Source organism: Phocoena sinus, chromosome 9 (assembly GCF_008692025.1).
Source record: "Phocoena sinus isolate mPhoSin1 chromosome 9, mPhoSin1.pri, whole genome shotgun sequence".
In the NCBI taxonomy this organism is placed as follows: domain Eukaryota; kingdom Metazoa; phylum Chordata; class Mammalia; order Artiodactyla; family Phocoenidae; genus Phocoena; species Phocoena sinus.
Window position 1 is genome coordinate 47,586,213 of NC_045771.1, and position 863,579 is coordinate 48,449,791.

Sequence of the window (863,579 nt, forward strand, 5' to 3'; positions counted from 1 at the left end):
AAATCACATGCAAAATGCCCAGGGACAGCTCAGGTCTCACCTTTTCTCAAGCTGTGCCTCCTACCAATGATGCCTTCCCCATTTCTTCTGCCTAGCTGAGTTCCACCCACCTTTTATTCACCTCCGACCTTGGTAAGGCCTTCCTAGGTTCTCTGGGCCTGAAATGTGTTCTCAGTCCTCTGCCTGTAGCAGATGACTGTCTCTCCCACTCATTTCATGATCTATTTACAGAGTCCCTGTTGTCTTGATGCTTCATGTAATCCTTCATCAAATTTACTTTCCAGACCACAGTTTTAGAAATATAAATCGTTTCTTTAGTTGCATTGTAAATCCCTTGAATAGCCTTCCATTAGACTGTTAATTTCAGGGTGAGCAAGGATTGGGTCTTTCTTATTTAGGTTGTATCTAAGGTACTTAGCAAAGAGCTTTATATATATTTTTCTTTGAGTAACTAAATGAATGTCTTGCGTGTAAAGGGGATTGGTAAATTTTTACTCTGTATTTATTTGTGGAATGTTATTGTTTCCATCCTAGGTCTAGACAGACGGTTGGTGCCATGTGGAAGGCGCTTGCTTTGCTGGCCCTGTTGGTGCTCAGCCCTGGTGGTGATGGGCTGTTTCGCTCCTTATACAGAAACGCGCATGTTTCCACACCACATAAAGGAGATCCAGGACAGCCATTATTTCTAACTCCTTATATTGAAGCTGGGAAGTTTGCAGAAGGTAAGTTTAAATCAGAAACTTACCTTCTGGTATAGTTTCAACAGTTGGTTTTTTTTTTTAGCAGTTGTCTCACAGGATCCAAAATACATTCTAGTATTTTACTCAATTGTTTTATTTCAAATATTAATGATTTGGTGTCATATAGTATCAGAGTTTAGAGCTAAAATGAAAGTTCATCAGGGTCAGATTAACCAGTGGTTGAGTCCCTGCATATCTATTTATAAAACTAATATAGGGCCTGTCTACAATTGGTTACTACATGTCAGTTACTGCTTCCAAGCATTTGATATAAAAATCATTTTAGAATCGCAGCAAGCCAGGAAGTACATCTGTTTTACACACAAGAAAACTAAAGCAGAAGGAGATGAAGTTACTTGCCAGAGTCATACAGACACCAGCTGGTAGATGCAGGATTCACACCCCGATAGCTTCATTCCAAAGCCTAAGCTCACAGCCACTGTGCTGGGCCCCTTTGCCTGGTAAGTTGACTTAACATCCTAGGACTCAGTTTCCTCATTAATAAGATGGAGAAAAAACAACCCACCCAAGTCTCAGGGATGTTAAAAGAATCATATGAGGAAATGCATGTGAAAACTCTTTATAACCTGTAAATTGCTCTCTAAATATTAGTGTTTGCTGATGGCTTTTATTTAGAGTTTGTGTGTTTTTCTATTATTAATACAAAAAAAGTATCTTCTGATGTCATCAGAGACTAAAAATTATGACGTGCCTCTGCCCTTAATGCTTCTTCATGCTTAGGTAAATCACTGTGTAGGATCAATTATGTAATCTTTCTGGACCTCAGGACACTCCTGAACTATAAACTGGTATATAGGCAGAGCTGTTTGTAAAAGGGAGCAGAGAAATGGGGTGGTGGCTGGAGGGAGTTATGGAGTCAGGAAGGGTCAGGAAGAGAGTTACGGAGGGTAGGAGGTAATGATGGAAATAGTCCAGTAGAGAGGGGAAAGTAGATTGGGGTGGGACGTCTGCTGTGGAACATTTTCTTGAAGGAGATGAGAATCCATGGATGGAGATCTTGGTGTTTGCTTCGGAGTTTATCCCTAGTCACAGGTGGGAAGGCAGAGTTAATGCTTGTGAGGCTGATAAGTTGGTAGATTTCATGGGAATGTGGAGCTGAAACTGGAAATTTTAGGGAAATGATCATTTTAAAGATCTAAAATAAATGTACATACTCTGTATGGAAGTTTAAAATAAAGCAACTTTTCTTTCGTTCTCATAGTCAATAGGCTGTCATCACTTTTGTCTTCGGTTTGATTTAAAACCAAAATATTCTCCCCCCCCCTTTTTTTTTTTTTGCGGTACGCGGGCCTCTCACTGTTGTGGCCTCTCCCGTTGCGGAGCACAGGCTCCGGACGCGCATGCTCAGCGGCCACGGCTCACGGGCCCAGCCGCTCCGCGGCATGTGGGATCTTCCCGGACCGGGGCACGAACCCGTGTCCCCTGCATCGGCAGGCAGACTCTCAACCACTGTGCCACCAGGGAAGCCCTATTCTCCCCTCTTAAGGGTGCATTGGAGTCCTGCTCATATATCTTTGTCTGAAATATACATTGGCTCCATGTTTCACCATCTCTTTTCTAAGAAAAGATGAAAAACTTGGATAATATAGTCAGTGATAATGTAGTGAGGCTGTGTAGTCCTTTTTTTTTTAAGACTCGTTTTTGCTTGGTGTAGAAAAGTCATGAAAAGATGGCAGCCCAATGGCATAGGCTGATATCACTAGGCATAAATGAAGAGGCAAAATATCATTAACCGAAATCCACCAAACTGGATCATATGCCTTCCTTTTGGCTTCCATGGATACTGATGACTTAGATTATGTTTATTCACAGTAAATCAAAGCAAATCATTTCGTTTGGAGCTGAAAAGGAGTTAAATACTCATAACCAAACCCTGCCAATTCACAGATGAGGAATTTGAGACTCAAATATTTTACATGACTTGCCCAAGGGGACATAAGTAATAGTAGTAGAGATGAGTCTAAGACCCAAATTTTCTGACTTGCGCTCTGTAATTCGCCTGCTATAATTTATTTTCCTTTGTTTAAGAAGCTTGTCCTCTTTTGGAGTGACCAGATGCACACACATGAAACAATTAAGGAATCAGGCAATGCATACTAAAGTTCTAAAGTATTACATTTGAGGAAGGCGTGCTGGAAATTTTTAGAAGGAAGCTATCCCTGTTGGTTGGCATAATCCAGATAGAAGGTAGTAGCAGTAGTAGTGGTAGTAGTAAGAATAATATCAATAAATAGCTAACATTTAGTAGTAATTGTATCCCGAGTACCTGGCACAGCGGCTGTATGTAATAGGCACTAATAAATATTTGTAGAATTTAAATTTGAGACCTATGTTTCAGACGTTATGCTTTATACAAATTAGCTCTTTTAATCCTTATAGCAACTCTAATGAAAAATGAATACTTATTGTTCCCATTTTACGAATGAGAAAACTAAAGCCCAGAGAAATTAGGTGTCTTGCCCAGGACTATTTAAAGGTAGCAAGTGGCAGATCTGGAATTAAAACCTATTTCTGCTGACTCCAGAGCCTGAGGTATGAACCGCTGTACTATGTGACCAGACTTGAGGGTGTAGGGTAAGATTTGGGCAAATAAGAAAGGGCCTGTGCATACTGAGTAAGACAGCTTAAACAGAGCATTAAGGCAACGTGGCTATGGTGTCTCTGAATCCTACATCTGGTAGAACAAGTGCAAAGAATACAGAGAAATCTGCCTGAGAGATTGTCCACATCCCTCCCATTCCTGGATTTCTCGCCTACAAGCATTTCACGGTCATGGGTGTCAGCAGTAGTAAAGAAAGATTCTGAGGGAGATAGTTTTATCTTCTGTCCTTTTTTGTGCTAAGCCTGATAGATCACCATCTGATGAGTGACAACATTTAAAATATTAAATCTGGTGTAATGTCACTTTCTAAAGTTCTGTCAAAAATCTTTGAACAGAATTTTAAATGACTAATCCAAAATCAGGTACATCTGGGTATTCAACTGCAGTCCTGACAGCACAATTAAGGATAATTGTAATCATCCGCTTTACTGAAAGTTCAGGAAGCTCTGGACAGATGGTCAGCTCACTCTGCTGAATCCCTTTTGTTTATCAAGTCTGTCAGAATCTTAGGAACATGAGTCTTAATATCGTAATGGAACATTTTTGAGATAAACAGTAATTCACAAAAAGACAAGGGAAATTTTAATTTTTTAAAAAATCTCCAACATAAACTAACTGGCTTAGTTTTATGTAACTGTAATTGCATGTTTGCTTTCTCTGCAGCTAGAATAAATCCTCACTCTCTGAAACAAAATGAATGTAGGAGGCCAGTTTTAGCATGTTTCCAGACACTGCTTTTTCACCAACTTTAAAGAATATTTTGCTATTAGGTCTTAATTTATTATTACTTACAGCCTGGTAGTGTCCTGTCCATCCTGATTATGATGCAAGTCTTTGCAAATATGAAGTACCTGATTAACTGGTTCAAGCCCTTCTTTGGTCATACTCTAATCTTTTTGAAAGTGTTTCTATCACAAGCACAGTAAATAACAAGTAGGAAGTGAAGTCGCTTCAAAGAAAACCTTTTTCCTTTTTTCAACTGTTTTCAACATTTGTATTATGAGTCACGGTTCCAGGAAGAAAGAAACTCCTCCATCTTGGGAGTTTATTTTCCACAATCCATTAATAGATTCTAGAAGGATGAACGGGGACATTTGAAAATGCAAAAAATCAATTTAGTTGAAAAAACTTTTATTTTACTGGGGTTTAGTTAAAGGAAATTTAAAACAGGATGAAACACTTTTTTGTGGGGCAGAGAAAAGTCTTTCTAAATTTCTTGAGATCTTAATAAGGCCTGCCTGCCTTAGGAGGTTTTTGTAGAAGTAAGCTAATCCTAGTGCATTGCCAGTGTGTCATGTTTTAGTTCATTCATTCACATTTATTCATTAAAAAATGTGTATTGAACGTCTTAAGTGTATAAACCAGCATACTGTGTCCCTGGAGGTACAAAGATAAACAAGACAAATTCCCTGCTTCCCAATAGCCCCTGATCCAGGAGGGAAGGTAGAAAGTAAACCCCAGTCAGTACAAGGCAGCAGAGAAACAGCTTTACAATGCTCAGAAAGGAAGGACTGAGTAAGCATCTGAGTCATTTTCAGAGCAGGCCAGCAGACCTTGTGTTGTGCTGGTCTCAGAGAGAGAGATAGATTCAATCACCCCATCTCCCACAGTCCATTCCCTCCAGCTCCTTTCTGTTATATGTTTTCTCTTTTTCTCATTCTATTTTGACCTTTCTCATTTTTCTCTGTCTTTCTCAAGTGCTCACTTAGCCCTCTGGGATTCACATCTCACTTATTCCCAATGCTTCAGCCTTTGGTTCTCTGCCCTTCTTTTTGGGGGGGATCTCTGTTGGATTTTGAGAAGATTAATAGTTTTGTGAAAAATATTTCAAAAGTGTTTTAGGTACAAACTGCCAGCTACAAAAGACATAAGTTTCAGGGATGTAATGCACAGCATGGTAACTGTAGTTGATAATACTGTCTTGCTATTTGAAAGTTGCTAAGAGAGTAGAGCTTAAAAGTCCTCATCACAAGAAAAAAATTTGTAGCTGTGTGTGATGACAGATGTTAACTAGATTTATTGTGGTGATCATTTCACAACATATACAAATATTCAATCATTTTAAATATATCTGAAACTAATACCATGTTGTATGTCAATTACACCTCAATAAAAAAAAAAAAAAAGGCCAAAAGAAGTGTTTTAAAGGCTGCCCAGCCCTGGAGGTGATCTTTCTGTGGGCTAATTGAGAGTGGAAGCAAAGATGGGAAGAGGGAAGGGTGGGGGACGGGGGACGGGAAGGGCAGGCACATACCACTTTCCCCAAAACATATCCCTTTTCTTTTCCTTAAAATCTTTCTTTGTTCTTTGCCTTTTTTTTTTTTTTTTTTTTTTTTTTTTTTTGGTGGAGAGGGATAGATCTCATTGGGAAGAGAATGGCGAAGAGGTAAAGAGGTTGGAATAAACAATCTTTCCTGGGGGAACTGGACTGAGCCCCAAAAAGGCAAAGTCTTCTAGGCTATTCTTGAGGTGGCCCACAGGCTAATGAGAATCATCCCTCTCTTTGCCTAAGCCCTTATTTTATGTCCATCTCTGTGCTCAAGGGTCATATGCATGTTTTCATTTGATCCTCACACAAAGCCCAGGGGGGACAAATCAGTATCCACATTGATACCATGGCTTCCTGCATCCTATCTGTGCTGTCACTGAACGCCGAGTTGGGAAGAGATGTCAATTAGCACTCCAGGGCCCATGGGCTCTGGTACCCCACTGAAGACATCTTTAGTTGGTGACACATGAGTAGGATCATAGCTTCCTTACCTACTGTCTACTAAACAGTCTCCAACTTAATAAGTCTCAGACTTAAGTAGCTTTTCTTGAACAATTTTGTTTTTATTGGGGACACTTGCTTTGTTCCCCCTAAAGGACTCTTCTTCACCCAGACTTCCCCACCACACCCTGCTTCCTACCTGTTTACTGTCCCTTCTCCACTCCTTTCCTAATCACTGCTTCCCCCTCCATTCCCTGCTTCTCATACCTTTTGACTAACTCTCTAGCCGAGATGCAGTGTAGCAGGGTAGGGGCAGGGGCTAACTCCGCAGCCCGACTTCTGGGTTTAAATCCCAGCTCTCCGTTGCTAGCTGTGTGACCTCGGGCAAGTTACTTAACCTCTCTATGCTTCAGCTTTCTCATCGGTAAAGTGGAGATACTAATTATACCTACCACGTAATGTAAAGCCCTTGGTATAATGGCCTTGTAGGTGTTCCCAGTTCTATTGATAGTAGTATTGTTTACTCCTGGGCGCTTCACCTCTCTGAGCATTCCCTCTTTCCTCCCCCCTGTCCCTGTCCTTTTGCTGCCCTTAGAAAACCAGGACCTCTGCCCTCTACAGCTGCCCCTTGTCCTATTTGTCTCCTTCTGAGTAGCCACGTGATCACCCATAGTCTCACTGCCTGTCTCTCCCCACCCTCCCCAGCCGGCCCCAGTCATTCTTACTCCGCACATGCCTGGTCCATTTCCCTTAGTGGAAGTGGCAGGCCCTTTGCTTTCACCACAAGGAGAGTGTGGAGAACACAGGCCTCCCCCAGGCTGAGAGCTCCTTAGCTGTTATTTCTCTTTCACTCCTCCCCCGCCCCACCTTTTGGGGTTAGGTGACTTTATCCTGCCTTGGCCTTCCAGGTGGCCCCATGTGAACACCTTGGTTTACTCTTTAGAGTGGAGCTAAGGATAGGTGATTTTCTTTTCTTCTTAAAAAAATTCTTATTATAGCTCATAAGGTATGAACCAAAAAAAAAAAGGTTTAAAATGTCACTTGCCCTTGGCTGAATGGTGAATTTTGAATATGTGGAACTGGCCAGGGCAGGCTGGAAGTTGCTACCAGTAAACACCTTTATACCAATCCCCTTGTAGCCTTTCTGATCACTTCATTCCAGACCTGGCCTCTGGGAGAAGTCTGGCCAAGATGGAGATGGCTTACCCCGTATTTATTATTTGTCTAATCCTCGGGTAAATGTTTTCCCCCCCTAGGAAGACGGTTGAGCTCGGTGGCTCCTTTCCCAGGATGGAATTTGACGAGTTATTCCGGCTACATCACTGTGAATAAGACTTACAACAGCAGCCTTTTCTTCTGGTTCTTTCCAGCTCAGGTAGGCCCGCAACAGCGCCCTCACAGGACACTGATGCTCAAGAGCTGACTCTGTTGCTTCAGGTAGAAACATTGGTCTACAACCAACCTAAGGGTGCTTTTCTTTTCTTTTAAATCTTTTAGATTTTTTTTTTTCTAAAAATAAGTGCAGTGACTCTGCGTGGTGTTCCTGTTTATGTGCAGGAAACAAACGTTAGTGGGGGAGGTCCGGCTTTTAAATTCCTTGCAGCCTTGTTCAGAATATTAATGCTGCCACCTTCTTCCTGCCACAGTCTTCTTCCTATCTTTTTGTTGTTTTGTTCTAAAAATACTTGAGGGCAGGGTTGGGCCTTGGGGAGCCAAGGAAGGACAAGGAGTGGGGAGATTCCTGAAGTTCACAGGTGATGCATGTCTAAGCCTGTTTAAATTTAGTCAATTGTAGTCTTATTTGGCTGCTCTGTCTATGGATTTTGCTGTGCCAATTATCATTCTTACACTCACTCCTTCATGCATCCAATACCCATTTACTGAGTAGTGCTCTGTGGGGATACAGAGGAGAGAGAATTGAACTCACTCTGTGGGCCTTTAGGGGAGGGGTGGGGAGGACCAGTGACCCAGGATGGCTTCCTGGATGAGGGGGCTATTTACCTTCTCACCTCCATACAGACACAGGTTCGTATATGCTTGTACTTTAGCAATTCTGTTTAGCTCACGTCAAGGTCACACAGTTCTTCAGCAGGAACAAATTACTTTAGGCTTATGGATACTATTGGGGTTATTGTAAGAGGTAGTGAGATGCATAAACAAATTTTATCCCAACACAGAGTAGTTTTCTATTTTTATTTTACAGATTGAATTTGCGTTAGAAGCCAGAGAAAACAAACAATGTTTACCCTCCCATGGAGGGTAGTATTTATATTTGCATGTGATTTGCATATAACAGCATTGCATATGTAATGACTGGGTAAATTGCTTGAACTAAATTGCTTCTCTTGGTACTGTTGGATCATATTTTTTTGATTTTTCATTTCTACTTTCTCAACCATAGCCTCTGACAGTTCACCAGGTAGTTGTGGGTGGAAGGAGGCATATAAGAAATGGGGAGGAATTCTAGATACTTTATAGTTGGAGCTCATAGCAGTTTTCAGGCTGTCACCCACTCTGGGAAGGCTTCTCCTGGACCCCTTACCTATTTCTTCCTCATTGTTACTGTTGAGTGAGGCAAGTAAGGTGCCTAGAGCACAAAATTTAAGGAGAGACTCACTCTCAGGGTTGTACAAGTGCAAGGCTGGTACCTGAGTGACCTCTAGACTCTCCTGCTGGTACCTCCCATTGGGGGAACCCAGCTGGAAAACAAAGGGCAAGGGAGTCTGGTCCATAGAGATCTGCCAACCAGGGCACAGAGCAGAGACTGGATCTTCAGAAGCAACCAAGTAAATATCCCAATATCCAGCACAGCTATCTTGAGAGATAAATTAAGCCTAGAGAGATGACCTGTTTCTAACAGGTGGAAATTTTCTTCATGTTCTTGGAAGTCCCTTAAACTCCATGCCTTTCAGAAACCATACTGTATGGTTTGTGATATCACATCTATCCATATCATTGAATACAGGCATTTATCATGAATACAGGCATTTATCATGAATAGGAGTTATATTAGTTTTCTATGGCTATTGTACAAATTTGCATAAATTTAGTGGCTTAAACAACACAGATTTTGTATTTCACAGTTCTGGAGGTTAGAAGTCCAACACCGGTCTCGCTGGCCTAAAATCAAGGTGTCAGCCGGGCTGTGGTCCTTCTGGAGGCTCCAGGGGAGAATGCATGTCCTTGCCTTTTGCAGTTTCTAGAGGCTGCTGGCATTCCTTGGCTAATGGCTCCTTTTTCTATCTCCAAAGCCAACATCAGTGAGTTGACTCCTTCTTACATTGCATCACTCTGGCCGACTCCATACGCATATAACCTTCCGTGCCTCTTGTCTTTTGCCTCCCTCTTCATTTAAGGACCCTTGGGATTACTTTGGGCCCACTTGGATAATCCAGGATACTCTCCCTGTTTTAATGTCAGTTGACTTGCAACCTTAATTCCCCTTTACCGCGTAGCTTAACATATTCACACATTCTGGGGTTTTGGATGTGACATCTTTGGAGGCCGTTATTCTGTGCAAAATGGATACTTGAAAATTTTACCTGGATTAGTGATTTGCAGTATGTTCTCTCTCAGTGATCCTCACATTTTATTGTACTTAGGAATGATCTTCACATTCCCCCAGAGATTCTGACTTGTAAACTGGGAGAGGCCAGCAAGTTGTAGAATTAGCAGGTGGACCACACTTGAGAAACCATCACTCTAGCCTACAGGCTACCACCCTGGATTCAGTGCTCCTGGCCCCAAAGTGGCCCACGGTTCTTTTATTGGAAACACCTAGAGCAGGCAAACCCCAATAGAGGTGGTACGTTGTCCCACTCATCCGCCTAGGGTGAGGGCTAGAATGGAGGGCCGAGGCGGCGAGTGCAGCCTGTGGGGTCAGCACTCCTAATCCTGCTTCATGTTCCTCTAAGTCCTGCCGGGGCTCCACCTCCGCTGCACCCTCTGCCTCTTCCCACCTCCACCCCAGCCCTGCCAAACCCGATTCCTTACTCTCTCTTCTGCTTCGGTGGCTGGTTATGATACCAGTAAGTTCCCCATTGACTTCTACATGGTGACTTTTTTTTAGTAATAATCCAGATTTGTGAAAACAGCAATTAATGTTGAAGGAAGTGATCAAATGAAAACCAAACAAAGACCCAGTCTTTTCCCTTTTAGGTTGCCTCTGAGAGGTGAACAGTTTTATCTAGGATATTGGTGATTCTCTGGGACTATAAAGCTAGTCAGGGAAGTGGGCTTAGGGTCTGCTGTACCCACTCCTGGTTTCCAGACTGAAACCCCCTGCAGTAAACAATAACTGTGCTATTGGGGCCCCCCTTTTAATTAAATGAAGACCTACCTATGCACCCCCTGACCAGATTATGTTCTTCTGGGCCCAGAATTATAGCCCTAAATACGTTCTAAGATGATCCCAGAAGACATAAAAACCACACCACCACAGCAGGAAAGAAGATGCTTAAGACATAAAAACCACACCACCACAGCAGGAAAGAAGATGGGAGCTTAAGCACATAGTATTCTGTTGGAAGTGATAGACTGAGCTTCAGGAAGAGGCAGAGATGAAAAGATGGTACCATTGACAGCTGTCACCACAGACGGTACTAGGTGTCACCACATGGCAGCTGGGATAGATTTTTCCAAGACCTCCTTACAGGGGAGCCCACACGCACAGTTAGGTCTCCAAGGCCTCAAGGCAACCATTCCTGCGGAGCCAGTCAGGCTGTAAATTATGGACCAGGCAAGTTTAGGTGAAGGAGATAAAGCATGCGAGAAGGAGAAGCAGTGGTCACCGAGATGGGAGAGAGTTCCTTTCATTTGGCAGAAATACTAGTTCGTTGCCTGTCACAGGGAAGCAGCTGATATGATCATCAGGAGAGAAGGGACCCCTTAAAAAAACTGAAGGTAGAGAAAATGGAAAACCCAGGAAGGATGCCACACTTGTCATATCCTCTGAGTATTTTTTTGGACTGCTGTTTCTGAAATTAATTTTCTTTTCCTGTTATTTCTGTGAGGCTCCCCTGTTATTGTATACAAATCAGTGCATAATGGGTTCCAGAACTTGAAATCGGTCTGCAGTTAGGGACGCAATCTACAAGAGAAATGAATAGGCATTTTGCATGGAATAAAAAATACAATGAAGGGCTTCCTGGTGGCTCAGTGGTTAAGAATCCGCCTGTCAATGCAGGGGACACCGGTTCAATCCCCGGTCCAGGAAGATCCCACATGCCACGGAGCAACTAAGCCCACGCACCACAACTACTGAGCCTGTGCTCTAGAACCCACGAGCCACAACAACTGAAGCCCGCATGCCTAGAGCCCATGCTCTGCAACAAGAGAAGTCACCGCAATGAGAAGCCCATGCACCGCAATGAAGAGTAGCCCCTGCTCGCCACAACTAGAGAAAGCCCGCGTGCAGCAACAAAGACCTAACTCAGCCCAAAATAAATAAATAAATTTATAAAAAAAAAGTACAATGAAGCCAATAAAAATGTCAGCAATTAAAATAGCTGTTCTTAACTGAACGTTGACTATGTGCTAATAAAGCACTCTGCATTTTCTTCTTAAGACCGTACTAAAGCCACATGAGGAGGGAATTACTGTCCTCATTTTACAGATGAAGAGGATTACAGAGATTAGATAATTAGCCCCAAGTTACTCAACTAGAAATGGGCAGAATTAGATTTTAAAATGAGGTCTCTGGTGGAGAAATCTTTGCTCTTGATCATCCCATGTTGATCCTGAGAAAACTAGTCATGAAAGGCAATAGATAACAGCTGTGAAAAGTATAGCTCTTGAGTTAGTCAGGCTTGGATAAAACCTTGCCTCCACTCCTTATGCCAAATGTGACCTTCCTTGGGCACATTCTTAACTTCTCTGAGCATTGGTTTCCTTGTTTTAAAATGAGAATCAAAATACCTTCTGAACAATGGCTTTGAGAGAAATGAGATAATATGATAAAGTCTCAGAATGGTGTCAGATACATAGTAAGTAGAGTTGCTATTAGATACATAGTAAGAGAGAAAGAAGAACAAAAAAACCCCAAAGTTAGCAGAAGGAAAGAAATCATAAGGATCAGATCAGAAATAAATGAAAAAGAAATGAAGGAAACGATAGCAAAGATCAACAAAACTAAAAGCTGGTTCTTTGAGAAGATAAACAAAATTGATAAACCATTAGCCAGACTCATCAAGAAAAAAAGAGAGAAGACTCAAATCAACAGAATTAGAAATGAAAAAGGAGAAGTAACAACTGACACTACAGAAATACAAAAGATCATGAGAGATTACTACAAGCAACTCTATGCCAATAAAATGGACAACCTAGAAGAAATTGACAAATTCTTAGAAATGCACAACCTGCCAAGACTGAATCAGGAAGAAATAGAAAATATGAACAGACCAATCACAAGCACTGAAATTGAAACTGTGATTAAAAATCTTCCAACAAACAAAAGCCCAGGACCAGATGGCTTCACAGGCGAATTCTATCAAACATTTAGAGAAGAGCTAACACCTATCCTTCTCAAACTCTTGCAAAATATAGCAGAGGGAGCAACACTCCCAAATTCATTCTGCGAGGCCACCATCACCTTGATACCAAAACCAGACAAGGATGTCACAAAGAAAGAAAACTACAGGCCAATATCACTGATGAACATAGATGCAAAAATCCTCAACAAAATACGAGCAAACAGAATCCAACAGCACACTAAAAGGATCATACACCATGATCAAGTGGGGTTTATTCCAGGAATGCAAGGATTCTTCAATATATGCAAATCAATCAATGTGATACACCATATTAACAAATTGAAGGAGAAAAACCATATGGTCATCTCAATAGATGCAGAGAAAGCTTTCAACAAAATTCAACACCCGTTTATGATAAAAACCCTGCAGAAAGTAGGCATAGAGGGAACTTTCCTCAACATAATAAAGGCGTATATGACAAACCCACAGCCAACATCGTCCTCAATGGTGAAAAACTGAAAGCATTTCCACTAAGATCAGGAACAAGACAAGGTTACCCACTCTCACCACTCTTATTCAACATAGTTTTGGAAGTTTTAGCCACAGCAATCAGAGAAGAAAAGGAAATGAAAGGAATCCAAATCGGAAAAGAAGAAGTAAAGCTGTCACTATTTGTAGATGACATGATACTATACATAGAGAATCCTAAAGATGCTACGAGAAAACTACTAGAGCTAATCAATGAATTTGGTAAAGTAGCAGGATACAAAATTAATGCATAGAAATCTCTGGCATTCCTATACACTAATGATGAAAAATCTGAAAGTGAAATCAAGAAAACACTCCCATTTACCATTGCAACAAAAAGAACAAAATATCTAGGAATAAACCTACCTAAGGAGATAAAAGACCTCTATGCAGAAAATTATAAGACACTGATGAAAGAAATTAAAGATGATACAAATAGATGGAGAGATATACCGTGTTCTTGGATTGGAAGAATCAACATTGTGAAAATGACTCTACTACCCAAAACAATCTACAGATTCAATGCAATCCCTATCAAACTACCACTGGCATTTTTCACAGAACTAGAGCAAAAAATTTCACAATTTGTATGGAAACACAAAAGACCCCGAATACCCAAAGCAATCTTGAGAACAAAAAACGGAGCTGGAGGAATCAGGCTCCCTGACTTCAGACTATACTACAAAGCTACAGTAATCAAGACACTATGGTACTGGCACAAAAACAGAAAGATAGATCAATGGAACAGGATAGAAAGCCCAGAGATAAACCCACGAACATATGGTCACCTTATCTTTGATAAAGGAGGCAGGAATGTACAGTGGAGAAAGGATAGCCTCTTCAATATGTGGTGCTGGGAAAACTGGACAGGTATGTGTAAAAGTATGAGATTAGATCACTCCCTAACACCATACACAAAAATAAGCTCAAGATGGATTAAAGACCTAAATGTAAGGCTAGAAGCTATCAAAGTCTTATAGGAAAACATAGGCAGAACACTCTATGACATAAATCACGGCAAGATCCTTTTTGACCCACCTCCTAGAGAAATGGAAATAAAAACAAAAATAAGCAAATGGGTCCTAATGAAACTTCAAAGCTTTTGCACAGCAAAGGAAACCATAAAAAAGACCAAAAGGCAACCCTCATAATGGGAGAAAATATTTTCAAATGAAGCGACTGACAAAGGATTAATCTCCAAAATTTATAAGCAGCTCATGCAGGTCAGTAACAAAAAAAACAAACAACCCAATCCAAAAATGGGCAGAAGACCTAAATAGACATTTCTCCAAAGAAGATATACAGACTGCCAACAAACACATGAAAGAATGCTCAACATCATTAGAGAAATGCAGTTCAAAACTACAATGAGATATCATCTCACACCAGTCAGAATGGCCATCATCAAAAAATTTAGAAACAATAAATGCTGGAGAGGGTGTGGAGAAAAGGGAACCCTCTTGCACTGCTGGTGGGAATGTGAATTGGTACAGCCACTATGGAGAACAGTATGGAGGTTCCTTAAAAAACTACAAATAGAACTACCATATGATACAGCAATCCCACTACTGGGCATATACCCTGAGAAAACCGTAATTCAAAAAGAGTCATGTACCAAAATGTTCATTGCAGCTCTATTTACAATAGCCTGGAGATGGAAACAACCTAAGTGTCCATCATCAGATGAATGGATAAAGAAGATGTGGCACATATATACAATGGAATATTACTCAGCCATAAAAAGAAATGAAATTGAGCTATTTGTAATGAGGTGGATGGACCTAGAGTCTGTCATACAGAGTGAAGTAAGTCAGAAAGAGAAAGACAAATACCGTATGGTAACACATATATATGGAATTTAAGAAAAAAAAATGTCATGAAGAACCTAGGGGTAAGACAGGAATAAAGACACAGACCTACTGGAGAACGGACTTGTGGATATGGGGAGGGGGAAGGGTGAGCTGTGACAGGGTGAGAGAGAGGCATGGACATATATACACTAACAAACGTAAAATAGATAGCTAGTGGGAAGCAGCCGCATAGCACATGGAGATCAGCTCTGTGCTTTGTGACCACCTAGAGGGGTGGGATAGGGAGGGTGGGAGGGAGAGAGATGCAAGAGGGAAGAGATATGGGAACATATGTATATGTATAACTGATTCACTTTGTTATAAAGCAGAAACTAACACACCATTGTAAAGCAATTACACTCCAATAAAGATGTTAAAAAATATTAATAAAATAAAAATAGATGCATAGTAAGTAGAGTGGCTGCTATTATGTCATTATCATCATCATCATCATTATTGTTAGTTTTCCTCGTATTAATACAAATACTCTACAGAACAAAATCAGACACAATTGGGGAGGTTAAAGAAGCAAGAGATAAGGAGCAATTCCAAATTGGAAGGAGTTGGATGCCAGCCAAGAATGTGGATTAATTGTTACTGGGTAAGGAAATTACAAAGTGAAATTGGGATTTTTCATGTTCACGAATATAAAAAAACATATGGATTATTATTTTTTGATATTAGCATCCTTTTCATTGGAAAAAGATATCCAGCAACACGGTCCAGGTCCATAAATCCACAGTGCGGTGCAGGGGCAGTGAGCCACTCTGATGCACATGGCCAAAGCAGAAGGCATTCTCTCTGGGAGCAGGAGAGCAGGTCCCCAGGGGTCCCTGGAAGCCAGTAGAAAAGCCCACCCAGGGAGTGCAGACATGGAATCAGGCTCCGCGGGGCCTCTGCACAAAATCAGTTCACTCCCTCCTCTGCGTGTCTGGACTGCTTCAGTAACAGTCAGGGTGGTAGAGAGCAGTAGTTCCCAAATTTGCTACAGCTCATCAGACATACCTGTGGAGCTTTACAAATATGACAGATTCCCCAGCTCAGTGTGCAGTCTCTCCCAGCAGAGATTCTGATTCATTTGATCTGGAGAGGGCCCAGGGATCAGTATTTCTATCAAGCTCCACAGTGATTCCAGTGCAGTTGTCCGTGCACTTGAATTTAGGAAGAGAGAACTAGAGGTCAGGAAACTGGGATTCTAGTTGCAGTTCTGCGGTTCCTCACTATATAACTTGGGACAGGGCATTTATACTCTCTGAGCCCCCATTTTCTCATAGAGAAATAAAGATGTTAAAGTTGATTCCTAAGGTCCCTTCCCAGTCTTACATTCTGTGGTATCTACAGTTTTAGTCGGCTTGCCTACAAAACATCCCTTAATGTGCAACCAAAGTTATAAAAGCATCCGAGAACTCTGGTTTGTGAATGAACTCTTGAATTTGTGGCCTCTGTGGTAACTGGCCTTCAAGAGAGTCCCCAGTGATCTTCATTTCTTGGTATGTGTTCTCCTGTGTAGTCCCCTTCCATACTGAATCAAGGCTGGCCTTAGTGACCCACACATTAATAGCAGAAATGATGGTGTGTGACTTCCAAGCCTGGACCATTAAGAACAATGCTGCTTCTGCCTTGGTGTTTTGGACCACTCGCTCTGAGGGAAGCCAGATGCCATGCTGGAAGGATGCTAAAACAGCCATATGGACAAACTCTTCTGGAGAGGAAGTGAGGCCTCCACCCTCCAGTCAACATTGGAGTCAGGCCTTCAGACAACTTGCAGCCCTGGTTGATATCTTGACTACAACCTCATGAGAGACCCTGAGCCATAATTGTCCAGCCAGATAGCCCCAAATCCCTGTCCCACAGAAAGCAAGAGAGATAATAAGTGATTATTATTGTCTTCAGCCCCTAAATTTTAGAGACGTGTTATGCAGCATTAGATAGCTCGTAGAGCCTCTTGTCATGTACTTTGGGGCTATGTTTGTGATATCTTGTGACATCTAGAACTTCTGGAGTGGTGACTACTGTACCAGTTTTCTTTTGGTTGTGTGTGTGTTTGTGTGTGCGCTTTTGTGTTTTTTGTACTTTTTTTGTGTGTTTTGTGTTTTTTGCCTCTCGGCTCCAGTTCTACCCTCTTACCTGCTCCACAGTACTAGAGTTTTAAGTATTTTTCCTATAAAGCAAACACGATATTTTTTTTGAAGACAAAAGCAAATTTATTTACATATTAAATCATAATGTAAAAGCAAGAATACAAATGCTATCAAAATGTTCACAATGATTTTAGGCTAGGAGGATTAAAAAAACTTGTTTTTTCTGTCTGTTTTATGCTTTCCAGATTGGTTTCTACGAACAAGTATAATCTATTTTAAATTTTTAAACAACTTTATTAAACACACCAGATTCCTTATGGACTGGTTCCTGCATTTTTCTCTAATGTAATCTCCAAACGTATTTTCTTATACTCCCTATGTTCAAATAATAACTGATCAACTTAACGTGTATTGAATTTTCAGTGAACACGATATTAAGCTTTGACAGTAGAGGGTGCTGGAGGGACATTGCAGGAGGAAATTGGCTTCTTTTCCTGGCCCCTTGTCCTGCATTTTGCTTTCTCAGTCTGTCAGCAGTGTGTGTGGAGGGACAACCAGTGGCGCTCTGCCTTAGCTGGGCACCCAGACCGCGAAGACCCTCAGCAAGCTTACAGTCTGGACTCTGTCCCAGTGACCACCTGACTATGGCCCTCGCAAGATAGACACCATTCATCCCAGGTCTTGCCAGCGAGCAGGCTTCCTACAGCCCAGCTTTCTCTGGCACCCTCTCACCAGCCTGGACCACCTGCATCCCGGAGAGTGGCTTCCCACAGCCCTCCTGACGTGGACACCGTGCACTCCTGGTTTTGTGCCTTCGTTCAAGGAAGGAGGCTCCCAACATCCTGACTTCCTCTGCACTCCCGGCCCTGCCACCACAGCCCACTGTCCAGGAGGCCTTTCCTACTTGCCCAGGGTTTGTTGGCCAACTTTGCCTGGGCACCTCAGTGAACTTCTCAGCTACCCAACAAGGTCTGGACCGTAGCCTTGGGAAGGGCCGCGCCCCACCTTATGAGTTTGTCCATCCGTGGACATTCTCCCTCAGCCCAGGATACACTTTAGAGTTCTCTTTATATATTTATGGTTATTCTCCCATTATAATGAATACCCCTTTATGTTAAAATCTCCCTGTTCCTTGGTGGACACAGGAAGCCTACCTAGCATGCTGGCATTTGGCGAACACTGAGGAAGTGGCTCGGGGGGAAGCAGACCCCTCTGGCATTCTGCCCCTACTCTTGCCCTGGGCTGGATATGATACTCATGGCTGATGGAGGCCAGGGCAAACACTAGAACTTGTAACAAAATTGAAGGTCAGTGTTTCCGGGTTGAAAAAATAGTAGTTAAAAAAATAGAAAAATTTACTGTGTGTTTGCTGAGAAGGCGTCAGGAGCCAGGGCAGCCAGTCTTTCTGTCTCAGCCTTATTCTGTCGAGACCAGTGGGTCACTCATCTGTGCTTCGTTACAGATCAATGTGCTTTGCTTCTACAGGCATTTGGCAGAAGATGGCTACCCTACAGTTTCCAAGCCTATCTGTCCTTGGATTGTACAATCAACAGAGATTAACTGGCACTTCTCCTGGGGGCAAAGTGTGATTGGCCCAGTTTGGGTCAGGTGTTCTTTCTTGGTCCAATCAGCTGAGGCTGAGGTTGCTGGGTCATGTGATAATAAACATGGCTAATGGGCTCTTTCCATTGGTGAATGGAGAGTCAATTCTTAGAGAAGGAAATGTGGTCTGGACAGATCTCTTAAAATATGTCTACCACGGATGACTACAGATCCACTAGTAACAGTAAAGATGTGGAGGTCACAGACATTTATCTTCTTAACTTTCACTGTTTATCTTCTCTTTGCTATGTACTAATGGCGTCAGAGACCTAGAAAAGTAGAAGGTAGGTGGAGTGAGACAAATCAAAAAGAAAGTAGCTAAAAAAGATAAACTACAGATTATCCCATCCATAGATATATCCAATCTTTGAAGAAACCTTTGCATGCCTAATTCCCTTTGAGAAATGACAATTTTTTTTTTTTTCTTTTTTGGGATCGTGGGCCTCTCACTGTTGTGGCCTCTCCCGTTGCAGAGCACAGGCTCCAGACGCGCAGGCTCAGCGGCCATGGCTCACGGGCCTAGCTGCTCCATGGCATGTGGGATCCTCCTGGACCGGGGCATGAACCCACGTCTCCTGCATCGGCAGGCAGACTGTCAACCACTGCGCCACCAGGGAAGCCCTGAGAAATGAAATTTTAACATGGAGAAGAAAGCAACCTTTTCAGCAATTTCTTTCTATGCATTAAGAAAGGAAAGTCAGGCCTTTTCTCTAACACCCTCACCTCATTCCTTCTAATGTCCAACTTTCTTGAAGGAGGCACAGAGAAGCCAGAGTTACCTCATGAAGGAATGAGAGCCAGGTAGAAATGTTAATGAGGAGAAAGGTAAAGAGAATTCTAGTGGGATGTGAGTTGGCTCAAATTAATGAGACAATTCAAAGCTTGTTGAGAGTCAGTGGGAGCTTGGGAGTGATGTAAGGAGGCTTCAGAAACAGAAAAAAGTTTGGAAAAGTTAGTTGTCTGTATGATAGTGCAGTGGCAACAATCATTGTATAGGAAGTTTTAAGTGAGTGGTCGAAACCAACCACTGTTAGTAAAATTCCCCTGAAAAGCACTGAATGTCTTAAGCAAGCATGTGTTGGGAGTATGTATGTAGAATTTAAATGTTATTAGGGAGACTTCTCTGGTGGCACAGTGGTTAAGAATCCACCTGCCAATGCAGGGGACACAGGTTCAATCCCTGGTCCGGGAAGATCCCACATGCTGCGGAGCAACCAAGCCCGTGGACCACAACTACTGAAGCCCACGTGCCTAGAGCCCATGCTCTGCAACAAGAGAAGCCACTGCAATGAGAAGCCTGTGCACTGCAACGAAGAGTAGACCCTGCTCGACGCAACTAGAGAAAGCCCGCGTGCAACAATGGAGACCGAAAACAACCAAAAATAAATAAATTAATTTAAAAATACTATTAAAAAATGTTGTTAGGTACCTAGTTAACAATTCTAGGCACAAAAACAATTGCTTTAAATAAAAAGCTCTGTCTTGATTAATACCATTAGTGTAGCAGCTGAACTGGGATCTGTGTGGCAAAATGGGAGTCCATTCAAACATACTCGGGGGAATTTCAAGACATTTACTTGGGGTACTAATGACTTCCATTATGACAGAACACATTACTTAAACCAAAAATGATCAGCTTCTGCATATAGAAGTGTGAAGGGGGCCTTAATTAATATACTAATTGCACTTCTTATTTTAAGTGGTACATTGATTTGGGTCTATAGTGGTTAAGTTGCTGTTTTCTCTTACAGAGTGTGGTGTTCCTTGTTGGGGGTTCAGGAAGAGGGTGGCTAGAATATGTACCCAGCCCTAGGCATTGGCAGAAAATATTGCCCCAATACTTGTTGGGTACCTAAGATTCCCTAGAGTTACTCCAGCAAGTCCTCTGTGTAAAATACAATGTTGTTACCTGAGAGTACTGAAATTGGCAAGTGTTTAGTGCTCCCCTGGCCCTGATGTATGACTGTACTACTTCATTGATTATGTGTAAGGCCTGAGTAGAAGGTTTTCTCTACCACGTGGTGTAGAGGAGGGCCTGGGAGGGCGGAACGAAGATGGGTATGGTTTGATGGGGAGCAGGGATGAAAAGGAAGACTCAGAACATAAGGGGATGCTACCCACGTGGGAAGCAGTAGGGCAGGAGGGTTGAGTACTGGTTTCATTTCATTAGTGTTCCCATATAGAGTCTCCTCTACGCTCACTTAGAAGCAAGGAGAAAGGAAAAAGCTGGGTGTTTCTAAGAATCTCTTTAAGTACAGAATGTTAAGCCAAATAAATGTTTTACTTACTTCGAATGACAATCTATTAAGGCGTAGGGTAGATTTTTTCACTATCATAGTGAATAAATAATGGAATGTGCTAATGTGAGAGACTGAAATTTACTTCAGTAGGGATCTAAAAAACAATAGATAACCTGCCTCCTTCTGGGCTGTTCCTTTAGGAACAAACCCTGAGGGAGGAATGTCCAAGTTCATGAATTGGCCACCAGGGGTCACCAGAAGAATTGAAAGGCCTTCTGAGGCAAAGCCATAGTTTCTTGCTCACCAAGAAGAGGGCAGATTTGTGGGACCTGCGTGCCCACCCTTCTGTTGTTAGAAAGACTTCTCACTTAACTATTTATGATTCCTTTGTCCCTTCTTTTATATTTAGAATTTCCTTGTCCCTTCTTTTTGATCATCAGTTGTTGCTACACTACTCTGACTTATATGTCATTAGTAGAGATTTTATTTTCTTTTTAATTAAATATATAAATTTTTATCAATAGGGGATTACTCACCTTTCCGGTCTCAGCTCAAATGTTAGCCCATCACCAGAGGACTTCTTTAAGTGTTCAATCTAACGTCTCTCCATTGCTCTTTCATATCACCTGCTTCTTTATTACCTGTCTTCCCACCTTACCAGAAAAGTAATCAGAGCTAACACTTAAGTAGACATGTCAGGAGCTGTTCAATTGCTGGGCGTATATTAACTCTGAATCTGCACAGCAATCCTGTACGATAGACATTATTATTATTATTTTCAAGCAGAAGACACTGAGACACAGAGACGTTAAGTAACTTGCCCAAGGTCACACAGCTCTAAAATCACATAATTAGAATTCATACCCTGGCAGTCTGGTGCCAAAACCTATGCTCTTAATTATTAAGTATCCTTCCTGTCCATGAGTGGAGCTGGTCTGAATCCCCAGCCCTAGACTAATGCCTGTTCATGTTATATGTTAAATGAATTAATACATTGTCGTAAATTCAGAGTGTCAGACTATTCAGCCAAATGATAATATGTACTGATACGAAGATATTTCCACAACATGTTGTTAAGTGAATACAGCAAATACAGAATATTATGTATAGCCTGATTCTATTTTTGAAAAAAAAAAAGTGCTTATGTATATCGCATATGTAACATCTGTAAGATACGTGTATATGTACATGTGGGGAGGTGAGGTGGGGTATAGAGAAAAATCTGGAAGAGTAAATATTTCTATGATCATCTCTAGGGAATAGGATTGGTGGGGCAAGGGGGAATTTTTTTATACCCTCTTTGGAAAAAAATTAAGAATAAGTATTTTCTTTATAATATGAAAAGCTTTAAGTAAAATTTTTCAAAATTTGGACAAAAATAAACACATTCTCTCTCTTGTTTCATACACTCTTGAATTATAATTTCAAAATAATAAGTACTTTAAAAGTCCTGAATTTTGTAAATCTGTAAATGAAGTAAAGCAGTTGTTTCTTACTTCATTTGATCCTAAGTTTTGCAGTGTGGTTTTGTTCAGGGTGTCTTCATTTACTTTTATTCTTTCCTAAATGGGGGGGGTAGCGAGTGGGAGAAGGGTTTCATTCTCACAACTGAGAGCTGAATATATCACCCAAGGAATTATCACATAATAACTTTATGCCATTATTATCGACATGATTATTGTTATATGTCATGACATTGTGATGTCACAGCATATTACAGAAGTCCGCAGGCTGTGTTATAACTAACTTTTTGCGATGTACATGTGAACCTTTCTTTTCCAGCATCTGACTTTTGCATTTCGTTCCAGATAAGGGTAGTATTAGTTCACAGGTTGGTTGGCTCATCAGAGTAAGAAGATGTGTGCGTGGAGTTTTCTTGTAAAAAATGAGCTTCTTCAGAGGTTGTTGAGCTCATTCACCTCCTTCAGGAAAGTAAATTTGAAGAGCAGGGTCAGCTGAGGTTGGAGGTGTGTGTGCAGATCTCCTATTATTTAAGCATTCCAAGAATTCAGTGTCCTGTGCTTCAAAGTCGCATAATAAAGATGTTTGGCACTGAGGTGTTAGACTTGACTTTGTAGTGTGGCCTCTCAGGGTCAGCCTATTTTTCTGAGAGCCCGGAGGTCCCATCATTGTGCCAGGTCACAGGAAGGGACATGAAAAGCAGGGGAGGATAGGGTGGAGATCAGAGGGCCCCGGGCACCCAAGAGGGCAAACTCTCTATCACCCTCACAGATTTTCAGCCCTGCCTGTACATTTAACCACCTGGGAGCTTTTAAAACAGACTGATGCCTGCCTTACCCCAGACCAGTTGAATTGGAATCACTGGGATTTGGGCCTAAGCAGTAGTTTTTTTTAAAAAAAAAACTCTCCAAGTTATTTTAATGGGTGGCCAAGGTTGAGAACCACTGGCTTATGGGTAGCTCTCCAGGGCTTCTAGAAGCTCATGTGCACGATAGGAAGGAAGTGGGGGGCTGGAGGTCCGCTGGAATGGATGGACTCGCTGTATCTCACACGCCCGGGAGGCTGGAACTACTTCCATCTAGATTCCATCCTCTCTCCACCTCTAATACTCTCCTGCTGCTGAGTGAATACAAGTGGAAGGTGGTCCTGGGGAGTGATATTGAAGAGCAAGATAGCGGATTGGAGGGGAGATAAAAATCATTTGTTCAAACAAAACACACAGTTGGGGCCAGGCAGTCTAGGGCAGAGGTAGTTATATTTATTCAGCACGGTAGAGTTGACAATATCATTTCATGATACATTTTCTCATTAGGGTCCTTGGGCAAGCCTGTGAGGTGAGCATTTATTGCCCTTTGATGGATGAGGCAGCAGAGGGCTGGAAGAATCTGAGGCCCAGGATTACGCAGCTATTACGTGGCCAAGTAGAACCAGCACCTGTCTGGCTACCAGTTCCAGGGTCACTCTGCTTCCCTACAGTGGCTTTAAAAGTCCAGCTTTGATGTTAATTTTTTCTGCTTCAACTTATAAGTTCCTGGTTCTCTTGAATTCTTTATAGACATTTACAACACTTGAGGCAAGAGAACCAACTAGCGAAAAACTGACCAGGGAAGATGTCCAAAGGAGCGAGAATAAACAGCAAACGACCCACTTTTCCTATTCTCTCATTTATAGATGTTTTACATGAAAACTGTCTATAAATTCCTAGTATTTTTCTATTATAGTTAGTTGGCCAAAAAGTTCCTCGGGCTTTTCCGTAAGATGGTACAGAAAAACCTGAACTAACTCTTTTGGCCAACCCAGTAGCAACAGCTAACATCTGTAGAGCAGGCACTATATGTGCCACTCTGGGTTTTATGAAAATTAATTTATTTAGTCCTCCCAGCCACCACATGGCATAGGTACTATCATTGATCCCCATTTTACAGCTGGGGAAACTGAGGTCCACAGGACTTAGGCAACTTGCCTAAAGTCACACAGCTAGTGGCCCAGATTGGAACCCAGTTTGGGACAAGAGCTCACAAGACTTATCCATTACACTGTGCTGACTCTTGGAGCGACAGCCCTGGTCTGAGTTCCCAGTCTCACTCTGGGCTCCAACTTTTTCTACCTGCTTCCTTAGTTTTAATAATCATTCGTGCTTAATGTGCTTTTTATCATGCATTAGGTTTTGCTCCAAGGGCTTTGCAAATATTATATTATCTCATTTAATTCCTTAACACTGGAGAGTGGATCCCAGGTGGCCCCTCCTAGGCAGGCTTTTCTCCAGCTCACAGCTGTTCTGACCGCTGCCACTCTTTCAGCCCGCTCCCTTGGCCCCTCCCCAAAGCTGCCAAAGGACTCTGTAGATATTTGGTGACTAGATAAGAGAAATCCCTCTGTCCCTGCTGTTTTCATGGTTAGAACCCTGTAAGATCAGCTCTTCTTCCAGGTTCTTGGCTGTGGGTCCCAGATCCCCTCCCCTTGAGTTCATCTTGCCTTCTGCCCACAGCCTTCTCACATCATCCAGGTGGATGAGCCAATCCACTTTGATCTTCTAATGCAACACTGATTTGTCTCTGTGTGACTGGGCTAAGTAAGAGGTTGCAGGATTTCATTCTGGGCTGAAGCAGTAGGATCCTTTCTTGCCAGACCTGACTGACTGCACATCAGATGAGCCATGACATCAAATGAGGACTATCAGGTTCTGCTTTGAGCCTTGTGGAGACCAAGTGGAGCTTCTTTCAGATTGCTTCTAAGGCTTCATGTAGGGCCAGGCAACCTCCATGCTCACTGCTCTCCCACCCAGTTCTTCTCTGTCTTGAGGATTTCTTCCATCTACAGCATCGTTCCCTGGCTCTCCTTGTGGCTGGATCCTTCTCAGCTTCCACGTCTCAATTTCATTTCAGGATCTCACTGAGAACTTCCCTGATCACTGTGTCCAAAGGAAATGCCTCTTTCTTTGCCCTCACTCGCTCTTTTAACATCACCCTTATTTCCTCTCCACACTCTTTAATCCTCGTATTTATTCATTTATTTACTGTCAGTATTTCCAATGAAATGTCAGCTTGAAGAGGGCAAGGAATTGTCTTTTTCACTCACTGCTCTGCTAGGACCTCCTCCTAGCGTGGTGCCGACCCTTGCGAGGTGCTGCGTGAAAGAAGTAAAGACCACTCTGTCATCAGGGGTGACGGTGTTGACCACTACCAGTGGCTCATTTCCAGCATCCCAACCCTGCCAGTGACCTTTCCTTATTTACATCAGCCACATCTCCTAAATAAATCCATACCTTGTTCAGGGTTTTGTTGCTATTGTTTGCATGGACTAGATGGCTCAGGGCCTGTCTCTGTTCTTCTCAGTTTCATCATGTTGAATGAAGTTCCTGTTATCTCCGTGGTCACCTTCTCTGTAAATAAAATCAGAAAGGCAATTTGGGCTCTCAGTGAAAGGGGAAAATTGTCACTGAGGAGGATGGATTCTTTGTTGTGCCTCTTTGGGAAGATGTTGGTCAAATGGAAGAGTCCCCAGAAAGTTTAAAGAGCTTTAAAAAAATCTAACCGTGCCCTAGGCGGTATGCTGGGTGTCTAGGGGCACACAAAGGCTAAGCTTCTACAATCTGTGGCTTTTATGGCCATTAGTGAGAAAAGACTTAACTGCACAAGATAGATACCGGCATATGAAACAAATACTAAATCAAAACAACAAGAGATGACAGTGGAGAGTGGTCACTGGGGTTTGGGAAGGCTTGATGAGACTTAGATGAGTCAAGGCTGTGAAAGACAGAGGGTTGGGGTAAATTTGCTTGGTTGTATTCTGCAGCCTTAGCGCTCTATTTAGTCACTGGGTTCTTTGTCCCTTCTAGAAAGAGCCGTGGAATGCTCCAGTCGTCCTCTGGCTGCAGGGAGGGCCGGGAGGCTCATCCATGTTTGGACTCTTTGTGGAACACGGACCTTATGTTGTCACAAGAAACATGACCAGTAAGTGCTGCTTGGACTCTGTTTTCCCATGGAGAGTTTTTCATTTGAACCTTATATCTGCTCTAGAAATAACTTAGAGTGAGCAGTGAGCCACTAGTAATAGCTTTACAGTTCCAGATTATAAAAACGTAACTTTCTGGCAACGTTTGTCCAAGAAGGAGGAGCCACCAGGGTGCGTGTCCTGGCTGGGCTGCTTTCTCCCTTAAAATTTGGGTGAAAGGTTCCAAGCTTTGTTCTGCCAGTCTCCTCCTGACTCAAGCAATCCGGGCTTATGAAAGCAGTTGGTATTTATTACTATTTGGGTAAGCCCTTTTGCGTAGGACAAATGGGTGGAATTGTATCCCTAGTTATTCACATGAACTGAACACTGTACGGTTCAGTCACATGAATGATCGGATATCTTGGAAGCAAGATACTGAGGGCTGGGGCTGGCATGAAGGAAGGAATGGAGAAGGAACCACATCCAGCTCTAACCCAGGTTTACCTCCATCTCATGTTTTTGGTGGGGAGGGGAGACTGTTTACTTTCCCTGGGTCAGAATTTGGAGGGTGAACCAGTTTGTGACTCAGTATATTCATGTACACAATTCTGTTGAAGTTGTGGTTCTCTTCAGCATTGGATGGGAGGAAGCAGATTCTGGAGAACTGGACATTAAGGATGATTCACCCAATTTGGGCAGATGGGTTTATTACATCCCTGGTTGATGGGTGTTTCTGCATGAACCAGTTGCACGGGGTTTTGTTTCCCAAGTTCATCTTAGATGTAGAAACTCTCTGGTTCTGGGAAAAGTAAAGGAGAGGAGGGGAGAAGAAAAAGGTGCCGGTATCTGTTCCCTACTATGAGAGTATAATGCAACGTCAGAGGGACACCAAGGGTTCGCTCACCTGAAGAGGACAGGCAGGCGTGTTGGGCTCCTAACCAGAGCTAGGCATTAGATGGGATGTTTTATTAATGACCCAGTCTAAAACCTCTTCTCTGCTTTATTAGTACGTGCCAGAGACTTTCCTTGGACCACTATATTTTCCATGCTCTACATTGATAATCCAGTGAGTATCCCCAGGGTCCTGTGAAATGGCAGTGTTGGTCTCTCTTGTCTTTTTTCTTTCATTAAGTACATTTAAGAAATAGAAAAAAATACAGATTTAATTTTTTTCTTTTTAAAATATAATTGTCTATTTAAAGAACACATTTGAAATTTAACTTTTCTAACATGTATCATTACATCCAAGTTTGGGGATTTTACTTGCTACCTTCTCTCCTTCCCTCATTTCTAATCTTATAAAATGTCCTGATCACTGAATTATACCATCCAGGATAAGGGATTAGTTTCTTTCTCCTGATGCTATGGGTTTCGCTATAGCATGGGTTATTGTATAGTATGGGAAGTCCTAATCTTTTAAAAACTGAGTTCTAGATATAAAAGGTCAAAACTGGCCCCCGTCACTTATCACAGTGAACAGAATGCTTCATCTCAGGGGGAGCAAAAGGTGGAATTCTCCTTAGGAAGTTCTTATGAAATTAAATCCTATAAACTGCAGTATAGGAAAGTAACTTTAGGGTCAGCTTCTGCAGATTGGGAGTTTCTTCTTTGTCCTCTAACTAATTCCTCTAACTTCTTTCATTTCCCAGATGGTTCAAAGATAAAACAGAAAAATAGGGAGAATAAAGTCCAGCATTCTTGCCCTCCCCAATGTTTTGTCAACCATCCTTTTTCCTAGTCTATAATACCATATTTAAATAAAAGTTTAATTAAATGTCCTGTTCTCTTGGGTGTTTGGAGAAAAAACAAAAGCAAAAGTATTTACAACTGGTGTGTGTGGAGGGGGTGCATTCCTTATGTATATTATTGACCCAAAATAAATAGTAGCTTCTTCTATTGATTTACAGCTCAGTTGTCCATGAACTTCTAGGTATAAGGAAATATTAGTTTAAAGCTAATCTTTATTTTAAAGCCCCTTGTCTGCTGAAGGTGAAAGGGCTTAGTGGCCATATTCCCCATAAATAAAGAAATGGGAAAAAATAACTACACACACACACAACTATCTTTTATCTCCAGCCCAAGTTCCTTCTTAGCAGGCAGAGCAGTGCACCCTCCAGGTTTCAGAGAGGAGACAACTTGAGGTCTTTTGATACTGTAGCAGGAGCCAGGAAAGGTGAATTTCTTGTTCTTAAAGCAACATCTGGCAGGGTCCCCGCTGCAGGATCAGCACAGCTCAGTCACTGATTTCAGGGCAGAGCTTTGCGCTGCTCTTTTGTTGGGGCTTGGAGGAGGGAAGGGGGACCTAGGTGACATGCAGCATCCTCCTGCGAGGACGGCTGAGTGCATGTGGGTGATGGCAAAAATCTGAGGTCAAAGTCATGGCCTTTGGAATAAGATTGATTTCTTTCCCAGGTGGTATCTCTCAGCAGGACATGTGTTTCTCTATGTTTATACCTGCTTATTTATTTCACCTTCAGGTGGGCACAGGCTTCAGTTTTACTGAACATCTCCAGGGATATGCAGTAGATGAGGACGATGTGGCACGAGACTTATACAGGTAAAAGGCCTTGACTCTTTCAGCCTTCTTCAGACCAAACGTTTTTCTATTTCAACAGGAAAATTCTTCCAGTAGTAGAAGTATTATTATTATTATTTATATTTTTATTTTTTGCGGTGCGCGGGCCTCTCACTGTTGTGGCCTCTCCCGTTGCGGAGCACAGACTCAGCGGCCATGGCTCACGGGCCCAGCCGCTCCGCAGCATGTGGGATCTTCCCGGACCGGGGCATGAACCTGTGTCCCCTGCATCGGCAGGCGGACTCTCAACCACTGAGCCACCAGGGAAGCCCTAGAAGTATTATTGATTGGTCTTCATAGTCCATTTCCTGAAGATCTTTTAAGAATACTTCTATGTGAGGTGTGTGTGTGCGCGCACACGGCCTATTTTCCACTTTATTACGTTATCATTGATAAGTATGAAAGTACAGAAAGTAGCAAGAAGAACTGACATCTTAAGGCATAATTTTAATTTTGTAAACATAGCTTTTGAAAAACAATGGAAACAGAGCAGAATTGTTCAACCAAAGATGATTTTCCAACCTTTCACCTAGATGCCTAAGAGGTTTCTGCTTGCTTTCCAACATTATATTGAACTTAGCTCTTGCTAGGAAACAACATCTTGGATGTTTGTTTGTTTTCTTTCCCAGGATTCCTCCTTTTGTGGCCTTCACAAAATGCAGTTTTTTACTCGTGTTTCTCCTTCATGCCTTTTCCAGGCTGAAAGCTCAGCTTGTTAGCGAGTCTCTTACTTTTCCCTTCATATTACAAAATTATTCTTTTACTAAAAAAGAAATTAAGGAAAATGTGACGTTGTAAGCCTGATCAAACAGTATACGTATAATGTCTTCCTTTCTTTTTCTTACATTCATTATAGCTATTTTTTAGTACTTGTTTTTAAAGTAAGTGACCGTTCTTATTCGGTCACATTTTTTTTTTTCAGTCTGTAAATTATTACTAGAGACCAAGTCCTGGATTCTTTCAGATCACTAGGGCACCCCTTTACGCATTGTAATAATTTACTAAAAGAATCCTAGTGGCCAGGAAGAGTTAACTAGCTCCTTTACCCTGCCCCCCACTTTTACCAAACACTCATTCTGCTAATTACTTGGTGAGCAAACCCAACCAATCCCCAAAGTGAAAGTGAATCTAACAGGAGTCAGAGTTTTTTGATCTCTGACAAAAGCTTTCCGTTTTATTCTTCTTTCTCCCCAAGGCCAATGGCTGGGAGGGGTGAGAGTGGGGGAGAGGAAGGAAGAACTTCCGGCCTCTCTCCCAGAGATTTTTCTCTCTTCTCTGCTGCCCCAGAAAATGATATGGTTGTTGTCTGTCTTGCACACTTTCATCTGCCACATGTCCCATTATTTTAACACTTTCATTCAGTTTCTAGGCGGGCTGGATAGGACCCACACTTCTGCTTCCAGATACAATGAATGGGTCCTGGGGGCAGATTAGCCAGATCCTGACAGGGGTCTCCTCCCTGCCCGCAGCTCACGCACCTCCTTTTTCCCGCCACAGACATAATCCTGCCGGCCGTCTTTTACAAGTTTACTCAAGCGCCATGTCTTTCTCATTTAGCACTGACGGTGAGCTCTCATTTTTCAGATCGGAAACCTACTTCTCCCCCATACCCTCCTCCTACTCCAACCCTCTTTTGGCTTAAATCCAAACAACCTCAGTTGTTTAACTAGCAAACACCCTGAGGGCGGAGGGTCTGTATTAAAGAAATGCATCAGACCCTCTAAGCCGGAGCCTTGCACCCTTGCCCTTCCTTTTCTGGCTCTCTTGCCCTTCCCCCAGAGATGGTCACAGCTTCCAGTTGACCCTCTGAGTGGGTATTTACTGCTGACATGTGGTTCATCTCCTCTTGCAAGACATGTAAAGAGAACCTATTTCAAAGCATCCATTGTTTATAGCTGCTTTAGTTCTTTTTGCTTCAGGCTCTTAGAACTGGAAAGTAGTTAATCAAGAGTAGTGCAGAAAACTGATTTCAGCTGTTTCCTTTATGGTTTGCACTATTTGTTTCCCTTTGTGACTAGAGTCTTCTCTCCAGCTGTCCAGATGGGTGTTTGGAATAAGAAGGTCGCTTTGAAACCTATAAATTGTCTACTATTGGTCTAAAGAGTAGAACATTCTTTTTCTCCCTTTGAAAACCATCTTTCTTTTTTTCTGAAAATCCAATTCCTTTTCACTATTATTAGTGCACAGCTGTAAGGAGACTCCTAAAGACATTTGACATTCACATTTAGGCTGCTTTTCTTTGTGTTTGGAAGTGAAACTTTTTCACTAACAAGATGTTTAAATTTTTTTTTTTTCTATTTGGAATGTGTTTAGGACCACAATGCCGCTCTGGTTTAGAAAAATATATAAATTTCCTAAAGAATAATAAATTTTCTAACTGGAGTAGACCAGCTGGTGCCACTCTCCCTCTACCACTATTTTTTTTTTTGTGTGTGTGTGTGTGTGTGTGTGTGGTACGCGGTCCTCTCACTGTTGTGGCCTCTCCCGTTGCAGAGCACAGGCTCCGGACGCGCAGGCTCAGCAGCCGTGGCTCATGGGCCCAGCCACTCCACGGCATGTACCACTATTTTTTGATTGCCTACTATGTGCCCGACATGGTTCCTGGTGCTGCTGATACAGTAGTAAGCAAGCTCCCCAGTCCCCACTCTCCCAGTGTGCCTGAAGTTATCTTCTTAGCGGCCAGACAGAAATGCTGCTATTCTATTCCACGTATTGGTTTGCATGGGAGATAGTATGTATTGCTAAACAAAGCTTCATGACAGTGTGACTATGAAACAGGTTTCGTATATTTAATTAGAACAATACTGCATGATGGGTGCAGGCAGAGATCATGGCCTGGCCATACTAGAAGTGGAATGAATGAATGCAGAGGATGGCTCCTGATCTGATGCAACAGAACGAAACCACCGAGATTCTTGTTGCTGTGCTTCTTTCAGCCTGTCAGCAACAAAAGCTATACCTTGTTTGGCTTTTGTTGGTACGGAGCTTCTGCTGAGATTATTTTAACCTCATTTCTCCTGGATGTCTTGTATTTACTATGACCCTGACTCCACTAGAGCTGACCAAAGTCCAAGGCTGTCTTTGGATCTATAATGCGTTATCATTTACGTCTATCTTCTCTGCCCCGAACCCATCTTCCCTTTAAAAAAAATTATCTGAGGAGTATTTTCTCCTACTCATTCACCCTTGCAATCTGTGTTTCATCCTATTGTCCTTTAATGTACCTTTCTGCCACCAGGTAGCCTTTGACTAAAATTTGACTCAAATTGACAAGGCCTTGGCACAATGCCAGCAAGGTCGTCAAATGGAAGCACCTGGAAGAGGCATGCCTTGTGTGCCATGTGGCGTTTGTGCCTGAGTAAATGCATGGAGTGCACGGCACACACGTGTATGTATTATGCCTTATGTATTTTGGCATTTCTACTTCTAAAATTTGCAATTTTATGTGAGCATGATTCTAGGTATTATTTTGAAACAACCCTTCACCACATAATGGTATAGTCCTTGATGAAAACACAGTTCAGGGCTTCCCTGGTGGCGCAGTGGTTGAGAGTCTGCCTGCCAATGCAGGGGACACGGGTTCGAGCCCGGTCTGGGAGGATCCCACATGCCGCGGAGCGACTGGGCCCGTGAGCCACAGCTACTGAGCCTGCGCGTCTGGAGCCTGTGCTCCGCAACAAGAGAGGCCGCAATAGTGAGAGGCCCGCGCACCGCGATGAAGAGTGGCCCCCGCTTGCCACAACTGGAGAAAAGCCCTCACACAGAAACGAAGACCCAACACAGCCATAAATAAATAAATAAATATTTAAAAAAAAAAAAAAAAAAAAAAAAAAAACACAGTTCAATGAGCAAATGATATGTGTACGTGCACTTACTAAATTTATTTTTTTTATTCTTCGTTCCCATTTAAGAAAGACCTACTAAGGCCTTGCTATGATTAGCCAAATTTTTGTTCATATCCTACTGTGAAATTAAATCTCTGTGATAGCTTCCTCAAGTGGGACCTTGCCTTGGAAACTTCAGCTAGATAATCCTGCTTTTTCAGGCTGGAAGCAACCTAGGAGGTTATCTCCTTCAGCTAAGATTGTCAGATAAAATACAGAATGCCCTGTTAAATTTGAATTTCAGATGAACAACGAATAATGTTTTAATCTATGTATGGCGCGTGAAATATTTGGAACATATTTATACTGAAACATTATTTGTTGTTTATCTGAAACTCAAATTTAATTGTACATCTTTTGTTTTTATTTGCTAAATCTAGCAGCCCTGACAATCCTCCAACAAATTCTTTAAGGAAATAAGCTTTAAGCTAAAGCACAAGGCTTAGTTCAGATTTACTATATTAAAATGTCTATTGCCATTCCAACTAGCAGGCAGAGAGAAAGGCAAGCAGTTTTTAGCCTGAAGTTTGGAGAGGGAAGGCTGGAGAATAAACTCCTATTTTTATATCAGCTCTAAAGCTAGCTCATTGCCAGCACAAACATGGACGCTGTATAATGCAGCTTCCCAGATTTAGTTGCTACAAAGATTTTAGTTACTATAAATAATAAACAGAGAAATAAACTGAAACTCTACAGTAGAGTTTAATGGTGGGTTTTTATGAAGCCTTTGAAAATTAAGTATTTCCAGGATCATGGTGATTGTAATGACCCAGTTTTGCCTCTGGGTGACCCTTGAACTTTCTCTTTCTCCTGGTTTTGCAGGGCCTCCTTGCCTTTCATGTTCACTGGCTGGTTTACGTCTTTTAGTCCCTCAGCAGGAAACTGGAACAGAAACCCTGCCTAGTTTCTCAGGCATTGCAATCTGGGTCAAAACATTCATAAAGCTTCTGAGTTTCACAAGTTTTTGTTTCCTTTCTGAAAGATTTTGTTCAAGTAGAGAATGATTCAATAATCCACCCTTTTCTTGCTTATTATAAAATAATTTCTGGAGGCTGTTTAAATCTATTTCAGCTTACCAAGGTGGCTGTTGGCATTCTTTCCTAAATGTGATTCTTTTGACCCTGGAGGCCACTGTGCATTTACTTCAATGTCTGTGACCATTTGGTGGTTTTCCCTTAGACTACAGTCATTTTACACCTTTTCTGTTCTTTGGTTATTAAAACACTGAAATGCTGGGAGCCCCATTAGAATATAGAAATGTTCAGCTTCCCCACAGAGAGAGGTTGGTAAGCAACTAAGGTTCCCATTACCTCACCGCAACCCGAGATTAATAGGGTCATAAGGTTTGCAGAACTAACTCCACAAATTGCTAAGTAATAGGTGAAAGCCTGTAGCACTTTGCTCAAGGGTCCCCTCAACAGGTGGGTGATCCAAGTTGGTAACCCAGGGAATTGGAAACCTTCCCAGAGTGTTGATGTTCACTTGTCTCAACTTTGAGTATCACAAAGTAAGCCCACAAGTATTCTTCTAACCATCCACAGAGTATGGAGTGTTACGGACATGAGACGTTGAAAAAATGCCTACAGGAACTTATAGCATAATAGTTTAATTCAAATGTGAAGCCTGTTGTCCAAGGGTGAAATTGTGTAGCATGATTCCGAGTGATTTTTATTGTTGTTCTTCTTTTTGCAGTGCACTTACTCAGTTTTTCCAGTTGTTCTCTGACTATAAGGACAATGACTTTTATGCCACTGGGGAGGTGAGTTGAAGTCATGTTTTCTTGCATGCTTCCAACATCTTCAGGACTGAAATATATTATGACACTTGTGGTTTATTCATTCAGTATATACACACACACACATCAATATTAATTCAGCCCATATAAAAAATTCTCCAATTATCCCCCAGATGTCCTCCATAACGTAGTTTTAAAAATTCAGTGCCCAATAAAGATTCATATATCACAGTGGGTTGTCATGTCTCGGTACCATGTCTTTGTTGGTGTTGTTGTCATTTGTGATGATGATTATCTGGAGTCTAGACAAGGTGCCTTGTAGAATGTCCCATTTTCTGACTTTGTCTGACTCTTTTCCAATGCTTAGATTCACTGAAAACATTTGGCAAGAACACCACATAGAAGATGTTGTTTGCTTTCTATTCAATCACATCAGAAGGCATATAACATCTTTGTTCCATTACTGGTCACTTAGTCAAGATGGTATCTGCCAGATCTCACCATTGAAAAGGTACCATTTTCCCTTTGAAATTAATAAATAATCTGAGACCATGTGAACATCTGTTTCCCCCAACACACACACCAAATATGTCACCAAGTAGTTTTAGCATCCACTGGTGATTCCTGTCTGAATCAGTTATTACACTGGGGGTTATAAAATGGTGATTTTTCTGATCTATCTTCCTTTAGATATCATCTGGCATTCTTCTGTAGAGAACATCTTTCCTTCTTCCTCTTCTCTGATATGTACTTTAAAAATATCACTGGGGACTCATGGATTGTAAATTCTGTTTGCTGTGTTAAATTTTATTGCTATCATTATTGTTTTTGATGCTTGTATTTTCCTATATTTGGTCAATGGGAACCCTTCAGGCTGGCTCCTGTGTCCTTTTGACACATTGTCCCCGCTTGTCCCAGTTAGCCTTTGAGCATTTCCTTGCTCTTTGGCACAAATTAGTTATAAGTTATAGGATTATCTTGTACTTTCCCTGCCCTAGCAGGGAATTAATTCTGTTTTTTTCCAGGGTGATTATGTTACAATTTAATGAACAGTTCATTTGCATATGTTGGTTTCAATCTTAAGGTTTGCTATTTTTCATCCTTTTAAATTTAAGGTTATTTTAAAAATGTATAGCAGCCAATATTTTGAGAACACAAAAATTCTTAGGTGCTAGGAATACAGTTGTGAACAAAACAGAAAAAATCCCTGCATTTGTACATTCCAGAGGTGAAAGCAGTGATAATGAAAGAAATAAATATGTACCAGATGGTCAGGCAGCGATATGTCTGAAAAAGATGTCATGAAAAAGATAAGCAGGGTGAGGGCTGGAGAGTGATGGAAGTGCTATTTTGGATAAGATTGTCAGAGAAAGTCTCTTCAGTAAGGAGACAATTGAGCAGATTCCTGAGTGACGTAGTGGAGTGGCCTCTGCAGTATCTGTGAGAAGAGCTTTCCTGGAAGAAGGAACAGCAAATGCAAAGACTCTGAGGTAGGGACAGGCTTGGTGCACTCAAGGAGAAGCATTGAGCCACTGCAGAAGGAGCTTAGATGGGAGAGGCAGGCTGATTGTGTAGGGCCCTGTTGCTCATGGCAGAGTGGTTAGACTTTATTCTAAGTGTAATAGGAAACCATTGAAGGGTTCAGTGTTCCCTGAAACAGTATTGAGAATCAAATTCAATTCAGTTCAACACACATATATTGAGTATGTACTATGTCTGAGGCTTTGGACAAGTATTAGAAAGTCAATGATTAAGACATTAACTCTACTGTAAATCTGAGTCTAACCATACAGAATGAAGAGAACAGTTAGAGAAGTAGCTGTAAAGACAAATAGTATAAGGTGAGCAAATAGCTACCTCTCAATATGGGATCCTCAGGAAAAGTCAAACAGAGGAGACAGCAATTAAATTGGATTTTGAAGGATAAATATGGGTGTATTAGTCAAGGCTCTTTTGCTTGCAAGTGACAGAAACCCTATTCAAAGTGTCTTAAGTAAAACAGGGGATTGAATTGTTGGCCTCAGGTGTGGCTGGATCTGGTTGCTCAAACCTTATCAGGATCTTGTCTCGTGTTCTCTCCATCTATTCACTTGGCTTTGCACTTCACTGATTTCATTCTCAGATAAGTTCTTTTCACCTGTGCCCTTGACTCTCCAACCCACTCCAGAGCTCTAGGTATAGCCTACCAGCTCAACTTCTCTTTCCCAATAATTCCACCGTATACCTGAATCTCATTATCCATTTGAACCCCACGGCCATTCTAGAACTAATAACTGGAGTCAGGGGGATGGAGGAAGTGACACTCCTGTCATTTTGGTAGCAACCCTGGAAAATACCCAGTTCTCCACCACCAACAGAAGAGTGATCTGCTTAGTGTGTAATTCCTCGTCTTGCAAATGTGACAATGTTGTTAACCATCATGTTGAACTTTCGGCAAAGCTACCAAATTCCAAATGAAAAATTTGACTTGTCTATCTCATGTCTGCCTGGTGGTTTCATGCATGTAGTTTCTGAATGTGTGTGGCAAAGGACAATTTTCTTTTTATATTCTCTGCTGCCAGGATGAATACTTTTAAGGAAACCTGTGCCTTCCAAGTGATGAAGGAAGACGGGAAAGAGGGCAGGCAGAGCCTGGGATGGAGATGCACTTGCCAGGCAGCAGCATCTTCATGAGAACCACACAAGATACATTAAATCTGGGGGCACATCTTTTTCTAAAAGGTAGAGCACTAAATAACGCCTTGATGGTTTATTATTGGCAGAATGCTGTGTTTCTCTAGTCTACTTTGTCCCACCTGGTCTTTCTGTTTTAAGGCTAGGAGGCAGAATGGAGAAGTGGAAGGAATTCTGGATTAATAATCAGGAGACCTGAGGTTCATTGCTGGCTTTGCCTCTCTCTGGATGATTCCAGACAAGTTCTGTGACCTCTCTGGGCCTCTGCTTTTCCTCTCACAATCAGAAGGGTTGGTTTTTAAATTAGATCACTTCCGGGGATATTTTACTTTACTGGATACTCAACTGTAGTTACCTAGATGTACTCTTAAAGCATCTGTATACAATTGCAGTTTTAACATAATACCAACCCACCCTCCCCGTGTCCGCCACCATAAAAAATGTTGTAATAGATTTTTCAAGAAAGGGAAATCTTTTATCTTGTGAACTCTTAATTTCCTGAACAAATAATGCCATTAGATTTGTAGAATTGTTCTTGGAAAACAAATGCATAAACTCAGAAATGGTTTTCTGCTTTTGATTGCAAAGGTACTAGACCTAAATATCCTCCACATTTGTGTGCTATGAATGAGGGTAGCCTGGTGCTCAAAGGGGCTGGAACAGCTGTTCAGCGCCCTAACTTTGGTGTAAGGGAGTCTGGAAGTAATAACAGTACCTACTGCATGGGGTTGTTTTGAGCATTTAATTAGATAATCCTCCTCAAATATTTAGCAGAGTGACTGGCTGTGGTGAGTACCCAGCATATGATGACTATTATTACCATTCATGTTGAAAAGCTGGATTAAAATGTTATGGCTCCAAAGCATATGGCCTAATGCATGTAAACAGGGGCTGAGATGTTTACAAGGCTCTGCTCACTTGTTCTTGGGGTATGGCATTGTCTCCCCTCTTATTTTGAAATCATCTTTAAAAGAAATTGTTTGCTCCGTCAGAAAATGATGGTGGAGCTTAGAAGTTTTGGATGGTAGCAAAATGTGTGGGGACCGATTCAGGCCCTTCGCCCCTGCCGTGTGGACCACGCGAGGCCACAGCAAGGCATAGTGCAGACCTGCAGTTGGGGCAGCGGAGAAGGAAGAACTGCTTTGTCTCCTTCCCTTCTCTCCATTTCTGCCCAGAACACCAACTGGAATTAATTTTCTCTAAAGAGAGACAAATGTGTCTATAAATCACTCTCCTCAAGGCATGAAAAAAATGTACTTCAAAAAGAGAAACAAGCTGCATTTAATTCATATAATTAACTTTCTTCCTAAGTGTTATCCTTTCCGAGCCAGTAACTATTAGTGAGATTGCTCTTTTTCTTGAGGTACACTCTGTAGGATCCACTCAAGTGTATGTGGGCCCAGCTAAAACTTAAAGCACAACAGCCCTGGCGCTGGAAGGCAGGGAGGTGACGGTAGGGAGGGGTCTGCCCACTGGCCTCTGAGCCTGTGGCTTTCTGTCCACTCATGGGAAAGATTTAGCGTGTAGAGGCATTTGTGCCAATGGGTGGGAGCGCTTCCAAACTGGCAGGGCGTGTGGTTAAAACTGGGCATCTCCCGATCAGCAGGAGAGGCCTACTTTCCTTAGAAGCAGTTTTGCAACCGTGATTAATTCGAAGGCTGAATCTGAGGCAAAACTTTGAAGCTATTTAAAAATTAGTGAGCTTAATAGGATACTTTATCTTCATCTGCATGAGTGAAGTCCTGCTGGGCTCACAGAGTCTGATTTCTTTATTGAAATCGTCATGGTCCTGGATTCTGGTGGCAGGCTCCCAGGAGGTGAGAGCCAGGTTTGTTTCATTTGTTTCATACAATACCAGGCACAGTGTTGAATGGATGTTATAGGGTGGCTTCACACAAGGCATTTGCCAGATAAAATAAAAATATCAATGATATTTCTCTTTGGCTGTTTAACATCTCTTTTCATGGCTCTTCTCTCCCTGTACTGTACCCCAGGCCCTGGGAACCTCCTTTCTACTCCCTTATTTTCCAGGGTCATCCAGTGCCCTGCCTGCCACCCAAGGCCTTTCTTTCCTTGGCTGTGCTGTGCTCAGGTCCTATTTCTCCCATGCTTCTTCCATCCCCATCATGATTGTACTGTTTCTCTCCCCCATTCTGACTTGTTACCATCTCACTATCCATCAGAGAGAATCTGATCAATTAAATGTACTTCCAACATACTTGTCCTTGAATAGAGGACAGAGCCTAACCATAGAAAGATACTTGTAATAGGGGAACTTCACGCACTGACATACCTGTGAAGGGGTATAGGCCCTATGTGACTAAAAGTCATATAGGCCCTAACTATAGGCCTATAATTGTTTTATGTAGGTCATACCTTTATCTTATTAGTCCAGGCTTATGATCATTAAATTTGGTGATTAGAAGGATGCCTTCAAACGTATCTAGTCCCCTTGTTTTATTTGTAGATCTTATTTGAGAATGTTTATTGAGAGTGGATCATATGACAGGCATGATGCTAAGCAGTGTTTCATGCATTACCTTGTTTAATCGTCACAGCTGCCTTATGAAGCGGGCACTGTTATTATCATCCCCATTTTACAGTTGAGATGACTGAGGCTTAGAGAGGTCATGTAGGCTTTACAAGCTCACCCAGCCAAGATTGGAACCTAAGCAGCCAGACTCCATCACCCAAAGACTGTAGTCACAGGATGGGCTAAGGATGGTAACCCGCTTCGTGAAGATGCTCTCTGGAGCCTGGCTCCTCAAAACTGCACTGTTTCCAAGACTTGCCTTTTCCCACAGAATAGATCCACTGTCTGTACAAGGGAGTCGGACATCCCTTACATATTTTGTAAAGAATCTCTAAGGGTTACTAACCTTATACAAACAGAAAAGAAGTTCTCTAGCTTCTTGGATATTTCTGTCTTTTGATCATCAAGTTTTATGGAGTAAATGGAAGTTTCAAGTGATATAAAGGCTTGAAGTCCTTGGAATGTAATTCTTTCTCCAAGCTTGGAACTTGCTGAATATGACTAGATGACATTTGAGCTGGTTTAACTCTTGAGCTCATGACAGATGTCTATTTTCAATTATGTTCCTCTGACTTGCCAATATTTTCTTTTAGAATTGAAAACGGATTTGTGACTATTTAATGAATTTAATATTAGAAAAGTCAAGGTTTACGCTGCAACCTGGAGAACTGAACAGGGGCATATGGAAATGTTTGCAAAATTGGGCCTTGGGCTTTTGGATAGCATATCTAAGTCAAATCAACACATATTTGCTGATTCTCTGGTTACGTGGAAAAGAATATGAGTAAATCAGACGTCAATATAAGCTTTGTCTGAAGTGAGCTACTATGCTGGACCAAGTGGCATGGCGACACAAATAGTACCCAATTGGATGAGATGTCTAGGCTGGGGACCAGAGATGCTAAATTATATCTATTACGCAGCTTCAACCTTCTGAGTTCTATCTATAGTGAGCAAGTGAAGGACTCAGTTTGTTGACTGTGGCCCAGTATATTCACACTCTTTATTTAAAAGTCAAATTAACTGTAATCTCTAAACAAAAGGGTTTATTCATCTGTTCAAGTCACCTGGCTTCAAGCTGGGTATGAATTTCTCCAGAACTGGCACTGAAGGTAGAGTTGGGGGGAGGTGAGGTACATCCTTTTCACGTATGTTTGTCACTGATGGAATTAATTTTTAAAGAAGCATCATCTCAAAACGAAATAAGAACATATTTGAAAGGCCGTACATACTTCTGCATAAATTTATGTGACTAAAAGTTGGATACACATCAAAATGTTTTTCTCATATGTGTATTCCTGTAGATTCTACATTTCTTTTTAAGCTCATAGTCAAGAGAAATAGATGTTTAGATAAAGTCATATTCTCGTTAGAAGCCTTTTTTTTTTTTTAAATCACAGCAGTGTGGTCTTGAAATTAGATGACACATGGTCTAGCAATGTCTAGGAAGCTGTAGAGATTACCACAATACCAAAGCTCCAGTTTTCTCCATTCATTAATTTTCTGAACTGGCCGTGTTAAGGCCACACCTCTTCTCTCCTCAGAAGCAATAATGGTGCCAAGTGAAGTAAGATTCTACCCCAAGGCTAGATGAAGTCAGGGTCACCCTAGCTTAATCCTGTCCTCTTGGCTGCCGTGTCCTGTGTGACTCCGTTAAACTTAGGCTTTTCACCAAGTTTTGTAGTTTTCAACGTGTGTATAAAATTCTCTTCAAAGCATATCCCCCTATTCACTCTGGCCACCCCTGTACATGGGGCTGGTTCCACCATAGTCTGTGTTTGGGGACAGCTAGAGGACATGACACCGATGTGACTCTCTCCAGAAGGGCAGCCCACCTGGTTTCCTCCCGGAAGACATGGAAGAGTTCTCACCAGCCCCGAAGTGAACTCTTCAGAGACATTCATTCTAGCTGGAGTGGCTGGGGGTTTGGGGGCAGAGCAGGGAAACGGACATAGAATGACCCTGACCATCCTTGACATGCCATTGTCGAGGATGACAACTCCCTTTTTCCACTTCCAGGCAGAGGTGAGGAGCTAGGGCCAATGAATAGTGACACTTGGTAACCAGGTTCAAAGGCCATTGCTCATTATCACTGATAAAGGTTCTGCAAGTTTTACCATAAAAGGTATATTTAGAAGCAAGTCAGAGAGTGAATGTAGCTGCATCTACTTTTTTTTTTTTAAACTAAACTTCAGTAAGAAATGCAGACAACCAAGAGTAGCTTAAACAATAGTAACTGCTAACATATGTGATATTTCTGTAAGAGAACATTGTTTCCATTATAATATTATTCTCTGACACGATTTTGTTTCTTCTGGAGGAGCTGATTGAAGCTTGATTTTCGATATGGATTTTTTGACTCCCTTAAAAGTAACCGGGTGGCAGGGGTACAGTAAGTCGGCTATGAATGTTGTTGAAACATGTAAGAAGGGAGAGATTCAGATGGAATACACAATTACAAGTTTCTTTAAGTCCAGTTTCATTTTGCTTTTACACATCTGGATAATTAACCAAGTATTACATTCTCTCTAGACTATTTTTACAAGTACAATATGCTCCTAACGTGATTTCCATTAGGCTGTTCCAAACATCATGTAAGAACACAGAAAGATTGCAAACCAAGATTCAAAAACACTATTCAACTCTGATGTTGAGACCTTTTTTCTCTCAGGGGGGAAATAAAAGTTTGAGAGCTGAATTCTGAGATCCTTCTGATGTCAGAGGAAAACTGGAGGTTTACTGCTTCTTTAAGCTCATACAAACATACCCTAATGGCTCTGGCCCTTCTTGTCAGAGGTGAGCTCAAAATATGGTCACCGTGGGGCAAAGGAGCCATACAAGAGTAGTGTTGGAAATTGCAGCTTCTTTAAATATTGGAAAGGAATAATTACTAAGGGCAAACTAAAATCCTGACGTGTTGATTGCTAATCTAGTTTGAATTATCATGTTAGTTAAATATGTTTGTCTGACTGAGTTCCTCATTTGAAGGTCACTGCTGAATTCTAAAATAGTATGTGTTCACACAGTTTCTGGATACACTTTTCCTCTTTCCTTTTATAATTGCTTTGATGCTGTTCAGAGCTTGTTTGAGGCCAGTGTCTGATCTGAGGGTAGAAGGTTAGCGTTAATTCACAGACTTCAGGAGCTTCATTGGCCAGCTGCTGACCACATTGGTGAACCCCAGCCAGAGATCAGAGAAACCACAGGGCTAATAGTTGTGGTTGTCACTGCTTTAGTTGTTGTTATGGTCAGAACTCAGAACAAAAGAAACAAAGAGTTCATAAAATTACAGGATCACAATTATAAGTCCTAAGGGCCATATAGTCCATTTCTGATCCATCAGACAACCACACCTAACTTCTCAGAGTCTGACATTCTATTCTATTTAAAACATATCCGGAAAAGGAAAAACTGGGTAAAATCAAACATACTTGATTTATTGTCTGGTTGTCTTTTAAAGTGCTCGTGGTGGTCAGAGAATCATTAAATCGAGAAACAAATGGTTCAGGAAGAGTAAACAAATCTCATCTTGAAGAAAAAAGAAATGTGTCTCAACAAGGAGAGTGAAAATAATTGAAATTTCATTGTAACGTTTCGGTGTCTGTTTTCCATAAAATAATCCTATAATTGTCTACTGTGTGACAGCCTGAGTCGCTCAACCAGTGGAATGATTAATGAAAACGGCAGTGAAGGATTTGTCACACTGACACAGGGCAAGGAAGTGTGTGATAGTCATTAGAAAGCCAAAACCAAGGTAAACATCATCACTGTTAGGTTAGTAGATGTAGACTGAACATTGAGGAATCTGTTTTGGATGTGGTTATAGAACTACCCATCTCACTGTCTCATTTTCCTAAATGGTCCACTTAGCAAGTGTGCAGTGGATAAATCCAAGTGTGGGTCCCAGGTTGGGGGACCAGAGATCCATAGTCTATCCAGGACCCTTGACTGAAATGTGATTTGATATGAGAAATTGGAAGCGTGGAGGCAGCCAAGCCCGGACAGAATTCCAGGTGGGCATGTGAAGCACACAGACCTTTGTTTTCATCATTTTAAAATATAGGAAGATAATGGTAACTTTACATTGGCTCGAATTAAAGTAGGTGAAATAATCTGTTTATGGTGGATGCTCAGATTGAGTGGGTGTTCCTTTTTAATCTCCTGCCTGAATCCCAGATACATATGATTGTCGCAAGGGGGAAGGTGCCATAAAAATGTGACTGTTTTAGCCTAAGTTTGTCATCACTACCTATAAAGTACATACCCTTCTATCTCTGAAAAAGTCAAGGGAGGTGTTTTGTTGCTAGGTCTTATAACAAGACACCTTGAGTGCTAGCATCACTGGAAGGTGTACTTTTTAAGCATTTGTACTGATTTCCAACAGAGAAAACATGTTTAGAAATAATGTCAGATTAGTCATTCATTTATCAGCTATGTTTTTATGTACCTACTATGTGCTGGCTATTGTACACATTGTGGAAATAATAAGCCATGAAATGGTAGACTTTGCCTTATCACATTTGAGTCAAGTTTTCCATAATGTATTTTTAAAAGATATTGTGATCTTTACAAGTTTTGTGCTTTATTCATTTTTGTGTCTACTCAAGTATCTGTTATGATACCTTTGACAGAACAGTTGCCCAATAAACCATCATTGAATGAAGATTATATAATACATCTGTACCAGTGAAATGATTAGTCAAGAGAATTTGCTTTTTTGGCCAATTTACAGAAATTTTACTTGATAAATGTTCACGTACTGTCCCTAAAAGGAGAATATAGCAAAGTTATACAACAAAGCAAATTTCAGACATGGAAGCTAAAAAGTAGTCATGAGTATGAATGGATAAGCTGCTTTGATTTAATACTTTGCCTAAATAATTATTATTGCACAAGAGGAGTGCATCAGTGAAGGGATCTTGTGTGAGTTATGTCAATTAAGTTCTTCCATCATAATTTGGAAGGGGTTTAGGATTTGGAGTAGGTCAGACCAGGTTTAATTCTGGACTCTATCACTTAACCTCTCTGAGCCCAATGTCCTTACGTTGAAATGGGAATAATGATAACTGCAGCATATGATTATGGCATGGAAAAATGAGAGCTCTCCAGATATTCCCAGTCTTTGAAGTTCAGGGCCCTGGAGAGCCTTGGACATATTGTGAAAGTTCTGCAGATCCATAGGTACCCACATAATGCATCTAGTCTATCTAGAATATATGTGCATTGCTGTTTTTCAAATGCATGTAGGCTAATTCAAGATTCATTCATTGAGCAGCTGGTTATTGAGCACTAACAAACAGCATCAGGTACAGGGGATGACACTAATAACAAAAACAGACAGATATCCCTGTGTCTGTGGATCTTCTCTTCTAGTGTGGGTAGGGGAATAACAATACACAAGGTAAAAAGTAAAAGTTTGTTGGAGAGTGATAAAGATTAAGACGAAAGAGGAGAGAAGGGGAATATAAAATATCAAAAAAGGGGTGTTAAATTTTTTGATAGGGTGGCCATGGAGGGCAACCCTCAGAAAGCCTCACTGAAGGAAGTGAGGGAGTTAACCATATGGATATCTGGGGAAGAACATTCCAGGGACAGAAAGAGCTAATGCAAGGGGAGGAACAGTTACAAGATCACAATTATGATTTGGTCTGAGAGAGGCTGGAGAGGAATGAGCAAGAGGATAGTAGGGGGTAATGTGAGTGAAGTGACCAGATCATGTCCAGCCCTTATGCCCCAGAAAAAGCACTTCACTTTTGCTTTGAGAGAGATGGGAAGTCATTAGAGGATTTGAGCAGAGGAATGGCATGATCTAATTTAACAGAACCACTGTCTTGAAATTAGACTGGATGAGGGTAAGAGCAAAAACAGAGGCCCATTGAGGAGGCTATTGCAGAATCCAGGCGAGAGATGACGGTACCTGAGCAAGGTGATAAAGGGGTGTGTGCAAGACACTGGATTTCCGGATGTGTTTTGATAGAATAGGTAGAGTTGATGAGATTCACTAATGGACTTTTCACGAGGTGTGAGTCAAAGAGATAAACAGTGGCACCAGGATTTTGGCCTGAGCAGTTAGAAGAACAGAGTTTACATTCATGGAAACGGAGGCTGCAAGAAGGGCTTGGGGATTGGAGCTTCATTTTGAACATAGGAAGTTAACATTAGACATACAAGTGGAGATGTCAGGAAGCAACTTTTTAATGGAAGAAACACAGAACTATTTTTAAATATTACTGAACCCAATAGTGGCTCTTTTCAGCATAATCTAAAAGCAGTATTATCATGTTTGTGTCAGCAAACTATTTGAAATTGAAGAAGAGCCTTGTATTGGAAAAGGTTGGAAACAGAGGTGAGTTCAAGTGACCATTTTAGTGGCCAATAAATATTATTTATCCTTTTCCTCTCCCTTTAATACATGTTGATTTCAAGTTTGGCATCATTGTACAGATTTTGAAATCTTAATTTTGGCCTTGGATTTTTTTTTTTTTTAAATAAGCCTGCAATGGAACTTTCTGGTAAGGAAAACCCTAAGGGTGGCAGAAATTGTGTTCACTGGTGTCCATGTTCTTTCTTTTGGAAGGAAATTAGAATGTTCACTTAGGACACGTTCACTTATTATTTTTTTGCACTCCTAACCTGTGACCTGCATGTCACTCCATGCTATTTGGGATGACAAAAGAAGGAAGGGACAGAGCTCCGTGCTATTGTCAAATTTGCAATGCAAGGTTAAGAAATACATGTTCTTGTGGAAATACTGACTGTTTTATTGTGATTTAAATTTGCATAAACACCTCATTTCAGTAGCATTGATTTGTGATGGTTCATTTTAACGTCTACCCTTCTCAGTCTTACGCGGGGAAATACGTGCCAGCCATCGCCCACTACATCCACATGCTGAACCCCGTGATGACCATGAAGATCAACCTGAAGGGAATTGCTCTTGGAGACGCGTATTCTGATCCCGAGTCAGTAGGTGGCTCTTTTTTCCTTTCCATTTTGTTCCTTAAGGAGAGTAAATACCCTTTAATCAGATGGAGGCTCCTCTTACCCTACAGACCTAACTTCGTCAAGGGAAATACTGTTGGTCAGTTGACTTTCTAATGATTTAAATCTTCTAATTTTTTTATCAGATGTTTTACAGTGTCAACTTACTATATGTCAGCCTACATTGGCTGTGAGTGTGTCAGTGTGTGTATGTACAAGTGTGTGTACCTGTGCTTGGTGTGTTTGTGTGTATTTTGTATACATGTGTGTTGTATGAGTGTTTGTGTGGTTATGTGGTGTGTGTTTGTGTATGTTTTGTGTATATGTGTTTGTTTGGTGTATTTGTGTGTTATACACGAATTGTGTGTGTGTGGTGTGTGTGTGTTTGTGTATGTGTGTTTGTGTGGTGTATTTTGTGTTGTGTATGCATTGTGTGTGTTGTATGTCTATGTTTGTGTGTGTGTGTGGGGTGTATATGTGTGTGTGTTGTCCTGCTCCGCTAATTGAGAAGTTACAAAGGGTTATTTCACAAGCAGATGGGCTTCCCTCACATCCCTCTCTCTCCATGCAGCGTCTGTGTTTGCTTCTTTTCTCCTCAGATCATACAGGGCTATGCACCATTCCTGTTCCAAATTGGCTTGTTGGATGAGAAGCAGAGAAAGTACTTCCAGAAGCAGTGTGATGAGTGCGTGAAATACATCCAGGAGGAGAAGTGGTCTCAGGCCTTTGAAGTGAGTTCTGTGGCCTGCGCTGCCCTGGCGCAATGAGCACCATCTGAGAAGGTCCCGGAAGCACTGCGGTGCCTGGCCTGGCTCTTTGTTGTTAGCAAAGGTGTTTCCTTGGTGCCCTCCCGAGATCAGGAGGCGAGACAGTGGGCTTGTAAGGAAGAAAAGAGCCATCTGGGTTTCTTTGAATTTACTTTGACCATATTTTAAACCTGAGATCACCTCGGGGTGTTTATCTAACTGTGTCTTTCATTAACTGTTTTGATTTCTTGAAATGCTGTGTAGGCCCTCAAGGCATCCCTACCATAAAGAAATCAGAAGAAAGGCAACCTGGAAAGTGGATGCATATGCTTCCACATGTGCTCTAAACCCTTCAGAGGGTAATATCCACACACAGGGCTCCAGCTGGGGAAGTGGCCACAGTGTAACAAATGTCACATGTTCCTGTGTGTCAGGAACAAGAGTATAAAGGGTGGTCACTTGAAACTTTACAAAGAGCCATTGGCATTTGTAAATATCGCCACACTGCTCTCCTAAAATTAAATTTGAGGATCAAGTAACATAGTTATATTCTTCAACCTTTATTTTTTTTTTGGTTGTTTAAAATGTAAGACTATACTAAATATTAGGATGCAGGAGGGTCTTGTTTGTTGCTCATTTGGTTTTTGGCCAGTGCAGACAAAGATCATGTGTAAGCAATCTTCCTTGGGGGGTTTTGTCACCTTTGCCATAGAGCCTGTGTGTTTGACACATTAGTAAATGAGGTGAGGACTGAATTTTGAGACCTTTAATCTTGTTACTGGGAACACAGCCTGTCACAGTTTACCTAACAGCATTGTTATTATTAAGGCCGAGGCCTGGTATTAATAGTCTTTTAGGCGCTGTAGGTCAGCTGGTTCAGATCAAAACAGGAGACATACAAACTTATGGAGAAGGGTGGGGTAACAAAGTTGTGCTCCATTTTACAAATAGGGTGCCAGGGCAGTGACTGCCCTTGTTGTGAGTTCTGACAGCAGCAAGCTGTGTAAATAGGAGAACTCAGGAAGTTCCGAGCCACCCCGCAGCACCCTGGCGGGCTCCCCTTTCTGTGCCGGGACACTTGATGCGGCTGCAGAGCGTGGATTCAGAATTTCTTGTGCAATTGTGAATGTGAAGGAAAGAAGAAGGATCTTATCAGGGACATGTTGGGTCATTCTTCAACTTGCAATCACAGTATTTTCAAGACCGGTTTTAGGCTGTCTGCTGTGGTAGGCAGAAAGGGTAAAAAGGACTAAACGTTTAGAATTTAGAATTAGTATGAGATTTTACATTGCATGAGACCCATCTGCAAGTGAGACATTTGATGTGTTTCTGAAGAAGCATATGTCAAGAGCAAACGTAAGCAGTGTCAAGAGCAAGAATATTTGATAGACTCAAAGGGATAAAGAAAGCAGAAAGATGTCTGTGGTGCGTGATCCAGCAGCCTAAGCGTCCACAGGGTTAGTGAAACTGTTGAAAAGTTCAGATATTGTGTGTATTCAGAGATAATGACAAGATGACCCATGAGGTCTCTCCCAAACCAGATTCATCAAAAACTAGAGAAACCCCCCACCCCTCCCCCCACAAAAAAACTCTTGAAGTTATGCAGTGTCCCCGTGACCACTGGTCCAAAATCTTGTGTGATAAATGAAAAGACTTTTGCTTTTTCACAGGAAATAGTTTGAAATGATACTTAGGAAAGTAATCAAGTAGTGGTTAAAATGTGTTTCACATTATGCAATACAAGACTCCAAGAAATCCTGAAACCCAAGAGAATACAAATGTCAAAATCTCAAGCCTCAATAATAAAGCCTTTTTGATGTTCTGATCCCTTAAAATGATTTAGTTAACAAAAGAGCGGTAAGTTGGAGCTGAAGGGATCAGCTTCTCTCCCGACACACACCCCTGGCGTTCGCCTTCTCATTCTCTGAATATTTTGGCTCCTGCCTCAGTGTCACTTTCCAGCATTACTCTTGTCATCATTTCTGGTGACTGAAGTCTCCACATGGATGATCTTTTTAATGCTTGGTCCCTCAGTTTCTTAGTCTCCTCTCATTTAGTGATCTTGTTCTCTTTACCTTAGCTGCTTATTCCCATTACCCCCTGCAAAAAAGCCAGCAATCACTCCACAATCTCAGATTCAACAGATTCAAACGTCTTCCCCCAGCTGCTACCTCCCTTCCTCCCAGCTCACTTCTCTGAATTACAGTCCTGCAACCCCATTGTCTGTCAGTCCATGGATCCTACTACCTCTTCATGGTCCCCTACCCCTGCAGGTCTTAATTTCTCTAATTACCCAACATAAACCCAAGCTTAGTCATTACATACATTCCCCACCTACGGCCCCCCTTTGCACCTTCTCCAACTCCTTTGGCCAAACCACAGTCCTGGCTAGATGCCCCTCTCTACCACTCCATGCCTGCTTTTGTGCAGCTCAACATGACCTGAGAAAAGCACACAACTATGCTGACTGCTCTCACCTTCAGCTGATGACCAGGTTTTCAATGTCAGCAGTTGAAAGATAACTTCCACCAGTTCCAAGCGCCTGGGTGTATGTCCATATCCTCTGCCCTGTCTCCTCGTACATGGGTGAGTGGTCAATGATCATGTTATGGTAACCCTTCCCCACAAGACTCACTCCCGCAGTCGGGGCCTTTGGGCTCACTGTTTCCTCTACTTGGAAAGTTCTTTTCCTAGATGTCTTCCGGGCTTGCTTCCTTCCTTCCAACAGGTCTTTACTCAAATGCCACCTTCTAAGTGAGACCCGTTTCCTCCTCTCTGCAGTGTCCCCCACACCCACCACCCAGGCACACATACCCCACAGGCACCCATGGCACTTCCTATACCCTTCTCCTTGTTAGTTTTCTCCTTAGCCCTTATCATTCTCTAATACACTGCATATTTTACCTATGAATGCTTGTTTATCGTACCCTCTAGAACATAAGCTCTATGAGGCAGCATTTTTGGCCTGCCTTGTCACTGCTGTTTCCCCAATGCCTTGGACAGTGTCTATAGCGCAGAGAAGATGTGTGGGAAGTGGTTGTTGAATGAAATAGTTATTGAATAAATGAAATGACAAATGCCTGTATATTTTTACCCACCCTGATGTTTTCCTCCTTCCTTTCTCCCCTCTCTCCCAACCTAGTTACTGGATAAGCTACTAGATGGTGACTTAATAAGCGAGCCTTCCTACTTCCAGAATGTTACAGGATGTTCTAATTACTACAACCTTTTACAGTGCACGGTAATGACAACAATTTTAAAAAACATAATAGTGTTTACTTAAAACTTTTGGCAAAACCAAACTTCCTCCAATTTAAGAAATAGGAGAGCTGACTTTACACTAGACAAACATGTCCAAACTCTATTGCGTTATTTGGTATACTAATCTATAGGATTTTTTACCCTGCCAGTGTTGTATACATTATAATCTGACCATTGAGAGTGTGTGATATTCCAGATAACTCAAAAAAAAATCTCCGATTAACACAGTTTCCCCCCACTAGAGCTTGTTATACAGAAGTTCTTTTGTGAAGGAGACAGGCCAGGATTGCAGTTCTGGGTATCAGGTCCCAGAGCTCCAATCCTGAAGTGAGTTTCTTGAAAATGCCCACATTATTTGTTCTATACTTAAGACAGCTTGGATAACCCAAACTGCCAAAGCCTTTATGAAAATATTTGCTTTGTCTTACTTTTAACTTAAGATGTTTCATGCATTCAGTACGGCCCTCACTTCAAGCCCTCTGGAATATTTCTCAAAATATTCAATTAGTTTCTTTCATAAAAGTGGGCCAAAATTTGATGCCTTTCGGGTAGAATTAATTCAAATAAGATAGAGGGAGCCAGACTGGGGATTTGGATTTGTATAACCATGTCTAGTGGATATGACAATACATTCTGTTTTTAAAATTGCCTTACTTACTAACTATTTTGTAAATAAAATATAAAGCTAATTTCAATGGAATTTGCCAACCCTGTGGTTTTGGATTTAGATTCTACCAAGAGAAAAACATATGCTAGGCAAGAAAGAAGCAAAATTTGTGATTAATTTTTTTTCTTTACAAAGAGAATGTATTCACAGTTAGCAAAAAATGTTGATGATTCAAAAAATTGTTGATTTCAAACTCTTTTTTTTATCCTTTTGTAACTTTATAAAAACAGCATTTACTCCTTTTTTTTTTCTTTTAGCGTAATGAATCTTACAGAGACTTTTATGCAGTATTTTTTAAAAAATAAGGCTCATGGACAACTTCTCTTTTGTCTTATGTCCTTCATAAGGTATCATCTGTTCTTACACTTGATATATTTTCCTCCTCAAATTATGGTCAGCTGATTATTTTGTGTGTGTGGTTTTAATAAACAGCAGAACATGAAAAAGAAATCCTCAGCTTTTAATCCACCACATCACCTCCCTGGCCCCTTGTGGTCCATTTCACCTTCTTTTCCAAGAGCCTCCAACAAGGAGCAAATTGATTTTGATAATCTCGCCTCTTCATTTTTCCTATTTTTGCCTTGAATGGGGTTTTTGTTTTTTTGTTTTTTTGTTTTTTTTTTTTTTTTGCGGTACGCGAGCCTCTCACTGCTGCGGCCCCTCCCATTGCAGAGCACAGGCTCCGGACGCGCAGGCTCAGCGGCCATGGCTCACGGGCCCAGCCGCTCCGCGGCACGTGGGATCCTCTCGGACCGGGGCAGGAACCCGCGTTCCCCGCATCGGCAGGCAGACCCCCAACCACTGCGCCACCAGGGAAGCCCCTTGAATGGGGATTTTAATTGGAGTTACAGATCACAAAAGTTTTGTTGTTACAAAAGGAAAAATCCAGCATTTGCAAATTGGATACTGGCTCCAAGAGTATCAGGTTATCCAGATTTGCTTGATAAAATTGAATTTCCCCAACCCCCCAAGTTAAAATATTCAGGGTAGAGACCGGTTAATAGTGGTGTCACATCTTGTTCATTGTGATATATGTTAGGAGAAACTTGAAGCTTTCCCCAGAGTACTGTTCCCACCACCCCACTCGTTTTCCCTAATATTTTTCTGATGCCAGGAACCTGAGGACCAAAGTTACTACACGAAATTTTTGTCCCTCCCACAAGTGAGACAAGCCATCCACGTGGGAAAACCAGGCTTTTAGTGATGGATCCAAAGTTGAAAAGTACTTGCGAGAAGATACAGTAAAGTCAGTGAAACCATGGTTAACTGAAATCATGAATAATTATAAGGTAAGAAACTTAACTTTAGTTACTGTCTATTTTAGGAACTTTTCAGATCACCCAAAGCAGAAGTGACCTTCTTTTATTCTTAATTTGACTCCTGCCTTTTTTTACTTTTATGATATCTTACAAATGTGAGTAACAACTGCTGCATTGTTTGATTTCTTTGAATTAAAAGTTTTATTTTTTTCCTTCTAATTAAATCACTTTACCCCCAAAAGTTCCTAAAAATGAAATTCTCTTTGGCACATGACACCTCTCATCATTTCTTGAAAATAGACGGAGAGCAGAGCCGAGAAGATGACTGGCCTTGTGTAAGCCGATTTTCCCTTATTGTTTGCTTTATTATGTTAATCCCCATGAAGTCAGGGATAAATGAAATCAACTGGTTATTCCAAAAATGCTTTTTGCTTGATAATTTCATTCATTCACGTTGCTCAATCACAGTTTCTTCAGGGCCGGCTTTAAGCCAAACATTGTGCTAGTCTGTCAGGTTGAAGCGTTGAATGAGACAAGGTCCCTGTTTCGAGGCATGTAAAGTCAATCACTGTGTTATCTGACTGAGATGTTCTGCCTGATTCCTGATCTGCTGCTGGTGCTACCAGAGGTTCAAGCAAAGGACCTGTGGACCCTCGAATTCTCACTGTGAGGGAAGGACCCCCACGAGCAGGTGACAGGGAGGCAGTCATCCTGTGCATTTCTTTCCCTTTATTTCTCTTCTCACCTCCTCCTCTGATCCTCCAGGACTGTTAGCATATGTCCTAGGCACGGTCTGGGGGTAGCTCAGCAGGATAAGTGTGTTAATGATAGAGAAGATCACCACCAGAGGTGATCCGCTTTTGCTCTGTTTCCTGCAGAGGCAAGAGAAATGTTTGGAATGAACAAAAGCAGGGCAACCAGTAACCAACACATGAATCAGACAAAAGGCAACCTCTCCTCAAGACACTTTATTTCTGTCTGTCCAAAAATTGTCCTAATATACTGCTTTTATTTGAACCAGACTCTTTACTGCCGTTTTCTGACATAAGGGAAACACATTTCAACAGTGTCTATGTTAGGAATAGTGTCTCTTGGGATTGTTCAGTGTACAACCTTCAGTACTACCCAGGGAGCCCTTGACCTAATACACCCTTACTAGATTGTGTTTTAGAATATGCCCGACCTAGACCTATTTTCTGATCCTGCCTCTAGTACACAGAGTTTGAATCCTAGACATACAACTTTTTTTTTTTTTTTTGCGGTACACGGGCCTCTCACTGTTGTGGCCTCTCCCCTTGCGGAGCACAGGCTCCGGACGCACAGGCTCAGCGGCCATGGCTCACGGGCCTAGCTGCTCCGCGGCATGTGAGATCTTCCCGGACCGGGACACAAACCCACGTCGCCTGCATTGGCAGGTGGACTCTCAACCACTGCACCACCGGGGAAGCCCTAGACATACAACTTTTATTCAAAATAATCTAAGGCCAATGGCATGCAGAGTCTACACACCCATTATATACCTGCAGAACTTCATGAAATACTTACTTTGTAGGCAAGAAAGGGCCTAACTAGATGAGGTCAGGATTTCAGCCACTCTTGTGTTTGGTTCTGTCAGGGAAATGTAGTGGCCCTGAGTGCTTGCCTGCTTGGAGCCTTCTCTGAGCACCTTCAGGTTGTCCTCTTCTCTGAGGTCTCAGACCATGTGCTCTCTGCTGCTGCGGTCACACTTAGCACACTGTACTGCCATTGTGGGCTGTCAGTCGTAGCACCAGCCTTGAGCAGATGTCAGTAACACATAAATGAATGAATGAATGAAAATTCAGTTCTATAAATTAGTGGTCTATCAAAAAGATAGCTAATAAACTTGTTCATAATGCATCAGGTATTTATTATCCACAAATTTATTAAACCAAAAAGAGCTTAGCGCTTATGTTTTCAAGATGTAAACACTGGGCTATAATGTAACATTAAGGAATGCAAAATGGTTTTTTTGAGTGGAGAGCAGATAAGGAAGTTCCCATGTATATTTTTCTGTGCCCTTGCAAGATAGGTTTTCTCACTGTATACATTTAACTAGAGTATGATTGCTTTCTCAGCCAAGTGAGGATAGCGTGAGATATATAGTTCACCTGATGGTGTAAACTCTCCTGGTATTGGCCAATCGCCATACAGTGTCCACTTGCTTGATAAGGGAGAATATGCTGATTAAAGATAGCCTGCATCTTGATATTTAAACATATCTGTTTCTGTTTCCCATGTATCCTAAACCTATCAATGTGAATTCCAATGAAATCAGAATGTTTTCTAAACTTTCAAACTCTGAATCAGTTGTCAGAAAAAGAGAATAGATTAGTGGTGCAGATAAACCATGTTTCCAGAAAGAAAGAGAACAAAGTATGCAGTCAGTCTGAGTGCAGACCAAAAAGTGGCTGTTGCTGAAACAGACCGCGTATCCATGGCTGCAGCTGGCATAGCCCACAGGGCAGCGATTATCCTTGGCTTGTCTGCTAATGGTGGTGAACCTCAATATGTATGCAGTGGAGTCAGAACAATCTAGGTTGGCTTAAAACATTAGTACCCTCAAGGTTATATTTATGTAAGACTCAGTAGTAATTTGTCATAGAAAATAGTGCACATGCTTCTATTCATAGGAACGTGGAAGTCTCTTTCTAGTACTAGATTCATTTTATGCCATGTGGAATATCTGATGGGCTGAGGAAGACCTTCATCAGTTTCTGGAAACTAATAGAACTAAGAGAACAAGGGTGTAGTACATCAGTTTCTGTACAGACTATGTGAAAACATAATCCTTTTCTTGTAAAGACCTACAGGGGATGTGTACTCAAAGTCATCCACTTTTCAGTAATTTCAAATATTTAGGTGGTAAATTGAAATATCATTTTAGCAGTTTCCAGAACAACTAGAGTGAGAAATAATCTGTTGGACTATTGGAATTCATGATTAAATCAGATCATGGTTAAATATTATCACGATTTCTAGGAGTTACCTGGGTCCATAGCACATGGTGGTTATAAGCATGGGTTCTCACGTTAGACATTTTGAGTTTGAATTCTGTTTCCGCTATTCACTGGCTATGTTCCTTTGGGGGAGGATACTTAAAACACTCTGTGCTTCAGCTTCCTCATCTGTGAAATGGGAATAATAATGGTACTTACAGGTGAGTTCTTATGAGGTTTAAATAGATTATGTAGATAAAACACTTAAAACAATGACTGGTGCTTAGAAAGTGCTTGAAAATATAAACTATTACTAATGATGTTCAACACATTTCAGCAGAAGCCTTTAAGCACCTGCTACATACAAAAGTTATACAAAAAACCATGGAAAACACAAAAGTAAAAGAGACTTGACAGACTTCTGGTTTCCAGTCTGGCATGTCAGGAACTTGGAAGTTACCATTCTGTCCTAACAACAAGTAAAAAGCTGAACAAACTGAAAAAGCAACAACTCCTCTTAGATCTGTGAGAGAAGTGAAGTCATCACAGGGCAAACTACTTCACAAACAGGAGAGACCGAGAGGTGGGTACAGAGAATCACTTTTCTAATCAGAAATCCATGAGCAGAAACCTCCACAAGAACCAGTGCCAGGATAGGAAAACCTGAGCTGTAATTCATGAATTACTGGAGGCTCAGTGGGGATAAGCCTGAGACTTAAAAACTCCAGGGGAATCCAGTCATGGGAGGAAGCCCCCACTTTTGTAGTTTTATCTCCAGGAGTTCTGCAATGTCTTCACAGTGAATACTGGAGAAAAATCCCTTCTGCTTATGGCAGGAGGAGGTAAAAGTAGCCACCTTGAAATACACCAGAGCATTTTGTTTTTTGTAACAAGGCCTGCCCTCAGAAAGCTATTTTACCACAGCCTAACCCACTGAGGGGTTATCAGAGCCTGATCTACCTGTGGGAAGGGAAATACTCAACTTCAGCTCTAGACTTCCATGTGGGGGAAAGGAAACACCCAATTCCAGCTGCCTTTAGCTATGCTGTCCCACCTAAGAGGTGAGGGGGAGCAACTGCAAAGCACTGGTGAGGTTCGCAGTCCAGGGGCATAGGCTCCTAAAAGACTGAGACCTAATCGTAGGACTCTAGTATGCTTCCCATCCCCCACATCTTACCACCATGTTACAAAAGGGTTATTTACCACAGTACCCTGTATCCATCCAGTGCATCATGTACATCTTTCAACAAAAAATTACCAGGCATACTAAAAGGCAAAAAACACACTTTAAAAAGACTGAACGAGCATTAGAACCAGAATCAGATAGGACAGGGATGTTGAAATGATCAGACCAGGAATTTTTGCAAACTATGATTAATGTGCTAAGGGCTTCAGTGGAAAAAGTAGGCAACATACAATAATAGATGGATAATGTAAGCAAAGATATGGAAATTCTAAGAAAGAATGACAAAGGAAATGCTAGAAATCAAAAACTGTAACAGAAATGAAGAATGCCTTTGATGGGCTCTTTAGTAGACTACATGGCTGAGGAAAGAATTGCTGATCTTGAGGATATGACAGTCGAAACTTCCAAAACTGAAAAGCAAAGGGAACAGAGACTGAACAAAACCAGAAAATCCAAAAACTGTGGAACAACTATAAAAGATGTAATATACGCATAATGGGAATACCAGAAAGAAAAGAGAGAAAGGAACAGAAACAAAATCTGAAGAAATAATGATTGAGAATTTTCCCAAGTTAATGTCAGACACCAAACCACAGATCCAGGAAGCTCAGAGAACACCAAGCAAACAAATGCCAAAAAACGACACCTAGGTATATCATATGAAAACTTTAGAAAATCAGAGATAAAGAAAAAAATCTTGAAAGAAGCCAGAGAGGGGAAAAAACACCTTACCTATAAAGAAGCAAAGGTACAAATTACATCTGACTTCTCCTCAGAAACCATGCAAGTGAAAAGAGAATGAAATATCTGAAGAGTTGAGAGAAAAAAAATCACCAACCTAGGATTCTGTGTCCTATGAAACTATCCCTCAGAAATGGGGCAGAAATAAAGATGTTTTCAGACAAGTACAAATTGAAGGAATTTATTGCCAGTAGACCTACCTTGCAAATTATGTTAAAAGAAGTTCTTCACAGGGAAGGTTAATGTTATAGATCGGAAACTCAGCTCTATATAAAGAAAATAAAAGTATTGGAGAATGAATAAGTGAAGATGGCATGATTGTCTATGTAGAAAATCTGAAAGAATCAATAGAAAAGCTCCTGGAACTAATAAGTGATTATAGCAAAGTTGCAAGATACAGAGTTAATATACAAACACCAATCACTTTTCAATATACCAGCAATGAACAAGTGGAATTTGAAATTAAAAATCCAAAACCCTTTACATCAGTACCGAAACTATTGAAATACTTAGGCATAAATATAACAAATTATGTACAAACCTATATGCAGAAAACTACAAAAGTTTGATGAATGAAATCAAAGAACTAAATAAATAGATATTCCACGTCCATGAATAGGAAGGCTTAATATTATCAAAATGTCAGTTCTTCCCAACTTGATCTACACGTTCAATGAAATCTCAACCAAAATCTCAGCAAGTTATTTTATGGGTATTGGCAAACTAATTCTAAAGTTTATATGGAAAGGCAGAGACTCAGAATAGCCAACTCAGTATTGAAGGAGAAGAACAAAGTCAGATGAATGACTCTTCTTGACTTGGAAACTTAATATAAAACTGCAATAATTAAGACAGTATAGGGCTTCCCTGGTGGCGCAGTGGTTGAGAGTCCGCCTGCTGATGCAGGGGACACGGGTTCGTGCCCCGGTCCGGGAAGATCCCACATGCCGCAGAGCGGCTGGGCCCATGAGCCGTGGCCACTGAGCCTGTGTGACCAGAGCCTGTGCTCTGCAACGGGAGAGGCCACAACAGTGAGAGGCCCGCGTACCACACACACAAAAAAAGACATTATAGTATTGGCTGGAGAACAGACAAATAGATAAATGGAAGAGAATAGAGAGCCCAGAAATAGACTCACATAAATATAGTCAGCTGATCATTGACAAAGGAGCAAAGGCAATACAATGAGCAACGTCACTTATGAGCATATATGTAAAAATCCTAAACAGAATATTAATACAACCTAATCCACCAGTGAATAAAAAAGATCAGGTTGGGTTGATCCCATGAATGCAAGGATATTTTTGTATTAGAAGTTCTATCATGTAATTTACCACCTAAAATGTTAAAAGAGAAAAATTTTCTATCTTAATAGATGCAAAAAAGTGGATTTGATAAAATTAAAACCCACTTAGGATAAAAATTTTTAGCAAACGAGGAATAGTAGTATCTGTATTCATTTCCTATGCTTGCTCTAATGGATTACCACAAACTTGATGGCATAAACTACAGAAATTTATTTTCTCGCAGTTCTGGAGGTTAGAAATCCAAAGTCACTTTCACTGGGCTGAAACCAAGGTGTCAATAGGGTGGCTGTAATGGGATAATCCGTTCCAGCTTCTGGTGGCTGTTGGCCTTCCTTGGCTTGTGGCCATATTATTCTAACATCTGCCTCTGTGGTCACATTGCCCTCTCCTCTTCTGTGGTCAAATATCGTCTGCCTCCCTCTTAGAAGAATACATGAGATTGCATTTAAGGACCTCCTAGATAATCTCCCCATCTCAAGATGCTTAAGTTAATCACACATGCAAAGTCTCTATTTTTTAAATTAATTAATTTATTTATTTATTCTGCATAAGGTAACATTCACTGGTTCCAGGAATTAGGACTAGATATGTTGTGACAGGGCATTATTTAGCCTACCATAGTATGGGACTTTCTTGACCTAATAAAAATCTACCAGTAAGCATTATTCTGTTCTATAAAACATAATATGCATTCCCTTTAAAGTCAGAGTTCATGATGATATAAACAAATAAAAAATGAATGGGAGAAAAATCCAATTAATAAATGTGTAAGAAATAATGGAATAGAAAATCATTATTTGACAAATAGGACAGTAATAATTGCTTCAGGAAAGAATCATCAGTGGATACTAACATCAGTTAGTGAAAGTATGATGAGAATCAGAATGTTTACGTAGCCTCAAAGTATCCTCCTTCAAAATATTTATGATGAAGGGGAAAATAGTAGCTTTATAGTGGAGAAGTCTGGCATATGAACCAAAGGATCTAAGTTAACATCACCAGTAATGGGACAAATCAACATTTGTGCCTCCTGATATGTTGCACTGAGAAGGACACAACAACACTAATGTGTGTTGCCAGAAATGAATGAATTTGATCATGAGGCAACAGCAGACGAACTCAAATTAGGGGACAAATTTAGCCACAAAATAACTGGCTGGTACTTGTCAAAGGACATGAATGACACACACATACCTACACACACACAAACACTGAGGGATTAAGGAGACTTTACAACTAAATATATATAACATGTGATCTTTTATTGTATCCAGGATCAGAAAAAGGTTATTAAGGGACAAGTGGAAATTTTTTAATAAAATCTGTAGCAAGAAAATAGTATTATATCACTGTTAATTTTCTGGTTTTGATGATTGCATGGTGGTTATTTAAAACGTTAATATTTTGAAGGCTACATAAAGAGTATGCAGGATTTCTTTATACTATTTCTTTAACAGCTTGATTGAAGATATAATTCACATAATACAGAATTCACCCATTTAAAATGTTCAAGTCTGTAGGGTTTTTTTTGTTTGTTTTTTGTTTTTTGTGGTACGCGGGCCTCTCACTGTTGTGGCCTCTCCCGTTGTGGAGCACAGGCTCCAGACGTGCAGGCTCATGGGCCTAGCCGCTCTGCGGCATGTGGGATCTTCCTGCACCGGGGCACGAACCCATGTCCCCTGCATCGGCAGGTGGACTCTCAACCACTGCGCCACCAGGGAAGCCCCAAGCCTGTAGTTTTTTAAATATGCACAAATTTTTGCAACCATCATCACTGTTTAATTTTAGAATATTTTTGTCATGTTCTCCCCAAACCCCTTATGCTTTAGCAGTAATTCCCATTTTCTCCCTCCCTCCACCCCCTGGAAACCACTAATCTACTGTATGTATGGATTTACCTATTTTGGATATTGCCTATAAATGAAATAGTATTATATAGTGGTTCTCTCTGTGGGGTAGACAGATGGGGGTTGGGATAGGGGAGAAGTTCACTGGGTAGATTCAATGATATTGGTACTATACTAGTTCTTAAGGTGGCTGGTGCATCTGTGAATGTATATTTATTCTTATACTTCCTAACCTACAGATATGTTATAATACATTCTTTGGTGTATATATAATATATACAATAAAATTTTGAAGGAGGTAGACTGTGATTAGTGCTTTGCAGAGATTTAATTGACCATGTCGTGAGCATGTGGACTGCTTAGTATGGCCTTGACTTTAAAGTCCCTCAGCATACTTCAGAGAATTATGAGGCATTGTGGTGGAGGCAAGGACACTGATCTGTTCTCACAGAAAATTCCATCAGTTTTCCTCGCTGGTAGACATTGATTACATAATCCAAAATAGCAGGTAATTAAAATAATCTTTTTCTACCTGGCTCTCCATGCTCATTGGTGGGTAGCCAATTTACTTGCAAATTATGTTACAACTCCCTGATGGTGATGTTAAAATATGTTCGGTGTCAGAAGTCAAGCTGCCTGGAATTGAAGTTCTCCCTTTCACTTCCTAATCTGTAAAATTCTATCTCATAGACAACAAACTGTGTAAGGGCAGCCATCTTACCTTCTTGTTCACCACTCTGTACCCAGGGCCTACCACTGTGCCTGGCACATAGTAGGCACTCAACAAACTTTAATAATGAAAGAAGAATTGTCTTGGGAACAAAGGAAGTAATAAAAGGCTTCACAGAGAGTAGATGTTGCTTAGAACATTTTACTTCCCTTAATCTTCTCTTTTTTTACCATTCTTAAACTGTTCTTCCACTTCAGCTGTGGTTCACATTGCTCTCTTTGCATTAGAAGTGCTCAAAACATTAGAAGGTACGTTTGTGATTTATGGCAACATAAAAGTAGAATTTAATCTGGAGCCACCCAAATACAGCAGAGTGAGGGTGTTACAAGAGGAAAGATATTAAGTGGTGATACCATTTGTTATGTAGATTCCAGGGACCTAAAAATCAACAAGCTAAGAAACGCACATTTAAATCCAGTTGCTATGAAATCCAGCTGGTTATGAAACACAGGCAATTACATCAGTTGACTTTACTTGGAAAAGATAAATACGGAAAGCGTGAGAAGAGTATTGCTTTCTGGGAAGCTTTAAAAAATACTTAATTACGACCCCCTCCACCAAAGGTTCTGATTTAGTTGCCTAGTATAGCAACTAACATATAGTAGTGTGCCGGAAACTTTGAAGAAAGGAAGGAGGGATGGAAGGAAGGAAAGGGGGGGGAAAGGACAGAATGACAGAAAGAAGACAGATGATCTGTTCATTTACATCATAAGCTGTCTTTATAGTAAACTTATTTGAATTTTAGTAAGTGCAAATAATTCACCATTCCAGTTACTATTGATTATATTATGTATGTTATATTCCTTCCTCTTTTAAGCAGCATTTTTTAAAAAACAAAAACAAATACACTGATTGTAAGATGTATCCTGATTTTCAACCTAATAAAATATAGTAGCGGGTGGATAGATAGATAGATAGATGGACAGATAGATAGGGATAGGACATCTCTAAAATCTAGGAAATGCAGCCCATACCCCATAAAAGCTATTGGTTTTGAATCCCGTGTTCTTTGTAGAAGTCCCCCGGTCCTTAGTACTTTATGATAAAGAAGTTACATTTTCTTATGAAGATTCTTGCTAGAGATTCTGAATATGTTTCCAACCTCCATTTCTCTGTTTGGTTGCAGCTCTTGCCTTCCTAAAAATATATAAGCTATATTTTCAAAGACTAAGAGTACATGAGAGAGAGAATGTGAGTGTGTGTTTGTGAGTGTGTGTGTGTGTGTGTGTGTGTGTGTGTGTGTGTGTGGTGTATTTCCTGTATGAAACCATTATTTCAAAAAAACAGGAGCTACATCTCTAGAGGCCATTTGGATCCAAAGAAAAATGTTGCCCTTGGATTGAGGTTGCCCTTGTTGCTAAGTTGTCTGGAAGGCCACTGATGTTTTAAGAGGTACCATCTCCAAAGGCTAATACCTCCATATGCTTTTGCTTTTAAAGGTTAAATTGCCCCTGGGTAGGGCTTAGTTTGCTGTGTTTAAAAGTTCATCTAGTCAGGAAATTGTAAATATAAAGTTACATTTCCCTGTCACTTATCATTCTGCAGCTCATTAAGTTTCAACTAATTGCATCTTCAGAATTCAGGATCTTAATGCTTCTCAGCTTCACCACCAGACTGAAATCTTAACACCCAGGTGGTCAAGAGTTTTATTTACTTATCCTAGGCTATCAAAAGCTCTTCCTTTAGAAATGGGCAATTCCTGGCTAATGGATGTGACTTAGAAGTTTGAAAGGTAAATTTTTCTAGTAAATCTAAGTCATTTTAGCAGTCATTTTAATTGCTTGTGGCATTTTCCTTCATAACATCTTCTGATGGCAAAATGTCAATGGTGATAGTGCCAGGAAACTAGATTTGATAAATGTCTAGCCTACCAATAAAAATTTAACACTTAATTGGGTCCGATTCTTCAACTGCTAAGTTGGACTCTGAGCTTCCATCGGACCATGATGGGAAAAGTCTAGCTTTGTTGACTATAATCTGATATGATCACTTTTCTTTCAAACCCTTTGAAGACCATAAAGAGAATGCCAGTACCATTCTGTGAAAAACTTCTGTGAGGAGGGAGTAGTTTTTAGGGAAGCATAACAGAAGAGAGGGAAGCTAATCCTGGGACATGTGTTTTATGTAATCGTACCATCAATAAGCAGTCATCGCTTTGCAGGCAAATAAAAATAGTTGCATTTGAGTATCAGTTACACTGTCGAGTTCCTTGTGAATTACTTTTACCTATTTTAGTTATAATACAAGTGCAAGAACAGCAGTCATTTTTTTTTTTTTTTTTTTTTTTTGCGATACGCGGGCCTCTCACTGTTGTGGCCTCTCCCGTTGCGGAGCACAGGCTCCGGACGCACAGGCTCAGCGGCTGTGGCTCACGGGCCCAGTCGCTCCGCGGCATGTGGGATCCTCCCAGACGGGGGCACGAACCCGTATCCCCTGCATCGGCAGGCAGACCCCCAACCACTGCGCCACCAGGGAAGCCCAGCAGTAATTTTTTTTTAATGAGGCATGCTTCTCCTGGGCTTCTTTGATTTTTAAGCATTTCAATGAGTAAAAGGAAGAAAGCATACCCATAAATTATTAAACAGATTTTGATTTCACCCCAAATTGCCATGCTATTGACGCCTTTTCTTGTTTGTCCTTTAAACTGATGTTGGGATGAAATACTCAAATGAGAACGAGCATATATTTTTATTTACTCTTACTTATTTCTTTAAGCCATTTGATAATCTGCTGTGTGAATTGGTTTATTTCAAATTGCTTTGCTTGTTGATGATGTGTTGTTTGAAGGTGCCTCATGCTCAAAACATTAGAAGGTACGTTTGTGATTTATGGCAACATAAAAGTAGAATTTAATCTGGAGCCACCCAAATACAGCAGAGTGAGGGTGTTACAAGAAGAAAGATATTAAGTGGTGATACCATTTGTTATGTAGATTCCAGGGACCTAAAAATCAACAAGCTAAGAAACGCACATTGAAATCCAGTTGCTATGAAATCCAGCTGGTATGAAACACAGGCAATTACATCAGTTGACTTTACTCGGAAAAGATAAATACGGAAAGCGTGAGAAGAGTATTGCTTTCTGGAAACAATGAGGAATATCTCTTGTGCAATAATGTCACCACGCTGCAGTAGCTTCTCAGTCTTTATTTCTTGTGTCTTAGTATAACAAAAGATGCAAAACGATGCCAACGTGTTCTAAAAGATTGGATTGTTGGAAACCAGTGGTCTTCAAAGTAGCGTGTGCCAACCACCGTCCCCTGGGGTGTGGGGGGAAAATAGTGTACATTAATATTTTATTTTTTAAAAAAAGGAAATTAAGAAATAAGCTTTACTCGTGTTTAATGGATAGATTGGCACTAGGGCGCTTATTTGCTCTCTACGATAGTCACATCAGATGTGATAGAGCCAGGGTTTGGGTTTGGGTTTGGGTTTGGGTTTTCCTAATCACAGTCATCATCATCACCATCATCACTTAAGTCTGTTTGCCACAGGATCGGCCTCCAGGCCCAGGGCTCTTTGCACTGCAGTTTCCTCTGCTTCCATCTGAATGTGGATGACTTAATTCCGTGGCTTTTGGCCCTGGCCTTGTAGTCCAGTAAGGAGAGCAGCATTCACATACTTTCCCACTGCCTAAGGAAGCCACATTCACAACTCTCGGGCTCTTCCTAGGGGCTTTTCCCTACTGGATTTGCCTGGCCTGCACTGTAGAAGTCGTCCAACCCCGCACCCCCACCCCCCCAATGGGGCAGCCTGTGCTATCTACTTGCTCGTTATGAGCGGCTCTCGAGTGTTGTCACTGGGTAACAGCACCCGGCACAGTGTCCTTGTGCCGAATGGCATGTGACTAAATGAAAGCCAGAAGAACCTTCAACCAAGCTTTCGAAAGAATCGCTCTGGGCAGGAGCCCTTGACCTCCTCCGTCTTGATTTTCCTCACCTGGTGCTCCTTTCACTGCACCTTCAAGTCTGTTTCTTCAGCCCCCTGACAGTCCCCCTATTTGTTACAGGGATGTGTACAGTCCTTTTGAGACCATTTGACGTTCTCTAGGAAGAAAAGGGAAAGGGATGCTTTCCTTACCAAATAAGGGGGAGTTGTGTTTGGGGGAGGAAAAAACCACCAAAAAAACCCTATTTGCAGAGTAATGAGGGGACCTTGGTGAATATCACTATTGAGAGTATGGGGCAGAGAATCTTGCAACCTGACTGATACCAGGTTTTCCCATGTAGATGAAAACATAAAGAGGCCAGAGCACCACTTAGACTTTTAAAACAATTTTTTGATAAAGAAAAGTAAGCTGTACAACCAGCCACTTGCTTTCTTTCGTGAGATCAGCCTGGCTGGAAGCTTTTCACTGACTTTGCTACTCACCTGGAGATTGATAACAACAGGTAGGAATTAGACTTGTAGAAGTGACCTCTCTGGCTCTTTGGATGAGGGCCTACTTACTGTCACTCTAGTCCTCTCCTAAGAGAAAGGCAAAGTAATCTTCATCCACAGAGAACTAGAATTTTCTCAAGCTAGAAGGAAAGTTTATTATGGGAGAAGTGGGTCGCAAAGTGAGCTGCACCTTGCTGCTTGGTGAGTACTCTACGGACTCTCTAAGGCCTCCCTTCCCATTGTTTATATTCCTTTGGGAGCTTCCAGCTTCCTCTAAATTAATGCTTTTTCCGGGTGGTTTAGCATTCCTCCTGCAACAAGACCACTCTGCTCTCAGCTGGCCCTCAGGATAACTTCAGCAGGGAAATCATTCCCTGTCCTGCCTGGGCACAACGGGTAGTAGGGCAGCAGTGATACCGTTTAGTGGCAGGGGCTCAGCTTTCAGGTTTTGTTCACCCTCAAAATCCTTGGTGAATCCATTCAATTTTATGGCGACAACTATTGTTTTTTTGAACTTGAGTGATGTTGATAATGTTGGGGAACAGGGAGCTGGCAGGGGGACTTGATGGCAAGGGGTTTTCCTGTAGCTCCTACCTATTTCTGCTGTAATGATTGAGACTGTAGGAGCATCTTCCACTCCTCCATAGGAAATTCTTTCTGAGTTGCTTAATCCAGCTTCATGAACTGCAGATCACTCCTCTAAGAGTGGCTGTCCTTGGAAGTTACTGCTGTCATCTGTTGACAAAGGGACCAATTTTCTTTGCAGGATATACCAAATCCAAGGTATATGGCTGCTGTCCAATAGAAATACAAGTCACATATAGAATGTTAAATTTTCTAGAAGGCACATTAAAAATATCAAAAGAAACAGATGAAATTAATTTAGTAACATCTTTTCTTTAACCCAGTATATCCAATATGTTATCATACCAGCATTTAATCAATATTAAAAAATTATTGAGAGATTATACATTCTTTTCTTTGTATTAAGTCTTCACAATTCAATGTGTATCTTAGAGCACATCTCAGTTTGGACTAGCTACATTTCAAGAGCTCACTGGCCACGTGTGGCCAGTGGCTACTGTATTGATGAGTGTGAGTCAATTCCTATAGACTTAAATATTATAAATTATAGCAATTCTTGTTTGCTTTTTGGGGCTGTTTCTTGTTGGTTTGGTTTATGTGCAGATGTGTACTGATTAATTAAGTACATTTAATAATGTGGAAAGATAAAGAAATCGGTTCCTCAGCCCACTTTTTTAGTAGAGTGATAAGATTGGCAAGCATGGGGCAGTGTTTGGAGAGTACCCTTGGCATGACCTTGAAGCTGGCATTCTGACAACCAGGGAGGACACTCCTCTCTGGAGAGACTTGTCTGGGGGAGAGGTAGGCCTGCTCCTGGAGCACTTTGAGTTCATTAAATCCAGTTACTGAGGATGGACAATAGGTGAGAGGTGATGGTTAGAGGTGAGGGGATCGGAAAAGGGCTATGAGAACAGACCCTGAAACAAGAAGCAGAGCAAAGGACCCCCTAGAGTGGGCCCCCAGGACTCTTCTACTCAAATGGGAGGAAAATATTCTGGGTCATTATTAAAAGTCATGTTAATTATGCTGTTCTAGGTAGTTAATTTTTTTTCAAAGATCCCTGGGTTGGAGTGATGGCTCACTGGATTATTTTCAAGTTGGCTTTGCTTCTTGTTCCATTCTAAAAGCAACTAAATTATTTAGAGTTAAGTTGCAAGAAAGCAGGAATAATTTTCTTAGTGTAATCACTGGACACTCACTATTATTTGTGTAATCACTGGACACTCACTCAAACTCCCTGCCCCACTCTCATTTTTCTTTACTCATCTTGGCAAAACCAGCTGGTAGGGGAATGGCACGAACACGGGGGTGTTTATTCTAAGTCCATTTTCTCTCTTTCTTTGTCTTCCTTAAACTTGGAAGCAAAGTATGTCTCATTTGAAGAACGGCTTGGTTGCAGAAGTGACTACTGTTTCATTCAATGCTGGCATTATTTTTCTACCACAGTCTCCTCCAGGCAGGCCCAGGGGACTCAGGCTTCCTGAGTGTTATAGCCCTATATCCCTGCAAAGTCACCAGGAAGAAGTAGGGCCAAAAGTGCGAGCCACGGGCAACTGGGGCCCAGGCGTTGTCCCTGGAAGAATAACAACTCTGCCTCCAGTGGGGAAAATTGCTAAACGTTATACTATATAGCTGAAATTGTTTTTCTTTTGCAGCTGAGCTTTTGAGAAACCCTTGGGGATTGCCCTGGGTTGAGTTGGATATTAATGAGATTAATTCTCTTCTATTTGGGAGAAAGTTACTGGCGGGTCATGCTAATTGCTCCAGGCAGAGAGAACTCCTGGCTATGTTGGAGTTTGTAATAGAAGAATGATAGGTAAGGCAGCCAGAAGAGGAAGTGTGGGGGGCTGCTTTGTAGGAGTTTCATTGATTTAGCATCTGTAGGGAAGGCTTCTTTTAAAAAAAAATTTTTTTTTTTTTTGATTAACGAACAGGAGAACATTCAAAACTAAGACAGACAGCAGCCAACTGGGAATGCTGTGTAGCCTGGAATAGCTTAGGCTGTTTCCCCAAACAGGAAACCACAAAATGTTAGAGATTAAGGTCACTGGATCATTGGGAAAAGAGCATAACTTTGTCTGCAAAGTATTATGATGGATTGTAAATGGGCCAAAATATAAGCATAAATCTTTCGTCTAAAAACGCAACAACAAAAATCCAGCCTTCTCACAAAAAGCTCAGTTTGCTTTCCTGTTGTGCTGAGAGGCCAAAGCCTCCTTCTGCGGCATCTCTGTAATTTTCCTAATAAGTAGGGGAGGTATCAGGGATTTAAAGAGAAATGCTTTGTGTTCTCCATCAGCAACACGTGTGTTTCAGTTTGGATTTTTAAAAAGGTAAAGTTTAGACCAGAAAGTGGGCCTAATGTGATTTATTTTCAGGCTTATGCTTTAATACAGGCAACAATGAAAATATAACAAAATGCACATTTATATACATTTTTGCCCCAAACCCCTTCTTTCAAGTGTTCGCAGGCACCATCAAAAACACAGTTGTCTCTTTTCCCCTTTGAGTATCATCCCTTGTCCCCCAAACTTACTTGAAGTCAAAATCTGAGTTTAGAGGGTGTGGGATCTTCTTAGTTGAGTTGGCAGGTAAACTGGCGTGCAGCTATCTTTAGCTGGCACAATTGGTTGCTTTATATCTGCCTGGAAAATATTTATCCTTCAGAAGCTTATACTGTGTAAAATAAGGGTTAATCATCATCTGATTCTTTTCACTAGGTCTTTCCTAGAGGGAGGTTTTCTTGCTGAGAGGGTGAAATCCATGAAAAAACTACTGATTTATGTACATCCAGAACCTGAAAAGTTTATGGTTTGAAATGTTAAAATGATTTAGATTTTAGAAAGATTTAAGTGAAACTGACTTTTTTTTTTTTTTGAAACTGACTTTTTTTAAGTCCTCTTTTTAAGGAAAACTTAGAGAACAAAAGAGTAAACTTGCTTTTCCTCTTTTGATTATTCACTATATTGAAAAGTTAAAAATATATCTGGAGTATAAGGAGGACAGGGTCACATCTTTTCATGTCTGTTCTCTTGGTGCCCAATCCTTAGGCTCACCACAAAGATTTACTGTTGGATAAATAGAAATTTCACATGAGCAGATTAAACAAACAAACAAACACATTCCATGTATAAGTGAACAGGAACTCTTTTCTCCAGCTCAGACAAAAGGCCACTTCCTTTCCATTTCACATGGAAGTGAAACTTAGCTGAAGGAAATGAAATGAATGAGTAGGGCTGGATTGAGACCTATTGATCTTTCTTTTCTACCCGTGACAGAGACATGGATACAGAGGAATATGTTTCTCTTCTAAGAAGAACGATAGCATAAGCATTGAATAAATGACAGCTGCCCTTGCACCTCTGTTGGGGGTGAGGGAAGGACACTCAGGAAGGGGTAGGACTGTGTCTTAGGGAGATAACTATTGCACAGCCTGCACTCATCGTGGCAGAGTGGAAATATAGGCCTGGCGTGGTCAGATGTCTGGGTATTTAAATGACAGCATCTAATTGCAAAAACAATAACAACACCTTGTGGACCTAGGTGAATATATCTGCAAGCTAAATGCAGCCAATTGAAAACGTTTGCACACCACTATAGAAATTTATTTTTCAGATTATTCTTAATAAAGAGTAACAAAAACAATAATAAAACCTTGTTCTTCAGCTTATAGGATATTTTTATAACTGGTATCCCATGTGGTCCTCCCAAGAACTCTAGGATATAGATATTCCACTTCACAGAGGAGAAAATTAAGGCTCAGAGTGAGTAGATGACAGCTCCAAGGCACTCAGTAGCACAGGCCTTGGGAGGCTGAGCCAGGGCTGGAGCTCAAGACTCCTGTCTGCAAGTGTCATACGACTTTTATAAGCCCCTGCCATTTGTTTTATGAAATTGATGACCTAGTGCAGTTACGTTAGAACTCTTGCCATCCTAAGCGTTATTCTAACTCTTACCTCCAAAATCACAATTGAAATCCACAGGTAACATCTCATTTGGAAATTGTGGAGCTATTTGAATAGCTATGTTGAATTATTCAAATGCAATAATAATAATAGCTAGTGTTAACTGAACACTTACTATGTGCCTGGGACACAAAGAGCTTACATGCATTATGTTATGTAATTCTCTCATACATGTTTCTCTTCTATCCATTTTACAGATGAGGAAACTGACCTCTAGACAGGCTATGTAACTTAATCAAGATAATCCTGCTAGTAAGTGGCAGAGCTAGGTTCAAACCCAGTTACAGAGCCTGTGCTCTTAACTATAAACATGTATCCTTCATTCCAAAGAGTCATGCTTACATTTAAGTTTGCTCCTTGCATGTGTAATTACAAAGAATAAACCACCTGTTCAGTGTATTCTCTGGGCGGGGGAGCAGTGGAGGGAGCGGAATACACTGAGCAGTGTGGAAGAGGGGTTAGAAGCACACACTTTGGACTCAGGCAGATCTGAACTTGAATCTCTGTTACCAGCTGGCTCACCTCCCTGCATCTCTGTCCCTTTGTTCCTAAAATGGCATAAATAACACTTGCCTTCTGGGGGTGTTGTAAAATCATGGATGTAAAATGCTTAGCACAGTTCCTTCAACATAATTAGAACAATGAGAGAGTTCTACTATTCCCAAATGTCCTTTTAAAAGCTATACTCTTAACCATACTTTTCTAGCATTTAGGTATGGGGAAATTCCTTGGGATGCTTCAAAATTACAAGTTCCTTTTAAAGGGTAATTTATAGACTTATGACTCTGAGTACCAAGAAAAGACTGCTGAGACACCATGCCCAATGTGTGTAAAATTAGTCATGAAAGACATGTTATTTCATGCATCTGAGTACATAGAGTTCAGGTTTACCCTGGCTGGATTCCCTCCTACTGTTGGCCTTTGTCTAAAAGAGTGAGACTGACAACCAAGTATTTGACACAGAAAGACCATATGCATATTTTGGAGGTTTATTCTAGAAGAAGTTCTTTGTTGGTTCAGTCTTCTAAGTCATTATCACATTATCAACCTACTTGAAGAGGAGGACCATACTTACCTGACTCCCCCAATTTGTATCCAGTGCTGTGCTTAGAACCCTGTTCATATTTTCTCATTAATTCTCACTACAGTGAGATGTAGGTCTTACATCTACATGTTCAGGAAAGGCAACCGCAACTCATGGAGGTTAAACCACATGTCCAAGAATTCCCAGTTACTGCATGCTGGGGCATGTGAGGCACTGGTCCAATGGTGTATGAGTTTGGATTTCATGCTTTTAGCAACAGCAGCAACTGTTACTTGAAGCATGAAAAGAAGTGGTCAGAAGACAGGATAGGTCACAGAATTCATGGACAAACTGAAGAACTGAAGAACTAGAGTGAGGAAAGATAGGGACCAGGAAAACTCTGGGGATCCAAGTAGCAAAACTAATGGGCAGACTCATCAGGGAACCCTGTGTCATTCTGTCCACAATCCAAATTCTAGGGAGAGAGCATTTGAGTGCCCTAGCTTAGGTCACATGCTCATCCCTTGCATAGAGGAGGAACACTGATCGCCAGCCTACGCTAGGGCTGTATCCATTGAGGGAATGGGAATACAGTTACCAGGGGAAGGGGGAGTGGACCTGGGCCAAAGAGAACCGCAATCACTATACAGCATTACAGAAAGCCTTTAAAGAGCACAATTGCCTGTACTCTACAAGTGTCCATACATCTTATGGGGTGTCAGGTACCATGCAGGGGCTGCAGGTGGAGTGAGGGCTAAGAGATCTCTCTTCTTCAGGAGCTGATGCTGTTCCACAGCTGCTTAATGAGGGCCAGTCCCTGTAACAGAAGTGAGGCATCTGTTGCCAGCTGAGTAATGTCCTTGCACACATCCTGGTCCATAGAGCCAAAGTGAGGAATGAGAGATGTCTCCAGAGTTGGACCAACCGATGAGATTGTTTCTGAACTGGAGATGTGAACTATGTCTCCTTCTCCACCAACTCTGTTTCCTAAGGCTTGGAGTAGCACTTAAACATGTAGCTGTGGGGAGTCAGTAAATGCTTGCCGTTTGCAGGAATTTAGCTCCTTTCTTAAGGCGTTTTAGGAAGAAGTTTGCAAATGTGGGATCTAGGATGCATTCTGACACCTCCCTGTGTCACGATTTCCTTTACAGTAAAGTGGAGGTGGGCCCTGTAATACGTCTCATCCCCACCCTGTGAAGCTGGATGTGAATAAAGCTGTGTGTACATGAAAACACTTTGGAAAGTAAAGAACATTAAAAAAATGATTTTCTCATCTCTTCCTTTTGAAAAAAAAAAAGAGAGAGAGAGAGATGCTCGTAATCCAAATCACCTAGTGCCATCTCTTGTAAATGCTTGAATTCTGGAATGAGTTTTTAAGATCATCTATGATTGAACTAAAGTTATGCTGTTTACCTAGTTGTCATGAAAAAAACTGAGAGCTGGTAATACTTGAGTTAGCACAAATTATTCCCCAATAAAGACCCATCTTTTGCCAAACTGAGGTGTCCAACCTCCTAGTGTTATTGTTCTTTTTATTATTTTTTCGTTTTGGAAGCATCCCAACATACCCCCAAAACTTAGAAAATAGCCAAGTTAAAACAAATCGCCCATATTTTAACTACCTTAACTGCTAGTATTTTGATGTATTCTTTTCCCAAGTTTGAAGCATCCTTTAAAAATATAGTAATTATAGAGCATGAACAGTGGGATCGTAGTTTTTCATTGATTTTTTAAATAAGTATTTTTCCATGTCTTCGCATCACCATCAGTTTCAACAAACTAACCAGTCAGACCTCTAAGTAGTAAAAGAAAAGAAAATTCTCTAAAAGGAGTGCCTTTGCTCTTTAACTGAGGCCTCACAGCTGGCCAGAAAGTAAAGTGAGGACACTGGTTGTTCAGGGGTGCTGCCTGCTGTGTCCCTGGAAACCTGCTCCAACCAGCGCTTTCCCTGCCCTTTGTTTTGTTAGAGTCACTCCTGACAAGGGAAGCGTAGCTAAAAGCTGCATTCATTTCTGTCTCCACCTCTCTGTCTTTACACCCTGTTGCTTAAAATACCAGCAAGCCTCAGGGGAAGGTTTGCCCCAGACTGTCCCAGTTTTAGCCTGCAAGCCCTGCATCCTGGGAAACTCCTCGGTCCAGGGCAAACCGGGACAGTTCACCCCACCAGGAAGAAGTGGGCGAATGTGTGCAGATCCTTCATAAGTGGCCAGCCCGTTGAGGTTTAAGCCTTGTCCTGGAACTTTTCTGTCTCTCAGGATGTGGGTGGCCAACACGTGCCCTCCGGCTTCAGGACCACCCAGCCCTGTGCTACACCCACCTGGCTTCTCAGCTCACTGTCGCCAGATCCTGGGATATCTCACCCACTCACCCAGCCCTGGAGGCACCCAACTGGGATATTCCTGTGGGGGCTGAAGAGAGTAAATGTGACATTTAGATAAAAATAGAAGCTCTGGAATTCTTATAGTTAAGGCAGCCTTAAATGCCAGCTCTGAAATCACTTCGCTTGATCATTAACCTGATTTCTTTTTTTGTTGCACTTGACTCATGTGCCCTTTCGTAGTTAAAACTGTTTTCCTTGCTTTGCAAAGGAAGGATTTCCATTTGCCCCCAAAAGTAGGCTTTCTGCACATCACATGCACAAAATTACGCAGTCCAGCCCTTCACTGCCTCATTCTGGAGTGTTAGTATTCTTGTTTATGATGTCTTGAAAAACAAGGGAAATGGCTCAGGGATGGGCTTCGTTTCAATTCATTTCAACAAACGTGTACCCTAATGCTGTACATATCAGCCTGGTTTTGCTGTAACCTGTGGAGTTTGCTATCATCCCTCAAAGATGAAAATTCAAACCAGTTTCAGAATATCCTGATGATAGTAAGGTAACAATATCCTGATGACACTCAGAAAGATGCAAGCTTCATAGAGTAGCCACGAAGAGGAAAGATGGCTACATACGCTTGTGTGTTTGCTAGGTCATCAGCATCTTTTCACTGAATTCTAGAAGAATTACTTTATGGATGATTATCTTCGTTAATCAGCTATAATCAGGCCTTCCTAGGATGGTGAAGTATTTAAGCCTTGTTTCCTGGTACAGATCATGTGTAATTGTTTCCAAACTGTTGGCAAAACAGCTGTAGGAGTTTTGCATGGGCCATAAGTATTCAAGGTCTTTGAGGCAATTTCTTTGTATAAACAATGCAAACTTCTATTGCTATAGTTGAGTTTTTTAAAAAGGCTTTAAATCCATCAGGATTTTCTGCAAGGGGGGGTTCTTCATAGGAGAGTGGATGTGGTGATGATGACTGAGTAACATGAAAGACCCTGTGTTCCTATAGGTGAGGCCCAGGGCTCTTTCATCTTAGGCTGAATCCTGGCCCACTGCTGCTTGAGGATTTGGAGTGTGTAAAAGTCCTGGGCTTTTTAATTATGTATAAGCCTTTTAAGAAGCCTGTACCAGGAGGGCAGAGATGGAAACATGCAGTGAAACATTTTATATCCAGTTTGAGGATTCAACCGAAGGTCTTCACTTGAGTCAAACCAGAGCTTCCAAATAGATCAAAGGTAGCATGGAGTGGGGCTTCCCTGGTGGCGCAGTGGTTGAGAGTCTGCCTGCCGATGCAGGGGACACGGGTTCGTGCCCCGGTCCGGGAGGATCCCACATGCCGCGGAGCGGCTGGGCCCGTGAGCCATGGCCGCCGAGCCTGCGCGTCCGGAGCCTGTGCTCCGCAACGGGAGAGGTCACAACAGTGAGAGGCCCGTGTACCGCAAAAAAAAAAAAAAAAAAAAAAAAAAAAGGTAGCATGGAGTTGAAGAAAATCTCTTTGTTGGTGGTGGAGTGATAATACCTTATGAGAATCAACAAGTGTGAAAAATAGCCTAAGGAGAGTAGAAAACAAAGGGGGAAATTACTCAGATTTCCACCACCAAAATTAATCAACTCTATTCCTTTTTCTTAAAGATTCATTCCATATATGTAAATAAGGATGTCAATTTTATATATCATAATTGGGATATATATTTGGCATTCAGCTTTCCTACTTAACATTATGTGATAAGCATTTTCCACATTGCTTCATGGTTTAGTCCAACAGTTTATTTATTTTTACAAGAAAAAAAAATTTTTTTATTTACAGAGAATAAATGAACCACAACTATTTTGTGAGAAAGCTGATGATGAACAATTTTTTTTTTAAATCAGAATTCTTCTTGTGGCATTATCATCCACTGAGTTTGCACTTACACTATAAACAGATGTAAGATGGACATAGTATATGAGGCAGTAATTTTCAGACTATCAACAGGCAGTAAAGAGCACAGATCCAAAGAGCAGAGCAGTGAGCCCCATAATGTGCACTTCTGGAATGAAAAATGGGCTGAGGAACACAAGCTTAAGATAGCCATCTCCTGAGTCCAGGAGAAAGAGGCTGGACTTAAGGAGAATGAGGTGACAACTTTGTAGTCCAACAGTTTAAATGGCTTTGCAATATCCCATAGAATTTCTGTACCGTGGTTATTTAACCACTCACTAATATGGAACTTTTAGACTGTGTTCAAATTTGTCATTATAAAGTTTCAGTGAATATTGTTAAATATATATATTTTTTATTTCTTTGGGCTCATTTTCATAGAATTTATTCCACAAACTGGGATTACTGGGACAAAGTCTCAACATTATAAAGTCTTTGCATTAAAAAGTGATGGTTGCTTTCCTGAAGAGTAATGCCATTCACACTGTCCCCAGTAGCTTCACAACTTCAGCAGCTTTGGGTATTATCTGAATATCTTGAAAGCTGTTTGGGAAGAAAAGACCAGAGTTGCCTCAGAGTTTCTCCTATAGTACCCATCAATTTGGCTAAAAAAAAAATGTATCTTAGGCATTTTGAAGGACATTCCTCATTTTTGACAAGTGGCTATCCTATTTAAGAAAAGAGGTCTTTGGAAGTGGCATAGCAGACATGTTTGCCTCCAACAAATAACAAATTTGAGGCACCTGCATCTATCTGTCTGCCTCAAAAAATTATAGTTGTCACTGAAATGTAGGAAGGGAAAGCAACATGGATTACCAGCAGCCACGAGGGAATGCCCAGCTTGCCAGCTGCTGCAGGGCCTGAAAAGTGAAAATAATCAAATGCAGGCTTCATGACAATCCCCGTGTGTACCATTCCTTAGTTCCACTGAACTGTAACCACAGTCTTCTTCCTTAACATAGCCATGCATCCAAGTAAAACCTATATTGCTGGGTAATACAGCACAAATGCTTTTGCAACAAGAGAGATGTTTGCAGATTCCTATGAAGAATCATACTTTTGGAAGAATGCAGTGGTTGAGACAAGGCTTGAGTTTATTTCAGGTTGTTGGTGTATGTAGCCAACAGGAAGAAAGTGACCCTACTGAGTTCCTGGGTTGGCGTCTCTGAGCAGCGCCCCAGAGCAGCTAACATTCCCTTTTCTCTCTTGTGTGCACTATCTGTACCTAGATACATTGACTGGCTTCCCCTGCTGAATCCTGCATTTGCTCATGGCTCAATTTCGTTTCAGGTTCTAATCTACAATGGCCAACTGGACATCATCGTGGCAGCTCCCCTGACAGAGCGCTCCTTGATGGCCATGAACTGGAAAGGATCCCAGGATTATAAGAAGGCAGAAAGAAAAGTTTGGAAGGTCCTTAAATCTGATCCTGAAGTGGCTGGTTATGTACGGCAAGTGGATAGCTTCTATCAGGTATGAAAATGCTTCCCAGCACGCAGGTTTTGAGAATGGGATGATGAGATTGAAACGAAAGCCCGAATACCCCTAAGACATGGTCAGCCTTAAGCAAAGTCATACAACAACCAAAAGGTGTCTTCTGTTGCCCTCCTTTCCACAGGGAAGGGTGATCTGAGTTCATATTAAAATACAAATACTCAATGTTTAAGACAAAAGTTGACAGACAATAGTGTAGGTATTATTTAAGAGATAAGGTGACAATTAAAAAGATTAAAAAAAGGATAATACTCAACCCCAAAAGGTGAATCATTAATGAGAGAATTAGTCTATTTGGGGAACAAAAGAGAGCGTGAACAAATTACATGAGGAAGGTTCAATGTAATCTCCTCTGGCAAACCTATGATCACATTCACGTATTACACATGGAACCCCAGGACAAAATCTATCTGATGCCCTAGTGTGACCTCTCCTTCAGGGGTCAGATGTTACTCTGGCCAAGTCTGTCCACTGCTCCTCCAGTTTGCAGGTCTCAGCTCCTCGAAGATGAATAGGTCTTCCTTAATGTTTACGCAATGATTACACTGTTTACCTCCAGAAAGTTTCTGGAGAAATTAAGAAAGCCCCTTAGTTTTGCTTAGTTAGTCTCAAGAGGAAAAATGTATTCTTCTAGACTTGATTTTATTCCCCAATTTTTTATGTGAGGTAACACTGGGACCTCAATTCTGTACCTCCAAGTATTTGGAAGAATAGCTTTCTAATGCTTGAGTTTTCCTTTAGGCAAATCCATGCTCCAAACAGAAATTAATCATAGGAATACTACTTCAAAAGTACTTTGCTTTGGAACTGTAAATGAGAGATCACAAAGTATTTTATCAGGGGTCACTGGGTTATCACCTAAATTACTCATTTATGTTTAAAAAAATGATAGATCCAGCAGAAATTACGGGTATTCTAATGTGAAAGGGTAGCCTTCCTACCCTACCCCAGTCATTCTAACCATTAAATAACATGAAATTTAACAGAAATTTAAATATTACACAAAATGTTAACTACCTTGGACAATGGAAACAGTTGAGAGACATATTTCTGGGCTCAAGTGAAGGTAAACTTTGAAAAGTTATAACATTACAGTTTCTAAATCAAGATAAATTAAAACAAAGAATTAACTACTGGTGGAATGGCAAACTAAATGTCTCAGAGCAGGAACAGTTCTGGCAGTATATATATGAAGTCTGAAAATGGGACAGGGAAGGACAGAAAGAAGTATCTGTTTACATGCAGAGAGATCTCAAGAGAGGATGGGAAGTGCCTTGTCAGCCCCATCTGCTTCTGTAAACTTGAGCGATCTTGAATCTGGTATTGAGTTGCGGACCACAATAAATAGTTAACTCTGAAGACAGATTCCAAAATATTGAAATTCCTGGACAAGTGGAGGCTCTTCAGTTGCAGAAAATAATCTGGACTTAATTTTTTTGTTTATTTGTCTCTTTTTAAGTAACACAAGTTATATAGCAATTCAAATATTTTTTAAAAAGAAAAAGTTCAACAATTTCAACATCTGAAATTGTATTTTAATTGATTCATATGTTCACAGGTACAGGTTTTTGCATAATTTTAACAGTGTAATATAAGGTTGATTCTACTTTGTTACTTACTGAGTTATAACATAATATGGAAAAGTGAACAAGTCACAAATATACAGGTAAATGAATTTTCACAAAGTGAACATACCCCTGTGACTATTACCTAAATAAAGAAATAGAATAGAACCAGTGCCCCTCCCCCCCCACCCCATAGTCACTACTCCCCTCCTCCCCAAAGTAACCACTGTCCTGACTTCTAATAGCCTAGATTACTTTTGCAAGTTTTTGAATTTTTATAAATGGACATATTCAGTATGTACTCTTTCCTGTGTGGTATGTTTGCTCAGCTTTGTGTTCATGAGATTTATTTATTCTCTTTTTATATGGTAGTTGGGTACTTTTTCCTGATATGCTTAGAAATTTTCAGTTGTATGTCGGGCATTAAACAGGTAAAATTATGGAGGTAGTTTGAGTTTCTGGCTGATGATATTTATCTTCAAAGAGATTTTGCTTTGCTTCTGTCAGGCAATTAGAATAGAGGCAAGCACCTTTATCAAGTCTGGAATTGAGTGACTTTAAATCTTTACTTTTTGTCTCCCAAAGCTCCATTCAAGTTTCCAGTCTCTTAACTACCACTTTATGCTTGATTTTGTAGCCTCTTGGCCGCTGAATAAACTATTGCTTTGACGTGGACAGGGCCAGAGAATGCCAGACTCAGTTTGTTGCCCTCCCTTCAGTTTGCAAGCCTGGCCCCTTGTAGTGGGCAGAATAATGGGCCCCCAAAGAGACCTTCCTCCTAATCTCTGGAACCTGTCAGTATGTTGTATCATATGGAAAGAAGGAATCAAGGCTACATATGGAAATAAGGTTGTTAATCATCTGACCTAGAGATGGGGACATTATTCTGGATTATCCAGATGGGCCAGTGTAATCACAGAGATCCTTATGAGTGAATGAGGGAAGCAGGTGAGTCAGAGTCAGAGAGGGTTTCAAAGATGCTCTGTTGCTGGCTTTGAAGATAGAGGAAGGACCATGAGCTAAGGAATGCAGGCAGCCTCTAGAAACTAGGAATCACAAAGAAACAGATTCTCCCCTAGAGCCTCCAGAAGGAATGGAACCTTGCCAACATCTTAGTTAGCTTAGCCAACATCTTTAGTCCAGTGGGACCATTTCTGACTTCTGACCTCCAGAATTATAAAATAAGAAATTATTGTTGTTTTAAAACACTTAAATTTGTGGTGGTTTGTTATAGCAACAATAGGAAACTAATACACCCCTTATATCCTGGCTGCCTTGGGTGAGCCTCAGAATTTTCAAGTGGGTGTGTTCTGTATTTTGTCCAGCTTTTCTAGTTTTTCTTAGTAGGAGGATTGAGAGCAACAAGTGTCTCTGCCAGTACAGAATGTGGCACTTGCTGTTTTGTTCTTTTAACATTATATCATACATATTTTCAAAGTTACAGTATAGATTCTTAACTTATTTTTAAGTAATACTTCATTGAATTGATAAAATTAATTTTCTTAATTACCCTCTAGTTGGCCACGTAAGGTTGTTTCCTTTTGTTGCTGTTATTATTATTATTAATTATAAGCTAATTTTCCAACTAATATCATGTGTGTCAGTAGTCCTACTGATCTATATAAACTATGCAAATAAATCAGGCAAAAAGATAGATTATGATTTTTTGTGTGCAAAATAAATGAAAGAGAAGAGGCAAATAAAAGATCAGAGTTATAAGGGATGGGCTCACCTACCTATATTTAAGTTCAATGATGATAAAGATAGCTTTGGTTTGTTGAACACTAAATATGTGCTGGCTGTTGTGATAGGTACTGCATGGATATTAGAATAACCTCTGAAAATTACATAATTTCCATTTTACTTACATGTGAGGAAACAGACTCTGAGAAGGTAAACAGTTAATCCAGAATCATCCAATGACAGCATTGGGATTCAAACTTTATTCAGTTTGTTCCCAGAGCCTGCGTGCCTATGTCTGTCAGATTGCCTCTGATACTTAATTGCCAGTAAGGTGGAGAATGTTAACTAAATAGAAGAGAAGAGAAACACTCAGGAAAAAAACTTATTTAATTTTTTCACATGTTTGAAAGACATTCGTTAGGCGTTCCTTAGGGGCAGTATAAAAAAAAAGATATTTATCGGGCTTCCCTGGTGGCGCAGTGGTTGGGAGTCCACCTGCCGATGCGGGAGACGCGGGTTCGTGCCCCCGTCCGGGAGGATGCCACGTGCCGCGGAGCAGCTGGGCCCGTGAGCTATGGCCGCTGAGCCTGCACTTCCGGAGCCTGTGCTCTGCAGTGGGAGAGGCCACGGCAGTGAGAGGCCCGCGTACCGCAAAAAAAAAAAGATATTTATCAATACTCATGAGGTTCTAAACTTACCTCCCATGATTAGAATACAGTAATACTTTCCCTGTGGCTAGAAATGAAGAAATATTAGATTAATAATGAAATGCCCACATTCTTTTATTTCTGATTGCATCCTCCCATTCACTGACTGGATGGTCTGGTTGCTATAAGATCAGCAGACTGTATATGATAATAAAGTCTACTCTATCAAGGAGATTTTACTCAAAGGAGGGAAGAAATAAAGGCAGAAAATAAGCAAATATAGACATTCGCAAATCAGATAATGCCAGAAAATAAAACTGGATGATGTGAAAGAACTGGTACAGGGACTACTTTGGATGGTGGATCCCAGAAGCCACACTGAAGAGGTGAGACAGTAAGACATGAAGCAGCCTCCATGTGCAGATATGGGCCAGTGTTTCCATGCAGAGAATGTCTAAATGTGCCAAGGGGCAGAAATAAGCTGGATGTGCCTGAGGAAAGGAAGGAGGGCCAGTGGATCTGAGGGAGGGATAGGGAAAGAGGGGAAGCAAAGATGGAGGATTGGCTGTGGCCATATCATACGGGACCTGGTGGGTCAGGGTAGAGTTTGTACTCAGAAAGTTAATCACATCCCATAGACAGAGCTCTAAACGTCTTGCTCTGGTTTGAGATCCCTTCCAGTGCAAATTCTGAGTATATTCATGCTCAGAATTTGGTATCTTTGACCCTCTACACACACACTCTTAATTGAGTTCTTTTTTCCCACAAGGAAAAATTTGCTTGTAGACATCTTTCTGTTGGGGAGAATTTTTTTTTTACCTCAACTACTGACTAGTTTAGGAATGATCATTGTTACTGAATAAAACTGTATACAGTATTAGGTTATATGGATATGTGTGTTTGTGTATGTGTGTTATACATGTGTATACCTATAAAATAGGTAGAGACTGTGTAACAGAGTGGTTAGAGACCACTATAGAGTGGCCTCTAATACTATAATAGACTATTATAGTGGTCTCAGTACTATAATAGAGTGTTCCAGTGGCCTCCAATAGTATGGTACAGTGTTACAGGGGCCTCCAACATTATACTACAGTGTTAGAGTGGCCTCCAATATTATAATAGAGTGTTCCAGTGTCCTCAGTACTATAATAGAGTATTTGAGTCAGGAAGACCATGATTTGCCTCCTTAATCTTCTACTTAATAGCTATGTGACCTTGGGCAAGTTTTTCACCTCTCTATACCATGACTTCATTTCCTATAAAATAGGGCTAGTAATAATATCTACCTGTTATGGACTGAATTGTGTCTCCCTAACTTAGGATGTTGAAGACCTAACTTGGGATGTGTCTGTATTTGGAGATACGGCCTCTAAGGAGGTAATTAAGGTTAAATGAGGTCATAAGGGCAGGACCCTGATTCTATGGGATTAAGAAGAGACGGCAGAGAGATCGCTTGCCCTCTCTCTGTCTCGGCCATGTGAGGACACAGCAAGAAGGCAGCCATCTGCAAGCCAGGAAGAGAGCTCTCATCAGAAACCCAGTCAGCTAGCACCTTGATCTTGGACTTCCCAGATGCCCAAACTGTGAGAAATTTCTGTTCTTTAAGCCACTCAGTCTATAGTATCCTCATAGGATTATTGAGGGAACTCAATAAGCTAATTAGCTTAGAGCAGTCCCTGACTCATAGGAAACATTTGCTATTATTATTGTTACCGTGGATCACTTATAAGAATATATACACAAAAAAGGAAAATTATAAATGGTAAAAATCAAGATCAGGGAAAATATTTGATTTTCCCTTAGAGGAAAGTTGGAGTATTAGTATTCAGGCCATTAAGGGCAAACATGCATGCCGAGCTGCCAGGGAGCGATGGGCATGTCCTTAACCCCTGTCCGCCGCACTGCTTTATGGTAAGAACCCCACCAGGCACATCCAGCGTGTCCTCCAGATCCTTTGATGGCTGCCTCAGCCACCTGTTATTCTGTGTCCCCTGGACCTTCCTTGTGAAACGCTCCAGTGCCTGGCATCACACGTGTCCTGCTCGGTGCTGTGCACGGAACGCCCACCTTGGGGGGCGAGATCGGGGCTGCAGGGCAGCCTGGGCCGTAGAGGTGGGAAAAGGGATTGACCACCACTCAGAAGCTTGTGGCAAATGTCACACTGAGCCCGCTGACTCTTGTGGTGAATGCAAAACACATTGAGAGATGAAATGGCACTCCTGTGGCTGCCAAAAACCGGCTAACAAAAGAAGCGAGGCCCACATATGTTTGTGATAGAAGTGTTTTACCACACAGCGGCGAGGGATCCGCGTTTTATGTAGGTGATTTTACAGTGCTGGCGGCGCTCCTTCCCCTAATGCCTCAGCGTAGGATTGGGGGTGGTGTGTGGAGATTGGGGGCAGGGGCAGGGATGAAGGAGGGAAAGGAGCTCTGGTGTTCACAAAGGCATTCTCTGTGGATTAAGGATACTGTTCAGATGTCAGGCATCTGATGATGAAAGAAACGGGCCTCAACCATGGACTTGGCTTTTTAGCATTTGACACACAGAACAGAAGCATGTGTATGTGTCTGCCAAAAAAGAAAACTCACTTTCCGCCAAACTCCACAGCTCTTAATTTAAAAATCGAAACCAAAGTAGACTTGTCTCCGGATGGTTCCCTAAAATGTCCACTTAAAGGAATGACAGCTCTCCCAGGGGACTGTCAAGGTACGGAGATGGGCAGCAGTTTCTCCATCAAGGGAGGCCCAGGAAAACCAACCAGCTCCATCAAGCCTTCGGAGGTCAGATGAAGAATGAGTGCTATTTGTTGCCCCTGGTTGGCCTGGCCTCCACAATCTGTGCCATTCTAAGACTTGCACCCTCCCTTGTTATATCATCTGGGAAGTCATGGGCTTTTCTGAGCTTCAGTTTGTTCATCTGTAAAATACAAGGTTTGAACTGAGTTATCGCTAAGATATCTTCAAAGAAAGATCTGAAATATATTTTCCATTAATGTCCGGAGGGGCTCAGTTTGCACACAATATCGAATAGATAGTTGCCTTCAGAGTGCGATGTGTGTGTTTGTATGACTCAGTAGTGTTGCAGTGTAGAACAAAGGTCTAATCCTCTCTCTCCCGCTAGCTGGTGACAACCCATGTCCATCACCGTCAAGGCCACCCTGCTGCTCCTTTTGGGGTCTTTCTCCAAATGTCACAGTTGCTGTTCATGATCTGGTTTGATGTTGCCACTGCTTTTGAAATGCAGGACATTTTGTTCTTACATCACTGAATTGTCATTTCAACTCCAAAGACTTTTTGATGCCACATTTAATATAAAATTTAATCAGAGTATAAAATTTTAATCAGAATATAAAATTTTAATCAGAATAATAACACTGATGAATTTCTTTAAAAACATCTTTCTAGAAAAAAACTTCATGAAGCTAAATTTTCTGAAAAAAGCATTTTTTCTATCTTGATTTCAATGAAAATACTCTAACGGAGATTAATTATTTTCCATGTAAACATTAAAAGGAAGACTTGAGTCCCTGGTTAATTTTCATTCCTATGCAATCATACTGGGTGTAGCTTCTTCTACCATGAGTTTTGCATTGTTTCCAACAACTCTCTTTTTCTGATTGCAATTTGAGTCATCATTTATTTTATGTTTTCATTATCAATATCAGCTTAGGTTATTCAGTAATTACAGGATGGATTATCTCCATACTCTAGGTAGCATTTTCTGGTTGAAACAAATTTTAGATCTCATTTTCCAGGTGGGGAAACTGAAGCCCAGAGGTTAAGTGACTGTTCCAAAGTCTCCTACCCATTTCATGTCTGAGCTGAGATTAGATTCTAGGCCCCCTGGCTTCCAGCCCAGAGGTTTTCTACCTCACAAGGGCACCCACCTCTGGAATGATGGATTGGCAGTAGTAAACTAGTACAGTTAAAATTGGAGCCTGCATACATATCTGCCGTAATTAAAGCAGGCCTGAGAAATAATGTATTTTACTTCCAGTGTTAGCTGTTCAGTTACATGCATGTGCCCTTCTATAGACAGAGTATCGGGATTTTTAAAAAGGTGCTTGAGTTCAGTAGGTGGTGAGGCAAGGTTCATCCAGTGTTAAGAAAGGTTATAGCTTTACCTGGGAATTTCTGACGTTAGTAAAAGGACAGATGCTGAAATTGGATAAAATGAACAGAGGAAACATGGCGGGCAGAGCCTCCGAATGAGAGCGTACAGGGCAGCATACAGGCAGAGCACACAGTCTGGTTTCTAATCTGGAGCGTAAAGGGTGAAAGCTGGGAGAGAAACTGGAAAGAGATCATGGGACCTTGATGGTAGGCAAAGGGGTGAGTGTTCCATTGTTTAAGTAGTGGGGGGCCACTGAAAGTTTTTTTTTTCCAATTTTTTTGATTGTGATAAAATATACATAACAAAATTTGCCATCTTAAAGTATACAGTTGAGTGGTATAAATGCATTCATAATGTTGTGCACCATCCATCTCCACAGTTTTTTTTTTTTTTTTTTTTTTTTTTTTTGGCCATGGCTCACGGGCCCAGCTGCTCTGCGGCATGTGGGATCTTCCCGGACCAGGGCACGAACCTGCGTCCCCTCCATCTGCAGGCGGACTCTCAACCACTGCACCACCAGGGAAGCCCTCCACAGTTCTTTTCCTCTTGTAAAGCTGAAACTCTGTAACTAAACACCAGCTCCCCATTACGCCTTCCCCAGAGCCTGGCAACCACCATTCTACCCCGTCTCTATGAATCTGACTACTCTAGGTATCTCATATAAGTGGACGCATACAGTGCTTGTCGCCGTGGAATATGTTTAAGCACATTTTCAAAGCTTTGGAAAGTTTAAAATGGCAGCAATAGGATGAATTCAGGGTAGAAAGAGGTCAGAGAAGGAGGATCCCCAGGAAATAGGGAGTCATGTTAGGAGCTGTATTGGAAGAAGGTTCTCCATCTGCTTCCTGAGACCACCCTCTTGATACTTGATTCTGAGGTCCTGAAAAAGAGGAGACAAGTTTTGTAATGTCTAAGCTGTGAGGACTGATCCCTGTTTGAGACATGGTGTTTCCTGTGTAGTTAAACCAGCTTGAAAGCTAAGTATCCACAGGGAGCACCTGGCATGCTGGTGTCATCCTGGTGCCCTCCTCAGGCAGCCACAGTGAGTCCCCCAGCCCCCAAAAGCACAAGCCCTGAGCCATGACTTATACTTTGACCTTGACCCAGGTTTGGCTTATGGACTCCTCAGGACTGTGTTCTGCCAAACTCTTCTCAGGGGCTTCTCCCCGAGTTTCCAACAGGAATCAGACCTTCTGTTAGGGGTTACATACAGAGAAACCAAGGGAAGGACCCCACCACCCTCAAAGCTTGACTGTTTTGGAGAGTCGTGACCAATGGGGGGCGGTCTGGGGTAATGAGAGGAAGGTGGACTGTGGAGTTAGACCAACCTATGTGAATTTCAGTTTTTGCCATTTACCGGCTGTGGGCTGGTCACTGGTGCATGGGGGTGTCAGGAAGGCCAAAGGAGACACTAAGGATGGCTACCAATCCTTCAGCATTTGCAAGCCCTCAGGCCAGTGGTCTGCCACACACTTTCTTATCCACAATTTTATGGAATACTCATAGCTCCCCTGTAAATTATGTGATTGTATTTACTAATTTATAAATGTAGAAACAGAAGTTTCACCTGGAAAACTTGATTAAGGCTTCAAATAGTAATAGCATCTGACATTTGACAGCCCACATCTTGCTCTTTCCCCGGCACCGCTGTGCTTTAAGTACCTGTGGGGGCCATGGAGCGGGAAGGATGGAAGATTCTGGTTGGCCACCGGACCAAGGCTACAAGTCTGCCCTTGGTGGTGGTGGTGACAGAGGTGGGGAGAGTGTGGGTGGTGGCCAGTGTGTTTGGCAGTGCATCCAGTCCACATAGAAGAGGCTGTTTTCGGGCTTCCCTGGTGGCGCAGTGGCTGAGAGTCCGCCTGCCGATGCAGGGGACATGGGTTCGTGCCCCGGTATGGGAAGATCCCACATGCCACGGAGCCGCTGGGCCTGTGAGCCATGGCCGCTGAGCCTGCGCGTCTGGAGCCTGTGCTCCGCAACGGGAGAGGCCACAACGGTGAGAGGCCCGCATACCGCAAAAAAAAAAAAAAAAAAAAAAAAAAGAGGCTGTTTTCTAAAGAAAAGCAGAGTGCTTACAAGGAGTAGAAGGATGGGGAAAGCCCGGCATGCAGACAGAAAACAGTTAACAACTACGGTTTCTTAATTGTGCTTTTCTAAAACTGACATCAACCATTTTGTTTCTTTGACTACACACAACTGAAAAATGGAGAATAGAATAACCACAGTCCTTTGAGTGGAAGGGAAGGTCAGGCTAGGATTTCATCATGTCCACGGATAATCCACAGAGAGAATGGCTGAGCTGGCCACCTGCCTCTCTTGAACTTTCTGATAATTCTTTTTTTCTTTTAATTTAGAATTTTAAACATCTTAGGGAGCATTAGAAACTATTTCTGAAGAAACCAACCGTTCTAGAAAGGTCTTCAGCAAGTCCTCAGTTGCACTGACAAAATCAGAGTAAGCAAAGAGCAATAATTGTAACTATTGTATTCAACTGATTGATAGGGCATGAGAAGTTAAAACAGTATTTAATGGAGGAAAGTAACTGTTAAACAGATTTGAGACAGTGATTACCAAATGCAGCTAATTCCTGGGGAAATGTTTTGGCTTTGTTACAGAAATTGTTAAACAGAATCTTCATCTCTCTCCCAGCTCTTGATTTTTACCAAGAGGGATGGCCTGATTCATGGGTTCTTTGTCTCCATCTTCCAGACCTGGGGAAAGTTCTTCTGTCCACTTTTGGGAATCAGACTGTGGGCAGAAATTCAGACATAGCAATCAAAACATACCCCTGCCCTCAATATAAAACTTGTCATCAAGAACTTCACGGATTCTCCAGAAGCAGGCATTGAGGCAACGTTTGGAGTGCAAGATGTTTATTAGAGATTAACACCTGAGAAAGGAAGGGGTAGGAAGCAGAATTGGCAGAGGAGAAAACCAAACTATGATAGAGGCCTGACAAACCTTGGCCAACCTGCAAGGGAGCTCCAGAGACAGTAGTTTCCATCAGAGCATCTTACATCAGACAAAAATGATCAGGCCTTTATACCCACCGCCTCACTTAGTCACCAAATGTGGGATGCCCCAGGAAGCGCATCATTTTGGGGAAAGGCTGTGCTCTGCAGCTGAGGCAGACCCCGAAGGAGCTGGAGGCTGTCTGCTGACTGGACTTCCCACAGCTGGGCCGCAAGTCCGTCCTTGTAAGGGGATCTGATGATGCATCTGTCTACCACAAAGGCCACCAAGACAATGCAGTTGCAAGCTCTCAGGGTTTGTGTGGGGGTGGGTGAATAGACAGCAGCAGGAGTTGGTGGTTTGCCTAAGGCCACATGGGGTATTGGTCTTCCTTTGTTTGCATAATGTAAGCTTTCACTTGAGCTCTTAGTGTCATTATGTCTTCTATCTGCATTAGAAAGATGGATCCAGCCTTGTTTTTCAGTTCACATCAAGATTCCAAGATAGGAACAACAGATCTTTCAGGGAAAAGAATCAAGAATTGTTAGGAAATATTTCCCTTTTTCAGTTATTTATTACAGAATAAGAAATCGCTCCAAAACTTACTGGCTTACCACAATAATAATTTGTTATTTCTCACAATTATGTGGGTGGAATGGGCTCAGTAGAGTGGCTCTTCTGATTGGGGTAGGCCGAGGTCGCACACGCAGCTGAATTCAGCTGAGAGTTTGGCTAAAGCTGGGTGAGGTAGTCTCCTAGATAGTCTCCAAGGGAATCTCCTGTCCTCTAACCATGTAGTGTCCTGGCCTGGACTTCACAGCATAGCAGCAGGTCTCCCAACCTGAGAAGCAAAAGATGCTCGTCCTTTTAAGGCCAGGGTTCAAAAGCCCCAGACTGTTATTTCCACTGCATTCTCTTGGTCAAAGCAAATCACAGAGCAAGGCCATATTCCTCCTGATGGCAAGAATGGCAAAGAATTGGAACCATCCTTGTCCACTACATTTTCCTAAGCCATTGTGTCTCAACCCTTGCAGATGTAGATTCCCAACGCCTATTTCCAGATATTCTAACTTTACTGGTCTGGGGTAAGACCGGAGCATCAATATTTATGCTTCTTAGGGAATTTAGTATGCAGCTGGTTTGGGGGAACCCTGAATTGTGATGTCTTTTGTTCCTCTATTGATAAGGAAATGGCTTCCATCTTGCAGGAATCCTGTGTGGCTTACGTTTGGAGAAACTTCCGTTCTGATGCCTAAAGGGTGCTCTAAATCCTGACCTATTTTACTTACTTACAGGCCAACCAGAAACCTGAGAACGTAGATTTACTCTTAACAAACCAGCCATTGATCTGAAGCATCACATTTAGAAAAGTGTCCTCTAGTCAACAGTATTTACTGGTATGGCTCTGGTTCTCTGAAATCCTCAGCCAAAACCTTAAACTAAATTTTAAACCTCAATTCCCTGCCATGCATTGTAGGTTTACAAGTGATCTTTGTTCTCTCAAAATACTGATAGACCATTGGTAATTTAGACTCGTAGAAGAACTCTTTTATTTACTCAAAACATTAGCTTCCTTTTCCCAGCAGCATTCTGTCTCATACTGAAATGATGCGATCCTCATGTGCAAAGTCTTCTGTTACTTTGCAGCAAAGATACAACTAGATCAAGCAGGGTCTCCTGTAAACAGCATCCAGAGGAGTTCTCAGCACAGATGTTGCCCACCAGTCACAGTGTGTTTCTGGATATTAATTGTTGATCAAATACTATTGATATCATAGATTGATACAATTAGTTCCATGCCAAAGCAAAAATAAAAATGCAGTGATTTAGACTGAAGCCTTATCAGGAGTAAATTTAGCACTTCCATTAGGTGATCGTTAGGTTATTTAATAGATTCCTAACCTGGGGTAAGGGTTTGTGGTTAGGATTCAAGGGGTCAATGAACTTAGAAGGGAAAGAAATTGCATCTTTATTTTCACTAACCTCTAACTGAAGCATCATTTCCTTCCATTATGAATGTAGGCAACAAACCACAGCAGTAGTAGCAGTGCCTTTGACTTTGTCACCATAGAAAGCAGAGATATTTTCATATCAAATACAGATGCTGTTGCAAATAGCTAGAAACAATGCTATGACCATCACTACTTTAAAGTTACAGGAGTTATCAGACCCACAGGTTGCTCTTCTATATGTGTTTATATAGAAGGATGTATGTTGATGTATCACAAATTCATGTTTAGCTGTTTTGACCATTTCAATGTAATGGCTTCATTTGTAATCTATAATATATATGTATATATATCATGATATGAATCATAATATATATATGAGTGAATCGTGTTTAAAAACATTATTTTGAGAGGTATCTATAGGCTACACTGAACAACCATAGGGGTCCAAGGCTCACAAAAGACAAAGAACCCATGGATTAGACTATTTGAATTGTTGAAAATAATTCATAGACTCTCCCCAGCCCAAACCATGGACCACCTTTGGTGACCTCAGATTGAGAAGTTATGAGCTTGAATTTTATTTTTTATTACCTTTGCGATTCTCACTACTTCTATTATCACCATACTCAAGTGACATTATAGTTTAGGGATTAAGATAATGAATACTGTGTTAGACGTGGATTAGCTCCCAGCTCTACCACTTACTAGCTGTGTGACCTTGGGCAAGTTACTTAACCTCTCCAAGAGGTTCCTCATCTGTAAACTGGGGTTGATATTAATACCTACCTCTCTTGCAGAAGGACTCATTATTAGAATTAATTAAGATAATGCTCATTTATTACTTGACATTCTGTCTGACATCTAGTAAGCATGTAATACATATTTATTTTATTGTCTTTGTTGACCTCTCCTAGCATGAATCTGTTCTCACAGGGCAAGACGCTTCCCCCAACCCCATCTAACAGGGTCCTTAAGAGATATTATGTCTTAAAGACTCAGATGATGAAATGGGATGAGTATTATTCATCAGGTAGGACTAGAAATACTGCAGTTGTATCTAGTTTTCCCTTCACCATAACAAGGAGACTGTCTTGATGAGAGATGGAAGAAGTAGAGGGGACTGGGGAGGTGTTCCGTGTTTTGCTGCATGGCAGTCTAACAAAAGTACATGAAAATCACTAAATTGAGTGATGAGATGTTTCTAAAGCATTGAGTCCCTTCTAGTTTAACAATAATCTGAAACATCCCTGTTGACAATAAATGAAGCATCCAGCCTTAATGCTTTTGTTCTGGTTTTGTTTTGTTTTGTTTTGTTTTGTTTCATTTGTACTGAGCTTCTAACATATAGAAACAGGGAAGAAAGGGAATATAGGAGCTTAGATTTAGAGAGTAAAAAATAATCTAGCAAAAACAAAAAACCAAATGTTTGGCAACTTCTTGCTCTTCTGCTGTCCAGCATGGAGATGTAGGTGTTATTTTTGTTCCTCTATTTATTTTTTTATGCAGCAACCAGAGCCCCAAGGTTTCTATTCTGGCACCAGCTCTGTCTTCTTGGAGCTGCTTGCCAGAGGGGGACTTCCCACTTTTGCCTTTGTTTCCTTCAATTGCTTCTCTGTATCCTCCCCACTTATTGTTTTTAGATATAGGGTTCATCTCATCATCCCTGTGTTGGGCAGAAGGAAAAAGCACAACAGAGAACACGTTAAATTTCTTAAAAGATTCATTTTTGTGAGTTTGGCAGCATCAGTGGTGGGTTTTTTGTTTTCTTTTTTAGTTAAAAATTGAATAATATCCAAAAATACGTATCATACTTGTATAAGATAAAACAAACAATGATAAATGAATAGCCTTGTGCTTACCAGTCATTTAGGAAATGGAGCATTACCAGCAGCCCATCCCCTTCCCTCGCTGGTCCTGGAGGTAAACCACTGCCCTGGATTTTTTATCACCCTTTTCCTTTTTTAAAAAAATTAATAGTTTTACTGCAGATATACATCTCCATAAATGATATTTTACTTTTCATGTTTAATTTTATATAAAAGGAATTATTCTGGATGATTTTGCAATATACTTTTGCTCTTCAATACTTTGAAATTCATCGTGTTGATACATGCAAAATTGTGCTTCGTTCCTTTACATTGCTGCATAGTATTCCATTGTGTGATTCTATCATTTGTCCATTCCACTGCTGATGGGCATTTGGGTTGTTTCCAGCTTTTTGCTACTGTAAATATTGCTGCTGTACACAGTCTTGCAAATATCTCCTTGGGCCTGCATGCAAGACTTTCTCTAAGAATAATTCCTAGAGGTGAAATGGATGAGTTCACAGGGTCTGAGCATCTTCAACTTCCTTAGGTAATGCCAAACTGTTTTCCAAATTGATTGTAGTCTTTCCAGTAATGTACAAGGGTTCTGGTTATTCCACTGTCTCGCCAACTCTTGGACTTGTCTCTAGGCATCTTTCAGCTGGGCTTGTTAAGTGGAAAGGGGCACTTAATGTCTTTTCCCATGTCTAATAAACATGGTCTGTCTTCTTTTTCTCTTGCCCTCTTTCCCATCTTCCTCTCTGGCTACCATCAGTTGAAAGACTGTAGCATCTACACCCAGTGAAAGGGTGGAGTGGACATGTCATATCCAAGTCTTGGTACTGCTTTGGTTGTGTGGATGCACTTTTCTTTCTGGATGGCCTGGGCTGATGCTGGCTATCAAAATAACCAGCTTTAAAAAAATTAGAAATTATTCCTTCAACACCTTATCACTTCAGCTTACCAACAGTGGCTCAGTATAAGAAGCAACTAATAAAATAGGCATTTCAACTTAAGCCTGGATTTGCGGACAAGGCCTAGACCACAGGGAGAAGAACCTGAATCTTTTTTCTAACGCAGCACAAATCCCCTCACTTCCATCACTTTTCCATTGAAACAACAAGGAAGTGAAGTTTTTTAGCCAGTCGCTTTGCTGTGAGTCTTACCAGAAAATTAAGAAGAATAGTAATTGGCAAATACTGCTCACCCAGTTCTTTAGCTAGCCTTTCTCACATCTGCTTTATAGGATCCTTCTCACTGACCTGATTTACTCACTTCCTACTGCTTGACACAGAAACCACAAAGAACTACTTCAAAAGAAAAACACTGATTTTATACAAGCCAATAAGAAATGTACAGCATTTTGGGGGACATAAAAAAACAATGGCTACCCTACATTATAAATTCTAGAATGAAATAGTTTTTGCCTTGTGGTGTTTTAAGAAAAGGCACAAATTTTAAAAGATGCTATTCAAGAACACTCTGAATATGTGTTTTTAAGTTGTTTAAACTTTTTCCCTTTTACTATAGCCTCAGTAACTGGTCTTAACTAGTCTCCTTTCTCTCCAACCTACCCTTCTCTCTGTGCTTTATCCAAAATGCAAGTCCGATCCTGTTTTTCCTTGTTTAAAATCCCTCACTAACTCCCTGATACCTGAAGAATAAAGTCTGAACTCTTTACATAGAAGAGTAAAGATGTTTGATCTGGACTCTGCTTCCTTCCCCAGCCTGGACTCTCACTCTCCCTCCTTCTTAACTAGAATCCTGAAAAATAAAACAAAACACCTTATAATTCCCCAAGCACACCTTACTGTTCTGTCAGCCAATAATTCCCATGGATTCCCTCCGCTTTTCTTATAAGGCCCTTCCTACTCCTCTGACTGCCTGGAAAACCCCCATTTGCCTTTCAGAGCTAAGTTCCAGCATCACCTCTAGGAAGCCCTTCTCCCAGAATTCCTTCTTCTCTGCAACTCTCTCTATGTACATCTCCTGTTGCATGTACCACACTGGGTTTTCATTTGCCTCTTCAATTGCCTTCTTCCTCTATTTGACACTGAGCTCCTTGAGGACAGGAATAATGTACAATTTATGATTGTAGCAAACCCCTTAGCACAGTTCCTGGCACTCAGTAAATGTTCAGCGAATTAGAATTAAAATCAAATTGTCCCCTACCTTATGCCCACACCCCTCTCATTTGTGTGTATATTCAAATACTGTAATTCTCAAGGAATGCAATAGTTGCTCACCATTTGTACACACCAGAATGTCTTCTAGGAAATAGACTAGACATGCTGAGATGATGAATAGTTCAAAACAATGCCCATCAAACGAAAGGATGCATTGTTTATGTCCACTGAAGACTAGTTCCTTTCTGTGTTACATAAGAGAAAAAAGGAGAAATATTCTGGGAAAAAAAATTTATGGAAGGGGTTGTAGAAGTTTCATTATCTCACTGGCTGACTAGTGTGTCCTGTCCTTTAAAAAAAATTGAATTCTCAGTATTTGAGGGTTTTTTTTCCCTTTTCTGAAAAAAACATACAGCTTGCTTCTTGAAAACAAAGGCAATAATAAACAATAGCAACTCCCAATTTTACTCTGATTATTTGCCAAGAGTCGTCTTAGTTCATGTGGTTCTATTTCATTAAAGAGGACTGATGAGCTTAAAAAGAAGGCTACTAAATTAAGCTACCCAAATATGCACTTAGTTAATACTCAGGGGGCTAATTTATTGTATTATTTAAACTATAAATTGGATGGCAGATCTATTTGCTGAGGTATAACAGCTCAGCAATGATGCATAATTTTCTCTTAGCTATTGAGTGGTTTTCAATAATCTATTGAAATTTAACCGAGAACCATTTCATTATGGGAAGTGAATAAATACTAAGAAGGCTAACATTTAAAGTATTATCTGCCCATGGAGAACAGGTTTTAAAAATTAATGTTATTGAGGAACAAAGAGGAATGGGGGGTTACCTTTTAAACAATAACTTTTCGTTGTTTCAATTTGAAGCATAACCAGATTTACAAAGTTGTTTGTGGGAATAGTAAATGGAGCCAATAAACAAACAAGGTAGAGCGTGGAGTTGGGTAGAGAAATGGGCAGCATGAAGGAACAAAATAAAGTTGTGTTGCAGTATTGCTACGTTGTCAGCTGGACTAAGGGCATTATTTTTGCCTCGCACTCTTTCGTTTAGCAGTAAAGACAGTGTGCCTTGTTCTGTTTCAACAAATGGCATCATTGAAAATGTTGCACCATTCGCCATATTTTGTCTTCTAAATTCCCGGAACCTGGGGGCATTTGCGGGTCTGGGGTCCCCTTAGGCTGTGGGTCAGGAACACAGTTGAATGTAGATACCCTCTCTGGTCAGGAGTGGCCCCAAAAAGACCACCTTTGGAGTGTCTTAGGGGCTCTGATACACAGAAGGATCCCGACAACTTGGTGGAGTGGTCTTGAAACTATTACTGCCAGTAATACTAGAATTCAGTGGGGACAGGCAGGAATGGAAGCAGGCAACAGGACCTTCTGACCTTCCTGCAAATATTTGAAACCCAGCCCATCTGATATCCTGCACCAAAGTTTCAGAGAAGATAATTTACCCATTTGAACGGATATTTCTTTGATTTATTTTGGGAAAGAGGAAGAATGCCTTAATGTCTCATGTTTCCCCAGGAACATCAAAATGTCAGAGAACCAGTGGTCTGAGAGTAAACCAGCTTGGGAGGGAGGGGAGCCACTGATTTGTAGTGTTTGCCAATTTCCGTGGTGTAAATGCTCCCACCATGGCTGATTTCAGGCTACCAACATGATGTCACCAAATGTGGAGTGGGGCAGCCACGTGCATAATCCAGTCTCCTAAACCAGTGGGGAAGAATTCCAGCACACCACTGCTGGAGCTAGCCTGCACTACTGTTTGCAGGAAGCAAAATTTTGGCAAGTTGGCTGGCTCTTGTTTCCATGTTAGCCAGAAGACAGTGAGTCAGGATCTAAGTCCTCCCAACACTCCTGGCAGAGAGCATTTGCTGCTATAACCTCTGCCCTCTCCTCCCCCATTCTCATTCTCTCTTCCCAAAGAAAACTACAAATGTGGATCATAAAGCTAGATATTGAGTAAGGGTAGTTAATGAACTGGATTGTGCTTTTTATCCTCTTGTGGATATCTAATATACAAACTGGACATGGAGGGAGTAAAGTTTTGATTACTTTTTAATTGCATGAAACCCTATGTTGTAAAGTGGGTTCTTAAAAGGGAAAAAAGACACAACAGCTTTTGCCATTCTGCTGAGACAAGTAAGGTCTTGCTTGCTTGCCATTTCTGTGTGGGGAGAAGAGGGTGTTGGGCATTGCATGAGGTGAAAGGGGGTAGAAAGAATGGGATGGATCCTGGTGGTGTCAGGCTTAAGGGATACAATTCACTCTAGACAGTTAAGCCTATTGACAGAGGTTTGATTTCTTATTAAAGTTGCTTTCTTACTTTAACTGGAACATTCTTTCCCATGGGAAGGAAAGATTCATAGCACGGAAATAAAAGAAGCCTGGAAGAGAAATATTTCCCCTCCTAAAGAAAATATTATAATCTATCTTTCCCCTCCTAAAGAAAATATTATAACCTACCTTTCTGAAAAAGTATAGTAAGGAAGTTTACAATTCCTAGTAACTTCTAATCTTTCTCTGCTCTTAAAGGGAAAACATATTCCTTTGACCATAAAAATTCAGATAATAATAGTATGATGACCTTTGGTTGAGCGCTTATTATTTGCCTGTATGATACGTGGTGCAAGCTTAATACACATCTGTGGACCAAGTGCCATGTAACATTTTATATGCATTATTTCTATGAATTCTCACAGAAAGTTAAATATTCTTAGCATGACTAACCATTCCAGATCGCCTGGCACTTTTTCAGTGTTAGCACTAAAAGTTTTACGTTCACAGTAACTCCTAAGTCCTGCGAAAACTGGGACGACTGGTCACCCTAATTCTTATCTCCATTTTACAGATGGGAAAATAGAGTTAGTTAAGTCATTGTGCCCAAGTCATGGAGCTGGGCTCCAACCCAGATCTGCTAAATCCTGAGTCCATGCCTTTAAGCTTTTACTGTTGTTCTTAATAGAGTGGGGTTGGTTTGACCCATGCTATTATTGTGTCATAATCAAAAGTGGAAATCCTAAATTATGATATTGTTGAAACTGATTAAGTTAGATGGTGCACCTAGAGAGCCTCTTGGGAACTGTAAGGTAGCATCAAAGCTCTATATTGACTACTCTAAAAACGATGCCACTGCGATGGCTACATTTAGGTCAGCTAAAGCACCCTTTCCCCTCAATAATTATTTGCTACCCTAGAACTTACAGTGGTGAATCTGAAGGCATTTTCCCTGAGTGTTGTGGGAGCAGCCCTGAGCCTTGACCTTCACTTTGTTTTTTGGTTTTTTTTTTTGAAAGTGACTTGCCTCACTCTTTGTTAACAGGTAGCTGCTAACAAGCTTTGGCTTATTTTTTATTCTCATTACCAAGTACCCTTTCTTTTTAGTATATTTTTTATTTGAGTGCATAGTTATTTTATTTCTACTCAGGATTAGTGTCTGAAAACAAAAAGGTAGGAGTTTGTAAATGTGGAATGGAATAAAAATAATAAAAGAAATTTAGTGTAAATCAGAAACTAACAAACAAGATTCTCTTGAGTGTCTTTATCAACCTGTAGTAGAAAACAAGGACTATAAACTATCCTGTATCACCTGCCTCCCAAACCTGCTTCTGCCATGTGCCTCTTTTCTTCTTTCTTGGTTAATAACATCACTTCTTGCAAAGCTGCACATGTCAGAAGCCTGAAATGGGGAGGATGTTTGTGTGTTGGAGGGGGGGGGGTGCTTTCACTTAAACTTTGTGTCTGATTAATCACTAATTTTATTATTTCTATCCCAGCATCTCTCTTCCCTTCCCCTTCTCACCATCTGTCTTATGAGCCTACATCATCTCTCACCTGAAGATCTAGTCTCCTAATTTGCCTCCTTACCCCAGTATCATTTCCTTCCAAATCAGCCCCCTCATTACATATTAAGTCATCTTTCTACAATGCAAATCTGAGCGTATCACTACTCTGCTTAAAACCCTCGAGGATATATCCAGAATAAGCAAACCCATAGAGACAGAAAGTAGATTAGTGATTGCCAGGGACTGGCAGGAAGAAGGGAATGGAAAGCGATTGCTAATGAGTATAGGGTTTCCTCTGGGGTGATGAAAACGTTCTGCAACTAGATAGTGGTGATGGTTGCACAACACTGTGAATATACTAAATGCTACTGAATTGTTCACTGTAAAACAGTTAGAATGATAATTTTATATTATGTGTATTTTAACACACACACGCACACACACACACACAAATCCTATAGGATAAGGTCCATGCATCCCAGCAGTATGTCATATGGGGTTTACCTGTTCAACTGTCCCTTCTGCTTTCCCACTAACTCTTTACAACTGGAACCTCTTTTGGATTACTGCATGTGCCATGTAGTTTCATGCCCCACGGTTTTTTTTATTTTGTTTTTTTAAATTTATTTATTTTTGGCTGCGTTGGGTCCTCGTTGCTGTGCGCGGTCTCCTTCCAGTTGCGGCGAGCGGGTGCCACCCTCTGCTGCTGCGCGCGGGCCTCTCACTGTTGTGGTGTCTCCTGCCACGGAGCACGGGCTCCAGGCGTGCAGGCTTCAGTAGTTGTAGCATGCGGGCTCAGTAGTTGTGGCTCGCGGGCTCCAGAGCCCAGGCTCAGTAGTTGTGGCAAACGGGCTTAGTTGCTCCCTGGCATGTGGGATCTTCCTGGACCAGGGCTCGAACCCGCGTCCCCTGCATTGGCAGGAGGATTCTCAACCACTGCCACCAGGGAAGCCCTCCCCACTGTTTTTGAACTCACAGTTTCCTTTGTCTTTAGTGCATCCCTTTCCCCCTCCCCACCCACCATTTTCCGGTGATCTGCTCCTCCAAGACTCCCAGGAAGTCTCCCCTGACACATCTATGTCAACACACCCATTGTGAATTTCCCTCTATATTTCATCTCAAAAGGCACAACTGAGAAACCTTTATTGCCAGTTCCATGTTTCTAGTTGCAGGGAGCATTGTATTGTTTTCTAAAACGTAAAGTGGAATGAAGCTTTAAAGTGTTTTGTATAACCCTTTGAAAATTCATGACATCTGGAACATATGAGTTTAGGGGTTTCAGTTCTAGTGTGAAAGCACCCAAATACAGTTTCTGGTGATGAGACCATTTCTATCCAGGGAGCCTTGAGATTAATCTTGTCACATTTAAATATGCAATCATGACCCTGTCACATTTTTTTACACAGCTCTAAAAACTCTGTAGTGATTTGTGTTCTTGATTCGTGAGTGGTGAGTGGCTTGGCTATAAACAGCAGAGTGGGTTTTTTTTTCAGCACTCATAAATTTATTTCTGAGGTTTACTTCAGTAAAATGCTGTATAGGAATCTGATAGAGAACATCGAGAATTTTGTGGTATGTGAAAAAGACTTTGTTCCTAAATGAGCTTTTCTTTCCAATCTTAATGACATCATTTATGATGTCATTTGATCATTACATATGGCAGCTCAGAATTGGACCAGGGATCAGGCAACTCACTGTGAATAAGAATTATAACACCTAACCCCTGTCATCTCTTCTTTACCACTTGTTTATCATGGATGTAGAAGGTGGATGTGTGTGTGTGAGTGTGTGAGAGACTGTGTGTGTGTGTATAAACACCAGGAGAGCAGATGATCAGGAAAAAATACACTAAGGTGAGGTCACGAGTAGATGTTAACCAAATTTCTCTTTGTATTCTCCCTTGATGTAAAAACAGAACTGCCTGGTTTCTCACAAAATAGAAAGTTGGTTTAAATAGCAGTTCTCAAAGCGTAGTCTTTGGACCAACAGCTCCAACATTACTTTGGAACTGTTTGAAACACAAATTCTTAGGGGCCTCGCTGGTGGCACAGTGGTTAAGAATCTGCCTGCCAATGCAGGGGACACAGCAGTGTGCTTTAACAAGCTCAGGTACTTTTTTGCACGTTTGTTTGAGAACTACTGTGTTAACTCGCTTAAACCAAGATTTTTCCATGCTAATGTAGGAACACAATGTTCTAGGTTGGTTAGGTTGATGCAAGCATTTTGATCTTGGAATTTGAATATAGATAATTACTGGAAGAATAATTACAATGGCTGATATTTCTTAAGTACCATCCCAGGCCAGGCACTGTGCCAAGTATTCCAATATTATTCCATTAATTCCTTATACAACTATCCCAGGACATAATATTTTATTCTCTGTTGTACAGTTAAGGAAACAGAAACTCAGAGACATGAAGTTAATTGCCCAAGGTCACACAGCTTGCTGTGCCTCTGGTCGTGCTCCTGCACTTCGACTCCCGAGCCCAGGCCATCAAGCACTGTGCTATTCCCCCATTAGTGGCAGCTCTGGTCTGGAAGACAGGATGACCTTTAGCTCCTGAGTATTCAGTTTATTACTGTTCTGGATGGTTGCCACCAAACTCATTTCCAGCTTAAGCAGCTGGGTTTTGTCATAAACATGACTTCGTTAAATGTCCTCGGCCGAGCTGAAGCTGCATAGAAATCGCTCATCGGATTCCTGCCAAGGCCGGAGAATTGGATGAGAAGCTACAGGAAGAGAATTCTAGCCTGGGATAGTGGGGGCAGCAGAAGTTTCCCTCCAGAGCCACATGCACGGGCTCTTGTCACAGATGTGTTTACTTTCAGTCTGTGACAAAAAGTGGGACACGGTGGGTTTCCAGATGCAAGCTGGAACACAAATGGTAGATGGACGCCACTGTCAGAGCAGCAAGGCACAGATGACGGCTGATGGAGGGTAGCATAGAGCAGGATGTCTCCAGTGTATATGAGGGGTAAGGCCAATCTCAGTCCTCACCTACCTCAGAGGGCTGTTCAGAGGCGAGTGAAATGTTCTGTGACTAAGCCATAAAGTTCTGTTCAAAGTAAGGAATTATTGTGTAAGTACTGTATTTGATTAAAAAACACTGGTGTTTGCATTAGAAGCCAGGGTTCTAGCTGCTTCCTCCACTTACAATTGTATGACCTGGACAAGCCCCCTTATAGCGCCAAACAGTCTCCTCAACGCTGCTGTGAAGGGTGCTCTCTGCCGTTGTTCAGGGCACAGCTTCTACAGCTGTAAGCTGCAAAATAAAATTCATCCAATAATGTTGATCCACTTATCTCACAGCAAGGTTGGAAGATGGTGGGTGTTGGGGGGAGGGGGTAATATAATCAACACACTATGCAAATATATATATATTTTTTTTTTTGTTTTCTGCTTCAGTTCTTTTCAGATTGATGCAGGTACAAGGTCGGCCTCTAATAAAGGGACTTTTTTAAAGTAGCCTTTAATTCTTGCTAGAAGTCACTGAATGTGATTGCTTTACTGCATGTGTTCACTTACATCAGCCACTACTAACTCCTGTCCATTCTCCACATGTGCAACAGGACCCCTCAGGCCACAGGGATCTCTCCTGCATGCGGCCTCCCAGCACTCAGTGTCGGTTCTTTCCCTTTTTGAATCATGAAGGCCTGCCCTTGTTGTAGAGAGGTCCTTGGGACATTGGCTGAAGCCAGACTTTCCGAGTGCAGAGCCTGGCGTTAAGGGTGGCCCCTTGTAGGCTCTTGTGTGAGTCTGAACTCACCTCAACTACAGAAGTTTTAAGGATGCTTTATATATCCTGAGAGGTGACAGAGGGGTCCATTGTTATCCAAACTTGTTGAGTTTACCCCTAAGGGTAGTGGATTCCGTTATATGTAAATTATACACAGAATTTGGGGAGACGTATACTGATACCTCCATTTTACTTTGAAATGTGTCAAAAAGATAAGGTGGATTAATAGATGAATAGTGAGATCCATCTGTAAGAAGAAAAGTGAGTGTTAATGAGAATATCTAAATGGTGCATATATGAAATTCTTTCAAATTTGCTATATGTTTGAAAATGTTTCATAATAAAATGTCAGGAGAAATAGAATGTTCTCTTTGCTGCTCAAAAATGGGCTCTTAAAATTTCAGCTATCAGGATTTCTCTTTGTTATTGTTTTAATTTTTGGAGGATCAAAATATCTCCTTTATTAATGGTACAGGCTAAGGTGGAAGGTATAGCTTAGTGTGACAGCCAAGTGGACCAGCTAACTGAAGGGTGGAATTAGGTAGATTCCTCCACCCAGTTGCAGGCGGAGCTGGTCTGGGGTAGGTCTCCCACCTTAGTGCCATAACCGGGTAAGAATTACAGCACAGTACAGAGGCGCAGACAGCTCCCGTCCCAAAAGGAAAAAGACAAGGAGGAATTTTCCAGTTCTGTACATGTGAAAGATGAACGCAACTTGGTATAAAATTGAATAACTACACAATCTTAAAAACTTTCTTACCTTAAGGTACCTATTATTAATGCTATCAAAGCAGACAATCAGCATATCCAAAGGCATGGATTGATATTAATATGTTCTTTATTTCATGTAAGCTTTAAGAATACTTAATCCAAATTAAAACTTTCCATTTATCTGGAATATCCGATTCTCTAGATTTCAGTTTTTTCTTCTATTTTTCTTCTTTAAGGTAATTGTTCGAGGTGGAGGCCACATTTTGCCCTATGATCAGCCTTTGAGATCTTTTGACATGATTAATCGATTCATTTTTGAAAGAGGATGGGATTCCTTATTGATGGATCAGCTACTTTCCTAAAAGAGAACGTCAGGGATTTTAATCTTTGAAAAGAAAATTTTCAAAAAACAGAAAATGTCACATAAATAGGAAAATTATCTTTTTAAATCTGCAAAATGTTTCTCATCAATAAAAATTATCCTTGAAACAAGTGAGGTTCTGTTTTGGAGGATCACTACAAAATTAACTGTAAGAAGATGCTGTGCGTGAGTTAGAATTACATCTTTTAACTTAAGGGATGGAAAGGATGGATTCTGAGACACGCGATTCAGATGGAAATGGATAAATAAATGGGATATTGGGGCCTTGAATAGGAATTTAAATTCCTTCTAAAATGATGTGAAAAGTGCAGTAAATGAATAAGGTTGTAACTACATCTTGTTCTACACATAACAGAAAAGTTTATCATACCATGCATCCGAAGGTGTTTGGTAAATATCCGGTAAGAACATCTGACATCATTCCAGAGGAATGGGTGACCTTATAATAGTGGTGAGGAACAGACTTTGGAATGTAGAAAGTCTTAGCAAGAAAGGTAGCTTGGAATTCTTTGAATTAGAAATCTTATATGTAAAAGAAATGATGTACTGATTGACGATAAGCAGAGGATCTTAATCAGAGAACATACTAAATCTTTGCCTTTTCTTTCTTTCTTCTGTTTTGTTTTTTTTAGTTCATCGGTTCATTTGAAATATACGCATTTATCAAACAGCCTGCAGGCCACATTAGTTATGAGCCGTTTTTAATTTGGGTTTTAAATTCTGTACTTCTTTTAGCCAAATAAAGAACAACCTAATTTTGTATAATAATTGTTGGAATATCAAAAAAATTTGAGATCATCTTGCATCAAAATATATACACTTATAAATATGCATACATGAGTAATTTTCCAACTAAAATATCACATCTCAGCACATCTTTCCTATTTATGCATCACATGCTCACATCTCTAATTCTACAGCACATTTGGCTTTTTCCACATCATTTCCCCCTCATATTACCCATCTATGAGTTGGCTCACTGGGGAACTAAATTTAAAAAGTCAAAGTCTCTTGCTGAAGATATTTTATTGAGTTCTTTTAATTTCTCATTTTGTTCCTGATTTCATTCAGGGTTGAGATTTTCCTTTTTTTTTTTTTTTTTAATACATGTTGTTCATTGTGCCCATATACTGTGAGACCTCAAATTGAACATTCTGATCAAAAGCAAATTTTAATTATGGCAGAGAATAAACTGGGGGAAGTGTGCACAAAGTTTTGCATATAGCCCCACATGCAAGTTAAATAGTTGCATTTGGTCCCAATAATATATAGTGGAAGGAGCACCAACTGTGGCTGGGAGACCTGGGATTTAGTCCCAGGTGTGTCACACATGCACTGGATGTTTTGGATAAGTCATCTCACTGTACTGGCCTCCCAAAGTCTCAAAGAAGATAGCCAGAAGAGATTTCTGAGGTTCCTTCCAGCTCATATATCATTGTCATAGTGATGACAAGGAACCATGTTTGTTTCACCACGGTACCATGAGACGATATAGGCAAGCCTCATTATTAGTGGATTCCATATTTGCATCCCCTACTGATTAAAATTGACTTGTAATCCCCAAATCAATACTTGCTCACTTCGTGGTCATTTGTGAACATGCAGAGTGATGACGAATTTGAGTTACCCAATGTGCACATTCTCAGCTGAGGTCAAACGAGGCAACACTGCCTTCTTGTTTCAGCTCTCCTAATGTAAATAAACATCCTTTTGGCAGTCTACTTAGTGCCACATTTTCCGCATCTTTGTGCTTTTATTGGTGATTTTGCTATTTAAAAGGACTCCCAAGCATAGTGCTGAAGTGCTAGTGTTCTTGAGTACAAGAAGGCTGTGACGTGCCTTATGGCGAAAAGATGTGTGTTAGATAAGGTTCGTTTAGGCGTGAGTTATATGCTGTTGGCTATGAGGTCAATATTACTGAAGCAACGACATATGTTAAATAAGGTTTCTTTAACACACATAAAACAAGGTTATGTTTTGATTGGATGACCAAAATGTTGTGACCAAAGGCTAGTAGGAACCAAATCCTGGATTTCCCTGGGAGCAGTGTTTCAGAACTCTAATTCAGTGTTTAGGGAGGTGTTCTAGAAAATATCTACAGTGAACAGGCAGAATGGAGTGTTCTTATGCAACACTTAGAGTAGGGATCAACACAAAATCAGAGCTCAATAAGTGGAAGTGGTAGATGTTGTCATTATTTTAGATGTTGTCATTTTTATCATCTCCCTGTCCCAGGCACTAGGCCCGTGGGGACTGTTGGGGACAACATGCCAGGCCTTCCCAGAGCAACCCTAGCCAAGTCCTTTGAGGCTACAGTCCTATGGAGACTGAATCTGCCAGGTGTTTTACATTAAAAGAAGGGAGGGTAGGGTAGTTCAGAGACTAAAGAAAAGCAAAATTTTGAATTTAATTGGAGAGAGTCCTTTGTGGGGAGACCCTCCCAGTGGGGTAGGCATCCTCCATGAGACACACCAGTCCATTAAGGTGCCCTCCCTTAGTCCAGACAAGAGACAGGCAGAAGGTGTCACATGACTGCCGTTACTGCAAGCAGACAACTTATATAAACAAGGGGAATTATAGTGAGGACAGGTGAGGCATTTTCTCAAGCTTCTGGGTCCAGCATACTGCCAGTGACTGCGATACTGTACATGCCTGTAGGATGTTATCAATGTGGTTCATTTCATAAAAACAAAGTCTTCAAATAGTAGGATCTCTATAACTCTTTGCCACGCGATGGAAAATGGCCAGGTCAGTCTCTCGTACCACATGGGCTATCTCAGGGCAGTGTATTTTAAAGGAGCTGTAGAACCTGAGAATGGGTCCTGCATTCTTTCTTTCTTTGACAAAAAGACAAGGCTTGCAGACGAGTGAGTGGCTATTGTTAGTATGTCATCTAGCAGATACTTTTTTAAAAAGTAAGCACATAATCTGCCCTTTCAAGGTAGAAGTGATACTTTAAAAATTAGTGAGAATGTAATTTCTCTTCAAAAGAAATTTAATCTATGGCGAGAGCATTTTGAAAACAGATGTTTGGAAATATTTCCGTTTACTGTGTGTGCATTACCAAAAAAAAAAAAAAAATCCTTAACTCAGGAAAAATTTCAACAAATGTCTTTACATAAAAGATGGGATTGAAAAATGCATGTTGGGAGTTAATAAAGCTCATCTAATGAGGTATTGCTTCCATTTGGATCTACATCTCTGGAATGTGTCTTTTTCAGCTCTGATGGACTTGGAAACCAAGTGTCCAAATAAACTGAACATATAACCAGACATTTGAATGTTACCTCACAAAAGGCTACCTTGAACTCAGTACCACTAAGACTGCACCCAATGGGGGAAGACAATTACCGCCCCACTGAAAAAAATCAAAACAAGGTGTTGTTACTAGAAGAAAGGAAGCCCGGATGCCAGGCAGCCCAGAGCCAAAAAATGTCCACCATATGCAGAAGTCAAAGCTCAGTAGAAAGAGTAAAGCCAACCTCTACCTTTTGACATACAGTGGGAATACACACTGTTAATCTTCCTTATTTCCCAATGAATATTTATAATCAAAACTCACATGTACATCTAGTAATCTTTGCTGATTAAAATTTTCTTACATGAATCCAAGGGGAGAAGGGAAGTGAGTGCCTGACAGAATTGTGGAGGGGGAAGGGGGAGCATTGTTGGAAGAGAACAGGAAAACCAGATACATCAACATTATGAATAGAGATTCTCCTGGATCCCTGGCCCCATCATGGCTGCCATCATGGTTGCACCAGGATGTGCCATATTAAACCTCATAGGTGACAGGACCTGTTCTGGGTGCTAAAGATACAGAGACAATTTTTGCCAACACTCCCCTGCCTCTGAGACCCTCTAACTGGGGAGAGGGAAGCATGCGAGAGGGAAGGTGGGTAACCACTGCACAAATAACCATAGTCCCAGAGTGCTAAGTGCTTTCGTAGAGGAAGGTACAAAGCGCTCTGAGAGCAGAGAATAGGGAGTGATGAATTATTCCTGGAGAGGAGGAGTTTTCCAAACTGAGGGGTGGAGGAAGGCTGGAGGTCCAGAGGTCAAGAGTAGCATTGACCTTGCCTAAAGCATGAGCCCAAGTGTGCTGGGGAAATGGTGAGGCTCTGGGCACCCCTGCCTTCTCTCCTCCTGTTTTTATCCTCCCACCCCTGATAGTTCAATTATTTTGTTACAAAATCTGAATTCTCAAAGAACTACTCTGAACTCCTGTGATGGAAAAAGTAGGACTGATTCCCATATTCAGCTGATTTGAGTAAACCCCTAACGACCATGCTTTCGTTTTTCCATCTTGTCTCTATAGAGTTGGGGAAAGATTTCGAAGGCTATCTGCCTGTAAGTCCATCCATCAAGTGGCTTTGGTGGCATGTGAAATGGCATTTCTTTATTGAAATCCCCACACACTGTACAGTAACATATTGGGACAGGCTGTCTTATACCAATTTCCCATCTCCCCGGGGAAGAGAAACATCCTGTAAGGAGGTCATTTTGAGATGGTCCCAGAGTGTGACTCACTGGAGGGAAATGCCAAAAGCTTTGGGGCAAAAATAAACAAAAGTGAAAAAAATACATCAATTCTATCCAAAAAAAAAAAAAAAAAAGACTGGGAGTGGTGTTGCACTGGAAAATTGAAGCTGATCTTGGGCAGGACAGAGGGAATAGTGGAGAGGGATTTTGTTTAGTAAATTGTTTGTTCAGGGTAAAGTTTCACCAGCATATACTTTCCTGGGTAGCGCTGTGAGGGACAGAGGGAAAGGGATCTCTAATAAGACACGGCTCCCTCGAATGAGCTCCTTTTACCCCTGAAAAATCTTAACATTTGTTAGCCTAGAACCTAACAGGTTCTAAGAATATTTAAGAGTTCTAGTTCTAAGGTCTTTAAGAGTTCTAGTTTCTTATGCACTGAGAGATGTAGTTCTCTTTTGGCCTCTTAAATAAACCGAACTCCATGTAGCTTTGCTTCTAGATCATATTCTTCCCTTGCTGGGTGGTCAGAGAGTAAAAAAGATGCACCAGCCCAGGGAGCATGTGATTTTGAACCCCAATTCCAAATTTTCTGGGATTTTCAACTCCTTAGTGGAATTTTTTTGGCTTAAGTAGAGTAAAAGGAGTTGTTAGTCACATATTCAATTTGGAAACATTACAAAGACAAGAAAAAGAATTCAATAAACTTGAGTTATTAGCATACACCCAGTTATGAAAACTGGAATTGGGTGGTTTAAAAACACTAGTGCCAATCATTAAAGAAATGCAAGTTAAAACCACAATGAGATATCACCTCACACTGGTCAGAATGGCCATCATCAAAAAGTCTACAAACAGTAAACGCTGGAGAGGGTGTGGAGAAAAGGGAGCCCTCCTGCACTGTTGGTGGGAATGTAAATTATTATTATTATTATTTCCTGCTTCTCACTCCACACAAATCCCTAAATTCCCAACAGAGGTACCATGAAATAAAAGCAAGAGATCAGATCTAGAGAGATAGGGGAGGCATGCTTGGAAAAGACCAAAAGGAGGTAAATAGGGGCGGGTCCTGAACCACCAGGGCAGCACGTGGTGCCCTCCCCAGAGAGTGAGATGGATTTTAGGGTCCCCCTTTCTCCCCTGCTCCCCTTGTTGATGCGACAGTGGCCTGGAAGGCCCAAGTACCACCGGTCTTCATGATGAGCTCTTTCTCCCCTCTGCCCAAAGCCACCGAGTAAAGAAAACAACTTGGTATTAGGAGTGGAGGGCAGGTGATGATGGGCTTCCCTGGGGACAGATGTTCAACACTGGGAAAGACAGCAGAGGAGTTGGGAATGTTGGCAATGAATAGTTGTCACTTTTCCATGTTTATGATGTTGAAGGATTCTGGCATCTTAATAAATTCCCCAAAACAAATTCCTAATGAAAGGCATAACAATATGTAAAGAAGAGAAAACGGTCTAGCAGAAAACGAAGAGAGTGATAAAACTAATATACGCCTCAAAATGGATATACAATGTCAAGGCTATTCTTTCTCACACCTTCCTGAATAGTTTTCATAAAACCACTATAAAAGGATTCTATCTTTATTGGAGAGAAAACTGCATGGGTCTGCCCTGCTGTTCCTCAGGAGTTGACTGTATGTTCACCAGAGCAGTTGTTTCAAACTGTGCCTGGGCTCAAGTTCCAAATGACACACTGACTGCTCTCCTTACTCTCAGCGAGTGGCCTTGCCTCCTAGTCTACTGAGACGATCAAAAAGATCCAACACTGGATCCCTGTTTTCCTCCTTCACCCCAACATGCTGCTGCAACATCACTGCCCATATTCCCTTTCTACCATGGCAAACTCATGACCTCTCTTCAGAGCCTCTCACCCACAACTCCAACTTTCCGGATGGAAACTCAGATTTAACATGTCCAGACTGGTCCTCTTTCCCTCCAAACCAGAAGCTCCTCTTAGTTTTTCTTTGTCTGCTGAGGACACACCCATTCTTGCAATCACCATCCTTCTCCTGCCTTTCTCTCCGATTCAACCAGTGGTCAAATCCTGTTTACTCTACTTCAGCAATGTCTTTTGCATCTCTGTTCTCCTTTTCCCTTGAGGAAGAGAACTTCAATTCAACAATATTTATTGAGTGCCCACTATGTGACAGGCACTGTTCTAGATGGACAGAGATATAGCAATGAGGAAGCCTGAAGACCTCTCCTCCAAGGCATTACATTTTGGTGGCAGGTCAGTGTTCAAGTGCACACATACCTACAGAGATACATATTGACAAATGCCATAAAGAAAATCAAAGCGCGACGCGGAATCCGGTGTGGTGGGAGGTGAGGGCATGATTACATCGGGTGGTCCGGAAAGCCCTCCTGATGTGCTGACATCTGAGCTGGGTCTGAAGGAAGGGCAGGAGGGAGCCTCGCCCATACCTGAGAGAGTACACTACCAACACTGCAGGACCAGCTGGGAGTCCTGGGCCTGTGAAGGGAATAAAAGCTCAGGATCTCATCCTGGGGGAGGGGCCGGTGCTGTCAGACTCACGGAGGCAGTAGTTCAAGGTAAAGCCCTGGAACGTGCTCAGCTTTGCTCCCTCCGCCGGGTGCCATGCACTGTGTGTGCTCAGGAAGTATTTAACTGAAGGGGGGGTGGTGTCCAAGCATCAAGCACCACTATTTATGCCACGTTGAGAAGTAGTAGATAACACATAAAAATACAAATAAATATAGGATGTAAAAACGATCCATAAGCTCGTAGCCCAGATACAACGAATTTTAAACTTTTAATACTAGTCCTTCTAGTCATTTATTATCTGTAGATCCTATTTGTTTTTGCATTTGAGACAACAGTATGTCCTGTTGTCTTCACTTAATCCTACTGCGATTTTTAATATCATCCACTAACTCACTGAAGATACTCAAGTGATACTTAAGTGTATCTCTAACCGGTTTCAGCAGCTTGGATAAAGTGGTCACAAAGCGGCCGATTCTTTCTTAAGGGCCACAGGAGGTGCTCAGAAGCCAGTGAATTTTATGAGGAGGGGGATCTACGGGCCACCAAACCTGTAGACTGAGACAGAGTGACAGCGTGGATCTCCTGGCTGCAGGATGCCCGCTGCTCTCTAACACAGGGAATGCCCCGGCTTCCCTGTGCAGAGGGTGTGGTCATCATTAGCGAGATGGTGCCTGTGACTTCTCCCCCTGTCCCTCTGGTCTTGAGGCATTGGAACATTTCCTAGAGGGTCATTTTGTTCTTCTTGGGTCTCTCTGCTCCCACCTGTTCCTAATGCTCTTGCTGGATAAATGATTCAGCTCAATTCAGTGTCTACAACTTGTGGCTTCCTAAAAGACCAGACCATTTTGTAACACAAGGAAACATAGCTCAAACCAAGTCAAAACACCTAAGAGAAAATGTATTTATTTTCAATGTCCAGGATTATAAACTCTTCAGCTATTTAAATAAACATGTGCATGGGTTTAAAAAAAAAAAAATCAGAAAGGACTTAACAGAAATCAAGCCTAAGCTCTTCTCTGATGCAGCCTCCTATCCTTCCATCTGCTTTCGGGACAGCTCTTTCTGGAAGAACTGTAGGACCTGTGCTGAGGTGTCCTCTTAGCCCCCGGAGAAATATAATGGGTGTGTTCATGGCCCAAAAGGAAGACACCATTAAGTTTGAGTAGAGTAAATGCAGATTTTTACAGGTGAATCAACATTGTTATAGCTTGAGGATGTTTTGGGCTGGTTGTTGAAGCCACTTTTTTGCCCATGAGCAACAAATTAATTTATTCAAGACTTGCATTACTAAAAGGAAAACAAAACTAAGGCAGGACAAAATTAATGAGAAATTTAAGAAAAGAAAATCACAGCCACCAACAAACAACCCTAAGTTTGGCTGAGATGATTAGAGCCAGATGGAGGGGGGAGCCCAGGTGACCAGATGGTTGGGACGTGTCTAAGGACAGAAGCGGCTATACATCAGCCAGCACAGTCCCAAACCTTCAAATCACTTGCAGTAGCAGAGAAGTATTTCCTATCTTCCTCTTTCTCTTCCTCTTTCCTTTTTCAGCAATGGGGATGTTCAAGGTTGGAGCTCTTTTAAATTAGAAGGCACAGTGGGATGGAGCTGGGTACCAAAACTGAGGAGTGGGGTGGGTGGAGTAGAGCAAAGCATCTAGGACTTTAGTCATGATCACTCTCCCAGAATTCTGGATTTCAAAATAAGACTCCCTTCTCAGAGATAATAAAAGGTACATTTGGCTGCTCTAAGGCTGTCCTACAATCAATTCCTGGTGGGTTGTTAGACATTTTACGCTTAACCAGACCTGTACAGATCCTCCGTCTAATTCTATCATGTGGCTTCTAATGCCTTCGTATGTAGCCTCTGGCAACAAAGCCATTTTCCAATTGCTAATATCCTCTCCCTTCAGCACTCATCCTGCCAGAATCATTTACAGCTCCACGTCTGAACCTCCCCAGAAAAGAGACTTTTTTCTCTTCAGCGAGATAGTTTCCGGAAAACAACCCTTTGCACGGGACAAATGAATATGGAAGTTCTGTTCATTACAATTAGCACAACAGTGAAGAAGTTCAGGGACCTCAGTGCTACATAAAGGAAAAGAATGTCGCAGAAGTTCTTTATGTAGTATTTTTAAATTTATGATTCTTATCACATTTGCGACTTCACCCATTTAGTGAAGAACACTAGTTTGTTCATCGTATCAACGCTTTGTTAATGTTTCAATTCACTCCAGAAGCCCTTACGAGAAGCTTGCATGAGCTCTATGAAGACAGGGACTTTGGTCTCTTGTGTTCAAGCCCGTACTCATACAGCTTCTAATAGAGTAGCTGGCACTTCACAAGTGTTCATTAATATTTACTGTTGAATGAACCGAGGTATTTTCTAATGGGAAACTGAAAGTCTGGCCATCATTTGATTTGTGGTGTTTTGTGTGAAACAGAAGTGTTTATCTGTCTTGGGGTTAAGAAGGGAAATTCTAGTTTCACTCTTAGGAAGCAACAAGGCTCTGAAAATAGATTTTTATCTAGCTTTCTTTAAAATTTCGATCTACCACTAGGTATTTAGAAAGTCAACCCTTTCTTCCATTACAAATAAAAATTCCATCTTCTGTCATAGCAGTACTCCTTTGTCAGCTACAAGCTAAGCCCTGTCTGTAATAACAACATATTCCTCACCCTATGTTACGCCTAACAAGAGGATTCTAGGCTCGGGTAGAAGGGACAGACTTCAAATTACATATGCTAAGATGACATTTTCTCAATTCTCTTCATCTCTGGGGAAACAAAACAAAAGTAGAATGTACAGTCCCAAAATACTCCATGTTGTTTTGTTTTTAATCTTTCTTAGCTATTTGATGCAGCGGTTGAGGATCTGAGAAAATACAAAATTTCCACCTCTTCTTTTCACTGTTAGAAGAAAGCTGATTTAATAGAACTCTAACAACTGTTGGCCAAATCCCAGATGAAGCTGTGCAGTGATTCTGAAGTGACTCTTTAAAAGTCTTTCTTATTTAGAATGAAATTATAAACTAAAATCTAGACTGCTGTAGAATCTTTTCCCAGAAAGAAAAGTCTGTTCCAAATGTGCTGACAGCTAAAGAGAAAACCAGTGGTGCTCCTGACAGGAAAACTGGGCTGGGATGAAAGAGGCAGAACTGAATCCTTTGACTGAAATTCAGATGGAGATCTAAGAGTTTTCTGGGTTTTCTTTGAATGTGAGCATAGGGAATACATACCAGCAAGAGGTAAAACCAATTCGTGTTGATGTCAGACCTGGTACTTCTAATAGCACCTTCCTCTGCTTCACAACTTGCATGTGGAATTCCCATGAAAAGAAAAGCACATGCATTAAGAGATCTCCAATGGGCCGTTGAGGATTTGCGGATGGAATTTCCATGTTCCTCCTGTTTTGATAGTTTTAAAACCAATTACCATGAAATGTGGATGTGATCCAGTTGTGGACTTAGCCTGTGGATGTGGCTATCGAGAAAATGAGCATATCAATGGATGATTTATCTTGGATAACTGCTGTTTAATCTATTAAATGTTCAGTATAAACTATTTTGTTAACTGTAGTAGAAGTGACCATAAATCACTGTTATGTGTGATTATTACTGAAATATAAAAAATGAAAAATTTTCCTTTTCATGCATGCCTTATCATGTTTTTGGACTATTTGGAAATATAATTAACGCATATCTTCTCAGATTCAGCCTCATAAACAGGAAATGTGATTTAACAGCATTTTAGCTTCTGAGAGTTAAATGGACCTGGCTGTTTATTTCTCCCTGCATTAGCTGGGTTATTAGAAGTGTATTTTGTTAATCTGACTGACAATGAGGTTGACAGTATAACAGCATTACCACCGAAAGCAGCTTTGATTGTTGCCTTTAATTAGAATTTTCATACCATAGCAGCTTAGATTTGCCAGGGATTCTTGCTTTAAAGGGATTATGTTGAAGATTATAAAAGTAGAACCCTCGTGGAAAAAGCCTGGATATTCATCTTAGGAACTGCAGCCCCACATCCCTATTGGCCAAGTTGCTTGTGAATGTTTGAAGATTCCTGTCACACTATAAGTTGCTGTGAAAGTGTAGAGCAGCTAAAGAAAAATCCTCCCAAGGAAAAGGCTGATTGGGAGTTGGCATGGCAACTGTCAACAGGACCCAACCTTTCCCATTTTAGAAAATTCAAATAAATCTAAGAGCTGGAAGTAGAATGCCAGAATGATCTGAATACCTAAAAGATGAGAAGATAGCAGAAGTGCTGTTTAATTAAAGAAGATACAATCAGAAAACAGAGTAGAAGGATGGTGTTAGCAAAGAGCTAAAGAGGCCTTCATTCTTTCGTCTAGCGGAAGCAGAATATCAGATGGCTGAGATGGGGACTGAGGCAGCCTCGTGGGGACGAGGGCATTGTTCTGGGCTGGGCAGCCTTCCAGCCCCGAGGTGGACCAAGGGGACAGGCCGCACAGGTGGAATTAGAGCACTGCCCACAAATCAATGAAAATATTTTATAATTAAGGGAAAATGGTTTCTAAGGAGCACTGCCTCCAGGAAAGGGATTTGGAGTAAGACCAATAATAAAATTAACTGGACCTCGATCTGAGCCACAACACTATGTGGCAGTGTTAGCTGTGTCATCAGCTTCTTTCTCAAGAGAAAACCTGAGCCCCATTCGCATGAAGGCACGTAGGGCTCTTCCCAGACTGCCAATCAGACGACACATTCAGATGACATTAATCATAAGGGAAGAGGCACTACTAAAACTTCTCCCCACGCCCCATTAACATATTCAAAAGGTGATATAAGATCCAGCCTCAAGGTGCTTGAAATTCATTTGGAAGAGATAAGACTAGGATATATGTGGACAGTACTTTAGAATATTTATTAAGCAATAAATAACTAGCTGCAGATGGACACTCTCTAGATTCTACAGTCTAGTTGAATCTCATAACAGCCATTTAGATCCCTGCATAAGAACTTTAGCAGGTATCGTTCCAGATTGAGGAAGAGACAAACATTGCCAAATATATGCCTTGACGATACTTTCCTAAGATGGAAATATCTTTATTGCCCTTACTGATTAAGAAAGAAGATTGAGAGCAACTTAAGTATCCATTATCTGGGTCTTCTTATATAAATATGATGCACTTTTTTTTCTTTTTTTAAACTAGAGAATGAGGAAGCTGACGTTGTTCTGATACAGAAAGACCTCTGTAGCACTCGGTGTCCAAACAGGAGAGTAGAAACCACTATATATATTTCAAGCAGAGAAGGTTGCAGTGTAGGGAACTGGTTAAAAACTGCTGGAAGGGCTAGGAGCAGAGAAAGGAGGCAGCTGTAACCTAGAATGGGAAGCTGCCACTGTCCCTCGGCTGGATCCTATGAGTGGCTACTTATTGCCAATGTTGCCAAAACCACCCCCAGGCTTGTGGAGCTTGTAACACAAGCAGTCAAGCCCAGCTGCACAATCCTGCTGCCGCCAGTAGCCGGGGAAATGATTAATCTCTTTCTCTCACACAGGGACCTACTACCTAGGCCTCCCATTGGAAGAACCTAACATGAAATTGGCCAGATGAGTGAGTCTGGAAAGGGGGATGGAGAGTATCTAGAAGGATGAATTCGGACCCAACAGCCAAGAGACACAATCTGGTATATCCATTCTTTTGCTACTCAGATCCACACATTCCATTGTATCTATCCAACGTCATACTTCCGCATCATATAATGAATGTAGGCTCACTCTGTCCCCAAAAGGGGGGTAACACAGAGTGGCACCGCTATAGGGAGGCAGGCTCAGCCACTGTATTGAGCTGTGGGTGATGTCAGTTCTTCTCTTTTAGTCACCATAGCACCTTGGATATTCCTTAACCTAAAGACTAAATTGTAAATTTAACCACCAACGACACTCAGTGTTACGCTTAACAAGCAAAGAAGAAAACGCAGAGTTGCAAAAGTTCTTGTTTTGGTAACTGGTAACAAAACTAGTTGATCGATAATGATAATAGTTGAATAATAATCGTTAATGAGCTTCTTCCAGTGTCTAACCCATGTTCCATTTGCCTTTAACCAACACTTCAGTTGTTTGGGGTTCCTTCCTGGCAAGATGATTTAAACCTTCCTTTCTAAGGAGTGTGACTATTCCAATAATGTTTTTTTCCACGATGGAAAGAGTTCAATGTAATAAACTTGCTACTAGGTGGCTGGCTGGGCCCCCCCTGGGGAATGATGCCGCATCAGGGCTCAGCATTAGTACTCTGCTGTCAGCAGCTTAGGCCTCCAGCAGTGACAACAGCCAGAGGAGCCTTGCGGAGGGGAAGTCCATATTGTTGAGCCCACACGTGACTTGGCTTCCTGCCACAATGGCCACATCCTACGTGAGCCTACTGAGCAAGCCTCAGGGTGGCTGGGAAAGGGGCTGCCTGACATCCACAAAATGGGCATCCCGTCCAATTGGTTACTGAGAGCCTCATTCCGGATGCCCTACGGAGAGCATTCACATAGGAGGGTGCCCATATTTAGAGATTCATCTGCAAACGTCTTCCTCAGACTCGTGTGCCACCAGCATACCAAACCCCTAGTCACCCACGAATTGGCATATACCCCTACTCTGGCCATCTCTCCATCCAGACAAAGTGGACAACTGCTCAGGGTTCAGCCTTGAGAGAGCTTCTCTTACCGCATTCCTGCTTTGGGCCATGATGCTTCTACAGTCCACCTCTATCTGATGCCTTCAAATTGTAAGGGACCATCTGCGAACCTGGTGCAAACAGTTTCTTCCTCCACCATCTGTCAATCCCAAAAGGACAAAGGTGTGGGTTGAGGGAGACTTACAGTACAGCAAGAGGAGATGCTATGGGCGTAGGAGCTGCCTGTTCACGGAGCTCACCTGCACATTCAGGACCTGCTCAACTCCAGTCTGCGGTACACTACCTACACTGGACGACATTTGCTGCTGTGTACGCCAGACGTATGGCTTGGTAGATCAGTGTATTGCTGCAAAACAAATTATCCCCAAACTTAGCAACAAGCATTCATTATCTCTCATGGTTTCTGAGAGTCAGGAATCCAGGAATAGCTTAGTTAGAAAGATCTGGCTCGGGGGTCTCTCACGAGGTTGCAGTTAAGCGTCAGCCAGCGCTTTACTCACCTCGAGGCTTACCTAGACATGCTGTAGGCCAGGGATTCTCAAGTGACAGCAGTTTTGCTCCCCCTAGGATATCTGGCGATGTCTGCAGAGACTTCTGGATGTCACGACCGGACGTAGAGGCCAGGGATGCTGCTAAACAACATCCTACAATTTGCAAATAGCCTCCCACATTGAAGAATTATTTGTCCCCCAAATGTCAACACTGCTGATGCTGAGAAACGCTGCTAGGGAGGCTTTTTTTGCTCTGGTCCCCACACAAAACTTGGCAGCTTTGTGGATTACTCAAATGTTGTTTTGAACAATACACTCAGAAAGAGGCTATGTTATCTCAAAAATCAAGAGATAGAGAACACTGTAGCTCTTTCTCAATGGTAGGTGATACAAAGTATAGCAATTTGCCCTTCTATTTGGAGAGGAAATGCCAACATTTCTCAGACCCCTGGACCCCTTAGAAACTTCACTGAGGTAGTAGGCCTTTGACTTTTCTTGGCATTTCTCTCCCACCCTCTGGCCTACATATGTCTTATTAAGGCATCGAGAGTATGTGCTGCTTCCTGCTCACCGTGTCAATAATGTAATATATTAGCATGGTGTTCTGGGGAATATCACGATGATCAAGGCCCCTGCAGACTAGATGTTGTCAGACCGCGGAAGAGTCACAGAGGTCTGAGGTAAGACAGGGAGGCTGTTTTGCTGATCCTGCTAATTGGGAGCAAACTCCATCTGGGGATCTTTGCTAATTTGGTGTTGAGGGAAAAAAGCAACTGCCAGATCAATGGTTGCCTTCAAAGTACCAGGAGCACTGCTGTGTTATCCAGTAAAGAGGCTACATCTGGTCCGGTACCTGAATGATTCTATAAGAATCTATAGTCATTCTCCGATAACCATCTTCCTTCTGTCATGCCAAACAGATCAGTTAAATGAGGATGTGGTGGAACAACCCCTGTCTTGTTCAAATATTAGATGGAAATACTAATCTCTGCAATTCTCCCAGGGATGTGGTATTGCTTTTACTTTACTCTTAGGTAAGAAGAGGAAATTCCAGGTGGCTTCTGCATGGTCCTGCCTACCTTAATAAGGCTCATCACCCAGGTCAGGGAATCAATACAGGGGTTCTTCTAGTTGCTGAGGACACCTAGTACAGCTCTATTCAGGGATGGGAAAATAACCATAGTGGGGGTGAGTAGACCCACTGTGAGGCAGCCACACCCCAAAATTTCATTTATTATTTGATCACCACACGAGACCCCTACCCCCCAACCCGTCTCCGTGGTCCAGAGGCATGTTGGAACTTTACAGATTAGCATCGACTCAGAACTAACGTCTAGAAATTTTCCAAAGGCCTGGACAGTCCCCCTTCCTCACTGCAGTTACCCTAGTTAATGGCTGCAGATCTTCCGGAGAAGACTTAAAGGAAGATTGACTCTAGGTACTTACAGCAATGTTACAGGGTCCCTTCTAAGGCTTCCCAGCCTCTCCTTCTCTTAAGGTCAGAGTTCTCAGACCTTAGCATGCACAGGACTCAGCTGAAGTGCCTGCTAAAACAAAGATTGCTGGACCCTCCTCCAGAGTGTTTGTGTCCGTAGGGCTGGGGGAGGGTCTGGAAATTTGCATTTCTAACAAATTCCCAGGTGCTGTCGCTGCGGCTACTCCTTGGACCCAGCTGCAAAATCGGTGATCCGGGCATTTCTATGTCTTTCAGCTGATTCAGATCTGAGACTTGGGTGATGAGCTATGACTCTACATTGAACTCAGGTTTCTAGTCACTGGATCTAGAGATTTCCCAGTTACATAAATCAAGTGATTCCTAGTAGAATTCCGATCTGTTTTGGTCCTAGGGCCACCATGAACAATGAACAAACATCAAAGATTCTCGTGTGCTGGAATACTCTGCTTTGCTGCTACAGACACTCTGCCCATTATAGTAACTGCACCCACCTTGCTGCTGGCTGTTAAGGGCTGCCACTTGGCTCTGTCCCTCCAGAAGCCTGTCACTGATGGAAATCCGGAAGTCTATTTTAACGAAGGTGTCTTCTTTCATCGCTGGGTTTCTGAAGGATCCCCACATATGAGAGTTACCTTAAAATATCTGCCGAGTCTGGAGAAGACTGACCACAATAATATCAATCAGGAAAGATCTTTTCCATTCTTCTTACCACTCTGTCTCCCCAGATCTCCATCCTGGAGAAGCCAGAAACTGTGGTTAGCATAATAGGGTAACAAGAGGAGAAGCCCTGCTTGGACAAAAAGAGAAAAAGCTGATCACAACCCCACCCCTACTGCAGGCTTAGAGGATGAGAAGGTTTATCTGCAAAGCAAGGTTTTAACTATTACATGGAATTTAATTACTAAAATGAGTGGGTTTTTGCAATTTAAAGTGACTGACTGCAGATCCATTTGTATTATTGAAGAGTCACCAGACAACTCAGGGGTCTGCCTGAATTTTCATCTAGGTGATGGTAAAGAAATATCCCATGGAATGGATTATAGAAGATACTTGGAAATAAAAATAATGTTGCTTTGCAATTGAACCTTCTAAGACCTGCTTGTTCAATGTACCAGTTATGATGGCAAATGATGTGGAGACACATAGAGATGGTTATATCTCCATAGAGAAGGTAAGAGATAAGACGGCGTGCTCCCAGACACAGCCACAGCTTCCCAGGTCCCCAAAGGAGATAGGCAGCTGTGGATGGTACTGTCTTGAGCACTGAGGGTTCCACTGTAGCCTAGAAGTACACTCGTGGGCTTTTATTCCCTCCTGGCCCTGCCTCACATCTGTCTGTTCCCGAGACTCTGCTAACGTGCCTACACACTCATGGGGTGCAAAACAACCCCTGTGTTTCTGAGTGTTAACTAGGAGATTGGGTGAAATGAAATGCAATTTCACAGAGTATCACCGAGGAGGCTCAGACTTTAGATCTGCCTGCATTTCATTCCTGAATGTCCCAAAACCATTTCTTGGAAAGTATATCATTTCCCCCCTTTTCAGTAAATGCTAAAACAAGCATTTTAAATAAAGCATTTAAATACACAGATAAGTCCATTTCTGGATTCTGTTCTTTTCTTCCCTAAGATCCCTTAGCTTATGCTTGCACTGGCACCAGAAGAATAGCAAAAAGGCCAGTGGGACTAGAGCAGAGAGAGGAGCAGAGTAATAGGAGATGAGATCAGAGAGGAATGTTCTCGGGGGGTGGGGGGAGAGTCACATTCTGCCTTTAAACTCTGTGAGCCATGGAAAGGTTCTGAGCAGGGGGTGATGTGATTTGATAGGTAATAACAAGATCACTCTGGCTGCTGTGTTGTGCTATGGAGAACAGATGGTGGGGGGGCGAGAATGGAAGCGGGAAGTTATTGAAATAATCCAGGTGAGAGATGACAGCTGCCTGGACTGGGGTGTTGCAGGTGGAAGTGCCAAGACGTGGACAGAATCTGGATATCTTCTGAAGGTAGAGCCAACAAGGTTTCCTAGTGGGTTGGATGTGATGTGTGAACAAGTGGAAGAAAGAAGTTTTAGGGAAATACCACACTTTAGACATGTCTAACTTGAGATCCCTCTGGTATGCAAGTAGAGATATCAAGTAGGTAGTTCAACACACAAGTTTGTGTTTAGAAGAGAGATCCAGGCCAGATCCAACCAGACAATTTGAGGTCTTTGAGACAGACAAGGTATTTAATGCCATGTGGGTAGACTGGATTGCCAAAGGAGAGGCACAGACAGGGATGAGGTCCAAAGACTGGGACCTGGGGCACTCCAACATCAAGATGTCACGGAGGGACTTCCCTGGTGGCACAGTGGTTAAGAATCCGCCTGCCAGTGCAGGGGACACGGGTTCCATCCCTGGTCTGGGAAGATCCCACATGCTGCGGAGCAACTAAGCCCGTGCACCACAACTACTGAGCCCATGCGCCTAGAGCCCGTGCTCCACAACAAGAGAAGCCACCACAATGAGAAGCCTGTGCACCGCAACGAAGAGTAGCCCCCGCTCGCCACAACTAGAGAAAGCCCGTGCGCAGCAACGAAGACCCAATGCAGCCATAAATAAATAAACTTATTTAAAAAAAAGAAAGAAAAGATGTCATGGAGATGGGAAGAAACCAACAAAGGAAAGTGAGAAGGAGGAGTTTGTATGGTTGAAGGAGATGTGGCATCACTGAAGCCACGAGAAATGGTCCAAGAAAAGCGGATGGATCAACCCTCTCAAAGGCTGCTCACAAGCAGAGCAAGATGAAGACTAAGAATTCACCGCTACTGAAGCAATGGTCATTGGCAACTTGCCGGAAGCAGTTTTGGTAAAGTGGTGAGGCTGAAAGTCCTAACTGGAGAAGATTCAAGAAGACAGGGAAGGGCTTCCCTGGTAGCGCAGTAGTTGAGAGTCCGCCTGCTGGTGCAGGGGATGCGGGTTCGTGCCCCGGTCCGGGAAGATCCCACATGCCACGGAGCGGCTGGGCCCGTGAGCCATGACCACTGAGTCTGTGCATCTGGAGCCTGTGCTCCGCAACGGAAGAGGCCACAACAGTGAGAGGCCCACGTACCACCAAAAAAAAAAAAAAAAGAAGACAGGGAAGAGAAGGATTAGAGACAGTAAGTGTAGACATCATTTTTCTAGTAGTTTTGCCACAAAAGGGAAGCGGACAAATGGGGCTGTAATGGACTGGGCAAGTGGGGTCAATAAATGGTTTTTTTCTTTTAAGATGCAAGAAACAACAGCATGTTCGTATTCCGACTGATCCAGTAGTGCGGGAGACACTGATGATATAAGAGAGTGAGGAATGAATTGCTAAAACGATGTATGGGCACCCATACAGGCAAACAGGCACCCTCAAACGCTTCTGGAGATACTGCATACTGGGTCAAGCGTTTTGAAGGGAAATATGGCATCATGTATCAAAATTATAGATGCCCATATTCTTGGACACAGCAGTTTTATTTTCAAGATTCTATTCTGCAGATATTAGCATCTAGGTGCAAGGACACATTTTCACATTATTTATTAAACACTGTCTATAATCTCAAAAGCCTAGAAAAAAAACTTAAATGTATATGGATAGTGGGTGGTTAAATCCATACCTGGAATACCATGCAGCACTGAAAATGAGCTTGATCTACATGTACTGTTCTGGGAAAACCTCCAAAATTACTTAAGTGAAAAACATCAGGGTACGGAAGAATACATGGTACCTGTGAAAAAAAAGCAGAGGATAAGATGATGTGCAAAGGTAGAGTTATAAATTGATATAAAACACATGTTTGTATGTGCATGGAACACTTCTGAGAGATGTGGACCTACTTCCCACTGGATATCCTTTTCTAATGTTTCAATTGTTTTTAAGAAGTGTATTTATTATTTTTCATTAAAATTTAATAAAAATAGAAAAAAATCTTTGCTAAAAGGAAAAATGTAAATTAAAAATTTCTGTCTCTTTATTAATGTAAAGGAGATTTTCTTATATAATGTTTAAGGGAGAAATGCCATTATCTTCTAGGTTGTTTTGGAAGGAATGGGGAAAAAAATCCTTTTAAATTGATTTTTACTGAAACAGCAAGGTCTTTACTCAATATTTGCAATACTGGGATATAAATTCTCATTATGTTTATCCAATATAAAAGATTTTTAGTTTCAAATATAATATTCAACTATAATTCAATCAATAAAGAAAAATTTTTAGTTTCAAAGTGTATTTCTGCTGGGCACACAATAGGCATCCCATAAAAACGTTTTGGGTTGAATCAGATCACTAATTAGATGAATGTCAACCGTAAGCATTGGGAAATGGAATTTAAATACAAGACATTATTGAGGCTCCCTTCTTTTAAAGGTGAGTTTGTGGGACTTCCCGGGCGGTCCAGTGGTTAAGACTCCACGCTTCCACTGCAGGGGGCGCAGGTTCAATCCCTAGTCAGGGAACTAAGGTCCCGCAAGCCGTGGCACTGCCAAAAAAAATAATAAAAAATATGTAAGGTTTTAAATAAATAAAGGTGAATTTGTACGTGTGTATACATGTATGTGTACTTAACATAGATTAGCATTTTTTCTTTTTCTTTTTAGTTTATTGGATAGACCATAAGGGTGCTATGAACTAAACTAGAAAGTTATTTTGATATAATTTAGCAAACCAGTTAATTATATCATTAATAATGAGGAAGTTATCAATTATGAACAGAAAGGAAAATGAGGTGACCAATCGGCAGTAGCAGAAATTATCCTTGAGGTTGGAGTTTAAAAACACACTTATACTGAATTCAGAGGATATTTTAAGTACAAAGGTTCTCATATTAATAGTTCTTAAAAATAAGGAACTATCCATTAGATACTTCTGAAAAGGGAAAGTGGAAATTCATCATTTTTAGTGTGTCAGCCTGGAATCTCTTATTCTGTACTTTCATGAGCCACATTCATATTGAAGACCACATTGACGATCTTGATGGATGACAAGACCTTGAAGTGCCTTCTGAAACATCAGGTAAGACTGCATTCCTTTCTATATTTTTAGTATTAAGCATAATTATTGTAATCAAATCTTTTGAAACCTAGCACTCTATACCACATAATAGCATCATATATAATAATCTTCTCATTTCCCAACCTTAAGGATATTTTAAGCATTAGGAATTCTCTGCTGTTTGTTTAAGCTTGCATGTTTTTTCTTTCCCTAGTTTACTGAATTATTTATTAGTTACACAGTATTCAGACTCCGTGCTAAATGCCACTTCTCTTTCAGTTGGAGTACAAGTACCTTATTCTGTTTCATTGTCAATTTTAAAGCTCACCTGAAGCTACGGAAGTAATCATTCATTGTGATAGAATTGCTGGGATGGTAGTATAAATATTTGCAAAAACATTGGGATTTTGTTTTTAACATTGGGTCTATTTGCTGCTTTTTTGTTAATAGACAGTGATATACGGGCACTATACAAAAGCTTCGCACTAAGGTGCAATTATTTGTAGGCAAGATCTGCACCCTGCCAGGCTTCCAAGATGAAAAAAAGCTGAAATTTGGTTTGCTGACAAAATGTTCATCTATTTGGATTTAAACAGGAATTGACGGATGAAGCATTCTTATATGAGAGTCTATGCAAGATGCCGTAAACCAGCATTTTTCAGATTTTATGGTGCAAAGGAATCAGCTGGGGATTTTGTTACCATACAAATTTGGGTTCACCAGCCTGGGATGGGACCAGAGATTCTGCATTTCTAACAAGCTGATGTTGTTGGTCCACAGGCCTTACCTTGAACAGGAAGGTACAGAGTAGTCCTCAACCCTAGCTGCATGTTATGGGGGAATCTAAAAGAAATACAGATGTCCAGGTCCCACTTCAGATCAAGAGAATCAGGATCTCTGGGCATGAGATTCAAGCACTGCTAATTTTTTTTTTAATGTTCCCAAGTGCTGTGCACTGAATGTGGCCCCCCCAAATTCATATGTTGAAGCTGTAACCCCCAATGTGATAGTATTTGGAGATGGGGACTTTGGGAGGTAATTGGGTTTGGATGAAGTGATGAGGTGGGGCCTTCATGGTGGCATTAGTGTCCTTATAAGAGGAAACACCAGAGAGCTTGCTCTCCCTCTCTGCCATGTGAGACACAGTGAGAAGGCAGCCATCTGAAAGCCAGGAAGAGAGGACACACCAGAACCTGACTATGCTGGCATTCTAATCTTGAACTTCCAGCCTCCAGAAATGTGAGAAAATAAATCCCTGTTGTTTATGCCACACAGCCCCTGGTATTTTGTTATGGCAGGCTGAGCTAAGACACCAGGTGATTCTAATAATATGCAGCCTAGGTTAACAACCAGTGTTGTAAAGGGTATTGAGGTGGCATGATCCTAACTCTGTTTTAGGATACTTACAACCTACTCGGGGAGTTAAGACTTGGGCCTATAAAAGTAAAAGCTAGTCAAATGTAAGACTGGGTCAGAGAGGTAAAGAGTATTAAGAGATCCAGAACAAGAGAGGAGACAGGGTTGGGGTGATGAGGGAAGAAGGCTATGTCACTTCTTAAAGAGTCTTGCTGAGGACCAAATTTTTAAAAATTGAAGGCATAATTTACATGACATAATTTACAATAAAACGACTACAAAGATATTAAGCATTCAGTTATGACTGTTGATCATTGTTTACACTCACGTAATCAACCTTAATCAAAATATAGAACACTGCCATCACCCCAGAAAGTTCCCTAGTATCTTGATCCTATCTAGCCAATTCCCAGCACTCACAGAGGCCACCACCACTCTGATTTCAATCAATCACCATAAATTAGCATTATCTGTTTTAGAACTTCATATAAATGGAACCCACGGTCCTTTTTTGGTCTGGCTTCTTCTACTCAGCATAATTATTTTGGGATTTATCCACATTATTAATGTAACAATACATGTCATTCCTTTTTATGGTTGAGAGACATTCTACAGATATACCACTATTTGTTAATCCATTTACTGTTGATGGACATTTGAGTCGTTTCCAGTTTAGATTTATTAGAAATAAGGCTACTCTGAATATTCTTCTTAAATTCTTTTTTCAAAACATGTTTTCATTTCTCTTGGGTAAATACCTAGAGGTGATATTTCTTGGCTATGGGGTAGATGCATGTTTAACTTAATAAAGAAATTGCCAAACGTCCCCTAGAATGGTTGTATCATTTTATGCTCCCCCCAGCATTGTACAAGAGTTCTATAGATAGTTGCTACATGGTCTCACCTTAGTGTTAATATTTTTTTATTTTAAGGCTCCATTTTTTTTTTTAATGCACTCATCTGTGTGATGACACCAAGACCTTCAAGAAGCAATTTAGCATAGTAGTTAAAAGTATTGAGTCCTTGCAGGATAATCTAGAAACACAAAGAGAATTACTGATATAATAACCCTTTGACCCAGCAATGCAAAGTCTAGGAATCTATTACCTTTATATCTGCTCAAGTACAAGATAATAAATGTACACGTTTATTCACTGAAGCATTTTTTTTGCAATAATATAAGGTTAGAAAGAATGCAAGAGTTCAACAACAGGCAACCGGTTGAATAAACTGCAGGATGTCACACAATGAAGTTCTAAAGAGAATGAGAAAGGCTTCTGTATACTGATATAGAGAGATCTCCAAAATATACCATTAAGTGGAAGAAAAAAAGCAAGGGGTATATATACGAATTGGAGAGGGGTTAAAGTAAGGCTGTATATTTTATCTGCACCACACACACAGACACACACAGACACACACACACACACACACACACACACTTATATATGCAAAAAAACCCCACTACACTGGACATGTAAATAAGAAACTAATAAAATATTGTTATGTAGGAGGGAAGGGAGCAGGGGTAGAAATAAGAATTCTTTGTGAATATTTTTCCATATAATTTTGATATTGAATTACATAAATGCATTACCTGTTAAAAAATTACAACTAAAAAAAAATCCTAGAATTGAAAAACCTAAACGTACATCAAATTGGTAACATGATCACACAGGAGGATTCTAGAAAGAAATACCCTGATGTTGTGAAAATCTGTGAGCTCATAATGATACTCGAAAAGAGGCAGAAAAATATTAGTTGTCATCATTGAGGTTGTTGTTAAATTCCTCCCTTTGAGAATTGATGACTAAAGGAAGAAGCAGTCCAAATTGCTTCCCCAATCCAAAATGTTTGTCAGGGTAACCAAACAGATCTAGTTGATTAGGGAAAGAGTCTCTTCACTAAGAAATGGCAGCTAATTAATGCAGAAAAAAAATGATAGCATTAGAAAAATCACCATTTTGTGATTTCTAATGAACAGTCATTCAGGCAAGGGCTGTCCGATGGAGCTGGCCAGTAGGTGCGTAGTTGAGGGGAAACTGCACATCTGTATGGTATTAAAGTAAATCCACACAGAATACTTTCTGATTACAAGGGAATAACATCCCTCTAGAGCAGCAAGCTCGGGCTGCCATCCCATAACCAGAGGACAGTCTGAGTTTCGGTATCTAATGGTGGAAACCAGATGGCGTGTACCTCCTGATGGAGTGCCATATGAAACACACAACAGCACCCAAAATGTATTCTAGACAAAATTTATTAATGTGAATTGACCAAGCTCTCTGATGTAACTTCCAATTTATAAGGAATACAGGGGACAGAGGAGCAAGCTAAGTGACCACATGAGGAAGCGATCAGACAAACATTGAGAAGGAAAATTAGTAGATGAAAAAACTGACTGTTTTAGATTAAAAATACCTAAGGGACATAAAACCATTAAAAATGCATGGCCCAAAAAAAAAATGCATGGCCCAGACCTAAATCCTGATTTGGACAAACCAGTTTTGGGGGAATAGCTGGGGAACAATTAGGGTAATTTCAATATGATTGCAGTATTAGATGCTATGAAATTTTATTGACAGGGAAAGAGAAAGATTATTATTAGAGGAAAACAAACTCTTTACAGCATCATGATCTTGTTTTAGTTAAAAAAATACATATGTGTGTATAAAAAGATCTAGAAATATATATAATAAAATATTAACACTTAACAGTTTCTGGTTGGTGGGTGTATTAGTTTTCTATTGTTGCACACGAATTACCAAAAATTTGGTGGATTAAACTTCTTCTTACTAAGTTACAAGTCCAACATGGTCTCACTGAGCTAAATCAAGGTGTTGGCAGGGCTGCATTCCTTTTTGGAGGCTCTAGGGGAGAATCCATTTCCTTGCTTTTTCCAGGTTCTAGAGGATGCCCACATTCCCTGACTCATGGTCCTTCCTTCATCTTCAAAGCCAGCAACAGCAGGTCAAGTCCTTCTCGTATTGCATCGCCCTGAACTTCTCTTCTGCATCCCTCTTCCACTTTTTAGGACCTTCGTGATAATCGGGTTCCATGAAGGTAATCCAGGATACTCTCCCATCTCAAGGTCAGCTGATTAGCAACCTTAATTCCCCTTTGCCATGTAACTTAACATGTTCACAAGTTCTGGGGATCAGGACATAGATATCTTTGAAGGGCCATTATCCAGCCTACCACAGTGGGAACATGATATATATTTATCTTCTTATTGTTGCCCTCTGTATTTTCTGGTTTTCTACAAGGCATATATACTGCTTCTGTAATAACAAAAGGCTATTCTTCATTGAAAAATAAGTATAGTGATGGGGGAGGAAACAATATCATTAAGTGGTAGTATTTTGGAGATCATGGCTATATACCTATAGTAGGAATAAAGAAAACATGTGACCTAATTGTATGTGAATAAGTATTGGTGGCTTGGAAAATTTCCACTGACAGAATCATATTAAAAAATTCTATAGTTTAAACAACGTGTATGAAATGGCAGATGACATTCTGGAAAATGCTGTGTATCTGAAAAATGACTCTAGTGATGACAAGGACACTGTGATCAAAGATTCATGTGAAAAGTGTGAATGACAATTTTCATAAAATGTGAGTTCAAGTCTCAGCTCTATCACTTACTAGCTGTGCGACCTTGTGCCAGTTATTTAACCTCTTCTTGCTTCCATTACATTGTCTATAAAATGAAGCTAATAACTGTACTTTCCTCATGGTGTTATTGAAGGATTAAATGATTTAAAGCCTGTGGAGGGCTTAGAACCGTGCCCGGCACATGACAAACACTCTGTAAATGCTAGTCATTTTTGTTTATTTTTCTGGCAGGTGTTTGTAGCCACCTGTCTCGGATGGAAAATCACTCTGGATTAGTTAAACTGGTACTTATAATCTGTCACCTCTGAAAATCATGAGTCATGCACTGATTATCAATAGCGTTCTTACACCCACAGGAGACTAGAGTAATTACCCTGAGGGTTTCACTAATGGGAGTTTTTCCCAAATGGCTGGGTTCCCAGGAAACACCCCACCAGTGCCAGTACAGTGGCTAAATAATTTTGAAGCATCAACAATTACTTAGCCCAGAATCATTAATACGACGAATGGCACTTACCACTATGGGACTCTAACACCTGTAACCTGTTAGAGAAGTCTAATAATTTGCTAGTTTGACAACTTGGGGGCAAAGAAAACAAGTTTTCCAGGAGGATGAGAGACTGGAGACATCTTCAGTATGTATCTTCCTGCTCATTGTGAATTGATATTAAACCAATCGGATACTGTGAGTTGTTGAGATCAGTCAAGCACAAATAAAACACCACATTTGAAGAACTTTATCATTAACAAACTCTAGTGATACTGAATAATGTTCCACGGAAGAAATGCAATAGATTCTTTAATGTTTAAAGCTGGAAGGGATCTTAGTGGTCATTTTAATTCAGTGTGTCTCAGACTAGATTCATGGTCCTACCTGCCACCTCCCGTTTCTTTTTTCTTTTGTTTTCTGCAGGATTTTTTTTTTTCCAAGCCTTGAACATGCTCTTGTACACTGTGACTCTCCAAGACCAAGACCCAGTATATGACCTATCCTGACCACAGAAGCTCCTCCTTTTTGCCCTTATAGTTTTTTAACTTCACAAGGGCCGTTACTGGTGATAAGAACCCTCCGGGCAAACAACGATGTATTATGGCCATTTCATAGAGCACGATGCCCAGAGTGGCCAAGTGATTCACTTGGTGAACTAAATGATCACAGAGCTGGCTCAGAATCTAGGCCTGTTTGTAGAGCTCTCTGGAGAGAACCTGTGTGCTGAAGACTTTGTGCCCTGGGCCTGAGCAGCCTGGAGTAGAGCAAAGGAACAATGAAAAGATGGAAACAGAACCTACAAGGTAAGGGAGAAGAAACAGTCACCTGAGAATGTGCCTCCCTCCTCTTTGCCTTTCTGCTCAGCCTAACATTTATTAAAGACCTACAATTTAAGAAAGATATTGTTGTGTGTTACAGAGGATGACAAAAAGCTGTGCATAAGACTTAAGGTCTTGCTCTGGAGGACCTCAGATTCTCATTGAGAAGGCACACAGGAAGTTGAACTGTTAGCAACAATCCTATTTTCCTAACACTTACAGTTTGTAAGAGCTTTCACATATATTTCCCAAAACTCATCTATTGGGCAAGTATTATTTGTCCCTTTTTATACGTGAGAAAATGAACCACTGATCAGAGAGAGTGTGACACGGTTCAAGGTCAGAGACCCAGCAAGTGGACTCCATCTTCTGATCACCCCTTCCATATCACATGGGCAGTTTGTGACAAATGTTTGGCTTTTTGATGACAACTGCAAATGCTTTGGGGGTTTTTACACTGCATATAGTAAATTGTTTGTATCCAAGATGATTTACGTTATTAAGACTGATTTTTTAAAAGGTTTATAAGAAAAGCAATTTGTAGCAAGGGAAGGAAGACATGGCAGGGCAATGGAGAAAGCAAAGTGAATATGGTATCATGTACGTTTTTACCAAAGATTTTTAACTGCAAAAACAAATGTTCAGGGACTTCCCTGGTGGCACAGTGGTTAAGAATCCACACGCCAATGCAGGGAACACGGGTTCGAGCCCTGGTCCAGGAAGATCCCATGTACCACGCAGCAACTAAGCCCCTGTGCCACAACTACTGAGCCTGCGCTCTAGAGCCCGAGTGCCACAACTACTGAAGCCCGTGCACCTGGAGCCTGTGTGCTCTGCAACAAGAGAAGCCACCACAGTGAGAAGGCTGTGCACCGCAACGAAGAGTAGCCCCCGCTCGCTGCAACTAGAGAAAGCCCATGCGCAGCAATGAAGACCCAACGCAGCCAAAAAATAAATGAATAAATTTATTTAAAAAAAATGTTCATCGCAGAAAATTTTGATTGCAGAGAAAAGTAGAATGGAAAAAAAATACTGTTCTCTCATCAACCAAAGCAAAGCAGGGTTCAGCCATCCCTCACCCCCCCATTTTTAAAGTCATACACACTATAAAACTTGACAATTTACATTAAGCTTTTGAAAATTCTTTAGTTCTAAATACCTTTAAATGATAACAACCACTTTTTTTTCAACCTACAGTGTATCATAGCAGACAATAAAAAAGCATTCAAGTTTGAGGTATACCAATTACATTTTGGAAATTAAATAGGGATGCATAGAAGCTGAAGGAGTGTCCTTACAGATACATTAGCATTCTACCAACAGTAATGTTTGATCCTGCCTACAGCAAGGCTCCAGTGCTGTGGCTGGAACCTTTGATCTTGAGTCCCACTCCAGCATATGGTGCTACTAAACATAATCAAAGTGCAAATCTTTATAGAAATTACAGAGACTGAAAAAGGGACGGATGCTTCCTTCCTCTAATTTCCTTTCCTGCCATGTTCCTGGTCTTAAGTAAAAAGCATTTGGTCTTTTGATGAAATCTGCAAATAGTTTGAGGGTATTTTACACTGTATACAGTCAATTATTTCACTGTCCAAGATTATTTCCATTACTAAGATTGACAGTGTTTCCTGCCAGAACAGAGTCATGGTTTTTGTGCCCAATTACCACACGGGTATGAAACTGCCTCCACTATTTTGGCCCCATACAGTGATGTTAGAATAAGGAGACATCTACAGTTCTGGGGGAGGTTTCTTGGGTGGGGAGTACTTGCCACTTGTACATACCAGATTTTGATAAGAAATCACTGAACATTTACAGGATGAGTTGCTAATCCTTGAAGTTGATACTCTTCAAAAGAGGTGTCTTCCCTACAAATATTTTTAAGCCATTAGTTATAACAATTCGGATCAAGTTGTGAGAAAAATAGTATTCTTTTATGAAATTCCCTTCAAATATATCTGTCAGTCCACCAAAGACAGTGGGAGACAATTTCTGAATTAAAATATTGAAAACAAAACTCGTATTTTGTCAAAGTGGATCATCTGTGCCCTCTCACCAACACCCTGCTGTTAAGTTTGAGTGACTGCAACGCACCAGGCCTCAGGCAAGTTTGCAGTTTGGAAGAAACATGGACCCAGGAAAACTTTGTGTGTTGTTTCTCATGGTTACTGATTATTGTGCCAAGCCTTACATAAATTGTTTTTAATAATGCAGTTATTAAGAGAAAGAAGAGATGCCTAAAGCACCATTCAAAAAGTTTAGTCAGGGCTTCCCTGGTGGCGCAGTGGTTGAGAGTCCGCCTGCCGATGCAGGGAACACAGGTTCGTTCCCCTGTCCGGGAAGATCCCACATGCCGCGGAGCGGCTGGGCCCGTCAGCCATGGCCACTGAGCCTGCGCATCCGGAGCCTGTGCTCCGCAACAGGAGAGGCCGCAACAGTGAGAGGCCCGCGCACCGCAAATAAAATAAAATAAAATAAATTAAAAAAAAAAAAGTTTAGTCAAGTGCAGGCGAGTGCACTCTCAGCTGGTGGGCACTGGCCCGGCCGCTGTCTCTCCTGACCAGGCAGTGCCAAACCTGGTTGGCAAACCTTGTTGGCTGGTGCTCTTATTGGACCAGTTGCTAAATATTTTGACTATCACCCTGAACTGGCCTCATTAGTTGTACACATAGGCTTGTATCAACAGGGAGCCCAGCGAGGTCTAACTATAAAATCCTGGGGTCAGAACTCAACAGTTTAGATTGTGGTCTGAACTCTGTCATTACAGTGGTGGATCATTCCAGAAGTTAGCTAATTCCTTTAATTCTTAGCATCCTTGCCTCCAAATTGGGGATATGAATATCCCTCACCTAATTGCCTTATGAGACATGTTGAGGTGAAATCAGATATTAAATATGAAAGCACTTGTTTAAAAATTTCTTATTAATTTCAAAGAAATCCATAGTAATTGTATAGCATTTAGAAAATGCCAAAGCATAGGGTGTAAACAATTATTCATCTTCTCACCGTGTAAAGATAACAACTGTTAACATTTCAAAAATTTTCTTCTAGCTTCCACCTTGTAAATGGCCTTAGACATATACAATATTAAGTGGACTGATGCTTTCTACAAAGGTTTTAGTTCTTTATTATTTTCTTTCCAAAAGATAATTGCTATGAGCATAGCAAATGGTGCTCACCCTGTTTATGATGGCACCATGCTCCTGGATTTTTATATGCATTTAACTCCCGGGCCATGCTTAGCTCCCAGAAGGCATGGACCTTGTCTACTCTGTCAATCCCTAGGCTCCTAGAAAAGGAGACATTGAAATGTTTGAATAAGCCCGTAAGAATTCTCGTTCAGTCACAATACCTATGGCGATACCTGGGAATGTGCTAAATAAAGATCGCTAGGCCCTGTTCCAGAGGTTCTGAATCAGATTCTCTGCGGCTGGGCCTAGGATCCTGTATTTTTAATAAGCTCTTCGGTTTCTTCTTCTGTAAAATGGCGATAACAGTAGTTCCTACCTCCCTAGGTAGGTGTGGAAATGGATGAGTTACTTTATGTAGAGTGTTTAGGTTACTGCCTGGCACTCAGCATTACATCAGTGCCAGCGTTACCACTGTTGTTACTAGAATATGATCAGCCAATCATGAACAGGTGTTCTGGAAATAGTGAAACTTAAGTGTGCATAAAAATCATGTATTAATTTTCTCAAACTTAAGTGTGCATAAAAATCATCTCCCAGGAATCTGCATTCCTTAAGGGCAAAAATGGAGAATCAGCAGATATACAGTAAACCAGTGATTCTCTCATTCACATTGCTAATCCCCAAGGCAAAGAAACTTGCCTCTCAGACTGGGGCTAAGATGAGGCTCGATTCAGATAAAGAGAGTTTTGGGGGTCATTTGATAGCATGCCAAGGAACCACTGGGACTCTTGGTTTCCTACTTCATCTGTGTCAGGGGCCACACTGCCTGTCTGGGGTTGGCTCACTAGGGATGAGGAAACAGCTGCCGTCTCTGCAGGCTGCCCTGAGTAAGCTAAGCACTGCCGCTCCAGCAGGGAGTGGCAGGCCTACCTCTCCCTGCAGCGGGGAGCTAGGCCTGAGCTCTTCTCGCCTAACCTGTCCTGCACCAGGGCAGCCTGGGCCAACTCATGCCAACTCCAGGGGCTGCTGAAGACATGGCCTGGAATCCTTCCTGCCTCTATATCTGAAGATCAAGGTTACCACAGGTTGCTTGGGAAGGAAGTGTGTACATCCCTGGCAAGCCCAAGATTCCATGCCTGGGCAAGAATAGCTGAAAACCTTTAGGCCACATATATGTATCATGAAACCAGCCCAAAGTTGCTTGTGCTTCTGACCTCTGAAACTACCCCCAGAGTGCTTGAGATTTAAAGGGCAAACTTTCCAAAAGTGAAATGACAAAACTCTTGTTTCTCTTACGAACAGCTTTCCTTCCTGGGTTTCTCTACTTGTGATTATGTAAATTATACATTTAAGCATAATCAATACTTGTCTCTCCTGGAACCTGATCAAGCTGGGATCCATCCATAAACAAAGACATTACATAGTTAAGAGATAGGCATTTAAATGGAGACAACTCTGTCCTTACTCTTACTAAAAATTATTGCTTTTTATAGAAAATTAGGTACAGGCTATATTATAATAAAGTAGAATTTTATGTTTTAAAAAATGCTTTCCTTCAAACTCCCATAATTTTTCTCCTTGTTCTTTAATCCAAGTACATGTACTTTCTTCTCCTAAAATGCTACATATGGACAGACGTCTCCAATGTTTGAGAAGCCTGGGGTCAGAGCACTGGTCTATGGTTCCTCCTCTTAGCTCTGGGTCCTGCGTTACCAAGAGTCTCCTGGAGGTCTCCCAGGCATTAGAGTTGAAATCCCAACCCACACCTCCAGATTCTTTTGACAGCTACCCTTTAGCCTTCTCTTGGCCCTAGGAGTATACACTTGTGATATGATTGGTCTCCAGGAGGACAGATAGGAAAAAGGCCTGCACAGACTTAGGCAATTAAGTAAGGAATTCCAGGGTCCCAGGAATCCTGAGCAGGAGTGGGGATGTGGACAGTGGGTGGTTACATATCTTTGGAAGCCTGAAATCAAAATCCTGCTCTTACGGCCCTCTAAAGTGTAGGGTCCAGGGTAGGGACCTAGGTTGCCCTGGTCCAAGAGTGTACTGTATCTATAGTATCTATATAATGCCTGCGTGTATGTTACATAAGTGAATACCTTGGTCTGGATGTTCTGTCAACACGTGTCCCACACAAATCTGTCAGAGATTTCAAGGTTCGAGGCGGCAAGAACTAGAGAGAGAACGTTTTCTTTGTGTGGCACCTACTTTTATTTAGGCAGAGATACCTCTTGATGTTGCAGTGCAAATGTGATCATGTCAACTCCCTGCTGAAAGCCTTAAAGGGGAATAAGGGATTATTTATTTGGAAGTCATTGTATGAACAGGTTGTGTGATACTATTAAAAAAAACACATGTCAAAAGAATCTCACCAACAAAGATTCAGACAGAAGGTTTGGAGGTTTCTAAGTCAGTCTCTTGCACTTTTCCCCAGGCTCCCCCTCTTCCTGCCCTGCTCACCATCACATAGGTAGTACTCAGCACTTCCCTCCTCTGGAAGCCTTCCTAAAGCTCTCAGTCCAGCCAGGTGCACCTCCTCAGGGCTCCCACAGCAATTGCCCCCCCGCTCATCAGTCTCCGCACTAAGTTGTTGCACCCTAAGGTCAGGCCCTGTGCCTTATCAGCACTGCCTTCCCAGGGCTCATCCTGGGATTTGGTACATGCTAAATTCTCACTAAATGCTTCTTGCCTGATCACCAGCAGCAATACGGAGTTACTTTTATAGCTCTTCACTACCAGGGGCTCTAAGACTACAGAATTCAAGCAAAATTTTAACTCCTGAAGAGAGGCATGGTCTGAGATTAAATCAAACACCTGAACACATAGCACCACAGACATGGAGACCATTGGGGGCACATATGGATATCACATATGCGTACTCTGAAGTTTTTTAATGTCATTCATTTGTAAAGTTGACCTCAGGTTATATGCCTTTAAAAAGGGAAGCATTTCTTAAAAAGATGGCAATCACGCTTTTTCAGAAAGAACGTATACGCACCCATACACACACGCACTTTACCTGCAGATCTCAAAATTTTACCCTAACTGAAACTAGATTGAGGGTGCTAGCGACACCTATCAGAAACTGTTTCTACTTATTTGAAATCTGGCATACTATTATCTATTTTAAGCAAGGCTAACTACATGGGGCGGATGTGTTACTTCAAGAAAACTGAACGTTATGGGAAACCAATCGTCTTTTGACATGAAACCATGGAAGATGTTATTTTTACCTGCAATCCAGGACTACTGGTAGAAACATTAAGCACTGGACAATAAAACCCAAGACATTAAAAAAAATACTGAACAACTGCAGGGGTCTGATAACTTTGTTAATCTTACTTAGAGGCATCTACAAAGGAACAACACCCTCAGTGGAGTAAGTGATTAGTCCAAACTGTAGTGACCTCTGAGGGAATGCCCCTCCCGGCCTCGTTTACTCTGAAAATTTTCTTGGAAGAGTCAGGAAAAGAGGAAGCTTATGCAAAGGAGGAGGGTCTGATTTCTGCTCCTTCCACTTCCACATCACACCTCTCAGTTTCCGACCTCCTTCCCGCTCAGAAGGCCGTTTGTGCGTCCCAGGGCTAGGGCCTCAAAAGCAGACGCTGCTACAGCTGCATCCCAGGTAGATCTAGTGGCTCAATTTGAAAGCCAGCAGCTTCTCAGTATTCTTTCCTCTGAACAATCGAATGACCTCTGTTGCCACCAAGGACTGAGGTCCTCCTCACAGCTTCTGGGGCCCAGATCAGAAATTGTGCTACACGGTACAAGCCTGGGCCTCACCCTCTAGGGCAGCCAGACCTTCATAAGGAGGACTGGAGTCAAGAACTAAAGGATTTCGGAGGTTTCTCACAAGGAGAACTAAAACCCAAACTACAAAACTGCCTGGGCAACTTCATCTTGTTCAGAAAGATACTTGGTTCCCCAAGTTCATCCTTTATTAGAAATCTCAAAACAAATCACAAGCAAACTTGCTCTGTGCACTGTGCCCCGAATGGACATTTCACTACCTACCTACCTTCCATTCTCCAGCCCCATCTCCCTGGACCCAAGGTCCCTGCCCATCCATAAGTGTTCACTGACTATGCTGCCAACCGTCTCATTTTTCTTTAAATTCACTTGCCTATATGAATCGTTAAAGGAGGCAATTAATCACCATTGAACATTGGAATTATTCAAAATCATTTGCATCTCAGCAGCTTTCTCATACTACAGCCTTACACTGTTATTTGACCTTTCCTGTCTTGCCCTCCCCACTAGATTGTCAGCCTCCTGAGGTGAGGATATGTCTCTCTCCTTTAATTTTCCACACAGTAGGTCCTTAAAATTACATTTTCTGAACACCCTGGGATGAGGGTAGGGGGCAGCTTGCAGGAACAAACAGTAATTTACAGCTCTTCCTTGCCCATTCTCCTTCTCAGCTGGGGCTGCCCTGAACGGAGCCATTAATAAATGCTCCACTCCCTATTGATAATAAGTGTTAAGACTCCCCCAACTAAACCAGGTCTGAAAAATTGTGGGCAAAATTTTTGAAGATCACCGCAAGTCCAGGCATAAAGGGGGAGGGCCCAGCAGGTAGCAGTTACCAGAGGGTCTGTGAAGGTTATTATATATACATGCACACGTGCAGAGCGTGCCCCAAGGGCTCTAAGACTGGAGGAGGATTAATGGGACTAAATCACCTAAATCTGACAGACTTTCACGGTGGCAGAACCAGCTCTGAGCTTTCTCCATGCTCTTGCCTACAACAGGGCCAAGCAACTACTCAGTTTAGATCCCTAAGAAGGGGCGGTGCCTCTCCTCGGCTATTGGCCACCAGTACAACGATGTCAAAAACCCAAGCACGCAACAGCCAGGATGGCTTGATTTAGCCTCTTCTGACAGTAGTCCACCGACGGCTCTTGGCAGCCAGCCTTGTTGCTGCCCGAAACTTCCCGTAGAACGCTGGCAGGTTCCGTGCTGCCCCAACTACTTGCAGGGGGCCACCTGGAAGAGCAAGTGTCTTAAAAACGAATAAAACGACTCGCGATCCCATTGCTTCGAAGCGACTGGTGTGCTCGTCTAAAATAAAAAGGTTTCTGTCTGCAAATCCCGTTTGCTCGCCCGGTAATCCACCCCCGCCCCCAGCCCGGCGTGTCCGACTCGTACAGCTGTTTTTAATCCCTACTTTTCTCACTTGGCGTCCCGGGCTCCGGTTGACCAGACGCGGAGCCACTTAGTGTTTCCTCCCCCCCTACCGGGGTCTGTCCTCCCTCCGCCATCTCCTTCCCCCCACCCCACCCCCCGCCTGCATCCCCGGGGGGGCAGAGTGTGGGAAGAACGAATTTCCGCCCGGTTTGCTCGCCAGTCGCAGACTTGGGTCCTTTCCGGACGCAGCCTGCACACCCCCGGCTCCTCCCGGGGCTGTTCCACCCAGGCCGCGCTACCGGTCCCGGACTGGGAGCGAGGAGGCGCGGGCTGCGGGGGCCGAGCCGCCCCGGCGCAGCAGCCAAGCCGCGCCCGGAGGAGCTCTTGGAAGGGCTCCCGTCTGCAGCTGGGGAATCCGCTGGCGGGGAGAATCCGTGCCAGGGAATCCAGCTCTCCGGACTCAAGCTGCAAACAAAAAGCTCAGGTCTTGCTCCCTCCCTCCACGGCCCCCCCGCCCCCGACGCGCACCCGGAGAAAGTTCTGCAAAAATGCAACAAGTAGCACCCGGAGCTCGCGGAGCGCCCTGCGCCGCCTGACTTGGCCAGGCAAAGCCCGCCTGCAGAGACCCGGGCCAGCCACCGGACAAAGGGCGGAGAAGGGGCTGGACGGCGCTGCTAAGTCCGAAAGAGGCCACTTAGCGACTCTGGCCAGGCCAAGGGGAATGCAGAGGAGACACAGAGCCGGCGGGCCAAGAGGACGATCCGGCCGCAGAACGCAGGGCGGGCGGCGATGGAGGCTGCCCGCGCCTTGCGCTTCCTGCTCGTGGTGTGCGGCTGCCTTGCGCTCCCGCCGCGGGCCCAGCCGGTGTGTCCGGAGCGCTGCGACTGCCAGCACCCCCAGCACCTCCTGTGCACCAACAGGGGGCTCCGCGCCGTGCCCAAGACCAGCTCGCTGCCGAGCCCGCAGGACGTGCTCACCTACAGCCTCGGTGGCAACTTCATAACCAACATCACGGCCTTCGACTTCCACCGCCTGGGGCAGCTCAGACGGCTGGACCTGCAGTACAACCAGATCCGTTCTCTGCACCCCAAGACCTTCGAGAAGCTCTCGCGGCTGGAGGAGCTCTACCTGGGCAACAACCTCCTGCAGGCGCTCGCCCCGGGCACGCTGGCGCCGCTGCGCAAGCTGCGCATCCTCTATGCCAACGGGAACGAGATCAGCCGCCTCAGCCGAGGCTCCTTCGAGGGCCTGGAGAGCCTGGTCAAGCTGCGGCTGGACGGGAACGCCCTGGGGGCGCTGCCGGACGCCGTCTTTGCCCCCTTGGGTAACTTGCTCTACCTACATCTGGAGTCCAACCGGATCCGTTTTCTGGGCAAGAACGCCTTCGCTCATCTGGGGAAGCTGCGCTTCCTCAACCTCTCTGCCAACGAGCTGCAGCCCTCCCTACGCCACGCGGCCACCTTCGCACCGCTGCGCTCTCTCTCCACCCTCATCCTCTCGGCCAACAGCCTGCAGCACCTCGGGCCGCGCGTCTTCCAGCACCTGCCGCGCCTTGGCCTACTCTCGCTCAGGGGCAACCAGCTCACGCACCTCGCGCCCGAGGCTTTTTGGGGGTTGGAGGCCTTGCGCGAGCTGCGCCTGGAGGGCAATCGGCTGAGCCAGCTGCCCGTGGCGCTGCTGGAGCCTCTGCACAGCCTGGAGGCGCTGGACCTAAGCGGCAATGAGCTGTCCGCTCTGCACCCCACTATCTTTGGCCACCTGGGCCGGCTGCGCGAGCTGAGCTTGCGCGACAATGCGCTCAGTGCCCTCTCCGGGGACATCTTCGCCTCCAGCCCAGCCCTCTATCGGTTGGATCTAGACGGCAACGGCTGGACCTGCGACTGCCGGCTGAGGGACCTGAAGCGTTGGATGGGTGACTGGCACTCGCAGGGCCGGCTTCTCACCGTCTTCGTGCAGTGTCGCCACCCACCGGCCCTGCGGGGCAAGTACCTGGATTACCTGGATGACCAGCAACTGCAGAACGGGTCTTGCACAGATCCCTCACCTTCGGTTTCCCCGACTGCCGAGAGCAAGCGGCATGCCCTACCCACAGCCCCGGGGGAGGAGGTGGCGCCCCCTGCAGGTGCCCTCGCGGAGGAGCCGCCGCCGCAGCCACAGCCGCAGCCACAGCAAAGGGGTCGATTTCTGCCAGGGGTGGCCTGGGATGGGGCCGCCAGGGAGCTTTTGAGTAACCGCAGCGCCCTAAGGCTGAGCCGGCGGGGCCCGGGCCTCCAGCAGCCGAGCTCCAACGCCGCTGCTGCCGCGGGCCCGGCGCCACACCCCCTGGACCTCCTCGAGAAGCCTGAGCGGAGACGTCCGACTCCGTCGGATCCAGCCCACACGGAGCCCACCCCGACGGCCACGCTGGGCTCTGCGCCAGCCGGCGACCCCTGGCAGCGCGCGGCGAAGCAGCACCTGGCTGCGCAGCAGCAGGAGAGCACCGCCCAGTCCGACGGCGGGGTCGGCCTGCCGCCGCTGGTATCCGACCCGTGTGACTTCAACAAGTTCATCCTGTGCAACCTGACCGTAGAAGCAGTGGGCGCCAACAGCGCCGCAGTGCGCTGGGCGGTGCGCGAGCACCGCAGTCCCCGGACGCTGGGCGGCGCGCGCTTCCGCCTACTCTTCGACCGCTTTGGCCAGCAGCCTAAATTCCACCGCTTCGTCTACCTGCCTGAGCGCAGCGACTCGGCCACGCTTCGCGAGCTGCGGGCAGACACCCCCTACCTGGTGTGCGTGGAGGGCGTGCTAGGCGGCCGGGTCTGCCCGGTGGCTCCCCGGGACCACTGCGCGGGGCTGGTCACCCTGCCGGAGCCTGGGAGCCGGAGCAGCGTCGACTACCAGCTGCTGACCTTGGCCCTGCTGGCCGTCAACGCACTGCTGGTACTCCTGGCCTTGGCGGCCTGGGCGTCGCGCTGGCTGCGTAGGAAGCTGCGGGCCAGGCGGAAGGGCGGGGCCCCCGTCCACGTTCGCCACATGTACTCTACTCGACGGCCCCTGCGCTCCATGGGCACCGGCGTGTCTGCCGACTTCTCTGGCTTCCAGTCGCACCGGCCGCGCACCACCGTGTGCGCACTCAGCGAGGCGGACCTCATCGAGTTCCCGTGCGACCGCTTCATGGACAGCGGGGGCGGCGGCGCGGTCGGCAGCCTGAGGCGGGAGGACCATCTCCTGCAGCGATTTGCCGACTAGGTAGATCCGGGCCTCCAGGGGTGTGGAGACCATCTCACTGGCCTTGAGGAGGGGAGCCACCTCTCCGCGGGCCCCCGCAGCCCACCTCAGGGGAAGATCTCATTTTATCCGACCACCTCTTTTCCCCCTTTTGTGCGCTTGCCAGAGAGGCCAAAGGGGACAGATGGCTAACTCTGCACCACCTTCCAATCCCAGTGCTCACTTGTGAAGTAAATGGATGGTATTGGGGGTCAAGAGCAAGAGTAGGGGACAAATGGGTGGTGGGGTCCAGAGGTAGGAGGCCTTAACGTGCAGACGTTGGTGCAGCTATGAGAATGGATGTTTTTTGGGGGTTTTTTTGGCATTGTAATGCAGTAGGCTGGCCCCCTTTGGGATAGAAAAGGGTGCTCCTTGCTCCCTACGTGACCAGAAAGAGATTTGGATGCATGCTTTTTTTGTTTGTTCAGTGTCAAACAGAGGAGTTTTGTTTCTATTTAAGGAAAAAAGAACTTATTACCATTACAAAGGAGGCTTGGCAACTGACTCCACTGGCCTGGTGGTCTCTGCCGAGAAGGGTGATGTTGTAAACAGGTGGTAAAGTTTAACACACTCGCAGAGGAACTCTTTGTTGGTTGATAGAACATTCAGGAAAACTTAATGTTTAAATAATTAGAGACGCTATTTTTTTTTCCAACAATGTGAAGAGCTCTAACATTTAACACACTGACCAATAAACTCAAGGACTATTTTAGTTGAGCCGGGCAGTTCAACTATTTTCCTTTTAACATTAACACCACAAAAACTTCTGCTGACCTTGGGGTTAACTAAGATTACATAGTTTCTCAGGAGAAGGCTGCACGCAAGACTTCTCTGTCAGGGTTGCTCCTGTGGCTTTTTAATTTTATGTTTTTAAACCTATATGTGGAAAAGGAAATGTCAACGCCAGACTCGATAGAAGAATGTAACGCGTACATAACCGATGACCCCATAGGGAATGGCAGTGTTCTAGTTCACTTACCACATCTCTGACAACCCGTCCAGATTGGAATAAGTGTGATGTGGTACCTCTCACGTTTTCATCAGTGACACGCAGTCGACTGTGCCCTACTTCTCTTGAGTTGCACAGTTAAGTGATCAAGGTAATTTCCTAATAGGAAGTGAGCAAAAGGTGACTTGCAATTGACAGTATAATATTTAATCATGTTATTGTCTTTATATGAAAGAGTAGAGGGGGAAAATGTGAAAAAATGTACATCGGTGGTTGTATGTTTCTACTAAAACCAGAAGATTATGAGTACTTAAACCTCACTGTGAAATAATTATATATTTTGCAAATGAATCCCTCCATTACCCAGTGTTTTTTTCCATGTTATTAAATCTTATCTTTTAGTTAATAATTGCAGTATTTCTTTTAAATGTTTTTGTTTTAAACTTAGGGTTAGGTGCCTTTATTTGTTCAGTTGTTTTCAGCTGTTTGGGTTACTTTCATTCCCTGATATTTATGAAGTAGATGTTTATCACTAAATGTAGTGCTTTGGTTTACATTAATAATTTTGTGTGTGGTCAAAAAACGCAGTCACTTGGAAGATGTACAGGATGGTTGTATTCACCGTGGTTATAGATTCATTGGCAGTGGGGTGCCGGGGAGGCCACTGCAAAGGTGCTAAGGCTAACAGTGAATCTTCTGTTTAGGGCCTTAAGCCCCCGAGGGTCCTGAAGACTCAGGGAATCTATCATAGTCCAGGGATCCTTCAACCCCGTTCCACTCCTTTCATGTTTGGCCTCCATTGAGCCAGGCCTGCCGTTCTCCCAACAGCTGAGTCGGGACACAGGGATTTAAATGAGCTGATCTTTGTTTATGTTCAGATGAGTAAATGTCCAGACCACTTAAAGTACAGCTGTTTTTCTGGCAGTCTTATCTGTGGGGTCCAAACTTAATAAACCACAGGAAATAGACTGTTATTCTTAGTTTGCTGCCAGGGCTTGCTTCAGATTCCAAGCGTATTGGTACTTGGGAGAAGTGTAGTTGTTTGCTCTTATGTGCAACCTTTTGGTTATCTTGCACCTTTTGTGCTCCTAGCTTTTTCATTCAGAGAGCAATTGCATTTCTTAGCTCTTGCTTTTACACAGTAGTGTAATAAAGTGAGTCCCATTGAAAGTCTGAACAAGACCTCTGGCTCTTCCCACCACCTACCCTTTCAACTGCAAAAATCACTGAAAATGCTTAATGCCTAAATCCATGTAAAAACACTTTCACTGGAAAGTCTTTCAGTGGGAAATGAATAAATGTTATACATTGTTATGTTCAGTTATGTCAATAAACCCACTTACTAATGGAGATGTTTTCTTGTTGGAGTTTCCAAATATTTTATACCCTTTGTAATGGTACACTGCATTTTTCTACAGCAGTTTTCATCAATGAAAATGAAACATAAGCTGGAAGTCTTTCCTCTTTCACTCTTTTAATTTCCATTTCCACAGTAGAGTGTGGACTTAATTTTTAAGAAATGTTGTGTGACCTTCTAGCCAAAGAAACAATGAGATGACTCTAAAAGCAGGTGGTCAGCTGTGGTGTGAAAATGCTGTTAAAACACCAGTGACGGCAAGATGATGGGTCTCAGTAGGATTCAGCTGTTTAAAGGACACTGAATTAGAAGTCAAGCCCTTTGACTCTCATGGTCAATGAGAAGGAATTACCTTGAACTGGAGGCCATCTTTGCCATTACGAAGTACATGAAAAATAAAATTCCTAAAGAAAAAAAGAATAAACTTGGTAAGAGGTAGGAGTGTTCAATTAAAGAGCCATTGACACAGTCTGGAATGTGTTGGGGTCCTCGGCTCAGCCAGTAAGATTATTGCTTTCATGAGGGCAGATCATTTTGTGATGCTGCCAGGTAATAATTAGCGTGTGATCAGACCACCTTCACTGATTTGCCGAACACCTGGTTTTCACCAGCAGTACAGTAACATGGGCAGCTACTGTATATTAAGAAATTATTACAATAGACACTGGATTACCCGGTGTTTGTACTTAACCACTCCCCCGTTTGCCTCTGAGAGTTGGGGATAAGTGGTAATGAAGCATTCTCATGTCAGAAATGTATTCAAAATTCCAGACCATGACCCGGGATGAAGACAGATTCCTACCCAGCCTCATATCTTCACCATCTCAGAGAATTATAACATCACTAAAGTTCAGAATGATTTTAAAGTGGTGAAAGAATTTTAAGTCGTCTGAGATTGCATTCTTTCCATTTACTTAATCTCTTTGTGCCTTAGCTTCTGCAGCAGTAAAATGGGAATCCTGGGTCCTGACTCCATAGTGCAATTTTAAGGAATAAATGGGTAAAAAGTGTTAGCACCGGTTACAGGGCAAGTGTTCGATAAATATTAGATGTATTATTGGTAGCATGACAGTTGTATGCTACATTTTAGAAGTTTCACTGCCAAGGCATTCTGCCCTAACCAATTAGGAGATTCATGTAATGAGATTAAGGTGCCTCTCCCTTCCCCTTGTTTTGTTTAATTGAGGCTCTTCTATAATTTAGTGTGGAAGGATAGCTCTTGAAATACTTTCTCATTACTTAAAAAAATTAGTGAATATGCTACTACTTGAGCAAACTTTCCTATGTTTAGGAAACTGTTGGCGTAAGTTAATTCATCCTTTAGATAGGAACTAAGGCTGCGTAAATGGTCTTGCTTACATAGGGCCCCTCTTCCTGTTAACTCAGTGATAACATTTCCAAGTGTCCTTTTACTCTTAGTTTCCTCAGAAGGATACTTTGCACACACAAGTGCTTTTATCCTAGGGATTTCAGGTCACTTCGTCCTTCTCTATCATGTGGCAAATAGTGTTCTTTTCATTTTGCACGAGAGACTGAAGTATTTGGAGATTATACTTACTTATATTGACTACTGAAATAATTAGGAAAAAATGTAGCTTCCTGAAACCTGGTTGCTTTAACTTGAGGCAGACTACCAAAATATCCCATTACATATGTTTGAGAGATTTTAAGCTCCAGGCAATGTGATTCCGTATGGACACAGAAACGTGGCTTTGTAATTTGGCTGTGAACTGGCATCGGGCACTAGAGAAATAAATTGTCATGTGCCAACATTGCAAGCAACAGCATCTCCTGGCTGTGTAACTTCATAACATTTCTTTCAAACTCACCAAAGTTTCATAAATGCTAGCTCTGTGCCATAGTTAATGCTGAGACAGGCAACACTGTTGTATGTTTAGACCAGCTGTAGCCAAGTAGCAATTATTCACCTTTCCAAGTTACAGTTTTTGATGAAGTAATGCTTACAGCTGACTGTATACTTAACTCTTAGTATATGTACACTGTAGCATGTGCAGACATATTTTTAATGGTGACCACCCTCTTACTCCTTTCTTTCTCAATTGTGGTGTCTTTCTAAGGATTTTTATTTTAGGAAATTAAACTGAGTGCAAATAATAACAAACACCCATATTAGCACCGCTCAATGACAGTTAACATTTTGCAATGTTTGTTTTCAGCCTTAATAAATGTCTTTATTGACAAAACCCCTGATTTCCTTCCCCACACTCTGTCTTCTAAAGTAACTACCACTGTGAGTTGGATATGTGTCCTTCTAACAGTCAGTTCTCCTTATTCACAGAAGTTATGTTGTATAAGGTCACAGCAAACATTGAATTAGCAAATACTGAACCAGTGATCCCAGGAGAAATTCAGGGTTAGTTTCCTGTGAGCCTCTGGTCACAACATTTTCATCAGCCTATCAATATATACCCTTATTTAATGTGTGTTTCTGTTTAAAGACACCTTATTTAATATATGTAATTAATTTATTAACATTGAACTCATGCCCAACAGCACCATAACTTGTGCCTGAAGGAAGTGTATCTAACTTTGTTTTCCCCCTAAGACACGTCACAGCCTTTCTGCACTTAGGGACATTAGCCTGCACTTCTGCACTGTGCTTGGGAGCCCTTTTAAACAGCAAAATTACCAACAAAAAGCAGGAAAATGCAAAAAATGTGGCACTAAGAAGATCCCCTTCTTTTTATGGCTAAATAATATTCCATTGTGTGTATATATATATATGTATATATATATATATATATATATATATACCACACCTTCTTTATCCATTAATCTGTTGATGGAGACTTAGGTTGTTTCCATGTCTTGGCTACTGTAAATAATGCTGCCATGAATATTGGGGGTGCAGGTATCTTTTCAAGTTAGTGTTTTTGTTTTCTTTGAATAAATACCCAGAAGTGGGTAGCTGGATCATATAGTAGTTTTATTTTTAGCAATCTTTTGTCTTTTAAATGGTAACCACATCATGTGGTTGTATTGTTGATGATGGTGGCTTTGGGTGTGTGTGTTGAGGCTGGAAGTGGGAAGGGTTTCTTTTAAAACAATTTTAGTTTGATATTTTCTGGTTATTCTCTCTGAAGTGTTTTGCTCCCTTGCTACATGTGCAGTATCTGTATATTTCTTCTTTAAGGACTGCTTATCATACATTTAAACTGTACCTATTTGTGTGTCTTTTCTTACCTTTGCACACTTACTACTTCCCCAATTCTCAGGAAGGGCTCCACAAAGAAAAAAGGGCTAAGTACATCCCTGGGCTAAGTACATCCCTGACCCCACCTGCTCTGGAACCACTTTTCAGAAGGTGTTGACCTCTGCTTCCCATCTCTTTTGAAAGACTTTCTGACACTCTTTGTGCCAAGGAAAAGGGTGACTTGCTCTGAGAAGAATATAGTTTGCCTCTTGGAACATCTCATTTATGTGCTCTTAGTGCTTTCACACACCTTGTTTGGTTGTATGCTTTTTCTATTTCTGTTGTGATTGCTGGACACACACACACACACACACACCGATTTCTGTTTGTTTTTGCCTTGTGCTTAATTCTGCTTAGGCTGTTCTTTCTTATACCTTGTTGGTGTCTCTCATTATAACCATAGTACAATTATCAAGATCAGAAAAGTTAATGCTCATAAAATGCTATTGTCAAATCTACATTCCATATTCAAAATTTGTCAATTGTCATAATAATGCCCTTCTTAGCTATTATGCCCTTGGATCAATGTAGAATCATGCATTGCATTTAGTTGTCATGTTATTCTCTCTTTTTTTCTTTCTTTCCCTCTCTTTCCATTTTTCAATTTTGTTTTCTTTTTTTTTAAAGTAAGGTTTATTGAGGTGTAATTTACGTAGAGTTCAATTTACCCTTGAGTACAGTTCCATTCGTTTTCACAAATGCATACAGTCATGTAGCTACCACCCCAATCAAGATATAAAGCATTTCCATCGACACAAAAAGTTCCTTTTTAGTCAATCCCCCTCCCCCTGACTCCAGCCATGGGCAATTACAGATTTGATTTCTGTCCCTGTAGTTTCGCCTGTTCTATAATTACATATATATGCAATCATACAGTATGTTGCATTTTGTGTCTGCCTTTTCCCCTCATCATAATGCTTTAAGATACATCCATTTTATTGTGTGAATCAGAAGTTCATTCCTTTCTGCTGCTGAGTAGTATTCCATTGTGTGGATGTACCACACTTTGTTTATCTATTTGCCAATTAATGGATATTTGAGTTGTTTTCATTTGGTGCTGTTATGAACAAAGCAGCTAAAACGTTTGCATACAAGTCTCGGTATGGAAATGTGTTTCATTTCTCTTTAGTAGATTCTAGGAGTGGGATTGCTAGGATGTTTGGTAAGTGTGTGTTTAACTTTATAAGAAACTACCAAACTGTTTTCCAAAGTTGCCCTGCCATTTTGCATTCCCACCAGCAATGTATGAAATCTCACGTTGTTTTACACACTTGTCAGCACTTGGTTTTTCCCTGTTTCAATAAAGCCATTCTATTAGGTGTGTAGTATTCTTTTATTTGGTTTAATTTGTATTTCCCTAATGACTGATGATATTGAGAATCTATTCATGTTAAGTATTTGCCACTTGTGTATCTTTGGGGAAGTGTTTGTTCAGATCTTTTGTTTTTTACTGGGTTCTTTGTATTCTTATGAGGTTATAAGAATATGTGTTTTGGATACAAGTCCCTTGTCAAATATATGTTATGCAAATATTTTCTCCCAGTCTGTGGTTTACCTTTTCATTTTCCTAGCGGTGTTTTTCTTTACATTTAGGACTATAATCCATTTCAAATTGATTTTTATATGGTGTGAGGTATGAATCCAGCAAAGTTAACTTTTTTTGTGTGTGTGTGGTAGGCGGGCCTCTCACTGTTGGGGCCTCTCCCGTTGCGGAGCACGGGCTCCGGACGCGCAGGCTCAGCGGCCATGGCTCACGGGCCCAGCCGCTCCGCGGCACGTGGGATCCTCCCGGACTGGGGCACGAACCTGTGTTCCCTGCATCGGCAGGTGGCCTCTCAACCACCACGCCACCAGGGAAGCCCATAACTTTTTTTTTTTTTTTTTTTGCATAGGTATATCTACTGGTCCAGCAACTTTTGTTGAAGAAACAATACTTTCTCTATTGAAAAATCTCTGCAACTTTGTTGAAAACAATCTGTTGGCGCTATGTGTGGGTCTGTTTCTTGACACTCTATTCTGATCCATTGATCTATATGTCTGTCTTTGTGCCAATACCAAATTTTCTCGAAATCAAGTTGTGTGAATCATCCAAATTTTCTCCTTTATCAAAGTTGATTTTGGCTGTTTAGCTTTTTTAATTTTCCATAAAAATTTTAGAATCAGCTTGTTATTGCAACCAAAAAAAGTTTAAAAGCCTGGTGGGATTTTGATTTGGATTGCCTTAAATTTATAGATCAGCTGGTGATAATTGACATCTTAATACTGACTCTTGATCTGTGAATACAGTATATCTCTCAATTCAGTTCGTTCTTTTAAATTTCTCTAACAAATGTTTTATAATTTCAGCCTGCAAACCTTGCACCTATATTGTCAGCTCTATCTCTAAGTATTTCACATTTTTGATACTTTTGTAAATGGTACTTTTTAAAAACTTCAATTCCCAGGTGTCCATTTCTAGCATATAGAAATCAAATTGGTTTTTAGGGCTTCCCTGGTGGCACAGTGGTTGAGAGTCCGCCTGCCGATGCAGGGGACACGGGTTCGTGCCCCGGTCCGGGAGGATCCCACATGCTGCAGAGCGGCTGGGCCCATGAGCCATGGCCGCTGAGCCTGCGCGTCCGGAGCCTGTGCTTCGCAGCGGGAGAGGCCCCAACAGTGAGAGGCCTGCGTAACGCAAAAAAAAAAAAAAAGAAACAGCAACACAATGTTGAATAGAGGTGGTGAGATAAGGTTTTCTTGACTCATTGCTAATCTTAGGGAGAAAACAGTCAATCATTGACATTAAGTATGAGGTCAGCTCAAGATTTTATATATTAACAGATTCCCTTTATCAGAATGAGGAAGTTAGTTTGCTGAGTTTTTATCATGAAAGTATGTTGAGTTTTGTCAGTTGCTTTTTCTCCATTATTGAAATGATCATATTATTTTCCTTTTTAGTTTGTGGATATGGTGAATTAACATTGATTATATTTGAGTTGAACCAATCACAGATTTCTAGGATGAATCCCACTTAGTCATCATTATATGTTATGTTATCATTTATATGTATTGCTAGTTTCAACTTCTCCATATTTTGTGAAGAAGAATTTTCTCATTTATGTTCATAATGAGTATTTGTTTCTAGTTTTCTTGTAATGTCTGTGTCTGGTTTTGGTGCTATGCTAGCTCCATAAAGTGAGCACTGTTTCTTCCATTTCTATTTTCTGAAAGAGCTTGTGTAGAATATGCATTATTTCTTCCTTAAATGTTGGTGGTTCACTTCTTTGCCTGAAGTTTTCTTTGTGGGAAGGTTTTTAACTACGAATTAAATTTCTTAAATAGATATAGGACTCTTCAGATTATCTAATATTATTGAATAAGCTTTGGTCATTTATGTCTTTCAAGGAATTTGCCCATCTCATCAAAGTTATCAAATTTATTGGCATAAAGCTGTTTAGACTATTCTCCTATTATTCATTTAATATCAGTAGAATCTATAGTGATGTCCCCTATTTCATTTTGGATATTGGAAATTTGTGTCTTCTCCTTTTCGGTTTGGCTAAAGGTTTGTCAATTTTATTGATCTTTACAAAGAGTCAGCTTTTGATGTCATTGACTATTGTTTTCCAGTTTTATTGATTTATGCTCTTATCGTCATCATCATTCTCAACTTTCTCCTTGCTTTGGATCTCTTCTTTTTCTAGTTGCTTAATGTAAAAACTTTAGATCATTGTGACCTTTTTTGTTCTACTAATATAGTCATTTAGTACTATAAAGGCTATCCGTTTCCCCACAAATTTTGTTATGTTGTATTTCAATTTTGATTCAACTGAAAATATTCTCTGATTTCCATTATGGTTTCTCCTGAGAAGTGTGTTTAATTTCCAAATATTTGGAGATCTTCCAGATATCATTCTGTTGTTGATTTCTAGTTTGATTCCTTTGTGGTCAGAGATTTCAATTCTTTTACACTTGTCGAAATTTGTTTTATGGCCCAGAATATTTTCTATATTGATAAACGTTCCATGTGCACATGAAAAGAATACATATTCTGCTATTTTCTGTAAAGTATCTAATAAATGTAAAGTAAATACGGCTGGTTGATAGTATTGTTCAGCTCTTCTATTTCGTTGCTGATTTCTTTTGTCTATCTGCTCTATTACTGAGAAGGAAATGTTGAAGTCTCCAATATAATGTGGATTTGTCTGTTCCTTTCAGTTATCTCAATTGTTTTTGTGTATTTTGAAGCTCTATTTTGGATTGTTTTTTCTTATTATCTAACAAACCCTTTGCATTATGTAATGTCTCTCTTTATCCTTGCTAAAAATATAGCCAGTTCAGTTTTCTTTGGGGGAAATTATATATATGTTTATATAAAATAATATATGTACTTATGTATAACATTATATGTTTTATAATACATACATATATTCTTATTTAAAAAAATCATTTCTGGTACTCTATAATTATGAGAGTAAGTCCTAGTTTCCTTCTACCTGAAGAACTTCCTTTAACATTTCTTGTAGTTCTGTTGGCAATGAATTATCTTGTCTTTTGTTTTCAGAAAATGTCTTTATTTTCTGAGATATTTCTTTGGGGGTGTAGAGATTTCTTCATTGACATTTTTTTCTTTCAGTACTTTAGAAATGTTTCTCTGTTGTCTTCTAGCTTGCTTAGCTTTTGGCAAGGGGTCTGCTCTAATTACATTGGTTTCTCTATATAATGTCTGTCTTTGTTCTAGCTGCATTCAAGATTTTTCTCTTTAAGTTGTCTTTCAGCAGTGTGCTTGTGATGTGTCCATGTGTTTTAAACATTGTTCAAACTGCTTAGGTCTCTTTGAGCTTTTTGCATCTGTGGTTGTCTTTCAATAGTTTTAGGAAATTCTTAGCCATTTGAAATAGTTTTTCAAATATTTCTTCTGCTCTGGTTTCCTTCTCCCTTTCACCTGGAAATCTAATTACGTGTATGTTAGACCACTTGTTATTGTGCTATGTACCTCTTGGATATTCTGTACTCCTTTTTCTTTTACACGTTTAAAATCTTTGTAATTCAGTTTAGGTAATCTCTATTGACCTATCCTTAAGTTTACTAGTCTTTTTCCAACTGGCTCTAGTCTGCTAATTAGCCCTTCAAGGAATTACTCATCCCTGATACCTTTTTTTCCCCCTAGCATTTTCTTTGGTTTCTTTTTTTTTTAATAAATGCTTTTTAAATTTAATTAATTAATGTATGTATGTATGTATGTATTTTTGTCTGCACTGGGTCTTCATTGCTGCACACGAGCTTTCTCTAGTTGCGGCGAGCGGGGCTACTCTTCACTGTGGTGTGCAGACTTCTCATTGTGGTGGCTTCTCTTGTTGCGGAGCACGGGCTCTAGGGCATGCGGGCTTCAGTAGTTGTGGCACATGGGCCTAGTTGCTCCATGGCATGTGGGATCTTCCTGGACCAGGGCTCGAACCCATGTCTCCTGCATTGGCAGGCGGATTCTTAACCACTGCGCCACCAGGGAAGCCCTGGTTTCTTTCTAAAAATGTTCCTCTCTGTTGAAATTCCGTATCTGTTCATTTGTGTCATGTAACTTTCCACTAGATCTTTTAATATGTTAATTCTTAGTTGTAGTAAAGTCTCTGTCTAATAAACATCTAGGCATCTGAGTATAGTTTTATTGATTGCTTTATATTTAAACAGTAGGCTGTTTTATCATGCTTTTTTCTTCTGAGCTTTATAAGTCTTATAAATGAATGCTAGACACCATGTCAGAAGAATATGCAAGATGAAGACAAATAGTATTTATGCCCAGAAGTGGATACAACTCTTCTTCTGTTAGGCTATACCAGTGAAGAATTGAATCAGCTAAGTCAGTACTTGAGCTGAGTTTGGATTTTCTCGTTGCTATTCGTGTACCACAGACTTCAAATGTATTCAGTCATATACAGATTTATTTGTCAAACAGCATGTTTAACCTTGATTTTTTAAATTGTTTATTTTCAGAAGCACTTATTATGTGTAGTAAATAAGAAATTTCCTTGATTTGACAGACTGTGTTTTTGGAGATTTTATGCACCTGGATGTTTTTAAGTTAAGTTTGTGTAATAATTTATGTTAATATAATGCAAATTAGCACCCAGGAATATGTTTTATTTTTACTTAACTCTTAACCCCCCAACATTATATAAAACATGGAGACTCCTTTCTAAATAAGATTAATGTGAGATTTCTTTTGAAATGAACAGCTCTATGAATTGGATTACATGCAGGTAGCATCGGAAAGAGTTCAAGTGAAGGAGAGTGAAGAGTTGTGTACTTTTTAAAGCCCTATGTTTGTGGCTTTCAGTGTCAACTTGAGAACATCATCAATCATGGTATCATGAATTCTCAATTAGACATTTTACTATATACTTCATTTGCTTAGGAAGAAGCCCTGTCTTGTAAAAGCCAATGCCTTTCTATTGTTCACATTGAACTCTAAACAAATACTTTAACCTGAAACCAAACTGACAGAGGAGGAACACAAAGAATTATATACAGTAGGATTCTTGTTTAGTGGAATAATCCACAGATGCCCCACTCCTGGCAAGGATTGTGCAAACCTGATACTGTGTAATAATCACCAGATCTCAAAATTTTAGATAGAAAAAAAATAGCTCATTGTCACAGAGAAAATAAAAAAACTTAGTTTTAATATTGCCTATTATTAACTGACAACGTGGGATATCTTACAGAAGGGAGATGCTCTATTTGAGATTTTTATCTTTGTTTTTTTTTACGTTGCCAAAACTTTATTTATTTAGTAAATTTTCACAATATTTTTCTTCCAAAGTGCTACACAGTAACAGCAACTAGGCAAGATGCAAAAGGCACTAAGTCTTCCGTCTTCAGTTATTTTCACTGAGCTCTTTTCTAAGAGCTAACTCCAGTATCTAGCAGCTGTCTGGTTTAAGATGCAATGCACTCTCCGTTTTTTGCCTTCCAGACTCTCCTGTCTAAATCTTTTTTTTTTTTTTTTGACATCTTTATTGGAGTATAATCGCTTTACAATGGTGTGTTAGTTTCTGCTTTATAACAAAGTGAATCAGCTATACATATACATATATCCCCGTATCCCCTCCCTCTTGCGTCTCCCTCCCACCCTCCCTATCCCACCCCTCTAGGTGGTCACAAAGCACCAAGCTGATCTCCCTGTGCTATGTGGTTTTATATCTGTATTATTTCCTGTATGTAAAGATTTAAAGTGAGTGTTGCCTAAAGTGAGTATGTAAGACTCAAGTATTGACTATTTGGGGACAGAGGGCATTTAGTTTTGTTTCAGGCACTATTTTAAGAGCTTTCCCTACACTGATTCATTCAGTCCTCACAGTAACTCTCTGAGGTAGGTACCATTACTATCCTCACATTAGAGATGAAGAGATGGAGGCACAGAGAAGTTATACATTCAGACCAAGATCCCTGAGTGGGGAGGTGTTTGAGTCTTGATTGGAAGCCAGGCTGGCTCGAGTCCTAGCTGTCAATCCTGACACTCTGGGGCCTTGCATGCACACAGGACAACTGATAAAACATCAGGGGATTGTTCTCAAGGTTCACTGCAAACATTTCTTTTTTTCCGTAATACAACACTTTAAAAATCATCTGTAAGTAGTTTGGCCTTTATTTATGCCTGTTTTTCTTAATCTGTACTATACGTCAAGGACAATACCCAGAGTTACATTATTCATCTGTAAATATTTAATGAGAGACATGTAGTCCATCTCACAGCCACAAACGCTTCCTTCTGTCTTGACTTGGATGGGTCACTGTCTTATGCTGTGAGGTTAGTTCTTTCCACTGGTTTGTGAGCTCCCTTAGGACAAAAATCCCATCTTGCATTTCTCTTTGTGTCTCCACAGAGCCTGGCGAGCTTAAAGTAGAGTTCCTGGATACCTGCTTATTAATGAGTGCTGCAAGGCAGCTATTCAACCTTTCCCACTGAGACACACATGCCAGACTGTTCACGTAAGTCATATACACTCGGTGTATCAGGGCAAGTCATTTAATAGCTGTAATTCCATCCAAATGTCCATTTATATAGCAATGGTTGAAAACTGATGGGTGCTCTAAGATGGTATATTTGACTCAGGGTACCATATGATTCTACTTTTTCTACCTTTAATAAAGGAACATAGTTCTCAAACAGTGAACATTTGGGAAATTTAACATACATTTCTTCCCTTTGTGTACTATGTACAGATTTCATGTTGCTTAGAATAAATCTGGAATTGTGTCTTATTTATGTTGGTATTCCTATCATCTAATATGGTGCATTTCACACAGTAGTTTCTCAATAAAAGCCGGTGGATTTTTTTTTTTTTTTTTTTTTTAATTTTAAGCATTAGTCCTATTAGAAGAGAGTTAGACTAGGAGGAGTTTTCCATCGAAGATCTTTTGGATCTACTGAAGCCTGAGTTTTTGCTTTCTAGGATGTGGAACAGAATATTTTTGTCAACACACTGATGTTATTTTCCACCTAGTCCCCGTTTTCTGGTAACTTCTTCCCCCACAAAATCATGACTAAGACTTTTTTAAAAAATCCAAAGCAAAACAATCATTATGAATTTCTTTGTGCACCAGAAAGACACAATAAGACAAGTGTTTTTGTGAGATAAGGGACATTTCAGCGATATGGTGAAGCATGAATTGTCGTATAGGCAACCAGTCTCACCAGGTAAATGATTATCTGCAGTTCCCAGAGCGAGCAGCTTCCATGGCTGATGGAGCTGCTGACCTTGGCATATTTATCATCATTACCCCAGGGGACAGAAACCAGTATCTGTATTCTTGTGAATACACATCCATAAAAGGAGACACAAGCTAGTGGAAAAGAATTTGTGTGTATAGGTGGTGTGTGTGTGTGTGTGTGTGTTGATAAGAGAGAGGGGGGTGGGGAGCTAGAGATGGTTTCTTGCATTTTCTTTCCTCTTTTAACTTTTTTCTATTTTTACTGAAAAGAGAGGATGACATCAGTCTCTCATCTGCAAGCTCAGATTTATAATAGCTACTCCAGTTTGCAAGAGTTCTAGGGGCATAGTTTTCCCTTATAAGGGAGCTGAATAAGTCTGCAAAACATGGATAATCTGTGTTATCATCTCTCAGGCTATGATAGCCATCTGATGAGGGGAGGCCGGGGTGAGGGATGTGACCTTGGATGGTGTTGGTGCTGTCTCCCCCCAGCCCCCTACACCAGCATGGTACTAACTGCTTCCTGGCCTGGAGTTTAGAGGCAAACTTTGGGACCTGAGTTCACAGACACCACCAAGCCTGTTCCATGAAGGTGTTGTGGAGAAGGGGGTGTGGGTAGCAGGGCGCTAGGTGCTCAGGTCACAGTGGTCCTGGAACAAGGCTGAGGAGGTAAAAGAGGCTTTATTTCCGTAACAAAGGGGTTGCCATGTGTTTTGGTTTGCTGGGGCTGCTGTAACAAAGTACCATGGACTGGCTGGCGTAAACAACAGAGATGTCTTTTCTCATAGTTCTGGAGACTGTAAGTCCAAGATCAGGGTGTCAGCAGGGTTGATTCCTTCTGAGGGCTGTGGGGAAAATCAGCTCCACACCTATCTCCTAGCTGCTCGTGGTTTTCGGGCAATCTTGGGTTTTCCTTGGCTTGTAGATGCATCAGCCCGATCTCTGACTTAATCCTTGTGTGACATTCTGCCTGTGTCTAAATTTCCCCCTTTTATGAGGACACCAGTCATACTGAAGTAAAAGCCTACCCTACTTCCATATGACCTCATCTTAACAGTAATGACAACTGTGACGACCCAATTTCCAGATGACGTCTCGTTCTAAGGTACTGGGGGTTAGGAGTTCAACATCTGAATTTTGGGGTCAAGGGGGAGACACAACTCAGCCCCTAACAGAATTCAACGTGTTGATGGTTGATTTAGTTGGGAGTATTTTTCTTGATTATTACTTAAAGGATATAGGGAAGGGGCATGGAAACAGGGGAGGAAATGGTGGAGCAGTTGCTTTTCTTCTTCTGACAAAAAATCAGGACTTGGGAGACTGCAGCCTGTGGGGAGAAGTAGTAGGATTCCCTAATTGTGCGTCAGGTAGTCATGTTTTTGAGGACACAGGCGGTATCTGAGTTGAAATATGATCTGTGGGTCAGAGCACCTAAGTCCCCGTAGCTTTTGCAAACTCCCAGTGGTGTGTATTTCAGCCACCCAGACAAAATTACCCAAAATCTTTGCCTGATGCCTTCATAAATTTGGTGATGCTCACCTGAGGGGCCTTTCTCCTTTCCTGGGCTCTCAAATATAGTGGGAACTATTCGAGAAGGATCAGGTCCATCAAAACAGTCCTATCCTTTCAGCCACTTATTTTCCTAGTAGTACAGTGTTTTCAAGATAAGTGATCTATTTCCTTAACAAATGCCAAGGTAGAATGATGTTTCACTAAGACTGGGCGCCGGATGCTTTGTGAGATATCTTGTATGCATTATGTCCGTACTCAGAGAAGCCAATAATATGATTATTCCCATTTTCCAGATGAAGGAATCAAGCCTTAGAGTTCAGTGGCTTGCCCGGGGGCTTATAGGCATCAAGTAGCAGTTGATTTCTGTCTGTATTCATTGCACTCCGCCTCCGTGCTGCCCTAAGGTTTTTTGTTGTTGTTGTTGTTTGTTTTTAATAAATGTATTTATTTATTTATTTATTTTTGGCTGCGTTGGTGTTCGTTGCTGCACGCAGGCTTTTTCTAGTTGCGGTGCATGGGCTTCTCATTGCGGTGGCTTCTCTTGCGGCAGAGCACAGGCTCTAAGGCTCTAGGGCGCCCAGGCTTCAGTAGTTGTGGCACATGGGCTCAGTAGCTGTGGCACACGGGCTTAGTTGCTCCATGACATGTGGGATCTTCCTGGACCAGGGTTCGAACCCATGTCCCCTGCATTCGCAGGTGGGTTCTTAACCACTGCGCCACCAGGGAAGTCCTGCCCTAAGTTTTTGAAGGTAAATCTTTGAAAGACGTGGATTTTTAAAAAACAAATCTTAAATATCACACTAAGATAAGAATTCTTTTTTTTTTTTTTTTTTTGTCCTATGAGCATCCTGTGTAAAATGAGGAGACTGGATTTATTTAGATGATCACCATGTGTCCATGTAGCCCTAAAATGCATCTAAAGTTATGATTTTTATTTTCCTGTTTTGGATGTAAAAAGGAGAGGATGTAGGCTGTCGATCTGCTTTTTTTTTTAAGATGGAATTTCAACATCTCCTTGTGGAATTTCCTGGTTCTCAACCAAGTATGTTGATCCCGCCTCTCAGAGCTCGTCTATTTTGGACTGCAGTGGGATAATAACCTGGTTATTTGGGGGGTCTGGTCTTTGGAGCCTCCTATTTTTCCTTTCTTCTGCTCCTACTTCTCCCGCAGATGTTCAGAGCTGACTATGTGCAGCCTCCCTGGCACCCAGCAGTAACCAGTCTCCCTGGCCAGGGAAACATGCCCGCCTTTCTATGCTGAGATCAGCTCCCACTCTGGGCACATCTCCTGTGGGTCAGCCAACAGGCTTTGACTGATTTAGTTCAGGAAGACTCGCTTGTTTGTGGATATGGTAATGACGCCAGTAAAATTCAATTACTGGATCCCAGAGGACTGTAGCAAGCGATAATAAATTAGGAAACATGAGTTTTGGAGTATCTGAACTGAAATTATAATGGGGCTATTGAAAAACAAACAAACAAAAATTCTAAGCATTCATTTAATAATAGATGCTGCTGCTTCCCCCACCAAAAATTAGTTCGTCAACTAACCCTTTGTTCTTGTCACAAGGAATATGCCTGAGACACAGCCAAGAACATTTTGTCTTAATTACTTGGTATTATTGTCACCCCCCCAGAGCACACCTGGCTTGGGGGGTAATTGGTACACAGGGAGGAAGCAGCCGCCTGGAGGGGCCTCCCAAGGCCACGGCACTAATCCATGCCGGGCTCACAGATGCTCACTGCCCATGGCCTTGGGTTTCAGGTTGCCATCCTGGGCTGAGGTTTGAATGGAGGTTGTAACCTCAGAAGGTCCGGCTAGCACTTAACCACTGACATCCATCAAGAATGTCAAGGCTCGCATTGTCTCATTAATTTGAACCAGCTTTCCTGCCCTCAGATCCTTTTTCATTCTTATCCTTTCCACTCTGTCTTTCTTCCTTTGTGAGCAGTTTATAGCCTCCCGTGTTTGTGCCTTCCGCCTGTGAGTTGTGGCCTGGAAGGCCAACTCCTGGGGAAGAGGCACCTTTTCCCCCCTCCATGCCATAAGTGGAACTTGCAGAATTGACCGATGTTTCTGCTCCAATATGAATTTCAAGCGCGTGAAGTGAGAAAAAACATTGCAGGCAGTCTGGATATCTCTGTTTCGCAGATAATCTTTAAGTTAAAATGGTTTGTCATTGCTATCTTCCTTCACTTTATTTCCTTTCTCATCCAGATGCCAACATCCTAGTGTACAACACAGAACTGATGAACAGAGGAGATATGAAAAAGAGGGCAAAGGTGCTAGAAGAAATTTCTGACTTGGCAGCACACCATTTTCACCTGCAGTAAATGTCTTTTGAGGTATCTACTGAGACCAAGCCCCTTTCTTGGAGAGTTGCTCCTGACCTCCCATAGCACAGGAAGGACTGTGCATGTGGATCATGCTTAGTTTACGAGACCCCACAAGGCTGGTCGACTCATGGCCCAAGCTGGGCACAGTAGACTCTTGCTCCAGGAACCGGAAAGTGGGCTGGTTGGTTGGTTGGGCCGGAGCTTGGAGAAGGCAGAGCTCTGGAGTTTGGGGGCACCATTTTCAGCCATGTGTCCGGAGAGGTAGAAAGCGAGGGGGTGGGGGAATTCTGCCGTGAATCAGAGACGGTGAGGGAAGCAGATACCAGAGACTGCCCATCCCTGGAGAGCCAGGCGAGGCACTTCCTTGATTCGGAGTGACTGTCCACTTCCTATTTTCAGACCCTTGTGAAGCCTGATTGCCCTTCATTGGGAACCCTTAGGGTCTCCCAGTAAAGTCTCCCTTTTTACTTTGGTTGCTCTCAGTAGGTTAGTGTGTGTGTGTGTGTGTGTGTGTGTGTGTGTGTGTGTAAACTACAACATTACCATCTAACATTTCCTTGGGCTTGGATGGCATCTGAGAACAGTGTCATGGTTGGTTATCTATCATGAGACTTGGAATACGTAGGCCCCATTACATATGTGTCGAAAGGATGGTTAGAATAGCCCCGGCATCGAGGGTGGTCTTACTGTAGAAGGGGAAACCTTCTATAAAGGATGACCCTCCATTTCCCTTTTGGTCTCCGCCCAGATCTCGCATGTGTCCTCTCTATAAGACCTTGTGCCAGGTGCTGCCTCTTTTTTAAAAAACATTTTTAATTTAAAAAACATTTTTATTGAAGTCTAGTTGATTTACAATGTTGTATTAATTTCTGCTGTACAGCAAAGTGATTCAGATATATATATATATATATTTAATATTCTTTTACATTGTGGTTTATCTCAGGATATTGAATATAGTCCCTGTGCTATATAGTAGGACCTTGTTGTTTATGGATGTTACCTCTTAAGCTTCAAATCTTCATTACCTCTTCATCTCATTTGCTTCTTGGCCAATGCCTGCGACATGTCCCTCTTCTCAGCACCATGAAGGATTTTTTTCTAAGATGTGCAGACATGATACAAATTTTTTTTTTGATACAAATTTAATGTATTATTTTATCAGGGGTGAGAGAACCAGCATTTTGTGACACACTATCTTAGGGCTTGTCTCAGTTAGGGGGCAATCTTAGGGCTTGTCTCAATTAGGGGGCAGTTCTTTCCATCATTAAGAGACCAGAAGCTTCAGGACATCCGGAGACAAAAGGCAGCCAAAGGATTTTACTATCTTTTTATTTCCCATGAAATAAGTGCTAAGCAGTGTTCATATTTTACCCACACTGCTTCTTGGCCTCTGTCAAAGGAGGGATTTCCTCCAGTGCCCCAGCTGTGCTGGGGCCTGCACTGGGGTGGCCGGTGGGGAAGGAGGACACAGAGAGGGTTCTGCTCCTGCCACAGCTGTGCTTGTGCAAGCGACCTTCCCTCAGGGCAGAAGCCTGTGGACATGTCCAGTCTGACTCTCTTGTCATTTGGCACGATGAAGGGCAGCTGTCTCTCTATTGTCTACCAGAAAATGAACGAGTAAGCCAATCTCTAAATAAAGGGACACTTGAAGAAGAGATTATACCCCCTATTTTCTTGGTGTTAAGTTATCTTCTGGAAAAAAGGCATGCGTCTTTGTGTAACGTGTTTAAAGAAGTATGGTCACAGTTTATTAACCTCACGTTCTCCTTAGAAGGAGAAATCAGAATACAAGGTGTTTGTGCCAATTATAACACATGGCATTTTTGTAGGTACTTCATTTAAATGTTACTATGGTAAGGCCCTATTACTACTAATTTTCTAAGAAGTTAAGTCAGTGCTTAAAAGGTCACATAGCTGGTAAGTAAAAAAATCTGGTAAGAAAAGGCCACACAGCTGGAGTGTGGCCCCAAGTTTGCCTGACTCTTAAAACTATACTAGTTCCACTGCACTCTCACGCCATATTTCCCGAATTTGTCTGCTAAGACTTCTCAGCGTGAGGGCTTGTTGAAAATCCCATCCTGATATACATGTATGTATAACTGATTCACCTTGATGTACAGCAGAAAGTAACAACATTGTAAATCAACTATACTCCAATAAAAATTTTAAAAAATCCAATCCTGGGACCCACTACAGATCGAATAAATCAGAATCTTCTAGGAAGAATCTTCTAGGTATAGGAATTCATCCCAGGTGAAGCTTATCAGGAAAGTTAGATAAATGCTGCTGTCATGCCTTAAATGCTTTTTTTTTCCTTTTGAACCCAGTAATTCTTGACAAGGTGTGTGCTACAAAAGTCTTTTTGATAAGCCTTTTATCTTGGAATAATTTTAGATTTACATAGAAGTTGCAAAGGTAATACAGAGAGGTCCCATATACGTTCTCTAACCTATTTCCCTCTGATGTTATGATCTTACACAACCATGATACATCTGTCAAAACTAAGAAACTAACACTGATCAGTTATTATGAACTGTACGAGGCTACTACTTACCCTGGACACAATAACAGAGAAGGAAAGGGAAAGACAGGACAGCCTGTATTTCCTTTTTCTTTCCTTAATTCTCAGTAAGCAAAAGGCAGAGAGCATTGGTAGAAAGCCTGTGATCAAGAAGCGATTTGAGTTCATTTTGTGCAACATTTCCGCCATTCTGGTAAGAACGAAACACATATGCATGCATGAGCTATGAAACGGAAGCTGTGTAATTTTGATGGATTCATGTATGAGTTAAATGCACCTCTATTTGCCTTTAAAACTAGCATTGCATTGTGTGAAGAGGAACAGTGAAATTCACATGAACACTTTAAATTTTAAAGTTTTCTTTACTTAGCGTGGCATTAAAGAGCAAGTTAATAATACCATAACAAGTTGAGGTAGAGACTAGAGAAGAACGAAAAAAAATTATACTTTAGTTCAACTGCACTTTTTCCCTGCCTTTTGGACAAAGGGCCCCGTATTTTCCCTTTGCACTGGGTCCAACAAAATATGTAGCCGGTCCTGTTGCCCCCTAGTCAAGAGCCATTGCCTTAACTTAATGAAGTCACCAGTGGTGGTGGTGGTGGTGGTAACCAGGCAGATGTGTGGAAAGATGTCAGGGACAGAGAACTTTCTGCCATCCTACGCGATTACAGCCATGGAGGGGGCTTATATTAACCAGCCCTGCCTGCCCAGATGGCTACAGGCCTCTCAGGGTGATTCCTACGCTCTGAGCACTCCTGTATATATGGCCCAGGGGCAGGAGGATTCCTGCTGCATCTTCTCAGTGGCCAAGTGCTTTTTGATGCAGAAAGTGTAACAGCAAATGCCACATCAGGAAGCAGTTAGACCTTTGACCTGCCCCAGACATGTGGCTTTTGTGTGGACCACTCGCTATTATACTGCATCATTATTTCTGTGCTCCAGTGGGCGGTTTTTCTTGTTTAGCTTGAATATTAAATCAAAGAAGTATCGTCTGCCTCTACCAAACCTGCTAACTCATTCACCAGGGAATGAGGTGTTTGTGTGAAGAGGCAGCACAGTGGGTTCGGGACATCAGCTCTAATTTATATCTGAAAACAAGTTAGCCTAATGGAGCAGAACTGTACAGCAGCCTGCCGCAGCAAACAAAACGTGGCTCTGGTGGTGAACAGACACAGTGGCATTCTCCTCTCCTTGGAAATTTTCATTGCAATGTGCCTCTTAGGATAGGGTGTTCCTTTCAAAATAAGCAAGATTTCCAGCTGGTGGTGTGGGTGCATCCTTCCCCAGGGACTGAGGCCATGCTGTGTGACGTGGAGAGATGCTGACCACAGGCAGGAAGAGTAACCCTTCGTGTGCTAGGGTGGCTGCTGGCAGCCCTGGGTGTGGACTGGCCCTTCTTGTCTTGGTGAGAGCTGTGTCCCTGGTGGTAAGACATGTGACCAAGGATCGGGCAAGGTTAGTAGGTGGCCAACTCAAACATGCCCCATAGCCCTCCCCTCTGTGAGAATCAGAACAGGGGTCATCGGAACCTCCATCCTCCCTCCTCCTTCCCAGCCAGTGTCACACGGGTCCTACCAACTCGGAGTTCTTCTCTGTATGTCCTTGCACTGCACCCCCCTTCCCCAACTCCTTCTAATTTATACCCTTAGAGTGTCTTTTCTGGAATTGTTTCCCAATTGGTCTCCCAGCCTCCTTCTACCTACCTGCTGTATAGAACTATGAAAATGGTCCTTTACAGACTGAAATTTGATGGCTTGGATCCTTGGATTAAAATCCATTGTTTCCATAGCTGTGAGGACAAAGGTTTCCCTCTTAGTATGCGAGGTCCTAAAAGCTCTTTCCAGAATGTTTTTCCCCCAGCTACCAGCAAAGCTCATTCCTCTCTTCCTTCAGAACACGTTTCAAATATTCAAACTGAAACCAAACACCCTTGACACTCCTTATCTGTCTCCCCACCCCTCATTCCGCCCCCGCCCCCCGCCACTGGTGTGTTTCGATACCGCACAGCACTTGTCAGTTTGCTGGTTGATAGACTCTTATCTTCATTTGCCTCCTTTATGGTCTCTTTCCTCACCTGCGCCAAGATAATTTCTGCCAAGTTGGGTATTTTTCTCTAACTTATTCGCTGCTGTATCCCATCCCTGGCACACTGCCTGGTACACAGTAAGAACTCAATAGTTATGTGCTGAGTGAATTATCATATAGATCTGAGCCTCACCTACTTCTCTAGCTGTGTCCCCTGGCACCTCCCTAAAACACCCTGCGCTCCAGCCGTGTAAGATCCGTGAAGATCTGTATCACGCTTCCATAAATTTGTTCATGCGTTTCCTTCCCCCTGCAGTACCCTGTCTCCCCTTTTTACACATGCCACTCTCTTCTTCATCCCTCTGCATTCCCCTGGGGCCTCAACAACCCCATCGTGCCTTCCATAGTGCGCACTCAGCACTGGACCACGCTAAATGGGGCCTGGTTAGTCAGCATCCTCTCCCAGAGATGCTGAGCAACCCAGGACTAGATGGTGCCATTTGGGTCTTTCTCCCCACCTTGATGTTTCAGATGTTTGATGAATAAAAACACAAATGTGATGCCCAAAGACAGACAACAAGTTAATGGTAAGGACCAGAGTAGTGCCCAGGTATGCTGGTCTTCCATCCATGGTACTTTATTTCCATCAGAGAACTCCTTTGAGAAGACATTCTGCCAACTTCCTGAAACCCACAATGTAGTTTCTGCACTTTACATCCTCCTTTACCAGCTTCCTGGTACCCAGCCTCTATTTTTTCTCTGAAAAACACGTTTTTCTTCATTTGTCATTCTCCTAATTCCCTACATTAATAACAATATCACCTGATTAATCAATTTTCACGAAGTGCCTGTTAAAGCACAGAGATTTTAGGCATGAAGGTTTTGTTGAAATTTGTTTCAGATGTTTTGAAGTTACTCAAACCAAAGGAATATATCCTGGGCACATTGGCAAGTGTTTTTGGTGTCTGTTCCATGAATACGTTTTATTTTTCACGATGAATTTCAAACACACATAAAAGTAGTAGGGATAGTACAATAGTAGGAATAGTACAAGCCTCAAAGATTCATTACTCAGATAAACAATTATCAATGATTTGCAACATTTCCTTTTTCTTTTTTATTCTTTGTTGAATTACTTTAAAGCTTATCCCAGACATCACATCGTCTTATCCTACTTCAAAATGCCTCTTTTTAAAAAGAAAAACATAAACACAGTATCTTTATCACCCTTTACAAAATTAAGAATAATTCCTTGGAAGTATAATACAATTTTCACGGAGGTGTTTGAGGTGCAGCTTCTCTGCATCTCTCTAATTGTGTAACAGAACAGAAATAACCCACACTAAGGAGGGATAGGGGTATCCATTTTACCTCCTCACACATTTTAGTTGGAAGTTTGAAACGGCCCATACTTTTTTCCCGGATGGATGGGCCTTCCTTGGGGCTTTCTTACTAATCTGGAGTTTTCTCCTGTCAAGGGTCGCAGTAGACTTTGGCTTTGGACAGTTGCGTTCTCTCTCTGGCCCATCCTCAGGCCATGCTTCCACAGTCTAGTCCCTTTGAGGGCTGGCACCTCTGCTCACCATCTACAGGCCACCTATATGCCGAGGTTAAGTTGAACTTAGATGACCAGGGATTTCTGTTTTCTGCCTTCCTTTTTGGCCCTGGCACCTCATGAGCATAGTGACCAGTTGAGAAGAATAAGGAAAAAGTGTTCAGATTGGTTAAGTGAATAGCATTCAAGTTAAAATGTTCAAGATCCCGGTATCACCTATACCATCCATAAGGCCAGGGAGAGCGCACCAAAGAGACATAGGGTCTGGATGTCGAAACAGATGGCTCTGTTAGCCTTGTCATCCTCCAAGGCCAGCAGGGCCTTTCTTGCTTTACAGGAAAGCCCTTGGCAGTGGGCGTGACCTCCCCACAGGATCCTCTCCTCGCTTGCAAGGGCCGAAGCCCACAGTGCCATCCGCTCACAACCTCCCAGATTTGGCAGGGTCCAGCCCCTCCCCCCGCCTGCCCTCCTTCCTCCACCCACCCCTGAGGCTCATTTCCCTTCCTTCTGGAGTGCCCCTTGTTGTCCCCGTTGCTAAGTAGCGTGGTGCACTCTGGCAGTGCTGACTGTTGCCTGCCTGTCCACCCCTGCCTGATTCAGATTATTCAGATTAACCCTGTGAAGCCAGACTTAGTTGAAAAATCTGGGGCTGTGTCACAGTCCAAAGAACCACATCGAAGCGTCAGTAACAATCCACACCTTGCCTTCCCTAGCAGCCTGTCCTTTCCGGGAGGAGGGAAGCGTGGTGGCTGCGGGCTCCATGCCCACATGCACTTGACTTTGAGTTCCGACCCCCCACTTAGTGACCGAGTGACTCTAGTAACTTCTAGGAAGTCACTCACCCTCTCCAGCTAAGTCTTGGTTTTCTCATCAGTGTTAAGGGGATAATCACACAACGGTTTTCTGCATTTGTGTGCTCTGAGGCTGAAATGAGTTCACGTGTGGAGAGTGTGCAGGATCGTGTCTGCTGTGTCCTCAGATGTTTCCACCCGCATCTCACAGGTAAACGTCAGTCACATGGTCCCTCCTGACTGCAGAGGGAAGGGGAGCAGAGTTTTGTGGGATATTTGCCAAGCACAGCTGCTTCTGCCACAAGGATGGAAAATGGAAACCGATGTTGTCACTTGCTGTGAATAAGGGATGGTCATAAACAGATGTAATGAGGACAGTGTATTAAATTCTTGGTAGATATTTTTGCCTGCTAAGCATTCTGATTCTTAGGTTTATTTAGTTTGTCTGAGATGTTGGCGGTGGGGGGAGGGGAGAGAAAGAAGAGTTGAAGACATCCTAAAACATATTAGCACAAATGGAAACTTTCCCCCTGAAGGAATCAGAAAGATAGAAGGATGATTGAAAGAGGAATAACTTTCTCATTATATAATTCAGTGTTGTTTAATACCTTGTCCATGTCCTATCTAAAATCATCTCTCTTTCTCTCTACTTAAAATCTGAGGGAGAGCAGTGGTCCACATGCCACACTCCGGGAAATGCTGTCCTCCTGGGCCTGGGTCCACATCACCCTCCAAGACAGCAGCAAATATTTGTAAGATTTGCTGTGTGCTTGACACTGTGCTCGGGCTGCTATGGGCACAGAGTTCATGGTGACAGTCCCTGCCCTTAAATTTCATAGACTGGAGAGAGAAATAAGCCAGCAGTATACGAAATGCATTTGGGAAGTACAGGTTGTTATTGGAGTGACCCTTGAAGGACAGCAGAGTTCTTTTTGTTTTGTTTTGTTTTTTTGCGGTATGCGGGCCTCTCACTGTTGTGGCCTCTCCCGTTGCGGAGCACAGGCTCCGGACGCTCAGGCTTGGCGGCCATGGCTCACGGGCCCAGCCGCTCCGCGGTATGTGGGATCTTCCCGGACCGGGGCACGAACCAGTGTCCCCTGCATCGGCAGGCGGACTCTCAACCACTGCGCCACCAGGGAAGCCCAGGACAGCAGAGTTTTAAAGAACAATTCCATAATGTCCTTCTTGTGGTGTGTTTACTGATTTTATTTCCTTTTAATTTCTCTTTCTGTGGTATTAATGGTATTCTATTTGAGGTGAAACCCACTGATAGAAGAAAAAAAAATCAGCTATTATTTTCTAGATACTTTGAATTTTGTGCCCCTGAGACATCAAACGTCCTTGGAGGGCCACGTGGTAAGAAACATAAAGCTGCTTCAGGCTGTGAGGAAGCTGGGTTGCAAGTCACGGAGAAGGTTCATAACAGTGTCAGATCAATACTGCAGTTATGGAACTCACTAAATGGAGGGAGAAGGGCAGCCAACTGCGGGTCTAGCCCAGGTCCTGGTCTTCCTCCCTCTGAACAAGGCAGCACTGACTACATTGTACTCAATTTGTCTTCTTGGTAAAATTAGAGGATTGGACCAAACGTGCACTTCCTGCACACAAATGTTCGTAGACGGAAAGGAAGCTTTCCCCTCAAGCCCCCGCCCCCCCCACAGAGAATGGATGACCCTAGAGTTCTTGCCCTCTAAGTTTAGCCTCAGCCATTCCAGCCATTCCATCATTTGTTATTCTGGCACATTTGGGTTCTGTTTTTAGGTACTGGGGAAATAGTATTAACCTCATCACTGTTGTTTTCACTTACGTATATCTTATTTAGTACTTACTATGTGCCAGGCACTGCGCCAGGTACTTTAACAATATTAATTTAATCTTATAATAATGGGTACTGTTATCACACCCATTTTAGAGATGGGAAAACTGAGGCGTAGGGAGGTTAAGTAACTTGTTCAATATCAGAAATCTAGAGACAGGCAGAGAGAGATTCAGTCTCAGGCATTCTGGGGCTAGAGTTTGCAATCACTGCTCTGCACTGTCTCTGGGCAAAATAGTTGAAAGTGCTAATAATAAGGTGAAGCGTATAGTAATGACATATAAAATAAGTGTTTTTTAAACAATTAAATGATGAGGCAATGACAGAAGTTGCACATGCACTTGGGCGAAGCCCTGGGAGAGAAGAAACAAAAAGTGGATCGTGCACTATGGGTGAGAGAAGGGAAATGCCCGTCATGTTTACAGACCTACCGGGCTTTCCATATATTAGCTCATCTGCTCCTCACAGCACCCTTATGGGGCTGGTGCTGTTATCATCCCCATTTTACAGGTGAGGCTAAGTGACTTGTTTAAGGTCACGCAGATGACAAGTGGTGGAAACCAGACCAGAGTGCCTTGGGGTAGAGTTGATCTCCTGCCCACTGGCTTGGCCACCTGCGGGGGCAGGGCCAGGGGATCCACTGCTGTCAGTCCAGGACCCAGGAGTCCGGGTGTGGTGAGGGGGCAGCTGGTGACAGCTTTTCTGGGGACACGGAGGGCTCCCCGAGCGCTTCATCACTCCTGAGATGAAGGAGTGAAGTGCAGTGGAGGGGTCTCGCGGGTCTGGCAGGGATCTGAAAAACCAGCTTATCTGCTCAATACATTTCAGTCAGACTGACAGGTCTACTTAGGGAACAGATGAACAGTGCATAGGAGATGCATATAGACAACAAGAAGAGTGTGCCTGGTTTAAAATGCTGCAGGACTAGATTACATCCCTGGGTAGAAATGCATCTAAAAGCTGTGCTGTCACCTTGGACCAGGATTCCTCAACCTCTGCGCTATCGACATTTTGAGAAGCAGAACCCCGCTGGCTGAGTTCCACTTCTTTGATCGTGTAATTTGGGTTTATGAGCAGAGAACGCTTCCAGAAATTAGACTGTTTTGAGGTTGAGGAGTTGAGATTTTCTCTAAATTTCCTTCTAATTCTCAGAACCTAGGAGAAAAAATGATGGATTAGCATCCACAGTACTTTATCACTCATTTAATTTTTGATATTTTGGGGAGTGTATGGAGAAGAAGGATTGGAAAGCATACTCAGCACACTTCTTTACAATACCTGTCTGTTTTATTTTGTCTATATGGCTATCATTTCACCTCGGGGTGAGACCAAGCTCTTGTCTTGCACCATATTGCCCTCTAGCGGCCACTTCGTTTTGTAGCGCACAGAAGAAAGGCGCTCCTGAAATTGCTTTTAAGAATGAAGCCAAGGAGGGGACTGGGGAAGTAGGCGGGTGCAAAGAACACTGTAGCTTCTGGCTCAGCCTCGTTGTGATACGTGGACGCCTTGGTCCAGCCGCGCCCGTTCCTCCCCGAGCCCCACCCGGCCTTCCTGCGACCCCACTCCTGCGCATCCCAGCAGCCCATGACCCCTTGCTCCTTCCCGCCGGCGTTCTGGGGCCTCTTCTTTGCGGAGAGAATTCAAAGCTGCTTCCATTTTAACTAAAAAGAGCATCCTGTAGCTAGAAATATCCGACGAGAAGCGTTTTATGAATGCCCTGAAGAGAGTTGCTACGTGAAAAGATATGATTCAGCTGAAAAAATATAGATAATTTGTTGTTTGTTTTTTTTTAAGCTGGACATCCCCAGGATGTCTTTCCTCCCCAGGGGAGAGCGCTGCTTTGCAAGGGCCCCTGTATCCTCACCCACCTCCAGATCATTTAGTTAATCCTGTGGGACAGGAGCAGCCCAACAAATGCATGTATTTGTCATCTTAAGAGCTTTGGCAAGCCAACTTGAATTTCAGGTAACTAGAGACCATTCTAATGGCTTTCTTCTGTCAATAGGTGACATTGGGTAATTGGGTAAAGCTTTTGAGGGTAGCTTTATTAAAAAAAAAAGATGAAAACCAAGAGAATGGAGACAAAGAAAGCTACTCTACAGAATTAAACCTCGTCTTCAAGGAGGATCTTTTTAAAAGTAACTTTACATCTACATTTGGGCTTCAATTATATATTTACCTGTCTCAAAGTATAATGCTCAAACATCAACCCACCCAAGCTTGGATGGTGAATTCATGATAGATAATTACTTTTTTTGCAAAGGGTGTTTTCTATTTCCATAAAATAAAATTTTATTCAAGACTATGGGAACTAGACTTTCTCTTAACAATTAGGTAAAACAAATGACCCAGAAGTTTAGTTGTAGACTAGAGCTATTAATGTAGTTCTGAGTTTAGGCCATACAGACAAAGAACAACAAATAACAAAGAACCTGGAAGGTCAGACATTATGAACAGGAAATTTGCAGAAGCCTTGGGGATGGACAGCAGCTGGGTTTCCTTAAGATTTATAGGCTTAATAGAATAAACATGCACTTGTTTATTTCTACTTTATATGAACATACAGCAGATGAAGACACTCCACTACTTCCTTTAAATGCCCCACATTTGAAAAAAATCTCCCCTTGTCTTTTCTTGTCTCTTAATGTGAATGACTTGATTAAGCAGCAGCTTGTGTTTTAAGACCATAAAACAAGCATAGATGTTTTACTTAAAAAATGGAAAGAATAAGCATTTCCTATGTGTTTGTTTATATTTCTGAAGCTTGTTTAACCATTTTTCCCTTGTCATTTTACTTAGTATGACTCTGACACCCCAAGTTGACATGAGCCTGAGCCCCAATACTCTGGAGATAGATACTACCTAAAAGAAAAGATGACATCTATGGAGGTATAAAAGAAGGGTTATCATCAATGAATTTGTCAGAATGATCAGCATAGATGGTGAACCCAGGTAGCGTGGGCCAGTGAAGTTGCTATAGCAGTTACATTACCCATCCTCAGATCCAAGGATCTAAATGACAGTTAAAGCTCTGTAAACACAGCACCCCAGATGACTGGGGGCAGCTACTGTGTGACAAAGGAGACAGGGCTGCTGCAAAATTCCAGAACAAGTGGCTGAGTTGTTGAAGGAATTTCAAGACCCTCCAACTGGGCGGGGGCCAAATAATGCATGATTGATCCTTAGTGGTTATCATAATCGGGTAATTCTAGTTAACAAAATGTCAAAAAAAAAAATCACAGGAATAAAGTCTAGATCTTGTCTCTAGCCATACAGAGGCCCTGATAAAGTGAGTCTTTTGGCTTATTATTGGATAGTCTATTGAAGCTGTCCTAAGTGTGCTAGAATTATCAGAAGAGCAGAGATCCAGTTTATTTAGAAGGTTGCTTTTTTTAAAAAATGCTGTTAATGGTGCTGACTCTCCCTCCATGGATCAAACCGACTTCCAACTACATATAATCCTGTCCATTTCCTTCTTCTCTCCATTCCTTTTTTCTTTCCTTCCCTCTCCTTTTCCAGGACAGCTGTGTTTCAGGCACTTTGTTGAGCCATGACAGCCTGAAGATTTGTGAGAAGTTGTTTCAGCCTCTTAGGAGATGAGAGGCAAAATATTTCACAAAGGCACAGGCAGGGGCAGATCCCGACTTTGTGAAGCCTGAAGCTTATACAATTTGGGGAACTCTCTCTTTAAAAAAACAAACAAAAAAAAGCTATACAATGACAAGTACAAAATTAGGCATGATAGAGAATATTTACTGGGAATGAAAAAATAAATTGCAACAAATTACTAGAAACTTGGAGGCTTCGGTCCTTTCTCTTGAAGACCTCTTTAGGCAGTGTACCAAAGATGCTTAATTAGAAATGCTTTCTGATTGCAACCTGGCTTCCTCTGCTGCTCTGGAGTCCTCAGTGACTCCTAGAACTCACCGTGGCCTGAGCTAAAGAAGGCTTCAGCTTTATTCACTTCTTCAAATTCCACATCTAGTCTCAGGAGCCATCACTCAGAATGGTCAGCAGCTGAAAGCAGCCTGTGGCCATGCAGGAAGGTCCTGAACAGCATCCGAGGGTGCGTCCCGGAAACATGCTGGGAGGCAGTGTAGTTCGTGGTCAAGAATATCGGTCTGGATGTGCTCGGCAAGATGGGTTCCAAGTCCTGTTTGTGCACTTCACTTCTTGGAACCTCTTTTTTTCGTGTCTGTAAAACAAGGGTGATTAAAAGAGGTGACGTATATAAAGCACACAACCAGGTGCCTGGCATGGAGCAAACAGCCTTTGCCTGATGGAGGGATTTATTTGAAAGTTTGATACGGAAAGTTATTTGTGTGTCTCTGCATTTGTCTCACCCCCCTCTTTGCATTTGTCTCCCTTCACTGTTGACTACAGGAGACATTGAATATCAGTGAAAAATCCATCCCCTAGTTAATATTCTCTGGCTTGCCTTTTATACTGTCTGTCGGATCCAATCCATCATGTATGTAATCAGATTATACATTGCCTTCTCTATGAATAAGAAATGAGGGGATGGTATTTTGTTTTCTGCAGTCCCCTGTCATGAGACTAGACACAGGATGCAGATTTCTGCTCCATGGCTAAAGGGAGGGTGCAGATAATAAATCATTTCACATTTCTGGGATGGAAGACAGGCTCCTTGGGGATTCTGTGATTGTCGAAGCTGTGGTCTTCTTCATGATCAGCACTGTGGATGTAGCCTGTGCTGGCCGATGGGGAATGGATGGAAACTTTAGGATACAACCAGTTCCGCCTGGGTGGGGTGTGGGGAGCACTTGAGAGCCAGAGTGCCCAAGTGGCTTAGGTGAAGCGCCAGTGGAATTTATACTCCCTCTCAGACATCAGTAAGGTGTTAGGACCCCAAATGCTCCTCAGCGCTGCAGAAGGTTTTGCAATTTTTGAATGCCAGGAGCTATCACTTAACTTCTTAATGTTTCAGTTTCCTTAGCTGTAAAATGGGGACAAAAGCTCCCTTGCCTGCTTCACTGGAAGAACAAAATATAACAATGCAAGTGGAAATTCCTTGTACATCTAGAGAGAGCGATAAGATATTGCTATTAAAAGCAATAGTATAAGTTAGCATCGTGGAGCTGTTATGCGTAATTTCTTAACTCACTTTTCAACAATGAGATTTCCTCATACTCCTTACATTTGCACTTTGGTGCTGCTTTATTGTTTAGATAGGTTATAGAAATTAATTGAAAACATTAAACTCTACTGGATTCTTTCCTCCTAATTGGGGTAATACTATGAAGGCAATTCATTCACATATAGTCATGGTCTTCCCGTTTTCACCAGGATTGTTTCTAGCATTTCTCAAGTTTGTGAAATAGCGCCACCGTGTGGTCTCATGGCTTACTGTCCACTACTCATTTAAATCTTCGATTTTTTAATTATAAATATTGGCAGATAAGTATCAAAAGTCCATTTTCTGTTTAAATTAAAACACATTTGCCTATATTTACATATAAAATATATGGACGTAATGGAAATTTAAAAATATTCAGTGGAACCCCACTTCAGCTGCATTTGTGAACCACTTGTTAGTGAAAGGAAGTTTCCGTTTGTCCTTGGCATGAAAGTGATTGAATAATGTTTGTGAGTGATAACAAGCTTAATTTCGGCCACAATTCTGCCTTTGTGATGATGGTAACTAAGAAAATGCACTTTTAAAAGGATATCTCCCCCAATATGCTGATGAAAAAGTACATATGATGTGTATATTCCACAAAATATATTTTATTGGGCAGGGAGTACATAAGGTAATACATCTGGGTACTTCCCTGGTGGTCCAGTGGTTAAGACTCTGTGCTCCCAATGCCGGAGGCCCGGGTTCGATCCCTGGTCAGCGAACTAGATCCCGCATGCCGCAACTAAAGATCCCGAGTGCTGCAACTAGGACCCAATGCAGCCAAAGGAATAAATATTTAAAAAATAAATAAATAAATAAGGTAATACATCTTTAACAAGAAATAAGAATCAAAACAAAGTTTTAAAGTGTACTTAGCTAGACTCACTCATCTATACGTGAATTAATCAAACAGTTCAAGGCAGAAGCACTTTTGGAAATGACGCAATAACCCTGCATTTGACCGATATTAAATGGAAGATCATGACAAGGATATATTTGTTAGGGAGACTATCACAGCAAGGGATGGTTCTCTGTTTTTTACCATGGGATAAGAGAGAAAATAATAACTAAATGTTTATTTAGTAATGCACCGTGTAAAGCACTTTACCTGCATTGTTGCACTCAGTAATTGGGGAGGGGGAGGTCAGTCATGTCCTTTTAAAATGTTATAACGGAATTAAAAAAAAAAAACCAAAAACTAGCCAATGTGAGCAGAAGCACACATTCAAGCTAGGAGCTAAACATCGGCCTGGCAGTGCTAGGGGCTCAATAGCTTTGAATGCTCTGGGTGGTTGTTGCCCTCTGGTGGCCATTTTGGGAAGTTACTAATTTAACACAAATTTAAGGCAGCAATGATCTCTAGCACCCAGGAAGGCTGTTGGTGAGTGCCAAGTCCTGTCCAGGGAACCTGAAGCCACTGACATGTGACCAGTGAAGTACGGCCATGTTTGTTCTCATTAAATTCCTGCTGTAGATGAAAGAGATCATCAGCAAGTGAATTCAGCTCCACCGATGTGTTAGGATTCAATGGGGAATGCCTCCAATGACCATGGGCTGACATGGCCACTGTTTTCCCATTTTAGCTGTTAAATCAAATGAGAGCAAACATTGAAAACGTTAAATAGATCACCCAAAGGATAAACAAACTGTGGTATATTAATATGATCCATTTACAATGGAAAGCTTCTTTTGGTAATGTATCAGTAACATCACAAATCTGTGCATTTGTGTGTGTGGACACACAGGAAATTCAAGAATGACAGACATGAAATGGTTAATAATCCTAACCTCTGGAGACGAAGATGAGGGCAAGAGAATGAAGACTTTTACTTTATCTTTCATTCATGTATTAACACAAATCTGTATATCTTTCATAATAAAACAATCTTAAAATATACAAATAAAAAAATGAAGATCCAAACATATGCCCATCTGAAACATAACATGCCCTGAAAATAAGGTAAACAGGTTAGGGAAATATTGTATTTTATTATTTAAAACTTTAAAATATATATTAGTTTTGGTAGAATTTGTATTAATTCCCTGGTATTTTCCTTGCTTCTTAAGGTGAAATGGAGGAGCTTATCTGACCACAGATCTAAAATAGTTTCATTACCTTTTGAGGAGTGTGACCCAGCAAGGCAAGTAATGTGGATTCCTTCTCCCAAGTTCCAGTTTCGCCATTTCCGTATTTGTTGATCTTGTTTAAAAATGTCCTTTTTAAGGCAAATACTATTTTATAGAGCACAATTACGAAAAGTCACCCTGGTGCCATTTATTTTTACCAGAACTTCGTGTCAAAATATTTAAGATGTTTTTTGAGATCTAGATAGAATACAAAATAACATAAAATAAAAATAGGCACAAGGCATAAGGAAAAAGGAGAAAAGGAAAGGGACATAAAACAGAGCCAGACTGGAGACAGCCCACAAAGCTCCTAAGGAAAATGAAGTTCTGTGAAACTTTTGGCGAATCATAGGTTTAGTTTGGAGTTTGCTAGCAATTGAAACAAAGAAGAAACATGGTAAGTTCCAGGAGTCCCAGGTCCTTAAGACACGAACTAATCAGCAGTGAAGAAGAAACAACAGCTTCTGGGCTGTTAAGACAAGAAAAAATTGTCCCTACTTGACTGACTTCTAGATCAACTTAAGATGTTATTCATCCCTTGCAGAGGAAGACAGGGTACAAGTGCTGAAACACTCCTTTATCCTGGGCTTGAGGCACGGCAGCTACTGTTAGTTAATCCTCCAGAAGTTTTCATCATCTGTTTTTAGTTGTCTCCATTTTCTGTCTGCCCAGATCTGGACCCCAACCTCCCCCTCTGCTTCCAGGGCTCTGACATTTACTCCATTTCTTTTGGGTCAGACCGTGCTCAGTGGAATGGCTCTATAAGACTCTTGCATGTTCCTACTCTAGTGATCAGTAATACAGTTGCACCCCCTCCCCACTTAGGGCATATGTGCATTTATATTTTGTTCTCTTAAAGTGGCAGCTGGGAAGATGGGTGTCATTATTCATTTTTTATAACAATTGTTCCATTTAACTCGGTTAGCATCTCCTCTGACTTTTCACAGTATTTACAAATTTTCCTTTGGCCACGCAGATCACAAGTGAACCCCGGGTGATTAAATGTGTCAACTTTATTTAATGCGTGCTAGTGCTATCTTCCACATATTTTATTCTAGACTTGTTTATTTTCTTACAGCCATCGCCCACTGATATTCAGGGTAGGGTCTACTACGACCCCATCATCTTTTAAATCAATCTTGAAACGAGTCCATTCATTCCCACCAGCTGTCATCCCCCTACTGCCTCCCCCACTTTAAGGGTTCATATAGCATCCAAGTTCACACGTAAAAACACATGGCGCAATGACAGACTGTGATGTCCTAACCCAGGGCAATAAATGGACTATTCATCTCATCAACATCTTGGCCTCCGAAAGAGTCTTGAAAGGAAAATAAACAAAGTTGTGAGTTGGTGTAGGTGGAACCCTCCACGTTTCCTTTCCCAGACAGCATTAGAAAATTAGGCCAAATGCCCAAAGTGTAGGCACTGACTTTTTTTTTTTTGCTTCTAGGGTTTTCCTGTACATAAGACAGGAAAGTGGTACTGGGTCCATCAAGTTTCACACACCAGGTAATGGATGGGCCAGTTCAAAGTCCAGAGATTCCCTTGAAGATCAACGTTCCCTCTAGTTATTTTTGGTCATGAGTGCACGATAAAGGTCTAAAAGCAACAAACTTTACAAAGTGTGCACACATGGACCAAAATCAGTGATGGCCTTGGGGAGGAATCAATGCTACCAGTTGCCCTAAAACTTTCTCATCCCACTCTGGCCCACCTGATACAGCCGCATCTCTTCTGTGTCACCTCCTGTCCCAGATGTACAGTGCACAGTGAGGACAAATTGCCACCCGTCCTCTAGAGAGGGTCCGTATACGTTGGACCTGACATCAAGTAGCTGGTTGGTCCTCACGAGGAACAGAACGTATTAGGTTACAGGTTTTCTGACCAAGGAGGTGACAGTCGTGCGATTAGCCTTAGTGAGAGGAAGTTCAAGTTGTAGACCCTGCCTCTGCCATCATTAATTATTATGTACATGTTTATAAATGGGAATCTACGTGGTATACCTAACAATATTGTTTTGGTAAATTTCTTTTCCAAAGATTTTACTTAATATGATTTGATTCTAGTTCATCTGATGCATAGAGGTTTGCAACTGATTACCTTGATGGTGGATTGATCCAGTAGATAGAAAATGATGTTCTTTGATTCATGTAATACTGCATGCCACGAAATGGCCTTTTCTGATATTATGACTGCGACTTCTGCTTACTTTTAGTTTGTATTTGCTTGAAAAACCTGCCTATAATTTGCATTTAACACTTAAAAAATTTATGTTGAAGTATAACATATATACAGAAATGAGGATGTGTAACTTGATGAATTTGCCACGGTGAACTGCCTGGTGTAGCCAGTTCCCAGATCAAGAAATGGAATATCACCAGCATCCCAAAAGGTTCCATCAAGCTCCCTCCCTGTCACAACCCCATGCCAAAGATAAACAGTAATCTGACTCCTAACAGCAAAAATTAGGTTCACCTGTTTTTGTACCTTTTATAAATGAAATCATACAGTTGTACTGTTTTGTGTTTGACTTCTCCCACTCATCATTATGCTTCTGATATCCATTCACTTGTTGGCATGGAGAAAGAGCACAATCATTGTCATTGCCGAGTAGAATCCATTCTATAACTATACCACCATTTACCCACTTTAGAGTAACGTACATCTGGGTTGTTTCCAGTTTGGGGCAATTGCATCGTTCTGCTGTGAACATTCTTGTACCCATCTTTGGTGTGCACGCACATGCATTTCACTTTGCTATAAAACTGGATGGGCCTGCTGGGTGATTGGATATGCTGGTGTTCTGACTGAGTGGACAGGGTCAAATCATTTTCTAAAGTAGCTGTGCCAACTTCACTCCCACTAGTAGTGGGTCAGGGCTTTGGTTGCTCTGCATCACTTGGTATTGTCAGGCTTTTGACTTTCAGTCATTCTAGTGGGTATGCCGTTGTATCTCATTATGGTTTCCACTTGAAGTTCCCTGATGTCTGATGATATTAAACACCTTTTCTATGCTTATTTGCCAGTTGAATATTCTCTATGTGAAGAGCCTGTTTGAGACTTTTGCCCATTTTTCTATTGGGTCGTCTTTTAATTTGTAGAAATTTTTTATATATTCTCCATATGTCTTTTGTAAATATACAGATTGCAAATATCTTCTCCCACTCTGTAATTTGCCTTTTCACTCTCATAATGGTGTCTTCTAATGAGCAGACATTCTTAATTTTAATGATATACACTTATTTGTCCCTTTGTGGTTAGTACCTTTTTGTAACATGTTTAAGAAACCTTTACCTACCCCCAGGTCATGAAGATATTTTCCAAAGTTTTTTTATTTTTCCATAGTGCTTATTTTTTTTTATCTTTCACACATTTATCAGTTATCTGAAATTATCTTGGTGTATGGCGTGAGGTAATGGATGAGGTTTTCCCCCCATATGGTTATCCAGTTAACCCAGCACCATTGATTTAAAAGTCTGTGCTTCCCCCACTGCACTGTAGTGTCACATTGTCATGAATGAAGCAACTATATAAGTGTGTTTCTGGATTCTCTGTTCTGTTCCCTGGTCTATTTGTTTATCCTCCTGCTGGTAGCACACTCTCTTAATTGCCTATAATTTAACTTTTTAGTGTCTTTTTGGTTTAGGCATATCCCTTATTAGCAGCATATAACTGGATTTAGGTTTTCTAAACCCATCTTTTAAAAAGAGGTTTTACTAAGCCATTTATAGTTATTGTTATAGTTGATATGTTTGGCCTAGTTTCATGTCTCTGTTTTTATTTCATGTTTACCTTTTTTTTGTTGTTTTATCTTATTTCTAAAACACCCCAAAGCTAAATAATTATAACTATTAAAATCAGTAAGTTCATAAGTATTAACTTCTTTTCAGTCATATCTTTGGTATCAAGTCTGTTGCAGCTTTCCTTGAGCTTTTCTGCACTTTGTAGGTTGGAATCCTTGTGCTTTATAGGTTGAGTCTTGCTTGTGCCTCCATAACTATCACTTCCCTTCATCAGTTTGCCCTTTCTCCTGATCCTTCAAGGGATTTTTTCATCTCAGTGATTTGTTGTCCTAAAGCAACATTTTTACTCTTCATCATTTTACTGTTAACTATATTTTTGCTATCATAATTATAGTTTTTGAATGTTTTGGTTAGTCTCTTCCTCTGAGCCAGGAATCAGACCATGAGGGAGGAAATAAAGCCTATTCCTACCTTTTTTTCATCTGGCAGGTTGGTTCCGTGTTGCTAGCAAACTCTCTGGGCTTAAAGGGCTGGTGTTTTCAGTCCAGCTTCATGCTCTTCATAAGTTAATGGAAAACCGTCCCTGGTTATGTCTGTGAGATTTCATATTATCTGTTAAGTAGGACAGGTGCTAATAAAGCATTGAGAGAGATTTCCTCATCAGAACCTCTCCCTCCAATACTGTACATACTACATCTTTCTAACGTGCTTCCTCACAAATATATTTTTAAATAGTAACAAAAACTGTAAGTTTAGAGGTTTCATGTTTCGGCCATCTTTCAACTTTGGATCCTCATTAATTCCTTGTAAGTTATTCAGTGTCATTCACTCACCCTTGTAATAGCCTCCTTTATGAGCCAGAGTCTCGAATATTCCACTAGATGTATGTTCTTGTTTAAGTCACTCACCTACTGATGGGTCTTGGATTCCTCAATTCCGACAATGAGGTGATAGAATTAAACTGATCTCTAAGATGCCTTACAACTAGAAATCTCATACTTATGTGAAATGTCATACAGTCATTATGTTTTAAACTACACTAAAAAGTCACAAAACAAAACCAGCTTGCAGAAATCACAGTTCTTGGAGTTAGTGACCTTTCCTTCATAACAGCTTCTTTTATCTGACTTTTGCCCAGAAACACCTGGCACTGTGGCAGTGAAGTGCTTGTTCATACCCAAAATATACCTGCTTTGCATCTTTTCATTGGTTAGGATAGTAGAGTTAATGCATCGGCTCTAGGTACACTTATTTATAAGATTTTTGAAATTGCCACCTCACAAGGCCTCTGTGGAAACTGTGTGGTTAACATATTAAGCCATACTTTGGGGACAAGTAAGATCCTGCAGTGGGGGTTAAGAGGAAGCGTTTAAATTCTCTGGAAATATAAAGGATATTAAGGAGACATCAGTGATTCTAGAAAACATGAAGTTACAACCTATAACCTTTTTCATGTACACAAATTTCATATTGTTTTTCCTACTCTTCTACCCGAGAAAGGAGACATTTCTATGTAGTGTTTTTGTTTACTTATTTAAACCAAAAGCAGTCCCTTTTGTAGAATACCATCGTAAGAATAATCAGTGAGTCATCACACAAAGCCAGAATATCCATATACAAATAAAATAAGCCCCAAGCCTGAGTATTTTATCTCCATACCGCTGAGCCCAGGCACTTTGCGACAGAGGCATAATTGGTTTTCCTCTTTCTGTTTGGCTGTCTGGAGCTGCATATGTGGAACTTGTGTATGGGTACACGTGCAAGATGGCGCTGGGATGGTAGCATTTTTCTTTCACTGTTTAAATAACTCCCTAAAAAATAAATAATTTTTTTAAATGTTCAAATAAGTTTTGGTAAAGATTTTAAAGTGTCGCCTCCAAAAAGATTTTTGGAGTTCACCATGGGAATGATTTTAACATCAAAGACATTGTTTCCAGCCTGTAAAACACCATTTTTACCCACAATGAAGCAAAGTTTAGTCCTCAGGAAAGCAGGGTCAGCACAGACCTGTGGTATTTTAGTACCAGAGATTCTTGGAAATGACCTGGAAAATTTATAAAAAGGTTCTACCATGAATTCAGAGAAAGGTGAAATGAAATGTGTCCAACACTCTGGCCAGGCTGCAGTCGCCTTGCAACCTAAATGAGAGGCAGGTGTTGCTCTGGAGCCAGGTGAGACAGTGATCATAAAACACACCCGTATCTGCTCAAAAGTTGCAGGGTGCATGGCCATTTACATCAAAGATTTGCAGTGATCCTCAACTATGCAGACGTGCACAGGTCAGAATATTTTTAAAACAAAAAAACTTGGTGAGGCAACCTTTCAAACAAGAAGCCTCTGTTTTGAGGTTCTTTTTAAAAGCACATCAAAATTGAAGGCAATATAAAAATACCGAAAAATGTAGCATCAAAGGAGAAGTAGTACAACACATATTTTAAAATCTGTCAGCAAGAGCTGTCCCTTTCTAAACAATACGTTGTCAAGTGTTTGCATTAGGAGGAGTTTTAGAGATTAACTAGTCCACCTCTGTGTCACATTCATTTAGGCCACGAATATTTATATATTCGGTCTTACTCTGCACAAAGTGGAAGAGAAAACTGAGGCCTAGAGGTGTTAAGTGGTTTTTACCAACATCACACAGAATCTAATCGTTATCGGTGTAGGTTACAAATTACCCCCCAATTTAGCAGCCTAAAACAGCTTATTATCTTGCAGTTTCTGTGCATCCAGGATCTGGCACTGTTTAGCTGGGCCCTCCGCTTCAGGGGCTCCTCACAAGGCTGCAATCAAGGTATCAGCCAGAGCTGGGGTCTCATGTGAAAACTTGCATGGGGAAGAGCCCCCAAGCTCATCTGTGTAGTTTTGGCAGAATCCAGATCCTTGAGGCTGATTGGGCTGAGGACTTCAGTTTCTGTTTGTTGGCGCGAAGCTTCCCCTAATCTTTTGCCGCAGGAGCCTCTTAAAGGTGCAGTTTTCTTCATCAAAACCAGCAAAACAGTATGTGTGCTAACGAAAGCCGAGTCTTATCTCTTGACCCTCCCTCCACCACAACCTTTCTCATATTCGATTGATTAGAAGTAAATCACTTGGTCCAGCTAAGGAGAGGGGATTTTATGAGAATGCTCAAGCGATGCGGATTATATAGGGCATAATTCGAGGATGTGGAATTTCACATACTACGATGTGTTTCCACCCTATGGACAACATACTTTAGGCAAATAACAGAGAAAAATCGTTTTCTCTTTTCTGAGCCATGTAGAGTGGTATCTGCAGAGAAATTCAGTTGATTTCCAAGAATATTTTTTTTAATATCCCATCAATTGCTTAGCTTTTAAGGAGGTGGTCAAAAAATGTTTTCAGCATAGCAGTCATAATCCAAGGGGCCCTGTTCCTCTTTCCCCACTTTAATCCATTTATACTAGGGTGACTATATAATTTATCATCTGAACTAGGGCAGCTTTGATAGTGAAAGGGGAGGGTATGATATTAGAAACTACAGGAATGAACCGGGACCATCCCTGGTAAACCTGGCCATGGAGCCACCCTCCTTACATCCACAATGGAAGAATAGCCGTCCTCCAATTTGGAAGCTCAGAGGAAGGAAAGAAAAACATGGAATCAACCCTGACCATCCATGGGGTTGCAGATCTGCAGCCAAACAACCCTTCCATCCTGTATCTGAGTTGGCTTCTTTGGGAATCTTTTCATGAAATCAGGGGCCTCTAGAAGAGATTCTTGATGCTCGTCTGTTACCTCCTCTTACTGTCACTTCTCATTCCTTTCTCTGTTCAATGAACAAACATGAGATGCACCTTGCATTTTTCGTGGTTTTGTGATAGCTCTGTTGTTCTTCAGCCCTTTTATTTCATTTTTAGTATTCCCAAATGAAGTTGATGTAGGATAGGTGGCCAAGTTCGCTGATGACTGGTGTTTGGATGAACAGGTCATTTCTTCATATAACAATGACAATAGATTTTCAATGGAAAATGATAGTCCAGTGTTTCATCAAATGCTTTCTTAAAAATGAAAATCTGTAACACCACTATTAGTTGTCAATTCCTCTTCCTTTTTTAACACTTACACCATATACTTCCACATTAAATTCATAGAACTTAAGTTGATTAATTAAAGACAACAAGCATTTGCAAATATTTGTTGACACTCATGGAAATTCTGCCTGAAAAGCAAGCATTTCTTTGGTAAAAATCTCTGTCGAAAGGAGTACTTTCATTGAGAAACAAAAGCTGGTAAAACATTTACTTTGTTTGAATTGATGTACTTACCACTTTAAACAGAGTTCTAAACATGGAAATCATTTCTTTATGCTCAGGGCATCAATTAAAAGTGAGGTCAGACAGAGAAAGACAAATATATGATCTCACTCATACGTGGCATCTAAAAAAAAAAAAAAACCCGTGCTCATAGATACAGAGAACAGATTGGTTTTGCCAGGGCGGGGTGGGTGGGTGGGTAGGGGTGGGGATAAAGGTGGTCAAAGGGGCAAACTTCCAGTTATAAGATAAATAAGTCCTGGGGATGTAATGTACAGCATGGTTGGTGACTGTAGTTTTTTTTTAAAAAAAGGAGGTCTAGGACAGTTTCTCCTATGAAAGAATCCAGGAGTATAATATATGCATGATTGAACTTGTCCTCTGGTGGCTTCTTAGAGGACAACACTCTCTCCATGTCTAGGTTGTCCATCAGGGGTACCGTATTGTTTTCCAGTCACTTAAACAAGAGAACCAGGGCAATGTGCAAGAGAACCAGGGCAATTCCACCTCATCCCAATTTGAGCATCTCTGCACTTTTTCTTTATTTTATATATATATATATGTGTGTATATATATATGTGTGTATATATGTGTGTGTGTATATATATATATATAAAATGATACGATAAAATGTTTCCAACTCTACAAAAAACATACAATCAAACACACATTACAATCCCATTCCCTGGGGCAACCATTATTAATGATTTCTTATGTATCCTTCCAGATTTTTTCTATGTATATGCACGTATGTAAACATTTGCATATATGTTTCTTTTTTCTTTCTTTTTTTATTACACAAAGGGGAGAGTATTATCACACTTACAAAAAAACCCCACAAAGTTCACACTATACTGTGAAGTTCTTTCCAAGTCAGTATTTATTTGTTGATCTGCCTCATTACATCTAGCAGTGCCCCAAGTATTTCACGAATGGAGGCACTATATTTAATGTAGCCAGTCCTAAACATTTAGATTGTTTTCTATTACTAAAAACTTGCTGTATATCTATTTGTAAACCCTTAGAAGTAGAGTTGCTGGAGCAAAGGATATATACATTTTTTGTTCTGCTAAATATTGCCAAACTGATTGTCTATTTCCGTTCATACTATCTCCAAATACACAGCCAACTCATAGAGAGTAAACATGCCATTTCCCTACGTCTTTAACTTGTGTGTCACCAAACTGGTTCAGCATTGCTTATCTCATGGTGAAAAACATACTCTTTTTTCTGATTTGATTTTCTTTCATTATAATTATGGTCAAGGACTTTTCAAATATTTGTATTCTACTTATTTTCTGGGAACAGCATGCTTTCAGATTACTTGCCCTTTTTTTTTTTTTTTTTTATCAGATTGTTGGTTTTCCCCACTCTGAAATTTGAAAAGTCCCACTAGCTTTGGGTGGAGTTTTCATATAGATATATTCCAAATTTATATAATATATACCAAATCCTGGATCAAGCGTTCTTGGGAACAATCTAACCACCATAATGTTCTTATATGCAATTTTTATTACCCTTTAGTTGCTATGGCTTTGGGCTTTAAAAAATACACAAGGCCTGTCTTTCACGGAATGGATGTCAATTTTTAATGTCAGCTCTTAAGAAGGCCTCACTCCTATCTTTCCCTTAATGATGTGCTGGCACTCAGTGTCAGCAAAGGGCATTTTTTTTCCATGAAAGCGTTTAACTCTCTCTGGTCCTGGTTTTCATTGGCCTTCTCTGGATTGCTGTCAAATACTGTGGCAACAATAAAAGTAATTCAGTGCATCTCTTTGAAGGGTTAAAGTTGAGGGTCACTAGGAGAAGCTGATTTGATTTGGTCAATGTGGAAAGGGTTTTTGAAACCGGGGCACGAAGGTTTGTCTTGATCTAGCTAATGCAACTCTTCAGAGCGGCTATGCAAATAGAATATATTTATCCATTCTTTTGATTTATATATTTTCTTAAAGCTTATGATTTACTTTCTGCTTCCCTAGCTCTCCTAATGTTGCTTTCAGAGAAATGCAAAACCTGTGGGGAGAAAGAACTGTATTCCAGGATCTGGCTTTTGAGAGATTTTCAAATGTAACTCCCATTAGTATCACTGGAGGCGGGGCTCCCCCCACCCCCTTACCCCAGCCAAATGCCTGGAGGGTAATGGATTATCTTCCTCTCTGCAGACTCTATGGAAGATATTCTCAATGGTTTATGCATTCTGGCCGGAAAATACTCCCTGCAGACATGCGGGGAGATTTCTTCCTGTGTTCTCCAGCAGAGGTCCGCTGGGATTGAATCTGGCTCACAAAGTGTAAACCCCATGTACTGTAAAAAGAAGATCAAGGGCAGTGTTGGCACTAAGTAGTTGTTCAAAATTTCCAACTGTTCTAACTTTTCAAAAACAGAGAGTGAGTTCTTGTTGCTTTAGCCTTAGGGAATACTTGAAGAAGGTGTCTTTAAACACCCACTCCAAAATGCCCAGACTTTAGGAGGAGGAAAGAAAACTATAATGGGAACAAAGCTATTGGTTTCACATTTGGATAAGAAAACAGAAAGGCAGGGGAAAAAAATGCAAAATCTTCCAGAGCAGACTTTTATATGTCTGTTGCAAAAGGCATTTTCAAATTGAAAGCCAAACAATGGGTAACCAAAAAATTATGTGGTAGCTCCAAAATATTTCCTTGACGTGTAATTGTATTGAGTTAGAGTTTAGGTATCTATAACATCTTTTGTGATGAAGCAAGGGGTAAGTTTACTAAATGAATAATGCACTTTTGGAAATCAGCAAGAAAATCTTTGAGTGTAATCCAAAGAAACAAAAGAGCTTTCTAAAAAAAATCTTCGGGGTGGAGTTGTTTCTGTATTTCAAATCCTGGATCGGGAATATTCGAAGATTGATGCCATTACCCAGTGCACATTCAACCAGCGCAACTTCATCACGCAATGTTTTTCTGGTTGTTCCACGGAGCTTAAAGGACAAAAGGTTAGCAAACACTTAAATTGCCAGTCACATTAAGCTTTTGTTTTGTGATTCTTAGGCTCCAGGGAGGCCTACAATTTTGGACTTGAGTTGGTAAAAGGCAGATTCAGGGAATTATTTATTTTGCTCTTTTTTCCATCTGAGCTTCCACATTAATTGAATAGATTCATTTGGTGCCATTTTCATTCCCTTTAGAATTTTGGTCATGAAAATTAAGAATCATAACTCTAATATCTTACACAGTCTGTGAGTAATGGCAGGATGCTTTATTGCTCTGACCTTTCCAGTTTTCTAAGTTTTGATTTGCTGAGTTCTTTCCTCCTCTTTATTTGCAGTTTACTTATTATGATTATTAATGAGGAAGCAGAAAAATGACCATTCAGTCAAACTTTAGGGAATGGGACGTAATAAATAGTCTCTGTCTAAGATCTAACATTTGCCCCTAAATATGGTAATTATTAGGTTGCCTGATGATGTGCTGAATTTTACAAGGCTCTTATTAGGGAAAGAAAAAGAACATAATAAATCCACTAATGTGGGTAATGACTGGTATGGAAATTGAAAATGGTTCAAAATTAACCCACTCCTTTTTTTCCATCTTCTAAATGCCCCCTGGGTTCTAATATTATTCATCATATAAGTACACTTGCTTTTCTCTCATTTCAAGTAGCTCTGCATTGCCAAGAAGCTCCAGAATTATTTGCAATTAAGTGCTATCTGTCCTTACCCAAGTACTGCCAAACATATTAAACAGAATCTAAGGAAAAATATAACAAACCTGCATTAGCAGTTTGATTCCAAAACTGGACTGTAAGCCCTTGGTGTCTTACTCATTGTTAGTTCCCTGGCACTCTGAAAAACACTGGAAGTGAGAGGCACCCAATGAGTGGAAACTTAGCATTAGCACTGGGTACTCAGTAACAACTGCTAACAGCATAGTTTTAGCATAGTTTTAGCTGAACAGCATAGTTTTCTCTTTGGGCTTTCCTACTTCAATGTGTAAAGATAATCTTATATTAGCTGTAAGACTTTCTATTTGTCTTTTAGAGAAGCCAAAAGACAAAGGTGAATGGAGGGCATGGTGAAGATTTAGGCAGGAAGAGTATAAAGGAATGTTTTCTAATTCATGGTTTAAAGAATATTTGAGGTCTGATCTTCACCCTTTGCAGTGCTATCGTCTAGCTTTCAGGTTGTATGAAACACTGCATTTATAAAATACATTTTTGGAATAAATCCCATGTCATTCACAAACATAATTATTTGTTGAGGATAAAACTGAAAAAAATAGTGAGATTGAAAACAGATCTTAATGTCACTGCAAATCTCTCTTCCATGTACCTCTTACTGGTGGTTGAAATTTTTTAAATGTTTAATTGAAATCAGGGTGGGGTAGGGGGGAAATGTCAAACAGCTATGATCAAATAGCTCTACATAAATAAATAAATAAATAAAAACAACAAAAGAAACAACAACCAACCAGCCAAACAAAACCCTACGAAACCTTTAGTAAGCTATAAGAGAAGGAAGTTACTCAACCTAATAAAGATTATCTACTAGAGAACAAGAGCAAACATCACACTGAACATTGAAACCTGGGAAGTATTCCTATTAAAATTAGAAAAAAGAAAAAGATGTCCATTATTACCATAGAATTCAACACTATATTTGGGAGTTAGATAATGTAGTAAGACAAGAAAAAGAAATTAGAAGTATGACTAGAACAAGAGGAAGAAATAAAATTGTCACTATTTGCAGATATAATTGTTATTATGGACTGAATTTTTGTCATTCCCCTCCTCCCCCACTAAATTTGTATGTTGAAGTTCTAATCCTCAGAATGTAATTATATTTAGAGATAAGGTCTTTAGAGAGCTGAGTAAGTTAAAATAAGTTTTTTAGGGTGAGCCCTAATCTAATATGACCGGTGTCCTTATAAGAACAGGAAATTTGGACACATAGAGACACCAAAACATGTGCAGATGAAGGTGTGACCATATGCGAACACAGTGAGAAAGCAGCCATCTGCAAGTCGAGGAGAGGGGCCTCAAAAAACCCAAACCCATCAAGCATCTTGATCTCAGACTTCTGGCCTCCAGAACTGTGAGAAAATTAATCTCTGTTGTTTAAGCTACCCATTCTGTGGTAGTTGTTATTATGGTAGTCTTAACAAACTAATACAAATATCTACTTAAAAATGCAAGTGAGGACTTCCCTCATGGCACAGTGGTTAAGAATCCACCTGCCAATGCAGGGGACACGGGTTCGAGCCCTGGTCCAGGAAGATCCCACATGACGTGGAGCAACTAAGGCTGTGCACCACAACTACTGAACCCACGTTCCACAACTACCGAAGCCCGCGTGCCTAGAGCCCATGCTCCGCAACAAGAGGAGCCACTGCAATGAGAAGCCCGCGCACTGCAACGAAGAGTAGCCCCCCGCTTGCCGCAACTAGAGAAAGCCCGCCGCAGCAACAAAGACCCAATGCTGCCAAAAATAAATAAATTTATAAAAAAATAAACTCTCTGGTCATGGAGAGGAAGCATTGTTTTAAAAAAAAATGCAAGTGAATCAAATAAGGTCAATAAATGGCCAGATAGTGATCAACATATAAAAATCAACTGTGCTTTTATACACTATTTTACTGGGGAAAAATATATCCAATTCAAAATACCAACTTGAAACATAAAATAAATACCTAAGTACAAATGAAACCAAAAATATGCAAGACTTTAAAAAAGAAAATGATAAAATTTTACTGAAAGACATTAAAAAGACTTAAATAAACAAAAATGTACCATGTTCCTGAATAGGAAAAAGTCAGTTGTAAAAGTGACAATCTTATCCCCAAATTAATCTAAAAGTTCAGTTTAATTTCAATGAAATTTCCATCAAGATATTTTTATAAGGCTTAGCAGGATGAACTTTATGTGTTGCTCTGTATATATTTTTCTATTTACTTTAATAATTTATAATAGGAATGAATTTTAAAATTACTTAACTTAATAAATTACTAAATTACTTAATAACTTAATAGAATGACACATACACAAAAGGAAATTTTAAGTTCTGGGTTGAACAAAACAGAATTTATAACTATTTAACACTGTAGGATGTTTTCAAAATTCCACCCTCTAACAGAGTCCAAAGCAGCCCTAACAATTTCTTTGCTCTCTGCTGTTTGCTTTCACAGGGAATGTGAATTGATGCTCTGATCAACTGGCAGAGTTATGTAAAATTAAGAGGAGGAGCTAGAGAAGCACCTCCCAGCTTTTTCTAAAGAGACCGCCGTTAGTGGGGGAATTGCTGTCTTTCTGGTTACTCTCCACCAACCACTGTCCTGTGATCCCAGGAGCTGTCAGTGAGTAGACTGGGGCAGCAGCTGGCCCTGAGGCTTAAATTAAGCCCCACTTGTCTGGAAGCTCTGAACTGGCAGAGCTTGGCAGGAAATTAAGCTGGTGATCTGGGAACCCTAGCCTGGCAAAACTTCAATCCCTATCCACCGCAGCCTGAATATGTGTGGTCGCCCTCAAAAAACTTAGATTGCAATATAACATTGTCATTATCAGACATGCTGTAGTTTAATGCCACCCTTATCACATCAAGAGTAAAAATAAATGATTGGTTTGTTCAGTCTAGTATGGCTTTTAAGGCCACCACTTATTCAGCTAAGATTTATGTTTTTCTAATTCCAAACAGTTTTCTTCCCATAGAAACTGCCACAGGGAGGAGTATAGTTGGGAAAGAAAGCCATGAAAACTTCATGTCAACATAACATGAAGATTCTCGGGAGATAAATCAATTTGCAAACAACATTTAAAAAATGTGTCATGGGGCTTCCCTGGTGGCGCAGTGGTTGAGAGTCCGCCTGCCGATGTAGGGGACGCGGGTTCGTGCCCCGGTCCAGGAGGATCCCACGTGCCGCGGAGCGGCTGGGCCCGTGAGCCATGGCCGCTGGGCCTGAGCGTCCGGAGCCTGTGTTCCGCGACGGGGGAGGCCACAGCAGTGAGAGGCCCGCGTACCGCAAAAAAAAAAAAAAAAAATGTGTCATGGCTGATAAAAGGGTCAGGATTGTGGAGCTCTCCAAAGGAGGTGGGATTTGAACTGTAATTTCTGGGACGTGGTTGCATGGCCAGGAGTTGAAGTGAAATAATCAGAAAGAGGGAGGTTGTTCCTGGCATAAGGAAAACAGAAACAAAGACTTGGGGTTTGGGAGTGTATGCCCAATGAGAAGGATATGCACAGAGAGGAGTGTTAGCTGGGGAGTAGGGCTGCTGATACTTTAGTCTTTTGTGTGACTTAGGCTGATTTTCTAATATTTCTGCCCCTTTTTCTCCATCTGAAAGTATCACATATAATACTAGCCACCCACCTTAAAAGCATTGTGAGAATTAATGAATTCAATCTGTAATGCATTGTGAAATATCAATACCTTTATTTACACATTTTAAGTATTTTTTATATTTTGGGGAAACAATTTCTCCCAGCTTGTCAGTTGTCTTTTGGCTTTTTAAAAATTGTATTTTGTTGTTTTTGTCATGCAAAAACCTTTTAATTATTATTAGTCAAGTTTATTTTCTGTCTCTTCTTGTAATACCTCTGGATTTTGAGTCATAGTTAGGAAACCTTTCCTACATTAACGCTAAAGAAGAATTGACCCATATAAACTTCTAGTACTTTATAGTTTCATTTCTTTTTCTTTATATCCCCAGACCATTTGGAGTTTATTCTCATGTATAATGTGAGATATGGATTTAATTTTATCTTTTTTCCAAAGGGCCACTCAGTTGTCCAACATCATTTATTTAAAAGTCCATCTTTACTCCAGTGGTTTCAAATGCCACCCTTATCATATATTAAATTTTTGTATGTTTTTGAGTTTATTTCTTGATTTTCTATTCTATTCTACTGGCCTTGTGCCAGTACCACACTCTTTTAATTATAGAGACTTTATAGTATGTTTTAGTGTCTGCTAATTCCCCCTCATAAATATTTATTTTCAATGTTTCCTGGCTATTCCTGCATGTTTGTTTTTCCATATAAACTTTGGTATCAACTTAACTCCATAAAATAGCTTGTTGGTATTTTTATTGGGATTGCACTGCATATGTAAATTAACTTAGGAAAAACTCACATCTTTATAATGTTGAGCTATCCTGTCCGAGAAAAGATGTCTTTCCATTTTTTAAGATCTACTTTTTAGTCTTTCAGGAGTTTACTAAAATGTTCCTTGTATGTATAAATTTTACACATTTATTATTAAATTTATTCTTAAGTATTTTAGCTTTTTTGGTGCTAAATGAAGTTTCCTCTACCATTATAGCTTTTAACTTTAGATTGCTTGTATATATGAAAGCTATTGATTTTTAATGTTGGTTTTATATCTTGCTACATTACTGAATTGTTTTACTGTTTAAGTTAGTTTCATCATTGATTCCTTGTGGCTTTACTAGTATACTTTTATATCATCTCCAGATAGAGATCATTTTACTCCTTATACCTTTGAGTTCTGTTGTCTGGTTGCACTGGCTAATAATTCTAGTACAATGTTGAATAGAAGAGACAGTGGTCACCCTTGCCTTGTTCCTTATCTTAGTGAAAATGCCTGTTATATCTTTTATGAAAGATCATGGACACTGAATATGAAAAATTGTAGAGAATCTGGATTGTGTTATATTCCTGAACCCGGACATTAATTTTCTTCTGGCAAGCATGTAGCATATTAAAAAATCACCTTGATCCAGTTGAGGACTGTAGAGTTCTCATTTGCTCTTACTTTTAAGGTGTATCACTTTCAGGGCTCTCAACTAAAAATCATTGGAGACTCCTTGTTATAGGCTCAGAGCTCTAATTTTGTCTTCCTTGTGCTGTGAAACTGTCAAAATCTCTACCTAGTAAGTACTTTGGGTTTAGTTTCACAAATTTCACCTCACATATATACATCACAGAAGTCAGCAAATACCTTGAGGGGCAACCAGTACAGAGTGTTGGGCTCTCCTCGATGCACTTTTCCCCTCCCTAGGATCTGAGCATCTCAAGTCCTCTTTTCTTTGGATACTCTCTGATAGCTTCAAACAGCTGATTTTTTTCTTTGTATCTTTTCCAACTTGACAGTTGTTCCCAGCAGGAGGGGTAGTCTGCTACCAGGTATGTCATTAAACTGGAAGCAGAAGTCATCTTCATATCATGTTTCTTAAACTGAATGTTATTCTCTGGTGACATTTGAAGACCCTGTCAGGCTAAATTTTGAATACAATTGGGTACTCACATTGGGGATTTATACATTTTTTTTCTACTCAAACTTATTACAGCATCAATCATGCAAGAAATACCATTGCCTCAGGTCATTTATATTGGAAATCTTAATAGCTATGTTCAAGTAGATTTTAGTTTCAGCAGATCTATTTGAAGTTATCGTACATTCCCTGAGTTATAATACTCAGAAATCTTATGTGTTTTAAACTCTCTTCTCTCCTTTACATCTCTTATTTGGTCAGTCTTAAAGACCTATTGATTCTACCTCTTCAATGACTCTTTACTATCCTTTACTTTCCATTATCAATGATAATGCCCAGATTCAGACCCTATCATTCTTTTCCTGGACTACTGCAGTGGTCACCCATCTGAACTCCCAGCCTCTCATTTCGTCCATTTTTCTCCCCTCTAATCTACCTGTTTTCTGATATAAGAGGTGGGCAACCTCATACATAGCTCAGAGTATGAAAATCTCTTCCTCAGAAACCTCTCCACTGCTTCATGAGTGAAGTCTAAATTCCTAAGTGTGGCATTCACTATCTGATCTCACACTGTATTATCCTCCACAACGTCTCCCATTCTTATTTCATGCATCTGTGATCTAGACATTCTCTCCTTGAACATGCCACACTGTAGCTCACCTACATACTTTGCTCATGTAGTTTTTTCTGATGAAATCATCCCTTTAAAATCTCAAATTTTTGAAATCTTACTCATCCTTAATAACCCAGCTAAAGTGCTATCACCTCTTTGAAACCTTCCCTGTTCCTCCAAGTCAGAATTGTTTCTTCCTTTGTATTCCCATAGCACTGTCTGTAACAATAGTTAGCATTTACCTTATATAATATTAAGAGTTAACATATATTCAGCACTTACTATATGCCAGAGAGGGAGTTATGCTCTTGAAAAACGTATCTTATTTATCCCTCTAAATTCAATGAGAAAAGGACTATTGCTATATCCATGTCATTTGAGGTGCAGAACTAGCTCATAAATTAATAGCTACGATCCCAGTGCCCTCTATAAAGTAGACTCTTGTTAAATCAATTTTGCTGAAACAAGGAAGCTGTTTATTGGATGACCTCTCATTGGCCTGGAAGTCTTATTATTAAGAAGAGGTCAATTCCTCCCTTCAGGGAACTAAGTCAAGGAAACATTTATTGACCACTTATCATGTGAGCACTTGTGTATTTCATATAATCTTTTTTTAAAATTAATTAATAAATTTATGGCTGCATTGGGTCTTCGTTGCTGCACGGGCTTTCTCTAGTTGCAGCAAGCAGGGGCAACTCTTTGTTGTGGTGCGTGGTCTTCTCACTGCAGTGGCTTCTGTTGCGGAGCATGGGCTCTAGGCGGGCGGGCTTCAGTAGTTGCGGTGCGTGGGCTCAGTAGTTGTGGCGCGCAGGCTCAGTAATTTTGGCGCACGGGCTTAGCTGCTCCACAGCATGTGGGATCTTCCTGGACCAGGTCTCGAACCCATGTCTCCTGCATTGACAGGCGGATTCTTAACCACTGCGCCACAAGGGAAGTCCCTCATATAATCTTTAATGCTGGTTCTATTATGTTTCCCATTTTACAGTTGAGGAAACTGAGGTTTTAAGGAAGTTAAGTAACCTGCCTATGGCCACACAACTAGTAAATGGTAGAGCCCAAACTAGAACTCATGGCTTTCTGCCTCCAGAGCTAGAGCATTTGGCCATCATTCTATAGTGCCTTGAAGAACTGAAGATAATTGGAACTGGTTCCAAAATTGATACCTCAGAGTACCTATTACAGACTACTATTTATCTCTTTAAATTCCTCCTCCTTTTTTCCTGGGAATATGGCTTCCCAGCTGGAAACTAGATTTCCCAGACTCCTTTGTAGTTAGGAATAGCTCTGTGGCTGTTTTTCACCAATGAAATCTAAGCTTCAATGATGTGAGCATTTTCCACCTCATTTATCTGAAAGGAAATTGTTTGCCTTCTATTTCCTTTCTTTCCCTTTCCCAAGGGTTTAAAATCAGAACAATAACCCAGTTTCAATCACTTAGACAAAGATAACATTTTAAGGACGGCGGGCGCAACAGCAAGATTAAATGAAAATGAGCCCCTCAATGAATCTGAGCAGAACCGCCCTGCTGCCTATTTATGTGAGAAAGAATTAAAATCCAATCTTATTTAAGCCATTGTATTTGAGGGGTGTCTCTTTGCTACAGAAGCCTAACCCTAACTAATAACCCTAACTAATACACCATCAATTTCAAATTGATGCTATCCATTCTTTTCTGAAGACAATTTGAAGTTTCTCATCATGAGATTCTCAGTGTAGGGGATGGCTATGGATCAAGCAGGTACTTATGAATGCGTAAGTAACAAACCAAGAATCAATGAATAAATTACAATACTAACGACACCATTAAAACATTTTTCATCATGCTTTCTGACCCCAAATTAGAATCTCTTCCCATTGTAAACTTCATTTCTGCAACCAATATACCATAATTTATACTAGCTTTCAATTTAGCCATGAAAAATATTTTCCTTCAGGTAAAATGGAGCAAGCTCTGCGAACTTAATGAAATAACCAGCTGGGTGACACTGAGTATATTCTTCTCAGTCCTCTGAATGCACGAAGGGGAGAAGAAAACCACCCCAGCAGGAATAAAAGTGGGACGACACCTGGCCAGAAGATAATGAGAACCACATCAGCCTGGAGAAGGGAGAATAGACTCCAGAGGACTGTTTAAATACTGAAGTTTCAGAATATGAAAACTGTCCAAGGGAAAAATCATGTTTATCCTATAGGTGCCATGAGCCAAGGTGGGAACTGGTTTGAAAAGCTAAAGAGATTTAAGTCAGGGGAAAAAAACAGGTTGAGAATGAAAGGATGAGAACAAGAAAAAAGATAGGAAGGAAGGAAAGAAGGAAGGAAGGGAGGGAAAAGGAAGAAAAGGGAATATATGGATAAAGGTAAAAAATAAGCTTCATAAACTGTATAGATAGGTTAGTTCATGTTCCTCCCTTAGAGGTTGTAAAACTTTCCTGTGGGGCCTCCCTCTGCAGATGTGTGACACGCCCAAAGGAAGTCCAGTGTGGGAGTTCAATGACGCAAGAATCACACCTCATCTCAAAGCCCTTCCAGCTTCTGGCAAGGCTTTTTGTGAACTTTACACTTAGGCAGGCACCTCCCTTGTACAAATAGGAAAAAGAGCCAGCGGCAACAGAGAAGCATCTTTGCTCCAAGGTCTGACTTCTTTGGGGATTTATTATTTTCCAGTGGTACACCAGCCATGTCACCATTTATACTCATGGTGGTTAAACCTTGAGAGAGCTAAGGACTCCCACAGGAAGTTCGCTTCTTAGTCCCTCAAGGAAACAGGAGGTGGACCAGGATATGCACAGACCTTTCTAATGGAAGAACAGGCCTGGGGTCCACAGTGGGGTGGAACATGAGAGGAGAACTGAAAGAGACAGAAAGGGCTCAATGAGCATGTTTAAGAAAGATAATGCCGCTACCTGCGGGTGGGCGAAGGGAAGACAAGGGTATCAGGGCTTGGAAGGGAGTAAGAGAGATGACGGGAAATGAAAAGGAACCCAGAAGGCTGGCTTTCTTCTTTCTAAGCTATTGATTCCTGCTCTTCAACCATGAGTATGTTCTCTAGTAGGTGATACTTAAACGTATATTGCTAATTCTTTGCAACTTTAATATTTCTTTGTAAGCCAATTTTCAAAGTTCTTTAAAATATACATTTATATAGATACACATTTACCACCCCCAGGGCTACTTTTTATGTGCTCTACCGTGTATTGGACTGAATAGTGAGTACTGTGTATACTATATATTGCCTCTCTTTCTGCACCTTCATGGAGAATATTAAACCCCATTTATGGGCTTCCCTGGTGGCGCAGTGGTTGAGAATCGGCCTGCTAATGCAGGGCACACGGGTTCGAGCCCTGGTCTGGGAAGATCCCACATGCCGCAGAGCAACTGGGTCCGTGAGCCACAACTACTGAGCCTGCGCGTCTGGAGCCTGTGCTCCGCAACAAGAGAGGCCGCGACAGTGAGAGGCCTGCTCACCGCGATGAAGAGTGGCCCCCGCTTACCACAACTAGATAAAGCCCTTGCACAGAAACGAAGACCCAACACAACCAAAATTAATTAATTAATTAATAAACTCCTACCCCCAACATCTTCTTGAAAAAAAAAAAACATCTCCTCTGTGAAGCCCTTCCTGAGTCCTGACACTACACCTTGTCTCGTCCTGTTTAAAAAAAACCCAAAAAACAAAAACAAAAAAAAAACCCATTTATAAACATGACTTATAGTGCATCCTGGCCATCACATTTAAAAGATTCTTCAATTTGTATGACTATATCTCCAATGAGGAAGTCCAAATAAACAGCCTAAAAAGTCAGTGTCACCACTAAAAGGAATTTTTTTTTTTTTTTTTTAAACATCTTTATTGGGGTATAATTGCTTTACAATGGTGTGTTAGTTTCTGCTTTATAACAAAGTGAATCAGCTATACATATACATATGTTCCCATATGTCTTCCCTCTTGCGTCTCCCTCCCTCCCATTCTCCCCATCCCACCCTTCCAGGCTGTCACAAAGCACCGAGCTAATATCCCTGTGCCTTGCGGCTGCTTCCCCCCAGCTATCTACCTTACTACGTTTGTTAGTGTGTATATGTCCATGACTCTCTCTCGCCCTGTCAAAACTCACCCCTCCCCCTCCCCATACCCTCAAGTCCGTTCTCCAGTAGGTCTGCGTCTTTATTCCTATCTTACCCCTAGGTTCTCCATGACATTTTTTTCCCTTAAATTCCATATATATGTGTTAGCATACGGTATTTGTCTTTTTCTTTCTGACTTACTTCACTCTGTATGACAGACTCTAGGTCTATCCATCTCATTACAAATAGCTCAATTTCATTTCTTTTTAAGGCTGAGTAATATTCCATTGTGTATATGTGCCACATCTTCTTTATCCATTCATCCGATGATGGGCACTTAGGTTGTTTCCATGTCCTGGCTATTGTAAATAGAGCTGCAATGAACATTTTGGTACCTGACTCTTTTTGAATTTTGGTTTTCTCAGGGTATATGCCAAGTAGTGGGATTGCTGGGTCATATGGTAATTCTATTTGTAGTTTTTTAAGGAACCTCCATACTGTTCTCCACAGTGGCTGAACCAATTCACATTCCCACCAGCAGTGCAAGAGTGTCCCCTTTTCTCCACACCCTCTCCAGCATTTATTGTTTCTAGATTTTTTGATGATGGCCATTCTGACTGGTGTGAGATGATATCTCATTGTAGTTTTGATTTGCATTTCTCTAATGATTAATGATGTTGAGCATTCTTTCATGTGTTTGTTGGCATTCTGTATATCTTCTTTGGAGAAATGTCTATTTAGGTCTTCTGCCCATTTTTGGATGGGGTTGTTTGTTTTTTTGTTATTGAGCTGCATGAGCTGCTTGTAAATTTTGGAGATTAATCCTTTGTCAGTTGCTTCATTTGCAAATGTTTTCTCCCATTCTGAGGGTTGTCTCACTAAAAGGAATTTATTCAACATTCACTGGATGGAAAATGCTCAAAAGATTTGGGCTGTTTATACAGAATGAGTTATAAAATGTGTGGTCCATAGAGAGCAGAGAGTTTATAGCAGAGTCCCTAAGACTACCCCACCCCCACCCCCCACCCCGAGGAAACTTCAAGTTCATCCAGTTATCTTAGCTCTATAAACATGAAGCCCTGTATAAATAACCTTGAAGAAATGTAGACATGTCACAGCATTAGAGATACTTGAGAATAAGCGCAAAAGTAACATTTTAATGTGGCCTTATTTTCTAAGGGTCATAAAGGGCTGATCATTTTTGCAACATATCTCAGCTGATGCCTTGAAGCAAAAAGAGAAAAGTCAAATTTCACCACCTTCATCTGGATCACCGGGGAGTCTGAATTTTGTATATCAGCTAGAATCACTAACATGCATTTCTTTTTTTTTTTTTTTTTTTTTTTTTTTTTTTTGCGGTATATGGGCCTCTCACTGTTGTGGCCTCTCCCGTTGCGGAGCACAGGCTCCGGACGCGCAGGCTCAGTGGCCATGGCTCACGGGCCCAGCCGCTCCGCGGCATGTGGGATCTTCCCGCATCGGGATACGAACCCGTGTCCCCTGCATCGGCAGGCGGACTCCCAACCACTGCGCCACCAGGGAAGCCCTAACATGCATTTCTGATGAAAGCAATCTTAGTCTAGCCTTAAGGAACAGAAGAGAATAACAGATATTATTTTTAAGCAAACAATGGACTAAACTCTTTAACATCTTTTCTCTTATCCTCTTCGTTAGAATGTTTGAGCTTCATTCTTTGCCTCAAAGTCAAACTGTAACCTAGTTACCAGGAGGTCCTACCAGGTATCAAGATTTATTGTAAAACCAGAGTAATTGAGGTGGTATGGTTTGGGTACAGGAGAAGACATGTTGATCAATGCAACATCCCCTGTACGTGAGGCAGCCTTGCTACCTGGAAGAGGTGTCCTTGCAGGTGATTAATGAGGTGGATGGGTGGGAGAGTCACTATGATTAAATATGTTGAGATTATGGGTCATCCACGTGGAAAATAATTCATTCAGATCCCTACCTCACACCATAGCTTCACCCCACCCCCCAAAATCCCAAATAGATTAAAAGCTTAAATGTTCGAAACAAAACTTTAAGACTTTTAGGAGACAAATGAAGAGTATGTCTTTATAAACTTGGGGCAGGGATATATCTCTAAGAAAACACAATGAAAAGTTTGAGGTACTTTGACTACCTCAAAGCTGAAAATTTCTGTTTGTCAAAAGACACCATAAAACGAATGAAAAGACAAGCAACACAATGGGAAAAGATGTTTGCACTATACATAATTGGCAAGAGATTAGTATCTAGTATTTATAATGAACTACAATAAATCAATAAGAAAAAACCTAGTAGAAATAAGAAAATAAGCAAAAGAAAGAAATGAGTATTTCACTGAAGAAGAAACATACATGCTGAATTAAATCATGAAAAGATGCTCAACCTCATCGGTAATCAAAAATTACAAATTGAAACTACAACGGGATTTGTCTTCTACCTGCTTGATTGGCAAAAATTTAGAAGTCTGACAATACACAGTGTTGCTGAGGATGTGATTCTACAAGAACTCTCACACCCTGCTATTGACTTACAAACTGAAAGAATCACTTTGAAATAAAATTGCAAACAACAGTGTAAAAGCTTTTAAGCCAGAAATTCCACTCTGAATTACATATCCCAGAGAAACTCTTGGGTACCTGTATCTGGAAACACATCCAAATTATGGAATTGTTCATAATAGCAAAAATGAAACAGCTTAAAATGTTTATGAACAGGAGAACAAGTAAACTGGTATATTTCTAATAAAGTATATTGTGGAGCAGTGAAAATGAATAAAACATAGCAACTCCAAACCATGAAGAATTTCAGGGACCTAATAATGACAAGGTGCAGGAGATTACATGTAATGTGATGCCATATTTATAAAACTCAAATACCAGGAAAACTAAGCATTGTCTCCTGCATGTTCAAGAATGTACATACAGGATATGACAATTTTTTTTTAAGCAAGAGAATTATCAACAGAGCATTCTAAGAGTGGTTTCCCTCAGGAAAGAGGTGGAGCATACAGGTGGATGCTGTAGTATACTGGTTTCTAAGGTGAGCAGTGAGGTGACAGGTATCATTTTATATTTCTAAGTTAATATATATTACACATCTTCTCTTTCATGTATCAGATATTTCATCATCACTGTCATCAAAGAATCTTACAGCTTTCAGAGATACAGTCTCCAGCTTCGCTCCTTTTCGAGAACGAGGCCACAAGACTCTCGCAAGAACCTCACCCTCCTTCCACACTTTTTCTCAGCTGCTCCACCTTCAGATTTCCTTCCTTTTGGCAAGTTTTCTGCTGTTCACCCCTCTCTCTGACCACCCCCTTGGACTCCTGGCCCAGGCAATCCTCGCAGGCTCAGGGACACTCAAAAACACTCAAGCTGGCCCTACTCAGTTCCCTAAAACCTCAGCCTTAGTTTGAGCCTCTAGTCTCACCGGCTGGGGAGAGGCAGTTGGACAGCAGGCCCCAAGCATGGCAGGACCCAGACAAGCATCAGCAGACAGGCCATGTGAACAGTTCTAATACCCTGGGCAAAGGAACACAAAGGGACTTGCAGACCATTTGTTAATATATTTAGTAAACCCTTAGAGCTGTTTCAAGAGTGTATACTTTATTTAGCCCGGGCTTGGGCAGATTCTAAATAAGCAGGGATAAGAGTAAAAAAAAATTTGTTGTTACATACTGCATTGACTGAACTTGAATTCACGGTGCCAGGGTTCTGTGAATTATTTAAATAGACAGATTAAATTTTTTATTGTATGGTCCCAAGCTGAATTTTATACATGGGTCATGGGAGATTGAATAATTGGTTACATTTCTTCATTCTTCCTCATTCTTCCTGGTATCTACCCCTTTTGCCATTTGACTTTGCAGTTCTCCCTAGAGATGGAGGGGAAATCCCTGCCCCTTGACTAGGGTGCAGGCATGTGACCTTGTGATGCAAAAGGAGGCTTTCTGCCTCCACCGTGAGGGGACTCTGCCTGCTTATCTGAGACAGATGAGAGCTCCATATGGCAGACCTGATCTGAACCCACAGGCTGGAGCCAAACCCAGATGAGATCAGCAAAACTGCCCAGCCAACCTGCAGATGCATGCAATAGAATAAATGCTTACTCTTGTATGTCACTGAGTTTCAAGTGGTTGATATGACATTCCTTTGTCACCAGGTGACTGATACACTGGTCTAGGGATTACCACAGCTTTCCAAGGGATAGCAAGTACCACAGGAACCACTTGGCAGTAATCACACTTCTCACCACCACCACCATCATCATCCCTTCATCATCATTATTAGGAAAGAGTAATTGCTGTGAGCACTGAAGCAGTTTCTGAGTTTGATTCCCAGTTCTGCTTCTTAATAGCTCTGTAATCCTGGGCAAGTTACTGCATTAAACCCCAGTTTTCTTATCTACTTACTTTGTCTACCTCTTGGGGATTCCAGTGCCTCTTAACACAATGAAAGCTCTGAGAAGTTCTTTAATTAAAGAAAGCCTTAACTTTGTTTCGTCTGGTTTCATCCAAAGTTGTTTAACCATGAAATCCTTTTATTTGCAGAAAACCATTAAATATCTCCCGGGACCCACATCAGTTGGGACATGAGAACTGGTTTTCAAGTGTTGCTTAGTGGCCAGTAACGTGGTCAGATGCCCTCCATGCAGAGGAGCCTTTGCCTGGTTCTAAAATATTTCCTTTCTAGCAACAATAGAACTTTACTGTCTTTTTCTCATTTTCTGCTTAATAATGATCGGAAAGCCTTGCTTTAACTGTCCAATTTAAGCACTGAGTCTTTTGGATAACTTTTCAAATATGAGACAGAACTCAATCCATTTAAAAGTGGAAGACTAAAGTCAAAATTATACTGCCTACAGAATCACCAGTTTTCCTTCATTTCTTTTTCATGTCAATGCACACTGTTCCAAAAGCCAAAACCTCACCTCTGAACCCTTGCCAGAGGACCAGGTTCACGTCTTCATCATTCTGCTGAACATTCTTACCAGCACTTGAAACTCAGAATGTCCAGAATGAAACCAACAATTAAGTGAAACTGTTCTTCCGATTTCTTCAGTGTAGTTAATGACAATGCCATCTTGCTGGGACCTGGGCTAGAAACCTCAAGGTTATTGGTCCTTTCTCTTGCTCTCTCTGTTTCCCTAAGCCCAAGCATTTACTGGTCTTATAGATTTGACCTCTGTCCTGTCTTTTACATCAGTCACCTCCTTTTTCTCTCTATGCTCAGGGTCAGGGGTAGCAAACTTTTAATGTAAAGGGCCAGATAGTAGATATTTTAGGTTCTGCAGGGTCATATAGCAACTCTTCATCTCTGCCATTGTAGCCTGAAAACAGCCCCAGACAATACCTAAATGCATGGGCATGGCTGTGTTCCAGACAGGCTGACTGAATATGGTGGGTTATTTGCTAGCTCCTGCTCTAGGCTAGCTTTCTTTATCTTCACAGCTAAAACCTGCATTTGTTTAGGGATTTATAGATTGGTTTGTGCGTGTGTGTGTGTGTGTGTGTGTGCATTTGTGTGTGTGTGTGATGTTTTGCAAGCTCACAGCCATTCCACACTGTAAGTATTGTCTTAGTTGGCAGAAGAAGAAATTGAGTTTGGAGGGATAAAGGGACTTCCAAAAGTCCCACAGATAGTAAGTGGCAGAGCCAGGATTCAGACCTAAGTCTTCTGCCAAGTTATCTAATATTCTGCCGATGGGAGTAATCTGGGCCACCAGCTCCTCTGTGAACTCCCAATCTTCTGTCTCCATCTTCAACATTTGTCCTCATAAATGACCACACCATTTTCTAAGTTATAGCCTGCTTCACGTCACATCTCTGCTCAAAGGCTTCAAAGGCGCTCTGTTTCTCAGCTAGGTACAAACTCCTTGTCTAGTTTTCAAGACCTTCTATAGTAGAGTCACAATTGCCTTTCCAACAATAACTACATGGTTGTCCTGTTGGAGTCATACTTGTCACCCAAGAACTACTTCATGTGCTGTTTCCTGTGAAGAATTTTCAAATCTATCCAACTGTCATGTGTTGGTTTCTTTGGGAAGTAATCTCTGAGTTAGAGCTTAGCATATAGGATGTTTATTAAGGAGTGTCCTTGGGGTCAACCCCTGTGGAAGGGAGGGGATGAAAGCAGGAGCTCTAGTGATGGATCAACAACAGATGCAGCCAACACATGGGGAGCTCTGGAGCTAGAATGATCCTTAAGAGGTATACTGAGTCGAGCCAAGATGTCCAAGCTTTTGCTTCCACATCAAACAATCAATAGATGTGGCTTCTTGGGAGAAGGTATGACTTTAGACAAGGTAGCTCTCTGTAGATGGGACAATCCCTGAAGGGGCTGACAGCTGAACGGTTGTATGTCATCAGCACTCCCAGCAGCTGAGACAATGAGTCTGTCACTGAAAGGTAATCATGGAAATGTCCACCACATCAACCTTATGTTGAGTTTCTTTGTAACTCTTTTTTTTTTTTTAGAAATTTATTTATTTTATTTATTTAGACTTGGCTGCATTGGGTCTTCGCTGCTGCACACGGGCTTTCTCTAGTTGCGGCAAGCGGGGGCTATTCTTCCTTACGGTGCACGGGCTTCTCATTGCGGTGGCTTCTCTTCTTGTGGAGCACAGGCTCTAGGCACGTGGGCTTCAGTAGTTGTGACTCGCGGGCTCTAGAGCGCAGGCTCAGTAGTTGTGGCGTACGGACTTAGTTGCTCCATGGCATGTGGGATCCTCCTGGACCAGGGATCGAGCCCATGTCCCCTGCATTAGCCGGTGGATTCTTAACCACTGCACCACCAGGGAAGCCCCTCTTTGTAACTCTTTGATTTGACATTTCTTACACAATTGACTGTAATCTGCTTTGTTTTACAGTTGTGTGTACACTTGCATTTCCAAACCTGTATTATCCCCTTCTTTGCAAGTTAAAGGACACAGTATGGAAAGAGCATGGATTTCCAATACACCTGGCTTGAATCTCAGCTCTGCCTCTTATTAGCTGTGACTTTAGGCCAGTCCTTTAACCTGTCTGGGCTCCTGCTTCCCGATGTGGAAAATCATAGCGCCGAAGCATCAGAGAGTCTTCATGAGAGTAGCACGAAATGACAAATACAAAGGGTTTGGCTCATATGAGTGCTTGATAAGTATTAGCTTCTTCCATCTTGAAGGATGAAACTCATTTTGGTGTCCACCAAAGCAACTGTCATAGTGCCATAAACATATAAGGCACTTGATAACGTCTTTGTTGAACCTTTGAAAGCTTCTTAAATTCATTCCTACTGCTGATATGAATTCCTTATATGTGTATGGCCTATCCATGTTGGATCTAACTTACTTAGAGACTTTGGAAAAAGAACTGAGTGAAAGACAGTGAGGGGAGGGGGGTTGGGAGAAGGAAGATAAAAGATCTTATAATGTTTCTTTGTATGGGTTTGAGTGTCTGTATATGCATGAGGCCATTGGGACCACTGGGTAAACACTTCCTGAGTGTCTCTTGTTGAAAATCCATCATTTAAAAACCATCTGTCTTAAGAACCATAGGACAGCAACAGAATCACAAAAATTTAACCAAGGCCTTTGTTCTCATAGTTGGCAGTGCTTAATGACAGTTCTGGCCCTCTCCTTGCGCTACAATCTCTTTTGCAGCAAACAGCAGTAAATGTCAACTCTGAAAGCCACCCAGTTTGACAGCAAATGATTTAAGCACCAAGGGTGACAAGGAGACCATATTTTATTGAGCCATTGAGCTGGCTTTGAGGACTTACTTGCTGGCATTTTACATCAGATGGGCAAAAATGCCTACATTAGCAGATGTGAAGTGTTGGCCTGGGAGTTCATATTTTAAAAAAAAAAAAAAAACTCAGTTTGCAACAAAAGAGAGAAACTGGAGCTGACTTTCCACATTGGTTTAAAAATGAATTTTGGAAAATTCTCGTGATCCATGTTCATCTAAGTATAAATTCCAGAGAGTTATACTGTCCTCATCCTAACTAGTAGGTAATTGTGTACCTTGGATGCTACCACTTATAACTTTCCAAGAAGCCCCTGAGATTCGCAGCAATTTCTTGATTTATCTGAAAATTCCTCATTTCAGTAGAATATTATCAATGGCATTTTGCAAAAAATGAAGCTTACTAACACATAATGCCTCATTTCTTATCACTGTTGTCGCCTTGAATGCAAAGTGCACACACACTTGTGCAGGCTAGGCCCTTTACAAAGCTGCCCATCCGGGTAGGTGAGTGGGGGCTGAAACCAGGTGTAGAAATCAAGCTCTGGCCGCATCCGTCACAAGGGGACACCTTTCTTAAAAAGCTCAAATGCTTTCATTGAAGGCAACTAATTTTCATAATTTGAATTCTCTTTATTATGCATAAAAGCTCAAAGAAAACTAGATACCATACAGGGAAGAGAGAGGAAGGAAGGTGGGTGTGATTATTAAAGAGTAACACAAGGGATCCTGGTAGTATAGAAACTACTCAGTAACTTGACTGTGGTGGTAGATACACAAATATATGCACATGTGATAAAATTGCATGGAACTTACATGCACACACAAATGAGTACAAGTGAAACAGGGAAAATCTGAATCATATCAATGTCAATAGTTTTGTTGAGATACTGTTCTGTAGTTTTTGCAAGATGTTATTTTTAGGGGCAACTGGGTACGGGGCATATGGGAGCCCTATTATTTCTTAGAACTGCATGTGAATCTACAGTTATCTCAACATAAAAAAGTTCAATTAAAAAAATAGATACTCCAGACTTCACAACAGGCTATGCCTTTAGTAGGGTGGTCCTCTTCCTCTTTATGGCAAAGCTTCAACTTTCTCAGCTAGTGGGAAAAGATGAATGACTTACCCTGTTTTATTAATAATAACATGACTTGGCCAGGACTGGAGGGAAATGATTCTTGATCACTGTCTGTGTGCATTACAATGACCTTATCACAAACATTTTTTTCCACTGACATTTAAGAGAGAATATAAATATGGGTGTGAATGTTTTAAGCAAGCCCCAAGAGACAGGAGCTTGAGATTACAAATCTTCAGAAGTGTTTTAATAGTCTGTCAAACTCAGTTGACAATGTTTTATCAATTATGGAAGCTATTTCCATAATGATAAAATTAATGGTCAAGAAGGAGATGGAGAATTTCTTTGACATCTAAGCATAAAATTCATCCCAGGGGTTTTACAGATAAATCAAACCCAGTGCTCCCTTTGTTAATGAAGAGAACCCATATCAAGAGGATACTTCAGTTCCAGAAACATCATTAGTAGGGAAGGAAATAATAGAGAAAGTACAGGGAAATGTTCCAGGATGTCAGATAAAAGGCAGCCTAGATTAAGAAAATATTAAATAGTAACTAAAATGAAATCAAACATCACACAAAACACACATCACTGTGGGGATGCTTGGACTACGGTTTCCATGCTCTTTGTATCTTTAGTTTGCACAAGAGACTTCAGGTGATGGAGAGAGACTCCCCGTTGAAAGAAGAGTGTATATTGTCTCCCTACCCATGCTTCCACAACTCCACACTCAGCCCATTTCTTTTTTTTTTTCTGGAGACATAATATCATAAGCACATAAACCATAAGCACATCTGAGAGCATATTAAGAAACCAGTTTTTAAATGTCGTAAGTGTGCCACGCACGATATGTCCCTCTCTTCACACCTTAATTCTGCCTCCTTTTATTCCACACCTATTATGTCTTTCAGATTTATTTGGTAACGTTCCACCAATGCTGGAGGAAACTTAAAGATGAGCCCCTTTATCCCTTAAATAGCTTTAAAGTCAAATAAATAAATATACATTAAATAAGTCTGACACAAAATAACATTTTTTATTTTCCCAAGCTACTTCAGAGAGGGATACTATCCCTCACATAGAAGGCGCTAAGTGCCCTTGCGCTTCTATAGTAAAACTGATAGTTTCGTCTATTATAGTTAATGCTAGCAATGAACTTGGCCAGGGGGTTTGTCCAGATCAAACAAACCCAGAGCCTTTCATTACAAAAATCTCATCAGGCACAGCTGATCCTATAAAAGGCTAATGGCAGGTAAGTTTCTTCCCCATCTGCCATCTCAGAATCATAGAAAACCTACATTTTAATCTTTGAAGAAAATGTTCCCTTATTATTTGAGAATAGTAGGGTTCAATGGATTGGTTTGGGACTATCTAGGGATCATCGGCAAGATAGTTCAACAAGGCTACTTTGTGATAAACTATTTTTCAGAGCCTTTGGCCAGGAATCATTTGTTTGTACCATGTAAGTTTTCCTTTATTTAGCCAATGGGGCTTTCTGGCTTTAAAGGCTTTTAAGGACAGGGATCATTTATCTTTGTATATTTTATAAGAATGAACCCCAGTGTCTAGAGTGGACCCAACTGAATTTCCGCCCAGTGTGATCGTGTTTCTCTCCCACACGGTGTTCACTGGCCCCACGTATTTACTCACACCTGTCAGTGGATTGATTCCTGTGGTTCTTCAGACATCAGGATAATGGCCAAAGTCCTCTGGGTCACTTTCCCAGCCCCGCATGATCTGCTCCTACCAACTTCTGTAGCCACACTGGCCCCTTGCCTTTCTTCCCCAAGCTCCTCAGCCCCATGGTAGAGCCTCACCGTGTCCTCACTGGAATCTTCCCTGAGCTCCTTGACCGGCTCATCCCCCACAAACGGCACTTAGCACATGCACCAATCCTGGACACCCCCATCAAGGGGTGATTTTCCATTTATTTGTGAGCTTTTAAAAATTAATTCCTGGCTTCTCCAGTAGACCGTAACTTTCCTGGTGACAGAGTTTGTTTCTTCCTCCTTTGCCATGAAATCCCCAGCACCTAGCACTGTGCCTAGCATATGGTGAGCATCCAGTAATGCTGGTTGAATGGATTCATGAATGCAGGATGCAAAAATATTTTACGGGTGGCCAGGTTTAGAAGTGGGTGGGTAGGAGAGAGAAGAAATAGAAGGGAGCACGGGAAAAGCAGAGAGAAAGAGAGACAGGGACTACAAGGTATAACCTAAGTATTTTACAAAAGCAAAGAAGGATCATATAATTACATCCCCAATACAAGAGAATGAGTTATACGATGTAAACCAAACCCATGTAAAGGTGCAAGAATAATTTCTCAGTTCGTTCGTTCAAAAAAATACGTCTTAAGCAGCTACCAAGAACAGTGCTCAGTGTTAGGGGCACAGCAATGGACCAAACACTCCAAGTTCCTGCTCTCAGGGAGCTTGAGTTCTATTTTTGAAAATATTTAATGTAGAAGCTGGTGCTAGAATATGTAGAAAAATAAAGGAGGATGAGAGGGAGACAGTACAGAAGGTGCTGTGTTAGATAGGGTGGTCAGGAAAGGCCTCTTTGATGGGGCAGTGATCTGAACGAGGCCAGGGAGGAGGCTTGTGAATCCTGGAGCAACAGGCTTCCAGGCTGAAGGAAGAGCAAGTTCAAAGGCCCAGAGGCAGCAGTGTGCTTGGTAGAGGAACAGTTAGAGAGGAATGCAAATACCTTCCCCAGATGTGGGGTTTTCCTCTTACTGCTCACCCATCGGTGCTCTCCTGCCTTCTCTGGGTAAGTTCTCCTGGGCCTGGTCGGGTGAGGCTCTGCTCCTTTAAGCCATGAGGGATCTCAGTTTCCTATATAAAGGGATCTAGCAACCAGGAGCTTTGGGGAGCCTCTTCTGCCTTAACTCTGCTTTTGTCTTAACTCTGACTTATTGGCCATCCACCTTTCTCTCTGGGCTGTTCTCATCTTGCCCTTTATGCCTGACTGCCTGCAGTGCCCTTGCCATCTCTTGACTGTGACACTCAGCCGACAGCTACCAGGTTGACCTGACCTGGAATCTGGTTCTCCACGGCATAGACCCCCTCTCGGGGGTGCTCCCTCAGACTTTATTAGGTTCCTGGAGCAGAGCCAGCATGGGTTAGCCATCAGCAATCCTTGCCAAGGTGTTACCTGATAGACTCTTAGTGTTAGTCCTCCAGAGAAAACATCACTGTCAGAAATATCTGAGTAATTTCCAAACCCAAAGGCATGCTTCTTAAAAGGGTGCAGAAGGTATTGCAATGCGAGGGAGGGGGTTGTCTCCGCTTAGCATGCTTAAGTCACATCCCTGATACAGTCTCTACATGATTGGAACATTGAACTTGTCTAGCAATGTCATTGACAGTCCTCTCTCTCCCAGGAGACGGAATTCAAGGCCACCAATGGCTCCCTATGTCTGTTCTGGATGACCCGTCTATAGAAGAGGGTGTGGAAACAAACAGTGCCACCCCTCCCTTAGAAATATACCTTAATGCTCAGTGACAATCTGGAATCTCACTGGCTGCTTTCTGCCTTTCCTCTGGAATTCAACAGTTGTTTGCATTTCTCTTAAGAAGATGCTGTTAATCTCAAGACATAAAAAACCATGCAGTTCCATGGTAGTTGGGCTTTTAACGAATACAACTAATCATTTCTAAGGGCTGGTGGAAAGGATTGTAACAAGGGTGTAGATGGAGAAAGTATGAAGCCACTGTTCTTTATTATTGCCCTAACGTGCTGTGAAAATAAACTCAAATATTGTAACAGATATAATATTGCCTTTTTCTGGGCTTGGATAGGACAGAAAGAATTCTTTTAAACTCTTAAAGGTTATTACAGGACCCAGTTTATAAGCACCAGCTATTACATTACAGGTGAGAACTTGGATTCTAGCTGCACGTAAGGTACAAGAGTGCATTTGAAAAGATAGCAGAATCCTCTTGTCATCTTTCTCCTAGCCGTAGTATATATTCCATGGTTAGTGATCATTAATTATCAAGTTATTGATAGAAAGTGCTTCTTTTAATACTTATTTGTTCAACCTAATAGTTGGTTATTTAAACAACAGTTTCTATTATAGGACTTACTAACTCATCGAACCAATATTTATTAAGCTTTGGCAAATGATACGTTATACTGATATCTATTCCTTTGTTCATATATCTAATTTGTCTTATTGAAAATATAGTGTTTAGAGATTAAGGGCCCTTAATAGGATCTTTCTTTGCTGTTTAACTCAAGACAATGATGAGTATCAATGACTACATATACTTTCTCTGATGAACAGAGAGAGAGAGAGAGAGAGAGAGAGAGAGAGAGAGGGTTGGTGGTAGGGGGGAGTATAACAGTAACTTAAGTAATAAAAGTTCCACATTTATGCATTCAGGTTATGATTAATTTATAAAACGAATGAATATGCATAAAAAACACAAAATATAAATGGGTTGAACTCTGTGGTGGGCATTCTCTCATTCTGGCTGCCCTTTCCTATTGGCACTCCAGTTTCCTTTGGGGGAATTATGAAATCTCAGGGCAAGTCTCCCAGGAGATCTCTGGTGTAAGAATCCCTTTGGCTTAAATTTGCCAGAACTTTTAGCCAAGAATCCCAACCAATGTATACTTAATGAAGAACAAGGGAAGGAAGGAAATAAATAGTGCTCAGAATTTCAGACCACATCTTATTGTCAATGATTAAGATACCGTATCTTAATGTCAATGAACATGGTGGAAATAAATGGGTTCATGCTTCATCTTAAATGTCTTTGGATGGAAAGTGCTTCATTAGGACAGCAGATTACTATAACTGACTGCTCACTGGGGTATGAAGAGGAGGAAAAAATCAATAGTCACTACCTTCCTTGGTCAATAGTGTTTTCTAAATCCCTATGTCATCTAAGCTGAGTTATTTCACTTTTTAAAACTGTGAGTCATGAACAAAAAAATTAGCATAAAGTAAGATGCTTCTAACATTAAGAAAAGTACTTCCTATTTATTCTCCTCTATTGTCTACTCATCAAAACCCTGTGTGTGCCGCCTCTCTCTGTCAAGGGGGGTGTGTTTCAAGATCCTTCCTGCACCATCAACAGGGCTGAATGACCTGGCACTGGGGCAGATCAGGGGTGGGATGGGGAATTGCTGCTCCCCTCCCACCCCTGCGGACTTAAATTTTGCCACAGAATCATCTTCTCCATGGGTTACTGAGATAATGAACTATTTCCTCATAGTATTCTTTGTTCACAATCCATGGCATGTTAGATGGAAAGGGTACTTCAGACATCATTTGGTCTAACCCTGTCACATTTTGGAGGAGAAAACAGAAGCTAGTGTAAAATAACACAGTTAATTTGGGTGTGAGAGGGCAGACTGGAGTTTTTTTCCTAGACATGACTTTAATCCTTTCATTGAAGCCATTGACTTTCTCCCACGGAAACCATTGTGAGGCACGGTGCTGTGGTCAAGTGCCCTACTTAATAAAACTGTACATTCGTTTACGACTGTAGGCAACACTGTCCAATAGTACTTTCTGCCATGATATAAATTGTCCACGACGATGCGACTAATGGACACTCAAAATGTGGTTGGTGTGGCGGAGAAACTGAGTTTTCTTTAACTTTTTATTGTGTGAGCACAGAGAGTTCCCTATATCTTTCTCCCAGCTTCTCCTGACATCAACAACTTACATAACCCATTACACTTGTCAACATGAAGAAATCAACCTTGATACAATACTACTAACTCACCTACAGGCTTTATTCAGATATCACCAGTTTCTTCTACTAGTGTCTGTTTTTCTGTCCTAGGATCCAATCCAGGATCCCACATTGCAGTTACTCATCGTGTCTTCTTAGTCGTGAAGGACTGAGTATTTAAGTTGATTTGATTTAAATTTAAATAGCCACATGTGGCTAGAGACTACTGTAAGAGACAGGGCAGCTGAGAACGTACAAAATACGTTCACGTCCGTTACTTTCTTTAATTCTGGCGACAACCCAAACCTATGACTTATCTCATCACATCACTGGTAAGTGGCAAAGTGGCTGAAAGCTTCCAGGGTTTTCTGACCCTCGGCTGCATGCACTTCCCACTATACCACAGCTGCTTCCCCACAGTGACACGTGTGACTTAAAACTCACAGGAGACTCTGATGTAACATTTATTACTAAGATATGTGGAAAAATCTATATGTCTTAGAACATCTTTTAAAAAGCAAACCGCCCTTTGGAGTGGAAAAGGTCTCAGTATTCTGGAAGAACGACTCCTCCTCTCTCTGACCTCGAGATAGATGTTGGATCCTAGACCCCAGTCTTGGGACCTCTTGTGTATTTACACACTCTCTCTAAGTGATCTCATTCAGTTCCTTGGCTTTAAATAACATTTATAAATTGATTGGCCCCACATTTATATCTCCAGGCCAAACCTTGCCCTGAAACTCCACCTGCTTCCCTCCCATAGTCATGGGAATGTCTCACGGCATCTCAGAGTGAGAATTTTGCATGCTCTCCGATGCCCAGTCCAGGCTTCGCCAAGTCTTCACAGCTCTGTATATGGCACCACTACTATTCATTACTCAAGCTGAAAACCTACAAGTCATCCTTGATTCCTTTCTCTCTTGTTCTCATTTGCAACATCCAAACCATCTGCAAGGGCTGTTTTTCTCCAACATGTATCCACGATCATCCACCTCCTTTGAAGCCTCATCTTCTCTTACCTGGGTTGCTGCCACTGCTGCTGATCGGTCTCCAATCAGACCTTGTAACTTCCCTCTTTTGAATCATCTAACAGCTTCCCACTGTCCTTAAAACAAACCCCAACCACCTCAAGATGTCTTTAAAGGTCCTAGACGATCCCCTGTCTACTTCTCCGATTTCATTCTCTGTACTCTTGATTCACACCTTTCCAGCCAAATCAGACTTCTGTCAAACCGAAAACTCAAACCCACCAAATAAGAACTCATCCACTTCAGGGCTTTGGCAGCTGCTGTTCCCTCTGTCTGGAAGTTGCACCTCCAGATCTTTGCATGGCTGGTTCCTGGTATTAGGGTCTCAGCTTAGCTGTCACCTTCTCACCGAGACCTTCCCTGACCGCCCACTCACTTTCTACAACATTGCCCCAATTATTCTCTCCGTAGCAGTTATCCACTCTCTGAAATGATCTTGTTTGTCCTTTGTGTTCCCTTGGTTATCTCCAACAGGGATGTCAGCTACCTGAGACCAGAGACCTCCCCTCTTTTGGGCACCGTATCTCCAGCACCTATAAATGTTTGGTACATGGTAGAACCTCAATAAATACCATTGAGTGAATGAATCAAAGAGGGCTCACACACCGACATTTATGTGTCAAGTCCATTCCTATTGTCTCATTAATGATTTTCTGAGTGGCATTCAGGGTCAGCCCATTATTGTGTGTCTCTCTCTGGGCCTCACAGTCACGTGGGTAACAGAATGACACACCAGAAGTCATAGCCATTGTGTTAGATAGGCTAGGTGAGGTGAGGCTGCAGTAACAAATACCCTGAAAACCTCAGTGGCTGAAGACAACAAAAGGTTTTTACTCACACAAACTCCATTGCAGGCTGGGCCACTCTCTAGGGCACCTCTTCTCCGTGAGGCATTTCCACTATCTAGACTGTTTTGATATTATCATGCTGCCATCATAATCCATGGCTCCCTGGTCTCCTAGCAGGCAAAGAGAGAGCTGGCAGGTCACACACCAGCTTCTGAATGCTTTGGCCCAGAAGCAAGAGACTCTTTTTCTTTCTTTCTTTCTTTTTTTTTTTTAAAGAAAGGATAATGGATGGATATTTACTGAACATTTAAAATATATGATACATTATGTTGCGTGTTTTTGGAACATCGTGGTCATTTATCACACAGCACCCACCAGCTTATACTTGAATATGACAGAAGGGATTTACCTGGTTAGATCTTAGCATCACTTTTAGGTTATTTACAGATAAGCTAAAATGCATATTAAAAACTGGTAATTTTTCTGGATATAAAATTATAAACCTAATTTATTAGCTATTTACCATTCTTTTCTTATAACTGGACATGGGAAAAGGGTGAACATCTTTGCCAGGTTAAAAGGGATTATAAAATGAACAAACACTCTTTTTGATCACAGCCCATTAGCCAGAGCTGCCCACAGGACTCTGCCTAATTGCAAGGGGGCTTGCAATATGGAGGCGTGAATGACTATTTGGTGAGGAAAATGTCTCTACAACAGTCCACCCTTGAACACACATAAACCAACTCACACCTGTCCAAGGGAGATTATCTGAAGTCCCACCTGGTCCAGCTCTAAGTCCTGGATCTGCAGGCGATGTGCTGTATGTAGCATCGCTTCTGGGTCAGGATAAAGCTCATGATGGTCCAGACCTGTGAACTAAAATGACAGATTATCTGCCCCCTCCCCGCATGCCCAATATACAATGGTGGTACAGGGATGGGGCAACCACAAATCATGCTCCCTTTTGGAAAAAAGAATATTGTAAGACATAACACAGTAGCTGGTCAATAACAGGGTTCAACCTCCTGCACTGTCGGTGGGAATGTAAATTGCTACAACCACTATGGAAAACAGTATTGAGGTTCCTTAAAAAACGAAAAACAGAACTACCATATGACCCAGCAATCCCACTACTGGGCATATACCCTGAGAAAACCATCATTCAGAACGAGTCAGGTACCACAATGTTCATTGCAGCTCTACAATAGCCAGGACATGGAAGCAACCTAAGTGTCCATCGACAGATGAATGGATAAAGAAGATGTGGCACATATATACAATGGAATATTACTCAGCCATCAAAAGAAACAAAATTGAGTTATTTGTAGTGAGGTGGATGGACCTAGAGTCTGTCATACAGAGTGAAGCAAGTCAGAAAGAGAAAAACAAATACCGTATGGTAACGCATGTATATGGAATCTAAAAAATAAAAAAAGGTACTGATGAACCTAGTTGCAGGGAAGGAATAAAGAGGTAAGCATAGAGAATGGACCTGAGGACATGGTGTGGGAGGGCGAAGCTGGGGCGAAGTGGGAGTAGCATCGACATATATACACTACCGAATGTAAAATAGTTGGCTGGTGGGAAGCAGCAGCACAGCACAGGGAGATCGGCTGGGTGCTTTGCGATGACCTAGAGGGTGGGATAGGGAGGGTGGGAGGGAGGCTCAAGAGGGAGGAGATATGGGGACATGTGTGTGCATATGGCCGATTTTTACTTTGTTGAGCAACAGAAACTAACACAGTATCGTGAAGCAATTATACTCCAATAAAGATCTATTTAAAAAAAAATAACAGGGTTCAAGATTCTTCACAGTGTGTGGCTCCACCTGTTGAAGTTTCTTCCTTCTTCATTATTTTCCTTGGTCAAATATGAAGTAGGTGTTAGGGGACACGTCCTGTTAGAGAGATGAATGGCTTTCTCAGCCCATTTCCTGCTTGCAAAATATTAAATCTCAAATAGATTCTTTTGAACCAATAGCAGTTTTCTCATCTCTCTGCTTCCAGTCAATTCTATGAGCCAGCAACCACGCCCATCGTTCTTTTAGAGAAATGATCCAATCTTTATTTCCTTGCTTTCTTACCTCCGTGGCCCTCCATGTCACAACTTCATGGTGCTTTTCTGCTTTGGTGTGAAAGCTACTCCTTTTATAGGCTTTTACCTGGAGTCTTTTTATCCAGCGGAAAGGTTTCATTGAGCACCATACCATTAGTCTGATTTTTTTCCCTCAGTTGCTTTGGATCTTTGTTGCTTGAATCTTTTCTCGGTACTATTAGGAATCAGGAAGTGGTCCCTTGACCAGCTTTATCAGGCCTCAAATTTTTGGAATGTATTTCCTTTCTTTTCTGCTTGTAAAACAGTCAGTTCTTTCTTGAGCTCATCTCTTTCTTCTTACACTTTGCCACACAGAGTCAATAGCAACCTCTTCCCCAGGAGCGGTAGGCTTACTACCCTGTGATCGCCTACATTTTGGTCTCCTACGTTCTTGCAGCCAATAGACTGCATAACAAGGAGGAGCATTTCCCCAAAATCTGACATTTGTTTCCTCACTGTCCACCGCTTAACCATTGAGGCAGTGCCACAGATTTCCATTTTGAGTTCTTTTGTTATGGCTGCACTCAGACTAGGTGATCTCCCAGATCCCTTCACACCGTAACGTTCCAAGATTCCAAGACGACGCACCTTGGTCTCTCCTACAGTAAAATCCTGTTGCTGGAACATTATTGAAAACCACTAGTGAACACTATTGAAAGCACATGCGTGACACTTATAAAGAAATCAGTATACAGAGTAGATACTGATGTGTATTTTCCTCCTACACTTGCCTTAAAAAGACAGAGCAGGAGAATAAAGAGGCAGTAGTGTGATCTCGAGTTGTAAGTCTTGTGTATTTTTGGTGTAATGGTATCATGTCAGTACAGTAAAGGAAGAACAAGAGACAGAGAGCAATGGAAAAAGCAGTTCAGCATGACAAGGGAGGGAGGAACAGAACGTTAAAGGGTGTAATTGAGAGGAATCTTCCTGTAGTCAAAGAGGGTGTGGTGGGCAGAGGCTGAAGGGACTCCACCTTTTTGAGTCTCTGGCAGCTGCTCAGGCAAGGAGTTTATAGCCAACTTCAGGAAATGACTCAAGAAAGAAGCAGGGTTAGCAATGAAAGCTCGGGGTTTTAGAGAGCACTGGTGATGCCAGGCTCCAACGACTTTCTTTAGGGGTATTTGAGATTCTGTTAATCCTGGGCTTTGTAAGAGCCGTAGGCAAGTTAAGGGATGGGACCATATGGTCATGGTGGAAGCTGGTGATGCAGTGAGAACAGCAGGGCCCAGGGGCTATTTGACTATGGGCAAGTTACTTAACCCTTCTGAGTGTTGCTTTCTTTCTTCCTTTGTAAAATGAGGATAATAAAACTACTTAGGTTGTGGTGAGAAATAAACAGGATAATGTACATAAATAGCATAAAGTTAGTACTCACCAATGGCCAGTGCTGGTGCTATTGATGACGCTAATGATGATGAGGCCTCGTAGGAGGTAAAGGAGGTTCTCAGCCTCGTCTGTATATCATAAGCACTGGGAGCTTTTAACAACCCACTGCCTAGGAGGCATCTCATCCATTAAATAGGAATCGCTGGGGGCAGAATCCAGATATTAGCCCTCTAATATCTCCCCAGTGGATTCCAACGTACAGTCAACATAGAGAGCTACTAGTTAAGGGTAACACCTCTAGAAAACAGGGATAACTTCTTAGGGTCAAATGCCTCTAAAAGTATTGTACATTAATTAGGCAAAATTTTAAGAGATAGCATTTCAGTGTGATGAGGATTGATCCACAGGAGTCATGGGTGTGGACCTATGCATTCATACAATCGTTTAACGAATGTTTACTCATTCCCTTTATTTATTTCCATCTGGCGAGTCCCGGGGATTCATAGATGAACAAGAGAGGGAAACCATTATTGGGAGTTAATAATCAAGTGAAAGAGCTCAGCAACAAATCAACCCCAGACTTGAACAGCGGTGGCTTCAATGATAGATGAGTCACAAAGGGATCTCAGCTATTTTTATCATGGCTAGTTTCTTTTAAAAGGAAGTACTGAAATCAGTACATCAAAGTTTTGTTCAGTTTGGGTGGTGAGTATGTTGGTAGTTGTTACGTTATTTTTTTTTGCACTTTTCTCTGTTTGAAATGTTTAAAGAAGAAACTGCTACGTTGTGCTAAGTGCCGTGATAGGGGTGAGATTGGGATGCAGTGGGAACACAGAGGAGGGCCACCCGTCAGCTAGCTCAGAGCGGGCACGGGGAGGGAAGGCAGAAGGTCATGGAAGGCTTTCAGGAAACCACTGGCACTTCTGACATGGGAAGGTGTCACAAGAGGATTTGCATTTTAGAAAGATGAATGGGGGAGAGAGCAGAGACATGCAAGCAGGGATATCATTAGAAGACCATTTGCTCCTGATGTGAACTTCATAAGGCCTAGACTAAGGCATTTCCAGTGGGTCGGAGGATCAGAGACCAGAGACATTCTGCAACGGATCGATAAAACTCAGCTACCAATTGAATGCGCAAGGTAAGGGAGAGGAAAGCAGGAATGCCTCATGAGTTCCTGGAGTGGGCTTTTGGGTAGACACAGTTCTCAACACCATTAACTCAGCTCTGGCTTTTAGAATGAGCGACAGATTAGAAAAGAAGGAGAGAAGATGCTGAGTTCTTTTGGGGGAACTGTGCTGCACCCAAGTGTCCACAGCAATAGAATATATGGCTCAGGAGAGAGGTCCATCCTCTCTCCTGTATATGAGTATAGATATGGGGCCTTCAGTGTACCGTTCATCTCTGGAGGCGAGGGAGTAGGTTCAGACAACAGAGTGACCAATACAGAGCCCTTGAACGCACCTGCTTTATAATCATGAGGACTAGGGTGAGAAGAAAATCCTTCCAGATGGGGCTGAGAGGAAGCAAATCAGACTAACAGAAGGTCAAATCAGGAAGGAGTTCTGACCCAACCCAAGTGAAGGTGTCAATATCAAGGAGAAAATAAAAGGTTAAAGAACAACAACATGGGGCTTCCCTGGTGGCGCAGTGGTTGAGAGTCCGCCTGCCGATGCAGGGGACACGGGTTCGTGCCCCAGTCAGGGAAGATCCCACATGCCGCGGAGCGGCTGGGCCCGTGAACCATGGCCGCTGAGCCTGCGCGTCCGGAGACTGTGCTCCGCAACGGGAGAGGCCACAACAGTGAGAGGCCTGCGTACCACAAAAAAAAAAAAAAAAAAAAAAAAAGAACAACAACATGGAGAAGTCAATAGGATACCCATGAAATCATCATTCAATATAGCAATTCATTTGCAGGCCAATGGTGATTACAAAAGCTATTTCAGGACATGAGATCGTAGAAGGTAAACTTGTAGCATGGAAGGTACTCATTAAACATTTGTTGGATTGAAATGCACTGGGTTCCTGCCATCATGGGACAGGCCCTGAGCCTTGAGGCAGGGGTAAGGAGATGCTGGAGAAGGAATGAGGTCTTTTATTGGGCTTCTCAGTTTGGCTTAGGACCAGGGGTTCTGCTGATGAATCTAGAGAGGAGCCGCCCTTTTGCCAGCCTGAGTTGAGTTGGCTTTTGCCAACATTCTACAGCTCTAATCCATTATCAGTAAGTGTCACCCCTTTGCCATACATAGAAGCCGTAAGGGCAAAGAAGACACCGTGGGGGCTGATGACTCAGGATGTTTGGCAATGGGATAAATGAGCATTTCACCTTTCCTGCTGATAGATGGAGAGCCCTTAAGGCTCTGGTTCTCCTACTAGATTTTTGTACAGCTCCAAGCATGCCACTGGTACCCACAACAAACCATTAATTAAAGCTAGCTTCTGGTCCAGGTTTGAAAAGACCAAAGTTGCCATATGGAGCTGGGTGCGTGTGTATGAGAGAGCTTCCCGAGGGAAGAAACCCTGTCAGCTCTCGGTTGCATCTCCCGAGTACAGTCCCTTGTTCCTGCCACCAGTAGACATTCAGAAACTATCTATTGGCTGATAGTTGGGAGGAACTGGGGTGGAATCTTCTGGCACTGTGAATTTCCTTAGTACTTTCTTCTGATTTGGGCCATATGAATTGTATCATCTAAGTTCAACCAGACACAGAATCAATACATTTATATATTGAGATTTATTACAAGGAACCGGCTTATAGTATCGTGGGAGCCAGCGGAGCAAGTCCAAAATTTGTAGGGCAGGCAATCAGGAAGAGAAGTTCACGAGCAGAGTGGGGCTGTGTAGGCAGGGCTGAAGCTGTTGTCCACAGGCGGGATTCTTCTCCAGCTCTCTCTCTCTCTCTCTCTCTCTCTCTCTCTCTCTCTCTCGCTCTCTCTCTCTCGCTCTCTCTCTCGCTCTCTCTTGCTCTCTCTCGCTCTCTCTCGCTCTGTCTCTCTCGTCTTGGCCCTGCTTTTAAGGGCTTCCAACTGATTAAGTCAGGCCCACCCAGATTGTCCCTTACTTAAAGCCAACCGATTAGTGACTTTAATGACATCTGCAAACGCCCTTCACAGTACATCTAGATTAATGTCTGATGGAATAACTGGGTACTTTAGCTTAGCCAAGCCGACATCAAAAAAGCCATCACATGGGTTTAAGAATGTGTTGGAGATGCTGTGGATGAGTAAAGAAAATAGGTGGTTGGGGTGTGTGTGTGTGTGTGTGTGTGTGTGTGTGTGTGTGTGTAGATGGAGCTGGGGGGCGGGGAGGTGAGTACCAGAAATGGTGGGACCTCCTTGCTCTCCTTTCTAAATCTGGGGTCTTAGGAAAGTCTGTTTGGGGTGCATTGGTGACTAACATATAGCTCAGGGAAGCCATGACCTCAGCTTCCATCACCTTGACACACTGGGGAAGAGCCCAGTCCAGTGTATTAGGTAGGTGGTGGGCCACCAGATCCACGCCCACCTTGCTTTCTTCCTGGCCAAAGGCACGCAGCTGCTCTGTGTTTTCCCCCCACGGCTCCCCGCGCCGGGTGAATCTCTCCATAGTGCTGCCAGAGGGCGCGCGAGCAGAGGAAAACGCCGCGGGGCTCCAGGAGAGGCCAAGATGCCGGTGCTGCGACGCCGGCGAATCTGGGGCGGTGACCCGGAGCCCCTGGCACTCATACCTCTCCTTCCCCAGGACCCCTATCAAGGCTGCCACCCTTTATGTGCATGTTTCAGGGAGGGGCAGACGGGACTCCTGGGAGCTAAGAGCTAATAGATTTGCTTTCCTTTGTAAGGGATGGGAAGGGGCGCTTGCTGGGGAGAGGCGGCGGCCCCAGGACAACTGAGGAGAGACCGGAGGTATCTCCTGCCTCATTTGTCAAACTGTCGGCCCCTACCTCCTACTCCTGAACCCCGAGGGCAGAGTGTCTCAGTGCTCGGGGCGTCGGAAGGCCCCCTGTCCCGAGAGCAAGGCACCTGGCTTCCGCTCCCCTCCCATGGGTGCGCAAGGACACCTGGACGCAGGCCAGGTGGCCGCGCGCAGCCGGGCTGCTGCAGAGTTGCAGCCCGTTCTGCATCTCTCTCCTACGTAACTGCGCCTCTCACCAGCAGTGCTACTCCCTTAAAAGTCAGGGGCCCAAGGCAAAGAGGCAGTTCTTTTCCGTAGTTTTGGGGGTTTTGTCTTTAATCTTAGGATTAAAAAGGATGTCTGCCGCAGCTGACTAATGTCACCCATCTCTCCCTTCTCCTTCCTCCTTAAAAACGCAGTCTTAATGAAATGCTTTTAAAAGCAATATAGGTTTTGAGGGAAAGAAAAATCACTAGAGGACTTCAACCAAGGTTTTAATGCAACGGCATTATTAAAAATAATAATGGGCCTGGGATTTTGCAATTCTCAAGGGGGGATGGTGAGCAAGGACAAATAGAGTAGATCAGACAGTTGGAAATTAGAGAGTGGCTGCTCTGCTCATAATTTGCACTCAAAGCACTCATAATTCGCACAATAGGGACATTTAAACACTCGGCGAGCCTGGGCAATAAACACATTTCTCACTCAATCATAACCGAGGTCAGGGAGGGAAGCCGCGGTCTTCTTTTCTTGTCTGATGTAGGAACCTCGTGGCCTCAGCTTATGTGTGGTTTTGGAAAACTCTGACAGGAATGAGTGTCTGGGAGACTTCTCAGTTGTCAAGAAGCTTCTTATGTTTCCTGAAGAAACTCAACCTAGATTCATTAAGCCATGTCACAGAGCAAAGAGAATTAAATATTTTTTTAAGACTGCAACTAATCCTGAAACTTAAATATAGGGGTAAGAATCCTACATATGAAAGGTCTATGAAATTTGTACAGGAAATGTGCAAAGATGTTGTGTTTAAATATCCTTAGATGAGAAAAAAAATTGGGATCCCACCCCCCCAAAACCCAAATGATTTTCAGCCATCTATTCCCAATCCTCTCCTCACAGACTTCAATTAAATAAAATAACATCTTTTTGAGTCATTTAGGAAAATATTTATATATCAGTGAAATCAAGGAGATTCTTTGAGAGATGTTGCTAATATATATTCGAGTAAGGCCAAACCTTGTATTTATGCTTTTTTTTTTCGTTGAAATTGTAGGCTCATATTAAGGATTTTCCCTCCCTTTAAAAACATCAACACAGTGCCATAACTTCCTTTATTTGCAATCAGTATATCCCATGGTTAACAAAGAACTTTTTAAAGAAAACAAGTGCCCTAATGAAATTCAGTACTTCTTTATAAAAAGAAAGAAGGATCTTTTATATGCACTTTTATATGCACTAAATATATAAGCATAGTGTGTACCTGGTAAAGTTGATTTCTGCTGACAGGGTAACTCAGGTAAATCAACGTAAGAGTCCACAGCACATTATAGGGTACAGTTTATTGGGTTTTACCTTCAGGTAAAGACTTCTATTAAGAATGTACAAGTGCCTGCATACCTAGTCTGCCTTGTTTTCCACAGTGCTGTATACATACTCTCTTTAAAAAAAAATTTAATCAAAGCTTGCTCTATTGAATACATTTAATTGGAATCCAGTAGTTAAAAAATATAAAAATTTACTGCTGTAGAAAAGTTTTGATTAGTACTTTCCATTAGCAAATGTTGTTGAGTAAACCCTCTAACAGTCTATTTGCATTCAGACACGAATTGACTTAGCAAAACAGGTGATGCTTTCAACTGTACAAATATATTATTTCCCATAAATATTCCTAATGAAAGAGGTGGTCTGTTTCAGAGGAAGTAACTGCAAGGAAGACTTTTAAATAATAATAAAAAAAATTGTTCCCAGCCCTGATAAGTACGGGCATGAAGTCTTGAAGGGTGAGTTATTAGGTGTGGAAAGGCAGCGTCTAGAAACCTCTCCCACGTACATTTTAAAGTAAGCTGCCCTAAAGCATGGCAGAAAGCATCTGGGAAGCACTGCCATTCTCTTATGTCAGAATCTCGCCCTTTCTTTCCCCACCCCCATCCCCTCAAAAATGAACTGAAATACAAAGAAAAGGTGTTTTACCCTAATGAAACGTTTGGGGAAGATGAGAGTTTATGCTGGAATTCCTTGACTTCATGGTGCTAAAATTTTTTAAATAAATAAAAGAAAGAAAATATTCATACTTTTAAACAAAATTAAAATGTAAAAATAGGTTCAATTATCAGAATTTTTGGATTAATCTTCCTTTGATATTTAAATAGCAATTTGGACTTCATTTGTTAACAACGAAAATAGAAATAAGACTGAGGTTTGAAGGGGCATTTTTGGTGCCCCTGTCCCATTTATGATTCTCCAATTCAAGAAGGACTGCATTTCTCTTAGTTGTTTGTCTAAATCTGGAATCAAGATGGGAATAGTTATACCACTGGCTATTTTCTAAGTAACAAGTCAGTGTTAGTGTTTCATAGATGACAGACCTCTGACTTCACACAATGAAGCCTGAAAAAAACCCCACGTGCCATGGCCAGAGGTCTGAATCTAGACTTTCCTGGTACATCATTTCAGACTGTTCTTAGAGTTGAGTGCATAAATATCTTCCTTTTTTTTTTTTTTTTTTTTAGTATTGCTATGTTTTGGTAAATTCCTAGCTACTTAATGCTGTGTGTGTGTGTGTAAGTGTGAGTTGGGAAGTGGGGCAAAGAAGACAGAGCAACAGGGGGGAAAAGGAAGAAAAAGAACTGGGGAGGCAGAAAGCCTCTGCTTTGGGATAAGAATATTACATGTTCTTTTCTACTATCTTATTCACAGTGAATTTAAAGAAGGATATTATTTAACGAAGTGAATCCCTCCTTTCTTTTTCAAAACTGGTCACAGTTATTTCTGTTTCATTATTGTTTAGATGTAATGTTTCTGTTCTATGGCTTATACTGTGTGCATGATACACACACACACAACTTTTCTTTCTCTTTGAATATCATCACTGTTGGCTGACAATGAAATTGTGAATAACATCTTATTCTTTGTTGCATCCCAATGTTATTTATTTGCAAATTTGATACCTCTATATAATTAATGTAATTCAATGAGCAGCAAACAATACCAATTACAATGCTGTGCATGAAAAGAATGTGACACTATAAGAATACTTTGCAGGAAAATGACATTTCTTATTAGAATTATTTGATTTCATTAGGATGAAAAGAAAATGTTAGTATAATCTAATCAAATAGTAAGCAGTCAGGAGAAGCAAAATATGTAAAAGAATCTCAATTTTCAGATGAAATGTATTTGATTACTATTCGTTTGACGTTCTACTACCAGTTTAAATTTTGTTAATTAAATCTGAAGTTGGGCTTCCCTGGTGGCGCAGTGGTTGAGAGTCCGCCTGCCGATGCAGGGGACACGGGTTCGTGCCCCGGTCTGGGACGATCCCACATGCCGCGGAGCGGCTGGGCCCGTGAGCCACGGCCGCTGAGCCTGCGCGTCCGGAGCCTGTGCTCCGCAACGGGAGAGGCCACAACAGTGAGAGGCACGCGTACCTCAAAAAAAAAAAAAAAAAAAAAAAAAAAGAAGGATGCAGTTTGTCTCCCAGAAGACACAATCCAAATGGCTCTTTTACGAAAGTTAAAGAATTACTTGTTGTTTAATAGGTCTTTCTTTCTTTCTTTTTTTTTTTTTTTTTTGCGTTACGCGGGCCTCTCACTGTTGGGGCTTCTCCCGTTGCGGAGCACAGGCTCTGGACGCGCAGGTTCAGCGGCCATGGCTCACGGGCCCAGCCGCTCCGCAGCACATGGGATCTTCCCGGACCGGGGCACAAACCCGTGTCCCCTGCATCAGCAGGCAGACTCTCAACCACTGCGCCACCAGGGAAGCCCTAATAGGTCTTTCTTAATAAATAACTTTCCAAAGATAACTTCCATTCAGCTCCTAAAGACATTTTACAAGTTCTGAATTTGTGGGATTTGAATTAATAAAATGTTTCTATAACATATCCAAAAACTGTTTAGGTTGAGAATTTAAAAACACCCTGGATATGTGGTCTCTTCATTCTTTATTGCCAGCCTTATATCTTGAATATCTCTTTATCACCTCTAGATTTTTTTGCACTGTCTTCCCCTGTAAAAGTGTCTTTGAGGGCAGACACCTTCCTAGCCATCCCAGATTCTTCAGTGTTGAATGACAGAATGAGATAACACAGTTTAGAAATGTGCTAAGAATCCACATTTTAAGGAAAAATATTATAATTGAAAATCTCATTATTTTTAGTACAACGTAATAGATATTCTGAATTAAAATAAAGTCACACCATAAATAAAAGTGTAAAGAAGAAAATAAATATCCCTCATAATTCCACCCAAAACTCAGGCATAAGCACTGCTCCAGTTTGACACATACACTATTTTGACATATGTTTGTCCAGATATTTTTCTGTGGATCTACATGCACCTTTAAAAAAACCAAAATATGCATTATACTATACAGTCTAATCTACTTTTTCACTGAATGTATCACGAGCGTCTTTTGCTATGGATAAATACAGAGTCATCGCCATTTTAAAAAGCTTTCGAGCATTACACCATATAAATATATCAAAATTAATTCAACTGACTTTCCAAAGTTAGCCATTTATGTTGCTTTCGGGTTTTTTTTTTTTTTTTTTTTTGGTATGAAATGCAATTTTAAGACAGTGACTTTGTGCCTCATCTCTCCCCAGAAAGGACCAGTTTAAAAAACTCCATGCAAACAATCAAGAGGCCATTTGTGGTCACATCATTGTTCTGTTTTCCTAGATTGTTCCAAGGATCTTCTTCTGAAGGTGTATAGTTCTAAAGTAAATTCAATTTCTTTAATGTTTGGAGTGTCGAGAAAAGAAATCATGGAACACATGGGTTCTGCTTGCACTCCTCATGAGTCTTGGATTAAGACAATCTGCCTATACAGAAAACATAGCACTAAGCAAACTTACACGAAATGATCAGAAAATACTGACAATTTGAGATTTCAGCGAAACCTCAGATTACTATACGAAAAAATCTATTTCTAAAATCAATTACCTTTTATGCAGGCAGCGCTGATGAAGTTTAAGAGAAGTGAAGAAAAACCTATTCTTTACTTAGAAATGATACATGATGGATATAAGGGACTTTTCAAAAGAATTAATGTTTTGAGGGTGTCCACATCACACAATGATTGCTTAAAAAATCAAGAGAGCAAAAAGAAAAATGAATGGCTAGAACTTTTCACTAACTGCCTTTATTCTTTATCTCATCCTACAGGGCCTTGGAAGAATAACAGAACTGCTCTACCCTTTCTGCTCATTTCCTGTCACAGGAGGTGTGATTTTTTCAGTGGTGGTCTCCATTGTCATTCACCTATGGCTGCTAGATCAGAAGATTGACATTATCTAGAAATCTATGGAGTAAAAGGCATCCAAGACCCACTCCCTGGGGATGGTGTGCCAATAAGGGTACAAAAAATAAGGGAAGTGAGAATCTCTCATCAGAACTCTGTTCATTGTGTACAGAAGGTTCTAAAAAGAACAGGAGTGTTTCTGAGTGTCCCTGAGTGGACATAAATTCTAATGCCTCTATGGAATTTTCTTATTTCTTTGACATCCAGCGATAGGCTGGATTAAAACTCTTGGCCCTAAATGAGAATCCAGCCTTCTGTGGGGTGGGGACGGAGGCTGAGTTCTCTCTGCCTCGCTGCTTTCTCTCTCCGTCATCTCCACTGTCATACTGCCTGGTATGTCAGGCCACATTTGGCTTGCCATCATGAACATGATGACTGTAGCCCAGGGTTGTCTGAATAACATCTTTCTCTGTCATATTTTGATAGTTCCCTACTGTTTTTCTAACACAGATGAGGAAGGGTGAGCCTCTGAGGGGAAGTTACTGTTTCTTTCTTGAGATGCTCAGGGAGGACGAATATGGGCCAGGGTAGGGTGAGGACCTGGCTGAAATCTTGGCGAGAGCCTGCGCGGGGATCCCACCTAGAAGCTGACAGAACACAAGGTCCTGGTCTAAGCTCTTCTGCAGATGTAAGCCATTGTCTCCCAGTTCCAGCTGATCCGGCTTTAGTGGATGAAATGGCACCTTTCCCTTAGGAACCTCCATTCCTGAAATTTCACTCAAGAGATATGCTGCTTGTGATAACAGGGTGTAAGAGAAGACAGCTTTTTACACGACTCCTTGGGTGACCTCTGACACAGGAGACATACCCACAATCCTCTCTTTGCCAAGAGCAGGCTCCTGGGAGGACAGGATCCCCTCCTTGTTTGTGGTGACCACTAGTGCCCTGCGGAGAGCATGGAGACTGGTGTGGGGAGCCCAGGCCCGTGGCCTGGGAGCGTATGGGGAAGAGCTGATGTGGGCGGCAGAGCTGCCGACGCGGTTATTTATTATTTCACTGAATTACTGCTGAGTGACAAGGGCTCCTCGCGTCCTAGCGGGCTGGCATCCGTGGAACATATTTTTAACATGAATCGCAAAAGAAATAACAAAAATATGAAATGGCTAATTAGAGAGCCATTTCACAAAGGTCCTGCCTGATGACAAGTTTTTTGGTCAGTGTTGCCATTTGCTAATTTCCAAGTGGAGTGAAATCAGAGTCCATGAATCCAGGACTCAAAGCTGGGGCTGGGGCTGGATGAGGGCAGGAAAAGAAGACAGCTGAGCTGTTGAGTCTATTTTCCCACCTTCCTAATGTATTGGGTGAGTTCATTTCATTTTGGAAAGCTCTGTGGGGCACCTCAGTGTTTGGTGGGAGATGTGGACTTAAAGTCCCATAGCAAGTGATTCCAACCTACTCTGCTATTTCTAAGACTAAACTAGTCCCCGCTTAATGTAAAACTCAATGCCCTTGGGGCTTCCCTGGTGGCACAGTGGTTGAGAGTCCGCCTGCCGATGCGGGGGACGCGGGTTCGTGCTCCGATCCGGGAGGATCCCACATGCCGCGGAGCGGCTGGGCCCGTGAGCCATGGCCGCCGAGCCTGCGCGTCCGGAGCCTGTGCTCCGCGGCAGGAGGGGCCACACCTGTGAGAGGCCCGCGTACCGCAAAAAACAAACAAACAAATCTCAGTGCCCTAAGCTGATTTTTCTCCCTCTTTCATATTAACCATGCATAAAAACTTGAGTGACTCTTTACCTACGGTGCAGTGAAGTATTACAGTATTCGCTGGGAGATTTTTTTTTTTTTCTTGCGGTACGCGGGCCTCTCACAGGTGTGGCCCCTCCTGCCGCGGAGCACAGGCTCCGGACGCGCAGGCTCGGCGGCCATGGCTCACGGGCCCAGCCGCTCCGCGGCATGTGGGGTCCTCCCGGACCGGAGCACGAACCCGCGTCCCCCGCATCGGCAGGCGGACCCCCACATCGCAGGCAGACTCTCAACCACTGCGCCACCAGGGAAGCCCCCGCTGGGAGATTTTAAAAGCCTTCAAAGCAGGTAATCATGCCTCTGGGGTCACATGAGTGATGAATACCCAAGTCTTTATTAACCTGTGTGTGAGTATACCTTTAGAATTTATAGCAAAGATGAAAAATGGTTGGAAAGTGTTTTCTCCATTATTTGACAGGCTAACACTTAAACAGCTCTTTTACTTGGAGGTTGGGCACGGGGAAGACAACACCCAGGGTAGCTTCCACAAAAGATCTTTTACGCATTAGGAATATTATGAATTGCTGTACTGTTTGCCTTTGACCTACATAAAGGGAGAAGATCAGTCCCAGAAGTAGAATGGAAGTACACATGAAACAGCAGAGAACACAAAGGGACTTGGGTTTCTCTTTCATCTCGATATTTATGGCATAACAAGATGACAACCTACGTCATGTTAGGATTCTGTTTCCCTAAGCATCGTGTACCTACCTTAGAAGCTCTGTATTTCAGTAAGTGCTTCACTGCACACACAAAAAAACGATCCCCAAACCTAGTGGCTCAAACCAACCGTTTTATTTTACTCACAGTTTTGTGGGTCGGGCGTTCCGGAAAGCATTGGTTGGGCAGTTCATCTCTGGTCTGCATGAAGTCAGCTGGGACTGCTGGGGCTGGAGGATCTTTTCCAAGATGGCGTCTTCATTCATGTGTCTGGAAAACCCTGGGCCTCTCTCCTCCTCCTCCTTCTTCTTCTCTCTCTCTCTCTCTCTTTCTCAAAATCTCTCTCTTCTCTTCCTATGGCATCTCATCCTCCAGGGCCTCTCTATGTGGATGTGCCTTGGCCTTTGCACAGCACAGTGGGCTCCTGGGGAGGCACGCTTCTTACATGGGGGCTGGCTTTTAAGAGGTAAGAAGTGAAAGAAGCCAAGCCAGTGAAGGCCTATGCCTGGGACAACCTCAGTGTTACTTCAGTGCAATTCTACTGGTGAAGGCAGTTCCAGGGCTTATTCACGTTCAAGGAGTGTGGATACAGATTCCTCCTTTTAACGGGAGATGGCCAAGATCATGTTGCAGAGGGGTATGTGGGATGGGAGATACTGTTGTCACTTTTAGAAACTATAATCTGTCACAGTGAAAAATAAATGTCTAAAGGCTATGCTTGAGAAAGTTTTGTTGTTGTTAGGACATAACCTATAAAGTCTTCATTTTCCATTCTGATATCCGGGGCTGAATTTCTGTTGTAAATCTTACTGCTTTGGAATCTGTGCCCATTGGGAGTCTCCATGCAGGTCACCCCTTCTCAAGCATCCCCTCCTCTGTGAAGCACACCAGGCAGATTGTCATGCCTCTTCCAGGGCTCCAGCGCTGGGCTCACCTCTGTTATATCACCTGTCAGCCTGTTCTCCTGCTACCTGTCCATCCTCACTGATGGTCTGTGAATTGAGGCAAGAGCTGTATTTTATTTATTTCTAGGATTTTTAACTGAGTGTTTAGTTTTTTAATTTTAGCTCAGTTGAATTATGTTGATTGACTTAATAAATGAATAAATGTCACCCTGATTCCAGGAACTTGGCCTTGTAGGTTCACTAAAGAACCAGTAAAAGAAAAACCTGAGGACAAGGCCAGGAAGACTTCTTCCTCCTTGGAATCTGGGGTTAACCAAGTCCACACCTTCTTCAACTGCTAACACCACTGATGAGAGAAGTTGAAGAGCTGTGAATAGCAGCTAACTAGCCTATTTATTTCTAGAATATAGGATTTAATTAGACACATTCTCTTCAACAGCTCTTACCAATCAAAGGATTAGAACTGCTCTGGGTGCCAAGCACAAGCTCTACAGAGGAAATGATCTGGAAGAAAAATAATTTTCTCCACCTCGAAAATAGGAGTAGGAAAAATATGAAAACAAATATTTTTGGTCTCATATTTAGTAATTTTTAAATTCCATACTCAGGTCTCCAGTGTCTATTTCTTTCCTTTAGATTGAATGTCATGTTTACTCAGAGGATTTTAATGTAATTTGGGGGATGTTTTAATCCATTTCTGCAGCTTATCACCTTTGAGGTTTGCCCAGTGTCTAGAATGAAGAGTGTATTTGCTAAATTGAGGAAAATGTAGACAAATGTTTGTGCTTGCTAGCCGGTAAACAGATTGGGATGCCCAGATCACAAGAGCAAGTTGTCAGTCTACTCTAAGCAGTACCCTGCAGCCACGTCTGCGGGATCACGAGAGGGTCTAACCCAAGTGGAGACTTAGGAGGTTCCTCCCAGCTTCAACAAGTCACGTGCTTCTCTGGCAAAGAGGCAACTATTGGGTCAGAATCAGAAAATGGCTGATTTGGGAGAAAGTGACTCACTGAATCAAAGGGATGAAAGCACTATTAGTGTAAAATGCAAGCCAGGGAGCCCAATTTGACGGTCTGAAGGAGCACGTCAGTGTGGAGTGGGAGTAGAGAGCTCTGCTGGACTCCTGGAATGGCTCTCCCAACGCAGAGTTAATGCCCATCACCAGAGAAATGGCCGGGAGCTGTGCTGTGTGTTTCCATCTACATGTGCTTTTAAGGGGGCTTGCAAGTTACATGTTCTTCATATGACTGATGATTTCACTAATTGCCTGAGGTCACATGAGAAAAATGAAGGCCTTAGGCTGGACATCACTGGACAAAATATTCTTGTATGTGGATATCAGAGTCCTTAGGTAAAATTTTTATTTTGGGTTGGGGCTAATTGTGTGTGTGTGTGTGTGTGTGTGTGTGTGTGTGAAAGAGAGAGAGAGAGGAAGCAGGAGACAAAGAATGTGTATATCTGACACTATTATAGAAGTCATGGCATATATTCAAGCTCTGCTGAGCTCTTTCTCAGTGCTAAGTAAACTTAGTGCCAAGCCATATGGGATTATAGAAATGAGTAAAATACAACACTGATCCAGTAGATACCATCGTCTAGTGGGAGAGACAACACAATAAATATTGATATGAAGCACAGTGTGTGCCATGATAAAAATAAGATTAAAGCGCTGTGAGAGGATGGTAGAGGGATAGATGCATTTTAGTTGGCAATATCTTGGAAAAGCTTTGTGGAAGAACGAGTAGCGGCAGGGGCTCAGAGGATGAGTGAGCTGGGCAGGCTCACTCGTGGTGGAGGGCTCAGTGGAAGGATTCCTGAGGAACCGTCATCCAGGAGAAGGTTCAGGCCTTGTGTGGGGAAAGGCATCACTGGGGTGGTGGGGGCAGAGTGTGGAGTGGGGAGGAGATACAGAGGATGTGGGAAGATAGAAGGAATGGGTAGTCTGAAGCGATACTGTGGAATCCTATCGATGCATCAAGTTACTAAATCTGGACTTGGCTTGTTTCCCAGTGAAGAGCCATTGAAGATGTATGAGTTGGGGCAGGAGTGTGTGTGCGAGTGAGTGTGTGTGTGCGCACGTGTGTCTGCACGCGGGAGGGAGGGAGAGCAGGAGAGAAGGAGGAGGGAGGGAGAGGCAATCTGTGCCTTAAAAAGGAAGTGGGTTGGCAGTTGGGGCAATGCAAGGACATGAATGGAAGCAGGGAGGCCTGTTAGCAGGGGATTGCAGTGACCCAGCTCAGAAACAATGCGGTCTACAGGAAAGACGAGGGCATGGTGAAGAGGAGGTAGATTCGGGTTTTATTATGAAGGCAAAGTAGCCAGGGTTTGCCAAATAATTAGAACTGAGGGTTACAGATGATGGTGAAGGTGTACAAAATAGGTACAGGGGTTCCAGGGCACCAGGCTGGCTTGGGATGGGGAAGGAGAAAAAGGAACCACTTTGCATATCTTTGTATCCATTTATTAATGCACAAGGCAAATTGTTATTGAGCGCCTGCAGGCACTGAGTGGGGACTGGGATCCAATGGACTAGGACAGCTGTGGAGCTCCAATGGCACTGGGAATTGGGGTCAAGAAATCATGAAAGTAATTAGGTTTCTGTGTTATAGACTTGGGAGTTGTCCTTCTAAAAGCGATCTGTGAATCCAGGGTGCTGGATCAAGGAGAAAGTTCACCAGTGGGAAAAAGGTCTCATAAAATTATCTGATCCTCCAATCCTAAAATTTCATTTGGTGTGACTTGTAGTTCTTTTGCTGAGAAAAAAACCACATATATATATATATATATATATATATATATATAATATATCATCTTTGCCCATCATTCAAGATTACCCGTTCTTTGTTTTTTCCTATGATTTCAATGCTATAGGCACAAATATTTAATCCTTCTTAAGTAAAGTTACCGAGGTTTGGCACTGCTTGAACCTAACTAAAGTAACAAGAGATAAAGTAGAGAATCGCTTTTCAAGAAGGGTCTGGGGCGTTTGGTCTCTGAGCTTGTAGGCATCTACACCTTGGAATCTCTCTGTGCAGGTCAGCTCTGCAGCCAGATGGCCATCTGCAGCCATCCCAGTCCTTGGAGACTGGCCTGATCAGGTTCACTAATGGTTGGACTTTTCTTGGTATTTGCTTACATAACACTATCAGGACACATGTCTTAAATATTTTATCAGGTTTAAAGGGCAGTTTTCATAACATGGCATTGTGTGGCCTGCAGAACAGACAAGGAGGGAGGAAGAAGCGTCTTAGCCTGTACTAAGTGACCTAATTTTAATACACATTCTGATATTAAAATTTGATTAACTTGATAAAAAGACTGCAGGCATTAAGATGTTGGTTTTCCCTGTACCGTAAAGACAGCTATTAAAGCATAGTGCCCTTTACTTAAGTGCCTCTCCCTTAGCTAGTGTAATCAACTCCTGAACATAAAAATCATGTAGTCCTGACCTGTGTCTAAGCTGCCCCTGGTTTGGGAGAACTGAGCGTGGACTAATTGCAGGATCTGGCTGTTTGCATACCAAAATGGAGTTGAAATGCTTCTTAGGATAAGTGAACACTCGAAAGGGGGGTTGGAAATTTATCCATTAGCCGAAAGGCCTGAATGCACTATAGGATACAGAAGAGCCACTCTGATTATTAAGTGTTTTGTAACCTGAAAGTGTAAGTTAACAAGAGTAAAATGATGTGACCCAGGAGCAGACTTTTTATAAACCTTAAAAGCAGAGAAGCAACACCACCAGCGAAATTGCCAGGATCCCTTTCGATCTTTTCTAGGCTGCTAGCTGATTACGAAACAGTGTCTTCTTTGAAAAACACCCTCATATAAATGAGTATTTGAATGTTTGCTACCAATTAAAATCACCTGAGGAAACAGGTATTTCTACTTGACTCTTTAAACAATGGAATCCCACATGTTTTGCCTTTGACTAAGCTGGCTCTGAGGATGAGTCATGATCCTAGTTGGAAATACTTGCTGTGAGTATGTTTTAGTTTTTTTCTATGAAAACTCCTTGGTTCCTTTGGCCTGATCTGTCTTTCTGACGGATTTATCTGTTCTTAAATTATACCAGTAATTTAAAAATTTGAGTGGGCGTCAGAATCACCTGGAGGGCTTTTAAAGACACGGATTACTGGACCTCACTCCCAGAGTTTCTGGTTTAAAAAGTCTAAGGTGGGGTCTGAGACTTTTTGTTTCTTACAGGTTCCCAGGTGATGTTTCTGGGCTGGTGCCAGGACCACACTTTGAGAACAACTGAATTTGGTGTTTTCTAAGATCTCTTAGTAGCTCTGAACGATGTGATGAACTCAATGGAGGCTTTTCCGTCATGATAACTGATTAATTCAAAATAATGAAATCTGTCCCGATTTCCTATTAATCAGAAAACTATCTGATCTCTACTAGAAAGTAGATTTTTTTACAAGTTTATTTGTGTAGTGTAAGTGGTAGAGTTCTTTTTTTTTTTTTTTTTTTTTTTTGTGGTACGCAGGCCTCACTGTTGTGGCCTCTCCCGTTGCGGAGCACAGGCTCCGGATGCGTAGGCTCAGCGGCCATGGCTCACGGGCCCAGCCGCTCCGCGGCATGTGGGATCCTCCCGGACCGGAGCACGAACCCGCGTCCCCCGCATCGGCAGGCGGACTCTCAACCACTGCGCCACCAGGGGGAGCCCTGTGGTAGAGTATTTGTGGCAACATGGATAGACCTTGAGGGCATTATGCTCAGTGAGATAATCAAGAAGAGAAAGGCAAATTCCATATGATGTCATTTATAGGTGAAATCTAAATAAATCAGACTCGTAAAGACCGAGAGTAAAATGATGGTTACCATGGACTGGGCGGGTGGAGAAAAGGAGAGACGTGGTTTAAGGGTACAAACTGACAACTAGTAGATTAAAAAAATCCCGCAGATCTAATGCACAGTATAGTGATGAGTGACAACAATACTGTAGCATAATCATCAAACTTGCTAAGAGACTAGATCTTAATTATTCCCACCACAGAAAAGAAATGTGATGTGACAGCAGAGCTAACAACCACTACAGTGGCAATCATATATCATATATAATCGTTCCAAATCAACGTGGTGTATACCTAAATTTATACAATGTTATAAGTCAAACATATTTCAATTATGTTTATTGTTTATTTGATTTATTTATTTCGTCTGCATTGGGTCTTAGTGGCTGCATGCAGGACCTTAGTTGAGGCATGCAGGATCTTTTGTTGTGGCACGCAGGCTTCTCTCTAGTTGTGGCGTGTGGGTTTTCTCTCTCCAGTTGTGGCGTGCAGTCTCCAGGGAGCGTGGGCTCAGTAGTTGCGGTGCGCAGCCTCTCCGGTTGAGGCACGCCAGCTCAGTAGTTGTGGTGCGCGGGCTTAGTTGCCTCACAGCATGTGGGATCTTAGTTCCCTGACCAGGGATCGAACCTGTGTCCCCTGCATTGTAAGGCAGATTCTTTACCACTGGGCCACCAGGGAAGTCCCTTCAATTATAAATAAATAAATAAATATTTTAAAAGTAAAAAAGAAAGTGGTAGAGTGCTATAACCTTAAATGTTGGATTCTATTCCCAAGAACAGGGCTAATCGACTGCTGAACTTCTTGTGAGCTTTGTTTATCAGCAGAATGAGTTTCTGCTTTACAAAAAATTTAAAGTCAGCAATCAATATTGATAATATTTCTCCTTGATGTTGATTGGAGGCCTAAGTTAGAACTAAATGGTGTTATTTTATGAAAGGAAAGTCTGAGGCAAGTGTTGGAGTGGAGGGCAGAAAAGGAACAGAAAAAAGCTGAATTGGAAATAAGCAGTGCAGGCTGTGTGTTTACCAGTGAACGAAACCTGTATCAGCACCAGTGAGTATATGTGGTCTTCTGAGACCCTTTGGTTCCTTTCCTGTTACTTTCTTTCATGATCAAGGTCTCCAAATCAAGGCCACCAGATGGAATGGGGCTACCTAAAGGAATGCTTTTCAAACTCTAACTGCTCGTCAAAGACCTGAGGTTCTTATCAAAATGAAGATTCTGGTTCATTAGGTCTGGGGTGAGGGCTGACATTCTGCATTTCTAACCAGCTCCCAGGTGATTCCAGTGTGGCTGGTCCCTGATCACGGGATGCATCAGTGCAGTCATGCAGTGCATCCCTTCATTTCAGGTGAAGCCTTAAAGTATCACATTACTTTCTTCTGATTTATCCTCTTGTCTTACAGCCCTGCCATCAAATGTTTAGTTGGCTCGCATAACTGCTGCCACATATTAAGCCAGCAGAGTTATCTTTCTCTCCCTTTGTTTAAGTGATCCTGACACTGCCTACTTTGTATCTTGAGATGGCTTAGCAAATGCTCCCCTTTGCTATTTTACAACTCTATCTCTCTAAGACCTGCACCATTTTATTGTGCTAAATTGTTAGTCGGACTTCATTTTTCAAATGAATCTTATTATTCTGGGTTTTGAAGTCAACTCTAGTTCTCTGAAACTTCCCCTTGAATCTGGACCACAAAGGTGAAACAGGACAAAGCAGGTGGTGAACCCCATGGCTGTCTTTGAATCACCAGTAGCCCTCAGCCTAAAAAATGGATGATATCTGATAATTCTTTTCACATGACACACCAGCTTTCTTCATTTGCACAGTTTCAATGCCTGATGTGTATCCAGACATCAGGACGGTTTAGTACATTTTTATTGAGCACCTTATTTGTTTGAAGTACTGATGAGATACCAGTCTACGTTCTCAGTTAGGTTATAACCCAGGAGAAAAACTCTGCCAATGACAGAGCCAGCATTCAGGCCTGGAAATGCTGACTCATGGGTTTTGTGTACTGAATAAGATTCATTTGAAAAGTAGAAAAAGGTAGAAAAGTGAGGGTAAGGGAGAGCCGTGGGTACGAGATTTAAGGTGATCAAGGCAGACTCAGCACCCCCCATGAGATGCAGACAAAATGGCTTTGCAGAAGACATTGTTCTCTTGAAACTCTTTGTTCTCAGAGGCTGGAAGATGGCAAAGGAATAAGAAATAGTGTAGCCATCCCAGTTCAGTCAGAAAGCTTGGCTTATGGCTGGCAAAACAGTCTATTCAAAATGGAGTTATTTTGTAATGTTGCTATTAAGGTAATTGGACCATACTCCGAGACATACCTGGAGGAAAGAGCTATGCACAGATGGACTTCATTTAATTGCTTTGTACAAGGGGCCAAGTCGTAGCTTACCTTTAAATGAGAGCTAAGGAAATAAGCATACACAGCTACTCAATGCTCTGAATTCAGTACAATGGAAACTTATAACCCATCGTGGCAGATGCTGTCAGGCTGCCCAGCTGCCATTCTTTCACCCAGTCTTCTTTGCGAAAAGGACCTCAGTGTGTTTGGGATGGTGGCGTGCCCACCTCTGGGGATGGATGGTGGATGATCTCACCCGGTGCTTCCAAACATTTTTTCATGACTCGACACATAGAAAATGATTAAATCTTCACAATATGCTGTGCCTACCTGGAGGGAATTTGTAGGCATCAATATGGGGCTTGGAGAAAGACAAATCTATTATATTCTTTCCATATTATACAATTACGGTAAGAACAATGAAATATAAATATTTAGAAAGAGACAAATTGTTAAATTTGGATTATATTTCCAAATAAGATATTTCCTAATATTTTAAAATAAGAAACTCAATCGTGTTTCCACAAACCTAAAATTTAAAAATCAGATTTTAGGCTTGAAATGGTTAATTAAACATTCTGTCATTTCTCGTCCAAATTTTTCTCTTCAAGTTCTTGATCGCCATCACAATTTTTGCTCACACAAAATTGGTGACTAAAATAAATAATCAGAACCATGTTTACAACCATTCAAAATTGTAATAGTTGAAAAGGTTTTTTTTTCAAGTCTAATGTTTCTTTGACAAGTATTAAAATTTTATGTGATGATGTGAATGTATTTCAAATTCAGTAAAACTTTTCATATCAAGTATCTAAAGATCATGATGAAGTTCTAATCTTCAGAATGTGTAGTCGGCCTGCTGGTAGGTTGGATGTTACTAAAATGGTACATCAATTGCCCAGGGACAGAAGTTCCTGATAGAGGTAAAGGCTGAGGTTGGGGGTAGCCAACCAGAGTGGGACCCACCAGAAGCCCCTATTTGACCTCCCTGATCGATCCCCAACCCCTAATGACCACACCTTGGGCTATGCAAACTCCTCCTTAGATGCCTGATATAGGTGTCTCTTAGAAACCGCTTGTCCCTTAGAAACTCCTCCAGCAGCCCACAGGCCTCTTGTCCCTGTGCACCATTGCAGGCTCTGCAGCTGGCTCCTCCAGCACATGCCCGGGGGGCAGCACCTTTGCAGTCGTGCTCACCTGGTCCCTGTGCTCACCGCCTGCAGGTACAACAGAGTGTGTCGTTGGACACCACCCTGCAAGGAGTTCTGGAAGACCATGCTAACAGCCAAAGACAACCAGCCAGAAGGCTTCTGCTATACCAAGAAATGAGGGGAACAACTTTATGTGGCTTAACTGCAACCCACAGGCCTTATTCGACACAGTGCACTAGTTGGGAAGCTTGGGTCCAAGCAAGCATGATGATCTGGTTCCCTACTGTTGCAGCCTCTTTGAAAGCTAAGAGAGGCTAACTGACCTAGTTCTGGTCCATGATACACAACTGGGTTGACCAGGGATAGGAGTAGTTCAGGGACAGGTTTTGTTTTCCAAGTAAAAGAGAAGAAAAACGAATGGGTCTGGTACTGATCCTCCCCCAATCCTTTCTCCCTGGACTGGGGATGTGCTCTAGAGCTTCAGCAGCCATCTTGTGACTAAGAAGTGAGAGAGGTATCAGAGAGAGGTCAGGAGTACTGCAGAGCTACTGGTGCTGACCTCATTCAGTTTCCAGATTAATGCCAAGAGCTCAATCTTCAGATTTCCTATTATGTCAGAAAAATAAATCCCTATTTGTTTAAGCCTCTGGAAGTTGAGTTATCTGTTACTTGTAGTGAAAAATATTACTTACATGTTTATTTTACTGTGCATATAAGGACCCATAGAGAATGAAGGACATTAGCGGTTTTTATCCATTCAACAAAATATTGAAAACAATTCCATTCTCGGCAAGTATAATGCTAGTTTTGCAAACATTGCTTAAGAAGAACTTAAACTTGACATGTCATCTGTGAAATAGATGGTGTGGATATCCTTCGGTACCTGCGGCTTGTAGGTAGGTGTAGGGAGCTACTTCAAACACATGTTCAAGTGTGGCAATGCCCTGGTGTGTGGAGTGAGAATAAGCTGTGTCTGCTTTGCAACGGCTGGGAACGTTGCATTTCCTTTCCTGTGTTGGTGTGGCAGAGTCTTAAAGGGCTGGAGAAGCCCTTCCAGTGGTTTCCCATGGCAGCGTTGGGGAGAGAGCATTTACTAGACCTCTCTTGCCTCCAAGAAACTCACCTAGTTTAAGTGAAAGGAGAGATTTATCCAAAGGACCTTGGGCTATTTTATGGTAAAACCATGCGATGGGGAGGGACATGGTTGCAGCGAGCCGTTAAGGACTACGTCAGCAGGAAATGACCATTACCAGAATTCTCTTTCTGCCTCTTGCTTCTGTTTCTGCTGTTTTGGCTTTATTTCTCTCTCTTGCTACAGACTAGTTCCCTTACTGGGTGGGAACTTAGCTCCTGGTAGCTCCCAAGTTTACATCTTTTAGATTCAGCTACCAGAGAGAGACAGGCTGACTCTCTAGGTCCTCTGCCCCTATATCCAGTTACTGGGGCTCATTGTTCATTGGGAGCCAGGGGCAGAGTATTAGACTGAGAAGCTATGGCCAGAGGGCTGGGCCATCAATCTCCTGCCAGAGCCAGGTGGATGGAGTAAGGGGAAGAGAAATTTCCAGAGAAGGGTATGGTAGCAGTATTGGGCAGAGTTCCTTATGTAGCCACCACAGAAATAATTCCCACTTCACTCTGTGTATATTTATACTGACAAAGGATACAAGTAAGGAGAAGACAGCTGTGTTGGTTTAAGGTCATGTAGGAAATCAATAGACAATTTAGAATGAAAATGAAGAACTATTCATTCTTACTCTAGGCTGTTATGTTCACTTATTCTAGCCTTCTTGGTAACGGTTCTCATTGCTTTCTTGGAGGCTTGTTGCTAAGAGCTGCCCTATTTCCTTGTCACAAAGCCTTCTTTAGAAAGTTACTATAGTACCTGGAGGGAGTTTGGGGACAAGAGTGTTTCCTAACCTCATCCCCGGAGACATTATGCCAACATCCTTACAAACACAAATACACTGGAATCACTTATGGAGAATATGAGAAAAATATAGCAATGATCTTTCTTGGAAACTGTTAAGTGTAATCAGTCAGTTTAAAGCAAGAGAGTAGGAAGTTATAAAACGTGACAAGCAAAATCTTTCTCACTCTTGTTGATGGTTAATTTTTATATTTTGGATATTATGGCCTTAAAGCTGAGAGGTAATATCCAGAAAATGTCTTTGCTTTGTAAAATTAGTTTTTAATGTTTAATGAATATTCAATTTGTTTCAGTTCCAAGCTTCCAGTAACGTAAGAATTTATTAACCATTCATTCATTCAACAAACGTTTGTTAACATCTGCTCTATGCCCAGCTTTATGCTGTCTCCTCACTGCACTTTTTTCTCTTGGTATGTTTTAAGTGTTTCTATGAAGTGGTTTCAGAAATAACAACTATTTCTCTTAGCAGTCATTTTCTCCTCACTCCCTTTTTGGAAATGCTGCTCTGCCCCCAGAAGCAGGAGCTATAATTCCACGTAACCCTGCTTCCCTAGACATAGTTGATTGTACCAGGGACAAAAACGGATTCTTTCTCCTGAGAAACTGGAACAGAAAGACAGAAACTGAGTTGGTGTTGGGTGTTAGAACTAAAAGACCATAGATATGCTGGAGGCTGAAGCTGTTATTTTGGAGCAGAAATGATGGGCCCACAGAGAAGCAATTAAGTGAGTATACAAACCAGTTTGCAGAGAAAGAGAGAAAGAGAAGCAGACATGGAGCAGGATGAGAAAACACCCGGCATCAGAGGCCAAGACACCAGAGAGATTAGCTATTTAATGACTTTCCAGAGTCATTGTCACAGTTGCCACCATACCTAGTTGGGCTCCATGACCTACCTCATACATCCTAAGAAATTCACCTTCACTCAAGCATACTTGACAGGGTTTTTCTTTCTTTAAGCAAATCCCCTCTGACTAAGGGGTGAGTTGATGAAGGTCAAAGTCAGTGAGCTAATTTAAATAGAGGGTGCTCCATTTAAGGTAACTCGAATATAATATTAGTAGATCAAGGACTTATCCTGTGTAAATGCAATACAAGCAATCATGTTTACTCAGAACAATTTTCTTGCTGTAAGAGTATTGAGGAATCAGAATGTATTGTGAATGTAGGATCTTCCTTTTTTTATTCATTTAAGGGAACATGTAGGCAGATCTCTTTCTGAGGAAGTGCAAGTGACTTATGGGAGAACTTTTTATAGCCCATTGCATCTATGTTGTAGTAATACTGGTCTCAAGAAATTTATGGAAGATTACTGACAATTGCTGCAGTTCAGCCTCCAGTTGATATAAGGAAATACGATGTGAGCAGAGACACAGTTATCTGACAACATATAAGATGAAACTTAGTGGTTACTAAAAGTTTTATGACTTAATGTTCAGGTTTAAATATAACCATTTTCTTTTTTTTTAATTTTTATTGGGGTATAGTTGACTTACAATATTGTGTTAGTCTCAGGTATAAATATAACCATTTTCAGTAACAACAATAACAATGATAACAGTAATAGTTTTGCTAGGTTTACCGGCTAAAAGACTATTTTTCAGATGTTATCATTTATCCATCCTTTCAGCCATTTTGAAAAATCATCTACAGTTGCTAAAAGGAAGTAGCTTCTGAAGTGGGCAAATCTAAACCCAGACTCTGTCTTTATATTTTTAAAATCAGTATTTTTTCTCTTTTGCAGCTGAAATTTTCATGCTTGTTCTGCTAAAGTTGATGTTACTGCCATGGGAACAGGTCTCACAAAACGTCTTGCTTTCAATTACTTTAAAAAGGGGGCCCATTGTGCTCCAGAATTTTATGATCTCAGAATGAAGATACTTAGGTCCCAAACCACAAGGTTGTCTTGCTAAAAAACTATTTTTCTTGGATAAGAAAATATGGAATGCAAAATTAAAATGTGATCCAGTAACCAACGAATAATCAACCACAATAGCAAATGTGAGATAAAAGGACATTATGAAGCCCCAGGGACACACAGGGATGAAAGGAAGGGTAGAGATTAGAGTCGTCTATCCTCAAAGTATAAATGTGGGATCATAACAATTTTTTTAACCAATATTAATGGCTTTAAAATTGCAAATGAGTGTGGGATGGGTATTACGAAGCCTCTCTTGGGAACCATGTGTGTACTGAGTGGTCCTAATGCAAATGTAACAGATGGGATTGCCATTAGAACAGCAATCATCGCCCCATACCCCAAATTGTTGTTTCTGTCCCAATTTCAAATATCCTGTCCCAAGGTCAGGCTAGGTGTCAGATGACATGCCCTGGTACTTGGTTTTAAAATCGGACTGCTGTGGCCACAGAACCAGGTGGATGGGTTGGAGCATTCTGATAATAAAGGAGAAGGCAGAAAGGAAATAACAGATCCCCATCTTGCAGATGTTTACTGTGTGCCCATTGTGTATCCACTGTTCTAGATCTTGGGTTGCAAGGGTGAAGAAAATTGAAAACGCCCTTTCTCTTGTGGAGCTTACATTCTACTTGGGGGAGACTGACAATAAAAAAAAAAAACCTAAATATAAATTATGTTAGATGGAGGTAAATTCTATAGAAAGTATAGTCTGGGCAAGGCAGATGAGAAGGAAGAGTGAGAGTGATATAATTTTATGTAGGATAGAAAGGCTTTACTGAGAGGGAGACAGATGAGAAAGGGAGCTAGGCTGACATCTGGGGGAAGAATATTTTGGATAGAGGGAATGAACAGTGTGTGAAAAGGTTCTCCAGTGGATAGTGAGAGGATGTTTGAGGAACCTCAAAGATATTAATGGAGCTGGAGAGGTGTGAGCGGGGAAGGAAAATGGTAGGAGATGAACTCAGAATGAACAGGGCGAGGGCAGGTGGGATGTCTATAGAACCTGATAGTAAGGTATTTGGCTTTTGCTCTGAAGGAGTGGAGAAGTCCTTGCAGGGTTTTGAACAGTAGAGGAATACAGTCTGACTTCCATTTTCAACGCTCCCTGTGGCTGCCAGTTAGAAGAGCACTGCACTAATCCAGATAAGAGATGCTGGTAGCTTGGACAGAACTGCAACAGTAAAATTGGTGATAAAGGATGGTTGGATTCTGGCCATGCTGACGGATCCGATTGAGTGTAAGAAAAAGAGGAGCATGACTAGAAAAATAATAAAAGAATAAGGAAGAGGAAGGAAGGCAGGAAGAAGAGGAAGGCGGGGGTTAATGTTTATAAGAGTGCATGCATACTGGGCTAATAAGCCTGTCCTTCGGATTTCTCTGGAGGTCAAACAAAGAACACCAGGATGTGACTGTCAGACTAGCCAGCAAGTGATTCTTGGTTCACAGACACAACTTAAACATGAATTTACACTGGCTGTATTTCTTGACTGTTAAAATCTGCTGATCCCAAAGTCATGTGGCCAACCCACTGTGAATGTGTTAGACTCGTGGCCTCACTTGGGAAGTTGGATGGAAGAGGCAGCGGGAGAGTAGTGATGGTCTGGGAAGGAGAAAATCTCACCTGCTTTTGTCCCCAGATGATGGTGACCCTGAAAGCCTAAGCCTTGGTTTATGAGGCATGAATAAAACCTTGTGCAGAGTAGATGTCATTAGCCCCAACCCAGATTTCATCATACAGAGGGTACATATATTATTTGCATTTGAGTGCTTTATTATATTGGAATTGCAGTGATATTATTAACATTTGTACAAATGCACAAAATCTTGTCTCTTCTTGCTAGAAAGAGATGTGAAAATCTGACCTAGTTGAACAGTCTTAATGAACTCATTGTCCTTGGTAACAATAAATGTGTTCACGATGCAACAAGAAGCTTAACATAAAATTAAACATATTAAATGCTGCTGCAAGTATTTACATGTCTGTACCCCCAGTTTTTTTCTCCTTCCAATAAGGAAGGTGGTTGCTTTACAAACAGACAAACAAACACAAATGCTTTGCTGTTTACAATTACAAATACCCACCACCCCCCCCCCCCCCCCCGCCCCCACCCCACGGAGTCCAGAACTTAAAGTGACAGCACCTTTTCCGAGGACTTCCTTAGTTAACACTTACTTTGCACAATGTTAACCTTTTTTCTCTTCTATCTTTTGGACAATATTTATATTCCAATTGTCCTAGAACACTGTGTTTGAACTGAGCCATTTTTTCTGGGCCTTTTCGGAAGATCCCAAATCCCGTGTCCTCTCCAGGGAGGACATTTCAAGTTTATCTTTTCTCCAAGACAAACCTCAAAGGCAGAACTCCTCTCTCTATGAGGCAGGTGTGATTTAGCAGAACACAGAAGGAAAGAGGGCGAGCAGTTCTTCTGTTCTATTGGCTGGCTGGTGGGGAAGGGTCCTTTCTCTGAAACCCCCTCCACTTCAGCATGGCTGATACCTTTCATCACGTCCTGTAGCGTCTATAGCCTTGGTATTCTAAAGGAGCAAACTAGACTCTAATGAGCTTATTGTGCATAAGATTTTAATGATGTATTTAAAGCTAATGTATTCAGGTTCCACATTCTCAGTCCTGAGGCTAAAATGATTCTGTTAAAAAAAAAAATCCTATAAAGTTCTATAAAATGAAACATAATGCAAGAAAATCTTCAATGGCTTAAGAAGAGCCTTCTAAATCCTGGCTTCTAATGAGCTAGATATTCTAAGTTGGTCTAAGTATAACAGCTGATCATTATTGAGCCCCCTCTGACGATAAGCTTGGAAAGGCATCAGAGCGCCACTTAAGAACATTAATCTTTTAAGAAATGCTGGCAGTTTGGCCTTACCCACCCCTCTTCAACTTGTGGTTAAATAGCTTTTTTAAAAAATAGACAATTTATAAGGAAAAAAATATATAAACACTCTTTAAGCAATTTGGCTATAAGCATTACATCACTGAAAAACTCCACAAGAAATAGTAAAATATTTTGAACGGCCATACACTTTTTCATTTTCACAACATGACGAGCTGGGTTTTTTTTTTTTTTCTTTGTTTTGGTATTGGATCTTACTTGTAAGTTTATTGCTGCAGTGTCTTCTTGTCCTTTCTTAGGTTATAATTGTAAAATAGAGGTGCTGTCCCTAATTATGGTACAAGGCAACATTGTATTTTTGAGACCTAGGAGTGAAATAGTTAGGGTCACCGTTTTTTTTTCAGCAGCCCAGAGAGACGATGGCGAGGACGACAGTCTGACGTGCATGGTGATGCACAAGGGAATGTCTCCTGGCTCATTCAGCATACTTTGGTTGGAGGATAAGACAGAAAATTCTTAAGTGTAGCATAGCTGCTCCCTCACATCTGTTGCATAATATAACATCTTTTAAAAACATGCTATGAATAAAGGGAGAAAGAGTATACTGGCTCTTCTCCTTGGCATTCTCGTAGCAGGCTTCATCTAGGTTGATGTGAGCAATGCGTCTTGGCTATGCTACTGGTGAACGCACGCAAATGTACCTGGTGCAAATGTTCCGTAAAGTATTTTAAATGATGCAGCTCAGAGCCTTAGAGGAAGCGTGGGGTAGTTGGGAAGGGGAGGGTGAAGGGAAGTTTAAGGGCAGGGAGGAGGTCTGAAAGAGAACGAGAGAAACTGACGGGGATTACAAATGCTAAAGTGCAATTTTAAAATATAAATTATTTTAAAAGCAGAGGAGTGATTCTAAATTGCTACTGTTTGCATAGGCACGATTTTATTCCAATTTAAACGGGTTATTTCCTTTCCCTTCTCAGATATACTGCATAATGGAACTTGAATGGCTTAAAGCTACTGCACACGGTTTGGGAAGGGACGAGAAGAGCACTAAGGAAGCTGAATAGTGCAAGGCATTCTGGGAAGTTGGGGTGCGGTGGGGAGAAGCAGAGATGAAGCTGTTTTTACACTTTTACAAGAGAGCTGTTCCAGTTATAGTTACCGATTCCCTTTAGCTGAACTCTGCTTCCTAAAGGAAAGAGCTTACTTTAAAAATGAAAAAAGAAATAGATGATTTAAAACTGTTCCAAACATAGATTAAAAAATAACTCACAGAGCAATACAAATCCTTGAAATTTCTATGCACAGAGGTCTAAACAAACATTTCCACCAAATGATGGAGAACAGCCATTAGAAACCCTGTAAAATGAAGATACACACAACTAGAGTAGTTTATTATGAACTAATCCTTTAAAAACAAGTAGATCCTACAGAAGAATATTGTTCAAATGGAATGTTTAAAAATAACATTTATTAATAAATATCTTATAAAATTCTAAATTAATAGATTCCTGTCCAAATTTTGCTTTGGTCCTTGAATTCCACTGTATACACACATACATACATATATATTTTCTTAGATGGTTTTTTATTAACCAGACAGAAGCACATTCTATCCTAACTGGATGGCTAGGTTTATAGCAGTTACAGATGCTTAAAACCCCCCAGCCAAAGGCTGGTCTTGTATGGCAGCTGGTTGACTTTTAATGACAAGCTCAACTAGCACACGACAATTTTCTGAACTAACAGACCACAGCCACCTGCACATTCACCACGGATGCCCCTCTATTCGGAACACGCACTGCATTTGATTTCTTGGACCTGACAGGCTCCAAAGAGCAACTGCTCCAAGTAAGTCACCCTAATGAAAAGAAGGCATGCAGTGACAGTACACAAATTGCTCGTCCCCGCGGGCCGTGTTAAGACTGTGACTGGCAAACACTGATGTGGAGATAGGAGAGGGCTGCGGGGAAGGGTAAAGGGAAAACATCCGACCTCACGCCAGGCGTTAAAACGAGTCCATTCATAGGGAGGATTTTCACTCTGCCTGTCCTGGCATATGTTCAGAAATGTCTTAAGGAGAAACAATTAAGATGGGAATGCCTCCGTGTAGGTAAGGACTGACCTGGTAGAAACGCTATCAGGTGTCCCTATCTTGGCTGCTAATTCCTGTCACAGGAGGCAGGGGAGGCGCTGTGGAAGTTTCCAGGCAGGTTGGCAGTGACTTCAGAAGCAGATCCTGCTGACAGAAACCCACCTGTGAACGAGGGGAGGCAGTGCTGCGCTGCGGGCCCTCCCTCCTCAGGATGGGTGCTCTGAAGGTCATTGCAACTGATCTGTGACCGTATGGATGGATGACCCAGTAGCTGGGTGGGAGAGGAGAACGGGGCAGAATGTCTCCCCAGATTGGCAAAAAGTGTGGGACAAGAATGGAGAGATTTCCAGGCAGACAGACTATTCTACAGTCTGGTGAAAGCTAGGCCTTCAAGTGAAATATTTAATAATGATAAGTCGAGTGTTGGATTTGACCAATGAGCCTTTCTGTTCAGGATTTCAAGAAGCTCTGACAACTTGCTGGCATCCTCCATTCACTGTATTTCCACACTGCTGATAAACATACCTAAAGGCCCTGAGTATAAGAAGTTTATTCTAATTATACGTTGAGGCCCGTTTGCTAACCTGTGTGTGGTGGTTTGCCTTCTTAGCATAAAAAACAGACGTAATTGAGCTATATATAATGCATGTCAGTCAAACCGTCAAGCTGCTGAATTAAAACTCAGGCAAGTTCTTAACTGCAGAGGCTTTTGGTTTAACAACTAAATATTTCAATTAAGAGGTGGAAGAGAAGTAAAGTAAACCATAATTTTAGTGACAGCCCACTCCTTGGACATTCTGATATCACCAGTGGATTTTTTAAAAATCCATTTCATTAAGTGCTATGCATGCAGTAAAGAAATAAAATATTTTTCACTTAAAGCAAAACAAAAATTTTTTAAAAATTAAAAAACCCAAATATTTCAATGAGCTCTTTCTCCTTTTTAGGGGGACACATAAATGGTCCTAGGAAGGAGTTTAGAAAAAATTATTTTTGATTTCAAAATAGAGACAAGAATGTTAACTGCTTTTTTAGCTAAATCTTAAACTTCTTAGGAAGCCAGTTAGGTTAAACCATTCAGCTATTACAGCTGAGATTCAAAACAAAACAAAATAACTGAATTCAGTATTTAAAATACTTAAAAATGATATGTTTGTCTAAAATATAAAAGAAAATCCTTTTCTTGTTTGCATTTTTTTCTTTTTTCTCTTTTTTTTTTTGCTTTTGCTTTTGTTTTGATTTTTTAGATCATATATCCAAGTTATGCGTTTCCCTGGAAACTCAAAACTTTCTTTTTGAAAGCACTGCATACATGAAAAGATTGTTGATAAATATTGATTTAAAAAGTAAGTTATTAGATAAAACTGAAACTAGTTATAAAAACCATGCTTCATAACCCTTATATTTTCTTCTTTTCTCCAAAATAGATTCTTACACTATACTGAGAGAAAAAAAAACACATCCTTCCCTTTTCCGAACTCTTATAAAAGCTACACCTTTTGTAAAATACTACTTTTTAAAATCCCATTATCTTGCGCGCGCGCTCTCTCTCTCTCTCTCTCTCTCTCTCTCTCTCTCTCTCTCTCTCTCTCACTCACACACACACACACACACTCACGTTTGGAGGTCAAGCATTCAAATGGAGATGAAACACCAGCACCTGCCTAGACAACTAGAGAAGAACATTAGCCCCAGTTATTTGTGAGATGTGATATTAAAACCTTAGCACGGTAGAATGGCTTGTTTCAAGGAGGCACAACTGTGGTTTGGACTATCTGCTTTTTATAATGGGCAAGTCCAGGAAAGTTGCTGAAAGTATAAATCAGAATTATTCAGAAGAGTGGAGTAGCCATATCCAGGGGATACTTTGAGCAGCCAGAGTGCTTTAACTGCTGTGGGAGGGCGGAAAGCACCTCCATGGAAACATTAGGTTTTCTTTCTCTCTCTGTTCCTCCAGTAGTTCGTCTACTTTCACCCACCAGAACACCAAAGACGGTTCCATAGGCTTAAGAAAAAAATAATAATATATCTTAGGCTATTAGCAGCTAATGATTGAACAGCATAATCTGTGTAGTGAATAGAGCCCTTCTGAATTATTATATAGTACATGGATTTTCAACATTATAGACAGGCCATATAAAACCAGTTGTAATTCGAGGGTATGATGTTCTAGCTCTGCATCATAATTTGGACTTCCACAATTGAGGCTTATAAAGCTCCCTTCCCTAGTGTCTCCACAGCTGGCATTCAACGGTGCTTCACCTACGGCTAAGCCACCTTTTACTTGCTCTGATTATTAAAAACATTAAACCAGGCACATTAAACATCTCCCGGTTACTCTTTTGTGAAAAGCAAGAGTTGAATGGGTCAGGGGCAAGGGAAGCCATGGCTAGGTCCACATTAGCTTTTTTTTTTTTTCTTTAAACATTATTTTCTTCTTTGCGTGCAACGCTAGAGGGGAAAAAATAAAACAGAAAGTAAAAATAAAGAGTCAATAGGGAGCCCAGGTAAAAGTGGAAATGGAAAGGAAAATTGGGCGTTCAAGGAAGTGGACCAAGAGCAGGAGGAGAGGTGGTGAGATGCTTGCTGATTTTATCTGGACATCAATGGAGCTTATACTTTTTTTATAGTAAGAGAAACAGGGTTGTGGAAAAGGCTCTCCATTTATCTGGGATTCTGGTGACATCATAGCACCAACTCAACATAAGCTATGACATCATCAGACTTCTCCCCCAGTTGCCTTGCAGTCTGTATACTGGACATCTAGGTACGCCTCATTTTGGCTAAAAGCTGTGGCTTAACAAGATTCAACGTTTCAGGCAAAGGGTTGGACTGATAAGAATGAAACCATGACTATATACAGAAGGAGTTCAGTTTATAAACAAGTAACTGGTACCAGAAAATTGGAGAAAAGCACCAAAGCATTTCCCAAGCTGATAGATTATTAATTGCATAACTCCCTTTTTTGCTTATATAACTGAGTATAAAAGACAACATTTCCATAATAACTATAAAAATGAAAGCCAGTCTTTGAAGGGCTGAGGAGTCTTCCAGGTCTGAGTTAATTCTAAAAATGCCCTTAAAAGAAAGGACGCAGGATATGCGACAGCTCTCCTTGGAGGCAAGGTCTGACCCTCGGATTTTAGAGAATCGGATTCAGGTCTGTTCTGTGAGTGGTGAGCTGACTGAGGGTGGAGCTTCCTACCACCTCGCTGACGGCCGAGGAAGTGGTGATGGTGTTATGCTGGATGACCTGCTGCTGAGAGCACGTGGGGACGGGGCTTGCAGGAGGGCTACTCTCTGGACCTAGGAAAAAGCACACACACACGCACACACCAATATAGCTCTTTCCTGGGTGGACTTGGAGACTACTCAAAAAATATTGCTAGATGCTTGCTAGAAATAGGAGCGTTTCACACATTTTCTCCTGGAGGTTAATTCCAAAACTTTATTTTAAAGTCACAAAGCTATGCCTTCCCAGTTTATAGCTACAAGCAAAGCCATGCTTTCTAGATCAGCAACATGAGTTGATGTGTTTAAGTTGTGGCATGTGAAGTCCCCATCTTGTCTTTTCAAAGAGCCATCCATATATCAAATGTGGAAAAATACTCACATGTGGTGGGAGAATCTGTGTTGCTCAATCTAAAAAATTATTTGAAAAGAAATTGACCTTCAGCCATGAATCCCCCCTTCTTCCGCCATCCCCTACTCAATTAGCATTGAACCTATTGACATTCCAGGTGCAGATATTGGGATCTAGAAAAACAGATCCACTTTACATATTGGTAAACTGAGACAAGGTCACTAGCTTTTCAGCCTGGTGAATAACATGTAGCATATCCTGAGGCACTGGATATAATTCACCCAAAGCCTGTTTCCCAGCCCATAAAAGACTGCTAGCCCACCAGTAATTGGGCTCCTACTGGCTGCAGAATTGGAATTTGGTGGGATTTTACAATGTGGAATACCAGGGAACGTCTAGCCAGAAATTATTAGGAGGTGGCGGTCATGGTGATGAATGGGGTCAGAAAAGAAGGGTTCCCTCTGGCGCAGTAGTCTGGCAGCCACTCAAGAATTCTAGCATGATATCCACCTGGGTGTGCAGTCTATGCTTTACTTTTGTTCTTTCAATAAATCCAATGAGAAATTGGTGGCAAAAAAACTGGACACTAAAAAAAGCAAAAAAGTCAATGACTTACTTAGATATCCTTGTGATTCTTTCTGCATGGCTGTTATGGGGCAGTCTTTATGCGTTAACAACAGCTGTTTCAGCTGTGCCACCTCGTTTTTCAACATGGACACTTCATTCTGGAAAGAGACGGATCCAAGTCATGTTAAGAGGACCAGAGAATACAAACCCAAGGCCCCGTGCACTTTCAACAGTGTAACTGGCACACTTCTTTTCTGTTATGTCTGAATGACGTTAATAATATTATTTAACGGGATTCACCTGAAAATTTGTAGCTTGCCTTTGATTTGGCCCTCAGGTTTCCCAGGGGCTTTCTGAAGAGACTAGGTTTTAACTCAAGAGCTTAATCCTATTAAAAGTTACTTAGGTAGGGACCCTCCATTCTACACTGACTGGGTGACTCTAGGCAGGTAACATAACCCAGCTAAGCTCTAGCAACCTTGGATGGGAATGAAAATAGTACAAAGTTCTTTGAGTTGTTGTGAGGATTAAATGAGGTAACATGCAAAACACGCAGAACAATGCCTAGCACATACGAAGTGCTCAATAAATTTAGCTCTCATAATAATTCTCTTCAGGCTGTCTTTTTTTTTTTAAGTTTTTTTTTTTTTTTGACATGGACCATGTTTTTTTAAGGTCTTTATTGAAATTTGTTACAATACTGCTTCTGTTTCATATTTTGGTTTTTTGGCTGCAAGGCATGTGGGATCTTAGCTCCCCAACAGGGATCAAACCCACACCCCCTGCACTGGAAGGCAAAGTCTTAACCACTGGAATGCCAGGGAAGTCCCCATGCTATCTTACAGGTTCAGGTTTGACATTGACCACGAATAGAAGGTGAACGTGAGGCACGGGGAGGAACTGTGTGGCAGGGTGAGCGGCTTCAAACTGAAATGCCCTCAGAATAAGCCGATTTCCCAAAAGAAGTTCTTTATGGGCTACAGTTCAACAAAGCACGTCCTCCTGCCTGATGCCACTTAGGAGGAAGCATGGAAGCATACAGAGCAAATGTAGGTCCTCTACTGGTGGGATCAGGTCAGCCCAGGGAGGCCAAGGGCAGTAGAGTTTAGGGCCATGACTGAGTTAATTTGATTGGTTCATTAACTAGTTTGGCTAATTTCAGTCTATAAACTTTTTCCCTCCTCAATATCAGGGTGTTGTGGATTTACTTAGATAAGTGCCACAAATCTCCACTTTATGTAGTAATTCACAAAGATAGGTTCATAGTTTGTGGAATAATGTACTTGGCACCATCGTCTACAAATACAGTTGACCCTTGAACAACACGGGTCTGAACTGTGCGGGTCCACTTCTGTGCAGATTTTCTCCATAGGTAACAATACCACATGATTAGCAGTTGACTGAATCTGAGGGTGCGGAAGCACGGATACAGAGGGCTGAGGATGGGATTTGAGCATAAGCGGATTACGGGATCTGAGGCCAGTCTTGGAACCAATACCCGCTGATATTGAGGGACAACGGTATAAATGTAGAACAGATGGTTCCAAGGTGCTGCCACTTGATAAAAGTAAACTGTAAACGTAGCACTACCTCAAATAAGCCATTTTACAGTTGTGATAAATAACACCTCTCTCTGGCCAATGTTCATTTGTGGCTGCCCCGCAATTATCCTCCACGTGGAGGAGACTTTTCAAAAGCATGCACACAGAGGAAGGTGTTTTAACATTTGTCATTAAGTTGTATCTACGCTTTCAGTATGAACTTGGCTTTTGAGGCATGTGTTTATCACCTAAAAAGTAAGTTTGGGATTCTGAAGTTAATTAAAAAATTTTTGGAAAATTGTTTCAAAGAATACCTCCTAATTCCAAATTCATTTGCAAAATACATTATAAGCAATCAAATGTTGAGTAGCATGAATACAAAAATAATAAAAATCTCATCTACAAGGCTTTTATGGCTATCTGATGAAAGGGGGGAGGGATAAGTTAGGAGACTGGGATTAACATATATGCACTACTATATATAAAATAGATAACTAATAAGGACCTACTGTATAACACAGGGAACTCTGCTCAATATTCTGAAATAACCTATATGGGAAAAGAATCCAATAAAGAATGGGTATGTGTATGTGTATAACTGGTTCACTTTGCTGTACACCTGAAACTAACACAACATTGTGAATCAACTATACTCCAATAAAAATTTTTTTAAATGCCTGAGAAATTAGCACTAATGATGAATAAATCACTTAATTTCATAGGAAAATTGCTCTTAAATTTGAGAACGTGCAGGAAGGTGAACTGCACCTCCCACCTTCAAATGAGTGCAGTTGATAAGGGGCCCTATCAAAGCTGGAAGTGACCCTTGTCAATTTGGGGATCAGTGGGACAAGTTTATTTATAGGACAATTTATTTTAGCCTTAAACACTATTTTTTTCCTCTAATTTTATGCCCATTTAAATTCAGATAGCCATTCTTCCTTTTCCCAGCTCCCCCTCTGCTTAAAATAGCCTGTGTGAAAGGAAGTTACTTTTAGACCATTAAACAGAAGGCAGCCCCTGGTTAAAAACAGAACAGACAAAAGCAGAACAGAAAAAGGAGAAAAAGAAAACTAAGATGTTTGAATGTATACATATTTGGCCTCAAAATGAAATGTGACATGATTTGTATTTGGACTATAGAGATAACACTTTTCTGAAATCACAACTGCTAGACACCTGGACCCTAAGGGGAAACTGTCAGTTGCAGACAATGGTTCTAAGAAAGTGGAGTCAAGCTCCAGTCCTTAGTGAATCCAGCCATACTTCTCTTCCATGATCTAGGAAACAAATGAGGACATTTCCGTATTTAAAATAAAACAACAGGATTCTGTTGCCTTCTTGTACTTCTGGAAGAAAAGAAAAGAAAAATCTCACTTGGCGGCTGCATTGGAGGGGATGATTTTAGTCTCCATTTCTTCCTCCTCTGTGTCCTCAGCAGTCACACCTTTTCTAGGCAGTCTTCCATCCCCCAGACTCAAAGTGTACATTGTCCCTTCCTTAAGAAAAACACCTTGAATTCCGTTCTTCGGGTTCCTACAATTGCAAGGAGCTAACTGCCTACAATACTTGGCATATCCCAAACCATTTCAGGATAAACCTTTTGCTTTCATGAGAGGCCACAATAAAACAGCACCAATCACCACAACAGTGTATGTGGTGTCCTGGCCTATAACCAAAGCCCCATAGAAAATAGATGATTTTAGTGGCATTTTTTTGTCTCTGGACAGCAAAGCACTTTATTAATAAACCAATACATTGTAAGTATAGAAACTGAGGACCTGGGAGTTGTGAGGGTCTGTAAAAATGTAGGAACCTGGAGAGCACTGTAACAACTGACCATCATTTAAAGATATATGTGAATATGGACATATTTCTTAATGTAATATATTAGTAATTATGTTATTTAGCTATGTTAGGGTTGGAAAATGAATGCCAATTAATATTCTCCATAGACAAGAACAATCAGCCTCCCTCTTGCTTAGATCATGCACATGTAAGTACGATACTGATAAGGACTAAATAAAAGTCTAATGGCCAGAGAAGCAACAGAAATTCATGGGGCAGCTTCCAGCAGAAAAAGGAACTCTCAAATGACAGTTGAGAATAATCGGGTTTGGCTCCCCAAACTGCCACACCAACCTAGTGTAAAACAAGGTGGTTGGACTAGTTTTCTAGTTACTTCCTGCAAGATAGTTTTTTATTCTATGAATTGCCTTCTATTGAGAATGCTAATTACCTAATAATCTAATGAAGGTCTCCATCTTGATTTTTTATTCACTAGTTAATTGCTTTTGGTATTCTCAAATGGGCTTATATATCAAGTCTTATATTTCCTAAGGGAGCCAGTTCTAGCACCTCCTATACTTCCAAATCTTAACAGGGCAGGTTCCAAAGCAACATTTACAGTTTCACTTTTGTGCAGAATTTCAAGTCCATGTTCATTTCCATATTGTGAGAGTCTACAGAGCCTTCATCAGATTCCATAAGGGAGCATTTGGGTTAAAAACAGTAGAGAATGGGTTAAAAACAGTAGAGAATGTCAAAAACGGAGTGAATCGTGTGCTGTGCACATGCGTAAACATTCCATATTGATAGATACTGAGAGATATCATTCCATATTGATAGACTGACTGATATCATTCCATATTGATAGATACTGAGAGATATCATTCTATATTGATAGATACTGAGAGATATCATTCCATATTGATAGACTGACCGATGTAGGAAATGCACAAACACTAGACTATATTTTAAATAAAAACCCTTTTCAAGATAACATTAATAGAAATCACCTTGAATACATTTTGGAAGAGAAGAACCAGACAGCAAATGTTTCAAAATGCATGAAAGAAATCAAAAGTGGCCTGCAGTTCTAGTAGGGAAATAGAAACCAGGACTTCTGGAGACATTTTCTTATTCTGAATTACCTTGCATTACGAATTGATGCAAATCACCAATTTTTTTTTACTCCCTTGTGTAGTTTCTAATAATAACTATAGGTCTTCATATAGAAGCACTTTGCAAAAGCAAAGTATTAATAATAAGTATTGATTCTCTTGCCGAAATCAGCTCTTCTTTCTTTTCTTTTTTCTAAACTAGTTTGGGTTTGCTACTCCTAAAAGTTTAGCCATTTAAATAGGGACTGTAAGAGTATAGATGTAGTTAAGATTAATCTGTTCTTAAACCCATAAAGTTGCCTTGGGATGAAGTAGCACCCCTATATAGACATTCAACACTGTAATAACGTACTTTAAACAAGCACTCCAAGAAGTCCCTAAGGGCTACATTTTCAGTTTTGGGGGGATGTCATTTTGTTAATATGATAAACTCCAAATGCTTTTTGATGCGAGCAGTAGTCCATGCCAAAAAAATAATTATCAAAATGAGCCCTGCCACATAGCCCCTCCCCTATTTTTTTTTTTTTTGTAGATTAACTGAGGCCAGGTTTGGTTCATTCTAAAACAAAGGACTTTCAATTTGTACAGCAACAGTTCCCATCTGGCCTATTCTCTTGCCAAGTCCTAAACCTGAGCTCGTGTGTCTAAAATTTCAGCAGCGACTTAGGCCATGTGTCTTTTTACTGAAAAAGAAAAGCAATTATTTCCGTGGGCGACCAGACGATTTCCGTATCATCTATTGAACACAATCCAATGAGCACCGCATTAGCAGTTGATGAATTTAGAGCTGATCTCAGCCACTGTGTCAGTGAAAAGAATGTGGATTCCTTCATAGTTGAAGAACTTTCTAGAATGAAAGATCACAGAGCAGTGGGTTAGGTCAAGAGAAGACTCGCTTGGGTTTTCATCCTACTACTTGCTGGTTGTGTGACTTTCAGGAAGACTTCTCATGTCCCCCGAGACTCCGTTTCTCCCAAATAAAATGTCAGATTGGGTGGTTTCTAACATTTCCCCCAATTCCTATACCTGTGTTGACCTCTTGGGTAGAGATTTGTTGTGAGATGAGGAAATGAAGTCTGGGAGTTTGATTTTGTTTTCTCAGTTCTAATTTTTCCAATCTGCAGCCTAACTAGATTTATGCTGGAAAACAACTCAAAAGTGGCAGCTGGCCATCCAGACCTTGGATATTCCTTTTGGCGGGAGTTTGCTTGTGTAGCACCTTCCATTTCTGTTTACTTAAAATTCGGCTTACTGGACCAGCCTCAAGAGAGACAACTTTTTCTTTTGACAAAGGTCCAATGAGAGGGAAAGGGTCATTCAAAGGTAGCAGAATCTGCATATCCTCTCCAGCATCACATGGCATGATGCAGAGCACTCGGCATCACAGAAAACATGGAGCCCTTGTGGTTTCTGTCCCTGTGAAGCAAAGCCGTGGTTGGAAAACACCAACGATGTAGTCTTTTCAGAGACCGTCCCTTCCTCAGGCACTACTTTAACAACCCAAAATACTGGTGCCTGTTGAATGGCCCCAATAGGACTTTTTTTCTGGTTTTCAGGGGCTAGAATTCTAGTATCTCTTATCCTTCCATTTTAGTTCTAAAAATGTGAAAATTAATAGATTAGGTTTGGGACTTCCCTGGTACTCCAGTGGTTAAGAATCCACCTTCCAATGCAGTGGATGCAGGTTCGAGCCCTGGTTGGGGAACTAAGATCCCACATGCTGCAGGACAACTAAGCCTGGGCCGCAACTACTGAGCCCAAGTGCCACAACTAGAGAGAAGCCTGCGAGCTGCAACAAAAGATCCCATGTGCCACAACGAAGACCCAATGCAGCCAAAAATAAATAAATAAAATAAAAAGTCTCTCTTCTGGCAATAAGCATGTTTTAAAATATACTCTTTTAAAAAAGTAGATTAGGTTCGCATAAAGGATATACCTTATATGTTAAGTACCTTATATGTTAAGTGAAAGCTATAACATATGTTCCTATGTCAAGTCATGAACACATCTGATGTCAAAGTAAACCAGTATCCTCCCTTTTCCTGGCTCTCTGCTATGACCCCCTCCATGTCTTCAGGCTCTAGAATGATGGTCAATACCCTGGGGTCATTCTGCAAGGACTCATTTTAGTTAAAACTGATTTAAAAACTTGTCCGCATCTGATTACGTGTCATCTGACTACTCAAGGCTCCTTCATCTAGGTCAGTGGGTCTCACTCAGGGGTAATTTTGCCCCCCATGGGGGACATTTGGTATTGTCTGAACGTTTTTCAGTTGTCACAACTTGGGGGTGGGGTAGAGGGTGCTACTGATACCTAGAGGGTAGAGGTCAAGGATACTGCTAAGTATCTACACTGCACTGGAGACAACAAAGAATTACTGAGCCCCAAGGTAATAGTGCTGAGATTGAGAAAACCTGCACCTGTTCATGTTCCTCTTGCAGATCTCAGAACTGGTAGCAAATTCCAGGGGTTCTCACAGTTCAGTCATTACAAAACCACTGCTGTGATATTTGCTAGGTCACATACACCAGAATCTTTTATTTACTTAACATGTTTCTACAAATTAACTCATTTTTTAAAGATTTAGCCTGGTCCTTACCAAAAATATCTGTGAAACTGAAGGTTTGATGTTCTGATTACATTTTTCAGTACACATAGAAATTAAAATATGATTATTATTAATATTAAAAGCGTGTACTCATGTCCACCTAAAAGCTTCTCACATACTACTATACCTGCCAGATTCTAGAATTATAGACTTTCCAGTTAGAGTGGTTCCGGCGGCGTTTGAGTCCAGCCAGACTCTGCGGCTTGATTCCCTTAAATCATCACATCTTTGCCAAGTGGTCAGGCAGCTAGTTCCTGGACACTCCAGAGATGGGGAGCTCATTCATTTATTCAGCAGATACTGAGTACAGACACTCAGGAACTCTCCATGCTAGACCCGACATTAGAAAAGGGGGTAAGTGGTCGGGGGAGAGGGTAACAGAGTCTCCAACTTCACACAAGCTTCGTACAAGCCAGTGGGAGGATTTCTTATCTTACTTCCCCCATATCTGCTATATACGTTTCCCAGTTTCTTTCTCATGTCTATCATTAAAAGAATGATAAACTTGGGGGGGGAGAGTGAACATCCATAAATGATGACAGTCGGTCCCTGTATAACTCAAACTTGCTTTGTATAATTTCAATTTGTACACTGGATGTCCCAAGACCATTTCCACTTAATGGAATTAAATATGCAAAGGGGGGTTTGGCACCCTAATTGCTCCTTTCTGAGGATGCGCACAGGATGCGGGGTGAGGGTGACCTATGAACTACTGAGGAGCAGATTCTCCCTATTTTAGGCATTCTTTCCCCTCTTCCCTCCACTCTTTAGCCATTATCTCTGCTCCTGGAAGCACCGTTTATAATCCAGCGCTATAATCCACGATTTTTACTGCTACCCCTGACTGCTTGTCACTTATATAATACTTGCTTTTTCTTCTGCTGGTGAACAGTGCACTTCTTTTTGTGTTAGAACAAATGCCCTGAACTGCGTCATGTGTATGGCATGAAGTCCGCTGGAGAAGCTCCAGGTGCTGGAGGTTCTCAAAAACTCCTAGAAGTGGCCTTGTTATAAAATGTCCCCCCACTGAGCCACCCATGGAAAGCAAAAATCATGCAAGATTCAAATCTTGTCAAGTTTAAAAATGAGATGGAAACATGCCTTTTCTTATGGAGCAAAATAATAAACACAAACCTCCCTTTTTTCCACTAAACAAAAATACAGATAATCTAGTGTGAACTGAAGCAACCCCCTCACCCAGTGGACATAAAGAGCGGCCTTTTGGTTGAAGATTTATTATGTACAAACGGCTCTGTAGACATTAGTTCATTTATTCCTCCCAACAACTTTATGAGGTTATTATCCCCATTTTATAGATGAGGAAACTGAGAGCCAGAGAGGTTAAACCCAGCAAGTAGGTACAGAACAAGAGTTTGAACCTCTGTCTGACCAAGCTTCTGCTCCCAGCCCTATAACTTAATTGGGCAGGGTTTCCCTCCTCAGAGCAGACTGATGTAAAACTGAATGGTTGTTTTGTTTTGTAGAGTGTCTCGGAACTAATCAACCTTGAGGAATACGCCTGCAGTTGCTCTGTGGGCTAAGGGGTGGTGTTAGTGCTTAGGGTCAACAAGTGCCTGCCGGGGCAGGAAATGCCAATGTTACACAGGGCCTTTGAGTCCTGGGGAGAGAGACAGTGGCCTGCACCTGAAGTTGCATGTTTGTCTGGGTGAGTTCTTCTGCTTTCTTTTCCAGTGACATCACCCAGACCTTCCTCTTCTGTCTGCAGCGGGTGGCGGCTGCCCGGTTCCGTTCCAGAAATTTCCGCCGCCTCTCGTCAGGATCCTCATCCACCACCCTTCGCCGGCGCCCCCCTGTGGGCTGAGGCGGCTGTATTGTCTGGGTGGCCTGCATCTGTTGTGTCGCTGGTGAAACCTGCTGGGAAAGAGAGGGAGGGGGTGATGGGGAGAGAGGAGGAACGGCTGGGTAAGGTGTTGAAATGCAAAACACAGGGAGTCGCTTGTTTTAGTTAGCACATTACACTTGTTTTCTAAGAATGAAGTCAACAATGAGATCACGCTCATGAAAAGGAAAAGCATCACCCTGCTATCTTCTGTGATATTTTGGCAAAAGATACAGGGATGATCTGCGAAAAGAGAGTCAAGTAGGTTTTTTCCCCCTGACTGGCATTTGGCTGAATCATGATAGAAGAAACACTTTTTTTCTCCTCAGATGTTAAAAATGTTTTATTTAAGGTGCCTTGTAAAATCTGAAAGTGCCAATGTATGGCAACAGGTGAAAACAGAGGTCAGGGTGACTGTCACCCTACTGACGAGTCTTCTGTCATCTGCAGAAAACTCCTTCTGGGCAGGTTGTGAATGCCTTTCATACTAATGGTGTCAAAACCATGTTCCTAGAACACACCTCTGGGACAGCACTGCCATTGTGACTCCTATCAAAAGAACCCCGTGAAGCCTGGAAAGCAGCTGAAATCCTTTTGTCACAATTTCACAGTTCTTACTGCACATGCCTAGCTGGACCTGCAAACTGCAAATGGGCCTGTCTCCTCCTCAGAGCTTGACCAAGGCTGAAGGAGTTACAGGAGATGGTGAGTGGGTGAATTTCTAGGTGATTGGGAAGCGGGGCCTTTGAAAGTCCATCGTGATGCAGCACTGAGCCCTGAGCCCTGTTAATACACCGTGTCTGTTGACAGGGAGGGGTGGTTGTATGTACTTACATTATAAGGAAATCCTAGGAGTGGCAAAGCACTTTATTAAAAAGTTTTTACTATGCTTATAGATTCCTTGTAAGGTCTGCATGGGGCTCAACAACATCTAAGGTTTTAGGGACTCCCACACATACGGCTTTATTTCCCTTCATACAGAAGACACTCAGCACCTAGTGAAATTTCTATGAGTGATAGTTTATGAGTCTGGACACCTAATGCTTCCCTAATGCACTTCACTCCTTCCCTTTTCTTCATTCTCAATAAAGGGTGGTGGTGGTTTTTTTCTCCTCCCTCTCATTGCTCAGTCACTCAGGCTTATGGCTGTAATACCTATAAAGTTGTTTTACAAGAGGCATTTAACCTGCAGAAATAACAGGCAAAAAGTTTTTAAAATGAAACCAAGCCACCTTTTCTACCACATTCCAACCCTATGATTGAAATCAATCAGAACGACTGTAATTGCACTAATAATGGCTCCTGGTTGACATCAGCTGACTGATGATGATATATTTTAATCCTAAACTCTATCAAACCCTCCATGACTAACTGAAAAAGAATCAGTCTCAGGACTGAGGTTAGATTGCATCTCAGTAATTTTGTTTAAAGCAAAGACATTTTCTAAAACTGTTCATTGGCAATTCCTTTCCTCCGAATCAAAGAGGAATAACAAAATAAATTGTCTAAGATCTTACTCACCAGAGCGGCTGATGAAGATGTATTCCTTGTTATTGGCAAACGTTTAGCACTAGTCATTTCAGGTGCAGTAACTTCTGAGCTAACCACCGCAAAGCAAAGCACTAGGAAAGAAGGTGCTAACCTGGCTATTTTTGCATTCTGTCGGGGTGGGGTGGGAGGGATAAACTGGGAGTGTGGGATTAACAGGCAAAAAATGAATGAAATAAATTCATTCATTTTTTGTATGAATTAGTGATCTCTCACTGCCAGCACTAGACAAGACTCTCAAGTAGGTAAAACTGGGTTTTAATCTCCCGTGCAGGGACCTCTCTTTCAATACTGTATTCTACCACGCTAACGTTAACAAGCCTTTACCCCCTGATGCTTCTCCTCTGCCTTTACCCAAAGGGGTAAGTTACATGGTGGTTTCAGGTGCAGTCCAGGTTCAGGGTCAAGGTGTAGTTTGGTTAAGAGAAATTCCTGGTGGCCAAGGAGTGATACCAGGACTCTGAAGTCACATTCTTATATGCAAAAGAATCGCAAGAAGCCAGGAGAAATTGAAAATGCAACCCTAAGACCAGAATTTGTGCTTTAAACAAAATTATCAAAAACGATAATTATCGTTACCTACCATTATCTTTTTTTTTTTTCATTATCTTTTTAAAATAGCATTCTGTAGGGGTGGGGTGGGAGGGATAAATTGGAAGTATGGGATTAACAGAGGCACACTACCATACATAAAATAGATAAACAAGAAGGATTTACTGTATAGCACAGGGAACTATATTCATAGTTCTTGTAATAAACTATAATGGAAAAGAATAAAAAAGAATATAGATATATATGCATAACCAAATCACTCTGCTGTACACCTGAAACTAACACAATATTATAAACCAACTATACTTCAGTAAAATAAATAGAATGGCATTATGTTGACACAGATGCTCTGAAAATTTTGATCAAAAATAATTAACTGTAATTTCAAAATGACAGAATTTATTCCAAGTCATCGTAGAATCTCAGAGTTGATGACCTTAATAAACTTCTATTGTTCTGATAATCATACAATTAGGCCACATGACATGAATCTCAATATCAACCAAGTTAATACAGCTAACAGTGGCATTTTGAACATGGTCTAAATGATCTTGTTCAAATTTCAACAAGACCAACCTGGACTCTTTCTTTTTAGTAGCATAGGATAAAAAAGCAACTTTGTGCAGCCAATTATAAAGGCAATTAACTGATTGCATATACAATTGGCCACTTACTGACTTGAGATGGAGGGCAATTGGCTAATTCGTAATTAGCCAATGAATGGCTTTTATATTTAATGAACTGTTAAGCTTGTCTGTGAAGTAACTCGCTCACAAATGCAACCAAAACTTGATGCTATCCATTTTTTAAAAATATAAGTATACATGTGAATCTATCTGCCTATCTTTGACCTTATTATAGTTTATAGTTGATCTATTATAGTTCTCTTTTTCCCTTCTAAATATATGTCCTACTATGGCACATGACTAAAAAGGTGCTTTGGATAGCATTTTATTGCTAAACTACTTGCTAAGCTTCTATCACATTATTCGGTTTGGAATTAATCATGGCTATCATGTATTGAAAACTGTGCCAAGGGCAAAACATTCTCTTATTTAATACTCCTGAGGGTCTATGAGCTTGGTCTATTATCACCCCATTTTTACAGATGGGAAAACTGAGGCTTAGAGAGGTTCATCTACTGACCACAGTCATACAACAAGTAAGGTGGGAAAAGAATGAAAGTTTTCTCACTCCAAAGCCTACACTCTTATTTGCTATATAGAATACCTCTAAGAACTTTGCAAAAGTAAGCTTAGCTAATAAATAAGCTTATCTATTGAATGGAGAGTTGCTTATGGATAACACATCTTGTGGATGGCTGTCCAGGTCTGGTGTATGTCGGAGGGGTTGATGCAAGATCTCTAAAAGCTGCCCGGTGAGAGGTACAGAGGCAGACAATGGAGGAGACAGTGAATAAGTGTGATCCCAAGCTTCTGACACCATTCTGACCCAGCTGGTTGGAACTTGGCAGTTTGAATGGCTGGAGGGAACTGACAAAGGTCATCCCACTTGAAGGTCCAAAATGTCTAGGACTAGCCATGCTCCTAGACATGCCCTTCATCCACTTACTAAAACTCACTCGGATACATGGACCCGCCTCTCTTCTTGGGCTGGGTGACGTAACGTCTGCCAGATCCCCCGACCCTCTTCCAGTTGTGTCTAAATGCTGGCTTTCTTTCTAGCCACTCCTGGTGACTTTCCACCACTGGGATCTGGCCTTCCTCTTGAACTGATCATCTACAGAGCCTGGCTCTCTGCCTTCTCCCTCCAACACATTTCTCACTGGGTGGGATGAGTCACCTTTCTTTACCATTTACACAACACCTTACACCCTAACATCCATTACCGGGCCTCTCTGTCTACCTGAAATTGTTACCCTTTATATTTTTAACACTTACTGTTATTCAGAAGATTGCCCATTGTATTTAACTTCCATTTTGCAGGTGACAAAATTGAGTCTCTATGATGTTATAAAGTACTGCAGATAGAACCATGGTTAGAATTAACTTATTTTTCTCATCCTTTATTCACATCTTTCTTTAAAGCTTAAATTCTTAATCCTCCATTGGTGTTACTTTTTAGGGTTAACATTATAACACACTGCAAAATAGATTTTGGAGAACCTGAAGCTTACGTTTGCCCCTAGAAACTAAACCTGATATTTACCTTATTAGTTATAGAAACTACGATCTGGTAGGGTCTTATGGGTAACCATTACCTCTTAGGAAATGAACAGAGCCCCCCAGAGTGTCAGAACACCTGGGCTTGTCAAACAAGGTTGCTGCCAGTGAGCCCCATATTTGAGCTTGTACTGTTAACGAGAAGGGAGAAAGAGATGATGAAAAAGGTCTACCTGTGCTTGGTTGCCGGAGTGCAGGGGTGGGTGTGGCGAGGTCTGGTGATGTGCCGGGTGTGCGTGAAGGTGGGAGTGGGAGTGATGATGTGGGTGGTTCTGCTGGTGATGGGGCTGAGGATGAGGATGGTGTGCTGGGTGCTGGTGCTGGTGCGGGTAGGGGTGATGGGCTGGCAGTGTCTGGTGCTGATGTGGGTGTGAGTGCATGTGATGGTGTGGCGTCTGGTCCTGACGGGACCCCATCATTTCCATCATGTGTCCCATGGTGTTCATATTCCCATTTGACATGGCAGCAGGGTGGTGAGTCAACGCAGCCTTCAACCTCTGAAACAGAACAAAACAAGAGGGGACAGCTGAGGTCAGTTGTGTACACAATAGAGATTTTGAATCAAAATGACTCATATTTTCAATTTTATAATATTTTATGGTACTATTGTTAACATTTTTTTACTGGTAGCAGTATGACTTTTATATTAATTTCAAATTTTCATATATATTATGGTACGTAGAAGTATCAATGTCAGCCATGAATGTTAATTAATTCAACTGTCATGGGAAATGAGCAGGATACCCTAGATATTCTGCTAAAAGGTATTTCCTACTATCCAGTTGTTAATCATATCCTACTGACAGCCAAATGCAAGTATAAACCCAATGGAACCATTCAATGTGATACTGCCGCTGAACGAAGGGCCCATCCGATATGGCACTGCGTTTTATGATGAGTCATAAGAATAAAAGATTTTTGCCTTTCAAAAGATTTCTCAGACCCAAAGAGGAAATCACTTCAAATTTTGGAATATAGGAACAGAACTAATGTTAAGTCTTCAAATTAGATAAGAAATCCATAACTTCTTGAGTCAATATGTAGATCTTTCCATTTGTTACTATGATACTTCTCACAGTCCCTTTAATAATCTAATTTTCTCACATAATAATAACGTTCTTCTGACTTTGGGAAGGAAATGAGGAAAGTAGAAGAATATGGACCACTGCACTCCTACAGCTTCTTTGATGACCACATCACAGGCCAGGTACGTCCAACACAAAAGCATCATCCATCAATAAGCAAACAGACATGTACACAAATAACTTCTCCCTGAATCTGATCTCTAAGCAGGGCTCAGCAAGCTTTTCTATAAAAAGTCAGATAGTAAATGTTTTCCTCATTGCATGCCTTAAGGTCTCTCACAACTACTCAACTCAGCCCTTTTAGCACAAAAACAGCTGTATACAGTATGTAAACAAATGACTATGCTGTGTTCCAATACAACTTTACTTATATTGGACAGGGACAGGATATCTGAATTTCATATAACTTTCACATGACACGAAATGCTATTCTACTTTTGATATTTTTCCATCATTTTAAAATGTAAAAACCATTTTTAGCTCCTGTACTGTGCAAAATTAGGCAGTGGGCCAGATTTAAAGAGTCTGGGCCGGGCTTCTGTGGTGGCGCAGTGGTTAAGAATCCTCCTGCCAATGCAGGGGACACGGGTTCGAGCCCTGATCTGGGAAGATCCCACATGCCACGGAGCAACTAAGCCCATGCGCCACAACTACTGAGCCTGCACTCTAGAGCCTGCGAGCCACAACTACTGAGCCCACGTGCTGCAACTACTGAAGCCCACACGCCTAGAGCCTGTGCTCCGCAACGAGAAGCCAACGCAATGAGAAGCCCGCGCACTGCAGCAAAGAGTAGCCTCCACTCACCACAACTAGAGAAAGCCCACACAAAGCAACGAAGACCCAACGCAGCCATAAATAAATAAATAAAAGAGTCTGGGCCAGATTTAAAGAATCAGTTGGCGGGAAAGACCTTCAAGATGGCAGAGGAGTAAGACGTGGAGATCACCTTCCTCCCCACAAATACATCAAAAACACATCTACATGTGGAACAGCTCCTACAGAACACCTACTGAACGCTGGCAGAAGACCTCAGACCTCCCAAAAGAACAGATACCAGAGGGCGACCTACACGCAGAGGCGGGGCCAAATCCAAAGCTGAACCCCAGGAGCAGTGCGAACAAAGAAGAGAAAGGGAAATCTCTCCCAGCAGCCTCGGGAGCAGCAGATTAAATCTCCACCATCAACTTGATGTACCCTGCATCTCTGGAATATCTGAATAGACAACGAATCATCCCAAAACTGAGGCAATGGACTTTGGGAGAAACTGTAGACTTGGGGTTTCCTTTCTGCATCTAATTTGTTTCTGGCTTTATGTTTATCTTAGTTTAGTATTTAGAACTTATTATATCATTGGTAGATTTGTTTATTGATTTGGTTGCTCTCTTCCTTTATATATATATATATTTTTCCCCCTTTTTCTCTTTTTGTGAGTGTGTATGTGTATGCTTCCTCGTGTGATTTTGTCTGTATAGCTTTGCTTTTACCATTTGTCGTAGGGTTCTGTCTGTCCGTTTTTTTATTTTTAGGATAGTTTTTAGCGCTTGTTATCATTAGTGGATTTGTTTATTGGTTTGGTTGCTCTCTTTTCTTTAATTACTTTATTTTTTAATTTTAATAATTTATTTTTTATTTTAATAACTTTATTTTTCTTTCTTTCTTTTTTCCCTTTTCTTCTGAGCCGTGTGGCTGACAGGGTCTTGGTGCTCTGGCCAGATGTCAGGCCTGAGCCTCTGAGGTGGGAGAGCTGAGTACAAGACATTGGTCCACCAGAGACCTCCCAGCCCCTTGTAATATCAATTGACGAGAGCTCTCATAGAGATCTCTGTCTCAACACTAAGACCCAGCTCCACTCAATGACCAACAAGCTCCAGTGCTGGACACCCCATGCCAAACAACTAGCAAGACAGGAACACAACCCCACCCATTAGCAGAGAGGCTGCCTAAAATCATAATAAGTTCACAGACACCCCAAAACACACCACCGGACATGGTCCTGCCCACCAGAAAGATAAGATCCCGCCTCATCCACCAGAACACAGGCACCAGTCCCCACCAACAGGATGCCTACACAACACACTGAAGCAACCTTACTCACTGGGGGCAGACACCAAAAACAACGGGAACTACGAACCTGCAGCCTGTGAAAAGGAGACCCCAAACACAGTAAGTTAAGCAAAATGAGAAGATAGAGAAATACACAGAAGATGAAGGAGTAAGGTAAAAACCCACCAGAACAAACAAGTGAAGAGGAAATAATCAGTCTACCTGAAAAAGAATTCAGAGTAATGAGAGTAAAGATGACCCAGAATCTTGGAAATAGAATGGAGAAAATATAAGAAATGTTTAACAAGGACCTAGAAGAACTAAAGAGCAAACAAACAATGATGAACAACACAATAAATGAAATTTAAAAACTTCTAGAAGGAATCAATAGCAGAATAACTGAGGCAGAAGAATGGATAAGTGACCTGGAAGATAAAATACTGGAAATAACTGCCTCAGAGCAGAATAAAGAAAAAAGAATGAAAAGAATTGAGGACAGTCTCAGAGACCTCTGGGACAACATTAAATGCACCAGCATTCGAATTATAGGGGTCCCAGAAGAAGAAGAGAAAAAGAAAAGGACTGAGAAAATATTTGAAGAGATTATAGTTGAAAACTTCTCTAATATGGGAAAGGAAACAGTCAAGTCCAGGAAGCACAGAGAGTCCCATACAGGATAAATCCAAGGAGAAACATGCCAAGACACATATTAATGAAACTATCAAAAATTAAATACAAAGAAAAAATATTACAAGCAGCAAGGGAAAAGCAACAAATAACATACAAGGGAATCCCCATGAGGTTAACAGCTTATTAACTGTTATTTTTCAGCAGAAACTCTGCAAGGCAGAAGGGAGTGGCAGGACATACTTAAAGGGATGAAAGGGAAAAACCTACAACCAAGATTACTCTACCCAGCAAGGGTCTCATTCAGATTCGATGGAGAAATTAAAACCTTTACAAAGAAGCAAAAGCTAAGAGAAGTCAGCCCACAAAACCAGCTCTACAACAAATGTCAAAGGAACTTCTCTAGGCAGAAAACAAAAGAGAAGGAAAAGACCTACAATAACAAACCCAAAATAATTAAGAAAATGGTAATAGGAACATACAGATCAATAATTACCTTAAATGTAAATGGATTAAATGCTCCAACCAAAAGACACAGACTGGCTGAATGGATACAAAAACAAGACCCATATATATGCTGTCTACAAGAGACCCACTTCAGACCTAGGGACACATACAGACTGAAAGTGAGGGGATGGAACAAGATATTCCATGCAAATGGAAATCAAAAGAAAGCTGGAGTAGCAATTCTCATATCAGACAAAATAGACTTTAAAATAAAGACAATTAAAAGAGACAAAGAAGGACACTACATAACGATCAAGGGATCGATCCAAGAGGAAGATATAACAATTGTAAATATTTATGCACCCAACATAGGAGCACCTCAATACAGAAGGCAAATGCTAACAGCCATAAAAAGGGAAATCGACAGTAACACAATAATAGTGGGGGACTTTAACACCCTACTTTCACCAATGGACATACCAACCAAAATGAAAATAAATAAGGAAACACAAGCTTTAAATGATACATTAAACAAGATGGACTTAATTGATATTTATAGGGCATTCCATCCAAAAACAACAGAATACACTTTCTTCTCAAGTGCTCATGGAACATTCTCCAGGATAGATCATATCTTGGGTCACAAATCAAGCCTTGGTAAATTTAAGAAAACTGAAATTGTATCAAGTATCTTTTCCAACCACAATGCTATAAGACTAGATATCAATTACAGGAAAAAAACTGTAAAAAATACAAACACACGGAGGCTAAACAATACACTACTAAATAACCAAGAGATCACTGAAGAAATCAAAGAGGAAATAAAAAAATACCAGAAACAAATGGTAATGAAAATACGACAACCCGAAACCTATGGGATGCAGCAAAAGCAGTTCTAAGAGGGAAGTTTATACCAATACAATCCTACCTCAAGAAACAAGAAACATCTCAAACGAACAGCCTAAACTTATACCTAAAGCAATTAGAGAAAGAAGAACAAAAAAACCCCAAAGTTATCAGAAGGAAAGAAATCATAAAGATCAGATCAGAAATAAATGAAAAAGAAATGAGGGAAATGATAGCAAAGATCAATGAAACTAAAAGCTGGTTCTTTGAGAAGATAAAATTTATAAACCATTAGCCAGACTCATCAAGAAAAAAAGGGAGAAGACTCAAATCTATAGAATTAGAAATGAAAAAGGAAAAGTAACAAGTGACCCTACAGAAATACAAAGGATCATGAGAGATTACTACAAGCAACTATATGCCAATAAAATGGACAACATGGAAGAAATGGGCAAATTCTTAGAAAAGCACAACCTTCCGAGACTGAACCAGGAAGGAATAGAAAATATAAACAGACCAATCACAAGCACTGAAATTGAAACTGTGATTAAATATCTTCCAACAAACAAAAGCCCAGGACCAGATGGCTTCACAGGTGAATTCTATCAGATATTTAAAGAAGAGCTAACACCTATCCTTCTCAAACTCTTACAAAATATAGCAGAGGGAGGAACACTCCCAAACTCATTCTACAAGGCCACCATCACCCTGATACCAAAACCAAAGATGTCACAAAGAAAGAAAACTACAGGCCAATATCACTGATGAACATAGATGCAAAAATCCTCAACAAAATACTAGCAAACAGAATCCAATAGCACATTAAAAGGATCATACACCATGATCAAGTGGGGTTGATCCCAGGAATGCAAGGATTCTTCAATATAGGCAAATCAATCAATGTGATATACCATATTAACAAATTGAAGGAGAAAAAAACATATGATCATCTCAATAGATGCAGAAAAAGCTTTTGACAAAATTCAACACCCATTTATGATAGAAACACTCCAGAAAGTAGGCATAGAGGGAACTTACCTCAACATAATAAAGGCTATATATGACAAACCCACAGCCAGCATCGTTCTCAATGGTGAAAAACTGAAATCATTTCCACTAAGATCAGGAATAGGACAAGGTTGCCCACTCTCACCACTCTTATTCAACATAGTTTTGGAACTTTTAGCCACAGCAATCAGAGAAGAAAAAAATAAAAAGAATCCAAATCAGAAAAGAAGTAAAACTGTTTCTGTTTGCAGATGACATCATACTATACCTAGAGAATCCTAAAGATGCCATCAAAAAACTACTAGAGCTAATCAATGAACTTGGTAATGTAGCAGGATACAAAATTAATGCAAGAGATACAAAATCTCTTGCATTCCTATACACTAATGATGAAAAATCTGAAAGAGAAATTAAGGAAACCTCCCATTTACCACTGCAACAAAAAGAATAAATACCTAGGAATAAGCCTACCTAAGGAGACAAAAGACCTGTATGCAGAAAATTATAAGACACTGATAAAAGAAATTAAAGAGATAAAAAAAGATGGAGAGATATACCATGTTCTTGGATGGAAGAATCAACACTGTGAAAATGACTGTACTACCCAAAGCAATCTACAGATTCAATGCAATCCCTATCAAACTACCAAAGGCATGTTTTACAGAACTAGAGCAAAAAATTCCACAATTTGTATGGAAACACAAAAGACCCCAAATAGCCAAAGCAATCTTGAGAAAGAAAAACGGAGTTGGAGGAATCAGGCTCCCTGACTTCAGACTATACTACAAAGCTATAGTAATCAAGAGAGTATGGTACTGGCGCAAAAACAGAAATATAGATCAGTGGAACAGGATAGAAAGCCCAGAGATAAACCCACGCACGTATGGTCACCTTATCTTTGATAAAGGAGGCAAGAATATACAATGGAGAAAAGACAGCCTCTTCAATAAGTGGTGCTGGGAAAACTGGACAGCTACATGTAAAATGATGAAAGTAGAACACTCCCTAACACCATACACAAAAATAAACTCAAAATGGATTAAAGACCTAAATATAAGGCCAGACACTATAAAACTCTTAGAGGAAAAGATAGGCAGAACACTCTTTGACATAAATCACAGAAAGATCCTTCTTGATCCACCTCCTAGAGAAATGGAGCTAAAAGCAAAAATAAACAAATGGGACCTAATGAAACTTAAAAGCTTTTGCACAGCAAAGGAAACCGTAAACCATAAAATGAAAAGACAACACTCAGAATGGGAGAAAATATTTGCAAACGAAGCAACTGACAAAGGATTAATCTCCAAAATATACAAGCAGCTCATGCAGCTCAATATCAAAAAAACAAACAACCCAATCCAAAAATGGGCAGAAGACCTAAACAGACATTTCTCCAAAGAAGATATACAGATTGCCAACAAACACATGAAAGGATGCTCAACATCACTAATCATTAGAGAAATGCAAATCAAAACTACAATGAGGTATCACCTCACACCAGTCAGAATGGCCATCATCAAAAAAGTCTACAAACAGGGGCTTCCCTGGTGGCGCAGTGGTTGAGAGTCCACCTGCCAATGCAGGAGACACGGGTTCGTGCCCCGGTCTGGGAAGATCCCACATGCCACAGAGCAGCTGGGCCCGTGAGCCATGGCTGCTGAGCCTGCGCGTCTGGAGCCTGTGCTCTGCAACGGGAGAGGCCACAGCAGTAAGAGGCCCGCGTACTGCCAAAAAAAGTCTACAAACGATAAATGCTGGAGAGGGTGTGGAGAAAAGGGAACCCTCTTGCACCGCTGGTGGGAATGTAAATTGATACAGCCACTATGGAGAACAGTATGGAGGTTCCTTAAAAAAAGTAAAAACAGAACTACCATACGACCCAGCAATCCCACTACTGGGCATAAACCCTGAGTAAACCATCATTTTAAAAGAGTCATGTACCACAATGTTCATTGCCCCTCTATTTACAATAGGAAGGACATGGAAGAAACCTAGGTGTCCATCGACAGATGAATGGATGAAGAAGATGTGGCACATATATACAATGGAATATTACTGAGCCATAAAAATAAATGAAATAATAAACGAAATTGAGTTATTTGTAGTGAGGTGGATGGACCTAGAGTCTGTCATACAGAGTGAAGTAAGTCAGAAAGAGAAAAACAAATACCATATGCTAACACATATATAGGGAATCTAAAAAAAAAAAAAAGGTTGTGAAGAACCTAAGGGCAAGACAGTTATAAATACGCAGATGTAGAGAATGGACCTGAGGACACGGGGAGGGGGAAGGGTAAGCCGGGACAAAGTGAGAGAGGGGCATGGACTTATATACACTACCAAACGTAAAATAGATAGCTAGTGGGAAGCAGCTGCATAGCACAGGGAGATCAGCTCAGTGCTTTGTGACCATCTAGAGGAGTGGGATAGGGAGGGTGGGAGGGAAGGAGACGCAAGAGGGATGAGATATGGGGATATATGTATAGGTATAGCTGATTCACTTTGTTATAAAGCAGAAACTAACACACCATTGTAAAGCAAGTATACTCCAATAAAGATGTTAAAAAAAAAATCAGTTGGCAATCAACTTGGTCGCAGTTTCTTCAAAATTGTTTTTTCTTGTACATGGACAATTATCATCATATCCTGAGGGGCACAATGTACTAAGTACTGTATAATGCAGTTACCCCTTGGAAATGTGTCTTCTGCAGAGATGATATCTAGTTGGCAAGCTTACATTGGCTTCATAAAATATTTACTACGGGACTCAAAGTTCTCTCCTGATTTGCATTCTTATCTGATTGATGATGGTGGCGTGTAATCACTGCGAAATGGAAGAGTTGTATTTAAATGATGATGGAAGCAACCATGTGCCAGCCCTGTACAATATTAATGATTCTCAGCTGGTCAGACTAAACTATTGATAAGTACCAATTCAATTCGTCAAAATCTTTAGTCAAATGTAAACAGCCTCCACTTGTTAAAAAAAGGGGGGGCAGTTTGCCAGACTATATGTTAATATCCGATAATCACTGAATACATTTCCTGTGTCCTGATGCAGTAACCACGGAGCCCACTTGCCTCCTCTTTCATGAGCAACATGTACCACACAGAAGCTACTGACCTGCACCAGGATCATCCTGAAAAAGTTAAGCTTCCTGAATCCCTGGCAATGATTAGATGCTTCATACTGTGTTTATTACTAAACAGAAAAGTGAACAGATACTCCTCATCTCCAATTTTTAGAAATGATTTCAGTGTTTTGTTTTGTTTTGCGGTACGCGGGCCTCTCACTGTTGTGTCCTCTCCCATTGCGGAGCACAGGCTCCGGATGCGCAGGCTCAGCGGCCATGGCTCACGGGCCCAGCCGCTCCGCGGCATGTGGGATCTTCCCGGACCGGGGCACGAACCCGTGTCCCCTGCATCGGCAGGCGGACTCAACCACTGTGCCACCAGGGAAGCCCCGATTTCAGTGTTTTTATAAAAATGCTCATTATAAAAAATTTAAGCAACTCTTAAAAGTACAATGAAGTCAGCAACCAATGAACCAAATGCATTGTTTGGTGGGTGAACAGTATTCCAGACAGCTCTCTCTATGCGTACGAAGAGACGGAAGAACAAGTAGAATAATTTTATAACAATGGGATAGCACGTGGTTTAAAAAACTCTTATTTGAATAGAACATAAACAAAGAAGTGAACATTGGATGAATTGCTGGACTTCAGACACACGTTTCTTTACTCCAAGAAAAGTTTCTAAGTGACACCTCCAAACTTAAAAGTGGAGAAAATTATGAAAAAATATACTGAGATCTTTATTTTTTAATTGACATAGCAAATACTATTGATGGATTTTCTAGACTATTCTTTATAATTTCATTATTATAAAAATATACAGCTGCATAGTAAAAAAAAAAAAAAAACTACTACAAGAATATGTGGTGGGGCTTCCCTGGTGGCGCAGTGGTTGAGGGTCTGCCTGCCGACGCAGGGGACGCCGGTTCATGCCCTGGTCTGGGAAGATCCCACATGCCGCGGAGCGGCTGGGCCCGTGAGCCATGGCCGCTGAGCCTGCGCGTCCGGAGCCTGTGCTCCGTGTTGGGAGGGGCCACAGCAGTGAGAGGCCCGCGTACCGCAAAAAACAAAACAAACAAAGAAGAATATGTGGTGAGAAAGTAAAAACTACCTGCCTACCTTCTTCCTTCTAAGACCCATTCCTCAGATATAACCACCAAGTATCCGCAGACATATCCTTAACGTTTATCAGAATACGTTTGTGCAAGCCCTTTTTATGATATATCGTTTCGTATCTTGCTTTTTTTCACTTCAACAATACACATCTTTGACACCTTGCCGTATCAGTAAAAACAGCTAATAATAACTGCTGGCATCAACTGAGCACTCACTATGTGCCACTCCTCGTTCTGTGTTTCACAAGTATTAACTCACCTAATCCTCAGAACAACCCTGCAAGGCACAAAGAGAGACTAAGCCACGTGCCCAAGCTCTCGCCGCTGGAGAGGGGTGGAGGTGAGTTACCTCCACAGCCTGTTCTCTACGCCAGCAGAGAAGGGGCTGAAAGGCTTGCCATGCATACTTTGCCAAAACAGGAATAAACTGTGTTATACCACCTCCCCATCATTAAAAGGAAAGGCAGAAAGAAGAGCAGGACCCAGAAAAAAATGACAAGATGGCATTGCTGCACAGTCCAGCACACAAGTGGAGACCCAGATACACTCGTTCCAAAACTTGGCAGAGGGAAGGGTGGGTGGTGAGAATTTCCAGGCAGCTCAACTGCAGCAAAGGACCATCCAGAGCTTAGCACGATCACCTCTCGTTACATTTATGAAGAATGGGTCCTTATATTCCCCACCCCCCAAACACAGATCTGATAAGGTCCAGGTATCTGTTCTCCCTAGCCCTACTTCCTAACCTTCAGATATATTACCGTTCTAGGTCTTTCCAATGTTCAGAGGATGAAGGTCAAGCCCTTAATATAGTATATGCATAGGCACTGAGGAGTGTGGCCCGGCCTTCCCACCAACGCTTTGCATTTGATCATCTTCTTGCCTGGGATGATCTTTCCTTTTCCTCAGACATTCTAGAGCTCTCAGCCGCAGGATCCTCCTTAGTAAACTTCTCCCTGGTCTCCTGGTCTAAATCAATTCCTGTTGTTACATGGACCCAGTAGAACCATATTCCTCTTTTTAAAATTCAGTTTGTAGTTACGATTTTTAGTATGATCATTCAGTTAATACCCACCAACCATCCCAGATTATAAGCTTCATGACAGCAGGAACCATGTTGGATTTTGCTCAGTATTAAATGCAAAGCTTTAGCACGGAGCCTGGCACATATTGGGCACTGAATTCATATTTCTGGAATGAATGAAGAAATGGAAGTTTCTGAGGTTTAGGATGCGAATGTAGCATTTTCATCTTGGATCACTGCAGGTGGCATTCATATGAAAGGACAATTTTATCAGACAACCAACATTAGCAGAATGACTTCAGAAGTCATACAGGCAGGTAGGTGGATTTTTAAATTACTGTCAAAAGAGATCCCTGCTCCACACCCTGCCTGCCCTCTAAAAATGATAACAGAAGGGACTTCTCTGGTGGTCCAGTGGTAAAGAATCTGCCTTACAATGCAGGGGATGCAGGTTCGATCCCTAGCCGGCGAGCTAGTATCCCACGTGTGGCAGGGCAACTAAGCCCGCATGCCACAACTACTGAGCTTGCGCGCCTCAACTAGAGCCCGCGAGCTGCAAACTGCAGAGCCCACGTGCTCTGGAGCCTGAGCGCCACAACTAGAGAAGAGAAAACCCGCACGCCACAACTAGAAAGAAGCCCACGCACCGCAACGAGGAGCCCGCACGCCGCAACAAAAGGCACGCCTCAACGAAGATCCCACGTGCTGCAACTAAGACACCATGCAGCCAAAAATAAATAAATAAATTTTAAAAATCTAAAAAAAGCGATAACAGAAAAATAGAAAACACAAATAAACAAAAGGAATGCGCATTAACTTCATCTTGATACATCTTCCCTGAAAGAGTAGCATGGAAAATTGAAAAGCTGTTTAGCAGTGGGTCACTATGTTATCCCTTCAATGCTACAAACAACTTTTCTACCTTCAATTAGGAGCAAATGGAGCCTGACAAATAAACACTATGCACCAGATCTTCATCTCTCAAATAATTAGCTTGCACTGTTAAGGGAAATTACTTGATTGCCTCAAGTCTATTCTTGCAGGTTTCATGCCAAGGCAATAATGCTAATAAGCCTTATAACATTCCATTTAACTGTTCGTTCAACAAATATTTATTGGGCACTAATGTTAGGCACATTATTATTTGCCCACTACCCGAAGGAAATGGGAGACACAGAAAACCAAAGCCTTTTTGAAGTACTGGAAAGAAAACACACACACCCGAGTGTGGAAATGAAGACTTTTAAGCACCCCTTAGAGAATCTCAGGCCTGTGGGTTGAGTCCACCCCCAAAGCACCAGCCTACCTCATCTTTGAAAGGAAGGCGGTGAAGACAAATGATTATCGAGCTGCTGTGCGTATACCACATTTAATATTCTCCATGTCATTTCTAAACAGTTTGGGGCACTTCGAAAAGTCCTAAAGAGACTGCTGCTTCCCTGTATCCTGGTGCCAACAAGAGTCATCGCCCTATAAATCATTAAAACATACCAAATAAAGATATTTGTACCCCACTCTCTTAGGGATGATAAATGACCAGCAAATGAGTCCAAGCTGTATTTTGCAGAATGATTTTTTTCTTTTTGAAGCCGAACTGTGTCTTATTTTAAATAACATTCTACCCAATGCCAAGAAAAGGCAAGGGAGAGAGAGGGAAATTAATGAGCAAATAAACATATTTTTCAGCTACAAAAACCAGGGCTGTTACTGAGGTGCGACTGCAAGAAAGAAAAAATGATTCTGTTTACTTTCTCTCATCCTCTACCACATCCATTTATTTGAGAGAGCAAATCAGGAGAGACAGCGAGAAGCCTGACACAGCTGGTTTCAGTCAATAGGGGTCATTTTCATTCGGTCTGTGTATTTTATCAGCTCCTTGTTCACTGTTCCCAATGGGAGGATGGGCCTGCTGCCCAGGATCTGAGTTCTGGTAAGAAACCAGCTATCTACCTCATCCCATACCATGCACGACCGCTGCCATGGTGGCCCCGTCCCAGCACCTCTTTACTCTCCAGCTTAGCACAGTTTTGCATCACAGCATGTCCTGTGAGGCCCAGGTACACGCAAACGTCATTACCTCCACGTGGGTGCACGCATGTGGCCTGCGTGAGCACACTCGCACGACACACCCACCCACACCCACCCCAGGCAATTTATCTCCCATTAACAACTCACTCTTGCCCATTAGAAACATTTGTGGAACTTTAAAAACATTTCTTCTCCATTTTCAGCTCGGCCGATTGCTTATGCTTTACAGACTCTGAAAGCCAAACCGAATTAAACAAATATTTGAAATTCAGTTGGATGGGGGGTAGGCATGGTTGAAGCATTCTTTCTAGAAAGGTTTTAATTAAAAACGGCTCTTGGGTTTTGTTCCAGAAAAGAACGTGATAACATCAAAATGTAGTGTTGCTGATTGACCACAAGTGAGAGACTATCTATATGAAAATAAGAGAAAATCCATCTTCATATTTCCTTTTGAACATGAAACAATCGCCATCAGTGGCCACCCCAATGTATTTCTGTAAATGTAATTTCCTCTTTCGTTCTCCTTCCCAACATAGTTGATCAGCTGAGGTGGTAACACAGGGTCCTGAATGGTCCACATGGTCAATGGTGTGACACCTCCAGAAGTCTTCACTGGAGGAGTGCTTGCAATATCGATGATTACTGACTTGCTCTAGGTATCAAGGATTTCTGAAATTAAGTCTCTGAATTCACGAAAAATAACTGATATTTATCCATGGAATTTTATGACACTATGTCGCCAGCTGGATCCCAAAATGCTTCCCAAAGTTGGAGAGAGGTAGGGATGAGAGGGTGCCACGGATAGTTACACAAACTATGCACTTCGCTTAGCCAAGGCAGAAATAGCTTTAATGCCCAGATTCACATCTTGGCTTCAGGATGTCTGTTGAGAATGATCATATAACTCTGACAGCAGAGTGGATCTTAAAATCCACATTTATTTCAGAATCATTGTTAAGAAAATTAATTAAAATCACACCCGGCTTAATCACTTGGAATAAAGTATGTTCCTTTCAAAACTTGTATAATGTAACTCAGCTCTGATGGTTTCACAGTTTAAGTACTCTTCTGCTTTAGATTTTGGTTTGGTAGTAAAATTTCAAAAAAGGCTACCAGGTTGGCAGAAGAGATTACCAGGGAAAGGGGAGGATCCTATAGGGTCTGGGAGGAAAACTATTTATACTCTTTGTCATGTTGTCATTAAAAAGTATTAACTCTGAAGATATTAGAAATGATGTAATTATTAAAAAACACAAAGGAATTGTATTATACATCAATACTCTAGTCCACTGGAAAATGATGCAAGGAAATCTCACAAATAAGGATGGTACCTCAGAAAAGTGGAACTTCGGCAATTCTAATGTAAGCAAGGAAAAGAATTCAGTGTTTGATTTCACTCTCTCATTGTCCATTTGCGGGTATAACTTCTAAAGTGAGGTAAAGCAGACCTAAGCGCTAGGTGACATGTTAAACTTCGGTGGTTAAAAAGCCAAACAAACCCCAGAGACAAATCTTAAGCAATTTCCCTGCCACCCTTTTTATATTAAAGTCTAAATCGTATAGTAATTACAATTCTGCAAGACTGAGCCTTCAATTTATTCTTAAGTGAAGAAATTAATGAACACACACTTATAGAATTGTTCTATTTCAGATACTGCTTCCCTGCATCTCTTTGACTCAGGGGCTGTCATTTATAACTCAGCAGGCTGGTGAGCATTTTAAGAGGCTGTGCATTTTTTTTTTTTTTTTTTTTTTTTTTGCGGTACGCGGGCCTCTCACTGTTGTGGCCTCTCCCGTTGCGGAGCACAGGCTCCGGACGCGCAGGCTCCGGATGCGCAGGCTCAGCGGCCACGGCTCACGGGCCCAGCCGCTCCGCGGCACGTGGGATCTTCCCGGACCGGGGCATGAACCCATGTCTCCTGCATCGGCAGGCGGACTCTCAACCATTGCGCCACCAGGGAAGCCCAGGCTGTGCATCTTAGTGAATTTCAGAACCAACTGCTGTTCTGAGGGCAGGAGCTAGTCTTCATTCTACTGTAAGACAGCTTTAAATAAGTCCTCAGATAAGTAAACCACCTGGCTCTACATGTCCTAATCTACCTAACTAATGAGGGCAGGATCCTGAGCTCCCAATTCCATTAGAGAGAGGGTCTGAGTTGATGGCTGCTAAGGGGTAGGAATCTGTTGGAGAAGTGAGTTGTATGAATGTCTAAAATAAAGAAAGAAATGTCATTGTTTCGGAGAACTTCAGAAGAAGAACAAAAGGCTTGGAGTGAGAAACCTAGGTTTAAAAGCCTGGCTCCGCCAACTTGTCTGGTCACCTTGAGCTTCAAATTCCTCCTCTATGACATGGGGATACATAATGGAATAAGAAACTGTATAAGCCATAAGGATATACTGAATAATTAGTCGGACAGAGTGGAGTTGTTTTGTTGGCAGAGTTTTAATAACAGCTTTTGATGAAAAATAAGAAAAGGAGATATTAACCTCTTTTTCTTAGCATTAAAATATATTTGTTTTACTTTAGATTTTTAAAATTCAAAATAAAGCACAATGGAATATTACTCATCCGTAAAAGGGAATGAAGTTCTGATACCTGCGGAAACATACATGAATCTCAAAAACATTATCAAATGGAAAAAGCCAGACAGAAAGGGTCACATAGTGTATGAATCCATTTACACAAAATATCTAGAATAGGTAAATGCACAGAGACAGAAAACAGAGTAGTGATTGCCAGGGGCTGGGGGGAGGGGAGAATGGGGAGTAACTGCTTAATGGGTACAGGGTTTCCTTTGGGGGTGATGCAAATATTTTAGAACTAGATAAAGGTGATGGTTGCACAAGGGTTTTTTTTTTGGGTTTTTTTGCAGTACGCGGGCCTCTCACTGCTGTGGCCTCTCCCACTGCGGAGCACAGGCTCCGGACGCGCAGGCCCAGCGGCCATGGCTCACGGGCCCAGCCGCCCCGCGGCACGCGGGATCCTCCCGGACTGGGGCACGAACCCACGCACCCTGCATCGGCAGGCGGACTCCCAACCACTGCGCCACCAGGGAAGCCCTGCACAACGTTTTGAATGTACTAAATGCCACTGAAAGGTACAATTTATAATGGCTAATTTTATGTTATATGAATTTTGTCAATTAAAAATTATTTTAAAAATAAAGCACTTAAGCAAAATAAGAATCTCTTATCGTTTAATAGGGCTAATAGAAACTCTCGACTTCATCTGAGAATGACTGATATTCACTATGACGTCACCTTAAGTGAAACACTGTATCGTGAACAATAAAAGCCAGAAAGATACTTTGCCCTGGAGTGGATAAGGTCCACGCCAGGATTTCGGTATGTCTCAGGGCATTTGACTCCTCTGCCAGACACTGGCACCCTCTTTTTTCTACAATTCTAGCATCTCCCAGCTGGCTTAGAACTAAAGAGAAAGTGCAGAAGCCACATCCGTCAACTGTGTATGATACAAAGCTAGTAAGAGAGTGTTAAATACACTGGATGATGAACCAGTATCCAAAAAGGTCTTGGCAGACTAGCATCAAGGAATCCAATATGAGAAATTTAATGGGGATTAGTGTAACAAATTATGCTTGGTTAACAAAAACAAACCCCCCAAAACACCAGTACTGTACACTGGAAGCTCAGGGGAGACGTAGCTTGGCGGTTACATATGTAACAGAGGATGCAGGGATTTCGGATGACTTTGTAGAGCACCCCTATGTGACGCACATGTCAAAACAACTAACGTGACTTTTCAGCTGCATCAACAAAACTAGATTAGAGAACTTAATGCAAGAGGGTGAGAGTCCTGCTCACCTCTGCACAGGCCAGGATGTGTGCCATACAAGCCCGTGTCCCCATATCCCTGCCCCCCACAAAATCTCACGTCATGCCTAATAGATGTTGGATTTTCTCGCGGGGAGTATCCCAATTCTCAGTTGATGTTCCATACATGCTGCTACCATTTTCCCTCTCTAAGGACACTGTGATGAATATCCTTGTATTTGCACAGCTTAGCACATTTGCCTTATTATTTTTAAAATGTGTTCATTATTTTAAAAAAACAAACAAACTGATGGCTTGATCCATCCGGTTCAGTTTCTGGGCAGAGGTGATGATGATGGTGAATGGTAGTAGTAGTGCATGCTTGTGTGTGTGTGTGTGTGTGTGTGTGTGTGTTGTGTGTAGGGAATGGGAGCTGGGTGTCGGTTAGGGGGGATGTAAAAGGAAAAGATGGGGGTGGTGCAACTGTTAAGTATCGGCTTTAGTTAATGAGTCTTTTCTTGGATTTTATTCTCCTATTCTGTCAATATCCCCATACCCAGGTGAGATACTGCCATCTTACAGTTTCAGGGTTCCCTGCTCCTTTCAGATTACTGAGCTCCTTAAGCACTACGGAATGACCTTGGGTACTAACTTGGCCCTAGCAGGTATTACATGCTCCTGGCTGGTTTCCCTGGCAATTTTAAAGGTGCTGAATACACAGTGGCCTTAGAATAAATATTTGATGATTGCCTTCCTGCCTGCCTGCTGCCTGCAAGTCTCCAGGAGTGGTGCCTAGCCATGGAATGTCTTTAAAGCGTTGGCCTACAATTTTCTCCACAGAAAGAATGCCTTCTGGTGGTGGTTGCAGGGAGAATAATGCCCTTTGTCTTGCTAGTGAACACTACACACACCCCAAAACCCAGCACCTGCAAGCCTGGGTAATTTTAGGTAAGGGCTTATTTCTAGCTTTTATAGAGGAAAGTTCTATTGGAAAAAAAAGTCATCCTTTGTTATTTTATTTTGGACGAGCTTTTAATCAGAGACACAGGCAGTAACATATGTTAGAAAAAGACATATGAAACATAGAACTTTGCATTTATAACTCACTACGGAAAATCCATGTTAATGCAACTAAGTTTGGGGCTTTAATTGCACAGAAGTCATGAAATTCAGATTCAAGTTCCCACAGCAAACTTGATACCATATGTGCATCCCAGGGCCCTTCCTGAGTGGGGTGACCTCATTACTGGGCAAAAAAGTGATGCAATGAATAGTGATGGATAGGATTTCTCCTCACTGCTACACTTCCCATCATCCCAAGAAAGATGGACAGCGGGCAACATTAACTATACCAATTGCTCCCCTTTTAATGCACAGCAGTCCTTGGGTGTGTGCTTGATGACCATCATGAAGGGCCACTGCACGGCAGTGTCGGAGGCGGGAGGTCCACGACTTGGCAGTGTGCTGCTTGGGTGGAGCAGCCAGGCACCCCATCACCAGTCCTCCATCAGATCCTTACCCACACCCTTCCTAGAGCAGCTGTGTTCAGTGGGCACTGCCCTCCCACCCCCACTCCATCCCCAGAGGACACCTCTCAGTAACTCGGGTGCTCAAACTTCTGCATCTGAATGTCTGACTAAAAGGACCTTCCCGGACACACCTCTGCCTGGTGTTGGCAAGGCTTCTCCAAGACGGCTGTTCCATATTGTCGTGTTCTAGCTTTATTCCACTTGCTGGGGAATGGCAAGATGTGTGCCATTCCTTGTGGAGACCTGTGTTGTCTGGCCAAGGGGGCCACAAGCTTATTATAGGTAAAGAGTCTCCATGTGTTTCTCTTAAACTATGGGTAGTAGATTGTATGGAAGTATAAGTTGTCCTGCCCCTTGGTATCGATATCCACACCTCACTAACATGTGGCGTATGTCCAGTTCTGATTTTCTTCTTGGTAAAATGGTATATGGTACATTCTGTTCTCCACACTCTCCTTTGCCTCTGATCTGATCCCTGCTTGAGTCCCCCCAAGCATGTCAACAAAGATGTGGGAGAAGACTGGGGATGGGGGTGGGGAAGAGAAAGAGTGTGTAATAAACTCTGATCATTAAGTGCTGCTTAAGTTTTTTGGGGGGTGCTTTGTAAGTGTTCATGGTCCAAAGCCACTGGACCAATAGCCAAATCAGCTTGCTGTGATGGCTCTACCATCCTCCTAAAAAAGACTTCCCGGTCCGCCTGTGAGTGGTCTGGACTGTATGGTGTGCAACTCAGCAGCTCTCAGATAACACAGACAGCACATCCACCAATAGCCCCTGGGCTCTGAGCACATGGAGAATCAGTAATGCCATTTGTCAATGGCCTGTTCTCACTGAGCAGGAAGGACCAGGAGAAACCTGGGAGAGACTTGGGATGAAGGAGCACCATCATTAATAAAAGCTTCTATCACAGCACAATCTTTGGGTTTCTAGGCAAAACACAGCAGCAAGAATAAAGCTGTGCATGGGGAAACTAAAACAAAACACAAAAGATGGGGGTTTTTTTGGTTGATGTTAACATTTAAGGCAAAAAAAATATTTTTTATAATGCATATCTACATTTAAGGCATTTCCAAGAGAAGCCATTTATAATTTATGAAGAGTTTGGTTGTTTGTGTGTTTATAAAAAGTTATGCTTAAGGAGAACTTTTGAATTAGGCCCAAGAAGATGATAGTCCAGAGCATTTCCAGCCAAAAAATGAGGAACAACTTTTTTTTCTGAGCTGATGTGTATCCAAATCATGTTGATTCTCACACGCATTTTAAAAATTCCATTAATATCTAGCTGTTGAAGAATAAGTTTTCTGTACTCTTTTCTAATTGGAGAGCTTTTCTTGTTTCAGGAGGTATGACTAGCAGAATACATTAACTATTTGGCACACTTTTAAGAGTGAAATTACAGTCTCTTGCTAAGCTATCTTTTTACCTCTTCATTTCCATTGTCTCCATGGTGTACAATTCAATAAACCAGAGATCTAACTCTACTGTTACACTGCCTACAACCTAAGTAATGGGGGTGGTGGAGTGGGGAATGTGGAACCACCTCTTTAAATCATATTGTCACAACTGAGTACCGTTCTAAAAACGCCAAATAGAAAGCTTTCTGTTTGATTTATTCATTGAAAATAGCCTAAGAATTTATCTTCTAACAAGCTTAAGATATCATTTTCATGAACTGTCTTCTCTTCCAGCTTAAGCAATTTCTTTTCTGACTCCAAATTTCTCCTAAGCAACTACTCACCGGGGACTGACAATAATGTAGTAGCTTGTCCTAAATCAGTGCCTTCCTTCTAGAGCGAGCAAAGTTCTTTGCAGATATTAAACCTTCGAGGTAGGTGATGAAGATCATCCCCCATGATCTGACGATGTGGGAAATTCCTCTGAAGAAATAAATGTTAAGTCACCTGCTCGAGAGCCAGTGTAGACAAGGGATTTGAACCTGACGTTGTTCTTTGTGGTGCAGCCTGACAGTTTGCCTAGTTAGAAGAAGATGGTAGATAATATAAAAAGCATGTGGAAAACGCAAAAAGGAAGAAAGAGGCAAAAGGCCAGAGAGAAGGGAAAAAGATATAGAGGAGGAAAGGAAGTCAGCTCAACTGGAGGTGGAAAACATGCTCTACCCAAGGGCTCTGATATTTGTATTTATTCGTATACAATGATAAGGCAGAATCATTGTAAAAGAAAAGTGGATACAAGATTGAGTCAAAGGACTCCAAACTCAGACAAGCTCCATTCCCTTTTTTTAGAGAATTTTCCACTCCACCCTAGTTTACAGATAAATTAATCACCAAAGGGTGTTTATCAAGTGATTTCTTCCTTTCACCAAATGCCAGTTATAGAGAGTCTGGATTTGGTGTGGCAGCTAAGGAAAGAACTGTATCTCGTGGGGTTGCTTTTTCTATGAATAACATTATATATAGACATCTCCCCACTTCTGTAAGGTTTTCAAAGCATGCGTGGTTAACCGGAGGCTAACAAAATGGTTAACCAAACGTGTCACTGCTAAGCCCAGTGGAAATAGTGATGGCAGCTCTAGCAATGGGGAGTAGTTCTTCCGTTTCTGTGACACATTCCACCCAGCGTCCAGCCTGACTTTCAGAATGGCATAATGCTTTGAAGAGCATATTGGAGGCTGCAGACTTCACGTGGGGGAAGCCCAGCTGACCAGGGGGAGGGCCATCTGCATTTACAGACTACTGCTTCTGCAAGAGTGGACTTCATTCTGCACACTCTTCATGTGTGCCGAGAGATAAGCCCTCCAAAAGCACTCTCGTCAGTCCACTGCCCTTTGCTTAGTTTTGATCTCAGGTAGAATTCGACCTGAGGGCGTCTACCCGCCCTCTCCCGGACTCCATGGTTCCTACGCGTGAATACAGACTGCCTATATAAGGCGTGAGCGGGCGTGGGAGCGCCTCTTTCCCTCCGGCGCGCCACTAAAGATCATGGTGTCACCGTGGGACGCCGCCCCGCTTGCTGTTACCGGTATTGTAAGAACAAGCCGTACCCAAAATCTCGCTTCTGCCGAGGTGTCCCTGATGCTAAGATCCGCATCTTTGACCTGGGGCGGAAGAGGTCAAAGGTGGATGAGTTCCCACTCTGTGGCCACATGGTGTGTCGGATGGGTATGAGCAGCGCTCCTCTGAAGCCCTGGAGGCTCCCTGTATTTGTGCCAACAAGTATGTGGTGAAAAGCTGTGGCAAAGATGGTTTTCACATCCGAGTGCAGCTCCACCTCTTCCACTGCCATCCGCATCAACAAGATGTTGTCCTGTGCTGGAGCTGATAGGCCGCGGTGTCTTTGGAAAGCCCCAGAGCACAGTGGCCAGGGTCCACATTGGCCAAGTCATAATGTCCATCCGCACCAAGCTACAGAACAAGAAGCGTGTGATTGAGGCCCTCCGCAGGGACAAGTTCAAGTTCCCTGGCCGCCAGAAGATCCACATAGCCAAGAAGTGGGGATTTACTGAGTTTAACTCCGACGAATTTGAAAACACGGTGGCAGAAAAGCGGCTTATCCCGGATGGCTGTGGGGCCAAATACATCCCTAATCGTGGCCCTCTGGACAAACAGCGGGCCCTGCACTAATGAAAGCCTTGTTGCTGTCCCCTCCTTACTCATGCCCACCAATAAATCCTACTTTCTTGTCAAAAAAAAAAACCACCAAAAACCAAAAAGAATCCTTGCTGGAAGTAGGAGGGATATGTACTAAAAACTCAATTTTTAAACAAACAAAGAAGTAAATATTATACTCTTTTGCAACCAACCCCAACTATTTTCCCAGGGGTGAGGGTGGGGAATCTTTAAATCAGATTCCAACAAGAAAAAATACATCTAAGTTACTCAATCTGGCTACACAATATTGCCTCCCTTGGTGTTCTTGGAAGACTGGGGAAATATAGACAGGGAAAATGAATGGAAAGAAGCATGTACTCATTCTTCTAAGTCTTTCTTTTATCATCCCAGGTTTAAAATTTTTAAACTAGTCTCCATTTTTCACTTAAAGATAGAGTGTGTATCACAGGATGAACATCAGGGACTCTAGGAGTGTGTATTCAAGATTCACGCTGAGCACACTGGTACTTAGTACTATATTAATCTACCTTCTGAAATAACAGTTACACTTCTTTCTGAATCCTAATTTTGCACACTCTTCATGTGCAGAGATGGTAAGCCCTCCAAAAGCACTCTCTCCTGCTCTTTGCTTAGCTTTGATCTCAGATAAAATTCAGATCGCGGTAACATCAGTTGTCAATTAAGTATATTATCAAAAGGACACCACAGAAGAGAATTTCTCACCCAGGGCTAATTAGGTAATGTTTCCCCAAAGCACTTGCCATTCAAATTTTAAAACAGACACCCACAGTGAAGTGTGGAGATGGGGCTGGAAGATCACCAGCCTGGTTGATTTCCTTCTAAATGACAATAATTACCCAGGTAAGAGGCAAAGCTTCTCCTATTAAGTCAGTTTTGATCATTTCAGAACTTAATGGTTACAAAATAATATCAGCCAAAATCTACACATCTCATGAATCAGACCTGATGATTTGTGAATTTAGATTTAATATTGTCCTGAATTTGAAGGTTGGTTCAAAGAATACCTATAAAACATCAAACATGAAAACCAACTCAATACAGTACTCATGTCTCTGGTGAGAGATACAGGTGGATTCTGTTTATTCTGAGAAAAGAAAGTTGTCAGGACAACTGAGTGAGACATTTCAAATGCAATTTAAGGTCATACTCTTGAAGTGCATTAGGAAAAACAGTGAGGCCACCATTTTAGGGAGATTAACATGTCAGATGCACATATGAGATTTCCACATCCCACGCCACTAAAATATATGCCAATTTAGGAACACAGAAGACTTAAAGTAACTGAATCTTTCACTCTTACATGCTCTTGGGGAGCATGGGTGACGTACATATAGCTTCGGCTCTAATGCACTGTGGCTGGTCATTAAATGTTCCATGACATTTTTTTTTTTTTTTTAAATCAGAAGAGAGTTTTAACCTGGCTCCATTTCAGCTGGGGTAATGACAGCCTCCCTCCCAAAGATTCTTTCTTCCCTTCCAACTGGCCAACACTTGCTTCATTTTCTCCTGTAGAATAAAGATCACCCAGAATGACTGGCTGTGCATGGCAGCTCCTCCTTCTGTGCTCCCCTGGTGTTTTGGGGGAAGTTGTTCATTCTTTCAACATACATTTAATGAGCATTTATTCTGTGCACAGTAAGATATATTATACAAAGGCAATTCTGCCCATTTCCAAAAAGATTGAAATCTAGTAGATTCCATTATTCTGAGGTCCTGGGACACTGTAGATTAAATGGGTTATTTCTAGTGCTATTTCCGATCAAGGTTAGATTGTTCTAACCTGAACCTAATAGATACTGCTGGTGTTCTGGGGCTAACTAGCATTTTCAGATTGCAGCATATCAAATATATGTAGTTAAACCTGACCTAAACTGGGGACTTTTAGTCACGACTCAATCCAGTGGTTCTCAACTGAGGGTGATTCTGCCCCCTGGGGGACACTTGGCAATATCTGGAGACATTTTTGATTGTCACAACTTGGAGGGGAGGTGCTACTGGCATCTAATGGGTACAGCCTAGAGATACTGCTGAACATTTAATAATGCATGGGACAGTCCCTCACAACAAAGAATTCTCTAGCCAAAATGTCAATAATTCCAAGATCGAGAAACCCTGCCTTAATCTGACTGCCAGGTTAACTAAACCAGGAGTCAATGCCATTTACCAATCAGTTATTTATTTGATTACTTTGAAGGAGACTCCACAAGACTGTTGTGATGTGGATATTAAAATGGGCTGGTATCAAAATCCAACTTAATAACAAAATATCTTCTGTGTGACATTTCCTCTCTGTCCTTAATGGAATTCATCAACTCACTCTGTCTCACAAATGGCAGTGATCATAAACGACACGGAGAATTATTTTCTATAACCATAGGCTCTAATAACTGGAAGAGTTTGGGGGCCCACCTGGAGCAAAACACAGATTACATTTTATTTATATTTCAAGATATCTTTCACAGATTAAAAAAAAAGGAGGCTCAGCAAGATTAAAAGGCTATCGTGGTCCCATGACAAGTTCAAGGTTGAAGGTGAATTAGATCCCATGCTTCCTGACTGCCAGTCCAAGCTTCCTCTGCTATCCTGGAGACTATTCTGGAACTCAGCTGCATCTTGAAGTTAAATAAGAAACAGAGATGACATCTGAAAATGCTAACAGCCCATGTGCCGTGTATCTTCCGTGGCACTGAGGCAATGTGTTCTGAGGCTGGTCTACTTCTTGTCAGGAGTCACAGCGACAGTGTCAGCCACTGTGCTTGGGGGGAAGCTAAGAGCAGAGTTTGTTAAACTGGCAGGCATCTGCGTCTCCTCAGCTGGAGGCGGGTGCTCCTGGTAGGATCTGCCAAACTAGGAGGCAAGGGCAGACCCCAAGACCTATCGGGGAGTGTCAGTAAGGGCCTAACCGTACTCTCCTTTCCCAATGGCAGCTGGGGCACTTCTCCCAGTTTTCTCCCTCTGGCTCCTAAAATGGTTATTGCGTTGTATTCTGTTATCTTTCAAATAATTCCAACCCCGTAAAGATCTTTAAAGGGAAGTATGTAAAGTTTCAGCCCTGACATTCTCTTCTCAGTCACTTCTTAGGTTTGCACGTGGAATTGGGCCTGTGTAGTGGGAGAAGAGGTATATACCCTATTTGTCTGCAGAAAACTAATCACAGTGGGCTCTGGATTCAACAGTGAATTTAATACTCCTACTTTCAAATAATTAACCAAAATCCAGAGATTCCAATAAACGTTCTCATAAACCTTTTTAGTAGATAGAGTCCACCTTTATTTAGTCAATAAGGGTGGGAGGAGGACTTCCCTCCCACCTGCACCCTACCTTCCATCTATAAAGAATTTTAAGAGGGGAGCCTGGAAATATGGAAATCTGCATAACTTCCCCTTACTTCTTTTCTCCTCTCAGATCTTCTGTAAAATAAAAACAGAGTATGTCATAGAAAAAATGGAAGCTTGAATTTTCTGTCTCATGTTTTCTTTGAAAGCGTTGGGGACAAGGCATGTAAAATCCTTCACGAAGCATGTCACGAAGCTTCATGCAAGTTGGCTGTCTCCTCCTTCAGCCTTTTGACATGACCACTAATATCCTTCTTGGAACTATCACCATCTCTCTCTCAACACCATCGGAATCTGCCTCACGACCAAGGAAATGGAACAAAACATGGGGTCAGTGTATGTGGGTGTGTGGGTCTGTGTGCACGTGTGTATAGGATGAAGAAGGGGGAAAGGGGAGGGGGAAGGTACAATGGCACATGACCAGGTCCCAGAAATAATGCATAAGTCTGCCCAGAGATTTTCCTATGGCCCTTTAAACAGGATCCTTGTTGGAATTTTTGGATTCTGTCCCATGGAGTTCAAGTGCATTCTTCAGGCAGCCAGTTACTGTTCCACAGAGGTGTGAATGTCCTGGAGTTTCCCAAGCACAATACTTCACATTGTCGGTTCAGAATTACTTTAATTCTCCTTTCCACCATACCACCCCCATTAAGAAGCTGTTGGATCTGCAGAGAAGCTTAGCACAGCCAGGGATGAAAATACCAATGAAAGCAGGAAAAAGACCTGTAGTAAACATTCTAGTATAAGAATAGAATCATTTTTTGCCTGATAATTTTTGCCTGATAATAATCAAGGTCTGACTTTAGCAATTCCATGAAGTTTACCCAAAAAGTTTTGTTTTCCTGAAGGATGAAAAAAAAAAAAAAAAGCCATCACTTTATCCTGGCTTCACGCAGCCCCATTTAAGGGTAGTGGATTAAAGTTTTGCTCTATATAGACAATAAAAGCACATATCCTCTGGGAAAAGTTCCTTGGAAGTGTAAGTGTTTGGAAGCCCATGAATCAAACAGATCAAGAACCCCTGCATTCACCCAGTCTACATCTGTTGCCAGTTCCAGATCGTTCCCTGCAGATGACTTGTATATTATTACACAAGGCAACATCCTAAAATGAAAGCACCTCTAAGAGAATTACGGTGTTAAAGTGAATATACAATCCAGATGCTTCCCAACTCAAGTGAACCCCAGGAGGTCTCCACTCCCGACAAAATGAGACGACACAGAAAAGCCTAATGACGGCTCCACATGGATTTAGCCCGAAGGGGACTGTTTATTTTTTTGACTTTGAGAAACTGCACTGGGGATCAGCCAAAAAATGAATACGGAAAAGTCCCCTTAAATTGTACAGAATCTGTTATCCTGAAGACCAGCTTCTGAACGTCAATACCTTTAACAGGAGTGACTTGAAATCAGGTCTTAGGGTCCAAAGAGAAGAGAGTGGAAGGAGATACCGAAGAAAACTAAGGTGCAAGAATGGGTGAAAAGTGGTTGCCACTTATATTCCCGAAGACTCTGGCGAGCCCTTCGCACTCATTCCAGAAAGTCCCCAAAGCTGTTTGGCATTAGAGGTGGGCATGAAAAAGCAGACATCACAATACTTTGCCTGTGAACCACATCCACTCCCCTCCCTTAACGAAAATCTTGTGGGCTCTAACCACAGGCTCATAACCGAACCCTCCCTGCCAGGGCAGCAGACAAATCTCGCTTTCCCACAGGCTGGCTCGGCATTTTTGCCTCCCCCCACAATGCCTGGGCTTAAGGATCCATCATCAAGGGCAGCCAAATACGTTTCTCCACCCATAGCGACTCGGTCCTGGACCTCAGCCAAAGCGAGAACACCAGGGCGTGGGGAAAATCCTATAGCTGAGCGAACAGAGCAGGAAAACTGGGAGCAGCGAGAAAGGGTTGAAGTGGCTAATTTTTCCACTCCCCTCCCGCTGTGGTTAAAAGCAGTGACAGACAATTTATCACACATTTTGATTGCACGCCAGCTGGCTGTTTAAAAAAAAAAAGAAAGAGTTGTTTATTAATTCAATTAGCTGGCTTATTTATCAGGGCTGGGTTAGCAGGGGCGGTGAGAAGGCCAAAGGATGCCCGTGTCAAGCTGTCTTTTGCAGGCCCTGCAGGCCCTGAAGGCAAGTGGAGACACACATTCTTACCCCTGCAAGACTTGGAGTGTCGCACTAGCTGTGTTTACCCTGAATGCTTCATGCGCGACAAGAAAACCCATCAATTGTAATGAAATATGAGGGTGGGAAGATGCTCAGAACAGGACAAAGTCATCTGAGTGATGACAGTCATTAGTGTTTATCACCCATTCAGGGGCCATGTTCAGAGATAATATGGCGTCCTTCCCGTACTCATCTGGGTGGTTGCATTTGTTGTTTTCTCATTCCTTGGTGGATATTTATATCTAAGGCTGCCAGTGTATCGGCAGTTTGTCCAGACCGGCATTGCCCAGGATCAGAGGAATCATTCATTCAGGAAGTGGCTTATTAAAGAAAACCCAAGCAAGGTTTATTCACTGCTGCTTTGTGCCAAGCTCTGTCTGTGGTGCTTACACTAGAGTTACTGGTTATATTGGATCCTCATGTGGTGGATAAGATTTGTGCCCATTTAACCATGAGCCAGCTAAGGCAGAGATTTTAATTGATTCACCCGAGGTTTCCCTCAAGGCTCTCAAACCAGGTGTCCCTAAATGCCCCCCTCATTTCATCGCAGCTGTCCACACTCTTGACCCTGTTCTTGGCCAGTCTAAGCCAAATGTCTACTTGGTGACCCAGAGGGTACATTTTCTGCTGATCCTGTTGGTGGCAAGTAGAAAAGGAGGAGGAAAACGGAAGAGACGTCTACAATTTTCTTGTTTTATTTCAAAATAACCTGATCATGACAAACGGTTATATGGTGTACATTTGATTTTGTTTTTATTCAGAATATAATGATTTCCCTCATTAGCCTTACAAATAAAGTGTTTTATAAACTTGAAGGAAGATGACTTTGGGACCAATATATAAGTCTACTAATTTTCACACGTAATTTGGAACAAGTGATATTTTGGATAAAAAATAGGGGAGAGGAACCATAATATAAGAATGTGATAAATAATTCTGGTTCATCAGCCAGTTAATCAAGCAGTAAATGTGACATGAAGATGGTGCCAATGATAAGACCAAGTCAGCCTTTAGGGGGGACATTGCATATTAAGGGGAAATGTGATCTGTGAGCTTATATATCAGGGCTGGGCTTAAGCATGAGATGAGGGAGACACCTAAGGATTCCCCTGAGGGTTAGTATTCTGGAGATCTATTATGCTAGCTTCTCTGTCTCATGCTAATACTTAGACCTCTTCATTTTTCATATCAATCACTAATTTCATGGGGGCAAGGGTTTTCCCCTAACTTCTGGAAATGTCGAATCATCCTTATCGTTTCTTTTTTTTCTCTCTCCCTTTCTTCCTTCCTTCCTTCTCTCATGCAAGAAGTGCCAAGTAAAACAAAACCTCAGATGCACAGGTGGATGTGTATGCAAGACCTCATAGCAATGTCACTCCGGTGTCTCCTCTGCTCCATACAGACTGTGGAAGAGCCTATGGTGTCCCCCTCGCCTCACCACTGGCTAACTCAGTCTCTGGCTCATTGAACCTTATTTCTCCCTCGACAACTTGCTCACTTCTAAAATGCCCATCATTAAAAAGTCTACAAATAACAAACGCTGGAGAGAGTGTGGAGAAAAGGGAACCCTCCTACACTGTTGGTGGGAATGTAAGTTGGTGCAGCCACTGTGGAAGACAGTATGGAGGTTCCTCAGAAAACTAAAAATAGTTACCATATGAACCAGCAATCCCAGTCCTGGGCATATATCCAGACAAAACTGTAATTCAAAAAAACACATGCACCCCTACATTCATAGCAGCACTATTCATGATAGCCAAGACATGGAAACAACCTGAATGTCCATCAACAGATGAATGGATAAAGAAGATGTGGTACATATACACAATGGACTACTACTCAGCCATAAAAAAGAATGAAATAATGCCATTTGCAGCAACATGGATGCAACTAGAGATTATCATACTAAGGGAAGTAAGTCAGAAAGAGAAAGACAAATGCCATATGATATCATTTGCATGTGGAATTTAAAATATGACACAAATGAACCTATCTATGAAACAGAAACAAAATCAGGGACATAGAGAATAGACTGGCGGTTGCCAAGGGGGAGAGGGGTGGAAGAGGGTAGGAGTGGGAGTTTGGGATTAGCAGATGCAAACTGGTATGTATAGAATGGATAAACAACAAGGTCCTACTGTATAGCACAAGGAACTATATTCAATATCCTGTGATAAACCATAAGGGAAAACAATATGAAAAAAGAAATGTATATACATGTATAACTGAGTCACTTTGCTGTCCAGAAGAAATTAACACAACATTGTAATTCAGCTATACTTCAGTAAAAAGTAAATTAAATAAATGAATAAATATTCCAAGGTTTTTGACTAAAACATACAGTTTTTAAATCAAAGAAAACAAACCTAAACAATAAAATAAAATGCCCCAAGAAATGCCAAATCCTTAATGTGAACTCTTCTTGATATTTTCAACACTTACCTTCCAATACTCCCTTCCCCAAAATGTCTACTGAGTTGGATAAAATCAAGTGGAATTAAATCCCATCTTCCTATTAACATCTTTTGCCTCCTCAGTTGTTACTGGTTGAGAGATTCTGCTTTCAAAAATGGGAAGTTTATGTGACGAGGCACCAGGGTTTCTTTCATTTCTTCTTTTCATTTTCAGTTTAACTTAAAAAAATTAATTTTAAAACTGATATATTTTTAAGCATCAAGGTCCTACTGTGTAGCACAGAGAACTATATTCAATAACCTATGATAAACCATAATGGAAAAGAATATAAAAACAAAAAATGTATATGTATGTATAACTGAATCACTGTGCTGTACAGAAGAAATTAACACAACATTGTAAATCAACTATACTTCAATTAAAAAAACTGATATATTTTACCTACTTTGGATATATTCTCTTATTTTTCATACATGTTCAAGTTTTCCAGTTAAGCATGCTGTTCTTAGTTTCTGCTGCTGACGGTGTATCAACATGAGACTTTACAAATTTTGCGTGACACTTATATCTGGAGATGGCAAGGCCACCGTAACAAACATCCTAGCATTACCTTAACTTTATATCTGAAAAGATGCTATGTAAGCCTTTCTAAAAATTTCTTCAGAAACATGCCTACTGTATTTTCACCAAAACAACAGACAGACATACGAGTATGCACAGTCATCTATTTTTGGTTGAGAAGTTTGTTCATGTACGGGAAAAACTGTTCAATTTAAAATTTCACGTTGTTGAAGTCTAATGTATTTTTGGATTCAGCAATATCTCTAGTAAAAGTTCAGCTCCTAAAGTTCATTTTTAATTTTTAAAATTGTAGAAAAGCCCAAACCCACTGCCTCGGCGCAGTCTAAGCACTAGATACACTATTTCTAGAAAAAAAAAAAAATTGTATAAAACAATAACCTACTTGATTGACAGGAAATTTCATGGAAGAATTCATAGCTACTCTGTGTAACTATCTTGTCCGACCTCTCAATTTATTTCAAATGATTAAGTTACACTTTTATACAGGTGAGAGAAATACCCTAAAATTGAGGGAAATATCTTTATATTGTGTGGAAGCCACCTTAGTGCTAAAGGTCTGGCTTCTCAGGTTGGGCAGGAAAGGCTGTGGATGACTTACCCTGAGCACTGCTTGACCTTTCACAAAGGTATTTCTCAAATTGACTTCTGGAGTTTGCTTGCAGACTAAAGACAAATTTTACATTTCAAGCCCAGTTCCTTTGGAAATGAAAACACTGCCAGATAGTTTCACTCGTGTAGATTCGTTAAGACCACATACCAACATTTTAGAAGTTCTTTTTCCCATCACAGCCTATTTAACGGCTTTGTGCAAATAAGGCATAATTTCAATATGAATCAGGCAGATTAGGGATTTTTCAGGATTTCTCTTCATACTTTCCCTAGAGCATGGGTATCCCATCTGTTTTGCTGAATGCAGGATAATCAAAGGGCACTCATGTCTCCAAATGGCTTCATTCATTACTGTCCCCGCTAGGGCATCTGCCCCTAGGAAGGTCAACTCAGCCACACCATGGCCTTCCCTACACTATAACACAGCAAATCCACCCCTCCTTTAGGATGTAAAACGTTTGGCGATGCTTTGGCAGGAATGAATATTTCTCCCCTCAGAGTTCAATGTTACAGAAATCACATAAATCGATTCCTCAAGTTCCAATTTAATATGTATTCAGAACCTAGCCCTATTTTGGCTAAGACAGTTTGGATATATGTTACCACTCTGCCATCACAAATGTAAACTACAGGGCAAAGGGGAAAAAGTAGGCTGTAGCTACTCACCGCTGAAAGAAAAAAACACTGTCTTGTATGTTGGGGATCTGCTTCAATATATTTCAAAGAACAACAGTGGAAAGGACCACTAAGAACCAAAGTACAGGTGCTCTACACAGGTTTGATCTTGAATAATTTTAATACAGTATTAAATTACATACAGTATTAATTAAATACAGTATTTAATCATGCCTTGAATTGTGGAATGCCTTTTCTATTACTCAGTTAAAGGCTATTTCCTCCATCTAGAATGGGAAAGTTGTGTTTTGTGTGGTATAGAGCACAGCCACTTCATGGGGGGATTGTCTGTTCAGTTGACATTCAGCTTCTTCATCTCCCAAGTATAAAGGCAGAAGCATTACACTGCAGACTGCAGTTTCCTTGCCTGAGACACAGAAACCAATCCAACAGGCTGGACAGTGTGGGAAAGACAGCAGGAAGTGGAGAGAAGCAGAAGACCTGGCTCCTACCCTCAAGAAACTTACTGTTTAGTTGGAAGAATAAAAAGTATGCATACCAAATCCTGACAGTCTTAAGTGCCAGATTAGTGGAAGGGACAGAAAATGAGCATCAGAGAACTGGACAGCATCTGGGGTGACAGGAGGGTGAGTCACAGCCAGGCGGTTTTCAGCTGGGTCTTACAGGACAGTCTGAGGAGCACGAATTCCAAGTTTCTAACAAGGCTTAGAGACCTTATCTAGATAACCAACCATATGACCTTCTTGGAAGAAGCGCCCTTTCCTTCCTCTATTCATTGCCAACACTCCTTATTTACTTCAAGGGACCCCAGATGTTGACTACCTATGTAGGTTTACCCTTCTCTTTCACTAACCAAAAGCAGGTTATGCCTTTGGTCAATTTCATCTATAAACAGAAAAACCCAGTCACAGCCACCAATTTATGACAGTCACGGTAAGCAGGCCTGGATGAGGGAGTCAGTATAATTTAGAAAAATGCATTATTTGTGCTATAAGAATACTCATCCTTCTCCTTTCTCCTTCACCTAAGAAGGGTTAGGCAGAAACTAATTACAGGTAATAAATATCCCAGGATAACAAATCTGGTGAGCCTGTTTCTTTGATTTTTAAACGGTGGAGTTTTTTTGTGTCTACCCACCCCCGTCTCTTTGCCTCTGAAGCAGAGCTGGATATGGCCGGCTGCATTCCAAAACGGTACGCTTTACTCTTCTTCCAGGAAAGAACTTTTCAAATAAGGTCCTAAAGGCTCATATAGTATTAGTGAGCACACATACACCTACACATGGTTGACACTTGCCAACTCCTGACATGGGAATTCTCAGCACACCAAAGTCTCTGTTTGATTTAAATTTATTTTTAATCACATAAGATCCAATTTGGAAAATTGATGCATGGGATTTTCTGAGTCACCAGAAGCTCTTTATAAGATTGCACATGCATTGAGAAGGAAGAAATCTGTCTTGGCATGGCTGGTATTTCACAACAACGGTAAAAATGATTGGCTTCCTCAGTTTGGAATGAATGAGAGGAGTTTTAAAATCTGTAAAAATATGCTATTAAATCCTAACATAAAGTCAAGATATATTTGATATATCTGACTCATGGGTAAGAAATGAAGGGAAAAAGTAGTCAGCATTTTGAAATAAGTTTATTTTGTTAACTTTCTTTTTCAGTCCTGTTTAATTACCCAAGTGATATTTATTACTCTGGATCATATGAATTAATTATAAAAATGATCTTTATTCTCTACTCCCAGTCATTTTTTTGTCGTTTTTGGCAGCATACTAGGACGTTTTCCATTTCCTTAAGGAGTTTCCAAAAATGATAATGATAAATGTAATTTGAATTCATTTCTTACTCATACTCCTTATTACTTATATGCCCATGGAAATAGTCCCTGTATCTGTAAATGGATTTCATGAAGGAAAGCATGAAGACTTTTATTAAATTTAACTAATGTTATATCTCCAACATGATCGAGAATCACAGATTTACAACAATAATCAGTTCTAATGATAACTGATAGCCAAATCTTAAAAGGAAGGGGAGGGATAATTTCCTATCCCTACATCTTTAATGTACCAAAAGTCCTTAACGTGTTATTTGGCCTCTTTCTATGCACAGTTACCATAATCCTCTGCTTTTAAGTTAAAACCTATTGCCTTGTCACTATTAGACCTAAGTACTAGGCAACTTTTTATATTAATTGTACATTAAATTATAAAGTACAGCTGGAAAACTGTTTACATGAAGACGTTTTTCTAGTACCTACAAGTTCTCAGTATTTTCTTATGAAATTTTCTTGTTTCCTGTTTTTCCCACGGGAAGAGTAGGTAAGTTCTGTATGCCTGGGTCATCTTTCCCACCATAATGTGAACATGAATTAAAGGTATTCACAATTCAGCATGGAAACATCAACAAACAATACAGAAAAGATCAATAAACTGTTCTTCATCAGGGGGATGGTCCCATAAATCATGGTACATTCATGTGAAGACATGTCGTTCAACCAGAGAAATGATGTTTTCAAAGAATATTTATGCATAGACAAAAGACTGAAAGAAAATACTCTGTTGAGAGTGGTCATTTCTGAGTAATTGGGTTATAGGTTACTTACTTTTATTTATTTTTCTTTTTTCTTACATTTCCTAAAAATTGTTTTTGGCATTAACACGTATCTTTCAATCAGAAAAAAATAAATTCAATTAAAAAAATTCACCAAGCGTCAAAAAATTTAAAAGAAACAGTGTGAAGGCTTATATTTGTGCAATTAAAAAAAGCCTCCAAAACAGAGATGAGTCACAAGTCCCAGAACTTTTGATGGGCAAACATCTGGACAGCAGATTGATTTGTTCTTGTTCTGATTGTTTTGCGGTGATGATTGCAGGACTTCACACTTCCCACTGTCTTATTTTCTTCTTTTCATTCAAAGATGAATCACCTACATTGCTACTGTAATGCAGTTACATGAAAAGATCAATATTTTAAAACCAGGGTGGGTACTTTTCTGCTAATCTTTTTATACCAGAGCCATTTGTTTGCTAGATAAAACAAACTTGGGAGGGAAAGCACTACAAGGACTTTTCACTACAGTGAAACTAGGCCAAATCGAGGTTAATATATAAATGCAACCTGAAATGAGATTGTTTCATTCACAACTATAAGGGTAAGAATGAGAAAATTAAGTTAGAGAAATACAAGTGTAGTGACATCGGGGAATAATACAGTGAGTTCAGACATTGTTTTAAAATTCAGAACATTCAATGATAAGAATTAAGCTAGGAATGTCTTTGGAGTGTTGAGTTCCTTATAAGGAACTATTGTACTACGTAAAATGGTACAGCTGCTTTGGAAAACAGTTTGGCAGATCTTCAAAAAATTAAACATAGAGTTACCGTATGACCCAGCAATTCTACTCATAGGTATATACCCAAGAGAACTGAAAACATACGCCTACACAAAAACTTGTACATGAAAAAGAAAAAAAAAAAAACTTGTACATGAAGGTTCAAAGCAGCATTATTCATAATAGCCAAAAAATAGAAACAAGCCAAATATCCATCAGTTAATGAATGGATGAATAAAATGTGGTATAGCCATATAATGGAATATCATTTGACAATAAAAAGGAATGAAGTGCTGATACATGATGCAACCTTGAAAAGGTTCATGGATGAACCTTAAAAACACCTTATGTTATACTAGGTGAAAGAAGCCAGTCACAAAAGGCCACACAATGTATGATTCCACTGATATGAGACATCCAAAACAGGCAAATCTTTAGAGACAAGAAGTAGATTAGTGGTTTCCAGGGGCTGGAGATGGGAGAAGAAGGATAAGGAATTTCTTTTTGGGGTGATGAAAATGTTCTAAAATTGGATAGCATTGATGCACAACTCTGTATATATACTAAAAACCACAGAATTGTACATTTTTAACAGGTAAATTTTATGGTATATGAATTATATCTTCGTTAAAAAATTGTTTTTAATTCAATCACATTTTATCACGAGATGCAGTTCCTCCATATGAAAAGCAGAGCTAATGTGACTTTTAAATTTTTTCCAAGAAGTTTCAAGTTCTGGACTAAAAACTTCAGTCTTATGAATATATTTTGATAGAAATATAGAGATTAAAAGCAATTCTGATCTTCTCTAGCAAATGAAAATGGTTTTTAAGACAGCACTGCTTAACTTCCTAGCCAAGGGAACCAGGGGATCTAACTTCTAAGCTCACAGGACAGTTACATGATGTCAGTTTCCTCATTTGTAAAAAACTGATGCCTCCTGGCTCTCTTGTAGGGATTTGATTCAAAACAACAAACACACATGGATCACCAGTTGGGTTCATGGGACGGTAGGAAGCATTGCAGCAAATATAAAGATGAACAAAAAGTGGTCTCTGCCCTCAAGAAACCTTTAATCTCATAGAGGGTAAAAAAATATATAGGTTAATAATCTTAAGATACAATAGTAGTGTCATAATAGTGATTTAAAAAAAATTTATGGGCTCAGGTGAAAACACCTTAAATGCGCACCAACAAGAGTGATAACTTTTTTTTTTTTTTTTTTGCGGTACACGGGCCTCTCATTGTTGTGGCCTCTCCCACTGCAGAGCACAGGCTCCGGACACACAGGCCTAGCGGCCGTGGCCCACGGGCCCAGCCACTCCGCGGCATGAACCCGAGTCCCCTGCATCGGCAGGCGGACCCTCAACCACGGCGCCACCAGGGAAGTCCAAGAGTGATAACTTTTGATGATGAAATACCTTATAGGAACAGAAATGACTGAACTATGAGAATCAACATGATAAATCTGATAAACCTAAATGTGAGCCCCCCTTCCTAATAAGCAAGTTTTAGAAGAATACACACAGCATAAAAACATTTACATAAAGCTTAAAATGTACTAAAATATATTATTTATACTATATATATCCATTAATATCAAATATCTGTTAATATTTTATGTAGAGCATATAATTATATATCACATATAAATGTATTATATATTATATAAAATATGTAATTATATGAGGATATCCATGGGAATGATAAATATCAAAATCAGATAGTGGTTCTTCTAGTACTCAGGGGGCTTCTAACCTATGGGTGGTGGGAAAATTGGTGATTATTGTGTTATTTGTTGTATAGTCTTGTATATCTTAAAACAGTGCATGAAATTTTTAAAAAACTAGATCAGAGAAAATTCATAGGTCAATTTCAGGTGGATGAAGCTAGGGGATAAGGGAAGACTTCTAGGAGGAGTAGCCTGAGCTGGACCGAAAAGGATGCGTGAGAGGAGAGAGGAAGGGAAGGCACTGAGGATGAAGGGAATAGTGCAAGCCAAGAAAAAAATCCCAAGGTTTTGGTGTTAGGGACCACAAGGTTTCTTTAGGCCACACAAAGCATTTTAGATCTCCAGTTTCTTATAGATTTTTGAACAGCAGAACACAAAAGGACATGGCCATTTTTATGAATACATTAAAAACAAAACCTAACCAGAATCTCAAACTGTATTTGGAGAATTATAAACTTGTTCTTTCTTTTTATTAGTGAGAACAAATTGGGATCCCTGGAATATACCACTTGGGAGATGGTGGGAGAATAATTTTATCCACAAGTATTAAGTTGTTGCCTGAGGACAGCTGAGTAAACAGTTTGTTGAAGTCTGTTTGAGGACTGCCAGCTAGCTACACCCATAATTTCATCTCTATTAACAAAAACAGCTCATACTGTCGCAGTGCCCTGCTTTGGCTACCCCATGGTTTGCAGGATTTGAATTATGGAGTGTCACTTGAGAAACATTCTACAGCAGTAGGGCTGTGTTTTGATGTCCTTTCACTACCCACCCCCACTCTGCTGATTTATGGCAAACCACGCAGAGACCTAAATCAAAACTCGAAAATACGTGTGAAATAACGCAAAACAGAGTCTCAAGGTTGGCAATTCAGTAATTATACCTAAAGGGAAAATAATTATGTAATACCTTATGGCAAGAGTAAGTCTCAGAATAACAAATGTCCATACTATAAATGTAGAATTCTGGGAAGAACACTCCAGGTCTTTGAAAAGAAGCCGAGGAAGAGGTTGCCTTTTAAAAGGACCCAGAGACAACTTCATGAATGATATCTGGCCTCTGATAATACTTTCATAGTCCAGGAAATGAAGGCCTGAGTGAGTGAAGTGACATGGCCCTGACATAATGAATGCCAAAAAAAAGGCGGGGGGGAACAAAACTCGAGTTATTATCTCAGCTCAGTCTCAACTACTACCTGCAGAAGCCTTTGGTTTACTTATCAGCTAAAATTCTGAAAGTATGAAAGCAACCTATTGGTAGAAAACAGAAAACTCTCCAAGTCTTGACAGCAACTATGAAATGGAAATGAAAACAAAACAAAACAAAACAAAAAATCCCCTCATACTGGAGACCTTTCAATTAAAAAAAGAAAAATGAAAGAATTCCTCAGTAGTCAAGAGCATAAAACTCTCCCCTCTAAGTCTATCAGTTAATGAACAACCTCTAAATTAGAGGGAAATATGAGAGAAATGACCTGGGCAATATTCCAGCTTAAATCTTCATGTTGGAAAACAACTCTCCATCTACCCCTATATTGTAAAGCCCTGGCATGGGAAATGAAATGAAAGATGCTAGGAAAAGATTAAGTGACTCAGGCTCTTACAGGCTGACTTTGCTCATTAAAAATTAGCTCTGAATTTAAGTGTTCCCTAAGTCCCTCAAGCCACTCACTGGGATGGAGCCATACTAGGTGAAATTGTGTGAGCTCAGGGGACAGGGGTGTCAATGAAAACCACTCTAAACAGGGAAATTCAGGGAAAGATACGGGTTTCTTAAAGATAGGGGTTGGCAAACTACTGCCCTTGGGCCAAATGTGCTAGCTGTCTGATTTTGTAAATAAAGTTTTATTGGAACATAGCTATGCCCATTCATTCATGTATTGTGTATGGCTGCTTTTGAGATATAATGGTAGACTTGGGAAGTTACAGACATCATATGGCCCACGAAGCCGAAGTATTGATTATCTGGCCCTTTTCAGAAACAGTTTGCCCACCTTTGCTTCAATTTACCAGTTATCTGGAGCAGCTTCAGTTGTTAAAAACCTTTTAGAAGAATAATTTGTAAGAATAGCTATCTAGCTGGGCACCACCTTTAGGTATTTTTGCTTAAGCCTTAGAGCAAAAAACTACTTCCTTGGGTTCTTTTTGGTTATTGTATTTTCCTAATTAAGGGTAAGTGTAAATTATATATTAAATTAAATTAGGCTGTAACACTTGAAATTAGGTCTTAACTTTTTTTTTTTTTTTTGCTCTGCATGAAAGCATGACAGTAGAGGTAGGTAGAATCTAACACAACCAATCTTAAGATGATTCCTTTTTGGAAACCAAGCTATTTAAGAAAGTATTAATAAAGCACTGAAAGAGAAACGCTAGATGGGGGCTTAAAGGGGAAATTTACATGCTTGAAAATAATAGTAACAATTTCTAAAGCACTGCCTTGTAATAACTCATTTAATCCTTACAACTGCCTATACATTTGATAGTATGTGGTCCATTTTGAGATCAATGAGGTTAAGAAAGCTGCCTGTGATCATGGACTAGCAAAATGGTGGACGAGACCCAGATCACAAGGCTCACTTTCAAATCCAAATGCTTTCCATACTTCCAGGCAGTGACTCTTAGAAGGAGGACTTGCTTAGGAAAGCTGAGCTCTCTTGTCTTAAACCTGAGTGAGTTTGGACAAGTCTTTCAGTCTCTCTGGCTCTCAGTTAATATATCAAAAAAACGAGTGATCATGTTCTACAAAAGAAGTTACTGCTTTGCTCTATGAAAACTATAATTGAGAATTTTACTATATGTAGTTTGGAAAGGTCTCTAAAAGAGAATTTACCTTCCTGTGTTTCCTTTGTTCATAGCAATTCTTACTCCTTTCTCAAGTATTTGGCTGGATGAATCAGTAGTTTCATGTATAGGGTGTGAGTTTGTGGTGGACACACTGGCCCCCACCTCTCTTCACTTTCTGTTGCTCCTGGGAGGTTAGGGTTCAGGGGATCCTGTCTCACAGCCTCTGTTGGTGGGTTTGGCTTCACATTCCCGAGGGCCCTCATGGACACCCTGCTTCCCATTCAGTTTTGCTCTAAGCAATTGCCCCTTTCAGCCTGCCCAGGTCACACTGCTGCCCTCGTTGCTCTTTTGCACCAGCTTCCAATGCTTTTGGGCCATTAACCTGAGCATTTTCTACAACACTTTTTGGCCATTAACCTGAGCATTTTCTAATCCTGAGCCCACAGGTCCTAGTTTCTGGCAGCCTGAAGTGGGGTCTCTGTAAAGAGAGATTCTGCCAAATTCAGGAAACCCCACCAGCGTCTGCTGTCTGAGGAAGTGGAACTACTTTTTTTTTTTTTTTTTTTTTTTTTTTTTTAAATTTTTATTTTTTATTTTTTTTTGCGGTACGCAGGCCTCTCACTGCTGTGGCCTCTCCCATTGCGGAGCACAGGCTCCGGACGCGCAGGCCCAGCGGCCATGGCTCACGGGCCCAGCCGCTCCGCGGCACGCGGGATCCTCCCGGACCGGGGCACGAACCCGCGTCCACCGCATCGGCAGGCGGACTCCCAACCACTGCGCCACCAAGGAAGCCCTGGAACTACTTTTATATGTGAAACCACTCCATGCCCCTTAAAGCCTAGGCTGGGCAGCCGAGGTAGGTGGCTGCCCAAGAAAGTGGGCGAGTTTCATAAATGAGAACTGCCCTTTGCTGTCTAGTTTCTACCAGCCACGAAGAAAGAGGCGACCTGCCCCTCCTGAGAAATATACTGCCTGGGGAAAACAGAGGCTCACACACCAGCCATGCAGAGGCCTGGAATGCTCTGACTCCACGGAGCACAGTCACTCAACCCTTCTTGAAAGGACCAAAGAAAAAAATTGTAAGCATGAAAAATGTCTTCTCCTGAGAGACTGGCCCCCAAGCTCTCACTCACCCACCCACGCACCCACCCACGGGGAACTGTAAATCAGATGTTATCGACATGGCAAATTGGCAGCCGATGCTTTAAACATTATGAAGTGCCAGGTCTGGGCCTCAATATACATCCTTTTTTGTTTTAAGCACTTGCCACTTAAAAATACACTTGGAAGTTTCTGGAAGGGGTAGAGCTAGAGATGAAATGCCCGCACAGAGACAGCATGATATGAGAAGGATGTCCTGCTTCTAACATGTGCCAGGAGCCTGATAAGAATCATTTCATGCATTCACACAACTCTCTGTGGTGGGTATCATTATCTTCCTATCGAAGATGAAGGGGGGCCCTAACAGGAGAAGGAACTTGCCCAGGCTCACTTGAGTAGAATCCCCCTATTCTAAGATGGCAACCATGACAAGGCAACATTAACTGACTGAACATTCCCTTGAAAAATCCTTGGAATTGTGACCATGGAATTTCAAACCTTGATTCCTCCCCTAAATGAAGAGCATTTTTTCTTTCTGCTTTATAGAACCACAGGGGCCTTAGAGTTCAGTTCATCCAAACTCTCTCACAGAACAAAGAAAGAAATTGAGGCATAGAGATGTAGGGTGTTTTAGTCAAAGACTGAAACTAATTGGTGACAAAGCTCTTCTTTTTGGCTCTGCTACTATTGCATAATTTTATTTTAACATATGAGAGAACTCCCCCATTAGTAGAAGAAAGAGAAAAGCACCAGCGACGTTGCGACTCAAAATTGAAGGCTCACCCACATTTTGTTCACTGGCAAAAACAGTCAGTAGATTATCAACTCATTGTATCTTCACTGATGTGACTGTCTTTACTGTAAGTGGGTTTCCTCTCCTTTTTCTTAGTTGTTATAGTTTCTATAGTTATTTTTTTCTGGTTGTGAAAACCAAATAGTAAGTGGACTAATGAATGAAAAAAAATGAATCATGATGAAAACTCTACAATGTATCCCATAGCCAATAAAAATTCTTTTCTTCTTCCCATACTTTATTCAGGAAGGTTGGCTACTGAAGATGTTCTTGGGCAAGACTGCAGGGAATGTATAAAAGCTCTGTGTTTTGTTGTGTTTCTCCTTCCCTACTCCCAACTTTGGTGGGGGGACTAAGCTTAGTAGCAATTAGAAGCAGGTGCTCCAGTACACTAGACTTGTGCAGAGACCTAAGAAAGCTGGCAACAAGCTTCTGCCTCAAAGTGGCCACAGCTCTGCTCTCGCCGGCAGGACAATAGATGGAGATTTGCCTGAAACCTCTTCTCTCCCCTTCCCTCCACTGCCTCCCCTTCCTCACAGCTCATTTTTCACAACTCTTACCTCCTATACAAAATTTTCCATCACAGGCAAGAATGGGGCTGTTGGGAGAAGTTGTTGTGGGGCCTGCTCCAGTCTGAGTTTGGGTTCCATGTCTGTCACTGGCCAGCAGTAGCTCACTCAGGACATAGTTGTATAGAGCTACAAGGCCTACTGCTAATAAGTGGCCTAAATTCCCCACTGGCAATAGCCCTTCTCTTTTGTTGTAATGATTTTAAAGTTGGAAGGATGTTCCAATGATCCTATTCACCTTTTAAATCTGATCCCACCTTCCTGGATTCCACCTTCCTGAATTCCAAATGATGGTTTACCTCATTTTGACCATGGTCTTACTCTGATTGTCCCCATGGGGGTCCAAGAAATTACATTTCAGTCAGGTATCAAAGGAGCCTCCTCCGACTCCTCCTTAATAAGGTGTTAACTTTGAAGCCTAACTGCATCCACTTGAATGTACAGTTAACTATGTCATAGCTGCAGCAGGACATATGCTTAGAGGCTCCAGGACATGTCATTTACATAAATGGGAGGTTCATAAACAAGGCACCCACTGAATAAGATTACAGCTGCAGGCCTGGTCAAAAGAGGACTAGTTGATCTAAGTAAAAGAAAAAGGAAAAAAAAAAAAAAAAGATATTCTGTACTCAGGGATTGGAAGAATTAATATTGTTAGAATGTCCATAATACCCCAAACCATATATAGATTCAATGCAATTGCTATCAAAATTCCAATGTCATTTTTCACAGAACCAGAACAAACAACCATAAACTTTGTATGGAACCATAAAAGATCCCAAATAGCCAAAGCAATCTTGAGAAAGAATGACAAAGCTGGAGTCATCACACCCCCTGGTTTCAAACTATATTACAAAGCTATAGTAATTAAAACAGTGTGATACTGGCATTAAAAACAGATACATAGATCAGTGAAACAGAATAAAGGGCCCAGAAATAAACCCACACATATCTAGACAAAGAATTCAAGATAAACCCACACATATCTTGGACAAAGAATCCAAGATATACAGTGGGTAAATGACAGTCTCTTCAATATATGGTGTTGGGAAAACTGGATAGCCACATGCAATAGAATGAAACTGGACTACTATCTTACACCATGCACAAAAATCAACTCGTATTAAAGACTTGAATAAGACCTGAAACCATAAGACTCCTAGAAGAAAACACAGGCAGTAAGCTCCTTCACATAGGTCCTGAAGATGATTTTTTGAATTTGACACCAAAAGCAAAAGCAGCAAAAGCAAAAATAAATAAGTGGGAATACATCAAACTATAAAGATTCTGCACAACAAAGGAAACATCAACAAAATGAAAAGGCAACTTAATGGAAGAAAATATTTGCAAATCATGTATCTGATAAGGGGCTAATATCCAAAATATATTTTTTTAAAAACTCACACAACTCAATAGTAAAAAACCAAACAATTGGATTAAAAAAATGGCAGAAGGTGTGAATAGACATTTTTCCAAAGAAGACATACAGATGGCCAACTGGTACATGAAAAGATGCTCAACATCACTAATCAGCAGGGAAATGCAAATCAAAACCACGATGAGATACTACCTCACACCTGTCAGAATGGTTATTATCAAAGACTAGAAATAACAAGTGTTGGTGAGGATGTAGAGAAAAGAGAACATTTGTGCACTGTTGGTGGGACTGTAAATTGGTGCAGCTACTGTGAAAAACAGTTTGGAGGTTCCTCAAAAAATTAAAAATACAACTACCATCTGACTCAGCTATTCCACTTCTGAGTATTTAATCAAAGAAAATGACACTAACTCAGAAAGATATACACACCCCCACATTCATTACAGCATTATTTACAATAACCAAGACATGGAGACAACCTAAGTGCCCATCAATAGATGAATGGATAAAGAAATTGTGGTGTATATATACACAATGAAATATTATTTAACCATAAAAAAGAATGAAATCTTGCCATTTCTAACAATAGGAATGGACCTCGAGAGAATTATGTTAAGTGAAATAAGTCAGACAGAGAAAGACAAATACTGTATGATCTCTCTTATATGTGGAATCCAAAAAGAACAAAACCAACAAAACAAAACAAAATAAATCAAGCTCAGAGATACAGATAAAGGATTGGTGGTTTGCCAGAGGTGGAGGGGGGAGGGAGAAACGGATGAATTGTTTTGTTTTAAATAAATTGAGTAATTTAAGGAATGAAGATAAATGCCCCTTTTTTAAACCTCCCAACTCTTTGCATATTAATGTTTCATCGTTCAGTTCTCTTTAGAGTATCAGAGGACTGAATTTACACCCAAGCATTCATGGCTAGAGGTCTATGCTCACTCATTATAGGACAGGGTCTTCTGAATAGTCTTGAAGAGTGAGAAAGTTCTTGCCTTGCCCAGGAGGCTGCCTGAGAAGAAGAAGGGTGAGACTGACTGAAGGTTATCCTCAATGAAAGCTGCTCAACTCAGATCTTATCAACTGGTTGACACTCTCTCCTTCTGGGAAGATGGCCAACCTGATTAACTCATTTGGGTGGGAGGAATTTCTCTATGTGGTGTCATAAATGGCGGGACTAGATTGGAGCTCCTGACCAAACTTCTGTGTTTGTAGGACTCTCTTGATATCTGTTCAGAAGTGAGTACTTAAAACTTTAACTTATTCATAAAGAACTAGGACTAGAAGAGACTCCATGCAGGCATTCCTTTCCCCCAAACACATACACAGTATCCTCAGAAGGCTGCCATTTTATCCTCTAACCCAGAAAAGAAAAGCTCACTGACTAAGAAGTGACTTATTCCACCCTGAGGTAATATCTGTCTTTCTGAAACTCCAACTCCTCTCCCACACTGCAGATTTTCAAATATATGAAGATAATTATCACATCTCAGATTAGGGATTGGGAGCTTTTCACCCCTTCTTCATGCAGCATGGTTTTCAGATTCTCTACCTATTTGGGTGAGGTGAAACTCCCCCCCCGCCCCCACCAAGAACTTGACCTCACTTCTACATTCATAAGACTTGTGCATGGGATATAAGAGCCTCCAATTGCCATTGGTCACCTCCTTCAAACTTCTCCATCTCCATACCCTCTCACCTCCCACAAGAGTCTTTTTCTTCACTATCTTTTCCAAGGAAAGGGAAGAAGTGTCCCTGCCTCCACCATGGGTATTTCATGCCCCCCTCCACACTCTGGAACCTGCCCCCTCAGACTCCCCCTCCCCGCCTTCACTCCCCTCTCTCACGATACATCCAACTCAGATTGAATTCTGCATTTTTAACCAAATAAGTCTAATACGTGCAAAATCCAAAGATTTCATAAATGATATTACTGTTTTCTATCCTGATGGGAATCTTTTTCAATTGGCCAACTTTCAAATAATTTAAGGACATTTGGATAGTTTTTCTGAAGTACCTTTCTTCACATTTTAATTTTTTCTTTTTGCAACAAAATTAAACTTTAATGTATTTGCGGCCCACCTGAATAAATGCAAAATTCCTTACACAGGAATTGAATTTTAGATGGCTCAAGAACGGATGGATCTATAGGAAATGGCTTTAGGTTGAAGAGGCGTCAGGCAAAATGGGCTGTTTCTGTCCCTAGCTGGGAACTTTGAAGCAGGGGCTGGATAGATACAGATGCTTTGCAACTTAATAATCCTGAAAGAAACTGCCACATGGAAAAAGCCACAGAAATAAAATTGAGGGTGGTAGAAAGGGTGTTTGCCAATTCACAGTGTGCCTCTTCTCTTCCCACCCCCAGGTTAAAGGTTAAAAATGTTCATCAGTTTATGCCATGTCTGTCCTGATTCATCTTGGAAACTCTGAGTCTTTAGAGCCACGTTGGGCTGAATGGTTATTTTGCAACATCTCTAATCAAAACTCCTGCCAACTTCAAAATGAACCCAGGTTTGTTAAGATATTTACTAATAGGAAGATTCCTGAAAGGACAGAGCAAAGCTCAACCAAAGAAAACAATGTTGTGAATAGAGCAACGCAAGAGAGCCTGGCTAACCCATCTCAGAATGTCTACTCTGTCTCTCTTTCTCTCTCTCTCTCTTAGATATGCTTTCTGACTTGTCAGTGACATACTGCCTATAGCTGAGTCTGGTACACACAGTCACAATGAAAAGAAATAAAAAATTCATACACAGAGGGGGGCAGAAAGAATTTAAAAATGGGCTAAGTTACGTGGGTACATAAATCTTGAAGGAAGTCAGTTTGATTTTTAAAAAATTACATCATGGTGTGAAGACAAAACATAGGATCCAGAGCGATTCCCCTTCCAGAATTTTTCTCCTGGCATGCAGTTTAAAACCAAGCGTGTATTACTCTTTGTTAAAAGAAACACACAAAAGAAGCACAACTAGTCATCAGTATAGAAATAATGTTTGGGCTCCGTGTTTAAATTGGTGCACAAATGATTGGTGTACATGATTCATACTTATGGAGGTTCAAAGCATGATATCTCCCTGACCCCAAGAGTTATCTTGTAAATGAAACCTTGCTAAGGAGGCATGGTTGTCCCTACACTTTCCAGTGGAGACTAGTAGGTGAGGGGACCAAAAAGTCTAGAAGGTTTACCAAGTCTGGCTGACCTGGAGCCTGAGGGAGGGTCCTCCTAATTGTTATTTAAGGCTTAATTACTCATGAAACCCATTCCCAGGTCTCCATCTCAACGGGCAGCCACAGATGATGGACCGTCTTCAATCTTACAACTGAAAACTTGACATTCCCACTCCTAGATTCTCAAATGTTTGCTATACTCTAACCAATTCACCTTCTCCTGCACTTTCCAGAGGAAGCTAGACAGCAATTTCGAAGGGTTCAAGAAGTCTGTTTCAATCCCTTACCAAGAACCAAGTGGAGAATTTAACAAAAATCCTGGGACATGAAGTGCCACATTTCCTTCTTTTCACTAGAAAGGGTTTTATTTCTCATCTATCTAACCAAATGATTTTTAAGTAACTTTAAAGACATGCTGTATAACATAAAGAAAATAAACATAGTGGCTAAACCAGTAAACAATATTTAATGAGTTCTTCTTATGCACTAGGCAGATGCTAAGGAATATACAAATATTATCTCATTTATTTTTTTATTTGATGTGTATTAGGTCTGCTAGTTTACTCTCTGGAAAACTGTAGCTCCACGTCTAAGTCAGTTGTCCAAGGTGTTAAATTCATGTTCGTCTGATTTTAAAGGTCTTGCTTTTTCCTGTTGTACCACCCAAAGTAAACTTCTGACATTAGAGTCAATGATGACTTGGGGTTAATTCCCAAACTGACCTGCTCGTAGGCATTAGCTGAAGCAATCAGCCACCAACTGGGTAGAGAGAGGGGGCCTGAAGCAGGGTGGTGACCACATTTGGAAACACACACTCTATCTGTTACCCCATTTACTCTCTAATCACACGTTAGTAAGTGCCCATCATAAATATTGCTGGGTTTGAGATCCGGCGCAATGAATGAGAAACAGATTTTCTGCTGTAAATACCAACAGGCAAAGAAGAGATTCCTCCTCTTCAGCCATTCATGTCTTGACCAATATTTTTCTCTCTTTTTATCGCTCGTGCTGACTCTCTTTTTTTCAGTTGTTTTTGTGGGGTTTTTTCTTTCTTTTTTTCTCCTTTATTGTCCACTTAAGTCATGGCTCCACAAGAAAGATTAAAAATAGATGTATATGCAAAGATATGGGTAAGGCAAATGTGATTTTGTGGCATTTTCTCTACTAAGAGAATGCCAAAGGAAGGAGCAACAATTAAATATTTAATTGCAATCTAAAATGTAATCATGGTTCTTTGAATGAAAAGTTTATAAAGAATCTTGAATGAATATTTTTACATTTTAAAGTGCTAGATTTGTACAAGGGTAAAACATCTAGGAAATACAGACTCTTGTGTTACTGCCCTTTACCAAAACTCAGATTGCGTTGGAGAAAATCAGACCAGACTATGGGCAATGTAAATATGTCTACCATTGCCCCCACTTTTTATGGTTTCTACCACGACACAAGTGACAAAAATAGGTGAAATATTCAAAGGCTAATTTGTAACAAAGTCTGCTATCAAATATTTCATAATTCAAAATAATAAAAATATCACTCACATAAATAACAGTGAGATAATCAGCTCATCTTTGTCACCATTTTGATGACCAATGTTTAGGTATTTCATGGCTATATAAGCGGAGAATTTGACTATAAACTTCATTATGTATACATCTACGAAAGACCATGTGAAGGCAAAATTGTTTGGTCCGATAAGACATGGAAGTGACTAAAGATGATTTATGTGACATCAACAGAGTGTAAGTGACCCTTCTAAATCCCGTCATCCTCAGAAATAAATTCTTCACAACAAGAGAAACAGAAATTACCACCAACATTTATATCTAGACACTAAGGAAGAGAATAAAAGAAATCCTTTTATCTTTACAACATGTAAAACTGACCTGAGTTTTAAAATGTAATAATCAATCCGTGGTGAGGGATTTTATTTCTCACAGGAAGATAACAGCTTTAGAAATCAGTAATATTTGCGAAGAGTTTTTAAAAGTGGAAAAACATACTATGAAAATAGAAAACAAATAAATTATGGCTCAGACTTTCTTTTAACCCACCGGAATCAAATGTTCTAAGACCATCCAAATATGCACTAAGCAAATATTTGTACATATAAACCCTCTCGTTTTAGTTTGGATCTTTCTCTTAAACATCATGAATTTTAGAGTTTGGCAAAGAGTTATGTTTGCCATCCAAAGCCCAGATGGCTAGTGGTAGACTAAAAGTGTCAACTTCTAGGTCACTCTTCTTAAAAGAAAATCGGGACTGTCCCTGAATTTCAGCTCTGGCTTGTTTATAACACTGTGTAATTTGTTATAATGTTAACATTATATTATTTACAGTTTGGTTGAAATTTTTTTAAATAATGAGTGACATAAGAAAATGATAGAGAACTTAGGGGTGAATTCAGGTCAATAGAAAAAAAAATGGTTTTTATATCCATTGAGTAGTTACTGAAGGACACATCTCCAGCACCATGAATGTATTTCTATACTGCCCTAACCAAATAAAATAATCTCTACATTTCTGATTATACCATGCTTTCGTATCTTATGAGTAAGGGAGAAAATGTCAACAAATATTTCTAATAGAAATATGTCTGTTATCAATCACCAAACCCCTCCAGAATAAGAGCAGGATAATTCATAGGAATATTGAGAATCCACTGAAAATATATTCAAGGGTCCTTCTTATTGTCAGGCCTATTTCTAAAGTAGTTAAGCACAAGAGAAAGGAAAGTTGTGCCTTGCATCAGGACCAACTTTAAAGGCTAAAGTGTGGCAGGATAACAGGGGTTAGGAATGGAGGGTGTTTAATTAGCTATAAGGGGAACGTCACAGATTTCTTGACAATATTAAAGCAACAAGCCCAAGATTTTCATATTCCCAAAGACTAAAATTTTCTCCCCGTCCCAAGCTCCTGAGAAATTTTGGCCTGTCTTGCAAAACAAATTATAGAAAAGAAAAGGGGACTCCCTTTGAAACAGCGCTTATTGCACTCCTAAAAAAAAGATATATTTATATAATGGATACACACTGCAGAATGTTACTTTACCTGTTAGTAAAGTACTAAGGATGCAGAGGAGCATGGAAAAGATTTTCTTGGTTGTGAAGAGTAAGCATGTTTTCATATTAAAGAGGAGAACAGATCATCAGGAAAAGCTCACAGGAAAAACAAGGGAACTTCAGATCTCACCACACTCAAGAAGCTCTGGGGCTGGGCTTCGCTGCTGGTGCAGTGGTTAAGAAACCACCTACCAACGCAGGGCACACGGGTTCAAGCCCTGTTCCGGAACATGCCGCGGAACAACTAAGCCCATGCGCCACAACTACTGAGCCTGCGCTCTAGAGCCCGCGAGCCACAACTGCTGAGCCCGCATGCCACGACTACTGAAGTCTGCGTGCCCAGAGCCCGTGCTTCGCAACAAGAGAAGCCACTGCAATGAGAAGCCCACTCACTGCAACTAGAAAAAGCCCGCTCACAGCAATGAAGACCCAACACTGCCATAAATTAAAAAAAAAAAAAAAGGAGCTCTGGGGCTGATGAAGGTGCTCGAGTCATGCTGTAAGCCTGGTTAGGCCTCCATTACGATTCCCACTTTTTTCGCAGCTCCTGGCACTCTGTATCTTCCCTGGGTAAACTCTGCGAAGGTAAGAATCAAGCCCCGCATTTCAGCTGAATGCTTTCATGAAAAAGATCCTCTGGGACTCTGTATTTATACGAATTAATGATTAAAGCCAAGAATTTCTAACTGATTTATTATGTCTCTCAGCTCTAAATGAAGCATGAAAGTAGTATGAGGAAATAAATGAATGAAAAGAACAGTGCTCTCAGTTTTATACTGTCTAGAGGTCATCTGAGAGTCTAAAAAAATGGTCAAGAATTTAAATTTAGGATAGATAACGATTTTGCTGAAGGAAAGAAAAATCTACTTAGGGTTATCAAGTTTTTGTTTTATTTTCTTTTGTGTTGAGTAGGGTGGAGGGTTCAAGACACAGACGGTTCTCAATTCTGAGTGCACAGTGAGAGACAGTTTTTATATGGTCACTAAAATTATTATGTCACAGCATTATTCTGCTTTAAGTTCCATAGCATTAGTCCTGTTTCAGCAGAATATTTGCATTCAATGCTATATATACAATTTTAAGTCCCTGTCAACATTGATAATAACAACAAAAGATAGTTCTTTAGTAAGTGTTGGCAAGAAAATTCAAACCACCAAGAAATTTCAAATTCCTTTAAAATTAAATTAATCTATATGACCTGACAATTTGATCACGTCATTTTGACATTTAAATCTGTAGAATTCTATTCATACTAAATTTTTCTTTGGTACGATAATTCTTTATTTTTTCCTTAGGATTTTATTTGAAATGTGAGGTGTTTAAGTTAACTGACCCAAATTGACAATCAAAACAATAGTTTATGCCAAATATGGTAACCAACTTTAAAGAACAAATAAATTTGGGTTGCATCATTGCAATGCTGCATGGATTATTTGGGGAAATCTCTAAAGCTTTCATTTAAATGTCTGGGCTGGCAAGTTGACCTTTCTCCTCACCACCATCTTTCTTCCTCAAGAAGTCTGAGAATGAGGTCAGTTTTATCCTCAACCAATTATGTTATAGTTTAGATTCAGATGTTTCTCACTATTTTATATTTATGTCACAAATTCAGTTCTAAAAACTATTCTGCTTCCCAAAACAACCAGGATCAAACAATTTTAAAAAATGACGGGCTTCCCTGGTGGCGCAGTGGTTGAGAGTCCGCCTGCCGATGCAGGGGACATGGGTTCATGCCCCGGTCCGGGAGGATCCCACATGCCGCGGAGCAGCTAGGCCCGTGAGCCATGGCCGCTGAGCCTGCGCGTCCGGAGCCTGTGCTCCGCAACGGGAGAGGCCACAACAGTGAGAGGCCCGTGTATCGCAAAAAAAAAAAAAAAAAAAAAAAAAAAAAAATGACAAATACTTAAGTATTTGTCACTGAAAACTTCTCAACTCTTGGCATATACAATTGGCTTATTTTCCTGAAATTATCATTTTTATTACACAGGCAAATATTTCCATAGGACAAATGATAAATACACTTACATCTTACAGTTTAAAGTGACCACATATAGGAGAAAATATGGACCTCTCCCCATCACATAAAATGTTAGCGACGTGACTTTCTCCAACTGAAAAAGACCCAACCCTCTTTGCATCTGTGATATTGGGACAGCACCATGAGAGAGAAATCTTTAATTGAGGCTTGAGTTTAAATTTAATTAGATAAATGTACTGCCTGGTGATTTATACCACATCCCAGCTCAGCAGCTGAAAAGGTAGCCACTCAGAAACTATTCTGCCAAGACCCTTCTGAAAAATGCCTGTTGACTCACCATTTACCTTGAGCAGAAACCCATGAATCTGAGGGAAAAAGGGACCTTAGAGATCTTGTCTGACATCCACAATTTTATAGGCAAGGAAACTTCCAGAGCAGTGAATAACTTGCCCACTGCTGGTTAACTGCGAACGTGGAACCCCATCTACGGTTTCCTCCAAGCTCTTCCCTGCTCTCAGGAACACATTTCACATCTAAGCAAACAACTACTTTTAAAAATACATTTTTTTCCATCTGAATTTTTTCTCTTCTTGAACTTGAGATCATCAGGCATACACTGACTTATTTGGAATTTCTGGATATCATCATCTGCTTCCTTTGTCTCTATTTCTAACCCTGACAGTCTGTTCTGTGCCATGTCATAGTTCCCCCATTTGACAATATTCTCCTAGGTTTAATGTGTGGGAAGCAGGAGAAAGTGTGCATAGGCAGAGACTCCCAGCATCTTCCTGGAGGGGAGTACCCTATATGTGCTACCCTCAGCAGATGTGGAGGAATGGACAACTGTGCCACTTAGAAATATCACGGAAGATTAATTAGTTAGCATTGGTAAAGTGCTTTGAAAATGAAAAGTGCTATTATTACACCTAATTAAATTTCTCTCTTCTATATTCAGCAACAATTTCATTTGTATGTGTTTCTGTGCCAAGAAAATAGCTGTGTAGGCTTATACAGGCATTAATGTGAAAACCAGTCATAGGTAGGTTTTGCTTCTTTCTACTTCTTTTTAAATATTTCTATTCTTTTATCACTTCTTCTTCTTTCTAGACACAGATCTGCCCTGAACGGACACATATTCATAAGTCATTGCTATATTTTGGAGTGAAATGCCTTTTGATAAATAGTTTTGTTGTGTGTGGTAAAACAGGCTACCAACAAGGTAAATGCTGATTCGCAATGAGACAGCCACAAATGATACTATATGCCCCACATAAGTTATGGCAAGGCTGCCCATCAGATGAACACAAACGTGCAGAGGCAGCATTGGCTGAAGCTAAAACTGTGGCGGGTCTGAATCATTCCCTCGGATCTTCAAGGTGGTATCATCAGTAGGACCCTGTAAACATCTTTCCTCACTGGTTAGGCTACTGTCTTAACCTGTCAGGATGCATCAGAAGTGCAGAATAATTTGGTTGGTCTGGTTTTGCTGCCACATGTAGATACCCAACGGGGTCTCCGGGGAGAGGAGAGACAGGTGTGTGTGTGTGTGTGTGTGTGTGTGTGTGTGTGTGTGTGTGTGTGTAAACTCAATCTGATTTAGAAATCAACTCTCCTGTAGGTAATGTTGGTTCTAATAAAGACCTGGAAATACAGACTCAGAGGGTGTAATTAACAGAGTTGGGAAATCAACAAGCCAGAAAACTGATGATAGAGAAGTATGTCTATTGTTCAAAAGATGTTTTGTGCTTTACGAAAACAAAACCAAATTCTTTCTCTTGGCATCTACCTTGAAGAGCACGTCAGCTAATGAAGGGGGCACCGGGTTGACATCGTAGCATAACCAGCAGCCTGAGACCTACTTGTATGTGGTTAGAAGCTAAATTCTCGTTTACTGCTGATGTCATTAGTCAGACTTGCATTAGTGATGTGGACTGGCAAGCTTTCCATTTCTTCCACATAATAAACAACCAGGACACACCACAGAAAAACATAAACTGACCACGTCATGCATTCTGAAAAATTGCGTGGTCCGTACATTCCCAACGGTTCCCACTGCCAGGGCTGCCAGACCAGAGACAAGATCGAGTGATGACACAGGACCCTCCTATTTTGCATCCTCTGTACAAAGGCAAGTGACCCTCCATCCTGGCCTGAGCACAAATGAATGGAGATGATTTTGCAGCAAACTTACTTAGCTAGAAATGCTGGCAGCCAATGCTCCACTTGGTAAACTCAGGAGGAAATAAAGAAAAGTTAAGTCCTCACTTAAGGAACACGGTTTGATCTGCGTGAATGTGTACACTGTAAAAATCTAATTGTGCATCTTTAATTTCTGGTAGACTGCACACACATACCTACTGTAAAAGCCTGAGAAGTACACTGCACATCTGCTCTGGGTATTGAAATTCTGAGACAGCATTCTTCAAATACATTATTCTAAGAAATCCCATGTAAGTATAAATAACCAAAGTCAGATTTCGCATATCTGGCAAAAGCACATGTCAGAATTGGGTAAATTTATATTTTATTGCTCCTTCTCTTTATTTTGGAGCTATTTCCTTTCTACTTGGCAAGATATGCAGGTACCTTAGCCCAAAAGCAGCTGAGTTTCCAACACAATCTCTGTGACATAAATGTTAACAGAAGTATACTGGGTAGGTATTCCAAAAGCTCAATTAATCTTTACTTCTTTTAAGAAAAAAATAATATATTTGTGTGTGTGTGTGCCTGTACACTCACAAACACATACAACCATAGCCTGAATAGTCTCCAGAGGTTTCTACTGAAGTGTGTTCTAACGAGAGAAACAGTTGAGTTAATCACCCCCAGTACAAACTAGGGGTGCTCAGGACGGAACCCTTTGCTCTCCCATTGGCTTCCTGACAGTGTGTGCTTTCCATTAATGCCGTTCTCTCAGTGGAATTACTGACGTCTCACTTTAAATACACTTTTCTGTAAGTCAACTAACAAAACTAATTAGGAACTGTGAAAGGCTATATTGATAGAGTAAAAATATATAAAACAGCTCTGACAATTCTCCTGGAGGACTCCATACATCATGGGACTTTGTGCTCAACTCTGGGCTCTTTTGGGCTAGAATGTAAATAAATGAAAGTAAAATCTCAGGTTTTAAAATGACTTTAAAGAACCACACGTTTCCTGAAAGAACCATTTTCAAATTACATATAAACATGTTTAATCAGTCTTTACTGCTCTAAGTGGTGGTGGGGACTTCACAGGGGCTGGAGTCAGTGGCCTACAGACTGGTGGCTCAGACCCCAGCGGTGTCTACATGAGGCTACTGGGTTGATGTGTCTCACTGAATCAACAAGTTAATTCAGTCACAACTAATTTGGCTGGCTTTTCCCAAGGGACTCCCTTTCCTTCACATACCAGCCCTCACATTCACCCCAGCCAACTGGCAGCTTGAATATGACAAGAGATTCAACCAAGGATAACAACCACAACAAACCATTCAAGCACCACAGAGGTTAGGGCAGCACCACCAAATCAATGGCTGTTGTGTACTTGACATAAGCGTACCTGAGCAGTGATTTCTACAGGCTATAGAAACAGCTATTTCTCATGCGTTCATCCTAGGAGGTAGCAAAGCACTCAGATACATGTGGGCACAAACCCTGTCCTGCAACTTGCTAGTTATGAGGCCTTTCTAAGCCTCCATATCGGCATCTCTGAAAGGAGAAAACAGTGACAAGGATGGAAGAGACCATGATGGCTGTAACCATTACGCTGCTACTTCCACAACACCACCACTCCTACTACCACTACCACCACCACCACCACTACTACTACTACTACAGCACTTTGGCCACCATCACTACTGCTACTACTACAACCAGCTGCTACTGCTGCACCACTACTACGATACTACTGGTACCATAATAGTACAATTACGACAATGCTACTATTACTACTATTAATGCTGCCGCTGCTACACTTTATACTACTATACTGCTGTTACTACAATACTATACTGCCGTTACTACAATACTATACTGCCGTTACTACAATACTATACTGCTCTTACTACAATACTATACTGCTGTTACTACAATACTATACTGCTGTTACTACAATACTATACTGCTGTTACTACTACAATACTATACTGCTGTTACTATAATACTGCTACCACTGCTACGGAACTACCCCAACTAGCATTATTAATACTATTACTCTCTGTATTTTCTTTACTCATATTGCTGCCTATGGTTATGGAAGCAGAGTGGTTAAAGGTGTAAACTCTAGCAGTGGGACTCCTGGGTTTAAATGTCAGTTCTGCTATTTACCGTGACACTGCATGACTGCATGACTTTGAATAAGCTATGTAACCTTCCTGTGCTTCAGTTTCCTCCTCTATAAAATAAGAATGATATTAGTAAATACCTCATGAGATTGTTATAAGGATGCAGGGTGCTAATATTTGTAAAGTATTTAGAACAGTGCCTGGCTCAGAGAAAACACCATTTAACAGTATGCTCAAAAAAAATTAGCATGGGTAATTGATAACTGGCAATAATGTAATGTGATAGGCACTAACTGCGTTTAACATGGGACCTGTAAACAACATATTGCAGACTGTCAAAATTCATTTATTAACAGTTGATCATACAGTCCTAGAAAGGTGAGTGCCTGAACCAATTATCTGTAAAACCACTGACTTGTAACCAGCAATTTAAACATGATGCAAGGATAGCCAACTGACCTCTCTGTCTCTCTCTCTCTGAATACTGCTCTCAGCTTCCAACAAATGTCTCTGAACATCAGTTATACATATTAAAGTATACGGTTGTGGCTGAAAATAATAACCAGGGAGGAGGGGCCGCTTTGCAGAACACCAGTGTCAGGCATGTTGGTGCGGGAAGTCTGGGTTCTCAATTAAAATTTCTGGAAAAGATTCCTAAGTGCAAAATAAACAGGTCTCCATCCCACTGAAATGCAAGGGCTACTTAGACACAATTTGCTTTTGACCGAGAAAGGGAGCTGGGAGGCCTTCCGCTGGCTGTGACTTGCCCTCCGTTTCCCTTCTCTCTCTTAGATGCAGGGCCACAGAGGAACTGACCCTCTGCAAGGCCAGTGAGTGCTTACCAACAGGTGGGTAAATCACTCAAGGGAACAGGGTTTACATACACTGGGACTACATCTGCTGTAAATTCTGGGCTTCTGCACCTTCCGACGTTCTGTACTAAAAATCTATAATAATTAGATATAAGTTCTTTGAGAAGATAGAATGTGTTTTGTTTTTCTTTTTTGTTTGTTTTGTTTTGTTTTTCTTTAGACCCCCAGGGCCCATCACGGTGCCCAGCATACAGCAGGTTTGAACAAATGTTTGCTAAATGAATGAATGAACGAATGGACTTGAAGATCTCTGAAACACTTCGGAAATACACTTTTGCTCCTGAGAGGTATACGTTTCAGAGGCTACCTGAGTGGTAGCTGGGTGTCTGGCTGGCAGTATCCATTTCATTCTTCTCATAGAGAGCAGCTGCCCGGATCAATGTTCTGCAGCCACCACCAGAAATGAGCAGAGTTCATCGTTTAATCATGGTCTAACACTGTCCAACGTGGAACCTGTAATATTCCGCAGTGCGGTGTTTTCCTTATTATGATTAGCTGATATGTGCTTCTTGAATGTCACTGCCAGATTCATCTTCCAGAAAAGCTGATTTCATCGTGTTCCTCCCTACTCCTAATCCTCAGTGACTCATTCTTGCCTAAAAGATAATGACCATTTCCTGAGCCTGGCATTCCAGAGCCTCCAGGGTCTGGCTCGCGCCCAGCATGCCCTGTTAACAGGACTCCCCATGTCTCTCAGACAGAGCAACCTCTCAGCTCAACAGGTCTACTTACTGCCCATCCCGGTACACAGAGCTGGTCAGCTGTCAGCTGATGCATCTATTCGAGAATTTGTATCTTTTTCTTACATTTAATTTTTATTTTATATTGGGGTGTAGTTGATTTACGATGTTGTGCTAGTTTCAGGTGTACAGCAAAGTGGTTCACTTATACATAGACGTATATCCTATCTTGAGCAGCTGTTACAAATAAGACATCACCACCCCTCTCTTCATACTGATTTTCTCAACTGGAAAAGCCTAAGCCTGTTCCCGCTTCAGTGCCCTGTTCATTGCCTGACCAGGTCCTCTCTCGAAGTCCACCAAGTCCAGAAGCACATTTTCCTTCCCTGAATTTCTATAGTACTTCCTCCTGATCGCATGCCTATGGCACGTTGGTCACAAACTGCCTTGCATTGTTTAACTTCCTGCTCCCCTACTTCCATGGGGCTATAATCTTCTCAGGGGCATGGATCTTGTAACCCTCAGATTGCCTAACCTCGTTAACCTTAAGCTTTCATTTATCCTCAATACTGAATCCTGGATGCAATCTATGGGACGTGGTAATTTTTTTTTTGTTTTTGTTTTTTTTTGCGGTACGCGGGCCTCTCACCGCCGTGGCCTCTCCCGCCGCGGAGCACGGGCTCGGGATGCGTAGGCCCAGCGGCCATGGCTCATGGGCCCAGCCACTCCGCGGCATGTGGGATCCTCCCAGACCGGGGCACGAACCCGTGTCCCCTGCATCAGCAGGCGGACTCTCAACCACTGCGCCACCAGGGAAGCCCAGGGACGTGGTAATTTTAAAGAAGCAACCTTACCCATTCTTACAGTTTCGGTTCAGAGTGGTCTACCTTTTTATGTGATGGGGGTTGGACCTCGGGTGAGAGAGTTTTCCTGGAGAGCTTTTAAAAGCTGTTATTCTTCGTATCATGGCACCTACCAAGGCAGATACAAGCAAAGGCTTGGTACCCATATCTTTAAAATATCTTATTTTTTAAACTGGATGCTGCTTGATGCCAAGCGGAGAGTAAAGGATTCCTCTCCATTATAAAGCAAGAGGTAAAAATCTTGGAGAGCTTGTTGCGGGGGGGAGAAAAGGAGTGTTTTTTTTTTCAAGTTCTCACAGCTCTAATAAGATGGTGTTGGCAAAGGGCTGCTTGCCAGCATGCTCTTGGCAACCGACTTATTCCTCTAAGTTAGTAGGAGCTGTAAGTAAAATATGTACAGACACTCATCTTTAGCCAATCTTTTGGTGACTTAGCTCTGAGATGTCAGCCTGCCGCTGCAGGGGAGGGCAACACACCACCGTGGGATCGCATAACTACAGCAGAGATCCCTCCTGGGTCTTGTGAGTGAGCAGCAGGAAACGGATGGGACCACCTTTTCCCTTGAGAGCAGGTGGCCAAAATGGATGTTCAGAGGACAGAAACTATACACGACTGCGGTTCTGGCCACAGGCTACTCCTTGCACCTCTGGTTCTCTCTTGGAACGCTTGAATTATTCATGACACACAGCGCATCCCTGCACACAGACAAGCCCTGCTGCAGCCCAGGGCAAACAAACTGAGGGCCTTTGGTGTGAGAATGGCAGTTCTATGGCTTTAAGAAGGAGCTGGTGCGCCCTGCAGCAGAAAAGCCTGTAGACTCAGCTGTGTTCTTACCTCACTTTCCCTTCTGCAGTGACCTCACCCTGCCACAATGCTACTATTCATGCAGATGGAGTGAAACACTGCATACAAAAGTTTCATTTAGTCACATAAACATGAATATTTAGCCTGTTTGATTAAAAATGAAAGCTAGATATTTGGCTTTCTGCAATTTGATGGGGTTGAAATAGGGTGTTTGTGTTTTTTTTAAATAAGTTTAATTTTAAAGACTAAGCTTGAAAAAACATAATAGAAAAAATAACCAGCACCCCCCTCCACCTTTAGTTTTGCCGGGGGGGAACTATATTCCCTTGTAGGGTTACCCTTCTCTCATCCTTTCTTGTATCACAGTCCTTAGATCCCACAGATTTTCTGTTTATTGTTAGAAAGTCAACCATAGAAAATATAGACATTGAAACTTCTTCTTGAAATACAGATCTAAGTTTTAAACTTTTATTCATTTTATTTAACCAAGAAGTTCATTATGACTATCTGAATGTGTGTGTGTGCATACAAACAAACATTTAGAATAAGCTCAGAAACCGCATTTACTTGCTTTCAGAGTTGTAATCTACAGAGCTGAAAAGAGGACTTGGAAAGGGGTTTCAAAGAATCCAGTTCCCCAAAAGGCACCTGTGGAATCACTGCTAATTTTAATTTCTCAAAAATATGTTTTTTCTTGTTAATAAAAGAAACATAGAGTAGAAGAGTTGAAAAACAGGCATAAAGAAGAAAATAAGTATCACTCATGATTCTAACATCTGAAGATAACTTTCTGATATATTCTTACCAGGTAGGTGTCTGCGTGTGTATGTGAGTGTGTGTGTGTGTGTGTGTGTGTGTGTGTGTGTGTGTGTGTGTGAGAGAGAGAGAGAGAGAGATTAGGGACATATTGTATAGACAGTATTTTTATTTTTCCACATAGTATATTACTGTGATCACCAGAGCATTTTCTCCTGACATTGTTTTTTGAAAATATGATTTTAATTGTTCTACAGCATTATATTGTTTCCTCATTGTTTACCCAACCACTTCTACAGCACTGCAGTGAAGATCCTCTGCCTAGTTCTGCAATTATTTTGTTGAATGGATTCTTTTAGGTGGAACTGAAGTATGCGGACGTCTTCAAGGCTAACTAAAACCTCAAAGGTCTTGGTACAGCTTGTCAATTTGTTTTCCAGGGAATAGAATCATTATGTGTGGCATATAATTGATATCCTCTTAGCCGATCTACTTTAGTATTAGGTATGTTATAGAACAGCAGCATCTCTTAAAACATTTTCCACTGGAAAACATGTACTTTTCTTAACCTCCTTACTATTTCTGACAATAAAAAAAAAAGATTCCTTTCAGCAACGAACAAAGAGTGGAAGATATACTCTAGTTTCTTCTTTCAACGACCTGCCAGGTATGAGAAATTCTACTCATTTTTCTAATCATATAAGAGGATGAGAATATATTCGTGCATTATTGGAGAAGACATATGTTATCGTAAAAGAAGACACTGTAGTAGACACTGCCTCAAAGAGTTGTATAATTCACCGCTTATTAGATGAGCCATATTTTAAATGTATTAGAACTGAGCTTGCTATTTAAAATGAAATCTTGGGGTGAATCCTTTGGGAAAATGTAGAATCCTTTGTTAATGCTGGAAATTACAACAGTATTTATTTCACAGATTCAGATTTCTATGTGAAGATCTTCCTCAAAACAAGGAGTACCTTAGTCTCAAAAGATTCTCCTGAGATACTTATTAATTGCAAAGGGAAAGATAGTAACTTTATGGTGGAGAGACCTGACAGAGACCACCTTAACCAAATGATCAAAGTTAATACTATCAGTAATAAGATTTATCATCATGATGTACCCTGACGTGATACACTGAAAAGGACACAGCATCACCTCTGGGGTGTTCTTCTAAAACATACTTAACCCCAATAATCAGGAGAAAACCTCAGACAAACACACACTGGGGGACATTCTATAAAGTAACTGACTCTTAAAAATATCAAGTTCATGAAACACTGAGGAACGACTGAGAAACTCACAGATTAGAGAGACCAAGGAGACATGACAACTAAATGCAGTGTGAGATCCTCAGCTGGAGGCCAGAACAGAAAAAAGACATTGGTGGGGGTTGGGGGGGGTAAGGTAAAATATGAATAAAGTCTGTAGTTTAGCTAACAGCATTGCACCAATGTTAATTTCCTGGTTTTGATAATTATTCTATGGTTATAGAAGATGTTAACATTAGGGAAAGTTTGATGAAGGGTATAGGGGAACTCTCTGTATATTTTTGCAAATTTTCTGTAAGTTTAAAATTATTTCAAAATGAAAAGTAAAAAAAAAATTTTTAATTACAACATTAATAATGAAAAGAAAAAACAAAATGCACCTATAACACACAAATTTCACATAAAAAGGCAAGTCCTATCTGGAAGGCACTGGATCCTCCCAGATATTTGCAACCCATAAGTAACTCCATGACTGAGTAGAAAAATCACCCTCCGTTCTGAAATGGCTAATTTAACCCGTTTTTACGGAAACCTGAGTACATGTTATATACATTCTTTATTCGATGCTGAAAGGAATCTCATTTTTTTGTCAGAAATAGTAAGGAGGTTAAGAAAAATACATGTTTTCCAGTGGAAAATGTTTTAAGAGATGCTGTTCTATAACATACCTAATACCAAGGGATGTGGCCATCCCTTCAGAGTCGTGCCTTTCTCAGAATGCTGAGAACGGCATCTTAGTAAACAAATACACATAAGAGAAGAAGGAGCATCTCTCCCCTCCACTCCATCCTCACTGCCCCATGCACAGTCTGCTTGTGTTACCTGATACTTCCCAGGCTTGTGGGCAGACAAATTGTTTCCTTTGTTGGCTAATGCGGAAGGAAAAAAATTGCCTTGATATTTAGGAAAAGTCTAGAGAATCTAAACCAAAACATTTCAACCAGGGGTGTGCCATTTAATCTTTGATGAGATTATCAACTATTCTATTTCTGCCCCTAAAATTTTTCAGAATCTGTATTCAACCAGATAGATAATTAAAAGATTCCATAGGGATAATTAGGCCTATGTTTAGCACAATCCTGAAGGCTGATGGAAGCCTGAAATTTCATTACCTGATAAATTCATTCCAAAAAATTAGATTTCAACTCATGACATTTCAATTCCATAAAATGAGTATTTAATTTGATAATTATTACATGCTAATTAGGTATAAGTATATCATGGAAAATATATCTTCTCTGGGTTTAATTACCACATTGCAGAAACATCAAAATAAGGCTTAATTCATATGTTTTAATCATCTTTTACTAATTAAAATATAATAAGTATGGAAACTGTAAGCGTCTCTAACTCTAATAGGGAAGAATTACATAGCTCACATTAAGGCTTAAAATGTATTTCTTATATTTCTTGTATATCAGATGCCTATGATATGAGTTTAAAATGTTTAATATACAGCCAACCAATTCTTTAAAATGATATTCATGAGTTTTCTTATCAGAAATTTGTCATGTTAAATGAAAAAGCAAGTCCAGATAACTCCATACAAGAACCATTCCATATAAAGCTTAAAGATAAGCAAAATTAAATAATATTATTGCTAAGAAACTCACATATGCATGATAAAACTACATTTTAGATGCTAAGGAATGATTAGCACAAATCTCAGGATAGTGGTGACCTAGGGTGAGGTAGGAGAATGGGCTGTGGAAGAGCACACAGGTAGTTAGAAACGACTGGTGATGTAGTTCTGGGGCTGGGCGGTACATTCCCAGGTATTTGTTATATCATCTGTGCTTTGTAACATACATGTGTACTACATATGCTCTCATTTTAAGAATACTAAGGGAAAAAAGAAAAAAGTTTATTCCATTTGAAATGCTGTCTATTACGATGACCAAGAATTAGGAAAAATACCTGATTATTTGCATATATAGATTTATTATTAAAGGTTACATTTTGGGTCTAGTATTATATCTAGAAAAGATATACTGTACTTTTTTATATTATACACATTAAAAACAAGGTGAGTTGCCAAGAATGATGTCAAATTTCAGTTCTTAGCCAACTTCTTGGCCAACTGGATTCTACTTCTGAGACATGTAAAACTATTTATCTTGCACAAAAGTCTGGCAACTGCATTAAACACTTCTTCTACTCATACTGATGTATTAGGTACCCCTAGCAACCTAATAAACATGAAATAACCTTAAAGATTGCTTTGAAAAATCAGCTGATTCCATCACTATGAGCATTGTTGTAATGAGACCTATAAAATGCAGATGACATTTGATAGAACTCAAAACAATAATTTAAAGTCTGAGTTAATACTAGCATCTATGGTCTTTTGTCTTCACAAAAGCAACATACAATGAACATATGGAAACTGATTGGATTTGGCCAGTGTACCAGCTGCCCTCACAATTTGTAGTGTCTGATGATTTCTTGTTCAAGGATAATTTCCTCCCAATTACTTGTATTCAATCCACTTCTTTTCACTGTCCCTTTAAGCAGGTAGACTCTCCAATAGCTGGGTGCCACCCAATGGGGCTTGAAGCAGAGGAGGCAAGAGTGACTCAGATCAGAGGAGCACCTTGTAAATCAGCCACATGCAGCACTGAGACATCCATCAGGGTGGTGTGCCCTTTCTCCACTGCTGCAGTCATGAAGTCATGGGCCTGCCATGGGGCTAACTTATTATTAAAATAAATCACTGGCCTGGAGCCTTGAGTTTAAATGCCAATTAACTCATAAGTAAATGGGAAGGAGCTGACTTGACTCACCCAGAACAGTGTTCAGAGAAGTTGCTGAAATTACCACTCTGTGTTGAGGCCTCGGCTCTCACAGATGCTGAAATACCTAGAGAATAGGGGGCTAGAGTATGTGCCTTATAAGGCCAGGCTTGAATTCTGCTGACAAATTCCCCCTTGCTATTTTCTTCCTCAAAGATAGGCACAACTGGCTCAAGGTAGCTTTAGTAGAAGCATGAACTTTCAAAAGCACTACATCCTCTTTGATTGCTAAATAAAAAAAAATTTTTTTAACTCATAGCCTCCCGCTCTCTTGTTGCTTTCTTTGTCTCTGCACAAAAGCAGCTGTGTCACTGGAAGAAAAACTGCATTGAGCTGTTCTTCCCCTCTTTCATTTTGTTCCTTTCCAGGCAGCATCTCACAAGCCCACTGTCTGGAGAACCAAGACCTACAAGCCATTCTAAAATGCTAACTGCATGCCAGTGCACAGGCAGGCTTCTTTTCCTCCCTGCGTAGTAAGTCAAGTATAGAGGCTTCCTTGCTCAGTAATATCCTCCAATGCCAAGTTCTAGCTTCATTTGTTCCATAGATAATGAAGTCTCACTTCTCAAGAACAAAGTAGCCTCCACAAAGCCTGCTCAGGGCGTTTGGAGAGTCTTCTCAGAACTCTGGGATTCTTCGTGTTTCACAACATTGAGCCCTAGTAACTCATCCTCTTTGGCTAGGACGCATGTTCTCTCGTTGCAATAGGGTCATGCTCAGAATGCAGTCTCTGCCCTTAAAATCACCAACTCTGGCTTCAAGTAAAGAGATTTCCCCTAACCTGCACATTGTTCTTTCACATGATGACAACCAGAGTTATAACTTGGATTTCAAAGGGGTCCTACACATCTACTTGCTTGCCTCATTCATAAAAACCCAAGATACCCACAGCTCTAGGGATTTACCACTAAATGTGGCTTATATAGACTTGGACTTGCTTAGACTACCATGAAGGCCGTCCAGGCTGTAGGAAAGCAAAACACTCCGCTTCAGCTCTTCGCTGTCCCTGTTCCAAGTGACCTATAGACATGTTATTAAAACATGGCCTATTAAGTCATTATTTTTTATCCTGCTTATCCAACGCCATCAGGTAACAAACCATCAACCAAAGCCAGCCACATGGCCACAGGCCCAATTGGAATACATCCACTGACCCTGTCGTATTGCGCTGGCTTTTCTCCTAGAGGAACAGACATCACCACACCGCCCTGAACAGTGATTACAGAAGGGCCTTCCCCACACCTTTCAGGATCTTCTCCATTTCCTGGATCCAGGTAAGAAAGCTTTTTCCCTCAGGAATGGGGGCTATTAACAAACGAAAGGGCAAAACTGGTAAACAAAGGCTCTTTTTCATCATCCAGTACAGGCTGGGAGGCTTTGATCTTTGTGTCAAGCAGAGTAGGGCCAAGCTTTGCCTCTCCATCATTTACAGGACAGGCCACAGGTATCATGTCAGCAGGCTAGCCCAGAACATGCCGGAACCTTCCTCAGAGGCTGAAACTGGAAAAAATGCGCTGGGACTGGTCCTCCTTGCCTGGGTATCTGGCTTCAAGTTAGGGTTTAAGAGTGCGTGTGTCTTCTCTCTGCTCTGCCATGGAAACAGGAAGGTGAGTCCCTTCACCATGACAGGTTCTACACAGCTGCCAGCAAACCTGTGCGACACTGCTGCCTCCCTCACTTAAAGGGAATTGGCTGTACCTCTCTTTGGATAGAATTCTGCCACGCTGCAGATAACTAACTGTCTTGTTGTTCAGCCACTTTGCAGTTCTAAATGCTTCTTTCTCATTATGGGATTCATTTTGGCTTTAGCCTTAGTGAGTAATGATTGATGCATTCACCGTCTATTACAGAAATGATGCTGCTGAGAATATTTAAAATAAATGAAAGACCATCAAATCACCAACCAGGTGCTTATGTGCGTGCGCTTGTGTATGTCCATGTGTGTGTGTGTGTGTGTGTGTGTGTGTGTGTGTGCGCGCATGTGCGTGTCCCTTTTTCTCTTCCTCTCCATCTATCCTTTTTGTTCATATAAGACGATACACATTGGCAGTCCTCATATTATTTACTTACAGCAGAAGTAAGGAGTTCCAGAACTGCCTCAGGAAAGAAAATCTTATTTCTAATACGGAAAATGATTGAGAAGATAGGAGCTTAGAAAACAAAGTATAAAAAAGTTTATAAAATAAGGTGTGAAGAAGAAGGTATAAAATTTTTTCTTGAGGAAAAAAAAAAATCAGACCTGTTTTGAACTGAAACTATTTTCTACACTGGAGCCTAAAATTTCTAGCTCCATCAGTCTCCCCCCTGTAGAATCCTAAGAAATGTCTGTAAACCAGTAACATTTTCTCAGGGGATTTCATTACTGAAAGGACTCATTAGGAAAGACATTAAAATACGAATTACCTCATAAACTATTTAGTTGTGTACCCAGTGGGGGCATGTACTTACTAGGGCCTGAGCTTTTCACAAATAGAGCTAATCAATTAAGCTTCATTAGAAACTGAAGGGGCCCTATGAAGATTGGATAAGTCAGGGACCAACTACAAAAGGACTTGACAGGAAAATACCATCTTCTGTAACAGAACTGCTAAAGTTAATTAGCAGCTTTTGGGTAAAGTGGATACTTCAAAATATTCCTGTCTTGGGCCAGAATCTCCTCAGGTTCAATAGTTCCTAAATCAGTTCTCCTCACCTTCATATGCCTCTGACCCACCTGACCATCTTTTTAAAATGCAGGTTTGCATTTAGTAAGTCCAAGGTGGGGTCCAAGATCCTGCATCTCCAACCAGCGCCCAGGTGATGCTAATGCTGTGGGTTCAGAAACCCCACTTAGAGAAGCAAGGTCTCAGATAAGATAATTTACCCCAAGACACAATTCAAGTAGCCTTCATGGCGTTAAAATGGTCTGCTACAGACGGATGCCATGTTGAACCTACTTCTTCTTGCTGCTCCACATGGCAGGACAGAATGAGAAAGTTACAGGCAGACTGCCCTTGTACTGAAATTTCTTTCCCTTCATGTCGCTAGAGAATTTATTATCACTAATATAATTGGTGAAACTTTAATGTGACACTAAAATAGAGGGGGCCTGTTGGAAAATTAGCTTTGCATCTCCTTAGAGACCAACTTGTAAAGGAAATTCTACAGGCATTTTTAATAGTTAGATGGAAGGGTAGAGATAGTTTTTATTTTCCTCTCAGAACAAGGAAATATTTAGTCAGGCTCCACAAATTCACATCAAGGCACTGAGCTAGCATAAAGCTGGGTTTTCTATAGGAGTACTCCCGCAGGCTCTAAAAGGAAGTACAGGTTCTTCGGCAAAAGAGGGGAGCCAAAGGGTCCTGGGTAGCATGAAAATGTTAATCCTGAAAGCCTTGGACTGAGCTGTCCTTGCTGGTCTCTTAGAAAACAGCGGCATTCACTGCCTCGCTAATCATGCCTCTTCTCGAAGGAGAACATCTGCATTGCTTCAGTGGTCAGATCAGTCACTGAAGCCGGTAAGAAGGAAACTTCTCCCCTGTCTAGACAGCTCCAAGCCAGCGTGGCCACATCTGCTCTGGGTCACGGGGCTCTGCTCTGCCACGGCAGATAGGTTTCTCAAGTTCATGGCAGAGGCGACAGCCATGGGCAGAGGTGAGGGTGCCTCTGCTTCTTCTCCGCTCTCAGAACACAGCCGGGCACTTCAGATGGGGCCAGGGCACTGATACAGTACCCAAAATCTCAGCACATTCTAAGCTGGGCATAGACTCACGCAAAGGGGCAATGACCCACTTCCCAAATTCCGTGCTGTTCTCAGGGCCATTGAGTACATGGCTGAGAATATGGCCAAACAAGAGCAAGTCTGCCACTGGGTCATGAATGTGGAGATACGGCACAGGGACCTCAAAAGCTATCCCTGGTTCAGTGACTGTCACTAACAACCAGCTGAGGACTCAGGACCCATATTCCCTCCCCCGACCTCTGTTAATCACACTTTCAGTTACTTCTGAGAACACTTAAACACTAGATGTTTGCCAGGATGTAGTTGAAAGGGCCACGTGAGTGTGACATAGGGACAGCTTTCTCCTTCCTCCGAAGCAGCACCGGGACTAGGGTGAGCAAGAGAGGTACCCAGGGGCTTCCCTGGTGGCGCAGTAGTTGAGAGTCCGCCTGCCGATGCAGGGGACACGGGTTCGTGCCCCCCAGTCTGGGAAGATCCCACATGCTGTGGAGCGGCTGGGCCCGTGAGCCATGGCCGCTGAGGCTGCACGTCCGGAGCCTGTGCTCCGCGATGGGAGAGGCCACAACAGTGAGAGGCCCGCGTACCGCAAAAAAAAAAAAAAAAAAAAAAAAGAGAGGTACCCAGGGCACAACTCTTAAGGGGATACTCACTGTCATGGTTGTGCAAATGCATCAGTGCAAAGTCATCATTTGCACAACTCTAAGAGTGAGTGCTTTCTTAAATTTGTACCCTGGGCACCTCTCTTGTTCCATCACCCTAACCCAGCCCTGAAGCTAAGCTTCAGAAGTGGACCAATCTGCAAGCTTCTGTGTTTACTGAGGGAGAGCTCTTAATCGGAGAGACCAACTCGACACTGCGGGGCTTTAGAGGTTCCCACCAAAGTTCTGTCAGAATTTGAGATTTGATTTTGCAAAGGCCGATCACAGGGTCCTGGTCAGGGTTTTGTTTTAAGAGTCTGAGATTTAAGTAATCTTCAGTTTACTTTTGGAAACTGATATGGGCTGAATTGTGCTCCCCCTGACAATACATACATTGAAGTCCAAACCCCCAGTACCTCTGAATGTGACTATATTTGGAGATGGGGCCTTTAAAGAGGTAATTAAGGTAAAATGAAGTTCTAGGGGTGGGCTCTAATCTAATATGACTGATGTCCTTCCTTATAAACAGAGGAGATTAGGACAAAGACACACAGAGGAAAGCCATGTGAAGACACGGGGAGAAGGTGGCCACCTATAAGCCAAGGAGAAAGGCCTGGAACAGAGCCTTCTTTCACATCCCTCCAAAGGAAGCAACCCTCCTGACACCTTGATCCTGGACTTCTACCCTCCAGAACTGAGAGACAACACATTTTTGTTGTTTAAGTTATCCAGTCTATGGTACTTTGTTATGGCAGCTCAACGAACCAATAGAGAAACCGTTTCCTAAGTGTTCTACTGTCCAGTTTTGTTTTGTTTTTTTTCTTCTTTCAAAAATAGCCTTGATCACTAAGGACAACTAGCCATAGCCTTTTAGGGTCTAAACTTTCATCCAAGTCTCAACTCTCAGATAGTGAAAGCAAAGCAAGAAAAAGCAATAGTCTGTGATACTGGTTGAGAATTTTGCAAGTGTATCATTATAGGTGAATGACGGTTGGCAGGGTAGTAATTTATGTTTTAAGAACTCATAGATATAATTTCTAGGTGGACAAAAATGTTAGAAAATGGTAGTGTTATTAACGATGAGGAAGAGATGAAGGGCTTGTTGTCTAAGATGAAGTAAAGCATATAGAATCACTTCAATTAATTCAGCCCTGGCAGGGCAAGACTTAATCTTCCTCTAGGTCATCTCCATCACTCCTGTCTTTGGTTTCGGTGCTAAAAAGAATCAATCAGTCAATTGCTCTGACATCAAAAAGTCACAATATATCAATCGAATGTGAGAACGGTGCACTGTGGCTATTTTTAAGGGCTATGGAAATGTCGATATCTTAAGCCAGTATGAGATGCCTGTCTTTGCTAATGACGAATCCTGGGGACATTGATTCCTTCAGTGTATGATCATCATTCCTCTGGTTTCTAAATCCAGTAATGGTGTGAAATAGCCATAATGGAGCTCACAGTAATAAACGAAGAGAAAGTTCAAAACACACTTCATTCTGGAGGTATTGAGTTGTCTTTTTAAAAAAGTAATACATCTTGACTTTGTAGAGGTTCACTCTACAAGAGCCCGTACCAGGGACGACTCCAGGGATATGCTCCCCTCAGAGAGAAACGTGTTTCCTTTCCTTCTCAGTAAGGCCCAGGTGGCTGCCCCTACAGCAACTAAAAAGCACTGTCTCCAGTGATGGTGGGAGGGGAGTCCTATTTATACTACTCCATTCTTCTCTCAACACGTGTAGACAGACTCTTTTAGCTACATTACGGAATAAAAGGCTTTTGTGGGCAGCCCTGGGAAAGTAACCATCTCTGACATTTCTTGTGAAAAAAATTGTTTTGAGTTCTGAATGACTGACTTTTAAACACATTTGGGGAACACCAGTCCTGTGTGAGAGTCAGGCCTGCCTTAAAGGCAGAAGAATTGCTTGCAGAAGATCCACCTTGGAGTTCCAAAGGCAGCACTACAAGCCTTTTGAAATGTGCCCCACCCCACAGAACTTCTGGTAACTCAACAACCTTCAGTCAAGAAGAAATCTGTTCATTTAACAAGTGTGTAGAAAATCCACTGGGTGGCCGGGTAATGTGTTCATAGTGTGTGCTTGGTCTTGAGAAGCTCAAAGCCTAAAATCCAGATAGAATATTGTCCTTTTAAGTTTCATTTGCTTGAATAAATATCAAACTACATTTAAGTAAACTTTAGAAATTACTTGCCAAGTGATAATGGGAAAAAAAAATTCTCCTTTTCTCCCAAACCATTCATGCCATCTTTGCAATTACCTTTTTGTTTCTTAAGAGTTAGACGTATGAAATGGTTTTCTACTGAAAAAGAATAAAAAAGGAAGGAGATTTTAAACAGGGATCTGCAACAAAACTGTTTTTCCCTTTATCTTGTTCACCATTTTACACAATTTCTAAAGACCTGATCTCCAAGTGAGTATAAAGCACACTTTAGAATAGCTTTTGTTAAGGAGACCTTTCTCTGTTGGTCCCTCGAATCCTTCTCTTCCTTCAAACAGATTTCTGTGGCCAGTGTTTCCCAAACAACACAGTACATCACCTAGAAATGGAACGCCAAGCGGCTTTTTCGATAAGCAAGAACTCAATTGCACTTTGTAGACACTCCCAGCAGAGGAAAAATACCAAACAGAAAAGGGAAGTGCTCACTGTCTCTAACTTTAGGGAGTAAGTGGCCAGGGGTGAGTTTTATGAGATCTGATTGTACAATTCAGAGAATAAAATTTATATACATACATCGTTGTTTACTGTTATTTTCACTGGATCTGCCTAAGTCATCTGCCCATAACATGCCTAGAACTGCTTCCAAGTTCCCTCAACTAGTGGCATATAAAAGCTGCTTTTACAGAAGTCTCCAGTTGCCAGCCTACATATCAGCCAGCGATTTGCATAATCCTTAATACCTCCCTCCCCAAGTTCTTTTTTCAGCCACCTACTGCAAACAAGATCTGGCTCAAGCTTCCCTAAACTAATCCATGCTAACACCATTTAGAAGGGGGACTATTCCGTGTAAGTTGGCACAGCCGAATAAGCTCCCCATTGTACAAACGGCAGTCTTACGAGAAAGACATTAATGAATATGCCGGTGGGGAGAGTCCTCAGCTTCTCAGCTGCTTGCTGGAACCCTAACGCTGGAAGAAACTCGAATGTTTTTTTAACCAAGGTAAGGAATTTAACTCTACCTCCCTGTCTGAATCCTAACAGCTCTTCAAGACCCAGATCAAAAGCAGTAACTTCATGAAGACTGAACTGGTCTGACCCTTCAAGTCTCCTTCCTGACCCCCAATAATCAGTCTCTCTTTTGAACTCAAATACAGTTTTTGGTAATTTTTTATGACCCCTCCCCCAACCTTGCTCAATATATACAGGTTATTTAGAGGCTGGCATTGTGTCTTTGCAAAATCCGTAACTGTAGCATAAACAATACATGCTTCTTGAATGAATACATACATACATACATATATACATACATGCACGTTTTAAATTTTTTTTTTTTTTTTTTAGCTAACTTCCTACGCTATCTCTTCTCTAGTATCTCCAGGCTTCTGGTCACTCTATTTATTCCCCCTGGAAAACCCTTCCTTCTCACCCTTTCGTTCTGCTTGGACCAGTGCTGTTGGATGGAAATTTCTGTGATGATGGAAATGTTCCTTATCTGTGCTGTCCAACATGGTAGCCACTGGCCACATGTGGCTACTGAACATTAAAATGCAGCTAGTGAAACTCAGAACTGGAGTTTTAAATTTTATTTTATTTTAGTGAATTTAAAATTTAAGTAGCCACATGTGGCTAGTGGCCACTGTGCTGAAGAGCATAGGAGCTTGACTCATCCAAGAGGTCTTCCCGGAGAGCCACTCTGGAGGTCTTAGTGCCATCACTGTGAAGGTGGATTTGACACACACTCTGCACTTGACTTTATCATAACCTATATCACGATATACTTGGTTGTCTATACATTTACCTGATTCCTCCATTGGACTGTAAGTTCCTATAGGCTTGAATTATGTCTTATTCATAGTTTTATTCCCAAAGACCAAGTATAATATTGGCATTTTGGAGGGGCTCGATATTTTTTGCAATGGAAGGATGAAAAAAGGAACTGATGGCTCAGTGGACTGGTAGAGACATTTCTACATATATAATAAATCTACAAAGCAGATATCTTGGAACCAAGTGAGCTGGGAACTAAGAGATTAATGGTGATGATGTGACAAATTATCTCTGTCTAAGGAACATGCACAGCCCTTCAGCTTATCTTTCCTTACAAATGCAGGCCCTGTCTTCTGCATAACTGGAACTGAGGAACGACTAGCTTGCAGAGCTCCTGGTCATTAAGCCATGACTGTCCAGACTTGCTCTTTAAGAAAATTCCCAGGAGATAAAATTCACTGCAATGATGAAGTGAGATAAACATGCTTTTGCTGTGATCCCATGTTCTCACATACTCCATACCAGTCTACAGAACAGCTGGACTCATTCATCAGATTTGAAAATAATCAGGTCTTCACACTCTGTTATCACGGGTATGGTTGTTCCAAAGGGTATGCTGGCAAAGAGCCTTCTTAACTATGTCCTAGAGACTCAACCACCTCCATCCAAGGGACTGGGAAGTTCTCCTTCACTAGCATTTCTTCCAAACCCACTTGCAGAGCATAAGGGAAGTTCTCATTCAAACCAATAATGATCCTAGGTGTTTCGGAAAACCAATAAATGCCAAAAGTTGGCATGGCACCGCTCATGTCATTTTAGGGTACATAGCTGAGTCTCGTGGCTAGACATATTCCAAATATTTGTATAATTTTAAGTAATTTGTACAGACATAGTGAAAGCCTATTTTAGGCAGTGGAATTTAATATATATTTCTTGGTGAGCCTTTCATCTTTTGTGTAATTTTAGCCCTAATATTTTAACATTAAAATATTCAATGTTATAAAATGTCTTCATATTCATAAGTTTGTGAACTGACAAACCATAAAACAAGAACATGTGTTTGAGATTCAAAAATATGCTGCACTGAACTCTGCTTTCTAAAATAAGCTTTTAACTATTTTAAACATTTTTTAAAGTCATTTTTATTCTTACATATTTCAATTAATTGGTGAATTCAAAGCAACAGCTGTGTAACTCCCAGGGGTTTTCATATCTAAGTCCCTATAAGGAGCAGAGTAACTTAGCGCATTAATCAAAACTGGGAGTTGAATTCTAGAACTGAGTTTACCACAGCTTTGCTGAATGATCAAAGGTAAGGTACTTAATCTCTCTTAGTCTCAGTTTTCTCTTCTATGAGAACTTTGTACAAGTAGGTTTTAAAAATCATGAATTAAACCAATAAAAGAAAGAGAAGTAACCTTTGAAGTAGGGGGGGAAAGGAAAGAAGATAATACATAAAGAGAAGGAGAAATTACTGTGTCTCAGGTACTGTATCAGATGATTTCCCTGCACCACCTCATGTAATCCTGAAAATAACTCTATAAGTGAGGCTCTACCATTATCCCCATTTTACAGATGAGAAAACGAGGGACAGAGAGGTTAAGCCATCAGGTCCGGCAGCTAGGATTTGAAGCCAGGCTGTCTGATTGTAGGGTCTTTGTTCTCAACCAATGGTTCATTCTACTTCTCAAAGAAACACAAAAAGCAAACTCATCTTATTCTTAATTCTAGTTGAGAGCTATGGCTCCCATAAAAGGCTAGCTTGATCATCTGTGTGAAAGGTGGGAAAATGTTCTACATATCTTAAAATATGAGCTATCAGTCATTATTAACATTATCGTTAAAGGCACAGAGACTTGGTATTTTCCAATTTAACATTCAAGGTTTCAAATACTAAAAAATAACCCTCAAATTCCAGGACCTATAGTAATTTGAACTTTTGCTGGGGTGCAGATTTAAACTACATTTGCTACACAGTTCTGGGCAGGAATACTGTCAGTCTGGCCCTCCATCCAGGGTCAGGACTGCAATGTGGTTTTCTCTGCCTATTGTCCTGGGTACAGGGATGTGATGTGCTACCTGCATGGGTTTGGGGATTCCCAGCAATGCCAGGCAAAACTCTCAGGAATGTCAGCGGTCTACTGCTTAAAAAAAGAAGAAGGAAAAAGGAAGCCTAGTGCATAGTTGACACTAATAATAAATATTTGCCAATTAATTGTCACTGCTTCTACCCCTACTAGAATCCAGTCACCGTGTTGTTTTTGGGTTGCCGAAGCAGAGATCCAGCACGGAAGGGTCAGATTTCAGAGTAGGGTTCAAATCTTCAGTTTGCTACTTGCTGGCTGAGTGATCCTGGGCACTGTCCTCTGAACATCAGCTAATCTGCTTATAATACAGGGAGATCTATCTATCTATCTATCTATCTATCTATCTATCTATCTATCTATCTAATCTGAATCACTGAGCTATACACCTGAAACTAACATGACACTGTAAATCAACTATACTTCAATAAAACAAACAACAACAAAAACCAGGGATACCTACCTCATAAGGCAGTTGTGAGGATGGAATAAGAGAATACATGTAAATGCCTAGTCTCAGTGCTTTCTGTGCAGTTCCTCACTGAATCTTCATAACATGAAAATCACATGGTCACATGGCCCACGATCAGCACTCAATGCATGTTTGATATTATTATATAGTTACTCACATTCATTGATTTGACGAAGAGACATTCTGTGCCAACTATGTGCTAGGTAGTCAGATCCCTCCCCTGAGGGGGCCTAGGCACTAGTAAGGAGGTTACAGTCTGGTTAACATAAGACTCACTCAGCCTTAAAATAATACTCCATTAATATCACCCCATGGGAATTAAGCTATTTTATATTTGCAGTTTAACTTTCTTGCTTGAGAATGGATTCAGTGACATTTAACCATCGAGTAATATGATAAAGTTCAATCAATATAAATCCATATACTTCCAACATGGCTGGTGAAATAAAAATGGTCAGAGATTGATTTCTCATAAATGGGATAAAGCAGGATCCATATAATCTACCTCAGATAAGTGTGAGAGACACAAACATATCTTCAGTTTATTTAAGATACTTGGATTTATATTTAAATAAACAAAGGCTTGGTTAGATAAACACAGAAAATGTGGAAGAGCCACATTCATATTCCTGGGGAAGCCAACATTTTTTGCAATAAGTCAGTTGAATAACTATAAAAATCAGAAAGCTTAAGGAGATTTTTTAAACCCTCAAAACACTGTGCATCCAAGCAAAAGAGACATGTAAACAAAACACCAAAGAACTCCTAAATATATTTTCAGACAGGCACTGAGTTTTAGAAACAAAAATATTATTCGTAAAGTAAGGTAGTAAAGCCAGCTAATTACTAAGAATTTGAAAAATGCAGTGGAGGGAGGATAACCTGCTCTATCATTTGTTCCTTGTATTCCGATACTCACCCCAATGAAGACAAATTGCATGAAAGTACAGAAATGTATCAAAAAAAGAAAATCAAGTGGCCAACAAACATAGAAAAAGATGTGTAACATTACCATAATGTACAAAATACAAACAAAAACTGGCCAAGATTTTGTTTTAAAATGAGAACGTTTAATACTTCTGAAAATGCTATAAGATAGATGTCCTCCTATGTTACAGAGAGGAATGAAAATAAGTGTAAATTTTAAGAAATTTGGTAGTACATATACCAAGTCTTTAAGATGTTTATTCCCTTTGACCTAGTAATCCTAATTCTAGGAATCTATCCTAAGGAAATAATCAAAGATATAATTAAATAATTTCAGATCCATTTTTTGTTTGATTTATTTTTCTAATCAAAAGGTTATTTCTAGTAGAGAAAATCTAAATACCCAGAAATAGAAATAAAGTGAAAATTTTTATGCAATAGCCATAGGATAAGTTATACAATTATTAACATGTTTTCAAAAGATATTTAGTGATATGGGAAAATGCTCATAGTATCATGTGAAATTTTTCAAAAGCAGGATATAAACTAGAAGTCTTATGCAGGGCTTCTCTGCAGAGCTGCCCTTGGCTGTGGCTGGCAGAGCCCCCAGATACTGATGCAGGGATTTGGGAAATTGTGGGAAGGATTCTCACCTGCTCAAATATCTCTCTCCCACCCACTTGTCATGGGTCCTGAAATTCTACCACTGGTGAATCAATCATCTGAGTTAAGTCCTACCTTATCCCTGGAGCTTTAAAAAAAAAAAAAAAAAAAAAGCCCAAAACGTGGAACGGCATAATGAGTCACAGTACCATCTCCATCTGAATTGGTTTATGACTTTCCTTCCTTCATTCTATCAACAAACATTTACTGGGCACCTAGAACGTGCAGGAAAGATGCCAGCCCTGGGACATGGCATCAAATTGGCCTCTGTCCTCAAGGAGTTCACAGGCTGGCAGTGAGGCAGGTACACAGACGATGACATGTAATAAATCCTGTACAAGGAATAGATAAACAAGGTGCAAATGGAGTCTACCCCAGCAGAAGGCGTGGCTCCTGTCTACCTGAGGAAGTTGAGAAGACTTTGCAGGAAATGTGATGTGCATTTGAGCTAAGTCTCGTAAAAAAGGAGGAGTGCAGTTTGCAAAGCGAAGGAAATAGAATAGGAGAGGCAAGGCAGCCAGAAGCCCTCAGAAAAATGCCAGCCTCCTGGGAGGGGCTTTCAGAGAGTGACCATGGTGCGCGGAGCTGAGTGAAGCAGGAGAGGCTGGGAGGGACACAGGACTGGTACCCTGGAAACATGGGCACATTCCCATGCGGAGGTGCCAAAAGGGAGAAGCACATTCCAGGAAAGGGTGCAAGTGAAACACTTGCCGACTCTGAAATTCTACCCAAGTGCGCTCTTCTTGTTCCCTCTTATTCTTCAGATGCTGGCTCTCTATTGAAATCAGGTTACTGCCTTGCCTCTCTGGTTGCACTTCTAATCTCTAGAATCCAAGGCCACAGTTGGATGAAAATCTCATCCTCCTTAAACACATCTTCTGTCTGGTGACTGCAAATACCGTTTCAAAATAAAAATACTTGATGTATTTATTTTTACTGTGGAGACTCACCGATTCTGAGAACCTAATGATTCATCTTATACTAAGGCAAATAAAATATATAAAATATACAATACTATATAGTACAGCTAGATTTTCAAACAAACAGGGGATAGAAAGACCATTTTAAAGGATACCAACAGGAAAAATATATTCTTGGTTAGTTTTGGATTTGAAGATTGGATTCTCCCTTTTATTTTGTTAACAAAAGAAAAATCCCACACTTTTAGGAAAACTCTGCCTCCCTCCTCTATCTTCCCCAATGCCCCCCCACTTCCATCCCCCTCAAGGCACAAGTTTTGTGACGGATCTGCTGTACCTGCCACATAAAAAATCAACTCAAGGCAGACCATCATCCCGAAGTGCAAAGCAAACTTTCCTTATTAGCGGTGCTGGCAAAAATCTTGGAAAGTGTAAGCGACATAAATTCCAAGAAAAAGACCAAAATATATCTCTGCAAAGCAGAACTTCCTTGTAACAAGATGTGTAAAATTCCTTTTTTTCCCGCTTGGCTATTCTAACATAAGCTGAACTTATTTGTACAACGTTCCAAAGCAGACAAGGAAACACGCGTGCGCACACGTATACAAACACACAAAGAAGACGTGCCTGAAGACAGTGTGAGAGGGGGTGTTCCAAACCAGACCGACCGTGCGTGGCGTCCTTGCCCAGATGCATCTGACTTCAGGCTTGGGAACGTTAAACAAACACAAAAACAAGAGCCGGGCGATGCGCGTGCTGGGCTGGGTGACAGAGGCAGCAAGCAAATATTGGGATTGTATTTCACCTGTTGCCACGGTTACCAAAACAGGGTGGATACTTGCAGAAAAAGAAAGAGAGAGAACTGGGAAGACAGCGAGTCCTAGGAGACTATCTGAATGTGTGTGTGCGGAGCCGCGGGTGAGGGTGGAGATGGTGAGAGCCCAGAGAGGGCCGATGGAAAGGGACAATTTCAATACTGCTTTGTGATGGGTGCTCAGAGATCTCGGTCCCCACTTCACGCCAGCACGAAACAGATCTCCGAAAGCCCAACTAAGATCCATGCAGTCCCCAAAATCACAGCAATATGAAGTGGGAAGTTTACTTTTGCTTGGTGGCAGGCAAAATCAAGTCAGTTTGTACTGGGTGCCAGGAGAGGCAATACTTATCATGAATCCATGCTTTGGATAACCAAGCAGAATAGCTTAGTGGTCTCACGTCAAGACCCCCAAGTCTCAGGAAGAATTATAGAAACTGGACCCATTCCTTCAGGCATTCTGATGATGAACTTCAATTCCCATTGGATATAAAAGGGAAAAGCTGATTGACCCTCTTCTCCCCAGGTACTGACAACGCTTCAGGAAACACTCCCTTAGAAAATTCACTATCACGGCAACCAGCAGATGGCTTTCTCTGTCAACTCCTGACTAGCACATGGAGAGTGAAGTACTATAAATTGAAAACCTGGAATCTGGGTTCTAATTCCCCTTCTTTTGCTAATTAGCTACGTGACCTTAGACCAGCTGTTAACTTGAACTTCAGACCTTTGTTTCTCAAAGGAAAGAATTTTGCCAATATAATCCTTTCCTGCTTTGGAATTTGGTGATTCATAAGCAATTGCTAATCTCTCAAATTCTCATTTTCAAAACAAATATAATCAAATGTATAATCCCATGTGTTTGGGATCCTGATCAGCACACGGAATGTAAATGCTGTAGGAATTTATTCTGTTCTGTAGAAATATAAATACATGGTTGCTAGCTCTTATCAGTGATCTCATAATCTAATCACTTACACTGTACCACAAAACTCGACACAATATAGTCCTAAATTAAACATTCTACAGTTTAAACGGGCGAAGTGGTAATGGCATGTGAAAGTTTATACTTTCAGGCAAGAGAAAGGAGTCAGGGCTTGTATTAGCTCTTAGAGGTGTGTTGTTGCTTTTCGTTCTTTAATTCAGCAGTTGTCTTGGCCAGACAGAAATATGAATCAGCCTTCTCTCTGGTGTTTAGATGATGAGAACTAGAGAAGCTAACAGTTAGGTGGCTGGGCCTAGCTATTAATTTGAGCTTCATCTTATTGATACTTTACCACCACTGAACTTCGCTTTTATAAGAACTTGCTTTGATTTGGAATAAGTTATCACGGGGACTCCAGGGTCAGCATGATATAGTAGAAACAGGACAAAAATCAAAGAAGACTTGGGCTCAGGGCCTGGTTATGCCACTGGATCATGCTGGAAAAGTCACTTAGAACCTCTCTGTGTCTATAAAATGAGGATAGTAATAATTCCCTGTTGACCTTAGAGAATTGTTATGAGGCTCCAAGGGGACAATGTACATGGAAGCACTTTGCAATTTGGAAAGTGCTCTACTAATATGAACTCATAGGACGATCATCCCCACTGCTGGCAAAACATTACAGTTTACGGTCAGGACCAAGGGCCCAATGCCTGGGTTCACATCCCAGCACCATATTTTACCAGCTTGTCTGTTCTTCACAAGTTACTCAACCTCTCAGTTCATTTATAAAATGAGATTAAGAACAGTACCTCCCTAAGCGTATTGTTTGGAGAATTAAATGAGATAATACATTGCAAGATGCTTAACATAATTTCTGCCACATACACAAGTGATTAATTACTGTTAACAATTATTATTTTCTACCATGGTGTTCTAAGAAGGCAAAGTGCCCTTAAAATAAGATCCATCATACATATTAGTGACAGCTTAGATTTTCGTGATTGTTGTCATAGAATCTTACCTAATTCCTATCCACCTGCATATTGGACAGTGGTTTTTCACAGCACTGAGGGAGAGTGATTCTGAAGGGTGGTCAGCTTGGTTCAGCCCATCATCGCGTTTTGATCACTGGCTACAGGGACACATGGCTGCTGGCATGATTCGAAAGTTAATGAGAAGAGAGTGTCTGTCAAGTCAACAGCATTTCCTGCCTCTCCACAAAGCTTCGGAGAAGCAGACAGCCTATTTATTCACTGCTTTTTTATTCCTGGACACTTAGGAAGTGAAGCTGGGGATGATTAAAGCAAATAGGCAAATCACAGAACGGCATTTCTCAAGAGTGCCAGAGAGATGTTACCTGGAGACTGTCTTTTCATGTGTATAAACTTTCCAGGCAACTCCATATGGAGCCAGGCTTCTCTGTGATTTATCTGTTGGACAGTGGGTGGCCAACGGGCACTGTAGGCAAACAGTTATCCAGCTCGATAATTAGGGAGGGGAAAGGCAAACACAAACACACCCAGGTTGACATTCAAAACAAAGTAGAGATTTAACCATGGATTGCTGACTGTACCACCCCAGTTTTCTTGTCTGCCAATCTGCCAGGAGGAAACCATGAGCCAAAAAAAGAAGCGCTGTTAGTAATTTATCAGTACAGCTGGTGGAAAAAGCACAATTCTGGATAGAAGCGTGAAGGCCTTTACTGGAGCCCAGCTTTGTGTTTAAATGATGGCTTGATCTCCGTAAGTCTTTACCAGGTTTGGTGTCCTCACTTGTGAAATGAGGAACTGGGCAAGTTCTTCACTAAGTGCCCTCCATCTCTCAAAGGTCTTGACTCTCAATCCTTTTGGTTTCTTTCATTCATTCTTTAATGTATATATTTATGTAGTCATTGAATAAACTGCAAACCTAACTGTGGATGAGGTATTGACAGTAGGTGACCAAAATACAGCACAATCAATCCACCACAGTGGAAGAAACAGCATTTAGTATTGATTGCTCTCAATTCCTAGGAGGGCAATGATATTCCAAGTTCTGTTTTCTAAGGAACAGACATATTGCTTTCCTCTCAAGGAAAAAATATGACAGATATTGTTTCTAGATGTCTTTCAAACACATCAAATGTCGTCAGCTACTCTTTACAAGCTGAATACTTAGCTTAACATTTAACACACTTTATCCTCTCCTTCTTAGCCCCACCCGTACCCCCTACTCACTCCATCTCACCCTCATTTCCAGGGCTAGAGTTTGGTTCCTTCTCATAATTTTAATTCAACTCAACTCAATTAAATTCAGTTCTCATTCATGGGGCCTTTCTCAGTACACGGAGTTTACACAATGCAAGGATTATTTTCAAGGAGCTTCCAATCAATCAAGTGCGGGAGACACACATGTAAAACAAGAAATGTCATGATTAAAATGTGTTTGAATAAGAGGCAGTGAGGCTGAAGCAGTCAGTGAAGCCACAGAGCTCTGGTTAAACCAAGAGGTAAGTTTAGTTGTTGAACTAAACAACCACTCCACATTTTTTCCAGGTTATCTGGAGATCTAAACTATCCCTGCCATCCTTGTCTCCCGTTAGTATGTATATATAAATTCACCTAAAAAGAATTTGATTTAATCATCTGGTTACTGATTCCTGGAAGCTGTGTATTTTTATCAAAGGATCAATGTTGTGACGGAAAAGCTTTGTCATTAGAGTCTGAGACTTGAGCTTTTTTTTTTTTTTTTTTTTTTGCAGTACGCGGGCCTCTCACTGTTGTGGCCTCTCCCGTTGCGGAGCACAGGCTCCAGACGCGCAGGCTCAGCAGCCATGGCTCACGGGCCCAGCCGCTCTGGGGCATGTGGGATCTTCCCGGACGGGGGCACGAACCCGTGTCCCCTGCATCGGCAGGCGGACTCCCAACCACTGCGCCACCAGGGAAGCCCGAGACTTGAGCTTTTGCTAAGTGATGTGTCATTGGGCCAGTTTTTTAACCTCTGGGAGCCTCAGTTGCCTCTGCTGTAAAATGGGGACAATATCCCTGTTACGGGGCTGTCCTGAGAATAAAATCAGGTCACAGCTATACATACCTTCTCACTGGTATCAATACTTCCTAGGCTTCCCACCCCTATCCAAAATGAAGGTGGAATCTGGGCAGAGTGGCCAGAGCCCTCCATGAATTGTTGTTTATATGCCGTCCTCATTTTAATCAGTTCCAATATGAGAGTTGTCATCTCATCATTAATGAGACTCAAGACAGGTGTATGGACAAGTTCTCCCCACCCCTTATTTAGTTTCCAACCCTATTATTGACTTCTTTAAAAAGAAGAAAAGGAAAACCTTTTTCAAAGTTAGACAGAATTGGTCTAATTCTCACAGATAGAAATGAACACAAATCTACATAACTCTTGAGAGCAGCACATCCACATCACTGCAGAATCACTCGCACCCAGCAAAGGCTAGAAAAACGGGTCCCATTCTGGTTTGCATTTCCTACCTGTTCTGTCTCCTTCTTCCTCCCCTTTTCCACATCTCTCTCCTCCTCCTCCTCTTTCTCTCTCTCTCCCCTTTGAGTGTTAAAACTGCCCATCAGGTATCCAGTGAATTTCCTCCTAGCCGACCCCATTTTCAGGGAAGACACCCACCGACCCCAGGAATCTGGAAGGAAGAGCCTATCTCTCTGTGTGGTTACAAAGATGGAAGGCTCTCACAGCTCTGAGTCTGCTCTGACCCCCAAACGAAACCCAATATGCACATATTCACTTGCATAATTGTGAAGTTATATGTTTCTTGGCTTAATTCTTCAGAAAAAGATCCATAAAATGAAATTATTATCTGCCAGACTTATGATCAAATAAGCTTGGAGAGATGCGATTACAGTATGTTGAAGTGCACTGCTTGATACTAATACACATTAAATCAAAAGAAGAACATGTATGATTTTGATTTAAGACGTTGCAGGTTAACGCAAGATGGAGCTTCCTGGGGACACCGATTTTGCTCTCTTCCACAACAGAAGTGACCGATTTGGGGCAAAGAAAATGGATGTCTTCTACTGAGCCATCACTTGTCAGACAGCTTCTAATAAAACTGTACCTGTAAAGCAATCCTGTCTACAGCTTTTGCCCACCTCGAGGACCTCTGGGTTTCCCCAGAGATTCAGGGTGATGGCTTTTGTCAGTGGCCAAGAGGGAGTGTAAAGCGGACACTCTGAAAGCAACATTCCCAGGAGACTAGGTCTGCAGCGTTGTGAGGTAGGCAACGCCTCCCAGGCAGCTCTCCGCTTTCTCTTGTGCTCTGAGAACACACCCCACACAGCGCCTTCATCACAATAGCCCATGTGTGACCTTTGGAAAAGTCCTTGAAAACAGCGAAACCAGAGTCTTAGTTGAAATCTGGAATCCATTCTAGTCTTACACAGGAAGCAAATTAGGCATAGAACAACAAAGCCCATAGCTCTGAGAGACCTGGGGAGGCTCTGGCTGACATTAACATTGTGGAAGATTTTTTTCCTCCTCTACTTTGTATTTTATAAAAGGTTTTCATCTAAGTAAACCAAAGCTGCTAGAAAATATTGTACGGTTAGTAGATGGCAATAACAGGTTTCTCCAGTGAATAAAGCAAGCAGAAATCAGAATAGGGACGCTCAGTAATGTATTAAAAGTCATTCACTTAACGCTTTTCCAAGCTACTAGGTAAATGCTCTTCTTCCAAAATACAAGTGGCCAACATTACAATTTTTCCCTTTGGATTCACAGTAATCCATATTTGTATTGGCAATACCCGGGTTAGGCGTGGGAGTTTGGAGCAGGGGGAAAAGCTGTATCTGCTTCATGATACAGTTGGTTTGCCCAGACATCATGGATCTGGAAATATTCATTCACTTAGAACATGAATCAGCAGACGAGTATGCCTGCTCAACATTTAACTCAACGAACATTCACAGGGTCACGCTATTTTTACAAGTACAGCCCAATTCTCCCTTTTGTCTCCTGCTGATATCATTCACTATTAATCTGCCATATCGTATGTTTTTATTTCATACATACAAATAACTAGAAACCTGTACTCCCTTTGGAAGCATTTGCCTTCTTTGCCAGCAAGAAGAGGGGTAGGACACTTCAGAGTCAAGTGGTGGCATAAAATCCAATGAGACTCAACTGCAGGGAAATTTGGTTTGGAATTGTGTTTTACAATCTACCTCAAGTTTGTCTGGGAGGTCTCTCAGAAGGGATACAGACCCTGAACTAAACTAGGTGATTCTGAGATAATCCAGCTGGAGGAGTAGCATCTGATGCTTAGACCCAGAACACTTATTCATACACATGAATAACTTAATTTTATTTTTTTCTTAAGTACCGTCACAATTCATTTTTTAATTTTCCTTTAAAAAAATGTAAATGGCATTACTCTGGTCTCCAAAACAGATGCCAGTTTGGACTTTACTCTGCCAGCAAGTATTTGTTTTGGCTCAGCAGGGCCTGAGTTGAAAAAATATTTGCCGATTCCAAAAAGATTTAACAAGCTTTGTTGAAGGTGCCGGTGCCATCTGGCATGTCACAGGAACTGTGGCACAGCAAAGAGAACTCTCCCAACCACAGATTTTATTTGCTCAAGGTAGCCAACCCTGGGAGTTCAGTTGCTTCCTTGGGCTGAGAAGCTGCAAGTGAAATGAGTGAAGTTTCCAAGAGAACGTGACCAAAGCAGGCGCCAAAAAAACTTGCTGCCATTGAAAATGAAGTCACTGGGTATTGATGGCTAATTTTCAGAGATGTCAATAACATCCTCACCCCAGCCATTAGACAGGGTCCCTGACGCTGTCAGTCAGCAAACCAAATAAATCTCCAACTCCTAGCAAAAGCTATCTATCCAACAGCAGATACTAAAAACTTTGCTGCAGTGTATTTTGTTGACATTTGATACCTTACTAACTGTGGTGTCAGAATTTGTACGAAAACTGAATGACCTACTTCAAGTAACTCCACTAAATATAACCAGCAGCTTTACTTTATATGGCCAAGATCGACAGGCATTGCTTTTATTAATATTTGGTAGAATAGAAATGCATGAATCTATCACTTTGATTGGAAGGACTGACCTTACTGCACATCATTCTCATATGTTGAAAGTCACTGAAGTTGTCACCTGAAATCACACATTTCAGCATGACCTGCAGTTACCCCGTGAGAAAACAAGGCACTGGTCCGTTCAGCTCAATGTCACATCTGATGACTACAACAAAAACTGAAAAATATTTTCATAGTAGTATGTGCTTAAAAATCACATGTCTGTCTTGGTGGCCGTGGGGACAGGAAGAGTGGCACTGAAAGTGTGACTACCTCGAAGGAGAGAAACTCTGGATTGTTTTTGCTAATTTCACTTTCTGAGCAAATATACACATACTTGGGTGCATCCCTCCTCAACTCTTATGGATTTCCCCAAACTTCCAAAAGTCCCTTTCACCAAGGCCACATGCTGGTCCAATGTTTGTTATATGAGCGTCCGACGCCAAGGTTCAGTAACAAATAGCCTCAAAGAGAGAGCCAAGCTCTGCACAGCTTTTCCACAGAAAGACCTATTCACTGAAACAAAGACAGAGCCACCTACCTGACTTAACTGAAGTCTGGAAGTCAGAGCAGAAATCAAAAGAAAGAAAAACTCGTGAAATAACACAAGGATGATTATAACTGTTATTTACCATTTTGGCTTCCGAATGCATTGGCTGGACTTGGGGAGAAGCACAGGGGTTGCTGAGATTTGGACCTTGCATTCCCAGGAGGTTGGAGTTCACTGACATTTGTCTCTCCATCTAAGAGGAAGGAAAGTAACAGGATCAGAAGTCTGAGAAAGGCAGTCTAGGTCACAGACAAAGCTGCATTTCTCTTTCAAATGGATCGTTTAGAATTTCTGTGAATAACTCCCAACAAAGCCTGTGGTTTGCTGAAGGGTAAACAATGCACTCCTGAGCCTTGAACTCAAGCACAGCACAGAATCGTCCAAAGCTGCGCCTTCTAGAGAATACGCCCGATGCCAAAGAGAACTACGTGTTGTCGTGGCAGATCATTTCCAAACAAAAGTATGCAATACTTCCACTTTTGCGAACACTCCAAATACTACTCATCGTGCTTATTTTTATAGCTACACAGAATAACGTATGCATAGAAAAATGCTGGAAGGATACAGAATATACCAAATGGTTATCTCAGGTTATCTGTGGCTCTTTTGTTCACTCTAAATTTTATACAAACGTGAATCATTTTAGCAATAAGAAAAAATTCATTTAAAAAGCCACCCTCTTAAAGATGACGTGTCTTCCTGTCTCTAACTCATGACCACAATCAAAATGATTCAGCAGAGGTATCTGAACTGCTGCCCCTGAAACATCTTCTGTTCCCTGTTAACCGTGTCTGACTACACCGGAGCAGTTTTAGGCCTCACAGCAGGGCTAGGGCTCTGGAAAGGTGAAGAAAGCAGTCAGGGTGCTGAAGACTCGTGATCAATGCCCCCCACTGTCCTGCTGGCCTGCCCTAGTGTCTAGAATTAACATTCAAATATCTGAATTGAGTTCTGGCATTTTTTTTTTTTGGTAACATCTTTATTGGAGTATAATTGCTTTACAATGGTGTGTTAGTTTCTGCTTTATAACAAAGTGAATCAGTTATACATATACATATGTTCCCATATCTCTTCCCTCTTGCGTCTCCCTCCCTCCCTCCCTCCCTATCCCACCCCGCTAGGTGGTCACAAAGCACCGAGCTGATCTCCCTGTGCTATGCGGCTGCTTCCCACTAGCTATCTATTTTACATTTGGTAGTGTATATATAAGTCCATGCCACTCTCTCACTTTGTCCCAGCTTACCCTTCCCCCTCCCCGTATCCTCAAGTCCATTCTCTAGTAGGTCTGTGTCTTTATTCCCGTCTTACCCCTAGGCTCTTCATGACCTTTTTTCTTTTTCTTCTCAGATTCCATATATATGTGTTAGCATATGGCATTTGTTTCTCTCTTTCTGACTTAAGTTCACTCGGTATGACAGACTCTAGGTCCATCCACCTCACTACAAATAACTCAATTTCGTTTCTTTTGTCTCCGGGGCACGTCCCTGTTAAAAAGTAAATACAGCAAAATCTCTATTTCAGTCAAGGAAGGGTGCGTCTGATTCATATTTTCTGTTTAGTAGAAAATTAGCACTTTTTGAAGAACTAGAATAATGCTTAATAAATACTGAATACTGAAATCCCACAGAAAATAATTCGACTTTCCTCAGGGCGGGGAAATACTTTCTTCAATTCAAGAGTTTTTCCATTTGCCAAAGGATGGAAATGAAAACAATGGTTGGAAATTTTAGGGAACCAGGTTTCTGCTCAGTTAGCCTAAGCAGTCTTAGAAAATACAGAGTTCCTTATCACTGGAGTTTGTCAAAGTGTGGCGGATGGAAACCGCACAGAGAAGAGTTGAGAGTAATAGTTGAACTAAATGACCCTTTACCATTGTTGGGACTCTATCACTGCAATTCCTGCTGTGTCCACCCCAAGGGCAGAGGTGGGGGGAGTATAGTTATGACACCCATGTGTGGATTAGCAGAGGTGCCTGCCTAAAGCCTCTCATGAATGACTGGGGCACATTTCCTGTCACAGCAAAGCACCATCAGCCTTACCTTGGCCAGAATTAGCTTATCAGTTATCTAGCAATGTATGAATATGTGAAATTGTTTCCAAAGGAGCTACTTAATGAAGGAGAACTTTCTAGAGCACTCTAGCAAAACCTTTTGCAGCACCAATTCAACAATTGGTACTGAGTTGCCCCTCAGTATCCTCTGGCGACTGGTTCCAGGACCCACCTCTGATACCAAAATCCAAGGATGCTCAAGTCCCTTATATAAAATGGCATAGTAACTGCATGAAACTTACACACATCCTCCCTTATACTTTAAATCATCTCCAGATTACCCATAATACCTAATACAATGTAAATACTATGTAAATAGTTGCCAGCACTTGGCAAATTCAAGTGATGTTTTCTGGAACTTTCTGGTATTAAAAATATATTTTCAGTCCATGGTTCGTTGAATCTGCAGATGTGGAACCCACAGGTACGGGGGGGGCAACTGTATTCACCCTCATATTCCTCTACACCTCCAGGCAGCCTGGGTAGTCTAAGGTTTTCAATTATTTTTTAAAAGCATGGTAAAATATACATAATAAAAAATTTACCATTTTAACTCTTTTTAAGTGTACAGTTCAGTGTCATAAAGTACATCTGTACACTCCCATTGTTAAGTCACGGAGATTTCTCTAAAAAAATGCTTATTACTTTATAACTCCCACTTCCAGAGGCTAGGGGATAGGAGAGTCGGAATAGGATTCAACACTTTTTTCCAATTAGTGACCTTCTCCTAGAGGGAAATCACGTCCAAAGGAGCTTTGGCTTTCAGTTTCCTAAAGGAGGATGGTTCAGAAGGACACATGACTATCCAGGGTCTTCCATCACGCTCTGTAGCCATCATGTTCTACAAAGAAGTGAGAGTAGCCTGCTTGCTGCCTCTTGATCCAGAGTCAGCCACGCTTCCCACTTTTCAGAAAAATAACAGTCTAGGACCCTTTCTACCTTATGACTGACAAATTAAACAGAATACTGAAAACAGGCTGATTTTCCTACCTTAAAAAAACTGCATTTTTCCACCTAAGTAATTATAGGGGGTTAGCAAGAGCCTCTTTAAAACCACCATTCGGTGCTTTGTGCTAATAGCACGCTGCCCGTGAGTGTGGCTTTAGTGAGTGGACTAGAATTAAGAGGTCAGAAGATGGGAGCGGCTTTGCTAAATACTAAGCGACATTGAGCACTGTAGGTAAAACATCCAGGGAAAGGATATCACCATTTTTTGAGCTTCTTCTTTTCCCTTGAAACAAACTGGAAAACAGGAGCTAAAATGCCTGCGGTTCACTGGGCTTTTGTAATTATAAATGGGTGTTCGTATTCCCAAATTATTTCGGCATTTGACTTTCAAGATCAGAAATCACGACCCAGTGAAGTGCTGGAAGCCAACGCCCGCCTTTTTCTTCACCACATGCCAGCATCTAGCACAGGGCTTGCTCCACAGCAGGTGCTCAACAAAATGTGACGAAATAAATGAATGAATGAACAAATTCATCATTTGTTTCTGACCTAGAGCTTTGTGAAATATGTAGCCTGACAGCGTGCACTACGGATCAGTTAAGAATCTCACCTTCACCTACAGACATAAACTAATCTTTTATGCCACAGGAAGCATGATTTCTCAGGGCAAGAACTCTACGGAAAGACCACACTTGGTAAGCCAAAATTACAGTGCAAGGGCTGGCGACTTGATAATAAGGAAGAAAAGGCCCAGATTTCTAGGGCCTAGAACTCTTAGGACATGCTTTTAGATACCTTGTGTTAATTTTCTTGAGCTACATTAGTGTCACACCGAATCACGATTTCCCAACCTTGGCACTACTGACATTTGGGGCCAAATAATTCTTTGTCGTCGTAACTATCCTGGGCATTGTAGAATGTTTAACAGCATCCCTGGCCTCTACCCACTAGATGCCAGTAGCACTTTCCCAAAGTTGTGACAACCAACAGTGTCTTCAGATATTGCCAAATAACCCCTGGGGTAAAAAACTGTCCACAGTTGAGAATCACTGCTCTAGATTGACACTATTTTCATGACAGCTGTACACATCGCTGACACGGGTTTGGGAACTCCTGACTCTCTTTATCTACACTGGCTCTTTACCATGCACCTGATCCTTTGCTTCTATTCTGAAGCATCAACATATTTTAAAAATTTCAAGTGTATTGACTTCTCTGTTAAAACTTTAAAGACTCTTTTTCTTTTTTTTGATGTGGACCATTTTTTTTTTAAGTCTTTATTGAATTTGTTACAATACTGCTCCTGTTTTATGTTTTGGTTTTTTGGCCACGAGGCATGTGGGATCTTAGCTCCCCGACCAGGGATCGAACTCGGACCCCCTGCATTGGAAGGTGAAACCTTAACCACTGTACCACCAGGTAAGTCCCAAAGACTCTTTTTCTGTTCAACTTCTCTATTATTTCAAGTTGTACAATGAAGTGATGTGGTAGAAACCAGGGCCAGGCATGCTTTTCTCTGGGTCTTTTCAGCCTAAATGTCCCACCTTTGCCCCTGGGAATGGAACACAGTTTAGTCAAATGGGGAAAAAAGGTCATTGTAGTGATATTTTTCTGGACAATGCACAGAATTCCTGAAAGGAAACTATTTTGGACAAGAAGGATTTAAAGCCTGGATGAAGATGGCTTGTGGTAGAAGTCTCCATGCCATTAGTGGGGTTGAAAGAAACCCAGGATCACAGCATTGGTGGTGCAGTTTTCCTTTACCTAAAGATGTTTAAGGTGAGTGGTGCAGGTAAAGTCAGTCAGCTCACTTGTCCTTCTGACCCAATTTTGCAAAGAATCTTTCTAGCCTGAACTACCTGATACTTACAGTGGGCAGGTCCATGTCTCTACAATTGGGCCACCAAGGTTTTCTCCACCCCCTGCTTCCACTTGGATAAATGAGCAAATTGCTCATCCTGGGATGATCTGGGCTGTTCAGCATGAGGTGAGTGTGCGTCCTAGTCACGACTCTTCCCTTACAAGCTGTGTGACATTAGACAAATCCCTTCAATGTCTGACTCTTCAGCTTTTCATTGGTAAAATAAGTATATCAATAATGACTGCGATCATATTCCCACAGGACTGCTGTGAGGACAAAATGAAACAGCAAATGTAGACAGTTCCTTAGAATGTTAAAAATGCTCTGCAAAACATTCCTGCTATTATTGTGGGAGGGTTTTAATTGAATTGTCACATCACCTCTAAGGCTTTTCAGAACCTTATGGCCCTGTAAATCATAACACCAGCCATGTGCACCGAAGCACAATGCCAGGGAGGATGACGATGTACAGGGTGGGGATCCCGTGGCAGGAGAGCAAGGTTTGCTCTGAAACAGTCTGTATGTGCGTTCTACGTGAACCTGTTGTTTTCAGAAGGGGCAGTATAATATCACGTACGCCTGTAGACTCAGGACCCAGACCACCTGGATTTAAATCCTGATTCTGTCACTCACTAGCTCTTAGTGACTTAGTCACTTAACCAAGTTCCTTAGCCTCCTGTGCCTCAGTTTCCTCATCTGCAAAATGAGGGTAATAACAGTGCATACCTCAGAGGTTTGCTGTGAGAGGGAAAGGAGAGAATGTACGGATCATGTAGTGGTTGAGAGAGAATTCCTGGGTTCAAAACTCAGCTACTCTACTTCTCAGCCAAGCAAGCTACTTACCTTACTTTCTCCATTCAAATAAATGGGATAGTATTAGTACCTACCTGAGAGGGTTGTTTCACATGTTGAGGAAGTGCTTGGAGAGTGACTGGCACATGGTAAGCCCTCAATAAACGCTGCTAACGTGATTAACGGAACACGATACACACGGATACGTGTTAGCAGTTACTATGTACCATCGTTATTATTGTTATTATTCTAATTATCACTCTGAGTCCTGGCTAGACCACTCACTGGCAATTTAATGACACTCTGTATGTAGCCCAAGCTATAGGCTTTGGAGTAGTCATAAAATCCCGTGTCCCTGGACAAATTCCATTCCCTGGGTACAACAAGCTCACTTGTCACCAGCAGGAAGATGGAACCATGCCTCATTAGGAAAGCACTGTAGGATGCAGAAGCCAGCAAGATGCCTAGGGATGCACAGCGAGGCACTCAAAGCAAACTGGCACCCAGCTCAACTCTCCATCCAGAAGAAGCCACTTTCTTCCCTGTCAGCTTAGATCTCAGCTCTTCCTGTACTATTTCAAATGGGGCAACCTCGGCAGAAGTCAGAAGCACTTACTGGCATCAAGACGGCAGAAGAGCCCGGCATTGTAGGGTTGGGCAGGGTCCCTGGCATGGAGGCTGGCATGGGCTGTCTCTGTCTGTTGTGAAGATGGAGCAGAGAAGATAGAGAGCCTGGGACAGGCCTGGGAACAAAAAAAAAGAAAAAATAGCAAACATTATTCTCAATGCCCCGATCAGGGGATTCACTGCCTGTTTCCCATGTCCAGAGCCAGCGGGGACAACACCATTACATGAGCAGCAGATCAGATCCCCTGTTGGGAGCCACATAATTAAGGATATTAGGGAAATAATAACAAATGAAATACAAGCCTGGCTTCCTTTGCTACTTCCTACTTAATACATCAAATTCCAGTTCATTTCCTGACCTCTGTTATCTAACTGATATTCAATAGACAACACGCCGGTAAATCTCCTACAACCTTGCGTCTCAGGAAAGGGACCTGGTGGTGAAATCCTGTGTGTTTACTCTGAAGCCTCTGCCCTCTGGAGGACCTTAGAGCCTGAGATCTTGTACATTTGTTTTATCCACACTCTCTCACACCTCTGCCTGGAAGCCTGCCTGGCTTTGCTCTGGATGTACTTTCACTATCTGGATTTGCAGAGTCAACTTCATTCATAATTTCCCAATAGAAATCCATTTTGAATTTTTCACAGTTCTCTACTTTGAGTGGAAAAAAAAAACCCCAGCAAAGCCAGGTCACAAACCAAAGTAGCTAGATTATGGTTCACAGCAATGCAACGAGCCTTTCTCAAGGCAAGTCTGGAGCCCAGCCCCCAGTTACCAATCCCTCATTTCATAATAGCTCGAGGTGTTAGGCTGTTTGACAGAAACTGATTTCGGCCTGACCTGCAGGACTTGGGTAAGCATTCCTTGGGGGAGTACACAGTTCTTTTGCTTCAATTTGCCAGAAAAAATTTTAAGGGTCTTAAATTGATTTAATGAGGCAGGGAATATGGGACTGAGGGAAAAAGGGAATTATTTATGTTTATTAAAAATGGCAAACAAGTGACCTCCTTGGCTAGATTCTCAATCTCCTGATGCTCTCGCTCTGGGGAGCTGTATAAATGTCAAACCATCGAAGTAAAGACTTAACAACAAACAAATAAAACAAAATAAACAAACACCCTTCAGGACCTCTGAGTCTTCCATGTTAAACCATCTTATCCTGAATGCCGTGATAGAAACTTGTGCCTCCCAAATTAATGTCTTTTCTAAAAAAAAAAAAAAAAAATCCCTCATGCTAAGCGCTGGGTAAGGATTGCCGAGAGATGTTCTCTGTAGGCCAACGCCTTCCTGTGTTTCAGGGAAGGGTAGCATGAAGAGCCTTTTCTTTGGAGCTCATTTGCCTCCCATGGGTGACTCATGGAGCCTAAACTGGGAAAAAGAATGCCAAGATATTCTTCCTTCGCATTGCTGTTACGATTCCAAAGAAGATTAAGTTTTCTGTTCTTTTCGCCTGAAAGGTCCCTTGGAAACATAGCTTGCTATCAGAGTTACACACATCATAGAAGGATTAGTCCTAGATTAGTCCTAGATTTATGTTTAGGAAGTTGTATATATGAAAATATAAAAAATATATAAAACCTTTACACAGAGTTTACGGAGATGTACACAAATTACAACCAGTTCTATTAATAGAATGTGTGTGAGTGGTTACATAGATAGGCTAATATAAGAAGCTTGTAACAATGAAATGAGTGTTCTCAGAAAAGCAAATGAAGTACTATGGGTATTTCTTGGCATGTACCCTTGGGACCTCTGGAGTATGGATGAACAGTAAGGATTAGTAAGGCCTTTGAAGGCCCTTCAGCTTTTACAATTCTAGGAAATTGCTGGTCTCAACTGCTCCAAAATTCTGTAGTTGTAATGTCACTGGGTCTTAAAGTCTATGTCATTCAGAGGTGAAGAGCTCAGTCAGAGAGGTATAAAATGCTGCTCCGTCATCAGACATTTATTTTGTACTCTCTAGTCTTAATGTTTTGTTTGGGACCTTTGCTGAAAAGAAAATAGCTATATATCAAAGTACAGAATGTTTAATATGGTCAGTTCCTCTAAGTACAAGATTAATAATCTGAACTCCCCACTTTCATAATGAAACCCTACAGATAGTTAATTATCCATCCAACCATTCATGTAAAGATATCCACATAGATAGAGGCAGACATCTATACATACATGCATGCATATAGATACATAAATCTATACATACATACAGTCTTCTACCATATATCTGTTCCCCTAGTCACCAGAGGTAATGCTTTGAGTGCAGTTAGGGACACTGATGTGCAGTATCATCCTCATAAACAAGGGCAACACATTATCATCATTTACAATTTGTTCCCAACATATTAATGGTAACCTTGATTATCAGTTTTTATTGCTGGGCTGTTTTTTAAAAAAGAAATCAATTAAACAACTTAATGGTGATGTAAATGAAGACGCAAAAGTAATTAAATTGAAAGCAAGTTTTCGTTCTTCCCCAAACTGTGGAAAACTCCCAGTTGTACAGAATAATTGGGGAATAGTATGTTTTATTTAATTCAATGTTCTTATTAGGTCAGTTATTTCCACACCATGCATAGGTCTCCTAGATTTTAAAATATCAAGTATTCCCTCATTAATTAAGAAAATCTTTCAGGGTACTGGGTTCCCTTGGGATTATAATAATAATTACTAATGATACCAATCAGGCCAATTAGCAACGTATACTTGGAGGGAAAAATGGTTATTACAGAAATCTGTAAGCTTGAATTCTGAATAATTCTGAATTCTTGTTTTACCCAGATTCTGTAAATAATTTCCCCAACTCCACCTGCAAAACCAATGGAGTTTTCTAGGCTTCTTGCTTAGGTTTTTAAAACTACAAAAACTACAAAAACAAAAATCTATGGCTACCCATCACTAGATACACAAAGGACTAGAATGGGGTTATTATGTAGCTTGGCCTGAGAAATAATCATTTATCCAGAATATTCAGACCACTGAAGCAAGAATGGTATTGGAATACTTGCATTAATTGTCTAATTCCCTTTGTGCACGTAGAAATAATAATTATGTAATACATTGCATAAAATTTTTTATATTGCACTTATACATTGCTTCATACTTGTCTAAATATGTTCACCTTCATGTGACTTGAAACAATGCAATGTGGTAGGTAGGTCCTATTACTCCCATTTTACTTAGGAGGAAGCTGAATTCAGAGACATTTAAATTTGCCCAAGGTCATACGGGTCATGAAAAGAAGTAGGACTTATTCTCAACTTGCAATATAGGGCTGCCCCCATCCCACCTTGATGGCTCCCATAACTAAGTTATTGACCTTTTTATATTAAAATAAATCCATGGTCCATTTCCTTTGATATTCACATTGCTCCCTGGACTTTCCAATGAAGTCGTAAAATTCTGCAATACTGCTAACATGAGAAGTCACTGATCCATGTGAAATTATGTTTTCTTCCTTTAAAAAAAACCCAAACTTCCCAAACAACACATCAGCTAGGTTCTGAAAATAAGATGGCAAATTGCAGTAAAGTTGTGAAAACAAAGACCCAACAGTCTCTCTCCAGTGCAGGCTTGTTGCCATGAGTTAATTCCAGGCTTTGAGCGAGCCGAGCCTCCTTTTTAATAAGCATATGCCTCTAGGTAAAGTATTTCTACTAAAAATTATTGAGGCATGGAACAAGGTAAGATGTGTGAGCTCATATTGGATTGTTCACTTATGAAACTGAGTCCCATAGCATTAAGAGTTTTCCAACTTGACAGATTATTCCTCTTTATACACTTGTATAAACATACTGCTTATGGCTGAAATCTATGTAAGCTTTTCTTTCAATTACGATGTCAGGGATGACAGACTGTGTTTTCACCATCCTTAACAGAATGATAGGTACCACAGCGAGAGATTTCATGGCCTCAATTTTCCCTCCAAAGGATGTTATCCAATCTAGGGATGTCAGTAAAGATGCCTGCTGGTCTTCCTTGCCCTTGGGCAAGCCCAACTATTTTAAGGAGCCAAGGGCCAGTGCTTTTGTTTGTAAGATCTCAGGAGGATCACGGCAGACTGCTCTTCTTTCCCAGGTCTTCACCAGATCCATGACCTCCTGGGATTGCTTATTAAACTCTAAAGACAGGCAGATAGGCCAGGTACGTGGACAGGCAAAGGGAAGAGGCGAATGATGAAAAGAAAATTAGGTTGGAAAACTGGAAGATCAATATTAGCGTCAAAATCAGACCACAGCCATCTAAGAAATCTTGAGCAGATAAAAAAATAACAACAAAAGAACTTGGTGTTGGGGGGCGGGGGACAGACTGAAGAAAAGCTTGAAAAGCAAGAAAATGGCAGGAAGAGTGGGCAAGCAGCAGGGGATCCAGATGCCATTGCTATTAGAGTTTCTGACTCTGGAGAAGAAACTTCCTTAGCTTTGAGGCTCTCCTTCTCATCATCTGTTTCGTGAATGGATCGCACTACAGATCCTTGAAACTCTCAAATTCAGATTCTAGGGCTCGAACTGAAAATGAGATGTTCTCAACCTAGTGAGACTATATGTTTCATTACGATAAGGGTATTCTTTACTGCTCACTGGTGCGTCCACAGCCCTTAACCTGGCACCTGGCACACAGGAGGGACTCAGGGTGTCTCTCTTAAGTGAAATTGAGCTGGTACAGCACCTAGTTCTTAAATTCCAAATAGAAGGTGTTCCTAAAAAGTGAGAGAACTTGCTTAAAAACGGACCCAATCCATTCTATGGGGCCCACACTTCACTCTCATTTAAATGTAACGCGATCTCACACACAGACTAGAGAAACCTTGTTGACGGCTATCTTTGTATTTGCTTATGAAAAGAAAGACGTGCTTCCCCTGGACCTTCTTAAATGAAGTGTTGTGGCCTAATTTAGCAAACCAGTCTCTGTCTGGGATGGGGAGACTGAAGAGTTGAATACAAAACTCTTAAGTCTTAAGAGGAGGCAGTTTGTACTGAGAAATGCTTATTTACTCATTCTTCTCCTAAGTGGGATTTAAAAATTCCTATTTTTGTAAAGAAAGCAAACTGCCAGGATAATCAAGCAGATGTGAAATGGAAAGACAGCATAGTTAATTTCTTCCCTGTAGTACTAACTACATTGTAAAGTGGGGTAGTGAAGCACATGGGCTCAGCAGCTGGTCTGCCAACTTGGAATCCCAGCTCTGCCACTTATTAGCTGTGAAACCTCGGGAAAGTTACTTGGTCTCTCTGTGCCTCCGTTTCCTCCAGAGTAAAATGAGGTGATAGAGAGATGTACCTCAGGGCATTAGGAGTTATCACATATTAAATATATTGAATATGCTTAATAAAATTTGTTGTGGTTGTTTTTGTTATTATTATTCTGAAGCATTGACCAAACAACAGATTAATTACTATACTTCAATCAAGAAACTGTGGCTTAAGGCGGGGATCTTTTTTGTTTTTTCTTTTTGTGGGATCTTAGTTCCCCGACCAGGGATCGAAGCCAGGCCCATGGCAGTGAAAGCACTGAGTAAGGCTGGGATCTTAAAGAACATCAACCCTTAGCTTTAATTGAACAACTACAATCTAACAAATATAAGAGTCCAAAACTCCTCGCATATATATTTCTTTTAAAACCCATCAACTTTAGAATCCCAAACCTTTCTATGGAGGCAAATGGATTCCTCCCACCAACAATTTTACAGAATTGCAAAATGACTTCACAGTATTTCTCAGAAAGGATCCTTGAAAATATTTCCTCAAAATGGAACCAAACTAGTTCCCCAGAGATCAGTCCTCAGTCTCTTGTTTTTCCTGAAAACAATGACAAAAATCCAACTGAAGCAATAACTGGGAAAACAAGAAAGCTATCTGGCCCACATTCTAAAAGACATCATATTACTTGTATCTTTTAGAATGAGCTCATGCTCTGTACCAGGTCTCATGGCCAAGCTCCTGAAGTTGGATGGCAAATACTGTATTTCCTCTTTTAACAAATGAGGAATTTGAAAGTAGAAATTCTACTATGAAGTAGAAATAGCTTGAGAAAAGGCACAAAAATATCAGCAGAATTCAATTAAAATATGTATTTTTCCCTTTCAAAGCTTCCTCAGGCTCAAGGGAGGATCTCTGATAAAGATCGGGAATCTCCTTGAAAGAACTGTCCACCCCTCACCCCACTTTTCCTTTGGTGACATAGACCTCTGGGTGTCCAGGAAGAGAATTTTGCCTTAGTATCTGCATTCTATCCTCTACCCAGCCCCTAGCCCCTATCTTGTCCCGAAAAGCTAGTAAAATAGCCGATGCAAAATGGCAAATGCTTTAGCTCATCAGCAATACCAGTAAGCCCATATCCTTGTGATAGAACTCAACATGGCTCCACGGCCCTGAACCATCTGGCCCCTCACTGCCTTCCCAGCTCACGGCCCTGGGCTACACACACCTGCCATAATGACTTTCTTCCAGCTTTAAGAAAGCGCCATCTTCCTTCCTGCCACAGACCCTTGACGTAAGTAATCCTACAACCTTCTCTGGGCAATCACACCAGGATGGGGCCTTTTTTGGCATGCTCTCAGGCACCCTGTACTTTTCCCTAGTAGTATTTAATCACCATTTATTCAATCAATCATCAAAAAACCAATGAAGCACCTAATACGTGTTGGGCCCTATACACTTTTATTTCAGAGGGGAAAACCTATTTGGCAAATTAGGTCACTTGCATAATAATTCATTTACAAATGTTCAACTGGTGACAACAGGATGATAAACAAAATAGATATGTTTCATGGCCTCTTGGAGTTTACCATCTCTGCTTCCCAATTATAATTCATTAATGATTTTGAGTGATTTTTAAAAATGCCTTGCTCCCAACTAGACAATACACTTCATAAGTCCGAGATTGTGTCTGCTTTGTTCACCAAGGCAGATACTTCTGAAACTTAAGAAAGCACATGATACCTAATAGGTGTTGTTTTTTTAAAAAATAAATTTATTTTATTATTTTTATTTTATTTATTTATTTTTTTGGCTGCAGTAGGTCTTCGTTTCTGCGCGCGGACTTTTCTGTGGTTGCAGTGAGCCGGGCCTACTCCTGGTTGCGGTGCGCGGGCTTCTCGTTGCGGTACGCAGGCTTCTCATTGCGGTGGCTTCTCTTGTTGTGGAGCACAGGCTCTAGGCACGCGGGCTTCAGTAGCTGTGGCACGTGAGCTCGGCAGTTGTGGCTCATGGGCTCTAGAGCACAGGCTCAGTAGTTGTGGCGCACGGGCTTAGTTGCTCCGCGGTACGTGGGATCTTCCTGGACCAGGGCTCGAACCCATGTCCCCTGCATTGGCAGGCAGATTCTTAACCACTGCGCCACCAGAGACACCCCTAATAGGTGTTTAATAATTACTTCTCGAATTAAGAAAACATAGTTTTCAAGGATCTCTTCGACTAGCAATGAACATGGCAAGAACAGTGTTCAATAAATTATCTCTGCTAACTAACGAGAACTTGATTTACAAGTCGTTAAGTGAAACTAATGGACATTAACAGCCTAACATAACCCAATTCTGTTCTTGAAAAGCGTTAACTAGTTACCTCCAAGGTAATCCGTACTTTTTATCAGTGCCCCTTAGATTAAACTCAAGCTCTCAGATGAGTTCTAGACCCAATTATTTTTGCATGAATTAAATTAATTTCCATTTGAAATTATATTTTGGGCATTTCATAAGAAAAGGCTATGAATAATTCAGGAACACTCATCTCTCTCTAATCTATATAATGTTTTAAAAATTGGATGCCTGCCCTGCAATAAGGCTGCACTTTATAAACTTCAGAGCTCTGAACTCAGACATACCAGTGACACCCACACCACAGTCAACTAAACATATCTGCTTTGCACTGATTTACCGATATTGACAAGAACACTTTTGTAATCGTTATCACCAGGGATGTCAGAAGTTAAATTTACCATGCAAAATAAATGTGGGCCTCTTTTAAAAAAATCAGTTTTGTATTACTGCTGCTTTTATCTTACAGATGTAATATCTGATATCTTGGAAATGTAACTTCTTTTTCTTTCAATGAAAGCCTGACAGCAAGAGGGCCAATGGTAGTAATAAAATGTCATACAGCTAACAGAGCTGCATCCTGCTGGAGCCTTTGCTGGGTTTTATAGCATATATGCTGCATCTCCTCAGGCAGAGGAGATGTTTACCAGTGCTTTCAAATGTTTTAAACAGAGAGAGTAGTGATAGAAGGGGAGATGCGAATTTACGGCCATTCTGTTGAGACTAGTAAATCAATCTTTTTTTTCCTTCTTTAATGACTGATTTCTGCACCATTAATCTGAATTAGTCATGCAGTCAGCTTGATTCACTTAAGTTAACCAAAAACACTTTTGGATTGGTTTCTGATGCACTATTGTTGAAAAAAATTCATTTTCAAAATCTGATATTTTTTTTCCTGGTAAAAAGCTAAAGCCTCTTTATAAAGACCCTTTATAAAAGACCCTAAATGCCTGAACAGTTTGGCTTTAGCCATGGGGCAGACTTAAAGACATGAAGAGATGGCTTTTCAGTTAGCCAATAACTTCTCAGTTGCATCAATTATTTATAAAGTACACTTGGAAAAGGCAAGTAAGTGCAGTTCAAAAGACATAAAATTAAAGATGATTTTGAATGCAAGCTCAAAGAAATGATATATATCTATTGGCTGGCTAGGGGCAAATTTCTTCTCCATAGAAACATATCTCTAAGTAAAATGTCTTCCTGTTTGTGAGTTGTTAATAAGCTTCTTCCTTGCTTCCTGAGGACAAATAAGTAGCACTCTGATTATGAGCCTTGTCATTTACATGTGACTGCTGCTTGCATTCATTCACCATAAATGAATAATTCATGAAAACCTTCACTAACACATTTGCCTGGATGTTCTGGAGAGGCAGAGAGCTCCCTGCGCTTACAAACATCCCCTTCCCCCAGCTCTAAGTCAGCAATTCGGTTTTGATTTCTTCTGGACTCTCAGCTTGTCGGTGACCATATCTGAATGGTAATTTGTGGTTGAATCCACACCCAGCACAATCCCCCAATACCTATGTTCCAAATGGACTGCTTTTTTTTTTGCCGCTGAACGATGGAGGCTCTCAGCTGCAAAAGACTTCAGCCAGCAAAAAGAGAAGAGCTCTTGAAAGAATCATCTGGGCAACCTTTACTCATCTTTGCATTTTGCAAGGCTCCCCACTAGGTCACCCTCACTAATGTCTTTATCTAACCTCTTCTTGGATCGAGAGGCACGGTCTCTTAGGCAGTTTTCAAATACCTCTCCCGGGAGACCAAATTTATGACAGGTCCCACACAGCCACTTCCCAGGATGATTTCAGCTCTTCAGGAAGAAGTGATAGGAATGATTAGCTCCACAGGTATACTGGCAGGAGAGGGGATGTGTCAACGATGTAGGAGCGGCTTTGGGCAGCTGAGATGACATGCACAGACTCTGCAACCTTAGCCTGCTAAAAGCCTGATTTCTCAAGTTCTGTTCTTAATGATAAGGTAACTGAAATGCTCAAGGGTAACTTGCTCTCCAGGGAAACACAGACAAGGAAAGAGACACTCCTAAGGCTTGGTAATCTCCTCACTAGGTTACATCCTAACAGACAGCTGTAAATTCTAAACCAAGGCTGTAACCAAATAACCAAAATACATAGGATGGGGTGTGAGGGGCTGGTGGGGGGAGGCAGAAGGGGGAGGTATGGAGGACTTGGAGAAGGTTCCAAAGAAGCACTGAAAAATACTAAAAGGCCAGCAGGGAAGACCTAAATGGGAAAGTGAAAGGAACAAGAAGACTGGGAGATGACGATACGATCTTCAAATTTCCAAATGACTATATTCAGAGAATGGTGACCAGTTACTTTCAGGCCCAACTGAAGCAGAATAATAAGAATAAGTACACTTATTCAGCAGCACACGGGATTTAACTTAGAAGACGGAATATTTGCCGAGAATGAACAGTGTAAAACAATTAAATGGCTTACTGAGGTTTTGGAATTTCCTCCTATTAGGCTCTGAAAAAACAGATTCGTCCCCATCTGGCAGGGTTTGTAGGGGAGGAGGTGGAAGAACTGGCAGACCTCTCATGGTCCTAAAGTAGGTCTATTATTTTCACTTATTCCAGTCAGAGTGGCTGACAGAAATGATAGAGAGGATGCTGGCGGCCATCATTAACCAGTAACTCGAATAAAGCAGCCCTGTGCTGCTGACAAGGCACAAGCTTTGAGTCGCTTGCTGGCCCCACCACGGACCACAAGTGTGCGCTCTGCACAAATCATTTAACTTCTCTGCTTTCTCATAGGCAAAAAGAGGGCTATCGTCACCACTTCACAGGTGTGGCAGGAGGATGACCTGATAATCACACATGAGATAACATTCTGTGTGGAGGATGATCAATGATCAATGTATATTCTATTCAAGAAATGATTCATCTATTTCAGAACATAAAATCATTGCTAGTGTCATTTTAAAATACAGACTAAATCTATATTCTCCTAAATTTCAGGGTGAAGTGGTTTGGGGGAAAGACTCAGAACATCCAGCCTCTCTGAGGGATCTGAATGTCTTTTCCAATACTGGGAGTCCTGGTGTATCCTGGCATATTATCTTTTTGGAGAAACCTGCTGATTTCTTCAGTCCAGGCTAGTCTCTGCTATGTGCTCTCATAGCAGGTCCCAGTCTCTCCCTTAGACTGGAGGGAGAGTATCACAGGGCACTGAGCTCAGCACACAATAGGAGCCTTATAAACGTTTGTTGAATGACTTGATGAGGTTACCGCACTGTACATGGTGTTCCACTTCCTGGCAGCAGTACCCCCACGACACAGCCATGACAGGCCTCTTTTTTAAAGATCATGATGACTTGAAACTCCATCCTGAAGGGACAGTCAACTTATCATTGACTTGAGCAAGGGGGATTGGGGCAGGGGTGGAGTTTCTAGGAAACTCATGCGTCCTTCTTGTGCAACCTTTCCCGGGCTTCCTTTCAAGTTCTCCCACTTTGTAGCACTTATCATGAAGCTAAATTGATATTAGTCTGAAACACTTAATAAAATAGTGGCAATGAAGTTCATAATAATGATACTTGGCATTTACTTTGCACTTTGCATCCAAGGATCTCAAAGGGCTTTGCAACGAGGCTTTTGCTATTTTCAAAGCTACACATGGGCTGGACACACAAGCAAAGAAGCCACTGAGTTATAGCTTCCCTTTGGACAGAGTTGGTTCTATCATTAGGCTCAGAGATTGAGATTGTGACCATACTACGTGCATAAAGACACCCACTACACACAAACACCCACAGACATCAGACATCTACATGTTAAAAGGCAAAAGTGATATAAAGACTTTCGGTCCCAAGCATGCTTTTGTCTGCGTTAGCTGGGTCAAACCCTGGAACGCAGGTCTGCGTTTTGGTAGACTTGTTTTATTGTGATATTTCTTTCAACCCCCTTCTCAGTGTATTTATAAAAACAATTGGAACATCTGTGTCTGTTCTTTAAAGGCATGGAACTTTTAAAGGGCTTATTTTTCCTTTAAGTTCATTCTGAAGGAAATTTTGTTTGGGCTTAAATGATTAGTTAAAAGCCACACGGGGGTTTATGTATAAAGCATCTCTTCTAAGGCACTTTTCCCTTCCCTGGTGGCCTTGCGTTTTGCCAAAGAGAGTGACTTGCTCAGTTTCCCATATTATTCCCCAGACAGTCCTATTCCTACGCCCAAACAAGTGTGGTATTTGGGGTTTCAAGTTTAAATGTAATTTGGTATCATTTCAGATGTCTTCCTACAGCTTAATAAACATCTTCCCCAGAGGGACATGGGTCTGATTTTAATTTGTGGTAGTGTTATGGTCACAGTAAATGTCAATTTTAGCTATCGACAGTAAGCCCCTACTAGAAATAGAAATAGAAAGTGACTGTCAGTGCATTTAAAGGACACGTGCCACATTACGCTTGCTCATAGGAGTTCACTGTTCCCCAAGAAATCCCTTCACTGATCTGTGACGACAGCTTGGTTTCTCCTCAGGCCCTGGGAAATCAGTGGCTCACCAGAACAGAATGTGTCAATCTGAAGATCATAAAAAGATACAGTGAAGTAACTGAGCCCTTGGCTTTGAATCTGAATATCCCAGAAAGCATGTCACTTTCTCAACTACTGGTTTGCCTGGTGATCATGGGCTGTGTCCTCAAGACCTCTGAGTTTCTGTTTCTTCATGTATAAAATAAAGTGGCTGAGCCGACAATCTTTAAGGACATTCTGACTCTAACATTATATAATTAGATACGATCAAGAGTGGTAACCTGGTTTATGGAGAGGCCCAGAGCTATTTACTTCAGGGAAGCAGCACGTCAGTTGTGAGTGGGTTTTCCTCAGAGCTGTGGACAAACGGGTAATTCGTCACTAGCCTTTTTTGGACATTCCCTCTCCTTGAACAAGAAGCAGGCTCCGAAGGTGCCTGGGTGCAGGGACCATTTAGCCGAGCAGGGCAGGAACCAGAAGTCCCGAGAGGTAGGTGAGGGGGTAGTTTCTTCTTGCATATGAAAAATGATCCTTTTAATTAGCATGAAATAAAGGTTTCACTCTTCCGTACACTAGAATTAGTCAGTTATTATTAAACAGAATAATATTCTTTGAGAGAGGCGGGGCAGGTTACCAAATAAGCCATTACTGTCTTTTCATTGTGGTGCCATTAGGCCCTTTGGGACTGGGACTAAACTGGACAATTCTGAGAATGACAAAAATCCTCCAAGTCTCTGACTTGCCAGGAAACATTGTCACTACTGAGGAGTAAATGCTATCTGACCCTACCTGTTAAAGAGCTAAGATAACATTCCCTAATTGCCTACGTTGAGCCCTATGGATGATCCGGTCATGGTGCCTGGGATGGTCAATTTTAGGTGTCAACTTGACTGGGCCGTGGGATGTGCAAATATCTGGTTAAACATTATTTCTTGGTGTGTCTGTGAAGGTGTTTCTGGAAGAGATTAGCATTGGAATTCGTGAATGAGTAAAGCAGATTGCCCTCCCCAAGGTAAGTAGGCATCATTCAACCTGCTGAGGACCTAAAAAGGATAAAAAGGAGTCGTCCCCCCTACCCCTCTGTCTGACTGGTTGAGCTGGGACATCAGCCTTCTCCAGCCCCTGAACTGGGACTTACGCCATCAGTGTTCCTGATTCTCAGGGTTTTGGATTTGGACTGAAATTTGTACCACCAGCTTTCCTAGGACTTCAGCTCGCAGGGATAAGAGCATGGGACTTCTCGGCCTCCATAATTGGTGTGAGCCAATTTTTTATAATAAGTCATATATATCTTCATAGCCTATTGTCTATTGGTTCTTTTTCTCTGGAGACCCCTAACTAATACAGTGTCTCCTCTTTAGAACCTTTTCCCTAGAAAGGGTCCTATATTTCCTTAAATATATTTGATAGCAGTGAATTCGTGGAATCCAGGCATTAACTTTCACAACCCTCATCCTCTACTTCTAATCATTCACCAAATTCTATTCTCTCCACCCTCAAAATAGACCTGGAATCCATCCACTTGGCTCCATCTCCACTACCAAGATCCTAGTCCAAAACACCATCTTTTCTCACTTGGTTCTTCCCACAGTTTCCACCTCCAGTTTTGCTCCTCTCCAATCCAACCTCTGCATCACAGCCAGAATGATCTAATCATGACATTTCCCTCCTCAACATTCTTCCATGGCTTTGCTCAGCATATCAGAATTTAATAAAATCATCCTTTAAGCGTTCTACCTCTTTGATATCTGTAGTACTACTTTCCAATCTGACTTGATATGTTTCACCCATCCTGGCTTTCATTCGTTTCCTAGAATGTGCCAAGCTCTTTCCTACCCCAGGACCTTAATACATCCTACTGCCTTTGCCTGGAATATTTGGCCAACTGCTCTTTTGTTGACCAGCTCTTATTTACCTTTTAGGTCTCAGTTTAAATATCACTTTCTTAAAATTATCTCTGACCCCCAAATTCCAGGTGCCTCTAATTTAGAGGGTTCCATAGCTCCATGTGCTTTTCCTTCATGCTATTTCTAACAATATTTTTATAGGTATGATTATTTATTTAGTGTCAATCTTTCCCATTAGACTCATAGCTCCCTGATGGCAGGGTCTATGTATCTTTTGACGGCCAGAGGTAAAGTCATTCTGATTTCTTTTAAGCATTGAGAAAATCTGTGCTTGCTTTCTGGAATATTCCACTCCATTTGGATGGAGAAGAACGGAGAATACCATAATACAGCTGGAAAGATTTCTAGAAGTTAAGACGATTGATCCAAAGTAAGTGAGTACCAGGGTATTCACCTACATGCTCTTCTTAATAATAGACCTCTCTGCCCTTCTGAAGCCTGAGGCTGTTTCTTTTGAAAAGCACAAAAGCAAAAATGCCAAGTGGAAATGTTCATCCCAGGGCTTCTGATTTTTGCTTTAGGTTAATGTTGAAGCATTCAACGGTTCTTATGATAGTTAAGTGTTTTCCTTTTTTGCCAATGGTTTCAATTGCTGAAGCTCTCCAGAAGAGTCAAAAACCATAATTTTTATGTAAGGTTCCCAAGCATCAAATATATATGCCAAGCAAGCTTCTTTAGTTAAAATAGGGCATAAAGAACTATAGTTGTAAGTGCCATGGATTGCTTTCCTTATAAGGCAGAAAATTGAAAAAAGGATCTTCTGGTTTTATACTCAAAAACAAAGTAAACAAAATCAGTGATTACAAAGTCCACTGTGGCTGAGAGAATTCACTTTCTTAATATGGAGTGGGCAGAAAATTGAAAAAAGGATCTTCTGGTTTTTTACTCAAAAACAAAGTAAACAAAATCAGTGATTTCAAAGTGGCTGAGAGAATTCATTTTCTTAATATGGAGTGGGCTCCGGAGTGATGGAGAGAGTGGACATTCAGGAATGACTGTCTACTGCAGACTTCTGGCAAACTCTTTGGCCTATTGGTCCACAGCCAGTGTTTTTCTTCACAAATGAATTCCACATCTTTATTAAGTTAAGTATTTCTTTTTTTTTATTATTTGAAACATACTTTAAATATTTTGTTTTATGACGTCCTGGAAATTGATACAATTCCTTCCAGATCAAGGAAGATGGAGAAATCAATTACGTTTTTTTTTTTTTTATATTGAGAGTGATTACACAAAAATTATGCTCCTATTTAGTTTATCCATTACTATGGATATCATTTGATGTCATGGGTGAACAACTCAGGACAGCCAGAATTAAAGGTGTCCTTCTGATTAGATGAATCGGTTATTTTCACAGAAAAGCACTAAATAGAAATTATTAAATAGAAATATACCTCTGGTGTGAGTTGATCTGTAAAAGACTACAGAGTTAGAATTATAGATTCTAAATTACAATTAACCTTTTATATGAAAAACCCCTGTAAGAACAAACCGAAATACGTCAGAAGGCTGATGTGAGCTTTGTAATCCACAGAATGAATCTTATTAAAATGAACTTTATCTGACATACGTGAAATTTCAAAGTTGCCCCATTTAGACATGAGTTAATTGGCTTTATCCAAAAACGAAGGAATTTTAAGGATCATTTAAATCATGAGAATTGTTGGTTCAGAATGCAGGGAAGGGCTAGGAAAAGAAACGAAGCCCAGCCCTTAGCAGAAACTAGAGTTCCCTTCCCCACTCTTCAAAACCAAGTTCTCAAAACCTCCTAATGGTTTTCACTGTTTTCTTTCCACTGCTTATCATAATCAGGGAACCACAAATTTGCATCCCTAATGGACCCTTTTCGAAAGTGTGTTGACATTTCAGTAGGTTTTGAGTAGCTTGTAATGCTTCTCTCGATTTGGGCAGGTGCCTACAAATCTCCTTATATGGGTCTCTACATATAGACTGTCTGCTTCACTCACTTTTTTTTTTTAAACCCCCTGGGAACCTATCTTAATTATACTCTTAAAAAAGTGAAAACTCAGAAGTCAGATGACTCAGAAAATGAGCATCTAGCTGCACAACCACACGCAGGGCAGCATCTTAACTATACCTGCGAACTCAGGCTCGAGTCAAAAGTATCATCCCTTGTGTGGTAAATTCACTTTTTTGAGCTTCTATTTTTATCAAAAGGAAATAGATATAAATAAGACCATGCAGATAAACATAGGTTAGGGGAGGGAGAATGTTGAAATCAAGCAGGGAGCTCATCATCTGAGCAAAAACTCCACTGTATTTTACTGCTTGAATTTTCTACAAGGACCAAGAACCCAAGAGGGCCTGAGGAGGGGCAATTTCAGTCCCACCTACTTTTTGTGGCTTCAGTAAAAATACAATCCAACAGAAACACAACTAAAATTATTTTTTAAGTTTATTTTTTTAAACATTTACTCAGCTCCTGCTATGTTTCAAGAACTGTGCTGGGAGCCCAGAGTCAATAAAAGATCATCCCTGCCCTTAAGAAATCCATCATGTAGTAAGGGAAACAGACAAGGCATGGAAGTCAGAGTAGGTGTAAAGGGAGAATCCCCCAACTGATACCTGATACCCTGGGGGTTTCAGGGGAGGGAACTTAGGAAAGGAGACACAAGAATTGTTCCAGGAAAGATGAGAAGTTAGCACACGTGTGTGTGCGTTCACTTACATATGTGTGTGTGAGAGTGAGGGAGAGGAGATATTGATAAGTAGAGGCTCAAAGCCGAGTTAACCATCTGTGCAAAGCAGGTTGTTAAAGTACATCAACACAGGCCAACAAGATATTAAATAATTACTGCTGTTCATAGCTTAACATGAGATGAGAACAATCTCTTTGAGTGATAACAAGCCCTGTCTAGAAATACATGCTATCTGATGTGCGTCCATTCAGCCTGATCCCCCTGTAGATGACAAACTAGGTGTGTAGATGACTACATACATTGAGAATTTTTTAAATTAATTTTCTAGTATTTCACGTAGGTGTCTGAGTTACAAACTAAAAGAACAGCTTGATAGACTGTAGTGCACACATTTGATCCTTTTTGAATAAGAGGGCAGTACACTAAAAGGGAGACAGAGATTTAGGGTAAGTGGCAGGGAGGCACTGAGCTATGGGCAGGGGCTCAGCATTTTCTGGAAACAAAGAAGTCCTTCTTGGCCCTATTATCCTATATTAAGCTGCTTTGGAAAAGGTAAAACTGGAGCCAGAATTTGGCCCTACTTTTTCTGATTCTGAAGCTGGTATCACTGAGTTTTCTCTCCAGTATTCCTAGTTTTCATTTATTTCTCACTTTGAGCTCAATAAATATAAATAGGCATGAGATGGGGAGGGGTTGTATATTTTAACAATCACTGCCACCTAGGATTCTCATTGGAGGTACTGAAAACAGTTTTCTGTGTTTCTTGTGACTTCTACTCTCCCTTTTGGGCGCTCCTTTTGCAACAAATTAATTTTAGTTCCTGGAGAGGAAGGTCCTACCTCAGAACATGGTGTCAGATGCTGTACTAACAAGATAATAGATTTCCCATTACTTCCAGCATAAAGTTAAAACATATAGATTTAAAGATAGCATAGATTTGTGTGTGTGTGTGGTCTACATTGACTTGAAACATTTTGAAAAGTACATTGTTGTCCCCTACTTTCTAAATCGATATTGGCAGTCACTGAATGAATACACCCTTTATTTCAAAGGAAAAGAAAGGAAGGAAGGAAGCAGGCAAGCAAACCTTGGTCATCCTGGCTTAAACAGGAAAATGAAACAAGGGCTTAAGACAAGGTAGCTTCACAGAGCAAATGGCCTGGCCCAAGCCTTCTCACCCAGGCTCCTTCCCTCACTCGCTGTGCGCAGCTTACCCAAAACCCACTCTGTCTCTGCTTTCGCATGTGAAAAATGAGATTGTCAGCTGGCTTCTGTCAGGAGTACCTAGTAAAAAAAGAATGGGACGGGAGGGCACTGAATACATAAGATGCACAGCTCTCCTAACGTAATCAGTCCACGGGTCCTTCCTATGTTGCTCCTGATTTTCCTCACGCCAGTAAAAATTCTAAAGTGTGGAAAAGTTCTATATAGCTTATTCAATAAAGAAGCTATAACAGAATTCAAGTTCCTAGGACCATTCCCAGCAACTTGAAAACCGCAACCCATGCCCTGCCTCTATAATATATAGCATTTCCACAGTGCGGCTGTTTTAATAAACCAATGGATATTTCCCTCCAGTCCGTTTGCTTTTAGTGGACTTTTTTTTTTTTCTGTCTCCAAAGAAGCTGACGCTATAATGTCAGACAAATGACTAGAATAACTGTGCATTGCTCTAGACACCCGTGAATAAAATATATCAAATACTGCATATCCCTAGAGTGTATTATTCCACTTAGAAAATGGTATAATTGACTTTGGGTAGTATGGGAGAAAAAAATCCAAAAATTTAAGAGTGGTGGGGTTATTTTCTGGTAATTGCCTGACTTGAAACTTTAGTTTGTCAATCAGACAGTTCTCCTCACCCTATAAATGTGGGGCTTTTTGGTGGGTGGGGTGGGAGGGCGGTATTAAAAGAGAACTGAGAAAATGGCTAAGCCCCACAGGCCTTTTTTCTTGTCATAAAGTTGTTGTCAGAAAGATTCGCTATTATGTCTGGGATGGGTGAACTCCGTGGCATTTTGCGTTCAGTAAAAACGTCTCAAACCATTTTTCAAACATTTTGAGGTTTGGCAAAAACCTGAAATCCATCTTGCCAAGCACTTTCCCCCTTTAATTCTTAAACCCATGTGTCTTTCAAGGGAAATTTAATCTGTATGTTTCTGATTCATTTACACTTAACTCATCAAAATGGTGTTTTGTAAGAGCTATTTGATGTGCAAGAAGTCTTATGAGCTTCTCTTTTGATAAGTCTGAAAAACCTTTCTTTCGGAGAACCAGAAAATTGTATTTTACCAGCTGTAAGCCAAATGACTTGAGCTGTGTTAACAGTCAAGAACCTGCTGAATTTAGGAGGCAAGAAAACAGACACAATGACATAAATAAACATCTTCACGTCTGCCTGCTCACACATCCACCAAAGGCCTTTCAAACTCATTCTTTCCCTGAAGAAGCCTAGCCCATGAGGCCTAAGAACAAGCCATAAAGCTGAAACAGGAAAGAATTATGGTCCTACAGCAAAAATTCCCACTCATTCTGGAGATGACCAGTTGAAAATTCCTAGCTCGGAATCAATGGAAGTAAAACCTGGTGTGTTTCATTAGATAACTCTCTTACCTAGGAAATAAAATTATCAATGAATGCCAGAACAAGAAGAGACTTAGGACATTTCTAGTCCAGTAATATTCAGATTGTGTTCCAAGGACTTCTGGGTGGAGGTGGGGACATGAGTTGAGGTAGGAGCTGTGGGCCAATCAGAGGCTCTATTTTCCATACTGGGCTTCCCCATAAAAAGTTTTTTTTTTTTTTTTAAAGTACTCTAAGAGTAAATTCAGTTTGAAAACAAATACCTTAATTTTATATGAGGACACTGAGGTCTGGGGATGGAATCTTGGAGTTGGGACAGAGCTGGCAATATAACCCAGGTCTCCTGACCCTGGTCCAGTACTCCACTGACCTTTCCACTGGGCCAGTGCTTTTTGAACTCTGGCTGTAGTTCATTAGTGGATCAATTAGTGAGAAGTTGGTGAAATCAGGTTAATCTGACATGGCTAGTGTTTTATAGGATGTGGTATCCAAGAAGTTAGACACAGTTAAGATTAAGAATCGTTTCATCAAACTATACATACACACACATAGGTAAACATATACATATGAGTACACTGGGCTGTGGTATAAAATATATTTCTTACTGTTGTTCATATCAAAAAAGTTTCGAGGGGGCTTCCCTGGTGGCGCAGTGGTTGGGAGTCTGCCTGCCGATGCAGGGGACACGGGTTCGTATCCCGGTCCGGGAAGATCCCACGTGCCGCGGAGCGGCTGGGCCCGTGAGCCGTGGCCGCTGAGGCTGCGCATCCGGAGTCTGTGCTCCACAACAGGAGAGGCCACAACAGTGAGAGGCCCGCGTAACGCAAAAAAAAAAAAAAAAAAAGTTTCGAGGGCTTCCCTGGTGGTGCAGTGGTTAAGAATCCGCCTGCCAGTACAGGGGCCACAGGTTCAAACCCTGGTCCAGGAAGATCCCACATACCGTGGAGCAACTAAGCCCGTGAGCCACAACTACTGAGCCTGCGCGCCTAGAGCCCAGGCTCTGCAACAAGCAAAACGACCTCAATGAGAAGCCCGCGCACAGCAACGAAGACCCAACGCAGCCAAAAATAAATTAAAAAAAAAGTTTCAAAACCCCTTTACCATACAGAAAACCATGTTTCTTTTCCTGGCAGTTCAGCCAATAGCAGTTTTCAATTCGCCTCGTTAAAGACCACATGGCTGGAAGACCCAGCACGATGATGAGCCTTTTCACTTCCTGGAAGAAATCCTAAGAATCACCAGACTATCTCACCAAAGTCAGCTTAATACAGATTGGGAGAAACGAACAAGGAACAAATGTGTGGTAGGGGAGGGATGCGGGGACAGATATCTAGCTGAGAAAAGAAGGGGTCATACTCATCTTCGTATGGTTTACAAACGGCAAGAATGATTTCCGACTCGCATACCATGCAGTCGCACAGCGCAAGATCCAGACATCTTAGCACCAGCATATTTCCAAAGTGCATTTTCCAAGCACTTAACAGTCATTAATTAGTTAGAAACATCCTTTCGAGGTCGGGAGGCACAACAGTTCATCTCCACACCACGGAGCTTTGGAGACTGCAGGGAAGCTGAATAGTACAGCACCTGGATAATTACTGTGGGAAGATTAATTGGGTTAACTGGCTGTGAAGAATCTCGTGATAAAGCATTATGAAAAATGCTGCCCGCTTTGCACTCTCAGATGTCAGTGCTGGCGTCCTTTGTGCCTAACAGCTGAAAGCTGCCTCCCTGGGAAAGGATGCAAAGTCATTAAAACAACTATGAATTATCCTTTGCTCTCTCGTTTTTTTTTTTTTTTTTTTCCAGAATCGTAATGAAGTGACAAGTTTTCTGTGGTCACAAAGTGTCAGAGTCTCTTTGGGATTAAAGTGCAAAGGGGGGCTGGGTTGGGAATTGTGGTCTAAAACCGTTCCCTAGGTGGGGAGCGAGAGGGAGGAAGCAGCAAGTTTCAGAGCCCAGAGGTCATCCTGCAGGTGGGTGGGTGCTGGTTCGGGGGGGTTTCCAAGCTCTGTCCTCATCGCCACGCACTCAGTGTATCAAGGGCTGGTGTGGGGAGAGGGGGGAAGCGAGAGAGCGGTGGCAAGCAGACAGAGCTGACTCCTGGACGTTTACCCCGTCTCACTTACGGACTAGGGACGGTTCGCCCCACCCACTAACTAGACACCAGGGAGCTTTTGGTTGGAGGCAGAAAGCAAAGTATCTTGTCCGCCTCCCCACCCCTCCCTCCAGACCAGAGGGTGGAGTGTTTGCACAGCCAGGTGCCTGAATGACTCCCAGCTTCTCCAGGCCTGCCAGCGGCTCATCTGTGCCCCTGCACCTCTGAGTCTTTCTTTGCACTCTTCCTACCACACCATCCCCAGGAGCCAGAACTCAAAAGGGGATTGAGAAGCATCAGCTTGAGCAAGAAGATGCGGTTCCTGGCTCCAGGAAACCCAAGAGCCTGGCAGGGTGAAAATGTTCTCTTCACTGCATTAGAGCCAGGTCTTGGCACCTGCCACCAAATAGCTTTATGATAGCAGATAATTAGTCACAGTTTGGGGTGGCCTCAATTCCTGATCGGTAAGATGAATGAGTTGGGTTGAAGGATCTCTAAAGTTCCCGCCTCATCAGTGCATTTAGAATGAGAGGATTATTATTCTATTGCTAAGGAAGTTCTGGATGCTGAGAGTAAAGGCAAAGCAAATGCCATCCCTTGTGACCTGTACGCTGGAGCTTCCTCTTCACCCTCGGTGGAAGGAAATGGCAAAAAGCAGCCTTGTCCTGAGCTAGGGCCAGGTCTGAATTAAGAAAAATAATTTGGCTACAGAGAGCTCACTTTGTAAACCATATTAGGGTGGATGCTGGTGAAAGCAAAACTAAAGGTGAAAATGCAACGTGAGAGTAATTTACATGTACATTTATACTAAATGGGTTTATCATAATTGCTGTTATTATTATTAATTCCAGAGGAATTAAAGGAGATCAGCCACTTACTGCAGAGTGTTGCTGAGCTGACTGAAGTACTATGATACATAAGAAGGTCAAGAAGATGCAAATGCAAAAGAAAAATTGCTTTATGCCATCTAAAAAAGAAATCTACTACTAAAAGGTGTAGCAAGAAAAAAAAGACCCAGCTCTTCTTGGCTCTGAAATAAACTGCTTTCAAGTGAGATCTTAAGCCTCATTTTCTGGCCAGTGAAGAGATGCTCACAGAGAATAGAGCCAATGATATGCTTCTCTCCTCACCTCTTCTCCTGTCCACAGTCTCCTTGGCATTCTGTGACTCAGTTTACCATTCTGGGAAGGAACTGGTAAATGACAATGTTTCTCTCTAAACTATTGATGCCCCAAATAGACTATTATTCAGACTTGCAAAAAAAGTCAGCTGGTCCCATTATTAAATAACTAACACTTATTGAACATTTCCCATGCTAAGTGCATTTAGTCATTATCTCATGGATTCCATTTCATAGATGAAGTCATGGAGGCTCAGAAACGTTCAACATATTGTCAGAAATCACACAGCTACAAGTGGCAAAGCCAGAGCCTGAACACAGATCTGTCTGACTCCAAAGAGATTCATGGGGCACAGTCACACGGGCTGTATTGATTTTGAATAAGCAGTCTCCACCTCTGCAAAGGAGCTTGCTTGTCAGCCCTTACTTAGCAGTGATATGGGCCCCACTGAGGGCAGAGGGGCAGAGCCAAGTGGGCAGCCAGGCCCACAAGGCTACAAGGGGCCTAGATGGCCTCTCTGCCATGTCAGCGCATGTATCCAGCTCCACGTGACTTCAGCCTTTAAAGATCTTTGATTTTAAAAGTTCATAGGTTCCTAAAACACAGTAATTCATAGTAGGCATTCCAGCTTATAGAACACAGCCTCTTGGCCCCATTTTCCATCTCCCGTTAAGACGAGTGATTGAGTCTATGTATTAATAGATCCCTTGGCATTCCTTTGAAACCTTATTATTGTTTTTTTTCCAGGCTTTGCTGTTTTGGACACATCCGGTTCTATTTTAGTCATTAAAGACAGCAAGGAAAAAAATTATAAGGTAGAATTCAATTTTTGGTATCATGTGATGGAAAGCAAGACTTTGCTGATAGCTAGATGGGTCTTGGCTATTGTATAACTACTGTTGCACTCTCCATAATGATTGCGAACTATTGATTAATTCTTCTTGGGTGCAGCGTTGCTTCATCAATCATTAAATAAGCTCTCCTGCCAGGGTAGGCACAGGAAGAAAAGATGTATGGACTTGTTATAAAGTGTTTGTGTACTACGTTGTGGACTTTGGAGTGCTAAGTCAAGTCGATTTCAGTTTTCAAGGATGTAAGTAGTCAAGGAACGGCTGTGGTTTGCAACCAAAATTCATGAAATACACACCTCGGAAAGCACCAAGGCTTACTGTACAATTTAATCAGGCTAGCAAAGTCTGTTTAAAAATTATAAACTTCAGATTTGAACCACAGAATTTTTATTGGCCCCCACGTTCCCTCCTCCTCTCGGCTATTCCCCACATCCCTGCGCTATGACCATGGCCGCTGGCTCAGATGCGCGCACACACATCTTTCCAAAATCCAATGCAAAAAAGTCCCCTTCGAAGTTCAGAGGCCCAGGAAGACCAAACAAACAGAGAGCAGAAAGGCGAAGGCCGTGTTCAATCCACTGCTTCTCCTTTTTTTATGGGCAGTTTCAGGTGTGCCCACCCTACGTGGGCACAGGCCCACGACAGTGCTCAATCTCAAGTCCACGCTAATCTCTGCCTTTGCATGTTGACCTGGCCTTCCTGACCAATGCTTATTTAGTAAAATCTGAGACGTTTTTTATCATGAAGCTTGAGATAGCCTGAGGTCTCGTTTCCAGCAGAGACTTGGGAACCTTAAGATGGAACCCTTGATATAAGCCTTGGGCCCCATCACTGTTATATAATCCCACCAACTTCACCATCGTAACCCCTGCCACCTTGGAAACCCCCTTCCCTTCATTCTCCAAACATCATTTTTACCACCAGAAAAGATATGCGAGAGGAGGTAACAAGCTTAAAAGGGAGCCTCACCCGACTAAAGATAGGCGTTAACACACATAAACTATTGCAAATAGAAATTCTCTTAATCAAGCCAGGAGTAGAATCCAGTTCTCACGACTGAATTCGCTCATCTCCATTTCACTCCATTTTCCCATTCACAAAGCCATCGCTGAGCATGAATGGGGACACAGGGTCTTTCTTCCAACCTGCATTGTTCTCATCTCTCCCCCCACTCAGGTCACTGGGAATTTGGCAGGTTTCATCAGCACTAGTCCTCACCTCACTTTCATCAGAATGGTACTTTTAGTTCTGTTTCAAGTACCTGACTTGATCTCAGACCTGCATGATTTTCTGAATAGAAACAAGGCATAAGGGAAGAGAGGCTGGAAAAGGAAGAAGACTGAGCGACGCTGGGAACAGGATGTCCAGTTAGAATCTGCAGTCAGTCACCTGCATAGAGACTTCCCAGGAGGACCCTTTCCTGCATCCTCATGACGGGAGCAGCTGAGACTCGATTCCTGTGATCTCACTGTGTGCCAGGGCCCTTAAAGAATGTCTCTAGGGCTTCCCTGGTGGCACAGTGGTTGAGAGTCCGCCTGCCGATGCAGGGGACACAGGTTCGTGCCCCGGTCCGGGAGGATCCCACATGCCGCGGAGCGGCTGGGCCCGTGAGCCATGGCCGCTGAGCCTGCGCGTCCGGAGCCTGTGCTCCGCAAGGGGAGAGGCCGCAACAGTGAGAGGCCCGGGTACCGCAAAAAAAAAAAAAAAAAAAAAAAAAAAGAATGTCTCTATCCCTCACAACTCCACATGGTAGGTATGGTTATCCTCATTTTACAAAGAAGATAGAAACCATGGCACAGTGAGGTTAGGTAGCATGCCAAAGTCACACAACCAGGAAGTGGAAGAGTGACTTGAACCCAGGCCTCTTGACCCACAAACACATGCTCTTTTCAGAAGATCCCGCACTACCTCTCTGACCAATAGCTGCCTGACTCCCTGGTGTCCTCCCCTTTCTTCAGGTCACAGATGTGTCTACCGGGGGGAAATGGCAGGAGAAGAGTTCTGAAGAAGGCTGAGTTCAGCACTGACTTAGGGTTAAGCTTAGGCACGTACGGTGGGCAACCCTCTGCTCTGTGCCTGGCATACACATGGAATAGACTTGTGCTACTTCTTTTATGCCATCAAAGCCCTACCTCCCCCTTCACCTGCTAATGCTAATATGTGAGGCATGGCTCCAGGGACCCTCCACAGAGGGCAAAGCTACCACTAAGGCCATGCCCCAAGGAATGTAAAACATGAACAATCACCAAGATAGCCCATTGACAAGCACAGCCATGAGGCCCCTGATGGTCCTGACGGTGGAGGAAAATTTGTCAGTGATGGCAAGCTAGACCTTGTGTGGACTGGACCCAAGGGGTTAGAGCTTGTGTGAACTGTGGTAAGTCTGACCCTTAGTTTTCACATTGATAAAAGCAAAACACACACACACACAAGTAGAGGTAAGTCTAAGGAACACTGAGTAACAGCTGTGAACTGTAGCACTGTCGATATCCTGGTTGTGATATTACTAGAGTTTTGTCAGATGTCACCAATGGGGGAAACTGGGTAACGGGTACGTGGGAATCTCTGTATTACTTCTTACAAATTCATGTAAGCCTACAAGTACCTCAATAAAAATTTCAATTAGAAAACAACAATAATCAAAACAAAAACTCCAAACAAAACAAAACAATCACCGAACAGCAGAGCTAATGATTCTTCTTATCCTTCTGGGTTGCCGTGGGGAGGAAGTGAGGTACTACTATAAGTCTGACCAAGGATCATAGCTGGGCTCATGCCCCTTGCCCTGCCTCTCTGTCAGTCATTTCAGGACCTTTCTGATTACAGGTGAACACCTTGGAGCCAAGTCAACATAAATTGTAATGCTCTAAAAAAGAAATCATGCTCTCTTTATTCCTGAAGAGTCTCAAGCACCCACTTGGCAGTCATCAAACTCTGCACAATGACTAATAACCTTCACTAGTGGTTTCGTTTCAGCTCTGGGTAATCCCAGCCCCACACTACCCACCTCCTCCCCGCCAAATACGCACAGTTGTGATCTTTCCCTGTGCACAATTAAGCTGGATCCATAAATACATACTTTACAATAAGGCTACTACCCTGGAATTTGGCTGAAGAATAGGGATATTGTCTGGTAAAATTATCTTTCTAACAAGCACATGTAGTTTTGCCTTTCAAGTTTCTCGAAGGTTTTAAATAGCCTTCAATTGCATCTAAAAACTTAAGTTTATGTTAAAATTACAGAAACATATCAAGAAGTTGTGCAGTCTTTGGGGGGGAGAATAAATTCAATTAAAAATTCTGTTCTGAATATGAATACGAGTGGACAAAACAGAAATGTCTCCTGCATTTTTAGGACCACTTTATGCATCTTTATATCTCACTGAGGACTCCTTACAGACTGCACATGGAAACTAAGAATTTCACAAGAGGAACATTCATGCCAAAAACAAAAACCAACTTTTAAAGTGAGAAAAGACACGTTCCCCTTCACCCTCCTCCATTCATTTCTTTCAAGGCACTAATTCATCTCGAATTGAAATGTACTTTTCTCTGAAAACTTATGTCAAATACCGTTTAACAGAACACGGACACAGATGCAGAACTTTGGAGCTGGAAGGGACTTCAGAGATCACCTGAGATTGGTTCCACGTGGGGAGGAGGGGCTTGTCACCCACCTTGTCTGCTCCCTTATTTTGAAATGAAGCCCAGATGCTTTAAGGGACTCGCTCAAGGTTCACCAGGATTAGCACTCAGGCCTCCTGACCTCCACCACATCATGCCGTTTCTTCCAAAAATTATCTCCCCCTTCCATCTCTGCCCAAAAAAGGCGAGAGGGGAGAAGATCCATAAAAAGTCATGATTAATTATATCCAAAACATGCATGAAATAAATAAACATAAACACCTTTCTGGTACGTGCCCCATGCCTCAATACGCACCAGCTGTATGATGGTCAAGACTGAGCCAGAGAAGTTTTAGAGCAGCCAAGAGTCGGGGATTACTCTCTCATTGGGCTGGCTCTCTAGTTGCGGAGGGCTTCGGCTAAGAACTATCTAATAATGCTGGATGGTTTCAGAAAGCATTCAGCACAGGCAGAGCATCATAGCACTAAATATATTTTATGAAACGCACAGAAGTGTGGTCATAATTTTCAAAACGTACAAGTCTCTCTCTCTCTGGGTACCCTGGATCGTTAGAACGTTAAGAACACCATCGACTGTCCCTCTCTCCATTTATTTCATGTTAATTCCTTACTCACAAATATTAACTAGCTGTTTCTCAACAAATCAGTCCAGAAGTTTTCATCATCTCTCCCACAACTAGAGAATCTCATCTCGAAAATAATTCAAGAACACACAGGTTTGAAAGTTAGCACGGGATTAAGTTAATTGTCACGTGAAAGAGCAGGAAGTTAAAATTAACCGCTGTTAGCATTAACTGAAATAATAGGTGAAAGGCTGTAGCTGCTTTGGGGGATCATCATCTATTACTTTAAAAACCGACAGTATATTCTTAATAATAAACGCAATAGTACAACTCTTCCTACTCAGTTTGACAAACCAAAGGGTTTTCCAGGCATTTGCAATTCACCAGTTACACCCAAAAAGTCGCCCCCACTCCCACTGTCACTTCACTTCGACCTTTTATGAAAAGACAACCGTTCTGAGCCATTTAAGAAGAGAAAGAGAGAGAATCCTCGTGGAAAATAATACACAGCTGTGATAATATCATGTTTTTTTTTAAATACCATAATATAGTTTTACTTTTAATAATAAAAGATAAAAAAGGGGCGTCTGTGAATAATTAGAGATTGCAGTCTGAAGCCAGTTACAGTCACTGCAATTGATAATAAACTGAAAACCCCTTGAGAGCAGGTAAATGCTTTGCAACCCTGACCCCCTTGCTCTCACATTACTTAACTACCCTGCGGTTCTTGCATTACATCACCATTCAAGCGATTGGTTCCTGCATTTTAACTCTCTCCCTGTCTCCTCCGATTAGGATCGACACCGCAGCAAAGAAACTTCGCCCGAGTTTGCTTTCTCGCTTCGCTTTTTATTTGTGGCCCCTTATGCTCCAATCCCTCGGGCTCGCGCTGCTTTTGTGTGTGTGTGTGTGTGTGTGCCCAACCCAGCCTCGGTTCAACTCATTCAGGTCGCTGTACTAGAACAAAAACTCTGATCCAAGTGAAAAGAAATGCCTCTTCGGGACCAGAAGAGGAGCGGAGGGGCTGGGGAAAGAGGAGAAGGAAGAAGAGGAGAAACAAAGACGGGCAGAAAGGGGAGAAGGGGGAGAGACAGAGGAGGAGGACGACGACGAAGACTCAAGAAAAGAAGGCGGTAGGGGCCCAAAAAAAAAAAATCTATAAAATCGGAAAAAAGAAAATAAAATTAAAAACAAACCTCATGGACATCACTGAGGCTGAATTCCCTCCTGAGGTGCAGAACATGAGAGCTCTGGAATGAGTGTGTGTAGAATTTGAGCCAAGGCTTAACTAGCCTGAGTGAGTCACATCCTTCCCACTTGATTCCAGGCCAAGCGATGATGTAATGTGCTGGCCCTTCTCTTGCGCCCAGCTCTGGCTCTCTCCCTCCGGCTTGCTCGCTCTCTTTCTCCTGGGCTCGCCCTCCTCCCCCTTCTCCTTTTTAGCTCAGTGCTGGTGAAGTCACCATTTAAATCTGGCAGAACTGAAGCAGAAACTTCAATGTAACCAAAACAGCCCCAGGCCGAGTTCCAGACTCAGGGAGCCTTAGTGGTGCAATTGCCCTTAGAAACGAGTAAACAGAGCAGGGAAACAGTACCGCCTGGGGATGGCCCAGCAGCTGCCTGGGACTCAGAGGGGGACCCGGAGTTCTACGGGCAGGGGTCCACTGGTTCCAATTTTCTTTTCTTTTTTTTTTTAATGCTGGTTAAAAAAAAAGAGAAGAAAGTCCCTGAATTTGGTGAAAGGGAAATAACAGTGGAGACACAGGCAGAGGTGGAGACGAAGAGGTGGAAGAGCAGGTTGGAAGGATAAGCAGGAAAAACCAGGACAGGCCACCAGCGCAGGCTTTCTTCAGAACCAGGTGACACGTTTCCACGACCCACAGCCCTTTTTTTCCTGGAGCTGGATGGGATTTTCTGTTGCTCAGTGCCAACCACCAGCCCTCCAGAGATCTGTCGCATCTGACCTCCCTGTCAGCAAGGGCAAACCCACTCTGGGCCAAACACTCGCCTGCGTGTGGAGCCATCCAGAAGGGGGAATCACAGTCCCTGCTCGCTTGGCCCACGCTGCTGGTCGCTTTTATGTGCAGAAGGGAAAAGGACCCTCGTTGCAAAACACAGAGCTCGTCTTCCTGAGATTAGCACTCCACTCTCAGGTGAGTCATTCGAAGAAGAGGGAGTTAGAATACGTTCACCCTCAAAATGAAGACAAGCTATGGGTCTCCCCCACTGGCTGGGGGAGCACTGGTGTGGGTGGGGCCGTCTGTGAGGATACTGGGAGGGCAGCGTGTGTGTCTCTTTTGTAATGACAGAGCGAGGAAAAACAGCCTGGGGTGGTTGTGCGGGGGAGTCAAACATTATCCTTCACAAATGACAGTGAAGCCCTTTAAATGGCGGAATTCTACCCCTCACTTCACACCTCTCCTGCTCAGGACTTTACCTAGAACTGTCCAGACACTTGGCCGCTTTGTTAGCACAGCTTTTTAACTCTTTCTTCTCTCCGTTTTCTCGTCCCCTCACCCTTAATGTCTCCTTCAGAAAGAAAAGAAAAAGTAATTTTAAAAAATGGGAAGTTCGCTAGAATTTTTTTTTTAAATGCCACAAAAGCAGAAGAAAGGGGCTTCCCTGGTGGCGCAGTGGTTGAGAGTCCGCCTGCCGATGCAGGGGACACAGGTTCGTGCCCCCGGCCGGGAAGATCCCACATGCCGCAGAGCGGCTGGGCCCGTGAGCCATGGCCGCTGAGCCTGCGCGTCTGGAGCCTGTGCTCCGCAACGGGAGAGGTCACAGCAGTGAGAGGCCCGCGTACAGCCAAAAGAAAAAGCAGAAGAAAGGCATGGGGTTGCAATTGATTTTTTTTTCAAAAATAATCATCTATTGCTTCTCGTCATCTATTGCTTCTCGTCGCTTTTTGTGATCAGTGAGTTGACCAGGTGATACAAATGTTGGTCTCTTCGCATGTGGCCAAGCAGAAAAGATCCCAACTTCTAAACTCTGCTTTCAGAGAAATCTCTTAGCTTCTTAAAGATATCTGCTGCCAGGGGACAGGGCTGTTCATCTGAGTCCCTTGGAATTTCAATCAGAGCTTTAGGGACTATCACCAAACTCAGAGTGAAGAGTTAAAAAGCAAGTTTTGCCCAACAGTCTCCCGACCCTGGAGGCCGGGGTGGCGAAGAGCTTTCTCCAGCAGTCTGCCCTGGAGCATGAAATCCCCAATTGACGCTGATGCCACAGTTGCTCCAGTGACACCTTTATCAAGGCAGGCAGCTCTGAATTAGAGGTGATCAGCCGTAATTACAGCTGGCGCCACTGAAGCCTGTGGCCTGACAGCGGCAAATGTGGTTGTTATAAAGTTTGGTCCACCATGTCAGTGGCCTGTATAACTCACTTACGTCTGACTCGCCAAGCAGCTATTGATTTTTCTTCTGATGCAGGGAATAAATAAAACAAAATCTCCAATCGCTTCTACCACCCTTTCCACTTCAAGGCAGGATGATGAGATTTTATATAAATGATTTTCTCCTTTTTATAAGAGCCATTGACCATGCTGGTTAATATAAAGCTGAGGATTTTCACTTTCCCTTCTCCACTCCCTACAACTTGCCTTACTTTTCATATTTAAATGTTATTATTTTAGACATCAAAATGGATATGTGGTGCCGCTTTCCAAATTGACATCTTCCTGAACCACAAGGGGAAAATGCTCTCTAGGGGATTTTTTCTTAGACCCTGTCCCAGGGACTGGGTTAAGCTGCTAGATGGTGCTTTTTGTTTTCTCTTTTTTTTTTTTACTGAAGTAAGTAAAAGGGGCCCTGCGCTGTAGGTAAAGATTACATAAAGGTACCTTTCTTGTGCCTTCCTTGGAAAGTAACAAAGGAGATGGCAGTTTTGGCCAAAGCCAGGCATAGACCTCTCATGAGACACACCAGCATCTTTGCTCCTGCTGGGAGGAGGAAGCGGCCAAAGGTTCCAAGGCAGCGAGGGTGCCTCTGATCAGGGGGTGACGTGACCAATGGGTTCGGTGCTTCTAGCCAAACTCCGAGGGCCCTGTACCTGATGATGATGAGATGATGATGCCACTGGGCCAACAATGTGCAGGACACACTGACACTCTGATAAAACTTCTTTGGAGCACTGGCCGGAGTCAGAATTCAGAACATAAGTACCCTCCCCTTCCCCGCCATTCCAAATAAGGCATTCTCACTGGCTGATGGGCTTCTCCCCACCTGAAGAGAAAGCCTGCTTTCCTATTTCCCTTCCTGTGAGCAGCTAATGATAGAGAATATCCTGTTCCCAAAAGGAAATTCCCCTCCGACTCAAGAGCTTCCTTTTTCACCCATTTGGCCCTCTCGTCGTCTCTCCCCGCTAGCCCCCTCCATGTTCTAGTTGCTCTTCTGAATAAGGGGGGCTTTGAGGATCAGGGTTTTAAGACGCTGTAATTCCAGCGGGAGCCTTCTTAGAAGTAGCCCCTGGCCAACAGGCTAGGCCTCCAGATTAGCTGGCTTGCTCAGGAATGCTTACGACACCCTCCTTTCAGAACGTGTCCTCCGTGGGGAGAGGGTGGTGGGTACCGCGCAGCTGTTAGGTGTAACTCACATACTCGCAACTCCTGATGAAATGTTCGGCTCCGAAGAAGTGAAAACCTCTGAGATCTGAGCTCAGAGTTCAGAACGGATTTGGACTATCTCCAAAACAACCCACTAGAAAAGCACAACTTGGACTGCAGGACTGAAGAGCACAATAGCCAACTAAAGTAAATTTTGTGTGCCTGGGTGAATTTCTTAGCTCCAACACATTACGGAAACACACAGCAAATATAAGAAATGATAACGATCCTTCCTAGACAGAGCTGATTTTTTTTTTTCTTTTAAGTCTTAATTTATTTTCCTCAAGGAAAAGCATATCGTCTTCTTTCAGACGTTGTTTTTAAAATTTAACCCACGATTCCTACAGTCCCAGTGGAATTTGAGGGGCCAGATAATTTCAGAGTTAAATAAGCTCTAATGACTATCACATGTACCCAGCCATAAACCTAGTATTAAAAATTATTCAGAAAAAAAGTGGCATCTCTTCCTTTTTTAATTTATAATAACCATCCAGGTGGTTTTCTAAGGCCTCCTTTGCAAATTGCTTCCAGCGAACCTTCCGGTCACAGACCACTGCATACCCACATGGTGTCATTCAGTGTTCCCTTCAACTTGGGTGTCCCGTGTTTTCACAGTGGACAGAGGCTGAGGGGCTGCCTAGGTCAACCTGTGCAGCATGCTTCCTAAACTGTGTGCAAGCAGGATTCGCTGGTTTGGATGGCTAGGTCTGCTAGCGTCAGCTCTGGCACTCCCAGGGAGAAAGCAAGAGAGTGGTCAGCCATTGGTTACTTCTGTCTTGTACCTACTGTAATTCCTACATCCCAGCTCTGGCTCCAAGTACCCTCAGGCAACTTGCTGGCCTTCCTTGTGTCCAAACCTATTTTTGATATTCTGAAGTGGCAATGTTGAATGTGACAGACAAAGGAATGAATTTCTAATGATGAAGGCATCGGGAAGCCTTGGGGGTTATGTATTGGGAGGTTACGAGAGACCTTCGATCAGCCCTAAAATATTATCATCAATTCTGCCTACTCATAGTGTATTTTTCCCCCTAACTTCTCCATCTGTAAAATGTGAACGTCGTTGTATCACTCGAACGCATCACAGTTATCTGAAAAGCAGTTGCCGCTCAATGGACATTTGTTGGATAAATGAATGAGTGAATGAATAAATACACTCCAAGGTTCAGGCATTACCTTTTCCGTGAACACCTTGCTGGACTCCCAGGCTGGGGTAGAAGTGTCCCTTTCTCTGGGCTCCTGGATCAGATTCTACCGTAGCAATAAGCCACTTATGGAAAGTACCCATTCCATGCCTGTCTTCCTTGGGAGTCGTTAGCTTCTTCAGGGCAGAGAATGGGCTGCTCCATCTCAGTTCCCCTGGCTCTCAGCAAGCACCTGACTCCCACACAGTAGGTCTTCAAGGAATGCGACTGAACTCAGCGATGGCAGCACAGGCTGTTCAGTCTTCCCTGAATATGTTCCCTCCTAAAAGTCCTTTTCCCCTTTTCCATTCCTACACCTCTTCTGTGGCTTCCTTAAGATCTGGAGCGTCTAGAATACCTGGAATCATAATAATAATAAATACCAGAAAATGTATTGGTTGGCCTTGTCCATCCCTGCACTGTGTCATTTCTCCTCTGGGGGCCTTAGATTCCCCTTGCTTCCCTTTCCCAAAATCCACATGGCAGCGATGCCAGTATGAGCACCCTGAGGTTTTTATTATCAGAGCAGCTGACATTAGACTCTTTCCGCCAATTTCTTATATAAAGTATCCAGGGGAATTGAAACTCTAGGTGAGAGGAACTGGCATTCTCCTATTGGTTGGGGTGCTTCTCATATGGTTGCCGGGTCACCCTAAGGAAAGGGAAATTGCCACTGAGACTTACTCATCCCTAAAGAACGGTGGCGTCAGTTCTTTTTTTTTTTTCTGTTTTACTGTCTTACTGAGAAGTAATTGACATACATCACTGTTTAAGTTTAAGACAGCGTGAGGGTCTAATTTACATATATTGTAAAGTGCTTGTGTGGTGTCTGTTCTAACCAGCAGTTCCTACAACTCAAGGTTAGGACTACAGGAAGAACACAATGAAAATGGTGGAGGACAGGAGGTTCAAATGTCTGTGGGTAGAATTATCAACAGGATCAGAGGCTAATGGTGTTGCCAGACTGCACTGAATTCATGTTCTGGTCTTGAGCGGAGCCAGGACATGGCTGAACAGGACCGTCTGGGGAATGATCCTGCTGTGCTCAGGAGAGGTGGGCGCCTGACGGTGTGGGAGAAAGAGGCCTCTACCGCAGGCTCAGTAGATAACCTCGGTTAGGAGAGGTTATCTACCAAAGTCCCATTGTCCCTGTAGACAAAGTGTGGTGACTGGCCTCCTCTAGGGTGGAGCAAACGGGATGCCTAGGGTGCAAAATTTAAGGAGGCATGCACTCCTGGGGGCATTCAAGGGCAGGGCAACAACTGCACAACCTTGAGAGTGGGTGCCCCACTTGCCTCCTTGGTCCAGGCCTTGGGTGGTGAAGACGTACTGCTCTCTGTGTACTTCATGAGCACTAGCAGGGCTAGGCAAATGATATCAGGCGAGGCTCTGGGTCTACCCGGCCAGCTGGGGAGAAGTGGGTGATGCCTGCAACGGACTGGACTTTTCCTCGGAAGCATCACTTCCGTCAATCTTTCCTTCTTCTCAATTCCACGTCTTTTAGCTTGCCATTCTATTTTCCCCACTATAACTGTTGCTTGTGTGAAACATCAAAATTATGGCCTTGTCTATCCTCTCTGTTAAAATTTGCAGAAATTGATACTTTTCCTTGTTTTGTAGCTATTGTATGTCTCATTGCCACATATATATATATACACCTATGTAGACATACATATATATGAACGTACATATATACACATATATTTACATATACGTACAATAGCTGACTATATATATATGTATGTCCGGAGCCTGTGCTCCGCAACAGGGGAGGCCACAGCGGGGAGAGGCCCGCGTACCGCAAAAAAACAAAACAAAACAAACAAACAAAAAGTCAGAAACGGAGTTCCCCTCTCTCAGGTAACTGGATGGTGCTGCCTGCCTCACACCCCTCACCTGGTCTTCACCACCTCCTCGTCACACCCTGAAATCTCATCAGGGCCCACCTCCTGAGCCAACACTGCAAAGTTCGTACCTACCGCTCTCCTAGAGCCCTCACGCTGCTGGTTTCCGAGGCTCCTTCTTTCTTGCTGGGTCTCCTCGTTTCACGGGGAGGAAAACATGTGCCTACCGGAACCTGACCATCATTTGCTGAGAATTCCTATCTGGGATGCTACCCCTTTGCATAATTTTAATTAAAACACTGGGTGTCTTCTTTGTAAATAGTGACCCCCAAATACTTTGCAGTTGCACAAAAAGGCTTTCTGAAAAAGAAGACTTAACTTGTTTGGATAATAGCCCTGAGAGTATACTCTTATTAGCTGTTTTATTGTTAAACATTTTAAAATGAATAAAACAAATGCAAAAGTAAGAATGAATTTGAAGAGGTTTTGAGGGTACTAGAAATAAAAAGGAAGGCTTAAACTTGGAAATTGTACTTGTGGTTGTTTTTCTTTTCACAGAGATTCCAGCTATAGGTTCTGTGTGTATTTAATAACTGACCTCCCCTTACTCTGAGGAGAGTTCCCCAGCACTGATTTATTCAGAGGGTTCTGAGAGAAGAATGAGCCCTCCAACACTTTTCCCTGGAGGGGATGAGAGGAATTTTTTTTTAACCCCAAACATGAAGCTCTGGGGTCTTCCAAATGAAATTATCTATGTTTTTATTAACAGAGCCCCTGAGTTAAAAAGTTGGTTTTGATAAGAGAGAATAAATGAAAGAGAAAACTGCTGACATAATATTTTGCTTTCCAAACCCGCTTCCACATTCTACTTTCCCTCTCAGGCTTGTACGTGACTCTGGTGTCTGTATTTACACCAGAAATCCCAGAGAGAAAGGTGCAGTTAATCCTGCCTTATGCTGAAATTCAGATCTAGACCTTTAAGACGACAATCATAGTGACCCTTTCATATGCACGGCTATGTGTTCCTGTCTTTCTAGACATGTAGCGCTGTACGATTCACAAATAACTTAGTCTTGTCCTCTCCATTCCTCTGAGAGAAAAAGCAGATGCTGTGATGTCCAAGGGGTCTTTAGGTTTGGAGGTAAAAGATCCTAAATGTCTCATTCTCCATAGCTTTAGAATTCCTCTGACATTAATAGAAATAGGAAAGAATGAGAGACTCAAGTACCATCTGGGCCAATCTGAGTTCCCAAAGTTCCCACCCAAACTGGAAAGCATGCTTTTAAGTTGGTGCTGGAACATGCTTTTCTGGAGCAACAATCCTCCTTGAGAATCTCATAAAAACTGGGAACCCTCCTTTTAACCATGGACCCCAGGTTAAAAATCCCCAAGAAAAAAGCATGCTCTCTTTGTATTAAACTTAAGCTATGCCCCTTTTACAGGGAAAGAAAAGCAGGCATGCACAGATGAATCTCAATGCTTTGAAGGCTAACCCCCAGCCAGGTACTATAACCAACCAGCAGACCGGGGTGTTTTTCTAGTTCAGTGGTTTTCAGATTTGGTGTACCTGAGACCAGATTAAAATGCAGATTCCCAGGTGCTGCCTCAAAGATTCCAACAGCCAAGGTGGGGCTTAAGTATATGTATTTTTAAGCAAAACGCCCCAGATTTTGATGCTACTGATCCATAGACCACACTTGAAGAAGACTGAATTCTATGTGGTCATCCTTGGTCCCTGAAATAGTACAAGCAAATAAACTAACTAAATAAAAGAAAACAAACCGAAATACCTGTGTACTTTCCCTGCTGTTCAGGCTCTCAAGGAGCTGTGATTTTCTTTCACCTTTTTTTTTTTTTAAGGTAAAAAGCAGAATAATCTGCCCTAAAATGATCAAGTCTTTAAAAACCAGCTTTCCCAAAACAGGATGCCTAAAAAGGATGGAAACAAAACATATGTGTTCACAGTAACACAACGCCATCTAAACAGTCTATGGAATTATGGTCTCCAGGACCCCCGATAAGATTAGGGTTTCCTGACCTGTGGCTGGTGTAGCAAGGCATTTCTCTCCTATGTTTACTATCAATGCTTCCAGATGTTTACTTTGCAATATTCCCAGTCTCCTAATGACAATCACAGGGAGGGTACCTTGGGGAGGGGAAGGAAATATTAGTGGTAACTGACGAGTGTATTGCATGGTGCCAGCCCACCACAACTTTGGCATAACTTGGTTATCTTCTAGAACTTTAATGGAACATCCAACAGTGGTCCTGGTTCGGTATACAACAGAATGCTACAGATTTCTGCACAGGGTCCCCTTCTCTGGGGTTCTTTTCTTTCTCCAAAGGATCTTATCAACGTTTTTCAGAAGTCTTTTATTTTTAACCTCAAAAAGTGCCAGTCCATCCACAGACCCAAAAACAAGAGTGACCGATAAAGGGGAATGAGGATTATGACCTGTGAGTCATCAAGGGCTGCATCTACTGCTAAGTGGGAATTAAGTGTCTGAATTACAATGATGGTCCTTGTAATTTCTTTTGGACCAACTCTCTGTCATATTAATATGGTCACAGCGCCATTGAAACAGCTATTGAAATAGACACCACACACCCAAGCAGGCGGCAGACAAAAGGAAAAACCTTGGGAGGTGCCAAATGTATGGGAAATAATGCTGCAACAGAGGTAGCAATGCTCTAAGAGATAAAGGGCAGTGAACATCAAAAATAATGATGGCTATGCCAAAAGCAAAGAGGTCTCTCAAGCATTTCTTTGGTCACTTACTACCCTTCTAGTCAGGGGCCATCCTACCCCTTTCATTCTGACACTTGTTGAAGCTTTTTACATCCATTTACTCAGAGAAGCTTCCTGTTGACAAAAGAGGAAGGCTTCCAAGATCTGGGGAATGAAGAGATACTGATCGTTATTAATAACTCTCATCTTTGAATGAAATAGTTTGGGAGGAGCCATCTTCTTTAAAGTTCTGGACACTTTCAGAAATGAATACTCTATAATTGCCAGCAAACTGCGTTTTCCATTTGGTGAAAAAAAATCCTTCTTGTTGATTTCTCATAGTCCAACCCAGAGTCTTCCCTGTCTCAAATCTGAGATGCCTTTGTGTGTGAGAGCGCATGTGCACCTTATTTCAAACTGAAACAGTATCCTCCATGCAAGGTTGCATAGGGTAGCACAATTTTGCAAGGTTAGATGGTTTTGAGCCTGGAAGGCCCCATAACCCAGTCTGGGGCAGCTTCATTTTAATTTGTCAAAAGTTTCTGTTATTTTAACAAAGGCTATTTGGTGTTACCGGATATCTCTTGGCCTGGCCAAACCTCAGCAAAATTGAGATCCTTTTGTTTCTCTCTCGTCTCCTCTTTCAATATCTCCGTCTACATTTCTTGATGCCCTTTTGTTCTTAACTGGTTTCAAGTCATCTCACAAAAGATTTTAGCTGATAAAGGCGAATTTGTGGCATAGTATAGACTGAGAACTCAAGGAAATGCAAAGCCATAAGGTCTTAGGATGGTACTGGAGGCACCAGTACAGAAAATGGGAGGGAAGTGTATCGGTAGAAGGATGCTGCCCTTAGGTTCTTAGGTTCTAGGTTTCAGAGACACAGCAGAAAGCAAAACCAACAAGGTCTCAGACTTCAGGGAGACAGCATTCTAATGGATGGAAAGAGATGATAAACTAGTAAACAAACAAATAAATAATTACAGATAGTGAGAACTCCTACAAAGTAAATAAAACCTGGTGATGAGATGGGATACTGGGCGTGGTGAAGTCTTTCAGATAAAGTGTTCGGGGAAGTCTGCTCCAAAGAGATGACATTTTACCTGAGAATCAAATAAGGACATACAGAGGTGTAGGTATAGATATGGGAGAGAAAGTGTGCAGAGAGAACAAACTGGACTGATGTGCTAAGACAGGAAAGGACTGTATGTGTTCCCTGCAGGGAAAGAAAGAAGGCCACCAGGGAAAGAGAAGGAGAGTGGAAAGAGAGAACCTGGGAGAGGTAGGTAGGGGTCTTGCAGACCACAGCAAAAAGTTTCTATTTTATTTTAAGGCAGAGAGAAGCCATTGGTAAGTCTACAGAAGGGACTGCCATAATCCAATTTGTATTTTTAAGAAGTCGCATTAATTGCTGTATGGAAAATGGACCGTCAGAAGGTAAGAATTCAAGTTTGGGGAACGGTTGAGAGATTTCGCAATAGTCTGGAGGAGTGGCGATGGGGACTTGCGCTAGGCTGGTAGCAGAACACGTGGGTGAGAAGACCGCAGAGCCAGGAGAGACTGAGGTGAAGCCAGCAGCACCTGTGTGGCCACAGGAGCAAGGAAGAGGAGGCAAGGAGGACTCCACATTTTTGACCCGATCAAGTGGGTAAATGCTGTTGCTATTGACCTTGATGACCTTGATGAAGAAGACTGGTATTGTAGATGACTTGCAGAGGGGGGAGACTTTTGCTCTGGACAAGTTAAATCTGAGATGTCTAGTGACATACAGATGGAAAAATCAGGAAGGCAGAGGGGTAGGAACATCTGAGCTCAGCAGGGCAGTTAGGGCTGAAGACATCCATTGGGCATCAATTCCAATGCATTATCTCGAAAGCCACAGACTGGGTAAGTCTCAGAACTGAGTCATGCAGGCCGCTCTTACAGAAAGAGGAGGGCAGAGAAGGATCAGTTAGTGAGGTAGGAGTAAAATCCAGGAAGGAGGCAGGGGAGAGCCCTGAAGTCAGTATAAGTACAATAGTCACTTCAGATGACCAAGGAGTACAAATTTACTGAGAATCATCTATCCAGTCCCTCCTGTGGCTGTGCTCTGCCTAGGAAAAGATGAAAAGGCAACAGAGTCAGCTGACTGAGGGAATCAGCTGCCTTTGCCCTATCACCTTCCTGCAAGCACTCTACCCCTTCTCCCCAGGCTTGTAAATATCAAGAAAGAAACTACTCTAATGCAGAGAATTTGAAGATTTTATTTGCCAGCAACAAAAGATAAGGAGCTTTAAAACAATTCTACATGGGGCCAAAGCTTTTAGATACCCTCTGCCTGGGTACTTTCCCCTTTACAATTCACTGTTCTTGAATGAGTTAAAACATGGCTCTAACACTCAGATAAATATGTGTAGTTTTTATTAGCAAGAGATAAACTTCCTGTCAACAGAGGCTTCTGCTTTACCCATTACCATTTTTGAGATTTAGCAGAAATGATAAAACTGAAATTATCCATGAGCTTTAGATGGAGAACGTCTTTTGCCTCAAAAGCTAGGGAACAAGATTAAAAAGAAAATCCTAAGACATGTTTTGAAACAACAAACTTTACTGTATGTGATTTTAAAACCTCTAAGACATTTCTCACTTGGAGATGGTCCCAGGTCAGTTTGGGAATGTGGGCTGCCCAACAGGTTGTAAGAGGCTGCTTTCCAGCAGATGTTTTCTAAAGAAAACAAATATCCTGGGACACGTTTTAAAATGGGGAGGTCCTTTGCAATGTGTGATACTATTCATTCTATTAGACCTGGAGGCCCTGGATTGTTTTAAAAAATGGAGACACTTGAGAAATTTACCACCCCAAATTTCAAAAACCAAATAATACATCTTAAAATTGGAAAGTTAAATTGTGGATGTTTTTATGAAAATCCTTATGTTGTTCCAGGTAAATCCAAATTTTCCTAAACAGTAGTGGCATTGGGTTTAAATAAATCTGTCCCTCCTCTGCAGATGGCCTATATTGACTTAGAAAGAGCAATGGAGGGGAAGGATGGGGGGTGGGGGGGGGGTCTTGGGGTGCAGGAAGCCAAGGTAACTGTGAGTCTAAGGGTTACAATGTTTAAATGTGGGAGAAAAGCAGGGAAATATCCTAAAATTTTCAAAGCATTGTTAACACAACCTCATAAGGTGTTAGACCATGAAGATTCTAAAGACCAACTTTCCTCATTATGCAGGTGAGAAAAGTGAAGTACAGGAAAGGGTCATAAGCTCAAAATCACCCCAGGCCCCTGTGCCTATTTCAGAGCTCTTTCTACTACACCCTGGGCGAGAGGCCTGGTATCTCTGTGTTGTGGAGAGACAGTCTCATTGGGTGGTCTTCCTTAATTCGTTCTTGGCTTTGGGCTCTTGCGAGGGGAGGCTGTGCTCTGAACAAGATGTCAGCTGAGGGGCATTGGAAATGGCCCACTGATTCAACAGCTGGGGCCCAGGGCATTTCCCCTTAACTGAGTCAAGACGGACAGTCTCTGTCAATCAGAATTTGTCAGGGCCTATTTCATAGCGCATTATTAAATGCCCTGATGTTTTTGTAACCAATAAATGCATTATGAACAGGACACTTTTCCTGCAGTTCTGTACAACATCCTGGCTCTGTTCTTAGAAGTGGATGAAAAGCAATAGGGACTCTGGCCACAGTCATGCCAATTTATATGTTACAAAGTAATTGTTACCTCATTTAATCATCCTAGAACTTTTCCCAAGGAGAAAGCTGAGGTCAGAAAGGTATAAGGACTAGACCAAGAGCACAGTTACTAACTAGATCCCAGGACCTCTAAGTGTGGTGTTTTTTCCATAATATAATTTTTCTGGAAAACTATTAATTTTTCATAATATAATTCCATAATATAACTTGTCTGGCCTCCTGGATGTATGTTTTTTAATTTTGAAAAGTGATTTTTGTATTTGGTTAGCTGGGGTGGTCGGAACTCTTGTTTTTTCCCATTCATTATGTTGGTTTTTTTTTTTAATTGTGGTAAAACAGATATAACATAAAATTTACCATTTTAACCTTTTTTAAATGTACACTTCAGTGGCATGAGGTACATGGTTGAACTTTGGAGGTAGAAAAGAATAGGGAAGTGTAATAATTATTATAAACATAAAAACTAATCAGTAAATCCTTACTACATGCCAAGCAATGTGCTAAAAGCGAATCTGCAATTTCTCACTAAATAAACGCAAACCTTGCTTCAATTCTCATCCCTCTTTTACAGATGAATAAAGTTCAGAGAGGTAAAGTAACTTGCCCAAGATTCCACAGCTGGCACGTGGCAGAGACAAGTCCCAAACCCAGGCACTTGATTGATGTATTCCCACTCTAATCCACTACACCTTGTTGCTTTTCCTTTGGGGTCGCTGTTAAACAAAACAAGAACCGAAAGGCTCAATTCTTCTTTCTTGGCTTCATTATCTGGTTTGAACCCTCACATGTAGACTGGCAACTGAGTAACCCAAGTGTTACCAGAATTTAAGAAGAAGTATTGGAGACAGGGAAGAAGACCGAAAGTCTCTTGCTTGTCTCTTGACAATCTGCAAAATTAGGATTGCTCTCTTCTAGTTGAAGCTAGCGACATCTAAGGTACCCAAACTATGCTTATGCTAAAGCTAGTTGTAAGAGAGCCTCCGTTTTTTGAGAAGAGATCATGGAAAGCAGGAAACATATTTCTAAATAGGAAGTGTCTGTATTCATTTTGCAATAAATGTCACTAAATAACTCAAGCAAACTAGTACACATTTTGGGATAAGAGATTGTTGTAGGAAATGTAATTATAACTTCATCAACAAAGCAGGCTGTTATAGACTGATGGAAAACATACATGCACACCATATAAATATGCACACACCTGTGTATTTCTATATTAGCAAACTCCTGTTGTCTTGACTTGTATAGATATGTCTTCTCATGCTTTTGAGATGGCACATGAGAAATAGGCAGAATTAGAAACAAACTTTGGACAATTACCTCATATAAGCTACTCTGGGTACAAGTATTCGTGGATGAAATATGTTTATATTATGTTTGGATAAACTATCAGCTTCTCTTAATCTGCATTAATGACTACAAAAATATTTCCAGTGACAGAAACACGGTAGCCCCTAGAATCCCAAACTCAGGTACATGGTCTTAATGGAGAGGTACACTTAAAATCACCTATTAAAAGGCAGTGAACTCAAATAAGCCTTTTTCAAATTCTGTGCTAACTGGTCTTAAAAACGTTTTACTTTCCATCACATGCAGCAAGAATATTCAGAGTGACATCAAGGGAAGGGGATGGCGGGACAACTGGTACAGAAAGCAAGAAAAGAAGCCCCCAGAAGCTGGGAGTCCTTCGTGATCTGATGCCTGAGTCCCCAGAGCCGCCCTTGGCTTCCAGCTGAGAGGTACATCCTTACGGCGGGCACAGGAAGAAGCAGACCCCAGGAGCAGGTGAAATTACAGAAACAAAGATTCTTGACACAGGAAGCAGACTTCCAGAGCTTACGGCAAAACAACAAATGCTTTACTTCTGTTCTAGGAGCCACGACAAAACCATGCCCTGATGGCCCAGATGTGAGGGTCCTGTGTTGGAGATAAAGTCCCATAGTGTTTTATTGTTGTTTCTTTTTATTTTGAAATAATTTCCAATTTTCAGGAGAGTCACAAAGATAATATAGAGCCTTTCCGTACATTCTTCATGGAGCTTTCCCTAATATTCACATCTTATTTAACCCTGGCACATTTATCAAAACTAACACCGGTTTGATACTGTTAACTACAGACTTCATCACTTTTTTCACTAATTTTTCTTCTTTCCCAGGATGCCATCATAATGGGGCTTTCATAATTTTATTTCCTTGCTCAAAAACAAGCTTTCACGTGTTCACTGAAGTAAACTGTTCTTCAGTTATTTGGTTGCAGCCTATATTTTTAGAATCATCTGCCACTATTCACCAGCATAAATTCTATAAGGTTTGTTTGGAGCCAGACTGGACATGTTTGCTTTCTCTCAACACAGTCTCTCCTGATCTTTCCTACATCTACGACTTTGCTCACACTGTTCCTTCTACTTGAAACATTTTCCAGGACTCATGGTTCTATCCCTTCTTTAAGGCTCAAATCACGTGCTTTCTACTTCAAGAAAGCATTCCTGGTGCCTCGTGTCAGACGTGTTCTTTCTGGCCTAAGGATCTCTGGTGGGTGGAATTGGTGCATTTCTTGCGCTACACACTGGGAAGGGTCCCACCAAATGGGACATCAGAGCAGGGCAGGGTGGAAGGCCAAGGCCTGGGCAGCTGAGGTCAGTAAGAAAGGAGACCCTGACCCCTGGAAGAGGGAGGTAACAGGAGTCCCTAGATGTAAGTATTGCTGTGAATTTGGGGAAAAAACTTCACACGCTCACCCACTGGTAAAACCCAATGCCTTCGAGTGCTTGAGGCATACCGATAGAATGTGGTTCCAATATAGACTGAAATCATATCATAAAAATAATATAGAAAGAGTAAGTTATTTCCTACATTCCATTACTCTAACTGGAATAAAGCCTGTTTTCACCCAAACTCTGTTTAGAGGAAAACCTAACTCTTTGTAAACATTTTTGTTCCAATTTTTGCATTTAGTCCTTTCCTTATGATATTAAAGACTGTAATAAGTAATTTTTTCTTTTGTAGCCATGCTTTAGGGGAAAACATATAAGTATTACTGACTATAGCAATTGTTTCATACCTCCGTAATTCTACATTCAGATTTGCATAATTACAATGGAATTTTGTATAGTAACAATATATAATAAACATGATTACTAAAAAAATAAATAAAGTTTGACATATCCAGAGATGTTTTCAAAACCCAGAAAATGGAAAGGAATGTATGACGTGACCCCTCATATTGTAATGCAGAATGTTGATCTTTTTTCTGCAAATGAAAAGATGTGATATGCTTTTTATTAGTTTTCTTATATACCTTTTAGCATTCAGTTAGCAAAGAAATTTAATAAAAACTGAACAGTATAAAGTGAGATTACGCATTAGACCTAGGAAGGGAAACTTCATGAATTTTCTTTACATACCCTCACAATGAATTCTGAAACAAATAGAGTTTATAATAAAGATTAAAATATGGTATAACCTGACTGTAGAGCATTTTATGAAAAAGTTTGGTTTTTTTATGACTATGCAATATCCAAGGCTGGGGAAATTATGCAAGGAGACATATAATTAACTTAAATGTGACTAAAAGGCAGACATGCAGTTTTTGAACCTTTAATTATCTTATTCACTGTAACTTCTTCTTTTTAAAGGCAAAACAAAAGTTTAGAAAAATCTATTAATAATAATTGAATATTCACCACTTGTAGTTTTTTAAAAGTCTAACACATCCTTCAAATAAAAGTATAAACATGGACTAATTTCAACTCCATTGAACAGATATTTGTTTTTGTTTCCTGGGCTTTGTCATCTTAAGGAGACAGGCTGGATGTGACTTCAAAAACAACTGTATAGAAAAATGTTTATTTTATTTGCAAACTTAGAAATATTTTGCAAGTTTACAAATAAACAGAACAAATTCTTCTCTTATGTAGCACTGAGAAGGTTTTTTTTTTAACTGTTTCATCTTTTTTCTTTTCTTTCTTTATTATTTTTTATATCATCCAATGGGATTTACTTAGAAAATGATTCCTATCCCAAAGAAAATATTTAGGCAGATTTATTCATATCCTTGGTTTAATGTGGATAGAAGCAGCCTAAGCATATTTCATTGAAGAAAGGAAATATTGCCACAGTTCCTCTTACATATTAACAAGTGCTTTATACTCCAAAAAGGTCAAAACACTCTATATCTTTAAGAATTTAAACATCCTCAAAACAGCAGCTTCTAGACAGGAACACAGTAGTATTTTAACTGCCAACAACAAAGCTTGATGGTAGTTTCAAGCAACTAGAAGGGCAGGGAAAGTGCTTACAAGAACACACACTAAGGACTAGTATCCTTGATGGCTCTGGCTGGCATTGCAGTGGTCACCCTGGGACTGATCAGGTCCACCCAGTGACAGCATACATCTGAGAACTTTTAGATGTGGCTGTGCAAATCATCTGGGTTTGTCTAGAATGGATCTTCTGGGGGCAAGTCAGAACTTTCTACAAGATCCCAAGAGCATCAATCCTTGTTTCACTCTCCACATCAAAGGAGATCTCCAAATCTTGTTGCTGGTGACCCACTCGATCTAAGCAAAATTGATGGCAACCAGGCCCCAGTATACAGTCAAATAATTAGGGGCATCTTTGTGAGTTTCTTGAAATGGGATCTGGCCTGCAATGGATCACTTCTCTCCACCTTCTGCCGCTCCCTTCCTTTTCCTCCTCCCTTTCTCTGGGCCACTCCTACACTGCCTTTTACTTTAAATTACAAAAAAAAATGTTTTAAAGCAAAAAAAGAAGCTTTGGACCGATTCTCGAAAAAGCTCCACCTGCATATATAAAGGACCTGTTAATGCCAGGAAAGGAAAGTGATTTGGGACTGACTCAAGGCAGGGAACTACCCACTGAATCATCGCTGACAGAGTTTCTTTGGAGGTCTCCAGGGTTTCTTTGGAGGTCTCCCGTAAGAACACCGACCTAGCCCAGCCCTGTTCAGCTTACGAGAGCTTAACTGAAGGTGGTATGGCTGCCAGACACATTACTCATTGGGGATATTGAGTCATATACGTTTAGAAAGGGTGGGCACAGAACATTAAATATCCCTAAGGTGTTTGCAGCTGGAATGAGCTGCTGAGCCACAGAATGATGGAGCTCGACTTCTAATTCTGGGTCTAAAGTGCACACCTAATCTTCATCACACTCGTTTCTTGTTTATGACCTAAACTTTTGGCAAACTGCCCCTTGTAACAGTGTTCACACATTTCCAAATAAGAATGTTTACTATTTTTTGAGAGGTGGAAATGACAAAAGAGAGCCCAAAGTACATTTCCTTAGACAGTTCAGACAATTTGATCCATCCTGGGTGGAATGTCCTTTACTTGGGATTTTGTGTATGTTTAAGCTGTAAGAAACATTCTTTGTTCTTCCTTGTGCTTTAGACCTGCCTCTTAATTCTACTTGGGTAAGTTAACCTCAGAAGTTAGATCATGTCCACAGTAACGTGCATGAAATTCTATCACATACTTCTGTCTTGCTCTCCATTCAGGTTGAATGCAATCTTTGAATACTGGCTTTGCAAGGCGAGGAATAAATCTATCTTTTCTTTCAACCACTGTTCGCTAAGACTTTATCGGTTCAAGCCATCCCCCCACCATATCCTTCCCAAATTCCTCTTTCTTATCAAAAGAAAAAAAAATTGATAGCGCTTGCTTGTCTGTTTTTTCCCTCTACCTTCTTTATAAAGTTCCTAAATACGTTCTTTCAAGTTTCATTTAAACTGGGGCATTTGGTAAGTTGATAGTTACAGCATGCTCACAGCTGTGGGAAAACTAACATTAAAAAATAACCAGCTCAGAAAAATGGCCCATGCACAACATCTTTGAGTTTTTATGTTTTATTAGCAATTTGGACTCATTACTGTTTGGGGGAGGAAGGAAGGAAGGAAGGTAGATGTTTCTGCAAGCTGTTTCTTTAATGTATTAAGCAGAGTTTTCCCATCAGGTTTAATGCAACCCTGCCCGGTCCTTTTAGATGGGCTACAGGAGATCCCGGAAATGTTGAGCATTGGCTCCCGCTCTCTTCCACCCCCCAACCCCCAACCCATACCTTTCACTCCTCCCCTATTTCGCATCACTGAAATTAATTATCCCAGAGCAGAGGTCAAACTGGGTATTTCATGAAGCTTCCATAGAAAAATGAGGTAACCTCCTTATCTCAACCCAATATGCTCTCTGAACTTTCCTAGCTTTTGTCTTCTTCATAGTCTTTTGGGCAACAGCAAGATTACACTTACAGCTACCGCAGTGTCACTGTGGTTTTGAATTATGACAGCCAGAAAGAGCTGGGTAATATTTAATAGCTTGAGATCACAGACGTTCCCGACACCATACTTAGCCAGGTCTGTCTTTCTTTCAGAACTCTCATTATTTGTACATGTTCTGTGACTTCTGGGGAGAATATACTATTTCTAAAACTCTCTTCTCCTTTCCTTCTTGCTCTTCCACTATTAATCACCTCCATCTCCCTACCCGAAAAAAGCTGCCCATTTTGCTATGGAAAAACATTAATGTAGACGAAAAAAGTTCTGTTTCTAATCTTTTATGCCTTTTGGTGAATCTTTGGGATATAAAAACAAACTGCATGCTGAAATAGCCTCTGTGGCAAGCCTCAGGAAAATCACCAATTATCACATTTGAGAAAATGTTAAATATACAGGCTTCATGTTTTCCAACTCAGTTGCTACTCTTTGCCCAGGAACACAGGAAGGAGAACGATGGAAAAATGGCAGGCACAAGAGTAATCAGAAGAATGAAATAGGAAATATCATTTATTTAAACCCTTACCTTCAGAGGAAGGAAGGAAGGAAGTGAGGGAGGGAGGGAGGGAGGGAGGAAAAAAGGAGGTGGGGAGGAAAGAAAAAAGCGACTTATGATATTTTTCTCTTTCCATAGACAAAACTATTTTTAAACTTCTATAAGGAATTGAAACTGGAAAAGATTTGGAATCTGAAATATCAAATTGTACTTGAAGGGCTGAATTAGCTCATTGCTCCTTGATTTTACACATAGCTGGAAGACAAGAATGTTAATTCCACCTCCATCAACAAGATGACTGGTCCAGCTTGTTTTTCATAACAAGGCTGATAGCTCTCCAATGGAAAGATATTAGAAAGTAAGTAAGCAGAAAAGTCCTGTATGATGGGTTTCTAGGGCCGCGTACAGCTCTTAATTGAGGTCCTGAGACCAGCAGCATCAGCATCACCCAGGAACTTGTTAGAAATGCAACTTCTGGGCCCCAGTCCAGACCCACAAATCAGAATCTCTGAGGATGAGGCCTAGGAATCTGAGTAATTGCCTTCCAGGTAATTTTTCTGTGGGCTGACAGGCACTGTAAACACCCTCCCCCCGCCAAAGATTTTAGCCTGCATTTGGGAAGGAATAGTAATGATCAATCCCTCATTTGATAAAATAGTAGGAGTACTAAAAGCACAAGAAAGAATGCATGACAAGGTGTAGAAGAACACATTCCTCCAAGGGGGAGGAGGGGAGGGAGAGGGATGGCCTGGGAGTTTGTGGTTAGTAGACGCAAACTATTACATTTAGAATGGATAAAAACAAGGTCCTAATGTATAGCACAGGGAACTATATCCAATCTCCTGGGATAAACTACAGAGGAAAAGAATATAAAGAAAGAATGTATATATGTGTATAATTGAGTCACTTTGCTGTACAGCAGAAATTAGCACAACACTGTAAATCAACTATAATTCAATTTTAAAAAGGAGAAAAAAAGAACACATTTCTTATGAGCAAAGGAGAGAAGAGGGTAGAAAAAACGAGCACACACACATACATAAAAAGGGAAGATGAGAATCATTAAATTCCTAGAAGAAAAATAAATACCAGAAATATATGGGGAGAGAAATCAAATCACCATATGAGAACAGGCTTTCAGTCTCTGATACCTTGGTCTGGAAACCAGAGACTGTTCCAACTGGAAAATATAAATATGGAATCTTAAACCAGAGATTTATGGTCCCATCTTGCCTTAGGGACTCCTTGAGGCTTCACACAGCAGGGGGGGAGGAGATATTCCTCCAGGTGATATCCTATCCACATATTGACACACATAAGAAGTGGATTTTACTAACAGAGGAAACTGTGATCTTTCAACTATACTGATGCCCTCACATGTATCTTCCTCCATAGCAATGAGTATTAACTAGTAAGCCTGATACTGAAACCAAATGGGCAGACAATTGTTAACTCATAAACCAAAGACTCTCTCATCCCTTCATTATCCTCCTTGAGAGAAAGACAGACAGAGCTTGTCCAGGGCTGAAGGCTCCAGAGAAGCTTCCTCACACATCTCACAGCATATTCATGGGTCACCTCATCAGGGTTGGGGTGTGTGTGTGTGTGTGTGTGTGTTTTGCATGTATATATGTGTATGGAGGGGGCAAGTGCTTATATCAAACTTCAGAGAGAGATGACAAGTCAGCTTTATGGTTTGGCCCCCGAAGACTTGCTGTGGGGAGCAAAAATCAACAACCTTGCGCTGTGCAGGTTTTAGCGGGCCAAGTTTAACCACCATTTCCTGCCGAGGCCAGCACGAGAGCGCGCTTACCCACATCGTGTTTGGAACGCCTCTCGGTGGTGCTGTAAAATCCTGAGCTGCGATGAAGCCACAATGGTGAAGTCACCCACCATTGGAGCTTTGCAGGTACTCAGGGGGTCTCTGCTTCATAAAAGTCCAAGCCCCTGGAATATTATCTTGGGTTTTCTTCTCACCTTTTTAATCAAGGTTAGGGGCCGATCACAGCCATAAGGCAGCCTTTTTAACTCCTTAGACCCTCAGAGGAACGACCAGACCTTTCTTCTGCTTGCTTCCTTTAGTTTCCTCATCGTGATGTAACTATGTTCTCTAGGTGATCAGGAGGACTGTGCAGCCAGCCGAAAGAGCCGCTGATTTTCCTGCTGTTCACTAAGGGGCAACCATGTTGTCCGGGGGGTTGGCATGCACAGACCTAATGTGAAATGCACTCATAGGAAATGGATCCAAACAAAGAACTGTGTTTCCCTGTGACATGATGTTTCTGCCCAAGTACAGCAGGTCAGTTTCCTTCACGGCTGGCATGTTTGCCTGTTATGACAGGAAAAGCAGTGGTCATTTATAAATTTCACATGTGTCTGCAACTTTCATATTGAATCCTCATTATCCTCCCCTTAAAAATAATGTAACTGGTTCTCAAACTTTCTGTAAATGCAAGAGAAGGGTAGTGACCCAAGCAGGATCCCCCCTGCCCTCGATAAGGACAGGTGAATGAGTGTGCCTTAAAGCCAGAAGAATCAGAATGAACTTGAAAAAAAGCAATCAACTGTGGCTTACTTAACAGAGAAATAAAATTCAGAAAATATCAGAGCTTTAATGAATTCTTTGACGGTTTCAATAAAGACAGGGAGTTTTCTTTATGAAGTTTAGTCTCTCTAAACCTAGCAAGTAATTTATGCTGACAGATATGCAAACAGCCAGATAAGGAGTTGAGAAAACTTTTCTTTCATGCAGATAGGGGGAGAAGCAGTTTCTAATGACATGGAGACTGGGTTCCATGGAAGTTAGGGGGAGAGGGGTGGGGAAAAGAGAGAATATTTAGGGGAAAATCTTTATTCCCATTCAGTATATTAATTTAAGAAACATTAAGCTTCTAGCAAAAGTGATATATTTAAGTCATAAACAAGTATGATGCAATAAATGCTATGGGAGCACAGTACGATGTGTCAGCAGAAAGACCACTGGGAATGGGGGTTGAGGAAATGAAGCATTTAAAGGCGGCTCCACTGGGGAGGCAACAACATCTGAACTGGGGTTTGGAAGCCAGGGAGAACAATACCAGAAGCAGGAGTCAATAAGATCCTTGAAGAAGGGGCCATGTTTCCATCCTCCACACCTCAACCCCACCCTTCCAACTAAGTTCAGCCTATAGCAAAAGTTCAGTTGGTACCAGATGAATGGGTGTTGAAAGGCATTCAGACAGACAATATAGCACTGAAGAAGACAATGTGACTTATTTCCCTCTGTTCTGATCATATCTTCTAGAAAATCCTCAAATTTTCTGATCCAATAATGGTACCCTCTGTCTTTTTGCAGTATGATTATAGTTTATATATATATATATATTTTTTTTTTTTTCTTGTTTCAAGGAGAGGTAGGTATATGCACTTGGTTTGCCATCTTGAACCACTGTATTTGTATTCCATTTTTGTTTTTTAAACTCATACCAAATCATACTGAAATTTAGTGTGATTTAATCCAATCCATACTGAAACAGATTTTCTTGCGTGTGTAAATTAGGAAGCAGCTTAACAACTAAAAATAATTGTAAAATGTGTTGTCACAAAATGATGTGTATTTCTATAGCTTTGTTTCCAGTTCCTTCTGCCAAAGGATACCATGAGGATTAATAACAAAATGTTGGTCAAGGGCTTTGGGCTCTTTGTACACAAGGCGTATCTGGCTACAGGAGAGTGTCATGGCCTACTGAAAGAAGAATAAAAAACTGCTGAAATGGGTTTAGGGAGAGTGTGCAACTGATACCTTAAACTTCCTCTCTAGTGAAAAAAAATGCCTTGTTGCCTCTTTTGGGGCCTGGGTTTGCCCTCCTTTGCTTAAAATATCTGACATCCTATCAGGCATTTAACTCTGAACACCATTTCCATCTTCTAGAGCGCCACAGGAACCGATTCCAGCTGCCGAGGGACTTTCCAGATATTAGGTAATCGCCTGCAAAGGCTTTCCTCATGGGCGCCTAATAAACAGGAAAAATCCCATCCGCCTGGCACACTTACAGAGTAGGCTGTTTAAAACAGACTCTCTTGCACATTTGTGCACGGGATGAGCCAAGAAGAAGGCAGAGGCAGAGGACCAAATAAAAGGCTCAGTCTCATTCTGGAGATCCCGCTATCTGAAGACTTATTATAAATTATGACGTATATATCATACTTAGCGCCTATTTATGCGTATTTAGTACACAGTGAGACTTAAAGGTGAGAGAGACCTGGCCAATCGAAGGACTACTGAGGAAGCACTCATTCACGGCAAACAGCCTAGAGCGTATCTTTGTGCTGTTAGCCTCTCATGACAGGAGGCTGCTACCTCTACCCTTGTTTGTCTCCAGTTGTGCAGCAGCTGTCAGCCCTTTTCTTAGCCCCCTCCCCAAACTAGAGACTCAGCATGGCCTTCCCATCACCCCTTGCTTTAATCAGCTCGGAGTCTGAGAAAGCCAGGCTGCATCCTCCGGGGAACGCCGGGAACTGCTGGTGGGCCACTTGGCCAGACCTCAGCGAGCTATCTGTACAATAGCGTCTCTCACGTTTCTCTATGCGTGAGTGCAGATGTGCTTTATTCAAGGATGCCTGAGCTCCGAGTGCAGCTGCGATGACTGACTTCTCTTGCAGTGAACATAATCGCTGTTTGCACAGAACAGAGACTCTTGCCTCCACCACCAATGTGAAGCATCTCTAGCTTGTGTGACACCCCAAATGAGAGTCAATCTAACAAAAGAAGCCTTTAAAACAAAACAAACACCCCAATCCGTTCATGGGCAGAGGTATAGAGGAGGGATGGTTTTGACACAAATTCTGTTTCTTTCTGGGTTCAGGCAACCATAAGAGTTGGTCATGAAATGAATTTTTACTCCTTGACTTTGGACATTCTACCCTATTCATTGGAAAATAAAAGTCTGGGACATGCACAGGAGAAATGGCTCCAAAAAGCAATTAAAAACTCATCCTATCATTTGTCTGTAGCCATAATTATCCCTGGTGTGCAAGCCGTGCTCCACCCTCGTCAGTGCTTTTATTCATATTGCATGCTCTGTATTAAGGAGGACAAAGGTGTGGAGTGAACCGATGCTCATGGTCACTAACACTGTTTACGCAAGAGTAACCTAAGATAGACCATAATGTACCTGCTCAATGAGCAGACAAGAAATGGAACCAGCACTTCATCATTTGTACAATCAGTGTTCTCTGTGTGTAAACAAAGTGATTTACACACACAACAAAGCAATAAAAACATCCTTCAGAATATTTCTGTGAATGAGCTTATGACTGCACTCTAATGAGTCATGTCAGCATGTATCGAAGCAGCTGGCTTAGGATAGCCGATTGGTTCCACTACTTCGCAAAGGAGACACAATGACTGGAATAGAGAGCTTTGGAGCAATTTTTTTAAGTGTAGCCAAGGGGTGGGGCTGGGGGTGGGGGCGGTGATGAGGAGAAGAATTGCAGAGACCAAAGGGACTGAGGATCAACTCAGCTCTCATGCCACGAGACAGAGCTGTCAAAGCGGACTCAGGCTTCGTCCTGAATTCCTCCTGATCTGAAAGGTTATATTCGGAAACCAACTGTCCAGAGACCTCTCCTTGGAACTTTGAATTGGTCACCTACTTCTCCAATACATGGCGTGAAAATTCTTTTATACAGCCACATCCACTATACCCTTAAGACCCTTTGTCAGTATGGCAGATGCGGGCGATAAGGTTGGTGCCTTACAGATGGGTCAGGCGTATTTTCAGAAGGGATTATGTGTGTTTGGGATCATTATGCCTGGAAACATATCCCATGCATCCCATGATTTGAAATACTCTAGAAAAGTGCCTTTTCCTCTACTTTTCTTTCCTCTACATAGTCTCATGGGTTGTCCCATGAGTTGGCTATCTTGCAATATTTTTCAAAAAGGGATACTAAAAGAGGAGTTAAAATCTTCTTATACGCAAATGTACGATGTATGAAAACTGGTTTGATATAATCAAGGAGGAATGCATTACAAATAAAGTGCTCTGGAATAAAATGGCAATAACTTCCCTCTTTAAACCCCAGGACAAGTGAAAGTGCTGACAAAGCAGAGATGTACTTTCTTAGGTCTCTCCTGTTCGTTCGCTCCCTGGGCCCCTTGTCCAGGAGAGAAGAGGAGGAGCTTGTACTGACAACCTTTTGTGTAGTGCAAATCCCAATGGGCCTGGTTGGGACATTGGTCTTCCCCGTTTTAGACTCTGAACCCAGAGTGCAGATCATTTATACATCATGCTGCCGTCAAAATCATCAGAATATCGCTTTTCTTAGAGCAAACGAAGAAATCATTAGGTGCAAATAAACGAGAGTGACTTCTTTGTAGTTCATAAGAATGTTGCACTCAGTGATCTCATCCAAGAGCCTAAACCACATTACCATATTGATTTCTGGGAATGAGGAAGGCTATGCCAACGTGGGTACATTTAATTTTTTAAAAAATTAAAAAAAATAAAGAGTATCTCAAGAAAACTCTCTCCCTATCCTCCTCTTCATAAAATATTTTCTCTATTGTTTCCATTTTCAGCTGAGCTAACGTATGTCCAATTAGAGTCCAGTTTTTGTCAAAAGTGCCTTACTGGTTATTGTTATGAGTAATTGTAATGATATTGTTATGTGGTCAGTGCACAGAGGGCATAGCTGGGCTGCATTTTAGACAAGTTCCCAAATCTCTATTTCTTTTCTCTCCTTAATCAATAGAAATGTTATTCAATAGGCTCAATTTCCTACATTTCAAAAATGTTTTAATGAACATTTTAATGAAATACGTTAATGAACTGTTGGCTTTGATGGGGATTAATTAAACCCCGGCTGTTATTCCTTTTATGGTCTTTGCACAATGCTCAGTTGACTGAGGACATTTAGAGCTCACCCAACTGCATGGTTGTGTAAAACAAAGACACAAGCAAAAACTCCTATTCGTTCATTGGTAAATATGACATCATTACAAAAAGCTAAGCTCACCCATATCATGACTAACAGAAACCTTTAAGTTTTTATTTTATTTAAGGACTTTTTGGTATAAATTTTCAGACAGCAAAAGTTTAAAAAGTATACAAGAAAAACCTCAGTACCCACCGCTGAAAATGAGAAATAAAATGTAACAAATAGGATTGGATTTTCACCCATAACCCCCTCCCGGGCCCTAGTCACTCCCCTCCCCCAACTATAGGGGTCATGGGGTTGTGAATTTGGCTATTAGCATCCTATGTCTACCTTTATACTTTTACTACAAATGTGCGTATTTTGAACCTCTCACTTTTCAGCCAGGATACCTAGTTGGTATCCACTGTGATGCTTGGCTCTATGGGAGATATTAAAATATAGTGATTTTTTAATTTGCAAGAATATTGCCCATGTGCCACCCCATGTCTCCAAACCATTTGTAATCTCAACACTGGTGACCCTATTCTCCAAACATACAAAACAAAGTACAGCAAAGGTAAATGAATTATCCAGGGTCACACGACATCTCAGTAGCAGAGGGAAGAAGAAAACAGTACGCAGGCCTCCCACCCGGGCCTCCCACTAGCCTGTGATGCTGTCGTGCTCTAGTGCTTCATAATATATTTATAAGCGCTCCACGATATGTGATGAATCATTATGTATTGATTTAAACAGCGTCATCTGCAAGCCTCAGAGCGCTTTACTGTATTACATACATAAAGGAATCAAATCACTTTGCCAGCCACCGACAGGCAGGCAGTACCCGACTAGCAGAGGGGTGTCAGCAAAACTCCAAGGCAAGCTGAGAACCAGGAGAGGAGTGAGTTGCACTGCCTCCTGTAAGCAGCAAATCTTGGCTAATTGCTCAGGAAATATGCACTAGTGTATCTTAAATTTTTAATTGCTTGGACAGAGAGAGACTCTTATTTGCAAAAATCAGTGTTTTCATTAGAGGTCTGTTGTGTCAGAAACTTCAGAAGTGTAACGTATATTGGCTACTGGAAAAGAAAGACTGCTGGGCTTCCCTGGTGGTGCAGTGGTTGAGAATCTGCCTGCTAATGCAGGGAACACGGGTTCGAGCCCTGGTCGGGGAGTATCCCACATGCCGCAGAGCAACTAGGCCCGTGAGCCACAACTACTGAGCCTGCGCATCTGGAGCCTGTGCTCCGCAACAAGACAGGCCACAATAGTGAGAGGCCCGCGCACCGTGATGAAGAGTGGCCCCCACTTGCCACAACTAGCGAAAGCCCTCACGCAGAAACGAAGACCCAACACAGCCAAAAATAAATAAATAATTAATTAAAAAAAAAAAAAAAAAAAAGAAAGACTGCTTTAACCCATGCAGGAAAGGCAAGTACATGAGGAAAATCCATGTGTTCTTATATGCAGCCTCAAGTAACAGGCACCTGCCAGCTTCTTTAAAATGCCTTTGGAGCCAAAAGAATTTCAATGGTCAGGGCTTCAGATTTTAAAGTTCATTCTAAAGGCTGTGATGTGCTAAAGCCAGTTGCACCAGCTTTGGCGGAGCCAATTGTTAAATATTCAGGAATCCTGTAAGCGCTTCTTAAACTGTTGTTATGTTGAAATGGTCATACCACTAGGAGCACAAAAATCGGTAAACCCTACAAATCAGGACTATCCCCTGCAGGAAGCTGGTTCACCAGCACACCACTGCTGCTACATGTCTTTTGGGAGGTAGAATTTTCACTTGAACCTAATTTTTACTGGATTCTGAAATGAGTCTTTTGAACAGTCTATGGATTCATTCACAGATAGTTGTTATGGGAAAACCTCTTTGTACCTGACTGGTAAATAATGTGAGGTGATGTATCCCGTGTTCTCCTGGATGAGTGGAAAACTCATATTTTCCCAAAGTTTAAATCAGGAAATGGCGATCATGGAAATAGCTACTTCTAAAGAAATAAAATAAATGTATAATGAATGTTTTCACCCACGTTCAGTCGGGCTCAATAAAACACTACTTGCCTTCATGCTGGAAATTGGAAAGGGCATGCCCTGTCAACACGCTGACAGGGTACAGAATTACTTCTGTTCCCAAGAAAATCACTGGCGCCTCAATATCCTATCAACCCAAAGTGCCTTAAAGGGAAAAGGTCCATAGATGTTTAGCGAAAATGCCCAGTTCTACTTTTCAAATGGTAACTCTAATGATTTATGGATGGCTCTTCCAGGATAAAAGTTACTGTCAAAGTGGTACCTTCACATCTTTTGATAAAAGAAATATTTTCTATTAGATATTAACATTTTGCATGGAAATTGTCCAGGGTAATTACTCCAACTCTCTGCCAAATCAAACACACTGGGTTACTTATTTTCTTAATTTCAGTTTTTTCCTAATTTTTGTTTCACTCATGTCGGGGGGTAAAGGGCTCGATGTCATACCAAGTCTCATTGAAAAAGACTGTCATAGATAGAAGAAACAAGATTGAATTTGGAATATCTGTCGCCACATTTTTCACTTTTGGGGCATGTGTGCAAAGGCAGCTGGACACCAATCATCTTTCATTGACTCAGATTTTCCCTGAACTTACATGACAGCCTGCAATGAAACTACATGTTTGAGTAGTGTCACAGGAACCCATCATGATCATCTCATTAGCAAGGGGCACCTAAGAGAGTTCATTCCCAGCTGGATGTGTGTGGGGATAGTTATGTAATAATAGTTTATCGAGCATCTATGTGTACAAAGCATCTTGCATGCATTCTCTCTAACCTTTACAACATTGCTCCAAGATATTATTATTCCCATTTTATAGATGGGGAAACTATGCTCTAAGAAAGTAGAGAGACCACACAGAAAGTATAGGAGACAGAATTCACACCTGCTCTAGCTAGCCTTTTTCCTTTATACCACCTTTCTCAATATTATGCTATCTTAACTAGATCACAGAATAGTCCTCTCCCTTCTATACCTGCTTTTTATAAATAGCCATGTTTTGACATTAATAAAATTAGAACCATTAAGAGTTTAGGTTACTAGAATAAACTTTGAAACTATAATGTGAAAACATTTCCACTACAGCTGTAAAGCAATTTTTAAATGGGAACTTTCGCCTTAGGTGTGCAGTTGCGAATTATGAAATGTCATCTGATTATTCTAACTGTAATAACACTATTAAGAGTAGAAAAGTCATTATTTAAAATATAAGATACGAGAAATTAATATAAAATTTGAAGTAGGGCTTGCTATAAGTCTACCTTTAAAATAAAGTTGTTTATCAATTGTTTTGGGAGCAAGAGATTACTCCATAGCCAAAGTACACTATTTGGTTATGTTTACAAATTTGCAGAATAACAACATCAATATCTTTCACTTTTTTTTATTACCTATTTTTATTTCATTTATTTTATTTTTGGCTGCGTTGGGTCTTCGTTGCTGCACGTGGGCTTTTCTCTGGTTGCGGCGAGCAGAGGCTACTCTTTGTTGCGGTGCGCTGTGTTCTCATTGCGGTGGCTTCTCTTGTTGCGGAGCACGGGCTCTAGGCACGTGGGCTTCAGTAGCTGTGGCTTGCAGCTCTAGAGCGCAGGGTCAGTAGTTGTGGTGCACGGGCTTAGTTGCTCCGCCACATGTAGGATCTTCCCGGACCAGGGCTCGAACCCGGTTCTCCTGCATTGGCAGGCAGATTCTTAACCACTGTGCCACCAGGGAAGCCCAATGTCTTTCACTTTTAACCACAAAAAACAAGTAGGTCAAATGTCATTTATCTTGTTTTACAAATGAGGAATTAAGGCTCAGAGGTATAAAGTAGCAGAGCAGACTGAAATTAGGCTCTTAAGATTCCCATCCAGTGTTTACTCCACCATAGCACACAGAATAGTGAACTTATAAAAGTTTCAAAGTGTGAAAGCTCAAGAGACAGGTGCAGCACTGCCTATGAAAGAAAAACAATTCCAGCTCAAAATGCAACCTGTGCTGTTCATAATGCAAACAGCACGTTGAACAGGTAAGTTGTGATGGGAGGAAAGAAAGTTAAGCAAAATGTTAGGTCTGGGACAGGTTGGTACCCAGTGCTTGGTGGATAAAAATGGACCCAAAAAAGTTGAAACAGAAATAGAAGGCCCCAAAGTTGTTCTAAACCTGTGATTCAAGTTCATTTAGGGCTTGTTCTATATGTTGCTACACGTACACTGCTACAACATTAATAAGGCATCTAGTGAGGCCGCTTTTTGAATGTATTCACTGAGAAACACGCTTTCTCCCCAAGAATGCAGTTACGGCCTTTTGTGTTATTTTTAGCATAGTCTCCACGACAGTCTAAAAAGACGGCAACAGTAAATATACCTTTAGTCACGAGTGTGATTTTCAATAGAATTTACCTGGCCCATGCTAAAGTCTATTTGTTAAAGCATATATTTTGTTTTACAGGTTATTTTGCCAGGAGGTGCAAACCTGCTTTTCCTACTAATTGAAAAAAAAAAAAAAAAAAACCAATGGAAGCAAAATCATGCCCTCGAGCAATGAGCTGTCTTTATATTCCCATTCCTTCTTTTACCACCAGTGCCAGCGCTGGATTGCTGCCACCACTGCAGGTAGCCTGTAAAGGGGGTTTTGTTCCCATTCAGCACGGTACTTTGCTTTCCCAGGTCACCGACCCTTGCTATCTTTATAGGAACCAAGTAAACACATCAGAAAACTTCAATTCAATATGCCAACATCCAATGATCAAAGATGATTAAAATCACCGTTTGTTTCCTCTTTTTTAAAAAAAGATCATTGAATTTGAGATCTAAAGAGCCATCTGCTACCAAAGGTATTTACCAGTCTTGGTGAATGCATACTTTGTTTGGAAAACAATTGGTGATATTCTTTTTCTTTGTTATTAAGAAATATGTATTCCAGAAATTTCTGATCTATTTTGTACTATTGAACAACATAAAATTCTGATGAATTTCTGATAAAATTCCTATTAATCTTAACATTAATTTCCTACAGCATTAAAAATGCTAGGCTGGTTCGTCAGAGTCTGGTGTTTTGATGTTTCAGTGTTCCACGTGAAAGGTTTGAGACTACCTGGATCTACATGATTGAAACAGCATAACTGTGGCCTGGCAGAAGCAGTCAATTCAGGCAGCTAAATGATGTGTAAATGGAAATGGCCACACAACTGACTTGGCCAGGGCAATCAATACTGCTTATGAAGAGAGCAAAAAATGAGCACATCTGCTGGGCTATGGTCCCATTCAATGGCTATAAGTAGATACAATTTACAAAGAATGTGGACAGAAAACCTTGCTCCAGAGAATCTGGATTTCCAGGTTTATGTGAAATGCCCAACTCAGCATCTGGCTCAGAGAAGGTATTTAAATATTACTTTTCCCCACTTTAATCTGGTCACAGAATGTTTCAAGTATTTAATTGATTACGCATTTTCAGTATCAAGTACAACCGCCAAAAGCAGATATTGTGGATTATTGGTATGTACACAACTTAAATGACGGAAACAGGTGTAAATGGGGCCCAAAGAGTTACCTACTGATTTTGCACATTTTGTGGGACATGGCGATCAGTCAGCACATTTTCAAAGTGAACGGTTAGATGACTTTCAATTCAGAGAGCTTCTTCTGTTACACTTTACTGTTCTTGATATTATCCTAAGTGTTTTCTAGTAATTAGATGGCTTATTAGAGCATTACTTCAGGACTATAATAATTCTGATATTTCATATGTGGCAATAATAAAAAGGTAAGTAATTTGTTCCAAAACACTATGTATGTATGTATCTATCATCTATTTATCTCTATGTATCCATTCATTCCTTCATTCATTTAATTATTAATTCAACAAATAACAATTGATTACCTTCTATTTGTAAGGCACTACAAAGGACATAAGATATAATAAGACATGGTCTATTCCTGAAAAACATTACTATTAGTTTAGTGGGAGGATTGTGGAAAAAAGTCTGAAATGAAAAGGCAAAACTATCTTTTCTGATCCTGAGTCAAATACCTTCCAAGTGGGTTGAATACTCTCTGGTGGTCTGGAGGATGACCTATACTTTATGCCATCTCCAAGGCCAGGGCTTGGCAAAATTCTTCTGTAAAGTACCATCTTTGCCAGCCACACGGCCATACGTTCTCTATTGCAACCCTTCTATCCTGCAGCAGTAGACAGTATGCCGATGAATGGGCCTGGATGTGTTCCAATAAAACTTTATTTGTAGACCTGAAGTTAGACTTTCATGTAAGTTTTACATACCAGGAAATATCATTCTTTTGATTTTTCTAATCATTTAAAAACGTAAAAACAATTCTAAGTTCATGAGCCATATAAAAGCAGGTGGCAGGCTGAATTTGGCCCAGGAGCCCTAGTTTATTAATCACTGTCCTAGATTGAAGGAAGGCGTTTTGGTGTCTCAAGCTCAAAGTTGTGATGTTAATGATGGTAAAACCTGATGCGTTGACTCTTCCTATGTGCTAGGCACTTTCCAGACTCATTACATGTATTATCTCATTTAGTCTCACAATACCTGTTGAAGCAGATACTTATATTATCTCCCATTATAGATAAACAGACACAGAGAGGACTTAACCTTCCTAAGGTCATTACAGTTCCATTCAATTTAGAGGGGATGTGTGTCTGAGATTCTGCATGTATATTGGGGAGGGAGTGGCCAAAGGTCTCCATGGGAACAGGGTGTGCACCACAAGTGAATGGAGAATGAAAAGTTCCGCTCTAGCCAGTGTGGAATGGAATAGGGAGGGAGACGCAAGAGGGAGGGGATATGGGGATACAAGTATAGGTATAGCTGATTCACTTTTTTATGCAGCAGAAACTAACACAACAATGTAAAGCAATTATACTCCAATAAGGATGCTAAAAAAAAAAAAAGAAGTGCCAAATACACAAAACCACCTCGAAATTCGACCCATACACTCCAGCCCTTTCAGTGACCTTGGATGAATACGCCCTAAAATTAGCTAGAAGATTCCCTTCGGGAATTTGCAAGTGTTTTTAGAAATTCCCAGGACAGCTGGTTCCAGGGGCAGATCTAGGACTCTGCTGGATTCTTAGATAAACTCACATTATTACATCAATTGACTGAGAGGAGAAGTTCATAAAATCTACAAGTATAACTCGGTTGCTGTTGAATACCTTCAGAATCTGACAATTGAGAATTTAATCTTGAGAAAAGCTTCCTCATAAGGTGTCTGGAACTTTGGAAGCCAGCCAGACCTGTGTGTGTGTGTGTGTGTGTGTGTGTGTGTGTGTGTGTGTGAAGGAGGAAGTCAACCCCTCAACAGTAGTGCCCCAACATGAAAAACAGGGTTAAAATCTACTCCACAGAGTTAAAATCTATTCCGCTTCCGGTCTCTTTCTGCAAATTTTGAACAAGGTGTATATATAAACTCTGGGCCGAGGTTTAGGCATGCATGCCTTCAACCACCTTAACAAAAACACTATTTATTATATACGCACATTTCCATCTGCTCCAATGTCTATTCTGATTGCATACAAAAACTTACAGAGGACAGTTTAGTCAGCTAGAACTGCAAGTCTCTTTCTAAACAGAACTGGAATGAGGCTAATATATGAGCCATCAATTAGACCATTTTCAGCAGGAGTGAAGTGCACATCTGAAGAGTACATAGTGGCCCTAAGAAGTATGACCCCACGGCTGGCCAACAGGTCTACTCCTCGACAACTATTAATAGGCTGATTGGCAAATCATATGAAAGTACTGACATGGAGAAAAGGCCTTTGTATGTGAAATAGCAAAATAAAGTTCAGCTTGAACTACTTTTAAAAAAAGAAGTTGGCAAATGCATGATTCTGTTGCACTAAATAGTTATGTTAGTATTAGTAACAGCTTCTCACTTTCTGGAGTTTTAATTATGTCTCTTGGGACTGGGAGAAGGGTGAAGGCGGGGGATACAGATTTTAACAGCTTATTTGGTTGCTGTCCCTACCTTTACTGCTGTTGAACTAAAAAAAAACCTCCACAGGCTAAAATTCTTTACATTGCAAATAAAATAGTTTCCCCCTGGTTTTTATCAGCATGGGTCCCACAAGGAACGGACAGCCGGTTTATGTCAATGAACAAGACTTATTGTTTTCAGATTTATTTTTTTATAGCAAAAAAAAAAAAGGTTGGTGTTGAGCTTGAAACAAAGGCAACAAAGAACAATGTAGACTCTGATTTGGGGTTCCAGCACAATTGCTGGGTTGAATACAGGCCATCTTGCACCCATATATTTGTGGAGGACTCATTAATTTTGGTGCACCTCTTGAACTTTCTACACATCATGGCCTGCACACACATGAACACAGACTTACTCATGTGCACACATGCTTTTCTTTTTACCCAATGGACAGATGTATTTGCTGTGTGTGTATTTCCGGTCTCCATGATCCATCCCTAAAAACTAATGGGATCCCCAATAAAGATGTAAAAAAATAAATAAAAAATAAATAATAATTTAAAAAAACTAATGGGATAGGGACTGGAGGCCAGAGAAGCAGAAGGTAAAGAACAAAAGAGAAATCCTGAAGGACTTGGGATATTTTGTCTGGGACAAGAACAAGAAGGTGACAATACTCCTCACCAAGCTGGATTTATAAAATCTTTTCTTATTTTAGTCTAACTCATCATTTCCTTTCCCCTAGAGAAAATTATGTTGCTAGGAATGCAGGAGACCCAAAGCACAAATTTTTCCGGAAATAAATGTCTATACTCCTCTACCCTTGCCACGCCTGAGGATAAGTCCCTTCTGGCAGAGTGGAAAGAGTACGGATTGGAAGTCAAGAGATCACGTGCTGGTTCTGGCCCAGCACAAAGTTGCTACGTTGATTCTGGCAAATCACCAAACTCTTTGAGTCTCAGTTTCTTTACCTGAACAATGACCTTTCCAAGGGACTTGTCTGGGTCCAACAGTTCCTGATTCCATGCTTTCTTCTTTGAAAATTTAGCCCCATCTTCCATAAGTCAAAAATGGTCCCTCCAGCCATCACCTGATGGGGGCTCATTTGTCATGGCCCTTCAAGTCCAGCTTCTGGCTTGTTCCCTCAGAACTTATTAACCATCAGGTCCTGAGTTGCATGGGAGTAGCCTGGGACAAATAATCTCCTCCAGGGTATTAACTAGCACTGACCCGAGGTTCTTAGCTCCCAGGAACACTGTGTTTCCATTAGGGATTCTTAGAGGCCAGAATGAACCTCCTCTAATAATGAAATTCTGGTCCCTGACTTGAGGTGAAGGTGAGGAGTAGTTTTGGGTGATGTCTTTCAGTACAACACTCATCAACCATTTGGAGAAAACCAACATTCCGAAAGGAAAAACCCAGCTGTGCCAAAGATTTAGAATTGGAACAAGCAGCAAAACGTGTTTGAGAATGGATTTTTAAGTACTGTCAATGAAGCTCTGAGGAAAAACGGAACTAGATATTAAAACTCCTTCTCAGGGCCATGCTGCTACAATGACCTCTGAAGTGAAGGTGAGGAAAAAATTTTCTCTCAGTACACTGGGGAAGGGGGTCTTGATCTGGGGAGCTAGGTAGGAATTATCAGCTTGAAGAAGGGGAGACAGGAGTTTCATGCCTTTACAGGGGGTATGTAATTTTAAAATGCTGTCCTGTCACATTCTCAATGTCAAGGCTCATTTTCTTTCGGCATGTGGCCAGCTCAGATTTTGTAATCCCTTTTAATGATGGAGCTCACCGTATGAAAGTCACTTCCATAGTTCTTCCTAAGATCACTGTAAATTTTTTTAAAAAATGCTTTCAATCTAATTTCCTTAATCCAATTTTCACAAGAAATCATTTGATAGGAATAATATAAAAGAAGCATTTTTCTTCAAATGGTGATATGAACTGCCAAGTATCTATAGTTTGGGGTAGTAGTTGTTGAAATTGTTATTTTTGCATGGTTGTTGTTGCTTTGAAAGATGTTTGATCAACTTTTTACCACCATCACAGTGTTTTGGCATTCTTTTAGTCCATATGTGATCCCGGTCAACATACCCCAGAGGTGTTGTCATTGAGTTCATGTGGTAAAAATGGAAACGTCTAAGTATAAGTAGTATCAGCGAGGTGAAGGTTGCTCATCACATTTTTTGTTTTTGGTGTGAGCAGCCTGGTGGAGAACTAGACTCTGTGGCTCAGGCTCTTGATTCACTACGTAGGACTTCACAGTTCGGCACTGAGCTGACAGAACAGGGCACCCTGCTCATTTGCCTCCGATGCTCTAGTGCAGGTAATCACTGAGGTTAGCATTTTCAACCAAATTCTTCCCAGATCTGAGATTGTGAGGCCAGGTTTTATCCTGTATGCAGTGGATACAGAGGGATTATATTCCTCTTTTATGTCCATCTGCTTGTGTGTGTGTGTGTGTGTGTGTGTGTGTGTGTGTGTGTGTGTGTGTGTGTGTGTGAGAGACAGACAGAGAGCTCTCAAGTTTTTGCAGCTGTGGGTGCATGGAAGACTACAAACACAACCAGTTGTGAGTTCCTGTGGTCTCCTGAAGGATTGAGAGACATCTGTTTTGACTCCACAGCACCACTGCTGGCCTCAGGGTTGAAATTCTTTTTTTGTTGTTTTAATTAATTTATTTTATTTTATTTATTTTTGGCTGCATTGGGTCTTCGTTGCTGCACGCGGGCTTTCTCTAGTTGCGGCGAGCAGGGGCTACTCTTCTTTGCTGTGCGCGGGTCTCTCACCGTGGTGGCTTCTCTTGTTGCAGAGCACGGGCTCTAGGTGCGCAGGCTTCAGTAGTTGTGGCTTATGTGCTTTAGTAGTTGTGGCCTGCGAGCTCTAGAGCGCAGGCTCAGTAGTCGTGGCGCACGGGCTTAGTTGCTCTGCGGCACGTGAGATCTTCTGGGACTAGGGCTCAAACCCGTGTTCCCTGCATTGGCAGGTGGATTCTTAACCACTGTGCCACCAGGAAAGCCCTGAAATTCTTTTACGTGTCAAGTAAACCTCCTTTATAACTAGCTCTTGCCTGTCGTAGTTTAAACTTGGTGGAGAACTGGGTTCTCTTACATAGTAGGTAAGACAGGACATCAGGATTCCTTGCCATCTGCTCTTGGTGAGCTTCAGATAAGGCTTTGTGTGGTCTTTGAGTCCATGTTTAATGCCCAGCTGCATTATTCAAGTTCCAATGAGAAGCCAACAGCAAGGAATGATGGATACTTTGTTTTGAATTTTCTCACATACTAAAAAATTGAAATATAGATTCCTTTTATTAAATATAGATGTATGTTCATTGCTCACTTTTCAGAAATAAAAGGTATACGGTTCAGGAAGAATGTAAAAAATACCACAGAAGTCCATATTTCTGTTTCTCAGTTCATATCTCTTGTGACATAAAAATTAAACCTACTGAAATGCTTACTCTCTTTTCTAGAGTAAATGTCTGCTAACATTTTAGCGCAGCACATTTGTTTTAAGGAATTTTGTTTTGTTGTATTCTGACTTAAGAAGAGACCTATGCTTGCATCAGAATGTTGGACTTATTCTAGAAAATGCTCAAGGCCAAACAGAGATAAGACTAGGCCAAGAAACTTATCAGACCCTAGTTGAGTATCAGGAGAAACTGAAATCATTATGCTGAGTCATTACTATTTAGTCGGTCCAGAGAAACTAATGCTATGAAGCATTCATGAAGTACAGAAGGGAGGCTACTTGGCTAGGTGTGGGCATTACACATTCTCAGTCCAATATATTCCATTAAAATTTTTTTCAAAAAGTGAAGCCAGAATGTATTTCAAATAAGTAGAGGTGCTAATTTTCCTTTCATGCAATACATAATCAGGATAAAAAAGATGAATGTAAACATTTTATTTCTCTGAAATTTGGGAAGGAGTGCACAAAGTATTCCCCACTTATGATCTAACCTCCTGCTCAAAGAAGACAAAATGTCCAGATTTGGTTCTCTAATTTGCTGTGAGTTGAAAAAAATCATTGGTAGATGATCAGTCTCAGTTATTCATCTACAAAATGGACTAATTTCTGAAGGCTATGTGGAGTACATTTTTATTGATATAAGTTGTAATAGCAGCAATTGCACTGACATATTCTCTTTAAGATTTAGAGAGAAAGAACATGTATATCCTCCTGGCAACCAGTTCTGCATTTATGTGTTATATATGTGTTGTATATGATACATATATGTCTGATCTCTTTCTTTTTTTTTTTTTTTTTTGCGGTATGCGGTCCTCTCACTGTTGTGGCCTCCCCCATTGCGGAGCACACGCTCCAGACGCGCAGGCTCAGCGGCCATGGCTCACGGGCCCAGCCGCTCCGCGGCATGTGGGATCCTCCCGGACCGGGGCACGAACCCGTGTCCCCTGCATCGGCAGGCGGACTCTCAACCACTGCGCCACCAGGGAAGCCCTGATCTCTTTCTTTAAGATAGTAAGTTGAATGAAGACTGGGCCAAGATTTTCTTAACCAACACTATAGGGATTGTTACATATTATAGGTGTTTAGTCCGTATCTTTGCTGATATACCTCACAAGAACCCTGGCATCAGCACATAGAAGCCCAGAAATTTGATAAACATTGGAAAAATATAGCAAAAACCATTAATTAAATATCTTAAGTCAATGTTTATACCAAGGGAAGGAAGTCCTGTGGCTAATGACTATAATAACAAAGATTCCGAAAGACACATACTAATTTTCCAAAGAAGATGTGTCAAGCTATAAATTGATAAGACCATGCAGTCTGAAGCACTGAGCTATCTGAATTCTTAATTTCCAGACCTAGGATCTACTAATCTTCCTTGGTCAAACTATTTACCAAGTGTTTCTGGAAAAACACAGTGATATAGTAAAAAATAAAATTAAAAACTGTAAATCACCAAATACTTTACATTTAAATATAAGTTCTTAATTGACTTGTAGAACTAGAAGGGTTCAGCAACATCCTCAATTCACAGATGGAAGAATGCAACTTCTTCCCCACCAAAGGGCCTTCATCCCTTGTTCCTTCTGTGAAAATCATTTTCCCTCTGCATCTTCACATGGACAGCTCTTTCTGATCCTTGGGGTCTCATGTGAAACGTCACTTTTCAGATAAGCGTTTCGTGCATAACCCATCTAAATCTCTCCCTTGTCCTTTGCCCTCTTCCATTAGTCTCCTTTTTACCACCCTAGTTGTTTGCTTTGTACTGTCATCACAAATGGTAATTAGATATTTAACTACTTTATACTTGTTTATCATCAGTCTACAAGCTCCTTGAGAGCAAACTATTATATTAACCTCTACATAGAAAGCCTCTCATACAGTGCCTACCAAATTATAGCCTCTCAAAAGCCATTTCTGGGGTGAGTGAATGAATGAATGAATGAATGAAAATTATAGGGCCCCACTGAAGCTGGAGATTTTCTAAGCTCAGAAGCATCATGTGATCAAGTTTGTGTCTGAGAAAAGTAACTCCAGCTGAAGAGTGTGGAGGCTGGATAAGAGAGACCACTTAGGAGACCAGAGAAAGGGTGATAAGGGGCAGAACTAAGACAGTTATGGTAGCAATGAAGACAAAAGAACAAACGTGAGACTTTCAAAATCAGTAAATACTACATAGAACAAAAACTACCAGGTTGTAGGTTATGTAGGAGAGTTTTAGATGACTACGGTGATTTATTCATTCCACAAATAATTGGCGATTTAACAGGCAGGCATGATACCTGTTATTATGGACTTTATAACCTAGGAGAGGAGGCTTAAAACAAATCATTATATATAAACAAATTATTTTATCATACCTGAAAAGCTACACAGAAAGAAGGTGACCAGGTGTATGGTGTGGCCCTGAGTCAGGAAATGCAGAAGGAAGAGCAAATCCAGAGGAGGAAGATGATAAATTCATCAGTAATGTGGTATTAGTAATCCTTGCCAGTCCCTTCAAATGTGATGGCCACATGTGCAAAAGCTCTAAACACATTCCATAGATGAAGGCTGTTACTATTACTCCTCTGTGTCCTTCATCTCCCCAGCAGAGAACCCCAGACATGGTCCCTCTAAGAAGTATAGGGCAGACATCATCGGATGAATGGATAAAGAAGATGTGGCACATATATACAATGGAATATTACTCAGCCATAAAAAGAAACGAAATTGAGCTATTTGTAATGAGGTGGATGGACCTACAGTCTGTCATACAGAGTGAAGTAAGTCAGAAAGAAAAAGACAAATACCGTATGCTAACACATATATATGGAATTTAAGGGAAAAAAATGTCATGAAGAACCTAGGGGTAAGACAGGAATAAAGACACAGACCTACTGGAGAACGGACTTGAGGATATGGGGAGGGGGAAGGGTGAGCTGTGACAGGGCAAGAGAGAGGCATGGACATATATACACTAACAAACGTAAGGTAGATAGCTAGTGGGAAGCAGCCGCATGACACAGGGATATCGGCTCGGTGCTTTGTGACCGCCTGGAGGGGTGGGATAGGGAGGGTGGGAGGGAGGGAGACGCAAGAGGGAAGAGATATGGGAACATATGTATATGTATAACTGATTCATTTTGTTATAAAGCAGAAACTAACACACCACTGTAAAGCAATTATACCCCAAAAAAGATGTTAAAAAAAAAAAAAAAAAGAAGTATAGGGCAGAAACCAGAAGCACAAATATGGCTTCTGGCCACTCACTATCTGTGTGACCTTGCACTTCATTTTCCTCTTCTGTTAAATGAGGGGTATTGTGTGAATTTATTTGCTTATTTTAAAAAGAAGATTAAAATATGAAAAGACCAGCACATTAAACTTTTTTTTAGAAAGGAGGAAATTGGAACAAATGATCTCTCAGGTTTCATCCAAGTCTGCAATCCTATGTTTTTGTTGCTCAATAACTATTTGTTGATTTTATTTGATTCCTTTGGCATGCTCAGTTGACTGGACATGCTTTTGTTCATCTCTTCAGCAATCTTGGCGCACAGATCTGAGCTACATGCAACAATGGCACGACTTGGGAGCAACTGAGAATTTTCAGGTGGGCTGCCAAGAGTTTGGGATGCACCATGTTAACTGCACGTGCCTTTCTGGAATGTGACTGGACCCAGAAAACAATATGAATGAGTGAATAAAAGAATCAACAGAGACACTGTAAAGCAGACAACTGAAATTGGTTGGTCCCAAAATTAGCAACCCTAAACCAAAATAAATATACATAGACGATAGAGACTTTCAGAGTCACTAAATAATATACAGAACACAAACTACCAAGTTGTAGGTAATGTAGAAGAGTTTTGGGTGACCATGGTGATTTATTCATTCCACAAATAATTAGGGATATAACAGGCAGGCATAATACCAGACATCATGGAGTTTACAGTCTAGGAGAGGGGACAAATACATAGAGCACAGAAGAAGTATAAAGTTAGAATACTGTTGACTAAATTGGGGAGTTTATGGTTTTAAAACGGCTAATATCTCTTGCATTGGCAACTTGTCAGCTGAGCCATTCTAATAACCCTTTCAAAATGATAAAAAAGACTGAAAGATCTGTCAAGATTGGTCTACTGATTTAAGTACATTAGGTGTTTCTTTTTTGTTGTTATTTAATTTAAAAAAATTTTAATTGAAGTATAGCTGATTTAAATATTTTATTAGTTTCAGGTATACAACACAGTGATTCAATAATTTTATAGATTATACTCCATTTAAAATTATTATAAAATATTGGCTATATTCCCCATGCTGTGCAATATATCCTTATAGCTTATTTATTTTATACATAGTCGTTTGTGCCTCTTAATCCACTGCCCCTATTTTGCCCTTCCCCCTTCCCTCTCACCACCAGTAACCACTAATTTGTTCTCTATATCTGTGAGTCTGTTTCTGTTTTGTCATCTTCATTTGTTTTATTTTTTAGTTCTACATATAAATAATAACATACAGTATTTGCCTTTCTTTGTCTGACTTATTTCACTAAGCATAATACTCTCTAGGTCCATCCATGTTGTTACAGAATTTCATCCTTTTTATGGCTGAGTAGTATTCATCTGTATGTGTGTGTGTGTGTGTGTGTGTGTATATATATATATATATATATATATATATATATATATATATATATACCCATCTTCTCTGTCCATTCACCTGTTGATGGACACTTAGGTTGCTCCCATATTTCAGCCATTGTAATTAATGCTGCTATGAACATCGGGGTGCATGTATCCTTTTGAATTAGTGTTTTTGTTTTCATTGGATATATACCCAAGAGTAGAATTACTGGATCATATGGTAGTTCTGTTTTTAGTTTTTTGGGAAGTCTCCATACTGTTTTCCACACGGGCCACAACAATTTACATCCCTACCAACAGTGTACAGGGTTCCCTTTTCTCCATGTCCTTGCCAACGTTTTTTATTTGTGGACTTTTCGATGATAACCATGCTGACAGGTGTGAGGTAATATCTCATTGTGGTTTTGCATGGCATTTCTCTGATGATTAGCGATGTTGAGCATCTTTTCATGTGCCTGTTGACCGTCTGTATATCTTCTTTGGAGAAATGTCTATTCAGGTCTTCTGCCCATTTTTAATTGAGTTGTTTATTTGATATTGAGCTGTATGACCTGTTTGTATATTTTGGATATTAATCCTTTACCTGTCATATCATTTGCAAATATTTTCTCCCATTCAGTAGGTTTTCTTTTTGTTTTGTCAATGGTTTCCTTTGCTGTGCAAAAGCTTTTAAGTGTAATTAAGTCCAATTTGTTTATTTTTGCTCTTATTTCCTTTGCCTTAGAAGACAGATCCCAAAAAATATCACTATGATTTATGACAAAGAGTGTTCTGCCTAGGACTTCCCTGGTGGCACAGTGGTTAAGAATCCGCCTGCCAATGCAGGGGACATGGGTTCAATCCCTGGTCCAGGAAGATCCTACAAGCCCACGCACCGCAACTACTGAGCCTGCACTCTAGAGCCCGTGTGCCACAACTACTGAAGCCTGTGTCCCTAGAGCCCGTGCTCCGCAACAAGAGAAGCCATTGCAATAAGAAGCCCACGGACCACAATGAAGAGTAGCCCCCGCTCACCGCAGCTAGAGAAAGCCCACACGCAGCAATGAAGACCCAACACAGCTAAAAATAAATAAATTTTAAAAAAAGAGTGTCTGCCTATGTTTTCTTCTAGGAGTTTTATGGGTTTTGGTCTACATTTAGGTCTTTAATCCATGTTGAGTTTATTTTTGTATATGGTATGAGAGAATGTTCTAATTTCATTCTTTTACATGTAGCTGTCCAGTTTCCTCAGCACCACTTATTAAAGAGACTGTCTTTTCTCCTTGTTCTTTCTTGCCTCCTTTGTCATAGATTAATCGATCTTGGTGCCTGGGTTTATTTCTGGGCTTTCTATTCTGTTCTGTTGAACTATGTGTCTGTTTTTGTGCCAGTATCATGCTGTGTTGATTACTGTAGCTTTGTAGTATAGTCGGAAATCAGGGAGCATGATACTTCCGGCTTTGTTCTTTTTTCTCAAGATCGCTTTGGCTATCTGGGGGTTAAGTGTTTCTTGTTCCATGAGAACAATAAGCGTCTTTTTGTATTTTTTTTTTCTTACTTGCAGGTAAACGCGTTCCTAACTGATATAGTGCTCTACCCTTAAGCTGCTTATATCTCCTTGAAAAGGCAATTGTAATAGTAGGAAACATTTTTTAAAGATGAAAATATAAAATTAAAGGAGGATACTAGAGATACAGATTAAATTCCTCTAAGAGTTCAGAAAGTAAGGTGGACCAGAGCTAGAAAGTGAGGGAAGAAGGCAGAACTTGAAGGATAGGTAGTAGGACTTTGGTTTATAGAAAAAAAGAGACAAGAACTACATAATTGAAGCTCTATGCATGAGTCACTGAGGAGAACCAGTGTGACAACTGAGGAAATAAGGCAAGATACACACAGAAGGGCTTGCAAGGTCCTTAGACATCAGGCCATCTACATTTTTTAAGCAGTGAATGGTACAATGAAAAAGTTCTGTGATGCATAGCTCATAATAATTTTAAAATTATAATCATCAAACGATGTAGAATATTTTCCCTTAAGGAGAGAGTAAAGCATATAATGAGGAGATTTGGATTTTTTTTGCCCGTCCTATTATAAAACACCAGTTTTAATTCATGAGTATGCATTTATTTGTTCAACTGGTCTGAAAGGGAAATGGCATGATTAAAGCTTTGGGTGAAAATAGTTTTTTTAAAAACAAACTCCTTCAGAGCCAAAAGATTCCAGTGGCTGTTCAGAGACAGGTTGGATGCATAGATTAAAGTTCAAACGAAACTCAAGTGGAAATTTGTACACCATTTTATAAGGCTATAATGGGAAAAACCAAGATCACACTTAACAAAACACTGCCAACCTTTGAGAAAAAGATGAGGCTCAAAATTGTTATCAATTACCTTCATTTTACATTTTATTCTGGGAATCTTAACTGATCAGATAGCCAAGAAGACAGGCTAAGGTTTCAGACTCATCGATTTTCTCTTCACTCTTTTGTTTAAGAGCCAGACTCCTGGCTTCAGATAACAGTGATTTAGAGATTTGGTCTCATTTTATAGGCAGCATGGAATTTATGCTGTCCAATAACTGGAGACAGGCTAGATTATTATCTTTTAGATTTGAAGATGCAAGACCAAGGAGACTCAAAGAGAGATGCAGTGCCACTGCCTCTGTATTTATTTCTTTGGACAAGCTTATGACGCCCATACATTTATAATCCTCCTTCCCGACCCCCTCTACCCTGAGTCCCCACCATCACCGCCATTGCTGTTAGATCCATACACCAAGTGGCCAGCAAATCAAAAGGATGCCAGGGAAGGTTCCTGACTCACCATTGTCAGACTGGCCTGACTACTGTGTGAGCACCCTGCACAGGGTAGAAATGGTAATTATTATAGAAGGTACACTTTCTTTACTTTCTCTTCAGGTGTTCTCAAAAGTATTTTTCTAGGTGTGAGATGTAGGCAGAAGCAAAAGTAATTCCTGATAATCCAAGAATTCAGGCTAAAAGAACATTCACGGTACCAAATTTTCTACCTCTCTTTTCTTTACACACACACACACAAACACACACAAACACACTTGAATCTTCCTTTAGTTAAACTGATTAAGAGTCTCATTCGAGGAAAACAATTTTGTGGTCAAAGAGTTTTGTTTGTTTTGTTTTGGTATCATGGATATTTCTTTTGGAACAACAACATGTTCTATGGAATATCAGTGTAGTGGATGAAAGTGTAGATTCTAGAGCCAGACGGTCTGAGTCTGAATCCTAGTTCTGGCACGTATTGTGTGAGCTTGGGAAAATACTCCATTTCTCTGTGCCCTAGTTTACTCATCTACAAATAGGAACAATACTAATGCCTACCTCATGTGTTTATCCAAAGGATTAAGTGAATTAGATGTTTAAAGCACTTGGAGGAGTGCCTAGAACTTGATGAGAGCTATGGAAGTGATCACTGTCATTACTATAGTTTGATCTATGGATACATTCATCATTCAGCCACTGAGTAACCATTAAACTATAGACACTATTTTGAAAACTGGGTACACAGGGTGAACAGGATGGTGAGTTCCTTGAACTTAGGGTGCTTACGTTGTAGTGGGGAAGGTGGATAATAAACAAAAAAAATAAATATATGATATTGCATAGAATGATAAATGCTGTGAGGAAAGTGACAATGGGTGATGTCACAGAGGATGACTAGGGTCAGGGGTTGGCTAACCTTCAAGAGGATGGGCTGAAAACTCTTCTCTTGGTGACACTGTTGCTGATACTTCAGTTACATCTTCTGTGTGAGGAACAGTAAGTAGAAGTGAGCAGGATCCTCTTACAATAAGTCCTTCCTGCCTTAGCATCACCAGCGTTCCTTACGCACTCTAGACATATTTAAGGATGCTGAACAGAACATTTAAACACCGAAACATTTGAAGAGAAAAGTAGGAGCTCAGCCCTACTGACAGTCACCCCCAAATCCAGGCGTCAGCAGAGAATCAGACAGGGACCCTCCTTGCTTCTTTTTCAACATCTTGTCCTAGCTCTAGTCAGGCAGTTCGGACTCCAGACACCCATGTCCTGTCATTAGTCAACTGCAGGAAATTTTCAGAAATTGTTGCCCAATCTGCAAGGACAGGAGGTAGAGGAAATGGAAAAGTGAGAGAGGGAGGAAGTTCTGCTCCTTGGTAGATGATGGAAATCAAGGAAAACATGACTGCTTGTGTTTGTTCAGTCCACGCACCTCAAATGTTGGTGTGAGGGATAAAGGCTGTTATCTTGTGGAAAGGGAACACACTTCCCTGGGTTAGAATGTTAGTCTTGACTCTTATGGGAAGAACATGGTCCGAGGTGGATTTTGCACGGGGCCCATGCTGTTTTTTTGTTTGTGATTGAAGTTTTTTACATGGGTTTATCCTATTTTGGTTTACAAAGGGCCCTCATACACATATATGATAAACATCCTTGTAAGGTCGGATCTTAACAAACGGCACCGCGAAACAGAGGAAAGCTTTAAGTGAGCTTTATTAGGGAGCGCTCCCGGGCGAGGTTCACTGGCCTCGGGCCAGCTGGCCTTACAGTTCTTTAATCATATTTCCCTGCTCAGAGCCTGTAAAGATGCCATTCCTAGGCCTGAAATTCTCCCTGCTCTTCATTTGGCAGGTATCTCCTCATCTTCTGGACACATTTTCCCAGGGAGACCATCCCTGGCCGCCTTACCTAAGCAGGTACTCCCACCCACTCAATTTCCTAATGCTGAACTCTTTCATTTCCTTCGGAACCCTCATTTCCATTTGCAATCATCCACGTGTTTGCTTACTTCTTGTCTACCTTCCCCACGTGATTGCAGGCTCTATAGAAAGGCAGCACCCACGTCTATTTTATCTACCAGTGCATACCCATAACTTCACCAAGTGCTTGGCACGTCCGAGGTGGTCAACATTTGTTGGAAAGCAAAGAATCCTTACCACGAACCTGGGAGATGGGTATTTTTACAAAGGAAGAAACTGAATCTCAAGGGATGGAGTGCCTTGCCCAGGGTCACACAGCTCTTATCCGATGGAGCTGGGACTCTAACTCAGGAATTCCAGTGTTCAGTCTTAGGGTTCTTTCTACTACACACCACACAGAAAGCAACTCCAAAATGACTGTCAGGGCACCAAAGGGAGACGTGGTGTTAGGGTACCCCACTGGGAGGCTGTGATACTGTGACTTACAAAAGAATTATTTATTGAGTCTTCATCCCCGATTCTGGCACAGAGCTTTTAAAACCCTTGGAATTTCCTAAGGTGTCTTTTGTTATGTTAATTGAGTGACTTTTGGACACCCTCCCCCAACCTAGGGATAGGACTGGTTGCCAGGACAACCAACCACGTGATTAGAGGGTTGGAACTTTCAGTCCCACCCCCAGACCTCCAAGAGGAGAGAGGAGCTGAAGGTTGAATCAATCGCCAACGGCCAATGACTTAATCAACCATGCCTACATAACGAACCTTCCAGAAAAACCCAAAAGGACAGGTTTCAGAGAGCTTTTGGGTTGGAGATTTGGAAAGAGTGGCACCAGGAGAGAGCATGGAGGCTCCGTGCCCCTTCCCACATGCCTTGCCCTATGCATCTCTTCCATCTGGCTGTTCCAGAGTTATATCCTTTTATAACAAACCAGTAATCTAGTAAGTAAAATGTTGCTCTGAGTTCTGTAAGTTGCTCCAGCTAATTAACTGAACCCAAGGAGGGGATCATGGAGCTCTCTGATCTATAGCTGGTCCTGGTCAGAAGCACAGGTGACAACCTAGACTGGCAACAGGGTCTGAAGTGGGCTGGAGGGCAGTTTTGTGGGACTGAACCATTAACATGTGTGATCTGATGCTCTCTCTGGAGAGACGGTGTCAGAATTGAGTTGAATTGTAGGACACCCAGCTGGTGTTAGAGAATTGCTTTGAATGACTTGGGGGGAAACCCCACACGCTGGAATTGGGGTGAAGAATTTTTAGAGACAGATTAAAGCCGATGATGCTTTGGAGTCAGCATCCTGAAATCCTTCCCACAGAGAAAAAGAACAAATGGTCCTGCTCAAGGTCCACTCAGCAGCTCAGGGTTGAAAGGTTTCCACATGTCTGTGTGTCCCACTGTTGGTGCTGGGTGGCAGTTGAGACCATGCATTCTGTGGCCAGATCTCTGGTTCTAACCCCAGTGTAGCCACTTACTAGTTACATAACTTTGGGTAAGTTACTAATGTTTGTACCTAGTTTTCTCTTCTGTAACGTGGGGAAGATAGTCACGCATACCTCCTAGTGTTGATTCTCTGCCTGGAATACAAGGAAGGTACTTAATAAATAAATGTTGAATTAATACTGAAGGAACCTATCGACATACGTCTTCTGTGTACAAAAAGTCACTCTCTTGGCTAGCAGGGTAGTAATCAAGGTGAAAAATGGTTAAAAATGTATTTGGAAACTTTTGAGACTTTTAACCACGCTATTGTCCTCTTATATGGTAATCTATGCAATCGGAATGATTCCCACCCCCAAGCCACACACCAAACTGCTTTATGCATTGACCATTTTGCTTCACCATGTGTCCCCGTATCACTCTAGTTTTGAGCAGTTACATTTTTTCAAACTTTTTCAGCTGCTGCACACCCAGAATGATGCCTTAAGATGCAATATGTCAGGTGAAAATGAAAAACACATGTTTTTTCAGCACTTGGTTTCCAACAAACACAGATTTGAGAATAAGAATTTCAAACAGACTATACTGAAATGGAGATCTCTAATTGTTCCCGAAGTTGCTATTAGGAATAGGTAATTAATCAGCTGGTATGAGAAGTGAGCAACATTTTGGAGAAGGGATACATGGATTTAGTGTTAAGTCAAATGAGTAGTGCTAAGTCTTATGGGTAGAAATCCAGGAAAACATAATTGACTCCATAGAAGTGGTACTTTCTAACAATTTTAAGCTGTCCAAGTAGGCATCACAGGAGCAGGGTGCTGTAGGAGCAGGTGAGCACAGGGCATCACAGAATGGTTTGGGCAGGAGCTGGGCAACAACCTCTTAGGGCTGTTTGGAAGTTATCCATTGGATGGACAGCTTGGACTGGGAGACCTCTGAGGATCCTGTCAACCTTGGAAGTCCATGTTTTCTGAATGCGATGTAGAAGTCCGTCCTTCCAAATCTATGCTCCTTGGTCCATCATTGGTCAAAAGTTCGATGTTTATAGAAACATAATCAATGCCTATGCTTCTCTGATGGTGGAAACTCAACTTGGCAAAGAGCCTTTATATGTTAATGACGTCTCTGATAAACAAAGATTAACTTTTGAAATTTATTAGTTACCATCCCTGATACAAAGCTGAGACAGCTGTTCAGAATATCTGAATCAGGGAGGGTCAGAGCTCTGGGAAGACTTGAGACTCCTAAGAAGTAAAGGCTACTTCAGGAGGAGAATGTTGTAGCCCTATGTGTCCAGGGTCCTGACTAACTCTGGAAGGCCAATGAGTTTTCTGAGAGCAGCAGAGACCATTCAGCCCCTGACTGTCCTGCTTCTCTTTTGGAGCAAAGAAACTCCCCACTTGGCAGCTGCCTGCTCGACTGCAAATACAGAGTTGTTTGTTGGCTGCCCAGAGCCTCTCAGCTCTGTCAATTGAGGCCAGAAAGAAGAGTTCAGGAACGAGCAGTAGCCGAAAAGTTTGGCTGACCTGTACATCGGGTGCGTGATTCCAGAACAACTCTCTGAGGGAAGGGCGAAAGGAGAATGGGACAATAAATTAGTCATTTGGATTTCCCTACAGGGCCTGCCTCTCTGTGTCCATCCTCAGACTCTCTGTCTTAACATAGTCTGGTGGATTAATACTAATAACCTCACCTTTGTTCAGTGATTACTACGTGCTTAACACTTTTCTAAGGATTTTGCGTGTATTATCTCATTTAATCTCCGTAACAATCTGTAAGCATTTTTATGATGTCAGTTTTCAGAGACGTAAAATGAGGTATCATTTAGCCCAAAATCACACAGGTAGTGGTGAATCCACCATTTAAACAGATAACCTCACTTAGAAGTCTGGGCTCTTAACCGCTATCCACTAGTTAAGTGGGAAAACAGGAACATGAGGGAGGAAAGGCATTGGAAGTTTGGCTTATGTTTTTTGTTTGTTTTTAATTTGGCTGTTTTTAACCTAGTTAAAACTATCAGTGTTCAGTGCCTGTTTCATATCCTCCCCCACCACGCACACACCAGACTGTACTCCCTGAGTCAGGGCTGTCCTTTCTGCTTAGCCAATGCTAGGCACTTCATCACAGTTTGCTGAGTGAATGAACACAGCAGAGGACATGTCTAAGAAGGATTTTCCTAGAAAAGTCAGAGAAATATCACACAAAGAGCACTGACAGGCAGCAGAGCCTCTCTAATGTCTCGGGGGCTACTGTCTGACTTCCTAAGTCTATTCCTTGACCACCATGCCCGTCCTCCTACAGGACGTGATATTCTCTGAGTTCACACTGTTCTCTCTCCAGTTCTGCCCCCTCTGGATGCTCACACAGAAGTTGCTGGTTTTCTCTAGTCATCTCCTTCTTCTCTTACCCCTTGAAATGCAAATTTCCTGGCCAAGTCCCCTGGGTTCTGGAGGAGCCTGTTAACTTCCCTTGGGTGCTGAAACCTCTTCAAGAAGGATTTGAGGGCAAAGTAGATTGACAGATGGTAAGCCTGCTGGAAGGACTCAGAACCAGGGGAGGTGACCAGACAGGATATGGACAAAAGGCAGGCATGGGGGGATGCTGTGGCAGCCCTGGCAGTAACAGGTTTCAGTAAATCAACAGAGGGAAGTCCAGGAAACCTACGTGGTCTTATTGTATGTGCTGTAGGCACAAACCACAAAAGCCCCTGGTCTCTGTCTGTCTTTAGGGTCCTCCAGATGGGAGATATGACAGGACTCCTTGAAAGATAAAATTGATGATGTCAGCCAACATCATAGTAATGACAGTATGAGAGAAATTCCCTCCTCTGAGCTGGGAAGAGTTTCCAGATCTTTGGGGAGGAGTGACTGCTGCGTGGTAGCAGGTAGATTAGCAGCTTTTGCATAAATTATGTAATTCAATTTGTATACAATCCTGTAAGGCAAGCACTATTAAATCTATTGTACAGATGAGGAACCAGACTTATCTCCAAAATCACACAGTAACAGTGGCCCCTGCATTTTGTACTAAGCCACATACAAATTTTGATTTCTTGAACACCCAGTATGCACTAGGCACTGACATGAAAATGATTTCTGGTGATTGTCCTGATTTGCCTCAGGGCTGAAGATAAGCTGAAACATCTCAGCTACAGAACACTTTGGCCTCTTGCAAAGGATGTGGCCAGAGATTCCTAGGGCGGAGGGCACTTCAAAAGTGCCACGAACTTCATCCTTTCCCTTTAATTTGGGGATGACCATGCTGTATAGCAAAAAATCCCTTTTCACATTTTAACAAACAGGTTAAAACAGACAGGAACTACAACTGTCCATTTAAATGAATTTAATGTATTTCTGAACCAAGGCCTTTCAGGGTCTTGGTATCAAACTTAAGCCAAAAGATTAATTTAGTACAGTATTTCTCAACCATGACCTCATATTAAAAAAAAAAAAAAAAGAATAAAAACGCTGATGCCTGGGCTCCACCCCACAAGAAATGATTCAAACTTTCTGGGGGTGGAGCCCAAGCACTGGTATTTTTTAACGCTCCCTAAGTGAGAGCCACAGGTAGCCAGGGCTGAGCCACTCTTTAAATTAAGGGTCCCAGTGCCGTTGTATCTAATACAAACAATTGAAGCTCAAGTTGACTTGAAAATTCAAGGTGATCTTACATTTTTCTCCATGGAATATTGGCTATCAGAAACTCCAAGCAAACAATAACAAGGAAAACTGTGATGGAGATTTGGGGGAAAAAATGCCCAGCAGCCAGGGCTGAAGACAGGGCAAGATTATCAGAACCACCATGCTAATTATGGAAAACCAGATGCCCTGGAGGAAGGCCAGGGGCGTGGCAGAACGGATAGGGGTGGGGGACAGGAGAAATTTTAGGAAATTAGAAATTTTAATAACTTTGGCCGTCAAGGGTTGCAATGGGATGCTGAACTTATTGCAAGCCTTGAGAGGAAAAACAGATGAGAAAAGGAACTCTTGTATCACATTCTAGCTGCTTTTTGTTTCTCAAGCTCAGGAACAGAAAGGAAGTGAAGCCTTCCCAGGGCTCCTTTCCCTACATCTGATTAAGGGCCCCCATAGGCACCCTTTCTGAACACCAGGGGGAGTAAGACATAATAGGCCTCCTTCACCAGGCCTTTCGATAGAGCATGAGAAAAAATAAATTATGGCTTATTGTTTAGATCCCTTCTTAAATAGGCTCTTCCTTCTCTCTATGGCTAAAGATAACAGTCTATTTGTATTCATTTAAAAAGAGTACGTAAATGTCCTTTAAAAGCAATAAAATGGATTCTATCACCCTGCTGTGGAAGTTGCACTAAAGGGGCGGGGTTAAGAAAGCAGATGCTGGGCCCAACCCCCTTGGGTTTGAGTTCCAGAAACAGCACTTAGTAGCTGTGTCACCAAGGTCAGGTTACTTAACCTCTCACACCTCGATTTTCCTGTTTGTAAAATGGGCACCTTGTAGGATGGTTATGAGAATTGAGGGGTTAACACAGATAAAGCTTGGAACAAAGCCTGGGGTATAGTAAGCAGTCAATGAATATTAGCTAGTGCTTGTATCAAAAAGATCACCAGGAAATTTTAATTTTAGATTTGAATTCTTCCATACTTCAACAATTCCAAGTACTTTATATTAAAAACCATCCAATTCAGATATGGTAAAGCCAGTGGAGCCTTTGACAAAAAGTGATATTTAAAGGTAGAACTGAGTGTCATTCTTCATACACAGCAAAGGTCACTTATTCTAGCAATCTATGATAAGAATATACAGAAAATAATGAATCCGTACTTTCATAAAATGGCTACTACATATTTTAGATATACAAAAACGCACTCGCAAAGAATGAACGAATAAAATGAGTGTACCTAATGAGGAAAGACAATGAATGATCTGTTAGAATATCACTCTCGTAAACTTTCCCCAGAGGATGTAAGAAATTAGGTGAAGAAAAGGAGCATATGGTACTTAAGGACAACTTGTACACGTTTTCAGCCTGACAACATCCAAAAAGACTCTAGCAGTAGTTATTTCACTAAAATGCATATACTTTTATAATTCCACAAAATTGTTTTGATTGCAATAGATTATCCTCTACGATGTTATGTCATTTTAACAAAATGAGCAGCCAATAAGGAAGCTCTGGGTCAGTTTTCCCCACATGAGAAATGATGGCACATTTACCATGGACGGAGGCCACGGAATAAACATGGCTGTATCAAACATTCCTGATGACAAGGGAGAACTCTGCTTGCATGTTTTTTCGTACTAGCGCACATAACTTTTTTCCCCTGTGGATCTTCAGCGAGGCAAGGCAGTTGCCTTGGCTGTATGGAATTCAGCAAACAGAAATGCATGACCAGTGACCACACACTTGCATCTGGATGAGGTTTTGGCTGACTGCACTTTGGGATTTTAACACTAGCCACTAACAAGGATCCCCTTCTTTTTGACTATATAAGTCAACTCTGAGAGCCACGGGGTAGAGTGAATTTTTTTGGTAGCTTCTTCCATGTCTACCAAGCACTGAGAGCGTAGGTGGCAGAGCCTGACTCTCTTGTCACCTGTACCTCTTGCAGTTGGAGGAACCAGAGTCTGGCCAGAAATCGGAATGATGGGGGAGAGGGAGGACTTCAAGAGTGAAGTGAAACATTCTTTTTAGCATCCTAGTGACACGTGTGGGGGAAAATGGATACAGATAACTGACAGAATGACACAGAGGTCAAAAGCATGGCCTCAGCCTGGGCTTGAATCCAGCTCCACACCCACCAGCCCTGTAACTTTGGATTCATTTGCTTAACCTCCTTAAGCTTCATTTCTTCATTCTGTAAGTTGGGGAGATAGTAGTCTCTTCCTTACAAGGTAGTCATGGGAATGAAACAAGATGGTACTTATAAAATGCTTTATCTTGTAGTGTGTTTTAAAATCCTCCCAAAACTCCTATGAGGTAGATACTATTGTACTCATCTTGCTGATGGGAAACTGAGGTTCAGAGGCATTCTATAACTTGCCCACTGTCACCCAGCAGGTAAGTGGAGGGAGCTGGACACAAGCCCAGGATTTCTCTAAAGCTGGTGCTCATCACTACTGCTTTATGCTCTCATTGGCCCATATGGCAAAATCCCAGCAAGTGAGGACTAGGGGATTCTCAGCTCCACTGGCCAGCCCTTCCTTTTAGAGTGAAGGAATAACAGTAAGAACAATTCAGTGATCAAGCTGAACTAACTAAACTAAACTCAAGGGTAGAAGGCGGGTACAAGAAATCAATTCTAAAGACTCTTTCCCCAGCAGTGTTTCCTCTGTTGGTTCATATCCCCAGCAAGGAAGAGCACAGAGTAAATTGAGAAAAATGTTCAACCCAGATACTAAAATAACAATGATTGACTGGGGTAAGGCGGAAGTAGAAGGGTGAAGAAGGAGCCAGGTGGACTCTCTTTTTTTTTTCAAAGCCTGTTAGTTTCTAAAAATGTTAGTTGAATGTGGTATAAAATCCAACCTTTCTGAAAAGCAAACAAATTTGAGATTTCCAGACCCGCTGTTATTTATTAATTGTCCATTAAACACCTGTTATCCATAAACAACAGGCCTTAGGCAAACCAAAGAACAATTAGCTTTTTCTAGTGTCAACAGAAAACTAGTCCACAAACTCCCAGCTGGTCTTCCCAGCTTCTGACATTGGCCTCAAATATACATACTCAAAAATTCAGAAGAGAAACTTAAAATAAATGTTACTAAATGCTTGCTCCTTCTTTGGCTTCAGAATTCACACAAATGAGACCTGTAGAGTATAAAGGTTTTACTTATTTAACTGGCTTCAATATTCAATTTGCATTTATACATTGGTCTGTGTGTTTGAGAATGCTTCATCTATCTGTATGAATTTGATACTATCCGGTGTAGATTGAATACCTGTAGAGGGCAGCATGCCATATTTATTTAATGGACGGATACACAATCTTTCCTAATGGTGGCAGTGGTTATCATCGTCATCACCATCACCATCATCATCACCATCACCGCTCTCATCATCGTCACCATCATCATCACCATTATCATTATCATCACTGTTCCTATCATATTCCTGGGTTTTGATCGTAAAGAAAATTTCCATTACAAAGCCGCAAGGTGGGCGACGGGTATATAATCTTTCTCTTCTTTATGAAGATTAATTGTGCTGATTATTTCCTGACATTATTTTACTTAAAATGCAGAAGGCTCTCCCACTTGCACACCACAAAAACTCCTCTATTATGTAAGATGTTGGCATAAAATTCTGCCACTCTGCTATTTAAATAATTCAAAACATTTAACACAACATGCAAAGGCCTATCACTAACAGAGAGCTGTGGGCAGAGGAGTCAAACAGAAAGTTCCTCACCAAGGTATGTTTTCCCTCACATTAGCCTGTGGTCTGACAAACACTCCCTGTTGAATCTGTTTCTTTAAGATTCTAAAAATAAATTGATCTGCAAGTGACTTTGCTGTAATACATACAGTGAGTCAGATCAAGGAGTAAGAGCCATTTATAGAATGTGAACTAAACGCTGGCCTGAGACAACCATTTAACCCTCGTCAAACAGAGAAGTGGCATTTCGGATTGTACAGAGCTTGATCTGCAAGGCTATTTTGAAACAGAAAGATTCTTTTATTATAACTTTGGCTAAAAATATTAGAATATGACCAGAGGCTACCACAAGGTCAAAACATTTGTTAACAGGACGAAATGTTACCAGTATAAGAGTGTGCAAGTGTCCATCCATGAAATCTTGGACATGCTCAGGCCCAAACATATTATTAGCCATCCGTATTCATACATATGTAAGTAGAGACTGTATTTGGTGCAGAACAACAAGTTGTCATTCTACACATTCTCATATAAAGAAGCAGATGGGGGTATTTTGGCTTGCCTTGTACAGTGGTTTAGAGTGGATTTGTGTGACCATAAGTAAGTCATCTTTAACATCTCTGAGCCTCAATTTCTTCATCTCTAAAATGGGAATAAGTACAGTCCCTACCTCAAGACGTTGATGTGAAGATTAACTAAGAAAATGTATATAAAACACTCAGTACACATAATACAAGTTTAAGAAATGCCAGCTGTAATTCTGCTCTCTTCAGCCCCAGCTGTTATAGGATGGTGCAGTCTCCCTCCTCTTTGGGTGCCTTCATTGCTAGAGTACATCTTCATAGTGTTGTAATAGCTGCCTTAGGGGAAAGTGTGATGACTACAAGTTGGTAAGGGTTTTCTTTCCCTTCCTGCATGGCTGATGTAATGAAGATCTTTAGGAGGATATATGATCGGAGGGAGGAAGTGTGTTGTGTGCGTGTGTGTGTGTGAGAGACAGAGAGAGAGAGAGAAAGAGAAAGAAAGAGAGAGAGAGAGAGAACGAATGTGTGTATGTGTACAAGAATTCACCTGGTGACAAGAGAAACTTGCCACTCTCCTCACCTGAGTTTCACACACAGGAAACATTTGACATTGCCTGCACACAGATCTCCAACCTCGCACACTGCAAAGAGCTGCACTGCAAGGAATATGACTTCATATCATAATGTTCATCACTGACCTCCACCCTGGTAATAAGATCCTTTTTGGCCCTTGTGCACTTAGCATCCACCTGAGACTTCCTAACCATCTCCTCGATAGCAAATTGGCGGCAAGTATTAGGAAATGCCATGCTGGTATTTGGATGAGTCTTCTCCATTGACATCGTTTATTTAGATTACAGGCGCTTCCTCAATTATAACAATACATCAACCATTTCAGGTTTTTCTTTCACCTCCGGATACATGTTGCCCTTAATAAATGAAGCTGAAGTCAGAACACGTGCTGGTATGACGACACCATCCTGTCTTTCAGGTGTGGTTTCAGGGTCACACTGAACACTTGCGTCTGGAAGGCTGACTTCACAGCACAGCACGGCCACATTCTGCTACTCAGGGGGGTGAGATCATGGTGCTGGCATAAATTTATCGGTCTTTTAAACGAACGGGGTTGAATTCAATCTACTGACCTTGATTGGGAGGCTAGTGATACAAGCTGTGTAAAATAAAACAAGACAAAATAAACAAGGGAAAACCACAGCGCATGCAGCCACTTGGTTCAGAAGTGACACTACTGAATTTGGTCTGTGAAGGTCTTGTCACATGAAAGCCTAGAAATAGCTATGACCTAAACATGGGGGTAGGAGACGACCCATTTAGAAATGAATGGACACATTCCATTGTGTTTGTATAGTGTTTAAAATCTATTTTGGAGCAAGGGGATACTGTAAATACTTTCCTTTGTTCATAACTATCATAACCCAAACTTTCTGGCTCTCGGCATTTTTCAGTAACCCTGCGTGCCAATGGTTGTTTACACACTGCCTGACAAGGCAAACATTATTCTACCAGAGATGCAGGATTCCCTGTGACCCCTCTGAACCTCCAGGGCCAGCCAAGACTAGATTGGACTTTCTGACTAATCCTAGTCTGGACATCTCTAGGGGCTGCCCTAGTCTCACTGCACAATTCCAAGGCCACTCAGTTCTGAGGGCCCTCAGGAGATGTTGCCATATTAGGCATGTGGAAATATCCACACCATTCTGAAATTCTTTTGGAACTAGAGATTTAATATAACTTTTTCGATTAGCCTTCAATTCCAAATTTGGGACTAGACTTTAGGTGAGATTAATTCATGGACTCCTCATTGGTTTTGTAAAATGTTAATGCCGGCAAGCATTCCTTCATCTTCTATAGTAACTGGATCATAGATTTTCATTTAATTCTCGCTTTTTCATTTGATTGTCTCTTTGGTTAATGGCATTTCTATAGCAGAGGACACAGCAATCTTCACAGACATCTCTTGACTCTAAAGTGGCTGGCTGGATAAGCATATTATTAAATGCAGGTTAATCTGTGGCCTCTTTCTTCTTCACCATGATGGCTCTGGATGACAATAAGGGGGGAGCCTGGGGCCAGGTATGGAAAAGTGAATGGTATAGGCATTTCCTGGATATATGGTTCCTAGTATCTCCATAATGCCAAATATAAATTGTAGTTAGAAACTGTTACCCTATGAACACCTTCATCACTTAAAGAAGGTTCCTTCTGGAGACAATAATGATCTTTATTAGGTACCAGGCCTGCGTGAAGATCTGGTGATACCAAGACATGACCTTGGTGGGTGTGATTTCATAGGAAAAGTGGGCTCTAGAATGTTCCCTTTAATAGTAGAATTCTTTAGTAGCACTGTTCACTAAGACACTTGGTATAAATGGAACCACCTCTTCCAAGTGGATTTAGTTATTGAAGAAATTAAAGGAATTCCCTCCAAGGTAGCTTTTCTCATCAGATGGCTCCAAAACAAAAACCTCAACAATATTAGCATAAAGGGTTCAGGAATAGTGATTTTTGGCATTTCCAAAGAGTAGGTTCCTTCTATTTCTGCTACCTCAATAACAGAGAATAAATCAGAGTCTTGGCATTGACTGCTCCACTGATCTATTAATTCTAAGTCTTTCACTGATTCAGTTCCAACTATATGTTTGATAGAGACAACTTTTATTTACTGTTTAAATCATACAGTAATCTAAGAAAACTCAACAGTTCAAGGATATTAAATCAAAATCTATTTACTATTGAGTAGGACTTAATTTAAGATGGAAGCTTCCTAGAGATCCAAATCTGGGGTTTAGTGAGACCATCCTATTCTAGAAATGATGCCAGAAGACTGTTTGGGTGCTTACCTAGTAAGGCACCAGTGTCCTGTTATTAATAGATCTGTGCAAAATAATTTACCATGTCAATACCCTTTCTTCCTCCTACCCAATTATTCCGTATTGATGAATCTCTTACTTAAGCATTATCGAAAGGTCACTAGCCAGTGCTATATCTAATTCAAAAACGTATTATTAGGCTTATACCATATCAATTTTAAGAAATGACCAGTTCTGTGAGGATGATCTGAATAGTCATATTCATATTTTTTCCTATATTTAGAATCATGGTCAGACCTTCTCAATTTTCAGGGCTATTTTTACTTTAAAATTTTAAAAATTTTACTTTAAAAAAAAAAAATTTTACTTTATTGTTGTAAGAACACTTAACATAAGATATAACCGCTTAACAAATTTTTAAGTATATTATTACATTTTATTACACATTATTATGTATTATTATTACACCTTATTTTACATTGTTGTTGACTATTAGTACAATGTTGTACAGCAGGTCTCTAGAGCTTACTTATCTGGCTTGACTGATGCTTCATGCTGGTTGATTAGGAACTCCCCTACTTCGCCTTTCTCTGAGCCCCTGGCAACCACCATTCCACTCTCTGATTCTATGAATTCAACTATTTTTGATACCTCATATAAACAGAATCCTGCTGTATTTGTCTTTCTGTGACTGGCTCATTTCACTTAACATAATAACTTCCTGGCCAACATGTATGTGAAAAAATGCTCAATGTCACTCACTAATCATCAGGGAAATGCAAATCAGAACCACAATGAGATTAACACCTCACACCTGTCATGGCAGCTATTATCAATAAAACCAAAGACAAGTGTTGGCACCGCTGTGGAGAAGTTGGAAACCCTGCACATTGTTGGTGGGAATATAGAATGGTGCAGCTTGATAGAAAACAGTACAGAAGTTCCACTTACCTCAACATAATAAAGGCCATATATGACAAACCTACAACCAACATCATTCTCAGTGGTGAAAAACTGAAACCATTTCCTCTAAGATCAGGAACAAGACAAGGTTGTCCACTCTCACCACTATTATTCAACATTGTTTTGGAAGTTTTAGCCACAGCAATCAGAGAAGAAAAAGAAATAAAAATAATCCAAATCAAAAAAAAAAAAAAAATCCAAATCAGAAAAGAAGAAGTAAAGCTGTCACTGTTTGCATATGACATGATATTATACATAGAGAATCCTAAAGATGCTACCAGAACACTACTAAAGCTAATCAATGAATTGGTAAAGTAGCAGGATACAAAATTAATGCACAGAAATCTCTTGCATTCCTATACACTAATGATGAAAAATCTGTAATAAGGAAACACTCCCATTTACCATTGTAACAAACAGTTAATAAATAAAATACCTAGGAATAAACCTACCTAAGGAGATAAAAGACCTATATGCGGAAAACTCTAAGACACTGATGAAAGAAATTAAAGATGATACAAATAGATGGAGAGATATACCACGTTCTTGGATTGGAAGAATCAACATTGTGAAAATGACTCTACTACCCAAAGCAATCTACAGATTCAGTGCAATCCCTATCAAACTACCAAAGGCATTTTTCACAGAACTGGAACAAAAAATTTCACAATTTGTATGGAAACACAAAAGACCCCAAATAGCCAAAGCAATCTTGAGAAAGAAAAACGGAGCTGGAGGAATCAGGCTCCCGGACTTCAGACTATACTACAAAGCTACAGTAATCAAGACAGTATGGTACTGGCACAAAAACAGAAATATAGATCAATGGAACAGGTTTGAAAGCCCAGAGATAAACCCACACACATATGGTCACCTTATTTTTGATAAAGGAGGCAAGAATATACAATGGAGAAAAGACAGCCTCTTCAATAAGTGGTGCTGGGAAAACCAGACAGCTACATGTAAGAGAATGAAATTAGAACACTCCCTAACATCATACACAAAAATAAACTCAACATGGATTAAAGACCTAAATGTAAGGCCAGACACTATAAAACTCTTAGAGGAAAACATAGGCAGAACACTCTATGACATAAATCACAGCAAGATCCTTCTTGACCCACCTCCTAAAGAAATGGAATTAAAAACGAAAATAAACAAATGGGACCTAATGAAACTTAAAAGCTTTTGCACAGCAAAGGAAACCATAAACAAGATGAAAAGACAGCCCTCAGAATGGGAGAAAATATTTGCAAATGAAGCAACTAACAAAGGATTAATCTTCAAAATTTATAAGCAGCTCACGCAGCTCAATATCAAAAAGACAAACAACCCAATCCAAAAATGGGCAGAAGACCTAAAGAGATATTTCTCCAAAGAAGATATACAGATTGCCAACAAACACATGAAAGGATGCTCAACATCACTAATCATTAGAGAAATGCAAATCAAAACCACAATGAGGCATCACCTCACACCAGTCAGAATGGACATCATCAAAAAATCTACAAACAATAAATGCTGGAGAGGGTGTGGAGAAAAGGGAACCCTCTTGCACTGTTGGTGGGAATGTAAATTGATACAGTCACTATGGAGAACAGTATGGAGGCTCCTTAAAAAACTAAAAATGGTGGTTGGGAGTCCGCCTGCCGATGCAAGGGACATGGGTTCGTGCCCTGGTCCAGGAAGATCCCACATGCCGTGGAGCGGCTGGGACCGTGAGCCATGGCCGCTGAGCCTGCGTGTCCGGAGCCTGTGCTCCGCAGCGGGAGAGGCCACAACAGTGAGAGGTCCGCATAACGCAAAAAAAAAAAACAACAAAAAAAACCGGAACTCCTATACGACCCAGCAATCCCACTACTGGGCATATACCCTGAGAAAAACATAATTCAAAAAGAGTTATGTACCACAATGTTCCTTGCAGCTCTATTTACAATAGCCAGGACATGGACGCAACCTAAGTGTCCATCGACAGATGAATGGATAAAGAAGATGTGGCACATATATACAATGGAATATTACTCAGCCATAAAAAGAAATGAAACTGAGTTTTTTATAGTGAGGTGGATGGACCTAGAGTCTGTCATACAGAGTGAGGTAAGTCAGAAAGAGAAAAACAAATATCATATGCTAACACATATATATGGAATCAAAAAAAAAAAAAAAAAGGAATTGGTTCTGAAGAACCTAGGGGCAGGACAGGAATAAAGACGTTGACGTAGAAAATGGACTTGAGGACACAGGGAGGGAGAAGGGTAAGCTGGGACGGAGTGAGAGAGTGGCATGGACATATATACACTACCAAATGTAAAATAGCTAGTGGGAAGCAGCTGCATAGCACAGGGAGATGAGCTCAGTGCTTTGGGACCTCCTAGATGGGTGGGATAGGGAGGATGGGAGGGAGACGCAAGAGGGAGGAGATATGGGGATATATGTATATGTATAGCTGATTCACTTTGTTATAAAGCAGAAACTAACACATCATTGTAAAGCAATTATACTCTAATAAAGATGTTAAAAAGAAAACAGTATGTAAGTTAAAAAAAAAAAAAAAAGAACTACCATATGATCCTGGAATTCCACTGCTGAGTATTTATTCAAAAGAATGGAAATCAAAATTTCAAAGAGATTTTAGCACTCCACGTTCACTGCAGCATTGTTAGCAATAGCCATGATGTGGAAACAACCTAAATGTCCATCGACAGATAAATGGATAAAGAAAATATGGTGTACCCATGCTTAAAGAAGGGAATTCTATAATATGCAATTTTTTTTAGAAAAAGCTAACAATATTTGAGCATTTACTACGCTAAATGCTCACTTGCATTATTTCATTTAATCCTCATAAACACCTATATAGTTAATTATAATTATGTACCCATTTTTCAGGTGAGGAAGTGAGGCCAAGAGCAGCTCAATAATCTGCCTAAGGTCTCAGGACAGTAAGTGGTGGAACCAGCACTCAAGCCCAACTCTTCTGATTACAGATAAGTTCTACTTTTCTCTGAAGCCTACACACTCTTCAGTACCTCACGATATTGTTTCCGTTTGTCAAGATTTAATTTCATTGAAAGCAAATCTTTTCAAATCTAAAGTCTTTTCAAATCTTAAAAGTTTGACTTATTCTGAATTTTCCAGAAGAATCTATGAGAAGATTGCAAAAGTTGTTTCTCTTACCTATATAGATTAAATATATCCCTGGTTCAAACCATATGGGATGAATTACTGTACCATCTAAAAAGTTATTGTTTTGAAAATCTTCACTAAATCAAGTCCATTTTATTATAATAATGCCTAAATTATGCAGAAGCTTACAAACTGTTTTCAAATCTCATTTTTTAAAAAAGTCTTGCACTGAAGTACAAGGATATGCTCTGAGGAGAAAACTACTGGCTAGAAACTAAAGGACAATAGTAACACACTACATTTGTATGGTATGCTGCAGTTTCACAGTAATTCTTGTAATCTTCTTTTTTTAACATAAGACAGGCAGAAGGAGTTACTATTTGATACCGCTGAGGCTCAGAGAGGTACAACCACTAGCCCAAGGTCACACCTTTAGCCCACGACCACAATCCAGGTTTTCTAGTGCTGTGTCCAGTGCTGTTTCCCTATGAGCCTCTGTTCCCCACAAAACATGGAAACACCTTCTCCTTCCCAAGGTTTTCTACATTGTCATCCTGGAGAAACAGGCGCAGGTTTAGATGTGTGGTTTCCTTACTGAAAAGGATGGTGTCTAACTCAATGTCGAATGACAGGGACAAATAAGCAGGCACCAAACAATTTTCTCCTTAATAGCTCTCTCAAAATCTACCCAGGTGGGCTTCCCTGGTGGCACAGTGGTTGAGAGTCCGCCTGCCAATGCAGGGGACGCAGGTTCGTGCCCCGGTCCGGGAGGATCCCACATGCCGCAGAGCAGCTGGGCCCGTGAGCCATGGCTGCTGAGCCTGCACGTCCAGAGCCTGTGCTCCACAACGGGAGAGGCCACAACAGTGAGAGGCCCGCGTACAGCAAAAAAAAAAATCTACCCAAGTTAGAGTAGGCCAAAGAGAGAGAAGGCATTTGTCCAGAAGAAACATTTGCCATTGGGGAGCATTCCCTGGGATATCCAGGAATCCTCTTGGCTAGGTGAGTGGTAGATTTGGATAACCATTCTCTTCCAGAACCAGGCTATGGGCCACCTAGTGCAACCTTGGAGCCATGCTGGCTGAGATCAAATCCCACCTCTCCCACTTGCTAGCTGTGGTCCTTCGAGCAAGTTATATAACCCCTCTGTGCCTGTTTCCTTTGGCAGCAAAATGAGGACAACCACCATCTACCTTGCAGGACAATTTAGGAGCTTCCATGAGTTTAATGTAAAGTACTTAGGACAAGACTTGGCAATGTGCCTGATGAGAGCCATTATTTTTATTATCTTAATGAATGAGCCTCTCGATTTCTTTACATAGCAAGTGGGAACAATGACAAACCTGTAACAAGAATCAAATTATATTAAGTCTTTGAAAGTTCCTTATAAATCATAAAATGCTCTGTGCATCTAGAGAATAACTGCTGTTGTGCTGAAGAGAAAGCTGCAATGTCTGAATTATACCTGCCTTCCTATTGCAAGGAATTTACCCTTTCTCCTCAAACTGAGAAAGAAAGTGATTTATATTATGATCCCTAGCCTAACCCCATTGGTAGCTTGTTAGGCAGGAATCAAATGGTTGAAGTTAGTGTCTAGCAAGGCGGGGTGTTTACCCAAGGCCTGGTAAGTCTTCACGTCTCAGGGGAGGCTCATGGAGATTTTGCTCACTGGGATGGGAGGCCTGGCCCAGCTGTGTGTGGCTGTATCTGTGTACAGATCTAGAATCCGAGAGTCCTACCGGTCCTGCAGGATTACCTGGGCAAAGCCACTGGCCGCCTGGAGCCCTGAAAAGTGGGACAACCGCTAAATGTGGGTGGCTACTCAGGGGAGCCTAGAGTCCTTTCACCAGTCCTGAAGTCAGAGTTGCATCTGACAGAGAAGCAGATGTGTTGATGCAGGGTGAAAAAAACAGAATGAAATGAATTTTTTCAGAGTTTGAGATGACATGTGATTTCTGACAAGATCGGTAGGAATGCAGTTGATACAAATGAAGGAAACATAAAAAAAAAATCTCCTCCTTTTCCTACAGCATCATGCTCTCACCCAGCGGCATACACACAGACTCCAAGCTCTAATGTCTTTAGGAAGACATGGATGCCAAGTGGGGACAGCTGTTCCCCACGCCCTTTCCTGGTTCACTGCGGATGCTCCATCCTGAATGCCTGCTGGCTTCTCCCAGCGCAGTTCTACCCAGTTTTCCAAGTACAGCTTCAATACCATCTACTTTACTAGGCTGCCTCTCAATCTCCACCTAGAACTAACTGCTTCCTAGCGTGTCCTCATAAAACTTTCATTTGGACCCCTTTCGTGCAGAGCTATCAAAGTTGCCTAGTTTCATGATGAGCTGTGCAAACCGTCTCTGCCTTTTGCTTATAAGGGACTGCCTCTCGTCATCTCTGTGTCAGGGTGACATCTACCCCACATGCTGCTCAAAAGAGCCACTCAATAAATATTCATCAAGTGAATAAATAAATATTTGTCGACAATAATTAACTTGAACTGAGAACTTCATGGCCTCCAAGAAAGGCCCCGAACTTGTTAAATGAAGCACTGCTCTTTTTTCCCCCTCTTATGCTTAAGGTTGTTTTGTAACATCTCCTGCCAGGAACTGCTCCCATTATTAAATTAAGTGCCAGGGGAGCGGCAGCACCTTCTGTGACTAAGTACTGAGTGAAACTGTGATGAAGCGAAGCCCCCATTTGCTCCTAATTTCAGAGGTGACAACTGTCGACTTTATTTTTGTGCTCATTCTGTCACAAGCCAGTGTGATTCCAATGGTGGATTTTGGAATTGTGTTTTCTGCTTTCCTCCTTCTACTCACCCCCTCGACCTGAGCCACTCTGAATACACATACCCAGGGAGGAATTTCAGGCGCACTAATGAGAAAGCAGAGTCCACATTTCCTATTTGGAACCTGGGACTGTGCTAAAACTAGATTTTGTGCTTCTAACCTGTACTCACTCACTAGTTGTATGGATGAGAGTTCTCTGCACAGAGAACTGAGGGACAGGTGGACAGGGAATTTCGAAGTAGGATCGTTTCTTGTATTTTTCCTCTACAATTTGAGATTAACTTTGTCATGTAAACAATTAACGAGAGTTCTTCGGATGTTCTTCTGAATTGCTTTTCCCTCTCAGGGACATTGTTAAGCATCCCCTACACTGGCTCCCCTGTGGAGGCTTTCCATGTAAAATTCCAAATACAGTTCTCAAGTACGTGGAATCATTCTTATGGATGATGTCAATAAAGACTTCCAAGAATTCCAGCATCCTTTCCTCAACTCTCTGAACTTCAGGCTGAGGCTTCAAGAATGGTACCCCCAGGAGATCCCCTAAAGGTTATTGCCCACAGTGCCCACTCCCAAGCTTTAGACTTTATAGCGACTTAGATAGCATAAATAAAAACATAAATGAACTACTGAACTGATGGATGAATAAATGAAATAACACATTCTTAGAAATAACACTTAGCTCTTCGTGGTCACTGGATCCTAAATATCCTGATGGGGACTTATATATTTTTTTACCCTAAATGAAAATCATAAAATGTCTTAGCTGAAAGAGACCTTAGTGATAGACTATATACGATTTTTAAAAGCCATGGCCTCACTAATGAACTTATCTATGAAACAGAAACAGATTCATAGACATAGAGAACAAACTTGTGGTTGCCAAAGGGAAGGGGGGTTAGAGGAGGGATGGACTGGGAATTTGGGGTTAGTAGATGCAAACTATTATATGCAGAATGGATAAACAACAATGCCTACTGTATAGCACAGGGAACTACATTCAATATCCTGTGATAAACCATAATGGAAAAGAATATGAAAAATAATATATATATGTATATCTGAATCACTTTGCTGTACAGTAGAAATTAACATGACATTGTAAATCAACTATACTTCAATAAAATAAAAAATTTTTTTTAAGTCATGGCTTGATTTGTTCAAATGAAATTAAGAAAAAACTGCTTCTCTGGTTGAAGTGTAGGTAGGGGCCTGGAACCTGCCAGCTCTAAGAAATTACATAGCTTGTTCAACATCATACAGATCTCAGAGGTAGAGCCACGACTCCTGAGGTCCTGGCTTGTTTTTTCCTGCTGCATGCTACAGCCTTTTACTGGTGAAGGGTTGTTTGTGGGTACTTACTGGGTAAAAGGACATCTCTCTGACATTAAAATAAATGAGCCACAGACTGTAGGAAGTTTTGAACTGGACTTCCAGGTAGTCACATAGTTGAAGGTAGGTCCTCCTTACAGAAGTATTCCAGCTAATAAGTGAAGAAGGTATGATAGAAATATACTTCACCATTTTGCAATCCCCAAAGATGTAATGGATCTAGGTGAGGATTGTCAATGACTGCCAGCATCCCAAAGAGAGACGAGCAGATTTTGGTGCCTCCTGACAGAAGTATCCCACGTTGCCTATGAAGCACTCTTGCCAAAAAATTGAACTTGATGTTAAACGAAGTCTAGAAAGCCCCAATTACCAATTTATGAGAAATACAAGAAACAAAGGAACTAGTTAAACTGACACCATGAAAATGGAATCAACGATATTCACTTTGTACAAAACTCTACAAACTCTTCAACAAATAAATTTCAAGGCAAAACAGAAAAAAGTGGGGGGGGAACAGATCTGTGATTTAAAAGCGTGTAAGAAGACATGTCAACCAATTTTAATGTACAGACCTTATTTCAGTTCCGATTAAAATAAAGGGCACTTATCTGGGAAAGCACCAAATGGCAGAGGTATACCCGTACTCCTGGGGTACTCCTGGCTGCAGCAACAGCCCAGCCCACATCACAGAGTTCAAGGAAGCAAGGCCGAGCTGGGCCACCTGATCAAGGACAGGGAGACCAAATCCCTGGAGGAGATTCCTCTCTTCTCCTTTCCCATCAAGGAATCTGAAATCACTGACTTTCTCCTGGGGATATGCCTCAAGGATGAGGTTTTGAAGATTATGTCCATGCAAAAGCAGACCTACACTAGCCAGTGGACCAGGTTCTGTTGCCATCTGGGACTACTACGGCCATGTCGGTCTGAGTATTAAGTGCTCCAAGGAGGTTGCCAGGGCCATCCTAGGGGCCATCATCCTGATCAAGCTCTCCATTGTCCCCGTGTGGCAATGCTACTGGGAGAAGAAGACAGGCAGGTCCCACACTGTCCCTGCAAGGCACCAGCCTCCATGCTGAGTGCCTCTTCCCACCCCCAGAGGCACTGGCATCATCTCGGCCTCTGCACTCAAGAAGCTGCTGCTGATGGCCAGTATGGATGACTGTCACACCTCAACCAGGGGCTGCACTGCCAACCTGGGCGACTGTGATGCCATCTCCAAGACTTACAGCTCTCTCACCCTGATCTCTGAAAAGAGACCGTGTTCACCAAGTCTCCCTGTCAGGAATCCAGAGACATCTCCCACAGACTCACACCAGAGTCTCCCTGTAGAGAGCCCAGGCTCCATCTATGGCCACCACTGTAGCATTTTTACATAAGAAATATAAAGTGAATTAATTAATTTAAAAAATAAAGGGCCAAAATCCTATGAAACAAACAAGGAAATCTGAAGGATATTTTAAAATATTAAGAAACTATGGGTAACTTCTTAGGTGAAAATATGGTATCATGGTTACTTTTCTTTAAAGAGTACTTATCTTTCATACTTACATGCTGATATACTTATGGATAAAATGCTATGGTATCTGGGATATGCTTCAAATAACCTTGGGAGAGGCTGGAAGTGGGTAGAGACACCGATGAAACATGACCAGTTGTGAGGTGATAATTGTTTAAGTTGGGTGGTAGGTTCGTGCTGGGTCATTATCCTGATCTTTGTACTTACATAATATTTGAAATTTCTATAATTAAAATATTTAAGAAGTTTTGTTCACAATTATAACATAAGAGAGTTTTGCTTAATTGTTTAAAAAAATGCTGAAAGCCAGGAAGGGATTTCACATGAAGGTAAGAAGCTTTTGGAAATGCAGGTGTCCCTCATTATGACTGGAGCATGAGGAATCTCTCCGAAGTGACAACAAGAGTATCCAACCCTTTTCAATTGAAGCAAGCCTAGACCAGGACAGCAAACCTGCTGGTGGTGAGCGTGGTATCTCATGAAAAAGGCATGGTCTCACTGACTTGGTCTTGGTCTCACCAAGTATATTATGAGTGACAGCAGCAGCCTAGCCTCTGTATGTTGTAACTAATCATAACGAGACATTATGAAATTATATATTTTGCAACGTAACTAAAAGATCTTTCCATAACTGCAAGATTAAATCCCAAATGGCTAGCACAAATGACTGCCATCTGAACAAGCTTTGAAATGGCCAGGGTACTCACCCTCAAGACAGCATTCCTGAAGCAGATCAGAATGCTCCAGGCTCGCAAGAAGCCTCCCCGGATTCTAGGTTGCCCCCAAAGGATGCAGTGGCTTGCACATTGGAAAGTTTATCTATGACTCTAAGCCACTCCAAGACCATTTGTAAATTACTGCTGGGGTAATTTACAAATAGTGAGATTTGCTGACCTGAAGAAATAAAGATGTCCACAAATGCCTAATGCAGTCAGGCACTCACTGGCAAGATCTTGTGTGAATGTCATGAAGTCAAATATGTCATCAAATATGACAGTTTCCAAAAGGGACCCAAGGTAGGTAAGGATCAGTAATCAAGGGGTCAAATCAAAGTACATGGAGGGATCCCAAAGCTTACCTCTAACTCTTGTCCTTCAAAAACCCAAATCCAATGGAGCAATCACCCTTCATTCCGTTCACATCAAGTTGAAGTGATCTTTTATTCTAGGAGTAATGGCTTGATGATTTGACACCTATGAGTCATAAGCAGCCCTTGTAAAAAGCCCAGTGACAATGTGTTAGCTCACATTTAAGCCTCAGCTGTGTTTCCCACTCTGTTCCCAGTAGTCCCCATCTTCTTTGAATCTAGGGTGGGGTTCTGGGCCCTGGCTCAATGAGTGGACTCAGTTTCAGACCAAATATATTGCAGTGAACCTTAAAAATTCACACATTTGCAATGAGACTTTCTTCAAGGGGAAAATACATTTTTAGTTATTTGGCCAAAACAAGCAAAATGCTCAAAATGTTGAAATGGTGAGGCCTCCACTATTTCATTACTGCTTTGCTGAGGCAAAGAAGTGAAGATATTTTTCTTTGTGGTTCCAGCAAGCAGGCATACATTTATCAATCAGGACACTCTACAATGGATGTCTAATCAGATACGCTAGTCCTCTGGGTAATTCCAAATTCCTGCATAGAAACTTTGGCTTCTTTTCTTTAATGACTGCATTTGGAGAATGAACTAAAATGGTCAAAATTTTCAATACATCTTGGAGAAGGGTTAAGCACAAAAGTCCTGTTAAACAATAATGGGATTTGTGTGTGAAACATGACACTCTTTGAACACTTTTGAGAAAGTTACTCTCCTCTTTCCCTTCCAACTAATAACAATTCAACATTATTTAACATAATCCTACTGACAGGTAATTTCTGACACGAAATTTATTACTGACTTGCCCTTTGAGGGCATGTTTCACTATTAATGTTTCCTTTTAAAAGCTATAGCATACATTAGATTCTCCTACAGCGTTTCCCCATGTTTTCCTTGGAAACCCATACTTTCTGTGGTATTTTACATTACCCGAACCCGTTTTAATTCTGGATCCTTACACACACACACACACACACACACACACACACACACACACACACACACCTCCTTTCCAGAAATACGTCCAGAAATATACTTAACACTGAAACATTTTATTCTACAATTATTAGGTTTACCTAGAACTGAATAAACAACATTAGTAGAGCATAAATTTAAATTAGTTTCTCCGGTGCCTAACTGGGTATGTGACTGACTGAGCTAGAGGGCTTCAATTCAACAGGACCATGCCAGGAAATGGGGGAGCTGCAGATTGCGGACGTTATCCATATAGGGCCAGTGAGACCTGCAAGCGTCTGCCCTCATTGGTGCTTTGAGTCTTTTACAATGCAGGACACATGAGACTGTGTACAGAACACATTTGTGATTCTGACTCATTCAGAGAGATGATTCTTTACCAGAATCTGGTAAAGAATCAGTCATGCTGACTGATTCTTTAGTCAGCATGAAGCTAAGTATTTCCCTACCTGTGCTAACCATACAAGGGCATTGCTACCTGGAGGATTAAGTCATCTGCCCCAGAAGGAAATGCACACCATCTTTGGTTTTTCTGGAACAGCCTTACTGGCATCGTGAGCTCATAGGCTGGAGCTGACCACGTGGTGTCCTTCCTTTGAAAAGGAGGCGTCGTCTAAAGGGCTGGTTGGCTGGCAAAGCAGCGAGACAAGTGAAAGAAATATGCATTCATTCATTATTTATTTATTCATTTGTAATTTTAGGGAGGTCAGGTTTGTTGAGTTACAACTTACAGATGGTAAAATTCACCCTTTTTAATATTGCAGTTCTATGAAATTTGACAAATGCATAGTCATGTAACTACTACCACAACCAAGATATAGAAGAGTTCCATCGCCTCAAAAAATTCCCTCACCCCCTTTGTAATTAACCCCTTTCCCAACCCACCATATTTATTTTAAAATAATATTCAAATGATTTACAACAGAGACATGAATTCACCTGCATGTTGTGACTTGTCCTTAATATAGTGGCAGGATTTACTGGTAGCGAGATTCAGAGACGCTCCATACCACCAGAAGTCTGAGAACATGCTGGGCAAGATCTATTGCCTCACATTTGCCCTAATGGATAACCTATTTCTGCAGAGAAACACATGCAGGAGTGATTCTACTAGGTAAATTCTTAGCTTCCTAACTCTTCCTCCAAGCTTAAGAAGAAGACTTACATCTCCCACTGTTTCAGAAGACTAAGTTCCCTTCAGTCTCCCATCTCAACCAATTCTAACTGGAAAAAGCTGGAGATAAACACACTCTCCCCTACCTTGGCCCTTGCCTCTCTCCCTATAGACTGACACACACAGGAAGCTCTCTCTCTCTCTTTTACACACACACATACACGCACACGCACACGCACACGAAACAGAGGCAACACAAAAACTGCCAAGATGGTCTGTCCTCCAAGGTGGTCGTAAAATCTTGAAGGCCACAACGGGACCTTCTAGGCCCAGACCTGTGCAGAAGCCTGGGGTGAAAATCCTCTATCCCGAGAAGCTGGAACAGATCCGAGGGCCTTGCACATTAGGGAAGAGTTACCTTCCTAGGTTACTGGGCCATTAGCAGCTCTACCATCCATTTTTCATTTGAAGGAACCTTTATAAAGGTTGAATTCTTATCTTTGGGAGGCCTGTAACTGCAGTTCTTGTGTTTTCATTTGGGTTTATTTAGCCTGGGGGATTTAGGTCCCCCTGTTTAGGTAGTAAATTTTCCCCTTTGTGTGAATGTATGTGGTTAATATACTTAAAAATCCATCAGGCAAGGATAACAAAAATGCAGCCGCCTTTACACAGCAGTTTTTGGCAAGAATATAGTCACTCAGGATGGCTGTGTGGTGCCTATAATTGAATTGTGGTCACTAAGCCGAATGCTATCAAACTCTGGAAAAACCAAAGCCAGATACCTCTGAGCATGCCTTTCACCACCTTCCCTCTGTTCCCTTCCCTTGCTGCCAGCTCCCCCTGTTCACCCAGCTGGCAGAGTGGGACACAGAAAGAAGCCCAAGATGAATAAACGGCAGACACTGCTACAGCCTTTAAACATGTACCAGAAAAGATGGACTCCAGCACCTGAAAGGACAGAACTGAAGACCTGACAGCGTGAGTTGCAACGCTTGGGAGGCCGGTGAGGGAGAAGCTGCTCAAGAAAAGGAAAACGACAAAGGCCCTCGAAGACGCCCTTGGAGAGTTTCCAACTCTTGGTTGAGAACAACATTAAGCTTTGGCCCCGTGAATCAACATTATCTGACACTAGGGCACAGATTCCGGGCCCCCCCAAGGTCCCCCTCACAACGGTAACCTTGGGTGATCGATGGTCCACTAGCCGATTTTTCCTCCCGCCCGCTCTGACCCCACACTCTCATCTCTCTGCCAGCTCCCTCCCCAGCACTGGTGGCAGAGCCCAGTCACCAGGCTGGGTTCAAAAGCTGTGGGCTCTGACCACAACGAGCATGAAGCCTTCCCACTCAGCCACCGCTACTGCCGACTGCAGGAGACCCAGTGAAGACCACACACCCTAGCGTTTCCAACTCAACCAGGTGGCCTTGGTCCCTGACAGAGCTGAAACAAAAGGAGAAAACCAGCTCATTGCACAGAGTCATGGCAGGAGGAAAGAAAAAATCCTTCCATACAACTCTCTCTAGCCTAACGACAAAATCAAATCAAAATCAAAATACACATAAGAGGATTATTCTACTTAAAAACTACCTTTTAAAACAAATAAATAAAAATAAAAACTACCTTTTTCATTAGGCAAAGGGATAGCTCAATATTTCCTATCCTTCCCAGGCACTGCACTCATTCAACAAACATTCTAAATGGGCACTCAAATGTAACAATGGTACCCAGGCTTTTTGGGTGCATAAGCCCATCCCATATGCCGTGTAAAGGATAGAAAAAGCACTTTGGACTCAACCACCATCCTAGAGCAAATTCTGCAAAAAATGTGCTCCCAGAGCTAAGGAGCCTAGGAGCAGGTGAGCTCAGGGTCTAGAAATTCATCAAGATGGAAACTATAGGCAGTCCAGCACAAATGGCTTCAAAGCAAAGGACAAACTGTCCCATAGACCCAGGACCTAAAAGAAAGCTATGTCTAAAATGTACGAGTCAGAAAAGCACATGTTTCTCAAAAGGTAAACACACAACCTACTACTCAAGAACTACTGTACTAATTCAAATTATCACTGCTTCCTGCTGATCATGGTTGCGTAACTACCTCAGGTCTAACTTTGCAGAAGGATGTATCTGCATGGCTACTTAAAGTTACACCTCTGTGGGAGGGAGACGCAAGAGGGAGGAGATATGTGGATATATGTATACGTATAGCTGATTCACTTTGTTATACAGCAGAAACGAACACACCATTGTAAAGCAATTATACTCCAATAAAGACGTTAACAAAATAAATAACTAAAATAAAGTTACGCTTCTGACATCTTGCTTTAAATGGTAAGCTCCAGGAGGAGTTATTTGACTTTCCTATTATAACCACAGAGATAGCATGATATACAAGTAGGTCACAGATTATGAATGAACACAGATGAATAATTACAACTGATCAATTTTTATGCCAATAATTAAAAAATCTTCTCTTTTAAATTAAGATAATTTAAGAAGAAATGTAGAGACCCTATTCTTCTCATATTTGAGCCAGGCAATACTTAAACTTACATATAACCAACCAGTCCCTATCATTAACCTTTATTGACCTAAAGATTACTCACGTATCAACACATGTCAACCATCAAGTTGCCCCATGCCCTCAGGAATTTCAGAGACCTGTTTTAAGAAAAGCAGTAATGACTTCTGAAGAAGTGAACAATGGAATCTGATTTTCTAAAACAGTTTTAGGATCAATGATACAAGTCCTTACATCCTGGATTTTAACCTGCTCATGTACTGTGGGGAAGGAGGAAAGACAGGGGCCAGGGAGGCAGGGAGACTGGGATTGATATCAAATGACATCTCAGAGCAGCACCCTTGCCAACCAAATTCTGCCTGGCTCTGACCATAGACTAGTCAGCAGCTTCAATTACATAGTATTTCCCCTTTAACATTTCCCTCCCCCCATTCATGTTTTAAAACATAATAAAACATAATTTCTTATGTTACTGCCAAAAGGGTCTTTCTGGCATTTTACTGCTAAAGTCCTATCCTTCCACCTACACTCCTCGACCTCCCCCACCCCTCCGCTACTAAAAAAAATCACAACTGAAAGAAAAGAGAAAAGAAAATGGAAAAGTATGAAACCTGTGAACACACATAAGGGGGAAAACACTCCTTGCCCTGCTTTCTCCTAAAGAGTGAGGAAAGACAACCAAAATGAAGGGCAAAAGGAGCCTGTGTGTGTGTGTGTGTGTGTGTGTGTGTGTGTGTGTGTGTAATCTGTATGGTACAAGAGGAAGCCATATAAGATCTCTCAGTGCCCTAATGTCATGCTTAATAAACAAAGCTCACAGTCAATGACATTACCCAGGAAATACCATGTCCCGTACTGTTCAGTGTTTGTTTCAGAGTGCTAAGTCTGGAGAAAAACAAAGGAAGCCAGAGGGAGGAAGAGAAATTCAGTTTAACTGTACTGCTGTGAGCTCTAAAAGCAAGCCAAATCCCAAGTCTGCCTCTTTTATTTTGTTAGGAGAAAATCTTTTCAAGTATGCACATGATAAAAAAAAAAAATCTATGGGCACTGGTCTTCCTTTGGGTAAGTCAGTGGTCTTTATCATTTCGTTTTAACAAAGAAGAAAGCATAAAACCACTTCCCTTCCAATGCATCATACTTCCAGAGTTTGGTCCCATAACTAACACAGAGTTGTGTACTTCATTAAAACTCAGAGATCCACCTGGTTTAAGGTTTTACAGAGCCATTAGGCAGCAGTTGAAATATGGTACAATTTTCTCATATGGCAGGCAGTCTGTTATTATGGATTGGGTCCTCCTGGCAACGAATGTGCCAGATGAATTTACACTTTCCAGTCCCTGGAAGGCCTCACATGCCCCCAGCACATGTATGTACACGCTGTTTTGCTCCCACTCAGAGGACATACTATGTATGTCTTTCTTTCTTTCTCCTTCTCTTCTCTTTCTTCTTTCTTCTCCCTATTTCCTCTTACACTCAGTCATGTGGTCCTACTTTTTACACATTTCTGGAGTAGTTTTATCCTCCAGCTCCAATACATATACATTTTGGGTATTTTTTGACCACCTTTACTCATGTGCTGCCCTCCCCTCCCCAACCCCTACCCTCACCTCTGGCCACCACCAGTCCATTCTCTGTATCTATGGGTTAGTGCTTTAAGTCTATCCATATTGTCACAAAAGGCAGGATTTCCTTCTTTGTTATGGCTGAATAATACTCCATGGTACAGTCGACTCTGAAACAACGTAGGAGTTGGGGGCATTGACCCTCTATGCAGTCGGAAATCTGCTATAACTTTTGGTTGGCCCTCCATATCCATGGTTCCTTCATACCCAAGGTTCTGCATCCGTGGATTCAACCAAGTGTGGATCATGTAGTACAGTAGTATTTACTATCAAAAAAAGTCTGTGTATGAGTGGACCCATGCAGTTCAAACCCATGTTATTCAGAACTCAACTGTGTATGTGTGTGTCTATATATATATATATATATAGACACACACATGCCACATCTTTACCCATTCATCTGTTGATGGACAATTAGGTTGTTTTCATGTCTTGGCTCTCGTAAATAGTCCTGCAATGAATATGGGGGTACGTATATCTTTTCAAAGTTCACATTTTAAATACTAGTTAAAGGGTTGCCATTCACCTAGAATCTCTTTGAAATGAGTCCTGCAAAATAATTGGAAAATCACAACTTTTATATTTGCCTCTAAAGCCTAACTATAGCAACCACAATCTAGTTTTTCAAAGGGATCATTATATTTGTCAGCAGATAAATCTCTTATTTATTTCTGACAACCTTTGTGTAACGTAAGATGGTATTCCTGAGACAATTAAAGAGAAAAAAGAAAAGAGCGTGTACAGACAAGGAAACGCCATGCTCCATCTGACCAAGACTGCAAAGGCTTAACAGGAGCCAGTTCTGATTAGGAACATTTTGTAATCAGGAAGCAGAGGGCAAGTGAATATGAGCCATTTCTGCTTGCTGAGGATTCTTTTCCGGGGTGAGTGGCTGTTCTCATACCAAAGCTGGGCAGGGACACCAAAGGTATCTGCCAGGAAAGCCATACAAAGGTGTGAGATTTCAGGGCTTCCCTGGTGGCGTGGTGGTTGAGAATCTGCCTGCCAATGCAGGGGACATGGGTTCGATCCCTGGCCCGGGAAGGTCCCACATGCCGTGGAACAACTAGGCCTGTGAGCCACAACTACTGAGCCTGCGCATCTGGAGCCCGTGCTCCGCAACGGGAGAGGCCGCGACAGTGAGAGGCCCGCACACCGCGATGAAGAGTGGTCCCCGCTCACCGCAACTAGAGAAAGCCCTTGCACAGAAATGAAGACCCAACACAGCCAAAAATAAATAAATAAATTTTTTTTGTAAAAAAGGTGTGTGATTTGAATCAAGAAGACATGGGAGTAACTCGTTGGGTGATTATTCACACTCTTAGCAGGGCAGCAATGAAATTAATATGTAAATATTTTTAAGTCAAACGAATATTTCTACCCACAGGCATAGAATAACTTGAAGAACAGAATGTCAATATCTCAAATTAAGCAGAACAATCCTGCTTCATGAGATAAATTATCTTTCAGTGGTATTACATGGACATTTTAATCTTATAAAACATAAACAGTGGTGCTTGCTATCAAAATATTGTCCCCAAATATTGTCATTTCCTCTGTCCTGAAGACAAGATTAAAGGACAAGCAAGGAGATGGCAGTAATGATTTTCAAATTGTATTCTAATCACAATTTTTTTAATCAACTTTATTGAGATATAAATTATGTATGATAAAATTTATCCATTTCACGTGGAAAGTCATTGAGTATTGGCAAGTGTCTACACTTGTGTCACCACCAACATAATCAAGACATAAGACAGTTTTGTCACCCAAAAATTTCTCTCATGTCCTTTTGCTGCCTGTCCCCTCCTGGGCCACCACTAACATGCTCTCTGTTCCTACAGGGCATTTTGCCTATTCTAGCATTTCGTGGAAACAGAATCACAACGAATGCATTCTTTTGTGTCTGTCATCTCTAATCTTGACTTGCCAAACCTACCATTTTGCTCCAAGTCCTGTGCCCCTCACTCCTGCATCTCATGATCAGGAAATCAGCTTCAACTCTGATAACCAGACCAGGGATGGACAAGTGCCATTTTTGAGAAAGTCACTAGAATAGCAGGAAACAAGGAGTGGGAAGTTGCCAAGGTCAACTCCAGTTCATTTCCTTTTGGGGTATTAATTTTAGCACATTGTTTGGGTTTCCCCAAGAAGATATTTTTGGAATAAGGGGATTCCAAGCATGAAGGCTAAACATAGAAAAGACGAAGACCCTTCCCATACTCTTTCCCACACACGCCTTAAAGTGTTAGGTCTTTGACCAAACAGATGCAAGATAAATGCTTGATGATGACATCAGAGAGAGAAGAAAGAGATGGGTTTTCTCGCAATATCTAGAAGAATTTGGGAAAATACTAAAGTACAAAGCAATTGTGGATTACTTATTTCTGAACCTACTGATATTCTTCTCACCTAAAGTAGAATTTTCCTGGGTTTATAAATTAGAAGTTTTCACTTACCACCACTTAACACCAAACACGAATACTTTCTTCTTCTTGTTAGGACCAAGCAAGGATATTTTTGGTTGTGTGAGACATACAGTTGTCTATGGGCCTGATACGCTCTATATAAGCCACCCCAGTGTCAGAAGAATCCTAATTATCAAAATCATTAGGCTATTCTGTTTCCTGATGTCCTCTAAGACCTTCCTGTGTGACTCAACTTTTTCAAATAAGAAAAGGCATAAATTGTTCTGTGTCCTAAGTCTTTATGTAAACATCAGCTCCTGGGTTCTATTTGTCCTCAAGCTGCTGTCACATAATGATTGGAAGAGAAAATATTAATTCTTCCAGGGCTCTGGGGTATAATGCAAACAATAAATCAACTTACATAATTTTTTTTGAAATAAAGCAAAGGGATAAATTAGTTAAAATGATTTATTTAAGAGTAGTGTTTGTCATTAAGAACCTTTCTACTTCAACTGAAACAATTTTGATCCCAATGATAAGATTATTGTAATCTATGGTATTGTAATAGATGAAAAAAACTAAGGCAAAAACAGGAGACAACTAAGATGATGTATACTGAGAAGAATTACAGAGAGGGCTGTGCTCATGACTATTTTATTATTTTTATTACTTATTTAAAATTTATTATTTTACCATTTAGTGAGAAATTATGTTGGATTCTTGCCCTAGAAAGAGCAATACTTCCTTCATCAGACAGATTATCTGACCAATAAGAAGGTTAATCAAACCACTAAAGAGAAGGTTAATCAAACCACTAAAATAGAATGAATATTCAAACGAAAAAAGTTTTAATTCTTCTGAATAGTAAGTCAACATTAGGTACTACTGCCTACTTAGTAGGCAGTCTTGTCTTACGTTATCTAGTTCTATAAGGGAAAAAAGGGTTTATAAACTCTGTTAACCATATATTCAAAAGGTCAATGGCCATTAAAATGATCCTTTCACTGACATTTCTCAAGGTCAATCTCTCACCCATGTGAGCCTCTGATGGCAGAAAATAAACCCAGATCTTACCATAAACATAGATTCTTTCCAATATCTAAAGCCAATGTAAAGGAGAAATAGAATTTGTCATATTTCTTTGGTATCAAGGGTGTGTGTAGAGGCAGTGGGTTCCAGGGAAAAGAGCACCAAAATAAAAATTTTATAACTTGGGCTTCCCTGGTGGCACAGTGGTTAAGAGTCCGCCTGCCGATGCAGGGGACACAGGTTCGTGCCCTGGTCTGGGAAGATCCCACATGCTGCGGAGCAGCTAGGCCCGTGAGCCATGGCCGCTGAGCCTGCGCGTCCGGAGCCTGTGCTGCGCAACGGGAGAGGCCACAACAGTGATAGGCCCACGTACCGCAAAAAAAAAAAAAAAATTTTATAACTCGTCTTTGATTCCCCGCTTCCTGTAGTAGGGACCTTGAATAAGTCATGGCCCTTCTAGTCTCCTTTGGTTCTTTATTTGTTTAAAAAAAAAATGTAGTTGGAAATTGTCCCACATTCCTGCTCTACCTGGAGTGAGATAACAAAAAGATGCATGTGATCTGGTTTGAAAACTTTTTAAGCGTCACACAAATGCAGAGGATTACCACTCTTTTATGCATACCATCTCTCTAAATACTGTATGCTATACATATTCCTATGTCAGCACTACCCTTAAATTTGTGAAACAATCCAGCTCTGGCCACAGATCTCCTGAGGACACATTCCTTCTTACATCAACAATGCACATTTACAAATTACCTAAAGACCCCCTAAATCTACAGCAAAATCTTCCACACTCTGTTTTCTAAACTAAAAGCACAACTGGCTGTAACTTACCAGCTAACTCACTGACTAACCAACTAACTAAAACATACGGGCAGAAAGCAGCATGTTCAGTAAGCTTACCAGGTTTAAACTGGAATGGAAAAACAAAATCTAAATTCAAAATATGGGCAGAAAAGGGCCCAGACAAATCGGTTATTATTCCTCAAAAACATCACACTCCTTGGAAGATCTACAAGCTAAATACAAACTCCCACAGCAGGATGTCACACACATTCAGATTGTAGTCACTGCTCAGTGATGGCCATAGGCAACAAAGACCTTCTTTGAGACAACTTCCACCTGGTTGGGGCGCCCCAGTTCTGAACAGTCTACTGCAGCCAAATGCCTCTCCTCCCTGTTTTGCCATCTGGTTGAGATAGAAAGGTTACAGGGATAGTGATAAGGGAGCTGGTACTACATGGAACAAGGATTCAGATCAGTGACTGCCCACTTCCTCTTTCAGTGTGATCAGAAGACCTCAACAGATAGGCTGTGATCAAAACAAAACATTTGGGGTCGTACTGGCTAAGTTATTAAAGGCTGTGGACAAGTCATTCTTCATGCTTTTTAGAGTTCACCTAATCACACATAAAGGTTTCTGTCATTGAATCTTCATCTGGTAGCCATGGAATCCAGTGAATTTATGAATTTCGGGGTAGTATGCAGTTGTTGACCCTAAGATGCTCACATTCAAAAAGAAGTCAGTCGGTCCATCTTTTCAGTGATTATCATGGGTGCCTGAAAGGGGAGAACCTTGTCTTGTCAGGGTAGGATTGTGGAAATCAACTAACTTAAAATCAAATTAGAAATTAAACATATCTTTGATTTTTCAATCTGGGGCGGGGAGGAATAATTATAGATTCACAAAAGGTTGCATAAAATTGCACAGGGAGGTCCTTCATACTCTTCACTCAGTTTCCTCCAAAGGTAACATCTTTCATAGTTATAATGCAACATCAAATCAAGAAACTGACACTGATACAATCCACAGAGTTCATTTCACCAGTTTTATAGGCACTCATTGTGTGTATGTGTTTAGTTCTCTAAAATTTAACATATATGTAGATTTGTGTGGTCACCACCACAATCAAGATACAGACTATTCCGTCACCAGAAGGATTACTCACAATACCTCTTTATAGCTACTTCCAGCCCCTCCACCAACCCTAACTCTTGGCAACTACTAGTCGGCTCTCCATCTCTATAATTTTGTCATATCAAGAATGTTACATTAATGGAAACATATAGTATGTAATTTTTTGAGGTTAGCTTTTTCCATTAACTGTAATTCCCCTGAGATCCACCTAAGTTGTTGCATGTGTCAATAGTTTGTTACTTTTTATTGCTGAGTAATATTCCATGGTACGGATGTACCAGTGTTTGGTTAACCGCTCCTCCATTGAAGGACATTTGGAAACAGGTTCTTATTTTAAAACAGTCCAAATTTGTGAATTCTGACACAGATCAGATTAGTTGTATAAAGAGAAAAGATCTGTCCTGACTGGATGAAAATATGCTGTAGAATAATCTATTCACAAATTGATTACACATGAATATTATACATTCACTTTATGGCTTTTACCTTTTGGTGACCATAGAAGTTCTCAATAATGTGTTCCAATTTTATGGTGCTTAAGAAAGCCTCTAGCAAAAACTTTCTGCCCAAACATACCTTTTTTGTCCTAGATCTTTACAGTAATGCTTCAATGGCCTCTACAGCAAACAGAATTTTAAGAGATATCTATTTTTTCCAGATCGAAGAATCGAATTAACAATCTCCAAGATTTCTGAGTGGCTTTGATCTGTCTTGCCTGACTGACTTTTCAGCCATTTCATGTACTGAAATATTCCCAATGCAACTAGAAGTTCCAAGTGTAGAGCTCTCTTCCCTATTCTGTCACTTAAAGCTATTAAGACCCCATCCATAATTTAAGCAAACACATGATGAGCGCTTTCCATGGGCCCAGTGCTCGTGGGCTGGCTCCTCCATACATTACAAATACCCTCTCAAATGGTCTCTATTATTATTTCCATTTCACAGATGAGAAAACTGAGGCTCAGAGGGATTGGGGTACATTTCTCCCAGTCACACATTTAGCAAATGGAGCTCTCAGGTTTCAAACCCAGGGGTCTAGTTCTAGCACCTGTGTCTTTAATGGCCCCCACTACTTTCCCACCTTCAAAGACTGCATCCCTGCTTGTCCAGTTTGCCTAATACACTTTTCATTTCCCCACTCCTCCTATATTTGTTTCACATAGTTCCTACTTTTGTGTTTTTCTATTGTCGTTATCTTCTATGTCTCTAGAACAATTCCTATTTTACTCCACCCTCCATACACTAAAATAGACAGTGTCTACTAAAGTTTATTACGTAGAACCAGGCATCACCTCCCCTCCCCGCCAACAATAGGGATAAAAGAAGGTCTAAGGATCCCCCAAGATGAAGACCAACATGGTGATTATTTGAAGGGAGATAACCCATTCTTGGGAATGTTACATGTTCCTTTCCTTTGCTCGTTTGATTCTCTCATTTTGGTTGTATATACCCAACCAGAAGGTAGACGCAGAAAAAGGAAAGAACGTGAAACTCATGTTGGTTGAAATGACCCTTTACCGAAGCTCTAGCAGGGTGGGGTGGGATAGGGGAGGCAAAGAGGCTGTTATAACTCTTAGCTGAAATGTGTTAACTTGGGTTGAGCTGTTTATTTACCTGTGTGGTTTCTGAGTCCCACAACTCCTCTAGAGGAGAACACATACTTAAACACCCTAGAATATGTATTGCAAGTATTTTTTGGATAACTCCCATTCCTGTCCCTCACACCTTTGCTTTTCTACAACAGGGACAGTGCCAGTGGCACAATTCTTTCACATTTTACCCATTATTTGTAGTAGAATAGGAATAATCTGAAAAGTTTGCCTTTGCCTCACACCAAATCTTAAAGCAAACAAAATCTTTGGAGGACTGTCTAGCCTGCAAAATGTTTCTCTCACATAAATTGTGTACTAGCTAACTCCTTCTCTTCTCCATCTCCTTCCTACCATCCTTGCTTCCCATGTCATTAAATTAAACCACCACAGGCATGTGCCTGCTACAGTGAGTTTTATCACAAAAGGGATTCTCGGGAAAACCACGCTAAAAAACTTGACATATATGAAATTACTCATAAGGCCCGCTGTCTGATCTTCACGCAGCTGCTCTGATTAATGTTAAGCCTTGTGCCTGGTGCTTGGCTGGGCACGCCGAGGAAATGGACAGAGAGTGTCTGCGCCGCTCCTCTACCCCCTGTTCAGCAACCCCTGGATTCAAATAGCATTTTCTTTCCAAACCACCAAGGCACATTAGGGAACTCAGGGAGAGGTGGGTGTTAAGGAAGGGAGGATACAAGGCAGGTCTAGGGATCCAGGGATATAAAGGCCGGGGTATGGAACTGGAGGTGGGGAGAGAGGATTGGGAAGAGGCAGGAGTCACTACAATGTACTACGTACCTACAGCCCTCCCTAAGCCTCCACCCCCACACACCAACTCCTACCAGACACACCTCGCTCCCCACCCTCTCAACATGGCATGGCTCCTTTTAATAACTCCATTCATCCCCCTTGAACTTCACGAGAAGCAGAAATCAAATCACAGACAGCATTTCTATCGAGGCAGGCACATCACAAAAGGATGGACAATAGGTATCTTTTTTTTTTTTTTTTTTTTCTCTGACTTATTTTTTTATTTTTTTTTATTTTTTAACATCTTTATTGGGGTATAATTGCTTTACAATGGTGTGTTAGTTTCTGATTTATAACAAAGTGAATCAGCTATACATATACATGTGCTCCCATGTGTCTTCCCTCTTGCGTCTCCCTCCCTCCCACTCTCCCCCTCCCACCCCTCCAGGCTGTCCCAAAGCCCCGAGCTTATATCCCTGTGCCTTGCGGCTGCTTCCCCCTAGCTATCTACCTTACTACCTTTGTTAGTGTGTATATGTCCATGACTCTCTCTCGCCCTGTCAAAACTCACCCTTCCCCCTCCCCATATCCTCAAGTCCGTTCTCCAGTAGGTCTGCGCCTCTATTCCTGTCTTATCCCTAGGTTCTTCATGACATTTTTTCCCCTTAAATTCCATATATATGTGTTAGCATACGGTATTTGTCTTTGTCTTTCTGACTTACTTCACTCTGTATGACATACTCTAGGTCTATCCATCTCATTACAAATATCTCAATTTCATTTCTTTTTAAGGCTGAGTAATATTCCATTGTGTATATGTGCCACATCTTCTTTATCCATTCGTCCGATGATGGGCGCTTAGGTTCTTTCCATCTCCGGGCTATTGTAAATAGAGCTGCAATGAACATTTTGGTACATGACTCTTTTTGAATTTTGGTTTTCTCAGGGTATATGCCCAGTAGTGGGATTGCTGGGTCATATGGTAATTCTATTTGTAGTTTTTTAAGGAACCTCCATACTGTTCTCCATAGTGGCTGAACCAATTCACATTCCCACCAGCAGTGCAAGAGTGTCCCCTTTTCTCCACACCCTCTCCAGCATTTATTGTTTCTAGATTTTTTGATGATGGCCATTCTGACTGGTGTGAGATGATATCTCATTGTAGTTTTGATTTGCATTTCTCTAATGATTAATGATGTTGAGCATTCTTTCGTGTGTTTGTTGGCATTCTGTATATCTTCTTTGGAGAAATGTCTGTTTAGGTCTTCTGCCCATTTTTGGATGGGGTTGTTTGTTTTTTTGTTATTGAGCTGCATGAGCTGCTTGTAGATTTTGGAGATTAATCCTTTGTCAGTTGCTTCATTTGCAAATGTTTTCTCCCATTCTGAGGGTTGTCTTTTGGTCTTGATTATGGTTTCCTTTGCTGTGCAAAAGCTTTGAAGTTTCATTAGGTCCCATTTGTTTATTTTTGTTTTTATTTCCATTACTCTAGGAGGTGGGTCAGAAAGGATCTTGCTGTGATTTATGTCATAGAGTGTTCTTCCTATGTTTTCCTCTAAGAGTTTGATAGTTTCTGGCCTTACATTTAGGTCTTTAATCCATTTTGAGCTTATTTTTGTGTATGGTGTTAGGGAGTGATCTAATCTCATACTTTTACATGTACCTGTCCAGTTTTCCCAGCACCATTTATTGAAGAGGCTGTCCTTTCTCCACTGTACATTCCTGCCTCCTTTATCAAAGATAAGGTGTCCATATGTGCGTGGGTTTATCTCTGGGCTTTCTATCCTGTTCCACTGATCTATCTTTCTGTTTTTGTGCCAGTACCATACTGTCTTGATTACTGTTGCTTTGTAGTATAGTCTGAAGTCAGGGAGCCTGATTCCTCCAGCTCCTTTTTTCGTTCTCAAGATTGCTTTGGCTATTCGGGGTCTTTTGTGTTTCCATACAAATTGCGAAATTTTTTGTTCTAGTTCTGTGAAAAATGCCAGTGGTAGTTTGATAGGGATTGCATTGAATCTGTAGATTGCTTTGGGTAGTAGAGTCATTTTCACAATGTTGATTCTTCCCATCCAAGAACATGGTATATCTCTCCATCTATTTGTATCATCTTTAATTTCTTTCATCGACAATAGGTATCTTAAAGATCATCACGGAACAATTCTCACATCCAGGCATTGACTAAATATTCCTGACCTGTTAGACGGCTTACAAGGACAATACGATGATCAAAGAATGAAGTCTTAGCTAAAACAATCGACAAAAACTGGGCTTGCCCTGGAACTTTAAGAACCAAAGTTCCCTATTTGTAAGATAGAAATCGATTTTATAATTTTACTAATTGGCAATAGTACAGAGCTGGGGACATCTGTCATTATACACTTAGGGACTCATCACTGACAGAGGCTGTGCTGTGAAATGGGGTATCAACTTTGGCCAGATGAAGTATCTGTGAAAGACCTTCTCACACATCCCCCCCCAAGTACAGTCTCATGTTAATAACAGACCAAAATGCTTGCAAATATCATCTTCTAAAATTATTTTTATATTTCCAGACATTCTCATGGATTCAGTTTTAATAAGTAGGAAAGAAAAAAACCCCAAGAAAACATAGTTACGGGCTTATTTTCACATCTTTTATAATTAATATTATTTGAGGAAGAAAATTCCAAATACAATCTGAGCTAATACACCATATTTGTTACAATCCTTCCCTCTCTCTCTCATCTTTCCTGTATATACTTCAAATGAACTTAAAATGAAACTTTCAGACAGAAACTTAAGCTATAGTAATTAGTTCAAAGCTGAAGCTTCGATCACCTCCTACAGATCAAACTGCCAATACAATTTGAAGAAAAGGGAATGTTTCTAATCTCTTGTAATTTCATGTACAAAAAACAACCATCTTTATCTTACAGAAAATTCTCTTTGAAATCTGTCAGCAAAACAGGAGAAAGGTTGGGCTGTGTATGAGAACACACCGTCAAAAGCTATGAGTCTTATTTTGCCTTTTCTAAGTCACTTCAGATACTCAAAAAAAGTGAGTTTCCCCTCACTTATCAAAAACAAATGAAACTTCTTTCCACTAAAATATACCGTAGAGCATAAAAATAATCCCACCCTACTTTAAGTCAAGATCCCCTTTAAACTCTGTAGGGAAAACTCCCCAGTTGTACCTACGCTGAGCTTTTCCACACTATCAGGTCACTGCACGGAATGTAAATTGAGCAAAAGGCCAATTTCACAGAGGGGGCAGGATTCAGATAAAGTAATGATGGATGGAGTGAGGTAAAGAAGGCGTGTGGCCCTCAAGATGCTCAATCACTAGTTCTGGGTGAGGGGTGAGTGATATTACACTGGCTTAATGGACTTGCCAGTACCAATTAACCTGGGACACAAGGAATGGCCAAATGCATCACGAGAAGTAGTTACAATTCTTGAGTCTAATGATCAGAGAAATAATTCACAGACCAAGTGTCTGATGATGCTCGAGGGTAGCTTTAAAACATTCCACCACACACAAAAAATCCTTCTAGCCCTCCGAATGGTTACCCACCATTTTCACACACCTTCTCTTACATGAGATAACTCATTGAAATGCCAAGTTCATGAATAAATAAATCTTAGTTTTAGCTCCCTTTCCTGCCTTTTCCTTCAGAGGGAAATCAACATCAGTTTGCCAAAGAAGTATAATTCGAGGTCCATCTTCCCACCTTCTTAGAACTCAAATGTAGTGAACAAGTATTATCTCTTTTCCCCCTGATGGAAGGCAGTCCAATGAGGCATCCTGTTCTTTACTCCCCGTTTTGCTCTCCCATGCCTTGGAGACCATCCTTCCTCCCACATAGGCTGGGAATCCTCACCAAGTAGAACCAGCAAGACTCAGCTAAGCTGTGGCTCGTCAGGGTCCCAAAGTCAGGAGAACGAGGAGGGTCTAGAGTTGAGGTAGGGGTTGATGTGGTCCTAGGATGGGAATGAGGACAGGTTATTTACTCCCTTTAATCTGGTCCAACAGCAAATTAAAAGAAACATCCAAACCTAAGTTGGATCCAGCCAAGAATTATTTGCATGAAATCTGACTTGCATCTAGGCCACTCTCCAGGTCCACTGTTGAACTTTCCTGATCTGGAATCACGTCTCTCTAAACATTCCCAAGGGTACTGTTATTACATTTTATTGGTGGAGAGTACACTGGAAAGGACGTATCATTCAGCATCCCCAGTGGACACCTGAAAACGCTTGTGGTACAGTAAGCAGGACCAAGAGATGAGCTTTCCACTTACAAAGAGGTATATGCTCTTCTGTATTGCTCTCTGCTCCTGGTGGCCAAATGTCTACACTTCATCAGAAAGCAATAACAGAGGATCAAAACGGAAGGCCTCATGCAACCCATACTTATCCAACCCTTGGGTTCCAGATTGTCCTGTCAACAGGCATTTTGTAGCTGGGAAAGGAAAAGAGCTGCACTGCTTATCCTGCCAAGGAGATAATGGATCCAGTAATTTCTGAGTTTGCCTCAGGAAAGTTTAACTATCCATTAACCACATTCTTGAGTGCAGGGTGGAACATCACACATTTTATGTTTCATACTAAATTATGGGCTTGGTCCCAGTGCAAATTTAAGCACCGGGTACGCTGGGAACAGCATCATATGGCACTATCCTAGCTCCAAGGCTCACAAGTCATTAAGCAAACTGGGATCCTTCTCACTATTGAAAATCACTATCACATGCTAATAACAATCGCAACAATAATAATAGCGAATACTTTTGTGTCCTTAAAATGAACACAATGCTAAATACTCTATGCATGCGTTATCTGATGCACACATTTATTTCTGATGACAGCTATGTGAGTTGATTGCTAATAGCCACACTTTATGGATGATGTAACCAAGGTGGGGAGAAGATAAGCATGTCCAAGGTCACAGAGCTGTTAACTGGTCGGACCAGGACTTGAACCCAGGTCTATCTAGCTACAAGTTTACGCTCTTAACCCATTCAAAAGGCTTCACATATGGCAAAAAAAAAAAAAAAGTGTTTTATTTGGCTAGAAAAATAGGAAAAGAAAATTCTAGTGCATCCTCCTTTCAACAGTTTAATATGAACTGTTCAAAGCGGGCAACTGAGATGCTTCTAAGCATCTGTGGCTCACTTCTTTTGGATCCCAGAGTGCTGCTATGGAAATAAGTTGTAGTCTAGATCATACTTTTCTTCTAATATATGCAATGCAAGAAATTCAGTTCTGAGATATTCAGCGTAGTTGGCTCCTTTTTGCCCCTTGGGAAGAGTAAAATTTCAGTTTGTTTTATTTAAAGCATCTCTAACCTTGAAGTGACCACCTTTATCTTGGTCCCCCACTGGCCTGGCTGCCCAGATATTTAGTAAAAGCAATTCTGGGGAGTTCTCACTCATCATGTTTGATTTGGGGGAATATTCACTCATCATAGCTATGTGGCTGCCACATACCCCACAGTCTCATAAAAATTGCACCATATCGTCTCTGAGAAGAATCTTCCAGTCAGAAAGGTGGTCCCTTTAGGAGAGGTCAGGGAAATCCCCAACATTTAGGTCCACTGGGTGGAGGGGGGTTGAATGACGTGATTTAGGAGGCCTTGGCCTAAAGCGCTGTGGTAGGCATGATGAAAGTGAGGCCAAGGATCAGATTTCCCAAGGAACCCAGAACACCACACCAGAGGTAGGTGTATGATATCCATCTGCTGAACTTGTGACGCCAGAGAACTTCAACTGGAGTAACATGAAAACTGGCCTGGCCCCTCCAATTTCAAAAGCATCAGTCCTATCCCCTTTGCTTTGATGGTGTGCAAAATGGGTCTGAAATGTGATCTCTCAATTATTCCCAAGGTTGCTGCTGCCAAAAGAAAGAGCCATAAGCCAGACCCTTTTGCATGTTCAATCTTCGTCACCAGCTTTGAAATTAAGACCATGTTGGTGGGAAGGGTTGAGAAGTAGAAAGAGGAGGCCTCTTTTTGTCCAGGCTTTGGCTAAAGTTAAAAGTGATTTATCCTTTTTTGCACAGCTGGGTGCTTGCTGTATAAAATGGAAGACATGCATAGAACCCACCAAAGAAAGTGGGCATACCGTGGGACTTGAGGTAGAAGCAGAAAGAAATGTTGAACTATTAAAACTATTTCAAATTAGATAATTGATTGGCTGTATATATATATATATATATATATATACACACACACACACACACACAAGTATATATGTGTGTATATATACAACATATATATATATATATATATATATATATATATATATCGCCATCACTATTCTCAAAGTTTGAGACTTTAAGAATTGAAAGTCTTTCAAAATTTCTCAGAAAAATCTTCCCTGACCTTCCTAACAAAGTCAAGCTCTTCTACTAGATATTTTCATACCAACGTGCATTTGTAACTTTAAAGGGTTACAATTTATAGGTATTTGTATAAAGCTTTAATTAATGTCCATCACCCTCAATAGACCATGTGTTCCATGATCATGTCTGTTTATTTTTCTCTCCATTATTTTCACAGAGCCCAGCACAGTATCTGGCACATAATATGATACAAATATAAAAAATATATATTAAAATATATAAAGTACCTATTATTTATTTTATTATTTATTTATACAATTGACCCTTGGACAACACAGGTTAGAACTGCACAGGTCCACTTATATGCAGATATTTTTCAGTAAGTATACTGGAAAATTTTCTTGAGATTTGCCACCATTCAAAAAATCTTGCAGGGCTTCCCTGGTGGTGCAGTGGTTGAGAGTCCGCCTGCCGATGCAGGGGACACGGGTTCGTGCCCCGGTCTGGGAAGGTCCCACATGCCGCGGAGCGGCTGTGCCCGTGAGCCATGGCCGCTGAGTCTGTGCGTCCAGAGCCTGTGCTCCACAACGGGAGAGGCCACAGCAGTGAGAGGCCAACGTACCGCAAAAAAAAAAAAAAAAAAAGTTATACACAGATTTTTTACTGTGCGGGGGGAAGGGGGGTTGGCATCCCTACCCCCTGCACTGTTCAAGGGTCATCTGTATATATAAAATATATATGAAAAATATATATGCATAATATGTAAACTATATTTTTTCATAGAGGAGAACACAGACATTGGATAGTGGGGATTGGAAGGTGGGGATGCTCAAGAAGTATTTACTGAAAGACTAGAGTTAGAATAACTTAAGGATGTTCAAGGACCCAAGTGGGATGTAAGAAGATCCTTTGACAACTCGTGTTCCTGAACCATATGAAGTTTCAGAGAATGTTGTGTCCTCCTATAGCTAGAGTGGCTTGCAGGGGCTGCTGACCAGAAATTTTAAATTCTAGCAGAGAAGACTGAATGAGGAGGAAGAATTAATTTAAAACTGTTTGGAAGTCAAGGGATTTGGTTATCTGGGCCACATAGGTATGAAGGAGCCTGTCACAGGTTGGGTTCTCTGGAAGCAGGTGCTGAAATAGAGTTTGATATGAAAAATCTTCCTTAGAGAGAAAACAGATTTTTATCCCTAATGTTAATCAAGATCCTATTCTGCCTACACCAATCACCATGTACTCTTCACTGATTATTTAATCATCATCTACAGAGCTCCAGGCACACGACATGCCCAGTCCAGCTGGGTAAGTGACATGCTAAAAGTCACACAGGTGCGCCACAGGAAGACGCCAGGGTCGGCCTGGGGAAATCGGGAGGAGTTGAAAACTTCTCCAGAAAGCTAATTGTAACTAGACCAATAACCTGAGGAATGTTTAGGAGATAGGCAGCCTATGTTTATCCAGGCCTTAATGAGAGTTAAGTGGGCTGTAATCCTTGAAACCAGAGTTGTAGAAGGAGGTAAACTAGATTTCCTTCACCTTCAAGTCAAACAGACATCATATTCATCAAGTATCTGAATCCACTCCTCCCCACTAATAATAGAGCAGGGGCGGTGAAAACAGTTACCTAGTCTAAGATACTATAATTAACCATTTGACTTTACCTACGAGGTTAAGAAAAAGAAACCAGCGGTAAGCTTTACCTTTTTATTTATACTTCATAATTCTGTTTTGTTCAGGGGGTCTAGCCGGCAATGTAGACACCAGTTTCCATTTTATAAGGAGAAAGGAGGTAGGTTTCTCATCCTCTGGGGAGGCGTGCTTGTGAAAGTCAGGCAGATGAACTGAGCATTGCCCATGTTAAGAGATTGATGGCTGGCTTCCCACTGCTCCGGAAGGAACTCAAATTCAGGGGTTCAGTGGAGCCCCTTTGCCCACCAGTGATTCCTTGGTTCCCTGCTGCTGGTGATAACCTCTCAGGAGTTTGCAAATAAAATTTCTTCCTGTAGTTTCACTCTTTCCCACTTGGCAGGCTTTCTGTCGCTAATGGATCTGACATTAATGGGTCCTTTCTCCCTTACTCCCTTGGATCTCTAACAAAGTCAGCACACTCTGGGGAATGGGGCAGGCGATTAGTTAGTTATCACCTACGGCACAGGTCGCAGGGCTGGGCCCAAGCTGCCATCCTCACACCCCATGGCTCTCCCATCAAGTGCCTGGAATTACATGGAAATAAATTCAGTGGACATTCACCATCTCTTTTAGATTTTATTCATAGAAATTTCTCCATTCATGGATGGAGCATGCCAACCATTTTTTGGGAGGTGTCCTCCAGGTGTGTATAAAATTCAGTTCAACCAACATGAACGGAGAAATTACTGTGAAGCGCGCACAGCGCACTGTGATGTCTGGGTGTGGTTATCGGTGCAGTCAATCCTCTTTGGGCGAGAGGCTACTAACTTAGGAGAGGCTTATGTCACTTGTCCACATTATTCGCAACTGGATTTGTCTTCGAGTTCCTTAACTTGCTAGAGTGGTATATTGTGGTGGTGCTGAAGCTATGCATACCAGGCTACCAGTGTTTGAATCCTACTCCTGCCATCTATTATCTATGCAACCTTAGGAAAGTAATTGTACTTCTCTGTGCCTCTCTCATCTGTAAAATAAGAATAATAATTGTATCTCCATTTTACAGATAAGAAAACTGAGGCACAGATGAATTCAGTAGCCAGGTTAGGTAGGTGGCCTTGAATGCACCTAGAATAGTGCCTGGTACATGGAACACACTGACTGATCACTATCGTTATCTCAGCTTCTCTTTCCTGGGCGACCCTTTGTAGACACTTGGAAGTACCGGCCACGGCACTCAAACAAGTTTCGCTTCCCCACCTCCTCCAGTATGAGGCTAAGTGACCCATGCAGGATTGAACTCTTGACCTCTGTAGGCTTAGCACCATGCCCTTGCCCACTGCCCGACTTAGCAGAGGGAATGCGGGGCTACTAACTACCAAGCTATCAGTTCTAAAGGATGTCAATCCCCTTTGCTCCCTCATCGCAAACCCCTTCAAGATTTCAATATATTCTAAGTTGATCTGTTTCAAACATTTGCTTAAGAAATAAAAGAAGTCAAAGTGCCTGCTGCTTTACTCAAAGTTGAAAATGGAGATACCAGTCTCTTCCCCCACTGGTCCTGCATTCTATTCCCCCCAGGTTCTTTGCAAGGGAAAAAAAAAATTATGTTGGCCACAGTTGCAATCAGCTTTAATTCATTCTTTATTGCTGCTCTGGTTTTGTGTTATTTGAGCTGGTTTAACTGTTAAAAGCGTTTCAAATGTTCACATGGTCTGCATTAGGTTACCGAATTAAAACAGGAACAGCCCACCAAATGTAGCTTTCTGAAATGCAAACCACATGAGTTTGATTTCTTTGTGGTATAACTTTAATTGGGTTCAGAGGTCTCCGAGACTTACCTGTCTATCTGCTCCGTGATGGCCTGATCTGATAAGACTAACTTAAAGGGGCTGAAGGATCCGAATTGCCTCAACTCTAGTTTCAGAACCCACAGTGACCACACTACAGCTCCATCCCATTTATGACTCTCTAAACTCAGCAAGGTTGGAAATCCCTGCATACTCCCTCAGGGCATCTTCACTTGTGCTAGCAAGTGTCTGGCACACCCAGAGCACACAGGTTCCACACACGAAGAGTTGGGAAATCGCTAATGTAGTATCAGCCACATGTCAGAATTGCCACTTTCCTCCACTCCCCACGGTCAGTGAGGCCCAACATCTGTCCTTTTCTGACTCAGTAAGAAGGCTTTAGCCTCAGATTGTCCCATTGTGGGTCTTTTGATGCCACTTTGTGGCCAGTCTTCCTTGGACGGTGTCTACCTTCTAGAACAGCTTTCACAGCTTCTAACTTTTCCTAAACTGGTCTCCCCTTATCACCTCTGAAGGCAGGCAGAAGCAGCAGGCAACCGTGGTTTAGTTCCTAGGAAGAGCTGAACTTTCCCCATGTAGGTTTCTGAGAAATAGCCGCATGACCTAAGCGAATCAACAGATATTTTCTGAGTGTTACCATACAAGCCACCACAACACGTGAGGCTTGGCAGGGAAGTACGGAGCAAATTCGGGTGAATGTGCAGCTGATCTAAGATGGGGGGCAGTGGAGCGGAGAAGCCAAGGGAGCTACTGGGTTTTAAGCCTGGCTGCTTGAAGGAATGGTATTGTGGTTGAGCACAAAAGAAACCACCTTGTGACTTCAGGCTGCAAAGAAAGCCCTGGGAACCGTGTGGAGGAAACATGATATCCTTTGTCTCTTGCTCTTCCCTTCCTAGGTAAGGCATTACCCCGGGGACACAAGATGGAGACACTGTGAGGAAAAGCCAATGGTTATGCTGTCTGACACAAAAGTAGACATCTCAGTTGACACTAAATAGTGTTCATTTCTGTTAAAACAGTGAGGAAAATACATTTTCAGTATTTCCTCAAAAATTCCTTGATCACACAAAAGATTCACTTTGGTAATCTGAAAACTGAAGATTACCAAATTAAAGTCTTTCTGAATTAACACACCTATGCACTTACCTCTAACCACACAGTGAGCTGGTATTTAGGTGGTAATAATGATACGAATTAATATCATTGAGCATGTACTATGTACCAGATAACTTTCATCCATTATCTTATTGAATTATCACAACCTCAGATGGTAATATTATCCTCATTTTAACAGAAGAGGGAACAGATGCACTGAGCAATGATTAAATATAACTTGTCCAAGGTCAGTGTGACTTGAGTTTGAACTTAGGCTCTATGATGCCAAAACTTGTGTCCCTTACCACCACATATACAACCTCTCCTATTGTTGCAGCAAGAAGGGACCGAAGAAAAAGTTAGTGAATACAGAGGTGGCAGAAGGAGCTGTTCGTCTGTCTACAAAGCGAGGCCTTTAACATGTAAGCCTCGCACACTCCTTTTCTCTTCCTGCCCCTTTCACACTAGAACAGATATTGCCAGGTAAGAAAAACTTACGGGAATACTCACCACCTAAATATGCTAACCTTGGATATTACAGAATCTTTTTTTTTTAATCTTCATGATTAGTTACTGATAATGAGAAAAACTGAAAAGAAAATGATATCCTACATTAAATGTGGCCGTTAACATACTTAGGATCTGTGCAGTTTATAAACTTCAACGACAGAAAAAGAACCATAACTAAATAAGGAATTCTATTTAGTGATACGGATGCTGAAGTGGTTAGGGGTAAAATGACTGAGTCTGCAACTTACTTTGAAAGGCATCAAAAAAATAAGAAGGATTTATGGATGGATAGAGAGACAGATAAATCTACAAATATATGATAAAGCAAGTATAGTGCAATGGTTATCGTAGAATCTAGGTGGTAAATAAATAATTCTTGAAGCTTCTTATATTTGAAAATTCTCGTAATAGAATGTCAGGGGGAAAGTGACCATAAAGTGAGGCTCACATTTCTAGGCTGCTAGTTTCCTGACACCACACTTGAGTTATTTAGAAAGCTGGGTGGGCAGGTGAGAAGAGAGAGACTACATCCCCAGTAAGAAAGCCAGCAGCAGCTAAGAATTAGGTTGTCCCTGCCAGGGAAAACAGTGGCTTGGAGAATAACTCGACCATTTGTAGCCCAGATCCACAGTCTTGAGAAAGACTCATGCCAAGAGAAAACAGAAGTCAAAAGAATAGTTAAGAAAATACAGTGGAGGCAAAGAGAAGATGCCCGATTTCAACATCACCGCACCCTGTACCACAGGTACAGCTGGAAATGAAACTAGAACTGTAAACAGTATTTTTTGGCTTTATAACCTAGACTTAGAAGGCTTGTGTACCTTCAGACAAAAAAAAAAAAAAAAAAAGGTCCCTGATAAAAGTTAGCTGAATGAATGAATGATGAATATTTTGTTGAATGGTAATGTAATGAAGAAGATAAAAACACTCGGACAACTTATTATCTCTCTTATTGATCTCTTACTGTTTAAATTAAGAAACTTGGCATATACATGATGTCTCTTTTCGACAACTTTATACCCACATGTATAACCACACTTTCAGTAATATATAGTCTTCTATATTATGTAGCATGTTGGGTGTTGCAGGAGACACACCACAATCTTTGTTTTAAGGACTTACAGCCTAGAGGGAGAGACAAACACCAGGTAACTATAAGACAAGGTCTGATATAGTAAGTGCCACAAACAACAGAGAGGTCCTATCTAGTTTAATTAAGGTCTGACTTACAATATAGGTCCTGCATACTGTATTCAAGTCACCGAAACACTATTGCTATATATAGGAAATGGCCCCATCCTAGAGTAGATGTGATCCAGGACATCAGAGGCCAAAATTAGAACTTGGTACTGCAAATCAGAGCCCTCTGGAGGGCCTGAGGTGTTTTCTCTATTTTTAATTGGAAAGGGTGGAATTATCCCTCTGTGTCAAGAATTTGAGATTTCACAGAGGGGTCAGGCCTGCCCAAAATAGCCTTGGAGTCCTGATCTGGAGTGAAGAGGCCTTGTAGCATCCTTAGGTGCACTAACCAATGTCACAGGACAGGTGCTGGTGAAACCAGGTGATGGAAAAGTAGTCAGGAACTGGATAGGAAAAAGATTAAGTCAGTGCCCATGAAGAAATTTTAGGTATTGAAAAGGAGGTAATGTTTTCCACCTAAGGGCATCCAGTTGGAGACTGGTCGGAGCTGGTTCTCGTTTTATAACCTCTCGACACATGTGTGTAGTCAAGGCTGAATTTAAAACCTATACCGTGAACCTTAGGAAAATAAACCACATTAAACAAGCACAAATTGAAAATATTACACAAGAGATTTCACAGGAAATTGGCCCAAATTTAGCCTCGCTCTTTATGTATTTAAGCCTCTTATTCGCTGCTTAGAACTTTATATCAGGATGTTAATGAGTCTGCCCTCCCTCCCACCCCCCCTCAGTCCACCTCCACAATGGCCTGCTTAGTTTTACAAAACTTATTTTTTTTTAATTCCCAAAGAATCCTGCTACCTTTGGCCTACTCTTGCAGTGCTCATAAACACATGTTCCAAAACAGTATGCTGATGATACACAGTACCAATGATTAGATGAAGCTGAACATATACCCAAAAAAATCCACTGCAGAGCCAAAAACAAGCTTCATTTCTCTCCTAAAAGTTGATGACTCCTATAGAAGTGCTCTCCTACAGAAGTGCTCCGTGCTGGCAGACTCAGACACTGATTTTACTTAAAAGATGATAGCAATCATGACAAGAGTCGTCAGCAGCAAACTACTTCAGTGTCTTTCCATCTCATTTAGAATTTTCTCACACTGCTTTCCCTTCTTCCGCAGATTTTGTGTTTGTTTTTAATACTGTTGTACTGTGCTTTCTGTAAGTCTCTGTAAGTCCTTTTTTGGAATAAAGTCAAGTGTAGATAAATAACTGAACTATTTAGAATCCTATGGATTTAATAACCCACCTTTTACAATAACATTTGAGCTGATCTTATGTATGATTGGTCACATAGCAAGAGGCTCACTGCCAGAAGCCAGGGCTGGACCACTCTCTGCACCTTGGGTCTGGTTTTCTGCCATCAGAAATGCCCTGTGGGGTGCCGCCAGGACACTCCAGACTGCAGGCCTTCTGAGCCAGGCAGTTGCCAGGTGAGAAGAGTGATGCCAGACCAGAAGGTAGTTTTGTGGGATGGACAAAACATGCCCTGAGGCCATGCTGGGCTGTCCCATTCTTTCCCACTTGTTGCCACCAGCCAGAATGTGATTATTACTGGTTTGCTTACAAATCAGTTTTTAGAAGACTTAGTAAGTGAAAAGTTATTTTGTATTTAGGTTGGACTTTTTTAATCATTTCGAAGTCTGAGATTCATGATGCCTTCCTGCTTGTCTTTATCATGCCAGAGAAAAATGCTTGCTGGTGAAAGTGATCAAATTATCCTGACCCTGCTCTTCCCCCTAATCATTCTCTACTTCTGATGGAAGTTATAAAGCACAAAAGGATAGAATAAGCCACACGAAGAGTTCCATTGTTATGTCTCAGCTGGGGAGACGCAGGAGTTGTCAGAGGGCTGACAGGAACAATTATCCCATTGCTTTTACTGGTCTGAACTGCGGGAAGTTTCTTCACAGTTATTATTTGACGAAAATTATCAGAACATCTTGGATCCCTCCCAGAGTTCTGAGCAGCTCCGGGAAACTCTCTGCTTCCTCCCCTCTCCTCTTGCCATAACGGGCCACCACGCTCATCTATGGGGCTTTCACCAGGACCGGGAGAGGAACCCACGTTTGGAAAACACCCAACCAGAGTTCTGACCAGTAAGGATGAAGATCACAAACAGCAAGAGCTTGAGGAGGTGTCACAACACAGCACCTCAGTGGCTTGGCCAGCGGAATTGCTTCAGTTTTCAGGTTTATTAAAGATATGAAGGAATCGAGGTGACATAGTGATTTGATGAGCCCATTAAGAGAAAGAAAACTCAGAATCACTCTAGATCTAAAAAAACGCAAAGTTCCTAAGGTGTGAAAATTCAAACAAAGCTGCTAAGTAAGGGTGGGGAGGGGGGTGGGGGGGGGATGCTAAGGGCAAGAAGAGCCTTTGTTTCTTTACACTGAGGAGTGAATAAACTTCCCCGATTGCAAATAAGAAATTTGCTAATGCTGAGTCAGTGTCAGTCTAGTCCCACCTTCACAGGGATCTATAGCTGGCAAACCCTGCTCAGTGGGGACTCACACAGATATCTGTCTACTTGGTTTTAACGCCCTCCCATCCGGGCGCTCGCTCTGGGTGGTCATCTCGTACCCGCTCGCCTCCCGACACAATTCTGGCGGTGGGCTTTATTGGATTTCTCAGAGCATTAGGTTTCTTGGAGCATATAAACTCCAGGATTTTTCCTTTAAATCACTCAGAGCCAGGGATGGAGGCAGAAGGATGCTTCAAAAAGAATTAAGAAAAGTTAACAGATCAAAAGAACAGTGCTGCCACATAAGCTACTTCCTTTTTAAAAAACATGTATTAGGAGAACAGCAGCTAAAACCCTGATCAGTCATGAAAATGAGCACCAGCCCGCGGGCTGAAGGGCTGAAAGGAATTAGGTACCACCTAAAAGAAATCTCTTGGTGATTAAGCTCACTGTCTAAAGAAACACACACACACACACACACACACACACACACACACTACACACAGGAAAACAAAACCAAAAAACCCATCACCCTGGACTGTCCTTCCTCAGACCAGTCATGGGTGACCTTGCCCTCAATGTTCAGGGAATGTCATTAGCTGCTAAAAACTTCTGGAAGGCTGAGTGTAAAAGCCCCTATAGCTACGTGCATTGTTGATCTTCCCTCTGTTGCAAACTACAGAGTAGACAGCTTAATTAACAAAAAGTGTATACTTCAGAATCCGGCAGATACCACTGAGCAGAGAATGCATGGCTAAAGAAAACTCTCCCCTGTTCCCCTCAAAGTGGATTTTATGGCAGTACAGGTTTGAAGCCCAGATAAAATGCATCTCTAATAATATCTTTCATTAGAATATATTAATGGGGGATCTGTTTGATGGAGAGCAGTCATCTTTATTCCCTTCCTGTACAAATGGAGATTTGGGGGTGTCCCACCGAACAGGTCCCGACTCCAAGATACCACTACTCCAGAGAGTAGTTTTATTTTTATTCCTAGTTAGTTTTTTTCTCTTAATGTTTTTATCCATACATCTGTTACAGTTGAATAAAAGGAGAATGGAGTAAGAGATTTTTTTTTTTTTAACCACAATTCTGTTGGCAAAACAAACAGGTCCATAATTACATGAAGACACATGTATTAGTTTCCTAGGGCTGTCATAACAAATTACCACAGACTGGGTGGCTTAAAAACAACAGAAATTGATTCTCTCGCAGTTCTGGAGGTTAGACGTCGGAAGTCAAGGTGTCACAGGGTTGGTTCCTTCTGGAGGCTCTGAGGGAGGATCTGTTCCCCGGCTCTCTCCCGGCTGCCGCAGTTGCTGACATATCTTATCTTTCCTTGGCTTGCGGTTGCATCACTGCAGTCTCTGCCTGTGCCATCCCATGGCATTCTCCTGGTGTCTCCATGTGACCTTCTCATAAGGACACCAATCATCAGGTTTAGGGCCCCCCAGAAGCCAGTATGACCTCATCTTAACTTGATTACATCTGCAAAGATCCTATTTGCAAATAAGGTCACATTCTGATGTAGCCGGGGTTAGGACTTCAACAGATCTTTTGGGGGGATGCAATTCGACTCACAACAACACATGTACCATAGTTAAAGGTGAAAATAACTGAGGCTTGCCTATGAGACAGGTCATGCTGGGCCTGCGAAAGAGGAAGAAGTAAGGGATTATCCTAGGGGCTGAGCACTGGGGCGGAGGCTTCCAAGGAAGTTGCCTTTATACTACTCTAGGTATGCTGAGGGGCAGAGTTCAGGCTGAACTGTGGGACGGGTGAAGTTGTGGAGAGAAAAAATACTAGCAAAGTCCTAGAGAGCTAAACTGAATTAGGCAAAGAGAGGAGATCTGCAGACTGAAGGTGGACGGGTGACGCAAGGGCGTCTGGGGTCCTCGGTCCATCGGTGCTGCCTCTCTGGCCCTCCTGGGTCTCAGTGCCTCAGACCCTGTGATCCCAAGTGTTAGTGCATCTGCCTAAAAGAGTGAACTGAAACAGTACAATTTCCTCTGTGGTCATTCTACCTTTTGCTGAGAGATTCAAATGGATAGATTTCCATGAAGTCTTTATGTTTTCCTTTTGACAATTTTCTTCCTCCCATCCAGTTGCTAAAAGTTCTTTCATGGCTTATTCCCCTCACCACGCCCTCACTTCAGAAACCACAGCTTGTTTCTCCAATCTCATTTACCTCCACAATGGCGAAAGTATCACTACTTCTCTGGGGAAGTGGTCTTCAAGATGGTGCCTGCATCAGCACATCCAAGAATTCACCTTTTCTCTCTTAGTACATATACAGAAAGAATCTCCTAAGCCTGTAGTTTTCAAACTGTTGTCTTGCTATAGAACTCTTTATCAAGAGAAATGTTTATGTAGAAACTCAACTAAGTGAATAAATGTGGAACTGCTCTGGGTGAGGGGGTACCTGGGAGATGGGGTGCCCTGCCCACCTGGCCAATCACCACAACCCTCGCCTTTGGCAGCTCCTGAATGGTTGAGTGGATTCTAGTATTCTAATAATTCATCTTTATAACATGGCACATAGACATCACATGATAATGTGCTGGGATCTACCTGCTCATCTTTTATACCAGGCAGTCATTTAAAAAAAGGGGGGGGGGGCTTCCCTGGTGGCGCAGTGGTTGAGAATCTGCCTGCCAATGCAGGGGACACGGGTTCGAGCCCTGGTCTGGGAAGATTCCCACATGCCGCGGAGCAGCTAGGCCCGTGAGCCACAACTACTGAACCTGCGCGTCTGCAGCCTGTGCTCCACAACAAGAGAAGCCACGGTAGTGAGAGTCCCGTGCACTGCGATGAAGAGTGGCCCCCGCTCGCCGCAACTAGAGAAAGCCCTTGCACAGAAACGAAGACCCAACACTGCCATAAATTAATAAACAAATAAAAATAAAAATAAAGGAATTCCCTTTAAAAAAAAAGAAAAAGGGGAGAAATCTCTGTGCAGCTGAGAAAACAACTATTTCCCTGGTGTTGTCATATGGCAGACTGTGATGTCACCTCTTCTCCCTTGGGGTCTACCATCTAATGTGACTTTTGTCTCTGACAGTACACAGTTCTGTTCAGAAGCTCCGCAAAACTCACCACACACCTCATTCGGAACAATTAACAAAATCTGCAAGCTCTTTTCATTGCTTGACTGTAGAAAAGGACTCAAAGCTAAGTCAATTAATGGAGAGACAACATTTAGTAGAAGAAACATCAGCCCCATCAGTAATAGAAACCAATGTAACAACAATTAGATTTTGTAAAACTCCGGAGAAATTCACTATGAAAACATGAAGGATCAAATGCTTTCTATAGAAAGAAATACCCTGAAAACAAGCACTTTCTACCGTAAGACTAAAAAGGACTTGGTACAACAGGATCTTTGAATAAAAAAGTAACAATGAGGTGTATTAGGACTGATATAAATAATATACTCCACAGGGCTTTGTAAAAAAGCGGTTCCTTGTGAAGGTTACCATTGAAAATGAACAAGTTAAGGGTCCATCTTTATTAAACTCCATGCAGGTGGAGGCCAATTTCCCTGGCCTTTCTCTACCCCTAAATTCCTAGAACAAATGAAAAAGCGGCAATTCTACACTCGCAGGAAATCTTACCTGAAGATGAGCTTTACTACTACTGAGAAAGTGCTAGATTTCTTTTTCTCTACAGCACGATTTTGTCATCTTTTATGAAAACTCAGACAGGAATGCTCCTTTGTAATATTTTCCCCACTAAACAGTTTTCATACATATATTATCGAGGACCACAAATCCCTGGAAATCACTACAGTGAAACTTTCACTTGTTTCTCATTTGTACAGAAGTATTCACCCAAGGAACCCACTTAATGGAGTGTAATAACAAAAGAAATCTCTTTTCAATGCCTAGGACAGGGGAGAGGTTCTTGTCACTCACCCCATACAGGCATCACATCTGGGAGAAGGCGGGTACCCAGTTGCCTCCCTTCCCGACCGATTGAGGAATATTTATTTTGAAGACATGATGCCTGGCCTAGTGCCCAGCAAGGCTGCCCTGGTCTTCCCTGACCCTGTCTAGGAATCGCAGTTGGTTTTGGGATGGAGGACAGACCGTTTGGGTGTCTGGAGACAAAGTCAACATTCACTCAATTGTGTTGGGTCTGACACATCGAATGGAAACTGTTGGGTTTTTTTTCCTTCTGATTCAGCGGTTTTGAGGAGGCTCTTGAGGGGTCTGATTCAGCAGCTATTGCTACAAACTTCCACTCTGGAAGGAATAGGTTAAGGGGAGGGGACAGACCCCCACGCAGAAGGGTGTGGGCTCTTGTCTTTAAATGCTCGCCAACCTGTGACTGGTATAGACTTTGGCAAGAAATCCACAAAGTCTTATAGGAAAAACAACGTCTGGAAGAACATCTTGTCATGCTCTGTTTTCTTTAATGACTCAGTGAACCTTTCCGCCGAGAACAGCTTCTGTTGTGAGGGCTCCATGGTTCAAAATACCTGATCACATTCTATCTGAGGTCCCTAAGGAGGGCGGAGGGGATACCCATGGCACAGCTATTTCAAAATGATAAGGCAAAAGGACGAGGAAACAGTACAGAATCTGGAATCTGGAGAGTCTGTGGGCAAGGAGGCAAAACAAATCAGGAAAAAATCAAGTTAAGGTTGTAACTATTCTGCCTCTTCAATGAACGTGCTGCCTTGCCATTGGGTGCTCCTGTCATTCTTCTGTTTTTCCCTCTTGTGCCATTTCAAGCCCAGCCTCTAACTGAAGACCCATCTTATTACTTATTTTTCTATTTTTAATTAAAGGAAGAGAGTGGCATGAAAAGACTGCTCATCTCCAGACTTGAGAAAAGCCAAGAATTCTGGCACCCAATCAAAAAAGCTGTCTGAGCGCAGGCGCTCATTCACGCTGGTTTTGTATCTGATAAACTTTTCATTCAATTTGAAGTTCGATGTGTCTGAAATACAATGAAGTGAACCAAGCAAAGGATGTCATCCAAACATGTTGAAGCACTTGTGGGTGAATACTCAGCCTTTGTGCGCTTCGGCTCCTGTGAGAAGCCCTCAGTCTCAGGCAGGTTCCAAATTGCCAACTCAATGAGGCAAATAATAATTATTCCTAATGGCAATAATAATTATGGAACGCAGTGGACCCAATATAAGGTTGGTTGTCTGTGGCTTCGGTGGGGCAGCCAAAGTTTCACACACTCTTTTTATAAAAATCAACCTCTCTCCCTCTCTCCCTCGCTCGCTCTCTCTCTCTCTCTCTCTCTCTCTCTCTCTCTCTCTCTCTCTCTCACACACACACACACACACACACACACACACACACACACACATGCATTTGCCAAAAGAGATCTGGACAAAGTCACTCCTCTGGTTTCCTGCTAAGTGCTTGACTACAGAGCTAAATTAAATAAATAGCAGCTATCCACACAATGAGGAGGGATTGGGACATTTCAAGTAATTGACACCACACACACACACACACACACACACACACACACACACACACACACACACACAATCTAAAAGGAAAGTCTCTTATTTTCCTTTTAGTTAAAAGTTTTAAGCTTTCTTCAATTCCAGACTTTTAGCCAGAGCCATGGCCAAATAGCAGACATGAATAATTTGAGAGATTCCTCCTTTCTTTCTAGGGGAGACGGGAAGAAAAGAGGGAGGAAAGAGGGAGAGAGGAGGAAGAGAAAGTCAGGGTTCTAGATGAGTGCCCTGCCACCCCCATTTCACTTCAGTTATGAATCAGAATCTCCCAGTAGATCAAATCCTTCTTTGGTGAAGCCCCAAGCCCATGGCTAGTGCCACAGCCAGTTTTCTATGAAATATTCACCCTGTTCCTCACAGGGAGGGAGCCACCCCCTGAGGTGGCGTTCTCTCTCCCCGACTCTAGGATCTAGCTGTCACCACCCTCCAGGGACCTCCGCATTAGCACTTAAGTATCTAACCCCACACGCCAGTGACGTCAAGGTGTCAGAGAAATAAAAAGTGGCTACTCCTGAAAACATAATTCATCAACCAAATGGTCATTTTCTAGATAATGAGGAATTGTTTCAGTTTTCTGAAAACTAGGTTAAGGGCCTAACGCAAAGCTACAAGAGTTTTCTTCCTTTTTAACCTTATTATGCTTGTTAGTCTCTGTGACTATTCTTTAAAAGTGGCTCCAAGGTGCTGGCGTAGTTTATTGCCATGTAAGAAGGGGCTTATAAAGGACATTCAGGGCATTATGAAAAATCATGCTTTGTGGAATACCCCTGGAAAATTCCTTCAAGAGTTTTGAATAAGGTTATATACATGTCAAATGGCCTAAGTGATGTTCCAGTAAAGAAAAGTATTATGAAATGTGTGTACACATACACACCAGGCACACACACACAATTTTCATTTGGATGCAACTGGAGATTAAAATTCCCCAGTCTCGGGCTTCCCTGGTGGCGCAAGTGGTTGAGAGTCCGCCTGCCGATGCAGGGGACATGGGTTCGTGCCCCGGTCCTGGAGGATCCCACATGCCACGGAGCGGCTAGGCCCGTGAGCCATGGCCACTGAGCCTGCGCATCCGGAGCCTGTGCTCTGCAACGGGAGAGGCCACAGCAGTGAGAGGCCCGCGTACCGAAAAAAAAAAAAAAAAATTCCCGTCTCCTTTAACAACATACAATTTAGTTCAGATTATTTTTAAATTCATTCTTTCTATGTTTTAGAGAGGCTGTGATTTGAAACATGTAACTATAAAGTTGCATTTTGGTCTAATTTTGTCATTAAAAATACACCCTGACTCAATATAGGGTTATAGAAAGCTTCAGGGGTAGACTTCGGTTTCACTGAGTTTGCAGGCTCATCAAATGGTATCACTCATACTACCCAAATAATACTGAAGTGGAAGCAGTCTCCAGTTCTCCTCAATCTAGCACTTTACTGCTTATCTCTTCAAGTATTCAATCTGAGCAAAACTCTGGGAAAAGTGAGAAGAATTGTCTCACTAAGCAGCGATCCCTAAGAATCTGCCAAACGCTTGGCCTCCAGCCCCCACAGATGCTGAGAAGGCCACTGTGCATTTGACAAGTGTTCAGTGGCTTGGTGACCTGGGGATGGGTGTTTGTTGTGGCAGTCGTCATTATGATTGTTTGTGTACCTATGTTTATTGGTTTTATGGACTGAAAATAATAGATCGGAGGTCAGCTGTAAAGTGCTGTGTATTTGGCTTATGAATTACCATATCGGAACCAATATATGACGAGTATACTCAGGAAGTCATTTCTAGCATTTCAAAGATGTCTGGGGCCATCTGTTCTCTGCAAAGACCTGCAACTCTGTAAAAAGCAACCCAAGCACATTCCAGCATGTCTGTACCCCACACTCACCAGGGTCCTATCATTTTACAGACTTTACCGGTCTATTCACCAGCCAAAATGCACTTTGCCAAAGCAGGGGAAACTATAAAACTCCAAGTTCTTTTAAATGTGTCTGGTACCATTAAGAATGTTTATTACTCTATAGAAATTTTATAGTTGATATTTACCAAAAGCACAACATACTCGGTAAATAGATTACTAGATTGTCTGCTAAATGTGGCGTATCTTTTTTATGAAATTTTTTCTTCCATTAATCCCTACCAGCCAAACAGTGCTGTGGTCGAGTGTTAGTCATGATAAGGAAACAAACATGTTCCTAAGAGCTAGAAAAGGGCACTTGTTAGACAATGTAGTTTCATTCTTTCATTTTATAAGATGGAAAAGTAGGGCCCAGAGAGGTCAAGGGGTTGTGAGTGGTGGAGTCAGAACCACCAGCCAGGCTCTCAAATCTCTAGCAATGGCATTGCACTGCCTCACTGAAATAGGATTCCATTTGCACGTAACTGAAACTTAACAGAAGGATTCCCTTTATATCCAAAATCCAAGACCAAACTGGATATTTATGTGATATTCTCATCCAACCAAAGGTAAAAGGTCCACAGAGTTTGTATCATCTTTAACTAAATCCTCCATAGAAAGGATATAAAAAATAATGGTAAAGAAAATCCATTTGGACTAATATTACTGAAAAATACATATGAGAGAACCTATTGAATCCTTTATCTTTTAAATCCTAAAATGTCCAATTATGTGAATACATAGTATTGCAATGGGCACCAGAGGTTATCTGCAGTCCTTCTCTTTTAACTCAGAAACTACTTGTCAATCAGTTTCAGACAAGAGTTATTTATACTTTATGAGACATACAGTCTATAAGAATGTGAAAGTTACAAATAATCAGAAATGCTCCCTGGGACACTGCCGTGTTACAAGCACATGCTCAGTCTTCAAAAAAGCAAAGTGTTCTCCCAGTTGCAAAGGACCAGCTCTGCTTTATCAGGTTCATTTCTCCTAACATGCTCGCCTTGGAGAGCGTTGCACACACCATTTTCCCATGTTACTAAACCTTTTGGTGTTCTTCAAGGAATAATTACACTTAGCTCTGGGACTCTTTTAAACACAACACTGGGACTCATGTAAACCTACAGCGGTGAGCCAGCTAGGCTTTCGTGCTTCTGGCCCTGAAAACACAAAATACTGAGCCAATCCCCATGTAGGAACTCTGATAAGTACAGAAAGGTGAAGTTAATCATTGCATTTTATATTATGGGAAATATATATCCTCAACTCCCAGTGTTTAGTTATTTGGCATCTTACCCAAGGCTTACCCCTAGGAAAACACTAAATATTGATATAAGCTAAAGCCTTATGTTTCAGGCCATCTATAAAGTAACCCCAAAAACAGTTAAGTCTAAAAAAGAAGACAGTGGACTGCATTTTCCCATAGAGCTGTGTCTGGCAAGATAATTGTCCCAATTTCTTACATTACACTTGTTTTATGTCTTTCACTAAAAGACTGTTCTGTTGTTAAGGTGTTTTTCTAGTCAGATCTTCAGCAATAAGCCACTTTTAGCAAAATGAGAATAAAAGAACAGTTTGTTGATAAGATTAGTGCAAGGGAGGAAACTACATAGTCTTGCATATAGCACTGAGCCCCCAAACAACTGACCTTCCAAGTAGTTTTCAAAATTAAATTTGTTATGAAAATCATCAGCTTTTTAGTGCTGGATGAGACTTTGAGAATTTTCTAGTGATGCTTCCTCATTTTACATGTGAGGAAGTCAAAACTTGGAGAAGTCAAGTTCGTCTGGACCCTTGGGACAGTGAGGTGTAGGTGGCCTGGCTTCTAGTTCTGCCTCTTGCCATCATCAGTATGACCTGGGGCAAGTCATGTAATCTCTGAACCTCACTTTACTCAGCTGTAAAACGGGTGTGTTCATTCCCACGTGATAGAATTATAAATTTGTTGTGATTCACCTAGGATTTGAGCCTGGAAGTCAGATCTCTCTGGCTTCATACGTTAGGACCCTTCTCTTGACTGTACTGGTCTCCTCTTCCCAAGCATTCCCAAGTCCTATCCTGTTCTTACCCATGTGGGCACATGAACTCATCCTTGAACTCAGATCATCTAGAGCCCCTACCAAACTCAGCTCCTGGAGGAAAACAAACCGAAAGAGAAAATATATTTGAGACAGAAAAGAAGCACTGAATGAGGACTGTGTTGCTGAGAGTGACTTGTAATCAGCTGGTTAAACTTTTCACGTATAGATGAAGGAACTGAGGCCAAGGGCTGTTGTGCACTTGGCCAAGGTTATGAACCTTTATGAGCGGCAGAGCCTAAAACCATGACCTCTGAACCCAAGGCCAATGCTTTTCCAAGACTCCCCTCTGACCTGACATGGTTTGGCTCTGAGAAAGCTCGTCTTTTCCAGGCATATCTTTTCAACATGCTGCACAAAAGAACAAGTGTCCAAATTTACAACAGACACAGACTGAATGATCCTAGGCTACTTGCCCTAGAAGCAGTCCCTAACCTGTGCCTATCTAGTCTAGAAATGGGGGGGGGGGGGGGAGAGAAGGTCAAAACACACAGAGACACTTATATGGAAGGTTCTGGAACTTTGTGAGCAGGGCTTCTGTTTGTAAGATTCAGAAATGAAATCCTCCCCCAAGAGGATGTCACAGGCAAAGTCACCTATCCACACAGGAATTAGAATAGGCTGGAAGTCACACTTCATCTGGGCGGGGGATAGGGTCTTCCTGCAAACCACAAAGCCAACTGTACAGCAACCAAATGGCTGGAGAAAGGGCAGCACTCTCAGTGCTGACTTTGGTTTTCTTACAAATAAGGGTATTTGGCCAGATCTCCCAGGTACAGGGCCTTTCTGTATCCATGTGCTCAAACAGCCCCCAATCCCCCTTCCTTGAGGGCCAGGGAACTCCTGTATATTTCTACTGAAGGACTGAAGCAGCTGCTGGCAACTCAGTGTGCCCACCTCTGCCCTTGACCACCCTGCAGGTGTGTGAAAGCACAGAAGCTCTTTACACTGTAACCAGAGACTAAGCATTAGCCAACTCTTGTGGTTAGATGACTCTCCCAAATGGTCAGACATGCTCATGTGTCTTCCACAGCACTGGGATTGCTATGGGCAGGAGCACAGGGAAAACATGTGTTTGAAGTCCAACAGAGCCACGTTCAAAAATCTGCTCATCTCACTGGCTGAATGACTTTGGACAAGTTACTTCTCTTCCTAGAGCAAAAAAAAAAAAAAAAAAAAAAATGTCTACTAATGTCTACCCCTCTGGGCTCTCGGAATGTGATAGAAAACAACATGCAAAGCTAGATCAGTGCCTGGCACATAGTAGATGTTGGATAAACGTTAGCTTCCTTTCTTCTCTTTAGTATCAGCCTGCTAATCCCGGGCTTTTCTAACAAATAGCTCAAGCCACTGAAGAGTGACTTTCAATTTTCTTTCCCAAGAAGACTAGCTGTTATGGACTGAATGTGTCTTCCTCCAAATTCATATGTTGAAGACTTAACCCCCGTGTGATGGTAGTAGGAGGTGGGGCCTTTGCGGATAATTAGGTTTAAATGGGTCATGAGCCCCCATAATGGAATTAGTGTCCTAAGAAGAGAAAGAGACACCATCTCTCTGTCTCTTTCTCCTCTCTCTCTGTCAATCTGCCTGTCTCTCTCTCTCTCTCTCTCTCTCTCCATGCACGAAGAAGAGGTCAGGTGATCACACAGTGAGATGACAGCCATCTGCGAGGCAGGAAGAGAGCCCTCACCAAGAACCAAATCTGCCAGCACCTTGACCTTGAACTTTCCAGCCTCCAGAACTGCGAGAAATAAATGCCTGTTGTTTAAGCCACCGGGTCTATGGTATTTTTCTATAGCAGTCCGAGCTAAGATACCAGACTTGCTGTGTTCTGGGTGAGAAGCTGAGACACCAAGACATACAAGACTGGCCTGAGGGATCACAGGCAAGAACCAAATTCAGAGAGGAGAGCAGGGGTGTTTTTCTGCTTCCTGGAATATGCAGCCATGTGCTCTGGTGTTCTGGCTCTGCCCCCTTCATCTGGCCACAATACCATGTGGTATTACAACTTTTGAATGTTAAGAAACCTTATATTTCCTCAAGTATCAGTACTTAATGTTTCATTCCACACATAAAACTCTGTGAGTGGAAGGCTGCTGGCCCCCTTGTCAGAGGTAATTTCTCAAGGCTCTGTATGGGATTTAACGGGAGCCATATGGTTAAGTCCGTCAACCCTCCCAGAAAGCATCCCCTTGAAGGGCCCTCGTAAATGTTCTCGGCGCTGTGAAAGATCCAGCAACTTTCTAACAATAAAGCAATGTTCATGGCCGTGATATTCAGCAAAACACAAAGCAGGAAATAATGGCTTCTGTTCTGAATTACTCAAAGGAGGCTTCAGGCTGTCCTGGAGAAGGGTAGGGAGCAGGGGCGGGCAGTGATAAGCCGGGGCCTGCCGGCTGCTGCCTCTAGCAGGAAGAGGCTGGCCTGGACGCCGCTAGCACTGCCCGGTTGTGGGCAGTGACACTCTTAATCATGCTCCATTGGTTTGTGGAGTTTAAGAAAACTCTTAATAATGGATTTATGCACCTATGCACTTACAGAGCAAGCACATTCTTAAACTGTAACCTGCTTTGTTATCTAAGGCTTCTTTAATTGGTGCCTTTCTGTGATGGCATCATTTAGTGACCACTCTCCTTTTTTTTTTTTTTTTTCAGAGAAACAATAACACAAAAACCTTTGAATCAATTAACATTCCCATCTCGATGGACACCTCAAGCAGCAACGACAACTCATACAACAAAGCCACATGGCTCTCCCCGATGGGCAAGGTGGTGTTTCTTTTTATGCCAACAAGTTCTGAGATGTGATAAGCTCTTCTTTTTATTAGTATTATTATTAAAGAATCACATAAAAGGTGTGAGAAATACAATTTATGATGAGTATCAGTTCCTTTTTATTTTTAAATAAAACAAGATTTGCTTCTACGATATTTTATACAAATTTCTGGCTAAGTTTTAGTCTACATTGCCTAAGGACAGCTTCATGCAAATAGAGCTTATGACCAAACAGCTAATAGAGCTGCACATCACACAAACATATATTTGCCAGGACTAAAACTGGCATATAATCAGGGAGAGGTTTCATATACACATGCTGTTGAACATGTTTTCTAGTTTCCTGATATCTTAACTAGAATATTCCACAATGGACCAGATACCTTTTGTGCAAATATCAGCCTTGGTAGGAACACTTGTATATTCTGATGTTAGATGTATCACACCTCCATTGTAAACAATTACTGTCAAATAATTTTCACCAGTAATCTAAAGAGCTTATATATTTGCCCAATTCCATACAGAGAGCTAAATCTATGGAACATTTTGAAAACAGGAAGAAATTTTGTGGAATATTTTGGCAGTGCCTCCCATAACCCGTCAGAACTCTGTACTGATATCCATTTTTGTAGACCTCTACACTCTATATTATCTTCACAGTTCTCCTGAAGAATTACTGAGCATGAATTATCTAATAACATTGACTCCATAAAGAAAAGTCGGCTTCTTTAGGAAAGCTGGGATGTATTAAGATTATAGCCACCTACACAACTGATTACTGACTCCTACAAAAATGTCTCATATGAGGAGAGAGAGAGAGATAAAGAAAGAAAAAGACAGAAGAGACAGAGACAGAGAGAATTTGCATTACTGTTACCTGCTCATCCACCATTTTCCCGGGTTTTGCAGACTTGGTCCTGAATTAATGAGCCTGTTACATGATATCTAATAAAAATGACTGGAGTAGAGATACTGCTTGAAATCTGCCACATATTTGGTCCAAGCCTGAATCGATTTCATCTATATTTAACACATGCTTGTTTTCTGTCTCTCCCACAGCCCATGGCTCACTCTTTTTTTTTTTTTCACCTGGAAAACTTATCTCCTAAAATGCTACCATCAATCAGCCAAAGACACTCTTTCCGACAGAGCGTCTGCCCGTTTGACTAAGCGCAAGTAGTCACTAGTTTGGGGATGCCTCCTACACTCTCTAGCGCTGTGTGATTTTCTAGGCTGCCTTAACCACACGAGTGCAATTTGGGATATTTATACTTACCTCCAGTTTCTATTGGGATAAAAGTGCTACTTGGACAGAACTGGGCATCGGCATGGTGTGTGTGTGGGGGGGACATGGGATGCACTGAAAGTTGCCCATGTGGTTTGTCTACCTACTTTATAACCTTATTTCTTCAGATGTTTGCATACACACTCATTTTGTTCTACTTTGGCTCAATGCCTGCTCCAAAAGTATGAAAATCAAATGCGCACACAAGGATGCATAAACTTTGTCCCCCAAATCTTCCCTGAGAACAGGCACTGCTCTCACTTCCCCGTCCTTCATGTCAGTATCACTCCCAATCCATTCAAACCGCTAAGTTTAAATACAACATGAAGCGGGGTAGTCGCAGAAAGGAGAACAAAAGTGGGATTGGCAACAGAAGCCGAGCACTAGTCGAAGGGAAGAAAAGGGGGGAATAGGAGACAGGCAGCCCCCTCCCTCTCCCGCAAAGTTCTAGTCGTGAACACACCCACTGGCCGCAGCAAAAGAGCCCTGTGCGTGGGTACAGGTGGGTCCCAGCCTCTCTGGCTGGATGCAGCTTAAGTGCTGAGCCTGAATGAAGACTTTCATTGCTGTTTGCTGTTTTTGTTGGCCAGTAGCCATGGCAAACATTTGCAGGTGGCTTGGCCAGATTTTGACACTTAAATATTTGAGGTTGTGACAAAAATCAGAATATTACTACAATATGGTTCTGTGCAGCCTCAGAGAAAAAAAAAAGAAAACTATCTGCAATTTCAAATGCTCATTTAAAGACACAGTCTCCAGAGGGAACTCATGTTTTAAAATAAGTACTCATTTCCTCTTTGCTGAGAGAACTAAAAGAGTCAACCATCCCCAAATGTTACCACCTAGAGTTTCATTCCAAATCCACTGGTGAGATGGGTTGGGTTGTTACTTGCTGAGCCCCCATGATCATCCGGGCAAGGTTTTAGATGGGTCACGTGGAGAAAATGGAAATGACAGGAAGTAGGGGTTGGAATCAACACGGTAAGCACAACAGGGAAGGATGTGAAGCAACGAAACAGCTTCCTTCAAGCTCGGCAACAAGATAGAGTCCTAAAAGTGACAATTATCTCCTAGAACACACCAGGAGAGACACATAACACCCCAGGATTGGGAATAAACGAGAAGACAGAGTGGGTCGGGAGGTCACATGTAACAGAGAAACACCCGCACCTGTCAGGGCAGTGACACTGCCTAGGAATGTCATCCAACTGTACAGCCCTGGGCCAGCTGGGTACATTACTGACAGAGTCAATACCCATCTTAGAATTTAGTGCTAACCCTTAAATGATTGTTTCACAAAAACCAGCATTGTACTAACAATGGCCAGATACTAAGGTCCTGCAAGAGGGCAGTCCTGGGGCAGGAAGCAGAACTCCAGGGGAGAAGGAATGCTGTAAAACTGCTAGTAAACTCTAGCACATTTTACGTTTTTCTCCCCTTGAAAGGAAAATAAAATAATTACAATTAGCTTGCTTAACTGTGAATTGTTTGCCCAAAGCCAAGCCCCTGGAGTGAAGGAGTCCCTTGAGATTGAAATGCTCTCTTTAACGACCCCACCCTCTTAGTATATTATAGGTTCTTGCTTTAGGTGGTGCAACATTTGCTCCCACAGTCATCTGAGAAGAAAAGAAATCTTTAACAGAGACACTTGCGAATTTAGCATTGGCTTTTTCCAACAAAGCCAAGCATTCAAATGGCCAGATTAACTTTCTGTTTCTTGAATGGGAAACCAAATGTACCCATGGCAAACTCACAGAATAGTCATCACCCACAACTTTCATTTGTTAAGATTCATTTTCATATGTCACAACCCATCCTGATGAGTTGAGAAATGTGAGAGACAAGGTACCCTTTCTAGAGCATTCTAAGGAGGGATAAGCCATTGTCCCTAGTGCTCCCTGTTGGTGTGGAATTCTTACAAGCATTTAAAACAAGGAAGGGAAAAGACAGACTGACAAATAGTGGGACAGCTTCCAATATTTTTCTTAAAATCACTGTATCTATTATTCAATGGAATATTCAAACTAAATTCTGATGGCGTATACCAAACACAGCAAGCTCCCTTTCCTATTTTAAACAGAGAATTCTGGGAAAAGAGAGCAAGCAGTTCTCAGCATCCAGCAACATAAATTTATCATAGCTCTTTGGCTTAAGTTACTACCTTTTCTTTCTAAGATCACAAGCACTCTTAAATCTTTTATTTCCTTTCCACTTTACTCTTGTGAGGGTGGAAAGAAGAGATACCATCCTCATTCTGGAGAGAAGGAAGCTGGGCTAGAGATCCTGCATTTCTAAGAAGCGCCTGGGTAATATCCACGCTGCCGGTCCTCAGACCACACTCTGAGTAACAAGGGCCGAGAGCTATCACCTGATACTTAGAAGTGAGCTCTCTTTCCATTCCATAATACACAATGTCTGGGAGCATTCTACCTATTTTTCTCAATGCCTCAGTGTTGCCTTTTTTTACATATGTGAGAGGGATAGGGCCTGCTTTCTTTGTTTTGTCTACTCCAGGAATGAATATGGACCAATGCAGAGAGAGAGGAGAGCTAATGAGAAGGTATTAAAAAGGAAGAGAAGCACAGAAGAAATGATCAGAGGGAAGGAGGACCATGGAAATACACCAAAGACACAGGTGATGGGCTTAGACCTTAGGAATGGAGGGACATACTCTGTTAGGGAGGAGGCTGGGCAGGTGACACTTCCCTCCATCATCCTCAAGCATTTGTCCTGAGAACCATGCTCTGCTCTCAACATCCATGGGGTTTCCCCATGGTCATCTTGAAGTTCAAGAATCTTGTTTGAAGAAACAATGACACAGAATGACTTGCTTTTCTCCCCAAAGTCAGGGTCAAAGAGCTTCCACCAAACAGAGACTCCCTCTTCCCTTCTCCCATCAAAAACATCACTCTGAGCTCTAGGCAATATCACACCAGCCAGGAAAACCAACTTCTGTCTTATCCAACCTGAGGACTAGAAACTAGGAGAAAGTCTAGAACATTCCCTGAGCTCCAGCCAGGACCCAGAGACAGCGAAGAGGTCTCCTTACCCGATCTGGCGGTTGGTGGAAGGTGCCTGTGTGATGACAGAGCTGGACTGGGGTGACGGCATGGCTTGCTGAATCACAACGCTGGTGTCATGGTTGGGCATCCGGGTGCTGCCAAGCTGGTGAGCTCCAGGCCCCACCATGGCCCCACCAACGGTGTTATGCATCGAGATATTCTGCCCAGAGAAGACAGAAGACAGAGGGAAAAGGGTCAGAAGAGGTGAATGCTTTAGTCTACTCTCAAGCTCTCAAAGGCCAAAATGGGGAATCTGGTCATGTCAACTAAATACAAGAGTTATGGCTTCTGGCAAGCCATGGGTCCATTTATCTTTGGTACAACTTACAGCTACGATGAGATGAAAAATAACTATCCACCTTAAGAGGAAAGCACATAAGAAAATACCTGGAAGTTCGCTAATCACCCTGCCGCCATCCCAATGGGAGGTTTACATCAGGGATGTTTAGTGCATATCTGCTCTGACTTGGTGTGATATATATTGCATTTGAAAATGATTTCTGTGGTAAGTGCATAATACTATGATTTAGCAAAGAGCCATTCAGCACCCTGCTTTGAATGACAAGCACACTTGTTATTTTTTCTTTTTCAGTCCTATAAGACTAACCACCTCTTCTTTTTTTCCAGGAAACTACTTTTCCAAATCATAATCCGGGTACTCATGACCCAAGCTCAACAACCTGGGGACTGAGGATGAACGACTGGAAAAGACAACAGGGTGTCTGGGATCCAATGACAGGAGTGAGAGTTACAACTCTGCTGTATTTCCATAAAATCAATCTCTAACAATTTGGTGGAATGATGGAATACTGACAATGATTTCTCGTCTGTTTACTTGTTCATTGTCTTTTCCTCAAGAATATAGAATGTCTGTGTTCATTATTCTATCCATGGTGCTTAGAGCACAGCAGGCAGTTAGTAAACAAACACTGCATGAAAGTAGTGAAGAAAATAATGACACAACTGAGTCACTTGAGGGACCTAATATCATGTATTTATTTCTGATGACTTGAACGAAGGTTTCTTTGTTTAAAATTCAAAACTAAGGTAAAATATGCATGATAAAGCTGGCTTAAAAGACAGCTCTTCCTAGAAAAGAATGTCAATGGGACAACAAGAGAGGATTCACACTGAGGCGGAAGAGGGCTGATCAACATGGTGGGGCTGAAATGTGAGAAATTCAGAACCTAGAAGAGAAAAAGAAAGTTCAGGGCAAAGCAACATAAGTCAGTGGGCCTCTGGAAACAGCCAGGGACAGCCCTTCAGCCTTGAAGGGTAGGGAAATCTGAGAGGGCAATTGGACAATGGGTTGAGGATGACAGGAAAGAAATGGGAGTGTCACTAGCCATTTACTAGAGGAAAAATATCTATCTGTCTGCGCTTTGGCAAAGAAAAAAAAAAAAAAGTTACCCAGGACTACTAGTAGTGGTTCTTTGAAGTTCTTCTGGAAAGAACAGGATTTCCTGCACTGTGTGTTAAATGACGGTGATAACATATATGGTATCGGGGGTGCTTGTGTCCATCACACTGCACCTTTCCCAGGTTTCTGATTTCTATACCCTGACCACACAGCTTGTCAGGAGCCCAGATGGCAACTGGGCACCTGGCTTAGACTGTAAGCCGACTGTTGTCTTGAGATCCCGAAGGCATGAACAGGCTTAGACACACACACATGATCCAAAGGCTCCCCTTATACACTGGAAGGTTTTTCTGACGTGGGAGAATATTGTGGTTGCTTAAAGTGAGATGAAAGGAAATGGTGATTTGTATTGGGGTGGCTAGCACAGGGATACGCTTGAGTTCTTTTTATAGGATCTAGAGGCGTAGAGAATCAAACTAAAAGTAATAGCGAAAATAAAGGTAATCGTTATTTCTTTCGAAAGTGAACCTTCACCAACTTATTTCTCTAGGTCTTAGTGAGGTTGTGATGAAGTAAACATTGTAAGTATTATCTTTCCAGTGTTTAGATCCTTAAAGATATTTGAAATTTTTCATCCTGTTCACAGTCACCTACTTTGTCAATAATAGATCTGAGGCACAGAAGGATTTCTGACTCTCTTTTTATTATTCCTGTTGTGCTGTGCTAGTGAAAGTTATCAATAGAGCTATACAATTTTTAAAATAATATTCTCTTTAAGTTCACAAACAATAATATAAAATGTCTGAACCCTCCTTTGGCACCTCTCTTCTATCACCCCCACCTGGAGTCCCCAAGTACCATGAAGTCAATGTAAGCACCCTTCTCTTTCCGTCTCTTTTTCCACCAACTTCCACCCAACCACCATCTTCTTTCCTGGATTAAACAAGTGCTCTCCTAACTGGTTCCTTGTCATTCACTTGATTTCCGTTCCTCCTCTTTCCCATAATACAGCCACAGTCACCCTTTCAAAAGGCAAAACTGATCTCATCGCACGCAAATCCAGCTACATGGCCCACCCTCTCCATGCTTCTTAGGTGGCTTCTCATGGTTCAGAAGACCCCGACAGCACTCTCAGTGTGACCTCCAAGGCCTGTAGGACACCCTTCCTACCTCCCCTGCTCATCTCACACCACCTTCACTCTGGCTCTCTGCGATTCACTCCACCTGCATGAATTTTCCTGCTCTCATACTGAAGATGCTCCATTTCAGCGCAGAGCTGAATATGCTGTTTTCTGCCACCTGTACTCTTCCCCAGACTCCACCTTCAAATCACAAACTAAGCATCATGAGAGAAAGCCTTCCCTGACCTCTCCAATGAGGGGCACCATCTCCCCCTCCTTCACAGCACTTTTCACAAGTTTACAATTGTCTTCGATTATTTGATCAATATCTGTTTCTCCCTCTAGAATCTAAGCACAATGAGAGAAGAGACTAAGTCCAACTTTACTCCGCATTGAGTCTCCGTGGCCCAGATCAGTGCCTGGTACAGTAGGCTTGCAGTAAATAGTGAGAGAATGAGTAAATTATAAAATGACATTCCTAGAATATTCAGTATAATGAAATCTTATCTTTTATTACCTGGGCGATTTTTGAGAATGCTAACTCTTTTGTTTATTTACCTTGAAATCTCAAAGCATGATCACAATAAAAGATGTTAAGATATGTTAGATGTTAACATACTTGTTTGATTATGGGGTAGAGACATAGAGAGGATTAGAATTAAGAAGAAAGCCACAAACGTGGAACGTAGATTAGAAAGTAAAGCCTTTGAGAAAACATTAAACGAGCCCTTCAAGGAAGATACCAAGAAACGAGCTTCAAGCCTTTCAGCACTTTGGCTCAAATGGTATGTCCATAATCATTCTTAATCTCCACCATGGAAACCAAAAAAAACTTGGTTCAAAAATTCTGAAACCTGGTGCAAAGACACTGGTTTGATTTCTTCAGCATAAAGCATGTTAAATGAGAGAAAGAAATAACTCTCTCCTCAAAAAGTTTAAGAATCTTCTCTGAGAACCATTAAAAAGAATAAAAAAAGACTATCTAGGATATACTTCACACCCTCCCCCACCAACATTTTTAAGAGATCTCTTTGTCTCTGTGATCTCCACCAGAGATGGAAAAAGCTCTTGAAAGTTATATCCTAATATTTCAAAAATCTCCTTTCTCCCTAACGCATGAAATCTGCAAATTCTCCAGCCTCCTTCACCCAGACCCAGAGAATAATTTCAAAACATTTTGGAAAAATAAACAAATATAAGCGAGAATTATCATTTCACATTAAGAGAAGTTTTTTTTTTTTTTTTTTCTGTCAGCATTACATAGTAACTCAAACATGAAATTACTTCTGAGTTCACATTTTCCCAATTATGGGTTCAAAACCTGTCTTCCTTGATAAAAGAATGGCATTTTATCTTTAAATAAATATCCAATTTCAAAAACACAAAGAATGACTATATCTTGCTGAGTTATTTTTGTTAGCATAGGTGAGTAGACTTGGAGCTGGTGAAACAACGTCACCAAACAGCGGTTGGATGTCAATATGCAGGGAAGGATCTGAGGTGTTCCGGGAGGCTCAGCCTTTGGCCTTTTCTTGTTCAACATTTTTATCAACCACTTGGATGAAGATGTAAAAATCATGCTTGTCAAATCTGTGGGTGACACAATGTTGGGAGACGTCGCTAACATTCTGGATAGTAGAACAAGGTTTTACTTGAGCCAACTGTGTGATCTGGCCTCCAAAAATGCTAACATAAATCTAGGTTGTTGTAGGAGAAGTGTGATGTCCAGATCAAGGGATGTAATTATTCTACTGTCAAGCACATCAGACTGACCACACTTGGCCACCACAGTTTAAGGGGAAAATTGACAAATAGAAGGGAATGAAAGCAATGGAGGCATCCAAAATGCATCACAGGAAGAATGGTAGAAGAATCAGGGAATATTTAGTCTGAAGAAAAGAAGGCTTAGAGGTCATGCTAACTGCCTTCCAAATATTTGCGGGATTAGACATAGTCTATGTCGCTCCAGAGGGCATAATTTCAAAAAATGGGATCCCGATGACAAAAGCCAACAATAACTAAAATTTGAGTACCTATTGAAGCAGCTATTATGGTAGATACTTTATAAACTGCACCTCTGATCTTCACACTGACCCTACAAGATAGGCATTGTTATCCTTACATTAAGAGTAAAACTCCACACCATCACTAATACCATTCCATTCCCCTTTGGCCACACTCACTCCTTCTGGACAGAGGCTTTAAAAATAGAAATTCGACCTTTTGTTGGGGTAAATTTACCAATATGTAGGGATAGGCAAAGATAAAACAAGTTGCCTTATAAAGTCCTAGCATCAGTTGGGAGTAGTGCCATCTGTTAATGTCACTAAGAGGATTCTTGCATCAGGAGGGAGATGGCACTAGATGACCTCCAAGGTCTCTTCTTGCTAAGATTCTCTCATAATACACGGTTCATACTTTGGTTCAAATGCTTCCAAATGATTAGTAACGTGTGATAATGTTGAAAATATACTGGTTTAGGAGTCAGGAGGTCTCTTCTACTTCAGTCTCTCTAACCCTCCTTGTAGCCATGTAACCTGCATAAATCATTCAGCTTCCCTTGGCTTCACAGCCTCATCACTAGAAGGAGGGGTGAGGACCACATGGTCTCCATGATCTTTTACAGCTCTGATGCTCCGCAAGTCTTTTCTACGTTACATCTTATGAGACGCTAAATATCCAAACAGACTCCTTAGACTCTGATTCACGGGCCTACAAACATTGATTTTTCTCCGTAACCATAAGCTTTTGCAGAAATAAGCCTTCCAAAAATTACCGTTTTCCACCAGACCCAAGGATCACGATTCAAGAAACAGCTAACAAAAAGTAAAATTTCTCAAACAGCAAAGATGATAAAGTTCCTCAGACAAACCATCTTCACCTAAATTTTCCCCTCCTTAGTTCAAATTTATCCCCATGTCCTTGGCCTTCTTATTCCCTTCATGCCCTGCAATATACCTTGCTCTCCATTCACTGTTGTTCTGAGACATGAAGGGCGTGAATGGGATGAGAACCAGGGTAATAATGAGTCTTGACTGCATAGTCAGTGAGCTGGAGGCAGAGTGGTAATTGTCCTGCATGCATGGGCTTGGAATACAATATACAAAAAACAACCTGATGTATATGAATGTACGTCCATGCTCTTACAAACAACTATAATTTTAGGGTGTGGTAATGAAGGATGAAAGGAGGTGGACCACCAGTGAAAGTGAAGCTTGGAGCACAGAGGCAAAATGATGTTGATTCCCATGAAGTACCAAAATGTTATCTTCAAATCTATATTCTTTCCAACTGCCAAGGTGTAGAAACTTTATAAGTTTCTCTACAAAGAGCCAGGGTCATCCCGACATGTGTTTACAAGCTGAGTTGTGCAATCTCAGAATTGTCTGCATCTTAATGATGCCCGGGCAGTTATGAAGACTTTCAGAACTTCCCAGATGTAAACATCGAGGAACTGCATCCAAAAGGTCTCTGAGACTTTCACAGAATAACAAAGGTTCTAATCTTCTAGAAGGCACTAGGCTCTCTGGAGGTGTAGGAGGGATTCTAGAGGGTGTTGACTCCTTTCTGGTGCTCTTGGGAGCTGGAACAGTAGGAGTGTTTTGAATCTTACTGAGAGGGTGGGCTGCTCCATGACAGAGGAACCAGTGAGGTATTAGAGGAGGCAAGGCAGGGGGCTGGGGGAGACCAGGGGACACGCAGGCTGCCTCTCTCTCCTTGGCGTAGTCACACAGTGCAAGATGGACCACATAAGATAAGACACCATCTCAGGCAACCTCTGCAGGAGAGGAAGGGAGAAGAGAGCACAGGGTACTGTGAAAATGCTAGCTTTGACATGTACTTTTAATTCTGCTTTTTCAGAGTTTGCTACTTATCCCTGGAGAGTTCTAAAAGGAACAAAAGTACAGAAGGAAAACATGAGAACTGCAATTGGGCTCAAGTTCACTTCAGCTCTATATCATCTGGGGCATGTTATTTAAGTTCTCTGAGCCATACCTTCCTCATCTTTAAAATGGAGATAATCATCTAATGGGCCGGATTGTAGAGTTTCACGTGAGATAACAAATGTTCCATCATAGTGCCTGACAGCAAATGTGTCCTTCTTTCCTTTTAGTAAAGTTTAGAATGGGAAGCTCAGAGAGTAATGGTTCATTCTGGGTGGCTACTCCCTGTGATTGATATTAATGGAAATACTATAAATAATGGCTAACACTTACACAGCATGACCATATGTCAGAAAACTCATTTAATCCTTATCATCAGCCTAGGAGTTTGGTATGATTATTATCCCCGTTTTACAGATGAGGAAACTGAGGCACAGAGAGGTTAAGTGTCCTCAAAGTCACACAACCAATAAGTGGAGAAGCTCGTAACTAGGCAGTTTGGCTTCAGAATCCAGGCTGTTACCTACTAAGCCACACTGCCTCTATAGTCTCTCTGTAAAAATATTTTCTAGCGGAAAGTGACACGGCAAAAAATGAAGTATACCTGATATCCTTTCTAAGGACATTAAAAGAAGTTATTAACTGATGCTGGTATGTGATCCTGAGAACTAGAGTCTATCTATCATACCATTAATCTGGATCAATGTCATCACCACTGTCTTCACACCTAGCAAAGCCTGGGGATACAACATTAATTCATTTCAAAGTAACTGATTAGCGACCCTTGTCTCGAGGTCATGTTGGCTGCACAGGCATTTCTAAACTGATTTACAATGAATAGTGCAGATTAGGATTAGGGAGGGAAGACTGTAGTTCAAAAAGTGTTGATCAATACTGTTATCAAATTACCAAAACAAACAAGCAACCATCACTAGCTCACTCTTTGATGTTAGTTCACCTTCCTTAAGAGTTCCAAGAGCTCAGGGAAAGCCTGAGAAAGAGACCATTTCTCTGACGTCTGGATCAAGTTCAACTTCTAAGGCAACTTCCCTTGCAATGGGTAGAAAGGCAGCTCGCACACTGACGTAACCCTCAGTGGCCTTGGCCCACTCACACATTTCCAGGAAGCAGGCAGTCCCCCTGACTGGGGCTCTAGACGTCAGTCTGCAGGATACAGAGCAGCAAGATCCATCTGACTGGTCCATGTTCTCCTCCAATCCCAGACCTCTGTTATCCTTTCTAATACCGGGTTTGAGGCAGCAGAGCCCTGAAGCATCCCTGTAAGCATTTTATAGCTATTCATTTAGTACTGTAGTAAAATGCTCAAGACAATAAATGTCTTCTCGGGTGCCACCCTTGACTGTGAGAAAGAGTTTTGGGGTGTCTCTCAAAGATCCTGCTCCTTCCTGTTCAGATTCTCAGTGCCTTGGACTGTCCGTGTCTCTGCTGTTATCTCCCACGTTACCGTCTTGGTCGCTTCTGCTAAATATCATCTTATGGGATAGAACAAATGAAACGGCACTAGGACTTCATTCAGGTTACTAGAATTACAGTGGAGCAAATTTCTGGGGCTGCTGTATATACAGATATCCTGGAAGTTAGAAATTCATTTAACTCCACTGAAAATGATACTGTACGTTGTACTGCTAACTGGTAAGCTTCCTCATTTCTCAAGAATCTTCTTCCAGAAAGCTGTGCATTCCTTCATGGCACCAGCCTACTTAAACACTTCTGCTGGCCATCCATGACCTCCTACGTGTACCTTCCCATTGACTTCAGCCTTTTACAAACTGGTCCCCATCAATCTTTCCCACATCACCTCCTGGCAACCCATCCTCCCCATCCCCTCCCCTACCACTCACACACACAGACCTCAATGCTTCTTGACTATCCCACACCATTTCATGTCTCTTTTTCACCTTTGCACACAGCACTTCCTCTCTGCAGTCAATTCATTCATCAAGATCCAGCTCTGACGCTCCCTCCTCTATGAAGACTTCCCCCACTCCTTCTGGCCCCGTTAGTTCCCTGCTCTGCTCTCCCACAGTGCTTTGTCCACAACTCCATTAGAAAGCCTGACTTATTTTCACAAATGCTTCCTCCAGGAAACTTGGAGGAGGGAATAGTCCATGTTCATCTCACAACAGCCAGTGTCATGCACTTCGTAGATGTGTAATAAATTCAATTATTCGGTGAAGAAATGAATGATGTGTGATCTTGGGCGAGTTTATAGCATCTCTTTATTTTTCTCATTTGTCACATAGGAGCAACCCTACCTTGTAAGATTTTTATAAAGATTAATTTAAGTAATGTAAATACAGAGCTGAGTGCAATGTTGGACACATTAAATGTCCAGTAAGTGTTAGTAGCCATTATTATAATTATTATTACCATGATGACTACCAATGCTAACACTACCTCCCCAGCTAGAGATATCCATCCCCCTGTCATCTTCTACCTCAGCACCCCAATCCTTGCCTTTATAGCACATCACAATGTGTAACTGTCATCATTATTTCCACGTCACCATATTATAATTAATTAACCACTCCTCTGTCCTCCATCTTATCCCATACATACTTCTTTCAAAGCTCCTGTAACACACGGGTACATTTACTTATATACTTCAGGTCAGTTTTCCCCTTCTAGCTGTGAGCACTTTGGTTACAGGGACAGTGTGATTTCGTATCATTGTCCTCAGGGCCTAATACAATGCCTGTCGCCTGTCACATAGATGTTTGCTGAGTGAATACATAGTAAGTGTAACTAATACTGTGGAAAGACAAAAAAGGAAAAGTAGGCACTCTCTTAGAGGACCTACAGTTTAGAGGGAATATGGAAATCCAGGGAAAGAAGGGGATGAAAAACAAATGAGTCAGAAAAATACCTTCCCACACACACACAAGAAAGAGGGAAAGAAGCATCAACTAGAGCTGATTACACCACAGTCTGGAGGGCAAAGGGCTAGTCAACAGGTCTGGGTTTGCATCTGATCCACCATTAAGCACATGATCTTTCTTAGCTTCCTCAGTCTGTTGCTTCTACCTCCATAACGATTCCCATAGCTGTTTTCTTTGCTTTCCCACAAGTTCCAGAGCTTTATCACCTCTTCTCCTGATCACACAGTAACTTCCTATTTCCAGTTCACCATATTATAAATTCCAGGAAGGCAGGGACAGTGCCTGCCTCGTTTTCTCTTCTATCGCTAGTGCCTAAGCTCCATGCCTGGCACAGAACTAGATGACCAATGATTGAACGGATACATGAATTATGATTTCCGAGGTAATGATACGGAAATAAAGAGCCATCAGTCTACAATTTCCTCTTGTCTAAGTTGGGCACACGGTCATCTTAAGCCAAAGATATAAAGAGGGAACATTTGTGGGTTTGAGTCCTCATACGTCCTATCAACACACAGAGGCCAGAACACAGCTCAGCAGTCTCCTCAAACCACCAGGTGTCTGGTCAACTCAAGCCCTGGTTGAAGCGAGGCAAGACGGGCCTTCCTTAGCAACTAGAAAACAGACCCAAAAAAGCCAAAGTGAAGTGATTAGAAACAAGCAAAACATTGGGGTCTTGAGGCAGGTGCAGGAAAGGTAAGTAGATGGCACCAATGGCATTGCCATGCTGGCGCTTCTGTGTGGCATAAGGAAGAAAAGGGGCTTTAATATCATGAAAGCAGCACTGAGCACACAGGGAAATGCTGAGAAGTCACACTGAGCACCTGGTACGGCTGTGCAGCAGGCAAGTGGTCCATTCTAGAATCACTAAACAAACTTCTCTCCCTTCCTTACCAGGAAATATAAAAGTACTAAAAATAAGAGCGCATGTAAAACTACCACAGGGATGCTGAGGTCTATTTCTTCACCATGTCAAAGAAAATCAAGTACTTGCTTAATGTCCAGAAGTATAAAGGGAGTGCTCTCTTGAAAGCTGCTAATGATACAGCACAGGTCTGAGGAGAGACCCTCCCTTGCCTTTCCCAGGCCCCTATTCCTCAGCTCTTCTCTCCTGGCCAAAAGAGCTGGAAGGTAGGGCTGGCCCACTAAAATGAATTTGCTTCAAAACTCCCCTGCCTGGAGCACTGGTTGGGCATCTGCATTCCTGAATATTTGGCAACATTATGCTCTCTGAACATAAAATAGAAATGTGATCCTCAGCGGGAAGGAAAATGTGCAACAAGATAGACTTCCTCCTCTGAAACAATAGCAAATGAAGAGGCTTGAACTTCACTGTGCTGCTGGTGGAACCCGTCAGGTGGCTCTCCATGAGTGGCCTTGCTTTGTAAATTGTTTAGTACTTCACTAACCTAAGTTCCTATGAGGTTGTTCTAATGATCGATATTAATTAAGCAGCATATTTCTATCCTGGAAACTGGCTGTTGGATAAGCCTTGAACTGCCATTGCTTCCAAGGAAACTGAATCACAGCTACTGCTGTTTAAATCTTAGAGCAAAACCCAAATGCATAATGCAACACAGGTGACTGGTGAGCAATTCAGTCTGTCTTATTCGATGAAATCCTGATATAAAGAGATAACATTTTTCTCTTGACCACAGCGAACCAAACAGCACTTATGTAGCGCAGGGTAACTGGCCACAACTGGAGATGACAATCCCCAAAGAAGCTTCTGGAAATCCTGTCTGAATATTAAGGGCCCATTTTAAAAAATTTTGGGAACCTGGGTTCTCTGGATCCTTAGGTGTCCAGAGAAGTGCAATGGGGGGTCAATGAGATGGTTTCCATGTTTACAGTGCCTGCAAGGTACATCCCCCAACCTACGAGATATCACCCATCACTGTGACCTCATTTCCTACCACCCTCTCATCTTATTCACTCTGCTGCAGACTTGCACTGACCTCCCTGAGGTTCTGCTAACACATGGGAGCTTTGGTGCCACTGCTCCCACAGGCTGGAAGGCTTCTTCGCATTATCGTCATGGCTACCTCCCTCACTTTTTCCAAAAGTTTGCTCAAACATTATCTCCCAGTGAGGCCTATGTCTGAGGCATGACCACTCTGTTTGCCATCACAACTCTGCCTCCGTGAGTCCACATTTCCCTACTTCATCCATCCGTTCCCATTCATAACATCCACCCCTCCCTCACTCATTGCACTGCAAAAGCACCAGACCACTTCTGACCCTTACTCTTAAAACAAGAATTCAAGAAAAGAAAAAATACACAAAAAATCCAATGGCTGGAGGCGCTTCAAGATGGCGGAAGAGTAAGACGCGGAGATCACCTTCCTCCCCACAAATACATCAAAATACATCTACATGTGGAACAGCTGCGACAGAACACCTACTGAACGCTGGCAGAAGACTTCAGACCTCCCAAAAGGCAAGAAACTCCTCACGTACCTGGGTACGGCAAAAGAAAAAAATGAAAAACAGAGACAAAAGGATAGAGACGGGACCTGCACCAGTGGGAGGGAGCTGTGAAGGAGGAAAGGTTGCCACACACTAGGAAGCCCCTTCGCGGGCAGAGACGGCGGGTGGCGGAGGGGAAAGCTTCGGAGCCACGGAGGAGAGCACAGCAACAGGGGTGCGGAGGTCAAAGCAGAGAGATTCCCGCACAGAGGATCAGGGCCGACCAGCACTCACCAGTCCGAGAGGCTTCTCACCCGCCGGGGCGGGCGGGGCTGGGAGCTGAGGCTTGGGCTTCGGAGGTCGGATCCCAGGGAGAGGACTGGGGTTGGCGGCGTGAACACACCCTGCAGGGGGTTAGTGCGCCACGGCTAGCCGGGAGGGAGTCCGGGAAAAAGTCCGGAGCTGCCAAAGAGGCAAGAGACTTTTTCTTGCCTCTTTGTTTCCTGGTGCGCGAGGAGGGGATTAAGAACGCTGCTTAAAGGAGCTCCAGAGACAGGTGCGAGCCGCGGCTATCAGCACAGACCCCAGAGATGGGTATGAGACGCTAAGGCTGCTGCTGCCGCCACCAAAAAGCCTGTGTGCAAGGACAGGACACTCTCCACACCTCCCCTCCTGGGAGCCTGTGCAGCCCACCACTGCCAGGGTCCCGTGATCCAGAGACAACTTCCCCGGGAGAACGCACGGTGCGCCTCAGGCTGGTGCAACGTCACGCCGGCCTCTGCCGCGCAGGCTCGCCCCGCACTCCGTGCCCCTCCCTCCCCCCCGGCCTGAGTGAGCCAGAGCCCCCAAATTAGCGGCTCCTTTAACCCCGTTCTGTCTGAGCAAAGAACAGGCACCCTCAGGCGACCTAGACGCAGAGGTGGAACCAAATCCAAAGCTGAACCTCAGGAGCTGTGCGAACAAAGAAGAGAAAGGGAAATCTCTCCCAGCAGCCTCAGGTGCAGCAGATTAAATCTCCACAATCAACTTGATGTACCCTGCATCTGTGGAATACCTGAACAGACAACGAATCATCCCAAATTGAGGTGGTGGACTTTGGGAGCAACGATATTTTTTTTTCCCCCTTTTTCTCAGTGTGTATGTGCATGCTTCTGTGTGTGATTTTGTCTGTATAACTTTGCTTTTACCATTTGTCCTAGGGTTCTGTCTGCCCACTTGTTTTGGGGTTTTTTCTTTTTAGTATAGTTTTTAGCGCTTGTTATCATTGGTGGGTTTGTTTTTTGGTTTGGTTGCTCTCTTCTTTCTTTCTTTTTTCATTACTTTTTAAATTTTTTTTTAATAATTATTTTTTTATTTTAATTATTTTATTTTATTTTTCCTTCTTTCTTTCTTTCTTTCTTTTTTTCTCCCTTTTATTCTGAGCCATGTGGATGACAGGGTCTTGGTGCTCCGGCCGGGCATCAGGCAGGTGCCTCTGAGGTGGGAGAGCCAAGTTCAAGACATTGCTCCACCAGACACCTTCCAGCTCCACGTAATATCAAACAGCAAAAATCTCCCAGAGATCTCCATCTCAACGCCAAGACCCAGCTCCACTCAACGACGAGAAAGCTACAGTGCTGGAAACCCTATGCCAAACAACTAGCAAGACAGGAACACAACCCCACGCATTAGAAGAGAGACTGCCTAAAATCATAATAAGTTCACAGACACCCCAAATCACACCACCAGACGAGGACCACCAGCCTCATCCACCAGAACCATCCAGACCATCCAGCCTCATCCACCAGAACATCACCACCAGACCATCCAGCCTCATCCACCAGAACACAGGCACTAGTCCCCTCTACCGGGACGCCTACACAACCCACTGAACCAACCTTAGCCACTGGGGGCAGACACCAAATCCAACGGGAACTACGAACCTGCAGCCTGTGAAAAGAGACCTCAAACTCAGTAAGTTAAGCAAAATGAGAAGACAGAGAAACACATAGCAGATGAAGGAGCAAGGTAAAAACCCACCAGACCAAACAAATGAAGAGGAAATAAGCAGTCTACCTGAAAAAGAATTCAGAGTAATGATACTACAGATGATCCAAAATCTTGGAAATAGAATGGAGAAAATACAAGAAAAATTTAACAGAGACCTAGAAGAACTAAAGAGCAAATAAACAATGATGAACAACACAATAAGTAAAAATTCTCTAGAAGGAATCAATAGCAGAATAACTGAGGCAGAAGAACGGATAAGTGACCTGGAAGATAAAATAGTGGAAATAACTACTGCAGAGAAGAATACAGAAAAAAGAATGAAAAGAATTGAGGACCGTCTCAGAGACCTCTGGGAAACATTAAATGCACCAACATTCGAATAATAGGGGTCCCAGAAGAAGAAGAGAAAAAGAAAGGGACTGAGAAAATATTTGAAGAGATTATAGTTGAAAACTTCCCTAATGTGGGAAAGGAAAAATTAATCAAGTCCAGGAAGTGCAGAGAGTCCCATACAGGATAAATCCAAGGAGAAACACTTCAAGACACATATTAATCAAAACTATCAAAAATTAAATACAAAGAAAAATATTAAAAGCAGAAAGGGAAAAACAACAAATAACATACAAGGGAACCCCCATAAGGTTAACAGCTGATCTTTCAGCAGAAACTCTGCAATCCAGAAGGGAGTGGCAGGACATATTTAAAGTGATGAAAGGGAAAAACCTATAACCAAGATTACTCTACCCAGCAAGAATCTCATTCAGATTCGACAGAGAAATTAAAACCTTTACAGATAAGCAAAAGCTACGAGAATTCAGCACCACCAAACCAGCTTTACAACAAATGCTAAAGGAACTTCTCTAGGCAGGAAACACAAGAGAAGGAACAGACCTACAATAATAAACCCCCCAAAATTAAGAAAATGGTAGTAGGAGCATACATACCGATAATTACCTTAAATGTAAATGGATTAAATGCTCCAACAAAAAGACAAAGACTGGCTGAATGGATACAAAAACAAGACCGTATATATGCTGTCCACAAGAGACCCACTTCAGACATAGGGACACATACAGACTGAAAGTGATGGGATAGAAAAAGATATTCCATGCAAATGGAAATCAAAAGAAAGCTCATATCAGACAAAATAGACTTTAAAACAAAGACTATTACAAGAGACAAAGAAGGACACCACATAATGATCAAGGGATCAATCCAAGAAGAAGATATAACAATGGTAAATATTTATGCACCCAACAAGGGGCACCTCAATACAGAAGGCAAATGCTAACAGCCATAAAAGGGGAAATCAATGGTAACACAATCATAGTAGGGGACTGTAACACGCCACTTTCACCCATGGACAGGTCATCCAAAATGAAAATAAATAAGGAAACACAAGCTTTAAATAATACATTAAACAAGACGGACTTAATTGATATTTATAGGACATTCCATCCAAAAACAACAGAATACACTTTCTTCTCAAGTGCTCATGGAACATTCTCCAGGATAGATCATATCTTGGGTCACAAATCAAGCCTTGGTAAATTTAAGAAAATTGAAATAGTATCAAGTATCTTTTCTGACCACAGTGCTATGAGACTAGATATCAATTACAGGAAAACTCTGTAAAAAATACAAACACATGGAGGCTAAACAATACACTACTTAATAACAAAGAGATCACTGAAGAAATCAAAAAGGAAATCAAAAAATACTTAGAAACAAATGACAATGAAAACACGACGACCCAAATCTATCGGATGCAGCAAAAGCAGTTCTAAGAGGGAAGTTTATAGCAATACAATCCTACCTTAAGAAACAAGAAACATCTCAAATAAACAACCTAACCTTATACCTAAAGTAATTAGAGAAAGAAGAACAAAAAAGACCCCAAAGTTAGCAGAAGGAAAGAAATCATAAAGATCAGATCAGAAATAAATGAAAAAGGAAGGAAACAATAGCAAAGGTCAATAAAACTAAAACCTGGTTCTTTGAGAAGATAAAAAAAATGATAAACCATTAGCCAGACTCATCAAGAAAAAAAGGGAGAAGACTCAAATCAACAGAATTAGAAATGAAAAAGGAGAAGTAACAACTGACACTGCTGAAATACAAAGGATCATGAGAGATTACTGCAAGCAACTATATGCCAATAAAATGGACAACCTGGAAGAAATGGACCAATTCGTAGAAAAGCACAACCTTCTGAGACTGAACCGGGAAGAAACAGAAAATATAAACAGACCAATCACAATCTCTGAAATTGAAACTGTGATTAAATATGTTCCAACAAACAAAAGGCCAGGACCAGATGGCTTCACAGGCAAATTCTATCAAACATTTAGAGAAGAGCTAACACCTATCCTTCTCCAACCCTTCCAAAACAGGGCAGAAGGAAGAACACTCCCAAACTCATTCTATGAGGCCACCATCAACCTGATGCCAAAACTAGACAAAGATGTCACAAAGAAAGAAAACTACATAGACCTCTGGGAAACATTAAATGCACCACCATATATCACTGATGAACATAGATGCAAAAATCCTCAACAAAATATTAGCAAACAGCACATTAAAAGGATCATACACCATGATCAAGTGGGGTTTATCCCAGTAATGCAAGGATTCTTCAATATATGCAAATCAATCAATGTGATACACCATATTAACAAATTGAAGAATAAAAACCATATGATCATCTCAATAGATGCAGAGAAAGCTTTTGACAAAATTCAACACCCATTTATGATAAAAACCCTCCAGTAAGTAGGCATAGAGGGAACTTACCTCAACATAATAAAGGCCATATATGACAAACCCACAGCCAACATCATCCTCAATGGTGAAAAACTGAAACCATTTCCACTAAGATCAGGAACAAGGCAAGGCTGCCCACTCTCACCACTATTATTCAACACCGTTTTGGAAGTTTTAGCCACAGCAATCAGAGAAGAAAAAGAAATAAAAGTAATCCAAATCAGAAAAGAAGTAAAGCTGTCACTGTTTGCAGATGACATGATACTATACGTAGAGAATCCTAAAGATGCTACCAGAAAACTACGAGAGCTAATCAATGAATCTGGTAAAGTAGCAGGATACAAAATTAATGCACAGAAATCTCTTGCATTCCTATACACTAACGATGAAAAATCTGAATGCGAAATTAAGGAAACACTCCCATTTACCATTGCAACAAAAAGAAAAAAATACCTAGGAATAAACCTACCTAAGGCGACAAAAGACTTGTATGCAGAAAACTATAAGACACTGATGAAAGAAATTAAAGATGATACAAATAGATGGAGAGATATACCATGTTCTTGGATTGGAAGAATCAACATTGTGAAAATGACTATACTACCCAAAGCAATCTACAGATTCAATGCAATCCCTATCAAACTACCAAAGGCATTTTTCACAGAACTAGAACAAAAATTTCACAATTTGTATGGAAGCACAAAAGACCCCGAATAGCGAAAGCAATCATGAGAAAGAAAAACGGAGTTGGAGGAATCAGGCTCCCAGACTTCAGACTATACTACAAAGCTACAGTAATCAAGACAGTATGGTACTGGCACAAAAACAGAAACATAGATCAATGGAACAGGTTAGAAAGCCCAGAGATAAACCCACGCACATATGGTCACCTTATTTTTGGTAAAGGAGGCAAGAATATATACAATGGAGAAAAGACAGCCTCTTCAATAAGTGGTGCTGGGAAAACTGGACAGCCACATGTGAAAGAATGAAATTAGAACACTCCCTAACACCATACACAAAAATAAACTCAACATGGATTAAAGACCTAAATGTAAGGCCAGACATTGTAAAACTCTTAGAGGAAAACATAGGCAGAACACTCTACGATGTAAATCACAGCAAGATCCTTTTTGACCCACCTTGTAGAGAAATGAAATTAAAAACAAAAATAAACAAATGGGACCTAATGAAACTTAAAAGCTTTTCCACAGCAAAGGAAACCATAAACAAGACGAAAAGACAACACTCAGAATGGGAGAAAATATTTGCAAGTGAAGCAACTGACAAAGGATTAATCTCCAAAATATACAAGCAGCTCATGCAGCTCAATACCAAAAAAAACAAACAACCCAATCCAAAAATGGGCAGAAGACCTAAAGAGATATTTCTCCAAAGAAGATATACAGATTGCCAACAAACACATGAAAGGATGCTCAACATCACTAATCATTAGAGAAATGCAAATCAAAACTACAATGAGATATCACCTCACACCAGTCAGAATGGCCATCATCAAAAAAATCTACAAACAATAATTGCTAGAGAGGGTGTGGAGAAAAGGGAACCCTCTTGCACTGTTGGTGAGAATGCAAATTGATACAGCCACTATGGAGAACAGTATGGAGGTTCCTTAAAAAACTAAAAACAGAACTACCATATGACCCAGCAATCCCACTACTGGGCATATACCCTGAGAAAACCATAATTCAAGAAGAGTCATGTACCACAACGTTCCTTGCAGCTCTATTTACAACAGCCAGGACATGGACGCAACCTAAGTGTCCATCGACAGATGAATGGATAAAGAAGATATGGCACATATATACAATGGAATATTACTCAGCCATAAAAAAGAAACGAAATTGAGTAATTTGAAGTGAGGTGGATGGACCCAGAGTCTGTCATACAGAGTGAAGTAAGTCAGAAAGAGGAAAACAAATATCATATGCTAACAGATACATATGGAAACTTAAAAAAAAAAAAAAGAATTGGTTCTGAAGAACTTAGGAGCAGGACAGGAATAAAAACGTTGATGTAGAGAATGGACTTCAGGACATGGGGAGGGAGAATGGTAAGCTGGAACAAAGTGAGAGAGTGGCATGGACATATATACACTACCAAATGTAAAACCGATAGCTAGTGGGAAGCAGCTGCATAGCACAGGGAGATCAGCTCGCTGCTTTGCAACCACGTAGAGGGGTGGGATAGGAAGGGTGGGAGGGAGGGAAATGCAAGAGGGAAGAGATATGTACATATATGTATATGTACAGCTGATTCACTTTGTTATAAAGCACACTATCATAAAGCAATTATACTCCAATAAAGATGTTAAACAAAGAAAAAAATCCAATGGCTTTTTTTTTTTTTTTTTTGACGACCAAGGATCTCTTTCAGGACTTTCCTCCCTTGGATCTCATGTTTTTAAAACACTTCCTTAAAAGTCATGAATTCATTTTTCTATACAATTTGTCTTTTGAAGGTTTCACATTCCTTGATTTCTAAAATCTCATTTCACTCCATCATACCATCAGACCTACTCTTTCATAATGTTGATAAAATTCTAGTCACACAAGAAAACTGATGCTTTAGTTAATCTAGCAGAATTACTACAGGTAAATGCACAATTTCAGAGTGTCTGACTACTGTATCACTTTGGGTCCCAGTAGGAAACAGACTGCATGCTCAAAATGGGTAATTTGAGGAGTGATTAGCAGAGGAGCTAGCTGCAAAGTTGTGGGCAGTGCAGGGAAGCACAAGCCATAGTACAGTACCCTGGGCCCAGTTTCAGCAGGGAGCTGTTAGCATCCCTAGGCTTCCAGGAGTGAGAGAAAGGAGAGGTTACCAGGACTCAGGGGAGAGAAGAGGTTAGCGGGACCAGGGGAGGAGAGAGCTGTGTGGAGAGGGCACCTGGCCAGAACTGTGACCCTTAGTCAAAGCAGGTGACTAACTGAAGGAGCTGTAAGAACAGACCCTCAGGCTCCCCTTCTTCCCTCTCTGGAACCTGTTGTCGTGCCCCTGTGGTCATTGGCCCAGATCCAGTGGGAAAAGACAGGTTAAAGGTGCTCATTCATGTGGTGTAAACGGGTCAGCCTTGCAGGGCAGACAGCGGAGCGGAAAAGGGGGAAATGGGCCTGCGTGGACAATCAGAAAATATGCAGTACAACTGTGTTCCAATTAAACTTGCATTATTTTACTTTACGAGCTATGTATCTGTAATATACTTGTTCATGGAGAAAATTTATGCGAGAAAAAAATAAGTGGGAACAAAATTACCTATCAACCTAACATGCAGAAAAAATGAATCTTTTGCTATATCTCTTCAGATAGTTCCTCTGAAAGCACACACACACACACACACACACACACACACAGAATAGTGTGTGTATATATACACTCTATATATATTATTTATAATGTATATTTATGTATACATTATGATAAAAGATAAGAAACCCCAGTTTGGGACCCAGTGACATTTTTCACTCCACCCCACCTACTATAACTTAAAAAAAAAAAAAATTGTTATCTGTACCTTTATTTCCTTTCCTTTCATTTGAACCATCTAAGGGCAGGACTTTGCTAACTGAACTAGCTCTGTATTTACCCATGTGCCTAACAAACCATGACTGGGTTGATAAAAACAACAGAAGGCAGAGCTAAGATGCACCCATCCCACGTGTGCCAGCTCCACCCCACAAAGATGAGCCAGGACAGGTAAGGCTCCTCTGAACCCAGTCACACACCCCGAAAACAAGGTCTTACTTTTAGGCCACAGCTTCCGACTTGTCTACCTTCCTCCTGGTGAAACAACTGGGCTCGGCATAAGCACGCTTTCATACGTGGGAATCACAGAGGGAAGAATTTGGCACCTGGTGTCTATGTACCATAACGCCAGTACTGTGGTGCGCTCAGCTCTCCTTTCTGTCAGCTACTGGGTGGGAGGAAAGTGCATCCATTTAGAAGCTGCATTTTCTACCCAAGATAGTCAGGACTTACGGGTTGGCTTGCTAAGTAAGCACTAAGGCCAATGAGATATTTGTATTTAGGTGATCTCCCACGGCAGCCTTTCACTCTCGTGGTCAGACACCAAATCTATAGGGTCCTGGTGTTCGGCAACTTGAACATTCTATAATTTGCCATCTTGAGTTCATTTTCATCCCATTGCGACGCTTCTCCACTGACAACTTTAAGGTGGAACAAATTTACTGATTAGTTGATAGGCTAAGAAACAATATCTATAAACCTAAAACAAAGATGAGGGAGGGAGGGAGACGCAAGAGGGAAGACACATGGGAGCATATGTATATGTATAGCTGATTCATTTTGTTGTAAAGCAGAAACTAACACACCATTGTGGCGCAATTATACCCCAATAAAGATGTTAAAAAAAAAAAAAAAAAGATGAGATCTCAGGGGAGTTAGGGACCCACGTAAGAAACACACCCAGGTACATGGGTGGTTCAGTGGCAGAATTCTTACCTGCCATGTGGGAAGTCAGATTCGATTCTCAGCCCATGCCATGCAGAAAATAAGAAAGAAAAAGCAAAGAAACACACTCAAATTGTAGAAGCTTTTAGTAAGTGAGTCCTTGGACAAAAGGCCTACATCTTTTCCTCTGCACTGATGCTCGTGTCCTTAAGCCGATGATACACGTGTGTGTGTGTGTGTGTGTGTGTATACATACACATACATGTATCTGTTGTCTGGTTACTTTTAAAGAAACCAATTGTAGGCCTATGTATTAAAAAATACTTTTCATATGTCTTTTCATACCTATATTGTTTACTAGTCACTTTATGAGATAGTTTCAAACCCCTACAGATGAATTTAGAAACTTAAACAGAATCTCACCATGAAAAGCCATTTTAAAGGTTTATAATCATTAGTAAAAGGCATATTCATTCAGGGCAAAAGATGAAGGACAAAGTATTTGAACTGCTTGTATTATCTTCACCCTGGTTAAGCAGCTTAGCCTGCAAGTAAGTTCTGCATTTATACATAATACTGGGTTTCTCTGGGTAGCTAACTAATTCTCCATCCCCTTTTTAATGGAATGATGACAGTGTTTAGGCATCAAATCTAATCATCTGCTGGCAGAAGAAGCGACCATTCCCCCAAGCCACGTCCTGGATGTTGCTCCATTCATTCAAACATCTTTTCACATCTCCACATTTGATAGAGGTTTAGGCTCCAATATCTGAAGAAGTGTTGACAAGGTTAAACGGTACCGCTTTCCCTTTTCTCTCTTCCCTTTCATTTACTGGGATTAGAACCGTCAAGAACTCTTTTGAAAGGTCTTTAGTGCTGTTCCAATGGCAGCTGAGGGAAAAGACCTAATTGACACTGAGTTTTTATCTTTGCCGAGAGGGAATTCAGAAAACCTATCTTTCTAGCACGTGCAAGCTTTGGGGAAGCTCTCTGTGCGCACACATACCACACACACAGAGTGGTGCTTACTCTTTCTAAGATAACTCTAGTTCACTGAGCCTTAGCACAGACTGTACAAAATTCAAGCGGAGGCTGTGGAGTGTGGGTAGGGGGTTGCTTAGCCAGTGTTGGAAGGAGGAGGGTGAAATGCTTATTTATGGTCTTTTATCTTGATTTCTGGGATATGATCCAATTATATCTATCCAATAGTGCCCTCTAATCACTAGCAGAGATGAATAATGAAAGATTCCCCTTGTAGTCAAGCTTCCCCCACCCCAAGGTGGCTTCCCTCCTTGACTCATCCATGTGAACATTCTAGATTCACACCCACAGCATACCTAGAGCTTGTTACAAGCTCAGCGAAATAATCACTTTAAGAAACTCGAAAAGAACTTCAGGGATTCAATAAGAGGCTGTGGCTACAGACTGACTGCAAATGGCAAGGTGGGATGGAAAGGGACCGTGTCCTGCCCCCAGGCACAGGGTCTCTAAGCCAAGAGACACTAACTCTGTTGGCCAGCGGAACTATGCAGGATTTAAGCGTAGGTTTCAGTGGCAATTTAGGACCATGAAAAGGAACAAAGAAAAAGCAGATTCACGGAAGTTAAAATAATTACTGAAACAGTGGAAACTGGGGCAGTGAAAAGGAGGGATGAAGTTATCTCCACCTCATCAGGAATAGAAACAGGACCACAGATGGAAAAACCCAACACAGGAGATCCAGCTTGGATGCAGGCTGCGAAGACAGGAAAGAAGAAACTCCGAGTTCCAGGAGAAGATTTCTATGATGCTGATACGTAGCTGCTCTCAGACCTTGCGAGATGAAAGATACCACAGAGACCCTGTAATCCAACTCCTTGATTTTAGAGAGAAGAAAATGGAGGCCAGAGAAGGAGAAGCAACCGCACCAGTGGCCCACATCTAAATGCAGGCAGAAACAGGACTAGACTCTAGATCTCTTGCTTCCTAATTCAGTGCTCTTTCTGCTATAATGGATGACTGTAGAGAGTTTAATTTCTGTGAAGTGGAGAGAGTAACCTTATCTCAGGGTCACCTTTGGACCTGAATATGTTGGACCAATAATGTAATGATTTCATCTTGGGCAAGAGAAAGGCAGACGGACACTCAAAGAAGTCAGGAGTGAGAGTCAAGTCCAGAGGATGACCATCTCCTCACATCACCCTTAGGGGTCTAGAGTGAGGGGGAAGGGATTCTCTTCGATGCTGGGCACACTGGCCTTCAGGTCCTGCCCATCTCCCCCCAGCCCATCGGAATCTCTGACAGCAGAGGGCCTGAGGACACTCTGAATTATGTTGCAGGGACGCTCACCCCAGAGCACAGCACAGTTATAGGGCTGAGTCCCAGCCGGTTGCTTAAAGTGTTTTCTAAAACAACAACAACAACAAAAACCCCAGCTAAGAGCTCTTTCTGTTCTGACAATTCTTCCTCACACTTAAAGTGCCCGCCACAACTAGGACCACTTATTTCGTGCATACTTGGATAATGCGCTGACAAAAAAGCTTAAACTGCAGAGCGTGACTGCGGGGACAGGAAAACACTGTTGCCTCTATGGTTTCATATACAGATTGTGTCATACTTAATGCTGAAATCATAAACTATCTATTTTTGCCCCCTCCAAGCTGCCTATTGTGTGCTTATAAACAGGAACCTGGCAGCATGTCAGGGGTGCAAATTGATTTCCTTTCCCAAATAAAATTTTAAAAAGCAAATAAACAAGGTTATGTTGGCTAATGAAACATTACATGCCAGGCTGGGGAGAAGTCTCTTAAAATGTATTTTCTTGAGCAAAGGTAAAACAAAGCATCCGTAAAAGATTCTGTCATAGGGGCTTCCCTGGTGGCGCAGTGGTTGAGAATCTGCCTGCCAATGCAGGGGACATGGGTTCGATCCCTGGTCCAGGAAGATCCCACATGCAGTGGAGCAACTAAGCCCATGCACCGCAACTACTGAGCCTGCGCTCTAGAGCCCGTGAGCCACAACTACTGAGCCTGCGCACCACAACTACTGAAGCCCGCGGGCCTAGAGCCCGTGCTCTGCAGCAAGCCACTGCAAGGAGAAGCCCGCGTACTGCAACGAAGAGTAGCCCCCGCTCACTGCAACTAGAGAAAGCTCGCGCGCAGCAACAAAGACCCAATGCAGCCAAAAATAAATAAATAAAATAAATTAATTTTAAAAAAAGATTCTGTCATAAACAACATGTTTACACAAAAATGCATTACTTGAAAGAAGGGAAAGTAATGGTGCATCTCCTATGATATATTTAGATTGTGTTTTAAGAAATGAATTAGGAATGGGTGAGAAGAGGGGGAATCCTGCAGTGCCACAGAATTTGGAAATTAACTAAAGCATCTCAGAATTCAGATGAAGTTGTTCTTGTTTAGAAAATTTTTTGATCTTAGGATTTTTATAATTTATCATCAAAAGTAGCGCACTTTGAGTGTATCTTCTTGGCATGAAGAAAGCCAGGAGAGAAAATTGAATCACCCCCCGCCCCCATGCTTAGTGATAGATGCGTAGTAGTGAGCCTGGCATACTGGTATCAATTGAAACATCTCCTGGAGTGTGGCCTATTTCCCAGCAGAGATGCCTGGACCAGCTGGAAGCAGTTTTAGTCATCTATGTGTAAAAAGTATCAATATCTCCCAGATCTCGCCTACCTTCACAACAGAGAATGAATTTCAACGCAGCCCCAGAACCAATGCCATTCCAAGTGGACTGCTAGGTCCAGGTCAAATAATGCTGTCATCCCCCTCCTTCAGCCATCTTTCTGCTGTGAACCCAGTTAGCCGGAATTTGGATGCACCCCGATGAGAACAGTCCCAAAGCAACACAACATGCAGCCCAAAGGATGGGGCTGAAAAGGCAGAGGCAATCTCAGGACCACCCGGTTGAAAGGTGAGTTGCTATTGCTGGTGATAAATAAGCAGAGGGCATCTTGCCTGTTCTTCTGAACCCCAGTGATGCATCCTTCTTTCACAGTTATTGCATGTCATCCAGGGATTGGTATCTTATACTAGAGCCTAGAGGAACAAGGTGAAAAGTCCCCATCATCTTAAGATGGTCCTGATTGTAACGAAACAAAGGAAACTTTTTAATCTTATTCAGGAGCTTTTGTTCAGGCTTAACTGTACCTCAGCTAGCTCGTTAGAAACAAAGAACAAAATATTCAGAAATCACAAAGGTGACCCGGAGATCCTGCACACCTGAAGGCCCTACCCCAGAGGGTTTTAGGGGTGTTCCTCGGTGAGAAGGTGCAAGTTCTGGGGGATGGAATGGTGCCTGAGATGGTAAGTCCTCTCCCTCTCCTCACCCTGACTCACCAAGCAACCTTGGTCAGGTCCCCAGGCCACTCTGAGCTTTCTTTTTTCCGCAGCTTTTAATGTAAGGCAAACACTGTCGGTCTGATGGTTGTGGTGATTAATGAGGTAACATTTGTAAAATGCTAAGAGCTTTCCAGAACTCAAATGCGAATACTTTAGACCAAATACTCTGGATAATAGTTAAAACACAAAAAGGGTTAGTCACCAGTTGGCTGAGGATATGAACCTGGGAAGGAACTACAGAAGGAGTATGTTTTGTGCAAGGATTCGACTAGGGTTGGGTGCACATCAGCGGAAGGGAAAAGAAGGGGAGAGAAGCTTTAGGGATTACAAAACCTGAAACATGAATTATTTCACTTCCAAAAGAGGACATTAACTTTTACAACTCTGCACCCTTTCAACAATGCCAAAGATAATTTAATTACCCCAAATCTTTTTCTATACACATAATTCTATGGGGTATAATCCAAAGTGTGAGAGTAGATCATACTAAAACTTTTGTTCTTATCCCAAGAAAATGAGACATTATCCTCTGGGGGCCATATACCAATTGGCTTGACACTTGTGTAACCATCAACTTCCCCCATTTTCTGTGGCAATGGAAGAATCAAATTAATCATTGGCAAATATGATAACAGATGTGTTGCTCAGCGAATCCACATCAGGCACTCATAAAGTAATTACCCCCTGAAGCTTGTTGTGTTCTTGAGTACATTTGGCATCAACTAAAGACTTCAGCCTCTTTGTTTTTGTCTGACGTGAAGTTAAAGCCTTGGGGTGATACTCCTAGTGCTGCTTTAGATTATAGAGTCTTAACAGCCCCTCGCTTTAGGGCACTGTGTTTATTGACGCTATGTAAGCAATTTACAGTCCCTTAATAGCACATCTACCACAATGCTACAGTGTTTAACTTGTTAAATTATATTTAGAGCTTCAGGGAAAATTACCTCATTGGCTTTGCCAGCGTGGGTTATTGATATCACACAGGAGTTATGGCAGCCTCCACCTGACCGGGGACAGCGGCGAGAACGTTTTACAGGCTGGAGTCAAAGGTGGAATGCAAAATTTGAGTGGAGACGTTGAGGCAGTAAAGGACGGATGAGAGAGATGGAAGGGGGGACGATGCTGGGGGAGAGGAGTTAGAAAATGCAGAAGGGACGGAGGAGAGCAGGGTCAGCAACTGAGGGAGTCATTTATTTGGTTGTACAGTGAAACAAATGACCAAGGATGGCCATTTTCATTCCAACTTTGACTTACGCCACCTCCACAACTGGGCAGCATTCCTATTCCCAGTCTCCCTGTCCGTTGGAAAGATGTCCTGGATCTGGGGACCTGGGAGACACCATGGACCTCCAGCTGCTGTAGCCACTCATCCAATGGGCTTGGTGTTTAGCCCCCTGGGGCTCAGATATTGCAAGAGAAATGGTGGACACCTTCGTAAGAGAAATGAGGGGAAGGAGGAGGTGGTGGTAGAAAAGGGGGAAGAGGGAGGAGGGGGAGAAACAAGGGCAGTAGCAACAACAGCAGAAGCAGCAGGGGCAGAATCTTTATTAGAATAAAAAGAGACATAAAGTAAGGCTAAAGTAGCATTGAGCCTGAAGCTTAGTGATGTCATGAGACTTCTTCAGAAAAGCAGCCAAAGGCCACGGCATTAAAATCCACTGCAGACACCAGAGCACAGGCTCGTGAAACCAAGCAAGTGGCTGATGCTCTCTGGGGTCTTAGTTCCTGTGACATCTGCTGGCTCACAAACAGCTAAGGGCTTGAAGCAAAGCATCAGCAATTACAAGCATCCCAGTGTGTAACCTCTGTGAGAAAACAGCATTTTCTCTTTCCCCATCTGTAGTTTCTGTACTAGGCTTCTCAGGCTTAGGATGCGTAATAATAATTACTAACCAAAATAAAACGGAAAGTTGACAGTGCAAAAATAACAGGCAACCAATAAAGTAAACAGCATTGCTCACCAGGCTGTTCTGGCTCATATGATTGTTGACAAGGAATAAGAGTGGGAAATAGCAGGGCTTCCCTGGTGGCGCAGTGGTTGAGGGTCCGCCTGCCTGCCGATGTGGGGGACCTGGGTTCGTGCCCCGGTCCGGGAGGAACCCACGTGCCGGGGAGCGGCTAGGCCCCTGAGCCATGGCCGCTGAGCCTGCGCGTCTGGAGCCTGTGCTCCGCAGCGGGAGAGACCACAGCAGTGAGAGGCCCGCGTACCGCAAAAAAAAAAAGAGTGGGAAATGGCAAGTTGTATGTATTTCAAAAAATAGAGAATGAAAAGGAAGAGGGGGAGAAATGCTACCCTGAACATAAACATATAGTTTCCTATGAAAATGAAGAACAGCTAGGTGTATAGGTATAAATCTCAGAATATGACTGCTTGAAGAGAAATTTTAGTCTTAAGGACAAGTCAGAAAGTCCCATTCCTCCTAGATTTCACAGATTTAATGTTTGATCTAATAATTCACATTTAATGCCTAGAGTTGCATTTCCCAAACTGTGCACCGAGATGCCCCAGGGTGCCACACTGAACTCACAGGGTTGCAGCAGGATCTTGTAGAGTTTGAGGGAAACATGGCAATCCGCTGGACACTGTGCAAACTTGAGGCCATCAGTGTTTCAACATTAGATCATGCTACATTCCTTTGATTATATCACATCTTTGCAAAGCTGGATTTTGGTTGATCACCATGATAAAAAGCAAATATCACGCAAAAATAAATGTGGAACAGAAAACAAGGGTGGTGGTGTCCAATCTGACTCTAAGGTTTGAGAACTTGTGGGAAGTCCAACAGGTACAAATACCCCATTAAGTAATTATAATTATTTAAGAATGAAATAAAAGTTTTCTTTTTTCTTTCAATATCTATGTATTATTTATTTCAAATAGCTACTGAGATGTTTGTATACTTATGAAGATGTCTGGACCTAACTACTTAATAAGCAGAATGATATGGTATTTCTTTTGGCCAAGGCATGCCATGAAAAAATTATTGAAACACTAAGAGTGCCTGGACCTGAGAAAGTTTGGATGTCTCTGGCTTAGGGAAAACTGATAAAGAAAATAATGTGTGGTAGTATTTAACAAAGAAGTAATTAGGAAAAAATATGATTTTGGTTAATTAGCCCTCAGGACAGTTGGCCATGTGGGTAAAAGAAGAATCTGCTATGTTTTTCAAAGGGCAATAAAGATTCAGATGTTCTGGAAACTTTACTGAGCTAGCTAGCATCATGGGTGGGGATTTCTATGCTCTGAATTTTGGAACGTTCCCAACACATGTAAGACCTAGAGTTGGACGTTTCTGTATGCTTAGCTCTCTTTAACTCCATTTGACCCCACCAATGCCCTGGTGCTCGATTATCTGACTGTAATTATTCTTTGCTTTTAGGGTGGTACCATGAATGTCATCTGTCACTGACAACAGTCATTCTATTGTGTAAGCTTGAGACAGTTTAATACATCATAGGAACATTTCGCCAGTGACTGGGAAAACCACAGAGCTCACTCGGTCCACTGCATTTCACCAAAGTTGGGATCAAACACCCCAAAATATCTTGGGGCATCATTCATATAATTGTCTAGGGTATGGAATAGGAAGCTAAAAAGGGCTAGGAAAGATGGGGCTGCAAGAATCAAAAGGAACTTTCAAGACACAGAATGTCCCACCAATAGCCAGGTGTTTCAGGTGTGAAAATGACCAGAAGAGCATCAAATTTATAGGTCAGTTTCAGAGTTTAAACTCAAGTTGATACCAGAGAAGGGAAATGAAATGCTTGCCTGGCCAAAAAACTGATGCTACTAAAATTCAAATCAAAAATTGTCTGGAGAATTTGTTCAAGTCTTTTGGTTTGTAACTGGGGGGTAAAGAGAATGGGATGCAAAATACCAAAGATCAATTCTTCACCCCAAAGATTTACACTGATGTAAAGTAACTAACTTGACCAGAGAAGTTAGTTAACAATGTTGATTAGCTCAACTCAGCTCCTAAAGTTTGAAAGAAAATTTAAGAAGCCACTTCTTTTGTGCATTCACGTTTGGACAATAGTTTATTAAGCATGACATGTGGATTACCCCACTAGGCATTTGGGGGAACCCACTGGAAGTATAAGATATGATGCCTGTCTTCAAGAAGTTGGCAAGACAAACCTTATATACTTATGAAGTTAAATGTCAGAAGAAGACAATGCTAGAGGTCATTAGCCTACATATGAGTACAGGCCAAGTGAGTGGTTCAAGAGTCCAGAGGTGTGATGGTAAACTTTATGTGTCAACTATGCTAGGCTTTGGTCATCAGTTGTTTGGTCAAACACCAGTCTGGATGTTGCTGTGAATGTACTTTTAAAATGTGATTAACATTAATATCGATAGACTTTGAGTAAAGCAGATTACCCTCCATAATGCGGGTGGGCCTCATGCAATCAGTTGAAGGCCTTAAGAACAAAGACTGAGGTTTCCCAAAAAAGAAGCAATTCTGCCTCAAGACTGCAGTATAGAAACTCTGCCTGACTTTCCAGCCTATAGATTTTGGACTCATCGACTCTTACCCAAATTTCCAGGCTGCTGATCTGCTCTATAAGCTTCAGATTTCCTAGTCCTATCTCTCTCTCTCTCTCTTCTCTCCTCTCTCTCTCTCTAGAGATAGATAGATAAATATCTCCTATTGGAGATAAAGAGACTGCAGCCTCCATATAACATACAAGCTCCACGCACATCCTCCCATTCGCCTCAATAAGGTCTTGACCACCTGTCAGGCCAGGGCAGTCTGTCCCTGCAAGAAAGAACCCTAATTGGAATCCTCAAACTGTTAGGATTGTAAAATGGTACAGCCACTTTGGAAAACAGTCTGGCAGTTCAGCAAAATGTTAAACATAGAGCTACCACAGGACCCAGCAATTCCACTGCTAGGTATATTCCCAAGCCATACAAAAAACTTATCTCCACAAAAAAATGTGTGCCCAAATGTTCATACCAGCATTATTCATAATAGCTGAAAAGTGGAAACAACACAAATGTCCATCAACTGATGAATGGAGAAACAAAAAAAAGTTTATCCATACAATGGACAAGTATTTGGCCATAAAAAGTACTGATACATGATACAAAATAGATGAACCCTGAAAACATTATGGTGAATAAAAGAAGTCAGTCACAAAAGCCCACGTATTATATGACTCCATTTATATGAAATGTCCAGGATAGACAAATCCATAGAGACAGAAAGTAGATTATGGTTGCCTAGGACTGGAGGGATGAAGGATGGGAAGTGATGCCTAATAGGTATGAGGTTTCTTTCTGGGGTGATGAAAATGTTCTAAAATTGTTTGTGGTAATAGATAAATAGGATGGGTGGATTCATACCATAAAATGCTATATAGCAGTTAGGAGCAATGAAGAAGTATGCAACAAGGATGAATCTTTAAAAGAGTGTTGCATGAAAAAAGTAACAGCAGAAGATTGATAGCACATTGCCACTCAACACACACAGATACACACAAGTGTATTTTTATAAGGACACGTGGAGACTTAAGAATATAATGAGTACACTGCAGTGGGTGACTCTGGAAGGAAAGGGGAATGGGACCTGAAGACAGAGTGGAGAATACAGATACAGCGAGAGTGAGGATCGTCCCAGACAATGATGACAATCAACTTGACCAGAGAAGTTAGTTAACAATGTTGATTAGCTCAACTCAGCTCCTGAAGTTTGAAAGAAAATTTAAGGGAGGTAAAGAAAGCAAACGAAACTTTAAAAAATATACGGCAGCCGCAGTAGATGGTCTTCTCCTAAGTTTCTAAAAATAACGTGAGCAACAAAATGGCGCAGGGAAAATACCTCTGTCCCAGCAGGGGAGTGTCTCTGCATCCTTTTCTGTACAGGCAAGTGTAGCTCTTAGGCCAGAAAAAAAGACATATATCTAAGCTTGCCCACAGAAAGGATTAGGTAGCGCTTGCACAACAAGTAGGCAATGAGTGAAGTCATTTAGACAAATTAATCACCCAGAGACTCACTAGTCAAAAGATAACACGCAGTTTTCAAAGTTCCAGAAGGAGCTTCCAAAAGTCGGTGGAGAGAGTTAAGTAGCTGAGTAGAGAAAACAGGAAACCTTCTTCTATTCTTTTTTACTTATATTGTTTTATTTTGTTTGCTTTGGGTTTGGGGGCCAGGGGAAGTGAAGTGGATTTTTGAGATTTTGTTTTCAAGGAAAGAATTTTTCAAAAATGGAAACTTTACTAACTTGGAGACGGTTGTCTCCAGGGCTGTAATACTGATCTATGCAGTGGTGAGATGAAAACGTCTTCACGGTGACAGACAAAATGCTGCCCCCCACAATCCTTTATCTGCCTCTCCCGACCTTCCCAATGGCTTGTGCTCACAGACAGGGGCTGACCCCACCAGCCAATTACATTATGCTAATTTGTCTGTTACTCTAACTTCTGCAGGGGCGTTCACCGCGCAGAGCAGTTCCCAGATTTATATTGTCTCTGGCTGCCTCTGCACACCAACCGGGTTAATGGATCTCTCCGCCCTGCCCCACACTCCCTTCTCTGCTTCCAGCTTGGGATGCGCAGCAATATCTTTAGGAGACAACAGTGTACTTTCCAAATGACAGCTCTGCAGGGTCAGTGCTGTGCAGAGGTGAGCCTAGGCCTTATCCTGTATGTCTCTCCAGAACTCACTGTTTATCTTAGGAGACCTGTCCTCCAGAGAAACTTGTTTTCCTAAGAAAATATATTGCTGCCTTTTCTTTTTAACATAATGCAAAGTACTAGGCAAGTGTGTCAGCCTGCTAATTCTGTTTTATGGATACACGTCAGCTCGCAGGAAGTCTATCAGAGCAAAAGTTAAATTAAAAAGTCATGCACACTAGGAAATCCAAATTAGACTGTTGTTCTTCTCTGTTAAGAAGAGAAGGGATTAGAGTTTCGGAAAGTGGGCTGGAACACACATCTGAGAGCGCAGACTTTTCTCCCAAAGTCAGGAATTCATGAAAAGCCTCTATAGCTAGCATCCCAGTACAACATCCAAAGTTCACAAATCTCTGGATCAACCAGGATTACAAAGCAACCAGCGTGTGCCTGGCTGTGATAGAGAAAATAACAAACAATAATGTAACTATAAGGCAATGAGACCAACTCTTGTAAGTCGCATTTCAAAATCAATTTCATTACATTAGAAGTTTGTGATCTAAGGAACAATAATAAATGCTAAGTTATGGAAAGACAATAGCTTTCCTGAAAGCTGAAAAATTCAGCTTCCTCTAAGGAAAGCTACTTCATGAACTATAAACTGTGAAGCAGCCTTAGAATACTCATTAAGCCATTTATCAAGGCAAAAATAAGCATCTCTTTTAATGACCACAGCATTCATATGAGGCAGATATGATTAATCCCGTTTTACAGGTGAGAAAACTGAGCTCAGAGGGGTTAAGTAACTTGCCCAACATGGTGAGTCAGCACTGGAGCTGGAATTCAAAATGAGCCCATGCTTCTAATCTTCATTCAGCCTCTATCAGATCTATTGAATTGCCCTCTTTTGCAGATGGAGAAACTGAGGTCTAGATAAATGTACCCTCCCACACCCCCAAAAAACGAAACAGAGGCCCAGAAAGGCTCAAGGTTATATGGCATCTCCAGGCACCTGGTCCAGAACACCTCCCTGTCTCAACTGCTCCCAGTCACGCAGGAATGTGGCATTGCATGACATTTTCAGGAGGTTCTATTTTTATATTAAACACAGAATATAGGAAATCATTTACAAAATAAAAAAGAAATTTCCTTTTTTCTCTGGTGGATTGGATTGAGATATGTCCTGACAAGATCTGGCTACTGTAAGCCTACCTCTTCAACCTGAGGTACCCTTGACTCACGCATTTTAAAACCTAAAATAATATCTGGAAAACAGACTTTTAAATGACTGACATTGTTATGTGGTGGCTACAAAAATGATGGAAAACTACTTATAATGACATGGAAAGATGCCTAGGATATATAATTAAGTATTTTAAAATGACATGGGGCAGATCATTTCTCATTTGGATAAACAGAAAAGGAGAGATGGACAGATAAATGAATAGACAGGCAAAGAAATGTATACTATTTTTTCTGGGATGCTATAAATTACGGTATATGAATAATTTTTTTGGAATGATATAAAAGAAACTATTAACAGGGATCACCTGTGGGGAGAGGCACTATGGGAAGGCAGAAGGAAAGGAAACTTTACTTTTCATCTTATGCCTTCCTGCCCTGTCTGAAAATTTTCAGAGGGCTCACATTGCTTTTATTCTTAAAAAATGACCAACGTACATATGTTCCATATAACACAAATAACTAAATTTCAGATGTTCCAGGGGAGAGAAAAAAGCAAGTATTGAGGTTCTTATGAGGCTAACAGGATCATGAATGGGAAGAGAAAGCACTCTGTAAACTAAAAAAAGGAAGGTATGATGGATACAAGATATTCACCATGGTGATGAGCAGGGTAATTAGGACAATGAAGAAAATAATAATCCAAGATCAAAAATTGTGGGGAGGCTGGGATGCCACTACAAAATAGAGCCAGATGGCATCAGCTGATCTGTTTTTAACAGGATTTAACATTAAATAATGTACCCCCCAAAATGTACACCCAGTAAATTAAGGCTGTAATTCCATCTTGGTGTTATGGTGACATGAAAATCCACTCAAGCTTTTCTGTCAGGGTTTATGAAGTTATCAAAGCCCCTTGATGGAATTACAACATTATTATGTACAGCTGGAGGGACATTACTCCTTATCTTAACAGCAGTTAAAAGCACAGTGGCACAAAAGGGCACTAAAATACCAGTTCCTCATCAGTGAGCCACAGGGAATGAGGACACATGTGCGCCTGTGCTCACACACATACATGTACACTCGTGTCTGTGTTTATCTACATTAATGATTATTGGTCTGAGGTGCAAAGTCCGGCATATTCTACACTGTCTCTTTCACAAGATTTAACAGAATTGTCCTCAGCACGGTGTCTGAAACGACTAGTGTTTTATCACCTTCTGGACATAAAGGAATATTGGCAGGCAGTCAGTTTTGCTCCCCAGCATCGCTGTCCCCCAAAAGAAGCCATACACATAATAAGCCATAAAATGACTTAAGATATTTAAAAATAAATAGCACAATGGTTATGAGCACTAGGTCAATCTTTAGAATCTGGATCTACCATCTACTGTGTTACTCTGGGCAACATACTTTCCCTTTCTCTGTCTCTATTTGCCTATAAAATGAAGATATAGTAATGAAGCCTACTCCTTTGGTTGTTGTGAGGATTGAGTGAGATAATATAGGTTATTAGACAGAGTCTAGATACAAAGTAAGCCATTTGAGTTCCACATAAAGAAGAACAACAGACACCTTTCTAACTACAGTAGAAGCCATTGAGACAAAGTACTTAGTTGATTAACTAAAAAGCTGAATAAAGGGAGGAGCATAAACATCATAGGTATATACTTTAAGCATCTTGTTAACTTAAAATATATAAAAGTAGGGCTTCCCTGGTGGCGCAGTGGTTGAGAGTCTGCCTGCCGATGCAGGAGACACGGGTTCGTGCCCCGGTCCGGGAAGATCCCACGTGCCGCGGAGCGGCTGGGTCCGTGAGCCACGGCCACTGAGCCTGTGCATCCGGAGCCTGTGCTCCGCAACGGGAGAGGCCACAATAGTGAGAGGCCCGCGTACCGCAAAAAAAAATATATATATATACATATATATGTATATATACATATATATATATATATATATATATATATATATATAAAAAAGTAAGTGCACTGCAGATCTTCTGATGGAGGACCAATGCCTTTTCTGAGTGTGGGTCTGCTGACTGAGCTCTGCATGTTCTTTCTGGCATAAACCACACCCTAAATGTATAGTCAATGGCTTCTAGTTTTAGATCTTTAACAGCAGAGCAAGAACTTAAAGATCACAGAAAAAGCAATCTGAGGGCAGAACTTGTCTGTATTTCCACAAATATTAATACCTTCCCAGTCTTTGATAATTCTTGCCCATACTTATTTTGATAGCATTTCTAAGAGATTCCCCTAGTAAGTCTTTGCCAGCATTCAAATTAGGTCTTGCCTTTCATGCTCATATTTCATTCATGTATACATTATTGAATTAAGTTATGGAATTACAACAATAGGTATAACCAGCATTGACAGTGTAGAAATAAATACAACTGCCAACTGGTAACCACTAAAGAACTGGCAGTTATGAGCATTCAAGGTGTCAAGGGCATCAGCAGCTTTGTTTTACCGACAGAATGAAGAGCATCAGTTCATCTGCCAGGTGGGTGCAGGGCAGGTCCATGAAAAGAAGTTCTGCCACGTGTTCCCGAGTATCATGGCAGAAAGAGGCAATATAGCTGAATGAGCCCTAGGTGTCTCCCACAGTGACAGTTCTAACTGACATTCTTCAAATCCCCTCACTTCCCTGTTCTCAACTCTTCTTTGTCATCAAGACTAGATACAACCCCAAAAGCTCTCTAAGACCAGGGATGAATACAAATTGTGCACCAAAGAACCAGAAAAAGAGCAATTTTTAATATAAACATAGAACATTTTGACATAACAGTAACAGTGTTACTGCTAAAGGTTTACAACAATTATCTAATTGAATGGCATGTGGATGTGTGTGTGGTTGGAGGATGTGGGCAGAGGCAGCCTCAGGCAAAACATGAAGCTTCCTTGGCTATCACACGCGGAGCCTCAGAAGACAGGGCTCTTTCACCTAGCACTCCCAAACCCAGATGCCCATTTTACCTATATCCTCCTTTCTCTCCTTTGCCCCTCCTAAATCTGAACCTAAGCAAGCTCTTCGGAGCCAATCTAATAAACTCACTCATCCACAGTACGAACAATTAACGAAATTTAATGTTATCTTTCCCAAGGGATTGTATACTAGAACCAATAAACAAAGTAGGAGGTGACATGTTAAAGGAATAAGGGAATAAAACTGTGCAATTACAGGACATCCAGGGAGATTTAGGATACTCAGAAGAATCATACCAGCCCCTTTGAAATCACACTAAGCAAGAGACCAGGTGTTGCATGTTGTAAAATAGGTTGAGAAACTAGTGCCAATATGGTTTTGGAAATGCCATTTATGAAATATGGTAAAGTCTTCAATGTTCTTTGAAAATACAAACTGGTCTCTCAAGACTCTAGGCTTGATGTCAAATTTTCCTGAAAGACCCCCACGTTACACGTGTACCATGCATCCTTGGAAACAGCCATAACAATTTATGCCCAATGAATGGAAAAGAATGTTGATTTCACTCTCTTTACGACTTGGGTGACGGTGGGCTGGTAACCAAAAATGTCTGTGCTTATTTTCAGAACTGATACCATGACGGTCTATCAGCCACTATTTGTTGAGTTCCCACAAGGTGACGACGATGGATTTTGTCTTTGGAGGGTGTTAAGAGCTGGGAACCTGGGCATATTTTCAGCTCTCCAGGACTCTGCCTTTTTTCAGACTGAAACTGAGTGGCTGAGGTGAGGCTAACCTACCGATTGGGGAACAGATGGGCCTGAAAGATGTAGGTATCCACAGGGAGCACCCAACAAAAATGTCAACCACAAAACCACTTGATTCCAAAATTATTACTTACTTTATCTGTATGGAACGAAATATGAGCTAGGAATATAAATGTGAACTGAGGACAGGCTGTTCCTAATATCTTGAGAAACAGAGTCTTCCATTCAAGTTTCTTAACCTAGTTTGTACCTTAATCCCCATGTTGGCAGGACACAGATATTAATAGTGCCTATTTCTTGGGAATGCCGTGAGACTTATGTGATATTTAAGACACATGTCTTACAGTTTAACAGTAAATGAGAGCAGACAGGCAAGGTGGGCTAGCGACAGGCAATGGATGCTTATATTAGATCCAACACAGTAACCAGTAACAAAATTAATTAATAATAGCTAACATTTACTGATGGTGCCGAGTACTTACTATGTGGCAGGTACTGTTTTTTAATACATTACCAAACTTAATGCTCACAGGACTTCTTTGACAAAGACACTATTATTATCTCCATTTTACAGACAAGGAAATTGAGGCACGGAGAGGTTAAGCAACTTGCCAGTGTTGCACACAATCAAGTCTCAGCAAGTTTCAAAGAATTCAAATCATACTGAATATGTTCTCTGTGCACAATGAAATTGAGCTAGAATCAGCAACAGAAGGATGACTAGAAAATTCCCAAATGTTTGGAATTGAAACAATATGCTTCCAAATAACTCATGGGTTAAAGGTGAAATCACAGTGAAAATTAGAAAATATTTTTCATTGAATGATAATAAAAATTTAATATACCAAAACTTGTGGAATATAGTTAAAGCTGTGTTTAGAAGTAAACGTATAGGGACTTCCCTGGTGGCGCAGTGGTTAAGAATCTGCCTGCCAAAGCAGGGAACATGGGTTCGAGCCCTGGTCTGGGAAGATCCCACATGCAGTGGAGCAACCAAGCCCACGAGCCACAAACTAGTGAAGCCCGTGTGCCTAGAGCCTGTGCTCTGCAACAAGAGAAGCCACCACAATGAGAAGCCTGCGCGCTGCAACAGAGTAGCCCCCGCTCGCCACAACTAGAGAAAGCCCGCATATGCAGCAACGAAGACCCAACGCAGCCAAAACTAAAATAAATAACTAAATCCGTTTTTTAAAAAAGAAGTAAATGTATAGCTTTAACTGTGTATGTTAGAAAGGAAGAATGGCTGAAATCTCAATTGACCTAAGTTTCCACCCCAAGAAGTTACAAAAAGAAGGGTACCCAAAGAAAGTAGAAGAAAATTATGAAAAATAAAAGTAGAAATCAAGGAAATAAGAAACACACATACAATCAAGAAGACTGGCAAAACCAAAGCTTGATTCTTTGGAAACACTGATAAAATTGATCGACCCCCACCAAGACTAGTCAAGAAGAAAAAAAGAAAGGAGGCATACATTACATCAGGAATGAAAAAGGCCTACTGCTATATATGCCGTGGAAAACAAAAAGAGAGAGGATATTTTCTAAACTTGATGCCAATAAATTCAGAATTTTACTTAAAAGGATAAGTTTCTAGACAAGCTCAATTTATAAAAATGACACCAAAAGAAATAGAACATCTTGATAGACATAAACAGAAGATATATTCTTCCCCCAGTGTTTTAAGCTGCTGTTCTGCAAAGGAAGGCTGTAAATATATCTTGACCACTGTTAAAATATTATTATAGAATCGTATTTGAAGTAGCTGCAAGCATTTTCAAGCAGGTAAGAACACTTCCAATGCCACTGCCTATGGCAAAATCACCTAGCTTTGAATACTAGGATTTTACTTAAAAGGAAGTTAAAATCCAAAGCCAAGTTTTCTCCTTAGCTCCAGTAAGTTTAAAATCATTTTAATTTCACTCCTCGGTGGTCCGGGAAAGACATGGCATCTAGATCCCTTTAATCTAAAGTTTATAAGGTCTCAAAATTATGATGATGTTGGACTTTACTCTTTTCTCTCAATCTCTGTAGATCATAGAAGAGTTTCTAGAGTTTGTTTAAGTAGACAGAAGTGTTACTGTTGCCTATTTTACTGATACTTAACAGTGTAAGTGATTTATCTGGGGTTCCAGTGGCCACTGATGGATGGAGCTAGAACTGGAACACAAACCTTCAGACTCCAGATTCAGTGCTCTTTCCAATTCTCTGACACATTTCTAGAGGAGCCAAAACACAGCCAGATTATTCTATGAATTTTCAGCCTATTCATAGTAGGCACAAAGTCTCTTAGAGTGTTGGTGCAAGCATAGCCATCTGTCAGCTGGGGCTGTAGGAAGCTGGTCCTCAGGACTGGTTTTTTCTATGGATTTCTACAAACTAAAATCTTCTTCAGTGAGTGGTGCCCCAGAATGATACAGGGGTCTTATTTCCTTCATAGAGCAGTATAACATAAAGACAGTGTCTAGTCTGGAGTTAGGGTCACCTGAGTTCAAATCCCAGCTCTATCATTAGCCAGTTATATGAATTTGAGCATGCTGCGTAATCTTTCTCTTTCTCAGTTTTCTTATCTGTAAAATGGGAATGACAATAGTACCTGTCTTACAGGTGTTCTCTGCTGTTTGTTTTTGGTCTCTTTTTTTTTTTTTTTAATGAGAAGAAACACAAAAGCACTTAAAACAATAACTGGCACACGGTTAAGTTCTCAATAAAACAAGATATACCTTTCTTCTTCCAGCCCATCATCACGTCTAACTTTACCTTGGCTTTAAATTTTAAAAACCAAAGTCTATTTTTGCTCACTGTTCTTTAAAGCAAAACATTGGCATTTGAACCAAAATGTCCCTCTGAATACTTACATAGTGCCCAGAATAGAGGATTTACAGCTGAGCAAATCATGTTAGCGCCACTACAAATACTTTCAGGAAATGGCAATGTAGGAGACTTCATTGCAGGACTGGGTCCATGTGCCTAGTTGAAATGAGTTAAGAAACCATGGAGGCAACATACAGATTTTTCCCCCCAGTATTTTTGTAAGTGACATTTTAAAATATTTCACTTGAACTTGGTCATATCCATTTACAGAGATTTATTAGTGAAAGGTACTTCAAGGTAGGGAATGACCAATAGGTGCGTGGTTCGAAACCCAAACTGCACCCAGAACTGCTTAATATAAAACCAAGATTGAATGAGAAAAAGAAGGATATGCGTATATCAAGTATGATGCGGAGGGCTTGAAACTGAGATTCAGTTCTCCTTTCTCATGACACACTACTGACCTTATTTTGGTCCTCCAAAAACTCAGCTGTAAATTTGCAAGATTTGAAAACAAATCTTGAAGTCTTGTTGGGAGTTCATGTTCTTCTTGAGAATCTTCCCCTCTTTTTTACTCAGAGGAGCGTCAAAATGTAGCCCCCCATTTATGCCTCGGTTAGCTCCCCCTGTGTTCATCAAAATAGACTGTTTCCACTCTCTCCAGTAATCCCAGCAGTCTGGTCTGCACCTTCTCCAAGTCCATTCCCAGGCATCCACATCAGGTGTGCTGTCTCAGGGGGTAATTTTAAACAACCATGTGCTCAAAATAAATGCAGCTGCTCTGCTACGTTGAAAAACAAAAAGCCTTTAAATGCATGTTATAGAAACTTCTTTTGTGTTTTGGCGGTGAAGTTCAGAGCTGTTCTAAACAATTATTGGACTTCAGCGGATATACCAGAGTAGTCATTTTCAACCTCTCTAACCCTCAGTTTCCTTACCTGAAAAATGGAGTCAACCCTCCCATCTTGCAAGGTGATTATGAGGACTAAATCAAACTACACACCTTAAACTTCCAGCACAGTTATAGGATGTGTGTAATACTTGGTAGCTAGTTCTGTTGGAGGTATGATTACAGATGAAGACAAGCCAGGGTTAGTTAGACTTCAGATACCTCCACGTACTGGTAGAGTGATCTTAAGCAGGTTACTTAACCGCCCTGGGCTTCAGTCTCCTCATCTGTAAAATGGGCATTAAATAGCTACTTTTTAGGGTTGTATGAGGATTAAGTGAAACTAAAGAAGATTGTGTGCATAAATACTACTGAATGGGCAACAAGGAGCACTCACAAGCAATTAGTACGTACTCAGCATCTGATGAATATTCAGTAACCAGTGGTACATATTACTTGAAATGGTACTGAAGCTATAAATAATGTGAATAATTTAAGACTGATGACTGTCTCCGGACTGGAATGCTGGAACTGAGCCTTATTCAGTAAGTGATTCCACAAACCCTAGTCTGGTCAGGCCAGCCCCCTGCTACCTCCTGAAGGTGTCAAATCGTACTGCAAGGGACTCGAGATCTGAGCTGGATCAGAGCCTGGAAACAGCAGAGACAGTGTTCCCATCACTGGGAGAATCACTGAGTTCCAGGGCTGGAAGGGAATTCACTACCTGGCAGGCAGGGAGCAAAGACAACATTCCAGGGAGATGCACCTTGCGATGGAGAAGAGAAGAAGCAAAAAGGAGAAACAGACCCCAAGAGAGGATGGAGAAAGACAGATGCCATGGCGTAGAACCTCTGCAAACTCGAAAGGCACGTGTTCTCCACTGTTCTCTTGAAATGATTCTGTCTTTGCAATAGAGGAAGCTAGAAAGAGGCCCCCTCGTGTGCCCTCCAGGTCAAGGTGCTTTTCGAGCACTGTCCTGCTGGTGTCTCAGGCAGGCTGTGTGTTACCCGATGGGGAAATCAGACACTCCGTGAGGAGTGACTTCTGACGCTAAACACTTTGGCAGCCCCAAGAAAGTCTCAGGGTCTCTGAGGGACCCCTTTACAGCTCTGCGCTCAGAACCTTGATTTGATCTGATGTGTTTTAATTAAATTGCTACATTTTTTCCCCATTCCTTCTTTTTAGAGAGGAAACCTGAAGAACATAACCAGGCTTCCAAACGTAAAGTCTCAGCGCGACGAAAGTTAGCATGACCCAATCAAGGGGAAAAAGAAGCCTGCTGCAGAAACGGTCAGGTTTAGGAGGCCTGAAAGAATATCTTCCCTGAGAAATTCATGGTCACCATGCCAGTGAATATTCTTTTCTGCTATCTTCCCTCCTTTCCATTAGTTCCCTCCCTGTTTCCTTCCTCTTTCTCTTCTCTCTCCCTCCCTCCCTTCTTTCCTTTTTCCCTTCCTCTCTCTTGTCTCTTCTTCTCTTCTTTCCTTCTATTCTTCCTTCTTTCCATCCTTCTTTCCTCTCTCCCTCCCTCCCTCCATCCACTCTTCCTAAAGAAAATAGCTTAACTCTGGAAGACTTTGCTATTTGCAGCCAGCAGGAGACAAAGCCTCCACTTCCATATCTGAGGTTCACATCCGTGTATTCAATCAACTGTAGATAGAAACTGAGGCGGGGGAGCAGATACCAAAAAGTTCCAAAAAGCAAAACCTTGGACCTTGGATTTGCCACATACTGCCAACTATTTACATATCATTTACACTGTACTTACAGTAATTTATACCACATTTACATCATATTGTTATAAGTAATCTCAAGATGATTTAAAGAATATGGAGGATGTGCTTAGGTTATATGCAAATATAATCTATACGAGGGACTTGAGCATCCTTAGATTCGGGTATCCTCGGGGGTTCTGGAACGAGTCCCCTGCAGATACTGAGGAATGGCTGTATTCCTGCAGAAATTGTGAATCTGTGATCAAATCAGGCTTGACCTAGCATTCTTAGCAGGACTGTTCCTGCATGACTGGGTTGGGCCTTATTTAAGGAGAAGGTATAGATGCGGGGGATCAGGCTGTTGGCAAGGGCTTCACCTTATTTCTCTGAATAATTCACCCAGGACTAGAAGGAAACTGAAATGGGAGCTGCAGCACATAAGCCCACCCGTCAAAAACAAATTTTAGGGAAGAATGAATTTCTAAAGAGAAATAAATCACAAGAGGGAAGTGATGTGGGTCACCAGGGGTTTGAGAATTCAGGTTCTGCAGTCTGACCCGTTGGGGTCAACTCTGGGCTTTGTGACCCTGGGAAAGTCACTTCATCTCTCTGTGCCTCAGTTTTCAGATCTCTAAAATGGGGAACACAGTAGTACCTGCCTCATAGCGTCGTTGTGAGGTCTAAATGAATTAATATGGAAGCACTACATAAATGTTTGTTGTGATAACGTTGAAGATGGTGTCTGCAAATCTAGGTCTTTTCAGCAAGTGTAAGTGAAGGGAAGCAAGATAAATGAAAGATGAAGTGGACACGAAGAGAAGAAAATATTATCTGAGACTTCTTCCCTTGTTTGAAAATTCTCATATTTTGAGAAAAGTGGGTAAAGAAGGAGGATCCCCACCTCCCACTGGAATTCCCGTCTAGAAGTGTTATCTTGCTGCAGGGGTAGCTGTGTGAGGGGGCCCCCCAGTCAGGGGAGGGGTTGCCTTAATTGTTACTGAGTTTAAATCGCATTCTCCCTCCAGCCTAAGTAAAGGGGTCCCCATGGTCCTTCCCCCTCCACTGGGAGAGAGAGGAGCCCGAGAGTGCCCTGGCGGGAGGGGCGGGCCTAAGGCACAGTGTCCAGAGCCTCCATCTGCCCTTCCTAGAAGCCAGGGCCTCCCCATTCTGTGTAATAAAGAGTTCCTTGTCTCTTAGCATACAGAGTAATCTCTGAAAGACTGCACTCCAATTTGAGAGTAAGCCAAGAGCCAGTGGGAAATTTTCTAGCAAATTGGACAGGGAGACAACAATACGAAGGGCAACTGGATCAAAGCTGATTCACTTTGTTATACAGCAGAAACTAACACAACATTGTGGAGCTTTACTCCAATAAAGATATTAGGAAAAAAAAAATGCCTCTTTTTTTTTTTTTTTTTTTTTCTTCTTCTAGAAATTCCTATTCCCGAGGCCCGAGGCACTGCTGGTCTGGGATTCTTTTCACCAGAAGTTGTCAGGATAATACAGATTTGCTTTTCCAGGGTCGAGTGACAGGATCTGGGTCCCCAGAATGTAACTGAAAAACCCTGTGACAAAAGCAAATGTTGGAGTCTCAAATTTGACCTGTCATTGTGATTCATAAATGTTGGCACTTGTTTTTTATTTTAAAAAGAGATATTGACTCAGCCTATGTAGCATCATTTAGGAGAAAGAGTGTGGATAGGGAAACAAGGGGGGAGAAAGAGGAGAGGGAGGGGAGGAAGGGGAGGAGGAGATCAAGGTCCAACCTCTCAGGGCTTTGGCTCAGGATGGGCACCCCACAATATACTCATGTTTGGTTATTGTACCAGGAAGTAAAAACAGGCACAGGAATTTCAAGCTCCTTTAGAACAGAAGAGGAGGCCATCTCTGCCTAATACAGGACTAAGTCCATTGAAGGCTTCTTAGAAAATGTCAGTCAAATGCAGAGCTCAAAATCCTGTTAACATGTCCTTTAGCCTTTTAGACTTTATGTATTTATCAAATAGAGTTGAAAACACTGTGTACTTCAGGAAATCCTTGTGGCACTTTCTGATATGACTTCTTGACAATATGACTTAGGTCACCTTCTCTCATGTAAAATGCAGGTGTAAATGAAAGGAAAGAGGACAGCAGCGCTGCTGGAAGTGATGTGGCAATCATAGTTTCTATGAGTCATATGGCCCTGAACAAGTCATCCGCTCTTAGTGTCCCTTCTGTAGCTAGGAACAGTTACCTTTCCTCCTGAAGTTTATTATGTTCATGTATGTCTAAAGGTTCAGGAAGGTAGGTTATGAAAGCGCAGTCTTCCCTTTGTCATACAAGTTCTGAGTTCCCATTTCCTGAGAGGCTGCATCTTTCAACATGTGTCATAATTCAACTATGGGACACTTCATGTTATATTCCCACCCCTGTATTCTCAAAAGTAGGAACTTAATCTTACTGTGTGCCAAACACAGTCCTAAGTTATTGCCTTTATTAACTGTTTTGTATAAGGTGGGTACTATTATTATTATTCCATTTTACAGATGAGAAAACTAAGGCTGAGAGGTAAAGCAATTTCCCCAGGATCGCATAGCTGGTAAAAGCTGGTATCTGAGCACAGACAGCTTGGCTCAAAACTCTGTACTCTTCCCATTATACTATCCTGCTGCTCAAGTGAACAAAATTGCCAATTTGGCCAAAATTGCTCATAGTTGATAAAATATATCTATTTTCAATTGCTTTGGAAGTTCATTTCCTCCATTTCTTTAAAAAACAAAAGCAGGGAGACGGAAGAGGGAAGAGATATGGGAACATATGTATATGTATAACTGATTCACTTTGTTATAAAGCAGAAACTAACACACCACTGTAAAGCAATTATACCCCAATAAAGATGTTAAAAAAAAAAAAAAGCAAACAAATAAAACCAGAAAAATTTCCTACCCCTAAGGCCTGTGTCACTGTTGGTCTGGGACTCTTTCCCCCTTGATGTTGTCAGGATAATACTGTTCATAAAGTATAATAGATACGGATTTGCTTTTCCAAGGTTGGGGTAGCAGGAGTGCCATATAAGATCTCTATTGCTACATAACAAATTACCCCAAACTCAGTTTCTGAAAACAATAAACATTTACAATCTCACAGTTTCTCTAGGTCAGGAATTCAGTAGCAGTTTAGCTGAATAGTTCTGGCTCAGAGTTTCTCATGAGATTACAGTCAAGACATTAGCTGGTGCCACGTTCATCTAAAGGTTTGACTGGGGCTGGAAGGTCTGTTTCCAAGATGGGTCACTTATACCACTGTCTTGACAGGAGGCCTTATTTCCTCGCCACATGGACCTCTCTATAGGGTTTTTGGAGTGTCCTCATGACATGGCACTGGCTTACCTCAAGCCCTACAAAATCCTGCTTCAAGAGCAAACAAAGTCTCAAACATAATGAATAATTTTCCATTGATAAAATTTCAACCTTGGTTTTTAGTTGGGGTCTCCATACCCCTCTGTATTGGCTGATTTTCAGAATTCCTAGGTAAAACAGAACCTGGATAAGTCTGTCAGATGGTGTTATTGTGCTGAATTGTACCCAAATTCATTTGTTGAAGTTCTAAGCCCTAGTATCTCAGTATGTGACTTTATTCAGAAATAGGGTTGTTGCAGATGTAATTAGTTAAGACAGAGTAGGGTGGGCCCCTGATCCAATATGATTAGTGTCCTTATAAAAAGGGGAAATTTGGACAGAGACACACCCACATGGAGTACACCAGATGAATATGAAGGTGGACATCAGGGTGATGCATCTACAGGCCAAGGAACACCCCAAGATTGGAACAAACCAACAGAACCTAGGAGAAGGGCATGGAACCAAGTCTCCTTCACAGCTCTCAGATGGAATCAACCCTGTTGACATCTTGATCTTGGACTTTCAGTCTTCAGAACTGTGAGACAATATATTTCTGTTGTTCTAAGCCACCTAGTTTATGGTACTTTGTTACAGAAGCCCTAGGAAACTAATACGGATGGTAAGGAAAAAAAAAAATTTGACATCTCTAGTACCAAAAGATTGCTAAAGGACAAGAAGTGAGGTTCACTTGCATCCATGGGTTGACCATGGGGCTTTCCTCAAAAGATTATATTGTGTCTTTTTCCTGCCACCCATTAAAAAAAAAAAAAAAAAAAAAAAAATTTGCCCTTCCAAAAGCACATTCCCAAGTAAAACTGGCAAAACCTCAGAGTGGACAGTCAAGGTTTCCTGATCTCGCCCAAGAAAGCGGATATTTTATTACTCTTTCATGACCACAAGGTATTTCCTAAGCTCATTAAGCACATTTTTCCTGCACAAGATCTTGTCTTAATAAGGCCCCCGACACCCCATTCCTCCAGCCTCCGTCATCAGGCAGGATAAAAGCCTGAAGTGGAGATGAGAGGGGGCTCTGGAGAGTTCCAACTCTGCTTGTTTATTTTGAGACACACTTGTGCTCCGACGTGGGCCATCACAATTGTGGTCAAAGCATTAGGAATCTGAAGAACATAAACAAAGCTAACTGTGGCAAAGGGCCAGGATAAAGGAAGGGCCAGGATGAGGTTTTCTCCAGCATTGTACAGGGAGGGCAATTTTGCATAGCCTTTTATATGATAATCACAGTCCCTTCGTCTGTATTGAACTTTGCAGCAAGAAGAAAAAATAAATAAATAAGGCTGACTAATGGCTTCTTTCCCCAGAGGCAGCTTTTTATGGGATCATATGTTTTTTCAGCTTTTCAGTCACAGTTTCCTGCTTGGACGTTAGGAGTCCTTGACATTGGCTATGGCTTAGTGCACTCTGGACAGCAGCCCAAGCCACCTCAGAGCAGCTGGAGAGGGGTCCAGCTGGACCACAGCACCTTCCCAGATCACAGCAATGGCGAACACGGTCCCCTTCGATGAGCTGCACTCAGCGGCAGGCCTTTCAACACCTTCCAGGTCAAGCATGACCCTTCTTATCCGGTCTTAGTGAGAAAAACAAGGGTCGGGTGGATTGGAGCCTGTGACAAACAGTCTGGAGGCATTCAAAAGCAAGAACAGCAGCTCTGAATTGCTTTTGTTCCTGTTCCGTTCATCATTGCTCCTTCCCAGGATCACACGGGACTTTTGAAATTGGACTGTCTTGGGACTTTTTAAATCCCTGCTCTACCACTGGGTGACTAAGAACAAGTAACTGAATTTCTGAGCTTCCTTTCTCATCCGTAAAATTGTAAGTGATAAAACCTGCCTTATGGACTTCTTATCGGGATAAGAGACAATGTTTGTAAGACACCTGGCAGATAGTAGGTGCTAAGCAAAAAGTAGCTAGTGCTATGATCAAGTGTCCCAAACACCCCCTCCTTCAAGGCAGATTACCATATGGAAATGTAATGCAAAGTGCGTTGGAGCCGAAGATATCCTGAAATTGGGCTGAGTTAACAAACAAGCAAAAGCCATAGTCCTCCAGCACCCTCTATATGGCTTTCACTTTATTTCACTACTTTTGAGTGGGAGGAAATTATTCTGGAATGCCTTCTGTTTTGCTGCCCCTTTGAGAAGGCCATAGAGCAAGGGAATCAGGATGGAAGAAGGAAGAGAGACAATTTGTGTTCTTTATTTTTCCCACCTTGGATTGCGTGGTGGAGGGAAGGAAGAGGTTGATTAAAATGCACCACCCCCTTGGTCTTGGGTAATTGCAGTTTAATTATACTTGGGGCAGTGGTTTTAATCACATTAAATTTGGGGGAAAGTCACAAGATGAGTCATGGAAAATTTTTTGATAAAATTGTGGAAACTTGGGACATCCGTGATTTTTTTTTTTTCCCCTTGCCTTACTCCTTTCCTACTTTCCTGATACACCCTCTTCTGCCTGCCAACAGGCCTCCCTGCAGGGAGCCATGCTGAGAAGGCTCCCTTCCTGGCCTCAGCATCTACTCCCTGGGCCTCAGGCTTTGCTGAGCCTCACAGTCAATCAACCTCTTCCCCGTATTCTGGGAACATTGGAGCCCATCTCCTTCCAGGGGACCAGCTGGTCACACAATTAAGTTATGGAAACCAGTTGCATGCTCCAGACAAGAGCTTTCCAGTTGCTCCCAGAGAAGAACCAAAAATCTGTTGCCTTTCCTCATAAATCATATTCCCCTGTCTCCAAGTTTGTTGCGTCAGAAGTACTGGGGCGTGTCCTTGGGTTGTGAGGACTTATTGAAAAGTCACTCGATGTTCTACCCTCTCATTGCCTCTCTGAGTTCCAGCCTTGAAGTGACAGGCCCATATATAACCCATACAGTTGTAGAGGTCCGCCCAAAGAGATTCTGAGATGGATGATGGTCAGAGGATGGCCAAAGAAGGGGAAGAAATATCATATTCTTCCTTTTCAGAGAAACACACCAATTCTGCAATGGCAAACCTTTTTTTTTGAACCTAAAACGTTTGCTAAGATAATAATAATTATAATCACAATCACTCATTTTTATAGCACATTAAAGCTTATACACTACTTTCACATAGTTTAGAATCAAAATGCTATGTACTCTTGGGCTTCCCTGGTGGCGCAGTGGTTGAGAGTCTGCCTGCCGATGCAGGGGACACGGGTTCGTGCCCCGGTCCGGGAAGATCCCACATGCCGCAGAGCGGCTGGGCCCGTGAGCCATGGCCGCTGAGCCTGCGCATCCGGAGCCTGTGCTCCACAACAGGAGAGGCCACAACAGTGAGAGGCCTGCGTACCACAAAAAAAAAAAAAAAAAAGGCTATGTACTCTTGATGTCAAAGCATCCTCAAAAACTCTCCTGCTGGCTACTTTTCTTCATCATGAAAATTTTCTCCTTGACAATTACAGAACAGTTGGTGCTGACTCAATTAGAGCCCATATCAAGAAGAGCTACTCACTTGAAGACAGAAACTATGGGCCCAAGTTTCAAGAAATCTTTGGACACGTTCAAAATGTCCTGAAGTGACAGTACGTTCAAAGAGAGTAGGGGTGGAACAAATGTCAACGTAGCTCTGACATAAACTAGACAAAACATACTTTCCATTTATTAAGTATATTCTACGTGCAAGCAAGGCAACTTGCTAGGCCCTTTACATATAATTATGCCTAAATCCCACCATAACTTTACAAGGCAGACAGAAATGAAGGCTCAGAAATGTTAGGTGACTTGGTAAGGCCACAAAACCAGTAAGTCAAGATATCTCAAGCTCTTTCCATTGCAGTCATGCAAAGCTGGTTCCAAAGGATTATGGCTCCACGGAATGTTAAGGGCTATTCCACAGAAAGACAAGGGTTCTGTGGTCAAATAATAAGGTAGAAAAATGGTGGGTTGAGCAAGGTCTCTTTCACGCAGGACCTCTTCAAGCCTTTAAAATGCCAACGTACATTGTGAATCCCCAAGAGAAGAGTAAGATTAAACGAACAGTGAAGCTCTTGACAAAGGAATCCTTAGAGCAGCATTTCCTTAGAACAGTGATTTTCAAAGTAGTCTCCAGACCAGCAGCATCAGCATTACTTTGGGCCTTGCCACACCCAGACTTACCAAATCGGTCTGGAGTGGGGTCCCAGAATCTGTCCTTTTAGCAAGTTCCCAGGTGATGCTGGTGATGCTGGGATTCTGATGCAGCATATTTCTCAGGAGTAGTTTTCCAGGGAAGACATTTTGGTAAACCCTGAAATAGAAGTACTTGTGTGGCACTGACCTTTGGCTATTTGGTTCTGGTAGCAAAAGGAAAGACAGGAGGACAGGCTTTTACTGGGGCAGAAAGTTGGTCTTTCAGCTCTTACTTAGGAAGGGATAATAGTAATTGTGGTTGTGATGGTCCCAAACTAGGTCCGGGAAACTGGAAAAGCACCTTTTGGCATTTCTCACTGCAAACGGCCAGGGTATTTGTCATGTCTCAGCTCTAACTCCCTCATGGGTTGCCCTCCTTTGATACAAGGTGAAAGAGTCAACATTCTGCCCCCATCATGGATTTAATATTTCCCAGTTTTCCCATTCTCGGTAAGGGGTGTAATAAGGTATGGATAAATCAGATACCACAAGTAGAGAATTGAGGGCCTCACTGCATCTGTAATATTTGTGACAAAAAAGAAAGCAAGAAGGAGTGAACTGTATGATTCAGGGCCTTTGCTCCAAGCTGGTGTGGACCCAGGCACATACCCATGTTCTCTCCTACCCACCCCAGAAGGACCAGGAGTGGCAGGCAAGCGGCACCCTGAAATGGCCAGCGTGGCCAGTCCACTTGGCCATGCAGACTGTTTTCTCCAATCAGGCCAAACTTGCCTAAACCATGAACTCAACCTGCCCCAAAGAGGGTTTATTTTTATTTTTCTTTACCAACAATGTTCTGTAGTAACCAAAGCTCTGGTGGTCCTCAACACCCAGACACTGGAAGAAGCACATCGTTCCAGGAAGCTATTCAAATGCCACAAAAGACAAAATGAGATGGTATCCGCAGGATCAGCAATGTTGCGGATAAGTAACTGAGGAATAGGTGAGTGTGTTCTAAAGGTGTTACGGTTTCATTTCAATCTGCCCCACGGGAACTTCTTGCTCGGAAGAAAGCATCCTTGAACATTTTTTCTGACCTGGAAATCAGCCTAGCCAACATCTGCCAAACCTTCCTAAAAATAAATAGTGGGTATACTCACTACCTGGGTTGTGAAAGAAAATGTTGGGGAAGCCCTAAGACTTTGGATTTATATAAGAATCACCTGTAACAACAGAAGACTGTCTCCTGCTGGGTATGGATCATAGACACCAAACCCACCTCCGAGTTTTGACTAAAGGCTTTGGAAGGTTTTAGTCTCTTGGCCCATTGCAGTGATGAAAGGGACTTCTGAGTCACAACTACCACCTAAAATCCAGGAAAAATTATGGGCATAGAGTATTTGCTTAGTTTCCCACCGCAGATTTGGCACTAAAGTCTCAGCAGCCTTGGGTATACATATAGTGAAGGGGAAGCAAACAAGAATTATTGAGCACCACTGCATATACATTACAGTGCTTTACGTAGGGGGCTTCGTTTGCCATCAGCAACACCTTATGAGATAAATAATTATTATCACCATTTTACAGATGAGAAGACCAAGGCTCATAATGTTACATTACTTAACCTAACTTACCACTCTCCCCGCTATCTCTCTCTCTCTCTCTCACACACACACACACACACACACACACACACACACACACACACACACACTACTGCGTTAGGAAATCCTTAGTTTAGCCCTATTTTACTATTATGGCACGAAACACTTGTCACACTTTATTATAAGTGCTGGCATTTTAAGTGATATCTTATTGCATCCCAATGACTGACACATATAAAACACTGCTGAATGAAGAGATGAATTTCTCATTCCAAGCCTTCTTGCTTTCAATTCAAGATTCTCTACACGGTATACTATTAACCAATAACTATGTTGTTGGGTAGTTTTCATCCTCAGTCATCCTAGCTCCTTCATGGATTAGCAAATTTCTTGAAAAGAAAATGGATACTGAAACGCTTTAAGAGACCTCTCAAAGTGCCGTAGAAGGCACTTCAGTTCTCCTTGCCTCGGATAAACCAGGTAAAGTAATCTTGCTGTATAAGGACATTCATTCATGCGTTTATGTTCATTCATTCACCCATTCCAATAATTCTTCATGGAGCTTCTTCCATGCGTGAGGCAATGGTGCTGGGAGTGACAGAAGGGGCTAGGCAGTGCCTCGCAACAACACGGCTTACAGTCGAGGGGAGAGAGGAGAATGCAGCAAATACGAGAACATGACATAGGCAGGTAGAAGTGCCACAAGAAGTGCTTGAAAAGTAATGTGGGAATTCAGGCAGGCCCAGGTTACATCAGGTGAGGGGGAATCAGAGAAGGCTTCATGGGGGTGGCATCTGACATAGGCTTTTATGAATGGGTTAGATTTGCTCAAAGATAAGGGGAGGGGAACACCTTCCAGGTAGAGACAACTGTTGTGGGCAAGAGCACAGTGAGGTGGGGAAGACACAGATAGGTTTAGGGAAGGGAGACTTATTCCATTTTCCTGGAACAGAAAAGACACAAGAGAGAAAATAACACAAAAGAGAAAACTGGTAAATTAGGTCAGGGTCAGGTCATGAGGAATATGCAGCTAAACTGAGCAGCCACAGTCATTGCCATTTCTATTGTACCTGTGATTGCAGAGGAGCTTAGGACCCATCAAGAAAGCCGAACTTCCCCCTGTACCCTCAGACTAGCAGCTCCCCTATAGAACATAGCCTTGGCACCTGGTCCCCCTAGCACAGCACCTGGGACATCTTAAGCCCTCAATAAAAGTTTGTTGGCTTGAATTGGGAGGACATAATAGAAACATTTCCAGGGGTGGAAGTTGGGGGTGGAGGGAAGGTGCACGGCAAAGCTTTCCTTTAAAATCAAACGTTTAAATATATAACGCTGACCACAGCCTACGTATTAGAAATTACTCTATCCTACTGCCCAAATTCCTATGACACCCAGAAATAATGGTGTAGCAACCACCGTCCCCCCCCAATTCAAGGCAATGTCCTAGGATACCATAGCAGCATTCTCTTAAGTGTGCTCTCCTCGGGGGCATTCAAGCAGGTATTACTCTACTAGAATTTAATGTAGGCTCCAAATACAGCTCCACTCAGCAAATGTTCATCTTACTCCAGGAAAGCAGTGGTCACTAGGAGCAAGCAAGGAAGGAAATATCTCGTAGGAGGATGTTACACAACACTAGAGATGGTCCCAGGTCTGGTTTGGACCAGGAGTTACGTATTTTGGTGAGTAGGGAGGTGGTGGTGGACTGCATGCCCTCAGTGACACTGAAAAATGCATTATGAAGAGAAGCTGCCTTTTTCCTGAGGTTTCAGGGCCAGCTGTGCTGCTGCAGCCGCAGCTACAGAACACGGAAGAATTTGGGGCTGAGACTGGAGGCCTACAGAAGAATTTTTAAAGACCAGGATAGAGTGGGTGCAGTCAAGATTTTTTCATGTGTTTGTGGAGATCAAGCAGAGCTTGATGTTTTGCAAAGCTTCCACTGAACATTTTTTTAAAGTAAATTAGCATGTATATTAAAATATACAGGTACCATAAGGAAATAAAGATAGGAAGAGGCTGAAGTAGTGGGAAGCACAGGAATTTTCCAGCAGACAGTCCTATGTACAAATACTGGATCTGTAACTTCCGAGCTTTGTGGCTTTCAGCAAATTACTTAAACTCCTAAGCTTTGACTTCTTATTACGTTAAATGAAGGTAAAAACAATTATCTCATAAGATTGTTGCAACAATCAGGGAATAATGTAAACAAAACTTCTAGCACCATGCCTGACAAGTAGTAGGGACCCCTAAGTGAATGGTAGTGAATTTTACGATTACTAGTTCATAATCTCAATTTCTAGTAATTTGGTGTCAGGTTTCCCCACTATGTTTAGGTTTGTATAAAATGGGCTTTTCACGTATCCTTATCTCTAAACTCAGTTTTCAGAGAATGGTGGAAACTGTGAGTTGGAAAGAAACTTAGGAGTCATATAACCCAAACCTGGATATAGTCCTAAAGGATAAATTAATATCCTTTCCTAAAACATCTTCCTGGCACGCAAGCTCTCTCTGTGCACCAAAACCAGCCCTTATTTATACGGTCAGAAAGACAGGATTCTGGAGAGGGAGGGCCATGGAAGCACTCTGAGGAATACCAAGAGAGATTCACCATGCATGGCTTCTCTGTGGAAGGTAAAAGAAATCCAGTCACTTGGTAAAAGCCACTGCTGTTTTAAAAATCTATTTAATACAGTGATTGACACAGTAGAAGGGGTTATAAATAAACAATAAATCATGCAATTATTACTGTTTGAATTTTGGCAAGATAATAAAAAGAGCAGGGGTATAATCAGGAAATAATAGAAAAGATCTGCAAGGCACCCCTGCAATTAGCGAAAAACAGAACTTGGCTCCGAGCTGGAGCCCCAATATGGCTCTCATTAAAGAGCCTTGGGACCTGTTCCTGGGGCAGACCTCTGCTAGCTTGGGGAGAAGTGAGGTAACCAAAATGTCAGTGCACACTCCACCCCCCCACCCATATTCAGATAATCTTTTACTATAGTATTATAACCACCTGGGCTGAAATGACTACCTTATGCTGAGTGAAGACCAATCCACGGTTTTCCAAAACTCTAATTGAGATGTTTCCTGTTCTCAGCTTTTTGACTCTTTCCTTTGTAATACCATAAACACACACGCACACGCACACGCACGCACACACACACACACACAGGCATTGTGCAATGGGCCCTTTCACTCATGTTTCCTTCCCCCTTTCCTTTCACCTTATTTTATTAATGGTACCTCTTAAAGAGATAAATGCTCCCACACGAGTGATACCACTTAAACAGATAAATAGTCCACACTGGAGAAACACAGAGAGCATGAGAGAAAACCCTGTCTTAGTAGACTGGAAACAGACACACTATATTAATGCAAAAAAATCAGCATATGGTTCTAATAGGCTTTCTTAAAATGATTTATCAGCTGTGATTAAGCCCTCAACCAGCATGTCTATCTTCATAAATAAAGCAAAAGTGTACCTTGCTCTCAAAAGTATCTGCAGTATCTTATTACCCAGCCCCGTGCAGTGCACTTCACTTACAACACAGCTCTAGGGAGCCAAGAATTTGTGTGCAATCACAAAGTGTGTGCTCTAAAGAGCCTGCCAAGATTTAGGACTCTTATCTCCGAGATAGTCTTACTAAAAATCCATTACAATGAAGGTTTCTCCCCTCTCTCTGTGCCATGGAGTTCGGCATGGCTGAAATATGAACAGGTAATTAAAAGGATATGCCTGATTTTACAGTGAGCCCGGTGACACAGAATCACCAAACAGCTGTTGGGAAAGGCATTTGGCACAAGGACAGGTTACCTCTGCCAGGGGGGTGTGGAAAATGAGGACCACTTTAAGAATCAGAATTGGTCTCTTTCTTCTTTTCTACAGAACGGAAAGACGAATGCAAATATTAGTCATCTTGGTCGGGACCTCATTCTCCGGCTGGCTAATATGTCAGATGGTCTCAGCGGCACAGATTAAAGGGGCTTCACAAACACCCCGGGCAGGGGATGAGGAAGTCGGGGCTAGGACTTCCAAATGAAGGAGGAGGAACTGGGTGAAAGAGTTATGAGCACAGTAAGCCGTAAACGGATGTTTGAAAACTGTACCGAGTCAAACATTTCATGTGTACAGGGCATGGCTCTGTTGGAGTGATTATTTACTCTTTGATTAAAAGCCAGTGAGTCCAGGAGGATGAGCTGAATAAATCCCACAAAGCATCCAAGGGAAGTATTTTAGTGGCGAACTTACTTTCAAGCCATTCCTAACATACACACAAAGCCTCATTCACCTTCTACCTTCTAACACCCACCCAAACGCTAAGATCAGAGACATATAGGATGTCCCCCATTCTACAGGAGCTTCTCAAGCTTTTCTCTACACTTTCAGTTTGACTGACACAGAAATGTGCAATCTCAGAGTTCTTTCACAGCAACAAACCACTGTTTCACGATTTAGGCAAGTTTGCTGAGGTATTGTGAGATTTTGTTAAAAGGCAGAAGACGTTAGGAAGGGCAAATTTTAAAATCTCAGAAGAGAAAATAGTGCTTGGACTACTCCGTCAGTATTGTTAACAGATTGTTTTCTGTAAAATACACCAGTCCATGGTGTTAGGAGTGCGGCATGGGTAGCTGTAGTCTGTGAGTGTTAGACCCTCAATTAGAAGAACGGCACTAATGAGGTCAAAGCAGCTCCTCCCTCCTGTGATCACAGACTGCACCCCAGGCCCTGGCCAGCTGTCTGGCAATATGTGCTTCTGGTCACAAAAGGGGGTCCATGGGCGGGCGTGTGTGTTTGGATCCGTGCAAATTCATCACCACTAATGGGAAATCACTCCTAAGTTCACACCCAGCTGATGGGCAAATCAGCTGGTCAGCAGCACAGATTAAAGGGGCTTCACAAACACCCCGGGCAGGGGATGAGGAAGTCAGGGCTAGGACTTCCAAATGAAGGAGGAGGAACTGGGTGAAAGGTGTGCCACCTTCACAATCAGAGGGCAGCAGGCAGCTGTACTTGGACATCAAATGTCATTAAAGCTGGTGTTGAACTGCACATGGTAGGCAATACTAGGTAATGGTCAGAAAAGTGAGGAATTATTCACAAAGCCTCATGGCCCACTTTGCCCCAGACATGTACTTGTGTATGTGTGCATTATTATGATACAAATAAAGAAAGACATCTAGCAGAAATCTGGAACAAGGAGCTCTTCCCCTCCTCCTGGTATGCAGGGGAGAGACGTTCTTTCAGGCAGCGATGTCACCACTGCCTTACTGTCTCTGTGAAAGTGGACTTGGAATTCTGTTCCCAGGACCCCTTTTAGGACACTTCTTTCAGTCACCTGAAAGAATGTACGAGGTGAGACGTTGCAGTAATATGTGAATCTAACACCATGTACCTAGGAATCGGCTTTATTTTCTATGCTCCAGATCTCAATATATTTGAACTAGGTACGTTTTTAACTCCAAGGTAGTTAAAAGGCCGGGTTTACCGGTGAGAAAATGAAGTCATGCATGACTTTTAGAGAATGAGGGATGGAGTCTGGTTCTCTTGCTCTCGTCCTGAATTGAGACAACATTCCATTCCGCCTTACTTCACAATCCACTGTTGCGATTAGCGCAGGAGGTTTCGGGAGGCAGTTTTCAGGTGGACGAGCAGCACAGAGGTATGACAGTGTATGTCGCACTTTGGCACACCACACCACAAAAGGGGCTGCCAGGATCCTGGACCATCTTGTTCCCTTCTGGTCACTTGGGGACCAACCAAATGGGGCTGGAAGGGTGGCGCTCACATGTGCTCTACATTGCCCTGGAAAGCACAGGAATGCCTGGACCAACTGTGCCAGTGAATCCAGCAATAGCCTCACGTTTGTAAATCCTCTGGGAAAGTTCCTAAGCTCTGTGCATAACAAACCATACCAGGAGAAGCCAGAAAGGGGACTTCTTTGAGAGCGGCTGTGATTCAGAATGCTTGGCACTGCATCATCTGTAGTCAATCAACCCGACAGGCACACAAAACACGACTGCTTTTCTTCTTTGGGGACATGACTGTTTGCAGAGCCCAAACAAGCCCCCACCCAAACAAAAAGCCACAGAGAAAGGCGGCGCCCGGCACCCGACTCAGGCAGGATCGGTCAGCACCGTGATCAACTTTCAAAGTTTTCATATAACAGATGGTGTGCTCTGCCTGTAACTCAGATCCCAGGGATGCCTGGGCTGCAGCCACGCTGAACCCAAAATGCGGGGTTTGCCCCACTTCACGGAGAAGACTGGGGAAGCCCCCAGCATGCAGGACAATGAAGGGAGAGCTTGCAGGTGGGGCAATCCGTCCTTCTAGCTCCAAAGCTGTCCAGTAAAACAGCTCACATTCGCCTTCAGGTCAAAAAAGTCCAAATATCATCTACATACACAACAGTCTGATTCTGCCAACGCTAGCGAGTTTTATTAGAAAATATGCGCTTAGAGGAGATGCTGAGCGTAAAGCCCTTTTGGCATTCCCTTTCCCTCTAGAGCCAAAGGAGAAACTGGCCCCATCACACGGAAGAGCCACAGGTTCGAATAGGCTAAAAATAGCCTTTCATATCCCAGAAAGCAAGGAACAAAGGGAAGCCCAGCTATGTTCTGGAGAAGTCTGCCGCCAATATTCCTAGCATATGAGAAGCATCCCAGCCCAAGAGGGAGGAGCCAGCAGGTGATTGTGCCTGGCCGCCCCAGGGAACGGCCTGACCTCCTCTCCAATCCAACCAGCCTCTGTGGGTCAGCAGAAGGGCCAGTTCCCCAAAGTGTAGGAATGTGGTACAAGGGGGGGAATCCACCGCTTTATCAACTTTCCTAGGCTTTCGGGTTTTGGTGGAAGTTGGGTTAAGGACAAGGAAACTGTTCCTCCAGGGTTCTGGTACTAAAATCAGACACTGCATCCCAGGTTTGAGTCGACAGCCAACATGCTGGCAACATGGACAGGAGGAATGTGTGGAATCCCAGTTCCTGGCCTCAGCCTTATCAATATGGAAATAACAGCACACAAATGCTAAAGCAGGGTTCCCAGAGTAAATCACTCCTATACCTGCTCTTAACCATACTTAATGTTCACCTGGATTTATGAGATGATGGAAGCAGAGACTCTTGTAATTATTATATTCTTTTCCTTTCCTCTTTTCCTGGTGTCATTTTTTTTCTCACATCTCTGTGAGGGGCCCAGGTAAGTGATTCTTAGCTGCAGAGGCTCAGTGCGGCTAACATGTGGTCCAATTTTCTAAATGTGAGCTTTGTTTTTTTGCCCAGAACGGAAGCTTCATCTTTTAGTCATTTTGTTTTAATCCAGCCCAGAAAACCGATCTGTTTTCCTGCTTGCTTTCGGGAGCATGAATGCAGGGCCTCGCGGAGCACAGGACATGCTCCCTGGGCAGATGCAAAAGCCTCCTGGCCCCAGGTACACACCCACTGCCGCGGGAGTCTGGTGGGTTGCAAGTCCTGAATTACTCACAGCTGGAAATGGATTCCTTCAGAGGAGAGCATCCATTCGCCATTGTGATTCCATTTGGGTTAATACCTTGAAATCCCAGCCTGGCTTGCCTGCCTCAGGACAGGTAAGGAGTGATTTTAACCAGCTGAGATCCCAACCCAACCCCCAAACAGAGAAAGCACCCTGATGAGAAAGTCTCCAGCTGGGAAAAGCTGCCCTTTTTTCGGCTCTCAAAGCTGAGCTTCGTAATTATTTTAGTGAGGAGCCTCCCAGCCAAATAATTCAATTGGACTAATTTTCAACTACAGTAAGCCCGCCTGATGGGAAGGCAGGCCAAACAAGCGATCTTCACAACCCGAGTCTGGGTTGATGATGGTGCCTGAAGAGCTTCAGGGCTCCATTGTGTTTTGGGCCATTTTTAGTTCCTTTTCTTAAGTCTTTTAAAATTTTTTTTTTATTGAAATCTAGTTGATTTACAATGCTGTGCCAATCTCTGCTGTATAGCAGAGTGACTCAGGTTTTTTTGTTGTTTTTTTTATTTGTTTGTTTGTTTTGCGGTACACAGGCTTCTCACTGTTGTGGCCTCTCCCGCTGCGGAGCACCGGCTCCGGACGCGCAGGCCCAGCGGCCATGGCTCACGGGCCCAGCCGCTCCACGGCATGTGGGATCCTCCCAGACCGGGGCACGAACCCATGTCCCCTGCATAGGCAGGCGGACTCTCAACCACTGTGCCACCAGGGAAGCCCGTGACTCAGTTTTTAAGTGCCCCTCCCCATCCCACCCCCATCCCTGCTTTGGTCCTTTTAGATGCATTCCATGCATAGAATCTCCTAGAATCAAGATTGCAGTTTAACAGCTCCCAAAGCACTCCCTTTTATACTGATGACATCCCATACCAACCCCTCTACCTTTTAACAATGACAGTACTTGGAGGAACTTTCAACTTAACCACAAGTGAGAGGCAAACATTTTCAAGAACAATTTTTTTTTTACATCTAAATATTTCGGTTTGTTTTCACTTATTAAAAAATACATTCAATTTTGCAATAATACTTAATTCTAGGTATTTCTTTAAAGTTGGGTTAGAGTTCAAAACATTTTCTTGGAATGTGCAGCGGTAGGTAACTCAGTAGGAAGTGATGATGGGCTAGACTTGAGGTGATAGAAATGGAAAGTAAAGAGAAGAGATGAGGATTCTGGCCTAAGGAAGCTGATGGGGAGCAAAGGAGGGAGGGAAGGCAAAGCTGCCTCCTGAGGTGGATGAACTATGTCTCTGACAGACTCAGAGGCAGGTGGGGGGGTTTAGACATGGCAATGAGTTTCTGCAGGAAAGCCTTGAGCACAGTTGTGGGCACAGTACGTTACAAACAGCAGCGGCATCTTCAAGTGGGAATGCTGGTAACAGCTGGAGAGTAGAGATGAATATTCACGGTGAGGACAGATAAAGGAACTGTTGGGTGGAGTTGATTGCTAGGTTATGAGAATGTACAAGTTTTCTGAAGAGAAGGTGTAAACAGAAACCACCCGAAAGTGGATACAGCAAAAGACAAGGAGGCAGAGGGAGCGCAGTCATAGAGGTAGGATAAAAGCCAGAATGTGCACCCCCTGTCGCTGGTCCCCCTTAGTGGACGCCTATCAACTCTTTTTGTCTCTCTCGATAGTTTATTCTTCTGTATTTAAAATGGGGAACGTAGTACTGCCATAACCACCTATAATTATTCCCTGTTAACTAGAGGGACCAAAATCAAATTATCATTGATAACATGTTCAAAATGTCCCACGTGTCAGATATGCTTCCTGACTATAGAAATACTTTGATTATTACCATACCCAGTCACAACTGAATAGGAAATACTGGTGCAAGAAAATACTATTTTATCCTGCAGTATTTCCGACACAAATAGACGTTCCCAAAATCAATGCCAAGCTTCCTCTAGCAATCTTCATGTCGTATCTTAGGATCCGGTCCTCCAAATCTCTTCTACTCCACAGCTTCAAATGGAAACATCAGTATCTCACAGGAGAACACCCATCACTGCATGGGATGAATGCAAAACTTTCTAATTCAAACTTCAGCCTCTGAAAACCTTATAATCGGTTCTCAAAAAGACCTCAGGCAGAGACCTCAGTCTTGTCAGAACAAATGTCATGTGACAGCAAATATAAATAAAACCTACACCAAAAAAAACACTGAACAACAATAAAACCTGCCACTCACAGGCCATTCATCTGCCATTCATCTGCCATTACCAGTGACCACCCCCTTTTAATTCGGCTCCTAACACTGGCTGAGGGCAGGGTCATGAACTGCCAGATGATTTAGCATTAGAAAGTAAACCCTCAGTCTCAAGAGAGATTTTCTCTTTAATGTGAAAGTTAGATTGTGAAGACTCATCCATTAAGGTCCAAATAAGCCAAATATACAAACTGTCCAAGGGACGATATGAGCAAACACCCAGTACCCATCTGGGTCAGTTTTCCTCAGAGCCGTGGGCCTTCCGTTCCTCATCATCCACGTCAAAGATACTTGATTTTATGTGCTCACTCTTTGCAGGGCAACAGACGATGCATTTTGCAACTTTGAGGATACCCTGACTTTCCACCAAAAAACAAATAAAAGAAACCAACTCTATGAGTTGTTTTTTCTTTCCCATTCCATTTTAAAATTGAGCCTGAGATCACATCATGATTCACTGACATATGTGGAAGTGGATACCAACTCTTAATAATCTCTGTTAAGATTGTACTCATTAATCCTAAATTCCAGGGAACTAAAACTCATGAAATAGTTTCCAGTTCATCCACTGGTTTAGTCATTCCACTGAGTGGGATGCAAAGACCAAGCCAGCTTCTCTTCCAGCATCAAATTCCATCTAGGCTGAGAGCACAATTTAAAACTATAAGGAGAGAGCTGAAAGTGCTTTACGTTTGAGTGTGCTGAAATAGAGGGGGAGGACAAGAGAATCCTTATGATATAAGGGTTAGATTTTCCAGTTATTGGGGTAGGGGAAGAAATAGGTTGTCATCTCTCAATGACGTTGCCGATGGGTGTTTCCTTTCAGTCATGCCGATTGGAAAAAAAAAAAAAAAAGCCAAAAAGATAAAAAACAATCTCATCTACTAGGATTTAGCAAACATGGTGACATTTGCAAAACCTCAATAAAACCAAGTTTAGGTTTCAGAATGTTTCTTTTTCTCCAGACTTCTGGGGCGGGGGATCGTATTACACAAATATCATAGAAGCAACATGTTAACATAACCGGAAACATCAGCTGTTGCAAGTTCGCTCAACTTGGTATCTTTTATTTTCCACCCAGCAGCCACTCACACAATGCCACTCACATCTTCCCCAGAGAGCAGCCATGCCTGATAGTAGCTGATAGAGCAAGACTGTAACGAAGGCAAAGTGCCTCCCTTTCTGCGCCCTCTCTCCTCAAGTAACTGGTGGTGTCCGGTGACATGATTTCCAGGTACAGAATTTAATCAGATTGAGCAGCCGATTTTTCTGAGCTGAGGCTGACCTGGCCATGCCCTGTTCCATGACTCCTGTTGAGCTGGGATCCAAGATCTTAAGATTGTAGCTTGTCCCCTGTTCCCATGTGTTAAACAGTCAACACCCTCTGGGAATAGACTGCACTTTTCATCATTTGGGTAGGAATTCTAGAGCATGGAAATGCCCTAATTTGCTATTGCTCCATCAGCATAATGAGTCAGATTTAGGTCCTAGGGGAGAATAACAACACTTAACACTTATACACCGCGCTTTTCATCTTCAGGGTCCTTCACCACGTTAGGCTGTAATGTTATATTTCTCTCAGCAAGACAAAGGAGTTCATTTCTAGTCCTTTCAACTCCCCTTCCTTTCTTATACATACAGACACACACACTCCCACACAACTGCTATCATATGATGAAGCTATCTACTACCTCCTACCTCCTAGATATGTACTGTTGGATCTCTTTTTTAAAAGAGAAATCAAGTGTGAAAGGTCAATTCGCCCTTTTTTTAAAAAATCTTTTGTTTTTGTTTCTTCCTCTGACGTGGAACACAAAATCGGCATGTCGATTGCCAGTTACTGGAGTCCATTCAGTATTACTACTAGGGTTCCCATACTTGACTTGACCCTTCATGCCTCATGGTCTTCTGTGTCATCTCTGCCCACTGAGGAGACTTGAAGGCTCTGTCTTGGAGGATGGAGGACTCTGTCACGTTCCCTGCTCAGACCTCTTCTCTACCTCATTTCCATTCACTCCTGGCCCAGGTCATTTCATTGAGTCTCATGTATTTAAACACCACCTACATGCTAATGACCCCCCAATTTACATCTTCAGACAGGTCCTGTATTACATACCTATATATTCATTTGCCCATTAGATGTTTCCACTTAACAAGTCTGCAAAAATCTCCTCCATTTTCCCCTCAAACCTGTTCCTCCCACAGACAACTCCATCCTTTCAGTTGCTGAGGTCAAAAACCTGAGTTCATCCTGAAGTTCACCTCTTACTCCCCAGATGTAATCCATCAGCAATCCCTGTTGGCTCTATCTTCAAATTAGATCCAGAATCTAACCACCCCCTCCATCTGTACCTTGGACCAATCTGCCATCATTTTTAATCTAGATTCTTTGAATACCATCCTACCTGGTCTCACTTTGCCACTCCCCTCCAACAGTTTACTTCCAACTAGGCAGCCAAGTAAACTTTCTACTATATAAGTCAGATCCTATCACACCTCTGCTTACAACTGTCCCACAGTTCTCCATCTCACTCAGAATAAAAGCCGAAGCCTACACAGCCTTCCTGGACGGGCCCCCTCAGCCTACTCTTTCTATCACCACGTACCTTGCTCTCTGCAGTTCCTCCAGCCCACAGAGCGCCCTCCAGCCTCAGGGCTTTGCACCCGCTGCTCTCCCCACTCTCCTCCCCAGTACGCACCTGGTTCAGCCTTCTCCTCCTTCAGGTCTTGGCTGCATGTCTGCATACCAGTGATGCCCACCCAGACCGCCCCCAGCACTCCCTGTGCCTCTTCCTTGCTATATATTTTTCTCTATAGTACTTATCACCTTTGGACATATTATACATTTTATTGTTTTTACTTGCTTACTGTTTGTCTTGCCCATGAGAAAGAAGTAAGCTACCTGAAGGGTGGGATTTTTTTTGTTTTTTGTTTCAAAATCAGCTTTAGTCCATGGTATATTCACCAATGCCTCGGACAGTGCCTGGCACATGGTGGGCCCTCAAAAATATTTATTGCATGAATAAATGATGAACAAAAGTTTCTCATCTGTTTCAGGACCAGCCTGACTTCTAAGCCGTAGGCAAGTTGAGATTTGTGATACTGCTAGTGAAGGATGCTTTTCCAAGGGAAAAAAAATATCTCTCCTTAGAGAGTTTTGAAGCTAGGGGTTTATACTAAGGTGGAAGACTGAGGCAATTATGGAATGTGTCATCTGCTATATAATATATGCTATGGATACAGACATTGGGGCTTTTTCTATTGGTCATTACCTGCCTCTTGCCTGTCCTCATTCTATACACACATTGGGATGCTTTGGAAAAAGGGTGTCAGGATTAAATATAGTCCGTAGAACAGAATTTTCCCCAACAGACATCCACACGGGCTAAACAAGGATCAATTCTCTATTTGCTCTTTGATAGAATTTTCTAGACCAAACTTCAGCTAGAATTTTAAAGGTGGAGGGAAGGACCAGTCCAGTCTTTCTAACATTTCTGTATAAAGTACTTAGAAAGTTCAAGCAAAAACCTTTTTTAACCAAATTCTCCCGATAAACGAATCCATCTCCCACTTTACTAAAACTTGCTGAGGGAACTAATGCAAGTCTTCTGTTAAAAGTCTCAGAGAAAAATAAATTAGAAGAGAGTTGGAGCTTCGAATTAAAAAGGAATAGTTATCTGAATGTGGAGCGAAAGGGAGGAAGAAGACAAAACTTAATGATGACAAGGTATGCGTTGAAAAAAGAACGTGTATTCCTACATTTCAAGCAGGGAACAAACAAATGAAGTAGGAGCTGGGAGCAGCAGTGTGCCAGGGATGTTCGGAGCTGGAGCAATGTGGTCAAAGGGATGTGTAAAAGTATGTTGGCAGGAGGTTCCCTGGTGGCGCAGTGGTTGAGAGTCCACCTGCTGATGCAGGGGACATGGGTTCGCGCCCCGATCCAGGAAGATCCCACATGCCGCGGAGCGGCTGGGCCCGTGAGCCATGGCCGCTGAGCCTGCGCATCCGGAGCCTGTGCTCCGCAATGGGAGAGGCCACAACAGTGAGAGGCCCGTGTACCGCAAAAAAAAAAAAAAAAAAAAAAAGTATGTTAGCAGATTGGAGAGCATCTCCTACTGCTCATTTCCCCATCCTGTGGCTTCCAAGGAAATGCTAGGGCAGAAGCCACCAACACAGCCCATTTGGCCACTGGATGAGTCATCCTGAATTAGGCCTCAAGAATGTGTAGTCATGGTCACCGAGGCTGGATATGGTCCTCTAGTTTGAACGAGGCAATGGAAGAGGGTACCTCAACAGTCTGAACGCTGTCCAACTTCTAGTGTGTGCAAGTGAAGTTGGGGTGTGAGACACTGGTCTCCTGAGGGGCCCACCCCAAAACCATGGGGGGAAGCTCGCTGCAGGGTCCCCCACCCACATACCCATCTCAAAGTCATCACATGACTAGTGTTGCTAAGAGCAACATGTGAAAGAGAAAAAGACTGTTTCTACAGTGACAATAGTCCTCAACTTTGCTTGCCTAATTATTTTAATTTTTAACATTTAATTATTTGTACTCAACCCACAAAGAATCCAAAGCAACTCACACACACAAAAAATGTATAGCATGAAAATGTTTTTTTAAATTAAAAATCGGGACCAGAGGAAATATAAACTGGGACTGAAAATCTAGTCCGTGGGGGGAGTAAAATGCTCATTACAGTGTTCTAAAAAGTTCTCAAAGTTAAGCCGTCAACTTGGCTTCACGTTAACAAGCAGTCAAAGCAAAAAGAGAAACAGAACTGGTTACAGGATTCTCATGTCCACGAGGAGAAAATATTTCAGTTCCTCAGGGGAAGCAAACTATTTCCTGGAATTCAGATCTGCAAGAATTTCCTCCCATGGGGCTTCATATAGGAGATCATGAGTGCTATGCAAAGGAGAAGATCTAAATCCGCCCCCCTACCATGGGCTTCCTAAAGCTGTTAAATCTTGGAAAATGTCTTTGGGAAAATTAAGGGTATACACTTCGATTAAAACCCTTCTATCCGAAATGAAGACGATACAGACCAAGTACACACCTTTCTTATAGTTTGGAAGAAGCCAACCTTGACTATCTCAAGGAATGAATGAACTTAATCCCTCAGTCATCTACATATGCCACGTCCATCAGCAAAGCTAAATTTATTACTCAACCAGAGGAAATTTACTAGACTTTTTGGTTCCTCGGTCCCTTGCTATTTTTATGTTTTTTTAAAGATCTATTTCTATTGCAATGAAATATAGAAAGCATGCCTTCTTTTTTATTTAGTTAAAAATATCAAGTGCTCAGAACAGTGTCTGGCAAATAAGTGCTAAATAAGTGTTTGCTTTGAAAAAGAAAAAAGGTGCTTCACTGGGCGGGTGTAGGGGCGTGTCAAGTATGAATGACTAATTATAAATCAAATGAGTTGACTGAGATTTTAAACCCCTCTTCTAACCTATTTTCAGGATTTTTCCTAAAGCAGCACAGATTGAATGGCTATTTTGATGTGAGAATGTGACATGAAAAATCTGGTGGAGGGGGATTATTATAATTTCCCATAGAGGAGGATTCAAAGGTTTTGAAACACTTAGAGAAATATCAGAACCTTTTAAAATTTCCTCTCCGGATGGAACAGCTGGAAGTTCAGAATCCATTACGATGTAGCCGGCGCTTCCTTTCAACCAACTTTCACAGTCTAAGTCTCTGTTCATGGGATGTATCTAATTTGTTGTTTAGTACATTGTGGGCATTCAATAATGGTCTATCAGAAAAGTTTTAAAACACCAAAAAGCTTCATTATCATATTTAGTTGTGACTCTATTTCTTTTCCTTAATCTGGTAAAGCGATTTTTAAATCACTTTACACGACATTACAATAAAAACTGACTATATTCTGGAGGGATTCGTGAAGTGACTTTTCTACATTTGTAAGGACAAATAATCCACACTTATAGTGAACCTATTTGTTCCAACAACAACAGATGTTCAATAATATGACCAGGAAGGAATTATGAATGTGGTAGAGAGATACCGGGAAGATTATGCAAATCAGACAGTTACAACCTGGGCCGAAATCAGATGAAATCCTCTCTCCTACTGCTACAATCCTTCGCTTGTCATCTTACCCCTTGACCCTTGTCTTTTGCACTCACCACCCAGGTAAAGCTTGCTATTATTTAGCACAGTAAAACAACAAATTTTGAATAGAACAATTCTGTGAGTTTTTCTGACTCAGGTCAAGAATCAGGTAACTTTATTTTGGCTTCAATTTCATATTTCAGATAATCTTCTTTTCCCATGATTTTTCTAGCCTTGGATTCTACCACAACCAGGGATTCATCCATTTTCAAAAAAAAACCCATCGAACACTTGCAAACGGATAAATGCTGTTTTAGAGCATTATCAGCACAGTCTGCGGTGCCATCTAGTTCCCATGCAGATGTTTCTAGCAGGTGCTAGAGGAGACACCTGTCCAGGTGTCCGTCCAAGCAAACCTACCCGCTTGCTGCTCTCTTCCTCTTGAGCCTTCCTGAACTCATGCTCGAGGGAGCAGTCCAGCTCATTGAAGAGCCCCACCTCCTCGCAGTTCTTCAGGAATCTCGTTGGGGTTGGAGTCTGATCTGAAAACAGAGACCGAGGGATCATAAATGGGACCTTTTCCTCAAAAGTCAGTGGCAAGTATGAGCTAATAAATTCACTAATCCCCTCCCCTCGCCTTAATGACGATGCCGAGTGGCCACCCATAATCTTCCAGCCCTTTAAATAAAGTGAGAATAGGGAAGAAAATAAAACCATAAAGCCCAGAGGAGCAATACGATGTGTAGAAGGCTGTGGCATGGGAGGGCTTCCCAAGCCTCCCTCTGGTCGACTTCAGGCGAGGAGATCCCACAGTTGACTTTCTGGAGTTCATATTGTTTGAATACACACTGCAAGGTGTGGAATAACTCTCTTTTAACTGGAAAACATGATTTAGCTAAAATAAGGCCAAAAATATCTACAGAGTCCATGTTAAGCCTGATTTTAGGGGGCTGGGAGGACAGAAAAATATATAAATGTTTATATCAAACAAAAAGAGAGAAACAAGCATTCAATTCCTTTTTCTTAATGGAGAATAAAAATTTAGCAATTCTTTCTCTCATTTTCGGAGTCACAGAAGGATGATGAAAGGTTCCAAGTCAAACACATTCAGCTTCCATCCCTTAAAAATATAATTATTAATTTTATTTTCCTTTTGCTGTAGCCAAAAGAATGTTTTGAGAAGACTCTCTAAAAGGAATAGAATTTCTTTCATATTCTTGATGGTCTGGAGAGCTTACTACTTAAAAACTGGAGGATCTGAAACCACTATTTGTGGCTTAATATTTATGCAGTATTTGCAGTTTATAAAATATTTTCGCACACATTCTCTAGAATCTAGATCTCACAAGATCCTATAAGGTAAGCAGAGTAGAATCACCCCTTTGTAATTATTAAGGACAGTCATCTTCCTTGTAAAGGTGTACTCGAGTGGACATGAATAAAACTGTGTAAACTGCCTTTTTCACAGAAAGAGAAGATAAAAGAACCAGAGAGGACCACTTCCCAGTGGGGAAGTCTGGCCACACAAATTATTTTACAAGTGAAGAAAATGGAAGGCCTGAGTGATTAAGGGTCTTGTCCAAGGTCTCCCAGGTAGATGTGGCAACACTAGGATTATAACCAAGGGCTTGGTGCTATTTCCATTATATATATATACACGCATTATTCCCACCTGAGCCTGTGGCAGACACTGCTAGATTGATTATGGCCGTTGTCCAGCTTGACCTACACTCAGTCTCAAATCTCTTCCTGCACAGTCCTCTAAGCCATCACCACCAGTCAAATGAAGAATGCCCTCAAGTTGATATGAATTTGCAATTTCTGCACTCTCTTTAGAAATTCCTATATACGGCAAGAAATTAGAATCCTATTTACTTTTCTAAGTCATAAAAAGAGTAATTAATCCCAGTAAATTATCTACTGAGATTCAAAGAATATCTTAACACCCATGAAGCTGAAATGGCTTGATATCTCCACTTAATCAGCCCTTCCAAGGCAATGTCTCCCGATACCCTATGGGCACAGAGCTTTACTGCCTGAGAAGTAACCGAATGGCTGATCTGGATTCCAATCAACAAAATACCCATCTGCATTCTTTCCCATTCTTAGCCCAATCTCCAAGCTTCTGAGCTCTCTTTGCAGTACATAGAGAGCCTACAACAGACGATCATAAATTGGACATTATAGATAAAAGACATACAAAGGATTGGGTTTCACTGAAAATAGTTTTGTTAAAAAATTAATTAATTTATTAAGATACACATATATACCTAAGTATCCAATATATACCTATAGCAGTTATGTGTTGTGGCTTATAAAATATAAAATTAGTATTTATGTAGCATTTTGCAGTTTGCATTTTTACCCACATCGTCTAGAATCTATTAATAGATCTCACAAGAGCCTATGTGGTAAGCAGGGTGCATATTATTTTAGGACAGGAGAAATAAGTTAAGTACCTTGCAGAGGTAAGCAGGGTGCATATTATTTTAGGACAGGAGAAATAAGTTAAGTACCTTGCAGAGGTAAGCAGGGTGCATATTATTTTAGGACAGGAGAAATAAGTTAAGTACCTTGCAGAGGTAAGCAGGGTGCATATTATTTTAGGACAGGAGAAATAAGTTAAGTACCTTGCACAGGGTCGCACAATTTGTAACCATCTTATCACTATTAAGTCCTCTCTTACTTTCGGACATAATCCCTTCTCAATCTAAATCCCATGCTTTGCCTAGACTCTCCTGCCAGGTCCAAAGGTCTTTGGTGCATGTGTAAAAGACAACACTGACAACCCAGAAATCCAGATTAGAAAATCATGTGGTTTTGGGGAAATTACTTACATTCTCTGGACTTCAAGTTCATCATCTTTCAAATAAAGTTCTAAAGTTACATGATTCTGTGAATTCTAAAATCACCAACACAACTAGGTTCGCTTCAGAAGTCACTGTTAGGGGGCTTCACTGGTGGCGCAGTGGTTGAGATGCAGGGGACACGGGTTCGTGCCCTGGTCCGGGAAGATCCCTCATGCTGCAGAGCGGCTGGGCCCGTGAGCCATGGCCACTGAGCCTGTGCGTCCGGAGCCTGTGCTCCGCAACGGGAGAGGCCACAACAGTGAGAGTCCCGCGTACCGCAAAAGTCACTGTTAGTAGATCAAAGAAAATATGACCACATAAAGGATAGTTGAACAGGAACATCAGTAACAACTGGTTAGACACTGGAAATTAGGCCAGAGGTAAGGGCTAGATATATAGATAAAAGAGATTTATGAACAGAAGGTGTAAATAGATGAAACGTGAGAGTGGAAATATAAGAGTGTGGTGTGGTATATGTGTGTGTGTGTGTGTGTGTGTGTGTGTGTGTGTGTGTTAAGGGTGTGGTGTGTGTGTGTGTGTGTGTGTGTTAAGGGTGGTGTGTGTGTTAAGGGTGTATGTGTGTGTGTGTGTTAAGGATGTATGTGCATGTGTATACGTTTACTGGATGCTTAGTCCATGCCAGGCATAGTGCTAAGTGCTTTGTATGCATCATCTCATTAATTTTCACATCAACCACATTAGGTAAAAATTATTTCCTCCATTTTACTTATGAGGAAACTGAAAGTCGCCTTTGGCCCCATTTAGTAATGGAGTTGCTTAATTGTATAAGTAATTGACATTCCTAACAATCCTTGGTTCTTCTGAAATATCTTGGAATCATTTATATCCCTCACACAATAGAACTGCATTACAAGCCTACAGACTCTTCACTAACTGAGAGGAACATTTTTGTGACTAAAAAACCTGAGAAAGTATCACATGACAGAACTGAAATAGTAGACCACTTGTCATCAATGGGAATTCAGTTTGCCAGGTTTTAATTTTCCTTTTATTCCTCTATGCTCCTTTGTTGGAGATTTACAAGTTGAGGACCATGATTCCAGGTAGAGAGAAGAGCAATCCTAGAGGCTCCATGAGACTCCTGAACTCTGAGACATGTTCATGAGATGCTCCATGAAATTGAATTCAGGTTGGCATTTGGGGGCCCAAGCCCCAAGCAAAGTTGAGAGATGTTTTCTGTCTCCTCTAACGTAAAATTATTCCCAGATACCGGCATGCGCCTACATACATCAGCAAAGGGAGGCTGAAGGAGCATGGTACAGGACAGTAATGGCACCGTCCATCACGCTGAGCCTCTCTGCAGCAATAGGGAAACGAAGCTATGGAGCAAGGGGAGCTATGGGCAGTAAAGACAGCTGGTTCCCGCCTATCCCCAGAGACAAAGACTCAGAGGAAGGTCCCAGAGTTGTTACCAAACGTGACTTTCTTTGCCGTATGATAAGAGTGAGGGAAAAGCAAAACTGTAATCTGTATCCACATTTGGAATAGATAAGGCACACTGTTCCTAATACTTAATTCATTTTCTTCTTGTGAATGAGCTATTCTTTCCAGTTACAACAGGAACCAGAAAAAGGAGCTTAACTTTTGTTTTAACATTTATTAGAATTAATACAGGGTCTCTAGTCATCTTTGATCCCACATGGTACCAGTTCCAAGTAAGCCAGGAAATGTGCAAATCTTCAAAAGGGGGACAGCTAAATCTATCAGCTGCTTAAATAAAAGAGGCAGAGTTTCTCAGCCACATGAATGCCTTGTCAAATAACTACTCCAGCTGAAATTAGACCAGAAGTAAGTGGGTAATACCCATGGTCGTAAGTTAAAATTCTTGTAATCTACACCTTATTTAGAACCAAGAGCATGCACCAGTTAGCTACAGCAGCATCAATTTCTATGTCCTGAATAACAGTGACCGATGCTCTACTAGGGGATAATATCTAAGGTGTGTTCCGCAGTGACAGGCCACACTCCAAGGTCTTACAGAAACTGGTTCCAGTGGGAACTCAGAGCTGAGATGACTGTTTAAGGACTTACGCTCCCCTTTCTTTTAGTGCTTCCACTCCAGTGAGGTCCATCTGAATGAGAGAAGATAACCCCAAATCTCAAACTAAACAAAAAGTTAATAGCTTTTGAGTTTGAACTTTACCCGAGTTGAAAGTATTTTGTTGTTACCTTTGTAAATCTGCACTGGTGCTGCAGAAATGCCTGCATGCTACCTTCTCACAGTCTACAAAGAGCACACCAGGTTCTCAGGAGACCTAGACACCCAGGGCCAGTGCAAGTGAGAAATCTTACCCTCCTGTACTCCTCTCAAGCGTCGTTGGGGATTTCTTTACCAATCGGACATGAAAGATTTGCACCAAAAGGGATAAAATACCTTTTGAAAAGTTGGTCATATTTCAACATCTGGTTCCCTTCCTGGAATGATGAGTCTGTTTCTTGAAAACAGGAGCATCTTTTCATAAAATCACTGCCTCTGTAAATAGCTAGGTAGAGGACATTTGCCATGCAGAGGCTCTACTTGCATATCTGCCCGGAAGAGTGCCACAAACTTGGCATTATGAGTTAGGAATTCACCCATCACTTCTATGATAGGAAATCCTGTATCACATTACATCTGGGAAGGACCACAAGTATATGGTCAGGACTACTAGGAAAAAAAGCATCTCACTAAGTTTTCCAATCAGTCCATAGTCTGTCTACCATCAAGTGCTTCAGTCCCAGCAAGTATGATTATTCCAAAGCCTAAATGACAAGCACACAGCTAAAGCAGAAACCCGATTCTTCTTTTAAAAAGTGTTTAGTCTGTTCTACATTTAAGGTTGCTACCTTATTCGGTTTCAGAGCTGTGTTTGAGTTATATGTTTGTCTATATTTCATTTTCCTCAATGGGAAAAAAATAAAGGCAAGGTGACAAGCCATCAATTAAAAAAAAAAAAGGAAAGCAGACTTCCCATCATATACCAGAGGAGAAAAATATGAGTCCCCTAAGCAAATTTTTTTTCCTATTGGTCTGACAGTCTCAGCTACGGTATCACTAAAGGACTCTATTAAGTAATTCTACATCATTTTGTATTAAATTGATACTATAAAAGCCTCACTAATTCAGACCAGTTATAAGAAAGATCAGTTTGAATTAGTGACCATTCTAACTATAGGGTATTTTTTAAAAGGCAATGCATTTTTATTATTTACATGACTCAATTTCAGCCAACAAAATGTAGCTTAATGGAATTCCTCAAGAATGGTGTTCAAATCAGTAGAGAAAAGTATTGGAATTAGCCTATCTATTTTAGTAAGAGTTGGGGTTCTCAAAAAAGGCATTTCTCTTTGAGACTTTTAATATTCTTTTTATAGTCATATTTACCCCATGAATTTTTCAGCAAATGCTTTCTTTAAAATATTCTTATACCTTATCTGAATTTTAATAAAGTTCTAATTGAGTTTACATTCATTTAAAAATAAAACTTCATTTAAAAATAAAATTCGGGGCTTCCCTGGTGGCGCAGTGGTTGAGAGTCCGCCTGCCGATGCAGGGGACACGGGTTCGTGCCCCGGTCTGGGAAGATCCCACATGCCGTGGAGCGGCTGGGCCCGTGAGCCATGGCTGCTGAGCCTGCGCGTCCGGAGCCTGTGCTCCACAACAGGAGAGGCCACAGCAGTGAGGGGCCCGCGTACTGCAAAAAAAAAAAATAAATAAAAAAAAAATAAAATTCATTTTAAATGAATTTTAAAATGCATAATCCTTTATAAAATTAATAATCAGTAACAACTGACAGAATTCCGAGGAATTCTAGACAGGCTTCTTTGCAATAAATGTGCCTTTTATTGAGTGTGAATATACAATAGGAGCACTAGGGTCCTTTCAGTAACACTGACATAACTATTTCCCTACATCTGTCCCAAGAGGCAGTGCTACCATGGGACAAACAAAGGTAACTCTGGTTTTTAAACAATAGCTGTGGGATGCTTAAGAATTGACCCGGACTGGGGTGATCCAGGTCAGTGAGACACGCCCTCACACTCTTGAATCACATGCTGGAATCCATTTATTTCAAGCTAGAGAGCTGGTAGACTAGATACCCTTAGAGAGGCTGTGAGTCAACTAGAAAATGCTCTGATAAAGGCATCTCTTACAACACATGGCTCCAGAAGACATAGATATAGACTTAAATAATTCAAGTATACTTTCCACACCTACATACTCACTGTTAGCCATGGCTTACCCCTAAGTGTTCCAACAGCAATTAAGCCACAATTTTATTTCATTTTAGAGGAGCTGAGCTGGTAAAAAGAGTTATTAACACTGTGAAACCATGTCTCTGCTGTCCACGTGAACAAAGGGATCAAAATTTGCCCTGAATAGTGGAAGCTAAAGCTTAATGTTTCCACTTAGTCACTCATTGCCTGAGTTCTACTATACTCTTTGTCAAAAGGGATTGGTTTCCAGATTAAACAGACTGGAAGCCAGTTTTTCATATATAAAGGAAGACTGTAGATCAATGCCTTTGACGTATTCAGGTGAATTTTCAAAATTCTATTTTGCTTGACCAACTAAAAACATGGATGAGAAGCTGACATGTCCAAATGCCAATGCAGTAAGCCCCTACATACAAAAGAGTTCTGTGCCAAAAGTGCGTTCGTATAAGTCCAACAGAATTAGCCTAGGTACCCAACTAACACAGTCGGATATATCGTACTGTACCGTAATAGGTTTATAATACTTTTCATACAAATAATACATAAAAAACAAACAAACACAGTACAGTAAACTACACAAAAGCACAACCACATGCACTCACATGACAACGTGAACTAACTTATGTGACTGGACACGCTAACGAACGTTTGCGTCTTTGAAAGTTCGCAACTTGAAGGTTCGTATGTGTCGCTACAATCTCCTTCTAAAAATGTTTGACCAATCTCTCCATTTGATGAGTATTGAAGGGATAAGTCAATAATATAAGAAAAAGCAGTTCATAGATTTATATCCAAACACAAATCTAAGGCCGAAACATACTAAAAATAATATGTGTACCTCACCAAATCTATGTGTACAGTGAGAAAATTATAGACAGATAGGGACTTTGGACAAATTGCTTATCCTCTTGATCTTGTTTACTCATATGAAAAAAAAGTGGCCAGGATTAAATGACAATGTATATAAAGCAGGGGGAATATTACAGGCATAAGATAAGGCAATAAATGGTAGCTATTTCTATTATCATGCTGCCCTCCGGTGCAAGCCATCTCCACCACCCTCTGTTCCATAAAGATCTGATTAATTTCCATAATGAGAAGTCACTGTGTAACTTTACCATCAATGGAAGAGAAAGAAGCTAAGTATGGGACATACTTAGCATGTGTGTGTGTGTGTGTGTGTGTGTGTGTGCGTGCAAGAGAGACAGAGACAGAGACAGAGATTTATTTACTTTTTATATCCCAGTTCATTCCAAAAAGAATCTGGAGTGAGATATGTCACCTTTCCTCTGGCTCCTCCCTTAAAATGCTCTTGGATTATTAAGTAGGGTTTATAGCAAAGAGCCATGAGCTATGGATTTGGGTTCTGAGATTGTCTGGTTGATCACAAACAATCTCTTGGAGACAAAAGTTCTACTTCATTGAAAACATTTTGCTTTCTCCACAGTAAGTATTAGGTTTAGAGTCTGGAATTAGAGATAGGCCCTACTTCTAGTCCTAATCCAGGTCTCAGTTGGGTTCTGAAGGACTATACTGTCATTTATATTAGATGCTCTGCATCAGACGGTGATAAGGAAGATGGGATGAGGAAGCCAGTCTCTCTTGCCTCTCTTCCATGTGTCAGCGCAAGATACAGTCAGCTGCACTGCATCTGGTCTTGGGGTTTTACCACTTCCAGCCCCACCATGTTCAGAGGTCAGGGAGAAAGAACCCCTGAGCCTGGAGTGCTGAACATCAGGTCTTGGCTGAAATGCCACTCATCTAGAAGAGGCCTGTCCTGACCTCCCTTGGGGAGCCTGCTGGCTACTGACATCACATTATCATGTTTATCTTCATCGGAGCACTTCTCCCTAACTGATATTTTCATGTTTATTTATCTGGGGATTTTTGGTTTTGTTTGGTTTTTGGTTTTTTTGTCTATTATCTCTCTTTCTCCCTACCTCCAACAGCATATAATCAGTTCCATAGAAGAGGGAACTCATCTGTCTGGTTCAATGCCACATCCCCAGCACCCAGCACAATAGGATCCTTGCAGGCCCTCATTAAATGTTTGTTGACTGAATGGTGATGAAGGGGCAACTTCAGACCCTCTTCCCACACCTCAGCTGGTGCCTGTCCTAACTTCTCTCCAAGCACAGCCCAGTTGCCTGCAGCATTAATCGGGCTGTGATGTCTGGTGAGGGAACTGACTAGGCATTTAAAGGCATGGTCTCCTGTCTCTTTCTTAGGTTTCCCACCTGAGTGTGGATCAGGTTTTATCTTTTGGGAAAGGCTTGCAGTACTCTTGAACTTCACCTTCCCTTTCATGAAGCAAAATCAGTCATCTTCTACGTCTATATTTCTACCGTATTCCCCCAACACACAACATACACACAGAGTTCTCATTTAGTATATTATTTGCTTATTATTTGTTCAACTACAAAGTTGTACTTTGATTCCTATTCTGTTTTGTTTTGTTTTTTTTCCTGTACAGACCCTGGGAACCCTGTAAAGAAGTGGGGGTGGGGATGTTTGATAGGGCAAGATTTAGGAATTTCTGGATACCTAGACATAATACCATTAAAATAGATCCAAACACCATCCTCTTTGTCTCTAATACTGAAATTTGATCATAATTTGCAAGCCAAACAGATCTGGTGTCATGTGGTAGCTGGTAATTTTGCAACCTGTATGTGGACGTATACTGTCTTCAATGGATTCTCATTTCAAAACTGGCACCTAAAAACCTTTGCTATCACAACTTCCCTCACCATGAAATTATCTTCTATCAGACGGAGAATAGTTGAAGGGAAAGGTTCATGCCCCTCGTCACATCAGGACACTGGAAATGTACCACAGAGCCCAAATAAGGATGGACGGACCAAGGTGGGAGGGAATGGAAGTCTTTGCCCTCAGAATCCAACACCACCACCCCTATTCATGTCCTTACTAGGGACATGTACTGTCCTTTTAGAAGGAGAGGTTTTATGTTTACTGTCTATCAGTAAGAGCAGACTAATGTTAATAAAACACCATGACCATCACTTTTATTATCCTGCTTTGTGGCATGTCAAAGATTATTTACAAAAAAAAAAAATGGACTTTATGGCAAAGCTATAAAATTATTTCAGATCTTACAACTCTTTGGACATTTACCCTTCAAATGTATATGTGTGATATCTTAATAACTTCCCTAACTATAATATTTGCAATTAAAGAAGGATGAAGTGATTTTCCAAAATTTAGGTTAGCTAGACACCCTGAAATTAGTAATAAACATACCTACTATACTTTATCTCCTTAATATATGTTAAACACCAATTCATCTGAAATGAAATTTTGCGTAACTGAATATTGCTTTAAAAAAATAGCCCAAATATTGCTTGAAAAAAAATAATAGCCTTGAACATTTTTGCCCTGATGAGGCTTTCTGATTTAAGATTTGATTTATACTATTTTTATTTTTATTGTTACTATATTTTGAGCTGTACAAAATTATTCATCTTCATGAGAGGCCACAAAATAGGTTTAAGGTACATTAAGAAATAAAATTCTAATGAACATATTTTTAATAAAAGCAGATTCTGAAGCTTTTGATAAATTCAAATCTGAGTAAATTAAGATACAGACAAATAAAACTTCAGTCATATTAACAACCACAATCTAATATGCTAAAACTGAAATGATGTTTGACATAAATATATTTTAAAGACTTTCCTGGAAAAAAAATGCAAAGCACAAATACTCAGTAAATAGCATATTACAATTCAGTGTGGACAACATTGGCATATGACATGTAGTTGACACCTCAGCCTCTGGAGGTGGACTGGATAGCTCTGTATTCTGTTCCAGCAAGAAATTTTTACGAGACTACAAACACGCAGAGTGGGTAGCAAGTTTAAAAATTTAGCACAGGGAAATATACCCAATCTCCTGGGATAAACCATAATGGAAAAGAATATTTTTTTAAAAGAATGTATATCTGTGTATAACTGGGTCCCTCTGCTGCACAGCCGAGATCAGCACAACACTGTAAATCAACTATCCTTCAATTAAAAAATGGTTCAAAAAAATGTAGCACTTAATTTCATTGGGAGTATGAAATGGCCTCATACCAGCTTCAATATAAAACCTGAGAAAGCAAAATAAAATATGCCCTTATATTATTCATGCTGTTTTTCCTCATTTAGTTCTCCCTTCATTTTCTTATTCTGAGTTTGACATAACAAATTAATAAGAATCTGGTAAGAACTACTGAAAAGCTTCAAGAGTTTCATCAAAAACCTATAGGAAATCTATAGAAACGTTCCCACATCTTTAGCTACTTTTTTTCAGACCTTTGGATGGGGCTCCCTGTAGGGCCATCCCAGCAGTCTACCTGAGAGATACTATGCTGGTACTTACCTCTACAGTGATCATATCGCTACATAATCACCACTCCTTCACACTCACCTCCCACTTCCCTACCCCCAGGCCGCCTATTTTAGGGATCCTGTTTGGGAGAAATAAAGGATGAACTTATTACTTGAAATATTGGGAATTCCACAGTCTAGAGCCTTGCTACTTTCCTATACATGTTCATCGTTAAATTATAAGGTTACACCACGTGTGACTCTATAGAACGTAATAAATGATTAAAACAAAAGAACAAAACACCCTTCCTAACCCTTCTAGGCTTTCGTAATTCCTAGAAATTTGAGTTTCTGCATCTCTGTTTCTAGACTTAAGGAAAGACAAAGTTATTTCTGAAGAGCCATCTAGTTCAATAAAAACAAACAGGCTGAGAGAGAGGTGGTAGAGGAGGGAAGGGAAGAAGCTGCCTTTGAACACGAGAGTCTTGCAAATCACAGCCCATCTGTACCACTAACGAGTCACGGGCCAGACAGTGAAGACCTGTGGACAGTCCCGTCACCGGGAGTATTTGATCATATATATAAACTGATGAAGCCTGACAAAGCAGTAGCTGGTGCAAGTCAGAGGGTTAGGACTGCAGGATCAAGGGCCCTATTTTTTTGCCCTGTTGGTGAGTTTGGGAAAGTTGCTCCCTCTCCCACACCCCTTCATCTCTATCTGTAAAATGTGGGTTGTAATAATAACCTGTCTGAAAAAACTCTTAGGGTATTTACTAATAAGAGCGATAATAAAATACTTGTAGGGCTTCCCTGGTGGCGCAGTGGTTGAGAGTCCGCCTGCCGATGCAGGGGATGTGGGTTCGGACCCCGGTCCGGGAAGATCCCACGTGCCGCGGAGCGGCCGGGCCCGTGAGCCATGGCCGCTGAGCCTGCGCGTCCGGAGCCTGTGCTCCGCAACGGGAGAGGCCACAACAGTGAGAGGCCCGTGTACAGAAAAAAAAAAATACTTGTAAAATTTAACTGCCATAGAAATGCTCAATTATACGAGCCAGTTTTGCCTGTGCAGTCAGTTTCTCTTCTGATATCATTTAAAACATGTTCATGGGCGTATTATTTCTTTCACGATGCCAGGGAGACAGTGGCTTGAGTGAAATATTTCTAGCCTGAGAAGGCCAACAGGAAATGCTTCAATTGCCCTGCTAGGGTTTATGAAACTCTTGCACTTACATGCTTTCATTGGATCACAATAAGCCTGTGAAATAGACTGGGCAGATAAAATCATTCCCATTTAATGGAAAAAGAAACTGAAGCCCAGAAGTGTTTACCAACTTGCTCAAGGTCATCTGGCCAGGCTAGAGTTCAAGTTTCCTTACTCCTTGCACTCTTTCTAATTTACCACACTACCTCTCAAGATGGGACAGAATGGAAATTAATTGATGGATTTATGATCACATTTGCTGAGCACTTGTATTTCCACACATTATCTTATTTAATTTCCCAATTCTGAAGCTGGTACTATTTCTTAAGGAAATCTTCACTGACCAGCTCAGTCCAGAAAGAGAGCTCCTTCTGCTAAAGCCACACAGCATTTTTCCTTACAATGCTCATTTGATATATATCATGGACAGTCCTCTATTTTAGCTAAGTTTTCACACACACATTGTGATGTCCTCGAAAACAGTAATCATATCAATCTTCGCGCCTCCACGGCACTCAGAACAGTGCAGCGTGCATTACAGATGCTCAATTAACATCTGTTGCTTGAGTAATTACAGGTATGTGACGTTAAAAAATCCTTACACGGAGCCAAGTTTCATAGTAATAAATATTTCACATTCCAGAAAACAAGAAGTCATAGCTCTCCGATTATTTGAGTGAACACTACATTAGTGGATTACATTCCTGCTTACCATTATTTTAAGCCTCAGCTGTACTTTAGAAATATAGATTTTCAAGGTGTAGAATTTGCCAGTGGAAATCATCCTATTCTGTAGAACAAGTGTCTCACATGAGGCTGATCTGATCACCCAAAGCGTCTTTGCCTGATGGCTCCTTACCTGATAACATATTGTCTGTTTTTATTGAGGGAAACTTCAAAGTCATTTCATGCTTGTGCCTATGAATCATCAGATGGTCCTCTGTTGGGAAGCGCTGTCAAACAAATAGAAAAAAAGGGAGAGGGGAGAGGAGCCATTCAGTTTTGTAATATATATTTCACCATCACAGAGAAAAAGATATATTCAGCACTGCAAACGTGACAAGGAAAACAAAAAGTTAGTTCTGAAAAAGTGTGAAAGCATGGTAAGTAAAATGACAAATTATCTTACGCAACCACATATGCATTCATGTCAAACTTTGGAAAAGAACTACACGTCACGCTTAATTATTTGCCATATATATCTACAGATGTACCCCATGACATCTGCATAGTATGTTTCTGTTTATGAAGACCTTGCACACTGATTATCTCATTAATTATAATTATACATATGATGTATAGTAACACAGCAAATTATTTTGAGTGTTCTATACTCCATGCAGTGTAGTAAACCAACACTTTATTTTTAATTTTCAGGGAATGATATTATGGTTGTCAAAAATGCTGCGCCCAAATATTTTCAGCTGTCTGGCTTCTGGTCATATGGTGGAATTGGATTTCCTGGCCCTCTTGTGGTTGGGTGGGGCCATGTGAGTAGTTCTACCCATTGAGTCATGAATGGAAGTGACATGTCATCCAGATGTGAGCATCTATTTCTTGGGGCAAGACCCTCTCCCTTTTAGCAAAGAGATTCACAATACAAGAAATAGTGGCCCCTCAATCATCCCAAATCTCTGAAGAATTATGAAGAGCATCTCTGAATTCTGAAGGATTATGAAAAATATCCTGCCAATCTATAACTGAAATGTATGCTTGGGCAACTGAAATAAACCTTTGTTGTGTCAAGTCATTGAAGCTTTGAACTCATTTGTTATTGTAGCAGATCCCAGCCTATCCTGACTCAGACTGGTATGTTTTAATAACTGAACTTAACAGGGTATCTGCTTTATCAAAGTCAAATGAAAATTCAACAAAAGACAATAAAGTCTGCTGAATATTTCCAAATCTTTGACAATCTAGAAAATCTCTCAGAGTGTCCCAGCTCCTCAGGATAGCCACTATAAATTTCAATTGCCATTGTATATTAAGGTAGAAATCTTTTCCGCAAACAGTATAATTTGTATTCACGGGAATGAGGGGATTCACTGGGCTAAATCCTTTGGAATATTCTAAAAGTAGTTCTTCAAATAAATATCACTTATTTCTTTGTCATTTGTATAACATAAATTGGAGAGTACAGAAGTTGCAACACATGGTGATCATGCCAGATTTCTGAATACACAGAAGTCTTCATGACATGTGGGTTTTTCCTGCAGGATCATCTGGTCCTCTATAACACTATAGTAGAATGACTGCATCAAATAAGTGACACTACCATATGTGGCTTAGACACAGAGGTTAAATTTCTTAGTCTTTCTGTCAAAAGCCTTATTATAATTCTTTTCTGTAATATATACCAAAAAACAACATGGGAATAGCCTTCATTTGCAGTCATTTTGTTAGCCATTTTTGGCTCCATAAAATAATAACCTAAAATAGAATATAAACAAGAATACTTACTATATACTACTAATAATCTCCATGATATCTCATATTAATTATAATTACCTTCCAAATAAGACAATACAGGATATCTGTGATTTTTTTTTTTATTTGGTAGGAAAATAGCAAATTGTAAATAACCAAAAGGTACAGTCTGCAATAGATACAGAGCTGAGAGAGGCCACTGGAACTTAAAAGGAGGTAAATGCAGAGGGCAAAGGAACAGTGAAATTAACATTGGACTTTGTGAGATCAGAAAGAGCAAGAGAAGCTTGTTTCTCCTCACTTTTGGGACAAAGCTAACTTATAAGGAGCCGTAACACACACACACACACACACAAAAAAAAAAAAAAAAAAAAAACCTCCCAGGTATTATAGGCCATTCCTAATAGAGCAAAGGTTCTTTCCAATGAGGGTAAAAGGCGGTGGGAGGGGAATCCATCCATCACCTCCAACACAGCGCAAGCACTGATAATTCATATTTACTCCCCTTTCCAATTCCCAGCCATCCTTTCTTCTCCATGCAGGTCCCAGGCTATGGAACATCGCTCAAGTAAATGCCACGATGGACTGATTCCCTAACACCCCACCAGGAGACCCTTGGAATCACTGGCCAACCACATCTCTTCAATTGAAAGATGCTCATGTTTTTATAATAGCTTATCAAGAAAAAGAAACACTTCCACATTAAATAGAGACATCAAGTTTTAGATATATCTTTACATTTAAATTTAGTGGGGGTTGAAGGAAGAGGCTTGGAATTTTACCTTAAAACCAAGAAACTATGTAAATTCTCAAGTCTCATGTTTCTCCAAACCTTTCCTCAGTTCACCCAGCCTTCTCAAGGAAATGACCTGCTCCTTCACTGAAGTTCAAGGTCATTTGAAATGCATCCCTTCAACATTTATTATCACCTCCATCTCAGAATTTACATTAACTCCATAGGTCCTATTTCCATTCCCTCCTGTCTCTGAGGAGTGAGCATCGCCCCCCCCCCTCCCCGCTCCACAGGATCCTCTACACCCCTGTAGTCTGGGGAAGGGCACTCCAGCTGTGGTCCTTCAAGCCAGCATGCACACTCCTCCTTGCCCTTGACTAAATCCAGCCTGGCGAGCCTTGACTTGATATATGTATATGTATAGCTGATTCACTTTGTTATAAAGCAGAAACTAACACACCACTGTGAAGCAATTTTACTCCAATAGAGATGTTAAAAAAAAAACAAAAACCTTTTCTCAAGCTGCTTCCTTCTCAGGCTACCATTATATCACTCTGCTTCCCGTCACTCCCTAGCACTCTTGAAAGGCTCCTCTATGCTGGCTACCTCCACTTCCTCACTACCCACTCACTCAATCTGGCCCCCACCCCGACTCCTCTCTCATAGGTCGCCGGCAAACAGCCAACTGCCAAACCCAACAGCCCCTGCTCAGGCCTCTCGCTGTGCCAGCTCTAGCAGCGTCTGACACCAGTGACCACACGTCTGTAGCATTTATTTATTTATACCCTGCCTGATTCCAAAAAGGAGAAAAGATGGCTTAGAGCAATACCTAAAATAGAATGGGGGAGCATCACTTAGAAGTAGGTGATTCCCAAAAGGGAAGGGATCCAAAAAGAAACAAGGCTAAAGCCAAAATGCAAGTCACTGGGCAGTCACTCTCAACCGGGGGCAATTTGGCCCCCAAGGGGACATTTAGTAATGCCTGGAAATCTGGTTTTCGCAACTGGGGAGCGCTACTGGGATCTAACAGATAGAGGTCAGGGATGCTGCTAAGCATCCTATAATGCACAGGGGAGCCCCCCACACATACACAACAAAGAATTATTCAGCCCCAAATATTGGTAGTGCCAAGCTTGGGAAATTCTGCCACACAGTCCAATGTCCTCTGTGCACTTCTTTTCTCTCTGACTTATCCAAATGCTGGATGCGGCTAAATACCCCTTTCTTAAGGGCTCTCCTCTACCATCATTCAGAATCCTGGACTCTCCTGGAACCCTAACTTGCCATGAACCCTCTCTGGCCTTTGCTAAGTGTCTTGAGGATCCCTTTCCCTTAAATGCCCCTTCCACAGAGACACCCCCATTATCCTCCCCAAGTAAAGTAAATCCCCCTAGGATGGTCTTCAGGGTGACCTGTGCTCTTCCTTCATGGAAAATTGCAATTCATTAATTAACTGATGAATTGCTCATGTGGTTCCACGTGTAATGCCTAGGCTAGAAGTTCCGTGAAGGCAGGGATACATGTGTTTTATGCACAGAGCAGGCCCCTCAAAAATGTGCTGAGTGACTCAAATTGAATAAAACTTAACGTCACATTTTTACAGCCAAAGCAAAGCAAACTGCTCAAGTTATTGGATTCTTTCTGGCTATTGAGACTCCCCCTTAAGGAAACTAAGTGGAAATCAGTTTTAACTTAGATAAGACAATTCTCTGCATTCACAATGGAGAGTCCTGGTCTAGCAGAACTTTTCCCAGTACTTCAACCTATCTGTGTCTTCCCAGTGTTTCCTATTTCAAAAGGACCTCCAAAACCAGCTTGCCAAAATATAGTTGAAATTCAAAATAATATTCTCTACTGCTTTCCTGATTTATTAGGTAAAAACCAACATTCATATAAAAGCCCCTGGAGAATCTACTAGAACACAAGCAAAGGAGGCTGGTTTCTCAGCTGGTGGCTGATGTCAACAGCGGCATCGCGAGGCAATAACATTTCATGTTTCCATGACATATTCCCTCCAGGAAGCTTCCAGGACCCTCCTCAAACTCTCTGGGGAGATACAATGAAAAGGGTCCTTCATGGACATCACCTCTCACTGACTCCCAGACATTGCTCTGCGCTGTGCTGCCAATCCCACAACATAGACAGGCAAGAGCGTGGGGCTTGATTCCACCTGAAACTACTGGGCACTTCAGAGAAAGAGAGCATAACGACCCACATGCCTGTGCTCTGAGTTCTAAGCTTGTCCTTTATCCCATAAAATGAAGAGCTTGGCATGAGAGCACCATGTGTGGTCATTTTCCAATGACTGGAACTTGGAGATATCCAAAGGGTCAAGTGTAGAAAAAGTCACCATCCTGTTCCAAAGGAAAAATGTCAAATTCTGATTTTAGATGATGGATGTTTCCAGTTTCTTTCAAAGGGATGGGTTCTAGTACAATAGTAGCAGAAGTCACCATAGCAACAGTGGACGTCAATTGAGCACAACGTGCAGGTCCTTTACTAAACACTCCACACACAGTACCTCATGTAAGCCTCACATCTAATCCACTTGATGGCAGCCATCAGAGGCTAAAAGAGGGTTAACCCAGCATAGCAGGCCAACTTCCTCTCTCAAAGTTTAGATAAATGGAAAAACTATGGGTTCTAGATGAGTCATAGGGGGTTTATTTTACTCAAACGGGAAAACAAAACAAAATCGAATTCAGTCTCTGATGGTGAGCTGTTTCACCAGTAATCCAAAGGCCCAGAATTCAAGTGGCTATTGTCAAAAAGAGCACCCTCTTTCCCCCTGTCTGAAATAACAATCCTGAACATCTGGTGGGCAGGATGCGGCTGGCTCGCTTCCAGGGGAAAGTTATGGATGGAAATGGCCAACACTGATGTAGTTCAGAGGCTGTGAGGGAAGTAGTTCAAACTAGTCAAAGTGGAAAAGGATGATGATGATGATGGTGATGATGACGGTGAAGATGATGGTGAGGGGGACTTTGAGAATATCTTGGTGAAGAAGAAAAGCCAACAACAGGCATGACCGCCAAGTGAGAGTTGCCTCACTGTGGGGAAGGTACTGCATCCCCTGCAGACCAGAGTGGAGGACCCCCCTACACTCACCTGGGAGCAGCCTGGGGCACTGCAGACAAACGGCCTCTCCTGCTCCAAATTCATCTTGGATTCCTCATAAATCTGAAGGGTCAGGGGGAGAGAGGAAGGAAAACAGAAATTCATGAATATCTCCTGCTTCTACCTGAGAAAGGCAATGGCTCAGAGCCCCCTCCTATGCCAATTCCCAAATTAAATGAGAAAAACATAAACATGAACAACAGGTCCTGCCTTGCTGAAGTTTATCAGGCTCCCTGCAGTCCAAGTTCCCACTGTGTTTTCTTGAGTGCATATTTACTGCACTTTGGAGAAAAAATGCAACCAAAAACAATGTCTATTGCAGCAGAAATTCTGCCTGGTGGGTGTTATTATCAGGTAAAACCCCACCTGTGCAGGGCAAAGAGCAAGAGAAGGGTAGTTACTGGGCAATTATCAGTGTGAGGACCAATCCTGAGCATCAGGTCAAATGATTCTCCCATGATCACCCCACTGAGATTCAGTATGAACAAGGGACGCAAGGTAGTCCTACAGCCAGCTTAGCAAATGACCCTGGCAGTGAGCCACGGTCTTAAATTCTCTTTCACCTCAGGCATTTGATGATGCCTCAACAAAAGCTATCCAAGTTGTACAGAGGTGACGAGAAATCAGCAAATGCAAAAAGCATTACCTTAAATATTTCATTAATTTGGTTTTACAGGCTGATTTGAAATTAAAATCAGATTAAGGCGACTGCCCCTCTGATCTAGATAAGTTGTCTGGAATAAGGTAGCTTTGCAGGGAGAAACCTTATGTTGTGATCTCAGACATATGTTAAACTATAGTATGGTCTTTTCTTATGCAGGGGTTAGGTTCTAAGGTAAGTTCATTAGGCAAAAATTGAGCGTAACCAAATAGCTTTGCAAATCTTCCCCCAAACCGATAAAAGTACAATATATATGATTGTGTAGTTACTAATCTATACAGTAATATAAAATTTTTTTTTAAATATCATAAGATGTACTATACAATTGAAGTTCCACAATTTAAATAGTTTTCTAAATCATACTTTTCTTTTTGCCAGTTTTGGAACTGAGTTTACATAAGCTCCATGTGCTGCTGGTAGGACACGGCTTCATTATAGAACTAAAATCTACTGTTTTGTCTCTGAAGAAAGGAAGTCCTGTGCTTCCTTAAAATTCTACTTGTAGGTTATTCCAAAGGAGTCTTAAGTCACCTTCACCCTTGAAAGAGAAAACTCTGCTTCACTCATGGAATAGTTACCCTTCATCCAAGAAAACTTTATCATCTTGCAAAAAAAAAAAAAACAACAACAATTCTAATTTGTACGTCATTACAGCCTTCCCCCAAACACTAATATATCCACATATATTCTTTGGGAAATAGAGGCATACTTTCACTTTTCTGAAACACAAAATGAAAACACTTGCCTTAGATAACACTCCTAGTCAGATATTAAAAACAAATTTTAAAATGTAAACTCTCTTCACATCACTATTCCTCAAGTTTCACTAAGTAATGCCCTTTTCACTCTCCATTTGGAATGACTAGTCACATATCAAGGCAGTAATGTCGAATAATTTTACAGTTTTCCTGTATCAGACACATTGGTTAAACTTTTTTACTCTATTATATTTAGAAGAAGGAGGAAAAAAATACAAGTATCTTCCGAAGTTTTCCACTTGCCCTTGTCTGAGGAAAGTCATGAGCAACTAAAATGACTTCTCACATCTCGTTATTCATGTGATTTTGCCATCACTTATCATAGAGCATCCCTCCTCCCCGCTGTGAATGCTGATGACTTACTTCTAAGCCTCCAGATAAAGGGTGACTTTAAAGCTGAGAAAATGATTTTGATCCAAGATAGAACAAACAGCATAGTAACTGGGTTATTCATTAATATTAAATATGCCTTGTTTTTCTAGTAAACTTTTTAAAACACTTCCCTGGAACTTTTCTGTCTCTGCGTCCATGATCTGTCTGACCATTACCAGGTCACTAAACTGCTTCATGCCTCAATTTCCCCTCCTTTAAATGGGGGTATGAATATCAATCTTCAACTCCTTCATTCCTGTATCACACCAATCAGTTAGGGAGCCATTTCCAAATTATGGAGAAAGGTCTTAAAGGTATTTAAGTGTGTGTGTCTGGAGGTGGGGGGAGGTTTTGTGGACAAGTGTTACTGAAACCTCACTCTAATATTAACTATTCCTCATGTATAATAGAGATGTTGCTATAAAGTAAGTCTTTCTTGGACATCATTTAACAATTTGGGTTGCTAAAGTAACAAAGAATGCCAATATTAGTCATATTATTAACCAATATTAAGATTACATGATGGTAAAATGGGAATGTTCAAAGAAAGTTCCATATAAATACATGTATGGTCTACATCTGAAAGAAGTAATTCGTGATAATAATTAAATTAATGTCCAACTGACAGAAGTGGTCAAGATTGGAAGTGCTACTGCTGCAGTTTAAAGGGGATTCATTAATAAGCCAAAGTGAAGAAAGAGACTGACCAAGCCTTGCCACATCAGTATGAGGAGGAAGTATTCTTCTACCATAGTCACAACTCTATCCCAAACCTGAGTCCACCAAAATGCTGACTTTTCCCATAAATTCAGGCCCTTAATGGTAATAGTTTATCAATTCTGCTTAACCCCAACACGAGCTACCTTATCTTAATTATTGGTTGTAATTTGCATACGAACTGCAGCAAATATCATGGAATTCTATGATGCTAGTGATAGGAGACTGAACAACGTTCAGTCAGAAAAAAATTTTCAGTCATATAGATTTACACTGTCTTATTGAGCCTTCAAAGTCTGGACGCCACACTTAGAGGAAGAGGATCAATTAGACAACTACTGAGTCTGCCTACAAATAGTTTAGAGTTCAGTTCATTATGTTCAACTGAGTTACCAGTCATTGTATTATTTTATTATTAAAACATATATGAATCTGTATCAATTTACTGTATGCTATGAATCCCACGGACCAAATGTTTTGGCAACATACTATTGGAATAAGTGGCCTAAGGTAAAATGGCAGTTGCTAAAATAAAATACGTTTTAAGTGATGAATAAGGTCTGAGTGGGTGTATATATATATGTGTGAACCTCAACTGCTTTATTTTGATGCTCTGCGTTCCCACATTTAGCCCTCTATAAACAGCACACCCTTGTTCATTCCTCCTGTGTGGGTGTTGGAGATAGTTTTACTAAATAGTACCACTCTACCACACAGGCTTCATTACTTTTATCAACCAGTATGATCTGGTCTGATGTATTAGTCAAGAGCCATGATCTCTTTTTATGGTCTATTATTATGGTTCTTTTCTAGCACATATTGTAATAATTATTCTCTCAAGCAGACTTCTACTAAAGCCCTGTGTATATTCTTTTATCATCCATCACATGGGGGGCAAATTACTCAGACATGATTTTAGCCAGGCTGTTCTGCATTTGGTCCTCAGAGGTCAGGCCTCATCTTCTCATTTCCCATTCAGTTGTTTTACTAGCTGGGATGTTTAATGAACCAGGTTTTGCTTGGCAACCGCCATACCCCAGGCTGCACTGCACAGAGCTGCCATAGTAGGCGTTCAATAAATATTTGTGGGATGGATAATGAATCCTGAATCACCACAATAAACCGTCTCAAACAGCTTGCTTTTTTCCTACTCCTAAGGCAGTGGTCCTCAAACTTTTCGGCCCACAGCCAAGTTTTCAGCAAGGCAAGAGTTTGTGCAGGCCAATAATTCCACCTGTTCCCAGTTATGACCAGAGAAGAAATCTCACCAGGTTTAATGGAAAAAAGTCAAAGTTGCTTTTGGCGAAAACAACAGTCTAGTTTTCATTAAATTTCACATGTAAATGTATTAATTCATTATGAATTCAGTCTGTTAATATTGTCATAGATGCTGAAACCACTGGAGTCCAGTCTATTAACCATGTGTGGACTGTTTATGGCACCCAGAGAGGGCCCTCTGAGTAACATCCAGTGACCCCATATCTTTGGTTAAATACAGTAATAATTGTGGAGGGAGCTGTCTAATCATTTAAGAGTTTCTTTACAAATAGTATCATTTTTTGTTCCTCCTTTTCCAAAGTTTAGCTTCAATGTTCACTTAGAACAAATGCCTCAAGAGTCTAATCTCCCTTCAGAGTTTTGGAAAACAATACAAAACCCTAATAACAAACCCTAATGGTGTATAAAGCGAGTAGAGGTTTTTCGTAGTCGACAAGGAGATGACAGGTTTGATTTACAATTCAAACTAAACTGCCACTGGATTCAGCTGGCCTCTCAATGAGCAAGAATCTCTTTCATTGTTTAGCGTTTGACCCTACAAATTCCTCCTGGTCTAAAATGGGAAATCTTCCACAATGGCTGATGCAATCCATTCAAATGCTTTGCCAGGCATTTAGGTATATACTTGGAATTACTACTTCATGAAGGGCAAACACTGCAAAAAACAAATGCTACAAAAAACTTGGATAGTCTACACAAAATACTGTAAATATGTATTTTCAACTTAAGAGCAACAACTGAGCCCAAAGGGAAAAAAACCTACATCATCTGCTTTGCTAGAATCAGCCAACAGTGATGCTTCCCCATCTAAATCATAGTAAGTCATTACCGATTCTTAGTTAACAGCAAACTCCGATCTCAGTGTAATGGCCCAAATTTCCCCCACAAGAGCAAACACATTCATACAGTGATATGCGATTTGGAATAGTAAGACGCTAAAAATGTTGTTTTAATCTGAAAATCTGGCATGCACTTTTATCAACACCAAAAGTTCTGGGAACTTCAAAGCCACAACTGTATATATAAATGAGCACTAATAATAATATTGATATCCTCATCAGCTCTGGTATTGTTAATCTGGACATGAATGCATTAGAGATCTGAAAGGGGGCTTGCATTTTAATAGCGATGTTAACAACCTCTGTCAGCCTTTACTGCCCTACAATGAGCGTGGAATGAGTCTTCTTGGCAGGACTCCTGTTAAGCAGATCTTCGCTACCCTGTTGAGCTTACTAGACTGCAGAAAGGGTTCTAGAAGAGGAAACAGGTCCTTCCTAAAATGCCAAGGTTAGCCGACAAACATCTTGAGTTCATCACACTGTGTGAGATTCCAGATCATCTTACTTTGTTTCTGGAAGCAAAGATTGTTTATTATCTAAATTAGTTAAGGGTATAGCCAATTTGTACTTCATGTCTCTGAAAAAAAAAAAAAAAAGACACCAAATATTTCTCTCAATGTCTTGGTCAGAAACGCAAAGAGCCACACTCAATAATAACCCAACACAAATTCAGCAAAAGGACACATTAAAGTATTTTATTCTAAGATGCCTGATTCTACCTTAAAAGCCAGGGTGCAGGGTCATTCTCCCAACACGTGGCTAGCTATTGGAAAGGAATTATATATTTAATCTGAAGGATATGGTACCTTTCACTATTTTATTTGCTCATGTGTGATACAGAGCCATTTTAGTAAAACATGGTAAATAGGACCATTTACAGAGGTATTATTTTAAAAATAATTTTTAAATTATTTTAAAATTCTTTAGAATTATTTTAATATCGTAACTTCAAACAGAAAAATAAACACCCTTGAATCTCAGTCCAAGAAAATCAATTATTTTGTGAGTGGGTCTTAGTATCCATCTCTGCATCTGTGTCTCTCTGTGTCTTTGTTTCTCTGTGTGTATCTTCTCTCTTGAAAACTCTATGTCTCTCTTTTTATATGTCTGTTTCTCTGTGTCTTTGTCTTGTTATGTATGTCTTTGTCTCTCTTTGTCTGTCTGTCTCTCTCTCACACACACACACACATACAGACACTCATTTTATCAGATGTGCTCTTACTAGCTTTACTGGTAAAAAGATCTAGTAGGCTTGTTTCCTGTTTCAGTGTTATTCTTGAAGTGGGCTGCAGCTAGAATCTGAATTTCATTGGGCTATTATTATTTGCAGCTGTGTGACCTTTTTAACCCTGCTTTTAAAGTGACATTTCAGCCCTCAAGCTTGAAACGCCTTGAATGCTGCAAAGTTTTCAAACTAGAGATTTATACAGGGAACAAGACCAAGGGTGGGACTCTACCTTCTCAGCGAAAATTTCAACAGAACTTGGCGAGAATGGGGGTGTCTTGCTGGGCAGTTTACAGCCAGAACTCTTCCCTGGGAGTCCTCAGCTTTACCCAGCCCACTTGCAGCTAAACATTGCCATCCGTTCAAACCAGAATATCATTGTCCTTAAAAGATGTCCACCGTTCACTGGTATCCCCAAAGTTCAGAGTCCCACAGCCTGAATCACAGACCTCTTTAGGTTTGTTTCACAGGCTGCATCACGCTTAAGGGACTGTGCAAATGTCCCTTCGAACCAGGCCCATGGTTCCCAGGAGGAAGGATTTCCAAAGAGCTTTTGTCTCTGGAAACTCACAGGGCCTTACTTCCCGGCCCTCACAGGAGAGAGTGCTGGGGGCTCACGTCCTCTCGTGTACTTTAGCAGAGGTTTGTGGTTTTATTTATGTGGCGTTTATACTGTGTATGAAAAAACATTCCAGTGGGATTGGGTTTTCATATGTTAGGTTCCTCTGTCTTCTCTCTCTCTTTTTTTTTTTTTTTTTTTTTGTTTTTGTGTTAAGTTTTCCATATGTTTCTTTGGATATGAGCCCTCTTTTCAAAGTTACTGGCTAATTTCTACTTATGTTTCACACAATACTGTCTCACAGCTTTCCTACCTATGGGTTCAGAAGTTCAGAACATACTTGTTAAGCAACAGTGCTGGACCTTAGAGGTGCAGCATATTAGTCTCTGCAGGGTATGTGTCTGTGCCCAAGGCCGTATGTCTAAGTCTGTGTTCCTCTTCCTGTTTCCACCTTGCACAATACATTTTTGGCAGGACACACCTCATTTCAATGAAAAGTTTATTTGACACGCATGTGCTTAACAAAACACTAGCTTAGAGATTCTCAGGTTTTGAAGGAAATATTGAATGTAACAAAATTACTTGGCTTGTTTCTAATGAGACTGAACCCAACCTCAGAAGACAGGCTGAAAAGCAAACACTTCCTTTTACCTACTCCCAATACGAACAAACTGATGAGAAAAGAAAAAAAAAAAGTGGAATAAGAGGTGACCAGGGGTTCAGTTGACCTTGTCATCTGTACCTTTCCAGAAAGTCTTCCACTGCAATTTAAAATAATTGCCCTGTGAAACCCTGAGAGGAAAAACTATGATAGCAAAGAAATTAAATGCAAAACCAGGTATATTCTTCATTCTGGTCAAAAGCAGCTTGCCTTTAGAAATTGAATAACTTAGCAGAAGAAAGAAAAAGTTCTTTCTTTCCCTTTTTTGCTCTACTATAGTAAAATTTGACTTTAAAATTGTAACCCGCTCCCAAATGGGACCACTTTGCCTCTGGATACTTTTTAAGACATTTTGAGTGCATTTGGTTTTTAAACTGTTTTCATGTAAAAAGAATATTTTTGAATATTCTGAAAAATTACGACTTTCTAGTCTTGGCTTGCTTTTCACACATTCAAATGATTTTTATTGGCTAGAACTGTTTTCTTGGTATCTTTATTCTATACAAGTATCCTTGCGTCTCCGGCAACAATATATGTTTGGTCCATGTGAGGTATGGGCTGAAGTAATCTTTAACAAAACATCTGAGAAGTTTCCTTCTTGTGCATGAATCAGAGCTACAAAATGTGACACTGTGTATGAAACACAGTGGTGATCATGCCAGACCTCTCTGCTCTCTGCAAGGCCTGGTAAGAGGCTATTTCATCTTAGTATTAAATCTTATGATTACCATCACTGACTTACTAGTAAAAGACATTTGAGAATGATGGTATCAAACTGAGTGTTTTTTATCTTTTACTCCAGAAGAAAGCTAGGCATTCTCAAGTCCTATCTAAAGTAGCCAGCAGTTGTGTTCAGAACTTGCCCCATCTCACCGTGTCAGTTGAATACAAGGGTAAAAATACATTCAAAGACTTGATTCAGATTCCTACCGCACTATGCGTCAAATGTCAAGCATGTGAACATTTGACAGTACTAGCAGGTCACTTAAAGGCCACGTTAAGGTAAAAATCTTAAGTCATCTGAAGATTCTGTCATCATTCTAATAAAGTTCCCTCTGTAAATACTAGCAGGGACTCCCCTGGTGGCACAGTGGTTAAGAATCCGCCTGCCAATGCAGGGGACACAGGTTTGAGCCCTGGTCCGGGAAGATCCCACATGCCACGGAGCAACTAAGCCCGTGCACCACAACTACTGAGCCTGTGCTCTAGAGCCTGCGAGCCACAACTACTGAGCCTGCGCTCTAGAGCCCACGCGCCACAACTACTGAAGCCCGCACACCTAGAGCCCACGCTCCACAGCAAGAGAAGCTACCGCAATGAGAAGCCCACGCACCGCAATGAAGAGTAGCCCCCTCTCGCCACTACTAGAGAAAGCCCGCGTGCAGCAACGAAGCCCCAATGCAGCCCCCAAAAAGAAATCAAAAAAAAAAAGTATATATATCTTAAATACTAGCAAAAGGCACATTTTCATCGGCTTTCCTAGAGAAGGCACAATTTCCTTGCATGGCCCAGCAAGAGGATTTGGAAATATGTGAAACCAGTTTTTAGTTGCCACTGTTTCTGGGAGTCACCACTGTCATTTAATAGGTGGGGTCAGGGGTACGAAATATTCCATGACGTGCAGAATGGGCAGCCCTGTGCGACACCAAAGTTTCCCGACCCAACAGCCAATAGTGCAGATTTTGCAAGAATAATCATAGTATTAGTCCCACTGCCCACTGGTTTAGGGGTAAAAAGCAGATAAGAGTAAGAAAATAGTAAGAGTGAGACAATGAAAACAAAGTCAGCATACAGCAGAGGAAATGAAAATAAGAGACTAAACACATACCCACCTCTTTATACTTTGCACACAGCTCTGGAAAACGCAGGCAAAGTTAAGCCTAGGATGAGGCTAGATTCAATGCCAATAAAAACTTTATGAATATTCAAAAAAGTATGTGAAATTATCATTCCCTTTCAATGTGAAGGAGGGCTGGGGACTGTTGCCAAAATTTAACTAAGCGTAAGCATACGCTTTCAATCCATAGCGGAGACAGATGAGTAAACTAGAGTAGACTTTTTTAAGTGAATTACCTCGTTTGGCTACCTACAGCCCCACTCTCCAGTTCACTTACCACAACGTTCTAAGCAGTGCTGACGCAATGGTAGCGAAAGAAAGCCTTGGCCCAAGGTGGAAACGGCTCTTGTTCAGATGCCCTTTCACTCCTGATAATTGCCTTGTTAATTTTATATTATTGCTGAGGACAGTGTCACCAAAAGGACCATGCTTTGTTTGATTTTGGTTTTCTTTTCCTTTTAAAATTTAAGTGGAGAATGTCACAAGATTTCAAATTGTTTTTATGTTACTGGTACCATCAGTCATCAGCTCATAGGATACTTATTAGGGGAACACTGGCCCCCTAACCCTAACCAACTTCAAAACTTATTAATAGGGCAAAAACTTACTAATAGGCATATATACATACACACACACACACACAAATACATATATATATATATATATATATATACACACATTTAATATTTTTTCTCTTTCAGCCTAAGTTTTCTAATTGATAGGCTGCAGTGTGTATGCGTGACACACATTACAGAGATTATTTCATCTCCATAAACTAGCTCAAGTCTCAAAACCGATACCTAGTCCTAAACGTAACCCAGAGGAGGCTACTGAGCTCCAAGGAGGTATAAGAGGAAAACCCGGGTCTGCCTCGCAGCCCAAGTTCACCACAGTTAAGGATCATTAAGCTTGTATTTTAAAAGTGCAGAAATCAGATGTATTTCTGAGAATCACTAAGTCGTTTCCACAGACTAGAAAAGTCCTTCGTGTCTTTCTCAACTTCCTATTAAACAAAAGAGCCACTCACTAAAGCCTATAAACCCACTGAAACATACTGGAAAAAAGGACACAGAAAGAAAAGGCCTTTTCCTTGAACCACCACCCACGAGAGGTTACACTGTACCAGACTCCAATTCATCAAAAGGTCCTAGCTATTAACAAACAAACGAGGGGCCAGCTCCTTCTCTCCCCAGGGCTCGGCCCCCAGACAACAGCTCCATTTTTCAGTCAACACTCCCAATCAGCATGGAAAGGGAAAGGGACTTTTTTGAATGTCCCTGCTCCCCCAAACCTAGGACCTTTCCCTCAGCTTGACTGTGGTCTCTCTACTCAGGAGGTGGAGGTCAGGCCCTAGGAAATACCCTGAACCTGGACTCTTCCGAGAGGAAAAGTGAAAGCAGGCAGGGGCACGAAGCACCCAGAGGGGATCTGGAAGGAGGCCGGTCAGACATTTCCATTGAAAGGCTGGGTAAAGGGGAAGCAAAGAGCCCCCAAGCCCACATGGGTGAATTACAGCTGTTCAACAAGCCAATTCTAGGATCTTCATAGGGCACTGTTCAGGGGCAGCTTCAGGGAGAGTGACCTGTGGACAGTGATTGATTACCTGTCGCCCAGAACTTGTTCCAAAGTGATTCAACCTCGGCATGCACTGGGACAGGATCAGAAACCGAGGACACTGGTCTCATCCATTCATTCCTTCCTCACACAGTCACCGGGCACCTACCAAGCATTAAGCTCCATGCTAGGAACAGGAAGGTTCATAAAAATAGCCCCTGCCCTTTGAGCAGTGACCATCCAGTAGGGAGGTGAGGCATGTACAGATGTCTATGGTGGAAGGTAGAATTTCAAAGGCCATAAAGTAGTTTTAGCAAAGTGCTATGAGAGATCAGGGGCCATGAGAAAGCAAGCCTGTTTTATTAACTACGTCAAATACCACATAATCTCCTTTCACAGCTAAACATTTCTCACGATCAGCTATCAATTCAAGGAACAAACACACACACACACCTTGAAGCGATCTTTTAATTGTACTAGAAGTAAGGTTTTTATGTTTGTTTTAATTTAGGCTTTATTTTACTTTTAATTCTGATAAGTAAGACTACATTATTTGCAACAAGCTTAACGCTGTGGCCAGGGGACCAGATTTTATGTTAGAAAATCAATAATTGAATCTCAGCTCCCTTACTTACTAGTGTGTGATCTTGGGCAAATTACTTAACCTCTTTGAACATTACTTTTCTCACTATAAAAAGAGACTACAGACAATATTGGCATCATCCGCCTCTGGGGGTATTGGGTGAACAAATGTGCTTTAAAAAGAACTACATAAACTGTAAAGTGCTGTGAAATGCTGGTTACTGTTTTTATCAGTCACCTTCTAGTAAGCACACAGAATTGCTGAAGTACTGGATAGTGCAAAGAGTTATGTCTACATTTGACATCCTGTGCAGAAAGATTAAAGATTCTGAAAGATGTTGGAGAGGATGATCTTTAAAGAGATCCTGATCTTCTAGGCTTCTCTGATAATCTAGCAATTACCAAGCCAAACCTTATTTACCAGCTTTTTACTCGTAGGCTCCCAAGTAGAATTATTTTCTTTGTCTTCTAATTGAGATGCGATGCCAAGAAATGCTTTGGAGTCTGGTCTGTGTTCAAACCCTAGCTCTGTGACATACCAGCTGACATATAAGCTTGGGTAATGGGTCACTTGACCCTGGGATAAATTTGGCTATTGCTGGCTGAGCAAGCCAGGGAGCATCAGACACCTCGCCCTGGGCTAGGAGGAGCCAGAGCTGGAAAGGCACATGAATTTGTTTACCTTCCTGGAACATTGCTTCCAACCACAGAAATGAAGGGAAAGCTCTTTGCTAGGCAAGTCCACCCCGACAGCTTGGCCACGCTGTCCTTACCATCCAGACTCCAGTCTCACTGATGGTAGGAAAAAAGTGGAGTTTGGGAGTCACCTGGGATAAACTGAGAAACTCAGTGCCTTCTTATCAGTGGGTACTTCTAGGCTCACCTGGAGTCATTAGAAATAAGACTAATACAGATTAATAAGACTAATATAAGACTAACGGGTAAAGGGGGGGTCAAAAGGTTAAAAAAAATGCAGTTGATGTAAAACACACAGAAATTTTGATCATATTTAAAATATTGATTTTATGTATATATCAATATATACATATATATGTTTATATATGTGATAAAATAAAGTCTGAAAAAAAGAAATAAGACTAATACAGATTATGACATTTGTTTACATCCACTCTCCACTTGGGCTACCAAAAAAGAAATTGAATCTTCCTTTCGTTATTAAATTTTCTTTAGCAAGTTATATTATCCTTTATCATCTTACTGCTTATTCTTATTCTTACTCTTCCCTATTTTTTCCTTTTCTTCTCTCTCCTTTTCATTCCCAAATTCCCAAAATATCACATGTGGTATTTAATAAAAATACTTTGAATAAGGCAGTAAGAGTTTAGCTGTGAAAAAAGCAAGTCACAGCACAAATCAAAGATCTGGTCAATAAGACCACTTGGGCAAATGGGGAGTTCACATCTCAATAACAGCAACATTTCCTAACCCAGGGCACCGGGTTGTCCAAGATGATTAGCCGAAGACCTCTGTGCCTCAAAGCAGATCACCCTCCCAATGCAGAAAGGTCTGTACGTATGGAAAGCCTGGCAAATTTTGAGGGTTTTTTTTTAATGCTTGGGAGTAGTGAAAATTTTATTTAGTGAAACTATCTCTTCCATGTACCACCACATCCTATGTGTCAGCCATTTTTAATCTCAGAAAAGCATTTTCCATCAAGGCTGAAAGAAAGCCTTGATTAGATACAGCTTTGATTTATCTTCTCCACTAAGTGCCTCTGTAGGGAACACAGCCGGATAAAGCCATTCAAATATGAGTTAGAATGGCAAAATTCTCAGTCATTTCCAAAACCTTCAGTTTTCCTATCCACCTTTGTGATCCCCACATTAAAGGATTTCTGGCACTCTTGACGTGATGGGATTATTTAAATAATGACATCAAGCTAATGTTTGTAAGATGCTTCAAGGAACTGAACACAAGTTGAAAGTAGTAATATCATCGTTATTTCTTCATCTGTCCTCTACTATTTCCAAAGAAACAGAAACAACCACTTACACAAACACACACACACAAAAATCCTCCGGTCACCCAAGTTAACCAATGTCTCCTTTCTTCCCAAACCGCTAATCAGCCAGCCACTGGGCAAACAGCTCAAGCACCAGGCAAGGAAAACATGTTATTTTTCTGGGCAAGCCTTAACTTCACTGCCTACAAAACACAGCCCCACGGGGCACATCCCACACATGGTGAGATTAAGGCTCCCCTCTCTCACTGGAAACCAATAGTTACCCGTCAACGCCCGCGGAAACTGAGGTCAGGATTCGCCAATATGCACCCTGAAGTCCAAGCTCATTGATTCTCAAGTTTTCCTACACAGACCAGTGCTCACATCCAAACCATCGCTGCAAGACTTCTCCCGCTACTATCACTCAAAGACAGCTCAAAAAGGAGTAGCATAAGAGAGAGCTTCTCTCCACGGAGCCTCATCCCCCAGCCGCCCAACGTCCTGCAGACTTCTCAGAATGAGAGAAATTGCTCAGTGTCAGGGCCGGACAGGGGGTCAACCTGGTGTCTACATGTCCCCTGAACCAGGCGATTCAGTGAGCTAAGGTAAGAAAAGGAAAGCAAAACAAACAACAAAACCAGGCCTCAGAGAGTCCCTTAAAAAATGAGGCTGTCGGGAGCCAAATTCAACAGTGCACACAAGCCACTTCAAGGCACACCCCACAGCACTCATCAGAAATCTTCAAAGTACGAGTGAGGCTCCCCTGCCACAGGCCAGGGTCATGGACCCAAAGGTGACAATGAGACACTCCCAAGAACATCTGGACAAATAAGCCGGGCACAGGGCCTTTCCAGACGGTGGACAGTGGCCTCTGTCTTCACTCATCGGATGACCCCAGATTCCTGTCCCAGGGCTGGCTGCTTCCAGCACAGATCTTCACTCACCCAAGCCCAGTGCAGGGTTCAGGTTTTAAGGTAGCTGAAGAGTCACTCTCTTCCCTCATGTCCCCTGTCTGCCTCCAGAAGACTTGTCAGTCTTCCAGCAAATGTCTCTGGAGGACCTCGTTAGGTGAGAGCAGGAGACAGATGAGGTCCCTGTTCTCACGGAGAACAAAAAAGAAAGTAAGCAAAAACCACTGGCACACAAATCAAGTAAATGACCAAGAAAAACAACTGCACATTTTGGAAAGTCCATTGCAAGATATATATAGGGCAATGTGATAGAGAAAAAGGTGGACAAGGGAACGTATTTAAGGGAGATGTTGGCTAAGGCCTGAACTAGGCAAATGAGCTGTTTGAAATATGCAAATGAGCTCAACTATGCAAATGAACCAGGCACAGAAGACCCCAGAAGCAAAGAGCTGGGGTGTCTGAGGGACTAAAAGGGGACTGGTGAGACTGCAGTGTGGTGGGCAAGAGAGAAAGGGGTCAAGGGTCACTGAGGAGCAGGCAGGCCTCAAATCATCCAAGAGGAGGATTTATTCTGAGTAAAGAAAAGCACTAGGGCTTCCCTGGTGGCGCAGTGGTTGAGAGTCCGCCTGCCGATGCAGGGGACACAGGTTCATGCCCCGGTCTGGGAAGATCCCACATGCCGTGGAGCGGCTGGGCCCGTAAGCCATGGCCACTGAGCCTGTGCGTCTGGAGCCTGTGTTCCGCAACTGGAGAGGCCACAGCAGTGAGAGGCCCGCGTACCGCAAAAAAAAAAAAAAAAAGAAAAGCACTAAAGAATTCCAGGCTGGAGAGAAAGGGACTTGGAACAGTTAACTTTTCCGTTCCTCAGTCCTCATATAAAACACAAGGATCATAATAACTTTACTTTGGGGTTGTTGTGAGGGTTAAAGACATCCCAGGATTAGGACAGAGGCTGGAACACAAGGCAGATGCTCACTTTCTCATGAATTAAACAACACAGCCTATATCATGCATAAATAAGTATTTAGACTTCCCCCAAAGTAAGAAACAATCCCTGTGACATAACTAACACAGGCCGACAGTAAGAGAGTCTAAACACTGACCTTGGGATTAATTCTCTCAGTCACCACTTTAGGTCTAGCTTAAAGTCACACTGCCTGGTTTCAAACCATGGCTGTGTGACCTTGGGAGGTAACTCAACTTCTCTGGGCATGTTTGCTCATCTATAAATGGAGATAAAACTATTTCCTAGGCTTATTTTGAAGATTTATTTATATATATAATATAAATATATAATATTTTTATTATATATGGAGAGAACCTATATACAGAATAGAGAGAGAACCTATATACAGAATAGAGAGAGAACAATTTCTGGTGTATAGTGAATATACAATACTTATTAGATATAGTAACAATACTTTTTTTCTATCAGAAGAGACACTGATTTGCCTTTCAAACAAGACACTGAAGCCTTTTCAATCCCCTATAACTAAATTTAGGACAATATCAAGTACTATTTTTTTTTTTTTGCTTTGACTGTTAAATACCATATTTTGGATTTAGTAGTTAAAAGAATATTTTTGAAGCAAAAATAAACAAATGGGGCTACATCAAACTAAAAAGCATCTGCACAGCAAAGGACACTATCAATAAAATGAAAAGACAACCTACTGAATGGGAGAAGATATTTGAAAATCATATATCTGATACGGGGTTAATATTCAAAACATATTACAACATCATATGACTCAACAACAAAAAAACAACCCAATTAAAAAATTGTCCGTGTTGAATAGATATTTTTCCAAAGAAGACATACAAATGGCCAACAGGCACATGAAAAGATGTTTAGCACCACTAATTATTAGGGAAATGCAAATCAAAACCACAATGAGATACCACCTCATACCTGTTAGAATGACTATTATCGAAAAGGCAAGAAATACAAGTGTTGGCAAGTATGTGGAGAAAAGGGAACCCTTAGACACTGTTGGTGGGAATGTAAATTGGTGCAGCCACCATGGAAAACAAAAAATTAAGAATAGAACTACCAAAAGCTCCACTTCTGGGTACTTACCCAAAGAATATGAAAACACTAATTCAAAAATATATATGCACGCCCATGCTCATTGCAGCATTACTTACAATAGCTAACATATGGAAACAAGCTAAGTGTCAATGGATATATGGATAAAGATGTGAGATATATATAGATAGATATAGACTGATCAATAGATATAGATATATAGATGCATACATATACATACACACTGATATATACATATGCAAACATATATATATATATATACACGTAGATACATACATCCATACATAAACACACACAGTGGAATATTACTCAGTCATAAAAAAGAGGAAATCTTGCCATTTGCAATAACATGGATGGACCTTGAGGGTATTAATGCTAAGCGGAATAAGTCAGGTGCAGAAAGACAAATACCATATGATTTCACTTGTATGTGGAATATTAAAAATAAATAAATAAATGAACAAACCAAACCAAGCAAAAACAAACACATAGATACTGAGAATGGAGTAGTGGTTACCAGTGGGGAAGGGGCAGGGGGAGGGCAAAATGGGTAAAGAGGGTCAACTCTGCAGTGACAGATGGAAACCAAAAATTTAATGGTGAGCACGCTACAGCGTATATAAAAGTAAAAATATAATGCCGTATACATGAAATTTATGTGGTGTTATAAACAAATGTTACCTCAATAAAAAATATTTTTTTAAAGAAGAACATTTTCATTTGGGTGGAGAAAGTGCATCAAATACAATTTTTATTTCTCAATAGACTAGATTTGTTTTGCTTTGGTTTTTACAGAGCTGAGTAATTATTTTAAATGTAAAGACAGTTTATCCATTGAAAGTTAGTCAAGAAACTTTGGTAACTCACAAATCATGCTTTTATCTTAAGTTGTGATTTTATATACACAGGAAATTTTGAGGGATATATACCAAAACATTAACAGGTTTACAGTGGTTGCAGCTAGGCAATGAGATGATCCATTTTTTGTATATGTATATATTCTTTTTCTTTCTACAATGAACATTGATTGTGTACAAAATAAATCAAAGACTCAGTGTAAGATAAAAGGAATACATCCAAAAGCGTGTGATGATGGCAAGGACGCTGTAAGGGTCTGTGAACCTGCCTCGACCTTTGCAGCTATCTGTTCCATCTTCAGCAAATTTCTAAGCCTCCCTAAATTTTAGTTTCTTTATTTGTGAAATGGACAAAACAATTGTTTTCCACACAGCGTTGTGGTAAAGATTGAATGAGGCATACAGTGACTACTCAATAAATCACAGCTCCATAGTACTCTGTAGTCTTTAAGAGCACCTGGGTTCAAATCTTTTTTCTTTCCTTAATTCCCTGTGTGACCTTAGACAAGTCACTTAACCTCTCTGTGCCTCAGTTTCCTCATATTTTATAATAATGGCACTTACCTCACATGGATATAAGAGTATATGAGGATTAAAGGAGTTAACACATGTAAACAATTTGGAACAGTGCCCAGCACATGGTAAATGCTATGTAACTGCCAGTTCTTATTACTATTATGAAATCTAAATCTAAAACTTCTGAAAAGCATATGGTTACATAATCATGTAAATATGGTTTATTTTATGGTGACAAAAATAACAAGCAAGAATAGTATGGCATTTTTGTATCATTCATTGGCAGAGACATTAACTTTTATTCATATATAAACTTGTTATGTTTATATGACAAGGAAAAAAATCAAGGTCCTAATTTTTTATTTGATTCCATGTATTAAACACAAGCTATAATTTGAGGACTACCCAGAAAACTTAATTGCCTGAGCTAATTTCTCCAATGAGCATTTTCTCTGCATCATTCTGTCTTTACGTTTTTCCACCAGCATAGAACAGAATTCAGTAAATCTGCATGCATATTTGTTAGAGTATGTAATCACACAGTGTGGCAAGCACAGAGGGGAGCCGGGTTGTCCACTTATTTATCAAAAACAATTTTTACTGGAAGCCTAACTTGCCTGGAACCCTAGGTACTGGGGAGATCTAGAGGAAACAAAACAAAGTCCCCAAGAGATAACATAGCGGTCAAGATTCAGAATAACACAGAAATGAGTTTCATCCTCTCCCTATCCCTCTGCTCAAAATAGGAGTATCCTCATCTACAAAATAGTAATAATAATAAAAACAACAACTACTGCTACTACCTCATTGGCTTGTTGCGAAGCCTGAATGAAAAGCTGCCTGTAATTCATTTAGCACATGGTAAGCTCTCAATAAATGTTAACTATTGTTATGTGGTCTTCAAGGGAAGCAGACAGCAGCTGATAACTACATGTCTATGTGAAAAGTTTGATCAAGTTTCAAGGAAGACTCTGAGAGCACAGAAGCAGGAGTGACAATCTACCCATAGGAGTCAGGACTCAGGAAAATGGAATTCAACTATCATTCTTAGCACCTTCTATTCCCTTCTAGTGACTTCCCAACACATTGACCATGATCCTTGGTTGGGCATATCTGCCCTTGTCTAAGGCAGATAAGATCCCATTCTCCTTGTCTCTAGCCCCAGACCCAATCAGAGCTTACTCTCATCCTCATCCAATTGGAAGGTCAAGGTTATCTTGTCCAACTACACATGTGATGCTTGAGTCTGTTCAACATCCCAAAGAACTCATCAACCAGACGCAGTTGCAGGACCTGCAGTGATGGTGACCTTGTCCCCGTGCCAGACTAGACACCATCTTTAAGATGTTGGGCAGCATCAGCAGCTAGGTCTCGGCTCAGGCCTTTGAAGCAGCCTGAGACAGATAAACTCCATCCCAGAAATGAGCTCAGCACGGCATGCCCGTGGCTTGTCTGCCACAACAATTCAGGACTCCAAGTCTATTCTGCAGGTAAGCTGTGCCGCTCAGAAACTCATGACTTCTGTCCAGGGCACTGAGCACCGCCTCACTCTGTTCCCAGGCTCTGTACCCAGATCTACTCTCTGCCACAGCTTCTTGAGTTCTGACCTTTGAATTAAACTGCTCCTTGCAGAAGCATGTCATGACTTTGTAAGGCCACCTGCCCATCTTCATGTGCTCTCATTGTTTAAGAACTTCCTCCTCATAGGGAACTAAACCCCATCGCCCTGTAACTTGCAGTCACGGGGCTCATCTGATCCTAGGGGCCATCCAGAAGAATAATCTTTTTTTAATGTGGCAGAATTTCAAGTATCCTCAGGCCAATCAAAACTGCCTGGTACTCCCTACTTTTCTTGGAGGGACCAAATATCTCCAAGTTGCTTCTGCTGTCGCCCTTGAGATGTTCTTTCATTAATCCAACCTCTTTCCTAGGATGCAGCCCTGGCCAACTTGACATGGGCATTAGGCTGATGATGGCTTTTCTCTGCCATTGATCCTAGGGAACATTTGCAGTAGCTTCAAGACAGTAGCCCCAAGAAATTAGCTATGTTGGAAAATTCTGGCTAATGGGTAGGCTGTTGATGTGATCTAGGGTGACTTCTATACACTTCATATCACCCCACAAGAGCAATTCCTCATCTGTCTACAGAAGGAAACTAAAGAATTGCAAGCATCACCAGGAGCAGAAACCCATTTTCATAAATCCTCAAAGAGATATTGCAAACAGGTGCTATATCTGAAGTACGTATTGCCAGAGTTGTGGCCAAGAATGCAAGCAAGCAAGCAGTAGACAGGACTTCTCAGAACCAAACCTGGGTGGTATTAAATCTTTTCCTTTCCAGATGTGTGAAAGGACAGAAAGAAATAAAAGAGGGTAATAAAAGGTTGTACTTGTGTGTTGCTGCCCTTGCCCTGTGGTTCCAGGACTGGAGTCAGTCTGCATAATGCCAGAGACAGTCCTAAGGACCCTCCCTCACTGAGAAGACAGTTCTTCTGGGTGGTTTTCCTCTGCCCCTCCAGATCCATTGTCTGCACCCCCATCCCATGTCCTAGTAGGCTGCCCTTTACCAACTGCCCCCAAATCTCCTTAACTGGAGGGAGGAAAGGGAGAGAGGTCAAGGGTCCACTCCTGGCACTACCTCTCTGCTGGGGTTCGGGTGGCAGTGATTGTGTCTCCACATATGGTAGGCAGCCCCTTTCCCACAGCCAAGCCCTCCCCAGTGGGTTCTTCCCTTGGCCCCCTCGCCCTTCCAGGTCTCCTGTTAGCCTGCCCACAGTTCTGAAGTAGTCCCTTCACTACACTTCCTTTCATTATCCCTGGGAGAGTGCCATCTATTGCTGTGGGGACCCTGACAGATACAGTGGTCTATGTCCAAGGAATATTTAATCATGTTCGTATGCCTAGAACCACGGTGACCACTAATTCTCCTAGATCACAGCCCAGATTTACAAGGCCTTGACCTAGGGATTTCAGAATTCTCTGGAGGAGTCAATGGACGAGATACACGTCATGCAGCCATCCTGTTAGGGTAGCTCTCAGAATCCTGGACAAAGAAAAGTCAGACCATTCAGGGCATATTTGGAATGAGGGAGAAAAACTTGTTTGGAAATGTTTTCTGATTAAGTGATGTTGGTCTTACGATATGAAAAGCTAAATCAAAAGGAAGGCAGGGAAGGCTACAAAGATTTATTGCTATTTATTTAGTCTTCACCACAACCTTACTGAAAAGGTATTTTCTTCTAATTTACAGATGAGAATTTCTGAGGTAAATAACTTCCCCAAGGAACCCAGCTAGAAAAAAGGGGAGCCAGGAAACAAACACAAACATATCTGCCAACCCCGATGCCTGCTGTCTTTCCTCCACCCTAACCACTTTTTTCTTTCAAGCCTGATTGAACCTTTCCCCAAATCAGCAGTGAACCCTAGTAACTATAACCAATAATAGATATGACATTATCTGGAGAAATATTATCATTCTCAATTTTCACGAAGTACCAAGCTAAAAACTTCAGAGCTTTTGTTTTTCCGTCATATACTTAGGATAAAAGTGATCAGGTAATAACTAGATGGAAATTTCTAGAAAGACCACAAAAGAAACATAAGAACCTATTTATTTTAATAATGCTTTTTATAACTGAAGATGATGTTTATGCCCTCCAGGTCTGTTTTTATTTCATTTCTCCAACTTTCCCAAGTCTGGTTTCTCGGTTGTCCTTATTTTGACTGTTTCTGCCCCAGGAAGGTGCTGCAGGTTTTATGAAATCATTGCCTTTACAGCTGCGCTTGCTACCTTGCAGAGAGGCAAGAGAAATAGTCTCTCTGCTTTCTTTTTAAACCTGACAGTCACACTTTCTCCACTTCAAAGCCACACCGTATGACCTCAGCGGGCTGACATAAATGGACACTCAAGCAAGAGATCATTCATTCAGTGGCTTTTTCCATATGTGGAAAAAAAAGAGCCATTCGTTAACCTTTGTAGGGTTTAACAGTTTACAAAGCCATTTTCCATACATTAATTTAATTTGGAACTTAGAATGATTAATGAGAGGGATGTAATTTTTTTCTCATTTTGCAGATGGTGAATCTGAGATTCAGACAGGGAAGGTAATATGACTGAGGTCACACCACAAGTAAAAAGCAAAGCTAGGACTTGAATTTGGGCCCTCTGACGCTAGGATATTCTTAGAACAGAGCAGAACAACCAATTTGCCAGTGTTTCTGCCCCTGGCGGGGGGGATCAATCTACGTGCCAGTGAGTCCTGAAAATACATTTATGATACAAATACACAAGTACTGCTCTAGAAAGCTCCAGGCCCTATGGGGTGTTTCCAAAGATGGAGTACAAGTTGTCCTCTTACCTTGGAAGCTGGAGAAACTACATCGAGCACCTTTCTAGCACCCTCTGCCCTGGATCAAGCTGCAAAACCTTCTGTGCTGTATCCCCACTCCAAGCCCCTAGCATACCCCCCCCTTGACCTAAGCTTAAGGCATCCTCTAGAGAATAATCTGGGTAAATTCAAAATATCCTCCTGTCCTACTCTCTACCTCTGCAGTACGTACTACAGTCTCATGGTTCCTGGAACTCTCCTGAAGCTGCGGGAGTCCTGACACCTCTCCACTCAACATCCTGTCCTCAGAACCCCCTGACATTCTATATAAAGAGGTGACTTTGGAATTCCTCCTCTCCCAAGACTTGGAGAGGATGGGACTCAGTACCTATTCCCAAAGGATTCTACTGTTAAGTGTCTAGGTTATCTGGGTGCAGTTACTAGTCCCACCACATACCAACTGCATAACCATTGTGAGCCTCCGTTTCCAGATAACATAGTACCTACCTCAAACTGTTACTGTAGCACATGAAACTACACATGTAAGGTAGTTAGCAAAATACCCAGCACATAGTAAGCACTCTGTAATAGTTATAATCACAGGCCTGTACTCTAAGGCTACATAGCTATGTCTTACAGAAGACTTTATTTTCAAAAAGAATAATGTTTTTTTGTAATAACTTGAAACAAAAGTACATGTGTTATGAAAAACTGTATGTAAACAAGTCTGATAATCTAGATGAAATGGACAAATTCCTAGAAAGACGCAAACTATCAAAAATGACTCAAGAGAAAATATCAGTAGAAAAATCTGATTAAACCTATAACAAATGAAGAGACTAAATGAGCAATTAAAAAGAAAAATTCCCACAAAGAAAAGCTCAGGCCTGAATGGATTCAGTGGTGAATTCTACAAATGTTTAAAGAACTAACACCAACCCTTCCCAAAATCTTCCAAAAAAATAAAGAAAAGGGGACATTCTCCAACTTATCCTATGAAGCTATCATTACCCTGATACCAAAACCAGACAAGGACATCACAAGAAGGAAAAACTAATATGCACCAATATTTCTTATATAGATGCAAAAATCCTCAACAAAATACAAGCCAACCAAATCTAACAACATATAAAAGGAATTATACACCATGACCAAGTGGAATTTATCCAAGGAATGCAAGGTTGGTTTATCTTCTGAAAATCAATCACAATAACATACTAAGTTAATAGAATAAATGGAAAAAAAAAACCCACGATTATCTCCGTAGACACAGAAAAGGCATTTGACAAAATTCAACACCCTTCCATGACAAAACATTCAAAAACCTAGGAAAAGAGGTGAGCTTCCTAAACCTGATAAAGGAAATTTACCCAAAACACCCCATAGCTGATATCATATGTGATGGTGAAAGACTGAATGCTTTACCCCTAGGATAAGGAACAAGAGAAGGATATCACATCTTATCACTTCTATTTCACTAGAGGTCTAGCCAGGACATTTAGGCAAGAAAGCAAAATAAAAGTCATCCGGATTAGAAAGAAATAAATAAAATGATCTCTAATCACAGATGACACAATCTTGTATGTAGAAAATACTAAGGAAACTATCAATTAAAAAAAAAAAACTATTAGAACTAATAAACATGTTAAACAAGGTTGCTGGACACAGGTCAATATACAAAACTCATTTGTATTTCTATACACTATGATCAGAAAATAAAATTAAGAAAACAATTTCACTTACAATAGCATCAAAGTAATAAAATACTTAGTAATAAATTTAACAAAAGAGGTACAAGACTAGTATACTGAAAACATAAAAGTATCATTGAAAGAAATTAAAGGATAACTAAATATATGGAAAGACATTTCAAGTTTGTGAATTGCAAGCATTAATTTTGTTAAATGGCAAGTTCATCTTCAGATTCGATGCAGTCCCAGTCATGATCCCAGATGCCTTTTTTGCAGATATTGACAAGCTGAGCCTAAAATCCATATGGAAATGCAAGAGACCCAGAATAGCCAAAACAATCTGGAAAAAGAAAAAGTTGAAGGATTCACACATCCTAATTTCAAAACTTACTACAAAGCAGTAGTAATCAAGACACACAGATCAATGGAATAGAGTTAAGAGTCTAGAAATAAACCCTTACATTTATGGTCAGTTGATTTTCAAGAAGGATACCAAAACCATTCAATGGAGAAAAAACAGTCTTTTCAACAAATGGTACAGGGACAACTGGATATTCAGGTGCAAAAGAATAAGGCTGGAACCCTACTTCACACTATATATAAAAATTATCTCAAAATGGATTATAAAACTAAATATAAGAACCAGAACTATAAAACTCAGAAGAAAACATGGGCATAAATCTTCATGACCTTGGATTTGGCAATAGATTTTTAAATATGACACCAAAAAAGTACAAGCAACAAAAGAGAAAATGAGTAAATTGGACTTCATCAAAATGTAAAAGTTTCATGCTTCAATGGACACCATCAAGAACATGAAGACAACCCATACAGTGGGAGAAAACATTTGCAAGTCATATCCTCAGTAAGGATCTAGTATCCAGAATACATAAAAAACTCTTACAACTCAACAGTAAAAAGACAAATAGACCAATTAGAAAGAGGACAAATGATTTGAATACACATTTCTCTAAAGAAGATATCCAAATGGCCCAGAAACACATGAAAAAATGTTCAACATTATTTGTCACTAGGGAAATGCAAATCAAAAGCACGACATACCCACTAGTACAGCTAAAATCAAAAAGACACATAATACGTATTGATAAGGTGGAGAAATCACATTCCCTCATATATTGCCGGTGGGACTGTAAAATGAGGCAGCTACTTTGGAAAACAGTTTGGTAGTTCTTCAAAATGTTTAACATAGAGTTCCCATATGATCTAGCAATTCCACTCCTGGGTCTACCCCTAAGAGAAATGAAAACATATGTCCACACAAAAACTTGTACACTTGTACTTGAATGTGCATAGCAGCATTATTTGTAATAGCCAAATAGTGGAAACTATGCAAATTTCCATCAGCTAATGATTGGATAAACAAAACGTAGTCTATCCTCATGTTTAAATAGTATTGGGCCATAAAAAGGAAGGAAGTACTGATACATGCTACAACACGGATGAACCTTAAAAACATTATACTACGTGAAAGAATCCAGACACAAGAGGCCACATATTGTATGATTCCATTTACATGAAATACCCTGAATAGGTAAATCCATACTGACAGAAAGTAGATTCATGATTGCCAGAGACTGGGGGGGAAGGAAAAACGTGCAGTGACTGCCAGTGGATACAGGTTTTCTTTTGGGAGTGATGAAAATGTTCTAAAATTACTGTGATGGTTATACAATTCTGTGAATATATTTTTAAAAACACTAAACTGTATACTTTAAAGGGGGAATTTTATAGTATGTGAATTATATCTCAATAAAGCTTGTTTCACATACACTTTAAAGTCTACAAGTGGGTTCACTACATTTTACCCCAGTTTTTCAGTTTGAAAAATGGCAATGTATTTACAAGTTAAGCTCTCTAAGGCTACAAGGCCAATATCTTCTGAAACAAAATCAGGACACATTCTGACGCAAGAGATTTCTGCTTTTTAATTTATTTAAATGAAAAGGTCTACACATTCAATCACACTGAACTTATTTACAAAATAGAAACAGACTCACAGACATAGAAAACAAACTTAAGGTTACCAAGGAGGATAGAGGGGCAGGGGAGGATAAATTAGGAGTGGGGGATTAACATATACACTCTACTAAATATAAAATAGATAAACAACAAGGACCTACTGTATAGCACAGGGAACTATATTCAATATCTTATAACAACCTATAATTGAAAAGAATCTGAAAAAGAACATATATATGTAAAACTGAATCACTTTGCTGTATACCTGAAACTAACACAACATTGTAAATTAACTATATTTCAATTAAAAATTTTTAAATGCTTAAAAAAAAAAGAAGAGCCATTTAACAAATCATCTGTGGGGAAAGTGTTACAATGACACGGAAATGGAGCTGTCACAGAAAATCCTAGTATGGCCTCATATGTCAGCCATCAGTCCACATGAAATACACATACTTCACTACTCAAAAAACACACACTAATTTCTAGACTCTAATCATGATGAGTTCATGGAAAATTGTGACTACCAAAAGGCATTTATGCAGGAAAATAAGTATCACTCATTTTCTACCCTAAACTCAGAGTACGAACATTTAATGAGCACAAACGCTAAAACAAATATACAACCAAAATATGCAGTAACCAGAGCATCCTGCGTTGTTGATTGATGTCTAATATAATAGGTGCTCCATAAACAATGGTTGAATGAATACGTAGATTTTTCCCTCATCAAACCACAAGTGTTCTTTCTCTTTGGTGTATTTCCTCTGTCTATCTCCTCCCATGATTATGTCTTTGCTAACACTGGGTATTTTTATAGGCTCTACATTTCTTTGATACCCCTTCCTCCTCTCCTTCCCTTTTTGTGCTTTCTTCTCCTTTTTCTACCACTCCTCTCCTCTCACAGCTCTCTCTTTCTCTCCTCTCTTACCACCCACATCTGATTAATGCTCAAATGCTCTCAATTCTACATCTCTTAAACCTGTCCACTTTCCATTCCCACTGCCACCATCCCAGATAAAACCATCTTCATCCTTAACTGCTTTCTTGTAACAACTCACAGTATGAACAGCTGGCCTTTATGAAGCACTTACTGTGCAAAACAGCTCTCATTTCATCCTCAGGGTAACCTTCCTAAGTAAGTGTTGTCATTACTCTTTGTTTTTAAAATGAGAAAATCAAGACTCAGACAGGTATTAACAGTTGAGTCTGTTACACTCCATGGCTTTCATTCTCACCCATCATACCACCCTTCCCCCAGCCCTGCCGTATGGTCAATGTGGCTGTCTGGGTGATATTTCTAAAACTCAAAGCTAAGCATGATCCTCCCCTGCATACAACCCTTCATTGTCCTCTAGGGTAAAGTATAGACTCCTTAATAAGGTTCTGCGTGATGCTGTTCTTCCTTAACCCTCCTGTCTTACTTACTGCCAATTCCCAAGAGTCCTTTAGAAGTCACCTTAGCTGTCACCACCTCCATGACAGACACCATATCTAAAAAATTAGTTAGGAGACCCTTTCATGTGTTTCCTAGCCCCTTGCCCTTACCCCTGTGAAAGCCATTGGATGGCGGAACATCAAATCATCAGAGTTAAAACTCCAGGCTCCTGAGTCAGACTCTTGCTGACCAGGTCTGCTGCTTACCAGGTATGTGATCTTGTGCAATGTACTTAACCTCTTTGTGCCTCAGTTTGCTCATCTGTAAATTAGGGGTAATAATTGTACTAGTAGGGACCTCACTGACTTGTTATGAAGTTTAAATAAAATAACACGTGAAGCAATTAGATATGGTAAGCACTTTTACCTTCTCTCTTTTACCAATTTTTATTTATCTCTGCTATTCCTGCCAACTTTCATTTCCTTTATATAAAACCGCATATTAGTGAGTTTCCTTACAGTTGTAAAAGATTTAGTCCTTTGCAAAACTCTTTTTCCTCAAAGCAATTCTGTGAAGTAGGCCGGACAAATTATTTTATAGAGACATCCAATGTCTCCATCACATGAATGCAGTGGGGCAGTTGTAAGGGGCAGGTAGTGAGGTTTGGCAAAAGCATGAGCAACAGAAGACACATCAGCGGTGGCAGGAACTGCAGCTGGAGGAAAATCATTAGTTTCAAAGTTTCATTCTACTCATCTACTTCTCTAAGCCTCATTTATTCATGTATAAAATGAGGATAATGACACATACTTTATAAGATTTGTAGTGAGGGTTAAACAAGGTAACATATATGAAGCACCTGTTCAGTGCTAGGAACATAGTAAACACTCAGTAAATATTAGACAGTGACAACCGTACTTGACCAGAGCAAGGTCACTGCCAGTCAAAGGCAAGGGCAGCACAAACCCAAGTTGAACTACACACTTTCTACCGTGTCAGCCCACCTTTCCACGTGCACAGAGCCTGGTCACGTTTTCAGTTAGAACGAGTAGGTCCATATATGTGTATCCTGCCTGCCCTCTGCTTCACCTGGAAGAAAAAGAGGGGGATGGGGTGGGGGCAGAAGTGTAGAAGAGGGGATTTAATGCATCCCATGATGACATGATTCCAGAACCTAAAACTGCCCCATGGGCCTTGCCTTTATGGGTGACCTAATGAAAAACATCAGAGCTACATGACTCAGATCTAACAGCTAGTCTCACTTTTCTGAGGGTCCAGGCAGAAGGAAAAAAGAAAAAGCCTCTCTTCTTGATTCTTATTTTCTGTGCTCTCCCACTCCTCCAAATCAGAAGAAAGGACAGTCAAGATGCGAACTCAAATTCTGCCTGATAAAACAGAAAACCTGGATGGCCGCATGAAGGATGAGAGGGCTGGGGTTTGCAGAGGTAATTGAGAGGCGGTCCCTCACTAAGAACGTACCCACTGCAAAGCAACCAGGCTGAATTTTCCAGGAGGATGTGAGTAAAGCCCAGTTCATGGGGAGGGGTCAGCGCCAATGAGTACGGTCCGTCTTGGCAGGGAGGGTGACAGGGTGTAGTGTCCTGTCATCAGATCTGCACGATGTCGACTCAGCCCATTACATCAGCAAGAATCGCATCTCTCAGGGAGCGTAAGGACGAGGCCCGTTGGGGTCATCAAATCCCACAGCAAGGCATTAAAATCCTCTTGCCTCTCTCCTTCACAGTCGTTCTTTCAGGACTCTCTATGGGAATTGCATTCCCATGGGCCACTAGGTCTCAGGCACCTCCTAAGTATTTAACTTATGTTAAAACATTTTATTCCCACAACACCCCTTCCAGGAATGCAAAAATATCCATATTTTACTGGTGACTAAGTTGGGCTCAGAGAGGTGAAGTTATTAGCCATGATCACATAATTAGTATTTAGCAAAGTTGAGATTCAAACCCAGATCTGCCTGAAACCACAGCCCATGTTTTGTTCTGTTTTGTTTTTTCTTTTTTCACCAGAATACACAGCTTCCAGAGTAAGTTCATGATCCCTCTCTTGACACAGCCCTTTCTTGCCTGCCTATTTTGGGATTATATAACCTCAGTATTAGTAAAAGGCTTTCTTTAAATGTTGCTGTAAACTTAAATGCAACCTTACACAGGCTTTCATTGCTTTATTACATTCTTGAAACACCACCCATGCCACTCACATTGCAATCCATTACTTAATGAGTACTACACTGTCAGGCATCTCGCTTGACCCAAGAAGATATACAATAAATAAGACACAGTCTCAGGCCTTCCCCCAAGACCCAAAGCTAAGCCTGACCTCATGTAGGGGTTCTTAAAGGAGCTATTGCCTGAATCTGAGGCATGAATCATTTGCCTCACGGCTAGTGTGTCCTAATCTGCTACTCCAGTTAAAAAACCTGGGCTTCTACATGCCCAAAGAGCAAGGCTCCCAGCTCTAGGTTTCTTCTCAAGGGTTCCATATTGGCTCCCTGTTCCAGTCAGGTAACTAGAGGCAAGGGTCCTGCCAGGCTCTTCCAAGTCCCCCTTCCAGACCTGGAGTCCTGTCCAACGGTACAGAATCTGATGGAAAATCACCATTCATTCTATGGTCTCAGTCTGTCTGCTTGGTGCGAAGCCTCACCCGCCCCCAGGTTGGGCTCCCATCACAAATCCTTCATCAGGACCACACCAGTTACAGCCATGGACACTAGGCTAAATCTTCGCTCAGGCAGGCTGGCCTGAGATTCTGTTCTGAGGCCGGTGGTAAACCCAGTTCTAAGCCCACCTACCACCAATCTCACTTTTGCAAGTGACCAAGGTGTACCCAGCTGAGTCCCAACACAAGACAGAAATGGCCCCTCTGTTTCTCTGTCTGAAAGCCCATCTTCTACAAACTTAAGTTTTTCTGGCACTCTGGCACGGTCCACTGGCAGGAATTTCAAATTCATTTTGTTTACTTTTTGTGTAGCACTTTCTCAAATTTAAAAACAAATGTTAAAATTATTTTGAAAGAAGACAGATGGGAACTACTTTCAGGTCAACTACTCTCCATTTCCACAAATGTGTATTAACCGCCGGTCACAGGCAAGACACAGGGGAGGACTTTGTCCCTTGCATACTGAAGAAATGTACTACTCAGCATATACAGATTTAGATCCCTGAGATTAGCAGGCTAGTCCAAAATCTAGCAATCATAAAATTCAGAGTCCTAGTGAAAAGCTTTACTGGACAGCAATTGTTCTGACCAGCCAAACGAGAAGAGAGTGTGCCCCTGGCCCAGTTCTATAAAGAGAGGCCAAGAATAAAATAGCTGAGGTCTGCCCACGTGCAAAATGGCAGATGCAACATCCATATTTAGGAAAGACCTGCTGACGTGTCTCTCTGCTAAAGGGACACGATCTTCAGAGGTTTTTTCATTTACTTAAGAAGTCCACAGAGACTTTGGAACTACACCACTATCTAGGGCTCTCTTCTGGGGAGAATGATTGTGTTACCAAAAGGGTCTTTAAAAGCTGCATCTTGCTTCGGGGTGCAGTGCCCCCATCAGCAGGCAGTCCATCACAGTGAAGCCCCCTCAGCTAAGGACCATTGTCACATGGCTGCCAGGGCCCAATCCATACCCATAAGCGAGAGCATTAAAAACAGCACAGGAGAGATTTGTTTTCCAAGAGCAAAGGAAACAAACTAGGAGACAATTCTCCAAAGACTGAACATTCACAACCAGCAAATCCCTGCTGGAAATTTAGATGCTGTGAGTGTAAAAGCAGTGAAATTCAATAATCTCCAAGCCACAGATTTGTAACTGGCACTTATGTAAATATTTATGGATTCTTTGGGGGAAAAAAATCAATCCTCTCAGCCTTTCTCTTTAGTACACGCTTCAGAGGGAACTTTTTTTTTCCTCTCAAGAGGAGGATGTAAACTCTAGCTATTGCTTAGAAACATTAAGTCAGCAGCCTGCCTAAGAATAATCTGAGTTCCATTTATGATTTCACACTAACAGATTATATCACATTCTCTTCCCAGCACCAGTGAAAGCACAGGAAAAAAAAATGTGATCGTCCCCTCTGTGGTCTGGCCTCGGTGAGACTGAGAGGTTAAAAGCTGACCAGGTCAGTACCACTTCTCACATAGTAAGAAGAGAAATAAAGGTATCAGTCATTCATCCGACATTAACGAGATGTAAGATGAGTGCGGTTCTCCACCTGTGTCTGCCACGAGCACAGGCAGACCTCTTGCCCACATCATCTTGGTCAGAGCTATTCAGTAGCCCATTAACCATCTCTCTCCTGCTTTCTTAACTCTCTAATCCCTCCTTCACACTGTCCCAGAGCGATATTCCTAGAATCCTGGTTTTACTGTGATTGGCCCCTCCTCAATGCCCATCTGAAGCATTAAAGCCCCCAAGTGCAATCTATGCTCCTTAGTCGGTTGATCAAGGCGCTTTGCCGTCCATCTCCAACTTTTATCCCCTGCCAGGTTCAGAGCTGCATAAATCCTACATATCTACCATCTTGAATCTCTTGCCACTACCCAGGCCAACCACAGAATTTTAGCAATTAATTTACAAATAGCATTTTTCTCATGCTAAGTCAGCTGCACCCTTTCTCCCTTCTTTGTTTATTAAAATGTGTACTACCTTCTTGTACTTGGTTCAAATGTCCCCATAAAAAAATTTCTACTCCCTTCGCCCCCTTGGTTTACTCCCAAATCATAATGAACTGGTCTGTCTGCTTGCCTGATACCCCCCAGACAGTAAGGATCCTCAATCTTGTCCATCTCTGTAGCTCCTTGGAGTTCAGCCTAGAGTGTTCCACATCGTACGCATTGCAAAGTATGTCTGGGGATTGACATATGCCTACTAATAAGTGAACAATTTTAATGCCTCAACACATGTAACTGGTGACTTGAACAGGCTTCATGTGCAGCTTTACCTCCCCCCACTTCTTCTGCCAAAGGCTATGTTTAAAGTTTCTGTTCATCATCTGATTAAGAGAACTGAAGGTGAAAGAAGTACTGTGTTAATGTATTGGGTTGGCCAAAAAGTTCGTTCAGGTTTTTTCCATAGGTTACAGGAAAGCCCGAACGAACTTTCTGGCCAACCCAATACATTAGGGGGGTGATCAGATGACACTGCACAATTATAAGGCAGCCCCATCTGAGGACAAGTGAGGTGGTATGCGGAAGCCACTATAAGGTCATCCCTTCAGCATCCACTACAGAAAGGGATGTGGAGGTGGGTACCAGTATACACAACCCTCCATGGCTGACCAGCCCTATGGTAAAACACATTCCATTACAATTAGCCAAATCTTCCACGTGATGAAGATACTGTTGAGACAGTGTACCAGCTCTTTTACATTGCAAAACAACACTGGCATACTGGAATCTCAGTCCTTTAGAAAGGAATTTTAGGTGCTTAATAGCATACCACAGGAATAATGTGCACTCCAGTGGGATTTGGGGACCTGAGACACAGACACAGAGAAGAAGCAAGCGTCATAGTAATAGGGGAGGGTGGAGCCACAGGTAGACCAATCAGACAGACCATGACATAAACTGGCCCAGCTTACTAAGCTCAGGTGGTGGTGTGGTATGCACAGATGTTGTGAGGTGGCAGTGGGAGGCAGCACAGCCCACACAGATGAGGGAAACTGGAAGACAGAAGTCCTGGGAGAAGACTGAGAACTGCTGATAGATGGCAGAGAGGCGGGGACTCAGATGCTGGCACCTGTCATCACAGGTGCCTCAGGAGCCCACATTCAGGCTGATCTGATGTCCCAGAAAGCAGTGGCTGGGCCACTTTAGCTACAAATACACAGCTTAGGAAAAAAGTGATGAGGGAACCTTCACAGGAATAAAAACTGGAAGAGAGTCTCTTTCAGATAACAACTAGCCTGGACTGCATCCTCTCCCAGCAAAAAGCTCTACAAAACCTCCCTCATCCCTGCAAGGTGAGGAAGGCAGCATTTTAATTTACAGAGATTTTCTTTTGTTTTATGCCAACTGCACTGGAGGAAACTTGTACTTCTACCAATTTCGTGGGTGATGACATAGTAAATGGCACCAGGAAGAGCTAGAGCAGTGGCTGGTAGCAGGACAGGCCCTAGCCTGAGGTTATTCTGAAAATTGTTGGGTGCTTCATTTTGTTTTTTACTGTGACTGGAAGGGTGTTATGAGCATTTATTTAGTGGGTAGGGGTCAGGGATACCAATCATCCTGTAATAGACAAGACATTCCTGCTGAACAGATACTTGCCCTGCACCCCCCCTCCCCCAGAGCACAAATGCCATTCATGTAGAAGAAAAATATACTTAAGATTATCTGAGAAACTCACTCAATTTTCTATGTATAAACAAAATGTATTTTTACTTGATTTTAATATATGCTGAAGGTTTTTTTTAGAAATGCAACCTGGAAAGAGAAAATTGTATTTGGTTTAATTCGGAACTTTAATGAAAGTTGTTTGCCATTTGAGAACATCAGAGTTGCCAACACAAGACAATACATTAGTTGCGTTCCCGTATTCCCGGGGAAATCCTATAACAAGGTGCGAGGACTTGACCCTTCGTTAAGCCCTCCAGTGGCATGGCACCTGGCAGGTGCCTGCTGAAACACTGTGCTGATTTCTCCATTTGCCCCACCCCACCTTGATTCATTCTCTGCCTTTCTCTGTCCTTTCTGCATCAGGAGGCTGAGCCCTGGGGACTGCATCCCCCAGGCTCCCTGACCCTCTGGCTTCTCTCATTCAGCCAATGAGAGGCAGCGGCAGGAGATCCCAGGGTGAGAGGTGGAAGAGACTGGGGTATTCACTCCCCACCTCCCTCCTTCCTAACCCTAAGGGTGAGGGTATGGCTGCCTCCCACCTTCCAGCTCCAGCTCTAGTGGGGCTCCTGCAGGCCTAGGGGTGGTAAGAGCTTCCAGCTGTCCCTGGTTTCTGGGTCCCTTACTCTCTCCAGTTGGTTCCCTTAACCCCGAACCTCACATTCATTCAAGTCTTTTCAGTTTAAAAAAAGCTCGTTTAATTGTGTTCTTTCCTGTCAGGATCTTGATTGATATAAATACATATTATTTGATTAAAATTACCTTTCTTTTATTTCTCTATTATATTTAGGGAATTTTTGGTAATCATGTGTCTGGGTAGGTTTTTTAACTATAAGATTCACTGCAAGGGCTTCCCTGGTTAGCGCAGTGGTTGAGAGTCCGCCTGCCGATGCAGGGGACACGGGTTCGTGCCCCGGTCCAGGAAGATCCCACATGCCGCGGAGCGGCTGGGCCCGTGAGTCATGGCCGCTGAGCCTGCGCGTCCGGAGCCTGTGCTCCGCAACGGGAGAGGCCACAACAGTGAGAGGCCCGCGTACTGAAAAAAAAAAAAAAAAAAAGATTCACTGCAAGATTATAACAGTTTATTATAAAATATCTGTCATAAAGAAGGATCATTTTATCCGATGAGGCTAGAGATGATGAGGACATGGAAATGGGGAAACATAACTGAGTAACTGCAGGCAAAGAGCTGAGGTTGCGGAGTGATGTTAACATTCCATGATAGAAAGAAATCACCAGTCCAAGATGGGTTGGAGTGGCTCAGAGATGGACTGACAGATGAGGCAGGAAAAGCCGAGGGGAGGAGTCGGGACCTATTTCCTTGCCAAGAGGAGCTGGCAGCTAATGCCAGAACATGCAGCAGTGACACCTACACACAACTTGCAATTGCTATAAATGTATGTCTGTTCTATATGTATACACTTTAAAATACATGATCTGTTTGGGAAACCCTATGGAAGTTAGTCAAGAATGTGAGCTCAGAGATCTTCACAAAACCCATCAGCGTTTTTAAAAGTAAGCCAACTGTACTGTATATAAACCCAACCCATATTTACATTCAAGTTCCCAGGACCCAGGACAGAAAGACCAGGTTAGCAACACTCTCTGGAAAGTGGTACCCGAATAGGGATGCTCCTGTAGGAACACCATACTTCTGTGCATACACAACCTTGATCTTCCTTGTCCCACCTCACTGTATATCCACAGCACACACACATACACATAGACATCATGCCACCTCTAGGTAGATTCAGATACACTCCTTTGTAAGCTATAGCCTCACAACCAGCTTCACCTAAGACTAATTTTCCAGGGGGCGGGAGGGGGGAATACACACACACACACACACACACACACACACACACACACATAGACAGCAAAAGGACAGAATGGCATCCCAGGAAAGTGGCTAGAATCTAGATCAACTGTAAAAGACCAGAACAGCCTGGGCCCTGCTTGTTATGCCCAAACCACAGAAAGGCTTACAGAAAGCCGAATACAGATGGTGTTAACTTTAGGTCTGAGGAATGTTAGATGTCAGCAACAATATAGATTAGCTACTTTCCAATAATGATATTCCCCTGGGATAGGGATTCCCTATCAGGGACCCTCCCAATCATACTCTTATTTCTGCTCTCCCACACCCACTCCACACACACATACCACAGACCCCTACAGTTTTCTAGATTATAACTAGTGCTAGGGTACTTGTGAAGCATATTAGAAGATTTTTTTTTTTTGCCCAAATCACTATTTCATCATCAGCAACTTCTAACACCCCATCACATCAAAAAGAAAATTACTGTTTCAAACGGACTTACAAGGAAGTAACCTATACACCCACTGACAGATGAATGGATAAAGGAGATGTGGTGTATATATACAATGGAATATTACTCAGCCGTAAAAAAGAATGAAATAATGCCATATGCAGCAACATGGATGGACCTAGAGATTATCATTCTAAGCGAAGTAAGTCAGACAGAGAAAGACAAATATATGCTATCACTTATACATGGAATCTAAAAAAATGAACAAATGAACTTATTTACAAAACAGAAACAGACTCACAGACATAGAAAACATACTTATGATTACCAAAGGGAAAAGTGGGGGAGGGATAAATAAGGAGTTTGAGATTAACAGATACACACTACTATATATAGGACTTACTGTATAGCACAGGGAACTATATTCAGTATCTTGCAATAACCTACAGCTGAACCTCTTTGCTGTACACCTGAAACTAATGCATTATAAATCAACCACACTTCAATAAAAAATTAAAAATCATTTTAAAAGAACCATTTAGAGTGGGAAAAAAAGGACTTATGAACTGCAGAGAACATATTTATAACCCATCTTCAACATTTTGCCAAGACTTGAGACAAATCTAGAGAGCCAGTTTTCATCTCCTGCTACCCCACATTGTCTTCTCCCATTCAAGATCCATAGAGAGAGAGAAAGGGATACAAAGCCAGGATGAGGTGAAGCATCTGGCCAAGCAGATTCAGCTCCTGTGGCAATCCATTATCTGGGGAAAATTATGGTTTAACATCAGCCATTTGAGTTGCTGCAAATACTTTTTTCTAAATCTATGTTGGCTGTTTCCTAATTGCATATTTTCTTCAGCATAAGAAATTGCATGCTTGGTAAATTATCTATTTCAATATTCCACATAATATACAAATCAAGTATCAGAATGGTAATTTAGAACAGCAGGTATCACACTTTCAAACTGGGATAATTTTTGAGATTTTCCAGGCTCTTCCTCAAGTAGCTGTTTCTAGTGATGTATTATATAAAGCCCTCAGATACCCACTAATTGATTTAAAACCCAGTTTAGGCATATTATAAATACCCTTGGGCTTTCTATGATCTTGGTCCAACAGAAAGCATCAGAATCATTATTATCAATCACAACAGGACCCATCAAACAAACAGCATTTATTATACTGACATCCTCCTTTGGGAAGAAAAGGCCCAAAATAAATAAATAGACAAAGAAAATTAAACTCATCAGCAATATCAATTGATATCAATTGATATTGATATCAATATCATAATTGATAATCAAGTGATGATTATCAATTGATGATTGATCAATATCAATCAATATCAATTGATTCTCCAAAATAACTTCTCTTATTATTATAGGGCACGTATATATGCCCTTCTTTTTTGTCCAAAAGAAGGCCAAAGAATCAATCTCATCATTGACTGAGCACACCTCATAGAGCACATCTTCAAATTCTGAGTTTCTAAGTCTAAGAAAACTCAACAGTATTTGACTCCATTTCACTGTGACGTGAAGTGTGGGATGGAGCTAGAAGAAAGAAGTAGGGAAAAAATTGGAGGAAAGCCTGACAGGGACCTTACCTTCTCAGGAGAAACTGACTGTTATCAACCTTGGTCAAATGATTTTCAACAACCAATGAAACATTTAAAAAAAGCCAATCATGACCTTGATGTCAGGAATATTCCTCTTTGACAGGCCCTCAAGTTGTGACATTAAGTTCCCTAGAGAAAATCGTAATACATTATTTGGCCAAGCAAGGAACAGAAATTGCATAGTCTCAATATGTAAATGCTATCTGTCGGTTTTCAACTTTAGAGTTAACCAAAGCACAGAAGCCACGACTATTGTTGCAAGACAGAATGGAATGGAAAATCACCTGAACAAGGTGAAAAGTAACTTGGAGCTGACAAAAGGTGGAGTGTGGAAGGGAGTGGGGTAAGGAATGAGTCCTCAAAGGGCTCAGAGCTCCATTGTAGGAAACTGGCTGAAAGTTGACAGAACACAAAGTGAAGGTGCAAGTTACAATTTAAAGGTACAGTTGACCAAGAGGAGGAGAAGTAGTAATGGAACACTGAGAGAAGGCAGCGGGTAGAGAAGAAGCAGGGCAACGGAGATAAATCCCCATTTTCAAACAAAAGATGCTGTAAAAACATGATAAAGAAAGAAACATAGATGTAAGTGTATTATTTAGAGTTTGGCAGTCACTTCCAGAAAAAAGAAAAACAGAACCAGGTGCAAAAAATGACCTCTGGTGAGAGGCCAGGGGAAAGGATGGTTTTTCGTGGTTTTTTTTTTTTTTTTTTTTTTTTTTTTGCGGTACGCGGGCCTCTCACTGCTGTGGCCTCTCCCGTCGCAGAGCACAGGCTCCGGACGCGCAGGCTCAGCGGCCACAGCTCACGGGCCCAGCCGCTCCTTGGCATGTGGGATCCTCCCGGACCGGGGCACGAACCCGCGTCCCCTGCACTGGGAGGCAGACTCCCAACCACTGCGCCACAAGGGAAGCCCAGGATGGTTTTTCAACTTGAGTTTTTTTGCATGTGACTTACTTTGCTTCCGTGTGCACATATGACAAGCGAGAGAAGGAGCAGAAACTTAGCCAAGAGGAAGAGCAGGAAAACTCCATTTTTAAAAAGGTAACAGTGTTTGCCAAATGCTTGAGAATTGGTTAAGAAGCCAGAGGTTCGCTTCTACCTCAGTCAAGGATAGGTGTGTGAGTGGAGAACAGAAGGAACCCTGAAGAAGGAATCACAAGGCCTGAGTCCCAGCCGTGGCTCTGCTCCTAGCACTGTGACCAGAAGCAAGTCATTTGAGCCCCCCACCATCCCGGGCCTCAGTTTCCCACGTCTGTAAAATGGAAAGGTTAGACTGGATCATCCCGAATGCTGCCTGCTCACAGGGCCCATGTAACTGGGTTTGCATTCAAATCCTGAAAATAGAACCAAATAATTATGAAAGTAACACTTCACATGTTGGTAGTTGGGTTTTCTTTGGTTTTTGTTCTCAAGATTTGAGTGTAAATGCAGTGATAAGCCCTACTAGTTTACCAATCCTGCCCCCGCCCCCACAAACCCCACCCCAGATCTGTCAACCCCTCAGGCCCTAAAGGATTCAGGCCTTGCATATTCTGGAAGTCACAGCCAGCGACCACAGTCAAGCCATCCAAAGAATTTAGCAGGCTAAAGGCCCACTTCAATATCTGAAGAGTCCCCCAGGGGGCACACGAAGATGGTGGCAAAATCCCACAGCTAAACCCACCAGCTCCATATCACTAACACGGAGGGTTCCTGAGTCCAGAGGGAAGTGGAGTTTAGAGAATGAAGGTCCTTGGGGTCAGGGAGCTTGTCAGAGCCAAATGAACTCTGACGTGTCCAACAGTAAATTAAGATCTAGAAAAAAAAATTGGAAGCAAATATAAATGAAACCACACATACACATTCCCTACCCGCCCAAAAACGTTCAGTCACAGAAGTGGTTTCTTCTTGCTTCTTGTCTCTTTCTTTAGTAGATTCTGATCTTCATAAACATTGCTCCAAGTCAAAAGAAGAAGCCAATGGGAAGAAGAGAAGGCCTGAGGTGTACCTGAGGTTGGCAAGGAATCTGGGACAGTTATGTAATCAGAAGCCACCCTTTGGAAATGCTGGGGAAACGAAAAGACCCTTGAGTCATCGACTTCTCTATCTAGCTCCCCCAGCTGTGAAGCCACTGACCACCTCCACCTCTGCTACAGACACGCACAACCACCCACTCCCTTCCCCCAGCAGGTGTATGTGTGGGGTCCACGTCCCAGTGACATGCTGAGGGAACATTCTCTGGTACTGCTTTCTCACTACCACCGACATGGCTAAGGATCACTGAGCTTGCGCTCAACTGAAGCAAATGACTACATGAAGGGACAAACACCCTAAGACGTGGAGTTGGTTGGTCCACATTTATCCCTTTGTAGGTTTGTAGTGACTGAAAGAACAAACACGTATGAAGAGAACCTTCAGAGTTAAAATCCCTCTGGAAAAACCTTATCTTCCTTTCTTGGGATTGGTTGGCCCCAGTGAAACACACCACAGTAACCTGTCAGATATGAAAGGGAAGACTTGTTGAAGAAGGATTATGGAAAAAGGAACTAGCATTTGTTGAGCACTTACTATTTACTATATTTCAAAAGACAGATACGTGCCTATGTGCCCAGCACTGGGCTTACAAGTAACGATTGTTGACATTCACGGAGCACCTTCCAAGCCCTGGGCTACGTGTGATAGCCTATTTAGTTCTCACAAGAGCTCTCTGACGCAGGTGCTGTCATGATTGCCACTTTCCAGGTGAGAGGTTAGTAACTTGCCCAAAGTCACAGAGCTAACAAGGGACAGAGACAAGACTCAAGCCCAGCCCGTCAGACTCAACTTGTCCAGCCCAGTGGGAGTATGAAATGACCTTGCCTTTGAGGAGCTCATGCTTCAGCAGAGGAGCTACCTCAGCACACTCTCTGGCACGTAGTAGGCACTCAGTAAATGACTCTGTTTGAACCCAATGACACCTCTATGAAGTGGGTAAGACGACTGCTATTTTATAATAAAGAATTGTGTGCAAAGATATCACCCAGCAATTAAGAGACAGAGCCGGGACCAAGACCCAAGGCTGTCTAGTTCTTTCGTGCTCTCTGCTCTCAGAGAGAGGCGTGATGAAGACTTCACACCCTAGCATACAAGGAACATTTGGTTCATATTTTCACTGGTGTCATATCTTGGAAGCTGCCAGCAGTCACATTATCCTGCCAAGTCAGCCCCAAATGCTCCAGTGTGTGTACAGCTTCCTGGAGCTGGGGGGTGGGGCAGGGGACCCAAAACAAACAGATCAACCAAAAACAACAACAAGGAAACTGGGGGTGGAACCATCAAAAGGAACGAAGGGGGAGGGAGAGAGGGTCTGCACTGAAGGTTCCTTTGGAGCCACATGTGTTCAGGGGCATCTTGCATGGTTCCCTCAAGGAAAGGCACTCTGGCTGCTCTAAGGGCTTCCTGGGGGGAAGGGTGGGGAAGGCGCAGAACCAAGTAATTAGGAAAGTAACACATCACACATTGTTGGGTTTTTGTCTGGTTTTGTTTGTTGAGGTTGTTTTGCAACTGCCATGAACAGACCTCAGATATTCGGAGCAAAGCAGCAAACATTTCCTCCTCACCCCATCAAGTATATTCAGAGAATATTAGCTCCTGAGGCCCACTTTCATTCTTAAGTAAAACTTGGTTCCAAAGATTCTTATTTTCTTCTTCCACTTGACTTTGCTGCTGAGGTGCACAAAGTAATGTCCTCTTTCTGCAAGCCTAGTCTACAGATACACAGAGGCTGTCCGAAGAGAGAATCCATTTGCAAGATAAGTGGCTCTAGAATCATCTGCTCTGAAGGAGGCCTGGCTCCATCACAGAGAGTTTGTGTATAAACTTTCTTTCTTAACTTTTAAGATTAGGAAGCAACCCTTGACAGTGAGGGCCTCACAAGGAAGAGTCATGGCCCCATTCTGCTGAGATTTTGGGGTGGCAGAGTTCTCTCCAAAATTCCTTCCTTCAAATTCTTCACTAATTAGATTTTCTCTGGCATCAAAGGGAGTGAAACAAGCTCAGGAAACAGGGCCAATAGCTTCAGGTGCTGAGAAGTAGGCCAGCAGGAGAGGATTTCTCACTGTGTTACGCTAATCCATGAACACAGTGACGGGACTAAATGTGCATCAAGGTAGGCTTCTTTCTCTCATTTTTTCTTACGGTACAGTTTCCCCTCTGATGGAGAGATGCCAGGGGAAGAATGTCTCCCTTGAAGTCTCTTGGTTGAAAGGGGCAAAGGTTGACCAGTTCAGTTTCGCTTTGTTTCTTCACCACAGTGCAAAGCTAGATACCAGCCCTCTTCATTAATCCGTGTCCACCGTTATTCTTTTTCTAGGAAAACTGACAAACTAGCTCTCTCAGGGGAGCCTGTGCTGACAGAGGAGAGAAATTACAGCCTGGGACACCTTCCCATGGGGTGGAGGAGACATCTTTGTTTGCAAAAGATGCTTCTGGTCAGATCACTGCCAAGACTTTTTTCTTCTCCCCAGATTCCAACTTCATAATCACTTAATATTTCCCCATAGATTGATTCAGGCACATGACAAGAGGAATCCCACAAGCTAGCATGGGCACTACCAAAACCCTGACTTCATTTCATGGCATCATTATACAAATATAAAATAACACTGACTAACCGGGGGAGGGAGCAACAGGGGAAAAAGAACCTTCTGAATTTTGTACAGAGACCAAATTATTCCAAGTTCCAAAACTAAATTCTCCATAACAAAATTATTCACATTTAACTTTCTAATCACCCAGCACCGCTGTCTTCCATGTGCTGTTAACTATGACATCTGACTTCTCTCAGGCACTGCCAATACCATGCCCCCGTCTTAGGCAACCCTGCTGCATCTAGGTATCTAGGGCTGGGTCAAGCTGCAAAGGGAGAACCTGATGGCAGGAGAAGCATGTGTCCCAAAGGGTCATTATCTTCTTAAGTTAATTACTGTTTTATATCATTGGTCATTAGGTAGGGAGGCACGATGGATAATGACTGAGGAGGTGAGGGGTAAGTGGGTCAGGGAACAAGTTAATAGCTTAGAGCCTATGTTGGCTGCCCCCTCCTCTACTGTTTGGCGGTGTGACCTTAATACATACAGGTGCTCAATAAATACTTCTGGTATGAATGAATGACTAAACCTCTCTAAGCCCAGATTCCTTGTCTGTAAAATGGAGATAATTGTTGGGAGACAACTCTCCATTAAGTCTCTTGCCATTATGTATGTCTTACAAGCAGAGGCACTCATGGCTGGTACTTTTCCAACATGTTTGTATAGCGAACAGTAAGTCAGATGTAGTGTGTCCATCTGGAGCACAGGGCAGGTTTGCTTACCGTCCAGTATAATAAAGATAATGTCTTTCTGGAGCAAAGGTCAGGCAAGGTTTCTTACCACAGTATTAAAAGTGATGGATCTCTAAGCTTGGGGTTAGCTCCTCAGCCATAATATAAACCTACACAGGCCAGTGCACACCACCCTGGTAGGACCTGGGGGCCAAGGGAAACTGATGCAAAGATGAAAGTGATGCTGCTTGCTGGCTGTCAATAATAACTTTATTTCTGACCCAGGAGTTTCATAACTTTTTCCAGCATCCATGAAACTGGCAGGCTAATTTGCTAACTTGCAAGTAGGGTAAAATCCCAGATCTTCACGGCGCTTGACAATAACAGTCTCTACCTCATAGAGCTGTTGTGAGGATTAAAGGCAATGAGCAGATAATGAGCTCTGTAGTGTCTGGTCCAAAGTAGGTATTCAATTAAAATTAGCTTCTCTGCTATCGATGTAGTGAATGATCTTTTAATATGTACATAATCAAACAGCATAATATTACATATGCATTCACTCTATTCAATAAGAGAATGTAATAGAAAATGTAAGTGATCTTAACCACATGGACAGACTTAGTTATAACTCAAGATAAACTTTGATATTGAGTCAACATGACAGGGATTAATATGGCTTCAACCATATACTATACAACTTAATGGTTAAAACTCATAAAGGGCTAGATTTACATTCTAGCTCTCCCACAAACTAGAAGACCTTGGGTAAATAACGTAGAGGAGTTTTACATTCCAAAACGTAGAAATTTAAAGTATCTACTCTTTACCAAATAATATGAGGATTAAACAAGATAGTAATTTGTAAGATGTCTAACACAGCACGTGGCACACGATCAACATTGACTAAAGGCTGAGTATCTATTATTTTATTCAAAGGATAATAACATCAAGAAAAGAGATGTGATTCTATTTGTGGAGCTATTTGTGTTTTCCAAAGTATCTTCATATGAGCTCTTTTAATCCTCTCAGTAATTCTGGGAGGTAGACAAGACAAAGATGGCCTGACTTTACTGAAGGGAAAACTGAAGCGAAGGGAGGTAAAGTGCCTTTCCCAAAATCAAAGATCTAGCAGGTGGCAGGCATTTTAATTTTTTAGAGTTTCTTTCAATGTGCACAGCCACCAGACATTATCAAAAGGTAAAGATCTCTCTATACTTTTGAGAAACAGAGCTCACACTTTACCAGGAGTTGAAGAATGCATTTGGCCCAGCTTAACAGCTTTATGGGCTTAGAGCTTTCAACCAAATGCAAACTTTCGGTGTGTGTGCGTTTAGGTTTTGCCAAGAGTAGATGGCTTTCTATTTTTAAAAAGGAAAGGGAAAGAACACTAGAAGGTATTTAAATCAAGCTCTGAAGTCTTCTTGAACATCAAATAAACTCGTAGAATACAACATTTTGATGAGTTAAGTATAAATGAATCAAAAACATATGGACGAAATTTCCCTTGAAATACACAAAGGTCTGAAAATTACGAGGGAAAATGCATTGATAAAATATGTTTGGGATTTTATTGAAACCAAAACATTTACAAAACCATTACACATCCAGATTCACCCAACCTCACTGTGTTCTTTATAATGGCCCAGGCCAGCCTCCTTAGACCTCCCCAGTAACAGGCTGCCAAATATTTCCTTTCTTGCCAAAAAATCACTGGACTCCAAACCACCCCACAGCAAGGTTTGGATGCTGTCTTGTGTGCGGTTGATGAAACACCTTCAGCCCAAATCATGTGTATTCCAATTCTCCTGTATTTTGAATTATCAGCCTTGATGAAATGGCTCTGTGCACCCATCGTATTGAAGGCCTTATTATACCAATTTCCGCATAAACGGTTTTATAAGTGGCTATTAAATTAAGCTTCCAACCTGCAATCCTAAAGTTAGTAAACCATCAGGTTACTCTCCAGGCTTGTAAAATTAGCTAAAGATGAATTTTAAAACCAGGGCAGAGGCTGGCACAGAGGAATAGGACTACAGTATATCATGCAACTATGGGCACCACTGCAGCGGCTTCTAGCAAGCTGGCAATAAGCATGTGATATTAACTGAAGCCCTTAATTTAAGGAAATGAGATCAACCAACTAGTAATTAACAAATTATTCTTAAACAGACTTCGCTTAAAAATTAAGTCGAACTACCATTTTTCTATAACTCGTCAGGAAAACGCTGACTGGTACTTAAAGTAAACACAACTTAAGCAGATGGTGAGCTCTCACAGAGCACCAAACCTATACTTAAATAAATCAATGTTGTCAGACTCTAGTGCTACGTGGCTACTCAGCAGAATTCATGGGCATCTTTGCAGGATTTGGAAATGATTTACTGTCACGTGAAGATGACAGCTGAAAGCTCTAAGTTTTCCTGCTGGAATGTTCTACACCCCTGAGACAGGTAAAGTCTACTGGAAGGAAGTGTTTTTCAACTGATATCCCAGAAATATGTCATAGAAAGAAAGAGGATCTGACCCATCTGAGTACAGACAAGTGCTTCCGTGTTTGTTCATTCACTCATTCATTCTCTCATTGAAGAAATAAATCTACTAAGTGTTTACCTGGTGGCAGGCAAGTTGCCAGGCCCTGGGCCCACAAACCTGAATGATACTCAAATTACTCACAAATCACAAAGGCACAGAAAGACCAAAATAATAATGCCACTTGTTAAATTCTATTACTAGACTGCTTTAGAAAGCACATTGCGAATCCTAAGAATGAAAGAGGTTACTCCGTTTGAGGGATTTAGGAACACCTTCAACTTTGTATGTGCATCTTAGAGGAGGGGCAGTATGGCATGGGGGTTGAGAATATAGGTCCAGAAAGGATGGGCTGTACAGGTTCAAATCCTGGCTCCACCACTTATCGGCTATGTGACTTTGGGAAGTTTACTTAACCTCTCTGGGCCAGGTTCCTCCTCTGCAAAACGATACTGAAAATGGCAACCACCTCACTGTAAAGCTTAAATGAGTGCCTGGTATATAATAAGTGCTGTTATCTTAGCCAGATTATTATAGGAACTTATTCAACGAATATTGAGCAGAAAGAATATTACAGTTAGCAGAATAGCATGTGTAAAGGCAATGGTTAATGAAAGGTCAGGTAGTTGCAAGTATGATGAAAAATTCAGTGTAGCAGGTTCCTAATGTATGTGTGGAGATGAATCAGGTATAGATTAAGGTCATATTGTCAATGACTTTATACACGAAGCCAAAGAGGTTAGATTTTTATTCCCATGGGCAGTTGAGACCCAACAGGGGTTTGATAGAGTTGGCTTTGGTGTTCCAGATCATTCCGCCTGCAATGTGGGGCCTGGGCTAAATAAAGGGTTGTGTGCGTATGGTCCATACGTGATGTGGAGACAAAGCATCATATAAAGGGTCTGGTTTTGTTTGTTTGTTTTTATCACAAGTAGAACTGTCTGTGGTCTAGGGTGACAAAGGAGACATTGCTCTCTTTGGTTGCTTACCAAGGAAAACTGTGGGACACACCCAAAGCACAGCTATTCCCACATACTTACCCTGCTCTCCAAATTTTGGGGGTATCTAGATTTGCTTCTTCCCTCACCCCACAAAATGTCAGACCTGGATTTCAAAACTTGCTGTTGGGAGTACACTGGCAACACGTCAGTTTTATTAGTTTTAATGGTGTTCACAAATCACTGAGTGTTAGAAGTAGAAGGGAATTTATGGCAATTGCTAAATCCAATTGCTCCCCACTTGGGGGTCTCCGGATTCCTAAGCAGTCTGTGAAAGTAATAACAGAGTTCAGTTCACTTTTCAGTATTTCCAAAAGCTTAACATATATTTAAACATTTAATGATTCACAAAAAAAGCTCTCGCAAGCCAAGTACAATGCCAGCTCTACTGCTGGCTGGAAACGTTCTGATTCAGCGTGGTAACATCAGTCAGCTCATGATTTTCACAGTTTCTGATTCGCCATGATGAACGCCTTCAGTTTTAAAGAAAACGAGTTAATTAATACTTACCGAGCAGAAGAAAATCTTTCAAATATAAAAGTAAGAAAAAACAAAGAGGGCCTTTATGGTGTAAAGCTGGGAATCAGTGATCTCTAGTCTACCCTCAGCTGCCCTGTCCCAACACCTCCTTAAACAATAACTTGCTGGTCGAGTCCGCACCCTCTTTCCCATCCCACCTCCTGCCCACTTTTAGAGTGCAAAACATACTCTTTAGTGTGACTGTCTTTTGGAGGTGAAAATACAAATCAACATGTTGGGGCCTATCGAAACGTTAAAGGAAACCCTGAACTTCAGCTCTCAGGAAATGAAGGAGTTAAGCAATATCTACTCCTGGATGAAATTCTATTATATAACAGTAAATGTGTCTCTAGATAGTAAGGGCTTTAGGCAGGATTCTTGTGCTTTGTCTCTTGCACACTCTACCCAGTAAACACTTAAGGCACTGTATAAATGATGCATCACCATGCATCCCAAACACAAATGGCTCCTGAATAAAAGCCTTTTTGGATAACTGGGAAATAGCACACAACGGGGATGAATGCCAGTGTTTGTAAATGCACTCTGAGCCTGAAAGTTACCAGATTCTAATCTCACAAATGTCTGTATTCTCTTTTCTGTTCCAGAACAGATTTAGGACTACAATTCCAAAAACAATCATACCAAGAATACTGCGCATGTTAATCATCGAGTGCATTTAAGAAGTGGGATGAAAAAAAAAAAAAAAAGAAGTGGGATGATATTACACTGCTCACGGTTAACAGGATTGTATCTTTAAACACAGCTACTAATATCATGACTACTAATAACAGCACTTCAATTCCATTTAGTTAGAGTATAGTACCAACTGCACCTTAAGTTTCACGTTGTTACATGAAGTAAGCTGTGCTTTTACTGTACTTCTTGAAATCAATGACCACTTAAAATTAGGATTCTGTAGGGACTCAGTAAAATATCTGGTGACAGAACTAGAAAGCATTTTGTATTGGTGGAAGGTGGTGGAAGGAAGACCTGTGGATTCAAGACTTCAGTGGCATTTCCGTCATACAGATAGCTTTATCTGAAGAAGACGGAATGGTGGTCTCTCTTGGCAAGCTTTACAGACCTTTCCTTGTGCTCCCAACACTGTATACAGTATGAGGAAAGGAAGCACCCGCGACAGAGAGTGAATGCTGGCTTTGCCACTTATTAGCTACATGATCTTGGGTAAAATTTTCAGTCTCTCTGAACTTCAGTTTCCTCATCAGAATAGAGATAATAATACCTACTAGATAAAACAATGTAAGTGAAGTATTTAACACAGTGCCTAGCATATAGTAGGCATTAATCAAATTAACTGATTGATCACAAACAGTAATAAGAAGTCTTTAGCCGTGCCCCTAAGAATCCTTTCAACTGATCATGTAAGTGGCATCTTGTGAGTAAGAGCTAAGACCTCTGAGGGATGCTGTCACTGAATCAGTGACATCAGACAAAATCGTGACCGAATTGCACCAAACCAAAGACCTTCTGATGCTTACTGTCCTTCTAAAAGTGGGGGAAGGACAATTAGGGACAGTTCATCATTTGCTCTAACATAACCTTTGAGTTACCTCACCAGCATAGTATGAAATTACACTCGGGGACTTTCATATAGCAGAATAAATGCAGCCTGTCCTCCCAGATTCCATCAGCTTGGTAACATATCCTTAAATCTCACAGTCCAATGCTGCAAAAGGCTAGGCTGGTCCCATTTATCAGAGGCAATGATTAGTTCAAGGAGAATCTGAGAGAATCCCGGAGTCTTTCTTCTACTTTGGAACCTAATCCTAAAATTCAACATTTGATTATTTCCTAGAAGAAACCTGCAATGGAAACTCCACTGGGTAGGGAAAAATGATAATTGCATCTAAGCACAGGCAAATAATTGGCTATCAGGAGTCTCAGACTCTTTGTACTTGGCATATTTAAGATAATATAATTCAAGTCTGAAGGGGAACTGAATGGTTTTCAATTTTGCTACCCCTCCAGAAATCCATCTTCTTCAGATGTTCCTGCTACCCACAACCAAGGGAATAATACACAGATGAGTAATAAACTGGTGCTGTTCTGTGTCTACTCCCCAGGCCACAGAAAGAACAAAAATAAAACAAAAAACCACCCTCTGCTGTTCTCTAGCAAACACACAGGGAAGCTAAACACAAGCCGACAGATTGTTTGTAGTGGGGCTGAGGTCTCAGATATGCTTCAGAAACATCAGAAAACATGGGTGATGAAAGGCCATATGCGCAAATGCACACACAACGGACACAGGCTACAAAATAAGACCTCTGCAGCTTGAGAAGCAAGGGCACGAAGCATTGATTTTCACTGGAGAGGGCATATCAGGTTACAGGAATGCACACATTTAATTTTTATGAGACTGAAGGCTCACAGAAACAACAAAAAAATTCCCACTTTGCGACACACTAATGTAGCCAGTAAGGGCAACTTTAAAATAAAACAAAGGGAAAGGCTTAATTGTGTTATCAAAAGGCCTTTGAAAATAAACTGTAATGCCACAAGCCACTCAGACATGTTCTGTGACACTTTTAGTCTCCTGGCAAGAGAAAGGCTGGACCCAGGTCACATCCGCAAATCCTCTTTTTTATATAAATAAGTATAGATGGGATTACTCACCCCTTTCTGCTTTCTCTAAAGAATAGTTTTCGTTTTCTAGGTAAATCAAAGACTCACCAATCTTCCAGCTCTCAGCCCCAACCCAAGAAGAGAAAGTAAGCAAGGCAGAAATGTGGTTTCATACCAGAGCATCTTCTTCCAGCCAAATGTAATTTACAGCAGAGTGTCTAGTTCATCTGTCACACGAGAATTACATACCCTCGCCACTTACCCTGAAAATAAATATGCGCTCCTTATTCAGGTAAATGAGAGCGTTTCAGAAATAAACTGACTCCCCCACTAAAACTTGCCTTCCGCAAAGAAAATAAATGTTTGAGATGTTTCTGCTGATGAAGACGATGCCACTGACACTTAAATTTAAGAGGCTGGTTGTATGGCCCTTGTTCATATGAAGGCCAGACCAGAAGAAGCTAGAGGCCACGAGAGCCGGAAACATCTGATAATAACTATGCTAAATCAACTCTTAGCTCTTATCAGCATGCAAAATCTCCCAGGCAAAAACGGAGGGGAAGAGGTCAAAACACACATCTCCACTGACAATCATACATCTGGAAAAAAAGCAACCTTACAAAATGACGCTGAATTTTTACTAGCCCACACAAAGCTCTTAACCATAGAGTTCCTTTCACCTGAACTTCACAACAGCCTTGTAAATTAGAGAAGGTATCATTTTCCCATTTAGAGACTGGGAAACTGAGGCAGCATGCAGTTACCTAAGTGTCCAAAAACTCACAGCTGGTTATAGGTTGAGTCAGGGTGAAAAACGCCAGGTGGCCCAAGTGATAATTCCAGCATTCATTCAATCCCTCTGCTTTTAGAGGAATTACAACACATGGTCTCTACTCTTAGGGTGCACATGACCTAATTAGAAAAATAAGACGCTCACACACTAAATCAAACAACGCCATTGAAGAAAAATCACCAATGCTATGCATAAACCCTTTGCACTCTTTTCAAATCAGAGCCATATTAATTTTCTGAATTTATGGAATTAACAAAAAGATTCTTAATCAGTCAACACACATTTTCGAACTTCAAACCGCACAGTAAAAGTCAGGGCCACTGGTCAGAACATGTCCCATTTGTTAAATTATTTACGCCCACATGACTCTCCTATGGAATATCTAGGTAAACTATAATAGTCTTAGGTATAATTATTTACCGATGACCAGATTTTATGGTTCACCTTGAAGGAAAAAGAAGTTAACGTGGTTTAAAAACCAACAGTCTCAAATATTTAGCTATTTTTATTAATGAGTTACAATGATCTGTGGAGATATAAAACTTTATAATTAAAAATTTTTTTAACTTTATAATTTTTTTGGCATTCCCTCTTCTTGGAACTTCAGAATTTCTAAATATATTTTCAACAGACTTTCAAATTTCTACATTTTAAAGAATTCACTTAGCATGGCGTAAAATAAACAAAAGGAAGCCAAGAAACTATTAATACTAGGCAACAAAGTCTCCACAAACAACTGAATCTGGGTGTTGAATTTGGGGCATTTGATTGAAATTCCATAAAAGGAATGAAGAATTAATGATCTAATAGTTGTAATAATTAGTAATTATATTTTCAGAGGCTCTAAGAAGAATTAATTAGAGCATACCTTTGAGGTATTATTATCTCCATTATAAAACGAGGAGCAGAGATGGAGCCGGGATGAACCAGTTGCCTCTGGCCACAGGCAGCAAAAGCAGCGAGCGGGCTGTCGGATACCTGAAATTCCTGAGCCCCACGGCCTCCTAACTAAGCCTGCTCACTCTGAGCTGGCATCAGGAAGTTCATTCTTTACATGACATAAACAAGTAGCTATCTTTTTTCTTTCGTTGACTATTCCTCTCTCTAGAGCTACTGACCCCCTTCAGTTCTCCCATGTGATTCTTTTCAGATTTGGTTTCCTTGGCAAGCTGCCACCTAAAAGTGTAGTTGAATCAAGTGAGATAAGTATAAGTCTGGATCTTGAAAAAAATTTTATTACAGGAGAAGGAAAGGGAAACAGGCAGAAAAATATAAGGAAGATTTATGTAACTGAACCAATAACAAGAAGTGACATTATTCTAAAAGTAAACTGTGTTTATATATTTACAGGCTCAGATATAAACCACTATATCAGGAACTAAGAACCACAAAAAATAAATTTAAACCTTTTTATATAATAGAAGTCTATGGCTATATTTATGCCTCTAAATTTTTAAGAGTGCATACCCTTGCCATATTAAAAAATGTAAATTTCAATAAGCGAAACATTAATACTCTAAAAGAAAAATGGGGACTTTCCCGGCGGTCCAGTCATCAGGACTTCGCCTTCCAATGCAGGGGGTGAGGGTTCGATCCCTGGTCGGGGAACTAAGATCCCACATGCCTCGCAGCCCAAAAACCAGAACATAAACCGGAAGCAATATTGTAACAAATTCAATAAAGACGTTAAAAATCGTCCCCATCAAAAAAAAGAAAAAAAAAAACTTTCTAAAACAGCCAAATGGCATAGACAGACATGAACAGACAATTGACAAGCTGCCAGTAAATAAATGGATATAACGTTCAACGTCCCTTTTAATCAAATAAAAGCAAATTAAAACAATTTTGACCTAACAAATTGGCAAATATCTCTCTTTTAGTGACTACCTAAATCCTGGTTAGAGGTCAAGTTTGACAGGTACTCGGCATAGCCCTGATGATGATGAGGCAATTGGTACAGGCTGTTTGAAAGCGATTTAATAAAATGTATCAAAATCCATTTGTTGGATTAATTCCTTTGGAAAAATGAGAGATGTAGATGAAGAGTTATGTGAAAGAAGGGTCATCAAAACGTATGCATTACCAAAGAAAAATTCAAAATGGACTAAGTATCTAATAATAAGCAGAATGACTTAAGTAAATTATGACAAATAGAAGATTATACAGTCATTAAAATCATATTTTCAAAACATACATCATGAACTTGTGGAAATGATCACAAAATAATGTTAAACAGAAAACAAATCCAAACACAAAACTGCAAATACTCTATGAATTATAGTTACACGATATGGATGGATAGACATAGATTATATGAAGGATATACATCAAAATCACCAACAGTGATTATCTTCGGTTAGAATTTTCTTCATTACATGTTTCTGTATTTTCTATGAGTTGTTTTCTTAAATCAGAAAACAGTACATTTACCTCTAAAATTTAAAAAAAAAAAAAAAAGCCAAGAGAATCCTTGAACTTCAGATTTAGCTGGCATTTTTTCACATTTTTGTTCAAGCCAGCTAAAATTCATCTTGACTCAGAAAGGAACACACCAGCAAGTAGACTTTAGCATTAGGATTGGCCGATTTCCAGTGTTAAAACTTTGGAACTTTCCTTTCCTAGTTACCCTTGCAGGAAAAAGAGATGCCCTATTGTTCCTCTTCGGGGTATTTTTCTCACAAGGTCAGCTTCAGAGGGAATTTGGAGGAAAGAGAATTTACCAAGACCACTATTTTAAATGGTATGCTCTAATTTTACAAGCCCACATGACACTGCCAAGCTGCCTCAGTGCCTGCCGGCTTAGAAAAGAGCTCCAGGACTACATACAGGCACCAGCCATAAATGACACAACCGAAAAATGATTGCGGCTTGTTTGAGAAAATATGCACAGAACATGCCAAAAAGACTCCTACACTGGATGTTTTTCTGAATGAATTTCTTGTAAGTCCTGTCACGTGAAACTAATGTAATACTAGGAATCCCTATGATACGAGGACCTCTTTCCAAATGCATCTACCACATTGCTTTTGCCATTGGCTGGTCGAAATACACAACACTTCACCTCTGTGTTAAATGAATTGCCTAATTCAAACATCCTATTATAAAGTTTCAGTGCTTGTTTTATCTTTGCCCAAGCATGGCTTTAGTTAATAGATTTCAGAATCTTTCTTTGAAAAACAGCTCAATGCAATAACGAATGCAATTAGAATCACATACACAGAAAAAATTATTGCTGCTTGCAGTCACCCCAAAACCTGCAATGGCTCTCCACTGCATTTAGATTGAAATCTAAACTCCTAACCTGGCTTAATACACCTCACCTCCAGCGTCATCTTGTAGCATTTAATCCCTTGCCCACTACACTCTGGACATACTGGTCGTTTTTGCTTTTTCTCAATCCTGGCAAACTCATTCCCATAGCACTAGGTCTCCTCTGTATCTTAAGAGAATATTCTTTCCTATAACCTCCAAATGATTAGACCAGCTTGTTTTCAGGTCGGGGTTAAAAGTAATCAAGTGAACAATGGAAACAACCTAAATGTCCATCAACAGATGAATGGATAAAGAAGATGTGGTATATATATACAATGGACTACTACTCAGCCATAGAAAAAGAATGAAATAGTGCCATTTGCAGGTACATGGATGGACCTAGAGACTATCGTACTAAGTGAAGTAAGTCAGACTGAGAAAGACAAATATTATATGATATCACTTATATGTGGACTCTAAAGTATGACACAAATGAACTTAACTACAAAACAGAAAGACTCACAGACATAGAGAACAGACTTGTGGTTGCCAAGTGGGAGGGAGAGTCGGGGAGGGATGGATTGGGAGTCTGGGACTAGCAGATACAAACTATTTTTATAGCATGGATAAACAGCAAGGTCCTACTGTACAGCACAGGGAGCAATATTCAATATACTGTGATAAACCATAATGGAAAAAAATATGAAAAAGAATGTATATATGTGTAACTGAATCACTTTGCTGTATAGCAGAAATTAACACAACATTGTAAATCAACTGTACTTCAATAAAATTAATTTTTTTTAAAAAGTAATCAAGTGGGCTTCCCTGGTGGCGCAGTGGTTGAGAGTCCACCTGCCGATGCAGGGGACACGGGTTCGTGCCCCGGTCTGGGAAGATCCCACATGCCGCGGAGCGGCTGGACCCGTGAGCCATGGCCGCTGAGCCTGCGCGTCCAGAGCCTGTGCTCCGCAACGGGGGAGGCCACAACAGTGAGAGGCCTGCGTACAGCAAAAAAAAAAAAAAGTAATCAAGTGAACACGTGACTTAACAATCCTGTGAAATGGCAAATTAAAATTAACATATTTTTAATTTGGTATTCTTGCTTAGAAAAGACTGACCTTTGTTTACCTCCAATATTTAGAAGGTACCTTTCAAATGCTTTCCTGATAAATACAGAGGTTATAAATGTCCAAGCATGAGCCAAAGGCAGAAACAAAAGAATGAACCAGGACTCTTTATTGGTCACAATTCAAAATCTAGAAGTTTCCAACATCAACCTCCCTTGTCTGTCCTAATTATTGTGTCTTAAGGAAGTGATGGTGCTTATTTCCCTTATTTCTTTCATTTCAAAAAGTGTAACGTTATTAATGCCATAACTACAGCATCAACTCATAGTATTATTTACAAGTACTGCTATATCGGACAGTCTTTGAGATGTCTCCTAACTATCCCAATCTTATGGTATACATGTGTGTAATATCCTCCCCTGAATACCAGCTGGGCCTACTGACTTGTTTCTAACAAACAGAATATGGCAAATGTGGGAATTCCCTGGAGGTCCAATGGTTAGGACTCAGTGCTTTCACTGCCAGGGGCCTGGGTTCAATCCCTGCTCGGGGAACTAAGATCCCACAAGCTGCATGGCACAGCCAAAAACAAATAAATAAATAAACATTAAAAAAAATATATATGGCAAATTTAATGGGATATTGTGTCTCTGAAGTTAAATTACCAAAAGGACTGTGATTTCCATCTCTCGCTTTCTCCCTGTTAGAACCTTGCTTACTCTTACCCTGCCAACAGCCATACAAAAGAGCTTGCACGTGGAACTTGAGGCCTGCAACAGCCATGTGAGTTTAGAAGTATATCCTCCCTTAGTTAAGGCTCAGGATGGCTGCAGACCTAGCCAACATCTTGATTACAGGCTTGTGAGAGACCCTGAGCCAGAGGACCCAGCTAAGCCACAGCCAGATTCCTGACCCACAGAAACTCTGACTTAATAAATATATGTTGGGGGGGGGGGCTCATTTGATACACAGCAATAGCTAACTAATACAACTGTTTACAACCCAAACTATATACTTGGCATTTTCTTTTCTTACCATTAGGATTGTAATGAAAGGAAACTTAGCTCCCCAAATTATAAGGATCAAATCAGGTCGCATGGGGATATAGGATATTCAGAACTAGAAATAATTAATCAGGATTTATTCTCAAAGGGAATAATAACTATATTTGGTACATCAATCATAATAGCCACTCATAACGTATATAGCATTTTTAAATCCAGCTGGTGTTTTCACGTTCAGGGGCATTTACTACTCTTGAAAAGTTTATGAAGTAGGTATGATTATGATCTCTATCTTACAGATAAGGAGACTGAGACTCAGTAGATTTTATGACTTCCACGAAAGCAAGGACCTTCTCTACCTTGTTCACCACTTTTCCCCAATGTCTAGCACTCAACATGTATTTGTTGAGTGGGTCTCTCCCACAACAATGTTCTCTATAAAGACGGTGACTTTTTTCATGAAGTTCTCCGATTGACATATATCAATCAATCAATCTACCAATCAGTTTCTACATATAACTGTGTCACACACCAGTATCGATTCATGGAACCAGTATCTGTGTTTCCCAAACAACACAGCCTCCTCTGAAAGCTCACTCTCGCTTTAAAGACAGTAAAGAGAAAAATCTCTAATTTAATCCTGTTTTTCATACAGTTCGATACCACCAAAAACAGAGACTCAAAGCAAACAACCCTTTCTCGGTAAATCAGACCTCTTCCCTCACAAATGATTATATCATTTCCTATAATCTGCCAGGATGAGGCTGGAGACAACGGACCTTTCCAAGAGCCACCAAAGGAGGTCATCAGCCGACCCAGACCCCCATCACCCCCCCACAACGCTCCCACCCCTCCCCCGCCATGCCTGGCCTCTGTCCCCCAATAAACATGGTGAGTAGGAAGTAATAGGTCTTGTCAAAGGTCATGATAAAATAATCTCAGGCGATGCCAGATAGAGGATTCCACAGAAATGCAACAAAACTGCTGATAAGGAAACAGGAGGTGGGGGGATTTTGATTGGGAGGTTTATATAAGCCTTAAATTCCTTCTCTTTTCAAAGTTTCATAGTCAAGTGATCCATTCAGTCTTCAACCACAGTCCAGCCTCTACTCACTGTTACCTAATAAAAAAGTGTTTGTTCACAAGAAACACATGGAGCCATGAAATAATAAATTAGTCTACGTTTTAAGAAGATAAGAAAATCATTAGGTACGATTACCCTTGGAACTATACTATATGATTACAAAACGGAGGAACTGCAACATATCACATATAAGGTAATAAATTAATAGCAGTCATACACTCATTTAGCAAATATTGAAGAAGTATCTGCAATGTGCCAGCACTAGATGTCGGAAAAATGGTGATGAACCAATCATGCATGACCCCTGACATTTCAGAATTTACATTCTACTGGGACATATGGATTTTAAAGTTTTAAAAATTAAAAATCACTTAAAGGAATATACATTTGAAAACAGTAAATGAATGAAGGAAAATTTCAGGGTAGCTTGAGAATTTAATAGGGGGACCGAATTTAGAGTAGGGAACCAGGGGAAAGTAGCAGTTATCCAGGCTGTAATGGTCTAGGCAGAGGGCACAGCATATGCAAAGACCCTGCAGCTGACAAAGGCTTGGTGCTTTCAAGCACCTGAAATTCCACTGTGACTGGGGCTGTGTGTTGTGAGATGAGGCTGGACTAGATGATGCCAAAGACTGTGATCTTGCCTCTGTAGCCCAAAACCCTTCCCTGAGTGGCAGCATTCCACTGTCTACTGGAAGCCTTCTCACACATAACATGCCCCAAATCAAGTTCTTTGTCTTTCCCACCAAACCTTCCACATCCCATCTGTTGATGGCAACTCTAGACTCCCAGTGTCTCAGGTCAAAAAACTTAGCACCCTCCCTGACTTCTTGCTTATCGCCACACCCAATCTGTCAGCAAGTCATTTCAGCCTTTACCATCAAAATTAGCCATTAGCCAAACTCCTTCTCAAAATCATCTACTCCAAGCCGCCATGGTCTCTTCCTCCTAACAGGTATCCCCGTTGCCCCCCTACCCCCTATACAGTCTGTTCTTCAACCATAACAATGGAGGTCTTTAGAAGTGATGAATTCTCTTCTCAAAACTCTCCAGTGGCTTCCTTTATTGCTGAGATTAATATCCAATGTTCATAGCATGGTCTGCAAGCCCCTACATGATCTGGCCACCCACCTCCTTACTGTCCCCATCCCTGCTTTCACACCAGGGCCTTAGTATGAGCAGCTCCCTTTGCCCAAAAGCTCTTTCTCCAGATCTCCGCAGAACTGCTCCCTCACTTCAAAAGCTCTCTACTTATAAGTCACCTTCTCAGAAACACATCCCCTGACTACTCCATCTGGAAAGATGAAAGAGCACACTGTATCCACTTACCTGGCTTCATCTTTCTTTTTGGCACTTAACTGCCGTATGATGCCTCTCTAGTTGTATAGAGATGTTGTCTGTTGATGCCCTGCCATACCCATAGAACCTGGGAGAGTTCTAGCAAAAGAGGGCAAAGGTACACATTTAATGATGTACTTTTTTGGGCTACCACATGGCCATCTCCAGATCACATAAAATTACAAACTCCTAGGAAATTGATTATGTCTAAAATCTTACTAAGATCGAGGTTCTGGAGAAACAAAAGAAGGAGAGAGAAGACTGGTCAGGAGGAGGGAGAAGAAGGGTAGGGTTTATGGTAGACAGGTCAGGGTCTGGGGGAGGAAGATAGCCCTGAGGTTCTGTGACAGGCACTGTGGTGGAACAGAATGTGCTGAGAGGAAGGGGGGCAGAAATAAAAGGAATAAAAAGAATGTGAGGGTGCCCAAGACAAACCTTGACTCAGTCATAATCTTGCCTAGGCTCAACTCTAAAGGAAGATTTTTCAACCAGCATAAGGGGAAGGAGATGAAGGTCTTCTTCAGAGTACATATTTCTCTTGCCAAAAGATTGGTCATGTGTTTTTTATAATCATAAAAAAAAAAAAATTCCACAGCAAACTTAAATGTCAAACAATAGGGGATGGTTAGGAAATTATGGTATAGCAATTCAATGGAATATGACACATAATCATAGTTTTGAAAACTATGTAGCAACATGAAAAAAATGTCTGTGGTATAATTTTAAGTGATGGAAGCAGAATTTTTAAATGTGTCTATGTTCTGATTGAAACTGTTTAAAAATTACATTCATCTCTGGACAAATGAAAAAATCAGTTATTCCCTAGGGTTGTGAAAACCAATGTGATTTACTCATCTCGCCCCATTTTTGGAGTTCTAAAATGCTATTACAATAGTTTTTAAGCTATGGGAACGTCCATCAATACACTTAAAGAATCGCCCTAGGCTGGTCCTCCCAGGAACACTCGCCAGACATCAAACATGTCATGCTGGTAACAGGAAATTCATGACAAAGAACAATGTTTGAGTATCCCGATAATCAATTCACTCAGGGTTAATTAACCAGCGACTCTGTGTAAGGGACTATATGTTAGGTTCTGTGAGGGAAATCAAAACTGAGCAAAAGGCGATTCCTGCTGTGATGGAGCTGACGATCCAGGAGAAGGAATTTATGACAAACCCCCAAATAACCACAATATGACTTTTTTTAGTCCCAAGAAAAATATTAACAAAGCACTAAGGAATTAATTAATTTTGCATTCAGTTTCTGGTTTGAGAGATCTGGAGATGAGTGTTTCCACAAGTGAGGGGTTAGGGGACAAAAACAGGTGTTCCAGGGAAGATGAGAGTCTGAACATGGCAGAGAGGCACTCAACACAAGTAAGAGTTAATTATGGGCCTGGCTTGAATATGGCGTATACCCACCGGGATGGTGGCTGGCGTTAGCCTAGAGGTCTTAAAACAAATGCTTGTAAAGGCTCTTGAGCAGGGAAATGAGAAGTTCAGAGCCATAAAGTAGAAAAATTCATTTAGTAGCCAGAATGGAAAGAGTATGAGCTCAGGGACCAAACAAAATGGTTCCAAACTCCAACGCCTCCATTTACTGGTTTTGTCACATTATCTGGTTTGTCAGTCAACCTCTGGGCCTTGCTTTCCTCATCTATAAAAAGGATAACTCCAGCTCCTAGGTAGGTTTGTTAGGAAGGATGACATGGTAGATCAAAAGAGTAGGTTCAGTAAAGACTCAATAAATCATTCTGTTCCCCTTAATTCTCAGTTCAGAGAAGGAACTGGTGGAGAAGAAAGACAGGGCAGAAGGGTAAGGATCACAGGACACGGTTCATGTGGGACCTAGAAGAATGGGCAGTGACATGTTCATGATGGCCAAGGGAAAAGGCAGTCAGCAACTGTCATGAAGGTTCAAGCTGGGGGCTCAGGGGATGATTTTGGCCCCCACTGAAATGGGTATGTCAGAAGGAGAAATGGTATGAGGATTAGATCGTGTCTGAACAATGTGAAAATTAAGGAACAGCAGCAGCCCATCTAGGAAAAAATGGTCAAGGTGAAGCTAGAAGTCAGGATTCATGGCCCGGGAGAGAGGCATGGGCTGGAGACACATGGCATACGCTGTAAGATTTTTAGTAGTTGACTGTTCCTATTACCAAGGTCTGTAATGCTCTTACCTACCTTTCTCCACAGCTCATCTTTATATATCCCAAATATGTAGAGAAATTGTTGGATCAAAATACCGTAATTGGCATATAGTCTAACTAACTTTAGCATCCTGTATTTTTCTCCATGATGTGTTATCTCTTTTTAACAGCTTATAGAGATATATAATTCACATATCATACAATTCACCCACTTAAAGTTTACAATTCAATGGCCTTAGAATATTCATTCACAGGTTTGTGCAACCATCACCACAATCAATTTTAGAACATTTTCATCAACTCAAGAAGAAAACAGGGCTTCCCTGGTGGCACAGTGGTTAAGAATCCACCTGCCAATGCAGGGGACATGGGTTCGAGCCCTGGTCCAGGAAGATCCCACATGCCACAGAGCAACTAAGCCCATGCACCACAACTACTGAGCCTGCACTCTAGAGCCTGTGAGCCATAACTACTGAGCCCACGAGCCACAACTACTGAGCCCACGCACCACAACTACTGAAGCCCACGCGTCTAGAGCCCATGTTCCACGACGAGAAGCCACCACAATGAGAAGCCCACGCACCTCAACGAAGAGTAGCCCCCGTTCGCTGCAACTAGAGAAAGCCCGCCCGCAGTAACGAAGACCCAACGCAGCTAAAAATAAATAAACAAAATAAATAAATGTATGAAAAAGAAGAAAACCCACTTCCCTCAGTAGTCACCCCCAAGTCCCCAGCCCCACCCTCAGCCCTAGGCAACCACTAATCTACCTTCTGTCTCCATAGATTTGGCTATTCTGGACCTTTCATATAAATGAGTCACACAATATAGAGTCCTTTGTGTCTGGGTTTTGTTTCTCAGCACAATGTTTTCAAGATTCATGCATGTTGTAGTACACAGCATTACTTCATTTCTTTTTATGACCAAATAATTTTCCAACATATAGATATACCACATTTTGTTTATCTACTCAACAGTTGATGGACTTTGGGTTATTTCCATGTTTTGCCTATTATGAATAACCCTGCTCTGAACATTTATGTACAAGTTTTTGTGTAGACATATGTTTTCATTTCTCTTGGGTGTATACCAAGGAGTGGAATTGGTAGATCATAAGGTTTATGTTTAATTTTTTGAGGAATTGCCAGACTGTTTTTCAAAGTGACTGTACCACCTGACAATCCCACCAGCAACATATGAGGGCTCCCAGTTCTCCACATCCTCATCAACACTTGCTATTGTCTGTCATTTTCATTATAGTCATCCTAGTGGGTGTGAAGTGGTAATCTCACTGTGTTTTTTTGGTTTTTTTTTTTGCGGTACACAGGCCTGTCACTGTTGTGGCCTCTCCTGTTGCGGAGCACAGGCTCCGGACGCGCAGGCTCAGCGGCCATGGCTCACGGGCCCAGCCGCTCCACGGCATGTGGGATCTTCCCGGACCGGGGCACGAACCCGCGTCCCCTGAATCAGCAGGTGGACTCTCAACCACTGCGCCACCAGGGAAGCCCTCACTGTGGTTTTGGTTTGCATTTCCCTGATAGCTAGTGATGTTGCACATATTTTCATGTGCTTACTGGCCACTTGTATATCTTCTTTGTAGAACTGTCTATTCAGATCCTTTGCCCATTTTTAAACTGGTTATTTGTCTTTTTAGGATGATATGTTTTTAAAACACGAACTTTTGTCTTCTGTGCTTTCAGTGTGTAAAACAGAGGTAGCGCATAGGCATAAATTGTCCATCAACAATTAGAAAAGCAGAATTACTTCTCTTCCTGCATTGAAACACCTATGTTCAACTTGATGTGTCTGTTGCTTATGGGAACTGGTGGCTTTTGTCCTTGTCAGTAAATATTAACACATCAAAACAACGGTTCTTAAGCCTGGCAGGGTGATAAACTACAGTTGTATTTCATTCTTTGTTCTCAAGGTTAAAAGTTGGTGCTGCCCTTTTGGCATTGCTCTTTCACAAACTCTGAAGAGAAATTCAAGGCCAAACCAAGGACAATGGCCACATCAGCTAATTCATTCATCAGTATAATATATATACATCTATTTTAAAGTATGGACTTGTTTTGTTGGCTTTGTCCATTCCTGGTAATGTATAGACCCCCATCTCTGAAGGCTTGTTCTAAGTTTTCCTGGGGGTCCATCCGAAGTCTATTTTAAACATGTGCTAAAAAATGTCTGGTTATGATTCCCACAACTCCCAACCTGCCAGCTCCCTTAGGGTCCCAGTACTACTTGCCCTGGGTGCTACCTTCTTGATGGGCATACTTACTGTTATGGGCTGAATTGTGTCCCCCAAATCTCCAGTACCCTAGAATGTGACTTTAATAGGAGATAAAGTCTTTACAGAGGTAGTCAAAGGAAAGTGAGGTCTTCAGGGTGGGCCCTACTCCAATATGATAGGCATCTTTATAAAAAGGGGAAATTTGGACACGAAGACAGCCATCTACAAGCCGAAGAGAGAGACTTGGAACAATTTTCCCACACAGCCCTCCGAAGGAACCAATCCTGCTGACAACTTGATTTTGGACTTCTAGCCTCCAGAACTGTGAGAGAATACATTTCTATCGTTTAAGCCACCCTGTTTATGGTACTTTGTTACAGCAGGCCTAGCAAACTAATATACCTGGCCATGCACTGGACCCCCCCTGAGTGCCAGAGCTGTGGCTGTCTTGAGGGGCGAGGCCTCTCTCTCTGATACAAAACGCCAAAGCTGCACTGTCTTGCAACCCAACACCTGCACTACAGCTTTTAGTTATAGTGGCTCTTTGAGTTTTTGTTCACAGTTATTTTTTGTTCTCTTCCAAGGACTCTGACACAAGCCCATGGGGCACCAGGCCAGAAACCCTCCCCTCCTCTACCACCACAAAGGACAGTCCAGACTTCATTACTGGGTCAGGCTTCTCCTGCCTGGCTCCCTCTTCCCTTAGAATGAATAAACCCCTCTCCCTTCCCTTATCGAATAGTTAATCAATTCTCCAGTCATATTGATCCTATTTCTTAAATGGCTTTTGAATCTGGCACCATCCCAGCCCAAGCCACTATCACCTCTTGTCTGGACAACCACACTAGCACCCTCACTGGGCTTTCTGCTTCCAGACCTGCATCCCCTCACCCTCCCACAACATTCTGTTACAAGGACCTATTTGGTGTCTCTCCTACCGGTAAGATCTGGGAGGAGAGGGACTGCGTTGGGTTTCGATCATGTATCCCTAGTACCTGGCACATAATAGATGCTCGGTAAATAGCTGATAAAGGCAGGCAGGAAGGAAAGAGGGTAAGGGGAGGAGAGGTGTGGGTTTCTATTCCCTTACAGAAACCGAAGGCTCTGTTTTTTCATTGCTCTTAGTTGAACATATCCTTGCACTGAGAAAGGCAATCAACTCAATACAAAGAGAGATATTTAAATAATGCCAAATGGTGTGTGATTTTCAAACTAAATGATACAGCTTTCTATATACAGGATGCATCCAGATCCGAGCCAGTCTCCAGAAAAGAGACAATCTGAGCCGTGTACCTAATTATTGTCCTCCCTGGATTTTCCAATATGTCAGAATCACATCGCACATCTGTCACCTCTCTGCATTGGCCTGAAGTACAGAAGTCCTCTTTAGATTTCTGTTCCTCCCATTAAGACACTAAAGCTGCTGTACCTAACTTTGAACAAGTGGTCTATGCCTTCTATTTCTCTATCCTGGGAATGGGTACAAGCAAACCTTATCCCTCCTTTTTGTTTAAATCATGGTAAAATACACATAGCAAACTTTACTGTGTTAACAATTTTCAAGGACACAGTTCAGTAGTGTTCAGTATATCCTCACTGTTGTGCAACCGATCTCCAGAATCCTCTATTTTTCAATAATAAAATACATAGTTCTTAAATAAAATATATAGTTCTTAAATAAAATACATAGTTCTTAAATAAAATACATAGTTCTTAAATAAAACACATAGTTCTTAAATAACAAGAACTATGTAAAGGAATATAAGAGTTCCTAAATATACCTCCTAAAATATCTGCTAAATGTTAAGTAAAGATTAAGCATCCATTTACAGCCTTCCTTTTAAAGATACTACAGTTTTTTTGCTTCAGGAATTTAAAAAAAAAAAAAGCATACTTCCTGGAAAGGGTAAAAATAAATCTTGAGTTAAAGGGTTAACCTGCCTGTCTTAAGAATGTCCCTCCCAAAAGGGCATATCAAGCAATTATGTGTAATTTTTTTCCTTCCCTGATTTTTCTGAGTGCTTCTGAGGCACATGAAAAAAAATACTTGTGCTTCTCTGCCAGAACTACCTCCATCCAATGGGAAGAGATCACTGTTTTGTTTTGTTTTTTAATGTTTTGAATGGTTTGAAGATTAGCATGGGTATTTAGCAAAAAGTACAATTTCAAATTACACGCTGCTTCGTGGTGCCAAAACACTGGGCACCATCATCTTTGATGACATCCACCAGCACAGCACTAGAATGGTGGTTGTTAGTCATCTGGCTTCACAAAGCTGGAAGATGAAATTGTAAACAATGTGAGCTTAGGCAGGCCTTATTAGAAAAGAAGAGTGTCTTAAAAGATGGCTTCAATTTTTTTAATCTAGCATTATCTTTTAATCACCAATGTGTGTATCTAAATCAATTGCTCGAAAGGAGGAACAATTTATCCATGGGCATCCTAAAAAAGATGATAATCACATTTACAAGTATATATGCCAGTAACATCCCGGTCTTCACTGGCTAAGGTTTTTGTTTATATACAAGTTTAACCACCGTAACCACATATATGTGTGGACATTAAAATTACTTTAACGTTAGTATAATGCTTAGAAAGGGACCCAAAGTGGCCCCTCCCTGGCACTGGTCACAGATCACACTATTAATCCCAGCTTGTATCTCATCCACTGAAAATACAGAGGTGTAGACAGAGACTGCAAATGACTAAGTCCAACCCTAGTCATTATTAGGAGAAAACAAAAACCAAATACTCCAAAGCACATGGCTCCAGGTCAGGTATGAAGACAGGACACTGGTAAAACAAGAGTTAAAATGTTTTATTAAAGACAATTCAAGAGCTAGGGCTAAAGTCTATTTTGCTCAATAAATGAATACCTAAAACCCTTTCCTTTCAATACCCAAAAGAGTTTAACAGTTTACATCTTTAATCTCATAGTCTCTCCACAAAGTCCTCTAACAGTCAATCACAAACTAGCCTGAAGAAAGTTTCCCTAGATACCACCAAAAACACAGGTTTGTAACAGATGTCTCCAGCAACTTTTAGAACAGATCCCATGTTAAGAGGCTGATATACCCATATGTATTTGTTAATCAGTCCAGGTCTGTACATGTAGCCTGAAGCTGGGAAGTAAGAGTTAGCAGAGAAATCATTGATGTAAAACTAATGCATGGAAAAGTATCAGAAAGAACATTATTTATAAATTCAAAGACAAATGCAATAATATACACAATTGGGAACTCCCCACCTGGAAGCCATCCAGAGCAGTGCTTATATTTAGGCACTAATAAACACGAGCGTTTAGCTCACACTGACCACCTTCTAATTAACGAACACAGTGTCAGTCTCTCAGTTTCTCCATCTATAAAATGGGAATTAAAGCTGTGTGGGGCTTCCCTGGTGGCGCAGTGGTTGAGAGTCCACCTGCCGATGCAGGGGACACGGCTTCGTGCCCCGGTCCAGGAAGATCCCACATGCCGCGGAGCGGCTGGGCCCGTGAGCCATGGCCGCTGAGCCTGCGCGTCCGGAGCCTGTGCTCCGCAACGGGTGAGGCCACAACAGTGAGAGGCCCGCGTACAGAAAACAAACAAAAAACTGTGTGTTGGGCTTCCCTGGTGGCGCAGTGGTTGAGAATCTGCCTGCCAACGCAGGGGACATGGTTCAAGCCCTGATCCGTGAAGATCCCACATGCCCGCGGAGCAACCAGGCCCGTGAGCCACAACTACTTGAGCCTGTGCGTCTGGAGCCTGTGCTCCGCAACAAGAGAGGACACGATAGTGTGAGGCCCGCGCACCGCGATGAAGAGTGGCCCCCACTTGCCGCAACTAGAGAAAGCCCTTGCACAGAAACGAAGACCCAACACAGCCAAAAATAAATAAATAAAATAAAAATTTTTAAAAATACTTATAAAAAAAAATCTGTGTGTTAATGAACGGAGGTCAAAATTCTCCCGATGAATGGTATTACAGAAAACACAAATATTACCACCACAAAATGTAGAGAAACGTGTAGCTTTGTACCTAAAAAAGGTTTAAAGTCACGTTTAAAAAGCACATGGTTAGAGAGACATGTACTTGGAACCAGACTGCTATGCAGGGGATAAGGAGAGAGGTTCAGGGTGAAATGACTCACGAATGTGGGAATGCAGAGACTCTCGGCAGCATGAAGTCACAAGGGACCGTCCCTGAGGTCTCTCCTCTCCTCCACAAACAATTCTGTTTGTTGACTTCAAAAAAAGATGGGTGAGGAGTTTGGAAATTATTATTTTTTATTTTGGGGTTCTTCGCATCATTTACTGAATGCGCAAGCTGGTATATTGTTCAAAAAATTATTAAAGGAAAACATTCTGGTGTGTACTGAGAAATATTGATTCTCTAGTATTTAAAGGATGACAAATAGAAGGAACACTTTAAGTCTGGGGGGGTTACAACTAACATCTTGACACGAGCAGACAGCAAGTTTGGTCTGACACAAAGCTTTTTAAAAGCTTAGAGCGAAGAAACACCAGGGGATCCAGATGTCTCAAATAGAGTAAAAGCATCCCTCCAAAACCAGCTAAAGGCAAGTAGTCTCTGGGGCAAAGAAGTAAGCTAGCAAAATAACTGAAATGTGGTGATCTTGACCTCTTCCAAAACGGAGGGTTTCGAAGAGTCTGCATGCAAACCAAATCCTAAATTAAGATTTCTCAGGAAGCAAACAATCCATATCGGAAACTGACACAAAACCGAACTCATCTGTGGTACAAAGAATTATCTTCTAAAATATTTAATCTGCACGTTTTAATTTGTATTAATTACATTTTCTTAAACATGTTTTGTGGAGTGCAGCACACTAATAACCGCTTGCTGCCCTTTGAACTCCGAATGCTTTACTGCAATCCCTTTCCTTAAATAGAATCATGGAATATTAGAGTAGAAGATTCCTTAGTGATCAGTTAGAATTGCAATTCTCAACCCTGGCTAAACTTTAGAAGCATTTCTGGAGCTTTTCAAAAATATAGAGGCCCAGGCCCCCACCCCAAACCAAGTAAGTCAAAATGGACAGGACAGGGAAGGTATTAGTAATTTTTTTAATAAACTCCACAGGTGGTTCTGTTGGGCTGCCTGGATTAGAACCATTGATACAGCCTATAGATTTACATTGCCTGACACCATAGTCACTGGTACATGTGGCTATGAGCACTTGAAACTTGACTAGTCCGAAGTGAAATGTGGGGTAATTATAAACACACACCAGACTTCAAAGACTTAGTACCCCCCCCCCGCTCCAAATCATAAAGTATCTCATCAACATTTTTATATTGATTATATGTTGAAATGATAATATTTCAGATATATTAGGTTAAATAAAATTATTAACATCACCGGTTTGATTTTTTAAACTATTTTTAATGTGGCTACTGGAACATTTAAAATTACATATGCGGCTTGCATTTGTGGCTCCCACTGTTGAAGAGTGATGTCAAGACCAACACTCCTTTATCACAAATGAAGAAACTGAGGCAGGGAAGCATAATGGGTTCGAGGCAGCACTTTGGGGATACCCTCTTCTGGCTTCTCAGGCTTTTCCTGTTGCCTTAAACCACACTGTTGCAGAGCTAGGAATTGCAGAGCCTGGCATGCCACCAATCAGATTTCAAACCTTTCTTTATTTTGTCTTGCTAATTGTTTCTTCTAAGGTTTGATATTGAAATCTATTTTGCTTATGGAAAAAAATCCCCTCTCTGCTGTGCACACACTTGCGATTTGTTATTGCAGGGTTACTCATGAAAGCACAGTAACTAGAATGGATGTTAAAAAATAAATCTAGGGCTTCCCTGGTGGCGCAGTGGTTGAGAGTCCGCCTGCCGATACAGGAGACACGGGTTCGTGCCCCGGTCCGGGAAGATCCCACATGCCGCAGAGCGGCTGGGCCCGTGAGCCATGGCCGCTGAGCTTGTGCATCCGGAGCCTGTGCTCTGCAACGGGAGAGGCCACAACAGAGAGAGGCCCGTGTACCGCAAAAATTAAAAAAAATTTAAAAATTAAAATAAAAAAATAAATCTAGAAAAACATTAGCATAAGGAAAATACAGAGAATAAGTGAAGAGGACTATTAAGGTTTTTAAGATGTAGATGGTCAAGTTCTAGCCTGTGAATATTTTATCCTGCTGCAGTTTAATAAATCACCATGGAGACCCTCAACATTCTGAGGTTCATCTTCAGCACAGCATCAGCCCCTGCTCAAAATTTAGAAGTCTGAGCCTATAATATTTCTTTCCTTCCAGAAGGCAATGTTTTTCTGGACAATGCTGTCATTGCAGTGAGGCAAATCAGCTCTTCATAATGGCACACCTCGTCATACCTAGGTACCCTGTTAGAAGTGGTCTTTATCCTCAAAGCCTTCTACCTCTGGTGCATGGATTAGTACCTGGTCATTCAGAAGCTGAACAGCATTATAGTTGACTTAAAGAAGAAAATCTTGTTTTGACAAAGTAAAATGGTCCCACCAGATCTGGCAAACGGAGATAAAATGTATTTCTTCTAATAATCAGCTAATTCAAACAAAAACAAAGATGTTTTTTGTTTCGTGTGGTTTTCCCCCCTTGGGAAGCCAGCAGAGAGAGAACTGCATAAAACTGGCTGAAATGTGTTATATTTGAGAAATCATGCAACACAGGGGCTCCTCAGTGTAATCAAAGAATAAAAGAGACCTAAATTCTGATATTAAAGTGTTCATGCAAAGAGCTGGAAAGGAAAACTGTGGGTCAGGCCAAACAACACACACAGTAGATGCATTCAAGATTTCTGTTGAGATATTCTTGTGCTCCATCCTAAATACAGCAAAACCTAAACATCATCTTAAATCAAATGCTTGGTGCTCTGGAGCCCCCTATGTTGCATGCATGAATTCTATTAGTTATGATTAGTCAAGTTTTGCCATTCAAACCTCGAACAGCATACTTCCAGACTCAACTCATTCCTTATTCACCTCTAAACACTCTCATATACACCAGCCTGGAAAGATAATATATTACAGACGGATCCTAGGCAAAAGCGCATCTGCCAGTGTGAAAACAGCACTTGTTACTCTATTCAACAAAAAGAAAGATTATGTCTTTTAACTTTAAGAATTTTTTGGATCCTTTCCTCAGAGACGAAAAAGAAAAGACAGGAAGTAAAGGAAGTTACTGCCTTATTCTGAGACAGTCCTGTAGACCATTTTTTGTTTTGCCTGGACTTTAGTCTCAAATGAAATCTGAATGGTGTAGTTTTACAGGGCATGTCTAATCGTATTGGTAAAGAAGGAGAGCGGCCTTCAACTAAGGAGGCCAATATTAGAAAAATCAACATTGCAGATATATAAAAATAACCAGAATAGAAACTATAGGTTGAGCTTCCCTGGTGGCGCAGTGGTTAAGAATCCGCCTGCCAATGCAGGCAACACGGGTTCAAGCCCTGGTCCGGGAAGATCCCACATGCCGCGGAGCAGTTAAGCCCGGGCGCCACAGCTACTGGGCCTGCGCTCTAGAGCTCACGTGCCACAACTACTGAAGCCCTTGCGCCTAAAGCCCGTCCTCAGCAACAAGAGAAGCCACAGCAATGAGAGGCCCACGCACCGCAATGAAGAGTAGCCCCTGCTCGCCGCAACTAGAGAAAGCCCGCGTGCAGCAACAAAGACCCAACGCAGCCAAAAATAAGTAAATAAAAATAAATTTCTAAAAAAAAGAAAAAAGAAACTATAGTTTCTATGGTCAGGGCATTCATTCAAAAGATCTGATAAAAATTTGTCATTGAAAGGTTAGTGATCAAAAGGCTTGAAAAGAGCAAAGCATCCAAAGCCATGGTTATGCTTCCTTCAGGACAAGGGCATTTACAGCCTGACACATGGAAAAGACCACCCAACCTGGAGGCAGGGACCCAGCTTCTAGGCTCCGTTTGGCACTCTCCAGCTCTCGGCCTTAGATGAGCCAGGAGAGCCACCAGGCCCGAGGTTCTCCTCTGCAAAGTGACGAGATTGGTCTATCAATAAGACTCCCTCCAGTTCCAGCTCTGCTTAATGCTATCACACAAGCCTACTTCACATCAGAACCCCTAAGCCAAGAGGAACTCTTACTAAGATTAGTTCAAGCCAAATGCCAACCTGGTAGTTTTCAATCCTTGTTCATCTTAGGGTACAGATTACAAATATGAACCTTGAGGAAGTAGAAGGAAGCAGCTAAAATATGTACTTTTAAAGTGTTAAGTTGATTCTGATCTATTTCTCGGAAAAGATAAATGGGCAACAGAGTGAGCTTGGAGGAAAGAAATATGGAAATGTCACTGTAACATCTTATACATTCAGGAATTTACCCTAAACTTGTAGCGTTTTATTTGGAAGGTACCAGAGTCTCAGTAAGAGCTCGAAAAAATTTTACTTTTGTTCCTGCAACAGTACTACCAGTATTACCTGGACACTTGTAAAAGCCTTCTCTCTCTCTTCTCTTTTCTTACATTAAATCCATGATTTGTGATTCCCAACAATGAAATACTAATGGATCCTCAAAAAACACTAATTGCCCATTTTTTCCCCTAATTACAAAATGTAAGAACTCTTTAGTGAAAACATTAAACATGATGTCATTTTTAAAGTGTCAGAGTTTCTATTTAAAGCAATGCCATAAAGTAGATAGCTTATTTAGTTTACAAATAGCAACACAAAAAGGTTCTTTAAGTCTGTTTAGCATATCTAAAAGTGCTTCTTTCTCACATTTAAATATTTGGAGCTGGTCGCCCCCCCACCCCAGTTTATTACCTTATCTCAACTGTGCAATTTTCTTAAATAGGATTCAGAGAAATAGTCCTAGATTTAAATTTTTAAACACTGATTTATAAAAGCACTGGTTGATTCCCATAATACAGCTCGTAGTCAAACTGGACAAGATAATGAATTGACTGAGATCATTGTTCCATCTTCATCCAAGAAAGCTGCCTCTAAAAAAAGATCTTAAATCGCTGTAGAAATCCAATTTGGAAGAAGCAAAAGAAGCATATAGATGGGAAACACCAGCCATAATCACATTAATTTTGTGGCTAACAGCACTGCTTTGAAGTGAAGAAGAAGAAGAAAAAAAGATGACTAAAATAATAAGTCCACTCAAATCCCCAATTTTAATCTAACAACATAACCAGAAGAAAACCAACTACAAAATGTGACACAAAATTCAAATCTTGGTGGTCCAGTGAACATCACACCCCCCCCCACATACAAAATCATTTTCAGCTTAATCAGAAGCAAAGAAATGCTAAGGAAACACTATAGGATTGTGGTGCATCATTGCTAAACAGCAAATTATAGCAAGAAATCAGGAGAGCAGGAACCTGACGTTAGTATGAACACAGCCACAGAAAGTCTACAACTGATTGGTTTTGAATCCACAGGTGTGGGAAATAATAGCGACAAATAATCGTAACAAAAATATTCAACTTACTGTCATTGAAAAGCTATACAGGGAAAATCTCTCTAACAAACTACTATTCACTTAACCCCTTATTCGAACAAAAGCTGCGACATCACAAAGATATAAAAATAAAGGCACTGTTTCCACTTTTTTGTGGGAATGTTCTAATTAGCTCTCTGCTCATATATAAACTATATAAGGTCACAACTGACTTCTGATTGACAAGCAATTTATGGATATCAGCAATTTACAGTCAAAACCAGTTGGCTGGAAGATATCAACTGAGTAAACAAGTTTAGTCTGAGTAAAGTTGAAAAATAAAAATCTCAGGAAAGCTTGTGGAAAAGAGAATTCTTACCTGGCATATTATTTCACATGCTTTGTAGCTTCCCCACTGCACTTCCCATGCTCATGAACATTATTTTACCCAGGAAATAATGGTCTTATTCACACACACACACACACACACACACGCACACACAAAACCTTCCAACATAATGCTATCAAGTCCCAGGAAACTACAAAAGCAACATTAAAAGTCAGTGCAAAGTAAGAATTCCATTTGTGAATCTCACCTATGAAACTACAAGATCGTTCTCCTGGAACCAACTACAAAGTTCCCTTTCTGCTTAATAAGTGTAATAAACATCACCTTACCATTATCTGTAGAATAAAATCAGCAACGTGTTGCTTCCTGCAGACACCAAATCAAATTTTTTCTTCCTTTCTTTCTAGTAACTTCTTTTTCCCCAGCAAGATTAGGAAGAAAATAAAGCTTTGAGTATTGCCTCAATAGTTCAGACCTCAAGACTGTGAAACTAGCTCTCAGTAAGAAAAAAAAAAAAAAAAAGAACAGGTCTGGTATTTTAAAATCACTTCTGCAGCCCAGAGGTACCTCCTGGACTCCCGTACCTCCTCTCCTTCGGGCTCTAAATTTCTTTTAGTAATGAGACTAATTTTTCCAGTAGCCTTGAACTCCCCAGATTTAACTGACATGGAAAATGTGACTAAAAACTTGTAGAACTGTCTAGCCTCCAACCTTACACAGAATCAACTTTGTTGTAAGTATTGAAGAACACCTCGCAAGCAGCTACTTGCTCCTTTAGACTCCTGCACGACACAGCACAGAACACCAAATAACACTGCGCCATCTAGTTAGCAAGCTGCACTCTCCATTCCAGAAGGGGGGACACCTTCAAACCCTGGGACTTAAGGACTTGTCAGAGTTCAGCTGCTCTAAAGGTCCAATTGTTTATTTAAATAAAAAAAATATCGCTACTGAGATAATCCACATCTAGTGGATATGGGAAAATTTAGGTTATAATGGCACTACAAACTTTTACATCTAACTTTGATTTACAAGATAAAAGCAAGTTTTAAATTAAAAGGGCTTTCTGTTAATAGAGCTTATTATTCTGAAGACGGGGAATGATTTTCTTCGAAAGTTGTCCCTGGGTGCATGCCTATTATCTTTGCTTTTCCCCTTCCACTAATGAGCATTTATCTAAAGAGCCTGTTAATCCTCTGATGTGTGCTTCTGGTCAGAGGTAACAGTTTGAATAAAACCACTAATCACTGATCACTAAATCACTGATCATTAATCACACTCTCCAGTGCTGGTGACCCGGGCCATTTTCCCCTTTAGGTCTATGTATGCATCACAAACAAGGAGTTTAACATTTTAGATGCATGTGTATTGTGTGGAGGTTATACTATTTCATCTCTAGATGTGAATAAATAATAAATACTGCCACAAACTTGGGGAAGGATGTCAATTAGACCCCAGACAGGAGTTTCACAAATGCCTACTCTACAGCATGGCTTTCACGCTGAAGAAAGTAGATCTGATTATAACAAAACATGTGTTCTTCAAGAAATTCCCACATACTCAGAATATAAATTTTCCTTTATTTAGCTTTCACCAACTCCAAATCAGAGAGCACTCAAATCTTCTGCACCCACCACCCCCCATCCAAAAGCCTGTTAGGAAATCTCTTGTTTGATTTCTGCTGCACACTGCAGCGCCCCCATCCCCGAGTTCTTTTTACTTTTATCCCCTTAAACATGTCACACGCAGTATTTTTATTTCAACTGCCAGATACGTGGATTCTGACTCAATTCAATGACTTAGTATTTAACTTCCTCTTTAAATATAGAAACTTAAGGTTAAAACACACGCACCAATTTATTGTATGGTACTTTGGGTTCGACGACTCACATTCCCTCACTTTGGAAATGAAACGTTTAGTCTTGAGCCTTTGGCTAAATTTGGTTTAGTCAGCATCCTCAATCATCCCTCTTCGGATAACCGGTCTGAGGAAGGCGCTATGTAAAATTAAGTACTTTGCTTGCAGCGAGTGTGTTGTTTTCCTAAGTCACCACAGGGACACTGTATTATCATAATGTCTCTAAACATTTCCTGAGATGCCTTTTCCATCAGAGCTGAGCATTTTTGCCCTGGAGAAGAGAGCTCGCTGGTGCCTTTCTTAAATAATAGAAAAGGGCAGATTGTGTGTGCGCTGAGCAGGCACCGCGCTCCCCTCAGCCACCAGAAGCTCTTACCCTCACTCCGGGGACTGTGATCTCCCCAGGGAAAGCAGTAAAAGGCGTAGGCAGGGCCAGAGTGATAACAGTGTGGGCGGGAGAAGGGGTGGAGAAGGAGGGGTCCAGGAGGAGAGGGCAATAAAGATGCCCAGGGAACCGGCGATTGTACTAGTACGTTGGGGGCTGGGGGCGGAAAGCATTGTTGCTTTGTCAGCACTTCTAAGCCCCCAACCCTTGAGTATCTGAAGCTGTTAATCAAACACTTACTGGCCTGCAGAATGACGTAATGGACCTGTATTCAGCCTTTATTCCTTGACACATGTCAGAGAGGGAGGGAAAAATAAAAATCAAACACTCAGCGGACTCTGACAACGAAATCTACAAGCAGCCCACTTCAGTTCCTGGCCTTGAACAAGCCTCAAGTGGAGGCTGCACTCGTTCAGGGAAAGTTGGGGTGGGCTAGATCAGAGGCTTTATCTACCAGATACCTCCCCACTACCTCCTCGAAATAAATCTATAGCAAAGGAAAAGCGGGATGCAGCCGCCGGAAGAAAACATCTCCTTGGTTCCTTTGTGCGTCTTGCCCCTCTAAGAACGTCTTGAAAAGTTTTAAGCGATTCCGTGGAGAATCTGCTGGAGAGGAAGACTCTGCCGCCGGGTCCTGAGAACTGCCACCGCGCCGCCGCGGCAAAAGCGGGAGCTGTCATTTGGGGCAGCGGCGGGGAAGAGGTAATGATGCCAGCGAGAACCGGACAGAGGCAAGAGGCGGCTGGAGGAGTGATGGCGAGGAGACCCTCACCACGCTCGAGCCTTCCGCGCCTGGAGTGAAAGCCAAGTGCCCTCCAAGGACGATGTCCCCTCCCCCAGCGCGCGCGCCCACCACCTGCGGTGGGCAGCTCTGCGGAAGAGGTGGCAGCAGCAGGCTTGGCACCCGGGAGGGAGCTAGCCCCCCGTGCGCCCGCCCGCCCGTCCGCCCCCTAGGTGACCCGACGTCCTCGCCGCGCCCGCTGGAAGTTTGCAAACTTTCTCCGGGGGTTCCGCCGCATCACCGGGAAGTTGGGGACGCGGGGGGAGGTTCCTGGCTCGCCGTCTCCGCTGCCGCCGCCGCTGCCGCCGCTTGACCGCACTTCTGGAGGGTTCCGCACCTTGCCAGGTCTCTGGAGGCAAACACACACCCCCGATTCATAACTGTTCCCCGTGTCAGGGAAACGCACGCGCGCTCCCACACACGCACGCACGCCGGGGCGGACACGGCGCTCGTTCCACGTTAGCATCCCTCCAGTCGCACGGCGCGGCGGCCACCAAGACGCGCTCCGGGACGGACACGGCGTGGGGTCTCTGGGATAGCCTCAGGACACAGCCGATTCCACAGTCCACCAGCATTTGAGGCCGGACTTCCCTCTGGTCCGCCAAAGTGTTTACAAACACAGATCACCCTCCAAAAAAAATGCATCGCATCTTCCCTACTCCTTGCCCTGCAACCTGCCCACTGGACCAAGTAACCTCGCGGCTGCTGCCGAGAACCAACCCCTGCAAACAAGTACGCTCCCGAGATGGCTCCCGCGGCAAGTGCAACAAAAGTGTCTAAATGCAAAAGCCCCAGATGTGGCCGAGCCGTATTTTTAGGAACTTACCAAACAAGTGTGGAGAAGGCAAGAGCGGAGCCCGGGTGAAGGGACCACGTTGGACTGAGCAAAGATTACAATACATTCTATTTAGAGTGCATTACATCACCCCCCCGGTGACGTCACGTGGGATTCCTGAACTTCTAAATCATTGCGGTCCGTGGGGGAGGGAGGGAGGGGCGGGGCCGGCGCGCCGAGGGGGCGGGCCGCGCCCCGGCCCCGCCCCGCCCCCGCCCCAGGAGCGGACCCTGGTGCACCCGCGGGGGAGCGGCGGCGGCAGTGGCGACCGCGCAAGCAACAGCTTGCTGAGCCCAGCGCCGTGTGACACGGCTCCCTGACATTAGTGGTGTGAGTCAGCTTGGAAACAATCCTCATGGTTTCAGACAGGACCACGGAGGAGAGGCAGAGACACGGGCTGTCCCGTGACGAGGGCCTGGTAGCGTTTGAAAGGTGTGGGGATGGGGAGAGGTGGGGAGGGGGTGCTGAAGAATGCCGGAAGAGACTTTCTCCAAACAGAAATGCAGGACGCTCCCCCTTCCCCCACCAGCAGATGTCCAGCTCCTTTTTGCCTGCGACAGTCGTGACCTCATTACAATGTTCCCTGCATCCTGGCTTCTCAGAGCACTCATTCGACACCCCTTTTCACCGCCCGCCCCGCACCCGCCCCTCTCCACCTCACTTCCAAAGGAATAACTCCTTTATTGTGCACACTCACTTGGAATACACTGCCCCCACCCTTTCCAAGACCCCTGCTTCTCGCGTCTGAGAAGCTGGAACGAGAGTTGCTCCTGGGGGGCGGGGGGGGAAGGTGAATCACAGCTAGAGCCAAGTGATGAGACTGATTTAGACTCAGCGTCAGAGCCGGAAGGGCCCTTGGCGATCACTTCCAGAGCCTCGTCTGTAACTCGCCCAAGCTCACAGGCTGGCAAGTGGCAGAGCCAGAGCCAGAATGCAGGATCCGGGCCCCTAGTCTGCAGTATCTTCCCGACAATTCCTTGAGAGAAGGAGTCAGGCGCTTTCATCATCAGCCAAGTCACCATCACCATCCTCAGCTTAACTTCCATTCAGATGTTCTCTCTGTGAGTCGGACTCAAAGGGAAGGCATAGGCTAAATTCCAGCATATCCCAGACATCCCAGACGACCACTGTCATCCTCGTGGCAGCTCACACTTTACAAAGCACTTGCACCCACGTGGAACTAACTCCCTTGATTCTCACAACAGCCCAGCACAAGGAGCAGAAATAGGGGAGGTGTTATAATTATCCCCATTTTACAGGTGAGCTAAGGCAAAACCCAGGTTAAGAGGCTGGCCTGAAGCCACTTGAAAAAGTGGTGGCACCGGCACCACCCCAACCCCTGTTTTCAAACCTCAAATCCCAACTGGGCTCTCTTCTAGAACCAGGGCTGAGCTTTACCTTCTCATGGGTTAGAACCTTTGCTAAGGATGTCAGGGCTTTGCTTAGGAACAGTTTAGATCCCATTAACAAACAATAATCATTCCTGACATTTATGTAACATCTGACATTTATATAGTACCTCTTATCCCAATGCATCACAACCATGACTGTGCAGTTTGCCAAAGAATCATGACTGGACTGGCTAGAAATTGTAATGCTTTGCCTGGATTGTCACATACTTCTGAGCTGGTTTTGACATACTAAATGGAAGAGCTTTGTGTTTCCTCCCTAAGTGTTTAAACAACTCTCTTGCCTTTAGTGTTTCTTGATACCACAGGGACTGCCGACTGTTCATTTCTCACAGCCTTATTCAGAACTCATCACTGAGTTTGCCATTTGCTGTCTTCCACATGTGGCCCTGAAGGAATTGCAGAAGAAGGGCTCCAGCCCTAACTTGAATCTTAACCAATAAAACGTTAAATATGACAGCTCAATTACTTGGGTTGACGGAAGGAAGCAACAGCCTCCTTGCCCACATTCCCACTCAATTATCAGGACATCCTTTTCCAGTAAAGCAGGAATCTACCTCCTTCTCCCTCAAAGAAAAAGTGTAAGCCAGACCAGGAGCAAGCTTGAGGCAGAAAAGGAATGCAGCTTGATGTAGTGGTGCTAGGTCTGAGAGCTTATCTTTTTTCCCAGCTAATAGGTGTGGACCAAAGGAATAGAATGGAGAATTGAATAAGCAAAGCTGAGGTGATAATCAAAATATTTTAAAACCCGTAAGTAATTAATCACCATATAAGTTTAAAACATTTAATTCCCAGTATTCTCTAAACAGAAGCACATATATATGAGTTTTAATGCAAGTAGTTCACCAGTTTCTAATACTATCCAAATCAGTTGTTGGTCTTTAAAAACTGCGGCTGCTCATTTGTTTGACATGCTGTCACCAGGTAAACAATGCCCCTGTCCGAGCCATGGTTGACAAAGGAACACACATGGAACTTTTCCAGTGATCTCCTCAATAACTTGATAATCATTAGGTTACTTGGAGTCTCAATGAGCAGATAATCTCTCCACATCAGCAATATTGTTCATGGTGCTGACTCATCTGTCAGCTTCTGCAGAACTGACAGCAATTTCATTCACAATGTTTCTAAGCCATTGTATTACAGTTTTCTATATATTCCAGATATCTGTTACCAACTAAGTCACACACACACACACACACACACAATTTTTTTGAATGTAAACTGAAGAAGAGAGGTGGTGTTTTTAAGTGTGGACTCCAATGTCAGGCTGGCAGAGTTCAAATCATGGCTCTGCTGCTTCAGTTTTAAATAACCTCTTGGCCTTAGTTTCCTCATCTTTGTAATGGAACTGGTGGTGATAATTATACTAATTCAAAGGAGTTAAGAATTGTGCTTGGCACAGGACAAATACTACATAAGCACTTGCCCTCATTTTTATCAATGAAAATAATGTGGCTAATGCCATGACAGGAGGATATTCAGTGATTTTAGCAAACCTGACCAAATAGATGAAAAGACAACCTGTTTCCCTATACTTCTCCTAGCCCCACACTAATCCCTGCATGCATCATCTGTACCAAGCAAGCTCTCGCCTGCCAAACCATGCCAACAGAGCCCTCGTATTTGTGGACTTGAATTTTCGCATGCCTCGTGCTCACCCCATCTCTTTCAGGATCTGTCACAGCCAAAGTCCCATGGAGGCTGCAGTTTCCAGAAGCAGGGGTACCTCAGCTGGTGGCAGCCATAACCTGGGGCATTTGCCTGCTGGGGTGCCAGCACCACCTCCAAGAATGCCACCTCACCCACTGGGATTCCACGCATTATGGCCTGGGGGATATGTGGAGACAGAGACCCTTACACTAGAGTCAAGGTAAACTAGCTGGGGTACCACCATCCAGGATCCTCTCCACCCCACCCTACCCACCTCCACAGGGTAGGGGCACAGGCAGGGCACAAGCCTGCCCATAAGGTACCACATTCATTGGACCTATGAAGAGCTGGCTTGTACCTACACTGACCAATGAGAATAGGTGAGACCCCTGTTAGACCAGAGGTTAACCCTTTAGTTGCTGGATCATGGGGCAGTCCAAAGAAGAGTCCTGGGCAGCTGGGCCAGTGGGGTAGCCAAGAGGTCAGAGCAGTGGGTATATACTAACCCTATGGAAGAATTTTAATATTTTAACAAGTTTACAGCCTTACCAGTGCTTACCCACTGAATATGAGGCCTGAGGAGAACCATCCCAAGGGTCCTCAGATAGGGAGAAATCCTTTTGCCTCATGCTTTGGATTCAGTCATTTCTCCAACATTCAACAAAGGTTGACAGGTCTGCCCAGTACTGGGGAGGGAAAAAAAAAAGGGGTCTCCTTCCCAGCTCCTAGGCTCCTGCAGAGGTTCTCAAACTTAGTGGCATAAGAAGCACTTAGGTAACCTGTTAACTCCCTGACTTCCCCAGGGATTTCTGTTCAAGGATCTGGCATTGGGCCCAGGATTCTGCATTTGTGATTCTGAGGCAAGTGTCTGGGGACCCCACTTCGAGTGACTGTGATCTAGTGAATTCATAGATGGGCAGTGACCTGGGACGCCAGGGAGGGAACAGGAAGAGTCTGCTGCCTGCAACACTAAGAAAAAAAAATTAAAAAGAAAAGAAAAGAAAAAAAAAAAGAAAGAAAAAAAAAAACAACCCCAGGTTCATATGCTTAAGATCAATCCTCTAGCTGCTTCCCATAAATACACATATACCCCTAGAGAAGTCTTTCCCTCGTCCCTTCTATACATACACGACTTAGAGGGACCTTTCCCATTTATTTTTCACTCAAGACTTTTCTCTCCTGTTGCTGAGCACAGGTTCCGGACGCGAAGGCTCAGCAGCCATGGCTCACGGGCCTAGCCACTCCGCGGCATGTGGGATCTTCCCGAACCAGAGCACGAACCCGTATCCCCTGCATCAGCAGGCGGACTCTCAACCACTGCGCCACCAGGGAAGCCCAACTCAAAACTTTTCTTAACCGAGTTAACAGTGGTAATAGGAAGACTGTTGCTGGGTTTGTGATTAAACCCACTGCTATGGGACCACTGGGAAGTTTCCATTTCTTCTAAGATAAATCTTACCCTGGTTTCTTCATTGTCTTATTTGAAGAGATAAATATTTTCAAATAAATGGAACTGCAAAACTCATCCAAAGACAGCAACAACCACAGCACGGCTGGCTAACACTTACCAAGCATTTACTCTGTGCCAAGGCTTGTACGAAGACCTTTATGTGTGTTCTTTCAGTTACTCCTCACAATAATCCTATGAGGTGGCTGGACCCATTCTCATTTGCAATGAGGAGATCAAGTCTTAGAGCAGTGAGCAGCTTGCCCAGCTGGGCCAAGGCGGAGGGAGGAGAAAGTCCCAGACCACTCGAGCCAGTACCAGCGCCATGTCCTATGGAACACAGAGCATGCGCGCGCCAGAGCACAGGCGCTTTGTGCAGTAAGCGAGTCCACTGTTCCCTCCCACCTAATTTGCATGTAGCGCTCCAGGCGCTTCCTGACTCACAAAATTCTATTGGACCAGTGATGCATGGGAGTCTGTGAGACGCGAAGCAGCTAAAAGGGAAACCTTTTTCCTCTGTGGTGAGTGGGATGGGGGTGAGGCGGACGCTGAGAGCCCTGAGAGACCATGCTTACCTTGCAAACCAGAACCTTCTTGGAACTCCGAAAAAAGGCAGAGGCGCTCTAAGACACCCAAAAGACTTAGGAATCTTATCTTACTCTTGTTAGTCCCTGTGTTGGGCAACTAACCACTTAAACTGAACATGATGACATAGGTGGAAAAGGAAGAATAGAGCTGCCCTTACTGCGTTTCTTTTCAGTCTTTCCTTAGAAGTAAACAGAAGGCAGAATGTTGGTGGAACGTGTGCACTTCAAGAAGTGAAATACAGCTGAGTTCATTTTGCGCAGCATTTGCACTGTGCAGGTAAGAACAAAATGCGTATGCACGTAGGAGCCGTGAAATACATTGTGTGAATTCAGTGATTCCATATAGAAGTTAACGTATTTACATTCAAAACTGGCATGCACAATATAAAGATGAATGGTAAAATGAGTGCTAATAATTTAATATTTTAATTTTTTGTTACTTTGAACGACATTAAATAGTAAATTTAGGGACTTCCCTAGTGGTCCAGTGGTAAAGAATCTGTCTTCCAATGCAGGGGACGTGGGTTCTATCCCTGGTCAGGGAACCTAAGATTCCCACATGTGGCGTAAGCCCACGCGCCACAACTGCTGAGCTCGTATGCCTCAACTAGATAGCCCACGGGCTGCAAACTACAGAGCCTACGCATTCTGGAGCCCAGGAGCGCAAGTAGAGAAGAGAAAACCCGCACGCCACAACCAGAGAGAAGCCTGGCAACGCAAGGAAAAATCCCACATACCACAACTAAGATCATGAGTGCCGCAACTAAGACCAGACGCAGCCAAAAAAATAAATAGTAAATTTAAAACACTGTGACAAGTTGAGAGATTGACTATGAGAGAGAGGAAACCTTTCTACTTAATATCTTTAATGGCACTTTTCCCCAGACTTTTGAACAAGGTGCTCTGCATTTTCAGTTAGCTCTGGGTCCAGGAATTATGCAGCCAGCCCTAAATACAGCCACATGATTGATGAGATCCGCCATGTCCCCAGATCCACGCTCACGATACTCAGAGTAACGGCAAGCAGAGCAGGAGGTCTAACAGCCTCAGCTTTGTCACTTACAAAGTGTGTGACCCTGGCCAGTTTTTAACCTCTCTGAACTTCAGATTCTTCGTCTGTAAAATGGAGCTAATGTTAGCATCTACCTCCCAGGATATTGCAAGGATTCAATAAGTTAATATATGTAAAGTGCATAAAACAATGCTTGGCACATAATAATTACTGGAAGAAATGTTAGATACTGTTATGCCTTAATAAGGTTTTGGAGAGAATTTCATAAAATAATCCATGTCAACTGCTTAGCACCAGGCATGTCGTTTAGAATATGTTCAGCAAATGTTCATTACATAAAATTGCATGTAAGCTGTAATATTGCAGTTCTGTGGATTAGAATAAAGGAATCAATCCCATTTGTCCTCAAATTAAGAGCCTTCATATAAGCCACTTGTATTTGAAGCACAGTTAGATTAACAAATCTGCCCTGAGTTTGTGGGCAAAAGAGCAGTTTTACACAGGCTGATGTTCTAATTGAAACCATCACAATTTTCCCTTCCAGTCTTGACATACAAATGCCTTTTTACACCAGCAGTTGTGTAATTATTAACTCTTGTGTGGTTTAGATTTACTGCAGTCACTTCTTAAAATCCTAACAGGTAGAGCTCTAAAATGCTATACTCTTGCATTGGAGATCAGGGTGCGTGTCAACTCTGAAATGCTGTTTAACAAGGGACAACCTGGTCACTTGGCTCCAGCTTGGGAGACCTCGTCTGGAAGGCCATCAGTTGCTGATGGCTTGACCTATTCCTTTAAGGAATTATCGTATTCCCCACATTATAAAATTTCATGTTTTCTCTTGAACTGGTCTGAAAATCAAAAGCTTCACCTATCCCAAAGGGTATTAGAGTGTTAACATCCCTATAAAAGTTACACATCTTAATGTGTTCCTCTTTTATTTTTTAAAAGAGAGACTTGATTAAATGAAAAACTACTCTTCTTTTTTTTCCCCTGCCTTAGTATTAAGTAAAAGAGATTGACACCTGCTCTGAATAATGACCCAGAATAATAGTGCTGTGTCAGCACACTCCAAAAATTTTAGTAATTTCCTTAAAGATCAATGGTAAGCGGAAAGTAACGGTTTTACAATAATTAGGAGTGTTTTATATATAGGGAAGGTTCATTTAGACTAAAACAGTATTGATATCACATAAATTAATATTGAGTGTCACCTCATATGAACTGATATTTAACATACCACCTCTTTTTATATCATCGTTACCCACATGTTTAACTCATGTACTGCTGACGTGGAAGGTTACTCTCATCTCTTTAGGAGCATTTATAAGTACTTTATTTAAATGATTCTCGAAAATTTCAGTAGCTTTTAAACCTAATTGATCTGTGATTCCTCCTCATTCTTACATGATACAGAATATTTAAAACCTGGAAAGTTATTCTCAACCTCATCTGAATCATGAAAATTGCCCACTAAAGGAGTTAGAAAATATAAAGCTTCCCCATTTCTCCCCACTCCCCCACCCTGGTTTTAAGATATTCTGTCTATAGCTTTCACAACACTGCCCTTACTTGACACTTAAAGGGAACATGTACGAACAGTACACTGGAACATTGCGCTCTTTAGAAAAATCATCTAGTTTCAAGACTGCTGTGGCTATTTAATGCTATGCCAAAGTCTGAGGGGAAGGAAAGAACACTATTATTTGTGAGCACTAACTGTGGCTCAAGCCCATGATATATTTTATCTCAGTGAATCCTGACAACTCTGGATGAAAGATGTTATTACTCCTATTTTATTGATGGGCGTATTAAAACTCAGAGAGGCTAAGTAATTTGGCCAAGGCCACACAGCTAATAAGTGAGGCAGCTGGGTTTCTAACCTAGTCTGATTCCAGAATCCCCATTTTCCATCACATCCTGCTGCAATGGCCTTTATTTCCAGATGCTTGTCTCTCCTTTCACTCTCCTGCATAACATGATTTTGTTTTGTTGAGCAACCCACCCACACATATATACGCAGAGGTTGAAAGCCACTGTGCCTCTCAGTGATCATTGTGTGGGAGTCATATCCTTTCATAGGCTGAATCCTGTGTTTGTGGGGGAGCAATAGACCTGTTTGATGAAGAACAGAGGGCCCTGTATAGCAAGATCCTGGCCATTATTGGTGATCCAGGCATATCCAAGTCCCATACGTGCTGGGGGGACTGTGGGCAAGAGAGCCAAGGAGCATTTATTATGAGAGTGGGCTGCTGAATGAGGCTCTGACCTTAGCTCCACTAAGGAGACAAATCAGCAAAGGCAAAGAAGGTGGAGGTCACTGGTGTGGAGACTGGAAGGATACTCAAAACACTGACTGAATTTGCCAGAGGAAGACAGATTGCTGGGACCCTATTTATTGCTGTCACTGCAGTAGTTGTTCATCCGTTTCCTTTTATGCACTCAGATCTGGGGGATGCTACATAAAAATAAAAGGTTTAAATTAGAATACCACCTTGAGGGCTTGTTCTTTCTCTCCATAGCCAAAGAGGTCCCTTATGGTCTGTCTTTCATTTTTTTAATGGAAATATTTTTATTATTTCTGCACATTATGAAAGTAATACATGCTTGTAAAAACCTCAAGTAATACAGAAGTGTTTAAAACAAAGTAAATTTCTCCCTATAATCCATCTGGAGATAACCACTATAAAAGTTTGATGACTGTCCTTTCAGAAATTGTATCATACATGTAAGCATAAATTCCATGAATGTGGTCAGACTACATACTCTGTTCTCAAACTGCCTTTTCCCATAAATTGGTGTTAAATTTTACAATTTATTGTGACATTTACCTATAGGAATATTATAATATGGCATCATCCTTTTTCATGGTTATATAGGATTCCATTTTTGGGTTTAATCAATTGACTATGAATAGATATTCATATAGTTTCCAGTTTGTTGCTATTATAATCAGTGCTACAATGGATACCTGTTACTTGAACACACATATGTGACTACTTTTCATAGAAATGGTGTTGCAGGTTCACCGGCTATGCATGTTTTGAATGTTGTTCCATATTGCCATATTGCTTGATAGCCTTTCAGAATGGTAGCACCAATTACTGTCCGGCTTACAAGCAGCAAGAGGGCCCCCCCGCCCCCACACTCTTATCAATAGGGGCATCTTTTAAGAGTAATTAAAATCTTACATGAGATCTCAAACAGATGTAGGTCTGCCTTATAAGCAGAACTAAAACTGATGGTTTCCACAAAGAATCCTACTACAGATGCAAGACATTTTAATGACAGAATTCACACTCATAGATCATCAAACAACAGCTAACTCTGATTGTTAGGAATCAGTGTAAGTCTGTCCCACACATCTCATTCAATTAGAATAACCCTGTGAAGCTAATATCACTATTATCCTCTTCCATTCTAGAGGAAACTGAATTATAGAGAGGTACAGCTACTTGCCTAAATGGCTGACAAGAGGTGAAACTGGGATTTTTTTCTGCATTTTTTTGAGATATAGTCGATGTATAATATTATATAAGTTTCAGGTGTACAAAACGTGGATTCACAATTTTTGAAGGTTATGTTCCATTTATAGTTATTATAAAATATTGGCTATATTCCCTGTGTTATACTATATATCCTTGTAACTTATTTATTTTATACCTAGTAGTTTGTACGTTTTAATCCCCTACCCTTGTCTTGCCCCTTCCTGCTCCCCTCTCCCCACTGGTAACCACCAGTTTGTTCTCTGTATCTGTGAGCCTGTTTCTGTTTTGTTATATTCTCTAGTTTGTTTTATTTTTTTGATTCCACATATAAGTGATAGCCTACAGTGTTTGTCTTTCTCTGTCTGACATATTTCACTTAGCATACTACCCTCCAAGTCCATCCATGTCATTGCAAATGGCAAAATTTCATTCTTTTTTATGGTTGAGTAGTATTCCATTGTGTGTGTACATATATGTGTGTGTGTGTTTGTGTATATATATATCACATCTTCTTTATCCTTTCTATCCTTTCTTTATCCTTGTCTATCTGTTGATAGACACTTAGATTGCTTCCATATCTTGACAATTGTAAATAATTTGCTGCTATGAATGTTGGGGTCATGTATCTTTTCGAATTAGTGGCGCTTTTTTGTGTTTTTGTTTTTCTGGATGAATACCTAGGAGTGGAATTGCTGGATCATATGGTAGTTCTGTGTTGTTTTTTGGGAAGTCTCCATACTGTTTTCCATAGTGGCTGCACCATTTACATTCCTACTAACAATGTAGGAGGGTTCCCTTTTCTCCACATCCTCACCAGCATTTATTTGTGGTAAATAGAAAGAACATAAAATTACTTACCTTTTTAAGTATACAATTTGGTGGCATTAACTTACATCCACACTGTTGTGTAATTATCACCACTGTTTATCTATTTCCAGAATTTTTTCATCATCCCAAATGGAAACTCTGTACATTCTAGACAGTAATTCCTCACTTCCTCTCCCCCTGGAACTGGGATTTGAACTCACAAAACCTGAGGTTAAAGCCCAAGGCTTAAATACCAGAGTCTAACTGCTTTGACTGGTTCTACCATTTTCTCCTTCATTGTGCACTTGAATTAAACTCAGATTTTAGTGTTTTCTTTTTGTGAGTAGGTTCTTGTGTGGTAAAGGAATAGCAGCCATGGAATATTTCCAGAATAATGGGAGGCTTTATGGCAAAGGTAGGATTGTGAGGGCACAAATCAAGCCTCAGCATTGCCGACTTACATTACTGAACTCATCCGTGGTAATTCTAATTGCTAAACATGAAGACCAAGGTCTTATGTTAGTTAGGCTGATGAATCAGTTTAAAAAAAAAAAAGAGGGCTTCCCTGGTGGCGCAGTGGTTGAGAGTTCGCCTGCTGATGCAGGGGACATGGGTTCGTGCCCCGGTCTGGGAAGATCCCACGTGCCGTGGAGCGTCTGGGCCCGTGAGTCATGGCCGCTGAGCCTGCGCGTCCGGAGCCTGTGCTCCGCAACGGGAGAGGCAACAACAGTGAGAGGGCCGCGAACCGCGCCTCCCCCCAAAAAAAAAAAAAAAAAAAGAGGAACCATTTCTATCTTCATTCACTAATCCAAATAAACTGACCAAGGGGCAGCTATGGCAGGTATGGGTTTCCTTAGTGTAAATCCTCAATATCCCACAAACTGGAAGGAGAGGGAGCCACTGTATCCTCAAGAGGCTGGCTCCAACCCAAGAGATCCAGGCAGATGGGGTCCTTACGTCTCCCCATCTCTTTGTGTTGGTCCTACCCTATCCTAAATTTTGCTTCCCGAATAGATCCTTCTGGAATACAGCAGCCATCACTCATTGCATTGTCAAGGGGTAAATGGCTGCCTTTTTGGAGAGGAATCCCACTCTGTAAATCAGCCACCAGGCACTGTTTATCCCGCTGATGCATGTCACACATCCACACATATGGGACCTAAACCAAAGCTATGGACTTTTTTCCGATCCACATTTTTTCTCTGTATTTTTGATTTATTACATTGCTGTTTAAGAATAAGTTCTTTTTGGGAAATCATTTTCCATATATTATTTATCCCTCCAGTCCAGGGTACCATTCTGAACAAGAAAACATTTCGAGAAAATGTATATTCTCGTGGCATTTAAAATGTATCATAAGGTAATCTGTCTTCATAAAAAGAGACCCAGATTTTTTCCTCTTTTTGTACTCACAGCCCAGTGAAATGAATAAAGGTAAATCCAGAACATAGAGAGGAGGAGAAGGGAAAAGGAGACAAAGATAGATCAAGACAGGGACAAAACAGAAGAATACAGAAGTTGTGGCTTCATTCTTACAGTCTTACCTGCTATTCTTCAACTTGCCAAAAATAAAAAGAAATAATAGCATCCAAGAGTTATGGTCCTGTTTTAAAAATAAAAAGAAATTGCAATTAAAATGATTGAACTAAGTAGAACAGACACAGCAAACATATAGAAAAATATATATTTTTTCTGGGCAGTAAGTCTCTGATCTCATTAAGTTCCTATATAATATCTTCCTGACATCATGACTATTGAAATAACATGTTACTTTCATATTTATGACATTGAGAGATTATATTACTAGTTTATGAAAAATACGTTTAATTTGCCATTTTAAAATGACACTGATATAGATTAGTATATATTATAGAATTAGATACATATGCTATACCAGTTAGTTTTATATTTTATTATAAACATCCCCAACAGGTGCAAAAATACCATGTAAAATAAAACAAAAGATAAGGTATCTTATGACAATAAAAGCATATCTGCCCTGCATTCAAAAAGAAGGGAAAGTGTATGTACATTCCCATCATCCCACATTTCTCTTTCTAGAGCTTTATCTAACTCTTTCTGGGGCACAGTGCCATATATATGTATAAGCCTTTGTATCTTCTGATTAGAGAAAATAAGTGTAGAATCATGTTTGCTACAGTCTGCTGCCAAAAGCCCATGTCTATAATCCATCATTAAAATGTGACAGTGTATGGCTACAAAGAAAGAAAAATCTCAGTTGTCATGCTTATTTGCAAATGTTTCAGGGGCTGGAGATTGTTTGGCAATCCTGCTGTTTCCAGGTTATTTGTGGAATGACCAGTTTAATTGAGCTGATGATTACCTTGTGCCTGCATTGCTCTTCTGACTTGGATCTTTATTTTCTGCAGTTGGCATCAATTTGTGCTGCGTGGCAAGGGAATGGCATGCATTCAGCAAGCCCAAATTCCAGAGTTCCAGCCCACCCCTTGTTTGCCTTTGCCAATCTGATTTCTGAGGAATTTGCCTAGAGTTGTTACAGGAAAAAAGAAAAAATGGAAAAGGAACTCCTTGCCCTATGTTACAGACCATTTCATAGAATACCTCCTTTGGTCTGACACTCTTGGCCCCAGTAAGGAAAAAGGGTTTTATGTCTTTATTGAAATTAAGGGCTGTTTAGGATGTTCTTTGTAATTGGAGCACATCCCACTGCATGTAGTACACAATGTAGACCAACCTGTTGCAACCTGGAGTGCAAGTCAGATATTTGCTACCCAGCTGAGCCAGTGGAAAAAGAAAAGAGTCCGGGGAACCTTGGTTAACACCAACCTTGTCCTGACATGTACCAAGGCTGTAGCATGAAGGAAAATTGAAAACAGAAACACCAGGAAGGTCAGTAAGAAGGCAGGGCCTCTCCTTCTTCCTTTACTTTGTTCCTAACAAATGTTCGTCTTCACCCACTCTAAATCATGTCACTTCAATGAAGACTATATAAAAGGGAAGTTCATACTGCAAAGCCAGTGTGGAGAGAAACTGCCCTTGACCGCTAATGGAAATGGCTGTATCCTGCTTTGGAGTGGGCTTGTTCCCCTGGAGAGTAGGTGAGTACCCCAAGCTAGTTGAATCTTGGAATCTGAGATTATGATGAGATCAGCAGACATCATTTAAAAGGGTTTGTGTTTATCTTCCATGAGAAGAGCCTGATATAGGCCCTTTGCCAAGGAAAATTTAGACAATGTTCCCAGGTACATGGTGAATTTCACCTCCAAATAGTTTCCTCTTAAATGCCCCCAGGGAAGTAATTTCAGTCCTTTTACTCTTTCAGAGAAGAGAGAGAAGCTCTATCCTTTCAAAGTAGGAAGGAAGATAACTTTGGTGAACATTTCCAAATACATAAAAGTCACTCCAATTTAAAAAAGGTGTAAAACCAACAGATGTGCTAAAACAAAACAGGAATGTATGATAATTCTTTTGTACTTCCTCTACGTAAACAAATAAAAATGCAAGGGTTAGAAGAGGAATATCCAAACAGGCTTCTTTTCCTGACAAAATTTTGAGCAATAATGCTTGATCCATGGTGAAACCAAATCAGACCTGAACACTCAACAGACACAGCATATCACTGAATTACAGGGGGCACAAGTCAAGTGCAGGTGAAGTCTGTGCCCAGTGTTGAAAGATGGGGGACTCTCCCTTCATATGGAATTTATGAGAAGAAAGCAAAGACTTCTAAATAATATCTTACTCTCCACAAGACTACATTACTTATGTTAAGGAGTAATTAATCTGAAATTAATATAGCTACTCCAGCTCTTTTTTTTGGCTAGTGTTAGCATGATATATCTTTCCCCATCCCTTTACTTTTAATCTATGTATGTCTTTACATTTAAAGTGCATTTCTCGCAGACAACATATAGTTAGGGCTTGTCTCTTTTATCTACTCTCAGTCGCTCTCTTTTAATTGGTGTGTTTAGACTGTTCACATTTAAAGTGATTATTGATGTAGCTGGAATTATATCTACCATATTTGCAACTGCTTTATATTTGTTGCTTGTTCTTTGTTCCTTTTTTGGTCTGCCACTCTTTTTCTTCTTTCTCTGCTTTTAATTGAGCATTTTATATGATTCCATTTTCTCTTTCTTCTTTAACGTATCAATTATACTTTTAAAACAAAATTTTAGTGGTTTCCCTAGAATTTGCAATATACATTTGTTTACATCTTAATTCAAGTCCATGTTAACACTATACTACTTCACCAGTAGCCCAGGCACATTATAACAGAGAATTCCCAATTCCTCCTTATAAATTTGCCTTCCTTTCTCTTATCCATAAACTATAATTACCCAATATATTGTTGCTATTATTATTTTGAACAAACCATTTTCTGTTAGATGGTTGTTAATTTTCAGTTGTGAGTATGGGATTGATGACTTCCAAGCTCTTTACATACTGGACTGGAAGCCAGAAGTTGACGTTAATTTACATCACATTTACAAGACTAGGAGAAAGCAGAGAAAGGGTAATTAAGATCTAACAGAAATAGTAATGAGACCAGAATCCATAATCAATCATCAGAATATCAAAGTAACCAAGAAAAGTTGAAACAAGTGGGGAGATGGGTGGAAATGTAGCAGAGAGAAGGGATAGGAGGAGAGATGTTTGAAAATCTAAAACTTTAAGTTTGTTGCTTTCTTTATGAAATGCAGAGTCTGAGGAAACAAGGTTTCTGAGAAGAGAGTCAGATCCAATAGAAATATTTGATGTTTCTTGGCTAAAAGGCATCACTATTTTGTGGGTTGAGGAAGATTGCTATACTTACAAAGAACAAATGAGTAAACAAAAAAACAGCATTAAGTGTGAACTCACTAAAGCTGAAACAGCATCATGAGACAGACAAAGTCTGAGTTACGGGACTAAGGTGTCACCTGTACCTAGAAAATCCCTTCAGCACTCCCAGCCTCCTTTCCTGCACCTATGAAAATGAGGATGTGACTAGATAAACTGTAAGCTTGCTCTGCACTGAAATTCTAAGATTCTATGAAGGGTTAGATGCACAATGGAAAAATTGATCTATGATTGGTAAAGGGCAAGAGTGAATTTAAAAAGACCCAAGGGTGAAACCCTACAAGAGAAATATTGTATAACCCACAAAATAGTCACATATAATACTGGGCTGCCAAAAGCAAGAGCATGGTGTGTAGAATAAACCCTCCACTCGAGAATCAAAGAAGAGGCAACCATGGCATGGAGTCCCAGAAGCCAGAATCTTCTGAAGCTGAGTGCAGCCCCTCTGATGGAGAATGGGGAGAATAAGAGGGTTCTTTGGATATTCCCAAAACAGCCACTTTAGGAGAGGAAGGATGCTTTCTGGATGGACCCTGGCTAGGAATGCGAAGGTTACTGAGAAACACACCCCAAAACACAGAAAATAAAATTTCTCCTTAGAACAGGAAAGGTGAAGAGCTAACAACCCTAGAGTAGAAAAACATAAGTGAAAAAAAAGGAGAAAGAGATGGGAGAGTCGTTTGTTGTTCTGATATTTAATGAGAAGAACCACATCCAATCACTCCTGAAGCCACAGAAATACTTGGTGAATTAAGAGTGTCTGATAGGCAGCTGTCACCAAAGGGGGCACTGCAGGCCACTAACTGATTGCCCACTGGAATTGGAGTAGACCTTACAGCACAGCAAAACTCCTCGTGGCACAGAGTTTTCTCTAGGCCAGTTGATCTGATTTTATTTATTTCATGTTATGATTATATTGGAAAGCCTGAAAATATTTTAAATCAGTTTTATTTTCTCATGTAATTATGTTCCAAAAGATTCATTCTGCAACATGTAATGGCATATTAGTGGTGACAAATGAAAGCCAATTAAGATCAGGGAAAGAAGAGGGAGAAAAAGGAGAAACATTACTGAGTGCTTATGTGCCAGGCACTGTGCTAGGCTATTCAGATGAGGTCATTTAATCCTCACATTGCCCTTTGAGAGAGGTGTGATTACTCTCTTACACGTGAGAACAATGCGTAATTCCTGAGGCCACAAGTAAATTGCACTTACGGAAATCTGTAAGAAGTCTGAAGACCACAGTGACACATATAAAAAAAGTTTTGATAAAATTATGATATAATACTAAATTTGAACAGAACACCAAATTAGAACAGAAAACCAAGTGATGATACAAATATAGTTTTATCCTATAAATAATTTTTAACTGAAAAAAATTAACAGCAAACACATTAATGTGACCGATGAGACTCTAAGTGGATTGTTTTCTCTAAAAAAAATCTAAAAAACAAAGTTATCAGCAAAGACTAAAAAATTCAATCAATAATAAAACAAATATAGCACGAGACATGTAATGCATACTATATTATCTTCAGCCTCTCTTTCAAAGAGTTAAAAATGCATAAAGAAAGTTTAAGTTTGAGTCCAAATCGTAAACTTGACTTGAACTCTGTTGTGAATTGCCAGGGAAAGCATTCCAGACTCTAAGAAACTTTGATTTTTTTTTTTTTTTCTTTCCCTTCATAGCATCAAGAAAATGCTGGAGGGCTTATAGGGCCCCTGGCATGTAAATTGTAGCCATCAGGAGAAAAACCCTCTGTATTAACAAGTGACGCTTTCGAAGTCATTTTCTTACAGTCCCTTACAATGCTGCCACAGAGACAGGGTAAAGATTGGACAAAGAATTTTTCTGGTTTGAAATCACCCAAGTAATGTAGAGGAAAAAGAAGCACTTTGCCAAAATTCCAAGGTTAAAAGTAATAAGAAGAGAGGTGTCTGTCAGCATTCAGAAGAGTTTTGTAAACAATATGTGCAAGACATCAGATCCTCCGAAAGAAAAGATTTCTTTACAGTGCCACTTTTGGAGGATGAACAGTAACGTATTTCATTTCTGGTTTAATAAGGTTATTAATGATTTCTTTTTTTAAAAAAAGAAAAGTAATATTTTCTGTAAAGGTAGGCCGATAAGCATTCGTGTAGTAAAGAATTGTGTGCTTTTTTATGAACAGTCTACACAGTAGAATAAAACACTATCTACATGAGCTTTCACACAGCAGAGCAATTAATTATCTTTGTGAACACTGTTCTCACTGAAACTTATTAAAAGTCTGATTCATCCACAAAGCCCCAGGCAATCATCAATTGCCTCATAATACAAAAGAAAAATAAGCTATGGTTATGTTCTCATTTAATATCCTAAGAAGATCCTCTTTGCCCTCTGTCTTTGTTTCAAAATATCTCTATTAAGAGTTAAAAAAAGAGAGAACCTTCCACTTGACGTGAAATACGTTATGGCAGGGAACCGTGGGAGTAAATTACAGAGCCTCCAGGATACCAGATTAAGAAGAGAAGCTGGACTTTCTCAAAGACACACAAATCATTCAACATGGAGCACAACAGGGCATACAGTGTGTTATCGATGCCGAGTTCCAAGCACCATTGTTAATACAGACCAGAAGAGGAATTGTCCATTAAATAATAAAGGGGGAGGGGAGAGAAAGTTCAGACTCCAGCGTTAAAAAGCCTGCAGCAGAGGAACGCTGGTTTCACAAGTTTTAAACAGCTTAAGAGTTATTAGCCTGCTTAGAGTTTTGGTTTCATGCAACTCCCAAATATCAACTTAATGACTTCTAAGCAGAGACTATAGTTTATGAACCATGTATTTTTTTAATGTTTAGTATAGTTGACAATATCAATAGCGCCCTCTACAGGAAGTTTCAAACCCACAACTTCGGTTTTCTTACATTTGAAAAAATGCTAATAAGTAAGGTGAACACCGTCTGAGAACAAGATGAAAATTGAATAAAATTGATAAAATTGAAAAAAATGAAATTCGGATGACAAATGGAGATTTAGGAATTTGGAATGAAGCAAAACAAAACCACAGCTGATAGCCCTAGGTCATTTTATATTGGTGTGTGTGTGTGTGTGTGTATATATATTTTTTTCTTTTTCTTTTTTTGGTGGTGGTGGTGGTGGTGGTTTGTTAACATGCAGTCATTTGAGACAGGATCACTGAAATTCCAAATGTCTTTTCTTTCTTTATATTGAAACCTCAAAAACATATTTGCTTTCCCTATTCTAAGATTTGCTAGTTGCAGTATTGTACAGTATTACTCAGATTCCTTTTAATAGTGTTTCCTTTTTTTAGAATGAATAATACACATATATTTCAAATTATGCATATTTTCCTAATATGCAGTAAAGATGCTTAACTTGGAGCTTTTGCATGTGAGAAAGTCCGGATGCTGATAAGATACACCTCTATGAATCCTAAAAATGTGTCTGTTTCATAACTATGGATTGTTCCTCTCCATGATCAGTGTTTCCAAATCCAGATTCAGATGCCAAGACCTGCTTTAAGAAATCAGTACAACTAAATTTTCTACTCATGTCACCACAGCCTTGGAAGTCAGAAACACAGGCTTCTTATCTCACAGCTGTAATACATCGAATGACCTTGTGACAGTGATTTAATCTCACCTTATTTTAGCAAGTTATCACTATTTGGGGGAAATTGACTTCTGATTTCAGAGTTATCTCAAGAGTTACTAGGAGTGACACAACAAACGCCAGCTCTAAGAGTGGAAGCACTATTATTTTGTGTGATCCATGAAGACATGAACAAGGAGTTCAGAGGCTCAGTTTTAGTTTCCACTTGGCTGTGCCTTTTTAAAGTCAATGAACTTTTCTGGGCCTTAGTTTCTTCATCAGAAAAAATAATGAGAAGCTCCTGTTTGGAGAAATATTTAGAACTGGGTACCTAGCAATGCTGGATGAAATATCATAAACATCTTTTTAATAGTTGAGCTATTAAGTAAGGAAGGGTAAACAAATAGTTGAACTGAAGAGAGCTGCAAAACAGGTGTTAGCTGAATCTGAGCCTATCCTGCCAATCTTTATAACCAAGAGGCTTAGATTTTAATGGCCACACCGGGGCCAAAGCAAGATGGGGAATTGGAACTGAGCCCTCATGTAAAGCCAGAAAAATGAAAAGATGCACCTTCCAAATTAAACCACGTGAAGGGAAACAACAAGGAAGTCTTCTGTCTCAGCCTAGGCTCTGGGTTGGAATATTACATCTTCCCTGAAAATTTATAACCACAAGCCTGTTGAAAATTTGGGGTTAAATTGATACTACCTGTGCAGTCCAGGAAACCTCAGGTCAAGAAGTTAACCCAGGGGCTTCCCTGGTGGCGCAGTGGTTGAGAGTCCACCTGTCGATTCAGGGGACATGGGTTTGTACCCCGGTCCGGGAAGATACCACATGCCGCGGAGCGGCTGGGCCCGTGAGCCACGGCCGCTGGGCCTGTGCGTCCGGAGCCTGTGCTCCGCAACGGAAGAGGCCACAACAGTGAGAGGCCCGCGTACCGCAAAAAAAAAAGGAAGTTAACCCAGTGTGGACCCAGATAAGTAGTGACGTGCAGGGCCTGGCAGAGATAAACACAGATTCCCTCTGAGGGACTCACCCTCAACTCAGGTCTTGCAGGATTCCTACAGATAAAGCTGAAGAGGCACTCAAAATCCAAAATTATGAAGTACATGGGGAAACAGGTCCCATGAGTGAGAGTCAGCAGAAACAATAACAGCTGAATTAGACCACCAAGAATTTTGAATATTGGAATGGATGATACAGAACATAAAATAACCAGGTATAAAATGTTCATGAAATAAATACAGAATTAAAAACTCAAGAAGGTAGTGATACTTTAAAATACTAGGCAGATTTGAAAAAGAGCCAAATATTTTAAAAACTAAAAATGTAATTTAAAAGCACAATGGATAACTTCATAGGTTAGTCAGTTGAAAAACAAGTTGGCAAAATGGAGGATAACACTCAGGAAATTAACCAAAACACAGGAAAGAGAGAGAGGGGGAGACAAAGAAATGGTAACTGTGAAAGAATATGAGAAATGAAGGATAGAATAAGACACTTGATAAATGTCTAATTGAAGTTCATGATGATTTCAAAGAAAATTCCAGTAATAATGGCATAGAATTTTTGAGAACAGATGAAAGACATGAATGTTCAGATTCAGAAAGCACAAATCCCAAGGAGGATAAATAATAAGAAACTCATAAGAAGACCCAGCACAGTAAAGCTGCAAGACACCAAAGACTTCAAGAAGACTTAAAGACAGTATTGAAAGCACCTAGAGGGAAAAAGACAGGTTATCCATAAAAGAATAGTTAAACTAGCAGCAGACTTTTCAACAGCCACAAAAAAGAGCGGACTATAGTGGAATAAAATCTACAAAATGTTTAGAGAAACAATCAACCTAGAATTTTACATACAGCAAAAATACAAGGGTGAAATAAAGACATTCCTAAAAGTGATGTAGTATATCACTGCATCGGTGATGCAGTATATCCGGAAGACCCTCAGTTAAGGAAATTTGAAGGGTAAACTTCAGAAAGGATAATGATCATGGAAGGAAGGTCTGAGATGCCAGAAAGGAAGATAAACAAAGAAAATGCAAATAAGTGCGTTAATCTAAACAAACATTGACTGTATAAAACAATAATATTAATGTTTAAATCAGGAAAGTAGAAAAAGGTGGCCCCCAAATAGTGGACAACAATATTATGTTAGATGCAAGGGGAGTGATCAGAGTAAGCAGATACACAGATATACGAATATATGTATGTAAATATATAAATCATTTTGAACGGAGCTCTTCTGGTGGATGTGAGGGCAGGAGATTCCTACCAGCTGGGGTGCACCCAGGGGCTTTGAAGAATTAGCTGGAAACTCACTAGACTGTATTATATCTATGCAATGCTAACATTCTGTATCTATTATTTTGTTTTTTGTAATATTCATATTTTTATTTAAAAAATGATTATAAAAATCCATCTACTCTCTTTTTTCATTCTCATGCACAAGGCTTCTGCCACTGACTTCAAAGGAGAACAATTTAGTTTAACAAAGCTGCACAGGAATCATGTCTGTGGTTACTGGGTTAACTAGCAAAGGTGATTATCCATGAGCAAGATTCTTGACTGTTTTTTTTTAATCTGTCTTAAAAAGACAACTCTGCTTCCAAGTAAGAATTGCTTTCAGAGGACATAAATACTCTTTATCTTTCAACTATTTAATATATATTTATGTAGTTTAAAAGTCAACTAAGTGCATGTGTTTGCTGTAGTGCTATTTTATCATTGTTTCTTTTAAACTATTATATGTTTATTTAAAAAAATACAGGTGCAAAAAAAAAAAATAAAAAAATAAAAAATACAGGTGCATATAATCAGTGAAAGACTTCTGAAAGAAAACTAATGTTAATACTTTTGTTGTTTTTTTAAGAGAGAAATCTTAATTACATAAACTCTGGTTTGGTATTTTTCAGTAACTGGAATATTAAAGATCTCTAGATTAAGATAAAGAGAGGTACAATTCAAATTTTTCCTATGTAATTATTTTAGTTTTAACAACAAGGAAATTTACAAATTTGAGTTTCAGTCAGTCACAGCATTCAGTGGCAAAGGGTTTCACAGGAACTCAGATTAACTCTTTTGATTTACTTCAGTAGGAAAAATAAAAACTGGAAAATACTTCTGAAGTGGCCTTGTTTTGATGTCCTGCTTTTCTGTTTGCACCAAGTATGCTGTGTCTCTCTAATGATTACTAAACTTATCTCCTTGTCAGACAGCAGCTAGTAAACAGAACGTTTCCAAGATATTAAATGAATAATCTCTCTTTTGTTTTTTAGGTTAGGAGAGGTAACTACTTTAACAGTTCAGGTTCTTTTTAAAATGAAATGATCTGCATTCAAATATGAAGATTCTCATGCTTGTTCATTCTTGGTTATCTGTAGGGTAAGGGTGGGAACTCTTATTGGAAGCATAATGCTGCAATACTTGGATAGGCAGCATAATTTTAAGCCACTAAATTTCGTGGTAATCTGTTACAGCAGCAATAGGAAACCAATACAGACACCATTCAAAAGACGATTGTAAAGCTGTCACATGTTGGGCTTTGAAAGCAAATTTGCTGCCTTTTCTTCCTCTGTTATGATATCATACGCTTGTTTCCACTAGCAGTAACCCACACTGGGATTGCTGTTGTTAATCTTGCAATTGTACTTTTCCAGTTAAAGACACAAGACCTTTGGCCTATTTTTCATTCTCAGGGTGTCCAGTGGGTGGCCTGTAATGTCTCCCTGCTAACCCTAAACAATATTTCATCCCATGTAACAAGCACTCAGCTCAGATGGTCGTCTGTGCAAATGCCACAAGGAACAACTCCCATGGGACCCAGGAAAGTATTCATTTTCCAGAGAGAATTAAAGCCTACATTGATAATATCTAAAATAAGGACACCTTAAAATGTAAAGAGTGATGAGGTTATTTCACCCTTAAGTTATACTTTTAGGAAAAAGCAGAATTTAAATTTTAAGATATCTGTATGCCCACTTAACACTTCAAAGAAAGAGAAATCCAACTAATGAAATGTATCCTAACTTCCTTCCCCAGCTTCTGTACTCCCCAAATTGCTACCCTTTTCCAACTACCTTTTCCATTCTTTGGCTAATTATCTGATGTAGAAGCTTTGGAGTGATATTTTTCTCCCTCTGATTCTCACCTCGTCCTCATTTCTCTGGGTCCCCTCTTTCTCACCATTAATATGAACGCACCTAACATAGCTCTGAGTGTATCCCATGTCTGTATCCAGTGGCAGGCTCACAGGTTGGAGCTTGGATTCATTCTGTGCAGTCTGCGCCTCGTTCCACCTTCACCTCCACACCACTCACTCCACGACGCTCTACACGGCTCCCTGCTGCATCGACCTTAAGCATAAATCCTTCTGCTTCATTTTCAAGGCCTAATTACCCAGCCTTGCTCCCCACACCTCTTCACATTCCTTCCCTCTTTCAGACAGCCAGGCAATTTCCACGGATTCATAAAATTTAGTTTTCTCTCTTCTTGGTAACTCAGGAGGAAAGAACAAAGCTGAATAAAACACTGACCCCTTTCTTTGACAAGTATATTGCTTAATGGGGATAGGCTGTGGGGAGACAGACAAGTAAGCTAATCAGCGTTTTAGGTGCTATTACAAATGAGTGCTGTGAGCGCACCAACAGGGGCTGAGAGATTCTTCAGGTGAGGGCAGGGCAGGAAAGGCTTTGGAGAGCAGGAGATGATAGAATAACGAGTTGTCATTTTGAGAACTGTCTTCCAGAACATTATGCAATGAACAGTAGACTATTAATGTTCATGCAAATAATGTAATAATGTTACTGACACTTTCAAGTCAGATTCCATAAGGGTCCTCCTGCCTGGTGTAGCTCTTACCTGTAGAACGAGACCTAGTTCAGTTCCGAAGCAAAGCAAAGTTTTATTCTTTGATCAGAGAATGGAGAGATGTGAGCTCACACCCTAGAACACATACCCTCCCCTCCCCAGCAGGCTGTGGGTGGGGCTGCTTCTTAGGGTTCTCCTTCCGGGGGAGGAGGGTGAAGTTCTCGCGAGACTGACAGGCTGGGAGCAGCGTCTCCCAGCCGCCGCCATCTTGAACTGCAGTGTTGTGCTCGGCGCTTCTGCACTCGGTCACGGAGCTGAGGGGTAAGGCCCGGCGTTTTCATGCCAGGAGCTGTGGCGTGAAGGGCCGTTGATGCAGGGCCTCTGCATGCGGCACCCTGTGAGCAAGTGAAACTAGACCAAGCGCACAAGAAGAGGTTAAGACCTTATCACCTGGATTCCATCTTATTTTTCCTGGGGTCCTCGGTGGAGTTTTTGCCTGGGACTAATAAGAGGTAAGCAAAATTTAACCACTACCAACTTCCTCCCTGGGAGAAAATATCCACCTCAATACAGTTCTGTTTTGTACTTAGGAGTAATTATTATCTAATAATAGGTTATAGGTGGGTTAAGAAAAAGTCAAATTTTTATTAGGAATTGACCAGTCAGCAAACCCATATAGCTCATTCTGCTGTGGTATATATGGTTTTCTTCAACCACAAGTAGAGGTAGTTTTGTATGGCCCTTAACGAGGCAGAGATAGAGCATGGATATGAAAACAAACTTTTTGTTCTGTTTGTTTCTGCCAAGAATCTATACTAACCCTATGGGAAATCAAAATCTGAAACCAGTGTGATGTTTTGAGGGGCTCTGGGAAAAATATTCCACTTCCCAACCATCTGATGGTGTTTCTTAAATTCCACCATTGATTTCCTCACCTTTAAAATGGGGTAATAGGAGCACCTCTTCAGAGGATTAAATGAGCACAAAAAGGAGAGCAAACTGCCTGTTCTGAGGAAGGCACTCAATATGTGTGGGTTCCCTTCCCTTCCCTCTTGAGGGCTAAAGGATGTTCAAATACTGTTAAATTGCATCTCACTCTGAAAACTCTAAGACGTGAAGCTTAGTTCTAAGCTAATCTCGACTAGCACATTCCTCTCTTCCATCTGATTGATAAATGGAAATGAATTTCAAAAGGGTAAAGAGAGGCCAAGATTCTAGGTCGAGGACAAAGAAGGAGGCCATGGGGAAAAAAGAAAGTTTCTAGAACCAGGATCAGAGGAGGCTCTACAGACAAATGTTCTGCTCCATAGTTTTGCTAAGGCCTCATTCTAAAACTCTAGCTAAAGATAAAACTGATTTCCTGGAGGGTGCACAGGAGGCTTATTCAATAACCACCACTTATTAGTGCTGGGCATTTTCACAGATATTATCTCAATCCTCAGAACAACCCCATGAGGTAGGTTTCATCGTTCCCTGGTTTTATCGGAGGTAACTGAGATTCAAAGAAATGATGGGAGTCAAGGTCACACTGCCAGAAAGAAGATCCAAAAAACGGGTACAGTTCCTCCAATGCCAGCCCCTAAGACAAGTGGCTCTGCAGCTACAGACAGTGCAGCTTCGGGCCAAAGTTTCTTCCAAACACTCCATGCTTCCACCCCCCACCCCAAGGTGTGATACCAAAGATCTTCCACTAATTTCCAGCTGCCTGCTGATGTTTACGTTCCGTTTCCTCCAAGTGCCAGAAGTGACCGAAATTTGCGTTTTAACCTCCAGGGTGGTATTCTTCCTTGGTTCCTTTGTAGCAGCCTAGCACCATCACAAGTAGACCATGTACCAGCCATCCTGGCTCGAAAGCGTTCATGGTTCGTTCTGCGGGCTCGCTGGCTGAGAGGGAATAGAGCACTCAAAGCTTTCTGCGTAGCTTACCTGCCAGCTTCTGAGGCTTTAGAGAGTTTTAATTGGCCTCAGACCAGACGTTCTCAGGGTCAGTGGCACTTCACAGAGGAATCTTTTTTCCAGGAGAAAGGAGAGCCTAGAGTAATGGTTTTCAAACCTTAGTATGCATCAAACTCACCTGGAGGGCTTGTTAAAACACAGATTCCTGCGCTGCTCCTCCACAGTTTCTGATTGAGTAGATTGGAGCATTAGAGTAGATTGGAGGTAGCTGGGTTGGGGGGCGTGGAGTGAAAATTTGCATTTTAACGAGTTCCAGGTGATGCTGATGCTGCTGGTCTGGACTCCACTTTCAGAACTATTTGCAAAGCTCAGTGTCTTGACATTGGCTACACATTAGAATCCCCTGTAGAGCTTTAAAAAATCCTGACACACATCCACACCCAAGCCAGCAATCCAGATTGCTGGGGATGTGATCTGACCCCAGGATTTTAAAACTTCCAGGTGATTCCAGTTTGGTAACCATTGCCCCGGGATCTCTGAGAGCCAACCCTTGTCCTTATTGATAACCCCTAAGGCTTGAGCAGAGGAAGCATCCTGACATCTGCTTTTTCTAACAGAAGAGAAAATGTTTATGATTCTTAGTGGGAAAGCGTTTGGCTGTTCTAGAGTTTAAAACAAAATAAACTGTGGATATATCTCAAAGGCAATAGCTTCCAGAACCTTAAAGAACGTTAAGAGTCAACAGAAAACAAAATGTAATAAACAAATTACATTGCTTTGGGGGAGCAGATGGCTTAAATTGGTGGATAGAACATATCAGAGGGGTAGATTGTGTCTTTATCCAGGCCCCTGGCACCACATAACTTTGTCCTTTAACTTCATGCATCATTATTCATTATCACCTTTTATTACTGTGGCTCAGCTTACTTAGAAGCCTGTTATTTCTCATGTTCAATCCAATGTAAAAAAATTTTTTTTTTTTTTTGAGGTACGCGGGCCTCTCACTGTTGTGGCTTCTCGCGTTGCGGAGCACAGGCTCCGGACGCGCAGGCTCAGTGGCCATGGCACATGGGCCTAGCTGCTCTGCAGCATGTGGAATCTTCCCGGACCGGGGCACGAACCCATGTCCCCTGCATTGGCAGGTGGACTCTCAACCACTGCGCCACCAGGGAAGCCCCAATGTAAATTTAATTTTCAACCAAGCCTTTGTTAAGACAATTGTTCCAATTTTCAGAAAGATGTTAGAGAATGGGGGATGTAGATTCCAAAAACTACAGCCCTGTGGGTTTGATGTCAACCCTCTAGCAAAATTCTGGAACAGACTATTTAAAAGCTCGTGAGAAGTGATTGCTGGGAGCCAGTATAGGTTTCCAAAATCACTCTTTCACCAAACCAGTCACATTTCCCTTTTTGACAGGGTTACAGGTCATGGAGATCAGGGGAATATCATGGAAAAAAATATATCTTAATTTCAACAAAGAATTTGACATCCTGTGGGCAAGAATGACATGAATGACTGTACAGTTGAGTAGATTTGTAGCTGGTTGAACAGCTTTACCTAAGGAATGTCGTCTGCTTGATGAATCACTGCCTACCCGAAGGGGAGTCACAATGACAGACTCCCAAGTGCTATCTGTGGTTTATCCAGTCCAAAATTTCAATTAATGATGGATGAAGACACAAAGACATGCTTATCAAAACTGCAGGTGTGACAGAGCTGGGAGAGAAGCCTAATTCATTAAATGTCAGATGAACCAAGAGAGGCAAAAGGTCTCAACAAACTAAAAGAACAGGCTGACATGAATAAGAATAAACTTAATAGGGATAAATGTAAAATCATCCATTAAAAAAATAAAATGCAAAAGTATGGTAGTATGGCAGATTGAGATTAAAAATAGTTTTATGAGAAGACATCCCAGGACTTTATCTATAGCCCTAATACCATCTAGTAGGTCTCAGATCTCTTTGAAAATCTATGAAAATGTGGACAAAAAAATGTTGCTTGCCATTTCAGTAAACAAGGTATGTTGCCCACCATCAGGCCATCAACCACTTCAGCTGCCCCCCAGATGGTGCACCGTGAGGGGAATTCAGAATGGAGAAAAACAGGATACTGGCCCTCGACAGTTAAGATGCACATCAAAGGAATAATTTCAACGAGCCCAGACTCTTGCATCTTTCCATACGTAGAAAAGTACTAAAATCATTAACTTTAGATGTCTGTTTTTTTGGATTAGCAGTAATCTTTTGATGTTCAACTACATGTCTGTCTGCTTTCAGGAGAAACTCCTCTATATCCGGGCTCCTCCTTACCTCTTTGGAGCAGTTCCTCAGAGCTATCTGAGAGGCTGTTTCCTAGGCTATAGTCTTCAGTAAGTTCCCTGGATAAAACATAACTTGCAGCTTTTAGGTTGTGCAGTTTTGGGGTTTTGTTTTCTTGTTTTTAGTTGACAAAAGCTAAAGACTATCTCATAGACAAAAGTCCATAGTCATAAAATTTGGTTTACAATTTCAGCTGGAGTTTGTCGGTGACCAGCAGGGGTCACAGACTAAGAGTTAAGAATCCTTGGATAGTATAATTGGGCCACATAAAAACTACAGCAAGCTATGTGCTTTAACAGAAGTGTAATATCAATACAATGGAGATAATAGCCCCACAGGGCTTGCTACATCCTACTTATAGTCTTCAGTTTACAGTATTCAGTTGAATGTAGAGACTGAGAAACTGGAATGTATCAATATAAATGGTGAAAGGTCTAGAAATTATGTTAAAGAGCACTGGAGGAACCTATGACATATCCTCTTTTTAAAAATTAGAGGGAACACAATAGCAGTCTTCCAAAATCCGAAGGCTGCCTTTTGTAAGAGGCTGCAGACTTAGAATACTCTGTAGCAGTGCTATCCAGGAGAAATATAATGCTAGTCACATACGTAATTTAAAATTTTCTAGTCGCCACATTTTAAAGTACAAAGAAACAGGTGAAATTAATAATATATTGCATTTAACCCAATATACTAAAAACAGTATCATTTCGACACATGATCAGCGTAAAACTTTTTCATATTGAGTTTTTGAAATCTGATGTGTATTATACATTTACAGCACATTTCAGTTAGCCTGAGCCACATTTCAACATGGCTACCATATTGGACAGCACAGCTCTTTAGCTTCCCAGGGCAGGAGAGAGTGAATTAAGAGATGTTAGAGAGGAAGAACTTTCTAATAGAACTGCCCCCAAAATGGAACAAATCCCCTTATAGAATGGTGAGGTCTCTGTCATTGGATATGTTCTAATTGAGACTAGGTGACCACCTGTCAACAGTTATTTAGGCATTTCTGCATGGGGTGGGGGCTGGGATGGATAATCCTGAAGTTCATTCTCATTCTGAAGCTATAATTCTATGACTGTCCGTTTTGGGGATTGAGGTTATATGAACCACCAATTCATGATATTCTGGGACAAGTGGGCAGCCAGCCTTTCCTAAGAAGATCTTGCCAATCTAGTTATGCAAATACATGCCAGGTCACGGCCACAGAACTAATTTGCCTCTGCCCCTTCTGTTGTGGAGCTGCAGCCTGAGTTATCCATGAAGACAGTGCATATGCTTGGCTCAGGCTCTGACATGCAGCTGAAGAGAGACTTAGCACATCACTGAGCTAAGCTCAGTCTGGAAATAACCCACTCAAAACATGTGTCTAACATACTCACTTAATTTTTGCACTTATCCAGCCAGCTCACCTTTAGTTCCAGTTCTGCATTAAGCTCATTAACAGAAAATCAAGTGTTTGGCTGTGTTAAGAACATAAAGGTACTTCTCTGGAAAGAATCCCAAGGTGCTATTCAAAAAAGAAAGCAATCCACAAAGAAAGGCCATTTGCTTGTGTTTATAACCAGTCACAGTCCCAGCCCTCAAGGTCTGCAACAGCTGATGATTGGCACTCTGAACCAAATTGGATAAGTAACCAATGTTTGAGGAGCCTGCCTTAGGGTTTTTCTAATCCACATACAGCTGCAGTCTGGAGAAGCTGGAAAAGGCATGGGGGGAGAGGATGAGCCCTGGAGGCCAGCTACCTGAATTCAAGCCCCACTCATGCCTCTCACTAGCTGTGTGATCTTGGACAAGTAACCAGTGGTAACTTTGGTAACCTTGAATTCACCCTTTTTTACCTGAGGTACTGATCTGTCCCTGCCAATTATTTTAGTGTTTATAAAATTTAAGTTATACATAGAGTAAAAAACAACTGTTTGGTAGAGTTTGGTTCACTGATGATACTTTATAAACACTGGGGACACTTTTTTTAAGTGCTTTTATTTTTTCTGAATATATTAATACGTATATGCATGTGATATACATTCATTACAGAAAACTTGTAAAATGTATAAAACTATTTAGAAGAAATTTTAAATGACCCATTGTCTTACCACCCAGAGCAAACCACTTTTTAACACTTGGTCACTTCTGTGCATTTTTGATATAATGGGCATCATTTTTAAAAAACATCACTTTCTAACATGCTTCTAAGTTCCAAGATAACAAAGAGTAACTTTCCTATTGAAATCTCTGAAGTCATGTCTTTTTTCCTACTATCCTGAATGTCATAGGAGGGACATACCCCTACTATCATGATGTCATATTCAGAAGGGACATCATGAGTCTGGATTGACTCCATGAGAGAAAATAGGAATGAAGTCCTAGGATAGAACTTAGTAGCAGATAAAAGATAGTAGAGTCCCATTCCTGCATTTAACAAGTAGAGAAGCTAGAGCCCAGAGAACAGTGACTCCTATGACCAACAATTCAGCAGGACTTAGAGTTGGTGTATCTTTACCCCACATAAGTACCCTCCCACCTCACCACACTGCTTCATACAGCATGATGCAACCTTACACATTCTAGCTAATTTGCAGCCCACTTTCTGCTAGGCATCTCTCTATTTTAAGATCAAAATTAAATGCTTAAATATAATTTTTAAAATAGTTGCATGGTACTCGGTTTGATAATGGGAAAGTCAGTTATTCCACAAAGGTCACTTTATGAGGCTGTCTTTCCAAAGAAAAAGTTCAAAAGAATTCTCTTAGCCATGTGCAAAATATCCACTTAACCAACGTGAACACTCATATTACTAGGCAGTTAAAACTATTTATTCAAAGAGCTTTATAGTCATGCCTTAATACCAATCTATAATAAACAGGAGAAATAAGAGCAATAATACTAGCATCCTAGTTAAATATAAGCACCATAAATAATATTTGCACCTTTAAGCAATTCATATATCCTTCCCAAATAATAAGATTGTAATGTGGAGCTTTTGCTTTTCAATGGGATAAAATATATTGCTGAGCTTTATTTTGTTTTTTGCAAGGGTAGTACTCAGGGAGGGACTTTTTCTGGTCTATTTGGACCATTTGTATCCTTGAGAAAAATAACTTTATTATTTTTTTAATATTTATTTATTTGGCTATGCCGGGTCTTAGTCACGCCACGTGGGATCTTCATTGAGGCATGTGGGATCTTTAGTTGAGGCATGCAAACTCTTAGTTGCGGCATGTGGGATCTAGTTCCCTGACCAGGGATCAAACCTGGGCCGCCTGCATTGGGAGTGTGGAGTATTAGCCACACCACCAAGGAAGTCCCAAGAAAGAAATAACTTAAAAATTACAAGGATACCTCCGTTATTACTTAGCTGTTCCTTACTAGATGCAGGAACGTTACCCTCCAGTCCCTAGTTCCCATACTTTTATATTACCTGCTGTGTTGTTTTATAATTTATTTGTTGTTTATTAGTAATGTATATATCTACCTCTCTCGTTAAATCGTTTATCTGTCTTTCTTGAGGGCAGAATTTGCTGTGAGGATTAACTAACTGTATATGTAAGGTGCTTAGCACAGCTCCTGGCACAGAGCAGGCATGACCTGACATTACCCGTTGTTATCATCTTTATTATTGACTTTAAATGCTCACCACTGCCCAGAACAGAGTGTGGCACACTCAGAAATAGATGGAAATGTGGGTCCTTGGAATATCTGGTGTCTTAACCATCTAAGTATTGAGTCATTAAAATTGTACAGTCTCAGAGGAAGAGTCTTCCTACCTGCGTAAGCAGATTTTAATTAGAAATGGTGTATACCAGACCAAGTCTTATGCACTGAGTTTGTAAAGATGGCCTGCCCTCAGAGAGCTCATCAGCAAATACTGGAGGAACACTTGAGTACTGTCTTAAGACCAGAGTAAGGAGAGAAGTGCAGAAGCAGAAAAAGGGAACTTACAACTCTAGAGGACCAGAAAAGGTACTTCAAATAGCAGCCTTTGTCCTGAATGTTGAAGATGGTGTCTGGAAAGGGTGTTCCAAGTCCCAGAGGACAAGTAATAATAGTAAACCTTTTATTTTCTCTAATGAAAATAGGGAAACAAGGCTATTTCCATGTCTGTCACCTGGAGAGGGTGGGCACAGAGGTCATATTACTGGCACCATGCTGTCTGCAGGCGGCGCTGAGGAGGGTGCAGTCCACAGAGATGGAGGGACCTGTACCAGCTTCCCTCCTGGTCTCCCAGCATTCCTTGGTTCTGTTTGAATGTTTTGCTTCTACCAGCTCCCTCTGCCTCTTCTGGTTTCCTCATTTATCACTGTCTGCCACTTTCTTAACCTTTCTGCTCCTGCTTTCCTTTGCTCATCTTTTCTATCTCCTGTCATTTATTTTTTACTTCTTGGCTTTATCCCAATCCCTTTCAAGTGCTTCCTTCCTTTTCTCTAGAAAATAATTCGTTCCCAGACGTCTAAGTTACCTTCAAGTTGTGGGTGCCTCTAACTTTGGGGTTCCCAATTTCATGACTGCTTCCTATGCAGAATGTCTCTCCTTGCCACCAAGAAATGTGTTCATTTTTCTGATTTCTGGGTTTGTCAATGTTTGAGGTGCCAAAGTGCAATCTTTGAATAATTAAAGCCTTATGTAGGCAGCTCTGGGGGGCTTTTTATGACTAATAAATCCTATGAAATACTATTAATTTAACTCCCTAAAGAGTTCTCAGAAGTCACTGGAGCTATAGTGTGTATATATATTTTATCATTTACAAAGTACTTCTACCTTACTCTGCTTTTATTTAAGTATGAGAAATATATTTTCCACAAAAATAATTCTTTAAAACACAATGCAGGGCTTCCCTGGTGGCGCATTGGTTGAGAGTCTACCTGCCGATGCAGGGGACATGGGCTCGTGCCCTGGTCTGGAAAGATCCCACATGCCACGGAGTGGCTGGGCCCGTGAGCCACGGCTGCTGAGCCTGCGCGTCCGTAGCCTGTGCTCCACAACGGGAGAGGCCACAACAGTGAGGGGCCCACGTACCGCAGAAAAAAAAAACAACAAAAAACACAATGCGTAAGACTCTAACACATTTCCCCTATTTCTATATATTTAAAGAAGCTCACATTTGTGCAGTATCTTAATTCCTTCACTTCTAATTCCTGAACTAACCAGAATGTCACTTTTATACCTCAAACACCTCACCTTTATGATGTGTTTTATAATTACCAAGCTCTTTCACATACAAGATTTCATTTACTTCTTTCAACTCTGTATTATTTTTCTCATTTTACAATTGACAAAGGTGAGGCAGAGAGACGTTGAGTGTTTCTCCCCAGGCCTCACAGCCTAGCTGTGAGTATCAGTGGCCTCTTGAATGCAGGATTGCTGAGGCTCAGACTAGGGCACATCCTGCCACTACTTAAATGCCATTAGAAGATAGAAAGGCCTTTACTTTTAAACTCTAGGGCTTTGTCCTCTGTTCCTTTAATGAAAAATGTAATGACTTCTCCTTTCCATTCTTTCTTCTTCTAAAAATAGGTGTCTCCTCCAATCATCATTAGACTAATGCAAAAGCATCGTGATAATTCTCACTTCTAAATAAGGCTCTTACTATGAGCAAGTAAATATAACTAACGGACTTGGCATTACCAGAAAAAAATTAGCTGCCAGGGTTATAAACCCCATAAATGTCTTCTCGTAGAACAAAAGGTGGTGACCACTGTCCTAGTCAGGTTCCATAGAAGCAGAGCTTGAGATGGGGATTCATGACGTTACTTACTGAGGCATTGCTCCCAGGAAAAACTGATAGGGCATGAAGGGATCAGGATGGGAGATACAAGTTTGGGAGCTTCAGTTTATTGACAGTATTTGAAGCACTGGGACTAAGATCGCCTAGAGAAGACATGGCCTAAACAGGGAACCAAGGGAGCCCAGGAATGATGCCCAGGGCCCTCAACATCTAGAGGTAAGCAAAGGAGGAACAACCAGCCAAGGGACTGAGAAGGAAAGGCTATTGATTTAGGAGGAAAACCAGAGGCCTTCAGAGTATGCAAAGATTTAAGGGTAATACAAGCATAGACAGTGCTAAGGAAAGTGATTTCCAGATCCTCGACTTCGTGTTCACTCTCTCCAGAAACTTACCTGCCTGAGAATGTGCCTACTGAAAGTAAGAGCTTCTCCAGCTCATTTCCTTTCACAATCACTTGTCTCCCACTTTCTTCTCTCCCAGATCTTACTACAGAGCAGTACCCAACAGTGTAAAACTGTCCCGGGCACAAAAAAAGAAACAATACTGGTGTCAGTTTGATGAAGTTCATGACTGTAATATCTAGCTGACAAAGCCTTGTGCAAGTCAGGTGATAGCCAATATTTTGCTTTCCACAAAGTTGGAGGAGAACCTAATTGAGTTGAGAACTGGTGGATTATTTAAAAAAAAATTGTAATAAATTACTGTGTGATTTTTGGCATATAACTCAGGAGTTCAAAGAATTGCCTACAGTTCTAAAGCAATATTCTATCTACTTATTTATATAAACAGGTTTTCTCAGAGCTTAAATCTTTCGAAAAGGAAAAATGGAGAGAATTGATGCTGAATTCTGTCTCATTGTAACAATAAGTTGTATCTGTGGAAATATGAACTAATTGGGAAAAAAAAAAGTCCTAGCCAACTCATAAGAATTTGTTTATAATAAAATTTTCTTTATAGGTTAATACTTTTTCATCAGAATGTGTAATATACAATATTTATGTTATTTTGATCAAGTGTATAAATAATTGTAATGATAGTTGAACCTAAAAGAAATGTTTTAATTTGTAGAGCCTTATAGGAATAGGAAATTTTTAAAGTTTTATTATCAATTTATATACATAATTTAGTTACAAAATTGGTTGAGTGATAAAATATCAATATATTACATTAGGAAAATTTTTGTGCAGCAAGTTAATTGAAAATGTAAATTTGAGGGGAAACAGAAACAATGTATTGATAAAATATCTAACTGTTAAAGAAGTCTATGTGTTTTCTAAATGGTTGTTAGTGAATATCAAATTTATATTGTGTTTAGATTCCACTGGGAATATTTAATAAGAGCAATATAACAGTTTAATTTTAAAATGTCAATATTTATAACATACTGGAAATTTTGTTTCTAGCAACTATTTAACCTTATGATGAAAAATATAGATGTCAACTCTAAAAATGTGCAAGGGTCTACAAAATTTTACTAAAATTTTTTAGGGGCTATATGAACAAAAATGTTTGAAAACAACACATGTAAGCCAAAAGGAAAAAAAAAAAGATTTCAAACAGAGAGTGGTCAGCTGTATGAATGCTGTGGGGGATAAAATGAGAATACAATTGGACTGGCAACAGGCATTAACCACCTTGATTGGAGCAAGTACAGTGCAGTGCAAGTTCAGTACAGTGAAGGAACTGGAAACCTAGTTGGAGTAGGTTGAAGTGAGAATGGGAGGTGAGGAAATAGAGACTGCAAATAAAGACAACTGTCAATAAATGCTGCTGTGAAGGGGAGCAGAGAAAGGAATTAGTAGCTGGAGGGATGGGGGATTGAAAGAAGGTAGATATAGAAAAGAGGTACTAGAATGTGTTTGTATGCTGATGGGAAGAATCAAGTAGAGAAGAAAACAACTGATACTACATGAGACAAAGGAGATGATAGGAGCAAAGGTTAGAGACTCGGATCTGGAGCACAGTGAAACATGGACATATCTTCCATTGTCATAGAAAAGAAGGCATAGGATGTGGGTGTAGGAGCCAGTGCTGTTATGTTTAAAGATGAAGAGGGTGATGGGTAGTGAAAAATGCTGTATCATCAAGAGATGAGACATAGTTGATAAGGTCAAAAAATTATTGGAGTAAAGATAGTAGAATAAATGAGATAGAAGAATAGGAAGTATTGAAGAGAAAGATGTTCGAAATTGATATTTTAGAGGGGATACAATTACTGGTTTGATCAAGGGAATTGGTGGTGAGGTAGAGTGAAGGAAAAGGTAATCAGAGGTGATGAAATTAAGTAGCTGAGAGTCCAGGTATTGGATGGATCACCCACATGGATATTGAAGTCACCAAGAATACTAACTGGAGTAGAATGAAGAAGACAGTGAATCAGGTACCAGTCTTATAAATAAAGAGATTAACTGGGAGGCTAGTAGACGAGGGCTATAAGAGAATGTTGAGTAGAATAGTAATATGTTATGAGCTTTAAAAAAAATGGGGGTTTCTTCAAAGTGAAGGAAAGCAATACTTTCTTGTGGGTAATAGGTATTACCTACCATGAGAAGAGAACAACTATCCTGTGTCAATGCCCCCAGGTATATGGAGCGTGAGAGAAAGAGCAGCCACCACTTGAGACAAATATCAGGGAGGTAGGTGCAGGTGGAGCAAGAGGGCCAAGGGTGATTCAGAGAAGCAGTTGAGGATTCAAGGGAGTTTGCTGATGACAGACTGAGAGTGTGAGCGTGAACAATAGAAGGACTTGGGAGGGAATCTGGATGATGGTGGATGGCCCAGGAGACTTGTGCTTCTGCTGGTGATATCAATGATGGAATTTTCCCTCTCGACAAGGCATGACATCAGTGCATTCTGAAGTCCAGAGGACTTAGCTAGAAGATACATGGTCCACTCAGCCTCTTCATTTTTCACTAATCAGAAAACCAGTGGATGTAGGGGAATTCGTCAAAGAGAAGCTATACTTGTGAACAGTCTCTTCATAACTCATCCTCAAAGGACTGGGTTTCTTGGGGGGTTTTCTTAGTATCCCTGCAATTTGAGTATGCCACCACCAGGGAGTAGCATTTTCTCTTTTATTCCAGGGATATTTCTGCTCAAGCCTATCCAGTTTTCCAACAGAAAATTTTAACATCCAATTGAGGAAACACAAATTCATTATGAGATAACTAAAAATAATAATTATTAAACCATTCACAGATAAGACTGAGAGCAAATATTAGAGAAATAAGCAGTTAGATAGATTTTTACGTTTCCATTTCAACTTGCCTAAACTTTAGTTTTAAGCCTTATTTGAATTTGAAAAATGGACAGGAATTGAGCAGGGGTAGGATACATTCACAGCTGTAGGGCTCAATCCCCAAGCATCAGTCACACTCTTTTTGGGGTCAATAGCCCAAATTAGGTCACTAGCCAATTTCCTTTGACTACACCCAAGCTGATCAGTGGAAAATTGTGTATTTGCTTTCTTCATGTCCCAAGACCAAAAGCATCTGCTTAGTGTTGCCATGTTGGGGAGGGGAAGAGAGGGAAGAGGGAAGTGGAGAGAGTTGTCTTCATTATGTCACTAATACTGGAAAAGACCAAGGTCTCTCCAGTCCTAGATTTCTCTCTGAAATATGTGGCTGCTCTGAAGATGCTATTCATGACATGTTTCCTCTTTTGATTGACCCAGAGTGATATACAGTGGTGGTTGTTTCTAGTGCTTAGTTGAGTTTATCCTTAGCAAAGAGTCTTAACTGACAAAATAGCTTCTCCCCCAGTATCAGAAATTATAAAATCTTTGTCTATAACCAAACCCTTCAAATAAATTTAAAACTCTATACACACATGGTTTCATTTATTCAAACAACCAACTGCAATAATTACTATTACTTTTCCCACTTGAGAGGTGAGAAGACTGAGCCTCAGAGGTCTTGAACTTCTAACTGGCTTCATCAGAGACTTAATGATTTTATTTTTTTAAAAAATTTGAGCACAGGAAACCATACTCAAAATCTTGTAATAATCTATAAGGGAAAAGTATATATATATATATATATATATATATATATAGTGTTTTCTACCCTTAGAAAAGAAAAGCTGCTTAAATTTCTCACACACTTGAATTTCTAATGAGAAAAGATATACATGTACAATATTTTTCATAAACTTAAAAATGCTCAATCCTCAGATTGGCTCAAATAAAATTTTCCATTTCTTTCTTTTAAAAAAAGTGCTTGACAAATTTTAAACCCACTGAACAAATATGATTTGCTATTAAGCTGTTATTTCAAAACAGAAAGTGAAGCTCATTGGATATTTTTTCTACCAGAAGTCACACTTCTAGTCCAGAGAAACAACCTAAAAACAACAGTTAATGAATGTTAATTGTTCTTCCTGTGCTTATCACTAGCCAGTGTCATTGTTTGGCTAGACTATTCCCAAATGGACACAAAATGTAGGTTTCTATTCTATACAGATATTAAAATAGGGTCTGGCAAACACAAAAGATAAAGTGGAAAAAAAGGATAGATTCAAATGTGTATTTTACAATAAATGTACCATGTACTTCTGAGAATTTGCTTAAATCAATAGCTTAAGTCATATTGTTGCCCAAATCTATTAGCCAAATGTAAAGGATTCATCACAGGACAGAGTTAATACACTTTGCTAATTTATGTTTATTGATAAGGACTTGGCTGGAGGAGGAAGATTCAGCTTTTACTTCGATAAAGAATGTGAGCTCTAGAACTTAGAACTGAATATTGCTGCAGTGCTACTGGGAAAAGTACAGTTAGAAGCTCTTCCCTGTTTTGCTACCATCTAGGCTACAAACCCACACCCCCATCCTTATCTCCTCTACCAACAGACACAATACATATAGTCCTATGGTTCTATTCATTGGGTCATTGATGGATAAGTGATCAGCCAAGAGTTTCAACTGCCACAGACAGAAACAGCTCTGGAAATGTTTTGGAAGGCTATGGCAACCCTAGTGTGTCCACCAGAGGCTGGAGAACAGTCACTGGAAGAGACAGGAACCAAGGGGCTCTGTGGAACGGGGAAGCAGACAAACTTGTAGCAGCAGGAACCCCAAGGCCAGCATGCTGCTGCATGTTTTCATCACTTCTTAAGCTCCGGAGTCAACCTCCTGGAAGAGATTGGTTGATTGGCCAAGATCAGGTCACATGACCACTCCCCAGCTATGCAGGGACAAGGAGAGGAAGAACATGGCCCCTGTCACATCCTTAGAAGTGTCTAGATTTATGTTCGCACCAAGAGCTCACATAATTGGGGAAAAGAAATTCTCAGAAAGGAAACCGGTATGCTCTTGAAGAGGGGCAATGAATACTAGGCAGCCACAACGATATGTATATTTACTAATGTAAGTTTAGGAAGGATTAATAATTAAGGGTTGCAAACAAGTAGAAAGGATTCTGGGGAGAGCAGCTACAGGAACATTGAGCACAGAAGAGCTTCCATGAGCACTTAACATATGCTAGGCGCTCAGATTTAGTTGTGTTACTTTATTCAACCTGCATGACAACTCTGTGCAATAAGTACTCTATTATTTCTGTCTTACCTTGAGATGAAATAAAAACTGAGGTTTATAAAGATAAAACAGGGTTTTTTAATGTGGGCACTGTTGACATTGGAGCCAGATAATTCTTTTTTATGGGAGGCTGTCCTGTACACTGTAGGATGTCCAGTGGCAACCCTGGCCTCTACACACTAGATGCTGTAGCACCCCACCTCCCAGTTGTGACAACCAAAAATGTCTCCAGACATTGCTAAATATCCGTGGGGCAGCTCAAAATTGCCCCCAGTTGAGAACCACTGAGATAAAGTCATTTTCCCAAGTCACACCACATAAGGATTGCTCCCAGACCTGTCTGAAACCAGAACCTAAACTGCCAACCATGTTCTTGACACATATTAGTTTACAGAGCATTTGCACACAGATTATTTCACTAGTGTCTGATAACATTCCTGTAGGGGAGGTGAGGCAAATTTGGTTGTCTTTCTGTTTCCTTTAGGAAAATGAAACTTCATCGAGTTTGTGACTTGCCTGAGAGCTCTCAGTTCTCAATTTGTCAAGCCATCACTCAAAAACCTTTTTGGTTTGTTTGGTTTTTAGTTTGTTTTGTTTTGTTTGCTTCTAACCCAGTATTTTTTCCATTCTACCACAGTTTTACTAAACAATAGCATTAATATTAGGAATAAGTTCCTTAATCAAAATGTTAAGGAGAAATATAAATTCTCCTTGAATGATTAAGTTTTACTATTTTGGAGCAAGTAAAAAGTCAAAGAGTGAAGGAAGGAAAGAAAGGAAGGAGGGAGGGAGAGAAGAAAGAAGGGAAAATGAATTCATCTGGCTGCCCGAGGTTTTATCCTCACTGTCACCAAAAACAGACTCTCAATATACATCACAAGTCACTTTGTACCCCAGAAAAACGAAGGGGGAAGAGCCCTTTGGGTTTCATCACAGGGTGGCCCCATACTCCCTCTAACATGCTGAGACATTGTTTTATTTCTGACTCAGAGGGAAGACTGACTCACAAATACCACTTACTGCTTAACATTTCATTGAAGGTCTCATGGCCAAGACTAGGTCAAATTCAAGGCAGCTTGGAGTAGGAGCTCAGATGAGTTCATAGCCCAAGGCGGGATGGCTACAGATGTTTGGTAAGGAAAGACTGACAGCTGGGATCTTCGTGACTTAAAAGCAAAACAAATCTCCTGGCTAATTGGGAACCAAGACAATGCCTAAAAAGAAAACAACAGGCCTTGGTTAACCACTAGAACTCCCAGGCCTTGTCCCATCTGCTAGGAAGTGGTGACCAGCAATGATATCCAAGAACCACTAAGGATCCTGCTGTTTGCCGTGCATCATCATTGGCCTCCCCAGCTGCTAGAGGCCATGTCAAGTCCTGGAGACACAGCAGCTGGCCCAGCTTTGATGAAAGTGTGACTACTGGGGAATATGAGATGTGAGGGCTGTGTGAGCAAGAGCCCCAGGTTAAACCACTTGACCAGCTCTTCTTTTCTGCCCCCCTTGTGTCAAACCCAGTGTGGTATAGTAGACCGAGCCTGCGAAATCAGCAGACTGTATTCAAGCCCCAGCTTTGACTTTGTCTTTAATTTCCTTTGGTCTCAGTTTCTTCATCTGTAAAACTAGATGATTGTGCGTATTTCCCAGGCTTGTTGTGAAGACTAAATGAAGGTCTGTTTGCAAGACACCTAGGGAAATGCATGCCATACAACAGATGCTCAGTAAAGGCTATCATCTCCTTTACTGTAGAACCCAACATGGGTTTCCTCCACATGGCCTTCTCCTCTGCTATCAGTGAGCACACACTGAATGTGGTGATGTGAGCTTCAGTTCTGCTCCTCCACCCTGTTCAGCTCATCACTCCCCAAAATGCCCTCTCCTTTTACTTTAGGAATCTTTCCTTCTTTATATGAGCTAGAGCCACTTCTGAGAATTCTTCAGTGAAAGCTCTGACTTGGATAGACTGGCACTAAATGCTGTTCCAAGCAATTGCTTCCACAGTGAACTCCTGGCACAATACCGTATTTACTTAGCTCTTGTCATACACAGAATAATTCTAATGCATACACTCCATGCCCTCAAAGTACATTACCTAACTGATATACACTCATGCACACGAAGTCATACACCTCTAAACCAGAGAGAGAAAAACTCAGCAGAAAGGAAAAGAAGGTTTGGGGGTAATATTTTCTTCTTTATTATTTAATTGCTTAGATGAAAAAAGACCCATGGAGAAAAATGTTCCTTTAAAAAAAATCCAGGTTAACAGAATTCTTAACCAAAGGCTGCAAACAGCAAAATCCTAAAAAATTCATACAAATATCTAATTTATTATACCTCCCTTCATCTCCAGTATATTAGATGGGCAGTCTCAACCTCATTTTCTTCTAGTAAAGACTTCTGCACTCAAGAAAGATAAGAAACTCAGAAACCCATTCAAATTAAACTGTAAAAATCTTAAAGACATTGAAAGCTGTTCCTAGAGGAAGTTGCTTTTTGATCAAGAATCTAGACTCATGCTGAAAAAGATGTGCTATGGAATTTGGGCATATGGGCAAAGTAAGATTTGGGAGAAGGAACCAGCGGTGCAGCCTTCCTATTACCCCTCCCTGGGGAGTAAGAAAAATTCTTCCATTTAGGATTTGCTTCTTGGCCTACACCAAGTATCTCTGTGATTTTAGTGAGGGATTTAGGAAAAGAAGAATGAGGAAAATGGGAATGGTCCAGGGCAGCAGGAGCTTTTATCTTATTACATGCTAGAAAACAGCTTTCTTCCTCAATAGGAACAAGTATGCAGAGCTTACCAGTAGTCCCCTCAGTATCCATGTTCACTTCTTTATGTTCATAACATTCTTTACCTCCAGGGATGGAGACGCATCATCAGCCCTTTTGCCGCTAGGTATGCCCATATGACTTAGCTCTGGCCAATGAGAGGTGTCATGTGGCAGCTTCCAAGAATCTAACCAAGAAACAGTGCAGGTGTGCCCTTGTCAAGTCTTCTCCATCCTGCTGCTGAAACACAGCACTCACTGTTGTGACCCTGGGGTGTGGGCCATCCAAGGTGAAACAGCACAGTAGAGAGAGCCTGGCTCCCTGACCCACAGCATCATAGCTGCCCTGAACCATCTGCCTGTATTTTCACATGAGACGGAAGGGGATTTCTATCAGTCCAAGCTGTTATCTTGGGTTTTCTTTCACAGCTGAATGCAAGTCTTAACTATGGATACAAGCCTACAGCAGATGAGTGTATCTTCTCAGGTTAACGAATGCCTGCAAACCTACTGGTCACCCCATGGGTTTATTTGTGTTCAAGTTCAGCTCATACTTAGTGGGCTAGCCTCAGTAAATAATCATCATGTTTATCACTTCTCTGTTAAATGCCAGAGTGCCAAACCATTGCCTAAAATGATGTCGTATCATAAAAAATTTATTTCTAAGTTGAAGGAGCCTTACACACAAACCCATGTAAGCGTACACCTATGTGTGTTATAACATATACACACTTTTCATTGAGACAGAAGCTGTATAGGTGGAAAGCCTTCTTTCCAGCATGCCACATCTGGGGAAACTTCAAGAGCCAATTGCCTTTTTCACTTTGCCAGGGAGTAGAAAATGACTCATTGTATCCAAAGCAGGCCTAAGTGCCCCCTGATATATTTACCTATCTGCCTTCAATTAGAAAAGTGCAGTTATTTTCTATTTATTTATAGACGTCATTTTGGTTATGCTGGTGCTTTACTATATGTTGTTCACTTCCCTCGAACAGAGAGGCATGTTTACAAAGCCCTTACCCATAATTAGTGTCACTCAGTGGAACAAGGCGCCTCTGTTTTGTACCTGCCACAGCTGTCATGCTCTCTTCAGAACGAATTGCACTGATGGATGACTTGAGTCACCAGTTTCTTAAGAAAGTAGCATAAAAAGTGTTATTGCAGTGGGTCTGGTGCTCAGGGAAGCCATATCAGGTGTTATACTCTGTGACAGCCCGAGCTCAGAGAGAGCTTCCTCTATTACATTTCCAGTTAATTATTCCTGTACTTTTCAATAGCTCCATGTCATAAAAACATGGCATGCAGTCGATTCGGATTAGCCTTATCCTGTCAGGTGATGGCAGACCTCAGACGACACGTTAATCAGTGGAGCTGGCTTGGGTATTCTGTGTGTGTGACTACCGTCGGCCATGTTTAAGTTGTGGGGATGGGGGCGGGGACGCGTTTTTTATGGGTATACATTTCATTAAGGTTCTAATAAAAGTACCGTGTCTGTCTGAGAAAAATATAACTTGCCCCACTGCTCTGTTTAATTTTTCTTTCGGACACTTTTCTAGTAACATAAGTTGCTTAAAGGAAAAGCATGTTGGTAAGTAATATTCTTCTCCAAACATGAAGCCTTATTAAAACTTCAAGGTACTTTTTAAAAAAACCTTCATGATCCTCTCTACTATTGCTTTTGGTCCCTCAGGTCCAGTCACAGGCCAAATGGACTTCACTCCAATGCCATGCCAATTGTGGGCAGCAAGAAATGGAGCCACGGCTGCAGGAATTCACCAAGCTTTCTCCAGGCTGACCAAGCAGGTACTGCATTGCACATACACATTTTTATTCCAAAGGGAGCAGAAGTTTTACAGAGCTCTGTCTTCCAGCCTGTTAGTGTAATAAGCACACTACAGAAACTTCTATCTCTTGCTTGAAGGATTCAAAAAGTGTATGCACAATCAAAATAGAGAATTGAAAATCACTTTCCTAGGAGTGCTTTGTGCTGTGGGTAACAGAAGTCGTCACAAACACTGGCCTAAACCATAGGCACATTTATTGCTTGCTGAACAAGGTAGCTAGGAAGAATTTGTGATGTCGTCAGGGTCCTAGGCCCCTTCCATTCTCCTTCTCCATGTGGGCATTCATCCTTAGTTGTGTCTCTTCAGGGTCAAAAGACAGCTCCAGGCAAGAAGCTGAACTCTTCCAGAAGCCCATAGTCAAACTGGGTCACATGACTACCTCTAGATGAATGGCTAGTAAAGTATCTGGATTTTTCAGTCTCTGAAGTGGGATGTGGACAAAGGAGAAAGGAATTGGGAATGGCTGATGAGTGAACCAACAAAGTCAGTCACAGGGAGGCCCCAGATAATGCACAAGTAGGGCACTTGAATTAGCCAAGTAGTGGCCTTCCTCCTCTGCTTTATTTGGACTCGTAAACCCAGCCTTAATACTACAGGAATCTCCTCTCCACCCTGCAGTCAGAGAGATCTTGCTAAAATTTTATTCTGATCAAGTCCTTCCTCTGCTAAAAATTCTTAATCACTCACCACTGATCTCAGGTTATAGTTCAAACTCCTTGATGTGCTTAATAATGTCTTTAATGGTTCACTTCTTTTTCCCTCTAAAGCCTTATCTATCAACTATACCAGCCTGCCCTACCTTTAGACCTTTTTTTCCTAGAGACAGTTCATTTCTTTATCACTTAAGAAGTCATTTCTAGTTGGCATTTTTCGTACTTACAACTGAAAAAAATCTTAGGTAATACACTCCCTCTAAAGACTGTGAGAATGAAAAGAATGCATAGGAAGAGCTCAGTGCAGGACCTGGCCCAGAGAAGCCCGTGAAACATGATGTCAGTCATGATCATCAGCCAAGAGACTCTTCTGGGTCAATGAGGAGAGACTGATGCCAGTGCAGCTCAGGCCAGTGCAGATAGTTGTAAAGGATAAATTCCTCAAAGGAAGGGACCTTGTGTAGGTAAAACTCACTAATTCCTATCATTATCCAAGCCAATGCCAAAGACTCTATAAGAATAATTAGAATGATTTCTGTGGCAGGCTCAGCAGCGCTGTGACTGTCAAATGATACCAGAATGTTAAGCTTCAAATCATGTCTATTTGTTTTTAAAAATTTTTTTTAAGGAAACTAAAATCAGACACTTGGAAACTGGCAATTATAACTAGTTGCATGTGGTTTCCATGAATGGCCCAGTTTTCTAAACTGTTTGATTTATTTGGGGAATGTTAATTTACATTTGTCCCTTTCACTCATCACTATCCCTTTATTACCAAACTTTATTGCTCTGGACTATAAATTCTTACATAGCATATGGACCACATAACTTTCTTGGATACCAAATTAACAAGGATTTTTTTCTAAACGGTAATTATAACAAAGTATGGTACATGCAGCTTAATTTTCAATTTAATGCTTGAAGGTGCATAGGAAATTTAGCTCCATGGCTCAGAGATGGGGAAAGCTGCCATGTATATGCTCAGTTCTAAAGAGTGGGTCTGGGAAACAGATGTTCGTAGGAGCAAAAGAGAGATGAGGGTAATGAAAAAGTGTATATGAAAAGATACCAATGATTAAAGGCCAGGATGTAGTTCATGCTCATTAATAGATGAGGAGAAAGGAATAGGAAAGGGAAATCTCAAAGTTGTTGAAGAACATAAAAGACACTGCATTCTCAGCTCAGGCAACCTGTCTTCTTCCTGGCTCCTTTACAGACATCTTTCTCCCTCCTTCATGCAGCCCAGTAGTGCAGACCTGCAACCACAGGTTGTGGTGTGTCCTAAATGCGAACTAATTCCTATGAGTGGGAAAGAGGACAGAGCACAGTGGGAAACCTAGTATTAGTAACTGTGTAGTCCTAGGATTGTTCTTCTAGGAGGTATGTTTTATGAACATATTCACGAGAGTGGAAGCTATTCCAGAAAGTCATATGTTACTGCTCCCCCCCAGTCTCAAGTGCTTTGAACAATCTCAAATGTTCCCACCTCTCCCTGCCACCCCGGCCACTTGTCCCAGTTAGCTCTTAATTTGTATGAGCAGAGATGTATGTAATCTACGTCTGGATTGAATTTATGAGTACCTTTGGAATGCACTTTACTTCTATCATTATATAAAGGTGTCTGATGGAAATTTAGAAAGAGTTCAAAATCCATGGTACCTATTGGGACTCTTTATGTCATGTGTGTGTCTGTGTGTCATGACTGACACAAAGTCCAGTTCAAACTGACTCAAGCAAAAAAAGGGAATGTATTGGCTCCCATGGTTGGAAAGTCCAGAGATTATGCTAACTTCAGGTAAGGCTTGATCTAGAAGCTCCAACAGTATCAATGGCCAAGAGACACATGAAAAAAAGCTTAATATTGCTAATTATCAGAGAAATGCAAATCAAAATCACAGTGAGATATCACCTCACACCTGTCAAAATGGCTATCATGAAAAAGAGCACAAGTAACAAATGTTGGCAAGGATGTGGAGAAAAGGGAACCCTAGTACACTGTTGATGGGACTGTATAATTTCATCCAGCCACTGTGGAAAACAGTATGGAGGTCCCTCAAAAAACTGAAAGAACAACTACCATATGATCCAGCAATTCCACTGCTGGTTGTATATCCAGAGGAAACAAAAACACTAATTCGAAAAAATACATGCACCCCAGCGTTAAGAGCAGCAAGCACTATTTACGCTAACCAAGAGATAGAAGCAACCTAAGTGTCTATCAACAGATGAATGGATAAAGAAGATGTGTTCTACATATATATATATATATATATATATATATATATATATATAATAGAATATTACTCAGCCATAAAAAAAGAATTAAATTCTGCCATTTGCAACAACATAGGTAGACCTAGAGGGTATTACTTAGTGAAATAAGTCAAAGTAAGACAAATACTCTATGTTATCACTTACAGGTGGAATCTAAAAAATAAAACAAATGAACCTATATGACGAAACAGAAACAGACTCAGAGATACAGAGGACAAACTAGTGGTTACCAGTAGAGAGAGGGAAGGAAGGAGGAACAAGATAGGAGTAGAGGATTAAAAGATACAAACTACTATGTATAAAATAAATAAGGAAAAAGGATATATTATACAGTGAAACATAGCCATTATTTTGTAATAACTTTAAATGGAATATAATCTATAAATATATTGAATCACTATGTTGTACACCTGAAATTAATATAATATTATAAGTTAACTATCCTTAAATTATAAAATAAGAAAAAAAAACAACCAAAAAAACCCAGGAGACTTCCCTGGTGGTTCAGTGGTTAAGACTGAGCTTCTACTGCAGGGGGCACAGGTTCAATCCCTGGTCAGGGAACTAAGATTCCACATGCCACAATGCAGTGTGGCCAAAAAATAAAAATAAATTAAAAAAAGCAGTATCACAAAGGATTAGGCTTCTCTCCATTTCTCTGCTCTTCCTTCTGTAGTTTCCTCAGGCTCTCCACAGTGTCCTCTTCTCCCTGTGTCACCCCTGAAGCTGAGGGCTTTCCCTGGGATGACAAAAGGAATGTCTGTCTCCATTCTTACGTACTACACCATTCAATCTAGTGGATTCCATAGAAGAGAGAAAGGAATCTCTCTTTTCTAGAAATTCTAGCAAAGGTTTTCTCTCATCTCAATGTATATTACTGGATTAATGGTCTCTCCCTGAAGCAATACTGTAGCCAGAGGAAGCAGAGTGATTAGCTTAAGCCATGAAGTTTTAAGGGAGTTAAAATTCCACCCACACCACGTGGTAGAAATGGAGAAAGGGAGCTTTCTCAAAGGAAATTGGAAGGACTTTAAACAGGGAGGAGAAGCAAAGTGTGCTAAGCATCAAGCAGTAACACTGTATCTACTCAGATAGCTTACCCTCAACAAATGGCCACTCTTCTCCATCTCAGAGATATCATGGAATGTAATACTTTAGAGGGTGTCAGATAAGAAGGCAATGAGCTATCCTTAAAAAGATGTAGATATAGGTATTATGTATGGATACGAACATGGATATAGATGTATTTCCTTAGTATATTCCTTAGGTTAACCTTTGTGACTCTGAGGGACAAAAGTCAGCTCTTTGTCCTGCATCCCATCATTGGTGGTTGAATGCTGGTATCCATAAGGGAAATTCACGTTGTTAACTTTCCTCTCTAATTGCTTCTATATAACACCCAGTATATGATTTAAAAGGCCTTGACTAGAACCAACAGCAATAATTTCATTAAGTAATTCACCTGCAAATAAAATAAGAATTGACGATTTTTTGGTGGGCATCACAGCACCCTTTCCCCAGAGCTACCACACAGGAAACAAAATTCAGTTATTTCTCCAGCATTTGGCACAGTGTGTGTCATATAGTAGAATGTGAATAAATATTTGAACAGATATTTCTTTGATTGAATGAATGATTGAATAAGGTACAAATGCAGGTGTCAAAGTAAAAAGGGACTTGGTCACAATCCCATCATCTCCTGTTGCCTCTCCATCTCTGGAGCTATAGTCCCTGATGAAGCAGATGACCATTCACACTGACACAGCTTTAAAAAAATATTTAAGTCCCACTGGGCCAATTATGGGCCTACTTTCTCAGCTGGTTCATAGGGCATAAGGACTTGGAGCAAAAGCAAAATTATAAAAGTTCACACTTCTCATATCGGCCCTCTCTCCTAAAATCAGTGCCAAGGCTTACACCCCTCTGTACCTTTTCCCACGACAAAAGGGCACTAGATTGACTAGGGATGGGGAGAATTTGGATCATAAAAATCTGTAAAACCCATTACATTTTAAGTGTGGTTCCAATATGTTGTTAATTTGGCTTGAAAATTAGGGAAAGCTAAGAATAAAAGACCATTCCATCTATCTTAAGTTTCTTCAGATAAAGGGTGAGGTAAGAGGCAAAAATTGGAAATATATATAAAAGAGTCCTAGGTACTCTTTTACATATATTTTCTTTTAACTTTACTTCTAAGGTTATAACCACTGTCAGAATACCCTGCTGAGAGCACTCACAAATTCAGAATTACAGAAAAATCAGACTGTTGCTCTCTGCCTAGCTGTCACTGATGTGCTGTGGACTGTCTTCACTTAGGGCAGTTCTTGCCACCCTGGAGCGTGGAATTGCGGAGCCAACAATAAACTGACAAGGTCCAGCGCAGTCGGAGTTGGTAAGTCTGCACCTGGCAACGTTTGTCTGTGGAATTCAGTTTCCTACATTGTGTGTCTTACCCCAGCACTAATACCATCATTTAAGAAATGAGAACAAGAGCTAGGCCAAAGGCAGGGTTGGTTATGCCATAAATAACCTGATGTTCGAAGCAATTTATGCAGCTGCCTGGTGAGCCAGGCCCGAGAGGCTGGCACACACGGCTGCCGCGTGTATGGCCCAGTTGGGGAGTGTTCTGTGCATGGAATGTGGCTATTGGCACAATTTTGTTCTGTACCTGGACCAGCTTGAATTGCTGACTCATTGCCAGGAAACCTAACAGACCTTTGGGAAACCATTAGGAAGAAGGCCATATATTTCATGTGTCTTGTGAATGGAAAGATGGATGCTGTCAGCAAGCCCTCTTTTACTGCCAGATTGGGCATAAGACGAGCATAATGGGGATTTAGATTATACAGAAAGAGCCTTTTCATAGACTTTATTTAGTAATAGCTAACAATTATAATAACTTCCAAGTATTGGGTATCCACTATGAGCCAGGTAGTATGCTGAGCATCTTAGATATATTATCTCTAATTCTCATCACCACCATGTAAGGTGAGTGAGTGAGTGTGTGTGTGTGTGTGTGTGTGTGTGTGTGATCATCTTATAAACAAGGAAGCTGATGTTCAGAGAAGTTAAATGGCTTGCTTAAGGCTAGAAATGTGCCCAGCGATGAGACGCACACCTAGTTTTCTTTGGGCCCCCAAGCCCTATGTTTTTCTCCCTAAGTCACTCTGCGCCCTGCCACCTCTGGCTTCTGCCCGTGTGGAGTAAGAAGCCACACAAATAACTGGTGATCCTATGAGCACCAAACCTCTGGATTGACCAATGGGAGTGTTTGGATGAATTACACACAAATCTCAGCACATAGGCATAGTCCATGCCCAACCAAGGGCAGCATTTCATTGTTCTCACCTGGAAAGCATCTCGTCATACAACTTCCCTGGTCACAGCACCAAGTCCAAAATGAAAATTTCAAGCCAAGGGGACATGGACAGTTTGGAACACAACAATCTCTCAAGGATACCAGTCCTCTCTAGCTCAGGACAGAGAGCTCCGGTAACAAATGGTTTGAATTACAGGGAATTTGAATGTGTTCTCTTTTCTTGGACAGAGCCGATGCAATTATGAAATAACCCCGTTTTGAAAGTGTGTTGTCCAGATGCCACTACAGCTGAATCTTTTCACGAACAGCAAACTCTTGACCACTTCTTGCATGTTCATACCCCCGCATGAGAAGTGGACATCCATAATCTGTGAAAGGATTCCAAAGTGAAATTGACACTATTGCACTGAAAATCTAGGCTATTGAAACCTAGACAGTCCTGGTTGGGGAGGGGGCAGAGTTAATATTATTTAGAAAAAAAACAACAGCTGTTTAATGATACCTTAGGAATTAGAAAAATTTCATGATTTGCCAAGATGAGCCAAATGTTGTGACACATTAAACACTGACATTGAAACATGCTCTAATGTGAGTTCCCCACTGCTTACTCACTTCATTTTTTTAAAGGGGAAAGTTTTTTTGGTATAACAATTTTCTATTCTTGGACTCAATCTAAACAATTTTTCCCTCCTTCCTGCCTTCCAAGTGGTGTTAAATCGAAGACCACTTTGAGCTGTGCAGAAAAGGGATGAGTCTCTCTAAAAATAAATTAATTAATAAAAAAATCTCCTGCTCTGGTCTTGAAACACAAAATGGCTGGAACAACACAATGGAAATCTCACAATAAAAGAATATTAACTTAGGCCTAAGGAACAGAATTGCATCAATGCCTTGACAAATATTTCTTAAAATTAAAATTGCGTGTTTGTACGTGGTGACTGGATTTGACTATTTGAACATTTTTATGGCATTATAAGCCCCAGGGTCATGATGTACAAGATTTGCTAGAATGAACGGAGAAATGTCCCATAGATATCCACAGAGTCCTTTTATTTCCCCATCTCTGTCTTCCTCAGCTTCTCATAGCTGGGATCATCAAGCCCTTAACCTGTGTGAACTCCCACCATCGCCCTCCCCTCCTCCACATCCCACCCCAGGGCCCAGAGCAACTGGGTTCAGAGAGAGGAAGTATGCAAATAGTAATGGACAATTCCTCCCATCTTTCATAACCCCTCCCTCACTCTAGCCTCCCATCCCATCAGGCTCAATCCAGTGAGATTTAATATAATATTATGTCTTCCCTCTCATGTTGATCAAAGTTCTAATATCCCCATTCTATCATTCATGGCTACTGGACACTCTTGTCCCCCAGGCTGTAACTTACTGAGGTGGATATTCTGATGTGCTCCCCAGATCCTCTTTCAGGAAGGAAGGACTTATTCTCCAGCTGTTGGGAGTACAGCCAGAAGATGGCCCTCAGCTGTTAGCCATTTCTGAGAATTGCTTCTGTTGAAGAAAAGTGTCTGGCCCAAAGCCACACCTCCTTCCAGTGGCAGCCGGCACCCAGTGACTGATCAGTTTGGGAGTATAAAGGCCTGACCCCCTCGGGTCTCTCCCTCCAGCCCAGGGCAATGCTGAGTTCTCCCAAGTTTACCCATGAGGTCAGTCAAGGCCTTTGCTGGGACAGCATCTCAGCTAACCTTTCTCTGTATTCAATTCTGATTTCCATCTCATCCTTCCACCGATGTTGATCCCAAAAGCATTCCCAAATATACCTCCTGTATGCGGATTTGAATCTCAGTATCTGCTTTCTGGGGAACTCACCCTGTGATACACATTCCTACAGAGCCCCCCGTCTGTATCTAAATCTTGAGTTGAACAAAGGCCCCACCTTAACCCACCCCTATCTCTGCAGTTTGTAGGGCTGGGCTTCTGCTCGGGGCAGCATGCTGAGATGGTCTGTCTTCCACTGAAGGTCAAGCTGTACCACTGCTCCATGAGCCTCTGGTCAGTTGCTGGATCTGCATGGCACATCAGCAGTTCCCACCCTCCCAATAAGCAACTCCTTCACCTCCCCATTGGCCCCATGCTGAGCATCTGCCCAGTTCAAGACAAGCTATTGCTATCGCCTGTCCCCTTGAACCACTGTGTGTGCCTGTTTCACCTACTGGGCTGAGCCTCTGCAATTAACAGGGTACCCCCCAGCACCTCCCTTTACGAAGGGCCTGCCCTGCTCTAAAGGGTGAGTTGAGACCAAGCCTACCTCCTTCCAGCATCACTTGACCCCCATCACAACAAACCCTGTTATTCAAGTTACGTAGAGAGCTCAGTGTGATCTCAAAAGTGACAACTGAAACCCAGATATTGTTTTGTTCTTCCTGTAACCTGTGACTTTTAAGGCCTCACAAGCTTGGCAGGAGGTAGGACAGAGGGAGGGGTTGCAGATATACATGGGATGGTATTAACAGTAATAAGCAGCTCTTTTTTGGCACTTACAACTTTATAGAAGTTTGAAAATCAAGAAATTCTTAAATTTTGTGATCTTGCCATTTTAACTCAGCACCTGCAATGCTGCATTATGAGGAATGTTGCAGATGCAAGCATTTGTTAGAGTTACTCAACACCTACAACTTGCCTTTCTTTTCCTAAGTATTCAGTAATTCAGACTTTGCACTTCTACTTATATTACCACTAATTAGCCTGAATCAATGAGGTTTATATCCCAAATAGTTACTTTCTTAACCATTCCCAACTCATGACAAAAAGGGGCTTCTGTACCACTTTGGTCTTCCTACTCACCCCCTCCTGTCCTTTCACACTGGCTGGGCACCACAGCCATATCTAGAAATCAAATAGGACACAAGTATGGTGATAATAAGTATATATATATATATATATTTTTTTTTTTGAAGATGTTGGGGGTAGGAGTTTATTTTTGCTGTGTTGGGTCTTCGTTTCTGTGCGAGGGCTTTCTCTAGTTGTGGCAAGCAGGGGCCACTCTTCATCGCGGTGCGCGGGCCTCTCACTATCGCGGCCTCTCCCGTTGCGGAGCACAGGCTCTAGACGCTCAGGCTCAGTAGTTGTGGCTCACGGGCCTAGTTGCTCCGCGGCATGTGGGATCCTCCCGGATCAGGGCTTGAACCATGTCCCCTGTGTCGGCAGGCAGATTCTCAACCACTGCACCACCAGGGAAGCCCAATAAGTATATTTTTATGTATTTGAGGTTTTACATTTATAAAGATGATGGGATTAGTGAAATCTTGGCTAAGCAAGCACCAGAACAGCCTTGGAAAGGGAATGTGGTATAGGAAGCAGAGAACAGCCTGGCTTCCCTGCCTCTCCATCTATGTGCCTCAGGGCATAGGCCATTCTCTGCTTCCAACACCACATTCTCTTTTTCAGGGTTATCATAGTGCTCACTTAAACAAGATTTCACTAACATAAAACTATTCTCTGTGTCTGTGAACAGCCCTGTCTTCCAACCACATTTACTACAAAGAGATTTCTGGTTTCCAAAAGGCCGCTCCTTCTCTTTACTCATATCATACCTGTCCATCAACACCAACTTGAAGCCCCACTTCCTGCACAAAGCTTTCCCAGGTCCTGAGTTTCAAGAAAGCGGTAAAGGGGGATATAATCCAGTGAGCTTCGATCCCTTGTGAATTCCAGAAATGGATTATTGAATAGATGATTAATGAGCAAGTGCAAAAGAAAATGCTGATTGCTAGGAGGCTATGTGGATCCACCACATTGAATTCATTATATTCTTGGGGACATTTCAATTTAAAACAACAAATGTTAATCGGCACCTCTTATGTTGAACACCAGGCACTGTACTAGGTATTATAGGGAAAGCAGGACAAAGAGGCGCAAGGCCTGTCCTGAATGGGCCAAGACAAAAGCCAGTACAATCTGATAGAGGTATTTGTATGGGAGGAGAATAATGGAAGACAGGATGTCCACTAGGAGTTTAATATCAACCAGGAGGGGAGCCTTTTGATGTAAGAGAGTTCCCTCTTTCACTTAGTACTACTCGACACTGCAGTCCCTAACACAGAGGAAAAAGTAAAATACGGGCATACCTCATTTTACTGTACTTCAGAGTATTGCATTTTTACAAAGTGAAGTTTTGTGGCAACCCTGTGTCAAGGAGGCTTATCAGTGCCATTTTTCCAACAGTATTTGTTCACTTTATATCTCTGTGTCACATTTTGGTAATTCTTGCAATATTTCAAACTTCTTCATTATTATTATTTGTTGTGATCTGTGATCAGTGATCTTTGATATTACTATCATGATTTGTTGAAGGCTCCCATGATGGTTAGCATTTTTTAGCAATAAAATATTTTAAGATTAAGTTATGTACATTGTTTTATAAGACATACTGCTATTGCACACTTAATAGATACAGTATAGTGTAAACATAACTTTTATATGCATTGGGAAACCAAAAAATTCATGTGACTCAATTCATTGTGATATTTGCTTTATTGTGGTGATCTGGAACTGAATCCCAAATATCTCTGAGGTGTGCCTGTACCTGCTTATTAGGTGTGAATGACTTGTATAATGGAGCACAAAGTGTAGCTCCAGAATTATCTCAGTGGGCTGAAATGATGGGAGAAAATCTATTTTTCCCAATAATAAACAGAAATAAATATAAAATCTTAAAAGTTTAAAGAAAAGTCAATAGTGTATAAAAAAATGTTTATGACATAGAGTTCAGTTTAAAAGCAGAAACAAGACCATGCCTAAGCTATGACTAAGTGTATGTAAAACTCTCACGTGGATTGTTTTTAAATATATGTAATCAATTGCTCAAACACAAATTTAGGAGCCCTTCACTTCAGAACTATTCAGGTTAAAAGATATAGGGATTTTAATTCACCACAGGGTCAAAAGAAGATAGCAATATGCTATCAAAAAAAAAAAAGGTAGCAACTAGCTCACAAAGCTCATGAAACCATTTGCCACATTAGAATAAGTGTAGTATTCAAGTCAAAAGCAATAACGGTTCCATTCTATTGATATGGCATGATTTACAGTACCTATGTCAAAATGGCTATTCCATTTTAAGAGAGATATTAGCATCCATCAGTAGGAGACTGGTTAAATAAGTTATATTAATCCGCACATGTTTAGCTACATTTATTGACATGGAGAGATGCCCATAACGTTATTTAATGAGAAGAAAAAACAGGTTACAGGAGAACCTGTATAATATAATCCAGTTTATATAAAGTTATGTGTATCTATGTTTTTTAACATTTTTACATTTTTAAAATGCATGTTTCTAAACAAGAAAATGTAAGATAGGACTGTTTAGCCTACACAGGAGAAGATTGTTGGGGAGAGCAGGAGGAATGGAAGGAGTACCTGGCTCTAGCCCTCAGATGCTCCCATCTGGCAGAGGAAGCAGTAAGCTTAGAGTTGCTTCCCACTCACTGTTCCTACCGTGCAATGTGTCAGTCACCAGGCTATGCACTAGGACCACACAGATGAACAAGACTGTGTGTATGCCTCTAGGAGGAGGAGAGATGGCTTATTTGTTTCCTGTGGCTGTCACAACAAATTACTATAATCTTGGTGGCTACAAACAACAGAAATTTACCCTCTCACAGTTCTAAAGGCCAGAAGTCTGAAATCAAGGTTTTGGCCAGGCCTTCCCCACTGCAGAGGCTCCAGGGAAGAATGTCTCCCAGCTTCTGGTGGCTGTTGGCATTCCTTGGTTTGTAGCCATATCACTCCAGTCTGTCTCCATCTCACATGGCCTGCTTTTCTGCGTCTGTGCCAGATTTCCCTCTGCCTTTCTCTCTCTTTTTTTTTTTCCAACATCTTTATTGGAGTATAATTGCTTTACAATGGTGTGTTAGTTTCTGCTGTATAACAAAGTGAATCAGCTATACATATACAGATATCCCCATATCTCCTCCTCCTTGCGTCTCCCTCCCACCGTCCCTATCCCACCCCTCTAGGTAGTCAAAAAGCACCGAGCTGATCTCCCTGTGCCATGCGGCTGCTTCCCACTAGCTATCTGTTTTACACTTGGTAGTGTATATACGTCAGTGCTACTCTCTCACTTTGTCCCAGCTTACCCTTCCCCGCCCCGTGCCCTCAAGTCTGTTCTTTACTAAGGACACTTATCATTGGATTTAGTGCCCATCCAAATAATCCAGGATGATCTCATCTTAATTACATCTGCAAAGACCCTTTTTTCCAACTAAGGTTACATTCACTGGTTCCTGGTAGACATATCTGTTTGGGGGTGGCGGGTGTGGAGCAGTCATTGAGCCCACTAGAAATGGTTAAACAAATACTTGAAATGTACAGTCTTTCTAGAAGTCTGTGCAAGGTGTGGGTGCCAGAGAGGGCAGAGAATAAGGTAGAGGAGCGGGTGCTCAGGTGGATATATCGGGATTTAGTTATTTGCTCATATATCTGCAGTTGCTACTAGACTATGCATTCTTTGTAGGGGTGCTGTTCCCCCCAAGGGGCAGAAATTCATTCTTAAAGAGCAAAAAAAAAAAAAAGAAAAAAGAAAAAACTTGTAAAAACACAAATATACATATAGTATATAATCAGACATACACTGTTTCTATGACATTAAAATTTCATGAGGGGATGGCAGTAAGGGAAAAATGTCTTAAAAAGGCTTCTTAAGGGAATAATAATGAAAAAAAAGTTGAGAAATATTGAACTAGACCAGAGCTTCCACAAAACCAAAGACTATCTCATAGCCATCAACGTGTAGACAGAGTACTCAGTAACTGTTAATTCATTAATTGAACAAATGGATGAGGCTTTAGGGAGACAAATTTGGCCTCATTAATGTGGAGAAGCATTCTACAAACAAAACTGACTAGTAGTGAACTAGGGCTGCCCCACGATAGTAAGTACCGTATCCTTGGAAGTACTAAAGTAGTGGCTAAGTGAGGATTTTCATTTGATAAATGTCAGGACTAGTATAGAAATATTTGCTAAGCTTCATCAGTACATGACAAAGAAATATCACAATACCATGAACCCATTTGGGTATTTGCTCAGCTGCTTTGGCTTCTAGACAAACCAAGTCTAATTATTGCAAGTCTGAATGTCAATGACCAAACGTAAGCCCTAACCATCACTTTAAAATTTCTACCAAGAAGGAAAATACAGCAGCCTAATGAAAACAGATTCTGTTGCTTTCAGCTTGCCCTTCAGCTGGGAGACCTAGCTCAGTCTGAGGTTGTTTCTTTTCTTTTGCTACTTCGCTTTCCCTACTCTATTTTGAAAAAATCCTAAGGATGCTACAAGTTCAATGAATTAGCAAAGAGTGAGAATCTGAGATAAGGCACACTGTTGCTTTCAATCTGCCATTGGCAACATTTCCCATTTGCTTTAGCTGCGAAACACTGGAGTGGGGGTGGGGGGGTTAATATCGTTAGAGAGAAAAGACCCTGCTGCTGAAGCAAATTAAATAAGAAAAACAAAGGCAAGGCTCTGTCTATAGCACTTGTTTAAAAGACTGGATTTTTAAAAATTAAGTCTTATATTTACATAAGGGGATGGCTCAACCCTCCTCTCAATTAATCAGAAACTGGGTAGGATAATTGATCAAAGGGTCTGTAAATTCAAGTCACTTAAAGCAGCTGGTGTTTCACAGTGGATGTGTAAGATACCAAGGAAACCTTCAAAACAGGAAACATCAGACTCAACTCGAGAGAGTCAGGCTGTGGTGAATTTGTACTTTTTGGTTTTACACAATGATTTGCAGATGTCCTCTGAAACCTGTGGCCAAGTGAGGGCGGCTTGGGCCACGCTCACCCTTCACTGGACCTAACCTTGCAGGCACCGAGAGCAGGAGAGGCCCCATGGAGCTGCTTAGCTGCTGCCCAAGTGGATGAGCTGGTGGAAAAGGTGTTTCAGATTATTCTCTCCTTAAGCGAAAACAGCTCCACAAAGCCATCGGTTTAAAAAGTACTTAAGCATCTGCTCTTATTGAATGTGTTTGGTTTGGTTTTACTTCTCCGACTAGAGCCACATGGGATGGCACAGCCAAAGTTGTGAGGTCTACTCCTGTTTTAACCTGAGGAGAATTTATGCGCCTCGGCCCTGTTACACTGTAAGATGCCAAGGGCATAAATCGTTACATTATGTGTGGAGAATTGCAGTTTTATCATTGACAAAGAAAGAGCTGCACCCTTTCATGGCTAAAACCTGACAAAATTTCTCACTTGGGGAACTTTTTTCCAACAGGAGAAAAAAAAAATGTTGGCTCTAAAATCTGACACACCATATTCCAGCAATTTGATTTAAAAAAGAAAAAAAAAAAAAAGGAAGAAAGAGGTTAAACAAGTTGGCAGCAGGTCAAAAATAACACCATTCTGATTTTTATGAATGTTTAAAATTTGAATCTGGGTTTTTTTTCTGAGCACAGGAGCCTCGGGCCCAGAGCCAGCTTGAGAATCAACAGCCCCAATTCAAAGACACTTCTCCCCAGTGTCACCCCATCTTGTAGCTGGAAGGCCAGTATGAGGGTGAACTCCCTGTAGACTGAGGCTTCTGGAAACCAGAAACCTCAACCTCAAACCACAAGCAGAGCCCCCATCCCAGCCTGTGACCCCGTCAGCAGCACAACTATAACCATAGCTATGATGAAGAACAGAAAATAACGCAGGAAAAGGGGACATAAGTGATTTCAGCTAATAGATTCCGGCAGTTGTCATTGTTTTGTGATATGAGAATGATTGCTCCCTTTCTGTGAGAAACCTTCCATATGCTAATCCATATTAATCCGTTAGAGGATGATCATGTATTCACATAAGAAATGTATTCCTGACCTTACAAAATAAACCACTAAGATATTCCTTTGAACAGAGAGCTTCACTGGTTATATTTGGTTGCTGTTTACAGACGTCAAATCAGTAATGCCTCTCAGAAAGAACAGGGTCAGTCACAGACAGAATTCTGGTGGCTTCACCAAAAATGTGTTTGCATATATAGCTTTCCAGAAATGTTATTCGTCGCATAAAAATGCGACGATATGGTGACAGCCAAGAGTTCCCTCAATACCCTAAACAGTGTTCTTCAGAGTATGGTCCATCACAACAGAATTATACCAGGAGCCTGTGAGAAATGCACATTCCTGAGCCCCATCCTAACATGCAAGTCAAATCTCTGGTGGTGGCCTAGATCTGCATTTTAAGCATTCTCTCCCAAGGGATTAATTTTGATAGTTTGAGAAGCACTTCCAAAAGCAGAGTCTCTGCTGGTAGTATATACGGTACGTTTAGAAGGACTCTGTCTCAGCTTGGAAGAATCTGTACAGACAATAGTGCTCAGCAAATCTTACTGTTATCATCATTACAAATGAGCATTTAAGAGCCTTTTGGCAGTAAGGGCATCTTAATTCAAAAGAAAAGCCAGGTGGAAACCCAGCCACACCTTGAAAATACACAGCACTTAGGCAGTCTCCTACCTTGGTTGAAGGCTTTTCTCTTGCCGAGGATATTTGAAACTATTTGAAAGTGAGGTCTGTACCTCACCAAAAACGACAGTGGAGACACAGTCATAACCTTTTATCTGTCTCAATTGTTTTGTGTTTCTTAGTTCCTTTTTTGTGGCCAACAACCATAGGCATGACTTGTAATGAAAATAAAGTTTATAAATTGAATTTTACTAAAAAGGGAAGCTGAAACCAATGAGGACTTCAGGCTTAGATTGAATACAGTTACAGAAAGTTGCCATCCAAAAAAAAGTGGCTTGCTCTCATCTACTCCTCAGAGTTCACTGGATATAGAAGACAACTGACTCTACTTTGCAGGAAATCCAAGAAGCAGATAGGACATAGGTCCACATGTTTGAGGAGTGTTGCATTTATTTAAACAGTATGCTTCAAAACAGGAACGCTTATTTTTATTTTTTGATCTTTCAGCTGGTAATTTTGATGGATTATGAGAACAGAAGCTAAATGTAATAAGGGGTCTGAACAAAACCAGACTTGTCTTTTTTTTTAAAAAGGAAATGGAATACAAAGTAACTCATTTATCCCCAAATTGAGTCTCTAAGAAGCCATCTTCCACAAATCAGGCCTCTTAAACAATTTCTAATATCTGTGTTAGCATTTTCTCTCTCAGGGGGAGGTGTAAAAATTATTCCAGTGAAATTCTGAAAACCTGTATTTACAGATGTTAAAAACTGGAAGCATGTTTTTGCCAAGACTCTTCAGCTGGATATGTGGCCACAGAAAATTAGAAAATGAAAGAAAAAATGAAAAGCTCTCAAAAGGTTGGTTTACAAAGGGAACAGAAATGCCAAAGTATAAGAGAAGTAGGAAAGGAGACGAAGGAGAAATAACTCTTAATGAGTCTTAATCAATACGTACTACAGCAGTACGTTACATATATATATATATATATATATATATATATATATATCACTTTTAATTAAAGTAACCAGTTGTTATCAAAAACCTACTGTGTTCAAGGGACACTGCTGACTTGCAGATGAGTATTAGGGCCATATATTTAATTTCATTTCCTTTAGAAGAGCCCATTGTGTCTTATTATAATATAATGAATCAGGTCATTAAGTCACTCTGAGATACATGACAAAATGCAGATTTACAGATTTGAAACATTTCCTGGAGCCAAAATGGGTATGGTTAACACATAACATACCAGAGAGAAATAAGCATTACTTATGTGGTTATGCCTACTCTGTGTTTCAGAATCAGAGTCAGATAAAGAGTACCAAATAAGGCATCTACATGTTTATCCACATATATCTACCTAGAACATTCTTTAACTTGGGACTGCATGGAGACTGCAAAAGGGTATGTGAAGAGTGACTGAGCCCTAATTCTAGAATAAGAATTATGCATAACATAGGTATGTAGGTACACTTATGTACAACAAACTTTAAAGTTTAATAAAAACAAATATATAGGACTTCCCTGGTGGCGCAGTGGTTAAGAATCCGCCTGACAATTCAGGGGACGTGGGTTTGAGCCCTGGTCTGGGAAGATCCCACATGCCGCGGAGCAACTAAGCTCATGTGCCACAGCTACTGAGCCTGCGCCCTAGAGCCCGCGAGCCACAACTACTGAAGCCTGCCCACCTAGAGCCTGTGCTCCGCAACAAGAGAAGCCACCACAATGAGAAGCCTGCACACCACAATGAAGAGTAGCCCCCCGCTCACCACAACTATAGAAAGCCCGTGCGCAGCAACGAAGACCCAACACAGCCAAAAATAAATAAATTTATTTTTTTTAAAAAAAAGGGGGCTTCCCTGGTGGCGCAGTGGTTGAGAGTCCGCCTGCCGATGCAGGGGACACGGGTTCGTGCCCCGGTCCGGGAAGATCCCACATGCCACGGAGCGGCTGGGCCCGTGAGCCATGGCCGCTGAGTCTGTGCGTCCGGAGCCTGTGTTCCGCAACGGGAGAGACCACAACAGTGAGAGGCCCACGTACCGCAAAAAAAAAAAAAAAGCTAGAGCAGAGAAAAGGCTAGGGTAATAACCATGAGGTCAGATATTCTGGCTACGTTGGTCATTGGTGTATCCACAGCATTCAGCTTTGTTCCTGACATAGGCTACATACTCAGTAAACATTTGCTAGATGAGCAGATGAAAGAATGACTGAATAAATGAATACCTACTGGAAAGTTATAAGGGGTTAATTTGGAACAACAGTAGGGCTGGGAGCATGGAATCTCAACTTGCATGGGCCTTAGTGTGGCCAAGGAGACAGTCTGTGTGCCACGAGATTGGCTACATACAGTGGGGTTGAGCAAATAAATATATCAAAGATAATGGGTTTCTCACTGTTGGAAAAGAGAACTACAAATATAGAAAGGGAATTGGCTAGAATAAAGTATGTAGTGTTACACTGGAATTGTGGGTATCAGTGTGAACTCCTGATTAGATAGATCAAAAAGTAGATGATAGATAGATAGATAAATAGATAACGTGTTTACTAGTTCTGTCTACAGAGAAGGCCTTAAAAATAATAATACTCCAATAACAATGAGCACTTCTAGAGCCCATATCTTGGTTACTAAATACCATTCTCCACTAAAAGGAATCAGAGTTCCTTGAAGAAATGGCTGATTCCAGAGAAAGTATAAAATGAGCCTGAAACATCTTTTTGTGCCAGAACATAATAAAGTACTCAAAGAATAACAGAGACATCTCAAAAGGACACAGGAAGCAACTTGAAGGGACCCTTAAATGTCCAAGTCTGGAACAATTTGAACAGGAAAATAAATAATGCTGGTAATTGATTATAACACATTGAATAAGATAGGAATTCATGATTCCACAGTGATATAAATAACAAGGGTGCTATTTAAGCCAATATCTGAATGAGAAGAAGAAGCCACTGAATGAGGAGAGTCATGAGAATTCCAGGCAGTGGGAACAACTAGGACAAGGGTTCCTTGGCTAAGGTGACCTTGGCATGTTTGAGAAACAAAGAAGGGCAGCATGGCTGAGGTATGCATAGTGGGCACATGAAGAGATATATGAGATAAATGGAGGCATTGACAGGGTCTAGAGCAGGTAAAATTTATAACCAACACAAGAATTTTGGGTTTTACTCCCAGTGTCATATGAAGCCTTTGGAATGTTTTAAGCATGCTCTGGTTTAGATTGTTTTTTAAGACATTTCTCTGGCTTCTGTGTAGAGAAAGGATTATAATGGTTTAAGAGTGGAGGCAAAAAAATTAATTGGGAAGTTATTGCAATTGTTCAGTCTAGGGAGAATGATGGCTTGTGGTAGAGTGGTGGTATTGAAGTGGAAAAAGTGGGCAGGTTAGGGATGTATTCTGAAGGAAGTGTTGACAGTTTTTGCTGATAGATTTGACACGGAATAGTAAAGAAAAGAGAAAATCAAGATAATTCCTAGATTTTTGGCTTCAGTGGCTAAGTGGATATCAGGGCTGACTTGGGATGATTTGGAGAGAAGCAGATTTGGGGGGTAAGAAAAATATCAACAGTTCTGTTCCAATAGACATGGTAAGTTTGAGCTCCTTATCAAACATCCATGTGATGATGTCATGTAGACAGTTGGCTATAGAAAATCTGAAATTCTAAGCAAAGGTCAGAGCTACTGACACAGATTTGGTAGTCACTGGTGTGCAGGTTATATTGAAGACTTTAAAGTTAGATGAGATCACCCACAGGAAAAAAAATACATTGCTTGGTATTAAAAGAGGACCCAAGAATGTGCTCCAGAAACCTCTAGCCCCTAGAGATCATCTATCTAGCAGGGAAGAGGAACCAGCAAAGGGGACAGAGAAGGAATAGCCAGTAAGGTAGGAGGAAGACGAGGAGTATGTGGCATCATAGAAGTCAAGATTTTTTAAAAGGGATTTAAAAAATTAAGAGCTGTCATATAATGTAAGACCACTGGATTTGGTAACATGAAAGTAATGGTGCCCTTGACAAGAGCAGTCTCAGTAGGAGAAATGGGGACAGAAACCCAACTGGAATGCGTTACACAGAGAATGTGAGACAAGGATATAGAGACAGCAGTTATAGGCAACTCTTTAAGATTTGCTAGGAAGGGGAACAGAGAAATGGAGTCGAGGAGGGTTTGTTTTTTATTTTATTGTTTAGACAGGAGATATTAGAGCATGTTCTTTGCTCTAGTTGTGTATCCCCTAGACAGAGTAGGGACATTTGTGATGCAGTGATACAGGAGAAGAGATATTTGCAAGAGTTAATTAACTGAAAAGTAAGGGGACAGCTACAAAGTGCAAATCAGTCTTTGATAGGATGAAGCAAGGACACTTTATTATGATATAAGGTGGGAAGGGAAAGAGTGTGTATATAGTAACTGATGGAAAAAATAAGAGAATTCCTATCTGGCTGTTTCTATTTTCCCAATGAAGAATTAGACAGAGTCACAAGATAAGAATAGGGAGAGGGTGAGGAGGAGAACATATAAAATAGTAACTTTGGAGAGTGGGAAAGTGAAGTGAATATGATTGCTGCTTTGTTGAATGTCCATTTGAGATTTGAGACCAAGAGTTTAAAGTGAGAGCAGTCAGCACAGATGTGAGTTTTTCTCCAGCCAAGTGCCAGCACAGAGGAGGTTTTTATGGTTTTAACCAGGATTGAGGCTCTACCAGCCATGTTCGGTGGGGATAAGTATGCAAGAATTAAGGATATTAATAATGTCCATAATGCTGAAACATGGCATTTAACCTGGATATGGAGGGAAATGAGGGCACTAGTGGAGGTAATTGAAAGTGATGGTCAGTGATTTGGAAAACTCAACAAGGTCAATAAACTGCTAGTGAGTACTAAAGCAGGTGAGCTAAAGGACAGAAGGAGGGGGTCAGGAGTATGGTCTTGGGTGTGGATAACCATGGAAGGTGAAAGAACAGATCTTTGGTTGAAGAACTGAAGGCCAAGTTTAATTACAAGATAAATTCATTCTGAAATTTGATATCTGTTTGCTAAATGGGCTCTCTTTTTCCATGTTTCTCTGCTCCTTCCAAAGTCTAACAGTAATAATTAGAAAAGAGTTAAACATAAGGTAAATAATCAGGAAGAAAACATTTAGTCCTGTTAAGTAAGTGGTGCTGATATGATTTGATTTTTAAACTCAATTGATTTTGTGTTACCCAGTAACCGAATTTTTCCCTGCAGAACTCTTTTCTCATGTAACACACTTTGGAAAATGCTGACCTAATGCTTTTGGTTAGGAGAGCACAAAGATCTTTATAAAAGTTACTTTGTAACTAGATCTCTGGGGTAGACCAGTTGGTTTATATATATATATATATATATATATATATATATATATATATATATACACACACATATATATATATATATATATACCTTTTTTCCCTCCACCATGAGTTTCACAAATGGATAAAATGATTTACCCCTTCTGTGTTGGCCTCACCAAAACTGGGAACAAATTCCAGTTTGCATATCTTAAACCAATCACTTGATAATCAAAATGGGGTTTTAATTGACTGATAAGTAATTTCACATCTCTTTAGCTATTTTCAGGGCCAGCTTCATGGACATGTGACACAGGGTCCCATGTTCACAAGGGAGCCCACACTTGGGGCTTTAATGCTCTGTGATCACTGTCTTGAAAATTCTTAATAATTTTATCTTTGTAAGTGAAGTCCAATGGGGCAATGAAGTATTTGCCAGGGATTGGAGCCTCTGCTTATGTGTAGTCCCTCCTCCCACCACCTCCCTGCCTCCCCAGAAAAGGCTGTATGCCATCTCACTCCTCCACCCCTGCACAGTGATCTCTGCCAGCCCTCACCCCTGGCAGGAGGCTAGACACAAACACAAGGAGGGTCAGAGTTAGGGGCACACTTAGAGTGCACCAAGTTACAGGGAGGATCCCCAGGCCTTTGTGCGGGTCTGCACTCAACACAGGAAAATCCTTGTGTTTGAAAGGAGGTGTGTTTTTAGGTAGCGAATAAACACCATGAGAGGTGAGAGAGAGAGACCACAAAAGAAAGGAAAAAGCTTTTTTCCTGATTTTGGACAAGACACCCTGAAATTTCATTGTATACTGTGCCTACAAATTATGTAGCCAGCCCTGGCCATTTAGTGTGGATGATGGTGATGATGATAAAGAAGAAGAAGAAAAGGGGGAGGAAAGGGATAAGAAAGAAACGAAGACAAAAAGAAAGCTTTTACTAAAATGTTAATACTTTCAGAGCACTAACTGTAAGCCAGTGTTCAGAGTGCTTTGTTTCAACCTCTCAACAGTCCTTTGAGATAAGTACTATAATTGCTCCATTTTACAGATGAGGTGAAAGTGAGGCCCAGAGAGGTTAAGTAACTTGCCTGGGGTCTCCCAGGTGGTAAGTGGCAGTGCCAGGATTCATATGCAGCTAGTCTTGCTCCAGAATCTGTATTCTCCACGTCTTTCCCATTCCACCTCTCTATTTTTTATCAGTTATATATACTTGTACTTGTGTCTTTATTAACCTTGAAAGATGTTATTTTATATAGAACTTTCAGAATATGAATTCACTTTGCTTATGTTTGCCCTCCTATATATAAAACTTTATTTATTTATTACTTAATGTAAGGATTGTCTTCAGCTTTAGTAACTCACACCTAATGCAAGTGTTGAATAATCTTAACTCTAGTGTGAAGTGAGAGTTCTGATATTTAAAATGTTATCTTTGCAAGTATAGGCAAGCATAATTTATTTACTCACCAGTAATTATCTCAGCTGAGGACATGGGACTGCACTTGACCTGGAGCCTTAATGTAGACAATCGTCACCACATTTCCTAAATTCTGGAACTAGGTATTTACACAAGACAGGACCTTTATGCAAATGAGCCATTAGGACTCAGGCAGGATCTGGAGCTATAATTCAGCAGAGGGGAAGGGAAGCCTGACAAGGAAGTCCATGATGCTAGACTCCTATGTGGCCAATGTTTTTATATAAGTTTCTTTCCAAACTACTGGTTTTTATCTCTACAACCACCAACTTTCCTGGGGCCCTCTGGATTCCCTGTTCCGGAATTGTCTTCTCTTTGAGAAGGGAATCATTTCCTTATCAGACATTGACACTCTTTATAATCTGTGCTGGATATATGGGGTTGGTGTTAACATCAAGATTACATTAAAGAGGCCTCTTGCCTTCCAAGATGGCCCACACTCTGTCTATGGAGTATGTATCTCCCTGAATAAACCTTCTTTCACTTTACTATGTCTTGCTCTTGAATTCTTGCCTGCACAAAGCCAAGAACCCACACTTGGCGGCCATCCCAGGGACTCAGACATGACTTGGGATGTGACCATCCTCTCGCACCCCACTCTCTTTCCTGCAACATCTTTTCTGGCACCCGGTGCGGGGCCTCAAAAGCCATAATCTCGATCTGCCTATTGGGCTATGGCTCCCCTCTGAAGGGTGGCTGGGCCTTATCCTGAGCCATGTAGATTCAAGTAGCCCATTAAGTGGCAGCTGACGTCGCCTGCAGGATCTAGCAGAGACCAGTTCTCTGGCCGTGAAGAAGCGCACTGAGGCCAAGGCTTTTCCCCCTCAGTCTTTCTCATTCTCCTATTGCTCTATCTCTTTGGACTTGAAAAGATCCACCCAGACGACCACCAAACATCCAAATTAAGACTGCGCGGCAAGTAATCGACAACTTGGTTGGGTCTAAAGAACTGCCAGGGGGCTTATCTGGTGGTGCAATGGTTGAGAATCTGCCTGCCAATACAGGGGACATGGGTTCGAGCCCTGGTCTGGGAGGATCCCACATGCCACGGAGCAACTAGGCCCATGAGCCACAACTACTGAGCCTGCGCGTCTGGAGCCTGTGCTCCGCAGCAGGAGAGGCCGCGATAGTGAGAGGACCGCACACCACGATGAAGAGTGGCCCCCGCTTGCCGCAACTAGAGAAAGCTCTCGCAGAGAAACGAAGACCCAGCACAGCCAAAAATAAAAAAATTAAATTAAATTAAAAAAAAAAGGTTACGTTAAAGAAAAAAAATGTAGTAAAGACTTATAGAGGGGAATTATTTCCATTAGAATAAATATTAAAAAGTGTAGCTACGTTACCAGATCCCTGCCACCCAAAAACTTTGATCAATTAACACTGTCTTCAAACACATGGAATAACACTTGAAACAGACTATGTAAATAATAAACGAAGAAGCAAACACCAGAGTGATCACTTCTACCTTTATGGTGCTAATCCTGGGCTTGATGAGGAAATTGTAGGGCGTTTCTAAATAGGGTTGGGCAGTGGAAAAGAGTCAGGTAGAGGATTCAACCATATCCACCTCTGTCAACTCCAAATGGATACACAGGAGACCACATGCAGATTGAGAGCTGGAAGTGGCATTTCCATGAAGGCCTAAAGTTGTAGTCTCCTCTTTGTCCTTTCTTCAGAGAGTAACAAAGAAAATGCTATCTACCTTCCCCTAGGAATATTGAGAATCACAGGAGAACACACCTTCACTCTTTACCCAAGGCTACCCTGTAATTTACTGACATTGGTAAAAAAAAAAATACTCCAACTTATGGGTAAAGGTAAATGAGTGGTACAAGTAAAGAATAAATAAGGCATACAGAGATTAATATGTAAGACACACAAGTCCCCTTAGCCTCACCAATGAGCAAAACCCAATATTACTTTTTCAGTTGCCCTTTGACCCAGAGGCCTTCTCTGTGGACCAGGTAATATGGCAGACCTAATAGGGGATGCCTTTTCTTCCTTCCCTCCCTGAGCTTTTACCCTATAGCTCCTTGTCCTTCCCAAGTTAGGGCCCAGGTCTTGAAGTATGTTCTAGCCCCTAACCTCAAAGATACTAGAAAAGAGGATAGGATTGACCTCATGTGTCAGTCTGCCAAATGAATTAGCACATTTTACATACAGATAAGCTGCTTCCTTTAGTTGAATTGATTGAAATGCCGCAGGTAAGAAAGTCAGCCCCAAATCGAAATCAGTTGAGTAGGGAATTCTGATTGGGAGGACTTGTCTCGCACTTTTCATTTTTCTACCCCACATAATCATTTCAAGTTATTACATTACCAATCTGCAAAAACCTAAGCAATTAGATTTCCATGAACTATGAAATCTCTCCCTCTCCAATATAGCAGCTTAGAATTTAGAATGGTATCATGTGTCTCTTCTAAGGGTCCAGTACTCTGCAATTAAATACAGGACATATTTGGCACCATCCCTGGACCAGAAACTGGCCTTGCCTCTCTTTCAGCCTGAACATGCCCCCTAGGTCAAGCCAAAGGGTCCAGTTCTTCTCTGGGGCAAGTCTGAGAATGAGGCCCTATGGAGAGTCAGTGGGGTTGAAAATATTTGTATTGTTAATCATACATTTTTTTGAAATAAATAATGCCTCCATTTTCGATTTAACACACTAATACCTCATGGTGAGCAGTATACCTACTTCGAAACTTAGAAAAGAATTTCACATACTGTTACAAATAACACTTATTTTTGCCACACACTTTTTGCTGGAATGGCTGTTGCTAGAACATCTGCATCTTGTTTGCTGCAGCATCATTATTGCCACCTGTTTTTGGAACCAATAGATTGCAGATTGGCTCTATCAGTAATACAACCTTCACATTTCATATTGAACATCCCTCTGTGGTCATCTGAACTGAGGGAGTGAGCTTAACATCAGAGAATTCATAGAAAAGAAACATAGACTGTGATAATTGCAATGTCAGAACCATTCCAAACCTAAAAAAAAAAAAAAAAATCCTAGGGATAAATACTAGGAATGTCTGGCAGGTTTTAAAACTAGATAACTTCATTTACCTGGAAAAATTGGCTGGAAATATTAAGGATTTATTAGAAAATACCACTGTTATGGTATTACTGGCAAATTCCAGAAGTGTATTTGAAACTTTTAAAACATGGCTCAAAGAGTCTTAAGTAGGTTCTGGGTCCAATCTTCCTCTGCTAATGGCTGACTTTGCCTTGTCGTTAGAGACCAGTGTTTCAAATATTAAATGACTGTCTACATTGTGTGTTCAGTTAGTGCTGCGGTGACCCCATGTGGGACTCAAGCAACGTAAGATGCAATCCTCCTAAAGGTACTTAAAACTGAAACAAAGAAATTAGTGTGACACATGGGTACTTAAAACTGAAGCAAAGAAATTAGTGTGACACATGCTGAACAATGATCTAAAACAGTCTGTACATTATTATTAATAAACACGTATCGAAGAGTTACTAACGTGCAATGCACTGTGCAGAATATTTACATGTATCCCCTAACTTAATCCTTGCAATATGGCAGTGAAGGAGGAGGATAAGGAAACTCGGAGGTAGAAAAGTATATGATTATGCTCCATACCACATATTTCTGGATTGTGAAGCTGAGCTGCAAACATGTCTGTCTGAATAAGTACAAAGCCATTGCTTTTAGCTCCTGTGTTCTTCTGCCTCTTGATGCACATAGCCCAGCATCAGCTATTGGTCCTGCAGGAGCTCAGAGAGGCAGGAAGTCAAGGATGTTAGGAAGACGCCTCTTCCCCATGCCCACCCAAAGTGTGTTTTGAAGTTTATGGGATGCCCCAAGTGGAATAAGGGAGAAAACAGCTGTTTGCTCTGTGACACATGGGAAACAGCCAGAAATCTATCTTTGATTCAGAGGCTGTCACTGCTGTGCCCACTCTGGTTTCATGCTGCTGGGGATTTCTCCACATTACACTGTCATAGGATAATCTGAATCCCGTACACAGCATTTCTCAACCTTTTCCTGTGAGATGGCAATTTAGCACTGTGCAGTGGGAGGTGGGGGGAAACCGAAGCACAGACACAGGCAGCAAAGAGCAGATAAATACTGTCAGGGGAGGAGACGGAGTGGATCTTATAAAACATGGGGTCTTTTGTCCCTGCCAAATACCTATATGGATATCAATTCCGTAAGTAGGCGAGCCTCTTAAATCATGACTTATCTTCAGAATGAAAAGTGGGCACTAGATGAGAAGCAAAGTCGTAATTTATTGCTGGCCCTACTGTGGGCCAGCTCTTTTGACAACTTTGCAAGACAAGTATTTTTATCCCCATTTTAAAGATGAGGACATTGAGGCTTGGAGAAGCCCCAGGTGCCCAGCTGCCTTCTGCCACAAGCATTCTACACTGTGAATCAACGAGAATTTTTTGAAGTATTTTTAAATGTAACCACAGCAACAGCTGTTGAATCAACTGTGCTGTACTAAGCAGCAAAAACGTCTGCTATAAAATAGTAACTCTGCCAGTTACCTCCTAAGAACGATGAAATACCCTTGATGAGCAAATCTCTGAAACCACATCCTGGGGACTTCTCAGGCCTTGCTGCTAAGCTAAAGCCAGCCTGGTGTGGCAGGGGTGACTTGAGATGCCCCATGTATGCAGACACTGCCAGGATCTGCCTGTGTGTTTTAGCATTCATTGACTCCTAACAAAAACAGTATTTAACTCGCGAGCCCCTGATCCTGATTGCTTTTCCTCTTTCTTTTTTCTCAGATTTGAGATCCAAAGCTAAATGATAAACTATTTATTACTGACAGCCTTTACTCCCCAGCCCAGCAGTCTCCCAGGTGATCTGCTCAGCTCAGGTTTTCCCGGGCATCATCAGGCATATCTGTGGCTCCAATAACTCTTGCGTTTGTCTGCAATTGCTCCAGGCAGATGTCTGAAAATCACCCACTGACAGATTTATGTTCATCAACCTCTGAACCACCTTTCACCCCCACCCCAAAACCGTGGAGTGCTCGTGGGTGAAAGCACTTGGAGGCCAAGTGCACCAAGTCCTCTCGTGCACATGCAAAGCTAAGACATGGAATTGCAATGGCATCCCGCCTGCCTGCCCTCCCTCTGCTATGTTTCCTTATAAACCCAGGCTCCTCGGCAACACACGTTTCCCTGGCCTGCTTTCTTCCCAAGATCTGGAAAGTGTTCGGTCTCCAGGCTTTTGAAACAAGATTAAAAGGTCTCTTTTACAGCACTCTCGGAAAAACTACTCAGAGGAAACGTGGTTGGCAGGTAGAAAAACTGGGACCTGTCTCCTTGAAAATCACAGCTGTGTTATCTTTTTCCTCCACTGATCGCTTCCAGATTATCATTCAGGGCAGCCAGCCAATTAGCCAGCCCTCTGTGTCATAGAGCCCGTCTCTGGCAACGGCTCATTTCTCGTCAGAAGGGAACATGTTTGAAGATGTGTAGCCGGGCGATGTGCAGAGCCCAGGGAGGGAAAACTTGTGAGTGTGCCCTTGCCACGGCAAGTCAGCGCACGAACGTGAATCAAGCGCTAGCGAAGGCAGGAGGTTTACCAGAGCCTCCAGACAAGGCCAAACACAAAAGATTCCTTTCTCAGAGGAAAGAGGATTGAAACTGCAGGGGAAAACAAAATAAAAACACATCCCGTGTGAACCTCACAATGATCAAATCTGTTGTCGGAGAACAGAACCCTTTATTCAGTATCTCCTGCCTGACTTTGGCGAACAAATTCTTTGCAGAGCCCCACTGGAAGCATCTTCTTCCTCAGGATTCTCTGGCATCTGGCCACCACTCAGGTCTGACCTAGGGGAGTGTTTAACAAAAGTGATTAACCTCAGCTTTGGACAACTGGGGCAAACAGCCCTCATCATGACTTCTCCAGAAAGATTGGTCACATTGAGACCTTGGCTAGATCAGAGTCTGTTCAATGAATTTCTTTAACCTGGCAGCATTGTAGTAACAGGGGCTTATGGGGGGAAGATTTGTGCTGTATTCCTTGTTCATAGTAACAGCGCAAACAAATTGTGGCCCCAGGAAGTCACTGTTTTGGCAAGAATCATCAGGAAATTGACATATACATACAAACCAAATATATTCCACACCTACTATGGGCTGGGACCACACAAAGCACCAAGGACAACGTCTCTCCTACCTTCTATAAGCAGCTCCCAGACCGTGCCCTGAGGGATACCAGTGTCACACAGGTTGTTAATAATCTTGTCATGAAAATAGGTTCCTACCACTGGAATAAGTTTAGAAAATGCTTCCTTAAGCAAAGTGGAACAGGTTTCATTACTGTTGGGCTCTTCACAGACCTTAATAGGCTGATACACTTGTTTGCAGCATCTGCCAAATGTATCTACCCTAGAGCCCTTTTTTCCGAAACATACTTCTTAAGATTTAATTGGACCTCAATGATCCAGGGAACGGAATTTGGGAAGAATTGCTATCGGCTCTCAGTAAAGTGATGGTGGAGACCTGGGGCAGTATTCCTTTTCAGAAAGTGACCATCTGGTTTTCTTTCCCTTGGGGTAAGTATGTCACTGCTCATCAACCCTTACCCCAGGGTGTATGAACTATTACAGAGGTGTTTGTTGGTCACCAGGCTGAGCATGCTGAGTGTGTCATATGTAGCATCACATTACATCTCATAACAATCTTTGGGGCAGTTATTACTTGCCCATATTTGAAGGACAATGAAAATGAAGCTCAGAGATGTTAAGGTCTCAAAGGAGTGGTGCTTCAGAGCTCTATACCTAGAGGGACAAAGATTAACACCCTATAATCAACAGCAAGAAATCAACTGTAGGGACTTCCCTGCTGGCACAGTGATTAAGAATCCACCTGCCAATGCAGGGGACACGGGTTCAAGCCCTGGTCCAGGAAGATCCCACATGCCGCAGAGCAACTAAGCCCATGCGCCACAACTGCTGAGCCTGTGCTCTAGAGCCCACAAGCCACAACTACTGAGCCGACGTGCCACAACTACTGAAGCCCACACACCTAGAACCCATGCTCTGCAACGAGAAGCCACCGCAATGAGAAGCCTGTGCACCACAATGAAGAGTAGCCCCTGTTAGCTGCAGCTAGAGAAAGCCTGCGCGCAGTAACGAAGACCCAACACAGCCAAAAAAATATAATTAATTAATTAATTAATTAATTTTAGAAAAAGAAATCAGCCATCTTGTCTTGGGCTAAGCGTCAAGATGGGCAATGAGGACAGTGTCATCTCCAAGAGAAAAATGCCTAGTTGCTTAAACAAAATTTCCATCCCTTGAATGCAAAAGAGCACTGTCATTTCACCTTAAAGTGTTTTCCTAAAATATATCTGATTTAACAAGACTGTTGTACCTCTAATTATTAGGATTTTCCACCAAATGTGCATGAAACAACATCTGTCATCTTTCCTCACATAGCTACAAGAATCAGCAGGATAGAGTCACTTCAGAGACAGCAAATACCTACTCTTTCCTTGGAAACATAGATGTTTCCTTAAAAATTAGGCCCTGGTTGAAGCTCCACTAAAAAATCAGCCCCTAATAATTCTTTTCTGAAACATTCTGCAAACTTTTATGGGGGTTGCTTTGGCATGGCCAGTATTTTTTCAGTGGTGTCAAGGTTTTATGCTTACCTATTCCTATTAAAATTATATATTTTTGCAGTTCCCAATAAAACTCATTGTATGGTATGCTAGAATAAATCTTAAAATCTCCCTCCAGTGCTAGAAACTTTCAGATATATGTCTATTAAAATTTTATTTCTTGAGCAAGTTGTATGGGTGCCAAAATATGCATTTAATTGCTAGAATGGTCATAAGTCCACAAAACTGTGGTAGAACCATCAAGGAGCACTGATTTGTCCATCACTAAAAATCCATATCCATCACCCAGGAGTAGCTATTCCAGTCTTCCAAAGGAATTTCTGAAGTGGCTGTTCCCTTGGGTGTCTCCTACTCCTGAAACACACTGGACACTCAAAATATGTTTGCTCAATTGAAGTTGTCATCCCAGGAATAGAAGACCAGATTTTTTCCCCATAGAATGGCTGAAGGTTTTTACCATATCTCCAGAGTACCAGTACAGTCAGGTTCTCTTTTACCTTTAGAATAGTGAATCACAAACTAAAGCTAATACAAATGCTTTTTGTTAAGTCTGGAATGAATAATTTTTAACTCTACTGTCAAAGAGGCAAAATGAAGAGCTTATGGGTAAAATGGGAGAAAGACAGATTTCAGACTAATATCATAAAGAACTTTCTAGCAAATTGTGTGTCACTGTAACAGGCTATCAGAAGATAGAAGAACAGGCTCATGAGGTAGGATGTTCTTTGTCTCTGGAGGTATTCAAGCATTGTCTAGATCAGCAGTTCTCAAAGTGTGGCCCCCAGACTAGCAACATCACCATCACCTGGGAACCCGTTAGAAATGAAAATTCTCAGGCCCCATCTAGACCTATGGATTCAGAGACCTTGGGGCTGAGACTCAGCAGTCTGGGTTTTAACAACCCTTCCAGGAGATTCTGACATCTGCTAAAGTTGGAGAAACTAGCCTAAACTACCACTTGGCAAGAATAATACAAAGAGGATACAACCAGCAGATGACTGATTGGACTGGATGGCCATTCAACCCTGTAATTTCAGGAGTGTAATAAGGTTCGCTGGCCTGCCCTATTTCCTTTTTGGAAGTGAGGAACCAAAGGCCTACCAACACTCGCGCCTGACCCCTGGGTAGCACTCTGAATTATGTAAAGGAACTATAATACATTATCAGAGCTGTTGTAAATCCCGACATTCAAATCTCCTAAAGAGCTTTTAAAAAAAAAAATACCAGTACCTGGCCACCCAGAATCTCTAGAGACGGGCCCAGGCCTAACTTTTACCAGGTACTTTCACATTAAGTATCTCATTTAGCCTCCAAAATAATCTTATGAGATAGGTATTATTACCATCCTCATTTTTACAGATGAAAACTGAGGCTTGAAGTGGTCGAGTGCCTTGTCCATTTTCAAAGAGCCAGTAAATGCCTGAACTGGGATTCAAACCCAAGTCTCAACACCCATACTCTTTCTCCTCTAGGCACTTCTCTCCTCCTTCCCACTTCAGAGACCTTCCAGATCCAGGTGGTCCCCCAAGCCATCGTGCTGCCCTCTGGCTGCACAGGTCTTATCACAGAAGCCCCCAGCTCGTGCCCACCATTTCTTGCAGCTCTCTACCTCTCTGTACCCTCTCCTCTATGAAATACTGATGCTGGGTGTTATATTCCCTCACAAAGATGCTTTTAGTTGGCCACCCCCAAACCCATCCTCCATGAGCAAAATAAGAGGCTGTCTTTGGGTTGTGATATGAGGATGACCAGAAGACCCTTATAAGCCAGCTGGGCACTGGTAACTAAAAGTCTTCTATTCTCTCAATTATAAATATTTTCATCCCCTAAAATGAAAGTGGGCCCAAAGGAGGAGCACATTAAGTTGGTAATGGCCAATGACATCTCAGAGTCTGAATTCACTAATTAGATCTTTTCCAACTCTAAAGACGTCTCTATGTGAAGTAGAGGAAGAAAGAGATACAGAGAACAGAGATCTTCCAAGGAGGACTGGCTTTGGAAGGATGGAGGTGGAAGGATGGAGGTAACAGCTCACAGCCTCATGGGAAGCACAAAGGGCCTGTGGAAGGGGCCACATGAGCAGGGAAACTGTCACTGAAAAGGCAGGGATGAGGACAGCAGAGACAGAGCCTGATACTCGAGGATTTTGCTGAGGAGAAGGTTCTGGTCAATTCCTCCACGCTTTAGTTGTTTTAGTCAGGGTCTTTAATTACAAGCAGCAGAAGTCCAGGGAGGTGATGTAACTTGCCCAGGATCACACTGAGCAGGCATTGGCAGAGCCAGACCCAGCTTCCAGGGCTCCTGACATCCTGGTTTTCTAAAGGAATGTGCCTTGACATGGAACTGAGTCAAAGTCAGTGGGGAACTGAGGAAAATTAAAGAGACCAAGCACATCAGTGGCTACACTCATTTACTGGAGTAAAATATAAAGTACATTCTATGTGATGAAAAATTTTTTTTTAATTTAAAAGGAAGACAGCTCCAAAGGTCTGTTTCTTATCAACGTTCCAAAGACGAGTGACCAAGGGACCAAAGAGGTATTTTCAAAGAACTGCACAAGGTTTTAAATGCTCAGTTTAGACGTGGCCACAGCTAAAACTCTGCATATTTCTTTGAAAATAGGTCCTGAGGGCCTGCGAGCACATGAAAAAGGAACTTTGAGAGAGAAACAGCACCTGCCTTCCTCAGGTGGGAAGCCAACCGAGGGGTGCCTGGTCACAATGCTATTTGCAGTGTCTCCTTAAATGCTGCTTAGCTCCACTCTCACTTGTCTCACAAGAACACTTTTTTATTTTTATTCTTTAAATTGAAGTATAGTTGATTTCCCATGTTGTGTTAGTTTCAGGTATACGGCAAAGTGATTCAGATTCTTTTCCGTTATAGGTTATTAAAGATATTGAGTATAGTTCCCTGTTGTATACAGTAGGTCCTTGTTTACCTATTTTATATATATTGTACTATAGATATGTTAATCCCAAACTCCTAATTTATCCCTCCCCCACTTTCCCCTTTGGTAACCATAAGTTTGTTTTCTATGTCTGTGGGTCTATTTCTGTTTTGTAAATAAGTTCATTTGTATCATTGTTTTAGATTCTATATATAAACGATTTCATTTGATATTTGTCTTTGGCTTATTTCACTAAGTATGATAATCTCTACATCCATATGTGTTGCTGCAACTGGCATTATTTCATTCTTTTTTATGGCTGAGTAATGTTCCATTATATATATATATATATATATATATATATATATATATATATGTATACACACACACACACACACACACATATATATATATACATATATATGTATGTATACACACATACCACATCTTCTTTATCCATTCATCTGTCAATGGACATTTAGGTTGTTTCCATGTCTTGGCTGTTGTAAATAATGCTGCTGTGAACACTGGGGTGCATGTATATTTTCAAATTATAGTTTTCTCTGGAAAACTGGAGTGGGATTACTGGATCATATGGTAACTCTACTTTTTGTTTTTTAAGGAAGCTCCATACTGTTCTTGATAGTGGCTGCACCAACTTACATTCCCACCAACAGTGTAGGAGGGTTCCCTTTTCTCCACACCCTCTCCAACATTTATTATTTGTAGACTTTTTGATGATGGCCATTCTGACTGGTGTGAGGTGGTACCTCATTGTAGTTTTGATTTGCATTTCTCTAATAATTAGCGATGTTGAGCACTTTTTCATGTGTTTATTGGTCACCTGTATGTCTTCTTTGGAGAAATGTCTATTTAGATCTTCTGCCCATTTTTTTCCCACTGGTTGTTTGTTTTTGATATTGAGCTGTATCAGCTGTTTGTATATTTTGGAAATTAATCCCTTGTCGTTTGCATCGTTAGCAAATACTTTGTCCAGTTCTGTAGGTTGTCTTTTCATTTTGTTTATGGTTTCCTTTGCTGTACAAAAGCTTTTAAGCTTAATTAATTACCATTAGTTTGTTTTTGCTTTTATTTCCATTACTCTAGGAGACGGACGCAAAAAGATATTGCAGCAATTTATGTCAAAGAGTGTTCTGCCTATGTTTTCCTCTAAGAGTTTTGTGTTATCCGGTGTTACATTTAGGTCTTTAATCCATTTTGAGTTTATTTTTGTATATGGAGTTAGAGAATGTTCATTTCATTCTTTTACATATAGCTGTCCAGTTTTCCCAGCACCACTTGTTGAAGAGACTGTCTTTTCTCCATTGTATATTCTTGCCTCCTTTGTTGTAGATTAATAGATTGTAGGTGCATGGGTTTATTTCTGGGCTTTCTATCCTGTTCCATTGATCTATATGTCTTTTTGTGTGTGCCAGTATTATACCGTTTTGATGACTGAAGCTTTGTAGTGTAGTCTGAAGTCAGGGAGCATGATTCCTCCAGCTCCATTTTTCTTTCTCAAGATTGCTTTGGCTATTCAGGGTCTTTTCACAAGAACACTTTTTGTCTGCATTTAAAAATATCTGTTCTTTAAAAGAGGTTAAAGAGACATAGCAACCAAATGTCTTATGTGGATCCTGATTCAAATAAAACAACAGTAAACATTTATTTTTGAGACAATGGGAAAATTTTATTATGGTCTGAATTTTAGATGATACGAAGTTCTTTTCTTTTTGTTAAATGTAATAATGACTTTGTAGTTTTTTGTAATGTCCAAATATTTTAGAAGCATATAGATGTGGAGGTATAAAATGACATGTTGTCGGTGTTTTAAAGTAATTCAACCAAGAAGAAAGGGGTGGAGAGGAATAGATGAAGCAAATGCGGTAAGATCTTAACAACTGGGTAAACATACTTTTGTATATGTAAGAAATTTTATAATTAAAAAACCTTATACAAATATATATGTAAACATGTGACTCTGCTCTTAAAATTACTCCTGAGAGCAAAAAATTTATATCAAACTCTTAAAGTTTCATATTTGAAAAGAATGTTAGACCTTATCCAGTTCACTCCACCCATATCTGTTTCCCAGATGAGGGATCTGAGATTCCTCCAAAGTTCTTCCAGTTCTTTAGTGTTTCAGCCAGGACTAGAATCTGGTCCTTCTGACTCTCAGGCCAAAGCTCCTACACCAAACAGCCATCCAAAAACTGTGAAAACATTGCTTTCATGTCCTTGTGTTATAAACTCTGGGACATGTGACCTTGCTGTGATTATTTTGCAGAAGTGAATCTGGTGGAGGGACAAAGAAACAGCTCCTTTCTCATTCTGGGTAAATTTTTGCATTAAATTAGTCTCTCGCATTCTCCCTAGACTTACCCACCCCACTCTCCCTTCCATACTTTCCCCATCCCCCCAGGACTCCCCATTGTCCAGCCTCTTTGCATCCTTTGCTGCTTTTGAGCTCATGCTGCATTGTTGAGGCATCTGTGTCCAATCTCCAATGTGTAGCTCCTCCTGCTGAAATCTGGCTTAGTTTCAAAGCCCAGCACAATTCAGCCACCTCCATGAAGTCTTTCTCTCTCCTCCAGTGGAAAGTGTTTTTCTCCCTTCTCTGGATACCCCCAGCCCTTGGTTTGAGCCTCTTTTGTGGTCCATATTGCCTTCCTTCTTGCTGGTTAGGCACATGTATATCCCTACCCTTCTGACGGTCTCATGTCAGGCATGCTGAGACTGCAGTGGCAGAAATTAGAGGGAAAAGGAGGAAGCCAGGACCAAAGAGGCCCACGTAGAGCCAGAAACTATCACCCGGGATATGGCTGGCTCTGGAAATGGCAAGCAAAGGAGGTGGAGCTTTGGGCCAAAATCCAAATATGATCTCCAATGGGTATGAGGAAGCTTGAGCTTTTCCTGACAGGAAGAATCAGAATCCAAGAGGAGCCAGCCTCAGAGCTGGAAAGGCTCTCCTGGCATTGGCAAAATCCAGTCAGGTAGCTCAGTAATCGGATGGCAGGGCAGCACCAACGAGGCTGGAGAAGCTGGAGAGGGATAAGCAGGATGTCAGCTAAGAGGCCTGGGTCAAGGACAAGCCTCTACTCTGGCAGAGGATAGTAGGCGTGAATCAGGAGCACAAGCCGAAAGCCAGGCAAACCAGCTGGGCATGTGTCGTGGGATGAGGAGAAAAGAGGATACCTGGAGGCCAAGGCTCTGTGAGCAGGTGCCCCAGGCTTGTTAATGCCACTCACATTTATTGAGCACATACTCTGAGCCAAATGCTGGGGATACAGGCATGCATTCATCACCTTTCTCCAGAGAAACAGAGCCATAGGATGTGTGTGTATATATATAGAGAGAAAGATTTATTATATGGAATTGGCTCACACAGTTACGGAGGCTGGCAGGTCCAAAATCTGCATGGTGGGCTGGTAGCCTGGAGACCCAGGAGAGCCGATATTCCAGTCAGAGTACAAAGGCAGTCTGCTGTAGAATTCTCTCTTGCTTAAGAGTTCTATTTTTTGTCATTATTGTTCTATTCAGGCCTTCAGCTGATTGGATGAAGCCTACCCATGCAATTACTCAAATTCCACTGATTTAAATGTTAATCTCACCTAAAAACATACTCAAAGAAATACGCAGAATAATGTTTCACCAAATATCCGGTGGCCCACCCAAGCTGACACATAAAATTAACCACCTAAACAAGTTGGATGGTTGAGGAAGAGTCTCAGCTAACTTCAGGAACTGGAAGGCTAATGATAGGCCTTATACCTGGATGAAGATGCAGGTCCTGATATGATTCCTGCCATGGTCAGGAGACAGTTGGCCCAGGAGCTGGTGGGGCTGGACCTGAAGATGGCTGTAAGGGCTGGCTCACATCCCTTCCCAACCTCAGTGTCCTCCTCTGCAAAATGGGGCCATATAAAAGAATAACACAGTAAGCACATAGAGAGCACTTAGTAAATGATAAATATTATAACTAGTATCCAGTTTGACAGTTGGTGGGTTTCTGCTGTCTACAGACATAAACAGCAACTGCTACAATTAGTTACACTTTGGCTGGTTGCAGCTAGAGCTCTTGGAAGGAGTCTAGCCTCCTCAAACAGGTGGCACAAAGTTATCATGCAGGGGTATTCACTGCAACAGTGGTTGTAATAATGAAAAACTGCAATTAACCTAAATTGCTCTGAGCACCAAAATGACTAAATAAAAGTAAGTTATAGAAAAGAATGATATTGGTTTTGTTTTTTTTTAAGATTTTTTTTGGGGGGAGCATTTTTTTTTTTTTTTTTGCAGTACATGGGCCTCTCACTGTTGCGGCCTCTCCCATTGCGGAGCATAGGCTCCGGACGCACAGGCTCAGCAGCCATGGCTCACGGGCCCAGCCTCTCCAAGGCATGTGGGATCTTCCCAGACTGGGGCACGAACCTGTGTCCCCTGCATTGGCGGGCAGACTCTCAACCACTGCGCCACCAGGGAAGCCCTGGAGCATTTTTTTAAAGTCTTTATTGAATTTTTGTTACAATATTACTTCTGTCTTATGTCTTGGTTTCTTGGCTGTGAGGCATGTGGGATCTTAGCACCCCGACCAGGGGTCAAATCCACGCCCCCCTCACTGGTAAAGTCCTAACCACTGGACCACCAGGGAAGTCCCAGAATGATCTTGTTTTTGAAAAAAAGAATTTTGTGTATGTCATGTTCATTTATACACATATGGAGGTACACATGCACACATATACAATGTTTTAGATGTGTAGACAAATATCTAGATAGATTCCCACATAACATTAGTTGTGACTTCTGAGAAAACCTTATATACTTTTGTATCATTTGAATTAGTTGACAAGTTAATATATTATTTCATCAATCAGTGAACCAATAAGTGAATGAGTGAATGAATGAATGAATAATGGTTCTGCACCCAATTCCAATGTGTTTTCCCACACCACCAAGCAATTCTCCAACACCGGCTACGTGTCCTACCATTCAGCTCAATTCTGACACTGTCTACCGAGAGAGAGCATCAGATCCCACAGGTTAAGGGCTCAGTCCTACAAGAGAGCTCTTACCTTTCAGATGCCAATTGCATGTCCATCCAGGTTGTTACTCGTGCTTTTCAGACCTGCTGGCTATAGATTGGAGGTTCTAACTGCCCCCTCCTTGAGTTCAATTACCTTGCTAGAGTGGATCACAGAATTCAAAGAAATATTTTACTTGCTAGATTACCAGTTTATTATAAAAGGATGTAACTCAGGAAGAGCCAGATAGAAGAGATACATAGAACAAGGAATGGGGAAAGGGCGCTGAGCTTCCATGCTCTCTCTGATTGGGTAAGCCCCCCCAAATCTCCAAGTTTTCACCAACCCAGAACCTCTCTGTACCCTATCCACTTGGGCTTTTATGGAGGCTTCATTACTTAGGCATTGATTAAATCACTGGCCATTGGTGATTAATCTCATACCCCTCTTTCCTCCTCAGAGATCAGGAGATGGGACTGAAGGTTCCAAACTTCTAATCACAATGTTGGCTCCTCTGACAACCAGCCCCATCCTCAGGTGACCTAGGAACTTTCCAAAAGTCACCTCATTAACATAACAAAAGACACTTTTTATCACTGTCATCACTTAGGCAATTCCAAGAATTTTAGGAGCTCTGTGCCAGAAACAGGATGAGGACCAAATATATATTTTTTATTATAAACCACAAGATTACAATGAAAAAGTCTATTAAAATAAAATAGTGAAGTTTTTTTTTTTCTTTGCGGTACACGGGCCTCTCACTGTTGTGGCCTCTCCCGTTGCGGAGCACAGGCTCCGGACGCGCAGGCTCAGCAGCCATGGCTCACGGGCCCAGCCGCTCCGCGGCACGTGGGATCCTCCTGGACCGGGGCACGAACCTGTGTCCCCTACATCAGCAGGCGGACTCCCAACCACTGCGCCACCAGGGAAGCCCGATAGTGAAGTTTTAAAGTAAGTCAAGAAACAGGTGATATTCACCATGAGGGCTAACACTGAAGAGGCCAGAAAAGGATGGGAAAGTGTTGCTACTGGGAGATATGAACGGATGAATCACCAAAAATTCAATGAAGTCACTTCAGGAGGCCTTGAAGTGTCAGCAAGTTTATTCCTATGGTTCCATTCGTCCCTGTGTCACACAGGAAAGCCCAAAGGGAAGACAACAGCTTTGGGTTAAGTACTCCTTCTCAGAACTGCTGGGGCAGCTGCCCTGAGCAACAGAGAAAATGCCAGAGGGAAGCTGTTTACTCTGACATCTGCCCTGATATTGAAGGAAACACAGGGCTGTCTTCCAGACTTTGTTCAGTAGTGGGAAGCAGGTTTTCCTGGGATGTTGTCTGAGGACACTCAGAAGAAGAAGGAAAGAACAAAAGGCTGGAAAAGAGAAGCCAAAAAGATTGGAGATGAGAAAGCTAAGGTGTGGATTCAGAACTGTGTTCCAACATGATTAAAAGCAGGAGAGGTTATGAAGGTGAATTGTAAAAGAAGGGAACTTGAACTTTACTGAAAGAGGGATGCTAAATATTCCTAAGTTATGTTTTAGGATCAGATGGCAACTCATAGCTTTGTAACTTAGAACAGGAGACTGGAGAAGAAAAACTTTTTAAAAAGTTATAGTTTGCCCTGTGTAATTTGACGAGCATGTTGCAAATTTAGGAAATATGAAAAAAATCTCAATGAAGGAAATTGTATATAAGTATATTGCCCAGAGATAATCACTGTACATGCTGTGGTGAATGTATTTCCAGCCTTTTATTTCTACAAATGTATACATGTTTTTTATCAAACTCAAAGTCATGCAGTATTTACTGTCTTATAGCCTGTTTTTTCCCGTGGAATAGTATATCATGAAAATGTTTACATTCAACTGAATCTTCCACAATATGAGTTTTAATAACTATAAAGTATTCCATGATACAGGTATATTATAATTTATCTTCTTGTCCCCAATTATTGGATATTTATGTTTCTTCCTTTTTAACTTATAAATACTATTAATATTTACACATGCCTCTCATTTTCTTAGAGATTTCCTAGGTGAAAGAGATATGAGCAAGTTTTCAGTTTTCCATAAACTTGCCTGGTTGTACTTCAGAAAAGAACCAAGAGATGCTTCCACCAGCGGGGTAGGAAAGTGCTTTTCCTTCCATCCTTCCAAACTCATCAGCATTGGGTATTAGCATTTGCTTAGGGGTAGGGGGTGAAGGAGGGAGGAAGCGGATGAAGAGGAGCAATTAAATAGGGAGAAAAGACAATAGCTTGTTTAAATGATGATTTCTTTGCTTTCTTGTGAAGTTGAGCATTTTCCACATGCTGGTCATTAGATGGATTTTCACATGGCCTCCAGTCCTGTGATCGGGACAAGGAGTTTGGTGCTTGGTGGGAAAGGATCTCAGTGTAAAATGGAACCCGGGTATAGGAAACAGAGAACCCCGTGCATGCGCCCTCCAGAAGAACAAACTTAGTTACTGAAGACTGATGTCCTGAGAATACCAGGTTTACAGAAGACCTAGACTAATCTCCTGACCAGTGAACATCTGCCAAAAATCTCTCCCATCCTCAAGTCAATGAACTTACTGCTTGGCCTCTGGCTGGACTTCCCCTCTTTGCACTCCTTACCCATGAATACAGCCAGTCCCAAACCTTCAAAGGTAGCTTGCTACAGTTTGTGTTTTCCAAATGGCAATTCCTCTGCTATTCCCAAATAAACTCACTTTCTGGTAGTTCCAGCTTGCCTCAGTTTACCTCTTTACTTAGGTTGACACTGAGATCATATCTTTAATAGAAGACTTATAGGTAAAGAAAACAGGATGAAGCCCTCTCTTTATTCTTGCTATGGTTGTGTACTATAAAAACACTGTTTCATTTGTGTGTTTGAGCAGGATTATAGCATTTTGAATGCTAATATTGGACTCATAAAAAAGCAGCTGTTCTTTTGAGCTATTTATTCTCTTATTAACAAGATTGCCTGATTTTTATATTAAAACTATATTTATTTTATTTCACTTTTACTGCCTAAATGGTATTTTTCTTTGCATTTATTTAAACTATTTTTGAACACTTGTGCATAAGATACTATAAAATCCAGTTAACATTAATCAGGTCCACATTTCTCAAATTCTTATTTGCAATGGCATTAAGTTAAATATGTATGTATATGTGTATATTTTGGACTGTTTCCATAAGGTTTTAGCGAGAAAGGCAAAACTGGATATTTATATCCTACTTTTTTTACTGACTCATGGAAGTTCCAATACAATATACAGTTCCTATTCATCTTAAACAACCATGCAAATATTTGTGTCAAACTGCCTAATCAGAAGGCATGTATGCATTTATTAGGTCTTCGTATATTTTTACATATGGCACAGCTAGGAAACCAAAGAGAACAGTCTCTCTACATAAAAATGCTGGGGGGTTAACTTGATAAAGGCTGAATAATTCCTCCCTCTTGATTATTGTTACAGTATTTTTAAAGAATGTTTTATTGCTTTTTTCTTGTAGTAAAATGAAACTGTAATCATACATTACTTTGTTTTTCTATTGGGTTTTAGTTAACTGTGCCAGCCTGTAAGTGAGGGCCCAAATTTTCAACTGGCCTCAAAAATTATGCCTATGAATTGGGCCAGTTAGCTATTATATTTCTAAGGGCCAACAGTACTTACCCAAATAGATAAGGCTCATGATAGTTCTGCTTACTAAACAGATATTGTACAAACATGTGGAACTAGACAAGCTGCACATAATTCTAAGACTAGACTAGCAAATTAGATCTCTGCTCCGAATTTAAAAAAATAAGATCAGTGAGGGAAGATGGGGGAGCAGCTCTGTATTCTGCCATCATCTTGTAAAATAGCATAACAGCTTTCCCTTTCTTTCAAGTTTGATTTTTATAGGAATTTAATCACCATAATTGGTGGGCAAAGAAGAGGTGATTTCTGTAATTCTTGTGGGTCCAAAGTCAAACAGATGTGGTTTTCTGTTCTCCTAATGTGATTTTCCACATTGGTCTTTAAAGGTGGTGCTTTAGAGGCTGCTTTCTGTGCTGGAAAGAGGGGCTTAGCTTTCCATGGAAGGTGAAGGTGGTGCTTTACAAACTCCTTAGCAGGACAGTCAAGGCCCTTCCTGCCTCTCTCAGCCTTAACCCACCCCACCCAAATCCCAGCTGTCTGAGGCTTTGGAAGAGGCATGAAAACGTTCTGACTCTCAGTGTCTTCATCTATAAAATGAGAGGATTGGATCCAGCATCTAAGATCTCTTCCGACTGTAAATTCTATGAAATTGTTAAAAGAAAATCCCATGGTTTAGATAATTATATTCTATATAGTTGGATTTTTAAATTAAACATAATAAAAACAATTTAAGTTCACTGTAAATTTTAGCCTTTCTCTGTATGAATCAAGCAAACTAAGGCAGATTTTCAACTTGTGATTTTCACTAAAGAGAATCATATATGATGTCTTTGTTTCTAAAATAACTTGACATTAGTATTTCTTCTCAGAAGCTAAAAATCAATTCCACAAAACCCTCAAATTATTAATGAAATGCTTAATATAATATGAAATAAGCAGCTTTTTTGTTTGCTGCTTCAAAGCTAGAAGATTAATATTTTAATGTGGTATATAGGGGTATTGAAATGTCACACTTCATTTAGCTTAAATAATTTTCAACTTAAATTACCACACTTTTAGCTTAAATAATATAACACATTTATCATAAAAGAAATTTTCTAATCCATTCAAATATTCTTTGACTTTACTTTTTAAAATTTCCAACCCAATCACGTTATTATTTTCTGAAGCAATTTCAAAAAACAGATCAAAGATCTAAGTCCATTTAGTCACTTTTCCTGTTTAGCAAAGCTCCAAGGGATTTTGTCTCAAGATGAAAATTTTTTAAGAATAAACACCAAATCCAAAGAAACTTTTTTAAAAAATTTTACTGACAAATAATTGACAGATATAATTGTATATATTTAAGGTGTACAATGTGATGATTAGGTATACGTATACATTGTAGAATGATTACCAAGATCAAGATAATTAACACATCCATCACCTCACATAGTTAACATAGTTAACTCTTTTTCTTTTCTTTTTTTTTTTTTTAAGAAAGTGTTTCTTAATGTTTCTGTCCCATTAGGCAGTAACTCCAGGACCCCAGTCATGTTACCTCAGGCATCCTCCTCTTCTAGGGGGATATAAAACAAACACCAGCACAACAGAAATTCATCTCAAGGCTGTATCTTCTAGAAATTAGAATGGTTTCTTTTCCTCTAGAGTACAGAGTGCATTTAGACAATAGGGATCGTATTAAAATGTAGATCTTGATTCCATAGATCTGGAGTTGGACCTCAGTCTTAATTTCTAACTTCTTAAAGCCTCCAAGCCAGCAGCAGCAGCGTCACCTGGGAGTTTGTTGGAAATGCAGAATCTCAGGCCCAGCCCAGATTATTAGGGGATTATTTCCCAATGGGCTTTGATCGATTCTGAATTTTGCTCCCAACACCCTCATCTACAGTGAGTGGATTCTTCCCCTCAGGCACTTTAAAAGCATGAAAGTCTCTTTCTCACAGTTGGACCGCAATCGAAGGACAGCTGAAGCAACTGGTACTCTGATGTCAGGCCAACCTGAACAGTTCCAAATCAAAAGGGAAGTTTGACCAACTTCCAGTGGTTCTCAAATCTGTCCACACCTTAGAATCACCTGAAGAGCCTTTTAAAAAGACCAAAACTTAGACCATGCCTCAGACCAATTAAACCAGAATCTCTAGAGCAGTGGTTCTGAAATTTCACGAACATCTGAATCACTGAAGGGCTTGTTAAAACATAGGTTGCTGGTCTCCAAACCCAGTCTCTGATGCTATAGGTCTGGGGCAGGGCCTGAGATTCTGCGTTTTAACAAGTTCCCAGGTTATACTAATTCTGTTTGTCTCTGGAGCACACTAAGAACCACTGCTCAAGAAGTCAGCCCTGAGTATCAGTATTTTTTTTTTTTTTTGCAGTACGTGGGCCTCTCATTGTTGTGGCCTCTCCCGTTGCGGAGCACAGGCTCCGGACGCACAGGCTCAGCGGCCATGGCTCACGGGCCCAGCCGCTCCGCGGCATGTGGGATCTTCCTGGACCGGGGCATGAACCCGTGTCCCCCGCATCGGCAGGCGGACTCTCAACCACTGCGCCACCAGGGAAGCCCTATCAGTATATTTTTAAAAGCTCTTCAAGAGATTCCAGTGTGCAGTCGAGTTTGATAACACTGCCCCAGAGAAAGATGAGATGAGTATTAAAAAATGACATTGGTTTTTCATACATTTTGTGAAACCTGTTTCATCACATTAAATTACACACACTAACACTCAGCCAATTTTGGCACAGACTATCCACAGTTCCAAAACTTCTTGGCAAAATAAAATGTTCAGTAAGTTTTTTTAATGTGAGTCTTTTCACCACATGTATATGAACCCCTTGAAAGCAGGGACTATGTCTTGAGTACACCTTTTTACCCCTAGGTACCAGGCATAGGGCCTGGCACAAAAGACATGTTTAATAACTGTTCACAGAATTCAATCTATCTGTCATCCACTAGGCACCAGTCACCTGGAGATGGGCATACACTCTATCAAGAAAAGGACACAATTGCCTGAAATTTTCATTTTTCACCAAACGCATATAAATGTAATCAAGACTTCTGAACGTTGCCACAAATATTAGGCAAGCAAATTCTCTTCTCACAGCCTGTGCAGTCAGCATGTAAACATGATATCCTCAACAGGAGCTAGAGCTTGAGAGCCAGCATTAGGTGGGGAAGGTGGGAAGCATAGTCTGAGCAGTCCCCTTAAAGGTAATGGAGAGTCAAAGGTTGAGGAAGGGGAGCAGCCCTTTCTACATGACTGAAATGAAACACCTAAGGTTTAAAAAAAAAAAAAGCAGTATACAGAACAAAATGGATAGGGAATATGACAGGGATGAAAAAGGCAACATTAAAAAAAAAAAGACAACACATTACATAAAAATGGACCTGGAGAAATTAGGAATCAATGAGTATTTACATTTAACTATAAAAATCTTAATAGTATAGATTCTGAACTGATTCTTATAATATGCACTGTGCAAACGTATTATCATATATATATATATAAATCTACTCTAGCTCCTAAACTTTAGTAGCAGTGTTGCAGGATTGCAAAATATATCTATTTAATATTGGGTAAATGTTAAGCAAATGTGTATTGGTTCAAATTGCACATTCAATGCTAGTGAATAACTCTCCCCAAGGGCTTTAGGTTGCACGAGCCGAAAACATCCATTATTTTCTATTCTTTTGAGGGCAATGAGAAAAGGATATTAGCAGCTCTGTCCAATAGAACTTTTTGTGATGATGGAAACGTTCTCTATCTGCACTGTAGAATATGGTAGCCACTAGTCACATGAGGCTATTGAGTAATTGAAATGTAGCTAGGGTGACTAAGGGCCTGAATTTTTTTTTGGGGGGGGCACACAGTGCAGCTTGTGGGTTCTTAGTTCCCCCACTAGTGATCAAACCCGGGCCCTTGGCAGTGAAAGTGCAGAGTCCTAACCACTGGACTGCCAGGGAATTCCCCTTAATTTTTAACTTAATCCATTTTAATGAATTTGAATTTAAATAGCTGCATGCAATTGGCATCTACCGTACTAGACAACCACGTATAAAGAATCATGCCAGAGCATAAAAACCATAGCCACTTTCTCTGCAAACTTGTAAGCATGTTCAAAATCTTCCTCTCGCTCCACTACTTGTGTTTACCAGATCAAAAAGAAGACAAATCTAAAAAATACTCCAGTTAATTTCATATAGAATAAGGACACAGACTTCCCATGTGAAATCCACACTCTTTGAAAGGCCACAGACTCTCTCACTTTTATAAACAGTCCCTAAGAAAAAGCAATCACAATGGGCAGCAGCTTTTGTGTTTATAAATCCGAGTCCTTAGGAGAGAGGGAAGAGTGCCCTTTTAAAACCCTGATCGCTTTACAGACTTCCAATTGTGCCACCCAGTGGCAGTATGCTTGGTTGAATTTCTGACTCCAGCAGGATCCTTTCTAACCAGGGGAGAATCCTGCCTGGTCAGGATACTAAGCAGTGCCAGCTAAGATGGCAGAATGATGATGGCATGGGTGATCTACCCTTCCATTTACACCATAATGGAATGTCACATTTATGCCCCATTTATTTCCATCTTAATCAATCTTTGTTTTGTAGCCTTTCTTAAGAAGAAATACAAAATAGCAGTGATTCAAGAAGATTCTCTCTGAACTCCCTCAGCCTGAAGTATTTCTATTACAAGAAATTTATTTCCCACTGGACAGCTACATGCAAAAGAATGAAACTGGACCACTTTCTTACACCTACACCTTATACAAAAATAAACTCAAAATGGATTAAAGACTTAAATGTAAAGACCTGAAACTATAAAGCTCCTAGCAGATAACATAGGCAGTAACCTCCTCCATATCAGTCTTAGCAATATATATATATATTTGGATAGGTATTCTCAGGCAAGGGCCACAAAAGCAAAAATAAACAATTGAGAATACATCAAACCTGAAAGCTTTTGCACAACGAAGGAAACCACCAACTAAAGGAAAAGGCAGCCTACTGAGTAGAAGATATTTGCAAATGATATATCCAGTAAGGGGTTGATATTAAAAATATATTTTTAAAAACTCATACAACTTAAAATCAAAAAAACCAATCTGATTTAAAAAATAGGCAGAGGACCAGAATAGATATTTTTCCAAAGAAAAGATACAGATGGCCAACAGGCACATGAAAAGGTGCTCAACATCACTAGTCATCAGGCAAATACAAATCAAAACAATGAGATACCACCTCACACCTGTCAGAATGGCTATTATCAAAAAGAAAACACATAACAAGCGTTAACAAGTGTTGACAAGGATTTGGAGAAAAGGGAACCCTTGTACACTGTTGGTGGGAATGTATCAATAATTTGGTGCAGCTACTATGGAAAACAGTATGGAGGTTCCTTAAAAACCTAATAATAGAACTACCACACAATTCAGCAATTCCAGTTCTGGGCATTTATCTGAAGAAAAAAACACTAATGAGAAAAGATACATGTATTTCTATGTTTATTGCAGCATTATTTACAATAACCAAGATATTGAAACAACCTAAGTGTCCATCCATAGATGAATGAAGAAGATATTTTATATACACACACACACACATATGCACACACAATGGAATATTACTCAGCCATTAAAAAAGAATGAAATCTTGCCATTTGGGCAACATGGACGGACCTGGAGGGTATTATTCTAAGAGAAATAAGTCAGACGGAGAAAACCAAATACCGTATGATTTCACTTGCATGTGGAATCGAAAAAACAAACAAGATAAATCAGAAACAGACTCATAGATACAAAGAACAAACTGGTGGTTGCCAGAGGGCAGGGGATGGGGGGGAACAGACAAAATAGGTGAAAGGCATTAAAAGGTACAAACTTCCAGCTATAAAATAAATCATGGAGATGGAATGTACATATAGGGAATATAGTCAATAATATTGTAACAACTTTGTATGGTGACAGATGATAACTGGTCTTATTGTTGTGATCATTTCATAACATATAAAACTATCAAACCACTATGTTGTACCCCTGAAACTAATATAATATTGTATGTTAATTATAACTCAATTTAAAAAGACATTTATTTCCCACTCATCAAATTTTATATGAAGATATTGGATGGGTCTTTGTCTTTGATTAAGAATTTTTAAAAATACAACACTTAGTGAGCCAGAAACATTTGCTAATATCTTTTTCTGAGGGTTTGAAAACAGTTCAACATAAAATTAAATGCAGATGTATAATTTGAAAGTTCGTGAATCATCGGCTTATGTATTCATGCATTTGTAATTACACCAAACTTAAGTATTCTCTAAAAGCCATGTTAATTTCTGGCTATTGTATAGAAATACAACTGATTTCTGTGTCTTAATTTTGTATCCTGCAACTTTACCAAATTCATTGATGAGCTCTAGTAGTTTTCTGGTGGTGTCTTTAGGATTTTCTATGTATAGTATCATGTCATCTGCAAAGTGACAATTTTACCTTTTCCTTTCCAATTTGGATTTCTTTTATTTATTTTTCTTCTCTGATTACTGTGGCTAGGACTTCCAAAACTATGTTGAATACAAGTGGTGAGAGTGGGTTCCTAATCTTAGAGGAAATGCTTTCAACTTTTCACTATTGAGTACAATGTTACCTGTGGGTTTGTCACAGATGGCCTTTATTATGTTGAGGTATGTTCCCTCTGTGCCCGCTTTCTGGAGAGCTTTTATCATAAATGAATGTTGAATTTTATCAAAAGCTTTTTCTACAACTATTGAGATGGTCATATGGTTTTTATTCTTTGTTAATATGGTATATCACATTGATTGATTTGCATATATTGAAGAATCTTTGCATCCCTGGGATAATCCCACTTGATAATGGTATATGATCCTTTTAATATATTGTTGGATTCGATTTGCTAGTATTTGTTGAGGATTTTTGCGTCTATGCTCATCAGTGATACTGGCTTGTAATTTTCTTATTTTGTGATATCTTTGTCTGTTTTTGGTATCAGGGTGATGCTGTCCTCATGTGGCTGTTGTAGTTTATCCTCTGGTAAAGAATTTGAATGGCATTCTGGTATTGCATTTTACTTAGAATACACTGTTACAGAATTGTGTATAGAATCAGTTGTTTTTTTTCAACTCAGAATTTCCCCAAATGGGAAAAAATGCTCAGTATGAAATACAGGTTAAGTTCTCTATAGATGTAGATTCCAAGAAGCAGCTGTCTAAGGAGCAAAAATTTACAGTAAGTGAAAATAATCAGCACCATGCAGCATTCACTGTCATTGTAAGGTAGGCAGATGGCATAACTCAAGAGGGCCTGAGTTTGTACTAAGTTTAGCAGAGAGTTTTGCTGGCGCTCAAGATCTCACAGAATGTACCTCCAGGGGACATTTTAAAGTGACTGCAAATCTTCCCTGGAATAAATGCAGACCAAGGGTGAGCATAAACATAAGAAAATAACATGAATTAACATTGGCCCAGTTGGCATGGGTTGACACTTTTGCTGGCAGTTTTAACAGAAAGATAAAGACTGGCTGAGCACAGGAAGCCTTAAAAAACTTCCAATGTGGAGAGGAAAGTGCTGCATTTGTATTCTCAGATTTGCACTGCGTAAGTAAGGTAAAGGCTTTTGTTACCTCCTAAAGATTTCTGAGTCCTCCTCAGAAGGGATCTGCTTCAGATTCTTCAGTGTCTCCCAGGATCTGTTTTCAGGACTCAGTGGGAACTTGGCAAATTTGTTTTTTGACACTAGGAATCAATTCTTAGATGGCTCCACCACTTATTGTCTGTGTGACTTTTGGCAGGCCACCTAATATTCTAAGCAGATCTGAAGCTTTCATCAGATTATCTAAGTAGTTTATGATTCTAAAGAAGGTACAAACTGTCATACGAGGTTCTTTGGATCCTGGGACAACGCTGGGGAAGTAGAAGAGGGAGATTCTGCCAAATGTGAGACTACATGCCAATTTGGAGTTTAGGTAAAGATGCTCTATAACAAGAAACAAGAATTGAGGAGGTGGATTCAGCAGTGAGGACTTCCCTGAGTCCTCCTGGATGCCCCTCACTCTGCACGCTGGGCAACCTTCTTTCAAAGCACTTATCTTACAGCCTAGTGATTGGTGATTTACTCCTCTCTCTCCACCAAAAAAAAAGTCTTAATTGTATTTTTTACTCCCCAAATCTAAAATAATCCCTATGCATAGGTGATGAACAAATGTTTGTTAAATGCATTAATAGTATATAGAGCCCTGTCATCTGGACTCTCAAATAGCAGCATCTTTTGAAAACTCATTATATTCCCTTAGGATATATTCTTTTTTTTTTTTTTTAAACATAATTCCTCCGTCATTTTGTTTATTTATTTATTTTATTTTTGGCTGTGTTGGGTCTTCGTTTCTGTGTGAGGGCTTTCTCTAGTTGTGGCAAGTGGGGGCCACTCTTCATCACGGTGTGCAGGCCTCTCACTATCGCGGCCTCTCTTGCTGCGGAGCACAGGCTCCAGATGCGCAGGCTCAGTAATTGTGGCTCACGGGCCTAGTTGCTCCACGGCATGTGGGATCTTCCCAGACCAGGGCTCGAACCCGTGTCCCCTGCATTGGCAGGCAGATTCTCAACCACTGCACCACCAGGGAAGCCCCCTCCCTTAGGATATATTCTTTATTCAGAATAGATTAGGGGTAATTTGTAAAACATTCAGAACTTTGTGACTGAGTAGAAATATAGTTGGAATATTCTAGTGATATTGATGTAGCCGAGTCAGAGAAAAACAATGCAGCTATAAGGAGAATTCATAAGAATAACATACAAGACCTAGCACAAAAGAAAGGAAGAAAAGACGGGAAAGAGAAAATGAAGGAGGAGAAGAGAGGAGGAAGAAAGAAGGAAGGGGAGAAAGGCAGAACAGTATCATATGTGGACTTCAAGTTTTTTTAATCCTCAATATAATATTAACAAATAGAATCCAGCAGCACTTTTAAGAACAAAGCTGGAGCACTCACACTTTCTGACTTCAAAATTTTCTACAAAGCTACAGTAACCAAATCAGTGAGGTACTGGTATAAAGACAGACATACAGGTCAGTGGAATAGAATAGAGAGCTCAGAAATAAACCCTCCCATATCCGGTCAAATGATTTTTAATAAGGGTTCCAAGACCATTCAATGGGGAAATTACAGTCTCTTCAACAAATGGTGCTGGGAAAACTGAACATCCACATGCAGAAGAATGAAGTTGGGGCTTCCCTGGTGGCGCAATGGTTGAGAGTCCGCCTGCCGATGCAGGGGACGCGGGTTCGTGCCCCGGTCCGGGGGGATCCCACGTGCCGCGGAGCAGCTGGGCCCGTGACCCATGGCCGCTGGGCCTGCGCGTCCGGAGCCTGTGCTCCGCAACGGGAGAGGCCACAACAGTGAGAGGCCCACAAACCGCAAAAAAAAAAGAATGAAGTTGGACCCTTACCTAGCACCATATGCAAAAATTAACTCAAAATGGATCAAAGATCTAAATGCAAGACCTAAAACTATAAAATTCTTAGAAGGGAACATTGGACAAAATGCTTCACAACACTGGACTTGACAGTGATTTCTTGGATAGGAACCAAAGGTACAGTAACAAAAGAAAAAATAGACTAACTGGACTTTATGAAAATTTTTTAATTTTCTGCATCAGAAGACACTATCAACACAGTAAAAAAGGCAGCCCATAGAATGGAAGAAAATATTAGCAAATCATATATCTAATAAAGGATTAATATCTAAAATATACAGAGAACTTTTAAACCTCAACAACAAGAAAACAAATAACTTGATGTAAAAATGGGCAAAGGACTTGAATAGACATTTCTCCAAAGAAGATTACAAATGACCAATAAGCACATGAAAAGCTGTTTAACATCACTATCATTGGGGAATGCAAGTCAAAACTGCCATGAGATACCACCTCACACCCATTATGATGTCTACAATCAAAAAAATAGAAAACAGCAAGTGTTGACCACGATGTGGGATAATTGGAACTCTTGTGCACTGTTGGTGGGAATATAAAATGGTACAGCCACTCTAGAAAACAGTATGGCAGTTCCTCAAAAAATTAAAAACAGAATTACCATGCAATCCAGAAATTCTACTTGCAAGTGTATACTCAATTGAAATCAGGGTCTCGAAAAGATATTTGTATGCTCGTGTTCATAGCAGAATTCTTCAAAATAGCCAAAAGGTAGACACAACCCAAGGTCCATTGATAGATGAATGGATAAGCAAAACGTGGTAATTACATACAATGGAATATTATTCAGCCTTAAAAAGGAAATATGCTACATCATGGATGTACCTTGAAGATACTGTGCTAAGTGAAATAAGCTAGGCAGTCACAAAGAGACAAATACTGTATGATTCCACTTGTATGTGACACTTAGAACAGTCAAAATTGAGACAAAAAGTAGAATGGTGGTTTCCAGGGGCTGGGGAGGGTAGCAGGGTGCTGAGTGGGGAGTTATCATTTAATGGGTACAGAGTTTCAGTTTTATGAGATGAAAGAGTTCTGGAGATGGATGGTAGTGATGGTTACACAACATTACAGATGTGTTTAATACCACCAAACCGTACACTTAAAAATGGTTAAGATGGTAAATATTATGTCATGTTAATTTACCACAATAAACAAAATAAAACTTTTAAAAATCCATCATTCTACTTTCTGTCTCTATGTATCTGACTACTCTAGGTATCCCATGAAAATGGAATCATACAGTTTTTGTCTTTTTGTGACTGGCTTATTTCACTTAGTATACTGTCTTCAGGATGCATCTATGGTACAGCATGTGTCAGCATTTCCTTCCTTTTTAATGCTGAACAATATTCCATCATATGTGTATACCACATTTTGCTTATCCATTCATCTCTTGATGGGCATTTGGGTTCCTTTCATCTTTTGGCTGTTGTGAGTAAAGCTGCTCTGAATATGGGTGTACAAATATCTGGTTGAGTTCTTGCTTTCAGTTCTTTTGAGTATATACCCAGAAGTGAAATTGCTGTTATCATATGGTAATTATATGTTTGATTTTTTTAAAAATCCATATCCACTCTTACTTTATAAACTCTCTTAATTAAAAAGAAATAGAACAGATGACTACTTCCTTAACATGACAGAATATTTCATGTCAACTCAGAAGCCAGCATTATGCTTAACAGGGAAAGTAAAAATATTTACATCAATGTCAGGACCAAGACAAAGATATCCACTGTCACTGTTGTCATGTAATATTGTTTTGGAGCTACTAGCCAACACAATTTGACAAGAGAAACAGATAACAGGTATGATCATTGGAAAGGAGATCAGATTATCATTATTTGCAGATGATATAGAATGTGTGCCTCGAAAACCCAAAAGAATCAGCTAAACAACTGTCATAAACAGCAAGAGAACTCAATAAGTTAGCTGGGTGCAGCTATTAGTAACTTTCACATATACAAACAGCTACAAGTTGGAAAAATATAATTGCACAGGATGTAAAAGGAAAGAAACATGAAGACATGAAACACAAGGTTCAAGCACAATTATAATAAGAGGAATGTAAATTAAAACAAGGCAGACCATTTCAGCTATACCAAGTTGTCCCTTATCTGTCCATGCATCCATCTCTTCATTTATGCAGTAGACATACGTTGCATGCCTGCTATGTGTTTGTGCACCCTGTCTGAGGCTCTGGAGCAAAGAGCCCTGGACAGAAAGGACACCTGTGTTTTATCTAGATGTAGCTCCCTTACCCCCGAAAATCACTGAGGTACAATTTTCCCCTCTCAGATTGGCAAAAATGAAAAAGGCTGATATAATAACACACTATGTTAGAGTAGATGTGGAGAAACAGATGTTAACATACATTGTTGGTGGAAAAGCACAGTAATACAGCCCCTGTGGGCAACTTGGCAATGTTGATCAAAATTAAAATTTCACCCTACTTTTTGACTCAGTGATTTGAATATACTAGCACATAAGAAAGGTGACACATATGCAAAGTTATGCATTGTACATTGTAGTAATAAAGACAGGAAACAGAGCTTCCCTGGTGGCGCAGTGGTTGAGAGTCTGCCTGCCGATGCAGGGGACACAGGTTCGTGCCCCGGTCCGGGAAGATCCCACATGCCGCGGAGCGGCTAGGTCCGTGAGCCATGGCCGCTGAGCCTGCGCGTCCGGAGCCTGTGCTCCGCAACGGGAGAGGCCACAACAGTGAGAGGCCCACAAACCGCAAAAAAAAAAAAAAAAAAAAGGAAACAAATCCATTGATAGGGCCCTGTTTAAATAAATTACAGTGCACCCACACAATGGAATACTTGGGAGTCATTTAAAAGAATGGGATGGTCTCACTTCATATGTGAAATCTAAAAAAAAACAAAAAACAAACAAAAAAACCCAAAGTCATAGATGCAGAGAACAGATTGCCAGAGGTGAGGGTGAGGGGGTAAGAGAGGGGAGGCCAAATGGATGAAGGAAGTCAAAAGGTACAAACTACCAGTTATAAGAAATAAGTGCTGGGGATGTAATATACAGCATGGTGACTATAGTTAACAATTAGCATATTGTATATTTGAAAGTTGCTAACAGAGTAGATCTTAAAAGTTCTCATCACAAGAAAAAAATATGTAACTGAATGTGGTATTGGATGTTAACTAAACTTATTGTGGTGATCATTTCGTAATATATAAATATATCAAATCATTATGTTGTGTACCTTGGATTAATACAACGTCGTATGCCAGTTATATCTGTTAGAAAAAATAGAATGAGGGGCTGCATTTTTCTTTGTGCTGATATGCAAGAATCTCCAAGAAACATTATTTGAAAAACACAATCAGAACAATAAATGTGCTACCATTTGTGTTTTAAAAAGAGAGAGAAAACACACAATACGTGTGCTTTTGCTTTTAATGCATTTAATATCTCTGGAAGGACATATAGGAAACTAGAGACAGTGGAGACCTTTAGGGCTAGAAGTGGTACCCAAGGGACTGAGGTGGAAGGGAGACACTTTACTTATACCTTTTGTACCTTTCTGGCTTTTGCAACATGTGACAGTATTACCTATTTTTTAATTAATTGTTTTAAAGAGGTATCTACCTAGATACTGACCTAAATTACAAAGAACATTTGCATCCATATTCAATTGCTAAGACAGCAGTTTTAGGTTAAATCAGTTCTTCTAGTTGACTTTTTCCAAACTGTTGTCAAGACAACCTTCTCTTTCTCCACAACATTCAGAGAATTAGGTGTTAACCTGGCATCTGGACAGAAATAGCTGCTTAATTCCAAGCATAGATGGATCAGGAAGGCTGCAAAGTTACTGTTCTTACAGATTCATGTAGCACCTTGTAAATACTTCTTGCCCAGTGGGGGCTCGATAAATGTTGCTGACTCATCTGTCACAGAGAAGCAGTATTAACTCAGAAGCACTAACTGAAGTCATTTAGTCAGAAAATCAATTTCATTTTCCTTGTCATGGGGAAAATAGTTCCACTAAGTCAAGAAATATGCAGAGGTGATTATATTGTGTCAAGGATTCAGATGGGAAACCAGGAGTTAAATGGTGTGAACAACACAGATGCAGATCAGTTTGCTTTGCATTACAGTTGGCAGTGTTGAGCACTCTGGGCCACATATGGAAGTCATGTTTACTATTTCAAGAACATAGTATCACTTTACAGCGCTTAATATTCAAAGGCCCACATTATTATTGCTTTTTTTTGAGCAATTTCTGGGCCAAGGTTTGGAATCAGGGTTACTAAAACCCTAGAATAATTGCAAACTTGCTGTCCTCCCCCTGTGCGTTACTTCTTGTGGTCCTAAAACCATGATTGTATCAGATATTAATCTGCAGCTCAACCACCAAGTGGATTTTATTGAAGCTGCTGTAATTCCACTGCCAGAAGACATGACAAATAGCCAACATGTCACTGAAGATTTATGTTTGGTTTTGAAACCCATTATCTTTTAGGAAATATTACATAGTATGATTCACTGAGTGGTAGCAGTCTCATATAATCCAAGGTTTCTCTATATTGATTTTACAGAGTCATTATTACCCGAGTGTCTATGCTTTGCTAGGCTCACACAATTAAAACCAAAATCAGCTTCAGGGATCGTTAGCAAGAAATACACGTACCGTGCAATACGATGACTCTCAGCCTGAGCCTCCACATGATGGGAATAACGCAACCAGCCTACATTTCCCCACTCTGTTTAAGGCAAATTCAAGAAGGGGAAATGTGTTGCCTTCACTAAATTTTCCAAACAACTGTTTGGCACGCTGCTTCTTACTGCTGGTAAATGAAATGGAACCACTGAGATCCAGACAGTATTGGAACCTGAAGAAGCCTTAAATATCCTTCAGTTCAAAACCCTCACTTAACGTAAACTGGGGCTCAAAGAAGTGAAATGACTCCATGCCAACACTCTGTCCTTCCGCCATGTCCAGCAGCTCTGCTCATGCGTGCTGTGCTGAGGGTACGATGTAGACAAGAGGCAGCTCAAGGGACCATGGACACATAGAGCAAGGCCATGGTCCTGTCAACCTTTCCTTTCCCTTTCACTTGGGGAAATCCTATTGATTGAGAGAGTGTTAAATACCCGTTGGATGACGGAAACTCAGGGCTCTGTAATCGCAGTGAGAGAGAGAAGGAAGTGGAGGAAGATGGCAGTGGCAGAGGATATTCCAAGTCACCTTTAGGGGCCATTTCAACAGCTTGCAATTAATCCAGTTACTGAAACCAAGGTGCAAACCCTTTGCGTCCATACCCTAAGGGTCTTGTGTTCCTGTTCCTTTGTCACTCAAATTTTCTGAGTTTCAGAATCTATCCTCCATTCTCTGCCCTCACTTTACTAGACCTCTTCTTTAGCATTAGGCACAGCTGACCAGTCTCTCCTGCTTAAAATACTTTCCCCTCTTTGCTTGCTTGACCCTACAATCTACTAGTTTCCTTCTATCTCAGGGACAATTCCTTCTCAATCAGATTTTCTTCTCCCCCTGTTCTTTCCTCTGACCTGCTTTCTCCACTAAATGGTTGATAAGTATCTTGTACTTAACGTGTCTATGAAAGAACTCATTATTTACCCTTCGCTACTGGAACTTACCCCATTTTTTCCCCCACCTTAGTAAATGCATTATCTTCTACTCAACTCCTCAAACCAAAAACTAGGAATCACTACAGTTGTTCCCTTCCCCTCACATCTTGCCCCACATCCAAAGCATCAGTAAATCCTACTGCATTTACTTAAAGTACCTCTCGAAGCTGTTCCACCTCACTGCTACTTCCCTTGTCTAATCCAACCTTCTCCAACTAGATTGTGGGTTTTCATTCTTGCCCACCCTCCATTCTCCACAAAACAGAGGAATCTGTAGAATGTAAACCAGATCACATCACTCCCCTGCTTAGAACACCGGGTGGTTTCCCATTACTCTTAGAGTAAAATCTAACCTCTTTTCTCTGACTCAGAAAGCCCAGCGAGATCTGGCCCCACGTGGTCTATCCTTCTCTTGCTCCTTCTCTGGATCCCCTTTTTGCTCCTAAAGGAACCCAGAAGCCAACTCATCCCCATCTAAGACCTTTGCATGCTGTTCCCTCTACCTGAAAAATACTTCTTCCACTCCTTCACAGACATGTCTTTTGTCACTTAAGTCATAGCTCAAATCTACTTCCTCAGAGAAGCCTTCATTCACTATCACATACAGTATTTTATTTTCTTCAGAGCAATTTTCATAATCTGGAATTGTCTTGTGCATTTACTTCTTAATACACCCTCTCTCATAAAAAAGAATGAAATAATGCCATTTGCAGCAATATGGATGAACCTAGAGATTATCATACTAAGTGAAGTAATACATGATATCACTTATATGTGGAATCAAAAAAAAATGCTACAAATGAACTTACATACAAAACAGAAATAGACCCACAGACAAAGAAAACAAACTTATGGTTACCAAAGAGGAAAGTGGGGGAGGGATAAATTAGGAGTTTGGGATTAACATATACACACTACTATGTATAAAATAGATAATCAACAAGGACCTACTGTATAGCACAGGGAACTATACTCAATATTTTATAATAACTTGTTAGGGAAAAGAATCTGAGAAAAATAGATATTTATGTACATATAACTGAATCACTTTGCTGTACACCTGAAACCAACACATTGTAAATCAACTATACTTCAGTTAAAAAAAATATATACCCTCTCTTCAGTAGAATGCAAGCTCCCTGAAAGCAGGAAAACTTTTCATCTTGTTTAGCACTGTATCTCTAATGCCAGAACGTAGTTTCGGTGCAGTAACTTTTGAATGAATGCAAAAATGATATATAATCATAGATATCTATATGAGTATAAGACCTGTAAAACTACTGATTCTGACTCATACCATTGGTCTGGAACCCCAGTCACTCTCTGGAGTTAGTGGGGGACACCTCACGATGAATACTTTTTATCTTTTAATTGAGGTTAAAGATAAGTCATCACTGATTCTATACAGTATGCATAAAGGCCAAAAAGAGAATCAGTCATCACTGATTCTATACAGTATGCATAAATGCCAAAAAGAGAAGGTCCCTCATTTGAAGTAAAGATTAGATTGGGGCATTTTATATATCGGAGAGGGAGGGTTGAGCAATATTTGAGAATGTACAGTGATGGGGAATATAGTAGCTGAAATATTAATTCCTGGAGGATCAATTATGGTGTAGAGCAAAGAGCACTGGACTTGGTGTCAGAAGTCCTGCTTTGAGTCCTGACTCTGCCACTTAGTTGCTATGGCAATGTAAACAAATCACGTATCTCCCTGAGAATCAATTTCCTTATCAAGAAAACTGGAAGTGTGGTCACTTCAGCAGCACATATACTATATAAAATTGGAATGATACAGAGAAGATTAGCATGGCCCCTGTGCAAGGATGACACACAAATTTGTGAAATGTTCCATATTTTTAATAAAAATTAATTTAAAAAAACATTTTAGAAAAGACAAGAAAACTGGAGGTAATGTCTGTTTCTTATTTTCCAATTACAAATACTGGCCAGTACTAATTCCCTCCAAAGTCTGAAGGAGACTCTAGAGTAGGCAAAGTCTCAGCTAGTGATCAATTCATTAAAAAATTAGAATTATTTTCACTTGATGTTTCCTGGTTATCATCAAAGATTCTTCTGGAACAGGTATAGGAGTGGTAGAGAATATATCCATTTAACAATAACTGTGTGCCGTTAGGATTATAGAACAAATTTCTAATAACACACTTGGCTTATTTTGGGTTTTTCTCCAACATCTCCATGGACTATGTTTGTTGGAATTTGGCTTGGATTCCAGTTATTTTCCAATAATAACACATGAAAGTGAGGGCACTCTCACATCTTTAACTTGGGCAAGCCCTCATAGTGAGCACAACTTTAGGAATGAGAACACCTCGGGGAGCCATGTACTAAGCCCTCTAAGTGCCTTCCTACCAGAGGGGAGGAGAAGCTTGCAGAAATCACCAGCTACCTGGCCTCTAGTTGGGTGAAGGCTTTGATTCGTCCGGGAGTCGAATTGGCTTTAAAGGCACAGTCTACAAAGTCAACTATTTGATGAATGTGGCACATTTGTAACACGAACTCAGCCTAGCCTGATGTGGGTGAAGAAATAGCTCTAGCTCGAGAGCGTGAGACCTCCCACTACTAAGTAAAGTAGCAAATAAGCTATTTCTTAGTTAATGAAAGATTCCTTCAAGAAAAACAATAGGCCAGTAAGGTTACTGTTGACCTTGAAAGTGGGAGGGGAAAAGCAGAAGAAGAATATCAGAGGAAGAAGTCTCATTTAAGAACACTATCAGTGAGCAACGCTGCTTCATGTTTTCTAGTGTCATCTACTACACATAATTGACAATAGGAGCAATGCTAAGGCTACCACAGGGGGTATTTTCAGAGCAAATCAGTATCAAGAGTCAGTAGGCACAGAGGAAGAAGAATTGGGGTTGGGGAAGGGAAGCTAGGGCTCATGGTAATGGATATTCTTCTCACCTGAAGCACTATTGGATGGTCTGAATTACAAAACTTATTCTCCACCATCATTCACCTACCTGGAAATAACCATGCCCCAAATACCTCTCATCCAGGGTTTCTCAAGCTCAACACCATTGACATTTTGGGCCAGATAATTCTTTGTTGTGGAGGACTGTCTTGTGCACTGTAGGATGTTTAGCAGCACCCCTGACCTCTTCCCACTAGATGTCTGCAGCCCTGCTCTGTAGAGATAACCAAAAATGTCTCCAGACCTTGCCAAATGTCCCCTGGGGGCAAAATCCCCCCCCAGCTAAGACCACTGCTGTAAGTTTATTGAAGCTCTCAAAAGATAGTCCTGGAGAAATGTCTTGGGTCCTGTTTCCTATACAGGAAGTTTACTGGGAGTGCTCCTGGAAACAGCACCTGAAGGGAGTGAAGGAAGCAAGAAAGAAACACTGAACATAGATGCAGTTTCAGTGAAGATGTCAATTGATCCCTTGGGGAGCTCTGGAGCCCTTTGTGGTTGTCCCAGATCCAGGCAAGGTGCTGAGTCCTCCTCCTACTCATTGAATAGGGCACAACCTGGTCAAGGTTCCCTTCCACAGAGGGCAGTGCCCCAGGAGAACTCAGCTATGAGCTGTGCTCCTGGCATCAGGAGAATGAGCTCCCCAGCCCTGAAAGGGGCTCTAAGCACAGCACCACAGTGCCTGCTAACAGAAGAGAAGAGCTTCAAATATCTCAAAACCATGGTCATAAAGACTGAGCTTGGCTGCCTTTAGAATTAACTGCTAGAAGAAGGCCTCTATTTGACAATCACAATGTTCTTTCATAATCCAGTGCTGTAACGGTCTGAGAAAATTAAGAGCTACTTCTGATCCCAATCATTTTTTAAATGGATCTAATTTGAATGCAGTTTTCATAGATTCATAAGTTGATTTTTATAGGTTAGCATACAGATAAAACTCGCATAAAGCTGCCTTAAACCATGCTAACTAAAGCTCTTTTTCAAGAAAGTGTTTGAAGCCCCCTTGGAAATGGTCAGTGGGTACTGATTTGTTTTGTGAAGGAACAAAGTTGGAAAATTTCCTCTGACTCTCTGAGCCAAAGTGAGTGTTCCACAAGGTGACGGGACTGTTGCAAATCACTCCTGGCAAAATGCTTGCTGGGTTGGTTGTGACAGACTGGAACTTGCCCCGTTACTATAATTTAGTCTCTTCTCCTGAAAATGTAATCTTTAAACAGCAACGGCACAGCACCAAATGCTCTGCCTTGCATGATCTCACTTAATTGAGACCATCTGAGGCACTGTTCTTAGTCCCATTTTACAGGGGAAAGCTGAGGCTGAGAGGGTTTATTTACACTAAGTCACCCAGTTAGCCTAGTAAGTGACAAGGCTGGGACCCAGATCCTGGTGTGTCTGACTGCAGAGTACCACCTTTTGTTTCTTTATGTAAATATCCTGCATCACGGAATAGCTGGTTTTCTTTGTATGCAAGTCTCTAGACCCTGCAACTATTGAGGGAAGAAGTACCATAACAAGCACTGACTTCTGTTCACCAGCCAGACACATGCACAGTCCTCAGCCACTCTCTTGAAATTTCACAAGAGGAGGAGCTATGAATATGCTCACAAAACACTTCCCCATATGTTTTCTCAGTCCATACAACAAGCCTCGGGGGTAGGGAATAGTGTCCTGACATCTTAGGTGATGAGAAAAGGGCCAGAGAAGGGACTTGGTCAGTCAGCTGCTAAGTGGTGCTGAGGTTTGTTTCCAAGCTCTGTTCTCTCAGCACCACTGGCAGTAGTTTCTGGACTCTCCCTTCAGGAGAACCCTTCCCAACTTGCGTTCTATTTGGAGGTTGGCCAGACCTCCTCTTGTACCACTGGTCCCATGTTTGGAGATGTAGTGACTGCTTTGATCTGGCTGTTGTTTCTGTGGCACCTATAACTAAATAAATATATCAAACTAGAACAGGGTGTAAAATGTTTACTTTTGGCTTTACTCGGCACTAATAGCATAAATTGTGCAGTGGGAAGAAAGCCTAGAGAAGGATTTTATCTGAAGCCACACAGACCAGGTAATGGAGCATGAAATAGCAAACAGGCCTATCTGGGTTCTGTGCCCTTTCGCACGTGCTGTGTTCTAACTGCAAAACGCAGGCAAAGTAACGCATTTGACTTTTCTTTGAGGTTGCAAGTGATGAAGATTTTTCTCAGTGTTTTGAATTCTTGGAATTGAAAAGGAGCCGAAAAACTTTTAAGAGAACTGTGATCGCACACAGAAATTGTCTCAATAAATAAGAGGAAGAGGGAAAATGGTGTGGCCTTGAAACTTAAAGATGTGAATGCTATCCACATATTTTATGTGAGTGTGTGTGTATGTTATCAGAGCTAACATTTATCGAGCACATACTATATACCAGGCGTTGCTCAAACGAGCACTTTAAATGTATTCACTCATTTAATGCTCACAGTATCCTTTGAGTTTGGTGATATTATTTTCCCCATTACACGGGTGAGGAAATTAAAATCCAGAGGAAATAAATAACTTGCCCACAATCTCTCAGCTAGTAAGTAGCAAAGCAGGGATTTAAATCCAGATCTCCTGGCTCTAAAATCTACACTCTTAACCTCCATGCTAGACAGAGACAATTCTGTGCTAGGGAGAGGACTTGCTTCATGTACCTGCCTCATAGGCACATAACCTGTGCAAGGCAAAGGGCCCTGGGCTCAGAAGGGCCCACACTTGGTTTAGTGCCCTGCTGTCACTGTCTTCAAATTCTTAACAATTTTGAGCAAGGGACCTTACGTTTCCATTTTGCACTAGACCCAGAACTTATGTAGTTGATTTTGGATAGGGAATACTTATTAACAAAATTATTTTTTAAAAACATTACTTCAGTTTATATTATCCTCTTTGATTATTTGGGATTAAAAAAACTGAATGCCTTTGTATCTGTCATTGGTACCCTTTGGATGTGCTTGAATTTGCACAAGTATCTTAGAAAAATTTAAGTTTAGAAAGATTTGTCTTTCCCCCAAAATCTGAATTCTAATTCACTAATTTGGTAATGGCTTCCCTCTCCCAGACACTAGTCTGTATTCAGCCATGGGCAAGGGCACATCATAGACAGGACCCAGACCACCTCTCCAGGTTAAAATTAGAGTCTTGGTTAAGGACTGCTGAGGAAGGAATAGGAGGGTCTTCAAAGAACATTTTATCCAGATGGACAAAATGCAGGAACAGTTTAGCAGTGGCGAGGGCTTTTTAAAAATTGGCCATTCCCGGGGCTTCCCTGGTGGCACAGTGGTTGAGAGTCCGCCTGCCGATGCAGGGGACACAGGTTCATGCCCCGGTCCGGGAAGATTCCACATGCCACGGAGCGGCTGGGCCCGTGAGCCATGGCCGCTGAGCCTGTGCGTCTGGAGCCTGTGCTCTGCAACGGGAGAGGCCACAACAGTGAGAGGCCTGCATACCGCAAAAAAAAAAAAAAAAAAAAAAAAAAAGGCCATTCCTTAGGAGGCCAATGCTGTACGCAGTGTGTTCTTCTCCAGAGTCACTGGGTGTGTTTGTTGTGTGTATGTGTTTGAAGGACTGAGGTGGTGCTCTGTTGTGTATGGACGTGAAGAAGTTATATATTTGACTAAAGGTGAAAGCCACCCTCAAAGCGATCATAGACTAACAGAGACTAGTATTTCAAGAAAAAGGTCAGAGGAAGCCAGTAATTTTTTAAAGAAAATTTTTAAAAGAAATTTTTAGAATGTATTTGTTGACTGACTTAAGAATTTAGATACGAAGACTCCTTGTGAAAAAATGAGTAGGTAGGTGATAAGAAGTCCAAATGAACTAGCTGTCTCTTTATTGTTATTTTTGAACCGTAATACATACAAACTTCACCAGACCTAAAGTGAAATACAGAGAAAATTACGTCTCCTTCCCTCCCTGTTCCTTACCCCCAATCTGATCCCTTTCCTGAGGGTAATCCCAGTTACTTGTTTCTTGTGAATCTGTCCAGGCATATTAGGGCCAGCTGGGTCTTTGTTAAAAAAAAGAAAAGAAGATAAAAATAAAGTAGAGAGAAAGAAACTATGTACTTAAACTGGAAAATCTGAGACATAATTGGTATTATCAAAATAAGTGGAATCTAGGGCTAATAGCTAAGATGTATAAATAGTGAAGGGTTGAAGTCAAAATGCACAAGAATTTAAATGTTTTCCTTTTTTTTTTTTTTTTAAAATTTATTTATTTATTTATTTTTGGCTGTGTTGGGTCTTCGTTTCTATGCGAGGGCTTTCGCTAGTTGCAGCGAGCAGGGCCCACTCTTCATCGCGGTGCGCGGGCCTCTCACTGTCGCGGCCTCTCGTTGTGGAGCGCAGGCTCCAGACGCGCAGGCTCAGTAGTTGTGGCTCACGGGCCCAGTTGCCCCGCGGCATGTGGGATCTTCCCGGACCAGGGCTCGAACCCGTGTCCCCTGCATTGGCAGGCGGATTCTTAACCACTGCGCCACCAGGGAAGCCCCTAAATGTTTTCCTTTTTTAAAACGGAAAGAAAATGATGAAAGGAGTCACGTCAAAAAAGATAGGGAGTGTTAAGGTTTTTTTACATTCACCCAAATCCCAAAATATGTTGAGTAAGGACTTCCCTGGCTGTCCAGTGGTTAAGACTCCGTGCTTCCAATGCAGGGGGTGTGGGTTGGATCCCTGGGTGGGGAATTAAGATCCCACATACCACGCAGCCAAAAAAAAAAAAAAAAAAATATATATATATATATATATATATATGTTGAGTGAGAATTAAGAAGTGGCTGAACTTCTATCAAGTTAACCTGAATTCGAACACATGTTAGTGAAAAGAAAGCTTGATGCATTTCTTTTTCAATTGTACAAATACTCATTGAGCATCTGCAGTGTTCTGAGCACTTTTCTAAGGTACCCAGGAGGATGCAGAGGAATAGACACAGCCCCTGATGGAGACAGACATGGAAACACAAAACAGTAACAGTTGTTAACATCTAGTAGCCACCATACCAAGTTATGCCTTATCTCATTTAACTCTCACCAAAACTTCAATGAGGCCATTGAGGCTTAGAAGCCACATAGGTAGTAAATACTGGAGGTGGATTTTATTACAGCAACAAGGTATAACTACCCATAGAAGTAAGTGATCTGAAGATACAGAGGAGGGGCCATTCCAAAGTGGGGAGGGGTAATTATTTTACTAATTTGGTTGGTTAGTTTGAACTTGGGAGTATATATAAGAATTTTCTCCTTATGCACTCACTCCCATACCCGCCTTATTTCTTCTAAATTATACCCCTGCCACTTCCTTCGTCCACCCTCCAAAATAATAACTTTCTAAACTCAGAGAAAGGAGGAAGAGATTTGTGTACCCTAGAACAAAATAGGTCTAGATTTGTTTTCTAAACACCTTTTATTATTTTTTTACAGCTTCATTATCTTCGGGACATTGATTAAAAATGTTCCAATTTTACATTGTTATTAATTCATTATATGCAAATTTGTGTATATTTTATACATGTATACACACACGTAAACACACAAAGTAATGTGTTCCTTTAACTTGTTGTTTTTGGTGAAAAACAGTGTTAAACAGTCAAATCTGGAGATTTTGAGTGACATAAAACTGGAAACAAACCAATATTGTGCTTTTACATGAATATGAAAGAGGTTTCATCTGCACCTAACCTAGGACCACGCCAGAGGGGAAGATAGAGAAGTAACACAGCTCATCTTTGATGACTTAGAACAAGAGTCTCCAGGGAGGCTAAGGAGATCATTGAGTTCCTGATGGAAAGATAGTTTGGGAAATAAAGTTCTAAGATTCCATATAATTTTCTCTCTGAAATTTTTCAGATGATAAAACTCATTCATGTGTTTTCATAAATATGATCCAGAGTCCATTTTTTTCTACATGATATTTGGTCTACACAGTAGAATTTGTTGTTGGATCCCTACCAAAGCATTAGAATTCCTTTGATGGGAGATATGGCAGATTTCTGCATTCAATTCTTACTCAAAATCAAAGACAGGGGAAAAAACCTCCTAAATAAAAAGAAAGAGTTCAGCCAACAAAAGATACAGAATAACCTTTCAACCATGAAAAATGGTGGATAGTCTGGGACTTAACAACAGTTAGGACATTTTCCCTTCATAGCGCAAGCTTGTGTGGAAGTAACCAACGGTATCTAAATGGTATCTTAGAATACTAACTGTTTCTGCTTATACAAATTATTTTTGTAGAAACAAAAGTTTGAAATTCAAACCAGGTAATTCTCACTCATTCAGTAAAAAATTTTAATTACTTTCATTTTAATTGTATAAGAAATATTATTATACAATGTTTTAAATATAAGAATTAAAAAAAAATAAGTCAAAACAAATTGGAAAGGGAACCATGATTAACATTTTGGTGTGTATCTTTCCAAATGTTCTTCTCATCATTAGAGAACAAAACAACATATATGTGTGTGTGTGTGTATATATATATCATACATTTTATTTTTACAAAAATAGATGACCACAGAAATTATGTCAACTCATATCTCTGCAATATCAGTTTGAGTATCTGCATAATATTATTATAATGTACAAACCATAATTTGTTAAACTGGCCATGTTTAGACATTTTTCCCACTTTATCACTATTATTTATTTTGCTAGTACTTAAGTTGCAATGTAACTGGTCTTAACACATCTTCCTAATTATTTTCTTGAAATATATTCCTGTCAATGGGATTGCTAATTAAAAGGATATACTCATTTCTAAGACCTTTGGCCTGTTTTGCCAAATTTAGCTCCATTTATGCAGTCAGTAAGTATACACTGAGTGCCTGCTGTGTATTCAGTTCCATACCAGAGTCTGGGTTACAGCAGGGAGTGAAATAGGAATAGTACTCGCCTTTACAGAATTTACAATCTAGACAGCAGAATTAAGCAAACACCTACCTATAATAAATCTTGAGGGAAAAGAAGAGAGCACCAAGAGAAAACCTACCCTAGGCAGGGCTGGATGATGCATGCCAAGGAAGTAACACTGTTGACGCTGCTGCTGAGACCTGAAGGCAGGAGTGGAGGGAAAAGCATTCTGACAGAGGGACCAGCCAGGTGTCAGGCCCAGAGACAAGAGCTCCACGAAGGAGGTGGAAGAAGCCGTGGTCGGAGCACAGTGACTGGGAGGGAGGGAGCCTTGGCAGGGGCCATCCTAATTGCCAAGAAAGCTATCATTGAAGGGTTTTCAGCAGAAGACTCACATGGCCTGATTTATGTTTTTTAAAAGATTCCCTCTGGCTTCTATAAGCAACATAAGTCACAAGACCACTTAGGAGATTAATTCAGTTGCCCTGAAGGTCAGTGATGGTGTCTTGGGAAGAGGCAGTGGCAGAAGACATGGAAGGACTTAAGATATATTTGAAGGCATATCCATAGGCAGTGGGGGCTCAAGCACACAAGAGGGACCATTTTCCTGGACCCTCATGATACTATACTGTTTTTTATTAAAAAAATTAATTAGTAAAATAAATAAGTATAACAATAGTGATAAAATAATTTAAATAGAATTTCAATGTTGCTTCCATTTGTATTGTGTTGATTATTAACCCTTGAACATTTTTTACCTCTTTATGGCAATTTGCATTTATTCTTTTGTGCCCTGCCTAAAGGGTTTTTTGTCCCCTTTGCTACTAGTTCTTTTTCTTGTTGCTTATGTATTTGTTTCCTAGGGCTGTCATAACAAAATACTACAAACTAGGTGGCTTAAGCAACAGCAATTTATTCTCTCACAGTCTGGAGACTAAAGTCCAAGATCAAGGTGTTGGCAGGACTATACTCCTTCCAAAGCCTCCAGGAGAAGATCCCTCTTGCCTCTTCCAGGTTCTGGCAGCCCAGGTGTTCCTCAGCTTGTAGATGTATCACGTCAATCTCTTCTTCCATCTCCACAGGAGTTTCTCCCTGTATGTCTGTCTATATCTCCTCACCCATAAGGACACCAGTCATACTGGATTTACAGACTGCCCTATCCTAATAGGACCTCGTCTTAACTAATTACATCAGCAGTGACCCTGTTTCCAAATAAGGCCACACTCTAAGGTACTGGAGGTTAGGACTTCAACATATCTTTCTGGGGGACACAGTTCAACCTGCAACAACTCATAGGAGATCTTCACAGGCTGCAAATACTTTTCTCAATTTGTCATTTGCCTTTTTATCTATTTTATGATATTTGGGATATATAGGTGGTTTAAATTTTATTTTATGATTTAGTCTATCAATTTTTCTTTTATTCAGTAAATACCTGTTGAGTGCCTACTGTTTACCTGATGCTATTCTAAATGCCCTCCATCCAAAGATGAATGAGAGTGGGTCCCTTACCCCTGTGTGCTCACAGTCTAGGAGACAGACATGCAAACAAATATAATTCAGTATGACCACCACTGCAATGATAGAGATTTGAACTACGTAGAGAGTGACAAAAATGAGGAAATATCCAGCCGAGTTTGCGTAGCTGGGGAACCTGCACGGAGGAGGTCATTGGGTAGCAGTTAAGGAATACCAAATTTCACTAATTATGCCTCAACCAGTAAGGTTTCTGGCCAGCTGTGTATAGAGTAGCCTATTCAAAGTGTGCCCCATGGATATTAGCTCGGTGCTTTGTGATAGCCTGGAGGGGTGGGATAGGGAGAGTGGGAGGGAGGGGGACGCAAGAGGGAAGACATATGGGAACATATGTATATGTATAACTGATTCACTTTGTTATAAAGCAGAAACTAACACACCATTGTAAAGCAATTATACCCCAATAAAGATGTTAAAAAATATATATATATATATAAAAAAGAAATTAAAAAATAAATAAATACGAAAAAAACAAAGTGTGCCCCATGGACCACAGCAGCAGTGTTACCTGGGAGCATGTTAGAAATGCAGGATCTCAGGCCCCACCCCAGCCCTACTGAATCAAAATCTGCATTTAAACATCCTTGCATGCTTTGTATACAAAAAGCATGAAACATGAAAGTTTGAGAAGCACTGCCCTATTCTTTGGAAGTTACTTTTTTCAGGTTCAGTCACAGGCCTCTGTCTGCAGTTGTAAGGACATAATTAGAAACTACCTTAGAAGCCTTGTAAAGCAAAGGCAAACTTTTAAACTCTTCCCATGTGTACGTCAGGATGCTGATTAGTACATCAAATGAGCAGCCTTCACCAAATAGCTCCATAATCCATGGGAAAAGAGACCCAGTTTGCACTTTTTCAGGGTAAGCACGGTGGAAGCCAAGGGGACGATTTGCTCTAGGGATGACCCTGGCATGACCCTGTGATTCAGACTGAAGATAAGCTTCCAAATCCATGCCCTGGATCAGCTGTTCAAAAGGGATTTGTCTCCTTGGTTATAATTGGTCTCCTGCTTGTATTTTGAGCAGGTGGTTCAGGGAAAAGGGGAACTTCGTTTTATTTGTTTAAGCAGTCGAATAAAGGAAATGTCTCTTTGGGAAAAGAGAGAGACAGGAGTGGTTTCTGGTGTGGTAACTGGGCAGAGTAAGCAGGAGGAGGTGGAGGAGCAAGTGATGGGGAGAGGAGGGCTCTCTCACTGAAGTGTAACAGCTGCTGGGTCACTCAGAAGCCAAGTTCAATTCTGTAATGAACAGGAAGGGACACAAGGTAGATGACTAGGTTGCAGGTATCAGATACCATAGTCTCCAGATAGAAAATATTCCTTAGGAAACATTCAGCATGTCTGAAGCCAGCCTCCTGGCACTCTGCAGGGTGCACGCGACCTGCCCACACAACCTCTCCCTCGCTTAACTCAGTTACCGTTTTTAGTAGAACAAAGACTAGAGTCCATCTTAAAATATGCTGAAAGATGTAACGGAAGCATTCGACGCACACAATCACCAGGCCACTTTTTACTGCCTGCCTGATATGCATTCTGTCCCCCAAGAACTTGCCATTGATTTTAGAGGAAACTTAGGGGAATTCATTTCCACTCAACAAATAAATATTGAGACTTTCTGCCTGCAATTTACTGTGCAGGTTAGGATCACCATGTGCAGTTGGACAGGTAGACACTGCTTCACTCCAGGCACCTTTAGAGTTGTGCGCCACACGATCCAGACCAGCACACACCGCTGGGACCTGGGGAAAAACAGAGGTGATTAAGACAAGGTGCCTATATTTAAGGACTTATGATTTGATATAAGATTAAAGAGCTAGGAAAATACAGCTAGGAGAAAGCCTCAAATTTCTTATGACCTATGAAAATGGGAGCTAGAAACTTGAAAATCCATTCATCTTCATAAAATGTGCATAAAAATTATTTTGAGTTTCATGGGCTATTTATTGAATGTTTTAGTTGGACATTTCAAGCTTCTGTTATTTTTGAATTGGCTGTTCGTTTAAAATGTATAATCTAAAAAAAAAAAAAATGTATAATCTAGGCCTTTTTTTTTTTTTTTGCGGTACACGGGCCTCTCACTGCTGCGGCCACTCCCGTTGTGGAGCACAGGCTCCAAGACATGCAGGCTCAGCAGCCATGGCTCACGGGCCCAGCCGCTCCACGGCATGTGGGATCCTCCTGGACCGGGGCACGAACCCGTGCCCCCTGCATCGGCAGGCGGACTCTCAACCACTGCACCACCAGGGAAGCCCTAATCTAGACTTTTATGACTGTTTTTAGCTTTCTTGTGAATAAGTGAGATTTTTTTAAGGCAATGCTAGGACAATGGGAATATGGAATGCTTTGCCATGCAGAACGTCACAGACAGCAGCCACATGAAGGGAGAAGCTCACTTTATTTTCATATTTCTTTTTCTAATTCCGTCTAATAATGATCAATTTAAATGTCTAGTCTATGGGCATACAGATCTTGAAGCAACACATTTTAGGAGTTTGAAAGGTGTTAGATCGTTGTGAGTATAAACTTATTTCTAAAATATTTTAAATTTTTATTCTTAAAAATATCATATGCCCCTATTGTACACCATGTACAAAAATTAACTAAATGTGGATCATAGACCTAAATAGGAGTTAAAACTATAAAACTTTTCGAGAAGAAAACATAGGCATAAATCTTAGTGACCTTAGATTGGGCAGTGGTTTCTTAGAGATGATCCCTAAAAGCAGAAGTGACAAAAGAAAAATAAATTAATTGGACTTCATTAAAATTAAAGATGTTTGGGCTTCCCTAGTGGCACAGTGGTTGAGAGTCCGCCTGCCGATGCAGGGGACACGGGTTCATGCCCTGATCTAGGAAGATCCCACATGCCGCGGAGCGCCTGGGCCCGTGAGCCATGGCCGCTGAGCCTGCGCGTCCGGAGCCTGTGCTCTGCAATGGGAGAGGCCACAGCAGTGAGAGGCCCGCATACCGCCAAAAAAAAAAAAAAAAAAAGATTAAACATAGAGTTACCATTTGAGCCATTCCACTCCTACGTATATACTCAAGAGAACTAAAGTATACTTTCACACAAAAACTTGTACACAAATGTTTGTAGCAGCATTATTCATGATATCCAAGAAACGGAAACAAGCTACACGTCCATCAACTGATAAATTGATAAAATGTACTATATCCATACAATGAAATACTATTTGGCCATAAAAATGAATGAAGAATTGATACATGCTACAACATAGATGAACCTTGTAAACATTATGTTCAGTGCAAGAAGCTAGACATAAAAAGCCACATATTGTATGATTCCATTTCTATGAAATGTCCAGAATTGGCAAATCTGTAGAGAAAGAAAGTAGATTTAGTGATTGCCAGAGACTAGAGAGAGAGGTGAAGGGGAAATTGCTAATGGGTACTAGGTCTTTTGGGGTGATAAAAATGTTCTATAATCAGGTAGTGGTGATAATTGCACAACCATGTGAATAGACTGAAAAACATTGAATTGTACGCTTTATCTTTTTATTTTTCTTCCAGTTTTATTGAGATATAGTTGACATATAACACTCTATAAGTTTAAGGTATACAGTATACTGACTTGACTTACGTATGTCATGAAAACATGACCACAATAAGTCTAGTGAACATTTATCATCTCATATAGATACAAAATAAAAGAAACACATTTTTTCCTTGTGATGAGAAATTTCAGAATCCACACTCTTAACAAGTTTCATATATAACAAAAAGTTAATTATATTTATCATATTATAATTGTATACTTTAAAGGGATGAATTTTATGTTATGTGAATCCACACTCTTAACAAGTTTCATATATAACAAAAAGTGTTAATTATATTTATCATATTATAATTGTATACTTTAAAGGGATGAATTTTATGTTATGTGAATAATATCTCAGTAAAGCTATTATTTTAAAAAAATGTATGTCCATTTCAGAAAAGGAAAGAGCAGGATGGGAAGAATTCACCTCAAATTCTAACATACAAAAATTCTCCTGCAAATATTCTTTTTCAGAAAGATGAAAAAACTAAAAAGAATGCATAATTTGTCAATTTATAGTTCAAAAATGACTAGATACGCCACAAACAACTCACGCCAAGTGAATTCTATGTGGAAAAGACCCTGAGGGCTCTTGCATGAAGCTTCAGTACACCCTCTAAAATGAGGCTTCTATAAAAGGTGTGCTTACCCACTGAAAAAATGTAGGAATACAGAATCATGATATCTACAACCTACTCTCAAACTGTTCAGCAATAATAATGACAACAGTAAGTGTAAACATATAGAGACAGATAAAGAAAATATGGTAATGATAATTGATGAATCTAAGTTGAGGGTATATAGTAGCTCATTATACAATTCATGCAAGTTTCCTCTAAATTTGAGTTTTGTTTTCAGAATAAAATGTTAGAAAATAATAAGGTGGATTAAATACAGCAACTCTCATTTGGGGAGCCTAACACAAGATCTCTAAAATTTACTATGTGCATTCACCTGTTACTTGAAAAATTAGATGGAGTGGTGGCAAAGGACAGTAAAAATAATGTCCCCACTCCACCCCCACCTTCCCAGTCGTGGTTTATGATGTGGGTTTCTTGGTGACAGGTGGCATTTGAGGAAGAAAACATATCCTACCCCAGCCAGTAACTTAAGAGCATCCCAGTCCTCACCCTTAGCTGGTCAAGGTACCAGTTTGGAGCACTTACTTTATGGAGTACTATATGTGCTTTCATCTGGGTTTCTTCTTCTGCTCCTTTATTCCAAAATGATTTTTAAGTGGTTAATCTGTGTTATAAAACATGTATTTCTATACACATAAGAAAAGGATACCCACTAAAGTGGCAAGGGAAGGAGTGGACAGAGGTAAGAAGGGATTTCCACTTTTTACTTCATATATTTACATGTATCTGTATTGTTTTAATTTGCTGTAGTGTTCATCATGAGCAGGTACTATTATAATTAAAAACCACTGCTCAAGTTTCTGGGATGAAATTACATGATCTCAATAATTTGCTTTAAAATATTTCAGCAAAGAATAAAAGGAAAAAGAAAAGTAAATGTGGCAAGATCTTGATAATTGTTGAATCTGGGGTGTGGGCATATGACCATATTGTACTCTCTACTTCTGTATATATTTAAATTTTTTATAATAAATATTTTTAAAAAGACCACTGTGAAAAAATAATATTTTTTTAAGAGCAGGAGAATGAGGAAGAAGAAGAAAGTAACACCCATCCCACTAAACTATATGAAAATTAACTTTGTCTTCTTTTTGAAAAATATTTAAGGGTATTGGAAAATGCTTACCCTGGGTCAGGGACTGGAAAATGTTTTCTATAAAGGGCTGGATAGTAAATATTTTAGACTTTACAGGGTTATAGTCTCTGCTTTAACTACTCATTTCTACTATTGTGCTGTAAAAATAGCCATAGACAATACATGCAGCTGTGTTCCAATCAAACTTTATTATGGACACTGAATTTGAATTGCATATAATTTTCACGTCACAAAATGTTATTCTTTTGATTTTTTTCAACAATTAAAAAATGTAAAACCATTCTTAACCTGTAGGCCAAACAAAAACAAGCTATGGGCTAGATTTGGCCGCCAGGCCATATTTTGCCAAACCCAGCTCTATATTGTCTGAAAACCCTTACCTTATTATATATACAATGCAAAAGTGTATACATAACTTTTGTCAAAAAATACTAGGCGGGGTTAAGGCAAAATGTGAATAGTGACTATGTTTGGGTGATAGACTTATAGGTGATTTTTATTTTCTTTGTTTTATTCTTCAGCATCTTCCAAATTTTTACAATAAGTATATATTTCTCGTAAATGATGTTTTTAAAACAATAATTTCACTGACCGTGACAAGAGAGACAGAAAGATATAACACGGAGTTTAAGCTCCTGCCCATCTGTCCTGAATGTCTTCTGGAGTCCAAATCGAATTAAAAAACTTCTGAAGATTTCCTTCCTGTTCTGGGATTCGGCCTCCTCACACAATCAAATGCCTGTAACATAATTCCCTTCAATTTGGAAAGCAGTCCTCTCTCTTGCTTCACTATGAAAGTAAATTTCGGAAATTAAGTCTTGTAGGCTGAGGGGCCTCGTCCCCCGTTTGGGCAAATGTGATTAGCAATCGCATCTGGTGTTCAGGGAACCAGGCCGTCTTGCTACTCTCAAACCAGCCTGAAAATGTGAAACACAGTAGAAAAAAATGCCCTTCGAAAGGCCACAAGGGGGCAGAGAACCTACAGCCCAAAGAAAAAGCAGGCTTGGCCCCAGAGAGAACATACTCTTGTAAATTGCCCCAATTATCTAAATCCCTTTCAGAAACCAAATTAAGAATAGTATACAGACTTTGATTTGTTCACATGAAATGGTAATTCACAAAATTGAGTGTGCCTTTAACTAGGGTCTTTCAAAAAGGCCAAGCCAATTTTTTTTTTTCCTCATGGTCCAAGGTAAAGCTTCTGGAAAATTTATACATTTTCCTCCCTGAACAGGGAGATTTGTTCTACCTCACAAGCAACCATTGCTTTAAAAAGATCATCTTTTTCATTTCTTCATATGTAGCAAAAATCAACCAAGTCAAACTTAAGTGGAAAAAAATTCCCATTTTTACAACTCCCCCCTTAAGAAAAAAAATCTAGTAATCAAATGAAGTACAAGGGGTATAGACAAAGGAACCACAACTAAATCTGTTTAACCATATAAGTTATTCTAATAAAGTGTCCTAATACAATTTCCTAAGTATGATATTGTGATTTACAATAAGAAATATATATTTGGTCTCGGTCCCTTATATCTGGCACAGAGCTCCTAAAATCCTTAGACTTTCTTGAAGAGAGTGGTTAAGGTGTCTTTTGTTATGTTAATGAGTGGCTTTTGGGAAACCGCAGAGGATGGGGGCTGGTAACCAGTGGAGCCAATAGAAAGTAAGATATTTCTCTGAGTTCTGTGAGCCACTTTAGCAAATTAAGTGAACTCAACAAGGGGGTCCTTGGAGCCTCAGTCTGTCCGGTCAGTCAGAAGCACAAGTGAGAACATGGGCTTGTGACTGGGGTCTGGAGTGGGGACGGAGAGGCACTCTTGTAGGCCTGAGCACTTAACCTGTGAGATCTGGCTTTCTCTGGGCATGTCAGGCTTGAGCTATGGGACAGCCAGCTGAAGTTGTGGGGAATTGCTTGCTGTGGGGAAAAAAATCCTACACATTTGCTGACCAAAAGTGAAGGGTTCTGTGTGAGAAGCAAAGGGACACACAGGTGGAAAACTGTTTTTCTAAAATACTAATTTACAAATTTAGAAGAAATAAAAATTTAGGAAATAAGAAACAGCTAATGGTAACTATACTTAACATTTATTCAGTGCTAAGTGCCACGTATTATGACAAGCACTTTTCACATGTTAAGTAATCACCATGAACTTGGGTGTAGATAGAACTATTATTTCCTTTATTGTAAATGCAAAATCTCATCTACCTGTTCCTTACCTAGACATACCAAAATTCAGGCCTGCTTATCAGCACACTCCACTCTCTTGCAAGTTTCCCACTGAAAGAGGAAGACTGTGTAAGCTTTCTTACATTGACAAACATACTTTTTTTTTTGAATTTCTGAATTTTATTTTATTTTTTTATACAGCAGGTTCTTATTAGTTATCTGTTTTATACATATTAGTGTATATATGTCAATCCCAATCTCCCAATTCATCCCACCACCACCATCCCCCGCTCCTTTCCCCCCTTGGTGTCCATAAGTTTGTTCTCTACATCTGTGTCTCAATTTCTGCCCTGCAAACCAGTTCATCTGTACCATTTTTCTAGATTCCATATATATGCATTAATATACGATATTTGTTTTCTCTTTCTGACTTCCTTCACTCTGTATGACAGTCTCTAGATCCATCCACATCTCAACAAATGACCCAATTTTATTCCTTTTTATGGCTGAGTAATATTCCATTGTGTATATGTACCACATCTTCTTTATCCATTCATCTGTCGATGGGTGTTTAATTGCTTCCATGACCTGGCTATTGTAAATAGTGCTGCAATGAACATTGCAGTGCATGTGTCATTTTGAATTATGGTTTTCTCTGGGTATATGCCTAGTAGTGGGATTGCTGCGTCATATGGTAATTCTATTTTTAGTTTTTTAAGGAACCACCATAGTGGCTGTATCAATTTACATTCCCCCCAACAGTGCAATAGGGTTCCCTTTTCTCCACACGCTCTCCAGCATTTGTTGTTTGTAGATTTTCTGATGATGCCCATTCTAACTGGTGTGAGGTGATACCTCATTGTAGTTTTGATTTGCATTTCTCTAATAATTAGTGATGTTGAGCAGCTTTTCATGTGCTTCCTGGCCATGTGTATGTCTTCTTTGGAGAAATGTCTATTTAGGTCTTCTGCCCATTTTTTGGATTGGGTTGTTTGCTTTTTTAATATTGAGCTGCAAGAGCTGTTTATATATTTTGGAGATTAATCCTTTGTCCATTGATTCATTTGCAAATATTTTCTCCCATTCTGAGGGTTGTCTTTTCATCTTGTTTATGGTTTCCTTTGCTGTGCAAAAGCTTTTAAGTTTCGTTAGGTCCCATTTGTTTATTTTTGTTTTTATTTCCATTACTCTAGGAGGTGGATCCAAAAAGATCTTGCTGTGATTTATGTCACAGAGTGTTCTTCCTATGTTCTCCTCTAAGAGTTTTATAGTGTCTGGTCTTACATTTAGGTCTCGAATCCATTTTGAGTTTCTTTTTGTGTATGGTGTTAGGGAGTGTTCTAATTTCATTCTTTTACATGTAGCTGTCCAGTTTTCCCAGCACCACTTATTGAAGAGACTGTCTTTTCTCCATTGTATATCCTTGCCTCCTTTGTCATAGATTAGTTGACCATAGGTGTGTGGGTTTATCTCTGGGCTTTCTATCCTGTTTCATTGACCTATATTTCTGTTTTTGTGCCAGTACCATATTGTCTCGATTATTGTAGCTTTGTAATATTTTCTGAAGTCAGGGAGTCTGATTTCTGCAGCTCCATTTTTTTCCCTCAAGACTGCGTTGGCTATTTGGGGTCTTTTATGTCTCTATACAAATTTTAAGATTTTTGTTCTAGTTCTGTAAAAAATGCCACTGGTAATTTGATAGGGATTGCATTGAATCTGTAGATTGCTTTGAGTAGTATAGTCATTTTCACAATATTGATTCTTCCAATCCAAGAACATGGTATATCTTTCCATCTCTTTGTATCATCTTTAATTTCTTTCATCAGTGTCTTATAGTTTTCTGCGTACAAGTCTTTTATCTCCCTAGGTAGGTTTATTCCTAGGTATTTTATTCTTTTTGTTGCAATGGTAAATGGGAGTGTTTCCTTAATTCCTCTTTCAAATTTTTCATCATTAGTGTATAGGAATGCAAGAGATTTCTGTGCATAAATTTTGTATCCTGCAACTTTACCAAATTCATTGATTAGCTCTAGTAGTTTTCTGGTGGCATCTTTAGGATTCTCTATGTATAGTATCATATCATCTGCAAACAGTGACAGTTTTACTTCTCCTTTTCCAATTTGAATTCCTTTTATTTCTTTTTCTTCTCTGATTGCAGTGGCTAGGACTTCCAAAACTATGTTGAATAATAGTGGCAAGAGTGGGCATCCTTGTCTTGTTCCTGATCTTAGAGGAAATGCTTTCACTTTTCCACCATTGAGAATGATGTTTGCTGTGGGTTTGTCGTACATGGCCTTTATTATAACAAACATAATTCTTCATAAATATGAACAACGTAGGATCACAACAAAAGAACATAAGACTTGAAATCACCTCTACCTCCAGCTGTGCCCCATGTTTGCCTTCCCATCACAGAAAAACTCCTTGAAAATTTCTCTACTTGCTGTCTCTAATTTCTCTTCCCCATTCTCTCTCCTTTTAATTAAAAGAAATTTTAATTGTTATAAATGCACATAACAAAATTTACCATCTTAATCATTTTAAATGTACAATCCAGTAGTGTTAAGTATATTCAGTATTGTGTAGCCAATCTCCAGACCTTTTTCATCTTCCCAAACTGAAACTCATACACATGAAACAACTCCTCATTTTCCCTGCCCCCAGCCCTTGGCTAGTACCATTCTACCTTCTCTTTGAGTTTGATTATTCTTTTTTTTTTAATTTTCTCTCCTCTACTTATTTATTTAATTTTTTGGGGGCCATGCTGTGCAGCTTGTGGGATCTTAGTTCCCCAACCACGGATCAAACCCCGGCCCCAGTAGTGAAAGCGCTGAGTCCCAACCACTGGACCGCCAGGGAATTCCCAAGTTTGATTATTCTTGATACCTCATACAAGTGGAATCATGCAATATTTGTGTTTTTGTGACTGACTTATTTAACTTATCATTTCATTAAGGTTCATCCATGTAGTAGCATATGACAGAATTACCTTCTTTTTTAAGGCTGAATGATATTCCACTGTGTGTGTGTTTATCCATTCAGTCATGATGGACATTTGCATTTTAACAAGCCCTGCAGGCTAAATTTTGAGGTCCATTGCTCTAAAGGTTCCAATTAGATTTTCTCTTGTTTCTTTTTTAGGCTCTTCTCCTGAAAAACTCCCATGAGTGGGACTCTGGTAATGAAAATGTTAGGAGCCAGAACCAAGTTACCTGTTTGGTGAGTCAGTTGTAGATGTTTGTATTTTGGGAACTATATGCATATTTTGAATAATTAAGCTAAAAAGGAGAAGGAAAACCCTTGAGCTCAGATTTTACTCAAAGTTAGTTTCCTTCATGTTATTGAATGCTTTGGATTGCCTCCCTGTAAAAGAGAGATTCTTATATAAAACTTTCTCCACAAAAGATTTTCTCTAAGTTACGTTCTTTCTATGGGGCCTCCTGCACAAAATAATTTTGAAATTGTTTTGCAACAATACTGATGTCAGCAATAATAGCCTCTTTTGTTTTATACTAAAAGGAAGTTTTTGGAGACTTGTTTAGAATTGTAATATATCTACTGCAAAGATCCACTTTTGTAGACATAAACTTACGATGTCTGGTGCTGCCAGAAAGATGAATGTGTATGTATGAAAACAATAAACTTAATAATATCAGGCAAATTAAGAATAAAAATGTCTTCCAGGGCTTCCCTGGTGGCACAGTGGTTGAGAGTCCGCCGGCCAATGCAGGGGTCACGGGTTCGTGCCCCAGTCCGGGAAGATCCCACATGCCGCGGAGCGGCTGGGCCCATGAGCCATGGCCGCTGGGCCTGCGCGTCCAGAGCCTGTGCTCCGCAACGGGAGAGGCCACAACAGTGAGAGGCCCGCGTACAGAAAAAAAAAAAAAGTCTTCCAAAGAATCCTAAACATTTGCAAAAGTGTGAGTTATCCTTTGTGATAACTCCTGCCAAATTATGTTAAGTTGTGATTTTCTGAAAGGTTGTTTGGAAAAATGTGTGCTCCAAGAAAATAAATTAGTATGAAAAGGCAGAAGAAATGAGAGTGTTTTCTGTATCTAGAGGTTATGTATAATGAGCAGTGATAGAAGAGAAAGACAGTAAAACTCCTCCAACAACATGATGGTAAATCCCAGCAAAATTTTTCTAGTCCCTCAAGTTGAAACAAATCAAAATACGCCAGTAAATTGGCCTTAACTCACGTTTGATATATTAGGTGCTGAAGTGAAGTAACTGGTGATATGGCTGCCTTAATCTGATGTAAATTAAAATCCTCCTCACTCCCATCCCTTTTCTTTAGAAATGGAATTATTTTCTTGCCTATTATTTTTCAATTACTCTTTGCTCTTTACTTTGAGGTCTCAGCTTCCTGTTTTTTTTTTTTGAATGCAAATAGCTGGCATTTACTGGGCCATTGCCCTGGGCCAGACACTACACTGAGGATTGCTTTCACTATTTCATTCAGTTCTCCCAATGGTCTTGTGAAGTGGGAGGTGATGCCCTCTTGGCAGATGAGGGACTGGAAGATAGAGTAGGAAACTTGCCCAAGGTCTTACTGTGGTAACTGGTATAACCACTACCAGGAAGCAAAAAGTGATCTGTCTTAATTATGGTTAATGTTCCTAACCAACTTTTTAAAAACAAAACCAAAACAAACAAAATACCAGATCCCTAATCTAGAGATGAACTGTCTGGGAAGTACTTGCAGAGATGAAGTCAAGTCATAAAGGGAGATTTTAATTAAATTAAGGGGATCAAGTTGTTTGTAAAGAACACTGTGATTCTCAGGAAACCACAGGAAGGCCGGGTTCCTCACAGAGAGAGAGAGGTGGAGGGAGGATTTTTCCTCCATGTAATAACCATGAGCTGCACAAGCCCTTAGAGCAGTGGTTCTCAAAGTGCAGTCCCTGGAACAGCAGCACCAGCTACCTCTGAGAGCTTGTTAGAAAGGAAAACAAATGTCATTCATTTGTAGTGAATTACAAACTCTGGAGTGAGGCCCAGCAACCTGCATTTTAACAAGCCCTCCAGATGATTCTGTTGCAAGTTCCAGTTTAAGAACCACTGCTTTAGAGTTTATTTTATCAACTGCTAGGAACCTTGATCAATAGAACTTATTACAAACAAGATTAACAAGTTTAAATTTTTTTTTTTTAAGATGTTGGGGGTAGGAGTTTATTAATTAATTAATTTATTTTTGCTGTGTTGGGTCTTCGTTTCTGTGCTAGGGCTTTCTCTAGTTGTAGCAAGCGGGGGCCACTCTTCATCTCAGTGCACGGGCCTCTCACTGTCGCGGCCTCTCTTGTTGCGGAGCACAAGCTCCAGACGCGCAGGCTCAGTAGTTGTGGCTCACGGGCCTAGTTGCTCCGCGGCATGTGGGATCCTCCCAGACCAGGGCTCGAACCCGTGTCCCCTGTGTTAGCAGGCAGATTCTCAACCACTGCGCCACCAGGGAAACCCCAAGCAAGTTTAAATTTTGGACCTGTTTACATGGCACATTTAATCTTAACAAATTTAAGAATGTTCATCCAATTCAGCCAAGTGCTTTGCAACCAATACCTAACCTAATGCTTTAATCCACTAGGTTTAAAATAACAGTTTCAAGCATTCAGGAACTTACTATGTGTCATGTGCTTTTCTAAGTATTTTAAATTGATTAATTCATTTAGTTTTCATAACAACCTGTAAGATGTGTGCTATTCATTTAGTTTTCATAACAATCTGTAAGATGTGTGCTATTCTGACTCTCTTTATTTATTTATTTATTTATTTATTGCGGTACGCGGGCCTCTCACTGTTGTGGCCTCTCCCACTGCGGAGCACAGGCTCCGGACGCGCAGGCTCAGCGGCCATGGCTCACGGGCCCAGACGCTCCGTGGCATGTGGGATCTTCCCGGACCGGGACACGAACCCGTGTCCCCTGCATCGGCAGGCGGACTCTCAACCCCTGCGCCACCAGGGAAGCCTCCTGACTCTCTTTTTATTGATGACACTTAGGCTGAGAGAGGTTAAGTAACCTGCCCAGGTCACTGAGTGAAAGTTGAACCCAGGTTACTCGAGTCCAGAGTCCCAGTTTTTGACTGCTGGACTGTCTTGGAGACAAAAACTTTTTTAAAGAAATCTATTTAATGGAGTATTTTTAGGCAAAATAAATTTTTTTTTTAGCCTAAGAAATTTGAATATTGAAGAATTTTAATCCTCTCTGTCAAACCAGTCAGTCTATAAGAGACAAATATGAGAGTCCTTCTAGATGCATTATTGTGACAAACAGTCTTCAGAAGCCTTCATCAGTTCCTTGGGAAATTTGGAAGAGATATTAGGCTTAGGTGATTTCATGCATGTACTGATTTTAAGATTCAATGAAGCTATTTCTGAAGCAGTTTCTTTCTCTTCTTCTGTCTTCAAATGATACTATGATCTTCACCCAGTAGCAGTACATTTATCCCCAAATATAACAAAGAACCACACCAGAAAGCATATTGCACCAATAGATCAAGTATCCACTCCATTTCTTATTCTTTGGCCTAGACAATGAACATAGTAAATGGAGAGAAATATTTTATGGCAAGTCCCATGACTTTTATTTTCAGTGTTTAATTATGGTTTTTTTTCAGATCCCTACTGGATAGCTGGCATACTGGCTGTATATGGATACTAATTACTGATTTATTAGCATGTACATAGTTAACTAAACACATAAAGTGAGAGAGTTGTGAATTCAGAAAGTTTGAAAAGCTCTGCACTGGCCCCTCCATACTCCATGGACTTTCTGAGGCTTTGCCTCATTCTAGGGTAAAAGCTGGGTGTCCTGTACCCTCTGAAACCTGAAAAGTTTCATGACTGCTGCTTTGTAAAAGGGGTCTGTTTTTGAGTAGCTGAAGAGGAGAGGAAAGGCTGGGATAGCACATGGGTGCCAGGCAGGATGGGTCCTGGCAACCCAAAAGCAAGTCTCTCTGCACTCAAGACAACGTCTTAGGATTTTGTGGAGAAGGGCTCTGGAGCAGGGTGATCTGGCAAGAACATTCCAGGCAGAGAAACAGTAAGTTCAAGACAGAAAGGAGGTTGGCATGCTTGAGAAATGGAAGGTAGGTGTGGCTCAAACAGGGCTGCTCAGAGTGTTGTCTGCAGCCAGGTGAGGAATTTGTGCCAGAGTGTGAATCAAAGTACTATTCCATCAAGGAAGCTTTGTTACCACAATAAAGAAAAAACAAAACCTGAACTAAGCATTGTACTTAGTGATGTGATTGCTTCCCTTATAGCACATATTCTTTTTTTGGTTTTGCAGAAATATATACAGAATATTGAAGAAGTAGAGTTTAAGATTCTGTAAATTTGATATAACTTTTGTGGTTTAGTAATTTAAAGATATTCTAATATCTCTTATTACTAAAAAGAAAACACTGATTAAAAAGTAAGTCAAGGGGCTTCCCTGGTGGGGCAGTGGTAGAGAGTCCGCCTGCCGATGCAGGGGACATGGGTTCGTGCCCCGGTCCGGGAAGATCCCACATGCCGCGGAGCGTCTGGGCCCGTGAGCCTGCGAGTCCAGAGCCTGTGCTCCGCAACAGGAGAGGCCACAACAGTGAGAGGCCCGCGTACCGCAAAAAAAAGAAAAAGTAAGTCAATATCTTACAAATCTTCTACAGTCCAATCACTACTACACTTTTATTTTTAATAGCATTCCATTCTTTGTTCCTGTGCATATATATCTCTATGCAGTTAAAGTCATATGGTACACATACTTCTGCTTTTCAGTTAATACTGAATCACGTGCATTTTATAAATCTATAAATAGAAATAATAAATGTCACTTTAACAAGTACATAATAGTTCATTAGGTTTTTAACAGTTGGCTTAAGCATCTATCTTTCATGAGACATTTATTTCCTTTTTTCCCCTACACTATAAATAACCTGGCTATGAAAATCTAAGTGCATACTGCTTTTCCTTTTTTTGGATTATGTCCTTAAAACATCCCCAGAAACTGAATTACTGAATAAAAGAATATTTTAAAATGTGGGTTAAAAGGACCTGCACTTGCTGTACATTGCCTTATTGCAATATATTGTTTACTAATTTAAAATTTTATCTGCAGGGCTTTCAGTGCAATGCAAGACAATCAGTACCTGTTAAACTTTTTTCTTTAGAATCCTCAATTCTAAAAGAGTTGACATCCCAAAATGAACTTATGCCAAATATTTTATTATATATGCGTATATTTTTATAATTCAGTTAATAAAATAATTAATAAAATTATTTATTGCAACAGTTTCTAAGAAACAGTTTCATTAACATCTGAAATTTTAAGAACTCAAAAAACAGAAAAAGTCCCCTAATAGCTGTTGGTCCCTTGGAGTCTTTCTGTAATCCTGGCATTTTAAAGGCACCCGGTCATATATGCCTGTTACCAGGATAAACTCAGGTTGTGACCTCAAGTTCAATCTACTACAAGTGAGGCCGGCTTGTACCTGCAGAAATGGGAAGAATCTAATTTATTGCACATGGAAATTAGGAAATCAGACACAGAAGAATTCACCTAGATGTACCCAGGGACAAGCCAACCAAACAAATTAAAAAGAGAGAAGCTTTACTTAATCCCATCTAGTTTTTTTAATAGCAACTATTTGGTTTTGATGTATTAACTAAATTACAGAGCTGAACACAAAGATTCAGCTTCTGTTTAGTCTTTCAAAGACATTAAGATCCTAGCCATTCTTTCATTGTTAACAGTATCATGGAATTTCAAAGGGAGTCTTTTCTTTTCATGACTTCCTGGTCACCCACAGTCGTGACAGGCCCACACAGGTAGAAGTAAGAGATGTCAGTGGCCCTATGTCTGATCCTTGTCCCCCGTGACTCTAAAACGAACACATAGTTTAAAGAGAGCTGGGCCCAAAGCCAAAATGTGATTATGTTGGTTTCCCCTTCATATCAGCATTCCAGGCCCATTTTGGCTTTTATCAGCCCTGAAAAGGAATTGGCTGCATTCAGCAGACAATTTTTGTATATACCATGCTGAGCATTCAGTAACATCCTTCCCTCTGTTCTGTGTGTGACTTTGACACTAACCCCTTATTAAATCCAAAATGTAAAGGGTAGAAAATATCACTTTTCCATGGGAATGTTTACTTGTGGCATTCTGCAAAGAGCATGCTGAGTGCTGCTTGCCACCTGAAAGGGTTATCGTTTCAAACTGTAAGTCACACTGTACTTTGAAGAAACTTCCCAGGAAAGGCCAACTAGAGGTACGGCTTTAGCAGTGCTGAATGGAGTTGCAATTTGTGGACAAAGGCTCCAGGCCAACAGTGAGACCAAGAGGCAGTATCATAAACAGCAAGAGGTCCTTTAGGTAGCAGCCTCTTTACCCAGTCACTAATCAAAGGGCTGGCTCCTCACGTGCTTAAAGTGGACAAACTTCTCATTTCCATTAGGCCTCTTCAGGCACACGTATGCAGGCACACACACCTACACCCCAAACACACACATACCGACAAATCTTTTTTTTTTTTTTTTTTTTTTGCGGTACACGGGCCTCTCACTGTCGTGGCCTCTCCCATTGCAGAGCACAGGCTCCGGACGCGCAGGCTCAGCGGCCACAGCTCACAGGCCCAGACGCTCTGCGGCATGTGGGATCTTCCCGGACCGGGGCATGAACCCGTGTCCCCTGCACCGGCAGGCGGACTCTCAACCACTGCGCCACCAGGGAAGCCCCCGACTAATCTTAATAACCGTCTTCGAAAGATGAGAGTTGATAGGAAAAGTTAAGGCCCGTGTGCAGTCCACTGCTATGTTAACTGGCTTTGCCATCGGCAAACCAGCAGGCAGGTTTTGCTAAAGAGAAGATTCTTTCTGAGCCTGTATCAAAATAAACCTTATTACAAAATATCTCTCTTGAGGATTTATTTTTTAAATGCATTTATTGAGAAAATATAAATTTTAAGGAAAAGGAAATAACTAAAAGAATATTTCCATTGAAATTTAAAAAGTAAACTGAGATTTTTTGAGATTCATGTTTTCAACTCAATAACATCAAGTGTTTTTATATTTAGAATCAAGATTTTCTCTGCACTGGAAATACTCTGATAATTTGCATGCTTCCAAGGAAATTGGCTAATGGGTAGGTTGTTGTTTTTTTTTTTTAATTTTTTATACAATTTTTAAAGGTTACATTCCATTTACAGTTATTTTAAAACATTGGCTGTATTCCCTGTGTTGTACAATACATCCTTGAGCCTATCTTACACCCAATAGTTTGTACCTCCCACTCTCCCACCCCTATATTGCTCTTCCCCTCCCACTACTAGTAACCACTAGTTTGTTCTCTGCATTTGTGAGTCTGCTTCTTTTTTGTTATATTCATTAGTTTGTTGTATTTTTTAGATTCCACATATAAGTGATATCATATACTATTTGTCTTTCTCTATCTGACTTATTTCACTTAGCATAATACCCTCCAGGTCCATCCATGTTGCTGCAAATGGCAAAATTTCATGCTTTTTTATGGCTGAGTAGTATTCCATGGTGTATGTGTGTGGCCATCACAATGATACGTTTCCCCAAATTTTTTTAATTATAAGAAAAAATGGGCAAAGGATATCCTTTGGACAAAGGAAGAAAGGAAAGCTCTTTGTTACAGAAGAATGCCTTCAAATAAATGTAGAAGCAATAATAGAATTAGAAAAATCATCTTTTTTTAGTCCCCAAAGTAATAACTGATTTGGCAAATATTATCAATGGATGCTAAAACACAGTGCAAACAGAGTTTCACCCCACAGGTTACTAACTAAATGCAAGGAGAAAATGTATGTTCCCAATGGAGAGATCCAGTGGTTACCACCTTAACCAAGTGGTCAAACCTGAGGGCTGGTTCCCGTGGGGAGACCCGAGTGTGTGTGCAAGCCCACCTCACATTTACAGCGCCTGGGGTCCAAGAACACAAGGAGGCCCACATGCCACTCTTCAAACATTAAAACTTGTGAATCAAGCTACCAGTTTTCATAACATATATTTTATTCTCAGACCTTGACAAATACACCTTTATAATGTTTATAATATAAGTACAAAGCTATGGTTTTTATACAGGGAGTTTTAAAGGACTGAAAGCTGAAAAAATATCAAAGACAATTGAATTTAATTCCTATTGTTCCCATGTGAGTTTTGTTTGATGTACTGTGATGTTGTAATAAAGACATACATAATTTTATTATATATTTATTTTAATATATTAACATTCATTGCCTCTATTTCAGTAAAATCAAAGTTATTATAATCAATAATTTGACATAAATTGCATCCTATAGATAGTAATAATCTAAAGAATTAGAAATATAAAATGAAATTACTTATGCAAAACTTGAAGCAACTTTAAAAATGATGATGGTGGGCTTCCCTGGTGGCGCAGTGGTTGAGAGTCCGCCTGCCGATGCAGGGGACACGGGTTCGTGCCTCGGTCCGGGAAGATCCCACATGCCGTGGAGCGGCTGGGCCCGTGAGCCATGGCCGCTGAGCCTGCGCGTCTGGAGCCTGTGCTCCACAATGGGAGAGACCACAACAGTGGTGTACCTGCAAAAAAAAAAAAAAAGATCCCGCATGCAGCAACTAAGACCCAGCGCAGACAAATAAATACATAAATATATTGTTAAAAATCATTTACACCCAGTGTAGACTGTTTTCATTCCACTGCCCTTAATATGCCAATGTCCCAATTCACACACAGAGAGAAAGGAAGAGAAAGAGAAGGGAGGGAGAGAGGAAGAAAAAAGAAAGGCCACATCAAAATATGTTCAATTTTATTAGTAATCATTGAAATGCAGATTAAAACATTCATGGAATAATGTTTTTCATCTGGCAAAAAATAATTTTTATAAAACAGTAACATATTAGCAAGTGAGTGAAGAAGTGAGGATGCAGATTTTTTACATTTACATTTTTAGATAATCATATCCACTGACCTCATCATTCCATTTCTGGAAATTTATCTAAAGAAAGGAATCAGAGATGGGAACAAAAGTATTATTTACAATAGCAAAAAATGCCCCTAATATGGAAGTAAATAAATTGTTATATCTATATTATGAGAAATGATGTAATCATTAAAAATAATGTTATAAAATAATGTTAAATGACTTGGAAATGGTAAGAAGGCAATTAAAACCGTATGTACAGAAAGAAACCATTTTTTGTGGTAAACTTTACATAACATAAAATTTACCATTTTGACTTTTTTTTTTTCAAGGAGACAAATTTTTTTTCTTTTTTTTTTAAGATGTTGGGGGTAGGAGTTTATTAATTAATTAATTTATTTTTGCTGTGTTGGGTCTTCGTTTCTGTGTGAGGGCTTTCTCTATATGTGGCAAGCGGGAGCCACTCTTCATCGTGATGCGTGGGCCTCTCACTATCGCGGCCTCTCTTGTTGTGGAGCACAGGCTCCAGACGCGCAGGCTCAGTAGTTGTGGCTCACGGGCCTAGTTGCTCCACGGCATGTGGGATCCTCCCAGACCAGGGCTCGAACCCGTGTCCCCTGCATTAGCAGGCAGATTCTCAACCACTGCGCCACCAGGGAAGCCCCATTTTGACCGTTTTTAAGTGAACAGTTCTGTGGCATTAAGTACATTCACAGTGTTGTTGCAACCATCACTATCATCCATCTTCAGAACTTTCTTCGCCTTGTAAAATAAACTCTATGCCCATTAAGCAACAACTTCTCATCCCCCCATCCCTCCAGCCCCTGGAAACCACCATACTACTTTCTGTCTCCATGAATTTGACTACTCTAGGTACCTTATATAAGTGGAATCACACAGTATTTGTCCTTTTATGATGAATTTATTTCAGTTACCATAATGTCTTCAAGCTTCAGCCACACCATAGCGTGTGTCAGAATTTCCTTCCTTTTATAGCTGAATAATATTCCATTGGATGGATATGTCACATTTTTGTTTATCCACTTATAGACATTTGGATTGCTTCCACCTTTTGGCTCTTGCAAATTATGCTGCTGTGAACACGTGTGTACAGCTATCTGCTTGAGTCCCTGCTTTCAATTCTTTTGGGTATACACCCAGAAACGGAATTGCTGGATCATATGGCAACTCTACTTTTAATTTTTTGAGGAACCACCATAGTGTTTTCCATAGCTGCTATACCATTTTTCTTTCCTACTGGCAATGCACAAAGGTTCCAATTTCTCCATATCCTCACTAACACTTGTCATTTCCTGTTTTTTTAATAATAGTCATCCTGATGGTTGTGAAGTGGTATTTCATTGTGGTTTTGATTTGCATTTCCCTAATGATTAATGATATTGAACATCTTTTCATGTGCTTATTGGAAAGAAACCATTTTTATAAAAGAGATAAACTTTTGTATAAAAATGTAAAATTTCCTTCATGGGGAGGAAAACAGAAAATATAAACATCAGAATATTATCAGTGTGCTGAAATACTGTCCAGCAAATATTGACTCCCTTCCCTAGTATCATCATGGGAGGATATACTTCCCCACCCACTGAAGTTGGACTTCCTGTACCTTGTTTTGGCCACCAGTGGAGCATGCACAGAAGTAGCAGTGTGCCAGGTCTGAGCTCAGGTCTTAGGAACATCACATGTTCCCACTCATCCTCTGAGCAGACATTCTGCAGGTAACCACTGAGCCTGAGACACAAAATGACAACTGTGGAGCAAACCTGAAGTCCTATAACCTGAAACAGCTGCTGGAGCTGACCCATAGAATTGTGATCAAAAGGTAATTGCTAGTTGTTGTATGCTAGTGAGATGTTTGAGGCCATTTGTTACACTGAAAAGGCTAACTGGTACGCAGAGGTTATCTCTGGTTAGTGAGATTGAGTGATTTTTCCCCCCTTATTTGTATTTTTATAGTATTTTCCAAATTTTCTATAATTCTCTATTTATTGATGATTTTAAAAAATAACCTGGGATATTTCATACCGAATTATTAACAGTGGTTATTTTTGTTACTGACCACATAGTTTTAAATACTTTTACTTAAATTCTGAATTTGTTTCACAATGAACATGTCTTATTTTATAATCAGAAAAAAATAATAAAGGCTTTTTTTTCTAGAACAATGGCCATTCAAAAATTCCAAAAGGAGCTTTCAGGAGTTATTAGTAAAGCCAAGTAGAGAAGGATAAAACGTGCTTCCTTATTGGTTGCCTGGGCTGGGAGTGGGAAGGGGAATGACTATATACGGGAACTGGGATGTTTTGGGGGTTTTAGAAATGTTCTAAAATTGGATTGTGGTTACAGTTGTACAACTCTGTAAATTTGCTAAAGCTCATTGAATTATATACTTAAAAAGAATGAGATTTAAATAATTATATATAACCTCAATAAAATGTTAAAAAAAATTCTTCCTTTACATGACAGTTTAAAGAAGTAAGGTTTAACTTCAAGAACTGGAACCACAGATAACTCTCTGAATAACAATGCAAACTATAACAACATTAAAAAATAAATGTACAAACTCTCATTGAAGAAGTAGAATAATTAAAAGGCAAATTTGTGTGAGAATATGAAGCAAAGAGTCTTTGAAAAAAAGTTCCTAAATTTAACAGGAACATTTTACTTTCACTGAGCAAATTGTGATTTGCCAATTATATTCTATCACACACAAGGGCCGGGCTTGGGGGCAGAGGGGTAGCAATGGGATCAATTCGTATTCTTGGAAGCCAACACAACTTGAGAATGGGATAGCAGACAAAAGTGCAATAGCACCCAACTTGCTAAGAACAATTGCAATATGACAGGCAACTTTTCCTTTCCTCATGTCTACGGGCTAACTGGTCAGCTACTAGTTGAAACTTGAAGGATATAAATGCATATGTTGTGTAGTACCTTGTAGGATCTTGGGATATAACCAAATACTCACTTCAGGGTCACTTCAGAGGTGAACTTATTCGAATTGAAATGATTTACAAATTAAGTAAAGTAGTTTCAAGTACAGTTAAAGCCCTGTGTCCCAGCCCAAAAGTCCTAAATCAGCCCCTCTGTCTGGAAGTCATCTGCTTGTCAAACCTCTAGGCTAACATTTAGCTCTTGCAACATGAAAGTTGCCATGACAACTGAGGGGAAAGTTTTGGTCAACAGAGTATAATCCAAAACCAATTTTTTTAAAAAACAGCTTCTCTAAGCCAAAGGGGATTCAGATGATACACTCCCAGAAAGCACAGTGTCTCACAGGTATAAAACCTGGGGGTCATGGGGCAAGAAACAAAAAACTAGATGGCAGAGTCAAATGGAGTAAACAGGAAGCATGGCTGCCCAAGCACCTCTTTACCTCGGGCATCTCAAACATAAGATGTCCAAGAAATGTTTGTTGGTTTGATCTGACTGGGCTCCAAATCCTTATTTCATGTCCCAGAGACGAATGAACTTGTGTCATTTGAGCTAAAGCCCAAACACACTAAAAGGATATGTATTTCCAGAAATCCCAGAACTTGAAATGATTAAGATTTTATTGCTACATTTCCTCAACCACCCTAGATGTAGTATTTGATTTGAGTTCAGTTCAAGGGAAAACTGCTTTTGCAAACATTAAATTCAATTAAGAAAAAAATGGAAAGTAAAACATTCAAAAATAACTTATTTTTGAAGGGTATTTTTGGGAAAATGCTTTCTCTGTATATAATGGGAATTTGCTTATTTTTCTGTGCATCATCTATTCTCTCCTCATCTGATGACTGCCCCTGATTTCCCATCTCCCATTTTCAGCTGTGTGGTTCAGGGGAGCTGATTCCATTCTAAGTTTCTGGAAGATACTGTGACTAGGCTTGGCCAAATCAGAATCTTTACCTCTCCTGGTCATAATGATTGGTTCAGGATTGTACACATGACCTACTCAGAACCAACAGAGTCAACTCTGGACCATTCTCTGAAGTAACTGAAAGAGTCTTTATAACGTCTTCATGTCCTTTTGGGTTGGAGGGCACCGTGGCAGACTGCAGATATACCACTACATTGACCAAAAGACTTGTTTTAAGGCCCTGCCTCCTACAAGCTGTGTGACCTTGGACAAATAACTTAACTTCCTTGGGTCTCATTTTAGTCATCGAAAATTCCTTGAGGGTTTCTGTGAAGATATTATAAAGGATGCATATGTGAAGGCATGTTATAAATTGTAAAGCCTTACTGAAATGTAAGACCTTGCCTTTTGTTTTCCTAGCAGCCAAAACTGTAGTAAGCATGTAGAGATGTTTGGGCCTGTTCAATGCACTGGAAAACAAAGAACATTACCCAAGAAGAAGAGAATCTGAAGCCACAGAATGTCAGATCCAAAAAAGACCTTGGAGGATATCTGGTCCGACCCCCTCATTTCACAGATGAGGAAACTTGCTCTATCTACCCTTGAAAGGGAGGAAATGAGATAAGAACGACTATTGCAACCATTCAGCCAGGGTCCCCACATTAAATTAAAGCAATCAGATAATAAACTACGACATTTAAGCCAGAACCGTGCCTGTGTTTGAATAATATGGTTATCTTCTGCCTGTCGTAAACAGCCTCACCTCCAGGGAAATGGCAGCTACAGAAAAAAAAAAAAAGAATTTACCAGAGGGTTCACCTCCTTCACAGTTCAACCCTTTGAGTTCTAAGATGGGAGGAAAAGAATTTTGCAGTTGGAAAAATTGCTGAGCCATGTGTCTGAAATGCTTAACTAATCACAATGGAGACTTTATTTAATTTTTTTTCATTTTCTCTGTTGGTGAGAACCACTCCTGCCAAGAAATTATTTGCCAAATGGTGACTTCATTTATGATGCCGGCAATGTGATGTTTAACAGCTGACATTTGACTACTTTTAAAACAATCATCCCTTAGCTTATACAGCAACAGAAGTGTTACAAAAATTTAGAGGTGCCTATGTAATGTTCAGTAATTTTGTGTGGATAAGAAGGCATGGAAGAAATCATATCTGGTCGATGTTATTTTTATGTTTTGTTTGTTTGTTTTTTGGGGTTTTTTTGCGGTATGCGGGCCTCTCACTGCTGTGGCCTCTCCAGTTGCGGAGCACAGGCTCTGGATGCACAGGCTCAGCGGCCATGGCTCATGGGCCCAGGCGCTTCGCGGCATGTGGGATCTTCCCGGACCGGGGCACGAACCCGTGTCCCCTGCATTGGCAGGCGGACTCTCAACCACTGCGCCACCAGGGAAGCCCCTGGTCGATATTTTTAAGCATTATAATGATAAAAATACCTAGTACAAAGAATACTTTATGTATATTAAATAACTCAATCTTCAGAATAACTCCAGGAGGTAGGTACAATTTTCATCATCTAGAGGTCTGAAGTGAGGCACAGAGAGGTTGAGTAACTTTCACAAACTTACTCAGCCAGTGAACAGAGTAACTGGGGTTTGAACCTAGGCATCTGTAGGCTCTGTAGTCTGACTGCTTAACTACTCTGCTAGACTGACCTAATGGTAATCTTTTGCATAGAATGCCTTATATGTTCTTAAATAATTTGCCTATAAAATTAAAATAAGTTAAAAAAAAATTAAAATAAGTTAAAACATCTACTCAAATTTATCTTTCTAAAAACACTGTTTTTAGAAAGCAGAGTGACATGAGTGAGAATGCAAGCTTTGGAGCCAGGTTCAATTGAACTTGAGTTCAGTGACTGGCATAGCTGTTATGACCTTGGGCAAGTTCCTGAACCTCTCTGTGCCTCAGTTTCTTCCTCTGTAAAGTAGGGATAATAATGTTACTTAAATCCTAGAGTGGTGCTGGGGTTAAATGAGATAGTTTATGTAAAGTGCATGTCCCAGTGTCTGGCACATAGAATGGCCTCAATAATCATCACTCATTATCATTACTAATATCAATATCATTATTAACCTGTGTATCAGACACCACTTCAGTTTCTCTCAGTCTTACCTATCTCTTTTTCCAGCCATCCCTCCCTACCCACTTTTCACCCCAGGACTGCAGCCCAGTCCTGCACAGGCTCCAATCTGCTTCTCCCGTTGGCTACCTCCCAGGGCCTCACCTTAAACCCAGCTGTGCCCCTGTCACCTCCTGCCCTAGGACATCCCTTTTGACACCAGTGTGTGAGACTCCAGGGGAAACTGCTTGACACAGGAGCACATGCAGCCCAGAAGTGCTGGCAGTGAGCACTCCCAGGCAAAACCTTTACCCCTTCTTCTGCCTTGTCAGAGGGTGTATGTGTTTGCTAGGGCTGCCGTAATAAAACACCACAGACTGAGTGGCTTGGACAACAGAAATTTATTGTTGCACAGTTCTGGAGGCCAGAAAGAAGTTCAAGATCCAAGTATTGGCAGGATTGGTTTCTTCTGAGACCTCTCTCCTTGGCTTGTAGATGGAGACCTTCTCCCTGTGTCCTCACATGCTCTTTCCTCTGTGTGTACACATCCCTGGTGACTCTGTGTTTCCAAATTTTCCTTTTATTAAAAGGACATCAGTCAGATTGGATTAGGGCCCACCCTAACAGTCTCATTTTAACTTAATCACTTCTTTAAAGACCCTATCTTCAAATAGTCACATTCTGAAATACTGGGGGTTAAGGTTTTAGCTTATAAATTTGGGGGGGGACACAATTCAGCCCATAACAGAGGGTCCTGAGATGCATTTTATTAGGCCCCTCAGAAAAACTTATAGAGCAACCAGTTGACCAGAGTGGTGGCCAATTTGAAGTATACCCTTCTCCCTGCTTTGTGTCTCCGCCCCTCTTTGGGATCACACTCACCAATGAAGTCCTTGCGTATGAGCCTTGGCCTTAGGTTCATCTCTCTGGGGAATTTGACCTAAGACACCTGTTGGAAACTGTGGATGGTATCCCATCAGAGGGCCAATCAGACCAGTCAAATGTGGCCCCAGCTGTCCTTTCAGCCCTTCCTGCCTAGCCTGCATGAGGCTCAGTGTGATCAAGCCACCCTGGACTATTCCTTCTCACTTGTCCTCTCCAGAACATGAGTCCTCATCTTCAGGTGACAGGGCTGGGTCCCTTCCTCCCCTTCAAGTTCTCTAAGAAAGCTCAGTTTCACTTTCCTATGAATGACCTTTATTACCCTCCTGAAATAAGTTATTATCTCTGTATAATTTTAATATAAATACATATTCTGGGCTAATTAGGAAGATTAAAATGTTCCAGATTTGCACAAAAAGAGAGGAAATCACAGTCCTTCAGAACGTATCTAAATTACTGCTTGAGAATTATATAGGAAAAGTTAACAGATGTACAGCTGGCCAATCCCAGATTTTAATTAAAACCCATCTTTTATTGGTCAAAACATGACTAGTGTGACAGCCAAGCCAAAAGAGAAAGCTAGATTAAGGCACACATGCTCTCACACACACATACACAAACACATACTTAGCATTCTGGTATTTTATACTATGTGGAAGCAGTAGGACGTGGATACAAATGGATTTTTCATGTATTTCTCTTGGCATTATGGCCATATTTAGTGTAGCATCTAGTAAAGTTGAAATTTTAATTAAGTTTATGGTCTGACCATCTGTATTTGTTTGGAATTTCTGCCTCTTCAAAGCAAAAATGTGAACCTGGCTTTACACCTGGAAATATCTCAGGCTGCAACCAAATGCATTATCAACAAACTGAGAGTGTGTGGTCTGAACTACAAAATAAGATTAGAAGAAGGGAAGCCCATTATCAAAATATCACAAAATACCTGTATATTAATTATGCAGTCACCAGTTTATTCTGACATGCTTCATGGAAGATAAAAGGGAAAATTTACAGTTTTTCAATGGAAAAAGAGTCTTGGCATCAATAACCTGCCAAGGAATCAATTAAATACATTTAATTTGTTTCTGTGGGTTTGGATGCTACTTTTCTTTTAATCTTCACTCCTTGCATTTTATAACTTGATAAAACTGATGTACAATCTGGAACCAAATGTTTTAGTTAATCATTTAGGCTCCTTTTCTCTAAGACAGTAAAAACTCATTAATGCACACCAAATAAGAATAGTAAGTGTGGCCAATATAAATTGGTAAAAAGTATTTTTATGTATTATGCTTGGGAGCAATACAAAATATTCTTGTAAAATATTCCATAGTACGGACATGATGTAGACCTGCAGTCTCTTGCCTGCCCTTTGGGGGATGAATTGAGCTGCCTCTAGTTTACCTTTTCATTCTCTGTGAGGTGTTCAAAGTAAATTAAAAGTATAACTACATGTCCAGTTTGAAATGGCAAATCTGGGTAGAAGCCCTGAAACAGCATTGCCTACCTTCCTACTAAAATTCATATGAAGACCCAGGAAACAAAAAATCACAATACTGAAAACAAGGACAGTTAACCCACTGCCAGAATCTGGTAGGTCTTCCCAGTTCTTGCCTCGAGAAAAGGAGATTGTCTATCTAGGTAGAAAACCATTTATCCCTTCACCACCCCCTTGCTGCACGAATACAAGTCTAGGCCAAGCAGAAAATGAGGAACTGTCCTATTATATGATGGCTGCTTTTTGAGGCAGTCAGGGCCCTGTCTCTACCGCTAAACTCTCCCATTTTCGAACTAACTCTCTTCTCTCAAACTTGTCCATTAGATACATTCCTGAATTTACTCAACAATTATTTATTGCATGCCTACGATGTGCATGCCAGGCACTGTTCTAGAAGCTAGGGATACAGGAGTGAACAAAAATAAATAAGATCTTGTGCAGCTTCCATTGAGCAAGACATAGATCAGTTTTATGTCCATTTAGAGATTGACACTCAGAAAACAACTCAGCAGGAGGTGAGAGAGAGAGATGGGAGTAATAGTGCACCTTGGGAGGTGTGTGGCCCCTGTGAAAAAGTGCTATAGGGGGAACACGGAAATCTCAAGTTTTTCTTGTGTTCCATCCATTCAGAGTGACGATGAAGTGGGTCTAATGAAGCCCAGCAAAGCAGAAAGAATGCTGCTAGACAGCGTGGAAGTGAACCTGTTCTATGTCAGGTGGGTTAAGTGCTATGGAGGAGACCAAAGCAGGATAAGGGGACAGGAATGTAGGGATGGGGTGCGAGTGGGGACAAAGTGGTCAGGGGAGGCCGGCCTCCCTAAGGAGCTGACATGTGAGCAGAGCCCTGAAGGAAGTGAGGAGGTGAGCCATGCAGGTGTTCGGGGAAGAGCAGTCCCAGGCTGTGTGTGAGTGTCAGCCTCCACCTCCAGGCCCTGGAGTGACTCCTGGTGTGTTCTTCTGGTTTAGTCAAGGCCCAGTTGTTTCTGTCAACAGCATTTCCACAACATCTTCCTCCTTCTGTGCTCTAGAGCCTTCTTTAATCCTGATGTCTCCACCCCTGGGGGGCTGGCTTCAAGTCCAGCCTTTATGGTGGAAGAGCTGCAGAAGAAAGGAAAAAATAATAATAAACTGAGTGGCATAGACAGAAGGTATATCCAGGGGCTTTACAAAATTAGTATTTCCATTATACATATTCTAGAAAAATTATTAAATTAAAAACAAAGAACAATCCAAACAAGCCGGGAGAATGAAAGGTTACCTACAAAAGGGTACAAATCAGCTCACCCCAGACTTGGCCTCTACAATAGCAAATTCTAGAAGACAATGAAGATGTGCCTGCAGACTTTAGGAAAAGGATCGTGACACCAGAATTTCACATATATATGTGAATCTCAAGGATGTGGCATCTCAGAACATGAATCATTCCTGTATCCTACTTGAGGAATTTCTATAAGGTATATTCAGATGACCAAGATATCAATGAAAATTAAGAATTCCCAAAAGAGGAAGTTGTAGCTCAAAGGTTCAGAAGATCCCTCATCTACTCAGGTCAGGACCTAAAATCAGGAGCTCCAGCAAGGGTCCAAGCGCAGGGGCAAAGCTTGGCCCTCCTGTGCTTCCTTCAACACAGCCTGTCCTGTGCGCCTCTTTCCAGTTTCCAGCACCAGGAAATGGGCTCATTGAGCCATATCCTTCAACTTGCATTTCAGAGGAAATCTGCATGCTTCATGGCCACTGACAACAGTAATGGATCGTGTTCTCTTCCACTGCTTGCTAACAATGGCTACACTGGTCACTCTGTTAAGAAACTGAACCAGAAGAATTACTTTTTAAAGGTGCTTTCCCTGCACAAAAACAGCATGACATAGTGCAACATAATGGCCTCTTTTTTTTTTCTCCCATTGAACATGACTGATGGTTTTCTGTACTCTTAAAAGTCATACTGAATGAGTGCTGAGTCATAGAGGTTTGATTGGGAAAGACTACTAAACCACCAAGTAACAGATCTGATATGTCCCTGAACCTCTTCATACCCTCTTTCTTACAGGATCTGCAAATGGTTCTGAGTTAACAAATCTTTAATCCAAGATAATTGCAATCGTGTGGGAAAAAAAGTATGGAAAAGGAATTGCAAGGAAATGTACCCAAAGTATATCTGGGCAGTAAATTTCTAAGTGATTTTTTTCCTGCTTCATATAGTTAGCAGATTTTCTTTTTACGTAATTGACCACTTTTTTGGTGTTTTTTAAATTGAATTATAATTGATTAACAATAATGTATTAGTTTCAGGTGTACATCAAAGTTATATATGTATATAAGAATATATATGTATTCTTTTTCAGATTCTTTTCCATTATAGGTTATTATAAGATATTGAATATAGTTCCCTGTGCTATACAGTAGGTCCTTGTTGTTTATTTATATGTAGTAGTGTGTACATGGTAATCTCAAACTCCTAATTTATCCCTTTCCTCCCCTTTCCCCTTTGGTAACCGTAAATTTGTTTTCTATTTCTATGAGTCTGTTTTTTAAATAAGTTCATCTGTATCATTTTTTTAGATTCCACATATAAGTGATACCATATAATACATGTCCTTCTCTGTCTGACTTAGTCGATAATCTGTAGGTCCATCTATATTGCTGCAAATGGCAATATTTCATTCTTTTTTATGGCTAATGTTCCATTATATATATATATGAGTATATATATATATGAATATATATATATGAGTATATATATATGAGTATATGTATATATATATATACACACACACATACACACACACCACACTTCTTTATCTGTTCATCTGTTGAGCACTTAGGTAGTTAACAAATATATATATATATATATATATTTTTTTTTTTTTTTTTTTTTTTTTTTTTTGCGGTACGCGGGCCTCTCACTGTTGTGGCCTCTCCCGTTGCGGAGCATAGGCTCCGGACGCGCAGGCTCAGCGGCCATGGCTCATGGGCCTAGCCACTCCACGGCATGTGGGATCTTCCCGGACCGGGGCACGAACCCGTGTCCCCTGCATCGGCAGGCAGACTCTCAACCACTGCGCCACCGGGGAAGCCCCAACAAATATTTTTAAAACAGACTTTTAGGAAACCAACATATGCAATTTTGTGTATACCATGTAATTGCAATTATGTAAAAACATATACATGGAAAGGAAAATAAATCACACAATATTTCTAAGTGAGACCATTGATACATTTTTTCCTTCGATTTTATTTGTAAATTTTCAATAAAAGCAGGTATTACATCTGTAATGGAAAATTTTTTTCTTAAATTAAAATAAGATGGTGAGTGATTTGAGCTTGCTTAAAGAAAGCAAACAGACTGCTATGTGGATGCCAAAGAAATAACTGCTGATTATACGCAAATCTCATTTTCATCAAAACTGATCAGGCAGTTTCTACTTATACTTCTAGCAGAAGCCAGTGTTTTTAGCGGAAAGAGTGGAATGTCTAGTGTAATATTTTAGAGTTCAAACTGCTCACATAAGCTCTTCAAGACCATTAGTAAAAATCTGTACTGAGCAAGTCCACATTAAAAAGGATTTTCTATAGGGGGAAAGGGAACAGACGATCAGTCATAGCCTCAAGAAGGATTAAACAGTCAGATCTTTCTAGGTCCAAAGCAAATCCTGCCAGGTGCTCAGAAAGAGCGCTGGTGTTTTGTGTAAACCCCATCATACAGCCTGGTCCAATTTGGACACCAACTCATTCCTTAATTCCCTTCAGACCCCAAGGTTAAAGTTAGAAAGACCCACAGATGTAGGATGCCAAGTTCACTGTTGTATCTTAGAACATGGTATTGACTCAACATTTGAGAGTTGAAAAATCTGCTGAATTTGCTCACCTTTACTGAAGGATTGGAAATAACAAAAAGAAACAAGTAAAAAATCAAAATAAAAGCAAGAACCTTCAAGCTGTCATAATAGGCACGCTTCCACATGGGTGTCACCTGCTAGCTGTGTCTCCTCTTCCCTGGCGTGCAGCCAGCATCTTGCAATGGCTGGTGCCTTCCCACAAGAACACCCTAGACTCAGTTTTCTTCTCCCCAGAGCCCAGGCCCCAACCAATGCATGAATGAGGACCTTGCAGTTGAGGATCTTCTACCTTCCAGGATGGCTGACCATCCAAGAAGCCCTGACCTTCAACAAACATCTCACTCCTATCACCAACAGGGCAGTGCATCAGGATTCAACCTGACATGTTACCTTTTCCAAAGTTTGGGACATTTTGTCTAAAGTAACACCAAAGGGAGTCATACACAGAACTAAAGGTGTTGGACTTTGCCATTCCCAGTCCCACTCCCACCCTTTGCAGGCTTCCCACCTGCAAAAAACAATCTAGACTTTCTCTCCTTCCTCTGCTCCAGCTCTCCTGGTGAAACTATTTGGTAACTCTTTAGGAAGCAAAATCATGTCCAGATTCATAGTAATCTAAAGCTACATTAAGAACAAACAATCATATCCTACAAGAAACAATCTGCCAAGATTTCATCTCACTCACAATGAAGACGGCCTTTTATTTTACTTTGCTGATCTATTTAGATTTCATTGTCTTAAATCTTTCCACTTCTGAGTAGATTTGTTTTTCCTTTGAATTACCGAAAGACTCATTAAAGAGACTTTCCCAAAACAGTGTATTCTCAAAGTGTAAATCAAGGCACACTTTCTCCAGCCATGTTTCTCAGTTTGTCCACAGCTGTCCCGCCTCAGAACGACTAGTGTGCTTTTTCAAAATGCAGATCCCCTAGGACCTGCCCAAGATCTTCTGAATCAGAATTTCTTAGGAATGGGCCCCAGACATTCCATTTGAAAGCAAATTTCCGGAGGAAAGAATATATGTGGCTCACAGTATGTTTGCAGTTAATATGTGCTGAATAAATTAACATGAAAAGGGGGAAAAGTTTTCTTAGTGCTTCTAATGCAAACTTAAGTATAAGAACCACTGTTTTCTCTAGAAAAACAAACTGAAGTTTAAATTTTTTGATCTGTTCTTTCCACACTCCCTTCGATGTTTTTCCATCAATTCCAAATTACTGGAGTTCAGACTCAGCTCAAGAACCCTGTTGCATCCCACTTTACAGATAGGAAAAGGGACTGAAGACGTACTCTTATACAGAATTCACAACTTCAAAAGCATCTAACTTCAAAGGCATAACAACAATAGCCAATATTTATCAAGCAGTCACAGTGGTCCATGTGCTTTACAGACATTATCATACATAATCCACACTATGAAAAGATAAAATCTTACAAAACAGATGCCATTATTCCCATTTGGCACTTGAAGAAACTGACAGAATTTGAACCCAGGTGGTGTGTTTTGTCATCCAGAATTTGGGCTTTTCCTGCTGTGTCCTGATGCCTGCACCTACCCTGAGTTTTCATTTGTTTTGCCCAAATATATTCTCTATGCTCACCAATGCCTTCAATTACTGATTTAGAGCTATCCCGTTAACTTAAAGCTTTGTTTTCTGCTAAAATTTGCATTTTATTACTCTCCGGGCATTAATATCAGATTAATTACTAAAAAATCTTTGATAAGGAAAGGATGGCAAAAGTGTAAAAGGTTGGATGCAGAGGGTGGGAAGGAGGCCTCTGGCATCACTGAGGAGAGGGCATCCATGATCAGTGGCTGTTACCCTCACAGTTTTACCCAGGACCATCTTGCCCTGGAAGCCAATACTAACCTCTTAAAGTCCATGGTCACTGAGGACAGTCCTGTTATGCCAATAACTAAGCTTTTCAGAGGATCTCTGTTTATGTATGAAAAGGGGGGAGATGTTAACCACCTAGAGAGAGACTAAGTATACAGTTGATATCAATTAAAATAGGTATGTGTGTTATTCATGCTACTTCTTTGTTGATCTCTGCTATAAAAATGGATGCATTGGGGGTGTGATTCAATCTGGCAAATCACTTTTATGAACTTTTCCTTAAAAGTTAGACCAGTACCTGGCCCTCCATTGTTCATAAAGGAAGTGACCCCAAAGAGGTGGTTTGGCATCTGAGAAGGCAGTGGAAGGTGGGATAAAGCATGTAGAAGTTGGGCATTTGCTTCTTAATTTCACTATTTCCATTTTAGAGTATGGTTTTGAACTACCAGCTCTGTGAGTTCAGGGAAGGTGTCTGTCTGGCTTACTGGCACCTAGTACTGCGACTAGACCAGAGAAGGTGCTCATTTAACATTTGTGTTGAATGTTGTCTTTGAAGCCTTTCAGAAAACCCTGTGTCAGCATTGTTGCAGTGATTCTGTATTTTCTAAACTCTTACAGAGCAATAGAATTAAATGCAGTAACAACGTCTTGAGTTGTGAATGAGTGAGCCCGTACGTAAGATTTCAAACATTCTTTTTTGTTATTAAAGATCAAACCAGGGCTTCCCTGGTGGCGCAGTGGTTGAAAGTCCGCCTGCCGATGCAGGGCACACGGGCTCGTGCCCCGGTCTGGGAAGATCCCACATGCCGCGGAGCGGCTGGGCCCGTGAGCCATGGCGGCTGAGCCTGTGCGTCCGGAGCCTGTGCTCCGCAACGGGAAAGGCCGCAACAGTGAGAGGCCCGCGTACCGCAAAAAAAAAAAAAAAAAAATCTAACTAGAAAAAATAGAATAAAACAGAAAGTATGATAGATTAGAACAGTGTTGAAGAATCACATCAATCCAAATTTTAAAATATCACAACAATGTTTGTTACTATTTTTCTCTTTCCTTTTGTTCCAGAATGATACTACTTGGTCCAGGAACAATGAATCATTTGTCATTATGCTCTTTTCCAAATAAAATAGCTATGTAGGGTGGATTTATAGACAAAAGCATTCTTCAGTCTAAAGACAGGCTAGGGTAATATGTTTAAGACTGGTGATTAATAGCAGTTATAGGAATGTCTTACTTAAGTTTTAAAGTCTTAAAAAAAATCAGTCTTTAAGTTGCTCCAAGTTTGTTGCTAAGGATCATAAATATGGATAATGTATTATTTCTTTATGGAGGTATAACTCTTAAAGTAAAATGGCTTTGTTTTGTTTTCAAAAGTATATACGATTCAGGTCTATGGATGTGGAGTCATGAACAATATATTTATTGTGGTTTATACTAATCCTACAAGAATCATTGATACTTCCACATTAGAATGAGAGAATTATAGAATAATAAAGTTAGAAAAGACTTCAAAAGCTCATAAGGTATGGGCCTTGTTGATAGTCATATTATGGGCTAAGCAATATGATAAAAATTCTTAAAAATATGCATTCCCTCTGACCCAGTAAGTCTACTTCAAGGAATTTATCAGAATGTGTGTAAAGATATATGTATAAATATGTACATCATATCCCTATTTATAATGGCATGAAATTGGAAACAGCCTAGATGTGCAACAGTGGAAGATTAGTAAAATACTTTATGGTATCTCTGATCATTTGCAACCACTGAAGCATATTTGTTGATACAGAAAATGTTCATCTATTGTGAAGTGAAAGCTGAGAAGGAGACAAAGTATGGCTGGTATGATGCCATTTTGGTGAGTGCAAAGCTGTGCTTTTATGTGTGCGTGCACATGGGGTGCCCACACACACGGGAAGAGAACCATCTAAATATTTATAGTGCTTGGATTGGATATTTCTTGTGCCTCACATCCCCTTACTCAGCCTTTTCACTTTAGTCATTGCTGTTGAAACCAGGTGAGCATGTGTTTTCTCAACCTACTGATTCATCTGCAGAAACCCTCCCAACCTTCTGAGGTCTGTGCAGATTTGGAAGAGCAAGAGAGTTCATGCCCCGTATGGTGACCCCTGACCAAGGGAAGGTGGGAGTCAGTGAATAAATATTTTAAGTGGTGTGCTGGCAAGTGTTTAACATCAGCTCTATGACAAAAAGAGGCCTGATTTGTGGCATTCACCAATTTCCCTCTGGGAAATACTCCCACTGCGGTCAGTTTCAAGCAACCAACCTGATGTCACTGAACACAAAGTTGGCAAGAGACATGCACCGTAGACTGGGCCAAGCTCAGCCAAACAGGCCGTACCACACCACTGAATGATACCCACTGTTAACATCTCTTGAACAGACAATCTACAGCACATTCTATATGTCTCATCTCCTCAGATGGTACCCAGTGACTGAGTCCTACTTGCCCAGAGTGGTCAGTAATTTGATAATATACCTTTGAATTGCCTTTCCATCCTTCCCTATTTCCGTATCTCCAGTCCTCCACTGTTTTTCCCCGGGATCACTTCCCGAAAGAAACAACCTGCACGTGAGCCCTTGTCTAAGGCTCTTCCTGTGGAAAGCCAAGGTAAAACAGAAGTTAACTGGGGATATGACCATTCTGAGTAGCTTGAATTTTTTTATTTGTGCTTTGTAGTGTCCTCAGTTTCTTGTATCCATTATGTCATTTATGTAATTTAAAGGAAAATAAGTATTATTTAAAACTATGGAGGGTGGGATGAATTGGGAGGCTGGGATTGACATATATACACTATTTTTTTTAACATCTTTATTGGAGTATAATTGCTTTACAATGTTGTGTTAATTTCTGGTTTACAATGTTATGTTAATTTCTGTTGTGTTAATTTCCCCATATCCCCTCCCTCTTCTGTCTCCCTACCACCCTCCGTATCCCATCCCTCTAGGTGGTCGCAAAGCACAGAGCTGATCTTCCTGTGCTATGCAGCTGCTTCTCACTAGCTATCTATTTTACATTTGGTAGTGTATATATGTCATTGTTACTCTCGCACTTCGTCCCAGCTTACCCTTCTCCCTCCCCGTGCCCTCAAGTCCATTCTCTATGTTTGTATCTTTATTCCTGTCCTGTCCCTAGTTCATCAGAACCTTTTTTTTTTTCGATTCCATATATATGTGTTATCATACGGTATTTGTTTTTCTCTTTCTGACTTACTTTGCTCTGTATGACAGGCTTTAGCTCCATCCACCTCACTACAAATAGCTCAATTTCATTTCTTTTTATGGCTGAGGAATATTCCATTTTATATACGTGCCACATATTCTTTATCCATTCATCTGTCAATGGACACTTAGATTACTTGCATGTCCTGGCTACTGTAAATAGTGCTGCAATGAACATTATGGTACATGACTCTTTTTGAATTACGGTTTTCTCAGGGTATATGCCCAGTAGTGGGATTGCTGGGTCATATGGTAGTTCTATTTTTAGTTTGTTAAGGAACCTCCATACTGCTCTCCATAGTGGCTGTATCCATTTACATTCCCACCAACAGTGCAAGAGGGTTCCCTTTTCTCCACACACTCTCCAGCAATTATTGTTTGTAGATTTTTTGATGATGGCTATTATGACTGGTGTAAGGTGATACCTCATTGTAGTTTTGATTTCCATTCCTCTAATGATTAGTGACGTTGAGCATCTTTTCATGTGTCTGTTGACAAACTGTATCTTTGGAGAAATGTCTATTTAGGTCTTTTGCCCATTTTTGGAATGGGTGGTTTTTTTTTTGATATTGAGCTTCATGAGCTGCTTGTGTATTTTGGAGATTAATCCTTTGTCAATTGCTTCATTTGCAAATATTTTCTCCCATTATAAGGGTTGTCCTTTCATCTTGTTTATGGTTTCCTTTGCTGTGCAAAAGCTTTTAAGTTTCATTAGGTCCCATTTGTTTATTTTTGTTTTTAATTTCATTTCTCTACAAGGTGGGTCAAAAAGGATCTTGCTGGGATTTATGTCATAGAGTATTCTGCCTATGTTTTCCTCTAAGAGTTTTATAATGTCCGGCCTTACACTTAGGTCTTTAATCCATTTTGAGTTTCTTTTTGTGTATGGTGTTAGGAAGTGTTCTAATTTCATTCTTTTACATGTAGCTGTCCAGTTTTCCCAGCACCACTTATTGAAGAGGCTGTCTTTTCTCCATTGTATATTCTTGCCTCCTTTATCAAAGATAAGTTGACCATATGTGCGTGGGTTTATCTCTGAGCTTTCTATCCTTTTCCATTGATCTATATTTCTGTTTTTGCACCAGTACCATATTGTCTTGATTACTGTAGCTTGTAGTATAGTCTGAAGTCAGGAAGTCTGATTCCTCCAGCTCCATTTTTTCCCTCAAGACTGCGTTGGCTATTCAGGGTCTTTTGTGTCTCCATACAAATTTTAAGATTTTTGTTCCAGTTCTGTAAAACCCGCCACTGGTAATTTGATAGGGATTGCATTGAATCTGTAGATTGCTTTGGGTAGTATAGTCATTTTCACAATTTTGATTCTTCCAATCCAAGAACATGGTATTTCTCTCCATCTATTTGTATCATCTTTAATTTCTTTCATCAGTGTCTTATAGTTTTCTGCATACAGGTCTTTTGTCTCCTTAGGTAAGTTTATTCCTAGGTATTTTATTCTTTTGTTGCAATGGAAATGGGAGTGTTTCCTTAATTTCTCTTTCAGATTTTTCATCATTAGTGTATAGGAATGCAAGAGATTTCTGTGCATAAATATTGTATCCTGCAACTTTACCAAATTCATTGATTAGCTTTAGTAGTTTTTTGGTGACATCTTTAGGATTCTCTATGTACAGTATCATGTCATCTGCAAACAGTGACAGTTTTACTTCTTCTTTTCCAATTTTTATTCCTTTTATTTCTTTTTCTTCTCTGATTGCCATGTCTAGGACTTCCAAAACTATGTTGAATAACAGTGGTGAGACTGGGCAACCTTGTCTTGTTCCTGATCTTAGTGGAAATGGTTTCAGTTTTACACCATTGAGAATGGTGTTGGCTGTGAGTTTGTCATATATGGCCTTTATTATGTTGACGTAGGTTCCCTCTATGCCTACTTTCTGGAGAGTTTTTATCATAAATGGGTGTTAAATTTTGTCACAAGCTTTTTCTGCATCTATTGAGATGATCATATGATTTTTATCCTTCAATTTGTTAATATGGTATATCACATTGACTGATTTCTATATATTGAAGAATCCTTGCATTCTTGGGATCAACCCCACTTGATCATGGTGTATGTTCCTTTCAATGTGCTGTTGGATTCTGTTTGCTAGTCTTTTGTTGAGGATTTTTGCATCTGTATTCATCAGTGATACTGGCTTGTAGTTTTTCTATGTGTGACATCTTTGTCTGGTTTTGGTATCAGGGTGATGGTGGCCTCACAGAATGAGTTTGGGAGTGTTCCTCCCTCTGCTATATTTTGGAAGAGTTTGAGAAGGATAGGTGTTAGCTCATCTCTAAATGTTTGATAGAATTCGCCTGTGAAGCCATCTGTTCCTGGGCTTTTGTTTGTTGGAAGATTTTTAATCACAGTTTCAATTTCAGTGCTTGTGACTGGTCTGTTTATATTTTCCATTTCTTCCTGGTTCAGTCTCCGAAGGTTGTGCTTTTCTAAGAATTTGTTCATTTCTTCCAGGTTGTCCATTTTATTGGCATATAGTTGCTTGTAGTAATCTCTCATGATCCTTTGTATTTCTGCAGTGTCAGTTGTTACTTCTCCTTTTTCATTTCTAATTCTGTTGATTTGAGTCTTCTTTTTTTTTTTCTTGATGAGTCTGGCTAATGGTTTATCAATTTTTTTTTTTTTTTTTTTTCTGTACACGGACCTCTCACTGTTGTGGCCTCTCCCGTTGCGGAACACAGGCTCCGGACGCACAGGCTCAGTGACCATGACTCACGGGCCCAGCCGCTCTGCGGCATGTGGGATCTTCCCGGACCGGAGCACGAACCCGCGTCCCCTGCATCGGCAGGCGGACTCTCAACCACTGCGCCACCAGGGAAGCCCTGGTTTATCAATTTTGTTTATCTTCTCAAAGAACCAGCTTTTAGTTTTATTGATCTTTGCTATCGTTTCCTTCATTTCTGTTTCATTTATTTCTGATCTGATCTTTATGATTTCTTTTCTTCTGCTAACTTTGGGAGTTTTTTTGTTCTTCTTTCTCTAATTGCTTTAGGTGTAAGGTTAGGTTGTTTATTTGAGATTTTTCTTGTTTCTTGGGGTAGGATTGCATTGGTATAAACTTACCTCTTAGAACTGCTTTTGCTGCATCCCATAGGTTTTGGGTCATCATGTTTTCATTGTCATTTGTCTGTAGGTATTTTTTGATTTCCTCTTTGATTTCTTCAGTGATCTCTTGGTTATTTAGTAGCATATTGTTTAGCCTCCATGTGTTTGTATTTTTCCTGTAATTGATATCTATTCTCATAGCATTGTAGTTGGAAAAGATACTTGATATGATTTCAATTGTCTTAAATTTACCAAGACTTGATTTGTGACCCAAGATGTGGTCTATCCTGGAGAATGTTCCATGAGCACTTGAGAAGAAAGTGTATTCTGTTGTTTTTGGATGGAATGTCCTATAAATATCAATTAAGTCCATCTTGTTTAATGTGTCATTTAAAGCTTGTGTTTCCTTATTTATTTTCATTTTGGATGATCTGTCCATTGGTGAAAGTGGGGTGTTAGAGTCCCCTACTATGATTGTGTTACTGTCGTTTTCCCCTTTAATGGCTGCTAGCATTTGCCTTATGTATTGAGGTGCACCTATGTTGGGTGCATAAATATTTACAATTGTTATATCTTCTTCTTGGATTGATCCTTTGATTATTATGTAGTGTCCTTCTTTTGTCTCTTGTAATAGTCTTTATTTTAAAGTCTGTTTTGTCTGATATGAGAATTGCTCCTCCAGCTTTCTTTTGATTTCCATTTGCATGGAATATCCTTTTCCATCCCCCCACATTCAGTCTGTATGTGTCCCTGGGTCTGAAGTGGATCTCTTGTAGACAGCATATGGACAGGTCTTGTTTCTGTACCCATTCAGCCAGTCTAGGTCTTTTGGTTGGAGCATTTAATCCATTTACATTTAAGGTAATTATCAATATGTATGCTCCTATTACCATTTTCTTAATTGTTTTAGGGTTTTTTTTGTAGGTCTTTTCCTTCTCTTGTGTTTCATGCCTAGAGAAGTTCCTTTAGCATTTGTTGTAAAGCTGGTTTGCTGGTGCAGAATTCTATTAACTTTTGCTTATCTGTAAATGTTTTAATTTCTGCATTGAACCTGAATGAGATCCTTGCTGGGTAGAGTAATCTTGGTTGTAGTTTTTTCCCTTTCATCACTTTCAGTATGTCTGACCACTCCCTTCTGGCTTCCAGAGTTTCTGCTGAAAAATCAGCTGTTAACCTTATGGGGATTCTCTTGTATGTTATTTGTTCCTTTTCCCTTGCTGCTTTTAATATTTTTTCTTTGTATTTAATTTTTGATAGTTTGATTAACATGTGTCTCAGCGTGTTTCTCTTTGGATTTATCCTGTATTGTATTCTCTGTGCTTCCTGGACTTGACTATTTCCTTTCTCATGTTGGGGAAAATTTCAACTATAATCTCTTCAAATATTTTCTCAGACCCTTTCTTTTTCTCTTCTTCTTCTGTGACCCCTATAATTCGAATGTTGGTCCATTTAATGTTGTCCCAGAGGTCTCTGAGACTGTCCTCAATTCTTTTCATTCTTTTTTCTTTATGCTGCTCCCAGGCTGTTATTTCCACCATTTTATCTTCTAGCTCACTTATCCGTTCTTCTGCCTCAGTTATTCTGCTATTGATTCCTTCTAGAGTATTTCTAATTTCAGTAATTGTGTTGTTCATCACCATTTGTTTGCTCTTTAGTTCTTCTAGATCCTTGTTAAATGTTTCTTGTATTTTCTCCAGTCTTGTTTCTGAGATTTTGGGTCATCTTTACTATCATTACTCTGAATTCTTTTTCAGGTAGGTTGCCTATGTCGTTTTCATTTATATGGTCTTGTGGGTTTTTAACCTTGCTCCTTTGTCTGTAACATATTTTTTTGTTGTTTCATTTTTTTTTTTTTTTTTGGTGGGTGGTGCTGTATTCCTGTCTTACTGGTTGTTTAGTCTGAGACGTCCAGCACTGGACTTTGCAGGCAGTTGGATAGAGCCAGGTCTTGTTGCTTAGTTGAGGACCTTCAGAAGTCCTCACTCCAATTAATATTCCCTGAGGGTCTCTGTTAGTCCAGCGGTTTGGACTCAAGAGTTCTCACCACAGGAGCTTGGGCCCAACCTCCGGCCTAGGAACCAAGATCTCACAAGCTTTGTGGCCTGGTTAAAAAAAGAAAAGAAGAAAGAAAGAAAAAAAGGAGCAGTGCAATATCAAAGAATAAAAAACAAAATAAAATTAGCAAGATAAAACATATATTAGGAAAAATGAAACTGTAATTGAAACAACTGCAACAAGATAAAATAAAAACACAACAGAAAAAAAAAATAAAAGGGGGGAGGGGGAACAAGCCAAAAGGAGAGAACAATAACAAAGTATAAAGAATAAAATAAAATTAGAAAAATAAAAGATTTATTAGGAAAAATAAAAATATAAAAGAATCAACAACAATGAATCAACAAGGTAAAACACAACCCTAATCTAAAAGAGGAAAAAAGCAAAAAAAAAGCCTTGGCTATGGACGCAGAGTTTAGTCAGGGGTGGAACTTAGGCACAGGCGGGGTTTAGGGTGGGGCGGGACCTAGGTGGGTGGGGGGGGGTGACGTGTGAGCATGGGGTGGGGCCTAGGCTCAGGACCCACATAGCCAGAAAAGGCCCTGGGAACAGGGCTTAGGCGGGGCCTCTGCTTAGGACCTGCATGGAAGCAGAGAGGAACGCAGAAAGGAGGGCCTCTGGAGTGTGGGGTTCTGGAGTTTGGAGGTAGGGCCCTGAGTGAGGGTGTGTGGGCGGGGTTTAGGCCCAGCACCTTGGAGGGGTCTCCGAGTGTAGAGGTGAGGCCCTGGTGGGGTTGTAGGGGCGGGGCTTGGGCTCTGCACTGCAGGAAGGAGGCTTTGAGGGCAGAGGATTAGGCCGGGGAGCCCAACAGGCTCCCTGGTGCCTAAGTGGTCAGGGAAGGCACTGGCTGCATTCCCTTCTGTTCCTTCGTGCCCCTCCCCCTGTCTCCCCCAGGGTTTCCCCTGTCCCCGCTGGACCCCTAACTGTGGGTGGGTCCTGCTGGGTGTAGGAACTCCTCCACTAGCCCCAGCCACCCCTTGGGGTGCCGGTCCTAGAGGTCCGGCCTTTACTCCCCCTTCCCGCCCTTCCCGCCCTTCCATTCCCTCAGGACCCACGTGGCTGGAGGGGGCCTCGGTGGGCAGAGGATCAGGCCCCAGGATCTCAGCAGTTTCCTGGGCGCCCAAGTGGGCAGGGGAAACCTGGCCATACTCCCTTTTGATCCTCTGCCCTCCCAGTGGTTCCCCAATTTCCCCCTTGGGGCGTGGGATCCCTTCCCCTCCCTCAGCCGCCCTTCAGGGGTGCCAGTCCTGTCCCACCTCCACTTCTCCTCCCCCTTCACTCCCCCCACACCCCATGTCCTACCCAGTCGCTGGGGGTTCCTCCCGTCCCCTTAGGTGTCCGTGGTCCCCCACTGGTGCCTAGTAGGTGCCCTAATTCTGTGGAGACGCGAATTCCACGTCCTCTTGTTACGCCATCTTGACTCTGCCCATCTATATACACTATTGATACTATGTATAAAATAGGTAACTAATGAGAACCTACTGTATAGCACAGGGAACTCTACTCAGTGCTCTGTGGTGATCTAAATGGGAAGGAAATACAAAAAAGAGGGGATATATCTATATATATAGCTGATTCACTTTACAGTGTAAACACCGTATTGTAAAGCAACTATACTCCAATAAAAATTTAAAAACAAATAAAATTGTGGGTAAATTCTGTATGTCATACTAGGGTCCCTGTAAATTGGAGCACATGATACAGTTTAGGAAGATCTAGCTACCTCCAGGGCTCACATTTGTTTTTCTCAGTGCCTGCTGGTCTTGTTCTCCTATAATGCAGACGTGAGACTGATACATAGGATGGGGAAGGAAAGAAGGATATGCCCAGGAAAGCAAGAATTAATGGAATAGATAATTTTTATTTATTTTTCTTGTTAGCTTATTTTTTCTTTAATCCCTTCAAGGGTCACATATAGGTATTCATTAAGGGATAATGGAAATAGTAATTATAGACATGAAAGTTATGATTCACAAAGTTTAATGATGAGAAAAAGAATGTTGGCATACCATTCATATTTAGAAAGATAATCACTAAATATAATGAGTTTTCAAAACTTGCCAGTTGACAAGGAGGCGATAACATTATCATTATTTTCAGGAAATACTTCATTCTGAGAAAACTTCTGCAGGAAAAAATTCTTGTAGTTAAAAGAGAATTTAGTCAGGCATCCAGACACAAATGTCTATAGATATTATAAGTGGTAAGGGGGATATAAAATAGAACAAATATTTTTGTTTGCAGTGTAAAAAAAACACACATATATGTATTAACCCCAACAATAAATATGTGGGACCCATATCAAGAACTGCCACATTTTACTGAGGGATATGAGTCTTAGAAAAATGGAGGGGCTACCATGTGAAGGGATTTGGAGTCCTTAACCTAATTTCCTTTCCCCCTACGATAAGGTCAGAGATTGTTTTGAACCCCCAACAGTTACAGTGCAGGACTTCAGAGAATCTTTTCAGGATGCCTCTTTCCCATTTGCTCTGTCTGGAGTGTCTAGATGTGTGTGTATTATATGTACATATATGTACATACACACGTACATGCATGCACACACAAAAATGTGTATATATTTATATACATACATATAAAACCATACCTATGGAAAGAAATACACCTAAAGGTTTAAAAAATCTATATGCAGATTTATAGTGACATTTATTTTCTTCTTTGTAGTTTTTCCATTTTCTGCAATAAGACTATATTATATATTACTTCTATAATCAGAAAAGAAGTATTTAAAATCAAATTCAAATGGGACAGAACAGTTTTAGACTCAGGTACTTATGCCTAAATTCTCCCCCTCAAGCCTGTATCACTACCCACCTGATGGCAGTCGTCAAAATTCAGTCATCAAGTTCGAGGCACTTGGGGGTCCAGGCTTTATAAATTTGGCCTATTTCAGTGGCAGCACAGGTCACAGCTGGGAAGCTTAAAATCTACATAGCTGAAATGAAAGTATGACTTAGCAATGTCTTGGAGTTCGAGATGCTAAGACACGAGTTCAGTGACAGGGTGCTATTCTTCTCTTGGGCAGCTGGTTTATCAGGTGCTGTTTTTTATTTCCCTCTTTCCTCAGAGTGAAATTCATGTCACATCTTTTCCAACTCCATATGATCTTAAAGTATGTATTTTGGGAATATATAATACTTTGCTTGCTCATAGTTTCTCTTTGACCTGATTATCTTTTTATTTTGGCATTATTCTACTGTATTTTATGTCTCTCTGTATAATCTGCCTGAAATCATTTTGGAAGAGAAAGGACACAAAAATCAACAAACTAAACAGAGTCAGGAACACACTGAGTTCCTCAGGGCCTTCCCAAGACTCTGGGAGCTCCCTAAGAAGCACCGCTCAGTGCAGGGGAAAGAATTAAGTGGGGAAAGGAAGACCAGCTTCCAAACATGCCCTTTTCACAAGTGAGGCCTGAGTCAAGTTGCTTAGCTTCCTTGGACCTCAGTGTATGCAGGGTTTGCCTTCTTCTCCCAAATTCTTTGGAACTTCCTCTTGTTCTGGTTTCCCTGACTTGTAAAACCCATACACATTACCTGCCATAAAGTAAGTGTGGATGATGAGGGCCACCATTTAACAAATGTTCTACGTGGATGTGTATGTAGGGCAGTATGGGATGTTAAAATTCTCATACTTTTTACCCTAAAACCCAACTTCTCTGAGTTAATTCTGAGAATTTCTTTCAAGACCTATTATCAAGATATTTATAGCAGGTTCATTCCTAACGGCAAAAAAATTTGATACCAGATAAATATTCAACTATAGGGAACCAGGATAAGTAGTTTCTCAAATGTAATTTTAAAATTCTAAATATTAAGATGAGGTAAAAATGGGGGAAATAATATGTATAATAAAAACAAAAGGGGCTTCCCTGGTGGTGCAGTGGTTGAGGGTCCGCCTGCCGATGCAGGGGACACGGGTTCGTGCCCCGGTCCGGGAGGATCCCACATGCCGCGGAGCGGCTGGGCCCGTGAGCCATGGCCGCTGAGCCTGCGCGTCCGGAGCCTGGGCTCCGCAACGGGAGAGGCCACAACAGTGAGGGGCCCGCATAACCAAAAAAAAAAAAAAAAAAAAAAAAAAGAAAACATATAACTAAATTGTATATATACATATATGTATATACACATTATATACATATATACATGTATGTATATATACACATTATATACATACATATATATTATATATACATATATATACATATTAATAGTCATTATGACTGCACAGGAACTTAAATGGCTGAGTTTGAAGTAGAGTTATAAGTATATTTTGGGGGTATGACAGGTAGGAAAAAAATGATTATTGCTAGTATCAAGTCATTGATTGCTTTGAACATTTAAGTTCAAAACTTTGGATAGACTTTTACTAATGCAAGTGTTAGTGCCCATAAATGTATTCAAACCATAAATTCTTCATCCATGGATCTGATAATCATTTGAGAAAATATCAACATAAATTATTGCCTCATGAAAAACTGGGCAACTTCTCTCACGGTTTTAACAGTTTTCAGCTATTTTTGGCTTTAACAGGACTAAGTTTTTCCAAGAGTTCTTTTGCTTCTGCTGCTTATTCTTTACTGTATGTCATAATTCTGTGTTTGTAGCAAAATAATCATTTCTGTAGCAACCAACTGGGATGTCTCAAGGAGAAAATTATGACTTCAGGAAAGGAATAAACAATAGGAGAGAATGAATAATGAAAATAATCATGATTCTTATTCTCAGTAAGAATAGAATATTAGGATGAAAAAGTATCTTACAGGTCTTTGAGAATTACTGCAGCCTTAAAAATACTGCTTCAGCCAGTTTTCCAGGAGACATCATTTATTCCAGGAGGCAAGCTCCTCTTATACCACAGAGCACTGTGTGCATAAAAGAGGTGAGGGATGGAGGGAAGCCTAATAAAGTCTCCATAACACTTTGATTTACTATTGTGTATTAGAAAGAAATGCATAGGTATTTGTAAGTACACTACGGGGGCAGAGCTGAACTACTCTTTTTTTTTTTTTTTTTTTGCGGTACGCGGGCCTCTCACTGCTGTGGCCTCTCCCGTTGTGGAGCACAGACTCCGGACGCGCAGGCTCAGCGGTCATGGCTCACGGGCCCAGCCGCTCCGCGGCATGTGGGATCCTCCCGGACCGGGTCACGAACCCGTGTCCCCTGCATCGGCAGGTGGACTCTCAACCACTGTGCCACCAGGGAAGCCCCTCTTTTTTAATTTACTCTTTTTCTAGAACAAAAGGAATTTATGAGGAGTAGGACAGAAAGAGTAAGCCATTTGAAGACTTTGTTTAAATGAAGGAGGGATTAATTTGATCTGCACTCTTTTTTTTGAGTATGAATATTACTGTATTCTTATAGAGGCAATTTTTCTATAGCTTGAACAATTAAAAAACATTCTGGATGAATCAAAAATACAAAACAGTTATCGATAGAATTTACTTGTATCATCTGTATTTTAGAGCAAGTATTACATAGTAAAGTGATTAATAACATGGCCTATGGGCAACCCTAAATGTGTAGCACTTCAACGTATAGCAACTTGCATGTTGCACAGTTTGCCCTTTGGGTTCTACACTAGATCTACCTTCGTTGTCAATTACCTCAGCCAGCCAGCCAACATGCAGTCGGCCAATTCTGAGGAAATATAGCCCCGCAGAACACCAGGAAAATTTTTTGAATTTGTTTTCATTGTGGTATATGTTATAGATGGTAAAATGCACATATCTGAATTGTGTAACTCTAGGACTTTGGTAAATGTGTGTGTCCAGGTAACCACTACCCAAATCAAGATAGACATTTCTATCACCCCAGAAAGCTCCCTCATGCCTCGTTCCTCCCCTCTTGCCTCTACCAAGGTAACCACCATTCAGATTGCTTTCACCTTAGATGAGTTTTGCCTGTTAAAAAACATTGTATAAATGGAATCATAAAGTATATGTTCTTCTGTGTCTAGCTTCTTTTGTTCAACAGTTTTTGAGATTCATCCACATGGTTACATATATCAGTAATTCCTTCCTTTTTATTGCTGAGTAGTATCCCATTGTATGAATGGCTCATTTTAATTTGTGCATACTGATTGATCATTTGTGACCTGTCTATATCATATAAATTGTAAACCACAAGCCAGCCTGCTTATATGACCTATACTTCTTCTCTCATCTAATGATCAATATTTTGCATTTCTAAGCATTAAAATTGATGTTAAAACTCTATAATTTGGACTGATAGAAAAAGCCAAAAGGAAAGAATTTTTTTAAAAGCAAAGTTTCATTACTTTCGTATTTATACCTGAACTACTAGCTACCCTTTGTGCAAAGCGGAGATTTTCTTCTCAGGACTACTTTAATGAATCCACAGGGATTTTAATTAGCACATCAATTACTTCAGAGCTACCACGGGGCAAATTTTGTGGGGCAGGCAAACTTTGATTTGGAAATCCACCCCCATCGCCCCTTTCATTGCCCCCTCTTCCTTCTCAGGGCTCTTTACCCCATGCCCTCCCCAGGACGGCTATCCCAACTCCAGTCTCACATGGCCTTGATCACAGCTGGCTATGACAGATGGAAATGGTTCTAATAAGTTGATTCCAGGGGTTAAATAATGAGGGCTTAAGGGGTTTTCCTTGCCAGAGGGAATTTACATTTTAAAAAGGGAAGTCTTGGAAAGCAATGCCCAGCATGTGTAAGGTAATCCATAAACGTTATCTCCATTCCCTTGAAGAACCAAAGTTATGAGACTTTAAAAGTAAAGTTAGATAGAGGACAAGATAGCTATTTTCAGAACAAGATATCATAGCATCCTTTGAACTCTACTGAATTCTACTCAATGTTGTTGTGGAACTGCCAGCGAGCATCTTGCTGTTGCAAAAAGACAAGCAGAAGAGTGGCTGTGACACAGAGGAGCAGCCTGCGAAATCATACCAATCCTGGGTTTGGACATCCCTTGGACTTCCTTTACTAAAGCTCCAGCTATGGCTATGTGTGATCCTTCGCAAATGGGGAAGAACGGTACTTTGAAATACTAACCTATGCTCCTTCTTTCCCCAGCATTCGAAGCTACCCCATCCTTCCCCCAATTCAGAGAGCAGAGGATGTGTGTGTGTGTGTGGAGGTGTATGTGTGTACCTGTGTGCACATGTGCCCTCAGAGTACGGTTGCCATAACAGAAATGCAAAGAGACAGAAAAGAGACGTTGACTTTCAAAAAGGACTTTTGAAACTAGAGACAATAGTTTGAGATAAAGCATTTTTGAGTTTCAAAAATCTGGATTATCAGAATCAAAACCAGGATCCTTAAGGACTAGAGGCATAAAATGTATCCTGTTATTCACAAATTTGGAAAAAACCTTTTCCAAAGGAGACACAGACCTTTCAAACAGAGAGGAGGAGAAAGCAAGCTATTTAGACACTGGTGGGTGTTCCAAAGAAGGAGTCAGATAGGTAGAGTCTCCTGATAAATTTGAGGATCTGAGAGTAATCAATGGCTGTGTCTCACTCCTTAGCTGAGGTGCGCTGAAGTAGCAAATCTCGCCGCGATCTCCCACACTAGCATAGTAGGACAGCAGCAGTAGACGAAGTGCAGTCTGTCTAGGCAGAGAGAGCCTTAGGCACTCCTCACTCTCCAAGTCACACAGGAGAGTATTTGAAAGTCCTGAAGGAAATTACCTTGATGCCATGGTAGCCTCTAAATATACCAGCAAGTTATCCCAGAGGTGCTGGATCAGAAAGGCTCGGAGATGACATTAAGATGTGTAAATCACACAATTTATTAGATCAATTTAAAACACACAACAAAACAAAGAGAAGGAGATGGGGTCAGGTGGAATACTTAGGAAGGGTGTGAGCAAGATGGAAGGACCACACTACCTGAAACCTGGCTTATGCAATGCTCATAGGACCCCTGTCCCTGCCCCATCAGCCTTTCCTGCTCATGGTGTGGCTACAAGGAGCAAAGATGAGGTTTGAGCAAAGAGGCCTAAGATACAGAAGATGCCTGGGACCAACACAGACACTTGTTTATAGGAGAGGCACAGGGTGTGTAGGCGTGGCCAGAGTTGTGGCTTACCAGTTAGCCTGATGAGCAGCTGTGGATTTTATCTGGCAGACGACATTTGGGGCTAGAATGGGTGTCACCAATGGCTGGCTAATTTAAGACCTCATGAATGTGGAGTGCTTCATACCTCCTGCGTATTTAGTATATTATGAAGATTAGGTGCTTCTGGTGCCCCATGTATATTGAGTGTTTCGTGAAAATTAGGTGTCTCTTTGTTCTTGCCTTCCTTTTCGTCTGTGTTCAGTACACATAAGCCTCACTTACTTTATGTTTAACATGTCTCACAAGTTACTAACTTACTTCTCTGTATTTAACACATTTAACGAGTGCTATCCCATTTCTTTTTTTCTGTAACAGAATTAAGTATTCTCAAATATTAGAGAAAATGAATATTCACCCATTACACACATCCCTGCACATACACCACGAGGTCACAAACAATGTTTATGGGTTGACCTGCACACCAGAAGCTACAGTCACCTGAGAGACCAGTTACCAGAGACCAGGTAAGAACTCAGACGTCTTGGCAAATGACAGTTGGAAGACTGAGACTCAGAGACCCTTCAGGAGTCTTGTCAAACTTAGATTCAACTGACGGGATAAAGAGAGGATGGGGGTCTGCTGAACTGACCGAGAAACCCTGGCTTTGACTGAGTTTGCCCAACGTTGATTACGTTTTTCCACCTCTGGGAAGAATAGGGGCTCTGGATCTGCTCTGTTTAAGATGGCAGATGGCTACTGCATTTGACAGTGGCAATACAGAATATTTTCATCATCCAGAAAGTTCTATGGGACAGAACTGCTCTAGATATAAATTGAGTTATAGAAAAATAAAGTACATCCCTGGAACACCTAGCCTTATAGACTGACACTGTTACTTGTTATACATATAAACATTTATTACTGGGGTATCATCGGCACTACTCTCTTTTTTGCTTTATTTTCTGTTTGTTTTTAGCAGATAGAAATACTCTGATTCAGCCACTTACTCTCACTTAACTATTTTCTGTGTTCAGTGGCCTATGTTTTCAAGAGAGCTAGCTGCAGGAAAAGGATTCATGCAGAACACAGTGAAACAAACACTGATAAAAGAAAGAGAACCATAGTACCATTTGCTAGATAAGGGTCACACCTAGGGGAAAATTTAAAGACTTTGCCTTTTTCTCTGGGTGAGATGGGAGCCATTGGAGGGTTTGAGCAGGGGAGTAAGATGATCCAGTGCATGTTTTAAGAGGCTCACCCTGGCTTTGTGGAGAATTAATGGGAAGGGTACAATGGTGGATAGAGGGAGACCATGTATTGCAAATAATCCAGGCTCAAATGCTGGCTGCTTGGCCCAGGGTTATGGTAACAGAGATGCTGAGAAGTGGTCTTCTGAATATACCCAAAGGGAGAGCTGCACTATTGCTAATAGATTGCAACTGGGGTAGGAGAAGAACCAGGATAAATCGAAGTGCTTTGGCCTAGGCAAATGGAAGAAGAGTGTCTCCATTTATTGAGTTGGAAAAGCCTGCAAAAGAATAAGAGTTGGCAGGGGGAATGTTTTGGAACATGTCAAATTTGAAATGACTATTTATTCATCACGCAAGTAGAGACACTTTATAGGTAGCTGGAAGTACAAGTCAGCATTTTGTATAAAGTTGAGTGTTATCAGCCTACAGATGCCATTTAAAGCCATGAGGCTTGGATAAGATCATTTCAGGAATAAGTAGGTGAGTGTAGTTAGAGAGGAGAGGAGGTCTGAGGACTGCTCCCCAGGGCACCCGATATTTAGAGGTGGCACCAAAAAAGAGAGCTGAAAAGAAGCAATCAGCAAAGTCTGAAAATCAAGATAGTGGTGTCCTGGAAGCCAAGGGGAGGGTGAATGAGTAAATGATCAGCTGGGGTTGGTAGGTTGCACAGGTGTGCACCATGAATTGACCCTTGAGTCTGGAAACAGAAGGCCATTGGGTGTTGAAGAGACAGGTTTTGAACGCATGATGGGCTGATAGCCTGATTGGAATGTGACTCAAGCTTCCTGGGATGCCTGGTCAACCCTGTGAAGTGTAAAAACACACAGAATTTAGAGCATTGAAGGAACTGATAGATGTTATTGATTTTGGTGGACCACATGAAACAGATCTATAGAGAGAGATGTTTCACAGCTGGGAGACAGGGCAAGAGCAACAGGGCAAGAAAAATAACAAGAAAATCAAGAATTTTGTGGTATTAAATCACACTGAAAATATATCAGTTATTGAGGCTTTGGAAACACTCAAGATTATTTGTGTTACTGTTAGATAAATTTTCCTCATATTTAATTCTCTGGCATTTCCTCTTAAAACTCTTGGTTTTTCAGATCTACTTATAAACTGTAGCTGATACTTTAAGAGGGATCAGATTAGTAAGATTAATAGAGAGTATAATCTGCCTCATTAGAAGGTTGTTGGTTTTTTTAAAAAATAAACACTTTATTTTGTTTGTTTGGTTGGTATTGGCCACGTCGCGCGGCTTGTGGGATCTTAGTTCCCCGACCAGGGATCGAACCCAGGCCCTCGGCAGTAAAAGCACAGAGTCTTAACCGCTGGACACTGCCAGGGAATTCCCAGTATAGTTAAAAGCCCCACCCTGACCACCTCATCAGAGGAAATTTCTTCTAATCATTTCTGGGTTTGGTTATTTTTACACAATAAGCTTATGTCTCTTTTCAAAACTTTTGTCAGTTTAAGAGATTATCATTCAAAAGATTCAAGATCATTCAAGAGTTTGCCAAAAAGGGATGGAGACTTAATTCATTTTCATTATTCTCTTTCTCTCCTCCAAAATATTGATGGCTGTTTCTTTAGTTCTTTGTATAAGGTACTTGGATTATCTATTTAAATGAACTTCCAAGTTTTTCATATCAACTTTAACCATTACCTTCTGACTCACTGCTTTGATAGATAAGTATATAAGGAGCCTTTTAGAAGTGTTTCCAGATACACCTGATAAAAATAATTTTAAGAGCATGATCGTTTGAGGTGAGGGAGTTACTTTTACTCCCCTCCCCCAACCCAGTCAATCCCCGTCCATCTCTATATCCCTGTCTCTGTTACCTTGCTGCAAACCACCAACCCCCACTGTCATTTCTGACCTGGATTACTGAAATAGCATCCTAAATGCTTTCCCTCAGTCTTTTCATATTTTCTAATCCAGTGGCTCTCAAATTTCAGCGTGCATCAGAATCACCTAGCAGGCTCATTCAAACATGGATTGCTGGGTCCCACTCCCAGTGTTTCTGATTCAGCAATGTGGAGTAAAGCCTGAAAATTTGCATTTCGAACAACTTCCCAGATGAGGCCAATGCTGCTGGTCCACGGTCACACTTTGAGAACTACTCCTCTGTTACTTCTCCACACTGACACCAAACCCTAAGCACCAGCATGAAGGATCCTTCATAATCTGACACAAATTGTGTGCTTTTTTAAACAGCTTTATTGAGATGTAATACACATACCATACAATTCACCCATTGAAGTGTACAATTCAGTCACTTTTCATATAGTCACAGAACTGTGTATACATCACCACAATCAATTTTAGAACTGTGAAAGAAACCTCACATACCTTAGCCATCACCTCCAATTTCCCCTATCCCCTCACCCCAGCCCAAAGCAACATGAATCTATTCTCTGTCTTTTTAGAGTCACCTATTCTAGACATTTCATATAATTGGAATCATACAGTATGTGGTCCTTTGTGCTTGGCTTCTTTCACTTAGCACAATGTTTTCAAGGTTCATACAATTATAGCATGTATCAGGACTTCCTTCCTTTTCATTGCTGAACTATATTCTATTGTATAGATACACACTATCCATTTGTCAGTTGATGGACATTTGGGTTGTTTCCATGTTGGGGCTATTACAAATAATGCTGCTGTGAGTGTTTGTGTACAAATTTTGAACAAGTTTGTGTGGACTTATGTTTTCATTTCTCTTGGGCAATTCCTAGGAGTGGAATTTCTGGGTCATATGGTAATTCTGTTTAACTTTTTGAGAAACTGACAGACTGCCTTCCAAAGGTGTTACACTGTTGTACCTTCCCAATAGCAGTGTATTTCTCCATATCCTCACCAACCCTTGTCTTTTTGAGTATAGCAATGCTAGTGGGTGTGAAGTGGTATCTTATTGTAGTTGGATTTATATTTCCCTGATGATTAATAATGTTGAACAGTTAAAATTTGCTTATTGGTCATTTCTATAACTTCTCTGACGAAATGTCTATTCAGATCCTTTGACCAACTTTTAATTAGGTTATTTGTCTTTTTATTATTAGTGAGTTATGAGTTCTCTGTATATTTCAGATACTATTCCTTCATCAGGTACACTATTTGCCAAAAAGTTTTCCAGAATAGGAACACTGGGAGTCCCTTTCTTAATGGTGTCCTTTGATGCATGATTTGTGTGTGTGTGTCTTATTGGTCTTAGTATCCCAAGCACTTAACACAGTGCAGGCATACAGTAGGCATCAACCTGTATTTGTCAAATGAATGAAAAAATTCAATCAATTTAGTTAATAGGCTATAGGTAAGTTTCCACAATATAATAAAGAAGCATAGAATATACTAGAGCAAACAGTATCCAGACTCCTCTTCTTAGTAATAGAACCTTAATTCACATTTGGGCACACTGCCATCCCACTCTCCCTTTTAACAGTTGGCCATGTGACTAAGATCTGACTGAGGTGGAAGTGGAAAGAATATGTAGAACAGCTGAAATCTTCCCAAAGGGAAGGGGCCACACCAATTTTCAGCCCTTCTTTTATCCTGATGCCTGGAACTAGTATGTGATATCTGGAGCTCTAGCAGCCATCTTGGGCAATGAGGAAAAAGAGGCAGAAAGCTGGAAGGCCTCCCCTGACCCTGAAGACCAATGAGTTTCCTACCACCTTTTACATGAAAAATAAGTGTACTTCTAATTTTTAAGCTACTATTTTTGGAATTTCAATTATTCTAAGACTAATCTAATTCTCCCTGATTTATAAAAGCCCATACTCTTTTCATTACACTATAGGATTCAAGGCACAAAAATGCCTTTGTCATTATTGTTGAATTTAGCACACTCTTTTGTCATTCATTAGTGTTCCTTTAAGCATCCCCTGAACTTGGGGTCAATGCCAAAGTTTCCCAGTCTCTTGGAGTATCTCTGATTTATTGAAAAAAATGGGACCAGGAGTCAGACAGTCTTATAGTCAATCCTTGCTCTGTCTCTTAATAAACCTTGCTGAGCATCAACTTCTTGAGCCAAAGGGTCATAACAAAACCTACCTGCAGGCTAGCTAGGAAGATAAAAGGAGATGAGCCATGTGAAGCATACAGAGGAGTAGGTGGCACAGAGCATATAAATGCTTCTTCCTGCTCATATGGGGTCTCTGTAGAGAGCTCAGTTCAGAAATTAATTTGAGACATCCTTGGGTATCTCATGGGATCCACAGGAGACAAGAGACTATGATTTAAAAGAACTTGAGACGGATTATAAATTCCATGAGGGCAGGGGCTGTCTTATTTATTGCTATATCCCTGTTGTCAAGGGATATTGGCTGAATGAATGAATAAAAGTATGTAAGTTCCATGGCCCCAATGCCTCGGGATCCATATGCCCCTGAATGTAACCCAGACTAAATACAGGCCAGTGTTATATGTGAAAGTGACCAATCAGACCTATGTTAGGATCTCCTTAGGCCACTGCCAGAACAACCTCCAAGACACCCCCCCATAGCCGTTTTGGGGTCCTTGAACTCTGCAACCTAAAAGAAGGGCCAAGATGCTCAGCTATCAATAATAAGCAGCAAGCAATGGGATGCAAGCAAAAGTCACAACATGGCAAAACAGAGGCTACCTGTGTAAAATCGACTTAAATCCCAGATGCCAGGGAAGATTAAAATTCCCTTTCTTTTTTTCCCCACTTTTTTCTCTTCTTGGGGAGAGTATGACTGGGGGATAAATTCTGTGCCCAGGTCCTGTTTTACCTGCTCTGTTAAAAAAAAAAAAAAACTCTTCTCACCCCCAGAGCTCTTATGAGCTAATTACTTAAAATTTCTATGGGACCCTTTAGAAAATATAATATCCCTATAGTGATTCTAGTAGATGCCTCAGGAGAGAAGCAGCATTCTCTCTCCTATTTTTATATTTTAAAAGGTTTAACTAAAGCTCCATGCAGTCCCCCTGGAAATTCCTTCCTAAGGTCTGTGAATAAGCTGGAAACAGCTACCAGCGTCTCTGACTTCAGATATTCATTCTGAGAAACAGGTGCAAGACTGGTCCCACATATCAAAGTACAGCATCAGTGTTGATCCACATAAAATTTTCGGGAAGCAGATTTTGCAGAGGAGGTAAGTTCAATATGTGGGGAAAAATTTGGAGCCAAAATCCTTCCCATGACAAGTAGGGAAGGAGTGAAAAAATATGACCTTCCTCTCCCTGGCAGGGCATTTGCTATCCTAGCCAAGCCCTCATTATCCTGAGAGGGAGGACACTTGCTCACTGCGGCACCCACCAGCCAAAAGTTCTCAGCATGACAACTCACCAGTCTTGCCCTTCGTTTACTTTCTTACTTTCCTGTAGTAGATCTACAGGATCTGTCGATCTTCATTACTTTATTACTAAAGGAATGAAGTGCTGACACGTTCTACAACATGGATGTACCTTGAAAACATTGTGTGGAGTGAAAGAAACCAGGTCCAAAACGTCACACGTTAGATGATTCCCTTTATATGAAATATCTAGAATAGGCAATCTATAGAAATAGAAAGTGGATTCATGGTTACTTAGGACTGGGGGTGGGGGATGAAAGGATGGGGGAGTGTTAGCTAAAGGATTTGGGCTTTCTTTTGGCGGTGATGACAATATTCTAAGGTTGACTGTGGTGATGTTTGCACAGCTCTGTAAATATCCAAAAACCATTGAACTGCACACTTTAGATGAGTACATTGATGATTTAGCTGATCTGTATGGTACTTGAATTGTATCTCAAGAAAGCTATTACCGGGCCTTCCCTGGTGGCGCAGTGGTTGAGAATCTGGCTGCCAATGCAGGGGACACAGGTTTGAGCCCTGGTCTGGGAAGATCCCACATGCCATGGAGCGACTGGGCCCGTGAGCCACAACTACTGAGTCTGTGTGTCTGGAGCCTGTGCTCCGCAACAAGAGAGGCTACGACAGGGAGAGGCCCGTGCACGGCGATGAGTGGCTCCCGCTTGCCGCAACTAGAGAAAGCCCTCACACAGAAACGAAGACCCAACACAGCCAAAAATATAAATAAATAATTAATTTAAAAAAAAAAAAAAGAAAGCTATTACCAAAAAACAGAAACGAAAAACCTTTTATGGCTAGTTTTAAATCATATTATTCTTTATGTAAAAACAATGACATATCAGAAAGAGAAATTAAGGAAACAATCCCATTTATCGTTGCATCAAAAAGAATAAAATACCTAGGAATAAACCTACCTAAGGAAGCAAAAGACCTATACTCTGAAGACTATTAGATGCTGATGAAAGAAACTGAAGATGACACAATCATAGGGAAAGATATACTGTGTTCTCAGATTGGAAGAATCAATATTGTTGAAATGACCATACTACCCAAGGCAATCTACAGATTCAATGCAATCCCTATCAAATTATCAATGACATTTTTCTCAGAGCTAGAGCAAAGAATTTTAAAATTTGTATGGGAACACAAAAGACCCCGAATAGTCAAAGCAATATGTTTTTGGATCCATCTCCTAGAGTAAGGGAGACAAAAGCAAAAACAAACAGGACCTAATTAAACGTAAAAGATTTTGCACAGCTAAGGAAACCATAAACAAAATGAAAAGACAACCTATGGAATGGGATAAAATATTTGCAAACGATGCGACCGACAAGAGATTAACTTCCAAAATATATAAACAGCTCATACAGCTTAATATCAAAAAAAAACCCAACCCAATCAAAAAGTAGGCAGAAGACCTAAATAGACATTTCTCCAAAGAAGACATACAGATGGCCAACAGGCACATGAAAAGATGTTCAGTATCACTAATTATCAGATAAATGCAAATCAAAACTATAATGAGGTATCAGTTCACACCGGTCAAAATGGCCATCATTTAAAAGTCTACAAATAATAAATGCTGGAGAGGGTATGGAGAAAAATGAACCCTTCTACACTGTTGGTGGGAATGTAAATTGGTGCAGCTACTATGGAAAACAGTATGGAGGGTCCTTAGAAAACTAAAAATAGAGTTACCATATGACACAGCCATCCTACTTCTGGGCATATAGCTGGAGAAAACTCTAATTCGAAAAGATACATCACCCTAGTGTTCATAGCAGCACTATTTACAGTAGCCCAGACATGGAAGCAACTTAAATGTCCATTGACAGATGAATGGATAAAGAAGATGTGATTGATATGTACACACACACATATATACACACACAATGGAATATTACTCAGTCATAAAAAAGAATGAAATAATGACATTCGCAGCAACATGGATGGACCTACAGTTTATCATGCTAAGTGAAGTCAGACAATGACAAATATCATATGATATTATTTATATGTAGAATCTAAAAAAAAATGATACAAATGAACTTATTTACAAAATAGAAACAGACTCACAGACATAGCAAACAAACTTATGGTTACCAAAGGGGAAAGGGCGAGGGGAAAGATAAATTGGGAGTTTGGAATTAACATATACACGCTACTATATATGAAATAGATAACCAACAAGGACCGACTGTATAGCACAGTGAACTATATTCAGTATCTTGTAATAACCTATAATGGAAAGGAATCTGATTAAAAAAATACATATATATATATATATATATATACATATATAAAACTGAATCACTTTGCTATACACCTGAAACCAACACAACATAGGAAATCAACTATAGTTCAATAAAAAAATAAATTTAAAAACTTTAATGTAATTCTTATTTTTTAAAATTAATTTATTGTTATTTTTGGCTGCCTTGGGTCTTCGTTGCTGTGCATGGGCTTTCTCTAGTTGAGGTGAGTGGGAGATACTCTTCATTGTGGTGTGCAGGCTTCTCATTGCGGTGTCTTCTCTTGTTGTGGAGCACGGGCTCTAGGTGTGCGGGCTTCAGTAGTTGTGGCACGTGGGCTCAGTAGTTGTGACTCGTGGGCTCTAGAGCGCAGGCTCAGTAGTTGTGGCGCACGGCTTAGTTACTCCACGGCACGTGGGATCTTCCCAGACCAGGGTTCGAACCTGTGTCCCCTGCATTGGCAGGTGGATTCTTAACCACTGCGCTGCCCCAGAAGATACTAGGTTTTCAGCTGTTAATAGGTTTAATAATAATTAATTTTAAAAAGTTTCCATAGTCAAAGCAATTTGGGAATGACAGAGTTAAACAGATTTAAACAGGATCTTTACTGTTGTAGTGGCCAGAGTTTTAATAGGCTGACATGCTTTGTGAATCTCTAAGAGCAGGATAAGAGCATGCATGGTTTACTAAACTGGTTTAATCTTGAAACTTTTCGTCACTGAGCATCGTGCCGAATCACTCTTCCATGACATTATGCTGGTAAATGCTGGTATAAGTCTCTAACCTCAACAGGAAACCCTGGAAACAAATGTTATTACGTAAAAATTAACACAGGCCTCCACAGTTGAAATATTTTCAATTACATGTCTGCATCTGTTTTTAAAATTCAGTCACAAGCGTTTTTGCTTTGTAAGTTCTTTTCATTCTATATTTAAGATCTATAAACATCATGAATGTGGTTTAGAGTAAAAATTCACTTCTTTACTAAATAAGTAATTCTCTGGTATAACTCCACTCGCTTCTGTGAAACGGAATTTGTATTATTTTCCTCCTGAAATAGAAAGACACTCTAAGAACACATAAAAATCCTCAGTAATCCTACTATCCCTGACCCATAGATCAAATCATTCTCTCAGAATTCCACTGACTGCATTTCTCAGCAAAGATGTATTGGCAGGCTAAATGGGAGAAGTTTCAAGTTACTCAGGCTTTATTAATTTTACAGAATATGCTTTGAAGTACTAAAAATAATAATTAAAAGTGAGCGGCACACTTGAAATTAGTGAGCAAATGTGTGGGGACATTACTCTTTCCTTTCTACCCCGTTGTTCTCTACTGATGACACTACAGAAAATACAGTAATCCCAGCTACATCTTTCCCTCTTCACTGCTTGGGTTCCATTGCCCAGACTTATTTAGAAATAACAATTTAAGAGGAAACGGAAGGAAACTAACAATTACTGAGCATAAGAGCTCATCAGCCAGAAATATGAAGGAAGAGTCCTCTAGGCTGAGGAGGCCACCAAGCTGAGAAACTTTAAATGAGGGTGACCCCTCTTAACAGGTCTCTTTGGTGACTAAAAACAGGCAGCATTTATAGTACTTTCCAGTGTACAAAGCACTGTCATGTGCACTATCTTACTTAGCCCTCAAATCAACCATGAGAGGTGAGTCCTCTCTCCCCATTTTACATATGGGGAAACTGGGGCCCAGAGAAATTAAGAAACCAGCCCAAGATTCTCAGACAGAATATCGTGGTACAGTGATGTAGCTCTGACATTTCAGGATTCAAAATGTATGACTGCTCTCTCCACTGATACTCAACCAGGAGAAGTTAGAAAGCCAAGCTGGGGGGAGGTTGTGAAGGTCCTTGAACGACAGATAAGTTTATACTTTACCCTGCAGGAAATATGATTATTGTATTATCTTATCCAAATGTTTACAGATTCAATATGCTTGGACAAATAGATTAGCCATTTCTGATTCTCATAAGTTCCAGAGTACGTCTAACCCTCAAATGAGTTCATTATAAGGATCAAATATTCTACTTGCTGTTTTTACCCAGTTTTACAAATGTTCATTGTGCAGTTAGGCCAGGAGCTTTTTGTCAGAGGTCAATATCAGTCATTCACAAAGGATACAAATAAGCCCATTTCCTAACTGTATGTCTGTACCTGTAAGTTTTATAATGGAACAGAAAGCAATATGACAGAAAGGTTTTTTTTCTTGAAGTATAGTTGATTTACAGTGTTGTGTTAGTTTCAGGTGTACAGCAAAGTGATTCAGTTATATATGTATGTGTATATATATACTCTTTTCAGACTCTTTTCCATTATAGATTATTACAAAATATTGAGTATAGTTCTCTGTGCCATACAGTAAATCCTTGTTGTTTATTTTTTATATAGTAATATATAAGATTAATATATATTATTATACATAATATAAAATATAATATATATAATATATTATATATAATATATAATATATATAATTTAATATTTAATATATCTGCTAATCCCAAACTCCTAATTTATCCCTCCCCATCCCCCTTTCCCCTTTGGTAACCATAAGTTTGTTTTCTATGTCTGTGTGTCTATTTCTGTTTTGTATATAAGTTCATTTGTATCTTTTTTTTAGATTCCACATGTACGTGATATATGTTTGTCTTTCTCTGTCTGGTTTACTTCATTTAGTATGATAATCTCTAGATGCATCCATGTTGATGCAACTGGCATGATACACCACATCTTCTTTATCAATTCATCTGTCGATGTGCATTTAGATTGCTTCCATGTCTAGACTATTATAAATAGTGCTACCGTGGACATTGGGGTGCAGGTATCTTAAAGTTTTAAGTCCAGTTTCATGTAATAATTTACTAATATATTCAACACACATTAAATGAGCACCTACTGTGTGTTAGGTGTCATGCCTGGAGCTGGGCATTAAATAAATGAAGATGACACATCCCTATCTTTATAGAGCTTACAGCCAGATACAGGAAAGCATCCAGGCAAACAGAGTGCCCTGTGATAAAGGATATCATAGAGAAAGTACAGAGGGGCTTAAGATCACACAACCTAGACCTAGCGGGTGGGGAGGTTTCCCTGTGGAGGTGGTGTAAAGGCTGAAGGACTGGCAAGTACAACAGTGTCAGGACTGAGCATAGGGATTCCAATCCTGGCTTTGCATTAGACTCACCTGGGGAATTTTTAAACTACTGCTATCCAGACCCCACCCATGCCAATTCAATCTGAATCTCTGCAAGTAAGGGCCAGGCAACGATTTTCATAAACCTCCCCAGAGGATTCTAATGTGTGGCCAGGTTTGACAATGGCTAACTTACATAGTTACTAACAAGTTTTTCAGAATGAAAACTACGTGAACCACCTCTAAATTCAGATGTAAGTCCCATGTAAATTCGGAATAAATCATTTAAAAATGATATTCTTAGTTACTATAATGTGACCTTTATCTTAATTATCTTGGAGCTCAAAAATATTTATGGCTGGGCTTCCCTGGTGGCGCAGTGGTTGAGAGTCCGCCTGCCGATGCGGGGGACACGGGTTCGTGCCCCGGTCCAGGAAGATCCCACATGCCGCGGAGCGGCTGGGCCCACGAGCCATGGCCGCTGAGCCTGCGCGTCCGGAGCCTGTGCTCTGCAACGGGAGAGGCCACAACAGTGAGATGCCCGCGTACCGCAAAAAACCAACCAACCAAACAAACAAAAAACAAGATGGAGGGACAATAAGGTCAAAGCAGCCTGAGCCACTGCACAAAGAGCAGTCACCTTGCAGAACCACACAGGTGGGCTCAAGAAATAAATGTTTGTTGTTTTAAAGGGCTAAGATGTTAGGGTTGTTTATCACTGCAACATAACCTAGCCTCACCTGCCTTCTTATACTACCTTCTCAATCAGGTGGATCCCTATTTTTGTATTTTCTTTCTCTGATTCACAGACTTTCTCTTTTTTTGGTAGATCTTTATTGGAGTATAATTGCATCACAATACTGTGTTCGTTTCTGTTGCACAACAAAGTGAATCAGCCATATGCACACACATGTCCCCATATCCCCTGCCTCTTGAGCCTCCCTCCCATCCTCCCTCTCCCACCCCTCTAGGTCATCTCAAAGCACCGAGCCAATCTCCCTGTGCTATGCTGCTGCTTCCCTCCAGCCAACTATTTTACATTTGGTAGTGTATATATGTCGATGCTACTGTCACTTCACCCTGGCTTCGCCCTCCCACCCCATGTCCTCAAGTCCATTCTGTGTGCCTACCTCTATTCCTGCCCAGCAACTAGTTTCATCAGTACCATTTCTCTATTTTTGTAGGTTCCATATATATGCGTTAGCATACAGTGTTTGTTTTTCTCTTTCTGACTTACTTCACTCTGTATGACAGACTCTAGGTCCCTCCACTTCACTACAAATAACTCAATTTCGTTTCCTTTTATGGCTGAGTAATATTCCATTGTATATATGTGCCACATCTTCTTTATGCATTCATCTGTTGATGGATATTAGGTTGGTTCCATGTCCTGGCTATTGTAAACAGAGCTGCAATGAACATTGTGGTACATGACTCTTTTTGAATTATGGTTTTCTCAGGGTATACGCCCAGAAGTGGGATTGCTGGATCATATGATAGTTCCATTTTTAGTTTTTTAAGGAAGTTCCATACTGTTTTCCATAGTGGTTGTAACAATTTACATCTCCACCAACAGTGCAGGAGGGTTCCCTTTTCACCACACCCTTTCCAGCATTTATTGTTTCTAGATTTTTTGATGATGGCCATTCTGACTGGTGTGAGGTGATATGTCATTGTAGTTTTGATTTGCATTTCTCTAATAATTAGTGATGTTGAACATCTTTTCATGTGCCTCTTGGCCATCTGTATGTCTTCCTTGGTGAAATGCCTATTTAGGTCTTCCACCCATTTTTTAACTGGATTGTTTGGGTTTTTTGATATTGAGCTCCATGAGCTGTTTGTATATTTTGGAGATTAATCCTTTGTTGTTTCATTTGCAAACATTTTCTCCCATTCTGAGGGTTGTCTTTTCGTCTTGTTTATGGTTTCCTTTGCTGTGCAAAAGCTTTTAAATTTAATTCCCATTTGTTTATTTTTGTTTTTATTTCCATTACTCTAGGAGGTGGGTCGAAAAAGATCCTTCTGTGGTTTATGTCAAAGAGTGTTTTTCCTATGTTTTCCTCTAAGAGTTTTATAGTGTCTGGTCTTACATTTAAGTCTTTAATCCATTTGGAGTTTATTTTTGTTTATGGTGTTAGGTAGTGTTCTAATTTCATCCTTTTACATGTAGCTGTCCGGTTTTCCCAGCACCACTTATTGAAGAGGCTGTCTTTTCTTCATTGTATGTTCTTGCCTCCTTTGTCGTAAATTAGGTGCCCATAGGTGCGTGGGTTTATCTCTGAGCATTCTCTCCTGTACCATTGATCTATATTTCTGTTTTTGTGCCAGTACCATTCTGTCTTGATTACTGTAGCTTTGTAGTATAGTTTGAAGTCAGGGAGCCTGAATCCTCCAACTCCATTTTTCTTTCTCGAGATTGCTTTGGCTAGTTGGGGTCTTCTGTGTTTCCATATGAATTTTAAATTTTTTGTTCTAATTCTGTGAAGAATGCCATTGGTAGTTTGATAGGTATTGCATTGAATCTGTAGATTGCTTTGAGTAGTATGGTCATTTTCACAATATTGATTCTTCCAATCCAAGGACATGGTATATTTCTCCATCTATTTACGTCATCTTTGATTTCTTTCATCAGTGTTTTATAGTTTTCTGAGTACAAGTCTTTCATCTCCTTAGGCAGGTTTATTCCTAGGTATTTTATTCTTTTTGTTGCAATGGTAAATGGGAGTGTTTCCTTAATTTCTCTTTCTGATTTTTCATTGTTGGTATATAGGAATGCCAGAGATTTCTGTGCATTAATTTTGTATCCTGCAACCTTACCAAATTCATTGATTAGTTCTAGTAGTTTTCTGGTGGCATCGTTAGGATTTTCTATGTATAGTATCATGTCATTGGCAAACAGTGACAGTTTTACTTCTTCTTTTCCAATTTGAATTCCTTTTATATCTTTTTCTTCTCTGATCGCTGTGGCTAGGACTTCCAAAACTATGTTGAATAAGAGTGGTGAGAGTGGATATCCTTGTCTTGTTCCTGATCTTAGTGGAAATGCTTTCAGTTTTTCACCATTGAGTGTGATGCTTGCTGTGGGTTTGCCATGTATGGCCTTCATTATGTTGACATCAGTTCCCTCTATGCCCATTTTCTGGAGAGTTTTTATCATAAATTGGTGTTGAATTTTGTCAGAAGCTTTTTCTGTATCTATTGAGATGATCATACGGTTTTTATTCCTTAATTTGTTAATGTGGTATATCACATTGATTGACTTGCATATATTGAAGAATTCTTGCATCCCTGGGATAAATCCCACTTGATCATGGTGGATGATCCTTTGAATGTTCTGTTGGATTCTGTTTGGTAGTACTTTTTTGAGGATTTTTGCATCTATGTTCATCAGTGATATTGGTCTATAATTTTCTTTTTTTGTGACATCTTTTTCTGGTTTTGGTATCAGGATGATGGTGGCTTCGTAGAATGAATTTGGGAGTGTTTCTCCCTCTGCTGATTCAGACTTTCTATTCATGTACTTATCCATAATCAGTATTATAATTAATATCCTTCCCTCTTTCCTCCCTTCCTTCCTTTCTCTCCTCCTTCCTTGCCTCCTTAATAGTTAATTTAAAAGGTCATTGAGGAAGCCCAAGCAAGAAGTACAGCAAGAAAGCAGTTGAATGAATGGTGGCCCAGCAGGTTAGAGAATTTGTTGCATACAGGGGGATTGAGCAAATAAGTAAATATATTGAGGATTATGGAGCCAGATTTCTTGCTGTCAGATAAGGGAATTAGAAGTATAAAAAGGGAGAAGGATAATGAACCCTGTGATATTGTGTTTGAACTGAATTGGAAGTACTGTTGTGAACTTGGATAGATAGATAGGGAGGGAGGGAGGTGGATAGATAGATAGGCAGATAGTAATATGAATATAGATGTATCTCTGTTCCATTGTAGTTCTGTGCACTGAGAGTTCCTGGAAACTGCAATAGCCCATAGCAATAAGCATACTCAGCATGCAGATCTTGATTTCTAGAAACTATTTTCCACTGACAGTTGAAGAGGTCTAAGAAAAAATGACTGATTTCAGGACTGTGGCAGCAAAAGCACAAGATGAGTATGAAAGGTAATTTAATGTCAGGAAGTAATGAAGTATGCAAAAAATGATAAGGGCATATCAAAAGGATGTAGAAGCCAGTTTGAAGAGCCAACCACTGGGCAAATCTGGGACAATTTGAGATCAAAATCAATAATGATAAGGATGAATTATGCTCCATTGAATAAAATATCCTTTTAGTCCATTCAGGTTTAAACAAACAAATGAATAAATGGGAGAAGGAAAACCTCTTCCATTTAGTAGGTTGCCAACTGTTAAACGTAAGAGAAATAAAAAAGAAAATCACCATTATCCAGCAATCTTAGCAACTCAATTCAGGCAAGAAATGTCAATGGATGCTACAATTTGTGGGTAAAAGATGACAAACAGAATATTTACATAGCCACAAAGTATCTCCTCACGAAAGACTTACAATTATAAAGGGGAAGGGATTTCCCTGGTTGTCCAGTGGTTGGGACTCTGCGCTTTTACTGCCAAGGGCGTGGGTTCAGTCCCTAGTCAGGGAACTAAGGTCCTCAAGCCTCGCAGCACAGCCAAAAAAAAAAAGAAAAGAAAAATTATAAAGGGGAAAAGAATAGCTTTTCAGTGAAGTAAACTGGCAGACACTACCTTATTCAATTGTAACATTAAATGTAACATGACCAGATTGAAATCATGTGCCACCTGACAGGATACGAGGAGAATTTAGTATTGCTTTTCGGGTATTCCTGCCAAAAATGCACACATAACCTGAATCTAAGTGTAAGGAAACATCAGACAACCCTAAATTGAGTACCATTCTATAAAATAACTTGCCCATTGTCTTAAAAAATGTTCTAGTCCTGCAAGTCAAGGAAGGACTGTGGAATTGTTCTGGATTGAAAGAGGCTAAAGAGGTTTGACAACTTAAAGCAACAGATGATGCTGTATTAGGTCATTTTGCTATGAAGGACACTGCCAGGACAGTTGGTGAAACTTGACTAGGGTCTCTGATTGATGGATAGATAGGAGATCTTTGAACTATTCCTACGGCTTTTCTGTGCTTTTGAAATTATTTCAAAAATAAGTATTAATATTGTTGCAGTGTGAAATTCTTCTATAGACTTCCTATTCAGGTTTACATTATAAAGTGAAAAGATGTGGGAAGTTTGAGAGAAATCTCAAAATATTTGGTTTGGCTATGGTATGTTTTCTTTCCTTTTTTAAAATAAAGTACCTGAAGTTAGGGATCTTAATTTTTTTAAGTTCATCCTTATTTAAGTGTGTCTTCTTTATTTAAGTTTGCAAATCTCTTAATGCTTTCAGAACTGTGATGGATTCTAGGGGAATATGGATATGGCAGTTAGGCATGTGTATAATATAAGGGATTTACAAAGAAGTTATTTTCATCCAGGTCTTTAGCAATTTGAATAGATATCCAGAGCATAGCATATGCCAACAGAATATGACTGAAGCCTCCATTAAGTTCAAAATATAAAAGAAAAACAGACCACAAGCGTTAAGTCTTTTCTCCATGCTAACATAAGTATTCTTCTTTGGCCAAAAGAATATCAGATGAAGATTTTTGAAAATCCTCCTCAAAAATGCAAAATATTATTTTTTAGCATAGTCTGTAAAATAAGCAATAGAAAAGTTTATTAAGCAAATGAAAGTTATTTTTTCTATCTCAGTAAACACATATAAATAGTTTGCAAATTGTGTTCCAAAAGGCTGCTCTTCAACTTGCTAGTAAGTAGGTATCCTGTTGACAATCCCAGCATGCATCTCCTGACACCTTCTGAGCCAAATTCTACCCTCATCTACTGAAGGAGAGAAAACAGGGGCTTCAAAATCTTGGCTTAATATCTAGGGGTTGGTCTCTGAGTGAGCCTCAGATTGCCTTCATCCACAGAAGTGCGTGCAATCTATCCCACTGTATCCCCCAGCCATCCAATGAGGCATTGGTATTGAACGTCTACCTTTGCCAGGGACCCAGGACCAACCTGGACTCTTTATTCCATTATGGGGGAACATAGTACAAAGAGAACTGTAAGTCTGACTTATAACTGTACTGAAAAGTTCTAGTTATCAATATATGTTATGCCATTTCATATCATAGTGCTTTCACCAAAAAATAAGAATAAGAAAATGTAACAGTGCTGAAAGTTTCACAGAAAATTTTTCATTTATCTCAGAATTGAATGACTTTGTGGACTCTTTAAGGAGTATATTAAAATAAGTAGACCAGAGACAGGCAAGTAAGTTTTCAAATAAGTTTTCATTCACCATATTTTCTTGATCTCAAAGCTGTAGGTAGGGCTTCCCTGGTGGCGCAGTCGTTGAGAGTCCGCCTGCTGATGAAGGGGACACGGGTTCGTGTCCCAGTCCGGGAAGATCCCACATACCACAGAGCGGCTGGGCCCGTGAGCCATGGCCGCTGAGCCTGCGCGTCCGGAGCCTGTGCTCCGAAACGGGAGAGGCTGCAACAGTGAGAGGCCCTAGTACAGCAAAAAAAAAAAAAAAAAAAAAGCTGTAGGTAATTAAAACTCAGACATTATGTACTGACATAATTCCTTGGCCATCCCTAGCTGTATTCATGTGCTAAGGTGGCCATAACAAAGTACCACAGACAGTGTGGCTCGAACAACAGAAATTTATTTTCTTAGAGTTCTGGAAGCTAGAAGTCTAAGATCAAGGTGTCAGCAGAATTGGTTTCTTCTGAGGTCTCTCTCCTTGGCTTGCAGGTGGTCACCTTCTCCCTGTTTCTTCACAAGGTGTTCCCTCTGTGTATGTTCGTGTGTGTCTAATCTCTTCTTATAAGGACACTAGAAAATTTAGGGCTCACTCTGATGACCTCATTTAACTGTAATTACCTCTTTAAAAACGCCTTTTTTAAAGGCGTTTCTCCAAATACATTCTGAGATAATGGGGGTTAGGACTTCAGCATATGAATGAGGGGCAGGGGGTGGGACACAGTTCAGTCCATAACACTAAGTGTTGCTTAAGAATTGTTCCTGTTGACAAAATGAGAGAGTGGCATGGACATATATACACTACCAAACATAAAATAGATAGCTAGTGGGAAGCAGCCGCATAGCACAGGGATATCAGCTTGGTGCTTTGTGACCACCTAGAGGGGTGGGATAGGGAGGGTGGGAGGGAGGGAGACGCAAAAGGGAAGAGCTATGGGAACATATGTATATGTATAACTGATTCACTTTGTTATAAAGCAGAAACTAACACACCACTGTAAAGCAATTATACTCCAATAAAGATGTAAAGATAAGGGCTTTTATCAATAATATGCATACCTTTTCAAAAGAGATAAAGTTCATCCAGTAATGAATTTCTAGAAAAATTTCAGGGCCATATGGACAAATTCAGTGTTGGAAAAGTCACATTTCCTAGCCCCCAATTCAGATCCGGCTCAGGTCTGTCTGTGCTAGATCTTTGGGAAATCAGAATTATCATTAAATTCTAACTTGATCTCTGTCCTTCATGGGCTTACAGTTTATTTAAGTCAAGACACTACGGGGTTCAAGGATATGACTGAACGATCAACTAGTTTGCATCTTATGGTGGGTTTTAAAAGCAGTTGTGGACCACCCTAAGCAGGTCTCACCTTGATCACAATCTCATGGCCACAATTTCTAGACAAGCCAAGGCAGCACTTGAGAACATAGTTTTAAGAGCTGCCTTCCCCCAAATTCAAAAGTGTTGTAACACTCAGGAAGGCAGTGGTGAAACTCTCATACATTGCTGGTGCATTGGTGTATAACTGGGTGATAAACTATCAAAAGTAAAAATGTATAATACATTTTGGTCCTGATATCCACTTCTGATAATTTACAGAAAAATGTATGTGTATATATAAATGGTAGATGTGGAAATTCGTTCGTTACAGTATTATTTACTGTAACATCAAAAGATTAGAGGGCTTCCCTGGTGGCGCAGTGGTTGAGAGTCCGCCTGCTGATGCGGGGGACACGGGTTCGTGCCCCGGTCCAGGAAGATCCCACATGCCGCAGAGCGGCTAGGCCCGTGAGCCATGGTCGCCGAGCCTGCGCGTCCGGAGCCTGTGCTCCGCAACGGAAGAGGCCACAACAGTGAGAGGCCTGCGTACCGCATAAAAAAATTAAAAAAAGATTAGAAAAAATGTCCCTTATAAGAGAGTGGTTAAATTACTCTGGTATATGAGTATAATAGAAAAGTACACAGCTGTTAAAAAAAATAGGTGATTATATTGCTCTTTTTGATAATGGCAAGCTAGTTATTCAGATCAACCCTCCCACTGAAAGCAATTAAAAATGCTGGAAAAACATTTTTAAAAAAGTATCCCTTAAGACAAGGAAGATCTGTCAAATGAAAAAAATACCTAAGCAAAAGCCAAAAACAGAGAGAGGAGTGAATGCGGCAGCTCCTCGTGCCCTGAGATCGTTTGTCAATCCCAGCAACTCTGAACTTGTATTTGCTGTGATGAAAGAAAGAAGGAGAGAAATCTGAGTCTCAAGCCCATCCCAAGTTGGGAATATAACAGAAAACCCCTACAATAAGAAGGGACCGCATGGTAAGACCAAACCGAAAGTAAAGCCAACACTGACCCCAACCCCAGGAGAGGCAAGGCAATTGCCTTTGCGCTGGGCTAAGCAGGGGGGAAACCCATACTGAGATTTTTTTAACCACAAAATAGCCCTCACAAAGAATTTTACCTCAAATTTACATCCTGTGTGTGGTCCAAAAGAACCTCACATCATGAGTTTAGTTTAAAGTCATCCCAGACTGACAATAGTTATTCATGTGGCAACAACAAAGACAACGTCTTTGTAGAGGGGGCACCTTTATTCTTGGCCTCAAAGAACTCCCACATAGAACTTTTCAAAGGCAGTAAGAAACACATGTCAAAAATAACCCAGCATCCAAGGAAATTAGACATCATACATGAGAACAGCAGAAACAATAGAAAGTAGAAACAGACCCACAAATAATTGAGGTATTGGAATTATTAGGCACAAGTGGCAGATATAGAAAATATAAAACGTGCTCTAGCATATTTGAGAAAGAACTAAATTGAATGTCTTGAAATGAAACTAGTAAGTCAAATAAAAAACTTAATAGATGGGGTTAACAGTAGTATTAGAAGAAAGTATCCGGGACATAGCCAGAGAAAAAAAAGATGGGGAAAAAATGGAAGAGAGATGAAAGGACATGGAATGCAGAGTGATAAGGTCTATTATACATTTAATAAAAGTATTTTCCATGTGCTGAAAGAAAATAGCTACCAATGTAGAATTTTATCTATTTCCCAGTGAAAATAACTTTCAATAATGAGGGCAATAAATACCTTTGTAAAGAAACAAAAGCAGATAATTTATTACCAGCTAACCCTCATTCAAAGAAATTCTAAAGAAGGTACAGCCGTCAGAATGTAAGTGAACTCAGTTGGAAGGTTTGAGATGTAGGAAGGAGTTAACCATAAGAAAAAAAGAGGAGGTAAGAATGGCAAGCAGAAAGGTGGGGGAGGAGTAATGGCATAAGGGGATAAAGCAAGAGGGTTGGGCAAAGCCTGTGGGTAAACCCAGCCCACAGTTACAGCATCTTCTTTCTCTGTCTTGCAACTTTTGGAGTGGAATTGACAAGTGCCTAAATATAGCATTAGTCATAACAAAACTAAAACCACCAGTTAGAAACCAAGATAACAGGAGACAGCGATGCTAATTTGTAGGCAAGGAAGGGGGTGGCTGTCAAACATCCTGAAGTGATAATATGACAAAGGGAATAAAAATGAACACCAACAAAAACATTGAAAATAGCGGGACCAATCTATATAAAAGTGGTTGTGAATCCTGACAATGAATAAGTAAAAAGTTGTAGTCCTTACCTGGAAGTGAGAGAGGGAAGAGATGAAGATGTCATCTCTGCAGGCTGGCTGGCATGTCATTGCACCCTAAGAAGCGGCTGGGCCATGCTGTTGTCACCACCTCCCAGGTCTCAGCCTCAATTCTCCAGGTCCCAAACCCCCATTTGTCAGTGGACCCGAAGTGAACAGTCCTTTTGACATTGGCTGTCAGTTGCCCATTTATTCAAGTTTAGCCTCTCCAGTGACCAGAAGGCTTGCGTCCACTTTTATAGTCATCTGATACCAGAATGAAGGTAAAATAAGCATGTATATTCATATTTTCTTGTATGTGGCTAAAGAAACACTGAGCGGATGACCTCTGTGTGTTGAGAGCTAACTGACTAGGGGATAGGAGTGGAGGAAGACTTTTTGGCATATATATTTACATGGTTCAATAATCTTTGAGTAATGTGAATTATCTATAAAATTCAATTAAAGCTATTTATTCTTCTTCTCTGAAAACTCTTGAAGTCAGACATTCTGAGCAACACGGTGCCTTGCAGAGAGGTAGGTGGTGATGGATCGTCTCCTCTGCTCTTATTCTGTTACATAAATCTCAACCATATACGCCTTCCTGCCTTAAATTGCACACTTCCTGCCACCTGCCGCTCAGCCACAAAACAACCTGAATCCCTCACTGTTGCCTTCTCTGGACCTGCCAGGGAAGTGACCCCGCCTAAGCCAGGAATAAGCCTACAGTCAGATTCCCTGCAGAGCTAAAGAGATGAGCTGCCAATTAGGGTGACCAACTCATCCCAATTTGCTCAGGACTTTCCCAGATTTAGCACTGGAAGTCTCATCTCCAGAGAAACCTCTCAGACTCAGGAAAACTGGAGCAATGGGTCGCACTAGCTGCCATCAGCTTCCTCATAGAGCCCAAATGAGTTCAAATTCATGAAAAAATAAACCTGGTTGAATAGAACGGGAGTAATAATAATATCAAACAGCAGATATGTAACAGTCACCATGTGCTAGACACTATTCTAAGCAATCCATTCATGTAGACTCATTTAACCCGTCACAATAATTTTTTTAACTCCATTTCATTTCATGGATGAGAAAACTGAGGCCCAGGAAAGTTAAGGAACTTTCCCAAGATCGCCGAGCTAGTATGTGGCAGAGCTGGGATTCAAAGCCAGCCTGGCTTCGGAGAACACATGCTTAACTACTTCACTATACATACTGCCTTGTTTATATTATGTTCCCCACATCATATCTATTCCCCAAATATTGCACTCCCTTATGCCATTGCTTCTCTCTGTTGTCCTTGCTACTTATATCTTGGCTCTGAGTCATGTATACATCTCCCCTTTCCTTCTTTTTTTTTTAATTTTTAAATTTAAATTTTATTTATTTTTGGTTGCATTAGGTCTTCGTTGCTGCACGCAGGCTTTCTCTAGTTGCGGCGAGCGGGGGCTACTCTTCGTTGCGGTGTGCAGGCTTCTCATTGCAGTGGCTTCTCTTCTGCTGCACGGGCTCTAGGCACGCAGGCTTCAGTAGTTGTGGCTCGCGGGCTCTAGAGCGCAGCCTCAGTAGTTGTGGCGCACGGGCTTAGTTGCTCCATGGCACGTAGGATCTTCCCGGACCAGGGACTGAACCCATGTCCCCTGCATTGGAAGGCAGATTCTTATCCACTGTGCCACCAGGGAAGCCCTCCCCTTTACTTCTATTCTAATTATTCATTGATTCCACAAACATTTTTGGTGTGCCTACTGTGTGCCAGGCTGCCTTCAAGAGCTTGTGGTCTAGAGGGGGAACTAGACATGTAAATGGGCAATAGCATAGTACAGAAGTTCCCAAACTTCTCTCAGTTCACAGTGCCTTTAGCATAATATTATGCTAATAATATTAGTCATATTTCACAGTGCCCCTACATCAAAAGAAATATCTAATGGTTTTATTTATTAGTTTAGTTCCAAACAACTTAAGAGCAGGAATTTATGTGGTGTCTGATATATGCCTTTGTACTTCTCTTAAAAACTAAAAGCTCCTGCCATGATCTTTAGTTCCCTGTGGTCTTCTGGGGCACCTTGGCACACTTTTTGGGGAACTGTGGACGTAGTGATTAAGGGCTCAGTTTCTAGAGTCAGTTCCTTGGATTCAAACTGTGGCCCTTCCCTTGCAGTGTGAGCTTAGACACGTAAAGAGGCCTCCCTGAGCTTTACTTTTCCTCACTGGTAACAGGGATTATAACCATAGCTATCTCACAAGGCCATGTCAGGAATTTAATGAGTGTATATAAAGCCCCTGGACAAACACTTAGCATTTAGTCACTAGAATATAAGTTCCACAAGAGTGGGATTTGGGGTCTGTTTTGTTTACTGTTCTTATCTCCAGTGCCTTTTTTTTTCTTCATTTTTCTTCTGTTTTTAACTTTTTTCTTGCTGTATTTAAAATAAACCACAAAAAAGGCAGTCCTGAATCTAATGCAATTAGCAGGGGGAAAACCACAAAGGAAGTAAATTTCTACAACACATAAAAAGCAGGAATAAGGTCTGTGCTAGAGATTGAATGCACATGCCCCTCAAAATTCATGTGTTGAAACCTAATCCCCAGTGTGATGGTATTTGGAGGTGGGCCTTTGGGAGATGATTAGGTCATGAGGGTGGAACCCCAATCATAGGATTAGTGCCCTTATAAAAGAGACCCCAGAGAGTTCTTTCACCCCTTCTGCCATGTGAGGACACAGTAAGAAGACAACCCTCACCAGACACTGAATCAGTCAGAGTCATGATCTCAGGACATGGGTCCAGCCTCCAGAACTGTGAGAAATAGATGTCTGTTGTTGATAGTCAGCCAGTCTATGGTATTCCATTATAGCAGCCCGAATGGACTAAGACAGTCTGGATCCAGTTCCAGTGGAAACCTCATTTTCGTAATGGGAATGAAGGAGGCATATAGTCCTTTGCACTGGCACTCCTCACTTGTGGTATATCATACTTTATAAGCTAGTGTTTTTCTGGATCTTTCTCTGTGGGTTTTATCAGTGACTCCCTCCTGTGCTGTCTTCACGTTTCATCAGACTAACTCATAGCTCAGACAATGTGAGGAGAGGTGGAAGAGGCAGGTTCTCCAGGAGCCCCATTACCAATGACAGACTTAAAGCAGCTGTTATCAGAATGTGGTAAGGCATTTCTCTCACCCTCAGCAAGATATACTAGATTATTGTCTTCCATAGCCTTTCATTCTCCAGAAGACCCTCTCTGATGAAATTCTTATAGCAATCCTGTTTCTCTCTGAATGATTGGCTTTGTTCCTTCTAACCGCTCTGTCGTTTTTTTAGTTTATTTTTTCAGTGTACAATTCAGTGGATTTTAGTATATTCACAAAGTTGTTCAACTATCACCACTATCTATTACAGAACAGTTTTATCATCCAAAAGAAACCCCCTACCCATTAGCAGTCACTTCCCATTGCCTCCTCCCTGTCCCCGCCTCCCCCGGCTCAGTCCCTGACAACCATTAATCTACTTTCTGTCTCTATAGATTTGCCTATCAAGGACATTTCATTTAATGGAATCATACTATATGTGGTCATTTGTGACTGACTTCTTTTACTTAGCATAATGTTTTCAAGGTTTATTGTTGTGGCATGTATTACTACTTCATCCCTTTTTACTGCTGAATAATATTCTATTATATGATATACCACACTGTGTTTATCCATTCATTAGTTGATGGACATTGGGGTTGTTTCCACTTTTTGTCTATTATGAATGATGCTGCTGTGAACATTCATGTACAGTTTTTGTGGGGGTATATATTTTCAATTCTCATTCACATTTCTCATGTTTCATGCTCATATTTCAATTCAATACCTACAAATGGAGTTTCTGGATCATTATAACACTATGTTTAACATTTTGAGGAACTGTCAAGCTATTTTCCAAAGGGACTGCATCAGTTTACATTCCCACCAATAATGTATGAGGATTCCAACTTCTCCACATCCTTGCCAACACTTGTTGTTATGTATTGCTTTTGCTTTTTATAACCATCTATAACCATTAGGATGGTTAATTAAGCCATCCTAGTGAGTATGAAATGGTATCTCATTGTGGTTTTGATTTGCATGTCATGATAGTTAATGATGTTGAGTATCTTTTCATATGCTTATTGGCCATTTCTTTGGGAAAATGTCAATTCAAATCTTTTGCTTCTTTTAAAATTGGATTATTTGTCTTTCTATTGTTGAGTTGTAAGGGTTCTTCCTATATTCTGGATACAAGTCCCTTATCAGATACATAATTTGCAAATATTTTATCCCATATTATGGCTGATCTTTTCATTTTCTTGATGATGTCCTTTGGAGTACAAAATTTTAGAATTTCAGTTTCAATTAAGTCTAATTTATTTTTTTCTTTTGTTACCTGTACTTTTGGAGACAAATCTAAGAAACCATTGCCTAAACTAAGATTTAATTCTATGTTTTCTTCTATGAGTTTTATATTTTTATTTCTTACATTTAGGTCTTTTGGAATCAATTTTTATATATGGTGTGAGGTAGAGGTCTAACTTCATTCTTTTCACATGGCTATTGTTAGACTGTTGTCCCAACATCATTTATTGGAATGTCTATTATCTCCCTCAATGAACTGTCTTGTCACCATTGTTGAAAATCACTTGACCATAAATATAGAGGTTTATTTCTACACTCTCAATTCTATTCCATTGATCTGTATGTCTATCTTTATGCCAGTATTGCACTGGGTTGATTAGTGTAATTTTATAGTAAGTTTTAGGATTAGGGAGTATTAGTCCTCCAACCTTCTTCTCTTTCAAGATTGTTTTGACTGTTCTAGGTCCTTTGAATTTCCATATGAATTTTAGGATCAACTTGTAAATTTCTGTAAAAAAAATGGCAGCTGCGATTTTGTTAGGAATTAAGCTGATAAATTTGGGTTGTATTGCTATAGATCAATTTTGGGAGTATTGCCATCTTAGCAATATTAAGTCTTCCAATGAGATGTCATACATATTTACTTACATCCTTAATTTCTTTCAACAATGTTTTATTGTATAGTTTTCTGTGTCCACAACTTGTACTTCTTTTGTTAAATTTATTCCTAAGTATTTTGTTCTTTTTGATGCTATTATAAATGGAATTATTTTCTTAATTTCATTTTTAATTATTCATTGCTGATATACAGAAATATAATTAATTTTTGTATATTGATCTTGTGTCCTGCAATCTTGCCAAACTCATTCATTAATTCTAATAGATTTGTGTGTGTATGAATTCCTTAAGATTTTCTACGTATGAGATCATGTCATCTGTGAATAAACAATTGGCTTTTTTTTTGCCAGTCAAAAGTCCTGCCTGCACTGGAGTCCAGGAGGGCTTGCCAGTGAGCAGCAAAATGCCTATTTTGTTATTCAAGACAAAAGGAAAGTTTTCATCTTAGGGTTTTGCTGGAATGTTTGATTAAGCAGTTGTTCTTGAACAGAGGAGATTCTGCCCCAGGGGACATTTGGCAATGTCTGAAGACACTTTTGGTTTTCACAACTTGATTGGGTTGAGGGTGCGGGAGGGGTGATGAACTACACAGAAGCCAGGGATGCAGGTGAATATCCTGTAACAGCCTCCCACCTCATCCTCCAACAAAGAATTATCTGGCCCAAAATGTCAATAGTGCTGAGGTTGAGAAACCTTGGATTAAAGGAGTGGCTTCCAAAAATAATCTCTTCTCTCATTGGTGCCTGAGCAACTCTTCTCAAATCTGCAAGATTCTAAAGAACAAGTTTGGAGTGGAGTTCAGGGAATGATTTCTCAGCCCACAGGCCTGCCTAACAGAGGTGGAGACAGTGTCCTGGGCCCCAAGTCAGCAAGTCCACGAACAGTTGGACCAAATCGTGCACAATCTCCAGCAAGACAGAGATCATCACTCAGCAGAGAACACGTTGCGGCTGCTGCGGCTGCTCTGGTGCCAGTGGCCACGTGTGATAATTACTATGGCACCAGCAGGACACATTAGGTTTTGTGGAGCTTGGTGCTTATACAGGTGGGAGAGGGAGCTCGTTAAGAAAAAGAATACTGCATTAGTCAGACACAGGGACTTGGTAGAGACCCATGCAAGTTCCAGGGCCCTGAAACTGAAGTGTCATTAACTTTAGGGTACATCTGCCTCAGAACAGAGGTGGTATTGAGTGCAATGAGACTACCTACAAATTGCTTCATCCTTCCTGCTTTTCCGAAGAGCCCTGTAGCTCGTTTGCATTAAGAAACTATAAGCAGCATGGTGTGTTTTATTCTCTTATTCATGTATATTTTTTTAACTTTTTCTTTGGTGAAAACAATCATAAGTCCTGCAGCTTGGCTTTAAGATCGAAGTTGACAGTTGCAGAAAGATAAACAACAGTCCTAGACACTTAAAAGCAGGTGGTAAGTGATTAATCAGGACAACAAATGGCTTTGATGGTGTATATTTCCAAATGTTGCATGATGAATTTAGTTCTGAAGCAGTAGGCTTTGCAGATACAAATGTCAGGTAACCCATATTGCAATAAAAGCGGTGAAATGTACATTTTTATAGTTCAAAGCATTATTATTTCACCTTTATGTAGCACTTTGTATCTGCTGAGTGTTCCTTTAATTATTTCTTTTAATGATCTTGTGAGGCCAGTCCTAGTGGGTATTAGCATCGTTACAAAGATGGAGAGAAAGAGGGAGCGGTTACCAAAAATGAGGCAGAAGCAGGAAGAGGAGAATGCCATAAAAGGACAGACTCAAAGGGGCAGGAGAATTGGAGAAATTAACAGAAAGGCATGACTGAAATGACTGCAGCTGTGACCACCACAGAAACCTGAATTTTTAGGCAGTGGAGAGAGTTTGAGAGGAAGAGTGTCAGAATCAACAAAAGGATGTATTGCTTGTCTCACTTATAAGTAAGCACATGGAACAGAGTGAGGTAGTACTTAGCTAAATTTATGAAATGGATTTGGACAAATTTACTAACGACCAGGTCTTAACTAACTACCGTGAGAGTGTAAAATTCCGTCCATGTCAGAGAGGAAATCCAGGCTGTCTGGCTGCACATTGCCTTATTGCCACTGTCCCATCCAGGGTCCAGGGAGGGCAGGCCGTGGACCTGAGCCAGGACAGCCATGTGTATGTCACATCTATCTCACTGACTGGTCAGATCTGGGCGGATTCCTGCAAACCACTGAACTCATCCACGGTCTGTTCAGAACCAACTGAAACGTTTAGATTCTTTCCAGGTGTCTGAAATTCCAGCATTATAGTTATTCGTGTTTAGATAATAATAATGGCTGGCACTTGGTGCTCAATAAGTACCAGGCCCTGTCCTAAGCATACAGACATTAACACGTGTAATCCTCACAATGACATTGTGAGATAAATACTAATTTAAGGGATGAGAAAACTGAGGCCCAGAGGGGTTAAGTAACATGTCCAAGGTCACACAGCTAGTAAATGGTGGAGTCCAGATTTGAACCCCATGCAGCCGGGCTCCAGAGTCTGTGCTATAATTATAATCTCTTCTCTATAATGCTTCCTCATTTTGTTATTTACAAATAAAATACCAAAGAACATAACAATAACATTAGAAAAATGAACAATGAGCAAGCTATTTTTAAAGATAGGAGAATAACTTCTAAATTATTGTCTTCAGGATCACCCACACACTGTATGTTCTTCTTTTGTGCTCCTAAATTGCATTGGAACTTATTATAGTACTTTTTATTTTCTCAATTATAGTTAGTTGGTATTCCTGGGGCAAGTCCAGGAAAAGCTCCTCCATTGATTTCTGACCTACCTGAGACAGGGACCTTTAAAAAAATCGTCTTATGCCTTGTACAAGGTAGACTTTCAATAAGTGTTCACTGAATAAATGGAGTTAATTGCACTTCAGGCAGTGGGTTGGTTCTAAATTGATAGACAATCAAAAGATCACTCTGTAGTAACACTGTCCAATGGAACCTTCTACAGTGAAGGAATTGTTCTAGATCTGCACTGTCTCATGGGGTAGCCACAAGCCACATGTGACTATTGGGCACCTGAAATATGGCCAGTGTGTGACTGAGGAGCTAAATATTTAATTGTATTTAATTTTGATTAACTTTACATTTAAATAGCCACAGCTTTATAGTATTAGGTGGTTAGCCAAACAAATTAATTTGGATCCCTATTTCTAAAACCATTGCCTGAGATTCAGAGCCTTTTTTAAAGCCAAGGACCTAGTCCTAGCAATCACAGATAAGAGGCAAAAGAGAGTGAAATTCTATTACCTTCTAAATGGTTTTACGATAATTGTCCATTCAGAAGTATCTCAAGTGAAATAAAGTCTTTTAATTACCATGACAAAGATATATCAAAATTTCAAAAGTACATCCCCTTTGAATCTGTAACTCATTTTCTAGGAGTTGCTTCTATTCTGACACACACTATAAGGCATATGTACAAGGATAGTCCTTAAAGTACTGCTTGTAATAATAGCAAAAGACAACCTAAAATTCCATATGTAGGAAGCAAATTACATAAACTATGGTATGGTGGTAGGCACAACAATGGCCCTCCAAAGATGTCCACATCCTAACCCCTGGAATCTGTGAATATGTTACCTTACGTGGCAAAAGGAAATTTCCAGATGTAATTTAGTTAAGTAACTTGAGGAGAGTGTCCTGGATTGTCCAGGTGGGCCTAATGTAACCACAGGAGTCCTTATAGAGGGAGGCAGGAGGGTCAGAGTCAGAAAGAACATGATGTGATGAGAGACACAGAGGTCAGAGGGATGCAACTGCTGGCTGGGGCCACAAGCCAAGGAATGGGGTGGCCTCTAGAAGAAGGAAAAGGCACGAAGATGAATTCTGCCTAGAGCCTCCGGATTGAACAGAGCCCTGACAACAGCTTGATCTTAGCCCAGTAAGACCAATTTTGGACTTCTGACCTCCAAAACTGTAAGAAAATTAATTTGTATTGTTTTCAGCCACTAAATTTGTGGTAATTTGTTACAGCAGCAATAGGAAACTAATGCAGGTAACTTCATATATAATGGAATACTGTGCCACTGCTAAAAAGAATGAAGAACACCTATATGTTTTCATATGGAAAGATCTCCGAGACATATTATTAAATGAAAAAAAATCAAGGTCCAAGACAAGTACCCCTCAGTTACAAGGGATGCACACAGGCCTATGTATTTCTGGAAGGGGCAAGCTGGTGAAGGGGTAACCTGGGGAAGGGGTGGTCAGTGTTAGAAGGGAGACTTACTTCTCACACTGTGCTTCTCTAAACTGTAATACATTTTGAGAATTGCCACTCGGTAGAAAATCAGTTTTCACACCAGATCTTTGGGGAAGAGACAAAGAAACCATACTAAGTTCTACAGGCCTTTTTCAGGTGTGTGGCTCTGAACTGCAGGGAAGAGCAGCTAAATAACATTCCCTGACATGAGCAATTAGCTGCTGGGTGTGAGAACTGCTAATATGTGCTCCAGAGCAGCCAGACTTGAAGGTCAGATGGAAGCTAAGAGAAAAAGCCCCAAGGTCATTGTGGAAAAAATAGACACTAACTCCATGTGCAGAATTAGACCATTCAGAAGGACAGATCATGCTTCTTTCCCAGGGGTGTGCTAAGAAGAAAGTGTCAGAGGGGGATTTGAGTTCTGTGAGCCAGGAACCTAGAACAGGAAACCTAAGAAGGTGGTGAGGCTAAAGCTAATTATGAAGTGTGAACTGCAGAAGAGAGGAAACTGCCCGCAGCCACTCCTGCAAACAGGTGCCGTCATCACCTAACGCCCGCATCACTGAACAAACGGAACAAACGCGCAGACGGTCCAGACCCGGAGGCTCCTACCTCTGCAGGGAGGCACCTCCCATCGTCCTGAGGATTTCAGGCGAAGCCTGGGGGCACCCTGACCCACCTGGCCCGGGGGGAGAGGAGGAGCCTGACTGGGGTGCGTGATGGGAGTTAGCTTTGGGAAAAGGTGAAGGAATGGATTTGCGGTTTAGGTTTCATGTGTGGAGAAACAACTTGAAAGGCCTGACGTCAGCTGGGGAAGTAAGGTGATGACCCCTGCCTGACCTGTGGGAGCTAGGGCTTCTCAAAGCAAAAGGAAAAACGGAGAGAAACCCCTGAGGTCCTCAAATGCACAGTTACTTAACATTTGAATCATTTAATCCTTCTAAACCGCAGTTTATTTATCTGTTGGATGGGAATAAATAATGGTACTTACTTCTATGGGGAGGGTTAACAGAGCTTGTCACCGAGCTTGGCAAACTGCAGCACTCACTGTGTTAAAGTACATAGTACACAATTAACAGCTCTGAATGGCAGGCTCGTTGTTGTCCCCATTTTACAGAGGGAGAAACTGAGGTGCAAAGCACTCAAGCATCTTGCCGTGGTTACCCAGGGATTCAGTAGCAGAGGCAGGATGTAACCCCAGGCAATTTGGCATTGCAGGTCATACACCTCTTGTAGTAAATGGGGAAAAATGGTAGTTGTGGTTGTGGTGAGATAATGGCTGCAATGCAGAGGCACCATGATTCCCATCTTAGCAGATAAACTGAAGTTTAGGAGGACCAGGTGACTCAGATGTTAAGTAGCTGTGCTTTTGTGACCTGATATCTGGGGCTCAGGTGCCCCCACCACAAGGGGATCCAGACAGATGTCACTAGGCCACCTGCCCCAGTGACAGCTCCTGTATAGCTGTGGGGACTGGTGGGAGGCAGAGAAGAGGGAGCACCTAAGCATGTCTGGAGAGGGGACAGGTCCAGAGGCAGCCTGCGGTGCCCTGTACCGCTGGCACTCCTCATCACTGTTCCCAGGGCGAAGGGAGCCTGGGTGGGCCTGGTGTGGCTCCAGGGCAGGGGCCAGAGCGGACTGACACCGTGGTGGGGTCTTTGAGTTAAACATAGTTTGCAAAGCTGTCTCCAGCTCAGCTTCAGAAACCACAGGAGAGTGAAAAGTTTAAAGCTGCACCATAAGGAAGATGGCTCAGGTAATTAATTTCATACCTGGCAGAATGTAGGAAATGTTCTTGTTTTGGAAATGGGCTCATTTATTTGCCAAGCTGGTAGGTCAGGCTTGCTTTTGTTTGTTTTGTTTTCCCAGTTTTATTGAGAAATAATTGATATATAATGTGGTGTAAGTTTAAGGTGTACAACATAATGATTCGATACATGTATGTATTACAAAATGATCGCCACAATAAGTTCAGTTAACATCCATCACCTGGCAGAGTTCCAAAGATTTTTTTTTCCCTTGTGATGAGAACTTTTAAGATCTATTCTCTTAGAAACTTCCAAAAAACAGTACTGTTCACTATAGTCATCCCAGAACTTATTTATCTTAAAACTGGAAGTTCATGCCTTTTGAAAACCTTCCCACAGTTCCCCCACCCCTATATCCAACCTCTGGTCCCACAGATCTGATCTCTGTTTCTATAGGCTTAAGTCTGAACACATTTCTTTCTTCTTCTCTTTCTTCTTTTTTTCCTGCCTTAATCTTGTTTGCTTTAGTTTTGTGCATCTATAAATTGCTTTTTGGAAGCTGTACTTTATGAAAATGTTTCAGTATGCAGTTGACCATTTTTTGTTGGGGAAACGAATTAAAAAAGGAGGAAAATGGAGTGAGGCTTAGAGATTGACTAGAACTGATGCTGGCCCCAGTGGTCAGATTCATTGCTGACTGCAGGGATATTTCCACTAGCGGTGGTGTTGTGGCGGGGGCTGGAGAAACACCCCTAGTCCAAGGCCAGGTGAAGGAAGACAGATGCAGTGAGAAGGCATTCATGGGCTGATTACAGAATTATTTTATACCTTCCAGAATATCTTGACATTTAGATTCAAGGGGCCTGATTAAACAGGGAGGCCTACAAGATCCAGTGTAGAAACAAGAGGAAGTTTCATGTCTGTTCCAACATATTGCCATGGATCTCTCCTTGCTGCCATGACAACAGGCTCGAGAGCTCTGTTGTGATACCTCTCTGACCTCAGCCTTTGATTCTGCCCTGCGGACTTCCCAATACTGCCCTGGAATAGGAGGACTTGCCCTGCCACCTAGTCTCTGGTTTCACAGTGGATAATTCAGCATGGCAGAGCCTTTTAAAGGTTAATTTTTCATGATCCAGGCCAGAAGCCTGAATGAGTTGTATACATCTCTGTTGTATGGCTTCTGTTCAAAGACAACTGTAGAATGTTGAACAAATCAAATGGAGAATTACACTGAATATTTTGAATACCAGAGTTGCATTTGACTATGAGCAATAGAATCCTGAGAAGCAGTGGTTTAAATAAGACAAGAATCCATTTTTCTCACAAAATGAGTATTCCAGAAGTAGGCACCAAGGGCTACTGTGGCAGTTGTAGGACATCATCCTAGAGTGTAGCCCTTATCCTTACGTTCATGAGATAGCCACTAGCACGCCAGCTGTCACATCATGTTCTTCTTGGAAGTGGAAAGGAAGAAGTGCCAAGTGAAAATGGTGCTTAGCAGTTGATTCCATGTGGTTTTTAAGAAGCCTTCCCAGAATCCCCATCCAACAACTTTCACTTACATCTCAGTGGCCAGAACTTGGTCATAGGTCTACCCCTATCTGCAAGGGAGGCTGGGGAATGTTGGGTTTAATCTGAACACATTGCTTCCCTTGACGAAATCTGTTACTAAGGAGCAAGGAGAGGATGGATATTGGTTAGGCTCCTAGAAGTCTCTATCATGAGATGTCTATGAATGGATGAAAATGGGAGCTGCTGAAAATGACCAAAAATAAGGTGGCAAGAACGAGGCCATGGAAGAAGCCAGAATTTCCTGAGGTCTGTTCATTAGCTCCCAATGGCAGATAGTACTGACTGATAATAACACCATTAATCTAGCATATATGACAAGTCGACACAATAGGACGTTGCAATAGGGAACAAGGAAATCAATTCACGGGGTTGCCACCCCTTACTCCGACAATGGAATGCATGAAAGGTAACATAGGCATAAATCAGGTGCTACTGGAATGAGCCTACAGTTTTGTTGATTTGAACATTTGCTTCTTTTTAGTAAATACATATTTAAATGTATCAATTAAATTTATGTCAATCTTCTCCACCATTTTCAAGTAAATCCTTCATGCTTAATAAGCCATTGCCACGGGTTAACTAAGCTGAAGGTAATGAATTTTTTAGATAACTGCAACCCTCTTTTAAGCAACAATTTAAAAATAATTCAAAGTATTAGTGGAGATCATATGATATCTTACTGCCTGTTTCAACATATATTGAATAACTTAATGTAATGGAACATTTTTGACTGTCTGCTTCTTGTGTAGGAAACAATCTTTCTTACCATTTACCACCTGTTCACCATCTGCCACGCACAGACACACACACACACAGACACACACACCACATACTCCCTCCCCAACTCCACCACTAAGTATAAGGAAGGGAAGTTTTGACAGTGTGCTGACATATCCCTGGTTCATGGAGAACAGTTTAGAACCAGCAGGTAATCAGGCACTTGTGTTATACTTGCATGTTTTTTTATAACTTAAGATAATTAAAATGTATTTACCTCTAAATCATCACTCCAAATTACTATGCTACTTGAATTCTATGCCTTTGTGTGGAGGTGTATACTTTTTTGTTTTCGGTGTGTCTGATTCTAGCAGCAACCTTTTAATTTGCTGTTTGTCAACTGCTGTGCTCTGGTAAAACCAGAACACCTCATTTATTAGCCTGCGGGCAAAGTCAAAGTAAAAGGCTCTGGGAACTCTCATTGATGGTGGGTATGTAAGTTGGTAAATACACTTTGGAAAATGGTTTGGCAGCATCTACTAAAACTGAGCATAGGCATATTCATGGATCATACTCTACAGAAAAGATCTTCTCAATCTTTGCTTTTGCCCTTTTTCGGTTTTCTTTCCCAATTACCTTTTCCTTGTGTTTCTTTCTCAAATTCTCTTCTCTGGTCCAGCTTTCTCAAATACAGTACCAACTACTTTTCATGGCTAGGCCCTATTCAAGAATCAATCTTGAAAAGGAATCCTGGGGTGGGGGGGTGAGGGGACAAGGTGAGGAATGTGAGAGATTTATAGGATTGGGAAGGGGGGTGAGAAAGGGGATGGCAGAAGAAGGAGAAAAGAGAAAGAAATTAGAGTCACGAGTTGGCTCTGACACCAAAGATTAACCATAATCTAAAATGTTTAGATTACTTTATACATTTTTTTAAGAGAACTAATGCCTTCAAAGCAATGTGATCTTGAACTTATAGACCCAGGAGTGGGAGCGCACTCAAAGACTGGGAAGGCCAAACCTACTAACTGACGGGTTTAATTAACTATTTTAAAGTATACCTGGACACCGGTCAAGCAGTATAAAACATTATATACAGCATTTATTTTAGATAAATTTGGAGTACTCACATATTCAGTTGTTGAAAATTAATTTTTTTAAATTGAAATATAGTTGATTTACAATGTGTTAGTTTCTGGTGTACAGCAAACTGATTCAGATGTATATATATATATATATATATATATATATATATATATATATATAAATTCTTTTTCAGATTCTTTTCCATTACAGTTTATTATAAGGTATTGAATATAGTTCCCTGTGCTATACAGTAGGACCTTGTTGTTTATCTATTTTATATATAGTAGTTTGTATCTGCTAATCCCAAACTCCTAATTTATCCCTCTCCCCGCCTTTTGCCTTTGGTAACCACAAGTTTGTTACCTATGTCTGTGAGTCTGTTTCTGGCTTGTAAATAAGTTCATTTATGTTATATTTTAGATTCCACATATAAGTGATATCATATGATATTTGTCTTTCTCTGTCTGACTTACTTCACTTAGTATGCTAATCTCTAGGTCCATCCATGTTGCTACAAATAGGATTATTGAATTTTTTTTATGGCTGAGTAATATTCCAGTGTAAATATATACCACATCTTCTTTATCCACTCATCTGTCGATGGACATTTAGGTTGCTTCCATGTCTTGGCTACTGTAAATAGTGCTGCAATGAACATTGAGGTGCATTTATCTTTTTGAATTAGAGTTTCCTCCGGATATATGCCCAGGAGTGGGATCGCTGGATCATATGGTAACTCTTTTTAGTTTTTTAAGGAACCTCCATACTGTTTTCCATAGTGGCTGCACCAATTTACATTCCCACCAACAGTGTAGTGGGTTCCCTTTTATCCATACTCTCTCCAGCAGAAAATTAATTTTCTTAAGACTCTGATCTGCATTGGGAAATATGGAAAGAATTTGAGAACCAAGAAATGTTAGAGTCTGGAAGAAGCCCTTACCAACTATTTATTTTCTCTGCTATGACCATTACCGGGCAGCTCTTCCATCATCTTGGAGATCTGTTTAAGGCTCAAAGGGTCCTTTTTGAATTATTTGCACAAAAAATTAGAGTGCATCTAACTTCATGGTGATGAGAAACTTAGAAAGAATTAATCCAGATACTCTTGGGCTGTTATCACAATAAAAGTCATCTAATTTTATACTGTGGCTTGGAAGGAAAAACAGAAGTTGTAAACTCTTGGGCTCATGGGCCAAATGTGGCCCGCAGATGGAACTTGTTTGCCTTCCACTGTTTTAGGAGAGGAGTGCTCTCCAGTTCAGCACTGGTCCCCACCATTCACACAATACACACATGTGCACTCCACACCACCCTCTTCTCTGATCGCTTCACCTTCCTGACCCTTAGGGCATCTGAGTTTGAGAACTCTGAGATTACAAAAGTCAGTCAATATATGAGGCACTACAAGAGAAGAGAGAATCATTGGGAAAAAGCATAATGAGATGAAAATTATAGAAAGGTAAATTTAGTCATAAAATCAAGATGAACGTCCTTCCTGGAGAAGTTACTGGAATCTGGGTTGGTTTTATGAAAGGCACATACATCTAGCTCTGGAAGAAAAGGGATTGAGTTGCAGAGCCTCTGAGATGGCATTCAGCTGGCTGTCTGTTCTATGGCTCCAGGAACTAAGACTGTAACAGAAAATATGATTACGCCAAACAATTGGCTGAAAAGCAACATAATTAGAGTCATTACAGACTGGAGACAAAGACAAAGAGCATGACAAAAGCAAAAAAAGTCACCTTTCCACATGATAGGTGATGCCTGTGTTCCCCGCCCCACCCCAAAATCAACAGTACGAAGGTACACAATGAATGGGTAAGTCAGGAACTGGCTGAAGAACAAAACAAGGGTATCTCTTCAAAGTCTCACTTCTCTATAAAGTTCAATTTTAAGTCAGGTATTTAAGACCAATAAATGAGCTTGGCAACAGCAATGAAAGGACCTTCCAAAGGACAAGGAAAGGGAAAAGACAAGCCAAGATTCTCAATACCTGTTGGAGGCCCCAAGCCCTCTCCATCATCAGTACCCCATCCTGACCCTCAGGACCCAATCCTAAGTGCATTTGGTAAAGTAAGACACTTTTCCTCTCAATCTTACTGTTTGTGATGGTACGTGAGCCTGATCCTGCCTGTGGCAAAGAGCCCAATCTCCCCAGATTCAAGGGGAGAGAAGGAAAATGTTCTAGGACACCCAATTTCAAGGAGGAATATTATGTTAAGAGCCAGGACTCTGGAGTCAGACAGATCTGAGTTCAAATCCTAGTTCCAGCACTTATTAGCTTTATGGACCTTAGTAAGTTACCTCATTTCCCTGGGTCTTGTTTTTTCTCATCCATAATCTGGGCATAATGTATTTAACTATCTCATAGCGTTTAAAAACAGATCTGTGTTAAGACATCTAGTCCAACAGTGCCTGACCCAACAGTAGGCACTCAGTGAATGGTGGTAATTGTTATGGAAAATAATCATCGTAATGAACTTGAACATCTGTGAAAGGGAAAGGGGTCCTACTCAGTGAAATAAAAGGAGAGCGAGTGTCAGATCTCATGTCATGGCTCAGTGCTTCCCAGCTTATCTCTGTCCAACTGAACAGCTTTGTCTGCATTAGCAGAGCCTAGGAAACCAGTGCTATCAAAACCAATGAGACAAGCATTTCATAAGGGCCTTTTAGGGGCACAGGGCAGTAACACTGTACCAGACCTGAAAAGAGGTCTCGCCAGAGGTTGAGCCATGATCATGGGAAGGTATAACTGTTGTAATCTCTCCAAGCTGAGAGATGATTGAAGACTGTCTTTCATTGATGCTACATAAGAGAAGAACAGTAACAAATTGTTAGAAATTACTTCAGCATTGAAAACTGAAATCTTAGTGCCCTGCTTTATCACAGTACTGAGCTATACCCCCCCATACAACTTTTATTGAGCCCTATGTGCAGGCACAGTGAGAGATAGTCTTCTTTTTCACAGAGACTAGGATCAGCCATCTCCAAGGTGGAATGCGTTTGCCCCAGGATGGGGGCCAAACAATACTCCAGGGTGTGGGTGAAGATATTAGACCTTCCATTTCTGTTTTTTAAAAGGTCACCTTCTAAAAGCATCTGTCTTACTTTATAACATACATACTATATTTGAGTAGTAGTGTCTATATATAATTTGTAAATAAAAACATGAATGTTCATGTGATCAAGGTTTAAATTTTTTTATTGATGGGGTTCTTGATTTAAAAGGTTTGGGAACTACTGGTCTAGAGGAGAAGGAAGACCAGTAAGCCAACAGTCAGAATTAATGCAGAGGGAGCTTGGCTGGAGCACAGATGATAAGCGTGTAGCTCAGCAGTGAAGGAAGAGGAGACAGGATGCAGGGAAGGCTTTCTGGAGGAGGTGACAGGATGAGCTGCTGAAGTTATGTTTGGTGGGCGGGGGAGAGGGGAAGAGGAAAGAATATTTCAGGCAGGCTATACAACACATGCAAAGGCAAGGTGGCCTGTGCAGGTACAGTGAATGCATCTTGAAAACTAAAATAATTTGATCCATCTTGAACTGTCAGTGTAGGTGAGGAAACTGCAGGAGGTAAGGCTGGGAGGTTTCTGCAGAGATCCAATTATTGAAGGTCATTGAATAGAAAGCTTATTCTGATGGTGCAGGTTGGCGCTGAGGGATTCTAGCAGGGGAGAGGAGATCATGGAGCAGTATTCCCAACTTGATCCTCTCGTCCAGTTTCCATTGATGCTTGTCTGAGTCCTAGAGGGAAAGGATTGTGCTTGTGGGAGCTGATGAAACCTCAAAAGGCTAGGACAAAAAAGGTGCTAGAAGCCTTTGAAGGGACAGAGAATCTTCAACACTGGGCATTGCTGGGTGAGCATCGCCAGTGCCTAAAGACACATCTCTGGGCAGAAAGGCTGTGCAGTCTTGTGTAAGCATTAGTGCTTTAGTGGCTCCAACACAGTCAAGAGCAACAAGATTTATCACCTGAGTGAGCCAGAGTTGGAAAGGAGGGAAATGTCAGACACCAGAGCAGCCAAGAGGACAGTATGTGGAGTCCACTGAGCCACCCCAGGCAGGCTCTAGGAACTGATTCAGGAGGACTTGCAAAGCATTTGGCGTTCCCTCATGAGGAGAGACTGTACTGGTCATATTCAAATTGTATCCCTCGTGTGTTGCACAGTGGATCAGGCTCCAGAGTTTACAAATCCTGAGGTCACTGTCCAGGCAGTTCCTCTATAAATATACCTTCAGGAGTTGTACAACAGGAACCTGGCATAGATGTTCAATCAAGATGTCAGGAAACGAATGAAATAGTGATTGGTTGGCTGCTCTCATGACCTTATTTAAACCTCAGACTGGGCTGGCCAAATCCCGTCAGAGTTGGGTTTGGAGCTATTATTTGGGTGCATGTGGTAG

At 41.1% G+C, this 863,579-nt stretch overlaps 3 protein-coding genes, 1 non-coding gene and 2 pseudogenes across 7 annotated transcripts; 5 read left to right on the forward strand and 1 right to left on the reverse strand.

The window, feature by feature from the left end:
- The first annotated feature begins 608 nt into the window (after positions 1 to 608).
- On the forward strand, positions 609 to 103,213 carry CPVL (carboxypeptidase vitellogenic like). Its single transcript, XM_032643356.1, is given in 9 exon segments — positions 609 to 726; positions 26,148 to 26,258; positions 27,246 to 27,304; positions 28,716 to 28,795; positions 34,390 to 34,456; positions 52,408 to 52,479; positions 52,481 to 52,582; positions 76,808 to 76,990; positions 102,351 to 103,213. Coding segments are annotated over 9 exon segments (918 nt in total). The 3' UTR covers positions 102,477 to 103,213.
- A 34,684-nt stretch (positions 103,214 to 137,897) lies between these two features.
- TRIL (TLR4 interactor with leucine rich repeats) lies at positions 137,898 to 237,752 on the forward strand. Of its 2 annotated transcripts, XR_004351463.1 has the most exons (4): positions 137,898 to 140,859; positions 154,260 to 154,365; positions 225,790 to 225,847; positions 237,604 to 237,752. XR_004351463.1 is itself a non-coding variant. In XM_032643355.1 (2 exons), the coding sequence occupies exon 1, from the start codon at positions 138,421 to 138,423 to the stop codon at positions 140,857 to 140,859; it is 2,439 nt and encodes an 812-aa protein (XP_032499246.1). In that variant the 5' UTR covers positions 137,898 to 138,420; the 3' UTR covers positions 154,260 to 154,638. The 2 variants fall into 2 exon arrangements, 1 of the variants encoding a protein (XP_032499246.1); XM_032643355.1 differs by lacking the exons at positions 225,790 to 225,847; positions 237,604 to 237,752 and having other exon boundaries at positions 154,260 to 154,638.
- A 5,744-nt stretch (positions 237,753 to 243,496) lies between these two features.
- On the reverse strand, positions 243,497 to 661,459 carry CREB5 (cAMP responsive element binding protein 5). Of its 3 annotated transcripts, none has more exons than XM_032643594.1 (11): positions 661,410 to 661,459; positions 586,021 to 586,092; positions 580,612 to 580,705; positions 567,577 to 567,698; positions 500,194 to 500,366; positions 355,772 to 355,898; positions 349,587 to 349,697; positions 263,814 to 264,137; positions 259,162 to 259,389; positions 250,514 to 250,622; positions 243,497 to 249,620 (listed from the first exon to the last, which is right to left on the reverse strand). In XM_032643594.1, the coding sequence occupies exons 2-11, from the start codon at positions 586,072 to 586,074 to the stop codon at positions 249,457 to 249,459; spliced, it is 1,506 nt and encodes a 501-aa protein (XP_032499485.1). In that variant the 5' UTR covers positions 586,075 to 586,092; positions 661,410 to 661,459; the 3' UTR covers positions 243,497 to 249,456. The 3 variants fall into 3 exon arrangements, with proteins under 3 accessions (XP_032499485.1, XP_032499486.1, XP_032499484.1); XM_032643595.1 differs by lacking the exon at positions 661,410 to 661,459 and adding an exon at positions 636,553 to 636,619; XM_032643593.1 differs by lacking the exon at positions 661,410 to 661,459 and adding an exon at positions 636,553 to 636,619 and having other exon boundaries at positions 259,162 to 259,392.
- Positions 264,779 to 285,818, forward strand: LOC116759691 (annotated as a pseudogene).
- Positions 440,480 to 453,468, forward strand: LOC116759692 (annotated as a pseudogene).
- A 102,137-nt stretch (positions 661,460 to 763,596) lies between the features above and the next one.
- LOC116759947 lies at positions 763,597 to 763,707 on the forward strand. The gene has a single exon (XR_004351607.1). It is a non-coding gene; the product is annotated as a U6 spliceosomal RNA (small nuclear RNA).
- Positions 763,708 to 863,579: the final 99,872 nt, after the last annotated feature.

What these genes read in the sequence shown, in the direction of transcription:
- TRIL (XM_032643355.1), top strand. Translation starts at nt 138,421, where the DNA reads ATGGAGGCTGCCCGCGCCTTGCGCTTCCTGCTCGTGGTGTGCGGCTGC.
- CREB5 (XM_032643593.1), bottom strand. Translation starts at nt 586,074, where the DNA reads ATGAATTTGGAGCAGGAGAGGCCGTTTGTCTGCAGTGCCCCAGGCTGC. An exon ending in TCCACCAACCGCCAGATCGG is followed by an intron (nt 355,899 to 500,193) that starts GTAAGGAGACCT and finishes TTTTGTTCCCAG; the next exon opens with GCCTGTCCCAGGCTCTCTAT. An exon ending in AGAATCACAAGGATATCTAA is followed by an intron (nt 249,621 to 250,513) that starts GTAAGTCATTGA and finishes GCTTTTTCCTAG; the next exon opens with GTCCAGAGAGTAGCCCTCCT.